At 37.0% G+C, this 1,153,433-nt stretch overlaps 1 protein-coding gene and 2 pseudogenes across 14 annotated transcripts; 1 reads left to right on the top strand and 2 right to left on the bottom strand.

Annotated features, from left to right (window-relative positions):
* Positions 1-33,613: 33,613 nt before the first annotated feature.
* LOC119526504 lies at positions 33,614-90,219 on the bottom strand (annotated as a pseudogene).
* A 117,431-nt stretch (positions 90,220-207,650) lies between these two features.
* Positions 207,651-941,926, bottom strand: RBMS3 (RNA binding motif single stranded interacting protein 3). Of its 14 annotated transcripts, none has more exons than XM_037846292.1 (15): positions 941,280-941,926; positions 785,218-785,390; positions 732,954-733,012; positions 644,376-644,467; positions 499,467-499,624; positions 483,801-483,880; positions 354,860-354,966; positions 336,471-336,517; positions 324,687-324,783; positions 322,417-322,467; positions 268,946-269,056; positions 261,694-261,741; positions 227,386-227,466; positions 224,509-224,636; positions 207,651-214,140 (listed from the first exon to the last, which is right to left on the bottom strand). In XM_037846292.1, exons 1-15 carry the CDS (start codon positions 941,352-941,354, stop codon positions 214,134-214,136), a joined length of 1,314 nt encoding a protein of 437 aa, XP_037702220.1. In that variant the 5' UTR covers positions 941,355-941,926; the 3' UTR covers positions 207,651-214,133. The 14 variants fall into 14 exon arrangements, with proteins under 14 accessions (XP_037702220.1, XP_037702239.1, XP_037702248.1 ...); XM_037846311.1 differs by having other exon boundaries at positions 224,509-224,609; XM_037846320.1 differs by lacking the exon at positions 261,694-261,741.
* Positions 873,458-874,323, top strand: LOC119541978 (annotated as a pseudogene).
* Positions 941,927-1,153,433: the final 211,507 nt, after the last annotated feature.

Here is a 1,153,433-nt window from a genome sequence, read left to right as displayed (position 1 = left end):
CTAGTTGATTATGTTGTCTTGCAAATAAGGACAGTTTTTCTTCTTTCTTTCCAATAAGAGGGCCTTTTATTTCTCCTCCTCCTCTTTCTTCTTCCCTTATTCTACTTGCTAGAACTTCCAGTGAAATTTTGATTAGAAGTGAAGAGAGTAGATAGCTTTTCCTCATTCCTGATTTTAGGGGAAAAGCATTCAGTCTTTCACTAAGAAAGAATGACCTATATGTTTTTTCAAAGATGTTCTTTATCAGATTGAGGAAGATCTCATCTCTTCTATTCCTATTTTTCTGTGGATGATTCTCAACAATGGATTTTGGATTTTGTCAAATGCTTTTTGTGTATCTATTGAGACAATTATATTATTTTCATTTTTAGACTGATAATATGGTAAATTACATTGATGGATGTTAAATCAGCCCTGCATTCCTGTAAATAACCATATTTAGTCATGATAAACACACTTTATATTGTTGGATGGTTGTTAACAATCTTTGTGTCTTCAGTAATTAGGGTTATTAGTCTACACTTTTCTTTTCTTGCAGTATCTTGGCCTGGTTCTTGGTCCCATATTATTGCCAGCCTCAGAGAACGAGATGAAAAAAATTCCCCACTCTCCAATTTTCTGAAGGAGTTTGTTTACAATTGATAATATTTATTCCTTAAAATTTTGGAGGAATTGTCCAGTAAAGCCACCTGGGCCTGGAATTTTCTTTATGGGAAAGTTTTTGATTACAAATTCAATTCTTTAATAGATATGGTGCTATTCAGTTTATTTATTTATCTTAAGTGAGTTTTAGTACTTTGTGTCTTTCAAATAATTTTTTTCATTTCTTCTAAGTTGTTGAATGTATTGGCATAAAGTTTTTCATAATATCCCCTCATTACCCTTTTAATATCTGTAGAATCTAAAAGTAATTTCAGGTTTCTCATTTCTGATATTGGTAAGTTGTGTTATCTGCTGTTTTTACAGTTCAGTCTGGCTCGAGTTTTATTCATCTTCTCAGGGAACCTGCTTTTGGTTTCACTGATTTACTCTATTATTTCTCTGTTTCCTATTTCATTGATTGGTTCTCTGATCTTTATTATTTCTTTTTCTTCCCCATTTATTTTAGGTTTAATTTATTTTTATTATTCTGCTGTCTTAAGGTGGAAGCTTAGGTCAATGACATGAGAGCTTTCTTCTTTTCAAATATGGGCTTTAGTGCATTCACTGCATCCCACAAATTTTGAAATGTTTTGTTTTCATTTCCATTCAGCTAAAAATATCTTCTACCCCGGGAAACTCATGGTCTCTCTATGGAAGTTCAATATGTTAGTGGAGTTACAATACACTGTGTTTCACTCTGTAATAAAGGTAAGTAATAAAAAAGCAGAGTTGAAGTACACAGGAGAGAAGCTCCCTGCCTGCGAACTTTAGAGAAGTTTCCTTCAAAGTCATGATAACGGAAATGGAACTTGAAGGATGAAAAGGAACTTGCCAAGTAATGGAAGCGAAGGACACCAGAGGCTGGAGGAACTGATTAAAAATACGGACAGAAATATCAAAGTCAGACAAGTGTATGGTAAAAGGGAGCCTGAAACATAGGGGCCTGGAAGGATTGACCCAGGAAATGAGACTGTACAGGAAATTTGAGCCAAATTGGAAAGTTTTCTATGCCATGTTAAGCAGAGAAATGACATGATCTCAATTTGCATTTTAGAAAGATGGAGCTGGTGATGGTGTTGAAAATGAATTTGAAAGAGAAGAGATTAGCTAAGAGGCAGTTGCAGTGAAATATGTGGCTCATGCTAAGAAGCACTAGTGGGAATAGAGAGGGAAAGGCAGATTCAGAGATATTTTGAAAATGGTACAATTGATAGAGGTTAAAGGAGAAGGTGGATTTATGGTTAACCATAAGTCTTCTACTTTGAACAATGAACTGAATGGGGAATTAAATTGAGGATCCATATGTTTCCAATATCAAGTTCTTAAGACCTCTTTGCAGGCACTAAGCCAGCATTCAACTTATCCCCTATTAATTTAATGCAACCTGCTTTCTTTTCCTTCTTAAAGCCTCCACTACTTACCACCTTTTACCCTCAAGACTGACTGGGAAACAAGATTGCATTTCCTAAACTCTCTTTCTCCTTGTTGCTCCAAAGAGGGAAATGAAAGTGTTATTTCTCTTTAAGGAATGAACTACTAATCATTACCGTAACAGGGCAATTGTAATTTTTTTTTTTTTTTAATTCAGAAAATAGAGGTAAGTTTCTTTAATCTTGGAAAACTTATGATGTTCTAAAAATGATTGCTCCTGGTAGATATTTCCTGAATCCTGCCCAAGATGGTGCCTTTAAACCCCACTGAACTACTGGGATCTTCATATCACCAAGGGTGGCATTCACTTTTAATTTCTTTTTTTTTCCCCCTGTGTCAGACCTTGTCTGTGCTATGATGACTTCTTTGTGACTAGAACGGGAGAGAAGGTTCAGAGTTGCTTCTTTACTGGCACTTGGTTGTCTCAAGTGAAGTATTAACATTTTCAGGAAGCCACCACTTAGGAGTCACATGTCTCAGTGAAACCACAGTCCTCGTTGACATTGCTTTACACGACACACTGAAGAACATGGAAGAAAGAAACAGAAGTAATTGCTGAGAATAATGAGGAAGGAAAAGAAAAGAAGTTGTTCTTGGGCAAGTTTAGATTCTGGAAGCATCATAGCATATGTTGAAAGCTTTTGATAGCCAGCTAGAAAGAGAGGTTCTTAGTTTAATTGCTGCTTCCTGACTGGGATGAATTTAAATAATATTGTGAGAACTGCCTCTAACTCTCAATAACACTCTATTAAAAACAGAAAATACAATCATCTCTTAAAATGCATCTTCTTACAGGAAGTTATCCAGAAAGAACTAATGGTCCAAAGAAGTGGATTCTATCCCAGCAACATCACTCCTCAGATCTGTAGCTCTGGGAAACATAACATCCTAGCATCTTGTGGTTTTTTCATCTCTACAGTGGGGAGGCTGTGTTAGTATTTGAAGGCAGTCTTATCTAGTTCAGACCTTCTTTCATTTCATTTTTTCCATTTTTCTCTAGTGCTCCATTAAAAATAAAGTGAATGAAAATTGGCGGATAGCCTATGGTCATCCAGAATTAAGTTGCTATGCTCATTTTCTAGGAACACGTTTTTCCTTTTCATCTATGAGTGAGTTTAACTTAAATTTGACCTTTAGGGACCTGGTCCCTTCGTTTTCTATTCTGGAGATAAGTATTGTTTCCCTAGGACCCCGTCGTGATTATTAACACAGCAGCCAACAGGTGGCGCTGCAGACTTGTGTCAACAGCTCGACAGTTACTTTCACTTCTCTCGTTTTTTATGGTAACGGAATATCAGCACCTCTGCATTTCTTCAACCCACAATAAAAGGGTCCAGTGAAATAAACTAATAGGCCTCCAATAGGTGTAAATCCCAAGAGTCAATAATATGTGTTAGCTGCTTGTAAATAAATCTGACTCTGGTAGAGAAGGCATTTTCCTCCCGAGATTGTACTAACAGAAAAGTTTGACTCAGTGCTTGTGTATACTGAAAAGGTCAGTCTGGGTACACTAAAAGGAAGTATTCCAGCCCAGGAGCCTATGGTGAAGAAAAGGAGCAGATCCCTTTGGGAAAATAGTTTGATTCATCCAGGAAAGGGGTTACAATTATTTAGGTATCAACCACATTTGCAGTACTGCATTGTTAAGAATCATAAAGTATCCCAGCATTTAGATCTGGAAGTGTCCTTGGTGTAACTGAATCCAAGCAAGTTCATGTTACTGATAGGGTAGCCGAAACCCAGAAATATTGTATTAAATCCAGGAGACCACGACTCTTTAAAAAGCTGATTCCAACTTATGGCTGAGATCTGGCCCAAGTCCATACTGTCTCTAGAGAACATTAGGTCACTAAATGTAAGTCTAGATGTCAGACAAATACCTAAGCCTCAATTTCCCCATTCACTAAATTAAAACAACGATTTTAATAAGAACTTTGGAATTTACCTTACTCTTACATTTCAGATTCACTAAGATAGTTTCCAAGCTTCAGAAACATACTCCACGGCTGTGAGTAGAGAAAAATCAGCTTGGTTTATAATTCAGTGAAACAATCTGGTAGAAAAAAAAAAATTTATACAGTTCTCTGTACCTCCTGGACAAGTTATACCAAATAAAGAACTAGTCTAGAATTTATTTATTTATTTTTTAAGATCAGTAAACTAGTGAAGAGTGCAGCTGTTTAAGCCTTTACTACAGAAAATCAGAAGAGTTAGCTTCTCTCTAGTAGGAGGGTGAATAAACATCTGCTTTTCCTGCCATTAAGAACGGGGCCTCTTTTGGGAACTCCTGGGTTCTTGCAGATCTGTAGTCCCAAGTTCCAGCCCAAAATGGACTGGTTCTGCCCTCCCCTTCACCTAGGGCTTTCGGCCTTGCCCACTCCATGGACTCTGGAGATTGTCTGTTTTCTAAATTGCCCTTGGCCAGAATGGCTTTAGCAGCTGCCCAGGAATGTTGGGAGCCAGGACTGAGGCTCTGGAGTAGTAGTTCAGTTTGTCAACATCCCTCTTCCGCTCATTTCACGAAAAGTGAGTCTTTGGGAAGTTCCTGCAAAACGTAACACAGAAAGATAGAACATCTGTCTGCCAAGTGCTGGTGAATAATGGTAACAGCTAATACTACATATTAGGTATATTTCTCCACTTTATACTACAACCCTGAGTGACAAGTATGAGTAATTCCTTTTCCTGCTCAGAAAACTGAGATTCAGATGGTTAAATTACTTGTCCAAAGTCACACTTAATAAGTGACTAGCTGTGAGTCATACTGTTACAAATGGTAGAACCAGCATTCAATTTCAAGTTCATAAGCTTTGTTCCTACTTGTGAGCTGACTCTAATATATAACCATAGCCTCGGAGCATAATGATCTAGAAGAATAATATACTTTTTATGGTAAGTCTAGCTCTCTTAGACTTAGTCACAGCTCCTTAAAATGTTTTGCCCAATTAATATATTTCTTTTTTGATAAATCTGTTTTTTTCATAATGAAAAAATATATAACAATATAAATACATAAAAGAAATACAGCACATAGCCGCATTGTTGCAATACAAAGCAGCTTTTCAAAATCAGACATCTGGGGCTGTGAAACCTGAGCTGTGAGCCCAGCTTCAAGGCTCGGGGCCCTGGGCACAGAGGAAAGTCAGATACTTGAAATTTGAATTCTGGCTTTTTCTTCTCTATGGAGAATCCATTTTCTATATTTGTTACTTCACAGGCAAGTAAAAAACCAGAGCAATCATACTTTCCATCTTCTCTGTCTGATGCACCTGGGGAAAGTATCACACAGATGCAGACTGTAAATGTTTATATTGCAAAAAAGATAAATGGTGATTATTTTTCAACTGAGATGTGAATTTTCATTTGACTGATTTAGCTTCATGATCTTTCCTTGTTTCCTTCCCAAATAAATTCTGTAACAGACAAGGTTAGTGGTTACATGTAACAGAACACTCCATTGGCTTAAGCTAATAGGGGTTTCTGTTTGTTTGCTTGTTTGTTTTGGCAACAAGTTTAGAAGTAGGCAATTGCTGTTACAGGTTTAGTGGCTTAAAGGTATCAGTACTGACATGTGTGATTCCATCAGCCTCACCTTCAGATTTGGGCAAGAGATGGCTGACAAGCTTTAGACAAATGTCTGCCTTGAAGGCAGGAAGAAGACGGAGGTGACATCAGCCATTCCTGTTGTTTCTATTAGAAGAGAACAAACTTCTCAGAAATATGACATCAGCTCTGCTCACCTCTCAGTGGCCATCACTGAATCACATGGCCACCTCTAGCTGCAAAGGAGGCTAAAATGCAGTACTTCTTTTAATACAGGCCCCAAAGCCCTGAGGAAGTACAGTGGCCTTAAGTCTCCTCCATCACTGCCCCTGTCCAGGGAGGGCTGAACAATGGCTGCCACCGCCTTTGTCCAGGTGGGTTGAAACAATAGCTGCCCTCAGAGCCAGGCCCCCAGTAATCCAAAATCATGACTCAAAAGCCATGATCAACAACCAGCCATACCCACCCCTGTTCTTGGGGAAAAGATTTTTATGTCACTTTCTGTCACCAGTGAGCTAGCCAAGGGCTGGACCCCATGGGGGCCTGCCGCAAAAGTGGGGAATAGGCACCAGTAGCCACTGTGTGGAGAGAGCAACTTACTGTTACTTACTGTAATTTATCAGCTTCTTCCTCCTGCTCTTCCATAGATGCTGTACAGTGCTCTTCTGGCCTCCAGACTTTCAAAACTGTTTCAGACAGTTCCTCCCTGTTTAATAGTTGTTGTTTGTATGGAAAGACTGAGGCCTGGGGCTCCCTACCCTGCCATCTTCCCACAATCCTCCCTACCACTTTCTTTGCTCTTCCAAAAAGTATGGGAATATTTAGTCTGGGTGGTCAGAGTTCCAGGATATTATCTCGATCACAATTGCCTGTGGGCAGGGTCACTGTGCTCTTAAAAAAAAAAAAAAAAAAAGTCAGGAACTCAAGTTCCAGACTTCTTGTTGCTTGATTTCTTCCCTTCAATGGGAGAATTAAAATGTTTAGTCAGGGTTTCCAAAAAGATCTTGTAAACTCTGTATCTTCCTTCTAATAAAATATATCCAAGTGAGGAAATAAACTTAATTCCTTTCAGTGTCCTCCCAATTATCTCTAGTCAAAGAGTAGTCTAAGCTTCAAAGTGCCTTTAGTCACAGAGTCCTGTTTGGCCCATCAAATGCCCATGCAGCTATTAGTAAAAGGATTTGTGACTCTCATTTCACTATTGTCCTTTGTGTGTGCATGATTCAACCATCTCTGCATTCCTGATTACAGTACCAACAAAATCTCTTCTAACTCCTGATGCAATCTATTAATAATAATAGCAACTACTATTTATTGTAGGCCTATTATGGGTAAGATACTGTGCTAGGTGATTTATTTACTGCTTTTCTTAATTGTACCTCTACAATGTACCCTCTCTCCCCGCTACAACATAGCACTCTCTTATTGTGAGCTGAGGTAAGTTTGAAAACATACAAGTTGGAATTCCATGGACTTAGAGTAGAGGCTCTTGGGAAATCATAATGATAAATATGTAAATAGATATGTAGTGACTACTTAATTATGCATGTATAGCCATACAGTCTTATGTTAATTTACTCAACCAAACCATCAACCTTAAACTTTCAAACACAGACCTTCTCCAGTCAAATTTTTCTCCTCATTGTTTTTCACAAACATGGCCACGTATGCCTCTGCTCATATGATTATTCTTAATTGCCTCCTTGCTTTTTTCCATCTTTTTCTCTCCTGCTCATTTTTCAAGGCTTACTGTAGTATAACATCTCTTCTGCAAATCATTCCCTGATGCCATATTTCACAAAGATATGTCCTTGAAACCTTGAGGTGTTTAGGGTTTCTATCTTGAAAAGAAAATTTTGTAACTGTGGATCCAAGCTTGGATCAAAGCAAGTGAGATCTAAGACCTTCTATGTCAATATGACTTGCATAAGACTTTTGATCACCTATGTCAACATGATTTGGTGGCTTTTTCCAGAATAACTTTGCTTGGGAAAGATAAGACTATATACTAGTAAATAATTTCACTGTTTTCCTTCAGGAAATTCCTACAGATCAATTTATCGGAGACAACGGTCACCTGGGCAAAAGCTTGCTTATCAAATAATAATATGTCTGTCAACACATCCTGCATGACCCTTGTCTCACTGGCAACTAATGATTATATCATGCCTTTTGCCCAGTTCTCATCAGTTACCCACCTTGAAAGACCCTTCTTAGTCTGTGGAAGACCAGACCCCCAAATCCTATAAATATCCCACTTCTGACTTCCCCTTCTAGTTGTTTCTAAAACCCTATCCACGTGGTGTTCTTTCTAACTGCATTAAGTTAAAATAAACTTAGCTTTGCTTTATTAATAGGCTGTCTGGTGATATTTTGAGCAATTCGATGTCACAATTGGATGTACCAAGCATATCTGACTGACTGGGAAGGGCTGGACACCAGAAGTCCATGTGCATGAAACCAGAGCTTTTTCTTAGCATATATAATAAGGGAAGCTGGATCTTTGCATGACAAGTGTAATGTGGATATGACATCTTCATCAGCAGAGGGAAAGAGTAGTTTCAAGTCTCTGAGAAGAATCCCTGAGTCTGTGAAATGCCCCTCCTCTGACTGTCTCCCAGAAAAGAATAAGGCTACCAGATAATGTGGAGATTTGAGAGCAGAGAAGAGATTGGAAAGCAGTACTATCTCAGAGATCCATTCATACCCCGACTTGGTGGAAGGAAGTGGGAGACAGAAAATATCTTCTTAAGATATCACAGATTGGCTGGTAATAGACCTACTGAGTTCCTGCCAGCCCCAGAAGAGAAAAGAAAGAAAAATGATGTTTTTCATGGTTTAGGACATAGCACTAATAAAGGGTTGAGCTAAAGGGATCTAGTGGGTAGCACAGAGAGGTCATAGATGAGCTGCATGTGCTGACAGCTGGAGACCAGATAGGAAGACACAAATCTCAGTAGATGTCAGCATAGATAATAACCAAAGACCACACTCCCCTTCTCACAACTATTAATGTTGCGCACACACATATTGGATAGAAATTAGATGCAAGCCTAAGTTTAAAAGGCTAGGAGAAAGAATAAAACATCTAACTGTGATTATGCTGAATTGACCAAATTTAAGTTTCTGCCACTATGTGAAATGTAGCTCAGTTTCAGCTATAGCATATTAAAGATAAAGAAAAATAAACTTATATTTCTTGTAAACTTAAATTTATAGTCTCAGATTTAATGTCAACAGTCTAAGGAGGGGGAAATAAGCAACTGAAAAGACTATTTATTGAAGCTGTATTGGAAGCTTAGCTTTAGAATCCCTCTAGCAGAGTATAACACTTTCCCATTGACATCCAACTTGGGCATGTTTAGAATTCCAGTGCTTCAACTCTGAATTATGGAAGAAGTTTGACAAAAGTAGATATGTTCACAGGTTCATGGGAGACACCCTTTTGAAGGCATCTGGAAGAGGAGAGAGAAGGAGAGAGGCAAAGAGTTTGGACTCACTGTTTGAGTAGATAGAGAGAAAATGACTATCAATGTGACCCCACTCCATTCTAACAATCTGGAAAATCTGGAGTAATATCATATCCTTTTTGAAAGCATAAACAAAGTGTGATATATCCATACAATGGAATCATATTCCTCAAGAATAAAAATGAAACAGTTATTGATACACAAAACTTTAAGGCTGAATCTCAAAATCATTATGATGAATGAGAAAAGCCAGACACCCCTTCCAAGACTAGTACTATATGAATCAATTTATATAAAATCCCCCAATATGCAAACTAATCTATACAAAAACCTAAAAATGCAAACAAAGCAGAGCTGTGGTGGCCTAGGCAGGGATGAGGGGTAGGATAGAGTGCGAAGAGGCAGGAGGAAACTTTTGGAGGTGATGGATATGTTTGCTGTCTTGATTGTGGTATTGGTTTTATGGATATTGACGTGTCACCATGCATCAAACTTGACACAGTAAACAAGTGCAGTTTATTATGTAAATTACCACCAATAAAGTTGCTTAAAAATTATATTGTTTTTTGCTCTTGAATTACTCTCAGAGTTCAGAACCTTCTTACTGTCTTTAATTGCTTTTTGAGTTTCATCAAACTGCATTCCTGACAGTAAAATTTCAGTGTAATTCTTGACCCCTTAATTTGTTTCAAAAGGTCTACAACTGTTGCTTCAGGAAGCCTTTCTTGATTGAAAATTTTTTAATAAGCCATTTTTTAATTTTGATTCTGTTTAATGAAGGAAAAGAAATTAAGGAAAGTAATAATGACTGAACAGTAAGTTGAAGGCCAGCCATGAGAAACCAGGAGGGTCATGACATCCAGCAAGGTGAAAGAGGGATACCCAAGCACGTGGCCCTGCGAGGTAAAGGCTCTGATGGGGACCTCATCCTCTCTGGGGAATGTTCAGGGCAAGGTTATGCTGAACAGGTAACAGCCAAGGGAACACCTTTAAAAATAATTATCCCTAATTTTCAACATTATTGTTGTTCAGGTTTGCTAATGCTGCCATTATGCAAAATACCAGAAATGGATTGGCTTTTATAAAAGGAATTTATTAGGTTATAAGTTTACAGTTCTAAGGCCATAGAAGTTTCCAGGCTAAGGCATCAACAAGATGATACGTTCACTGAAGAAAGGCTGAAGGTGTCTGGAACACCTCTGTTAGCTGGGAAGGCACGTGGCTGGCATTGGCTGGTCCTTTGCTCCCAGGTTCTGGTTTCAAAATGGCTTTCTCAAAATGTCTCAGGGCTTCTGTCTTCACTCCTCTCTTTCAGCTCCTCTGCGTCCTTGCTTTCTTCTCCCAGCGCATTCCTCTCTAAGCTTCTGAGGGTCTTCTTTTAGCTTCTCTGGGGCAAACACTGGGCTCCATCTCTTTGTTTACCATTTCCAAATGTCCTTCTATCTGCATCTCCAAGTGTCTCCAAGAATCAGTGTAAGCATCTAGGTCTGTGTTGGCTCTTAGCTTCTCTCTTAAATACTCCAGTGAGCTAATCAAGACCAGCTCTGAATGGGTGAGGCCATACCTCCATGGAAATAATCTAATCAAAAGTATCACCCACAGTTAAGTGAGTCACATCTCCATGAAAATACTCAATCAAAAGTTTCCACCCTAATCAAAAGATTAATAAATCTGCTCCCATAAGATTGCATTAAAGAACATGACTTTTGAGGGGACATAATAAACTGAAACAGGCACAGTTTTCCTCTCAGAATAACCTGAGCCAATCCATTTACAGCTTGTGTAACAGGAACCAAGATGGTCTTAGATTAACACAGACAATTAATTCTGAATGTCCCTTGGAAATGAAATTTAATCAACCCAGCCCAGTCTTCTAGTTTACAAAGATATCAGAAAGTTTGGATGTGAAAGCTGCCTTTTAGTTGCCATCAGATAGTATGATATCTACTTTCATTTTTTTGTATTATGAAATATATTATTTAGATAATGTACATATACATGAAGGTATAATTTGAAGAAAAATGATAAAATGAACATTGTGAACTAATCACTCAGCTTAAGAAAACCTATCCAGTCTCCTTAAAGTTCTCTGGATATCTGTGCCTAACTGTTTCCTCCTACCTCCTTCTAGAGATAATCAATATCCTGAATCTTATTAAACATTCTCCTGGTTGTTTTTTTTTTCAAGTTTTCTATTTATGTTGGTACAATGTATCATTACATTTCATAATATTTAAAGAGATATAAAAACATAATGACTGTATTCTACCTTGACTTTTTTCATGCAGTATTGTACTTGAGAACCATTTGCATTGATAAACAGCTATAGTACCTTCATTTTCACTGCTCAGTAATATTCTATTATGGTAATAAACTATAATACATTTATTCATACCAAAGTTGTGATGGTTAGGTTCATGTGTCAACTTGGCCAGGTGATGGTGCCCAGGTTTCTGGTCAAGCAAGCACTGGTCTGTTAGTGCAAGGACATTTGTGGCTGGTTAATAAACCAGAAGGCTGGTTTATTAAATCATCAGTCAATTGACTGCACCTGTGACTGATGACATCAACAAAGGGTGTGTCTTCTACAATGAGAATTCCATCAGCTGGATTTAATCCAATCAGTTGAAGACTTTTAAGGGAGAAAGAGAGAGAACCTTCACTACTTCTTTGGCTAGCCAGTGTCTCCTGAGGAGTTCATTGAACACCTTCATCAGAGTTGCCAGTTCTCTGCCTGCCCTACAGAATTTGGACTCGTGCATCCTGCCCTATGGAATTTGGACTCATGCATCCTGCCTTACAGAATTTGGACTTATGCATTCCCACAGTTGCATGAGACACTATTATAAAATCTTATATTTACAGATATCTCTTGTTGGTTCTTTTTCCCTAGAGAACCCTAACTAATACAAAAGTCGATACAGATTGGTTGTTTTCCATGCTTTAATATTATAGACAATGCTATTATGCATATTTTTACATGTCTCCCTGTAAAGTGGGCAAAGGATATCTCCAGAGGGGGAATTTCTGGGGTTGTAGGATCTACATATGTTCATATTTACTAGACTATGCTTATTGTTTCTCAAAGTGGTTTCCTCCTTTACAGTCCTACCATCAATGTAGAATATTTTCCATTTTTGCCTCACTGCCTTGTCAACACTTGGTATCATTAGACTTTATGCTTTGCCGATCTAATGATTTAATTTGGTCTATTCTTTTGATTCTAATTTTGCATTTTCTGGTTACTAATAAGGTTGAGCACCTTTTTTTTTCTATTTTTACTGGTCATTTGTATTACATTTTCTTTAAAATTTTTGCTTTTATCTTTTGCTCATTTTATATCAGCTTATCTTCTGCTTATTGACATTAGGAATTCTTTATATATATTCATTAATAAAGCTTTATCAATTATATTCATTGCAAATATCTTCTCCCATCTTATGGCTTGTGTTTCTCATACTGTTTAAGGTGTCTTAATTTTAATGAAGCTGAATTTATCATTCTTTTCCCTTAAAGTTTGTGTTTTTGCATCTTTTTAAGAAATCCTTTTCTACTCTAAGGTCATAAACTTTTTCACCCATGTTTTCATAAAATTGTCTTTCATGTTTAAGTAGTTAATACATTTGAAATTAGTTTCTGAGTATTGTATGAGATATGAACCCAATTCCTTATTTTTTGTTTGTTTGTTTCAAGTAATCTGTTGTCTCAACATACTGAATAGTTCATCATTTTTGCAAAGATCCATAGTGCCAGCTCTGACATACATTGCTCCCTTCCATGCATTCATGTATTTTGGGGCTCTAGCTTTTCACCAATACCAAGCTATCTTAATTTAGCTTAATATTGTCTTGTTTTGCCAGAGCTTCTGTGACAAATAGCATACACTTGTTGGCTTAACAACAGGAATTTGTTGTGTCATGATTTGGGAGGCTAAAAACCCCAAATCGAGGCATCAGCAAGGCCATGTCTTCTCCCTGAAGTCTCTAGCCTTCTAGTGCTGGCTCGTCACAATCCTTGATGTTCCCTGGCTTGCGTCTCTGCCTCCCATCCCATGGGGGCTCTCTCCTGTGAATGCTCTTCTGTCTTCCTCTGACTTCTGACTTCCCTCTGTAGCTTCCTCCGACTGACTGTGTCCGTATTTCCTCTCTATAAGGCCTCCAATAATACAGATTAAAACCCACCCTGATTCAATTTGGCCACACCTTAACTAATAATAACATGTTCAAGAGGTCCTATTTACAAATGGGTTCTCACCCTTGGGAAGGCGTAATAAGAGTAACAATCTTCAACAAATTTTAAGTTTTTATATCAGGTTGGATATGTCACCTCACATTTTTTCTCCTACCTTTCTATTCTTCAGATCTGTTTCTGTACTTTAAAATAATTCTTGTTTAAGAAACTTTATTTATTCAGAAAACTGTGCCCAATTTATATACTTGGCTCCTAAGAAATGGGATTATTTCTCAACTCTGAGAGACTACTGTCTTAGAAGAAATTATCTTATATTATTATGAGTTATTTCACTAGCACCAATAAATTTGAAGTATTCCTTTGATCTGCAAAATTGGGTTTTGCTCCTGAGAGTAATTAACTCATTGTAGACCACATCTAAGACTTCAAAAATTGAAAACACTTGGCCTGGAGTTCTTTGTTGAGTTTATATGACACATTCTGTTTTAATGGAGGACAGCCAAACCTTAAAGAATGGTGCTTATCACAAAAACATATGACTAATTATGAAGAGATTTGGCTGATTCACAGATAGGGCTACAATCTGGAAAACATTGTTTGTAGCTCTACATCCAAGGATAGTCTTTAAAGGGCATGTCAAAATTACTTAGTTGTTTGTTTATTTTTCCATGCATAGTGATTCATCAGATATGAAATACTCAGATGAGAAGTAAAGATGGTTGAAGTTAAGATTTAAGATATTCAATAGAGTTTGCATATAAGAGGAGAAATTATTTGATTGTCTACCAAATACAGAAAAGGTGTGATCCATTACAGTCATGAATTTGTTACACTTTAGTTTCTGGCACTTTTAGACTTAGAAGTCCAATATTTTCAGGAGTAGGCAGTAGATTTACCTTTCAGGAGCCAACTCACATTACCATGCTCACAAAGATTGATATAAAGCTGAATGCCAATTCATTAATTGGCAATGTTACAGGGTTTGTCATATTTGCTAAACCAAATCTGGAACTTTGTGGACATGCAATTAATCAAATCAATTATTGAATAAATAATTATTAAAGATCAATTGTGAACCAAGTAAACCCAAGAAATTGCTAGTTGTATGATTCAAAAGCTTGATGATGCTGAGTGTATCAGTCATCTATCACTGAAGACAAACTATACCAAACCTAGTGGTTTAAAATGTCAAGGATCATTTATTTTGCTCACAAACCTGCATTTTTGGAGGGATTCGGCAGGGGCTCTGTGTCTATTGCCACATGGCATCAGCTGGAGCAGCCTGGATACTGGAGGTGACTTGCTGCCTTGGGGCTGGAGTCATGAGACTTGCTCCGTCCCATGTCTCACAGCTCATGCTGGCTTCCTACTGGGACAGCAGCTGAGGCTTTTGGCTGGGACACTTGTAGCTGGTCCTTCCATGTGGCTACTTTACTTTCTCACAGCATAACAGCTGGATTACAGGAGTAAACACCCAAGAGAAAAGGGCAGAAATGCATGGCAATTTTCTGAGTTAGCCTTGGAAGTCACATATATCACTTACACTATACATTATTGGATAAAGCAGTCAGGAAGGTCTGCCTAGGTTCAAGGGAAGGGGACCATGCTGATTTGGATATATTATGTCCCCCAGAAAAGCCATGTTCTTTAATGTAATATTGTGGGGCCAGACTTATTAGTCTTGATTGGGGTGTGACTTTTGATTGAGTGTTTCCATGTGACTCACACAACTGTGGGTGAGAACTTCTGATTAGATTATTTACCACTGAGGTGTTAGACTGCCCATTCAGGGTGGGTCTTGATTAGATCACTGGAGTCCTTTAAGAGAACTGACACAGACCCAGATGCTTGGAGACATTTGGAGTTGAAGCCCAGAGTTTGCCCTGGAGAAGCTAAGAGAGAACTCTTAGATGCTTAGAGAGAAATGCCCTGGGAGAAAGAAACAAGGGCACACAAGAGCTGAGAGAGAGGAGCAAAGACAGAAGCCCAGAGACATTTTGAAGAAAGACATTTTGAAACCAGAACCCAGGAGCAAAGGACCAGCAGATGCTAGCCACGTGCCTTTCCAGTTGACAGGTGTCCTGGATATCATTGGCTTTCCTTCAGTGAAGGTAGCCTCTTGTTGATGCCTTAGTTTGGACACTTTTGTGGCATTAGAACTCTAAATTTGTAATCTAATGAACCCCCTTTATAAAATCGATCCATTTCTGGTATTTTGCATAATGGCAGCATTAGCAAACTGGAACAGGGACATAAACCTCACCATTCTTTAGGAGTAGTGTCAGTCACATTACAAAAAAGCATGGTGAATGGGATATTTGTGGCAGCCATCTTTGGACACATCAGGCTATCAGTCTAGTGCATTCATGTCTCCACAATTGAGATATAACTGCTATGTGGGTATACCCAACACATTTTTAGCCCCATTTGGATCAAAACCTAGAAGAGTCATTAATTTTTTAAATGGCTAAACTTGATATTACCATATTAGACCTTTGGCCACAATAGTCACATTTGAAAAATGCATGAATTAGTGGAAAAGGCTTTGGATAGATAGCTAAGAGAAAGGAGTATCTTTGCCATTATCTATGGGACTTTGGACCGTATTGTCCTGTCTGAACCACAATTTGATAATGAGCTTTGTTTTGTTTTAAAAATCATGTGACTCACACCAACACATTGATTACTGAGAACCTTGTTCATTCAACATATTCCCTGTAAGGTATTTCCCCCTATAGTAACACGTATTTGGGGGAAGTATGTCAGGAAGGATGGGTGTCAAAGCTGCTGGGAGACGTAAATTTTAAAACCTGGAATTCACTGCATGTCCAAAAACTCTCAAATGGTGCTGCAATGTCTTTGTACTGGTGTTTAGAGAAGGAGCTGATTTCCCATTAGGCAACTGAAGAACAGATTTAAAGAAATCTGGAGTTTCCTCACCTTCACCAAGAACATGTTCTATTAGAATGAAAGAGAATATGAAGATGATTTAAAGAAATCAATATTGTCTCTTACAAAATCACTGTACAGAAAAATGCACTGAACCTCTTTTGACCTTTTGAAAGCTTTGTGTTTCAGTTCAGTAGATGCTATAGATGGGGTCCTGGCAAAAGGAAAATTTCACCTTCCTTTAGGGCAGAGTTTCTCAACCTGGGCACTACTGACATTTGAGACTGGATAATTATTTGTTGAAGGAGGCTATCCTGTGCGTTGTAGCATGTTTAGCATCTCTGGCCTCTCCCCACTAGATGCCAGTAGCATCCCCCCAGTTTTGACAATCAATAATGTCTCCAGACTTTATCAAATGTCTGGGGCAATATCGCCTCTGGCTGAGAACACTACTTTAGCATGTCTGGCTGGGATTTTGTGGGTTTCTATTAGTCACAATAGATAACCCAGCATTTGAAAATGCATTATAACTGTTTGAAACTCTAGAGCAGTGTTTTTCTCTTTTCTTTTTAATTGCAGGTAATTTTTCCTCGTCCTCCACTTTCTTCTTTCTTTCTTTTTCTTTCTTTCTTTCTTTCTTTCTTTCTTTCTTTCTTTCTTTCTTTCTCTCTCTCTCTTAGGGAAGTTGTATTGTAGGTAGAGCAGTGGTTTTCAATTATAGACTCAGCCCTTCAAATTCATACTTAGCTGGTCTACCATGTCACTTGGTCAGGGTTTTATTGATTTTATTGTCATGTTTGGTTGGTTGATTCTAATATTCCCCCAGGAATAAGAACAACTGCTTTAGAGAGAAGCGATCATCACACACTGAGTCCACCTGGGTCTGTGGACACACGACTGTCACCAAAGACCAAGTTTTGACAGAGTACCTTTCTTTGTATACTAGAAATAGTCATTCCCAGTCAGACTTAGGGGTGGTCTGGACAAAGTCTTGAACAGGGAAGCATACAATTAGGAACAGAATTATCTGCAAGTTCAGAGATCAATCCTAGATCTGGGGCAAAAATATAAAGATATCATTTTAAGTAATTTGACAAGAAGGATTAATGGAGGAATTGAAATGCATAACAAATAAAGGACATAGAAAAATACTTAATGGCAAATGTTCTTTGTGTAAGGAGCCACTGCGATTCATAGTGATATTGATAAATATAGTTATGAGCAAGGTTGAGAAGACAGATGCATACTTAGTAACAGGGATTACTTTCAATGGTGCTGTTAATATCATTGTGCATTTGAATACACATTATAATCAGGTAGGACTGAGATGAATTCAAAAAGAAATGGCCTGGGAAAACTTCATCGCAGTTGGTACGGTGTAGCAACTATTTCCTGGTATTTAAATTCTTAAAATAAGCATTTTAATTGTCACAAACTTTGACATAACATAAATAACAACAATTGTAAGAAACTTTCAAGTGCAAATCGATAGAAAGGTATATTTTCACTATGGTATAAGCTGATTTATGCCAGTTCTTCAGCCAGGGGGAAATCACTGAGAAATGGCTGGATTCTGGTCCCCAGAGGCAACTACGATGGGGAAATTTTTGGCATTTGGAATTCCAGAAACCATCTGGTTGAGAAGTGAAGTGTTTTACAGCAGTTACGGAGGTAAATGTATCACACTAGTTGGAACAGCTGCATTTCAGAGGAAGAAAGGAGCAGGGGCTTTTTTGAAAATAATAAATACTTGAGTTGTTTCATATTTATGACTAAGTTGTCTGCAGTTCAACCAGACAAGACTATTCTAAATGGGTAATTCCACATTCACCTCAATATCTCTCTTCAAAACCCTCCCCATTTTCTCATTGTATCAGTTCCTGCACAGTAGAAGCAACACCAGATTTATTTCTTCAGAAACACCTGAAATTCACAAATCCTTGATAGAAATGGAAGTTTGAGTGATACTGAAGCAAGCAGAAACACCTCACCTTTTGCCACACTTCCCTAATGTGTGTGCACCTATGTGTGTGCTGCAAAGTAAGTCCAAAAGACAATCCCTGAAGCAGAGTCTAAAAATCATTGTAAGTATTTTAAATATTATTACCATTATTATTTCTATTAGACAAGACATCCTCAAAGTTTTAACTGTGTGAGATAATGGAGAGAGAAGTTGTATATAGTTTGTTTCTCATTCAGATATTGCAGAGACACAATTTTTGTATCACATTTAAGGGATGCTCTACATGTTAGTTGTAAAAGGAAACCCACAGACCTGATGCTCTTGTCTCTGAGGACACAGCTTGTTTTGCAGTGGTGCCCTTCCATTGCCCTGAGATGGAGTAACTGTGTGATTCCAACACAGTAGTCTGGAAAGCAGAAAACCCTTAATCCATGTCCTTCCTTAGCTCTGGGTCTCCATGTGTCATTATGTCATTTGCTTCATCTCACCGCCCTTCAGTTATTCACCCACCAAACAGGAATTAGCAAGCCCCTATCAAATGTATTGGCTAAGAGTACTGAGTTTCTGGGATTGAAAGAAATATTTTTAAATTCAAGGCCAGTTATACATGAGAGGTTAAAATCCTGGTTCTGGTGAATCTCCTGTTCCCAGGGAATTTTTGCTATAATATGTGTTATTCCACTAATCTAAACAGATTACAGTGCTAAAATAATGCTTTAGACAGTGCACAACAACCAATGTCATTTCTCATTGGTCATTTTTAATAACAATTACAGTATTCAGATGGTTGTTTCTGTATACAAAGCCCTTTGTAGACATCTGATCCTTTCAGCCACTGTGAAAGAGCAAGAACAGATTTCATGGTAGGTGATATCTGTAGGTTTGCCATCCTTAATTTTCTTTTGAAGAAACATCTGAATTTATATTGGTTTCCTGTAGCTACTATAACAAATTATCACAATCTTAGTCACTTTAGAAAACTCAGATTTATTATTTTACAGTTCTAGAGGTCAGACATCCCAAATAATTTTCACTGGGCTTAAGCCAAAGTGCTGCCTGGGGTGATTTTCTCTGGAGGCTCTGAGAGGAGAGTCTGTTTCCTTGCTTTTTTCAGCTTCCAGTGGCACCTGCTTTCCTTGGCTTGTGGCTCCTTCTTCTGTCTTCAAAGTGCATCACTCCACTCTCTGTTTCTGTCATCACATACCTGCTCCTCTATGAATGACTTCCTCTCTCTTGTGACTACGCTTGTGATCATTAGGCCCACCCACATAGTACAGGAGAATCTCCCCATCTCAAGATCCTTAACTCAATCATATCAGCAAAATCCCTTTTGCCATGTAAGGTAACATTCAGAGGTTCATGGATTAGGATGTGATACCCCTGTATCCTATTCACAAACTATGTGGTTCCCAAGGACCCCATCCACTGGCTCATGACTCAGGATTGGCCAATCAGAACTCTCTACCCTCCTCCAGCCACAGTGATTAGAACAAGAAGGTCTATGTGGATTGAGGTGCTCTAATGAGAATTTCAGGAGAACTGGGAGAGAGGAAATTTCTGGCACTCCTGTGTCTATATTTGTTGCCAGTTAGGGAAACTGTACCTAAGAAGAAGGCCATAAGAGGAGGAAATTTGGAGTCAAGAGATGGAGAGATTGACAGAATTTGCTTATCCATATCCAGCTGTGTCTGAAATCCTACTCTTGTATTCATTAAATTAGGTAAGACTAAGAAGTGCTTTGCTGATTAATCCAAATTAAATTGGATTTCTGTGACTTGCAACCCAAAGTATCGTGGCCAATACATTATTATCCCTATTTTACAAATATAAAGACAGAACTTGAAATTTAGACAATGTGAAGTAATTTAGACAATGTCACAAACACAAAGAGAACTAACTGACCCTAAGGCTTCTGACTCATGTGCCCAACTGTGCTGATAATACTGATGTCTGATAAACATGCAATACACATCCATTCAGGAAGTTCTTCCATTAGTCAACCACCAAGTGCTTCCTGAGCTTCCTCCCATGACGACGATAAGCATTTTGCTAAATTCAAGTTAAGCTACCTGCCTTCAAGTCACACAATCCAATTAGGGAACAAAACCTGCGCAAGAGCAGCCATTAGACTGCAGTGGGAGTGTACAGAGATAAGGGCTAAGAATGTAAGCTATATGAACCCAGAAGGTCTTGGAAAGTAGATGCTAGCACTCTTTGGTTTGTATGTGACAAACAAAAAAGAGACTATCCTGCAGCTCCAAAATCACAGATCCTGTGACCTAGAAGAAAAAAAAGTCATGACCAACTGGAGGGAGGGCTCTATGGAAGCAGAAGGTTCCTGTAGAAAATTACCAGTTCTTACTAGCTATCAACTCCTCCATGTAAGAACAATTGTACATACTCCCTGATAGTGGGTAGGAGGGAGCTAAAACTAACACATTTTTTATTTCTTAATCACACAGTAAACCATTAGATTCAAGTAAAACTTTCTTCTACGGAGTCATAAATTTATGGAAAACTGTTTTTCTTTAAATATTTTTCTGTGATAATAAATTACCCTTGCCTAGGAGAAGTCCTTGCCCTAAGCCCACCTAAACTCACGCGGAACCCAGTGCTTCATCACAGCTACCTGGAGCGTTATGACCACCCAGATGGTGGAGGGCCAAGAGGGTATGAGGGGTGTATGTATACTTAGCAATGTCCTTTTAAGTTAGAAGATTCTGAATTGATTCAACATTGTTTCTCATCCAATCCCCTGGTCCCCAGAAGTAATCCTAGTGAGTAAAAAGTCCACTTAGCAACCAAGTGAGAATTCTTGCAGACATTTTCTTACCATGGGAGGAAGGGATAGATATGCTGTGGAAATACTATGAATGCCATTAGTATATTAAAGGTTAATTAGCTTCTTGTAGGCTGGCCCTAGCATCTAAGCATCTTGTAAAATACTGTTTATATTTTAAGAAATGTGATCTGAGTTGTCAATTGGAGAACCACAGTCCCATTGGGGACTTTCAATAGCAGGTGATTGTGTTGCCAAAATGGGCTATTTATGGAGGCTCTTCTAGGCTGGGCAGAGGAGTTTGATAAAGGAGGGAAGAAGGAGCCATTGAAAGAGTCCAATGATGGAAGGACAGAATGATAATGGGATTTGGGCCTCTTAAGTGGGCTGAGCCATGAAGGCATGACTGGAAAGGGAAAGCTGGCGTCAGAATCAGCAGCACCCAGGCAGTAGCTGGTAATCATGCTGCCTTTTTTTTTTAAGGGGAAAGAAAATGAATGTACAGGAATTCTCTCAGATTCTTCACAAAGACCACAAGAGGTCTTTTTGAAGAACTGAAGATCCTTTATTTCTCTATAGGATAAAATCATGTTCACTCTAGGTTACAGATATTAACAGTGTTTGAAAACAGACAGTCTTCCTCCTGGATTGGGGGAACACATAGGATGAACAAAAGAATTCTGTTGGGGGCCGTGCTTCAGTTAAAAGCTTTAAAAGTTCAATGGACACTTGTTCATGCAGAAATGGAAACTGTGGAACAGTGTTGGTTTACGTTGAAGACTGTTTGATTAATACAGTCCAGCAGGAAGTGATTGTTAATAATTCCTATGTCCTCCCCAAATTGTCTTCTGTCAGCTCCTGAATATTAGTGGAGACACCTGGAAAAAGAAGAGGACTTTTCACTTCAGAAACACTTCTTTCACAATTAATGCTAGATGAGGGTCTCCTTCCTGTAACTTCTAAGGAACCCTGGATTTTAATGTATAGCACTGGATCTACTCTTTACTTCAGGGTTCCTGTGATAGCCATGCCTGTGACTCTGAAATTAACATGCCAAGTATTTAATTATGGATTTCTTCATTTGTTATGCCACTGCAACAAACTACCACAAACCTAATAACTTAAAGCAACACAAATTTATTATCTCACGCTTCAGGAGGTCAGAATTCTAAAATAGGTTGGCAGGGTTGTGATCCTTCTGGAGATTCCAGGGGAAAGTTTTTTTCCTTGCTTTTTTCAGCTTCTGCCTTCCTTGTCTCATGGCCCCATCCTCCATCTTCAAAGCCAGCAGTGTAGCATCTTAAAAATCTCTCTTTCTGGCCTCTGCTTCTGTTGTCACTTTTCCTTCTCAGACTTTGACTTTCCTGCCTCCCACTTCCCCTGATCAGGACTTTTGTGATTACATTGGGCCCACCTGGATTATCCAGGAAAATCTCTCTATCCCAAGACCCTTAATTTAATCCCACCTGCCAAGTCCCTTTTGCCATATAAGGTCACATATGTATAGGTTCTTGGATTAGGATGTGATTATCCATGGGGACCATTATTCTGCCTTCCAGAGCATTCATTTTTTAAAGTCCCTACCATGTTCTCAGTACTGTAAAGGGATATTAACCTGAGAATGTCTATCTTCTCATTAATAAAACAATTTATGTGATAAAAGAAAATTTATTGCACTAGCTGAAGGGTGCAGCATTCTTGCAAGCAGTTAGGCATAGGAACTTAACTTTGAAGAGATAGAGTGGGGTGGTGGTGGGCATCTAGAGGCACAGGTTCTATTCTACTGGGATTTCCTAGCTCAGAATGAATAAAGGAAAGATCCTTTGTCTTCCTCACACCTTGGAGGGCTCCTGACACCCCCCTTTGCCTTTCTCCCTCCCTGTGCAATGAAGCTGAACATTAAGAGCTATTTCTCTGGATGTTTTCAATGAGCTCTTAAAATTCACTAGGGCAGGAATCCGTTGGGTTTCTGCTTTTATGACTAAAAGTATGTGCTGAATTTTTTAAGAGACACAAACTTGGCAGCTTCTAAGCCAGTATAATTCCACAGTGAAAGAAAGGAATGTATTAAGCAAGGAGGAGGGAAATCCCATGCTTCTGCACACACTGGTGTTTGATCATCCATGAGAGACTGATTACTCGGTGTTGGAAATTTACAGCCTGGGTCAGCGGTGGGCCTCAGCCATGTCTCACCACATGGTTCCCCACCCCAGGTTCTGCACAGTCAGGAGGTAAAGTGCAGTGATTATTGTTTAATATTTCTTGCTTACGGTTCATTTAAGAGACACAGTCATGGTGCTTCTGGAAGCTCAAAAGCCGTCTCTGTAACAGTTCGACCTTGAGCAAGATATTGTAATCATGTATTAGACTTTCCTAATTGCTAAAAGGGCAATACCCATAGACAGTGGCCCCTGGGCCCTTTTATGCTCTTATACTTACATTGCCAACATTTTTATTACTATAACAATAAATAGAATTATCTTGGATTCCCAAAATACTGTGTTAGGTGTTACAACAACAAAAGTCAATAAACAATTGGCTTATATAGTTAGTTTTCACTTGCATATATGGTTGCATAATTTTTAAAATAAGTGTCATTATTAGTTGGCAAAATGCACTACCTCGGAGAGTATGTTGAAGACACGAAGACATCACTCAGGAGCATTGGAGGAATTAAAACCTTATTGATGCGGGCTTTTCAGTAATGATATCAGATTGAGGCCAGATCAAAAACTCTGAACCCCCTAAAATATCTAGTGGAGTGAATACAAAATAAAAATAACTTTTTAAGAAAGCAAAGAAAAAAAGGCATAAATAGAACAATGCAGGGGCACAACCCAATATCATAAATATCAAAAGGCTTTGCAAGGAAAGAAATAGAAGATTCTGAAATGACTCTGCATTGCTCCTAATCCCTGCCTGAAGCAGTACTAGTGAGCCAGACAAACCTAAGAAGTCTCACTAATGCCCTCAAATCCAACGAGAAGAGGACATGAGATGGTATCCATATATTTTCCCTGTGGATATGAAGGGAGGCAGAGGAAGTAGAAATATCTACAGGATGAAGAGGGGAGTAAATTTATGAAAAAAATAAAAACAAATAATCAGAGTAGACGCTGACATTAGATAGTCTTTGGAATACCATGCATAACTGGTGGAACAACCCTGAGTCTAAAACTAGCTAGCATCCATTGAAATAAGAGACCTTTTACTTCTACCACACTGCTACTACCAGATAGAAAATTAATAACTTTTCATAAAGGAGAGCAATTCTATATTATCTTATCTTCCTACTCCACATCTTCAGATTATGAAAAATGAATCAAACGTAAGACCAAACCTTCAAATGGCTGATCATGAATAAGGTTGAGGTAAGGAGATCCAAGAAAATCCATTCACACTCCAAATAAAATAGCTGGAGAAAAGAGCCTCCATTAAGGAGGAGCAAGATGAAAAGTAACCTCATAGAAACTATAAATACATAGCACAAAAAAATGGATGGAAAGGAAGAAAGAATAGAAGATGAGAAGAAGGACTAAATGAAGGATGAAGAAGCCATGCTAGAGGAAAAAAATAATTCAAAGGACAGAAGTACATTTTTATGAATGCTTTATGCTTTAGAATAATTTAAAAAGAACATGAATTCAACAAATACTTAGGTGACAAAAAAATGGAATTATTTAATCACAGAAGAGAGGCAATAAACTGAGAAGAAAAAATGACTCCATTATAGACACAATAAATTAACTAAACATAACAAGAAATATGCTGAACTTGGCTGACAATAGAATTAATCACATAAAGGAAAGTTTTGAGATAATTGCAAAGGAAAACAACAGAAGGATTCAAGCAATTCTGGAGAGAAAATATTGAGTAAGATGGAGAAATTGACCCAACATAAGGAAAATTGCTACCCCTGAATGTTGCTGTTGAAATAAGGAACATAATAAATGAAGCAGGAAGGCATTCAGAGAAATGCCTTGAAAAGTGAAGAGAATTCAATCTGCAGGTTGAGTGGACTCATTTTTTTAGGACATAGACTCAAAGTGACTGACATATCCTGGCTAAGTTTTTTAAATATATGGAGAAGCAGAGACATTTTTCAAGTAGTCAAGACAATAAAATTAAGAAACCTCTAAGACAGTAATCTCTGGCTTTAAAAGGCTCCACACCAACCTTCAAAGCTAGAACACAGGAACAAAGTCTACATAATTCTGAGAGAAAGAAAATATGACCCATGAATCTTAAACCCAATCAATTTGTTATTTAGCATAAAGGTCACAGTCATTCTTAAGCATCCAAGAAGTATAGCAATAAAATTTGGGAATGCATAAGATGAAGTAAAAATACTGTTGATGAACATTAAATTCATAGAGAAATGGAACAATGAAACACTGAGATTAAGATTACAGAATAGATTATAAATGTTATAAATCTTATATATACATGCATACACATAACAATTGGAAGCTGACAAGAGAAATTAAGAAGAATTGTAAGAGTTTAGTTTCATTATCTTTCCTGGTAAGGAATATAATATTGAAACACACATTTTAAAATTGCAAAAATATTCCAAAACCTTAATTATTTTTCATAATCTTTCTGTTTATAAAATTTAAGAAATCCTTTAGGAGATTATATGCCTTGGTTCAAGAAATATTTATTATAACACTTAAATGTGCTTTACTGAATTTAAGGTTTTTTTCCTAGTAGAATTGCATCATTTAAGCTACGTGTGACTATAGACTTTAACATCTTTCTCAAATGCCACTCCATTAGATCAATACTTATGGGCATAAGATTGTCAGCTATGTAATAGAACTCCAAAACAAAATGTCACATTTGGAAGACAGGTGACCATTATTTTCTACAATTTTTCCAAAAACAGGGTGCATGGGGTTCTGGTAAGCAAGATTTATATTCTTATTCAACAAATATTTATTGAGCATCTACTATGAGCAGCCATTATGGTTCTATGCTAGCTTCTGTCATATGTATTATTTGGTTTAATAACCACTCAACTAACCAATTTACAGAGACTACATTAAAACAAAGAGAAATAACCCTTGTAATTTTCCATCTCTTCCTTACACCTATTGAATGGTTTGAATGGCAAGATGTATACACATAGGGGACAGTCCGAGCACAGCCTGCCAACTTGCCCTGTGACCCACAAATAAACCCTGTGCTTGGGACTAGATGGGTTAACCTGGCTTCAAGGATGGGATGATAAATGTATACTGACTCCCTTCTTGGGAGATTTGCTGTAAAACTCATACCCTAATAGACAGTGGCCTGCTGGCACATTCCTTCCCCTTTTACCCAGAGTATATGCAAACATTCACTGGACAGAGCCTAGCTAAAATAGGTAAGTTTTATGGAAACAGGCCCACCCCTGCCAGTGTATCTGTTCATGGCAGTGAGGAAGCAATATTTTCTTCCACTATGACTCAAGAGGGGTGCACATAGATCATCTCCTGTGTCAGCTGCATTTTGAGATCCACTGGCCATGGGTGACTGAACCCCTAGTGAAGCTAGCCTTACTTTGTCTCTTTGTGAGTAAATGTTCACCCAGTGCCTGTGTGAGTCGTGCTTTTGTTGGTGACCCAAACACCTACAAATTGTGGAGTGAGTGTGGACCCTAAGACGGCTGTTCCCGGTGGCAGGCGTTGTTATGCTCTTTGCTATGCTTCAGTCACTGAGAGTCTTCCTCTGGAGGTGGTAATAACAGGTGTCTCTCTTCTGACCCTTCTGATGGACACATGGACTTCCCTTTTGTTCTTTCCTTTTGTGTAGCTTAAGAAGGTCTCAAATGTAATGTGCACACAAATAAGCAAATAGCATTTATACATGAAAAGCACCATTCTCTGCTGAATGGGTGATTTAAAAATCTTTAAGAAAAATAGTAATTTCATGTTCTGGTTTTAGGATCAACTGCAAGGTAAAACAACTGTTTTGGTTTGCTAATACTGTCAGGATGCAATATACCAGAAATGAGTTTGCTTTTACAAAGGGGGTTTATTAGCTTACAATTTTACAATTCTAGGGCCATGAAAATGTCCCAATTAAGGCATCAAAAAGAACAATACCTTCTCTGAAGAAAGGCTGCTGGTATCTGGGTTTCCTCTATCAGATGTCAAGACACATGGCTGGTGTCTGCTGGTCCTTCACTCTCAGATTCTGTTGCTTTCAGCCCCTGATTCCAGATGCTCTCTGACCATCTGTGGGTCCTCTCTTAGCATCTCTGAAACTATTCTCCTTTAGCTGTCTCTGTGTGTTTCTCTCTTTACACTCTTTTTGGGTATTCTGCCTTTAATCCTCTCATAAAGTGCTCCAGTAAAGGATTATGACCCACCTTGAATTGGGTGTCTGTTCTAGTTTGCTAATGCTGCCAGAATGCAAAACACCAAAACGGATTGGCTTTTAAAAGGGGGGTTATTTGGTTACACAGTTATAGTCTTAAGGCCATAAAGTGTCCAAGGTAACATATTAGCAATCGGGTACCTTCACTGGAGGATGGCCAATGGTGTCCGTAAAACCTCTGTTAGCTGGGAAGGCAAGAGGATGGCATCTGCTCCAAAGTTCTGGTTTCAAAATGGCTTTCTCCCAGGACATTCCTCTCTAGGCTTCAGCTTCTCAAAAATATCACTCTTAATTGCTCTTGGGGAGCGTTTGTCCTCTCTGAGCTTCTCAGAGCAAAAGTCTGCTTTCAAAGGCCATCTCCAAAATGTCTCTGTAAGCTGAAGCTCCTCTCTCAGTTCCAGTGCATTCTTCAAAGTGTCCCTTTTGGCTATAGCTTCTCTTCAAACTGTCACTCTCAGCTGCACTGAGTTCCTTCCGTTTGTCAGCTCATTTATATGGTTCCAGTGATTTAACTTAGACCCACTCTGAATGGGTGGGGTAACACCTCCATGGAAATTATCCAATCAGAGTCATCCCCACAGTTGGGTGGGGCACACCTCCATGGAAACACTCAAAGAATTACAGTCTAATGAACACTGATATGTCTGCCCACACAAGATTACATCAAAGATAATGGAGTTTTGGGGGACATAATACATTCAAACCGGCACAATGGGTCACATCTCAATTGAAACAATCTAATCAAAAGGTCCCACCCACAATAGGTCTGCACCCACAGGAATGGATTAAAAGAACATGGCCTTTTCTGGGGTACATAGCTTCAAACCAGTACAACATCACACACTAAAAATTAATATTATTTAATTAAAAAGTAAATCTATCCACCTCCTTCTCTATCAAACTACCCATTCATGCAAATGGTTGGAGAGATGTGCAGAATGACATTCACCTAAAGCTAAAGTTGTAAGTAACTTGGTAGGAAGTTGGATGATTTTTACAAATTTATTCTTTTTTCATACTTCGATTTTTTTTAGAATGCTTTATAGTGATCATGCATTACTTTTATAAAAGTTCATTTTAAACTCTCTCTCCCTTTCCCTCACCCTCTCTCTCTCCCGTAGTTGATAAAATGCCTGAAGGCCTTTTGAGAAAAGATGCTCTGAAAGTGCAAGGGTATAATCAAGATAAAGCCCTAAAGAGTCTGAAAGGGACTTGACTTTATCCACACTTACCAAGACTGCAAAATTGGTCTCCAAGTTTCTTAAGAACAGGCTCTCTCCTGAGAGCATTCCAACTGTCAATTTCCAATCACATCAGAGAACACCAAAAGAGCTGTTTCTTTTAGAATAGGTTGGCACTTTAGGGCCTCCTAGGGCTCAGAGAATGCAGTGATGTGTTTCTTATTTTTCAAGCTTAAAAATGTTCGGGGCTGTGTGAAGGTGACGGTTCAACTTGATATTGAATTGGATTTTGCCCAGTACCATGAGAAAACAAATCCTAGACTAGGCTATTTCTTCAGTTGGCTATTTTATCACAGGGAGGACACCATGAACAGAATTTAAGCCTTCCACAAATCTAGTATTTCTCAAGGTATGTTTCCACTGGTTGCTCCACAAACGTATGATTTTAAAATTAAATGTTTGAAAAATATCGTCTATCATTTCAAATGGATTCCTCAGGTCCTCAGACCTCTGAGGGGTCTCAATAAGGGCTTTTAAGCTTTATGGTTTTATTTTAATAATAATCTAAAAATCCACATTTTCAAGTTATGTATATGACTTCCTTATAATGAAACGTTATCACAAGATTTCAGAGCCAATGTTTCCATTTGTGTTTATTAATTTGGGCCAAGACCAGGATCACATGATATCCTGAACCCAAAACAAATTTTAGCAGCATGTCCAAAAGAGAAAAATGATCAGAGAATTTAAGACTTTATATGACACACGGCGGCAGAGTCAGGAGGACCTGCCCCACAGCAAAGTGTGAGATGCTCACTCTAAGAGGAGATTTGGTGGGAGTTTCTCATTTTGGTGTCCCACTGCTGAACAGTTCATTAGCAGTATAAATACTGCTATGTTAATATTACATATGCCATATGTTAATAGTATTAGTATTAAATACACCATGAAGAATTTTCTTTTCCCGATTCCAGTGATAATTGGATTAAATACCCAGAAAAGAAATATGTTTCTAAGGACTTGCATTTTGAATACCTTGTCAACTTTTTCTTATAAGACCATTTATCTATACAACACATCTGTTGTTTCTGCAGCTCACACATACCCTCATTTGCCCTTGAAATCTTCTTTTATTTTTCTCTTCTCCAGGCACTATAAACATCTGAAAAGATAAGCAGAAATGTGATAGACCTGCAACTATTTTTGAAACCTGAGATGTTTGTGCTTCAAGAAAGAGGTGATTTTTAAATAGGATTGTATCTGGCAATTGTTTCTGTTTCTGACAATCATCCATACTATGAAGCTCAAAGTTAATATATTGAAAGTAAAGGCAGGGAGACTAGGTTCATTTTCCATTGATAATTATGTATATAAATAATCCACATTTAGGGGAAATGTAATGAATATCTTCTGCCAGTTTGAATAGTCTGCCACATTCCCTGGACTTCCAGGATCCATGCATAGAACAACCAAAGGTTTTTACCCCCACTGTAGTCCCTAAGGTAATTTAGAATCTTCTTTCCCAAAAATGTTACTCATCAGTGTGGAAATCCTGTTTGCTATAAGTGAAAATCTGGGGTCCAGTGTTCCCTTTATTTATTGCTCTGTCCCTTTAGGTCAGGGGTGGGCATACTTTTCTGTAAGGGGCCAGGCAACAAGTATTTTCAGCCTTGTGGGCCATATGGTGGTCTCTGTCACAGCTACTCAACTCTGAAGTTAGCATCCATAGATAATATGTAAACGAATGGACATGGCTGTGTTCCAATAAAACTTTATTTGCAAAAAGGGGCAGCTGGCCAGATTTGGCCCAAGGTCCATAGTTTGCCAATCCTTGGTCTAGACAAAGAAAATGCTAACAATGCAGATGAAACTCAAAAGTATGCTGTGTCTGTAGTTGTTAACATTGTGAATAACATAAAAAAATTGAAGACATATGCTTCCTGTATTTGAAAGCTATTATCTAACTGAGCAAAGAAGTCACATTACTGATGATTAAGTAAAGTTCTTATATATATTCATTGTTTCACTTCCATCTTACTAGTTAACATAAATGAAAAGTTCAACCAGCATTTGAGTCAGAACTACGTTCATTTGTCAGTTACAACTCTAGATTGCTATGAATGCTAAGTGTGTCAAAAATCAGTGAAAGATTCTATGAGAATCGATTGGCTGAATAGAATTTACAATAAAGAATGTTGCATATTTTATTATTTGTAAATTGCTACATTTTCTTTTTATCAGTAAAATTTATAATAAATTTATCTATGTATATAGCTATAGATTAGATATAAGTAGGCATAGATTCTCTGTTTTTTGCAGTCATAATAGTCACATGAGTTCTAACTGTTCCAGAAATCTGTAACAACCCAAAAGTTGACCTCATGTGATTATTATGCTCAGGATTTGGGTCCGTGGGCTGGGAAAATCTGGATAAAAATCATTCCTGACAGAGTGCTGTAGAGGCAGCATACAGAAGTGATTAAATTCATGAGTCCATGAAGAAGACTAATCTGAGTTCAAATCCTAGCTCCACCTCATAGCTGTGTAATCTAGAATAATATGATTAATTGTATATATTTTAGCCTTATTTCCTTATCTAGCAAATAAAGAATAATTATAGTATCTATTTCACAGATTTGTGGAAAGATTAAATGAGAAAATTCACATGAAGGATTTGGCCCAGTTCCTGGTAAATAATAGACTGTCCAACAACATGAGCTTTGAATTTATGACAATTTTAATTGCCTCCATGTAACAGAAAATGCTAGTTTCCCCCAATATGCATTCCTTATTTCTTCATTAGTAATAAAGCCCCAAATATATAGCTGGTCACATGACTTTTAGGAATAAAGTCTACATTTCCCAGGTAAGTGTGGCCACATGACTAAAATCAAGTCAGTGGGAAGTAGTAGAAGGGGTGTGCAACTTTGAAGAAGAATCATTAGAAGAAAGGATACTCCCTTTTACATTCGTTTTTCCTTGCTGTGACTATAATGCAGCTGTGATTACTGGACTTCAAGCAGCAATCTTGGTCTCAAAGGGGAGGTGACATTTTGAGGATGGTAATGCACTCAGGTAGAAGGAATCTGGGCTGAGGCTGTCATGCGAGTTCTGAACTGCTTACCCTGTCTTTGTAATGTGAGAGAGAAATAGACTGTTACATGAGTCACTGCTTTTCTGTATTTCTAGGCATGTAACATACTTCATCAGCAAAACTCACTATGTGGGCGTTGACCACCTAATTGATCTCATCTCCAAATTGGGCTTTGTTTCTTCTTCTCCGGTTCTTAACCCATTTGTCTCATGGCTTTACTTTGCCCATTGGATCTATTAGGATGGTCACCTGTTCAAGTCTGACCAGGAGTTAAAGGTTTCCTAGAATGTGGGGATATTCAGTAACCCAAACCAAAAATATCCTGGACAAACCATAGGGTAGACCAGCAACCCTCCTTTCGTTCTCTGAAGTTTCACAAGCCTGGGGTCTACATTTTTCTCTCTAATAGTGTTAACCCAGCTAAAATAATGAAGAGCATCTTCCTCCAGAACAGAGATCAGCAAATATATTCTGCAAGGGGCCAGAGAGTAAATATTTTAGGCTTGTGGGCTATATGGTTTCTGTAGCAACTAGTCAACTCTGCTGTTGTGATGTGAAAGTGGCTATAGACAATATGTAAACTAATGGGCATGACTATAGTCCAATAAAAGTTCATTTACACAAACAGGTAGTAGGCCATATTGGGCCAGCTATGCAGTGTTAACTTTTTTGGTTCTGGAATTAACCCTTCAGTTTCTGGCATGCAGTTTAAAAACTTAGAAGTTTTTCATCATGTTGCATCAAAATCTGTCTTCTATTATTTCTTCTTATAGAACTGAGCTCTTAGCCTTGGAACAATATAGACATCTATTGCCTCTTAATTGTTACACTCTGTCCAATCTTCAGATATAGCTATCGTATAATCCTCAGTTTCTGGGTTCTTTACATGCCATGGCTTCTGGACTTCTCCATTTCTTTATATTTCTCTTCATGAAGGATTCAAAATTATTATTGAACCAAATTCTTGATATTTGATCCTTTGGAGCCACAAAAAAAAATAAAAATAAAAATAAAACACACACAAATGTTTCAACTGAATATAAGTGCCCTTGAGAGGTAAAGTGTTCTTGAAAGGTAATAACTAGAATTAGCATGATATTTCAAAAACGATCTGATCAGTATTTGCTAGTCAATAATTTTAATATTTAAAATTGGTTATTTTATCCTTATGCACTCTGAAGGAAAGCATAATAGACAGCAGAGTTCTTTTCCACCATAATATTATCTTCACCCATTTATTTAGCTAGAAACACTATACCATTTGCAATTATTTCTCTACAGCAATCACCTGCCTGGTATTTTGAGTATGAAGAAAATATTGTCACATAAGTCTTGTTTGTTTGTTTAAGCCTCAGTCATTGAGAGTTCAAGGTACTTTGAGAGAATCCTGGTGTCCTAGATGACCTGATCAATGCCTAAAAATCAAGCAGTGTATTTGTATTCTGAAAATACTCTTTAATCCATAGACATATTGTTTGGGTTACAGAACTCAGATTTCTCCTGCTGGCACTATGATATCTGATAAGCATTTGTGTTCCAATTTGCTAATGCTACCATTATGCAAAATACCAGAAATGGATTGGCTTTTATAAAAGGGGTTTATTTGGTTACAAAGCTACAGTCTAAAGGCCATGAAAATGTCCAAATGAAGGCATCAACACAGGTATTCCTTCACCAAAGGAAGGCCAATGGCATCTGGAAAACCTCTGTTAGCTGGGAAGGCACATGGCTGGTGTCTGCTGATCCCAGCTTGTGTTCCAGCTCCACTCTGATCTCCTGTGAGTATTTCAAAGTGTCTCTCTTGGCTGCAGCACCCCCTTCTGTCTATGAACTCTTTTATAGGACTCCAGTGATTCAATTAAGACCCACCCTAAATGGGTGGGGTAACACCTCCATGGAAATTATCCAATCAAATGTCTCACCCACAGTTGATTGAGTCACATCCCCATGAAAACACTCAATCAAAGGATTCCAACCTAATCAACACTAATACATCTGCCCCCAAAAGATTGCATTGAAGAACATGGCACTTTGGGGGACATAATACATCCAAACTGGCACAATTTGTTATGAAAGTTTTATACCAAATTTGTTTTGTTCTTTCTTCATTAGGGCTGTGTTCCCTTTTCCATTTTCTTCTTTTGTTGTGCTATTCTCTTTTCTCTGATATATGCTGCTGCCTCAGAACTTCTGCCTGCCAGGCCACATCTTCTTCTTCCCATGCATTGACATTTTCTTGCCAAGAATCTAAGTCACCTAATTCAGGATATTGATGAATAAAGGCATATCTTGTATAGCTACTAATCTAATACAGAAACCAGTACTATCATCTTGGATGCCAAAATTTAGTGGTTCTCGCTTTTTAATAGTGACTTTCTGAGTGCCTTAGAACTGGTGTCATGTCCTTAAAATGGCCAGGTCCAGTTGTTCCAAAGCATTTTGTTGTGTTGCCCCATTCCCATTCCCTCCTTCCATCTTTACCCTGGTGGGTACATCTTAGTCCCAGGAAGTCTACTCTTCAACATCTGCCTGCTTAGGAACTGAGGAACAATTGACTATGGTTGGCAAAGTTATTTGGTCTCCACTTGATTTCTGTCATCTGTCAGATCTGCGTATTAATCTCTTTAGGAATAAGAATACTGCCAGCTAGGCAGGTTCAAACTTGAAATAACCAAAACTATGTGACGGCTATGGCAACAATCAACACCCACTGTATAGATGAGAAAAATGACATAAGCTATTTCAGGTTACACAATCCAATGCCATGCACACATTATTATGCAAATGCTGCAGTGTCTGGAAGTGGATACCTGGTGGACTGGGAAATGAAGTTTAGAAAAATTTGCCTTGGGAGGTGATAGAGGGACTGGAGGCAGATTTGGGGACTGAGTTCTTCTGGCCGGTGCCCTCTAGGCCTGTCCCTTGTGCATGAGCACGAGCCCTGCACTCTGAGAGCTGCATGCCCTGCACCCAGTTGCCTGTTATTCAACTGTTTTAAGAAATTTAAGAAAGAGGGAAAATAAAAATTTTCAGTGGTTTTGTTTTAGTTCTGCTTTTTTTTTTTAAGAGAAAAATAGGATATTAATTTTCATTTTTGTGAGAAGGAAAAATGACGGAAAAAAGAGATCCTGGGAACAGTGAAACCAAGGCAAGTACGTGCTGGGATTAGAAGCCCCAAATGAAGGAAGAACAGGGACTCTGTTGGTTCCAGGGTGGAGGGAAGCAACCAGAAGCCAGAAGACCTGCAGTTTTAGAGAAATGAAATATGATATTTAGAAAGATTGCTTTTAAAAGTGTGACAGGAGCCCAAGGAATCATGAGAAAGGGACTCAGAAAGTTTGGGGGAAAGATTTTAATATCTTATAAAAAATGTACAGAGTCAGACAGACACCAGAGAAATTCATCTTCATTCAATTGGGGTCGTGGGCTTTGATCAGTGTCTTGAAGGATATCAGGTCGTAGAATGGGGCAGCAGTCTGAGTGACAGGGGAAGAAGCCCATGACAGTAACACACTTTTTTACTTTACTGTTATGGTAGAGAGAAGTTTGGAGGATCAGGACAATCTTCAAATTCAGCAGAGCCCCACCTGCTCCCCCACCCCCCTGCCCTGCCTCACTTAATTTTTCTAGGACAATCCGTAACATTTTTATTGACTTCATAAATAGTTCAGAGGTTTGGGGGAAATATTACTTATAAGAATGGATTGTTCTATGTGAAAATTATTAGGCTGAACCATGTGGAATTTCATTCTTTGTATGTTGCTTTAGTTTCCCAGGCTGCTCAAAAATGTTTCAGCTTAAACAATGGGGATTTATTAACTTACAGTTTTGAGGCCAGGAACAGGTCCAAACCAAGGTCAGCTGCTGGTAATCCTTGGTTTCTCTGCCACATGGCAAGGCACACGGCACAGTCTGCTGGTCCCACTTTCCTCCTGAGCTTCATTGCTTTCAGCTCCTCACTTCCATGTTTTGTTTTGTTTTGTTTTTCTCTTTCTCTGTATTCATTCTGTTTATAAAGAACTCCAGTAACAGGATGAAGTCCCATCCTGAATGAGCTGGGCTGCACCTTAACTGAAGTAGCCTCATCAAAAAGCCCTACTTACTGTATGTTTATACCCACAGGAATGGCTTAAAGAACATGTTTTTCTGGGGTACATACAGCTTCAAGCCACCACATATGTCAAAACATGTTTAGCAAAATTTGGCAATTTCATATGGGCTCATGTAACTGTAAGGCAGGGAATTATTTTTATTACTTAGATTTTATACAACTGAAAGTATCTAGTCTTGGCAGGCAAAGGTGTTAGCCAACAAATTTAGCTTTAATCCGGGGACTGAGTATTTGCCATGTTAAGAGCTGAGAACTTCACATTTGTCTCTCTTTGTCTTTAAATAGCCACAGGGCAAAAAAACTGGTGGCAAAGAAAAACTGAAGGAACTAGTAAGATTTTTAAAAAATTCAAACCTAATGCAATAGCAAAGGGCATTTAAGAATAAAGAAAATTCTCAAAAGTGATGTAAGATAAACAAATGATTGTTATGCAAAGTACTGTTAGAGAAACAGGGCACACCTCTTCCACAGGGACCTAGAGCATACATTTTTATTTATATATATATAATGCAACTTCAGGGTACCAGGGCTCTGAAAAGCGTATCACTGAGCTCTCTTCGATAAATAGAGAATTGAGGCGCAAATGGAATATATCTTAATAAACCTCTGCGGCTTTTAAAGAGAATATGCACTGGGAGGTGGAAGGTGGAGCAGAGAGAGTAATGCACTTTCTGAAAAAGCAGAAGTACCAAAGGAAACATAATTTTAGAATCAAACATCAACGTCAGTTCATGTGGGTAAAAGTGATGTATGTAAAGATTTCTTAAAGAGATGAAATAATTTCCAGCCCTGGAGAACTTTGAGAGCACCTCACGGAAGGTACTGCATCAGAAGAGAAAGAAGTGTTTTAAGAAAGATGTTTGCTTAGCCTGGCAGTGAATACAAGATTCACAGATGTAAATGTTTGCAGTGACCACCCAAGCACTGTCCCAGGAGAAAGGATTCCCTGGCACACACTTTTAGGCCCTGTGCAAGGCCATCCCTGTTATGGAGATGGATGCCTCACACTACTCAAGCCTGAAGCTATTAAACATCCAAGTCCTTGAATCCTAGAACCAACTTCCCCGGCTTGGATAACTTACTCACCGGCCGCCCTCTGATTGTGACTTAGCAGCCCTGGTTGTGTAAGGCCAGGGACCAGAAGTGCTGAACTTAATTATCCCATCCCTTCTGAATTAGAAGTCACATTTTAATTTAATCAATTGACATTTTTATTCTATATGCTAAGTTTGGTTTTATATGTTGTTAATCTTTGTTACGTGAGACTACCCTGAGTGAGCTAAACTGCACTTTGTGTGCAAAAAAAAAAAAAAAAAAATTTCTGATTTCTAAAATTGCTAAGTTTGGAATGAGACACTGAACAATTTGTTCAGATACTTCAATGGGAACAGAACATGGCTTTGCTCTCTGAGATTTTCTAGAAGGAGTTCCAGACTTGGATTTCCTTAAAAAGTCAATCTCTTAGCAAGAAGACAAACAAACACGCAAATAAGGAAGGTTTCCCATTTCTATTTTCTTGGTAAGAACATTAAGAACAAAATAAACAAAAATACTGGCCATCTACAGTCACCATTGCATAAAAATCAACATTATCTTGGAACAAAGGAGAGCCCCTTTCCAAGAAAGGATTATCGGTCACCTTACATCTTGGTATAAAAAACAGACACAAAAATTGTTGATAAAATTAAAAACAGAAAAATTTTCATCAGAAAGATTTATGCTATGATATGGAATTATATACAACTCTTTTGATACAAAGTTGACAATTTGTATATTCATATTCAACTGTGCAAAGTAGAGTCTGACTATTTGATTTGTTCAGATACTTCATTTTTATTACAATCACAATCAAAAACCCAGTTTCAAAAATTGTTAATTGACAAAATCAGGAATAACATACCCAGCATGATTCCACTCAATTTGGCATATTCTGGGTGAACTGAGGGAAATTGATAACAGCAACCTCCAAGCCTCCAGCCTGCCCTCTAGGCCCCTCCTCAGCCATTTCCTCAGACTAGGGTTAAAAACCACCCTCTGGGTATGGCTGCTTCCCACTAGCAAGGTCTCTTGTGCAGAAAACAAATGGATGGAGTCAGGAGACGGGGCAATTCCCAGAAGGGGAGTTCTCTGAAACAAGTAACTGGTAGGCCGGCAATATAGCATGTGCCAGCCCCACCCCAATCAATGTGGCAGAGTGAGACACTTCAGAACTCTGTCCTCACACAGAAACTTTGAAAAAACAGCAAGAACTGGCAAAAAACATCTTTCTCAAAGCTCCAGAAACCGGTTATAGGATGGCAGGAACAGGCTGAGCCCCAAATCAAGACAAAGATAACTTAAAAGCAGTGCCCTGCATGGCACCCCCCCCCCCCCCACACACACACACCCTCCCCAAGCTTACTCAGAGCCACCCATACTCCCAGCGCAGATCCCCAGTCCTGATTCTGGAGGGAGCAGAGTAACCCTCATGCACATATTGGGAGCATCAATGTCTGGCCCAATATTTCTGGTTTTGGTGACCTGAGGGACTTGCCATCTCTTTTAGTTTGCTAAAAAAATGGGCTGACATTTTCAATGGAATTTATTAGTTTACAAGCTTACAGTTCTGAGGGCATGAAAATGTCCAAATTTAGGCATCATAAAAACCATACCTTTTTCCTGAAGACAGGCTGCTGGTGATCCTAGACTCCTCTGTCAGCTGGCAAGACACATGGAGGCATCTGGTGGTCTCTCTCTTCTCTTCTGAGTTTCACTGCTTCCAGCTTCTGGCTACAGTGATTTCCTCTCTGTTTCTGTGGCTTTCTCTTTCAGATTCTATATCTTTGCCTTTGTATTTCATCCTCTTATACAGGACTCCATTAAGAGGATTAAGACTCACCCTGCATGAGGTGGGTCACATCTTAACTGAAGATCCTACTCACCAAAAGATCCTACTTACAATGTGTCCACACTCACAGGAATGGATTAATTTTAGGAACACAATTTTCTGGGGTCCATAAAGCCTCAAAACCATCACACCATCCCACAACTTGCCCTGTGTGTGGAATGCAGCACACCAAGCTCCCATAAAGAACACTGTGGGAGAGCAGACAAGCGGTTGCCTAGGACAAGGGATTTCTGACTGGAGACACACACTACATCCCTGGAACCACGAGGAAATTATTTCCTAGGGAGAGAAGATGTTTGGAACCATGTAAATGGGGGAATTCCTAGGGCCACACATGCATGCCCAAGACAAGATGCATGCACAGAAGGGATCAGGGTGGGCTCCTATGCTTTTTCCAGTTGCTAGTCTCTAAAATCATTATATGAATAAAACCTGAAGGAAAGTACTCCCACAGGTCAATCTTCAAAGACTGGAAAGGTGTTTTCTGTTTTTCCTTGTTTGGGTGCATGTTTTCTTTCTTTTTTCTTCTCTGTTCTTTTCTTTTTTTGTTTTGTTTTGTTTAGTTTTTGTTTGTTTGTTTTTGTTTAGCTCCTGTTATTGAAGGAAAGCTCTGACATAATGCTATATGGATACTGTTTTAGTTTGCTAATGCGGCCAGAATGCAAAACACCAAAAATGGATTGGCTTTTATAAATGGGAGTTTTATTTGGTTACACAGTTACAGTCTTAAGGCCATAAAGTGTCCAAGGTAACACATCAACAATTGGGTACCTTCACTGGAGGATGGTCAATGGTGTCTGGAAAACCTCTGTTAGCTGGAAAGGCACACGGCTGGTGTCTGCTCCAAAGTTCTGGTTTCAAAGTAGTTTTCTCCCAGGATGTTCCTCTCTAGGCTGCAGTTCCTCAAAAATGTTGCTCTTAGTTGCTCTTGGGGTGTTTGTCCTCTCTTAGCTTCTCTGGAGTAAGAGTCTGCTCTCAACAGCAGTCTTCAAACTGTCTCTCATCTGCAGCTACTCTCTGAACTTCTGTGCATTCTTCAAAGTGTTCCTTTTGGCTGTAGCTTCTCTTCAAAATGTCACTCTCAGCTGCACCGAGTTCCTTCTGTTTGTCAGCTCATTTATATGGCTCCAGTGATTTAATTAAGACCCACCCTGAATGGGTGGGTAACACCTCCATGGAAATTATCCACTTAGAGTCATCATCCACAGTTGGGTGGGGTGCATTTCCATGCAAACAACCTAATCCAAACATTCCAACTTAATCCCCACTAATATATCTGCCCCACAAGATTGCATCAAAGAATATGGCTTTTTCTGGGGGAAATAATGCATTCAAACTGGCACAGATACAAACTTGAGGAATAGACACCTCGGAATCTAAATTCCAGAAATAACACATTAAAATATCAAAATGTCCAGGTATCAATAAAAGATTAAAAAAAAAAAAACATACAAAGAAACAGGAAATGATGTCCTAGGCAAAGGAGCAAATTAAAGCATTAGAAACCAACAATGAAGAGAACACTGGGTCACATAAGGTAAAGACTTTTTTTAAAAGGTCCTAAATATGCTCAAAAAGTCAAAGGAAAACATTTTGAAGAAAGAACTAAGAGAAATCAGGAAATTGATAGAGGCACACAAGGAGAATATCAATAGAGAGCTGGAAATTATAAAAAGGAACCAGAGCTAAAGATCATAGTGACAGGAATTAAAAGCTTCCTAGAGGGGGTTCAACAGCAGTTTGAACCTGGTGGAAGAAAAAGTTGGTGAACTTGAAGGTAAGACTATTGAAATCATCCTATCGGAGAAGTAGAGAAAAGAAAGTATGAAGAAAAAGTGAACACAGTCAGAGGCATCTGTGGAATACCATAAAGTGTGCAAATACACATATTGTGGGAGTCCCAGAAGAAGAAGAATAAAGGGCAAAGAGAAGATTTAATGAAATAATAGAAAAAACTTCCAAAATTTAAAAAAAGATATGAAGACATATGCTCCAGTTTGCTATTGCAGCCTTTTTGAAAAACACCAGAAATGGATAGGCTTTTATAAAGGGGATATATTTGGTTACAAAGTTACAGTCTTAAGGCCATAAAGTGCCCAAGATAAGGCATCAACAAACAGATACCATCACTGGAGGATGGCCAGTGGCATCCAGGAAACTTCTGTAGCTGAGAAAACATGTGGCTGGTGTCTGCTCCAGAGTTCTGGTTTCAAAATGGTTTTCTCCCAGGATGTTCCTCTCTAGGCTGCAGTTCCTCAAACATGTCACTCTTAGTTGCTCTTGGGGTGTTTGTCCTCTCTTAGCTTCTCTGGAGCAAAAGTCTGCTTTCAAAGATCATCTCCAAAATGTTGCTTTGTAAGCTGCAGCTCCTCTCTCAGCTCCTGTGCATTCTTCAAAGTGTCCCTCTTGGCAGTAGCTAGCAGGGGGCTCCTTCCTTTGAACAACTTTGTTATCCTGTTGGTTCCCTCACTCTTGAAATAAAATAAAACTTTGACATCTGTTCACTATCTATTTGCATACTTGTATGTAACATTTTGAAAACTATACTTCCCAGAGTTCACAACAGGTATGCGCCCCTCTTGGTGGCTATTCAACTCAGAACTATGAACTTTAGGGTTCTAATCACTCAATACAGGACATACCTGATTTTGAGTGAGCAGAATGACATGAATTAGTGAATATGTCGTCTTGGAATGGCATTTGGTAACAATTATCCTAGAAGACAGCTGATAGACTTTCACCCATGTGAGCTAATATTTATCATTTTAATTTATTTAGTAACCAAGGAACCTAACCCTGAGTTATCTTTATCTCTTCCCTCTCCCTATTCTCCCACATTCAATGAGTCATTAAATTCTGTTCCTGTTAGGTTTACTTTTCTCCCATCTATTCCTTTTCCACTATCCTTTACTTCCTGCTTAGACTTCTTTCCTTCTAGGTCCTTTCCAATATCAAATTATTTCAAAAACTCCTACAGTTTCATCTTTCTAAAGCCTAGCTGGAATTAGGTCACTATTCTAGTAAAAAATAATTGATGAATCACCCACTACTTATGAAATAAAATATAGGTGCTTAGTTAAATCCCATCTATCTTCCCAGATTATCCTCTATTAGTCATGCTCATGGTCCAACAGGGTACCAAATCAAAACTCATACATTTCTCAAACATATTGTGGACTTTCATACCTCTGTACTTACCCTTGAGTGAACAGAATGCAGTAATACAGTGAAGTGTGCAGCCTTCTCCCAAGGGATGATGTCAAAGGAGAAACCCCTAAATGGTTCTGTGAAATCAGAGGATTTTAGTTGCTCTGTGCTTGCTGAAAGGATAATAGCAGCCTGCCTCTGGCACATTGGCAGGGCTCCTTCAGTTGAAACTTTCAATGCAAGGTGGTGGTTAGATCACCTAAAAAGGCTAAAAGATGGGATTTGATTGCACCTCTGGAACAGTTTGTGTAGATTGTTTTTGTGATTGCTTGTTTATCAATAAATGTCTAATTAATAAATATTTGCCCATTATAATCTGGTTAGCATGTCAGGCTTTTAGATATCTATCTTTATTTACCAAAAGTCACCTAAAATATGTGCACCTAGGATCATTTGCATCATCAGGAGATTCACAGTCAAGGGAAGGAAACAGATAAGAAAGCCAATAATTTCAGTGAAGTGTTAGAGGTGTATATGTAGGAAGACAGGACAGCATGGAGAAAACATATTTGAATCAAGGAGAGTAGAGTCTTGTTATGAACTGACCCAAACCAGTTTGGGTAGTTACAATTATTAAGTTATTCTTGGTAAATACTTCAGCCACCAACAGTCAGAATAGGTGAAGGCTATAGGTTTCTTTGCCTACAACTTCATTACATAATGGTATGTTTAAAAGATGGAAACCTGAAACCTAATTCTTCCAAATATTTGAACCTTTACTAGAAAGCCAACACATGCAAAAAACAAACAAAAAAAAAGCAGTCACAGTCATACAGGTCTTGTGCAAGCCTGTGAAGTCCCAGCTCACCATCCTCTCAGATCTTCTAAAAAGTACTTTTGTGTGAAATAATCACTCAACAACATTCCAATAGTGGGATTCAGCTAACCTTGGTCTGTCAGATAATAGAATCTCACCTAAATTGTGACATATGTGACCTACCTTTAGGCCTAGCCAAATATTTTGCAAGATCCATGTAAAGTTGGAGATGCCTATATATATGTCTAGTCAATCCACATATCTAGAACATCATTTTTTCCACTGACAAAAAATAATTTCTAACAACTATTAAGCAAATTAACAATTCCCAGCCCCTTGGTATTGATCAGAGATAAAAAGTTGATAGCAGCAGTACTGAAAATATGAGTTTCTGAACAGTCTTTAAATGTTAACCACTCACCCTTGAAGGATGCTTTCTTGATTAGAGTACTTCAGATGATAGTCATGCCTAGTTAGATTAACAAACATACAAATGCTGCACCAGTAATGATTAAGTATTTTAAATAAAATACAGACTAAACAACAAAACTGCAAGACAAGGGAGGGGGGCATCTTAAGAGATGTCTTCACTTATTATGAAGTATCTCGTGTGGTGCCTGGAACTTTCAAGGTGACTGATAAATGTTTCTTTTCTTCCGTTTCCTCTTTGCCCATGTCCATTCCTTTAGTCCAGAACATCAGTCCCTTCTCCACAGCTCCAAATACTATCCATCTCTGAAAGCTCAGCACAAAGACCATTTCTTCCGATGAACTTCCCCTACTCATCAGCATAACTACCTAAATCCTCTACCTCCCTGTTCCTCTCCCCACAGCCAGAATTTATCTCTCTTCTGTGGGCATCCTTACTACAACTCACTGCATGTTACAGTCGCTTTTCAGGTTCCTTTAGCACAGAACCCTATCTCATCTTTCTCATGAAACTCCTAAGGAGTGTGTGCTTCATAAATGTTTATTAAGTGAATAAATAGTGCAGGAAATTGTTGCAGCCATGTCAGCATCTTCTCTCTCAGCACCCTTTCCTGTGTCTTTCAGACTTTCCAAACAAATAATTGTAAGGGCAGCTAAGGATGTTGAAAAACTCAAATACCTGAAGGCAGCCCCCCACAAGCAAAGATTGCTCTTCGCAGGTTCTTGCTTTATCTGAAAGTATCATGCCACTTTTGCATTCTATTTAATATTTAAAATAAAAATTCTTAAAGTTATCATTAAATTACTTTAAAAATGAAGAAAAATGGTTGATGTCCCATGTTTATTCTGTGGCTGCTTACATCGGGGAAGCAAGTACCCAGGTTTGTGAAGCATGACTTAGAGTATTCCCTCTTTTAATATCATAGTTCTCATGATAACATCTTTTAATAACAGCTAAGGAAACTGTCCAAAATTAAAGTTCTAGAGACTTACCTCTGAAATTCTAATTCAGGCAGTCTGGAGTAGGGTCTCCAATTAGCACTTTCAATATGCAATCTAGGTGATTCTGATGCAAGCTTATGCTTTTATATAGACTCTTTACAAGGGGAGATTCTAATTGATTGAAAATGAATTACCATCCATAGGGTGCTACCTTACTAAGGTTCCTGCATCTTGAGAAACAGAGCTCTAAGGTATAATTTTGTACCAACCCATGGCTTAATAAGCACACAGTTCTTAAAACTTTGATAAAATCCAACCTGCATTATGTGCTCATGTAGATTACTAGTAGTATCGCACAAATTGTTCTATAAATTCCAAATAATTGCCTGTTACATCACTTTCTTCTAACTTTCTGATGAAAAACTTACTCAAAGAAATAGTGACATTTGCCAGTGTTGCTCCTTGGTCAAGGGGAGAGTGTGAATAGGTCAGAGAACTAATTATACTCATCCCAGAGTTCCCTCTGTATATTCTCAAAGGACTGTCATTTATATAATTTCAATGACTCACTGACTTAGAAGCTGCCCCTCTGTGGCCAGTCAAGATCCTTTATCCCTGAACTTCATTCAGCTTTGCTTTGACCCAGTAAATCCCTTAAGATCTTGCTGGGAGTACAGCAAGCTTTCTACTTAAAATCAGCCTGAGACCACCAGCTCATTTTGCAACTGTCAGGAGCTAAAGAACTGTCATCCTTCTCTACAGGTTTGAAACTGCAAGTGAGCTAAAGTTGAGCCTTCTCCTACTTCTTACAAATCTGCTGAACCACTGGCAGTGAAAGAAAGCAAGAAATCAAGGGTAGGGTTTTGTTCCATTTATAGAACTGTATGGGCTTCCTCCAGGGCCAAAGTCACACCTGTGTATTTACTTAATGAAAAATGGCTCATACCCAAAGTGACCATTGTGCCAAAAAAAACTCATTGATATTTCACTGGTTTTCTCCATTATGTTGAAAAGAAAGTAGAGATAAACATAATTAGCCTGATAAAATGATTACAAAATCAAGGCACTGAGATCAAGAGATTTGCAATGGTCACAGTATATTCCAAGGAAATTATTAGAGTATAAATATCCTGCCTCCTCATCCATCATTCTTTGCTTCATTTATGATCTTCCTCCCTCTTCATCTCTGCCTATTTTCAAACTATATTTGAGAAACTTGCAATAAAAGTACTTCCAGAATAAGGAAGAGACATGTAAAGATTTAAAAAGAGATTATAAATCATCAGAGTAAGGAGAAACATGCAAGGACTCTGGAATATCATGTTGTCTCAGCTGTACGATATAATTGGCTTTGAGCTTTCTGGTTACCAATATGAAAAGAAATAAAGATGGTTCATAGAGTTCTAATTGTCTGATAAAGGCAATTATTCTGTTCTTAAGAAAACAAAAGTATGAATTTCCAGTCTAAATTCTAAGAATTTATCACGAGAATCCTCATTGTTGGAACACTGAGTAAAATAAAGAGCAATTCTTCAACAATGATAATGCAGAAAAACAAAAATAATCTTCATATGATTATTTCTTCTTACCAACCTTGCAGAAAATAGGAAAATACTATTAAATTGTAATTCAGTAAAGAGCCTTCTATAAGACTGGATTACTGTCCACCTCTTCACGTCTACCTTTTCTACGCAAGTCTTCCCATTAGAGATGGTGTTTACCTCCCATCTCTTGAATTTGGGCCAATTCTTGTGATTTCCTTTGCCAGTGAGATGTTAGCAAATGGAAGGCAAGCAAACACTTGAAATATGCTTTTGTGATTGGACTTGCTTTTTTGTGCCTCTACCATCAGCATAAGAAGAACATGCTATAGATTATCCTGCAGGTTCAAGAAGGATGAGAAACTTGTAGCAGAGACCCAGACCTGCAGAATTTCAGCATGTTGTAGAGCTGCTCCAGCTGTGCCCAGCCAAGTCAAGTGTCCACGACCCCACTGCCAACCCACAAGTCCTAAACCATAAATGTTATTTTAAGTCACTGAGTTTGGGGAGGTTTCTTGTGCAGCACTTTTGAAAGTGAGGTTTATTAAGATATAATTTACATGCAGTACAATTCACCCATTTGAAATATACCATTCTACGCATTCTGAAAAAAAAAAAAATGCATGCCATTATATAACCACCACCACAACAAAACTTAAAACCTTTTGCCGCCACCACCCCGCAATTCCATCATGCCCCTTTGCAGTCACTCAACCACTCCCAACCCCTGGCAATCATTGACATGTTCTCCGTCTCTTCAGTTTTGCCTTTTCCAGATTGTCGTATAAACATAATCGTACGGTATGTAGCCTTTTAGTCTAACTTATTTTCACATAGCATAAGGCTTTTGAGATCAATCTGTGTTGTTGAATGTATCAGCAATTTATACCTTATTATTGCCGAGTAAAATACCATTGTGTGGTTACACCACAATTTGTTTATCAATCCCACAACTGATGGACACTGGGTTGTTTTCAGTTTGCAGCCATTATGAATAATGGTGCTATAAACATTCATATACAAGTTTTGGAATGGACATATGCTTTCATTTATCTTGGGTAAATACACAGGAGTGAGCATCATTGGTTCATATGGAATATATGTTTATAAGAAAGTACCAAACTGTTCCCCAAAGTGGCTATGTCATTTTGCATTACCTCCAGGATTATATGAGATTTCCAGCTGCTCCATATTTTCAGAAGGACTTGATATTGTCAAGTTCAATGATTTTAGCCACTTTAATAAATATACAATAGTATCTTGCAGTTTGAAAAGCATCTTTTTGTGGCAGTAGTTGAATATTACAAAGAGTTAAGCCAATAAGCTCCAGAAATGATGTTTTCTGCTCGAAGTTCACTGATACTGTCTTGGTCTGCCAGGCCGCTATGACAAATAACATACCATGGGTTGGTTTAAACAACAAGAATTTATTGTCTCATATTTTGAAAGTTAGAAGTCACAAATCAAAGTGTCATCGAGACCAAGCGTTCTCCACAAAATATGTAGCATTCTGGTGCTGGCTTTCTGCAATCCTTGGAGTTCCTTGGCTTGCATCTCTGCCACCCATCACATGGCTGCTCTTCAGTTTTCACTGACTTCTACTTCTGGATTCTCCCTAAGAATTTCTCAGACTTCTGCCTTCTGGGATCTACTTCTCTACATGGGATCTGACACCCAGGGGTGTAAATACCCCTGGCAACGTGGAATATGACTCCCGGGGAGGAATCTGGACCCTGCATCGTGGGATGGAGAACATCTTCTTGACCAGAAGGAGGATGTGAAATGAAATGAAATAAGCTTCAGTGGCAGAAAGATTCCAAAAGGAACTGAGAGGTCACTCTGGTGGGCACTCACACACAATATAGAAAACGCTTGTTAGTTCTAATGAATTGGAATAGCTAGCAGTAAATACCTGAAACTATCAAACTACAACCGAGAACCCTTGAATCTTGAAGACGATTGTATAAAAATGTAGCTTATGAGGGGTGACGATGTGATTGGGAAAGCCATGTGTACCACACTCCCCTTTGTCCAGTGTATGGATGGATGAGTAGAAAAATGGGGGCAAAAAAAAAAGCACCCAGTGATCTTTTTTATTTTAACTGTTCTTTTTCACTTTAATTGTTATTCTTATTACTTTTGTGTGTGTGGTAATGAAAATGTTCAAAAATTAATTTTGGTGATGAATGCACAACTATATGGTGGTTCTGTGAACAACTGATTGTACACTTTGTATGACTTAATGGTATGTGAATATATCTCAATAAAATTGAATTATTAAAAATTTTTTTAAAAAGTTAACTTATACCTTAATTATTTCTTATGCAGTTTTTCAGAAAGAATTGAAAAGCTATTGGACTTCCAGATTGTCCAGTGGCACGTCCTATAACCTCCAATGCTATAGTGACGATTTGTCAGTTTTTTGAAGTAGAATAACTATTATATGTAATTGTTCTTTCCATTTTTTCTTTCATTTTCCTTCACAGCTGTAACCAAGACCTATCTGTTCAATTGGCTGTATAAAAAAGAAAGGAAGGAAGGAAGGAAGGGGAAAGGAAAGGAAAGAGAAAGAAAGAAAGGTCTGCCACAGTTGTTTCACTACTTTACTTTCTAAACAAAAATAAAATCCCAGCTAGAAATCAGACCTATTGGACAAGAGGCATGAAACCTATGTTCTAGTGTTTAATTCTCTTTCTCATTTCCAGGAAAATGAAGTTTCAAAAACCTGTGGATGTTTTGTGTATATTTTTTTCTTTTCTTTTCATTTAAAACTGTTGTAGAGGTATAGTAATTATAACTTTAATAGACTCCTTGCAACATGAAAATTTGTAAATGAGCACTTTCATTACCAACCACAGGATACCATTTAACATATTATCTATCTTAATTTATATCAATTCTAAAGGAAATCAACCTAGGAAAAAAATGAAGTTGGATTCATGTATTATCAATTAGTTCCTGGTTTTGTGGTTGCAAAAGTCAAAGGTCACCAGAAACTGTAAATAAAACTGTGCAATCACCTATACTTTCTGCTGGAAGGCAGTTCCAGGACTACATTCATTTTTATTGTTTTTTTTTTTTCCCTCCCAGGGGGTAGGCTCCAATCATATAGTATATGATCCTGCTTTATGCAAACATTCTGTCCACCAACGCTGTTGACCTTGAGTGTCCTAAAGTGTGCCTCTGTGTACTATTTAAAGAAATGTTCTGGTAGAGATGATTGTCCGAAGGAAAAAAGACTTAGGAGGAAATAAAAGCTGTTTTCAATTATTATAATCCTCTCTCACGAAAAAGGAAACAATTTTCTATACGGAAGGGCAAGAAATGATGAAAGGACACTTTGCTGATTTAGTATTGCTTAGATTTGCTTTAATATGCATATTAATTTTCTTCACCATTAGAGCTATGGACCAGCTCAGAAGAAATGGCTTCCCTGTCCTCAGTAATGTCCAGGAAAAGTCCAAAATCATGTAATCCTTACCAACTCTGCACTCTGTGATTCTGTGATCACACGCTTGAGCTGTAAAAGTAACCCTGGGATTTAATCCTCCACTAGATGTCTTTCTAAAAATGATACTTCCCCTGATATTGTTCTTTCTCTCTTTGGTTGGCAGTGAGGAGGTGCACAGAAAGCTTTGTTTTCCAATAAATTTTTTTCTTTTGATTATGAGTGACAGAAACCCAATTTGACTGGTTGTGTCCTCTCTCCTGCCCCAGGAATTTATTGATTCATTTAGGAAACTATAGGAAGGACATGGGTATAGCTGGCTTGGAAATCAATGAAACCCAGAATTGGAGCATTGCTTAGGATGCTCTCTCTCTCTCCATCTATTTTCTCTGCTTCCCACTATGCTGGATTTGCTCTTCTGTTGCCAATAGCTTTTTCCACAGAGAAGGCCACTTGGCTTCTGGAAGTGTCTAAGTTTAGAGTTCATAGTCTCACCCTTAAGAAAAGGACTGACTCTTTTTCATTTGCATCCATCTAAAAAATCCAAAGGAAGAACTTGTACTGGATAATTTATTTACTCCCATGGCCTGAGGGACAGGTAAGTTCCTCTAATTGGTGGCCCCAATGCACCACATGAGAAGACACAGCAATTAATGTCAGCTAGTGGCTTGGGTTTTTTTAATATAACAATCAGTTATAGCACTTATTATATGGTAAGAGATTATTGTAAATGTTTTACCAATATTAATTCATTTAATCCTCATACCAACCCTACAGCATACCTATTATCATTATCTTCATTTTAAAGATGAGGTAACTGTGGTGCAGAGCATTTAAGAAGTTGCCCAGGGCAGAGCTGGACTAAGTAGGAATACAGTCACATAACACAGCCTTCCCAGAGTTCACAAATTCTGACAACGTAACATTCAGTTCCATTTTCTACATCCTTTTCCCATATCTTCTCTCATTTTCTTCACAGGGTATTATCCTTTTCCTGTGCACTTGCCCACAGACTGTCTAGCCTGGCAGCCTTTTTGCCTGTCTTCCTGTCCTTCTCTCTGATTGATAGATGAATCATCTCTATCTGGGTGAGATGTCAAGTGCTGAAAAATACTGGCATTCTTTACAGAAGCAATTTGTTTTCTTTTTTCAAGTGTATCACGTGCAGTTAAGTGGCACTGACTTGTACCCCCACTGACCACATTTCACAGAGATGGCCTGTCAGAGGCTAGAGAATCTTTTGAGGAATGAATGTCTTCTCTATGGAAATATTCCAATTACCATTTCTTGCAAGAGACATGGCATCACCCCAGAGGTCTCTGGCCATCAGGAAAAGTAACCAAGATGAAGGGACATCTATCTCCATTCCCTGTGGGGACACCACCATCTTCTCTAACTTGCTCTCTAACTACATAAACAAAAAAGGATGGCAGAAAATAATCCACCATGACTTATGCATCTTTCTCCATCCATAAATAAGTTTATATTTCACTTTTGGCAGCAGAGCCGAGCCAGAGGTAATGAGCCATTGTGGAACACCCATCTGTTGCTCATAACAGGAAAGGCTAGATTTATTGAGGAAGAATCTGGAATGTAAGCCCTGTTATTGTTAATGGGAGATGAACATCTAATTGGTCATGCTGAAAATATGCCCTATTATATTCTTTCACTGGCCAGATGGATGTGCTGAGCCGCAATGCTGAGAAGAAAAATATACCTAAAGAATTTGAAAGTGGGAGTGGAAACAGCAGCCAGTAGGGAACTGACAGGTCTAACGAGGATAAATAGTACTATCCATGGGGCTGATTTAAAGGTGTTTTCAAAGGAACCCAAAAGATCCAATGCATGTATTTCTAAACGGGGTCATACAGTCCAGTCACCTGGAATGGATAGAGCTGAATCATTTCAACTAGTCCCACCAGCCGCATAATTAGAAGCCCCTCTACCTACCGTCCGTTTGCAACTTGATCTGATGGTACTTAACAACTGCCTTGAGACTTCCTTAAAATGGTGCCTGATAATGGCAATTGGAAGTCATTTTATTTTCCTCCCAGCTTCCTCTACACCATCTCAGTAAGAGGAAAGACTGAAAAATCAAAGGCAGGCTTTGCTTCATATGTTCCATTTCCTCCAGTCATGTTTGAATTAGACTTGTGGCTGAAGACTCCTGATCAAAGTCAGAGACTGTGCCTTAACAGCATGCGTTCTTGCAGGCTTTTAGTAAATACTGAGTGAAGGAGAGTAAAAGGGACTAACAAGAATTAGTAGAATCTTATTAGCACATTGTGGCTGAAAGGGATCAGAGAGGTTTTCTTGGTCAGGGTATGCTACTGCTGTAACAAAGAACCCCTAATTCTCAGAGGCTTAATAAAGGTTTAGTGCTCTCATGTCATGGTCCAATGTAGTAGATGTGAAGGAGGAGCATAGGGGGAAGGGGCCAGGGAGACCATAATGCTCCACACAGTCATTCTTCTATCTTGTGATGCTATAGACTTCCACAGTGTCCTCCAAGGTCAACACAACAGGGGATGAGAGAGCAAAGAGGAGGACCAGGTGGGGTGCAGTATGGCCAAACCTGAGAGGGGCTCGCACCCACCCACTCTATTGCCAAAACTCAGTCATCAGTCCCCGATAATAGAGCAGAGGCTGGAAAATGTGGTCTCCCATGTACCCAGAAGGAAAATTAACAGGGTTGGAGGAACACATGTAATTATCTCTGCAACTGAGATAATTTAATCTGATCTTCTATTTTACAGATAGACAAACTGAAGCCTAGAGACGGAGTGATTTTCATCAGGTTGCATGATGCATTCAGGATGAGAACTCTGATTTCCTACTTCCTGACACCATTGTACAGATGTGAGAGAGAGGGGAGAGAGAAAGAAGACAAGGTAGTGGGATACCCTTTAAAGAGCCACAGAGAGGAGCCAGAACTCTCCAACGTGTGTTCCTTAGTTAGTCGTTCATGCTCCTCAGTTTCCCCTCCTATAAAGTGAGAAGTTTCGGTATTTGACTCCTAAAGACTTCCCAAGTTCTAACAATCTCTACTTCTTTTAAGAGACATTAGGAAGGAGAAATTAAAATAATAAGAAAAAAAAAGTTGTCAAAGATAAGGAATTCCACACAAGAAGAGCAGTGGCAATAAAGCAGAAGAAAGATGAGTAGATGCGGCCCTCTGCACATCATAGCTTGTGAAGACTTCAGAGTTCCTGCATGAGCCTCTTCCCAGAGTCCTTTTGTCCTCCCCTGGCATCTCTGTCCCCTTCTCAACCCAACCAGACCAGTTGCCTGCTTGTCAGACACCCATAGTGTGAGAGTTCTACCAACTTATTGTCCCAAGTCTTGAAAGCAACCTGATCAAAGGCAGGACTGAGGGGGCCTGATAAGTGTGCAGCTGGGCAATTGCCCCTTCTCTTCCTTTCTAGGGAGCTCATAACACACCTTCAGTGTGTGAATAGTAGCAGAAAAGAGATCATGGTGACCCCAAAGTTGGCTTCATTAACTGTGCAAGGCCAGCCAGCTCAAGAGACTGTTCCTATGCAGGGTGATACAGGCCCCACAGCAGCTGGCAGCAGTCTCAAATGCCTTTTCAGTTGTGCACTCTTTCACTCTCTCATAGAGTAAAGGGATCAATTTCTGAAATAAGCCTTTCCCTTAAACATAACCAAGTGGAGTCAAAGCATAAACAGTGATAATCCTCCAAGAAACAGCACTCCAGGCTCCCCAAGCACTTTCATCTCAATATTCCAAAGTCCTTTTCCATTATTAATCACTTCCTCTAAGCCCCCTGTTTTCAAACCAGCAAAAGCAATCTGCAGGCTGACTGCAGGAAGGGCAGGAAGCAGGCCTCTAAGATCTATCAGGGAAACACAGTGAAATTTCCATCTTCCACCAGGTTTCCATAAATATCATGAGCAGAAATAAAATGTTGCTTGAAATAGTGGATAGCATAGCATTTTTCAAACCCTGAGGAGGAGCATTTTATGAGCTACAATTCTAGAGTTATGGATTTCCCTCACCTAAACTTCACTGCCAGTTGTGTTGTGGCTGGATCAATCTCTTTGTATCTCTCAGGGTCTCTCTGTCTTCACCTTTGACTGGGTGAATGTGGTTAACACTTTCTAATCATTACAGGAGACCTGGGCACTATGAACTTACACTGCAAACTCTCAAATGGGTTTATATTCGCAGACGGTATATATTTGTAGCTACAAAATCTGCTGTGGTAGAAATAGCACAATTCCTTATTTTATAACAACTGAATTAAATGAGACCCCAGCCCTCATCTCACCAGCCTGATAGAAGATTCAATTTCGGGGTTCAGGCATTCCCAATGTCCTTTGCAGGGCTACAGGGGCCCTGCCAGTCATTGTTTTGAGTCTCTGGTCCTTGCCCCTTCACAGTGAGATGTCCATTGGCAGAGCTTGATGGGTCCCTCCAGGTCTGCTGACTCCTGCTTTGGTTCTTGGAGATTGGGGCTGATTTTGCAAACCTCAGTGCCTCAGGTTTTCAGGTTTTCTTCTTAACGTCCACCAGGCAGCTTTCCTCTGCAGTCTTATTGTCTCCCCAGGGCCACTCTCAGTAGAGGGGGTAGAGTGGTCTTCCCTCTTCCTCCCGGTTCAGATGCCTTCCAACACCTTCCTGGGTTGGGGGAATCTCTCTCCTTTCCTTCACTACCTTCAATGTCACTCCTCTGTTTCCCATCCTCCTTCACATTACCTTTGACCAGCAAAAATCTAAGAAAAGGAAATGAAAAGGACCTAGCTCTTGCTTTGAAAAGGAGAAAAACAAAATTATAGATTGTACAGGTTGTCTTGAAAACTATTTTAATAAAGCTTCTTTCTTCATGCTGTAATTAAGAAAACTAATGACAACTGTGACCTCAAATTCCAGAGGAAACGGCTGGAAGCTGGCCCGTGAATGGGACCCATGGGGTCTGTGATGTATCTTCTAGCCTGTTTGTTGCCTTAGATGGGATTAACCAATTCTGAGAGTTGCTAAAAACTGCTGTCTCTTGAGTGATTCTGGGTGAACTGTCTGTAAGACTGTGTAAGTGTTTTTTTGTTCCATGTTAGTTAAAAAATAGAGGTCAAATAGTTCACCCAACCTGTCCCTCTTCTGAAATCTTTAGTCAGCTTCTACCATGACCCAGCTCTTTCTCCAGAGGAAGCCCATCATCGATAATGCTCAGTTTTTGGACCAAATCTAAACTTCCTCTGGTTGATCACAATTCCATCCTGTAGTCTAGAGTCACAGAGATTGTTGAGAAGTAAACTAACCTCTGCTAGATTCCCGTTATGGGCCAGATATTTTTAGAGCACTTTTTGCATGTGCTTCATACATGTTCTGAAAGGTAGCAATTATTGTCTCCGTCATGGAGATGCAGAAAGAACTCAAGGAGGTTAAGTGATTTGCTGAAAGTAAGTTGTAAGACACAGCAGTGCGCTATTATAAACAGCACCCTCCCCTCACCATGCTGTCTTCCATATAACCATCTACAGGAATGGTATTTCTAAGACCATACCATTCCCCCACTAAATTTTCCAGGTTTATCATTCTCTCACCATTATTCTGCCAATAATAATCATACCTAACATTTATTGAGGACTTTACTATGGTGAAGGCCTCTGGTCAGCACTTTACATGACTCATTGATTTCAATACCTCAAGAACCCTATGAGGCAGTTTCTTAGCTTGCCAGAACTGCTATGACAAATACCACGCAATGGATCGGCTTAAAAAGCAGCAATTTATTGTCTCTTGATTTTGGAGGCTAATAGTCCAAAATCAAGGTACTTGCAGAGCTTGCTTTCTTCCAGAGTCTGTAATGTTCTGGTGCTGTCTTGCTACAATCCTTGGGGTTCCTTGACTTGCATCTCTGCTTCCATCACATGCTGATCTGTCTCCCTGGTCTCCTCCTGTGTTTTTCTCTGACTTCTGGCTGCTTCTTCTGACTGAGTCTGAATTTTCTTTGCTTATAAGGACTCCACTCATCTGGATTAAGGCCAACCCTGATTCAATTTGGCCTCATCTAAATAGAATCTTCGAAGTTCCTATTTACAAATGAGAACACACCTGAATGACTATAACATCTTCAAAAGTTCTATATATAAAGGGGCTCTTCACCCACAGGAACTGGATTTAAGACTTGAACATGTCTTTCGTGGGGGACATGATTTGATCCCCAATATGCAGGTAATGATTGTATCCCTTTGTACGCATAGAGTCCTTTAACTCTCAGTTATGTGGTTTGATTTTATGGGCACTGGATCTGGAGTCAGATCAGTTAGGGTCAAAGCCAGATCCACTGTGGCCTTTGTCAAGTTACTCAATCTCTCTAAGTCTCAGTTTCCTCGTGTTTGAAAATATGGGCTTAATAATTGTAACCACCTACTAGTCTGTTGTGCAGTTTAAATGAAGTCACCCATGGAGAGAGTCTGGAATGCCATAAAACATTAGTGATCATACTGGGCATCTCAAATCCTCTTATGAAACTACTCAATTTTGTTAATAACTGCTTTAGAGTAGGGTACCAAAAATTAAATACCATGGGCAGTTTGACAAACATTAAATTGAACAATTCAATCTCTTCATAGTCTTCAAGTTATCTCTAGTAACCCAGTCCAAGAGCATCTAGCTTTTCAGAGCATATTATCATGCTTTAGATGCATCCAGAAGCTACTGTTTGCTGGGGTTTCCTTGCAGAGAGGATTTAGGAAAACAAACAAGGAGACTATGGTGGTGGCTAGAGCCATTAGGACAGGTGGCTGCATGCTCTCATTCAGTTTGTTAATAAACTCAGGTCTTGCTTGCACCCTTTGGCAAATAGTGGCCTTCATTTTCCTGAGGCAGTCAAATTCCTGGAGGGATTGCTTTTGAAATTTCAACTATCTGCACATTTTTAAATAGTTTATTTCCCCTGTTGAGGTAGGCTCAACTCAGCATGTCTCTGCTTTCTGTGTAAAGAAGATGGGCAGTCCTGCAGTTTAACTAGATTGCAATAGAACTTATAATAAAAACATTAAATTAAGGTTATCTTTATGCATAAGTTTTTTAAAAGGCATTGATGTTTCCTTCTAGAAAGGAGACTCTCCCATCATCTTTGGCCCCCAACTCCCAGCCCTAAAAGAGATATGAGCACAAACTATGAAAACGTAAGCAAGTAAACATCACTGATAGCACTTTGAATTTGAATTCTAGCTTTTATATTTCTAATATGCAGTCATAGTCAGAAACCTTGCAACAGCATTAATTCTACCTTGCAATGGGAATTGTTTTGACTATCAAATTAGGGCATCTAAGGACAACATCTTCTGAATGGCTAATAAGTAGCCCTTCCTATACCTTTGGCAAAATTCCAGAGGAAACAGTAACTGTTAAATACAGTGTGTTTAGGAAAGTTTTAATCCTTTTTTTCCTAATAAAGGCTCTCCTAAGTTGGAAGCAGGATATCAGGGCACCAGATGATAACTGTGGACTTCCTGTTTTTTCCAGTGGAAGAAAAATTTAATAAATGGCAGTTAAAATCAAACTACTAAAGTCAAAATAAACAAGTATGCACAAGTAGATAAATATCACTAAAGTAATGTTGAGTGAAAAAAGTGAGACACAAATGAATACAAATCTTATGATTCCACCCACAAGGTATTCAAAACAGGAAAGCTAACCTGTAGAGTTAGAAATCAGGATAGTAGTTCCGCTTGAGGAGGAAGTGGGCATGAAAGGAGGTCTGGAGTGTGGTCATGTTCTGTTTCTTGATCTGGGTGCTGATTATGTGACTGTGTACAGTTCATGAAAATCATTGAGCTGCAATGATTTGCATACTTCTCTGTATGTTATACTTTAATAACAAGTTCTCTATAAAATCAAGAAATAAACAAATTAGACAACTTATTCACACAAAGAAGTATACATAGAATTTGTTCAGCATTATGGAAATTAGCTGAAAAGTTCAGCTCATAAGGGACAAAATTATAGTTAAAGGACATATTATTTAACAAGGACACTGTGTTCAGATGGAGAGCTAGAGGGCAGCTCCTGCCAATGATTCCACCATTCCAACATTCGATGTGGCTGGAGATACTGCCATTTTTCTATTTCCCTTTCTCTAGCTTCAATTTGTTCTGAAAACATCCGTTTTAATTAAGCAGGAGTTTACAGAATATCAGAATAAGAAAGCATATTCTCTTTACTTATGAAAAAGTCAATAGCATCTTTCTGCATTTTAAGAATAGCCAGCTCCTTATATCAGTTTTGTGCAGGCTGAGGTATTGTTCTCCTATAAAAAGAATACAGTAGTCATCATGTGCTTAATTGTAACCCACCAGCATTTCAGTTTAATGGCTAACATGATGTATCCTAAAAAAGATGCCTTTGTAAAATGTTTTTTTCCAAAGAAGTTTGGTATATCAGAAAAATTACCAATTTCTCCTTCCCTCATCCTGGTGCCATAGGGAGAAAAGCGTTTATTTAATTATTTTTATGGAAAGCCTCTCTCAGACTTTGATGTCTCTCCTTTGAGCTCCCAGAGAAACCTGGGCTGACTCTATCATTTGCTAACTCTATCCTAGCAATCTATATGTTTACCTTCCACCCAATAATGCATGCAATTTGACAAGAGGTGAACAGACACTGGTGTTGTCTATTCCTGTGTTCCCAGTCCTCTTCAGAGCCCATCTGCAGCCATGTGGAACAGAGATGTGCACCCTGACAGCTTCCCACTTCAGGTGCCTTAATCTCTGTACTTCTCTGCCTTCAGGCTTTCTCCAGGGCTACAGGAGCTTTCTCAGTCATGTAGAACTGACTGAAGGTGCTGGAACTTTTGATGTTTTACCACCAATGATGACTAGATACTCCTGGATAAATCTCCCGTGTTAATCATCTATTGCTCTGTAACAATCCACCCCAAATTTAGTGTCATATGACAACAGCCGTTTTGCCATGCTCATGAATTCTGAAAGTCAGAAATTTGAAAAGAGCGGGGGGAAAACTTGTGCCTGCTCCATAGTATCTGGGCCTCAGTTGGGAAGATTTTAAGGCTTGGAGTAACTTGATGACTGTGGGTGGGAATCATCAGAAGGCTTGTTCACTCATATTTATGGTAGTCAGTACTGGCGATAGCAAGGCTTCAGCTGAGCCTATTGTTTGGAACACCTACATGTGTCATCTCCTCACATTTTCTGTGTGAGGACTAGTTTGGGCTTCTTCTCAGCATGGAGGCTGGGTTGTAAGAGTACGTGCCTAAGACAAACAGGAGGAAGCTGTATTGCCCTTTATGTCCTCACTTCTGAAGTCATATAGTACCACTTTCACCAAAGACACACATCCACCAGAATTCAAGTGGAGGGAACACAGACCCAAGTTCTTGAATAAATGAGTCTCAAGATCACTGTGAGGGCTTCATGTGTCAACTTGGTTAAGTTATGGTTTCCAGGTGCTTGATCAAGCAAGCACTGATCTGATTATTACTGTGAAGGTATTTCATAGGTGAATTTAAATCAGCAACCAGTTGATGGCATCTATGGCTGATTACCTCTAAAATCAACAAAGGAGATTGCCTTTAGCAATGAGCAGAGGCTCTTCATCCAATCAGTTGGAGGATTTCAGCAGTCAGAAAGGAGAATTTCTATCTCTATTTCAGACAGCCAGCTTCTTCTGGGGAATTCAACATCACCTTCAAATTTCCAACTTGTGACCTGCCCTACAGAATTTGGATGGTAAATGTCTTAACAGATACAAACATTTATGGACTGTTGGTTCTGTTTCTCAGGAAAACTCTGATTAAAACAGTAAGAAGAGCACATGACATGGGAGATATTGTGGTCATATTTAGAAAAAGAAAATATGCCACACCCAGCTACCTTGTTATTCATTGGTACAATTCTGAGGCATGTTCTACATGATTCCTTCAGGTGTCCCCAGCAGGACCCCACTCGTAAATAGACACATGGCTCACTTTCCTAACTTACTTGTCTCACTATTCCCACTTCTCTACTTGTACTCCCTGGGATCACCTTCCAAATACTTCCTGCACCCTAGTCCTTGCCTTATGGGAAAACCAAAATGAGACAAGAGGAATTGAGTCATTTCTCTGTATCTCTGGTGTCTAACACAGTGGATCTGCCTAAAGTGCTTAAAAGAAGCTGATTGCATGAATTGTTATTTCTCACTTCATGGATTGGAAAAGTGAGCCAAGGAAAACATTGTCAGGGCAGCTGTTTTTAGAGCTAAAAATAGAGCCTTATCCATACTATCTTAGTATTTTCCTCTATCTTATAAGACCACTGTTATTAAGCTCTGCAAGAGTTGTTGATGCATCCCCAGAGTTTCTTAGAAAGCAGGATCATAATTGGCCCATATAATTTGATTCCTACTCTGTTACCATCTTATTTTAATGCAACCAATACCACCACCAATGAGGTAATTAGTATGCACCAATTATGATTAGTATTTCTACACATGATAAACAAGTCGGTGAATTCCATAGTTCTCTAAAGGGGATGCATGCCACTCTGATGAATTTGGGAAATTCAATATATTTCCTTCTTGTTGTGTTGTTTGGGATTATTCTATCATTTTATGCATTCTTAAGTCAGGTTGTTCCTTGGAATAGTCTTAATGGTGAGGAAATTTGGATCCAAATTCACAATTTCACCTAGTGTTGCTCTATATCTGCAAAACATATACTCAACATTTTAGAGCAGAAAACAATCTCACAAATCTAAACCCACTTCCTCCATATATTGAAGAAACCTGAGCAAAATGTAGTACAGAGACAGGGGCAACTTTCTTAAAAATATAGCTATTTAGAGGTGGGAATTGGGAGATTCAAGACTAGAATTCATTTCTCTGTAAACTAATTTAGGGTTCCTTTTGATAAATTATGTTGAGTTTATGAACCATTGTTAATTAAATTTGCAGTCTTGGCTAGGGAAATGGGATTGAACCCAGATGGGCAAGCTTATTAACACCTTATCAGATAACAAGCATTCTAGCTGCAATACCAGAGATCTTAGATAATTATATTTTAGAAACCGAACTTATATTAGAGAACTATTCTATCTCCTATTGTTATAAAAGTTGACATTCAGAGAGGCTGACTGGATTTATTAATTCACTCATTGATTCAACAAATATTTAATAAGCACCTATGCTTAGTGCCAACCACTATTCAATGCATCAAGGATTGAAAGGTGTACAAAGCTTTCAGGGAGCGTATGTTCTGTTCAAAATAGGATCTGATTTAACCTTTAAGATTGTTGCCCCTATGTTTTGCCTCTGAACAAACACCTAAACACCATAATGTGCTCTTGCCATGAAACAAAGTTGATTCTCATAAAGCTTACTGGTGAAATGCATTGTGCGATTTCCAATTTGCAAGTGTGAGAGGCACTTATGAGTATGAAGAACCATGAAACAGAGCGGAATGTAAGCAAGGTTAGAGAATAGTTCCCAGGATCTTGTCCAACTTAGGGCAGGAAGAGTAATAGGGAGAACTGTGTCAAGAGGGAAAGAGAGAAAGACCCAAGAATTTCTAAGTGGTCATTTTCTCATCTAAAGGAAACATGGCTGAGGGATGGTGGTCTCCATTGGAAATTGCTTGTAGAGTCTGTCCTCTCCTTTGAAGGCTCAGACGTTAATCTTTTTCATTTTATTTTTTAACAACCTTAAACTACAGAAGATTTTCAGGAACATTGCAAAGTATGATTTTGTTCTGAGTCAGTTGAGATTAGTTGCCAACATGATGTTCTATCTCCCCCCACCCCACTATTAGTAAGTTAGTGTGTATTTCCTACAAACAAGGATATTCTTGTATATAACCACAATGCAACTAACAAAATCAGGAAAATCAATACCAGCTAACCTTCAGACTCCATTCGTGTTTTGTCACTTGTCCCAATAATGATTACAATTATAGCAAAATAGTAATTATATTATGATATATTATTACATAATAATAATTATTATCATAGCAAGAAGATTCGGCTCAGAATCAAGCACCGCACTTAGTTCCCATGCCTTTTTATTCTCCTTCATTTGGAAACAGTTCTTTCGTCTTTCCTTGGCTTTCATAACCTTGGCACTTTTAATGATTGCAGGCTAGTAAAGTCATAGAACATTCCTCAGTTTGGGTTTATCTGATATTTCTTCATGACAAGATTTAGGCTATTCCGCTTTGACAAGCATTTCATAGAAGTGTTCCTGGGTTCTTTTCATTGTGTTCTTTTAGCTGGCACACAACTCTGCTTTGGCCCTTTTACTGATGAGGTTAACTGTGATTAGTTCATTAAGATGGTGTCTGCCAGCTTTCCCATTGAAAAGTTATTCTTTTTCTCTTTAAAATCAGTAAGGATTTTGTGGGGAAGTAAATGGAAACTATGTAAATAACATGTTCCTCAGTGAATTTTTAATTCATTTATTTGCTTATTTATACCACAATCAACTCACGGGTTACACTTTTATTCAGAGGGAAATTATTTTCTCAGATTTGGCCAGGGAAGTCCTGGAAATCTGGTTTCTGGGTCCTTTTTGACATAGCCCATTATTCTTTGAGCTTTGCCTTACAATCTGGTACAATAAGGTGGTCTAGGTTCCTGTATTTCCTCTGTCCCATCTCTGAAATCAGTCATTTATCCAACAAGCCCTGCTTTCTTTTAAAGGAGAATGATATTAGAAAACAAGATCTGGATGCTAGATGCCCTTGTTATCAGAGTGCCACTGCTCTTCATGGACAGAGCTGGAGAATGTATGTCTATAAACATATATATATACATATATGTATATGGTATGTACGTATATGGTATGTACATACATGTATCTACATCCACATTTATTCCTAAACCTATCTATCTATAGTAAACCATCATTTACACAAATATCTCTAATTCCAAGTCAACATCATAGGGAGCATAATAGTTTTTTTCCCTTTCCATATTTGTAACTTTCTTCTCTGACAAAAAGAGCAACTAGGCTCCAATTATCCTTAATACGTTTTCTTACTTAAGCAATACCCTATATGTAGCCAAACTCCCCTGGCTACCAATCTCCCATTCCCCTCACAGATGCCCTCCTCATCCTGCTCAGGCTTCAGAATCCCCAGCTGGGCTCCCTCCCCATGAACACCCTTCTCACCTCACTTAGATTGTGACACTGCGCACATGTCCTCCCATCCACAGGGATGCTCTCCTCACCCCACTTGGGTTCTGACATCTCACTGCAGACTACTCTCCTGTGTGGACACTTTCCTCACTCCATGTTTTAGTTTCCCATCTATTAAAACAAATACCATAAAATGTGTCAGCTTAAACACAAGAATTTTTTGCCTTATGGCTTTTAAGTTAGGAGAATCCAAGACCAAGACATCAGCAAGGCGATACTTTCTCCCTGAAGACTGTGGAGTGCTAGGGCTGGCTGCCAGTGACCCTTGGTCCTTGGCTTTTGTATCACATGGCAAGGCACATGTTGGAGCTTCTCCTTTCCTTCCGGGTCCCACTGACTGCCAGCTTCTGGCTGCCTGCCACGGCTTCTCTCTCTATGGCCTCCTCTATAAGGCCTCCAGTAATAGGATTAAGACCCATCCAGATTCAGTTGGACCACACCTTCACTGAAGTGACTTCATCAAACGGTCCTATATACAATGGGGTCACACTCACAGGAATGGATTAAGATTAAGAACATGGGTTTCTGGGATACGTAACTCCAAGCTACCACACACCACTTGGTTTCTAACACTTCATGGTGGACAACAGCTCCCACCCTCCACACCTGCCTACCATCTCCATGCACTTCCTCCTTGCCTTCACTAGGCCATTACTGCACTCCCCATCTGGGTGAATTTTCCCTTTTCCATGCTTCAGCTCCAACAGCCCATGCTGGGCACCTGTATGCTCCCTCTCACACAAAGATGCCAACCTTGCTTTGGGACTAGGTTGGTTTGTGCCTAGTGGCTTTGGAACTAAATGATTCAGGAAGGAACAAAAGAGAAAGGGAAAGGGAGGGGAGGAGGACTGGGAAGGAGACAGGAGATAAAACTATTATTGGATGTGATCAGATCCCATGGAGCTGACTCAGTTGGGATAAAAGATAGGAGATTGAGTTAGAGCTACAAGATGTTGATTCATTAACTTATAGTGAGAATGATAACTATCACAAAGACAGGTAGCATCCATTCTGGCATGATTGGCACATGTTCTCTTTGTTGTTGGCCTTCATGGGAAACCAAGTCATAATCAGAAGTCAGATTAGTGATTCATCATGAGAAGTATTGGTCAAAGACTTGGAAATTGTGAAAATTTTCTTGGTCTCCTCACTCTATTGGTGTGGACAAGGCCTACATAGGATGACTGGTGAGCACAAAATTAGAGCAAGAGTATTTGGATCAGTGGATCTCAACTCTGGCTGCCCTGGGAGTATTTTATAAAATACCAATGCCTAGTTCTACCCTGGAACAATCAACTCACAATCTCTCAGGATTGGGCCTAGAATAAATATTTAAAAAAAAAAAAAAAACCAAACAAAAAAAAAAAAAACTCCCCATGTGATCATAATGAGCATCCAAGGCTGAGAACTACCAACTTAGATAACAAATGCACCCAAATTATTTGGAGGATCAAAAATAGCTGACTTCAGTTCAAGTCTCCTTTTTCCTTTAACAGAGAAAGAAAACCAGTGTTTTTCTCTGCTCCTCTGTTCTTCTATGTTTCCATATCTAATGAAATCCCTTCTGCCTGACAAGTCCTTTTCTTAAGCATTGCCAATTCATTCAGTCAGGTCATACTGGTTCAGGCTAATTCAAAAAGTCTTCACATATCTGGCTCAGAACCAATGTGTTGATTTTTTCATAGTATCAATATTTACTATGTGGGTAGTTTCTATGTTCCTGGCACCATAAGAAATATTTTTCATATTTATCTTATTTAAGAATCACTAGAGCCCTATAAGGTAAGTAAATGTGTTCCAATTTTGCAAATGAGTCTGAAAGAGGTTAAATAACTTGTCCAAGGTACAAACCAGGTGTTTTACTCCATACCCTGTGTACTTCTAGTGTGTCCACTCTGCTTCTCATATTAACTTTCAATAGCCAGTAACATTTTTTCTCATTTCCATATTTTCTTGGAGAAATTCCCCATAATTGTCTAATCCAAGTGCTAACAATACTCAATGTAATATAATTCTCTAAAGACTGGACTTCAGTATGAATTGGGCCAATCTTGGATAACTTGCCAAAGGGCTTTACTAGCAGTGATTGAAAAGTAAAGGAAAGCATTTATAAATAAGATGCATGTGTGGACACAAATGGAGGAAAGAAGAGAGCTCAATTTGACAAATGGAAGGGAAAACAGAGGCAATCTTTTGAATATGATTTCTTTGCACTATAAACACACATTATTGAGCAGCTGGAGTACAAAGGCTAAAATGAAAATTATTTGGCCCAGGACTTGTCAGTTGGATTTTTCCCGAAGGCCACATTCAGATATATGAAAATAATAAATTTAAATATCACTTGAAAATGTCTACAAATCTAATAGTTAAATGTTATTATCTCTAGTTAAATGTTATTAACACATTTCCAAGGGTCATTGACTGATATTTTTAATTTCTTCTATTAAAGTAGGTCATTCAAGTAGGTCATAATCTGAATTATGTGTCTAAGAGGACAGAGAAGAGAGTAGAAAAGGGAGAATAGAGAGATAAGAAGCAAGAAAGAAAGCAAGAAACTGACCTTGGACCTGTATGGTGCTACTAGTTACAGAGGCGAATATATCTCAGAAATGGGATCTACTTCAGCACAAATTTCCCTGTTCCAAGAGGATGGAACATTTAATAGACCATTAATGACCCATGGTATTTACACATTTCCTTGTTTTCTCAGAAAAAAAAAAAAAAAAGTAGTGCAATACAAGGCATTTTAAATGGATAGCTGTTTTAGTTTTCTGGAACTGCCATAGCAAAGAACCATAAACTGGATGGCTTAAAACAATTGAAATTTATTGTCTCACAGTTCTGGAGGCCAGAAGTCTGAAATCAAGGTGTCAGCAAGGCCACACTCCATCTGAAACCTGTAGAGGAAAATCCTACTTCTTTGCCTTTTCTAGCTTCTGGGGCTTCCCAGCAATCTTTGGTGTGCCTTGGCTTGTAGAAGCATCACTTTCTCTCCTTTTTTGTCTTCAGTTGGCCTCTCTCCAGTGTCTCACTGCTATTTCTTCTCCCCTTCTTTCAATGACACCAATTATTTTGCATTAGGGCCAATTCTGAAATTGTTTGGCCTCATTTTAACTAATCACATCTTCAAAACTCTATTTCCCAATAAGGTTACAGTCACAGGACTGCGGGTTAGGACTCTAACATAAGTTTTGGGAGGATACAAATATGCCCATAACAGTTCCATTCATCAGTCTAGGAAAGGACTGTGCAAAATCCTGAATTTGCCTTGTTCTCTATCACTTGATACTTTTCTAAGCACTGATTTGTGAATCCAATTTGTTTCTGTGTGCAAGGATCAGGTATTAAATGGAAACAATGGAAATGTATTTGTTCTTTTGCACCACCTGGGGATGACTTAGATAAAGAAGTTTACTGGATAGCTTTATGAGGATTTTGATTAATTAATAGACCAAATAATTAGTCACCATGACCTTGGAATAACAGGTTAACCTGAAGTTTACTCCAGAAGATTAGAATACCCTAAGCATTGCTGCTTCCTGTTTTATCCCTTACCCCAAGGCCTTCCATGTTAGAGTTGCAATCTTCCAAGAAATGGCTTCTAAAGGTTGCTGATCATGTATTCCTGAGCAATAAAAAAAGGTTGGGAATAGCTATGAACTACTGCAGCAATATAATAAATGCATTGTAACATATATATTTTATATAGATAATATGTAAATTTTAAGAGTATGAGATAAAAAATTAAAAATAGAAGTTATTATAACTTATATATATATACTCCACTTTGGGGACCATTTCTCAAACTTGAATGTACATATAATTCACCTGGGGATACTGTTAAAATGCGGATTTTCTTCATGAAGGTCAGGGGTGTGGCCTGTGATTTTACAATTTTAACAAGTAAGCAAGTGATGCCAATGCTGCTGGTCCATGGACCACATTTTTGGTAGCAAGGTTCAGAATCAGAAACCACTTTTCATAAAGTATTTCCTCCCATTAACACAGTTCAGGAAATACAAGAGCACATTCTAGGCCCAGGGAACCTTATCAAACTGCACACAGATATACTGCTGTGGTTGGGATGGCTTTGTTTGCAATATGATATCCCAAAATGGGCTGTGCTTCTTCCAACTTTCTAGATATGAATCTTGCTCCCCAAAGAATCTGGGCTTGTAGTCTGATGAGATGGATACACTCTTCTGGCTTTCAATCTTCCTACTCAAAATCCCCTCCTAAATACAGTTCCTTGGGCTTGTTTTGGTAATAAATTCCTCTTGCCTTAGAACCACAAAAACCAGGACTAGGGTGAGGCAAGAGAGGCACTAGCCTCAGTAACAAAATTTAAGGAGGTGAAAAAACTCAGTAATCAAAACAAGTAATACTATAATGCAGTATTAAAAAAAAAAATCAACAAACTACAGCCTGTGGGCCAACCACCTGTTTATGTAAAAAAAGTTTTATTGGTCCTAATATTCTTCCTTGCCTGTCCTGTTGGGTACTGTATGGTACAGTCCCTGTGGACTACATCAGATACCTCCTAAATGTCCTCTTCCCCATAATGGCTAATGTTAGAGTTACGGCTGCCCCCAATAGTATTCTGTAATTTCAAAGAATGGTGCTCCTTTACTGCTTGTTCAATGCAGCCTTCAATAAACTAAAAATTAAAATAGATCTTTAAATCATAGAACACACTATTTGTAGAAAAAATAAAATATTTATAACATCAATACTCTGGGTTATTAAAATTTGAAAAGGAAATCAATGTCTTTTGATGAAATTAGCCTGGAGAATTTCAGGGAATTAAAAAATGGCCCCAGTAATAAAAGCCAAATTTCCGTGGTTTCAAGTAAGACATTACACTAGTTCCAATCTTAAATGTTGTCTGAAATCTATTCCAAAATTTCTCTGCTATGAATGGAATGAAAAAGATCCCATATTTGGTGGTATCTCCACCTGTGTGTAGACAATTTACTTTAAAATATCTACAAAGAGAGAACGTATTCAAAATCAGAGTTATGACCTTAAGATCCATTCAGTCACCCAAAATGGAAACTTCAATGCCATCTTTAATTTTTCTTTTTTTTCACTTGCCCACACTCAATTGGTTGCTAAGTTATTTCAATTCTCTACCCCAGAGGCCATCTGAATCTGCTTTTTATCCTTTCTAATCCTACTCCACTTAACTGTCACATTCTGCTACCTGGACTCTTACCTGGAATCTGAGTCCCTCCAATTCCAATTTTCTCCGCATTGCTGCTACAGTAATTTTTTCCAAAACCAAGATCCAGTTATTTCATTTTATAGCTTTAAAATTTTACAAAGCTTCTGGTTATGGGTTAAATGCAGGCTCCAATCAGACTGCCTAACGGTATCTTCCACTATTTCCCACATACATACCCCAGTCATTTTGTACTATGTTTGTTAAAATAACTGAGAAAGATACATTCTCTTCCTCTAGGAAATCATGAATCCCCAGGAATATGCAGGCCTGGAGCTAGTTGGGGCTTTGTTTACTCTTACAGAAAGAGAGCCTGACTGAAAATAAAGCCAAAATGGAAAGAAGTAGAGTCAAGAACTAGACAGGGAGATGGACTAGAAACAGTGATAGAGATGGAGATGAAGGTGGGAGGGGGCAAAATAGGAGAGCTTACAAGAGGATTAGTTGAGATTTGAGTGCAGCCATGCTTGAAACCAGTCACTTTATTTATCTACCTACCTACCTACCTACCTACCTACATATCTACTTATCTATCTAATTTAATTCATGTATGATAATAAATTTCTTCTCTTTACATAGACTGGTTTGAACTGAGTTTCTGAGGTTTGCAACCAAAAGAGTACTAACCAGTACAGTAAAGCAGATAAAATGGCATTCTGGTGTTGCTCATTACCATAAAATTGATATATGTAGTTTTCAGGCTCTATTCAAGTTTGGCCAAAATGAAAAGGAGGCAACAAATATTCTTGAAGACCAGGAGGTGGAGGAAAGGAAATAAGACAAGTAAATAGTATTTATTGCTACAATGGTTTTTCATTTTACGACTTGCCTACACTTTGGAGTTCCAAAACCAATCAGACCCCTACACTTACAAAGTACAGAGTTCAATATATAAGCATTATGTGTACTCAACACAATTGAGCACGAAGCAAAAGAATATACATTTTTCAGAGCTGGTGACTTTTCTTGCACTATCAGTCGTAATTATTAGGAGGGAAAATAAATGTGTGTGGGAGGGGAGGAACAAAAAAGGAATTTATCTTCATTATTGTGTTTCCACTTGTGTGTTTGTCAAGTAGCGCAGTGACCTTCACCCTGCAGATGCTCAAAAACTGCCAGCCTCTCAGCATCTGTTACTTTGAAAATTCAGAGACTAGATATGCAGTGGGACTTCACATTTATTATTGGCACAAATGGAATCTTCAAAGCCAATGGGGTTTATCATCTCAAAGAAGTCACCCCAAACAAGTATACACCCTTCAGACATTTGCTCCAGCCTGAGTTGTTATGGGATGACCTTTGACTCCTTCCAACGTGCTCCTCAGAGCAAGTACATTTTTGCAATAAAAAGGAGCTATTTAGACCATATATTAGTCTTTACCTTAATTAGTTTACTCTTTTATACATTATAATTAACTGCTTTAAAAAGTCAAACCCTTTCCAAAAATAGCTTGCAATTGACCACAGCTCACTTACTAACACACTAATCAGTCAAAGACAACACTGTACTCTTCTAATCACCAAAATCTGAGCTGAGAGAGGATGGCTGTCCAAATACTGTTGTGTAAGACTTTTATTATGTTTATAGACTTTCCATCACTGTTACCATTTCATTAGGAAAGGAAATAAGATAATTTCATTTTGGACATTTGCAACTCAAACCAGAAATTCTCAACATTTCTGGCAATACATATTTCCTTTCATGAACAGAACATTCTTTCTTCATCAGCCAATTGGTAATGCAGGCAATATGCTGGCTGTCCTGATACTACTGGGGCATGGACTTTAGTGGCGGCTCTCAGCCAATAAGGCTATGGACATGCAGAGGGTCACCCTCTACATGTCATCTTCTCTTAATTTCACTCCCAAATCTTTTATTAAGATGAGACAACTCGCCTCTCCTATGTGTGGCTTTCTCAGCAGCTTGCTTGCCTGTTTGCTAGTTGGGTTGATTTATGATTTAATTTTATGGATGATATCACACAATTATCTCCAGATGGAATAATCAGGATGAAGAGCTGCCAACCAACATTAGGAACCAAGCAGGTTCGTCCAGCACCAACCATTTCTGCACTGTAATTATTTTTGTTTTGACTCATAAATTTGTCCAGAGACACTGGGTGTTCCCATCCAGCAGGGACTCATTTGTTTAATTCAAATGAGCTTACCTCACCCTGACCCTCCTATTTCCCCACACTTCTCTTATCACTCTGTATCCAACAGTGAGACCCATAAATCATGGTTTGTGGTACTAAATATATAAAAAATCTAATCTACCCAATTTATGACAAACTCACAGAGTCATCTTGATGAATTGTAATTCACAAAGTTTTGATTTAGGCCAGTAGTTTAACTAGGGGAAGAAGCAGGGGAGAGAAGGAGGTGGTGAAGCTACAAGTAGGAAGCCAACTGTAATGACTGTATCTATTGCTGAGCCTTCAATTGCCATGTGAGCCCAAAGGACATCTGTTCTTTTTCTTTTAATCCTACACTGCAGAATTCTAGGGGTCAATCCAGTGAGGTGTTCTCCATCTTCCTAATGTTACCTGCCAGGAACAAAAAGAAAAATTGCATGCTTCATCCCAGCCCAAAAGCCTTACAATAATCCATAAAAGCACCTTAACCATAATTGTCCCTTATTTAGGACTTGGGTTTTGCAAAAATAATACCACAAACTACATCAACAAAACATATTCCTGAAGCTCTACATACTTGCTCATTTTTTCATTTATTCATTCATTCATTCAACAAATATTTACTGTTATGCCAGATTACTTTCTGGTTTATAGACAATATTGTTTCTTTAGCCAAAGTATAATGGAAATCTTTCATAGTGCATAAACTAGGGATAGGGGAGGGGTTGGGAGATGACAAAATCAGATCATAAAGCCTGTGGGGTTTGGAGAAAGGATTGATGCAGGAAGTGGTTCTCAGAGAGTTGATCCTGGACCCAGCCCATAGCATCACTTGGGAAACTGGAAAAAACGTAAATTCTCGAGCCAGATCCTAGACCTATTGAATCATAGACTCTGTGGGTGGGGCCCAGCAATCTGTATTTTAATAGGCCCTCTACTTGATTCTGATGCCCAGTTCAAGTCTGAAAATCACCAGACTATGGCAAGAGTTACTTTTGAGGATTTTAAATGTATGTCCTCACGTACCAATAGATTTTCTCTGTTTTGGAGTTGAACAGGCTATAAAACTTTAAAAGTGATCGCAGAATGCTTTCTTTAGTTCTCTTGAAGGACAGATAATTTCAAATGCAGGATAAAAGGAAACTGAAAGAATCATCCCCACCTGACACTACCGTATTCCATCAAAATCAGAAAAGATCATACTCTATTATATTTAGCTGTAAGATTTTTCTAGTTCTCTTGGGAAAGTATCTTAAAAGAACGAGATTATTATGAAGATGCTCTTACTTGAATTAGCAAAAATTGTACAGATTTGATTTATTGCATCAAAATTTCTTCTTTATGTATTATTAAGAACTACTTCAAATGCAGCATATATTGCAAAGATCATGAGTTTGAACTCAAAAAGACTTTGATTCATATTGCAGTTGAGTCACTTATTAGCTGTGAAACTGGGCAAGCTGCTTACCCACTCTATGCCTCCGTTTATGAATGTGATGACAGTGATTGCTGTAATTTTTTTTAAATTATGAAATGATGCTGAGCACTTAGTCCAGCATATAGTAGTAGCTCAATAACTATTAGTTCTCTCCCACTTATTCCATTCAAAAATGACCCTAAGTCTCATGACACTTATTTTCTTTGTACATGTGGTTTCTAAGTGCTGTGTTAGCCTGATCTACAGGTAGAGTTCTCCAGAAGCAGACACTGAGTCAGGGTTTAAGGTGCAAGTTATTTATTAGGGACCAATGCCTGCAAAGGGAAGTGGGAGGAAGCAGGATTGGGAAGAGGATAAATTTGAACGTGTAAAAGGCCAACAAAACCTTGGCCAACCAGGCAAGTACCTCAGAAGTAAATGTTATCCCTCTGACTTGTTCTGTGACCCAAACTGTCAGGCCTCTACCCTCCACCCCACTCAGTCACTGACTGTGGGGCTGCCTCAGGACTTGCATGATCTCAGGCAGAGCAGCTTGCTACAGCTAAGGCAGACCCTAAAGTTGACCCTGAGTGCATTCTCCATAGATAAGAAGCAAGTCCTTCCTTGAAGAGGAACACTGGCGTGCATCTCTGTGACAACCAAATGTGGGATTGAATCCTGGCTTTGCTACCTGCTACTTTGTAACCAATGATAATAATAAGAGCCAGTTTTTATCAAGCACTTGCTGTGTGCCAGGCACTGTTTCCAAATGCTTTACATGTCTTACACTCAACAATCCTGTGAGGTAGGTCTGCTCAGTATCCCATCTCATAAAATAGGAAACTGAGGCACAGAGAAGTTAAGTGACTTGCTGCAAAGTCACATGGTTATGGCAGAGCCAAGTTTCCAATTCAGCTAATTTGATTTTAGAGCTTGCCTTTTATTGTAGATCTCTAAGGTTAGCTGCCTAAACTGTAAAATACAGTTGATATTTACGATTAAATTATAATCCATGTAAGGCTTCTAGCATACTGCCTTAATTAGAGCTAGTTATTATCATTAAAATGAAAGTTGTGAATCAGAAGCTTTAAAGCTTGCATTCTCAACAAGAGGGATGTCATCCACAAGGGAGCAAAAATTGGTTCTTGGGGGATGAAATGAAATCTTACTGTTTATGTATAAAGCAAAGATATAATGTATATCTCCAGTTTAAACATTTCATAAGGGGAGGAAAGATTAAGAAAAAAATGTCTTAAAAGTTTCCTGAAGAAAGGGCACAATGAAAAAAACGTTGAGAAACATTGTTTTAAAGTATAGAATAATACAATGAATTTACAGCTTTTTGAAAACTTTTATTCAGTAAAAGCCTAATCTTTTCCCTATTCCCTGTGAAAAAGGGGCTTGATTATATAAACTTGATAAATTCAATATAATCTCAAAATATGCAAATTTAGCTGGGTTGCATCATAAAAATCACTGGAGCCTGGGACCACTTGGCAATTGCATCCACTGTTACCCTAAGGGACATATTCATGCAGAGACGTTGTCTTGGTGCCTTGTTCCCATTCTCAGAGGGAAAGCATTCAGTATTTCACCCTTAGATATGATGTTAGCTGTAAGTATTCCATAGACACTCTTTATCAGGTTGAGAAAGTTCCCTTCTATTCCTTGTTCGCTTAGTTTTTGTCATGAAAAGGTGCTGATTTTGGTCAGATGCTTTTTCTACATTATGATCTGATCATATGGTCATTCTTCTTTAGACTGATAATGTGGTGGAATACACTGATTGATCTTCAAATACTGTACAAGCCTTGCATTCCTGGAAAAATAAAAATACAACGTATTATTCTTTTTATTTATTGCTAGATTCAATTTATTAACGTTTTATTAAAGATGTTCACATCCATGTTCATGAGTAATATTGATCAATAGTTTTTGTTTGTTTTTTAGCAGTCTTTATCTGGTTTGGGTATCAAGGTAATGCTAGCCTCATTAAATCAATAGGAAAGAGTTCCCTCTTCTGTTTTCTGGGAGAGATTAGATATTAGGTGTTAATTCTTGCTTACATTTTGACAGACTTCTCCAATGAAGCCACATGACACTGGAAATTTCTTTTATGGAAATATTTGAATTATGAATTCAGGTTCTTTAATAGTTATAGGACTATTCAGAGTACCTATTTCATTTTGGGTGAGTTTTGATTGCCTATAGTTTTTTTGGAAATTGTACCATTTCATTTAAATTGTCAAATTTATGGGCATAAAATTATTTGTAGTATTCCTTTATTTTTCTTTTAATGTCTGCAGGGTGTCTAGTGATATCCCCCATTTTCCCCTGATATTGGTATTTTCAGTTTTTCTTCTTTTTCTCCAGCAAGATGCTGGAGGTTTATTGATTTTAATGGGCTTTTCAAAGAACTAATGTTTCCATTTCCCAGCTGCTAAAACAAATACCATACAATAGGTTGATTTAAACAACAGGAAAATATCGACTCAGGGGTTTGAGGCTAGAAGTTCAAAACTGAGGCATCAACAAAGGCAATGCTTTCTCCCCCATGACAAGAATTCCAGGACTGGTTGCTAAAAATCCTTGGTCCTTGACTTTTCTGTCAGATGACAATGCGCGCAGCGACATCTTTTCTTTTCTCTTCTGGGTTCCATTGATTTCCAATTTCTGGCTGCTCCCCATGCTTGTAAGGACTTCAGCCATATTGGATCAAGGCATACCCTCATTTAGTCTGGGCACACCTTAACTAACCACATCTTCAAAGGTCTTATTTACAAATGAGTTCACGCCCACAGGATGAGGAGTTGGGACCTGAACTTGCCTTTTGTGGGGGGACGTGATTCAATCCCCAACAACCAGTTTTTGTTTTGATTGACTTTTCTCTACACTTTTCTATTTCCAATTTCACTGATTTCTGCTCTTAACTTTGTTTGGTGTTTTTGTTGTTGTTGTTGTTGTTTGTGGGGAGAGGGTTTGTTTGCTTGCTTTGAGTCATTTTGTTCTCTTTCAAGTGTCATGTTATAGAAACTGTTGATTTCAGACTTTTGTTCTTTTTAACCTAAGCTTTTAGTAATATAGATTTCAATCTAAGCCTGCTTTAACTGCATCCCACAGGTTTTGATTTTCATTCAATTCTCACTGTATCTCTCTGTCTACATATATACATATATATACACATATACATATATATGCATATATAAATGCATATTTTTATTTATGTATACATAATTTTTGCCTAAGTTTCCTTTTTGACCCATAGGTTATTTTGGCTTTTTTTATTTTTATTTATGTATTTATTTATTTTAATTTCCAAGGGTTTGGAGATTTTCCTTTTTTCTTCCTATTATGGATTTCTAGTTCAATTCCTTTGTGATCATAGAACATACTTAGTACTATTTTAACTTTTTAAAAAATTCATTAATATTCATTTTATGACCCATTTATATAGCCTATCTTAATGAATGTTCCATGTGTTTGAAAAGGTTTTGTATTCTGCTTTTGGATGGATTGCTCTATAAAAGTTAATTTGATCCTATTGGTTGTTGATGATGTTTAGTTCTGTATTTTTGCTGATTTTGTATCTAGTGGTTCTAGCCATTACTGAGAGAAGGATGTTCAATTCTCCAACTACAATTGCAGGTTTATTTATCTCTGTTTTCAGTTTGTCAGATATTGCTCCATGTATTTTGAAACTGTGTTGTTTGGTGCATACATGTTTAGGGTTTTAAGGCCCTCCTGGTGAATTGATCCTGGTAATTTTCTTTGCTCTGAAGTTTAATGTGTCTGATGTTAATGTAGCCACTCCAGGTTTCTTTTGATTAATTCATCTTTTTTCCATCCTCTTACTTTTAATTTATGTATTTATCATATTTGAAGTGCCTTTTGTATAGGCACCATATAATTAGGTCATTATTGTTTTTCTTTTTTAGGGAACATACTATGAGAGCATTTTATTTCATGCCACTTTCTTTTCCTGAAAAAGCACTTTATCTCAAAAATCAAATATTTTCATATTTCCCCTATAATTTTACCAGTTGTTCTGATTTGGATGTATTATGTCCCCCAAAATGCCATTATCTCTGATGCAGTCTTGTGTGGGCAGGAAACTTACTGGTGTTGATTGGGTTGCACACTTTTGATTGGATGTTTCCGTGGAGATGTGATCACTCAACTGTGGGTGAGATCTTTCAATGGATAACTTCCATGGAGGTGTGGCCCCGCCCATTCAGCATGGGCCTTGATTAGTTTACTGGAGCACTATATAAGCTTAGACAGAAGGAGCAAGCTTGCTACAGCCAAGAGGGACACTTTGAAGAATGCACAGAAGATGAGAGAGGAACTGCAGTTTACAGAGACATTTTGGAGATAGCCTTTGAAAGCAGACTCTTGCTCTGGAGAAGCTAAGAGAAGACAAATGCCCCAAGAGCAACTGAGAGTGACATTTTGGAGAGAAGCTGAAGCCTAGCAAGGAACATCCTGAGGGAAAGCTATCTTGAAACCAGAACTCTGGAGCAGATGCCAGCCATGTGCCTTCCCAGCTAACAGAGGTTTTCTGGACACCATTGGCCATCCTCCAGTGAAGGTACCTGATTGTTGATGCATTACCTTGGACATTTTATGGCCTTAAGACTGTAAATGTGTAACCAAATAAACGCCCTTTATAAAAGCCAGTCCATTCCTGATATTTTGCAGAAAGGCAGCATTAGCAAAGTAGAACACCAATATTATTAAAAAAAATTTTTTTTGATTATGGAAGATGTCAAACATATACAAAAGTAAAGAGAATAGTTAATGAACACCCATTTACACATTATCCTGCATTCAATATCTATCAACTTGTTACTAACCTTGGTTTCCTTTTTACCACTCTTCACTCCCCACCCCCAGAGGATTATTTTGAAGCATAACCCAGACATCATATCATCTTATCCGTTAATATTTCATGTATAACTCTAAACAAAAGAGAATGACTTAATAATATACAAAATGCCATTATCACACTTAAAGGAAATATCAAACAATAATTCCTTATCACCATCCAAGATCCCACTGATGTTCAAATTTCTCCAATTGTCTCATAATTGGTGGGGTTTTGATCTTTTGTTTGTTTTAATCAGGGTGCTACTAAGGTAAATACATTAAATTTGTTAATATGTCTCTTAAGATTCCATTTTTTATATATCCATCAATTCGTTTTACTTTTGATGGATTTCAAAGTAAGTTGCAGACATCTGTACACCTCACTCTAAACACTTCAGCATGCAAGTAAATAACTGGTGCTCAATTATTATTAAACATTCTTCTTTTTTTGTGGAAAAATTTATGGAGAGTAAAATGCATACATCATCAATGCACTGTTTGATGAGTTTTGATATTTACCCTTCACTAAGCCAAACCATTATCAAGATACAGAACTTTAGCATGATCTCAGAAAGTTTCCTCATGAAACATTGCAATCTGCAGCTCCCCCCTCCCCACATTAATGACAAGTCTGATATTTTTCACCAAAGATTAGTTTTCCATGTTCTAGGATTCCATATGAATTGAACTCTAAAGTATGTACTCCTTTGGTATGGCTTTTTAAAATTAGTGAATATGTAGGTTTACAAAAAAATCATGCAGAAAGTTCAGAATTCCCATATAAACATCCCCCACAAATGCATGCACTATTTTCTATTATTAACACTGCATTAATGCGGTTATACTGAGTAATTACATTAATTAATTAGTGTTCCAATTGATGCAATTAATTAGTCCATAATTTCCACTAGGTTTCACTTTTTGTGTTGTACAAATCTATGTTTGTTTGTTTTTCTAAAAATTTTATTCTGGTAACATATATACAATCCAAATTTCCTATTTTAACCACATTCGAATGTACAATTCAGCGATGTTAATTATGTTTACTATGTAAATCATTCCACCATCCATTACCAAAACTTTTCCATCATTCCAAACAGAAACTCTGTATCAATTAAGCATTAGTTCCCCATTCCCTACCATTAACCTGGCCCTGATGACCTATATTCTACTTTCTGATTCTGTGAATTTGCTTATTGTAATTATTTCATATCGTTGAGACCATGCGATATTTTTCCTTTTTGTATCTGGCTTATTTCACTCAACATGATGTCTTCAAGGTGCATCCATGATGTGGTATGTGTCAAAATGTCATTCCTTTTTATGACTGAATAATATTCCATTCTTTGTGCATTCCACATTTTGTTAACTATTCATCTGTTGATGGACATCCGGGTTGTTTCCATCTTTTGGCAATTGTGAATAATGACACTATGAACACTGTTGTACAATATCTGTTTGAATTCCTGCTTTCAATTTTTTGGGGTGTATACTTAGAAGAGGGATTGCCAAATCATAAGGTAATTTTATACTTGGCTTTCTGAGGAACTGGCAAAATGTTTTTCACAGTAGTTGCACCATTTTACATTCTGACCAATATTGAAGGAGTGTTCCTATTTCCCCACAAGCTCTCCAATACTAATTTTCCATCTTTTTAAAAACATAGTAGCTATTCTAGTGGGTGTGAAATGGTATCTCATTGCAGTTTTGATTTGCATTTCCCTAGTGGCTAATGATGTTGAGCATCCTTCCCTGTGATTTTTGGCCATTTGTGTATCTTCTTTGGAAAAATGTCTATTCAAATCTTTTGTGCCCTTTTAAATTGTGTTGGTTGACTTTTTGTGGTTGAGTTGTAGGATTTCTTTATGTGTTATGGATATTAGACCCTTACTGAACATGTGGTTTCCAAATATTTTCTCCCTTTCTATACGTTGTCTTTTTATTTTCATGATAAAGTTCTTTGATGTGTAAAAGCCTTTCATTTTGATGAAGTCCCTTTTATCTACTTTTTCTTTTGTTGTTCATGCTTTTGGTATAAATTCTAAGAAATCATTGCCTAACTCAAGGTTCTGAAGATTCTTCCCTATGTTATCTTCAAGGGGTTTTTATAGTTTTGTTTCTAATATTTAGGTCTTTGGTCCATTTTGAGCTAAATTTTGTACACAAATGTGAGCTATGGGTTCACAGTCATTCTTTTGTATGTGGATATCTGGTTTTCCCAACACAATTTTTTAAAGAGACTATTCTTTCTCCATTGAGTTGACTTTTTCCCCTTGTCAAAAATCAACTGTTTCATATATGTGAGATTTCATTTCTGAACTCTCAATTCAATTCCATTGCTCTATATGTCTGTCCTTGTGCTAGGAACATGCTCTTTCGATTAATGTAGCTGTGTAGTACGTATTAAAATTGGGAAGTGTGAGTCTTCCAACTTTGTTCTTCTTTTAAAGGTAGTTTTGGCTATTTCAGGCCCCATGCCCTTTCATATAAATTTGATAATTGGATTTTCCAATTCTGCCAAAAGGCTGTTGAAATTTTGATCACAATGGCATTGAATCTGTAAATCATTCAAATTGACATGTTTACAATATTTAGCATTCCACTCCATGAATGTGGAATACCTTTCCATTTATTTAGGTCTTTTAAAACTTTCTTCCAGCATTGTATTTTAGTTTTCAATGAACAAGTCCTTTACATCCTTGGTTAAATTTATCCCTATATATTTGATTCTTTTGGTTTCTATTGTAAATGGAATTTTTTTCTGATTTCCTCTTGAGAATGTTCATTAGTGGTGTGTAGGAACACCACTGATTTTTTAATGCTCATATTATTTTGTTGAATTTGTTTATTAGCTCTAGTGGCTTTGTTGTGGATTTACAAGATTTTCTATAGCTAGTATCATGTCATCTACAAATAGGGAAAGTTTTGTTTATTCCTTTCCAATTAGGATAAATTTTATATTTTTCTTGCCCAATTTTTCCCTATAACCTCCAGGACAATATTGAATAGTAGTGATGGCAGTGGGCATCCTTGTCTTTTTCCTGATCCAGAGAGACAGCTTTCAGTCTTTCACCATTGAATATCATGGTAGCTGTGGGTTTTTCATATATGCCCTTTATCATATTGAAGAAGTTTCCTTATATTCCTAGTTTTCTAAGTGTTTTTATCAGGAAGGGGTGCTATGTTTTCTGCTTCAATTGAGACGATCATTTAGCATTTCTCCTTCATTCAATTAATGTGTTATATTACATTAATTCATTTTCTTGTATTGAACCATCCTGGCATACCTGGGATCAATCCCACTTGATAATGGCATATAATTTTTAATGTGATGTTGGATTTGGTTTGCTAGTATTTTACTATTGGTTGTTGCATCTATATGCATAATGTTTATGCCTGTAATTTTATTTTTTTTTTATTTTTTTATTTTTATTTTATTTTATTTATTCATTTATTTTTATATCTTTATCTGGTTTTGGTAAGAGGGTGATGTTGGCCTCACAGAATGAGTTAAAATGCATTCTCCCCTCTTCAATTCTTTGGAAGAATTTGAGCATAATTGATGTTAATTCTTCTTATAATGTTTGGTAAAATTTATTAGTGAAGCCGTCTGGTCTTGAGCGTTTCTTTGTTGGGAGTTTTATTATTATTATTATTATTATTATTATTATTATTATTATTATTATTACTGATTCAATTCTTTTTACTTCTTATTCATCTGTTGAGATCTTTTATTTCTTCTTGAGTCAGTGCAGGTGGATTGTGTGTGTTGAGAATTGAGCCCCCCACAGAAGGCACATTCATGTCCAAACCCCTGGTCTTGTGAGTGTGAACCCATTTGTAAATAAGACCTTTGAAGATGCTATTAGTGAAGATACATCCAAACTGAATGAGGGTGGGCCTTAATCCACTGTGACTGAAGTCCTTATAAGAAAAGAAAATCAGACAAGAAAAGAAAGAAGCCATAGAGATCAGACAGAAGCTGGTCGTCAACAGAACCTGGAAGACAAAGATGTCAACATGTGCATTGCCATGTGACAGAAAAGCCAAGCAAGCCAAAAGATTGCCAATCAGCCAGCAGACACCACAGGATGCAAGCCTTCTAGCTTCTGAAACTGTGAGCCCATAAATTCCACTGCTAAGCAAACTCATAGCATGGTATTTGTTTTAGCAGCTGAGAAATTAAGACAGCATGTTTCTAGGAATTTGTCCATTTAATCTAGTTTATCTAATTTGTTGGTGTACAGTTGCTCATAGTATGCTCTTGTAATCCTTTTTATTTCTGTGGGGTTGGTAGTAATGTCCCCCCCCCCTTCCATTTCTGATTTTAGTTTTTTGTGTCCTCATTCTTTCTTTGTCAGTCTAGCTAAAGTTTTGTCAATTTTATTGATCTTTCCAAAGAACCAATTTTTGGCTTTATTGATTCTTCCTATTGCTTTTTATACTTTATTTCATTTATCTCCACTCTAATCTTTGTTATTGCCTTCCTTCTGCTCATCTTGGATTTAGTCTGCTTCTATTTTTCTAGATCTACCAATTGTGAGGTTAAGTCCCTGATTTGAGGTCTTTCTTTCTATGTAAGCATATAGAGGTTTAAATTTCTATCTCAGTATTGCCTTTGCTGCATCCCATTGGTTTGGGTATGTTGTGTTTTGGTTTTAATTTGTCTTCCATGTTCTCTCCTTGGGTTTCTGTTTCCCTGCACCATTGCCCAGAAAGTGCCTTTAGGCACAGTCAGGGTAATCATAGATCTCACATGGTTTCTTTCCCTTTTCTGAAAATCATAGTTCTACATTATCTGTTTTCTAACACCTGAAACAGCTGCTTCCCTTTTTTTCCAGTTTTCTTGTTATTTGTGGTGGGAAATCAAGTTTTATGGATGAAAGTGGAAATATCTCCAGGAATCCTTTGAAGTAATGTCAAGGAGGGCCTTTCTAAGTCATTATATCTTACATCCTCTTCTTCCCAACCTATGGCAGGAAGATAAGCACTTTCTAGAAGAGCAGAGTACTAAAATTAAATATATGCAAGTATCAACATTTTATTTCAAATTGGCTGCAAATTTGCTGCAGAAAAATTCAAAAATTTCCTTTTAATAGAAGAAAAGGAAGGAGGTAGTAAAAACTGTCTAAAGTATTTTAAGTTTCTGACTAAGTTGTGTGGATGGGTAACTAACTCCCTAAATGAAATCTTTGTCTTATTAAGATCTATCACAAAACTGCTTAAATATTTTATCTGGAATGCTAATTACTTCCCAGAAGATGATCGTAAATCATATTAGCTCACATACTTCTTCCTATTTCAGGTTTAGAAAAATTTTTCTTTCTTAATCGTAACATTTAATCTTCACCATCTTAAAACCAACGTTATTTCTCTGAGGATAAAAATAGAGCCTGGGGCAAGCAGCTCTTTGATAGCAAAAAGAAAGCCTGTGGACATCCCTAACCTTAAATGTTTCAGGACTTATATTGGATTCTGCTGGAATCTAGAGAGAGGATGGCAAAACGATGTCCATGCCCCCAGTTAGAATCCACTTTGGTAAATTAGAAACAGATGAAACATGGCTGGCTCTGAGCTGTCCTCTAGCTTCAACTAGAGAAGAAGTTTGTCTCCATCTACTGGCTTCTTGCCTATCTAGGGCACAGAAGTCCAACTTCACCGCGAAGGAAATTAGCACACCTGCCTTGATTCAGCATCACAGGTTTACCCCAGCTTCTCGGTCTGAACTTCATTATCTTTTCTTGTTCTCTCTTGGTGACTAGAAACATATGAGAGTGAAGGAGGATGGGGGAAAAGAAAAATAAAACCAGATGATATAAATGATCCGAATTAAGCTTCATGTGACTGCAGACTCATTGTCTTAAAATCCCATCCAACAAAGTTCTAACATTCCTTGTCACTAAATAAAGCATTCTTTAATTTGCTTCAAGGATTCATTGGTATAATAAATTCATGTCAAGTGCATTTTGGGCAAAAAGAGTGGGTCTATTTGTCCTTCATCTTTAAAGGGGGATACTTCTGACATATGGAATTAGTTTCTGCCTTCTGGGTTTTTTGAAAAGGTTTTTTGAAATATTACCATTCTGCTAATTGTAGAGTGCCAAGTGCCCCAGTCCCATATATTCATCACAGGTAAGGCCAACTGGCCTGATGGAGAGCATTAGCGAAAGCATCCACTAGCTAACTGTTCAAAGTGCCTGACAGAAGATAATTGTTGCATAAATGAATTTGCCTGACAGGTTTGGGGACACGGAGCTTTCACTTTTGACATGATGGTGGAGCCCGCTCTGGAATAGCCCTCCTGCAAACACCATATGCAGGTTCTCAACCTTGGTGCACTGACATTTTGGTACGGGAAATTTTTTGTTATTGGGGGCTGTCCAGGGCATTGTAGAATGTTTAGCAGCATCCTTGGCTTCTACCTACTATGTGCCATTAGCACCCACCATCCAGATGTGACAATTAAACATGTCTCCAGACATTGCCAAATGTCCCCTGGGAGGAGGAAATTTGCCTCCACTTGAAAACCACCATTCTACACTGAGAGAAGCATCAAACTTATTTGTTTAAATGACAAATTTCACTTTTTTCTCCCTGTTTTAGTTTTCCAGAGCCGCTATAATAAATACCAGAGACTTGTTGGCTTAAAAAGCAGGAATTTATTGTCTCAGTTTGGAGGATAGAAGTCCAAAATCAAAGTGTTGGCAGGATTATGTTTCCTCTGAAGCCTGTAGCATTCTGTTTATGGCTTGCCAGCAGTCCATAACTCAATCTTTGCCTTGTTCATGTGTCCATCCGTCTCTTTCTGACTCCTACTGACTGTCCAAATATCCTCTGCTTGTAAGGACCCTAGTCATATTGGATTAAGGCCCACTTTGATTCAGTTTGGCCTCATTTTAACCAATAACATATTCAAAGATCCTTTTTACAAATGGTTCCACATCCACAGCACTGGAGATGATTAGGACTTGAACATGTCTTTGTCAGGGACATGATTCAAACCAAAATACTTCCCTACCCTGGGTGGTCAAGTACTATTTGGGGATAGCTGGTAGCAAGCAATTCAATTTCTGAAAAAGAAAAGGGATAGTTTGAGAAAGGTAGTACCTTAGGCTTTGCTTTTCTCAGTCCACTCCCACACCCCATTCCTCCACCCTCTGACAGAGCCAGTTAATGAGCGCCTCATTGTCTCAGCCCATCTTAATTATGGATCAGATTTTTCACATTGATGGTGGAAGAATCTGTGTGAGACATGGTTATCCAGAGATATTCACAAATGCTAGTTCTTCAAATATAGTCTTTTTCTTGTTTTCATAAGATGAAATGGGAAATTTTGTTGTCTCAAATATTTGCAGCAAGTTGGGTAAATCAAAGATTGGGAGAATGGGTTTGGTTATGATGAGTTTCTTAAACTCCACTTTCTACAAGTATATTTTTCAAAAATCCCAAACTATCTCTCCTTTAGGCACCAGATTTTCTTACGTTAAGTTTTCAACATATCAAACACCATCTATTCATTACATATACTGATTAAAAATATATAATATTAGTTAGATCATGTAATATTTTTCTGTATTTTTTAGCACTTTTGCATAGCAGAGTTAAACCAAGGAAAATGTCTAGGTTCTGAATCTAATAAATTGTGGAAATTTTTTATTAAAGTTTATCACTCTTTGGTTATTTCTACTTTCACTTATACCTAGAGACTCCAGGTGAATTGAAACTTTTTCTAAGTGACATTTTGAAGTACACTACAGATCAAATGGAAAGAGACACAGAAATCATTTTTCCATCCCTAACAGAAATCTAAAATAGCACATTAAAAACAGTGAATAAATATAAGATCCTTTAATGTCAAAGTTTTTAAAAATTCTATATGGAAAAATATGCATCAAATTTTTTTTCCGTAACATTTTTACATTTTCTTCTTTATGTTTGTCTCAGTTTACCGTTTTTCAATAATACGACCATTAATTTTGCGATGAGAAAAAAATTTAATGCCCTCCACATGTTTGTGGTGACTATGATGGACCAGCTTTCAACAATAGTCATGATCTCCTTCTAATATGCCTCAGAGTATTACAGGCCTGACTGACCAATATTACATTTCTATGAATCCCTTACAACTAGAGTATAAGGTCTTTATGTTCAACCAATCAAACTCACTTCCATGAGCTTTGGAACACAAAAGTAAGGCAGATAAGAGTCTCCCCCTGAGTGCCTCTTTATTGCTCAGATGTGTTCCTCTCTCTCTAGGTAAGCCAACTAAGCAGGTAAACTCACTGCCCTCCCCCCCTACATGGGACCTGACTCCCAGGAGTGTAAAATCTCCTTGGAAACACAGGATGTGACTCCCGGGGATGAATCTGGACCAGCATCATGGGATTGAGAATATCTTCTTGACCAAAAGGGGAATGTGAAATGAAACAAAACAAAGTTTCAGTGGCTGAGAGATTTCAAATGGAGTCAAGAGGTCACTCTGGTGGACATTTTTATGCACTATATAGATAACAGCTCTTAGGTTTTAATGTATTGGAATAGCTAGAAGTAAATACCTGAAACTTGCAAACTGCAACCCATAGCCTTGACTCTTGAAAATGATGGTATAACAATGTAGTTTACAAGGGGTGACAGTGTGATTGTGAAAACCTTGTGGATCACACTCCCTTTATCCAGGTTATGGATGAGTGGAAAAATGGGGACAAAAACTAAATGAAAAATAGGGTGGGATGGGGGGATGGTTTGGGTATTCTTTTTTACTTTTATTTTTTATTCTTATTCTTTCTGGTATAAGGAAAATGTTCAAAAATACATTGGGGTGATGAATGCCTAACTATATGATGGTACTATGAACAGTTGATTATATGCTGTGGATGATTGTATGATATGTGAATATATCTCAATTTTTTAAAAAGTGAGGCAGAAATATAATTGGAGGGATGTTGGAGTTTTCTGCAGAAGCATTAGGATTCACCATCTTTATGTGTGTCAGAGGACAAAGAATAGAGCATCCATTTTTTTTCTAGTAAATGTCTAGCAGACACGACATGATGTAGAGACATGGCAGGGACTTCCTGATCACTGAAACCTGGCTATGTTGGTTTGCTTTTGGAACTCACAGTTTCATTAGTGGCTTTCTAATGGAAGTTCTAGCTCCCCTAGTGGGCTAATCCCACAGTGCTGCCCTGGGAGGTATTCATGGGTGATGCCCAAAACCCCAGGCCATCCACCAATTCTGATTCAACTTAATCCTCTGTATTAAATCGCTTTCTGCTCAACATAGCTAGAGTGGTTTATAGTTTGTGCAACCAGCTACCAACATACCCAAAGCTATAAGACATCATTTGAAGTAATCAATCTATAACTCTTTGTTGGGACAATACGTCATAAATAAATGAAAATGCAAGAGACAAAAGACATATATGTCCCTCTTTCTTTTTGACCTTAAAGAGCTAATAATCTGGCACTCTGATAAGTAGCTACAAAATAAGAAAGGTTGAAGGTTTGCAGTTAGAATGAGACCAAATTCTAACCAGAGTTATGAAGAACTATACTCATGTTGAGTGGCATATAAGATGAATATTGGGGGATTTTCATTGCAGGAAGTAGGAATAGGGCACTGGAAATTAGAAAGTACAACAACTAAGAGGATTTGGCTAATCAAATAGGTCTAAGAGGTGGAGGGAAGGGAGCAAACATGAACTGGGTTTGGCAATTGAGAGATTTCGAGAATACTGTGCTGCCATAAGAATGCCTAAAAATGTGGAAGTGGCTTTGGAATTGGCTGATGGGTAGAGGTTGGAAGTATTTTGAAGTTTTTAATAGGGAAAGCCTTGATTGCCTTGAAAGAGATGGTTGGGATAAAAATGGATGTTAAAGGTCATTCCGATGAGGGCTTGTATGTTAATTTGTATGTATTATGTCCCCCAGGAAAAGCCATATTCTTTGATGCACTCTTGTGGGGGTAAATGTATTAGTGTTGATTAGGTTGGAAACTATTGGTTCAGTGTTTCCATGGAGATGTGACTCAATCAACTGTGGGCAAGACCTTTCGTTGGAATATTTCAATGGAGGTGCTGCCCCATCCATTTAGGGTGGGTCTTTATTGGATCACTGGAGTACTTTAAAAAGAGTCACACAGTCCCAGACACAGTGCAGAGCAATTGAGAGTGACATTTTGAAGAGGAGCTGCAGCTAAGGGAGGACAAAACACCCCAAGAGCAACATTTTGGAGAACACCATTTTGAAACGCAACCTGGAAGCAAGCAGACACCAGCCATGTGCCTTCCAAGCTAACAGAGGTTTTCCAGACACCATTGGCCATCCTTCAGTGAAGGTACCCGATTTTTGATGCCTTACCTTGAACACTTTATGGCATAAGGCTGTAACTTTGTAACCAAATAAACTCCCTTTATAAAAGCCAATCCATTTCTGGTGTTTTGCAAAATGGCAGCATTAGCAAACCAGAACAGCTTGGATGGATTGGAGGAGCATAGTAGAGAAAGATTTAATTCTCCTAAAAAACACATATATCATCATGAACAAAATACTGGAAGAAATATGAAAAGTAAAGGTGCTTCTGATGAGGTCTCAGAAAGAAATGATGAACAAATTTTTGGATACTGGAGGAAAGATTGTCCTTGTTATAAAGTGGCAGAAACTTGGATGAATTAAATTCAACTGTTGGGAAAGTAGAACTTGTAAGCAATGAACTTGGATATTTAGTTGAGGATATATCAAAGCAAAGTATGGAAGGTGTGGCCTGGTTTCTCTTTACTGCTTATAGGAAAATGTAGTTAGAAAGAGAGAAACTCAGGAATGAACTGCTAAGCAAAGAGAAACCTGCACGTGATGATTTGGAAAATTCTTATCCTATTCAGACTGTGTGTTCTGAAAACAGGGCCAAGACTGTGGCTTGGCAATGTTTGCTAAAGAGACTAAGCATATGATTTATGGATCCAATCATTCTCAGCCGAATCCAGGAACAGAGATATGGTTATCTAGGAAGGACCTACAGAAAACCCTTTTGTCCAATTGTGTGGATGGATGCCTTTGACATCCACAGAAGACCAGCAAGATTTTTTGAGAATTTTATATCAGCAGCAACATTTCAAGCCTAGACAGGGAGACAGAGACAGGACAAAATGAAAGAATAACTTTGATGGCAGGGCCAAGAATGCAGAGCATGGAAAGGACAGGGCCACCACATCAGAGAAATGAAATGGGGCCTCCCTCTGAAGGCTGAAAGGGAGGGGAGACCCAAGAGGACAGAGGATCAAACCACGGAGGATTACCCATACATAGGCTTTGAAATCTAATGGAATTCACCCTGCTGGATTTCAAACTTGCTGTCAACAGGCAACCCCTTTATTCCTTCCATTTTCTTCCTTTCAGAATGAGAATGTCTATCCTATGCCAACCCCACCAAATTTTGGAAGCCGATAACTTTTTTTCTAATTTCCCAGGTCTGCGGATAGAGAAGAATTTTGCTCTAGGATGGACAATATCCAGAGTCTCACCAATACCTGATTTTGTAGATTATGAGATTTGCATCTTTTTTGAGTTCATATTTAGATGAGATTTTGGATTTAGAGTTAATGATTGAATGGATTAAGACTTTTGGAGATGTTGGGATGGTATGAATGTATTTTGCATGCTGGAAAGACATGAATTTTATGGACATGTAGAGCAGACTACTGGAATGAATAGTTTCCTCCCAAAATTCATATCCACCTGGAACCTATGAATGTGATCTTACTTGCAAATAGGTTCCTTGCAAACATAATCAAGTTAAGATGAGGTCATGCTAGACTACATGAGTCCTGAATCCAATATGACTGGCTTCCTTATAAGAAGAGGGAAGTTTGAACACAGGGAAACAGACACATGCAGAAAGAAGATTACCATATGGAGACAGAGGCAGAGATTGGAGTTGATTGGAGTTATGCTACCCAAGCCAGGGAACACCTAAAGTTGCTGGCAACCACCAAAAGCTAAAAGACAAGGAAAGTGTCATTTTTAAAGGCCTGCTAAAACAAATAACACATACTGGTTGGTTTAAATAACAGGAATTTATTGGCTTATAGTTTTGGAGGCCAGGGATCCAAAATCAAGGCATCAAAAGGACTGTGCTTTCTCTGAAGTCTGTAATACTCTGGCAGTGGCTTGCCAGCAATCCATTACTCAATTGCATGGCCATCTCTCTCCCTTATATCCCCTACTACTGAGTCCAAATTTCCTCTGCTTATAGGGACTCTAGTCATATTTGCTTAAGGTCCACCTGATTTAGTTTGACCTCATCTTAACTAATAACATCTTCAAAGTTGCTTTGCACAAATGGGTTCACATCCACAGGACCAGGGCTTATGATTTGAATATGTCTTTGTGGGGGACATAATTCTATCCATAATGGAAAGATTCTTCCCTACAGCCTTCAGAGGCATTTTGGCCCTGCCAAAACTTGAATTTCAGACTTCTAGCCTTCAAAACTGTGAGAGAATAAATTTCTGGTGTTTCATGACACCCAATTTGTGGTACCTTAGGAAGGTAGTCCTAGGAAACTAACACAATCATGGGTCATTAAAAATTCAAGCCTGGGGATACATTCCTCAGGATAGGGTATTTCTTTCACAAAGATCCTGGTGCTTTTGTCCAGGCTGGGGGCCTTAAGGAGCTGGGCCAGAAATGGACAGGGTTCCAGTGGAGATATGTGGAAATACCAGCAAACAATTGACAATGCAGGGCTGGGTCATTAGATAGTGGTTAAGGTATCAGATATAGACTTGGGGTCAGTATCATAGGGGTGATAATTGACATCACTGATGGTGAGAGAGAAAAGAAGGTGCACTTCATATTAATGGAGTGATAAAGCAGAAACTCAGTAAATGAGACTAAAAGGAGGACTCTGGAAGATAAAAAAGACAAACAGGGCAGTGGTATTTCCTGTGTGAAGAGAGGCAGAACTGTAAGTAGCTAAGGGTGGTTAACAGCATCAAATGCTGCTGAAAGGTTGAAGATGTGATTGTTAAATGACCATTGGGCTTTGTTAACTAAAGGTCATTTGTCACCAGTGACCTTCAAGGTGACAATTTGAATAATATGGCCTGAGTAAAATAAAGAAGCTGAGAGATTAAGGAGGTCACAGATGGTATTAAGAGAGACTATTTTGGGTTTTCAGCTTAATCAGCAGGCTGGGATCAAAAGTCAAAGCTATTCTAGTTCATATTTCTTGGCAACTGTTGTCCTGAACTTCTGCATTTTCCTGCAATACTTTTTTGTCTCAGAATAATTGACTTCACCTTTCTCTTAGTTAAAAGGTAAAATCAATGCGTTTAAAAATAACATCTGATCTATTGAAGCTGAACAGAAGATGGAAAACACAAAGAATACCATTTTGCTAAAATGATGAAATAGCTTGGGTCTTTTAGTGCTTACAGCCACATATCACAAGATGCCAAGAGCTCAAAAGGAAGTTCCAGGGATGACAGAATTAAGAATAAAGTTTAGAGCAGCAAGCTGTCTTAGTTTGCCAGAACTGCTATCACATATACAACAAACTGGTTTTGGCTTAACAACAGGAATTTATTGACTGACAGTTTGGGGGATAGAAAAAGTCCAAAATCAAGACATTAGCAGGGCTTGTTTTCATCTCTAAATCTGTACCATTCTGGTACTGGCTCCCGGCGATCCTTGGGGTTTCTTGTCTTGAATCTCTGCCCCTTTTCACACGGTAATGTCCTCTCATCTCCTTGTCTTGTTTCCACTGACTTCTGGCTTTCCTGCGTGGCCTTCTCTGACTTCTGGCTTCTGGTTTTTCTTCTCTTTATAAGGCTTCCAGGTATGGATTAAGACCCACCCTCATTTAGTTGAGCCACAACTTAACTAAAAGTAATATCTTCAAGAGGTCTTATCTGCAATGGGCTCACATGCACTGGAATGTGTGTTAAGATTAAGAACACATCTATGTCAGGGCACATAATTCAATCTACCACAAAGGTTGATTTTTCTCATTTTTTTTTCCTGCTAGAAGTCCTCCATTTTCCTATCTAATATTATGAGTTTTCCTGTTGATAGGGAAGGATGGAGTTGACAAGAGACTATGAATTGGGGACAAAAGGATTTTATCTTACCTGTACAGTCTTGTCTAGATTGTCCATTTGTGGTTTGGCCAGTGGCATCTATTACCTCGGCTCCTATAGGCACCCCTGCGGCAACATAAAATCAGACACATTCCAAGGTGGTATAAGCTACACTGGTGTCTGTCCTGTGCTAAATTATCAAAGAAACACAGTGCCAGGGCCATAGGTATTGAAAAGGTGGTCCTTTAACGTATAATGTTGAGAACTAAAGACCAAAATGAAAGTGTATATCTCTCTCCATACATGTATGCCTTACTTTGCAAGAGCTGCTATGACAAATACCACACAATGGATTGGCTCAGACAGGCACTTATTGTCTCAAGTTCTGAAGACTAGAAGTCCAAAATCAAGAAGTCTTCAAGGCCATGCTTTCTTACCAGGTCAACAGCATTCTGCTGATGGCAGCTCTCCATCACGTGTCCGTCTCCCTCTTCTCTCTGTCTTCTTCTGATTTCTAGCTTCTTCCTGTGACTTTCTTTGACTATGTCCAAATTTCGTCTCTTTAAAAGGCCTTCAGTCATAAGGATGAAGGCCCACCTTAATTCACTTTAGCCACTCCTAAATAGGATTATTTGAAGATCTTATTCACAAATGAGTCCATACCTTGACTTACCATAGCAGATTCAAAGATGCTATTTCCAAACAGGTTCACACCCACAGGAAAATGGATTAAGATTTCAACATGGCTTTTGCGGGGAACATTATTCAATACCCAACAGTATTTACAGGTATGTGTCTCTGCATACAAAGAAGGAAGGAAATATTCTGCTTGGGATATTCTTCCTCCAGATCTCCATAAGGTTGACTCCCTCTCATCACTCAGGTATCAGCCCAAATAGTGCCTCCTCAGAGAGGCTTTTCCCAACAATTCCATCTGAAATAGCTTTACCACTCCTGCCTGCCATTCTTCATAACATTACCCTGATTATTTTCTTCAAAGCATTTATAACTTTCTGAAATTATCTCATTTATTTATTTTTTATGGATACTGTTTCCTTTCCCTCTGTATTTCCCATGCCTATGATAGTATCTGGCATGTAGTAAGTGTTCAATAAATAACTGTTAAATGAATGAATGAATATGCCTAGATAATAACAGTGGTTATGCATTGGTTGGAGATTATGGGTTACACTGAATAGAGTTAAGGAAATAGTATTTCTAAAATAGAAGAGATTGGAACATGTTATACATGAGAAACAAGACAGAAAATAGAAGAAAGAAAAAGTAGATACCTGGTAGAGCATTAGTTTAACTTTAGAAGAAGGCAGGAACTTTCTTCAGCTATAGGGGCCAGTGAGAAGGAAGGTAACAATAAGTCAAGATTAGTAAAGATTGAGGTGGAGAAAAGTGTATGACTGGAGAAGTGTTAATAAAGAAGAAAGTTGAACACATCAAAGCAAATTTTTTTCTATATTACTTTGCCTTTTTTGGTTTTTATTTTCATCCTTTGGCAGAGAAGCTCTATAGTAATTAGCATTGGTTTCCATACGTAATAATAAAAAATTAGCTTGGCTTCCCCCTCTCGTCTCCTTCCTCTTCTATCTCCAAACAGCTCAAGTATCTAATTGCTCTCTTTGGCCCCAGGCTCTGTAAAAGGGCTCCCATAATGCTGGGATGAAATCAAGAAATGTTCCTTCTATTTGGTGTACTCCACAGCTCACTGCCCCTGGAAAGTCTCTTTAAAACTCCATCCATAGTACTGGGATGGAATTTTTTAAAATACTACCTAATACGTAACCCTTGTCCTGATTTGTAACAGACTTGAAGCATACTCAGCCATTTCCCTGTCCTTTCCCAGGTGCAAGGCTCCCCTCCCTCCCGTTCTTTTACCTTCATCCCTTATATTATGTACGTGCATATTTGTCTTCCTCACTAAATGTTAAACTCCTTAGAAGCATACATGCGATTTTTAAAATATATATATATATATATATCCTATATCTGTAGACCTAGACAATTTTCTGCGTAAGTATCATTCTGAAGAAATGTAACCTAATGAAATGTAAATATACTGATGACTTTTATTCACCCATGCTCTATACTGGCTAAGATGCCAAACTGAAGGAACTTTTTCCACACTGATCAGGGGCGAGATTCCCCTTCACACTATCATTAACTTTCAAGTTCCCTAAATCCCTAATTGCATTAGTCAAATGCATGTACAGGGTTAAGAGAAAGAGACACTATCAGGGAATATTGTAGTTACCACAGGGCTAGTTACAATGAACAGCCCTTATCAAACTAAGCTTAATGAGACAAGGGAAGGGAGAGATTCTCAGATCACAAAGAGTACAGCTGTCTACAGAAACTGTGACCTTCAGTAGAAAGCCACAGCCACTCTTCTGCTACATGGCACACTCACCCTGTGTGACCCAGAAGGACCCACACCCTGACTCTCTTCTCCTGCTCTCTGACTTTCTGCTGCTGTTTGCAAGCCCAATTAGAAGGGAAGGGAAGACTTCCGATGCAAGCCATTTATATCAGCTTCCCTGGACAAGTGGCAAGATGGGAAAAGGTGAAGAGTGGCTCTGGAGGCACAAAGTGAAAATATCTATCACACCCATTCTCCAGTGAAGAATGCTTAAGAGTGACCCAAACCAAAAAGCAGAACAAGTCATTGTCCACACTGAATGGAGAAGAGAGAGGCTGGGCAGAAGCATTCCAAATTGAATGATGGACAGGTGGGGCTTGCTGAAGGTGACTGGCAGTCCTCACTGGAGGGGCTTCTACAACATCTTGGTCATGCTCACTGCTTGCTCTGGAGGAGGTTCTGGATTTCTCCGACTTGTGCCCTCCTTTCCAAATGGTCATCCTGTACCTCACTCCTCCTCCTCTCCAGCCCAAGTCATTTTTTCACTAATCTCTTGGAGAAGGAAAAATTTCTAAGCAAGCCAGCACCCCAATTTGTATGTTTTTCTCTTTGACAAGCATTTTGTGGCTCAACAGTTGAATACCTTTAGCCGTTTTTTCTTCTCCTCCAGTGGGTAACACAGGTCTACTACAAGACCACATTTGAACACATTAAAAGGAATTTGTGCGTAAGGTTTGGGGTGAAGACAAATAAACTGATTAAGAATTCAATGTATTACCATCCATATAAATTTTTGTAGTTATAGTAACAAACATTTATTCATACTACTGAATACAATAAGGTAGAGGAAAAGCATCCCAGATGACTACATATTTTATGACCAGGGTGAAAGTCTTGAAATATGATATTTAAAAATGGTTCTTACCCCCCATATCTATCAGCAGCTATTCCTGAGAGTAAGTGAAAGACAGGACTATTTTGTTTTACCTTTGGAATTCCCAATAGGATAACCTATGTTTAAAATTAAGGCTAAAATGAAAGATTAAATAAAACCTAAATCTTCAAAATAATGGAACTTTTCTTTCTATTTGTAAATGATTCTCTTACCAGTAGACAATGAGTATGAATAGTAAGTAGTCTCATACTTCATTGAGTACTCAATTGAGCACGCTCTACTCTGTCAACCCAAAGCCCTGGGATGCACTCAGAGTCAAAGAAAAAAATTGCACTGGAAAATGTGAAACAAGCAAGGATGACCTTTTTCATAGCTACCATGGTAGGAGGGAGAGAAAGTAGAATTCAGCTCCCTTGAAAAAAATGAAAGCAATCTTTTTAGTACATAATACATTTACTATCACGTGACTGTTTTGTGCATATAAAACATAGTGATTGCAAATAGACACTAAAAAATGAAAACCAGGAAAATGTTGTAAAGGGAAAATACAAAATTCGCACTTACATCTTATTTTTAGGTCCTAGAAGCTTTTCTGTGTGTGTGGATTATGCACAAATTATCATTCTATGAGATATACTGAAAATAAATTAAGCAGAAATAAATGTGATTTCAAAGCCCATTCAAATGGAATTGCATTCCAGCGTTCCACCCATACCCTTGGCTGCCTATAGGAACTTTTGCTGAGACCTTAGTGTGGAAATTTATTGAACATCAACCAAAGTTTCTTCCTAGGCTTCTCCTTCGTTAAATAACATAGGGAAACAAAAATAACAACAAAAGTGCCTATGAACCTCAGTAAGGAAAAGGAAAATAGGACTACTATTTAAAAAGTATGAGATGATGAGCTTTATTGCATGGTTTTTGGGTGTTTTTTCTTTTTGGCATTTTTTGACAGTAAAATCATATCAGTGCAGACTGAGAATTTCATATGCAACTTCAATATTTTCCATTATAGAAGCCAAAATATTATGCACTTGTAAGCAAAAGTAGGTAAAATGTGTAAAAATGAAAAATCTTTTGGTGTCTCCTACCTGAGCACCCTTCTATGCAAAGGGGCCATAGGGACACTTGCCTGGAATTTGGACTATTGGGAGCTGATGTCCTAGTTTCCTAGGCTGCTCTAACCAAGCACACACTGAGGGGCTTAAACCAACAGAAATTGATTGTCTCACAGTTCTGGAGGCTGGAAGTCCAAAAGCAAGGTGTTGGCAGGGTTATGCTTCCTTCGAAGTCCATAGGGAAGAATCTGTTCCAGCCCTCGTCCAGCGTCTGGTTGTGGCTTGCCAGCGCTACATAGCATAGTCACATGGTGCTCTCCCCTCTGTCTCGCTCTGTGTCCAGTTTCCTCTTCTTATGAGGGCAGGCACCTGTCATGCTGGACTAGGGACCACCCTAATCCAGGTGGGCCTCATTTTGACTAATAACATCTTCAAAGAGCCTATTTCCCAATAAGTTCAATTCACAAGGCCAGGGTTAGGACTTGAACTTGTCTTTTGAGGGGACACAATTCAATCCATAACAGTTGCATTAGGCATGGAGGTGTTAGCTGCAATTTTTGGAGCTGATGAGACAATTAATGAGGAGATACCAGTTAAAAGAATGGGTTAACCTTCCCAATAGTTGTCATCTGAAGGTCTGATGCTGGGAAAGTAAATCCAGGTAGGAAAGTAAATGAAAGGAGATTGTGAAAATCAGGGGATGCGGGAGATGAAGAGCATAAGGCTGGGAAATAGTGGAGCTTGGAGCAATACCTGGGCCTATGCTACAATGGCTTTACCTACAATGCCTTCAGGCTCAGTATTGGGTGGGAGGTAGCAGTGAAGTTGGATAATCTCCTAGAACATTTTATTAGTTTTGAAATTCACACAAACCCACCTAAATTCAGATTCCTGTCCCCTTGCCAGGTGTGCTTACAGGTGTTTTAACACCAAAGCTTGAGCCATCTACTTTCACTTCACCTTCACCCTCTTCTACCTAGATTCTTTCTCAACAATCTTTTGGCTGCTTCCTCTTGTTTTCTTAAAGGAGAAAATATAGGAAAAGGGTCCTTGCACTTTTAAAACATGGATTGAAATCATTAGGTATGCTCTTTTATAAACACAGTAAACTAACCTTGAGAAAACCTGGCGAGATGAGGGTAGTAGTATATTTGGGCTGTTAGGGGTCCACCTGCATGTGAGATTATAAGAGATCCTTGCCTCCAAATACCACCCTATTCTATCATAGAGACTTCTTTATTTACTATCTGAAGAGTTTAGAGGTCTGCAATATAAATATAACTGCATATTCATATGTAACTTAGAGTTCACAAAATAATTGCACATGTATTAACTATTATTATCTTCACAACAGCTCTCTGAAGTAGGTCCAACAGATCTTCATTACTCCTATATTGCAGATTAAGGGAGTTCATTTTAAAATGCGAATACCCTGGGAATCAGGAACCCTGTAATACCTCAGACAGAAAAGAATATTTGACAGGTGCCTGCTTGAAATGCAGGTGAGAAGAGAGTAGGACAAGGAAGATAAGAAGATGCTGAAAAGCTGATTTTGTGAACTTCACAATTTGCCTAGGACCATCCCTGGGTGAATTCTAGTGCCTCAAGGCATGACTGTGCTTAAAACTCAAACACTTTCATTGTGAGCTGCTCAAGAATTCCCCAAACATCTCTCCAGATTCCCTGTTCATGCCATCTGAAGTTCTCAAGGAGAGGAAAGGGAAAAAAACAATTTCCCCACTTAAATGTCTGTAGTATTTAGATCAGTGTTATTTGCCTCATGTTTGATTCAATTACAGTAGAAGGCTTGCTTTCTCCACCTAGTGGCCAGGAAAAGAAGATGAGCTTCTATGAAGATGGGAAGTCGCAGGAAGGAAAGGGCAACAGAACATGGGGAGTTACAGCAACTGTGATTTGTTGAGGGTTTGTGCCAGGTCTTGTGCTAAGTGCTATACATACATTACTTCATTTAATCCCCACATTTATGGGAGACAGGAATTATCGTCCCCATCTTACTGAAGCACAGAGGTGGTAAGTGACTTGCCCAAGCTCTCACAGTTTGAACAGGGCAGAGCCAGACTTTTTACCCAGACTTCAAAGCCACGTTCTGTTTTGTTTAATTAATAATTTTGCTTCTAGAACACATGAGTAGCAGACAATCTGTGAACTGTGAAATGGAATCATATAACACATATTGACATCAAGCTTAGAGACAAGACAACAGAGAAGAGGACCTAGGACCAAACACTAAGGAATTTGTGTGTGTGTGTGTGTGTGTGTGTGTGTGTGTGTGTGACTGTGTGTGTCTTTAGTTTTTTATTTCAAAAAGACATTTTATCAATTTTCATTATCAAGCACTTATACTATTGGTTCCTCTTTCTCTTACTTGTCTCCCAAACAGAAAATCCCAAAGGAGAGTACATTTCAAGATAGTAAGCTGCGCAACTCAGACCTAACATCTCACAGAAACTTCACCAAGTAGGGGGCACTAGAAATAAGGAAAGAAATGAGAAAAGTTACAGCCCAGAGACTGCAGGACATGAGAAAGAAAGAAAGTCACAGAGTGAGAATCACGGCCAGATGGGGTGGCTAGTATTCCCCACCCCATGCATATATAAATGTATATATAATGAAAAAAAATTGTACATAAACTGTTCAAGATTTTTCCAGTGCTTGTTGATACAAAGCAAAACAAGAAAACACATTTGAGATGGTTGCTTCAGACAGACCCAGAAAAGGAAGTTAAGATGGATTTAATTTGTTTAAATCATTGGCAAAAACCTAACTTTTTTTGTTCTTAATGAAATGTGGGGTATATGATCCATTCTGAGTAGTAGGGAGGTAGAGAAAGGGAAAGCAAAGTTTTTCTCTCCATCCAGGTCACATTTTACTGATTTGTTTGGTTGCTTCTGAAACTAACTAGCTAGCAGCTAATAACTAAATATTTATAAATAAACAAAAATAAAAACCTGACCTAAGGTACATGAAAGCTGAGAATCCGAAATGCACTTTTTTCCCCTCCAAATTCCTCTTGCAATTGCATTTGTCATTCAACTGGTGTTTGGCACACAGTAATGCGGTTTCACATGGTGAAGTCCTTCCCTAAGCTGGTGTGCCAGTTTGAATGTATTATGTCCCCCAAAACACCATTATCTTTGATGTAATCTTGTGTGGGCAGGCATATTAGTGTTGATAAGATTGTAATTCTCTGAGTGTTTCCATGGAGATGCAACCTGCCCAACTGCAGGTGATAACTCTGATTGGATGATTTCCATGGAGGTGTGGCCCCGCACATTCTGCGTGGGTCTTGATTAGTTCACTAGAGCACTATATAAGCTCCAACAGAAGGAGCAAGCTTGCTACAGCCAAGAGGGACACTTTGAAGAATGCACAGGAGCTGAGAGAAGAGCTTCAGCTTACAGAGACACTTTGGAGACTGCCGTTGAAAGCAGACTTTTGCTCCAGAGAAGCTAAGAGAGGGCAAATGCCCCAAGAGCAACTAAGAGTGACATTTTTGAGGAACTGAAGCCTAGGGAGGAACATCCTGGGAGAAAGCCATTTGGAAACCAGAATTTTAGAGTAGATGCCAGCCACGTGCCTTCCCAGCTAACAGAGTTTCCCGGACACCATTGGCCTCCAGTGAAGGTACCCGATTGTTGATGGCCTACCATAGACACTTATGGCCTTAAGACTGTAACTTTGTAACCAAATAAGCCCCCTTTTATAAAAGCCAATCCATTTCTGGTATTTTGCATCCTGACAGCATTAGCAATCTGGAACAGCTGGTTAGGCTTTCTGTAGGCAGGTGCCACTTTCTCATCTTGAGGCCAGTGGTCCTGCAAGTTTGGTCTAGGACCATCAGCACTGGCATTCTCGGAAAACTTATTGGAAATGCAAACTCTTGAGCTGCCCCTGAACTACTGAATTAGAAACTTTGAGGGTGGGGCCAGCAACCAATGTTTAAAGAAACCCTCCAAGTGATTCTGATGCAGCTAAAATTCAAGAATCACTGCATTAGGCAGTACAATCACCTTCCAAAAGCAAGAGATTATCAACAACAGATAAGCTTTAGCTTCCCAACATTTTAAGATTACAGCGTATCTCAGAAATCTGATGAAATCCTGGATAGGGAGAATCACAAATTGACTAATTTGTGATTCCCCTGTGTGTGATTAATTTTCCACTACCACCCACAGGATGGAATAGGTAATCAAATAAACATTATACTGAGAGAAAAAATAAAATGCTACTTTTTGCACATCTAATTTTGTGGACAGTTTATACCTGTCACAATATATTGCCAGCCCTACTTCTTGGTTACTAAGATAGAGGGTCCTGTAAAATGTCATTAAATAATTTCAAATCCCTTCTCACTCACTATTCCAAAAATAAATTGAGATTTTCCTTAGTCTGTAAAAGATATAATCACTTTCCTTGGTGATTTTACATATCAATATAATTAGAAAAAAATTTTTAATAAAGTATTAAGATATTAATTTGATCATATGGACAGAAGTAACTTCCCTTCCTAAAGCCTGAATCACCCAATCAAGATAGCCTTGGCCAAGATTTTGAAAGGTAGTCACCTCAATGGGCTCACTCTTGGGCAGTGATTCTCATCATAAAAATTTCAATAATGACTCACAACTTTACAGAATGCCTTACAGTATCTAGTTTCCCCCAAGTTTTTCTCATTTAATCCACCAAAATCCCTGTGAGTGGGAATCATTATCCACATTTTACCAATGAGAAATCTGCAATTTGGAGAATTTGCTTAAGTGTCTTCCCTAAGATTACAAAGCTAATGGGGGCAGAATCACGCATTCCTTAGAGAGAAGTAGTTTCCATTGTAATATTCTGCTCTTCACAGGTTGAGCACTTGGACAAACCCTGTGCATTCCATATCTACTCCTGCATAACAAACCACTCAAGCTTGGCATAAAACAGCAACAATCACTTATTAGGACTATTTCACATTGTTCTGGAGATTGATTGGGCTCAGTTAGGAGGTTCCCCCTCAGGGTGTCTTAGGTTTTCAATCACACAGTGACTGGTGCTGACATCACCTTCAAAGCTTCTTCACTTCCACATCTGGTGCCTGAGCTGGGAGGGCTAAAACAGCTGGAGACGGAACAGCTGGGTCTCCTCAGGCATCTCTCTCTCTCTGTGGTCTCCCCACTTGGTTTCACCAGCATGGTGGCAAGCATGGTAGCCAGATTTCTTACACGGTGCCTGGGCATTCTAAATGTGTATGTCTTAGAGAGAAAGTGAGCCAGGCAAACTACATCACCTTTTATAATCGAGCCTCAGAAGTCACACGGTGATGTTATTGCCGCCTTACATTTGTTAGAAGGATGTCAACAATGCCAGCCCATCTTCAAGAGGAGGATAATTAGAATGCACCTCTTGATGGGAAGAGCATCAAAGAATGTGTGGACATATAAAACCACCAAAACACATAACCAAGCCAGGTAAAGAATGACTATAAAGAAGTAGCTTTTTATGGAGGGAAATTTTGAAAGTGTACCTACTTGGATTCTGATCTAAAGTAAAAATAATCTTCAAATTTCTACATATGTTTGTGAGCTAATTTCTGATTAATTTCCAAATATTTCCATAGATATTTGAATCCCTCTTTCTATCACCTTTCCAATACCAAAAATATAAAAATGACACAGAATATTGAGAATCTAGACCAAGATTCCCTTAAAATGCTAAATTAGGGAAAAAGAGCAATTATACTATTTTCCATTTATGGAAGCAAGCTGGTTGAATGCATAAATCCAAAATGGACAAACATCATTGGTTTAAATCTTTATATAAATTATTTATACTCTTAGGTCCCTAAGAAGTGACTTTTAATGAAAAAAAATGCATATATATATATATATATATATATATGTAATAGATTTTGAGAGTGTACCTACTTTAGGAATACCTTTAATAACAGGAATGGGGGATTTAGGCAGAAAAAAAATAACATTTAGAAACAATGGGATGTCAGATCAAGACAGAGCTTTAGACCACCTAGGACATCTGGGACAGTAAGGAGTGAAATACAAGGTCAACCAAGAAAAGAGATAGAGACACTTAGAGACCTTATGTCACCACAGGGACTAGTAGGTTCCCTTTACTGACCCAAACCAAAGGAAATCACCCATAAAAAATGATGGCCATTCCTGAGGATAATTGTAAAAATGAACAACATGTAATGTTTATAGATATTGGATTTCAAATTACAATGATTAAGAGCCAGTGTTCTAGTTTGCTAAGGCTGCCAGAATGCAAAACACCAGAAATGGATTGGCTTTTATAAAGGGGGTTTTTTTGGTAACTGTGTAACCAAGACACAGTTACAGTCTTAAGGCCATAAAGTGTCCAAGGTAATGCATCAACAATCGGGTACCTTCACTGGAGGATGGCCAATGGTGTCCGGAAAACCTCTGTTAGCTGGGAAGGCACATGGCTGGTGTCTGCTCCAGAGTTCTGGTTTCAAAATGGTTTCTCCCAGGACATTCCTCTCTAGGCTTCAGCTTCTCCCCAAAATGTCACTCTCAGTTGCTCTTGGGGCATTTGTCCTCTCTTAGCTTCTCTGGAGCAAAAAATCTGCTTTCAAAGGCCATCTCCAAAATGTCTCTGTAAACTGCAATTCCTCTCTCAGCTCCTGTACATTCTTCAAAGCATCCCTTTTGGCTGTAGCAAGCTCACTCCTTCTGTCTGAGCTTATATAGTGCTCCAGTAAACTAATCAAGGCCCATGCTGCATGGGCGGGGCCACATTTCCATGGAAATTATCCAATCAGAGTTATCACCCGCAGTTGGGTGGGGCACATCTCCATGGAAACACTCAAAGAATTACAATCTAATCAACACTGATACATCAGCCCACACAAGATTACATCAAAGATAATGGCTTTTGGGGGGACATAATACATCCAAACTGGAACAGCCAGATTAACAAAGGTCCAGAAAATAAAGAAAAAGGGTAACAATGAAGGTTTGGGAGGCAAAATTACATAGGAACTTGGGTTAATAGATATATTATAATAGAAGAAATGGAACCCATGAAAACCAAATGCTTAATAGGAACTAATTTAGACATATTACAAATATAAATATATTTGTAATGAACACTGTGGTACCAGATGAATATAGAAATAAAGAACACATGAGAGATGCATAAGCAAAAGCTAAATGGAATCCTGAAGTGTTACCAGATATAAATAGAGTAATTAATACCACACAATATAATTTAAAAGGAGGTTTATAGGAAATTACTAAAAAGATAAAAGAGCTATTGGAAGAAGGCATAATAAACCATACCATCTCACCTTATAATAATACTATTTGGCCAATGGAAAAAGCAGATGGATCACATAGAGTCATTGTAGTTTTAGAAGTCTCGATAAGGCTATTCCTAAACCTCAAGGAGCACCATCAGGTATCAGTACACTAAATAATAAAATTACCACAGGAAAAGGAACATGGTATACAACCATAGATCTCAATATGTTCTTTGCAATACATTTTGTTAGTCAAAGACAACCAATGACAGCATTCTCATGAGACAGAAGGTAATATATATTCACTAGATTAACACACGGATATATTAATAGCCCAGTAATAGCACACAATCTGTTAATACAAGACTTACATACATTTTCTAACACATATAAACACAGGATACTATCTTAACTTCATTTATGACATCATTATAATTGGAACAGACAAATGAGAACAGGAGAACACTAAAATACAATTTCCTTTCTAACAGAAAGATGCTAGACTGTAAATCCTAATAAGGTACAAGGACAAGATACTGCTGTACAATTTTTAGAAATGCACTGTTCTACAGAATGATAAACTATACTACATCCAATCGTGAATAAATTACAACAGTTACAACTACCAAACACCAAGAAAAAGGCACCGAAATATAAAGTTTTTTTTTGACTATTGGAATCAGGGTATACCTATATGGGTATATTGTTGAAACAAATATATGAAACAACAAAGAAAAACAAAATATATACCCAAGGAGGAAAACAGGAATTAGCATTGCAATTCCTAAAAGATGCAATTTCAACATAACAGACATCAGCACTGATAGGACCATACTCAAAATTTATGTGACTATATATTCACATAAGGCTTTGCCACATGGTCTTTGTGAACCAAGACACTGAAAGACTCTAAATTTTATCCAGTATGTTTCTGAGCTAAAAAAATTTCCATGGGTTGAGACCAGATACTCTCCACTAGAAAAGAATGCTTGGGCATTGTATGAAGCACTATAGCATAAAGAGTATATTGCTAAGAATCCTACAACCTGTACTAGCATGGGCAAAGCAAACCCTAAATGAGCACAAAAGAATTGTGCTGGATCAAGGGGTTCTCACCTGAAAATAGTATATTACTGAGCAGGATTTCAGATGGATGGTTGAACCTCTGCATAAACTGAGGAAATCTCAACATGGCTGACTGCAAGCCTGCTGAAATTTCTGAGGGGTGCATCCATCCAAGTTCAAGCAGTAGGGCAATGGGAACCACCCTGGTTCGAGGCACTTAAAAATGTTTGGTTTACAGAAGGTAGAGCCACCATGACCTCCTCTGGAATATGCAGGAAGTCTGAAGCCTTGAGACCCCAAAATACAAAAACCCTTACTAGTGAGGAGTCAGGGCATTCGGCACAATATGCAGAATTAAGTAACAATTTCACCGGTAATTAAACAAATGCTAAAAGAGAAAAAGAAGAGAATATACATATACACAGATTCCTGGACAGTAGCTAACAGAATAGCACTATGGTCTGGATCATCGAAACTGAATAATTGGCAAATTAATAATCATGACATTTGGTGTGGTGGGTTGGAGCTATGTATCAAGAGAAACATGTTCTTAAACTTAATCCATTCCTGTGGGTGTGGACCCATTTTGAATAAGATCTCTCCAAGATTTTACTTCAGTTAAGGTGTGGCCCAAATGAATCAGGTTGGGCTTTAATCCAGATTACTGGAGTCCTTCATAACCAGAGTGAAAACCAAGAAAGCAGTCAGAAGCTGGAAGTCGATGAAACCAAGACTCCAGGCAAGGCCACCGTGTGCACTGCCATGTGACAGAAAAGCCAAGGACCAGGGATCAGCAGCAGCCAAACCCAGAACATCATAATCTTCGGGGAGAAAGCATCGCCTTGATAACACCTTGATTTTGGAATTCTCCTACCCTCAATGTAAGCCAGTAAATATCTGCTGTTTAAGCCAACCCATCACATGACATTTGCTTCAGCATCCAGGAAACTGAAACATTTGGGGTAAACAAATATGGGATAAAATAGCTATTTCAAAACTAGCTATCATTTTCACACATGTGTAAGTACATCAGAAGGACAAATCTAAGACAACAATGCACAATAATGCAGTGGACAGGTTAACCAGGATTGAAAAAGGATCTAGAACAACTATACCTAAGGTAACAATAAGGAAAGTAAAAGGAAAATGGAAAATACAGAAAGATTACATAACACTGCAGAGAAAAATATAGGAACAGACACATGAACAGACAGAACACCAAGGATTCATGGTACAAATAAATGGATACAAAAGAGGAATTTGCCCACGTGTACATATTGCAAGGAGACATTGTTCACAAATGTGAGACCTGTAGAAAATTTAAATCATGAAAAACATAAAATATTATACCTGACAAACAGAAACCAGAAACAGCATTTCAAGAAATGCAAATTGATTATATAGATCCAATGCCACTAGCAGAAAATAAAGATTACTCTTGTAATACAGTAGACACATGATCAGGAATTAGAATGCCTTTTCCATGTACAAAGAATGATACGCAATCAACTATTAAAGCTCTTGAAAGATATGATTTTTTAAAGAAAAACTGAGAGAATTAACAAATAACACAGACCTGAAAACTTGGTCTAAACATGTTTGGAAGGCTGCTAAAGACATAAATCATAGGGAATGTTTGAAATTACTTAGTTTCATAAACATGATTAGATCACAACCTACTGAAATAAAAATACTAGGTAATGCAGAAAGAGGGACTAAAAAAGAAATAGAAGGGAAAATGGTAGTTAGAAGCACAGACAGAACTATGGAGGTTGAGAAGTTGTAGCACCAGCCTCACATAAGACTTACTGGCTAACCTTAGGAAAAGGGCATCTAGCACAGGTTAAACGTTCTAATAGCATACCTTTCTAACTTGCTGATATGTCCCAGGACCCTGATAGTGGCAGTCCTGGTTGACTATTCATCTTTTTGATCTTCATCCTGATTGGAAGCCAAACTCACCACGAGCATGAAGGAGAACCCAGTAGCAATAATTCCACTCTCTCCAACTTCTACAATGCTGCTGTCACACCACCAAACTTTACCTCTATTGATACACCCATACTTCCTACTGCACCAACCCTACACCACAGTTAACTCCAACACTTTCAAAGAGTCCTGGGAGAAGCAGTGGAGCAGAGCATAATCAAACTGAGTGGCAGTAATGACCTCTAATGGGACAACTGGGACCTAGGGCATTGTAGACTTTGATAATTTCACTAGTCAAGGTACTGACACTGACTTCCCTGAATAATTTCTGGTTGAGCTAGATACAGCTTTAGTCATTATTCAAGGCTTGAGTGAACAACACCTAGATTTGATACCCAATTTGCTTTCTGCTATTGCATATTATAGTGAAAGAGCAGGTGCATAGTCTGTACAATGGGCAATCAGTACTCTAACAGACAGAACCACTGACAGAGGCAGCTCAAAGGGTTCTAAAGAGCCTGTTTGCTGCCAGAGTAGTTCCTGTTTAGGGAAACCAGTAATACATCCATGGGGAATACCGGGTAATTCTTCCAAAAGGCTATGTATCTTGCTATTGTTTAGTGTTATACTTGTATGTTTTTGCTAAGTGATATTGTCAGTAATACTAATGATGGGAGACATAGGAGAAGTGTGACTGGTAATTCTGGTAATGAAACTACAACCACAATCGCAATTAAAAGGACCCAATTATATAAATTAAAGGAAAAGCTTCAATTTCTGGCTGGATATACTGGCTAGTGGAAACAAGTAGCCTTCACACCTCAAGATATCTATATAAGTATATGCGAATATCAGAATTAGAACATTTATTCTTTCATGCTTGTACAGATTACTTTAACCAACATTTCCAGTAGAAATGGTATGATACCTAGAAATACTCAAGTAGGTATGGAGATCACCACAATAAGCATGTTAGAATCCATATTCTAACCACATGAGCAAAACAAAAGAATTACCATTGCTCCATAAGTGCTAACATAGCTATGGATTACCAAGCATTGGGAAATTGCCAAATGCTTCTGGGATGTGCTATGAATAGTTACTATAATTTTATAGGCAGAAATATGACAAATCTCGTAACAGAAATAATCCCACATGACCCACAAAATAGGAAAAGTTTGAATGGTGCTTAGAATTGTCAGCAAGAGGTATATACTATTTGGCTGTTACACAATGGATATCTGAGGAAATTAATGAGGAGGAGGAGGAGGATGGTAATAGTGATGGTGATTATGATGAGGAGGAGGAAGAAAAGGAAGAAGGAGACAAAGAGGCAGAAAAAAATTATGCCTAGTACTATACCATGATCACACACCATACCTGTAATTCTCATGCAGCAACAATTGTTAAATTCTTGAAAAGGATGCCCTAAAGTTAATGTGAAATTACCTCCATTACTATAAAATGAGATAATGAAAATAGAGGTATCATGGAGCTATGACACAACCAATAATACTCATATAGCTCTTAAGGTCACAGAATGACAAATATGTTCTATTTTGGAGATATGACTATGAAACTAAATAAGCCACATCAAAAACTGAATTCTTTAAGCCAGAAGAATTCTGGGAGCAGTTTGATAATGAGCATGTCTATACAGAATTAGATCAGCAGCATACGATATTTCTCCTAGTGCTAACCAACTCAATTTTGTGGGTTATAAGAATTCTCTAAATTTAGACCAGAATTTACAAATCGACCGTACCTACCGGACATTCACTTAATGATTTTTAAAAATTCTCTGCCATTAATGCAGACAAATGTGTGACCGAGAAGTTAGGATATAAGAACTGATTATGATTACTGAGTCGTTATATAGATATTCCTTTTTTACTTTCTGGCATATTAAAGTAGAAAGAGAGAAATACCTGAAACCTAATTGTAATCCAGCTGCCTTGATCTCTGATAATGATTGTATAGCCTTTATCTTATGCCCTTGTGATTGCAAAAACCTCGTGACTGATCTTCACTTGTACCCATTTATCCTGTTTTTTGACTTCAAAGTCTCATGACCACTAAAGACAGCCCCTAATGTTTATTAATAAAGGGTCTTGGGTCAGCCCAGAACTAACTCACCCCAAGTCAAAGTTATCTTGATAACCAAGCTGGATCTAACCAAAATGGGCCTACCTGACATGCATAGTAGCTTAGACTTTAACCTACAAGTCACCTATTATAACACTAAAAATCACACACATCATTATATTAAGGCCGTCCTTTTCTTACATAAGTTCTGTGACTAAGCATGTAATCAATCTGCGCATGCTCAATAATTAGGTCATTTCTAATTATATAATCTGGGGCCACTATACTCATTTCCTAAAACCTGCCCATCTCTTGATGCTTTAAAACTATCAGAATTACTGCAGTGTGAGGAGACAGACCTGGGACCAATAGGCCATCTGTTCTCCTACTCCACTCCTAGTAATAAAAGTCTTTCTCTCTTTGAAACCCGATGTCTCAGGAATTGGTCATTTGAGCATATCTGGCAAAGAATTCACCACCTTGGTCTGGAAACAAATGCATAACAGATACCTACACACTAAGAAATTATAAGCTAAGCAGAGGAAGAAGAGCATGAGAGAGCACATGCACCACAGGCACTTCTGTAGTAGAAGTCCCAAATATTATCCATTGGGACATGAAATAATGACTATGTAAAATCAACACTGGGAAATAGCAACAGCTAACATCTCTGTAGATTTTTTTGAATGTCCAAAAGTAGATAGTTATGCTATACAATAAGACTCACATTAATACCATGATGCTGGTGAATCAAAAACTTACGAACAAATTAGAGATAAAAAAGCCAATGAGACCCATATACAGGTTAAGATCCCGGTAACTGGATACTCCATTCTTAATTTCACCCATAGAACATTGACCAATATAACTAGGGGAGTTACTTATAGACTTTGTAAAACTAATACAATATAACAATTAGGGAAATATTCAAAAAGGATAACCAATACTGAAGGAAACAGTGGTATTACTAATATGCCATCCAATAAGTGGTATCATCAAACAAATGTAACAGAACCAGACAATTAGGAGAATGTTATGGTATATTACTCAAAGTGATTATTTAGAAATTTGGAAACTAATATAAATGCCTAATATAGCTAGAACAGTAATGTCAGGACTGGTGACAGCTGCAGAAAGTCCCATATCTTTTAGAGATGAATTTAAAGCCTGGACTGGTACAGAAAAGATTTTGAAAAATGACATAGCTGAAAATTCCATAGCTTCATTTGACTTGATGTACTTACACCCTCAACACAAAGATATACATACCTTAGCACAATTCACAGTGAGGAAACACAAACCAAAATTGAATCATTGGAAACATGGTATGATGTCATGCTTTAACCTTTATAGCCCTGTAAAAACTCTGCAAAAGGATCCATGGACTTTATGCCCTAACTTTGTTGCAACAGATGAATCATGTAAGGTACACAGAGGAACAATACAGAATAAGGATCATTGTACAGAACATTATCCCTGGCAGTATATTTCAGGTTATCAGATAATTTCAATTATTTCAACTCTTAGAATTTGGGAACCTAACTTCTTACAAAAGATATCTGTCATAGCTGACCCTACTATAGTAGCATATACCTGACAATTTAATAAAAGAGGATTTATAGCTAGCGTGAGTGCAGCAATATGCAGTAAATACTTTGAAGAATCACATAGCCTACCATTTATGGATTTACCACTTAAGCAGAACTATAGAAATAGGAAAACTTCATAATTCCTACAGGGATTAGTAGGAAGACTGACAGGAAATTTGATATCACACTATCAGATAAAGTAAAATTGGAAGATTTTAAAAGAGCACAACAAAGTTTCAATGCCCATGCCATGGCAGCTCTTTCACATTTAGGACTTCAAACAAAAAATACTTTTGAAATCATGGATCATGTCCAGAAACACGGAGAAAGGTAAAGGCATCATTGGACACTTTAAAAATATTTATAGGTAAGGTGAATTTTAACACTCAAAAGATTAGGAAAAGAATCAAAAAAAAAAAAAAATACAGCTAGAAAACCAACTGCAAAAAAGTAAAGGATAGGATATGTGGGATATTTTAAGACTAAAACACCTAACAGGCAGATATTGGGCACCAAGTATTGCCGATAATCTGACTAGATTCAAATTACATGTGGTTTTTGAAAATGGAAGTGATTACTTAGAAACATGTGAAATTCAAATAGCCTTAAAAGGAGGAATATGAAATCGGGATATTACGTGATAGCAGTACCTTAATTTTGAAGAGAAGTGTGGATGCTTAGAGAAGTTCAAACACCCACAAAAATAGAAGGTATTTATAGGTACCAGAACAGAGTACGGAACAGTGGACATTAGATATTTACCTAATCCCTTAGGATACTTACCTAAGTTCTTAGATACTTACCTAGTCCCTAGCTACACAGAGATACCAGATATAAACATACCCATGACTTTAGCTAAAATGTCAGAGAAACTGCCAGTATATAATCTAGATAATTGGGCTATGATAATATATTCTAAAAATGTAAGAAATATAACTTACTGGAATAAGGGAAGGAATGTGGAATTTCTCTTCCAAGGTTTTATCAAATTTCAAAAAATTACAAACATTGCAATTGATGGAAAAATTCATTATACCTAGACCATAAAAGATAAAGGAACTCTGAGGTTGAACCATGAGGTATATTATATTGTTAAGAAGGAATTAACTCTAATTAATGTAAATATAACATGAGCAAAATATGAGCAGGTGAAATGGCACTTGGAAGAAGAGGTCTAATCCTTATGGCGGAAGGTTGAAAAGGATCATGAGATACATTTTCCAAAAATAATAAATGCACTAAATACTCCCCATATGGCAACAGAAAAAAACTTTGCAGCATCCTGGGAGCCCTTGCATGCCTATTAGTACTATAAAAAATGAGATTTACTTGGAAGAAAAATTGTCAAGGTGACATATTTGGATGGTTTGGAAAATTGAACTATTGGAAATTTAGAAAATGGATGCTTGTACATGGTAAAGAAATTACAGCAGCTATCATATTGGTTGTATTTAGGAATTATAGTGTTAAATATGCTTATAGGAAGTGTATGCAAAAATATTGTGATCTAAGATCAAAGAGGAGATTGTTGTGTATTGAAATGATATTAATTATCCTGAATCCCCAAAATAATGCAACCATGTTGACCACAAATAGAATGTGAACAAATTGAGAAAAACACGTTTTTTGTAACAAATGATAACCAGACATTCCTGCAAAGATATGATATAGACTAGCTTGATACCTGCCAGAGGGACACTATCTTGACATGGTCAGTACAGCCCAGACCTCTGAAGCATAAAACCCCAGTGCAGACACCACTTCCGTGAGTGTCAAGCAGAGGTAGACTGACACCTGGTCTTTCTGACTCCAGGATCCAATGCCTGCACTGTGCTGTGAGGCTTGCTGCCACCCTTTCTGCCACGCCACGACCAATGCCTCTCACCAACAGCTCTGGGTCCTCCATTGAGGCCTCATCAAACGGTTCCAGAAACCTCTTGTTAAAGATACCCATCTGCCTTGTGTCAGCCGTCGGGCCAATGAACTTTAGACACTTTAGTATCCTCCACCTTTAAATGTGTTGCCTGCCCTTGACCTGGTGATTGCCTATTGAATGTATTAGCAGCTTGCTATTTAGCAAGCAAATAAATCACAGTGAGCATCCAAACTACAGTTGTGGTGAATCTGCTTTCAATTTGCAATTGTTACTCAGGTCATTTTATGACAATTTTATGACAATTACATGACAATGTTTATCTAAGGCTGTAACATGGAGAGTAAGTGTCCTGAGTCCATTTTGCTAACTGCCAAGCATACCTCACCTCCTACCCACTCAAGGCAGGAAGTAGGGGTATTTTCTTTGGAAAAAAACAAAAGGTCCCTGAGAAATGACTTTCAGACACCATTTGGGTACCTAACCATCAAAAGCTGGTCCACCATCAGTCACCTCATCTTGAAGTCTCTCTGCCCTGCACACTGTTTCCAAACAGCTTTTTAGTATGTGGCTCTTAAGTATGAGTGGCAAACAACCATTTGAAGAAGGCCTCTGACAAAGGAAAGAGAACCCAAAGTAAATAGAAATGGGGAACTACAGACAATCCAGACCTCAGAATCACTATGTACTGAGCAGTTTTCAAGGTGCATCAAAGGCTTGTCTCTTATTTTTTTGCAAAACCTGCAAGTAGTCATCAAATGATCCCCATTTAATAATGAGGGGACTGAGGCATGTTGTGTTAAATGGCTTGGCCACAGTCATTCAGCCAGGAAATGGCGAAGCTATTTCCAATACTTACAGTCCCCTCCTGTGGATGATCTGTAAATTCTAGCTCTAGGACACTGTCCCTTGCTCACTTCCTTCTTTAATTTCCTGGCAGTGAGTGTATTTATGAAACAATTAACACATTATGTAGTGTCCTGTTTTCTAATTGCCTGTGCAGAACAATTTAGCACTTTGTCAGGTCAGTATACAATGCTGGGTACAAGTAGCATATTTCCAGTTTAATTTGCTATTCTGTTGCAATAGAATCTACCACTTTACCTCCTTAACTAAACCAAATTGTAAAAGAGACCGTTTCTCAGATTTCCAGGGAAACCCAGACTTGAGGTTTTATTTAATTAACCTTGGCTATTATATGCAGATTAAACCCCCCACTCTCATAACAGAATAACAAGGAAAGGTTCTCCTGGGGATTAGTGGAAAATAGATAAGGGGCCTGTATTGTTTCAGTGGCAAAGCAATTGCTTTTTTTGTTTCCCTAGGAGAAAACAGACCTTATTCTTCACAGGTTGGGGGAAAAAAAAAAACAGGAAAATGGTCTCTGTGGCTGGGAGAAGTATTTCAGTTTAGCAGCAAGCAGATGTCTCTTTTCTGAATAGTTTCAGGGAGTAAGAAAAGGATACCCTACAGGAAGTGATTAAAACTTGGCAACAGGGCCAAAGGCAGACTTTCAAAACTCCAAACCAGGATGATGGGCCAAATATTTTGGAAATTTTTTGAGGCAGATTATAAGACTCACTATAAGTCATAGATTGTCAACACTGGACTTAATTCTCCCTAGAAATATTGAGAAAAGATATATGTATGTCTAGGAAATGATGTTCACTTTATTTTATTGACTCCAATGAAGAATTATTTCATTTATGATTGTGTCTAGTCATAGATATGCAACCTCAAATTATTCATTCCCTTAATTGTCTGGGGGATCACATGCCTCTCACTTAAAGTTGTGGGTCCGTGGTACGTGAACACCTCACACTAGCACCAAAATTGAAATGAAATCTAGGAAAACTTAGGAATCCAGCCCAGAAGAATCATAATTGCTTATATTTCTATGAAACATAATAATTTACAAAATTCTTTTGCCACTATTACCTTGATTGATTCTCACAATAATCTTAAGAGGTTCATCTGGAATGGCCCCAAATTAGGTCAGAATCAGTGATGAAAACTTTGAACTGTTTATACAGTTGCCAGATTTAGCATATGAAAATACAGGATGCCCAGTAAAATTTAAATTTCAGATAAACAATAAATAATTTTTAGTATAAGTATGTCCTATAAATATTTGAGGCATATTTATACTAAAAATGTACTCACATTCACTGCTTATCTAAAATTCAAATTTAACTAGGCAGCCTGTACTTTATCTAGCAATCCTAAACTGGTACCAGTTGGCCAGCATGATGAACATAAAGGAAAAGAAAGCATCCAGCCAGCATCGCTGGTGAAATGCCCCTTCCTTGTTCTTAACCGGCGTGATTGAGCTCGAAGACTGGACATGGCCCAGACTCGTCCAGTCAGAGGAATCATCCCCCTGGCTATAGTGAGTGATTCAGATATAACCATGTGGCCCAAGCTGGACGATGGAGACAGATCCTTTTCACTTTTGCTGAAACTATTGAGAAGGAAATGATCTTTCCTAACTTGATTGCTAAATGTCAAGATAATGGGAACTTAGAACTGCTTGGGGGTGGGGAGGGGATTCTGAGCAGAAAGCCAGCTCAAAGAAAAGCAGGTGTAGGAGAGAGACAATGTGTTTATGAAGTTAGTTTGGCCTCTGGTTCCAGCCAGACTGAAAGTCAGAAGATAAACCCTCTGGATGTTTAAGATTTTATCAACTGCAACAAAAGGATTTCAACTAATACTCTGAGCTATTTCAATTCCTTCCTCACTTGACCATTAAATCAGGTACTCCTGACATGCCCGCTTTTATGTAAAAAGCCTGTATCTAGTCAGACACACAACAGGCAGAAGAGAAAACCATCTTTCCTTACCCTGGACCCTTTCTGCCTCAGTGCTAAGGAGAGGAAATACTCAGGGAAAGGTCTCCCTAAAAAATGTTAGTTTCTCTGAGGCAGGAATATTGGAAATGATGCTTTTTAGACCAATATAGCTGCCTCGCCTCTTACAGAGTCCCCAAATTGATCATCTAAGACAGGAGTCAGCCATTTTTTTCTGTAAAGGGACCAGATAGTAAATATGTTTGGCTCTGCAGAATGTAGACTTAGTTCTGCCGTTAAAATGCAAAATCAGCCAGAGACAATAAGTAAAGGGATGGTGTGGCTGCTCCAATAAAACTTTATTTACTAATATAGGCAGTGGACTAGATTTGGAGTGAGCTGTCATCTTCCAACCCCTAAGACACCCACCAGAGGCCAGTGAAAACTATCAGATGGACATCTTCAGGTGATCACAGAATTCTCATCACAGAGGCCCAGCTAATTCTGAGACAAGTGGAAGTTTTATATTTCTTAATTCATCTCCTGGGCCATGTGCAGATATAGGTATAATCCCAGGCAGGATAATTTATATATCTTATTAATTTTGCTTTTGAAAATGTTGACTCTTCTTCAAGTTTATACAATAAATACTTCTTTATATATACTCGAATGACAAAAGATCCCTATATTTTTTTTACTGTTTGCCTGGCATGGGTCCTTGGAAAATATTGCCTGGACATTGACCTTTCTAAGGCTTTCATTTATTTAATAAATAACCCAGATTGACCAGATTGTTCTTAAAGGGACTTTATTTGATTAACAAAAGTTTTCTGATTATTTCTGCATAATAAACCACCCTAAAACTTAATGGCTGAAAAAAATAACCATCATTTATGTTGCTCACAGATTTGTAATTTGGGTAGGTCTAGGTGGAGAAGGCTCATTTCTTACCATGTGGCATTATCTGGGGTGTCTTGACTGAGAGCTGGGAATGTAATCCCAAGAGGGCTCACTCCCACGGCTTATAAATTGATGCTGGTGTCAGCTGGAAACTCTACCAGGAATGAGGAATGAGTTTTAGTTTTTCTCTAAATGGGCCTTTCCATATGGCATGGACTTCCTCAAAATATGGTGGTTGGATTCTAAGAAGGAGCATCCTAAGAGAAAAAGTCAGGTGAAAGCTGTATTACAGTTTATCACAGAATTATACATCATCACCTCTGTCTCATTGTATTTATTGAGGCAGACACAAAAACTGACCCAATTTCAAGGGAAGGGTTTTGGACTGCACATTTATTGGTAATTGGCAAAGTTCTGGAAGTGTAGATAGGACCAGAAATATTGTAGTAGGTATTTATAAAAAATAAAATCTGTCAAAAACAACAAGAAGAAAAACCATTAGTATAGGACACAAATAGTCCTGAGGATATGAGCATTTTAAAATGTATTATCCTATGGTCAAGGGAGACTATTATACAGATGAACAAATAATTCATCCTATAAACATTTATTGTATGGCTACTTTGTAGTAAGTAGTGGGGATAGAAACATAGAAGACACAAAGAGCCCTCAATGAGTGCAGCTGATAACTAACATAGAAAAGTAGAAAATAATAACAAAGCAGTGTGGAAAAATGCTAAAACAAAGAGTGATCTGAAAAATGCTAAAATAAATCTAGAAGAATCAAAGAAGGTTTCCAACAGGAGGTGATACCTAAACTGTCTTGGGATGATAAGGAGTTAGGCAGGGATTGATGTAAGAAGGGAAGATAGAATATAGCACATGCAAAGGTGAAGAGACAAAGGAGAATCTGCAACAAAGTATGCAAGAACTGTGTGATGTCGGCATGATTACGTGGCTATAACTTAGGATACATGGCAACCAGTGCATCTGGTAATGTTCAGATGGTCTAACCATAAGCGTCTCGTATGCCATGCTCAAGAGTTTGGTTGTTAACCTCAAATCTCTCAATGAAAATTTTTAAGCAAGACCATATAGTGATATGACCAGATCTAAATTTTTAAAAAGTTCCCTCTGGCAGCACTAGAACAATGAGTATCAGTGGTTAGATTTGGTTACAGTAGTAAGGTAGCAACAGTGTGGCCAACTCAAGTGGAATTTAAGAGAAAGAAATGATCAACTTTGGTGGATGATTAGATGTAGAGAATAAAAATGAGGATGGCTAAGATTTCCAAATTTTAGTCCCATTTTCTATCCACCTAAATATACTGCCTCAAACAAAAGCAGAGCTGTAAGTTAATCTAGTTATGAAAAAAATTCCACTACATCATGGTCATAATTGGTGTTTTAAAATACTCTCTAGAAGGAAATAGCCTAGAGTAGCTTAGACATTTCAATGTTTTAAGGCTAAACATCACCTTAGCCTAAAGGCTAAAGTCACCTTTCTGTCACTTGGCTAGCACTTTAGTTTGGCAGGGCTGCTAAAACAAATAGCATTGACCAGTTAGCTTAAATGACAGGAATTTATTGTCTCACAGTTTTGGAGCCTAGAAGTCCAAAATCATGGTGTCGTCAGGGCCATGCTTTCTCTGAAGTCTGTGGCATTCTGGTGCTGGCTTCCCAGCTGTCCACAACTCAGTGCCTGCCTCTGCCGAAAGACTGACTCTCTCCCTCTCTGTTTCCTACTTGTTTCAAAATTTCCACTGCTTACAAGGACTCAAGTCATATTGGATTAAAGCCCACCCTGATTCAGTATGGCTTTGCCTTAACTAATAACATTTTCAAAGATCCTTTTTTACAAACAGCTTCCCATCCACAGTAGTGGAGTTTAATGCTTGAACATGCCTTTGTGGGGGTGAGGCATTCTCTAAGTCCATGGAAGTTTTGGCAGAAGCATTGCCTGCAGGAAAGGCAAACCCATATCTGGAATATGTGTCTATGCCAGTTAGAACAAATAACTGCCCCTTCCATGATAGAAGTAGTCCAATGTAATCAACATGACACCAGGAAGCTGGCTGATCACCTTGGGTAATAGTGCCGTATTGGGGAATGAGTGTGGGTCTCTGCTGCTGGCATATTGGGCACTCAGCAGTGACTGTAGCCAGGTCGGCCTTGATGAGTGGAAGTCCATGTTGCTGAGCCCATGCATAACCTCCATCCCTACCACCATGACCACTTTGTTCTTGAGCCCATTGGGCAATGAAAGGAGTGGCTGGGGAAAGAGACTGACTGGTACCCATAGAACAGGTCATCTTATCCACCTGATTATTAAAGCCGTCCTCTGATGAAGTCACTCTCTGGTAAGAATTCACATGGGACACAAATATCTTCATGTTTTTTGCTCACTAAGAAAGGTTCTTAGACCTCTTTGTAGCCTATTTTCCAATCATGCCCCTTCTAAGTCCTTGACAATCCAGACAAACCATTAGCAACAGCCCATAAATTAGTATACAAATGCACCTCTGGCCAGTTCTCCTTCCAAGCAAAATGAACAACCAGGTGCACTGCTTGAAGTTCTGCCCACTGGGAGGCTTTTCCCTCACCACTGTCCTCAGGGACATCCCAGAAAGGGGCTACAGTGTTGTGGTACCTGCATATTGTGCAGAACATCTGTAAACCAGGTCTGAGTTTTCTCTTCCTCAATCTACTGATTGTAAGGAATTCCCCAAGAAGTGGGCATTTGGGCCACTTCCTCATGTAACTTACTTTGCCTTCAGGACCTGTTCCAGCCCTATCTCATACATACCACTTTCATTTTATGATAGAGTGCTGCTGGGCACACTCAACTTTATGGCTTGGTGAGTCAGACAACACCCAGCTCATCATAGGCAACTCAGGTCATATGGTAATTTAGTGGTCCATGGTTAAGCATTCTGTCTGTACTAAGGCCCAATAGCCGGCTAAAAGCTGTTTCTCAAAAGGAGAGTAGTTATCTAAAGAGGATGGTAAGGCTTCACTTCAGAATCCTAAGGATCTGTGTTGTGATTCTCCTATAGGAGCCTGCCAAAGGCTCCAGAGAGCATTTCTATTTGCCACTGAACCTTCCAGCACAATTGTATCTGCTAGATCGTATGGTCCAAGTGGCAGAGCAGCTTGCACAGAAGCCTGGACCTGTCACAGAGCTTCTTCTTGTTCCAGTCCCCATTCAAAACTAGAAGCTATTCTGGTCACTTGGTAAGGGTCAGAATAGCACACCCAAATGAGAAATATGTTGTCTTCAAAATCCAAAGAGGCCAATTAAGCGTTGTGCCACTTTCTTGGTGGTAGGAGAGGCCAGATGCAACAGCTTACCCTTCACCTTAGAAGGGATATCTTGATGTGCCCCCCACCACTGGACCTAAAAATTTCACTGAGGTAGAAGTCCCCTGTATTTTTGTTGGATTTGCCTCCCGTCCTCTTACACACAAATGCCAGTCTAGAGTAGTTGCAACTTCTTGCTTACTAGGTCCAGTCACCATGATATCATTAATAAGATGGACCAGTGTGATGTCTTGTAGAAGGGAGAAATGATCAAGGTCCCTGCGGACAACATTTATGACATAGGGCTGGAGAGTTTATATGTCCCTGAGGAAGGACAGTGAATGTAAACTGCTGGCCTTGCCAACTGAAAACACACTGTTTCTGGTGGTCCTTATTAACAGCTATTAAGAAAAAAGCATTTGCCAGATCAATAGCTGCCTACCAGGTACCAGGGGATGTACTGATTTGCTCAAACAATGATATGACTTCTGGAACAACAGCTGCAATTGCAGTCACCACCTGGTTAAGTTTATGATAATCCACTGTCATCCTCCAAGACCCATCTGTTTTCTACACAGGCCAAATAAGAGAGTGGAAATCACCACCCCTGCATCCTTCAAGTCCTTAAGAGTGGCATTAATCTCTGCAATCCCTCCAGGAATCTAGCATTGTTTCTGATTTACTATCTTACTAGGCAGGGGCAGTTCTAGTGGCTTCCACTTGGCCTTTTCTACCATGATAGCCCTCACTCCATGAGTCAGAGAACCAGTGTGGGGATTCTATCAGTTGCTGAGTAAGTCAGTTCCAATTATGCTTTCGGAGACTGTGGAAATAAGCACAGAATGGGTCCAGGGACCCACTGGATCTGCTGTAAGACAGACCTGAGCTAAAACTCCATCAATCAACTGACCTCCACGAGCCCCTACTCTGACTGGTGAACTAGAGTGATGTTTTGGTCTCCTGGAATTAATGACATTTCTGAGCCAGTGTCTAACAATCCCCAAAATCTCTGATCATTTCCTTTTCCCCATTGCACAGTTATCCTGATAAAAGGCCATAGGTCCCTTTGGGGAAGGCTGGGAGGAAGATTAGCAGTATAAATTTTTGGCACTGTAGCAGGGTCCTTCCTGAAGGGTACCCGGCCTTCTCCTCCTTCATGGGGCTCTGGGTCTGGAAACTGTCTCAAGTCTGGGAATTGATTAAGGGGTCATGACTCTCTGTGTTTGTAATTCAAGTTAGACTTTTATTCACTTGACCTAAAATTCTTCTGCTTATACAGGTCAAACAAGAATTTAGTAGACTGCCATCTATTTTATTTCTAGGTACCCCATGATCTACTAGCTAACACCATGTCTCTGTGAGATTATTTTGACTGCTGCTTTTAGTCTGCTGTCCATTATGGGAGCCATGCCCACCTTGTCTTTGGCAATTAACTGCCACTACCTGGCTTCTGCCAACTCAGTATCCAATTATCCGCATTGTGTTTAAGGTTTCTAGCTCAGTGACAGCAGTTCCCATAGTAATATGTGACCTACAGAAAAGGGTGACTGCAGAGCTCTTCAGGGATGACAGAGCTAGTCTCACAAATCTATTTCTCACAGTCCTGGTAAAAGGTGTGTCCTCTGGACATTCCTGGGATGTGTGAGCAGGTCTTCCATGATAAATCCACCTTAACATTCCAATCTCTCTAAGCCTTTGGATTGCCTCCTTTACATTATACCAGGGCAGTTCTGGCATTTTGACCTCAGATAATGTCAGCCACAGTTTGATTCATGTTTCAGCCAACCACCCAAACAAACTGTTAATGTCCTTTCTAACCCCTTGAGCTACAACACTGAATGCAGAATCTCTGCTTAGTGGACCCATATCAATAAATTCAGCTTGATACAACTTTATATTCCTTCCATTATTATCCCACACCCTTAATATCCATTCCCACACATATTCCTCTGATTTCTGTCTATATAAATTGGAAAACTCATGCAGTTATTTTGGACTATAGCGTACTTCCTCACCTTTTGGAACCTATTGGGACTTTAGTCTAGTTATAGTTCTTGAAGAAAAGAGCAGTGGTGGAAGTGGGTCATGAAAAGAATTAGAAGTATCCTTCAAGCCAATTACCCAAGGGTGTTCTGTTCTAGTTTCATCTGGTGAAACAAGATGAAACTCTCCAGAAAGAGGAGTGAAGGCAGTTTCCCCAGAGGAGTTGATTACAGGTTCAGCAGGCTCTGAAGTGTTAATCTCTTTAGGTGGAGGTTGGATGGGAGAATCCTCAGGGCAGACTAGAGGTCAGGAAGCTGTCTCCCCAGGGCAGGCTGGAGATTGGGTGGATCTTACCTCAGGGCAGGCTGGAGGTGGAGGGGCCATTTCCTCAGGACAGACCATTACAGGTATATCTAGCAAAGACTCAGTAGAATCCAGTGTTCCAATGTCCACACTGCCATCATTATAAACCCATATGTCCCCATCCCAATTTTCAGGTTCCCATTCTTTTCCAATCAATGTCTTTAACAGCAGACACACCACAAGGTTGAGATTTTAGTTTACGTTGTAAACCTGCTACTCACTCAACGAGGCTTTGGGTCTGGTTTACAGAAATCTCAAGTCTGCAGCCACAGGAAATAAGACTTTCTTTCAGGATACACATAGAAACCGTTACATCTTTCATATGGCATTTAAGTAGCAAATTTGAGGCCTTCAGCTCAGCCCTTTCCTTTATAACTGCATCCAGAAAATTTAGGAACAACCAGCCAACATCATTATACCTTTTAACTCTACAAAACTCTGTTAAGGTGTCAAAACACTGTCACACAGAGACTTGTCTTGTATATGCATACGGTTAGCAGAATCAAATGGTGATGTTTTGCATATCTCTGTTGCCAACTCATACTATGAACTCTTAGTCCCATCTTGATTATTGGAAATAGAGTCATTAGTGCCTTTGAATCTAACTGGAATAGGCAACCAATTGCAAAAACCCATTTGTACCATTCTGTTTCTCAAAAACCACTCCTGGTACCAATTTCCAGTTTGCTAGAGTTGCCATTATGCAAAATACCAGAAATGGATTGGCTTTTATAAAGGGGATTTTTAGGTTACATGTTTACAGTTCTAAGGCCATAAATGTGTCCAAACCAAGGCATCAACAAGAGGATGCCTTCACTGAAGAAAAGCCAATGGCATCCGGAACACCTCTGTCAACTGAGAAGGCATTGTCCCTGAGTTCCGGCTTCCAAATGGCTTTCTCCAAAATGTCTCTGGGCCTCTGTCTCTCTTAGCTTCTGCCTCTCAGTTCCTGTGCATCCTTGCTTGTTCTCCCAGGGCATTTCTAGGTGTCTGGGGGTCCTCTCTTAGCTTCTCCAGGGCAATCTCTGGGCTTTATCTCTTAGCTTAGCATCTCCAAATATCTTTCTGTCTGCATCTCCAAGTGTCTGGGTCTGTGTCGGCTCTTAGATTCTCCTGGGCACAAACTATGCATTACATATCTTAGCTTTTCTCCAAAATGTCTCTCTCAGCTTCTCTGAGTTCCTTCTCTCCATGAACTCTCTTAAAGGACTCCAGCAAACTAATCAAGACCGACCCTGATTGAGCAGGTTTACACATCCATGGAAATAATTTAATCAAAGGTCTCAGCCGCATTTGAGTGGATCACATCTCCGTGGAAACATTCAACAAAAAGCTCCCACCCTACAGGATTGTATCAAAAAAAAACGTGGCTCTTCTGGGGTTCATAACAGCTTCAAACCAGCACAGTTACTGGAAGGTAGTCTGGCACAAAAGACGGATGGCGAAGCCAAATGGCAGGCAACAAAAGAAGTTTATTGAGAGAAGCCACAGGGCAGCCCCAACCAGCAGAAAGAGATTGCTCAGAGGGGAAACTGCATGGTTGGGTGGTGTGATTCCTTTTTTTTATAGGGACTTCTGTCAATTAGGAGGTTGCACGGTGTCTTGGACGTATAAGGTATGTGAGCTTTGGCCAATAGGGTATTACCTGTAGTTTATCTTGTAACTTGGCAATGTCTATGTGCTGTTTGGATGTATTATGTCCCCCCAAACACCATGTTCTTTGATGCAGTCTTGTGAGGGCAGACGTATTAGTGTTGATTAGGTTGGAATCCTTTGATTGAGTGTTTCCGTGGAGATGTGACCTACCCAATTGTGGGTAATACCTTTGATTAGATTATCTCCATGGAGGTGTGAACCCATTCATTCAGGATGGGTCTTGACTGATTTGCTGGTGTACTTTAAAAAGAGCCACATGGGCCCAGACACTTGCTGACACCAATGCTTAGACATGCTTGGAGTTGTGGACCTCGATGTTAGCTTCAACCAAGAGAGACATTTTGAAGATGGCCATTGAAAGTAGACTTGTGCTAGTCCAGGGTTTGCCTGAGAGAAACTAAGAGAACACCCCCAGATGCCTAGAGAAAAAATGTCCAGGGAGAAAGCCATTTTGAAACCAGAACTCCAGAGCAGATGCCAGGCATGTGCTTTCCATGCTAACAGAGGTTTTCCAGATGCCATTGGCCATCCTCCGGTGAAGGTATACTTGTGTTGATGCCTTACCTTGGACAATTTATGGCCTTAAGACTGTAACTTTGTAACCAAATAAACCCCCTTTATAAAAGCCAATCCATTTCTGATATTGTTCATAACAGCAGAATTAGCAAACCAGAACAGTCCGACTTGTACATTCAAATAGGAGAGGGAGGGGAGGGAGGGAGCAGTGATGTGGCGCAAACAGGAGAAGTGGCGCAAAGTGGGGGATGGGAGGGGACAGTGATGTGGCACATGGTTAGATCTGCAGCCTGGCTTCTAACAGTTACTTTACTCAACATAGGAAATATTGTTATTCCATTTTATAGATGGGAAAACTGAGGCTCGGTGAGTTTAATTCAACATCATGAAGCTGTTAGGGCTTGGGCTTGAATCTAGGTTTATCTGACTCTAAAGCTTTGCTCCAGTCACTACTCCATCCTGTTTCGCCTTGTGAAAAACTGTCTTCTTTGCCCTTTATCATGTGGGTCAGTATTCTACCATCTGCCCTCCAAGCTCACTGCCCAGCAGCAAGCCCTGGGCCTGCCAGCACTATCTTTTGAGCTCTGAGGTACTGCTAATTTTCCTTCCTTTGTTTTCTTCACCTTTCAGTATTGAAATAGTCTAACTCAAGTACTTCCCTTTCTTTCCTTTTATTTATAAATTATTGATGCCTCCCTCACCAAGAGTTTATTACCTTATTGTGACTAGAAGCCATGTCTTTCTCCATTTCTTTATCAATTCATTAATTTATTAGACAGACATTTCCTGAGTATCTCCTATGGGTCAGACTTTCTGACAGGTACTGAAAATTACGAATACAGCAAAGCCCAGCACTCAAGGGGCTTTACAGCTGAATTCTTCTTTTATACCTTTTGGTGTCTAGCACAGTGCTAAGCAAATGTTAACCACTTTCATGACGTTCCTTAAAAGTGCAGAAGAGGGGCAGAAAGGGTGAAATATTCTCAATTAAAATAAGCAACTTAAAAAAAACTATCACTTAAGGAACTACCTTCTTGCAACTGCTTACAAAATTGATGGTTTACAACACAGTTTGATTTTTTTAAACCAAGAGGTGAGAACAAAGGGGGATGAGGAAAAGGAAAAGAATTTATGAAAAAAAAAAAAGCAAATGCACAAAGATAGCTTTGATATTTAGCAAAAATTTTATTCACAGAAGCAGAACCACATATGTTGTTAAATAAATGAACAGATTTTATCCTACAACAAACAACTAGTGAAATGTTAGTGTAAAAATTAGAGAAATGAGGTAACTGATACATTTCCTTAGAGGAAATAAAATAAAGAAACAAAGAAAACATTTGTTATTCAGAATCTAATATATCTTTGGGATATATTATCTTTGGGCAACACAAATATTACAATATGACCTTGACTTTCCTCCTATCTAGTGGTGAGGTCTATTTTCCTCTCCCCATAAAATTGGATAGATGTTTGTGATGACCTTGAGTATATTATATAACTCTGAGGTTAATTCATATAATGCCATGTACTTCCTCCTGGTTCTCTTGGGATGTTCACTTTTAGAACCCATCAACCATGCTGTAAGGAAGGTCAAGCAGTCCACAGAGAGGCCCACTTGGAGAGGAAACAAGTCCTCCAGCTGAGCACCTACCTAGCCCATTGCTAGAAGTAATTTTCCAGTCATGTGAATGAGCCATCTTGAAAGTCAATCCCCCAGCCCTGACTCAAGCCATCCGAGTCAATGCAACATTCAGCAGAGATACGTCATCCCCACAAAACATTGCCAATATTAGGATTCATGATCAAAATAAATGATATTTATTGTTTTAAACCATGAAGTTTTAGAATTGTTTGTTATGCACCAACAGCAAATGAAATATTTCCTTTTCCTTAGTTATTTCAGCATCACTCAAAACAATAAAAATGGTAGTATTAAAATATTACCAATAAGGCCTCGAACTTAGACAATAGAAAAGCTTGATTTTTTCTTTCTACGGTTGTGTTACTTGGCTTTTTTTTGTTTTTGTTGTTTGTTTGATTAGTTGCTTGCTTGGTTAATTGGATTTCGTGTTTGCTTTTGATTTTTGATAGTTGGGAAAACTGGAAAATAAAAATTGGTTATATTTCTTGTACTTATGCATTAACTTGGGTATATTTTTCTGAGTTTCCAAAATCTACTTATTAAAATAGGATTTTTCTTGAAGCATGAGGTAATGAATCATTACTGATTGGAATGTCGGGAGCACATGCACAATAGATCATCATACCTTGGAAGCCTGAATTACCTGAGTTAATTGGCAGATTTCAACTCTAAACCAGGTGAAGAAGCTAAATAGGTTTTTCATCATTGAGACACTAAGAAGGTGTGATAGACTAAGCCAGCTGTATTTTGGATGCCTCAAGCTGTTGAAAATAGTCACATATTTTTGATTCTTATTGCATACCATTTTCTCTTTTATTGAAAATATTCCTACAATACCCATTTTTAAAAGCAATAATACCACTGAATTTTCTTATTAAACTTAAAATCATGCTATATTTTTTAAAATAGAAAATGAATGTCCAAAAGGCTTTTGAAAAGTAATATATTTGGACACTACCAGTTATTAAGTGGAAATTATATAGCAGGAAATTTACATACATCACTTCTTTTAATTCCCCTTGCAACAAAATCCTATAAGTGATTTTGTCTTACAGACAAAATCTTACCTTATCTTACAGAGGTGGTAGGGAAGGCTGAGAGTATTGTTTCTCTCTACCTTATCAAGTTTATAAGCAAAGAGAAAAAGAATTCCTACCCAGTTTGTCATGTTGTAGATGTCACTCTTTTCTCATGACTCTGTACCCTTCAATATTGCCTTCAGTCCTGAACCTTTTCCAGTAAAAAGCAAATAAATAATCTATAACAAAAATAAATAAAATCTTCAGGCTTTTTTCTCTGATTTATTTTCCCTTTATCAGGTCTATAAAAATATTTCTAAATTAAAATCTCATTCCCATATCATAGTCTGTGACATAGAAATTCAAAGCTGAAAGGAATTTGGAAGGCTGTCTCTTCAACTTTTTGAGATTATTTCTGTACAACCCCTTATATGTAGTTGGCACATTCTGCTTTGGACATTACAAAAATGATTGTCAAGGCACCCGCTGCATTTGGAGGGCTGGTTAGGAAATGTGTCCCCATATCTGGCCAAAATCTGCCTTTTCTATCTTCCCCCATGCCTTCTGCCTTCTGGAATTGGTACAGATTTTAATCTGCCTGATTCTTTTATAACATGGAATAAAAATGGCTCATGGAAGCACAAGTCTCAAGAGAAAACACATTTCAAGGTTTCTGTGGTTTTAGGCTACAATTATCTTTCTTTCCTAAATCATTGTCCTGGTTTCCCTACCTTCCACAATCAGGTAAAAGTTACCCCACAGGCTTATATCCTACTCATCTCATTTATATTAAATATCTCCCAAAATTTAACCATTCACTATTTCTCAAACACGTTAGCTGGTTTGAAGCTGTTATGTACCCCGGAAAAGTCCATGTTCTTTTAATCCATTCCTGTGGGTGAAGACCTACTGTGGGTGGGACGTTCTGATTAGGTTATTTCAATTGAGATGTGACCCAGCCGATTCAAGGTCTTAATTCCTTTACTACAGTCCTTTATAAGAGGGTAAAGGACATGCGGAAAAAGCCCAGAAAGAAGAAATTAAGAAAAGTTCGTAGAGAAAAGCCCTGGAGAAGCTAAGAGAGGATCCACAGAAGCCAGAGGGGAAGCCACTGGAATCACAAGTTGAAAGCAACGAAACCCGGGAGCAAAGAACCAGCAGACGCCGGCCATGTGCCTTCCCAAGTGAAAGAGGTGTCTTAATACTGGCAGCCTGTCTTCTGAGGCCAGGTATTGTTCTGTTGATGCCATGAGTTGAACATTTTCACAGGCCAAGAACTGTACATTGTATGTTAATAACTCCCCATTATAAAAGCTAACCTATTTCTGGTATATTGTGCTACAGCAGCTTTAGTAAACCAAAACGCACATCCTTTACTTCTGAGAATTCCCTTCCTGATATTTCATATTCTACCTATCAGAATCATGCCTCTACTTCAGTCTTTCAAAATTCCTATTTACTCATTAATATTACCTTGGTCCTTGTCTTAGTTTCCCAGCTGTAATCACAAGTACCACAAAACGGGTTTGGCTTAAACAATGGGAATTTATTGGCTCATGGTTTTGATATTAGAAGTGCAAATCAAGGTGTCTGTAAGGCAATGCTGTGTCCATAAAGACTGCAGGTGCTGGTGCTGGTTTCCGACCCTTGGATCCTTGGCTTCTCTGCCTCGTGGCAATGCACATGGAGATGTCTTCTTCTATTCCAGGTTCCATTGGCTTTCAGCTTCTGGCTGCTGCCCATGGCTTTCTCTATCTCTGAATTTCATTCTGTTTATAAAGGACCCCAGTAATCCAGATTAAAGCCCAATCTGATTCAGTTGGCCACACCTTAACTAAAATAACATCTTCAAAATGTCTTACTTATAATAGGTTCACACTCCCAGGAATGGATAAGGATTAAGAATATGATTTTTTCTGGGATACATAATTCAGTCTATCACAGTCCTCCAGAAGCTAATGTGATTGTTCCTGTTTTATGAACTTCCATTGAACTTGCATTCATTTTAAGGAATGTAAAACAGTCAATAATTTTTTTTAAACTGTGTATTCCTCATTTAAAACCACTGACAGCAGCTGCTGTAACAATAGAAGTGCTATCTTGCAATGCTTGGTACTGAACCTCACATGTAAAAAAAGTATTTATTGATGGAATTGCTGAGTTAACTTGTCTGGGATTTAAAAAAAAAAAAAACTGCTTTATAAGGGAGAGAAAAGAACTGTAGCAGAATACACCGCTATACTTAGTTTTTTGTTGTTGTTGAGTTAGTTTGTTGTGCTGGTTATTTTCCCAGTTGTTCCCCTCTTGCTCCCCCCACCCCACCCCCAGGTCCATTCTCCACTCTTCCCTGTCCTGCTCCCAGACTGTAGGCCTACATGGACTGCCACAACCAGACCCCCTGGATGACTGGCCTCTGGTTGGGTTTCATCCATCACAGGCAGTGGCAGGAGATCAGATTGCAAAGCGAGGCAGTGTTTGTCTGTTTGTTCCCTGTTCCTTCCCCGCTGAACGCAGTGTCTCTGGCAGCAACTGCTACCTTCGGGACTGCAGCTCATGCACGGCTCCAGCTCTCACTCAGCTCTGGTAACACCTTCTGCCCTTGTCCCATCAACGCTTGGGTCAGTAACATCTTTCCACTGTGGCTAGTCTTAACATCACTTTTGTCTTTTTTTTTTTTTTTTAAATCTCTGCCCACATTTTTTTGTATGCAGTTCTTTCTTTCATTATTGTTTCATTTGAGCCATCTGCAGTGAATTCTGTTCTTGTTTAAACAATGATTGATATATTAATTAGTAAATTAGTTTGGAGACTTTTTTTTTTTTTCCATTTCTATTGTAAAGAGAGATGCCTGAAAAATCACCCAGATTGCAGCATGGAAGATCTTCTCTTGTAAGTGGATACATAAGACTTTCAGAAGTTGTGAAGCTCCATAAAGCTAAATTTCCCAGAAAAATGGTCTAGGGTACTTTCCAAAAATGTCTTCTGTGCTTAAGCTTCAGGAAAAGAGAAGTTACAGAGATTGTGAGTCCCTCCAATCAAGACAATCCACAGTCAAAGTCTACCACATATCAAGTGGGAAGTCTCAATCCAACTAAGTTGTTTGAGAAAGAGATGAGTATCAGGTCTTTAGGGTTTGAAGACATACAAGGAGTAGATTCTGGGCCCTAAATAGGGTGGAAGGTAGGCTGAGGAAAGTCAGCAAGAAGGGACAGAGCTGAGGTCTATAATTGCATAAAGTAACTGAATCCTGAGCCCATCAGGTTGACATATCCATGGTTTTCCTAATTGCCCAGTAAGGGCCAAGGTCAGTGATCAGAGCAGAGCATATCCTATTACTGCCCCAAGCGGTTTCTTTTCTCTTTTTATTTAATTAGAAAAGTTGTAGGTTTACAGGAAAATCATGCATAGAATACAAAGTTCCCATATACCCTCCCCTTTAATATTAACACCTTGCATTAGTGCAGGTACATTTGTTACAATTGATGAACAATTGTTACTATAATTGTACTATTAATTATAATCCATGCTTTACATTAGGGGTCCCTGTTTGTATTGTATAGTCCTATGGTGTTTTTTTCATTTTTATTCTAGTAACATATATACAACATAAAATTTCCCCTTTTAGCTTCATTCAAATATATAATGCCATGCTGTTCATCATGTTCACAATGTTATGCTACAATCACCACCATCCATTACCAAAATTTTTCCATTACCAAACAGAAACTCTACAATGTATGCATTAACTCCCCATTCCCTACCCCCACCCTAGCTCCTGGTAAACTATATTCTAGTTTCTGACTCTATGAATTTTCTTATTCTATTTCGTATCAGTGAGATCATACAATTGTTGCCCTTTTGTGTCTGGCTTATTGCACTCAATAGGAAGTCTTTAAGGTTCATCCATGTTGTCGTATCAGAACTTCATTCCTTTTTATGGCTGAGTAATATTCCATTGTGTATATTTACCATATTTTATTTATCCCTTCATCAGCTGATGATCCATCTTTTGGCAATTTGAATCATTATTGGCATTATTGTTGTGCAAATAGCTGTTCAAGTCTCTGCTTTCAATTCTTTAGGTTATATACCTAGAAGTGGAATTGCCAGGCCGTATGGTAGTTCTATACTTTCTGAGGAACCACCAAAGTGTCTTCCACAGCATCTGCACCATTTCACAATTCCCACCAGCAATGAATGAGTGCTCCTATTTCTTCACATCCTCTCCAAAGCTTGTTATTTTCTGTTTTATTTAGTATTAACTATTCTATTAGGTGTGAAATGGTATCTTGTGGTTTTGATTTGCATTTCCTTAACAGCTAATGATGATAAGCTTCTCTTCATATGCTTTTGGTCATTTGTGTATCTTCTTTGGAGAAATGTCCATTCAAGTCTTTTGCTCATTTTTTAATTGGATTACTTGTATTTTTGTTGTTCAGTTGCTAAACAGTTTCTGGAACCCAGAAATGGGGAACAACCCAAATGGAGGTGGCACCATTAGCAGCAAAGGAAAAATGCCCATACCGTTGCACTGAATTTGCGGGTGACTCTCAGATTGGCTGCCACTCTGTAGTACCACTGAGCCCCTGGAGATGTCCCATATAAATAACAATCCTGTTGGATGGCACACCTCATCAGTGACCTTGGACAATTTTAAGCCCAATGGTGTTGTTTCAGACTCATCATCAGCTGTATACCAGTACCCTGAGGAAGGAGGAAAGCACTTTGGGGTCCATGGTGCCAGGAACAGAAGACAGTAGTATACCTATTAAAGACCGAAAGTTAAAACTGGAAGTGCACAAGATAATTATCATTAGAAGTAAAGACCAATCCTTTGCCATGTCTACATGTTTCCTAAACATCGATATGACCAGGATTCGCTATAGAGTGCCCTGGTAACTTTTAATCTCAAATAGTCCTCCTTTTGGGTAAATCAGTTCTCCAAAATTATGGTAATTAAAACTCATTTCCTTTAGTTCCAAAATCACCGCTATAAAGATCGATAATTTCTGCCAAACATCATTTTACATATGAGAAGAAAGAATGAAAGCACCTCAGCAAATTTGTCATAAAATTACAAAATCATGATAACTCTCACCATTCCTCATAGGTTTTACAATTTTACTTCTTTAATTTTTTTAGGTTATTGTTTACTATAATTCTCTTAATCTATATGAATCTAAATCTTATCTAAACTAGGTAACTTTTTTCTGAAAGATCCTTTGAGGAGGGAAAAATCCCCTGGGAGGGGCTTGAGACCTCTGGGACCCCCAGGTGATTTTTTTTGCCTTATGGTACTGGATGGATCAATAACTTTCTTCCTTATTCTCAAAGTGAGCTATGCCACTGTCATTGTGCCATTTCTTGAAATATAAGCTGCATGTCTTTCCCGAGGGAAATTGCACAACATCAGCAAATATCCTACTTAAAGTCTATTTGCGTAAGACTTCTGTTTGCTTGGGCTTTTTGATAAATAGATTAGGAAAAAACATTTCAAATACAAAAAAGAAAGTCATAATTCTACTTCACTGTGGTTCCTGTAATTTCTGTTGCAAACAGAGACTTCCTTTGCTGGAATTGATGACTCTAGGGGTTCCATGTTCTGTTTAGGGCACAGTCCCATTGTATTTGTTTCTCGTTGCTGAGTGGGAAGTGCCAGCCCTGGGTTTTAGGACCACATAAAGAATTAAAGAGCCCTCCTTGAAGCTGAGTGTTGGAGGCAGAACAAGTAATATCTGAATGTTGCCTCTCTTTACATTTAACAGGGGAACAAAAGCCATGGGAAAGCCTTGGACTTCCTCTGCTTTTCATTGTCCCACAATTTCTATCTTATTGTGATTAAAGAAAACAAAGTACAGTTTTAAAACATTCTATTTGGCAACGGCTAAACCCTAAAGCTCTCATGGGAGCACAGATAATACTTTGTATAGGAGAAGCCATACCCTGTCTCTTTGGTTTACAAATCCCTCTAGGATATCAGCATTTAAAGCCAGTCCATTTGGAGTTGACTCTTACTTGCAGGCTGTGGGGGAAGCAGCATGTCTTATGTGGCTAGTGGAATTATCTGCAGCCCATTAAGGGCATTGGAAGTATCACCATTAGCTCGTTGAAACCTCATGGGTTGCTTTCAAGTTCCCTTCCTCTAAATCTAAATACTGACATTTTTAGCTCTTCCTACTCTTGTGTTGAACTTTCATGTTCTCTACTCTCAACGGCACTCCAGAAGACGAAGAACTACTCACAGAAAATACATTGAGAAAACAGACTTGTGCAGAAAGGGGCAGGCATTTTTAACCTCTAAAAGAAGGGCATATTCTTAAGAAGCAAACTGTGAAATAACTCAAAGCTGCTCCTCACTGCTAGGACTTTTTTTTTAACATTTTTTATTGCAAAATATAACATATATATAGAAAAGTGATAACTTTTCAAGTACAATTTAACAAGTAGCTATAGAGCAAATTTCAAAGAATGTTATGGGTTACAGTTCCACAATTTCAGTTATTTCTTTCTAGCTGTTCTAATGCCCTAAAAACCAAAAATGTTTATCTAAAGATTCAGTATTCAGAATCCTCTGTTAAATCCTATCTTGCCTGTTGCTACTCCACCCTCTCAATTGATCACTGTCTCAATCTTCTGTGATATCTAGGCAGTGACCACCCTAACTTGTTCATATTGAAAAGGGGTGTTGACATTACGGGGGAAGGGAGATGCATCTGGTTGATGTTCTTGAAGAGGCTGTTGCCTCTGAGTTTTTGGGACTTCTCTGGCATAGGAACACTCTGGAGGATTTAAGTTTCTGAAAAATAAACTTAATGAGTATAACTTTTTATAGACCAGGACCTCTTTTAAGATTTGTAGTTAGCATTTACTCACAGAGCATAAATATAGGTTGAAATGCATAAGCTCTATTGGATTTGGTTTCGTTTTTAAAGCCTGTAGATGTATTCAATACCAAGTCTTGTATCCTGATAAAATTTACAAATTAATACACCAGCAAATTAAAACTCAGAAAAAGCATTTTAAATAAAAAATACTCTAGCCAACTAATTTCAGACTTTACAAGCATGAACCTGCCTAGTTTTTTTTCCAAGATACCTGTCTGTTTCCATTAACTCTTAACATGCTATTTACTTGGGCCAGGATTTTAGAGAAAAAAAAGCAAGAATTAAGGTATAAAATGATCTTTCCTGAAGGTTCCTAACTGTCTGATGGAATATCTTCTCCAGGATAAAGATTTCAGGAGCCTAGAGTCAAGAACTATTCTGTAAATTCAAGGAGCAGACATCAACCTATACAATATGATTTATGGGAGACAAAATTTCTTGCCTCTCCCAGGACCTGTTTCCCTGACAGTCTTGCCTGGTTGCTTCAGTATTCCCTGACATACCTTGTGGTTCACACATTATATCCAGGGAGTTTTTACTATAACACAAATTTGTCACCTGGGAGGCATGAGGGAGTTGGATCATGTAAAAATAAGAAACAAACTTATTGGAAAGAGACGAGGAGAAAAGTCTCAAATTTGAGGAGGAGTTAGGAAGCAGCCTGGACAAAGAGACTTAGAGTGTAAATGGAATCCAAAAATTGGTTGGAGGAGCTGAAAATATAACGTATTCCCAATTTGCTTCAGGTTCATTTGTACTTGGATGCTTAATTAGAAGCAGCAGGTAAGAACACTTGGGTAAATATTGTTGTTTCTCCTAGATCTTATATTAACATTAAGCCAGTTCAGTTGCTCTGCCTAGGTGGAGACAAAACTTGGAGATTCCCTATCAAATTGTTTCTCTAAGGCTTTCTTGGCAGTACAGAACTGGGATACAGGGGACTGCATACCAGATAATAGACTTAAAATCTCACATCCAGGAATGGTTATCTTACAAAGGCACCACCTTCATATTAAGATATGCCACCCTGAATTGATTATCTCAGCAAACAAACAGAAACCAGCATGAAAGGTAAATAACAAACTGCATTTGGAGACAATGGGAGAGAAAAGCCAGATCACCCTCTTCTATCAAACTCGGTGCTCTCTGTCGTCCCTTAAAAAGAACACCAACTCCCTAGGAGCTGCCATTTGGAGTTCCTCCAACAATGCAGTAATTTTATAGTGTGTTATTTTATTTTAATCATCAGTCTAAATTAACTATTAAAACACAGTAGCACTTAAGATTATTGCTGCAGTGCTAGGGAAAGAAAAGCAGGAGAAAGAGAAAGAAATAAGAACATCTTTTGGCAGTTGGCAGAAAGTATGTCATCCCAGTAACAGAAGCCATGACAGAACAAAAGTGAAATTTCTCTGCTTCCATTAAGGAATAATGAGTAAAAAGAGTGGTGTTCTAAAGAAAACACATCAAAAACAGATGGCTCTAGCTCCATCAGAAAAATTTCAACCAAATATTTGCACTTAGAACTGAAATATGGAGAACTGTTCATGATGAAGGAGGACATGAGTGAAAGATAAAAATGAAACAAACAAAATGATAACAGAACTCCCCTGCTCATTCTGTTACTAGGCCTAATTTCAGGAAAGAGATCATTAACTGGTTTTGGTTCCTGTGTTCTTTCACTCTGACCCTGAAGATTCTGGAAGCTGATCATTTCGTTAGATACAGAGTCAGTACGTTTCTGAAGTTTCTAAGTTTTGGTACCTGAAAATTAACTAAACCTTCTTTCATGCAATCCTATTACCCCCAGCCTTAACCTATTGGCACTGGTTAGGGCTTCCACCCTTTTTCTCATCTCCCTGATATGGTTAGAGGGTCACATGTGAGGAGAGTTTGCCTTAAGAGAGATCTTTTTCAAACCTCAAGGAAATCCTAGCCTTGTGTATTGTCCAGGCAAGATTTCAGTATCATCAGGGAGAATCCATTTTTCAAGTCTTCAAAAAAACACTGCAGAAAAAATCTGAACATCTGATTCCTGGCTCAAAATCAGCTAATAACTAGTTAATTTAACATTTAAAATGCCCATATCCCTTGAAATACCAGTTCTACTTGTAGGAATTGATCCCTCAAATATTCTTTCACACATGTGCAAAATGCCATTTGACCAAAGATAGTTAACCTTACACTGTAAAAATATCAAGAGTTTGGAAATGCAAATTTTCAGCAATGTGGGACTGGCTAAATCAATTTAGGTCCACACATATATTGAAATATTATTCAGCCATTAAAAAGTATGAAGTCATTCTACATAAAAGAAATATTGGCAAGTAGAAAAATTAAAGCATCAAACAGAGTGCCCTTGTGATAGAATCTCGTGTTAACATTCATAAATTATTTCTGAAAAGAAACACAAGAAACTGGTAATGTTGGTTGTCTCAGAGGAGAGAAAGGCTTACTTTTCCATTCTAAACTCAGTACATCCTGTATATGTCTTACCTATTCAAAAATAAACAAAAACAATTACAGTACTACTTAAAAATTACTGACTGTTCAAGTTTGCTAATGCTGCCAGAATGCAAAACAGCAGAAATAAAAGGGGGGTTATTTGGTTACACGGTTACAGTCTTAAGGCTATAAAGTGTCCAAGGTAACACATCAACAATCGGGTACCTTCACTGGAAGATAGCCAATGGCGTCCAGAAAACCTCTGGTAGTGGAGAAGGCACGTGGCCAGCGTCTGCTCCAAGTTCTGGTTTCAAAATGGCTTTCTCCCAGGATGTTCCTCTCTAGGCTTCAGTTCCTCAAAAATGTCACTCTTAGTTGCTCTTGGGGAGTTTGTCCTCTCTTAGCTTCTCTGGAGCAAAAGCCTGCTTTCAATGGCTGTCTTCAAACTGTCTCTCATCTGCAGCTACTCTCTCAGCTTCTGTGCAGTCTTCAAAGTGTCCCTCTTGGCTGTAGCTCCTCTTCAAAATGTGGTTCTCAGCTGCACTGAGTTCCTTCTGTTTGTCAGTTCATTTATATGGCTCCAGTGATTTAATCTAGACCCACCATGAATGGGTGAGGTAACACCTCAATGGAAATTATCCAATCAGAGTCATCACCCACAGTTGGGTGGGGTGCATCTCCACAGAAACACTCAAAGAATTACAATCTAATCATCACTGATACATCTGCCTACACAAGATTACATCAAAGATAATGGCGTTTTGGGGGACATAATACATTCAAACCGGCACACTGACTGTAGAAGATAGCTGCCAGTTTGTTTTGTGGAGCCTGAGTAATTTTAGTCTCCACATATACAAAAGAAGAAATTTGTAAACTAATCTCATTTATGAATATGCTAGGGTGAACTATATGTAATTGCCAGTATTTATCTGTTATTGACCTACAAAAATAGCAATTGTATATGGTTTCACCTAGTAGATACATACAGAAGAATGTGCTTGCTGTGTCTTTTAAGAAAGTATGAAGGAATTCGAGGATATAGAGACCCACCTAACCATTACCAGTAGTTTCCTCAGTAGTATAGCATTGGAGAGGAGGAAGGATGAAGAGGTGACTAGCTTTGCTTTTGTGCCTTTTTGTTTTACTTGTCAGAAACAGGACTATGTAACCCTCTTTATTTGTAAAGCATCAAATAAACAAAAGGGGCCTAGGTAAGATGATTTCTGAGATCATTTCCAGTCTATTAATCTTATGATTTTTGTATATTTGTATAAGGAGCCAAAAAAAAAAGTTGAATTTTAATGGAATACATATTTGTCTGTCTTTTGATCATTAATTGGCCATTAAAAATGTGTGCAGTTACTGTGTCTGGGTGCTAATGGTTCTGAGGGCCTCAGCCTCGAGATGCTTCATGCTGATCTGACTGCCACTTTTCCTGCCCTTCAAAATGCTTTCCTCACATTAATACCCAGTAAATATTACATCGGACAAAAATATTTGACTACATTGCTCCAAGCCGACTACATCTCATGGAAAATAATTTATGGGTTTCTTGACTTGTACTTACTCTGGCAAGCGGCTTTTTCCTACCTGTGCTTTTAAAAGCCCAGCTGAATCAAATGACCACATGTATACCTCGTTCTTCCCAACGTGAGAGGAAAATGGCAGGCGCACAGTAGGAGAAACTGCCACTGAGGGGCAGACCTAATTTTGTGGTAAAGAGCAGAAGTCTTTAGAGTCAAGCAGATTCGTGTTTTAATCCAACATTTACTGCTTATGAATTGGGTGACCTTGCCTGAGTTATTTTACATCTCAAAACGTTGGTTTCCTCATTTGTATAATAAGGAAAATCCTATTCCCTCATAGGATTGTTGTAAGGATTACATGAGCTGATGTATGTAAATCTCTTAGCAAAGAGTTTAACTCAAAGAAGCTATTATTGCTGTTGTTATTGTGATTATTGCTGCTAGAGCTACTAATGTTACAATTGTTGCAGTTGTTACAATTGTCCACATTGTTACAATCCAGTATATGTTAACAAATATATCTTTCTCGTATTACATAATTTGTAGTCATTTCATATATTATATAAATATGAATATTAAGTATATACCATATAATTTGCATAATTATATACTATTTGTGTTATTATATAAATAAAATATAATGATATAACACATAATCTTTATTATAATATAAAATATGTATTGTACATACACTGTATGCATGTACCTCATATTTATAGGTGACAGTGAGAGTTGAAGAGACTATCCTCCCATAGTTTCCTTTTTCTCTGCCAGAGTCAACTTTCACACCCACATAGCTGCTGTTTGTCTGTATTTCACACATACACACGTGCACTTAAATTAAAAGGAAAGCAGGGACCTATTGTCATATTGATGTCCTTGTTTATCCAGTGTCCTGCTAGGCCTTGATAAGCTGTTTACAGTTGAGTGCCAGCTGAATGTTCCACTATTGACTTCAGCAAAAATCCTGGATTGGCCAGACCATTTAGGAATGGCAGAAAACAGAGGTTGACACTGTGTATCATGGACCTGATTGGGCCAGGAATGGGAGAAAGATGGACTTACATTCAGCCAAGTGGCTCTTCTCAAAGGACAGAGGGAGGCCTTCAGGCTTGGCTCATTTTCCACTATGAAAAAAAAAAATGCCCCACATCTCAGTTTTTGGCCTGGAATTTGGTTAGGTCATCTTGTAGAACTAAATTATTTGAAAAAATATAAGAATGATCTAGGATTTAATTAGTACTCTTGGTAGCAAATCATTGTTTAAAATAACTGTCTACCAGATCAATATATAGTGACTCAAAGTTATCATTTCCATGTGTACCATCATCTACGATATTCATTACCACTCTTACGGTTAGCCATGCCTAGTATAATGTTCCCATTTTATGGAAGTAGAAACTGAGACTCGGGTTACGCGTGTGACTTAAAGTCACTCTAATAAGTGGTGATGTCTAAATAGGGACTCTAAGAAACTGAAAGCAAGAAAAAACATCATAACAATATAGTTTAGAAAATATTGAAAAGTTACTGTGTGCTCTGTGTCTTAGAGAGATTTCCCCAGAAGCAGACTCGAGACAAGGATTTAAGTACAAGTAGTTTATTTGGAAAGTGATTGTAAGGAGACATTTCTCCATGGGTCTCTCACATTTTTGCATATCTTCTAAGCAGTGCCACTGTCTGTTCTGGATTACCTTTACAAGGTTGTTTATATAGTGAACTGCTTTGGAAGATAAAATGTCTCCGTCCTCAGCACAGAAAAATACATTTTTGTCTTGTTTTGTTTTTACTACCCAGTATAATAATGTTTCACTTTGGAGCAGAGGTCAAGCAGACACACAGCTGATTATAAAGGATCCAGGGTGCATCTCTTGTAACGCATCCTCCACGTGCAGGTGCACCTGGCTCTGCTAGTTTCACCCTGTGGGAACTGGAGCTTGGGGTATCAGCTCAGATGCTGACACTCAGGTTACTGCTACTTCTGTAAGTCGTACAGTCCTCTGTCTCTGACCAGGAGTCTTGCATCTTCTGCCAGTATCACTGGAAGTTGTTTCAGTCTAACTTAGCTTGCTAGTAAAATAAAATCTCAGACGTTTCACAGTTCATGACGTTGATCACAGGAGACACCGGTAAAGGAGAATGAAGACAAGGAAGGAAAAAGCAAGGAAATAAAGATGTGTTTTTCAAGCAAGTTACTGCTGTGGGAAGCTGGAGACTGGAACTTTGGGAGACAATGTAAAACATGCAGCAGTTATCCCAAGCCAAGGGGTTGGGAAGCTGGAGTATTTATTCAGAAACTCTCATCAGTCATGGGTTGTCTACTGCTCCTGGGAAATGTTAACTCTTTGTCTCACCTGGACTTCTCATGTGCATGTGTGTGCGTACACATGCATGTGTGTGGGTGTGTACACGTGTGTGTGGGCACACACATGCCAGTGGGGTCTGGAGGCAGAGAACGCCCTTAGGAAAAGAGTGACAGATGGAAGCTGCTGGGTGGCAGTTGGTAGGAATGGTGAGTGCGGAGTCGCATAGGAGTCCCCACATCCCCTACTACATTTTGGATTAAGTGGTTTTCTTCAGTTGGCTCAATCTTTCTAGGTCTCAACTTCCTTAGTACTAACTGCTTTCTAAGGTTTCTTATAGCTCCTTAATGACATGTGACTCATTTTGTATTCTATCACTCAGCCAAGTGACAATGGGTACAGGAGTGAACCGGGAGTTTAATATGTGAAGGCTATTGAACACACTTGTGCCAGTTTGAATGTATTATGTCCCCCAGAAAAAGCCATATTCTTTGATGCAATCTTGTGGGGCAGACGTAATAGTGGGGATTAAGTAGGAACGTTTGGATTAGGTTGTTTGCATGGAGATGCGCCCCACCCAACTGTGGACTATAACTGATGGGATATTTCCGTGGAGGCATGGCCCCACCCATTCAGGGTGGGCCTTGATCAGTGGAGCCATATAAATGAGCTGGCTCAAGGAGGGGAAAGTGAGTGCAGCTGTGAGTGACGTTTTGAAGAGGAGCAAGCTTGCTAGAAAGGAACGTCCTGGGAGAAAGCCATTTTGAAACCAGAACTTTGGAGCAGACGCCAGCTGCCTTCCTAGCTAACAGAGGTTTTCCGGACGCCATTGACCATCCTCTGGTGAAGGTACCCGATTGCTGGTGTGTTACCTTGGATGCTTTGTGGCCTTAAGACTGTAACTGTGTAGCGAAATAAACCCCTGTTTTATAAAAGCCTATCCATCTCTGGTGTTTTGCATTCTGCAGCATTAGCAAACTAAAACAACACTCCACTTGAGATACCTTGTATAAGAGATCTTTGCCTAGGAAGAGACACAAAGAGTGAGGAGATGAACCCTTAGTGTTGCTTCTAGAATTATAAATAAAGGGATTATTATTCCTTTAAAAGGTGTTGTCCACAAGAGACAAATGTCCCCCAGTAGGATTGGGCTGACATTAAGAACATTCCAAAGAAAGCTTAAGTTGTATTCCTGCCACATCGCGGCTGGTTCTGCTGATCAGACTCACAATTGCTCTAGTGACTGGTGTGAGGCTCCTCTTCTCCAGCTTCCAGTTTCTGGATCTAAGAACCCATGCACCAGAAGCAGAAGTTTACACAGGAGCATTTCTCAGTTCCTCTGGAGATGTTACTGAACAGTGAGTAGGTTATTCAGTCATTCAACTATTCATTATCTACTACATGCCTACCACTGGGGTCCTAGGGACTCAGCAGTAGCAAAAAAAAAAAAAAAAAAGACAAAAGCACTACATCTGATCTCTCATCTCCTGTAGCCTACAGTCCAGTGGAAGAGAAATATTAATCAAAATGAATTCGCAAGAAAATGTAAAAAATTGTATCTCGGGCATATGCTTATAAAGGAGAGATTCAGAGGCCATGAGTGTCTGTAATTGACAGAAGGAAGATTTAACCTGGACTGGAAGGACAGGAAAACGTCTCTTATAAAGAGAGCTTCATGAGAACCAAGGTCTAAACAAACATTAGGAGGTGACTAGGCAAAGGGAAGTTCCAGGCAGAGGAAACAGCATGTACAAAGCCACTGCTGCAGGAATTGAAAAAGAAGGCTGGTGTAATTGGAGCCCAGAGAGTTAGCAAATCCCTGGGACAAGGTAAAGCTTGCAAGCTTCCCTGATTGCTTCCCTGCCTCCTGGCAGGCCTCAATGGCCCGTGTTAAATCATTTGATATTCATCTGAAATGCAGTGGGAAGCTATTGTAGGTTATAAGCAGAGACCATGATATCATTTGACATGTGTGCAAAAGGTTTTGAGATGATTAGCAATTAGGAAAGAGGAGGAAAGGATGCTAAGAGAAGAGGAAGGAAGTTAGAAAATCAGTATTAGTGGCTATTGTGCAATTACTATGTGCCAGGCATTTTGCTAATTGCTTTTCACACATTATTTTATTTAATCTTAATAGCCAATCTGTGTGATCCACAGTACTAATGTCATTTTCATAAAGACATTGGAGAGGCACAAATGGCACTTAATTTTTCAGATAGAATTATGGGTGAGGCAGGTAATGATAACAAAGACAATTAAGCATCACTGATCACTCTGCTTGTTGAACTTTAAATATACAATTGTATATCAGCTCTGAGGTAAGTGTTATCACCACTATGGTACAGTTGAGTACACATAATTCCAAGAGGTTAAAATACTTCCAGATTGCACAGCTCCTAAGTGGCAGAGTAGAATCTGTGCTTTCTCTCTGAATCCAAAGCACATGGATGAAATGAAATGTTTCATGTTATCATAAAAAAAAGTCAAATTGGCTTAAGCAAGCAAGAAAAATTATTAACTCATATAGCTGTGCAGTCTAGAGGTCATACTGTGCTTTAACTGTGGCTTACTTCAGGGGCTTAAACTATGCTGTAAGCCATAGTTTCTCTCCATCACTTGCTTCTGCCTTACACTGAGTTGACTTGAATATCAGGCTGCACGTGGCAGCCCCTGGCAGCCCCTGGCTGTTCCAGGATCATGTCACCCTTACTGTTAGAAGGCTCAGTGAAATGACCAAATGGTTCTCCCATGAAAGTTCCAGAAAAGCCCATTTTGTCTCACTGTGTTTTTATTGATCCATAGTCAAGGGAATATGGTGACCTGATTGGGGCCAGATCTGAGTCAAATGCCCATCACTGGAGCTGAGCGTACAGTCGACCTCAGCTGAAGAACTTGGACTGATAATGGGGGGGAAATGGCCAAAAGCAAAATCATGATGTCATTACAAGGGGAAGGTTGAAAGGGTGCTGTGTACTTTATACAACCGATATATTCTCCAAGAGGTATGACTTACGGGCTGAGATGAGATAGTTGAGTGGGTGGATGAGTTTATGGAGTAAAAATCATACAAATAAAACTATACTTCCTTAGTGTGACAGCTGCTACCAAATAAAGGTTTAATTCTATGACATACTTCAGGGCTGAGGGTTTGATTGCTGGTGACAGGCAGAAGGAAGGTCAATGATATTCTCTGCTGCTATGATTCAGTCACCTTATTCTCAAGCCACATCATTTCTTCAGCCTTAAACTCTGAAACACCTATTTAGAGTTGTTTTCTACCTTTCAAGTTTCCTCTCACCTTAGCTCATGTGGCTGGTTTGAATCTGTTATGTGACCCAGAAAAGCCTATATTTTTTTAATCCATCACTGTGGATGCAGACCTATTGTGGGTGGGACCTTTTGATTAGGTTCTTTCCATGGAGACGTGACCCAGCTCATTCAAAGTAGGTTTTAATCCCCTTGCTGGAGTCCTTTATGAAAGGAGAAAAGAAAGATGAAACTCAGAGCTCAGAGAAGCTGAGAGAGAAGTGCACAGAGATGTTTGGAGACAGCCATTGAAACAAGAACCAGGAGAGAAGGACCAGCAGATATCACCATGTGCCTTCCCATGTGACAAAGGAACTCCAAATACCAGCAGTCTTTCCTCAGAGAAGTCATCTTCTTCTTGATGCCTTAATTTGGACATTTTCATGGACTTAGAACTGTAATTTTGTAACTTAATAAATCCCTGTCAAAAAAAGCCAATCCATTTCTGATATATTGCAATCCAGCAGCTTTAGCAAACTAAAACACCTCACTTCCTCTTCAATTTTTTTTGACCTCCAATTTCTTTAGTCCATTACTTTTCCTTGGTTGATTAGATCCATCTTTAGAGCATGTGTAAATTGAGTTATGTACCCTAGAAAAAACAAGTTCTTAATCTTAATCTGCATTCCTGTAGTTGTGAGCCCATTATAAGTAGAACTTCATGAAGATGTTATTTTTAATTAAGATGTAGACCAACCTTAAGTGAAGGTGGGTCTTAATAAAAATTACTGGAGGGAGGCCTTATAAAGAGAAGAAACTGGAAACTAGAGTCAGAGAAGGCCACAGAGGGAACCTGGAAGAAAAAGGAGAGTATATCACCGTATGAAGGGAAATGGGGATTTAAGCTAAGGAACCCCAAGGATTGCTAGCAGTCAGCACCAAAATGGCACAGGCTTGGGGGAGAAACCAAGTCTTTGTGGCATCTTGATTTTGGAATTCTTTTAGCCTCAAAACCATGAGCCAATAAATTTCTGTTGTTAAGCCAAAACAAGTTTATGATAGCTGCTCAGGAAAACTAAAATAGATCACTTACTTGTTTAACCAACCCAGACCCAAGGATTTACCCTATAATCTATACACTCTTTCATATTTTTCACTTCATCTACATCAACACCAATCCATCTCTTCTCCCCATATTCTCATATTCTGCAATGTCTTTCTTCTTGCTCAAAACAACCTTCACCTTCAGCACTCCTGATTTCACCCCCTTCTTTATTTTCTGGAACCTTTGCAAATTCTTTGTTTACTAAACTGTAATGGAACTACAGTGACTTCTTCCCCTGCAACCTAAAAATCCATGCAAATACATTATTGTGAATGGTAATAATTAATAATAGTAGATATCCAATGATTCTATGTTACTCACTAGCTACTATCATGACAAAATTGGTATGCACAATATGAACTCGCTTTTCCTATCTTCCATACTTCTAAAATTTTTCGTTTCCTTCTATTTCCAAATTCAGTTCATGGCATTACTATCCAACAATTACTCCACTTGAAAGATACCATTAACTTCTTCTTCTAGCCAACCTACACCTTTCAATTACAAAGTCCTCCAGATTCCACAATTCAAATATATCTCCAACTTTTTCCTGCTCTCTTGTTATATTTCCATTACCCCATTTTAAGCCTTAATCATCTATTTCCCTTCTGGGCTATTGAAATATTTTCTGAAGAAGATCCTGTTGAACAGCTAACCAAACAGCCATTTCCAACCTTTTCTCATTTGCCCACTACCCCAGGGTCATGCAGGAAAAAGCCAGATATTCACTTTTCTACTTTCATTCAAATTATAGGATGCCCTTGTGATGAAATCTGAACAGAAATCTGCATGAAGCCTTCTAGAAAAGACTTTTTCTCCCTGATAAAAGGAAAAAGCTCTGCCCCATCCTTCCACCCAGCTTTCACCATTGGATATGCTCATAGGTCTGAGACTGTGGCTGCCATATTATGACCATGCGATGATAGCCTGTAGCCAGAAAGCCAACAAACAAGATGGTGGATTGAAAGTTTAGACAGATCACAGGACTTTGATGACATCTTTGATCAGTTGAAACACCAGCTACAGAATTCCTGTTATGAGAGCAAAGTAAACTATGCTTTTCAGTCCACTATTAGTCAAGTTTTCTTTTTCTAGCATCTAATACAATCTCCTAACAGATAGACCTGTGTTTTCCTCCTCTGTTACTTTATAGCATCTTCCATCTCATCATTTATCAAATTAATTTCTCCTCAAATTGAATGCACTAAAATATTGTATTGACTTTTTCTAAAATCAATATTTTTTTCATTTGATAAAAAAAATTAAAAATAAAGATAAGCCTAAAGGAGAAAATAGAAAACACCACAATCCTGTTCTTCTAAGATTGACACTGTTAACCCCTCACTGGATATGATCTTCCATTTTCTATTCACTACACATGTAAGCAGTATGTATGTCCTATTCCACAAATTTGAAGTCCAAGTAATAAAAAAACCCTTTAATTTTTTTCATATAAAATTGTTTTATATGTACTCACCTGTGATATTATCAGAAAATCTAGATTATCTCCCTGTATTAATTTCCTATTGTTTCACTAACAAACTACCACAAACAGTGACACAAACAACACGAATCTATTATCTTGTAGCTCTTGGGTCAGAAGTCCAAAATGAGTCAACAGGATTGTGTTTCCAGTGGAGGGTCTAGGGGAGAATCCATTTCCTTGCCTTTTCCAGCTTCAAGGCTATCTGCATTCCCTGACTCAAGGCCCAGCATCACTCTGCCCTCCGCTTACATTGTTATATCTTCCCTGACTGACACTCCTGCATCCCTCATTCCCTTTTTAGGATCCTTAGAATTGGACCAAACCAGGATAATCTCTTCATTTCCAGATACGTAATCACATCTTCCAAGTCTCTTTTGCTATGTAACATATATTCACAGGGGTTATTACACGGACATCTTTGGGAGGCCATTATTTTTCTTTAACACGCTCTTCCTGGTGCCTTCTATCTCCAAAATGTGCAAAAGCCCCAGGTGCTAATGTAGCCCTCAAGGTATGAGTCCAACTGGTTTCCACACTGGAAAGGGATGGGATATTACTGCTAGAGCAATCCTGCCAAATGGCTCAGTGCCACCTGCACATGCCTCTCCTTCACTCGGTGGCGCCTCTCTGATCCAGCACCCTTCAGAGACAGCCATAATGCTTCAAAAGTCAGGATCTGACATGACTCCCCAAGGAAATCTTTTGCTGAGAGACATGCACATCTAGATAAAACGAAGAAATTAAATTTCTAGGAAAATACTGGTTGGGGTAATCAAGGGATGGGTGGGAGGGAGGGAACTGGCAAAAACAGGAACTCTGCCATGGGACTTCCCAGCACGGTAATAATAGATGATCAAGAGAAATTCCCTGCAGTATCCATTTATCTGTTTGGTTCAACAGTCTCTATCAAAAGCAAACTGCAAGTGAGCTGAACAACCCTAAATAGGCTGGGTGACCATGCAACCCAAAACCACAATAGGATCTGATATATCAGCAGCAGATGTCATGCTATCTTAATACAAACAATCAATGGCAGAATTAAGTAAACCTTATTAACGTATATTTTACATGTAATAAAATGTACCCATTTTAAGGGTATAATAATCTATCTGCAACCTAATTCATGACACATGAAAGTCCCACCCCCTTCTAGACATTCCCCCCAAATACCTTTAATTGCTCTTCGATCACTCCTAAAATATCCTGAATTGACAAATTGAGCCTCCATAATTATTTTTTAAATGGGGCATTGTTCTGGTTTGCTATTGCTGTCATTATGCAAAATACCAGAAATGGATTGGCTTTTATAAAGGGGTCTATTTGGTTACAAAGTTACAGTCCTAAGGCCATAAAAGTGTCCAAACAAAAGCATCGACAATAGGGAACCTTCACTGAAGGCTGTCCGATGGCATCCAGAAAACCTCTGTTAGCTGGGAAGGCACGTGGCTGGCGTCTATTGATCCTGGGTTGTGTTCCAGCTCCACTCTCAGCTCCTGTGCATTCTTGGCTCTTTCTCCCAGGATGTTTCTCTCTAAGCACCTGGGGATCCTGTGTTAGCATATCCCAGGGCAAACTCTGGGCTTCATCTCATAGTTAAACGCTCTTCTGTCTGTGTCTCCAAGTATTTCTAAGCCTCAGTGTCAGCCAGCCTCTAGGCCTGTGTGGCTCTTTTTAAAGGACACCAGTAAACTAATAAATATCCACCCTGAATGGGCAGGTCCAAATCTCCATGGAAACATTTAATCAAGAAGTCAAACCCTAATCAAAAAGATTAATCTGCCACAAGATTGCATTAAAGAATATGGCTTTTTCTTGGGGACATAATATACCCAAACCTGCACAGGCATTAAGCAAAGTTGACCTTGAAAATAGAAAAATAGATTACGTTGTGGCCTGAAAATGTATACTTGCTACATAAACATGTCTTATAATGCTTTGGTGGGGGAAAATAGGGAAAGCTAATCAGATGACATTTTATCCTAGAAGTAGTAATTTTTAATATTATATTGAAGTTATATTTTATCCAGTTTATTCAAAGATTAGGTCTCTGAAAAATGCAAATAGAAAGCAATTGTATCTTTTTTTAACCACTGCTCCTTTCAATCTGCCCAGTTAACTCTTTCTTTCCCAGTACTGTAGCGGGGACCTGGTTGCGTTCCTTTAGCTGTCCCAGTGATGCCCTTGTTTTATTCTCATTTGAAAGGCATTAAAAAACCTAATGTTTTCCCATGCCAAGGCTGCAATTTCTTATCCAATTTAAAACTTCTCTATCCTCTAGTCTATGTCTGAGACCGGGCCAGGATCTCAGCTTCTTTACCAACTATCTAATTTGCCCTTCTACTCGTCTTCGTCTTCCCATATTGCATCATGCTTGCCTCTTCAGTGTTGGCAGGGTGCGTAGAAGAAGAGACAATGAACAGATAATACCTACTTGTGAGGCATAGTTTCGTTCGACAACTGATATCCCAAAGCAAAACCCTGCTCTTTTGTAGGGCACTTTTATGAGTTCTTAGAACATCTCCTAACTCTCAGGATCATTCATTTACATTGGCCTTTTCTAGCCGACTAGTTAATAGTGCTCCCCACCCCGGCCACTGACTTCCTGGGACCACCCCTCCAGCAGGTCTCGATGGACAGAAAACCCAAGCTGTGAGGTCCACATCTGGCCTTCAGGGAAAAAACACATGTCCTTGCCCTTGTACTCTGGAAGTACAGCCATTTCCATACCATCTCTGCCTTTCCATTCTGCAGCTTGAGGAAATACTTTAGCCATCCACTCAGACATAGATGTTTAGTCGTTAGTTACCAGCTCATTTGTCCCACAATCGTTAGGAAACATGTCAGGTTACCTGAGTTATTTCTTTGAAGTCCCTCCTTTTTGGCTTATGACAAGAAGAAATACCTCTCCTCTTTCTGCAATAACTCTCTAAAGAAATCTGTTAATTTTCTGAACTCCATACTTAGCCTTTTTGTTATACAATAAGAATAGCTGTTATTGACATAACTGGCATTTTAAAAGTAAACCTTATTAATGTATATTTTACGTGCATAAAATGTACCCATTTTAAGGGTATAATGATCAATCTTGTAACCTCCCCATCATCAAGATTTCCACATTTCAAAAAGTTCCCTCACAGTAAGGGCTTAATATAAGGGATATGTAAACAATTTATACAATGCAACAACATAAAGATAAACATCCAAATTTTAAAAACATGAGCAAAGGAATTGAATAGATATTTCTTCAACGAAGATATGGAAATGGCCAATAAGCACATGAAAAGATACTGAACATCATGTGCCAGTAGGGAAATGCTAATCAAATCCATGAAGAAACAGAAAATAACAAGTGTTGGAGAGGATGCAGAGAAATTGGGACTCTAGTGCTTTGTTCAAGGCAGTGTAAAATGCTGCAGCCACTTGTAAAGCAATATGGTGGTTCCTCTAAAAGTTAAATGTAGAATTGCCATGTGACTTAGCAATTTCACTTCTAGATATATACCCAAAGAAAGTGAAAACAGAGTCTCAAACAGGTACTTGAACACCAACATTTATAGAAGCATTGTTCACAATAGCTAAAAGGTGGAAACAACCCAACTGTCCAACAACACATGAATGAATAAACAAAATGTGGTACTTATACATGATGGAATATTATTTGGCCATAAGAAAGAATACATGGAAGAACCCTGAAACATTTAAACAAGGTTACTGCTGCAACATGGAAGAACCTTGAAAACATTAGGCTCAATTAAATAAACACGACACATACAGACAAATATTGTATGATGTCACTTGTAAGATACATCTAGAAGTACCAAATTTGCAGAGACAGAAACTAGATTAGAGGTTCCCAGGGGATTTGGGGAGAGGGGAATGGGGAATATATGTTTGGTAGATATGGAGTGTTTGTAAAAAAATAAAAAAATAAAAAGTTTCCTCATGCTTCTTGGCAGTTATTCCCCACCCTACACTTCACTATCCAATGGTCCCATCCAATTCAAAAAACACTAATCTGCTTTCTGTCATTCATTATTGGTTTGTTTTATGTATTCTAGGATCCCATAAATATGGAATCATATGGTATGTATTGTTTTTGTCTGCTTTCTTTTTATTAACATAATGTTTCTGAGAATCATCCATGTTTTATTCCATGTATCAGTAGTTTGCTTTTATTGCTAAGCAGTATTCCATTTTATGGAGATATTATAATTTGCTTATGTATTCACATGTTTGCGGATATTTGAGTTGTTTCCAGCTTTAGGCTATTATAATACAACTGCTACAATATGAAGATTTGTGTACAAGTCTTTATATGGATATATGTTTTCATTTATTTCAGATAAATACCTAGGAGAGGAAATGCGTGATCATAGGGTTATGGTAGGTTTGAATTTTAAAGAAACTTCCAATTTTTCAAAACTTGCATAACTGGTTTCTGACTGTCCCAGTTTTCAAGTCTTGCATAGATCTAGTACCTAACTTTAGAGTATGAAATTGCATAATACCTATTATTCTTAGTTTGAGGGCCTGCGCTGATACTCTGAGACAATAGGAACCCTCATCCTGAATATCATATAGAAAACTCAATGTAACTTTCTTCCCCTAAACTACCAGACTGAAATATTTTAGAGGGCAGGAATCAGGTCTTATTTTTCCTTTGTTCTTTTAGGTACAGTGCATGGTGATACAACAGTGCTCAAAAAAAAAGAGTCCATTGAACTGAAATTTGGCATCTTTGAAAGCAATGCCTGAATACCAAAAATAAAACTATTTTACTTATTCCTTTGATTGTCTACAATTTAATAATTTAAGCTTGAAGTTAGCAAAGTCTCTAATGCCAAGTGAAAAATGGCAATGCTATCAATTCCCTGTTTCCTCTCTGGTAAGTTGTAAGAAATATTTTCAGTCCCCAAGCAGAATGAAATAACAAGACAAAAGGGAAAAGAAGAACAGTCATCAAAGGTACATTGTTTTCTTTCTGTCTTCTGGACCTCTGAGGCTGTGCTTTGAGTTTGAACATGTATTAAAATTGGCATGAAGCCATTTTCCTCCCAGGCTGTAATTTCAGAGAAACTTGCCTGGGAAGAAATGACCTTTCAGCCACTTCAATAACAGCTTCTCCCTCATACTCCATAATGTCAGGGAGGACTGGGACTATGACAGGGCTCTCAATTACTAAGAGGACTTCTAAATAGTGTCTTGCCCTGCCACCTAAGGCTTGGATGGTGACCTGTGTGGTCAGAGAGGGAATTGTGGCTACACTGGGGTCAAAAGTTAGAGACATGAGGCTGAAAACAAAGAGAGAAATGAAACGAGACTATCACCACTTTTGGAGCATTTCCTGATTATGGAATAGAGGCAGCTCTGAATATATCTAGCATACTACAGTTGTTTTCACATCAGTGTCAACTGGCTTCTTCTGGGGTCTGTTTCTCAAGCTTTGTCCTGAAGTTTTCTGATCCAAAGGTCATTGGAGCTTCTTGAAGATCAAAGGAATTTTGAGGGCATTATGTCTTTATTTTTCTCCTCAGACTACCTTCCCGTGTTTGCTCTTCTCTGACTGTTTTCCATCTGCCCTCTAATGCATGCCCTGGGCTTTGGAGTGTAATTAAGAAACATACTTCCTGGGGAGACTGGAGGTCTTGCCATTATTGGGTCTGTCCAAATAAGCTATCCATTGTCTTGTTTTGACAGTTCTAGTTAAATGCACCCATTTGGCATTCTGTCACATGTAATACTGACAGATGGATCACTCTCCTTCTCGCTGTCACGTAAAAGTAAGGGGTGTTTTGCTCTTACAAAAGTGGGATGGAGGATCCTCAGCAGTCATGTAACTGCTAAAAATCCCCAAAAAGAGACACTGGGAGATTCGATTACTCTATGCGTAATTTTTATTTCCGGATCAATGACAGTTTGACATTTATTTCATCCAGTGAATTGCACAAGGCAATTCAATAACATGCTAATTAAAAAAAATAAATTTTAATTTTCACCTAACACTCTACTTTCAATTATGTTGTAGAAGTTTAAAAGGCTTGGGGATCAAAATATTAAACTACTTTTTAAAAAGAATACTAAAATACAGATGAGTATGTGGCCTCAGAATGGTGAGGAAGATATAAACTAAAAGCAATAGTACTCAAACACACACACACAAAGAAAAAGTTCCAATAAAACTACAAACAACTGTAAAACTTCTGTGCATTAAGACTGTAAGAAATAGTAGGAAACTGTTAAGCATGTGGTAAATCTGAATGTACTAAAAAGGCAGGATATCATATTTAATTTAAAAATCAAGTTGCAATTCCATTCTAAAAAAATTATATATATGCAGAGTAATGTCAGCAAAAATGTAGAATAGGTAGCTCCAAGGTCCTGCCCAACCACTGAAACATAAAAAAATCAAACAAATAAGAAAGAAGCAACTTTGTCAGAACTCTGGGAAACAGTCAAAGGTTTACAGAAATCAAGGGAAACATGAATAAAGAAAAACATTTGTTAAAAAATAGTAGAAGGGAATCCCGGTCAACCAAAATGATGATAGCGTAAGATGCTCCAGAGTGCTGTTCCCTCACATAATCTTTGAACTAGCAAAAACTGGCAGTGCCACTATCCTCAAAACTCTGCAGAAGAGTAAAACAGCTGAATCAAGAAAACAAAGCTTTAAAATGACAGAAGTTCATGGTGCCCCTTCTTGCTAGCCCTTCCTTCCACTGCACCCCTGTGTGGTGTGGAGCCAGCCTGTACTCCCATTGTGGGTCTCTGTTCCAGAGAGAGCAGAGTAACACCTGTGAGTATACTGGGGTATGCTTGTATGTAGTATACTTGCTTGCATTATGTCAAAGTGACCTGGACAAAGGATTATCCACTTTAAGTCATAAACTAGACCACCTGGAAGGGAAAGAAAGTCTATTACATACAGAATCAAAGGGGCATTTGAATTTCTATAAACAAGGAAATTCTAAGGTCATGAGGAAGCACAAGCCCAGGATAAGACCAAGGATCAGAAAAGATGAAAAGAACCTTGCATGTCACATTTGCCTCTGGCTGATCTTGATATGAGGCCTAACTAAGGGAGAGCACCTGCCATTGCAGAACCAATTTATAAAGACCATGAAAGGTGTTTTTGACATTGGTTATTTTTGTAAGCAACAAAGGATTATAAGACCAATATAGAAACAGGAAATTATGGCTCATCCAAAGGAACAGGATAAAAATCCAAAAACCATAAATGAAAAATACCCAATGTTGGAAATACTGGCAAAGTCATTAAAAAAAAATATATCTTCAATATGCTCAAGAAGATAAAGCAAAACATAGAGAAAGAACTAAAGCACACCAGGAAAACAATTAATGAACAATATGAGAATCTTTGTAAAGAGATAGAAATTTTAAAAAGAACCAAAGAGAAATACTGGAGTTTCACAATAACTGAAATTTGAAAATTCCCTAGGGGGCTTCAAGAGTAGTTTGGAGGTAGCAGAAGAAAGAATCAATGAAGTCAAGATAAGACAATTGAAATGATTCATGCTAAGGAGTAGAACAAAAAAAAATTTTTTTAGGTCTACAGAGCCTAAGAGTCCTGTGGGACAACATCAAGTGTGCCAGTATATGCATAGTGGGAGTCCCAGACAAAGAAGAGAGAAAGGGGCAAAAGGAATATTCCAAGAAATAAAGGCAAAGAACTTCCCATTTTAATGAAAGAAATGAATATGCACATTCAAGAAGCCCAACAGAGGGAGGCAGGGCAAGATGGCAGCATAGGGAGGTGTGGAATTTACTTAGTCCTCTAGAGCAACTAGTAAACAGCCAGGAACAACTAGTAAATAGTCTGGAAAACTGTTTGGGGGACATCTATAACTGGACACACATCGTACACCAGTCTGGAATGGGTGACAGGACTAAGACCACAGCATAGGACTGTAAGTAAAGCCCCCCAAACTGCAGAGGCAGTGCCCCTCCCCCAGGGGCACACAGGCTGGGTTGGAACACTTCCCTGTGGGAGAAAGAAGCAGTCTCTGCTTGGACCACGGGAAGATGGCTCAATCAAGCCCCAACTGTCATTTTAATTTACAAATTTTGACTACTGAATGCAAGCTACAAGCACGCACAGATAAACCTGGACCAAGCACAAAAGGAACCCTGATGTCTCTCCTGGTGGAGAGGAGGTGGGGCTGACAGAAAAAAAAAAACTAAAAAATAAATAAATAAAAACAGAGGCTTTTGGTGACAGCTGAGGTCAGAATACTGGAAAAAGGATGTGTCTCGAGAAAGGGGGCCATAGATTCAGGTACCAACTCTGGTTCTTGACTAGAGAAACTGGGGGACTGTGGACTGGCTCTAAAAAGGGGATTTCTTTCTTTTTTCTTTCTTTTTTCTCTCTAATTCTAAGTAACTCATTAGAGAACACCTCAGGCACTTTCAATTGTCAATGCTAAAAAGGGTGGAGTTAAGATAGTCAGAGAGACAAAAGAAGTCAGTAAAGGAGATAACTCCTTAAAGGGCATATTTCCCCTAAGGAAAGGGAGGGTGGGGCCCAGCTCAAATTGCTGCCCTCCCTTAGTGAACTCAGACCCCAGGTTCTGGAAGGGGGGGAGGCGGGGGGGCGGGGGAACAGCTTAAGCTTGGCTTCTGACCACCCTCCTCCCAAACAGAGACATGGTCTACTGAAAATTAAAGGCACCACATTTCTTTACAGCAGTGGGAGCTGTGGGCTGACAAGTGCCACCTACTGAGAAGAATAGGAAAAGCACAGTCTAGAGGCTTCACAACAAAGTCTGACAATCTTCTGGGTCTCATTCTCAGGGAAACATGATACTGATTACACCCTCCTCCTGAGACCTGCACTCATCTAGTCAGGGAAAATCTGATTGGAGTAACCAAGGAAACCAGACACCTAGACAATAAAGAATTATGAGTCACCCTAGGAAAAATGAAGAGATGGCCCAGTAAAAGGAACAAACTTACACTTCAAATGAGATACAGGAGTTGAAAAAACTAATTAAAGATGTTCAAACAAATATGCTAAATCAAAATCTATGAGCTGAAGGAAAATGTGGCAAAAGAGATGAAGGATATAAAGAAGACACTGGGTGACCATGAAGAAGAATTTGTAAGCTTGAAAAAACAAATGACAGAATTATGAGAGTAAAAGGCAAAATAGAAGAGATTAAAATCACAATGGAGACATACAACAGCAGATTCCAAGAGGCAGAAGGATTTGTGAACTAGAGGACAGGACATCTGAAATCCTACACACATAAGAAGAGAGAGGGAAAAGACACTTATTTTTGTGGTTGCTATAGGGTTTGTAGTATACATCTTTAACTTACCACAGTCTACTGTATCACATATAGAATAAGAAACTTACAATAGTATATTTCCATTTTTTTTCCTGTTAGCCTTTAATGCTATTGTGGTCAAATATTTTACTTATACTTGCTGTAACTCCCACAGTACATTGTTAATATTTTTGTCTAATAGGCATTTATCTTTTGTAAATATTTAAATAAAAATTAAAACACCTTAAAAAATTTAAGCCCAAAAGTAACCAGAAAGAAAATATATGAAAAATATTTACAAAGCAAAATGAGAAGGAACTCAAAATAGCATACTACAAAAATCAAATAAATATGAAAGTAGGCATTATTGGGAGAATTCAGGGGCAAAGAAGGATATATAAATTACAAAAACCAAGTAACAAAATAGCGGAAAAATATAATCAATTATTAGTAGCTACTTTAAATGCAAATGGATTGATCTCTCTATTTAAAAGGCATATATTGGCAGAATGGATTTAAAGAGGCAGGACACAACTATAAACTGTTTACAAGAGATTCACTTTAAATTCAAAGACAAAAGGAGGTTGAAAGGATAAAATGGAACAAAATATATTTTGAAAATAGTATCCAAAAGAGAGCTTTGGAAGCTATTTTAAAATCAGATAAATTAACTTTGTCAAAAAACTGTTACAAGGGACAAACAATGTCATTATATACTGTTAAAGGGAACAATTCAAGAGGAAGACATAATTATAAATATACACACCTAATGGGAAGGCTCAAACAGAGCAAAAACAAAATACATGAAGCAAATATTGGCAGATTTGAAGGGAAAAATAGAGGATTCTGCATTAATAGTAGGAGACATCAATATATCACTTTCAATAATGGTAGAAAATCTAGACAGAAGATCAATAAGGAAATAGAAGACTTGATTAATATCATAAAGCAACTAGACCCAACAGCCAATAGCATTAGCATACACTTTCTTCTTTATGGCACATGTGTCACTCTCTAAAATAGACCACATATTAGTTTGCAAAACAAAACTCAATAAATTAAAAAATATTGAAATCAATAATGTGTCTTCTCTGACCACAATAGCATGAAGCTAAAAATCAATAACAGAGGAAGAAATGGAAAAATCACAAATATGTGAAAATGAAACAACACACACTTAACCAACTAATTATTGGTCAAAGAAAGGATCACAAGGGAAATTAGGAAATATCTTGAGGTGAATGACAATGAAAATACAATGCACCAAAAGTTATGGATGCAACAAAAGCAGTACTGAGGGAAATTTATATATCTAAATGCTTCCATTAAAAAAAGAAAGATCTCCAATGAGAGACCTAATCTCACAGCTAGAGGATATAGAAAAAGAAGAGCAATGACAAATATTAGAGCAGATATAAATGAAATAGAGAATAAAACAATAGAATCAACAAAATCAAAAGTTGGCTCTTTGGAAAGAGCAATAAAATCAACAAAACTTTCACCTGAATGACAAACAAAAAAAGAAACTATGCAAATAACAGAAATAAAAAGTTTAAGGGGGGACATTACTAATGACCCCATAGAAATAAAATGGATTATAAGAAGATATTGTAAACAACTCTAGGCCAACAAATTACATAATCTAGATGAAATAGACAAATTCCTAGGAAAAAAACAGACTACCTACACATACCCAAAAAGAAATAGATCTCAACAGACCTATAACAAGTAAAGAAATTGAATCAATCATCAGTAACCTCCAAACAAAGTAAAGCCCAGAACCAGATGACATTGGTGAATTTACCAAAAATTCCAAGAAATAATTAATACAAATCATCCACCACAAAAAAAAGAAAAATGAAGAGGAGGGAATACTATCTCATTCTATGAAGCCAAAATTACCTTAATAGCAAAGCCAGATAAAGATACAAAAATAAAAGAAAATTACAGACCAATATTCCTTATGAATATACATTCAAAATCCTTAACAAAATACTAGCAAATCACATTGAACAGCACATTAAAAGAATTATATACCATGAATGTGCCAGTTTGAATGTATTATGTCCCCCAAAAGCCATTATCTTTGATGTAATCTTGTGGGGCAGACATATTAGTGGGATTAAGTTGGAATGTTTGGATTAGGTTGTTTACATGGAAATGCATCCCACCCAACTGTAGGTGTTAACTCTGATGAGATATTTCCACGGAGGCATGGGCCATTCAGGGTGGGCCTTGATCAGTGGAGCCACATAAATGAGCTGACAAACAGAAGGAACTCAGTGCAGATGTGAGAGATTTTGAAGAGGAGCTACAGCCAAGAGGGACACTTTGAAGAATGCACTGGAACTGAGAGAGGAGCTTCAGCTTACAGAGACATTTTGGAGATGGCCTTTGAAAGCAGACTTTTGCTCCAGAGAAGCTAAGGGAGGACAAACACCCCAAGAGCAACTAAGAGTGGCATTTTTGAGGAGCTGAAGCCTAGAGAGAAACGTCCTGGGAGAAAGCCATGTTGAAACCAGAACTTGGAGCAGACACTGGCCATTTGCCTTCCCAGCTAACAGAGGTTTTCCAGATGCCATTGGCCATCCTCCAGTGAAGGTACTCGATTGTTGATGCATTACCTTGAACACTTTATGGCCTTAAGACTGTAACTGTGTAACCAAATAAACCCCGTTTTATAAAAGCCAATCCATTTCTAGTGTTTTGCATTCCAGCAGCATTAGCAAACTAGAACAATGAACAACTGGAATTTATTCCAGGTGTCAAGGGTAGTTTAATGTACAAATATCAATTAATGTAATACACTACGTTAATAGAATGAAGGAAGAAAACCCCACATGGTCACCACAATTGATGAAGAAAAGGTAATTGACAAAATTCCAGTACCCCTTCTGGATAAAAACACCTAGAAAACTAGGAATAGAAGGAAACTTCTTAACATGATAAAGAATATATATGAAAAACCTACAACAAACATCACTTTCAATGAGAAAAGACTGAAAGCTTTCTAAGATCAACACACTGTCACCACTGTTATTCAACACCGTGCTAGAAGTTCTAGACAGAACAATTAGGAAAGAAAAAGAAACAAAAGGCATCCAAATTGGAAGGGAAGAAGTAAAACTTTCCCTATTTGCAGATAACATGATACCAAATATAGAAAATCCAGATAAATCCACAAGAAAGCTACTAGACCAATAAGCAAATTCAGCAAAATGGTGGGTAAAATCAGTAGTGAATCTATACACTACGAATGAACAATCTGAAGAGGAAATCAAGCAAAAAAATTCTGTTTACAATAGCAACTCAAAGAATAAAATATCTAGCAATAAATTTAACCAAGGATGTAAAAGACTTATATGCAGAAAACTACAAATCTTTGCTAACTGAAATAAAAAAAGACCTAAATAAGTGGAAAGGACATTCTGTGTTCATGGATTAGAATAATAAATATTGTTAAGATGTCAATTCTACCCAAAGTGATTTACAGATTCAATGCAATCCCAATCAAAATTCCAACATTCTTCTTTGCAGAAATAGAAAGAGCAATCATAAAATTTATATGGAAATATAAGGGGCCCTGAATAGCCAAAACCATCCTGAAAAAGAAAGGCAAAGTTGGAATACTCACATTTCACAATTTTAAAACTTATTACAAAGCCACAGTAATCAAAACAGCATGTACAAACACAACTATAGACATATAGACCAAGGGAATCAAATTGAGATGTCAGCAATAAACCCTCATATCTATGGCAGGTTGATTTCTGACAAATGTGCCAAGTACACTCAATGGGGAAAGAATGGTTTCTTCAACAAATTGTCCTGGGAAAACTGGATAGCCATATGTAAAAAATGAAGGGGGACTCCTACCTAACACCATAGACCAAAATTAACTCAAAATGGATCAAAGACCTAAATATAAGAACCAGGACTACAAAACTCCCAGAATAAAACCTAGGGAAGTAGCTTCTGGACTTTGTGTTAGGCAATGTTTTCTTAGAATTAACACCAAAAGAATGAGCAACAAAAGAAAAAACAGATAAATGGGATTTCATCAAAATTTAAAACTTTTGGGCATTAAAAGACTTCATCATGAAAGTAAAAATACAACCTACAGATAGGAGAAAATATTTGGACACCACATATCTGATATGGGTCTAATACCTAGAATGTATAAAGAAATCTTACAACTCAACAATAAAAAGACAACCAATCCAATTTAAAGGTGGACAAAAGACTTGAACAGACCTTTCTCCAAAGAAGATATACAGAAGGACAAGAAACACATGAAAATACACTCAACATCATTAGCCATTAGGAAAATACAAATCAAAACCACAATAAGGTATCATTTGACAACCACTAGAATAGCTACTATTAATTTTAAAAAAAGAACATAAAATAACAAGTGTTGGAGAGGATGTGGAGAAATGTCTTGTTCATAATTGGTAGGAATGTAAAATAGTGCAGCCACTGCAGAAGACAATTTGGTGGCTTGTCAGAAAGTTAAGTAGAGAATTTCATAAGAACTGGCCATTCTACTCTTGATATAAATCCCCCAAAAATTGAAGGCAGGAACTCGAACAGATATTTGCCCATCAGCAATCATATTGGCATTATTCACAATTGCCAAAAGCTGAAAGCAACCCAAGTATCCATCAAAAGATGACTGGGTAAACAAGATGTGTTATATACCTAAAATAGTATATTACTAAGCCATAATAATGAATGAAGTTCTGAAATCTGCAACCATATAGATGAGCCTATGTTGTTCTGCTTGTGGTGACAGAATATTTTGGTAATGGATGATGGTGTTGGTAGCACAACACTGCATATTTAACACCACTTGGTTACATATTTGAATGCAGTTAAAAGACAAAATGTTAGGTTGTATACATGTTACTAGAATAAAAATTTTAAAAGAACATATGACTGTACAACACATTGAACCCTAATGTGAACTATGGTATAGCTAACAATACAATTATAATAATCTACTTTAATAATTGTAAGAAAGGTGCCACACTAATACAAAATTTAATAGTAGGAAAAACTGCATGTGTGAGAGGTGATGTATTGGAACTCTCCATATTTTTCTGTGAATCTACAACATCTCAAAAAATTTTTGAAGTATTTAAAAAGTAGGAAAGCTTTTTGGCATTTTTACTTCCTTGTCACCACTGTACTCCCCAGTTGAGTGGTGGGTCTTGAAGACAACAGCCCATGTTTCCAATGTGGGACCTTGTCCTAGTTTCAGAGAATGAAGAGCAGACCTTATTTCTCAAATATTTTTTTTTTCTGTTTTAACCTTTCTGTAGGCTTTCTGAAAGACTGAAATAACATGCTTGTCTTTGTTTCACCTACAATGGAACTCAGATCAGAAAGGTGGCTATGCAGAAGGCATTTCTTAAAAACACGGCAAAGCAAACAAACAATCCACAGGTACCTAGGCCAAAACATTTCAATTGAGGCAGAGAGTAGAGCACTGAAAGCCTGGGAGGGAAAGTTAGGGAGAGAGTTTCTTTGGGAAATTAGGGAATTCAAAATCACTCATATATACTGGGAAATTTTAAAAGTCATGGCATGCCCTGGGGAGGAGGCATGCTAGATAAAGACCTGAGAGGACCCTAAGCTTTCATTTCTAGACTTAATACAAGCAGGAAGTAAATACAAAAGTCGAATTGTAAATTGCAAATGGACTGCTAAGCTCACAGCCAATTTACAAAGAGAGGTGTGTTTTTTTTCTTTTTCTCTCTCCTCTCCTTTTACTTTCTTCATTCTCCTCCCCCTCTTCCTTCTCCTCCTCCTCCTTCTTAAACTTCTTCTCCTCCTCCTCTTCCACCTACTACTTCTCCTCCTCCTTCTCACCCTCCTCTTCTATCTTTTCTCTGTTCATTCTCTCTTCCTTTTCTTTGACTCCTGACATTCAAAGAAATATTTATCAAAATACTACCTTAACACAACTGAAGGAACAGAGGCTTCAGGGTACACACATAATAAAGAATACAGACTTTATAATATTTAAAGTCAATAAACAATTATACAACAACAAAAATAAACCCTGTGGAAGACAAAGAATCTGATTTCCAGAGGATTGAATTATATTCAAAATGCCCTGTTTTCAACAAAACGTTTGAAGTATGCAAAGAAATGAGAAAGATGTCCCATTCACAGAAGAAATGAACAGAAACTGTCTCTGGGGAAGTTCAGACATTGGTCTAATTAGACAAAGACTTTAAATAAACTGGGTTAAATATGCTCAGAAATTAATGAAATCATGGACAAAGAATTAAGGACACCAGGAGAGCAATGTATGAAACAACAGAGATATCAATAAAGAAACTGAAATTATAAAAAAATAAATGAACAGAAATTCTGGACCTGAAAAGCGTAATTACTAAATTGAAGAACTCAGTGGTGTGGTTCAACAGCAGATTCAAGCAGGCATAAAAAAGAATCAACAAACTTGAAGATAGGTCAATTGAAATTATCCAGTTTGATGAGCAGAAAGAAAAAAGAATGAAGGCAATTGAACAGGATCTGAGAGACCATCAAACATACCTACATATACACAATGGGAATCCCAGAAGGAGAACAGAAAGAGAAAGGGATAGAGAGGATATTTGAAGAAATAATGTCCCCAAACTTCCCAAATTTGATGAAAGACATGAATCTATACATTTAAGAAGCTTAAACAAACTCCAAGAAATATAAACACAAAGATGTCCACATCAAGAAACTTTAAATCAAACTGTTGAAAGAAAAAGGCAATGACAGGATTCTGAAAGCAGAGAGGGAAGCAGCTAGCTCATTACATACAAGGGATACTCAACAGATTAACAGCTGTATTTCTCAAATGAAACTATGAAAGCCAGAGGAGAGTTGGATGACATTTTTTGAAGTGTTTAAGGGGGAAAATATACCAACCAGGAATTCTATATCATGCAAGACTATCTCTCAAGAATGAAGGAGAAATAAGACATTACAAGACAAATGAAAGTCAAGGGAGTTCTTTCTAGTAGACTTGACCTACAAGAAACACTAAAGGGTGTCCTCTGGTCTGCAATGAAAGGATACTAGACAGTAATTCACAGGCATATAAATAAAGAAATAACTACGAAAAGGTGACTGGATGGGTAAATAAAAAGTTAAAATTAGTATATTTTTTAGGTTTGGAACTCCTTTTTATATTTCCTAGTTTAATTTTCTTGATATAAAAGACAAAGTATAAACTAATATATAATATTGTTCATCACTACATTATGTATAAAGATGTAATTTGCGACAATAACAACATAAGGGAGGGTGAAGTTCTATGAGAGAAGAGGTTTGTATGCTATTGAAAATAAGCTGCTATCAACTCAGATTGTTATAAATTTCAGTGTGTGAATTCTAATCCCATGGTAACTACTTAATCTAAACAAATATACACAAAATGAAATGAGAAAGGAATCAAATGGTACACTATGCAAATAAATTAAACAAAATATAGGCTTGAGGAACAAACAAGTATGACATACCAAAACAAAAAGCAAAATGGTAGAAGTAAGTCTTTTCTTACAATTAAATATAATTGGATTAAACTTTCCAATCAAAAGGCAGAATTTTACAGGATTGATAAAAATATAACCCAACTATGTATTGGCTAGAAGAGACTCACTTTAGATCCAAACACACAACTATTTAAGAGTGAAAGGATAGAAAATGATATTAGGCACAGATAGTAAATATAGTGAGGTGGGGTGTCTAAACTATTATCAGTCAAAATGTACTATATGACAAAAAGGTTATAAGGGACAAAGAGTGGCATTATATATTGATAAAAGGTTCAATCCATCAAGAAGATATAACAACTATAAACATATACGCACTTTACAACAAAGCCCCAGAAGCAGAAAGTAACAGAATTAAAGTGAGAAAGTGAAGTTCTACAATAACAGTTGGAGACTTCAATACCCCTTTTTCAATAATGTATATAGAATAACTATATAGAATATCAATAAGGCCATGGAGAACTTGAACAATACCATAAACCAACCAGACCCAATAGACATATATAGAACACTGCACCTAACAACTGCAGAATACATGTCCTTCCCAAGTGTACATGGGTCATTCTCCAGGATAGATGCTATATTAGGCCATAACACAAATCTCAATAAATTTTAAGATTAAAATCAGACTATGTATTTGTCTGAAATGATTAATTTTATGTATTAAGTTTTCTAGGTTATTGTGCCCAGTTGTTGCTATGAAGGTGTTTTGAAATAGAAGCATCTATTTTCAGTTGACTTTGAGTAAAGGCAATTACCCTCTATAATTTAGGTATTCAATCAGTTGAAGGCCTTAAGATCAAGAGCTGTGCTTTCCAGATAAAGAAGAAACTATGCCTCAATCCTACATCCTCTACTCCTCTCTGATTTTCAAGACTGCTGGTCTCCTCCACGGATTCTGGACTCAAGACTTCATCAACAACTCTTACTGGAATTCCCAGCCTGTTGGCCTGTCCTACAGAATTCACACTAACCAGGCCCCCAAATCATGTGAGCTAATTCCTTAAAATAAACAAGAAATTCTTTATATATTATTATCTGTACCCAAACTCACATATTATTTTTACTCTGTTTCTCTGGAGAATCCTGCCTAATGTATCTGATGACAACAGGATGAAGCTAGAAATCAATAACAGAAGGAAAACTGGAAAATTAAAAAAATATGTGGAAATTAAACAATACACTCTTAAACAACCAAGGGGTCAAAGAAGAGTTCACAAGGAAAATTAGAAAATACTTAGAGATGAGTGAAAACCAAAACACAAAATATTAAAACTTAGGTGATGTAGCAAAAGCACCCCTCAGAGGGTAATTTATAGCTATAATAGACTATAGTGCCTTCTTTTTAAAAAGAAGAAAACAGACCTGTGGCAAGCAAAGAGATTAAATCAGTAATCTAAAATATCCCAACAAAGAAAAGCCCAGGCCCAGATGACTTTACTCGTGAATTCTAACGAATCATTTAAAGAATCATTTAAAGAATCAACACCACTTCTTCTCTTCCTAATTCATTCTATGAGGACAGTATTGCCCTGATAACAAAGCCAGACAGACAACACGAGAAAACAAAACTACAAACATGTAACTTATGTATATTCATGCAAAACCTCAACAAAATACTAGCAAACTGAATTGAAAGCACATTAAAGGAATTATACTCCATTACCAAGTGGAACTTATCCCAAGAATGCAAGGGTGATTCAACATAAGAAAATTGCCCAATGTAATACATAACATTAACTAAAGAAAGGAAAATATTGCATGATCTCCTCAGTATATGCAGAAAGACATTTGACAAAATTCAACAACCTTACATGATTAAAACACTCAGTAAACAAGAAACAGGGGCCTTCTCAACAAGAAAAAGAGCATTTATGAAAAACTCACAACTAATATACTCAATGGTAAAAGACAGAATTCCTTTCTCTTAAAGTCAAGAATAAGACAAGATGCCCAATTTTACCACTGCTACTCAACTGTGTACTGAAAATTCTACTTAGAGGAATTAGATGGATGCCTATACCACACAAAATAGAAAATAACATGTTGGCAAGAATGTGAAGAAATTGGAACCTTGGTACATTGCTTTTGGTAATGTATAATGGTGCAGCTGCTGTGGAAACCAGTATATGCAAAATAATTGAAAGCAGAGATTCAAACAAATACATGCACACACATATTCATAATGGTACTATTCACAGTAAAGAATGGAAACATACCAAATGTCCATCAGTGGATGGATGGATAAATAAATTGTGGAATATACATAAATGAAATTTTATTCAGCCATAAAAAATGAATGAAGTACTGACTCATTCTACAGTGAAAGAAGCCAGATAAAAAAGGTCACACATGATTCCACTTTTATGAAGGATCCAGAGTAGGTAAATTCATAGAGGCAGAAAGCAGATCAGTGGTGCTGGGGTAAAACAGGAATGGGGAGTGACTGCTTAATATGCATGGGGTTTCCTTTTAGGGTGGTGAAAATATTTTAGAACTAGATAGAGGTCATGGCTGCACAACATTGGCAATGTACTAAATGCTACTGAATTGCTCACTTTAAATAGTTAATTTCATGTTATGTGAATTCCACCAAAACTTAATTTGTGTGTGTTGTGCTATATCATATAAATTCTGAGATTTTGTACATCAATTCAATCAAAGCAGCTGTAACTTTATCTAATTTATATATTAAGATTCTATAATAAATTTTATTTGATAAAATCATTGATTTAATAAACCTCTATTTTTGGTCAATTTGTTGTAAGATATTCATTGTTACAATAAAAGTTTTCAGAACATCCTCTTCACACCTAACCTGAGTCATTTCCATAGAAAATGGCATTGGTTGATATAAAGTCATGCACGTTATAAAATAGTTCCTATGTTTGCTACCAAAAATAACCTCCACCAACATTGAACCCGGTTATACTTCCAGCAGAAAGGCCTAACTTGAGTTTCCTGCTTAGTTTTCCAGGGCTGCTATGACAAATGCCACACACTGGGTTGGATTAAACAAGAGAAATTTATTGTCTCATGATTTTGGAGGCTAGAATTCCAACATCAAGGTTTAGGCAGGGCTGGCTTTCTCCCAGACTCTGTAGTATTCTGGTAATCCTGTCACATAGCAATCTAGCTCTCCTTGGTCTGCTCTTTGAATTCTGCTGATTTCTGGATTTTGGCTTCTCTGACTGTGTTTGAATTTCCTTTGCTTATAAGGACTCCAGTCATGTGGATAAAAACCTGCCCTGATTCAATATGGTCTCATTTAAATAGGATCTTCAAAGATCCTATTGACAAATGAGAATACAATTTAACTACTAATGACATCTTCAAAGATCCTATTTACAAATGGGTTCACAGCCACAAGAGTGCAGATTAAGAGTTAACCATGTGTTTTGAGGGATACATGATTTAATCCCCAACATTCTCCAAGACCCATCCCCACCCCATTGTCAATATAAGATATTCTCTTATTTAATTGTAAATTTAACTTATTTTTATGAAATTATCTATTTAAATAACTTGCCCATTTTAAATTGGTGTTTTAAATTTCTTTCCTTTTTATCTGTACACTTGTCAATAATTATTTTGGGTTTTATTTAAAAGGCTATCCAACACACAGTGCTTTAACTAAATAGGGATTTTATTCATCTTATATAATAGAAGTCAACATACAGCCTCCTTCTTTCCATTCATCCTTCCTTACCTTATGGCTTTTTGCCTCTTGCTTATTGCCTTATTGTTACAAAATGACTATGCCACCTCCAGCATTATAAGTGTGTTTCAGGTGAGAAGTGGAAGAAAAAAATACAAACAGGTTGTGTCTGCTGAGTTTGCCCCATTTTCCTTGAGGCCCCACCCAGGGACTTCCACTCACTTCTCATTGGCCAGGACTGTGTCACATGGCCACTCCTGCTGCAAAGGAGGCTGGAAAATGAACACTTTGTTTCTCTCCCCACCACCACCACTGCTCCTCCCACTGTAAAGATAGAACCAAATTTCTGATAATAAGAAAGCAGAGACTAATGGAAACTCGATTGGCCACGAGCTGTGTCAGCCACAAATTCAAACTGTTCATGTACTGCTGATAGTTAGCCTTTGCCTTTTGCTTTTCCCATGTTATTTGTTGCTTTATTAATACATATTTTTAATTTTATTTTTAATTTTCAATTTTGTTTTAATTTTAGATGTTACTTTTAGTTGTTGTCACTTCTACTTTTGCTATGTAGTTTATAAATATTTTCAGAAGTTTTTTTCTATCTTCTCTGCTACATACATCTGTCCCTTCATGGTTACCACTAGAATTGTTCACCCCATTTCTGGTTCTCCCCACTTCCAGGCACATGGTAGGACTGAACCTTTTGTTACCTTTAGTGGGAACTTGTGACTAGTTCTGGCCAATAAGTTGCCAGTGTAAGTGACATAGAGCACTTCCAGGCTAAGGGTTTATGCTAATGAGTCGTTCTCCCACTCCTCAGCTCTGTGACCTCCTACGTGGTGACTGACAAGTGCAACAGTGGCTGTTCTGATAGCCTGAGCCTTTGTACACCAAAGAGGAGTAGAGCCCTCTGACACCAGGCGATGCACATGCAGCGTGAACCAGAAGTAAATGCTTATAGTTTTAGGCCTCTAAAATTTGGAGTTTGTTTAGCTTATTCTGATTGATATACTGTGGAAGCTCAGAAGGGCTGTCTCCACCCAACACTGAAAAAGAAGCATTCTTTCTTGGTTTAGGGTAGTTTTTAGATTCCCTGCACCTCAGTATCTCTCTCTCTCACAACTAACTCATCAATCTCTCTGTAATTTATTTTGCTATACAAAGCCTATGATAATCAAACAGTTAACCACTTATAATGACACCATAAATTGAATAATAATTCTTTCCCCAATTTAGAAGGCTAAAGGTATCATCTATCAAATCATTATAAATAGGTGATCATCCAAGGAGTCTACCATTATCTTCAATTTAGCTGGCTACTTCTTTTGTGCCATTGCCAAACTGTTTTCATTATTTAATTTACAATATATTTGGTGTATTTTGATGCAAGTTTGTCCAAAATATCATTTTTGAAAGGTGCCTTTTATTCCTTAGTACAACTGTCAAAACCAGGAAATTAACATTGATGCACTATACTACTACCATCTAATTCAGATTTCACTCAAGTGTTCTTATGGCCATTAATCAGTACCTGATACATAGGAATTCTCAATAAATGGGAAGTATTTTTGTTCTCATCAGAATTTTCATATGGTGATATGTCACAGCCCATGAGGGCCATGCCAGTCCAGAGGCCAAAGAAGACAATAAGCATTTTCTGATACATGAACTTTTATTCAGGGCTTACTTACAAGGTGAGAAGTCATGGAGAGATGATGACTGCTCTCTCAGGCCAGACAGGCATTGCGTTCACAGTGAAGATGACCCAGCGAAGCAAAGAGGACAGAAAGCCTTTTATAAGGGTTTAAGACAAAGGCATTCCTAAGCGTGGGGGGGGTGGGGTGGCGCATAGATGCGGGAACAGGTCACTCTGACCTGGGGGGTGGTGCAGGAAGAACTAGAATAACACTTGAACAATTACATTTTGTTCTTTTTGTGAGACTAAGAGCCTCTCACCTCCTGCCTGCTTCCCATAAAGTTACATTTTAAGGTCAATTTACCCTTTTCTTATTTACTGGCTTAGAAAGACAATAGGTTAAACATTTAGCTGCCTAGGTCATGCAGACTGCTGTGCACCAAAGATCTGCAGGCCTGTGCTGCTCAGACCACTGGTTACCACAGTTGTATGATTTCAGAGTTGGTTGTTGGGTTATCAAGTGCACCAAAATCACCAAGAGAGAAATAATACTAGAAAATGACAACAATGAAAAATCTATTGAAATGGATTTGTGGCAATTACATGATTAATAAAAATATTGGAGGTTTTCCATCAGGAAATCCCCTGTAGCATTTAATCAATTTTCAAACTGAATAAACAAAAACCCTATTTGAATTTTCCCAGATATCTGCAGATATCCAGAGTCACTCAGTTTAGATTTTTGTCAAAGCTGTTAGTTTTCAGAACTGCACTCAGAATGACTTCCTTCATGGTTACATGCCATCTCCCCTCGTTATTTGTCTGTCACCTTTCTGTCATGCTGAGCACATGCACCATTTTCCTCCAGGACCTCTCTTCTTTTGGGACCATGCTCTGTCTTGGGTGCCAAGAGGCCCAGCAGTTTCAGCCTGCAGACCCCTGCACTAGGCAGTTTATCTCCCATGGTGCTAAATGGAAGCTTCATGGGCCTCCTTGTTTGCTCTTGGAAAGCCACTGCCTCCTTCACATCTGAGGGCTCAGATAATGCGAAGCACTGATTCAACCCCATGGGAGGACTCAGAGGACAGCCTGGAGGGGAGGTCAATGAGACAGAACACAGGAGCCTTTTGACTTCATTTAACCTCTCAAAAGTCAGGGGCAAGTTTCTTCCTTGCAGAGGCAGTGTGATTGAGGTGACACTTTTAGATATAGTGAGTTTGTCTTCTGAATGATACATCAAAGGGTCATTGTTGAAAGCTGTGAGTGTGGGAGGGGGATAATGAAAGAAATTCATATTCTAGTAAAAGTTAAAAGAAAAAATATGACTAAAGGAGTCTTTAAGAATTATTTAACTGCTCTCACCAATAGTTTTAGCATTAAAGATCTAAAATTATCAGATTATTAGGACCTCATGGGGATGAGTGATGCCTCAGGATATTCAATTAATAAAAAAGTCCTCTAGATAGGTTTAGACTTTATCAGAAACATGCAATCACATTTTAGGAATTAAGTGCAAAATAAAACAGGCTCTCAGATCTAATATACTATGAACTTTTGTACTACTTTTGGAGAAAGACAATTAAAACACATAAACACACACACACAAATATTGTAAGCTTGAATCCAGGGCCTTTCATTTGACATTAAATCATTGATCAATGCACTTATTTTCTTTACCATCTCCTCCAACCTGCTCTTTTTCCAGCATTCCTCCTCTGGGAGGGAACAAAATGCAACTACCTTTTTTACCTAAATCTTAAAATCCAGAAATTTAGGAATTGCTCGACTCAAGCTACCACCTCCTTCTCCAAAATGCCTGCTACATTCATTTTAGCTGCAAATCCACCCCTCCTGCCCTTCTCCTGTCTGCCTTTCCTCCACTTTCTCAGCCTTTGCTTCAATGATCAGCAGAGCCCTACCGACCCTGCTGCCTTCAGATTTGCTCCACCCAAGTTTCAATCATTTATACACTACAACCAGCCACTTTTCTAAGACAAAATGTGGTCAAGTTTTTCCACTGCCTTAAAGCTTTTAAGTAATTCCTTATTGGCAGATAAAGATAACAAACTGCCTAGGGTGGCACAACATTTCAACCCTAGCTTTCTCATTTCAACCCTCATTACCACCCTCTTGTAGGATTTACTCACATTGTACTGAACTGCTTGAAATTGCCTATAAGTATTTTATTCTTACACAGATCATGCTCCTTCTTCACCCGAGTAAATCCTACTCCTTCTATTCACATGAAATGAGGTCTCTTCTCAGATCTTGCCTTCTGTCTGGGTTAGAGTAGTTTTCTTACTATAATAGATGGATTAAGATACATGCATTGCTAGACTCAAGGGCAGTTTTGAACTTTTTTTTTTATTCCTCTTGAAATCACTAAATTCAATTCCATGCCTGGAACATTGAAGTAACTCATCAGCTTAGGACCTTGTATCAGCCTTTCCCTCCTCCTGCAACACTTTCCCAAATAGCTGCATGGCTAACTCCCTCAGTTCCTTCAAATCTATTTTACATATTACCTTCTCAGTGAGGCCAACCCTGAAAGACAGAAAGAGACAGCAAATCTAGCTGTACTGTAACCGTAAAATTGGCAAATATATGGCAAAAAGGAAAGCTACTTTGCAATCACATTTATGAATATAAATATAAATGTCTTCGAAAGTACTAGTAAATAAAATTCAACAGCATAACAGAAGAATAATTCACTCTGAACTACAGAAATTCAAGGACTGATTTATTGTTTTAAAGATTAATAATATGTAATATCAACTAGTAAAATTTAAAATCCTCTTTAAATTAAAAAAAATTTAAATTTTAAAATTTATAAATTTTCTAGCATCTCAGCAAATGCTAGAAAAAACAGTGAGTTAAATTTAGCTCCAATTCTATATAATAATAAAAATAATCAATAAACTAGGAAGGGAAGGATATTCATCCACTTAATGAAGATATTGGCAAATCAACAGGCAATATTATAACTGAAGGTGGAACAGTAGGGATATTTCCATTAAATCACAATCAAGGCAAAGTGTAAAACGTCATTAATAGTTTAATGTTTCTCCTGGCTATTATAACTAAAACAATAAAGAATGAGATCAAAATAAGAACTACCACAATTAAAAAGAGGGAGAGAAATATTATTGGGGAGTACAAAAATGAATACATAGAAAACCTATTTAGTCATGTAGTGAGTTGAATAGTGTCTCCCTAAAATTCACATCTACTTGGAACCTCAGAATGTGACCTTACTCGCAAATAGGGAGTTTGCAGCTGTAATTAGCTTGGTTAAGCTGAGATCACAGAAGAAGAGCAAGCACATGACACACATGGGTGAGAAAGCAGAGAGTGGAGTGATGCATCTACAAGCCAAGGAACACCAAGGACTGCTGGGAGCCGCCAGAAGCTAGAAAAAGGCAAGGAAGGATTCTTCCAGAGACTCTTCAGAGGGAGCACCACCCTGCTGACATCTTGATTTCAGACCTCTAGACTCCAAAACTGTAAGGGAATAAATTCCTTTTGTTTTAAACAACCCAGTTTTTGGTCATTTGTTTTGGCAGTCCTAGAAAACTAATACAAGTAAGTTGAGGAATAAAAACCAAAAGAAGTTCAGAAAGATATGTAACTATTTGAAAATATATTAAAATCAATAGTTTTCCTAAATACCAGCAATAAGCACGTAAAAAATATTGTAGAAAATATCCTGTTCAAAATATAAAATAAGGGAGAAAAACTGTAGCGATATTTGTGCTCTACTTTTATGATGAAAAAAGTAAGTTTTTACTGAAATACATAACATGAATATTAAATAAGTGGTAAGACTACATTTTCCTGATAAGGACAGTTCCATATTATTTAAATGGCAATATTTCCTAAATTTATTCTTATGTTCAACATAATCCCATAAAAAGTCCTGCAAGAATTTTAGGAACTTGACATTATAATTCTAAATGTCTTCTAGAAAAATATTTTTAAAATGAGAATGCCTAGGTTAAAACTATAAAGTTTTAACAATGAAATGATGCAAAATTTCAGAGACAGATTTAGGAGACAAATTAATATTGCATAGCTACTGCCTCTAATGTATATAAGAATTTAATACACATTAAGTTAGGTGTACAAACCAGTAGGGAAAAGGAAGGATTATTTAAGAAGTATTTTTCAGAATACTGATTTGATGTTAGTAAAAACACAAAACAATAGAAACTTCTTTTAAAAAATTAGATCCTCACCTTACATCAAAATGGCTTCCAAAGGGCATAAAGAGTAAAATGTTTAAATTCAACCCTAACAAGTTTAATGCATATGTGGCTGTTTGATTCCTGTAGGAGAGAGGATACAGTAAGCTTTAAAAGCAGAAGAAATAAAAAATGAAAATATCTCTTGATTTGAATTTTAAAAAGTAAATAACTTTATCAAAGAAAGCACAATGATAAAAGACAAACAGTAAATATTTACATCAAATAAGGCATCAGATTGTTAATATTCTTAATGTAGAAAGAGCTCATGCCAAACATAAATACATGGCAAATTAAAATAAAAGGAATTTGCAAACAGCACTGCATAATTGCTAACAAAAATACTGAAACTGTTTAATCTCAGTAGTAATCAAAGGAATCCAAATTACAATATGATTTTTCTTATTAATTTAGGAAAGATAAAAACATTCTAAAATGCAGCCTCGGTAAGCCATCATTGAAATATATACACTCGTTCGTAATTGGGGGTAGAAAATTGTATACGCTTTTTGAGAAGCAATTAAAAAATCCCTACCCTATGACTTAGTAATTTCTCTTTTTAGAAATCTACCCTAAGGAAAGAATCTGCCATATGGACAGAGATTTATTCATTGTTTATAGCAGTGAAAAATTAGCAATTTTTAATTGTTTAACCTTTGGAGAACAGCCAAGAAAATTATGACACATCCATATAAATGGAATATTCTATAGCAGTGGGCACAAACTCAAAATGAGTAGGAGGTCAGCCAGTTAATGTAAATAAGTAAAGCAATTTTACTTATTTATTTATTTATTTACTTACTTACTTATTTTTTTTAAAGATATTAAAAAAAAAACCCTACTGACAAGCCAATATCCAGTCTAAATTAGATGCTGCCACTCAGCAATAAGGATCAAGTAGTTTCTTTTAGGGGAAGCAGGACCCTTTTTCTAGAATTTCATATTTTTCTAGAGCAGCTGGAAATCTGGATTATTTAATGTAAAATCTCTCAATTTTGTTAATTACCAACAAATAATTTAAACTTTGTGTGCATTAACGAAGCAAGTCTGCCAGGTCAAGGTGATGAGCTCATCAGTGGAAGGTTTTTTTAAATTATCTGTTCCACAGCCATTAAAATGTATTTTCATGGAAAGCTCGTTTTTATAAGAAGAGGAAATGACCATAATATAATATTAAACAAGAGACCAAAATTTGAAGTATAGACTGGGAATTGCCTGCAGACAAGAATAGAAAATGTTTATTTTTGTCAGTCTGAGCTGCGAGTACATAGCACAGTGCCTGGTACAGAGTGGGCAGGTGCTCAACAAATATTCAACATGATTGTTGTTAAATGAAAATATTAATTTTTATTAATTAAACAAAATACATAAATACATAAACCAGGTACTAGAAATATATCAAAATGTCAACATTGATTGCTTCTTATTCTCATTATCTGGTTTTGGATTCAGTACAAAAATGGACATTTATAGATTCATTTTACTCATTTACATTTCATTCACTCATCTCATAAATATTTATTGACGGTCCCGTATTTGCTGGGGACTATTTTAGTTACTGGGGACATAGAATTGAAGAAAACAGACCAAAATAAATTTCTTGATTTATTAAACATGCATCCTAGCTGGGGAGGACTTGCAACAAACTATATAAATAAGTAAACTATATGGTAGGTTTTATGCTTAGTAATAAGGATAAGAAATAAAAAGTAAAATACAGCATAGAGAGGAACAGAGAACATTGGGAGTGGGTGAATAGGAATTTCAGATAGGATTGCCTGGGTAGGCCTCACTGGAAAGATGAAGCACCCTGTAAATACCCAAAATTGGGGAGGGAGTGACATTTGCATATGTGGAGAAAGCTCTTTTTAGGCAAAAAGAACTGCAAATGCAAATCCAGCAAGGTGGGAATGTGCCTGGTGGTTCCAGGACTAACAAGGAGGCCAGTACAACTGGAACTGTGTAAGTGCAGGGGAGAGTGGAATGACATGAAGGGAGAGGTATAATGGGTGGAGACACAGAGGGAAGAAGGGCAAGCAAAGACTACAGAGCTTTGTAAGCCATTTTATGGAATTTGACTTTCAGCTGACTCCAACAATGTATTTATATATAATAAGAAATGATCAAGTGTGGCTTATCCAGGGATGCAAAGATGGGTCAATATTAGAAAATACATTAATATAATTTACTACAGTAATGAACTGAAAGAGAAAAATGAGGTTTTATATTATTTGATTCAGAAAAAAATTGTTATATTTCATTACTTAAGATTTAAAGAAAGAGCTCCTAGCAAACAAGAATTATCCTCCTTTCTTTCACAAATATTATGTACCAAAAATTTACAGCATTTGGTAATAAATGGTGGTGATGGAAGCATATTGTGAATGTAATTAAAAACACAGAATTATATATTTTAATGTTAAAAGGGGAAATTTTAGGTTGTGTATGTTACTGGAATAACAATGTTTCTAAAAGCACAAAACAAACACAAAGGATTGTAGAGTGTAAACATTGAACCCTTATTAAAAAAATTTACAGCAAATTCCAAAACAAAACAATAGCTAAGTATACCACATTCCTGTGGAAAATACTGTAAATTCCTAATAAAGCACATAGAATACAATTGGAGTCAGTGGGGAGATAGTCCTTACCCTTGGATAAGTCAGATTAATATTACAAAAATGTCAATTCTACTTAAATTAGCCTACAAATTCAATGCTGTACAAACCAAACTTTTACTTCTATTTTTAGAAGAACTTAATAAATTTACTCCATAATTTACATGGGAGAATAAATATCTGCTGTCACAGAAAAAAACTGAATGGAACTATGTGAAACAGGCAAGGATGACTATTAAGAGACCTCTATAGCAGGAGAGAGAGAGTAGAACTCAACTCCATTGAAACAAAGAACAACCAACTTTTTAAGGGCTAGAAGATTTGGTAAAGGGGGTTGATCACCGAGATGGGTAACTGATTTACTGAGGTTTTACTTAGGACATTTTGGTTGCATGAAGATGGTGGGGTGGGGGATTGGGGGAGGGTTACTGAGATTGTGATTAGGACTACAATCCTAATCACAATCTCCATAATGCTGAAATGTTTTCCTCTGAGGTAATTAGGGCTGGGAGAGAGGAGGAGAGAGAGAAGGAACTGCCTAGTTAGCAGCCTCTTAGGCACCTGGTAGCTGGGGTGAGGGGCAGAGGTTGGGGCAAGATGGATATTTTCAATAGTTAGGTTCTGAAGCTGTTATTTTACCTTTTATTTTCCTGCATCTCAGTTAATTTTCTCGGCATTCCCACAGCTGCAAAGTTAGTCAAGGAAGTCAGGATGGAGAATTAAGAGGGTAGGGGTCCTGAGGAGTAAGGCTGGCAGTTTGGTCACCACCAATCACTAAGTTAATCTTAAATAAGGAAGAGAGTAAAAAGTAGTGATTTCCCTACTGGATTTTAAGATACACCACAACAATGGTTTTTAAAACAGTGTAGTGTCAGTGCAAAAAAATAGGCCAATGAAAAGAATAGAAAGGTCAAAGGCAAACACATGTACATATGGAACTACAATACACAAAAAAGATGGCACCACCAAATCAATGAGGAAAGTATAGATTTTTGGTGAAAACACTCTCATTACAAAGAGAAAAATGAAACTTTTCCCTACATACCACTATGTATAAAAGTAGATGCCAGGTAGATTTAATCTAACCTAAATGTGAAAAATATATCTATAAAGTTTATTAAAAGAAGATATAGCAAAATATTGTTGTGAAACACAGGGAAAAAATTCTTAAATATAACCTCAAATGTACAAACCACAAGGCAAAAAAGGGGCAAACTTTAATTATATCAAAAATAAGAATTACTGTTTACAAAAATGACAGGTAGACAAAGTTAATGGTAAATGACAGAAAGAGAGAAGTACTTTACAATGCCTAAAACCACCAAGAGATGAATATCTAGAATATAAAAGGAAACCTTGCAATTTTATAAGAAGACAGAAATAAATACAAGAAAATTAGGCAAAGGATATGATTACACAATTAAACAAAAAGGAATTCCAAAATTAAACATATGAAGGCATATTCAAAATAATTGTTAATTAGATAAATTAAAATTAAACAAAATGAGATACACCTATTAGCCTACTTAAAATTAGTAAAGCTGGATTTTAAATTTGGGTCTTGGTGGGGATCAGGTCCAACCCAATAGGAATCCAAGACAATAATGCATGGGAAAAGATAGTTTATTACTCACAGGTCCCAGAGAGAGAGGGATGCTATGGGGAATTGTCCAGAAATACAATCGACTGGGGTGTCTCCGCCAACGTGTGGGAAGCATGCCAGCAGAGTGAGAGGGACCCACGATCCAAGGGTGAAGGTTAGTAGATTTCCCACGAGAGTCAAGGATTGGTTAGTTTAAAGCAAACACACATGCAAGGAAGGGTACAGGGATTAGGGGTCCAAGGGTGGTGGGATGATTAACTTGTCATTTGGGACGAGCTGTGGGTTTTGGGTGAGATGTGTGGGTGGTGTGGTTGGTGGCCACGAATGTGGGTTTGGGTTCTGGGGGAGTTTATGACCCAGAGCCAGAAAGCTGTTCATTAACTAAAGCAAAAGTCAACATTGAGGCAAGTGGCTTAGCCAAAGTGAGGTGGATGCTGAGTCAGCACACAAAAGTTCTGATACTTATGACACTGACAAATTAAGAAGCTGAATAATGTTGAGTGTTGGTGAGGATATGGGCCTCTCCTACACTGCTGATGGGAATGTAGACTGGTGCAGCCATTACAGAGTATAATCTGACACCATTAAGGCAAGTTAGGAAAATGCATGTTTTATACGATCTAGATATTCCACTTCTGAAGTTGTGGAATTCATTACTGCTGTCCACCAAATATTTCTGGCTTTCAATTTTCTAGGCACATGGGAGGATCACACTTCCTCTTGCCTGTGATTTCCTTTGGACAGTGAACTATGAGTAGACATGACATATTTCAGCGCTGACCAATGCTCTCTTCCTACTGCTGCAGTGGTAATGGAAGCAGTATGTCAAGATGGAGTCTCTGTCAACCTGGATCCTTGAATGACTACAATGAGCATAACACCTCCACTGACCTGAATTGGATCTCCTAGCGTGAGTGAAAAATAAACTTGAAGCCAGTGAAATTATGAGGTTGTTTGTCACTCTAGCACAAGTTGGCCTATCATTACTGATACAGTATCCCAAGGAATTTCTCATATAGATCCATAAGGAGATTTTAGGGTTATTAGAAGTCATGGGGAGTTGGAACCCATCTGAGGAGTCTCTATATGTGGGAGAACAGCAGATTAAAATGTGGAATATTCAAACACCTAAATATTAAACAGCAATGGAAACAATGGATAAATGGTACACATAGCAATCTGAATAGATAGTAATAAAGAAGTATTGAGTGAAAAAAAATAGGAAACCAGCTGAAATCTGTAACACAATACCATTTACGTACTTTAAAAATGCATATACACAAAATCACCAATAGTCAATTTGAAGAACACATACAAACAGTAAGATACACATTTAAAGATTCAGAATCATTGCCAAAGTAGAGTGCAGAATCAAATTGGATTATGAGGATTGAAGAAAAAAGAAATAAAGCAACAAAGAAGCTTTCATGGACAAATGATAACAATGTGGCCCAGACTGAGTACAAGATTAGAAAAAGGAAAAACTATGATGTCACATTTTTACTATCTTACCCAGAAAAATATAATGAAGGCACTTCAGAAAATCAGATGCTCAGTTGGCTACCATGAAATTAATAAAACTATGTGGAGCAGTAGCTCAGTATATAGGAAAATAAATTTTGCAAAAGAAAGAAAACCACTGATTCCCTCTGCGAAAAAAACACATTTCTACTACTCTTACATGTCAACACCTGTGCACAATTTTGCATGTCTCTTCTCTAGAAGCTGGAATACACTTTTTTTTTTTTTTTTTTTTCCATTTTTATTGAGATTGTTCAGATACCATACAATTATCCAAAGATCCAAAGTGTACAATCACTTGCCCCTGGGTACCCTCATACAGCTGTGCATCCATCACACTTAATTTTTGTTCAATTTTTAGAAACTTTTCATTACTCCAGACAAGAAATAAGGTGAAAGATGAAAAAAGAAAAAAAGAAAAGGAAACTCTAATCCTCCCCTATCCCTAACCAACCCCCCTCAATTGTTGACTCCTAGTATTGATATAGTACGTTTGTTACTGTTTATGAAAAAATGTTGAAATACTACTAACTGTAGTATATAGTTTGTAATAGGTATATAGTTCTTTCCTATATGCCCCTCTATTATTAACTTCTAATTGTATTGTCATACATTTGTTCTGGTTCATGAAGTGATTTCTAGTATTTGTACAGTTGATCATGGACATTACCCACCATAAAGAATCAGACAATACCACCAATGTCAAGTGTCTAACATGCCTCTCCTATCCCCCCCTCTTATCTGCATTTACCTTAGTATATCACATTTGTTACATTAAAGGAAGCATAATACAATGATTCTATTAGTTACAGTCTCTAGTTTATGCTGATTGCATCCCTCCCCCAATGCCTCCCCATTTTTAACACCTTGCAAGGTTGACATTTGCTTGTTCTCCCTCATAAAAGAACGTATTTGTACATTTTATCACAATTGTTGAATACTCTAGATTTCACCAAGTTACACAGTCCCAGTCATTATCTTTCCTCCTTTCTTGTGGTGTCTCACGTGCTCCCCATCTTCCTCTCTCAACCGTATTCATAGTTACCTTTGTTCAGTGTGCTTACATTGTTGTGCTACCATCTCCCAAAATTGTGTTCCAAACCACACACTCCTGTCTTCTATCACCCTGTAGTGCTCCCTTTAGTATTTCCTGTAGGGCAGGTATCTTGTTCACAAAGTCTCTTATTGTCTGTTTGTCAGAAAATATTTTGAGCTCTCCCTCATATTTGAAGGACAGCTTTGCTGGATACAGGATTCTTGGTTGGTGGTTTTTCTCTTTCAGTATCTTAAACATATCACACCACTTCCTTCTTGCCTCCATGGTTTCTACTGACAGATCCGCACATAGTCTTATTAAGCTTCCTTTGAATGTAATGGATTGCTTTTCTCTTGCTGCTTTCAGGATTCTCTCTTTGTCTTTGACATTTGATAATCTGATTATTAAGTGTCTTGGCGTAGGCCTATTCATATCTCTTCTGTTTGGAGTACGCTGCGCTTCTTGGATCTGTAATTTTATGTCTTTCTTAAGAGATGGGAAATTTTCATGAATTATTTCCTCTATTATTGCTTCTGCCCCCTTTCCCCTCTCTTCTCCTTCTGGGACACCAATGATACGTACATTATTGTACTTTGTTTCATCTTTGAGTTCCCGGAGACGTTGCTCATATTTTTTCATTCTTTTCTCCATCTGCTCCTTTGTGTGTAGGCTTTCAGGTGTTTTGTTCTCCAGTTCCCGAGTGTTTTCTTCTGCCTCTTGAGATCTGCTGTTGTATGTTTCCATTGTGTCTTTCATCTCTTGTGTTGTGCCTTTCATTTCCATAGATTCTACCAGTAGGTTTTTTGAACTTTTGATTTCTGCCGTATACAGGTCCAGTGCTTCCTTTACAGCCTCTATCTCTTTTGCAATATCTTCTCTAAACTTTTTGAATTGATTTAGCATTAGTTGTTTAAATTCCTGTATCTCAGTTGAAGTGTACGTTTGTTCCTTTGACTGGGCCATAACTTTGTTTTTCTTAGTGTAGGTTGTAATTTTCTGTTGTCTAGTCATGGTTTCCTTGTTTATCCAAATCAGGTCTTCCCAGACCAGAACAGAGGGAAGAAATATTCAGTATCTGCTTTCCCTGCGGGTGTGTCTTAGAAAATTGCTCCACCCTTTGATGCCTCGGGTCACTGTGCTTTTCTGCCTAGCAGGTGACGCCTGTTAGCCTATAATTCTTGACTGGTGTGAGGAGGTGTGGCCGTGTTCCCCCAGGCTCTGGGGTCTGGTTCTGAATGGAAAGGGCCCCACCCCTTTCCTCCTAGAGAAGACAGACCCCCCAGGTGGAGGTCATTAGCATTTCAATGGTCTTGCTCTCTGCTTGTGGTGTCTCCGCCCTTCCCCGAGTCACAGCCCTGGAAACTTAAAATGACTGGGGCTTTCTCCACTGTGCCGAAAAAGAAACAGATAGTCCCCTTCAGACCCAGTCAAGGCGACCCTCCGGCTCTCCCAGGTCAGTCGTCACCCAAAGCCTCTGTCTGTTTTTTGGGGCTGCGTACCTGTAGTGAGCAGTTCACACTCGCTACTTAAAACCCCAGTTGGAGCTCAGCTGAGCTATATTCGCTTGCTGGGAGAGAGCTTCTCTGTGGCACCACGCGGCTCCGCAGCTCGGGCTATGGGGGAGGGGGTCTTCCGACCTGGTTCCACAGGTTTTACTTACAGATTTTATGCTGTGTTCTCGGGCATTCCTCCCAATTCAGGTTGGTGTATGATGAGTGGATGGTCTCGTTTGTCCCCCCGCAGTTATTCTGGATTATTTACTAGTTGTTTCTGGTTTTTTTGGAATACACTTTTTAAAAACATTTTTTAGCTATGGAATCTATGGTAGATTAGACTGTTCAGACTATTCACCCTTCCTCTCCCCCAGCCCCATCTCCATGAGAGGAATATTCTTCCATACTCCTTGACTTTGGACTTGGCCATGTAACTTATTGCTGCCGGTGGGATGCTAACAAACATAATACATTCAACGGCTTAAAATGGGCTTGCATGCTTGGGCACATTCTCTCACACCTCTGTGTCATGGGAGGTGCTTCCCCTGCATGGCCTTGCCCCTTCAGTCTGGGTCTAATGATGAATACCCACAGAGCAGATGGAACCAACTCGCAATTCTGAGTCAAGACCAACTGAATCCTCAACTCAAAATAGAACTGCACAGTCAAGCCCCTCCTAAAGCAACTAACCCTCCCATCAAACAGCAGAGGCATGCATGCTAAGTGTTGTTTTAAGACATTGAATTTTGGCTTTATTCATATTCATTGCCCATAAATAGTTAACTAACACAGATAATGTCATCAGTTGGCCCTATGATGAGAATGATCTTCCTCTCTAATAAATTTGCATTTTTCACACACCACAGTATGAGTTTCAAGACTAAATGACTGCCAGAAAGAACATCATGAGCATTTACACAGTTTCAGGAATCAACTCTCAGAATTAACCAGTTACTGGCATAGTTATATAATCTCTAAATCTTCCACAAGGAAAACTTCCATGACCATACTACGCAATCAATTTAAAACAAAAAACCAAAGTGAAACAAAACAAAAGCCTACACTATGTCATTGTTTAGAACTTTTATTGTAGTAACATACATACACCTCAAAATTTACCATTTTAAACAATTTCAAGTGTATAATTCAGTAGTATTGCTATATTGTGTAACATACATACACCTCAAAATTTACCATTTTAAACAACTTCAAGTGTATAATTCAGTAGTATTGCTATATTGTGCTACCATCACCAATATCTATTACTCAAACTGGACTATATTGTTTTGATATATTCCATAGCATCAGGTAGTTTTCCTCTTTGCACATTTAATGTCAGACAATTATTGAGTTAATTATTAATTAATTATTGAATTATGTTATACCTAACATAGTACATAGGTCATAAAAAGTGCTCAATGAATGGATGTTGGCCAACTGACTAAATGTGGTGGATTGAATTATGCACCCCAATTTAGGCATGCTCTTAATCATAATCCACATTCCCACAGGTGTGAACCAATTATAAATAAATTTTAATGTCTTGAAGATGTTACTTTTAGTTAAGGTGTAGCTCAACTGAATGCAGGTTGGTTTTCATCTGTTTTATTAGAAGCCTTATAGAGAGAAATAGGAAGTAAAAAAAGTGAGAAAGAAGAGGACATTGCCATGTGAAGGGAAAGCCAAGACACCCTAAGGATTGAAGCAGGTCGGCACCAGAACACTACTACCCTAGGTGGCAGCAAGCCTTCTATCCTCTGAAACCATGAGACAGTGAATTCCTATTGTTCAAGTCAACTTATTGTGTGGTATTTGTCATAGCAGCCTGGTAAGCCAAGACACTGACTCAGAGGAATGACTCACTAATATTATTCACAGCTTTTCAAGGCCAACTCTAAATCTTGAAATAATACAAAATCCGAGGGTCCCTCCCAGGATATCTATCATACCAATATCACAGTGTCCTCTGATATACTCCAATCTTTATACTGCCAACCAACAGATTAAATTACAGGGTGATATAACAGAGAAAAGAATGGCCTGGGAGACAGGGAGTCCTGGTTCAAGTCTCATTTCTCTCACTTAGCAGCTATATGAACTTGAGCAAATCATTGCCCCACTCTATGTCAATTTTGTCATCATAAATTAGGAATGGGAAAGGATTAAATGAGAAGTCACAGTAGACAGCTCTTGATTGGTCTGCTCTAAATACCATTTCTTCTGAGAAGAGCATCATCTCATTTCTAGAGCTGCTCTAAACTGTCATAAGATTCCCACAGGAGCTGTCAGGTTTTTCATACTCTCCCCAACCCATGCCCTCTCCTGATGATATCAAAGCCCTCCCCAGGAGATTTTCTTTTTATAAATAGGTACTAGAGTTGGCATAAATCAGTACACTTTTCTTGCAGTGGACTAAAAGGAGAGAGAATGAAATTGGCATTCAAAGAAAAGCAAAAATGAGAGGAAGAGGGAAAGTCCTATCAGCATTAAGTTCCTAGTTCCAGATGTTTTTGAGCTCAGCTACATCTTCACCTTGCCTGCAACTTGATTTTTAAACCAAATACATAGCCCTCTTGAGCTTAAGCCATATAAAATTAATCTTCGTTCATTTGAAATCAAAATAAAACATCTCAAAAAAGATATTCTTCAAGGTTTCTAGAACCCTCACACCTAAAAGTTTTGAAAACTGAACCTAATACTTGGGGAGGCCTAGAAGGATCTCAGTATGTACCAAATGCTCAGAAAGGAACATATACCTACACCTAGAGGGACTGCTATTCCAAAATGTATCTTCTATCTTTGGAGTCAGCAGAGTATGAAAACACTTTGAAAACTTAAAAGCATTTTACGAGTGTAAAGGATAATCATTCTTTAGTTTACCTAGAGGCTACAGTCAATCATTGAAATGCATTTTTCCCTAGTGGTATTAAGTCAATAACATAGGCTGTGGTATAATCAATCTGGACATAAGAAAGTAAAAACCCTTTGTCCAAAACAAAGTTAACAGATTGTGGAGGGGGAGGTGGTCAGGCTGAGAGCTGTGGTATAATCCCAATGAAGTCGCCTGCAGAGAAAAGAACAAGCACTGTCACTAAAGTTCCCTGGTCCTGTCTTTAGACCTTAGGCAGTAGTTCTACAAGTCTTTGAGAATAACACTGAAGTTATGGGTGCCATGTTTCATTTTCTTTGGAGTTCAAACCATTCTTTTCCCTACCAAAGGACAGATTTTGGATATCTTCCTTAGCTTATGGAATATTTCTAGGGCAGAATGCCTGTGGTTCTAGAAGTTGGCTTAGAAAGATATAAATAAGCTAAGAAAGAAACATCATTCTCTTTAGTCTTGATTTGCATGACATCTTGATGGTGCATCCTGACGGTCCATCCTAAAGGTTCAGATATATCAATTTTTGTTGGTTGTACCTTTCAATTTTCACAGTGCCTTTTTCCAGTCTTACCAGTGAAATAGCTAAATTCTACTATAATTGCAATATGAAGTTCTTTCATGCTACTCATCATGTATACTATTCTCTGCCAACAATAATTATGCCTTACAATTTATTCTCCAGAATCTCAAAACTTTGTAAAAATATTCATCATCCAGCACTTAATAAGTAGATAGCACCTAATTAGTTTTAATATCTTGAGTACTTTGGGAGAAGGCAGCTTATTAGTAAGAATTTCTAAATGCTTAGTAAGCCTTACTGTACCCCTGTGAGCTCTGTAAACCTTTTAACGTTTTAGTATATAAAGCTGATATATTCTGAGTTACTTGCCACACCATTAGACAGTAAGTTAGTAAAGCTGGGAGTGAATTCGAGAACCTTAATTTTCAGTCCATTGCTCTCACAGCAGAACTTCATATAATTCCTTTTTAATGGTGGACAGAGCAGCACAAGACAATTCCTATGGATCAGGGTGTTTTTGCAATGCCTTTTGATCCGTGTATTTGTTGCAGGTATTTTATCATTACAATGGGAATTATTGGAAGTCCAATGCAGGGATCTGTTCAATCCAGAATCATATGCATCCAAAACCATCAGGACTAGATTAGAAATTCTGTTAATAAATGTCACTGGCATACCATACTTAGCTTACTTAGCAAATCGAACTCCAGCAACCTCATTCATTCCTACAACATTACAGTAGGTACAGATCTGCTAAAGCATCAACATTTCCACACAAGTGTGCAAAATTTGGGGTTGAAGAAGGCTGCATTTTTCTGAAGGTGGCTTCCAGTTATAATGACAGCCTGACCATTCAAAGCTCATTTTTCTAGTTAGATATTTATTTAACTGCTGTTTTGTGCACTTCCAGACTCAATACTCCCTGGAGTCAAAATGAAATTGCTCAGCCACCACAGACAAATCCAGGAGACTTTTTTCCTGAAGAACCATCCAAACACTGGACTTCTCATCTCCAAGAGAAGTTTAGAGAAATGGAAACACACATAGATACACACACACACACACACACGTTTAGCCTTTTCCTTTATCTTCTGTCAAATGATATTATTTAATATTGACTTCCTGGGGAATCCTCTCAATGGTGACCCTACAATCAGTCAAATCAGCCTATTTCTACATATTCAAAAATCATAAAAAATATGCTTCTACAAAGTATTTGGCTGCAGTTGGATTTTTAAATGCATTAAGAAATATTTCAGATAAAGTGGTAGAAGGAAAAACACATTGAACACCAAAAACATAAAAGGCAACATTGTTAAATTTGACTTTACTAAAATTAAAATCTGCTGCTCTGCAAAAGATACTGTTAGAATCAAAAGACAAGCTACAGACACAGATAAAATATTTGCAAAACACATTTCTGATCAAGGACTTACATCCAAAATGTACAAAGAACTCTTAAAAACTCAACAAGGCAAAATAGCAGATCATATACCTCACCAAAGAAGACATATAGATGGTAAATAAGCATATGAGAATACGATTAAGATTATACATCATTACGGAATTACAAATTTAAAATAAAAAACAAGATACTACTATACACCTACTCGAATGACTAAAATCCAAAACAAAAAAAAACAAAACTGACAATACCAAATGCTGATGGGGAGACAAAGCAACAGGAATTGTCATTCATTGCTGGTGGGAATGCAAATTTATACAGTCACCTTGGAATACAGTTTATCTCCTACAAAGCTAAACAGGCTTACCATATGTTCCAGCAATTGCACTCCTAGGTATTATTCAATTGAGTTGAAAACATTTGTCCACACAAAAATCAGTGTGTGAAAGTTTATAGAAATTTTAGTCATAATCGCCAACAGGTCTTTCAAGAGGTAAATGGATAAACAAACTGTGGTATATCCATGCAATAGAATATTATTCAGCAATAAAAAGAAATGAGCCATCAAGCCCCAAAAAGGCACAAAGGAAACTTAAGTGCAAATTATTATGTGAAAGAAGCCAGTATGAAAAAGCTACATACTGTGATATTCCAATTATAAGACATTGTGGAAAAGGCAAAACTACAGAGACACTAAAATGATCAATAGTTGCCAGGAGTTCCAGGGTACAGGGGAGGGATGAACAGGTGCAGTGCAAAGTTTTAGGGCAGTGAAACTATTCTGGGTGAGTGAATGGTAGATACATGACATTATGCGTATGTCAAAACCCATTCAACTTTACAGTACAAAGTGTGAACCTTAAAGTATGAAAGTTAAACTCATTTAGAATCTCAGGGGATCACAGGAAGAAATGCAAAATATGACTAGAGAATCTAACTGTATGACATGTATTAAACAACCTCACTGAAGGAACTGGGGGGAAAACATGCTGGTCTTACTAACTTTGGATATGAGTGGAGTCTGTAAAACTAAAGGCAAACAAAACTGCAAAGAAACACTGTACTCTAGTTGGCAAAGTTGTTTCCCATGAGAATATTGGTTAACAATTTGGACACTGTTATAATACTGTTACACATGTGTACTAGAATTGAAAAATTGGGTAAATGGATGGCAGATGGTAGGTTCCATCTTAAAAAATCTAAGTAGAAAATAAATGGATGCAATTATTAAATTCCAAGAAATAAAACAAAAATTCTTGAACAAGAAAAGATAATCACTGTACCCGATGAGGGTCAATTTTGAATAATATTTACGGAGTAATAATGTAAATGTCATTATTAATTAACTAAAAAGGGTGGCATAAATTTTATTGTCAAGTAGAAGGTTTGTGTAGGTATGTAAGATGTAACAGAACTATATCCTCATGTTCTACAGGAGGAAGCCACTAGATTACATCTAAAATCAAAAAGTCGAGTAATGGCAGTACGAGTATGTAATTTGGAAATGTGGAGGAAAACACCTGAATAAATCATTCAATTAGTTGAAAACATTTGCCTCTGAAAGGTGGAACTAAGAATAGGGAAGAATGAGATGGGAACTGTTTTTCACTATAAACCTAGTATTAATATTTTATTTTTAAGATGAATATTTTACTTTGATAAGGCATAAAAATCAAATTTAATATATTGTACATAATGATTATACGCACACCCTAAAAATAGCATCAGAAGCCCATGAACCAAATGGTTAACAGTATTTATATCTCAGTAATGGGATTGTAATTATTTTTTGTTTTCTTTTTTATATTTTTCTGAGTTTTCCAAATTTTCTATAATAAGAAGAAAATAGGTACTATTAATTTCTAAGGTGAAAAAAATAATTATGAAAACAAGCTCATCCTTCAGTGGGTGTAGGCAATGGACTGGAAAGGAAGGGGAGTAAGAGACTAAAAGCAGACAGAGACAGGCCATTGTAATTGTGCAAGCCAGAACTGTGGGACTTGACTAGTTGAGTGTCAAGGGAAGTGTTAAGGAGGTCACATTAGCATGGCTTGGTGAGAAACTGGATGTGGGAATAGGTTTGGAGGATAAGTTTTGAGAGCCTTTACAATTTTTGGTTTGGCTGAGTCGGGGTTCACATTCACTGAGATGGGGAATTTGTTTTGTGCAGCAAGGGGAGTTCCATTTTAGAGATAGTGAGATCCTTAATTAGACAGCAGTAATCAGGGTAGCCTACCTGCTGTAATAAACACATCCAAATCTCAGAGGCTGTGCCAGTTTGAATGTATTGTGTCCCCCAAATGCCATTATCTTTGTGGTCTTGTGGAACAGACGTCTTGGTGCTGGTTAGATTTGCTTAGAATGTGCCCCACCGAGCTGTGGGTGGTGACTTTGGTGGAATACTCCCATGGAGGCATGACTCCACCCATTCAGGGTGGGCCTTGATCAGTGGAGCCATATAAAGCATGCTGACTCAAAGAGACTGAACAGAGTGCAGCTGTGAGTGACGTTTTGAAGAGGAGCAAGCTTGCTAGAGAGGAACATCCTGGGAGAAAGCCATTTTGAAACCAGAACTTTGGAGCAGATGCCAGCCACGTGCCTTCCCAGCTAACAGAGGTTTTCCGGACGCCATTGGCCATCCTCCAGTGAAGGTACCCGATTGCTGATGTGTTACCTTGGACGTTTTGTGGCCTTAAGACTGTAACTGTGTAGTGAAATAAACCCCCGTTTTATAAAAGCCTATCCATCTCTGGTGTTTTGCATTCTGCAGCATTAGCAAACTAAAACAGAGGCCTAACACAAGTTTATTTTTTATTCTAGAAAAATCTGTTGTGGATATTCCTGGCTTATGAATCTGATGATACAATCATCCTCCAAAGCTTCCACGGAAGAAAAAGAACTTGGAGGAAGGCTTTATAGGAACCAGAAACTGAAGTGGTTAGTGTCAATTCTACCACATCCTATTCGCCACAAGTCTATCACGTAACCCCAAGTAACTCCAGAGAAATGCATACCTAATTAAGTACAAAAAAGAAAGCACCAGTTTTGATGAACACATAGCATTGTCTCTACCCCAGATACCCAGGTGGGGAAATACAGGTGACAGAACAGTAAACCTGAATCTAGAAGTCTGAACTGGAGAAAAAGATTCAGAAATCATCATTATACAAATGGTAGTTGAAGTCAGAACTTAGGGAGAGTGTAAACAGAAAAAAAAGGACTAGGAATTGAACCCAAGAGAATTACAAGAAAATGTATAAATACAGGCAGAAGAAGAGGAAAGAGGCAGAGAAGATATGGCTAGAGAAATGGAGACTCATGTGATGGAAGGAAGCAAATATTGCAGAAAGGCAAATCACATAAGGACAGTACGGCTGCAGTTGACCCTGGTAATAAGAAGGTTATTGGTAAGTTTAACATGAGCAATTTCACTAAAGCTTTGGAAGCAGAAAACAGATTATTGAGGGTTGAAGAGGAATTGGGAAAAGAAAAAATATAGATAACAAATGTCTTTCAATTTTTTGAAAGTTATGAAGGGAAGGAGAGAGAAGGCAGTAAGAAAAGTGAGATGCCTGGGAGATGGAGAACTGCATGTATTTATTCAGCTACCATTTTATTTCCTATAGCTAGTGGTCAGAAAAACTTAATTGCCAAATAGATTCTGATCAAAGAAACCACACTAAGTTGATATAGTCCAGTGCAAAAGAATATACTGCTTTGCTCAGCAACGAATGTCCATATCAAAAGTTCTGAATGATCAAATAGGACTTGTCAGTCCTCATTACTATTTGCATTGCCTGGGTGCCTCCAGATTGAGAGCTATGTCCCACATTAAACTGCTCACGTATGTGGTGGTAATAAATTCTCTTCAATTAAATTCAGTAGGGAGAGGATTTAGGTTTTGCAAAGAATAGGTAACATTTTAGGATTGGGTACAATTAGAACAAGGAAAACATAGTATTCTAGGGAGGGGGGAGAAAGTCATGTTTGCTAACAAAATAATGCCATATGGAACGAATGTCTATTTAGCTATATATTTAAGTGACTTAGTGATTTCTTAATTACTATATGAAAATAGAAACAATTGCAATCACTCTCCAGTCTCACAGAAGGTAGAAGTGTCACATAGCATTGTGCCCACTCAGCCTCATAGCTATGTTATCTCTCTGAGATAATTGCTTAACACAACCTCAGGTGCTTATAAAATATGATTGTGAAAACTATATTAAGCTGGAGGAGTGACTTAAATTGCTTACAAGCATTTGCTTTCCCCAGCCTTATATGATTCATCAATTCACACTCCGGAAAGCCTTCCCTCGGTAAGTCTAAAAAGTCAGGCTGTGTTCCGCTTTGTTAATGCTGCCAGTATGCAAAATATCAGAAATGGACTGGCTTTTATAAAGGGGGTGTGCAGTTTGGATATATTATGTCCCCCAAAATGCCATGTTCTTTAATGCAGTCTTGTGGGGGCAGAGGTATTAGTGTTGACTAGGTTCGAACCTTTGGATTAGGTTGTTTCCATGGAGATGTGACCCACCTAACTGTGGGTAATATCTTTGATTAGATTATTTCCATGGAGATACGGACCACATCCATTCAGCATGGGTCTTGATTTAATCACTGGAGTCCTATAGAAGAGCTCACAAACAGAAGGAGCTCAGAGCAGCTGAGAGAGACATTTTGGAGATGGCTGTTGAAAGTAGACTTTAGCTGACACTTTGGAGATGCTAGCCCAGTGTTTTCTGTTTTTGTTTGTTTGTTTGTTTTGTTTTGTTTTTGTTTTTGTTTTTGCCCCCATTTTTCTACTCATCCACCCATACACTGGACAAAGGGGAGTGTGGTCCATATGGCTTTCCCAATCACATTGTCACCCCTCATAAGCTACATTTTCATACAATCATGTTCAAGATTCATGGGTTCTGGGTTGTAGTTTGATAGTTTCAGGTATTTACTGCTAGCTATTCCAATTCATTAGAACCTAAAAAGGGTTTTCTATATTGTGCATAAGAGTGCCCACCAGAGTGACCTCTTGGCTCCTTTTGGAATCTCTCAGCCAGTGAAACTTATTTCATCTCCTTTCACATCCCCCTCTTGGCCAAGAAGATGTTCTCCATCCCATGATGCCAGGTCCAGATTCCTCCCTGGGAGTCATATTCCATGTTGCCAGGGAGATTCACTCCCCTGGGTGTCTGATCCCACATAGTGGGGAGGGCAGTGATTTCACTTTTCAAGTTGGCTTAGCTAGAGAAAGAGGGCCACATCTGAGCAACAAAGAGACTAGCCCAGTGTTTGCTCCAGAGAAGCTAAGAGAGGACAAAACACCCCAAGAGCAACATTTTGAAGAATGCACAGGAGCTGCAAGAGGAACTGGAACACAACCCAGGATTAGCAGACACCAGCCACATGCCTTCCCAGCTAACAGAGCTTTTCTGGAAACCATTGGCCTTCCTTCAGTGAAGGTATACTCATGTTGATACCTTAAGTTGGACATTTTCATGGTCTTCAGACTGTAAATTTGTAACCAAATAAACCACCTTTATAAAAGCCAATCCATTTCTGGTATTTTGCATGATGGCAGCATTAGCAAACCAGAACAGGGGTTTATTAGCTTACAAATTAACAGTTCTACAGCCATAAAAGCATCCAAATTAAGGTGTCAACAAGAGGATGTCTTTGCTAAAGAAAGGCCGATGGCATCTGGAAAATTTCTGTTAGCTGCGAAGGCATGTGGCTGGCCTTTGCTCCAGGATTCTGGTTTCAAAATGGCATTCTCTAAAATGTCTCTGGGCTAGCATCGACAAACATCTCCAAGCATCTCTAAGCATCAGCAAGCATCTCTCCAAAAATCTCTCTCAGCTGCTCTGAGCTCCTTCTGTCTGTGAGCTCTGTTATAGGACTCCAGTTGTTTAATTAAGATCCACCCTGAATGGGCGGGGTCCATATCTCCATGGAAATAGCTTAATCAAAGGTTTCCACCCTAATCAACAGACTGCCCCCAAAAGATTGTATTAAAGAATATGGATTTTCTGCAGGACATAATATATCCAAACGGGCACAGTCTGGAAACCTGACACCTTTACCTGTGCCTTCCAGCAGGGTCATCACAGAAACCCCTTGTCATAGGCTGAAAAACTCACATAATATGCCTCAGCATCATAACAAGGGGAACCAGGGGGAGGGAAATACCACTTTTACATGAGAAATTATGATCAGCTGTGATCTCTGCCAGCCCATGAATTTCAAGTGGCGCTCCATTTTCAAATGCACTATTTCAGTCCTAATCAGCCAGTAGAAAGCAGCCATGGGGGTTATACTTCACAAGCACTTCGGCTTACGAACACCCACAGGAGACTGAAAGCAAGCTTTCAGCTAATAAAATTTGCCCCTTAGAGTACAAAGGAAGTACAAGTAAATCTGTCTTTACAGTTACTGCATTTGAAGCAAACTAAAGGGCAGTTTGCAAGCATTTGATTGTCAGTGACTGGGGTGAAGCCTGGATTTCCAAGAGATACTGAGCTGGGGGCATCATCTGTGCTGAAGGAGGCAGGAGTTTCTCAATGCACTACTGGGTTGGAAATGAAGAGACACACTTAACTGCTAGTGCTAGAGAAATATCTGGAGGGACAAGGCATTGCTTCCTTGTAGCTGCCTTGGAAATTAGAACCCATTACAATTCCACAGGAGCCACAAATCCCAAACACTCATCCCAGTGAATCCCGACAGGCAATATGTTAATGGACTTTGTCATGGGGTTACTGTCGCAAAAAACTCTTTCCCATCACCCAATTTCTAAACAAATAAGCCTATGATTGGTACAAAAATATAAAACCTAAAAATAGCTGCTTTAGATTATTGTGTCTTGGTACCCAGACCCACAAGTAACCTTGCTGGAGTGTAGTCTGTGGTGCCCTCTGGTGGAAAGGAACCTCCATCATGTCTTCTGATTCTTACCAAGTGTCAGCTTTAAAAGAAATTTAGATTTAGTAAAGGCAGCACTGTCCCGTGATTTGAAAGACCACCAGGAAGTGTAACTCCAGCAGTCCTTTTATTTTTTAATCCTATTTCTTTCTCTTATTCCTTCCTTTTAAAAACTCTTTTTTTCTATGTTTATTTGTCCATTGTTTGAGACTTGCACAAATTGATTTTTGAGATGTCCTTTTTTTAAAAAAAAAGATCCATTGAAAAGAATCCCCACAACCCCAGAATCTATAAGCTTTAAAAATAGAATTTGATGACTTTACTTTTATGACTTGTTTGGTGCTTTCTCCTTACTGGATCTTCTAAATACTCCAAAATTTGCTACCAAAGAAATGTCCACTTAAATAGTACCATTGGAAATCATGATGTGCAAACAAATAAGATAGCAACAACAGCAATGAAAACCTGATTTACTACATATATTTGCAGCCTTGATTTGCAGCACATTTGCCTGTTTCCCCACTGATTATAGGTTTGGGTTCCCTATTTTTTTTTTTTTTTTTTTTTTCAGTATCAAAGATATGCTTTAAAAAAATAGCATATTAATTTCAACACCACTAAATGACACCTCTGAAACCCAGTTGAAGAAAACATACTCATATGTTAAGAAAAAAAAAATTATTTACTTCCCAAAATCTGTGAACCTGATTAGAAGGGATTCAGGAGAATATGACATCCCAGATTACCATAGAAATGCAAAGTATGCCTTTGAAAGTATGACAATAATAAGAAAGTTTGGACAAACACAGAACTATTTAAAGTTAATAGTTCAAAAAGCTGTTGCCTTCCAAAACAAAAGCTTTAATAAGAAAATGCACTGGTTGAGAGTGAAATAGAAAGTTGTCTTAAGAGTCTAACCAAATAACTTGAGGTTCAGAGAGGTGACATACTTTGGCTAAGGTGTCAGTGGAGAGCCCAGTGTGGGATACAGGACCCAGGTCTGATTTTAAAGCATGATCACTTCCCTCTCAGTTAGGGTTTCCCTTGATAAGACCAAAGGGTAGGCCTGTTATGAGCAGGCAGGTGTGCTTGAGTGTCCTCTGCATGTTTGCATATGAATCTTTGCAGAGTCCTACTCCACCCCTTTGCTCATTTCATGTGTATGTGCATGAAAAGATGCACATTTCAACCCAAATGAGTGTGTTTGGGGATAGTATAACAGTGCTGAGAAGGCTGAGGTCACATGCTTGCTGAACAGGCTGTTGGTTTTACTTTCCTAGCCAGACAACCAATGGAGGGTTTGTCAGTCACACCAACAGGGGGCTCTGGTCACATGTGGGGGTCTTATGCCTTGAAATGTTCTAATTTCATAACTGGTTCTAGTTTTACACATCATAGTCTCACCCAGCAACATTTTGATTTTTAATACAGGTCTCTATTTTCTCCAGAAACAAAATAGTCTAATCATATAGTCATGAGAAGCCAGTCTCTATAATGGATGATCAGTGTAATTTCATTCAACAAATTAGCCTTCCGGCTTTGTACAACTTATTCATTCAGTCATAAATTCAAAAAGTATTTATTGGGGGACTCCCAGATTCTCTTAGGATAATGGCAGCTACCTAAATCCAAATTTCTCCAGTCTACCTCCAAAACCCATATAGATCATCCAAAGGAGCAACAAGTAACCTATAGTCTATGCCTACAGCATCACAAGGAGATAAAATATTACAACCTTTAATTTATGTGTAAGAACCACAGAAGCCCATACTAGGATGAAGAGTCAAACAGACATTACACAGGAAAAGGAGAATGCAGCGGGAAACTAGCTTTATGGGGACAACATCACACCACTCTCCTCTCCCCTCACCACCCCCCCTCTCAACTTCCATGTTGTGAACACATTCAAGTAGTCCTATAAAGAGACCCACATGGCAAGAAACTGAGACCTTCTCCAATCAACAGCTGGAGGAGAATCAAAGCCTCCTATCAACAGCCAGAATCAAGCCCCAGTTTCAGCTCTGAGATGACTGCAGCTATGGCCAACGTCTTGACTGCAACCTCACGAGAAGCCCTGAGCCAGAACAACCCAGCTAAACTGCTCCTGAATTACTGACCCACAGAGGCTGTGAAATAATAAATGTGTGTTGTTTTAAGCTGCTAAGCTTTAAGTAATTTGTTACACAGTAATAGATAACTAATACATTGGGGATCAAATGGAAGGGTCTGAAACCAAAAGTGTCAGTCTTGGGAAAGCTCTGCTTCAGGAGAAGATGGAGCTATACTGATAGCAAAAGGCCCCTGTGGTACATTGAATTATGTACCTCAGCAAAAACTTGTTCTTAATCTCAATCTGCATTCCTGCATGTGTGAACACAATTATTAATAGGACCTTTGGAGGATGTTATTTTTAGTTAATGTGTGGTCAACTGAATCAGGGTGGGCCTTAATCCATGACTAGAAGCTGTCTAAAGAGAGCCTGGAAGTCACAGAAGCCAGAAAGGGGAGGACGTTGTCATGGGATGGGACACAGAGGTATAAGCCAAGAGACCCCAGAGATTGCCAGCAGGCAGTGCCAGGATGCCATGGACTCTGGGAGGAAGCAAGCCTTGATGATACCTTGGTTTTCGACCATTTTTAGCCTCAAAACCATAGGCCAATAAATTCCTGCCATTACGCCAAAACAAGTTTATGGTATTTTGATAGCAGCTCTGGCAAACGAAGACAACCTCTCCTGAAGACTTGGTGATGAAGAGAAAGAAGGAAACAAGTTTAGAAATTAAGGGTCTTATAAAAACGAAAAAGAAGCATAGACTTGGAAGACACATGCCCCCCAACTCACCAATACTCCATTAAATAACTTATATTTCATTATGCTAACTGAATAATGGCAAGAAAATGAAAAAGAAAGAAGAAGATGACATAGAAATAGGAAGAGCCTATAACAACAAAACAAACAAACAAAAAAAAAAAACAGTGGAAGAAACTAATATTTAAAACTATAATCAAAGAAAACTTCCCAGAAATAAGAGATCTTAATCTACATACTGAAAGGGCTTATCATGGACTAGAAATGTCAACTTTGAGGCTTAGACTAGGAAATGTATTAGACTTTTTCAAGGTATAGGAAAAAAAAAAATGACTGGGCCTCTAAGAAAAAGGACCATATCCCTTATGAAACCCATAATAGCAAGATCTTCACAGCAAAGAGAAACTAGAATAATAATAGTAGAGCCACAATTTCAAGAAACTCAAGGAAAGGACATATGACCTGGAATTTTGTATTCAGCCAAGCCATCCTGTATTGAAGCTATGGGAAAACAGATTTAAATATACAAAAACTTGGGGGATACTATACTCATGAACCTTTGCTGATGTGTCTAATAAGCAGGAACTTTATCCAACTGAGAGATGATGAGGGAAAACTGGGCAGAAAGACTAAAGGTAAGCATTGACTCTATTTTTAAAAATCTATGACTAAAACAAAGATTGGGACAAAGACGGAAAGTAGTATATAAAGGTTATATATTCGGCTGAATAGAAAAAAAAACAAACTGATAAAAAAAGAATGGAAAAAATTAAATAAATGTGTTGATTGCTGCATGGGAATCAAAGGATAATATTTAAATTTCATAAACCAAATAGTAGAAACCCATGGAAAGAAAATTTAAAATAATAAATATTTATTTCTGCCACCTAATAGATTATGTCAATAAATAGTCTATTGTCGTTAATATTATTGGTTATTTTACTTGGCCAGATAGTGTTTTGAAATAATTGCACTTGAATACCTTTAAATAGGATAGGTGCCTTCCAGTTCCCACTGGCCACTCATTTATGTTACCTGCTTGGTGCCCACCTGAAGGCATTTGAGTTGAGAGAGGGGTCTGGTCTAAGATCTGGGTATATTCTAAATAATGGTGAACAAAGCACATATAGATTCTACCCTCAATAAGTTCATCTATCTCTCTCTTGCTGATTAGCATTCCTGATCCTTGTAAAAGTTTGAGGCAATGATAAAATGAATCTCTGCATCCGAAAGCCTGAGGAATAAATGAAGGATTTTGAAGAATTCCCAAGATAAATACAACTTCCCCCAGTCAGTCTTCCCTGGCGATACCATATATTATCATGTAGACTTCCCAATTCCCACCACTACTTCCATTCTTTGGTCATGGTGGATTAGAGCTACAATATAATCTTGAGCTACAATGTAATCTTCATTTCTAAAAAAGAAATTATTATATCATTTACTGTAACGCCTGCCTGAAACAATAAATAACTTTGTAGTGAGCCCAAAAATGAGTGACAAAATCTTGACAAAAAAAAGTTTAAAACGAACAATAATAGAGGACCTACTACACAAAGAAGGCAGTTGTGGTAAGTGGTGCCAGTGATTGCACCAGACTCGAAAATAATAAGTTATATGGACTAGTCACCAATTAGAGGAATATGCAGTGTGCTTTGGGAGGAAGGTGATAATTCCTACCATGCCTTCCAATTAAATAGAATGAGTTTAAATAGTTCATCAAAAGGAATCTTGAAAGCCAGTGTATCAGGTTCCTTTTGTATCCCTGTCTGCCATCCACTCAGCCTCACCTCTGATTTCAGCTATGGCTTTCGAATTCAACTTACCTTGTTATGCTAGCAGATCACCCCAGTGTGTACAGCATATCTTTTGCGTTCTACCCTAGAGTTTCTCTGTGTGGCATGCCTAGAAGTATGAGGGAGCTAACACACCTAAGACAAATTTCAACTAGTGTGGTACTGTAGCTGACAAATGTCTCCTGCCTCCAGGGAGAAAATTCTGAAAGTTATTTTAGAAGTTCTCAGAAGCCTTGATTGAATGGAATTGCCCATGGTGATTATCAACTCTAACACACTTTCTTTCCTTTTATACTCTCCCAGATCTTGAATTCCTGCTTCCTGGGTTTACCTCCAAATAAAACACCTTCACAGGAGACCTTATTATAGGCTCTGTTTTGAGGGGAAACCCAGCATAAGATGAATCTAGCAAAAAGCAACCCAACCCGCTCCCCCCTCCACCCCACACAAAAACATCGAAAAAGGGAGAGAGGAACTTCCTTTGCTTTGCTCTGGTAGTAGCTCTGCCTAAAACTCGTTAAGCTACTTTTTACTGCATTTTAATTATTTGCCTGTAACAAGCAATCTTGTATCTCTGTGCCTTAACACATGCAATTCCTCCTTTTTAACACAATGATTCTTACACAAGCAAGCATAACAGAATTTTTTGTGGAGTTTTATAAAAACTTATCATCCTGGACTTCATCCCAAAAGTATGGTATTAGACTCTTCTAAAGTTGTTCTGCTGTTCAGCCGTGATTGATAACCATTGGCCTAGAGTGTTCAATCTACTCTCCTGTCCTTGCTCACCACCATCATTTATCCCTTCATACATAAATTTATTAATCTCTGACTATTTTATAGGCATTGTATTAGAAATGGGGAATAAAGCAATAAATACAGCCAGGTCCATTTGGGAGCCTGTACTTGTCCTGAACATCACTGCCTCTATGAAGTCCATCCTAACTACTTCTACCACCAATAACTCTAACCTTGCATTCCACCTGCCCATACTTAGAGAGTCATACTTGATTCTTCTCTTATACTTTGAAGACTCCTTGATAAAGAATGCAACACAATGCACTGAAATGGTTTACATCTGTTTCTTCTACTCCATTACGAGTTCATCAAATGCCGGGATTGTGTTCATTATTGAGATTTGCTTGATTTGCTCAACTTGCTCAACAATGTTGGAAGGAAGGAAGGAAGCAAGGAGGAAAGGGGGGTGGGGAGCAGATAGACCCAAGTGAATGCCCCTCACATTCTTCTTAACCCTGACTCTCCTCACCTGCTTTCATTCAGATAAAAAGAAAGGAAATGAAAGAATGTATTATGTGTTTATGAGTTGTGCACTCTCTTATTTAATTCTTCCAATAGTCTTTACTTACAGACATTATCATTTCCATTTTAAAGATCAGTAACCAGAGGTTCAGAGGGATGAAGTTTCTTGCCCAAGGTCACACTTAACTTCTACTAAGTGAAAGACCTGGGATTTGAACCCAAAGCTCCCAAGGAGAAAAAGGACCAGAATTTTTCTGAACTGACGTACACAATGGCTAGAGTGTATATGTATATTTGTAAACTTTTCTCTCCACTTAAACTTCTCAAAGACAGAAGTAGTATTTGTTTCATCATTTCTAGTAAAAGAGTCAGTGTTCAACAAAGTTGCCATCTGGAGGGAAATAAATTCTTCAAAGGACTGTTGATCTGTATCTTTTGATTTGGGCAAATCAAAAATTTCCTGCTAGAAATTTTCCATCAAGGTTATTTTCCAAGTTCTTGGGGATGACTTTGAAATTTAAATTTTCCCATCATCTTCCAGAGTGAAGGCTGAGGTTGAAAAGGCATATTTCATTTATTCTCTTTTTCCCCATGGTCTTCGGTGTCTCCTTTTTCTCACCATTATCCTTTCCCTTGCCTGTGATCTATCTGAAAAATGTTTTCCTTGTATCTTCAGCTGACTCCTTTCCTTCCATTTCTCAGTTCTTTATGTTTCTAAAGCTGTATCTTCTCTGTGGAACTTATGCCAAATATAATTATCTTACACTGTTTGGGAAAGGCTCAGATTTATTTCATAGGTTGTTGTTTTTAGCCTTAATAAGTATAGACACTCATTAGCGGCCACAATTGCATTCTGTCCTCTGTGGGCTGCATTTCATTGCTTGTTAATGTGTAAATCAGAGAGTTCTCTAATTACATACCATTGCCTTTTTCCTGTCCATTCAGAACTTGAAAATTAGCAAAGGGCTGGAACTCAAATAGAAACATCTAGAATGGATTTTTCAAACACATTTGGAGATGCTACTGGGATAGAGTGAATTTAGCTTCAGTGTGTGTGTGTGTGTGTGTGTGTGTGTGTGTGTGTGTGTGCATGGCTGCTCTGTATGTTCAATTTGTCTCTCATTCTGAGATTAAGAATCTTGTAGAAGATGCTGAGCATTAGAATGTGAGTTCTAGTGAGGGCCTGACAGCTCAGTACTAAGGAGCCAGGAATGTAAGGAAAAAGTGCATCTCAAGAGTCAGCCTTATCAACTCAAAATTATAAATTCAAATGAACAAATCAAATATTTGGTGAGCACTATAGTAATTTTGTCATCGCTAATTAATTTTGTGTATCTCAGGTCTCCCTGTAATCTAATGTCTACTAAAAAGCTAGAGGTATTTTTTCTCATTAACCTATTTTATTTGATTTGACTGATAGTGATAATTTGGACCAGTTTGTGGAGAAACATTATACAAAGTTGATTATAATTAGAATCATTTTTGAAATTCTTCCAATGAATAAGAAGCCAGAATGTATTGTGTTTTTCTATCTCCATAATGCAAGAAAGTGGAAAGTGTAGTTCTGGGACCAGCAGAATTGACATCTGACTCTTGGACCCATCCCAGACCTACTGAATCATAATTTTCAGGTTAGCAAGATCTCTCTAGTGATTCATGTGCACATTAAAGCTTGAGAAACTCTGTTCAGCAACATAGATCCTCCAAAATTCTTTTTCCTGAAAAAGTGAGATGCACTGAAAAAAAAACAGGCATTGCAACTGACCAAAATTTTGGCCAGCTGCACTAGCTAGAAGGAATGATTAAGGAAACCTCTTAATCATCTCCTTCCACCCCTCTATTTGCAGACAACTATTTCTCGTTATGGAAAGTTGGGGGGAGGGGGGCAGTGCATAAACAACCCAAATAAATGTGGTGGAAGCATTTAATTGATACCTCCGTTATATCCTTGTTATATAACTTTATTTCAAGCAGTCATTTTGGGGATACTGAGCTAAGTAGCAGCACGGTTAAACACATTTGCATGGAACATACTTGTGGGAAGATTGCATAACCAAGTTGAGTAAATTGCTAATACTGTGTGGAAAACATGGCTTTTTGCCCTATGAGTCCCCTCTTATTTCATCTCTTGGTTTTTCTCTCAGCCAGTGATCCCTTATGATAGATTAAAAAAAACTGGCCACAAATTCTTTGATACTCCACCTGTTGAAAAATGGGGGCTGTCTCTTTTCCTTTTCTTTGAGTGATTGTGAGACTTGCTTATACCCATTAGAATGCACTAGAAGTTATGCTCCACGAATTTTGAACTTGGTTTGAAAAGGCAATGCAGCTTCTGCCATGATCTTAGAGCAATGAACAGGTCTGTGCCTGACTACCTAGAGGCTGCCATACTACGAGGATGCCAAGTCGCATGGAAAGGCCAATGTGTAGGGGCTCTGACCATCAGTCTGGTCTTCAAATGCTCTCAGCCAGGTGCCAGATATGTAACTGAACAAATATGATGATTCAAGCTCCCAGATAGGAGCCAGCCCCATCCTTTGAGTCTTCCTAGCTGAGGCCCAGACACTGTGGATCAGAGACAAGCCATCTCTGATGTGCCCTCTCTGAATTCCTGGCCCATAGAATTTAAGAGCATAGTAAAATGGTTGTTGCTCAGGCCACTAATTTTAAGGTAGTTTGTTTCACAGTAACAATAACCAAAACAACCTTCTCTCCTCTGTGTTTCTATCCATTTTCCCAGGCCCCAGAGTTTTTCTATAATGTATATTATCGTCTGAAACTGTAGATAAAAGTACACAGAATTTCAACTCTGAATGGGACTTTTAAATTTTTTCTGAATCCAGAATTCCCAAAAATTGCTCTCTAAGCTCTCTATATTACTTAGCCTTTTGTTAAGTGATATTAGCCATATCATGAGATTGATGCTAAATTCTATTTTTCTAATACCATGAACTTTGATAAATCTAAAAATAAAACTTACTTATCCATCTATCACCAAATATCATGTTGCATACTACCAGAGTTACATGTACCTCAGTTTGGAAAATTATGATCCAATCCAAACATTTTAGATAACTCTCTCCGGTCATAGACTAATTGAGTTCTTGACTCTTTTCACTTGTGGGATAGAATGATGAAAACCATTCTAGTATTCTGCCAGCTGCTTCTACTTGTTTTGGCTGTCTCTCCAAAAGTGCTTGTTGACTTTTACACTTAGTCCAAATTTATGCATTTTACTCATTTTATTTCCACTAACTAAATTTTATATCTTTATATCTATATCTTATGAATATAGACATAATTGATCCCTCAACTCTGATGATAACTGCTCTTCCCCCTCAACTGTTGATGTTGATCTTTCCAAAATTTGTCCCTTCCTAAACCTAGTAAGACGGAATTAAGGTAGGAGGGATGAGTGGAAAAAACTTCTGTGTACATGTCCAATGGAATAGGATATATAATGTGAAAAAGATGTGGTAGCATAGGGCTATTCAAAGTATGGTCTTGGGGACAAGTGTCAGTTGACAAACTGTTTATTACTGGGCTATGATGAGTACAAAAATTAAGACTGAGCATTAAGAACTTTTATAGCAATTTGACAAAGTAATTTTATGGCAATTGAATCGAACAACAATTATAACAGGCATGGATTTTGTATGACATTTTATCTCATTTTTTCTAGTAATAAATGTTTGTTGTGTTTTACAAAAGCATTGGTTTGCAACAGATTGTAAATTAAAAACAGACAAGCAAACAAACAAAAAACTAGTTCTTTACCACAAATAGTTTGAGAAGCACTCATATGAAAAACTAAATAGGATAGAAAATGCATTTTTTATTATAAAAAAATCAGAAAAATGTAATAGAATATTACGTCATTTTAAAAAATGAGACGTGTTATGGATATTCTAAAAAAAGAATGCAAGGAAGGGGAAAACAACAACATACACCAACATTCTAGCATTTGGCTATTACTGAGTGGTAGGCCATGAATACTTTATATCTCTTCTTTCATTAACTATATCTTTTGACCAAAAATGCATATTATAACTAGAAAATTATTTTTAAAAAGAAAGGGAAAATATTTCTTTTCCAACTCTTGACTCTCCTACTCCTTGCACCCTATGCCAAACTTTCTGACAGAATTTCAACATTTGTAAATATGAATGCCAAAGTCTTCAACAACTTTTACAAATTGGCTCTGACTGAATTCATTTTATGAGAGCTTTCAATTAAAGCCAAAATTGCTGGAGTATAATATTTTTAAACATTTGGGTAAAGCATAATAAGGCTTTAAAATAGAGCTAGAGATGCATTTTGCTATGCCTCGATCCTAAATTACCTAAATTTCTGTCTAACAGATGCAATAAAACATAGTTACTGCCAAGGGGCTCTCGTCTACCTTCGATAATAACCAAAATGATTCTCCTAGATCAGATGGGCTCATTTGATATGAGACATGGAAACATACTCACACATAATTGATATTCCACTTTCTGGCCATTATCAATATGATGTAATATAGCTAAAGGAACGATGGGATTTGAAGCCAAAAACGTCTGAGTTTGAATGCCAAGTTATCTGCTGCTTCTAGCTTATATGCTTGTTTTAAGAATCAAATATTAAGTATGTAAGTTTCTGAAGACAGAATCCTTCTCACTTTGAATCTCCCTTCTTCACCTTGTGTTGCATAACAAACAACCTCAGAATCTTAGTGACTTAGGACAACAAGCATTTATTTTAATTCTTATGGGTCTGCAGACCCACTTGGTTCCACTAATCCAGGCTGGGCTTAGCTGGGACACTTTACTCAAAACTGTGAGGCAGCTGGACTTGACTCCAGACTGAGTGTGAGAATCAGTTATCCTCCACGCTACTCATTCTCCTGGAATCAGTAGCTACGTGGAGTATGATTCATGGTGACGAAAGATATTTGAATGTGGAGGGCAAAATCATATTTAAACTTCAGATCAAAACAAGTCCACTAATATCCCATTGGTCAAAGAAAATCACATGACCAATCCCAAAGTTAAGGGGCCCACTCTTCCTCTAATGTGAAGCACAACGTCTCATGGCCAAGAGTGTAGTTGTGTAACTCCAAAATAGGGGGAACGCAAAGAATCTGCCATGATATTTTACATATTTCTCACCTCCATTCTCTGCCCCCTTTCCTAAGAGAAGTGAACTTATTTCATTCCTAAACCTTTCCTCTCAGACTTTCAAGTATCCTCTTTGGTCTCCCACCAACCAGCTGAAAGCCATCTCCACATGCGGCAGAGAACTCAACAGAAAACAAAAATTAGTCTATGGCACTCTCTTCATTACAGTTCGTCGGTGGTTTCCCATTGCTTATTGAATAAAATCCAAGCTTCTCAGCACAGCATGCAAGGTTTTCCAACACACACTCCTCTCTCCTCTACAATCTCATCTTCCCACCTCCTCGGGCAAATCTTCTTGTTTTTTTTCCTCTCACTTTTTTAAATTAAAATATTTCCAAAATTTGCAAACACTATATACCCAGCAAGCAACAACTCTCCCACTCCTTCTTGGCTCTGTACTTCAGAAATGTGAAACATAATGGTGCTGAAATGTACCATGAGGTTTCTCACTCTTCTGCTATTGCTTACATCAATCAAACCCAAGACATACCTTTTGCTTCTTTTTCATATCGTAAACTCCTGCTTATCCTTGAAGACCTAGCTCAGACATCTCTTTTATAAAGAGATTTTGGATTCCTTCAGACTGGGTTGGAGTCCCACCACAGCCCTTATTGTGTTTTATTCAATGGGTTTATCCAGATTATTTCTCGTACCCCAACAGGGGTTCTTACCTTGGAGTCAGTATATCCCACAAGGAGTCTAGGGATATAATTTAGGGAGTCTCTGAACTTGGAAGTAAAAAATAAATATATCCTTTGTTTTTACTAACATCTAACAGAAATTTAGCATATCTTCTTCTTAGGAATATAAGCAACAAACCTTAGTCCTCTTAGAAGTTCTTTGTTGACAATAGAAATTATAAATAATTTCATTTCACACTACAGTTATGCAGATAATTCAAAATTCCAGAAGTTTCACATTAGATACAACTTATTATTTAAGGCATTCATAAAGAATGAACATTTACAAATATACGGATAATTGTTTTTTGGTATAACTTGTTTCTTTTTTTCCTTTGTATCTTATCTTCTTCTAAAAAACATTTTCTAAGAAGTCATTACCAAAGGCTAAAGAGGCTCCTGATACTCAGGGATTAAGAACCCTGAATAAATCTTCTCTCTTGACATTTTGACAATCATTAGAAGGAGTACTGGAGAGTTCAAAGCCCAGATGCAAATCTTTGTAAAATGATATTAATCTTTTTAAAATTTTCAGTAGTGTGATAGAAGCCCGTGGCAGCCTGGGGACCGGAATAAAAAAAAACAAAAACAAAAACAAAACAGCTCTGGCCTGGGGGTGAGGCAGGAATTCAACAGAGGGTCAGCCCTAAGCAGGAAGGTGGGACAGAAACTCTCTGGAAGACCACACCCCCAAGGCCCAGTGGGAGGCTTAATCAGCTCATCAGAGAACTCCCCTTGCAAAGTATTTAAAGCACAATGCAACTTTTAATAGAAACTCTGTGAGGATTCACCAAACAAACGGGTTTTATGTTAGATTCCCAATGCTTTTGATTCCTGCTTCTAGGCCCCCAATGAGAATGCTATGTATGGTAATTCTTCCACCCAAAATGCTCAATAAACTGCAAAGCACGCACCTGTAGAGACCTGATTGATCTCTGCTGACACGAAAGTTCAGACAGGAAGCAGGAAAGGAGATGAGACCAAAATCTTCAGAATAAGATAGCACCAAGCAGGTTAAAATTACATGTAGAAGCCAAAGGAGTTGCCACTTCAGTTGGTGGACATGGATGTAATGTACTCCCTGAGCTGTGCTTTTGTGCACACAGTGTATTGGCAACATCTGGCTCTGGCTGGTCTCCCCATGAAACATGGCACCAGCTGCCTCATGAATAAGCAGATGAGTGACATGTTGCCAAACTTTAAATGGAGTTTTACAACCAGTTTTCCTTTGGGACTCAGCTATTACTTTAAGAATGTGGGTACCCCTCTTTCCAGGATATTTAATTTAGGACTTTCGCTGTGCGTCTTAGCTCTTAAGTATGTTAAGTAATGAGAGAGGCTATGAAGAGAATTTGTGTGATGATAAATTTGATACTGGACAAATACACTGGATTCTTTGCCTGATGCACTCAAATGACCAATTCCTGAGACACTGGATTTCAAAGAGAGAAAGAGTTTTATTGCTTGGTGTGAAGCAGGAGAGCAGATGGTCTATTGGCTCAAATATTTTCTCTCTAAACAGCAGTAATTCTGATAGTTTTATAGCGTCAAAAGTGGGCAGGTTTTAGGATAATGAGCACAATGGCTCCAGATAATGTCAATCCAGATGATGTTATTAGAGGTCATCTAATTATTGAGCATGCATAGATTGACTATGTGCTTAGTCACAGAATTTATGTAAGAAAATGGCGGGCTTAATGTGATGATGGGTATGGTTGTTAGTATTATAATGAGGTATAGGTCACTTATAGATTAAAGTCTAAGCTACTGCACATGTCAAGTAGACCGAATTTGGTTAGATTCAGTTTTGGTTATCAAGATAACTTTGGAATTGGAGTGCATTAGTTCTGGGCTGACCCAAGTCCCTTTATTAATAAACATTATGGGCTGTCTTTAGTGATCATTAGACTCTACAGTCAAAAAACTAGATAAAATGGGTACAAATAAAGGTCAGTCCCAAGGTTTTTACAATCACAAGAGCACAAGATAAAGGCTATACAGTCATTATCAGAGATCAAGGCAGCTGGATTACAGTTCAGAGATTTCAGGTCTACTCTGTCTACTCTAATATATCAGAAAGTAAAATGAAATATCTATATAATAATTGAGTAGTCATTATCATCCCTTAAATCCTAACTTCTCTGTTACAAATTCATACATATTTGTATGATCCAAATCTTTAAAATCCAGATAGAATAGCCATATGTGTAGTTTTCAGAAGAACCATAAATATTTTGGGGTTTCAAGCACAAACAAAATAATTATTCTCTCCATGAACAAACAGACTCTTATAAAAGCCATATCAAACCTGCATTTATATAAAGTAAAAATCAGGCAAAACCATTCTAGGTTGTTAGAGTTCAAGATAGAGTTACCTTAGGCTGGGGGTGGAGGTAGGGTTATGTAGTGATCAGAAGGGAGCATGGGAGGGGATGTCTCTTTGGGTGCTGACAGCACTTGTTTCTTGTCCTGAGTGTGGTTATACCAGTGTATTGAGTTTGTGAAAATCATTGTGTTGATCACTTATGACATATGCCTGTTTCTTTGCGATCTTCTATTTTAATACAAAGTAAAAATAAAAAATGAAAACAAAGAACAAGCCAATCATGAAATCAGGTGGGAGGGAGGGAGGGAAGCACAGAGGCAGGCAAAGAGGCAGGACTTTATATTTTTCACAACCATTATCTCATGGTTATTAGACTTTTTCAAGTCTTTTATGGCCCAGAGTCCATTCATGTTTTTCTAATGTCAATAACTTCTCTTGGATAAATTTGTATTTGATACACTTGGTTACTAGTGTGATTATTTGACTCCATTCATTTCTTTGAATAAATACCTTATGATTTGAGGTCTGTAGGAAATACTATACTCAGTTCTTCAAACCTGTTTGCAGTTTCCATGTATAATAGTCAAATCTAATTGCTAAGATCCACCCCCTCCACCAGTAGCTACCAATATGCCACTTGCTGGAGTCCTCAAGAAAGCAGAAGGGGTTTGGTGATTGGGTGACAGTACCAGATTATTACCTGAAATTGTGGGAGGATTTAGCTCAACTTGTTCTAATGACTTGGGCACTGGTGGTTTCAAACCTGGTGTTTGCGTCCTCCAGAATTTGGAAAACATTGCAAAGTAGCTGAGTGTTACCTTGGCTCCACAATCAACTTCTTGCCTTCTTTCATTTTCTAATGTATCCATCTTGACCTTAACTGTGTGCCTTTAACGTCATAAGAACATAGAATATCTTGTGCTTTAAGAGGGAACTTCAGAACTGAAAAGTTAAAATTATGCATAGCATTTGATTGCCTTTACCATTTTTAGAGATTTTTACACATGACATATGCATTACTTATCTGATCCTCACAAACACTCTGAGAAATAAAAGATATACATTTTGACAGATAAAGAAGCTGAAGTTTAGAGAGAGAAAAAAATATTTTGCAGATAATATACCTAAAGTAGGGATCCCAGACCTTTTCACCACTTGCTCAGTTCTTCTTCCAATATTTTGTATTCTACCTCTGAGGATAAAATTAAAATGGTGAAGTGTCAGGTGATGGCAAAACTATTTTGGAAACACAATGTATCTCTTCAAATCTTATCAGTGGATCCCATATAAAATAGAAGGAAAATCTTCAGCTTTTGCTCTAGCTGATCTTAAGTTTGGATTCTGTCTGCACAATGGAAAAAAGGCAAGTCAGGTAACTTCTCGAAGCTCCAAGTTTCTCTCATCTTTAAAACATGGTCTACAATTATCTTGCATGAGTGAGGAAAAGATAAGTGGTGATAGTCAAGAGTTGCTACTAGTGTTATGGCCAACTCAAAATGACAAACTCCGCTCTTTTTGGTATCTAAAGGTCAAATGTCCCAGAAAATTTGGGCAAGGGTAACTGTGAAATATCTAACCACTCTACTAAGGGGCTGAGCTAGGGGAAAGGCAGCAGCAAGGGAGCTGGAGTGATGATGAGAAAAGAGATGGCTACATTCAGGTCAAGCAGTTTTCCCTTCTACTTTGTATCAAGCCATGGAAGGGTTAAACATACTGCCTACAAAAGTCTCTGATCTTGTTTCATGCTGAAATATTGTCATAAATCAGTACTTACTAGATTATGACATCCTTGGAAACAAGGGTCATGCTCACTCCAGTTTTTGTATCATTGAAATATTTATCAAATATCTATGTGCTAGGCACTGTAAAATGAATGAGTCAATGAACAGTTATATCTACCTATTTGGTAGTTAATTGACCCCTTCCAGAACAATTCAAAGACAGGCTCAAACCAAAATAAGAGTGAATGACAAATTATTTCTGTGATGGAGAAAGTAAATTGTATTGGGTTCCTGTCACCAGAGTGATTAGAATGCATGTCCAATACCCCTCTTTTACAGAAACCAGAAAATCTCTGGACAAGTGAGCTGAGCTTTTTGAAATATATATATATATATACATATATATATAACTGATGAGAAAAAAAAATAGTGCCTTCCACATTTACATTTCCCAGAGTTATTGCAGAAGAGGTAATCTTAGAACCCAAAGGTTGAGAGTTTGGACCTATTTCCAAAAGCACACTCTATCCATTCCCAAATATAGATACATGGGTAGATTGCCCAACTTTCCTGGATCCATCTGAGAAATGGGGAAAATGATAGTACCTACCTCAGAGAGCTCTTTTGAGGGTCATGGGAGCTGACATCTATGAGGCACTTACACAGTTCCTGGTAGTGAATGGGGGCTCAGCTAATGGTGACTATTGTGCTTATAGCCATATTTCACATTATTGGTTCTAAGAATATTGACTCTGGGATTGTTTGGAATCCACTGGAGACTAACACTGCAGCGCCCCCTGGTGACTACCTTACCACAACAGTAGCTACAACTTCTTAAGAGGGGGAGAAAGATCCTAGGAGCAGAAAGCTGCTCCCGTTTTCTGAGGATTTAAATGGAAAGACAGCCTTTTGATAAATTAGAGAGACTTTTCCATCATTAGTGCAAATGGTAATCCCTGGAATAATCAAGTCCTCTGAGATTAAATTTGAGCTATATTATTTTTCATTTTACTTATACTGGCAAGTAACTAAAAGAGGTACCTTCATCAGCATCTCTAAGGAAAAATATTATATAACATGAACCTTATTGAAACTATTGAGAGTTGACAAAGCACTCAGATTCTCTTGGAGAAAATTAATTATAAAACAGTGACAAAGACATAAATATAAGGTAAGGAAATCATGAACGTTCCATATATATGTAAGGGACACCATTATAGATGTATAGATATAACTTGTTCCTTCATTCTCTAGTCTCCTTTCTCCTGTCTTTATGTCTTAAAACCAAGAATTCTTCACCAGGAACTTATGAATACATTTCAGGAAGTTCACCAGTGCTCTGCAACTTGAAGAAAAAAATTGTGCGTATGGAGGTTGGTGATGGTGATGGATGGTGGTAGTATTATTTCCTTGAAAGAGTCTATAGTTCCCCAAACATACAAACACACACATGCATACACAGCAACACCACCACCACCAAGGAACTGTTGCTCTAAAACCCTGACTCAATATGGGTAAAATGAAGTGGAAGCTTTTCATTCCGGTTTATTTTCTTTCACCCCCATCACTCCATACTTCCAGGCTTCTCTTCCAGTTTTCTCTTCTGTGAAGTGCAACATGGATGATGCTCAAATTGGGAGAAAGGATACACACAGCACATTCTTAGAGCCTGGACACTGGTTGGTTACCTTTCTCTGCACACTTCCCTGGGTGCTTATGTTCTGAAGAATGGAGGTGTCATGTGTGCCTTGATTGATGGTAGCCTCCAAGTACCTTATAATTCAAGTAATACTAGAGGTCATGGAACAAAAAGTCTCACAGGCCAAATAAAGAGGCTCAGGTCACAGGGTTTTAAAAATCAATTTAAAAGACATAGCAAGCGGCAAGGGGAAAGACATGGGTAGGTTAACTCACTAGGGATAGGGTGCAAGAAGGGAGGAAAGACCACACTACCTGAATCCAGACTCTCCCTCTGCCTCATCATCCTTCTCCACTGCTGGTGTGTCACAGGGACCAGAGATAAGATTGGAGCAAGTGGGCCAACAGGGGACAGGAGCCAACAAAACACGCTTGCTCCAACTGAGAGAAGCAATGGCAAAATAGCAGTAGCTCAGCCTGAGGAGCTGCTTTAGGTTCCAGAATGGTGCCATCAAAGGGTGGCCAAATTAAGCCCTCATCAATATTGAGCACCTCATATTTCTTATACATATTTAATGTATCATGAATACATGGTGCTTTATTTATATTTAGTGCACTATAAATATGTGTTATTTAGGTCTTTCCATCCCTTTCTATTTTTGTTCACACTCATATGCTCTACTTATTTCTTTGAAGGATTCTGTAGGAAGCCAGCAGTGTATCTGATTAAATACAAACCACTATTCCCTCCCACTAACTATGGCCTCCTCCCCCAGGACATCTCATCTGGAAAAGTGCAGAAGAACACAACAGCACTACTTGGTTGATTTTATTTTCATTTTTTATTGAAAGCTTCATCAAAGAAAACAGAAGTTTAAATCTAACATCCACTGATCTACAGAAAGCCCAAGGAATGGGAGAAATGGTAGCTAATTTGACTGTGGTACAGATGAAAAAAATTCAAAATAAAACCAGAAACACTGTAGAATTACAGAACTTTCCATGACAATCAGAGACAGCAGTACAAAAATGCTCTTAAATAAAGTTCAAAATTGAATGATATTTCAGAAGTTCCATGAAATCGAATATGGCCTGAAGCAAGGGTTTTAAAGAAGCTGTGTCCCATTTTTTTAGAAACCAAATATCTCACAGCAAGTACACTTTACATATATATGTATATATATGTGTGTATATATATATATATGCATATATATTTTTTTAAATTAGGATTCCATGACATTTCTTCTTTTTAAATAAATGGATGCCATTATTTTCTGGAATGGAGAAAACATTTTCAAGTGCCTCTTTGAAATAATTTTTACAGTTTCTGAAAAGTATGGACTAACTTCTTTTTTACATTTGAGGATGTAACAAATTTTGAGGAGGGGAATGGAGCATCTTTCTTTATAATCTAAGAACAGAGGGTTTAAAGTAAAAATGTAACTCTAAAGTTATACTTTGGACATTATTTAAATTTGAAGTAATCATAAAATATCCACTGGAGTGTCAAAGTCATTCAGCCTTTATACGGTAACAAAAAATAACAACACAATAACCAAAAAAATGCATTTTTTTTTTTGCTCAAAGATTTAAGATAAGGGATAAAGGTGTATATTTAACCAAGAGCTACTTTATATTCTCATAATAGAGTTAATCTTTTCTACTTGTTCAAAATTTAGTAGTGTGAATGAAACCGTAACAGTTTCCTTTTAAGGAAAGCCAGATTCTTTGCTATAGGTTTTCCCTTCATATTTTGCAAGAACAATTATTTGTGGTGGATGAGAATGGGATATTATGAATAACTGAAATCCACAGTATATAAAGCACAGACATTAATTTTACCAATGATTTCAACTTCCTTCAATAAATCAATACTTAAATAGACTGATTTGAATTTTATCTCCATTTTTTTTCACCCTCGGGGTAAAATGCTAATAGAAGGGAAGAGAATCCAAAGCCTAATAGTTGAAAAAAGAAGACAAATCCACAAAGCAGATAATTAGCCCTTCAGAAATTGAGAATGACTGTATTTCTGCAAGATTCAGAAATTGGGGCAGTTACTAAATGGAATGAATAAAATGGAAGAAAAGCTCAAGTGTGACTTTGGCTGAGTGATTCTTCCTAAAGATTCCAAGCTTGATCTCACCTCTGCTTCACCTTTAAAGCTAACTGAGTGGAAGAAACTCTTTTGATACATTATTTTCCTTCTCAGAAATAAAGGATTGAATATTGAGAAACTATCATCCTCTTTCTATGACACAATGAGTATTTATGTGTTGGCATATGGAATCAAAGATAAAAGAAATCACTAATCTGGGGTAAACTTCCCTCTCCTACCTCATAAAAGTTCTTTGGGGGCCACAAGGGGATTTAATATTCAGCTTTTGTACGCTCCAGAATTTGATGTGATACACAAAGGACAACCATGACGAATAGCACTTGGACTGAGGAACGAATTTCATATTTAAAAATGGTAGGATATGTTAAACTTCAGTCAGACCCAAATGTCTTCCAGTGCCACCGTGGATGTCATTGATAAAACAAATTGATTCATTAATGAAATCCTATTATCACTCTGTGACAGGAAGGGGATAGTGTACAAATAGATGAGCCTGTTTAAATTCCATCAATCCCTCTGGCTGGAGTGAGAAACGGTCAGTCCCAGTGAATTCAACGTTTTGAAGCATGCCAGCCACAACAATGTGAAAAACAAAACCTCATCCTTTTCTCCCTAGTGTGGATGGGACAATGCAGATCAAGTTTCTATGACCTGTTTGAAATAAACTTTATTACCAGTTGATTCCTTAAATATGCAGAATGTTGCTATACAGGTACATAAATATTATCTTTGATTTTTTAATCATATATTTAAAAAACACACATTTAACACTGAAACCCACTTAAGAATGTCTTTCTGCTCATCATCTCATCTGCAGTGGTACACACACCTGAATTAAGAATGTGACTTAGTTGCAAAATGTATTTTTGTCTCTTATTAACATCATAATCTGTCTAGACAGCCCATTGAAACCTCTCAATCAGGAGGAAGACTGCAAGGGTGCTATTAAAATCAAATTTCACTTTTCATTAACAGGGATTTTTAAATTGGGCCACTGTAAAAAATACATATGTATATAATAGCCATTCTAATTATTCAATAAGGTTTATAACAGTTTTGCAAAGCATAAATGATATATTCTTTGGATACTGCGAAGTGATGTGAACTTCTTGCTTCATCCAGCCTCCTTCAGCTCTGTCTTCCATCTCTAACATGAGTGCTTTTAACACCATATAGTTTTTCCTTAGGAGGGGGCAGAAAGTGAGTCTTATATGCTGTCAAATGTGGCAGATCCGCTAAGGTCACGGTAAGAATTGATTCAGGTGAAGCATGGAGACAACATTCTAAACTGTTGAAATCTATGAAAAATAAACTAATCCTGCCAAACTGAGTCAGGCAGAGGTTTTGTTGTTGTTGTTTGTTTGTTTTTTTAAGAATATTATATTACTTGAAATATTCAAAACATGCCAGTGTTCAAGGACAAACTGTCACCAGCACTTGCAATTGTTTACCTTCTGGTCACTTAGGGTCCCTTACATCACCTTTAGAAGAAATGACCATGCATAGGGGAGTTCCCAGTTACTATGCACTTTGCCTCCCTTGAAGACACTTATCATTATTAAAAGAAAACCCACTCTTTCACTGGCCATGTAACCAGAGTTTGGATGAGATGATGTTTCTCCCATTTGGATAGTGGCTTTAGTTTGTTTTCAGATGTTTAGTCTAAGTCTTGGCAATTAAAGTCAAAAGAGGAAGCTGAAACATCTGAATAAATGCTTAAAAATCTGGTGAACCAGAATACATGGAAAATTAACTTCAACCTTTAAAAAGTGATCATAGTCCTAATGAGGATTAAAATTGCCATAATATATATATTAGTTATTAATTAGGATTCAGATGTCCGCATATATTGAACAACATATTTTGAGCTTTTTTTTTTTGTACAATCTAGTGTTGCTTACTCCATTGATGCTTTTTTTTTTTCCAGACTTGAGTTTTTAAAAAAAATTCCTAGTTGAGGTGACGGATAGAGTGGAGCAAATTTGAACTTGTGCCATTTTTCCTTCTTTGTTTTTCTTTTCAGTTTGAAGTAAGACATTTTACAGAATGGCATGAACAATCCAAACACAAAACAACACATGGACATGTAAAATAACAGGCAGAGTGATTTCCTTTTGCCTGAAGTGGTTTAAAAAAATTGAGATTATTGAAATTTCATAGTTGAAAAAAATGCTTCTGAATGTATAAATAAAGCAGCAGTTTTGAATAGAAACAGGAAGTTACCTAGGCACATTCATCAGCCACATGGTAGCTACCTCTTAGCCTCATTGTTGGTTGTGTAAATGAGACTTTCTTTGTGTCACATTAATGTTTGTTATTTTTTACAGAAACAAAGGAAAGCATGTTGTTTTCATGTTCAAATGAGTCATGCCCAGCATAATCCTTATTCATACAAATGGTTCAGAGAATGAACAGAAAATAAGGTTTCTTTAACATGTTTTCTTATGCCCAACCACCACCCCCCCAGCTTTGGGGGGGGGTCCACTTTTCAAAAATAAAAATTATGTGCCACCCTTAAAAAACATAAGGAGCTAGAGGATGGAGCAGAATATAAATCTATAATTCTCTGCAAAGCATGAAAAACAATAAGGATGGGTGTGGCCAACTGGAATTTCTATGTAGCACATGCTACATTTGCTTGTATACACTTTCACCTCTAACTTGACCACAAAGATATGAAGTCACTCTCCAGACGTAAGCTTCCAATTCATGGGATGGCAATTAAGAGAACCAGGGAGTATTTCAAGACTAGACCTTTGTTTATAGCTCATTTATAGTGGGATATCGACAATTTCATGTGAATCAACCTTATTACTCATGCTGACCTACTGGGAATATGATTTATCTTTTAAATTTTTTAGCTTTCAAAAGTCTACCTTGTTTTCATTTACAGTGTACTAAATGCATTTGCCTCTTCCTTCTGGACTAAGACAGATTTCTGTAATTTATTTACTTTGTGAAAAGAGTTTCACCTATTTGATTCTAACGATTCATTCAAAAAGCAATTCTATTGATTGGTTCGATGAATAAAGTTCCAGTGTCCTTAATTTCAGGCATATCTACAGGCTAAACATGGATTTCATGAATAAAATATGCAGAAGTGTTTTTCTGTTAAGTCCACTGAATTCATTTTAGACAAAATTTTGTATAATTCTAAATGCAAATATATCTCCTTTGTGTTTAATGACTAATCAAACCTAATTCTTTTATTTTTTATTGATTTTAATCATATAATTTCTTGATTGTCAACTAGCATTTTAAAACTTTACCTAATGTCCTCTAATAGAATCTTCAATCTTGTTGATCCTACTAGCCTCAGGGAGTTAAATTGAAATAAAAAGTTCTAATTTGTCTCCCTTTCTGGCAACACCAGGATGTGACACTACAATGAAAAAAAAGCAAAAAGGAAATATCCCCTCCCCAAATACAGAAACAAGGTGGCTATTCATGCTGCATGATGACAAAGTCTGAAGTGAGAAGATAAAACAGAGAGGTGTCAGAATTTAGAAGAAATACTACAAATTCAATGAGACCTTTTCCAGAATACCATTCCACCACTTTACAGAATGCTATTATGCTTTCAGACTAGGTTCAGGAAGTATCTTTAGTTCATAAATCACATAAAGAAAATTCGACCTGTTAAACAAGTGTCTTGACTTATTGGTGACCATCAGTACAGGTTTCAGTATTCAAGAGAGCTAGTGTGGAACCAGAGAAGCTCATGGAATGTAAAGCCATTTGGCTCTATCAGTTTGTATCCAGAACTCTTCAGGCTGGGACTGCTGACACAGCAGGGGAAGCTTCTACTAGCAACAAATATACATTTTAAAAAAACCTTTTTTTTTTTTTTTTGCAGTATGTAAAACACCAGTGGAAGATAGTTTAAACAAACAACAAAGTAAGAACTGGTCCGGCCATGTAGGTCAAATAAAATTTAAACCAAAGGAAAAAAAAAAAAAAAAAGAAAGAAAGTAAAACAAATTCTATCTTCTTGACTGCAATAGGGTGCCACTTCATCTTTGGTATAAAATAGGCCATCCATAGGCTGAATTTGATCACAACTAAGAAAGACTACAGAAATTGTCAACAATTTCTCTATCTATTGCTTTTTTTGTTTTTTTGCACTTTTTGACCATAAGCTCCTAACTACTTAAGTTTTTTTTTATGCTCTTAAGCTAGGTTTTGCAATGTGACAAGCAAAGCTGACTAAAAACTTTGTAAAGCTCATAAAAAAGACTGCAGATAAAAAGCACTAATGCTTTTGCTAGCGATCACGCTTTGTAAATAAAAAAAATCTGCATTCTGCCCCCCAAACACGCATTATTTCTAATGCAGTTGTTTTTAAACCAACGTTAATAATTTTACCATAAAATGTTTTCACCTTCTAGAATGATTCATGTCAACACTTAGACAAAGTTCATGAAAAGTCCCAGCATTTTCCCAATTGCTGCAGTTGCCATGGTTTCTTTTATCAACAAATTTTCTTCAAATGAAGAAAAACATTTTCCTTTAAACTGTACAGTTTTTTTTCACCCTAAAAACTCATAGTCTTAAACTTCTGTACCAGTCAAAGCTGGCACAATATTTTAATTCTTTCTTGATTTTTTTTTAACAAGACGTTGACAGCTTGCCTCAAGAGCCTTTGACGTCCTTAAAATTAAGGCAATTAAGATTCAAGATAAACCCTACCAAAATATTTCTAAGAAAAAATAAAATAAAAAAACAACCCACTAGATTTAAACAAGAAGGAAAAAAGAGAGAAAGAGTAGCTTAATTACTGAGGAAGACAATTTGTTTCCTTTTCTGCTTGCCTGCCTCTTGACATCAGGTTTGCTGTTAAAAAAAAATCGATCTACACCTTCAGGTAAATTCTGAATTCAAATGTTCTTCCAGATAAAATGTCAAACTTCAATGTTTTGTTTTGTTGTTTTTTTTTTCCTTTTCTGGAATTTTTTCCCTTCAATTAAAAAAATGATGCCAAAAATAAAACTGTCAGATCACATGAAGGAACCATTTGCACAGCACATAAAAACACTTTGATTTCATTGGGTAAAGTAGAAAATTAAAAAAATTAAAAAAAAAAAGAAAGCATTCAGTTGACGCCTGTGCAAACTGGAAGCCAACTTCTTGTTCAATGAAGTTTCTTCATTCAAGGCAAAGTTTCAGACGGACATTCTTTAGTCCTGTTTATGGTCTGTGAAAACAAGCAAATCAGAGTGTTCATTAAGTCAATACATTTTTGCAATAGTCGTCTGTGCTCTTTTCCAGTGACATCTCTTTAAAAGATACCAAGCTCTTTCAATATAATACCATCATCAAGGAAGTTGTAAAAGCACATTGGACTCTGAGAATGCCAAGTTCTGCCACTTTCATCCAAATATGCATTCAGGCCAGAGAGTTTGGTCATACTGAAAATCATTTAAATGATTTATTTAAAAAATTAAAAATAGATCAAGAATATCTTTCAATTCTAAGCAAGAGAATAATACAAATATAACAAGAGAAGCAATACACCCTATGTGCATGGAACCTACTTTTTAATGCCTGGTTTATGTTGTAGCTCCTCCAAGGATTCTTTGAGAGTAACTCTATCCCTTCCAAACTCCCATGGGATTCATCACTAACTCAGTGACCAAATATGTGAGTCCCTATTGTATACCCGACATAGAGCACCAGATTGTATGTTACCTTGTGGTATTCTCCAGGAATATTCACATAAGCCTTATTGGCCTGGTAAATAAGTAAGACAGTTAAGAGGCCAATGAAGTTTTCTCATCTTTCTCTTCTTATCTTCTTCTTTACTCAGCCTTCACTAAGATTGCAAGGGACTATATGTTTTTTTTTTGTTTGTTTGTTTTAATTTTATTTTGAAATAAATTCAAAGTTACAGGAACAGTTGCAAAAACAATACAAACCCTATACACAGCATACCCTGACCCCCCTCCCCTGATACCCCGATCCATCAATTTTAACACCCTGTCACACCACCATTTCTTTCTTTCCCTCCCTTCCTCCCTATCTATCATCCATCATCTATTTCTCTGTCTTCTGAACATATGACAGCAAGCTGCACACATCCTTGAACAAACACTATAATTCACATATACAATTCCCATGAACAAGAACATTCTTTTATGCAGTCCTATTAAGCACAGCTAAGAAGTTCAAGAAATTCAACATGATACAAAGCTTACATTATATATTTCCTTTTTTTTAACTTATGTCCCAACTGTGCCCCTTTGAGCCTCCTCTCCTCCATCCTCAGATCCCATCCAGGATCATCCTTGGCATTTAATTGTCATCTATTTAGACTGTCTTTTTTTTTTTTTTTTTCGATTGTGGAAACATATATACAGCCTAAATCTTCCCATTCCATCCCCTCCCTAGCATTCTGTTAGTGGGATTAATCACATTTAGAATGTTGTAATGCTATCACCTTCCCACCATCCATTACTAGAAATTTCCCTTCACCTCAAACAGTAACTCTACACTCATTTCTTAACTCCCCATTGCCCCTTCCGCCACTTCTCATAAACCATACTCTACTTTTCATCTCTATGGTCATATTCTCTGATAATTTCTTTGTGTTTACTGTGGGGCTTAAATTTAACCTCTTAAATCCATAACAATCTTGGTTTTCTTTGATACCAACTTAACTTCAATAGGACACATAAACTATGTTCCTATACTCCTCCATTCCCCCGCCTTTATACAGTTCTTGTCAAAAATTACATATTTTACATTGAGTCCAAAACCACTGATTTGTCATTAGAGTTTATGTATTTTATATCCTGTAGGAAGTAAATAGTGGAGTTACAAATCAAAAATTATTGACTTCTATTTGTATTCTAGGGTCTTCTTTGTGTCCTTTATATCCTGTGCCATGTTCTTCTTCACGTCCTTTATATCTTGTGCCATGCTCTCATTCTCTGACTGTAGTCCTTTGATTAATTACGCCAAGTACTGTGTCTCCTCTGATCATTTGATTTGGGTGTTTGGGATTGGGTTCTCCATATCGTCTGGTTTTATCAAATGCTTTAAGATTTTCTGTTGTTTTTGGCCTCTTGGCATTTGCTTTGCTTGATAGCTGTGATCTTCCAGGACCTCTGCTGAGGTAATGCTGTGCTACGTCACAAGTATGTGCCTTCCTTCAAGGGAAGCCCCGGGCCGCCAGGCCGTGCAGGGGCGCTCCCAGCCTGATGCAAAAATGGCTGAATGGGGTGTCTTAACCCCCTCCTTTTCATACAGCTCCACCTTCCCAGCTCTGGGACAACTAGCTGTGGTTGCACTCAAGGCCACTGTCCAAGGCCAATATTGTGGCATGTGTGGGGTGCTGTGGGATACACTCCCTATCAGACTGAGTTTCCTGGCGCAGCTCTGGGCTGTGGGTATGGCCCTGGGCAGGAGTGTCGCCAGCATGTCGGGAAGCCGGCTGCAAGGGGTGCGGTTTCTTTCTCCTTTTGGCTCTCCCCTCTGTCCCTCTGTCCCCAGGACAATCAGCAGTAGGTGTGAGGAGGGCGATCCTCCACACCAGACACCGAGGCGTTGGCTACAGCCCACTCCTGCAGTGCTTCACTGCGCGGTTCTCACTGCCGTTATCTGCAGCCGCTTCCGTTTTTTTTTGTTTTTTTTTGTTTTTTTTTAAAAAAAGAACTAGTCCATCTCCAAATGCCAACCCGCAGTTTCCCCATACTGCAGCACAGCTGCAGGACTTTCAGCTGGCTTACTCACTTGTTTCAGAACGCAGACTCCCGATTTCACCAAGTGCATGGTCCCTGTGGTTTTAGCAGACCTTGTCCAGCTGGTGCATTGCTGGAAGTTGTATTCTGGGTCACTTTCTGGTTTTTATCTAAAATTTTTCATGGAGGTGTTTTTTTGCCCTGCCTCACCTAGCCGTCATCTTCAGTTCTCCCCCTATTATGTTATTTTTATTTTTTATTCTCTAGGAGTCTTGCAGTGTGGTATGCACATAACAGGTGTTTAGACAAATGTCATTTTTACGGCAACCACTTTGTCCAGCCCAGCCCAAGAAGGGCTTCTACTGATGCCTCTTCTATACTGCAGGATTGAGCATCTAGCAGTTTGAGCTCTTCTGTCCATAGATTAGGATTTTGATAAATACATTCAGTGTGTGATGTGGGAAGAAAGACTTTTAAACTAACTATAGGTCACATTTAGATGAAGGTCTCTTCCTTCACAGCACAGGATGACAGAAAAAGCTCTACAGTTTCTTCTGAGGCCTCATGAGTCAAGAAGCCTCAGGACAGCTAGACAAGGTTGTATGGGTTGTTCAGTGCAGAAGACACATGGCTGAGGGAATGTGTGGTAGCCAAATTCCAGCCCAGAATCTGCTCCCCAAGCTGTACACTCTGGTGCAGGGTTGCATCTGCCCTGAGCAAGGGGACTTGAATCAAATTCACAAAGTCATGCTGAGCTGTACAGCACTGAGCCTAGAACCACCAAGAAGGGGCTCTTTTTCCTAATTTTCAAAAAGCCATCATGTGAGGCAGCCATGACTCCTAGGAACCTGATTAACTTGTTACTAGAATCATGCAAGGAAAGCAACAAGTTGATAGATTGAATACTTCAATTTTAAACCAATAGTTTAGGTCTCTAGTAACACATGTTTTTTTTCTGTGATACAGAGAAAAGTGGACATTCTTCTAAGAAGAAATGCAATTACAGTTTCCATAATTGCAGCGATAATAAGGGAAATTTTATTAGTAGTAGCTGTGGAAATCATGATCTATACTTTAGTTGTCTTTGTACACATTTGCAAAGTACAGTTTTGCTCCATTAATTTCTAAAAGTCTACCTGTAGAAGAAAATTGTTTTCTTTGGTGTTGTGTTTTTGTTTGTGGGTCTGTTCTTTTTCCTTCATTCCCATCTTTCCCCTTTGTAGTGTTGTGTAGTGAGCTGAAAATGCCTAAAACACCATGAATCTCTAAAATAGCTGCTCAATGAACAGTGTCTTACTCAATGGACTACACTGATACAGAAGACCCTCACTGCTCAGATACTTTATATATGCAGGTTTCAGAAGCATCCATATTTACTAACTAGGCTGGAGCTACATTCAGGTTTCATAACCTTACACAAATACCCTCTCCCATCATTTGCTTGGTCTTAAAGTGGCCTCATTGCCATATGAAAACAAACGAAGAGAAAGAAATGGTTGAACTTTCCATTTTCATAGTTGCTGGCTGAAGACTGAAGGAAAAAAGCATTGCTATTTAGCAGAGCTACATGCACCCCTGTCCACTGTCTCTGTCCCAGATGAAGTGTGAAAGTACACATTTACATAATGCTGATGGATTGCAATGATAACCATAAAAATAAAAGGCTTTCACATTTTCAAGATTGTGATTATTAGCAGCAAAAATATTTCCAGTTGGACAGTGAGACTACTTTGGAAATAAAACGGGTTGCAACTCAAAAAGAGGAATTCATGTGAGTGAGATAATATGTATGAAACCATTTGCAAACTGTAAAGCACTGGGTAAAGAGAATGTATTATTACTCACAAACTTAAAGGACATGTAAGTATGGTAATCAAGGACATAATTTGCACTTCATTAATATACTGACAGTATATAAGAAATTGTTTATAAGAGTTCATGTGGACCTTTTCCACGTAGCTAGAGAAGAAGTGAAGTATAAAAAGATCCTGCAACCCCAGGTTGAGCTGAGGGCTTCCCAAGGTCAGTGTGAATGTTGGAAGATTAGGAGTTTGACTGGATTTAAGAACATACAGTCATTTCAAACCCTCTCATCTTCAGGCCACCCCACCTACCCCCCAAAAAAAGTAGAGAGAACAGAAAATTGGGATGTAGCAAACCAAATCTTAGAATGGTAAGAAGTATTGAAGAAGGGGCACTTCCCAAATCTGGGTTCGTTGCTCGGCGGGACTGTAAGAAAGGGATAAGTTTAGTTTTCACATAGAGACAGCATGGAATAAGGGAAATGGAGGCAAAACCAGTTTAAACAAGCCCCAGACAAAGAGAAGAGAGAATCTGCCTGCTCCTTATATGGAAAAGTAACCATAGTTATTGGAATGTAAAGAGATATGAGGTAATATCAGAGGCAGGAACTCACAGCAAAAAAAATAAAAATGTGAGGGGGATAGGCTGATCAGTTCAAAATCTCAATAATGAGCTAGTTGGCTCTCTAGGATTGGCTGTACAAATTAAAATCTCAAAAGATGAATTAGTTAGTGTTCTCGGATAGGCTGTAACCTCTGTAGTACCCAGTCAATGGGGAAACAGGGGAGGGACTTGCGAATTAGGAGTAGGAGATTTAAAGATCGCCATTCTCTTCCTCTGGCGCGCCAGTCTTCCATGTGTTTGGCTGGACGCCCTATCTTGCAAGATTGTAAATAAATTCTTTTCTCCTCCAAAACCCAGTGAGCGTTTATTCCCTTACAGGAACCGCTTTATTTCCGACAGGGACTAATGGAAGTCACACCGAACTCTGCTGAAGAGGAAAGGATGGTCTATTATGCCGGTGGAAAGCAGGGGAAGCTTTCCCAAATCTGCATCCCCTTAGTGTCTCTTCAGTTGGGTTTTGTACCCAGGTTCAGAGACAGAGAGATAATTATTCAGTTATTTCCCATTTTCCTGTCTTTTTCAGGAGCCAGGTGACATCTGCCAAAGGTGCAAACTTCACATTTACATAAATAGACAAAAAGCTTATTTATCTCTGGGAGGTTTGAGGCAATTTCCCAGTGATTCTTTAATTGGCTAAACCCATTAGAGACAAAGGGAGTTAACTATTTAGTTAACATGCAACAGGTGTGGAGAACTTCAGTCATGTAATTATTTCCTGTTTTTCTTTTCTTGAAGAGTTTGGTGACACCTGTGAAAGGTGCAAACTTCATATTTACATGTTTGCAGACCTTACATTGACAAATTGCTCCTTTGTGAGGAGAATAAGAGCTTCCATTATAGCCTGTTTCCAGCTTTGTAGGTTACATTTTAAGGCTACTTTACAATTTCTTGCTTGCTAACAGCTTTAAGAATATATTTAAAAAGTCGCTTTTATAGTATTAGTAGTATTAGTAGTATTATCTAACAATGTGATATTTCCCAATGTCTTTCCTGATAATGCTAAGTGAAAAGAGGGATTCTGCGGTCCAGAGTTTCGGAAATACTGCACATTATGTTCCACTACTAGACCACAGGTAAACCGAACATATGCTTAGGGCAGCAACAAAGAAGTGCACCAATATAAGGAATTAATTTTGAAAGAATGTAGTATTTTAAATTAGGATCAACATGGTTATCATACAGATAATCAGAATTTTGTTAGACTACTTTTATAATTTGATATGCTAAAGAAAGAAAGAAAGAAAAAACCTCTTTAAATTCCTTAGGCAGCATGCACCTTAACCCTTCAGGAAGTAAAGAATTTGAAGTATTTTTCTGGTCCTCTAGGAGGCCATGTCATTAGCATTTTTATGGCTTTGAAGAGAACAGCAATTAAGAAATGCATTTCACTCCGTTTAAAGCAGTGTTTTCCAACTTACACTGACCAGAGAATGCTTCCCCCCCACCCCCACCCCACCCCCCGGGCTCCAGGGCATGGTGGTAAATCCTCCCTCCGCACCAGTCCTAATTTAGACTCTGGAACACTGATCTGATTCCATTATTTTACAGAGGAGGAAAACAAGGCTTGGAAGGGCTGAGTGACAACTAGTGCGTAGTTAAGATAGAATTTGAACAAAGGACTTGATTCTGCATATTAGAATTTAGCTTTGCTTGAAGACATATACTGTTCAGATCCTAATTATTTTTAAGATTTCCTAAATATCAAAGGAAAAACAGATTATAACTTGGATGAGAATTGGAATTTCCACAGAACTTCCAAAATAAACCAGCTATTAATTTTGTCTTCTGTGTCAAGAGCCACCCCCCCACACACACAAACACACCTTTTTTGCACTGACAAACTTTTTTTTTTAACAAAGGGGTAAAAAAGCATGGATAGAAAATGTGAAGACCTGTTTATGAGCACAAAAAGTGGAATGTGGAATGTTAAAATATTTGCTGCCATGTTCCAAATATAACCCCTTCATTCATAGGTACACCATTTATCTTTCTCAAACTTTTCTCCTTAAACCATCAGTTGTGATATCTGTAATTTACTTTAAAATACTTTAGTACAGATATTGTGGTGTTAAATGCCTGTGTAATGAGTTAAAGTACTTTTATGGGCACTCAGCTGCTCTAATCAGAATTTCACACCCCACAGGAGGTCAGCTAGCATTTAATGAGAAGGCCAGACATTCCTACAATTACTTTAAGCTACCCATATCTCAATTAGCATAGTAATTGTTAGAAATGGTTTGCTGATGAAAGAAGTAGCTTGTTAATTAGCATAATGGATGCTGGAAATGAGCTGGCATTTGTGAAATTTGGAGCATTCAAGATATGTGGATTAGCTAAAATATTTTGGAGACACTTCACTTTACATGAACTGTATATAATAAGTACATGGGGAAATATTGCATGAGGCTTGATCTCAAAGTGAGACTGGTATGGATAAGTTTGTGGGGGCCTCGATAAGGATAGCACAGCCCTGCCTCTAGAAAATGCCAAGTCTGCCCCATGTGAATATTTCATGAAGATGTGGTCAGATTACTTCAAAACAAAAGCAAAAACAAAAACACAGAACTGGGACTTGATCAAATGTACTGAGCAAGCTATATAAATGCTTGTTTAATAAATGTCTTGTGGATGCTCTTCGATCTCTCAAATTTTTCCCTATGATAATTATCTATGAAAAAGAACCCAGACGTTTACATGACCCAAATGCTTCGCTCAATTTCCAGTATTTCCTTGAACAGCTCTGAAGAAACTCACGCCTTGCCATGACACAAGTCAGCCTCCATTGGCTAAAATAGATAAATATTTGAATGGGTCATATTAATTAGTTCCTTTTAAAAAACTTCAGAAGCCACTGCAATCCATGAATTTATTTTAGGATAATTTTTTTTGTTTTCATTTGATAATGCTTTTTCAAGTCAAAAGCTCCTTGTACTTTGTGTCTTGCAAAAGAAAGGAAGTTGAGAATATAAACAGGACCTCTTAAGAATTTTCTGCAGGTTTAAAGAAATGTCTGCAAGGCAATGTGAATGTTTGTCATATGTCACAAAGTTGAAGTGTTCCGTTTTCCAGGGCGCTTTTATCTCTGGCACGTTCTGGCAACAAGCACACCCGCGGTGGAACATCCTGTAACATACATTCCTGCACACATACAAAGGAAAATTCCTTTCAACCAGGAAATCGCATCATAATTTTTTACATTGAGGACAATGGAAAAGATTTCATTCCTTGCTATTATCCAGGGAAAACTCAGCATTGTCAACCATAAGAATCCATGCCTCAAGATACATATCCATGGTGTAATCATAGTTTTAAACACATTTAAAAACTTAAAGTTTACATGATCAGACTCTGAACTTCTGAAATATTTCAAAGAATAAAGCTTCTTTGGATGAACTTACTGTAAGGATTACAAAATTCCTTGTCTTTCTCTGCCCATCAGGCCTTCCTGGGCTACTTCATCTGTTTGTTAGTGGTATCAATAACTTGTTTTGCTGGGAATTTCAAAGTCCTGTTTGCCTGTTCCTTTCCTTCAGTCTGATCCCATGCTACTTCTTCCCCCACTAGCTTACTACAGATACTTGTACCCTCTAGCTTGTGTGATAATAGTACAGCCTGCTTTTGTTGCCTCCAAATCCTTTGTCTACTTCAGCTGATACCAAATCTTAGGTATTTACCAGTTACTCTGTTATTATGAGAGCTTTCTGAATTCTTGCTTTTCAGTTCTATGTTTCTTTTTAACTGCTTGCTGTTGAGTCCAGCAATTTTGATTCTACTCCTCCCAGAATGTAAACTCCCAGAGAGCTGGGGCTGCAACTGCCTTTTTCAATGGTCTTTCCCTAGCACCTATAATACTTCTACATAGTAGGTGCTCAATAAAAAAAAATCATTGCTTGAATGAATAAAAGCATCTTTTTCTTTCATCCAGACCATAAACGGACAGCAGGAAGGGTCTAGGATTACTTATTTCCACATTATGCTTTGGAACAACCAAAGCCAGTTTTACCTACTCAGCAAGCTTTGAGAAGTATTTCTGGGAAACAACGGTATCTTTCATTTCTCAGCTATGTCTCTCACTGTGCTTCTATGTGACCAATCTCTGCTCCTTTCCTCTTACCACATGTATAATCCACTGAGCAGATGAAAAAAAAATCCAGTGGGCTTGGAACAGAGGATCAGAGAACAGTACATTGTTTGGTGTGTATAAAAGCGAATCATACAAGTTATAGATGAATTTTTTTATAAAGCTGCTTAACTCACTAATGATTTTTCCTGAAAGTTATTAGATAATTATAACAATAACAATAATAATGCCTCATATTTTTAAGGCTAGGTCATATTCTTAGCACATGTAATTCGCAGGGCTGAATTTAAAAACTAAGCCACATGTGGAAGACTCCGTAACCTTGATTAATCTTTCAATAACAAACAAATCTCTTAATGTGTGTTGAGATAAAAGAGGAATGATGATAAAGAAATGGTGCAACACTCAGGAGACAGGCAGGATTTGGGAGCTCTCTATTCATCAGGGATTTGATTGTTATCTTCAAAGTACAGTAGTTTGCAAGCCAAGACATCTACACATAGACTTTCCTTTTGTTCCATCCTTTGGTTTCAAACAGACTAAAGGTCTCATGCTTTAGTCCACATAATTACTCAACATCAAGCCAAGTCCACTTTGCTTTATGATTAACAAAGATTTTCAAGAGTAATTCTGACTATCTGATTTTTCCTTTGCCATTTAAGTCCTATATAAACCTACTATACGTTGGTTTATATTTTATAATACCCCTTCTCATGAATTATTTCACTGAGTATTCAAAACAACCCTGCAAGTTGAGTGTTGCCATCTTATTGAAGAATGAAGACACAGACCAAAATGCAAGGTCACTATCTAGTTTCAGGTGGGAATATTGGAGTTTTCAAAAATATATATGCTAGATCTTTTATAAAAATGGCTGTGATGTCCCATCCTGAATCCATGCCTTTTGGTAGTATTCTCTACACTGACTCTGGACTTGGCCATGTAACTTGTTTCAGCCAACAAGGCAAATGAGCCCCAAGCACAGAACTGGAAAGTGCTCGTGCATTGGGGCTTGCTCCCTTGCTGCTCTTGGGATTCCGAGACTGCCATGTGAATAAGCCTGTGGAGGCTGAGAAACACATGGCCCAGTCATTCCATCATGCAAGCCAACATCTAGCCGATACCCAGAAGCAGAGCTGCTGCATAAATGTCTAGCAGCTATCCCCAGATGCGTGAGTGGGTCCAGTTGGGACCAGAAGCACTACCACCTGAGATCAGCCCAAATTGCCAACCCACATAAGCATAAGCTAAATAAATGCTTGTCACTAAGTTTGGGGTAGTTTGTTACGTAGCAAAAGCAGGCAGATATGACATTAAAGAGTCATGTCAGGATGGTTGATCTTGAGGGAAAGAGCTTAGCATAGTCTGAACTTACTTTGATTGTTGGTAAGAATATGCAGGTGCATGTTCGTTGGGTGTGTCCACTGCTATCTGTTGCTGCTGACCACTGGTGTCCTGGGATGAAGGTGCCACTGTCTGGGGAGAGGTATCAGCAACAACACCCTTAGGAGGCAAGTAAGAACACAAAAGTCTTATTGATTTGAGCAAAGGGCCCTCTTCCAGATGGACTGGGGAGAACAGCCCTTTTCTATTTGGTTTGAGAAGAGTTGTGCTCTCAGCTACATGAAGCTGTATTAAGCACTGAGGCAAACCACAGAGCACATTTGGATAAAAGCCACTAAGAAGGCTTACCATCAGAAGTCCTTGGAGCAGCCAAATCACCAGAAAATTATTTTGCCCATACTTTAAACCATGGTTGCACAGAACCACACTAAATAATTTATTAATCAGAAAATTCATGCAGGATTTCTATAGACAACTGTATATTCAATCATTTTCCTAGGATTGTACACTCTATCATGGCTATATGAATTGACAAAACAATGGAATCTGACCTTAATAAAAATCAACATCAAAGTTTGGATTTCTTTTAAAAGGGCACTAAGTAGGTTTACCCTTTGGCAATTTGGTTTAGTTTAGGTCCCCCCCACCCCCCATGACATAAACTAGAATTCATTTAGAGGTTTCAGAAAAAAAAACAAAAGTTAGAAACAAAAAAGCATATCCTTAATTTTGGTTTGCTCTCCCCCTCACCCTTTCTGTCTCTTGTCTCTCACAGATCTGAGCAAGATGGATTTCTGGTGTTGGTTGTATTCAGGGACTATGTTCAACTCCGAGAGACAAGAGTGGTGGTGTTATTTGGTTGTTACTAGGCCTAAGGAGGCATCTATCTGAACACATTCTCCTGGTTTTCCTTATTGCCTTGGACACCTGCAGTGATTTCAGGTTTCAAATGTTCTTGGCAATTCTTAGTCATTAACTAAAGATCCCTAAAAAAAAAAAAAATTATGGATTGCTCCTTTAAATCTGAAAATTCCTATTATATTAAGTCAAACCTTTCTTTCCTAAGCTACTATTTGGTATTATGTATTTTTCTGAACTTCCCACCCACATTTACTTGTGTGGATACTGGTGACTTTTCAGTGAGTACTTTCACATAGACGATGCATCAATTCTTTTCCTTATAAACACAAATGCAAGGCAGTCTACCAGCATGCATTTTTATTTTTCTCAATGACAGATTCTTTTTTTTAATCCCAGATTTAACTATAATTAGACTGTTTTCAATAAGCTATATTGCCCAATGTGTTGCATTATTTTATAGTAATCAAAATGCTTAAATTCTAGCATACACCTTTGCTTTACACATAGAAAAATATAAATCAAATATATTGTAGAGATCTATGATTAAATAGCCTAAAAGGTCCAGGATTATAATTATCTCATTGCCTAGATGCTTTTTGATGCTTAAAATAGCAAATGACATGTATTTTAATCACATATTCTTGAAATTCATAAAATCCAATTAAAATCCATTTAATACATTCTTTGGTGCCCATAGGTATGGAACACAAAAAACATTTAAAAATCAGACCTCCCTGGTTTCCTAAACTACTTGATAGAGTCCTTTTAAAAGTCTGGGTCTTCTGAACCTTGGCATTAGCAAACATTTGTCATATGCCGAAAAGAAATAAAGGTAAACATTTAAAGAGAACCAATTTAGCCTGTGAGGATTCCCCTTATGGGTGTAAATGCAGCCAGCTAAGTATGACTGTCCTACAGTGTGACGGGTGATCTGGGATTCCCAACGTCTGTGGCTACAGAGGTTGAGAGACTCATGGTGGACTTTCATGTGAGATGCCAACACATTAGCTGCTGGTCAACGCATGGAGTGGCAGTGATATCAACTCCAGAGGAGTCCCAGCTCAAGGAAGGGAAGACACTGTGACCATGATGGCACATGTATATCAGGAGAAGGACAAGAAAAAAAGGAAATAACAACAGCAAAATCTGAGAAAACACCATCTAAGTGTTTCACCACCACCTAACCAGCTATATGCTCCTTCCTTTTCTATGTAGCTTGATGGCTCTGTCCAATAAAATGATGTATGGGGGGTACAGATCCAGCCCAGTGGAAGGAGAAAAGGAAAGGGACAAACTTCATCATTCATTGCGCCTTCATCACTCATTGTGTCTACAGAAATAAAAGTGGTCCTATATTTTCTTTCTTGTCTGGACAAAGCCACAAACCTGTCAAGGTTCATTCACTAGAGCAGTAGTTCTAAACCTTTGGAACACCCTAGAATTAAATAAATTAAAATCTTTGGGGATAGGAGACTCAGGTATTAGTAACTTTTAAAACTCCTGAAATAATTTAAATGTGGAGGAAAGTATGAGAGCCAATACACTAGGTCCAGTGTCTCTCAAAATTCAATGTGCATTTGGATCCTGTTAAAATACAGATTCTGATTTGGTAGTTCTGGGCAGTGTCTGAGAATCTGCATTTCTAACAAATTGTCAGGTGATGTCATTGATGCTGTTCCAGAGACCAGTCTGAGTAACAGGGAACTAGAGAACTAGCTCAGTCCAATAGCTTTGCAAGCTCTTTTTTTTCTACCAATTAATGAGTATTTGTGGTTAATACTTAATGGGGCAGACATGTCTCCAAATATGAAAATCAAACTTCCCTCATACTTCTATGGTAGATTAGCTCATTTTGTGTGCAAATCAAAACATAAGCATGTTCGAGCAAATGTATGCACTTTCATATACTGAGCTTGCAATTTCAAATCTTAGAGCAGCAGAAAATCACGCACAAGGATTCCTTGTGTCATTGGGGGGGGGCGGCACATTTTATGTGGCTGAGATTTATCTCCCCTCACCTCTTCCTGTAAGACAAAGATAGACTTACTTCAATAGAGACAGCTGTCGGAGGCACGGGCGTGTACTGGGGAATGTAGGTCCCTTGCATAGGAGCGGCAGCAGTCATATACTAGAAGGAATCAAACAAAAATGCACATGAACTTGGGGTTCCAACCCGCGAGAAGAGTAGATAGGCACAAGACTCGATTATCCATGAGGCCCAAGGCCAGGGCATATTCAAGCTCTACTTTGACCAACAATCTAACAATATAGAACGACCTTTGTTTACTGATTCAATACAGCAGCAGCCCCACCTCCAAAGCATCCTTACAAGTTATTTCATCCCCATTCTATGACTTTGTCTTTTTAAACATTCTATGTCAGATCTCAAACATTTTATATTTCACATCTAAAACATAAACTCCATGAAGGCAAGTATAATGTCTGTTTTTTTCCTCCATTTTATTGCTAGCACCTGTCACATAGTAGGCTCTCAACAAGTATTTGCTGAATGAATGAATGAATCATATTAATTGTTAGTAAAACTTTCTTTTCTAACTAAAAAAAAAATGAAGAATAGAGAAATAATGCAAGAAGTACATATATACCAATGCAGAGAACTGATAACTACTATCATTTTTCCATTTTCACATCACTTTTTTACATAAAAGAAATAAAGCATTACAGATAATGTTGATGTCTCCTTTGAGCTCTTGCCCCTTTCCATTCTGACCTCACTCTGTGTTTCCTTTTCAACTCCTTTAATCCTCAAAATTTTTCTCATTAGAATGAATTATGAAACAATCAAATCATTTTTCACTAATTTGTAGTATTCAGTAAAATATGTATTGAGGATAACATGTATTTTTGCAATGAAGAAAGGGAGACCCAGGGAAATTTCATGCTCACCTCCATAAGCCTGAAGTATGACCATGTTCCTACTTCTATCACACATTGCTCCTGAGAAATTCAAAGTTCTTTGAGAATAGAATTTTCAAATATTATCAACTACATTTCTGAGTTTCTAAACTTGACCAATAGCACAAAATTTCAGAACCAGAACCATCTGATGGAAACAAGGCTTCCTAATACAAAAAGGTTACAGAAATTATTCTGATGAAAAACTACAAGGTCTATGGTTCTTTATTCTTCTTCATTTGTTGAGTTCAAATATCAAGGCCATGCATAACTTGGCAAAACTTAAGCCACTATGTGTTCCATATCTTGGTACTTTCAGTATCTAAAAGACATGATGTTGAATCAAGAAAAATATCAAAATAGACAGTGGCCCATTAATTGTTGTTTAATATTCATGGAGTATTATAGCAATAAAATAACTAAGGAATAAAAATGCATCTCGTCCTAAACTAATCACTATCCTACAGTATCTATTTGCTATAAATAGAGGCAGTCTTAATGAAACAACCCTAAATCTAGCAAACCAAACTCTTGTCTAATACATGTGCTTCTACTAAATACCACTGAGTACATATCATATCTACATAAAAATACTTCCTTGTGATTTGGGCCAAGAGCAATTGAGAGGCCTGATGATATTAGTAATAAATCTTGTTAGTTGAATATTATCGGAAATTTCTGTCTCTGTCCTCTGTGCTCTCACAGCACTCATCTCTGTTCTAGTAAAATTGTCCAGACTGTCATCTCCTTAAGGGCATAGAACAAGTTTTATTTGTCTCAGCATTTTCCAATACTCAGTGCAATGCAATATATTCAATAAGTAATTGTTCAGTGGCTGAATGAAAGAATACAAGGAGAAAGCCTTCCATTTCCAGTGGCTACAAACTGCACACGCTTCTTGGCCATTGATAATTCTGAGCTCATTATAAATGTTAATTTAATCACCCCCATAATGTGTTTGTATAACCTTTGAATAAATATGTTAGTCAATTCTGCTCATCATTTTCCTAGTTCCCTTAAACAGACAAAAAGTATTTGATGGCTATCAATTTTTCAAACAAGTACAGAACTGTGAAGTCACATTGTAGCCAATATTTTTTCACATCAACAACCCTAGGGCAACAACCTTCATTGCCAACAAAACTGCTGTAGAGGAGAATGTTGGGGATAATTGTTCCCTGGCCATTTTGGACAGGTGATTTGCCTCTAACATAGGGTTTAGATAGCCTTTAATTTAGCATTCCCTACAATGTATTTTTTGCACACTAGTTCCACTAAGAAAAAAGCTTTTGATGTTCCAACTCATTTGAGCAATGCTGCACAATTTATCATCTTCTTTGATACTGACATACAATTTAAAAAAATGATATCATGTTTCAAAGAAGCCTGTTTAAAGGTGGATTCACTAGCATTTCTCAAACTTTATTTTTTTTGCTCTAATCCTATTAAATTTGCTCAGAACTAGTGCTCTAAGGAACATACTAGAAATGTTTCTTTAATTGAATCTCACAAACCCTAGTCAATTTTTAGCAAGTCAGAATAGATTTTCACTAATTCTGAAATTATCTAAGCACAGAATACCTATTTTACTTCAATGGGGACTACCCTGCATGATTGGTCAATTAATTTTATGCTATTTTCTGGTTCTGTTAAGAAAAACAATTCAGCTCAGTGTGTTGTATTATGTGTGTATGTGTGTGTTTCTTTTAATGAAAAAAAAAAAAAACTCTTTCTGGTTGTTTTTCTTGGTCACAGAGAACCCAATAGAGCTTGAGAAAGTTGTTTGAAAATTAGGGACAGACATTTTTTAAGCAAGTCAGTGCTATGGTGTTTTATGCCCCTTAAGACTATTATCTCTGGATAAACTTTTGCAGTAAATCTCTTCTGTAGTAGATTTACATTTTCTAGGGTTCAGCCTCAAGAAGTGACAGCCTCATAAAATGAGGAGCAAGTACTTACAGGAAATGACTACAGCTATATGTAAGATCAACTCTCAGCTCTGGATAATTGGTGACAAATAACTCTGAACTTTCTCTGAGAGCATACGGTTTGATTTCCTTAAGAAGACAGATAAACTGCAGTCAGACTTAATAATCCAGGCCGCACAAACATTGTTTAGATATGGGTGCCTCAGAGACTGCTTTCATTTTATCCAGCTAAAAAATGACAAAGGACTAAGAGAATGATTCACGATATCCCAAGTCTGCTCTTTTAACTAAATAAATTCCCACGGATTACTTATTAAAACCACAACAAGAATGGATGTATACTCCTTAATCCGACTGATGTCTTTCAAAGATAGAAAATATCTGATAAAAAAATATCTGCCATAATTCTTTCATGAGTACAAATTACTCATTTTGTATTTTTTTATATGATGGCTAATAGGAACCACATTACAAAGAGATGATATAGATAAAATGGATGAACCACAGTATTTCCCTGTCTATAGAAGCTTGAAGTTATAGCAGAAATGGATAAATATTTTTTTGGTAAACAGCTTGATTTTTACATATTCCGAAAGCACCAGATTTTTACATGTGAGTGCGTAGGAGCCCTGAATAGCCATTTTCAAACCCAGAGAATACATTCCAGACTCGATCACTTGTTCCAAGAAGTCTAGACACAGCATCACCAATATAGTTACAAGAAGAAAGAAAAAAAAGGGTGAGATTGGAGAGGAATTGTATTTTTGAGTATTTAAGATGAGACAAGTAAGCAGTTTCTGTTACTATGGGATCATTGATTATTTCCATGAAAACAAAGAAAGAAGACCCCAAATTGTTAGTTTGGGATTTACTCCTCTCCCCCTCCTCCCCAAATAAAAGAACAAGCAAAAACCAAAAACCAAAACCAAACACATTTTACAATTTTCCTATTCAGAAACTTTTCACTTTATTTGTAGAGCAAGGGAGTGGCAAGGAAAGACCCCACATTTTAATATTTGGGATTTTCTAAAATAATTTATAAACTAGCTCATTTGGCGTTATCATTATAGTATTTAGATTTTAAATTGGTGTGTCCAGTCCCGGCTATAAAGTTCTTAAAGCTGCTTAAAAAATTATAGAAAGTGAGTTGTCCAGGTCCTACCAAAGTCTGTCAATGAGAAGGATAAGGGAAGAGATGCAAAAATGCACCTCGAAAAGCAAGTTGAGCAGAAGAAAGCAACAATTGTGGTAGATAATGCTACCTGCATGCAGTGCAAATTACGTTCAAAATTATTTGGCACAAAGTTTCTTTGAATGAAGGAAGCTTAAGGGTATAGGGAACAACCTGAATTACGGTGCTGTAGGTTGGATGGCTGGTGGAGGGAGAAGCACGGTGTTACTGCAGGTAGAGGTAGCCTGGGGTTTGGAGGGCCATATATTTTGTGATCCTAACAACTTGGAGTTGGACCTAGGATGGAAAATTGGTATGATCTCACATGCTTGCTCTTACTAATTAGTAATAGTTACTTGGAGTGTAATTTTAAGAATGTTTCTAAGTCTCCCTATCACTCAATGGAGAGGTACAGAGGGAGAGAGCTGGAAACATTCTCCTTGAAAGGAACGAGTGCCCCCACTAGGGCATGGTAGAGCTGGACATTTATTTTTTGGGCCCTGACTACTCAATTTTTCCTAAATCCTTTCTATTTTTACTATTGAAATGTTAGAGATGAAGTGGATCTGCATCCAACATAGTATAGAGTATATTTTCATAATGTTTTATGTTAGTATTAATTTAGAAAGTAGGCTATTTACTTTCATGTTCTATAATGGAAATAAAAATGTAGACACAGTTGTGAGTGATGAAATAATTTTCCCTGAAGAGTGGAGGTGGGGGGAGGGGATTGGTGAACACAGATAGCAAGATATAATTCACTGGGAATGAAAGCCCTTGAATACTGGTCTTCTATTATTTATCAAGGAGTATGTGGCCTATGTTATCCCATCCAGAATAGCACCATATATAACCAACAGAGAGGTGTGCATTAATTTATTACACATGGAATACAGATTGCCATCAATGTATGCTGGGGTGGGGGCTACTTGCTGGTGGCATATAGCAAAGAGAGTAACAAGGAAGAATCTTGGAGGTTGTTCTTCACATGGAAGTTCGCAAAACCTCACCTACTACACAACAGTGAGAAGAAGCCATTCCCCTGAGATCATAGAATATAGGGGCCTTCAATTTGCAAAGAAAGCAATTTGCATGAATGTACTGGAAAGAACTGAAGCCCATTAGCTGCTTTTTTTTTTTTTTTTTTTTTAAATTCAGTTTTATTGAAATACATTCACACACCATACAATCATCCATGGTATACAATCCACTGTCCACAGTATGACAACATAGTTATGCGTTCATCACCACAATCTATCGCTGAACATTTTCCTTACATCAGAAAGAACCAGAACAAGAATAAAAACTAAAAGTGAAAAAAGAACACCCAAATCATCCCCTCATCCCACCCCATTTGTCCTTTAGTTTTTATCCCCATTTTTCTACTCATCCATATACTAGATAAAGGGGATGTGATCCACAAGGTCTTCACAATCACACTGTCACCCCTTGTAATCTACATTATTATATAATTGTCTTCAGGAGTCCAGACTGCTGGGTTGGAGTTTGGTAGTTTCAGGTATTTACTTCTAGCTATTCCAATACATTAAAGCCTAAGAGGTGTTATCTATATAGTGCATAAGAATGTCCACCAGAGTTACCTCTTGACTCCATTTGAAATCTCTCAGCCACTGAAACTATTTCGTCTCATTTTGCATCCCCCTTTTGGTCAAGAAGATACTCTCAGTCCCAGGATGCCGGGTCCACATTCATCCCCGGGAGTCATATTCTGCATTGCCTGGGAGATTTACACCCCTGGGAGTCGGGTCCCACGTAGTGGGGGAGAAGCCCATTAGTTTAAAACATGTGCACAGATCTTTGTTGTAACAATAAGAATAAGAAGGCAATACTATGGGGATATAACTGATTAAAAAATATGTCTTAAAATTTGAACTTGAAGCAACTTTACATAGACACTATGAATTCTCTGTCTCCCACCCCTAAAGTGACAAATCTTTTGTGATAAATATGGCCTAACAAGAAATCTAGATAAAAATTAGACAGAGAAGAGATACTGTGCCACTTTTGACTATCCAGGAAATAAAGATAAGCAAGCCAGACAGACACTGAGAACTTGCCTACAAGATTGCAGAATGGAGGTAATTTGTGATTAGGAAAGTGTGTTTACAGTGGAGTAGTGGGGACAAAAGATTCATTGGGTTCAAGAGAGAATGGGCGATAAGTAAGTGTAAAAGATAAGAGGATATTATGAACAAATTTAGGCTAATAAATTTGACAATTTACATGAAATGGAAAAAGTCCTTGGAAAACACAATTTAGCAAAACAGACACAAGAAGAAATAGAAAACCTGAACTGTTCTGTTTCTACTAAAGAAATTGAATTCATAATCATGATCAATTGAATGAACAAAATCTTCAGCCTCAATTGGCTTCCCTGGTGGATTTTCCAAATGCCTAGGGAATAAATATTAACAACCTTGTACAAATTCTTTCAGAATACTAAAGAAGGAACACTTTCGTTCATTTTATGAAACTAGCCTAACTTTTATACCAAAATATGATGGGGACATTATGAAAAAGGAAAATTATAGCCCAGTATCTCTCATCAACATCGATACAAACTTTCTGAATAAAAAGTTATCCAATCAAATCCAGTGACATATGAAAAAATATATTATTTCCAAGTAGAGTTTATTTCAGGATTGCAAGGTAGGTTTAACATTTTGAAAATCAATGTAATTCATCACACTGACAGAATAAAGAAGAAAACAATACTAGATTATCTCAAAAGTTTTAGAAATACATTTGATAAAATCCAATACCTGTGTACGACAAAATGCCTCGCAAACAATAGAGGGAAATGAGGAATAGAAGTTTATACTAAAAACAAAACAAAACAAAACAAAACAACAACAACAAAAAAAAACACAAAAAACCCTACAGCTCTTATCACATTTAATGGTGAAATACTGAACACTTTCCTTTTGAATAGTGGAATGAGACAAAGATGTCCAGTATCAGCATTTCTAACAAATATTGATCTGGAAGTTCTAAAAATTATAATAAGACAAGAAAAATAAATGGAAGGCATAAAGATTGGAAAGGAAGAAATAAAACTATCATTATCCACAGATTTTGTGATTACTATATAGACATTCCAAAGAATAGACCAAAACCCCCAATTATCAGAATTAATCAGAATTAATAAGGTCGTTTAGCAAGGATGCTGGATACAAGCCAACACACACAAAAAATGTATTTCTAAATACCAAAATCATTAAACATAATTTTTAAATGATGCATATATACAGCATCAAAAAACACTAAATACCTAGGGATAAGTCTAAGAAAATACTTCAAAGATTTCTATACTGAAAACTGGAAAATATTGCTGGGAGAAATAAAATAAGACCTTTATATACAGAAAGATACGACACTCTCATGGGTTAAAATATTCAATACTCTTAAAATGTCAGTTCTGCTCAAACAGATGTATATATTTGATGCACTTCCAGTTGAAATCCAAGCAGATTTCTTGGTGGAAATTAACAAATCCATTGTAAAATTTATATGGAAATGCAAAGGATCTGTAATATGAAGGCAATCTTGGAGAAAAAACAAGTGTGAGGAAGAACACAAACAGATATTGAGACTTAGGAAAAGTCGCAGTAATTAAGACAGCATGTATCACTGTAAGGATAGACAAAAGACTAAGGGAACAGAAAAGAGAGATCAGAAACAGATTTTCAGCCCCCTAATTTTTGACAAGGGAGCCACTGCAATTCAGTGTAGGGAAGAAGAGCCTTTTTAATAAATGATGCTCAATCAGCTGGGTATCTCTATGGGAAAAAATGACCCATGACCCCTAATTCATACCATACACATTATTAATTTGAGATGGGTCATAGATATAAATGTTAAAGGTATAATAATACAGTTTTTAGAAGAAAACAGGAGAATGGTTTCATGATCTTGGAAAAAAACAGATTTCTTAAACATGACAATAAGAACTAAACATAAAAGAAAATATTGATAAATTGGACTTCATTAAAATTAAGAACTTTGGATTTTCAAAAGACTGAGGGAATACACAAATTACAATATACATATCTGACCCCAAAAAAGACAATACACATATATGACAAAAAAAAAAAAACTTGTATACAGAATATATATTTTCAAAAAACCTCCCAAATAAGAAAAAGACAGAAAATCCAATTTTGAAAAATGAGTTTGAATGAACTATTGATACATGCAAAGACTTGTATCAATACAAGTCATCCAGGGAATTAGGATGAACAACAAAAAAGCCTCTTCCAAAAGACTACATACTGTATGATTCCATTTTACATAACATTTTGATATGATAAAATTTTTGAAATGGAGGTCATATTAGGACAGGGGTTGATGTGGGGAAGGGGAAATAAGACGAAGGGGCTGTGGTTATAAAAGGGTAAAAGGAGGGATTCTTGTGGTACTGGAACTGTTCAGTGCCTTACCCACTGTGGTGGATAAACAAACTTATATAGGAAATAAAATTGTACAGAACTTAGTATACACACACACAGACAAGTGAGTACAAGTAAAAATGGGGAAATCTGAATAAGATTTTTGGATTATGGATTATATCAGTGTCAATATCCTGATTGTGATATTGTATTATAGTTCTACAAAATGTTACCATTGGGGAAAACAAGGATGTCTATTATTTCTTACAATTGCATATAAATCTACAATTATCTGCATAAAAATTTCTATGAAAAACAAAAACAAAACTACAAATTATATATATACACATACATAAATTATATATATATGTATATATGTGTGTATATATATGTATATATGTGTGTGTAAATGGGGTTGATTAGGGACTTCTGGAAATAGAACATCTAAATGGCCAAATGAATACGAAAAGATGATCAATCTCATTCATTTATCAAGAGAAATGCAAAGTAAAAGTATTATGATATAATACTCCCCCCTCACCTGGAGAGCAGATAACTGACTGACAACACTAAGTGTTGGTGATGATGCGGATAACAGGAACTTTCACACATTGCTGGTGGGAGTTTAAATTGGTACCTGAACTCTGTAAAATTGTTTTCCTGTGCCTAGAAGCAGAATATTTATAAAACCTATGTCCAAGACATTCTACTCCTACATATGTACACAAAAGAAACTCTTAGAAATATACAAAAAAAGATAACTACAAAAATATTTAAAGAAGTATTATTTATAATTATCTCAAGCTGAAAATACCCCAAATACCCTTTAACAGTAGAATGAATAACTGACAATATTATGTATATTGTATAATAATGTAAAATGAGAAAAACTATTCTGTAAACATGAAGGAATCTCACAGATTTAAGGTTGAATTAAAGAAGGTAGACATAAAGGACTTCATATTGAATGACTTAATTTACATAAGGTTCAAAAACAGTGCAAGCTAATCTACAGTAATAGAAGTCAGGATTGTGGGTACTTTTGTGAGGATAATAAAAGGGCAGAGACAAAAAGGAGGCTTCTTTGATGATACAACCATTATCTATCCTGATCTGGGTAGTGAATACGTAAGTGCTTACATCTTGTAAAAGTTATTGAACTATACACTTATGTATTATGCATAATTCTATACACTTCCGTATAAGTGTTATATATTAATAAAAGAGTTTACAAAAGAAAGGAAAAGAAGAAAAGAAGAATGAAAGAAGAAAGGAAAGTTTGACCTTATATGACATCAGGGATAATTTATCCATACAAACATGAGGGAAGACAGATTGTATGGATCCACACACAGGAAGGTTGGGAGATTTGGCGACATGCCTAAGTTCTCTTCTAATTGTTTCTATTTTTGAGGGAAGAGGTGAGGTGAAAGTGAGGGGTGGTAGGGTTGGGAGCCTGAGAAAAGGTATGAAATGGTTTTCTTGGAGAGTGGGAGGGTAAGAGAGTGAATGGGCCATGGATAGGTAGTAAGGTTTCTGGCAAAGCTGAGGGTCTATTTAAGTTGTGTGGTCATGAAATTTCCGTGAAACCCATCAACAAGGCGGCACATTCAGTTGTCCAAAAGAATGGGGCAGACCAGGAATTAGATGCAAAGAGGAGCAACGGTTTACCAGGAGAGAATGATGGAGTGGGAATGGGCCAAAGGAGTTAGGGCACATGAAAGAAAGTGTTACAATGTTCCACTATGGAATCTAAGTTAGCTACCAATGTGAAGAAATGAGGGAGAAAACTGACAGTGAAAATATGGTAGGCAAAAAATAGGCTTAAGGGCCAAAGAAATGTTGAAATAAGGGTTCTAGAAAAAGTTCCTTAGCATTCCCTATTTTTCATTTTTCCATATTGGTGTGGTTTTTCAATGGTAAAGAATTAAAAATTTCTGTAAAATGGTGACTTCCTCAAATTAGAGAGACTGTTTGCGGTCAAACCAATATTGATTTAAATTAAACGCTAAATTCAAAAGCATCAAGAAGGAAAAATCACTTTAACTGGCTCATCTACTATTAGCAGAGTTCTTTCAGAAAATTATATGAACACAAGCCCCACAACTAATGTCCTCATCCTCTTCACTCTCATTTACTCTTTACTCTTTTACTCTAGGAGACTAGGCTTGATTCTTTGTTTTGAAAATGAAAGAGTTGAGGAGACTTTATTGAGGGGATACACAAATGAACTAAGAAGTCTTAATTATCTGGAAGCTTTGTTTTCTGTTTAAGTTCTGTGACTAAAACATTAAATTGGGCTGGGTAAAGACATTTCAGCCAAAATGAAAGGGAATTCATCCCGACAGCCACATGCACAGTAAATTCCATTAATGAAATAATGGATTCAAAGCTTTTAGCATTGGGATGGTACATACCAAGGACTTATATGAAAACTGCTATTATTATTTGCTTTATTTTTATTGGTTTTATTATTATTACAAAATGAAATTTCATTATCTTAATAGTTTACTGGGATCAGAATTCAGCTTGGGCAGTAAATACTCATTTATTTTTTCTTGGCAATTACATCAATAAGACACTTAGGATGAATGGTAGGACCCCAAAGGCACGGGTGATAGTCCTTCAACCTGAATGAAGAGATAGTTTTAAAGGAGAAAATGGAAGGAGCTTGTGTTTCTGAGAAAGGGGGGAAAGAGGAAACCTGCATGAGCTGGGAGAGAAAGGGAAGAAAGAGGTGTGAGTCTGAGCACAAGTAAGGCAAAGGGCTGGCACAAATTCCACTGTGGTGATGCAGCCAAAGGGCATTTTACGCAAAGGGCTGCATCAGCTTTATATTCAATTTTTAATTGTTTGAATTGCCATGTTGTGTTCACTACTTTACATCTCCCAGGTCTTCATTAATGTCTAGCCTGAGTGCTGCTGACAAATCCTCTCAGTTTTTCTTTATCTGAAAATATCTTTGTTTGTCTTCAGTTTTTCTGGATTCTTTGTTTTTGGTCTTTTTTATTTTATTTCAGCATTTAAAAAATGTCATTCCATCATCTTCTGGTTTGCCTTATTTTTGAAAAGACGTCTATTGGTGGGATTTTTGTGAGAAAACTGGGCGGAGACAGAGTTTCACATCTGAATCAATGCAGCATGGAATAGAGAGGGTGGACAACAGTGACATAATGCCCCCATGTATTCACACAAATACTGCAGCAAGCACTGGACTTCCAAAGGGTATGCAAGTTCCAGCCAATCTCCGCCAGCTTCAAAAGACTGGGGCCCAGTGACATCTGTGTTACATTCTTAATCAAAAAAAAAAAAAGGTAAAATTGAGTACCATTGACTCAAAAGGCCTGAATTGTGGCCCCAGATCTTAATATTTCCCATCCATTCAAAACATAAGAAATAATGGGTTCAATTATTGAGAGAAGCATATAAAAAGCAGCTCTAGAAATAAACAAAACTAATGGATTAAAAATAAATAATTAGAAGGAGCAGAAGTGCACATTTTTGGGTGGTGGCATAGAAGTAAGGTGGCAAAAATCAAACAGAAAAGGCAATGTAGATATTGTTATTACTATTAATTTTTATCTCCTGCTTTTCCATGGCCAGGTCCCAACTACTTTCATCTGTACTTGACTTCCTTATTCTAGAAGTTTTAGTTTCTGTTTAAGGCCCGGGGATACTCCTTCACCAACTCATAGGCTACTGTGGACACTGTCTTCCAAAAATATTAACTACAGATTTTTCTAGAGTTTTGGTCTTTTTCTGTTTCTTTTGCCCAATGGATTTGTGTCTCCCATATATTATTCAAAAACCTTTACTGAGAACCAACTATGGTTAAGATGCTGTGAGTATATAGTAACAAATATGAACCAATCTCCTCCTTAATGAATTTTACACCCACTGAAAGAAAATAAAAATACATGTGTTTGAATTAAAAAAAAAATACCCAGAAGTTTTATCTAAAATATATTAATAAATCAAGAGGAGAAATTTTAAAAAGATAGATCAATGGCTAAACTATGCTGCAAATTTAAGTTTTTAATCAATCAAAAGTAAAGTTAAGTACAGGTTCTAGAAAGGAGGATATGAAGTATGGTGACAATAGAGCAGGTTCAGTGAATATTTTAATGCTTTTCCTTATCAACTCAGCATCCATTTCCCCTTCGGAATGGTAACCCACATTTCCTTTGGGAATCCTTTTGTCCCACTTTCCCACCCAAATGGTTTGTACATGATTTAACTCCACCCCAGTGAGTGTATATTGGTCCCTTGTTCACAGTGACTGGTTTAAAAGTGGAGGGAGGAGGGGATCATCTTATCGGAGACAAGGAGGCTTCAGGAGAAGTTTGCTGGGGCTTCTGGGAAAGGAATATATTCTCATTCTTTCATGGAGGCTTCTGAAAATGACCCTCTCTCCTCCCTTGGATGGTGTGAACATGTGACGACCACATCTGATGCTGGGGTTGTTAGATGTGAAGTTGTGGAATATGAAGATGACATGGCAAGCATAACGCAAATGGGTCATTGGGCATCCTTTGAGCCAGCTCTTCCTATGGCTTTTCAGGTGCATGAATCAGTACGTTTCTTTTAAAATTAAATCATTTTGAGCCGGATGTTCAACTGTTTCTTGTGGTTCTTCCAGATTGCCCCTTCTTCATGGACAATCCTCTCATGCAGAGTGTTCAGAAACCCCCACCCTCACCCCCGCATCGGTCACCCCAGAAGCTCTGCTTCCAAGAAGCAGTATGTGTAAGAGCCTGGGGCTTCTGTCACCCATCAGTGGGACCCGGGGAAATTTGGCTGCTTTGGATTCCCCTTCCTTGAAGGCTCTGCAGAGATGGGGAAGTGGATGCTTGCTGGCCAGACGGCCTCATTGCAGCTTGTTCTCAAAACTTGCAGCCCTCCTGGTAACCAGAAGGCACCAAGGCCTCCCCTCTTGAGCGTGGCTTTAACTCAGCTTGGGGTTTTCTTGGTCAAGGGTGCTATGGGCCTCCTGGTATTTTTCTCTGGTCCAGAGGGATCCAGAACTAATTGAACCCCCCCACCCCCACCCCCCTCATGCACAGGTTGCCCTCATACCCTCTCCTTGCAGGAAAAGACTGATCAGGGCTGCTGGGTCACCCTCAATCCCACAGACAGACATAGCTTGTACTAGCTCAGGAGACTAAAGGAAAAAAATTAGGCAAGAGAAAATGAGTTTGAAAAAAATATACCACAACATCATCAGTTCTGGTAGAACTGGTTAAACAAACTATCAGACCAGGGATAACACAGTTCTCTTGCCTTGCCTATTAGGCATTTGATCCTCTCCTGTCCTGTAAATAGAATTCAAATGTTGACAGAAGTTTTACCAACATTGATAGTTGGCTGTCCATTTTAAATATTAATCGAAATCCAATTTGCCTAATTCCTTTAAATATTTTTCATCACTATTTACAGTAACTCAAGAACTCTTTATAATTAGGAGACTTTAATGAAGCAGAACTTTTGGGGAAATTCCTTATGAAATCCATGCAGAGAATGACTGCTGACATTCTCCAGTTTTGCCTCTGATAAATGTGTAAACAATCCTTCTCAGTGCCTGAAATTCCATCATTGGAGTTAAATTGTAACATATTTGGAAAACAGTATTTTACCACATATTTGGTCCCCAAGAAGAAGCTGTGAGAATCATAAGAAAAGGATGCAGATAAGTTTTGATGAAGAAAAAGAAGGAACTACAAGGCTAAAGTTGACTGGATAAATCCCAGAGTGTAAATTTCTGTGATGAAGTGTCAGAAAAGCCAGGGAGAAGATAATTTAAAATGGAGAATACGTGCAAAAGAAAGGGGATATTGGATAGTTTTACCAATTTGTGCTGACCTTACACACACTACCAAATACTAGGTCAAATGTTCCTGACACCGTTTCTTCTATCATACCATGCCACTTTCTTACCTAACTGGATCTCCCATACCTTTCTAGTCTTATGTTTGGTTTCTCCAAGTCCCCTAAATCTGACTTTTGTGTTGTTTTCACTTTGAGAAATTGACTTTCCTAAACTAAATTTCATCTGATGGTTGTGATCCAAATACCCTATTTCTATCAGATACTTTGCAAAATTTCTTAACTTAAGATAAAGTCAACTAGTTTCCTTAAACTATAAGCTACAAGACTGTGTAGGAAAGTAAGGATGTAACCAGGTCTTTCATAGAATTACAAGAAGATACTTTGCTGTGATTCCTTTCAATAAGTATTTTTCAAATTATATTTCTTGGAAGGAGTGTTCCCAGGGAACACTAAAAAAGTGCTGCACTTTTAAAAAACATCTCTGATTAAAGAAATTTGGAAAATGATGGTATAAACCAAAGTTAAGCAGGAATTTTTGTTTTACTTGGGAATGAAGTGTTCCTTTTTTCTCTCTTTTCACCTTCCTTCTTTATAACCACTTTTCTCCTCCTCTGTAGGACTTCTCAGAGCCTTAATAAACAAATATTTATTGTGAATCTCTAAGAAGACAAATACAGTTTGTTACATTTCCCATACATACTGGACCTTAGAAGTTTTACTTTTGAAAGTACAATATCAACACCTTATGAGATAGCAGGAGCATTCTCTGGGACCCTGGTTTTCAAACATGACTTTGCCTTGGAATCACCTGGGAAGCTTTAACAAAATACTGATGCCTACGTCCCACCCAAAGATATTATGGTTTAATTGGCCTGGCTCTCTGTTGATTCTAATGCTACAAATCTGAGAGCTGCTACCCTAGGAGATTGTTTGGGAAAGAATGCTTACAGATGTTCCCCAAGGAAATCAATATTTAATATAAATGACCACAAGATTAACTAAGTTTAGATAATGAATTTGTGTCAAGTACTCTGAATTTCCATCGAAATTCCCCCAAGGACTTTTATTTTGCATTAAGAATTGGGAAGTAAAACAGAAAAAAAGTAATAATCCCCAAAGGAACTGAAAACAATTGCAAGGGAAATGGGAGATAAGTAAACACATATATAATAAAATGCATTCCCATTTCTAGACAGGATTCTTTCTATAAGTATTGGCAAAAGGAAAGGAAAGGAAGTACAACTGTCCTCCTTAGCAATGAGACAGTGAATCTGTAGACAATGAAGGTCAACCTGTGTGTGAAACTGGAGACTCAGTTGAGAGCTTGTTTCTGATTTCATAGATTTAGAAAGATAAACAGTGAATAATCAGGATTAGATTCTGCCAGTTACAAAAAGAGCTTTAATATTAATACAAGTACAGTGCAATCCTCTTAGCTGTTACTGACATCAGCAAAAAACAAAAAGAGCCAATTTAGTTTCTGCCCTAATTACCGGACACTCAAAGGAATGTGGTAGGGAGGCAGACACTTGGCATGATGTGACTGCTTCACACACATATGTGGGTCTTAGCCCTTTCTAAATATAGAACTTTAACTCATGGTATTAGTAAAACCTCCCTGAAGTAGACAAGCAGACATGCAAAAAGAAGACCACATGGACTTCTTCACACCCATGAATTACTGCTGTTATAATTGTAAACAGTTATGGTTCCCTCCTCTCCAGATTAAAAGACAGGACTGTGCTCTCATTCTGGTTTTGGGTCTTTATAATTCTTAAAGGATCTCTTGTTAAATAAGTATCCCATAAGTGGATATATTCACTTTGCCAATGTGCTAATTCATTTGATTTCATTTTCCTGGGAGTTTCTAAATATATCATTATAGGCCATGAATCTTGATAGTTTTAATTGAATGTACTGCATATGTTCAAATACAGATTTATCTATTTCTCCCAAGGAACCCAATATACTCATGTTCCAACTTAAATCACATTCCGTTGGTCTGTTTTTAAAAATCATGCAAAAGGAAGGAAATAGTGCAACAAAACAAGACATAATAGAAATAAAGGATTTGAATGATTGATAATAATTCACATTCTGCTATCATTCAACCATTAGTTTAATCCCATACTATTGTCTTAATTATTTTATCCTTCTCCCATTCACACATATGCTGAGGTTGGCTGACTGGCTTAGAGTCATGGCTATCAAACCTGAGTGTATTTCAGAATCACCTGGAAGGCCTATTAAGCAGAGATTGCTGGGCCTACCGTCAGTTTTGGATTCAGTAGGTCTGGGTGGGGCCTGAGAATTTACATTTCTAACAAGTTATCAGGAGGTGCTCATGCTGCTGGTCTAGGACCACATTTAGAGAACCATTGGCTTAGAGAGTTGAACAACTCTCTAAGAAACTCGGAATCCTTGGACGTGAGGATAACTGAGTGTCTATTATGACTTTCTAATATCTCATCTAACTTTCACGGTATATCTCTGTTAGGTATTGTCATTAGCTTCATATACAGATTAGATGGAGGCGCCAAAGAAGCTGCACAGAGTACGTGGATGAGCTGGGATACAAATGTTCAAACCCCCTGAAACTTATATTCATTTCTTTACTGCATGCTGACTTCCCGACATTTGTGGCGGAGTAGGAGGAAATGGCATACTTCTGTTGAGCTGTCAAGTTCTCATGTTTTCTCATTCTGCCTGGTCACTAGAGAGTGGACTAGCATGAGGGACAAGTAGTGAAGGGAAGCTCCTGAAGAAATTAACACAAAAATTGCACTTTCTCATGCTTTAACAAGAATGCGTTAGTTGCATTTCTTGTTTTGATACTCATTTTCTTAGAAAAATTAGCTATTATAGAAAAAAGCCTGTGAAGCTTTGGCTGAGCAGTGGCATTCCACTCTTGGTGTGATTCATAAGGAAAGGTATCTAAGGAACTGGACCCTGTACACATGCATAGGAATTAATTTTTCAAGTGATTTTGAATTCTCAATGGCGTGGGTGATAAGTACCAAAGCCAGGGGTGTAAATTTTAAAGTACACAGACACCTTATGAAGTATAAGCTAAATGCAAAACACTTCAATTGCTTTTGGGCGACTTTAAAAGCCCTCAAGTCTTGCCTGAACCAGCCAAGTTTAAGAGCATCAGTCAAACATAATTTCCTTCAGGAATGAAAATAACAGTGGTGTTTTATCTGCACAGATGCTAAAAAATTAAAAATAAAAATAAAATAAGTCCTCAGTGGAATGACTGCTTATTTTACATTTATATTCCATTTTCTGACAAGAAAATCAAGGGAAATACACACCTCTTTGAGAGTAAGGAATTGAAGAAACTAAAATCCACAGACAAAGACAACCAAAAAGAAAAGCTTTCAAAGGCCAATTGTCCCCATGAATACTGTTAATTTGCAAGAATATTCAAAGTCATTTAGAAAACATTAGTTAAATTTCTTATGGACGTTAGGATAAATTAGGACAAAGCAATATGAGAATGAGAGAGAGCTCAAACTTTCCTGCTAGTTGAAAGCGTACCTTGTTTGATCATGGCTGAAAATCCTATTTAAGGGAAACCAGCCCTATGTCCACTGGCTAGTTTCCTTTCTTCAGTAATCTCTCAATATAATAGTGTATCACTAATGGATTGGGTATGGTGCTTTTCCATTTCATTAAGGAAAAGGAGCTAAAGGCTATTATTTGTTCTGATTACCATTCACGATGGTAGTGCGTGGGGCACCTGGATGTATGTCTTCCAGAGAATCTGTGAAAGGCATGACATAGACCAATGAAAAATTCATTAAAAAATGAGTAAAAGACGCTATGTCATTAGGACCAGTGAGTGTTTGCAGTGGTGTGTGCATGTGAAGGGCCTGGGCAATAAAATGGATATAAAACTACTTTCAGAAGTTAACTCTGGAGAATCAACACTAATGATGCTAGTAAATTAAATGAATAACAATTAACAAGATGAAACCTTTCAGAGAAGAGGCATTGCTAAGAGCAGTCACATTTCTAATAGTTAAGCACATTATAAGTTTCCACCAATATTTTAAATTATTTCAGGGGCATCCCTTCCCAATAATTCTACTTTCTCCAAAATCCTTTCACTTTCTTTACCATTTTTTTTGTTCATGAGTTCTGTTTGTTTGTTTTTTTAATTTTATATCCAATTCAAAAAACTTCATGTACTTAATTGTTGATTCAAATTTCCAAACTTCTTGGGAATTCTGAGTCTCTTTTCCTCTTGCTATTTTAATCTATAGAGATTAAGGTTAGGAGTACACAGAATGTATGTCTAGCAAATCAGCATTCTCTCATATAGGCATCATTTATTCAATCAGCAAAAATTTATTAAATACTTACCATGGTCCAAATAGTGCTGGGTAGTGGGGAAATAGGATAAATATGGAGTGTCTGTTCTATAACAGTTTACAGTCTCGACTCTACACTGGGAGAAAGATAATTAAACAGAAAATGATGATTCAGAGTGTTAAATGTTATTCTGGAGATACTCCTAGTGACATAAGGGATTCATAAAAAGTGACAATTATAAGACAAGACAGAAGGGCGAGGAAGGCTCCCAAGGAGAAGAAAGCATCTGAGACAAGCCCTGCAAAACAAGCCAGCATTAGCAAGTTGAAGAGTGGAAGGAAAAACATTCTAGACAGAGGAATGCTCATATTTATCATATTCTCATTTATGCCAAAATCCTGCCGACTTGGCCCATCCTGGGAACTGAAAGCAGTTCATTATGCCTGGAGCATAGAATTAGTAAGAGATGAGTCTGGAGAAGTAGGCATCAGGATCATGAAGGGCCTTGTGGTGCAGACTAAGGAGAGTTGATTACATCTTGAAGTTGTGGAAAGCAGGTCATGTTTGTTTTTGAAAGATAGCTCCAGTGGCTGTAGAGAAAATGGATTGGGGTGGAATAAGGATTGAGGCAGCAAGACCAGTTAGATGGATGCCATGACAAAGGATGACAGTAACCTAGGGTAACTTGGCAGGGGGTGGGGGGGGGTGGGGGGGAGGGTGCAGACAGAAGAGGGGAAGACCTAAACTTTAGAGCTTTTAGAGAAAATGCAGAGATCTGACTAGCATAAGTATTGTCTCTATATTTTGTCTTCCACATCAATATACAGTAAAAGTCAACACTGAAGTCTTTAACTGAGGGTGAGCCCTTATTCAAAGACCTTTACTTTCATCAAAAATTTGAGCTTTACTACTACAAGGGATAAAAGGAATAGCACAGTCCTTGCCCTCTGAAATTCCAAGGACTTACAACCTAAAGGTGGGGTGCAGGGGTAGTGAGGTATGTAACAGTATCTATAATATCAGGCAGTACAAGAGGTACTAACAGAGTACTTCGAGAGTTTTCAAAATAAAGTATAATCACATCTGGCTGTGAAAAATCCAAGAATTCATGGACAAGATAGATATTTAGAGATGGATAAGATTTGCGCAGCAGAGACTGCAGGTATGACATGGAAGAAATTTCAGGTAGAGGGTCAGCATGAATAAAGCAAGAAAGAGTGAAAGTGCTGACAGCTAAACAAATCCTAAAAATAACTGTGATCAGTGAAAGCATAAGGTTATCAAGGGGGGCAGTAAGAAAAATAGTTGGAAAGGTGACTTGAGAATTATTCCGTAGCAGGCTGGAACACAAGGCTGATGAGTCCCTCAATTTTTGTAGCCTTTGAATTGTGGCTCTTGACGGGGAAAATAATATACTAGGGATCTCCATTTATAGAATTTGATTTATTTAATTACAGCCCACCTTGGTTCCCCAAAAGGACTTAAGGCAGCTTCCAAAGTTGTATAAAATACAGTAACATTAAATAAGTGAAAAAATGAGGCTGAAGGAAAGAAAATAAGATGAAGTCAACAGGGAGACTAGTAAAATAAATGTCATTAAAATTTTATCGGAGTTAGGCAGCAATGAATTACACAGTTCACTGTATCCATTAGGTAGGAAAATAAACCATATATGTAGAAGACTTATTCCCAATATGGAGGCAAAAGAGACATTTCTCCCATGAGTCTAAATGGAGCAGACACTACACAGTCTAATGAACAACAGTCTTAATGTAAGCAAAGCAAGTTTCCAAGGCTATTTATTATAGTGTCCTTCAAACATAAGTGGATGGCATTGTGCCAATGCATACTTCAGGAAAAGCTATTTATCAGGGGGCCAGTGGAATGTAGTCTTCCAGGTAAGGCAGCTTTCTCAGTCTAATCCAGGGATATAATTCAGAATAACCAAGGAGAATGAACATACTGCATAATATCCAAAACATTCCTTCAAAAATACTATCTCTCTTAGCCATACTTCTGTATGGCAGTGACTTCAGAATTGCTATTCTTCTTGATAAGTATTGGAAGGTAGCTTTTTTTTTTCCTCCTTGCTGCTGGTTATACATAGTGCCATATGCTTTAACAACTATCTGAACTTGGCTTTGGATAGATATGCTCAAATGGAAGAAGCTAAGAAATAATAACTTCTCTAAACTACCACACCTTAGAGTAGTTTAGCATTTCTGCCATTAGAAAAGATGATTTCAGATACAAAAATATGATCCATACTTTCTGGCAGTAATCAGATGTTAGGGATCACCAAACATTAAGGTAACTAACTTCCAACTGTGCTGTTAAGACCATATCCTTGCTGATAAGACTAAAAACAGTCTAAACCTACAAATTGCTACAGGCATTTGTATGAAGGCTGATTAAGAAAGGGAAGGGCTAGGAATTTAAATGAGAAAATTATTGTGATAATAAAATAATAAAATTAAAAGTAACAAGGACCCAGCTGGTAACAGAATGAAACAGGGAGAACAGATTTAAAATATACTGTGGAAGTAGAATCTGCATGTAAAAAAGATCATATGTGGGGTAGAGTGAGCCAAAATGTCTCTCAGGTTTTAAGCTTAATTGGCTGGAAGAAAAATGACTCTTCAATTTATAAAAGAGATTGACCACCTTACTTCAAGCTCAGCTAAATATTAAAATATATTGTTTGCAACCAAAAAGAAGTGATATACTCCAAGTTCCCGTCAGGGACTATAACTACCCCAAATTTAACAGCGATGCGTAATTTTCAAAATCTTGGCTTAGAGAAGTAATATTTATAGTGGTTTGTTTGAACCCTAGGGAAGTCTGCAGAAGAAACTGGATTGGGGGGGAAGATTATGAGACCAAGATTGTGAATATGAAGTCTGAACTTCGAAGGGGCCACCGAAGGGTGGTGGGAGTGGATGGGGGACATCTAGGAGGTATCTGGCATCACTGGCATGGAAATCAAAAGAGAGGGTCATCCATATGACAGTTAAAGCTGAGGTGGCAAGTAATTTCACTGAGGGAAAGAATGGAATAAAGGAAAGTGCTCCTAAGACCAGCACCCTGAGAACCTTGATAGAAAGGAACTAAACATTTCACCAAGCAGAGGAAAAGCCACCAGAGGGTAAGTACGGTAATGAAGAAGACGCATATGGAATAGAGAGTGACTGATGGTGTGAGACTCCACCCCTCAAAAAGGGTAATACAGGTGAAATCAGGAACATAGAAGAAAGGGTTAGCATTGTCAACAAAAGAGGGCCATGGCATGATAAAAATTAGAAGGATAAGAAGAAAGGAAGAATGAAGAAATGGTCATTTAAAGCAAAGAGGGGGATTAGATCAAACGTGGAATCGATCTTTCCATAAAGAGGAGGGAGCCATTTCCTGAGCGTGAATGGGAGGACTTGTATTTGGCACTTGAGAAGGTCAAAAAATTTAAAACAGCTGCTGTGAGGAATCAAAAAGATGAATAAAAGGAACATCAACATAAGTGAGGGTCCAGCTGAGCTTACAAAGAATCAATTTGTAGAGGACACAGAACCTTCCATAGAGAGTAATTGTAATAATCAAATGTGACAATCAATCCACAAAAAGCACTTTGCACAGCACCAAGAACCTAGTTTGTATATATCTTTGTGTTTGTAAATTATTCTTTACATGCCAATTACTTTCCACATATACTCATTGCACGTGATGAATGAAACACCGTTTTGGCCCATCTCAATGTTTGCATTGACACTTTCTCAAGGTCATCCAACATGCTGTATATTTCTGTCAGGGAACATTATAATTGCTCTCAAGATAAGAAAACATTTATGGAAATCTTTGAAATGAACTTTAGTTAGCCTGGAAGCTATTAGTGAGGTTGTAGTATTCCCAATAAAATATAAAAATTGTCAAAGATTATTAATAATAAGCAGACAAGGCTCCTCCATGACTAGTGATAAAAGGGACAAGGACATTCTGCAAACCTGAAAACAATTAAACACCTCCCTTTTTGGTCTGAGTGACTACTGTTTATTTACCTATGACAACTCTAGCGAGGCAAGGCCTTTTTCCTTCTGCCTCCTAAATAACACCTAATCATTGACTTGTCCCCACTTCCTGACAGCATCCAACACAGAACAAACCTTTGCTTCCTTAAGCCCTTCCTCAAGCCCAAGTCCTATAAAACTCTCCAAACTTCTTTTGAGATGCTCCATTGTTCACCTGGCGTGCATTCTCTCTGTTGGAATCATCTAATAAACTCATATTTGTTTGACTGTTTGTCCCTGGTCTTCTTTGGCCAATAGGCATTAACTTCCCAGAGCAAGAATGTCAAAAATCTTTTTTACCACATTTGCATATTTTATTTGCTAAAGTAACTGCTTGGGTATGAATGAAATTTACATTTTCCAAATCTAGAGTTCTGTGTTACCCCTGAGCCACTTTAGCAGACTGCTGGAATCAGAGCAAGCACATAATGTAATTAATGTAATTAATGTAATTAAATTCACGCTTGATAGAGGCTTGATAGAGGCCTGCTACCCGTCACTCTGAAACCAACCTGGTTGTGCTGCCAATTGATACATGTCCATTTTTATGTAAATAGGGGGCACCATTGGTTTAACATCTTTTCAACTTTCTGCTTTCCATTTTTAAGGAAAATTGATGTGAAGTGACTAGAATTTTGATATGTAGGATCAGGGCCAGTTAGTTGATGGCTTTTCAATCAATATTTTATCATAGCTATATCACAGTGAATGTACCAAAGTGCATGGTTCAGACAAATAAAAAGAGGAGGACTGGCCTGATAAGAACTAATATACTATTTGATATAACACCTTATCAAAATGAGTAAAACTTAGTGGTAGGAAAGTAGGAAGAATATGCAGTATCTTGGGTGGCAAATAAACTTTGAAATGATGTTGGCTTGATCTTGGTAGGTATAAGTATTTGTGATCTATAGCTTGGGGAAACAATTTATCTCCAATAGTAGGAGATTGGTTTCAAGCAGAAAATGGAAAAAATACTTATATAATTATATATATATATATATATATATACACACACACACACACACACATATATATATACACCTTGTGGAAGTTAGACTCAATTTCAATATGTAATTAAAAGTTATTATATATGGTCCCAATTTCAAATATATCAGTTCCACAAGTCACATGGGTCTAGAAGCCTCACATTAAATAAACTCAGAGGTTTTGGGAGGTTGAGGTTGTTCTGAGTGCTACTTGCAAGGAATAGAATATATCATTTAAGATGTGAATTTATTATGAAAAATGTTTAAAATATCTGCCTATTTGTTGTGGAAATGCTGCTATTCTGGTGAGTGAATAATAGCTTCCAGTAACATTTAGCAATGACTTTAGATTATAGAATCACTTCAAAATTCTATGCTACTTCTATAGAGAGATACGTTTCTTCGAATCCCACATTTTAAGATCCTATAGTGTTGTGATGTGATGAATGACATTAATCATGGAGAATAATAAACGGAAAGTTTTAGAGGTCACCACCACTACCACTACCTCCAACATCATCATCACCACTGTCATCATCAATCGTCTTTATTTTCATCTTCAATTTAAAAAGTCATATTTTCCTTATATATAAATATCTCCCGAGATTGACATCTATTCAAAGACTGTGATATTAAAATTTTAGTAAATTATACAAGTTGCAAAGCAACATTTCAAAATTTTAGAAAGTAAAAATTAAAAAACTATGATTATCATTCTATGCATTCTATTCTACCTTCTTCTCATGTACATGTTTTAGGACTCAATCATAATGAGTGCTCCATTTTGTTCCCTTTTTCACTGTACAATATAAATACTATTTTTCATGTTGTTATTAAAGCTTTCTAACATATTTATTATATTAATTGAATCAATGTTCTTATAGTAGTTCAGCCAATAAGGAAGATATATAATGAACTTCTTTAATATTTCTTCTATTTCTAGATATTGGATTTGGAAACTGTATTTTGAAACATTACTTTGGTTCAGTCAATCTACCATGGCAAACGTAAGGTTAGTGACACCTTCAAAAATTCCTAATACATTTCCCTGAATAAAGGAAAAGGAAGAAGAAAGGAAACTTCAATTATTTATTATCTATATGAGTCAGGCACTGTAATGGGTACTTCAGATATTACATCTCAATTAATCTTCATATTACTGTGTGTGCAAAAAGAGGTGCTAGTACATTATTATCATACTTTAGGATAGAAAAAAATAAGCTTCAGAAAATTTAACTAACTCTCACTATTAAGTAACTAATAAATCTAGGAATCTAAAAGCCATTTGTATGTATCATACCATCCTTTTTCTATTCAGAGTTGCATGCATGTGAACGAGTAAGAACAGTGCCTGCTGGTGAATTTTCAGATAAGATTAACACATCATCATAACCATCTCATTTAATCTTTCCACTGAGGCTTAATGGCACACAAATTTTCCTTGGCCCATAAGCATTTCTCCGTTTACTTTTTTTTTTTTCTATTCATAATGGAGGCTTATACTTCCAAGTTGATTTGCAAAGGCTTTACAAAATTAATCACCTAATTAAAAAGTGCAATGAAAAACACCAGCAAATGAACTAACAATAAAGAGGCACAGAGAGAACATGCTACCAGGAATCTTTGGAATGTAATCATCTAGCGCCAACTTTCCTGACAAGCAAGACTGAAGGGGAAATAGATTAAGTCATGTAATTCTCATTGTCAGTAAAATAATAAATAAATAAATAAATAAATAAAAAGTATACCCATTTGTCTGGAGATTCTTGCCAATGCACTGAACTCAGGGAGCAATTTATCATTTGCTTCTTTATATATGGGACATTGGGTAAAATAATGGACAATTAGTTCCACTGTGGTGTTTCAAAAAAGTTAGCAATGTTGTTTACATGCATATGTCAAGTATCACCCCTTTAAGAAAGAAAAGGTTAAAATATTAAATCTTAGAGAAAGCATTTCTAGAGGGACGTTCAATTATATGGTTCAGGTGTTCTGCTTTCTGATAAACTAATTTAACATAGAGTCTAGAGAAATATTAGCATGTGTGTTAGGCAGTATCTCTCCAGTATCAGATGTCTCAAACATGCCTTTGGCAAGTGCTGGATCATAGTCAATTCATGGTTGGATTCTCTGACAGGAATCTCAAGTGCCCAATGAACTGTTGATTATAAAGAGAAACATGTGCTTTCAGAGCTAGATGTGCTGATACATGCCATGCAACTAGCTTAATTTAAAATCTACTGTTGTCTTGAAAGTGCTTTCTTCCCATGTTGCCTATTATGTAGGCTCTGCCCTTTTGCAAATGACTGAGGTACTAAGTGACAAAGTTTGCTGCTGCTGTGATATCCTTCAAGTCCACTGCTGTCACTCGAAGGATTCTTCTGCAAAGAGACAGCCTTGTTATCTTGGGGATGCTGCCTTTCCGACTGAGGTGCGTGCTCCACATCGGATGGGAAATCAAATCTCCAGCCATCCCAGGCCTGACCCATGCAGTGTTTGGTTTTTAGACAAGACCAGGAAAGCTTCCTTCCACCTTTAGAGTGCAAAGCAGAATTCAGGACTCAAGAGAAGTAGTGACCCAAGGTGAAAGAGAAAAGTTAGTACTGATAGATCAAGACTAACTTCAATGGACACTTGTCAACTATGTAGCAAAAAAACCAGCCCAGATGGTGTGACAAAGATGCAAATTTATTTTTACTGCAAATCCATTGGGATTATGTATTTTTTTATCTTTTATCTAAATTGATAAAAGTACAGAATTCTAAAGGCTGACAAGAAGATACAAAACGAAAGTGTATTTGTTTCTCCTAGATGATGATCTCCTGTTGCTAGTATATATAAGTCTCAGAAGACCAATACAGGATAAGAATATGAAAAATAAAAATGTACTTCAAGTGTTTTAATTCTTTGATACTATGATCAATTATGCAGTAAAATTCTAATATTAAGAAATGTTATAATATCAACCTCTATCTCAATCTCTCTCACCTCTGCCTTTCTGACATTCCATCTGCCACTGATGAAGTAAAAAAGCATGAAAATACTAATTCTAAAGGAAAGACACTTTATGGATGTTTTTTTTTTTTTAATGAAAATTAACTGATTAAAGCAGGGCTTGGCAAACTATAGCCCACAGGCCAAATTCAGCACACCAGCTGTTTTTGTAAATAAAGTTTTATTGGAAACAGCCACACACTTTCATTCACTGTCTGTGGCTTCTTTTGCACTGTAACTATAGAATTGAGTAGTTGTGACATAGACTGGGTGGCTGACAAAGCCTAAAATCTTTCCTATCTGGACCCTTACAGAAAATGTTTGCCTATGGTGCATTAGAAGATAAGGGATATGATTTTACACTCCCTTAACCCCTCCCCCTAAAAAACAACTGTGCTAAATAATGGTGATGTTTATAAATCAGAAAGGTCTATTTGCTAAAGCTCCATTCAGGTTAAGTTACTTGAATAGTGTAATAAAATTTGTGGTCCCCCAGGAAAGATCTTTAAGACTTCATTTTCTCTAAGTCAGTAAACAACACAAATGCCCCAGCAGGAACACAACTCAGCATGCACATGCCTATTTGTCCATTCACAAATATCATGTACAAAATCCTGCTTTGCAGACTACTCTGATGATAGCTGTCGCATACTGTGCTATGTGACAGTTCTTTATAACCCTGTCTTCTGCTGTTAGCTTCAACAGTCTTTGAGGGCAAGGAATACATCTACTCGTCCAGTTCAGGTTCCTTGCAGCACTGCACTGTAGGAACTCAATAAATATTAGTTGAATGAATGAATGAATGAATGATAAGAAGAGCAAACTCTCCCTAATTAGAATTTATTCAAAAGAGGAAAAAAAGTGAATTAATTAATAAATTTAAATAAATGAAGTTTTGTAATCAAAGTAGATGCATAGTAATTGAGCAAAGAAATGAAATTGATTTTCATGCGTGACTTGTGGGAACATTTATGACTGTCTCAGGTCTTTTCCAGCATATATGATTTAATGGCTGATTATTACTAGTTAAGGTACTAATGGACCTAATTTTTAATTAAGAGATGTAAATAATCTGCAATTAGCTCATGGTATCCATGAAAACAAATGTTGCTTACAGCTTGAGAAATGGTTCTGTCCTCTGAAGTAGCTTAAACATTCCCTCCCACATCAGACAGGCTTATAAGGCAATTCTCACCAGGGAAGGGGCAGTATGATACATAGGCTTCGACCAACATCACCAGCTCCAAATTAATGAGGCTTTTCAATGCAAATTCAGATTTTTGACTAGCAAAACAATGTGGAAAAAACAAAAACAAAAACTGCATATTGTTTTTAACCATAAATTTTGTCTTAATCAGACAAGAACCTCTGTGAAGTTCTTCAATTCTTAGAGCGTAACTTCCTGGCTAGAAACCTGACACTTAAGGACTTATCTGACTACCCTGAGTGAAATTATATTGCGATTTATTTATATTCTTTCTCTGAAAACTCATTGTGAATTTGTACTGATAACATTTACCATTTTTGACATATTTTAGCTGGTGCATAGAAAGGATATGGCAGAGAATTAACATATGTTCCAGAAGTTCTGTGGGTTCTCGTCAATGTATTTCTTTGGCTCTGTTCTTCATCTTTCCAAACTTACATTCAAAGTCTGACCTCTAAGCTTTAGAAAAGGAGGATGAATTTTGGTCCTACTTTTATTCTCTGTTGGTAGTAGTCTTTTGCTTGATTTCAATGCTGACGTCTTTCAAGGAAATTAAGCTCAAGGCAACTGAGATAAAAATTTGACTATAAAATATTTGTTGTTTTCATATGTGCCTCATAAAATACAAACATACTTCTAAAAAAAATGGTGTTTTACTTTTCATTTACATATTTTTCCACTAAAGTTTGCTTAAGATAGGCAGATCTCTTAAGGAGTTATAATTGTAATGGAAAAGGAACACCAAAAAGAGAACAGGTTCTTGATTTTGTGTGAAAATTTATAGGGTGGGCCAGCCTTCTGTCCTCTATCCCTTTAATGAGCTTTATAAGAAGTAGCAAGGATGTGAACAAGGAGAGTGATTCTAATAAAACACACTGGAGTCTTTGTTTCCCAAACCTTGGCCACTTATTTTTGGATGTCATGACTCTTGCCTTAGCTCTATTCTTCCTGAATTATTATTATCCTGCAAAAAAAAAAAAAAAAAAAAAAAAAATGTAGCCACTTTAACTATTTACCTTAGGCTCTTCTAAGCAAAAATATCCCTTAAGCCATGCATTTGATGAATTAATTCTATGTTATAAAAATTCATACTAAAATAACTATGCAACTGAGGAGGTAAAAATAAAAAGTTTGTCTCTGCACACTTGGAATCATTTTCAGTCTCACTGTGTGTATCACCCCCCACCCCCACCCCCACCCCCACCCCCCAAAAAAAACAAAAACAAAACAACTCTGATCTGGTACACTTTTCCTGCCTTTAATCAGATCGATAGTCCAAGTGTTCTGGATAGCACTTGAATCATAAAAATTCTAAGAAAAAGTCTTCAGTGTCTTTGTAGCATGTTCCAGATATATGATCTATGTCCCTGTGTTTGAGACATTCTTTCTGATGATTTATCCACATCTTATTAATGGCAAACAAACAAACAAAAATTCCAAACACAAACATACAAAAACAGCCCACTTAAATAGCAGTTTCTTAGTTTTTATGACTAGACTTCCTTAAACTTGTCATCCCCTTTACCTCAAGTCCACTTTGCTCCCCTGCTTTCATGACCTGGACTTGGCCAAGAAATAGTTCAATATCCCAAATCTTAAATCCATGTTTCCATTTCTGACCTGTATCTCCATACATTTCATTGAGAACTCTAGTCTCTCCCAGCTTTCTTCTTATCTTCTTATCACTGCTTTCTTTTCTTGTCCTGTTCTCCTGAAAACTATGGTTTGTCACCCAAATGCTCACTTGTCAATATCATCAATGCACACTGCCCTTTTCACTCCACTCAGTACTTAATCTGGAATTAACCTACTTGTCTGCTTTTTCCACAGTGAGCACTACTGTGGAAAAACGAATATCCTTACAGACTGGTATCACAAGCATCCATACCTATAGCTTCAACAGATCCCTACCACTTCCCTCAAGCCCTCTGTTTTGCTAGTTGTCTTTCTCACTCCACAGTTAAAAATCTCCATTCTCCTTAAGTCTCTTACCATGCCATCACCTGCTCACTCGCAGAATAAAATACCACTTAATACTTCACATAGAAAACAAATAATATTTATCATATGGGAAATCCTGTGACTTCTTACCACAACATTTACAAACTGACATGCACATACAACATCCTTTCCTCCTGTGCTCCCACATTTCTGGAAGAGATGTCTGGCTTTCTCAAGGACCTTGTTCTACCAGTCATCCCCTTAATGAATTACATCTTCAATGTTTAGAACTCTCTCCTGGCTTCTTCCCAGAAATATCAAGTGTTTCTCATCTTTTAAAAAAATTAATTTATAAATCAGCCAGTTTCATTCTTCCATTCATTTTTTGTTGTCATTGTCTATATACCTCTTCAAAGACAAATTTGTTGAGTTCCCTGCACTTGCCATGTCCACTTCCTTTATAGGATATTCACTGACTTTGTCCTTTTCCCTAAAATTTTCTCATCAAATTCACAAGTGACCTCTGTGTAACTGAATCCAATGGTCTCTTTTTGGGACTCATTTTACTGTCAGGCCTCTCTTTTGAAATACTCTTGTCGTTTTGCATTCTTTGAAACCATATCCTCTTGATTTTCCTTCCATGTCTATAGTTGCTATTTTTCTATTTTTTGGCTTTCTGCTCATTCTTTATTTCCAAGGTATTGTCTACTTCTTTTCATTCTAAGTACATTCTCTGGGTGACATGATTTAATTTCATGACAATAAATCCAAAATCCATCTCTGGCTAAGAACATTTTTCTCAGCAAAAAGCATATACATCCAAACATCTATTTAACATCTTCATTTGGATGCCTCATAGACATCTTAAACTCAATATGTACAACACCTAACTTGGCCTCTCTCCTGTCAAATATGATCCTCCTTCCTGTGGTTCAGATTTCAGCAAATAGCACCTTGGCCCATTGAGTTGCTAGGAACCTAAGAGCTACCATTAACTCTTCTCTCTCCTATTGTGACAATCAAGTCCTGCGTATTCTACCTCCTTAATATGTCACAAAACTGCCAACCTCTCTCCATTCTCACTTGACAATTTTCATACATGCTACCATGGTTTCTTGCCTGGCTCTTGAGTTTCTGGTCCCCTTTCTCTAGTTTTGCCATACTCCCATGCATTCTCTATCTGATAGCCAGAGTGATCATGTCACTTTCCAAATTAAATTCCTTTAATGTATTTCTTTTGCCATCAGGATAGAGGACAAATTACCATATCTGGTGGTATTGCTCCAGCTTGTTATTCTACTCCTTTTCTTTCTATGTGTATCTGTACCTCTTGGACCATCTATAGTTCCCCAAATTTGCCATACTTTGCTACCCATGAGTCTTTCCACATGCTGCCTCCTTGGTCTGAAACTCTCCTCCTTCAATTATTTTTTACTTGGTTAATTTTTATGTTTATTTGTGTCTCTGTTTAGAGGTTTCTTCCATTTGGGACTGTTTCTCTGACCTCCCTACTATATGCAAGTCATCCTTCCTTTGGATCACCATAGTACCTTGCACCTTGGGACAACAATGATTAGTATATTGTGGCTAATAATATTTGAGCACTTTATGGTAGGCTCCATTCTAAGCAGGTTATATATCTTAACTTACTTAATGCTCACAACAATCTTATGAGGTAATTATTGTTATTACCCCGTATGAGTAAACAAAGCTACAGAGAAGTTAAGTAATTTCCCAGGAATCCACAACCAGTAAGTGACATAGTACATTCTGAACTGATGCATCTGATTAAAAAGCTTACACTTTAAACATCATGATATTTGTTTGTATTGTGGCACTTAAGTTTTTTGTAATAACCTGTTCATGTGCTTGCCACATAGTATGCTCCTATTAAATATATTTTTTGGAATAAATAAAAGAAGAAGACGACACATGACTCAAAGAAGAAGAGGTCCTTGTCTAAAGTCAGATCTGCTATAGTGACCATTTGCCCCAACAATTCCAAATGACTTGCTGTCATCTAATCACTCCATATCCCAGTTCATCCAACCAAAGTACCTTTCTAACTATATCCAGCAGGAGAACTCCTTTATTAGTCCTCCCAAATCCAGCTCAGAATTCACTTTATTCCTGAGGATTTCTACTCTTCTTTCTAGATTTTAGTTCCTCTTTCTTTATACATTTAACATCACAAATAATAAAAACAAAAACACAAAAAAATTAAATTAGACCATGATATATATATATATATATATATACATATATACATATATGTGTGTGTGTGTGTGTGTATATATATATATAAATATATATAAAATACACCAAGGTTCTACTTTCTCCTCATCTTTGTATCCCCAGTACTTCAGTGCAGTGTCTAGCACTCAGAAGGTGTTCAGTAAATGTTTGAAATAGTGATTGCATGAAATTGGGTTGGGAAATGGCTCTATAGATTATCAAGATGATATCCTGAATCCCAATAAATTATGATAGTTCAGTCTGCTCCTACACTGGAAAAGAACTGATTATTATTTCAGTTGTCCAATAGTGGCCTATTGGGAGATATGAGAAGGAAACATTACAACATCCTTTCCTGTTTCAATTTCCTGTTGCAGTCAAGGGTTAGACAAAAGATATACAATTTTTCAAAATTTACTCAAGTCAGGCCTACCAAGCAATTAAACATTTTAAGAAGGCAAGTCTGTTAGTAGTAGACCAAAGTACTCTGTGCATATTTATAAGATGCCAAATCACCAATCAAATCTTTCAAGGGGCAAACAACTGTAAAATTCCCCCCAAATGTTATTTTTCAGGTTATCTCTATGTTGATCCCTTCCTTTATATCTCCCTGGTGGGACCCTAGTGCAATATTCAAATTATATCACATCTGGGCTTTTAAATACTTCTCTGTGATTCCTGTTTCTTTTTAGCTAAGATGAGCAGAAAACTGCCAGATTAAATTTCTTAATGCATTATTTCCATCAAAAATAGCATGACTTTCTCTGCTCAAGAACTTTCATTAGCCCCTGTCTCTGGAATCAGGTAGAAATTCCTGAGCCTAGATCTTCAGCCTGATGTTCTGCCTCAATTGATTTCTGTAAAGCCTGACCTATGGCTCAAATCTAGTAAATGTTTTTGATGGTTTGATTGCTTTCTTCATTCTGTTTTTGAAATTGAAATTAGGTAACCTAGTAGAAGGCAAGTTCCAGTTTTGTGTCTTTCATTATTATTACTATTGGTGAATTATCCAGGGTAGATGGTGTACATGTTAAACAAAGTATATGCTATGTAAGTTAAGCAAAATCTCTCCCCAGGGGCCCCATATTCTAAATGAAACAGGCACATTAAAATATGACAGGTAATACACTTAGGAGAAAGATAAATGATATTTTAATTAATGATAATTTATAGAGATAACCAAGAAGTCCAAAATGACTTCACAGATGAAAGTTAACTCATTGTTCCTCAACAGAGAAATTCTTAACTGAAGTTTCAACATAGTATTCAGCCCTGAGCTGAACAAGTCCAGAACACATGAGAAAAGGTTTACCCTTCAGATGCTGGGTCAAGCAAACAGGGTGGCCAAGAACAAGATGTTCTCTACTTGGAAACCACTGTCCGGTTGCCAGACTCAACTGCCCATGGGTCTTTCAGTCTATTTCTGGCCTCGGTTGCTAGTTCTGTTTCTCTGATGCCCTACTTGTTTGGGATTTTATGCCCTTGCCATCTGACACACATCAAAGGATGAAAGAATTCAAAGCTCTTTAAGCTACTGGTACTTTATTTCATTTAAAAAAATTAACAAAAAGAAAAATGTTGTGCCCTTTTTCCTCTTTGAAAGAATCCAAAATTCAAAATTTAAGAGTTAAACACAAGACTATCTCTGCAATTCAAAATAGAAACCCACCTCTTCAAATTCACATGCCCTATTATAGACTGTGCCACTAAATTTTATAAGACAACTTAAATATTGCTAATTAAAATCCTCAAGACACTAAAGTATTCTCAAATCAACCTCTGCCATTTTGTTGTCCAATGGAACACTGGCAGCTTCTTTTTTCAAAATCCAACATATCATCTTGGAACAAATTTGAAGTTTTGATTCATTCAACGAACAATTATATTGAGCACCTACTATGTGTCAGACAACTATGCTGGGTGCTAAGCAAGCAAAATGGGATGATTTTCTGATTTCAGAAGAATTCTGGTCTATAAAGCAGTGCTTCTCAAACTTTTTTTATTAATCTATGCCCTCTTTTGATACATATCTTTGTCCCACTTTCCAGAAATTCTGATGATGCCTTCTACCACTGAGAATCACTGATACACAGAACATACACTCTATCTTCTGCATATCCTTGAGAGACAAAATGTCTTTGCATTTTTACTTTATATTTCAAAAGCAACACACTTATTTTCCAGACATAAAACTGGAATGCAATATTAGATATACTCTTTGAAGCTACATATAACCCCCAACCTGAAATTTAAATTCCCTGTACCCAACCCTGCTGAGAATCACTGCTTTAAAGAGTTTTGGAGGAAACCAGGCAACCTCCATCTCTCCCCTCCAATTAAGTCTTAAAGGAATTAGAATTTTCCTACCTGACACAACAGCTGGTGGAGTATCATAATCCTGTCTTGGGACTGAATCTTTGAATGAAAAGAGCATGAGAAAGAATGCAATGAAGTACAAAAGAAAATAAAATAGAATCTTAGCGCTAAAACTTGGAAAGACCCACTGCATGTCACATGGTGCTCTGACCCCCCTGCTTTCAAGCAGTCAAGGTACTGTGACCCCCACTTTACAGTCGATACAACAGTCCCCGTTAGCACCACAACTGCACATGTTGTTAGGACCGACGTGACCTGCTAGGGCAGTACGGCCTGTCCCAGAACATTAGCATCTTCCTCAGTCTGTCATAACTGTGATCTCTCCCCTGGGGAATCAATGTGAAATGTTTCACCCTCTCTGGCTGACAAAAGCGTTCTTTCTACCAGTCTGGAGAACCAAAGAAGGAACTAAAATGTAAAAGAGAAAAATTTTAAAAATTAGTAAATTCTCATAATCTATGGAGGCTGACACATTTTTGAAACTATCTTCATTATTTTTCATTCATCTCCAGCTCTGATCCCAGTGGTTATAGGGTGGGCAGAGCCCAGAGCCGATGGGCTTTGTTGGCTGGCGTTGTGGAAGCAGGGATGAATAGAATAGAATCCATTCAACAGATGATTATCTTTTTCCAAAGTGTCATAAGCTGTCCCTTGGAGAGTTAAATTGTGGCTAAGGGACGAGGTATTGTTCACATTCAAATAAGCTGCCAAAAAATGGTTAAATAGTTGCCCTTCTGTGACTCTTATTATATGACCTTTCTTCCATCTTAAAACTCAAAACCCCCAATTTTATTTTTCCACCCATTAGTTGGTTAACTTTTGGACTATCACAAAGTTCTCAATTTCATCTTTTTGCCACAAAAGGACAGTGTTAACCAATCTTTCAAGAGTAAACGGCATGTGAAAGGACAGCTTAGGACTTGAACATTGCAAGGCACTGACCAGCAAAAGTACATATTGATCTAAAAATTCAATGGCAAATATACCACAGACAGGAGTTATTTCATTACCTCCAACTGGTATATGAACAAGCAACTTGCTTTTAATCCCAAAATCTAGAATAAGTAGAATCATTTTGAAAGGGTCTCCAAAAGGGGTGGTAATTCCTAGCACCTTTTTAAAAACTGAAATCACACATTGCCACTCCAAACAACAACAAAAAGAGTTAACTTTATAAAAGAGTTATTTTTTTATTGTGTCATTAGTCATTTTCTAAGAATATATTTATAACAGTTTTAAAAATAATAAAAGCCCTTCATGTTCATTGTTGAGTAAGTGGAGAATGTAGAAAAGTATAATGATTAAAATCCAAATCAACACTAAACCCATCACCTAGATATAACCACACCTGTTTTGTATTTCTTTGCTGCATTACATAATGAGTGTTTTTCATAGTTGATATTCTACTCCACATGCAAATTTACATCCTGTTTTTTAAATTTAATAAATAATCCTTTTCCTAATTACTTTAAGCTCTTGGACTATAACAATACTGCATTATACTCTGGTTTATTGATGGATTTATGGATGGTTTATTTAATCATTCTTCTTTATTAGACATTATAAAGAATACCATGCTGAACAGTTTTGAGACATACAGCCATTTCTGTTCTTTTATAATATGTACATAGACTTGCTTCTTAAAATTATAACTGCTTGGTAAATCAGTATAAATGTTTTGGAGGGTCTTAACTGTCTACCTTACTATCCAACTGACACACAAATTTAGATTCCTATCATTACACTGTCAGTGTATGAGGCTGCTTATTTGCCTGTACCATCATCAGCAGTGTGAATGATTTTGATAACCTTTTATTTTAGAGGGATATATATATACATTATAATTTTTGATTACTATTTTTTCATATGATCTTTGACATTGTATTTCCTCCATTGTCAACTACTGGTTCATGTTCTTCAACATTATATTTATTGAGACTTTGTATTTTGTTGCTAATTTATTTAAACTCAGAGTTCATTTCTTATACAGCAATATCTTAAGAACCGCAAATAAACTGTTTCATAACATTAGAGATTAACTTAATGCCTATTTATTTATTGTTTATATCATAAGACTATCATCAAAGATTCTTTTATTTTACATAAATAACCAATTTTTGAAAACAGTTCCCTTTTTAATCTGTATTTTTTGTATGTATTTGACTGTTTTTATCACTTGGTATTTTTTTTCTTAAAAACCATTTAGGAAATGTAGTCATTACCGTTTATGATACTATTTCCTGAATCATGAGTCCATTTAACCTCCTTTGCTGCTTTTTATCACTCGCAACCTTAATACTTATATTCATACCTAGTAATTGAAAATAGATAATCTCTAAGCAAAACGAATAATTCAGGATTTTCACTTGATATCATCAGAGTTTTAGAGCAGTAATGGAGGAATGGTGTGACTGAAAAATACCAGAGAACTATGGTAAATAAATGGAGTACAATTACAAGATTATCTTTGTAAGTGGCTATGGTTACATCATGGGAATACAATGATGTCACAAATCACCAGTGCCTTGGAGAACACAAACAGAATTGCAGATAAGAGCCTGCAGAACAAAAACTTTTTATTTCTTTCAACAGATTCCGCTGACATTGTAAGCCACTGGTGACCACCAACTGAACAAATGAAAAGGAGATAAGAAACTTGTAAAACAAGATTGTCATGCAATTTGGAGGCTCTCATAACACAGTAAAATCCCCAGTAGTTCCTGCTAAAGCTTACAAAAAGTGATAAGAAATTATGGATAACAAGGTTTTGCTTCCATCGAGGGAATCCTGGTGACAAAAAAATAAACAAAAGCAGAAAAGACAGAAAATTCTTCAAGGTCAGCAGAGCTGTGAAATAAAAACAGTTACACTATTTGCATAAAATCCATTTCTTTTAAGGCCTGTGGATTCTGCCTAGTTTAAAAATAGGTAGAGAATCAAACAATAAACATTATAGGTGGCAAATTATAGAGAAAGGTTAATTAAACTACACAGCATCCACTTCAAAATTTGGGGTTATGTGGGACCAAGTATATTTACTTTCTTGAAGATAGAAAGAGGCTTTGGCTTAATACAATTCTTCTAGCTAGGGATCTTAAAAACAAAGTGGGACATGGTGTGGCCTAAGCATCCCCTTCTAAAAGGGGAAAGTTCTAATCCAGCTCCAGTTCCTGTCAGCTCTGGTCACTGCCTGGATTATTCGCTGGATTTTGCTCTGTTCTGCCCTTGGAAGACATCTGGTTTTGGAGTTGTAGTTTCTCTTTTAATCTTGACTTGTCACTGCTCACACCTTGGTCTGCAGAGTTTCAGTAAGTTCAGAGATCTGAAACCCTCTGGAAAGTTCCAGGTAGTGGAGAGACATGGCCAGATATGAAGAAGGGTGCCCTTTAGGTCCAGGGCAAAGGTTATAGAAATGCAAAGGAAAGGATGGATTTGACAAATGCCCACGAGGGAGAAGGAAAGAGATTTGGTCCTGGGTGTATGGTCTGGGTACCTGGATGAAGGGTCAGGTGATTAGCTCAAAACAACATAGGGAGCAGAAACATTTAAGAGGAAGGGGGTCAGCGGAAGGATGCTTAGGGAAGCTCACGAGATTAGTTTGGGTTGTGCTGACTTTGTGATGTCTGAGGGAGATTTACGTGGAGATATTTAGCAGGTATTTGGATAAATTAATCTAAACTTCTAAGATAAGGTTAGTGGTTAGTATTCAGATTTAGGAGTCTTCAGCATGAAAGATGGGATCACAAAGAAATCACTTAAAGATGAGATCACTTAAAGAAACATGTGGAAAGAGAAGTAAATTAAAATCAGAACTCGAATTTTCAAAAAGTGAGGAGCCAGAGGAAAAGAAGGAGCCTGTGAAGGAAAGGAAGAAGGAATAGCCAGAGAGGTTGGAGATGAACCAGGAAAATCAAGGGTAGAGGACAAAAAACTGGGAGCTCTGGGGTCAAACTGGGCCCAACAGTTAAATACAAGGAAATTTCATATTAAATTAAAATATTCAGCTTAACCTGAAAAATGTGAAGATGTGGACAACCTGGATCTGTATGTCCATGTGGCAGTAGCTAGCTAGAGTTGAGGGGTGCTATCCTCTCTAGGACAGTGTGTTCCAGGCTGCCGAAGCCCCACTTCATATCGTTTGCCCAAAACTCAGGCAGAGATGCCATTATCATTGTATTTAAAACATCTCCATTTTAAAATATAATCTCCAAATTATATATATTTATACTGTATGGCTAGTTTATGATATAGTTAAGTAAATATAGAACAATTTTGATGATATATTTCCAGGGTTTTACCTCGAACTCAGTCCCTTTATTAATTAAGGTTACTTGGCTGACTTTGGGGTGTGCAACCCTAGAACAGCTGGTTAAAAGCTAAGGAAAAGGGGACTAAAAAAATAAGTTGTGTCAAATGAAACAGAGCAGGTCAGTGAGTTGTACTGTGGACTTGATAGTGTGCTTCATCCTATTTGGTCACCTGGACTAGACTCCCACCAGTCAGAGACCATGGAGGTAGATGGTAAAGGCGGCACATTTGATAACCATCTGCTGGGTGTCACACACTGTGTTAGCTTTGTTACGTGTATCATTCAACACTCACAATATCCCCTGGATGTAAATACTATTTTCCCACTTTGTAAAAGAGGAAATAAAAAATTCACAAAGGTTAAGTAATCTGGCTAAATATACAACTGCTACTGTTTTTTTCCATGACACTGCTGCCTTCCCAGCAATGGATAAAGTACTTTGGAAAGAGGCAATAGAGTGGAGATTTTTTTATTTTGATTTAAAAAGAAATCAATCTCAATTTCATAAGTCACTCCAAATGCCAATCAAAAATTCAGTTAAACTGGATCTATGATGGCATATCAAAGTACAGGAGGTTTAATAAAATGGTACAGCAGTATAACAGTATAATACTGTCCATTCTGGACAGTAAACATGCTCAATGATATTTTGTTGAATGAATCAACAAGTGATACTGTTCTCCCCCTGCTTCTTCAGAACCTTATTAAATTTTAAACTTCTGCAAAACATCATGTTACACAGAGCTTATAATGTATTTAAGCATTATTTAATACAAACATGAAGTAGGGAGGAATGAAAAAATAAATCTAGGGGAATTTTGGTGTTAAAAAGAAGTTATATAGTTAAAATTTTTACCTTCTGAAAAAGGGAGCGGGTATATGGTATTAGTGAATTATTTGGCTATCACCAGTTAGATAAAAATCCTGGCCTCAGATAATTCAGTTCTCATATTTTTGTGAGTTTGCAAACTTGAACTTCAACATGTTAGCTGGCTTTGCTTTTGAGTCCAAGAGGTAGGATTTTAAAAATGTTTCTTTCTTTGCTTTGCATTATAAGAACCCCCTCTTTTATCAGATTGAAGATTATCATTTGAGACAGTAAAACTCCATTACTTCACTCATTCAGAATTTATGATCACTTAAGAGGAGGAAGGCTGATATAGAGGGAAATCAAAGTGGGAGCATGAGAAACTTTAAGCCTCCCAATACTGTCCTTGGGCTCTGCTTTGTTAGGAAAGCAAAAGTAACTGCAAAAATCCCCACACGTTTCCAAAAACTGTAAAACCATCCTCATCTTTAAACTCTATCTCCCCTATGAAAATTATCTGTAGCATAGTGTAGAGTTTAATGGACTCTTAGACATGACATTTAAAAGACTAGGTCAGAGACCTAAGAAATTATTTGACCCAGCCCAAGCCTTCAGGCAGGTAATTAACCGCAAACCGTTATTTCATTTTGTTTTTGTTTTTTATGCTATTTTAGTTTTTATAGATTCAGCAACTGTGGCCTTAGAGGTAGGTACTTTGTTTATGTTAATAAATCTAAATTTCTTTATTGAAACAACGTGACTCCATTAAGGTATACAGACTCTCTTCCTACTTAGGGCAGAATAGTGAAGCCTCAGTAGACAGTGACTTCTTACATTCCAAAAAGCCTGTGAGTCAACAACATCTACGTGGCCAAAAAAACCAATGCTATAAGATAGAAGTCATAATTCATGGCTAGCATAGATGTTTGGAGATAATGTCAAGATAATATGAAGAATCGGTCCAGACACAGGGGTGGGGATTATGAGACATATAGGCTTAATGATACAGAGTTGTATAGTGGAATGGGCCCCCAAACATAATCAAGTTCAGTACTTCAACTAGAGAGGAAGACTAAGGCCCAAAGATATTGTTGTTTTTCCCAGGGACAGATAGGAATGAAAGGGCTCAATCAAAATTCAGATTTAGGATTCCTAACTCCTAACCTAATGCTCTTTTTATAATATTTAAGCTGTCTGCGTTAGAAGAAATATAATTTTTTTCTTCATCTTTAAAAATGACAAGATTATCTGTACAAACATTTTTGAAAAATACAACTGTTACTGATGTGTCACATGAGAGGTTGGCATTGTTTTTCACTGTTCCCTATAATGGTAATTAACAAATTTGCAGTATTTTTGGTTATATTAGACATTTGCCCTTTTGAACATTTGGAGTATTCTCTTTGAATAGACTTCAAATCCAACAACAACAAAGTTTTGCTCATGGTTTTAAATGCTTCAATGATATAAAATGAAGGCTGGAATAGACATTTTTAATGCACCTTTGCTCCCCAAGAAGAAATATGACTAGTCAAAAATGCCTGAACCTATAAGAAAAGATCAAGTACATTAGATTCCCTTCCTTTTTCAACATCATCTATGTCTACATATCCAAAAGAAAGATTAAAAGAACTTGAATACATCAGGTTCTCAATTACTTTTTATTGATTTAAACACTGAAAGTAAATAAACAGTCCTGTACATCAATCATAGTCAGGGTTGATCCCTCACTTGTGAATAAATTAGGAATGATATATTAACTGGAGTGGTAAGCAGTTGGGAAAGAAATCAGACGCAAGTGCATTAAGTCACAGGGTCAAGATTTGTAGGTGCATGCAAAAAAAAACCCACCTTTCCAAAAACAGACATTTTACCTGATGCACTGTGTTGCGGGAACAAGAAGTAAATGAATTTAAATGCAACACAGCAGAACCCGCTGCCTTGTCAGTGTAAGTGTGCTCCGGAACTGAGCCTGCATACAGAATGTGGCTTACCAGAACCTGAACCGTGTGTTAGCCAGTGGCGGAAAGGCACAGAAACCATTTGCTGATAATGCCAGTGAAAACAGTATTGCATCTTATCCAGGAAGTCCAAAAAACCATACCAAAACGAAGTCTTCAACTCACCGTTCCTGTTGTGCCCAAGGAAAGGTGATTCATCTGTTGTGTGAGGGGACCCATCATGTTTGCTGGCTGCATTGACATCGGGTGGTCCATTGTTGGGGTAATCACAGCACCCTGCAAGCACATACCATGTCCATCTGAAAACACGTTCCACAAGGAAGGACATATATATTTTTAGAAAAATAATCACAGTAAACTCTTTTACCATCAGATGTGTTTACTTTTTCCTGAAAAGGCTAAATTCAAATGTGTATGATTTTTACTCCTGTCAGTGACATTTTGTGCCAGGCTAAATACATGACATTATCAACGTCCTTTCCTCTGAGGTGATTTAGTCTATGAAGTGCCTGCAAATGCCTGTCATTTACTTTCTCAATATTCTAAGCAGAATGAATTACAAGGTAATATATACATCTCCTCACTCATTCAAAATAAACACACCCTTTGACTGAAAAATCTGAACACTTAGAGAGATTATATAATTTTTTTTGATATTGAATAAGTCCCCTGGTTTATGCCATTTATCCATGATTAACATGGATAGTTCTTAATAACTCAATGTGATCTACTACTAGAGGAGGAATTCTGGTGCAGAGGTTTCCTTGACTTGATCTCTTTGAAGGACATATTAAAATCTAATTTAAAAGATCTAAAGATCAAAGTCTTTTCCCTTGACTTTTTCCCCATGTTTTTCCTCCTAATCTTTTGTCCTGCTTCCTTTCTATCTATGCCCTGGACATGAGACAGTAGAGTACTGAGCTCTGTTAAATGCCTGTCAAATGAGACATGCTAAAATTTTAAAAAATTTAACAAAACAAAAAAAAGTCAAGCTTTCCATCAGTTTGTTATGAAAGGCAAACTTCTAGCATACGTTTCTTGATTTAATAGAACCACTGGAAATATACGAATGATAGGCTTTTTCAAAAACTTCCATTTATACGCAAAATGTCACAAGGCTAGTGGAAGTGTTGAGTCTGGCCAAATTACTCTACCCCTCTTCTCTCTCTACCCTCCTACTGTCCTTTAATTGACTAACACAGAGAAAGGAAATTTTTATTTTTAAGCAAAAGGAGAATGCTAGGATTGGATGGAATCTTTGTGACAATAAATTCAAATGCTGTATTTTATAGATGATGATAAAGGTAGAAGCTCATAATATTACAACCCATTTAAATAACTGGTTATAATAAATGATTATGCTATGTGAATAAGCTGTTTGATGTTTTCTTCCTAAGCATTATCCTTTCTCACTATGTGACTTTTTTTTTCCACATTAGTAAACATTTTGCAGAAATCAAACTAGGACAGATGCATGTAGATGGCAGGATCTCAGCCCCCAAATTAATTACCCACAAGCAAATGCTTCCTAAAACACTTTTGCTCCAGATGATCCATTCCTCATAGTATTATCCAAACTCCACCTCCTGACTGTATCTGCCAAAATACAGGGCTACACACCACCTTCCCTATGGGTTCATCCCCATTCAACACAGAGGGAGAAGAGAAATTCGAGTCAAATATTTGGAAATTCTTGATTTATGGAGCCAGCTTTGTTTGCCAACACATCTGGACTTTTGAGTTAGATCAATCAGAAAACACATTCATTATTTTAGAGGTCTGTAGTTTCTAAATATACATTGCTGTGAAGTTGTGTTGTTTGAATTTCTTGATCTATCTGTGAATTGTCATTCATCAGGATGCTTCTTAAATGAGAGGCATGATAAGCTTTTACCTAATTATAATTCAGAGACAGATCACTTTTTTCCCTGCCATCTGAGTCTCTTTAACAAAAGCATTTTTAAAAATTTATTATTTTTTTAACATACAAATTTTTATTCCAGATATTACTTGGGCCAGACCAGAAGTAAACACTTTAATAAGAACTGGGATTCAAATTACCTGAGCATAAGCTATAGAATAACCTCAGAGTTCAGGATGAAGTCCTGAAGCGGTATTTTTTTTTTCAACCAAAAAGTGGCAATTTTCAACATTCTAATCCTTAGCAGGTGCGAGACTTTAATACTATTCTTGAACTTGAGACTTACGCTATCCGCTTGGAATACGTGCCCCTAGAGATTACAACATGCAGCTAAACCGTCAGAACCAGAAAAAAAACCTCAATTCTAATCAGCCTGCTCTGCCACATAAAGGATCATTTATCCTAAATCAGGGATAAAGATCAAACTATGTCTGGTAAGGATACTTTCCTCTCAATGCTCTAGAGGTGGTGTCATGCCCCAGAGGGCCCACCATAGACTTTAGTCTTTGGGAGGCAATATGCAAATGAGATGCATGAGCATGTGACAGAAAGATCACATTCATGAATAAGAATAAAAGGATCGAGTGCCTGCACTTAGAATAATTTAGGAAGGATTGTCTGGTCTCTTACAGAATAGTTTCACAGAAAGCAGGATTTGGGGACTCAGTTTGATTGCAGATGCCACAGAGTGAGTGCTGCTTTTGCATAGAAACAAGAAACCTGACAATCAAAGGGAAGAACGGAAAGGGACTTGTAATCATTTGGAATTGTAAATGGCAGCAGAGAGTGGCAAAAAACATAAGATAAACATTTCTTTCCTAAGCAGAACCAGTTATTGCAAATAAGTGAACAATAAAATAAGGATTCTTTGGAGAAGAACATGTAAGAACATACTTTTTTGCTCATATTTAGTAAAATTTTCAATAAATAAAAATTCCCACAAATCTTTATAAATTCTCTTAATAGTTTCAAGGGATAGAAGAAATTTACAATCAGAGAATATGCTGGAAGTAACAGACAGGAACCCTTGGAGAAAAGAATTTCTTGGTGATAATTTATTGGGGACAAACTTGAGTATATGAAGTGGTGGTTACCTACAACAAAGAAGGGTGTTTGCCAGAAACCTTGGTTATCAAAGTTTACAGAATCTCCTTCATATTGTGTAGGACAAAATAAAATTTAAATTAAAGAACAACCTTCTGGTTGTTAAGGCAAAACTAGCGCCCTAAACCATAATTGTACCTCCTTAAATACATTGTCAAATCCATTCCTACCCAATTGCATTTAAGCAATAGACTGAAGACTGTTTTGTGACAGATGTTGCCAACACTCTAAGGGTAATTTTGTTTACTTGAAATGTATAGAATGTGCAGTTTGACAGAGTTCACTTGGCAAATGGCAAAGCAAAAGGAAACAGATTTTTCATTTTAGCATCTCCGGATGTCTGGGTTTGCTCAATGTTTAAGCTGCAAAGAAAAATAGTGTAACATGCTGTAATTCCGCTAAAGAGCACAATGACCAAACAGCTCATGGAGATGTCTGGCCCATTTTAACCACTGCCTCTGCAAAGCAAAGCTGCTCACACTCAAGAGACACACGGCAGATCTGGTCGCCCTTGTTCCGAAGTAAACACTTTCAACAGCAATTTGGTAAAGTTTCCAAAGATCAGAATGTGGGGAATAAACATATCTGATCTAAGGAAGGAAACGCATCTGCATTGTTAACCTTCTGCCAATATTTGAAAGAAATTTTAAGTCTTTGAGGCTTCATCCATATTTTAGTTCCCCAAATGAAACATAAAACCACCGGCCAAATCAGGGAAGACATGCTCAGGCTCTCTCCCATGTAGAGTGCCAGAGCTGGCTTAAAACCTGTATTAAAACCAGAACCTGGATGCCAAGAAAAGAAATTACTTGAATTAACACAATATTCCTACTGCCGTCAGCATTTGAGGCAGTGCTGCAGCGAGTATGATCTGTGGATCACCCACAGCAGTGGACCCAGAATCAGAATCTCAGGACTTGGGGCCCGAGAATCTGCATTTTAACAAGCTTTCCAGGGAATTCTGCTGCGTGCTGAAGTTAAGTGTGCTCTGTCTATAAATCGCCATCGTATAAGGCAATGTTAAAGCTCTTTGATGCAAACGGTTATATTTTCTTTATATTATTTTCAATTATTTGTTTTAAACCAGTCTAGTTAAAAGGCATAGGCCTGTATGTAATAATCATATTATATCTCATTAAAAAATGCAGAGGCCAAGCCTACATTTGTGACATGCTGAATCAGGGTGGTGATCTGAATGAGACAGGTCTATGCATGATTGCCTGGCGCACTTCCATTTGATCAGTTTGGCTTGTATCTCACATTTAGCAATCTTTCGTATTTGGAATCATATTTCAAAAATCATAGGGATATAAACGCAAAAAGCAAGAAAATTCTTTGGACAATAAAAGGGAAAAAATGTGCTATCACTCAAAACGATAGCACTTTCTTACAGTAAGCATTAAATAAAACTTTCAAAAATGTGGTTTAAGGCCATTTTGTTTTTCTTTCTCATCTGTATGTTTCCTAGCTAGAATAAATATTTCTAGAATAAATATCTAGTTGAATGTGTGTACATCAAACTATCTTTAGCACATGTAAAATAGAGTACAGAGAATGACATGAGTTTATAAGTAAACTAGTTAGCATAAATAATAGCTAGGATGATTTCATATATGAATGGCATAAAGATATTTCATTTGATTTGAGGAGTAGCTACATTGTTGTACAAGGTTGGTGTGCAATATCCTTGTCTTGTGGTACATGTTGAGACAAACTGGATCATCTGAACAGGGTACTGGCCAACTGACCCCAATATTTAGCCTTTTTCATTTGTCGACTGTCATGAGATTTTAAAGGGGGGCGGGGAGAAGAGGGACAGGCAGGAGAAGGCCCGTGAGAGAAAAAGAGAAGCAGGCAAGATCTCCCATCTGTGGAAACACTTGTTAATCTTCAGCAAATTGGATAAATGTCCAACTGACTTGGAGGATAGAGTCTGACTTTTAAACAATTATGTTGGAAATCTAGAAAGCTGCGGCAAAGGTTGTAGATATGACTTCAACTCTGCAAGCATTTTGGAATGATTGTTGACAAATGCTGAAGGTAGGGAGAAGTGATAAATATTGTTAAGCCGAAGCCACAGCACTCCTTTGACTGACTCCATTTTAGCATGTAATCCCTTCCTTGCCTTTATTATTCTCTGTTTCTTTCAAGATTATACCTTCCAGGAAGGTGAGGATTATGTTTACACACTTTTTTGTAATTCTTAGAAATAGGAATTGCATAGTAGGCACTGAAAACATTCCTTGTGAATTAATATTATATATCAGTACCACTAATCATTTGGTTAAATTTAAAATGGTTAACATTTACCAACATTTCTGATTTGGACTGTTGGTTCTATAAGGGCAGATATTGTGTCTGTTTTGTTCAGCACTGTCTACCTACAGCACATACATTACTGTCAATGGCGGGAGGCATGTAATATATGCCTCATCAATACTGGTTGGAAGAATGATGAAATAATGAAACCCCAACTCAAAAAGTTCTTAGAAATGCTATTTTGAGAATACTAGTGAAAATGGAGACATTTTCACAATTGGAGAAGGGGTGCTACTGGCATCTAGTGGGTAGAGGCCGGGGATGCTGCTAAACATCCTACAATGAACAGGACAGACCCCACAAGGAAGTATTTTCCAGCCTAGAATGTACCTGGCATATGCATTCATACATATATTCATAAGATCCCTAAAAGTAGCAAAATGAGAAGGAATTTGAAACTACAGTAATTAGGAAATGGCACGAAACATTTATCCACTATCTGCTCTGCACATTAAAAGTAAATATTAGACTGTGCTGAATCGTATTTATGATATAAACCAATTTCTTAGAGACTTGGCATCTAAATTAACTGCCCAGATCCTATAATTGAGTATTGAAAAGAAGCACAAGACTATTATGTGACTTTCAATGGCTATATGACTATTTTTGAGTCCAAATTTACTTTGCTATTTATTTTGGAATTGTAGCTAAGTAGAGTTGGGTTTCTCTTTCCTTGTGCTTGGACAAGATCAGATGCAATTGGACTGCTTCCTAGACTTGTGTAGTCTATAGGTTGTGGAATAGGGGTGTTATGTTTAGAAATAGGACATTTTTCATTGCTATTTTGGTAAATTTAGAAGAGTTATGTACATCATTATGTGCAGAGTTATACGTATACATACTGAGATCTATAGCTATAAAAAGTTTTTTCTTCGAAATCGAACATTCTTAATATCAGGTGCTTTTTGATTCAGTTACCATTAACTGGAAGTATCTGTTTTTTTAATATGTAACATTCAAAGACACTAAAACCACATTAGTTTTAACATGGAAATTCCTTTAAAAGAATCCTAATTACACATCATGCTTATTCATCCCTCAATAATGGCTTCAATTATTGGTTAAGTATATATTTATACCATAGTGCTATTTTGAACGAGAATATAAAGTACATATGCCATATTAAAGTATTTCTTACCAAAGCAGGTACATAGATAATTAGGATTGTTAACAATGCTTTTTTGAATACTTTTGTGTTTTATGCCAAAAATAAAGAAACCTGTTTAGCAGCGACTTGTGATGTTTTCCACAAGCTTCCTTTGGATCTTAATAAAGTTCCTAATAGGGCTTTTTATTATGTCACATTATTGCAAGAGAGTCAAAAATTTGAAGACTTCGGCACCCATTGGTCAAACAAGGTTTTGTTGAGAGAATGTGCAAAAGAACAGTTAGTTATCTTTCAACTTGTACACCTGGCTATGAGAACTGAGCTTATTAAAATTATAAAAGTAATTTCTTTATGCAGTTGGATTACTGTATTATTTTCCTTTCATTGTTTTTCTTAAAGAGACTATAGTAGCTGAGCCAACAGAAATATTAATTATGCATAGATGGGCCCCAAGGCCTCTTCAGTGAGTTTCTGACAGCTTTATCCACATGGAGTGAACTTCTGTTTATCAGCCCCACATTCCAAACACATAGCCAATGGGTGGTTCTCAGCTGGGGGGTGGGGTGGGGATCTACCACCCAGACATGTGTACCATAAAAATAAATGTGATGTGGTTCAGGTGATAAGTAGAAAAATTTCTCTGATTTCATTTGGCAGGGCCCCCATGGTATATGCTGTCTCCACAGAGACATATTATGCAGATCCAAAATCAGTTTAAAAGGATTTGGAAACAAACAAACAAAAACAACTAAAGATTGAAGGCCATTGCATTATGTTTGCCAAGTGAATGAATTAATCACAATTTATCTCACCACATTTCATACTTTTACAGATACAAAGGAAATCCCTGATTTCTACCCACCAAATACATCACATAATAGAAAATTATATTAGACATAGAGACTGCTCCTAACCATTTTTCCTATATTAACAACAATACATTACTATATTAACATTTATTACAACCATTTTCCTATATTAACAGCACTAACCTAAAACATGCAAGTGCTTTTCCTCCCTGGCTGCCTCAGGATCACCCACCATCATGAATGACAGGGTGCTCCAGCCCAACTCACTCCCAAAACCAAAGAACATGCCAGGCAAAAAGTTCCCCATGAATTTTAATTTGGGACTGACTTATGGGAGGATTTTTCCCAAAGGAAGTTGGTTGGGAAATGGAAGTCAAAGATCTGGGCAAACAAGAGGAAGAGGAGCGCCTTACATAGCTTAGCAGAGCCTCACTACATTTGGTTACAAAGAAGCCTCAACTGAGTCTTGTCAAAGTTGATTACCAACAGTGTTTAGGCTTAATGACCTTCAATAGCTGTGCTCTGGTCCCCCGGGGCCAGGTGCTCAAGGCTCCACCCTTTTCCCTAAGGGAAGGGGTGGGTGCTGACCCTTGGGCGGTAACTACCTGACCAGGAAGTTCATGACCAATCTAGTACTTCAGCAGAAACAAATGGTCATCAATGTCCTTCACCCCAGGAAGGCAGCAGTACCTGAGACAAATTTGGGAAAAACTATACAAAATGTATAAGACAATACCAGATGTCACCTTTGTATTTGGATTCAGAACCCATTTTGGTGGTGGCAAGACAACTGGCTTTGGCATGATTTACGATTCCTTGGCTTTTGCAAAGAAAAATGAACCCAAACACAGACTTGCAAGACATGGCCCGTAAGAGAATAAGAAGACCTTAAGAAAACTGTGCAAGTCAGGGGGACTGCAAAGGCCAATGTTGGTGCTGGCAAAAAAAAGGAATGAAAGTTCTGCAGTGACTTGATTGGTGATTTTGCAGATTTTTCACCAGAGGATTAATAAAACTATAAGACTTAAAACTTAAACTATAAAAAACTTTTTTAAAAAAATACAAGTGCCATATTTAAGATGAGCAGAACTGATTTTCCTTAATTTTTTTTGTTCCAAGAGGTATATAAAGGACACCATGTTAAACTACCTTGTCTACCAAAGTTTAGGGTTGGAATTCACTACATGATTTTCATCCTATGGAAGAATTACATATATCAGATTAAATGCTAAAAGATTTCCTTTATATATCACAGCCAATATGCACTGCTACTAATGCAGCATAAGCTTTTTTATTAGGCCCTTCCCATGCCATGAACTGTTTAAATATCCATATATCTGCCTAAGATTCTTGTCAAACTTGCCATTCAACAAGAGAAGAAATGCTTTATTCACTTGCAAAGCAATCATTTTGTATAACTCCAAGTAGATTTTCAAATTTTACAGGAAGTTTAAAAATGTGCCTTATTCTTCCAAATGATAAGGCAAACAGGAGTCCCGGCAGATGTTTGAATATTTATGGACCCCATATTTTGTTTCATAAATGATTTTCTAGCTTTAACTAGCACTCATGGCTATGAACTAGCATAAACCTTCTCATTAAAAACTTTTCTTTTCTAACAAATAGGCCAAAACCCCTGGCTGTAAGTCATTTTCAAGGTCTTGCAGGATCCTAGTAGTGACTGGTTCTGTGAAACCATTTCTCAAATAGGGGTGATAAAGAGGAAACCCTCCTTATTATCTTACTTATGGCCATTGTTTATGTTGTAAGTTGCTTAGCTATGTCACAAGGCACCTTGATTATGGCTATTATTAGGAAAGGAGCCGTTCCTTGTCCTGCAATTTGCTACCAAAAGCACTTTATTCTGTGGTCGTCCAGAGGACATTACTAGGCTGTTTTCCCCTTTAAGACATTTTGAACAATTTGCCTGGTTCGACTAGGCAACTCGACTAGATCTAAGGATACTGGTGTGAAGTCGTAACTCTCTTATAAAATTAATTTGTCCCCTTTGAAGTACACTTTCTTTTAGTATTATTGTTACGTACATGCCTCACACTCAACATATACCTTATTGATGAAGTTTTTTGTAATCTGATGCTGGGACAAAATACATCCTTGTGGAATGGCCATATCCTAAAGTAAAAAATTATATATTTGCATCAAGCAAGAAATATGCTGAGGCCAGAAAGATGTTTTATATATATATATACAGTGATCTAGTAAATGAGATGAAAGCCAGCTTTATGTTTCTATTCTTCACTGTGCTGTTGTTTGTAGGATTTGTGCCAGAAACTTAGTTACATGTTTTCTTCTACTTAGGTTTTACTGCTATTTCTCCTATATCATATTGCTGTGTCAGTAATTTTCCTCTTTCTTCGTTTAATAGATTGGTCCAAAGCCCCCTAGTACCTTGTTCCTCAAGGTGTGGTGCAGGATCTGGTAGTATCATCTGGGAACTTGATTCAGACTCTCTGGCCCAGCCCTAGACCCAGCAAATGAGAATCTGCATTTCCAGATGGTTCATATGTATGTTAAAGTTTGAGAAGCAATGTTCTAGTTATTATGTAGGCCGTGGCTCTGTTTGAGTGTATCTTTAATTGCACTGCTTCTAAAAAGATTCTTGGTTTGTTTCTTAGTCATTTTGTTAATTCCTTTTTCAGTTCTTATTTGAGGTTTCAGGTAGCTTCAAATAATCTTAGTAACATCAATATGCCTCCATGACATGACCACAAACAGCCAGTTTATATTTAGTTCAGTTCCTCAATAGTGCCCATGGGGTTTCTAACTTTATACATAAAATTTCCTTTACAATATCTAACTATGACATATTTTCATGGCAATCCTTTCTAAATAACATATTCTGCTTCATCAATCGGTTAGAAATAACAATTACAGGCAAGTGTTAGAAGAGATGCTACATGCCTTGTGAAATAGTAAGAGTCAGAATCTAAATATTTTTATTAAGTTTGTGTACAAACCATATATATAAGTTATCAGAAGTAAAATTCAAAAATACTGCTACTGGTTCGACCAAGCTGGAATTAATCAAAACTACTGAGATGAGTTTAAAAATAAAGTTTCAAAAAGTTCTCCTTTGCCTTGACCTTTTCCCTGAATTCCTGACACAAATTTCCATCGGCTCACTGAATCTAGATTCTCAGGCACCTCAAAACAAACGTGCCACATACTAAATATATTTTTTCTCTTTCCACATTCAGAGCATATTTTCCCTCCTCTGTTTGATTCTTGGAATAATATAGAAATTTCCAGATATCTTTAACTTTTCCTTCTTCCTCACTCACCCAGAAATCAGGACTTATCAATGCTACATCATAAAATTCCCCAAATCTGTTCTTTTCCTTTCAACTGCTACTAACAAAATTGAAAACATCACCATCTCTCCTTAAGATCAATCCAATTACTTCCTGTGGTGTACCTCTGTCATTCTTGGCCGTAGAAAGTTGTTTGAAAACTCTCTCCACATGTTATGATTTCTCCACAATGCAAACCTTGCCTTGCCAACATAGGATCAGAATAAACCTCTGTTTCCAAGATTCCTTCTTGTGTAGACAGGTGACTTCTGCTAATCAGAAGCACCTGCGAGAGGCTTAGATTTGGAAGATAGTTTAGAGAGACGGAGAGGGCATGTGGCATCTATTTTGCTGACCAGGTGGAGGCAGAAGGAGGATGACTCTGTGGGTGGCAGCAGTGGTGGCCATTTCCTCACCAGAGCAGAGCAGTGTGGTCTGGGGGTCAGTGGGGATAGCAGCCCCCATCTGGTTGTGTAACAGGATTATCTGCTAATATTGTCTGCTAATATTCAGCATTTACTGGCTAGCAAATTAATCTATTGTAAAGCATTCTCTTTCAATAGCAATCATGTTTAAGCAATAAAAATCTATGCTAATTTCTTTGTTTTTAATTTTTTTTTCTGAAGGTGAATGGAGTGAAAGAGAAACAAAACTAATACCATTCTATCAATAATATTTCACCAAGATATCTTGATTATTGTCTACTCCTCCCTAAAGGGAAATAAACATGTTGTCCACTAACTGGTATTCAAATTTTGAAGTGTTTATCGTCCATGTGGCCTTGATGGCAGTCCATTTTTACATTATTCTTGAAAGCTTCTGTAAAGAATAATGAGGGGCTGGAAATACTTTAAAGTAAACTTATTACAAATGCACATTTTCTGAACTCTCAGCCACCCAGCTGAAATCATACTGTTGTATTAAAGTTATCCAAGAGAAAAATAATGGGAACAAGTCACTCTCCCCCTCTGTTTTCTCTTTGTCCTTCCTTCCCTTTCTCATAGATTATATATGTGGTAGGTGGGGAAATAATGTTCAGCAAAATCAGGCAATTTGACTAGCATCAGAGGTTTTCAACATATACTTTTGCTTTATTTCATGCACGAGAAAATCTGAAGCCATCTGCCTGCCAATAACTACATCCTTCATTTGAATCACGGAGACAGAATCCCCACCTCATCATTAAATGGCAATCTTCAAAGGCACATGGTTTTTGCTTATTCCTGTTGTGACAGATGTTTTATATCATCTACCTCAACATGCTAGTTCATCTGTAAGGGACTGCCCACTCTTTGCAGCCAGCTGTGGAAATAGCTCCAGTGTCATCTGTAGCCACTCTCATTCCGTTCTTCTGACCTCACTGAAGACCACATCCAAGAGCAGGAAAAACAAACAACCCAGATAACTTCCTTTAAAACATTTTCAGGGCAGGAGATAGGCCTGCTTTAGACAAGAGCTCTTTTTGAAATATGCAATAAAAGGAGGGACAAGCTTGTGTGGAACACTTAAAGGTCACCAAGCTAACCAGTCAGGGTAATTCCTAGATTAAGGAAATTGAAGCAATAGCATCTGTGAGCATGATTCAGCTCTAAACATCTGGTTGACTTAGTGCTACTTCAATTAGCTTGAGTACACATCAGTCAATCATTTCTTTTCTTTTCATTGTACAAAGTTCCCAAGAGGAAATGCTTACACCATGAACACATTCAGCTCTTTGAAATACTGTGAAGAGACTATAATGTATTTATTATTATATATAGATAATTTACTTGAATTGCTCTGTGGTGGAATTATAACCTGACATTAGAATATATCTTTAGAAACAAAAGTAATCTGCTTTTCAAGAAATCTATTTGGCTCGCGTGCATCTGAAAAAGCAAATCTTTTAGTAGTAAGAATGACATCACTTCTAGATACTGAGGGGGCTGCTCAAATTATAGTATATATGCCAAACAGTCTGTGGTGCTAGAGCCTCAATAACTTTTTTAGAAATATTTAAGTGCTATTTAGAGTTTAGAATCAAGAACACATTAATTCATTCATTCACTAATATTAAGCACCTATTATGTCATGCCCTCAAATAATTTATAGTTTAGTAGTTAAACAACTTTAATACAAGATAAAAGCAAAACAAGTTAAACAAAATAATACAGGTAAAGTGACCAGGAAGATCAAAATTTCCATAGAAGTAAACATCATTGGCAATACCATGTCAATATCTGTCTTCACTGAGTCCAAAATTTTGACTCAATTTTCACAGCTGAATCCCCTGACTGGTGTCTCTCCCTCTAAATCAAGACATTACCTAGGATTAGTGAGACTGGATGTTGGACTATAGTGGCAATAGCCTGAGGTCATCAAGCATCAGGTTTAAGATAGAATCCCAGAGGCAAAGAGCTTGGAGGGAGCACTGTAGATACACTAGGTTGTGTCTAAAAATGACTCAGCATTTATCTTAATTATCAGGATCAAAAATTCCTCTACAGGGGTTGAGAGCCCTGAAGTTTCAAGGGATGGATAGCTCATCTCTGAAAAAGAGTTGTCAATAATCAGGGCTACGTTAGCTTCTGTGGTTAGTCATAGCTCACTTACAGGGAGAGTCCCCTCTCTCCTTAGCTCTTTGATCAGTGTCAGTTGACAACCTACTTGTTAATTGACTGGTAACTTCATTGTGTCATTCCTCCTAAGAATATTGCCTACACTCTGAAAATAACCCTTCAGTTGACAACTTTTAGGTGTTTACCTGGTAATGGGCTGGTTAACACAGGTAACTCACATATTCTAAGTGACTACCTATTCTGACTATAGCGGTTACTGTGTAAGATTAAAACACCCAAAAATATCTTCTTAGAATTCCATGGTTTCTTCAGAACATAGACCTAGCAAATTTTAATATCCAATGGTCTTGATAAAAGGCCCTACTTAAAGAAAGTAATTCTACACATTGTCACCAAATGCATAAAATCATAACTTATTAAAAGACAATGAAACTTCATCAGTTCATAATAATCTTTGTGATTTTTAATAACAACCATTTTTATATTTACATTCATTGGGGGGATTTAGGAATCAGGAATTTGATTGTTAAGGGTAAAAATAAAAATTACATTTCAATAAAGTCTGCATAAAAGAAGATGATTTCACCCAACCTACTTTGTAAAGTTATAGTGTCGACTCAAATGGATAAAAGGATCTTTTTAAGGTTTATTTTTTGGATGAAGATACTGGTGTGCAGAAATTTCAGAAAAGGATGAGAACAAATTTTGATTTATCCATGGTTTTCGTAAATGACAACAAAATTCAATGCTTAATTTGGCATTCTTTTCACCATCTAAGTAGTGAAGACGAGGAATTGTATTTGCCATCTTCCTTGCCCCACAAAATTTCAAATTCCAAAATATAAATGAGCCTCTCAGTTTTTCAATTGTGTATCTACAGATATATTAGGAGTAAGAAATCTGCCAACCCATTTTAAGTGTCAAAACTTATCAGCAAAACTGAGTAATAGACCAAATTTCACCTTGGTCTCATTCATCTTTTTTGATCTGGTTTTATTTCAATCCCAAGTGACTAATTTTCAGCAACTCAGTGGGGATCTTGCTTCTTAATACTGCCATGCATGAGACTTCTTGAATCAGACCTCCAGAAGTGGTTAGGACTTTTCTCATCTGGTTATAATTTTTAAAAAAAATCAGAAATGTCAACAATGGAGTAGCTGGGCTTTCTGAGGGGTCCTGGGGCTAACTCTCTAAAATAATATTAAATCAACCAAATTATTCCATGACTGTTCTCCCTAGAAGCTGGGAATGGGGAGAAGCAGGGAGAAATCATTAGGTGAACAAAATGGAAGAAAAGTTCAGGAATGAAGTGGGCAAAAGCTGACAATTCTACAGAGTTAAAAAAGCAGTTGCAGTATATCCAAAAGAATGAAAGAAGACCCTTATCTCACACCTTATAAAAAATTAACTCAAAATGGAACAAAGATGTAAATATAATAGCTAGGACCATAACATTCCTAGAAGAAAATATAGGGAAGCATCTTCAAGATCTGGTATTAGGGGGTGGTTTCTTACATTCTATACCCAAAGCACAAGCTACAAAAGAAGAAATAGATAAATGGGACTTCCTCAAAATTGAATACTGTTGTGATTCAAAGGACTTTGTCAAGAAAGTGACCAAGCAGCCTACCCAATGGAAGAAAATATTTTGAAACCACATATCCAATAAGGATTTAATGTCTAGAATATATAAAGAAATTCTACAACTCAACAATGAAAAGACAAACAACCCAATTAAAAAATGGGCAAGGAGGTGGGGAAAGATGGTGGTGTAGGGATGCGTGGAATTTAGTTAGTCCTCTAGAGCAGCTAGTAAATGGCTGGAAACAACTAGTAAATAGTCTGGAACAACTGTTTGGGAGTCATCCGTGACTGGATACATATCGTACACCAATCTGGAATGGGTGAAAGGGCTGAGACCACAGCACAGAACTGTAAGTAAAGTCCCCAAAGTGCAGAGGTGATGCCCCTCCCTCTCTGGCACAGCAGGCTGAGTTGGAACACTTCCCTGTGGGAAAAAGCAGCAGTCTCTGCTGGGAATAAGGGAAGGTAGCTGAACCAAGCTCCAACTGTAGTTTTAATTAACCAATTTGGACTACTGAATATAAGCCATGAGCACAGATAAACCTGGCGCAAACAGGAAAGGAAACCTGAGGTCTCTCCCAGCAGAGAGGAGGCAGGGCTGATGGGAAAAAAAAAAGGGTAAATAAAATCAGAGTTTTTTTTGAGTCAGCTGAACTCAGAATACTTGAAAAGGACTGTGTGCCAAGAAAAGGGACATACAGAACAGGGTACTAATTCCAGCTCTTTACTGGTGAAATTGGGGGGTGGGGGGATGGGGCTAGGGACTGGCTCTGAAAGGGGATTTCTTTCTTTCTTCTTTTTTTTTTTCTCTCTTTCTGAGTAGCTCAGTAGTGAAGGAGAGGATGCCCTAAAGGGCAAATCTTCTTAAGGAAAGGGAGGCGGGCAGCTCAAATTGTGGCCCTCACTCAGGGAATCCAGACTGTAGGGCCTGGTAAAAACAAACAAACAAACAAACAAAAAAACAGAAATAGCTTAAGGTTGGTTTCTGACTCACACTTGGGTCTGCTGAGAATTCAAGGCATCACACCTCTTTACACCAGTGGGGAGCAGCAGGCTGACAAGTGCCACCTGCTGGGCAAGTAAGGAAAAACACAGTCTACAGGCCTCACAGGAAAGTTTGAAAACCTTCTAGTTCTCATTTGTCAAGGAAACATGATACTGATTACACCTTCCTCCTGAGACCTGGGGCTGTCTAGTCTGCACAAATCTGATTGGGGTAATCAAAGAAACCAGATGCCTAGACAACAAAAAATTATGAGTCACACTAGGAAACATGAAGATATGTCCCTTTCAAAGGAACAAACTTACATTCCAAATGAGATAGAGGAGTTGAAACAACTAATTAAATATCTTCAAACAAATATGCTAAATCAATTCAAAAATCAAATCAATGAGTTAAGGGAAGATATGGCAAAAGAGATGAAGGATATGACAAAGACACTGGGTGATCAAAAAGAAGAATTTGTTAGCTTGAAAATACAAATAGCAGAACTTATGGAAATGAAAGGCACAATAGAAGAGGTGAAAAATACAATGGATACATACAATAGTAGGAATAAGAGGAAGGAAAAAGCATTCATGAACTTGAGGAGAGGACATCTGAAATCCTACACACAAAAGAAGAGATAGGGAAAAGAAGGGAAAAATATGAGCAGTGTCTCGGGGAATTGAAGGACAGCATGAAGCACATGAGTATACATGTCATGGGATCCCAGAAGAAGAAGAAAAGGGAAAGGGGGCAGAAACAATAATGGAGGAAATAATCACTGAAAATTTCCCTTCTCCTATGAAAGATATAAAATTGCAGTCTAAGAAGCACAGTGTACCCCAAACAGCATTGACTTACCCCAATATGCATAATAATCGGATTATCAAATGTCAAAGACAAAAAATTCTGAAAGCAGCAAGAATGGATGAAAGCAATCCATCACATACAAAATAAGCTTGATAAGACTCAATACTGATTTTTCCACAGAAACCATGGAGGTGAGAAGGCAGTGGTATGATAGATTTAAGATACTGAAGGAGAAAAACTGCCAATCAAGAATTCTATATCCATCAAAACTGTCCTTCAAAAATGAGGGAGAGTTTAAAATATTCCCGGACAAACAGACACTGAGAAAGTTTGTGAACAAGAGACCTCCTCTACAAGAAAAGTAAAGGGAGCACTACAGGCAGACAGGAAAAGACAGGAGTGAGAGATTTGGAGAAAAGTGTAGAAATGAAGACTATCAGTAAGGATAAAAAGAGAGAGAATGAAAAAAATAAAATAAGATATGATTTATAAATTCCCAAAGACAAAATGGTAGACATTAGACATTATGTTGAGTGAAATTAGCCAGGAACAAAAGGGCAAATACTGTATGGTCTCACTAAAATGAAATAACATTAATAAGCAAACATTGACAGTTAAGGTTGAGAATACACTGGGACTGTATAACTTAGTGAAACCTAGAGTAGTCAATGATGGTGATTAAATGTACAAATGTAAGAATGTTTTTACATGAGGGAGAATAAATGAAAGTGAACTTTGCAACATGTTGTCAATAGGATGAATTGGGGAAAAATACAATCAATGCAAACTAGAGGCTATAGTTAACAGTAACACTGTAATATGCCTTCACTAACTGTAACAAAAGCAATGTACCAAATCTAAATTATATAAGAGAGGGATATAAGGGAGGGGTATGGGATTCTTGGTGGTAGTGTTGTTGTCTGAACTTTTTATTGTATTGTACTGTATTTTTATTTTTTCTTTGTCATTTTTTCTTTTTTTTTTCCTCTTCCTTTTTCTTTGAGGAAGAAATAGAAATGTACTTATATAGATTGTGGTGGTGAATGCAAAACTATGTGATTATACGAGGAACCACTGATTGTTTACTTAGGATGGAATGTTTAAAAAATGAACAGAGGGATACAAGTGCTGGAGAAAATTTGGAGACAGGGATGTACCTAATCACTACTGGTGGGGAAGTAGAATGGTGTAGCCCATATGGAGGTTAGTGTGGTGCGTCCACAGGAAGCTAAGTATGGGGTTGCCATATAGTCCTGCAACCCCATTATTGGGTATATACTTGGAAGAACTGAGATCAGGGACATGAATATACATTTTCACACTGGTGTTTATGGCGGCAGTATTCATGTTTCACAATGGATGGTGGTGGCCTAAGGGTATATCCACTGATGAACGGAATGGTGAACTGTGGTTATACATGCAATGGAATATTGACCGTCTGCAAGAAGGAATGAAGTTGTGAGGTATGCAAATAGGTAAACGGACCTTGAGGACAGTATATCAAGTAAAATAAGCCAGAAATGAAAAGACAGACATTATAACACCTCACTAATATGGACTAACTATAATTGTGCAAACTCTGAGCATTGAACCTCAGAGCATAGGTTATCAGGGGAAGGGTTTTTGTAATGCTTCCTAGATTGTAAGCTCCTACAGCAGTTGCATCTATTCCTGAGTTGTAACGGTTATTTCTAAACTCTGAGAATCTGAGCTCTTTGTGTATAACCTGGTCAATGCCTAGAACTTCAGGTATTTGTGTGACACCTGAGACTCAGAGCCTGAGTTTAGCAGCTATGAATTTGTTATCCCAGACAGCAAACGTTAAAGAAACTGAAAAAGAGATTGGACTTCAATTAGAAATATGAATGAAAAGGACTTTGTTAGTACTAAGGTAAATCAGACTAAAGGGTAAAGGATGATGATACTGACTGTGAATGAAAACTTCAATTTCTGTGTAAGACCAAAGGAAGAGATGTTTTTTTGGTGGAAAATCTATATTTTCTGTAGTGCACTATATAATTAAATATGTACGGTCAGTTTATTCAAACACTAGAATCACATGGGACCTTGAACAGGGAGTGAGATCTGGTATGTTTGTACAGGTTAGTTTGAAGCCCTGATACAACACAGAGTAATTTTGGAAGAGAATAAAAAAGTACTTGAAAAGCCACCTTGAGGAACTGGGAAAAATGTGGAAATATTAAACTTACCAACCTAGGGAATTCCTCATATTCTCACAAGCATTGCGGACTACCAGTTTAGTAGGCCGATCCCTCAATCTTGGGGCTTGCCCTTATGAAGCTTCTTACTACAAAGGAGAGGCTAAGCCTACTTATAACTGTGCCTAAGAGTCACCCCCAGAGAATGTCTTTTGTTGCTAAGATGTGAGCTCTCTCTCCAAGCCAACTTGCCAGGTAAACTCACTATCCTTCCACTATATAGGACATGACTCCCAGGGGTGTAAATCTCCCTGACAATGTGGGACATGACTCCTAGGGATGAGCCTGGACCTGGCATTGGAGGATTGGGAAAGCCTTCTGGACCAAAAGGGGGAAGAGAAATGAAACAAAATAAAGTTTCAGTCACTGCGAGATTTCAAATTTGGAGTGGAGAGGTCATCCTGGTGGTTATTCTTATGCATTAAATAGATATTCCTTTTAGTTTTTAGTGTATTGGAATAGCTGGAAGGAAATACCTGAAACTGTTGAACTGCAATCTAGTATCCTTGATTCTTGAAGATGATCGTGTAACTATATAGCTTACGTGGTGGGATTGTGTGACTGTGAAAATCTTGTGGCTCACACTCCCTTTATCCAGTGTATGGAAAGACAAGTAGAAAAATTGGGGACAAAAAGTAAATGAATAATGGGGGGGGGGAGAGGTTTGGGATGTTTTGGGTGTTCTTTTTTACTTTTATTTTTATTCTTTATTTTTTGGAGTAATGAAAATGTTCAAAAATTGATTGTGGTGATGAATGCACAACTATATGATGATACAGTGAACAATTGATTGAACACTTTGAATGATTGTATGATATGTGTACATATCTCAATAAAATTGCATAAAAACAAATGGGCAAAAAACCTGAACAGACACTTTACCAAAGAGGAAATAAAATTGGCTAAAAGCACATGGAAATATGCTCGAAATCACCAGCTATTAGGGAAATTCAAGTCAAAACCACAATGAGGTATCATTTCACACCTAGTAGAATGGCCAGTATCAAAAACAACAGAAAACCTACATGTTGGAGAGAATATGGAGAAACAGGAACACTTATTCACTGCTGGTGGGAGTGCAGAATTGTGCAGCCACTGTGGAAGACAGTTTGGCAGTTGCTCAGGAAGCTAAATATAAATTGCTATATGATGTTACTGTCCCACTACTAGGTATATACTCAGAAGAACTGAAAGCAGGGACACGAAAAGACATTTGCACACTGATGTTCATAGCAGTATTATTCACATTGCCAAAAGAAGGAAACAACGCAAGTGTTCATCAACTGACGAATGGATAAACAAAATGTGTTACATACATATGATGGAATATTATTCAGCTATAAGAATAAATGAAGTCTTGATGCATGTGACAACATGGTTGAACCTTGGGGACGTCACGTTGCATGAAATAAGCCAGACACAAAAGGAAAAATGTATGAACCAATTATGATGAGCAAGCTCTTGGAGGTAAAATCTAGAGAATAGTTTACCAGGAGATAGAAAGAGGGTAGAGAATGGGGAACTGAGGCTTATTTTGTACAGAATTTTTAATAAGGTTGATTTTAAATATTTCGAAATGGATAGAGGTAATGGTAGCACACTACTGTAAGGGTAACTAACAGAACTGAATTATGGGCACGATTATGGTTGAAAGGGAAAGTTGAGGGTTGTATATGTCACTAGAAGGAAAGCTGGAGGATAAAACACGGGACTGTATAATATAGTGCACCAGAAGGAAAGCTAGAGGATAAAACATAGGACCATATAATATAGTGAACCCTGTTGTGGATGGTGACTGTAGTTAATTGTACAAATATAAAAATGTTCTTACATTAACTAGAACAAATATAGGTCACTATTATAAAGTCACTATTATATTTTTATGGGGAAAAATACAACTAATGCAAACTATGGACTATAGTTAGCAGTAACATTGCAATATTCTTGCATAGTTGTAATAAAGTACTATACCAATGCTAAGTCTCAATTATAGAATAATAGGGAGATATAAAGAGTATGGGATCTTATTTTTTTTTCGAGAATATTCTCAAATTGATTGTGGTGATATACACACAATTCTGTGATTATACCGAGAACCTTTGATTATACACTTTGGATGGAGTGTATGGTTTGTGAATAACACTGTTCATTAAAAAAAAAAAACAGAAAACAAAAAACAAAAAACGTGCAGCAGGCAATGATTTTAGCATTATGCTGCAGGGCCCTGCTTTCATAGAGAGGTGTATGCTGCCACATTCTAGAACTCCTAGCCTCCAAATTATATTTCTGCAAGGAATTCCCAAAAGGCCTCTTCATAGAGGCATCCAAAGTATGAAAACAAAATAATTGCCCAAAGCAGAGAATTCATCAAGGGCCTGTTTATTTTTGTAGGAACTATGAGAGAGGGAATTACAATGTGAATGTAGAGGGACAGCTAACAAAAACTATGACTAGAATTGGGAACTGGAGCAATTATTGACTCCACAAACTGCATTAAGCAGCAGTTATACTCTTTACATAAGGTAGTTGAGACCACCTGAGTGAACTGAACCAGCAGCGATCCTACAGCTCTGACAGCTTCATTTTTCCTCATGAAATCTTCATTCTGTCTTCCTTCTCTGAGAAATTCTTCCTTTGGCCACTTATTTTTCCAGTCCGTCTCTGACTTCTTGGAAGAGATGCTGTAAGGACTCCATGGCACGGACATGATCCGCTGTTGATGTTATCTCTCAAAGGAATTGAGATGGTGGCCATCTTTGTCTTTCACTTTTGGTGAGTTGGGCAACTGCTGAAGTCAGTGAAACCTAGTTGCTGTTGGATTTGTTTCTGCAGTATTAAAATTTCCGTGTTTGGCAAATTCTCAAACATAAGTATATGGTTACATTAATATGGGATTTTAAAGCAAAACTTCCTAAAGTAGCTTAAAAAATTCATAAGAAAAAAAACCTAAAAAAGGAGAAATTATTCCTGTTTATTAATAATTGCTTTTTCATTTTTAAAACATGTGAGACTACATGAAAAGGGAAAATAAACTGAATACCTTTTTTTACATTTTTTTTTTAATGATCATTTTTCTACTTTACAAAATAGTATCTGATATAAGGGAAATGATGAAATAGTATTACTTTAGAAGACACTATTCAATTTGGGTTTAATTCAGAACTTGATCTTTTTGACCTAATACATGGGGTTTTCAAAAATATATGTTGCTCTTCAAAAACAAAAATGGTTATAAGAGGCTCAAAATTACCTACATGCTACAATAATAATCTTCTGTGTGGAAAAACTGCAAAGGATTTTACTATATAATTTTCAAAGAGTGTTCTAGTTAATAAAGGTGTAAAGGAAAGAGGGCACACTTTTTATAGTGTGCTTTTAAAGAATTTTCTCATACCTATTTATTATGTACTTTATCTAATCTGCCCATTTATAAAATACAAAAAAAAATGTTAAGTTGATAACCTACAATATCTCTACAATATTCCTAATAATAATGTGGGCTTTTCCTATGATAATGAAGATTAAAAATAACACATAATTGCTTCAGACGTCTCACCCAAACTGATGTCAGAGACAATAAAATTAAATTACGATACTATTTAATGAATGTATGTCAAAAATCAAAGCTTTTAACTAAATCTAGCTCCTTTCCACTTCAAATACAATGATGAGACTGCTTGAAGATTAAAAACATCTTATCTTCTTAAACTAATCTAATCAGCATTAATGGACATACATAATTTATTAACATTGTATATCCCATGCACAAAAGAACCCAATCTAATATTTTTATTAATTTGTCAACTTTATTTACCCTGGGTTAAAGTATATGGCCTAAAATTTAAAAATGTAATGAAGAATCAGACAGATATAATGAAACAGAATTTTTGTTATCTGAATTGAAACATACCTGCTTTATCTCTGCCTCCAAATTTGTGATATTGGAAAAGTCAACTAACCTCTCTGAGCATCACTTCCCTCATTCATAAAAATGTTACTCAATAATTTTCAGGTTTATCTCTTGTGATATAGTATACAATTTTATCAAGACCCTCATAAGAAGACAGCATGAAGGACTTATATGTAACCTGAATAGGCAATGCTTTATTCCAGGGGGTAACAAAAGATCCCAATCCAAAAGACTAGTGCACTTGTTTGCTGATGCTTGGAATTGCCTAGAAGGTTACAAACCTTTCAGTACATGGTGAGAGAAAAACAAATTCACATACACAAGCCCATTGGCAACTACTCTCAGCCCAAGGTACTAATGACCAGATCAAATTCTTCAGGTTTTGAGAGAAATACACATGGTGTTAGCTTAGTTGGATGGAAGATTGTTTACATTCCTCATGGTCCCTCTTCAGTCTCCCAGCAAACACACACATACACATGCACATTCACATGTACACATACACACAAACAGACTAAGTCAGGGTCCTCCAATACAGATGATCAGAGTCCCATGTGCTTTCTTTAATAGAATTAATCTCCAGTTTAATTATATATTCCCATTATACTAATTAATCATAATTTCTCTTCCCTGATAGTTTCATGAGAGCAGGGCATTCCCCTTATACTCTCACTGCATCCCTGAACCTGGAACAGCACACGATGTCTGGAACATAATGGCTTCTTTATAAATATTATGTAAATACAAAAGCAAAGGAGAGAAGGAATGAACTATTGGAACATCTAAGTGTCTTGAAGAAAGGGCATCACCAAATGGAGGAAAAGGATGTTGAAAATAATGGCTGAAGGACACAAAGATAAATTATACCTGCTTAATAGTTTTACTATGTCAAATTTTTAACATGGTTTGTCAACATATTCTTTATTATTTCATTAATTTTACCATGCTAGAATGTATGTTTAATAAGGGAAGGAGTGTTTGCTTTGTTTGGCTATGTATCCTAAGTGCCAAGTGCCTGGCCACATAGTGTATACCCAGTACGTGTTTGTTGAATGTATGAATGAATGAATGAATGAACGAACAAAAACGTCTGCCTTCATTGTACTGATAAATTTGCTGACTTAATAGAATATAAAATTTTTAGTTTTAGGGAAAGAAAGACTGTGTAAAGGATATCCACTTTTTTATTACTATCATTCTTCCAAGGTATAAGCAAGAAAAATGTTTTTAATTTTATAGGAAATATTCCAGAAGATAATTGATTGGATGATAATCATAATCTGAAGCTCTTGAAGATCCACTTGGAGGATTCTTAAATACCTTGAAATTGATAAAATCTAAAACACATTTTTTCCTTCCTTAAGGAATCTTCTTACTTTTCAAATGTGCATATATTTTTCTGAAACTATAATCCATATGTTTTTGATTCATTCACTCCTGCAGTGTTCCATAACAATTTTGGCTAGACTTATTTGACATTTAAAAGCCTACTTTAAGACAAACATTTGCTTCTCCTTAACAACCAATAAGTGAGTTTTCAAATGAGAACAATATAATAATACCCTGACACTTTTAGATAGGTTCAAAATGCTGAGTTCTGAAGTTTATTCAAAATGAGAAAAAAAAGTATGTGTTCTCTAATGAACATTCACTGCAGATTATTAAACTCAAATTAAGGATGAGAAAAAAATATACTTTAAACAAAAGTATGGTGAGATTCTGAAATCTTCTAATGAATTTACCTAGTGTGTTTAAGACCAAAACTGAAAGGGGAGAGAGAGCAAGAGAGGGTGCTGTCAGAGAGACAGGAATATAAGTAAAAGGAGAAGTGCTTTCTTTCTTGCATCATTTCGCTCTGTTAGGAAATCAAAGCTGTAACAACTTATTTCATTTTCTAGACAGTTGTAAGAAGACACTGTGGCAGCCAGCACATTTCTCATCATCTGCCTGTCCATGTGGAATAGAATGACTGGACCGTTCTGATTTACGTGGGACTGTTATATAGACATAAGCAGGGGTGACTGTTACTAATAGTGCTGCCTTGGTGACCCAGGGTGAATTCAAATCATGAAATACTGGGAACACATCCTAGTCCAACTTAAGAGAAAAGTCTGCAGCTACATACTCTTGAAGTTGAAGTTTGTTCTAGGTGTAGGAATAAGAGTCTCTCTCTTTCTCTGTCTTTCTCTCTCCCTCCTTCCCTCCCTCCTTCCCTCTCTCTCTCTCTCTTTGTTAGAAACACAAAAGTTAAAGAAAGAGAGACAAATTCTTTAATACTGGTTCAGATGTCAGTAATTAGATGGTACAAATTAAAGGCTTATTTTTGAAACATTTATTCCTGTTGTATGAAGATACTATTCCACCGAAAGATCCTCCTGCTGATTGTCTGTCAACAAATCATAATTCTACCCTGTATCACATTGAACCTTAGTTTTTAGAAAAAGAGATGAAGAAAAGCGAACTCTTTGAGCCACAAATCCAACTTGTAAACACTTGTCTAGAGATATAAACATACTGTAAAGGATTCTTAGGAAACTTACTTGAAACTTTCTGCTTTTGAAGATGTCAAATAGGAATGAGAGAAAACACCAAGGCACAGCACACATAAAGTACCCAGGGCATGGAAAAACTCCACAGGGAAACAGGATGTTCTTCAATAATTTAGCTCTCAAATTCTTTATGTAGCTTTTTCAAGCTGGCCATTTGAAATACTGGAATTACTGAGTCACTCTGAGATCATATTTTTATGATCAGTAAAAGTGGTTCTTATTACCAGCATTAACCATAAAGTTAGAACACACTACAGTTTAAATTCTCCAGTTACAGGATGAATTAATATCTATCCTTGTCAATAAAGCAAAGAAATGATTTTTTTTCTCAGAGCATGAAGAGGAGACCACTCTATTCTACAAGGGGTAGGAACGCTTCAGTGGTAACAGTCTAGGGTTTATAGAGTTCCTACATTCACAATTACTAACAATGAGATGGATAACTCTAAAAATACTGAGGTCTCTCACCTTTTTAAGAAGTGGCAGTAACCCTATTTAGGATTTTCTTATGGGCTTGACGAAAGAGCTGATTGCCTTCTTGGTTTGTACTAGGTAGGTTACTTCTGTGCTCTTCTAATTTTGTTGTTTTTCCACATTTCTTCCTGAAATGCTATACAAGACGGAAATGAAACATTTTGCATGGATGTACATGACAATTTCTGAAACCTTTAGCTCAATTCTATACTTCAGTGGAGGTTGGGGCAAATTGTCTCTTAAGATTTCTTCTAATTTGAAATATCTATCTCTTTTTTTCTAACTTATTACTGAGATCATCTCCTTAAGTGGAAACATCAGATGCATATATATTTGCTTGATTGAAAAAGACAATACATCATTAGTCTTAAAATTAGAGTTGTAAGCAAAAATATAATTAGGTTGCTAAATAATATTGCTTGCAGGGGGCAGGAGGCTTAAGCAAGGATTTCATTTAGCTCACATAAGACCTGTGCACTTAATATAATGTCTTCATATGAATTTCACATTCCTAAGTCTAAGAGCTATTGCACAGATCAAGAATAGTAATTATTAGTGAAAAGCAAATGAATTGCTAGGAATACCATTTCTTCATCCCAGTGGGAATGAATGACTCCCAATTCCATCTCTGCCAGTTTTGAGGACCAAACCTGTATTTCAGGCTACTTATTGAAAATCTTTACCTGGCCCCATAAACTCAATATGCCTGTTTTAGTTTCTTGGCTGCTAAAACAAATACCACGTAATGGGGTTGGCTAAACAACAGGATTTTATTGGCTCACGGTTTCAGAGGGTAGAAGACTTGCTTCCTCCCTGGGTCAGTATCTTCTGGCTAGCTGCAACCTTTGGGGTTCCTTCACTTTTCTGTCACACACGATGAACATGGTAGTGTCTTCTCCTTTCTCTTATGGGTTCCATTGACTTCCAGCTTCTGGCTGCTTCCCATGGCTTCTCTTTGTGTCCAATTTCCTTTGCTTATAAGGACTTCAGCAACATTGGGTTAAGGCCCACCCTCATTCACTTTGGGCACAGTTTAATAACATCCTCAAAGGTCCTAATTACAAATAGGACCAGGGGTTGGGATCTGAACATGCCTTCTGTGAGGGACATGATTCAATCCCCAACCATGCCCAAAGGGAACTCCATGCCCGTGATATTGAGCTTAACCTTCTCTCACATACATTAATTTCAGTTTAAGGACATCACCTAGTCAACTAGGGTTGAAATCTACCAGAGACGGTTTTGATTCATCATCCTCTATATCCTTTCTCCTCTTCTTCCTTAGTTACTGTCTTTCACCTCCATCAAGTCTTTCCTTCTTTCCTCCCTTATTTTAATTTATATCATGGATCTCAAGAGGTTCAGTCTTTATTTGTATCACATAAATGCAACTTTAAGCATACTCATGTAAAAACATTTGTACTGTATACAGCAGTATTTTGATTAGTTACTCTCTAGAGTTGAGACCAGTATATGTGGACAGGAATGTACACATTATATCTATCTATCCATCTATCCATTCATATGTTCACAAAATATATAATATAAACTATTCCTTGAAGTACCTTTCATATATTTATCTCAGAAGTTAGAATGAAATAATTTTGGAGAATGGTCTTAGAAACTAAAGATTTATAAATAAAGTGTGCAACAAAAACTTGGCATGATAATGATTTTTCAGTATTGACTGAAAATACTTAGAGATTCAAGCAAAGGAGATAAAAGGCTATATAGGAGAGTACAATCAATTTTTAATATATAACACATTGTTATGCAGAAATGGTTCTAATGTGCATTGATTAAAAATCCTTTAAGGATAACTCTTTTATAAAAGTTCTCTCTTCTGAATACTTTCAAGATTATTATTCAGAACCCAAGCTGATAATTAGGCTGACTTCCCCTTGATATATGAGAATTAAAAAGCTAAGAGCACTTTTCTTTCTAACACAGATGAGAATTAATCCTTATTCTTGAAATTTGCTTTTGGTTTTCTCAGTCTGCTCCTGATATTTCCCGTTTATTATGTACAATGAATTTATACTTAATTGATGCACCACTCTAATTTTTTAAAATATTGCATATAAACAAATTGTTGTCAATTGAAATATTTGCATGTCTTCCTGACAAAGTCAGCAGGAAGGAAAACTTTTTCTTCTCTGCTGATAATACAGTTTTGCTGTTGTTTCTCAAATGCAGTCTTCAGAGTCAGCTGAACTTGAGCCATTACTGTCAGATAGAATGGCTGGATATCAGTATCTAGCCAAATCATCACTTTAGTCTTATAGTCTTCACATTCTCATGGTCCATACCAAATAATTGTATTCTACTGGTTCAGTTTGCTACCAAGTAATAGTGCTTTCATACCCAACTCATCTTGGCAAGCACATGAGGATACAGTACTGTTAAAAATCATGTGTACTTCATGAGCCCAACAAATGATGAGGGTTGTACCAGTTTGAATGTATTATGTCCCCCAGAAAAAGCCATATTCTTTGATTCGGTCTTGTGGGGCAGACAGAATAGTGGGGATTAAGCTGGAATGTTTGGATTAGGTTGTTTGCATGGAGATGTGCCCCACCCAGCTGTGGGAGGTGACTCTGGTGGGATACTCCCATGGAGGTGTGGCCCCACCCATTCGGGGTGGGCCTTGATCAGTGGAGCCATATAAATGAGCTGGCTCAAGGAGAGGAAACGGAGTGCAGCTGTGAGTGACGTTTTGAAGAAGAGCAAGCTTGCTAGAGAGGAATGTCCTGGGAGAAAGCCATTTTGAAACCAGAGCTTTGGAGCAGACACCAGCCACGTGCCTTCCCAGCTAACAGAGGTTTTCCGGACGCCATTTGCCATCCTCCAGTGAAGGTACCTGATTACTGATGTGTTACCTTGGACACTTTATGGCCTTAAGACTGTAACTGTGTAGCCAAATAAACCCCCTTTTTATAAAAGCCAATCCATCTCTGGTGTTTTGCATTCCGCAGCATTAGCAAACTAGAACAAGGGTCAATTGTCTCATGCTTGCCATCAATATTTTAGGCGAAAATTACCTCTTGAACACTCAAAGGCACAGAACTACAGGATGTCAATTGAGTTGAGGCCCTTCTGAAGACTCTAAAAGTATCTTTTGAGGAAAATTCTGGCACAGAATGCAATCTGTAGCCCCATACCAAGAGGAGATTAAACAGTCCTTACCTGGAATGCACTCTATAAATTAGACCAAACAATCCACATGCAACCAACTGGATTTTCTAAGTGTTATTCTTAATATCAGCTAGGTAATGAAAAACAAATACCTGAAGATATTAATTTAGCTGCTCTAGGCATTCTTCCCAAAATTGAAAGTTAACATATGCTTGGTTTTTATTGAAGGTTAATAAAAAGAAATAACTACATACACAACTGCTATTTAAGACATTAGGCTAGGAAATAACACAATACCATTATAATTTTTTCCTAGAATTTAGCAGCCAAAAAAGAAAAATCGGCTCCTGGCCATCTGATATGCTTCCTTTTAGCAGAGAATTAAACAATGAAACCAATCTGTTACCATTTGGCCCTTGCTTCTGGAAAACTCAAGACAAAATTTTAATGCTTCAGTATTGTAACTACCCATAGCTAATTTTTTTATAAATTTATTTCCTTTGCTATATAACTTTAGTCCATTTGTCCTCAATGTTATTGTCTTTTTGAAGGTGTCTTTAATTCTGCATCTCAGTTCCTTTCTAAGAGTTGGTGAGGTAAAACTCCTTATTATTCATTTTCTAGGGTATAGAGGAGGTGGATCTCTCTTTTACATTCAAATGCATATAATTACCTCTCCCCACCAAAAAAAATAGGGATGTCTACTGGTAGAACTAAACTTATTCAGATATCATATTTTACAAACTTCTCCAAATTGCTTTTTATTCAACCTGAGAGTTTGCCTATCCTGTGATGAAAACATTCAGTGCTGTTGCTCACCTTAATGAGTAGATCTGCTGATTTTTCAAATTTTAGTAAGTGAACGATGGAATGGAGAAGAGACTACCAGCAAGAATAATTATTCACTATCTATAACCTTTCCAGATAATGAACAGCCATGCCCAACAAGTGCATAAACAGTTGTAAATACTGCATTCTGGCAGTCCGTAAGGAACACAAGATTTTCCAAAACCTTTACAGACTCCCCAAGGAGTGGGGGAGGATAGAGCAGAAATGAGAGAACAAATAGACTTGGTGAATAACACAGTCGCTTAAGCTCCTATAAGCAAATCTGTAACTGAGAAGTGATGAGAATTCTATTATTAAGAACACAAGAGAGCTTTTCTTAAATTAGCAAACTTAGCCGATTGACAATGACATGACTTAACTTGAAATTTGCAAAGATAAATCTGATGTCAGCATTAGTTTCCCTTATCTGTTGGGCTTGGGCTCAAAGAAGGAACACACAATTTCCTTCCTCAGAAACCTATATCAGTATCTCTAACAGCACCTGGGAGCTAGAGTATCCCTGTATTTATCAATGAGGAAATAACCTATGGAGTGTCGACCTATCAAAAATATTATTTAGGTCCTACCCTGTTCAAGGAACAAAATGGAATGGGAGAAATAAAGTGAATTATATGTGATAAGCTCTCAAATAATATAATTAAACTCCAATTGGGAATGAAGAACCAGCCATATGTTCCAGGGTGAGGTGTGTGTGTGTGTGTTAGATAGGGAGAGTGGGTGTGTGTGTGTTGTGACTATAAGCCAATGAGCTTATCTCATATGATTAATAAACCACCTATGAAAATTATTCCCAAAGAGGAAATTTTAGAAATTTTCTTTTTTAAGATGGCAGCCCTGGAAAATGCTTCCCAAAGTGATATTACCGCAAGGGAAAACAACAACAAAACTCATGCGGACACATATGTTCTGGTATTTTTTCTTAGAGAGTCAATCATCTTTACCTTTGAGTAGTTTAACAATGAAGCACATGATGTGAGTCATGTGTTTAAACATTCTCCGGGCTCTGAGGAAGAAGAGGATACTGATTCCAGCTGGGATACTTCAAGAACTGGCCCTAGATTAGCCCCACGCTGATGCTGTGATTATTATTTCATGACAGCCAAGTAATATTAAAAACATGACCTGCATGTTGCACTCATCTCTGAGTGGAGGGCTCATGGGGGGCCACGTTAGGGGTTGGTGAGGAGACTTTGACCAGGAAGGCTGGGCAGATCCCTAGGAGGAGATGCCATGTGGGGTGGATGGGAGACAACAGATCTAATTCATGCTTGAGTGAAACCTTGGATGATTCTTGAAGACACACAAATGGCAAGATCCTCCTGCCATTGCTCAGATCCTCATCAGCGGTAACACGCAGTATCAGCAGAAGCCTAGTGTTTGCTTTGCCCAGAATACCTTCCTCTGCCTGAGAACCTACCCTTGACTGCCTGAAAAACTCTTCACTTTTCAAACTCCAGATCAGGAGTCACCTTGTCTGTGAAGCCTGTCCTTATTCCTCTATCTCTGGCACAATTAATTACCCCCCCCCCTTTTTTATTACTTCTAGATTTTACACACACCACAGTTTTACCCACAGCTGGTTGTATTATAATATTTGTTTGCTGACAGGGAGTCTGATCAGGAGGGAAACATTATTAAAACAAGGAGACCATATAAGAAGTTGACGTCCTGCCTTCCTTAGGCAATAAAGAGAAAAGTCTGAAGGTACTAAAAGTATGAAGGCACTTTACTTGTATTTGTGTTAGTATTTTGAAAACTCTTATTCTTAACTGTATAACTGTTTATGCTTATTGATCAAGCTGAAATAATACAGGCCTTTTTTCCAAAACATATCTGATTAAATCATATATATATAAATCATATATACAAATATACTTTCCCCTTTTCTCTCTGTTATTCCCTGTCTGGGAACAGCTTAATTGGCTGACCTACAAAAATCAAGCTAGGGTCCCCCATTAACCATGATCCTGAATTACATGCATAGCAAGACCTGGGTAAAAAATACTAGGCTCTCCAGGGTTAACCTAATAAAAGGCAATTTTAAAGCAAAACAAAGTGTCCCAATTAACATTTTGAGAGATAAGAAATAGAGAAGAATATCTTTTGATATTTAGGAATACTTTAAATATTTGAACTGAAGTTTAATGAGTACCCTATATACTTGGTGTAACTTAAGGTTTTAGCTATGTATGGCATTTTATTCTAATGTGTTATGAAAGGAACAAATAGTTCCATAGACTATCTGTACCCTCACCCTCAATTTGTCAGTGGTGTCTTAAGTAGTTTGTGTTGCCCTGGCAACATTTATAAAATAAATGATTTACCCTATCCCGATAATGATTGTGTTGCCTTGGTATCTTGCTGTTTCGTAGAAAATCTGACATGGATTTTCTTTTGGTTCCATATTTGCTCTCTCTAGGGATAATCCTTAGGAAATAAGGCTTTAATACATTGGATACTTACATTGTGTTTCTATTAATTATACTTGATATGCCTAATAGCTATTAAGGAAGTAATGTTACCCATATCTATACAAAGGAACTGCAAAGTAGTGATACTCTGATTTACTTTGATGTAGTGATGACAAACTTCTAAGTAATATCCAAGGACATGTTTGGGGTCATACACAATTGGAACTTTATCTCTTTAGCAGCTATCAGTCTTACGTTCAGAATGCTGTGCCTGTAGTTCTAAAAACTAATACATTGCTCCTTGAGCTCTTCTTTCTGTTTTAAAGGTCCTCAGTAAAATAAGTAAAACCAAATGGAGAAAGTCTATATGTACACATACCACACACACACACACACACACACACCTGTACACACTCACACATGTCCACAGAACAGGAATTGGAACATTCCAACTGTTGCCAATTTTTAGGTCATTGGATATTGATGTCATAGCCTTTTAGATGCTCTGGGGATGTGTTGGTTGTCTGGTACTTGGCAGCTTCCAGCTATTTGCAGCTGAGAATTTAAATTTAAAAAGAAAGAGTATTAAAGCATATTTCTGGATTTCAAAGGATTCTGGAAATTTTGCTGTATCTAGCTACTTCTGTTCTTAGGGGGCAGGGATCTTAGACATCAGGAAATGTTACTTCTAAGCAGCTTTCATAAGATCTCTCTGGAAGCTGAACATTGCTTCCAACAGTATTTATATGGATGTAAGTGAACTTTCTGTACATAGGCTTTTCATAATGGCATTTTTTTATAATGCAGCATAATTTAAAAATTTTTTCCATTCGTGATTGATTCATCCATTACTCCACTGGAAATCATGACTTTTTCACACGCATAAGTGAAGTAATTTAGCCTTTTCTGTTTTACATTTTCCAAAGTAAATATAAATTCTAGACAATGACTTTGGGACATTCAAGCTAATAAAAAATATGTAGGAAAGTCTGCCAGATTTGACTAATAAAAGTTGTAGTCCAGTAGACCACAATTTGTCTATGCAATCAAGTCGCTCCCTTATTCTTTAACACAAACCTTTCATTTAATGCAGCCTATTTTCCCCTCTGCTCACTGAAAAAACATGAGATGCCAAACTTTTCTCATATTTTTTTTCACTTAAAAGGCCCTCTTCCTTTTTCTTTAACCATATAGATACCACACATCCTTTATGCTCCTGTTTATGTGTCTATTCTTCCCTGCCCTTAACTGTTGTTCATAGATACCTCCTCATTTCAATTCTATATAATTGCTAAACATTTGACACATTTTCTCCCATATAATCTTTAATTAAATTTTCCTAAGCATATAATAATTATCTATAAAATTAGATTGTGTGCCATGGGGAGAGATTATTTCTTGCTTCCTCTCCCCCATTTCCAACAACACCTAAAGCAATATTGTGCACATATTTTGATGCTCAAAATATTTATTATTGGTTATTTATTTATTTTTCCATTAAAACCAAGGTTCTCAGTATCCTAAGATGAAGAATCAGTAACTGGTACAGTTAAGGGCTCACAAAAACAAAGTCTGAATCAAGTGAACATTTTAGGGACGTACTCCTCAAATTTCACCACAATGAGGTTCATAGAAAAACTTGATATGTTCATAAAAACTGAAAGCTTATTAATCTACAAATTGCTAATATCTAGCAATTTCCTATTAAACAAGTTGGTGACTGATTATGTCTAATTTGCACCATAAGCATTAAATGGACCAAAAGAAGATCAACAACTAATCATGGAGCAACTAATAATGCCAATTCTGTTAAGACCGTTTCACAATCCAATTGTTCTGATCATTTTGGCAATGAAACTACCAACAATGCAACAATCTGATAAAGTATTTAATGGTCGGCCATGATATTCACAAATCCCTAAATGGAGTCTAAAGATTTCATTTACTGAAAACATATCTAACATGTTTAATAAATGTTTTTAAACAGTTCTATTGAGATAGAATTCATATACCACACAATTCACTCATTTAAAGTTTACAATTCTAACGCTTTTAATATATTCATTGAGTTGTGCAGCTGTCACCACAATCCATTTTAAAAAAATTTAATCACCTCCAAAAGAGACTGTGTACTATGTAGGGTAATTCCCTATTCCTTTCATCTCCTTCCCCCCACCTCCACACCTAGACAACCACTAATTTACTTCCTGTCTCTATAGATTTGTCTATTCTGGACTTTCCACACAAGTAGAATCATAAAATATATGGTCTTTTGTGTCTGGCTTCTTTCACTTAGCATAATGTTTCCCATGGCTCACCTATGTTGTAACATGTATTAGTACGTCATTCCTTTTTATTGCCAAATAATATTCCATTATACAGATACACCATATTTTTTTTGTTAGAGAAGTTGTAGGTTTACAGAAAAATCATGCAGAAAATACAGAGTTCCCGTAGACTCCACCTATTATTAACCCCTTACTTTAGTGTGGTACATTTGTTACAATCAGTGAAAAAATATTTTTTATAATTATACTGTTAACTATGGTCCATAACTTATATTAGGGTTCACTGTTTGTGTTGTACACACCTATGGTTTTAATAAATGCTTTTTTAATACTAGGTTTGGTCACATAAGTGTATCTCATCTTATAAGCCAAGATGATTTCTCATGTGAATTTTTCATTTTTTAAAAAATAGAGACTTCCAATGCTATTTAAAATAGTTTCAGGATTTAGGTGGAAAAAAAAGAATCCTTCTAAATAATTTTATGAAGGCATTATAATTCTGATATTCACATATGACAAAGTCAGCACACATAAAACACTATTGAATGATTCATTAACAAAGATTGATGTCAAATAATACGTAAAATCTTAACAAGCATACACCAAGTGCATGTTTTTAAAAAAGAATCCATCGTAGAGTCTAAACTTGCATGTAGTTGTGCCTAAGAGTCTTCCCCTGAGTACCTCTTTGTTGCTCAGATGTGGCCCTCTCTCTCTCTAACTGAGCCATCTCGACAGGTGAACTCGCTGCCCTCCCCCCTACGTGGGACCCGACTCCCAGGGGTGTAAATCTCCCTGGCAATGCAGCATATGACTCCCGGGAATGAATGTGGACCTGGCATCGTGGGACTGAGAGTATCTTCTTGACCAAAAGGGGGATGCAAAATGAGACGAAATAGTTTCGGTGGCTGAGAGATTTCAAATGGAGTCAAGAGGTCACTCTGGTGGACATTCTTTTTTTTTTTTTTTTTAATCATCATTTTATTGAGATATATTCACATACCACGCAGTCATACAAAACAAATTGTACTTTCGATTGTTTACAGTACCATTACATAGTTGTACATTCATCACCTAAATCAATCCCTGACACCTTCATTAGCACACACACAAAAATAACAAGAATAATAATTAGAGTGAAAAAGAGCAATTGAAGTAAAAAAGAACACTAGGTACCTTTGTCTGTTTGTTTGCTTCCCCTACTTTTCTACACATCGATCCATAAACTAGACAAAGTGGAGTTTGGTCCTTATGGCATTCCCAATCCCACTGTCACCCCTCATAAGCTACATTTTTATACAACTGTCTTCGAGATTCATGGGTTCTGGGTTGTAGTTTAATAGTTTCAGGTATCCACCACCAGCTACCCCAATTCTTTAGAACCTAAAAAAGGTTGTCTAAAGTGTGCGTAAGAGTGCCCACCAGAGTGATCTCTCGGCTCGTTTTGGAATCTCTCTGCCACTGAAGCTTATTTCATTTCCTTTCACATCCCCCTTTTGGTCAAGAAGATGTTCTCCATCCCACGATGCCGGGTCTACATTCCTCCCCGGGAGTCATATTCCACGTTGCCAGGGAGATTCACTTCCCTGGGTGTCTGATCCCACGTAGGGGGGAGGGCAGTGATTTCACCTTTCAAGTTGGCTTAGCCAGAGAGAGAGGGCCACATCTGAGCAACAAAGAGGCATTCAGGAGGAGACTCTTAGGCACAAATACAGGGAGGCCTAGCCTCTCCTTTGCAGCAACCGTCTTCCCAAGGGTAAAACTTATGGTAGAGGGCTCAACCCATCAAACCACCAGTCCCCTATGTCTGCGGTCATGTTAGCAACCATCGAGGTGGGGTAGGCGAATACCCCTGCATTCTCCACAGGCTCCTCAAGGGGGCACTACATCTTTTTTTTTTTTTTTTTTTTTTTTCCTTGTTTGTCTTTTTTCTTTTTTTTTTTTTTTAACTTTCCCTTCTTTTTTGAAATCAACTGTATGAAAAAAAAAGTTAAAAAGAAAACAAACATACAATAAAAGAACATTTCAAAGAGACCATAGCAAGGGAGTAAGAAAAAGACAACTAACCTAAGATAACTGCTTAACTTCCAACATGTTCCTACTTTACCCCAAGAAAGTTACATACTATAGCAACATTTCAGTGAACTTGTTCCTACTACATCCATCAGAAATTAACAGACCATAGTCATTTCTGGGCATCCCCAGAACGTTAAATAGCTTATCTGTTCTTCTTGGATTATTGTTCCCCCTTCCTTAATTGCTCTCTACTGCTAGTTCCCCTACATTCTATATTATAAACCATTTGTTTTACATTTTTCAAAGTTCACATTAGTGGTAGCATATAATATTTCTCTTTTTGTGCCTGGCTTATTTCGCTCAGCATTATGTCTTCAAGGTTCATCCATGTTGTCATATGTTTCACCAGATCGTTCCTTCTTACTGCCGCGTAGTATTCCATCGTGTGTATATACCACATTTTATTTATCCACTCATCTGTTGATGGACATTTGGGTTGTTTCCATCTCTTGGCAATTGTGAATAATGCTGCTATGAACATTGGCGTGCAGATATCTGTTCGTGTCACTGCTTTCCGATCTTCCGGGTATATCCCGAGAAGTGCAATCGCTGGATCGAATGGTAGCTCTATCTCTAGTTTTCTAAGGAACTGCCAGACTGACTTCCAGAGTGGCTGAACCATTATACAGTCCCACCAACAATGAATAAGAGTTCCAATTTCTCCACATCCCCTCCAGCATTTGTAGTTTCCTGTTTGTTTAATGGCAGCCATTCTAACCGGTGTTAGATGGTATCTCATTGTGGTCTTAATTTGCATCTCTCTAATAGCTAGTGAAGCTGAACATTTTTTCATGTGTTTCTTGGCCATTTGTATTTCCTCTTCAGAGAACTGTCTTTTCATATCTTTTGCCCATTTTATAATTGGGCTGTCTGTACTATTGTTATTGAGTTGTAGGATTTCTTTGTATATGCAAGATATCAGTCTTTTGTCAGATACATGGTTTCCAAAAATTTTTTCCCATTGAGTTGGCTGCCTCTTTACCTTTTTGAGAAATTCCTTTGAGGTGCAGAAACTTCTAAGCTTGAGGAGTTCCCATTTATCTATTTTCTCTTTTGTTGCTTGTGCTTTGGGTGTAAAGTCTAGGAAGTGGCCTCCTAATACAAGGTCTTGAAGATGTTTTCCTACATTATCTTCTAGGAGTTTAATGGTACTTTCTTTTATATTGAGATCTTTGGTCCATTTTGAGTTAATTTTTGTGTAGGGGGTGAGGTAGGGGTCCTCTTTCATTCTTTTGGATATGGATATCCAACTCTCCCAGCCCCATTTGTTGAAAAGACCATTATGGCTCAGTTCGGTGACTTTGGGGGCCTTATCAAAGATCAGTCGGCCATAGATCTGAGGGTCTATCTCTGAATTCTCAATTCGATTCCATTGATCTATATGTCTATCTTTGTGCCAGTACCATGCTGTTTTGGCAACTGTGGCTTTATAATAAGCTTCAAAGTCAGGGAGTGTAAGTCCTCCCACTTCGTTTTTCTTTTTTAAAGTGTCTTTAGCAATTCGAGGCATCTTCCCTTTCCAAATAAATTTGATAGCTAGCTTTTCCAAGTCTGTAAAGTAGGTTGTTGGAATTTTGATTGGGATTGCATTGAATCTGTAGATGAGTTTGGGTAGAATTGACATCTTAATGACATTTAGCCTTCCTATCCATGAACATGGAATATTTTTCCATCTTTTAAGGTCCCCTTCTATTTCTTTTAGTAGAGTTATGTAGTTTTCTTTGTATAGGTCTTTTACATCTTTGGTTAAGTTTATTCCTAGGTACTTGATTTTTTTAGTTGCTATTGAAAATGGTATCTTTTTCTTGAGTGTCTCTTCAGTTTGTTCATTTCTAGCATATAGAAACATTACTGACTTATGTGCATTAATCTTGTATCCCGCTACTTTGCTAAAGTTGTTTATTAGCTCTAGTAGGTGTATCGTTGATTTCTCAGGGTTTTCTAGATATAAGATCATATCATCTGCAAACAATGACAGTTTTACTTCTTCTTTTCCAATTTGGATGCCTTTTATTTCTTTGTCTTGCCGGATTGCCCTGGCTAGCACTTCCAGCACAATGTTGAATAACAGTGGTGACAGCGGGCATCCTTGTCTTGTTCCTGATCTTAGAGGGAAGGCTTTCAGTCTCTCACCATTGAGTACTATGCTGGCTGTGGGTTTTTCATATATGTTCTTTATCATGTTGAGGAAGTTTCCTTCAATTCCTACCTTTTGAAGTGTTTTTATCAAAAACGGATGTTGGATTTTGTCAAATGCTTTTTCAGCATCTATTGAGATGATCAATTGATTTTTCCCTTTCGAGTTTTTAATGTGTTGTAATACATTGATTGTTTTTCTTATGTTGAACCATCCTTGCATGCCTGGAATGAACCCCACTTGGTCATGGTGTATGATTTTTTTGATGTGTCTTTGGATTCGATTTGCAAGTATTTTGTTGAGGATTTTTGCATCTATATTCATTAGGGAGATTGGCCGGTAGTTTTCCTTTTTTGTAGCATCTTTGCCTGGTTTTGGTATTAGATTGATGTTAGCTTCATAAAATGAGTTAGGTAGTGTTCCATTTTTTTCAATGTTTTGAAAGAGTTTGAGTAAGATTGGTGTCAGTTCTTTCTGGAAAGTTTGGTAGAATTCCCCTGTGAAGCCATCTGGCCCTGGGCATTTATTTGTGGGGAGATTTTTGATGACTGATTGGATCTCTTTGCTTGTGATGGGTTGGTTGAGGTCTTCTATTTCTTCTCTGGTCAGTCTAGGTTGTTCATATGTTTCCAGGAAATTGTCCATTTCTTCTACATTATCCAGTTTGTTGCCATACAGTTGTTCATAATATCCTCTTATAATTTTTTTAATTTCTTCAGGATCTGCAGTTATGTCACCTTTTTCATTCATTATTTTGTTTATATGGGTCTTCTCTCTTTTTGATTTTGTCAGTCTAGCTAGGGGCTGGTCAATCTTGTTGATCTTCTCAAAGAACCAACTTTTGGTGATATTTATCCTTTCTATTGTTTTTTTGTTCTCTATGTCATTTATTTCTGCTTTAATCCTTGTTATTTCTTTTCTTCTACTTGGTTTAGGATTGGTTTGCTGTTCATTTTCTAGCTTCTTCAGTTGATCCATTAGTTCTTTGATTTTGGCTCTTTCTTCCTTTTTAATATATGCGTTTAGTGCTATAAATTTCCCCCTTAGCACTGCTTTTGCTGCATCCCATAGGTTTTGGTATGTTGTGTTCTCATTTTCATTCGTCTCTATATATTTAGCAATTTCTCTTGCTATTTCTTCTTTAACCCACTGATTGTTTAGGAGTGTGTTGTTTAACTTCCAGGTATTTGTGAATTTTCTAAGTCTCTGATGGTTATTGACTTCTAATTGTATTCCATTGTGGTCAGAGAATGTGCTTTGAATAATTTCAATCTTTTTAAATTTATTGAGGCTTGTTTTATGTCCCAGCATATGATCTATTCTGGAGAAAGTTCCGTGAGCACTAGAAAAGTATGTGTATCCTGTTGATTTGGGATGTAATGTCCTGTATATGTCTGTTAAATCTAATTCATTTATCAGATTGTTTAGGTTTTCAATTTCCTTATTGGTCTTCTGTCTGGTTGATCTATCTATAGGAGAGAGTGATGTGTTGAAGTCTCCCACAATTATTGTGGAAACATCAATTGCTTCCTTTAGTTTTGCCAATGTTTCTCTCATGTATTTTGTGGCACCTTGATTGGGTGCGTAGACATTTACGATTGTTATTTCTTCTTGCTGAATTGCCCCTTTTATTAGTATGTAGTGGCCTTCTTTGTCTCTCAAAACATCCCTGCATTTGAAGTCTATTTTATCTGAGATTAATATTGCTACACCTGCTTTCTTTTGGCTGTAGCTTGCATGAAATATTTTTTTCCATCCTTTCACTTTCAGTTTCTTTGTGTCCCTGTGTCTAAGATGAGTCTCTTGTATGCAACATATTGATGGTTCATTTTTTTTGATCCATTCTGCGAATCTATATCTTTTAATTGGGGAGTTTAATCCATTTACATTCAACGTTAAAACCGTGAAGGCATTTCTTGAATCGGCCATCTTATCCTTTGGATTATGTTTGCCATATTTTTCCCTCTCTCTATTAATATCCTTTATTGTACCCATACCGAATCTCTTTAGTACTGAACCTTTCTCCAAGTCTCTCTGTCCTGTCTTTGTTTCTCTGTCTGTAGGGCTCCCTTTAGTATCTCCAGTAGGGCAGGTCTCTTGTTAGCAAATTCTCTCAGCATTTCTTTGTCTGTGAAAAATTTAAGCTCTCCCTCAAATTTGAAGGAGAGCTTTGCTGGATAGAGTATTCTTGGCTGGAAATTCCTCTCACTCAGAATTTTAAATATATCGTGCCACTGCCTTCTCGCCTCCATGGTGGCTGCTGAGTAGTCACTACTTAGTCTTATGCTGTTTCCTTTGTATGTGGTGAATTGCTTTTCTCTTGCTGCTTTCAGAACTTGCTCCTTCTCTTCTATGTTTGACAGTGTGATCAGTATATGTCTCGGAGTGGGTTTTTTTGGATTTATTCTATTTGGAGTTCGCTGAGCATTTATGATTTGTGTATTTATGTTGTTTAGAAGATTTGGGAAGTTTTCCCCAACAATTTCTTTGAATACTCTTCCTAGACCTTTACCCTTTTCTACCCCTTCTGGGACACCAATGAGTCTTATATTCGGACGTTTCATATTATCTATCATATCCCTGAGGTCCATTTCGAGTTTTTCAATTTTTTTCCCCATTCTTTCTTTTATGTTTTCATTTTCCATTCTGTCATCTTCCAGGTCACTGATTCGTTGTTCAACTTCCTCTAGTCTTGTACTATGAGTGTCCAGAATCTTTTTAATTTGGTCAACAGTTTCTTTAATTTCCATAAGATCATCCATTTTTTTATTTAGTCTTGCAATGTCTTCTTTATGCTCTTCTAGGGTCTTCTTGATTTCCTTCATATCCCGTACTAGGGTCTCATTGTTCATCTTTAGTTCTTTGAGTAGCTGCTCTAGGTGTGTCTCTTCTGGTCTTTTGATTTGGGTGCTTGGGCTTGGGTTATCCATATCGTCTGGTTTTTTCATATGCTTTATAATTTTCTGTTGTTTTTGGCCTCGTGGCATTTGCTGACCTTGATAGGGTTCTTTTAGGGTTTGTAGACCAGTTGAAGTCCTTATCTCTAATTTATCAGATCTACAGCTTCGTGGAGTACACTTTCTCTAACTAACCAGCAGGTGGCGTCCACGAGCCACCTGTTCTCCACAAGCCAGATCTCCCCTGCTTAGCCTTTTTGGTGAGTGGGGGAGTGAGTCTTGTGGGGCCCAATTGGTGTCCCAAGCTTGCGTGTGTAGTTGGTGTTGCCTGCCCTGTATGTGGGGCGTGTTTCTGGGCAGTCGGGGAGGGGGGGTGGCCCTAACAATCAAATCTCCCTGATGATCCTAGAGTTTTAAAGCTACTGCAATAGTCTAATCCTTCAGTTCAGTCCTGCCACAGTTTGTCTCTGCCACTGACCCACAAGTCTTTGGTATTGGCGTATGGCTCCTGAGACTTGCAAGTGGGCCCCTCTTCCAGGCCGTGCACCCCGGGTCCTCTGTTGAGGGATGACTGTGCTATGTCACAGGTGAGTGCCGTCCCCCCAGGGCAGTTCTGGGCTGCTGGGCTGTGTTGGGAGGCTCCCAGTCTGCTCAAATGATGGCTGAATGGGGCTCTGTTAATTCACACTGCTCCCCCTTCCCAGCTCTGGGACATTCAGCTGAGGTTGCAGGGAAGGCTAATGTCCACGCCCAGTTTTGTGGTGTGTGCCTGTTATTTGAAGCACTTCCGTCACACTGGGTTGTCTGGGGCAGCTCTGGGCTATGGGGCTGGCGATGGGCAGGAGTGTTTCCTGTCCACCAGGATGGTGGCTGTGAGCGGACACCCCCCTTTTCTTGGGAAGTTGTGTTGTTTAGTGAATTTTCTCAGCCACTGGATTATTGCCTTTTGTCTCAGAGCTCTCTTAGTTCTGCTCTTGACTTGACGTGCCCAAATTTCAATTCTTTGAAGCTTTCTGTATTGAGCTTCTTAGAGTAATTGTTTTAGAAAAAGCAAAAAGGATTTAAAAAAAAAAAAAAAAAAAAAAAAAAAAAAAAAAAAAAAAAACCGGTCCTCCTCAGAGATTTAATGGGTTATTGAAATGCTAATAGACAAAGCAACCAGGGCCATTAAGGAAAGGTGCCCAGGGCAGAGAGATCAGCCTTGCTTCGGGATTTGCATATGCGCCTCAAGGCCTGATCTCCGCCCTTCCCCTTTCTGTGTTCACCAGAACTCCAAAAATCCTCTGCTTTTATTTTGGAGTTTTTCGTGTTGTTTTTGTTCTATGCCTGTCTCCTCTCTGCTGGGCTGGCTGCTCTCAGAGTCTCTGGTGTCTGGCCTCAGTCTATCTATGGTTGGAGTTTGAATCAGTAGAATGAGTTTCCGGTAAGAGCAGCCACTGCAATTCTCCCTTCTCCTTCCTGGAGCTGACAGCCCCTCCTCCCCCGGGGCTGAGCCTGGCAGGGAGGGGCGCGGGTCCCCTGGCCGCAAAAACTTACAGATTTCGCTGATCTCAGCAGATCCACGTTTTCATGAGTGTTGTATGAAGTATGCCCAAAGACAGATTGCTCTGTGGTGTCCAGTCCACGCAGTTCCTGGCTTTTTACCTACTTTCCTGGAGGAGTAACTAAAACATACAGCTCACCAGTCTGCCATCTTGCCCCGCCTCTCCTCTGGTGGACATTCTTATGCACTATATAGATAACACCTCTTAGGTTTTAATGTATTGGAATAGCTAGAAGTAAATACCAAACTCCAACCCAGCAGTCTGGACTCCTGAAGACAATTATATAATAATGTAGATTACAAGGAGTGACCGTGTGATTGTGAAGACCTTGTGGATCACACCCCCTTTGTCTGGTGTATGGATGGGTGGAAAGATGGGGATGGAAGCTGAAGGACAGATGGGGTGGGACGGGGGGATGATTTGGGTGTTCTTTTTTCACTTTTATTTTTTATTCTTGTTCTGGTTCTTTCTGACATAAGGAAAATGTTCAGAGATAGATTGTGGTGATGAACGCATAACTATGTTATCATACTGTGGACAGTGGATTGTATACCATGGATGATTGTATGGTATGTGAATGTATTTCAATAAAACTGAATTAAAAAAAAAAAGAATCTATCGTGACCAAATAGGGTTCACTATAGAGTGGTCTGACTCTCAGGAAATATATTAATAGAACTAATTATAATATAATTAATTAAAACATTAATAAAATAAAATAAGAGGGAAAAAAGAATTTCAGTGTTTTCTTTGATTAAACTCAGCATCTACTTTTGATTTAAAAAAAAAAACAACTCATAGTGGCATTTTTATTATGGTAAGAAATAAGTGAAAATATACACTCCAGTGCCATTGGAAAAGAAAATGGATCATGAAATACAAATACATGAAATGAGGTAGAAATTATATTATTTTATAATAATATTATAATCCATTAGAAACAATAAGGTAATTAAAAAAATTGTTGGTTGTAAAATTATTCCATGTATGGGATAGAAGGACAGACAAAAGAACATCATGAAGAATCGACAGACATATTTAAAAGGTGGGACACTCTGCAGGACAGTTAACCTGGTCTGTCCAACAAATCATTAAAGTGAGAAAAAAAAGGATGTGCTCATTTAAAAGAGACTTGACACAAAAATCAGATGAAATATTTGGTCATGGACTGAATCCTGATATGGTTATGGATTGGATAGTTTTTTGGATGGTTGATAAAATTTTAATGTTAGAGAATATAAAAATGTATTGATATGGGGAAGTGAAGGCTATTGGCTGAAAACAGTTGTTTAAAATAGCAGGTGAAGTGTGGTTGCATTTTGGTAAAAGATCTATATCCATCTATCTATGTATATATAGATACATTTAGAGATACATATATATGTTATATATGTGTGCAGATTTAAAGAAAGGAGTCTAGATTAATAAAGATAGAGATAGAACAGGTAAAATATATTAGTAGATATTCACTGGAATAATCTTTGGGTAAAAGGAAATTGCTATTTTTAAGATTTTTATTTTCATTTATGTATATTTTCCAAATTCGAACAATGCTGATGAATAATTAAATGATACTTTTAAATTAAAATAAAGAGAATTAGCATGCAAAAAGAATTTTTTTTGTGTAATGAAGTTACCAGTGAGAAAATATAATGAAAAAAGTTCATAAATAAAGTAACAAATCTAGTAAAATGCTTAAAAATATTTGAGAAATGTACAGGACATACATGGAGGTAACTTTAATGCTCTATTAAAAGACTCAGTGGACTTAGATTAATTCTTGAATAAATGAAAACACACTCTTTTCACGGATAGGAAAATTCAATGTTGTAAATATGTCACATTGTTAAATTTCCCATAAATGAATACATAAATTCGAAGTGATCCTAATAAAAATGTTAACATTTTTTTAACTTGACAAACTGATACTAAAGTTCAACTGGAAACACGAAATAACTAGAAAAATTCTTGAGAAACAAGCAAAAAAATAATGCTGGATATGGATCTTATGAGGTATGTAAAGTATTAAAAGTTACAGTAATTACAAGGGTTGAGTAATGGCTCCAAAATGGCTAGACAGATCAATAGAACAGAAAAGAGTCCAGAAATATACCTAAAGATATAAAGTGATTTATTTCATGATAAAAATTGGCATAGCATTTTATATTAGAGGAGAAAATATAGATGGATTATTTTGTGGTAGTTGGTTACACATTTGTTGGGAAAAAAAAGTTGGATCATAATTCCTTCTTTAAAAATAAACTTCAAAAGTAACGAAAGCTTTAAAAAATGTGTTATAAATAAGAGAAGAAACTGTGCTTTGAAACTTGTACTATTAACCTCATTTTATTGTGCTTTCCTTTATTGTGCTTTGCAGATATTCCAGTTTTTACAAATTGAAGGTTTGTGGTAACCCTGTGTCGAGAAAGTCTATCGGCACCACTTTCCCAATGGCATGTGCTCACTTCCTATCTCTGTGTCACATTTTGGTGTTTCTCACAATATTTCAAACTTTTTCATTATCATTATTATATCTCTTATGGTCATCTGTGATCAGTGATCTTTGAAGTTACTATTGTAATTTTTCTGTGGCACCATGAACCATGACCATATAAGAAAGTGAATTTAATTGATAAATATTATGTGTATTCTGACTACTCTACTGACCAGACATATCTCTGTCTCTTGGGCCTGTCTATTCTCAGAGACACAGCAATATTGAAAGTAGGCCAGTTAACCCTCCAGTGGCCTCTAAGTGAAAGAGTGAGTCATGTGTCTATCACTTTAAATCAAAAGCTAGAAATGATTAAGCTTAATGAGGAAGGCACATTGAAAGCCGAGATAGGCTAAAAGCTATGCCTCTTGCACCAAATAGTCAAGTGGTGAATTCAAAGGAAAAGTTCTTGAAGGAAATTAAAAGTTCTACTCGTGAACAAAATAGGCTTATTGCTGATATGGAGAAAGTTTTAGCAGTCTGGATGGAAGATCAAACCAGTCACAACATTCCCTTAAGCCAAAGACTAATTCAGAGCAAGACTCTAACTCTTTTCAATTCTATGAAAGCTGAGAGAGGTGAGGAAGCTGCAGAAGAAAAGTCTGAATCTAGTAGTGGCTGATTCATGAGACTTAAGAAAAGAAGCCATCTCCGTAACTTCAAAATGCAAGGTGAAGCAGCAAGTGCTGATGTAGTAGCTGCAGCAAGTTATCCAGAAGATCTAGCTAAGACAATTGAAAAAGGTGACTACACTAAACAGCAGATTTTCAGTGTAGATGAAACAGCCTTCCATTGGAAGAAGATGCCATCTAGGACTCTGATACCTAGAGAGAAGTCAATGCCTGGCGTCAGACTTCAATGGTCAGGCTGACTGCCTTGTTAGGGGCTAATGCAGCTGGTGACTTTAAGGTGAAGTCAATGCTGATTTATCACGCTTAAAAATACTAGGGCTCTTAAGAGTTAATGCTAAACCTACTCTGCATTTGCTCTATAAATGAAATAACAAAGCTTGGATGATAGCACATCTGTTTACAACATGGTTTACTGAATATTTTATACCCAATGTTGAGAACTACTGTTCAGAAAAAAAGATTCCTTTCAAAATATTTCTGCTCATTGACAATACACCCGGTTTCCCAGGAGCTCTGACAGAGATATACAAGGAGATTAATTTTGTTTTCATGCCAGCTAACACAGCATCCATTCTGCAGCCCATGGAACAAGGAGTAATTTCGACTTCCAAGTCTCAATATTTAAGAAATACACTTCATAAGAGACCATAGCTGCTACAGATAATGATTCCTCTGATGGAATTGGGCAAAGTAAATAAAAAACCTTCTGGAAAGGTTTCACCATTCTAGATGCCACTAAGAACATTCATTATTCATGGGAGGATGTCAAAATATCAACATTAACAGGAGTTTAGAAGAAGTTGATTCCAACTTTCATGGATGACTTTGAGGGTTCAAGACTTTAGAGGAGGAAATAACTTCAGATGCGGTGGAAATAGCAAGAGAAATAGAAGTGGAGCCTGAGGATGTGACTGCATTACTGTAATCTCATGATCAAACTTTCAAGGACGAGGAATTGCTTCCTGTGGATGAGCAAAGAAAATACTATTCCTTGTGAAGATGCTGTGAACATTGCTGAACTGACATCAAAGGATTTGGAATAGTACATAAACTTAGTTGATGAAGCAGTGGCAGGGTTGAGAGGATTGACTTCAATTTTGAAAGCAGCTCTACTGAGGGTAAAATATCATCAAACAACATCACATGCTATAGAGAAATCTTTCTTGAAGGGAAGGGTCAATTGATGTGGCAAACTTCCTTGCTGTCTCATTTTAAGACATTGCCATAGCCATCCCAAACTTCAGCAACCATCACATCAACATTGAGGTAAGACCCTCCACCAGCAAAAAGATTATGACTTACTGAAGGCTCAGATGATGGTTAGCATTTTTTTTTTTTTTTGGCAATAAAGTGTTTTTTAAATTAAGGTATGTACATTGTTTTTGTAGACATACTGCTATTGCACACTGAATAGACTACAGTATAGTAAAACATAACGTTTATATGTACTAAGAAACAAAAAAATCATGTGACTTGTTTTATTGAGATATACACTTACTGTGGTGGTCTGGAACCAAATCAGCAGTACCTCTGAGGTATGCCTATAGTGAATAAGGTGTTTCACAGAGAATATAGATGCTCTAAAGCAGAGGTCAGCAAAATACAACCTGCAAGCCAAAGTGGCCCCTCATCTATTCCTGTAAGTGGAGGTTGATTGGAATCCAGCCATACCCATTCATTTATGTATTGTCTTTGACTGCTTTTGCACTAGACAGCAGAACTAAGTAATAGTGATAGAGACCAAATGGCTCACAAAGCTGAAAATATGTATTATGTGGACCTTTATGGAAAAAGTTAGCTGACTCTTGCCTTTTAAAGCAAAAGACTGATTGATTTGAATGCATAAATACTAAAATTCTGCATGACAATCACCCTAAAATTAAATTTCAAAGTAAACTAAGAAAATATTTCAAATATCTTGACATTTAAATGATTCATTGTAATAACATTATGAATAAGAAAATGTCAATACACCAGAGGAAAAATGAGAAAAGCAAGTGGACTTGCAGTTCAGAGGAAAAGAAAAAAAAATAAGCCAAGAAACAAATCAAAAGTAAAACATCAATGGGATACCATTCATTATTTTTCACTTTAACCAAAATTCTGAGTACTTGAGATTACCCAGTGTTAATTGAGGCTATGGGGAAATAAAACCTCTTGCTTAAAGTGCAATTTGACAATGACATATTTCAAAATTAAAAATGCACATACCCTTTGTACCAGCATTTTTTCCTACAGATATTTTTGCCACAAATGCTCAATATCACAGTATTGCATTTATAAGCAAGTATTTCAAACAACTTAAAGGACTATGAATAGGAAATTGTTTAAATGTATTTTGGTGCATCTATGTATGCAATGGCATGTTATATCATAGACCTATATGTGACTCATATGTAACAACACACAGGACATTCTATTATTGGGATGAAAGAAAGCAAGCTGCAATGCAATGTTTCTAGAATACACTTGCATATGTCCTAATTCACACACATTTATACACATTCATGTATATACCCTCATATGCACAGAAAGTGACTGAATGGTGTCACACGAATTGGCTTACAAGGTTTACTTCTGAAAAATAGTGGTTCTGGGCAGAAGGTCTTTTTTAATCTCTGCTCTTGTTAATTATGAGCCTTTCTTAATTTCACTACTTAAACTTTTTTTCTAAAGTCACCTAAGATTAATTCTCAAAAATTACTGAAGAGATTTCAAGTAACATTTAACAATGATGAAGCTTGCATTGCTCTTTTACAGTAGTGAAATGTTCAAGAGATTTGCTACAGCTGTGTGGAAATAGTTTTCTTCATATTTGCTTTACCCAGCAGTATATTTGAAAGGAGGTGGAGCGAAAAGAAAATTCTCCCCACCTGCCCACTCCACACACCCTACACCAAGGTTATACTTTCTCATTTGACTTTTTTTTCAGTTGAAGTGGTATACACGGGTTAGAGCATTTTGTACTTGGTACTTTGATCATGAAACCATAAGGGTTATGATTTTGCTCAGCTTAGGTGTTGGAGAAAAAACATATCTGAAAACCTTGCTTTCTGAACAAAATTCTAATGACTTAGAATATATTTTCCAAATTTAGTGATGTGCCTTTACAGAAAACACATGGGCAAATTTGGAGGATGCAATCTTTAAAATTAAGGACTTTTAATGTGTTTGTAGTAAAGAATCAAGTATTTTGGAGGTTTCTTGAATAGTCTTGCTGTAGAGGATCAGTTTATATTGCTTTTCAGCTGTAAATTCAGGGTTTATTAATTATAAAAATCACTATTTAGGCATGTGTGGTGACAAATCATCCAATGATTCAACAGGGCATCTTGCATTTTTTAGAATGCTGTAATTAGATAACGAGTTTGTAGTGAAGTAAAAATGAAATCTGACCTCTCTTTTTGCAATGAAATAACACTAATCATATGAAGAATAGAAGCTTTATGAATCAAATGAGCCTAAACAGAATTTAAGGGAATGGAACTATGCTTCTTTTTGAAAACTATCATGTTTTCTCCTTGCCAGCAGCATAGCTTTAACAAAATGTCCAATAAATTGGAACATGGGAATTGCAATTGTGTATTCATATGAGCTTCCACTTTGGCATTATGCTGCTATGCAGAATAGATACCTGGTGCAATCCATCATCTATTAAAACTCTGTCAGTACAGTGGTGAGATTTCAGAGTGTAGTACATAACCCTGTTCTGAGAAGCAGAAACAAATAACCGATTACACTGACAGCAATTGTCAATAGTTTCGCTTTCTCGCAGGAAAAAAGTGAATTCCTTATTTAGTCAAACAACGCTCTCTCCTCAATCTCTCTTCAGGAGAACAAAAGTGCAAGTAGAAAGGCTCTCACTGCCCTAAGTGGGGTTTGACAGCTTTCCAGGGACCCGGTAAAGATTCAGGGCCCAATAACTGACAAGAGATCTGTTTTCTTGCACAAACACCAGACTAATTAGGTTGGTTATAATCTGGGTGAAGAGACTGTTTTCCCCTCCTTAAAAGTGAAAAGATTCTCAAATTCTATTTCTAAATACACAGAAAAGCATACAGAACATAACTTAGAAAACTAAATTTCCAAAAAAAAGCAAATTGCAATGGCAAACTTCAGCACACTACCTGCTTATGTTTTCTGTTCTCTTGTCCCTTTCCTTTTCCCTTCCCTCCTTCGTGTCACTTCATTTCTGTCTCAACCACCCCTCCAGATTAACCATTTATCTGCCCTGGTAAAGTCCAAGGACACTGTGCTCTACTTCAAGACTGATCTGCCTTCAGATTCAAACCTGAGTGAGAGACCATGGAGCCCTTCAAGTGGAGCTCATGAGAGCACCTGAAGGGCTTCCGGTGGAAACAGTGCTTCTATCTCTAAATCAGGAGTCCATGTGTGTGCATGGCGATGTGGAGGAACATCACTGCACACTGAGAACTTTCACATGAGATTTTCTCAAAAGCAGGGAAGGGAAAATGTGATAGTGATAGACGATAGAAGTTGCAAGGCAATCAGAATTATGGGCAACATATTTGAGAGAAGTGGATGCTGACACCCTGAGTTTATTTGCAAAGTAGGCACATAAAGGGTGTAACCAAGGGACATGTATTTTATAGTAGGTGTTGAAAGATTTAGTAAGTAAATGAAATAATTATTAATCTAAGCATTTAGTCTTATTCATAGCCATAGAGTTGATCTCTGCCAAACTTATTAGCAAAGTAAATCAAATAAGCACTATGAATGTGTTAGAAATACATGATTCTGGCTTATTCTCAATTTTTTTTCTATGCCAACACTCATTTTATATCATTTGGCTAATCTAAAGTGTAGTGTGAAGTCTACACATATAAACTAAATAATAATAATTTATTGAGTGTTTGCTATACGCCAGACACTATTTTAAGATCCTTATACCTAATTTCATTTAATGAGGAAAACACACAATTAGCTAGGTATTATTATGCCCATGTTACACACGAGGAAACTGTGGCTCAGAAAGTTTAAATAACTTACCTAAGGTACCATCGTTAGTGAGGGTTTACATCCCAATAAGCCTAACAAAGAATCCATGCAATTAACCACCAAGCCATTCATTCATTTGTTCAATATTTATTGTACCAGGTGTAATTCTAGGTGCATCCAATTATATAACTTTATGCATTATGCCATTTGGTATTTTTACAGAAATGAAATTCAGAGATTCTTTTCAGACCCAGCTGTTTTTTTTTCTTCTTGATCTTAGATGGCTTAAGTATTTTTATATTTTAGTATCCCAGACTGTTCAGTCTCACCTTTACATTAAAAACGAGGAGAGGAAAGCCTTGGGTAAGGCTAGTTATGCAATCTAGACAACCAGCAAGACTGTCACAGAGCAAAAATTAATGGTAACAAGCTCTGTGCTTCCATGACACTGTTTAGCCCGTTTCTTATGTTAAAGACAACAAAGTGGTGGGTGGCTCAGCCACTCCTTTTCCCAGGAATCTGCCCTGGCCACAAATACTACAATTAAAACTGAGTGGCCTAGGCTCAAACATGATGCAATCTAGTCATGAGAAGTGAAAAAATCAGTGGATAGCAAGGAAGATCCAAGGGGTGAATTAAAATGTAAACATACACACACACACACACATCACATGCACACATAAACACAGCTATCACTAAAGAACAATGTATAAGAAATAATACATCCAAGCATGGGGCTGGGGCTGGGCTTGGGTAGAGGGGGAGGAACACAAAAAGCTTTGCCAAGGTCCTGAGTGACAGCTGAAAGAGACTCATATAACCCTTGTTTTCTCCTCACAGCTCTAGAAATACTGTACAAACTCACATACTTTGACATCTGGCAAAATACTCAGATATTGCCAGATGTGCATTCCTTTTGGCCACGAAGAGATGATGCTCAACCTCAGTGCAAGGACTAAGCTAGCATTAGTGCTCTATAGACGACCAGGTTATTTTTTTAGAAGGTGGTTTTTTCCTTCTATAAAGTCTCCCCTTTAGAACTTGACAGGACTTCTTCCCTTTTCCAGTGCTGGCTCAGTCTGGGCTATACATTGACTTGGCAGCACAGACTGAATTCTACCTCATGACTTGAACAGAAATATGTAGAAGAGTATAAAGCCTGGATTGGTTTCATATTGTTGTGATTTACAGAACACAGACCAGATGAACTCAGGAAGCCTTCAAGGTGTGTAAATAATAGTACATTGAGGGATTTTCAAAATATGGTTCCAAGTTCTTCTTAGTAAGCTACATATACATATATTTTATTCTTTAAATAAAAAAACAAACTGTCAAAATGTTAAGAGCAAAATGAATATTCCTTATTATTTTTTTTAATGGACAAAGCTCAAATATGAAAAATGAGTGCTGGGATCCTTTAAGACCAAGATATTCATGACTGTGTATTTAATTCCCTGATATTTAATATGTTACCTTATTTAAATTTAGCTTCTAAAAGGGCTAAATGTAGCATTGCCTGTTCTTTGTGCAAGAGACACACTCAAGAATAATAATGATAATGGTAATCATAATGTGCAGCATGTTATGGTTTTTAAAACTGATTTTACATATGCTCTCCCATATGATCTTCCCTGAAGTCCCATTGAGTATAGTAACAGGAAAGAAAACAAAGGCACAGGTGAGGGTCTGCCGGAGACCTTGTCACAGAACTTGCAGTCTAGGTCTCTTTCCCCTCCTCACACTTTCATGACAGTGTTGTGACTGAAATCTTTCTACCTTATACCTCCATACTGCTAGAAAACCTGGAGGACTAAGACAGAAACAAATGGACTCATTAGCCTTCAATCTAGACTCTAATAAAATATGTAATTTTGACTTTCGACTGATGTACTATTGTGATGCAAAATGGGAAATCTAGAGAGCAGAAAGTAGAGTTTGAATATCTTTGGAAGAAATTTTCCACTAAAGAAGAAAGTGGCTATTGTTAGTTACTTTAAAACTATCTACTTACTAGCTATCTATATATCTCCATCTATTAGCAGACAACTACCTTCAAATTTCAAACATATTGCTTCAGAGTCAACACTTGGCCATGACACTCAAAATCACTTCAAAAGCACATCCAATTATGTCTGAGGAAAGCAAAGCATATCAGAAAGAGAAGGAAAAAAAAAAAGTTTTCCTTCCATAATGGATTTAATTGCCTAGAAACAGAAATTCTCCATTCATAATAGATGGCAGATATCAACTTGGGAGGTTGACTACTCTTTCCTCTAATAAAGCTTATCTATCTGTCTATCTATCTATCTATCTATCTTTTATCTACCTATATCTATGTATCTGTCTGTCTATCCATCTTTCTATCTATATCTATCTTTCTATCTATCCTTACTCTTGTTAGAACTTAAGGATCAGCTTATTAGCTGGAGGATATGGCTGCCTTGATAGAGGTATGGAATATAACAAAAGCTTTACCCCAAAGCTTCTATGCATTACAAAAGCTTGTACTTGGATAACAGAAATATTTAGCCTCAGGTGACTGAGAACACTTACTGTTGGTTGCATAACGTATGGCGGATGAGGCATCCATGAAGTACTCTGGACCTATGCATCAAACAGCATTTATTAGCACAAAACAATCACACAGAGAACTTGGTTCTTGCGTTCAGTGGAGTCACACTAGGTCATAAGAAAGTGGAGTCCATCTGACTTAATAGCTAATTAGTGCTGAAAACCAAGAATAGAATAGAAAATAAATCTGTGGACCTGATTAATTTGGGCTCTGAAACAGTAAAATGTAAAGCAACTTTCTGTTTCACAGGAATTGACTCCAGCATCCACGTGGGTCTTGGGACATATTTTGAGGTTGGTGATGGAGACTAAAGTCTCAGGAGTCCTCAGAGACTATTTGGAAGTCAATTCCCAGGGATATCCTGACAAGTAATGATGGAGGCAATAATTGACTGCTAAGACTTCCTCTTTTTCTGATATTGGTTCTATCCTCAACTCCTCAGGTGATCACACCTTGGAAATATGTCCAAATGGTAAAAGCTGGGGTAAGAATTAAGTAGAACTAGAAGTTTTGGGGAAGGCTTTGAGTTAAACCCAAGTTAAACAAGTTTGTGATATCTTTCTCTCATGGTAATTGGTATGGCAAATAAAAATGAGTATTTGGGCCAGCCAACAATTCTGAAGTGTACCATGTGTCAGCCAAATGAGAAAGTCAGCTCGTGAGAGCTGATTGTCACAAAGCAAACCCTGAAGATTATGATTTTCAATATACTCACATCAGTGAAATTGACAGTGCATTTTAGATTTTCAAAATCAAAAGAGAAGTGGTAAGAAGCAAGATTCAACAACAAAGGAAATTGCTCAAATTCCTTTTTTGAGGAAAGGAAGCTGGAGTAAAATTCCACTTAGAAGCCCTCCGAAGTGAAATCACTTTTCTGTGGATATTTTACTCTTGTCACCAAAGTGCTCTACACTGGGGCTCAGTGGGTGGTCTTGGCTGAGAAAGGCCAAGATTAGGAAAAAAATGGGGGGGGGGATGGGTACCCCACACATTACAACCAGGCAGGCCTGCAGAAAGAACAAAAACCAAACAGCACCTGCGTATAGCGTCATGCTCCCAAGGAAGGGCAATTAAGAAATTAGGTGTTCTAAGAACCTCTAAAGCAATTTGAACAAAAGTCCATTACATTCTCCTGCCAACATGTATCAAGAGTCTGAGTGCAGAAAAAGAATGAAAATTGCTTCAGGGGGAATCAGTTAAAGGAAAATTCATATAGTCTTAAGGTTGATTCTCTGACAGCTAGGGCATCCTGAAATGAAGTATGTAGTGGCTGAATAAGGTAAAACTTCATTGAATTAGTAGCAGTCAACAACATTACAGTTTTACACTTGTAAAACATCCACCCCCACAATCTACAAACTGTATAGAAACACATGCATGCACACATTCACACTCTCTCTTTCTCTCCCTCTCTCCAAAATTAAAAAAATGACACTAGACACTCTCTTCCTATATGTTGCATTTATAGGCATTTTCTAATTGGAAACAGAATAATTGTTTGAAGGATAATATTAGATAAAGAGAAGCAAATGCCAAATATTTGACATAAATAAGATGAGGAGTGGTTTTGATTTTTTTTTTTTTTTTTTTTTTTGAGGGAGAAGTGTGACTATTGCAATCCACCTGTGTATTTAGAATTAACGGGCTACAATGTCTGGTTTAGGACACACAATAACTCTGAGATTTTCTTGTTTTTCAGCATATAGAACTCCTGAGGTCTCTTGTGGCCTCTCTGGAACTAAGAATGAAGTAAGAGCAGGGAACAGGAATAACTTTCTGCCACTTTGATGATCTTCCCTATTTCTTGGGAAATACACATCTATACATGTAGCTTTACCAGGACAACCATGACAAAATGAGATGACAATGATAAAACATCCCTGAGTGAGTAAGGTAAGGCTAGAAACATGCTTTTAGAGAAGACACAATAGGAAATGTGAACAACCAAAATAACCAACAACAAATAAAATAATTTCTCAGTGGTGAGAAATCTGAACTGACATTGGCTGGCAAGTAGTGTAATCATGAAAACTCAGCATAAAGAATGAAAAGTATTATGGGCCTTATTATTTAGTGAAGTGGATGCAAACAGGCCCTAGGGAGTGTAGGCTAATTTGTAACTTGAATATTATTAAATTGTGACTAAAGTTTATGAAGACAATTCTCTTAATTCTACTGTGTCTTTTCTACCCCTGTATATTTTATAAATGGTAGGGGAATCTCTTCCGAGGTGCAGGTAAATCGGACATACCTGGTATGTGGAGACAGGGGAAGCAGCAATGAATGGCGTGATAGATGTCTGTGGAATCATGCGGTTGGTTGCAATACTGTACGGTGAAGAATAAAATCTGCAAACAGAAAACAAAAGAAGATTTATGAAGCTGCTGCATGCCTGGCCACTAATCAAATGCTACCAGGCACCTCTGGGAAAGACAGAGTTTCATCCTCATGTTTTCCCACCAACTATTAACGGGAGCATCTAGGAGATTTATAGCATCTGATTCCACTAAGAGAAATATATCATTCTGAACAAAATGACAACTTTGAGTCACCTTACAAAGTTGGCTACACAAAATCTCTCTTATGCCTGGTGAGTGTGTCTTTATCCAATGGGGGGAGCAATGTCATGCACATCATTTTAAAGGAAAGGCAATGCATTTCAATGCTCTTTGAAAGAAAGGGAACATGAAAACACAGAGCTTCATAAGGGTGGCTGATATACACATACATGAACTACATCCATCTCTTCATTCAGAAAATAAAGAGAAACTCCTGGAAAGTTCTGGATATTTTGCATCAGACATGGGCCCATACCCTCATGCAGAAAGTGAGAAGAAAGAGGACAATGAAAAGAGAAGAGGACAATTTGTGTCTAGGTGGAAACAGGGATTTTTTTGGACTTGATCAAGGCACTGGGGAGATATAGGTCCTGTCTGATAAACTCCTGAGGCTCTGCACTGGACAATAACAGAACAGTATGGGCAAGATTAGAACTTCACACATCAGGGGATGGACAATCCTTCTGGAGACATGATAAAGGGTAGCCTCTAGAAATGGAAATCAGTGACATGCCCAACTTTGCTCAGGCTACACCTTAGATTTCACAAGTTAACTAATGTTCAAATTCTCAGGCAACAATTTTAAGTCATTTTTCCTCCTTCATGTCTGACAGGTAAGTGAAAGACTAGGGTGGCCAGTCACAGAATGGATGAAACCAAGTAGCCTGGGAGGGAGGATTTCACTGACATAAAGGACTGATCAGAAAAAATGTATATCAGGAATAATGGAGTCATTATTTCATTTGCCATACTCTTAGCAATAGTCACTCACTATATTCAGTGTGTGTGTGTGTATATACACATATATGTATATATATATTTTTTAATAGTATGACTGAGGTTGGAGTTTGGGGAACAAAGGCCTCATTGTATCTCAGCAGAAACTGCTATTTTGAAGAGATCCCCATAGGTTGCCCTTCTAAGGAAGCAGTTCCATGAGACACCCATTGAATGTGAAGGCTGGAAACAAAGATTGCCAGGATTCAAGAAGTTAATTCTTCAAACTTAGATTCCTATAAAAGCCTTCAAGCAAGGATTTGGAGCTATAGTTTTTAGTTTTACTTTATCTACGTCTCAACAGGATTGTATAAGGACATATTCTTTTAGCTAAACAAAATGTAGCTAAAATAAAATAATTCCATTACACAATGACCTTCTTACTGTTCATGCCCAACAGACCCCTAAATTTATAGTTGTGAAATTTAAAAAAGATGTTGACTGTTTATCTGTTAGAATGCCACACCCTCCAAAAAAAATGACAATAACAAGTGTTGGCAAGGATGCAGGAAAAAATGGAACTCTTATTCATTGCTGGTGGGAATGCAAAATGGCACAGCCACTTTGGAAAACAGGTTGGCAATTTCTTATAAAGTTAAATATACATATACCATATTACCCAACAATCCCATTCATATGCATTTACTCAAGACAAATGAAAACTTATGTTTACACAAAAACTTTAATGACATTGTTTATAACTGCTTTATTCATAATCAGCAAAAACTGCAAACAACCAAAATATCCTTCAGTTGAATGGATACCCAAACTGTGGTATCCATACACTAGAATACTACTCAGAAATAAAAAGGACAGAACTACTGATACACGTAACAACATGGATGAATCTCAAATACATTATAATAAGTGAAAGAAATCAGATTCAAAAGGCTACATGCTATATTCCATTTACATGACAATGTGGAAAAGGTAAAACTATAGAGACAGAAAACAGATCAGTGGATGTCAAGGGCTGGCTGTGGGCAAAGGGGTTGACTACAAAAGGGTATGAAGGAATTTTGAGGGATTATGTAACTTTTCCGTATTTTGATGGTTGTAAACAACTTTGTGTGTTTGTCAGAGCTCACAGAATTGTAGGTGCATATATTCTATGAAAATTATACCTAAGAAATCTGCCTTTTAAAAAGTCAAGTGCTATATGTGATGGTTAATTTCACATGTCAAATTGGTTAGGTTATAGTGCCAACTTCTTTGGTCAAACATTGCCTGAGATGTTGCTGTGGAGGTACTCTGTAGATGGGATTACCATCTACAGTCAGTTGATTTTAAGTAAAGAAGATTAGAAAAGATACCAAGTAAAGAAGGTGACCCTCCATAATTTGGGTGGGTGTCATCCAATTTGTTTGAGGCCTTAAGAGCAAAGACGAAGGGTTCAAGAGAGAAGAAATTCTGCATCATGACAATGGTAAGAGTCAACTCCCCTTAGAATTTCTAACCTCCTGGCTTCCCCTATGGATTTCAGACTTCAGACTACAGCATCACTCTTACCAGAATTTCCAGCACGCCAGCCTACCCTATGGATCTTGTACTTGTCATCCCCACATATAGGTCAATTCCTTAAAATAAATCTTATATATATGTATACATACATATATGTATATTTATACAGAAAGACAGATAGACACACATACCCATATCCTGTTAGTTCTGTTTCTACACTATGCAACAGAGCATCTGTCCTTCCATTAAAAAAAAAAATAATTAAGCATTTACTGTGTGCTTCAAAGATGGACAAGACTCTAAACCACCTTTTCGAGTTTCTATATTTAGCCACTTATATCATATCTTATCCACACAGCAATCAACCTAAAACAAAATGTGAACTCCATGTTCTGGACAGCACAATCTGGCTACTGCCTATCTCTCTGATATCTTGTTCTACCCCTCTCCCCTTTGCCAACTAGGATCCAATCACACGGACTTTCTTTCTGTCACATGATCATTTTTCACTCCCATCTTGGGTCAATGAACTGGTAATTCTCTCAACCTAGAATGTTCATTTCCTCAAATCTCCACAAGGCTGCTTCATCCTCTTCATTCAGTCTCACAAAACTCTCCTTCCTCAGAGAGGCCTATAGCTAAAGTAGCAACCACCACCTCTGTCTCAACTGCTTTCTATCCCTGTGCCCTTATCTATTGTTATCATTGCTCTTATTAATATCTGCATTAGTATTTTTTAAAATTCTTTATGTATTTATTGACTGTGGTATAAGGTCTAAAGTTAAGGTCCAATATTATGTGTTGCCTTGACATTTGGTAGAACTGGGAGGTCCCCAAATTAACCAAACCACAATTTCCCATCCCTACTCTCCTCCCACTATACAGTCCCTGAGCCCAACAACTGCCCTTATTAAATGGACCAGGTACAGTTCCAATTACTGCTTATCACTGAGTAGTGGGTTTCAGCTCCTGCCAACCAGTGGAATTACTCAAGAAAGACAATCACATGCTCCCATTGGAACCAGGGAACACTTCTCCCTCTTGCTCCTACAAAGCCTGCTCTGTTCTTGACTGAAACACCTGTGTGGCCCTGCATGGCATGCTGTCTCCCCTGGGCTGTGAGTATATTTGACTAATAAACCGCTGCCAATTTCATATGTCTAGTTTGGGTGACATGTGTTCCCATAACCTTAGGATGGGACTCCATCCCTCACCAATGAGGTGAATAGGAGATGATCAAAATACGTTTCTCCCTCTAGAATGTCCTTGGCCTTGTTGCCTAGAATAGAGCCTGGGACTTAGTAGATACTTAAGGAAAGAGCAAATGAATGCAAAGCAGCATAGGGAAATGAGTGATTACAGAAGAGGGTGGCCAGCGCCGAGATGGTGGGCAGATAGAAGGCAGGTCCTTGCAACCCATAAGAAGTTGAGGGGTGAGCTCTCAGTGAAGCCAGCTCAAGGTCACATAACTTGTAGAGGCTCAGTAGAAGCTTAGTTAATGCCTGCTTTTTAAGCATGCAAGACTTTTAGTAACTAGGGAAAATAGTCCTTTTCTATGAAAATCATGGTTTGTATTTAAAAATCCCCCTTGATCTTATCCTTGACAGATCTTATTTATGAGGTGGTGAATAGAAAGATTTGCTTTGGGTCTCACAATGACATGACCAACTCCCCTGACCACTCAACGGTCTTTCTCATTCTCCACGCAGTGGTTTAACTTCAGTTAGAAAGTCAGGTTCGGACTCTCATACCGACTGGAGTGAATCACGCATCAGATTTTAGCGTGGTTGGTCTGTTTTATAAAATGCACCAACTGGAGTATTAGAAGTGAAAGCAAGAAGGATTGGATTGATGGGCAGAGTACACAGGAAATTCTGTGGGGAAAACAGAAAGCAGAAACATAAAACAGCCAACAAGCAAAAAACTGATACTAGCAAAAGAACTCTTGGAGGGAAATTTAATGCATTTTTGTCCTATCTGTTCTAATCCTATCCATCCAAGTAGAATGATATTTCACGCTTACCAGCAAGTTCCAATACTCACACTCAAGTCAGAGAGTCATTAAGAATGGAAAATGTAGTGGGAAGAATGAATTCAAAACACCATCTTAATCCTCTAATCCTGATATTCAGAAATAAGCCCTTCCCAAGTCCAAACAAAACAAATGAATTTATAGGAAAACCTCACTTAAACATGACAGGATAGGCTAGTACTGTATATGAGGTTTAGAAGTACTATATCTAAAGACAATATACAAGACCAGACTTCAATGAGAAAACTGTGGAATGTGTCTCCCAATTTCTTAACTTTTCTCTGCCATGTGTCCATCATGGTTTCACACCACTTTCACACAGGCATTGTGTTAAAAAAAAAAAAAATAGAATCAGAACCCCCAAATAAATATTTCAAGCATAGGTCCTGTGTTATTTGGTAAAGGAGAAAGAGAAAGTTGACTTTTTAGCTGTAACAACTATTCTAATGTAATTCTAAACACGCAATTTTATCTTTTTGTTTCCAGTAATATATGTCATATGCCTTGCAAATGCTGTTACAGAGAACTGGGGATGAATGTTAACAAACTATTTTCCTGGGAATAGTTTGTTCTCCTAAAAGATATTTCTTTGTCAAGATTCGCAGAGAATCTTGTGTCCCTTTTATCCTTAGCCCAGTGGTTTTAAACCAAAGATGATTTTCCCCCACCAGGGGACATTTTTAGTTGTCAGAACTGTGAGGTGGGAGGGCTAAATGCTATTGAGTCTGTGGAGGCCATGGATACTGTTAAATATTCTAAAAGCACAGGACTGTAACCCACAACAAAGAATTACCTCATCCAAAATGCCAACAGGATTGAGGTTAAGAAAACTTGCCTTAGGAATACGAACTAGTTACTTCTGGAGAGGTTGCATGTGCACAAGATATCAAATGCCAACATGGTGAAGAGAAGTTGGCTGAGTATGAGCTATAGAACTGCAAGCTGACCTTTTGAAGAACTTAATAATTTTAATGTGTGCAAGGAGTTTCTTGGTTCTCTGGCATTCAAGGCAAGAGTCCTCCAGCAATCCAGAAAATTCAAGTCTAGGTCACGATTCAGACTTTGCCTGCAGGAAAGTCATCTTCAGGGGATTTGATAGTCAGTAGTATATAGTGAAATCTGACTTCACTGACAATAAAAATAACACGAATGTATCAATAACCCCAGGGTAGAATGCTTTTTACTGTAGAGAAATCATACAGAATCCTATTTGCACACTGAAACAAACAGCACTGGCTTGAGTTTCATGTCCACAGGCAATATTGTTAAGAGTCAGAACCATGAACACTATCCTTGGGGTAAAACAATAGCACAAGATTAATAAGCTATTGGTCATTTTTATTGTAATACCAATGTATCCTTCACATTAGATTCCTTTCCAGTGTAATAAGACAAGGTTTCTGTATCACTTAATATCAAATACCTATATAAAACAGCTGGTAAACTAACACTATAGAAACACATTTCTTTTCGCATCTCTCCCTGGAATACATTTTATTCAAATAAAACAATCTGAGAGGCTTCTATACAGCAGCCCTCAGTGAAAAGAAGGGCACAGGAAAGATGAGATTGTGAATACAGGGGGAAATTATTTTCCACCTCCCACACTCGTATTTGAAAGTGATGGAATTTCATACTGAACTGCTAAAAAAGCAATAGGGCTATTGTAACAACAAATTATAGAGCTATGCCAGATAACTCTGAGAAAAGAACGGACATTTTTATTCTCATAAGTTAGCCTACAATAAGAAGTACATAAGTTTTTGCAATTGTTTAAATAGTTCAAAGGCTACAATGTTGCACTCTTAATACAAGGTATACAGGTTATATATCTGCAGTCAAGCTCAATTCGGCCTAGAGGTGGTGACTTGCTGTATGAGATGGAGACCTCCAGAAGAAGGGAGAAGGTTCAGGACATACCATGCAGAACTCGCCACCTCTAACAAGTCATCACCCAACATTCACCTTTGGCTGCTCAGGTTAGGAATTCTGAAACCCCAATTCTTTTTTGATAATGAAAAAATTTTTTAATTAGATAAGTGGTAAGTAAACAGAAAAATCATGCAGAAAATACAGAGTTTCCATTACTGTCCCCCGCCACACACACAATTTTCCTTATTATTAACATTTTGGATTAGTGTGGTATCTTTGTGGCAATTTATGAAACAATATATTAAAATTATACTATTAACTTCAGTCCATTGTTTACAAAGGGTGCATGGTTTGTGTTGTACAGTCCTATGCTGTTTTTAAAAAAAATATTTTAGTAATATATATATATACAACCTAAAATTTCTGCTTTTAACCACATTGACATATACATTTCAGTGCTAATTATGTTCACAATGTTGTGCTACCATCACCACCATCCATTACCAAAACTTTATAATCAACCAAAATAGAAATTCTGTGCAATTTAAGTATTAACTCTATTTCCTACCCCCAACCCAGATCCCAGTACCTGTATTCTAGATTCTGACACTATGGGTTTGTATATTCTAATTATTTCATGAAAATGAGATTATACAATATTTGTCCTTTTGTGCCTGGCTTATTTCACTAAACATGATGTCTTCAAGGTTCATCTATGTTGTGGCATGTATCAGAGCTTTCATTCCCTTTTACCACTGAATAATACTCCACTGTTTGTATATACCACATGTTATTTATCCATTCATAGGTTGATAGACCCTGGGGTTGCTTCCACCTTTTGGAAATTGTGAATAAAACTGCCATGAACATTGCTATACAAATATCTGTTTGAGTACCTGCTTTAAATTATTTTGGGTATATATCTAGATGTGGGATTGCTGGATCATATGGCAATTCTATACCTAACTTTCCAAGGAACACCAAACTTTCTTCCACAGTGGCTGCACCATTTTACAGTGCCACCAGCAATGAATGAGTGTTCCTATTTCTCTGCATCCTCTCCAACACTTGTTATTTTCTTTTTTTTTTTTAATGGTAGCCATTCTAGTGGGTATGAAATGGTATCTTGTTGTAGTTTTGATTTGCATTTCCCTAATAGTTAATGACATTGAGCATTTTTTTGTACATCCTCTTTGGAGAAATGTCTATTCAAGTCTTTTGCCCACTTTTTAGTGGGTTGTTTGTCTTTTCCTTGTTGAGTTGTAGGATTTCTTTATATATTTTTGCTATTAAAACCCTATTAGATATGTGGTTTCCAAATATTTTTTCCCATCAAGTTCATTGTCTTTTCATTTTCCTCATAAAGTCCTTTAATGCACAAAAGCATTTAATTTTCATGAGGTCCCAATTATCTATTTTTTCTTTTGTTGCTTGTGCTTTACGGGTGTAAAGTCTAAGAAACTGTTGCCTAACACAAGATCCTGTAGATGCTTTCCTCCATTTTCTTCTAGGAGTTTTATAGTCCTGTTTCTTATATTTAGGTCTTTGATCCATTTTGAGTTAATTTTTGAATATAGTGTGAGATAGAGATCCCCCTTCATTCTTTAACATTCGGTCCCCTTTGAGAGGACCTGGCACCCTTGTCAAAAACAACTGTCCATAGATACGAAGGTTTATTTCTGACCTCTCAAGTCAATTCCATTGGTGAATATGTCTGTCCGTGTGCCAGTACCATCCTGTTTTTTTTTAATTATTGTAGCTTTGTACTAAGTTTTAAAATTGGGGAGTGTGAGTCCTCCAATTTTGTTCTTTTTTCAAGATGGGTTTGGCTATTAGGGACCCCTTCCCCTTCCACATAAATTTGATGATTGGCTTTTCCTTTTCTGAAAAGTAGGCCACAGAATTTTGATTCAGATTGCATTGAATCTGTAAATCATTTGGATAGAATTGACATCTTAATATTTTGTCATCCAATCCATAAGTATGGAATGTTCTTCCATTTATTTAGGTCTTCTTTGATTTCTTTTAGCTGTATTTTGCAGTTTTCTGTGTACAAGTCTTTTTTATTATTTATTTTTTAATTCATTTTAATTGAGATATATTCGCATACCCTACAATCATCCACAATGTACAATCATAACTCATGCATTCATCACCAAAATCAACCTTTGAAAATTTTCATTACTCCAAAAAAATAAAAAATAAAAAATAAAAACAAGAATAAAAAAACAAGTAAAGAACACCCAAAATATTTCATCTCCCCATCCCCTCCATTATTCATTTAATTTTTTTGCTATTTTTCTACTCATCTGTCCATACATTGGATAAAGGGAGTGTGAGCCACAAGGTTTTCACAATTGCACAGTCACACTGTGTAAGCTACATAGTTATAAAATTATCTTCAAGAATCAAGGCTACCGGATTGCAGATCAACAGTTTCAGGTATTTCCTTCTAGCTATTCCAACACACTAAAAACTAAAAAAGGATATCTATATAACCTCCAGAATGACTTCTTGATTCTATTTGAAATCTCTAGCCACTGAAACTTTATTTTATTTAATTTCTCTTCCCCCCTTTGGTCAAGAAGATTTTCTCAATCCCACAATGCCAGGTCTAGGCTCATCCCTGGGAGTCATGTCCCACGTTGCCAGGGAGATTTACACCCCTGAGAGTCATGTCCCACATAGGGGGATACGGCAATGAGTTTATCTGCCATGTTGGCTTAGTGAGAAAGGCCACATCTGAGCAACAAAACAGGTTCTCTGGGGGTGACTCTTAGGCACAATTATAAGTAGGCTTAGCCTCTCCATTGCAGTGACAAGCTTCATAAGGGCAAGCCCCAAGATGAAAGGCTCAGCCTTCTAAATTTGTTGTCCCCAATGGTTGTCAGCATATCAGGAATTGCCCACGTGGGGAAGTTTAATTTTTCCACATTTTCCCACAGTCCCTCAAGGGGACTTTGCAAATACATTTTTATTCTCTGCCCAAATTACTTTAGGATGTGTCATGAAACCCCAATTCTTACCATTTATGTTTGTAATGAACCAAGATGAATATTTGGAGAAATACATCTTTAGAGAAGAAATTCAGATCTTAAATTGTGCACTGGGAAATGACTGACTATAGCAGTTCATTTCCTAATTCATGCTTTTTAAATGGGTATTAGAGACCAGCATTTAACTCCCAAGTCTATCTCTGACTGAGTGGCCTCGTTTACATGTCTGTGAAATGGCAATATTAACACGCACCAAGAAGGGATGTCATTAGTAAATGAAATAATTCGTATCAGTTTCAATACCAACCAACTATAAAATACATTTTGGGGGTAACTGAGCAGAGTTGAGTATAATCTGGATAATGGACGATGTTCTGAAATTAGTACTCACTTCATTTTGCATGATAATGATATTGTCATCATGGGGGACAATGCCCTTATTCATGGAGATGTATGTTGAAGAATTTAGGGATGACATTATCATTTCCAAAATTTACTTTGATATGGTCCAGCAAAAAAATATCTATTTATCTAACCAGCGCTTAACACAATTCTAATTATTTAAATAAATAATTAGATACAAAATTAATTATGTACTAAAATTGTTTCATTTCCACATCCTTTAACAATCTAAGCTCTATGCATTAAAAGACTAGGTTTGCCTAGGTCAACGCTGCAGCTACAATTCTTGACATAGAGCCTTGGGCAAGAAGGTACTTTATATAATTAGATAGATGGATGGGTAGGTAGGTAGGTAGGTAAGTAGATACACAGACATATATATGCCTACATATAAACATACATACATATATAAGTATGCAAATAGAATAATATATTGTAAAATACTAACACATTTCTAATTAGTGGCCAAATTAGTATTCCTTAAACAATTATTTCTACTTTCCTGTATTGTGAAAATTTTCAAAATAAGTCTGTAATTGTAATGGCATGCATTCATTGGACTTTGAAACCATGTATGATTAAAAATTACAAATGTAAAGTAAGCGGTATGTAGTAAGTCTTCAATAAATGCCATTCCCTTCTATTATACTACCTATTTTCTGACTATCACTTATTTTGTTTTGTAGTTTTTGAGTTAATTGTTTTATACCCCAACTATACAGTATGATACTAGAGGACTCCCTTCTCCACGTCTTTCCTGCTTTCTACATAACAGAGTTTATTGTACCTTGCTTAGAAATAAATGCTTATTGAATGAATATAAGAATATCCTTGATTTTCACTCCTACAAGGAAGTTTACATCAACCAAAGCACAAAAGTTAAGTCTCCCATTCTCCTGCTACCACCAGTGTTGATCCTTTTATGGCAGGAGAAACTGTGAGTTTCTTGAGGGCAAAGGCCTTGTCTCATACATTGCTTTTTAAATCTAGAGCATGCCGGGCACTCTCATGGGATGTTTGTTGAATGACTGAAGAAAAAATGACTGTCTGAAAGAATGAGCACAATAATAAGAGGTAATTGTTTGAAGTACTTTCAAGATCCCACAGATGTTCATTCATCAGAGGCTGGTGACCAAATAGAAAATGGAGTTTAATTTCTTCTATTCCCTATGCTGACATATTCAATGAGGCCCTCATCCTGATTGATTCTTTAATAAGACTTAAAGACAACTGAAAGCCACAGAGAAGTCCAAGAAAAAAGACTGAGAAAATAAAAATAAACAATCAGCCAAAGAAAAAAAAATGTTGTAGGGCAGACAGAGCAAAGAAAAGGGATTTGAAATGAGAAGAAAGCTTCAACCAAATATATTCAGAATCACAGAATTTTAGAGAGGCCAGATCATGACGTTTGATGGTTTTATTTTTCAGAAGACAAATTTGAAACTGTATGACTTGTTCTAAGACGGCCACAAATTTCTAGATGTTTGTTAAAATAAAGAAAGAAGACGCAATCACCAGAGGTACAAACTTGCCTTCTGTCCATTACCCTTTCCCTACTCTCCAGAAGGAAAGAAGAAAGCATTATTAATGTAGAAATTAACCTCTGCACAAAAAGGAATTACTGAAAGTTAGACTCCAGAGTTATTAGCAGGACTACACTTTTGTCCTACAGACACACAGATATTCCTTACTCTTCCTAGGAGCGGGTCAGGGAGAGAAGGAAAGAAGGGCTTAATGCAGAGACATCGTGAGAGGGATGAGATGGGAGATGCCAAGAAGTCAGTCACTTTCACTTATGGGAAGAAAGAAAAGTACAATATTGACATGTTTGGTTTCAAGTTTTTTAAGCAAGACATATTTGAACATTTTTCTTAAGTACTGATTTCAGGGCTCAAAGATATCCTATCCATTAAAATAGAGAAAATGTGGTTACTTACCCATTCTGTATGGCAGCTGTGGGGTCATAGGTCAGAGCCATGCCAGCCTGTATATGGTAGGGAAAGGGGAGAAAATACATCTTACAATTTTTATTGTGGTGCCCAAAACATTCAGTGTACAGTATACATTCAGACTTTGTCTTTACTTTCTATGATTTAAGTTTATTTTCTCCTATATATTTCTCCACCTTTACTGCTAAGACTAGCATTTTTTACTGTCAGACACCAGACTCCACCATTGAGTTGGGGAGTTTATATTATATATCTAGATAAACCAAGGAACAATGCAGCCTTGGATGATTTCCATATCTGCTTCATAAACCATCCACTGTCTAAACCGGTATCCCTATAATTTCTCACTGTTGTCAAGAGGACCTATTATGCATCTCATGGCATGAAAAAAAGGTAAGAATGAATCCTGAAGTCAGGATAAAAATAAAAGCTACTTAAAATGCATTCAACTTTTTAGAAGAAAATGTTAAGAAATCTTTATTTTAAAAAGATTGCATACCTCAGGGGTATGTAGTTAATGAGTCACAGAGTGCTTGTCAGATATACTGCTAGTGCCTGTCCTACAAAGAATGGTAGAAAGTGCAGGTCACTTACAAATGATGGAAATTCTAGGCCATGGACTTAATAAGGAGGTGGCTTTTTTTTCCCCGTTCCTAAGAATAAGCCCTCCTCTGAAAAGCTACACCTCTGCCACATGGTAGGAGTTTCAGAAAAGAATGTAAATGCCATGAAAGCTGATTCACAGCCAACCTGTCCTACACCATCACATTTGATCCTCACAACAACCCTATGAAGTAGGCAGAGAAATCTTTTTTCCATTTTATAGATGAAGACACTGAAGCTTAGAGAGGTCAAGTGACTTGCTCAAGGTCACACAGTTGGAGAAGAACTGGGATTCCAACCCAGGTCTTCCGAGGTGGGCTCCTTTCCACAACTCTGCCATGATGTTGACCTAGACTTTGAATGAGACCTGAGGGTCATCTCCAACAAGGTGGGAGAGCTCCTCTGTGGCTGTCTGGACATGCCGCCCTCTGGTTTCCAGGACTGTCAGCATGGTCACTGCTTGTGAGCAGGAAAGAACAGAATGTGGAAAGAAATTTAAAATAGCCTATGCTGTCTCTAGGGTGGATTCTTTTTCTTTCTTTTTGAATTCTAAAAGTGAGTTAGACTATTATCAATTTTCCTACTTGGCTAGTATAAGGTTCAAACTGTTACCATTCCGGGAAAGTGGATGAGAAGCATGCGGTACCTTCCTCCCTATATATTTATTCCAAAGTATTTCTTTCGTAGCTTTCTGTGAAACTGTAAGTATTAAAAAAAAAAAAAAAAGAAAGAAAGTAAAAGAGTGAAATGGCTTTGAGAGCACTGGTAGAAGAAAAGAAAGGCACATTACAATTCTAAATAAAAGAAAAACGAGTTTTCATGCTTTCATGTTTGAGCTTTTTCTCTTTTTCCAGTACGGTTAAAGGTGCTTTTCCTGTTGGGCTTGGTGGGTTCCTCAGATTTAGTACTTTACCAAAATTAAAACGCTCAGGCTTCCTAACAGAGGGCCTGCATTCCAGTGTGGCCTTGTTACATTCAAGTTTAAATTCCATGCATTATTTTCCCTAAATAATAATTTAAAAATTTATTACTAAGTTTGGCATGAGGGACAAAAGTGTATAGCCATATATGAATGGAAATTGGCATAAAGGCTGAATACGTAATTTGATACGGAGTTTGCGAATAAAGTTGATATGACTTTCAGAAGTTCACAGATCTGTGCTGAAAACACATGTTTAATGACAGTTCTATGCCCTCTGTAAACTTAAGGATCTCACATATTTTCAAGAAATGTGCAATTGATAATATGACAAGCTAGGGACTGGGAAATGAGAAGAGGATAAAACAGAGAAGAATTTTTTTTTTTTTTTTTTTTTTTTTGCCTTAGGAGAGGCAAAGGTAGTGGTATCAAAACATGTGGAGATGCTGAGTCTGAATTCTCAGGGAGGAGGTCTCTGCCCTGTGCTGGCACTAGACCACAGACTCCTCAAAACGAAGCTGTCCAAGGCAAGGCTGAATACAATTCTGTGGGCCTAGGTATTAGAGAAGGCAGCGGTACAAGTTGTACATTGGGGATGAGAGTTCCCTCTTAGGAGCACTGCACTTCCTCCCTCCTAACTTACCCAAGATGCACTTCGGAGGCAGAATGATAAAAGCAGGCTTTGCCCAAGAAGGTTGACAGATATTGTTAGCTCATAAGGCATTTAAGATGATAATTGTATCTTCTGCCTTCCTAAATGCCCCAAATTGTTCAAATCCTGGAAGACTTATTGGAAATGTCCCCAGCCAAACCCATGTTTATTTTTTTTCCCTACAGCACTTTACCAGTAGTGCTCAGAGACCAATGCCATTTAGCTCTTCTTGAATTATCAACAGTCTTGAACATTCTCTTTATGCTTATTTGTTTTGGCACAATTAGATAAGGATTTTTTTCCCCCACATTTTACTTAAATTCTTCGATATAGTTAACCAAACAGTTCTAGCTAGGAATACAGTAGTTATCAATAAACTCTAGCCCTTTGTTAGCTACATTTGTGATAATCAGAAAACCTAAGATGGCCTCTTCCTCTGTCTTAAACCCCCACCCCATCTTTTGACAGATGGGAATGAATTGAGTAGATGATGATATGGTAGAGTGGAAAGAATATATGTTTTGGAGTCATTAGACCTGGGTTTGAGTCCTAGCTCTTTTACTTCCTAGCAGTCTGACCCTGGGCAATTTATTAACCTGTTTGAGCCTCAGTTTCCTCCACTGTTAAATGGTATAATAATACCTATCTCATGAGATTGTTGTGAAATTTAAATGAGATTATTACATTTGTAAAGTGCCCAGCACAGTGCCTGGAGACAAGATACATACATAAATTCTTATAATACAAAGCAGTATGTGGTAAGTGCCTTATGAGTGGTATGGCTGAGGTGTAGTGGAAAGAGGCTGGGGGTGATCGGGGAGGACATATGGAAGACGTTCAGCTAAGCAGAGCCTTGAAAGATAATTAGGAAGGATTTCCATACATGGAGACGAGAGATGAACCAATTCGGGCAAAAGGAATAGCATGAAAAACGTGTGTCAATAAAAAGGGCAAAGTGGGTGATCCACTTGCAGTAGAGCACATGGAGGGAAGCAGTGGGAAATTAGACTCAAAAGCTAAGGAGGGAGGATCTTGACTGCCAGGCTCCTTTGAGGGAGCCACGGAACATTTTTGAGCATATAACTTACACAATCAAAGAGAGATTGGACAACAGAAAACAGCATGAGCACCCTGGGAAACAGAGGGAAAATCCCGGCAATGGGCAACTGGCGTAGGCATCTGGGGACAGGGAGGCAGAGAGACTCTAAGGTGAGATTGTCATTGCAAAAGGGTAGGGATTGAATACAAGCTTCACCTACTTCTCGATTTTGCCTAGGGGCAGTCCTGCCTCTGAGTACTTTTGGCAAGAGAAGACAACAAGAGGTAGTGTCGGGACATACACATTTGGAACATCTGGGTAACAAAACAAGGCATGGGTTAAATAAAGGAGTTTTTGAAGTTAACTCGTTGGCCGAATAGCATAGCACAATAACCAACACTCTGCTGCACCCTTTTGTACTTCATGTGTAACAGATTGTTGAGTTATAATTCTAACACGGTCTTAATGCAGATTTTGCATTCCATTTCCTTTTGTTTCGTTCCAAAAAAAAGTAAAAAAGAAATTGATTTTGCTGCCCTGTCTAGTCATCTTATTACTAAGGTGGAACCATGAAATCATCATTATGTAATTACCCAATATTATGGCATGTTTACAAACTCCAGTGTCACACAAAAAAAGTAAAATAACTTGGAACAAAAAGAAAATGTCACACCACATATGTAGAAAGGTGATGCTTAAGCCTGTCACTTTTTTTAAAAAAGGGTTTCTCTCAGTAATATTTTCCATTTTTCAAGTTTATGTTATTTATGTAATGTAGGCATTTATAATTTACTTAAAATAAAAAGGGTATTTTTGTCATTTCTCAACAACAGCTGAGTTTTGACTTCATATTTCAGCCATAAAAGGGAATATTTCTAGCCTTCCAAAGTCTATACTCTAAAAGCTAAATATTTTTAGAAGAGATGCAAAAAAATGGTTTATTAGAGGAACTAGAGTCTCTCAAATATTTTCAATAAATATGGGTGATTCATTGGGACAGAAGAACAATTTGACTTGGAGCTAGATATTTGATATTCATAAGGGTAAATGATTTATAGCTAAGGTAGATCAAGAGTCAATCATTATGGAAATACTACTTAAAGTGTCCACACTAGGGAATAGGCTTTACCACTCCAGAAAGACCCTCTGGACTACAAAGCCTGGTCTTCTCCAAAGAGCAAAGCATCATTGACTATAACAAAACCAAAAGAAGATTAGCTGACAGAATTATCTTCTCTTTGAAAATATTTTACACTGTAATGTGGATGGTGATCAAAAAGTTTTGAGGCAATAAACTTCATTCAGTCAGAGCCTGAAATTCCTGGAAAATTGCAACACTGATGTATTACCCTAAGATTTTTCCTTTTTCTCAGCTCTATTTTGATACATGATGTCTTAGATGAATTACAATATGAATAAATACAGGAGTTTCCAGTCTTCCACTATCAGATTTAAAGCAACACTTCGGTAAATGTGCAGTAAATATTGTATACTTTCGTAAATATTGTGTACTGAATTAGCACAAGATGAGCTCAGAAAGTCAGAGAAGATAAGGACAATATAGTTTTTCAGACACCATCTTTAAAAAGTTTATTTTATGCAATCAATTCTAACAATACTTAGAACTGTTAGCTAGGTATGGTTAAAATTCAATGGATAAAAATTAGATGACTTAAAATAATATATGTGTGAAAGTGGCCTGAAAATTATAATGTGTTACAAACATTTAGGTTATTGTTATTGCAGAGAAAACTTACATAATTTTTTAGTATTTATTTACTGGTATTTCTCTTTAAAATACATCTTTCAATGAACAAATAGATACGATTACAGTTATGTAAAAAAATTTTTCAATGTTTTTAAAAATCTCTGACTAAAAATTAAACTATAGATTCAACAAAATGTTAAAATGTTGAGATTGTATAATAACAGATGCTTTTTCCTTTTATGTTTTTTTCCTGACTCTTTCAAGTTTCATATACTGAGAATTACTATTATAATGGGAAAAAAAAAAAAAACCTCTACATTTTAAAAAGCACGTATCATTCATGACACTTAAAATTCAGGAGGGAATTTTGTTTCTCCCTACAGGGGAAAAAAAAAGCACATGATTTATAAAAGTGATATAGATCAGAGATCTGATTCAGAATAAGTTTGAAATCAAAGGAAGCTTTCAGCTAGGGACATTAGACGACATTGTTGGGATGGAATGGGGTTGCCGACACCACCAGTAGGGTCAAGGATAAAATAGGCAGGCGGTCAAGAATAAAGGCTGAAAATTCAGGATTAATGACAGTATTTCTAGTGGTAGTAACTAGTAAGAATTCAGAAGTCCAAATAGCCACAATGGCTGAGAAATTGAGGGTTTTTTTTGTATGATATTAGATGTGTGGAAATAAAAGATAGTCAGAGGAACCAATAAAAATCACCAGCAATCAGAAAAATGTAAGACGACATTATAACATACTAAGCTTTCAGCTGAAGAAAGGGGTTTTACCTCCTTCCTGATAAGAAAGGAATTCATCCTACAAAACAATATGCTCAGTGCAAACTGAGGACAGACTATGGACACAGTCTGAAAACGTATGGGGGAAAATGAACTCCTGGTATCCAGAAGAGGCTAGTGTTAGGGTGTGACCAAGAAATGACTATCACATGGTCAGGTGACTATTGAACGGTTTGTTTCTCCCAGTGGAGGTGGAGGAAGGCAATCTACCAGCTTTCACTTGCTGAAAGGATGCTCCCTCAGCTACTGTGCAACTAACCCCTCTCTTGAAGGGAAAATGAGGGATAAATGAAATAGGTAAGAAATTTCCAAGGCCTACAAAAGGGGAATTGGGGTACATGCTCCCGAGGTAAGACCTGAAAAATCCTGGTAGTTGTCCTAGAAAAGATGCCTACCAAACTGTGAGATGGCTCACACTCTACTCCTTAATTTTCCTAATTTCTGAAAACAAGGAATACTTTTATTCCAAATCATATTTGATCAGTTTGTTTCATTTGACCACTGGATTTCTTTTCTTTCTTCAAAACTACTTTCCCTTGGCTTCTGTGAGCCTCTCCCCTTGTTTCCTTCTGACCTATCAGAGAGCAACTTTTCCTTTGGCGTTACTTGCTCCACCTACCTTTGGAGATGCCAGTACTTGGGGCCAGGGTTTGCCCTCCTTCTCTCTCCCTCTGTACATGGTCTCCAGGCAATGCCATTCACTTTCTCATTCCAACTATTCCTTATGTCAAAGATTCCCGAATCTTTGTCTCAAATCCAAGTACCTATCCTGAACTCCACAGACTCTTAACAGCAAGTTGAATTAGTAAGTTTAATGCATGGTCACCATCTTCTTTCAAAATATCATCATTTTTGCTTGGATATTTACTAATATACTTTGGTAATAATCTCCTCTCCTGCCTTCCCTCCCAACCTCCTTCCGGTCCATCAAGCCATACCATTTGTGTTCTAAGGACTGCTCTGGTGAGATAACAACCTGACCGTAGCACGGTCCTTCCTTCAGTGGCATCCTGTTACCTTTGAAATAATGTATAGCTCACAGAGGTGTTCATGATCAAGTCTCTACATGCCTATAGACCTTCACAACCTTCTTGTGCAACTCTGGAACCCAATCTTCACCAGACTCAGACATACACTCACCCTGCCCTGAGCATGACCTCTGGACCTTTGTAGCTGCAGTTCCTGTGGCTGGACATTCTCTGCTTCACTCTTGTTTGTGAGAAAACTGCAATTCTATCCTTCCAGCTTCAGACTAGCTGGCAAGGCTTCTTAAAGGCATTTCTGACTCTCCATGCAGCAGTAACCCCTGCCTTTGTTCTGCCCCTGTGCCTGAGGATGGGAGCTCATATTACCATGCTTTGCCATGTGTTTTTCCCCACCAGATTCTTATGTCCATTTTGGTGTTCCTTTTCCTAGCTGAATGTTTGGGACATAATGGGAGCTCAACAAATGTTTATTAAATGGGTCAATAAATGAATAAATGACAAAGAAAATTACAAATCTGATGTTAAATTTATATTTGAAAATGGAATCTGAATGTGTTTTTTTTTAATCATTTACATATTGTTTTGAAAACTCCTTATTGACTGAAATTCTGAAGAATTATGTTCAACCCATGATTGATCAGTAGAGATAGGGTGAAGTAAGATGATTATGAAAACTGCCATGAGATCTTGCTGATGGTAAAGAGAGGGAAGCCAGTATGCCTGGGCCCAATAATGGGCAGGAAGAATTAAAGGCTGCTGTGAAAGCCGGGGGCACATCTTTTCTAGCCCAGAGCGGGGATAAGACAGGGATGTGTAAAAGTTATCTTGACGTCTTCAGGAGTTTGTCCGGAATCAAGCAAATAAGACGCAAGGGATTTATCACTTTAAAAAGTAACAAACAGAAACAGAACAGAGAAAACTAACCTTTTTACATTTGTGAAAAGAACATTAAGAGGCAGTCATGCTGTCGTCGTTCTTGCACTATGTGGTCATGATAATTTTCCTTTTTGGCTTTTGCTAAAGCATTCTTTTCAGATAGAAAATTTCTCCCTTTTATAGCAATAAAGAGGGATAAGATAGAAAGATGCAGACAGAATGAAGACTAGAAGCCTGAGAAAACTCATGATTGCACTGAAAAAGCTTGGTTAAAGGGGAAGGAGAAGAAAAGGTAGAACGGCTTTATACGACATGGGTGGCGAAAGATCAGCTTTGAAAAAATGTAACTAAAAGTTCCATCTTTTATCTTTAAAACTAAAGTTAAATTAAGCCTTGATTCATAACCACAAGAGACATGAGAATGTTACCATGTTTTATGTAGATACTTCTGCTTTTATCTCAATCTAAACGACAGAACTTCATAGATTCCAAGACAAAAGTTTTTTTTTTTTTCACATTTAAAAATTTCTGAAATTGGGATTCATGTGATAATCGACGTCATTTGACAGTTGGGCAAGTTTTGTTTTGTTTTTTTAGCGGTATTTAAAATATTTCATCCTTAATTGATGGTGTCTTAGTGGCAATGATATAGTGTATGTACTGTTAAAACTCACCATAACATGGTAATTAGGGTCCAAAAATATAAAATGCTGAAGTGTCTACCAGAGTGAGTCTGTGTGGCTAGACAGGTGAAAGCTCTAAGTGTCTGGCTAATTGGTCCATATTTTTGCAGATCCCAGATGCAGTCTGATGCCACCTGGAGGTTGTAAACTGTGGTTTAAATATTGATAGGGATGATTCTGGGTCTTGTGGTAGGCTGAGACTGCCAGGACAGTGCTAAAAATACCAGAAATCTCCCCCATCGGTTGCTGCCCTGTTTATTTGCCCTCATCCATGGAAATTAGGACAGAGGAACACTGTGGATATGGGATCAACTACCAGTCTTTCCCTGTGATTGCTCACTATAATCCCCTGAATCCTTAACTCCCTCCTAAACTCCCCACCCCTACCCCTTCCCCAAGAATCTAAGCACATTAGCTCATCCTCTTCCATGGGTAGAGGACTGGAGCTCATCACCAATCACAGCCTTTCTAAAAGTACACTATTGCAGAGATTCACTAGATTTACTTTTTATCTTTAATGAATATAGGTTAATAAATAGTGTGCCCAGCTGCTTTAAAACAAAAGACTTAATTGAGCAAGAAAGCTATCAAGCTGATTACTGAGAATTCAAGTTCTTGTGTCAATGGGAAGATTTTTTCCAACATTAGAGTTGAAGAACATTGGAGTTCAACTAGTAGAGTTGAGTCTACTCTTTAAGTTGCAACAGAAGTATATGATAGTAAATAAAACCATATCTGTTGAGCTAGCTCGCACACCCAAACTTACAAGTGCTGGCATACTTTATAACTGCCAACTGTTCTTTTCAAGATCACATATGTGAAGATTAACCTTCAGTTCAAGATTAAAAGGGCTATTTGCAGAACCTGGAAATAGTGGCATATATGTCTTAATGTTTTTGTCCAAAATCCTGTTAAACGAAAGAATTGGGCAACTAAGTGCCAAGCACCATGACACACAAAGGAAAGAGTGGCGAATTATACAGACACTGTCCCTACCTTCCTGGAATATGGCCACATGCTGTTACTAAATTTTCCAGACAATTCTTTAGATGCACTATTTCAGAGGAAATAATTCTTTAATTTCTCCTGAAAGTATTCTTGTTTCTAGTGGCATATTGGGGAAGTACTTCAATTCCATATCTCCTAAAGATAAGTTTTCTAGTGTTCAATATTGTAAAGTTAAATTGCAGCCAACGTGGCTTCAGAACTAATAGAAATGGGGTACTTCTGGACCTTCTTGTCATGGGCTTTGCATACTTAAGAAGGATGTTGACTGGTGTCCCATCAAATAGAACATTATTTGTATGTGCCATTCAGATGAGGGCCACCTGAAGGAAGGGGACCATTTGGTTGAATTGTGTCTTTTCTCCCACACTGCTAAGATTGTCTCAAAGTATGAGTGTTAGTAGCAATGGTGATAGCTAGCAGTGATTGTCAGATGCGTTCAAGAAACTCAACTAAATGTTCTATGTTGAGAGGGTTCCCTATAACTGATGGCCATAGGGAGAGTCTCTTTCTCTCCAAACTTTATATAGCATGTTTGTAGCATGTTTACCATTATTTCCACAGCCATCTCTGTGCCCTTTAACATCAATATTTTACATATTAATATGACGCACTTTGGTTTCTAGAGGTTCAACAGCCTTTACCTCTTATCAGACAGGTGAGTAAATAAGAAATTTATCAGTGATACTATGTATGATTCAGTGTATTAGGTTAAGGACTTTTTCTTACTGAAGGTATGCAAATCTTTTCATTGGGTCAAATGTTTAACCATCTTTAGGAAATGATCACAAGCTAATTGGTTACTCATAGAGTCATTAAATTAATGAGAATGAGATTAGGGTTCTTTTCAAATTCCTTAGAAAGTTTTGCACTTGTTGGTTGCATATAACACGAACTAGCATTCCTTTAAATCCGTAACAATTGATAACTGACTCTAAAACAGCTCTTCAGATAAAAGTAACAATTCATGCATGAGTACACTGTAACTTTTGGTACCCAAGCAAATTATCTTTTATATTAAAAGGAGAGGCATAAGCTTAATCAATTGACTGGATCCCACTGAATAATAAAAGCCAAAAACAAGCTATCTTTTAAAAAAATATATTTTTTAATTTTAGATTTATAATTTAGGAATAACCGAGCATTCACTCCCAAACCTTTAATTCTTGTGACTACTTGCTATCAACCTGATTTTTGCTGTGTTCTAACTAATTTGGCACTTTTTCCCAAAACAGCTAAGAGACCTTTCAAGGATTTCTCGTATCTATTACTATGGATCCAGCTCCAGCAAATGGGGCCTCCAAAGAGCTTGGAATCAAAACCCTGTTAATGGGCTTCATTATTAACCTTCTCTTTCATTCTTCCAGGAACTGCTCTAAGTGACAAGATATCTTTTTTTGAACTGATAATTTCATGAGTCTTTCAGCACACAAAAGGAAATTTTATAAATGGAAGTACTATCACTGATTTTAAGGACTCTAGAAGTTCCTTACATAGAAGAACTTGGTAACATCACCCTTGATACACAGAATTAGGATGTGGAAGTTTAAGATCTTTCACTGTCAGTACTATCCATAGTATATGCAAAAGATTCTTGCCTCCCATTTCTTTGTTAAATCTAATAAGTCACCAACTGTGCCATTAGAATGCTTCTTCTGTCAAAGATAATTGCTTTGAAGGCTAATGGAAAGTACTTTATACAGTACTTTATACAGGCTTCTCATAGCCAGAGTGCAGAAGCACCTTTGGTATCCAAAATTAATTGCCATTACTTGCCAGAATAAGTAAGTCAATAATTCATCTTCTTTCCCTTTAAAAAGAGCAAACTTGCAATTTAATGGTTCTTGATAGTAGATCAAACTTTTCCTTGAATTCTAGTAAAAGCTCAGGTGTTTCTTTAACTTTTCTTTTCTCCTTTTACTTTTATCTTTGCCATCCAAGCCCGACTTCTCTTGTCAGGTCTTGGCTTTTATGATTACATGACCTTCAAGGGAAAATTGTCTGGAAATTTGAAAACCAACTAATGTTTTATTACTAAATAATAATTTAACATTTGGAATGTGATTTTATAAAAGCATTTATACAATGTGGGCCAAAGTTAAAATATACAAATTTCTACTTGCTTATAATATGCTTTATTAAAAAAAAAAATCAGCAGGATAATTGTACTGGTAGCAATGCTTCTTTCAAATGTGTCATTGTTAAAAACAATTTCTATTTGGAAAATAAATTGACATGGATATAAAATTATAAACCAAGGAATTAAAGCTGGCTTTTGGGTTAAAAACCCCTAAGCTGTGTTGATGATACCAGGACGATAATTTTAATAATAGCTAATACTTCTTGAGTAATTATAGTTTGCCAGGCACTGTGCTCAGTATTTTACCTTTACTACCGTATTTAATCCTTGCGATTACCATGGATATGTTCTCACCATTCTCATTCTACTGATGAAGAAACAGAAACTTGAGGAGTTTGAAAAATTTGTCCAGTTTCATTCAGCTCAAAGGCTAAGGATTTGCAATTTAAACTCTAGAGCTTGCCTTCATAACCACTAATGTAGAGTAGCCCGAAAATTATGAGAAATGAAAACAATATTGAGCATACCACAGATGGCAACACACATGGTTCCTTAAAACTCAGGAACAATTATTATTTTCAGTGGGTACATCAGAGAAAGACTTAAGATTCTATTAAATATTCACTCCCTAAAGCTCAAGCTGATTCTCCAGACATCACTGTGCCACTCAGCACCTCAGTGGCAAGGAGGGCTCCACCAACCAAAGGCAAGGTGGAGCGTCCCAACTTTGGGGAGAATTTCTGTTCTCTACTCTGGTTTGAAAATTCATATAAATCAATTTTTAAGTTACCCACCCTGAAAAGCAAACAGACAAATAATGCTTTGTGACAAGAAAAATGTGAACTAATGTTTTTGCAGCTGCTGTTTTTGTTATTTTTATTATTATTTTGGCTTTGGTTTTCTTTCACTGTTGGATAGCTATGAAGCCAATTACAGGCAGTGATTTCATTTTTACAGCACTAGATTATATTTCATTCTACTTTTAAACTCCTACTTTACAGATAGAGAAGGGCTGTGTGATTGCTGACTCCTAGGGATAGGGATTCTTCTTGTGTGATTATATCATGTCCGCAGTATCCAGTCTTGCGTCTCCCACAGGGAGGGTACACACTAAATTCTTACTGAATGACTCAATGCTTTTTGTTTAAGCTGCTGCTTCTTCATTACTGATTTTTAAAAATCTCTTTCAAACAGAACTCTCTTAAATGGAACATTGATACAAAAAGTAGTCAGACATCCAAGAAACTGAGAAAGCAAATAGGAAACACAGGGAAATTAAGGGGATTCTCATTGTATGTTTATTACAAATCCTTTCAAGGTAGAGGTCAAACCTCATACCTCATGGCATCTTCAGAGCATAGCAAAAAGTATTAGCCATAGAAGGGAAAAAAGTTTTATGATAATAATAGCACTGATGATGATGGTGATAAAGACATAGTTGAAACTGATAATTATGGTGCAAATCTGTGTGAATTCACCTTTGTTCTAAAATATAAAAAGAAAAACAAACTAGAATATATTTTTCAAAGAAAATATCTATTCATCTAGAATCTGAATATAAAATTTAACTATTGTGTCATAGAGTATGGCTATCTGCCTACCCAGATGTCTAAAAAGACATCTTTGTCTCAATCATAAATGGATTTAGTCAAAATGAATAATTACTCCGACTGCTTTGGGACACAAGAGAGAGGAGGCTGAACATGTGAAACCAGGTTTATCGATTTTGCTACATTGGCTATGGATTTCATCATGGCATGGGAAATCCCATTCTCCCACATGAGCTTTGCAGTGCTTTATCCACTTACTGGCACTGAAGAAAATTTTTATTAATAGTGGCTCTGAATGGACACGAGTTACAAAACTTTACAGCACAGAGGATGTTTTCATCCGTCACTGAAAACAAGCTGATTTCAGGTCTGAAAATAGACAACATATGACCTAGGTTATAGGTCATAACAAATGACTTAAGTTGCCTGAGATAAAACTGATCACCTTAGTAACTACTGATGAAGCTTTCAGCTATAGTGGATTTTGTGAGAGTAGTAATGGGACTGAATAATTTATAGAAATTTAAGGACATTATGTCAGTATATTACATCCCTTAAGGCTTTCAAACTAGCATATCCAGGCAGGGCCATAGCACTGCAATATCCCGGGAATTGTGCAGTACAGACCCTGTATACATTCCACTACCCAGAGGTCTTTGTCTTGGACAGATAAAAATATATTTAAATGAAATGTCTTCAAGAAATAATATATCATCATGCTTCACCTAAAAATTGTTCTTTAGTTATGAGGAATCTCAAATATCTTAATATTCCTGGAATGCCCAGCTGAAAATCTCACTTGATTTCCTTCCCAGCATAGCCTGTAAACTCTTCCTGGTAACCTGAGTGTTGATTGCTAAAAATATTGCATTAATTCCTTTTTTTCATTTTCATATCCAGACTGTGAAAATAATCTTGCTAAATGTTTCCATAGTATGGAAAATTATCTTCCAGAGCATCAAACAGAGCGAATAAATTTACTAATTTCATTGCTTTTAAATTGACTCTAGAAGAGAACTGTAAGTAAGATAAAGGCAAGAAATGTCATTTTATTGATTTTTGCTTTTATAATAAAATCTTGGCATTTTTTTCACTAGACACCTGTGTACTTCATTGAGTTACTTCTTGTTCATTTGGCACAGCTCTTGTTTGTGTCCATGGTCAGAAGAATTATTTCCTAGAACTATAATTCCCAAAGCGATTGTTATCAATGACATTTACTGGCTCAATTAGTATAGAGCTTGGGAAGATTTTATGAAGCTAGATTAGTTTTGAAACTAGTCAGACTTGATTCATTAATATTTTCAACATTTATGGATAAAAGCCAAACATGAAAAGTTGGTGAAAGAGCCGTCTTCTGTGATTTGAAACTTAGCATTCACTTGTATTTGAAAATTCTAAAGGAAATCCAAAGGCCAGTTACATCAAAAGTCAACATGATTAGCCTCTCATGATTTGGAGCAGAAACTTATCCATCCATTTATTTGATCCAATTTTCTTTACAACATAGTTGAAAAAAGTCTATAAAAATACACATACCTCAAAGTAGTGTGTGTGTCTGTGTTGTCATCGTGAATGAAAGAATCAATTAATGTCTATTTGTCTACTTTAATTCACATTACATTATTTTTACTGAGGCACTAAAGTTTCTATCAATCAGATTTTAATCTGGTCATCTGGAAAATCTTTCCACCGGTTTGCTTTTTGATCAGCTGTTATTATTTGAGGATTCAGAGTCCAAATTAAGTTGGTGGCTTCTTTGTAGACACTGAAATATATCCTCTGGGAACACAGGAGGAAGAAATGGGAGGTCTTCTTTCTTCGCATTCCTGATAGATTTTTGCACTGGCCTGAAGCAGACCTGGTTCCAGACCAGTCTTTTGGGATAGAACTAACAAGGTCAATTTGGGGAGTATTTTGGAGGAAGTGCTAAGAACATGGCCTCAGGTGTACTGGAGCATCTGGTCAAGGCAATGTGAAAGATAAAGTGAGGCACCTTTGGAGTGACATTAAAAATACTTCACCACAAATATGACATAAGCACTGGCCAGTAAGAATGGAAATGCTGCCGGAGGATTCTGGGGAGCTCCTGTTGTGCCGGCCAGAACCCCGTACTGGTATAATGGGCTGGACCTGGAAGGTCCTGGAAGAGGTGACAGGGTAGATACAGCAGAGGGGTTGCACTGGTGGACTAGGAGCAGTGGCTGTTTATCAAATTTTAATATTTTAACAACCAGCATGGCTCTTCGGGTGTATGGAAGCTAAATACTAACCATGACCTTGGCTCAAGTTTCTCTAGGATGGCAGTTCTCAAAGTGTGGCCAAAGGACACTGGAGGGTCTCTAGAGTCCTCCTTTTTGCAACTACATCTCTGTGTGAAGCCATATTTTTTTCCATATACTTCAACCAAAACAACACTGGTCAACAGATTGAATGCAGAAGCAGATATGCAAATATGGTCATCTTTTATTAAATCAGACATGAAAGTGATTGGCAAAATAGTAAAACAGTGTCACTCTTCTCAAAAAAAAATCCCTTGCTTTGAAAAATAGTTATTTTTCATAAAATATATTTTTGTTAACATGTGATATGTTTATTATCTTTAATGGATTAATAATTTTTAAGAGTGTAAGAGATCCTGAGACCAAAGAGTTTGGGAACTGATGCTTTAGGAAATAAAATAATAAAAACTGTAGAACACCAGGAGAGAGGGATCTAAGAGCCCTAATCCCCTGTTCATTCTACTCGGAGAGTTCTGTTTGCCACTTGAACAGTTGGTTAATAACTTTAATGTATGCCTTTGTTTTTCACTTACATAAACTTGTCCACCATCATGTATTTTATATTTCAAAACCTCAATAATTCACACTAAATTATATGTATAAAATTTCAAGTATTATATTTTTAAAGAAATGCATTTCACCAAAACTATACAAATAAAACTATGCTACTGAAATGCCATACAGAAGAAAAAAGTTTAAATTAATAAATTATTCTTATTTTAAAAGTATAAGTAGCCTGTAATTGTCATGTTTCTGGAACTTCTAAAATACTTGCAATATATTGGTTTTGTATTTTAAGCATTTCACAGGGGAACAAAAAAGTCTCCCCTGAAAATCTGATCCATAGTCCTCACTCTGGTGTATCCCAATTCAGTGTGACCAAAGGCCTCTGACAGAGAATGTCAAGCGACCACAGCTGGGGAGTCTCCCCAGGTGACCAGCAGGAGCAAATGCAAATTGTCTCAAAAGATGCCATTGATTATAAGTGGAGAACAATTTCAGAAGTGTCAAAATGTGAGGGAAAAAACTACAACTGACAAAAAAACATGTCTTGCCATCAATGAAATACAGTAATTAGAATTTACTGGTACATAAAAATGAATTAAATATTTCCTATATACGATTAATTTGTATTCTGCCATGCTTTATCAATGATGCTAATATACTTTAAATTACTCTAAATACAATGTAAGGCGAAATAGAAGCAAGTCATATATAATAGTGGGCATGTGCATTTACCTAAGATTCTTGCTGTATCTCTTTCTAAGACCAAAATCAAGGTATACAAATTAAAAAATTTCACTCCCAAACCAAGATACACGATAATGTTTTTATGGTGCATGCCATTTCAATTTCTGATTTTTTTTCTCTGAATATGTTTACACAATTGGAATATGTTTTGATTGGTCACAGAGACATTTATTATGTTCTCTTGATTTTCACATTTGAAAAGGATAGTTCATAGCTCTTAAAAAGCAACTTTGGAAAGCAAAGATTTTAAATATTCCTTTAAAACTTACATTTAAATGATAAGGTACTCTGCATCCTAAATCTGACTCCATAATGTTTCCATGCCATGGTACACACAATGGTAATCATGCCCTGGATTCTGTATACAGTGGCAGGATGAAAGCTCTAGCTCTACGTTTCTTTTATGTTTATTGATTTGATTTCTTCCCAGAAATATTTGCTCAGGTGAGGTGTCTTGCTGGAATTGGCATCTATGGTATGGACACAATATTTCAGGTTCTCAAGGAGACAGGAACTGAAGTTTCAGTCCTTTGTGCTAAGTTGCATAATTGAGTCTTGATTATGGTCTGTGATCTGGAGATCTCTAATCAGCAAGTTTTGGACCCAACCAAAATTTAAAAGGTCAATGAGTCTTTCTAGAACATGGATGTTCGGTGTGAGATGGATGTGGTAATAATAAGCGCTGCCTGGCAACAGGTCTCACTGATGTTGAAAACACATGGACCACCCCCTTAACCCTTTTTCTAAACACAATATAAACTGACTCCCTACAGATGAGAATATTAAAACTCTTGCCTTTTTTTTTTTATAGCTTTAGATGCTCAATGTTGATCCTCTTTTTCACATTTTAAGGTAATGATATTATAGAGTCCTTGAATATAGCTATGTACTTTGAAAGGGTTCTGAGACCTGCCTGTAAACAGTCCAAAGGGATAGAATTCTTAGAAAGTGAGAAATGGCTAATGGTTTTGCTGAGAAAAATTCTAGCCTCCTTTCTTTTCTTATAACTGCTCTTTCAGTTTTGAAAGCATAAAATGTCACATAAAGTAGGATACCTCTTAAATGATAAATGGATGAAGTAGGTACTTTGAATAGAAATACTAAATAGAGTTCTTCTGTTGAAATTATGCACTTGGTACAAAATGGCATTTATTTAAACAATTTCATTCTATATCGCAAAGAATAAAAAAACTTCATAGAATAAAATGCACTTTTTCCTTGTAGTCTTACAATAAAAAGTAACCAGAAGGAATCCATTCCCAAGTAACAGTGGATCCACAACATTGTCTTTCTATGTTCTGTGTTAGGAGGATAAATGGGTAAAAAACTGTTAAACAGTTTTCCTTCTCCTTGATGTGAAAAGTAAAACCTTATGTGTATCAATTTCTCTTTCTTCTTCTTGACCAACAGAAAATATCATAGTTTATATTGATATACGCATATATATATATATATAAATAAAACACATATCAACAAGATTCTGAATGCATGGGCATATGCATAAATACACAGAGATGTGCAAACAGATCAACTTGGTGGTAGAATGAAATAAATGTCAATTTTAGTCAGCACTTTTCAAAACACAAACATTCAAATCTCACTGCTGATTTCACTGAAAATATTTTCTTAAGTAATTACACCCTCATGTTACAACTGTCACACAATTACATATCAGTTCTTTATGACTAAATCTTTCGGGTTCAAGTTTGGTTAAAAACCGAAGACACACTACAGTGCAGGGATGAGGTCAATTTTGAAGTCCTAATAATCCTCCTCAAGTAATTTTATCCTCAACGCATTAATATAGGTATGCTCATTTACCCTATTTAAGCCGTTTGGTTTTCCATGGGGCCTGATTTCATCATGGCCTCCAAACAGACTTGCTGCCCGTCCAAGGGATGTCTGCTGCCAAATTTCTGAGCAAAACTTAATTGTCAGGACTCACCTCTCCTTCCCTGGGCCAAGGCCTCCCGTTCTGGGTATATTTGCTTTGATTCTGTCTCTTCTTTTGTCCTCCATCAGCAAATTTGCACAGTAAAGGCTCACTAGGGGCTGTGAAGATAAGAAACCAATTCTATATTAGCAAACCCCCTCAAATGTAAGTGATTACTTGAGTCATAGTAGAGCTTTGTAATGCACATCTTTTGAAGTAACAGCTTGCTTCTGGAGAGATGTTTGGTCCCTTTTTAGTCTCAACTTTTTTGGCCAATGTTGTAACTGGGCTTCAAAAAAGCACTGGCACACCATGAAAGAATGTAACAAATATTGTTGAAAAAATAATCAATCGAAGCACAATGTGAATTTTCCTCAGAAGTAGAATAAAGAGGCAAGCATCATCCCCCTTACAGTTATGTTAGAAACATATTCATAACTGATATTCATGTGTGGATAAACAAGTGTTTTGACTACCTAAACAGTAGGATTCTATTTTGGAAAGGAATCCTTCAGAGTTTCTTTCTAAAAGGAGAACTATTTTGCTTAGTGCAACCAAAGTAGCTGCGTTTTCTCATTAATCCTCTGCAATTTCAAAAAGGTTGGAAGTAAGATCTAGTGATAATATCAGAGAGGGCAATTATTAATTAGAATGTTAAGTAAACCCACATGATTATATAGTCAAAAGATATGGCTCTAATTTGTGAATCATTTACATGGTGGGCCCTGATAACTTATATGAACTTATTTCCCAAGAGAAAGTGACCAAAGATAAACTATATCAGAAGTCCTTTTCCAACAATGACATTGCAAAATGACTATCTTTTAAAGCACAGTAAAGCAAACATTTATTCTTTGATAATTGACATCCCTCTCCATATCCCTCCTTGTTTGGAAATTTGTTATTGCCACAAATATATGTTTTAAAAAACGAATAGAAAGAAACTCATATTGGTATATCAAACTTGATCAATAAATTAAGATGGCTGGGAGGGGTTTTGTTGCTGTTAGTTCATTTGCTTGAATAAACCAAATATTAATTTGCAATTTTACAGTCCAATAACTAAAATGACACCCCCCCACCCCGCTCCCCAAGAAAATGTATTCTGCTGTAGATTAATTGTGTTAATGGTCCTAAATTCTCTCCCCTCCCTAGTATCCTTCATTATGAAATTTTGTCCAGCTCTTTACTCTGACTCCTGGCCTGACCCCATGAGACTTGTTTTGGCCAATGAGCTGTTAGCAAAGGTGGTACAAGAAGAATCTTGAAAAAGATTTAGGTATTGAGTCTTCCTTCTTTTGTTCTTCTCCATGACCATGTCAATATGCCCAGGCTAGCCCTCTGGGGGATGAGACGTGAATGGAGGAGAGTTATCTCTGTCATCCCAGCCAAGGCCATACTAGACATCCAACAGTCAGCCACCACCCAGTCATGTGAGTGAGCTCATCCAGGACTAGCAGGGATGCTTAGCTATCCTACAGTTGACCACAGAAAATGTATGAGCCCAGGTGAGATTACCAAGGCCACCATGCAAACATATGCATTAAATAAAACTTTATTGTTTTATGCCATTAAGATTTTGTAATTTATGTGGCATTATTATCTTTATAATAGACAGCTAATATCGTTCCCCAACACCCATTCCTCCCCATTCACCACTCTCAGCCAGATTGTCTTTAGACAACATGTAGGAATCTACATAGAGGGCATTCAATAAATATCATTGCCTCCCCAAGTACAAGTGATTTTCAACTGTTATGAGCCTCTGAATTTGGTGACTTTGGTGAAGCCACAAAAAACATACAAGGAAAATCCTGTACTGTTGAAGGTCTGTAAATAGTTGGTGTCATCACATTATAAGTAGCCTAAATTCTTACTCCAGATGAAAAACCTAAAGGCTAAATGTAATTCCTGGACCCAATTCTCTATGCATAAGAAACATTTCTAAGCTATTAAAACACACACACACACACACACACACACATACACACACAATCATTCCTTACTACAGAGTATATTTTCTCTCTGCAATTTTAGAGATTCAAGGTACGTCTACTCATTAAAATGAGATGGCCATGCTACCATGTGAGTTTATCACCAATAGTAGTACAAATTTCCCACAAAAAGGCAGACAAATCAAGAAATACCTTGCATTCCTGCAACGAAGGAGGGTTGTCAGCCTTGTGTAATTTTGTTAGATAAATGATTTTTCCAGCTACTAAGTTCACAGGCATGTACATACAAGCTTTTGCTTTGTTTTGTGTTTCAATAGCTTTAGTGAGGTATAACTCATATACAGTAAACTGCACGTATTCAAGGTATACAAATTGATAATAATTTTGATATACATAGATGATAGATAGATAGATATACACACACATGAAAACATCATCACAATCAAGTTTATGGAACACAGTAAACAAATCCATCACCCTCAAAAGTCAGAAGCTTCTTTCTACTCAAATATAGTTTGTTTGTTTGTTTTTTTAATCAAGGAACATTATCTAATGAAAGTCCTTTTTTTCTAACACTCAGTGCTAACAATCAGCTAGCTTACCAAGCATTTCCATTTTACATCAATCATTACGTTTTCTCCTCACAATTCTATGAGGTAATTACTCTTTTTACCTTCTTTTTACAAATGTGGGAAATAAGATTTAGAATGGTTGAGAGTTTTGACCCAGGAATTTAAACTAAGTGCAATGTCTCCAATCCTCAATTAGAAGTCATGCTTTATCTGCTAAGTATCATGCTGGAAGAAGAAAATGCCTTGGCATACCTCTGTCGAGTGTGCCCGGATAAACTAGAATTGGCATTTACATAAGGACTTTCATTCATGTTCAGATCTATGTTTTTATGTCTCATGGTCCAAGTCAGATGGTCATCAGTGGAGGATACATTATGGAAAAGCATTTGGTTGTCCTCTTTGATATCCAATTCACAGATGAGGACCACGTGTCATTCCCTTCTGTCTTTTGTCCTCACCCAGGTTTTCCCTTAATAGCATAAGGCTTCTATTATTAAGCATGTATCATATTTGTATATAAAAAAAGACTGACTTGCTTACTTTGTTTCCAAAATCTTTGCTTATAATTCTCAGAACTTTATTCTGCCTTTGGCTGCAACAACAATGAACAGGTGAAAGAAAGTCCTGGGTTTCTCCTCCAAATTGTAAATGGCAATCCCTTTTTTTAAAATTTAATTTTATTGAGAATGTTCACATACCATACAATTATCCAGAGATCCAAAGTGTACAATCAGTTGCCCATGGTACCATCACACAGCTGTGCATGCATTACCACAATTATTTTTTTTCCAATTTTTTGAACATTTTCATTACTCCAGAACAGAAATAAAGACAAAAAAGAAAACTCAATTCCTCCCCTACCCCTAACCATCCCCCCTCCATTACTGACTCATAGTATTGGTATAGTACATATGTTACTGTTGCTGAAAGAATGTTAAAATATTGTTAATTGTAGTACATAGTATGCAATAGGTATATTTTTTCCTATACATGCCTCTATTATTAGCTTCTAGTTATAGTGTCAGACATTTGTTCTAGCTCATGAAAGAGATTTCTAATATTTGTACAGTTAATCACAGACACTGTCCACCAGATGGTTCACTGTTTTATACATTCCCATCTTTTAACCTCCAACTTTCCTTCTGGTGACATACGTGACTCTGAGCTTCCCCTTTCCACCACCTTCACACACCATTCAGCACTGTTAGTTATTCTTACAATAACATGCTACTGTCACCTCTGTCTACTTCCAAACACTTAGATTCAACCTAGTTGAATATTCTGATCATAATAAGCAACCGCTCCCCATTCTTTAGCCTCATTCTATGTCCTGTTAACTTATATTTCATGTCTATGTGTTTACATATTATAATTAGTTCATATCAATGAGACATGCAATGTTTGTCCTTATGTGTCTGACTTATTTCATTCAACATAGTGCTCTCAAGGTTTCTTCATCAACCCGTTTTTTTTTTTAAATGGTTTTGTTCACACACCATACTTTCCATACTAAGTAAACAATTGATGGTTCCCTGTATAGTTACATATTTATGTATTCCCCACCATCACCACTATCTATATAAGGACATCTCAATTTCTTCCAAAAAAGAAGGAGGAAGAGTCAAAGAAGGTAGAGAAACAAAAGAAAAAGGAAAAAAAAAAAAAGACAGCTAAAAAGCAACAAAAGGAAAGACAGAATTATTCTACTAAAGTAGAATAAAAGAGTCAGACAACATCACCAATGCCAAGAGTCCCATACCCCTCCCTTATGTCTCCCTCTTACGGGCATTTAGCTTTGGTATTTTGCCTTTGTTACATTAAAGGAAGCATAATACAAAGTTTGCATTGATTGTATTTTTTTTCCCCAATACCACCCTATTTTTAACACCTTGCAAGGTTGACATTCATTTGTTTTCCCTCATGTAAAAAAATATTTGCATATTTTATCACAATTGTTGTGCACTCTAGGTTTCACTGAGTTATACAGTCCCAGTCTTTATCTTTCCTCTTTCTTTCTGGTGTCCAACATGCTCCTAACCATCCTCTTTCAACCATACTCACAGTCATCTTTGTTCAGTGTACTTACACTACTGTGCTACCATCACCCAAAATTGTATTCCAAACCTCTTACTCCTGTTTTTTCCTATCTGTCTGCAGTGCTCCCTTTAGTATTTCCTGTAGAGCAGATATCTTGTTCACAAACTCTCTCATTGTCTGTTTGTCAGAGAATATTTTGAACTCTCCCTCATATTTGAAGGACAGTTTTGCTGGATATAGGATTCTTGGTTGGCAGTTTTTCTCTTTCAGTATATTAAATATATCACACCACTCCCTTCTTGCCTCTGTGGTTTCTGCTGAGAAATCTACACATAGTCTTATCAAGCTTCCTTTGTATGTGATGGATCGTTTTCTCCTGCTGCTTTCAGGATTCTCTCTGTCTTTGATGTTTGATAATCTGATTATTAAGTGTCTTGGCATAGGTCTATTCAGATCTATTCTGTTTGGGGTACACTGCACTTCTTGCACCTGTAATTTCATGTCTTTCATAAGAGATGGGAAATTTTTATCGATTATTTTCCCTTTTATTGCTTCTGCCCCTTTTCCCTTCTCTTCGCCTTCTGGGATACCCATGACATGTACATTCATGCGTTTCATGTTGTCACTCAACTCCCTGAGACATTGCTCATATTTTTCCATTCTTTTCCCTATCTGTTCTTTTGTGTGTAGGATTTCAGGTGTCTTGTTCTCCAGTTCCTGAGTGTTTTCTTCTGCCTCTTGAGATCTGCTGTTGTATGTCTCTAGCATGTTTTTCCTCTCTTGTTTTGTACCTTTCATTTCCATAGATTCTGCCAGTTGTTTTTTCAAACTTTCAATTTCTACCTTATGTTCACCCAGTGTTTTCTTTATAGCCTTCATCTCTTTTTTTTTTTTTTTTTTTTTTTTTTTGTACTTTCGATTGTTTACAGTACCATTACATAGTTGTACATTCATCACCTAAATCAATCCCTGACACCTTCATTAGCACACACACAAAAATAACAAGAATAATAATTAGAGTGAAAAAGAGCAATTGAAGTAAAAAAGAACACTGGGTACCTTTGTCTGTCTGTTTCCCTCCCCTACTTTTCTACACATCCATCCATAAACTAGACAAAGTGGTGTTTGGTCCTTATGGCTTTCCCAATCCCATTGTCACCCCTCATAAGCTACATTTTTATACAACTGTCTTCGAGATTCATGGGTTCTGGGTTGTAGTTTGATAGTTTCAGGTATCCACCACCAGCTACCCCAATTCTTTAGAACCTAAAAAGGGTTGTCTAAAGTGTGCATAAGAGTGCCCACCAGAGTGACCTCTCGGCTCCTTTTGGAATCTCTCTGCCACTGAAGCTTATTTCATTTCCTTTCACATCCCCCTTTTGGTCAAGAAGATGTTCTCCGTCCCACGGTGCCAGGTCTACATTCCTCCCTGGGAGTCATATTCCACGTTGCCAGGGAGATTCACTTCCCTGGGTGTCTGATCCCACGTAGGGGGGAGGGCAGTGATTTCACCTTTCAAGTTGGCTTAGCCAGAGAGAGAGGGCCACATCTGAGCAACAAAGAGGCATTCAGGAGGAGACTCTTAGGCACAAATACAGGGAGGCCTAGCCTCTCCTTTGCAGCAACCGTCTTCCCAAGGGTAAAACTTATGGTAGAGGGCTCAACCCATCAAACCACCAGTCCCCTATGTCTGTGGTCATGTTAGCAACCATGGAGGTGGGGTAGGCGAATACCCCTGCATTCTCCACAAGCTCCTCAAGGGGGCACTACATCTTTTTTCCTTTTTTTTTTTTTTTTTTTTTTTTTTTTAACTTTCCCTTCTTTTTTCAAATCACCTGTATGAAAAAAAAAGTTAAAAAGAAAACAAACATACAATAAAAGAGCATTTCAAAGAGACCATAGCAAGGGAGTAAGAAAAAGACAACTAACCTAAGATAACTGCTTAACTTCCAACATGTTCCTACTTTACCCCAAGAAAGTTACATAATATAGCAACATTTCAGTGAACTTGTTCCTACTACAACCATCAGAAATTAACAGACCATAGTCATTTCTGGGCATCCCCAGAACGTTAAATAGCTTATCTGTTCTTCCTGGATTATTGTTCCCCCTTCCTTAATTGCTCTCTACTGCTAGTTCCCCTACATTCTACATTATAAACCATTTGTTTTACATTTTTCAAAGTTCACATTAGTGGTAGCATATAATATTTCTCTTTTTGTGCCTGGCTTATTTCGCTCAGCATTATGTCTTCAAGGTTCATCCATGTTGTCATATGTTTCACCAGATCGTTCCTTCTTACTGCCGCGTAGTATTCCATCGTGTGTATATACCACATTTTATCTATCCACTCATCTGTTGAAGGACATTTGGGTTGTTTCCATCTCTTGGCAATTGTGAATAATGCTGCTATGAACATTGGCGTGCAGATATCTGTTCGTGTCACTGCTTTCCGATCTTCCGGGTATATACCGAGGAGTGCAATCGCTGGATCGAATGGTAGCTCTATATCTAGTTTTCTAAGGAACTGCCAGACTGACTTCCAGAGTGGCTGAACCATTATACAGTCCCACCAACAATGAATAAGAGTTCCAATTTCTCCACATCCCCTCCAGCATTTGTAGTTTCCTGTTTGTTTAATGGCAGCCATTCTAACCGGTGTTAGATGGTATCTCATTGTGGTCTTAATTTGCATCTCTCTAATAGCTAGTGAAGCTGAACATTTTTTCATGTGTTTCTTGGTCATTTGTATTTCCTCTTCAGAGAACTGTCTTTTCATATCTTTTGCCCATTTTATAATTGGGCTGTCTGTACTATTGTCATTGAGTTGTAGGATTTCTTTGTATATGCAAGATATCAGTCTTTTGTCAGATACATGGTTTCCAAAAATTTTTTCCCATTGAGTTGGCTGCCTCTTTACCTTTTTGAGAAATTCCTTTGAGGTGCAGAAACTTCTAAGCTTGAGGAGTTCCCATTTATCTATTTTCTCTTTTGTTGCTTGTGCTTTGGGTGTAAAGTCTAGGAAGTGGCCTCCTAATACAAGGTCTTGAAGATGTTTTCCTACATTATCTTCTAGGAGTTTTATGGTACTTTCTTTTATATTGAGATCTTTGGTCCATTTTGAGTTAATTTTTGTGTAGGGGGTGAGGTAGGGGTCCTCTTTCATTCTTTTGGATATGGATATCCAACTCTCCCAGCCCCATTTGTTGAAAAGACCATTATGGCTCAGTTCGGTGACTTTGGGGGCCTTATCAAAGATCAGTCGGCCATAGATCTGAGGGTCTATCTCTGAATTCTCAATTCGATTCCATTGATCTATATGTCTGTCTTTGTGCCAGTACCATGCTGTCTTGGCAACTGTGGCTTTATAATAAGCTTCAAAGTCAGGGAGTGTAAGTCCTCCCACTTCGTTTTTCTTTTTTAGAGTGTCTTTAGCAATTCGAGGCATCTTCCCTTTCCAAATAAATTTGATAACTAGCTTTTCCAAGTCTGCAAAGTAGGTTGTTGGAATTTTGATTGGGATTGCATTGAATCTGTAGATGAGTTTGGGTAGAATTGACATCTTAATGACATTTAGCCTTCCTATCCATGAACATGGAATATTTTTCCATCTTTTAAGGTCCCCTTCTATTTCTTTTAGTAGAGTTATGTAGTTTTCTTTGTATAGGTCTTTTACATCTTTGGTTAAGTTGATTCCTAGGTACTTGATTTTTTTAGTTGCTATTGAAAATGGTATCTTTTTCTTGAGTGTCTCTTCAGTTTGTTCATTTCTAGCATATAGAAACATTACTGACTTATGTGCATTAATCTTGTATCCCGCTACTTTGCTAAATTTGTTTATTAGCTCTAGTAGGTGTATCGTTGATTTCTCAGGGTTTTCTAGATATAAGATCATATCATCTGCAAACAATGACAGTTTTACTTCTTCTTTTCCAATTTGGATGCCTTTTATTTCTTTGTCTTGCCGGATTGCCCTGGCTAGCACTTCCAGCACAATGTTGAATAACAGTGGTGACAGCGGGCATCCTTGTCTTGTTCCTGATCTTAGAGGGAAGGCTTTCAGTCTCTCACCATTGAGTACTATGCTGGCTGTGGGTTTTTCATATATGCTCTTTATCATGTTGAGGAAGTTTCCTTCAATTCCTACCTTTTGAAGTGTTTTTATCAAAAAGGGATGTTGGATTTTGTCAAATGCTTTTTCAGCATCTATTGAGATGATCAATTGATTTTTCCCTTTCGAGTTTTTAATGTGTTGTAATACATTGATTGTTTTTCTGATGTTGAACCATCCTTGCATGCCTGGAATGAACCCCACTTGGTCATGGTGTATGATTTTTTTAATGTGTCTTTGGATTCGATTTGCAAGTATTTTGTTGAGGATTTTTGCATCTATATTCATTAGGGAGATTGGCCGGTAGTTTTCCTTTTTTGTAGCATCTTTGCCTGGTTTTGGTATTAGATTGATGTTAGCTTCATAAAATGAGTTAGGTAGTGTTCCATTTTTTTCAATGTTTTGAAAGAGTTTGAGTAAGATTGGTGTCAGTTCTTTGTGGAAAGTTTGGTAGAATTCCCCTGTGAAGCCATCTGGCCCTGGGCATTTATTTGTGGGAAGATTTTTGATGACTGATTGGATCTCTTTGCTTGTGATGGGTTGGTTGAGGTCTTCTATTTCTTCTCTGGTCAGTCTAGGTTGTTCATATGTTTCCAGGAAATTGTCCATTTCTTCTACATTATCCAGTTTGTTGCCATACAGTTGTTCATAATATCCTCTTAAAATTTTTTTAATTTCTTCAGGATCTGCAGTTATGTCACCTTTTTCATTCATTATTTTGTTTATATGGGTCTTCTCTCTTTTTGATTTTGTCAGTCTAGCTAGGGGCTTGTCAATCTTGTTGATCTTCTCAAAGAACCAACTTTTGGTGATATTTATCCTTTCTATTGTTTTTTTGTTCTCTATGTCATTTATTTCTGCTTTAATCCTTGTTATTTCTTTTCTTCTACTTGGTTTAGGATTGGTTTGCTGTTCATTTTCTAGCTTCTTCAGTTGATCCATTAGTTCTTTGATTTTGGCTCTTTCTTCCTTTTTAATATATGCGTTTAGTGCTATAAATTTCCCCCTTAGCACTGCTTTTGCTGCATCCCATAGGTTTTGGTATGTTGTGTTCTCATTTTCATTCGTCTCTATATATTTAGCAATTTCTCTTGCTATTTCTTCTTTAACCCACTGATTGTTTAGGAGTGTGTTGTTTAACCTCCAGGTATTTGTGAATTTTCTAAGTCTCTGATGGTTATTGACTTCTAATTGTATTCCATTGTGGTCAGAGAATGTGCTTTGAATGATTTCAATCTTTTTAAATTTATTGAGGCTTGTTTTATGTCCCAGCATATGATCTATTCTGGAGAAAGTTCCGTGAGCACTAGAAAAGTATGTGTATCCTGTTGATTTGGGATGTAATGTCCTGTATATGTCTGTTAAATCTAATTCATTTATCAGATTGTTTAGGTTTTCAATTTCCTTATTGGTCTTCTGTCTGGTTGATCTATCTATAGGAGAGAGTGATGTGTTGAAGTCTCCCACAATTATTGTGGAAACATCAATTGCTTCCTTTAGTTTTGCCAATGTTTCTCTCATGTATTTTGTGGCACCTGGATTGGGTGCATAGACATTTACGATTGTTATTTCTTCTTGCTGAATTGCCCCTTTTATTAGTATGTAGTGGCCTTCTTTGTCTCTCAAAACATCCCTGCATTTGAAGTCTATTTTATCTGAGATTAATATTGCTACACCTGCTTTCTTTTGGCTGTAGCTTGCATGAAATATTTTTTTCCATCCTTTCACTTTCAATTTCTTTGTGTCCCTGTGTCTAAGATGAGTCTCTTGTATGCAACATATTGATGGTTCATTTTTTTTGATCCATTCTGCGAATCTATATCTTTTAATTGGGGAGTTTAATCCATTTACATTCAACGTTAAAACCGTGAAGGCATTTCTTGAATCGGCCATCTTATCCTTTGGATTATGTTTGCCATATTTTTCCCTCTCTCTATTAATATCCTTTATTGTACCCATACCGAATCTCTTTAGTACTGAACCTTTCTCCAAGTCTCTCTGTCCTGTCTTTGTTTCTCTGTCTGTAGGGCTCCCTTTAGTATCTCCAGTAGGGCAGGTCTCTTGTTAGCAAATTCTCTCAGCATTTCTTTGTCTGTGAAAAATTTAAGCTCTCCCTCAAATTTGAAGGAGAGCTTTGCTGGATAAAGTATTCTTGGCTGGAAATTCCTCTCACTCAGAATTTTAAATATATCGTGCCACTGCCTTCTCGCCTCCATGGTGGCTGCTGAGTAGTCACTACTTAGTCTTATGCTGTTTCCTTTGTATGTGGTGAATTGCTTTTCTCTTGCTGCTTTCAGAACTTGCTCCTTCTCTTCTATGTTTGACAGTGTGATCAGTATATGTCTCGGAGTGGGTTTTTTTGGATTTATTCTATTTGGAGTTCGCTGAGCATTTATGATTTGTGTATTTATGTTGTTTAGAAGATTTGGGAAGTTTTCCCCAACAATTTCTTTGAATACTCTTCCTAGACCTTTACCCTTTTCTTCCCCTTCTGGGACACCAATGAGTCTTATATTCGGACGCTTCATATTATCTATCATATCCCTGAGGTCCATTTCGAGTTTTTCAATTTTTTTCCCCATTCTTTCTTTTATGCTTTCATTTTCCATTCTGTCATCTTCCAGGTCACTGATTCGTTGTTCAACTTCCTCTAGTCTTGTACTATGAGTGTCCAGAATCTTTTTAATTTGGTCAACAGTTTCTTTAATTTCCATAAGATCATCCATTTTTTTATTTAGTCTTGCAATGTCTTCTTTATGCTCTTCTAGGGTCTTCTTGATTTCCTTCATATCCTGTACTAGGGTCTCATTGTTCATCTTTAGTTCTTTGAGTAGCTGCTCTAGGTGTGTCTCTTCTGGTCTTTTGATTTGGGTGCTTGGGCTTGGGTTATCCATATCGTCTGGTTTTTTCATATGCTTTATAATTTTCTGTTGTTTTTGGCCTCGTGGCATTTGCTGTCCTTGATAGGGTTCTTTTAGGGTTTGTAGACCAGTTGAAGTCCTTATCTCTAATTTATCAGATCTACAGCTTCGTGGAGTACACTTTCTCTAACTAACCAGCAGGTGGCGTCCACGAGCCACCTGTTCTCCACAAGCCAGATCTCCCCTGCTTAGCCTTTTTGGTGAGTGGGGGAGTGAGTCTTGTGGGGCCCAATTGGTGTCCCAAGCTTGCGTGTGTAGTTGGTGTTGCCTGCCCTGTATGTGGGGTGTGTTTCTGGGCAGTCGGGGAGGGGGGGGTGGCCCTAACAATCAAATCTCCCTGATGATCCTAGAGTTTTAAAGCTACTGCAATAGTCTAATCCTTCAGTTCAGTCCTGCCACAGTTTGTCTCTGCCACTGACCCACAAGTCTTTGGTATTGGCGTATGGCTCCTGAGACTTGCAAGTGGGCCCCTCTTCCAGGCTGTGCACCCCGGGTCCTCTGTTGAGGGATGACTGTGCTATGTCACAGGTGAGTGCCGTCCCCCCAGGGCAGTTCTGGGCTGCTGGGCTGTGTTGGGAGGCTCCCAGTCTGCTCAAATGACGGCTGAATGGGGCTCTGTTAATTCACACTGCTCCCCCTTCCCAGCTCTGGGACATTCAGCTGAGGTTGCAGGGAAGGCTAATGTCCACGCCCAGTTTTGTGGTGTGTGCCTGTTATTTGAAGCACTTCCGTCACACTGGGTTGTCTGGGGCAGCTCTGGGCTATGGGGCTGGCGATGGGCAGGAGTGTTTCCTGTCCACCAGGATGGTGGCTGTGAGCGGACACCCCCCTTTTCTTGGGAAGTTGTGTTGTTTAGTGAATTTTCTCAGCCACTGGATTATTGCCTTTTGTCTCAGAGCTCTCTTATTTCTGCTCTTGACTTGACGTGCCCAAATTTCAATTCTTTGAAGCTTTCTGTATTGAGCTTCTTAGAGTAATTGTTTTAGAAAAAGCAAAAAGGATTTAAAAAAAAAAAAAAACGGCCCTCCTCAGAGATCTAATGGGTTATTGAAATGCTAATAGACAAAGCAACCAGGGCCATTAAGGAAAGGTGCCCTGGGCAGAGAGATCAGCCTTGCTTCGGGATTTGCATATGCGCCTCAAGGCCTGATCTCCGCCCTTCCCCTTTCTGTGTTCACCAGAACTCCAAAAATCCTCTGCTTTTACTTTGGAGCTTCTCGTGTTGTTTTCCTTCTATGCCCGTCTCCTCTCTGCTGGGCTGGCTGCTCTCAGAGTCTCTGGTGTCTGGCCTCAGTCTATCTATGGTTGGAGTTTGAATCAGTAGAATGAGTTTCCGATGAGAGCAGCCACTGCAATTCTCCCTTCTCCTTCCTGGAGCTGACAGCCCCTCCTCCCCCGGGACTGAGCCTGGCAGGGAGGGGCGCGGGTCCCCTGGCCGCAAAAACTTACAGATTTCGCTGATCTCAGCAGTTCCACGTTTTCATGAGTGTTGTATGAAGTATGCCCAAAGACAGATTGCTCTGTGGTGTCCAGTCCACGCAGTTCCTGGCTTTTTACCTACTTTCCTGGAGGAGTAACTAAAACATACAGCTCACCAGTCTGCCATCTTGCCCCGCCTCTCCCTTCATCTCTTTTGTTATATTTTTCCTGAACTTGTTTATTTGGTTTTTGATTTGATTTAGCATATTTCTTTGAAAATCTTTAATAGATTGTTTCATTAAAGTGAAACAATATCTCAACTATATCTTGATTGAGATGTAAGTTTTCTCCTTTTACTGGGCTATATCTTCGTTTTTCCTAGGTTAGATTGTACTTTTCTGTTGTCAATGCATCTGGTTTCTTTGGTTACCCCAGTCAGATTTTCCCAGACCTGAAAGGGTTCAGGTCTCAGAATGGATTACATTCAGGGTGTATCTTATACAAATGACAGACTTCCCCATGAAGTTTCCAGTCATTGTGCTTTTTCTAACTTGCCCAGCAGGTGGTGCCTGTCAGCCTGTCACTCCCAACTGGTGTAGGGAGGTGTGGCCTCCTTAGTTTCTGTTTTGGCTGTTTATGCTCTCCACCCCACCCCCACCTCAACCCCTGGCTCTGGGGTCTGGTTCTGAAGGGATAGCTGGGCCCCACTTCCTTACTCGTAGGGAAGATACACCCCCAGGGATTTATCATCTGCATTTAAATAGTCTCTCTGACTCTTATCTCCACCCCTGTTTGGGTCAGAGCACTGGAAACTGAAAATGGCTGTGGCTCTCTCCTCTGAGCCTCTCAGATTGATAGAAGGAAAGAGGGATAGAAAGCCCCCTTTTGGAACCAGTACAGCCCCCTCCCCCAATTTCACTCATCAGCCAGAGGTAACTCCCGGTCTTCTGGGCTCCCCCTCCCAGGACAGATGAGTCCTCTGGTTCTTTAAGGTTAGTCATCACTGAAAGCCTCTGTCTGCTTTTTGGGGGTTTGTAGCTTGTATTCAGCAGTCCACATTTATTAATTAAAACTCCAGTTAGTGCTCAGCTGAGCTATATTTGCTTTCTGTGGAAGTGCTGCTAGTTTCTACCACAGGAGGATTTTGCAACAAAGCCTGCCGTGGGGGGAGGGGCCTCCTGGTACAGTTCCACAGCTTTTACTTACAGATTCTCTGCTGTGATCGCAGGCATTCCTCCCAATCCAGGTTGGTGTACGATGTGTGGATAGTCACAGTTGTCCCCCAGCAGTTATTCCAAATTATTTACTAGTCGTTCCTTGTTGTTTATTAGTTGTTCCAGGGGGACTGACTAAATTCCACTCCTGTCTATGCTGCCATCTTGCCCCTCCCTTCAGCAATCCCTTTTAAAATTATTTAAATTCTTTCATTCTTCTTTGAGTAATGACTTTTATGAGTGTACCTTGCACTGTATGAAGCAGGATTCAATTTATGGTCCCCTAAAACTGCCTCTTTAAAGTACATGGAATAATCTCTGGTGGTAATAATCTAGAATATAATAATGGCTACTCTTTTTGTAGTTCATATTCCTATAGGCTTTAACACATACTTGGGGTGTACTTAATGGTTAAGTTAGGTGAAGCAGCTCTAATGCTACCTGGGTTTAAGGTCTGGCTCCCTGACTTACTAGCTACAAGATACCCAACATGTTTTTAATTTTTTTTTAACATTTCTGTGACTCATTTTCCTCAGGTATAAGATGTTACTAACGTTAACAACTTTCTGGAGTTGTTTTGAGGAATAAATAAATTAGAGCATGTAAAAGGCATAAAAGTGTGGAAGGCACATAAAGAAATACTAAATGTATGTTAGCTACAACTATCATTACTGCTTAGCATCTCTATTAGCCACTGCCCAGTTCTCAGCTGGGAAACTGAATTACTCATTAGTGTCAGCCAGTTCACATTGTTTAATCAACTGGGCTTTATTTTCATCAAATGCATTCTTCCACTGTAAGTCCATGGAGATTTGGCTGCCAGACTTGCAACATGCTCCAAGAACAGAAAAAAGAAGATTTGCTCCTGGAGAGGATATGTGTTTCCAAAATGGTTCTTGCTGACTCTTCGCTTGTCATTGAACCATCTGGACTCTGCTGTCCTAGTCCCCCAAGCCATTATCATCGTTGGCTTCCATTCTCCCCTGAGCACGACAGAGCTCAGCATACTCTTACATGTGTTTACCAGTGGTTGCCTACAGCGAATGTTACCCATTCCTCTTTCTTAAAAAAAATATTGTTATTACTATTATTATTTTTGTCACTCAATCACAGATCTATTGACAGTGTAAATCCATCAAAGCAGTATTTTACTACCAGGAAAAGTATGGTGCCATCCACACAGCAGTAAGTTTTTTGGGGGTTTTCCTTCTCCAGATCCTGTATTATCATGTTAAATAATAACTGTCCTAGAGCCAAGTGCCTGGAAATCTCATATTTTGTATTTTTCTTTGTTGAAAGAGATAATCTCCACCCTTTATATGCTCTCTGTAAAACAATTACATATGCATAAGGGGAGGGTTATCCCAATTCTCTTTTTTAAATATATGTATTAAATGTATATTTATTAAATATACGTATATATGTATGTGTGTGTATGTTTATGCAACCATATATAGTTATTTGACAAGGGAATTGGGATACACATACACAAATTTAAAAGTTTTTTATGTGGAAACTTGGAAGCTATAGAATTAAGGGGCCAGCACTGACAGAAGAAGAGAAGGCTCTGTAACCATTACTAATCTTACGATTTCTTCTACCCACTCGTTTAAAAGAGAATTGCAGAAGCATCCTTGAAACACCTATTTCCAAATAATAATACTCTAACTTGTCAAGGATCAAATATTTATAGACTTTGGGATTTCAGATTTTAAATCTGCCTTGAAGTTTTTCAATATTGAAAAGAGAACTTTCAAAGAATTATTTTTAAAACTAAGGGAAAATTTGAAAGTCATGGAGTCAGACTTTCTTAGCTTTCATCTGAGATGTCTTTGTGAATTGTGTTTAACTTTATCTCGGAGGCCTCATATCTTAGCTCTCCCTGATATTTGAGGATCTTCATAAATTGTTAGGTTGGGGAGGTTAATATTTTATTAATTTGAAGATGATTGCGATGGCAAAGCAGATCAAGCCACAATGTTTTACTAAACTTATTAATGAAACGCCAATTATTAATAAAAAATACTGTCAAATGTTTGATTAATAAAAATAAAACAAGATGGAGCTACATGTAATCCTTGAATTCAAGGCCTGTAATTAGTAAATTAGGTGATTTGAGATTTATATTATTTTCTAGTTCTTAGGTTAACTCTAAATACCTGCAAGATAAAACAACAAACTCCTTGATTAGAAGATTAAGGATCTAGCCCTTCACTCTTATCTTTCATCAGTGTCTTTCCATCCAAGAGTAGTTTGCAGTCCTCTTACCTCTAAATACTTTCCTTTCTGCCCAGAATTTCCCTTCTGAACTCCATGCAGAAAACCTCATCTGGCAAACTCCTAATCATCCTTCAGAATGCAGCTCTAATGTTATGTTTTTTGGCAGCTTTCTTTGACTCTTCCCCAGCTCACCTCAAGTCAAATTACTTATGCTTAGTCTCCAGATTTTCATAGGTTGAATGTTTTTTCCACTTTAAATAAGTCCTTTGACAGTAGCAATTCACTTCCAGGCTTGAGGGGAGAAAATGATTATAGCAGAGATTGGGGTGAATTGTGTGTGTGTGTGTGTGTGTGTGTGTGTACTGTTAACAGCATTTTGCACATAGGTATATATAATATTTGACAGTGATACTACTCAAATATGGTCTGGGGATGTGGGAGCTTGTTAGAAATGCAGAATCTTGGGCCCTGCCCTAGACCCACTGAATCAAAATCTGCAATTTAACAATGTCCCCAGTGGTTTGTATACACAATAACATTTGAGAAGTACTGACCTGATGAAGACTGGCTTCCTAAATGACGGAGGAATACATTTTATATGTTAAAAATAAAATCCTCTGAATGAGATGATTTCAGTAGCAAAGAAATATTACATTGCCTATAAAATCCTTATTGAAGGATTATGGTGCCAATTAATTTTGTTTAGTTTCTTTTAACAATAAGACTATGGAGACTAAATGAAGAGCCCTCTGTGAAAGCGAGGTGCTGTGGTAAGTTACAGATTATAATATGCTAGAAGACATTATGGTCTATCATGTAAATGGGGAGTATTTAAAATATAATTAGAACAATGCATGAAAATAAAGTTGCACAGTAATTATAAAGGAGTAATGACTGTTTGCTTGCTTAGTGGAGTATGTCTAGTTTTCCTATCTTTGCATTAAGCATGAAACATCCAATTCACAAACTGATGATCTACTGGTTTATAGGACTTGCTATTTTAGCCAAACAAACAAACAAAACAAAGATGAAGATCTGAGCAAAATTAACTCCTTCAGTTTTATAAGCTGCTAAGAATATTTTCTAACATCATATTTTAGGAGTATTCATTGACACAGATTTTATCTGATCTATAGCAATAGCAGAATTCCCCGCTGTCCTGTAGAGAAATTGAACATTTTTTATTTATATCATTGCATTTATTAAAATTGATCTAGTAATTATATTGGATTGTGGTGATGGTTTTTGGATATCTCTTCATCAAAGCAGTTTTACCATCACTTATAGGTCTGATGGCTGAAATATTAAATTTATAAGTTCATCACCTGACATAGATTATAAATCTTTCAGTAAAAAGCAAAGATGAAATAGGAGGATCTTGGTGGAGAAAATGAGCTATTGACAACAGAAGCAGTTTCTTGAAGATAAATTTATGAAATCTTGGAGTAGGTTAGAGTGATGGTGATGAAGGATAAAAAAATCTAACTCATGAATTTCAAGAACTACCTTTAATTTTTTTTAAATGTATAGACTTGAATTAGTTTTCAGTTAAATGAAACAAAACTATTCCTGTGATATCCTGGGTTACTTGCACACTAAAAAGCTATTTAGAATAGTGGATTAAAAAATGATACTAATTTAATGATGTTGATCAAACTTAGCAAAATTTTCACCACATTCAATCCTTTTATTTAAAATTCAAGATCTATTCAGTATGCAAGATGTGCTGGCACTACCCTGACTTGGTGTTAGTATCAGGCGAAGTTGTCATAGTTCAGAGGGGGAAATAGGCAAGTAAAAGGAAAACAGATAAATTGCAATGGATGCTATAATAAAAACATAGGTATTTTGGATACATAGAATGAATGTTGATCTCTAGCACCTTGGTTGTAGAGTATCTTCTAGCTTAGAAATCACATCCAATATTATATATAGTTTTAAAACAGCATACTCCAACGACCTCAAATGCCAGAACATGAAGGACACATGAAAAACTGATACCAAGTCTTATTTAGTCTAGCATAAAACATGCTTTTGGCACATCTGTTGAATGAATATATGATTGAATGAGATTGATGAAGTGATAAGATTGAGTTTAAACATGTCTAAAATGCCTGGAGCCACATAGACTTGAGGTTGAAAATTGGCAGCCTTACAACAATGAATTTGAATTCCTTTTGGAATGCGTGCTCCAATCTGTCCCCAGTCTTTAAGCATCCTATGGTCTTATACAGGACCAGATTCACTCATTTCCTTCCATATGTAAACAGTCTGTATTTTTTGGGATAAAGAATAATTATGCAAAAGGACTAGGTAAAAGGAAATAAAATATAGGTGTACATAGAGATAGCAAGCCCCTAATTTAAACCACAACTTACATGGCAGAAATTACTTGAAGATTATTACAAAGAATTATTATATTATAGGGTTAGAAAAGCTTTTGCATAAGGCAAAGGGGATTATTTGGTTACATTTCCTTTGACTCCTAGTGCCCTATTTGCCATATAATTATGTTTTGAATGCTATAATAAGTAAGTAGCTATTTGGGTAGTTCCTAATTGTAATAAAATTCCATCCTGGAAGGCATACTGTTTCTGTCTATTATATGATCCTGAAATTTATCTAATTCAAACTCTTTATTTTGTCAATGTGAGAAATTAAAGAATTGCCAGCTTATGTGCGGTGGCTGTTGGCAAAGTCATATCCAAGAACTATGCTCCCTTGATATTTAAGTCAACACTCTTCCTGGTTGTTACTTTGTACCTCCTTTGTGAATAGAAGTAAAAGGAAATGGATTTTAAACAGTTCTTGTGATTGACTTCATAATTTGGGGATGGGACAAAAAGATTGAGTACTCATTAAAATATGGTTATCTGGCCACAGGTTAGAATTAGAATTGAAAACTAAGTAATTAATGAGCTATCCAAAAAGGATTTACACGGTCATTCTAATAACAGAATACAAACATTGCATGGCTTATCTTTAACAAGTGTAAGGCACAGTTTACTCTTATCATTTAGGCCAAAAAAAAAAAAAAAAAAAAAAAAAAAACAAAGAAATATAAATTTTAAAAAGTGAAAATAAATAAAAAAGTTAACACAGACAAATTAAAGTATAATTTGCATCTATATTCTCAATTTCAACTTTCATATGTAATTCTCCACTGTGGGGAATGGCCTTACTCTCAAAGAAAATGCTTCCAAATAATAATAAAAGCAGAGAAGAGCTGTCTGTGTAGAAACAAGACAGAGCACATCACTTTTTGATATTATGGCCTAATTATCTCAAGCTCATCTCTTTATTTTAAGTATTAAAATGCGAACACCATCTTTTTTTTTTTTTTTTTTAATTGTAACCATTCTTTGGTAGTTCTTTTCATATAGGAAAAGATGGTTTTGAGTGGAAAACAAAACCCCATAAGGGGAATAATATAATAGAGAAAGTTAATGTTTCAAATAGATGAGACACATACTATTTGTTGAATGTTTTATTGGAAAAATAATTGTACATTATTGTTGGCAAATGAAGACAATATTTGGACACTAAGGAAATGGAAAGTACTAGCACCTCCAAGAAGACATAAACTGACTTACCTAAAATACCCAGAGGCTGTGAATTTGCCTCTGATAGAGCTCTTTGTATACTGTATGTAATACTTGTAGATTATTATATACTGTATATAATTTGGCCTTTTTTATTAGAAAGAGGTTGTGCTGGTTTGAATCTGCCATGTACCCCAGAAACACCTATGTTCTTTTAATCCACTCTTGTGGGTGCAGACCCATTGTGGGCGGGACCTTTTGCGTAGGCTGTTTCCATGGAGATGTGACCCACCCCATTCAAGGTGGGTCTTAATCCCTTACTGGAATCCTTTAAGGGTGCTCATGGAGAGAGACAGAGAGTTTAGAAAGAAAATGCCCTGGGCAAAGTAAGAAGGACCCAGACAAGATGAGAGAGAAATGCCCAGAGACATTTGGAGACAGCCACTGAAACCAGAAGTCAGGAGAGAAGGATCAGCAGAGGTCACCATGAGCTTTCCCATGCATGACGTAAGAACTCCAGATGCCACTGGCCTTTCTTCAGAGAAGCTATTGTCCTCTTGATGCCTTAACTGGGACATTTTCATGGCCTTACAACTGTGAATGTGTAACCTAATAAAACCCCATTGAAAAAGCCAACCCACTTCTCGTATGTTGCATTCTGGCAGCTTTAGCAAACTGAAACAGCCATACAAAGAAGAAAAAGTATCTAGTTAAAATCCCATATTGCAGATAACTTCATAATATTAAAAATGAATAAATAAGTAAATAAATAAATATATAAGTAAATAAATGTAAGCAGGACATGCATAAGGTTAATAACATCAACCTACACAAATGCCTAAAATAAAAAAAAATAAAGACGTCTCCCCAACCCTCTACCTCTTTCTTATTATTCTTCTAGGAAATTGCATAAATGTATCTGTCTATCTACCTACCTTTCTGTCTGTCTATCTATTTACTAATGCATCTATCTAGTTTCTTTATTTTTAAACTCCAAAGGGGACAATGGTGTTCAGTATGTTTACCTTTATCATACATAATAAGGAAGAGCTTCCATATTAACACATATCACCCCTTTGAAAGGTTGCATAGTGTTGTAGCATAATTATGATATACTATAATTTGTAAGTGTCCATCAATAGGAGACAGCTAAATCTCATTAAATTTCCATAATGCATTTCCTGTTCTATTAAGGGAATTTGATTTGATAGTTGTCAGGAACTGGGCTCTAGTCACCTTTGACTAGCATTCACCCCAAGGCCTTGCAAAGTGGCTGAGGATAATACATATTTCACTATCTGTTGATCACATTATTAAACAAATACTGACAAATAAATGAAATAACATCTTAAAATTACCTCTACTAATGAAATTTTAAGGGGTTGGAGAGTGGGGTGGAAACTTTTCCTCTTTAATAGAGCATATAGTGTTATAATTTCCACATTTAAATATAACTAGCCAGCTCACTTGAAAAAAAAAAAAAAGAATTCCAAGTAATAATCCCAGGTGTAACTCTAATTTCATGTGCAATTTATACTAACTGCCCTAGGGAAAAAACAAATGGAGGAGGTATGGTAGGGAGGACTCTTATTAATGAAAAACATCAGGATTCTTTCTAGTATCCACTCATGATCCTCCACCAAGGAAGCAAACACATGCACCCCAAACTGGGCTCACACTTAGGTTAGGAAAACATATCTCAATTTCCCACATGCTGTTCCTAAGCATATATTTCCTGTTCTGGAGGCTGAAAGAAATCCCAAAATGCAATGAAGTGAGTTAGGAGAAATAAATTTAATTCCAGTTTCAAAGTGAAAGCCACATATGATGCTGTATCAGTTAACAAGGCTAGAGGCATTAGCTGGGAAGAGCAGCTGGCTCTCAGTGGCTGAAGGATTTACAGAGGCAATGACTTGAGACTGAGCCTTTTCTAATTTAAGAGTCATGATACTGACATTGTGACAATTTGATGCAAGTTTTCATGCAGCCTGAATCACTTACTAATCGATACAATATAAATTTAACCAAGATCTTAGAAACTGTTCCCCCCACCACCCCGTGGCATTAAAGACTATATGTGCTGTAAACATCTATGAATAAATCAATCTGAGGAGTCATTTTAAAAATAAAATGAAACTTGGCAGCCCCGTCTAGAGAAGTTTAGTGTAAAAACATTGCATACAAATGGCTCTAGAAGAGAGTATCCATTTATTTGTTCTTATTCTAGAAACAAAAGGATAAAATAGCTTGGGCTAGATTACCCAAGGGGAAGGTTAAGCAACTGTCCAGAAATCCATACTTCTTAGATAGTTACCAATGCATTGGAACTAAGCCTTAAATATATCTTATATGGATGAAAAATGTCTATAGCATTTCCACCTAAAAGATAAAGTCCAAGCTTATTAACACAAAAGGCCCTCCAACATCATGACTCAGCTGATCAAAATATACACAACCCCATGTCCACCTCACAGAACTACTCAAAAAAGGGTTGAAGTGGTAGACACCTTCCTAGATATTTGCTTATGCTGCTCCTTTTGTCTGGATTGGCTTGCCTCTTATCCACCTAATCACTTTCATAGAATCTTACCTGACCACTTTTCCCATTCCCCAAATTCTCAGAGAGAATACTTACTATTATTTTTTTAAATAAATTCATTCAGAACATGGTGCTATATTTCAGGTAGTGGGATAGCCAATAAGCAGTGAATAAGATGGACATGATCCTAGCCCTTAAAGAATTTTCATTGTGATAGCAAAATAGACACCAAACAAGTAACAAACAAAATAATCACACAGTCAATTTGATTTCTTCCATTTTGTGTCCACCAAACAGACTGTTAACTCAGCATCTGTAAAACATCTCAGCTCACTCATTTGTTCACGTCTTTCCCTACCAATTCAAAGACCTGTGAGAGTAGGATCTCTGCTTTATTCTATCTTTCCAAAGTATAATGCAGTTCCTAAAACATAGTAGGTTACACACACACACACACACACACACACACACACACACACACACACAGTTTTAGCACGCTCACATATTTTCTTTTTTCAGGGCAGGAAACACCCTGAAAATTGTTCTGTGTCTTGAGATCACATTTTGATTGTTCCTGCTGTACCTGACTCAGCTCAATAAACAACGATTGTGTGTAACCTAGAGGGACAGTGAGTATGCCTATCAGGATTTAAAAATTCTTCTGCATAAACAGAGTCTAAAATTTCTTGATAATGTATAATGTTTAATATGTCTTTCAAGAAGGTTTTCCCATCTAAAGCAGACACTGGAAACCTGTTTCCTGTTTCCGAAAGATCATTGCAAATTAGGGTAGTCACTTGTTAGACATACTCTAAGAAACTGCAGTTTGGCAATACGTTTGTTTTTACTTAAAAAATAATCAAAATCAAAGTAAATATTTGCATTGAACTTAGCAAGAAATTTCTGGGCATATACTTATTTTGTATGGTACAATATAAGGCATGTAATTAGATGCAAAACATGTAGAAGCAATCTCACTTAACCATCCAGGAATTTATAAATGTTCTTCTCAAATGAAAAAAGCCATGTTTAAAGTAGTTCTCACAAACTGAGGAGAGCTGAGGGTATAATCTACATAACCCTTTTGCTGATAATGACTTCTATTTTCACATCCCAGTTTTAGCACTTCTTGGTTGTAAAACCTTGGCCCATCCACTTAAAATTTCTGGAACTTTATTATAAAATTGGGACTGCCCCTAACTCATGGATTATATGACTTTACATAGAGCACTTCACCCCAATCCTGGTACATAGTAGCATGTAGTGAAACAGTTGTTGGATGAATAACCTAGTGGTAGTAGTTGTGTCAACATTATGTGAGATAGGCAGGGGAATAACTTTCATGAACCAGGAAGCACAAAAAACAAATGGTGAGTATTATTGATTTGGGGGGGGGGGGCTCATATAAAAATTATTACTTTTAGGACCATTTTCCTGGAGCATTTCATTTCGTGCTCACTGTAAGCATAGTGAAGTCAATTGAAAGTAGACCTAAATCTCTACAGGCACCATAGTGATGAATTTCAGAAGTGATAAGAATTCAAAGGCTCTATTTTGGTGGATAAATGTTAAAACCATAAGAAGGAGCACTTTCTTATATGGATTGTGATCTGTGATCTGACATACCAGAGTTGACTTTGTGAAAGTGCCAAAATATGATATATTACTACAAAAACCTGCTTTGTTTCACTCTTATAGACATAGCTCAAGAAAGCTCCTGCCAAATTTTCCAGATAATATAAATAATAAAGTGCAACCACTCTTTACTTTTTTCATTTGGGATGCTCTCAAAGAAAGTTAACATTGAGCCAACATCTATCCTCCTTTCCTCATGAGAATTAAGTGAAACAAATCTCCTACCAGTGTTGGTGGACTGCTCTTGTTTTGGTGTTGGGCATATCAGGTTGTAATTTTATTTGGCTACTATTCTGAGACTGTCAGCCTTTCAGGAGTTGCTAGGAGGTGTGCTGAAGGGGTTCATGCCTAGAATCAATCATGTGATTGCTCACATGGGAAACTGGTTCTAACAAGGGGGTTTTAGATGGTCAGGAGGGAGAACTTCCAGCCTTTTTCAAAATTCAATGAGAACCAATGTATCAGAGTGTGCTCCTGGATGCTGGTATGTTAAGATGGTAAGAAAATAAATTGGAATTTAAGATTTGATATAAATTGTAAGTTCTAAAGAGTAGATAAAACTTTTGTAAGGCAAAATATAAAGTTACCACTTTTGAGATGAAGTTTCTTATGTGTCAAGCTTTGTGCTATATGCTTTAGTGCATTAACATATTAATTTCCCCACAACAATGCATTTTTGCATTGAAATTCATTTTGAGAAGAAAAATTAAGGTTCAGAGAGTTTAGGTGAATTGAGCAACTATGCCCAGCTACAGAATATCAGAACCAGGATTCACTCCCAGGTCTTTCATTTTACACAGTTCATTCCACATCACTTCCCATATCATATTATTCCTTCCTCTTTACTCCTTATCACAATGTTGAAAACTTGGAGCCTTTCCTCAACAGGAAAGACATTCACCTGTTCAACAATTATTTATCGAGTACTTATTATATACCAGGCATTTTTCTAGTCCTGTAGAACTAATGAACAACAAAAAAGAAGTCCCTGCTTTCATGGGTTTACACTGTGGTACAGAGACAGTCAATAAATAAACACATAAACATTATTTTAAAGGTACTAAGTACTGAAAAGAAAAATAGGAAAGGCAAGGCAAGGGGCAGAGAGTGGTAGGGGAGGGATGATATTTTAAATTTTCCATCCCCTCAGGGGTTGACAATCAGGTTTCAAAATCTTGGCACTTCTTCCGTTGCCAATACTACAGTTTTGAGTTTTATTTGTTTGTAATGATAGCAAATCCCACTAGGGCATGGAATTTTTCATACTTAAATGAGGGTGTTAGAGGAATGGGTGTCTAAGGGCCTTCATTCTAAGAATCAATGAAAATCATCCTTCTTCCAAGTGGCTCCCAATTTCCCAGTAACAAGGAAAAGCAGAATAGGAATTTCCTTCAGTAAAGCCCAAAGGAGTTAAAAAATATAAAGCTAATTGTAATTTAAAGGAACCAGAGTTTCAGTGGAAGAGAAGATGAAAGTGGAAAAACAAGAAAATAGTTCCCTTTGTTGGCATTCCCTCCAGTACCTTCCACGAGCAGTGTCCAGGCTTACAATGCAGAGAAGTGCAAAGAAAAACAATTTTAAAAATTACAAAGCAATTTAAGTCTACCTTACTTTCTTTAAAAACAAACGAAAACAAAAACAAAAAGAAAAAACCAGCCAGGTGATCCCCCTCTCCCCCTTCTGTTTCACTGCGTATTCCTTCTGCCTCAGGATTCTTACTTTCTTAGACGTCACAGACTCCTTTCTTTGTAACCCTTTGTCTTATCATCTAGGATCTAGTCTTATCTCTTGCTAGCAGTTTTCCAAAAATGAATGTTGCCAGTTTGTTCCAGTTCCTTCCAAATTTGCAGCTCTGCCTACTAAAACAAACAAACAAACACAAACACAAACAAAACAAAACAAAACGAGAAGCAGCAATACAATATTCTTTGGAAAGAAGAGAAAGAATAAAGAATAAAGGCTGAAAATACTCAAGCATTCATAATTTTTCTTCCTAACATAATTGTTGTGTCAACTGATTATCCCTTTAGTGTTTGAGCTACAACTGATCCTTTAAATGCAATGAAATCAAGGAATTTTCTATTATAGGTGAAGTTCACAGTAATTCAACAACATTATTACAATGGTCATCAAAATGGAAATGCTGTAGAGGTTGCTTCCTGTTTTTAAAATTTTTATATGCATGCAAGCTCATGAATGGTGTTTGTTGATTTGTTCTTTTAATATTAATGTACCTTCTCAACTTTTGTCATAGAGTAGTTATATATATAAAATATGAATTTGAATGAGAATTTGTAGATCACTTCATTAACCCAAATGTTATAGCTGATCAAACAGCCCTTTAGTCAATCTGCTTTTAAATGTGAAATACACATGCACATGCACATGTACGTATGCACTTGTGCACGCGTGTACACACACATTCCTTCACTGGCAGTGATGGAAGGAATTCTAGGAGCATATGTCTGTGCATGTTTGTATGTGGAAGAGAATATTCAGAAAATGAATAGATCTTTCTTATCTATTTATATTTGAAATATTAAGGGAAAAGAATATCAAAAGATCTCTACTAGGATGCAAAAATATTAACAAATGAAAAAAATATACTTAATGCTACCCTGATCAAATAAAAACAACTCCAGTTGTACTCCAAGGAGAAAATTCCATCATTCACAAGTGTGAAATTGAACAATGTCTTAGAATTGTGGCATTTTTTTCTTCACTCTCCACTTAGGTTATAGTTTGCCCCCTTACATTTTTGAATGTGACATGAATACATGAAAACTCTCAAAAGTTTGTTAAAGAAAAAACAAATAACAAAAGACTCGGCTCAATTATCCTTGAATGCTTGTTTTCATTTATTTTTTAAAATAACTTCTCTCTATGCAAATGTTCAAACACACAAAGAGGTAGAGAGAACAGTGTATTAAATACCCACATTCCCAATAGCCAGTTTCAACATTTTTTCTTAGTTTGTTTATCTTGTTTTATCTTACCTTGCTCTTTGTTATTTTTTTGGCTGAATATTTTAAAGCAATTCACAAAATTGATAAAGGCTTTTAAATTAAAGCCCTAGATGAACTTTTTAATTGTTGTTCTATTCCAGAAGTAATGGATTTACAGAAAAATCTTGCAGAAAATATAGTTCCTATACCCCTTTCCCCCAAATACCAGTTTTCCTTATTGTTAACATTTTGCAAAAGTCTAGTATCTTTGTTACAATTGATGACAAATATTGGTATAATTGTACTATTAACTGTAGTCCATAGTTTACATTAGGGTTCACTTTTTGTGTTGTACAGTCCTATCGGCTACCTTTTATTTTTCATTTTTATTCTTGTAACATATGTACAACCTAAAATTTCACCCTTTACACACTTAATATATTATTCACTGGTGTTACTTACATTCACAACCTTGTGCCAAAATCAATAACATCCATTACCAAAATGTTTCCATTACTGCAAACAGAAATTCTGTACAAATTAAGCATTAATTTCCCATTCACTACACCCACACTGGCCCCTGATAACTTATGTTCTAGTTTATGACTCTGAATTTGTGTATTCTAATTATTTCGTATCAGTGAGATCATACTGTATTTGTCTTTTAGTTACTGGCTCATTTCACTCAACAAGATGTCCTCAAGTTTCAAGGTTCATCCATTTGTTGTATGTATCAGAATTTCACTCCTTTTTATGGCTGACTAAAATTCCATTGTATGTATACCTCACATTTTGTTTATCCATTCATCTATTGATAGATACTTGGGTTGCTTCCATCTTCTGGCAATTTTGAACAATGCTGCTATGAACATTGGTGTGTTTGATCTCTGCTTTCAATTATTTCGGGTATACACCCAGAAATGATTCTCAGGTCATATGGTAATTCTATACTTAACTTTCTGTGGAACTGTGAAACTGTCTTCCACAGAGGCTGTACCATTTTACATAACCACCAACAATGAATGAGTGATCCAGTTTCTCTACATCCTTTCCAATACTTGCCATTTTCCTTTTTTTTTTTTAATCATAGCCATTCTAGTGATTGTGAAATAGTATCTCACAGTGGGTTTTGATTTATATTTCCCTAATGGCCAATGACACTAAGCATCTTTTCATGTACTTTTTGGTAATTTGTATATCCTCCTTGGAGAAATGTCTATTCAAATCTTTTGCCCATTTTTAACTGGATTGTTTGTCTTTTTGTGGGTGAGCCAGAGGATTTCTTCATATATTCTGGATAGTAAACCCTTATTGCATATGTGGTTTCCAATATTTTCTCCCATTATGAAGGTTGTCTTTATAATTTCATGATGAAGTGTTTTGATGCACAAACATTTTCAATTTTTTATGAAGTCCCCCCACACTTTTTTTTTGTTTTTTGATTTTGTTGTAAAGTCTAAGAAACCATTGCCTAACACAAGTCTGTGAGGCTGATTCCTGTGATGGTTAGGTTCATGTGTCAACTTGGACAGTTGACGGTGCCCAGGTGTCTGGTCAAGCAGCACCAGCCTGTTACTGCGAGGATATTTGTGGCTGGTTAATAAACCAACAGGCTGGTTTATTAAATCATCTGTCAATTGGCTGTAGCTGTGACTGATTACATCAATGAAGGGCATGTCTTCCACAATGCGAGAATTCAATCAGCTGGATTTAATCCAATCAATTGAAGACTTTTAAGTGAGACAGAAAGAGGACCTTCACTTCTTCGGCTAACCAGCAAAGCGTTTCCTGAGGAGTACATCAAACACATTCATTGACGTTGCCAGTTCACTGCCTGAGAAGTTCATCAAACACCTTCATTGGAGTTACCAGTTTGCAGCCTGCCCTATGGAATTTGGACTTGAACATACCCACAGTTGCATGAGACACTTTTATAAAATCTTATATTTATAGGTATCTCTTGTTGATTCTATTTCCCTAGAGAACCCTAACTAATATAATTCCTTGTTTTTTTTCCCTAGGAGTTTTATAGTTTGATTCTTTTATTTAGGTTTTTCATCTATTTTCAGGTAACTTTTGAAGACGGTGTGAGGTAGGGGTCTACATTCATCCTTTGGCATATCAGTATTCATTTTTTCACAGCACCATTTGTTGAAGAGACTATTCTTTCCCCATTGAGTGCCTTTGGCAACCTGGTCAGAAATCAATTGGTCATATGTAAGGGTTTATTTCTGAACTGTCAATTTAGTTCCATTGGTCTATATGTCTGTCCTTGTGCCAGGACAATGCTGTTTTGATTACCATGGCTTTTGAATAAGTTTTAAAATCAGGAAGTGTGAGACCTCCAACTTCATATTTCTTTTTCAATATGATTTTGGCTATTGGGCTCCTTTCCTTTCTATATTAATTTAAAAATTGGCTTTTCTGCCAAGAAGGCTGCTATAATTTTGATTGGGATTTCATTGACTGTTAATTTGCTTTGGGTAGAATTGAAAACTTAACAATATTTAGTCTTCCAATCAATGAACACAGCCTATCCTTCCATTTATTTAGGTCTTCTTTGATTTGTTTTATCAAAGTTTTGTAGTTTTCTATGTACAAGTTTGTTACATTTATGTGTTTGATTCTTTTAGGTGCTATTGTAAATGGAATTATTTTTCTGGATTTTCTCTTCAGAGTCTTCATTACTAGTGTATAGAAATGCTACAATTTTTGAATGCTGATATGCAGACTGCCACTTTTTTTTTTTCCCCTAAAAATTGCTTTGGCTAGAGCTTGCAGTACCATGTTGACTAACAATGGTGACTGTAAGCATTCTTGCCTTGTTCCAGATCTTAGCAGGAAAGCATTCCGTCTTTCACCATTGAGTATAATGTTAGCTGTGGATTTTTCACATTTGCACTGTATCATGTTGAGGCAGTTTTCTTGTATTCCTAGTTTTCTAAGTATTTTTGATCAAGAAGAGGTGCTGGATTTTGTCAAATGCCTTTTCTATGTCAACTGAGTTGGTCAAATATTCTATTAATGTAGTATAGCAGTACTACCTTATGTAGTCACCATGGGGCTTAAATTTAACATTCTAAATCTATAATGATCATGTTTGATTTGATACCAATTTCAATAGCATATACATACAGAATTCTATATTCCTCCACCACTGCCCCCCATATTTTTTGTTGTACTTGTTAAGAATTATATCTTTATACATTGTATTTTCCAGACCACAGATTTATGATTACTTTCTATGCATTTGCATTTTAGAACCTGTAAGAAGTAAAAAGTAGAGTGGTTTGAAGCTGTATGTATCAAAGAAAAAAACATGTTCTTAAATTTAATCCATCCCTGTTGGTGTGAAATCATTGTATGTAGGACCTTTTGATGAGGCTACTTCAGTTAAGGTTTGACCCACCTCAGTCAGGATGCATCTTAATCCTATTACCTTAGCCCTTTATAAGTGGAATGAAATTCAGACAGAGAGAGAGAGAGAGAGAGCCACAGGAAGCAAAAAGCTGAAGCAGAACCTGGAAGGGAAGGAAGAAACTTGGAGAGACATGTCATGTTCCTGGCCATGTGACAGAGGAAACAAGGATCACCAGCAGCCAGCCCCTGAATTCCACAGTCATCAGGGAAAAAGCATCACCTTGATGATGGACATTTTCCTAGCCTCAATAAATTCCCATTTTCTAACCCAACACATTTCATGGTATTTGCTTTAACAGCCCAGGAAACTAAAACATATACTAAAAACTACAATACAGTAGTATTGTGCTTATAATTACCTAAATGGTTACCTCTCCTGGAAGTCTTTATTTCTTTAATCAGATTTGATCCACTGTCTAGTGTCCTTTCCTTTCTGTGTGAAGTATTCCCTTTGTTGTTGCTTGTAGAGCAGGGCTATTGGTAACAAACTCACTCAGCGTTTGTTTATCTGTGGATGTCTTAATCTCTCCCTCATTGTTGGAAGACAGTCTCATTTTGATATAAAATTCTTGGTTGGCAGTTGTGTTCTTCAGCATTTTAATTATTTCATCCCATTGCCTTCTTGCCTCAGTGGTTTCTGATTAGAGGTTGGCTATACTCTGAAGGAGAGCAACAACCAATGTAGAGCCAATTCACAAAGATTGTGAAAAGGTATGTGTGTCTGTGTTTGTGTGTGTGTTAAGCTTATTTGAATTCCCTTGTAGCTAAATGTTGGTTTTCTCTTGCAGCTTTTAGAACTCTATCCTTGTTCTTGGCATTTGACAGTTTGAATACTATGTCTGCCATGGTTCTCTTTGAATTTTTCATGTTTGAGTTTCTTGAATGTGCATACACATGTCTTTTATTAAATTGGGGAAGTTTTCTGCCATTGTTCCTTTGAATATTCCTTTTACCCCCTTTTCTCTCTCTTCTCCCTCAGGGATTCCCATAGAGCATATTGGTAAACTTGGTGGTATCCAACAGCTCTCTTAGATTCTTTTCACTTCTCTTCATTCTTTTTCCTTTCTGCTCCCCAGCCAGAATCATTTCAATTCTCTTGTCTTCAAGATCACTGATTCTTTCTTTTGCCTGCACCAAACTACTGTTGAAACCCTCTAGAAAATTTTTCATTTCAATTATTTAGTCTTTAATTCCAGTGTTTCTGTTTGATTCCTTATTAAAATTTTTCTTTATTGAGATTCTCATATTGCTCATTCATTTTTTTTCCTGATATCTTTAAGTTCTTTCTTTGTGTTTTCCTTTGCCTCAAATATATCGAGGGTCACTTTTTTTAAAGTCTTTGGTATGTCCAAAGTCTGTTCTTCATTGATAGTTTCTGAATTTTTATATCATTCCCTTGGATGGGCCATCCTTTCCTATTTCTTTCATTGTCCTTTAATCTTTTGCTGCATCCTATACATTTTAATATTTTAAACTGTGAACTCTGGAATTTAGTCCCCGAGATATTTTTTCCTTAAGTTCGTATCTGGTAAAGCAATATGACAGGTTTTCCTTGGATGCAAGGAGGTAACAAAAAGAAACATGCCAGCATATTCTCTCTCTCTCTGTCTCTCTCTCTCTCTCTCTCTCTCTCTCACACACACACACACACCTTTTCACAGTCATTGTGTATTGACTCTACATTGGCTGTTGCTTTCCTTCAGAGTATAGCCCACCTATAAAGAACATCATCCCAAGGCAAATGTGAAGTGCAGGGCCCCCCACCTTTTCTAAGCCTAAGTTTTATCCCAGACTTTTGTTTCTGGCCTTAGGAATTCCCCAAATTACAGGAATTTGAATGTTCCCTTTACTTCTTTTGAAATAGACTTCCTCCACCTCCTGTTTGCTCTATTGTATGACTTAAAGCTCTGCTGTATGACTGCTTTAGCTTTCTGCAGCTGCCTGTGCCTATAGGGCAAATTCAGGGTTTGGGGTAGCCAGAGATGATATTCCTAGTTCATTCTTTCAGGTGCTACTTGATAGATTAGCACCAACATACATACTCCCCAGTATGCACAGTATGCACATACTCTGCTCTCTCAGTAACAGGGTGAGGGACCCACAGGGGTACAGAGGCTGGCTGCAAACTTCATTGGGGAGAGGCTGAGGGAGAGCCAGCAAGAGTGCCATGAGCTCCTCCTACTGTTTTTAAAGCTTTCTTTTCTTGATTTGGCATTCACCCACTTACTGTAACCCTTCAACTGCTTTCTGAAGTTTTGAGGAAAATGGCTCTTCCAGTTTTTGTGGATTTTCAAAGATTCTGTTGGGGAATGGTGTCCTGGAGCATCTTACACCACAATCTTTGCCCTGAGATTATTATTTTTTTTTAATCTTTGGGACCTTCCTTGTAAAATCAAGTTGCTCTGGAAACTACAGTAATCCCTGAACAAAATCCAAAGGATAGTATAAGCTTAAACTTCCAATGAAAGAAAAGACAAAATAGAAATGTCAGGGCTACTATTAAATATGAATTATAACACAGTAAGACAGCATTAGAAAAATGTTAAAGTCATTGCTCATAAAATAAAGACATGAAGAAAAGTGACTTATGGTGCGCTGGATACAGATGCTATAACCACCTCCTCTCTGCACTATCGGCTGTGTAAGACCTCACATAGACGGTCTTCTGGAGGGAAGGACCTGTGAGCCATTTTTCCTTCCTTCCTTAGCTGGTCATTAGCAACTGAGGATCAATAAAACATCTAGACCCTTCATTCAGAGACTTTAGTGGTGGTGGGGGAGGGAAGGAATCTAGGCAAAAAAGTGAACCAAGTCTTGGCTCTGTACTGTATTGAGACTGGGTAACCTGGCACTCCACAGAATATGAAGGGGAAAAGCTATCCAACTGTGTGCATCCACTGTGTTTTGTTTACAAACAAAAGTGGCCCATATTCACCTGCTTTACTAGATTTAACAGGGTTATTTGCTGACTGCTTCATGAGAAAAAGAATTTTAAATGAGTTACTGATTCCTCACTTTACTAGCATTATGACATTGATCCAAGACTTAATATAGAAAATTATAGATCTTGACCCAGGGTAATTTTAATCTTTGCCCATAATAAAAAGCTTTCAGGTGCCAAAGGCAAGGACTTTGTGTGCTGAAAGAGGAACTCTGACCCTGAGATGCAAAGTTACAACTAGTAAGCACAAAGAAAGATTCCAGAACTTGGGAGTTAATATCTCATTGCAGGAGCTACATATAAAGAAATGTAGATCAGATTAATTTATTTACAAAACTTGTACAACATTGTATCTTAGATCAGGGAAGGTAGGATCCCCTTGCTATTTCACTAGACACGACTGAAAAGATAAAAGGCAGGTTTAATTAATCATCCTAAATGATTTCATCCATTTAACTCTCTAGAACAGAATTTCTCAAGGCTGTGCCATGTAAAAACATCCCTCAAATGGTAAATGTATCTACCCTACAATACCTTGTTATCATGTGTGTCATGTTTCACATGGGCTTGGGCGTGGCAGTCTACAATGAACAACTTAACTGATTCAAAAGTAATATCTAATAGTTATTTCATTACAACAACATCAACAACAACACTTTTCTTTATAAAACAAGGAAGCCATACAAACCTATTATGAATAAAAACTACTCTTTCCTCCTGGCTAATCAAATGATTTGAGCCTGGAAGAATCCTCATCTGTAACCAAGCTTTCGGTTTTTTGATGCTCCAGTAGAATTTATTTGCCTGAATATATAAGCCTATCTTTGTAAATTCTATCAAGTGTTTTCTTAGAGGCCATTTATGAACTTCTAAGCTAAGTTCTAAACCTTCCTGCAACAGAACACCTAAAAGGAAACATATTGATTCAGCACGTGACTGAACTGCAGTCATAACCAACAGTCACCTAAAAATAAGTACAATTCTAACCTAGCATTGTTATATTATTTGAAAGGCCAAAATATCTGCATATGAATGAAGGACAGCCAGGTAGACGTCCAAGAAGCATCACAAATATTACAGGTCCAAAGTTTAACTCCACTATCCCCCATAATGTATAACCTGCACTATCCCCAGTCTTCTTTATCTAGGCACCAGCTACCCAGTTGATAAAGCCCTGAATCTAGGAGTCTTGCTTCCTTCATCTCCACAGCTACCTATTTAGTTCCTTCAAAATACATCCCAAATCTTTCACTCCTCTTCATTTACCCACTCTACAAATTTGTGCAAACTTACCATTATATCCTTCTGAAATTTTGCAATAATCCCATTATCAATTTTCAAAACACTAGTCAGAGTGATCTTTTTAAAGTAAAAATCTGGTTACAGGCCTCTCCTGCTTGAAAACCTTCAATAGGTTTTCACCAAACTTAGGGGAAAAATTGAAACTCTTCAGAGACCAAAGGGTCCCTACTTATCTCTATGGTCTTCTTTCTAAAAACTGCTTGTGCTCTAAATACACCTCGTTAGGGTAACTCCTGGTTTGGGGCCTTTGCACTTGGAATTCTCCCTTCCAGGAAGGCTCTTCCCCCAAATACCTTTATGTTATACAAATCTCAGCTCAGATGTTGCCTCTTCAGAGAGGCTATCATTGTCTACCTAAAATATAATGTTCACCAAGTCAGTGTTTACATAATCACCCAGCTTTAATATATTCACAGGATCATTACGATCTGAAATTACATAGCCCATTTATGTTTTTCTTGTTTATTGCCTGGTTCCCTCTTCACTGCCCCAGAATACTAATTCTGTGAGAGCAGAGACCTTACTTATCTTATTTATTGCTTATCTCCAGCCGCTGGAACATAGTAAGTACTTAATAAAGACCTGCTGAATGAATGATTAATAGTTGTCTATATCTCCCGCAAATGGAAAATCTATATTTTGTTAAATTATATATGCTGATATAACCCCCCAAATCCTATTACCATGAGATTAAAAGCACAAACATATAAGCATTTAATTGGTTTTAAACAATTGATATAAAAATAATGAGTTAAAAAATGTGTAGCAACAACAAAAACCATCACCATTCTAGAAGGTATTACTATAAGGCAGCACTTTAGTTCAGTTAGTTCCTATAAAAATCTGTTGAGGTTCATTTTACACTTGAAGAAATAGAGATTCAACATTCTAAAACTTGCCCAAAGTCATACAGCTACTAGTGGCAGATTTGTAACTATAAACTGCCCAGCCTCTAACATAAACATCTTGCTGCTGCTGCAGATGATGGTGGCAGTGGCAACAGACATTTATTGAGCTCTTCTAACTACATGCCAGGCATCTTGATAAGCATTTTAGATGTTGTGGCAAAGACTATGCTTACCAAATATCCATATTCCCATGTCTTTCCTTATGTTTTCAAGCCTCCTTGGCTTATAAATTGACAAAAGTGACGTGTCACTCCTGAGCCAAGCCTTATGAGCTGCTATGCCTCATTCGTCTCTGATTCCCTGCTATCACATCCTTGGAGACTAGGTATTCTAGATAGTGCAGCTACAAGATGGAAGAGTCTCCTTCAATGTGAGTCTCTGAGTGACACATGCAGCAGAGCTCCCAACGAGTTAATTTTGTAACATGAACAAGGAATAACACTCTTGGGATGTTAAGCCACTGAGATTTGTGAATTTATTTGGTATCATAATATGATATATCCTTTATTGACCAATTCAGATACAGTATCTCATTTAAGTCCTAAAACAATTCAGTGATACATTATTACTTCCATTTTATGGATTATATAAATAAATCTTAGTAATATTAAATAATTTACTCAAAAAACCATAGTAATAATGATCCATTAGTAAATTGGATGGAAATGTCAGGCTATCTGAATCCAGAATCTGAACTTTTTACTCAAGGCTATAGGATTCAGACTCATTTAGCTGAAGGAAATATTTTGAAATTATTGAATTGTGATATTAACTATATAGTTTGATGCTGTATAACCTCCTAGAGAAAGTCCAGTTTAAAAGACAACTAATGGTCTTATTATCTTGCCAAGAAATACAATCAAATTGCACATTAGTTAATGCCAACATTTCTGTACTCTGTGTTCTCTAAAAAACCTTAATTGCAACACTCTAATAACTGACTGTGAGATTTTATTGACCAGCCCAGTCATAATTGCTTTATAATTTGTAACTCCCACATTGGTCCACATTTTATCATAAATCACAGATTGTGCAGATCCCCATGGGAACCAATTATAGGCAAAACAGTGCAAAGACCCTTCTCAGCCCATCTCAGTAAAAAAATGGTCAGTTATTCTGCAACTAGAATAATATTTATATAACCAAGGAATATGTACCAAATCTATCTGCATTCTTCCTGATATAGACAGAACTACCATCAAGAAAAGAAAATGTAAAACTACATATTTTAAATATGTGCCAAAGGAAGAACGCAGTTGATTGTTTTGGTCAATAGTTTTCCCCACTCCCTTGCAGGTATAAATTATACTTTCTGTGAACAGACTGAGACCAATTCTTGACATTTGGTTCTTTATACTCCAACACATGTAAGGTAAACAATAGCGTATGTAATTGCTTTTCCATTAATAAAGGACGAAAACCCCAGTAATGTTCATGGGTTTGATAAGTTTTGTATGTTATAGCTAAAGTGTTTTGGCTATAGATTGTAAAGAAAAAAATACACCTCAGTGGTTATTGGATAAACAAATGTAAGTTAAATATATACCTACAAACATAGTTTTAATAATTTTATTTTTTTATGATCACACCTATATTACTGACATGGAAATGACTGGAATCCTGCCTTTGCTTATTTACATGGCCCTGAAATTTTTACATTTCAATATAAATTTAATATATTCCAATGAAGAGATAGGGTTTATTTCTGCAAGGAGACAATACAAGTACAGCCTGTTGCTTCTAAAAAACAGTTACTATTTTCATGTAAATGTATTTGCATTTACATGATTAAGACAGGAAAGGCATTTGAGCTACATAGTGTACTCATTGCACAAACTGTAGAAGCTAATTCACTATGGCAAAGGGGGTAAACTTAAACATGAATGCCACATATCATCCAATCTAATAGCTAAGCACTTGACCACAGATGTTTGGTTCTAAGGGCAGCATCTAATGGCATGGTGTTCTAGTTTGCTAATGCTGCAGAATGCAAAACACCAGAGATGGATAGGCTTTTATAAAACGGGGGTTTATTTGGCTATACAATTACAGTCTTAAGGCCATAAAGTGTCCAAGGTAACACATCAGTAATCAGGTACCTTCACTGGAGGATGGCAAATGGCGTCCGGAAAACCTCTGTTAGCTGGGAAGGCACGTGGCTGGCGTCTGCTCCAAAGTTCTGGTTTCAAAATGGCTTCCTCCTAGGACATTCCTCTCTTGCAAGCTTGCTCTTCTTCAAAACATCACTCACAGCTGCACTCTGTTCAGTCTCTTTGAGTCAGCATGTTTTATATGGCTCCACTGATCAAGGCCCACCCTGAATGGGTGGGGTCACACCTCCATGGGAGTATCCCACCAAAGTCACCACCCACAGCTGGGTGGGGCACATCTCCATGCAAACAACCTAATTCAAACGTTCCAACTTAATCCCCACTATTCTGTCCCATAAGACTACAAAGATAATGGCATTTGGGGGACACAATACATTCAAACCGGCACATTCCACCCCCTGCACCCCAAAATGACATTATCTTTCCAAATACAAAATACATTAATTCCATCACAATATCACAAAAACTTAAATCATTTCAGTAAAAAAGTTAAGTACAAAATCCCATCAAAATCAAATATAGGCATGGTCAGTCCTAAGGCATACTTTTCCTTTAGCTTGGATCTTTGGACTTAGAACAAGTTATATGCTTCCAATATACAAAGGAGGGACATTCATAGGATAAACATTTCCATTGCCATAAGGAGAAAGAACAAGGAAAACAGGGTTAACAGGACCAAAACAGTTCCTAAAACCCGCAGGACAAACTCCATTAGATTTCAAAGTCTGAGAGTCATTAACAGAACAATGTTGCATCCTTGGGGCTTGAGACAGCGGGAGCCTAACCCTTCCTAAGGGCCTTTTCGGCAGCCCTTTCCTCTCCAAACGCTTAGGTGAGTGCTCCAACATACCCACAAATTGGGGAGACCACCTTCTCGGCCCCACCCTCCTCAAACATCAGGGCAGCTCCCGGATTCCCTTCCATCTCCGGGGCACACGCTCAACCCCTTCCGAACAGTGTGGTGGCAGCCAGGCTCTCCCCAATTCCCTGGGAATGTGCTCCACCCTCTTTGGGACCTCGGGTGGCAAAACTCTTCCAGAGCATCGAGGTGGAAAGCCCGCCCTCGACCTCCAGGGCAAACTCACCCTTTCCATGCATGTGGGCTGCTCCGCTCTCCCAGCCCGAGACCTCCTGACTCCAGACCTCAACCTCCATGGCTCTGTCTTTGAAGAGATTTTTCCTTTAATTTTTTCCTTGTCTGTCTCCTCCAGTCCAGACCGGCAATGGCTCCGTCTATAAAGATCTCGCAAAAATTCTGTTGGCTTTGCATGAAGCACGCAGGGGTCAAAGCCATCAGACAATAGGACTTTCCACAAATCCTTTCTGCTTAACTCCTTTTCCAATCTTGGCTTGTACTGAAATGGCGGCTGGGTTCCATGTTTGATTACATCCTCATGTTGGGCTGTAGCTTCTGGGATTCCACCCCCTGGAAGCCTGTAATTTTCCAAGCCATCAACTTCTGGTTTCTTTGAACCCAAGAGTTCAGTTCTAAGTTTATCTCTCTCTGCTCGCATTTTACTATAAGCTGCAAGGAGAAGCCAGGATACGTCCTCCACACATAGTCTGGAGATCTCCTCAGCTAAGTATTCCAGGTTGTTGCTTCCAGATTTTTCCTTCCATCTGACACCAGGACTCAATTTTGCCAAATTTTGTGCCACTTTAAAACAAGGATCACCTTTCTTCCAGTTTGCAACAACACATTCATCATTTCTGCTCAAGTCCTCATCAGAAGTATCTTTAGAGTCCATATTTCCACAAACAGTCTCTTTAAAGCAGTTTTGGCCTTTTCTATCAAGCTCCTCACAACTCTTCCAGAAACTCCCCCTTATCCATTTAAAAAGCCGTTCCAACATGTTTGGTATTTGCAGACTCAGCAGCAAAAGCACCCCACTTCTCTCGGTACCAAAATCTGTCTTAGTTTGCTAATGCTGCAGAATGCAAAACACCAGAGATGGATAGGCTTTTATAAAACGGGGGTTTATTTGGCTATACAATTACAGTCTTAAGGCCATAAAGTGTCCAAGGTAACACATCAGTAATCAGGTACCTTCACTGGAGGATGGCAAATGGCGTCCGGAAAACCTCTGTTAGCTGGGAAGGCACGTGGCTGGCGTCTGCTCCAAAGTTCTGGTTTCAAAATGGCTTCCTCCTAGGACATTCCTCTCTTGCAAGCTTGCTCTTCTTCAAAACATCACTCACAGCTGCACTCTGTTCAGTCTCTTTGAGTCAGCATGTTTTATATGGCTCCACTGATCAAGGCCCACCCTGAATGGGTGGGGTCACACCTCCATGGGAGTATCCCACCAAAGTCACCACCCACAGCTGGGTGGGGCACATCTCCATGCAAACAACCTAATTCAAACGTTCCAACTTAATCCCCACTATTCTGTCCCATAAGACTACAAAGATAATGGCATTTGGGGGACACAATACATTCAAACCGGCACACATGGCTTAGAGAAAGAAATGGGAGCAATAGGATATTTTAGTTTCCTATTGCTGCTGTAACAAATTACCAAAATGCAGTGGCTCAAAACAAAACAAATTTATTACCTTACAGTTCTGGAGTCAGAATTCTAAAATCAAGGTGTCAGCAGGGCTGTATTACTCTGGAGGCATTAAGGGAGAATCTATTTCTTTGTACTTTTCAGCTTCTAGAGGCCATGTGCTTTCCCTGACTTGTGGCCCTTCGTCACGCCACTCCAATCTCTTGCTTCCATTGTCACAAGAGCTACTAACTCAGATTCTTCTGTCTCCCTTGTGATTACATTAGGCCCATCCAAAAAATTCAGGATAATCTTCCCATCTTGAGATCCTTAACTGAATCACATCTGCCAAGTCCCTTTAACCATGTAAGGTAACATATTCACAGGTTCTGGGGGTTATGTCATGGATATTTCAGGGACTATATTCTGCCTACTTGTGGGGGAAAAGAAAACAAAGGGCTTATAAGTGTTGGTATAACAACAACAATAACAACAACAACAACAACTATACTACTACTACTACTATTTCATCCAACAAATAATCAATCAAGCCATTAAATCAGCTCAAATAAGATCTGGTACATGGTAAACATGTTCTTAAAAAAAGTAAGCCTAAATGAGTTACAATGGTCATGTATTCAAATGCTTATGTCCTGTCTATGGTTTGATGTCCAGAGTTAATATTGAGGAATAAATTCTATTCTGAACAAAGCTTCAGTGGAAAGTTTTAGAAGTATCTTTATTGAGTCCTCTCAAAATGCAAGAAAAATATTACAAAGTAGATTTGGTCCCAGATGTATTTAATAATGACATAACATGGATAATGTACAGAAAAAAGCAAATTCAAAATAATGTGTGCTCTGTTATTAAAAGTATTAAACAAGGAACATAATTTTACTGTGAAAAGATGTGAAATAATGCAAAGAATGAGTTGAAAGTAAGGTATAACCAAAGTCTAAGAAAAGCCATTCTAAGAGGAGAACATTTTCTCCTTATCAGGTCTTCAATTTTTGCAATCATTGGCAAAAACAGGAAAAGAAGACACTAAGTGGTTGGATGAAAAAGACAAGTAATTACTAAGGTCTTCTCTTTTATGCCTAGGGGAAAATTAAACTTGCGTTTCAGATTGTGTCTCTTTTTCCTAGCAAGAAAATGGAAACACTTAGGAAAGTAGAACAAATTTTGCCTCAGGACAATTTCAGGAATTATTATAATTTTGGAACTCATCTATTTTGATACTTTACTCCAATTATAGAAAACATCATTTCCTGATGAACTTTTCAAAACTACAGAGCAGTCTCAAAAGACTTCTATCTCAAAATGCATTATCTTGGAGATTTCCAGCAAATGGAAGCAGAGAAAAGAGCTGTTTAATTATTATCACTACTAGAACCTCCTGAAGTAAGAAAATCCGTAGGGAGTTAGGCATAGTCTATAGTCTATGAAATCTGGACAGTACTGGAATTCCAAGACTACAAATTAAGGACAGTCTATCAAAAATAGTGAATGTACTGATTGGAAAAAAAATTGTGAGGCATACAACAAATTGAGGGTTAATTTGGTTAATATGCAAAGAATCATAAAGGATCAATAAGCAGAAATGAACAACCTGATAGAAAAATGGGCAAAGGACTTAAAACATAGGTAAATGGTGAAACAGTGAACAACAGATATATAAAAAGGTGTTCAAAGTCACTAGTAAAGAGGAAAGTAAAACAAAAAAGATAATATTTAAAAATTTTCCAATTGACAGAGACTATAAAATTTTCTTTCCCAGTAATCTCAAAAGCTAGCAAAGAAGAACTTACATAGTTCTGGTGGATGTAAATATTCATAGAACCTTTTCTTTACTGGGACAATACGCTATACTTAAAAATATACATAACCTCTAACCCAGTAATTCATTATTAAATATCTATCCTTTACATGTAATGTGCATGTGAACAAATCTATCTTCATAAGGATATTTGTTGCAACACTCTTTGTAAGTAAAAATGTTTAAATAAATAACTCAAAGCTACACAAATTTTCATTTTCAGGATGGTTTATGTGAACACAGCATATTTGTTAAAATGGATTTCTATGAAGATACAAAAAAGGAACTATAAACATAAAATATGTCTATCCTAGACAAGTAGTTGTCAAAGAATGGTCTAGGAACCTCTGGGTGTCTCAGAGATCCTTTCAAATGGTCCACAAGGTCCAAATTATTTCATAGTAATACTAAGATTTTATTTGCCTTTTTCCCACTCTTTTGGATCCTCATTCTCTGCAGGTACAGTGAAAGCTTTTAGAGGTTACATAACATTTGATATGACAGAAGATTGAATACAGAAGCAGATACGGAAATCCAGTTGTGTTATATGAAGCCAAATATTAAAGAGATTTTTAAAAATGTAAAACAATGCCACCCTTCTCCTTAACTTTTTTGTTGTGTGGAAAATATGGCTATTTTAATAAAATATGTTATTTTTATTATTAATCAGATTTTAAATGGATTAATACATATGTTTAATTTCCTGTTTTAGTTTTTAACATGGTAAATATTTACAAATATAACCAACCTAAAGAGAAGATTTTCTTTTCTTTTTTAGTTTGATAATTTTTAAGAATGTAAAGGGGTTCTGAGATCAAAAAGTTTGAGAACCACAGACCTAAGCCAGTGATCTGTTTCCCAGTAGATATCTCTAATCTAATCTTTCCATTACAGCTGTACCAGCTACATATTAAAAGTATGGAGATAAAGGAGAAAAAGAAAGGGAGAGAACATAAATATGGGAAAAAAAAAACAATGAAAGTATGAAATAAGAAGTGTTCCTCTATAATTTTCAAGTATATTGAACAGCAAGAGGTAACTGGTACAAATGTCATAAACGAAAAGTATTACAGTAAGAGTATATAGTAAAAATCTTGAAAGATAGTCTTTTTTTGTAATATTATCCTGCGTGTTTAAAGTTTATATAACCATCATTTTAGCATTTTAAACATTTTTTTCTAATTACTAATTATTTTAGAATATTTGCAAAATATAGAATACAAGGAAGAAATTTGTAACTCCACTGCTGAGACAAATGGTTATCATTTGGTACATTTCCTCTGAGTATTTTTCTATTATAATTGAATGATTTATGAAAGAAAAATAAGTTCATATTTACTAAATTTTCCAAGTTATTTCAATTATGTCTTAAAAAGTTTCCCCTATTAATAATTTTGAGGAGGGTAGACCTATAAAGCTTTATAATAGTTTGACATTATTTAAAATTACCTGAAAGCATAAAATGAAGGAGGTCTTAATTTTTTAAGACACTTTGGAACACTTAGAGCAAAATATCAGCAGCAGATGTTGGATGCTGTGGCTCTAAGATAACAGAAGCTTTCCTGTCTAAGAGGGCCACGCAAGGAGGCCTAGTAACTGAGAGAATAAATGATTAGGCCAAATGTCATTGCTGTCAGGAAATTCTTTGGGGAGTGACAGAAATCTCTCAGAAATTTAAAAGTCCATCTTGTACCACACAGGGAGAAAGCCATCTGTGCATTTCACCATCAAGGGCCAGTTAAACAGTTACTGGCTGTCACAAAATTAATGGCTACACATGAAGGACTTGGGCTACCTGGAAGGAGGTATTAACAGATCCACTCATTATGGTTAACATCACAGTTCTGGAATGAAATGTAATTATTCACTTTAGTAAAACCTTACCCCTTAATCAGGAGCTCTTACAAAAGATAATGCCAATAAAAGCTGTTCCCTTGGTAGCCATTATAAGAAAGATCATTAACATAAACTAGTGAATTTCCAAACTCTTCTTGATTATACCTATATTCTGAGAGCTACCTAAAGAGGACCCAATCGCACAGGATTGCTGAGCCTGTTTGCTAGATAGTTATACCAACAAGAAATTCTACAGACAATAGAAATATAAACTTGAGTCTAATGAATACATGCATTTGTATTCAGACCTTCTGGTAAACTGATTTAATTCCTCCATAAAACCAAAACTAATAAATTGCCAATATGAACTAAAACATAATTGGCTAAACTAAATTCAGCAAATATTCAGCATTTAAAAGCATCTAATGAATTAGACATCTTTTCCATTTTAATACCTTAGTTTGAAATATTCTATTCGAGTGGGGAATCAATATAATATTGGAAAGGATATCATTACTTAAACTCAAGTGGTCTCATCATAGTCAAAGTGCTATTAGTGAATAATAGATAAACTATTTGTAGTAGAAGGTATTCATTCTGTTTTTAAAATGCAGGCTATTTCAATATACAAGTATTCAGAAGGAAGGATTAGATGGAGGGTTATCAAAAGCCAACTCTGTGACATACTCTGAGAAAATAATTTGGCACCTTTCACACATCATTGGGAGATCTGTGGGAAACAGTGCCTTCATCAGAGTTCTCTAGATTTCTTGTGCTTATAACTAGAAAGACCTCTGTCAATATGAAAGAACGCAAGAAGGTACCATTTAAAGGAAAACGGCTCACTAGATACAGCCAGCAGGAATATACAGCACGAAACCACATAAAATTCCTCAGCAGGATCACAGAAATGCTAACTTGATCTTTGGTGTCTAAAGTCACTATCAAGCTTTGGAGTTTCACATCTCATATTTCCTTGAAATTGTTTGTTGCATTGTCGACAAAAGTTCAGAAACAATTCGTATGCTCCCCAAATTCAATAATTTTTCTTATTTTTAAAATAACTCTTCTATTTTAACTTCATAAAATATGGAAGGAGAAATAGTCATCCTAGCAATCTGACTTTATTTCTTGGAAAAAAGGTATCGTTTATTAATGGAATTTCTTAAATGCATGAAGAGCTCATACCAAATCCAGGAGGGGGGCACAGTATTTTCATTCAGCTTTGAGTCTGATATTGATTCATAGTTATATGTAAGAAGGAAACAGGGCTAAGGCTTGGGAAACTTGAAAAGCTTTTTGAATAAGACAGCTGAGTTAAGTGTTCCAAATATATACCAATAATAATTAAAGTGTGAAGAAGGAAACAAGAAAATTAAGCCAGAATACCCAAGATATAATGCATACAATCCACAATAAGACCACAGTAACTATAGGGGGTTAAGAAATATTAATAAGCAACATTGTTAAAAGAGTTAAAATATTTTTTCTAAATAGTATTATAATGAAAATGCTTACTGGAATATATCCATCCTTCCAACACACCCATAATCACTATAGTTTTGGAGGAGTCACATGTTAGACTCACTACAATGTCTAGCCAAAATTTACTAAAGTCTTTTGCACTAATGATGATTGGTCCCATCTTCCAATGTAATCAAAACTATTATTTGAGGGAAGAACTGTTCAAGTTCAAGAGTTAGGGATCAAGCCAGGGACTACACTTGAAAGGTCACTGCTCCTGCTTCTATATCTGCTCAATGGCAAAGTCATCATCACCTGGAGGCAGCTGGAGGACAAAAGCCAGGTGACTTATTAAGATCAAAATATATAAGCCAGTCCTTTGTCTTATACATAGCTAATCATTAGAATTTAATAGATATACTGCATGGCCATCAGCTTGATGTAAAAGAACGAACTTAGATCAGAAAAAAATGTATCACAAGTCCTCATTCTTCTTTTTTTTTTACAGGATAAGTATGACTGATAGCATTTATTGAGCACTACTATATGCTAAGGAGAGTGCTAAATGTGTTATGTGCCTTATCTCATTTAAGTTTTATGAGGTTTATTTTATCATTACCTCCATTTTAGAGCCAAGAAGACTGAGGCTTTGAAAGGTTGATACATGGGGTCTTGCAACTAATAAGGGGCAGAGTCATGGTTATCAGCCAGATCTATCTGCTTCTAGACTGAGCTTTTCATTGGTCTGCTAGCTTTCTTTGCAGTGAAGCATATCAACATATTTTAGATCTAAGCCAAATAGATATACTTTGATTATATCATTAGTTTCAGTTTTAAATTTATTAAAGATAAGTAAAGAAAAATATTTCTCATTATATTCCTCAATTTTCCAATTAGTCCCTGCTTCACCATTTTGATGACATATATCCATATCTTTTAAAAAAAGGGCTCCCAAGATTATTAGCATGAACATTGGTAAGTGAAAAGAAAACAGTGGATGAGAAGTGAAGATGGAAGGTGTTTGAGGGCACTTATTTACTTTTTCTAATCATCAGCATTTGTATTAGCCCCACAGTAAAGATGGGGAAACTGAAGATGAGAGAGATTAAGTAACCTGCCTAAAGTTATCAGTAAATGCAGAAGGCAGGATCCTAAGCTTACTTCAAATCTAGTAGCGCTTATTCTACTCCAAAAAATCAAGATTAAATAATGAGTTTTTGAATCTATGAGGAAAAATGACATAACATCATTTTAAGTATTTAACATAAGAATGGACAGAGAGACAATACAATCTGCACAATAAATTTACCTTCCTGGGTAAATATTTGTAAGAGGCCATGATGGATCATACTACAATTAAATAAGCCATTTGAGCCTTATTCAACTTTTTAACACAAAAATGGAACAATTTTTCTCTCACAATATTTTACACTTTAAAGAATATTGAAAAGGTAACTGTGAAGTTCAAAGCTTTTGGTACCAAGTCATTCATTATATTAAAAATATATTTCTTGAATACCCATTAGGAATAAAGAAACAAAAACCTTATTCAGGTTGAACATTCAAAGAGCAGGAAAATGACCAATACGATTGAATGAAAGGAAGTGAAAGAGAATGTGGCAAGGGAGCAAAAGCTGGTGAAGTAGGCAGAAGTTAGAATTTATAGTGCCTTCTAGATTCTAGTAAGGATTTCATTCTTAAGAATAAGTAGTTAGAAAGCCTTTGAGGGTTTTTAAGTATGGGGAGTCATAATCATATTTCCTTTTTAAAAACATTCATATCACTGATGTGTGAAAAAGGAATTAAGGACAACTATAGAGAATTTTGTGGTGGGAGAAGGATAATAAGTTCTATTTTAACTTGAGCTTTGAGGGTAGTTTTGAAATAACAGAGAGGAGCTATCAAATAAGCAGTTGGTCACACACATTTGGACTGGAGAGAAACTTTTTGAGAGTCACTATATGGACAATGAAGCCATAGTGGAGGTTCAGTTGTTTAGGTATATGGTAAGAAAAAAAGGTTAAACCTCAAGGCAAGACAACATTTATAGGGTAAAACAAATAAGAGGAACCAGCAAGAGTGTGGAGTTACAGAAGTGCAGAAAAGAAGGAGGAAATAGACAACAGGTTTGGATGCCAAACCTGTTAAGTAAAATGCAAACTAAAAAATGAGGACTAAATTTAGTGGCATGAGACCAATGACAACATTGAGAAGATATATCACAGTGGGAGTGGAAGATGGGCTGGAATTAGCTGAAATGTGCATAGGAGTTTCTTAACAACTGAGAAGAAAGTGAGACTGAGGGAGGTATTTCTGTTGTCTGCGTTTTTGTTTTCTTTTTAATTGGAGAAAATTGAGCATGTAAATATGGTGATAAGAAGGATCCAAAAGAGGTGATAAAAGGGATACTCATTAATGAAAGGGAAGGGAAGATTCCAAGGCATATGGAAAAGAGAGACAAAGAGTGGCACCTCTCTACTGTAACAGTAGGGGAGGAGACAGTTGTGTCAGATGGTTGATTTTGATAATGGCAGGTTTAGGGAGTTCCCATGTCATGACTGCTACTTTCTAAATTACGTGGAAGGGGATATCCTTTGTTGACAGTCTGGAGAGGTGTGGGGGCAGCAACTGCAGGAGACTGAAGGTCGTTTAGACTAGTCATTGAGAATTGGAGAATGAGTTCATCAGGGAAAGCTGGTAGAATTTAAGAGGAATACTAGACACCCAGTTGAGGTTAGTGATCATGGAGGTAACAATGCATTTTCTCTTTTGATTTCTTGACCTAAGGCTTACGTGGAGACAGCGTGAAAACAGGCAGTTAAGTTCGTGCAAGGTTGGGATTTACTCACGTAGGTACCAAAAAGGATAAAATGTCAGAGCTGAAAAGCAGAGATAATGGACTGGAGTTTCCCAAAAGGCTGAAGAAAGATTATTAGTTGAACAACCAAGCTGGAAAGTAGAAGGTGTGGGGAAAGATAGGTGGTTGGTTTCATGATTTTGGAGGAAAGTAAGTTTCATAAGGTAGTGTGGTCCTGTGTTTGACTCGGACATGAGGGACTGAGGTAAAATTGATGAGGAAGTTATTGAAGATTAAACAGATTTTGAAGGGAAGAACTCCTGTGACAGATTTGCTACAAGTTTCTGCTTTTTCTAAGCAAAATATGTATTTAACAACTGAGAAGAAAGTGAGACTGAGGGAGATATTTCTGTTGTTTGCTTTTTTTTTAAAATATTTATTTTACCTTCTATGTCAGCAAGTTTTGAGCTAATTATAATAATTATTTACAGTAACTATATGAACCTAGATTTTTCATATTTATTTATTTTATACTCACTTTCTATAGTTTTTGATTTCCTATTTAAAAGGTCTCATTGTATGTGCATCTTGAATCATGGCTCATTTAAAAATTTTTTTGATATATATCCAAGATTTTTAGAACTTCAGAAGACCTTGCACATCATTTTTCCCTCCAGTTTTATTTTGTAGCCAAGAAAGCTGAGGTACAGTGTGGTCCCAGTGTGAGGGACAATGCCCAAAGCCACTTCAAGAAGAAAAAAAAAAAAAGTGGGACTGGAATTCACATGCTTAGCTTTTACTCAGTCCTCAGAAGTAAGATTTGATCAAAATTTTATGAGCAAACAAACATATCTGACTGTACACATTTTCTTTTTTCACATATCTTAAGTACCAGTCAACCTGTAAATAAGATTTAAAGTAAAAACATATAGTAGCCATGCTTTAAATCTTTCATGGATGAAGGTTATTTAAAATCCACTCTTGGTAAATTCTTGGGCAACCAAAAGCTTTCACGAAAGATCTGTGTTATTTTAAGAATGGCATTTTATTTTTTTCCACAGCTCCCTGAAGAACTAGATACTTAAACATTTATTGTTGCAAGGTCATTGCTTTACTGAAATGGCTTCAACTTAACATAAATCAACTTAGCACCTCTGTATATCCCTCTATTAAGGAAGGACAGAGAAATCTAAAGATGAAGGTCAATTTAATTCTTGCTTGTCTATACTTATCAAGGTAATATTCTAGCTCTCAGTGCCTTCATTTTTTGTTAGGTGTTTAAAATCAAATGGTATTGCAAACTTTGCTAGAAATGCATACACAAGGGGCAAGGGTCTGAACTGCAATTTGTGAGCTAAACAAGTTGCTTTTGTATTTGATGCATTCACCAGGAATAAAAATGAAAGAGTTCAAAAGCCATAATTTCAGTTAAGGTCTAAAATGCTCATCAAAGGAAATTCTCTGGGGGACTTTTGGGGCCTTTATTTGTATATTACATATCCATCCACTCCATGTATTATACTTTGTCAAAACTTTATGAACAAAGTGGTCTATTGGCCACAATCAGAAGAACTTGTGTTTAGAAATTTTTTTTATATTTTTTTCAATGCTGGTAATAGGCTGCCTTGCATCTTCACTACCATCCAGACTTGCAACCCATTGGGCTTATTTGTGAGATAAATGCTTGAATTTAAAACATGGTACACATGAAGAGCTGGAAAATGGTATTAAGTGGTTGTCTGCTTGGTATCTTCTCCAGAAAAAAGTTCTACTGTGTAAAAACTAAAATGCCATATTCGTGCTTTGAACTCTTGCCCTTAGTTTTATGAATACCACTGCCTTTATTCAAATTGCTTAAATTGAGCATCTTTAATACAGAAAAGTAATCTTTTTCTAGTTGCCCTCAGCTAAATGTTCTAAAAAATGCCCTAGAGAAGAAAGAAATGAAAAGATTTTCACCCACTGAAAATATCTGTGCTGTATAAACAGTTGACACTCATATGTATATGTAGCCCAAAGAAATAACACAGCATGCTGACAAGGCAGATTTCTATTTAAACTGAAATAAGAAGTCTTTCACAAGCAGCTCCAATAAAAGGCAAACACACACACAAAAAAAATTCCCTTGACTAAAGTAATGATGGGGGACAGGAAGCCTCATTAATTATGCAAGATCCAAACAGATCACTAGAGATCTGAGCACAAGAATGGGGCTGGAATGGAGCTCAGATAGACAATTCCTCTTAGCAGAGGGATTCCCCTCATGTTCCCTTTCCAGTCTTTCCTCTGCTCTGAGTCCCTTGGAGATCATTCCATATCTGTGTTCCATCTTAATGCCTGAAACTGAAAAACGGGAAGCAATGGGGATTTTTATGAAATCTGTTGTAAATATCTTAAATGCAACTGTGTTGCCAAACTACAAGATTTCATTAGCATCAACTCTAAGTAGATGATTCTTTTTGTTAAAAAATTAGATGTAAGGTTCAATGTTGGAAAGAAACAGTTTCTTTACATTCCCTACTCTCTCCACCCCACTCCGTTGTGGCTATTTTCCCAATACTTGGCAGCTTTGGAAAAGTAAGATGGAAAATTTGAGTCAGATGGCAGAGAGAGAAGAAATTACATCAAAGAGATGGGAAGCATAGCTTATCTTAGCAGGATGTTCATCAAGTTGTGCATCAAGAAATGAGAAAAGAAACTCCAAGTAAGTATTTTAGACTATGAAACTTGCTTGGTAACAGCAGGCTGGATGCCAAAGACAAACAGCATCTCTTGACCCTTCTTTCTATTATGTAGGTTAGTACTGAACAGACAGTAATGTTTAGGGTGGAAAGAAAAACAAATGCTTAAGCATGCAAACTGATTGTAGAGGATGCAAATATTTCCATCCTACTTTGCTAAGGCCATTAAAAACACACACAGGGAAAAAAAAAAAAAAACCCTACTTTTTCATGAATTAATTTCCTTTCTCTAGACTGTACAGTTTCCAATTCAACATCTGTTACCTTTGTTAGTCTGTGATCTGCCAGAGACTGTTCTTTTTCAGACATGTCTAGAGAAATGTGAAATGTATAATTTAACTCTTGCAATGTTATAAAATTTTGTAAGTTTATCACCATAGCAGCACATATATGTGGTCTGACTGAATATTCTTAGGTGGTCTGTTTGTTAAAACAAAATGAAACAATATTTGAAAAAACAAACAAACAAACAAACAAATAAGCTAGAGTTGAAGGCATAACAGCCAGAGAGATGGGGCTGGGGGGTGGGGGTGAAGAGTCTCCGGTGATAGAAAGTGATCTACAGGATAACAGCAAGTCAGGGCTCCTTGGACAGGTGAAATTTTACTGAGACCAATGAAATTTCATGTGGTTGGGAAGTGAGTTCCAGGAGAGTGTGGCTAATAGCTTTAGGTTAGTTGCTGAACAATTCTATGCTATAAAGTTCCTCCATTACATCACAGGAAAAAAAAAAAATAAAAAGTCAAGGCCCTTTTTGCTGAAGCAAAATGAACTGAGCTACTTCTAAGTCAAGGGTAAGGGTCAAGGGGAAAGGAGAGAAATGACTCAAAGGTTCTTATGCTGTGAGGTTACCATCAGGTACTCCAATCCAAAGGAGTTAACAGGGGCACAATCTGGGTATACCATTTCCGTATGTCTTGTTCTCTCATCTTTTTGGTCTGTTTCTTCCAGCTTGCCTTCTTGCCGACTATCAGTTCTGTAGGTTAACTAGCAAATGGCCTGAGTTTGGATTCATTCATTATTTTCTCAAGTAATGTATTTTTTTCCTGCTATGTGAAAGAAGCAGTATGATACATACGATGTTTCATCTGTGTCTCTGGATCTAAAAAGATTATTCATATTTCTCTAATAAAGATAAAACAGCAACAGTGTGTCATTGAGGGGAGTCTTTGCAAGTCAAGAATTGAAAGTCCCAACTTTGGCTCACTCAGGACAAAGGAGCCACATGATCTGGGGGGCCTCCATCAACCTTCCAGGCATCAGCATACGTATTTATAAAATCAGGGGAAGGACGAGATAAAACTGAAAGAACCTTGAAGATCTGAAATTTCTATGATTCCAAGATATTTATTATAAATTTATTCAAAATGTGTATGTTGGAGAAAGCAAGACAACAATTGTCAAAAGATAGCCGTTGGTCACACATCATCTTGAACAGCCATATGGCCTTGACAGGACCAATGAATCCATGGATTCCAATAGCTTTTTGTAGTTTTTATAGCAAATTGTTACTGCTTGACTGATGGCAGTTTGGATTAGGGTGCATCTACAAGAATATGCAAGTGGGAAGGAAGGAGACTGGAAAGTACTCTAGCAGTTAAGAAATGGGAGCTAGCTTCCAGTGCGCACAACCACATAACAGAGGTGTCATCCTAGCTCAGGCACTTAACCTCTCAGGAAAAAAAACACACACACACAATTTCTTACCTTCTGGAATGTCGGGAGCTATACTGGAGGTTTACTCCAGTTCTAACCTATGATTCTTAGACCACTTGATTCCCCCCTTGTCTCTCTTTTAAACCAAATTACAAGCAAAGAATTAGGTAAAGATGGATGAGTCAATTTAGCATTCCTGAACAACATGTTGTTCCATTAAGCTTTATCATTTATTCTTTTTGTTTTCGCCAAATCTCTTGTGATAGAGTGAGTTATATACGGCAGGAAACAAAACAAAACAAAACATGTCCTTAATCTTAATCCACATTCCTCTGGGTGAGAACCCATTGCAAATAGGACCTCTTGAAGATGTTATTTTTAGTTAAGGTGTGGCCCAACTGAACAACCCTGGGTCTTAATTCAGATTACAGGAGGCTTCCTAAAGAGGACTTGGAAAATGAATTTCAGAGAAGTAAAGTGATTGCACATTCAGATAGATATCAAGGTTGCAAACTGCCCAAATGGGCAACATAGAGGAGTTCCAAGTGAGAAACATGCCTACTTCTTCTTTTCTTTATCATAATAACTTCACACCAATTTCAGCACTACAAGATTTATCCTTGGTTGAAGTTATTACCAGTACATCTGCTAATGGTGAAGGATGTACGTGGGCAAACTTGGAAATCAGTCTGCAATTGTAGCCCAATGTAACAAATTCCAAAGAAATCTAGTTTAGGAACTAAACAGGATGAAAATATCTGGTTTAAGGAAGAGAATGCAACATTTGCTTTCATAGATAACTACTGATTTCCGATGAACCAAGATACTAAATAATTCACATCAGAGAATGTGTGACTGATTTTACACAGAACATTTTTTATTATCACTCAGGTGTTCCTGAAATTCAAATAGGCTAGTGCACCAAACACACTTGCATTATTTCCCACTTCCCCACTCAGGTCATTCTCATATTAATACAGTTCCACAGCACCTGCTATTCTTATTGTAATATGTATTCTGAGAATAAAGTATCAGTATAATATCTTTAAACATTCTTTGTTTGAATGGCTGTTCATTCTGAACCTTTCTCATTGTCAGGGATATAATTAGCAGGACATCCCAAAGTGGTGATTCAAATTAGAGATAAATGGAAAGGTCAGAATGAGTTTATTTTTACTTGTATTATTGTTTGCCAAGGAAGCAGGGCATTAAAATCTGGGCATTTCATTCTGATGACAAGGAGATAATGACGGTATAAATGAATTGAAAGCCCTCATAAGGGCTCATCTAAGAAGATAGGGTGTGTTTCGTAGGACCTCTCCTGCCACTGAAACTCATGGGATGTATACCATTGTGTATAACAATGCTAAAATGCTACACACTTACTCTTGTCATTTTTGTTAAAACTCATCCAGTCATTACCATTTCAAAACAGTTTCATGTCTGTATCATTCTTCTTCTCCAGGATGCTCCATATTAAGTTAAACTGAGGAAATATATATATATATATATTTCAATCACATTTAGTTACCTTGCCAAAAGCAATCAAGGGAAGTGTGTTTGTAAAGAAGTATCATAATACATTACATCTTTTCACTGAAGCCTAAAATTTTATCTAAATATTTTAATAACTTTCTTTTTAAGTCATTTATGTTAGGGATATTTCAGAGTTAGATGGTCTTAAGACTTACTGGCTACTGAAGTCAGTGGTTTAAAAATGACAGGGTAAGAATCCATGGCATTCCAGAGGTAGAATGATAAAACATAAGAAATTTTAAGAATAAAAAAACTATAGAAGCTCTACATAGAGATTGTGTTCACTATTCCCCTTCATTTGATGCTTTCATGACTCTTCACTGGTACGAGGTGTAGAAAAAGGGTAAGATTTTAAGCACACTGTACAACTTAAGCCTACACAAAGTGTCAACATATGTCTCCTCTAGGCATATACTGTTACATAGTTTAATCTTTGATTCTTTTTGTAACATCACATTCAAAAGTAATAAATAAATAGGCTTTACTGTTATTAACTACTTCAAATATGGTTAGAAATCTCAATTGTTACTAATTTTTGTTGTTTTCTTATGGGACTTCTTTAATACAATATACCTGTTACACATGTTTCTTGAAAGTTGAAAAGTTTCCTTCTCAAACTTGCTAAATTTTCAAAACATCATGTCTCCTAAGGAATAGAAATCTTGTTTATGAAGAAACTGGTGTCAATCCCTTTACCAGAAAGTTAATAGGCATCTTGATGAGGGAATGAGCCTAACATAATATTTTCTCTTCACTCTCTTTTCTTTCTCACCCTCTTTTAATAGCAGCAGAGAGTATGATTTATTTGGGGAATTCATTAGGTCCCTTTTTCCATGTCAGGTTGTATATTCACAGGTTCTAAAGATTAGGACATGAATTACTGTGATTGGGACATGAGGATATTTTTCTGCCTACCACAATAATGAACCTAAAAGGTATATGTTACCATCATGAACAATCTAGTGGGAAGAATTACAGAAGGCTGGAAGAGGGGAATGGATAATAGCTTTCCAGGCAGTGGGAAAGCTCATGAGACAAAAAGAGAGGTTTGCATATTGTAACAACAGTGAGTTCACTGAGCTACTGTATAATGGGCTTGAGGAAGTTGGAAGTTGATAATCCTGGAAAATTGAACAGGGCCATATCGCACCATGAGATATAGCTTTTACTGGAAAGGAAATGGAAAGTTGGTAACACATTTTAAGCAAGTAGTCATTGTGATCTGGTTTGTATGCTTAAAACACAAATTAGATGTGAAGAACAGATTGGAGGGAGGGAAGAACAAAAGTGGGGAGTCTAGCCTTAATGGCTAACTTTTTAAAAACAGAAATAATGGGTATTACCAAGGATAAGGAGCAACAGTAATGCTCACCCCTTGCTGGTGGAAATGGAAATTGACACAACTATACACTGCTGGTAGCAATATCTTCTAAAGCTGAACATTTGCATACGCTATGACCCAGCAATTATTCCTCTAGGTAAAAGAGACATCGTCTCAACAGAAATGATCACCTATGCTCACCTAAAGACATGTTCTAGAACTGTGCTGTCCAATATGATAGCACCTAGCCAAATGCAACCATTTAAATGTAAATTTGCTAAAATTAGTTAAAATTAAAAGCTTAGTTCCTCAGTTGCACTAGCTACATTTGAGGAGCTCAATAGCCACGTATACCAGTAGCTACTATATTTGACAGTGTAGATATGGAACATTTCCATCATTGTAGAAAGTTCTATTAAGACTGCAATACTCTAGGAAGTCAATATCACCATTGTTAGTACTGGGCAAAAATTGGAAAATAACCAAAAGTCTGTCACATTAGAATGGGTGTGTTGTGATATAATCATACAAATGAATGCTACGCAGCAATACAAATGAATAATCTACATCTACATGGGATAGTATGGATGATTCTCACAAACACATTTTTGAGTAAAAAAAGGTAGATAGAAAAAGAGTATGGACAGTAAGGTCCCATTTATTTAAAATACAAAAACAGGTAAAACTCATCTGTGGTGTTAAAAGTTAGGATAGTCGTTGTCTTGATGAGCAGGAGGTTAATGTTGGAAGAGAGCATCAGGGGGTCATTTCTGGAGCTGATAATATTTTGCTGCTTGACGTGACTGTTGGTTACATGCGTATGCCCAGTTTGTGAAAATCTGTAAAGCTATATATTTATAATATGCCTATTTTCTATATGTAGATTATACTTTAATAATAAGAACCAAAAAAAAGTTAAGTGACAATACAAATCTGAATATTCATCCTCTCCTCACTGCTAAAAAACGTTAGGTATTTAATTTCTTGAATTAACCAACCCAATACAATGGATTCTTCCAGGTAACACACTTTACTAAATGATCCTTTTTAACTTTCTCAAATAGTTCCTGCAACGAGCCTATCATACAATGGAGGAATTTAGAATATTTCTCCCTCCAAACCCCACCGCCTTCTACCAGAAAAGATGTCTCAAATGTAATATGGTGGCCTCATGACACCATTGTAAGTAGACATGAATAGTGATATTAATGAAGCCCTGCTAAGGTTGTAGAGTTTGCCCAATGTCACATAGCAAATCAGTAATGGGAAATCAAATCAAATCCATATCTCCTCCAGGCACTCTCTCCAATATATTGCTTTACCTTTCTCCTCTGGGTTTTTGGCCCAAAGCCAATAATTTATGGCATAAATTGTCATTGGATGCATTGAAAAATGTGGGCACATCAAATAGAAACTGGAGTGTTGGAGAGAAACTCAATCTAAAGCCAAAATTAATTGAAGTGTCTCAGAATCTGACATTGCTAGAAGAAACATTACTGTGACTCTCAATTTATTCCACCAAGAATGTGCAGCGTAATATGTTTTAATGCACTTTCTGTAGGCCTGCAATGCAAGTTTGATTTGTTTTTCCCAGAAGCAATTTACTTTTAAATTCCAAAGCCTCAGATGTCATTGAAGAATGTTTTGGACTACTTAATCATGGCAACAGGGATTAAACTGGGAAACCGGCACAAACAGTCCATTTAAAATTAGATATTCACTGCTTTGAAGAAAGGAGGAATAAAACTCTCAGATACTTGCACTCACACACTCAGAGGAAGTGTAGAATGGTACTGGGTGCCCTGAAGAATGAAGAATGTCTGAGCAAATGTGAAAACAAGAACCTACCAACCTGATGAAGAACACAGAAGAAAGCCTTAAAAACAGTGGCTTAAGAGTTAATACCCTTGTGTGGTTTGTAAAATGACCATCATATATTTGAATCTGAATTAATGACCCAAAGAATGAACATGTAATGGGGAAATAACGTTTCCTAAAAGTCAAGTAACTTTGCTGAATTTTGGAAAAACTGGCCAGACATATTCTATTCTTGATCACTTGTTTTCAGGATTCTATTTGCTAATAACAACAAAAAGAGATGCACTTTCCACCAAAATCTGATGAAGCCAGAAGCAACGGGAAAGAAAACAAAAAGGAGCAAAATCTTAATGATAACTGCAAACATCCCCAGACATCTTTCCTTCTGTTGTTTTCATATCAAAATCTCAGAATAAGACTTACTTGCTGGCCTACATTTCAGCTTTGCTAAATTATAAAATGTTCCTGTTCAACGCTTCTCTCAACAGTGGCAGAATTTCATATGTAGAATTCTATAGTTATAATCCTATAGGCAGCTATTCTGGTATTTTGGCTCAACATAAAAAAATGTTGAAGACTCTCACAAGTAGTTTTCCTATCATGTGATTGCTAAAACATGGGCTAATTGAAAGCAGAAGTTGTGCCTAAATTTACCTGTCTTCTCTATTAGTCTATGTTTGTTAGCTTTGCTCTGTATATTTAGGTATTGAGTGACTGCTCTTCTATCTTGTGTTGGGAGTATTTAAGCAACCCTTGTTCCTTTCCAATTGCTTTATGGGTCCATTTCTGGACATCAAAACAGATATGAAATACAGATTAAAATAACTAGTAGACTCAGGTGCTTATTCAAGATAAAGCTTATGGTTATGAATTAATGAGCTAAATACAAAATCCTGGGACAGCTGAAAGTAGCAAAAATTATAGAAAAAGAAATGAGAAAATTCAAAATCTAAGCAAAATTTTAGGTATATGAAAAATCAAATTGTGTCTAGATGCTTGTATTTCATGAAAACTTCCTCTAACAATGCCTGTTAGTGATCACATAATTATATGATTTTTCTGGTTAATATACGTACTTGACTGTTTGGATAATGCATTCCATTTTGGCAGAAAAACTACGAGTAGAGGAGCCTGCATTTCTCATTTACATTTCTGTAGGAAGCCAATCTATTTCAATCACAAAATACCTCTACTTGAAGCACCAAATAGCCTGGGAACAGGATTGAAAAAACTGGCAACACTGGCTGCCTCCAGGGAAGAAATTTAGTTGGAGGGAGACTTGATTTTCACTGGATACCTGCTGGTACTCTTGGAATTTTGTAGCATGTACCATTGTCTCTATAGTGGGTAGTTTATTTGAATTTTAGACAAAGAAACTTGAATAACACAATCTTGCAGACCAAAATCTAATTGGTGATAGAAAATGTCTTAGGGTGAAAGGGCAAACACATATTCTGAGTTTATAAATAACTACAGTTTGAATAAAATGCAATCCTTTCAATTAGCTGGTTTTAACCCAAGAGGAAAAACAAATCCCAGCTAAGAAAAATAAAGTGGTGGTTGATTGAACCATTGGAAAAATTAACATGGAAATTATCAAACCCCTATTGCAGTAAAGGCCTAATCTTTTCAACCAGAAGTTTTCAAATTTTCACTTTAAAAATAAAGCCTTTTGTATTCTAACTTGCCAATTAAACATATAAACCAGTGTTTAAATTCACCATTTCCTTCACTTGATATTTAATATACAACAGGTAAATATAAGCAGAGTGACTTCAATCCTTTGATTCTGTCAAGATTCACCAGAAAAGTTAGGCTGATCTCTGCTGTCTATGACTTTCATCTACACACTGCTATCTTAGACACACAGAGTCTGATATAGCCTCTGAACATCAGTTAAGTATCATAGAGAATCTTTTGCACATATACACAGGGAGGGAAATTGAAGGATGATCATTGCAGCACTGCTGACAATGCTGAAAAAATGGAAACAAACTAAATGCCCATCATAGAAAACCAAATACACAACTTTGTATGTCATGTGTAATGAATGAAATCAATCCATATGCACCAAATATAAATCTCAAAATTATTATGTGCCCTGCAAAAAGAACTGCCAAAATATATTGTGATGCTATTCAAAAAATAAAAATAAAAAATCACCAACTAATACTTTACATCAGGGATTGTCAAGTAATGGTCCATATGTCAAATCTGGCTTGTCACCTGTTTACATAAATAAAGTTTTATTGAAACACAGCTATCTTGATTTGTTTACATATTGTCTAGGGTTGCTTTTGTGCTACAAGGGCAGATTTGATTAGTTGTGACAGAACCCTATTGCCCACAAAGCCTAAAATATTTGCTACCTGTCCTTTTAAGAAAAAGTCTGTTGACTCCTGCTGTATATGATTATGACTATGTATTGAAGGATAACAGCCTGTGAGGGCAGGATGCATACTACTTCAGGACAGTGTTTGGTTACCTCTGGAGAAAGAGCTAAGACTAGGATGCTTGACTTTTGACCTAACACCATCAATCTAGGAATATGTACAAATCACTGACATTTTTTTCTTGTTGCCAGAGAACAAAATGTTTTCCTTTTTTTATCTTACTGAAATTTTCTGTTTTTAGAAAATTATTTTTCAGAAGTATTCAATAAAATTTAAATAAAAAATCCACTAATTTGCATATCATTTATGCAGGTTTTTTGAGAGTAAAACTTAATATCCATGTTTTTGAGAAAGGCAAAGATAGCAACCATGGAGATATTTCCTTTCTTTGAAATGATAAATTCAAAGTTAACTAATTTATCCTTATTCAACATGAGGCCAAACAAGAGACCCTATTATATGTTCATAGGAGATGCCAAGTAAAAAAAAGTAGATTCTGATTTTATTAGTCAGATTTGGATGCTTGAAGAAATTAACCAATACTTATTTTATATTTGGTTGATTGAAGCATAGTAAATAGTGCTTTGCTTATCCCGTTCTAGCTTTCAGGGAGAAAATCAAGGTTGAAGGGTAAGTTGAATATTATTCATACTTTTCAAAGTATCTATGTTTATGGGTTACCAACATCAACAACAAACTTTCATAAGTGAAGGTGACAGCAAACAGTGACTGCAAAAAACAAGCATGAATCATTGAGAAATTCTATCAGCAGGGTTCAAGCAGGATCAAAGGTCAACTAGAAAAATGGGTAAAAATATCTAAGAGGGGACTCACAGAAGAGAAGATACATATGGACAGAGATGTGAAAAATTATATAATTTCATAGTTATGAAAAAAATAAATTTTTTAAACCATTAAATGGGCAAATATTTTGAACTGGTAACTATAAGAAAGGAAGTGAAAATTAATACTGTACATTTTTGGTGAAAGAGAAAATTTATGCAACTTCTTTTGGGGGTAACTTGGCAGTTATTGATTGAAATTAAAATTTTCAATGAAAAATATGGAACTTAATCTTATAATGTACTGTTCATATTTTGATAGCACATCTAATGCAATGCTAATTTATTATATATCTTCCTCGTTCTTTATATCTATATCCACTTATAGGTCTCTATATATGTAAACTTAAATATGAAAGTTTCCAAATAATTGAACCTACTATTAAGGACAATTGGCTATAAAAGACCTGACCTAACACAGAATATGGCATTTATCAGGTGTGTAATAAATCTTTAAATAGATATCTGACTGTGGTTAAAAGGGGAATGGTAGGTTGTATATATGACACTAGATTTAAAATTTAAAAAAAAATCCATTGACCTGTACAAGATAAGCAGTGAACCCTAAGTTAAACCACGGACTATACTTAATAGTACAATTATTAAACTGTGCTTACAGCAATTGTTTAAACAAACAAACACAAAAACTTCTTTAAATGAGTGGATGGATGGCTGGATGGCTGGCTGGATGGGTGGATCAATGATACAGTGCCTCCAGGAGGAGTACTGAAGTAGACTGCTGAATCTACAATGGCTCCTTCTATTTTTTTAAATAAAATATTCTGTTTCTTCTAAAAGATTATTTCAAATGGTTTGTTATTTTTCCCCATCAGCCCACATAGACATAGTCTTCACTAGGGACATCATCTTACAAAATGTAAAATGACATTGTATCAATAAACCTACTCTTCTACATTAAGTATACTGACCAAAAGCATTTCTTGTTTCTGAAGTTGTATTTCCCAAATGAATGCTGACTTCTACTTTCAGATTCAATCAGAAGTAATGGAAACTTAAGAGAACACATTATTAATAAATTCAATTTGTGTTTTCCAAAAGGTTTGGCTAGAAAGACAATCCATTTTAATATTTTTTATAAGAGGGCAATAAAAGGGAAAACTGGAGTGAAATCATCAACATGGCAATGTAAGGCATCCCCTGGAAAAGTCTCCCCTCAGAATCAACAAATAAAATGGGAAATTCCACTTAATTAGAACTCTGGAGGATGAAAGAGACTGGAAAAGGAATTCAAAAATGCTAAATCAAAGAAAAAGGCAAAAAATATCCATAATCAGGTAGGACATTTCCTTCCAAAACATGCCAGTCCAGACCTCTCCCCTGCACTCAGTCCATGAGAAGCTTGGGAGTTGTGCAGAGGCAGCACAGACTGGGTCCCTCCTGCCATGGAAACAGAGTATACAGTATAGAGCCACTCACAGGAGCATGTTAGAACCTCATGCATATCCAGACATAGGGACTCAAGAATGCAGAGTCCCAAGGATGAACACAGGCTACAGAAGAGTGTCACATATAAAAGGATTCCTAGGGGGAGAGAGAGAAAGACAAGAGAGAGAAGGAGACCACAGCAGAACTGTTGGCAAAAGGTGCACACACTCAATCCAATCTCTGTTTGCTGGACCACCTAAATGCAAAATGGACCTTTCTGGATTGACCCACCTTCCTGGAATTGATCCCATCTGGGTCCTGAGGGCAGGATACCATAATGGAGAAGAAACTGGAGGCAGAAAAGCCTCACAGAAAAGAAAAGAAAAACAAGGGGGAGAAACTGAGCTGCTGTGATACAGGAGGGTTCCAGAACTGGAAAGTGTAAGGAAAAGGAGGCACTAAGTGAGGGGGAGAATTTAAACAAATCATAGGAGCTGGGGAGAACAGTGTGCACAGAGACAAACAGAATAGATCAACATTTCCAAAGAAGGAAATAAGGAAAATAAGCTTTCACCTGGAATGGAAAGATGGCAAAAAATGAATCTTAAAAATTGTAGCACATATCCAGAGCAAGAAACATATGAAAAAGAGCTGAGAAAATCTGAACAGTTAAATTCAGACTATTCTAAAGGTCCAGAATAAGTTGGGCCAAGCATCAAAAAACAGCCTTAACACAAAGCTGATCAACAATAAAATCCTAGACAAGTGGGAGAAACTGACTATCAGAGTTAACACGTCAGAATAATTAGATGCCCAGACATCAGTAAAAAATTACAAGCCATAATAAGAACAGGAAGATATGGCTCAGCCAAGGAAACAAGTTAAAACTTCAGAGGAGACACAGAATATGGAACAACTAATCAAAGAAGTTCAAACAAACCTCCTAAATCAATTCCAGGAGACAAAGAAAAATATGGATGTAGAGCAAAAGATATTAAGAAGAAAATGTGTGAGCATAAAGAAGAATTTGAAGGTTTGAAAAGAAACATAAAATAAATTATGGGGATGAAAGACACAAAAATGGAGATTAAAAATACACTAGAGGCATATAACAGCATATTTGAACAGGCAAAAGAAAGAATCAGTGAACTAGAAGACAGGACAATAGAAATCATACAGAACAGATAGAAAAGAGAATAGAAAAAATTGAACAATGTCTCAGGGATTTGAGAGGTGGCATGAAGCATCCAAACTTACACATCATAGGTTTCTCAGGAGAAAAGAAGTGAAAAGGGTAGAAAGAATATTTGAGGAAATAATAGCCACAAATATCCCAACTCTTAAGAAAAACATAAATATACATTTCCAAGAAAAGCAACTTACTCAAAACAGAATAAACCTCAACAGACCTGCTCCAAGACACATACTAATCAGAATGTCAAATGATAAATACAAAGAGAGAATTCTGAAAACAACAGAAGTGATTCTGCATGTACAAGGCATCCTGAAAAATAGTATCAATTTCTTATCCAAAACCAGGGAGGCAAGAAGGAAGTATGTGATATATTTAAGGTAGTGAAAGAAAAAACTGCCATCCCCAAATTCTTTATCTGGCAAAACTGTCTTTCAAAAATGAGGGAGAACGATTGTACACTGTGGATGACTGTATGGTATGTGAATATATCTCAATAAAATTGCAGGAGCAAAATAAACAGAGGGATACAAGTGTTGGAGAAAATGTGGAGAGAGGGAGGTATCTATTCACTGTTGGTGAGGAAGTAGCATGGTGCAGCCGTCTGGAGGGCAGTGTGGTGGTTCCACAAGAATCTAAGTATGGAGTTGCCATAAGGTCCTGCAACCCCAATACTGGGTATATAGTTGGAAAAACTGAGAGCAGAGATATAAATGGACATTTGTACTCTTGTATTTATGGTGACAGTATTCACAATTTGCAATGGATGGAGGTGGCCTAAGGGTACATAAATTGATGAACAGAATGGTGAAGTGTGGTGTATGCATACAATAGAATATTGAGTGGCTGCAAGAAGGAATGAAGTTGTGAGGCAAGCAAATAGTGAATAGACCTTGAGGACAGTATTTTGAGTGAAATAAGCCAGAAACAAAAAGGCAAACATTATAATACCTCACTAATATGGACTAACTATAATGTACAAGCTCTGAGAATTGAATCTTAGAGCACAAGTTATCAGGGGAAGGCTTATTGTATAGGTCCCTAGATTGTAAGCTCTTACAGCAGTCACATCTATTCCTGAGTTGTAATGGTTATCTCCAAATTCTGAGATGCTGAGCTCTTTGTGTATAACCTGATCGGTCCCTGGAACTTCGGGTATCTGTATGACACCTGAGACTCAGAGCCAGAGTTCACAGCTATGAAAGTCAGTATTACCTCTTACAACAACTGTTAAAGAAGCTGAAACATTCAATTAGAGATATGAATGAAGCTCACCTGGTTAGGACTAAGGTAAAACAGACTAAAGGGTAAAAGATGACATTGATGGTGTCCTAAAACTTCAACTTCTGTGTGAGACCAAAGGAAGAGATGTTTACTAGGTACAAATCTATATTTTCTGTAGCACACTATATACTTTAACTTGTATGATCAGTTTATTCAAACACCATAATTACATGGAACTTTGAATACGAAGTGAGATTTGGTTGGTTTGTATATGCTAGTGTGAAGCCCCGATACATCCCAGAGTAATTTTAGAAGAGAATAAAAATGTATTTGCAAATCCCCCTGAGGGACTGGGGAAAAATTGGTAATATTAAACTTACCCACCTGGGGAACTATCAATATTCTCACAAGCACTGGGGAATACCAATTTAGAAGGCTGAGCCTCGATCTTGGGGCTTGCCTTATGAAGCTTGTTACTGCAAAGGAGAGGCTAAGCCTACTTATAATTGTGCCTAAGAATCACCCCCAGAGAACCTCTTTTGTTGCTGAGAAGCATCCTCTCTCTCTAAGCCAACTCTGCATGTAAACTCACTGCCCTCCCCCACCCAATATGGGACATGACTCCAGGGGTGTAAATCTCCCTTGCAATATGGGACATGACTCCAGGCGATGAGCCTGGACCCAGGCTCATGGGATTGAGAAAGTCTTCTTGACCAAAAGGGAGAAGAGAAATGAAGTAAAATAAGGTTTCAGTGGCTAAGAAATCTCAAATGGAGTCGAGAGTTCATTCTGGAGGTTATTCTTATGTGTTACATAGTTATACCTTTTTAGTTTTTAGTGTATGGGAATAGCTAGAAGGAAATACCTAAAATTGTTGAACTGCAACCCAGTAGCCTTGATTCTTGAAAACAATTGTATAACTATATAGCTTACATGGTGTGACCATGTGATTATGAAAACCTTGTGTCTCACACTTCCTTTATCCAGTGTATGGACAGATGAGTAGAAAAATGGGGACAAACATTAAATGAATAATAGGGTGAGACAGGGGAATGGAAAGTTTTAGATGTTCTTTTTTACTTTTATTTTTATTCCTCTTATTTATTTATTTATTTATTTATGTATGTATGTAATGAAAATGTTCAAGAATTGATTGTGATGATGAATGCACAGCTATGACGGTACTGTGAACAACTGATTGTATAGTGTGGATGATTGTATGATATGTGAATATATCTCAATAAAACTGAATAAAAATATGAGGGAGAGTTTAAAATATTCATGAACAGAATCTGAGAGAGTTTGTTGACAAAAACCCTGCCCTACAAGAATTACTAAAGGAAGATCTTCAGGTTGAAGGGAAAAGACAGGGAAGAGTGGCTTGGAGTAATGTGAAGAAATGAAGATCTTCAGTAAATATAATTAAAAGGGGAAATGTAAAACCCAATACTACTGTATCCCAAACACGCAACTCTACTTTTAATTCCTGAAAGAGTCAAAATAAAATTGAACAAGAAAAAGGCATATTTCCTGATAATGGATACGTAAAATATAAAAAGGTAATGTTGTAAGAAAAACAGCATAAAGATGGGAGCAGAGAATATGTATGCTATTGAATCTAAGTTGGTATGTTTTCAAAATAGTAGCTTATAGATACAGGTTGTATAATACACATTCCCAAGGTAACTACAAAGAAGATATTTTAAAAATACACAGAAACAAAAACGAGAAAGGGATGATCAGAAACATCACATAAGAACAACTATACAGAAAGGGAGACTGCAATAAAGGAGGGAGGAGACAGGACATACGAAATAAATACAAAATACAAAATGGCTGAACTAAGTACTGCCTTTGCAGTAATAACACTGATGTGAATGGATTAAACTCTCCCATTATAAAACACAGATTGGAAGAGTGGATAAAAAAGCATGATGCAAATAAATGTTGTTTACAAGATACTCACTTTAGACCCCAAGATACAAATAGATTGAAAGTGAAAGGATGGAAAAAAGATATTCCATGCCAACAGTAATCAAAAAAGAACTGGGGTAGCTGTACTAATAACAGGCAAAATTGACTTAAAGTCAAAAGCTGTTACAAGAGACAAAGGAGGACACTGTATATCAGTAACAGGGTAACTCTCCAAGAAGAAATAAAAATCATAAATATTTATGTACCTAACCATGGTTTCCCAAAATAAATGAGACAAACATTGGCAAAACTGAAGGAAGAAATAGACATTAATACAATAATAGTTGGAGAATTCAATACAACACTCTCATTAATAGATAGAACATCTAGATAGAAGATCAATAAGCAAACAGAGAACTTGAATAATATAATAAATGAACTAGACCTAACAGACACATACAGAATGTTTCACCCCAAAAAAGCAGGAGATATATTCTTCTCAAGTGCACATAGAACCTTCTCCAAGATAGACCACATGTTGGGTCACAAAGCAAGTTTCAAAAAATTTTGAAAAGATTGAAATTATACAAAGCATCTTCTCTACCATAATGGAATGAAGCTAGGTATCAATAAAAGGCAGAGAACTGGAAAAGCCAGAAATATATGGAAATTAAATAACCCTCTCTTAATCAATGTGTCAAAGAAAAAAGTACATGGGAAATCAGTAAATAGCTTTAGACAAATGAAACTAGTATACAACATATCAAAACTTACAGGATGCAGTGAAGGCAGTACTGAGAGGGAAATGTATAGACCTAAAACCTTACATTAAAAAAAGAACAGCTAAAATCAGAGACCCAATACACACATGGAGGAAATAGTAAAAGAACAGGAATTTAACTTCAAAGCAAGAAGAAAAGAAGAAATAATAAAGATTAGAGTAGAAATAAATGAGATAGAAAATTTTTAAAAATAACAACAAAGAACATTAACAAACTAAAAGTTGTTTCTTTGAAAAGATCAATAAAATTGATAGACCCTTAGCTAGACTGACAAAGGAAAAAAGAGGGAAGATATAAATAAATAAAATCAGAAAAGAGAGGGGGGACAACACTAGTGACCCCACAGGAATATAAAGGATCATAAGGCGATACCGTGAACAACTGTATGACAAAAAATGAGACAACCTACACAAATTCCTAGAAACACACAAACAATCTACACTGACTCTTAAAGAAATAGAAGAACCCATTGTAGCAATTACAAATAAAGAGACCAAAACAGTCATCAAAACCTCCCAACTAAGAAAAGTCCAGGACCATTTGGCTCTACAGGTGAATTCTACCAAACATTCCAAGAATTAATACCAATCCTGCTCAAACTCTTCCAAAAACTACTTAACTCATTCTTCAAGGCCAACATCTCCCTAATATAACAGACAGCTGGGGATATTACAAGAAAAGAAAATTACAGGCCAATTTCTCCTATGAATATAGATGCAAAAATCCACAACAAAAGAATTGCAAATCGAATCCATAAGTACATTAAAAGAATTATACACCACGATCAAGTGGGTTTTATCCCAAGTATGCAAGGGTGGTTTCAACATAAGAAACTCAATTAATGTAATATATCATATTAACAAAATGAAGGGAAAAAACACACTATCATCTCAATTGACAACGGAATTGCATTTAGCAAAACCCAGAATCCTTTCTTGATAAAATCACTTAGAAAAATAAGAAGAGAACTAAACTTCCTCAACATTATAAAGAGCATATTTGAAAAATCCAGAGCTAACATCATACTCAATGGTGAAAGACTGAAAGCTTTCCCTCTGAGATCTGGAACAAGACAGGAATGTCCACTGTCACCACTATTATTCAACATTGTGCTGGAAGTTGTAGCCAGAGCGGTTAGGTGAGAAAAAGGAATACAAGGCATCTAAATTGGAAAGAAAAAAGTAAAACTTTCACTATTTGCAGATCACATGATCCTTTATATAGAAAGTTCTGAAAAATCTACAACAAAGCTACTAGAGCTAACAAACAAGTTCAGCAAAGTGGTGGGATACAAAATCAACATGCAAAAATCAACAGTGTTTCTATACACTAGTAAGGAGCAATCTAAGGAGGGAAATAAAAAAATAAATTCACAAAAGCAACTAAAAGAATCAAATATCTAGGAATAATTTTAATTAAGGATGTAAAGGACTTATACATGGAAAAACCACAAAACTTTGCTAAAAGAAATCAAAGAAGATCTAAATAAATGGAAGGACATTTCATGCTCATGAATTGGAAGACTAAATATTGCTAAGGTATCAATTATAGTCAAAAGGATTTACAGATTAAACACAATCCCAATCAAAATTCCAACAGCCTACTTTTCAGAAATGGAAAAGCCAATCATCAAATTCATTTGGAAGGGTAATGGGCCCCAAATAGCTGAAATGATCTTGGAAAAAATAACAAAGTTGGAGGACTCACACTTCCTGACTTTAAAGCTACAGTGGTCAAAACAACATGGCACTGGCACAAAGACAGACATAAAGACAAATGGAATAGAATTGAGCATTCATAAGTATACCCTCACATCTATGGTTAATTTATTTTTTACAAGTCTGTCAATTCCACTCAATTAGGAAAGAATAGTCTCTTCAATAAACAGTGCTGGGAAAAATATCCACATGCAAAAGAAAGAAAGAGGATCCCTACGTCACACCATATCCAAGAATTTACTCAAAATGGATTAAAGACATAAATATAAGACCCAGGACTATAAAACTCCTAGAAGAAAATGTAGGGTAGCACCTCCAGTATCTTGTATGAGGCAAGGGTTTTTTTTAAGCTTTATATCCAAAGCATAAGCAACAAAAGAAAAAACAGATAAATGGGACCTCCTCAAAATTAAAAACTCTTGTTCATCAATGGACTTTATAGTGAAAGTGAAAAGAAAACATACTTAATAGAAGAAACTATTTGGAAACCATATATCTGAAAAGGGTTTAATATCCAGAACATAAAAAGAAATCCTAAAACTCAATAATAAAAAAGACAAACCACCCAATAAAAAAAAAAAAAAAAATGAGCAAAAGACTCGAATAGACATTTACCCAAAGAGGTTATACAACTGGCTAAAAAGATGAAAAGATGTTCAACATCATTGGGTATTAGGGAAATGCAAATCAAAACCACATGAGATACCATTTCACACCCTCTAGAATGGCTACTATTAAAAAAGAAACAAAAACAACCTGGCGTAGGGCAGAGCGAGATGGTAACACAGAGAGTTGTGGAATTTAGTTAGTCCTCTAGAGCAACTAATCAATAAATAGGAACAACTAGTAAACAATCCGGAACAACTGCTGTGAGACATCCATGAATGGAAACACATCATATACCAGCCTTGAATGATATGAAAGAATTAGAATAAGCAAACTCATAGAGTTAGAATGTAGAATATAGGTTACCAAGGGCTGGGCAGCATAGGGAATGGCCACTGTATACTTAATTTGTATAGAATTTCTCTATCTGGCTTGAATGTAAAATTTTGGAAATTGATATGGTGACAGTAGCATAACATTGTGAGTGCAATTAACAACATGGAATTATATATTGACTATGGTTAAAAGGGTGAATTTTAGGTTATATACATGTTAATAGAATAAAACATATGAATGTAGAACACAGTGGACCCTATTGTAAAAGATAAACAGTAGTTAATAGTATAATTATAGAAATGTTTTTTCATAGATCATAACAAAAGTAACTCACTAATACAAGATGTTAATAATTGGGTAGTATATTGGAAAAAATAAACCCCAATGCAAACTATGGATTATAGTTAATAGTAGAATTATAATATTATTTCATCAATTGTAACAAAGGTACCATCTAATACAAAGTGTTAATAATAGGGACTGGGATATATGAGAATATTTTATTTTTTTATTTGATTTTTTATAAATTTACAAGTTTCCCAATTTAAAAATTAAATAAAAATTAAAACAAAAGGATAACTAATAAGAGCTATCCGATACCTATTTTATTTTCATTTTACCTATTTTTATCTATCCATCTATCTATCTATGTATTTACCTGCCTACCTATCATCTATTTCTCTGTCTATTTAGGTGCCAATTGGTACCAAACATTCTTAATGTGCTCTGTGCCAATTATTATGGTTCACAAAAGTTTTCTGGGTATGGAAATGACTACTTGACTATGTTTTGGATAAAAATGAAAATAACTTCAAATAATGACCATTCATAATAATATCTTTGTATTACATTGTTTCCAATCACCACAAAAACCTTTGATTTTAGGGCTTGGCTGCAATAAACTTCAACAAAGCAATAACAATCAAAGGAATGCTTAGAGGTTGTGCCAACTACCTAAAATATGCTAGTTTTATATCCAAATGATAATTGTTTCAGAAGCTTACTAAAACTGTTCACCAACATCTGTGTTCTCTTTCTCCTGGGCATACAACCAGATTGCATTTCCCAGCTCTCCTGGGTTTAGAGCGAGGGCGGGAGGGTTCATGCGATGGAGTTCTGTCCTGTGAAATGTGTGTAGAAAGAAGAAAGTTCTGCCCATGACTTCAAGTCTGTGTTATTCAAGCAACCTTCCATGCTTTCTTTCTTCCTTTGCCTGCTAAATGGAAAGAAAAGGATCCAGTGGAGGACTTGGAGATCCTTAAATAGTATGAGCCATATGATGGATGAGGACTGAATTCCTGAATGCCTGTGTAGATTAGAATTCATACTCCCTCCAACTCTACCACACTGGACTACGATATGACTGAAAATAAACTTTTACTGAGTTCTGCCAGCTAGCCAATAATAGCTGGCGATAGCTCATACAAAATTTCATTTAATCTTCACAACCTCTTGTTGTTAATTTTAAACCTATTACAGCAAAAAGCAAACTGAAGTCTAGGGGTCTTAAATAAAAATTGCCTCCAATTTCTAACCCAGGTGTCACTCTAGAGCCCGTGTTCTTAAACATTACCCTATATTGCTCCCTAAGGAAAAATATGGAAGCTAGGAAGGGAAAAAATACAAATACAACTATGGAGTCAAGTGCTTAAAGTTTTAAAAGAGAAGACTATAAATAATAGCTGTTACAGGGTGGCTGAAGCCGGCACCATCTAATTGGGTGTGTATGGAAATCAGTGCAGATGGAGAAAGCCACCCTCAGGGAAGCTTAGGAACCTGGAAATTGTCTCATATGACCAGGGCTGTTACTTGTCCTTGCATTCAAAGTAAAGTAAGGCAACAATTAAATCTGCTCTTAGCTTGTGTTGCAATTTGAGATTAGACACCAAGCCCCTCAGGAAAGTCTCAGGGAGATGGAAAATAGATATGGGATAATGTTTGTGCCTGGGTGAGCTTCTTTGCCATTACAAGAGTCATTAAAATACCACTATTCACGATGATTTTACCAAACATCAGTTATTACCAAGAGATACATCTGATGCTTTAAAAATCTCATAAAAAATGATATTCTCAGGTAGCATTTGGGATAACAGTGATGAATAAAAGATAAAGAGCTTTTAGGGTTATGAATATCACCAGTGCTGATTGGTTATTTTATTCTAGAAGCATCAAAGCTAAAGAGTTTTTCTGGAAGGAATATCTAGTGATGGAAAGGCCCTGAAAAAAATTCATCTCTTTTCATTTGTCAGATAAGGAACTTCTCTAAAACTAAGTATTCCAGTTTTAAATTTTCTGTAACTTCGAAGGACTAATCAGCATGGTCTATCTACATGTTAAACACACTTCCACTTTGACCTTACATTGCAAATTAGCAAAATATCTCTCTGACTCAAATAGCAAAAATATATAATCATGTGCATGTAAAGATTTGCTTTAAATCATTGTTTCCTCTTTTAGGGCTGTTATAGGTTTAAATGAGATCATACATATAAAGAACATAAGCTCTTCACAAATGAAGTTTTAAAATTATATATTCTTATTATTTTCATTATGGGAAAAGTAGGGTGATGTTTAAGTGAATTATGGCATATCCATGAAACTGAATACTATGAAACCATTTAGGAGAATAAGAAGGATCTATACTTAAAACGTTGTCATTATAATAGTTATTTTATATATTGTTAAACACAGATATTGAGTTGCCAAAATATTTACAATATACTCCCATTCATGATTTAAATCTATATGTGCTTGTATTTGGCATGGACAAATCTTTGGACTTACATATTTTATTCTATATTCTTTTGAGTATTTTAATTTCTTATAGGGAGAATTTTATAAATGAAAAGAGTTCCTTAAAATATGAACGTTATAAATTTTCCCATTGTTATTTCTAAGACTACAGGGTCATCTTGCTTCAATTTTAAACTGGCAATAAAGCAGATTTCCTAAAGAGCCACTGAACTCTTTTAAGAATTATGCATTCTGAAACTTCATCTTCTGCAAGGAGGCTCAGATAACAGAAAGCTGTGTGTTAAATGTCTGCCTTTCTAAATTATCATTGGTTATTTTTAACTTCTTACAATTTACAGAAATTGCTCCAAACAAGATGGAAAATGAGAAATCAATTTTGAATTTCTGTATAATACAACATGGCTTTCCAGGGACCAATGCTCTCTAGAAAGACAGGCTACCTCTATTTTTTAGGGGAAGTTATGCCAAGAATCTAATAGAATACTATATTTAATAACATGAATAAAGGTTTTCCAAAGTTGGTTGTAAAATATTTACTACATTATGAACCAAATACCTATGATGACCCCAATAAATGTAGTAAAAACAATGACTCTGAGAAAGGTATGATAAGCAAATAACTGAGGGCCTGTGAAAAGATGTAGCCATATATATGCTCATCATAGCATTATTCATAATATTGAAAAACTGGAAACACCATTCATGTCTAATAATAGGGGATTAATTAGATATCATGGTAAATGAAACCATTAAGACGCATATTTACATGTAAAGGAGTTCAGCATATACTACTGCAGGTAAATGGCAGGTAACACAAAAATATATGTGATATAAAACTATTTTTATATAAAATTATACAAGACATATCATACACACACATACGATTGATGAGTTGAACAAAGGACTCAAGAAATAATGAAAACACACCTTTATTTATGCTTTTCCACTTTGTTTATGCTGGTGGGAATGATAATGTTCCCTTCTTCCTAGAGAAAGGAGGGAGAAGATAATTTTCCTGGTCTCCCAGGGGAGGGGGAGAATCCTTTTCTCACTTTTAGTAATAAAACATTTACATTTCCCTACTTCAAATATCAAATCCCAAAGAACAGTCAAAGCTTTAAACTTGAGTGAACTTTAAACATGCCTCCCACCCCAAGTTCTGGAAGGGTACGCTGCTTCTGGGCCCAGCAGCAGCTTTTGGCCTTGCCACCAAAGAGTTGGTCAGCCTTTCCCTTGCCCTCTCGATTCGTTAGGAACTGGGCAGATCACCAACACTCAGAGTCTTCCAACATCAGAAAACACATTTCAAAACTCTCATTGGGGGTCTCCTTAAAGATCCTTTCACAAAGCTTGGGGTCAGGAAGTGGGTCTCTACCCTTTCCTCCAAGGTAGGGATGGGAATGGTGGAGGGTGAAGATTCACAGTAGGTAATCCCTCTGTCCCAAGAAATCTCTTCACCAATCTCTCCCTCACCTCTCTCTATGAGGTCTTCTTATGTCTTTGACTTGGCTTAGGGGCTTGTATCTAAGAACTGTACCATTTTCTTGAAAAGTTTTTCTCTATCACACTGCCTAAGGGGTATACAGGGCAGAGTCAGACTCACTCACTATGTATCCTGATAACTATCACTTTGGTACTTAAGTGGAAGCTGAAGTCAGAGAAGTCCACTCTAATTCTCCTAAAGTATGGACGTACAACAAGATATAAAGTACAACATTTTCCATTTGACAGAAATTCACAGATAAGTCTCAAAGCTGGGGATATAAAGGTTAGAGTCTTCCACATTCTAAAAAAAGACCAATCTACAGATTTCTAAGAAATGGTAGGACAAGTTCTGCGATTATCCACCATGATTATCCTCCCACCCCACTCCAAGTCAACAGAAGAGCGCTGGGGAGGTGAAAAGGATAAGAAATATTTGAAGTTATGAGTACTTATCCTAGTGGACAAGAGAGACTACGGCACTGTTCCAGTTTGCTAAAGCCACCAGAAGGCAAAATACCAGAACTGGATTGGCTTTCATAAAGGGGATTTTTAGGTTACAAATTTACAGTTCTAAGGCCATAAAAGTATCCAAACTAAGGCATCAACAAGAGGATACCTTCACTGAGGAAAGGCTGATGGTGTCTGGAACACCTCTTTTAACTGGGAAGCCATGTGGCTGTCATCTGCTGGTCTTTTGCATTGCTTTCAGTTCTGATTTCAGTGGCCTTCTTATTAAGCATCTGTGGGTTCTCATTTAGCTTCTCTGGGACAAATTCTGGGCTTCATCTCTTAGCTTAGCAACTCAAAACATCTGGTTTCAATGGCTGTCTCCAAAATGTCTCTGGGCATTTTCTCTCTAAGCATCTCTCTGAGCTCCCTTCAAAATGTCTCTGCCTTTTATCCATCCTCTCATAGAGGAGCAAGTAAACTAATTAAGACCCACCTTGAATGGATGGGCTCACACCTTTGTGGAAACAATCTAATCAAAAGTTCTCAGCCACAATTGAGTGGATCACATCTCCATGGAAACATCCCAATCAAAAGATTCCACCCACAATAAGTCTGCACCACCAGAGTGGATCAAAATAATAGTCTTTCCTGGAGTATAAACAGTCTCAAACCGACATAGGCACCACTAAGAAGGAGACACTGGGGTTTCATTCTCTGGCTGGACATCTGCTTTGTGTGGCATTTGTTTATCTGAGCTATGCCTAATTGAGTACGGGAGAAATAAACTGAATGAAACAACAGGACAGAGAGAGGGAAATGTTTGAAGGAGGCCCATGCCCTCTCCTGGGCATGGTTAAGACTCAGGAGTTTTCTATGGGTTCCTGGAAGGCAAATCCCATGAGGGCAGGGGTTTTGGGTGGTTTTCTTCAATGATGAATCTTAAGAACCTAGAATAGCATCAGGCTCATAGAAGGTGCTCAATAAATTATTTGTAGAATGAATACAGTAGGCATCACAAATGATAGTCAGTCTGGGCTGTCCTGTTGGTGTATCATTAAGAGGGTTACTGACTGGAAAGGGAGACCACAGCTGCTAGAAGCAGTAGGTTTCCAGGGGTACCAAAGGATGGTGTCTTTGGTAGATCAAGGTTTATCCAGAAATAATATGCACAGATCAGGGAAGTGTGAAGTGGAGCAGCTTTATAGGACCATACCAGGGAGCCCCAAGGGAGCACCAGCCATCAGTCATTAACTGAAGAGCTTCACCAGGCAGGAGAAAAAAAATCCCTCATATTCCCAGTGATTAAAAATGTTTGCTCTTCTTCACTTCCTTCCCAACCCAATCCCAGTACCACAGGATATAGGCTTCAAAAAGAAGAAGAAGGAGGTATCCCAGAAGATGCCATAGTTGTAGCCCCCTGCATCAAACCGCTCAAAAATCCAGTTTTATGGAGAAACTATTCATTATCATAGAAATGAGTTTGGAAGAATATATATACACCAAAAAGTAAATAATAGTATTCTCTGGTGAGAGTGTTCTGCTGTTTTTTTGTTGTTGTTGTTGTTTTACTACCTAGGTGTATTTTCTATTGGTTTCTACAATAAAAATGTTAATATGCTATAATATCAAAAGTGATGAAAATAAGGCTAAATATATCATAAATCTGTTATTTGGGAGGAAAGACAAGTTATCAAGAAAGGTATAGGAAATACTAATTTGCTTAGTTCTTACTATTATCTTACCCTGGAATAAAAAGTTGCATACACACACACACATACATATGCATGTGTGTATTTGTATGTGCATTCAAATGCTACCTGGAAGAGACTTATCCAATGCAAAACAGCTCCAGTATAGTTTGAAAAATTTAAAACAGTCACTTAAATAGAAAGAAGCTGCAGTGATATGTAAGTATGCAATGTTCCTTAACAACAAAAATGGGAATCCAGAAAAAGCTTAATTTTTAAGTTAGGAATAAAACAATTATAACTGTAGAAGCAGGGAATGTTAAAGCTAAAGACATCACCTACTCCTAATTAGACAATTTTCATCAGATTTTTTGTTCTTATCCACCCAAATTGCATTTTCAACAATACCATCTTTATAAGATAATGATGAGTTCATTATAACCAGGACGCAAATAATAACTTTTATTAACTAAGTATACACTGTGTTTCAGGAACTGTGCTATTTCTTTACATCTCTAACAGTAATGGCCTATTTGTTAAGGAAATTGAAAATAATGTTCCTTAGATAATAATATATGCAAATTGATTAAGGTGCCATGTCAATACTAAAGTAAAATGAACAAAAAAAAAAAACACCTTAAAAATGTCTAACCAGTAGAAGGACAATTTAAGAATGTGTGTGTGTGTGTTTGATGGAATCTTTATTTTAAATAGATGTTGCTTGGGTACTTGTTTATTCTTTCCAAGTTCCTGGGATAAAAGTCCGTTTCTTCATTTATTACAAAGCATTTCAGCCTTACATTCCTTCCTTTGCAGCAGGAAATGTCAGTCCTTGGTGTTACTCATCACAGTAATCATAAATTAAGGGGGATTGCCCAGAAAGCAGGCACTCTTTCCATATCCCTATTGTTACAGGTTGAATTGTATCCCCCTAAAACATATGCCTAACCCCCTGTCCCATAAATATGACGCTATTTGGAAATAGGATCTTTGAAGATGTGATTAGTCAAGATGAGGTCAAACTGGATTCAGGTGGGATCTAATCCAATGTAATTAGTATCCTTATAAGAGGTGAGAATTGGACATAGACAGACACAGTGGAGAAGCATGAAGACAAAAGAAGACGCATCTGTAAGCCAAGGAATGCCAAAGATGGCCAGCAAACACCAGAAGCTCTAGGAAGCAAGGAAGGACTTTGCCCTACAGAGCTCAGAGGGAGCGTGGCCGGGCTAGCACCTGGATTTTAGACTTCAGCCGCCAGAATTGTGAGACAGTAACTTTCTATTGTTTTCAGCCATCCAGTTTGTGGTTCTTGGTTATAGCAGTGCTAGGAAACTAAGATACCTAGAAAATCTCTCTGCATCACTAGAAAATCTTGTTAAAAGATAGAGACCGTGTGGGAACAACATAAAATGTAACTTCTGAAATAGTCTGTTGCTTTCTATTAAAAAAGAATGGAACCAATCAAATGTAAGATATTTATTTAATGGTGAAAATTGAAGAGAAATCCTATTACTAGGGATCCTAAGCTGGTATAACACACACACATACACACACATAGTGTCCATGTGGATGAATAAATTTAACACCTAGGTATTTTAAAAAGATGTTCTTTTCTACTGTGCACAGTCCTTTCAGTAAAAACCTAACTCATATTTAAAATCATGTCCATTGTATTTGGAATTCTTATTACTAACACAATAATGAGGACAGTAAACTAACAAGAATAAAAGCCTCTAATGCCAAAGAAAGAACCAAGTCCAGACTTCTAAAAATATATGCATGTATTATTTTTAACTTCAAATAATATTAAAAAAACACATTAAACATTCTTTTACTTACCCACAAAACATTGATTTCTTTGTCAGTTTCCAGTACATAAAAGGAAAAGTTATCAAAATTAGGGGGCAAAAATCGAAATTTAAATACATTCGCTCTATTGGTGCCGTTACCAAACACATATTTTTTTGTGGCTAAAACAAGAAAAACAATTAGGCATACACGGAGAGTTTATCTTGTTCTTCCCATGATTCAAAAATATTATGACAAAAAATGAATTAAGTCAATTAACCAAAAATTTTAAAAGGATTTTTAGGGTAATTTCTCAATTCTTTCATTGGTCCACCAACAAAGGTTTCATTCTACAATATCATTCCAGTCAACTTTTAAAGTCTGATACCCTGACAAAGAATTCTTCTGTGACACTTTAAGTTTTATTTTATCTTCTCCTTCATTGACTGTTAGGGAATAAAAGTAAATCAGTGCTCACTAGACCTCTGGATCAAATCAGGGAAAAATAAGAAAAATGCATATTTAAGTTCTTTTCCATCACTGTAACAAATCACATTTGAGAGCAATGTTTTCTCACTGATCTTTTTTTTTTTTTTAATTCTTGATGGAGCAGAATTCAGTAGGGGTTCTTAAAATACCTTTTTAAATAGAGTTTTAACTTCATTAAATTTCATGTTTCCTATTGTCATTATAATGTTTTTTATACCAGGTTAAACAATTACTGGAGCTACCCATTTCTAAGGCTCTTCTTTTACTTTTCTTTTTTTAATTCTGCTCAAAACAATAGAACACGTCTGAGTGATAACAAACAGGTAGCAAGATGAGCCACAATATGATATCTTATTACAAGAACTGAAGGTTGAACAGATACTAAATTATCTAACCCATTCTTCTAATGCTGCTGGATTATGAGATCAGCCTTATGTTTTGGTGCTTTTCTGAATACCTGATCAGAAGATCTGCTCTAGATAGGGTATAAAATTCTTCCCTATAGGGGGGAAATGAATGTGTTACACCATAACCTCAGCAATACATTCTTATTTTACCACCCTGTGTTTCAAATTGCAAAATCCTTTGGCATTTTCCTTTTCATTTGTCACTTCACTTTAGAAGGAGAGAGATTTCCTGGAGCCCATTCCATTGTGTGGTTGACAATATCAATTCTACATGCTATATATTAGCAGGCAGAAAGAAAGAGAAGAAGCCAAATTGGGTATAAATAATTAAATTTGTAAAAGGTCAGTGAGCAAGTAGCAGGAAGGAGAAGGGATGAAGAAGCTATGGGGCTTTGATGCTCAGCCACAGAGGTATAAAATATGCATATTATCTGCTGACATAACTAAGAAAAGGAATGATCAACAAAAATGGTCCCAACTAGCATCAGAATCTGAAGCATGGCGATAACCAAATGGCGGCCCGTTAATTACGCTTTAAATGAATTAAGAGGGGAAAGAGCTGCAGTCTTACTTTTTGTTGAGTGATGAAAAGGCCAAGTTTTGTCATATTTAATATAAAGTAATTTACATTCAACTTGTGGTCCAGGGAAAATGACTTAACCTAGCATGAATATCTTTATCTGCAATAATGGATTTGGATTAGATGTCCCCTAATGACTCCGTTATACTTTTATAAAAATTCAGAACAACAAATCCGAACTGGGAAAATATTGTTTATCCAGCATTAATACATTTATAGTTACATATTACACACACATACACACACAACCAAACACACACACATATACCTCTTCACACAGTATTTTATTTCTACGACGGGACTGAGCTCCATCTAGTGATTTGTAACCCACTTGTTTCACACAGTAATATTCTGTGGAGTAACTTTCCAAGTCATCACACTACCACCTCATTCCTTTTTAATGTCTGTGTAGTATTCCACTGTATGAATGAACTATGTGTTTTACAAAATCATTTTATTCTTGAGAGATATTTAAGATGTAATATAATTTTTTATTACTAACAATGCTGTAATGAACATCTTTGTACAAACATCTGTAAACACAGATGCTATTATTTTTGCAGTAAAGAGCTTTATGGATAAGATTGTAGGATCAAAAGGTTATGTATAGTTTACATTTTAATAGACACTGCATAATCACCCTCCAACAAGACTTTGTGTATTGGCAGGGATCATATAAAATACATTATTTCATTTCATTTTGTTTATAATGTATTAGAATTTGTGCCTCATTCTGAAAATGAGTTGGAAGAGCTTAAAGGCTAGATTTATGCAGTGTAAAATATACAATGGCTTAGTCTGTGAGGCAATGAGATATATGTTATGTTGCGATATGAATAAGCAATCTTGATGCTGATAGTTTTATGTTCTTACTACTTTCTTAGAGGTGCTTGTAGATTCTTTTCCCCCTTTGGACCCTCTAAAATCTTGTCCTGTTAGGGAAGTAAGATGTGGCCTTTGTCTGCTTCTAAAGGTTTTCCTCTTTAATTGTCCATTTATAAATTAAAGTAAATATATTCACACACATAGTTTACAGCTTAATAATGCACATAGTCAAACTGGGTGGATTTAGACATTTGAAAGTGAACACAGATGTTCAGGACTTGAACATCTAAAAATTGGCAAAAAACCTCCACGCACATCATCTTGAACACTTTGTCTGCACTGCAAAGAGAATCCACATCCTATTAGAAAAAGTAACTACTAATAATTAATTTGTCAAAAGCAATGGGATTAACAAAGCACAACTCCTGGTTCAAGATTCAGGGTTCAATGTAGAATAATCACTAGGTGCTAATGGAAATAGAATTCAGGATGAACCTTAACAAAGTGAGAGAGACTCCACCAGGGTCCAGAAATCTGACATCACATTATAATAATTATGAACAATCCAGGCTATATCGGACTGGATCCTACAAACAGACTTGGTGATGAACTAAAGCAATCATTGTCCTTCTGGTCTTCCTTGCTCCATCAAATTTCACATTTTACTTGTGGTCCCTGTATTGAGTTTTTCACTGTGAGGATAATGCAAACTGGCCTAAAGATTGTGCTGGCTTCCTTTATTATCCACCAAAACTCTACCAGCTGGTATGGTAAATGGAAAGTACAAAATAATTCAAAACCTGAAGCATGACTCTTCTACAAAATATTGACTGTTCCAATGCACACTTTCATGTGTGACTTTTAGATTTTTTGTCATGTTGGACCACCTGTGTTCATGTTCTCTTTAAGGTGCGTGCATGTGCACAGACACAAACATACACACCACACACACACACACCACACACACAAAGGTCTTTGCCCAGAAAGCATGATAGATATAGTAAAATATGTTATTGATTAGAACATTTGAAACAACTGGCATCCTCTTTCACATATCAGAAAAAAAATCACTGATTTATTTTTTCATTTCTCTGAGGAATTATGCAAACTGAGGTTTCATTCTGTGCTCTGCAAGTGAACAAACTTGGCTTTTGACAGGAAAAAAAAAAAAAATAGAAACTTTCCATGAAAAAAATAGGCTATCACTAGTTTCTAAAAATAAACAGGAAGAAAAAGAAGCAGTAAAAAGGTACAAAACCCAGTGTTAGAGGTAAGCCATTGTATCACAAAACCTGTTTTTACTATTTTAATAGTAATAAAACAGTAGAGCTGAGTCTCAATTATTGGCATGTGGTTTATCCTATTTTTAGAGTCTCTGTGATTGATCTTAAAACACAGACAGGCTTCTCTATTGCCATTTGCCAAGCTCTGGATTTTCTTTGAATTACCAGGTATGTATTCAGAAAACCTCTGCATATTGTGAGGCTAACTATAAATTATTTGGCCCTGTTTCATGATGCTGTTTTCCTCTGTTAATTCCCCTAATGAAGTCAAAAATAGATTCTAAACCAATGGCTTCCAGATTAACATCTATCATGCATCATATACGTCAGATTTTTCTTCTCAGTTTTACATCAAACATAAACACTGTTAGATCAGTCTGAACAGAAAGGAGAAAGAAAGAATTTCAGTCTTACTTTTTGTTGAGTGGTGAAAAGGCCAAGTTTTGTCATATTTAATATAAAGTAATTTACATTCAACCTTGTGGTTCAGGGAAAATGACTTAACCTGGCATGAATATCCTTATCTGTGATAATGGATTTGGATTAGATGTCCCCTAATGACTCCGTTATACTTTTATAAAAATTCAGAAGCAGTTTAGAAGAAAAATATACATATAAGAATAAAATGTCTTACTGTCCACTCTGTATGTACATAAACATAGACAAATTCTATGTGATTCTACTCTTGATACTAATTATTCATTTGACAATTTCTTGAGAACATACTATGTCAGCAACTTACTCTGAAATGGTTTAAAATACGTTCTTTTTACCGTAGTTGCAATTTTTCTGTAAGCTTGAGATTGTTTAAAACATATATCAGAAATTTTGTCGACATGTTGATAAAATACATTTTCTAGATCTATTCTCAGAAACACAGCAGCCAATCAGTTTGCAAACTGTGAAGACTACATTAAGGTGATGGATGACTCTACCAATTGTAGTTTTCACCTTCAATATTCCTTTGCTCACTAACTTCCTCTCAGTGGAAACCATTCACCTAACATTATACTGGAGGTAAGGTTCTCTATGTTACCATTAAAGGTGCTATTTCATATTTATTCAGTAGTTGTGAGTTTCTGTTAAGCATCTTCACAGTCACCATTTAACGTAAATGTACAAACAGCCAGAAAACATAGGGATGGTGGTGGGTTTTTATTATGCATTTACAGATGACAGTACTGATTTGCTCAAGCCCTAAGATGGAAAGTGGCAGAGTCAAACCAGAACCTGCATTCTCTGATTCCACAAAACTAGTGAAAAGGGCAAGGGAATTTGGTTGAATCTTGGATAAGCCACATAGCCACTCTGAGCCTCAGTTTCTTCATCTATATAACAGGAATATTGATCTTTTCTATCTCAAGGAGTTATTGTGAGGATCAAATGAAATTATACAACAGAGCTACAATACTAGGGCTTTTAGAAAATATGTTTGGTAATACTTCCAGAAAGTCTACCTTCTGGTTCTGTCTCCTCTATTTCATGCCTCAATCAAGAGAGTCTTTACCTTCTGTATCCATCATTCAGAGTGCTGAGCCTTAAAGGTAGAAACTATCTTAAATAATTATAAAATATAGTGACATAGACCCATTTTGTAAATATTTCATGTGCACTGAATGTAGGTTTTCATCATTTCTGCCTCATCAGAGTGCCTTAACTCCACTAGGCCAGCAGTCAACCTCATCACTTCTCTGATAGGGTTTGACCCTTCTGCAGCCTTACTTCTAACTCATCAATTCATGTACAAGGCATTGGATTAAAAGTAAAATAGGTAGCGTGTTGCATAACTACAGCAGGGGTATAGCTAAAATAATTAATTATTGCTTCACTTAGTTGAAAAACAGGCCAATAGTATTTGCCAGAGGCAAATAATAGTCTTTGAACAATGCATGCTTAATGGCAGCAGGGTATATTTAGGTAAATATTGTGTTAGTCCAGAACTTTCAAAATGCTGCTGTCAAAAGAATCAAAGAACAGAACATAATTTTCTACTTGGAATGAGATTGGAATATGTTGTATACAACTGTATAGTTACTCAGTACCTTTGGGCTAAAGAACACTTTTGCTGCCAATGTGATGTGCGAACATCAGAAAGCTTCTAAAGATTCATAGAAGAACATCAGGGTTGATGACATTGACTTTGCCACTCCCCAGTCAGATAGATGGACGGAAGTAGCAAATTGGCCACAAAGTAGACTCCTGTGCTGATGCCTAATTAGAAATTTCCCAATAGCTCCTGGTTTACACCTAGGCTTGCTCTCAGGTTTTGAGAGCAGAGCAGGAGTTTGATGGACGGGAAGATCCCAGGTAAAACAAACCAAATCTTCCTGCCTAAACATCCATGATTCTAATTATTTGACAATACCTATTGTGCACTCTATCTTCCAAAGTGTATAGTATCTTGTTTAAATCAAATGAGAATTTGGGAGTTTGTCAAAGAAAAGGACAGAGACCTAGGAAAGTGCAGACAGCTAACTTTAAAAGTCAGTAAAAATCATGGCATTGTCATTTATTGAATGCACATTATATGCTCTAATCCTTACAACAATGAAGGTATGAGTGGCCTGATTTGATGAATGAGGAAATTAAGATGATGGAGCTGGTAAAGGGAGAAGGTAGAATTTGAACCCAGGCCAGTCTGATTTAAGGCGCAGGATCTTTTCAAACTCATGCCTTTCAAGGCATGAAACAAAAAGAGCAGGCATTTTATCTAACAATTCTTAGTAGTCCATATGTTACCATGTGTCATAAAAACAAAACTGTGACATGGAATTTGCTGTAGAGCATGTTTGTCTTTTATGGCAGAGAGAAATACATCTAATAATTGAGGAAGAAAAAACAAAAATGAAATATCTGGGCTTGGCTACATTCCATTTTCCTTAAAGCTCTGAAACTGAAATTAAGAGCTACTATCCTTCAGGTGTGGTTTTGTAAAACACAGTAGACACACAATAGGGTCTCCAGGGGATCTGGGCTCTGACCTCTATTGTTGTTTTAATGTTTTTCAAGAAACACTAGAGCTTTGGCTTTTGATTGTGTTTTAAATAAATACTGTAAAACTTGCTTATACATTGTTCATTAGCATATCACCACAAGACCACAAGGCCTCATTTATTTCTTTATTCTGGTTACAGTGGTGTGAGTGAAGGGGGGTGATGAGCAAGCAAGCAGGGAAAAGTTAGCTTGTCCTAGGGTATTTTTTCCTGATTGGGAAAGTTTGACTACCTCTGTAATATGGAAATATAAATGGGAAAAGAGGCATGTTTCCAAATTTCTATAAGATGTCAACCACTCACCATTAAAACAAAAGGTTTCCTTTTTTTACACTTTACTTTTCCTAAAAATGAGCAGTACTGAATACACACAAATTGTTCTGTCTCATCAGAAAATAACATTACAGGATTTTAAAATTGTATTGTTATGATTAGTCATTAATTTAAAAATCTGTGTAGTACTATGGTTATTGTACAAAACCCTTAAAATCTGATGATCTCAGGGATGTGGAGATTTTCTTTCGAATGAATAGGAAATGTGACAATTGCCAAATATTGTGCTGGACTATTGTGTAAGAAAATATCTCATAAATTATTTATTTGGATTCTACTTCATTGAAAATTTATCTGCTATATTTATTATACTTATATGAAAATAGTTGTTTTTTCTCTAAATAAAATATTTACAGAAAGCACATGCCTTGAAAAGGACGACAACACTGTGTCTTTAACTGCTAAACTCTGTTTCTTTTTCTCTTTTTTACATTTCTATACTTAAGGCATAACCCAAAGAGTTCAGGAGTTCAAAAATATTAAGCCTTTCCCCCAAACCATTGTGATCATTAGTTAATAAAATTCAAAGGATAGGAAGTGAATGAAACTGAACATTTTTCCTGCACTGCATTTAATGAGCTCAAATGGAAAATATATCGAGAAGTTCACACTGATCAGTATTCTCTGTGCTGGCTGTGGTTCCTAGATGTCATTCAGTTTACATGGTACATCTATTATGCGATGTGAGCAGAGGAATCTACAAGGGACAAGCAGTGACTACAAATTGTGTTAAAGATAGCCACGAGAAACAAAAGCTGTAGGGAAAAAAGGTATCAAAATATCCCAGCTAACATTTTAAACAAATATGCTGATATAGCTAACGCTCCATGATGGGACAGTGGGTGTGGAGACGCCTTGACTCCTTTCTAGTAGAGTCAAACAGACAGAGGCAGCAAGATATAAAGCACAAAGAACAACAAAATTCTAGGGCCAGCATTTTAACATCTTTTATTTTAGTTTCTGTCAATGTAAATTTTATATGTAAAAGAGTGTAACCCATTTTAATGAAGTGTATAGTTTAAATGTATTAAAATGAATTATTCAGTGACACAGCAGGAAAGCAACAGATGTACCCATCTGAGGGAGGTCATGCTCAGTTTCACTTGATGAATGTTTGTTTTGTTGCTTTGAAAAATTAATGCAATGAAATATTTAAGATGAAGAAGGATGTTTTAAATTGACTTGGATAAGAGTCTTTCCTTTCAGGTTTTTTTTTTTTTTTTTTTTTTATGTGCCATTGGAGTTGCACAAGACAATATTAACATTGTCTTGATGTGCTAAGAAAGTTAAAGGGAATACTTATAAAGTGCATAGAGGAACTTCATTTAAAGGCATATTTGAAATGTGGGAAACAATTGTATCCTGTCATTCAGATAACTTTCAGAAATTAAAAGCTTGACAGTTTGGGAACTTTGGTGATTTTGTGGAGAAAGACAGAAGATTATATAATATGTGAATAGCTTTTTCCATCTGTTTTCAAAATTTCTTCAATGACCTTCTTTAACGGGGGCTTAGTTTAGCATTAGGTCAACTCCATTTATGGAGAGAAAGTTACTATTATTTTGTTAATAGGCATTGACTGTTCTCATTGATAAATCAATAGCATTTTTAGAGAAAAGAATGTCTCTGAAGTATTTGGTAAATATTTAAAGAAGCTACAGGAAAAGGTGATGACAAGGTCCTGACTTTAAGCATCATGCAATTTAATGTGACAGGAAGAAAGAAAAAAGAGGAGAAAAAAAAAAAAGAATAGTAGGTACAGATCATTCCAGTTGATATCTCAACAAGCAGTTTGTCTGCTTAGTTGCAAATGGAATAAAGTGAGTGTTCTATAAAATTAGATCTTATTAAAAGTTTCTCTAAGTGGTTTGGTGAAAAGTACAGTATGTTGGCAGCAAGCAACAGTATTAGCAAATCTCAGTATCAGGGAAATACTTCATGTTCCATCTCTGCATATGTTGTGAAATTTTTGTTGCCAATGGATTGAAAGAAGAGTCAAAAATGATTGCTGGACCACCTTGATACCTTGCTTTCTCAAGTGTTCCCTCCTTCCTTCCTCCCTCCCTCTGTTCTCTTCTCCCTTTCTCCTTTTCTCCTTCCCTCCCTCCCTTCCTTTCTGTCTTTCTGGTGGGGTGGTTGAATCATGTACCCCACAAAAGACATGTTCAAGTCTCAATCTGAGTTCCTGTAGGTGTGAACCCATTTGTAAATAGTATATTTGAATATGTTAAGTTGAATCAGGGTGTGGACTTATTTGTGTAAAGGATCTTCAAAAATCCTACTTAGGTGTAGCCAGACTGAATGAGGGCAGGACTGGGCCTTAATCTTGTGGTTTAACAACTGGAGGCTTTATAAAGAGAAGAAATGCGGTTACAGAGAAGCCACGGCAGGGAAAGTCACAGGTGGAGACCAAGAACATTGCCATGTGATGGAGGCAGAGGCAAGTCAAGGAACCCCAAGGATTGTAGAAAATCATTACCGGAATGTTACAGACTCCGGGAGAATGCACGGCCTTGATGACATCTTAGTTTTGGACTTCAAGCCTCCGAACTGTGAGTCAATAAATTCTTACTGTTTAAACCAACATATTGAGTGGTAACTGTCATAGTAACCCTGGCAGACTAAGACACTTTTTCCTCCTTTCTTTGTTCCTTCCTTCCTTCGTTCCTTCCTTTCTTCCATCTCCCCCCTTCTGTCTTTCCCTCATTTCTTCTTTCTTTCTTTCCTTTTTCTTTCTCTCTCTTTTCTTTTCTTTTTTTCTCTTTCTTCTTCTACCTTGAAATGATATGTAGATAAACTCTGAACCTCAGATACCTCTCTACCCAATCAGTTCTTCACTGAAAAATTCCATTTGTGCCAAATGTTGCCTCATCTATTTCTGCTTTCTCCTTCCCAGCTGCCAATACTCAGTTTTGCATCTCTCTTTTTAAAAATAAATGTTCCATCTAAGATCTGATCAGAGATTTAACCAACACAAACTATTTAACTGTAGAATTTAGACTATCTTTCGATTCTGAATAATCCGTCTATGCACTAGTCAAATTGGATGGGGGGGCGGTTAGCATGGTATAGTAGAAGTAGAGAGGTAAGATAGGGTCAAAAGATTTTATTCAAATGCTAGCTTGGACATTAAAGAGCTTTATAGTTTGGCCAAGTCAATGCAGCTTGTAGATTCCGTTTCATTACCAATAAAATGACTATATTATATTAGATGATTGTACCCTAGAGGATAAAATACAGACTCTCTGGTTTAATGTGCACACTTCATCACACCTAAGTGCAGCTTATTTCTCTAGTTTCATCTCAAATTGTCCCATCACAGATGGTCTATGCTCCAGCCTTGCTAAAATTTCACCCACTCTTCAATCTCATGCACCACTTCATAATTTCATGCTCCTTCCTAATGAGATTATTTTATCCACCATTTCCTAATTCTCAGGCTGGAAAACTACTACTCAAACTTCCAGAGCCTGCTTATATGGCACTTATATATGAAGATTTCCTAAGCTTTCCTTAACACATTGGTCATCTTTTTCTCTCAAATCATATATGGCTGTATGATGATCTGACTGTTCATATACATTTCCCATTCTCCTGAACTCTGTCAGCATAGGGACTGAGGTTTATTCAAATGTGGCTGGAACATAGTAGGTGCTAAATGCATTTTAATTATATTCTATTGAATTCTATAAATTTCTGTTGAATCAATGAATCAGCAAAGCAATGGATTAGCACAATATCCCTAACTGCTAATAATGCTTAGAATATCAGAAATGGAAAAGAACTTCACAGGTCATCTAGTTGTCCCACTTTCTTCCCCTAATTTACAGAGGAGAAATGTGAGTCCAAGAGTTTTTTGTTTTGTTTTGTTTTGTTTTTTTTTTTTAATCTTCATTTTATTGAGATATATTCACATACCACGCAGTCATACAAAACAAATCGTACTTTCGATTGTTTACAGTACCATTACATAGTGGTACATTCATCACCCAAATCAATCCCTGGCACCTTCATTAGCACACACACAAAAATAACAAGAATAATAATTAGAGTGAAAAAGAGCAATTGAAGTAAAAAAGAACACTGGGTACCTTTGTCTGTTTGTTTCCTTCCCCTATTTTTCTACTCATCCATCCATAAACTAGACAAAGTGGAGTGTGGTCCTTATGGCTTTCCCAATCCCATTGTCACCCCTCATAAGCTACATTTTTATACAACTGTCTTCGAGATTCATGGGTTCTGGGTTGTAGTTTGATAGTTTCAGGTATCCACCACCAGCTACCCCAATTCTTTAGAACCTAAAAAGGGTTGTCTAAAGTGTGCATAAGAGTGCCCACCAGAGTGACCTCTCGGCTCCTTTTGGAATCTCTCTGCCACTGAAGCTTATTTCATTTCCTTTCACATCCCCCTTTTGGTCAAGATGTTCTCCGTCCCACGATGCCAGGTCTACATTCCTCCCCGGGAGTCGTATTCCACGTTGCCAGGGAGATTCACTCCCCTGGGTATCTGATCCCACGTAGGGGGGAGGGCAGTGATTTCAGCTTTCAAGTTGGCTTAGCTAGAGAGACAGGGCCACATCTGAGCAACAAAGAGGCATTCGGGAGGAGGCTCTTAGGCACAACCATAGGGAGGCCTAGCCTCTCCTTTGCAGCAACCGTCTTCCCAAGGGTAAAACCTGTGGTAGAGGGCTCAACCCATCAAACCACCAGTCCCCTATGTCTGTGGTCATGTTAGCAACCATGGAGGTGGGGTAGGCGAATACCCCTGCATTCTCCACAGGCTCCTCAACGGGGCACTACATCTTTTTTTTTTTCCTTGTTTTTCTTTTCTTTTTTTTTTTTTTTTAACTTTCCCTTCTTTTTTAAATCAACTGTATGAAAAAAAAAGTTAAAAAGAAAACAAACATACAATAAAAGAACATTCCAAAGAGACCATAACAAGGGAGTAAGAAAAAGACAACTAACCTAAGATAACTGCTTAACTTCCAACATGTTCCTACTTTACCCCAAGAAAGTTACATAATATAGCAACATTTCTGTGAACTTGCTCCTACTATATCCATCAGAAATTATCAGACCATAGTCATTCCTGGGCATCCCCAGAACGTTAAATAGCTTATCTGTTCTTCTTGGATTATTGTTCCCCCTTCCTTAATTGCTCTCTATTGCTAGTTCCCCTACATTCTACATTATAAACCATTTGTTTTACATTTTTCAAAGTTCACATTAGTGGTAGCATATAATATTTCTCTTTTTGTGCCTGGCTTATTTCGCTCAGCATTATGTCTTCAAGGTTCATCCATGTTGTCATATGTTTCACGAGATCGTTCCTTCTTACTGCCGCGTAGTATTCCATCGTGTGTATATACCACATTTTATTTATCCACTCATCTGTTGAAGGACATTTGGGTTGTTTCCATCTCTTGGCAATTGTGAATAATGCTGCTATGAACATTGGCGTGCAGATATCTGTTCGTGTCACTGCTTTCCGACCTTCCTGGTATATACCGGGAAGTGCAATCGCTGGATCGAATGGTAACTCTATATCTAGTTTTCTAAGGAACTGCCAGACTGACTTCCAGAGTGGCTGAACCATTATACAGTCCCACCAACAATGAATAAGAGTTCCAATTTCTCCACATCCCCTCCAGCATTTGTAGTTTCCTGTTTGTTTAATGGCAGCCATTCTAACCGGTGTTAGATGGTATCTCATTGTGGTCTTAATTTGCATCTCTCTAATAGCTAGTGAAGCTGAACATTTTTTCATGTGTTTCTTGGCCATTTGTATTTCCTCTTCAGAGAACTGTCTTTTCATATCTTTTGCCCATTTTATAATTGGGCCGTCTGTACTATTGTCATTGAGTTGTAGGATTTCTTTATATATGCAAGATATCAGTCTTTTGTCAGATACATGGTTTCCAAAAATTTTTTCCCATTGAGTTGGCTGCCTCTTTACCTTTTTGAGAAATTCCTTTGAGGTGCAGAAACTTCTAAGCTTGAGGAGTTCCCATTTATCTATTTTCTCTTTTGTTGCTTGTGCTTTGGGTGTAAAGTCTAGGAAGTGGCCGCCTAATACAAGGTCTTGAAGATATTTTCCTACATTATCTTCTAGGAGTTTTATGGTACTTTCTTTTATATTGAGATCTTTGGTCCATTTTGAGTTAATTTTTGTGTAGGGGGTGAGGTAGGGGTCCTCTTTCATTCTTTTGGATATGGATATCCAACTCTCCCAGCCCCATTTGTTGAAAAGACCATTATGACTCAGTTCAGTGACTTTGGGGGCCTTATCAAAGATCAGTCGGCCATAGAGCTGAGGGTCTATCTCTGAATTCTCAATTCGATTCCATTGATCTATATGTCTATCTTTGTGCCAGTACCATACTGTTTTGGCAACTGTGGCTTTATAATAAGCTTCAAAGTCAGGGAGTGTAAGTCCTCCCACTTCGTTTTTCTTTTTTAGAGTGTCTTTAGCAATTCGAGGCATCTTCCCTTTCCAAATAAATTTGATAACTAGCTTTTCCAAGTCTGCAAAGTAGGTTGTTGGAATTTTGATTAAGATTGCATTGAATCTGTAGATGAGTTTGGGTAGAATTGACATCTTAATGACATTTAGTCTTCCTATCCATGAACATGGAATATTTTTCCATCTTTTAAGGTCCCCTTCTATTTCTTTTAGTAGAGTTATGTAGTTTTCTTTGTATAGGTCTTTTACATCTTTGGTTAAGTTTATTCCTAGGTACTTGATTTTTTTAGTTGCTATTGAAAATGGTATCTTTTTCTTGAGTGTCTCTTCAGTTTGTTCATTTCTAGCATATAGAAACATTACTGACTTATGTGCATTAACCTTGTATCCCGCTACTTTGCTAAATTTGTTTATTAGCTCTAGTAGCTGTATCGTCGAGTTCTCAGGGTTTTCTAGATATAAGATCATATCATCTGCAAACAATGACAGTTTTACTTCTTCTTTTCCAATTTGGATGCCTTTTATTTCTTTGTCTTGCCGGATTGCCCTGGCTAGCACTTCCAGCACAATGTTGAATAACAGTGGTGACAGCGGGCATCCTTGTCTTGTTCCTGATCTTAGAGGGAAGGCTTTCAGTCTCTCACCATTGAGTACTATGCTGGCTGTGGGTTTTTCATATATGCTCTTTATCATGTTGAGGAAGTTTCCTTCAATTCCTACCTTTTGAAGTGTTTTTATCAAAAAGGGATGTTGGATTTTGTCAAATGCTTTTTCAGCATCTATTGAGATGATCAATTGATTTTTCCCTTTTGACTTGTTAATGTGTTGTAATACATTGATTGATTTTCTTATGTTGAACCATCCTTGCATGCCTGGAATAAACCCCACTTGGTCATGGGGTATGATTTTTTTAATGTGTCTTTGGATTCGATTTGCAAGTATTTTGTTGAGGATTTTTGCATCTATATTCATTAGGGAGATTGGCCGGTAGTTTTCCTTTTTTGTAGCATCTTTGCCTGGTTTTGATATTAGATTGATGTTAGCTTCATAAAATGAGTTAGGTAGTGTTCCATTTTCTTCAATGTTTTGAAAGAGTTTGAGTAAGATTGGTGTCAGTTCTTTCTGGAAAGTTTGGTAGAATTCCCCTGTGAAGCCATCTGGCCCTGGGCATTTATTTGTGGGAAGATTTTTGATGACTGATTGGATCTCTTTGCTTGTAATGGGTTGGTTGAGGTCTTCTATTGCTTCTCTCGTCAGTCTAGGTTGTTCATATGTTTCCAGGAAATTGTCCATTTCCTCTACATTATCCAGTTTGTTGCCATACAGTTGTTCATAGTATCCTCTTATAATTTTTTTAATTTCTTTAGGATCTGCAGTTATGTCACCTTTTTCATTCATTATTTTGTTTATATGGGTCTTCTCTCTTTTTGATTTTGTCAGTCTAGCTAGGGGCTTGTCAATCTTGTTGATCTTCTCAAAGAACCAACTTTTGGTGATATTTATCCTCTCTATTGTTTTTTTTGTTCTCTATGTCATTTATTTCTGCTTTAATCCTTGTTATTTCTTTTCTTGTACTTCGTTTAGGATTGGTTTGCTGTTCATTTTCTAGCTTCTTCAGTTGATCCATTAGTTCTTTGATTTTGGCTCTTTCTTCCTTTTTAATATATGCGTTTAGTGCTATAAATTTCCCCCTTAGCACTGCTTTTGCTGCATCCCATAGGTTTTGGTATGTTGTGTTCTCATTTTCATTCGTCTCTATATATTTAGCAATTTCTGTTGCTATTTCTTCTTTAACCCACTGATTGTTTAGGAGTGTGTTGTTTAACCTCCAGGTATTTGTGAATTTTCTAAGTCTCTGATGGTTATTGACTTCTAATTGTATTCCATTGTGGTCAGAGAATGTGCTTTGAATAATTTCAATCTTTTTAAATTTATTGAGGCTTGTTTTATGTCCCAGCATATGATCTATTCTGGAGAAAGTTCCATGAGCACTAGAAAAGTATGTGTCTCCTGGTGATTTGGGATGTAATGTCCTGTATATGTCTGTTAAATCTAATTCATTTATCAGATTGTTTAGGTTTTCAATTTCCTTATTGGTCTTCTGTCTGGTTGATCTATCTATAGGAGAGAGTGATGTGTTGAAGTCTCCCACAATTATTGTGGAAACATCAATTGCTTCCTTTAGTTTTGTCAGTGTTTCTCTCATGTATTTTGTGGCACCTTGATTGGGTGCATAGACATTTATGATTGTTATTTCTTCTTGCTGAATTGCCCCTTTTATTAGTATGTAGTGGCCTTCTTTGTCTCTCCAAACATCCCTGCATTTAAAGTCTATTTTATCTGAGATTAATATTGCGACACCTGCTTTCTTTTGGCTGTAGCTTGCATGAAATATTTTTTTCCATCCTTTCACTTTCAGTTTCTTTGTGTCCCTGTGTCTAAGATGAGTCTCTTGTATGCAACATATTGATGGTTCATTTTTTTTGATCCATTCTGCGAATCTATATCTTTTAATTGGGGAGTTTAATCCATTTACATTCAACGTTATAACCGTGAAGGCATTTCTTGAATCAGCCATCTTATCCTTTGGTTTATGTTTGACATATTTTTCCCCTCTGTCTATTAATATCCTTTATTGTACCCATACCGAATCTCTTTAGTACTGAACCTTTCTCCAAGTCTCTCTGTCCTTTCTTTGTTTCTCTGTCTGTAGGGCTTCCTTTAGTATCTCCAATAGGGCAGGTCTCTTGTTAGCATATTCTCTCAGCATTTGTTTGTCTGTGAAAAATTTAAGCTCTCCCTCAAATTTGAAGGAGAGCTTTGCTGGATAAAGTATTCTTGGCTGGAAGTTTTTCTCACTCAGAATTTTAAATATATCGTGCCACTGCCTTCTCGCCTCCATGGTGGCTGCTGAGTAGTCACTACTTAGTTTTATGCTGTTTCCTTTGTATGTGGTGAATTGCTTTTCTCTTGCTGCTTTCAGAACTTGCTCCTTCTCTTCTGCGTTTGACAGTGTGATCAGTATATGTCTCGGAGTGGGTTTATTTGGATTTATTCTATTTGGGGTTCGCTGAGCATTTATGATTTGTGTATTTATGTTGTTTAGAAGATTTGGGAAGTTTTCCCCAACAATTTCTTTGAATACTCTTCCTAGACCTTTACCCTTTTCTTCCCCTTCTGGGACACCAATGAGTCTTATATTTGGACGTTTCATATTATCTATCATATCCCTGAGGTCCATTTCGATTTTTTCAATTTTTTTCCCCATTCTTTCTTTTATGCTTTCATTTTCCATTCTGTCATCTTCGAGGTCACTGATTCGTTGTTCAACTTCCTCTAGTCTTGTACTATGAGTGTCCAGAATCTTTTTAATTTGGTCAACAGTTTCTTTAATTTCCATAAGATCATCCATTTTTTTATTTAGTCTTGCAATGTCTTCTTTATGCTCTTCTAGGGTCTTCTTGATTTCCTTTGTCTCCCGTACTATGGTCTCATTGTTCATCTTTAGTTCTTTGAGTAGTTGCTCTAGGTGCTGTGTCTCTTCTGATCTTTTGATTTGGGTGCTTGGGCTTGGGTTATCCATATCGTCTGGTTTTTTCATATGCTTTATAATTTTCTGTTGTTTTTGGCCTCGTGGCATTTGCTGAACTTGATAGGGTTCTTTTAGGATTTGTAGACCAATTGAAGTCCTTATCTCTAATTTACAGATCTACAGCTTCGTGGAGTACACTTTCTCTAACTAACCAGCAGGTGGCGTCCACGAGCCACCGAGTCCAAGAGTTTTTAAAAATGTATCCAATATTGCATAACTTCCTAATGGCATATTATGGATTGTCACCTAATTCCACTACCATTTACCTGTTAACTCAGCAAATATTAGAGTTTGAGCTCATGCTACAGATACAGTTTTCGGTTAGGGATATAACAGTGGACAAATTTGACAAGGTTCCTGATGTCATGGAGTTGATTATAAGGAGACAGGAGTGAGTTAGTAAACAAATCAACCAGATGTACAATTATAAGATTAAAAACTGTACAAAAAGAAGGGAAAATAAAACACACTATTTTATCTTGCCTGTCATGTATGTAGGTAACCAGAAAAATTCAAAAATAATTTTTAAATAAGTACTCAGCCTTGAGGTTTACAGAGATAGAACATGTCTCTGACATACTTCCAAGACAGAGTATAAATTTCATGGGGGTACTGGCTCACACCCTCCAGGAGAGTTTGCATACACGTCTGTGTTCTTTTGTCCTCTCCCCAGAATTCCTGGAGTGCTGATAAACACTTACAATCATGGCAAAAGTTGGAGAAAGGCACCAGCAAACACCTTTTTGTTCACCACCTTTCTTCTGCCCTTTCCTAATTCCTCTCAAACAGCAGCTAAAATGATGGAAGAGGTAAGTGAGGGCATATTCCCTTTGATAACACACATGAAGCCTGGGAGAATCTGATGGGGTAAAGTGATAAAAATTAAAAATGTCCATGTTGACAAAACATCCCTCAGCCTGTAACAAATGGTATGTATCAATCAAGAATGGGAAGCACAGAGCTATGCTACCATAATGTGTATTTTCTAAGGGGAGCCCTGTGAGAAAGACAATGGATTTAATATTCTTTTTTCCCATCCCCTTTAGCAATTTTTTTTTGCTCTATGCCCTGCTCATTAGCACCCGCCAATGGCTGTGTGCCAGGCACACGGCCTGGTATACATTCACACAATGAATGAAACTGAAGCATTTCTAACAATCTCCTCAGGGACCAGCAATGCTCACTAGGCCCATGATTCATGTGTGGACTCAAATCGCTACGAACAAAATCCTGTGCCTGAAAACCCATTTATAACCAAAGACTTAAGGGGCTCAAGGCCAAGATCATGCTAAAGGGTATTCAAGAGGAATTACGTTAGTAGGAACAGTCTATGAGCAAGTTCTCCGTGCTCAACAGGATCCCTCCTTCACTAGGAAAGACCAAAGAATGAGCACCCATCTTTGAACCAACAAGTATGTCACATCAGTGGAACTAATCTTTGTAGAATGCAATGGGCTCATGATTCTATCTGATCATCATCTTCATTGAAGATACAACCGGCTAAAAGAGAACTGAAAGTTGACTGCATTTATAATGAGCCAAAATTATTTTTATTATGCATTTCAAAATAGAACACATTGCTTCAGAAAGGACATCATTATTCATCTTAAATGAGAGAAGATGTTGTTTGAAGAAATGAATACCATATGCAATTACTTTCTTAGAAACAGAAAATGTGACATGCTTTTTTATTATTCACTCTTTGATTTAATGATTCATTCAATAAATATTAAATTTTTTGCCAAGAATCATTCAAATTCATAGGATATAGCAGTATAAAAAACCAATGAAGAGTCTTGTCCCCCCAAAACTAACATTCAAGGTTGAACTATGGAACTCACTGGGTTTCTCTTTTTGCTTTTGCTTCCAGGAAGCTCAATTTTAGTTATGATCTAAAGCAAGCTTAAGATCCCTGCTCATTTCTTACTACTCTTTACTGCTTTGATTTGATCTCATTTGCCCGTATGTTCCATTTTATATATGACTAAACAAATGCAGAAATGTTTTTGATGAATTTGGAATTTTGTGTGTATAAATGGCAATTTAATTAAGGAATAAATGATCAAGTAGAAAAAAAAAAGAACTATGTTTTTGCTCCCCCTTTCTCTATTTCATTTGGCCAGGCTTTGAAGTAAGACAGAGCTTATTATGGTGTCAAATCTCAACTGGTAAAAAAATTCTGACCCAGCCACTTATTAGGTGTTTGAGGCAAATGGTTTAACTTCTCTGAACTTTAGCTTTTAATCAAAAATGACAGAAATTAAGTTATAGGTTTTTCTAGGGAAAAGATGTAATTTTCCACAAGCACTCAAAACAGTGTTTGGCATCACAGGTGTTTCATAAAGGTTAGTTCCATTTACTGCCCCCTTTCTCCAATCTATTTAATGAACAATAGTTCCTTCCAAAAGGCGATGGGAAACATGCATGATGCTCGTATGTAGCAAGCCAAAGTGGACTTTATATCACAAGAGTTATTACAACTTTTATGCATGCTGAAGATAAAAAATGTCAATATTTCGAGTCTCTAAATCCACCATTTAAAGTATTAACTCACTTGTCCTGTTCCATAATTATGAATACACTATTTAAACTAAGTATATGATGCCTCTGTGTGTATTCACTGACCACTTCCAATAAGCCAGACTATGGGCTTTATACGTCTTGCCTCTTTTGACTCTTGAGAGAAACCTCTGAGGTGGGAATTATTATTACTGTGATGCAAAAAAGGTGCTTTACCTAGAGTCACACCGTGGTGTTGTCTGTGTTTTTAGCCACTAATTAGCACCACATCAAATGGAGGCAAAAAATTTGAAAGGGTTTGCTCAAACTTCTGACAAACACATTGCCTGTCTGGGTGAGGTTCAAACTGTAGCATTTTCAAATTCATGCAGGCTTTCCTCCAAGCCAGAATCAGTTGGAGATGTCTGAGCTTCTCCTGGAAGTCAGTGTTACTCATGGTTAGAAAAACCTGACCTAGCAGTCAGTGCCCGCAGGAAGGACATACAGCCCACACAGCAGGTTCATCAGGGTTCTCAGGAACATTTTGGTAAAAGGTATCCTGTTTGAGATTAATGTTTAATGCACACTCATTGATTGAACACTCATAACTCTCATTTTGCCACTCTAAGGAGTGCTTGGGGGAGTGTATGCAGTATTTATATATTTATTATATATATATATATATTTATATAAAGTACCATTATATATGGTACTTTATCACCATCCCCAGAGATGACAATAAATTATCGAGAAGCCTTGTATTTTCCATTGCATCACCCTTTACCCAACCGAAATAAATAAAAATAATTGATGTTTTAATCTTCTCATATATTCTCTCATCATCTAAAGGAGAAAGTGTTTTCTCCAGATAGTTCTTTTTCAATGTTTAAAAAAGAGCATCCTATGGGATTTAAGAAACTATTTGCTTTCCATGTGGCAGTAGAAACTTTTCTCAGAGAAAACTTTGCACATAGCATGACATTCCCTTGGTAACCATCAGGACAGAAAAGGGTTAAAGTGAGCACCTAGTATCTGTGTCTGGGTCTAGCACAATGTCTGGCATGAACATGGGGCCTCGAAAAGTAGCTGTTGGAAAAATGAGAGAAGTACTTGCTTGCATGTCTCTAGAGGGAGGAGAAAAGAAGAGCAAGTCCTCAAAGTCACTTACCGGCTGGTATTTTCTGCATGTCTTTCTGATCTAAGTTTATTATAAATGTGGCCAACACTGAAATATATACATTCATTAATTAACTGTGTTCACAACAACAAGGTGCTTCCATCTCTGCCAGGGAAACACGATGTCCCACGGAACCATAAAACAAACAAACAAAAAACAATGAATATGGGTCTCTGAGGCTGCCAGGCCCTTCTTTGTGTCATATCAAAGATGTGAGCCCCAAACCTAAATCTTATCAGAAAAAAAGTTGATTTTTACTGAGCTCTTGCTGTGTGCAGGTATTTTGTCAATTCGTTATATGAATTATTTTATTTAATCTTTAGCAGGAGTCCACACTGCCTCCCAATTCTTCACCTCCTTTGAAAGCATTCTCTAGCTTTTCCACTTTACTAGATGATAATGTCATCCATTAACATCTATAACGTTCAATCACATCTATAATGCTACTTATATCATTCATTTCAGAGTCACCTGAGGGTCATTCTGGGCCCTAACACCAAAAGGAAATCTCTCATCCTCCTGACCCATCAACTTCCAAAATATAATCTGCGGTATGCCCATTTCTCTCCAAAACCTAAGACAATCATCAGCTCTCTTCAAAGATCCAAACAGTCTCCAAATGGTCACTGTGCTTCCACTCATTTTTTCTGTAATCCAGTTTCCACATAAAACCAGCTCAGTGTTTTAAAAATATATATTGAACTACATTACTCCCCTGCTCAACAACTTCCTTCTACACTAAGAAGTCAGTCCAGACCTTTAATGAGGTCTCCACGTCCCTGAATGATAGGACCCAGCACTCCTTCCCAGCCCTATGAGGAACCCCTGCCCTCCTCTCCCTGTGTCCCAGGTGCATCAACTCTCTTTCAGTCGCTCAGACACCCCCATCATTTCTGGACACGTTGCTTCTGCCGGTACTGCTCTCCCTCCCACTTCAACAGCTCATGTCCACCCTGGTCTGTACTTAAATGCCATCTCCAGGAAAACCTTTTTTGATGACTCAGTCTAAAGTAGGTCATTTCTTATTCTCTGTCCTTGCATCCGGCTTTCCTTTTTCCTTTACAGAATTACCAAAATGCATGATTAACCATTCGGGGTTATGTGATCATCAACTGTTCTTTATTCAGACATCAAGCTTCATGAATTCGACACTATAACTATTTTTTGTTTGTCGCCACATTTCCAGGGCTTCACACCATGCTTTATTCATGAGAGAGACTCAACAAATATTTGTTGAGTAAAGGAATAAATTCCAGCATAATTTTACTCAATTTCCCCAAATATTATCTTCCTTTTTTTGATTAAAAAAAAAATATCTTGCCTTACTCTAGAAAAAAATTAGGGCTGCTAACAGAATAGCTATCCCCACTCCAAAAGACTTCTTCACAGAATTTAGGATGTGTTAAAGCAGGATAGATGAAAATAAATGGATATTGACTCCCATTGTGATGATGATGATACTAAATATTACTACTATAGCAAATATTTACTGAATACTTATTATGTGGTGGCTCTGTTCTAAGGGCTTTACAGAAATAATCTAGTTTAACTTAACAATCCTATGAGATGGGTGCCACTGCTCTCATTATACAGAAGAGGAAACCTAGTTACAGAGGAGTTAAATAACTTGCCCAAGTTCATACAGCTAGTACATGTCAGAGCTGGGATTCTAATCCAGGTAGTCTGAATCCAGAGTTCATGCTGCCTTTTCCAAAAGCAGCCAAAAATACAAAGACATGTGTGTGTGATATTAGAAGACAAAGCTAGAAAACATAGTAGGCATCAGATCATGAAGGCTAAGCACAGGGGTCCTAAATTTCAAAGTAAGGACTTCATATCGAATATGGGGAACAGTAAGATATATAGAAATTCCTTTTCTAGAAGCTGAAATGTGATTTGAATTGAGGCCCTATTTTTTGATAATTGGACTGAGACTATGAAAAATGAATGACAAGTATGGGCTGAAGCAGGGAACCAAAGTTTGGATATTGATCTAAAACCATTTTCTCTCTTCTTTAGAACTTCTGTCACTTATAGACCAAAATTATCAGAAGGAACAAAAAGAAATCATAGTATTTTATGGTCCACAAATGATATAACAATGAATTCTGATTCATTCACCTATTTTTCTATTTTAATAAATCTGATTAAAATTTAGAGATCATACTTTCTGGTCATCTGGAAACACATTTGCTAAACCACAATAGAAATTTTTAAAGCAAATTTGAACATTAAGATTTATCATTATTTTTAATGAAAAAAATGGAATCTGGTCATTTTAGGGAAAAGATGAATTTGTAATAATATTTAAGTGCAGGAATATCCATTATATGATAGAACAATGTCCTAGACATAGCAAGACATAGCAATTCAAAATGCATTGTATCTGTCATTGTTTGGTCCGTGAAAATCTCTGCTTTGCTGGGATATCCACAGACTAGCTTTTAGTGGACTATGCCAGGAAGCCGTAAGAGAGGAGAAGATTCTTGCTTCTTCTAGCATAATAACTTGTGTTTGGGGCTAGCAGAGAGTTCTAGCAATTTAAGGATGAGTTCAACTGCACTGTCCCTAAGGTAAGAAAATGCTGTACTCTTAACTATAAAAACAGTAAAATCTATTCCTTATAGATTGTGCCTAGTTCAAAGCAGTCTTCCAAAAAATGGATTTTCTGGGAGGAAAGAAAGAAAATAGCACCCACTGAGAAGCTATTTGAATAATGATATCAGCTAAAATATACAACTCTTTGTCCCTTTTATCATTTTTTAATGATATCCTGAACCCACAAAGATGATGGATAAAAGATTATAAGCATCGTTTCAGCTTCTTTGGTCAGTTCCTTTCATTTTATAACATGAAATTTCTGTTAAACAGAAATGCATTAAAAAGTAAGATTGACTGCAGGGTTTTAAGATGAGATCAATGGAGGAAATGGAAATGCAATTCTACTCAGCGGCATTTACATAACACCCTTCTTTGAAAGAAATCAATGTGTTTCACCTCTTCACCCCATTTATGTCTGAGCGGCCCTTTATAAACAATAACAACAACAAAAACAGGTCTTCTAAAACCAGGCATTCTTACAAGGTTTGACAAGCATGCTGGTACAGAAGAATAAAATGCATCCTGGCTGGGTAGGTGGTTTTTTTTTTTCTGGTTTCTTTGACTGTCTCTAGTTAGGTCTAAGACCCAGGGCAGGGGAGGAGCCAAAGCTAAAAAGCAGAACTGGGTCTGCACAGTACAGTGTCAGGGGACGCCAACAAGCATGCAAAGCTTTGAAAAATAAATGTAAATCAAATTTGTATTTCAAAGATCATGGGAACTTGGACATTTCATTCAATATCAAAGTATAAATATGTCAGTATTGAAGCTATAAAATTTCTCAGTGTTTTAAACTTCATCCCTAAAACTGACCAAACACAAAAAAGCAGTCCTTTCGAAAATTAAGTAGTTATCTTGAAGTCTTTATCTCTTCCTGTAAAATACTTGGTAAATTATAATGCCAGAGAAATGAAAGATGGAGGCTGGGTCATTTTGGAGAATTTCCCACATCTGTGTAGGCTTATTCTTAATGGCATACTTCTGAGAGCTTCTGATATGCAACAGGAAAATCATCAAGGCAGGATTTTTCTAATGACTGTACAAGGAGTATGGGTTACATTACTCATAAATGAATCATGCTGCTTGAAAATTCATAAACCCACAAACTACATTAATACTTTCCATTTATACTAAGTGAAGGTAAGTTATATAACAGGATCCTCATAATGGTCTGCTACACTTTACAAAAGAATTTTATAATGCCAGTAATTTCGTTCTTCAAATATAAGATCTAACCTTTTCTGAACAAATATGTTTTGCTTTGATGAAATGTTTTAACTTAAATTAACTATATTGCTTTTCTCCAAACATTTTTTTTTCCTAGAATGCAATGTATAAGTAGTATTTGAAATATAGGGCAAAACATATTTTCTCTATATCAATTCAAAAGAGAGATATTCATTTCTGCAAAAGTGTGTTAATAATGAAAGAAAATGGAAAAGAGAGGGTCTCTGTATGGTTGATTTTTCTTTGCTAAAATCACCTGTAAACAGTCAAAGAACTACAAGATGATGAACACCTTCTACCATTAAAATTTGAGTTGAAAGAGATAGAAAATAGATAGTATTGCTTATGGAGAGGAAGTGATTTTAAGTAGCACCATCTAGGGTAGCAAGAAGCCATTATGGAACATCTGTCTATAATTTGAAGCGGATGCCAGATGATGTCATAGTTTTTCTTTGGTAACAAATGCTCAAAGTTGAAAATCTCCTCCAGAAAACAACAGGTTAGTCTTACTGAAAATTATCAATGCACAAATGATAAAATGCCCATATATGAGCAGAGGGTGGAGGGATGAAAATTGATTTCTAAAGTTAGTATGAAAAAAATAGAAGCAAAAAAGAGCCAGTGCTATTATTAAAAAGAAGAGGAGTGGCAGGGTGGTCATAGGCATTGCCCACCCAAGTATTACATATAATATAAACTACTCATTATTAATACTATGGGTTAATAACATGTCATTTGACAGATGGTCAATGAAAACAATAGAAATTTTAGGAAAAAATATATGTACACACCAGAATTTGGTAGATGACAAATTTGGTAGAATTTGAACTTAATAAGAAAAAAAATGTATTATTCAATAAATGGTGTTGGGACAACTGACTAGCTATCAGGAGCAAAGTTTCTTTACCTTACAACTTATGCTAAAATAAACTAGATGAAGGAACAATTAAATTTTAAAAATGAAATGATGAAGTTATAGAGAAAACCAAAAGGTTGGTATTTTAATATTCTTGGAGTGGAGACTAAAAAAGAAATTCTGAAAGGTTAAAGGTTGCAATTGTATAAATACTCTTTTAAAAAATCTTCATGACAAAGAACAGCAAGAATAAAAAGATAAGTGACTAACAAAGGCCAGCTATCTTTAATGTAAAAAAAGTTACTACAAATTAATAAGAAAAAGACTGCCAATCCAGTTGAACAGTTCATAGAAAAGAAAATATCAAAGCTCTTAAACACATGAAAAAGATGCTCAAATTAGTTTGCATTTTACTTGTTATTATTAAGACTACAATATGGTAAACTTTTCACCAATCAGATTAGTAGGGAAAAAAGGTGCATAACCACTGTATCAGCCAGGATGTCAGGAGTCAGAAATTCTTATACAGGATGGTGTGAGTGTGATTTATCATTACCTGTAGGGGGAGCAATATGGCAAAATTTATCAAAATTTTAAAAACCAAGTACTATTTTATCCTGCAAATCCATTTTACATATTCTTCCTGTAGATACACTTGTGCATATGTGAGAAAAGGTATAAACATCAATTTTCATTGTTGTTCTATTTGTAATAGAAAAGGATTAGAAACAATCTAAATATCCATCAGTAAGAAAGTGTTGAAATATTTTATAAAATTATTGCATACCTATACATTGGAATACTATATAATTATAAAAAATAATGAGACAGCTCTCCTTGTACTGTCAAGGATAAACTCCAAGAATTAATTGAATTAAGTTTATTAAGTGGGTTGTTAAGTGAAAAAATAGCAACATTCAGAAGAGAGTGTATAAATTGCCCCTTTGGGGTGAAATATGTTTGGATTCAGGGAATGTTTTTGGGAAACTGCTGATGGTAGTTCTTCTAGGTAGGAAAAGACGGTGACTGTCTCACAGGAAAGGGAGGATAACTGCTTTTCATTGTGAAACTTTTTATTTTGTAACTCTTTGTACATATCACTGACTCAAAATATAAAATAAATGAAGTGTACATTAGAAGAATCTATCATAATCAGGTTTAAATTTTCCTAGGAAAAATAAATGACTTATGTTTTACAAGTCAATTAGAGAGGAGGGGCAAGATGACGGCATACAAAAGAGTGGAATTTAGTTAGTCCCCTGGAGCAACTAATAAAAATCAGGACAACTAGTAAATATGCTGGAATAATTGCTGGGGAACAACCATGAATGTCCACACATTGTATACCAATCTGGATTAGGTGGAAAGGCTGAAATCGCAGCATAAAATCTGTAAGTGAAAACTGCAGCCACGCTGGGAGCTTCCTCCCCCCATGTCAGGCTGCGCTGCAAAACCTCACTAGAAGTTAATAATAGGGGGATATATAGGGAAAAATATACCTATTGCAAACTATGCACTACGGTTAGTAGCATTTTAACATTCTTTCATCAACCTATGGGAGAAACTAGCAGTCTCAGAGCCCGCAGTCCTGGAGTCAGCTCAGCCCAGCTCCAACTGGGGATTTAATTAACAAATGTGGATTGCTGAATACTAGTTACAAACATAGACAAACCCCTAACAAGCAGACAGAGGCTTTTAGTGACAAATGACCTTAAGGAGCCAGAAGACTCCTGTGTCCTGGGACGGGGAGCCCAGAAGACCAGGTGCGGTCTCTGGCTGATGGGCGAAACTGGGGTGGGGGTGGGGGAGGTGGGGGCATGGACTGGCTCTGAAAGGGGGCTTTCTTTCCCTTTTTCTCTCTCTCAAGCCAAGTGGCTCAGTGGAGAGAGCCCCAGCCATTTTCAGTTCACAGCGCTCTGACCCAGACAGGGGTGGAAATAACAGAGTCAGAGAGACAGAGGAGCAATTCAAATGCAGAAGGTAACTCCCTAGGGGGTGTATCTTTCCTAAGAGGAAGGAGGTGGGGCCCCAGCTCTACCGCTCGGCCTTCCCTTAAGAACTCAGACCCCAGAGCCTGGGGGAAAACAGCCAAAACAGAAATTAAAGGGGCCACATCTCCTTACACCAGTTGGGAGTGACAGGCTGGCAGGCACCACCTGTTGGACAGGTTAGGAAAAGCACAGTGGCTGGAGACCTTACAGGAAAGTCTGTCATTCCTCTAAGATACACCCTCAGGGAGACTTGAAACTGAATATAACCCCATTCTGAGATCTGAACCCATTCTGGTTTGGGAAAATCTGATTGGGGTAACCAAGGAAACCAGATGCCTGGACAGCAGAAATCTACAAACTACACTAGGAAAAATGAAGATATGGCCCAGTCAAAGGAACAAACTTACACCTCAATCAAGATAGAGTTGAGATATTGTTTCACTTTAATGAAACAATCAATTAAAGATTTTCAAAGAAATATGTTAAATCAAATTAAAAACCAAATCAATGAGTTAAGGGAAGATACGGCAACAGAGATGAAGGCTATAAAGAAAACACTGGGTGAACATAAGGTAGAAATCAAAAGTTTGAAAAAATAACTGGGAGAATCTATGGAAATGAAAGGCACAACAAAAGAGATAAAAGACACAATGGAGACATACAACAGCACATCTCAAGAGGCAGAAGAAAACACTCAGGAACCGGAGAACAAGACACTTGAAATCCTACATACAAAAGAACAGATAGGGAAAAGAATGGAAAAATACAAGCAACGTCTCAGGGAATTGAATGACAACAATGTACGTGTCATGGGTGTCCCAGAAGGAGAAGAGAAGGCAAAAGGGGCAGAAGCAATAATAGAGGAAATATTCAATGAAAATTTCCCATCTCTTACGAAAGACATAAAATTACAGATTCAAGAAATGCAGCATACACCAAACAGAATAGATCTGAATAAACCTATGCCAAGACACTTAATAATCAGATCATCAAATGTCAAAGACAAAGAGAGAATCCTGAAAGCAGCAAGAGAAAAGCGATCCATTACATACAAAGGAAGCTTGATAAGACTATGTGCAGATTTCTCAGTAGAAACCATGGAGACAAGAAAGAAGTGGTGTGATATATTTAAGATACTGAAAGAGAAAAACCACCAAACAAGAATCCTATATCTGGCAAAACTCTCCTTCAAATATGATGGAGAGTTTAAAATATTCTCTGACAAACAGAGAGTTTGTTAACAAGATATGTGCTCTACAGGAAATACTAAAGGGAGCACTACAGACAGATAGGAAAAGACAGGGTGATGCTAGCACAGCAATGTTAAGTATACTAAACAAAGAAGACTGAGTATGGTTGAAAGAGGAAGGTTAGGAGCATGTGGGACACCAGAAGGAAAGAGGAAAGATATAGACTGGGACTATATAACTCAATGAAACCTAGAGTGCTCAACAATTGTGATAAAATGTACAAATATGTTTTTACATGAGGGAAAACAAATGAATGTCAACCTTGCAAGGTCTTAAAATTAGGGTGGGATTGGGAGAAAAAATACAGTCAATGCAAAGTAGAAACTCTAGTTAGTAGAAACATTATATTAGGGTCACTTTAATGTAACAAAGGCAATACACCAAAGCTAAATGCCTATAAGAGGGGGGCATAAGGAAGGGGTATGGGACTCTTGGCATTGGTGATGTTGTCTGACTCTTTCATTCTAGTTTAGTTTAATTCTATCTTTCCTTTTGTTGCTTTTTAGCTGTCATTTTTTCTTTCTTTTTCTTTTCTTTTTGTCCCTACCTTCTTTGACTCTTCCTCCTTTGTGGAAGAAATGGAGATGTCCTTAAATAGATAGTGGTTTTGGTGGTGAATGCATAAACACATGACTATACAGGGAACTATCACTTGTTTACTTGGGACAGAATGTATGGTGGGTGAACAAAACTGTCTTAAAAAAAAAAAACAGGTTGATGAAGAAATCTTAAGAGCACTATATTGAGTGAAATAAGTCAGACATATAAGGACAAATATTTCATGGGTTCACTGATACGAACTAATTATAATATGTAAACTCATAGACATGAAATATAAGTTATCAGGATATAGAATGAGGCTAAAGAAAGGGGAGTGGTTGCTTATTATGAGCAGAATGTTCAACTAGGTTGAACTTAAGTGTTTGGAAATGGACAGAGGTGATGGTAGCACATTATTGTGAGAATAACTAACAGTGCTGAATGGTGTGTGAATGTGGTGGAAAGGGGAAGCTCAAAGGCACGTATGTCACCAGAAGGAAAGTTGGAGGTTAAAAGATGGGAATGTATAAATCAGTGAATCTTGTGGTGGACAATGTCCATGATTAACTGTACAAATATTAGAAATCTCTTTCATGAACTAGAACAAATATATGACACTATAACTAGAAGTTAATAATAGGGGGATATATAGGGAAAAATATACCTATTGCAAACTATGCACTATGGTTAGTAGTATTTTAACATTCTTTCACCAACAGTAACAAATATACTATACCAATACTACGAGTCAATAATGGAGAGGGGGTGGTTAGGAGTAGGGGAGGATTTGAGTTTTCTTTTTTTGTCTTTATTTCTTTTCTGGAGTAATGAAAATGTTCTAAAATTGAAAAAAAAAGTTAATTGTGGTGATGGATGCACAGCTGCATGATGGTACTGTGGGCAATTGATTACGCACTTTGGATCTTTGGATGATTGTGTGGTATGTGAACAATCTAAATAAAATTAAATTTTTAAAAAGTCAATTACCTAAGGTACAGCATTAGCAAGTCAAATAGTAGATAATCATCTCAAATATTTGATAAAATCAGGAACCACTCCCAATTAATACCAACCAAAATAAGAAAGACACTGATTTGACATTAAAAAATGGGTACTTTATCACATCTGGTTTCCAAGAACCAGAAACAACCCAAACATCCTTGAACTGTTGATTGGATAAACAAAACGCTGTACCACCATTCAACAGAATATCACCTAGTAATCAAAAGTAACAAACTAATGATACCTGCGACAATGTGGATGGATTTTAAATGTATTATGCTAAGTGAATGAAGTAAGATTTAGAAGGCAACACGCTATGTGATTTCATTTACATGGCATCTGGAAAGGGAAAATTATAGGGATGGATAGCCGAATAATGGTTTCTATGGACTGAGAGTGATATGCGGGCTTTGAACATGAAGGGGCAACATAAAGGAGTTTTTTAGGACCTGCTCTATATCTTAATTGAAGAGGTGGTTAACACAATTCAATGCATCTGTCAAAAGTTATAGAACCATACATAGAAAGAGTAACAGTTACAGTAACTAAATTAAATTTATAGAACCCTAATAATATATTACTTAAATTTTGTAGAAAATGTAACTAAAAAGTGATTTTAAAGTAGATTTGAAAAATGGAAAAGGAAAGAAGCTCCAAGAAAAAATAAAATAAAAATTTGAAAGTGACATCTAGAAGCAGGGACCATGAGATAAAATATATTATAGAGATTTGATAATTATACTAATGTGATTTTAGCTCAAATAAAGCAAAAGTATCATAAGTAATAAACCTTGCATAAGAAATATTATAAGAAAAGGTGCTATCATTAAATAATGTGAAAAGAATGAATTAATATTATCACTTTTACCACATTAGAGTCAAGTCTCCAGGTCCAAAGAGAGGGAATTGCACAAGGGAGTAACTACCAGAATGCAGGGATCATTGGAAACCATGTTAGAAGATGCCTGCTGCAGGCAATGTTTCTTGTGAGCCATTAGCATCAGAATCATGCAGAGCTTTTGAAAAGGCAGATTTCACACCCCACCCCCCACCCCAGTTCCTATCGGATTAGCATCTCCAGGGTATAGACTACAAATTTGCCCTTCCCTGACTGGGCTCTGAGCTGTGGAGCCCCAGGGAGATAAGCAGACTTGCCCAGATCAGTGCCAACTTGGGTCAGCTGAAAAGGCTTCGTTGCAGAGCCTTGGAGGACAGGTAATGGGACCCAGGGTTACAATTTGGGAGAGAAGGACAGGCAGTGTTGAAACAGAACCAGGGAGTAGAAGGAAGACGTGTCTTGGCCCTTGAGGTTCTTCTTAAATAGGTGGTTATATAATTAAAAGTGTGATAAGTATAAAGAAGTATAATGTGACAGGAAAGCATACAACAAGGGGGATCTAACCTTGCCTGGAAGTCAGGAAAGTTCTCTCCAGAGACATAACCTGTAAACAAACTAGAAACCCAAGTAAGAGTTAGCCTTATGAAAAAGAGGGAAGATGAAGCATATCAGGTGGGAGAAATAGAGTGCAATAAAGGCCTGGAGGCAGTTTCTCATCTAGTACAAAATGTGTGATTTTGAAAATGGGGCAGGGAATACAATTCAATTGTTATTTATTATTCAGTCACTCATTCAAGCAGTCAGAAAATATGTTTTGACTGATAAATAAATTAGTACTCCTCAGTCAAGGAGAGATGATGATACTCAATTTGGAATGAAGAACCCAAGATGAGAGCTGACTCTTAAAGCTCCAAAGTGTCTTTGAAGGGACTTCAGAGAGTTCTACGCTTTAGCTATAGCCAATGGCTAGTTGCTGATGGTTCCTGGATGCTAAATCTCTCCTTTATTTACACTGTAGATACCCTTAATCTTTGTATGCATAATTGAATGTTTGCAGATATATATAAAATGTACCAAAAGTCTGAAATATAAACCATAATTTTTAGTTATACTTTCTGGGCCCTGGGGTTTTGGAGGTTTTTGTCTTTTCACTTAACTCTATTTTCTAATTTTTCTACAATAATTGCTCATAACAGAAGCTAATATTTAGTGCTTACTGTAGTCAGGTACTGTTCTAAGTGCTTTATGTATATAAACTCATTTATACCTCACAACAACCCTCTGAGGTGGACAGCACCATTATCCTGTTTTAAAGATGATAAAACAAGTACAGAGAGTTTGTGTAACTTTCCCCAGGGCCACACAGATTATAAGTGGAAGAGCGGAGATTCAAATCCCATGTCTATGTGTGTGTGTGTGTTCTGGGGAAATGGAGTAGGCACACTCCACTCTACTCTGTCTCTCCCATACTACTGGACAGAATGCATAGAACAGCTGAGATCTCTGTGAAGTAAAAGGTAGTGGGGGGAGAGAAAACAGAATTTAAAGTTCCACTAAGCCAACGATGAGCTTACCATTTTTCCCCCTCTGGTATTGCCTGCCTGGACTCCAAGGCAGCCCACAGCCTGGAAGTGCACACAGGGTGCAAACTGGAAGAGCGTGGAGAGAAGCTTGGTCTTCTTTCAGGTCTGAGGGACAGGAAAGGGGACTCCTAAGGGCCCGAATGTGGGGTAAATCCTGTTTTTTTTGTTTTGTTTTGTTTTTTGCTTTTTTGTTTTTGTTTTGTTTGTCTTCCTTTTCTTTTCCCTCCAGCCCCAGGCAATAGCACCTTGGTGGTGGCAACAGAACCAAATAACAGTGACAGGCAGGTGCTTAAACTCTTGAGGGAGGGGAACCCTTCTTTCTCTCTTATGAGAGGAGCAGTAGTTCCAAGAGTGTAAGTCATATTCCCTTTGCTTTTTTTCTTTTGATACTTGGCCCTGGACACAGACACTTAGTGGAAGTGCAGAGCAGAGAAGGGAAACTAAAGCCCCAACTTTCTGGCCCAAAGACTGGGAAGGAAGTCCTTGGGAAGCCAGAAAGTGTCAGGGAGTAGAGGGAAAGCAAGAGAATAACCCCATAAATAAACCTCTGAGCTATTAAAGTTTTGACCCTAAACAGCACACCTAAGATTCTGCGAAATCAGCTACAGGCTAGACCACTGCCTGGTTCTTGGACCAGCCACCAGGGGCACACAGGTAGCACTGCTCCAAAAAGCACTGTAAACAGTGACATTGGAACCCCAGTGCACAGAAGTCAGATCAAAACTAGCTGCTTGAACTTAACCTGATTGATTCCCTGCCTAAAGAAACCAACAAACAAAAAATCAACATTTTCCTTATGATTTTAAGAAGACTCAGTCTCAAAACAACCTTCAGCATATCTAGGATACAATCTAAAGTTACTACATGTTGGAAGCAATGTAGTTATGTTAGGCTATTTGTTTTTTCTTATTCCTTAGTTTTGGTTTTGTTTGAAATGTTTTTTATTGTTTTTTAATTTTCTGATAAAAATAATAATAAAAAAAGAAAAGTTACTCAGCAAAAAAAAAAAAAAGAATGGATTAATATTTAAATGCTTCTGAGATATCTTTAAATTTTTTGAAAAAAAAAATCAATTTTGATACTTATTTGATACCAGATATACTAAAGAGTTAAATGGACACAAAAAAAGAAAAGATACAGAAGTTAATATTCATGAAATCTCTTACATTAAAAGTGATAAAAAGTAAACTGGAAAGATTATTTCACATAAAATTATTATTAAAATACAGAAGAAAAAGTCAACAGCAAACAAGAAACAGAATGTGTGACAAATGTGAAAGACAAATGGTTAATATCATTAATATAAAAGAACTCAGTCTAACTAATACGATCAAATTTCTATTTAGAGGCACACACTGGATAGAACTTAATCCAAGGGGTTTCCAATCAAATGCAATCAGACCAAACTAGCTCTATCTAGTTTTAATCAATTCAAAAAAGATTCAGGATCTGATCTGTTCATCTCACTGGTTCTGATCAGCAGAAACTGGCTCTTATCACTTCAAACTCAAGCATAGCATTTCAGAGTTGTTCAGCATATGTTCCAAAAAGCATCAATCTGGTTCTGCTTAGCAAACATCTTCCATCCTTAACTTATGAGTCTCAGTAAAAACCGGTACTCTTCTAGAATATTTGATCCCTCCCCTCTATGCAGAGTTCAGAAGTCCTTTTTAACCCCATTATCTAGCCCCTTTATTATATTTCCTCCTCCTTATTACTGCAAACTTCTTATTCCTATGTCTATCTTGCATTCAGTACATGTTTATTTAATGAATGAATTAGGGGATAAATGAATCCAAATGTCTACTAGTGTAAGGACACTGAAATATCATAAGATAAACCAATTAACAAGGCTTTAAAGTATATACTCTTATTTTGCCTCTAATTACCAAACTATATGAATTCTTTACTATGTCATTTAAATTTTTTGGTCTTCATCTAGGATTGCTGGGATTGTTTCACACCAGTAGATTTTACTTTCTTTTATGACTTTTAGATTTGAAGACACTTTATAACTATAGAATGAAATCTATTCAGTTCTTTTTAATTAAGTACCTGTGGTAATTGTTTTCCAAATGGTACTTCTCAGCCCTAAAAACAGTACTGATAGCAAGATATTTTCTCTCTAGTACATCCAGAATGCAAGGAATAAAAAAGCATTATTGAACTCCACTTAGTTTCCACACCCTCTTAGGGCCATCCAATAAAAGGATACCACAGAGATGAAGAAAATATAGGTTGATTATTCTTCTAATTGGGCCTTTTCAGCAAGGTGCTTTTTTTTTTTTTTCCTGAGCCTAGCTCTCAAACTTTACATACAATTCAAAACTGCTACATGAATATTGCTCTAAAGCTTAGTGTTTTAAAGGAAGATTGTTTCTCTAAAGGAAGTTTCTAAACATAGGCTAACTCTCTATAACCAAAGAATTGCTTTTGAAATACTAGTATAAAAACCAAATGTATGACTTGCTGAAAGTGACGGCCAAATATTTCCGTTCTTCTCAAACTAGAATGAGTATTGAAGCAAGAAATTGAATCTTAAGGAGGAAGTCTCTGAATGGACTAGAGGAGGGAAACATGTTTTCCAGTGCAAATTATTAACAGTTGTTCTATTTAGGAAATAAGCAAGAAACTTGGTCCTCCAAAGATTGGGAATGGAGGGAAATTTTGCATAAGGGGAAGGGTCCCCTATAGGGCTTAGCAGTTAACAATAATAAAGCTAATATCTAAATAGCAGTCAGTATTTACCAGGAACATTCCAAGACCTATATATACTTTAACTTACTTAATCCTAAGAGCTACCCTAACAACACTAGCACAGAAAGGTGCTCTGATTATCCCCATTTAAAGATGAGGAAATTGAGGCACAGAGAGGTTACATAACTTGGCCAAGTTCACACATCTAGTAAGTGGCAGAATGAAGCCCTGAGATCCATCAGAACAATTACTAGGTTTGAGAATTTCATGTAACTTATGTAAACTTTCAGCCTCCTTATCTGCAAAACTTAATAATAGTTCCTTTTCCCTAAAGGTGCTTTGAATATTAAATAGAATAATCTGTAAAGCACTAAGCAAAGTATTTGACAAATAATAAACTCTCAGGAAAAAAAAAAAGGTTATTTGTTAGAAATATGGGAATAGGGGATCAGAGACTTTTTCTGGTTCTAACTGTATCTTTTAGGAGACATTGATGTCAAAAGGTGAAATTGAAGTTACCATGTCCAAAGAGTAAAAGAGAAATGCTCTATAGGCATACAAACACCAGAAGGACAAATGTGCAGGAAGTGGGAGATGCTTAAATCCTGAAGTTAAAACAGAAACCCCAAAGACAGAAATTCTCTTCTCTGTCGAAGTCCAAAGAGCATAAAGTAATTCTGCTAAAGTTGGGAGGAGTATGTGTCCGCAACAAACACAACTAGGTAGCAACAAACTACCAATGTAAATAAAACAGCTGGGTGGAAATTTCTGCATGAACAGGTGGCAAAAGTCAAGGAAAGATCTTAGTGCTATTGACAAAGGACTTCATTAAACCATCAGGGAAAAGAGGTATAAATATTTATTCCAACATTGGTTCAAATAAACGTACAGGTTAGTGAATTCATTCTGCTTTTGGTACTGGGCATTATATACAGCTTCCATACACTACAAGTACAGAACCTGCAGGAAGCTTTAGGAAAAGAAAAAGTTTGAGGAAACTTGAACTGTGTTCTCAAAGGATTTTGTTTAGGAAAAAATGTCTAATTGCTTATTTTAGAATTAATTGCAACAATCAACAGAATGTTTGGTGTTCCAAAACTTTCATATGTATATACATATATCTTTTGCTTCTTTTTAATTTCCATGTCCTTAGAGCTCTTTTTTTTTTTTTTAAATTGGGATAAGGAGCAATGGAAAGTAGGAAACAAAATGGGAAGATAATTTAACCATTCATGAGAAAGAAAAGGGTTCTTGTCCTTTTGAACACTGTCCTCCATCCCAAGGAAAGCTTTTGAGATTTAAATACTTAAAATTTTACAAAGAGGAAAATATTGAGCAAAATATTTTGATGTGGGATCATCGGAGTCAGTGGTTTCTGCATTCAGTTCATTGGCATTTACTAATCAAATGTCTTAAGTTGAAGAGAGAATTAAGAGAGAATTATTAAGAAATTACACTGGAATAATGTTGCTCAGCTATGTTTAATTCAATTCAGTCTGCCTGTACTAAGCACCTCATGTTCAAATGCCAGGCATTGAAGAGAGAAACAAGGATAAAGAAGGCATAATTCTGCCATCCAGTGGGATAACTTAAGTATACAGTAATTGTCATAAAAGGCGGCATATCATAAATGGACACACAGCTTAGGAGAAAACAAATCAATGAAGTGTGGTGACAGTTAAGGGCAGAGGAGTTAGAAATCAGGAACATCTCCATGAAAAATACTGCTATTATATTTCAGCAGAATTTCTATGAGAAATGAGGGTAGAAGAGGGGGATTCCAGGTCCTGTGAAATGGAAATTCAAACATACTGAGAAGCCATTGCAAGAAGTTTGAGATTGCACATGTTCTTGCTGTCGTTTTATCTAGAATGAGGACCCTCTGTATCACCACAGCCATCTTGGTCTTAAAAGAAATATGATCTGTGTTTTTGAATCCAGGGGCCACCAGAGAACATTCCAGGAAAATATTTATCTGATGCCATACTTTTTTTCAATCGTTCAAGAAAATTGCCGTGTTCCAACCTGAGCACTTTGAAATTATTGGACAGCATCCTAGGATGAGATACAACAGCTGTGCATAAGGAACAAAATTGAAGGGCAGTCCTCACCTACTTCTAGGTTTTTCAGTTTCCCAGCTACCAGATAATGCCCATCAATGAAAGTGGTTCATAGACTTCACCTGTTAAATTATATTTTCAATTTCCAGTGGATGTTCGTGAAATGACTCTCATGATGCTAACAGATGCTATTAATAATGGTAATATCTATCATTTCCTGCCAGAACTCTTTCTGGAGCTGTCCATAAGTTCTCAGTTAATTCTAATGATGCCTTTGTGAATGAGGCATTATAAACTCCTTACCATGAGGAACCTGACACACAGAGAGGCCAAATAATTGGCCCAGGTTCAAAAGCTAAGAAGAGACAGAGCCAAAACCCTCCAAAGTCTGAGATGGTATTCTCTACAGCATATGTTCTTCCACTAACTAAATTCACAGGAGGAATAGAGGACTCCAGCCATGAGACTCTCATGGAAGCCATAGCACAAGCAGGATGGATGATGTTTTCTTTTTAACAGCATCTGGATACAACAAAAATGCAAAATACTTGTCTTTGGATTAGAGAAATTAGTGGCTGTCGAGGGTGAAAACAACTAATGGTGTCTGAAATAAATTAAAGGGGAATTTTATCTTAAATTCTTCCATCTATTATATAGATTCATTTGGTTAAAATTATAGTTACCAAGGATGACTAGGGTATTTCTTTCCTTAGAGATCTTTCAGATTCACTTAGGATGCAATAAGCAAAGAAATCATGATTATGTGAGCCCACACCAGGAGAGTTTACCATTTCTGGGAAACATTTTTTGAAAAGTTTTATATGAACACTAATAGGATACAGTATTTATGTAGTTATACATTAGTGTTTAAATGAATGCTATATTCTTCTTATTTGCTACAACTAGCAAACCTGGAAGCCTGCATGTAAGATGCGTCCCACGTGATGAATAACACTCAGAGGTGCAGTACAGCTGTGAGATGAGCTCTATACGCAATTAAGAGTGACCAAAAGAGACAACACAGAACAGAACTTATGTTCACCAAATCCCCATGTGATATTGGTGGTTAGCTTTCTGGCCCTTAGATATGAGTCTTAAACTCTCCCTGAATTCTGGAACACTCAGCCTCCACTCACAAATTCACTTGGTTCCAGTCCCACAATTCTCATCTCAGCATACCACACATACTGTGCGTACATGTTGTTTTAATAAAGCATTCACATAGTCTGTAAAATAATATACCCTTTGCTAATAAAAATTACAATGCAAATATTCAGAAGGATAGCCAATACCACTGCATTTTAAAAAACAAAACTCACCACTGCTTTAGGCACCTGTAGGCTTCTCTTTCTAGAAAATAGTAGTGTATCTGATTTACTTGAATTTTATATGCTATTCCTCCTATTTAAAATAGCTTTCTAGAACATGTCTAGATTTTCAAAACAGATCAGAAAAATAAGAGGATATTTTAAATTTCATCTTAATTCTGGCTATCTTCCTTAGTCTTCCCTGGTTTGCAGAAGGTGAAAGAGCTTGAATTTTACTCTTAATCAGCAGTTCTCAAGGTTGTTTTTGTTTTTTTTTTCCAATCGCAGAACTGCTTTATACTCTTAAAAATTATTGAGGATCCCAAAGAGCTTTTATTTACACAGGTTATCTCTATCGATAATCACCATTTAAAAAATTTAAACATAAATTTATTAACTTATTTTAAAGTAACAATAAACCCATTACATGACATTTTTATGAGAAAATATTTTCAAAAATTTAAAAAATGAGAAAAATGATCTTGTTTTCCATTTTTGTAAATCTCTTTAATGTTTGGCTCAATAGAAGACAGCTGGATTCTCATATCTGCTCCTGCAGTCAATCTATTGCCATATCACATATCATGCAACTTCTGGGAAACTCCACTCTAGTGATAGAATGGGAGTAAAGAAGTCAAAATGATGTGTTAATATTATTATGAGAATAGTTTTTGACCTTGCAGACCACCTGAAAGGATCTCAGGGACACACTGTGTTGTCTGGAAAATATTTTGAGTATTGCTGCGCTAGATATACTGTTTGGCTGAAACTCACCATGTCATCTTAAATTGGTTTCTATATTTGACTTTTAAGTTTTTATACTTTAAGAATCTTTTTTTTTTGTATTAATACCACATATATTGGAACAATTTTTATTCTTTTGAATTGACCTTTAACAGACATTATGATCAGCTAAATCGTACTATAGCCCAGGAATTTACTCACTCAACAGGATACATGAGGGAAGTTTTATCTACCATTATAAATGACTTATCAATAGTCAAACTGTCTACACCTTTCACAGAGAAACCTGTTATCAACAGCTGCTACCTTACTCGAAGAGTATCTACTGAAGTCAGGAGTTTTATATTAGCTTTGGGATTCTCCATCAAACTATCCTGAAGATTTCAGTTTACTCAAGATATATTTTGCAGATGAGACTTTCAAAGCTCAAAATACTAACTAAATAATGAATCACAGGATTCTTATGAAAGTGAATTATCGGGAAGTGTTTCCAGGAAAAAAGCAGTAGACGGATGGAGAATCAGTACCAGGAGGTGAAGTAGTGGAGCAAGGGCATGATGTCAAGCAGTGTCCTACAAAGGGTGAGTGGCTCAATCCTTCGGGGAAGCTATGGAGATAGTACAGGTCACACTCAGGGTGATCTTCATCAGAAGAGAGGGAGCTGGAAGACTGAGACGCCAACATCTGCTAAGTACTGTTTAAGGACTGCCCCAGAGAATGCAAATTCCTGGGCACTTCTGACTCTCAATGCTCCTAGGCTAAACAGGCGCCCATAGCCTGACAGTACTCCACCTAGAAAAAGAAATGCCGATGCCAGCTCTAGGAAGATGGGCTATCACCCTGGGGGTCCTAACATCTGCTCTAATACCAAAAGCTAGAAAGCAACTTAAATGGTTGAGTTGTTTTACATTAGGGCATTTCATTGACTCAACAAATACCATGGTTTGATATAAACCTCTGTTCCAAAATAAATCCCACTCTCAGTTCAAGAGAAAATAGTTATGTTTTCTTATTTACAGCCTCACATTCTTGCTACAGAGATAATATAACGTTGGCTAAGAGGCATATTTTTATAAACTCATTTAAATCTTAAGAGTTACCTATCTATCTTTGTCAGTACATAATAAGTGTCTATATTTATCTCCTTAGATTTTTATATATGTCTCAAAACTAAGCTTCCGTATCAGACTCAACCCCTTATTTCATGGGCCAGTGAGTTGGGGTGGGAACATTATTTATGCTTTGGATATAATATAATCATCTAAAACTTAAAGCTGGTACCAGCCATATAACCTCAATGAGCTCCATTTTTTTCCCCAAGCTTTAATAATTTTCAGTAACTAGAATTTTTGAAAGTAATATTGAGGTTGAGGCCTAAAAGATGCACATTTTCATGAATTTAGATTTGCAAATAGTATATTTTTCCTGGTACTTTGATCTAGTACCATATTTGACGGTACCAGATAGTTTAAATTAATATTCTATGTCTTTGGGGAAAAAATGATGTGCTCCGAGATACAAGGACCTACCTACCAAATGCTCTCTTTTTAGATGTTTAACAGTCTTCCATTTTATCTTCATGAGAAGGTGTAAAAAAAAAATGTAAGGTCAAAATAATTAAAAAGATTGTCTTTTCCTGTTTAAAATACGAGAAATACAAATGATACTCACAAAGGGGGCACAAAATAGGAGAAAGTAAAAGAGTTCTCCAGAAGATGTTTAGTAATGTAATATAGAAATAGTTTGGATGACATTCATTTGAAACAAACTCTATACTAGAGTATTAGCTTTCTATTGCTGCTCTAACAAATTACCATAAACTTAGAGGCTTAAAGCAACACAAATTTATTATCTTACAGTTATGTAGGTCAGAAGTCTGACACAGTTCCCACTGGGCTAAAATCAAAGTGTAGGCAGGGCCCAGTTTCTTTTGGGTGGCTCTAGGGGTGAATCCAATTCTCCACATTTTTCACCTTCTAGAGGTTGCCCACATTCCATGGTTCCTGACCGTGGTTCCCCCATCTTCAAAGTCAGTGAATATGTCAAATCCTTCTCACATCTCATCACTCTGACCTGTTCTTAAGCTTTCCTCTTCCACTTTAAGGACCCTTGTTTTTACATTGGGCCCACCCAGAAAATTGTGAATAATTCCCTATTTCAAGGTCAGCTGACTAGCAACCTTAATTCCATCTGCAACCTTAATTCCCCTTTGCCATGTGACATTAAATATTTACAGGTTCCAGGGATTAGAACTTGGACATCTTTCAGGGGTTATTATTCTGCCTCCCGTAACTAGAATGCTTACTTATTTATTTAACAAAGAAACACTTCTGTGACAAGCAGTGGGTTAGATGCTAGAAACATAAACAGCAAGTTGCAATCTCGTATTGGGAAGGGTCATAGAATAATTGTTAAAGGGAAAAGGGGAAGATAGATCTCAAATTTCTTCCCTAGAAAACCCCTCAATCAAAAGGAAAAATGTGTCATGGAAATACATGAAGTCTGGGAAAAAGACCATAACCATGTCAATTTCCAAAGAAACATAGCTCTTTTTGTACTGAAAAATGACTAAAATAATGGTAAACTAATTGATTTATAATTTATAGGCTTAAAGAGATAAGAAATCAGAGGAAACAGCTAGTAAAATAAACTGTGGCTGGCTTGTTCAGCATTTGCTTAATGAGTGTTTTTGTTCATATCCCTCTTAAAATATTTTCTTAAATTTTTGCAGACTTCTCATTTTAAACATTTAGATAATAAACAATGAGTTATGTGTATGGCAGGCTTTTTGCTCATCACTGAAAGAGAGTGGCAAGTATTCAATTTAGGATGCTATCCATTTATCCAAATATTGGTTAGAATTTGTTTTGAAATCAATCTTATTAAATGAGATTCTAGATGGGAAATGCACTAAGCACTCAATTATTCAGAGCTTGGTTCCTTGGCTTGTGTCTTAATTAGTCTTAAGCCACCACTCAGTCGACTTTCTTTGCTGATAGGACTCATTCAGACAGACACAAAACGGTTTAATTACCCATAAGTAATGCTGACAGAAGGCAAATCCCAACATCATCTTAGGAATAAAAAAGTTTTATTATTTGTTTTGCAAGTTTTTAGACTGAAATCTTCAATGCATAAACTTTGTGCAGACCTGAATGGATTTACTATTTTGGAAAGAACTCTTGAAGATCATTTATGTTTCTGGAAATGGATAGAAAACACCTCATCCCTCTTCTCTATCACATAAAATTATGACTACTTTAAAGAATCAGATCCTGGAGCTGAGGCTCCAGAAAAATTCTGCTACTACTCATTGCTTTCCACATAATCATAGAGAAGATAGAGTCGACATAGCATATTAACCACATCCTATTGATTAAATATATATTATAAAATTATATTATATTAGAGATAATAAGTCAACATGGTCCTTGTTCTAGGGAAGAAGAAGTAACCTTAAGCCAAAGAGTACAGAGTATAAATTAAGAAACTCTCTTTTTATTCTCATTTACCTTTTCATGTGACGAGAGAGAGAGAGAAAAAAAGGGAAGTACAACATAATAAAGGATAATAATGGTACAACATAATAAAAGTACAACATAATAATGGTGCTTAACTAGCTCCACTGGCAAAAAAAATTAAGATCTAGACATTATTTCAATATAAATTGGACAGGGCAATTTGCCATGTCAGAAAACAGAATTTATCATTGCACTGTCCAAGAAAGAGGATTTTTGTTTGTTTTTTTAAATAACTCTTAGGCTGCCTGCCTAACACCTTGAAAAGCAGTCTTGGAAAAATGCGGCTTTGCAAAAAGCCTCAAGAAACCTGGAATCTTTCTCAATGAAATAAGTTTCTTACTCTTGTGAACATTCATTTTCTGTGTTTATATTTAGATATACATATGTGTTGCAGAAGATTTTAATGAAAAGTTTAAAAAAGATTTATAATAAAAATTTAAAGATCTCCCTCAATGTTTTCCTCAACATTGCATGCTTATTTAGCAGGAATTGTGTATCCCCTACCCCCCTCGGGAAGTTCATTAAAAGCAAATGAAAGTATTAAGGGCCATTCGATTCAAGGAATTGTGCCTCAACTCAAAAGAACACTTATTGAGAAACTACGCTGAGCTAAGCACACAGCCTTTAAAGCTACAGAGATAAAAACACTCTGGGTTGGAAAACTAAGAATCAGATGAATAAAACAAAAATTACTTCACCACTGTTCACACTTCTTAACTTGTTCCTATCAAAATTAGAGCTTCAGGAGAAAATCAAGAGAAGTGTGAGATTAGGTAAGGAAGCCTGGAGTATTGCTGAAAACCTTCCAACGCTCTAATCAGAAGCCCCCTCTTGCTCAGCTAAAGGTTGTCTTCACTTCAACCAACCACCAATATTCACTCATTGGACCTCATTATTAATGCCGCTAGTGTACATCTCTCTAAGACCAAAAACTCAAATACTCCCTTCTCCGTGACCTTAATTTTCTATGCTTTTATGTCACCTTAGCTTTGCTGGCATTATGACTGCTTTCCAGTCCCTTAATTCCTCCCTGTTTTCATCAATCATCCAGCTCTTTATACCTTCATCTTTCTGAAGTTAGCTGTGCCACTGGTGGTATTTTGTTCTCGTCTTCTTCCATACTTCTCCTGCTAAATTTCAACCCTGGATTACCACCTGTTTTTCACCACTAATATTCATCTTTACTCCTACTGTTTGGTTCATAATCCCTATTTCATAATAAACCATGAAAGCAGTGTTTGGGGCCCACAGAATTCAAGCCATTACTTTAGCTGGATCCACCTTCCTCTATGGCCATACGTTTTAAATCAAAAAGTAGTTCCCCACCATAAGCTCTAGATTTGATTTCCTCCAAATCAGAACTTGGGAGGATGCAGGTCAATTGGGAGGGGATCTTGGGAAGCAGATATGGTAGAGAAGGGAAAGAAATTCAGGGAAGAAAAAAAAGCTAATAAAGGGTGTCTTACTGAGCTAGTTACCACTATGTGCAATGCCCCCTAAGAAATCCTGTAAAATATGCCTCAGATTGTCCCTCGGTATGAGAGGCTGGGCTCTTATTTGATGATTCCCATGCTCCACTGACTGAGGGCTGTCCCAGGGAACAATAACTCCCCCACAGTTTGTGCTTGACCTGTGTTTGGTTGAAGACCTTTTATGGAGAGACAAGGTGGATGCCTGAGGTGAGACGCTTTCAGGGTACAAGTTCTGCCCACCTCCGCTTCAGCTGAAATCACAGGCAAGTAGAAGGCATGTGACACAGCACACAAAACCCATTCCAATTATTTCTACTCCCCTGAAGATGATCTCCTGTAACTTTTCTATCTTCCTTCTCGTTATCCAGATTTAGATTTTTACTCAGCTCAGCCTCCTTTCTCCCAAATCTAATCAGTTACCAACTGTCTTAGTTTGCCAGGCTTCTGTAACAAAGAACCACAGACAAGTTGGCTTAAACAACAGGAATTTATTGTCTCATAGTTTGGGAGGCTAGAAGTCCAAAATCAAGGTGTCAGTGGGTTTATGCTTTCTCTGAAGACTGTCACATTCTGGTGTGGCTTTCCGGCAGACAGAAACAGAATCTCTGCCTCCATCACACAGCTCTCTCTCTCCCTTTCTTTCACTTACTCTGTCCAAATTTACCCTGTTTATAAAGGACTACAGTTATAATGTAATAAGGTCCACCCTGATTCATTTTGGCCTCATCTTCAAAGATCTGATTTACAAACAGGTTCACATCTACAGGCCAGGGGTTAGGACTTGAACATGAATTTTGGGGGATATGATTCAATCAGAACAGCTATTCATAAGGTATTTAGGTTTCTATGTCAGGTGTGGCTCCAAAGAAAAGGTTGAGAAACGATGGACTAAGTCCACTTCCATAGAATTCACACAGACTCTAAAGCTCTGTTGACCACAAAGTTGTCAGGCTGGTCTTGGAAGTTCATTAACAAAATCCTAAGGGTGTGTCATCACGAAGCAACTACCTATATGTTTGACATGCAGAAATTACCTAGAAGGCATCACTAACATTAAAAATGAGAGGCTTCAGAGAAAGTAGCTCTGAGGATTGCAAAAGTCCTCATACTCATGAAAAATCTAAACTGATACCCAATTGGAGATTGCAGTGTTTGCAAAGTTTCTTTATGCAAATAATGTTTTAGTTTCACAATGATGAGAAACTCAGAGTTGGGCAATGCCTCATCTGAGCAGAGCAATGATAAGATTTTTGCCACACTGAACACCATAGTATTTTTCTATTTGTTGCCTCTTTCTCAACTATAATTGCATCTGTGGACTTAATGGACTGGTATTACTAATGAAAGACAGGTTGTGAGGCTCTGCAATACTTTCCACTAATAAAAAAAAGTATAAATCTATCACTCCGATATCTGATTTTTGAACCATGTTTTTTTAAAATATAAATTTAAGTACATTGTTGACTTTCATCCCTGGGAAATTTTAAATTTAAACAAATATTACTTTTATCTACTTTAAACATGTTATCAGATTATACATACTTTCCTTATATGCTCCCAAGGGATATAGATATATATCCACAATTGTATGTATTTTTATTTACATAAACACACAACAGTGACATTACTATATCCAGGCATCAAAAAGTCACCTATTTCATTTATTAGAAAAAATACGATTCCTTTAAGAACTAGTTATTTATTCAAATATTTATTGGTCACATATTTGTTTAAATTAAAAAGATCTCATAATATAGTGAGCTTTCTCTCAGCTCTCTTTTTCTTGGAATTCAACTGGGATTAGAAACAATTATGTAAAGAGTAAGACAATCATACCAGAAGTGGGTTATTCCATTTTCTTCTGGGAAGACTGCTCCACTGATATGAACAAGTGCTTACAGGCAAAAGTCTACCTTGAGAGTGAAATGTGATTTATTTTTCCACAAACCAGTCTGCATGTTTTGTTCATCAATACATGTCCTTACATGTTGAAGCCTTTTCTGCATGGTGTATCGTTCTGCTTTGGGGGCTCTTTGAAAGTGAGCCTTTCATGTTCATGCCCTACAGATCCCTGAAGTGTCTGGGAACTTACTCTTCGCTTTTGCCAGAAGTTTGAAAATGGAATGCTTTGGGGCTCTACTGCATTGCTGTGCAATTCATTACAGGACAAAGAAATGTCTGGGGTTTAGCAGGCAAGCAACTAATGATCCTTTATTTTGTCCAGGAAACATCAAGATCGATATGTAGTACATGCAACGTTTATGGAACACTGCGTCTTCTTTTCCCTCTAAGGCAGGGAGAAAATACTGGATGATCTCTTTCTGCTGATGGCTACAACACTTAAATGACTGACAGTGTTTAACACATGACTTTTGGCCCCTCCTTTAAGTCCTTCCCACCTGCTAGTAGCAACACAGACATCTGATTTTTATTAACTCCTCTATCATCTAAACCAGAGCTGAAATAATTTGATTTTTTGCATGTGTATTTAGCTTCATTGACTTAGGAAAACTAAATCTCAGGATAACATCATCATCCAAAGTGAACAGAACACACCTAGCTTTGAGAGGCTCTAACAGGCATTAATAATTCGTGATGTATTCATTAAAATTAGACCTTCTATGGATAAACAGAAGGAGCCCAGAGAAAGAAAGCATGATCCAAAAGAAGATATCTACAAAGTTTCCTTCTAAGTCATGTAATTTGTCAGGAATTGAAATCAAATACCAAAATAAATCATATTTAATGAGCAAAGTGTTCCTAGACTGACATCAAAAAGGGGGAAGCAACAGAAAAATGATCATCGATATATGTCCTTACAAATATCTTTCACTATGATGTTTTTAGAATTTGAATTTCAGAGAAATGCTAAAGTCCTGCATCTAAGTAGATTTTTTTTTCGTATCATTTTATAGAAATGACACAATGGGTGAACTGGAAATTCAATGATCATACTCAGGAAAATAAGTAGCTTTGCCTCTCTTTTAAGATGAATCATCATTATCAAGAATGACAGAAAACAAAATGGGACTATATTTGTTCAATGATATGTGCACATTTCCCCAAGTTGTCCCTAAATGGAGAAGTAAGCAATTGTGTCTGTGGTACTAATTGTTGTCTACTTGCTTGGAGTAAGTTCATAAGTATGGGCTCCCATGTGAGAAGAGGACAATTGATTTAGCATTCAGTCCTTTCCACAGCTTTGTTAGGGCCTGAGGATCTCAGGTCATTACTGGATCATTGTAGGCCTCTCATCTACACAACCTTAAAGTATTGCATTAAAACCGTGAAAGTGCAATTTTATAAAACCATTGACTTTTTATTTTTTTTTTATTTTGAAATAAATTCTAAGTTATATGAACAGTTGCAAAAACAATACTAGCCCCATACACAGAATTCCATCATACCCTGACCCCCCTCCCCTGACAGCTCAATCCACCAACTTGAACATGCTGTCACTTCACTATTTCTTTCCCTCCCTATCTATCATCCATCATCTATTGCTCTGTCTTCTGAACATATGAGAGTTAGCTGCACACATCCTTGAGAATACACTATAATTCACGTATACACTACCCATGAACAAGAACATTCTTTTATGCAATCCCATTAAGCGCAGCTAAGAAGTACAATAGATTCAACAATGATACAAAGCTTACATTCTATATATCCTTTTCCCTTTGTCTCAACTGTGTCCCTTTGAGCCACCTGTCCTCTATCCTCTAGTCCCATTCAAGTTCATCCTTAGCATTCAATTGTCATCTAGTTAGACTGTCTTTTTTTTTTTTTTTTTCCAGTTGTGGAAACATATATACAGCCTACATCTTCCCACTCCAACCCCTCCCTAGCCTTTCATTAGTGGGATTAATCATGTTTAGAATGTTGTAATGCTCTTTCCCACCATCCATTACTAGAAATTTCCCTTCACCTCAAACAGCAACCCTACAGTCATTTCTTAACTCCCCATTGCCCCTTCCCCCATTTCTCTTAACCCAAATTCTACTATTCATCTCTATGGTTATATTGTTTGATAATTTCTTTGTGTTTACTGTGGGGCTTAAAATTAACCTCTTAAATCCATATCAATCTTGTTTTTCTTTGATACCACTTTCACTTCAATAGGACACATAAACTATGTTCCTATACTCCTTCATTCCCCCACCTTTATATAAAAACCATTGACTTTTGATTTCAAGGATGTTACATCTTAATAATGAAGAACACTGAGATGTTTAAGAATTTTTTGAATTCTATTTTAGTTGCAGATGGGTCAGTCCAAATATAGTTGGTTTTAATTAACACATCTACAACCAAGGAAATCTCTCTAGATGTGTAGTAGTATTGAATAGGCTTAGGGAATTTGTCACTTCTTTTGAAAATATCAAATAAATCACTTCTAATCTGATGTCAGGGCTTATAGTGACATCCCACTCTTAGTTGTCAGGATAGAATAGAAAATTGGATTACGATATGAATTTCTGAAAAAAAAGATTTCAACCAACCTCAACAAGAAAGCAGTGAACACCAATAAAGGCACACAGCATACGCTCAAATTTGATTATACCTGTCCCGACTTTGTAAATGTACACAATGAGGATATTTTACTATTGTGCCTTCCAAAATACCCACATCTTGACTTATGTCTTCTTTTATTTTATATCAAATTTAAATATAAGATTAAATATCTGCAATTAACATTTGAAGCCTTATTAAACTCTACTTGGTTTCTGAAGTAATATATAAATAAGAAAATAAAGTACTGATGATGATCAATATAGTGCATTTAATTCTATTATGTTGAGTGAAATCTCAGAAGCATAAAGTAATATCTCTTAAGAGTTTCATAGCTGAGCATAATTATTTGTCCTCTTATGCTCCCATGAGATAAAAGTGAGAAACTCATAACCAGGTTCTTGCTATTCACAATGTTTCCATTGGGTGTAGCTATGATATTAGATAGGTTAATATTGCAGCGTCCATATTCAGAAAGGATGCCCAAACATTGGGGATTTATAGTGACTTTCTTTGTGTTTAGCATTAAATTGTATTAGTCAGCTGTTTGTACTATGGGGAAAACCAAACAAAACATTCCCAAATCAATCAGGTCAAGGATTCCAGTATGTCATTTTTCCAAAAAGAAAGAAACCTAAAAAACCAAGATCTATATTGAAACCTGAATCAATAATAATTACACATAGTTGTTCATTATATATATATATATATATATCTCCATATAATCCACACCTGCTTTGAATATCTTGTAAAGAGACAGGCATCTGCTGGATAAAATGAAAGAAAAAAGGGGGAAATCCACTAAAAATGCAGCTTTTATTCTGTGATGGATCTAAGCAGAGTGTCTTAAAATGTCTGCTTATGCTAAAAGGAAAAAAATATATTTCTCCTAAAATGCAAGGGCAGCCTACATGCTGAGATGAAAACTGCTAACTCTTTTCTTAACAACACCATATGTCTCCAATTGGATCATAATATACTCAGTTCTCAAGGGAACTCATGGACTCTAGCCAAATCAAGGCACGATCTTCACTGTATATTGACTCACTGTTAAACCAGTGATCAGCTATTTTGGATTTTCCAGATCGTCCAAGTGTCTTTCTAAAGGGGCTTTCTGCTTTCCTGACCTCCTCAAAAAAAACAACCAATTTTTAATAGGATCACTGACCTTGCAACAAAAAAATATACCTCTTTTTGTTCACATGTTCTCTTCTACCTAACCTCAATATATTTAATGAGCTGAAATGCCCTACCCTTGAACATTCTAACCATGGGTTTTAAGGAGAAGATGTATTATACAGCAAACACCATTGAAATTCAGCTTATAGAAACTAAAAGAGAAGATACCGGAGGACTGAGAAGTCACTTTTTTTTCCTTCTTAAGAACCACCCAAAACAGAAAAGGAATAAATTAACTGACATGTGTTAGAGTGATATTTCTTTGATTATCTACTGGTTATAATTCTTCATAGTTTAGCATTTCATTTAATCTTTAATATTATTTTATGCCATAAGTAAGACACAATTTTATACTTACCCCCGATATTAAAGACTTTCCCTATATACTACTACCAGACCGAAGTTAATGTGAGGCATTTCCAGTTTAAGCCCTGATAAATATGATAACTTCAATCCTATTGAGTCTATTTCTTAATAGCATAAAGTTATATCATGTTTCTGGTATCTGTAAAACCTTAAAAGTCAAAGTGAAATGCCCTGGCCTATTCTGTTTTAGGGATTCTCAAACTGTGTGTGAAGAATGGCCAGTTTTTGTTGTTTGTTTGCTATCAATAAGTGAAAGATATTTTTGTAAATTATAAAATTATGTACTCAGACATTATGACCATATCAAATTGCTATAAAGTTTCTAAATTCTTACTTTCACTTTCTGTACTCTTCCCTTCATGATCTGGTCTCTAATGGTTTGGGGGCTGGCATCAGTCTGTGGATTCCAGTGTTCAGGTATTTTAGAAATTAGAAACCAGGATAGCATGTTAACAATAGGAGTCATAAGCTCCCTTCACTTCAAGTGCATTCTTTAACTATTCCTTGCTCTATTTTCCATCTAATCCCCCTTAGGGAATTTACAACAGAGATTCAAAAGGAAGGTCACCAAGAAGTTTTTCAGGAGTTTTGAGAAAGATGAGCTGTGACATAGTATAAAAAATATACATTTATAAAAGCCACCTTTTCCCTTCTCATGACCAACCCAGGGGCTTGTCATGGTTTCCTAATGAGGGCAGTAAGCCCATGCATTTACTCTTTAGGAACTGCTTAAGGGCATTACTTACCTGGGATGCCCGGTGGTGTTTTCAGATATTTTCCATTAAAATGTTGAATTACCACTTCACATTTTTCAGTAGACTCCATTCTGCAAAAACAAGGTAAACATGGATCATTTATTTCAATGAAGTTGTGCACATCAGCAAAAATAAAAGAAAAGGAGCCTAAGAAAATCATGACAAAGCTTGATTTGATAATTTTGCCAGAAATGTCAACCATTGCCAGGACCACAGTAAGTGGGCACTGCCTAACATCATTCACTCTCTATTGAAAGTTGCCTCTGTGCTGACTTCTCACTCAGAGGTAACACTGAGGCATGGTCTTATTTATTCCACATAACAAGGATTGGCAATCAAAAGTGCTCGATCAATATATTAAAGAGACTGAATTAGCAAAACTGAAAGACAGGAATGTTATTGTCCTTATTACTAATGATGGCACTGAGGCTTTGAGAGATGAACTACTTATTCACCTAACACTTATGACCTTGCTAATAAGTGGTGGAGCCAGGATTTGAACTCAGGTTTGTCCAGTACCAGAGACTGCACTGTGACTCCTAAGCCTTGCTCTGAGTGACACCACAAAATAAGTTGAGAAAATGTGTTTTATTTGAACAGCAGACAGCCCAAAGGAGTGATTAGTACAGAAGTGACATCATCAACATCCTGAGACTTTTTTGAAAACCCAGTGGGTGAAACATGCCTAAAAAGAGGATTCCAAATTATGGGAAGAAGATATATATACCCAAACTCAGGTTCTGAATTACCCTAATTCTGAATGCCAGACAATCCCCTATTTTTTATTCTATATATCAATATCCCTAAACAGGGTTTCTTATTTCAAATTTTGGCACCTCACACAAAGCTGATGACTGAACATTTCAAGCCGTACTATCAAAATGCCAATTTTTGCATTGTTGCCATATCTTAAGTACAGTAATATTTGCAAGATTTTCTAAATAATTAAGAACATCTGACCTTTATTATTTTTATAAAATTGGGTGGAGGAGATAAAAATTAAAGGGTTATTCTGATTAAAGGAAGTTAAGCACCATAAACAATACAATAGAGGCAAAAACAAACTTAAGAAACAACACACAGATGAAAGAATGTGTATAAAATGTGTGAAATTGATCTAAAAGGCAAAGTATAATTTTGGATTTCTTGCTATATTGTTAATATGAACTTTCTTGGAATGCAGCCCTTCAACACAATTGTAAAACTTTCCTATGTCTAAATTTTAGGAGTGTTTTCTGGACCATACGACATGCAAAGGAAACAAGGACATATATGTTAACAAATGCTAAATAAGTTACACATTTATTATAGCTGCAGGAACTCAAATGTGGGAGGAATCTCAGAAGCCAGTGAAATGCTGAGAAGTGGGCACAGGAGACAGGCAAGGTCTTTTTTTTTTTAATTCATTTTATTGAGATATATTCACATACCATGCAGTCATACAAAACAAATCGTACATTTGATTGTTCACAGTACCATTACATAGTTGTACATTCATCACCAAAATCAATCCCTGACACTTTCATTACCACACACACAAAAATAACAAGAATAATAATTAAAGTGAAAAAGAGCAATTAAAGTAAAAAAAAAACACTGGGTGCCTTTGTCTGTTTGTTTGTTTGTTTGTTTCCTTCCCCCATTTTTCTACTCATCCATCCATAAACTAGACAAAGGGGAGTGTGGTCCTTATGGCTTTCCCAATCCCATTGTCACCCCTCATAAACTACATTTTTATACAACCGTCTTCAAGATTCATGGGTTCTGGATTGTAGTTTGATAGTTTCAGGTATCTACCACCAGCTACCCCAATTCATTAGAACCTAAAAAGAGTTGTCTATATTGTATGTAAGAGTGCCCACCAGAATGACCTCTTGGCTCCTTTTGGAATCTCTCTGCCACTGAAGCTTATTTCATTTCCTTTCACATCCCCCTTTTGGTCAAGAAGATGTTCTCCGTCCCATGATGCCAGGTCTACCTTCCTCCCCGGGAGTCATATTCCACGTTGCCAGGGAGATTCACTCCCCTGGGTGTCTGATCCCATGTAGGGGGGAGGGCAGTGATTTCACCTGCCAAGTTGGCTTAGCTAGAGAGAGAGGGCCACATCTGAGCAACAAAGAGGCATTCGGGAGGAGGCTCTTAGGCACAATTATAGGGAGGCCTAGCCTCTCCTTTGCAGCAACAGTCTTCCCAAGGGCAAGTCCTGTGGTAGAGGGCTCAGTCCATCAAACCACCAGTCCCCTATGTCTGTGAGCATGTTAGCAACCATCGAGGTGGGGCAGGCTAATACCCCTCAGACAAGGTCTTCTGAGAAATAATTAGGGCAGGTGCCTGAGCTGGGCAGGTGAAAGGGTCTGTGTCCTGTGCTGGATGGGCTGAGCAGATCTCTGTGGCTGAAGTGGAAGACTCAACAGGGAAACTTTTGGGGAAAAGCCGGGAGATGCAGAAAAGGGTATTCAAATTATCAGTTTATAAAAGATGATGATGGTATCAAGGAGGGTTTCCATTTGGGGGAATTGTAATTATTTTCCTGAGCAAATTTTTAAAATTTCATTTTCCTAGGTACATTCCTATGAGGCATCATATAGACCCACATCTTTCTGTGTCTATGCAAATGGCAAATCTCTACCGACCAAGCAGGACTGACCTCAAAGGTATGAGACCTGTGTAGTTAGACAGAGCCCTGCACTTAGAAACCTGCCCTTGATTTAACGCTCTGCTGCCATCATCTTGAAATTCTTAATAATTTTTTTTTTTAACCAAGGACACCAATTTTCAGTTTTCACTAGGCCATACAAATTATACAGGCAGTCCTACAATGATGAGAAAGTACAAGAAACTAATCTGACATTAATAGTTCAGCATTTATTTTATCAGATGGACCAATGGAATCCATTTAAGTGTTATTTTGAAGAAAATCTTAAGAATGAATCAATTTTAGGTCCAAATTTAAAAACTTTAAGCTTAACAATAGCCAGGTTGTAATAAATAAAAATAAAAAACAAAGATAGCATTTTGTTTATTCACTTCTCAATCACAAGTTCCCCCAAATCAGAAGATATTTGGATTAGAAAGGCAAGATGAATCGTTTCCCATTCCAAACAGTTAGGAAAGGCTAAAAACAATTTTCATAACTCTTTCAAGTTTTGTTTCTGGTGGAATTTTTATAGTAAGTCATCCAGCTTTTTTTTTTTTTTTTTTTTTTGAGGTTGGAAACTTCCATTACTAGAAACAAAAGAATTCCAATTCTGTTCTTTTTCTCTTCCCGCAGGATCTACTATCCTTTGTCTCTTAGGGAAAATAACCTTCTCTCCTAGCAGAGACATGAATGGGAGAGGAAATGTAAGCCCTTAATTACTACAGATGTTACTTTATGGAATTTTTATTCCAGGAGAACTACAGAATGAAAAGCTTATGCCCCAGAGCCCCTCCCCTATTCAATCTCTCTCTTGATACTCACCTAGATAAAAGGCAGTTAAAAATCTAAACCTTGCTTGCAAGAGCCCTACAAATCAAATCTTTTCTCTTTGTCTTAAAATGACATGGAATTCTAAATGAAGACCAAAACTGGATGGAGGTTGGTGTGTGTGTGTGTGTGTGTGTGTGTGTGTGTGTGTGTGTGTGTGTTGATTCTACATAATGTGTTTTAGGGAAAACAAGGAAAGCTAAACAAGAAAGTCAAGTGGCTAACCCACTTGACTCGCCTAAAATATTCTTGTTCTGGTTTGAAAAGCTCAAGTCATCCCCACTGAATTCTATGTATGATTGTCTTTTCTTAACACTGTTTTACAGCCATATCGAGTCGGATGGGGTTGTTTCAATGAACACAAAGACAGCAGCGTAGATTGTTCACTTTGGCTTCATTCAGATTTAACTAAGTGAATGTCTGCAGTGAGCCTTTAGAGACTCTCATCTCTGAAAGAATAAATGCAATAAAAGTCTGTTTTCTGTAGCTGCCAGCGCTTAGTGTCAAACCATGTTATGCTGCACCACCCAGCAGTGACAATTTCATTTTAATACACAGAGCACATTTTACAAGGCAACGCATTCCCAGCAAAGATGACAATATAGAAGCTGCCAAGGGAGAAAGGCTCAGTGTTCCTCAAGCATTTTACGTGGGAACACAACAAAAGTGAGACCTGCAGAACTCTGGGACTGCATTTGAAAAGCCATGTTAGGAAGAATGTGCCCATTTTCTTCTCAAGTTTCACAATTAGCTGCTCTGAAATACCAGCTCAAGCTATCTGAAATCTGGCACACGCTTCAGTTGAAACTGACACTAGCATTATCAAGTGGGTCTGAAAAGACGTTATGCCAGACAAAGCTGCCTTTGCATGTTCCTTTCAGACGGGCCACTGAATCTGTACAACTGCATCTATTCATCCTGGGAGGTACCTGCACCCCCTCACGTCCCTCAGAACAGCTCATGTGCCAGGCCAACCACTCACCCGACAATACATTAATTAGGTTCTTACAAGGCTCCGATCATTGTATAAAGCTTCAGGGTTTTCTGTTAGGTCTGTTGTTTAAATATAAATACACATTAAAGGTCCCGTTTGACATTCTTTCTTGTCCCAGTGCCTAGGAACCAGGCTTTAGTCATTTGAAATGCACCATAGAATTGTTTTTGTTTTTTTTTTTTCAAACAAGAGCTACCAAGAGGACATAGATTCACAGCCAATATAATTCCCACAGGCAAATTACATCAGTTGAGAGCCTGATCCAATAGTAATAGAGTGTTCTGGGTCATACTTAATATGCAGAGTTGGAAAAGAATTTTGCAAAGCCATTTAGAGCCTACCTAGAAAACACCTATCTCACCTCAATAGAGAATCTGCTTACGGTGGCAAAGCAGTAAGCATTACTAACCATGTATTAAAAAATAAATCCATCCTATCATTTATTACAGTTAATTAGAGGCTTCCACTATTGTGAAATTTTTGTGGTTTTGCGATCACAGGCTCTGTACAAATTATTGGCAACTCAGAGCAACCAATGTTGCAGCCAGTCATATTCATTTCCGGTAAGATTTATGCAAAGGCTCAACATTAAAAGATTTTTAAGAGTACCAAAATATGCATGCACTCCTTCTGATATTTCAAAAACAAATTATGTCATTTACTTCTTAATCTGTTGCAACAGAAGGAATAATAAATAGTGTGTTCCAGGAACAAAGATAAGTGAATGAGTCGAATTCTCTTCTTAATTTTTTCAATTTGTTTTCTTCTTGCCAGGTGCCTGACATTCTTAGGATACATGTGTCAAAAATGACCATTAGTGAAGCAGAGTGGTCTCTCTACCATCTGCCTTTGCAGAAACCCAGATATTTTGGTGGTATCTGGCTGAGTACCACAACATACTCCTTAGGAAACAACTGTGTATTTGATTAATGAAAACTCAATCCAGAATATTAGGATCACATAATTTCAGGACTGGAAATGGCTTCAGATATCAACATCCATATTGCACAGATGAAGAAACTAACAGTAGGAGACTGTGGCTGGCTTCCCGAAAGAACTTTAAGAGTTAGTGAATGAGCCTAGAATAGAACCTGTGTCTCTTGATGCTCAATTCAGGTGACCTGTTTGGAAGAGATGGAGCTCAATAGCTGGCATCATGGACCTCTCTCCTGATTTCCCTTACCAATATACTTCAATCTCTTGAGGTTGGATGGATCCTGATAACTCCACTCCATCCAGCCATGATTAACTAGAGCAATTCTTAAAAATGGCGATTTACCCTGTTCAAGTTTGCTAATGCTGCCGGAATGCAAAACACCAGAAATGGATTGGCTTTTTTAAAGGGGGTTTATTTGGTTACACAGTTACAGTCTTAAGGCCATAAAGTATTTAAGGTAATGTATCGACAATTGGGTACCTTAACTGGAGGATGGCCAATGGCGTCCGGAAAACTTCTGTTTAGCTGGGAAGGCAGTGGCTGGCGTCTGCTCCAAGTTCTGGTTTCAAAATGACTTTCTCCCAGATGTTCCTCTCTAGGCTGCAGCTCCTCTTCAAAACATCACTCTCATTTGCTCTTGGGTGTTTGTCCTCTCTTAGCTTCTCTGGAGCAAGAGTCTGCTTTCAATGTCCGTCTCCAAAATGTCTCTGTAAACTGATGCTCCTCTCTCAGCTTCTGTGCATTCCTCAAAGTGTCCCTGTTGGCTGTAGCAAGCTTGCTCCTTCTGTCTGAGCTTATATAGTGCTCCAGTGAACTAATTCAAGACCCACCCTGAATGGGTGGGGTCACACCTCCATAGAAATTATCCAATCAAGGTCTTGTCCACAGTTGATTGAGTCACATCTCCAAGAAAACACTCTATCAATAGAACTACAATCTAATCCACATTAATAGGTCTGCCCACACAAGATTATATCAAAGATAACGGCGTTTAGGGGGACATAATATATTCAAACTAACACAAACCTGATATGATGCCATGAGAAGGGCACTTCAGCTCTGTGGTATTCTCCCCAAAAACCCATACCCCAGTCTAATCATGGGAAAAACACTAGACAAACCCAGATTGAAGACATTCTCCAGGATACCTGGCCAATATTCAGGAAAATCAAGGAATGACAGAAATTGTCACAGACTAAAGCAGACAAGTGACACATGAAAACTAAATGCAATGTGGTACCCTGGATTGGATTCTGGAACAGAGGAAGAATATTAATAGAAAAATTGGTGAAATGCAAATGAAGTCTGGAGTCTAGTCCAAAAAAATGTACCAATGTTAGTTTCCTAATTTTAACAAATGTGCTGTGGTAATGTAAAGTATTCTTATTGTGGGAAATTGAGCAAGGGATATAAAGGAATTCTCTATATTATCTTTGTAATTTTTCTGTAAATCTAAAATTTTTCCAAAATAAAAGTTTATTTTAAAAAAATGACTGTAAAATTATCAGGAAATTATTATTTCAAAAATACCCAAGAGATTCTGACTTAATTGTTTGGCATGAGGCCCAGGCACATATTTTTAAAGCTACCTTGGTGATTCCAGTGTGCAGCCAGGTTTGAAAACCACTGTTCTGGAGGTCTATGTCAGATGGCCCCAAATCCAAACCATGGGTCAAATCCATCCTACAGGGATGTTTTGTTTAGATTTGTAAAGAGTTTTCAGAAATTTTCAAATGGCTGACAACATTAAAAGTTGAGAGACTTCACCTGAAAATTTGTATCTCTGACTCCTCTTGAAAAATGGGGTAGTCTGATCCATGTTTTCTGCATGGCAACCACGGGCTGGAGTTTAAGAGCAGTTGCTTTCTTTACACAGAGCCAGTTTGCTATCAGCCCTACCAACCCCTAACAATTACCAATCCTAAAATAAAATATCAGATGCTATTTATGGATGATCTTGTGCTTTTTTTTTTTTTTTCTTTTTTAAAGAGTGGCACCAAGTGAAAAGAAAAATATTTAGTTTATTCATGTGTACTGGTCTGTTTTCCCCTCCTCTATATGTCTTTTCTTTCATGCTCTGTGCCCCAAAGAAGTGCCCCTTTTATGGACTGTATCTCCATGGCTTCTGTGTCTGCTGGCTTTCCATTGGGCTCAACCATCGTAGGCCCAGCAGGACATCAGAAGGCAAGTACAGAGAGACAACTGAGAGTTTTCCCCTCATTCTCTTCCTGCTTTGGCACCACGTCTGTCTGGCAGTGGTTGCATCCCCAACTGATTCAGCTCTTGGCAGGCAGCCCCTTCTCTCAGGCCCTGGCTCTCAATGGGCTCTGGGAAGACTCCACCACTTGCCCCCTCAGCCCTAGGGGTACTACAGTCTTCCCTCTGTTACTTGTCTCTGATGTCTCAACATTTTCTTCTCAGTTCCCTTAAATGTGTCCACACTTCTGTAAATAATCCTTCATTCTAGTCTCATCTAGTCGAATCACCTGGAGTGAAATTCCACTTCTACCCAGCACCCTGATGAACACACCACAAACTACCAACAATAAAGGAACAAAAAAAAAAAAAAAAAAGGAAAAAGAAAAAAAATTATCCTGGAGGCTTTGAGATTCAAGAAAAATGCAATAAAAAGAAATGTTTTTCTTATACTCAATCTGAGTACTGCTTTTCTCACTTAGATTATCTGCCTACCCATGGTGTGAACCCTTGTCCACATGCATCAAAATCGAAATCTATCCTCTAGTCATAAATTTAAGTTTTCTAAAAGAATTTTGGTAAAGATATGGGAGAAAATTAATTTAAAAATTAAATCAGAGATAGAATTAATTGAGTATGGTATACTGCGGTTTAGATAAATCCTGTCATTAAATATCACATGAATGCATTATTGTTTTTCACCAATTTCTTTGAACGACAGCCATATTTCATTCCTAGCTATTAGATCTCTTCCCCTTGCTCTATGAACTAACAACTTTGCCTTCTTTTTGTTTCCAAAACATGCCAAGCTTCTTGGATCTTATACTCCTTTTCCCTTTACCCCCAGGATCACTCTCCTCTCTCCCCACCAACCCCGCCCACCTTGGGACTCTCAAGGCTGATTCCTCCTCAGCATTTGCATCTCACAATTCCTGCTCTGACCTCCCACCTCTTCTTCCCATGTTCTCTAGCACAGCACTTTGTTTTTATAATACTTTAATTATTTGATATTATTTGATATTTATGTGACGCCTATGTTTATTGTCTCCCACATCCAGTAGAATGTAAGTTCCATGAAGGCAGCTATTTTCTCTTATGTATACACATTTGAATTACTTCATCTACAACAATGAGTAGCATATTAGTGGTGACCAAGACATATTTACTGGATTAATTAAATGAATAATGAATTTCATTTTATGTATCAGAAAAAGGAAGATTTGAGGGTTTAAGTAACTGGCCCAAGGACACAAAGCTCAGAGGTACAGAAGAGAGATGAAAGCTAAGTTCTGTCTGACCCATACAATCATGTTAATGACCCTGGGGATATAGAAAAGAGATGGATAAGACCAATTCAAAGAAAGCTGGTCCCCCTTTAATGTGGGATGGATACTAAATGAAAGAGATTCAAATTTTTAGCCCAATAGATTTCCAAGCCGTTCTTCTCTATATGCCAGAAGCAGACAGCCTGCCTCAAAGTCCCAAGACCTTCTGGATATTTTCCTCATATTTTGTGATTAAAGCAGTTACAGGACAGAAGACTCTTCCAGACCCTGAGCACAATGAATAGTCACTGCTTCCAATCTTGAGGTAACAAAGTTTCCTAACTTCAGTTTCACATGGTAATTCCTTCTCAGACATGTCCTTCCATCTCACAGAGGGCAGTCTTTGGAATCTAGTCATTTTAATTTTATAATAATAAAGCAATAAGGTATAAGTTCCCCTTTCTCCAAAGGCTTGAATGCAATGAGAGTTGAGTCCAGGAGATTTCAGAATAACAGATTATTTGGTGTGATTTAATTATTTTGTTTGATTAATTGATTACTGGGTTCATTTTGGTTTTGAAACCCAAGGCTCAGGAAAAACAGAGAAAGAAAGCAGAATGTTCTGCCTTCTCCAAGTGTGCTCATGGCTTTCCATTTTCTGATGGTAAGAGAGAAAAACAAGGAGGCAATGAGAGGAAACAGATGAGGGTAAAGGAAGTGACACACAAAACAAGAACAAAGGTGAAGAGGCTGGAAGGTGGACTCAGAATATAATCTACAGTGGATCACATCTGTTGGCAATTGGGAGAAGAACTAAAATTACCAAAAGGAATGAAATATAACGGTCCTTATTTCCCCCAAACTCAGCAAACACAATTGTACCCTGTTTCTGTGCAAACACAGCTGTAGTTTGGAGGTTACTAATCACTAAGTTTACATTTTAGAGATTTTCTTTGGTCACATCTGATTTCCTGCTTCCATGTGTTTTAGATAGTAATGGCCAAAGAATTGCCAAAAAGGCAAGAGAGGAATTGTTAAAACAAAGATGAACTCAAAGTAGATAAAATAAAAACACATTCCAAACAATAAAAGCAAATTTTGATAGACTTGATGGCCATTTTAAAGGAACATAAATCTGCCTACAAAAGAAGTATAGGTATTTTCTGGATACTTTTTCTGTAATTCTTATACTTTCATTATTTTTATTTTGAACAGAATCAGTGTTCTAATTGTATTCTGGGAGGTGGGAGAGGATAGGAAGCAATAAGTGGGATCAAGCAGTAGAAGATACATCAATAAAAATTTAAGGATACACAAACCTATAAAAAAAGCCAAAAAAATTTTTAACCTGTACTTTACGTTGGCTTTTAATAAACAGGCTTATATTTGTCTGATATAACCACAATTACATTTTTTACTTAGTGAGAAGAAAGATCTTAAATACTTTATTTAGAAAACGTACTAATCCACTAGGGAGAGGTAGAACACAGAGCTGCCCATATGTTAAAAGTCATTCAAACAAAGCTCCATGAGAATCAAATTAAGAGTACAAACAGAGGCAAAATATTCTACAAAATACAAAGGTCTCTGCTCTCAGCAGTCTCTCACGCTCTTTAGCTCACCAGGGGATGGTAAATGCATTTCCCAAAGAGGTTCTATGTTCCCAGATGTTGAAGCTGGATTAATTGTGAATGCTTACCACCGCCCCCTCAGCCCTTCCCCAGTTTGGGTCATTCTTTACCAGCTTCTTGTAACAGGCTTTCAATGTGATTTTTGTTGGACAAATGGGCTCATGTTTCTGGGAATGGGGAATGGATAACACGAACACACAGACACGTCCCTCCAGACTCTGGCTGATTTATACCCTGATCCTCTCCCTTGCAGGCAAGGTAGTCTGTTGGTACCGCGAGCTCTGCAGTAGTGAGTTTGACTGTCAGCATTCCCACCATAAACTTCTGTTTTTAAAGGTTTATGACTGGGCTATAAAATGCCACCTGGGGTGGGGGGTGGATCTTGCAAAAGTGTTTTAAGTCACAAGAGAATTTAAAAAAAAAAAGCTGGAAAATATAAACTAAAATGTCAGTAATTTCAGACTCTAGTGCTTTTGGAACTTCGAAAAGCTGTAATTGTGCTGTGCATACTACTGACATTCAAATCAATGCTTTGAAGTTCAGTGTTTTAAATATAAAATGAAGATACTACTTTTACTTTGAAGAGACGGTTATTAAAGAAGATTAATGTATAGTTTGCAAATTAAATAATAATGGGTGGTTTTCTTTCTAGCCAAAGGAACTTCAGGGTTTCCTGCACATGAATCAAGGACCACATCTGGTGGTTAGAAGGGACCAATGGTAATATTCAAAATGAAGCCTGCTGAAAGAGTTAGTCAGGTTTCATGACTTGAGATAGTTATAAATTCAAGAGATATGTCCAACAATTAGCCAGGCCCAGTTACATGCTGGCTATTCTCCCAGTCAATTAAGAATATTCTTTTAATAATGCCAGTGGCACTGTAAACTTTCAGAGGAAGAAAGCATTTGTGAACCAATAACACTTGGGCAGATGCTACTGTAGTTTTTTTCTAATGTTACAGGACAACCTATATCAGATATTGCCTTATCATTATCACCAGTTGCTGCCTCCCTGTATATTGCTATGATCAAAACAAAAACAAAAACAAACAAAAAACTTGAAGTGATTTCATTCTTTCCTCAACAAAAATTTACTGAAGGTTGATTATGTGTCAGATCACATTTTCTGTGCTGGAACAGATAGGAAGAATAATAAGGTATGGTTCCTACCAGTGAGGAACAGGGAGGGAGATAGGATGGGGGCCCAGCAATCTGATTTTACAGGTCCTCCAGAAGAATCAACACTAATGCCCTATGGCAATGGTTCTCAAGCTTTGGAGAACATCAGAATCACCTGAAGGGTTTATTAATACAGATTGCTGGGCTTCACTTCCAGACGCTGACTCAGTAGGTCTTGGGTGGGGTCCAATCCTATGCATGTTAAACAGGGTCCCAGGAGATGCTAATGCTGCTCACCTGGGACCCACACTTTGCAAATCACTGACTGAACGTATCTGTTGCATATTAACTCCTCTCACTAGCTATGCACATCCTTAGAAGAATCAAGAAAATAGTGACTCAAATAATCTCCTCTGTTTTGTGTTTCAGAAGAGGGATTCTGGTAGAGAAAGAGTGAATGGAGAAAGGGAGGGGGAAGTATGTAAAAGAGGAGGAAAACGTGCAAAGGCGTTAAGGTGTAAATGATCAAGCTGGTTCAGGCAGTAGCTATAACTGCTTGGAGAAAACACAGAGCAAATGTTAGAGAGTGACACGATGTAGGGATTTGGGAAGATCTACTTATTTATGGTAAAGCTAAAATTATTTTCTCACCCCATCAAATTACATAAATCTGGGATCCTGCTCTTTGAAACCTAAGGTTTAAGATAAGTGGAGAATGAAATACTTCAGTTTCCTGGCTTCTTACAAAACAGAGGCAAACTCATATTTCCTTTATATTACTTAGGCATAAGAAATCATTGGCTTGTCTTGAACCTGTCTTTTCCTTTTCAATCCACATGCCACATTCTGAAATTGGAAAATACATGATTTAGAATTCAGAGATCTAATTTCCTGTATTGGAATGTGATTGCTAATTCATATTCAAAGCTCTAAGTTTTAAAGGAACATTGCTTTGTGTGTAGCTATTCAGGAACTTCATAGAAGAATAATTATATTCTCAACCACCCACCTACCCTTCCAGGCAACACTGAAAAAGACTTTGACATAGGGGCACTTACAATTCAGTGGGTAAAGAGAGACATTAAGCAACTAAACATACAAATAACTAATTCATTACAATTGTGATAGATCTTATTTGAAAAAAAAAAAACAAAACATTTATAGGAGCTGTAACAAGAGCACCTAACACTGTCTGACAGCTGGGGTTGGTGGTCATCGAAGGCTTCTTGAAGAAAAAACATTTAAGAAAATACCTGAGGAATGAGTAGGCAAAAGCCGGGGAAGAGTTGGGGGAGGCATTATAAGTCAAGAAGAACAGCTTGTGTCCTGGCCATGAGGAAGGAATAGGCAAAGCTAGGAAGGTGAGAGAAGTTAAGGATGATGCTGGAAAAGACGGCAAGTCAAATCACTCAGGTTGGCCATGTTGAAGGGTAGTTGTAAGCAGGCCCCTGCAATGAAGAGGATTGTATTTTCAAGGGATCACCGTAGCTGCTATATGCAAAATGCATTAGAAGAGGAAAAGGCTGCATTTGGAGCAGGCTTAAAACAATAATTTAAAATTACCACCTAAATTTCCAACTAAATTTATTTAGTTTCTGTTCTAGTTTGCTAATGCTGCTGGAAGGCAAAACACCAGAAATGGACTGGCTTTTATAAAGGAGGTTTATTTGGTTACACAGTTACAGTCTTAAGGCCATAAAGTGTCCATCAACAAAGGGTACCTACACTGGAGAAAGGCCATTGGCATCTGGAAAACCTCTGTTAGCGGGGAAGGCACGTGGCTGGCATCTGCTTTCTCCTAGGTTGTGTTTCAAAATGGTGTTCTCCAAAATGTCGGCATCAGCTTCCAACGGCCATCTTCAAAATGTCTGTCTCATCTACAGCGAGCTAGCTCCTTATGTCTGAATTTAAATAAGGCTCTAACAAACTAATCAAGGCTCACGCTGAATGGGCGTGGCCACACCTCCATGGAAATACTGAACCAGTAGGTTCCAACCTTATCCACACTAACACATCTGCCCCCACAAGATTGCATTAAAGAATATGGTTTTTTTTTGGGGGGGGGGACATAATATATACAAACCAGCACAGTTTCTAAAGAAAAATAACTTAGTAAGTTTTATTCTTTCATGACTATCATGTTCTATGTTTACAGTTTTGCCTTTTACTATGCACATTATTTGGCTCTGCACTAAGAAGTACATACTTTCCTTTTAAGCAAATTCAGGATTGACAGAAAAAGATAAACAAGAGAGAAATGAACAGTCCAATCTTTGTGCCAAAAAGCCCTTGTGTAAAAAAAATCACCACAGATTATCTCTAAAAATGTGTTCTCGTGAGACTTTGAAATATGTTCATTTTCAGCAGGAGCACAAATGAGGGAGAAGCTAATTTGTTAGAGAGAGGTGTTTTGGGGAGTGTGGAGAGAAGGATCAAAGGAATGTGCATGTTGTTTAAAGTGAAGCATAACAGTCATTTCATTGAACCCCCACATTAGTCAAACCTCCAACAGCAAGCTGCACACCATCCAGAAATACCTAGATTGGCAAAATTCAGAGCCCCAGGTGGTGTCATTAGCGCTGACTTAATGATAAAAATCAACAGTCATCAATGTTTTGAAAGTCCAATTGCCTCATGAATACTTTCAAGTCAGAGAGATTTTCTTCCTTCTGCTTATTTTTAGTCAAATCATCAAGCATGCACCTTGCATATGTTTACTGGACTACTATATGTAAAATACTGCACAGAATAAAAAGAATTTTAAGACATGGTCCACAACCTCCAGAAATTCAAGTTAGAGGTCAGTCAACATCCACATTATAATTTGTTACCTTTCAAAGCAGATTAAAAGAAGTTGGTTTGGAAAGGTTTTCCATGTATTGTCAGGGTCCTCCTAGGTGGGCACACCTCTTTGCAATGGATTGACTTCCAGATATGACATGTAACATCCTTCCACCTATCCATAGGAAGTCAGCTAGAGACACATATACATGCACCAAGCCATACAGGCAGAGCTTTTATCTTTGTTCTTTGTCACTGAGCAGTTTCTTTTTCTCTGTGATTTTTCTAGCTTTATTTTTTTATGAAAGCAAAGGAAGTACAACCATTTTAACTCCCTTCTTGGCTGAGTCTTCTTTTGTAAACATTTCCTTAATATATATTTGAATGTGGTAAAAAGGGGAAATTTTAGGTTGTATATATGTTACTAGAATAAAAATTTAGAAAAAAATCATGGGATTGTACAACACAAACAGTGAACTTTAAGGCAAACCATTGACTATAGTTAATAGTACAGTTATTAAAATGGACTTTCATCAGTTGTAACAAATGTACCACATGAATGCAAGGTGTTAATGATAGGGTGGTGGATGGGAACCCTGTATTTTACGCATGATTTTTCTGTAAACCCATAGCTTCTCTAATAAAAAAAAAAAAATAAAGTTAAAATGAAAACTACTCTTTCTTTTTCAACAATGAAAGAAGTGCAATTTGCTTTTTTCTGTTCTGCCTAAAACGTCAAAACACAGCGAGAGCCACTTAAATGCAAATACCCCTTTGACCCTACATCCTTATATTTCTGGGTTCCTTGGGACTTTCCAACAATTAATAATTTACTAATTCTCTCTTCTTTACTCTCTTCTACTTAGTGAGAACCTTCTTCTTTGGAAATCAGTGCAAAACATTTGGATGCTTTGTTTATCACATGGGCCCTTTTGCTCTGGGATACTGAGCACTTGTAATCCTTGTCCCAGGCAGAAATTGACAGTACCTGATTTTGTTGATCTACCAGCACAGAGAGCCTGGGAACGGGATATGCTTATCATTATGACTTGAGTCACATATAAACATTCTATAAACATATTTTAGCAAGCACAAGGTATTCATAATTACATTGGAATTCTTTGACTTGAAGCAAAGATTCAAAGAGTATGATGAAGCCACCCTTTTTAAAATTTCCATATTCTATCCCTTTGGACCCTAGTGCAAATGAATGGAATTAAAAGGGAACAAGGAGGAAAGACAGGATATAAACCGGGAGAGCATTTTACCTGGCAAAGCCTACGCCTCTGCTGACTCCATTAGCGTCTCTTAGTATTCTTGTGGAAATGACATGTCCGAAGGGTTTCAGCATATTCTCAAGTTCCTGTTCATCCATAGAAATGGGAAGATTTGAGATGTATAAGTTTGTTGGATCTTGCTCTTGTTGCTGAAGGAAGGAAAGAAACAAATGCAGTAAGTCTTGAACATTGACTTATTGCACAAGAGGATAAACTTTTGTTTAAACTGCAATCTAGGTTCCATCCACCAATATTTTCTGAAACTGCTTTCACTGGGAGCCCCTTTTCTCTTCCCTGAATTCCCTTCTAGCTCAGAATGTTTCTCATAAAAGCAATGTCATCATTGAAAGCCAAGCTTTCTGTTCAGATTTCACAACAAAGACAAATGAACTCTTGTTGCAATCAAATTAAGTTAAATGTGTGTATTCTTCTCTAATACCACTAACTACAACTTTGATTACAGTGCACAAGTCTAACTACCATCACCACTAGTTACTAATGTATTTAGTGAGTGTTCATTACACACTAGACATTGTTCTAAGCACTTAATATATATTTCATTCAATATTCACAATAATTATCATTGTTGCTGTTTTACAGATGACAAAATTGATCCATAACTTGTCCAAACTAGTATCAAAACTAGCATCAAAGCCCAGGCTGAAATCTAGGCCTATTACCAACTCCTTGGTCTTCACTGCTCTGCTACACTGTCTCCTACTAGACCAGTGGTTTTTAAATGCTGATGCAGTAGCATCAGCATCCCCTGGGAAATTGTTGGAAATGCAAATTTTCACAACCTATCACAGGCCTGCTTAACCAGAAACTTTAAGGGAGGGACGCCACATGACAATCTATGTTTTAAAAAGCCCTCCAGGTGATTCTGTTGACTACTCAAGTTTGAGAATCACTGGCCTAGACCATACATGAATATTTATATATGAATGAGATTATGATGTCCATTATTTTCTAATCCAGCAGCAATAGTACTTAAATAAGCTTTACTTAATAGAATGGGAAGCTGATCCACAATGGCTATTATTTCTATGTATATAAATGCTATTTCATATAATGAATTAATAAGTAGGAACTTGGTTGTATGTACATACCAAAATAAAACTCAGCCAAAAACCTGATAAAATTAATGATCTAGTATCAAAGCATATTTGACATTTAATTGAACCAATTTATTTTAGCCAAAATAACAACCTTAATATTAAAGATAAGCAAGAGCTTAAAATGGGAAAAAAAAAGAAAGAAAGAAAAGAAATTCTGAAGTCTAGGGGAAATGATATTATGTAATAGCAGAATATCTTTTGTGAAGACAGTATATCATATTATGTAGAAATTTGGGGGTTTTAACACAGCGAAAAAATACAATAAGCGAGATTCCAAATATTATTTCAGGTCAAGGAACAATTTTGGTGGGAAACAAAACTCCATTATTTTTAATAAGATCTATTATTAGGTTTATTTTTTAGATATATTTTAGCTTTAAAGCTTTTTTATCACCATGGAAAAGAACAAAATTGAATAGATATAACCAATCTGAAAAAGGCAACTAAAGCTTTAGTATTTAGAATTAATGTAAAAGTAGAAACTGTACAACTGAAGTCTCTCTCTCCTCTCTCTCCCCACCCTCTCTCTCCCCCCTCCTCTCTCTGTCTCTCTCTTTCACACACACACACACACACACACACACACACACACCCCACTAAAAAATGGAATGAACCTAGACAGAAAACTCTAGAGATAATATTATCCTTCCCTAAATGGTTATGATTTTGTTTTTTGTTTTTTGTTTTTTTTTTTTTTTTTGGCTGGAGTGGCAAAAAAAGAAATAGAGATATTTCAGATACATAATAATGAAACTCAGGTACAGACAACTTTTATTTCATTATCCATAATTTAATTTTAATCTCCACATTGTCATTCCCCAAAGGTAACTTAGAAAATTACTACACTTTTTTGGAAAATGAGTAAATGGAGGCATGAAACATTCATCACCTTGCCCAAGTATAATCCAATATTTACTGGCAAGGCTATAATTAGATTTAGTGACCAAATTTCCCGTCCTCCAGTTCAGTATATTTGCCACTAGTCCAATGTTTCCCAAGCTTTGATCATTTGCATATGTACTTAGAAATTTTTGCCAGCCATCTAATATTATAAACCTTTGGGTTAAATAAACTCATTTTAAAAGAAAAGTTTATATTGTTACCATAACTAAAAAGCCAGTATCCCTTGCCATAAATAAGTTACTATAAAATAGCAAACAAATTCACGTTATTAAATTATAGCGAGATACTGTTTTCGTACAGAAGGCTTTGGGACCCCTAGTTGACTCTCTCTTTGTTACAAAGTTATAAAGAGGATTCATAATTAAGAGATGTATTAGAAGCACACTAGCACCATACTGAATCTTTCTCCTAGGAGGAATCCAAATCAAAAGAGAATTGAGAGAAAGGAATAACTTTCTTATGATGTGATTTCTGGGTCCTACACACCTAGATTTACTCAAATTCCACCAGAAATACATGTCCCACAGCTTGCGGAGTCCCACACTAACACAGAGCTCCCCACTGAGTAGGTGACAGCACACAGCAGACCTCATGAATGGGTTGGAAGTCACCCAACAGTCTGCAATTCTCAGTCCTTGATGGGATTCAACAACCAGGAGCAACTTCCCCATTACCTTCAGGGTACTGTGCCGGAACTTATTTTCTCTGAGCAAGAGTGTACCAGTTTATTCTGATTCAAATCCTTTCCCAAATTCTTTTAGTGTGGAATGCATAGGGGTTTCTCAAAATGGTGTACAATACACATGCGGAGTTTAGGACAGAAGTGATTGCCCAGTAAGCAATTTGCATTCTCCAAATCCACATTCTAACAGCAAAGCCAACTCCTTAATTTGTATTCACAGAAACAATGTAGCATTGGGCAGTGTTATTCATTAAGTAATTCTGTCCTTTGAAACAAAGTATTAATCCTGAATATATTCGTTAACTGGACAATAGAATTAAATTCTGCATAGTATGAACTTGAAAAACAGTATAAACATTTATATTTTTACATTCGTTTTTATTTACTTACCAGGCTTATGTAAATCATGATCACTTTCAAAAGATTTATTGCCATTATGAACCTAAGAGCTCTTTCCTTTCAACTTTTCAGAAAATTTTCTCTTGAGACAACAGCAATCTAAAATCAGTTTCAAAAAAATATTGTAAACTTAAATTTTCATAGGCACTTTGCTCCCAAATAGACCTAAGGGAGCACCTTGTCTAATCTAATCATATAACAGATGAAAAAGAAAAGAAGCTGGAGGAGTTAGGATTGGATAAAGCAACCCAGCTAAATAGGAACAGACTAGAAGTAAAACTCATGCTCTTTCATATTTGGCCCAGTGTTCCTAACAATTCACAGCGCTGCCTTTTCTCTTAAAATCCAATGACTATTAGCAGATTGTGGTTTAAAGAAATATTAGTACAGACAAAAATAAATATCTCTGAATTCCTTGTTCTATTTTCTTTTCCCTATTCATCAATTAGCTTTAGCTACAGATTAAAGGGAATGAAAAGGAATTCCTAGCCCCAATCAGCATTCTGTACCTGGTCACTAAATGAACGTTCTCTGAAGTATACAGTTTGTAAAAGTATACAACTACAACTTCATACACCTATTACATTTAATTGACTATGTTGCTATAAGTCAGCCCCCCATTTTGATGTTTCTCCATCTTTTCATCTGTACAGGGGTTTCTTGATTTATTATTTAGTTTTGACAAAAGCTGTTGAAAAAGAAGAGATGAGTGGGAGCAGAGACCTATTTTCACTTCAGTACGTGTAAATAATCTTTCTTTTCTGAAATGGCTTTTCCTTCCTCAGGTGTTTTAGCATATGTAAACTGCTAAAATAAGATTTATTGTCATCTTTTTGCTTTTCAGCAGTTTAAAACAACTTCAGAATATCAGAGCATTTCTAGATGGCCAAGTAAATCAATACATGTGGAGAACATAAATGTGGTTCCCACTTCTCAATCAAAGATTATGTCTAAACTGTGTTTTTTGGATATGGCTATTACATAAACATGAAATACCGATTCTGAAAAAGGCTGTTAATAGAACATTATTTCCAAATCTCACAACAATAAATACACTGAACTCATGTTTGAGGAAACTTCATTTAGATATCCAGCAAGTAGTTATTGGCATCAAATTGAAATTTTAGAGTGCTGTTTTTCAAGTTACCCAGGGGGAAGGCCATTTTTAAATTTACAGTTTGTCATGGATCAGTATTTTGTAAAATACAACAAAATGAATTAATAGAAAATAAAAGAAAAGGAAAAGATATGCAAAATACAAGTCCTAACTTTTTATTCTTACAGTCAAATGACACAAAATTACATTTTGAATTTGATGTCATGTGAGTGTTAAATTGACACAAAAAGTCTTAAGTTTACGCTCAATTTCTGTATTTATTCCTTGAGGATGAGTAACAGTCTGTGAACTGACGTCTGAATAGCATAATTTTAGGAGACTGTATTCCTGTTATTTCCTCCACAATAACAAAACACTCTTTAGGTCTTAGAAGGTGTGCCAGTTTGAATGTATTATGTCCCCCAAACGCCATTATCTTTGATGTAATCTTGTGTGGGCAGATCTATCAGTGTTAATTAGATTGTAATTCTTTGAGTGTTTCCATGGAGATGCACCCCACCCAACTGTGGGTGATGACTCTGATTGGATAATTTCCATGGAGGTGTTGGCCCACCCATTGAGTGGTATGAATTAAATTACTGGTGCACTATATAAGATCAGACAGAAGGAGCAAGCTGCTACAGCCAAGAGGGACACTTTGAAGAAAGAACAGGAGCTGCAGATGAGAGACAGTTTGAAGACGGCCATTGAAAGCAGACTCTTGCTCCAGAGAAGCTGAGAGAGGACAAATATCCCAAGTGCAACTAAGAGTGACATTTTTGAGGAACTGCAGCCTAGAGAGGAACATCCTGGGAGAAAGCCATTTTGAAACCAGAACTTTGGAGCAGATGCCAGCCACGTGCCTTCCCAGCTAACAGAGGTTTTCCGGACACCAACGGCCATCTTCCAGTGAAGGTACCCAATTACTGATGTGTTACCTTGGACACTTTATGGCCTTAAGACTGTAACTGTGTAACCAAATAAATCCCCTTTTATAAAAGCCAATCCAACTCTGGTGTTTTGCATCCTGGCAGCATTAGCAAACTAGAACAGTAGGTTATTAGCTCTTGCTTATTCTATATAGTACCAAGTCCATTTTTAACCCCAAAATTATTTATAACCAATTTTACTATTATTTTTGTACTTAGATGGGCAAGTACTGTCTCAAGGTGAATTATCCAACCCAGTGGTGACAAAGCATCAAGGAATATCTTGAAGAGTTATGTAACAACTCTAAAGCAAACAGATGACTATAGATACTTTAAAATCACACTGAAAGGGAAGTTCACATAGACTGAAGATAATATTATTAACTTATATAGAGCAGAGTTTCATGGAATTCAAAGTGCTCAAGGTCTTTTTATTTCATGTGATCCTTTATAATATCCCCATGAGGTAGATAGGGCAAGATTTATTATCCCCACTCTACAGATGAGAAAACTGGTTCTAATATCTTAGGAGGGTTACTAAGGTCACATGGATGGTAAGTGGATTAACTGACATCATTAATTATATTTTTTTGAACTCTTGATCTAATACTCTTTGGACTATACAAAACCCATGCTGCAGAGTGCCTATAAATATTGCAATTCAGTGGATCTCACCTGTAGAAAGGAAAATCAATGTGGAGACAAAGGAGCAAATGTTTTTTAATGGAACAGTCTTTTTTAAATGCTGTAGCAATTTAAAAATGAATACTAATAAAAACTACATGTTTTCTTTCACCCTGAACACAGAAGTAGTGGTCAGAACCTCCCATGTTAACAAACTACCCCAAAAGCATCAGATATTTGAGAATTAGTTTAACACTAACTTTGTACAAAGCTGTTCTCACCCTCTGGTGATATTACCAGCATATATGGCTCTAGGAATTACTGCAACTCCTAGACAGTGCAAAGAAGCCTGCTGTTTTGGCCATACTTGTTTCAGTATTCTGGTCAAACCTGTATTGTTATAAAAAAATAAGGACACAGCTCTCCCCTCACACCAGGACTTCTACATTCTCTAGCCAGGAAGGCCACTGCTTCTGACCAGATAGAAAAAGATGCACAGCCCTAAGCCGAGACATGGGATCCAGAAGCACTCATCCCAGGTAGTGCATGTCAAGACCAAAGGGAGAAAACAAGAGAGGCTTGCCAAGAAGCCAGCTTGCACCCCTAAGTCATGCCCAAAGTACCTGCTCTCTGTCCTCTTTGCGAAGCCATGAAATTCACAGCCCTGTGAGTTAGTTATCTTCTCCTTCCCCTTACAGAGAGTGGTTATTTCCCTTTCCCTAGCTCTGCATGGTGATAGAATTAGAGGAGGGTCACTATAGTTGTCCCTCCCAAGGCATTGATAAGAACCATTTCCCTAAGGAAGGATTTTTTTCCGAAAGAACCTTTTAATTATTACACATTTAATGCAAGCACAGCATCATTAATGGGGCTTCACGCACTCAAAATAACTTGGAGGGTTTAATTTTGGAGAACAAACTCAGAAGCAAGCAGGCTGGATACGACATAATGCCCCGTACCCCTGACGACCTGCACTATGGGCCATCTGTGCTATTCTTTCAGGCTGGGGACTGTTTTTATTTCTAGATCAATCAAATACTTTGAGTTAAGATGTACAGTGAATGAGTAAATGAGCCTCTCAAGTCTTTGTGACTGAGTTTGAGTTACCTGAGGTCCTGGGACAGGTGACCAAATGGGATGCATGGCTGTCCTTGACTTCTCCCTCCACATGCACCTCATGAACTCGAACTCAGTATCAACAGCTATCAGCCCTGACGGGATGGTTTCTCCTGTGAGAAAATGCTAAATTAACAATTTACAATATTGAGATCTCTCTATAGTTTCATTGTAATATATCACTATAACACAAACACTTGAGGTTTTGTACTCAGGGTCCTGATGGTCAAAAATAAGAATGGGAAACAAAACTAGAGAGAACTACTCAATATTGTAAACAAACCATACCACATTTTCTCAGTCTAAGTCACCACTATGAAGGGAACATATACTAAAAATTATTCTTTGCCACATAGGATTAATATTACATTTTATATAAATTATTCATTGCTAAATAGGATTCACGTTGTTACCATTTTATATGTTTGCCAGATTTAGCAAATAAAATTACAGGATGCTCAATTTAATTTCAGGTAAACAATTCCAGGGATATATTTATATTAAAAGTTATTTATTCTTTATCTGAAATTCAAATTTAAGTGGGCTCCCTGTGGTTTATTTGCTAAATCTGGCACTCCAATATAAAATGGTAGTAATAAAGTGGTTTAAATTCTTTATGTTTTCATTCCTTACAACAACCCTTCAGGTTCATACTATCAAGATCCCAATTTTGCATGAGATATCTGAGTTTATAAGAAGCTATATAACTGCCCAAGGTCACACAGCTGTTAAGAGGCCAACCAGAATTCAGATCCCAATCTATTTGAATTGGAGGATGACATTTCAACATAAACAAAGTGATTTAACAACTAGTTCACCACTTTTTAGAAGAGAGTAAGTGAAGGAACCATCTTGGAGATGGAGTATCACAGCTGTTAAATTATTCAGTGTATAAACCTACTTAGCAGCACAAGTCACCTTCCTGACTGAGAACATGACCCATTTCGTTGTGTGGGGGAAATGAGTTAGCATAAAAGGATCCAATGTTAAGTTGAACTTGCAAGGCTGGAGCAATAAAATTTCCCAAGTCAAAAAGGAAAACAAACCTAACTAATTTCCTTCTAAACTCTATTACATAAGGAAAATTTATATATATATAATCTATAAAGTGAAAACCACAGTTTCTCTACAAAATTTTGCTGTTGTGCTGTTGTTTTGCTTGGATCTACTTTATTCCTAAATTGTCTAATGCCAGTTTCACAGGAAGTTGGCTCTGTAAAGCCATATGCATTTCACATGCTCTAGAGGAAGCAGTCAACCCTACATTGGCACTTTATTTTTTAAACAAATTCAACTGTATGTGAAAATTCTGTCAGTCCAAGTGAAGGATGGCATGTCCTAAGTTTATTTAATCCTAGCCTTTCCAAAGAGAGCCTCAACAGACTGCAAAACATTTGGTGGCCTGTGATCCTTAACAAAAGCTTGAAGGAAGTGTGTGTGCGTGTGTGTGTGTATGTGTGTGTCTGTCTCACAATGAAAATACATGCAGGGCAAAGTGAAGGGAAGAAGTTAAATAGTTGCTACTACTGTTTGCTCCCATTCCTAAAGCTGCCACTAAACATTGTGACCTTGGTAGAGAAATAGTAGCATTAGGTTGAAGGTGATCAAATGAGGTAAACCACTCTGCCTTTTGAAAGAGTAACTTCCATCATCATCCCCAGCTTTTATTGGAACATACATTAATCGTAATTTTCTTAAATCTTAGTGGAAAAGAGATATCTTCTTTTAAACATGACAACAAAGAGTTACATGATTTTCACCAAGACTACCTTAATGAACAATGAAATGGGAAAGGACTCGTCTCAGTTTTCCCACCAGTCATGGGTTTTCTACCGACACCAGTCCTGGGGCTCTGTTGACTAGCACATCCTGGACAATTGGAGGCACTTGCAGGTACGACACTAATCCAAGCCAGAGCTACTTGGTGACTTACATCTTTTGACTCAGGATACTTTACCAAATGCATCATCTGTTGGCTTTAGACATAACTGCTATTGACCATTCATTCATTCACTCTGACTTCAACATTTTCTTAACCTTCTAGTGTATGCTAGCCATGGAGCTAGACCTGGGGACATGTTCCCTGCTTGCCTTAGAGTTCAGCCTACTGTGGAGTTTACAACTATATTATAGCAATAAAGCATGCTTTCTACTGAGCTAATACATTAGTGTGGCCAAGAATGTAGACATCTGCCCTCTATACTCTCACAGTCCATAATTAGAAGTTTTATTAGCCTCAAAATGATGATCAGACAATCTAAACTATCTCTAAATGGTGTCTCAGCTACATGGTGAACATGAAAATTAATGCTTGAAAAATAAAAACCCATGGGATAGGTTAAGCCCTAAGACAACCACAAATTGCAGTTTGGGTCGTCTGTATGACAATTTACATATTTGCATTTCAACAAAGAATGATTTTGTTCATAAACCTCTGGAAAACTTTGGGTAGGAATGATCTAAGAACAGCCAGTGAGTGACATTAACCAGTTTAAAGATTTTTACTAGTTCTTAGCATTTCTAAAATGGAGAAAATAACGCTAATGGCCCCACAGAATTACTGTGAGAATTCAATGATACTATATACTAAAAATTTAGTAGGGTGCCTGGTACATAGGAGAAACTCAGTAATTCATTATTACTTCTATAAGCATTATTATTACACATAGAAATTTATAATACTGCAAGAGGACAGTTACTAACTAAAAGTAAGTAATTTTCATAAAACAACTATCACTATTTAGAATTTTTCCCATTGTGTTCCTCATAGATGAAAATTTATTAGGTATATTAAATTATGTGGAGGTGGGCATACTGAATTGATGATGAGATCTTTAAAATGTGTCCTGTAGCTCCTCAAAAGAATCTAGAAATATATCATGGGGCTGAGTAGGGGTGGAGGGTGGACCGAACACTTTTCCTATCATTTATGAGCTAAAAAGATTAATGATTTATTACTAGGCTCATTAATCAAAACTGTGTGCTTTTTTTTTTTTAAGGAGCAATTCCATCGTTCAAGTCAATTAGCCCACCAAAGCTATTACACCAAAGAAGCTGCAATGTTATTCAGACCTCCCCAGGAGTATTTAGAGTATAAAATAAATGCTATTATTCAGAAGATGCCAAAATGCTAAGCTTCTTAAATTCATACAATTGGGAACCTGCAGGACATTAAAATACTGAAACTCATTAAGAGACTTTTCCCCCAGCTTCAGAATCATTGGCATGGTCAGCACAGTTAAGAACGATAAAATGCTACCAGCATCCAAAGCATGAGTGACTTCCTCTCCTTAAGGCTCCACTCAATGAATCATTGAGGCAGAACTGGCTCCCAATCTTTGAGGAAACCGCAGCTTCTCCTGGATTATGCTAATACCCGAACAGGACTGCAAAATCAGCTAATACGTTACAATAAAGAGAGGAGTATCTTATTCAAAATATTTGAGCCTTAAAATACAAAATGGTAATAATGGTTATAACCCTCAAAATGAAATAATAGTCTATGAGATCATATTTAAATAAATGAATTAAATAAATGAGAAAGAAGAGAAAGCTATTCCTTCAAGCAGAATGCAAACTAATAAATGTAGAAGGAATATTAGAATTATTAAATCACCACTTGGGAACTGTACTAATAACAACTGATTCAGGCAAGCATGGTCAGTGGAGGACAAACTAGTGGGTGAAAATTTGATGAGAACTAAGAAATTTACGTAATCTCAAAGAATCTCTCCCCAAGATATTTTATGAACTGAAAAACAGTAACTTTTCAGTGGAGAAAATTTTGTAACTTTTTTTGGAAGTATGAAGTTATTTGAAAATAAAAGCTTAAAAAAAAGCAAAACTGAAATAAAGGAAGCTAGTAATCTTGACCAAAAAAAGAATTTTCTTCATCCTAAGTATTTCATCTCACAAAAGAAAGATGAGACAGTATACATTCTTTGTCTCACATTCAAACTGCATACTCTCAAATCAGAGAGAACAAAAAACATGGAATTTAGCATCTGCTTCTACTAATACAACTTGATTGTCACACTCAATACCACCGTGGACAGTGGCCATTCGTTTGGTTTATTTGTACGCTACCTGCTTATGGTCTCCACTAAAGGTTTTAGGTGACATTTCCTCCTAGTTCCACAGAGAGAACTAAGAAGGGGATACAAACAGGATCCCAGAAATCTATAAGCAATGGTGCACAAAATTAAAGCTAGAGAACTACTCTTTAAATGTCACATAATTTTCTTTCACTACCACCATGTACCTGCCAGATTTTTTCCTCATAATGTAGGTTATATATATCTGCACTTTCAGGATCGTTGCCTTTTTAATAGACATGAAGCTGATGTTTTTGTGAGTTTGCAACCTCAGAAACAACAAGGAATAAGGTTGTGTTTCCTATATTTGAGTATATATAGACTAGTGATTCTGAAATGGGAGCAATTCAGCCCTTCCCTCCCAGGGGCACTTGGAAATATTTGGAGACATTTTTGGTTGCTATAACCAAGGTGAGGGACTCCTACTGGCAGGTAGAGGGTAGAGCACAGGGATGTTGCTAAACATCCTACAATGCACAGGAAAGCCCTCTACAACAAAGCATTATCTGGCCTAAAAATGTATACACATATACGTTTATAAATATGCATACATAAATATACATAATAGACTCTGCAGTGTTGATTTGGTTATTTTTATTCAAGTCTTTTAAAATATGTACACATAGATAATGAGCTGTAAGTGCCTCTGTTTATAGCTCTAATGCAACTATGCAACTATTTAACCAAACACATTCTAAGATTGCATAAAATCAAACCTGCATAACCAACACAATTTGAATTAGAAACATTAATTTAATATCATGGATGATGTCGTTTTTGCTGAATCTAAATTGCTGCTTGTGATGTGATTATGTTACTGACTGAAACAAGCGCTGAGTTTTTTTGAGATCCACAGGCTATATTCTTTGTGCCATGTGACATTCTGATTCTTCCACCACTTTTCTGTATTTGAATTACTGTGAAATCTTCATCTGAATGTAGCTTTCCAGGCTAACAGCTTTCATTTGGTTTTAAAGCATCATTTGCTTATTAAGTAAGCCTCTTTCTTTCCTCATTAGCTCAGACGATAACTGTAGGTGTCCTTGGCCCTATGGTATTAGACATAAATACAGTGACACCAACTGGTAATTCAGATTATCATAGAATGGAAAGCCCCAAATTTAAACATTCTCATGGAAAACTCATGATCCTAAGATATTATTTCCAAAGACCCAGTGTGAAAGGTGCTGGTGCAATGAAAAACCACTAGGGATTTCCATGGCTGATCTGGTTTCAAATCCACAAGCATTTTCATATTAACTACATGTAAGATATAAATATATATATTCCTGAGCTAGTGAATTCACCTCCTGGCTTCTTTGTTTCCTCATCCTTTAAAAGAGGGATACTGCCACTATAGGGCTACCCAGAGGATTAAATGGGCACTTTATAGATGTTAGTATCTTTCCTTTCTCCCTTCTAAATATGCTGTGAACATTTATTGGGGGTCTGTATATGTTTTCTTCTCCAGTAAATGAGAAACAAAATAAAATTAAGAAATTGAGGGAATAGGTAACTGCATCAATTTCAGAAACTCACATTAAAGGAAACACTAAATCAAAGTGCATCTATTTACAGGTAATAGTATTTAGCTTATTAGACATTCTGTGAAAACTCTCCCTGTTTTTGCAGAGACCAAATCAGAAATTATGAGGACAGAAAGGAAGAACAGAAAGGACAGAAATCATGGCTTCCTTTTAGCTTTTTCTTTCTATTTCTATTTCCTTTAGTTCAAGATTAAAACTTACAATAGCTAAATGTGATAAAATGTATACAAGTATTGATGAATTTCAGATGAACTTAAAAAATAAATACAACAAAATCCATAGAAGTCAAAACATTTTCCAGGCAAATGGAAAGGTCAAGTCCCTTAGGCAGACAAGCTTCCTGTGTACAAGTTAAAGGAAAAGGCCTGTGTGGATGGACAGAATGAGCTGGGAGGCAGTGACATGAAACAACATTGGAAAGGAAGGCAGGCCCAGATCACATGGAGCCTTGTAGGCCAGGCTAGGCCGACATGCTAGAAACTGGGATTAAATTCTTCCATGCAATGGGATGGCACTGAAGATGCTAAGCGGGGAAAGACGTGCTCTGATTCGTTAAGAAATGAATAAATGTGCAAGAGAAGGGGAGGCTAAGAAAGAGGGCAGGGATCCTATTAGCTGGGAAGCTGCTGCAGGAGATGAGAGTAATTATGGATACATCACTGGATGATGGCAAAGAACAGTGAACAGAAAAAAAATCTGTGTTGCAGGTAGATGGTATATACTTGCTGATGGATATGATGTGGGGATTTGAGAAAGAAATATTCATGGACGATCTCAAAGATTCGACATTTGCATCTTCACCCACACAGTCACTATTTATTGTAATTGAAGACCCAAACCAAAGGACCAGATTTGAAGGGGAAAGCAACAACTCTCTTTTGGATATTTGAAGTTTAAAATATTTATTAGATATTTAGGCTTTTTTTTTTTTTTTTTTTTTTTGGTCTAATTCATCTAGTTTCAACTAATAAGAGTAGTGATGGCATGTAAACCTAAATGTTCAGGGACCCTGGAATATCCTATAATCCTGTTTGTCAGCTAGCCTGGCCTGAAACATTTCTAGAACTAAGCAGACAGGAAGCATAATCACTGTAAGCAAAGGGATTTGCACATTGGATCATAAAATACTGAGATGGAATCAAGGAATCTGAAAGATCACCAGGCCCACAATTTTCTCAGAGAATAGAAAAGACTTGTCCAAGCTCCCACAGCAAGTTTATAGCTGGAATTTAGATTCTTCTGGCTCCCACTTCAATGCATTTATCATTGAAAACACTTTACTCTTGTAAGGAATAATCCTACAGTGTAGAAGTTCCCTTCAAGTTAATTGTTTTATAGTCTTGTACTAAAGTATGGTTTGCGGACACAGCAACACCTGGGAGCTAGTTAGGAATGGAGAATCCCAGGCTCTATGCAGACTTTCTAAGTCAGATCTTTAGCTTAGCAAGATACACAGGTGATTTATGTGCATATTAGAGTTTGAGAAGCACTGTTTTAGAAGTAGTTAAATCACATTTGGGTCTATGGAGGTTTATTTAGCATACCTGTATGTTCATACAGGAAAATGAGGACACAAGCTGGTATTGTACTCACTCAAATGATTAGGTAGCCCACTCTGGTATTGAGTGAGCAATGCTGCCATCAAAAACAAAAAAAAAACCATGTGTGCATGTACTGACTTGGAAATGTATCAAAGATGCACTGTAGATTTTATTTTTTTTATAAAGCTAGTTGAAGGATTGTAGAATAGGATTGCAGAAGATGTTCCTGGTGCACCACGCCACACCTCGTTGGCCCACCTGATTACAACACAACTATGGTGGAAGTTACAGGATGATTTCCTGCCCCACACGAGCACACACTGGGTATCTTCTTTTCCAAAGCCGTGAAAGGTTGCTCAGCTGTGCACAGGCATAACCTCAAGTGCAGGGGAGCTAATACTTTAGGGGCAAACTTCAACCAGTGGGGTATGGAAATTGGACAATAAATGCTCCAGCCATGTCATCTGAGGTGACTTCTACATGGTTCCTTAGACAATCCTCCGCAGGATTGAGTCCCAATTGCCCACAGCCAAAATCTGCTTATTAGAGCTCCTTTTATGGGCTTTTCTTCCACCACCATCTTACTTTATCTACTCCTTTACTTCTATTATCCAGGACCATCTCCCAAATAAACTAAATGTACTCAAACCCTTGTCTCAGAATCTGCTTTGGGGGAACCAAAACTGCTATTTTTAAAGTGTATGTAATACAGTTGTGTGAAATGGATATAAGTACGTAGTCTTTGATACATGGATGTACATGGAAAAAAAAACCCAGGAACTTTTATATACCAAACTTCTAATGTTTATCTCTGAGACAGTTTTACAGGGGACTTTTATTTCAACCATTTCTGTATTATCATTATTGTTTTATGATGAATGTTATTTTTATAAACTAAAAAAGAAGCGATTAAACCATCAGGAAAGGAGATATTTTAATCTCTATACTAAAAATAGGGTAGCAAAGAGTTCATATAAAATTACATAAGAACTGCCATTTATGATGTCCCTTTTGTGGTTTCCATTTCCCATGAAAATCTGATTGACAATGACAGTAGATCCTTTCAAAAAGTATGACTCTTCATGATCTTTATGAGTTTGTTTTTTTTTTTTTTCCTGAGTAATACAAAATGCCTTCAGCAAAACCTAAAGCTGATGATCCAGAAAAGCCACAGGGTATAATGAAGAGATCTAAAAAGGTTATCATCAACTTGCCACACGGCTAAACCATTTTCTCCTTCTCCGCCCCCTCCATTTTGAAGTTTGCACTAGAATCACTCACTTTGAATCTACAATTTACCCCTGGCAGGTTGAGTCAGAGAATTGCAAAGGTTCAAGCCCTACACTTCTGCTCAAGTCTAATGAATCAAATGGCCTCATTATTGCAGATGATGAAGAACTATGCTAACTTTTACAGAAATATTAAGATAAGAAAAAATCTGCAATTCGATATTTCTGATTTAAAAGATATCAACTGATTCAGATACGTAAGAAACACTTACTTTCATTTTAATGCTGGTAATTTCCCATTAACATTTTAGTAATATTTGGGGCAAGGAAGGTGACAGAAGACAAAGGGCAGGAGATGTAGTTATTGCCCAAAATGAATACAAAAGCTTAATAAATTCATACCTGAGGAAAAGATCCTTGACTAGAAGTGAAGAGAAAGTATACGGTTACAAAAATAGAAAAGAAAAGCAAAAGAAAAAAGAAAAAGAAAAAGAAAAGAAAAACTGCAATGATAGCAAAAGAACAGTGTGAATAATAACCAACAAGTAACAGTAATAATGGCTTTCTTGTACTAAGCACGAGTTATGCATTGAACACTGTGCCTTGCATCATCTGTTTCTTCTTGACTTCAAGGTATATATTATTGTCACACCAAAAATATATGCCTTGAAATCAAATGCTGTGAATGAAGTAAAAAAGAAATAAATGCACTTCCTGTAATGATTATAACTCCTTAGCTTATTACACCAGCCATAAGGGGGATTTACCAAGAGAGAAACAAATTAAAATATACTAATCTCAGCCCTGTTAATCAAACTTACGCAAACCCAGGATCCATCAGGATACATAGTACAGAGACATTCATAAAATGCAATATATACGTACTTTTTGGCCTGCTAACATCTGAGTACTTTAAAGCAATACTGAAAACAAATATCTTACACAAAGAGAAAGTTTAGTTTATGATACCTCCGTATAGTGGGAAGCTCATAGTTATTAAAACTGATTCCTATAGGAAGTTTCAATAAAAGGAAAATGCTATTATAAAGTTACATAGGGAAACAGGCAAAGAGTTGTGTTGGTACATGAAAAGTGCACAGCAAAGAAACTAGAAGGAAACACATCAAATTGTTAATAATAGTTATTTATGGGTGGTGACACAAAAAAATACACTTTCTTCTCCCTCCTTTTTTACATAAATATGGGTTCAAATTTTTTTAGCATTGAAAGGATAACACTTGTAGCATCAGAGAATTAATAACAAAATAAATTCAGAGTTTTTAATTTTATTTATTATTGCTATTATTATTATAATTTTGAAAGCCATCTGAGTGACCTTTACTTTTCAACAGTGCTTCAATTAGCAAATATTCTGGCTCAGGTATCTCAGGCCAGGTATCTTGACTCCAGTAGTTTTGTGAAAGCATTGGGAATATATACTTCTAGAAATAGAATTATTAGCTCAAAGGAAATGCAAATTTAATGTGTGTTAGTTATTGCCAAAAAATTTGAGCAATTTGCACTTCTACCAACAGAATGTAACAGTTCTATTTCCTCACACACCTACTGTAGTAGTGTGATCCATCATTTTAATCTCTGCCAACATAGTTGCTGTAAAGTGTGAATTTAGGGGCCTCTGTTCTTAGAGTCATAGTTCAAACTTCACATTTTAAGACCATTTTTTAAGTCATAGGAATAATAAGGATAATAAAATGTGAAAAAGCATCAAAGGGTTATCAGAATAGTTTAGGATTTGTGCAGGTCAAGTGAGCAAACATTGAAAGAAATGTGCACACGTATGATAAGGTATTTGCTGCAGTAAACTGGACAAATGCTTACAGTGCCCCTTCATCAAATGCTTACAGTGCCGCAGCAGGTAGGATACTCCAGGCAATTGAATCTAGGCCCATGATTTCTGATCTTGAGAATGTTTTGTTCATTCCTCTGTGCCTCAATAAATGAACATAATGGTAAAAATAGCCACTCATCGGCATTGCGACCTAAGGTAGCTGCACATTGAACAATCAATGGGAGTTTTCCAAGGGAAGATGCTGTCAACACAACTCACTATTAAAATGTACTCTTAGTTACATGATAGAAAGAAGTAAACACCAATTCCAGGGAAGAAACAGAGACAGCCTGTAGACTTACAATTTTAAGAGGATATGTTTGGCTTAACCTGTGGGCAGAAATTTTGGAGACATATGGGAAGGCACAGTTGTAATATGATGCAGTCTTGTGGACACCACTCCCTATACCACATCCACTCTCAATATAAATGGTGGAATGTGATTCGTTCTGGCAGCCTCAAGCCTTGCCATATCTTACGATCAGGATGAGCCTCAACTCAAACTATGCCCCTACTGGTGCACTGCTGAGCAGTAGCATAAACAATCTCTTATGAAGTTTGTTCAGAGAAAAAGAACACTGAATTTGCATTTAAAAGACATATTTTATGAACTTCACCGGTTACTTAGCCTCTCTAACTCTCACTTTTTCTCAGCCCTGAATGAATCTGACTATACCAATATCACTGGGCTGCAAAAAGCCTCAAATGAGAACACTTATGGAATGCTTAGCACAATGCTTGGCACATATGGCACCCCTTAAGCAGTGCCTGGGTTTCACAGAGCCACATTAAAGAAGGAAATTTTGCTGGACTAGAGGACATTATTTTACAATTCACAAAGGAAATGGAAGTTACCTCCCAGGAAATATTTTTAAAGCCAAAGTTTCCAACAAAACCACTAATTGGGCAGGAGTAGGGCAAGTGGGACAGAGGAACAGAATTATCTTCAAGAAGTTGTTGCTCCTATTTTTTCTAAAAAAATAAAACAATTATCTATTATTCATGGGCCATAACCTACACAAGATCCCCCTATGCTTTGAAAGATGGAAATATACAGAGCATTATCCAAATAGTCGGACTTGGGTCCAGGGAGAATGATTTGCCTCAAGGCCTTTAACTGCTGTTGGATTCATCACATACCCGATTTAGAAAAGAGTCCACTCAGTGTTGCCTCCATTCCTTCAGAGCCATTAGTTGAGTATATGTATATAAATGTGTGGGTATGCATAGAGACAGACACACCTATGTGTCTAAGACTCCTTTCTACTAGTTAATCCTACCTTATATGTTAAATGGAAAGAAATTAATTTATTACACCTGCTCTTGTGTTTTTAGGAAGAAGAGAACTATGTAAAATGAATATTCATTCTCGTGTATCTCTTATCTTCTCTACTCTACACTGATCCCTAAGAGGTTATCTTACCAAGTATCATGATTTTAAATTCTGTATATAAGTCATATCTCCTTCCTTGTCCTCTCCCTTTATTTCTAGACTCAACATTTCCACTGGATATCTCGTAGACACTGTTCTACATTCCAACGTTCTCTCCTTCAATTCTCCCCATTTTATAAATTGTCCTATCTTATTCAGTTGCTTAGGCCAATAAACTTTAAGTCATTCTTTATCTTCTCTTTCTTTTTATTCTGCATTCAATCTGTCACTAAATCCTTTTACTTAGTCTCTCCCTTCAAGCCACTTCACACGTCCACTGCTGCCTACTGGACCAGTCTACTGTCTTCTTTGGCCTAGGTTATTGCAATAGCCTTGTAACTAGTTTCCCTGCTTCCCTTAACTTCCTAGAGTCCTTGATCAACTCAACAGATCGAATGAGCCTTTTGAAACTCAATGGGATGGTGCCACTCTCCTGCTCAAAACTTACAATGTTTCTGATATCATCAGATTAAAAACAAATGTCCATAATACCCAACTGACCCTCTGTTTTTTCTCAAACTTTATCACCTATTAGTTTCCCTTGCTCACTCTGCTCCAGCACTGAGGTCTCTTTGCTCTCCTTCAAATAGCATGGTTCTATCTCAGGGCTTCTGCACTTGATGTTCCCTCTGCATAAAATCATCTTTCTCCAGAAAATCACCTGGCTCTTTCCCCTCACCTTCCAATCTTTTTACACATGCCTCCTTCTCAGAGATACCTTCTCTTACCACTTTGCTTTGAATTGCATGCACAGACATCTGCTACATTTCCCTTACATGCCTTATATTTCTCCAGAGCAATCTGACAATTCATTACTCTACTTTTTCTTATTTTGCTATCTTTGTCATCCTTGACAGTGTAAGCCTCATGGGAGTGGGATATTTGCCTGTTTTGTTCATTGATATGGTTCCAGCTACTAGAAGAGATTCCAGTACATTGTTGGGGCCTTTTTTTTTTTTTACAAAATTTGGGAGCATTGGCTGGTTCTGCTGCTTTCAAGAAAATGTACATGCTTAGAAAAAGCAGGGCTAACATATATACACATGCTTTAATTTAGGAAGCATTTTCTTACTCATGTTAGTGTGGTTTGAAGAGAATGTACTGTGAAATGGAGAGGCAGGGACTAGAGAAGGTTGCTAGGTCAGAAACTAAAAAATGTACAAGTATAAAGGAAGTATAAAGATGACCTTGCTTCTCCTAATGTATAGAAATGACCAGTCTCTTTGTTACAGAGAGGAGCCACCACAGGATCTGACCAGTCAGGTATGTGACATACTTACAGGGCCAGGAAAAAAAGTAATTTCCTCTAGGCACTAGACTAATGACTGGCTTCCATTACAAATTCCTTTCTTTTGCTCTAGGAGTACTCTGGTAAAATTTAAATAGTCTAAGAGAACAGTACATCATACCTTACATTTCTCTTCAGTGTGAAGCAACCTATTGTAACTTCTCTCAAGGGCTTTAATTATCCTTATATAGGGTCAGAAGACAAACACCCAGAACCAAGAAATGGGGAAAGGATTCTACCAAAGCATGAAAGTGAACATTAGCAAAAAAGAGAGAAGGAGAGGAAATGCCATGCAACTGATAATTTTTCTAGAGTCTGATTTTACAAGGAATAATGTAATCTGTGGCACAAAGGAATCTGCCTGAATTACAATATTTAATACAAGCTCAATATAACCTAATGGATATTTGTAATAACAATCAATCACTAGGAGGGTCAGAAAGTATTAATATTGTCAAAATCACATCCTCGCAGAGGAAGTTATGGATGGCTTTAAATCTCCTTTATCGATAACAGAAAACACCCCTTTATCTTAGATAATGAACCATAAAAACAGTGTAATCATGTAGTTTCTGATTCTCCAAGTTGGAGGCTTTATTCAGGAGAAAATGTTCTTCTAACATAATCACATAAAGAAGAAAAAGAAGCAACAAAATGATCACCCAAGAACACAGCGACTCTTGTAATTACAAGTCACCAAAAATACATAAGCATATATGAAACACATCATCCGTTGAATTTTTAACCCCTTTAACCAGTATTCACTTTCACAGTACTAATATTGTTGATGTTTTGCTTTTTTTCTTTTTCTTTCAGATATTAGAGTTAAGCCAGATGTTTGCTCATTCAGAAAAGACAATTAATCCTCAAAACAATGCTTTCCAAAGCTTAGAATTGTCCTTCCTATTTGTTAGGTTAAGATCAGGGATTGCCAAAGACTAGAGTGAGTGTATGGAGCCATGGGAAAAGAGTGACCTTGAAGGACAGGACTGGATTCTGGCTTGGGTTTTGCCACCAGCTCACCCCGAGACCCTGGGTTAGTCATTTGACCCCTCTTGGCTCTGGAGTTTTTGCATCTGTTTGAAATGGTTGAATTAGGTGGCCTCTAAGATCCCTTCTAGTTCCAAATTCCATAACTATATCCATCAGGCAACCTCTTAGGCTATGCTCCACGTTCCCTAGAGACCAGATCCGACCCAGTTATTCACACTCAGGCCAAGTCCACAGACCCAAAACATTGAAACTCTTTTCTCAAACATTGTTAGGACAGCTCAGAGAGCCAACAAATGTGGAGGAAATCATTTCCAGGAACAGTCTAAGAGGCATATGCAAGAATAGGCCAAAATTTCATATCAAATTGTTAGAGGTGGGGGTCATGGATCTAATCCAGTTCCAATAAATAGGAAGAATGACACTAAGGCTTTGGAAAGAGTTGTAATGAGGATTAGCTGTTTGCAGAACTGGCTGCTGTCCGTCCTCATATGCTGAAAAGGATGACACAATGTTTGGGAACAGTTTTAGAAAAGCTTAGGGCTTAAGGCTCCTAGGTCTTTGTGTATCCTATCAATCAGGTTGAACATGCTAAGGTACAACTTTTTGGGAAAAAAAAAAGATTGGAAACACAAGGCAAAATTGTCATTTGTATATTTTACATTTTAAAATTAACCATATAAAATGCATACAATAATCAGTGAGTTTTTAAATAATGTAATGTATTAGTTCATGTTAATAAGCAAGCATATTCCTCAAATCCTGCTTTTCAAATAGCACTTTACATTGACACATATGCATTTTTATAACATTTGATTACTTTCAAGGCAGAGATGAGAAAAACACTTCCTTTAGGAGAAGCAAATCCCTTTTATTTCAGATTGTTCTCCTCAGGTTAAGAATGCTAACAGTTCATGAATGAATTCAATAGTGCAAAATGTAATATGAGTTTTCTCAGTCAAAAAATTGGCCCCAAGAACTCATATTGCTTGCCTCTTTACCCCACTAGAAAATAAACACCAGGAAAGTGACTTTTCTCTTTACTGTGCTATACTTAATAACTGGCATAGGGACTAACACATAGTAGGTGCTCAAATATTTCACGATGAATGAGTTCCTGTCCCTTGGCATCTATTATAATGCCTATGTAAACAATCATTTATACTGAAAAATGGAAAAATTAAAGCATTCCCATAACAATGCAATTATTCAGTGTCAAACAATAGAACATATGAAAAGAAGCAGCAGATTGATCCTATCTGAAAACCTCCTAAAAGAACATCAACTGCCCTAAATTCAATCTCACAGGTTCTAAAAAAAGTGATAACACACTATGCATGCCATGACAGTTAAAATGGATGAAGAGAATTCACTGAAACAGGATGGATTATGGCTTTCTGTCTCTGGGCTAGCACACTGTTTCCACTTGAAGCTGATTCTGTTCCTTTTGATGGCACAGAGCTGCCATCCGTGGCTGTTCAGAATTTTTGAAAGGGTGTGGGTGCCAGAGTTAGGCCAAGTGACTCTCAATGCTATGTGTGCCACTGTCCAGCTGTGTGACCTTAGGGGAATTACTTAAACTCTTCTGATCCTTAGCTTCTCATAGATTTTATATGAGCTTCTCACAAGACTTCTGGGGAAACAAAGAAAAATATATGTAGGGGTACTAGTATCATTCTTGAAAAGAAAAATATGCAGTGAATTTTAGCTCTCATTGATCACCGAGACATTATTATTTACTAAGGACATGAAGAAAGAAGATTTTTCAAATTAGCTTTCCTAATGAATATCTCCCTTCAATGAAAATTGAAAGTCTATATAAATTCATGAAGCCTAAGTCCTTTTATTCACAAATCTGAAAAGTCAAATAAATAAAACTTCCAGTAGCAGAAATATGAACTTTTAAAATCAAAAGGGCTTAAAGAGTTTCTTCTTTCAAAGTTTTCATACATATAATGACCAGGTTTGAATGGGTAACGCCACCTCCGTATGTAAAATCCCTCCTTCCATTTTATTTGCAATTGCTAAGGGAACTGAAAGCAATCTGAAAAATGGCGACTTGTTTTTCCCTCAAGTGTCTTTCAACTGACCAGTTACTCAACTGACCTTGTATTCACTCCATTGCTTTTTAATATTTGGTGTGACTGATAAAAGAAAAGTATGGCTTTTCTGCAAGATAATGCTTTCTCTTTTTGATTATATATGAATATAGCTTTCTTTTAGAGAAAGAATCAAATGCATAGTCTTTTTTCAATTATCCACAAGCAGTTTATTTAAACGTTACATTTCAAAATGTGTATTATATAAGGCATCTGTATTCAAATGTAAGGAAAAAAAAGGACTTCAAAGACAAACAAATGATTTTAGATAATTCATTGCTTTAGTTTATCTTTGGCCATCAATGCTCTCTTCTGTAGATAATTGAGTTAGGAGCATCAGTGAGTGCTGGTAATGAAGGCAATAATTCTTTAAAATTTTAAATCAGAAGGGGAGAATTCTTTTAAAAGGAAAAAATTAATAGGTGCTATGCACATAACTCAAAAACTGTAAAAAACAAACAAACACTTCTACATCACATTAAAGCCAATATACATTTCAAAAATAGAAGATAGTCTTTTGATTTTCTCCAGTCTAGTCTGGAACTGACACTTGATCCTAGATGTAAGGACAAAGGCTTGGGACCTTCCTTAGTCTCATTCACACAGCATTTCTATACTTATAATGATAACTGGGAAATAGGTGACATTACTAAGAAGACCTATCAAACATGAAACAGGATCACAATCCTACAATGTCACTGAAGTGGGCAAACAATTGAGTGTATGGATCCTAAATGTATATGATTTCTCTTTTGCTGCAGATTGGGTTTTCCTCAGAAAGCAGAACCTGAGAGAGTTTAAAGTACATGGTGTGTATTAAGGAGAATCTTTGGAATTGCCAACTGTGAAACCGGCGGTAAGGAGAATGGAGTGGGCAGAGGGAGAAATCTAGCTATAATGCAAATCAGAATTCAGTAAGCCCCACTGGGAGTTCTGGAGATGGAATGGCTCTTTGTTACTCTGAATTGGGCCAATGTGGCTGCGTGGGCCTTAATTTGACTACATTGATCAGTTATTGGATGTGGTCCACCCCAAGAAGGGCATGGCCTTGAGCCACCAGCTCTCTGCAGCTGAGATAATCCTTAAAGGATCTGACAATTGAAGACTGCTCTTCAACAACCCTCTCAGAAGCTGGGGCAAGTTCTTCACTGAACAGATTGGGGTGGCACATCACAGTGTCACCATATCATTCAAAACTTCCAAAGTTTAGTCAGCTCTCTTATTGTGATTCCAAACTGATCTAGAAGACAGATCTGCTTCCCAGAAGAGGAGGCTGGCCTGGATCCATCCATCCAACTACTGATGGTACAGTAGCCTGCTAGAATCACCTCAGTCCCCTGAGTCTTCTCCCAGCATCTGGGTGGAGTATCAAATACAAATAATGAGAATGAAGAAGAAATCAAATTTGCATAGTTTAAAAAATATATTAACAAGGGAAATTATTCATTCCCCCTCAAAACCTAATTCCACCTCTGAAGAGATTATACTATGCATTATTTTATTTTCTCAAAGAAAACACTTGTTGCTGTCAACAACTTGGGGAAATTCTTAATATTCTCACCTATATTAAGAGCCAAAAATAGCCATGCCACAGGTATGGTGGTTACTGTTTCTCCCAGGACTGAGGTCAGTACCTATTTAGTAACCTAATCAGCAGGCTTCAAACTTTGCATTCCATATCTAAATGAAAACTAGAGATCATCAAAACTAAAGGCCATCTTCAATAAATTTTCTTGCTTCTTGAATTCTAAAGGAAAGTTGCTTCTGAAATTGGCCTTATTCCTGCATGAAGTAGCATCTAACAGTGTCAAGTATTAAGGAATTAAAAACAAAAGCAGCATACATCACTGTCAATCAGTAGGGCTTTGATATGCTCTTTGTTGCAAAGAAGCACAATGCTCTCTATATGGAAGCAGCAATCAGCCCATATCAGGCCTGCCACCAGGAACATTTGACATTGCCACATTCAAGGGCCACCATCCCACAGGCTGAGCCAATCATCGGTGCTCAATGTAACTTAATAATAAAACACACCACAATAAAACTGTCGACTAAAAGCATCGTAGCATGTAACTATAACCTGTTCTGTATTTTGTAGGCTTTCTAAAATGAAAAACCTTGGCCTGTCTTTTCTCAAACGGGCTTACTGGCACTTGACAGTCTTTCCATTCCTGCCCTCGTTTGGTAAGAAATACAGTAAGAAATTGTCCCACGGTGGAGAGAAATGGCAGGGGACCAACAAATAAAAGTGTCTTTGATTTCTGTAAACATGAATTGTGTCTAGCTTGGCCTTATGTGAGTCTGAAGGGATAGACAAAGAAAAGCAAGCCTCACTTTTTCCTTATGGGAAAAATAGGAAATTAGCTTATTTCAAAGAAAGGGTTACTTAGTGGTTTTTCTCATCAAATGTTTCATTTTTATAATGAAGACAGCGATAATTAACTCATTGTCATATTTTAAAAAAAAATAATGATAACACTGAATAGTATTTCTAAAACAAACAGCTCTGGCAAAGAAGTCTCCTTTGTAAAAGAGTTATGGAAATGTTGCCACTAATCCCTGATTATACATCTAATTTTTCTAGCTATGAGGATGAATGTGTTTATTAACTCAATAACTGAAATCTATCTAGGCGTAAAAGTAGACTGGCTTATCTTACATAATTTACCATGCCTCTTGCAATAATAATCTTTAAAAGAGAAACTAAATAGCCATTACCATAATCTATTTAAAAGATGCATGAGAAAACTTTAGACTTTATGATTATCTTGAGACAGGATATTAATATAGAGAAGATAAATTTCCCATATGTAAAAAAAATACCTTTCATGGAAGAGACTGAGGTGTATATCAAGCAATTCCATCATGTCTCTTCGATTATTCATCCATTCAGTGGCAGAGACAATTCATGAAATAAATCCCACTTGAATTTGAAAAGTACATAATGCAGCCTACTTCACCATTTGTTTGTCAGGATTATAGGACACTACACACTCCTCTGTGGCCTCAGGATTATATCATGAACAGCTATGTAATAAGCCATCTTTGAAAAAGTCTGCATTTCCTTCCCTTCCACTACAAGAAAATAGATACAAGATAACTCTGGGAATTTCAGCTCTCATCACACCATTTTCTAGTCTTAGAGTAATTAGGAAAAGCCGTAATAAAAATGTGCTGTACACAAAGGATTCTGGGGAAAACATACAAGACACTAAAGCTTCACTAAGGGATCCACTGTCAGATACAGAGTTTTTAAATGATGATAATTGAGTTTATGAACGTCCTTCTCATTCACAGCTCCATCCTTGGAGATCTGTAGAATGTTTCAAGATGTCACTGGTTGTTCTGCCGGAGAGTTTCTTTGGGGAGAGTGGTATAGTGGGGTGCATGCTTTGTATTGTATGAGCTCTGCCAAATCCTGAATCTAAGCTTCACTGAAAGGCATCCTTGGAGATGTCTTTTGTAGACAGCTTCCTCCTAACCCACCCCAGAGCTGCCTGTGAGAGAAACAATGAAGCAGAGTAATTGAGCCTGCTCAGACCTGGAGGTCTCGATTATGTGTCACTCTTGATTGATGTCATGACAATATCATAGCATCCTTTGCAGAACAGAATAAATTAAGGCTATAAGTACTTCAATATTTTCAGAGATTTTATTAGAAGTGGAGGAACCACAAGTATCATTGAGGGGAAATATAACATTAGGATTATGCTACAGAAAAGAAGAAATTATGAGTGTTAGGACTAGAATGTTTCTATGAGAGGGATTCTCATGACAATTTCAGGCATATGTGGCATTTGCCTTTGTTTATGACTGCGCTTCCTGACATCAAGTGGCAGAGTTCTCATAATCATATGCTTTCTTTGTACCAGGGGCCAATTATTCTGTCACAACAGACTAGAAGCCTTCAGCAGGTGATACCATCTCTTTGGAGCTTCAGTGACTCACAATTGCTAAAACCAGCATGATGTGAATGACAGTCAGGGAAGGGAAGGCAGAGCCCTTGCTGGTACACATGCTGCTTTGTTCAAGAATAAGGGAAAACTCAGCCAATACCCCTTACTCTCTTATTTTCAGACAATAAGCAAAGCTAAAATTACCACATTCAGCCACATGAATAGTAACATCAACTGTATGGTGTTACTACGGTCCTAGTTCTCAAATCAGGAGGTAAAAGAATACCAATATTAATTCCTGACATTTGCATATATATTATATATATCATCTCAATCCATCCTCACTACAACTTTGTAATGAGTGATAATGCTATGGTAATGCATTTCTGTGAATTAAGGTTTGCATGGGGGTTATAAGTGAAAGGAGGGGGTAAGTGGAAGGATGTGAAGATGAATCAACGTAGGGAACAACTAAAAGAGAAATGAACTGCAATCATGCACAACAAGAAACATGAAATCTGGTGATTTTTGTATTAACTAAAATTCCATTTTTTAACGCTTATCACACCCAATTTCATTATGGAACACTTATCACCTCCAATTTCATTCTCACTTACAATTTTACTCTTTGTGCTAAAGTACTAGACAGCTAAGTAAAAGCTCCTACAACCTATGAGTCTCTTCCAAAACAAAAGGGAGGAGAAGAAAGTCAGCTTTATTTGCATAATATGCCACTTTTAATGCCCATGTCCTGATTTAAGGGACAGGGATCAGTGAGAGGATTTAACACATTTCTGTGTTTTTGTTGTTGTTTTGTATGAAAAGTATTTTTAAGCTGTATATAAGCTACTATATTTAAATTGTAACTTTCTTATGGGTCACAACTGCTAGGAAATCTTTTAACGTCTTACCCTGCAACGTGTCTTTAAGGATTGGCCAAGTGCAGTTGTATTGTCATTCACTCTGGACATAGCCAAGAAAGTTTTGGCTCCATTTGGTGAGTCAACAGCCCTTAGCCGAAACCTGGTGTCTTATCACAAGCATAAGGAAATTGATACCAGGTAGCACAGTCCCTTAGAAAACCATGGGGCCACATTTTAGTTATGTGACACACAAGAGCCTTTCTAATTTTACTGTTTTAGAATTAAGATATAACCTTCCCAAACAATGGCCAAAGTGAATAAAGGACATGTTGAGAAAACTGGTCTCCTTTCTCAGAAATATTTCATCTTTATGGGTAAACTCTTCTAACTCTTGGTTCGAGTTCAAGTACAATTACATTTTTTGTTGTTTCCTGTCTAAAATCTATGTGCTTCACTCTTATCTAATGTATTTCTTAGTAATTATTTCAATCAGAAAGCTTGAAATCAATGCAGCAATTTGGAAAGCAATAGCATTTTTAAATAGCAATAGTGCAACTGCAGTGCCAGGGAACTGATCTAAATTAATCGACTATCCACTGGGTGCCAGCACATTACATGCATGTCCTCAAAACAGGCATTATTATTACCATTTACAGATGGGCAAACTGTGGCTCTGAGAGACTGTCATTTCCCCATGTTAGCAGAAATGGATTAATACTTTAGAACTGTCTGATTCCAAAGCCTTTCTAAGACACCATGCTTCTACTGCTCTTGGGGTATGGTTTTTACATTTAAAAACAATAGCAAGACATTCAAAAGAAAATGAGTCATGCAACAAAATGCATCTGTATTTCTATATAGGGAATACATGCCTGATAAAGAATTCTCTATATACTAGCCATTTTCTGGAACATACATACATTTTCATTTTTTTTTTTTTAAATGTTGAAACAGGAGTAAAGATTAAATGAATATTTCAAGGTATACTGGTCTTTCAGAATTAGAAGGAAAATCTGGAATCTTGACTCTAAATCCTCTAAGTCCATCCTAATGAAGATAGCTTATACCTACTTCAATGGTGATTGAATTTGCAGAAATGGGACTATAAAAAAAGAATAAATCAACTTTAAATGAATTTGGCTTTGCTATAAGATGGTATACCAAGGTATATTCTAAGTCAATCACTTGTACAAATAATCTGAGCATTGTGTAAATGTTAGCACACATGAAGCTATATGCACTAAACAAGAAAGTTCCTACCCATTATATATCCCAGGTGATATTCAGATCCCCTTCTTAAATAGCATCTGTTAAGAGTGCCTGGCAATTAGTCTTTTCAAAATGTTTGCTATAGACCATGTTTTTTGTTTGTTTATTTGTTTTCTTAAAATAATGTCTCTATCCCATTAATCAAGTTTTCCTCCCACTGAATTTAAATAATACATGCATGTATTAACCAATTTCAATTAGAAGTGTTCTGCCTACTTGCTTATTCACTTTCCATGGAGAAGGCAGTACAGCCTAGTAGTTGAGTGGGTGGACCCTGGAAGCACACTATCTAAGTTCAGTTAATACTTTTACAACCGCCTAGTTTTGTGGCTTTAGGAGTGTAATTTTATCATGTTCTTGCTTCAGTTTACTTAAATGCAAACGGGATGATTATAATAATCATACACACCAAAGGTCTTGTTTTGAGAGTCAAACAATACATTTGCAATGTCTTAAATTAGCACCATGACCTATTACTGGCATCTAGTATTGGCATAAACAATTCTCTAGTGCTCTTAATACATATTTTCACCACCCAGGTGTGCCATACAGGAATTCAATTTCCAAGTTGCAGTGAGTGGGCTTTAATTTCCAATTTTTTTTTTTTTTTGGTGACATTTCCCCTATTTAAAACTTTTTAATAATTTTTTGTTTTCTCAACCTATAAACCTTCTTATAAGCTATTCTCTCTTCACAGAATTGCCCCCTCTTCCTTTCTGTTTTCTCAACCTATAAACCTTCTTATAAGCTATTCTCTCTTCACAGAATTGCCCCCTCTTCCTTTCCATGGCTTCAATTTTTATCTTCATTTTTTTTTTTTTTTTTACTTTTCCTAGGAAAAAAAAATCCTGTAATACTGAATTAGGAGTCTTTCATCTGCATGTTTTCATGCCTTATAATAGCATGTACCATACCTTGAAGTTCTATAATTGCCAATTTTCTTGCCTGTTTACCCTTTTAAACTTGAACATTCTTAAAAGCAGGTCTACTTTCCTATTCACAGTTGTATCCCTAGAGCCAGCCATGTGGCTATTTGTATAATGAGCAATTTGGGAACATAAGCCATGAAGGAAATGTAAGAAAGATATATTCCATGGAGACTCCAGAGCCTCATCAAGTCATAGCCCATGACCTGCTTTGCTGGAAGGGCCCCAAGTACAATACAGTTTGGTGTTGATTCAGCAACTCATAGAATAGGAGAAAGAATTTCTTCCTGCTTGTCTTCACTAAGAAGTTACTCTCTAGATTATCATGGCAAAAAGCCTCAATATTTTGATACTGTGCCTCATTTATAATAAACCTAAGGGCAGGCACTGAAAGGACAGAGAGAAGTGTCCCTGGATCAAAGGACTCAGAGGGAAGAAAGGGTATCCGGAGATCATACTGTTAGTACATTTGGCTAAAATAGCCTAGACAGGGTATCTGTCTTAGAAGGTCTCTTAGAAAGTTCAATAAATGTAGCTACTATGTTATCTGTGCATCTAAACTAAATATGCAAATGAATTCCAGTCCCCTTATTCTGTCTTAAAGGAAGTAAGATAAAATACTGGGCCATCATAATCCTTTCTATCCTTGCTACTCGAGTGCAGCCCAATGCCCTGCCCCAGATCTACTGAATCGTAATTAAAAGGAGGTCTCACAAACAGGACCTTTCCTTATTTGTAATATAGTCATATGTATCAGTGGGTTTCATATCTATACATAATGGGCAAATGGTTAAGTTAATTACAATAGGGCCACAAATAATTTTTTTTTGTCATGGGGTAATACTTACCATGGTCACTGAAAAAAAGGCTACAGGACTTTATAGGCATCTTCATCTCCCATGTTTTTAGGGTTATGGGCATGTGCAAACAGAACAAAGTTTGGAAAGACATGTCAATTGTTATCTCTGGGTGGTATGCTTATCGGTGATTTTTATTTTCATATAAGCCCGTTCTGAATTTTAGTCATTATAAAATGGCTCTAATTTAGAGCCAAAAAGTAATTATGAAAAGATCATTTGTGTAAGCTAAAGTAATTCATTGGGGGAAGTATTTAAAAAGAAAAGAAAAAAAACTGGAAACAAGTCAATGTAAGTCAATAGGAATCTTGTTCATTAAATTGTTATATAGTCACATAATGGAACTTTACACATCTGTCAAAAATAAATGGAAATGTTTCAATACACTTTTATGAAGGGAGCACCATGATATGTTGTTGAGTGAAGAAAGCTATATGGAGAAAACTGTGAATAGTATGCTATCACTTATCTAAAAATGAGAGGAAGGATAAACACATGCATTGGTTTATATTAAACAATTAAATGACTGTAATATTTTTAAAATATTAGTAAGAGGAAAGAAGGAATAGGGTGAGGAAAAAGGGATAAAATTAGACTTATTGAACATGCTTTTAAAATAGATTTTACTTTGGAGCCAAGTAAATATTTTATATAATACAAAATTGAATGAAATAAATAATCCCAAACAATTGAGTTGAAAGTAAAATAAAACAAACAAAGGAGGATACAGTTGATAGAGTTGGTGGCAAAAACATACAGAGAAGAACTATACAAACTGATTTTAATACACAGTAATGTGATTGTAAATCCCCAAATGAGATATACACTAAGAAAATATTAAAAAATTGCAAAAATATCTAAAACTTTCAGTATCATGTTGGTGATAGAATGTATGGCTATTCCAAGACTGAATATTTTATAAATGAGTAATAAACAAATGATCTCTTTAAAAAACAAGATTTTTTTATGAAAAGAAAGAAAATACCAGGTAAGATGAATGATACAAATTTAAAAACCTGTGATCCTAAATATGAATTGGAAGTACTATGAATTCATGATGTATTTTATCTTGGAAAATAAAATCCTGCTTCCCTCCATTGAAAATGTCTAGAATAGATGACTCCACTGCTGGGATAGAAAACTTGCAAAATGGCTTGGAAGATTGTGTCATACTTGAAAGCAAAGAAACTATCTGAGACTATTAAGATTGTGCAATAATGACTCAGAAACCAGTTTGAATAGATTCCCATTGACCCAATCGATTAGGACAATTGAAGCATCAATATAAAAGATAATTCCTCATAATGATACTCAAAACAACACAAAACATACCAAAAAGAATCTTCATAGGTTACTTTTGCAAAATGGTAGGGAAGAAAATCATTATATTTGATTACAAAGGGAAAGGCTAAAGCATTTATCCCACCTTTGTTACACAAACTATACTACAGGATCACCAAATAGTTGAACAGTAGCAGTTCCGCATCATGCAAATATTCCAGTTAATAAATGTTCTAGTCTGCTAATGCTGCTGGAATGCAAAACACCAGAGATGGATTGGCTTTTATAAAAGGGGGTTTATTTGGTTACACAGTTACAGTCTTAAAGCCATAAAGTGTCCAAGGTAACACATCAGCAATCGGGTGCCTTCACTGGAGGATGGCCAGTGCTGTCCGGAAAACCTCTGTTAGCTGGGAAGGCACGTGGCTGGTGTCTGCTCCAAAGTTCTGGTTTCAAAATGGCTTTCTCCCAGGACATTCCTCTCTAGGCTGCAGTTCCTCAAAAATGTCACTCTTAGTTGCACTTGGGGTATTTGCCCTCTTTTAGCTTCTCCTGAGCAACAGTCTGCTTTCAATGGCTGTCTTCAAACTGCCTCTCATCTGCAGCTCCTGTGCTTTCTTCAAAGTGTCCCTCTTGGCTGTAGCTCCTCTCCAAAACATCACTCACAGCTGCGCTGAGTTGCCTCTGCCCATCAGCTCATTTATATGGTTCCACTGATCAAGGCCCACCCTAAATAGGTGGGGGCCACGCCTCCATGGAAATTATCTCATCAGAGTTATCACCTACAGTTGGGTGGGCACATCTCCAAAGAAACACTCAAAGAAATCTAATCAAATCTGATAACATCTGCCCACACAAGATTACATCAAAGATAATGGTGTTTGGGGGACACAATACATTCAAACTGGCACAATAAATAAGGAAGGAATGACAGAATTAGAATATCACCGTTTTGCCATTCCTATGGGGAATTCATGTATCTTGGCAATGATCACCAGAGACCATTGAATCACAAAAAAGTGAATCAGTCAGACATTACACCTCTCCTGATAGAAGTGTATGCTACCCCATATAAAGTAATCTTTCCAAATCTCAAAATCTAATTATCAATTCACAATAATGTATATTATTTAAATATATATATTAAATTAAATAAATATATTTAAATGTATATTATTTAAATATCCTTTAAAGGACACCCCAAGGATGTTAAAGCATATTCCAGACGATAGCAAACTCTATAGGAAAAATAACTTTGTTTCTTACTTGAACAAATTGTAAGGGGGATTAAAGAGAGAGAGAGAGAGATGAAGAAATGACCTATAAATGAAATAATATTTAAGAGATAGTTCATCCAATCACATGAATAGACATTATTTGAATCCTGATTTAAACAAACTTAAAAACTTTTTTTTGAGTTAACATTTAATGATATTAATGGATTATAATTTGTTTTAGGCCCATATTTCTGGCATTGTGGTTATGGATTTTTAAATGTAATGTTTGTAGATGGTTGTCATATACCTACAATTTGTTTCAAAATAATCTGAGAGGAAATGAAGTGAATGGGATTATAGATGAAACAAAATTGGCCACAAGTAAATACTTGTTGGGTGTTGAATGAAGGGTGTTTATTCTACTATTCTCTCTACCTTTTAAATATTTCTGACACATTGTATAATAAAAAAGGAAAACACTAAAAAGATGAATAGAAATATGAGAAATACACAGAATAGATAACTCACAGAACTGAAATGACTCATGAGTATTTTAAAAAAAGATTAATATAATCATACAGGAAAAAATCAATTAAAGCCAGAGATTATTTTTCACCTATCAGATTAATATAAACTGAAAATAAAAATTTAAAAGCTAGGTTCTAGGTTACTGAACCTATTAGCCTAAGATATGGAAACAAAACAAAATCTTGGTTTCTTCTGTGACTTACTTGCCTTAGCAAACTGTTTCTACATGAAGAGATGGAATAATGAGTATCCTGAATATGATTTGGAGGAAATGTCCATGTCATCACAAATTTGATCCTTAAATGACCACCTATTCCTTCTCTGGGATCTTCTTTCTAAGTTTTGCTTCATTTAATTGCCAGTTGTAAATCAAATTTGCTGAAAAAATGGGATATTTTTCTTTTTGTTGCTGCATAAAGAGCTGCTTGATTCTGAAGAGCTTGTAAGATGATATAATGAAGAAAAATGTGAACTATTCCCAAGCCATGTACAGCAGTATTTAAAAATAGGCATTTTATAATATTCTTAAATATGGTAATGTTAATTCTATAATATATTTCTTGCAACCAAAAATGTGTAATTGCATTCAAAGAGTCAAAACAATAATTAAGAGTGGGCTCTGGATGTTGAGTTAAATGCCCACTCCTTGGTAAGTATTAGTAATAGCATAGTTCACACAGAGTTCTTTCGAAATATTTAATACTTTAAAAATAGGGAGTGAGAATACTTGGGAGATGGTAATAGTGAATGATTGTACTCACTTTTTCCTAATGCTCTGGTAGTCATACTCCAATTCTCTTCAAGCTCACAAAAAATATCATTTCATTCAAGCCCACATCTTGACTCACCATCCACAGAAACAGGCACATTTGAATGAGTAAACAATGAGAGAAATAATGTTGAAGAGAAGTCAAGTGTTCTCCAAATACTATAATTCTCCATTTACCCCATTCATGACAATGTCCATTAAACCTTGGCTATACGATTTTCATGGGAAAAAAAAATCTGGTTTACAGTGCTTTCAGACACAAACTGCTCCAGTTTTATTATTCCAATAAAAGCAAAGATTGTTGATCCTCTCTTTTCTTCTTTCACCAGGGACTACATTTTGCCAAGGTTGCATTTACTGTGTATGTAGAATTCGCTGCAGTACTCACAACTTTCTGGACACTTATAAAATTGAAGCCCTATGGCTATAAATAGAATAACAGGACTCTGAAGAAGGAGTGTTAATTTCACAGGAATGTTGGCACAGCCACAAGCCTGTTCCTTCAGAGAGCCCACATAAAATGGAGCAGCAGGTATGAGGGTTTCTGTATTACTTTCTCCCTTAGTTATTAGGACCTGAGATGCACGTGGAACACGTGGAAGGACAAGAAGACAGAAGACGGTGAAATCTGCAAGTGAATTCACTACCAAGCAGGTTGGGTAGAGGAGCAGTTATCTAACTTTTTGAATGTAAAATTTCTTCCTTTGTGAAACAGAATAATAAGCTAAAATAAAAAACCCTGCCCTTCAGGTTCATGAATAACATTGATATGCAAAGTAGGTCAGATAGGTGAGAAAACAAAAGAAAGGGAACCCGGGTGAAGCTCCGATCATGTTCCCCAGAAGTTTCAGAAAGATCGGCAGACATGTAGGGCAAAAACTGATAAACAGGACGGTGCAGTCGGCTGATTCAGAAGCAAGTGCGTGAGGACTGGTTGTTGGGAGGAAGATGCTTAAAATTCCATAGGAGTGTGACAGCTTCTCTTTAACAGAACTATATTAGCTTCAATACCACATTTAAATATAAAAACATTGTGTCCTCAAGAACGTATGTTCAGAAAGATTCTCATTCAAACCTCTCCGAACTCACACCAAAATTACTGTATAACCAGAGGAGAGCTTTTGGTGCTCGTTTATAATTCCTTGTCCTTACCACTTCAGACTGCAATGAGGTTCAATGACCAACCCCTCATTTCTTTACGTAAGGAATTCTCTGGCTGGCTAGACATGTTCCATCCTCCTTTGCAGCAAGCTGGAAGTCCTGCAGAACTAACAACTCGCTCAGGGCGACCCTTAACTAGTGACTGTCAGAAGTTGGTGTATAAATACCCCCAGCTTCCTCGCTCCTTGGTTGCGATAACTCTGAGGTGCGTGACCTGCGCTGGCTCTTACAGTTTCCCTGGCAGGATTAAGCTCCAATCACCACAGTGTGGTTGGATTGTGTCACTTCCCCACTCCACTAATGACATTTCCTTCACATGCCAAATGAACTGTTTATCTCTCGGGGAACCCAACCAGATTCAGCAATTATTGTCAACTCTCAAGTATTATAAATGAAGTAATTCTACAAACACCTAACCTTCCATCCTCTTCTGGTCTCTGTTCTAAAAGGAGGAGCCAGATATCACCTATTAGGCAGTAAGGTTGGTATAACAAAAGATTCCCTCCACCCTTTCCCAGATATCACAGTGTCTGACATTGCTCAACAAATGCTCAGTTCCTAAGGGATGACATTGTCTTCCCTGAATAAGATGTCAAGTGGGCTTAAATTATCATCATTAAGTAGTTTGCAATAATAATGGCAGGTACCACTTATCCAGCACTTACTATATTTCATGCTGTACTCCAAGTGTGTTTATCTTTTCTTTGAGACAGGCACTACTGAAATCCCCATTTTAAAGATGAGAAAACTGAGAGCCTAATGCACCTGAAGTCACACACCAAGGAAGGGACTGAGATAGGCTTGGCAGCCAGGACTGCTTGACTAGGATGCCTGGGAATTTCCATAATTAAGTGTAACCATCCATCATTGTTGGAGGGGTCAGGATCCTAAGGGAGTTGTTTAGCAGAGGATGGGGAGAATTTTAAAAACTTCAGTGCTTAGCAAGTCTTTATCTAAGGCAAGTAGGAGGGAGGAAAGAGACAATGAAACCCTTGAGTCTGGTCTTGGTTTCAGAGAAACATGGCATCCAGTGAACCCTGGACCCTGCTATTTGCCCCACAGCCACTGCATTGCTCAATCTAACCAGTTCAGTCAACGGAGGAATGAAAAAGAAATCAAAATCAAATTGGAAATTAGTAAACCTTTTGCTGTGGGAACTAGTGTACATTTTCAGCTAAAATTAAGCCTGAGATTGTTTGTGAAACTAAATTAAGCAAGAGTTGGCAATGTATACAAGCAGCAGTTGTTCTCCTATGCTGCTTACATGCAGTCTCCTAACAATAAAAAGAAAATTCATTATCTGTCAGTTGAAGTTAGCAAACTTTCCTTACTTCCTGGAATTAACTACTCTGATAGCCAGTTCATTATGGTTAATTTTTCGCGTGAAATTGGAACCTGAGGGCTTTTAGGAATTCTGCTTAAAATTTCACACGGGAAAAACAGGAGATTGGAAGAAAGGAATCCAGCAGAATCAGAGCCCTAGAAGAACAAGAGAACTAACATTTATGAAATGCCTACTGTGTGTCCAGCTAATTGCCCATTTCTTTCATTTAACCCTCATGGTAATCCAATAAACTCAGTATCATTACCTCTTTTTAAAATAAGGACAAATTACATAGACAAGACCTGAAGCTGTGTTATTTGACTTTTATCTGTTTATATTCTTTACTCTTTCTTATAATTAACTTCAACAAAATGAGAAAGAATTTTCCTCTTCTACAATGCATGTGATCCTACTATGAACAAATCCTGCTATGGCAGCAGTAATAGTAAAACTCACAAACTGGAGATTTTGCTGTCCTTTGAGCAAAGGCATTGTTTAGAACAAACAAAAAAGTTGCAAAACTAGCTCTTGAAATAAGAGGCGGGTGACCTGGTGGTGAGGGTTGCAGTGGACATGGATAGGCTGTCACCAGCCTCAACCAGCAGTAACAAATAAGTCATACTTAGGTTATGAGAAAACACACTAGTAACGTTTCTACGTATACTCCCTGTGCCCTACAGTTGTTAAATGCATGTAAAGTCACCTGCCTTGTTTTGTTTTTAATTTTTTACATGCATCTTTTTCACTTGCCAAGATTTTAAATTTCTTGACATGGGAGTGAGAGTGGGCACAATTTTTTGTTTTTGTTTGCTTTTTAATATGGATTCCTCTTCAGTGGCAACATCTAGGGCAGTGACTCTCAAAGAGAAGGCTTTTGAGGCATAACTGACCTCTAAACTTCTGCAAACTCTGCATTACCTGGATTTTTAGAAAATATCTTTCTGACTACTGAGAAAAAAAGATGATATTCATGAATCTGAGATCCATGTATTGGTCTGAATTTGCTGTGTATCACAAAATATCCCAGTCATGAATTTTTAATGAATGTTTTCTGGTGGGCAGATGTTTTTTATTTATTCTGAAATGTAGAAACCTACTATATTAATTAGAATTTAACAAACTCAAGCAGGAAAATACTGTGACCATGCATATTTATATGTGGATGTCTAGGTCCTGATTAACCCTGAATTGAATACCTTTCTTCTAACTAGTTCTACAGTAATAACTCTTTCAGAAAGAAGAAGAACTCAGTCCAAAAAAACACAATTTTTTTTAAACAGATTTTCTTTTTCTCATGATTAATAGTGGTAAGAGGTTGAAATTTGGGTTGAAATTTATGTGACAAAAAAAGATGATACAATTAATCAAAATTTAAAGGAAACTAGAAGCCAGAAGCAAAATTGACTAGGACTGCCATCTACTCCCTACCCCATTTCCCCAAGGGTGTCTTGGCTGACACAGGATACATGCCATGAGTGTTTCAAATACCAAGGATCCACACTGTACGAGGATGTGGTTCGTTTCAATTTTGGGTGTTTTGAAAAAGCCACTATGAAGCAACATGCAAGCTGTCCACTGTTGCTTTACAACTTAAACACTGATCACGGTGACACAAACTACAGTAATCAGTGTTTGAAAAACACGGGTAAACTTTTTTGTATTTGCCTTTAAAGAATACAACAAGAACAGCATTTCTAATCTACACGTGAGGGGAGTACCAAAAAGATAAAGAAGGCAAAGTCTTGTTTTAGGACAAACATAAATCAATTTGAAATCAGTTTTCAGTCACTGAAATCATCATTATGTGCAGCTTCAGGCTCAAGCTACTTCACTGATTTCACTCTTTTACCTATCAAGAAGTGAAGATTTATAAAATTGATAAGTCAATGTAAAAATGAAGTATGTTAAGCTTTTATAGATGTTAATCGTAGTTAATCCTCAAAATAATCTTTTGAAGTAACAGGCTATTTTACAAATAAGAAAATGGAGACCCAAGAAATCTAGGTCATTCGCCCAGGATTACAGCCAGTCCATCAATGAATGTGTTTAGAAAATTTTAGCTCAGGAGAAATAAACCCAGTGTGCCTTTTCTGTCTCCCATCATTTGGATTCCTATTTGCTCATGGCTTGGGCTATCCATTAGATATAGGAATGCAAATTTATTCCTATAAATGTATAGGTTATTTACAACTTGACCACAGATGAAGGACCAATTCAACCAATTGGGTCACGTGAATGAGTTGACTAAAAATGCTTTTTTGATCTAAACACTCCAACATACACTCCTGAAACAAAAGTTTTTATTACACCTTTCTATATAGGCTACCTCTAATAGTTTTGACCATCTCATGTTAAACATCTAACATTTGTATTCATGTCTATAGAGCTACACAAATATACACATCCCCGATGAGGCATTCAATTATATATATGTGCATATATGCAATTGATAAATATTATTATTCATTAGGGCAGGCATTAAACCACCTTTAAATATCTTTCAAACTATGCAGAGAAAATTATATTCATGATTCTGGGATCTATGTATTAGTCTGAATTTGTCCTGTACAGCATCAAATATCCCAGTCATGCTTTGTTAATGAATGCTTTCTGGTGGGCAGATGTTTTTCATTCACTCTAAAATTTTGGGAAAAAAGAAAAAAAAAAGATCCTTGCATTTTTATCAGACACTATAATGTTTTTCAAAAAGGAAAGCCTCTTGGCAAAAGACCACTCTAGTTTCATAGTGACTATGAAGAAGTGTCTTAGTCATTAAACAAAACGAGTTCTGGTAAATGCTTATGGAAATAAACATGCAAAATATAGTGTCTAGTCAATGATTTAAAAAATATTGAGTCGAGTGAATTTATAAAGCATTCTTCCATGTCAAAAAATAAAGGAGCACATTTTACTTTTTACAAAGAAAATATAAGCACTGAACTTGAACACTAATCACTTATCCCAAGAAAAAGAGAGAAAGATTGTTCTCAGTGTTTATATATCGCATAGTATCATATCATATCATATCATATCATATCATAACATTACAATATTATATTGTCTGCTTTATAAAAAGATACATCTTAACTGTACTTGGCGGTTACAAGTATACTAATTACTATTATGCAGAAGCAGTATATCTATTTGTAACTTCATTGCACTTTACAAGAGTATTATTGGGTGGAGTGTGTAGAGGAAAGGAGGAATAATCCTACTATATCCCTCTGTCTCCTTTATCTCCTTTCCTCGTATTCCCTCACTGAGGTGAGACCTAAATAGGAGGCTAAGAATCATGTTGACCAGCATCGGTGAAATGATGGAAAGGAAATACAAAGTGTCAATTCTTTGATTGGGCTACCAAATAAGTTCTCTTAGTGTAAGGGAATTTACAAGAATATACTGAGACAGTTCTATTATTTTCCAATGTTCTGTGTGGTTCTATTTTTAATGTCAGCAGGTCAGGTTATCAAACATTGTTATAGGTTGAACTGTGTCCCCTAAAAAAGATATGTTGAAATCCTAACCCCCACAGAGGGAATAGGGAAATAGGGTCTTTGCAAACGTAACCAAGATAAGATGAGGTCATACTGAATTATGGTGGGCCCTGGTCCAATGCGATTGTTGTCCTTATAAGAAGAGGAGAAGAGACACAAACACAGTCATAGAGAAGAGAATGCTATGTGATGACGAGAAAGACACAGAGGGAGGAAGGCTATGTGACCTAGGAGGCAGACATGGGAGTTATATTGCCACAAGCCAGGGATGCCAAAGATTGCGAGTAACTGCCAGAAGCTAGAGAGGAGCAAAGAAGGGTCCTTTCCTAGGGCCTTCCGAGAGAGCAAGGCCCTGCGGACAGCTTGAGTTCAGGCTTCTAGCTTCCAGAACTGTGAGACAAGAAGTTTCTGTTGCTTTAAGACACCCAGTTTGTAGAACTTTGTCATGACAGCCCTAGAAAACTATTATACGCATATTCAGTTTCAATTCACTAAAGCCTGCTAATGCTTATTGCTATACTTCATTGCAAACGAGGGCCCCGAGGATGAATACTGGTAAATGGTATCAGAGGGCTAAAAATTATTTCTCCAAGTCTTATAAAGCTGGGTTAAACTATGGGTTATGCCAGATCAAGTTGAAATGGAAACATAGGGCAATTTTAAAGATATAATGAAGGGGGCACACATAAATAAGACTTTTGATTATTTGACTGCTACCAGCATTAGACTTGATAGCCATCCAGATAAACTACCAGGAGAAAACCCACATTGTTTAATGTTGGAGAGAATAGAGTATCTACAGATAAAAACACAGCATTTACTTTCTCCAAGTACCTTTTCATTAGAGTTAACTCTAGGGCAGAAGTATGAGCGTCTGTTACAGAAAACAGACCAAAAATAAAAATTTAACCTGACATGTAACAAATGAAAGGATACGCAATAAATCACAACTGTCTTAAGCAATTTGTTTGTTTGTTTATGTCCTTTGGGGTATTTTTTGGAGGGCACTTGACTTTTTTTCCCTCATATGAGTAGAAATGAAGAACCCACTATACAAGGAACTGGCTGTTAAAAAGAACTACTTGGTTGGTGTGGTCAGAAACCCACAAACAAGTCATGAAAAGAGGAGTTACAAGAGCATGTGCTATCATTTCTTAATAGGAGGGCAGAGAGAGGGGTACTTTCAAGTCAAACGTTGGGTCAATCTTATCAGATGAGAAAGTTATTCCTTAAGGCAAGGTCAAGTATTTTGGGAAAAGGTACAGTCAATTTCTTCTTGGTGCTTCTGTGGCCTAGAATAGGTAGTACAACTACAAGAGAAAACTCTTCCTCTGCAAATTGCTTACAGGAACTTTTACCTCAAGGTTAATGCCTTATTCTCCCACATTTTGATGGAAAAGTCAATATAAGATAGTGATGTCAAAATATGATTGGCATATTTGTATAATATCTTTTCCTGCCTGCAACTCTATGGAGTTAAACTACAAGATAATAGAACTACTCCCTTTGATAGACTATTTTTTAGGTATGCCTAATCCTTTGCACATATATTAACCTTGCTAAATGTTGCACATAGAGAATATAAAACACTTTTAAGTAGATGCTAATTACGAAGCCATAAATATTTTCCCATTCTTTTGGATTGAAACATGAGATAGATTTTTAGCTCAATGACTTTATACTGACTTCAAAATCCCTAAAAGAAAACACTTTTCAACTCAGTGTTGATGTGTTAAAACTAGTCCAAATATTCAAACTATAGCAAAACGCAGAAAAGTAAGTATAGGAATTTAGTGACAGGGCACAAAGTTTAAACTGTTTAAACAAAACAAGCAAACAAAACTAAAATACTAGAATGGAAAGCTCAGAACATAAAAATCGATTGGCTTCTGGAGTTCTAAAATTTTTGATCATATAGTATTGCATGAATCAATGGCAATTACCTTCAAAACTCTTTTGGCAATGTAAATATAGAGTTCAGCTAGCACTAGAATATTGTTAAAACAGAACATGAAAATTTATAATCACTTTCAAATACACAAAAACAAATTTAAAAAATTAATGATTAAAGATTCCAAGGAGGGGAAGGACAATTTAAGTCAGTTAAAGAGAAAAATATGTTTTTTCTTTGTCATTATACTTTATATCAAAGATCTCTATCAACCTCTTATAAACATCATTTATATCATTATATGATTTCTCAGAGAAATGAAAGATAAAATGTTTACTTCCAAAATGTATCAGAAAATCAGTATCTTAAGCAGCGTGTCTCTTTTATGCAGCCAGCAGATAGAATATTAAAGAGGTAGTCATTTTATATCACCTCTCTTTCAAGAGATTCATATAAAGTTGCAAAATATGTATGCAAAGACAAAGATTTATCCATAATAAAAGTTATTTTTTGTCTCTAGCAATCCAGAAAATAAAATTATTTGTACAGTGCTTCCTCACAAGGTAAGCGTTCAAGTTAATCAGTGCCCCATTTTGCCAGTTTAGGATAAACTATTGCTATGTATTTCACTCTGCTTCCCATGTAAAATTACCCTAATGAAATGTTGTAAAACTCACAAACCATCAACTCTTCCCATACAAGTAAAATTAAACCCCTGAGAATATCTATTGCTTTTTTTTTTATTAGACCAATTTTAAACATTCAAAACGTATGGGTCATGAAATTAAGCTTAAAGCCGCATTTTCATTTTCCCTTATGTTAATTAGTGTATTTGTAAACTATTTTAAAGAAAAAGAATCCTAGGTAATTTCCACCCAAATCTTTCTCCATAGCCATGTTGAACATTTAAGGAATGACAGAAACCAGATGTATATTCTCTCTAAAAATTTCTCCCCACTCCCTCAAGAAGGCAGAGTAAGATGCTCCAGGGCTCCATCCCCCCCACAGAAGCTTTGAACAAGCAGTAAGAAGTAGGAGAAACATCTTTATCAAAGCTCAAAAACAAACAAACAAACAAAAAACAGGCAAAAAACAGCAATAACAGGGCAAGCACCAAATAAAGAAAAAGGCTACTTAAGAGTGGTAGGATCTCATAATGCACTGGCTGCCTCCTCCGCCATCCCTCACTGGTTTAGCATGCAGCCAGCCCATGCTCCAAGTGTGGACCCTTGGTCCTGATTTTGGAAGGAGGAGAATAACCCTGTGAACATACCGAATCTTGTATGTCTGGGTTAATCTCTTTAGCGGTGGCTTGAGGGACTTGCCATCCTACAACTTGCCCTGCATGTAAAAGCAGTTCACAAAGCTCTCTTAAAGAATTCTGTGGGAGAGCAGTCAAGTCATGCTGCCTGGGGCAAGGAATTGTAGCACAGTGCCTGAGGCATGAGAAACTGTCTCCAAGGGAAGGGGGGACATTCATGTCTTTGTAAACAGAATTTCCAGAGCCACACACAAATGTCCACGAAACTGCATGCACAAGAAAGGATCAGGGAAGCCCCTATGCTTTGGCCTAGAGCTATTCTCTGAACTCATTATATGGATTAAAGCCCTGAAGAACACTTGCACAGGTTAACCTGCAGACTTTTCTCTCTTTCTCTTTTTTCCTTTTTTCTTGTTAGCTCCTTTCATTCAAGGAAAGCTCTTTATAACACTAGCTAGATACAAGCTTATGAACAAATGCTGCTGAGTCTAAATTCCAGTTATAACATATTAAAATATGAATATGTCTAGGCTTCAACAAAAGATTATAAAACATGCAAAGAAAGAGAAATGATGGCCCAGGCAAAGGAGGAGATTAAAGCATTCAAAACCATCAGTGAGGAGGACCAGACATGAGACATATCAATGTCAGACAAAGACTTTAAAAAAAAGGTTCAAAATATGCTCAAAGAGCTAAAGGAAAGCATGGCCCAAGAACCAAAGGAAATGAAATCAATAGATGAACAAAAAGAGAATATGAATAGAGAGATGGAAATTATGAAAAGAAAACAAACAGAGCTGAAGACAACAGTAACAGAAATTTAATATTGCCTAGAGGGGTCTGACAGCAGATTGGCGATGACAGAAGATAGAATCAGTGTGCTTGAACATAAGACAACTGAAATCATACAGTCTGAGGAAAAGAAAGAAGAAATAATGAAAAAAAGTAAAGACAACCTGAGGAACTTGTGGGACACTATCAAGCATAACAATACATACATTGTTAGAGTCTCAGAAGAAGAAAGAAAGAGGCAGAGAGAATATTAAAAAACATAATGGCTGAAAACTTCCCAAGTTTAATGAAAGATATGAATATGCACATCCAAGATGCTCAAGGAAATTCAAAGAGGACATAACCAAATAGAGTCACCCCATGACAATTTTAATGACACTAATGCAAAAAGTAAGGTAGAATTCTGAAAGCCACAACAGAGAAGCAATGTGTCACATACAAGGGAGTCCAATAAGATTAAGTGTTGCTTTCTCATTGGAAACCATGGAGGAAAGAAGGCAGTGGGATGGCATATTTATATGCTGAAAGAAAAAAAAATGCCAATCAAGAATTGTATATGAACAAAACTGACTTTCAAAAGTGAGGGGAATTAAGAAACCCTCAGATAAACAACATCTAAGGGAATTTTTCACCATCAGACTAGCCATAAAGGAGATGCTAAAGAGAGATATGAAGTTTGAAAAGAAAGGATAAAAGACAATAAATCAAAGGAGCCTGTAAAAATAAAAGATCTCTGGTAAGGATAACAAGGGCCAGTACTATTGTATTTTTGGTTTATAACTCCGCTTTCTACTTCCTACAGGATCAAAAGGTAAATGCATAAAATGTAGTGATAAATCAATAATTTTGGACTTATAATGTACAAACATGTAACTTGTGACAAGAACTACATAAAGATGGGGGCATGGTGGAGTGTAGGAACATAGTTTCTGTATATATTGAAGTGAATTTGGTATCAAAGCAAACACGAGTTTTATAAATTTTGTGTGTTAAATTTAAGTCCTTTGCTAACTACAAAGAAAATGTTGGGCAATAGGCAAGCTCTCCATGAGCTCTCAGGGGATCAGGAGAAATTGGAGTTCATATACAATGACTGAAGAGTTTCTGTTTGGGAAGGTAGAGAAGTTTTAGTAATGGAAGGTCTTGAAGGTACCACAATACTATGAATGTGATAAACCCTATCGAATGGTATACATGGGAAAGTTAATGATGTATATGTTTCCATACATCATAATAAATAATAAATAATAAATAATGAAATAATCAGTGAACTAGAAGACAAGAAAACAGGAATGTTACAGACAGAAGACCAGTTATAGAAAAGAAAGGGGAAAAAATGAGAAAAATCTCAGGGAGCTGAATGAAATCATGACATGCACAAATAAGCATCATGGGTATCTCAGAAGGAGAAGAGAAGTTGAAAAGGGCAGAAACAATGTTTGAAGAAACAATGGTTGAAAGTGCCCCAACTCCTATGAAAGACAAAAATATTCACATACAGGAAGTGCAATGTACTCCAAACAGAATAAACTCTAATACACCTACTCTGAGACACAAAATAATAAGAATGTCAAGTGCCAAATATAAAGAGAGAATTCTGAAAGCAACAAGAGAAAAGTGATTTGTCACATATAAGGGAACTGCCATAAAGCTAACCAGAAACCATGGAGGTGAGAAGGTAGTGGTACGATATATTTAAGGTACTGAAAGAAAAATTGACAGCCACAATTCTTTATCCAGCAACAGCACCCTTCAAAAGTGAAGGAAAGTGTAAAATATTCACAGATAAACAGAAACTGAGAGAGTTCATCAGCAAGAGACTTACCCTTTAAGAAATACTAAAGGGAATTCTGCAGGCTGAAAGTAAAAGACAGGAGGGAAAGGCTTGGAGGACAGTGTAGAAATTAAGATTATCAGGAAGCGTAGCTAAAAGTGTAAAAGAGACAAAAATAAGATATGACATATAAAACTAAAGGATAAAATGGTTGAAGTAAGCACTGCCTTTACAATAATAACACTGAATGTTAACAGATTAAACTCCACAATCCAGATTGGCAGAATGGATAAAAAAGTATGGTCCAACTTTACGGTGTCTACAAGAGAATCACCTTAGACCCAAAGACACAAATAGGTTGAAAGTGAAAGGTTAGAGAAAGGTATTCTATGGAAACTGTAACCAAAAAAACAGGTGAGGTACCTATACTAATGTCAGACGAAAATAGACTTTAAATGCAAAACTGTTGTAACAGACAAAGAAAGACACTATATATTAATAAAACAGGCAATCCATCAAGAAGAAATAACAATCAAATATTCATGCACCTAACCATGGTGTCCCAAAATACATGAGGCAACAGTGGCAAAACTGAAGGGAGACATAGACTTTTCTACAATAATAGCTGAAGATTTCAATACACCTCTCTCATCAATACATAGAACATACAGACAGAGGATCAATAAGGAAGCAAAGATCTTGAATAACATGATAAATGAACTGGACCTAAAAAACACATACAAAACAGCAGGATAAACATTCTTCTTAAGTGCTCACAGATTATTTTCCAGGATAGACCACATGTTGGGTCACAAAACTAGTCTCAGTACATTTTAAAAGACTGAAATTATACAAAGCACTTCTTTGAACAACTAATTGTTTAAGAGTAGGTTGTTTAACTTCCATATATTTGTGAATTTTTCAGATCTCCATAATGGAATGAAGATGGAAATCAGTAACAGGCAGAGATCTGGTGTGTAACTATATAGCTTAAATGGTGTGACTGTATGATTGTGGAAACCTTATGGCCCATACTCCTTTTACCCAGTATATGGATAAATGAGTATAAAAATGGGGACAAAAAGTAAATGAATAATATGGGGGAGGAGGGGTATGGGAGGTTTTGGGTGTTCTATTTACTTTCATTTTTATTCTTATTTTTATGTTTTGCAGTAATGAAAATGTTCAAAAATTGATTGTGGTAATGAACGCACAACTATATGATGATACTGTGAACAATTTTTTTACACTTTGGATGATTGTATGGTATGTGAATATATTTCAATAAAAAAACTCGTAAGAAAAACAAAACAAAACAAAACTTACGGGGTACAGTGAAGGCAATGCTGAGTTGGAAAGCCATAGCCCTACATGCTCACATTAAAAATAAAAAGAGCTAAAATCAAAGACCTAACTGCACACCTGGAGGAACCAGAAAAAGAAGAGCAATCTAATCCCAAAGCAAGCAGAAGGAAAGAAATAACAAAGATTAGAGCAGAAATAAATGAAGTTGAGAATAAAAAAATAATAGATTTAATAAAACCAAAAGTTTTTTTGAGATCAATAAAATTGACAAACCCTTAGCTAGACTGACAAAGAAGAGAAGCAAGTAAATAAAATCAGAAATGAGGGGGGAGGGATTACTTCTGACCCCTCAGAAATAAAAAAGGTTCATAAGAGGACACTATGAACAACTGTATGCAAATTAGACAACTTAGATGAAGTGGACAAATTCAAAGAAACACATGAAAAACCTACACTTAACTCTAGAAGAAATAGAAGACCACAATAGACCAATTACAAGTAAAGAAATTGAATCATTCATCAAAAACCTCCCAACAAAGAAAATCCGAGAACCAGATGGCTTCACAGGTGAATTCTACTGATAGAAGAATTAATACCATTCCTGCTCAAACTTGTAAAGAGGAGGGAGCACTACCTACCATATTCAATGAAGCCAACATTATGCTAATACCAATGCCAGATAAGAATACTGAAAAAAAGAGAAAAGAACAGAACAATTTCTTCTAATAAATATAGATACAAAAATTCTCAATTAAATACCTGCGAATCAAATCCAATGTCATGTTAAAAGAATTATATTCCTTGATCAAGTGAGTTTTATCTCAGGTATGCAAGTCTGGTTCAACACAAGAAAATCAATTAATGCAATATACCACAATAACAAGTTGAAGGGGAAAAAACACATGATCATCTTGATTGATACAGAAGAGGCATTTGACAAAATCCAGCATACTTTCTTTATAAAACACTTTAAAAGATGGGAACAGAAAGAAACTTCAACATAACAAATGGCATATATGAAAAGCCCATGGCTAATATTGTGCTCAATGGTGAAAGATTGAAAGCATTCCCTCTAAGATCTGGAACAAAACAAGGTTGCCCACTGTCAGCAATGTTATTATTCAACATTGTGCTGCACCCAAATTGGAAAGGTAGAAGCAAAACTTTCACTATTTGAAGATGACATGATTCTATAAGGGGAAGTCCCAAAAAATCTATAACAAAGCTTCTAGAGCTAATAAAAGAGTTTAGCAAAGTGGCAGGATACAACATCAACCTGCAAAAGTCAGTAGTGTTTCTGTACACTAGGAATGAGCAATATGAGGAGGAAATAAAGAAAAAAAATTCCATTTACAATGGCACTTATAAGAATCAAATATCTAGGAATAAATTAACTAAGTATGTAAAGGACTTGGATACAGAAAACTACAAAACATTGCTAAAAGAAATCAAAGAAGACAGTTCATGGATTGGAACACTAAATATCACTAAGATGTCAATTCTACCCAAATTGATATATAGAATGCAATCCCAATCAAAATTCCAACAGCTTACTGTGCAAAAATGAAAAACCAACAATGAAATTTATTTTGAGGTCTAAGGGGCCCTAGATAGCCAAAACATCTTGCAAAAGCAGAGTAAATTCAGAAGACTCACAACTTCTGACTTTAAAGCATATTACAAAGCTAAGTAGTCAAAACAGCATGATATGGACATAAAGGTAGATATATTGACTAATTGAATTGAATTGATTGTTCAGAATAGACCCTCACATCTATGGCCAATTGATATTTGACAAGGCTGCCAGGTCCACTCAACTGGAATAGAATAGCCTTATCAATAAATGGTTCTGAAAAAACTGGATATCCATATGCAAAAGAATGAAAAAGGACTGCTATCTCAAACCTCATACAAAAACTAACTCAAAATGGATCCAAGACCTAAATAAAAGAATCACGACCATAAAACTCCTAGAAGAAAATGTAGGGAAGCATCTTCATGATCTTAGGGAGGCAATGGTTTCTTAGACTTTACACCCAAAGCACAAGCAACAAAAGAAAAAAAAATTGATAAATGGGACATCCTCAAAATTAAAAACTTTTGTAATTTAAAGGACTTTGTCAAGAAAGTGAAAAAGCAACCTACTCAGTGGGAGAAAATATTTGGAAACCATATATCTGATAAGGCTTTAATATCCAGAATATATAAATTAATCCTATAATTCAACATTAAAAAGGCAAACAACCCAATTAAAAATGGGCAAAAGACATGACCAGGCATTTCTGCAAAGAGGATATACAAATGGCTGAAAAAACATGAAAAGATGCTCAACATCACTAGCCATTAGGGAAATGCAAATCAAAACCACAATGAACTATCATTTCAACCTACTAGAATGGCCACTACTAAAAAAAAATGAAAACTACAAGTGTTGGAGAGGATGTGAAGAAATAGGAACCCTCATTCACTGCTGTAGGAATGTAAAATGCAGCCACTGTGGAAGACAGTTTGGCAGTTCCTCAGAAAGCTAAGTATGGAACTGCCATATGATCTGGCAATCCCGCTACCAGGTATATAGTCAGAAGAACTGAAAGCACGGACATTTGCACACCAATGTTTGTAACAGCATTATTCACAATAGCCAAAAGATGGATACAACCAAAGCGTCCATCAACTGATGAATGGATAAATAAACTGTGCTATATACGTATGATGGAATATTATTCAGCTGTTTGAAGGAATGAAGTCCTCATGCATCCAACAACAACATGGATGAACTTTGAGGACATTATGTTGAGTGAACTAGGCCAGGCACAAAAGGACAAATATTGTATGATCTCACTGATATGAACTAATTATAACAAGCAAACTAATAGAGTTAGAATCTAGCTTAACAGGGATAGAACGGGGATAGAGAATGGGGAACAGGGAGCTGATGATTAATTTGTGTACAATTTCTATTTAGGTTGATTGTAAAGGTTTGGAAATGGATAGTGGTGATGGCAGCCCATTATTATGAGTGTAATTAACAGTGTTGTAATATGTTTGTATATGTGATTGAAAGGGGAAGTTATGGCTAGTATACGTGACTACAAGGAAAACTGGAAGATAAAACATGGGATTGTGTAACACAGTGAATCCTGCTGGGGACAATGGACGGTGGTTAATTGTACAAATATAAGAATATTCTTTCATGAATTACAACAAATGTACAACAGTATTACAAGGTGTTAATATGACGGTGGTAAATGGGGAAAATATACCTAACGTAAACTATGGACTATAGTTAACAGTAATATTTTAATATGCTTTCATCAATTGTAACAAACATATCACACTAAAGCAAAATGTCAACAATAGGGGATATATGGGAACACACATTTTACATGGCTTTCTATAAGCCTACAACTTCTCTAATTAAAAACAAATAACAATAATTAAAAAATAAAAACATGCTAAGTAAAAGAAACCAGACCCAAAGTACTATATATTGTATGATTCTGTTTATATAAAATGTAAATATAAACAAATCTGTAGAGACAGAATTAGAATTAGTGGTCATGTAGGACTGGGGAAGGGTAGAGGGATTGAGAGGTGACTGCTAAGGGGTTTGGGGTTTTCCTTTTTTGGAATAATGAAATTGTTCTAAAATTGATTGTGGTGATGAATGCACAACTCCGTGATTATACTAAAAGCCACTGATTGTACACTTTGAATGGATTGTATGGTGTGTGAATATATCTCAATAAAACAGCTTTAAAAAATGACTTTAACCAAGTCCACAAACTCTAAGGGAGGCAGAAAACCAATATGATTATAATAGAAACATTAACTCTAGGAAATTTGGTACAGGATTAATAGATAACAGAGGTGTGATGTCCCATACAAAGGCCTAATCATGAGCTTCTTTCCAGTCTATCTTTTAAGTGTAAATCTCTCTATCAATCTCCATCAAGAAACATCGTATGACTTTCTGTGCCTGACTTACTAACTCCATTAATCAAGGAGGAACAATTTTAATACACCAAAGTAGGTTAAGTTTAAAATGTGGAAAGCTATGCTCTTCCAGAATGCTGTAGAGGGGAACATACACAGCCTTTGAAAGCATTAAAATTTTATGGACAGGAAAGTGCCCCCTCTGGTTGTTCTTTCCTAATCTGACAAAAGAACTCTTGTCAACAGGAATGCACTAAGCTCTCCATCTTGCACAAAGAGTTTTGGGGAACCACTAAAGAAACAAATGATCTCTATGTCCTTAAGAAAATGGGGAAATGAAGTTAACATGCATGAATCATTGGAGGTCTATTTGTTGTTAAAGGATGTGGTACCACCTAAGTATAACAGAAGTAGGGAGAAGAGAAGGAAAAAACAAGCGAAGGCTGAAGAATTCAACTTATCAAACAGAAAGATGAGAAAGCTAGCCTCTGCTCCGGGAAAAACACTATCCAGTAAGGGTGGACCTGAGTGAAAAGAAAATCAATTTGGATGCTTCAGGAAACTGAATGTAATTATTATTTCTACTGTATGTAGTGACCACAAGTACTATTAAGTAGGAAAGACTCTATTGTCTTTTGTGGGAAGAAAATATTAAAACATCTGTAAACTGGAAATAGTCCACTATATATTATTATTATTCTACAATATACATACTTGACTTAAGTTCATGGAGCTAATAATCCCTTCAAAGTTCATTGTCACAACAACTAACAGGCAGTATATCATTTTATTATCTTTCATAACTTATTTCTAGCAAATCAAAGTTTTGAAAACATTAGTATATTCCTAGCACCCTAGAAAATTAGAAGGAAAAGTTTGATGACACCAAAATTTTCCTTCAAATCAATGCCTTTTACAATATAATGTTTTTCATTTAAAAAAGAAGAAAAATTATCCCATGTGTGCCAACACAAAATAACCAAAATGTCTTGAGTCTAATTAACTAACAGTTGTTATTTATAATTTATTTCTAAAAAATAATTATTCCAATGACTATCTTATGAAGGAAGATGGGGATTAAGTTGAAACAACTCATGAAAAATATGAAAGTTCTTGTTTGCTCTACAAGTCTGAACTGAATATTTTCATGTTGAACTAAAAAACAAAAATCCCATGTATAATCCCCTGGATGACTTCGTCAAAACTAACTAAATGACATAATACATGTTGCCAATGGACTGGGTTCTTTGAAGATTCTCTCCTTTTGATTATTTGCAGATGATCATATGGCTTCAAAGGCCAGGGGTGTAAGATATATTCTGAAGGGACTAGATAAAATAGAAACCTGGCTGTTCAGGGCACTCACAAAAATCCCTTTATATTTGATGCCCTTTAAAATCATTTCTACTATCTGTAGCTATGTTCTCAGTTGACACAATTTACAAGATTTCGCATAAAGATGTGAGACCTGGAAAAGGAGGAAAAACATCTGACTGAAAAAGAAGCCATGCACAAAGAAAATCCACAAACTATGCTGCACTTTCAAAATGTATGACCTCATTCTTTCCTGGTACTAGCGTGAATATAAAACAAAAACAAAGATCTGTATTTTGTAAAGTGAAACATCCAACCAGTGCCTGCCATTTTATCTTAGAGAAGAAAAAATAATGGCCATGTTTAATAGGGATAGCAGGCCTCTCCTTCAGCAAAAGAATGAATCTACTTCCCCACAACCTTCAAATTTTGTTGCACAAAGAGAAAGTGAACAAACAAACAAGAAAAACCACAGACAATAAAACTAAAAAATTAAGTTAAGTTACGACCTATTTATGAGTTCATATATGCCAAGATGGCTGTGTAATATAAAAGGAAGATATGGATGTAAGCAACTGTTGGCTCTCACATTTATTCTTAGGAATACTATTTACTTAAAATATTAGAACTATCCAAGATAGTTCAACAACAACAAATATGTACCACACCCTTCACAGACACACTGAGCTTGCAAAGATGGAATGACACATTTTCACTGAGACACATGCAAGCAATTAGATTAAAATGTACTTATTAAAGTAATAGAGTTATGGCCAAGATGGAGTGAGTGAGAGCTCAGAGAAAAATCCCTTTTCTCTGCCTCCAGTAGTCAGAGAAAGGCTTGGGATGGGAGCCCCCTGAACATGTACTAAGTGCCAGTTGCCCTTTGTCTATCAAGGTCACCTATCTTGGTTCAAAAGTGTCTGCCATGGAGACATGCTTGTGTCCATATCCTAAAATGGAGCTCCAGACAGGAGCAGTGATCCCATACAAATCAATGTTGGGCTCACTAAGCCCCTTCAAAAGATCATTGGTAAAAGGCACAGCAGATGGAAAATCAACATTAGAAGTCTCCGTGACTCATTCAGCAGCAGAAGTGGGATGGTGGTAGTGATAGGGATGCATGTGGGGAAGAGTGTGAGGTGTGAGGGACAGTGGCAGGGTGTGCCCAGAGAAGGCTGCCAATAAAACTGACCACTGAAGTGTTTATCAAAGTGATGATGCAGGGAAGTGCTAGGTATGTCCTGAAAATGATACATACAAGCTCTTAAAGAAAACTCACTAAGCAAACAATTGTGTCCCTGGCCTTTATTTCTGCTTGTTTAAGGTCAAGTCCCATGGTTCATTCCTATTGTTGGCATGACTGATTTCTTTCTAAGTATGTAGTATACACCTCCTTATATATTTATCTACTTGTCTGTTCATATCCAGGGCTGAGTGAGGTAGGGAGTGAGTACTTACCTTGAGCTAAGTAATGGCTAAAGAACAATTGCAACTAATGCTCTTTCCTTTCTAAGAGAATGGAATTTTTGACCTGTTTTGCTTGAATGGATTCCCAAAGGGCAAAAACAAAAAGGTCAAAGCAGGAATAAAGATTAAGCAATGAACTAACCATTCCATCAAATTTATAAAAGAAAAGAACAGAGAAACTCATACATTGAAAGTATTAAAAGTACGTCTATAATTTTTTTCTCAGGAATTGCATTTACTACTGAAAGACAAAAAAAAGATATATATATGTAAAAACATATATACATATACACATATACACACATATAAAAGGAAAATTAAAGTCCAAGAAAATAAAACAATATAACATGTGACATAAACCAGACAATTCTGTTTCAATTTCACAATAAACATAGTAGGACGAGAGGGGTTGTTATTCCTTAAAGTACACGAAAATCCGTCATCTTTACCTCATTGTGTGTGTGTGTGTGTGTGTGTGTGTGTGTGTGTATGTGTGCATGTGTAATGAATCTTAAATTTTTGCTGTTGAATTCTGAATTTCGGTCCACAGCTGAGCCTTTCTAAATGTTTATATTCTCTGATATCAGAAGCAGGCAGGATGGATACCCTCAAATTTTAGATAACATGCAATGTTAAAAAAACTGGTTTGCCTATAATAAAAGAAATAGAAGGGAGAAATAATACATGAAAAATACAACATTCCAGAATTTATGAGGAAAACTTAAGTTTAAAGTGTTTTTATCCAGCAAAAAAGAAACAAACAAAACAATGTTTTCTGTGAAAAATGATCTTTCTGTTCTACTTTAAATACAATTCCACACTCAGTTAAATAAATCCACTAGCAGTGATTTTCACCAGCCCTAGTTAATTTTGTTTGATTCCATAAATACTGTAACCACTGGTAAAACTTCTTATCATACAGCTACTTACAGAATCAGATGTAAATATGTCACTTTACAGAACTGTATATTTCTTAAAAGACCTAATCAAAAATATTAGTGTATTATAATACAGTGTTTGATTTATTCAGTGTGTCAAAGAATAAGAGCAAAAAGTGTCAAAAGTCAAATTCTAAATATTGGGAACCTTAGTCTCCTAAGAGCAGGGATTGCATTTATTTTATTTTTGAGTTTTAATTGGTAGACCTCCCAGAACAGCATGATGATAATTAAAATTGCTGTCCAGGATATTACTAAGTATATCTCTGCATGCACTGAGAAAACTCTATGTAGTGCAATATTCAAAATAGAAAATGAACCATTCTTTTAACATGTGACAGTATGAATAGTTAATCGGCTTCCCCAAAGAATATACTTCTGGCTCCTTTTGTTTATTGCACTATTCACACCTTTCCTGAAACAAGTAGTTCTATTCTTACAGAGCTACATAAATCTAGAGAGAAACAAATGAGTCTAAATATATGATTGACTCCAAGAGAATCAGGACAAGCAGCAATGGGGACAGACATTTTTAAAAACTGCTTCAAAATTCCTGTTTAACCCTGTGATGCCCAAGTGCCAGCTGCTGAACCATATCATTAAATCATTAAATGTTAATTTGGCTCTTAAAGATATCACTCTTTTAAAAAGTGATAAGAAAGAAAAGTTGAGCTGGGTTCAGACAAACTGTCTCTGTTCAAGTTCCAAAAATGCACTCCCAGAAATACTTTCTGTGGCCTTATCAGTAGTAACATTCTTTGGCAATCCTGAAGATGTAAAATTTTTCCTCCTTCAAGAGGTGTTATTATTGGTGTGTGTTTGTGTGTGCGTGTGTGTGTGTGTTTCTCCCTCTGTGTATTTCTGGTCAAGAGTTAATCTGGGACATGGTAAGAAAACTTGCCTTATAGGCATGTCTCTTTAAATTTCACACTTTGCTAAAGTTGCTCCTTTCATTTCCCTCTCATCTGAGTCCTCAGCCACCCCATTTCTTCCCCTCTGCTGGTGTTCAATTTGGCAGCACATTTATGGACACAATCTTTATGAGACCTGCCATGTGAAATAAACTCACACTCTATTCTCAGCGTCCTCCCTTCTCTCATCAATCCCCCTTGGAAAAATGTGATAACCTTTGTTTTCAAAAATACTACTGACTTGTGTGTGTATTTGCTTTGAAAATTGAGTCTTTGAAAATGATTCTGAGCCAAGCAACTCACACTTGGGGAACACTGCAGTGAAGAGAAAGATCACACAGAAGCTCCGTGGAACAAAACAAATTGTCTTGACATCTGCTGAAGTGTTATAAATAAAGCTGGGTAATAAAAAGATGAAAGCAAAGCTTGATTCCTCACCCCGCCATCCTGCCCCCTGCACGCTAAGAATAATCGTGACTGACCCAGTATCTGTTTGAGTTTTGGAGAAAAGGAGCCAAGTTGAACTGGGTATTACCAGACCACAGTAGTAGTGATCCAAATATTTAACCAGTTAGGTTTTTACACTTTGTGTAGGAAGGGTGATTCCTGGAGTATGTTAGCCTTAAAGCAAATAGTGACACATTTTCATTCTTAGAAGGGTGCCTGCCTCTCCTTCTTCTCTTTCTTTCTCTTTCCTCTCCCCCACCTTGCATTTTTAAAACCCCATTTAGACATTTCTTCTGTGGGTAGGATTGTTGCATTAGATACACTGATTATTTTGATAAGATACAAATATGAGCAAGGAAAGAAATGTTTTAGAATTGCATCCAGTCCCTGCTATGAGTTGAACTGTCCCCGTCCCCCAAAAGATATGTTCAAGTCTTACCCTGGGGTTCTATAAATGTGACCTTATTTGGAAATAGGATCTTTGAAGATGTTATTAGTTAAGATGAGGCCAAACTAGACTAGGGTGGACCCTAATCCAATATGACTGGTCTCCTTATAAGAAGGGAGAAATGGGCATGGACTGGCAGACTTCGGAGGGGGGAATGCCATGTGACAACTGCAGCCAGAACACCATGGACCACTGGCAAACCATCATCAGAAGGAGAGAAACATGGAAGAGATTTTTCACTACAGACTTCAGAGGAGGTGTGACCCTGCTGACACCTTAATTTCAGACTTTTAGCCTCTAGAATTGTGAGACAAATAACTTTCTGCTGTTTAGCTACACAGTTTGTGGTACTTTTTAGAGCAGTCCTAGGAAGCTAAGATAATGCCCTTCTGCCCTTTTCATTTGCCTGGTTCAACCTAGAAGTCTTTTTGGATAACCACATGGAATAATTCAATAGGTCACTCTCCAATTCTAGAATGGCATACATGCCCCAACCCCTGTCTCTGTTCCCAAGTTCCAAAAATGCACGCCCAGAAATATTTTCTGTAGCCTTATCAGCTGTAACATTCTTTGGCAATCCTGATGAAATAATTTTTTTCTCCCTTCAAGGAGTGGTGGTGGTGTGTGTGTGTGTGCGTGTTTCTCCCCCTGTGTATTTCTGGTCAAGAGTTAACCTAAGGCTTGACAAAGAAAACCTTGGTAAGAAAACTCGTGACAAACATTGCTGAGTAATCTTGATGCTCTCCCATTGAGTACACTGCTTCAGAATCCTTCCCAACACAGCATCCCAAGCATCCATCAGCCATTACCAGTGACCAGAGCTGGTTTTAAAAGAAGCATCCAATTGCCTTCCTTGATCTAGCCATTCTTCCATAAGTTCAATGAGCATGGAGAAAGTTGTGGATCAATCAGCTCGAAGTTAATACTTCTCTTGGAGGTGGTGGAGGGAAGAGGGAGCTGATTAACATTTTCTTTTGTATATCTCTGCATTGTCCTACTAATTTTGATGAAGCATTTGATAATGAAAATTTAAGGAATCATGAGCTAAGTGAAGGATATGTGGGCTGACAATTAGGCTGAGTAGAAAGCCATTTTCATTAAGCAAGGGATTAGAAAAAGCAGAGAAAAGACGAACATGTCAGCCTAACAGCTGCCATGCAAAGTCCTAGGGGAGACTCCTTATCAAATTAAGGAAAGAATCAGAAGTGTACCAGTATGTATACATTAATTCATGCTGCTTGGTTTAGGAATTCAGACTGGATGGCTATAAACAATGGGAATTTATTGCCTTACAGTTTTAGAGGTTAGAAATCTAAAATCAAAGTATTTACAGGCCATGCTTTCTCCAAAGTGTGCAGCATGCTGATGGTGATGCAATCTCTTCCTTAGTCACATGGGGATCTGTCTCCTCTGTGCCCTCCTCTATCTTCTAGTCCTCTTGCTCATTCATCTGTATCTCTGTCTAGACTCTTCTCCTTTTAATGACTCCAGTCTTATTGGATTAAGGACCACCCTGACTCAATCTTTGAAGATCCTATTTACATATGAGTCCAAGCACATAAGACCTGGGGTTCAGAGTTGCAGATACCATTTACAAATGAGTTCACACCCACCGGACCTAGAGTTAGGACTTGAACATGTCTTTGTGGGGGACATGATTCAATCTACCACATCTAGCTAAGAATCTGCATGCCGAAGTGCTTAGAGGTGAAGTATACTGATTCCTGCAATTGACGTCTTAACTGAAAAAAATAAGATCGATGGATGGATGGATAGAAGGACAGATATATAATAAAGCAATTATAGCAAAAGGTTTATTGTAGAATGCAGGTGGTGAGTTCACCATAAAATTTTTTTACTTTTATGAATTTTTGAAAATTTGCATAATAAAAAGTTAGGGAAAATGACAATATATACTTTTCTTCATGAAACACTTAAGATTTAGTTTAGCTGTCCTTTTTCATGTTTCCTTCTCCTTGGAAGCAAAAAATATTTCAGTGACCATGTGTTCCAAGTGACAATAAAAACTCTTCTCTTGAAATGACTTGTTACTGAAATGTTTTGTTTTTCTTCTTCATAAAGAAGTCTTGGGATGTGCCTATGCAACTGTAGCCAGGGGAGAAAAAAGACACACTATTTTATTTAGAACTATTTTACTTGGAACCCTCATCACTCCCAGAGCCACAGAAGTGGTCCACACTTATGTATCTTAATGTAGCATTTTTTTTTTAGGCAAGGCATCACTCAAATGTAAATATAAAAATACTTTGATTTGAACATCACTGACCTTACTTCTTTTTTTTTCCTTCATGGCACACAGACATTAATGCTGACTTTGCAAACAATGTTTCATAAACTACTGCTCTGTCAGTTCTACACTGGAGATTTCAGAGTCTAAATGATAGATACTGTGGGGGATACAAACTATTCAAAGCTTGGGGTTTTGTAAAACAAGTGCAAAGAACTCAGTGAAAACCTATTATCACTGGCAGAATGGAAGAGGCCGTGCAGTGGTATCTCACTAACAATGGCCATCATCAAATTCACATGAAATCTGTTCCAATTCTAAAGGGTTCTTCTCTCAGTTTAGCGGTTTGGGGGCAGTTTTACATGGAATGTCAAAATAAGGGCATTTTAAAGCACACAGCATTAAGACCAGGATATTTAAGGTATCCTATTAATGCTCATAGCAATGGGTAAGCTAATATGCTCTGGCAATAATTTATAACATCTGACCCAAAAAAATAGAGTATCTTTTTTCCCCCCGCTTATTCTAATCTGACTTTGGGAACTACAAGTCCCAAGAAACAGGCATACTGTAATATGGCAAATGAGAATAAGTGAGCACGCTGCAATATGCTTCAAGGGTTCACTGCTCAGCCTGTGATTCCAAACTTTTTAATTTCCTTGTATAAACAGTGAACTGAAAAATGGGAAAATCCATTTGGCTGGTCTGAGCTACAAATTAAATCCTTGATCAAATTTTGGCAATTACATCTGCAGGTCATTTCCATTTGAACATTTTAAATTCATTTGAATAAGCTTCTTAATCATGATCTTGGCAATCTATTGTATAGCAAAATGGACTCTAATAAATACTGTTAAGAGGTCGGCTGACACATTGAAAAACTGAGGGATCCTGCAAAGGAATATTTTACCCTGCTGTGAGTTGTCTGCATGTGGGTATATGTTGCCAAGGGACCAAAAAATAAATACAAGAAGTTCATATATGTCCTTAAAATGTTTAAGAGTAAAGTATAATCAAAATTAGTGGTTCTTCAACTTTGGTATGTATAAACATAACCTGGGGGGCTTGCTAAAACACAGAATTCTAGGACTCATCCCCAGAGGCACCCATTTAGCCAGTATGGATGACACCCAGGAATCTGCATTTCTAAGTTGCCAGGTAATACTGATGTCCTGATACTAGTACTGCTCGGAGCAACACTGGATACAAACTTTTTCATATGTGCAACCACAACTAAATTGTTATCAGGAAGTGCTGGAACTAATGCAGTTCTGGAACTAACCATAAATTATTTGTCTAACTTTTAAAGATGTCCAAACGATGATGACATCATTCACTCAATAGCCAGTCAATGGTTAGTAGCTACTACTGAGGGCTGGATCACAATAAAATGGAGATTTCGATGTTCCCCCAGACTCCCCCTTCTGTACCTTTTCCCTGCTGAGATGCTGTAAGCTTCTTCCAACTTCAGGAATCCAGTAGCCTATTGCCCTCTCCCCAATGCTGATAAAACTTGCTTTGGGAAACTATCAGATAACTCATTCTCTCAAAATTTTAATGGTTGTACCATCTCTCCCTAGGGTCATTGCCTCTTCATGGGTGACAAAATACTTTTGTTGTCTAATCAATTAAATCTTAATCATAGAAATTACAGTGTCAATCCCTGAGATAAGGGAAGGATTTCTAGGGTAAGGGAACCCTTCCCAATCCCTTGATATCATAACAATTGTGAAGCTCTTGCCTAGAAGGAAGCCCAACCCGAATTTCACTGTCTGGAGATTATTATTGATGCAGTTAAAACCAATTTTCATTTGTCCTATAATCATTGGAGACAAAGAATCTCAGCTGGTTATTAATCTAGTCTGAATCATAAGAAGCAGAATAATAATAAATCTCCCCTCTGACTTTTCGTCTTCAAGCAAAACACTATCAGCTTCTTTAGTTTTTGGTATAAGGAATGATTCTTAACCCTTAATGATATTTATAAATCTCTTTGGAATTCTTTCCAAATTGAGTGCATGAAAGTACTCAAAAGCAAAGGTCTGATTTCATCCATTTTTAAAACTCCTTCCTGCCTTTACATTTTTCCTACCTTTCCTAGTCCAATAGAACACTTTATATCAACCAATTACACTTAATAACAAATGTATAGACAGGAGCTAAACAATGGGAAAAAAAAGAACTCTAACACAGGCCAAACAAGAGCTGATCATAATGGAAGGATTGTTTCATGGTTCCCACATGGATTGATCTTACTTTGTTTGTCCTATGGCTATTTTTAACGAAATGAGATAATAATAGCTAACAACTCCAGAAATGAGATAATAATAGCTAACAACTCCATTTTAGATCACATATTGGCTCATAGTTTCAGGTAGGTTACATATTTAATTCTCACAACAACCTTAAAAAGAAGCTGAGACTCAGAGAATTCTGCAGGCCTAACTGAAGCCACAGAGCTTTTGGCCCTTCTGACTCCCAGTATAGGGTTTTCCTGTTACACCAACTAACCCCAGGAGTGTAACAAGTCTTATTAGTTTATCCTTCTTCATATCTAATTTTCAAGAAAGCTACTCTAGACTATTTGTGGTGGGGGTGGGGAAGTATGTTTTCTGAATCACACAATAAAATTAAGAAGAGAAGAAATAAATTGGGAAGCTGATGCTATCTACAAGAAGACCAGGAAAATGGTCCAACTCCAGAAAGCAGATATTTATATCAGCCAAAGGCAAAGAAATTTGGAATGAGAAGCGGATAATCCTGAAAACAAAGTCCTGCATATGGCAGACAGCCTTGAGGGAAATCACTCCAAACAGAAATGTCCAAAGATTTAATTGAACATTTAAAAAAATAAGGAAGGCTTTCATAAACTTGCAGATCAATTTCAGGAGAAAATTGATACAAAATAAGTATTAACTATGGAATTTCAGGATAAAGAAAGAATCCTTTTCTATCCATTAGCTAGAGAAATCAGGTTCACCTTATTAGCACTCAGAAGAAATAAACAATAAAGCAAGCAAACAAACAAAAAAAGTGGCACAATGCTTTTTGAATGAGGAAAAATGATTCAAGAATTTTACATCCACTAATGTTATCATTCATGTATAAATGCAAAAGAAAGACACTCTGAAAAATGCACATACATCAGAATATAGCTCCAAAAAAATGTTTCTCTAAAAAACTACTAGTTGATGAAATGAAGAGAATTGTTAAAAATGAAAATTTAACAAATGCTTAGCCATTTATATAAAATGACTGAACATGAATACTGAGTTCATTTAAATGTAGAACTAATGCTGAACAATTTTGGTTATGATGATTATCTAATAAAATGTAAACATTATGAATGTGGACAATGTAAAACAATAATATGAGTTGGTAAACTTGGAACCTGGAGGAAAGAAATGATGGGAGGAAAATAAAGTTTACTATTTTATCTTTCTGTCTAAATCACAGATGTGTCTACATTTTTAAAAGTAATCTGTAGAAGAGCTAAAAAATTAACCATCATCCAAATTATCAGAACAGCCATGAAACCAAGAATAACAACAAAACAACAAAAACAAAATATGTAAAACTACAAAATGCAAAATAAATAGAGTGGGCATTTAACAACAGGATATGCAAAAATGATGTCACTTGTATAAAAATTGAGATGTTTTGAGAAAATAGCTTTGTGGAACAGAACTTTGCTGGATAATATGAGTTCTGTTTATAATATAGGTAGCAGGAAACACGAATTTAGGCCCCTTTATGATTTTTCAGTCATTTATGCAGGTGGACATATATTAAATACTATTTATTGTAAACTCACCAAAGACCAATTAACAATTACACATAAGAATATTATTTGTTGATAGTTGGCAGCACTGACATGGTCTTTCTCTGAATTTTGGTTTCATTTTTAGCTACAGAAATCTGTAAGTCTAAATTTGTGAATTAAAATTTATAAGATAAAGGGAAAAATGTATAAATTACTGAAAAGCTTCTGTAATCTTCTACAGAAAATAATATTTTGCATATGTTTCTCCCACAAGTCATGTTGTCTTATACATAAAGAGATTCCATACATATTTACTGAATGGGATAAATCAGTGTTTCTCAAACTACCTGCTTCAGAATCAACCGGATGACTTGTTAAGACAGATTGCTGGTTCCCACACCCAGCTTCTGATTCAGTAGGTCTGGGATGAGGTCTAATAATTTACGTTTCTAATAAGCCTCCAGGGGATGCTGATGTTGGTTCAGGAGCCAGACTTTGAGAACAACTTTGATATATTATTGAACCCTCTAAGAGTTAAATGTAACCAAGTGATTGATTCTCATCAAAGAAAAATGGGTATTTTCCAACTGATGTCAGTGTCAACCTAATAGGAGGTTGGGAACTCTATTTTTTAGAAATTCTATTTCAGTGCATACAGATTGTCAGACTTCATTCAATTATAACCGAAGTTTTCCATTTGTGTTCTTCCCAATTTCTGTAAGTGGAGGGATGGGAGGGACAAGTACATTTTACCAAGTTTTTTTGAGTTAGAGGAAGGATTTTGGTTAAATGTTAGATATTAATTTACACTTTCAGGTAACTTCAACAATTGGTTTACTGAGTAAAAGTCAGGAAAACTGCTTTCATTCTCATTTGCCCTGTTCAGTGCTAGCACAATAATCCCTGACCTTAGCAGTAGTTAAACAGACATATCAGTAGAGTGTAGAAAGATGATTAAACTTCAAAACTAAAGGATGTTTTGAGAGTGATAATTAATAATTATTATGAATTAATTCCTATTTGTATTTGCATGCTAAATATTAAATATTTCTATACAAAGTAACCAATTTGAAAAAAAAAAACAAATATGTTTCCTGGCAGATTTATATAGCTATTAATGCCAGCAATGCAAAATAGAACTGTGTTTTCAATTATATTAATATTCCACTAATAGACAGCATGATTAAAAGGCAGTATTGGTTTTACATAATCATGCAATTGATTATGTGGCATTCCCCTCCATTCATGTATAAAAAAGCATTGATTTTTCTTATCCCATATATTTGCCATATAATATCCTTGAACCCCAAAACACACATTTCTACTGATATGGTGAAAAAGTTAAAAAGCTCTGTGAAAATATAAAGTGCAGTAAATATGCATCCATTCATTCATTAAACAAATATCAACTGAGTGTCCACTAGGTGCCAGACACTGTTCTGTGCCCTGGATCTATAACAGTAAACAATTACAGACACAGATCCCTGCCTTCATAGAGCTTTCATTCTAGTGGGCAGAAATAGGCAATTAAAAAAAATCAAATTATACAGCATATTATAAGTGCTATGAAGTAAAATAATGTGAATGAGAGGAAGGAAGCAGTGGAATAGGGTTGAGATAATTTTTAATAGGGTAATCAGAGACTGCCTTATTGAAAAGGAAACATTTCAACAAAGGCTTGAAAGAGATGGAGGCAAACGGGTATTTAGAAGTAAACTGTTCCCTGCAGAGGAAATGCCAAGTGCAAAGGCTCTGGGACAAGAGAATGCCCGCAAGGCTCCAAAAAGAGCAGAGAATCCAGAGTAAATGGAACAGAGTAAGCAAGGAGAAGACAGTAGGAGAAATAAAGAGAGGTTTAACTGAAGACCAGCAATATTCCAGGCCTTGTAGATAATTCAAAGGTCTGGCTTTTATTCTGAGTGAGATGGAAAGTCATTGAGGGGATTTTTATTCAACATTAGACATGAAATAGAATTGTCGATAACAGCACTGGTATTTATTTAATATTAGAAACTTTATACTGCACAGCTGTAAAGTTTGATATAGAATCCCTATCACAGTATCAGATATGAACAATTATTAACTAATATTCAGTTTGTTCTTTGAGCATACAAAATATTGAAAATGAAAAAGATCAAACTGCTATTAAAAGGTTAACAACTATTTGTGCTAAAAATGAAATGGTTTCTGAGTAGTTTATAAAACTCAAAAGAGGAATTTCGGAGAACTTAAATACTTATTTAGAATAAATGCTTATATTGCCATTAGTTCTGTTTGCAAAGAAGCGTGGCTATTATTGGAATGTTTATGTTCATGATATCATTTCTTACAAATTGACTCATTTAAGTTGGGAGAGGGACAGAGGGTGGGAAGGGGGACAAGTGAAAAGAATCCTAAATTTTTGAAATATTTTCTTTGGTGAAAATAATAGAATCATTAAATCCAATAAACAATTTCACTTTCAAAATATATTGCTGTTTCACAGAGGAAAAGAAGTGAAAAAATCAAATTATTACTTATGCCACTAGTACATAATGGTTTTTATTTTCCTTGGGGGCAATGTAGAATTTAGTTATTCTTTGGAGGTCTCATGTTTAGAAAATACCTGTAAAAATACTAATGAAATTGGAGTTCAGTCTACCTAGCCTGTCACACATGGAATAACTAGCTAAATATTTATTTTTGAGAAATCTGGTAAAAACTTGTTTCTAAAAGACTGGATATATTTAATTTTGGTTACTAGCATCTTTGTTATTTATTCTATGCATTTATTTTAACTGGAAATTATCTAGAACCAGATGTTATTTTCACTAAACATTATTCTTCAAAAATTACTTCTATTCTTCCTACTTATACTTGGAATTTAAATATTCCTCCTTTTATTTTCTTCTTGCTCAACTCAAATAAGCAATTTGTTTTTCATTTTCTTTTTCAGTGGGTTCTTGCATGGTAGAGAAATCCAAAATGATTGTAAGCATGCCCTCTAGGAACTCTTTCCTGTCTGGTATCATAAGCCCAGTTAACTTATAAATGTTTTAAACTATGCTTCAGCCACGAAAACAACTGGACTTTAACAGTGCTCTTGTTCAAAGTGTTTAAATATCTTCTGAAGATTCTTTTCACACAAAGTCTATTGCTCCAAAAAACTATAAAACATTTTCTTTTCATCTGAGCCTATAATGAAGTTGGTGTTTGGCTCAATTCATTTCCCTGGATAACATTGGATCATTCCAATTCCCTTGGATTGGCTGACATTGGACTGGGTGGCATTTATAAAGAATCTTTACCTCAACTGTGGAAAATAATGACAAGTCATAACATGTAGGCTAAAAATAACCTTGATCAATAAATGCAGACGGCATCTAATCCTCTTAAATCCAACATCTAAATTTTGCTAGATTCTAATTAAAGACCTCAATCTCTGTCTTAAAATGGGTGAAATTTGTGGTCAGAAGTGAGCATTAGATAATTTCTCTACTTTTAAGAGACTTTATACTTAGAGATCAATTAAATCCTGCATTGTGTAGAAAACTATTTCAACTATTTCCGTTTTTAGAAAAATTATAAAAAATAGGATCTTGAGTTCTGGTTGACCAAAATGGAGGCATAAGATGCTCTGGGGTATTGCTCTCTCACAGGATCTTTGAACAGCTCGCAACAACTGGCAGGGCCATCTTCCTCGGGAGTTTGGAAAACAGTTAAAGGATTGCAGTGACTGCTTGGATGCTATATTAAGAAAACACAGCTTTTAAAGATGGTAGGAGAAGCTCATGGCACACTTGCTGGCTATTCCTCTACCCCCTCTGTGCAGTATGGTACCAGCCTCTGCGATCATTGTGGGGCCCCGGCCTTCCTTGTTCCAGAGGAAGCAGGGTAACTCCTATGTGCATACATTGGTGCCAATTTATCTGGTGGTAGCATGAAAGATGAAAGATGGAACAAGGAAACTCTTCTCTCTCTCACCTCCAGACCTTGACTGCAGACGGAAGCAGCTTGCAGACAGCTAAAGCAGTGTAATAAACAGTTAAGTCAAAGACGCCTGGAGCAAAGAGCTACCTGCTTTAAAAACACAGTAGAGTACCTGAAGAGGGGGGTGGGCGGGAGTCCATTTCTTAGGAGTTAGAGAGGTTATTTGAATTCCTGTGAACGGCAGGGGTGGGGAGGGGTGTGGGAGTGGGGGCGAGAGTGAGAGGAGAATTCCTAAGGCCATAAGCAAGCTCTAACCCAGGCCAAGACTCTGCACTTCACATATGCCTTCACATTTTTACTTCAAAAGGAAATATAAGTGCTGTTAAAAATTGTGTAGCTCACTCAGTTGATAATTACGCATAATAATGAACAGGACTGTTGCTTATGAATGCTGAATAGATGTGCACTGAGGTAGCACAATGGCCACAGTCCATTGTGACAAGGTATTAAGAGGCTGGGATTTTGAATAGGTGGGTTTTCTGGATTCCCAACCTCTAGGATCTTCATCGTCCACTTATATAAGTAATAGGCATTGCACCATTCATTCTGGAAGTTTGGCAGCAGGACAGACAGCAAGAAAAACTGAAAGGGAAAGTGGGAATCTGATCTTCTACAGGATATTCAAAGCCAACCAACAGGATATTGCCAACGTTAGCCGAGGTCTTGATTCAGCTGTAGATTTCCATTAAAACGAAGACAGCCCACTTTGAAGAAAGAGAGGAAAATGGATATGCCTAAAGATGACCAACAGACATGAAAGGATTCAAAGCACAGACATTGGAGCACACTCAACAATGACATACTTTAAGCAGACTAATACATTGCTAAGTGGTCAAGTAAGGGAAAAAAGATTGACGGTATTAATGGAAACAGTAGTGAACTAAATTAAGTAATCTAGCAGGAATCCGCAGATACTGTTCTGAGACAGAGATACAAGAAGCTTTATCAGAAACAGGAGAGAGAGAGAAAAAAAAGATTAGACCTTAAAAGCTATTTATTGTCTTCAATTTAAGTTTGTAGTTTTTTACTTCAGCATATCGAGGCAATAAAAATGCTGGAAAAACCAATAACCAATGGCAGGAAAGCAGCTCAAAGATCATGTAAAAAATCAGCAAAAAAAAAGAAAGAAAAAGAAAAAGAAAAGAAAAGAAAGCAAAAATGCCTCTTTAACACTGAAAAATACCAACTCTTTATCATTGTTCCTTATAACTAACTGCATTCCTTATATAGACCAAAATGGTTGACACCAAATTAAGATGAACAAAATCTGGATGATTTATTTTGATACTCAGACATCTGGATTAACAGCATTTCTTGCTTATTTATAGAAGTTTCTCAGATATTTTGCATCATGAAGGACAATTTTCATCACCTTCCAGAAATCAAATGGTTACATCATAGATTAGCAATATACTCTGAAAGTTAGATAAGAATAAAACCATAACTAGAGATTAAACTCTTGCTATTAAAAGTTTGACCCACAGACCAGCAAAATCAGAGTCATCTAGAAGCTTATAGAAAATTCAGGATTTCAGGCTCCATGCTAGATCTACAGAATTAGACTCTTCATATTAACATGACATCCAGATGATTGGTATGCCCATATATTTTGAGAAGCACAGGTTTAAACCATTTTTCTCTGTAGAAGAAAATGGTTTTCTTTTCTGTGTGCTTATTCCAACTAATCTTTGTCAAGTTCTTTTTCACTTGTCATGTATTGCTAAAAGCTCTCAAGAAAAATCATCGTAAGTTCTATTTTTATCATCTCAATTATACAAAAGAAGAAACTGAGTCTTAGAATTGACTTGCCAAGAATCACACAGACGTATTTGGTGTGTCCAGGATTTATATCCAGTAGCCCATTTATAAAGCTTTTAATCATTATGTTCTCCTGTGTATAGACAGACAATTATTGGAGAATTTTTTTGCCACTTCTTTATATTTTAGTATTTTGAAGCTTTACATACATTTCATAATTTTCAAACAGGAGCTTTGTCAATGGGTAATTAAACCTGTGCTTTTTCTTTATAGCTACTCAGGTTGCCAATCTTCATGACAAACAATATCTTGGGTGGACATGGATCTATATCCTTTTCCCTGTTCACTTACCAACCATCAACAGTCACACTATATAAAGACTGTACTAAAAGAGCAGGAACATTTGTGTTGTTTTGTGTGCACTGATTAATACTGAGTGCCTACATTAATCAAAGTCACTGTATAATTCCACAAATTCAATCATTTTGTTTTTGTGTTACACATCACTCCAAAGAGAACTGTTCTCCCCGTGGCAGCTTCAGAATCAAGAACTAAACAATTCAAACACATGTTTGGATTTCAAACCAGGAATCAACAATTCCCAACTAGAGCCATTGCTAAGGAAATCACAGAAAACAAAAGATCATCTTAGTGATTGTCAATGCTTACTAACAAAGGTCTTAAATATTGGACACTCTCCATTCAATGGATAAGAAATGATCCCTCTAAGCAATAAAACGGAGAATGCAGCTAATATGTGGAAAGAAGAGAATGGTTCAAAAACCACCCTTCAAAATAGTATCCAGAAATGTGTATCAGAAAACCAAGAACCTTAGTATGCCAACTGCAGAGCTGCAGCAGAATATAGAGACTGGTAACTATGGTGACTTGCCTTAAAGGGATTAACCAACTATCTAGCAGATGATAAAATAGAAGAACAAGAAGGAATGAATATATTTCAGGCTTGACAGTGACTGTGGGCTGATCAAAATGATTGCCTCTTCTTTGGGGCAGTTTGACTAATTTCTCAGCCTCCCTGATGTGGCTGTGTAACTTAATTCTAGACAATGGAATGCAAGCCAAAGTGATGTGTGCCATGTTCAGGCCTGGCTCATAATGACCTTCCACATGTAATTCCCTGCATTCTTATCCCAGTGGCCAGCTACTGGGGAGGCCACGGGTTGGGCCTTAAGATGGAAGAGGCTTGGTTCCCTGAATCATTACATGGAATGCTACCCAGCAACCGGGAATACCTAAGAGAGAAATGAACTGTTATTGGGTTAATCTAATGAAATTTTGAAGTGTATCTCAGTAGTCTAGCCTAACTAACCCACCAGGGGAGAATGACGGCCCAGTGATAAAAGGGCAATTTAATTAGAGCATAAAAAAAGGATCGTGAAAAAGAGCTTTAGGTCAATAGGTCACATGTTATTTCCCATTTGTACCTGCTCACCTTCCTCCAACAGATACAAACTCACCACCTCATGTTGTGAGGGTTTTGCTCCCTTCAGATTACAATGCATACAGAGACTACATTATCATGCAAACAAACTCCCAGAATTCCCAAGGCCACTTCATAGTTCACCACAGGAGATAGTCACAAAGAAATATTTTCAGCCTCCTCCTCCCTCGTTTCCTCTTTTATAACTCCCTGCAGAGGGGGAGCTAAATGGTCCAGCTCTCTTTCCATGAAGGCGCACATGATTCAAATGCTACTTAGTATTCACATGCCATCCCCCTTCCACCCAGCAAGAAGCACTTAACCAAACGACCTCATTAATCTTCACATGCACCACCATCCTTGCTCTTCTAGAGGCCAAATACAAACAAAAAAACAGCAGAAAAACCCGAATGTGCTTATCCCTATTTCACAGATGAAGACACTGAGTAAGAAAGAAAATGAGAGAGAGTCTTCTGAATAAAACAAAGGACAGCAGTGAAAATGCTGGAATTAAAGCATGTGGATTTACAGACAAAAGGCTTATCTTCTGAGGCCTCAAGCTCAATAAGGCCGTTTTATGTCACTAGTACTATCGTAAAAAATAGTCGCTGATACTTAAAAATTGCGCACACACACATACACAACACATGCACAATACATGTTCTTTGGCTTCTAATGAAAAATTAGAAGATATGATCACACGCTGTCCATATTCCTATATTTCAGGGGACCCTACAGTAGATGAGTAGTGGGCTCCCTCTATCCACCAGGCTTACACTCTCCAAGTCTACAGTGCCCACCTGACAACCTTTTGGACCATAATTACTGGTGACCCCAAAGGCATATAAGTTTGTGGCCCTATATTTCTTATATGCCATTAAGGAATTAATAAATCTAGATTCTTCCGTCACCAGGTTCCTCCTTTTCTACATTACTGTTTTATCACATAAAAAATGGATTTAAAACTATCAGAATTCAAACAATATGTAGTGTTGCAGTGTCTTTTTGTTCAGTCTTCCCTAGACTCTCCTTTCAACATTGTGCCACAGTGGCAACTCTTTAAAAACAGGGGTTGGCAAAGGTACCAGCTAAGTGTTATCTGCAGAATGATTCATTGCCATATTCACTTCTTGCAGAAATGAAGGGGGCTTGGAATCCACTCCGTCAGGACAAAATTTGCCACATCCTTATGAATACTTGAGCATGGAACAGATAATATGTGCTGAATGAGTGAACACATAGCAAGGTTTATGAAGACACTGAAAATGTGGCTTGACAGATCTTGTAATTGAGGATTGAACAATATCCCTTGTATGGAAAACATCAGACCTTCTCAAGCATGGCACTGTGGTCAAGAAACTTGACCCAGGAAAAATCAAGACAGACAGAAATGTGACTGATGATTACTGGAGACCTGTTGTGGTGCAAGCTGTTGATAACTTTGAAGAGTAGCTGCAGGGCTTACTTGGTGAAAAAAGATACCCCCAACTGGTTTGGGCCAACACTACCATGGATGTGTTATTAGTGTTAGAGGACAATTCTGTTATTTAAGGTCTAGGTATAAGAACTGTTATCACCTAGGGGTCACTAAATACACATCCTCACCCAGGCCCATGACTGAAAATCCTTCAGCTGCAAGAAAATAGTGTTAATCCTGAACTTATTGTTTATCTGGCTATGGGCAGTCAAACATGGTTCAGCAATGTATGCCTTTAGCATTGAATCACCCTCTAGACTTTAAACAGCATTGGGCATCATCAGTGATGATGGTGACATAACAGTAATAGTAGTAGTTTTGTTGTAACTTACCATTTTCCATGTTCTACACTGAAACTTTCTATTTGTTATCTCTACAGCAATCCTTGTAAACAACCCCACATATGTAAATGTATTTGTCCCAACTCTACAGAAGAGGAAATGCTACTCAGAATTTAAGCTTATTGCGGTCCAAAGCTAGTAAACAACAGATATGGAATTAAAAGCTAGGTCTATATGGATCTAAAGTTTTGCCATGATGTCTCTATCAAAAAATTTCTAAGTAAATCTCAACAAGTAAAGTAATTCTCTACAAAGAAGAGTTTTCTTTTTTTTTCTTCAAATAGCTGTGTTCCAACCAATATCTCTAAACATTTTAAATCCACTTCTTTATATTTTTATAGGGCATTCGACTAAGAAGTTGATTTCTATTTTACATTCCCACATACCTAAAATCTGCTGCTATCCTTTTCTTTTTCTTTTTTTTTTCCTCTCTACAAGTTATTTCTCTCTGAATCTTATTGCATCTTTAGCCCAAAGAGAATAAAACTGGCTTTGAAATTTAGGGGTCAGCCTTACACCTCCAGGAGCAGGAAAAATTAATACTACTGAAGTTTGCATTTCCATCGAGTTCAGAGATTCATAAGAGAACGCGTACCTTGGTAAAAAGATTCCCTCAGGTCCTCTGTCTGAGGAGAGAAACAAGATTAGAGAGTTTCAGTCACAAAATAAACCTTAGATACTTCTGAGAAACAAAATTCCAAATGCTTTTGCCTGCTCAAACACCGTCAATTTTTTTTTAATGAGTTGATCTAGAAACTTCAAAAAAAAAACTTCCTTTGGGAAATTTTTGCTTTGTTGTTTATTCTATGTATGTGACAAATAAAATTCTGCTACAGCATCTTAGTCAGCTCCTCCCCAGCTGCATGTCAGAGTGTAATTACAAGATTACTAGCAGGGAAACCTAAAACCATTGATTTTTGATAAATAATAAATAGCTGCAAGAGGATGTAGAATTTTTTAGAAATACTGTTGGCTTTATGATCTAATCTTCAGTGTTGGGGCTCAATTTGTCTTGGAGAGCACCCTGGTAACATTTTAAATAATTGTCATTTATATGTGCAATCGTGGCTTTTTCTTCACTTCATCTTCTGTCCGCCTTATATGGAAGCAAGATTTTGGTAAAATTTAATGGTTTTGGTAGAATTTTTTATTAGCACGAGAATTTGTATGTATGAACCACAAAGAGGAGGAAATTTCATCTGAAGGAATCATGACTACATTCATTTTTATGCATTTCATATGTTAAAGAAGATTCTGGGGATCTGCTAATTCATTGAACTTTCTACATTTCTGGATAGTTTGGGATCAAAGACATCCTGTGGCCACCACCATCATCAAAAGGTGAATTTTCTATTGTTTTCTGAATAATACAACCAGAAGAGAATTTGAGTACATATTTCTCTGTGTAGGTAAGCAGGAGTGCCTGGTGTTAATCTTTAAATTGACCAAGAAAAAAATAGACAAATACTCTCATTTACTTTTTTGACAGGCTGAAAGAAGTACTATAAGTGGAGTGATATTGTTTATGTATAGAATGCATTCAAAACCATAATATGAGACATGATGATCTGTATCTAAGGCTGAGTTGAATTAGATCTTGCTGAGCTACCGACCACCTCACAAATCATTGTTTTAATCATTCAGATCTTATTTTGAAAGAGAGAAACTTAGTAGTATTAATAGGACTTACATCATGAAACATTGGGTCAAAATCTGTAGAATGAGGTCCCTACTTAGGATTGGGCAGATTACAATTTCAGGACTATCAGTGCTTAAAAACTAACCAACTTACAATTGAAAAACTGGGTTTGTGTGTGTTCTTAATTGTTAAAAGATGATACAGATCAAAATAAATATTTTGCTTAATTTCTGAATTTTCAAGTATAAAGCACAGGTGATTCTTCAACTTTAACTTTATCATGACATAAGGCTGAGGAAGGTTTCCAAGATCCACCGTGTTGTCTTTTTCAAAGAATAAGAATCCTACTCATCACCCTTAGTTCCCAACCCACAATAAAACAAACTGTTCTCTTTACAAAATGTATTCTGAGTATATTCTGAGCTCCCTCCAATTTTTTATTGCAAAAATCAATGCTCTTTCTAATTAAGTAAGGCAGCATATTCATGAGTTTTACATGTATTTTTCCTCTCGGGCCAGGAGGAGGCCCAAGCAAGATGCTGAATCTGTAATTCTCTCCTCCCGCCTCCGGAATCAGTAGTCTATGGAGCAGAGATGGAATTTACTGTTAATGTAAGGAGGTTGTTATTAAGTAAGTCTAATGGACTTTCATGTGACAGCTTGATAGCCTATTGGTTTGATAAGATAATAAACATAAACCAATGCCTTTTGGTAAAGGCATTATTACCAAAAGAAATCTACAACTAAGGTAGTTGGGATTTATTCTGGGGCATAGAACCCTATCAAGACTTCAGGTTCTGTAAAAGGAATTGCATTTTCTGGTGAATAAATCAGCATTCCTAAACACAACATGATATTTAATAAAGTCCTGAAATCTGGTAAAGAAACCACTGGGTTTTCCAAATAAATAGATGGTTGAAGCATCAAAAAGTCTTTGAGTGTGCAGCTTTAGTAAAACGGGCACTTTTAGCTTACACACCAGAAAGGCAATCCTACAACTACATCCCTATAATTTAAGCGGTTTCTTACTCAGTAATTAAATTGCCTGGTTTAATTCTATTCATTTGTCCACTAGGCAAGTGTCTTATCAAACAGTTCATATAACTGACACTTTGCCATAATGAAACTATCCTTCCAAGAAAGAGCAAGAGACCAGTTGACTTATTAGGCTTTAAAGTCTTGACTAGGCTTTTCATAGAAAGAATTGAAATATACCACTTAAATTTTCTGGGTATTTGTTTTCATATGTGTAAAAGGGGAAAATACCTATTCCTCCTTTATGTCTGAAACAATGTCTTTAAAATCAAATCAAATAATATCCATGTGAGGATGTAGAACTAAACACAATGTAAATCACTCCCTTTGCATAGTTTCTGAAATGCTGTGTGCCTCTCATACCCACCGGGACCCTATTATGGGCAGAGTGGCCAAAAGGGAATCAGTCTTTCTAAATAAGAGGGGTGGGCCTTGTGCCACGTGACCCAACCACCTGGCTCCCAGTGGTCTATGTCAGAGTCAAGCTGGAGTTTATGCCTTCTGCAGACATGGAGAGCATGCACATAATCACCCAGCAGAGGATCTCCACATTGGATACTGACTAATACACTCAGAACTTTTCTTTTGAGACTGCATTAATACATTTAAAAAGGTAGTAAAAAATACTTCTTGGAGGGAGATAAGAAAATATGCTGAATAGACTTTCCCTTGTATCATGAATGCCAATGTATCCAGTTGTTTGATAAACATTTCAGACAGGGAATCTCTGAAACCCAGAGTGACCTTGCAGCTGCCTAGAAGGTGCTTTGTGCTGCTTCAGCTCTCACATATGCTTATTAAAACACCCACCACCCATGACAGTTACATTGTTCCTTACAAGTTGTAAGAGCCCAAGTAATACGTTATCTTCACAGGCCACAAATCATATGTTGACTACACTCACTTAACTTGCCTAGTTAGCCAAAGTAAAGTAAGAAGGTCCTTGTATGAATTAAAAGAAAGTCATGCTAGAATTTGATAGAATTAATAATAAATTCACATGGTATTTGCACAACTCCATCAAGTGAAAATTCTTCCTGTAGAGCTCAGTAAAAAGGGCCTCTGGACTCTAGGTGGGAAACTGGCTTAATGAGGGACTGGGGCAAGAAGAAGACCTTTATTAACATTAAACATGAAGTGAACATATTTCCTCTTCAAAAAGCAAATAAAATACAAATTAGAAATTAAAAGTAAAGAAAAAGATGACATGGCAGCATGTAATGTTTATAAGAAGAGAGGGAGTGAATGAGTAACAGACTAAGTTATGTTTATTAAAAATCATATTGGTTCTGAAGTAAAGAATGAGGGCAAAGTCACCACGTTACTTAGTGCAAAAGGCTTAAGGGCACCTCTTGTACTCTCAACACAGGTGGTGAGTTGCGTTGGTTCTTGGGGAGTTTCCTAAATCTGGAAAGAACGACACAACCTCTTCTGCTGTGTTGGGTGTTTCAATGCTATGAATTAGCTCATATGCAATTGAAAAATAAGGGGATGATGTAAGGAGAACGTGGGGGACTTGTTGGTTCCCCTGAGATTTTTTCAAACACATTAATATTTTGAAGTAACCAGGAGTAAGTTTTCTTACAGTTAAAAAAAAATTAAATATTTAGAGATGTTTAAGGAAAAAAAGCTAAGATTTCTGCAGAATTGCTTTTCTTTAGTACAAGATAGTTTAAAAGCTTCAACAACCTTTCTGCTTTCCACTCTGTTAATTCATCCGGTAAAGCTGTGAGTGCAAGTCAATAAGCTGCAGAGATATTTATCCAATGTTAAAACAATGGATTAGTGAAGAAGAATTTTAAAACTCAGATCCAGTTAAGTTATGGGACACCTACATCCAGAAAGAGCAAGCACAAGCCCAAGGTTTAAAGTTGCAAAGGATAGATAATGATGGTGAGTACAAATGCCAGTGAAGTTATAACTATTGCTTGCATTTTTATTAGAAGTGCCAGCATGCTTATAAGTGTTCTCAATGCAAAGTTCCATAGGCTTCACATGGTCTGTCCCATCCCTATTTTTCCTTTCAGTTGCATTATTTTATGGCATGATTTTGCAGAAGGTGAGGACTTGAGGAACTGCTGCATAGTGTTATAGTAGAAATTCCCTCTGTATGATTTTCCATCGAGAAGATCCAATGCGTCTTGGCCATTCTTATGCAAATCTTAATAACTAAGATTGATGCATTTGTTTAGTCTTTTAACACTTATATACTACTCCCATATAATTCAATAGGCAAGTGCTACAATAGTGCAGCATGAGGATTCAATGCTTAGCACCTCTAGGATGGATGGGCAAAGGGGGTGGTAGTGAGCTTGGGACATGATTCCTAAAGGTCTCAACCTGCCTGTGGTATTCACATCCTTGTTTACTCCCCTCCCCTTAAGTGTGGGCTGAACCTAGTGCCTGCTCCTAATGAATAGAATACAGCAAAAGTGAAAGGATATCTTTTCCAGGATTAGGTTATAAATGACTGTCCTTTCATCTTGTTTGCACTCTCTCTCTGCAGCTCTTCTCACTTGATTGTTCTGATGAAGCAAGCTGCTGACTTGTGAGAAGCTAATATGGGGAGAAAGTGAAGGCAGCATCCAGCCAACAGCCAATAGACGGCAAAAAACTGAAGCCTCAGTCCAGCATCCCAGGAGGAACTGAACCCTGCCAACAACCTGGGGAAAAAGCTTGGGAGCAGATCCTTCCCCAGGTGTAGCCCTGACAAACACCTTGCGAGCAGCCTTGGGAGAGACACTAAGTCAGAGCATCCAGCTAAGCCTCTCCCGGGTTCCTGCTCTGCAGAAACTGTGAAATAATAAATGTTATTGTGTTAAGCCACTACCTTTTAAAATTGTTGTAAAATTTGTCATTTTAATCATTCTAAGTGTACAATTCAGTGGCATCAATTATATTCATAATGTTGTGCAACCACCACTACCTATTTCCAGAATTTTTCATCACTCCAAATAGAAACTCTGTGACCAGTAAACAGTAATTCCACTATCCCTAAGTCCTGGTAACCTCCAACCTACTTTCTGTCTCTATGATATTGCCTATTCTAGATAAATGGAATCATAAAATCTTTGTCCTTTTGTGTCTAGCTTATTTCACTTAGCACAAAGTTTTCAAGGTTCATCCACATTATAGCATGCACCAAAAGTTCAGCCACTAAGTTCAGTGGTAATTTGTTATGCAGCAGTGGATAGCTGATACGGGGGAGGACAGTGCTTCATTAAAATGGAACAACCGAACAAAGCTGAATGATGGGTACACGTTCTCAAAATAGGTGATAGGAGGGAGTATATTCTAGCCACAGAGAAAGCATATGCAGAGCTGGTTCTGGAAACTGCAATGTGTTAGATACTGCGAAAATGTGGAGAGTGGTAGCAGATGAGGCAGTAAAGGTAAGCATCAGGAATTCATAAAACATTTGAAGATTTTAAGTACACTTAACTTTTATATTTTAAAAGAAATGTGTGTGATCTGCTAAAAAAAAAATCACAACAGGAATCATACACCTATATCAGAGTGCTGTGAAACTTCCAATTCTTAAACTTTCAGGTTTGTCTAAACATGTTTTTGGATTACCTCCAGCTCTGAAATGCACAAGCCTAGAGGCTCTATCATGTACTCTTGATCTTCCAAGTTCTTGATAATTCTGTGCTTTTTGAAGATACTAGGGAGAAATGCATTTTTTTTGTTTGTTTGTTTATGCATTTGTTTCCACACTGGATTACTCCAGCATACTTTTAGTTGTTAACAATTTTCCCTTCCATCTAGAAACCTGACAGTAGAACATTTCTGCTATGTAATTGCCACATGAGAAAACACTGAATCATAGACAGGTTTTTTGCAGTTTTATGAGTACCAGCTTTAAAAGAAGAACAAGCAGCAGTATTCACAGAGAGCTAGGATACTTCTTAACACCACCACCACATCCCTACAGACATTCAGTTTTCAGCACTTGATAGAAAAGAAAAGAGCAAGAATGCTTTAGAAAACTGGTATGTGCTACCAGATAAACCTATATAAGCACACACACATTCAGGAGAAGAGAGATAAAGGCATGAGACAGCTGACTTGTCCCCAAAACTCTTTCACTTAACCCAAACCACATGGGAGAGCCTATAAACAGAATATCTACTTAAAACAACATATATGTCTCTCCTTCTTCTTTTCCCTTAGATAGCTAAGTATCACCATGACATAATTTCAAGAACAGGGGAAGAGAAGGGAAAGGAAGAGCAGTGAAGGGGAAAAAAGGGAATGGAAAAGAATGGATGAAAAAGTAAGGGAAGGGAAGATGCTAGTTGGGATGGGAAAAAGAGAAAGAAAAAAAATGATCTTTTGTCTGGCATGACACAGAAACAATAGAAATACCTTTGTATGAAAAGAAAAGAGGAAAAATTGCTAAGAAACTCAAACCAGTATTTAAAAGTAGACCTATTTTTAGAGTCGTTGATGAAATGTTGTTAACAGCAGTGAAATTAAAAGAGAATTGTCAAGGGGCTATTTGGCCTGTTCCTTTTAAAGAATTAATAAAACCAATGTTTGAATGATTTCATTTAATTGCAGCCAGAACGCTTGATGAGGTGTAATTACAAGCGTGCACCCTGCAAGAGTCTCAACTACTTTTATTGACTTTGCTGTTTCTGGTATTGAACCCGGGATCATGTGGCCACAACTGCTCTGCCTCTAAGTCAACAAAGGCATGCTTCTCTGTAAGTTTATCATGCATGTGAGGTAGCAGCATCCAACAGAATTTTCTGCAAAGACAGACACATTCTATATCTGCACTGTCCAATCTGGGACTCATTACCTACATTTAGCTATTGAGCACCTGAAATGTGCCTAGCGTGACTGAGGAACTGAATTTTAAATTTTATTTAATTTAAATTAACTTAAATTTAAATAGGCACATAGGGCAAATGGTTATTGTGTCAGACAGTACCGATTTAAGGGAACATCATAAAGGACAGCAGGTTTGCGCATTGCCAATATAAAATACCAATGCCTGCCCAGCAAGACTGTCTAACCAGATTAGAGGTAATGCAGGGCTTCAGAAGAATTCCCAAGTGTAGGCCATGACAAAAGATCATGTTTCCAGACACTCAAGTTTAAAAGACTGTATACAGGGGGAATTAGGATCATGGTTAGTAATAACTTGCCCATGCTACCAATTTGTACAACATTATCAAAGACCTTGAACAATGCCAATATGGGGGGGTGTGTCATCCATGTTGCGAAACACTGGTTGTCTCTCTGGAAATTTCTAGTTGTCTCTAAGAAAGAAAAATGTACCACAAGCCTGAAATGGACTCAACCTCAAAACTAATGTACGTATGTGAATTAACGTTTTTACAAAGCAAAACCAAATCAAAGGTGATGGGAAATAAACTATTAAAAATGACACAGTAAAATGGAAGATCCCACATTCATTAGATCAAAACCTGGACTCATCCCCTCATCATGATCTAACAAAAGTTCAGTCAATAGTGCTCTTTGAACAGAAACTGACTTGATAGAGGGAAGGCTGATAATTCATACATGGCAATAATGGAATTTATTATTGTTCTTTATATAAAGACCCTTTGTCCTGGAACATTCCTTGGACAGCACCAGACACCCTGGCAAAGAATGAATAAGACACAGAGTTGACCTTTTACAAAGCCCAACTCATTCAGCAGATATTAATTTGAACAGAGGAATCAACAATGTATACTGATTTGCAGATCACAACCACTTGAGTAATTCAAGATCTAGGGTTTAAAGCATGAAAAAAAAAACAAAAGTGGCACATTTGTAAATACCTAGAGGTTCTATTGCTCAGATAAGCTCTTAATATGCAGCCTCCTTTGTGTATTGCCCACATTCCTGAATCATTTTAACTTGTATCGAGAAATAGCCTTGAGAAATGTAAGAACTGATGTCCTTTTATTTGTGCCAATTATTTATTAAGAGAAGCTGGAATCATTACAAGCTGTTGATATAACATATATATATATATATATATATATATATATATATATATATATATTTTTTTTTTTTCTCACTTTGATTCTAAAAGAAGTGCACTGTGGTTATAAAACTATTTCTATAGGGATCAACCACCTTGGCATTAATTTTTCATGCATGCTTTCATATTCTCAGATGAAAGATGTTATATGAAGAGATGCAGTATTGACATATTTAAATATAATTTTTGTTTGGTAAACATTTCAATTAGTGACCTAGAGAATACATTTTACATGGATTGAAATGCACATTCATGGAAGCTCATGGAAGCATTGATAAAGATGCCTGAGGATAAACTACTCTTGGGATGTAGCTCTACTTTCATGTGTACTGGGCAGTCAAGCAATTATAGTGCCTGCAATAAGAGACTGCAATTTGAATCATATTCTATTGGACAATGGCAAAAAACTAGGATTTATTCAGAGTTTTACTGTGCTCCTTATATGAAGTTATATCAATACTACTTTTTGGAATCTGAACTAGAACAAATGAAGAGATGATATAATTAGAAGTAGAATGATGAGCACTGAAACCAGCCTACATGTTCCATCTGAGATGCACCAGCCAAGACGCTTCAGCCTCTGGGCCCAAATATACGTAAGTTTCAGCATAGAGGCACACCCAAACCATGGAGCCCCTAGGGGCATATACCTCCCACAGTTACAAGACTAAAGACATTTTTTAGCCTGCAAAAAATTTCATTTGAGAGGGTGCAAATTGTGGTTGAAATCTGTTCAGAATTATAATGCACAATTCTAAAAAGCATTTAATATGTCTGTTTTATGGTGTACCACCTAATATGTTGTGCTATGATAGCTAGAGGCTATTTGGGAAGCCCATTTATCACAGATAACTGGGGGAAATTACCACATTATAAGCCTATTAGTGACTGGAATCCCTTCGATTAGATTCAAATGTTTAGATTCTGACCGACCAAGCAGTGTTTATGACAAGCTGGAGAAATGTTCAAAACTTGAGAGTAGACAGAAAGAGATCTATTGCCAGTTTAATGATTTTTCACAGACACCTCAGTTTTGGAGTGTCAGAAACCAGTGCACTGGATAAACACTCTGTTTTACAGGAATAATATGAAATTATCCTAAATGGAGGTTTTCAGAGAAAGAAAATGGCAGGGTATTAATTAATGTGGCATCACAGGTTCTCCTGCTTTTTTTCCTTCTTTTTTTGTCAATCCTTACACTTCCACGGCAAAATTGTGCTTAAGGAAATGAGATATGATCGAAATGGCCTAGAGCTTGACATTCAGAGACACTGACAGAATAAATATGTCTCTTTTCTCTTGCCTTTTCTCTAGAAAACATCTCTCTAAAATTGCCCCATCAAGAGAAATGATATGCAAAATAGTTCACAAACAACAGTGTTTTCTGTGAAAAAAAAAACAACTTTCTTATTTTTCTTTCATTTCTTCCCTCTGCACATTGCTTTACACTCTAACTGATCCTCACCCAAGAAAATAAGCAAACAGATCCAAGAATTGACCCCTCCTCTTCAGCTGCATCTGAAAGGAAGGTAAGAAGTTTGTCAGACTTAGAACTTGAAACTGAACTAAGACAACCTCAGCATAGAGGGGAAGAGTAGAAAAGAAAAACAAAACAAAACAAAACTGAAAAAGCCACTTTAGGAGAAGTCAACAAAGAAATTACAGCATTATGAGGCTCACCAAGTGCATGCAGGCCGAAAACCTCCTTCCTAAAAGCTCCCCATGTGTAGCTGCTAATGCACAGGAAATGTGATTAGCTGCCTGAGAAAGGCCTAGAATTACTCCCATTCTGACTAGATTACTGGATAATTAGATTGGTAGCACTCTTTCCTGACTGTGGCTGTCAGATTAAATCCGGCTGGTTCTCTTCAGATAACTGTCATGTCCCACAATAACAAACAGAGACTGACACAGGGAGGAGGATTTTTTTTTAAGTGTTCAAAGAATCAAAGCGCCGATTTTTCCTCAATAATAAAACATGAAAAATGTTCAATAGACTTACAGGTTTATTAAAATTTTCATGATATTTGATTAGGAAAATGCTACTAGACAAAGCCTGGCCAGACGTGCTTAATCTGTGCTGTTAAATGGAAATCACCAGGCTTGACTAGCCATCTCTGGGATCTATTGATGGAAAGGCAGCCTTGAATTCCCGAGACTGAAATGGGTGGTTTTGCTTTAATGCTCTGAGTTTCCAGCTCTTTGCAGCTGAAATCAAGTTAAACAAGATATACTGAGCACCTTCTCTACACATTAGCTGAATCTCTGGATATCTTTGCTTCCAAGAGAATGAGAACAAAGAAACAGACAGGAAAGAGATACAACGTTCTGGGTTCTTATAAAGTTTCCCTAATCTTGCTCCTCTGTCCCTAGTGACTGTATTTTCTGTGTTCGGGAAGCACCGATGGAACAATGACTCCCGAGATAAGATATTCTGGTCTTTGGCTGGAGGTGGGGAGATGGGTGAGATGATTTTAGGTGGTACACAAAGAAGCATGTATGTTTATTTTATTTCTATGTTGCAAATATTACTGATTTTCCATTTATGGTCAAACTATAAATTTCCTTTGAAAATAAATTTAAAAAACTAAAAATAAGAAATCAATTTAAGGAAAAGAAGCATGCAGCTATGGCAAAAAACATAATGGTAATAAAGCCTGAAAGGTGAGACGCATGGATGTAAATGAGAGTGGAGGGAGGGCTTGGAATCAGATCTGATGGTGAATCTCAGCATCTCCACTTATAATTGCCCACTCTTAGGCAACCTCACCTAGGTTCAGGATCTACTTCATTTGCATACCAATACGTTACAGCCATTGTGATTACAGATAGAAATGAAATATCAGCAGCGAACTGTCAAAATATGCATGTTCAATAAATGAAAACTATTGCTTTTTGATAACTAAAAATGAAGTTCTTAAAGTCTACAAAATGTTCAATAACTGTTAGTTCCCTTTTGGTGGGACTTGTCAACCTTCCTGTTTTTTTGGTTCCCTCCCACTTGGGAGAAGAACAGCTCCATTTGGATATTTTTTTTGCCTCTCAGTGGGCCCCACACAGGATCTTTTTGGATTCTAATGTTATGTATCGTCTGAGGCTCCCACAGGAACCATGCAAATTTCACTGGGTCTCTACTACTCACAGAAAACACTCACTTTTGCATCAGTGTTCTACTCTTTATACCCCTCACCCCAAGCAAGGTGCCGACCTTTAATAGGCTCTCAACAAATGTTACCTGAATGGATGTGATGATTTAAGAAGCAATAAAATCCTTTCTAAAAGGTTCAAATGTTCATGTAATATACGAAAGAAAACAAAACAAAACAAAAACAAATGATCAAAAACATTTCAAGCTCAATAGAGTAATCTAAAAATTTAAAAGGCATTGTGAGTCAGGGGGTGAAAGACAGAATCAGAGAGAATATGTATACTGTTTAAAGAGTAGTTCATATACTATTAGTAGAAGTAGAAATTGGCAAAAATTTCCTGGAAGTCATTTAGTAATACATTATAAAAATTAACCTTTTGGTCCAGTAATTCTAATTCTAGGAATCAGTTTTTAGACAATAATCAAAATATGTGTAAATATTTAGTGTTAAGGATAGTTAGTATGGCCTTCTTAAAATATCAGTGATTGGAAAGAAAAAACAAAAAAAACTCTTGTGTCCAACAATGTGACATTGTTTAAATAAAGCATGGTATCTCCTTACAAATGGAAGAGGATGTGGCCACTCTAAAGGATGTTTTGGAAGAATATTTAGTAACAGAAACTTATTTTGTTCATATAAGCTATCAAAAGCAGATTACAATATAATATGTATGAGGGTCCATTTTTTGTAATTTTTGTTTATTTGTTTAAAAAAAGAAGAAAAAATGAAATAATAGCAAAATGATAGCACTTATGGCGTTGGAGGTAAAAATGTTGATTTTCATTTCCTTGTTGTGGCTTTTTTTCATGTATATTTTCCTAAGTTTCTGTTAATGATAAATACTTATCACAGCTAATTTCTTTCTCACAATTGACCAAGGACTAGGTAAAGCTCTTTATATGCATTAACTCATATAATCTTCACAAAATTCCTATGAAGTAAGAAGCATCATTATCTCCATTTACAGATGGGGAAACTCAGCTGCAGAGGGGTTAAGTAGCTTAAACTAAGGCCACACCACAGTAAGGGGGAAAGGTGGGCTTCAAACTCTGTTTAGCTGACAGCAGAAACTGAATGTTTGGGGACAATGTACAAAACTATTTCATAAGTATTATTTTTTAAATGGGAAAAGTTACCCTTAAAGAAAAGAAACTATAAGACACTGTATGATTGATAGCAAAAGGAATTGTACAGATGAATGTAAAATCATTATAATATTTTTATCCCCTTTGAACCAGTGGAATCTATGCATCATCCATCCAAAAGTTTGATTCAAATTATTTTGTGTAGCAATAAGATTTTGCAACCTAGGGATTTGGTTTTGTTTACAATAGACTGGACAATAATTGTCTTTCTAAAATGTTAACTAGCGTAGTATTGCTCTTGATACTAGAGGATTTTAAAATAAGCAGTTAGGTTTGGCTTATCTCCTATCAAATTTAGAATTTGTTGTTGAAAAACATCTGAATGTGATCTCCCCCCCAAAGTTTAATAATTTTTCCATTGTCATAAAGGTAATATATGTTCAGTGGAGGAAAGTAACATAACAAGATATGAATCACTTTTTTTTTTTTTTGAGCAGGTGTGGGTTTACAGAAAAATCATGTAGAAAGTACAGAGTTCCCATATAGCCCCCCCCACATACAGTTTTCTCTATTATTTTGTGTTAATGTGGTAACTTTGTTACAACTGATGAAACAGTATTATTATAGTCATACTATAAACTATAGTCCATGGTTTACGTTAGGATTCACTCTTTGTATTGAACAATGCTATGTTGTTGTTTTTCTGGTAATATATATAATCTAAAATTTCCCATTTTATCCACTTTAAAATATGTAATTCAGTAATGTTAATTACATTCACAAAGTTGTGTCTCCATCACGATCATCCATTGCCTAAACTTTAAGGAACAATTACTTTTCAGCTCAATATCCAGAGATAACCCTTTTACCTTTTGCCAATTGTTCTTTCAGCCTTTCTCCCATGTGTGGGCCTGTCTGTGCAGGTGCAACCAAAGTGTCAATTGTTGGGACTACCCAGATATTCCAGATTTCTAGATCACCCTTAATATATTTGGGGAAATAAATGAAATGGCTACATATCTATATCTGTTCCAGTGTCATTCTGGTTGGTCTGGGATAGGACCTAGGAATCTTTCTTTTTTCATAAGTGCGTTCTAATTTTCTTTCCTATATATGACCTTTTGCTTTCTCTTGGACATGGTGGTCATATCCAGCTTTTTGCAAAAGCAAATATATAATACTGAATTCTGTAGCCTTTCATGTAGAGATTATATTAAAACTTGGAAATTCAGCAAGTAGACCATTTACCCATGCCCAAAGCCCCACAAAGGCTCCTTTCCCCAAATATCGAATTAGATTGTTCTTTACAGAGACACTTCCATGCCTTTATAAGTAAGCTGAAGTAACTAACTTGAAAAGAAATCTGCAAAACTTCAAAATAAAAGACAATGAAAGAAACTGCCTTTAACTCTTGTGCTGGGGATTGTTCTGACATTTTTAGCAGATACAAGAATCTGAAAGTATTTTTCACTTCTTCAAACAAAAAATTTCTGATCTTATTTTACACTCATATACTTTAAGAGCATTTCTACGTTGGAAGCAGTGTCTGGGGAGCAACAAACTTTGGGTTGATTTGCAACATGAAACAATCAAATAGTCTAGGGCTCAAAATAGATCTAATTTGTTAATGCCTAAAAAGTAGCACATTTTCCAACCTTTCCTACCATATTTCAAGTGAAGAAATTATAGAGTAGGAGAAACTGCAGATCTCTGCAGACGTAAGTGCTTTGCAAATCATTCACTTAAAAGGCAATTGAATATCTCTTTTAGTACCAGGATGAGGCAAGAACTGGGAATTATATTCCAATGGTGACTATGAGACACCCATAAAAAAACCTCTGAGCTGTATTAGGTAACAGAAGACAGTGACAGATAAACTATCAGGTAATTTTGCCACTGTGAGGGAAAATCTTGTAAATCATATGGTCCAGGGAGATTAAATGAAATTCTCAGGTTGGTATTAGAATATCAAAAGTTTTGAGTTGCAGCCTTGGTAGATTAATGATGTTAACTATATATCCATCACCTACTAAAAGATAGGCTCATAACCTCTTGTTGGCTTGGATTGAATTTTACATGCCCTTACTCCAGTAGGATCATATTCCTCATGATCCTGCCCTGGCATGTTTTCCAAGATAGTTGCAACATGCAAAAGATCACTACTATGAAAATCTTCAGCATATTGTTTACAATCATATGAAAATTGTTTTCTAGGATCAATATCTTTTCTGTTTAGTGGTGTGTGTGTGTGTGTGTGTGTGTGTGTGTGTGTGTGTGTGATACTTTATTTCCTATACACTGTTTTTGCCTGTGCTTTCCAAGAACACATAACCCAAATTGCTTAACACAACTACATCTGTCTTTACCTATATGTCCCACAACAATAAGCCTAGCTTTCTAAGAAAAGGTATCCCTCATGATCTGCAATTCCTCCAACGGGTATGAAAGTTCAAGACAAGTTGAATAGTCCTTTTTTGTCCGCCCCCCACCCCCCTCCATGGCAAAGTATAAAGAAGATGGTACCTAACTACCAACAGTGTTTTCTTAGAGGCCTTTAAATACTTGTAGTAGAGTTTAAGTGTTGTTATTAGGCATGTTTCTTTATTGCTCTTATAGCTGTTACTCCCATTTTATGAAGAGAGAAATGTTCTCCACCACTGCCCATGTTGTTATGGGTACTAAAAGCTTTATAAATGTGCCCTCTTAATAAATATTCCATAATGAGGACACTAGAGACTTTCAGAGATAATACTAAACTTAGTGTTTTCGTCCAAGATCTGTCATGCTGCCTGTCCACACAAGGAGTGATTCTTAAACTTGTCTTATGATAAGAACAATCTGGGATGCTTAGGTATTACCCCGGTCTTAAAGACCAGGATCTCCAAGGAAACAATCTTGGAATTGACGTTTTTAATAAACAGGTATCTTGTGTAGTCAGACAACTTTAGAAACACTGAGTTACAGCAAAGATTTTGGGGTCTGAAAAGGCTGTAGTTGAGAAAGAAAGAATAAGAAATAATCCTTTCCGTTCTCTGAAACTAATCTAATTAACCTACCTGCTGAGTCTTGGACCAGGGGGTGGGGGTGGGGGCAGGTGGGAAGTGGCCGAGGATATCCATAAAGTCGCCTGCCATGGTTCTGTCTCTGGAAATCTAAAATCCCCAAGAAATTCAGTAGACAACAGAGCTCCTGCTTGCGGCTTTCATTTGCACAAACACCAACAGGAAGCTGCAATCCCTAGGGATATCAATCTGACATCTCTTCGGATCAGCAAATTAAATAGAAATAAACCCACAAATGAGCCACAGAAAAAAAAATCAAAAGTGCTTCTTCCTGCTGAAACAAACTTTGAGTGGCAATGTTGTAAATGAAAGGCAGGGATGCTCCTATGCGAGAAAGTTTCTCCAGCCTCATTAGGAGCTTCCAGGCTACTAATAACCTGAACTGAAATTAGAAACAGTTCCATTTCACACATACGTGCTATGCTGCCTGATGCTTCCCTGAAATTACCCATTTGCTACTTTACATAACTTAGAAAACAGTTGTTGGGTATTTCTATACTAATAAATCCTTTATTCTTGGTTCAGCCAGTTATTTTACTCATTAAAGGAAAAATAAAACTAATTAAAATGTGGCTCCATATACCTACGTGGAAAATCACATCCCGTGGCAGAAAAGACTGAAGCAAGAAACTTGTGCATTCATTTACTGTGTGAGTTCCTGCTGTGCAAATACACTTATGCTGGAGGTAGCACTCACATTTTAAGTATTTCAACACTAAAGCTCACACAAAATATCTGTGCTTCTAATGCTCTACCCAACAAACAGAAACCCATTAAGTGTTTTAAATTTCATTTCCAAGGGGAAAACTTGTTTGGCACTCTATAACACAGTAGCTGAAACAAAATAAGGCAAACACAAACGAAATTCTCAACACTGCTCCCTCTTCCCCCGCCCCACATTAAAAGTTCCAGTGACAGAGCATTCATTTACTAGCCTTAGTGAGACTGATTTCCTTTAGGAAAATTTTTATTTTCACTTTACAACTATTATTAACTTCAAAGGATACAGACAGTTCTCAAGTTATTAAGTTAAAAGGCAGCCAACTTTCAGCTGGAGTCACTGCAAATTAATTCTGTCTTACAAGGCCACACTGGGTCATTTCCTGAACTGATGGTAATAAATATCCTTTATGCTAATATAAAATCAAGTGAGTGTAGTAATGCTTTTCTGATGAAAATGCTCAGCAGTGGGCAGAACCTAAGCTTAGTGTAAATGATGAGTAATTTTATACTATCCATGTCAGAAACTGCTATTTATCTAAACAAGGTTTATTCTCCCCTTCTTCCAAAGTGACAAAACTCTGTTTTTGTTAGGGTTAGCAAAAGGGTAGCAACCTGATTTTGTTCAGGTTTAGACTCTTCTAAACACATGCATTTCCCAGTGCCCCTTGCAGCTAAGGTGGCCACATGACATTGTTTAACCAATGAAGAGCAAGCTGATACGTAATGGGATTTCTGGAAGAGTTTTGTTTTCTAGCTATAGGCACTGCCTCTTCCTTGCTTGCTTATTTTTCTTCTTCCAGTCTAGAGGACAGATTGGTGGCCTGGGTCAGAGGATCCTCGGGGAGAAAGGTGAAATACATAATCGATTAGGATCACACCTTAAAAACTACCAGAACCTAAGCTTCAAGAGGACATGAGCCATATTGGGTCTTGAGCACTACACATCCCCAGTGTCTAGAAAATGGCTGACACTGAACCAAAAGCTTAGAACTGAGTGAAGTGAGTGAGAGGTGAGGTAGTAGAAGACAAGAGTCAAAGTGATGAGGGTATGTGTCATTGTAAGAATGTTGACTCTTACCGTGAGTGAAATAGGGGTCCATTACATGGATTTCAGCTATGGAGGGCTATGATGTGACTCAACATTTAAAAAGGATCTTTGTGTTCTGTATTTAGGATAGATGGAAGAAGGCAGGGCTAGAAGCAAGTAGAGTAATGAGGAGATTAGTAATACAGGTGAAAGATGATGTTGGCTCATGCAAGAGTATTAGCTGTAGAGAGGGTGAGAAGTAATTATATTTTGAAGTTAGGGACAAGATGTTCTCCTAAACGACTGGGGATTAGGAAAAAAGATGAATCCAGGATATCTTCAAAGGTTTAGATCTGAGTAATGAGAAGGATGGAGCTACCATCCACTGAGATGGGGAAGACTGTAGAAGGAGCAGGTTTATTGGTAGAGATCTGGAGTTGAACTTGGCATTCTGAATTTGAGATGTCTAACAGACATCTGAATGTAGATGTCAAGTAGGCAGTGACAGCTAAAATAGTGGAATTTGAGAGACAGTTTTAATATGGAAAAATATAATTATCGGAAGTCAGTGGCATTTAGTTAATATTAAAAGCCATGAAACTGGATGATGTTACCAAGGTAGTAAATGTAGGAAACACTGAAGATTCTTAAGTTCTATCATTTGAACCAGCAAATGATTAGTAAAACTAGTCTGGCAGTGGTTAATAAGGTTAAACGGAAGGTATAAAGCTAGAAGTATAAAGGTTGGTTGGAGTATTGCTGCAGTAACCCAGGCATAGATGGAAGAAGGCGAGAACTCGTGTACTACAGAGAGGTGAGGCTCAATGTGTGAGGGTTGGTGATGAGTTAAATGTTGAGCACAAAGAAGGAAATGGTGGTGTCTTGGAGGAATCCCAATTTTTATAAATTAAATGAAAAGGAGGTATTAGAAAAGATCATTATCTTGGTTAAGGTGCCAACAGAAACAGACACTGAAGTAAAGATTCAATTACAATAGTTTATTTGGAAGATGATCTCAGGAAACACCTAGAGGGGGTAAGGAGAGTGAGTGAGAGAAGGAAAGAAAGCCAATAAAGAATGTATTATCAAGAGTTACTACTGTGGGAAACTAGAGCTTAATGCCACTGGGCACCTCTGAAAGATAGTATAGTACACTTACCTCTGAATTATCCCAAAGAAGGAATTAAGAAGCTCTGGTATTTATTTATCTATTCCCCATTTGTTGGTGATTGAGGGCTTCTGCCTCTAGAGAAAAAAGCCAGCAGGTTGAGGGTTCCAGGAGTTCATAGTAAACGAACTTTGGTGTACAGAGATAAAAGACAAAGGTATATTTCCGGAGCACCAAAAGCATCTGCTAAATTACTAAATTACTAAAGTACTAAAGAAAGTAAATTAGGTTTATGTAAATAGGCCAGTGATCTCTCGTCTAGATGAGAAATGTGTCTGTATTAGCACAGGCAATTGCATATAGTACATTTCTGCATATTAAAGCAATTCCAATAATGGGGCAAAATGCTATACTACCCAAATGACAGGAGTAAAATCCACCTTAAGAAATAACACGATCAAGGAAAGAATAAAGTCTGCTCCCTCTTTGGCATACCCACGATACCTAGCCAATGCTGAAACACTGCTGGTGATCAGTAAATACCTATTAATTTTATTTCAGTTATTCTGGAGATATACGTATCTTCTTTGTGAGAGGTAAGAATTAGTACTGCAGGTATTAAAACACTGCTATGAAATTTCTTCATGAGATATTAGCAGGTTAGTAGTCCCCATTTTGCCAAATGCCCTTTTAGGGAAAAAAAAATATGGGATTGCCGAATGGGGTTAATTAACTGGAGTCTTTGCTTACACACAGTGATTAATATTCAGCAGATGAAATGTGGAATGGAGTCAGAAACCATGGTATCCAATCTCAATCCAGCCAGGAAATCAGCCAAGAGTACAAGCTGGGTCTTTTGTTTGATTACAGCAGCACTGCAGGGATTTCAGGGGCTTTCTGGGGATTCATCACTCACATTTTGCTCTTGAGAATTCAGATGGATAAGGAATTTTCACTCTAAGCACACCCTGGGCTGGAGTCCATGGCTCAAGGCAGCTTTCAGGGCAGAACCAGGTTTCTGATATTGGCCAAGACAGCAGTTGCCCAGGAAAGAGCCATTTGGAAGCCAAAAGAAACCCTTTGATGGATTCCAGCATTGAACACTAATAGCAAGATGGGATCCAGATACCCAAGAGAGTAGTAAACTTGTATTTAACACTAACTTTTGATTCTACAAAATACAAGGCACTGAAAACAAAACAGCAATGGTATTTTATGTAAAGATAATTTGATACACCACAACCCTTCTCCCATCTTACGATGCTCTTGCGGCAACAAGAGTTCTTAATAAAAAATGTATGACAAATTATACAGTTTAAATTGGATGAACAACAAAAATAAGACTCTCCAGCCCCTAACACTGCTATCTAGAGGATAAATAAAGATATAATGCCCCATGCTGACTCTATTTATTTTCCTGCTATTGTCCCACTTCATTTTCTTTTCCTAGTACAAATAACTCTAGTGAGAAGATTATCCATAGGTTAAGCAGGGGGTTGGAATCAAGACTCAAATCTAAATTTGACTACAACTTTAAAGCAGAAAGCTGATTCTTTTATTTCCTCTATTTTAAATGTCTACATTTTTAGACAGCCATACAAAATTTCAATTTTTTTTCTGTGTATTGAAATATAGGGATGAAAATGGCTAGGGATAAGTGGGTACTGCATATTTGAAAAAAGAGGCAGAGGCCAAGAACATGGTTAGGAAGGATGAGTAGAGTGAACTTATTCCCTAGATCATTCTCAATTATTATTCATAGAAATGCAGTACATTCACCTGGAGATCTTTGTAAAACTGCTTTCAGCACACAGTAAACCTCATTAGAACAAAAATTAAAACATTTAGTTGTGCCAGTTATTAAAAATAATGAAAATAAAAATTTCATTAGATACTTAGTCTCCCAGCTGCTAAAGCAAATACCACACAATGGGTTGGCTTAAACAATGGGAATTCATTGTCTCATGGTTTTGAGGCTGAGAGAAGTCCAGACTGACTTCTTTCAATGCATTCTCTCTAAAGACTGTGGTGTTTTGGGCTTGGCTGTGATCCTTGGGGTTCTCTGGTTTTCCCCATCACATGGTGATGCCTTCTCCTTCCTCCTCTGGGTTCATTTGTCCTCTGGCTTCTTCCTGTGGGTTTCTCTCTCTGTCTGAATTTCATTTTGCTTATAAAGGTTTCCAGTAATCCATATTAAAGCTCAAACTGATTCAGTTGGGCCACTTCTTAACTGAAGTAACATCTTTAAGACATCCTATTTACAATGGGTCCGAACTCACCAGAATGCAGACCAAGTCCAAGAACATGTCCAAACTGAGGTACACTTATTCAATCCACCAGAGCTACTACAGAAAGTGACAGGAAATAAGCAGAGGGGGAACCTCTTAAATTAAGTGTCAGGAAGAACACACATAAAGATCCATCACTTGCTTATTAAGTTTTATACATTCATAAGTCTCATCTCAGAGAAATATTTCAAGGTCTTTAAAAGCTCACAAAGATCCATTTAGTTACTTCCCCTGGTTTGTGGATAGCAAAGTGCTATTTGCAACACTGAGCATTTTCAAAGCCACCACAAAATCCTCTTTAAAATTATCATCAAAAGCACTAGCTGCACTAAGTAATGGAGGAATATGATTCCCAAATCCCAGGGTACTCAAGGGCCTAAATGTTTAGCTGTTCTCAGTTTTAAAATGAAAGACAGAATTTTAAAACTTTCTAGTTTGTCATTTAAAAAGTAAAAATGACTTGTCATTATCAACCAATAAATCTTAAATAACTATGAGGACATTCAGTTGCAAACACTAAGGCTTTTCCCATTTCTATTACCCTCTTCTACCACCAAGACTGTTAAAGAAGTTGGCAAGAGAGAGAACATGACTTAAGGTAGAACAAAGATAATTCCATGAAAATAAACAATAACAAAAACAACAAAACAAAACAAAACAAAACATTTCTTACATGATGTATTTAAATGATCAATGGTCTTGGGAAATTTTCTGACTCATTGGATTTTCAGTGCAAAATTTGGTTGACATGGAATTTCACTCTATACTTATGGAATCACATTGGGAAAAATCTCATCAAAATACACATCTGTTCAAGTCCCTGCTTTCAGTTCCTCTGGGTAAATGCCTATTAGTGGGATTGCCAGATCATATGGCAATTCTATACTTAGCTTCCTGAGGAAACACTGATATCAACTAATTATAATAAGCAAACTCATAGAGTTAGAATCTGCAATATAGGTTACCAGAGGATAGAATGGGGGTAGAGAATGGGGAGCTGATGTTTAATTTGAGCAGAATTTCTATCTAAGTTGATTGTAAATGTTTGCAAATGGATAGTGGTGATGGCAGCACATAACTGTGAGTGTAATTAACAGCACTGAACTATGTTTGTGAATGTGGTTGTAAGGGGAAGTTTTGGGTCGTGTATGTTACTAGCAGAAAAGTTAGAAGATAAACATGGGACTGTATAACACAGTGAATCCTGTTATGGATGATGGACTTCGGTCAATAGTACAAATATAAGAACGCTCGTTCATGAGTTATAACAAATGTACAACACTATGCAAGGTGTTAGTGATAGGATAGCATATAGAAAAAACACACCTAATGTAAACAATGGACTATAGCTAACAGTAATATTTTAATATTCTTTCATCAATTTTGTTCTAGTTTGCTAATGCTGCAGAATGCAAAACACCAGAGATGGATTGACTTTTATAAAAAGGGGGTTTATTTGGCTATACAATTACAGTCTTAAAGCCATAAAGTGTCCAAGGTAACATATCAGTAATCGGGTACCTTCACCGGAGGACGACCAGTGGTGTCCGGAAAACCTCTGTTAGCTAGGAAGGCAGCTGGCGTCTGCTCCAAAGCTCCGGCCTCAAATCGGCTTTCTCCGAGGACGTTCCTTTCTAGCAAGCTTGCTTCTCTTCAAAACATCACTCCCAGCTGCACTCTCTTTTCCTCCCCCCCGAGTCAGCTCATTTATATAGCTCCACCGATCAAGGCCCACCCCAAATGGGCGGGGCCACGCCTCCATGGGAACATCTCATCAGAATCATCTCCCACAGCTGGGTGGGGCACATTCCAAGCAAATCCAACCAGCACCAAAACTTCTGCCCCACACAAGACCACAAAGATAATGGCATTTGGGGGACACAATACACTCAAACGGCACATTCCACCCCCTGGAACCCAAAATGACATTATCTTTCCAAATACAAAATACATTCATTTCATCACAATATCACAAAAACTTAAATCATTTCAGTAACAAAAGTTAAGTACAAAATCCCATCAAAATCAATTTAGGCGTGGTCAGTCCCAAGGCACAATTCCCCTCTACTGTGGATCTGTGAACCTAGAACAAGTTATGTGCTTCCAATATACAAAGGAGAGACATTCATAGGATGAACATTTCCATTGCCATAAGGAGAAACAGTAAGGAAAACAGGGTTAACAGGACCAAAACAGTTCCTAAAACCTGCAGGACAAACTCCATTAGATTTCAAAGTCTGAGAGTCATTTACAGAACAATGTTGCATCCTTGGGGCTTGAGAGAGCGGGAGTCTAACCCTTACTAAGGGCCTTTTCGGCAGCCCTTTCCTCTCCAAACGCTTGGGTGAGTGCTCCAACACTTCCACACATTGGGGAGACCACCTTCTCGGCTCCACCCTCCTCAAACCTCGGGGCAGCTCCCGGATTCCCTTCCATCTCCGGGGCACACGCTCAACCCCTTCAGAACAGTGTGGTGGCAGCCAGGCTCTCCTCAATTCCCTGGGAATGTGCTCCACCCTCTTTGGGACCTGAGGTGGCAAAACTCTTCCAGAGCATCGAGGCGGAAAGCCCGCCCTCGACCTCCAGGGCAAACTCACCCTTTCCATGCATGTGGGCTGCTCCGCTCTCCCAGCCCTAAACCTCTTGACTCCAGACCTCAACCTCCATGGCTCTGTCTTTGAAGAGATTTTTCCTTTAATTTTTTCCTTGTCTGTCTCCTCCAGTCCAGACCGGCAATGGCTCCGTCTATAAAGATCTCGCAAAAATTCTGTTGGCTTTGCATGAAGCATGCAGGGGTCAAAGCCATCAGACAATAGGACTTTCCACAAATCCTTTCTGCTTAACTCCTTTTCCAATCTTGGCTTGTACTGAAACGGCGGCTGGCTTCCATGTTTGGTTACATCCTCATGTTGGGCTGTAGCTTCAGGGATTCCACCCCCTGGAAGCTTGTAATTTTCCAAGCGATCAACTTCTGGTTTCTTTGAACCCAAGAGTTCAGTTCTAAGTTTATCTCTCTCTGCTCGCATTGTACTATAAGCTGCAAGGAGAAGCCAGGACACGTCCTCCACACATAGTCTGGAGATCTCCTCAGCTAAGTATTCCAAGTTGTTGCTTCCAGATTCCTCCTTCCATCTGACACCAGGACTCAATTTTGCCAAATTCTCTGCCACTTTAAAACAAGGATCGCCTTTCTTCCAGTTTACAACACATTCATCATTTCTGTTCAAGTCCTCATCAGAAGTATCTTTAGAGTCCATATTTCCACAAACAGTCTCTTTAAAGCAGTTTTGGCCTTTTCTATCAAGCTCCTCACAACTCTTCCAGAAACTCCCCATTATCCATTTAAAAAGCCGTTCCAACATGTTTGGTATTTGCAAACTCAGCAGCAAAAGCACCCCACTTCTCCGGTACCAAAATCTGTTTTAGTTTGCTAATGCCGCGGAATGCAAAACACCAGAGATGGATTGGCTTTTATAAAAAGGGGGTTTATTTGGCTATACAGTGACAGTCTTAAGGCCATAAAGTGTCCAAGGTAACACATCAATAATCGGGTACCTTCACTGGAGGATGGCAAATAGCGTCCGGAAAACCTCTGTTAGCTGGGAAGGCACATGGCTGGCGTCTGCTCCAAAGTTCTGGTTTCAAAATGGCTTTCTCCCAGGACATTCCTCTCTAGCAAGCTTGCTCTTCTTCAAAACGTCACTCACAGCTGTACTCCGTTCCATCTCTTTGAGTCAGCATTTTTTATATGGCTCCACTGATCAAGGCCCACCCTGAATGGGTGGGGTCACACCTCCATAGGAGTATCCCACCAAAGTCACCACCCACAGCTGGGTGGGGCACATTCCAAGAAAATCTAACCAGCACCAAAATGTCTGTCCCACAAGACCACAATGATAATGGCATTTAGGGGACACAATACATTCAAACCGGCACAAATTTTAACATAGGTACCACACTAATGCAATGTCAACAATAGAGAGTATATGGGAACATATATTTTATATGGCTTTTCTACAAGCCTACAACTTCTCTAATTAGAAACAAATAACAATAATTAACAAAATAAAAACATTATGCTAAGTGAAAGAAACCAGACACAAATATTATATATTGTATGATTCCATTTATACAAAATGTAAATATAAATAAATCTATAGAAACTGAATTAGATTAGTGGTTATGTAGGGTTGGGGAGAGATAGAGGGACTGAGAGATGACTTCTAAAAAGTATAGGGTTTTTCTTTTTGGTGTAATGAAAATACTCTAAAACTGATGGTGGTGATGAATGTACAACTCTGGGACTACTTTGGATGGACTGTATGGTAAGTGAATATATCTCAACAAAACTACTTTTTAAAAAATGTTTATTTAGTACCTCCTGTGTGCCAGATATTGCTGTAGGCACTGGAGTTAAAGTAAAAAATAAAAGAAAGAAAAAGAAAAAAGAAATGATTGCTTTGAGGACTAAATGTGTTTAATTGGTGCATAACAATTGTACCTTAGAAGTGTCTACTCTTATTATTCTTTTGTTTATTAAAGGATTACAAAAGAAAACTCCCATGCATCAGCTCATGGGCTGAATATCATGTAATGACACGTTGCCTTCTTCTGACCTTTCATTCCTTAAATAAATATTTTTTTTTTTAAGAGAAAAAAATGTACATGCCCAGTTTGTGAAGTAAAGTGGCTCTACAGATAAATACAACAGGAACCAAACTATACAGAAAAGAAAGCACCTAATGTTATTGCTATTTGTTCACAAGGAGGTGAACGGAATTTTCTTCCCACCAGTTTGCTCTTCTGGGTGGCGTGTGCATGCACATGTACTCATTTGTTGTTCTTTTCTGGGACTGGGAAGTTTTCCTGAGGGAAGCAGTGGGAATGCTGGCACTGGGGAGTGAGGAGAATCAGAGGATAATTGCTTTCTGCTTACTACTCACTACGAGTACAGAAGTTTTGAAAAGTTAACCTTGCTTTTCTTCCCCTTTACTGTTTAATTTGCACAGTTCATTAGCAAGTGAAAGGTGCTCTGCAAACAGAAGAAAATAGGTTTTCAAATAGACAAATAGTGATTTACATGGACTAGAGAAAACATGCTTACACTGAGCTATTCATTACAGAAAATCTCATTAAAAATGAATCAATAAGGTGCTAGTGATAGGGGACATGTGTGATTATTCTGGTTATGGTCAACTTTTGTTCTAGTCTGGTGTTTGATCTACGGTGTACTGAATATTGTCTTACTCGGAGATTGTAGTAAATAATATTCTAAATCTGTTGAAAAACTTCTCTTAGACACACATTTATGTAAATGTTGATCAAATCTTACATGGAAATTTGAACCTCTTATTTCCTCTGGGACTGAGCACTCAGGTCACTCAATAATATTTATAACACTTTAATGGACTCTGATCCTAATGATAAAGGGAAGCAGTTAGAGATGAAATGATGTTACCAACATTTTATATGTCTAGCGACACATATATGTGTACAAAAAGAGCTCAGCAAGGTCAGCAAGGTTATTATTCATTTCTTTATCATACTGCAATGGAAAGCTGTGAAAAGGAGAGCCTCAGGGAAGGTTCTTATTTTTATGTGATCTTATATATTAATATTTTTTAAAAATAGTTTCATAGCATTTATTATCTTTATAGTAGTGGGTATAATACAATAAGTAGAGATAGAAAAACTCTCTGAATCACTCCTTCTCTGACTCAATACCATCTTTAGTACCTTTTGGAAGTACTCAGAATTTCCTGAACACTGGAAAATGATAGGTCCTGAGATCAGAAATCAACTAACTCTTTTTCCGCTGCCCAGCCACAGGTGACAGAGAGCTTTGGGAGGGTTTGAGTAAAGGAATGGGATTGGAACCATGCCAAAAACAAGAAAAATTGCCCGACTACCAATCATTTGGTTGTCTTACACCATATTTTAATATTTCCATTGATAAATTGGCCTGCAATAAATCTTAGTGAGTTTTATCAAATACTGTCCTTAGTTTTTGTTTTGTTTTGTTTTGTTTGTTTGTTTGTTTTAGTTTGCCTGTGCATAAGGATTGCCTAGAATGATAATTATAAGCTTACATTTCCAAGCCTTGTTCTGGAAGATCAGGATTCAATGGGCCTGGGATAGGGCTTAGAAATCATTTCTAACCAGAAATGAAAGTGATGATACATATGGTTAAGCCAGTTACTTAACTTACCAGTGTGACTAAGAAAGAAATCTAGACTCTTCTTTCAATTGCTAATGTCCTCTTTCTTCCTCTTTTCCTCCTATTCTTACTAATTTCTGAGACAGTCAACAATAATTTACTGTTTGCCCTTCCTATGGCAGGTATTCTCCTAGGCACTGGGGAATCTAACAGTGAATTAGTCCCCTACTCTTGCTTCCAGATTGGCCATTGTCTGTTATTCAAATGATAAATATTTATAACACAATAAAATGCATGTGAATCAACTCTGATAACATCCATTTCTCCAAAACTCTCCTGACTTGCATAGTAGCTATTAGTGACTGTGACAATGTCATCTACCAGCTCGCCTATCCTAAGACAGGAAAGAAAAAAGAAAAACAAAAACAAGATGGCACTCCAAGTCTGACTCTGCATTTGTTGAAAGGGATAGAAACTTATTATCACTCTATGGGAAATGAGATGCTTTCCTGATTCTTCAACAGTTGACAAGATGGAAGAAGTCACAGGAATCAAAAAGAAAACAACTACAACAAGATAGCCAAGACTTCCAAGTTCAATTCGTCACCTTCTACGAGAAGCCATACACTGGCTTTTACTTTCTACCTTCCTATCTTTTTCTTTTTTTATAAAATGAGATATCGATGGATTTCCTGTGATCTCTCATGAATTTAGTACAGAATTAACACCAGGAATGATAATGCTAATCCTTTGATTTGAATTTTCAAGACTTGAACCAGGGGTTATAAGTGTTGACACTGAGTGATATATGTTAATATAAAGTAGATAACAGCCTTGTGAGGTCACCTGTACTTAGTCTCTGAGTTAACATTTGTTTAAAAATTGTTATGGAAAGGTATGTGGGAGAAAGTACTAATCAATTCTTTGATCTGCTACTGATTCACCATTTGGCCTTAACCAAATCTCAAATTCTTGGTAGAATAAAAAATAATTCACAACACATCCAGGGATAGGTTCTCTCTTTGATGAAATACATTAAAAAAATATATGAATGTAACACCACCTTCAAAAATAACCAATTCATTATTAAGACATAACTATACCAATTTTAGCAACCTCCACCTGATCACATCACATATAAAATGCTCAAATCAGTTTAAACTAATCTCTTGTTTCGAAAAGAGAAGATATATTTTTTGACACCTACTCAGGGAAAGGAGCTTTAATTATATTTATTATCCCCAATAAACCAAGTTGTACAGACGAGGAAATTGAGACTGAGAGGGTTAAATAATTTGCCCTGATTAAAATAGTAGACGGCAGAGGAGTGTGATTTTGGCTCTGCCTGGCTCTGAAATGTGTGTACTTTCCATTCTGTGAATCCTTTCAAGCCTTAAAGTTAGGAAAAGGTAGATCTCATCATTAAGGTGTAAATTACTTATTTCATCAATTATAAGATGCACTTTCCTTTCCCAAATTTTAATGGTCTCTAAAATTAGGTTGCTTCTTAAAATAGCCATTAGCCAGGTACAATCATGATGCAATCATTGCCTCTATATGCACTTCAAAATTTCCAGAATTGGTGATTTGAAAGAAAACCCCAGAGACAATAGTGCAGCTGCCTTCCAAGAAATGTTGCATTAATAAGGCCCTTAATGGCACAGACAACCACACTCTGGAAAAACACAAACCAAAGCATGGACAGTGACAATTGTCAGTCATCAAGTCATTCACAATGAGATTCTGATTGTGAAAACCTGTTTAGAATGATTTAAAATTTTCATTTACTTACATTTTCCTTTCTATGAATGCACAAGAAGGATATATGATAAAAATTTATATCTAAATAGTTCTAAAAGAGCTGTTTTAAAATATTATATGTTAAAAAAGTGTGGTCAGCTTAACCGGCAATGTTTTTTCTTTTCTTGTCATACACAAAATAATCATGTATATTGAACTTGATGAAATACAGTAATTAGACCCTTTAAATAGCAGAGGGCTTAGGGTAAGATGTCAGTGACTTGATGAAGCTCTTGGCAGCCTCAAATGGCAAGCAGCAGCCTCTGGAGAGAAGACCACATGGACCTTCTCAGTACCACTCCCACTGAACTCCATTCTGAGGGGTGGGGGAGAGTCCACGGCATACTCAGTTCCTTATGAGGAAAGCCTCCATCTCTCCCTTTCTCTAGGGGAAAATGTTCCAATCACATTGACATTCAGGGTGGACTGCAGCCCACTTTTTTCTTTGTTTGTTTCTACAGAAATAAGGAGTCATCAGCGGCTGAGGCAGCCCCCCATCCCCACCCCACTTTTCACTTTGGTAGTGAGCATCAATTAGCCAACTACAGTTGACCTGCTGGGAGTTCTGGCCCATGAAATATGTATTACTCCTGCAATGCCCCTCTGAAATAAGGGCTTTTCCCAGGTTCTGGTCTCTGCCTGAAGCTCCTCAGTTTCTATCCAGGGATGTAAGATTTCTGCTAAATGTAAAGTTGATACCAGTGTTAACAATAATGGACCAGGTCTCTTGCAGAAGTTGGGCCTCTCTCTGGCAGTAAGCAGTGGACTCTGCACATTAACTCCTTAGAAATCTAGTTACCCCTTCATTTTGCCACTGCAGAGGGCTCTGAAAGAGAGAAGATGGGGAATTAGATTATATCAAGGCTGACTACCATTTTCTAGATGAAGAAACAGAGGCCCAGATAGACTAAATGATTCATTTCTGAGTTACTAGTTTGAGACGTGTCCAGATCACCTACCTATGTTCCTTGTTTCCTTCCTTCATTTCTTCCTTCATTGTTTCATTCAACTTATATGCACAGAATGTCTAGTGTAAGGAAAACTAAGAGTGAATAAGACACGATTTCTAACCAAAGTAAAGTTACAGTTTGGGAAGTACAGGTAAGTAAATAGGTAATCATGATATAAGGTAAGCTGTTTTCTGAAGGTACAGCTACAAGAGCACACAGTGGAGACAATAAATTCCATCTGGAATACTCAGGGAATGCTTTCCTGGAGGAAATGACCTCCAAGGTAATATCTAATTTATGCCTTAAAATAGTTATTTTCAACTGGGAGTGATTTTGTCACCCAAGGGACATTTGGCAATACCTGGAGACATTTTCATGGGAGGGAGGTAGGGGTGTGTGCTACTGGCATCTGGTGGGTAGAGACCAGGGATGCTGTTAAATATCCCATAATGCACAGGACAGGCCCTCCACCACCACCACCCCTCCCCACAGCAAAGAATTATCCAGCCAAATGGCAGTACTCCTGAGGTTGAAACACTGCTTTCGATTTAGGAAGACACAGGTGTGTGTGTGTGTGTGTGTGTGTGTGTGTGTGTGTGTGTGTAAAGCAGGTGGGGTATATATACATGGGGAGAGATGGGTGACACTCCAGGCAGCAGCTAAAATGCAAGTCACTGCAATAAATGTTAAAAATGAAAAACAAAAATACTCCACAAAACTAACAATTGGATAGCTCCTGAAAGCTACAATGCAATCAAGTTTACATTATCCCATTAATCTTTCAGCAATGAGGAAGGTAGATATTCTTATTGTTTTAGAGATAAGGAAACAGATGAAGAGAAGAATGGCAGAACTAGGGAAAACAACGCAGGGTTTATAATTCTATATGATAACAATAGCTAACTCTTTCATGTGTGTTAGGAACTGCCCTAGGCATTGTCCATGTATTAACTTATTTAATCTTATTATTGCTCCCATTTGGATATATAAAGAAACTGAGGCACAGAAAAATTAAGTAATTTGTCATCACTTAATTAATGATGAAGCTGGGATATCAGGCACTCTGTTTCCAGAGTTCAAGCCTTTAATCTAAACTCTATGTTCTTGCTCTATTCACTATACTATCCTAGGTAATATTAATTATTAATAATATTATTAAATCCTAGCAGTTGTATCTAAATCTGCTGATATTGCAAGTAACTTAACTTGTGTGTGTGTGTGTGTTTTATTCTCATACTGATATTATTATGCAGTGCTTGCATATCTCCACTGTACTGTTCAATAATTTCAAAATAAGAATGGCCAAAATACCATTCATATGCTCACACTAAATCTTAGCTTGGCCAGCACTGTGGGTAAACATTTCCTAATGTTTTAGATGTTGATCATTCACTGCATCATCACCCCCACTACAATACTCATCCTTAAATTGTATCTCCCATAGGCTAGAATGGTTACTGTTGAAGTCTGGAATTAAGAACGCTTCATCACATTTTATCAAAATTCATAGGCTCGACTTTCAAGCAGTACTTTCTGATGATTATGTAGTCTTTTGTAATTTTTTTCACATTTTTTTCTTCTTTGAGTCACACAATAATTTTTGAAAAGTAGGTGGTTCAAATATTAGTCTCCCCATTTTACCAATGACCCTAAAACTCAGAGTTTGATTTGTCCAAGATCAAATAGCCAGCTAATGGCAGTGCTGTTGAGCCTACATTTCACTGCTCTAGATCAAGATGCTCAACTTGGTTTCCATATCAGCAAAATAGCAGTCTTTCTTTTCCCATTACAGTCAAATGTTCACATGAATCTATACGCACACTATTATCTTGTAAGGGTTTTCTGTTGTTTCTTGCTAAGATTAGATAATATTTTGAAGCTGTTCTTTTCCCAATGACTTCAGGAGAGGCAAAAAACCCAGATGGTTGTTTTCTTACATTTCAGCAAATGAAATGGTTTAGTGACCTTTTAACACCTGGGCAGCACATTTGCAGTTCTGGAAGAGTTTACACTTTGTAGATTAAGCAGGGATTACTGGCCATAGATCACAGAAAGCTGTCAACACTGATGGATGATGGGTCTATGCAGGCTCCACCAAGAAAAGACTTCTTGCATCAAAACATCTCCTCCATTGTTCAAAGGCTTTGCTTATGCTTGTTTTAAGATGGTTCCATGGGGTCTGTTTCACAAACACCACAAGAATAGATATCTACATCTGTATCAATTGTCTTCAATAATGCCACTGTTTCACCTAAGTGCTGAGAAACTTAAATAATTTATATTCAATATTCTAGGCCAAGGAAAAATCTGAAGGGACCAAGGGATAAATTCCTCTCCTTCAAAAGATACCATCACTTGCTAACATGCCCACAGACATAGGGGATTGGTGGTTTGATGGATTGAGCCCTCTAGCACGGAATCTGCCCTTGGAAAGACTGTTGCTGCAAAGGAGAAGCTAGGCCTCCCTATAATTATGCCTAAGAGCCTCCTCCCGAATGCCTCTTTGTTGCTCAGATGTGGCCCTCTCTCTCTAGCTAAGCCAACTTGAAAGGTGAAATCACTGCCCTCCCCGCTACGTGGGATCAGACACCCAGGGGAGTGAATCTCCCTGGCAACGTGGAATATGACTCCCAGGGAGGAATGTAGACCCGGCATCGTGGGATGGAGAACATCTCCTTGACCAAAAGGGGGATCTGAAAGGAAATGAAATAAGCTTCAGTGGCAGAGAGATTCCAAAAGGAGCCGAGAGGTCACTCTGGTGGGCACTCTTATGCACAATACAGACAACCCTTTTTAGGTTCTAATGAATTGGGGTAGCTGGTGGTGGATACCTGAAACTATCAAACTACAACCCAGAACCCATGAATCTTGAAGACAATTGTATAAAAATGTGGCTTATGAGAGGGGACAGTGGGATTGGGGGGGCCATAGGGATCACACATTTGTCTAGTTTGTGGACGGATGAGTGGAAAGGTGGGGGAAGGAAACAAACAAACAAACAAACAGACAAGAGCGCCCAGTGTTCTTTTTTACTTTAGTTGCTCTTTTCCACTTTAATTATTATTCTGGTTATTTTTATGTGTGTGGTAATGAGGGTGTCAGGGATTGATTTTGGTAATGAATGTACAACTATGTAATGGTACTGTGAACAATCAAATGTACAATTTGTTTTGCATGACTGCGTGGTACATGAATATATCTCAATAAAATGAATAAAAAAAAAGTAGGAGAAGGGGTAGGGGGGATGGAGCATGGCATAAGACATCTAAATCTTCATGATTCATGGCAGGTAGTCAATTGTCAATGTCTAAATCTGAAATATCAAGAAATAACACCATAAGCATGTGGGAGTAACCTCCGGAAAAAATTAAAAATGGAAGAAATTCACAGCTTTGTCCCCAATACCTAGAATAGTGACTGGCCAATTGTTGATGCTCAATAACTATTTACTGAAAGAATTAACTTGCCGAATGGGAATTGGGGAAGGAGTGAGGAAGTCCAACAACTATTGCTTACATTCACTATAAGCCTGTAGCAGTTCTATTTGTCTCTCTTTCCTTGCTAACATAATACAAATTTCTATTCCTCAGGGAGAATGATCCTATTTCCAACTGAGGGGTAAATCCTGATCAGTCTAATGAATCCTAGTAATCCTATACTTTTAACCAGTGATTGAATTAAAAGATCCAATCCCAGTTCTGCCCAATGAGCTATAGAAGGAAGCTTTCTTGAGAGACTTCTACTTTCTCTTAAAATTCAATGTCTGAATATGATGCCTGGGCTAATATAACCATCTTGTGACCAAGAGTGAAGCTTGATTGAGGTAAAAACCAACACCCATAGAATAGGGGTCACGGAAAGAACTTGAGTCCCTGACCTCACTGAGTTCTCAATTAACCAACCCTAGCTCAACACATCTTGTATGTGAGATAACACATTTTCCTTTTTGTTCTAACTAGATGAGAAGAGAGTTTCTGTTATTTGTTCCCAAAGCAGAACAGATAAAATGTCTTTCTGTATATTTTGATATCAATAAATCTATGCCTACATTAATTTCATGACAATAAAAATATAGCTGTACATAATCTCACTCCATTAGAATAAAAGCGTAATTTTTAAAATCCCTAAAAAAAAAAAAAAAAACAGATACCATCACATAGCAAACATTCTTTGGAAATAAAAAATGTTCATATCTATTGATGTTCATATATGTACTGCTTTTATTTTTTAAGTTTTTAAATGAAGAGAAGAGATACATAATTATCAGAAAGAAAAACAGACTGTAATATTCTGTGTCTACCATCTTTGCATATTATTCTTTCTTTTTCCTCTTCCCAGAAATCAGGAAAGAAGTTTAGAAAATAACACTAAAGCATAAAAAGAGGAAAAGAAAGAATCTGGTCAATCAAAGGCTAATAGGTGTTTGTTTTATAGGCCTTATTTTCAAGATTTTCAAAAGTGATTTCCAAATTAAAAATAAAGGGAATATCAAAGGCATTTTACTTTAACCTGCTGGAACCTTAGTAAAATTTCTTGAATTTTATTGCTTTATAAAACTCTCTGTGTGTGTATGTGTGTGTGTGTGTGTGTGTGTGTGTGTGTGTGTGTAATTTGGGAGACTATGCTTCTATATCACTGAACTAGGGAATGGAATAGTGAAGAACCTTTGCTTATAGTTTTAATGAAAATAATTTTAAAACTGCCTTTTTAAAACCCTTACCGGAAATGATTCAATACAAATTGTGGCTGAAGTTTCATTGTGGCTCAGGCACACATGCTTAGTTAGCATGTTTACTAGTATCTTTGATGTACAATTTGGAAGCCTTTTTTAACATATGGAGTCTTGGGGTTCAAATTAGGTACCAATATAACTCCTAAGACTTTAGAGTTAAAATAATATAGCCTATAATAATAGTCATATTGGCTATCTGATTTTTCATAATTTAAATGAACTATACTCCATTATATTCATTTATCAGATACATCATACAAAATATCTATTGGTTCCAGCAGATAATTTGAGAAAACATTGCAGCAAAATCCTGTAAAACTTGAGGTTCATTCATACCATATAGATGTCCACTGACATCTATAATCAAGGGAGCATTCCGTTTTCCAATAACGTGATGAAGGACATTTGGGTAATTTTTATTCCAGATGTTTTCATTGTTTTCTCCATCACAACTCATCACAACTCATGTGCTTTCAATATAGTCTTTTAAAAAATGAACTGTTTGTATAACACAAAGGGTCATTGGTAGAAGGGAAGGGGAATAGATATGACTTTTATAATATTTATTCATTGTCTGGTATTCAGTGCATATTTAATGGCAAGGTTTTAATTACATTATGACCATTTTAAATTAAATATATTAAAATACAATATTAATAACTTAGACCCCCTAAAAGTAGATTATCTCATTTAATCCTTAAACAACCAGATGAAGTAAGGAACACTCTCAACCCCCTTTTACAGATGAGGAAGTTGAGCCACAGGGGATGAAGTAAACTTGCCTAAGTTTCCGCAGTAAGTAGTAGAACTAGAATGTGAATATTCTGGGCAGTCTGATTCCAGAACCCGTGTTCTAAACTACTATCCTTTGCTTCTCATGGTTAGTATTCTTTTGATGGTACTTATTATTTAGGAAGGTCTCCTCCTATGCTTGTTAACTTCTGACACCTTGGATGTTTCCACTATGTGGGACAAGTAGGATAAAGTTTCATTATACCTTTCATCTAATAGGAGATTGTTCTATGGAAAAATTTTGTGAACCCATTATTTAAAGCTGTCTCTCAACATATCTTGAGGCATTTATTTTATGAACTATATTTAGATTTGAATTATAAAACCTTACATCATCAGCTGTACATTAATTGTACATATCAATACAGATTCTCAACAATACAGCCTTGCCCTCTGAACTCTATTCCGATCATACACATAGCTCACATAGCTCCCCCAGCCACTATCACATCATTTTTTTCTTTGCTGAGTTTATTGCTAAATGAAAACATATTTTGTTATTTTATTTTTTCAGGCTATATCTTCCACTCTCCACATGTAAGTCCTATAGGTGCAGGCAATTTCTCTGTCTTGTTCACCCTATCAACTAAAACTTCAGCACAGTTCCGAAGTCATAATAAATATTTATTGAATGAATGAAGATATGCATTGATTTTTTTAATAGAATGTCAGAGCTGGAAGAGTTTAGAGATCATTGGATTCTTTCATTTCATGAATGAAGGAACCGAGGTCTTAAAAATAAAGAACACAAGGGCCAAATCTTATTTTTCATTACATCCCTAGGACTCTGTGCAGTACCTGGCATATTCTAGCTATTCTATAAAGTTACATAGGTCTTACTATGGCAAAGCCAAAGGTAGACAGGCAACCCAATTTCAAGATTGGAGCTGATTCCATAAAGTGAGTTTTCTATTTTTCTCAGGTACTGCAGATTTCCTTTGTTATCTGAGAAATGTGCTTTTATTTAGTGGCATAGTATGTACTTTTCACTGCCACCACAAAGTATATAATGCTTGAACCAGATGATCTAATCTTAGCCAAACCAAACATCATTTAACCACTTGTATTTTCATCCCAGAACTTAATATTAAGTTGTAAGGAGACTTTTCTGATGGGTTATATTTTGCCCTTCCCAAATCTAATGGAGGTAAAACTAGTCACTTTTAATGAACAATTTAATACAAAACAATAGAGTAGCATATAATATAATATAATATAATATAATATAATATAATATAATATAATATAAATTGGCTTAATTCTCCAATGGGCCAGCATGCAACAGCAGTCCAAATCTGTTATGGGTCTACTGAGTATGTTTTAAGGGCATGAGACGCAGCACCTCATTTAAAAATAAGCAACATTTGATTTCTTAGCCTTAATTGATACATTTAGGTCTGATGATAATGGGTAATCACAGTATTTCAATTATGAATAAAACCACCCAATTCAATTCCCTAAACAGATGATCTTTTAAAAAAAAGGTTAAACCAGTAACTTTGGATTACTGTAAAAGGAAATTCAAAATAGCCAGGAACTGGCTACTAGGAGGATTTGTTAGCAACCCTTTCTAAGAAAAAAGTTATTTAAACATCTTTTCTACTCCAAAATGAAAGAAGAATGCCAGAGTTAACCAATGAAAGTTTCCAAAAAAAATTTTTAACTACAGTACATTGTTTTAAATTCTGATACCACGGAAATGAGCATATTTTACCATACATTATTGCCAGATTCCCTTAATTTTCAAATACTATTTGAAAATATATCCACCAAGATAATATTCTTACACATTGATTTTTTTGCATAGCATTTAAAGAGTAGGCAGTCCACCTCAGCTAAACAAGTGGTCTATGCCATATTAGCTTTATCTTAATTATAGCCACTGGGGATCTTTTAGTTGAATTATGATTTAAGGTGGCACATACATGGCTTCAAAGGGAAGTAAGATGTAAGCTGTAAACTTGAATACATGAGAGAGAAATCACGTCAGTAGTGAATGTGAATTATCTTTCAAAATATCATACATAGTAGTTGTTGAAAAACAGCCAATCTCAAGGAACATGTAATTCAGAATATATGCAAGAAGTATGCTTCAACACTGGAATTCTTACTAAGTTGCAGCTACACAGATGTCAAGAAAGAGAAGAATGGCATGCATATAAAACCATTTAAAGGTTAAATCTAACAAGGAGACAAAATTTCATGATGGCCAATTAAGTTATTAAATTCAGTCTCGCCAATGTGTCCCCCTAAGTTTTGTTTCTATTCTGAAACCTTTAAATTTCTCCTATTTTTTGCCCTTCTTTTAATGTACAGCAAATTTTTCTCAGAGTTCAAAGCCTTTGTATGTTTATTCTCCTATTCCTTGATTTTCACTTTCTAAGATCAAGGGTTCACAGACTTTTAGTAAATACAATTCAACATTCCACAGTCTCTTGGGAACATAAAACATTCAAGAAGAAATAGTTAGGAAGACAAGAATAAATAGCCTCATGTGTGAAAACATCTCACTGTATCAGAATGTGCTACACTCAACAATTTACCATAATGTGGGTATTACTTAAATACTATTAATATGCTACCACTAATGTGAACTTCGAAAAATGTAAAACAAATGGTTTATAATGTAGAATGTAGGGGAACTAGCAATAGAGAGCAATTAAGGAAGGGGGAACAATAATCCAAGGAGAACAGATAAGCTATTTAACATTCTGGGGATGCCCAGGAATGACTATGGTCTGTTAATTTCTGATGGATATGGTAGGAACAAGTTCACAGAAATGTTGCTATATTATGTAACTTTCTTGGGGTAAAGTAGGAACATGTTGGAAGTTAAGCAGTTATCTTAGGTTAGTTGTCTTTTTCTTACTCCCTTGTTATGGTCTCTTTGAAATGTTCTTTTATTGTATGTTTGTTTTCTTTTTAACTTTTTTTTTATACAGTTGATTTAAAAAAGAAGGGAAAGTTAAAAAAAAAAAAAAGAAAAACAAGGAAAATAAAAAGATGTAGTGCCCCCTTGAGGAGCCTGTGGAGAATGCAGGGGTATTGGCCTACCCCACCTCGATGGTTGCTAACATGACCACAGACATAGGGGACTGGTGGTTTGATGGGTTGAGCCCTCTACCATAAGTTTTACCCTTGGGAAGACGGTTGCTGCAAAGGAGAGGGTGGGCCTCCCTATGGTTGTGCCTAAGAGCCTCCTCCCGAATGCCTCTTTGTTGCTCAGATGTGGCCCTCTCTCTCTGGCTAAGCCAACTTGAAAGGTGAAATCACTGCCCTCCCCCGTACATGGGACCAGACACCCAGGGGAGTGAATCTCCCTGGCAACGTGGAATATGACTCCCGGGGAGGAATGTAGATCTGGCATCGTGGGACGGAGAACATCTTCTTGACCAAAAGGGGGATGTGAAAGGAAATGAAATAAGCTTCAGTGGCAGAGAGATTCCAAAAGGAGCCGAGAGGTCACTCTGGTGGACACTCTTACGCACACTTTAGACAACCCTTTTTAGGTTCCAAAGAATTGGGGTAGCTGGTGGTGGATACCTGAAACTATCAAACTACAACCCAGAACCCATGAATCTCGAAGACAGTTGTATAAAAATGTAGCTTATGAGGGGTGACAATGGGATTGGGAAAGCCATAAGGACCACACTCCACTTTGTCTAGTTTATGGATGGATGAGTAGAAAAATAGGGGAAGGAAACAAACAGACAAAGGTACCCAGTGTTCTTTTTTACTTCAATTGCTCTTTTTCACTCTAATTATTATTCTTGTTATTTTTGTGTGTGTGCTAATGAAGGTGTCAGGGACTGATTTAGGTGATGAATGTACAACTATGTAATGGTACTATAAACAATTGAAAGTACTATTTCTTTTGTATGACTGCGTGGTATGTGAATATATCTCAATAAAATGAAGATTAAAAAAAAGGCAATATCAACAAACACTGATGTTTGAACTACACTTGCTTGTCACTTGCAACCACAGATTCGGTATGGATATAAGAGTTCAGCAAAAATGAATGAGAGAAGCATTTTGTGAGAATCAATTGGCTCTATCAAATTTACAATAAAAAGTACTGTATATTTTGTTATTATTTGTAAATTGCTATGCATCCTTTATATCATAAAAAATTTTAATGCCCTTAAAAAAAAAAAAAATACTATCCAAAAGGGTTTGTTGGGGTGCTATTAAAAGTTTCAACCAGCAAAAATTCCCTGTCCCCAAATCCTGAAGCACAGAAATTTTGGAATGTCCAACTGAATTAGGTAAAGTTATGTTTTTACAACTGACAGGGATCAATTAGGACAATGAGCCCATTGTATAGACAGTACACAGTCCTGATATACTAGTTTCCTAGAAATTGGATGACTTAAAACAACAGAAATGTATTGTTTCACTGTTCTGGAGACTAGAAGTCCAAAACCAAGGTGCCAGAACGGCCAGCTCCCTCTTTAGTCTGTAGGCAAGAATCTGTTCTGTGCCTCTCTCCTGTTTTCTGGCTGTGGCTGGCAATCTTGGGCATTTCTTGCTTTTAGATGCATCTCGGCCTCCATCTCCACATGGCCTTCTCTCTTGACTGTCTTCACATGGTGTTCTCCCCTATATCCCGTCTGTGTTTCTTCTCCAGCATGGCCTGCTTTAATAACATCTTCAAAGACCTTATTTCCAAATAAGGTCACATTCACAGGCCTGGGGTGAGGACTTGACCGTGTCCGTTTGGGTGACACAAGTCTGTTACCTCACCATAACACCTGGAGAGGAAACAGACTTGCCTAGGATCGACATAGAACAAATTCTTACTCTCGCTATTACTTTTTCAAATGCCACGTTGCCCATCACAGTCTTTTATAAAGATCTCCCAGCTACCTGACTCTATCCATGTTAGGAAAGGCACAAAAGAAATATTCAACAGGGTCTTCATCATCAAACATTTACAATATAATGTCTGTCATTATGACTTGAAGCATTTGACAGTGACATTTAATTCTAGTAAGTAAATCACAATTTTTGAGGGATTTCTTTGCCTTTAAAACTGTGTTTATGTTTTCAGACTCTCACTTTGCTATTATTTTCTAAGTATAATGAAAAAAAATTTATGTGTGCATTTTCTTTTTCACATACACTCCCACAAACTTTAAAAGAAGATCTTGAAAAATGTTCCATTTGCATAATTCTTTCCCTGCCTAATTTTGTTTTGGCTTGGAAATAATCTCCACTCCTTCCAGCAGAAGCTTATTTAAGTTAATTTTGTTATTGTCATTGTTTTGTTGGGATATGAAAAAAAATTATAGCAGCGTCCAGCAGATTGTTATGGGCTGTGATGAGAGATATTTGCTAAAATTGTGGTATTTAAAAATGGTTTTGATATTCTTAATCAAAGTCCTTGGAAACGAGAATCTTTTTGCTAATACTGTGGATCACAGGAAAGGGAAACTTCATTTCCTGTCCAAAACTTGACTATTTTGGTCTAGAATACCTTGGGAGCCCCTTCATCATACCATCACCTAATGCCTAATGACAAAGGGCCAGGCTATTGAAGAATTCTTAGGGAAGAGGAACTCGAGCTTGACTCTGTGTTAATGATTTTTAAAATTTTATTTCATTTCCTAAATAGGTAATATATTTATATACTTCCAATAATAAGTACTAAGAAGTATTCCATGAAAAGCTTCCACTCCTCTCTCCTATCTCCCGATCACAAACAGCTAACCTCTGTATTTTTAAATATCCCAGAGGAGATTTTATAGCATTATACAAGAAAATACGATTATATACTCCCTGGTGTGTTTTTTTTAACACAAAAAGGTGGTCTGCATAACATAAGTAAACTTTTTATTGAAATATAAGATTTTATATAGTTTATGAATAGACATATATATATATTTATGTACACTCATAAATATATACACTTACTCAATTGCCTCTCAGATAAAACAATAGAACTTGTCTAGCAACCCAGAAAACTCCCTTGGACTATCTCCCAATCATCATTTTGACTTTCATCATCATAGCTTAGCTATGACAGTTTTTAAGCATTACCTAAATGAAATCATAATGGATGTTTTCTTTTGTGTCTGGCTTCTTATATTAACTTTTTTAACATGCATGGTCTCATTTAAACATTCAATCAGCTTCACAACATTGCTAATACTATCCCTGTTTTACAAATCACAGAAACAAAATTCAGATGGTCCACGTCATAACATTAACATTGGAGCTGGGATTAAATCCTCTCCAATGTTGAACCCACCAGGCAATATAGACTTACAAGAATATTCTTTCTCTTTCAGCCCGTCAATATTTGGAATTACTACAAGTGAGTGACCTTGATGTGGTCCTCCCTCCCTTCTTTCCTTATCTTCCTTCCTTCCTTTATCTATCCATCTTTCCACCCATTTAGTGGTCCCTCCCTTGGCACTGTCATGAGAATGAAAATGATTTTTACTCCTGACATATCTGCAAGGATCCAGGAGTCGTATTTTCAAAATTGGTCTGTCTGGGACCCTTCTGCCTGCATATTTTCCCCATAAAGCACCTTGGATCAGTTAACCTAGCTTTTTGGCTTTACAATTGTATATTTTTAAGTATTGCTTCTTCTACATAATTGTTTCTAAGTATTAAATAGATTTGGCTAACTAACTATGAAATCTATTCTGTTTATTTTCCCAGAGATATAGAGAATAAATATCCTGACTTAAAACAAAAATCCCTAGGGAAACTTATAGCAGATAAGCTTATTTTGGGATATGGGAAGAGATATTATTAGACTACAAGGTCTACCTCCCGATCTGCAGCTGCAGCACATCAGGGAGGGAGGAACAGGACACAAAGGGAACAAGAAAATGTTTGGGAGTGATAGAGATCCTCTGCCCCTTGTTTGTGGTGGTGGTCTCACAGTTACATCCAATGTCAAAATGCATAAAATTGTAAATTTTCAACAGGTACAGTTTGTTGTGCACAATTTAAACCTCAACAAAGTTGAATTTAAAAAGGAAAACTGGAGAAGAGAATGGCTTGATTTGAGTACACATTCCTCCCATAACCACCCCTCACTTTCTCCTGGCACTGTCTGTCTCCCTGCCATAGGAAGCCTGAGAGGCACCATGGCCGTGACCCGGTGGCTTCTCTGCTCAGGTTTTACTTCCCTCAACCAAAGTTGTTTAAGTTCCCCAACCTAAACTTAAAATTTCTCAAAGCAAATAGTTCTACGATCATTTGAAAATTACTATGTCCTCTCGTCACTCTAAGGCTTTTAAATTTAAAATAAACCAAAAGCAACAACACAAAAGAGATTTTTCATTTGTATGAGGAATTGATAAAGGAAAATAAAAATAGATTTCAGTTCCCATGAGCTTTGTCATTTCCTGTTGAATATATCTGGGTCACCTAGGAAGTAGAATTCAGAATGATGGAACTCTATGTCTGTTGCTAAAGATGACAATGTACTATAACTAGCCTATATACCTAATTTCTCAAAATGCCTGTTTTAAAACAAAGTTGTCATTAATTTGATGTATGATTCAATAGTAAACATTGAGCAGCTTCTCTGGGACTCAGTTTTCTCACTTGTAAATGAAGAGCCTGGAATAAATGATCTATTATGACTTCTGCTGCAATAGAAAACATCTACTAAAGAAAATGCTATGACTCCCAAATACAGGGCCTGTGTTATTTAAACAAAATAATAGGAGCTGAAATTCTGTTCAACATATAATCACAATCTTTAGTTTTGGGACACTAAATATGTTACCTATATTGTAGAAATGTAAATCAAATCTGTTAATTTAAAGATGCTCCAATCTATATATATATTTTGTAAGATTTGAACACTGCTAATTCAAATGTACTTAACAGTATAGATGCATAGTGATAACCATAGGAACTTCATAATGTAGTTAATATTTTCATTTCTTTTTTACCATAGACTCATTAGTCAGATTATTGAAAATGTGAAATTTGATTTAAAATGCTTATTGTCCTACTCTATTGTATCTATGACATATATGAAAACAATGTAAAACATCATTTTTTTGGTTGGTTTGATTGAAACAATGAATTTTGGGCCAAGCCTTTCATACAGATAGTCCCATGTAATCTTAAAAATATTTTTATGACAAAAATATTATTATCTTCATTTTAAGATCAGGAAATTGAATCTAGGACAGGCTCTCAGTGGGTCAAGATCACGGGAATCAGGCCTTGAAACCAAGTGGTTAACACTGGGGTTTCAGCAGCTTTTATTGTCCATGGATGTTTCAAGACTTCTCTTAATTGCTTTTGATTTCTATGTCAGGTACAATCATGGAAAAATCAGATGACTATTGTCTCCAATTAGAACCAATTATCAAAATGTGGTAGAGAAATCTGGATTGAGGAAGGAGGAGGAGGTGGCAAAGTTGACTCAATTCAAGTTCAAGATCTGTAATGGTGGAATTTCCTGGGAGCAAACCATTAAATTTTCCTGAGCTTCAGTTTTGTTTTTCAAATTGGGATTATTGGACAATTAGATCTCTAAAGAATACACATCAGCACAAAATGAGCAATTTCCCATTTGACCTATCACTTTGGGTAGGAAAATAATTTAGCCTCTGTAGAGTGAGAATCTACCACAAACCTTAGAGAATAAACATTCCTATAAATGCAAGTATTTTTATTGTTCAGAAAATTGTATTCCTTTGAAAATGAATCTATGTGAAATTCTCATTCACAGTTATTCTCTCAGCACTCTGTATCAAACACTTAGCTAATATATATTGCCTGATATCCTGTGTAGATATTTAAATCATGCTATCTTCTCAAAATAAGCCTGAGCACAATCGCGAGGCATTTCCCCACAAACAAACAAATATACTGATTAATTTTGAACTGAGCAAGGCTAATTAGCAGGAAATTTAATTACTGATAATCAGGACAGACTTGCTAATTTGTGGGTTCCAGTGTAAAATGGAAAGGCAGGGACCCGTCTTTCAAAATTATTAAGAATTTCAAGATGGTGACAGCAGAGCATAAACCACACATGGGGCCCTGTGGGCACGGGCCCCTGTGTGACTGCTACAGTCGCACACCCAAGAAGCCATCCCTGGTGCTATTAAGGTGAGGCAAGGAGAACATGAATAGCTTGAGTCAAATTCCCTATTCCATGCCCTTAAAAATATTAATTACAATAATCGCATTATAAAACTGGTCTGATCACTTAACTATACAATTTAAAAATAATATATCAAAGTTGTGAAAGTTTTCATTTGCAATATTTCTTTCAGATTTGAATGAAGTCATATGTTTGGAATATAATTGTCCAATTCAGCTTTGGTTTTATGATGTGTGACTACTGGTCAAAAGAGCAAAAGCAAGCACATGCTACTGATTAGACCAATCTTGTGAACTCCACTGTGGCCTCTTCTATCTCTGAGTCGCTTGCGTATGCTATTTTCTAAAGGTTAGGCCTTCAATAAGCAGTCTTTAAAACATCTCTCTTACATAGCAACTGTCTTATCTTTGCTAGTAGAAGATCTTGGCAAAAATTTGGTAGGAAATTTGTCATTAGCTACCAAAATTTCAAAAGAATATGCCCTCGCACCCACATCTATCCATTTATTCTACAGATGTAGTTTTGTAAGAACATAATCATATACCAACAAAAGTGCCATTATGACATTTTTGTTACAGCACAGATTAGAAAAATCAGAATGTCCATCAATACAGGACACATAAATTGAATTATGGTATATTCATGGAATGGAATTGTATGGAGAGAATACAAATAAAACTTCATATATAATAACATGAAAATGGGTCCAAGATATATAGTCCAAAAGCAACTTGCAGACCAGTATCTACAGGCATATGTTTGTATTAATATGAAAATAAAAGTGCATATATTTATTTATATACATAGATTTCCATTTATTTACATACTATATACATATTTATATGTTTGTGTTTTGATTTAAACAGTACTATATTTATTCATAATAATAACAAAAATAATCAATAGTTATCTTTAATGCTTCTTTAATAATATAAGTGATCTCTAAGGTGAAAATACCTCACAGCAACCCTATTGCAGGTACTGTAATCATTCCCATATTGCAGAGAAGATAACTGAGGAAGAGAGAGTTTCAGTAACATGTTTGAGGTCACACAGCTGGTAGGTAAGGACAAGCAACTGGACTCCAGATCCTACATTCCTAACCACTACGCTGTAGTGCCTGTTATGCATGCACTTCAAGTAGAATGCATGTGTGTGGACGTGCACAGAAGATGCCTGGGTGTATATACAGGAACTATCACCAGTGAACCTCTGGTGATGGTTGGGGAAGGAAGGCTTACTTTGTATTTTATATGTAAGTTTTAATTTTTTACATTGGAATTGGATTCCCTAAAATAATTTTAATGTATGAAATGTGCAACATTTCCAGTTCTTGACCCTGAAATCTAAACTTCAGAAATGTAGAAGTTGCCAGGTAGAGGGGACTGCCCTCTGGTTTTTCCCATTGAAAGATCAACCTGTATCAGAAACTCATGAGGATTCTCTGACGTATTCAAAACTAACATGCATCCAGTACACAAGACTGACTTTTTACTGCTTTGTAGAGTATGCAATTACATAAAATACACATCAACCTCATCCAAATAGCTAGTCATTTAGCTGTCTGTTCGGGGTACTTAAGCATTCTGTCATATAATGTGAGCAAAATACAGCTGAACCAGCTCAGGCTGCTGTTTATAATTTAAGACAGGGACCTCTAAATGATTCCTTTTGGGTATGTCTCTTCAAAGGTCAGGCACCAATGTGTTTTACCAAATAAAACGCAGGTTTGAAGAATATGCCTTCTAAGCTGATTTTTACTACCTGGCCTATAATAAGTTTTACAGGCTTTCTTTGTTAAATTGCCCTGACAATTTCCATTTCCAGTTGCTTCAATCATATTAACAGAAGGTAAAGTTCACAAATAATAAAATATGTCATTGTAGTGTATTGGGGTTTTAGGAAATAGATCACATACCTGACAAACACACAAGACATAATGTTTGGCATTACAATTCATGTTTGGCTTGGCATATCTCATTTGGGGCAGGACAAGATGCCCTACCACAATTGCAAGTATTGTATAACTCAGGAAATTAAACGTGTCTGCACCAAAGATTTGAAAAATCCCATTAAATATATCACGAGAAGGATGAGGTTATTTTCCCAAAGAAAGGCAGAAGAGTCAAGGGATGTGGGGTAGAAAATATGCATGTGGAAATAGCAGTTCCTTCCTTCTTTGAAAAATACACACGTAGACTCCTACTTGGATGCATGAATCCTTCACAGACACTCCTCTTCCAAAACATGATGCCACCTTCTGCTCACAGGTACGATTGGCAAGAGTGGGGTTAGGGAGTGCTTTCTAGAAAGTTAAAATAAGGCCACACAGTTTTGAAGGTTCATTAATAGATCCAGAATCTATTACTTATTTGACTCAGTGTATATTTCTCGAGCCCCTCTATGCCAGACATGGAGCTAGTGTTATAGGAGAGACCAGAAGGAGGAGATAATGTCAATAAGTTTTATGTCCTCTGATAAGATAATTACAGGAGGCTGGGAAGTATTACGGAAGGGACACATGACTGAACATCAGTGGTAGGACGGTCCCTCAAAGTGGTCCTGAAAGAAGTGGCTTTTAAGCAGAGATTGAAATATGATTTTGCTTTGGTTCAAGGGGGTGAGGGAGGATTATGGGAGCAAGTCTTACGCAGAGGCCTGGATTTCAGAAAGAAACTGACAAATCGTTGTGACTACCATATAAAATGTCTTTATTTCTTGTGGGCATTGAGGCTTTTACGAATCTGCTCTTGTTTTCTAGCTGACATTTATGAATTAATTTGTCATTCAAACAGACTGCACATCTATTAGTGACAGGGTCCACATGTATCTTTTATCCTCTTTCATCACTTAATACTACACATCCACCTGGGTACTTGTCCTCCGATAAAGGAAACAAATGTTTGTTACCTGTCTGCAAAGAGATGAGTATCGAAATGTAGAGAGCAAGTCTAGAAACTTTTAACAGAATTTGCCCAGAAAATCTAATATTAATAATAAAAAAAATCAGGACTTGAATATTATATATCTTTACTTTCTATTATTTCATTTTTCCAGTAATTCATTTTTCTTGTGTTTTACAGAAGTGTCATTACACAATAAATTGCAAATGAAAACCACTGGCCCTGACTACAGAGAGTTTGAGAAGCAAGTAATCTGCTAGGAGCAACACACTGCGGTGAATGCTATAAACATATAAAGAATACATAAAATGAGCATTCTGTTAGCATAAAAGAAGAGTCCTGGCTGCCCTCTAACACTCTCCTGAACCCAGGCAAGGAAAACCAAAGAGAGACATATACACACAGAAATATGCTATGAAGCACACTGACTTTCTACACCAGCTTAGGGAACATCTGGACCTCTTGCCCTCTTAGCTATTCTGGTTAAAGAGTGAATTAAGCAATAGTTTCCCTAAGAGGTTTTGGTGAATGCATCCAGCTTCCTGTTCTTGCCTGAACCACATTTGACTCCCAATCGCAGATGCTTTTTGAAGTTTATATGCATAAAAATAGGTAAAAAAACAGATAAGTGATGCTTGTAAGTGAACAAGTAGATTCTGCCACCTTCAATCATCCAAATGATAGCATAATAGAGCCAGAAACTAACCCCAAGGTGATTAGTCTGGAGAGTTTCTGGCAGAATTGTATAGTTTTGACTTTGGGTAGTATATAACCCATGAACAATAAAATTAAGAATGTAAGAAGAAAGGTGCTCTACTTTATGCTTTAGTACCTACTCCATCGGTGACATTACTCTTAGTTTTAAGTTACTTTTTCAGATAATTCTTAATTGTTGGGCTGGAAAGATTTAGGCTAAGGGTAATCTATCAAACTTGTTCAAGTATTTCCACAATTAAAACTACTCTAAAAATACCTTGATGTGGGTGTGGTTACATGGGCATGCACATATGGGAAAATTCATAGATCTATGCTTCTAACATGCGGATACTTTCCTACATGTATGTTAGATCTCAATCAAAATACTAAAAGAAACTACATTAAAAAAACTCATCTGTTAGAGGTAAATGTTGAAATATTCACAGATAAAATATGTGTCACGTGTTCTGGTGTATGGGATTGGAAGAAATTGAAAGAAGTCTTGGATGACACAAAATTGACAGTAAGATAAATATTGACACTAGGTGATGGCACATTAAGGTTCCTGATACTATGCTCTTATACTGTCTCTTCTGCTTTTGTGTATGTTTAAATAATTCTATAATAAAGGTATAAAATTACATAAAACATGTGTATACACATCTTTTTTTTTAAGCTTATTTTTCCCACAAGGCATTAACATTATAAACGAATAATGAAGCTAAAATTTATGAGTAGCAAATTCAAAACTATCAAATAAATGTGTTCTTTTGTATGAATTTAAGTTGTAATAAGCTGTGATTGGTAACTTCAGGCAAAGAATATTGTGGAAAATGCTACAGCTTAAGACATGAATTTTCTGAACATGAATTAAAAATGTGAAATGCTTAACTTTTCTTTCTAGTAAAGATGTTTGGCAAAAGAATTCAAAATTCTGAAATAAAGAAATTAAAAGTAAGCAATCTGTTTAACCTACTGTGTAGCAAATAGAAGAAATTAGTTACAAATTTAAAAACTTAATGGTCTACCATTTACATCTTTCTAGTCATAAATATCTCTATTCTGTATAAGTTGACAAACTAAATTAACAATATCTTGGAAATGTACCCAGAAAAACAATTTTGGAATTACAAACACAATGTTTGTCATTTTCTAAATAGCTTGGCACACTGATTTGAATAGAATATTGACACTCATTCAAGATGTGAAAAAAATAGTGCATTTTTCTCTTTTGGATTATTTCATTTATAAATTTACATTTTATGATTTATCTCTTATAGAACAGCTGTGTTTCATGTGAAAGGATTCTGCCCTCAAATAAAACAGTAAGACTCCCCCGCCACCCAGTTTATAGAAAAAATAGTGCACTAATGATGGAATTTTTTTTCTATTTCCTTCCATGTATTTTTCTTCAAACATTGACATCTGCACCATTTGTCTGAAAGTGAACTCTAGAAGATGAAACAATGAATAAACAAATAGTAGACGGGTAGTACAGGAAAACTCAGAAACAGATGTGATTGTTCAATTTGGCTATGGTTTTTCTCATGTCTACTTATAGCTGGCTGTGATTTTAAATTGCAAACATAAAATGCAGTCAGATTTCTGTTCATAAAGTCAATCCTAGTTACTATAAGAAATTGCACATAGAGGTTTCTCACGGAAGTTTTGTACTTCAAGAGTCTGAGGAAAGAAAGATTCCTATAATATGAGCAAACCATCTTCAACTCCAGCTCTGATGCAAGATTATTCATGTTATTGAAATCCTCTGGGATCTAGTAAGTCTTGTGATGATGTTCAAAAAAAGTCAAATGCACATTAAAAGCCTGGAGAACAAAATTCTTTGGTGTGCAAATGACCTAACCAGAACATCTATCATTCTGCAAGCCAAGCCCTGATCCATAGACATTTGCATATATCTAGATGTGAAACTGGTTCCAAAAAACATAGCCTTTAACACTCATTGCCATCCTAAGAGAGTGCTTTAACACCATCACTGAGTGTGTCTTGCATAAAAAGTAGGAGTGAGAAAAGACAGTCGTCCCTGATCCACTTTATCATTAAACAAACCAGAGATATCAGGGACAGATAATCCACAACTTTATAGTACTGATGTGTGACTCAACTGTATAAAATTCACTAAAATTCCTACTTACTAAGAAGGCCAATCCCTGTAAACTGTGAGTTTCACGAAACCTAAAATCATAGGATATAACAGGAATTCAAGATACCCAACTGCCAAGCAGCCAAAAAGGAGCCCTGGTTTGTTTCACATCTTAAAGATATGCAGGAGGGTAAATATCAAGAAATCCATATAACACACCTAACCACTACATTAGACCAACTCCTAATTAGTTAGTACAACATCTTTGGGAGTGTAATGATCATGTTAGCAGCATTAGTGTGGAAGGACATAAATCATCAGTGCCTGCACACTAGACATGATACACTATGCCTACCCATTAAAAGTTGAATTAGGGAAAACTGAAAAAGCATCAGATAAAAAGCTGTACTGCCCCCTACCACCCATAGAATCTGAACTGCCAAGACCCAAATATAATAGAGATTCATATTTCATTCTCACTAGTTCAACTTGTGAAGCAATGTTGTAACACCTATCATTTCCACTTTGTCTATACCTCTCTTGGATACACAATTTGCTATCTGCCTCTAATCACAACCCCATTACCTTTTCTATGGGGATCTGCCAAGAAGTAGCTTAAGTGTGTACATGGCTTTCCAATCCGTAGTAAGATCTGGTATTGTCAGTGTTGAGAGGGACATGGAGCTTTTATGAATTCATGAATGCATGGAGCTTTATTTAGAATTCTGGAAAACCCAAAAGAATTCCTGTAAAATTACACAGAATATTATTCTGCACATCGAAATGTAGAAGAGTCTGGAGATGGACACTTGCCTTATAAAAACACCATGCATCCTTACGTTGATACACTGACCTTTTTATGTCAGATCAATGAGGACTACAACTATACATTTGTATTACTTTACTTTTTTCTTTTTTTCAGCCTGAAACTTTATACTCTGTATAGGTGCTTCACTTAGCTCATAACTTGTTTTCAGAATTCATTTTCAAGAAGGAAAATGATAATGAGGATAAATAATTTACAGTGATATAACTGGATTATAAATGTCATCTTAAAATATTTAGAGAAGAAATAGAACCATAATCTTTAATGCAAGTTAAAAAGAAAAAAAAAGCTATAGGAAAGGTAGGGTATATGTGCAGAGGGAAAGGAACTTAAAATCAAGCCAACCTCATGAAAGTAAAAAGGAAGGAACAACATTATAAGATTATTTTTGGTTTTTGAGGGGAAGGAGAGCATCAGTATAGGCAATATGTCCAAGAGATATCTGAAAGCACCTGATATTTAACTTATCATAATTTTCTATCCCTTTTAAAAAGACATGCTAGGAGATAAATGCCAATCAAATTTCCACTCCTTTAGTAGTCTACCCCTGAAGGATTACAAATGATTGCTAACTACTAAGATCCCTTGAGTGATGGATACTAAAAAAAAGTAAAAGAACAGAGCCATTTTCTGAAAAAAAAATTCTAGGATTATAGCAAATTATCCAGAAGTTTAATCATATGTGATTTCAGAAATCTAATTGGAGAAAATTTTAGGGATTGAAAATTTAATATTTGGGCCTATTTGCAGGTTCTGCAATATAATAAGTATGTAATTAATTACTTTCTACTTTTCATCAGACATTAAATTGCTCAGCCTCTGAAAGAGAATTACCTTGGTTTGAGTCCTCCAACAAATATCTGAGAACTCACCACATGCAGAGCCCTACGGGAGGTGTGAAGATAAATCAGGCATGCACTCTGTCCTCACGAAGAGTATAGTCATAGGACTATACTGAAAAATGGATGTGTGACGGAGGCTTAAGATTGGAATGTGACAAATTCAAAAGGAAGGAGGTATAAGCAATTACTATTGATATGTAGGACATGATAGTCAATGGTATTAAAAATGTTGACTTGTTTCTATTAAGTGATCGTATAGCTTCTTATCACTCAAAAGATGAAATCACATATATATATATATACGCAAACTATTTTATTGCTTATTACAATCTATATAGTAGCAGTATATAAGAAAAATAGTAATAGCAATAGAGGGCAAGGAAATTAAGTTGGGTTTTAAAAATGCAAATGATAGCTCTTTTTTCATGGCATCTTGGAGGCGGTCAGCTGCCTCAGTGTGAAGCTGAACATCTCCTTCCCAGCCACTGGTGCCAGAAACTCATTGAAGTGGACGATGAATGCAAACTTCCTACATTTTATGAGAAGCGTATGGCCCCAGAAGTTGCTGCTGATGCTCTGAGGGAAGAGCAGAAGAGTTACATTGTCCAAATTGGTGGAAATGACAAACAAGGTTTCCCCATGAAGCAGGGTGTCTTGACCCATGGCCGTGTCCGCCTCTTACTGAGTAAGGGGCATTCCTGTTATAGACCAAGAAGAACTGGAGAAAGAAAGTGCAAATCTGTTTGGGATTGCATTGTGGATGTCAATCTGAGTGTTCTCAACCTGGTTATTGTAAAAAAAGGAGAGAAGGATATTCTTGGACTGACTGATACTACTGTGCCTCATCACCTGGGGCCCAAAAGAGCTAGAAGAATCTGCAAACTTTTCAATCTCTCTAAAGAAGATGATGTCCGCCAGTATGTTGTGAGAAAGCTCCTGAACAAAGAATGTAAGAAACCAGGACCAAAGTGCCCAAGATTCAGCATCTTGTTACTCCACACGTTCTGCAGCATAAACATCGGCCTATTGCATTGAAGAAACGGCATACTAAGAAAAATAAGGAAGAGGCCATAGAATATGCTAAACTTTTGGCCAAGAGAATGAAGGAAGCCAAAGAAAAACGCCAGGAACAGATTGCCAAGAGATGGAGGCTGTCCTCACTGAGAGCTTCTACCTCTGAGAACAGTCAAAGATAAGATTTTCTAAGAGTAACAAATAAATAAGATCAGACATTAAAAAGAATGCAATTGATAAATGAAGTTAATAAAACAAAAGCAATAGGGACATCATAATGGCCTGGGTTTATCATTCTAAAATAGAATTTCTCAGCCTCAACACTAATGATATTTTGGACCAGATGATTCCTTGTTTGAGTTGTTCCATGCATTGTAGGATGTTTAGCAGCATCCCTGGCCTCCACCCAGTAGAAGCCAATCATGACAACTCAAACTGTCTCCAGATACTGGTGAAAGACCCCTGTAGAACAAAATTGTCCCCAGTTAAGAAACACTGCTCTAAATGATCATACAAATGGCAAACGTTTTGTAAGATTCGGTCTTGTTATAAAAATAAACATATTTTGTAATATTTTATTCATTGTCTTAATTAAAAGAACTCTAATACAGCAATGGCTTTGGAGTCAGACATAAGATGGTATCCTGACAACGACACTGGCTTGTGACTTTGGAAAAATTAATTAAACTCTGAACTTTAATTTCCTGATTTGTAAAACTATGATAATAACAACTACCATGTAGAATTGAGAGTATCATTCTTTCATTCAACAAATATTACTTGCAACACGCTGAGCAGGCACAGTGCTTTGTTCGGGAGGTATATAATGGTGGCACGGAGAGTTATTGTCTCTGCACTTATGCATTATCTACTGTAGAGTAGGAGAGAGTAAACAAGTCTCCCAAATAAAATTTAAATTAAAAATGTAGATTCTGTGAAGTTGAACAGGATTCTATGAAAACATATAAAAAGACCCTGAGGAACTGACACCTGAACCAGGGTTTGAGGGATATGTGAAAGTTAACCACGAAAAGGGAGGGGAGGAAAGAGGGTGGAAAGAGTCATTGAGACAATATATGAAAGCATATAGGACATGCAGGCCTGGTTCTCTGTAGATAATTAACAAAGCAAGTGACGGATTATGAATGATCAGTAGACAACATAGGCATACAGGAATAGGACATTAAGCAATGTGACATTGGATTTAATATCTATCTCATAACTAAAAGGTATTCATAATTCATTTTACAGAATTCTGAAGTAATTAAGATAATAGTGTTATGAGAAAATTATGATAATAGAAGTATTAAAATAAAAAGGCCCTTCTGGACTATAGAATGTCAGTACCTTTAACATCTTGGCTTCCTGGATATGTAATTTTCCATTATATTGTGTATTATTGTTAAATTCTTAAACTAGGGACCAACAAGGATTAGCACATAGTTCTTTTAATGAAGCCCTACTATTCCACTGTGCTAACAGTCCCTGTGGGAGCACCAGCCATCAGTTACAACAAATCATTTGGCTGGGAATGGAGCATTTACCATATGCACGAGTTACTAATTTCCTGGACATTATCAGCCATTAGCTGGTTTCCCGTACCCCAGCAAATGCTGAGGTGAGCCTTGATTGCCAAGACTGAACATTTCAGACATTAGTCCATGGGCCATTTCCTCCATCTAAGATATGAAAGCACTCTCTATCTGTAGTTCCTTTGTCATATACATATGGAAAAAGGCCATAAAGTTCAAGTAAAGGAACTGTATGAAAAAGAAAAGCTAGCAGTATACTAGTAATTATGCCGATGAAACTCTTCATTAAACTTTTGGGAACTCTGTTGTCTACAGCTAGAGCAGTATGGAACAAAATTAATCACCAGGAAGGTCATACACAAAATTTAGGGGTTTGCTTAGAGCTCAGAATGTGTCCAAATGGAAGACGATTGTGTTTCCTTCCTTCATAATCTATAAGTGTAGCTCTTTGACTAGCCAGAATTCCCAAAGAGGGGAAGGAACACGCAAGGTCCCACTTAACTTCACTCAAGACTTCACTGTCTATGTTCATTCATAAATGGGTACCACCATCTCTTCTCCCATTGTACCTTGGTGACTCAAGACATAAGAAAAATGAAAAGGTGTACCACCACCAAAAAGACAGAGGGCCTGAAATAAACAACTAAGTGACAATTAAGTATTGATTTATTGATGAGAGCATTGCTATTTTCCCTTTCAATATTCTAATCCAGTATTCCAATTACTGCATATTTAATATTTACACAATGTTACTACTTTGTACAGTTAAAAATTATTTGTGTAATGAAACATTTGTATAGCATGAAGGAAGGTAGCCTGACTTTTCATACTGTGAGAATTACTGACAATATTTTATTAAGGTAAACACCAATACTTAAATTTTTCAGCATACCCAAAGACAGGTCACAATTTGATGTTGGCATGTAACTTCATCACTGAATATTTCTGGAATTATACAGGCAAACCTTGTTTAATTGCACTTCACTTTAATGTGCTTCACATATATTGCTTTTTTTTTTTTTTTTTTTTTTTTTACAAATTGAAGGCTTGTGACAACCCTGTGTCAAACAAGTCTATGGGTGCCATTTTTCCAACAGTATGTGCTCACTTTGTGTCTCTGTGTCACATTTTGATAATTCTCACAACGTTCAAACTTTTTCATTATTATCATATCTGTTATGGTGATCTCTGATCAACGATCTTTGATGTTAGTATTGTAGTTGTTTTGGGGTGCCACGAGATCACACCCATACAAGACAGTGACTTGACCAATAAATGTGTGTGTTCTGACTGCTCCACCAACCAGCTGTTCTCCCATCTCTCTCCTTCTCTGGCCTCCCTATTCCCTGAGACACAACAATATCAAAATTAGGCCAATTAGCAACCCTACAGTGGCCTCTCAGCTTCAAGTGAAAGGAAGAGGCACACAGTCTCATACTAAAACGATTAAGTTTAGTGAGAAAGATATGTTGAAAGCCGAAATAAACTGAAATCTAGACCTCTTGTGCCAAACAGTTAACCAAGCTGTGAATGTAAAGGAAAAGTTCTTGAAGGAAATTAAAAGTGCTACTCCAGTGAAGACATTAATGATAAAAAAAGAAATAGCTTTACTGATGATATGAAGAAAGTTTTTGTGGTCCAGATAGATCAAACCAGTCACAACACTCCCTTAAACTAAAGACTAATTCAGAGCAAGGCCCTAACTCTCTTCAATCTTCTGAAGGCTGAGAAGTGAGGAAGCTGCAGAAGAAAAGTTTGGTTCATGAGGTTTAAGGAAAGAAGCCATTTCCATAACATCAAAGTGCAAGGTGAAGCAGCAAGTGCTGATGTAGAAGCCGCAGCAAGTTATTCAGAAGATGTAGCTAAGATAATCGATGAAGGTGGTAAACTAAACAACAGATTTTCAATGTAGACAAAACAGCCTTCTATTGGAAGAAGATGCCATTTAGGAATGTTATAGCTAGAGAGGATAAGTCAATGCCTAGCTTCAAAGGACAGGCTGACTCTCTTGTTAGGGGTTAATGAAGCTGGTGACTAAGTTAAAGCCAATGCTTAGTTACCATTCCCCAAATCCTAGGGCCCTTAAGAATCATGCTAAATCTACTCTGCCTGTGCTCTATAAATTGAACAATAAAGCCTTGGTGACAGAACATCTGTTTACAACATGGTTTACTGGATATTTTATGCCTACTGTTGAGACCTACAGCTCAGGAAAAAAAAAAAAGATTCCTTTAAAAATATTACCGCTTATTGACAATGCACCTGATTACCCAGGAGAACTGATGGAGATGTAAAATGAGATTGATGTTTTCATCCATTCTTCAGCCATGGATCAATGAATCACTTAGACTTCAAAAACTATTGTTTAAGAAATACCCTTCATATGGCTAGAGCTGCCATAGATAGTGATTCCTCTGATGGATCTGGGCAAAGAAAATTGAAAACATTCCAGAAAGAATTCACCATTCTAGATGACATTAAAAACATTTGTGATTCATGGGAAGAGGTCAAAATATCAACATTAACAGGAGTATGGAAGAAATTGTTTCCAACCCTCATGGATGACTTTGAGGGGTTCAAGACTTCATTGGAGGAAGCAACTGCAGATGTGGCGTAAATAGCAAGAGAACCAGAATTAGAAGTGGAACTTGAAGATATGACTGAATTGTGGCAATCTCATGAACAAACTAACAGATGAAGAGTTGCTTCTTATGGATGAGCAAAGAAACTGGTTCCTTGAGATGGAATATACTCCTGATGGAGATGCTGTGAACATTGTTGAAATGACAACAAGGGATTTAGAATATTACATAAACTTAGTTGATAAGGCAGTGGCAGAGTTTGAGAGGATTGACTCCAATTTTGAAAGAAGCTCTACTGTGGGTAAAATGCTGTCAAATAGCATAACATACTATGAGAAATCTTTTGTGAGAAAGAATCAATGCAGCAAACTTGACTGTTGTCTTATTTTAAGAAATTGCCACAGCCACACCAACATCCAACAACCACTACCCTGATCAGTCAGCAGTCAAAAGCATTGAGGCAAGACCTTCCACCAGCAAAAAGATTACAACTCGCTGAAGACTCAGATGATGGTTAGCATTTTTTTAACAATAAAGTATTTTTAAAATTAAGGTATGTACATTTTTTAGACATAATGATATTGCACACTTAATAGACTACAATATAAGGCAAACAAATTTCAAGTGCATTGGGATACCAAAAAAAATTGTGATTTGTTTTATTGCAATATTAGCTTTATGCAGTGGTCTGGAACTGAACCTGCAATATTTCCAAGGTCTGCCAGCACTTGCTCCCAGATCAAAAGTTCTGCCTCTATATGGAAATCATTCAAAAAGCTTCCAGTTTTGATGATGAGTAATGTCATTCATTAAATCTTAGCTATCTTTTTAGAAATTAATATAATACAATAGGAAGGCCCCCAATATCATAATTTCAAAGATGCCAAATATACCTTCATCATGTGGAATCAGCATAGGAAATCATTTGTCTTTCGTAGTCAAATTTTATGATGGTATTAGCAAACATCAGGATTACTTTTCCTAAGTGACATTTGGTGAAAAACACAGTATTGTTGTAAAAAACTGATCTTTATATACTTGTATGTCTTTACATATGTATGCTTATTTTATTATACACACACACACACACACACATACTCTCACATATACACACAATTACTTTATAGTATCAGGGGAAATTCAGTTGTCACAATCAGTCCAAAATATAAGACAATTAATTTGACTTACCATTTGACAATTAAGTTGACTTACTTTGTGATCAACATTCAGGCTCTGACAGTCCATTAACCAGCACATGCCATATGTGACAGTTTGATCTCTAAATAATTAGCTGGGTGAATTTTTATAAAAAAAAAATAGTTTATTATCCATTTTATCAGGATGTGGTTATTTTTTATTACAAAGTGCTAATATTCATTTTAGAGAATTGGAAACACAGATAAGTTCATTGAAGGGGAAAATATGGATAAGTCCTTATCTTGAGATAAAGATTGTTAGGATTTTAGTTTATTTCCTTTTGCAAACTTCTTTATGAGTATAAAAAAATGGGGTAATACCAATTAAGATTTTTACTGGTTTTCTACTTAATATTTTACTCTGACCATTTTTCCCTCAAGATTACATATGCTTCAAAATACCAATTTAGTGGCTGCATTTTGTGGCTTTGCCACAATTTATAAAACTAGAGGCCATGTCTGTTTGGATTATTCTTGGCTATTTGATAGTATTCAAATTTTTACAATTACACTTCATGCCACAATAGACCTTGGTCTGCATCACGGATTATTTACTTTTATCTAGATTTCTAGAAGGAAATTAATAGTTCAAACTCAAAAACAGTGGTTTCCAAAAAAGTCAGAGCAACTCACATTTCAGAAATTAGTAACTGCCACAATATTACATTTTAATAAGTTTCAATTGTGCAAATTTGATAGTGAAAAATGATAGATTATTTTTTATTTACAATTTCTTTATTACTAGTACTATTCATGGTGATTTATAATTTTATTGGGCACGTGTATTCCTTCATATGTGATTTGTCTATTAACAACTTTTCTTGTTTTTTACAGTTGGATTTTTTACAGCTGGATTTTAGTATATTTCCAAAGTGATGTAATCATTTTATATATGAAGAAGATCAGCATTTCACAGTTCAAATGGATAATCTTTCTATCACTTCCCTCATAAGGCTAAGAGTACTATTTTGGGTTGCAGCATTTTCCTTTCAACAATCAGTAATCATTACTTCATTATCTTCTGATTTTTAACCTTGTAGGGAATATATTTAAAATGGTTGATTTTTGTTCTTTTCCAGATAACAGACCTCCCCCTCCCCCGCCAGGAATATTTTGTATGTTTTGGTTTTTCTTTAAACTTTTTTTATTTAAAAACTTTCAGACTTACAGGACAGTTCCAAAATTATGCAAATCCCACACAAACCCCACCTGTCCAGATACCCAGATCCACCAACTTTAACATTTTACCACATTTGCCATATCATTCATTTATCCATTTATCTATAAATCCATCTACTATCCATCTATCAACCCATTTTTCTGAACACTTGAGTGTAAGTTGTATACATTATGTCCCTTGAACACTTAATAGTGCCATGTACATTTCCTAAGAATAAAGATACTCACTTACATAACTACCTTAAGAGCAGTTATCAAGTTCAAGACATTTAACATTGATACAAACCTTACAGTCTATATTCCATTTTTTATATGTCCCAATAATGTTCCTTTGAGCTCTTTCTCTTCCTTGCTAGATCCCATCCTGATCTCGTACTGCATTTAGTTGTCATCGTCCCTTTAGTGCTTTTTTTAAATTGTGAGAACATACATACAATATAAATGTTCCTATCTCAACCACTCCAAAGTATACCATCCGATGAGATTAATCACATTCACAATGTTGTGGTATACTAATCACCTTTGATTGTTAAAACTTTCCCATCTCCTCAAGCAGAAACCCTATATACATTATGCATTAATTCTCCATTGTCCCTGTCCCCCCACCCTTGGCAACGTATATTCTAATTTCTGTCTTTGTTAGCTTGCATATGCTCTGATATTTTTGTAATTAGCATGGGGTGCAAATTCAACATACTAAATCTATAATAATCTCATTTGTTTTATATACCAACTTAACTATATACACAAACTATGTTCCTGTACCCCCATTCCCTTCACCTTTATGTAGTTGTCACAAATTACATGTTTATAGATTGTGAGTCTAAACCCACTGATTTATCATTACATATTATGCATTTGCCTCTTAGATCCTGTAGGAAGTAAAAAGTGGAGTTATGAACCAAAAATACAATAGTACAGGCATTTATATTTACCATGTCATTACCCTCACCAGAAATCTTTATTTCTTCATGCAGCTTCATTTTATTATCTATTGTCCTTTCCTTTTAATGTGCACTCTCTTTAGCACCCTCTTCAGCATCTTTTCCAGAACTGGTCTAGTGATGACAAAGTCCCTCAGCTTTTGTTTATCTGGGCATGCCTTAATCTCTGCCTCCTTTATGAAAGACAGTTTTGCCAGATATAGAATTCTTGGTTGGCACTTTTATGCTTTCAGCACTTCAAATATGTCATCCTAATACCTTCTTGTCTCCATGGTTTCTGATGAGAAATCAGCACTTATTCTCACTGAGGCTCCATTAAATGTTACCCATTGCTTCTCTCTTGTAGTTTTCAGAATTCTCTATCTTTGGCATTTGAAAATTTGATTCAAATATGGTATGATATGGGTCTGTATCGGTTGATCCAGTTCGAAACTGGTTGAATATCTTACATGTGTATATTCATGTCTTTCATTAAATTTGGGAAGTTTTCAGATTCTATTTCTTTGAATATACTCTCTGCCCTTTTTCTCTCTTTCTTCTCCTTCTGGGACTCTTACAATGTGTATATTGGTATAGTTGATGGTGTCTCATAAGTTCCTTAGACTCTGTTCATTTGTCTTCATTCTTTCCTCTTTCTGCTTTTCAGGCTAAATGATTTCAACTTTCTTATCTTCAAGTTCCCTGATTTTTTCTTCTGCCAGCTCCAAACTGCGGTTGAAACTCTCTAGGGATTATTCCATCACAGTATTGATATTTACTTTGTGTTGTGTTCATCTATCATTTTCCTGATTTCCTTTAGTTCTTATGTCCTTTAGATCTTTCAGCATATTTAGGACAATAAAAAAAAAATTGTCTGTTATGTTCCAGGTATTATCCTCCTCACTGATGGTTGCTAAAGCTCTGATTTTCTCCTTTGCCTGGGCCATCACTTCTTGTTTCTTTGTATGTTTGTAATATTTTTTGAAACCTGAACATTTTGATATTTTAATATATCACTGGAATTTAGACTCTGAGGTGTGTGTTCCTTAAGCTTGTATCAAGCTAGTGTTATGACAAAGCTCTCTTTGAATGCCAGGAATTTACAAGAAAAAAAAAGCAAAAGAGAAAAGACCTTTCCAAGTCTTTGCAGACTGACCTGTGTGAGTGACGTCCTTCAGGGCTTATCTATCCAAGCCCTGAATAGAGAACAGCTCCTGGCCAAAGCATAGGGGCCTCCTTGTTTTTTAATTCACATGCATCTTGTCTTCAGCATGTGGCCCTAAGAATTCCCCCATTTACATGGATACGATTGTCCCCTCTTCCCTAGGAAACAGTTTTCTCACAACGCTGGGCACTGTGCTGGGTGTCTACAGCCAGCAATCCCCAGCAGCCATGACTTGACTCCTTTCCTCCAGCTTTCAGTAGGAGAGTTCTGTGAGTTGCCTTCTACATGCAGGCAAGTTCTGGGTGAGCCAGCTGAGGCAAGTGTCTTGTTCAGAACCTCAGGCCACCACCAGAGAGACTGAACCCAGACATACGTGCCCTAATATGTGCAAAAGGATTACTATGCTCCCTCCAGAACCAGGACCAGGGATCTGCACTGGAAGCACAGGCAGACTCTATGCTGAGCTTGGGAAGGGATAGAGGCACAGAAGCAGCCAGGGTGCCATGAGATCCTACCACTTTCAAGATGCCTTTGTCTTGGTTTGCTACTTGTTCTGATACTGCAATCCTTTAACTCGTTTCTGGAGCTTTGGGAAAGTTGTTTCTGTCTGTTCTTGTTGGTTGTTCAAAGCTTCTGTAGGGCTGGAGCACTGAAGCTTTTCACCTAATATCCTGATGAAGTGGCACTTCCCATTCTTATTTCTAATTCTACCTATTTAATGCCAAAATGTTTACAGATGTTTCTTTTCATTTTGCTAGGAATGTGGTTAGTCCTTTCAATGTCCATGAAAGTACATTTCAGCACTTGAAAGATATCTTTGGTTTATGTATTTAGTAAATGCCTCTGTTTCAGCTATCTTTCTTTCTTCTTCTTAATGATATATCCAGTTGTTATGGTAGATCTCCACTCTCTGTCCTCTACTCTCTATTATATTTTCTCTCATCATTTTTATAATTCAACTTTTTTTCCTGCATACTGGGAGAGCTTCTTTTACACTCTTCAAGACACCTTAATTTTCTGTGGTATCAGTTGTGCCCTTAACTACCACTAATCTGGAATTCAGTTTTGTTAATGTGACATTTTTTCCTTTGTAATACTTCATCTCAGTTCATTTTCCCCTTAGCTTAATATTTTTGCATTTTGCCCTACTGAATTTGCTTTCAAGTTTGTTTTCTCCTTATAGATATTCGTTCCTGTTTTACAGTGAATGTTGTATCTTCTAAAGTTCACAAAATGGTTAGCCATTAGTATGCCAGAAAAATATTTTTAAAAATACACATTCCTGTATTCTGATTTTAGAAACTCTGACTTTTTAGTTTCTGAGGGGGCAAACAAACATTTATTGAAAATTAAAAGGTCAAAAAACAATCTCCTCAAATGAATCTAATACTCAGTAGGAATGACTACAATAGAAGACGCCAATATTTGGCAATATTAAATGTGTGTGTATTTTTGTGTGTTTTTGCATGCAGTATTTTCTTTTAAAAGTTAAGAAAGGAAGAAGAGATAAGAAAACTGGACTTCGGTGTGTAAAAAAAATGAAAAACAGTAGCGGGATATTATAACTCTCAATTCTCCTACAAGGTTTAGCAGTAATTACAAAATCTTTGAATGTTTCTGGGAATTTCACTTAATCTTGGTTTTCAAAGTTAGGTATTGACAGATTTTTGTGTTACTTTGCAAATTTCATTGGGAAATTGGGACTGCCTTTTTCAGGGACATACGAAATGAGAGGCTAGGTAGATATATTTAATGATTTTTCCATTATAAATCAATATCTTAGCTTTTGGAAGTTTACAGTATAGACTTTTGTGTGCTGTAGCCAACAACAAAGTATTCTTCAACAGAATAAAGTCATATTTTGGTTGATATCTCATGGAAGATGAATTGCATTTTTAAATGATAATGATTTTAGTAATGTCTATTGCCTCACTAGCAATTTACCTTTGAATTAGAAAATATCTTTATGTACAATTCATTCTCCTTTGGGGTTATAAACAGGTCTGTTCACTTACCTTAAATGGGAACACCAGGGAAGACAGCTTATGTTTGATATACAAGCACAATTCCCAAATGGACCCAGAGAGCTAAAAGTCATTCAACAGCATGAGAAAATTAGCCCTTAATATTGCTTCACTTAAAACTTTACTCTTTTATAAAAATGCACAAAATTGCTTAAGTAATTTGCCCAGAGATGTTAAGAAAAAAAATAAATTCAATAGGGAAAAGAAGTCTGTATTTATTTTAGATTTTACCATTTCTGTAGTTGAACATTTTCTTTATGTTTAAATACTTCTTAGTTAGGGAAAAGATGTAAATGTGTTATAGAGGATGGAATGTCAGCTCCCACTGACCTGTCCAGCAGATCCTGTGTGAATGGTGTGGTTGAGTAATTCAAACAGCAAGTAAAAAGTGTGTCCTTGAGGTGGTGGGGAAAGAAAAGAGAATCACCCTGAGTGTGGTGCCTAACTCACAGAATTCAAATTTCTGTTTTTCCTACAATAACACATTTGTGAATATCTCCCACAAATGTCCAATTTTTACAGAACACAATGTAATGAATATATGATGCCCAGGAAGCCAGAAATCAGAGTAGCTTATTACATAATTTTGTTATTACTTTACTTTAGGCTCTATTTTTAAAGAAAAGACAGACATGCTGTGGAACTGGCAAACTTTTTTTTTTTTTTTTTTTTTGTATTTATTGTGTACATGCATGGAAAACTCATGGCTAGTCATTAAAATTAAACATCTCTTTTCTGCATGTAATATGTGGATGTAGATATGTACATACATGTATACATATGGAAAGGTACACCCAATTTATTTAAGGCTTCTAAAATGCAAGGTTTACTGGCTTTACTTTCCAAATTCCTGCTATGTATTTTAAGAAACAAAGATCTGCATCTACTTCGTCATCCTCCCACCCCATCACAGTAGTTTGTGGCTGCAGAAATTACATCCTCTCAGGTAGCTGGTAAGGATGATAAGTTAAAGGGTTACCTTGTGCAAAAGTTAATTTAAGGTCTCTGTAATTTATTAAAGTTGAAAACCTTGACAACATAACCAATACTGGTTGACTGCTTATCCATTCATTCAACAAGATTCATTAAGTTAAATTAGATAGTCAGACAGATTCTGAAGTCTACTGTATTAATCATTTTGTCCAGTATGTTTTTTCACTTCATATTTAAAATATACAAACACTATTGAAGAGACTACGGCATCATTAACAATCTGTGATTTCCCTGGAAAAAGCCAAAGCTTTGGAACTGGATAGATTTGGGTTCAAATGACAGTCTACCTTTGTGAACTTAGGCCATCCCCCATTTCATTTCTTCATCTATAAAATGGTGAATCTCACAGGATTCTTTAAAGATTAAAGGAGATAAAAACTATAAAACACGTAACCTATTCACTATCCTAAAGCGCGTGCTCAATAAACATTATTTCCTTTTATCCCTATATCATCTTTACTGCTTTCTTCCCTTCTTTTGGAATAGATATAGTTAAGGTTCTTGAAGAGAGTCACAGAGCAAACCAGCAGTAAAGGCAGAAACAGAATATGAACCACCCATCTCAGAACTCAGCATATTTCTCTGTGATATAATATTAAACCATTAAGCGTAATGTCCCTCTATGCAATTCTAACCTTCCAATTCTTCTGGTCATTGTCTTTAGGGTACAATGCAAAATAAGATGCAGAAAGCAACTATATAGTTTTTTAAGAGGAAGGGTCAGGGAAACTTCTTTGCCTTCTCTTTGTATTTGCATATGGAAGGGTATAGAGTTAGCACTCCTGGCCCTTCTCTAACTTTTCCACCTATTATTACTCCCAGATGGGAGGAGTAATGACTTATTTGATTGATCAGCTTGAAAGCAAGAACTCAGGAAGTATGACTCATTTGCTCCCTCCCGTAAGCTTGGTATCTACCTGTTGCAGAGAGTACCTTTCTCTATTTTCTTTTAGGTCTTGTGATAAGACAAGACCTCATCTCTTTTTAGGGGAGCCTATGGCATTCCATCATTGCCTGTGACTGAATGAATAAATCCAATTTTGGCTGCAGTATTAAAAGATTCATTTCCCTCACAAACTTTAATACTGTCCTATCAGTAAGTCAATTGATAGTTTTCTTATTTGGAAATACTACTTTTCTTTTTCAGTTGGATCAGAATCTGCATGGCACGAAGGAATGTTTTTAATTAGCCTCTCTTAGCCCACAATAGTGACCTGAGAAAGGATCTTTTCCTTTCAACTTAAAGAAAAAATTATTAAAGCCATGCATGAAGACTCTTCATTATTATGTTCCTCAACAATACTTCCAGAAATGAGTTATTGATTGAGATTAGCCTGCGGACACATTTCCTTCTGAGAGGCAGGATGAAAAGGTTGTTATATCTTGCAAGGTGAAGAGAACTTCTATTCCACATATATCCTGCAGTAGCAAAGTGTCTGGTCAACTGGTAGAGACCCCAAACTAGGTCATTAATTTTTTTTATTCTGATAATTTTGTCAAGTGTTAAGAAAGCAGGCAATTCTACTATAGGACATACCTACCATTTACACTTAAGAGGATGCAGTAGAGTCCTTGAAGAAGCAGGGGTAACAACCACAAGCATATTATATAAATCATCTGGTAGAAGCTAACACAAATACTTAACGTCAGAGGATTCTGCTTCAAAAAATTCAAATAATTAATGATTAGGATAAAATCAACACTGTCAATCTTAATATTGAGTTTTGAATCCCTGCATTCAGCTCTAGGCTCAGAAGAAAAAAACTGATACAGCCAACAAAGAGGACATTCACAAATATTTTACAGTCATGTAAAAGATCAACAATTAAGTATTTATTTTACTGAAAACTTCAAGTTTCAAACATGGGGAAGACAATACTTGGTGCTTTTTGTTAGAGATGTTTTCCTGTTGGAAACGTGTTCTACAGGATCATGTGAACCAAAACTCAAACGTTCATTTTAGGAAATGATATAAAGCAAGATTTTCTTTATATGGCATCTGTCATCCAAGAATATTGAACTATATCAAAGCCAGCGTTGGACTGCCATTCCTTGTAATCATAATAATTTAAAGTACATTCCACAGCAGTGGTATAAGTTACCTTATCATAACTTCACATCCACTGGCACAATAGAACAACATGATTTGAAAAAGTTAAGTAGTGGAAGACAATATTTATTGACTCAATTAGAATTTGGCTCAGATAAGAAAAATCTTCTGAGAAATGTACCTTCAAGATGATTTAAAACCAGTGAAACCGCACAAAAAAAACTAAAGGATGTAGTGTGGTTTTGTATATCCACCTCTTCAATTATTAAGTAAAGGTGGAAATACAGATTAACAAAACCCAAACATGTTAGTACACTAGAAAGTCTGTTCTATTTTGAATTATTATATAAATTTTTCATAACAATTTCTTAAAATATATGCATAGTTCACTCCCTCATTTCTTTCAGGTCTCTGTCCAGATACCACCTCATCAGAGAGGTTTCCCTGACCACTCCATCAAAAATATCTGCCTGCCCAAAATTCAGTGATTATCCCCATCCTTCATCTAGTTTTGTCTTCAACCACTCTCTATCACCTAACATATCTCTTTCTCTTCTGTTTGTTCTCTGCTCTCCACCAGTAGAATGCTATCTCCATGAGATTCTGTTTGGGTTACTGCCATGCTATCAGCATCTACATCAATGCTTGGTACACAGTAGTTGTTCAATAAACATGTCCTGAGAAACAAGGAAAAATGAAAGAGATTCCTGCTTCAATTCCAGTCTACGGTATACTTTGTTCCATATGAAAAAAACATGGGATAAAGATTTTCTCTGATCCTCTGATCTTGTTGCAAAAAATAGTGGACATTATTCAGGGCAGATTAGAATTCCCAGATGGTACCTATCACACGATAATATAAATGTTATGTATTTAGTTTCCCACCCAGCCTCAGGAGGCAGCTCTCCAATCCCTGACTCAAGTTATCCTTCTACCACGCCTCTCTCCTTCCTACCAGGGAGTCTTTGAGGAGCCTCTTTGTTTGGCTGGTTTACCAGTAGGCCCCACTCCAAATAAGCTTGCTTATTCTGCTAGGAATAGTAACAGCAGAAACTACTAATACTGCCTTAGATAACAGGAGTCCAGCTGGCCCAGCCTGGCATGTGCCTCTCCACTCCTAAGAGTAGCTCTGGTAGACAAGCCACATCATGAGACTAGTGGTTGCACACACACACGAATGAAACAAAACAAAACAACATTCTAGAATATTCTATGGACTATGCCTTCTCTCTTCATTAACATATTTCTCCTACTGGAATATAACTGATAGGGCTCCACTGACATGATACATTTTTAAAAATATACATATGAATTTAATAGTATAAAAATAAGATATTTGAACTTAAAGAATCTATCTCCATATAGTTATTCATGAGTTTTGAATTTTCATTGTGTCATATCTCAAGTGAAAAAAAATAGCCATTCATTTTACTTTTTCTCATGAGAACTGCCATCAAGGTCATTGACTTTTAGGAGAGAATTTCTTTCTTCTGGTCCCAATATAGCTCTCTGTGACAGCTGACACACTATATCTTATCCTTTTCAAAGTGGTTGATACATTCTGGGATGCATGGTTGCTTTTGTGGTCAGTTAACTTTGAAATAGTTGATATATCCCACAGTGGAGTGAATCACTTTTGGGTATTGGAAGTCAGGCTAGGTAGTGGATCTGATGAAGCGTTATCTAAAGACATTGAGGAGTAGGAGAACCCCTTCTCTGGGAACCTTTAAGATAGAAAGAAATGCATTACATTTGCTCATGTGTAGAACTGACAGAAAGCACATGAGAAAGAGGCCTGCTATACTTGTAAGGTAACTCCATTTGAGGTAACTCAAGACTCAGTTGGAAATAATCGGTGACTGTCTGAGGTATAGAGCAATTCTACAGACTCCAAATTTATACCAAGAAAAAAATAGGTTTCTGAGTCTTCATGGCCATTGAGTGAGGCCTCAATGAGGCCAGGGGGAATAATGGGCAAGGAAGATCCCTCTAGAAGACAGAATCAGGGGTTATGCAATTGGTTAATCAAAGAACTTAATGCATTGACAAAGCAAGAAATCTATTTCTGCCCTGTAGAATTTTATATGTATTTTGAACCAGTAATTTCTGCTTGTTTCCCATTCTTTCCCTTCCTAAATGGTCATTTCCCTTTAATTGCATGCATCATGTTGCTTCTCTATCATTCTATGTGTGGTATTGGGGCAGATAACTTATTGTTTAAAGTAATGAGTTGCTGAGCCATGAGCAACAGCTGTATTTGGGCCTGATAGAGATGACGGTGTCACCAGATGTGATAACGGGATGAGACAGTCTCCCTTGGGGAAGGGATGATTACATGATACCCAAAATGTATGTTTGGGAAGAATGCTGTCATGGATTTTGTATAGCCAAAGGGATGAACACTCTATTAATGTACTATAGAGGCAAAGGAACCAAATACTCATCTCCCAGACTGTCTTGCAGCTAAGCGGGGAGTCATATATAAGTTTGTTTTCGTCATTGAGATGAAAGTGCAAGTTTCTAGGTTGGGATTTGGAAAAGCATTTTAAATGGACAGTATCAGCCCTCATGCCCCCTCATCCTTTTGCCCTTTGTCTTTATCCTGGCTTGGATGTGTATACAATAGTCAGGACTTTAGAAGTCATCATGTGATTATGTGGATGACAGCCACAATTAAGGCTGGCAGAGCAAGGGGACTAAAGGAGGCTTGATCTTTGATGGCATCCCTTAGCAACTGCCCTTCACTGCCTATCTCTGGCCTTCCTATTACTCGAGTAAAATAAATACCTAGAAGGGTAAGCTTATAGTTTAAGTTGTAAGGTTAGCTGGTTTTCCTTTTCTTATATTTTTCTTTTGATGCTTATATTTCTTGGCTAATGATTTTCTTCTAAATACCATTAGGTCGGCAAGAAGAAATAGTAACAGCTATAATTCTGAATCCCAAACTATAACAGCCCCAGGAGACAGACTAATCTTAAAAATTTGGAATAAGAAATCGGTATTTTCCTATGTTGATTCTCCAACACCTAGCACAGTGTCTGGTACATAGTAGGAAAATGAAAGTGTTTGTTGACTAATCCTATTTATTATATTCCTCAAGAAACAATGTTGTAATAACAGAGCACTTAAAGCATACACTGTGTTTCATAGAGGGTTTAGTAGCAAATCTGAATTTAATACATAACTAACAAGAGCTAGTAGGATATTAGGTTCTTACTATAAGCCAGGTGAATGCTAAGTTATTTCTGCATTTTGAAAATTAATTCTCACAGCAATACTATCATCTAAATATTATTATTAGAGAGGTTCAGAGATATTTAAATAACTTAGCCAAAGTCACACAGCCAGGTGGTACCAGAGCCAGGATTCAAGACCAAGTTTTTCTCCCTTCAAACCTATGTTCTTAAGCGCTATATATATTCCTAAAATATCCTAAAGATGGTCTCTTCAAAGAATCCTATCTTTGATTCCTAAAAATCTTTTTTGGCAGAACAGCAAGTATACAGAGAATGTTAGTCTGTGTTAATGGTTATTCATTATTCATTAGTCACCACTTACTGGATGATTTGTTGTTCAATTCCTCTTTGTTGACAAATCAGTTGAATTTTTCATATGTGCACATAGGAAAAAGTTAGCTAAACAAAGTGATTCTCTTAGAGAGTTTCACATTTGCTCTAAGTTGCTATTAGGAATCTAGATTAGCATTTTTGTTTTAAAACCCTGGAGTCATTAAAATGTGGCACCCCAACCTGCATGGTAGGCTATTGATAAGAATAATGATGCAGGAGAAGATTCAGTGGATACTTAAATGACAAAATATATAATGCAAGTTTTGCACAGCCTGCAGACTGCATGTCTATATGATAATAAATAATAGTTATCACCAGGACAAAGGGAAAAATGCCCTGGAATTCAATAGCTCCCTGAGAAATCTGCTAATATAGGTGGTCAAGCTTTTTGCATTTCATTGTCAACGGAGGCTATTTGTTTGCTTCTGGGTAGTTAAATGACAGAGTCATTTACTGCTGAAAGTTTTCCAGTAGTCTGATGTAAATCAAAAGCTGTGGGCTTTAGATTCAAAGTTTGTGTGAAAAGAGTAAATAAGAATTTACTCCACAGACAGCAAAACTGAAAGGTAAAAATAATTAGTAAGTCTAGTAATAAAATACATGTTTTTAAAAATTCCAACGGGAATATTCTTACTGTGTATGTTGGCCATGGGCCAAAGACCAAAATGCTAGCTGGAATAAATAATCATTTTAGTTAGCTACTTAAAAATATTTTCCCTTCAATAGCCTCCTGACAATGTGAGATTTCACTGATTTATGTATGTGTGTGTGTGTGAGAGAAAGATTGATTTCCTTATGCACCAGAATGTTGAAAAACAGAGGGCAAATATTTTTAATGGTAACCTAAATATAGTTACAATATCAGTGTCAACTTCCCTTTCCTGTTGTTCAAGACTGTCTGTATGTGTATGTGTGTGTATATATGTGTGCATATACATATTATAAATATATTATCAGAGAACATTTGGAACAGTGGAGATTATGCACATTATTCATTATTTCTAAACTGCTGCAAACAAAATTTTGGAAATTGTGGATTTGGAAATTGCTACTTAATAAATTTGCAACTGATTCTTTGCCAAGTAACCTTTAGACCAAGACATGTATGTAATTTCTTTATTAATTAAAAATATTAACTCCATCAATCTTAGTTCTTGACCAAATCCAAAGTTACCAAACATATTCCTGAAGAGGAAGGACATTACACAGCTGAAAGGATTCAAATTATTCAAATTCTAATTTATACCAACTTGAAAAACAATTAATGTGTCACAAAGGGCAATGAGTTCACCAAAGCAATCTATATGGGAAGTGACACACCGCAAAAGGTTAACAGATACGGACAGTATCAGCTTGCTTATAAGACAACTGAAGCTGTTAAAGGAAACTGAACAACCCACACTCTAGTTATCTGAATGTAAAGTAGGAAAATGTTATTAGAGAATGCTAACAATTACAACAAAATCCAAATGACCAAAGATTTGATGACTTCATCATTTACTTATATCACTCAGATTTTATGGGAACAGTTAAGGTAATTTTATAAATTAACATGGCATAGATGCATTAGATCAAGATTTCAAGATCTATTGGCTATCTTACCTAAACTTTTGAGAATCTGTAGATAAACAAATTCAGCAATCAAAAGGAGCATTTTAAAACTTAGGTTGCATATGATCAAATCCAAAATGACCATTATTTTAAAGCAAATATCTAACATGCATCCATATGTTAAAATGATTTTTTAACTTTTTATTTTGAAATAATTATAGATCACAGGAAATTGCAAAGGTAAATGCACAGAGATCCCATATGCCCTTTACCCAGTTTTCCCCAGTGGTTACATCATACATAACCATAGCACAACATCACATCTGGGAAACTTACATCAGTAACTTGTGTGTTTATAGTTCTATGCCATTTTATCACATGCATAGATTTCTGTAACTAGTGCAATCAGGATATGGAACTATTACAGATTATTTTATTTTCTTGGATATGAACATGCATAATAATTTCAGACAGAAAGTTCCAGACTACTTAGTCTTATTCTACAATACAAGTTTCTCTTAAGGTTTCTTTTCCAAAATTAGAGATATTTCTTCTGAAATTTTTAATAAATGAATACTGAAAAATAGTATTATCTAGGAAAACTCTAAGCATAAAGCCCCAAGTGAAATTCTAGAAATACAGACAGGTTATATATCAAACACACCATCATTAAACAATCAGCTCTCACTCACATAAGAGTGAGCAATTTTTTAGCACACAGTTTATCAAAGACAAGATGATACCTGTACCATGCCAAATCTGTTAACTAGTGAGAGTCCTAAGTGTACACACACACACACACAAATACTCCTTTCTCAGACAAAACAGAACACTTCACAAGTTCCCATAAATCACGAATGAAGTTCTCATAATAAAAACAAAGTGAAACACATTAATAAGTATACACAAAGAAATAAGGATATAAACCAGCCAGATTCTTCCTAGTCAAGCCTATTATGGGATGCTTAGTTCCCCTAACAACTAATCATAATCCAAATTGTTGCAGACTTCAAGTCTGAGTCATCTCACAGCAAAGGAGGAATATTTGATCATGGAAAAGGGGAAAAACACAAAACAAAAACAGAATCTAAACACCAGTCTTACCTTGGCCATCTGTGCCTGCACGCCATTTGCCTTCAGAGATGCTACTGCTTTCTGTGCGGCTGCGGGACTGTCAAAATCTACAAAACCATAACCTGTGAAAGCACAAACCCCTTGTTAATACTCACAAACAGCAGCATCTCTATCAGACCAGTTAAATGAGCACTGTAGTCAGACTGGCATTTAGTTTTTGACCCTTGTTGAACATGAAGGCTCTCAAATCAATGGTCCTTAACACGTTAAGAAAGATACTGGAATACCTCTAAATGTAAAGTAACAGCTATCTAGAGATTGCTCTGGAGACTAGACATACAATCAGCAACTTGATTTAGGCTAATTTGGTAACAAAAGTTTAACCATGTCCCTTTTGCATCAATGGATTTGTTGCAAAATGCCTGCGAAATATAGAAACGTCTAACTCCGAAGTTAATTTTCAAGGCTTCAAAACATTTATGTTAATAAAAGCCATGAGAGAACTTGCATAAAGTTTTCACCAGCAACCTCAACAGTGCTTGTCACACAGCTGGTGTTCAATAAATATGCTGCCTGAATGAGTAAGACTATATCAGCATTAGGATTTGAACCTAGTTCCATTTGATTGCTAAGCACATGCACTTTTCATTAAGGACCATGTCTCACTCTCAATGATAACATCTTCAATAAACTATTTTAATCCTTAAGTGATCTATGGTAAAGAATGATTAAATAGATAAATATGCAAGCTTTAAAAAAAAAAAAAGAAACGAAGACCCACATCACTTGTTACTAGAGTACAATCTAGAAGCACATAAGAGTTACCTATCCTGTTCTCCAGTTGTGGTGCCTGTGTGGGTATGCACATATGGTGAGGCCAGAAAAATAGCCAGTAAAACAAAGTCAATGAAAAGGAATTTGACAGGCATGCCATAAACATGGCTGGTATCCGTCCAGGGCTTAGCCTACAAGCATTGTCAACTGCCTAAAATATTTCAAAATAAAAATGCACCAGAATGTGTATGAAGGCAGCTTTGTTAAGCATGCTTAAAAAGCCCACAATATGTAACCTACACTTCCTCTTACCTATCAGTCAGGGATTCACTCTGTACACTTGTCTTCTTTCATTTAGAAATTTTGAGGTGAGCCACTGAAGCAAAACTACCAACCATGCATTGTGACCCCCCTCAAAAAAAATAATCAAAGAAGAGTGCAAAGGAATTAAATTACCAAGTTGTTTCTTTAATTAACGTTTCAATTTTCTCCCCTCGAATCCCATCTTCTTTTTCTCCCTCCCAGCATGTTATCCTAAATTGAACTTGTTACACAGCAGTGCACTGTAAAATGCTCTTGAAGAGGTGGGTGGAGAAGCTGTGAAGTTTGTATTTCTAATTCAAAAGGAAGCCTGCTTTGTAAATAGTGCTACTTCTATTCATCACATAAAATTCAAACTATGGAGGTAAGATGCATGCTAACATGCTCTAATGTGAGTAAGATTTAAAAAAGAAAAAAAAAAGGAAAAGAAAAAGTGGAAAAAAGAACAAAAAGAACGTAAGTCAAGAGTCAGAATTAGGGAGAAAGAAAAACAAAACTAAAATTTACACATTTTCTCCTGTGTGCCAGCTATGGTCCTGGGTAGCTGACATGTTGACTTCTGGTGAAATTATAACAACTCCATGTACTATTGGCCTCATGCCCACTATACAGAATTAGAAACTGATGCTTAGGTGAGGTGACGTGACTGGCTCAACATCACAAGCTGCTTAATTGGGAGACCTGGGATTTGAAGCCAAGTCTGTGCATTCCCTGTTCAAATATATAAGACAATGAACTGCTTTATAGCCCCACTTTACAAACTATTTCCAGTGGCCTCTGAAGACCACTGGGGAGAGGACACAATTCTTAATGAGGTCAGAGTAAAACAATTCCAGGAAAGGATTCAGTCCAACTCATTCATCAGGATACTTATCAATGAAGTGGTTGAATTCACAGCAGAACTTGCTAACTGAGCTTTAACACGTCATCCCTACCCCCATCAAGCTTTGGTCAATCATCCTCATCCATTCCTACACTCATTCTTTCATTCAACAATAAGAGTCTACATTAGCACTGTGCCAGGTATAGGATATGTAGTGTTGAACAAATTAACTTTGGTTCCCACCCTTATGCAGCTCACAGTTGAGTTGGAAGCTGGACATTGAACAAATAATCATATAAATGAATCTGTCACTAGAAAATGGTGTCCCTTCCTTGAAAGAACATAAGAGCACATAATGTAGAATCTGTCAGTTTTTATTATTGAAAATTTTAAAGAATAGAGTGATATGAAATTATCTGTGATTTTTAAAAGATCACTCTAGCTGACTTCTGCCTGGAGAATGAATTGTTGTGGGAGAGTGAGGGGGTGGGAGGCTAGAGTGGAATCAGGGAGAGCATTCAGCGGCTATTGCAGCAACCCAGACAAATAGCAGCTGGCAATGAAACGGATGGGGCAAACTGGGTGATGTTTGGAGGTAGACTTCAGGATTTGGTGATGGATTGGGGCAGAGTAAAGGAGATATAAACAACAAGGATTACCACTGTTGTTTTTTTTTTTTTTTTATGTTGTTTGTTTGTTTGGCATAAGCATTGGATGGATGAAGATGTGATTTACTGAAATGGGGAGGCTGGAGTGGGATCTGACAGGGGAGAGGGGATATTAAAACATCAGGTTTAGACATGCTGAGTTAGAAATGCCTGTGAGACATCTATATAGAAATGTCAAGTAGCAGTTGGATATATAAGGCTGGCACTCCAAACGGGGCAGGATTGGAAACATAAATTAGGGGTTGACAGTTTAAAGATAGCATTTTTCAGAGACAGAAACAGATGAAAATGCCTATAGGAAGAAGAAAAAGGATCCAGGTTTGGGGCTTGAACAACTTCAACATTTATGTGTCAGGTAAGAAAATGAAATCTCAAATGAGACTGAAGGAGAATCAGAGATGAAGTAGGAAATAAAAAGAGAAGAGGATGTCTCAAAAGCCAAAGAAGAGGGTTCCAAGGAGGGAGAGGTCAACTGGGTCAAATGCTATTGAGAGTGTGAGAAAGATGAGAAATTAAAAATGCCCAGTGTGTTCAGGAACAGGGATATTATTATCAAGATTTGCTTCAGGCAAGTAGTGGAGACAGAAGCCTGCTTGGGTAGTCAAAGAGTCAGAGAGATGAGCGGGTACAGAGGGCTTACAGGCTTCTCTCATGTCATCTTGACTGGGAAGGAGAATTAAGAGACAGCTTTAGGTCGAGGGGCATGTGACTTCAAATGAATTGTTATTGTTTGCTTAAGATAGGAGATACTATACATAATAGCACATTAGAATCAGTTTCAGCTTAAAAAAATTACCAAAGCTCAGAATCCATGCCCAGGAAAATTAAATCGGTATTGTTGGGAATGTGGTGCAGGTATCTCTCTCTCTCTCTCTCTCACACACACACACACATGCTAATTTCCCATTTGATTCCCATGTGGAGTCTGGGTAGAGAGACCTACTGAACAAGCCAAGACAGCCACTGTTCTTGGCATTTTTGTATTTGATGGGAAGGTCAACCAAAAAGCAAGAGAGCAAAGCTGCAGTAGAGCAGGGGGATAACTTATAGAACAAAGTTCTTGAGAAGGTGGAGGGGGCCCTATCTAGAGCATATATAGAAGTGCTTTCCTTTGCTAAAACGGAAGGAAGGAAGAAAAAAAGAGTCCTCTTGTTTACCATGTGGTATTTCTTTTTAGATCCACAGCTACTAGGATTGTACCTAACACATAGTCTGTGCTTAATAAATATTTGTCAAATTAAATTGAAAGCATGTTTAAAAGATCCCAATTTACCTCATGGGGCTACAGTGTAGCTCAACTAATAAAAATGTCCATTAATGCCTTTCGATTATAAAGAGTAATATAAATGCTAAGCAGTCACAGTGCTGGTTCAACCATGCCGCCACCCAGCCAGGCAACCCAGGATTTTCATGGCTCTCAGCCTAGTGCTGCTTCCCAATGGCTTCTACCGCTCCCTTCCACCCCCACACATTACACAGGACACTTCAAAATAGCCATGCTTATCTCTAGGGCTGAACTCCAGTCCAAACAGAAGACATCGCTGTGAGGGCATGAGTCGCTAAGCCTTCTCTGAATCTCGGAAGTTATATGTGAATGTTGAGAAAAGTGTGATTATAAAAAGTCAGACACTACTCACCAGAAAAGACAGAAAGAGAGAAAGTGGCATCTGCGTACAAACCATCTCCTGTACTGATAGCTCCAAGCTAACGGGGGAACAAAGACCTCGTGAAACATAAGCCATCATGTTTAAATATTTCACTGAGCTATGTGTTTTTCAAACATACTTGCTTTTACTGGTTAAAATGGGAAGTTCAAAGGTAAAAATGTCTCCAGCAACCCTGAGAAATATTTCACTTCTAGAAAATAAACACTGCATTCCTGAGTTCTGCATGACAGCATATGCTATATTACAATCAAGAAAACAAAATGAAATAAGAAACTGCTCCTAAAGAAGAAATATGAAACTGCATTTACTAAGGAATAAAGCAACTTCAGTTTGGTTTCAGTTTGCTCTCCGTAATGGCAAATATTCAAGTCTGTGCACAGAAACCTGTGTACCTACATCTGGTGTGGAGAAGGGATGGGAGATTAGTTAAGCTTCAGCTAATAATGCTTTATGGTAACTGCTACAATCCTTGACAACACACCGGTGAATGCTAACGGTCTGAAATTCGGACCCAAGTGGCTTGAAGCCCACCTGTCTCACGCTCTCAATTACACAATTAAGCCTGGCAGCAGGTTCAAATGAATTAAAACTCAAAGTCACTGTTTTTTCCACACAGCCCTCATTGTTTTTCTTCCTTGTCAGGGAGAGAAGGGCAGCAGTTCTGCAATTAACGGGAAGCAGAGCAGTGAAAAAGAACCAAGTCTACACTAATTAGGTCATTCACCAAATACATTCATTCCATGTGCAGATATAATCAATGCTTTCCTGAAATGCTCTAAACCTTGTGTGCTAATTTAAAGTTTTGCTGTTTTTATTGCACTACAAGCTTGGTGACCTTATGGAAAAAAGAGAAAAATATATACGCATAAATATTAGAAATTGTGATAGAATTCTACATCTAGAGATATTGCCCAGAGGGTTCTTGTTTTGTTTCCTTTAGTGCATTTGTAGGCAAAATCTTCCCTGTGACCCTGGCCTCTCAACTGGACCACTATGTGGCCCACCCATTTGGAATTTCATTGAAAGTCTCTTCCCCATCTTCAACAGTTTATTTTATACTTTTTTGTTGCTGCTGGTCCCTTAAATTCTCTTTAAAATGCTACTTATTTACCAACATTGGGATCATTCTTTCTGTGGGGGGTGGGGGGTGGGGGAAATGATAAAACCAGAACTCCTGCTTCAAATTTGCAGAGGCATCTAGAGTTAGCCAAGGGATATTTGCTCTCAAAGTTTAACTGCCCACTAAATTTCACAACATTTGCATTGTTTTTTCCTCTTCAGAACAACTGTCATAAAAGCCCACTTGAAATACAGATGGCTTGGTATAACACTCAACTTCTTTCCAAGACGATCCAGCTGTGGGTCAAATGTGATTTCTAAACAGAATATACACTTTGTCTAGGAATCACACTTTCAGCTGAAATTCTACTCAAATTTAACAGCTGAAGATGTTTAAGAATTGCCCTTTCATAAATCCCCCCTCCTTTTGTTTTGGTTTAACACTCTTCTGTGGCTGTCGACCAGGCACGGAGTGGGAAGCTTGCGTTGCAAGAAGGGAGGAGTGGTTTGCAGGAAGGAGTGGTCTGCAGGCTGCCGGAAGTCCCATGTTGTCCAGGGCTGTCTCCAAGCCTCACTATTTCTGCTGGATTGTCTTGCAGAGCTAAACGACCTAAGCTATCAAGTGACTGCTGAACCTTGTTTTTATTATTGGATTTCCTGGTTCCTTACATTACATGATCAAAGAAGGCAGTCGAAGGACAGTGACAGCACTGATAATTTCATTGCAACTTTTCCATTTATAAAAAAAATCTAACTAGAAAACCGACAGTCATTTCTTCACTATCTTCTTTTCCATCCATTTCCTGTGAGCATTATGGTAGAGAAAGGGCACCACTGATGAACCAGTACAATAGCCATATGGCCTAACTTAGATTTGTAAACAAAAAAAAGGCAAAAGGCAGCCTGCCAGAATGCAGAAGTAAGAGACAAGAGTGCTTATTTGTAGGGAAAAAAAAAAATCCTAAACCATTAAAATCTCAGATCACCCAGGGTTTGAAACATCACTAGAAAATAGGATCCAAAGATCTTATGCCAAAAAAGGGACAGCATATGGACTTCCTGGGTAAAGGGCTGCAGATCTCAGACATTTAGCAAATAGAAGCAAGTAAGACCAGGAACATGTCCATCATATGGGCAAGCTTTGCTAGATTCCCCTGATATTTGAGCTTAATGCCTAAACATTCTAATTTAGAATCCTAAATATTCTAATGCCAGAAACACTAAAACGAGATAGCACCTCTCAGTCTAGGATTCACCTATTATTAGGGACATTTGTGAACCATGATGGGACTCTCCTATTATTGTTATTTAATTTACTGAGTGCCTATGATGTGCAAGGAATATAATATGCTAGATGCTGTGGGGAAAACAAACAAAAAAAAGAGTCTAACATGGCCCTAGTTGGGTAGGTAAGAAACAATTCTAAATACAGTAGAGGGGACTCTTAGACATAGGGGGGTTTATGCAAAATGGCATATAGTCAAAATTATATTCACTTTATTGGACGAATCGCATACAGAGGAGTATGCACGGTTTTATGGGTACAATTCTGTTCAACAGAGCTGAACAGCTTTGTCAAGTTCCCTTAAATGAGTGGAATGTGAGTGAAATTAGCTACATGCTAAATCTTATGGATGTGCATGGATATGCATGTATTTTTTTGGTCTGTCTCTTTTTCAGTTTGTGTGCACAACTGAACTCACAGACGTTAAATGCAAGCCAAAGAAGAGTCCACACCACATAAAAGGTGGAAAGAAAGTGCTAGGATTCTAAAACAGCAAATATTTCTTCCAGGTAAGGGCAAAAGCAGCACATTTTGTGTGCAAATGACAAAAGCCTGGACTGGGGAAAAGAGATCAGGCCCCAAATGGCATTTCCAGGCAGAATAAAACAATTACAAAGGCATATAAATTTAGAGAGCAAAGTGCTTAGTAGTAGGCTACTTGAAAATGGGACACTCTCATTCCATTTATGTTGCTCAAAAAGTCTTATTAAACCAAACACAAATTCAAATCCCAAAACTCACTTCCCTCCTTACCCTGTTCAATTGATTTTTAAATAAGAGAAACTGCTTCTTTATACTGAATAGAGTGAAAATTAGGATTGGGATCATTATTTATGGGCTTAGAGCAATCACTATACTTTATTAAGATTAAAGAAACTCACTTATTTGCCCCTTGTCTGGACCAATTATTATTTTATTATAATATTGCAGAGATTAAGAGAGCAGTCTGCTTGGCTGTAAATTGGCAGATTAACCTCCTTGAACCATCTAGCAAAGCTTTCCTTTGTTAACAGGCAGTGTTCAGGGATACAAATAAAATACATGTCCTATGTGAACGGTTGGTCCTATATATCTCTGCCATCAAGGACAGTGGGGTGTGCAAGTGTGTAATGCTGACTGCAGCAGCAAACTCAAACAATTCCATTGAGTTTGTAATGATGATGTGAGCAAGCTACAACTGAACACTTTAATTACAACTCTACAATCCCCAGAACACAGGAGGGTAGGCGAACCTAACTACTGATTTCATTTCCTGCCACCCCCTCCTTCCCTTCCTCTCCTTGCTCTGGTTTTACAGACAGCGATAGAAATGTAGACTATTCTTCCATCAGAGGAGTGTCTGAGAATCACTGAGAGGACAGACCCCGCTCAACTCTTCGGTACTTTAATCCACACTCATTCTCAAATGGCTCCAGAAAATGGTGTGGGAGGCATGTTTACAGTCTTACTCATTCTTCTACAGCAGAAACAAACTCTTCCTCACCAGAGATCCACCCCTCTCCCATCTTCCATCAAACCTAGAGGATGCACTCTGTAGTAAAATTGGGCAACTATCCAAAGGGATGCATTAAATAGTCTGTGCAGAAGAGAAGGAAAAGAAAATGAATCCTGCATACATGTCAGCCCTTTCCAGGAACACACATTATCTGTGAGCCTCTGTTTTTTTACACCCTACTTTCTGGAGATGCTCTCCATCAACTTGTCACTACTTAATTAAGTTTCCATAAAAGGCCTGTGTGCCTTTGAACAAAGGAAGGCACTCCAGCCATGATTCCCTCTTCTCAACCTTTACAAAACTCACTTCTAAACCCTTGAGAAGTAGAAATCTCCTACTTTATATCCACATTTTACTGGTTACATTCTTCAGTCCTGTTGTTTATAAGCCTCCTTCCAAACATCCTTAAATGAATGTACACAAGTACTGTCCCCATCAGGAGAAGATGCGGTAGCTTTTACATTTACTTGAACCCCAAACTAATTCTTTCCACCTCACCCAGCACACCAAGTACAATTCAAATTTATATTATAATTAAAAAATAGAAACTTGAGTGTATATATATATGGGCAATTGAGAGTAACATAAGCACATGGTGAAAAAATAAAATTCAAGACAAACAAAACAGTATTTAGTGAAATGTGAGTTCTCCACCTTTCCATCCAGACCCTGTTGCACTGTTCCACCTCCCCAAGAAACTGTCCTATGATTACATCTGATTTTCCAACTTGAAAAGCATCTAGAACTAAATCATGAGCTCTCACTACTGTATGTACTAGAACACTTAGTGATGTATAGAGTAATATAATTTCTCCTGTCAAAAATCATGAAATGAAAACCATTTGTAGTCAAGATTTCATAGACGGCACTCCAATTGTCAATGTCATTTTGTATTTTTGTATTTTGTTTTGCTAAAAAGTAAATAGTGCTGTTGTTTTCTTCTAATTTGAAAAACTATAAAATTTCACTGTAGAAATTTTAGCCAATGTAGAGAAATTAGCCACGATGCCACGACCTACAGATAAATCAAAAGGATATCAAACTATGCACACAATTTTGTAATCTACTTTTTCTCTTAACAACAACACAAGTGGCTGCCCTTCAGGCTAATGAATATTGATCTACATAAACCTGGCAAGCAATCATTTATTTCAGCATGCCTGTTACCCAACTCTTTCTTAAAGATTTCTGAGCTCTGCAGAATGGCTTAGCCAAATGTTTCCTAACTTGTACAACTTGTTTTATTCCACAGTTTGAGATATTTTTAAAATGCATAATTAGGCATAGACAATATTGTCATAGCCTCCTAGACTTTAGAGAGTGCTTTTCCTAAGTTTTTTTTTTTTTCCCCATTCAAATATGTTCCAGAGAAGGACTCTTATGCATTATAAACCAAAGATATCAGAAAGCAGTAAAATCGAATTCAAATAACACCCTCCTGAAAGGCAGGTAATTGGAAGCCCATTTTCCTTCTCATCATAATTCAGTTTGATCCACCTCAGTGGAATTTTTGAAATATATCAGGGCCTTATAAGACAAAATTTGAGGTGTGATTCAAAAACGACACTAGGTGTTTGAATTGGAATGTCATTATATGCAGAAACATATATTTATTTATAACAGGTGGAAAGTGGAATTTTTTTTTCCAACAATCAAAGCCACGTTGTCCCCCAAGGAAATGTTACTATAACTCTAAGTAGTGTGCTAGCTTAGGGTATCAAACTCTTTTGTATCCACTTAAATAAGTGGTGAGACTTCACTTACAGCTGAAGTCTTCTCTCTCATATGTAGAGCTTATTCAAGGAGTCCTAGCTGTGTAAAGAGAATAAGATTTCACTGTCTTAGAACATGCTGTTGAGATGCTTTTTAGAAAACTGTGACCAGGATGTTTAAGTACAATTGACCCTACTAGACTCAGGGCCTGGGACAATAAGGGAGATGGCTCTGTGTCAGCAGAAACCAGAAGGCTTCACGGAGAGGTTTCCCACATTGCTCCTCTAAGTGTCACCTATGGCTCAGGAGCATTGACAGCACCTGAGAGCTTGATAGAAAGGCAGAGTTTCAGGCTCACGCCAGACCTACTGAATCAGGCTCTGATTTGTATGTACCTTAAAGATCGAGACTCAGGTCTACAGTAAGGTCAGGAATGTACCTACAATTCTCATAAAATTGTAGGGAGGTGCAGATCTTAAAAGTTTCCCATGTGACCTCTATCTGATCTTCAAATCTCCCTACAGCCTCTCCTCCAAGCACTCATCCAGACTCCACCTGGATACTTTCAATATTAAGGAATATACAATCTCCCACGGCAGCCCCAGCTAGACAAGTGTATTTATCGGAAAACCGGTTGGTATAGTTGAAGGACAGAGCTGTTGGCATCATACAGTTTGGGTTCAGATCCTAGCTCTGCTATTTGATAGTCATGAGTTCGTAGGCAGACAATACTCAGCCAAAAAGAAAAGTGATAATAATAGAACCTAAAGTATATGTTGGTTCTAGGTACAGAATGAATTTAAATTCATTTAAAGCAACTGGCCTAGCGCCTGAGGCACACTCCTCTCCAACTCCCTCATCTTCTTAAATTGTGCTGACATCCAGCCCCCATCTACTTAAATACAGAGACAAGCAAAACAAGTCTTCCCTTTGCTACATAATGAATCTTCATGTTTTTAAAGACAGCACTTCTTTCCCTGATTATATTTGCAAAATGAATATTTGAAAATAGAGAATCGAGGCTATTTTTACATAATAGTCAATTTCTGAGCAAGTACATGCCCTCATTCCCTCCTCTTTTATGTTTGTCCTTCAGAGATATACCTAATTTTGTTTAGTTACTAAGTTCAAATTGGTCTTACATTAATACATCTCCTTAAAAGGCAATGCTCATTTGAGGAAGCAGGTAGCCAATGTTAAAAGTGATTATCCAATAAATGTATTATGCAAATTCCAGTGAACATTTTATGCAGACTGGATAAAGAATCAAATTAAAGTCTCATAACCCTTGGAAAATTAGAGTTAGCAAGCACAGAGGTTGATTTGCCCTTGAACACAAAACTTCTAAGAGCAGGCATTCCCCATCATTTCCACAAAACTGAACCATTTCTGAAGGTTTCAGATTAAAATAAGAAGTCCCCTAGGAGTCATAAAGATTGGCTATTTTTACAGGAATAATTTGGAGTCGCAATTTTAGCGTGTTACAAGTTGGCAGGAATTGTTGAACTTCTGTGTCATATTTTGAAAAGCTAATATCGCAGGTAATCGGCCAGTTGAGAGCACCAAAATTGGCACAGAGGGAGGGTATGCAGGAAGAAGGAAAACGTTTCTCAAGAATTAGCACAGGAGGGCTCATTTACAGAGCTTTCCCCTGTAACAATGGAGAGTGGCAGTTACGCAATAGACACTCTGCTCGTTTTCTTTCACTCGATATGATAATGGAACACAATAGCCACCTTCCTATTACGCTGTTGTGTCTGCCTCTTTGTGGATTGCCAACACTGATTCTACTACTGGACCACATGAGGAAGGAAGATGCAGAGGTCTGTAAAGCATTTGCCCACTGGAGAACAGAGAAACTGTCACAGGTATGTCATTAAATCAATAAGAAAGCATGGGTGTGAAGAAGGTAAGTCGAAACATATTCTTCCCCCAGTTTGTACACGTGGAGCCAGGATGTGGACTCCAGTGCCAAGAACAGTCCATTCATTCTTCAACCCCAGGAATTCAATTCCATTTCCGGCCTCTCCTTCTTGGGAACCAAGCAGGGTGTAAATATAAAACATAATGCTACTGATTTAACAAACGCTCAGTGAGTTTCCATTAAGGGTTTTGAGCTAGGTGCTACTGTAGGAGCAAAAGACAAATGTGGCTCAGATTCTCTCCTAAGGAAACTTGCAAGCCCAGTAGAGACACAGCCAGTTTAACACTATGATACTCATTAAAAGCTGTTTGGGGTATTCTCACCACAAAAACCTATAGCACAGAACAAGATGGTGGGAGGCAATCTTATTTCTGATTAGGATAGAGAAATGGAGAGAATGAATTTGTACTTTTGCTAGTTCTTCTTTTTTTCTAATTTTTTTAATGAAATTCATTAAGGTGTGTGATAAATGCACCATTTCAATGTATAGTTTGATAAGTTTTGACAAAAATATTCACCTGTGAAAACATGATCATAATAAAGATGCAGAACATTTTCATTACCCCACAAAATTCCCTTGTGCTTCTTTGTAATCAATCTCCTTACCCCCACCTCCACCAACTTCTGGGTCCCAGGCAACCAATGATCTGCTTTCTGTCATTATACATTAGATTTTCATATTCTAAAATTCCATATCAAGGGAATCACACAATCACACAGTATGTACCTTTTTTAGTCTCTGTTTTTGTGTTGTTGTTGTTCAACATGATAATTTAGCAATGAGGGAGGGCAGCATTCAAGTTTGAGTGAAGATCCGGAGATAGGTAAGTAAAGGGTATGTTCAAGAACTTTACAGGTGAAGACCAAAGTGGAGGGGGGTTGGGGCAGGTGTCATGTGAAACAACATAGGACATACAACATTTTCTGAGCATGTAACATGTAGAACTTCTGAACAGCTTTTGCACTAACTCTCACACCACCTTCCTCTTCCTCACCATGCTATGGCACGTGCCTCGGGGCTGTGGCACCTGCTGTGCTCTCTGCCTGGCGGGCTCATCGCCCAGGCCAGACGGAAGCTGCATTCTCCTCTCCTCCGTTAGCCTCTATCACTACATGCTGTTTACGCCTTTCACGGCACTATGCACAATCTGTGAATTGTTTTGTCATTTATTTGTTTAGAAGAATATTGTATTTTGCCCTAATGGACTGTAAATGCCATGATAACAGAGTACAGGGTGGTTTTGATTATAACTGTATTACCAGGACTTACTATACTTCCTGGCTTATATTGGCCACTGAAGGAATGAGAATGAGTGAATGAATGATTAAATGCGTAAATTGATTAAAAACGTAAAACCTTCTGCTTCTTTTATCCAGTCATATACATATCTTCATGCATTACAACTCCCACACAACTGCCTTTGACAAAAAATTACTCACAACTATTTTTAAAGGCCCATTCATTATTATATAGTTTAAGGGGCACAGAGTATTGTGAATTTACAACACTAATCCTAAAATTGGGATATTGGTCTGATCTTTACTTGTGCCCTTTGGGACACACCAGGGCAAAATATTTAACTTCTAGAGAGACCTGGACAATTTTGGATACAAAAGTCATGAAAACTAAAGGGAAAGTAATCATTAGCATAATAAGGCAGGATTCTCTTTTCTAAATATTTCAAAGTTGCTCTGAAAGCAAGGATGTCATGACAGTGTTTCGGTGTTATGACTTTGGCTTTTTTTGAGTAGCTGGAGTTTTGTGCTTTAGGGTTTTAAGGCACCGCATGGGTTTCAGATCAATAAAAGACTTTGTGTCAAAGGCCTGCTGGTTGCTTGCCTAGTTTATTGTGCTTTAACAAAAGGGACAGGAACAATGTTACTCAGCAGAAAAAAAATTAATAAAAATTAAAAAAAAAAAAAAATATATATATATATATATATAGGTGAGCTGATAGCTTTTCCTAAAGGGACAAAAAAACAAAATCAACAGTGTTCACAAAGAAGTGCTGTTTAGAGCATGCCAGACCTCCATAGAGAAACTGGGTAATTGCAAAGGTAGTGTAATCACTGCTTTCAAATCCTGCCCTTAAAAACATGACCTTGAAAATGTTTTCAAACACTCAGAAAATTAACTAACAGTGGTACAGGTCTGGAACAGAATTATTCTTCCCCTTTCAGACATATTTATACCATGTTAAAAACTCATTCCTTATAAATACCTGGAAGCTCTCCTTTCCCTTGTACACTAAGGTCCTTATATCATCAAATAAATACCACAAACAGGGTAAATACATATTTGGGAGCATAATTTAAGCCTCCTTCCCCAAATTGCTGGTGAGGGAAAAATGAATTTTCCTCATCTTCATTTTAGATCAATTTCGCCTGCTGATGAACAGGAAATCCAGAATTCCCTCTGGACTTGATATATACATGGAGGTAAAAAAAAAAAAAAAAAAAAAAAAAAAGGAGCCAGCCTAAGAGACCTTACTTCCTGTCCTCATGAGGAAGGAAAGGATGAAAAAAAATAAGACAAAAGGAAACTCCTGCTGCCCAAAGCATCCTCTTCTGGGAAGCCAAAGCAGCAAGAGTGTTAGTAACATCAGATATTTTGAGATTTATTTTTTTAGATATTCTTTTCCTGGAAATGACAGAGTTGACTTGTTGTTATCCAGATCCAAACTGATGGCATTGTCCTTTGAGAAGCTGTGCTGCCTAAGGTGCCACAACATTATAGGGGAATGAATTCCATCCTGAAAATAATGAGGTAGAGCTGGAGACCAGTTTTCCAATTTTCCCCTAGCAAGTCTCTGCAGGGTAGTTTAAACCTCCTGGTTTCAGGTATTAAAAAAATGCTCTAGTGTTCAAAATGTACATACTGAATTTTACATAACAATAAAAACAAATGGAAATACTCTGTACTAAGTGCTTTTTTTTCCTCTCTCTATTAATGTCCTTTAACGTACGCATACTTAATCTCTTTAGTACTGAACCTTTCTCCATCTCTCTCTCTCTCCTTTCTTTGTTTCTCTGTCGGTAAGGCTCCCTTTAGTATCTCAAGTAGGGCAGGTCTCTTGTTAGCAAATTCTCTCAGCATTTGTTTGTCTGTGAAAAATTTAAGCTCTCCCTCAAATTTGAAGGAGAGCTTTGCTGGATAAAGAATTCTTGGTTGGCAATTTTTCTCTCTCGGAATTTTAAATATGTCATGCCACTGCCTTCTCGCCTCCATGGTGGCTGCTGAGTAGTCACTACTTAGTCTTACGTTGTTTCCTTTGTATGTGGTGAATTGCTTTTCTCTTGCTGCTTTCAGAACTTGCTCCTTTTCCTCAGTATTTGACAGTGTGATCAGAATATGTCTTGGAATGGGTCTATTCGGATTTATTCTATTTGGAATTCGCTGGGCATTTATGATTTGTGTATTTATGGTGTTCAGAAGATTTGGGAAGTTTTCCCCAAAAATTTGTTTGAATACTCTTCCTAGACCTTTACCCTTCTCTTCCCCTTCTGGAACACCAATGAGTCTTACATTTCGATGTTTTACATTATCTATCATATCCCTGAGGCCCATTTCGATTTTTTCCCCCATTCTTTCTTTTGTTCTTTCATTTTCCGTTCTGTCATCTTCCAGGTCTCTGATTAATTGTTCAATTTCCTCTAGTCTTTTACTATAAGTATCCAGAATCTTTTTAATTTGGTCAATAGTTTCTTAAATTTCCATAAGATTGTCTATTTTTTAATTTACTCTTGCAATTTCTTCTTTATGCTCTTCTAGGGTCTTCTTGATGTCCTTTATATATTGTGCCATGGTCTCATTGCTCATCTTTGGTTCTTTGATTAATTGCTTCAAGTACTGTGTCTCCTCTGATCTTTTGATTTGAGTGCTTGGGCTTGGGTTATCCATATTGTCTGGTTTTTCCATATGCTTTAAAATTTTCTGTTGTTTTTGGCCTCTTGGCATTTGGTTAACTTGACAGGGTTCTTTAAGGATTTGCAGACTGATTAAAACCCTTATTTCTAATTTGTCAGATCTACAGCTTCGTGGAGTACACTTTCTCTAACCAGCAGGTGGCATCCGCGAGCCACCTATTCCCCTCAAGTCAGTTCTCCCCTGCTTTGTCTTTATGGTGAGTGGTGGTGTGAGTCTTGTGGGGTCCAACTGGTGTACCAAGCTTGTGTGTGTAGTTGGTGTTGCCTGTCCTGTATATGGGGCGTGTGTCTGGGCAGTCAGGGAGGGGGGGTGGTTCTAACAATCAAATCTCCCTGCTGTTCCTGGAGATTTAAAGCTGCTGCAATAGTCTAATGCTTCAGTTCAGTCCTGTCACAGTTTGTCTCTGCCACTGACCCACAAGTCCTTGGTATTGGCGTATGGCTCCTGAGACTTGTGAGTGGGTCCCTCTTCTAGGCTGTGCACCCCGGGTCCTCTGTTGAGGGATGACTGTGCTATGTCACAGGTGAGCACCATCCCCCCAGGGTGGTTCTGGGATGCAGGGCTGTGTAGGGAGGCTCCCAGTCTGCTGAAAGGAAGGCTGAATGGGGCGTGTTAATTCACACTGCTCCACCTTCCCAACTCTGGGACAACCCGCTGAAGGTGCAGGAAAGGCTAATGTCCACACCCAATTTTGTGGTGTGTGAGTGTGTTGTTGGAAACACCTTCTGTCACACTGGGTTGTCTGGGGCAGCTCTGGGCTGTGGGGCTGGCAACTGGCGGGAGAGTTCCCTGCCCACTGGGAAGATGGCTGTGAGGGGACGCCCCCCTTTTCTTGGGAAGTTGTGTGTTCAGTGAATTTTCTCAGCCACTCAACTTATTGCCTTGTGTCTCAGAGCTCTCTTAGTTCTGTTCTTGTCTTGACTTGCCCAAATTGCAAGTTTTTGAGGCTTTCTGTATTGGACTTCTTAGAGTAATTGTTTTAGAAAAAGAGAAAAAGATAAAAAAAAAAAAAAAAAAAAAGGGAAAGGCCCTCCTTGCAGATCCAATGGGTATTGAAATGCTAAGAGACAAGGCAATTAGGGCCATTAAGGAAGGATCCAGGGAGCAGAGAAACTGGTTTTTCAGACAAAGAAACTCATCTTCGGGATTTGCATATGAGCCTGACTCTGCCTGAGCTCTGCCCTTCCCCATTCTATGTTCACCAGAACTCCAAAAAGCCTCCACTTTTAGTTTTGGATTATTCTTGCTGTTTTTGCTATCCTTATCTCCTCTACACCGGGCTGGCTGCTCCAGGATTCTCTGGTGTCTGGTCTCAGTCTATCTATGGTTGGAGTTTGGATCAGTAGAATGAGTTTCCAACAAGAGCCGCACTGCAGTTCTCCCTCCTCGTTCCCAGCGCTGACGGCCCCTCCTCCCACGGGACTGAGCCTGGCAGGGAGGGGCGCAGGTCCTCTGGCCACAGAAACTTACAAATTTCACTGATCTCAGCAGTTCCATGTGTTCATGATCGTTGTATGAAGTATGCCCAAAGTCAAATTGCTCTGCAGTGTCTGGTCCACGCAGTTCCTGGCTTTCTATCTACTTCCCTGGAGGAGTAACTAAAACATACACCTCACCACTCTGCCATCTTGCCCTGCCCTCCTAAGTGCTTTTTGTAGTTTATCTCATTTAAATCTCACAACTTTATAAATTATTATTACGCCCATTTTGCACATGAGGTAACTTAGTCTCACAGAGCAGAGATTTTCTTGTTTAACATAGAGAAAGTACATAAGCAATTTTACGTAGTACAGCTGGGCTTCTGTGTGATTGTATCTATCTATCTCTATCTCTATATCTCTATCTCTGCTTCTATATATTTAAGACTTAGCCACAAATTCAGAAGCTGTTTCTAAGAAATGTGCTCAATCATAATACTTATACATGATACAACTGGGGATTTTTACAAATTCATCCACTGGTCCCCAGTTTGTAAAAATGTAACTGGTAAAATGCAAGCCCCCAATAAATAGTAATTGAATGAATGAATAAAAATATAATATAAAACCTTTTTGTTTTTCTGTAATTAGTACTAGGGCTCCACTCTTCTTTTAGTAATGAAGATCAAAGATGTAAGACTTTCCATACTGATATATCGTGGTTGAGGGGTCAGATAGGGGCCTGGAATGCAGCAGACACTCAAGAAATATTGGTGGCATACATCAATTCACTGCATACATGAATTAATAAATGGCCTCTGAAATGGTGAAAGACAGACCCAGCCTGCTCACCTGCCATTTGGGACATCTGACCTTATGATTAAAGCATAAAATCTCTGAGAGTTTTAAAAGAGTGTTTTATCATTTGATACCTATCTTTTTTTCCTCTTCATCTTTCAAACTAATGGAAATAACCCCCACTCAGAAATATGGGATGACAACACTGTTTCCTGTGGAAATTTAAGCTTCTCTCCAGGAAGGCTCCTGGGAATGGGAGAGAGGAGAGATCAAGAATGGAAAAAGGCAGTCTGCTACAATGGTCTCTTTTCCAGAGATGTATCTGATTATCAATTCACAGGTAAGGATCACAGGAAATCTGGTCCCATGTTATCAATCTTGGATCAAAATGTGAAATTAACTACTTTACAAACCCCTTGGCTTTGTCTCATCTCTTTTTGTCCCTTTTGTTTCTTTCCTTCTAGGCTTCCCTTCAACACTTTATGTCACACCTTTTAAGTCCAAAACTGAAATGAAACTATACAGGTGGATTGTTCATACCTGAAGAGCGACTTCCCCACAAAAGCACCATATTTGTACCACACAATGATTTTGCTTAGAGGTTGATTCGGCGTTTGGCTCAGCGGTGGCCTGCAATTGTGATCCATGATCCGGGGTTAGGGGAAGATGGAGATAACAATTAAAGATAAATATTCAAAAGGTCTAATAGTAATATCTGGAATTCTATACCCAGAGAAACCTTATGCTAAGTAGTGAAAGATGGACTGAAGGGAAAAGAAATTGTTCCTTGGATGTGTGGGTAGAGGAAGGGAGAGAACAATTGGTTCAGGGTGAGCTGCTGGAAATCCCCCCGAGAGAATGAGCCCTCACTCTACACAGGTGACCACAGTAACTGCCTGATCAACATCAAGGCTTCTGTCTTCTCCTTACTGGCTGGGGGAGAGCCCTGCAACCTTTCACCCTCTTGGCCTGTGGTTCCTAGCCCTGAAAGCACAGAATTACCTGGGGGAACCCATAAAACCCCAATGCCCAGGCAACCCTTCAGCACAAATAAGTCTATAATTTTGAAAGCTCCCAGGTGGTTCCGTTGCACAGACAAGGTTGAAAACAACAGTTCTATGCTCTATCTAACCCCCTGACCAGAAGTTGACTATTGGCCCATGTACTAGTGTCAGCCCATGGATGTGATCTCTTTGGGCTGTCCTGTTTATATATTTTTTAAAATTCATTTAATTCATTGCAATTTATTTTCAAAATTAAGAAATTTCAGGTAAGAATTGGGTTTGCAGCTTTTCTTTAGTAAGTAGAAGGTTGGGCAGAAGAGGAGGGCCTGTGTGAAAAATCGTTAGCTAGCACCAAGTATGGACTGCTGTTGTCTTTAGTTTAGTCATAATTGTGTCAGTTTGCCCTGGTCCCCAAACAGTCATACTCATTTCCATTTCTTGCCTGTCACACTCCTGGCTGATGCAAAGAGACAAAAAATAGTCACAATGTTGTATTTCTAGTATTCTGAGAAATACAGGATGCTATAGTTCAAGAACAGAACCATTTCAAGAAATAAAGGTAATTTTACATGCACTTCTCTTCATTACCTGTTAATACTGTACCATCTTTCCCATTCACTGGGTCGGTTGATTTTATAAGAATATGTATATGCGTTTTTCAACTTCTTGCCCAAACATATATTATTTTTGAGAAAGAGCTAACAGAGCACACTGGTTAATGACTTGAACTCATGCCAGAGGGCTCCTGTCAATTCCTGGTTACTAATCCCTCTGTAGCTCAGTTTCTTCATTGGTAAAATGAGAACAATCCTAGTACCTATTTACAATTCAAAAGGTAGTTGTGAAGGTTAAAGGAGTTAATATATGTAAATCATTTGAAACAGTGCTTGGCACATCATAAGTGCTATATCTATAAAATAGGTAATGCTGTTATTATTTTTCTGTCAGTAAAGACCTCACATATATTTCAGTTAAAAACTATATTTTTAATTATTTTATTAAATATAAAAAAGTGTGGGCCAATAGTGAGTCGTCATGTTGCTTGTGTTGACTTTAAGTTATCAAGACCAGTATGCAAACACAGTGAATAGACAGCCATGGTTATTTCCATTCTATTCTCTTCTGCTTCACTGAATGATCTTGATCTTAACATTAATTGTAACTGAGCTGTGTTTCATGTTCTATGTTTATTAAAGAAGACAGCAATGTTTCTAAAGTGCTCCACTTTTTTAAAAACATGGTGTTCCATGTTAAAATATTTGGCTTTCATCATGTCATTGTGGGGGAAGTGTTTATACTAATTAAGGCATTTTAAAAACATAGTTTATATAATAAAAAGACCATCTTTAATTCCAGTCATTTCTAGATGCTTCTCTTCCAAAATCAGAACATCTTTTAATTCCATTCAGTGTTCCACAACAAACTATTTTGGGGCACTTGCTAGTTATATGGTATCGGGGGAAAGCATTTTGCAATTCTTGTGAGATAACAATGAATTCAAATCTTATTAATGATGTTTCCCTTAATTCAGAGACTTGTTTCTAATTGTTGTCTTTGGTGCTGTGTGTGCATGTGTGTGTGTGTGGGCTGAGAAGCTTGCTGTTTACATATGTGAGTACATTCCATACTATTTTCGTTGCTAAGTTACCAAATACTTCCAAACATTTTTCATATTTTTATTTAATTCATATAGTTGCAAAACATAAAGGGCTATGAGAAATCCCATGATCTTAAGTAGTAATAGGATGGAATGCAGCCACTACAGTGGAAAAAGAGTCTTTGGAAGAGAAAATAATTAATTATAAAATTCCAGATGGGCTCTTATTTTTGGCATACAATATTTGTTTAGAAATACAGTGTCATCGACTTTCACAAAACAGGAAACTCCATCTGGTTTTTGCACATTTTTCTGAGGAGATGCTTGGATTCTCCCATTATAATTTTTACCCATATCAAACAAAATTCTCATCACTGGTTAAATTTAAATAATAATCATGTAGATGTGCAGTCATCTATCACAGGTGATTCAAATATTTTTGAAGGTTGGGCTGAAATCAGACCATGGAAAATAAAATACTTCTACATGCCACAGGGGGTCTTGCACCCAGTGGGCACTTTACTAAGTTTGTTGTGTTGAGTTACTTAGACAATGTAAGTATAAGTCACATAAATAAAAATGCTAATGACCTTTGAAAGGAAATGCTCAGTTTAGGTTCTCCACTGGGAAAAATAATAACTATTCAACATATTCATTGATTCATTGATTTCATTCATTCAATTAATAAATGTCAAAGAGTGGACCACTTATTCTTCAGAATATTAATAAATTTCTTAATTGTTCTGTAGACAAATAAGGTTGGAAAATGCTGGAATAAGCAATACTAAGTTGATTTTTTTTTAGAGTGAGATTTTTAGAGCTCTTAAAATACTAATGTGCATAGTCAATTTTTAATGAGAGATATAAAACGTCATGGATGCTTTCATGGTGCAATGAAAAAGGAATTCACAGATGGCCTTTGACTTAATGGTGTGGGGGATGGGGTAGGAGCTTCACCAAGGAGACAACATTTGACATTTGAACTGGGGAATTTTGGGGATTTTTTTTTCCTTTTTCTCAATATAAAATTAATACATGCTCATTTAGAAAATACAGAAAGGTATAAAGATGAAAATAAAAATTAACTATAATTACATGGCCTAGAGACAATCACTAGTAACAATTTTTGGGTTTCCAGGCAGTCTGTGTTTATTTGACTTCTATTCTGTTTTAACCATATCTCTTTATATAGTTAAAGAACATGTTACATAAAGTCATATAAGCTGACTTAACTGTGTAATATTATGGTATTAGGATTTTCCTTCAACAACAAATACTCTCCAAAAGTATTTTCTCAGTGACTACAATTATTTAACCATTCTATTATAGTCGAACATTTCTGTTCTTTTCCCTCCCAAATTTTTGTCAATTTAAACCAGTGGTTCTCAATGTGAAGTTCTTGGACTGGCAGCATTAGCATCACCTAAGAACTTCTTAGAAATGAAATTCTTTAGGTCCTCACCAGACTGACTGAATCAGAAACTACATGATTAAAGCCCAGCATATAAACTATTGTGCTCTTTAAATAAATCTTTGTACTCAATTATAACGATTACTTTAATTATTTTTAATTCCATACATGGATTATTTCAGGTTTTAACAGTTTATACTGTTCTATATTCAGCGCCTCCACAGTGCTAGACACATATTTGGAGCTTAGTATTTGTTGGATGGATGGATGGATAGATGGATGGAAGCTTCTCTAAATTTGCTTCACCATCCTTTGGAATTTTGTGTTGCAAATATAATTCTATGGGGCCAAATTAATATTAATTTCTTTATAGATAACCTAAACTTTTCTTTCTGGGTGCTAGTCTTTTTTTTTTTTTTTTTAATTCCTTCATAATTTAAAAATATTATCAGGATTCATGTCTAATTCTCTTTTAAATAATTTTATCTAGACCACGGTAAACCCGTGAAATTTGCATTTTTAGCTCCCCACCCCCATCCCCTAGCCAGATTGGGACAGGTTTCTTCCATTTCGTTTTTAATTATTACTTCTGTTCCAATTAATCTAGTTTCCTTTTTGATCTTCATAATTCTCTGTTTGTATATCCTTCTTCTGTTTTCTGTATCTTGATTTCCTCTAATATCACTTTCTTCTATTTCTTCCATTGCTATTATGGGATATTTGTGTGTACATATTATGTGATATGTGTGTGTGCACAGAGGGGTTGGCTCCAACATGATTTTAATTTTGAAGTTGCTGTTTTGGTCTCCGCCTTCATCCCAGCTTGTTGTCTTGGCCTTACATCCTGTCCTCTTTTTATCCCATCCTGTTGTCCCTTCATCTCAGCTTGTTCTATTTTGCGGCTTTCTTTTCCTGTTTACCAAAGCCAATGCCTTCTTAAATCAGATTAAGGATGATAACTGGTCTTCTAATTTTTTTCTGATTCCTTTTGTAAATGCTGTCCAGAGGTTTGCTCTTCCTCTTGTCTTCAGGATATCGTTCCCTTTCATTTATTCCTCAGGATGGCTTTTGTAGGTTACATTTCTTTCCAATTATTCAAAAACAAGGAGAAAATCACCCAGACTTGGTGTTTATAAACAGCCAGAATTAGTGGATTTCCCTTTGCTCATCATTATATTCTAAAGAGCTGGGTTGAAATCCCAATTGGATCTGTCACTGGACTAAGCTTGACTGGTCCATCCGGGACAGAGGTTGGTGCTTCTACCCCGCTGCCTGTGCATCTGCGGCTCTGAACCAATCATACCATAGAGCCATCAGCTCTCAGCACACCCTTCTACCAAGTCACCCTTTCTCTCTTCCTGTCTACAGGTTCCCATTTATGGGAACTAGATCTCCAGCCACAGCTTAGTTTCAGCAGCTCTTTCTACATCTTGGAATTTCAGTCTTTGTGTGGGTACAGAAAGAACAGGGCTGGTAGAATTAGATGGACACGGTGCCTTGGCTACCTTAAAAGCAGCATCCACATAGGCAGCCTGACTTCCTATTCCTGTAAATTCTGTTTACTGGATCTGTATGTCAGTTACGGTTGTTGGGGATGCTCTGTTTCAATATGCTCATCCCTCTCAGGGTATATTTTCACAGTTGAGAAGATTTATTAACCCAGAATGTATCTCTGAAGTGTAGACTACAGGAAAGAGATATTTTTAAGCAGAAGCAGTGCATTAAGCCAGGTTTCCTAGAAGCATACTCTAGGATAAATAATTATGTGAAAGCTGTTTATTAATGTCCTTCCAGGAAAACCTGATTTGGGGAAACAGAGTCAGAAAGGGAAGTGGCAGCCAAGCAAGGGTATTAATTTCAAGCAAAGTCTCATGAAGGGTAGCTTCAGACTAGCCTCATAGGGGAGCTCTGGAGTATAACTTACACCTCAAGAGTTTGTCCCAACCTGAGGCAATGGAGCTCAGCTTTCATAATCAGGCTGCAGACAGTCACTGCATATGAGCCACTGGGGGGCTCTTATACATCCAGCCATTCCTGACTCTGTCCACCTGAAGGCAAAATGGCTCTAGTAGCCTGAGGGCAATCTCAGAAGGAGATTCACAGATGTGAGCAGTTGGAAACAAAAGTGCACCCAAGTCTGGGGAGGGGATCGCAGATCAGATAAAAGGTATCCAAGGGGTAGGACAGAGCACTGACAGTGTCCTGTCTAAGCACCTTGCCTATCACAGTTCACTCATTACAGCTTACTCCCTTACCTACACCCGCCATTCCCCACCCGGGGCAAGGGATTCTAATCGTAATAGCAGAGAGGTTATTAATGCTGCCTCAACTGAGCAAGTCAAGTTACATTAATTAAACAGTGGTGTTGAAATACAATCTTGCTCTCTGAAGGCAGAATGCATTTTACCTGGTGATAAGCTTATTCTTTATTTAGGCTTATGGTAGCTCATAAAGTAATGTCTGATTGTGGCAGAATAATAAAATACATATTTTGAAGTCTCTGTTGTAGTTATACTCACTTTCAAAATGTCTTCAAATTAAAACATGTTTTCAAAATGATATATTTCAGATGTAATCCGGCTTTATCTTTTTATATTTAATCAAGCACTTGACTTAGCTGTAATAGGTAGTGTATAAGAATGAGTACTACTAATACATTAGTACATTAGTTCTGAAAAAGGCTTTGGAAAATATGTCTTCTCCTCTTAAACAAAGCTTATTTCTTTAGAGCAATGGCTCTTTCATGAATAAGAAGCATCAGTGAAGGGGTAACAACAGCATGGTGTCTCGCTGTACACCTGAATAAAGCAACCTGAAGGCAACCCATAGAGAGAAGGGGCAGCAGAGGGATCAAATCCCGCCTTAGACTAGAAGTAACAGTGTTAAAATGCAGAATGAAACTTCCAGACAATTGTTTTCTCATACAATGGATACACCCCAATAATACTTCAAGGCATTCAGATTCCTCCTGATCCACAAGCAGCCAGACAACTTGGCATATATACAGGTCCATTTGGGTTTGGATTTCCAGGTTTGGACTTTGCTTCTCTGTTTATAGATACAGAAGAAAACAAAACAGAACAGAGTTGACCCATTGAAGAGAGGGGTTGGGATGAAGGGTCACTTAAAGAGACTGTATAATCTCCTTTGTGGAATTTCCCTTGGTAAAGAACCATAGTGTTCTATTCATCGCCCCTAGCTGGCCTGTAGTTACCAAATGGTGCGCCCTATTTACAACTAGACTGAGGACCCAAGGTCAAGGATTAAGGCTAATTCAGCTCTGACTCCCCCATCTAGACCAAAGTGGGCCCTTAAGCCATACTGTTGGATGGAAGGATAATTTTAAATAAATCTTGACCTTTATTCTAATAGCCCCAGGACCTAGCACCCTGCTATGTGATTATGCATTCCTGAATAATGGAGGGAGGGAGGAAGAAAGGAATACACAAATGAAAGAATAAATTAATCAAATTTTGCTTGACCTGGTGCAATCTCTTTCTAACTGGGAAGTGACTCTCGTATCTCCCCAGGCACTGTCTCCTGAAACACTAATCTAATCATCATAGTCTTCTGCTCAAAACTATGTTTTTACTTACAGAGGAATCCAAACTCCTTTCTGTGGAGGTCGACCGCCTTGAATATATGACTCCAAACTATCTCTTCCATCACCTTTCCAGCTCCTAAAAGTCACCTGTACCACAGGATGCAGAGTTCCCTATATCCATAAATTACTTTTGCAACCCCTTTCTTTGGCTGTCACTTTTCTTTTAGCGCAACATGCTCTGATCATCTTTTTCCTTTGTGCAATTTTTACTCATCCTGCAAAGCCTAGTTTAAAATCCTCCTTCTCTAAGAAGCCTTTCCTCCTACATAGTTAGAAATAATCACTCCCATCTCTAATCCTCCATGTCACTGACCATGTTTTATTGCAGGCTACTTACTTACATGTCTGCGCCTGGCTTTAATTTCATAAGAACTTTTGAGATACAGATGGAGTGTTATCATTGTTATTAAATCTGCCGCTTATTCTAACAAAAGCCAGCATTCACTGCTACTGTTTACTGAACAGCAATGATTTGCTGAGTTGAGAATTTTGTAATTTATACTGTGATTTGGTAAGGAAAACCTGGAAATAAACTGAATGGTAAACAATAAGACTGATTAAGCAATTTATAGTACAGCAACTCACTGGAAACTTGTGCTTCTATTAAAATTATAGTTGTAAAAACTATTAGCCACATGGAAAATATTTATGATATAATGTTAAGTTTAAGAAATAAAGATAATGTAAAATATATTCACACCATATATATATATATATATATATATATATATATGAAATATATTTGCATGTTAAGAAGGCTAAGGGGGAAATTTAAAAAGATACATACAGCTGATATCTTAGTATGGGATAATGATGTGTTAATTTAAAATCCCCTTATTTTTTTCTAATAATGCTATTTATGCTATAGCAATGAAAACAAAAACACTCATGGTGAGCTAAGCTTGGAAAAAGATTATAGTAATTATAAAACACACATTCACACATTACTAATTCACAAACACAGAGGCTGTGCCTGTACTATAACAAGATAACATGGTAAAACTTCAAAATCCACATGGTGGATAAAAAGGCTGGAAGGAGGCAAGTGCCTGGGGAATATGTTATTTCTTATGCGATTAGCCTGTTAATTTAGGTTCTGCAAGAAAATTGTTTTACATTTTTCTTAACCTGAGCATGCCAGCTCTATATGAAAACACATCAAGACACTGGTGACAAATATCCATGTGATGAATGTACTGGTTCATCACCAGATGCCGCCTTCAGGTTCTGGTATTGGTGGCTGCCAGTTACCAGCTTAGTCCTTCTCTGGCAATGCCCTCAGCCCAAGAGAGCCACCCCTGGCCCAAGGTCAACGCCCCCTCCATCCACCCCCTTGGAGCAGCTTGCATCCAAAGGTACATCGATAAGTGGGTTACAAAAAGGCCTGGCCCCCTTTCTCCAAACCGTAACAACATGGAAGAGATGTCCCAGGTCTAGAGCTTCCCATGAGATGGATGAATGTGAGAAGTCTTGTGACAGTCCAGGGTCTCCCTCCTCCCTTTCCTGCTTCCTTTACTTCTACTGCTGTTGATACAGAGGATATTCCCCACTCAAGTTCTGCCTGCAAATCTCCACCTCATAGCCTATTTCCCAGGGAACCAGACCTAAGACAGCATTTATAATTAAATCTGCCTAAAACCTAGAAAGTTGGAAATAATCAGATCTAGGAAAAAATATGTTCTGTGAGGTATGGTTTGGTAACTTAGGAGTAAAAGCAATATTTTTTCACATTTTCTAAGAACACGTGCAAGATGCGGTGAGCACCAGGCATTTATAGATATTAATGCACTTGATCTTCACAATAGCCTATGAAGTTGATACTATTCCTTATCAACCCCAAATGCTGATGAGAAACCGACTTAGAGTAGCAAACCTTCCCAAGGTTATATAACCAGTTGTTAGAAGAACCAGGTTTGGAAGTCAGTGGAGTGTAATTGCATTGAGGTTTTATCACATGCTATCTTGCTACAGACCACAGTGCCTAAGAAACTGAACATGAACAGAGAACACATGTATTTTGCATTCCCATTTGGTGCTATAACCATGAAGAATAAACAAAACCGTTCAGTTCTGAGGCATTGAAAATAGTGATGATTTTTTTTCTTTTCTCTTTTTCAGTCAATATCCAATAAAAGTTCTGAGGAAGGAAAGGTTCAAAGAAAAACCATCAGAATAATACTATTGCTATTCACTTTTTACTTAGAGATGATGATTATCGAATTTTATTACCAACTAACTTTATTCTCAGTGTGCTTTAAAGAGCAATAAAATGCTTCCCCTTGCACGCTTCAGGGATTGCCAAAATCAAGTGAAGAGAAGACCAGGCCATTTTCAGAGTCATGCTAAGAGTACAAAGGCTGTTTTCATTAAAGCTGTACAGTTTTGTTTTGTTTTGTTTTGTTTTTAATGAATGCCCTCACTAAGGATGCCTAGTTCAGAAAGGGTGAGTAGAGCAATTTAGCTCAGTTAGCAAACCTCTTGAGACTTTGGTATAACAATTAAAGTTTTCAAAAGGGGCAGGAATGTGAAACACTGAGATAACACGGTCCTACTGAAATATGTTTTCTTTGTGATGTTATGTAAAGGCTTGCCCACCAACTCCAGCAAGAGTAAACATTCCTTTACCCACAGAAGCCGTGATGGGTTGTGTTAGGTTTCCTCTGTCAGTTCCAGAATTTGGAATTCCATTAATTAGTTCCTGAAATACACTCCCAATTAAAATCTGGCATTCAAGGATAGAAGAAAAATTGGCAAGTAGTATTTCATTTTTCGTCATTCATGGGCTTGAACAGTTGTTTTTTTTGTAATTTTGGTGTATTGCAAATATGTCTTATTAATACAGATTAATATCCATGTCAGTAGGTACAGAGTCTGCAGTAGTGAAGGGGAATTAAAAGACTTCTGTCTTTCTCCTCCAAGAGCAAGGGGCCTATCGTCACATAATAAACTGATGTGCACGTCTTATGCTGCAGATGAGAATTCCTTGGTATTTTATGTTTATACACTGAATGTTTTCTAAGAAAAGAACCATCCTGAGACTTGTTGCTGTCAATTCTCCTTGATTTGGGTCAGAAAAGGGTGCCAGTCTCCTAGGACACCTCCACTTCCAAGGTAGAAAACGTCTATCCCAGAGAAAGGAATATTCATTGCCTAATTCCTAAGCAAAGAATTGCCTAAATACAACCTGATGCAATTGAGGACCAGCAAAACTACATCCACCTACAAGGCATCACCAGTGTGCTACTAGCCTAGACATAAATTTATACTTTGTCAGAAATTTAGTTCAGGTCTTTGAAAAACCTGTTACTATTTTTTTTTCTTGAACTGGAATAAAATTTTGAGTTTCTTTTAAGGTAAGCACATCACGTTGGTTGTTTGTTTTAGATGCACATGAAAAGTCCTTCACTATGAACTTTCTCATGTACATGCATCTTATATATTATTGTCAAACAATTTGATTGCAGGCCATCTGGGCTCCAATACTAACTCTATCACACACTAGTTCTGTGCTCTTTGGCAATTTACCTAACCTCTCTGTGCCTCACTTTCTTCTTCTATAAGATGAGAATAGGGTTGTCATGAGGATTAAATGGGCTAATATATATGGATATATATTTACCATCAAACACTACCTGTAATTTAGTAAGCACTTTAAATTTAGTAACATCTTTTTAAAAAGATGTTAAAGTTTTTGGTCAGCATGTTTTACTCTCATAGAATTTGGGGTTAAATATTGGAAAATGTTTTCTTTAGGGAAACCAACATTTCAGGGAAGACTTCTAAAGAAGTGATAAAAGACCAAGAGTTTCCAACAGAGACTCTTACAGTTTAAGTAGACTAGAGAAGGTCACAAATCTGGGATTTGGACAGCCTTCCAAGCTTTCCCTGTATTCTTGAAGAAATTATTGCTAATTTATTTTATAATCTTAGATAAACAAACTTGTGAAACACATCCTTCTCTGAGAAAGACCAAAGACTGTCTCAACTGGCAGTGACCACTATGGTATAATGAGAAGAGAAGAGGTTACTTTTTTTCAGACAAGCTGAGATAAACTAAATTATAATGTTGCATACAGACAATTACTCCTTCATTGAAGACTTTGCACACTGACGGTTCTCTTCAAATTAGAGCTGAAATGTCTGTTTCTTGAGGCTCTGAGAGTTTGGATCCCCTTGGAAAATACAAAATTAACTGCATATGAATACTTTAAGATATGTTAAGAATTTATTGAATGTATCTTCTCCATCACCATTGAGTAATATTTTTGGTATTGCACATTTTTTTTTCCAAATTGAAATACCTTTGTAGTTTTTTTATTCTGGTTATAAAAGCAATATCTTATATGCAAAAGATAAAGAAGGTGGAATTACTTCTAATACATAATCTAAAGATAATCATCATATCCAGAATCCAATAATGGTCAATATGCTAAATCCTGTCTCTTTTCCACTCAACAATGTATCCTATCATGCATATTACACCAAGGCAGTACATACAGCACATGGTATAATTTTAGTAGATATGTAATATCTCATTGTATAAACTATAATACAGTCTCTGTATGACAATTTATTTCTTATTGAAAGGATTTTAGCTTGTCCCCCCCCTTTGTTGCTATCATAAATAATGTACCAATCTTACTGATATGAAATAATTGGAATATGCAAATTCATAGAGTCAAAATCTACAATAGAGTTTACCAGGGGATGGGGTGGGTATGGGGAATGGGGAGTTAAGGCTTATAATGTACAGAGCTTCTATTTTGTACAATGGAAAAGTTTTGATTATGGGTGGTGGTGATGGTAACAAAATATCATGAGCGAAGTCACTAGCACTGAATTAAAAAAAGAATCTACAATGAACTTCCTGGTGCATATTCTTATGCCTTTGTCCAAGTATTCCTTTAGGATAAATCATTCAAAGTGAGATTATAGTATAAAATGCTAGGTGCTTTTATAAAATCTTTAGATATATAACCTCAAAATTGCCTACCCAAAGGGTTGTACCAGTTACCACACCTTTCTCAGCATACACAGTCTTGTACTTATAGGCCAGGGGTCAGCAAACTACAGCCATGGACCAAGTACAGACTGCTGCCTGTTTTTGTAAATAAAGCTTTATTGGAACACAGCCACACGCATTCTTATGCATATCGTCTACAGCTGCTTTCAAGCTACAATGGCAGAATCGAATAGTTATACAGAGACCGTATGACCCACAGAACAGAAATATTTACTACCTGACTCTTAATAGAAAATGTTTGCTAACACTGATATAGACTATTCTCTTGTCATCACGGGCTAGCATCAAATACAAACACACAAATGCACATCTACACCCACACACAGGCTACCCCATCCTGTTTTTCAATCAAAGAATATTCTCTTCAGTGGGATTACTAGTGACTGGAAAGAACTGCAAATCTTATACAAATCACGAAAATCTATCCAATCCCTTTTGCTTTATAGACAGGCAATTGGAATCTGGAGAATATGCCTAAGCTAAGGAATATTACTAGAGAAATCCACTAAGGTGTCTGGAATCTTCGCTTAGTCATCTTTTGGCTAATTCCAAGGAAGAGACCTTCTGATACAAAACTAATTGAGTGTGATTTTTCTGCTAGATGAAACCAAATTTTCTAAGAAACAAAATTTTTTAAGATTTCTAAAGAGGATGTGGACCAGCTGGATCTCATCATCAGTTACAGGAAACTTGAAAAATTTAAAGTGAATTAAAAATTATCTTCAAGATCTTATTGCTCCCCTACTTTCTTCTATTTTCCATTCTTTTCAGTAATTTTTTAATTCTTTAAGTGACATCAAACTCTGGCAAAGGTAAAACTGTATTAATAGATCATCTTTAACCTCTTATATTTTACAATCTGGTTGGAAGTTTAAGGACCCGATGTAAGAGACCATTTCATCAATTTTTCTCTACTTCCTTTGTACAACGTGTTAGGGAACTGATAGCAACTTGGCTGATAATTCTCTTAGCATTATAAAAATTTATATTGCTTATTAAAAGTATTCACCTTTCCATAATAATCACCCAAATAAATTTAAAAATCAATAGGAAGCTGAGCAGCTACTTGACTCCATATCTTTCTAATCCCCTTTTGGTAAATTATTATATGTATTTTATATATTAAATGAATACCACAACTATTCTAGAAAATAGAAGAGAAAAGAGAATTATCACATTGTATTTTACAGTTGGTCCTTCAAAAACAAATTACAGAGCACATCGTAAGTAATGCATCATAACATTTTCTGTGACTTAAAAGATAATTAATTAGCCAATTTATTAGTCCTTTTATTTATCTGGTAAATATGAACTGTCATATAATATGTGATTTCTTCAAAGCATTTTTCCAAAAGACAATCTAATTTGTTTAGATGACTATGGGGGATTATGATTCTTGTTGGCCATTTTTTTCTTGCTTCGTAATATTTTTTTTCTGGTTGTTTTATTTTAAATTCAGTTCACAGGCTCAGAAAATAAACTTCACCTGGTATGTGGAGCCAGACTTAGGTTTATCTTTTGATAGCAAACTCACTGCTAATCCTGAAACTTGACAGCCATGCCAGTTAGAGGTCAAGGAGGAACATGGTTTTCACGGCTATTATTTTTCCTCATGTGGTGGTCTCTCTCCTCTGCCCACATTCCAGAAACTCTCCCTTATTCAAAGAAGGGACACCGCCGAGAATTCTTTCCCGTGGAGAACAAACCGATGCATTCTCATTTCCCTTAAACTTAAACCATTTAGAAATATTTTTATTGCTTCTAAAAACTCTTATGGATTATTAAATTTTACCTTTACCAAGGATGGTGAGCAGTATTTTACAGATCGCTTAAAAGATTCTCTGATCTTTTTTACAAAAGACAAGAAAAGAAGCTAGTTTTTGAAATAAATGCCCCTGGAGTAGTAGTAAAATAAGAAAAAGGGAGGATTATTCAAACTTTACAACAGGCAGCCGACCTAGAAATGGTTCAACACTTATTAGAAGAAACAGAGTATCTAATAGGGAGAAAACCTCCCTGGCCATTTAAACATTTGGGATGGTAATTTTTGATTTGGGGCAAAGATTAGCACCTGCTTGTTAGAATAAGTTACCGGAAGGGAACAAAGGAAAGGTATTAAATAGAAAAGAATCACTTTAAACTACATTTCTGTCCGTTTTAAGTAAAAAGGACACTTTTTTATGTGTTATAAATATCACCCTATAATGATTCATTCATTGACTCAACAAATATTTATGGAGAGCCTACCATGTCCCAGCATGCTTCTAGATCCTGTGATAGAGCTGAACCAAACAGAAGTCTTTACCCTCATGGAACTTACAGGCTAGGTGAAAGTTAGACAATGAATTAAGGAAACATCAAAACATAGATGCTTGTGATAGGTTTCAAGAGAAAAGTGGGAAAGGGAACAGGACTTGCAATTTTAGCTGAGGTGGTCTGAGAGAAGGTCTCACTATAAGGGAAATACCTACAGATATGAAAGCATAAACATGTACATCTAGGGGAAGAAAATTCTAGAAGATGCCACAAAAGTGCTGAGGCCTGGAGAGGTAGAATCCCTCACAGGGTTGAGGAGTGAGTGGCTAGAGCAGGTGATCAAAGGAGAGCAAGAGATGAGGTCAAAGTGTGGAGGTGTTTGGAGGCAGATGATGTAAGGCTTTGTAGGTCATGGGTCAGGACACTGCAATTTATTTTGCATGAGATAAGAAGGCACTGGAGTAGTTTTGAGGAAAGGAATGACATTGTCTGACTTAGATTTTGACAGGATCAGTCAGGCTGGTATTTACAAAGAGACTGAAGGGGTAGAAGTTGGGTGGGGGGTGCGGGGCAAGGACAGAAGCAAGGAGCCAGAAGTTAGGAAGCAATTGTAATGCCCCCGGTGAGAGCGACTTGGTGCTTGGACCAGAGTATGGCAGTAAAAGTGCTGAGATGAAGTGGGGTTTGGCTTATACGTTGAAAATCAGACCAGCAAGCTTTGTTCATACACAGGACTGTGGCGAAAGGAGGACAGAGAGAAGAAAAAGAGAAGAGCGGAGGCTAACTTGAGACTTTTGATCTGAACAACCAGAAAAGTTTAGCTGCCATTTATTGAGGTGGGAAAGTCTCCAAGAGGCACAGGTATGGGAGGGAAAAGTTTAAGTTTGGTTTTAGCTTATTAGTTTGAGAGAACTATTTGTCATCTCAGTGGAACTGTGGATTAGGCACTTGGGTATGTGGGACTGCAATTCTGGGGAGAGGTCTGAGTTGGGATGCATATTTAGAATTTTTTCCACATGTAGATGGTATATAAAGCTAGATTTTTAAATTCATTTGGCACTTAGCATAAAATGTAAGCCCACCCACCTAAAGTAATTACAGTTAAACACTGAAGACAAAGTGGTTTAGGGCATGTTCAGGCTCTATGGGTCACACAGTGGCTCTTCAGTCTTCTGGCTGCCTATTTCTCAGATCATGTACAAGTACAAGTACTTGAGTGTAGATTCATTGCTAGCACTTGTGTGAGAGTGATAATACAATTTAGCAGAGTTGGGAAATACTTATGAGAAACTTCACAGATCGTGCATAACTCCAATGCAGAAATCGATTGCTGTGTCTAATGGAGATGTGCCTAAGGTTGCATGTCTACTGCTTCTGAAAGAAAGAGTTTGAGTGTGGCCAGGAGTGTGTAACAGCTTTCTGTTCCCCAGCATCAACTCAGACCTACAGCCATGTGAATATGGTAGCAGAGGACTGGTAAGAAGAAGTAAATTCACCCTGCCTGGGTGCAATGCTAGCTTACACATGGATTAGCTAACTGAGGCAAGTGACTTATCCTACCAGACTTGAGTCATCTCAACTGTAAAGTGGGTATTATAACGTCATCCATGTTGAAGAGTTATTGTAGAGATATAATGAAGCACTCAGCAAAGAGGAGGAGCATAATAAATGTTAGCTAGTAGAACAACTAGTAGAAGCATTCCAGATATACTACTCAATATGTTGCTATAACTTTATGAACCCATTAGAAATAAGAGGTGGAAGTATTGCTTGTTAATAAACAAATGTATAGAATACAGAGTCCTATACGTAGAGTCAGATGGAAAGAAGTAAATTAACTACCTAAATGTGTATAATGAAATATATCAGGGGAAGTAGAAGAGCCTATGTTTTCCTTCCAATTCATTTGTCATCTGGGAAGCACTTGTTCCTGTTTTGAGTCACTTTATCTTTAAGAAATAAATAAGCATCAAAATATCCCCTTTAAAATGGACTAGGAAGTATGGCCCATGAACAAAGAAAGGTTTAAAAGTAATTTAGTTGAAATGAAAAATAAAACATATTTTTAATAGTTAATTTAGAATATTTTAAAGTTTTTTTAGAAGGCCTTTCACTTGCACTGTGAATTAAACCCAAAGAAAAGGGACAAAATATTACTAAGTAGCATCTCAGGGAACAAGGAAGAATGATTGAATGATGAGGGTTGCTAAACCCTTGACCAAACCTATGGAGAAGAGAATGAAAGTTTCTTTCCTCAAGTCCTTAAGGAATAAACAGTTACCTCTGGTGAATAACTCCAAAGTAAACTTAGACAAATGAGCTGTGCTTCTCTATTAGTGAGTACAACTGAAAATTCAAGTATTCAAAATTTTAATGATTTTGAACTTTGTGCTTGTGGGGCACTCCTGATGTCTTGTCAGTCTTTAATAGCTCCTGGAGAAAATAGAATAACATTTCACCTTTTCAGAACACAGTGAAAACCAGCAATTAAGTCAAAAGGAGCTCCAAGGAGCTAAAAGAAAAGTCACAGAGTTCATGTATAAAAACCCAGGCACTTGGTACATAAACGACCAGATTCTATTTATTCTTATTTTACTCACAGTTAAAATTGGCTTGGTTATGTGATTTTCAAGTCCAGAGCAGGTTAAATGTAACACATTAGAGGAGGGCAGAGGGGTCATAAGGGCTAGTCCATGGAATGGTGTGACCCAAAAATTCAAAATGCACAGGAGAATGGGGCTATTTTATTTGTGAAAACAATAGTATGATTGGTTTCTAAAGAGATATATGCTCAGCTTTGGAAGCCTACATATCCATAACTCATACCGTGCAAGCCTCAAGTAACTATAATAGGGTGTCAGATGGAACTCTCTGAGTCAGAGACACAGAATTCAGTTATAGTTTCTGATTATACTCTTCATTTGTGTGTCATATTCCTCTGTTCTACACACTGAGATTAATCATCAATAGGAAGAATAAACTTTAAAGATGGAGAATTTTTAAAGCTATCTTTAGCTACCAATGTTTGAGACATTATTGTGATAATCTTAGTTTACATATGTCTTCTCATGATTTATATCTAAATCATGCAATTTAGCATTCTTATTTCACAGATGGAAATACCTGCAGGTCACAGAGATCACAGGACTCTTCCAAAGACACACAGTTGGAGTAGGAATCCAGGTCAGATCAAAGCCAAGCTGCCTCCCTGATGGCATGGCCTTTGGCCACAAAGACTAAGTTTACAAAGTGAAATGGTTGATACTTTTAGTTCTCTATTCAGAACAGAGTGGCATTTATGAACATAATACTGGAAAAATCCAAAGTCTGTAATCTGGAAACATAAGTCTTCCATAGTAACGTTGTTAAGCACCAGACAAATTCAAACTCCCTGGCGTGTAAGCAACTCTTACTTAAATAAATTAAGAACATATCTTTTAGAAATGTCTGCCAGGAAAACTTTGGCCTCTGCTGAGAAACTTCCTCAGTTATAATAAGGATAATGATGTTCCTTATTTGTATCCCTTTTTGTTTGAGTTACCAGGAATCATAGCGCTCAATAGCAGTATATATTTCCTTCCTCATCTTGTCTGTGTTCCTCATTTTCTATTTCTAGTTCTATTTTATTACATTCATTGCAAAGGATATTGTTTTTTAAGTCACCTCAGATTTTTAGTGGGAAAAGCCATGGTACAAATTGTATAGAGGCCAAATCAATTTATAAATGTATTTATGTACTTAGCAACATAAATAGTCCAGGATTTGGTTGATTATCTGTCTACCTCTACTTTTTATTCATGTTCCTTGAGTAAAACTCAATGACAATCTATAGTACTTATCTATAATATGTGATAAAATGCCCAAGAATGTGAAGGACATGTTATATTTAGGGCCAAGCTTATGCTGTGTGTTAACATGATGGGCACAGCTTATTCCAGTAGATATTATAGAATGGTTTGCTGCCTGCTTTCCAAATTTTGCACAACTTAGATACATACACAAACACACAGATCAAAAAGGCAGCTTGAAATATTTGGCAGTGCAATGTATTAATAGTCACTCATGACTCAGTGTGAAGATAAAATGGAAAAATTCAAACTCATGATTTTGGAGGCAGAATTTGTTTTTATGAAGTCTAAGTGGTTCATGTGAAGATGGCACAATGGTTTCTTGAAGAAACTTTCACCCAAATGGTATGGTTTAAGGTAATTTTTGGTAGCTTCTTAGGAATTTATTATTCAGTAGCATACTCCGACTTCAAATTACTGTTACCAAGGCAGCAGATTTGGAAGCCAGAATTTTCTCATGTCACCATCACTATTCTTTAATCAGTAAAGTAGTATTTCACCTAGTGAAGAGACTTCAGGTAAGGTCCTGGCAAATCATTTAAAATTTTCCTTGAATTGAATAAAACATGCCAATGGTCCATTCTACTGACATAAATATATTTTCAAATTAGGAAAAAGGAAAAAAAAATTTTTTCAAAGATTATAGAAATAGCAATTTCCTGATGAGTAAGATACCTGCTCTACTTTTTTTACTAGAAATACTGAGTTTTAGCCACTATACCCGTTGTGTCAGTTTTTTCTTTCTTATCTTTTCTCCTATGCCTACTCTCAGCTAATGACCTAGAAAGTCTTTTTAATTAATACAATAACCAATCCAAATCTATTTTGAAAAATTAATTTTGAAATTTGGGAAAACCATCATTCCCTGTGTTTCTAGCAGAAAAGAAGCATGCATGATAGCAAGTGTGAAATAAAGAATCATGTTGTTTATCCTTGCTTTGTAATACCCTCAGAAGAACCTACACCTCATGAAAGAATTAGAACAATATCTTCCAAGTCCTTTCAAACTGCATCTCTGAGACAAACTAACCAACAACTTTAGTCAACCCAATCCTCATATTTCATGTTATCACCTAGAGTTGGGGGAGAAACTGCTTTTGTCATCCTAAGTGGTAACAGAGATAGGATAGGCATGGGATGTGACAATTCATTTTCTCTCTCTATTTACAATTTAGGGTGGTGTCACAGTGACATAATTAATTGCCCTGTCCAGAGAACAAATAAATCACACACTCAATATGCTGCTTGGAATTTGCAGCTCATTTCTGCAGCACTGCTGTGCAGCACAGCTAACATATGAGGTTGGTAAACTCTTCTGACACATCTCCAACTCTTCTAACTCCTTGCAAGATTATGGTAGTGAAATAGGACAGAGATTGTGGTGTAGTTACAACAGCATATGTTCCAAATCCATAACTATCAGAACAGCACATGTAACTATAGCAAAACTAACACAAATGTGGTACAAATGATAAGGAAGGTAAAATGGAGAGATCTTAACAATCATTCAGAAATTCTGCAAGTGTTTCTGGGGATATTTTATTTTTTTGCAAGTCTGAGAAAATTAAAATGTGCTGATCTAGCACATTCTGAATGGTAGTGTTACTTGGTTATTGACAAACAAACAGATGCACACACATATACAACACTCCTTTCCCTGAAATGTCAAGCTTCCAGCTAATGAGATTACCATAAACAACTCCTTGGTTCCCTCCGTATGTGGGTGGAATATGCTTGCTTACCAAGAGATTCCTAGCATTGCCTTTGCCTTTCCCAAATAATATCTATTTGGGAAAGCAACACAAATCAGAAAGAAATTTGAGACTATATACCACACAAACTTCCCAGATCCTTTATTTCCACCTTGTTAGAGGTCCAGAGGTCATTCCTTGGTCGGAATATATATATATCTAGCTCATTCTGTAAAGATCCAAAGGTTCTGATGATAATTAAAGGGAATAAGACTTGGTACACATTGGACTATCAGAGCAACAAAATAGTTGCTCATTCTCAAATGCACATAATCAAGTTCTGCTGACATCTCAGACCAACAGACTATACATAGGCCAGAAGCAGATCACTTTATTGGAAGAGGGTAATAACGTCAACAAAAATCCTTGTTTGCATGATAAATCAATCCATGAGTGAGCCAGAAAATCCAAACCCATCATCATGAATACCTCTCAATCAATTGCAATTCAACTGCTATTTACCAGCAATAAAAAAAGAGCAATGACATAAATCATTGAACCATACATACTAAATGCCTTATGAGACAGATATCTGTTTCACTAGTCTCACAAATTCTTTACTTTAGAGCCTTCAGGGAAAGTATGCAGAAGAGACTGTGGTGAAGACCAGTTTTACTAAACTCCAGACTTGAAGACTACATATCTAACCTCAGATCTGAAGGAATCTCTATCACCTTGAATCTTCAGAGATCTCCCAAGGATTGAAAAAGTTAACGAGGGTAATTGTCAGACCCAAAGGGTAAAATGAACTTACTGGACATGGCAATTATCTCTTTTTTAACCATAGTCAAGGAATTTTAATACTTGTTATGTAATGTAAACCTTTTAATGGAAGTGATCTTATATCCACCCAGCAAATGAGAGTACAGAATGATGCATTACAATCACACACAAATTTTCAAGATTGAAACAATCACATTTGTATAATCTCTATTATGATATGAACATCACCATCTCTAACAAACAAATGTCTTCTCTGTCTAGAGAGGATGTGTTTTATTGCTTCAATTCAGAATTGCTCTGAAAATCTCCAAGGAGTTAGCAAAAACCTATCAACCCCTTTCTCTGACAATGACATGTCCTTAATACAGACACGCTAGGTAAATGACCTTGTAAATTGTATGCCGAATTTCTCCATTATTGCAGTCTATTTCATTCATAGGAATAAAATACACATTTGACATTTAGCTTGGCAGTTTCCATACAACCAGCTTCCAATATATCATAATATTGACCGGATGTTTATTTTTCCAATTTGTGCCGGGCTTTCTTCAAGTATCTCCATTTAATCAATAGTTTCTCCCATCAGAATATTTTTAAACTAATTAATAGGTATTACCATTGTAATTCTTCACCAAGTTGGCATGATGGCATACAGTATCAGTGGATAATGTATTAGCTGTACTGCTGAATGCTGTGGAACCATACTTGAAGATTGATGGATGATCGTGGTTTGTTTAAAGTAAGATGAATTTGTCACCATCCAAAGGATCTGTTGTTAAATTTCTTCATGATCCAAGAGGTTAAACTAATTCTAATGAAATCTATAAATCTGAAATTGGCCATCTTAAATATCTGAATACTAACTTGAGGTATTAAAGACTCTTCAAAAAAATACCTCTAACATTTAACAGAAGTAGGTTCTCTCCTATTTATAATATGCCTATACGTAAAATATCTTATTGTTTTTTCCCTATTGCTACATATGAATTTGTTTTCATATAATTATAAAATGAGATATTTCTCAAAAGAATGATTTAAACCTGTGGGCTTGTTTCACTTAATCAAGACAAATGTGAGGGAAAAGCCTCTTGGAGGCACAAGGTATCCAGCCAGCATTTTTTTCCTTCTATAGAAACTTCAGCTTTCTTGTTTAAGGATAACTGATCAAATTTCAAAGTAGAATGGACTTGATAGTAAAGTCTTGCTTACTGTTGCTGGAATGTGACCTTTGTCCCAGATTTCTGAGAAAAAAAGACAACTATGTCTTTCAGAAACATTTACTACATCTACGGGTGGCAAGCAATAGTATGTGGAATAGAACAGTGTGATAAATAGGGAACTAATCTCATGAAGTTTCAAGGACTTCAGCCTAGTTTTCTTTCTTCATCTAAGCTGAGGTACTTAATTGCACCTGCCTTTACACTTCCACCAACAAAATGGACAGGAAAATACAATAGTTGTAGGATTATTTAAAATCATCTGTAATGCTGATCAAGAAACACTTGGTAAATACTTGGTTGGTGTTTTAATCACAGGGCGTGTAATGCTTGGCAAAGCAAATAGATTAGAAACACATTTTACTAATCTGCATAGCTAGAACTCATCAGGCACATAAACCCTAAAAGTGATATTTAATAGATAGTAGTTGTTAAAACTACTGCATTAAAATAAATTTGGCATGAGGACATCTAAACCAACCATATGGGCCTAAATGTTCCTGGCTTGTGATAATTTTATGATGGATTGGCATAAAACATAACCATTTAAAAATTCCAAATTAAAAAAAAAAAGCATCTAAGAGAAAAGCAATTATCAGAAGCCTTTTATGGTAGTAATTTTTAAAAAGAAATCTAAATAGAAGTGCCAAAAGCCAGATAGTAAACTTGTCTATGTATCCAGTGACTTAGTTCATTTAAAATATATTTTAGGAGCCATGTTTCTTTGATTTTGGTCATGGCACAAAGTGAAGACCACAAGGCCATACAAATGAATGAGCTTTATTGCTTCCTGTTAGAGTGATTTTGATGCTCCTTGTATTATCAATTATTTTTATTCCTTAGAGAATTATTTCTCACAATTATTTTTAAAACCATGGAAACTTTGCTCAGCCAAAATTTTATGAAGAACCCTCTTTGCAAGAGCTTTAGCATTGGGAAGCATGGAGTCTGGAACTTTGTCAATTCAGTTTCCCCCAACTCAAAATGTCACCTAAGACATCTATATTGAATCCTGGTACTTTAAGAGACTGCTGTCTTAGGACATACCAACCTGAAAAATCCCTAAGAATAATAGATTCATGGAGCCATTTAGATATATATGAGGTCTCTCCATCCATCCAATTCCTATTTTTTAGACGAGGAAAGTGAAAGTGATCAGGGTTAAGAAGAATGTTAAAAGTTACACATCTAGTTATTAATAAGAGAAAGAAAGAACTAACATTTCTCAAATGCCTGCAATATCAGCAGCCACTGTGCTAATTCAGGCCTCCTAAAACTCAGAATGGCATTCTTTCTGTTATTCCAAGGAACAGAGTAAATAGACTGGAAACCAAAATAGTTAGCTGACCAAACTTCTAGAAGAACGTACAAGTAACGGGGAAAGGAAAATACTAGGAAATTGCTACATGACAAAAGACTGTTTACACTGATCCCCAAATGGACTTGCCTGGAGTAGTTCAGCCTGCTGCAGTCCAAGTTCTGTTTTTATTCCTAAAGTTGGTGTCCAAATTTGATAAATGCTGAGAGGGTTACAGGTTTACCATCACATTCATTCCCAGGACAACGTTCTGCACAAGCACGGCACTGCATTTTCCTTGCTGCTTCAGCAAGAACACTTGAGATGCTCAAAAACCAAGGGAGGGTGCTTATTAACAACAAAACCATCAGAAGCTGAAACAGAGGACACATGGAACATCAGCATCTCTTATTCTATAAATATTCTAGCTACAAAATTCAACTTCAAAACAGATCACAAGTTTTTATTTTCAAATGACATTGTTTATATCTCCTCATAAACAAAATGGAAAAATAGAAAAACATGAGGAACAAAAGATAAATCCTTTCATACAAGCACAAAGGCGGGCAGTATCACCATGCAGTCTGTAGTTTAAATAAACTGAAATGAAAACACTCCAGGTAAATCTCATGGTTGAGGCCAGTCTTCTGCAGGGTTACAATACAAAAATACTCTTCAAATTTCAAATGAGCATACGAATCATCTGGGGATGAAGGACCCATATCTCTAGTGATCATGACCATTCTGTTTTACTAATGTCCCCAGCAGAATGATCTATAATGAATGATTTGGAAGTTGATTAGTATACGCTGAATTTTAATCTTTACAGTATCAAAGTGTCTGTGGAGTTTATATACATCTAACTGTGATTCCGGTTTATGCTCTCTTCATAACAAAAATGTCTTGTTTAGATTCAGATTAAATAAGGAAGTTAAAATTGATGAAATGTTTATTTGTGGCTTTGCGGATTTTCAAAAAAATATATATTCGGTAAATTAATAAAAAAAGTATGTACATGCAAATTTGTGCCCATCTGTTTCCTCCTTTCTTTCTAAAAAACAAAAAAAATGGCATTTCTCTGTTTCTTTTCACCACATGATAATCATTGACATTTGTGTTATTTTAGTAATAACTGTCATTCCAAAGATTAGATCCTGTGTGTGTTCTATCGCTTCAAAGTCTTCTATCAAAGAGTATATAGACACTGATCTAAGGAATTGCCTTAGATTAATCAAAATATTCCCATAAACTCACTGTTTTTAACTCCTGTCAATCCTAAAACAGATGTAGCAAACTAATGACACATTCCATATTTTATTGTCCTGAAGATAACATAAAAGCAAAGGGAAATCTTGTCTACCACCAAAACTCTTTTTGGATAGCAATTTCTCCAAGTTTACATACTCTTTCTGTGTGGTACTCTATCATCAGTCTGATTTGGTATCTCTAAACCAAAAGAAATTTGAATCAGAAAACAAATTCTGGAGCAAGCATAAGATGTCCATGAAAATGAAAAGTACAAAATGATTATAAAAATGTAGTCAAAGTGAATGACTCCCTGAATATCATAGACTATCAAATCATGGGCATCACTGTTGATGGTACTTTTTAGGAGATCCAGTACCATATAGGCCACTTAAAGGAAAGGTTTTGTTAAACTCATTTCTTTTTTTAATGTTTTAGACAAGCTTAGCATCTCTTAATTACTTGTCCTGGTCTGTTTATACATCTTACAATTGTAATTGTGAAGACAGTCACCAGTGCTTGAATATTTGAAAAATAAAGACACAGGAAATGTAACAGGAAACTCATACCTACTATTGCAGAGCAGCAGTTCTAGTTATAAATCAGACACCTTTAAATTTAATCAAAATGATGTTATCAATTAATATTTCCTCAAGTCACATTTTTCCCAGCAAAAAACCAACATTGAAAAAACGTAGCACAATCCCAGGACTGTACGGCTGATTTATGCAGAAAATGAAAAGTATAGAGCAGATTTTTAACTAGAAATTAAGATAATCCTCACCCATACTGAACTCCTCAATTACCTGGTTGGCACTGACCATCCTGGGAAAAAATTAAGAGCCAGATTCAGAGTAAATGTCTGCGTTCACGATTCGCTGTTTCCTGGTTCTGCTGCTTAATTTTTCTCATGTCAGGGCAATGCAAAAGGTGTGAAAAGAGTGGACTCAATCCTACTTTAGGACTTTACTTGTTTAAATGGCCTTAGGTGGTGAGTGTGGCTAATGGAGGCAAGAAATGTAATTCCCCTGCAGCATTAGTACCACTTAGTATAGTTTTCATTCAAGTAGTTTCTTCTACCTTTATTTTACTCTACCTATTGATCACAATCTGAAACAAGGCTGTCCACTCAGCGGATCCTCCTGGACGTGGGGGCCAGAAAGCCTCCATGAGAAGGTTTTCTAAGTATTTCAGAGTCAGCAGCAGCAGCTCTGTCTTTGTCCTACAATTCTAAAAACTCCCCAGTACTTCTGTACAAATACATATGATAAAAATATATTTATGAAAATTCCTAGCAGAATATTACATTCCATTTAAGCATCAAATATTAATAGGGAGGCTGGCAACTACAGTCCATAAGTAAAATACAATCATTATGTTGAAAAGTTGGGAACCAGGCAAGATAAAGAGTAGTTGAGAAAACTGCTTAACATGGAAAGAGATGAGAGGGAGGGATGGGGGATATACGGGTGGGTGGGCATGAGGAAGGGAGGGAGAGAGAGAGAGAGAGAGAAAGGGGGAGTGTAGGTGGGTTGGGACACTTATTAGCTATCTTCAAATAAGGGTATGTTCGACTTACTAAGTTTTGCTCTAAAGAGGGGAAGATAAGTCTATGTGTTAAAATTATAAGGAGGCAGAGTTTGACTGTCCAAGTCTCGCAAAAGTGAACCCCTATCATTAGAAGTGTCAATAAAGAGGCTTCTATCAGGACTGCTTATAAGAGCCATCTCTGTTTGTGACTGTGGGCCATATCACTCTTCTCAAACGTTAATGTGCACATTAATCATTTCAGGGTCTCATGAAAATGCAGATTCTGACTCAGCAGGTCTGGGGTGGGCCCGGAGATTGTACATTTCTAACAAGCTCCCAGGCTGCTTACCCAAGGAACTTACATTGAATAGCCAGGGGCTAGCTGGTCCTTACGGTGCCTTCTAATTGTAAATACTGAGTGTTTCCTCTGCTAGGCAGTGGAATTAAAAAAAAAAAAAGAAAATCACAAGTCACTTCATTGATAAAACAGCTAAACCACCCTGTCTTTTCAGAGGCAGAAAATAGCTGGAAAACAACACTTCAGAGATAATAGCAGAAGCGCTGGAATAATGATACTAAAATGCCCTCAAAGAAAATTGGCAGCAGTTCCAGACTCATACCCAGCATAGACAACTGTGAGGAGCTTGAAACAAAATGTAACCACTAATATCGAAATGGGACCCTGCCAGCTAATAGCGTGTTCACGCAAGCCTGTGTTTAAGGGACAAAGATTGAAGACTGAAGAACTCCTCCACAAGACACGGATCCAAATATGCTGTACCACCGAGCCACAGTGGGAATGGAATTGCAAACCAAAACACTGAGCTGCTCTATCTTGCTTCTGACCTTTGGACTCAAGCTAACCCAAAAAGGAAAAAGAACTGGCATCTTTGATGCACCCATGTTACTTTTAATCTGCTTCAAGATTTTGCTACCCCTGAGAACACTGCTCCCTATTCTGTGCGAACAGCTTGACCATGGGCCAGCTGGAGGGCTGTCACTCGGTCAACAGGAAGTGAGTGTGGACAAAAGGTCCAAGTTTAGGAATGCCTCTCTGGATTTTATTTTGATACAGAGCCTAGACAAACTCACTTCTTGTGGCCAGAGCCAGAATAAAAATGTGCTCACAGGCTAACCGTGGGCTTTTTTTTTTTTTTTTAAAGGCACAGAAGCAGATAACGGTCATATGTAGAATTCCAGCTGGAGGAGAATCAGAAATGCAAGAGAGCAATGCAAATTTTTTAATTAAAAGTACTCTTACTGTTACACTTAAAACACATTTATTAATGTTTTACTCATTAAAAACGTTCATTCTTCAGATGCTTTCCTTATGCTCCTTGTGGTGACAACAGGTCATTTTTAAGAATTTAAATAGAGTCACTCAGATCTGCCAGTGCAAATTGTTTAGTGGAACCAGTGTAAAGGGTGTGTATAAAGAAGCATCGTGACTTCTTAGACGTCAAAAGGAGCAACTTCATCTCTACAGGCTTTCTTGGTGAGAGGTGTTGGGGTTCAGCAGAACCTGTGTTGGTTGGAGCTGGACAGATATAGATTCCAGTCCCCTTTTGAATACTTACTGGTGTCAGTAAACCTACATGAGCCTGAATTAGTTTCCTCATCTCGAAATTGGACAAAATAACAGATGAAAAAAGAAGGAGATAACAAAAAATGGATCCATATGAAGGTGGTGGAAAATTTTATCAGGAAACTCATAGAGTTCTCCTGGGCATTAAAAAAGGTCATATACGTAAAACTTCTGAAGCATAGAAAACCATCAATGGTAGATTGATTTTGGAAAGTAGCTTTTGGAAGACTGTTTGCCTCATTAAATTTAACTTTCCAGGAATCAAACGGATTCTGTTCCAGAGAAGGTTTGGTTTTTATTACAATATCGCTTCCCTAGGTAATATTGGAGGTGACTAAAGAAGATATTCCCTGATAGTTGACCCTGGGTATGCTGCCTTCCAAACAAACATTCAGCTACGAGGTGAAAAATAGAAATGGACAGCCAGAGTATGGGAGATGATACTATAGAAACATGAAAAACAAAGCACCAGTTAGGCAAACAAGCAAATCTAAGAGGTTGTAAAAGGTACAGAAACTTTAATACTACCACCTAGTATTAAATCAGAAAATCCATTTTTTTTTCCCAAACAATTATTTAACAAGCACCTGCTATAAGCAATGTTGTGCACTAGGTGCAGAAGGAAGTTACTCTTCCTCCACGTGCCCTGGAAAATGGGGATGCCAGTTTTACCTAAGAAGTAGGTATGGACAGCACTCACGGTCAGTGCTAGAGCAGTAACTAGTGAGCAGTGGGCCCAGCCCAATTCTACCACATAAATTTCCACATTAGAGGACAGGCACTGAGGAAGGGTCATGGGAATTCAGAATTCAGAGGACAAGTCATGAGTGCTGGTCAATTGCCTGTTTTCCTGAAGAACCATTTCTCTGCTCTGAATTGTTGGAAACTATATTTTCCAGCCTCCTTTGCCCACTAGATTCAGGTGGGCTGGGCCAGAGGAAGGCACTGGCCAATAAAGAGCAGAAGGGAAGCCAAGGTATTTCTCTGTCCTCCAGAGTGTCCTCCTGGTCCTAGCTCCCACTAGACAGCTCTGCCCTGGCGATGGTGACCCTGCGTCCTCCTGCTGTCCTTCCAGAACTAGCTGTGCTAGCAGCTCCCTGCAGTCCTAAACTCTGGGTTGCCCCTCAGGACTGTGTTTAGCTTCTTAGTTCTTCCATCTCCTATGCAAACAATCCCTCTTTATGAACCACCTAGAGGCATTTCCGTTTTCCTGACTGGACCCTGATTTTACAGCTTGCTGAGTCTTGTACAACGGGTAAAACTGGGCTTTGCTAAGATGTAGATCAAGGACATTCCAAACTCACTGCATGCCCAAACCAGATTAAAGAACTCATGATCTTAAACTTTCAAGGAAGAGGTCAAGAGCAGTTATCTTTTGGAAAACACACCAGGTTGGCTGCACTGATCTTATTTATGTTATCTGGGTTGTTAAAATTTCTAGAGGTAGACTATCTGGCATCTAATCCTGGCTCTGTCACTTACTGGTTTTGTGATCTGAGCAAATAGTGCCTCTCTCTGTCTAAGTTTCCTCACCTGAAAAATGAGGATAATAATAGAACTGATCTTACAAGTGAGGATTAAACAGCTGAGAATAGCACCTGGCACAAAGCATGCACTCCAGATTTTGTTGAATCCATTAAACACATTGTCAGCACAGATTTGTAAATCATGGACTTAATGTTCTAGCACTTCGATTCAGAAAGGAAGTTTGAGATCAGTAGGAACGTGATTGTTCATAGGAATACAAGCTAACTGAGGGCTAGAAACCTGGGTCTAGGGATCACTGCTGTAACCCAGCAACCACCAACCACCTACCATGTGGTTGACTCAATGTAGAAGTCCAAGTTGAGGAAGTGAACAAGCAGAGATCCAGGAACCACATTTTGCGTACTTCCAAAGGAGGAAAGGCCATTTAAAATTTGGTTTGTAAGACATCAACAAAATATTAAGTAACAGAAAAGGTAAGAAATAAATGCTAGGAAATATAAAAAACCTCATAGGCTTAACACACCCACCTATGAACTAAGCACTGTTCTAAATTCTAGGGATACTGCAGTGAAGAGTTTTACCACCAGGGAGTCTGACAGTGGCTGGGAAACCTGAATATAATATATGCTATTTAATATAATTTAAAATATATACTATAATAAAGGATGGAATAGAATAGAATAGAATGTCTAGGTTAAGAAAAAATAATAAAGCAGATAAAGAGTTGGAGAGTGGCAGGGTACTATTTTAGATAATATGGTCAGGAAGAAACTCTTCCAGAGATGACATTTAAACAGAGACCTAAAACACAATAAGGAGATCACCCTCGGGACTGCCTGAGGAAAGAGTGTTACAGGCAGAGGGAACAGTTAATATTGGTTTTGACATGAACTTTGACCTTAGCTGGTAATACATTGTGATTCCTTCCAAATTTACGTGTCTATGATATAGGAGTCTTTAACCTCACCGAATAGAATTAAACATCGAGCTATAATGGAACTCCATGAAGAAATACTACATTTATCTTTAAATCACAAAGAAATGAGCACTTCCAGTGTTTTGATGAGAAATGATAATAAAGCATAATATATCCTTTATATTACTTTGTGCAAATGCATCCTCTAATCTGGAAAAATAAAGTCTTTATCAAATTAAACTACTTCCAATAGAAATATAATGCAAGTCGCAGTTCAATTCTAAATTTTCTAGTAGCCACATTAAAACACTAAAAGAAACAGGTGAAATTAATTTCAAAATATTTTATTTAACCTAATCTGTCCAAAATGTTATCATTTCAACATGCAGTGCATCAATATTGAGATTATGAGATATCTAAACTAACTTTTTTTTTTTTAAATTCAGAAATGTATTTTAGAATTACAGCATCTCTCAATTTGGACTAGCCACATTTCAAATGCTCAGTAGCCACACTTGACTTGGGGCTAGTGTCACTAGGTCTAAATCATTAGAATGATGTACCTTCTTATTATTGGGCCTAGGTTGCCAGATTTAGCAAATAAAAATGCAGAATGACCAGTTAAATTTGAATTTCAGATAAGCAATGGTTAATATGTGTACAGGACGTACTTATACTAAAAATACTAAGCATACTTATACTAAAAATGTATTCAATGTTTATGTGAAATTCAGATTTAACCGGAGTTCCTGAATTTTATATGGTGATTCTAATTGGACCATAAGGGCCAGACTTTGGACCATGTCTTTAATAAATCACATAAAAATTTTTCATCGGGTACAAGACAATCGCCATACCTTAAAATGTAATCATAAAACTTTCATTTTAATAATAATATAATGGTTTGACAGTATTTTAGGGGAAAGATGGGATCCAAGTTTGTTATTTCAGCAGTTAAATCGACCCCATAAAGTTGTCCTAAGTGGTCTAGTTGACAGCATAGGTGAAGGAAAAGCAGGCCATTTCCAGGTAAAATCAAACAGTCAGAAAACTGCCAGTGAGATTGCTGAAGCAGAAATGAGTTCTGTTGGGTGATCAGTGCGTTTCACCTCCCTCATGGGGGTGGGGTGGGGGTGGCATAGAACTCGTAGTTTTCACTGTGGCCCTCGCCTAAAGTTTGACAGAACTGCCTGAGGGACCTGGGCGCAAGAGGCCTTTAGATCCCTCCTCAAAGCTTCAAACAAGGCTGTTCCATTTTATCTGTTTTATATATATTAGTTCCATCTAAAATTTTACTTTATTACCTAAAAAGATTTACAAATTGCTAGCTTCTGAGAAACCTTCCAGAGCTAATGTTTAACTATTTCTCCTTTTAGATGATTCGTTGCATTGTTACTAATATAAAATGTCCTCTACCAATTGCTCCCTTCCCAGCTCTCTAGACTAGTCCCCCACCAGCCCTGCTACATATGTATCCCTATCATCCTCATAATTTTTTTGGCAAACATTAAAATAAATTTCTTGTAGGGATTGTGAAAACTTCATTAAATGAGACCCCAAATAAAAATATCATCTCTGCCACTAAGTAACACTCAGTGTTTCAGCAGACCCCTGCCTTCAGCAAATTACAAACTGTCAATGAGTGAGGGTATCTTTTACTGTGTTTGAAAGATGAACAAAAATGTGATATGAAATGTATTGACAAGATAAAAACGGTCATTTAAATTTTAGACATGTCCTGCCAAGGTGAACAGAGAGTTACTAATTTATAAAAATATACATGTATTCATATTTTTTTTTCACTGTGAAAAAGGTCAGGAGGAGATATCTATACACATTTCTTAACATTGGAATCTTCTTGTATTCTTTCCTGAAGTGTATTCATAATTTGTATGTGTCCAAACAGGGGTCTATTTTATAGCCTAAAACAAGAAGTGGAAGGAGCATTTGGTATTTTGGAGATCTGTGGCTTCATACCCACTGCCAGGATATGATAATTCATAAAATGATAGTTATTCTATTTTTAATTTTCAAAAGGCACATTCATTTCTATTTGAGTTCACACAGAATAACTGGATATTTGCTTAGTGTTTTTCCAAAATTAACCACTGAGTTCTTTGTAGTCATACTGGTGGTAGCTCCACACCAAATGATCTGTGCCTCATATAGCATCAGGCACATAATGGTAACTTGATTTACAAATGCTCTGCACTCAGAAAGAAATAAGAGAGAAGGATTATGTTTAAAATGTAGACACTGCAAGTTATTTGTACTTATGCACAACAGATTTCTTTCTGGCCATTTAGTTATTCTATCATGTCCTATAACGCACAGTTAATTTTCCAAAAGCTGTAAAAATGGGTACTTAGAAAAAAAACTGGGGTATATAGAAGGATTTCCAAGGGACAAGACATAAAGTATAAAATTCAATGACTTCACTTACTCACATATGTGCCTCCAATATCTTCCTGATGTCTTTTTTTTCTTTCCCCCTGCAACCACTATCTTTGTCTTTCAAAAGATTTTGGAACTACCTTAACTTCTATGTGATTGTTGATTTTAACAACTAGCCCCAGTGAAAATTATGAAATCAATTCACATATATAGTTAGAAAGTTCATGTGTCAATGCATTCATTTTTCAATATCAGTTGAACACTATGTTTTAATTGCTAACCCAACACCTCTGCAGTCTGATATCCTCTGAAGTAACTTGACAATGTTAACCATTTCTTTTTAGAAATTGCTACTTGCTTTTATGACATTTCTCTCTGTCCCTTCCTCTGACCTTTTCTGCTTGCCTTAAATAGTTCCTTTCCTTGGTCTTCTGCTATACACTACCCTGTATGTTCTCCTTGGGTGATTTCATCAACTGCTGTGGTTTAAATTACTCTGATGCTCAGATTCTCATCTCCTGATTTTTAGGTCCATTTTAAAGCATCTTGCAGGATTTTTCATGTAGATATCCTAAGGATGCTTCAAACTCAATATATCCCTGAACCACATTTAGTATTTTGCGTATAAAAATTGGGCAAAATTTTTCTTTACTCTCTCCACTTAATTAAAACCATTATGACTGACATAGTTGCCAAATTCAGAAACTTGATTCCTCCCCTTCCCCAGCCTTTCTCATCTTATTTGTCTCCCTGACTCCCTGATTCTCATCTCTAACTTTGCCTCCACTTTATATTTGCTACAATCAAAGCCCCTACTCCATGTCCTATTCAACTCTCATTGAGACAACCGTATCCACATGTAACTCTTACCTATCCAATCTAACAGAATTCTCTTCCTACCTTTTTTAAAAACAGAACTCTAATTTTATTAATGATTGGTAATGTGCCCAGCTATAAAAATTACCATTTCCAATCTCACTTGAGCATCATGTAACCCATGACCATGTTATAGTTTGGGGCCAATTACATACAAGTGGAAAGCTCTTGAAGGAGGACCCACTCAGCTGGCACTTGTCTTTTGCCCTTTACTCTTCTCCTACATCATGCCTGAAATGCAAATGTAATGCTAAAGCACAGGAGCCATCTGCAACCACAAGGCAAAAGGCATAAAGGCTAAAAGCATACACCAAGGATAGTCGAATGGTAGGTCCCTAACGATGGAGCCGCCATACTGGCTCTGGATTGCCTACCTTTAGTCTTCTGATGTTCTGGGAAAAAATAGTGTGTCATTATTTATTCTTTTTTTTTTTTTCTGTTACTAATAGATGAATACAAATTTAAAAATATATCTTCCTAGGCTGCCTCTCTGCATCTAGCTTTTCCATTCCTCTGTCATTCCCAATACTTTTGCCAGAATTGACTTTCTAAAACACAGCTGTGACCACACTGTATTTGTTGCTTATGAACCTCTCCTTGGTTCCCATTGCCTTTGGAATGAGCTCTTTAGATGGGCTTTTTTATAAGAACCTTCACAATAAGATTCCCACCTTCATTTCAGTCATATCACTCATGCTTCCAATATATGCAAGTACTGTAACTTTAAGCCATATATTTCCATAGATTCCTAATACTGCCATGCTTTTTCTCCTTCCAGGAAAATATTTTTCTGCTATCTCTACTAGATAAACTTCCATTCATCCTTCAGAGTCAAGCTGAAATATCACCTCCTCCCTAAAATTTTCCTCTGTGCCTTTTCCAAATTTAGCCTCTTTATCATCTTTTTGTAATGGCACTTTATTTATAGCACTATTAAATAGCAATTAAGAGGAGATATTTTGGAATACAACTGCCTGGATTCAGGTTCTGTAGTCTGTGGGATCCAGAGCACATAGCCTCAATCTTTATATCTATCTATCTATCTATCTATCTATCTATCTATCTATCTATGTATCTATAGTGTCTGTTTCTCCTACCTTCTGAGCACTTGGGAACAGGGAATATATCTTTCCTGTTTCTTATCCCCAGTGCCAAACACAGTATCTGCACAGTATCTGTCACAAAATATGTATTTGACAAATTTTGCAGCAAATCAAACTAGATTGAACAGCTATTATGTGAAAATCCGACCCAATGATAAATGAAGTTCATTTTAATACATGTTGTAAATGTTAAATGAAAGACCTACTATCAATCCTCATCAAATCCAAAGATCCTTAGCAAATCACTGAAATAGAGGAACAACTACCTCCAAGGAAGTCTGAGTAGCTTTAGATTGCTTTAGAATAAAGCCAGGAATGGCAAGGGGGCCTTCTGCCTAATTTCCCATGATGTTGATAAGATAAAAGAAGTCCAGTGTTTAGAACAAAAGGGAACTGAATCATTGCGCCTCCTTCAATACAGATTTTAATTCAGAGAACAGTCTTTGACTTTGTAAATCATGTAGTAAATCTCTTTCCTACCCACTCTATCCATCCCAACCCTATTGTATGCTATCTAATTCTAGCTTATTCCTCCCTTTAAATATATATCAAGACCTCTACCCTCTGTCAGGCACTCTGCTAGGCACCAGGGATACAAAGAAGAGTTAAGACCCTCAGGGCAGAGGAGGGAAGTGGGAGCAGAGAATCTGTTACAGAGTGATGAATATCATTGCATTTCCTCAGGTCATAACTGTGTCAAAGGGAGTTATTGGTTTTGGATTTCAGGACCACATCAAGCATTTTATTCTTCTCAGATATGGAAAAGCAAGGCAAGAAGGGGACAGCAGAATGAAATTAGAAAAGGAAGAAAGCACATTTTTATAAGCTTAACTATGGCCCAGCAATATTTTATTTTAAATTGAAGGCAACAGAAATGGGGGAAAATATGTGCTGCCTCACAAAGGGAAACTGTACAAGGGATCCTGCATAAACTCTCTCACAAACTCTGCCTCTTCCTCCAAAAAGAAATGGGAAAAAAATTGTAGAAGTTACTCATAGAACTGAAGAAATCCTGCCAGGGTAATTATGAGTGACAGGTCAGTCACCCATATGAAAAAATAAAATGTGGCAAGACATCATGGCTTTGTCAGTAACTTTGAGGTTTTTAAACTGGAAGCAATTTGTACAATGACTATTTTGACCATCCGACTTCCTAATCTCAGTTCCCATAGCGTCTGGGCGGGGACAAATTGGAATGGTTCGTCTCAGCTGCACAGATATCGTTCACAGAGGAAATAAAAGGATTATAAACATTGGAGTCATTTCCTTTGGTTCTCAGCTCTTTGAGAAAAAAAAAAAAAAAATCCTTTTGGTCAGTAATATCTCCAGCTCAATTCCTGCAGCACAGTTTAGAAAGATAACGAAATCTGTTCCCTGCAACACTTTCCAATCAGAAAACTACAGTTTTCAACTCAAAACATTTAAGTCCAATAAAAGACTTTCCCTTGCCAGACAATTCTAGGAAGACTAACACCTTTTTAAGGTTCAGACTGCTCTCTAACAAGTTACATAAAAATCTGCAACCAGTGTAAATGTCAAATGTGAAAGGAAGTGTTCAGGAGAGAGACCTGTATAATCAAATCTCTGCCCGCTCCTTTGGAACTGCTGCTAAGGGGTCTCGCTGAAAATAACGGGTTCCATTTATGACACACAGCACAAATGGTAATAGCAAGTTACCTCTCAAGTGGAACCTAAGCAGCTTTGGAATGGTTATCCGAAGTGGTGAGAGCAGAAAAGCAGCATTTTCCCAATATATCCTCCAGCTAAGGACTTTTGGAATTGCTGCAAAGATTATAAAGAAAAGATGGATTGTTGGAATACTCCTCTGCTCATATACATGCATTCTAAATGCCAAAGTTGGAAGCCTGGTGCACACAGTATGGTTCACATGCCACGGAATGTGAAATATTAGATAGCCGTTGTCCTAGATTGATCCACAAGGAATAGGAAGTATTATAACTGTACCCACTACTGCTTTTTGTTTAGTTTAATTTGTTTATGTTTTTGTTTTCGTTTTCCCCTGAAAGGTTAAAGAGACTTGATGTTAATTCTCAAGTCTTTGGGTCAGTTTCTTGGTGGAATGGGAACCATAAAGCAAGCTGGATCAAATATAGAATGGCAAATATAAATAAATGAATGGCATTGATATCTTGATTTCAAATCTTAGTCTTGAGACTATTTAATGTACAAATTCTAAGATACTTGTGAACAGTCGTAAATTAAATTTAAGGTGGATTCATGCAATATTTACAGTCTCTAGATAATAATTTAATGGAACTGTAAAATCCAGTGAATTTAAACTGTGTTCATTGCACTGATCACATACTGAAGTTTAGGAATAAATTACATTTTTTAATCCTTTTTAAATGCTCAGATCCAAAGCTTAGAAATCTGTGATTCATTTATTTACTGATCAGCATTATATTAAAATATGGCAGAGAAATTCTTCCCTTGCTAAATAATTCTATCTGATGAGAGATAAGGCAGACAACTTTCCATTTCCATAAGGTAGACTTTTCCATTTTTTCTTTCTCTTGTATTTTATTTTTAGTAAAACTGAATGAATAGTTTGAAATGATAAGACAAGGGAAACATATCAGAAAAATCTATGTATCTGAAGCCAGACAGGAAAAAAAATTTTAGTACTATAACATAAGAATTTTTATTGCATGTAGATTTAAACCAAACGTTACTGGAAAGGCTCACCTTTTATTTTCTAATTTTTGCTCTCCAAGGAATTCTAAACCCAGGAGCAGTGTCAGCAAAATGACTCTGAACACAAACAGAAATGAAATTTCTGTTTTCAGTTAGTGTTGTGACACACATGTTTTCGTTCTTTCCTTAGACACAGTGGGACCCTTCAACTGTAAAACCATAATATGAAAATCCCATTTTGTTATTATTCTTATAAATGGTAAAGTGATAGAGTAATATCTTATAGTAAAGTTCAAAAGGATGCTATTCTTTATATATGAAGGTCATATAAATAGGGTCCATTTTTTATGCTAAACGATTCAAATTTTTGTCCAATTCCCCTTTTTTTTTTTTAATCATCATTTTATTGAGATATATTCACATACCACGCAGTCATACAAAACAAATTGTACTTTCGATTGTTTACAGTACCATTACATAGTTGTACATTCATCACCTAAATCAATCCCTGACACCTTCATTAGCACACACACAAAAATAACAAGAATAATAATTAGAGTGAAAAAGAGCAATTGAAGTAAAAAAGAACACTAGGTACCTTTGTCTGTTTGTTTGCTTCCCCTACTTTTCTACACATCCATCCATAAACTAGACAAAGTGGAGTTTGGTCCTTATGGCATTCCCAATCCCATTGTCACCCCTCATAAGCTACATTTTTATACAACTGTCTTCGAGATTCATGGGTTCTGGGTTGTAGTTTAATAGTTTCAGGTATCCACCACCAGCTACCCCAATTCTTTAGAACCTAAAAAAGGTTGTCTAAAGTGTGCGTAAGAGTGCCCAACAGAGTGATCTCTCGGCTCGTTTTGGAATCTCTCTGCCACTGAAGCTTATTTCATTTCCTTTCACATCCCCCTTTTGGTCAAGAAGATGTTCTCCATCCCACGATGCCGGGTCTACATTCCTCCCCGGGAGTCATATTCCACGTTGCCAGGGAGATTCACTTCCCTGGGTGTCTGATCCCACGTAGGGGGGAGGGCAGTGATTTCACCTTTCAAGTTGGCTTAGCCAGAGAGAGAGGGCCACATCTGAGCAACAAAGAGGCATTCAGGAGGAGACTCTTAGGCACAAATACAGGGAGGCCTAGCCTCTCCTTTGCAGCAACCGTCTTCCCAAGGGTAAAACTTATGGTAGAGGGCTCAACCCATCAAACCACCAGTCCCCTATGTCTGTGGTCATGTTAGCAACCATGGAGGTGGGGTAGGCGAATATCCCTGCATTCTCCACAGGCTCCTCAAGGGGGCACTACATCTTTTTTTTTTTTTTTTCTTGTTTGTCTTTTTTCTTTTTCTTTTTTTTTTTTAACTTTCCCTTCTTTTTTCAAATCAACTGTATGAAAAAAAAAGTTAAAAAGAAAACAAACATACAATAAAAGAACATTTCAAAGAGACCATAGCAAGGGAGTAAGAAAAAGACAACTAACCTAAGATAACTGCTTAACTTCCAACATGTTCCTACTTTACCCCAAGAAAGTTACATAATATAGCAACATTTCAGTGAACTTGTTCCTACTACATCCATCAGAAATTAACAGACCATAGTCATTTCTGGGCATCCCCAGAACGCCAAATAGCCCATCCGTTCCTCTTGGATTATTGTTCCCACTTCCTTAATTGCTCTCTACTGCTAGTTCCCCTACATTCTACATTATAAACCATTTGTTTTACATTTTTCAAAGTTCACATTAGTGGTAGCATATAATATTTCTCTTTTTGTGCCTGGCTTATTTCGCTCAGCATTATGTCTTCAAGGTTCATCCATGTTGTCATATGTTTCACCAGATCGTTCCTTCTTACTGCCGCGTAGTATTCCATCGTGTGTATATACCACATTTTATTTATCCACTCATCTGTTGAAGGACATTTGGGTTGTTTCCATCTCTTGGCAATTGTGAATAATGCTGCTATGAACATTGGCGTGCAGATATCTGTTCGTGTCACTGCTTTCCGATCTTCCGGGTATATACCGAGAAGTGCAATCGCTGGATCGAATGGTAGCTCTATATCTAGTTTTCTAAGGAACTGCCAGACTGACTTCCAGAGTGGCTGAACCATTATACAGTCCCACCAACAATGAATAAGACTTCCAATTTCTCCACATCCCCTCCAGCATTTGTAGTTTCCTGTTTATTTAATGGCAGCCATTCTAACCGGTGTTAGATGGTATCTCATTGTGGTCTTAATTTGCATCTCTCTAATAGCTAGTGAAGCTGAACATTTTTTCATGTGTTTCTTGGCCATTTGTATTTCCTCTTCAGAGAACTGTCTTTTCATATCTTTTGCCCATTTTATAATTGGGCTGTCTGTACTATTGTCATTGAGTTGTAGGATTTCTTTGTATATGCAAGATATCAGTCTTTTGTCAGATACATGGTTTCCAAAAATTTTTTCCCATTGAGTTGGCTGCCTCTTTACCTTTTTGAGAAATTCCTTTGAGGTGCAGAAACTTCTAAGCTTGAGGAGTTCCCATTTATCTATTTTCTCTTTTGTTGCTTGTGCTTTGGGTGTAAAGTCTAGGAAGTGGCCTCCTAATACAAGGTCTTGAAGATGTTTTCCTACATTATCTTCTAGGAGTTTTATGGTACTTTCTTTTATATTGAGATCTTTGGTCCATTTTGAGTTAATTTTTGTGTAGGGGGTGAGGTAGGGGTCCTCTTTCATTCTTTTGGATATGGATATCCAACTCTCCCAGCCCCATTTGTTGAAAAGACCATTATGGCTCAGTTCGGTGACTTTGGGGGCCTTATCAAAGATCAGTCAGCCATAGATCTGAGGGTCTATCTCTGAATTCTCAATTCGATTCCATTGATCTATATGTCTATCTTTGTGCCAGTACCATGCTGTTTTGGCAACTGTGGCTTTATAATAAGCTTCAAAGTCAGGGAGTGTAAGTCCTCCCACTTCGTTTTTCTTTTTTAGAGTGTCTTTAGCAATTCGAGGCATCTTCCCTTTCCAAATAAATTTGATAACTAGCTTTTCCAAGTCTGCAAAGTAGGTTGTTGGAATTTTGATTGGGATTGCATTGAATCTGTAGATGAGTTTGGGTAGAATTGACATCTTAATGACATTTAGCCTTCCTATCCATGAACATGGAATATTTTTCCATCTTTTAAGGTCCCCTTCTATTTCTTTTAGTAGAGTTATGTAGTTTTCTTTGTATAGGTCTTTTACATCTTTGGTTAAGTTGATTCCTAGGTACTTGATTTTTTTAGTTGCTATTGAAAATGGTATCTTTTTCTTGAGTGTCTCTTCAGTTTGTTCATTTCTAGCATATAGAAACATTACTGACTTATGTGCATTAATCTTGTATCCCGCTACTTTGCTAAATTTGTTTATTAGCTCTAGTAGGTGTATCGTTGATTTCTCAGGGTTTTCTAGATATAAGATCATATCATCTGCAAACAATGACAGTTTTACTTCTTCTTTTCCAATTTGGATGCCTTTTATTTCTTTGTCTTGCCGGATTGCCCTGGCTAGCACTTCCAGCACAATGTTGAATAACAGTGGTGACAGCGGGCATCCTTGTCTTGTTCCTGATCTTAGAGGGAAGGCTTTCAGTCTCTCACCATTGAGTACTATGCTGGCTGTGGGTTTTTCATATATGCTCTTTATCATGTTGAGGAAGTTTCCTTCAATTCCTACCTTTTGAAGTGTTTTTATCAAAAAGGGATGTTGGATTTTGTCAAATGCTTTTTCAGCATCTATTGAGATGATCAATTGATTTTTCCCTTTCGAGTTTTTAATGTGTTGTAATACATTGATTGTTTTTCTTATGTTGAACCATCCTTGCATGCCTGGAATGAACCCCACTTGGTCATGGTGTATGATTTTTTTAATGTGTCTTTGGATTCGATTTGCAAGTATTTTGTTGAGGATTTTTGCATCTATATTCATTAGGGAGATTGGCCGGTAGTTTTCCTTTTTTGTAGCATCTTTGCCTGGTTTTGGTATTAGATTGATGTTAGCTTCATAAAATGAGTTAGGTAGTGTTCCATTTTTTTCAATGTTTTGAAAGAGTTTGAGTAAGATTGGTGTCAGTTCTTTCTGGAAAGTTTGGTAGAATTCCCCTGTGAAGCCATCTGGCCCTGGGCATTTATTTGTGGGAAGATTTTTGATGACTGATTGGATCTCTTTGCTTGTGATGGGTTGGTTGAGGTCTTCTATTTCTTCTCTGGCCAGTCTAGGTTGTTCATATGTTTCCAGGAAATTGTCCATTTCTTCTACATTATCCAGTTTGTTGCCATACAGTTGTTCATAATATCCTCTTATAATTTTTTTAATTTCTTCAGGATCTGCAGTTATGTCACCTTTTTCATTCATTATTTTGTTTATATGGGTCTTCTCTCTTTTTGATTTTGTCAGTCTAGCTAGGGGCTTGTCAATCTTGTTGATCTTCTCAAAGAACCAACTTTTGGTGATATTTATCCTTTCTATTGTTTTTTTGTTCTCTATGTCATTTATTTCTGCTTTAATCCTTGTTATTTCTTTTCTTGTACTTGGTTTAGGGTTGGTTTGCTGTTCATTTTCTAGCTTCTTCAGTTGATCCATTAGTTCTTTGATTTTGGCTCTTTCTTCCTTTTTAATATATGCGTTTAGTGCGATAAATTTCCCCCTTAGCACTGCTTTTGCTGCATCCCATAGGTTTTGGTATGTTGTGTTCTCATTTTCATTCGTCTCTATATATTTAGCAATTTCTCTTGCTATTTCTTCTTTAACCCACTGATTGTTTAGGAGTGTATTGTTTAACCTCCAGGTATTTGTGAATTTTCTAAGTCTCTGATGGTTATTGACTTCTAATTGTATTCCATTGTGGTCAGAGAATGTGCTTTGAATAATTTCAATCTTTTTAAATTTATTGAGGCTTGTTTTATGTCCCAGCATATGATCTATTCTGGAGAAAGTTCTGTGAGCACTAGAAAAGTATGTGTATCCTGGTGATTTGGGATGTAATGTCCTGTAGATGTCTGTTAAATCTAATTCATTTATCAGATTGTTTAGGTTTTCAATTTCCTTATTGGTCTTCTGTCTGGTTGATCTATCTATAGGAGAGAGTGATGTGTTGAAGTCTCCCACAATTATTGTGGAAACATCAATTGCTTCCTTTAGTTTTGCCAATGTTTCTCTCATGTATTTTGTGGCACCTTGATTGGGTGCATAGACATTTACGATTGTTATTTCTTCTTGCTGAATTGCCCCTTTTATTAGTATGTAGTGGCCTTCTTTGTCTCTCAAAACATCCCTGCATTTGAAGTCTATTTTATCTGAGATTAATATTGCTACACCTGCTTTCTTTTGGCTGTAGCTTGCATGAAATATTTTTTTCCATCCTTTCACTTTCAGTTTCTTTGTGTCCCTGTGTCTAAGATGAGTCTCTTGTATGCAACATATTGATGGTTCATTTTTTTTGATCCATTCTGCGAATCTATATCTTTTAATTGGGGAGTTTAATCCATTTACATTCAACGTTAAAACCGTGAAGGCATTTCTTGAATCGGCCATCTTATCCTTTGGATTATGTTTGCCATATTTTTCCCTCTCTCTATTAATATCCTTTATTGTACCCATACCGAATCTCTTTAGTACTGAACCTTTCTCCAAGTCTCTCTGTCCTGTCTTTGTTTCTCTGTCTGTAGGGCTCCCTTTAGTATCTCCAGTAGGGCAGGTCTCTTGTTAGCAAATTCTCTCAGCATTTCTTTGTCTGTGAAAAATTTAAGCTCTCCCTCAAATTTGAAGGAGAGCTTTGCTGGATAAAGTATTCTTGGCTGGAAATTCCTCTCACTCAGAATTTTAAATATATCGTGCCACTGCCTTCTCGCCTCCATGGTGGCTGCTGAGTAGTCACTACTTAGTCTTATGCTGTTTCCTTTGTATGTGGTGAATTGCTTTTCTCTTGCTGCTTTCAGAACTTGCTCCTTCTCTTCTATGTTTGACAGTGTGATCAGTATATGTCTCGGAGTGGGTTTTTTTGGATTTATTCTATTTGGAGTTCGCTGAGCATTTATGATTTGTGTATTTATGTTGTTTAGAAGATTTGGGAAGTTTTCCCCAACAATTTCTTTGAATACTCTTCCTAGACCTTTACCCTTTTCTTCCCCTTCTGGGACACCAATGAGTCTTATATTCGGACGTTTCATATTATCTATCATATCCCTGAGGTCCATTTCGAGTTTTTCAATTTTTTTCCCCATTCTTTCTTTTATGCTTTCATTTTCCATTCTGTCATCTTCCAGGTCACTGATTCGTTGTTCAACTTCCTCTAGTCTTGTACTATGAGTGTCCAGAATCTTTTTAATTTGGTCAACAGTTTCTTTAATTTCCATAAGATCATCCATTTTTTTATTTAGTCTTGCAATGTCTTCTTTATGCTCTTCTAGGGTCTTCTTGATTTCCTTTGTCTCCCGTACTATGGTCTCATTGTTCATCTTTAGTTCTTTGAGTAGCTGCTCTAGGTGCTGTGTCTCTTCTGGTCTTTTGATTTGGGTGCTTGGGCTTGGGTTATCCATATCGTCTGGTTTTTTCATATGCTTTATAATTTTCTGTTGTTTTTGGCCTCGTGGCATTTGCTGACCTTGATAGGGTTCTTTTAGGGTTTGTAGACCAGTTGAAGTCCTTATCTCTAATTTATCAGATCTACAGCTTCGTGGAGTACACTTTCTCTAACTAACCAGCAGGTGGCGTCCACGAGCCACCTGTTCTCCACAAGCCAGATCTCCCCTGCTTAGCCTTTTTGGTGAGTGGGGGAGTGAGTCTTGTGGGGCCCAATTGGTGTCCCAAGCTTGCATGTGTAGTTGGTGTTGCCTGCCCTGTATGTGGGGCGTGTTTCTGGGCAGTCGGGGAGGGGGGGTGGCCCTAACAATCAAATCTCCCTGATGATCCTAGAGTTTTAAAGCTACTGCAATAGTCTAATCCTTCAGTTCAGTCCTGCCACAGTTTGTCTCTGCCACTGACCCACAAGTCTTTGGTATTGGCGTATGGCTCCTGAGACTTGCAAGTGGGCCCCTCTTCCAGGCTGTGCACCCCGGGTCCTCTGTTGAGGGATGACTGTGCTATGTCACAGGTGAGTGCTGTCCCCCCAGGGCAGTTCTGGGTTGCTGGGCTGTGTTGGGAGGCTCCCAGTCTGCTCAAATGATGGCTGAATGGGGCTCTGTTAATTCACACTGCTCCCCCTTCCCAGCTCTGGGACATTCAGCTGAGGTTGCAGGGAAGGCTAATGTCCACGCCCAGTTTTGTGGTGTGTGCCTGTTATTTGAAGCACTTCCGTCACACTGGGTTGTCTGGGGCAGCTCTGGGCTATGGGGCTGGCGATGGGCAGGAGTGTTTCCTGTCCACCAGGATGGTGGCTGTGAGCGGACACCCCCCTTTTCTTGGGAAGTTGTGTTGTTTAGTGAATTTTCTCAGCCACTGGATTATTGCCTTTTGTCTCAGAGCTCTCTTAGTTCTGCTCTTGACTTGACGTGCCCAAATTTCAATTCTTTGAAGCTTTCTGTATTGAGCTTCTTAGAGTAATTGTTTTAGAAAAAGCAAAAAGGATTTAAAAAAAAAAAAAAAAAAAAAAAACGGCCCTCCTCAGAGATCTAATGGGTTATTGAAATGCTAATAGACAAAGCAACCAGGGCCATTAAGGAAAGGTGCACAGGGCAGAGAGATCAGCCTTGCTTCGGGATTTGCATATGCGCCTCAAGGCCTGATCTCCACCCTTCCCCTTTCTGTGTTCACCAGAACTCCAAAAATCCTCTGCTTTTATTTTGGAGTTTTTCGTGTTGTTTTTTTTTCTATGCCTGTCTCCTCTCTGCTGGGCTGGCTGCTCTCAGAGTCTCTGGTGTCTGGTCTCAGTCTATCTATGGTTGGAGTTTGAATCAGTAGAATGAGTTTCCGATAAGAGCAGCCACTGCAATTCTCCCTTCTCCTTCCTGGAGCTGACAGCCCCTCCTCCCCCGGGACTGAGCCTGGCAGGGAGGGGCGCGGGTCCCCTGGCCGCAAAAACTTACAGATTTCGCTGATCTCAGCAGTTCCACGTTTTCATGAGTGTTGTATGAAGTATGCCCAAAGACAGATTGCTCTGTGGTGTCCAGTCCACGCAGTTCCTGGCTTTTTACCTACTTTCCTGGAGGAGTAACTAAAACATACAGCTCACCAGTCTGCCATCTTGCCCTGCCTCCCCCATACCAAGCTGTCCAATTCCCCTTTATAACCAACAGCAGACACTGACAAAAAAAGGTGAACTAAATACAGGACTGAGGCCTTCTGACATGGACTAGAGACAGTAGGCCAAACAAAGTAACTCACAGAAGCCCCAACAACCATCAGAAGAGAGTAAAATCTTCTCTCTGCAAATAATTAACTACTGAATATTAAAGTCACCCAAAATACCCAAACACAGAACTGGTTTTATGCTGTCATCTATTCACATGCAGCAATGCATTACTAGGACTACAGTTAAATTTGAGGTCAAAACTATTTTTAGAAACCAACTTTTGACTTTTTAAAATTCTTCTTTCTGTCTCTTTGAAAGATTTTTTTCCTTTGCCATTAATCAAAGGTAAACTCAAATCTGTTCATGATGGGATAGTGGTAAAACATACAGAAAAGATCTAGATACATAGTGGGAACCTGACGCCTGGCAGTTTTATACAACAATTAGAGAAATGCATGGTGTCCATTAATAATTTTGAAGGGAAAGCAATGCTAACACAACCAAAACATTTCCAGAAATAGTCAACAGTATTATTAAGTGGTAAATTATCTGGCAATAAGAAATCACAGAAAAGGAGACTACCAAGAGCTAAAGTAGACAGAAAAGCCTCTATAAAGGATGTAGAATTTGAATTTTCCCAGTAAGATAAGCCAGATTTGGAAAGAAGGTTGCATAAAGGGGTATTCTGAAAAAGGGGAATGAGCTGAGTAAAGACCGATGGGTGATACAAGCATGGTGTGTTGGGAAAGTAAAGCAACTGACCTGCTTAGATTTAAATGTTAGAAGGGAAAATATTGTGGGTGGGTCCATGGAGACCCTTTAAAGCTATACCAAGGAATTCAGACCTGATAGGGAAGTGAATAACAAGTCACTGAAAGGTTTTAAGGAAGCAAGTGCTGTGTACAAAGCACTGTTTAAAGGAGGCAATGTATCTGGAGAAGTACCCTGAGTCCAAACATTCTAAATAAGAAATCATGCTTACCACAGCACCATAAAGAATGGTGCAATTTTATCCCAGTTTCTAATCACAGCCAAAACACATGCATGTTGATTTCTTGGTGCCATATCCAGGTAGTGAAACCCTGAGATGTGGTTAGGACATTCATTGTTTTATTCTTCCAAGCAGTCACTGGATAAATCTGTCATATGCCAAGCATGTACTAAGCACAAGTGAACAAGAAATGAACAAGATATGTTTTTTTGTTTCGTTTTGTCTGAAGAAGTGTAATAATTCCTGCTTTTGACAAGTCCATAAGTCCAGCTCTAGGGAGGAACACACACACACACACAAAATCACTGATTATATCGACCTTACTCAGTACTGGCTACACTATGTGGAGAATAAAGAGGTTTATTAAGAGATACAGAGGAAGAATATCTAAGTTAGCTTGGGCTGGGAAGAGAGAATGGGAAAGCTTTGAAGACCTGATGCTCATCAGCTGAGACTTGAAGGTCAAGGAAGAGCACAGACACAGAATAAGAGAGGGATGACATATAAGCGAGTAAATGGTCAGGCTTTAGAACAAATCACATCTGAATTTGAACCCCAGATCTGCTATTTCACAGTTATGGGACCATGGGAAAATCCCGTGCCTCTCTTATCTATAATATGGAGATGTTACTTATACCAATTTGAAAACACTGTGATAACAAATATAAAGATCTTAGCATGATTTCTGTACATAATAAGTGCTCACTAAATACAAGACATTATTATTAAATGGGTGTGCATGTGTATGTGTGTGTTTGTGTGTGCGTGTGTGTGTGTGTGTGTGACATTTCAAGCAAAGAGAACAGGAACCAAAGTACATTTGCATTTGGCATGCAAATAGTTGGGTGTGATTGGATATGTGCAGGAGATGAGGAGTGAGCAGGGCCAGTAGTAAGGTTGTTTGTTGCACTTCTGTAGTGATGCTATTCACCTGGACTACAACATGAGTCCTCTTTTACCCCATGACATGTGCAGGGCTTATTGTACAAAAAGAACAGTACCACTGATATGAGAGAGTGGAGGACAGGCCAAATCACGAAAGGTTTTATATGTCACGATAAGCAGTTAGAATTTTATCCTCTTCCATACCTTATTACAACTGATAGTGATCCAAGAATTTACACATTTAATTGAATTGTAATGAAGAAGTGTGTCTTTAAACTTTCTCATTATTGAACATATGAGTGCTTTCTTCCTGTTGCATTTCAGCACTGTCAAATCATGCTGATACTACTCTACTCATTATTGCTGTTTTTCTAAGCAGCATGATTTTAGAAAAAATGTAAAATAGAAATTCAAAAATCATTAATTTTTAATGAATTAATGAATCCTGATGTCACTGTTCCACAATTCCTTCAAGTCTTTATCCTTCTGACTGGATTATTTTTACAGAATTGTGATCAGATTATAGATATAATTTTGTAAATTGCCTTTTTGCTATCATTTAATGGATTGAGAAATACTTATGAGCCCTTATATGTGCTGGGTCTTGGTTTTGTAGATATGGTAAAATACATTCCCCCCCTCAAAGAACTTACAGTCCAGAAGAGGGGACAGACATGTCAACCAACAATTACACATTTCAAACAAAACATTCTTCAGTAGTGTTTATAAACCATGTTCTGACCTGGTTAATAACAGAGCATAAAAAGATTTTTCTGTTTCTTTTTCCCACTTTCACGTCTATACTACAGGCAGTTTTCCATGCTGCCTCAGCATTCTAAGAATTATCATTTTAAATGGTTATAAAATACTCCATTTTTTAATCAGAGTTTTGTCATTCCCTATTTTTGCATGTTTAGGTTATTTCTGAGTTTTTAGTATATAATGCAAAGATTACATTCACGTGTATAGCTTATCCAGTCTTATATATGATTTCTTTAGGAAAAAATACATAAGTGGATTTATTTGGTCATAGGGTAAGGAAAGTTCAGTGACTTTTGGAATGTAGTCATTAAACAAGCAAGCACTTTAGTTTTTAAATAAAAATGACAGAATGATAGAAAAGAGGCATGTACACTGTCCGCTCTTTCTTGGTTGGCTTCTGAGTGACTAAATATCAATGATTTGCACTTTGTCTGGGCCCATGTTCTGTGGCTTTAAAGGAATCAAAATAAGTGCCAACGTTTTTAAGTTGAGCTGTTGCTCCCTTGACAAAGGACACAGTCAGCTTGTCATGACGCACATATTACTCGGAGGTCTTTTTTTTTCCTTTTTTTTTTTTTACCCTACTGGCTGGGACAGCTCAGAGTAATGTGTGACCCGGGCAAAACATCAGTCCTGTTCCTGGCCAGAGAAGAGGAAGCATTTCCTCTCTAAACTTAGAGACCAAGTTTGTATTTCTGGAGTGGATCTGAAGGTCACAGCCTCTGTGTGTTTCCACATGTGTGCAGTTAGCTCATGAGGGCTGGGGATTCTGAAAACAACTATACAAACTGTTTAGAGAACAAAGCCTGAACAAAACCCTTTGCAGCATAGAGCTTCAGGTAATGCTTTAACTTTTGAGTTAAATCCAGATAAAAAAGCCTTTACATTTTCTTCCCATTTTTTGTCCAAAAAATATAAAGGACTCTGAAAACATCAAAGCTAACTGATTACCACAGAAGAGCACAAGTGCCATGCTACACAGGATGCTAATTGTTTCCAATGCAGAGGCATTTCATAGTTATCCACTGAGAACAATCTTCAGCTTGACAAGAAACAGGACAAAATATGTCCACACCCTGCTCTGAAAAAGATTTGATTTTCATTACGAATGTGAAATGGCTGCCTCGCTAGTATGCTACTTCCTACAAAAATCCCATTAACAAAAACGACTATATGTAGATGATGTCATTAGAGAAGTAAAATAATTCTCTCCACAGTTCCAATAAGCAGGGTCTGGTTATAACTTCAGTGTTTGGAAGTAGAACCTCAGGCCTGAGACACATGACCTTCAGGGCCTAGGTACAAAAGAAATGGAGTTATAACACAAATGCTATAAAAATTCAGATTGAAAACTTGGGCAGGATGATTCTGGAGAGAGGATATGGGAATAAGGGTTGTGCTTGAATATAGTTGGAGAAAACAAACACACACAGCTCAAGATTTCTTTAAAACATGGAAGCAAAGAGAGACTAGGGACATTTTGATTGGAGTTAGAAACTTGAGGACTATTGGATACAAAAGGAAACTGTGTGGATGGGTAAGAACCTTTTGAGAAAAAACAGATTTAAGAAGGGAGAACAGTCCTACAGGCATTCGGATGTTTTAGTTTAGAACTGGTTCTTGGATAATCAAAAGTCTTTTGGATTAACTTTATCATACCTTTAGAATTCAAATATAAAATAGTTGTTTATCCCTATGTTCATCCATCAAGAAGATAATGAGTCCAAAACATTCTCCCCAACTAAGTGCAAGCTATTTAAAGAAAAGAAGGGAGCCTGGCTAAGTAATTGGGATCTAGTGGCCTCTTCAGAGGTCTTAGCCTTATTCCCACTGAGGAAACATGGGAGACAAGGCAAACAGAACTGAAAAAAGACGATAAAGAGCATTTGCTGGGAAACTACCACATAGGATCATTTAGGAAGCACATGCCTCATTCTGAGTCTTGAGGTAAGAGAAATGATCAACTACATGTGTCTTCCTCCAGCCACCCATAATTCTGTGGATATTTTCCCACTTAAAATTGATTAAACTGCTGCTCACTTTAAAGTTAAAGAAGGCTAGATGTCTGTCAATATAATGTAAGTTCAAAATTTAAGTTAACAGAAAATCACACTCATAACAGTTAAAAAGGAAAAAGACTCTAAATGAAACAAAATAGTCAAAATATTTTCACAAGATGTCTATCCTTTCAAGGCACAATCACCATGCTTCTTATATCTACATGAAGTGATAAAACAGAACTAAAACCCCTAATCAATACTGTCTATGGTGTGATGGAAGTGGGTGGGTAGGAACTGCTTCCTGTTCCTTTGAAGCTGTCCACCTTTATATGAAGTCAGAATGTTGTGTTTGTCTGCTTGTCATTAATAACATCCAACATCCAGAATCATTTACTGCTAGTCTTACTTACTGGAATTATTTTGAGAGAGGAGGGGTTGACTTGTGGAAAGACGTAGGGCTTGGGGATCAGACAGACTTGTGTCTGGATGCAGGCTATAGAATGTCACACAAGTTATGCAGCATCTCCAGGCCTGTTTCCTCATCAGTAAAATGGGGGTAAGAATAATTCTCTTGGCCACTTGATATTCATCCAAAGATGGTAAAGGCTAAAACCTGAAGATGCACATACATTCAGTGGCCAAACAGGTACACAGGGAATGAAGAGAGTTGATTTTAAGGAAATAAGGAGCAGTTTAAACTCCATTAAGAAGCATTTACATCTAAATATATATTTTTTTATTAGAGAAGTTGTCGGTTTACAGAACGATCATGTATAAAATCTCTAAATATATTTAAGCAGTGCTGGGGCTAAATTACATTCCCCCACTAGAGAATTTGCCCTTCTGATGAACTGCAAGAATGTTCTAAGAAAGTTCTAGACTCTAGTATGCAGAACAATGATTTGATAGAGTCTGAGGTGCATGACGTATTAGTACAAATATATTTCCTGTTATCATAATCACAATTTTCTATTCTGAGGCCTCCACAACCCATTATCAACTCATTCCCTGGCTCCCTCAGATAAGCACTGCTGTCTCCCAGGCAAACAAACCAATGGCACCATTAGTGACCCAGCCCTTGGGATTCATTTCCTTTCTTTTTTGTCTTGCTTTGCTAATCTGTTTTATTTGGATCACTGGCTGGTTGGATGGTTGGTTGATAGGTTGCTTGGTTAGGAGGCAGTAGATCAAAGAGTTTACCTTCTTTGCTTAAGGGAATTCAGATGGGAAACACAGGATAGCAATGCGAGCTGGTTAACAGGACTGACCCTTGATGGTATAAAGACTGTAGGTTTATATAGATACACTGGTCTTCTTTCCCCAAAGATAAATTATCCTATTATCCCCTCGACTGTTAGAGTGTCTGATGTTTTCACCAACTCATGGACCATGCTGGCTCTTTATTGTCTATAGAAGGTCACTTGTAAACTGTAACCTTCTTATCTGGAAAGTTATATTTTATATGAATTTTTTTTTTTAAGTTCACTAACAGGAAGCAGAGCCACAGGACTGGCTCTAGACTAGTAATTTTTGAAGAACATGGACAGCAGAAAGGTAAACTGAATTGGACACCATAATAGGCTTAACTGGTGGCAAATACGGTGATGCAAAGTAGAAATCTTAAAATACAGGTTTCACAAGTGCAAATTTCATCAATGCTTGAACAAACCTTTATTAATCATTGTATATGGACTATTTATTGCTTGTCTTACATTATCTTCTCACAATAGAATGAAACCACAAAGAACCTGATAGCCTTCTAAGGCAGAACAACTTCCCCAGGACTACTTTGGCTTATGTAATACAGCCGGCAAACAAAGAACTATAGGTCCTTTTAAGGAATTACATTTTATTTAACTAAAATGTAAACTTTCATGTGACTCTTTGGCTTGTTAAGTTTCTTATTAAATCATTCTCAATTTCATCATCTGCTTCTCTATGAAAAGATAGTGTCTTAGCCATAATTTCCTTATATCTTATATGTGAACTTGGGAGTTTTCTGATCTCTAAACCGTGTCACTCAAAAAATAATCCTGACAGGGATTCTTCAGAAACTTTTTAACTACATGTGGTGGCCTGGAGATATGTACCCTAGAAAAACATGTTCTTAAAATTAATCTAAAATAGGACTTAATCTAAAATAGGTGAGGTTACTTCAGTTAGGGTATGGCCCAGCTGAATTATGATGGATTTTAATCCTATTACTGAAGGCTTTATAGGGAAGGTTCCAGAGAGAGAGAAAAGCCACAGGGAGCTTTTCCATCTAGAAACTGGATGTCAACAGAACCCAGCAGAGAAAGATGATATCACCATGTGCATTGCCACGTGAAAAAAAGTCAAAGACCAAGAATTCCCGGCAGTCAGCCTCAGAATGCCCAAGTCTTCTGGGAGAAAGCATCACTGTAATGACACCTTGATTTTGGACTTGTCCTAGCCTCAAAACTGTGAGCCAATAAATTCTGTTGTTTAAGCCAACCCATTTTATGGCATTAGCTTTAGCAGCCAGGAAACTAAAACACCACAGGCTTTTTGTTTGTTTGTTTGTTTTGTTTTCTAGTGAGGACGACACTAGAAAATGAAGTTATGGAACAATTTTGTAAAATTGAAAAGCTTGGTATATGACTAAACAAAAAAGTCATATTTTCCAAAAACAGGTAAATTCTCAAATCTTCTGCACTCTATTTCATTTGTCATTATTATAATTTTAATAACTATATAAACACATTTAAATTAATTTTATTTACATTTACTCCATATACCCCAAATATACCCTCCCCTTTCCCCTCTCATCCTGTCCTCTGAAAACCTCTAATCTACCTTCTGTCTGTGCAGATTTGCTATTTCTAGACATTTCTTATAAATAATATCATACAATATTTGTCCTATGTATCTTGCTTGATTCACCAAGCCTAATGTTTCCAAGGTTCTTCCATGTTGCAGCATGTCTAAGAATTTCATTATTCCTTATGACTAAATAACATTCCATTGGATGTATGTAGGTACCACATTTTGTTTATCCATTCATCTGGGATGGACAGTGGGTTGTTTCTAGCTTTTGGCTACTATAAATAATGCTATTATAAACACTGGTGTACAAGTATCTGAGGCCCCATTTTCACTTTCTTTGGGTGTTTAACTAGAAGTAACCATGGATTTTTTAATAGTATTTTTTTTAAATGGGACTCTATATTCTACCTCACATAAATCTTATTTTCAGAAAACTTGTTCCTTTTCTTAAACCCCTTCATTCAATAAAAAGTTACAATTTTCACTTAAGTAACTTTTTTTTCTATTGTAGTAAAATGCCCCCAAAGAAATAAATTCGAAGGTATGTTAGAGTATGTTTCCCGTGGAATTTTGAAATTTCACTTGATTCCATACACCTTCAATGTGGTTATTTTTCACATCACCCGTAAACCTGAAGCCTCGTTGTTCTCTAACAGTTGCTTCCCTAAAATCTTTTGTTTCAGCTCCTGCTTTTCCCATAGTGGATCAGCCCTGAGAATGTAAACAGCTGTGAAATCTGCAGCATAAGCTTCTTGGTTCTTATTATGAGAAATTGTATCTTTACAAGTATCATAGAGATGGCACTCTAGAGATGCTTCATGAATGCACATTTCTTCCAACTCAGGCCTGATATAAGCTGAGTGATCAATTGGTTTATCTGGATGCCAAGCAGTTGAAATGAACTGCCCTTTTCCTAAGAGGAGTGGTAGAAATTAAATGCAAACCTTGTAATTTTCTCTTATTCCACAACACAGGGGGAAAACCATGCCAGTTTTTAAAATGATCATATGAAAAAGAGACATTATATCACCAATATTTTATGGATAAAGAGACATTTGAGCCCACTTCGGGCTGCCTGCAGAAACATAACAAATTCATCTTTTAAATTCAATCTGCGCTTTTATAGTGTTTTTTAGCATGTGCATGAGCTTTTCTCATTTATAATCAGAGTTCTTTCTCATCTCTTTATTAAAGGAAAGAAAAAATAGCTATTTTAATAGCAATATCATTAACCAATAAGTCAATAAGAACAATGGCAAGCATCAAATCAAATGACTCTTAACCATGACTTAAACAAAATATATTTTTTACTGTGGTTTCAAATATTAAGGAAACAAGGAACTTTAGTTGTTTTGTTTTGCTTTGTTTTTAACCTTTGAACTTGTAAAACAATATTACAGAGTGAGAAGCATAACTAAGGGTGAATAAAAATATTCTTTTCAAAATCTATCCAACTCAATTAAAATGAATCCTAACACATGTCACTGTGACAGAATGTGCTTTCCTCAGTAACATCAGATTTACAGGCTCTGACGAATACTCAGAGCTGTCATACAGCCAAACACCAAGTAGTATGAAAGAAATATCCATTTTGTATTTATACTCTTTGCTGTTAACAAATCCAATCTCAAACAGTTGTCAATTCATAAAACACACATCCCTTGACTACTGAAGATGTACTCAGAACTGCATTAAATTATCAAATATATAGGAGCTGTTGATAATATGGCTCACAAGAAGAAATTCGAGTCCAAGGTTATAGAAACATTTACCTGACATATGTGCTAGGGACATTACAAACATGGTTCCATGTAATTTTGAAAATACTTTTTGCATTGTTAATATAAATAACATTTGACAAGTAAGAAAATGGATGTTTAGAGATGTCAAGTAAATTGTCCAAGGAAACTAAGATTATGACTATGACATTTTCTTGGTATGGACTTCAACTGGAAAATCCTTGAAGGACTAAGTGTCTTTTTATACATGAAAGGATATTTATTTATATGGTACTGCATGTTTACAAAAATTTTAATGAATTGAACATATATACATATATGCATAGTATGTATGTGTTATTCATTATTATAGGTTGCATATTCTTTTAAATACAACTACTATGTATAATTTCGCATATAGTTATGAAATTATCAACGGGTAAAGGTAGGTAACTTCAAACCAGTAAAAAGGATATCTCCACACCAATAGAATATTCTCAGAAATACTTACTTTCAATGCATAACTCTAGGAAATGGTGTATATTTGTTTATCTTTGGCACCACCAGTGTTTTTACAGGCCTAAAGAACACATACTAGGCCATAAATGTGCTCTCCATAAATGTGACACCAAAGGCTGCCTGAGAGAAAGGTAAAGCATAGGAATCTAAGTAACTACTCTGAACTATCCCATGTCCTTAATACCTTGATAATGGAAAACATGCCCTGACTTCATCTTGAGGAGTTTATAATCTAGATGAAGAACACAAATAATTATAAAAGCATGAGAGAGGACAGCATAAGATCTTTGCTTCCCAGATGGTGCTCAAAGGAGGTATTAAGTATTTCAAAAATATAAAGTATTTAGACAGGATGAGAAGAGTCTACTAAGGATTTCTTGAGACGGTGAATTTTGGAAGAAAAAGTAGATATAGACCTGTAGAGATAAAAAAGAGAATTTTATGTGTATTGACATGAGTCAAATACTAAAAGCACAAAGGAAAGACAAGGTGGAGAGACACCAAAATATTTGGACAGAAGGATTTCTATTAAGTTGGAAGACTTGGATTAGTAAAAATAATGTTCAGATTGTGGGTGAAAGAAATATGACTATCATTTAGTGAAGCCATGTGACACTGCACAAAATTATAAAATGTTTCCAGCAAAGATATATTTCTGCATGTGCAAAAGAATTAGGGAGGTAGGTTACCATATTAAATACTGTCAAATATAAATTTATGCTAAAACAGCAATGTTGCCCATTATATTCAATATTTTCAAATAGTTTTACTTTTGCCTAGTATGCAATGTATATTAACAGTGATTATAAGCAAATGGTGAGTCATATATACAGCTAAAACACACTTGAAAGAAAATGAGTTACTGTGTGACTTCCAAAATATAACTACATATTTGTTTTATATTTATTTCAAAGATTTCTCAAAGTTAACACAGTTGAATAATAATAACAGAACACTCTAAAATATTTTTTATCCTGATATTGGAAATTATAGGTTTGGAAGGATTGTGATTTGGCAGGAGAAATGTCTTTTTTGTAGTTGTCTAGTTGAGTTGGAGGCTACAAATGGAGGCCACTTACCTTCAAAATGGTTGCTCTTTCCTAACTCTCATAAGACCATAAAAATTGTCATTTTCTCAAAAGAGACCAAGCATGAAAATTCCTTATAAAAGACACCTACAGGCCAGTTCTGAGTAAACTTGATGCATTGACTGAGGTTATCAAAAGTCCCTATACAAACTAAACTTTTCTGAAATGAAAATGAAGGCCAAATAAAGCAAACACATAAGTTCAAATACTGATCACCTGTGACTAGATGCAAAATTAATACTGGAATAGATTAGAATAAAATTCACAAAATAAGTACAGGGAAATATCATACACCTATATTCCATAGGGAAATATAATATAGTTGTCTAAAACATCACGGTGTTTTTGTTTAATTTTGTCTTTTTTTTGGTGGCGGAGGGGGTGTTGGGAGGAGACATTAACCTAATCCCATTATATGAAAATAGAATAAATGTGTTTTTCAGGTCATTTTGCTTCATGGGCTTCTTATTCAATAGGCTGTGAGCCCACATGGGGTTGGCACCTATCCCTCTCAAACGCAATTTCTCACTCACACTCATAAATTTCACGGAACGCTTTAGTTTGCACTAATTTCAGGAAATAAAAGCTACTAGCAAAGGGGCTTTCCATGACATTTGGTATTTTCCTTTATTTGCTTTTGTTTCCATGTGGACCAGCTCAGAGCAGGTGGGCTATCTGCTAGAGACAAAGCAGTCCCACCTACACATACACACTCCAACCCAAGTGCATGTCAGTGTCACACCAGGATCGATCCACAGGTAGGGGATACTTCATACCCTGTAATGACTCTACCTAAAAATATGACACAGTATAATATCTAACCCTTCCCCCAGCTTCATGGCTTTCACCCAGGAATGCATGCTCCCCCAATTTGCTATAGAAATGTTCTGTCATTGAGAAGGGAAGAAAATTGTTAAAAAAGTAAAATTGATCAATTCCAAGTTCATCCACCTATTTGGTTTCATATTTAGTCACCTAGAAATACTTTAAAAATATGTATAGCACACCCTCCCTGAGACAATCTATGTGGTTCCTATCCCACTCCATAAAATGAACATACTGTGCCTAATTATTTCTCTTACAGAAGAAACAACAAATTAGGATTTCATTTAATAAAAGATGAATGATATCCCTCATGAATGATTTCAGAACTTCTGGATATTTGTTTTCAACTTTGATCTTTAAGGGCCCAACGAAATGTTAAAGTCAACATAAATTTCCTTAAATATAATTCAACCAACCTGTGACAAAAAGGCAGAAGGGAGTATTGCAAACTGTTAGAAGTGAGCTGGCATTCTTTATACTCTAATTGCTATTATAACCTATGGCTATTAGGCATGGAAACTTTCTATGGAATATCCATTATTCATTCCCTCTGTTCTAAACACAGCCTGTCAGGAAAATGAGAGAGAGAGCGAGAGAGAGAGAGGGAGAGAATTCAGCTTTAAAAAGCAGGAAAAGGCAAAAGCAGAGACAAGTAAATTCGTTTAAGATTTACACCTTGCTTTCAATGACTTTTTCCATTTAATTTTCCCTGACTTTTTAAATTAGCAACTACACTGCACCCAGGAGGAAAATACATGAGGAAAAACAAAAACCAAAACCAAAACACAAAGCAGTGCAAATCTCTGTGACTTGTACAATAGCTCTTATTGAGGCCTTGTGTTTGAATATCTGAATGAATCGTGGTCTGTTTTTCATTATTCCCCATCTGGAGCTGTTGCCTGCTTTGTTCGGCAATTTCTGGTCATTTTGGCCTGATGGTGACTGTTTTGTTTTACGCTGCCCTATTATACGGAATGAAAGCTGCCACAGCCAACACCCAAAAAAGAACAATCTTGAAAACGCGAAGTTATGTTGAAAGAGTTCCTGATGACCCCTTCTGTTAAAAGAAGTGAGTGTGTTTATCTGGGCCTGACAACTGTACTTAACTTTTGTTGGGGGGCTGGGTAAAGGAGAGAACAAAAGCCTTTCTCTCAGATACTAAGAGAGAATTAGTCTGTTGGATTAATACATCAAGGTTAATTTTGATGGCTTTTTAAAAAAAATCTCTAAGGAAATTTAAATGTACTTTTAATTCTCTAAGGAGATTTACATGTACTTTTTCACTCCTCACTCTATCTTGCATTTAATACAACGCATGTGCAACAGCTCATGAAAAACAGAATTAATATCATAACTTTACAAACAAAAATAAATAAATCCCTGTCTTCATCATACATGGTTTTAATTGCATGGCGTTAGTCTGGAGGCAAGTCGCAAACTATTCAGAAGCAAGTGTCTCTGAGGAGACCAAATCCAATTTGCTTTCTCTATGACAGGCACAATGCTCTTGGTGATGCTATTTGGAAAAGGCACTTCACACACCCTTTCTATTTTTTTCCTTAGGAAAGCACTGATCAAGAAGAACTCAACTTCTGCCTATAATTTAAAGATGTGAAGCATGATATTCATTGCTATTTTCATGTGACGTTAGTTTACAAAAACAAAGAAAAATATAGTTGTGTTATTCAGGTTTCATAGAAAGAACAACCAAACGTCACATATAACTGAAACCAGCTCAATTTTTCCAAAAACTGATTTTGCCATTTTTTTTCATGGTGGTGGTAGGGGGGAGGTGGCACTGAAAGGCAACATAACAGATTTGGAGAAATGTAAAGAAAATAATAATAATAATTAATAATTAATAATAATAAATCACCAATAATCCCACCACCCTAACAAAAACTTTTTGTTTTTTGCTTAATATTTCCACAACAGCGAACACAAGGTACAATCAAATGTTTTCTAGATATTACTCATTTAATCATTACAACAACCCTACGATCTAGATCTTATTATTATCCCCATTTTGTAGATTAGGAAACATAGGCATAGTGGGGTTGAGTAATTTATTGCAGATCACACAGCTACTCAGTGGACAGGCAGTATTTACAACTGCCAGTTGTTTGGTTCTGCCACAGGGATAATCATAAACAATATTGACTTTCAAATATTTATATGGCTCCATATTTATTTTACACATTATTTTGTACTCTACTATATACACTTAACTTCATATAACAAACATTTGGAAGGTTTTGGCGTAGGCTTTAGACCTCATGACTATCATTTTAATGGCTACATAACAGCTGTATACACTCCCTAAGACTGTGAATTATTTCCCTAGGGCTAGAATTTGGATGTCTTCTATATTTTTCTTAGCAAAGAGAATAAAAAGTGCTCTGAGATATGGATATACACATATTTTTTTAAATAGAGTTGAATAAAATATTTGGAATAATGCCCTCAGTGGAATTACTAGAATCAATGCTGTATCTCTTATTCCTCTTTTGATGCTGAGTTGTTTGTTTGTTTGTTTGTGTTTAGTTTTGGTACTAATGAAGAATGGAAGAATTGGTTGGCCTGTATTTTATACTGTCTGCTACCTGAATGGATATAAACTATGATTACAAATGATAGTTTGCATTTTTCTATCATTACTTAATTTTCCCTGGAAGACAGAATTCCCCTATAGCCTTCTCAAGTTTGCGTGTGTGTGTGTGTTTTTCCCCCTTCCTTTTTCTCCCATTCTCCTACTACTACTGGGCCTGAAAGTTATGCATTGCTTCTATCGAAGTACGGTTTCACCTTGACATAAGCTCTCTAATTTCAAATCTCAAGTTTCAAATCTTGATCAAATTTTATAACTAACTCACCTGTATTTTTGCCACCATCTGCAGCCCCCTGATGTCATTCCCCCCTATTTCTCCACAAGTACTTTATAAATCAGTGACTTTTTCAACACCATGTCTGCTTCAATTCTTGTCTATTTCAGTAAACATTTAGATGATTGGTTAAATGTCCTGTCCTATCAGTTGCTGGAACTCCCCGATAATCTCATACCTTCTTCCCAATCTCAACCACTTGCTCCCATGGCCATCATTAAAAACTATAAACAATTTTCCATAAACATAATTACTCTCTCTTCCTAATCATATGGAGTTTTTACTGTTAACCATTATAAGGGCCATTTTTCTAAAAGGAAATACAGTATATCATTAAAATAATATTTTCTCAAAAAAACAGGAAAGCAACAGTAGTCTCTTTCCGACTATGAGCACCTGCTTTTCTTTAGGGTACCTCTGCTATGTGTTCGATGCAAGATGTGATTTAGAATCTCAACTGCTAACCTAGGCGCCAAATGCAGAGGTGAAAAAAGGTAACTGGAGGCTTTTAGATGCACATAATGGCCCATGATCATCTGGCCTACACAAAAGAATGCAAAAACGTCTAACAGCCCCTTCCCTCCTCCTACTCCCATAGAGTCAACTTTAGCTGCCCTTCTTATAAATAATTGCCCTTGGTGGTTCCATGGTTAATTCATTCTTTCCTTCTTTCCTCCCTTTATTCCTTTCTTCCCTCCTTCCCTCCCTCTTTCTTTTCCCCCTTTCATATTTATTGATGCTTATTATATATGATTACCAAAAAATTTATATCCCTATGAATAAAAACATATTTTGGAACAGCAGACCCAGTATTTGTATATTTATTTATATAAACCTGTATTTGCAAAATTTTATTAATACATATATTATAAAAACAAACACACAGTATTGATATAAAAATAGAGATTCAAATTCTAATATTTTCTTTTAGCACCCCCAGTAGAGCCATGCATCTTCCTGGACATATCCTGCTTTGGAAATAAGTATTCTAGAGTATAAAGGCCATCTTTATGGAGATTAAAAATCTCTTTGGGGAGACAGAAAATTTAATAAGCAGTTACAAGAAAATGTAGATAGGAGTGTTACAAGTTGAAGTAAGGATAATCACAGTATGATTTGCTAGAGATAACCACTACTGGAGATAACTTGATAATGGAAACTCCGACCACCCTTTTTCAGTTACATTCCTTACTTTTCAAACTGTCACAATTATGCAGGAGTACAATTTTTCTGGATTGGCAATTTATGCTTTTGTAGTCTCCAAGTTATGCAATGACAAGAGATACCTGTGTTCTTGAGCAGAGTTTTGCATAGGGAAGTATTCCTCTGAATCCACCACTCAAATTTTCAGGGAAGTCAAGGAATCTGCTGAGGTTTACAGGTGTTTCTTGCCTATGAAGTAAAACTGTGCTTCTGACTGGTAATCAATATTATTGACTGCCTGATTTGTGTGCCTCAATTTTCTCTGGTTGTTCCTAAAAATATTTTTGCACAAGAGATTTTGGAGATGGGTTGGGTGACTCCAGAAGCAATAGTATAAGCATGTCTAATATGTTCTATTGTATTTTATGCTTCCCACAGGCCCAGTTTTGTTTGTATTCTCCAAGGTTCAGTTTTGGTGGCCCTTCCCTCACCCAATGTACTCCATCCCATTCCCCCTCTACAAATTTTCTTTTGGTGGTCTTCTCTAGTCCCTTGACTTCAGTCACCATCTATAGTCTTGAGCTTTCTTGTAGCTTCCTCTTTGACATCTCATACATAGATGTTATACCAGAACCTCTAACTTAGGATGTCTTCATCGTCTTCCCCCCCAAACCCATTAATATAGCTTCTGGATTTCCTACCTCAGTAAAAGGTAACACCATCTTCCCCAATCATGAAAGTGCAACATGCAGACTTCATTTTTTGTATCTCTATCATTCATCCCTTATGGAGAATAATTGATTCTACCTTTGAAAACTCCCATGATGACCTATTTTCCATTTCCATAATAGTGCTTGGATAACTCTCTGTTGTAGGCTGAATTACATGCCCCAGGGGAGAAAAGTATTCTCAATTGTAATCCTTTTTTTTGGGTGCAAAACTCATAAATAGGACCTTTTGATATTGCTGTTTTTAGTTAAGTTGCCCAACTGAATGAGGTTGTGTATTAATCCTATTACTGGAAACATTGTGAAAAGAAAGACACATGGAGGAGATTCCATTATAAGTCAACAGAAACCAGAAGAGAAAGGAGAATACATCACCATGTGATGGAGAAACCAAGGAACCCAATGATTGCTGGCCAGCCAGAAAGCTACTGACCTGGGAAGAAACAAGCCTATAGCTTCTGAAACTGTGAGCCAATTAATTCCCATTGTTTAAGCCAATCCACTGTGTGGTATTGGTCAAAGCAGCTGGAAAACAAAGACACTCCCTCAGCATTTTTCTCTTGAATCATGGCTACAAAATCTACATTCGTTTTTCTGCCTCCAGTGTCTCCCCTTGTAAATCAATTTCATTTTTGCCAAAGTAACTTTTCTAAAACATAGAGAAGATAATATTGTGTCTAGTCAAAAAAAAAGGGGAGGGGGGTTATATGTTGTTTAGAAAATAAAGTTCATTATATCAAGGATGACATTTAAAAAGCCTCTAAAATCTTGCTTCTTCCTATTTTCTATCAAAATATATTTACCTGCCTGTTGTTTTACTAAAGTTATACAAGTCTACTCAAATACATTCTGAAATTCTTTACGAAGAACATAAATTTTTCCCAATCCCAACCATTCTTCCTTGCCTTTATAACCTTCATCCTTCCAAATCATCTCTATATTCTCTTCTAACATTATCTTGTGGGTACTTCTTAACAGGATCACTATTACACTTTCATGGATTTTAGGATAATTTATGCACATGGTTTTCTCTTCCACTAGAAATTGAACTATTAGATAGCAGAAACCATTTCTTACTATTCTTTGTTCCCAGTATTTAGGAGGTTTAGAAAAATATACTCTGGTAAAATATATACAACATTAATGCTTAATGAGTACAGAGTTTTTGTTTGAGGTGATAGAAAGATTTTGGTAAGTAGTGATAACACAACATGGTGAATGTAATTAACACCAGTGAATTATAATCTTGAATGTATACTTAAACCTTAGTGGGTTTCTAAGTTTATAGGAGACACATTTTTTTCTTTGTGTTGCTGAATTGAATCTGGCTACCATTACCCAATATGTGTGCATATTATATTTATATGTGAAAAGGTATAATGCCCATGTTTGGAATGATCTTAACTTAACCACATTTCTTGGGTTCAGTATTACAACAAAGACTGGATTGTAGGAAAATAACATATATTATAAGAAGCATTCCAATTTTCCAGGAAGAGCTGAGTCATGCAAGATAGATCATATAGATTTAATAAATAATTTAATGCAACACTTAAAAGAACATAGGGGAGTGTGTGTGTGTGTGTGTGACATCATCAACATGGCAACGTCAACAGCCACTAAAAACTCCTCTCCAGAGATTCAATGAAATAAAGGACAATTTTGAGTTATTTGAAACTCTAGAGGAGGATATAGACTGGAAAAGGACCCTGAAGATGCCAAAATGAAGAAAGAGAAGGAATATCAGGTAGGAATCTTCCATCCCGGACCAGCCAGTTATCTCCCCTCCCCCTCACTTGGGCTCAGTGTGGAAAAGGAACAAAATCAGCAGACAGGAACACTCCCACCAGGGACACTGATTTTAAAATTTCTCACAGCAGTGAGATATACCCCCACTGTTTGAATACCAGGGGAACAGGGGAGAAAATTTCAAGGCCCAGGTCAGTGAAGGACAAAGAGACTGAGAAAACATGGCCAGAGACTGTGTTTCCAGCCCTGGGTCTGAAAACCCTTCCCCCATCCTAGAAGGAAGTTGCAGCCAGTGGCTCTTTCCTTGCCTTGGGGATGGCTGGAGTACTGGGTCAGTGAGGGAGTACACTGCCACAGGTGTAACCCCACATAAAGCCAGATTTTGACTGGCAAAATGAGGGCATAGGAATCCTGCAGTTTCAGCTCAACTGTGAAGACAAAGCCTGTGCTGAGACACAAAGCAGCCTCTGAGGACGATTAAGTTACTGAACAGTGCCATGTGCTGGGCAATTCGAAAAGTGCAAGGAAGTAGAAGCCCTTTTAAAAAGACGCTTCAGACACTTTGTTAGGACCTTAGGAATTGGTCTACATGCCATGGACAGAAATCCTACATGGTTTTGGCTGAGAAATACGAACAACTGAACTGTCAAAGCAGGGCTTTAAAACAAACCCAGGTCTTGCTGGCCAGTAGAAAACAGAGCACCACTGGAAGCCAGCAGATCTATATTACCACACATGGTGAACTTGCTGGGATGCCCAGTGCCTACTACCCATCTCTGTGGCAGGCCACAGTGGATGCCTGATTTGGGGAGAAGACTTGGAGGCAGAGCCAATCCGACAACCAGCCAGCGAGACAAACAAAGAAATACAAAGACCAAAGAAAACCAACAGGAGAATCCAAGGCAAAAGAGAGAAAACAGCCTCCAGAGTAAACTAATCAAGAAAATCAGATGCTTAGACAGAAAAAAGTCATGAGTCACACCAGGAAACTCGAAAACATCACTCAGTCAAAGGAAAAACATTAACACCTCTACTGAAATTCAAGAGTTGAAACAACTAATTAAAGATGTTCAAACAAATCTTCTAAATCAAATCAACAAGTTGAAAGAAAATGTGACAAAAGACATGAAGGACACAAAAAAGACACTGGATGACCATAAGGAAGAATACAGAAGCTTGAAAAAACAAATGGCAGAACTTATGGGAATGAACGACACAACAGAAGAGAGGAAAAACACAATGGTATCATACAACAGCAGACTTGTAGAGGCAGAAGAAAGGATTACTGAACTAGAGGACAGAACATCTGAAATTCTACACACAAAGGAACAGATAGGGAAAAGAATGGAAAAATATGAGCAGGGACTCAGGCAACTGAATGACAACATGAAGCACATGAATATATGTGTTATAGGTGTCCCAGAAGGAGAAGAGAAGGGAAAAGAGGCAGAAAGAATAATAAAGGAAATAATCCATAAAAATTTCCCAACTCTTATGAAAGACATAAAATTATAGGTCCAAGAAGCACAGCGTACCCCAAACAGAACTGATCCAAATAGACCTACTCCGAGACACTTACTAATCAGATTTTCAAATGTCAAAGACAAAGAGAGAATGCTGAAAGCAACAAGAGAAAAGCAATCCATCACATACAAGGGAAGCTCAATAAGACTAAGTGTGGATTTCTCAGTAGAAACAATGGAGGTGAGAAGGCAGTGGTACTATATATTCAAGATACTGAAAGAGAAAACCTGCCAACCAAGAATCCTATATCCAGCAAAACCGTCCTTCAAAAATGAGGGAGAGTTTAAAATATCTACAGATAAACAGACACTGAGAGAGATCATGAACAGGAGATCTCCTCTTTAAGAAATACCAAAGGGAGTGCTACAGACAGAGATTAAAAGACAGGAGAGAGAGGTTTGGAGAAGAGGGCAGACATGAAGACACCAGTATATAGAAAAAGGGTACAGATCAGGCATTTGATGCTGAGGGAGTAGGGAATGTTCTAGAGGATTGATTATATAGATTCAGAAATGGATAGCATAATATTGGGTGATGGTAGCACAATACTGTAAGTATGCCAAACAAAGATGACTGTGAGTATGGTTGAAAGAGAAAGTTTAGGGGCATGCATGACACTAGAAGGAAAGATAGAAGATAAAGACTGGGACGATATAATTTAGTGAAACCTAGTGTGGTCAATGATTGTGATGAAATGTACAACTATATGAGTGTTTTTATATGAGGGAGAATAAATGAATGTCAACTTTGCAAGGTGTTAAAAATGGGGTGGTATGGGGAAAAATATAATCAATGCAAACTAGAGTCTATAGTTAACAGTAACATTGTAATATGCTTCCATTAATTGTAACAAAAGCAATATACCAAAGCTAAATGTCTATAAGAGGGGGATATAAGGGAGAGATATGGGATTCTTGGCATTGGTGGTGTTGTCTGGGTTTTTAAAATTTTATTTTATTTTAATTTTTTTTTCTTTTTTTGCTTTTTAGTTGTCATTTTTTTCTTTCTTTTTCTTTTGCCTATTTTTACCTCTTCCTCTTTCTTTGTGGAAGAAATCGAAATACCCTCATATAGGCTGTGGTGGTGAATGCATAACTATGTGATTATACAGGGAATCATTGATTGTTTACTTAGGATGGAATGTATAGTGTGTGACTAAACCTGTCTAAAAAATAAACACAGGGATACAAGTGCTGGAGAAAATGTGGAAAGAGGGATGTACCTAATCACCATTGGTAGGGAAATAGAATGGTGCAGCCCATCTGGAAGGCAGTGTGGTGGTTCCACAGGAAGCTACGCATGGGGTTGCCATATTGTACTGCAACTCTGTTACTGGTATATACTTGGAAGAACTGTAAAGAGAGACATGAAAGGACATTTTCACACTGCGGTTTATGGTGTAGTATTCACGATTCACAGTGAATGGAGGTGGCCTACGGGTACATCGACTGAAGAATGGAATGACAAACTGTGGTGTATACATACAATGGAATATTGAGCTGCTACAAGAAGGAATGAAGTTGTGAGGTGAATGGACATTGAGGACAGTATGTTGAGTGAAATAAACCATACATGAAAAGAAAAACATTATAATGCCTCACTAATATGGACTAACTATAATGTGCAAAGTCTGAGAATTGAATTTGAGAGCATAGGTTATCAGGAGAAGGTTTATTGTAAAAATTCCTAGATTGTAAGCTCTTACAGCAGTTACATCTATTCCTGAGTTGTAATGGCTATTTCTAAATTCTGAGATGCTGAGCTCTCTGTATATAAATTGGTCGGTCCCTAGAACTTTGGGTATCTGTATGACACCTGAGATTCAGAGCCAGAGTCTGGCAGCTATGAATGTCAGCATTACCCATAAAGCAAATGATAAAGAGTCTGAAAAAAAAGAGATCAGACTTCAATTACAGATATGAATGAAATGGACTTGGTTAGACTAAAGGGTAAAGGACGATAGTGACAGTGTTTAAAACTTAAATTTCTCTGGGAGACCAAAGGAAGAGATGTTTATTAGGTGCAAAATCTATATTTTTTGTAGCACACTATATAATTTAACTTGTATGGTCAGTTTATCCAAATAACATAATTACATGGAACAATGAACAGGGAGTGCAATCTGGTTGGTTTGTATAGGTTAGTGTGAAGCCCCGATATATCCCAAAATAATCTGGGCAGAGAATAAAAATGTATTCTCAAAGTCCCCTTGAAGGACTGGGGGAAAATGTGTAAATATTAAATTTCCCCACCTAGGAAATTAAGGATATTCTCACAAGCATTGGGGGCTACCAATTTAGAAGGCTGAGCCCTTGATCTTGGGACTTAACCCTTATGAAGTCTGTTACTGCAAATGAGAAGTTAAGCCTACTTAAAATTGTGCGTAAGAGTCACCCCCAGAGAACCTCTTTTGTTGCTCAGATGTGACCCATCTCTCTAAGCCAACTGTACAGGAAAATTCACTGCCTTCCCCACTACATGGGGCATAACTCCTAGGGGTGCAAATCTCCCTGGCAACGTGGGACATGACTCATGGGGATGAGCTTGGCCCTGGCATCATGTGACTGAGAAAGCCTTCTTGGACCAAAAGGGGGAAGGAAAATGAAACAAAATAGTTTCAGTGGCTGAGAGATCTCAAATAGATTTGAAAGGCCATTCTGGAGGTTATTCTTATGCATTATATAGATATCCCTTTTTAATTTTTAGTGTATTGGAATAGCTAGAAGGAAATACCTGAAATTTGAACTGCAACCCAGCAGCCTTTATTCTTGAAGATGATTGTATAACTATATAGCTTACACTGTGTGTCTGTGTGATTGTGAAAACTTTGTGGCTCCCACTTCCTTTATCCAGTTTATGGATGGAGGAGTAGAAAAATGGGGACAAAAAGTAAATGAATAATAGGGAGGGATGGAGGTATGGGATGTTTTGGGTGTTCTTTTTTACTTTAACTTTTATTCTTATTCTGTTTTGTGTGTGATAATGAAAATGTTCAAAAATTGATTGTGGTCATGAATGCACAACTATCTAATGGTACTGTGAACACCTGATTGTATAGTGTGGATGCCTGTATAGTTTTTGGATATATCTCAATAAAATTGAATTTAAAACAAAACAAAACAAACAAAAAAAGCATATGTACATCTAAAAGAATAAAGTATTTGGGAATAAACTTAACCAAGTAATTAAAGACTTATACACTGAAAACTACAAAACATTGCTGAATGAACACCTAAATCAATAGCAAGACAACCTTTTTTCATGGATTGGAAGGCTTAATAGTGTTATCCAAAGCAATCTACAGATTCAAAACAATATGTATCCAAATTCCAACAGCCTTCTTTGTAGAAATGGAAAAGTCAATCCTCAAATTCATATGGTATTGCAAGAGGCCCCAAATAGCCAAAACATCTTGAAAAAAGAAGAGCAAAGGTGGAGGATTCACTCTCTGATCTCAAAACTTACTACAAACAGTGTGGTAGTGGCATAAGGATAGACCTATAAATCAATGGAGTAGAATTGAAAGTCCAGAAATAGACCCACACATCTATGGCCAACTGATTTTTGAAGAGTGCTAAGTACATGCAATGGGGAAAGAATAGCATCTTCAACAAATAGTGTTGGGAAAATTGGATTACCACATGCCATGAAGGTGACCCATTATCTCACATCATATACAAAAACTAATTCAAAATGGATCAATGACCTAAATGTAAAAGTGAAAATCATAAAATTCTTAGACGATAACTTAGGGGCAAATCTTAGCCTGGAATTTGGCAACGGATCCTTATACAGGACACCAAAAGCACAAGCAATAAAAGAAACAATGCATAAATTGGACTTCATCAAAACTAAAAACTTTTGTGCGCCAAAGGACATATCAACAAAGTGAAAAGAGCGTACAGAATGGGAGAAAATAGTTGAAATCATATATGTGACAAGGGCTTAATATTCAGAATATATAAAGATCTCATACAACTCAACAACAAAAAGACAAATAATCCAATTTTAAAACGTGCAAAAGACTTGAATAGACATTTTTCTAAAGAGAATAAACAAATGGCCAATAAACACAGGAAAAGATGTTCAGCATCATTAGCCATTAATGGCATGCAAATCAAAACCATGAGATACCACTTCATGCCTACTAGAATGGCTATTATTAACAAAAAAAAAAAAAACAGAAAATAACAAGTCTTCAAGAGGATGCACGGAAACTGAAACCCTCATGCATTGTTGGTGGGAATGTAGAACGGTGCAGCCACTTGGAAAGCAGTATGGCAGTTCTCCCAAAAGTTGAATGTAGAATTACCACATGACCTAGGTATATACACAAAAAATTGAAAGCAGGGACTCAAACAGATACTTGTACACCAATGTTCAAAGAAGCAATACTCACGATAGCCAAAAGGTGGCAATGACCCACGTGTCCATCAAAAGATGAATGGATAAACAAAATGTACATACACACAATGGAATATCATTTGGCTGTAAGAAGGCATGAAGTACTGATACATGCTGCAACATGGATAGACTTTGACAACATTGTTTTGAAAGAAATAAGCCAAACACGTAAGGACAAATACTTTATGATTACACTACATAAAATATCTAGAAATAGCATTTGTAGAGATAGAAAGGAGATCAGAGATTACCAAAGGATGGGGGAGGCGATAAATTGGAGTCGTTGCTTGGTGGGTATAAAGTATTTGTAAATTTTAGAAATGTTTAATAAAATTAATTTTAAAAATGCTTTCACATAGGAACAAAAAAAAGAGTATGGGATTCCCAGACAGGAAGAAACATGAGTCACAAATATAATCAAATGACTACAGAAATTCTTTCCAGGTGGGAAAAAAGGCCTGAGTTCATAATATGCCAGCTTGGAGATGCTGTGAGAAGCTTATAGCTGAAGCTTAGACACAATAAACCCATCAGTAAATTCATTTCAAACCAACAAAATTGCTAAAGCAGTAAAGAACAGAGAAATTAAAATGTGTTGTGCATGGGAAAGTTTTTCTAAGGGCTCCTCATTTTTTATATAGGAAATCAATTTACATCACTAATGATATCACTCAAATCAGACAACCCAAAGTTGTTAGGAGGTAATTTAGTTTCATACTGAGGTTATTGGATATTTGTTCTGATTTGCGATTTTCATTTTGTTTGTTAATGAAAAAATTTATGAGCAATGTTACTAGAAATATAACTAATTAAAGTGCTGGCATTATTAAAGAAGTTTGCCATATGGTATACATTATGATCATTGTGCAGCCAGTGCCTGGATATCTGCGGTGAAGGAACTGTCAATCAAACAGCACCGGTGAGAGCTGAGCAAACAGATGCCCTTACACATACCTTTGCACTGATTTGTGTTTTTGTCAAGAATTGCCTTTGTGGACACAATTTTTCCATACCTAAAAGAGAAAGAAAGAAAAATCTATGTTACTGTAGCTCCAATGAAGACACTTAAAACACCTTAATGAATAGTCGTGCACACACAATTGAGCAGGAATAAACCAAGAAAACAAGCTCTGAACTCCCATTTCACACCTGGATGAAATCCTTTCACTGGTTCTTCTTTATAACTCTGGAATGTGCTTCCCTACGTAAGCACTGGGTTGAGCCTTAAGAAATAAACCTGTCAGGCTGTCATAGGTGGATGAAAGGCGATTGCATGTGATTGTGATCAAAATAAATCACACCCTGTGGACTCACAGAAGAAAGTGTGGATCTTGGCGCCAGCCTGACATGAGTTTGCATCCAGCTCTAACCCTTATCTAGTGTTAAAACCCTGGGTAGTTTACCTGACTTCTTCAAGCCTTGGTTCTATCTGTGAAAATGAGGATAGTGATCCTTACCGCTCAGGATTTGGGAGGGTTAAATTAGATGTTGAGATTTCCTGGCAGTGCCCCTAGGATAAAATGGGCACATTTTTTTTGCTGCTAAAAAGTTATAATATTGAGGATAAGGACTGAGTTTGTATTCTCAATGCCTGGCATCATAGGTACTAGGAGTTCAATAAATGTTTTTATTTTTTTTTTTAATGCTCAAAAAAACAGTGTTTATGTACAAATATTAAAATCAATGCAACAATAGCAACTTCCTCTTGAACATCTGATACTAAAACTTGTTCTGATTGTCACTAATTGAATGTCACTACTGAAGGAATGGATGAATAAATGAGTGATACAAGTTAGCCAAGGGTATGTTGTTTTACAATAGTTTCTACTATAATTATCTATGTACATCACCTATATTTTCATTCATTTTATCATCTCTTGGCCAAGACATAATGTAGGTTTTGTTTTTAAAAAGATGTGTAATTTAGGGAAAGAAATTTCTTTGAGCCCTACATTTCTTAAGCATAAAATGATGGGACTGAAAAAAATAATCCCTAAAATCCCTTCTTTTTCTAGGATTCCATGATGCTTCTGAATCAACATGATACCAAAGAGAAGTTATAAAGAAAATACAAATGCCAAGTTTATTGACAACTCATACTATGTTCAAGGTTTCATCCATGTTCACAACTTAACAAGGTTTTAAAAAAATCTAGGTTCCTAAACAAGTATAAGAACATATGAAAAACATAAAAATTCCATGTCTTAATGAACCAGGTACCCTATTATCAATGCTTCTTTTGCATTTTAATCGCCTTTTGCTCTATCATTAACTCTTTGGAAACATTTTGTGGCCATAAATTAGAATTCTAGTATCGATAATGGTGAAATGCTGAAAATACTTTGTCTCTTTTTTTTCCAAATATTTTGACCAAAGGTGGACTGAGGACTTCTAGAAATTGGTGAAATTAATGTCATTATGAAAATGATTTTACCTGTAACCTTGAAAAATCATTCCAAAAGATGAAAGTTTAGTAGTTCCCAATAGGAATATTTTGTATGTTATCGGACTGAGGAGTCTGAGATGATTTCCACTAGTCCCCTATAAGCTTATCCCTTGTTAAGGTCAGTCAACAATGGGCAAGGCTGTCCAACACTGAACCAAGCAGATTTTGCCAGGATAAACCTGATATTTCAGATACTTGCATCCCTGGGGCCACTGCTCTTCCTGCTTCATTATAACTACAACCCCACAGTTAACTAAACCGAAGAGTGCTGGGGCTGAGTTTCCATTCCCATTTTGCAGCTGAAGAAAGTGTGGCTTAAAAAGATCAGTAACTTGATCAAAATCACATAATTTGTTAAAGTTATAGCAGGGTCTTGAATTTGGGATTCCTGAGTTTGGTATAAGTGCTTGACAATTATATTTTGCTGCCTCTATCAAAGAGAAACCATATATATAATCTTATAATCTCCTGGTTAAATCAACCTTCATGTTTGAGAGTCCAGGTATTAGGCTTCAGTTCAATGTAGTGTAGTGGTTAAAAGAACATGTTGTGGCACCAAACTGCTATGGTTCAAGTCCCAACTCTGCCTAGGTATTTTTGATTGGCTAAGCTGTAACTGTTCTTTGTCATTCCCACAGCTATAAAATGGGGATAATATTGTCTACCCCACAGGGTTATTTTGAGGGTTAAATGGGGTTTGCCAAAAGTGTTGAGAGTTTGGGTTGGCACGGGATAAGTGCTCATTAAATGCCAGCTCTATCTTCTAACTACTTTGTCATCTGTTATTTTAAAATGTCTCCTGTCTTTGGCATTCCCTGAGGATGAAAAGTGGAAGGATGTAAAATTTTTGTACCAAATGAGAGCTTAAAATACCACTATTTGGATTGTCAAAATCCTACACTATATAACAATGCAGCTTACAAGGGGTGACAATGTGATTGTGAAAACCTTATGGATCACACTCTCCTTTATCCAGTGTATGGATGGATGAGTAGAAAAACAGGAGCAAAAAAACTAAAGGAAAAACAGGACGGGGCAGGGTGGGGTAGGAAGATTTGGGTGTTCTTTTTTTACTTTTTTTTTTAATTCTTACTTTCACTTTTTCTGGTATAAGGAAAATGTTAAAAAAATAGATCAGGGTGATTAATGAACAACTATATAATGGTAATGTGATCAATGGACTATATACTTTGGATGATTGCATGGTATATGAATAAATCTTAATAAAAAAAAATCTTACACTAAGAAATTTGGCAGATGAAGCTATTTGCTAAAAGCATAATTTACATTATTATTTTTAATATTAGGGATATTATAAACCATGTGCTAACTGTACCTCATTACATAAATACTAGGAGGTACAGTACTTTTTTTGTTGTTTGTTTAGTATTACCAAAATGTCTATTCCCTATTACCATACCAATCCACTTCCTACAAAAATCCCCATTCTTCTGTCCCCTACTTCTGCCACACATACACCTCTCTTTGAAGCTCTCTTTCATCCCAAGAACTTCTTTTGTGGAAAAATACTAAGTAAAATAAAATTGTTTTTAAACAGTCTTTCCAGTAGACATTGGTTCAAGAATCTTACAATCATATCCATTAACCAGCAGTAATGTTTACCAGGTTTGGTTATTCAGGCAAGTAAATAATACAAAATTGTAGTTGTTTTAAATTAGAAAAGAAAAAAAAAAGGAGAGAGAAGAAAGGGAAATTTTGCTGAACCTTTTTGTTTTCAAACAAAGTACCATTAATACAGTATGTAAGAGGTGAAAACCAGGAAATAAAAATAATTTAGAATATTTATAACCATTTCATACCAGGCACACACTTAGGACAAAAATTCTTCTTAACTGGTTTCAAAAGCTACTTCTGAAATTCTTATATAAGCACCCTCTAGATTAGAATTTATCTCTCTGTCTTTTAAAGAGGAAATTAAAACTTTCTGTATCTAAAAGTGAATTACACCTCACAACAGGACTTTTATCCTAGGGTGTACAAATTGTCCTAATATACCATTATCACAAGGATGTCCTCTCATTCATTCAAAATACTAGAGTTACAAAGTGGCTATGCTTTATAGCCAAAAAATTCACAAACTCTTTCTTGTGGAAAGTATTTGTAAATAGTTTGGCTAACACTGTTTTTCTAAACAAAATGAAACAAAGCAAAACAAACATATTTCCCAGAAAGTACTACAATACCATTATAAATGAAAACTTCCTCCCCTCTCCTCTCCTCCTCTCTCTCTCTCTCTCTCTCTCTCTCTCACACACACACACACACACACACCAAAAACATATCGAATTAGGATTTCTTGAGTTCCCTATTCCTAATGACACTCTGGGCAAGACTTTCCAATAACACAGAATCATACAACAATGGAACATAACTCCCATAACTCAGAGTACTTGACACAACCTCTCCCCTGACTGGAGTCATAGGAATTTTGTTTCTTGGCTCAGTTACAAAATTTTTCATTAACAATTATTTTGCAAAGCTAGAACATGCTTTAAACAACAAGAGAAGGTACTTAATGGGCCGTTGGTTACAGTTCATGTCTGAACTCTCACGGTGACAAACAGGCACTTTCTGCATGACTAGTGCTATATTTTCCACGCTTTGCAAAGTCAACAACTGATGTAGGTAAATAAAATTTAGACTTTATTTTTTAAAGACCCAAACCACCATAAAAACAAAACAGAACAAAAACTACCAATATACCTGTGAAGAATTTTATTAAAACTCTTTCCCTGATATTTTGTCAAAGTATACTAATAGAATAGAGCAAAACCTAATACACAGAATGAAGGTACATTTTTTTACACACTCTGAAGGAAAAAAAAACAAAAAAACAAATGATTTCTGAGGTCAAGCTTATTCCTAAACTTATATTGCCTCACTTTTCCCCTTCACCGAGTTTAGATTAAGGCTATATTCATAAATTTTTCTTCAACTATGCCACCCATGAGGGGAAAACAAAATCTGATATTACAAAGAAATATGTGACCAACTGTCTTAAATGATGCCTGAAAATAGACACCTGAGTATGGCTTCCAGATTCTTTCTGGCTCCAGAGGCTTTCAGACTAATCCAATTCTCTTCTTAATGTTTTCATTTCCTACTTCTAGAGGAGATAAAATACCATCCATAGTAACCTCTCTGGGGGGTTAGAGCTTCTTGGGGGAAATAAATAAATGAAGCGAACACATATTATACCATAATCCTTTCCATGTGACCTTCAGTACTTTCCCTAGCTGACGTGAAAAGTCTCTCATACAACATTGATAGGAAACTTTGGCTAGCTTGGCATAAAAAATATGCAACTCAATACCACGCCTACATATTCACCAAACGAGCTAAGTGCACATACATACATTCTCCATACATGGCCAGGCTCCAAGTAACATTTCCTCTTTATTCTAACAGTACTCTGTAAAGCTGTAATTATTCTACAACTTATTATATTTTGAGTTTCCATAACTGCATTTCATAAATTCACAATGTCTTTCAACTCTTTAAAACACTTTTAGCCTAGCTTGCCAATACAAATTTTATTTGTGTAGTATTTTCTATGATACTTTTTGAAATTTATTTAAAATTTAAAATTAATCAAAGTTAAATAAAAAATTAATGCAGATTTTAAAAGCAGCAGTTATCTCTGGCATTTATTCTTATCCTTAAACAGCATCTGAATCAAACTATATTTATTGAGACACTTGCTTATTCCACATACAAGCCTAATTTAAACTAACGACATATTTTGTTTTCAAAAGTTAAAGAGAAAATAGAGCTATTATGGTCTACTCTTCATGAATTATGAAGACATCAAATTGGTGGGCTCTTTCTATAAAGAATTTATGTTTAAATCCTTTTGCTGAATCACCCACTGTGTATATTAATTCAAAAAATTCAGGCAAGGACTGAAAATAGAGTCTCCTCAGTCAATTAACTCTCAGCTAACTCATTTTTCACATGCCTTCTGTATTGATACTAGACTAGAAAAAGGTATCACATTTATTTAATGGATGAAACATTATCCTTTTAGCAAATGTGGTTGTTTGCCTGCTTCTAGATGGCTCATTCATTCTGTGGAACTTTGGGATGCTAATGGGGTGTGTCTATAGCTCTCGGGACCTATTGAAATGTGGTGGGACTATCCTGGTGATGGAGTACATCAGACAGGTTTCATCTACAAGGCAAGTCCACAGCCCATTGAAATTCTGAAGCCTTAACAAGTTCAATTTACCAATGTGTGGTCAAGGCCATGCATAACTTCTTCTCAAGGCCTGGTGAGCTCTGCGAAAGGGAAGAAAAGTGAGAGGACCCAGGTGACAATACATCTCCTTTATTATTTTTTTTCATTTACACACAATCACCCTCCCTCCCCCTTCCTTCCACCCTCGTCCTCCAAGCTCTAATTCACTTTCTACCTCTGCATATTTGCGATTTCTAGTCATCTCTTATAAGTAATAGCATACGATTTTGTCCTTATCACCTTACTTATTTCACTGAGCATAATATTTTGAAGGTTCTTGCATGCTGCAGCATGGTTCAAAACTTCATTCCTTCTTAAGGCCAAATAATATCCCACTGTGTGTATATACCACATTTTGTTTATCCATTCATCTGTTGATGGATAGTTGAGTTGTTTCCGGCTATTGGCATAGTGAATAATGCTGCTATAAATATTGTTGTATAAGTATCTGCTTTGAGACCCTGTTTTCAATCCCTTTGGGTTTATATAAAAGACTGGGTCATACCTAGTTTAAATACTTTGCTCAGTGATTTTGCATTTGGCCACTCCAAGCCCCCACCTGAGTCCTCTCAGCTCTTTGTTATCCAACATTTGCATGTGATAGCAGAAGTATCACAGTGTCACCCAGATCCTACAGGTGACTGGGTAATCCAGAGCTTGGTCTTTAGCCTTTTAATCAGAGATATTCTCTGTTTCCCCCAGAGGTAATCAAACTCTTAAATCATGGCTCCACATCAAGCAAATTTCACAAGCCCATTGTTCAAATCAAAATGTCAGTTATTAATATGTACAACATGGAGATAGCACATTATAAACCATACCAGATAAGAGTTTAAAGATGGGAGAACTGGAGACAACTTCTTGGAAGAGGAATGATTTGAAAAAGGGGCAAACTTTTGATTTAGAGAAAAGTTTTTTTGCTTTTTTTTTTTTTTTGTACTTCTTACGAAAAAGAAAAACAATTCTGAAAAACATGTTTCTTATTTCTGACTATTGCACTATTATTAAGTAAATGACTTTTCATCCTATAATTAGTTTTATAAGGGTCCTAGGACTGTGCTACTGCATTTAAAATCTGATCTGCTCTAGGACAATGGTTCTTCAACCTTAATGTGCATCAGAATCTCTTGGAGGGCCTGTTAAATCCCTGATTGCTGGGTCCATCCCCAAAGATTCTGACTCAGTAGGTATGATCTAGCCCAGAGAATTTGTATGTCTAACAAATTTTCAGGTGGTTCTCATACTGCTGATCCCAGGACTATGCTTTGAGAGCCACTGCAAACAACATTTTCTTTTGATCAAATGATACTCCATGTCAATAAAGGTGACCTATATATTTTTTTCGGAGATTTTGCCTGACAGCATTCTTCATTTAGTCAATACAGTGACAACGTACATCTCATGTGTAAGCAGTTCTGACATTATTTTTCAGATAGCTTTCAGGAAAAAAGCCCAAAGAAAACAGTGGGCAATATCTACATAACTCTTTCCCTTCACCTGAAATAACTAGTTGCTAATTAATAGTTTGATGGAATCAGAGTACTATTCTAGGGAGAAAACTGGTAAGCAGATGGTGATTGTAACTGATTAGCATGTTCACTGGTTCTATAATTAGAAATCGATGCAAATCTGGAACATATATATATATCAGACCAAAAATGTATGCTTTCAAATCATAAAACAAACAAACAAAACTCACTAAGTAGCTGATTCTTAGAGTTAGTAGCTCTTAGATTATACTTCAGGTTATACTTCTGAGTTTTATAATTGGATATATAACCTGTCATCTTCAGCAAAAGTTTGTGAGAAAGGGATTTCCATACATATAGTGTCTCAAATCACATCTATCTGGGTACTTTCTACAACTCATTTCAGCATGCTTAACATCCTTTAAAATTTGGCCTGCTGATGTGGAAAGAGAATGGACTTTAGAATCAGTTATTATGTACTTATATATGAGCTGTAGCACCCATGTGACCTAGAACAAATTACTCAACACCTTGGCACTTCAGTTTCCTAATCTGTATAATGTTATCACCAAGACATGCTTTCTATAATGGCTGTAAAGATGAAACAGAATAGTGTGTGTTAAAACTCCTAGCACATGTGAAAATGCCTTCCATTCTCTTACTCAATCCTGATTTATCATCACTACATGCTCTAATGCATAAATGGTAACAAAGATACAGATCTCTTGACCATTTTATAAAGCCAGCATGTCCCAGTTCAAAATGCTTGCTGAGGGACCCTTTGGAAGCACTAACCATTCATTTAGCACAATGCTTATCCACTGTTTCCACGTCAGTTCTCGGTTTGGTTGTATAATAAACGCCCATAAAAATATGCTGATTTTTAGGTAATTTTTGTGGGGCTGACAAGATTTTCCAGATCAGAAACACTACTAACAATTAGGGTACATGCATATATACACACACACACACGTTTACACACACACACACGTATATACCATTAAATGAGCATCTCCTATGTGGCAGACACTACAAAGACTGCATTTGATGTTTTATTTCAGAAACTCACAACAATCTAATGGTTGATATTGTTCTCATTTTTTTAAAATGAAGAAATTAAAGTTAGATATATTATGTTACTTGTTTAAGGACATACAGCTGTTAAGTTATAAAGTTATATTGCTTAGATTTAAATTCAGCTCTCTCTAGCTGCAAAACCCTTATGCTTTCCCCAATACCACACCGTTTCAGATGAACGTCAATTCCCTGGCCAGTGAAGGGGCTACAAAACCATCTGTAGGTCTTTGGGAAATGTTGGACATGTTTTGTCCACAACAAGACAGGAAATGTAGCCAGTTAGTCACCACCAATTGTTAGAATGAAACTTGCTCCTTAAAGAAGCTTATGGTTTCACAACATGTATACTCTAGTAGAAATGTGAAACTAACATCAATGAACGCATAGTGAAAAATATAGCTTCCCAATAGAATTTTTACTTACTATTTGGAAAAGTCTCAGATTCTGAAAATCCTCACATCATCTACAGTCTTGTTAGTATTTAAATGAAAAACCAATCAAAGAGGCAGCATACATAACCATTTGCAGGGTCACATTTCAGTAGTGATGGAATTCAGATGCTTATGGCACATTTGGGCTTTCCACTGTATCCTCTTTACCTAACACAGTATCAAAACCCATACTAGGTTCTCAAAATGTTTTATGTCACTGCTGTTGCTATTGCAGTAGCAGCTCCCAGTCCTCACATGGGTCCCTCAGCTTCATTCTAACCTCCTTCTAGACTGCCTTTGTCTACCACCCTTCTTACTCATTCCAGTTCAACCGACTCTCTTCCCCAAGTAGCTAAGTTCTCTTCTGGCTATGATCCAAGAGGCCACTGGGCATCTCTCTGTTAGAAATTGCATTGTATCATCAACTGTATCCATGATAAAATGCAATATTTTATCAATATTGTTTTGCCTTGCCTTGCCTTGTCTTGTCTTGCATTGCATTGCATCGCATCTTTTCCTATTGTAATATTGAAAGTAAGTTCTTCAAGTGTAGGGCATAGGTCTTATTTATTGTGATATCTCTGACATGATACACAGAGATCAATAACTGTTGAATGAATGATGAATAAATGAATGAATGAATGACACATATCACACCGCTAACATCAGGCAATATGATTAGGATGGCAGTGAGAGTCAGGTATGTTTAGGCACAGATTTGCAACATGGCAAAGTGCAACCTTACTAGTGATGATATCTTGTTCTTCATAGCTGATATTACACAATTCACTTTATCTCATTCAAAAGAGAGTGAGTTCAACGATCAGACTAAGAAATACATTTAAGTTCTTTGTTGTATTATCATAGCACTGTCTTATTGTATTATTTTAGACATGCAAAGACAGAAAAAATTTGAGGGGAATACTGAAAGAGAAATTTCATGTAGTAAAGTAACTACATTAAGCTTTTTAATGGATTCACAGTTTTACTATCGGTATGAGTAAGGGCCTAATACAAAGAACTCATTGGCATATTTCCCAAGGAGATTTGTCTCTAAAAGAATGATAGTCTTTAGCTATTTGTGGAATCTTTCTGAGCTACATGACATTTACAAAATGCATTATCATGTCTAAGTAATTCAAGGATTCCACTTCTTAATTTTAAAAAATCAGAACCTTCAAAGGGAAAAATACAAAAAGTCTTATAATGTAGAAAAAAGTAGCCCCATGAAGGTAATATTATGTCTTTAAAGCTCACAGGTACAAAAAAAATTTTTGCAAAAAGCAGAAAGATGAAAAACTAGCCCAAATTTAATTTAAAATAATACTTTTATCCTTAATTCCAAAAACTTATAAAACAAAGTATCCAAGTAAATGAGAATGCAACTTTTTTTTTTTCAATACATTTTCAATACATCTATTGATTTTCATTAAACTTTAAGAACCACATTAAATTAAGCCCTAAAATATTCGGTCCTTGTGGAACTAAAAGAGTAAGCCCATTGTCCAATGGATACTGAAATAACTCATAAGTCAATGGAACACCCCAATTACCTATTGAAGGTTATTTGCTTCATATACTCTCTGTATTGTCTACAGAACTTTTAAAATCATATTTAAAATATGCATAACTACCTCACTGGATAGTTGAGAAGACTTAATAAGAGAATGCATGCCAACCCTTCTAGCTCAGTGACCAGCCTATAGCAGATACTCAAAAATAATAGTTGCTGGGGGTTGTACCCAATATTTCAAGTGCCTAATAGTCAGGAAATTTAGGCAGATGTTATAATTAGACTCCGTAAAACATAATAAAGAAAATGAGTATGTTGCAAGATAAGTGTCAAGTATAAGTGATTTTGGTTCATATGCCTTAAACCTTCCCACTATTACTGCAGGTGAACACACAAACACACACTTGAGTGCATTCCTTTGACTTCACCAAGGACTTGGAAGGGTCATAGACTAAAGGGAGAATCGAAGAAAACTCCAGCTGCTCTCCATGCCAGGGAGATTATCATGACTTCTTATGTATTCTTTTTACCTGAACTACTCTTGTTTAATAAAGCTGAAATACATGGTCTCTAAGTTTTGCCACAAGGCCCTACCTGATGTTCTCAGTATGATAATATCTGTAGTCTCACAACCCAAAGCACTGATTCCATACTTTCTTGGAACACCTCTTACTATGAACCTTGTACGTAAGCCAGACAATGTCCCATAAAATTTAAGGGGAGACCCCATGGCTTCTGTGTATTGATAGTGCAAAGAATATCTATACCTAGTAGAGAGACAGTAAACACTTGATTATGTGGCAGTGTTCCTGTAGGAAAGATAAGACCAGCTGTTCATGACTGTGGTACAAATAAGAAAAGGAGAAACTTATTTAAGTTAATAACTGAAAAATGCATTGTGTTTGATTAATTTTTCTTCTCATTTTATGTATTTACTTGGGCCTTAAAGGTCCATTACAAACACTATTAACACCATAATAAAATTTTCATTATCATACGTATATCTTTGCCCAACTGGACTTCAGTGTTATCTCAGTGCAAAGTCTGAGAATAGTACTATGGTTAGTCCTTTGGCCCTACACAATTCTTTCTATAATTTATTTATACTATATAAGACAGGAGAGATACTAAGTTCAGTTTCTCATTCCCATCACTTCCCAATCTGAGCCTCCCAATGCACCAAATTTAATTACTGGATATTTCCAGAATGTTCCCTGCAATTAATTTAATTCCATTAGCCAAGAATTTTCTTCCTTTGTTCCTGCTTTCACACATAACTCCTTTTGCTTAACGTCAGTTCAAATATCAGTTCAATTGTCTTCAGAAAGACATCACTCACCACCTTTAATCTAGCTGAATTAGGAGCTTCTTACCCTCTCCCAGGATTCCCTGTGCATCTCCATCCTAGCAATGATCCATGTATGATAAGCACAAGTTTTTACTTCTGGGAGCTCTATGGGATCAGAAACTGTGTCTTCCTTATATATATATTCAAACCAATACACAGAACCCAACACATAATAGGTGCTCAATAAAAGCTGTTGAATAGATGATGATCCGGATGTTAATTAATGAGTTTAGAAGAAAACTTAAACTTGAAACCAGTTTTCTTTTTCTCTGTAAAAGCCAGACCATGTAAAACTATCATGGACACTGTATTCCTTTTTCTTTGTATTAATGTTTTGGATTAAAAGCACTGTTTATAAATGTAAGCGTTCATCACTTACCCTAAAACTGGAGACTACCAAACTGCCCATCAAGAACAGAATGGAAAAATATTTTTGCTTTATTCAAGCAGTTGAGAGCAACAAACTATAGTTATATGCAATAGTGTGGATAATTCTCCAAATAATATTGAGCAAAAGATGCCAGACAGACAAAAGCATATATTATATGATTTCATTTATACAAATTAATTAATTTATTAGAAGTCAGAATAGTGGTCACTCTTGGAGGTGGGTAGAAACTTGAAGAGGGATGAGAGGGGTTTGGGGGTGCTGGTTATGTTTTATTCATGATTTGGATGCTAGTTAATGGGCATGTTCAGTTTGTAAAAATACTCCAAGCTGCGCAGTTATGATAGGTGCACTTTTCTGTCTATGTGGAATTTTTCAATAAAAATTTCAGAAAATACTACTGATGGTGGCAGCAGAGATATAGTTGAAGATGTTTTATAATGAAGAGGAGACAAATGGAAATGGAGTAACAAAACTGCTTCCCACCATTCATTCTCCCAGAAAATTTTTACTATTTTTAAAATCTTTGAAAAATTTTAATTTAGAACCATCTATCACAAGTTGAATAAGGAAAAAGTATGTAAAAACAAATACAAATTAGAAATGAGAATAATTTGGTAGCCAACATATTGGTTTCCACTGTATTAAGAGACATATAGCCATATGAAGGACAGTAATTTGGGGGGAAAAGTAGCTAAGGTCCCCTGATACAAAATTAATTACAGCAATGAAAAAGTAGTTTTGAGAAGTGCGTAATTATATTCTATATTCCCATATATAAATTTGCTTCTCAGAAACAGTCCTGATTCCATTGCCAGGTTTATTACTTTTGAAAATACATGATTTTTCCCAATTGGACTAGCATGGGTTTCACTGAATTCACCTACAATCAAGATGTAATATATTCTGCTCAGGGGGTGGCCTCTTACTCATTTGTCTTAATGTTAATCACTGGTAAGCCAAATGCTCGTTCTGCTCTTGAGTAAAAGTTGGTATGTTTAGATGGTATATACTTTCCATATGCCACGGGAACATAATTGGTTCCACTTTCCTTAACATTAAATATAATCAAAAGCCACATTTCATGTCCATAAAATGGAAAGTCACTTAACAATGTTCAGCCCACTCCTTACCTGAGAAATGACATTTTAATAAGTTGATTATTTTTTCCATTATAGAGGGAATACATCTCAAAAAGTCAGATTTAGAAGAAGAAAAAAAGAAAGAAATCATTCATAACCCCATCTTTCAAAGACTTAGTTAATTTCCTTTTCATCATGTGGTTCTTCTTGTTTGTTTCATATAGTTGTGATCATACTGCATATAAAATTTTGTATCCAGCATTAAGACATTTAAAGACTTTCTACATGATCTCTAAGTATAAGGAATGCCAAAATGTATATAAAATAAAAATTCTGTGAGTACTGTTAGAATTTAACAATGTGAGCCATGCAAACAAGCAAGCAGGAAGTAAGTAGTGTCCATACTGGGTTGTTTATAATTTATACTTATAATGGGAATTTTATTGTTTTGTTTTATTTTATTTTATTATTTTTATTTTATTTGTTAATGAATAGTTATCAAATGCCAAAGAATGTCCTCAGGAATATCCTCAGGAACGTAACTAATTCAATTCATTTCTACTGCTTTTTTTGTTTGTTTCAGGTATATCATCATTCCAGGGTATGTTGGCAAATCAAGAGAGAAACTTCAAAATGATGAAGATTTATATTAGTAGCTAACAGCTACTAATATAAATGTCTACTGACTAGTTTATAATTAGTATTGCCATAGGTATCTTTTGAGCTAACATTTATTGTTTCATCCTGGAAATTGCATGTTTCCTCAAAAATAATAATAGAAAGCATGGAGAGTTGTCTGTGTTTGCACATGTGTCTGTGTGTATGTGAAGGGCATCCTTCTATAGCCTCTATAATGGGGTCACTAGAGATTAGATTTAACCTTGTTTGAGAAATAACTAATATCTCTATTTGAAGTTGTCAGTATTCTGAAGGAATTAATTTGCTGCATGTAAGGAGTGACATTATAGATACCCAAAGGAATCTTTGAAACTATGGGACTTTAATTTCCTATTAGTTTGGTTGGTGGATATTTTAAAGAATATACCATCAAATAGAATTTTAAAAGAATCAGACATTTAAAAAACTTAAAATATACTTCATCTTTCAACATCATTATTTTGTACTCAAAAGTAAAAATTTGGAGTTAATTATGGATTCCTTTTTATATTTTAGTCTATTGATATGCAGACACAATCTTGTTTTATTCATGTTGTGTTAAATACTGAATGTGTGAATGATTTTTTATAATCTATGTAAAAGGTGCTAAAAATAACAAAATGAACACTTACCACATTGCTTAAGAAATAGATTATTAGTTGCATTTGAAAATATCTTGCCTGTTTCTCACAACCCCATCTCCTAAGCTTCTCCTAGGCCTCTCTCAATCTATAACCACTCTCCTATATTCTGGGATAGAATGTCCCTTGCTTTTTTTCTACAAAACAGTAGACATATGCATATGAAATATATTTTTTAGTTTCTCCTGTCTTAGAATTTTATTGAAATGGAGTCATATTTAACATGTCTTACTGCAAATTGCTTTCTCCGTTTAATATTTTAATCATAAATTCAATCATTTTGATTTAAGGAGCTGTGATTCTTTTATTTCACTTGGTTACAGTGTCCCGCTGAACAGATATTTCACAATCAGTTTATTGGCTCTCTTATCTATTTTCATTTAGGTTGTTCATCTGCCTCACCCCGTTTTTTTCTATTGCTATTATAAACATTGCTATTATGAACATTCTTGTATCTATCTACTGGTTCAAATGTGCAAGAGTTTTACTAGGGCATATATCTTCAGGACTGGGATGGTTGGGGCATACAGAACACACGTTGTTTCCCAAAATGGTTGTACTGCCAGCAGAATACTAGTTTCTCCACACCCTTAACAACGTGCAGACTTCTTTAATATTTCCCAAATTACTGAGTGTGAAGTTTTATCATTCCATGCCCACATAAAAACTTGTATATCAATGCTCACAGTAGCATTATTCATAATATCCAAAACGTAGAAATAACCCAAATATCCATCAGCTGGTGAATGGCTAAATAAAACGCAATGCATCCATGAAATGGAATGTCCATTTGTCAATAAAAATGCATGAAGTACTGACCCATGGTATAACATGATGAACCTTGAAATCATTATACTGTTTGAAAGAAGACAGGCCAAAAAGCCACATAATATATTATTCTAGTTATATGAAATGTCCAGTATAGGAAAATCCACAGAGATGGAAAGTAGATTAGTGGTTCCCTTGGGTGGGGGTGGGAGAGGTAGTTGGGGGGAAATGGGGAGTGACTGCTTCTGGGTATGGAGTTTCTTCTGGGGGTGATGAAATCTACAATTGATTGCAGTGATGTTGCACAACATAGTAAATATACTTTAATATTGAGTTGTATACTTTAGATGTGTGAATTTTACGGTATGTAAAATATATCTCAATAAATCCGTTATAAAAATATTGGGATTCTTTTGTAAGAAGTTTTTGGTTTTACAGATTAATAAATAATGCATTAATGAAACTTGATGGACAAACACAGATCAGGCAGCTTTCCAGACATGCTTTTTATGAGAATATTGAATTATAACTTTACTGATTCATTAACTAGTTGCAATATATTTTCTAATTTTTAGAAAAGGCAAATGTTTGTGATGTCATGTCCCATCATCACTGTGTAAGTTACCATGCTTTAAAATAGAATCTTGAGTCTCTGTGTGTATGTGTCTTTGGATATAATACAGACAACAATAGCAACTTAAAATGACATTATCTAGAGAGCATCCACATTTCCAAACACTTGTTACTTAAAACAGTTCTGTCTCTATGAGATTTTGGTCAATTTGAAGCAATTGACACTAGGTCTGAAGAACTTTTCTAGCTTTTAAAACTGATTGCATATAAAAATAAACTAGTTAAGATAGTATAGAAATAATTAAAATAAAAAGCATTTGATGGTAAAAATTTAGAACACATTTTCTGGTATTACCATAGGGATGAAATTAAGAGCTAAGGCAAATGTTCAACTTTGTTCAAGTTATGTCTCACATAATATATAAGATATTGCAGTATTTTCTATACTAGAAAGACCAAATGCCAAAGTCCTACAAAGTTCCTGTATTCTGCCAAGTACTCAGGATCATCCACCTAACTTATTCCAGATTAAGTTAACTACACATGATGTTCCTCCAAAAGTAACGGCTACATAAAATGTCAAGCCTTTTCAGAGATAAAACATGGCAATTGTGTGCAGTTATCTAAACATGCTCAAGTTCCATCAAACCGCAGTCCTTCCGGGGAACTGTCAGAGGACCTGTAGGTCTTCTGGTGCCCCTTCCTTTGTGAAGGATGGACAATTTCAAGATCAACAATTTAGCATGAAGACTGCTGGCAGACACTTAAGTTCATTTTAAAACCATGAAACCAACAAAAGCAACCCAATTTATGAATCCTTTATGATCCTGAAGAGACTTCCACTGTTATAAATATTTCCATATTATACATAAATGAGAACACATTAATGTAGTAAGAAAATATAGTTTAAGTTATCAATAGCATCCCTCAAAAGGTTAAACTTTATTAACAGGCAAAATAAAACTGTTATTTAGTCTCCCACCCTGAAAATAGTCCCAGTAGACCTGCAGTTCTTCAAGTTAAAAGAATCATACCTCTACCTATTTTTGGTAAGTCGGTGAATATATACTGTGCTGGTTTGGATGTATTATGTACCCCCAAACGCCATTATCTTTGATGCAGTCTTGTGTGGGCAGGAAACCTATTGGTGTTGATTGGGTTGAAGACCTTTGATTGGATGTTTCCGTGGAGATGTGATCACTCAACTGTGGGCAAGATCTTTCATCAGATAATCTCCATGGAGCTGTGGCCCCGCCCATTCCGCATGGGCCTTGATTAATTTACTGGAGCACTATATAAGCTCAGACAGAAGGAGTGAGCTTGCTACAGCCAAGAGCGACACTTTGAAGAACGCACAGGAGCTGGGAGAGGAGCTGCAGATGAGAGACAGCTTGAAGACAGCTGATGAAAACAGACTCTTGCTCCGGAGAAGCTAAGAGAGGAGAAATACCCCAAGAGCAACTAAGAGTGACATTTTGAAAAGGAACTGCGGCCTAGAGAGGAACGTCCTGGGAGAAAGCCATTTTGAAACCAGAACTTGGAGCAGATGCCAGCCATGTGCCTTCCCAGCTAACAGAGGTTTTCTGGATGCCATTGGCCATCCTCCAGTGAAGGTACCCGATTGTCAATGTTACCTTGGACACTTCATAGCCTTAAGACTGTAAGTTTGTAATCAAATAAAATCCCTTTATAAAAGCTGATCCATTTCTGGTATTTTGCATCCCAGCAGCATTGGCAAACTAGAACATATACCTTCATCTACAAAACATGTTACATTTTTAAGTCTTATGTGCTATGGCCTTGCTATTCAAAAGTGTGGACTGAGAACCAACAGCATCAGCATCACTTTGAGCTTAAAAATGCAGAATAGGAGGCCAGGCTATAGACCTACTAAATCAGATCTCCATTTTAACAAGATACCCAAGGATTTCCTCTGCCCATGACTGTCTGAAACATACTGTTTTAAGTCACACAAAGATCCAAGTGCAACTCTATGCATTTTTGTTGAACCTAGAAGCCTGAAGAAAATGATTCTGTATTAATCATAAAAATAAATGTTCAGATTCATTGGACTCTGCATTTGCCAAAGCTGAAGTAGCTGAAAGTTAAATTTAAAGTATATGTGAGGCTGTTTTCTTCCCCCTTTGCAAGACTTTGTACAGTTGTTCTGCCGACATGTTCACAAAGGGCTGTAGTTAATACATGCAGATGCTTTGTAGCATGCCAAAATTTGAGCAAAAGGTATTTTTATTTCATGTGGGGAATTCTCTGAACTATGGAAGGAAAAGAACAGCCCAGCTGAAAGAATGCGAGAATACTTCACAAACTTAATTATATGTTTTTACTTGGCCTAAAATTTCCCCATAGCCTTTGGTCATTCAATTTTAGAGTAATCTAGTGGAAATAGGATATGGGTTATCAGGTCTAAATCAGTGCCAGCCTTATGTAAATAAAGACTTTGGGACATGGAGCCAAATTTCACTGGCACCCTGTATTAGTATCAGTAAGTACAATGGTAATGAAAAAATTAAGCAAACATTCAAACTGTGCAGAGTTAAAATTACAGTGCAATTATGACCTGAATCACAGATTAAGAAAAAAATAAGGCCAGCCACGTCTGTATATAAACAGTGCTTAATTTGTTATTGTGTTGGGTTCTGTGTGTGTGTGTCTTATGTCTGGCATGCTGTTCAGCCTCCTGCTTTCTTAAGTAGGTTTTACTGTTAAATTATGGCTGGAATTAACCAACATGCCAGTACACCATGATATTAATCTCCCAAGTATTCAATCACTTAACAATAGCATCATTATTCTGGAGAACTCTGCTTGTTCAGTGTTTGTTCATGTTTTCAGATCTTTCATTAAGAGCAATTTTATTTCAAAAGAATTCAAAAGCTATGCAAAAGCATGATCTAAAAAAAAAAAAGGTCTTAAAAATTTCATCTTCCAAAAGGAAGCAAAAAAAAAAAGTACAATCAAATAATCTCTAGGGCCTGTGAATTCAAAATGCTTATTTAAAATTAAAGCATTTTGAAGAGTTCATAGAGAGGGCACTTGAAAGGAAAGTGTGAAGCGCGCAGGAGGCTGAACTCTGCTTTTCACAGAGCAATTGCCAACTTCCAGGTATGTGCTTTGTCAGTTGCCATAATTCAGCTGTGGTTGCAAAATTGTTGTGTCTCCTGCGTGTTACATATCTGCAGTCTTTAATTGGCATCCGTGTGCAGAAATGAGTATAATCACTGGATCAGAAATGGCCTTCTCTTCAGACTGCTGATTTTTATAGTTCATTAAAAACATTTCTCAAGAGGCATTCATATTGAATTTTGACTTCCAGAATGACCACAAAGGAACAGTTACAGACAGTGAGTGAGGTCCCGCGGAGGAGTCATGTTGATTCCTGAATCAGATCCAAAAGTCGTGAGCCCAGTGTTTCCAAGACCTGCTGCTTATGCAGCTGTTTAGATGGCCCAGGGCAAACCAGAATGACCAAATCTTTCTCTCCTAGTCAATTGCACCATAATACGTTCAGACCCAAATTATGATGGAATTTAAGAAAATAAGATAACAGTGCATATATTTAAGATGTTCTTCAAGTGAGTTCAGATTCTGCATGGCTGAAAGAGCACTTGGGAAAACTTCAAAAAGTCAATAATATGGACTAGTTGCTTTGTAAAATAAAGCCTCTGAATTGCAATGCTATTTTATCTTTAAAACACCTTTTGGAGGAGTTTATGTAAAGTACTCCAATAAAGAGATTTTTCACCATACAGAGATCCAAACCTATAAATACAAATACATTTCTGACAGGCCTTCAGGCTTGGGGATCTCAGTAGATACATGAATAATAATGAAAAATAATAATAATAATAACAACAACATAAAAAGAAGATAACAAAATAAAGTTTCAAAGGAAATGCACATTTCCCTCAATTTTGTTCCCAAATCATAAAGCCTTTTAAAAAGAATAAATGCAGACCACCCGATAGGCTAGAGATAATAGAAGCTATTCTTCTGGAAGAATATATTAATTATTTATTATTAATTATTTAGTGCTATAGTCTTCTCATCTCTAAATATACACTTGTAGTCATTAAAATGTATTGCCTAACTACCAATGCTCACACATTACACCAAAAAGCTGGCATAGTTAACAAGAATAAATCCACTCACTGACATTTATGTCTTTTATTCATGTGCCTTTTGCTGAGGCTTTTCAGAATGCAGGAAAAAAAGAAGCAGCTAGATTTACATTTTCTATTCCAGATCTTTAAAACCCTTTAGGTTCTCTTCATGGTTCTTTGTGAGCCCTGCACACTCTTTTAGAGAAATGAGATTGAGCTAGATAGGTAAATGAAGGTGTTTATCATTGTCAAGTTCATTATTTACTGTTCATTCATGTATTTTATCACTGTATACCAGGCACTTTCAATGCCCCAGCATTGTCCTGGGGCTATAGAGATGTATCAGACATGAGTTCTGTCTCCAGAGTGGTTACCAACTAATGGAGGAACACAGACGTGAACATAAATCAGTCCAAATGCAGTGTTAGTGGTACTGAGTCTCTATGATCAAAGTACAAGGAATGAGACAGCATGAGGGCACAAGGGTAAATTTGGGTAAATCTATACTGGGAGCTTGGGATTGGGTGGGGGTGAACAGAGGAAGACACGTGTTTAAGACTTCTCAGGAAGTAGCACTTGAGCAGAGTACTGGAGATGTATTTATTCATTTATTTATTTATGAACAATGTTCAATCTATGACATGCATTAATAGCTTCATGGTCCCTGATAGTCATAGAGAGCTGAATCTATCGGCCAAATATTTCTTCAGTGCACTTAATAAGCACACCAGGTGCCAAAGAAGATGTATACATTTTTTTAAATATAAAAGTTTCAAGACAAGGACCTTGTCTTGAAAGGCAAAGGAGAGCAACACTCAGCCTAACCTCTACTGTCTTGAGCAAACGGCTCTTTTGACAATCTTGAACCAAAACAAACATCTTGTAGTTGGCCAATTCACCAACCTTAGAAGGTGGTTTAGAAGACATTTATGTTTTTTCAAGCCCCTCATGGTACCCACCTCCTACCTCCCATCCCAACTGGCTGCACACAGAAGAAAACACAGTTTTCTTCATCTTACTACATTTCCAGTGGTATTTTAGAGAACTTTAGAGCCCTGGGTAGTGGCAGGCTGAATTCCCATTGATATGTGCTCAGTTTTACATGTCATTTAAGGGCTACAGCTGTGCATGGAAAGAAAAGATCATTGTAGATCTTGAAGATATCAAAGAGCTTAATTATACATTATGCAAAAAAGGTTTCATTGTCCAGTGAAGGCACCTGGCTGGCCATCGATTCTGAATTGTATTTTGATATGTGTAATGTAAAAAGAAGTAGCATCCAGTCACCTAAGAATAAAGCAACAGAATAAAAATATTTTCTTATTTTGTTTGGCTAGGTTCCATAAAATAATTTAATATAATATATAGAAAACAGAGCATTTGGGAGGATAAGTTAGAGAACAAGAGAAGGAGAAATATAGAGAGTCCTCAATGTCCACCTTAGAGGGTTTCCAAGCAATGAGGTTATCCTCCTATATACATTTCCCCAGACTAATACTGAGGGTTCCAGCTGTTAGGACCTAGCATAGTGCCTTAGAATCCCCATCTATGAATGAAGAACATTTCTACTTTCACATTGTTTTAAACTAACCTCAAACACAGAGTCACAGAGTTTTGCTATTTTGACAAGTGGGCTTTTAATCTTTTTGTTACCGAAGTGGCCGTAGAGTAATAGTGCTACTAGGACTGAGAACTGCTAGAAAGAGGACTGCTAGCAGGATTTTAGGCCTGGGAAGACACAGCACTAGACTTTGGAGAATGACTCAAGAATCACACAGGTAGCTCTGAATTTCAACATGTTTACCACAACCATCTCAAAACCTAGATTCATGGGCATTTAAGCCAAATACTTTGAAGGCAATTCTGAGCAGGGAAGGGCTGTGGAGAAGTGGCAAATACACCATTTTTCTTTGCTAATTTAAAGTTATATTGATATAGGCAAATGTGCTTATTAGTTGCCCACGTTTTTACCAAAAAGTTGGTTAAATATTAACAAATATGCACTTGTACTGCACAGAAGCTCTGGATATATATATATACCACTTAAATATCACTTCATCCTGGAATCCATTCCCTGAGATTCTCTCCTCTCCAGCTTAAATCAGATCCCTCTAACATACATTCTCATAAAATCTTGTACTTTTCTTTCACAGATTTTAGTAGTTTCATGTTTGTCTACCCTCTTTAGACTTAAAGATTTATAAGGACAGCATCATGTACAAACCATTGTCCCTTGATTTTTCAATGGCTAGCACAGTACCAGTCATATAATAAGTGCTTAGTAAGCATTTGTTGAATGAATGACTGAGAGCTATGTCTTAATAAAAACTGAAGCTATTTGAAAAGTAGACTTTTTTTGATCAGTGGAGCCATATAAATGAGCCATATAAATGAGCTGTCTCAAAGAGACAGCTAATGCTGTGGAATGCAAAACACCAGAGATGGATTGGTTTTTATAAAAGGGGGTTTATTTGGCTACACAGTTACAGTCTTAAGGCCATAAAGTGTCCAAGGTAACACATCAGTAATCGGGTACCTTCACTGGAGGATGGCCAATGGCATCCGGAGAACCTCTGTTACCTGGGAAGCCACGTGGCTGGCGTCTGCTCCAAAGTTCTGGTTTCAAAATGGCTTTCTCCCAGGACGTTCCTCTCTAGCAAGCTTGCTCCTCTTCAAAACATCACTCACAGCTGCACTGAGTTCCTTCTCTTTGAGTCAGCACGTTTATATGGCTCCACTGATCAAGGCCCACCCTGAATGGGTGGGGCCACGCCTCCATGGAAATATCCCATCAGTTATCATCTACATTTGGGTGGGGCGCATCGCCATGCAAACAACCTAATCCAAACATTCCAACTTAATCCCCACTATTATGTCTGCCCCACAAGATTGCATCAAAGAATATGGCTTTTTCTGGGGGACATAATACATTCAAACCAGCACATTCCACCCCCTGGACCCCAGAAAAACATATCCTTTCCAAATACAAAATACATTCATCCCACAATACTACAGAAACTTAGATCATTTCAGTAACAATAGTTAAGTACAAGATCCCATCAAAATCAAATATAGGCATGGTCAGTCCTAAGGCATACTTTTCCTTTAGCTTTGGATCTGTGGACTTAGAACAAGTTATATGCTTCCAATATACAAAGGAGGGACATTCATAGGATAAACATTGCCATTGCCATAAGGAGAAAGAGTAAGGAAAACAGGGTTAACAGGACCCAAACAGTTCCTAAAACCTGCAGGACAAACTCCATTAGATTTCAAAGTCTGAGAGTCATTTACAGAACATCCTTGCATCCTTGGGGCTTGAGAGAGCGGGAGTCTAACCCTTCCTAAGGGCCTTTGTGGCCGCCCTTTCCTCTCCAAATGCTTAGGTGAGTGCTCCAACATATCCACACATTGGGGAGACTTTTTTTGCAAATCCAGTCTTAGTTTCCTTAAGTCAATTTGTGTTTCTAAGCCAAAAGTAATAAGTATAAAGCTTTTATCAGCAAAATCCAAGTTCCTAGCTTTTGAAGTTATCAATCTCAACAACCTAGTTGTGGCTGCCACCACACATGTTATTCACAACTTACGAATATATATTTGGCAGAGCATCAAAAATGTCTTTTTCGATACTGCTAAAATAGGGGAAGCAGGGGTAAAGTAAGTGTACTAACTATCCTAAGGAATGGGTAACTGGGGAAATCAGACAGTGGCACTTTCCCAGATTTGGGAACAACGGGACATTTAAAAAGTGACCACGAAAACTGAGATGGAGCAGCTCTCAGTCTGAGCCAGGGAGCTGCTGACAATTTGGCAGAAGTAAATGAGACTAGAAAACACCAGCCAATTTGGAGGTGACATGTAACAGTGTACCAGCAGGAAAGAAGCCAGTGATTTATCTTTGAATATTTGGAATTGACAACAAGATTAAATGAATGAATGGCATAGATTGAAAGGAGCCTCTCCTAAAAGGAGGCATGAAACCCAAAGCTAACGTTAATACTGTTGAGAAAGAGTTATAGACAAATGGGATTTAACCTAATAAATGAAGCTGTATTATTAATTAGGAATCAGATTAACAGTGGTAATTAGAAAAGAACTTTTCATGACTTTTATATTTTATCATGCACTTAAATTGCTCAGTCTCAATGTGTATCACCCCATTTTAAATATAAATAGAGACCCAGAAAATTAAGTGACTTGCCCAAAGTCACAAGCCTAATAAGCATCAAATTTGAATTCAAAAGTTTTGACTCCCTTTCCATGTTTAGACCTCCATTAGCTACTCTCAAATATTAAAGACTCACAAATAACTCACAGAATAGAAAACAACTTCCTATTCCTAAACACATATTTTAGGAACTCAGTACTGTATAATGTAATATTACCAAGGTGCATACCTGCCCAATTGGGTGCATCAAAGTTTCTTTCTGCAATTGTTTTAGTGTGTGACTAGATCTTGGAATTGTGTGAAACTTGGGATGTCATTTTGTTTTTATTTTGCTGTTGTCCACACAAAAGAAGAGTCCTGGAGAGGGGGATTATGGAAAGTCATGGAGACCTGAACAGGTAAAGCCAAGTGAGGTCAACATTTTGAATTTCAGGAAGGGAGATGAGAAAACAACCAAGAAAAAAGAACGGACATGGTGCCACTGCATGAGTCTCTGAAAAAAAGACAGCTTTAGAGAGTGGGGAAATCCCTCAGAAGTGCAAGCATAGTCTACAATGACAGTGTTCTCAGAAGATATCAGATAATTTCAAGATACGATGAGGAGCACAGGTAAGGAAGAGGAGGAAACGGAGTATTAGGTAAAGTAAAACAAAAATAAAACAAAATAACAAAACAGAGAGAGAAAATCAAGAAAGAGCATCTGCTCAGGACTTGAAGCGTCGAGTCAGAAAACGACAAAGAGGAAGTACCATTTCTGGACTATTTTGCATATGTTTTCTATTAAGGAAAATGTATTTTGGACTAAGCAACTTAAAAGGAGCTGATGGTAAGATCCTAAAAGAGAAGTGAGAGAGATGAGTATAAGTTCTCCCCAAAACAATTAAGGACAGTTCAGGGAACATATATTGGGAAACTAAGATGGGTTACAGCCTGTTTGAGGGCAACAGATGATAAAAGAGTAACTCCTGGCAACCCATCCCTGTTCTCTGAGTCCTTCTCATGTTTATATCTCTAACCCTGATCTCCCCTTTCAAGCACTATTCCCAAGTTTCTGTCTCCACAATGAGGTGTGAGGAGAAATTATTAAAATTATAATTGTATTTATTTTAATTTTAAACATATAAAATAAATTAAGCATTACTAACTAAATTGGTAACTAAATGAAGGATTACTAAGCATTCACTATATATTTTGACACCCAGGCCCTCACTCAGTGCTTGTGTAAGCTGCTTGGATGTCACTGTGGGCAGTGGGACTTGGAGCGGGCTCCACAGATCAGCAACAACAGCACCTGGAGCTTGTTACAAAAGCAATTCATGGACCCCATCTCAGACACACTGATTCAGAATCTGGGAAGCAGGGTATAGAGATAAACATTTGTTTGTTAACAAACTCTCACGGTGATTCTTATGCACATTGAAGATCAACAAGCACTGTTTTAGGGTATGTGAAGTCTGATGTGGGTCTATATCAATGATCTTTTATTTTATTTTACTTTATTTATTGTGATCCATATTAAGAAATACATTTTACTTTGGGAGTCGGTAGACATGCAAGCACATACACATAGAAACTCATGCAGACAGACACACATGCATGCACCTAAAACAAACACTTCATGAAACAATACTATGGTTACTATGGCTAAAACACTCTGATACTTTGTATTTTCCTGCATTCTATTCCAATTCTTACTGAATGATGTCACCACCCACTAATTGTGATCTGGTACATTGAAAAAAACAGTACTGTGTGTAGTCAGAAAATACTACTTAGGACAGTAAATGTACTTCTATCAATGGTGTATCGATTTTATTTAGCCTGGAGAAAAAAAAGACCCGAGGGCACTGACAATTACCTTGTTATATTTGCAAGGTTGTTATGCTGAAGCAGAATTTAGCTTTGTTCTGTACAACAAGATAGATCTTGACTCACTACAAGAAAAATTTCAAAAACAATGAAAGTTGATCACTGATGACGTGAAATATATCAAGAGGTGGGGAAAACATCAATAGAAGTATTAAAGCTAGGCCAGTGGAACACTTGACACTTGGGTTTTAGAGAGCAGTCAAGCCTTAGAAAATATTCTGACTAGACGCCTTTGATGTCCCTTCTAACCTTATGATTCTATGGTTCTTTCAGTCTGGATTCCTACTTCATCATCAGCCTATTTCTGATTTATGTTTTCCATTGTACTTCTCCTAAGGACCTGTATCACAGAAATGTGTCCAATCCAGAAATGTTAGAAATCAAGCACTTAGCAATTAGCACACTGCTATGTTTATTTTCTATTCCCCCCAACCTCCGCCCCACCGCTGATCAAGGTTCTAATGGTCTGGGTCTTTGCTCTAATCATTTCTTATTCCTACCATCTTTGCAGAGCCTTAAACATAGTTGTCAATTAGTTAAGAGTTTTCTAAATGAGTGAAAGCACAGACAAATGAATATTTTTCATGATGATAAGCAGCTAAGTCTATGAAGCAGAGAACACTTTAGAAGAAGAGTATAAGTTGTCTTTACGGCATTCTAAGCAGATAGATTACAAATACTCCCATCCTTTATTTTTTGAATGAACGTTGTATGCTTAAGTGACGGTTAAGCTGGTAGTGGGACAAAAAGAGAATGTAAATCTAGTTTTCAAATTCATAGTCAAGCTCTACCTGATGGCCTTACTGCCCAGGAGTACCCTTGCCACTAGTAGAATTCCATGGTACCATATATCGTTGGACTATAAAGTCTTAGAGGATGGGAAGTAGTGCATGAAGTCTTAAACTAAGCAAACGAATCTTACTCCCTACGGATAATAATTCAGTAGGAAAAGATGATGCGTATTATCAATGCAACTTAGAAAGTGAGTTTGGAAAGTGACCCACATATAATAGAGTATCAGTAACACATTTGTCTGAGGGGAAAAATGAATTGCAAATTCTTATGCTCGCATCCCAGCAGAAAAAGTCCAAGGGAAACAACTTGCCCAAGGTAACAAAGTCAGAACAAGATCCCCTGGTTGCTGTTCCATTGCTCATCTCTCCACCCAGGCTCCCTCTTATAGTGTGAAGTAATTAATAAAAAACAACTAATTATAAATAAAATGTTTATATAGTGTGAATAAATAGTAATATAAATAACAAGAAATTAAAAGTTATATATTATGCTTAGTTTAGAGTTCTGTGTTACAACATTCAGCCTGCTTAACCTCCTTCCATCTAAGTACTCAACAAAGACACAGGCAATTTGCAATATAATAATTGATATTTTGAAAAATAATTTAAACAACAGCACAGCTCTTCTTCCATTTGTCCTGTTAAGATTTTTAAGTAGGCTTTTAGGGAATTTTTATGTTATATTAAGAATTAATCATAAATGTGTGTGTTTAGATATGTAGTAGATAAATAATGCTTATCTCTGGCTATATCTCTATTTTTCACACTATCCTGCTACCAAAAATTCTGACTAGCCTATGTGCCAGTCATTGTGCTAGCTCAATTTATACTGGAAAATATAAAGTGGCAAATATAATATCGTACATGTCTTCAAGAAGCTTACAGCCTAGTTGGATGGGAGGCCACCAATTCAAGGAGATAATTTTAATGCACTATGGATACGTTCTAAATGAACTAAGCACAGGGTGCAATGTGAGAAGCTCAGAAGGGCATCTGATTAATCTGGGAGGAGTCAGGAAGGGCTTCCTAGAGGAACCGGCATGTAAGTTAACTGATAGGTGAGTAGGAATTACCTAGAATGGTCATGGGGAGTGGTGTGTTCCAGGCAGAGGAGATAAAACAGCATGTACAAAAGCCTGGAGCAAAAGACAAAATGGTACCAACAGGAACTCTAATTAAGTTTATCAATGTTGACAGAGAGAGTGCAAGGTGAGATGTTACAAGCAATGAGGATGGAGAAGGAAGCAGGGAAAGTACCTGATCTTGAGAGGCCTTTATGACATGTAAGGTCTATGGGAATCCTTGAAGGGCCCTGGGTTTAGAAGTGACATCATCTAGTTGATATCATGGGAAGCCAGCCCTAGTTGCAGTGTGGAGAACAGATTGAAGGACCTTTATGAGAGGCAAGCAGAACAGTCAGGAGGACTTTTCAGTAAGAGATAGCAGGGACCTGGAGGAAGGTACTATAGGGAAGGTGAAGAGCAGAAGATGAACAAACTCGGGAGAAATCCAAGAAATAGATGTCATAGGACTTGGCAACTGATTGGATGTTGACATGGGGAAAAGGGAAAGAGTCAAGGATCACTCCCAGTTGCCCGGTTTGAATGAATCAAACCTAACTCCATGCTGACTCTTGCCATATCCTCCATGAACACTGTTCACTTGGGATTAAGCAGGACTCTTAACATGCCCTGGCTTCCCATTCATGACAATGTTCATGCTTTTCTTACTGCCTCATCATAATGTAACCTGTTCTGCAAGATTCATCTCAAAAGATACTTTCCAAGTCTTCCACTCTCATTACATCTTTATCACAGCATTTTATGTTCATCACCCTTGTATGAAAGCTGCTTATATACTTGTTGCATCCTGTCCTAAGCCTCCCTTACCTCCATATCGTCAGGGCTATGACAGGACTTATGCTTGCCATGTACATTTTATATAACCTTCCACACACACTTGATTATTTAATTGAACATATTTACTTAAAGTGAGAGGGTTTAATGTTTTCAATTGCCTAAAATATGTATGCACGCACATATATTTGAATAATATCTTGGAAGTACATTACCCATTTTTTATTACTGTGAAAATGACCATTACTTTCCTATGGGTCTTAATGAATGCATCCTTCTGGTGTTACTTGTAATCCCACATAGAATGAATCAAAAGACACATATAATATATCCAGTGGAACATAGAACATTGGATAAATAGCAGATGGAAGTTCCCCAGAGTGAATCATAATCAATAATACATGCATATCCATATTCTATTCTGAGTCAAGCTTACTGCTTCTACGGCATATCCATTGCACAGATATTTATGCTCAGAATGTGCTTTTATGAACTCCATACTTTACTTTTAGTAGAAAATTACGTTAACTTTGAATAGAACAAACTATATGTGGAGTAGAGTGCCTTCAAGAAAATGCATGCTTTTAAATCATCTCATTTTTCTTTTCTGAATTAAACATTGAAGATAAATAAGGAACATATCGGAGCTGAGGTGGGGGCTCTCCCCCACCGCCTTGGGGTCAGTGTGGCGCCCCCAAGCCTGTGGCTGCAAGCACAGCCCCGAGGTGGACGCTAGCCCTACCCTGCGGGCGCCGTGCTGCTTCCGCGCCACCCAGTGAACCGCCAGCAAAGGTGGGTCCCGGACGTGAGCACTGTGCCGCCCGTGGGCCGACCCAGGACCTGCGTAGAACAAGTCAGGCTGTTCTAACACACTGACTAATTTTGTACTAGAATTTGCTAACTTGTAACATGGCATTTTCCTTTCGTCCAATAATCAGGAATTCCCTATAAGTCACTGGGACACTGGTCGCTTGTAGGAAACTTAAACTCTAATTATGACAGCTACATTGAAAAATAATTGTACTGAAATCAACTTGTCTATCTTCATTTGGTTTTAATTTTTAAATGTTTGTAAAAAGAGACTGTTTTGGGGGCATGGGGCAGAGGGGGTGGGCAACTTTTTTTGTAAGTGTAAAATAAATGAACACGCATTGGATACCCCCCCCAAAAAAAATCAACCTCAAATAAAAATTTACTAATCCCTATTTATGAAATGCTCCACTTTTCCCATTTCTGCCTATGTCTTGTTGAATTCCTAGTATAATAAAGTTTTCTAATTCTATACCTCACCGCACACAATTTGGATACAATAAAATGGTGACTGACATATTAAGGTATCAATAACATGTATCTCTCTATCTAGAAACAAAAAAAGATTTCACTTAAATCAAAATGCATACAAGTATGGACAGGAACTGGTTCCTGCCTTCAGAGTGCTCACAGTCTAGCAGGAGAGACAAAAAGGTAAAAGTGAACTAGACCACAGAGTGGTAAGTGTGATCATCGAGGTATACATGGAGCGGAATGGGAACATAGATGTAAATGCAAATGATTCCACCAAAATTATGGGAAGAACACAGAGTGCATGATGGTATGTATTTGAGCTGGTTTATTGGGTCTGAGTATGAGTTCAGCAGGCCGATTAGGGAAAAGAATGGAACGAATGAAGACTCAAACCCAAATTATCCAACTATGACTTAATGAAGAAAAATGCCAAGTGCCTTTTGTTATTTTGACAATTGAAATGCATCCCTCTAAATAATAAAAATACTTAGGTCTAATACGGTGAAATTAATCTTGAGTGAAATATGGATTAAAGAAATCAATTTTTCCCTGACACTGTATATGTAAGTCTGCTTTGTCTGAGGGTTGCTGTACATGGTGACTTATAACAATATTTCTAAGATCAAAGACCAAACAAGTAAAACATCAGTGTGCCTGATTAAAAGAAGAGAAAAAAGTTGTACAGTTGCAGTATAACTTTTAAACTATATTCTATTTACTTCATCTGCATTAAGTGACTGACATGCTAGTTATATGCCTAGTTCTGGTAAGTGATAAAATATTAGAATGAAAGACATGTTTCATAGAAAGTGTCCTGTTGGTGCCTGTCCTTTGTAGTTCAGCGGGAATCCCAGCATTAAGCACAATGGAGTCCTTGTTCCCCCGTGCCAATATTTTTAATAGATCTACCATTGTAGTATACTTCAACGTTCCTCGGGAGAAATTACAGCCCTCCTTTGAAAGATGCTGAGAATTACCCGATGGCTATGTCCAAATTGTCAGACTTCATTTTGAACCATTCTGAATAGCTCTCTAAGTTCCAGGGAATCAACATGGAGGGCACAGAGCTGAAAACTATATTATGGTGCCTGTTAGAGAAGAATGGGAAAAAAATCTTGCCAGAATCCCTTCTCCTCACTCCCACCCCAACAAAAGAAGAAGGATGAGTGCTTTCCAAATATGCTGTGCCCAGCTCCTGCTAACTCAGTTTAAATTCATCAGCAGCTGCAACTAACCTGCAGATGGTGCCAGACCCCAGGAGGGGATCGCCTACAGGCAGCCCGGGCCTCCTGATGAAAAGCTGTGCTTTCTCCCTTCCAAAATCCTAACATCAGATATTCTCAAGGCCCAGAATTCCTGGCTGTAAAAGAGAGTTAAAATGTCCAGGGAAGGAATTTTTCCCCTTGTGAAACTCAGAGAATATTTAGTAAGACCCCAATGACCTGGTGCTAATGTCATTCTGCTTGCTGACTGCGGCTATATCCCGTGGGCCAGTTTCTCTTCCCTCACCTCCTCCTGCTTATTTCCTCTTGACAAGTGTGCTCACCAGGGCCCTCAGTCTTAGCACTTTTCACAAAGAACAGCACAAAATAGATGCCAGCAGGGCCAAAGGCAGACGCCAGCAGGCTGTCACTTTTTTGCCCCTGGCTAGAGTGGAATGCCAGCAGCTCATATTGATTCTGCCCTCTTCCAGTCAGCCTCTAGTGAAAGCACGCTCTGGCCAGTGCCCCAACAGAGTCAGTCACAGCTGCCAAGTGTTCTCGCAGCTTTAGGTGGCCTATAAGCATCCTACTCCAGCCAGACGCCACCCCTCAGGACTCAGGCAAGACCACCTCCTGGAGACCACCCTCGCCAAGGCAAAGCCCACTATGAGGCAGGAAGGGAACAAGAGCCAGGAAAGGCCTCATGGGTTCAGCTTTCTAACTAGGTTGGAGGATCTGGCATCAGAGTAGTGGCCCGAAGCACACTGCTGGGATTCACTGCAATAACCAGCTGCTTGTCTGGCTGCTTGTTGCCAAATAGCGATCTTGGCATGTAGCCACTGGGCTGGCACCACTTCTTAAATGCAGCAGTTCAACAATTTCCACCAGGCTGTGCCAAACCAGAGATACAGATTGCTTCCCTGTCTAAAATCCAGTTTAATGGTAGCTCCTTCCTTTGGAAATCTTAAGTCCGAGTTTTCTTTGCTAAGTAGAGAAGCATTCCAGAGAAAAATGGCTGAGAAGGAAATGATACAATCTAAAATATATCTTCCAAATGGGTTAAAACTAAAACATTTTGGATTAGCTAAATTTGGTGACCCTGCAACAGCTGCTATTGTCCCTGAGGCTTCTGTATTATCAAGCAAGGGAAGCTGTAGGGATTCAAGGAGTTTTCAGTGTAAACTCAATGAATATGTAGGTTGCCTCCAATTTTAAATTCATTAAGAGCAAGATTACGTGTATTGAGCTGTGGCATATCCAAAAACCATTAAAATTTATACTAACTTTTAAAACATTTTCAGGCTATGCAAACTTTACCCAGAAAAATGTACATTCAAGCATATTTTCAAAATTTTGCATACAATTTAGTGGTTCCTTGGGACTCTAGTTAAGAATCCCGACTGTACCTAAATTTCTTCTGTTTACTCTATAACTCCTGTTTAACCTATTTGAGAAGGCTAGAGCCAACTGTTTTTCTCTCAATTTCATCACATTTTTGCAACCTGTTTTTCATAAACTCTAACTCGGTCCCCTACACAAGATCAGGCAAACAAGTGTAAAATAAATTAATAGGGCATTGATGAAGACTATTTGCTTTGGCTAAACAGCTGAAACTGTGTCTTCTCTCCAACTCTTCTGAACTGGTTACAATTTTTTGCACAAAGTATACTGGACAACACTTGAGTCTTACTCATCATGTTACCAATATTGGCTTATAGACATTCTACGTGTCAGATGACAAGTAGAATCAGAATCACAGAGCTGTCTTTTTCCAGCTGTTTCAAGAAATATGGTCTTTGGTAAAAGTTTTGCAGAAATTGTGGATTCTAGATCCCAGGATAAAATATATGAGGGTGCCCATAATTAGAGCCATGTCAAGAGCTCTAAGAACAACAAAGATCTAACAAGCCAGTGGCCTATCTCATCTGATTTTGTTTCCATATTGCAATAAAGCTTATCTATGCTTTGCCTGTTTAGTCTGACCCTCTCAGCCCAGAAGGATGTTGTACATGAGAGGTATAAGAGAGAGGTAAATAAATTGAGACTCTAATAGGAGGTTCATTTCCTCTAAGGGAGCTAAATATTGTGCATATCACAATCAAAGACTATGAGCCCTTTATAGAGGAAAATCCCTCTCTCTGATGTCATGACTAAATGTGTAATTTGACATCCTGTAAACATAATCGACATATCTGGATCCAGAAAACAACTGCTCTGAAACAACCTTGGCCCATTCCTCTTTTCTTGCCCAAAATATCCCTCATAGCCCTTACTACACAGTTAATGATTTTTTTTTTCTTTTTCAGGGGAAACAAAGGGATTACGAAATTGTGCTGTTGTATTTTAAGTGAGTTACACCATGATTTTTTCCATCATCCATGTGGGATATGCTGCCACAATTTTTTTGAACAAACAGCTGCATATTTACGGTCTAAGCCAGATAGCAGAAAAAGCCAGGTACTTGTCCATTAGCCCATCTCAAATAGGCATTGCTGGCACTACCAATCAGTCCAATCCAAGGAGAGAAAAAAGAAAATGCCAACACCCTTCGCTCCCCAGGGGTGCCCTGTTTTGTGCAAAATGCACCATGCTTGCCCTCTTAAAAAGTGAGGAGTCCTGATCTATTTTAATATCTGGAGAGAAAACAACAACAACAACAACAACAAAAGACAAAAAACAAAACCTCATAAGGAGAAGGCTGAGGCCAGTGTGGGTTAAAGTGAATATTGCTTAATTCTGCTTTTGGAGATACTAAAGCGCTGGTGGAACAGCATCTTTTCTATCCACTATCTTCTGATGTCTTGAAATTTCTGCTTGTCTTTTTAAACATATATATTAATTAAAAAAAATCAAGAATTTAAAAATACTCTACACCCACTAAACACAATTATCCCCTGGTAACCTCTAATCTAATTTCTATCTGTAAAAATTTGCTATTTCTTGATATTGTAAATAAGTGAAATCATACAGTGTTTGTCCTTATGTGCCTTGCTTATTTCACTTAGCATAATGTTTCCAAGGTTCATCCACGTTGCAGCATGTCTCAGAATGTTGTTCTTTCTTATGACCAAATAGTATTCCATTATACTGGTGTACCACATTTTGTTTATCCATTCATCTGTTGATGGACACTTGGGCTGTTTCCACCTTTTGGCAGTTGTGAATAATTCTGCTATGAACACTGATATAAACAGGATCTGCTTGAGTCTCTGTTTTCAGTTTCTTTGGGTACATAATTGGGAGTGGGACTGCTAGGTCATATGCTGATTCTATGTTTAACTTTTGAGGAACTGTCATACTCTTCTCCACAGTGGCTGTACCATTTTACATTCCTACTGTTATTGCCTTTTTATTTTAAAAAAGCCCAGGGAGAGGAATTAGCACTGACTTGTGCTAATACTCAAGACAATATCCTTTAAGAATTTCTTCCCTGTTTCATCGCTTCACCATCACCTGCACCTTTCCAACTATCTGGCTCAGCATTTTACAGTTATTAAAAGGTTGTTTTGAGCATTTTAATATATAAAGGGATATTAACACAAATAAGTTATTTTGTGAAGTTTGGTTATGTAAAATGCAATTTCTTCCTACTCTGTCCTAAAAGGTGAAAACAATGAGTTTAATATATAAGAAACATTCACAGGACCTGGAAATCAGTTCCAACAGTTAACATTTATCTCCACAAATTGTTACTGGGAATTTGATATATGCCAGGCATTGAGCTAGTTGTTGGTGATACAATGGTGAACAAGATACCATTCCTACCCTTAAGAAAATTGTCGTCTCCAAAGATGGACACTTTAAAACATATAGGCACAACATATGTGTGTGTGCACATGTGTGCATGTGTGGTATATGCTGATGGGTGCTGGCCCTAGTACCTACTTTGGAAAAATAATCACTGGTTTCCAATTTGCCCCACTATATATCTCTATCTCTATCTCTACATCTATATCTATATCCATATCCATATCTATATCATCTATCTATATCTATATCATCTATCTATAATACACATATATTCACACAAATATATACTTTCCTATTCCTTTGTAATCTGTTTTTGTTTGTTTCTATTTGTTTAGTGAATAGATCTTCTATCAGTTACTAAAGTTACCCCTATGAAGAAAACATTCAGGTACAAAAGTTGAATAATATGCTTGGAGTAATTTCAATGCCCTAACAATTAGCCTTAACACTAGGCAGTTCTGTGCTCCAAGGCAAAATAGGAATATAAGTTTATGTGAAGTCACTATCACCAAAATCCATGTAAAATTTAAGGTTATCCTTGAAACCACAAATCTACTAACTCAGTAAGGGCAAGCATTACTTTAGTATATATTGATGAGCAGAAAGCAGGAATCTCAGGGAACTGGAAATCAAACAACTGTTGCTGAGTAACAGAAGGAGTCTAGAAGGTCTAGAGTCATTGGGCTCAAATGAGATTTAAGCAGGTGAAGGGACTTGCCAAGACCACGGTCCAAATCCTAGCAACCCCACCAGCGGTCAATCCTTATGTGGCCTAATGCACACCTCTCACATACATTTCCCGACTGCTCCTTGCTGGACAGTTGGGAGCACCAGGTTGGAGGTAACCACCCAAGAGGAGAGTTCCCCACTTCCCCGGGTCATGCCTGGGAGATACTAGACCTGCTGCAGCAGCTTGCTTTTTTCTTGGCACCCACTTGGTGGTTGTGGTTCCTCAGCTTCTCACAGTTTGCCCAGAAAATTCTCAATCAAGTGAAATAGCATGAAACATGCTGTTCACATTTCTGTCAACACAAGGATGTGAAATTGGAATTCTACAACTGTGGAAAAAAATGAAACTATGCAGTAAGTTGGAGATCCAAGCCTCACACAGTAGTGTTGCATTGAACATGGTTTCTCAGACTGACAAATTTGTATCACAAACAAGTGCTTGAGATGCAATAGTGTAGTCAAATTTCTTTGCAACATACTATCTATTTTTTTAATTATCTTGCATCCAGTTTAACTACTATTCTACTCAGAGCATATGGTTGTCAGTTTACTACTACTCTACTCAGAGCATTTGGTTGTTTATGCAGGTGGTAAGGGATAGAAAGAATAAAACTGGATCAAAAGGCATTCGTTTCACACTGATAACCAGGAGAAAGCAACTTCCTCTCGAAACACAATTTCACACTTACAGATATTTTTCTCATAATTTGCCTAAAGAGTTTTTCATGCTCTTTTTAAAAGGAGAGAAAGGATATTTACACAAACTGCATTTTGTTCAAGTGTTTTTCCCCCAAACCAGACATCAACACTATTTTTTAAGTACCTATGATTCAAGCTATTACGCCATCTGCATGTAAAGTGTATGGTGTTTTGGCAGAATTTTGCAAATAGATTGTATTACCTATAACTAATTTCCTCATAGCTCAGAAAGTTTTTCTTTATGCCCACTGACAGGCAGGTCTGAGACTGGAGTTTGCAGTATGGATTGGTGTCACTAGGAAAGGATGTGGAAATACTTGCCCTCCTCTTGTTACAAACACATGGTCTAAAATGTACCCAAGTTGCAGGCTAACTTTTGGTGAATAGGGTCTGGTTTAACATCTTTTCATAGACTGCTATAATGAAACATGGTTATTCCAATAGTTGAACCCAGGTAGATATTGAAAAAGCAATCTCTAAGGCCTAAATTTGAGTTCCCATTCAGACACTTTTAGGAAATGCCAGTAGCTGTGTAACTTTCCAAAAATTACTTAACAAAAAGAATAACAGTATTTTATTGGGGAAGGAGGGAGTTGAAAATTAAATGAAAAATACCTATAAACAGGGTAACCAACCATCCAGGTCAGCCTAGGACTGAGAGTGTTCCCAGGATGTGGGACTTTCATGCTGTAACTGGGAGTCTTGGGTATACCAAGAAGAGTGGGTCACCTTACCTGTAAAGAGCTTATAATAGTACCCGGCACGCACAAAGTGTCAGCTTTCACTATCACTGTTGTGCTTTTCACTGCATTTCAAACATGCAATGAATAGGAATGTATTCATCTTCCACAGAATTGCTGTGAAACTATTACCTAATAAATACTTCCCTTTTGCTTTAGAGTAAGAGAGAACAGTCACATAACAGAGGCAGAGAACCAAGAACAGATTGTTTATTTAAAGGCCAACAGCTAATCACTTTCTGTTCAGACAAACTGATCCTGACATGAAAGTGTTCTTTGGAAACATGCCTCCTTTCTTTTTCTCTGAGGTGTCATTCATCATTAGTGCAGGATGACTCCTCTTGTACATTTTGAAATCAGGGAAGCCTTTTACAGCACTGTGATAACCTCATTTCTAGTTCTTACTTGAGCTGCTTACAGTCATTTTTTGGTTTGTAGTCATGAAATGTAAGTGTCCTAAGGATACCTAATACCCAATAAAACGCGCAGGTGATTGTAGCATTCAGCAAATTCACAGAGTGATTGCACCATCGCTCTCTGTTGAGACATGCTGGTCATCTGTGGATTATGTCTCTAGCTTGCCCTGAGATGCCAAAGCATGTACGGTGAACCAGGTCAACTCTTTATCTTAAATTTGGTTTCCTTCCCAAAGTTCCTATGGAAGAATCAGCATGGTTCAATTTTGTACGTAACAAACGTTAGGCTCAGTGCTTTAGAAAACTCCTGTGTCGAGAGGGCTACAATCACCAAAAACAAAAGCCAGTGTCCTGAATAATGAAGGCAATTGTGTTTAAGTAGATGCGGCCTAGAATTAAAGAACATCGGCGCTGGTGAGGACTTTGGATAGTATGTTGCGGTGCTCAGAATTTCAACTCCCAGCTAGAAATCATTTGAATAAATGATTAGTTTTACACAGAATTTTCAGGATGGGAGCAGATTAACTGCAGTTTACACTGGGAAAGTTCTCATAAACAAAATACTCCCTGGGTGCTCACTCTACACCAGGACCCATGTAAGTGCTTCACACGTATTGATTCATTTAGTTGTCTTAACAACCTAAGAAGGGAGGTGCTTTTACTATAACTGTTTTATAGAAGAGGAAACTGAGGCTTAAATAACGTGTATAACTTGTCCCTAGACAGACAGCTAATAAATGTTAGATCCTGGATTTGCCACTAAGCATCTGGCCCTCCTAATGATGGGCTACCTATACAAAAGACAAGGGCAACAGGCTCTCCGTATTCTCCTGGAAAGAAGTCATCCTAAGCCAAGTATCCGAATTTATATATTTATGAATATTTACTAATTAATATTACTTAAGCATATGTCTTTTTGAGTCTAAATATAGTATAATTATTAAAATAAACATAAGTCTCTGGCAAACAAATAAGAATATTATTTTTGAAGACTGATCATTGGAATATCTGAAGAAATGCTTTTTAAAATATATACTTTGTAAGAAGTATGTGTTTAAATCAGCAATAAGAACTGATTTAGCCTAAAAACAAACTCAATCTATTGATTCAACTATAAAATCTACATTGTATCAGAACAACATAAGCATACACACATTAAGATCCCCAAAAATGCTTTTACCTCCCTATTATATTCAAGAGCTGAAATGCATGGCATCTCTTTGGTTCAAAAACATCCATTTTATTTTGTTAAAGCATAATATTGTGATATTTGTGCACTACAATTGTGTTTTTAAATTTGTTCTGTACTATCTTTTATTTTCGCCTTTCAAATACAGCCAAAGTTGAATGTATTTATCCTGGTACCGTACATGTTTATAGTATAAGATATACCACTCCACGTTGGATACTGATGACCATATAAGTAAGACTCCACAGTTACTTCATACATACAATCTCAGTCAATCACATAAAGATAAAGAAAGAAAGAATGTAAAAACCATAATGTGCTTTGTTTGAATGCAGAACCTTTACAATTACAGGTCAGCTTTGCTTAAATAATCCTACTATATAAAAATATCCATGAGAATAAAGATCATGTAAAAATTTGCTGCACTGCATAAATAAATAACAACCAGCATTTATTAAGGCTTTAATATTTACCAGGTACTAATATTAGGCTCAGAAGGGTTTAAGGACTTGACCAATGTCCCACAACTTGTAAGTAGTTAACTCCCACAGCTGACTCAAAATTCTGTACTACTCTCTTGGAATCATGTGTACTCTCTGCTTTCTTAAGTATTCCCCAGCAGGATGACCTTAAATTGTGAACTTCTTAGCATCTGATTGTAACTTTAAAACTTTTTGGGTGAAGAAATGTTTTGATTGTTGTGATGGTTACACAGGTGCATATATTTGCTAAACTCAACACACTCTACATTTAAAATACATACATTTAGCTTTACTCCTCCATAATGTTGTTTTAAAAACTAAAACAAAAATAATCTGTTTACAAAAATTTCAGAGATATTTTTATTGCATAAAAAAGGTAACTGTTCAAGAGATACCACAGTATTGAAATATAATTAATGTGATAACAGATAGTAAGCAAAGGCAGCATTTGGCTTTTACTGGAACTGACACACACTCTGGAAACAGACTTGCCTTCCTTGCACACAGTGCTTCAGCTAAAACTACCATCCATGGACTTACAGAATGCCATATCCACCATCATGGTATTCCACACAGCAATGCTTTTGATCAAGCAACCCATTTTACAGCAAATGAAGTCCGGGAATAGGCATATGTCCATGGAAATCACTGGTCCTACTATGTTCCCCATCATCTGGAAGCAGCTGGATTGACAGAAAGGTGGAATGGCTTTTTGAAGACTCAATTTTGGTATCAAATGGATGCCAATATCTTTAAGCGCTAGGGCAATGTTCTTCAGAAGGATGTAGATGCTCTAAATCAATGTCCAGTCTATGGTACCAGGATTCATAGGCACAGGAATCAAGGGGTAGAAACGGGAGTGGCACTACTCACTATCACCCCTAGTAACCCACTAGAAAACAAATTTACATCCTGCTCCTGTGACCTTATATTCTGCTGATCTAAAGGTCTTAGTTCCAAAGGGAGAAGTGTTTCCACCTGGAGACCCAGCAATGCTTCCATGGAACCAGAAGTTCAGACTGCCACCCAGCCACTTTGGGCTCCTCGTGCCCACTGAATCAACAGGCAAAAACGGAAATACTGAACTGGCTGGGGTGACTGATCCCACTTAACAAGAGGAAATAGGATTCCTGCTACACGATGGAGGCAAAGATGAATATGCCTAGAATATGGGAGATCCCTTAGGGCATCTCTTAGTACTACAATGCCCAGTGATTAAAGCCAATGAAAAATATGAATAACCCAATCTGGGCAGGACTACTAATGGCTCAGACCCTTCTGGAATGAAGGTTTAGGTGACTCACTAGGCAAAAAACAAACAACTATGACTAGCTGAGATGCTTTCTGAGAGTAAAGGGAATATGGAATGGTAGTTATAAATAGGTAGTTATAAATACCAGCTATGACCTTGTGGCCAGTTGCAGAAATGAGGGCTGTGATGCTTATGAATATTTCTTCTTTGTTTTGTTAGGAATATGTTATATATACATAAAGCAAATATCTTTGTTTTCTTCCATACCTTATCTCTTTATCATATAACATAAATTATATTAACTTTACATCATAGCATTTAAGTTACAAGGTATCAAGAATAAGCATGAAGATCACCCAAGGTCTTGCATGCTCTTCTGGGGAAATGGTTAGTGCATTTTTAGCTGCATGCAGGACAGTTGTATTATGTTAGGTAAAAGTATGACTATATTATTGTCTTATTTGGAGATTAAGTACGGTTTCAGGAGTTGTGTATGGATGCCAGGTTGACAAGGGATGGACTGTGTTGGAGTTATGAGTCAATTGTCTAGGTTATGGTGTCCAGTTGTTTGGTTAAGTAAGCACTGGCCTGATTGTTACTGTGGGGGTATTATTTAGTAGATGGATTTAGAGCATTAGTTAGTTGATTGTACCTATGGCTTATTGCATCTACAATCAATGAAGGAGATTTCCCTCAGCATTGAGGGAGTCTTCTTATCCAATCAGTTGGAAGTCTTAGAGAACTGAGGGTCCCAGCAGCCTGAAAAGAAGAATTTTTATCCCTGTTTCAGAGAGAGAACTTTTACTGGGGAAATTCACCATCACCTTCATCAGAGTTTCCAGTTTGTGGCCTGCCCTATAGAGTTCACATGTGTCAGGTTTCAGAATCATCTTTTTTCAAAGTTTTCAGCTTGCAGTCTGCCCTATGGAATTTGGACTTGCCAATCCCCATTGTTGCATGAGTTGATTCATATATATATATATAATCTTCTGCCAGCTCTGTTCCTCTGGAAAACTCTGACTAATATAGTAACTATATCTTATCTTCAATCATATGATTAACATGTATTTAGATCACACTACTTTCAATTTTCAAATGAAAGCCTGTCATTTTTAGTATGCCAAATATACAGATTTGTTTTGAGTGTTTTAAAATCAACAATCTCTTATTTTGTGCCTCCAAAAGTCATTGGTTTCGTAGAGAAATCTGTGGGAAAATTTTAGAGCCAAAACAGAAATCAGTAACACCATTCAATGACTTCAAATTATTTTGCATTAGCTATGGAATTAGCAGATTCAGTGGAACAGTGTAATCTTTTTGACAGTCAAAACCTGATGGCTCAGGCAAGAATAAATGGTTATTTCCTGTCTTAGAAGCAATAATGGATGAGTAAGCAAAGTATTGATACTTACTTGGTTCCTCAAATACATGTGACTCAAGTTCCTCAAATACATGTGACTCAAGTTATCCTGAGGCTTCCCTCTAAAATGCTCCTCGGGATCTATACAATAAAAAGCTTCATATTCAAATCCTTTTTTTCTTCTTTCATTCTAGTAATACATATTTGCATGTTGTATCTAAGGAAAAAAAAAACTTCTGTCCTTTTTCACCTACCATAAATTCAATCAAAGTCAACCCTGGAGCAAGTTTTATGATGTAAGTCCAACAGAATCATTTTTAGATTACTGATAAATTCAAGATTTATTCAGTTATTAAGTATTTATCAGTTACTACTTAAATACTTCACACTGTGTTAGGCAATGTGTATATAAAAATGAATGGGATACATCTATTGTCCTCAAATGCTTAGAATTAAGAAAGGATGGAGGGGAATAGGATGTGGAGGGGAGAGATAGAAGGATATAGGGAAGGAGGGATAAAGGGAAGCAGAGAAGGAGAAGACAGAAGGACAGAGAGACAGATGGAGATAGATAGACATAGCAATAGATAGAGATAACATAAACCAGAACATTGGGGCAAAAAAAAAGTAAAAGAAACATATTAGGAAAGATGACTATGCATATTTAGGGCACAAAGGAGAGAAGAGGCATTTCCATTTGTAAAGACTGTCAGGTGATGACCCTGAAGAAAAGCCCACACCAAATGGTTTTCAGCTCCTACCCCTCTGTAATGATTGCCCTGGTCTGGAATGCCTATGACAGTGATGTGGCAAATTCCAAGTTTAACTTCTCTGTTGGTAAATTTCTTGACTCCCAATAGTATTCAACACATTTAGTCATTTTGCCTTATGGAATACTTTCTTCTCCCAGGTTCCATAATATCACATTCTCCTGCTCTACTTGTTTTCCTCTACCTCACTGGATGTTCCTTTATAAACTCTTTTGTTGGTTTCTCCTCCTTTCAGAACCTCGGAACACTGAGTTCTGTGACCACTTTTCTTCTCACGCAATGTACACTCCCTCAATATCAATCAAGTTAAGAGAGGGGCTCTTAAACCAAACTGCTCGGCTTAAACTCTGGACCTGCCAATGACTTTGGGCAAGCCATTAGCTTCTTTATGTCATCTTGTTAACTATCAGATTGTGATTGTCATGAGGTATAGAAGAGTGAATACTTGCAAAATGAAGTAATTACGTGTAAGTACTTAGAATAGTGTCTAGCATATATTAGGCACTATATAAATATTATTAACTTCATACAGTATAATGGGTTTAAATGGAAGTTATAATGCTTCTGACTCCCATTCCATATTCCACATTTTTTTCCTGTAAACTTTGTTTTGAAAACGAGTCAGATATCAAACTACCAACTGTATCTCATTTTAAATGTTTAACATGATCTAAAAAATAGTAAGACTGGGTAGAACTCAATTTTTCTCCACCCAAAACTGCTACTCCTCCAATACTCCTCATTTTATCAAATGGCTCCACTCTGTCTCTAGATGAGAACATTGAAGAGTTATCTTTAATTCCTCTTTCCCTTAACCTCCTGTTTTAGCCTACCTCCAAAATATATCCTGAATCCAATCATATCTAACATCCTCCACTACTAGGATCATACTCTAAGCCATCAAAATCTCCTCCCTAGGCTTCTACAGTGGCCTTCTTGCTCATTTTCTTGCTTCTCTTCTCAAACTCCTCTAAAACCCATTCTTTACAGAATTTCTAAAAATCCATAAATTACGATAAAATCCAATCTTCTTACCCTGACTTACAAAACCCTACTGATTTGGCCCTGGCTTACCTTTCTAGCTTCATCTCTTTCCTTCCCCATCTCATTCTCACCCCTTTACTCACAATTATTTACCCATGCTGACCTTCTCCATGTTCCCCAGACATCAAGCTCATTTCCACCTTCAGGCTTTCGCACAAGCTCTTACATCTGTCTGCAATCCCCTTGCTCCCAAATATCATATAATTGGCTCCTTACTGAAATTGAGTTCTCACTTAAAGAGGTCACCAGTCCGTAGTAAATTTCCAGTCATTATTTACAACCTGCTTTTCAGAGCACTAACACATCCTGATGTTTTCCTTCTTTATTTATTCCTTCATTTGTGTACAGTCTCCCCCCATTAGAAGTTTGAGAGAGCAAGACTTATCATTCTTTTTTGGTATCAGCAGTTCTTGACACATAGATGATATTCAATAAGTAACTTTAAAAAAAAACAAGTAAATGAACTGTGCCAGTAGTGAAGCAGAGGAGATGCTGGACATCATAAATGCAAAGCAAGTGAAATCCATGTATCTTGGGAACTCATTGAAGGTTGGGAAAAATAGTGACTCTAAGAATTTTTTATTTGGATGACTGGGTCAATTGGATGACACAGAGAAGGAATACATCTAGGGATAAAACTTGTTGGGAAATGAGTTTGCTAGTGCTTGAGATACAATGTTGGAATTGTCTAGAGAACAATGAGATATGGGCTTAGGACCAAAAAAACAAAACAAAACAAAACTGAATCTATGAGATTGAGATGTGGATTTAATAATCATCAGAATAGCTGAAATTACATAAATAGAGGAAAGAAAACAGTATGTAGAATGAGAAGTGAAGAGGCTCAATATTGGCAAACACCAAATATTCGAGAGGTGGGTAAGGGAGAGAAACTGAAAAGAAGAATGTCAAAAAGGTAGGAGGAGACCCAGGATGTAATAGCCAAAAGAGGACAGAATTTTGAAAATAAAGGTTTGTGCGGGGTCAGTGGGGGAATAACAGGGTCAAATAATAGAGAGATCAAGTAAAATGAGGCCTAAAAGAGTTAGCTGTATTTGGTAGTCAGGAAATCACTGAGTAAATTGGAAATCAAGATGTCAATCTGAACTTGGCTGAGTCCTGCTCTTGAACCCTAGGACCCTCAAATGCTGATGCATTCCGCATGATGTCTGACTAGATTTCCATCTTTCCCAGCAGTCCAGGACTTTGCTTGACCCATTCAGAAAGAGTTGATCATACCTGTCCCCTTCTCCAGCTTTTCTGTGCTACCACCAACAAAGCTACATGAAAACCTAACAGGTGCTTTCAATGATTTCATTTTTCCTTTTCTCTCCTTCATTTAAAAATCTATGGGGAAACTGATTATCAGTTATCAGATAACTTTGAAAATATATTTTCAAATACATCATGAGACAAGTTAACATTCAGCAACAATCTTCCTCATCCAAAGTAATGAAAACAAAAATGAATGAACAGTCAAGAGTCAGTGGGATAATAACTGCTAGGATGCCCCCAAAGACACTGTAAAATTCTGATTACTTTCAAGATTCACCAAACATACGTTCACCTCTCTATGGATAAGCAAGAAAATTGTAAATATATGTAGAATTTTAATAATGTGTCAAAATAGGAAGAGCCTTTTGCTTAATCATCAATTAAATGCAAACATTATTAAAAAGCAGAATGCTGGAAGACATGTTTAATTTATGAAGATTATGTGCAAAAGGAGTGCACGGTCCTTCCAAGCACATTTTTTAAAGCACCTTTGGAGACCTATTTCAGGGTTTAATTTCCCATATGCCCGATCTCACATGATCAGAGAATCCAATTTGGTGATCAGAAAAGCCAATTCATCCTTAAATTATTTTAACAGAAATTATTTTTAAGTCTGTTGGTTAATTGAAAGCAAATTGGTAGAGTCTATGGAATTGCTAGATTGTATGAGGGAGCAAAAAAGAAAGTTGAAACATGGTTCAATTGTTTTGCAAATTCTGTGGGTGTCATTTACTCCAGGGATTCTCAAACTGTGTTACATATTAGAATTATCTGGCGGGCTTTTAAAGATCTCGATGTCCAGGCTGAACCACATACCAGTTAGATCAAATAGCTGGGGGTGACGTACAGGTATCAGTACTTTTTAAAGCTCCCCAAGCGATTCTCATGGGCAGCCAAGTTTGAGTATCTGTCCTTTATGCTAACTTTTTTCTCATTAAATGAAATGTTTTAGGGGTTTCGAAAAAGGGCTTTGAAGTCGGGGGCTGGTTTCAAAACCTGGTGGCTGTTTAAACTTGGACAAGCCCCTCAACCTCTTTGAGCCTCAGTTTATTCAATTTTTTAAATCAGCAATAATTGCTCCTACTTCAAAGGGTTGTTTTGAGCATTAAATAAGATAACATTATAAAAGCTTAGCTGGGTGCATGGTATGCAAAATTCATAGAAGAAATGTTAATTATATATATGTGCTATATATATAAAAATCCATTAATAATGATGCTTATTAATTACAAACTAAATAAAATAGATACTTGGAAAATATAATTGAATCGATATCTGAATTAATATACTTGATTAAGTATCAGAACTTTGCTGACTCAATGAATTCAGACATCCATTCGGGGCCTTTAAGGCACTCTCTCATTTAAATTACACAGAGGCAGGGTTAAAAGATTCTCACATTCACATCCTGCTTACACCTGCCACCTTGTAGATTTATGACACCTCAAAAGCAGCTGCATAATTTGAGTCTGACTTGCAGAAGAAAGCTACTAATAAATTTCCTCCAGTCTTATTGAGGGAACTTTTAAATCTTCAACCACAGAGTAAGAAAGAACTCAAAAAATTTCCAATCACATTTTTCTTATTTACTCAGTTACCCTGGAGTGCACGATGACTTGTTTTCCTTTAGTTGTATCTGAACAGTTTGACAGATTACTGTGACAAGGTTACTTTTAAATTGATAAAAGGTTTGATTGTGTCGGTGCATTTGTCAAAACTGTCTGACACCCATGTATAATGGACTCTGCACTCGGAGCCCAAATGGCACTCTCGTCTGCTCTGACTATGCAGCATTCAGCGCCCACCGTACGGAGACAGCCAACAGGGCTGGGTAGGGTGGGGGAGATTAGCTTGGGCAGAACCTTCAGCTCTCAGACACAAACACTCCTATTTTGTTTCCCTGGCTTTTCAGTGAGGGCATTTCTCCTCTCTAGTTAAACATTAAAGTGACATCCACAGCTTCCTTTTAAAGGGGGCAATGCTAGGGTGTCATAGCTTGAACAAGAACGCTTCCAGAGAAAAATGAAGTGCAGGGTAGCTGACTTCCCTGTTCTGATGATGGTGACGATTGGAAATTTGTGTGTACCTACCCAAGAATGCCCCTCTTTTTTCCTTCATTCTGCTGCAAATGGCCTTAGCAGCAGCATATCCACTTGACAAAAGAAGAACAATTCACTCTGTACCTGGATAATGTTGCAATTAACTCTTGATTAATTAGTCAAGTGGAAGTGGGGGCAACCTCTGGGCTTTTTGAGAGCATTGTATTAAGCAAAATGTATAAGCCATGAAGACGGTTAGATGAAAGGCATTGTAACACTGACAGTCTGCCCATTATGTTAAATATTTGGTTTTATTTTTTAAGAGCAACCTCAATATGTTTCAAGGGCATGTATACAATTGTAGAATAAAAGTTATCGATTTCTTTGGAGGAGGGAAGGTAGCTTAATATTTGAAAAATCATTCCATCAACATCTTATTTGGTTCATAAAAGTTGAAATGCTTTCTCTCTCCTCATTAAACTAAATCTATGTTTCCCCACTTCTATCTGCTCCTGAGTATATAATCCAAGTATTCCACCCATAGTCATTACCTGATAGATTACCTGAATATATTTTATGATCAATTGGAGTTTTAATTTTCATTTTATCTTTAGTGTTTTTAATATTCCAGCAATTAAATGTTTAAGAGTACATTGCTGATGTGCCAAACCCTCTATCCTGGGAAGCCTGTTGTCGCAAAGGAGAGGCTAGGCCTGCTTATAATTGTGCTTAAGAGCCTCCTCCCAAATGCCTCTTTGTTGCTCAGATGTGGCTCTCTCTCTCTAGCGAAGCCAACTTGAAAGGTGAAATCACTGCCCTCCCCCCTATGTGGGTTCTGACATCCAGGGGAGTGAATCTCACTGGCAACATGGAATATGACTCCTGGGGAGGAATCTAGACCCAGCATCGTGGGATGGGGAACATCTTCTTGACCAAAAGCAGGTTGTGAAATGGAATGAAACAAAGTTTCAGTGGCTTAGAGATTTCAAATGGAGTCAGGAGATCACTCTGGTGGACATTCCTACGCACGATATAGATAACACTTTTTAGGTTTTAATGAATTGAAATAGCTGGTAGTAAATACCTGAAACTATCAAACTACAACCCAGTAGCCTTGAATCTTGAAGACAATTATATAACAATGGAGCTTACAAGGGGTGACAGTGTGATTGTGAAAGCCTTGTGGATCACACTCCCTTTTATCCAGTGTATGGATGGATGAGTAGAAAAATGGGGGCAAAAAAAAAAAAAAAAAAACTAAAGGAAAAATAGGGTGGGGGAGGACAATATGGGTGTTCTGTTTTTACCCTTAACTTTCTATTCTACTTTCACTTTTTTCTGGCACAAGGAAAATGTTAAAAAAAAAATAGGTCAGGATAATGAATGAACAACTATATCATGGCAATGTGATCAATGGATTATATACTTTGGATGATTGTATGTTATGTGAATAAATCTTAATAAAAATTGCTGAGCCATTCATGACTGGGTAAGAAAAACTGATTAATTTGTAGGAAACTTATTTGGTTCTATTCTATGTTACTTCACTGTTTCTTTTGGAGTTCATTTGGTTGACTGTCTTTCAGGGCCTTGTTTTTTTAATGGAATGCAATTGACAAAAGACGTCTTTTGCCACACATAATTTTAGCAAGAATAAATTGCAATTGTGTTTTGTAGGAAATGCTACAGTTAAAGACCTTGTAAAGTCTTTATCATGAGAAATCTCAAAGATCTTTATTATGTTCTCAATCAGCAAGCTGCAATTTATTCTTCGGTCCAAAATATCAGTATAACGAGAGAGATTTCTGAAGAGTAAAGTCATCCTTCATGCCCATTTTCTTCAGTTTTGTCTTCTTTTATTTGATTTTACATGCAATCCTAACATAGGAGTTTTGATGAAGAATGTGAATGGAATTATTTAATAAGGAATTGCTTTCAGATTATACATAGAAAAATATTCAATTTCCTTTTCTTTAGTATCATTTTATTCCTGGTCTTTAGTATTAATATGACTATTGTATACTAATACCAAATAATTTAAAATGTCTATGCCTTTTTTGCATATTTGCTTTCTATTATTTTATTACCATGGATATTAGCAAATATTGTACTTCATATAATATAAGGAGATATCAAATCTAAAAATACTTATAATTTTATAGGAATACAAATGGGAAATAGATATTGATGGCAGGAACCTCATTTAAACCTACAGCCATTATCTGTTTTTCAGGTGAGATTATTTTTTAAGTGTTGGGTAATTAATAGGAATGCAAAACGATTTGAATCTTTGGAAGACTGCTAAAATGAGCACTGTAAGAGACCAAGACTGTAAGAGAGGAAACATGATTTTACAAGTGATCTACATTAGTCTTTTACTGAAGGCATCTCCAGCCAGCAGGTCATACTCATGCAGCTGAATCAATTTAGGCTGTGGTCCTGTCAGCAACTGCAAAATGGGATTGGTGGAAAGATATATAAGTTGACTCAGAGCCACCACTGAGACCAAAATAGCCATGAGAGTAAGTGCCTTCCTTAAGAATGCTGGGGCCAAAGAGTAGGTGCTGTTTGTGTCCTTCATCATCAGTGGCCTTGCTAAGATTCTTCCCCCACTCAACCCTACATCAAGTATGCCAGTATGATCAACCAGGCCACATCCTACAACCACCCAGTGCCCGTCCAAGATGATGAAAACATGAACGACCAGACCAGACACCACCCCCTCCTCCTACCCAGGAGTCCCAGGATCCAAGTTTGGAGCAGCTGAAGAATGAGCACCTCTCTTGACAGGGAGGTGGTCCCCCATAAAAATGTGAAAACCAGTCCCTACCTCAAAAAAAGTTGACCCAGAGCAGTTTTACTGCTAAATAATGCCACTCGGAACCAAATATGTAAATTTTAGGGTGAAAGAAGTGTGATAGATTATCTAGTTCAAACTTATTATTTTGAACATGGTGGAAACCAAAGTTAGGATAGGACAAGCAATTTTTCAAAGGCCACAGTCCCAGTTGATGGAACAGGCAGGACTGAAACCCAGAGCTCTTACTGTATAGCTATTTCCACTATGCTATGCTGCCAAGTCACATCATTTCTAAGATTCCTAGGAAAAAAATCTGAGTGATACACTCCACGTCCAGATCATTTCAGTAAGTGGGACAGCCCATAAACCTTTTTAAAATAACAAGAGCATGGGCCAGATCCTATTAGCAAGCAAAAAACTAATATGAACAAGTAACCATTACCCTCTGTTCACTTAACATTCTTTAAATTTCTCAAAAGCACATAAGAAACATTAACAGAAATTCCTTCCTCAATAACAATGTTTCTGTGTCACCACAGTTCCTTCCAGAGTTACAAACTCTTTGATAGGCTTTCTGATAATACTTTCCATATGTAAATTTCTGGCAACATTATTTCAAGGAGATGGACACTGACACAAAAATTCATAGTAGGATGCTACATCAGTGCTCTCCAAACAAAAACAAAAACAAAAACACAACACACAAAAAACACCACTGATTACAAGGGCTTGCCAATTTCTGTGGTAGAAATATTTCCACCATGGCTGACTTCAAGCTACGAGGTCTATAACAACTTGTTCACAAAATTTCTGAATACTTAACTGACTCTAGTGAACTACTCAGAGGCGGCTCCAGGACAACACTGATGATACAATGAAACCTAGAAACAATAAAACTTAATCAACCCACTCTTTTATAGAAGAAGTTGGGGCTCAGAGACGTGATTTGCCTGAGGATCACTCGGTGGCTAAGCAGGTACTGATACACAGGATTCTACTTCAGTTACCCTTACATATTAAATGAAACTCTATACATTAGAAAGAGTCAGCAGTCCTTCATATGCTTGCAGAGAAGGAGTGCTTCTAAAAATGTGATCTGCATATCAGCAGGATCAACAACACCAGGCAGCCTGTTAAAAACACATATTCTTGGGCTCCACCCCAGACCTAAAGAATCATAAATCTCTCCGGGCATAGGCCAGAAATCTGTGTTTCAGCAAGCTCTCCAGGTGGTATAGAGCACTGTGAAAGTACCTTTCCTTAATACCCACATACACATGAATGAGATTCATATAAGAATCGATGGTAATAGATATCCTTTTTTCTCAAGGCAGCATCTTTTAAAGGAGATACTTCATCTGAAGCTTCTATCATAAAGCTTATAATTCTCACATTTGAAGACCTTCCCAAAATAGTTCAAATTTTTCTAAAAACAAGAAGAAAAAAATATTTACCTTCTAATTTTCAACCCCAATGTTTTGCAATCATTTTAGACCAAAATGGATTTGTATATTTTAGCCATGACATTTTTCACATTCCTTTTTTTTTTTTTTTTAACTGCTTTTAAAACATATTTATTATGCAAAGTTCTGCCTTACCTCTTTCAGGAATTAAGGCACTCACTAACAGCTGGGGACCCCCACCCTGTTAAAATATTGTCTGTGCAACCGATTACATCGTTATGAATTTGTGTTTTGGTTTATCTGCCACTTCGTATTGTTTTCATATTTACTCCTAACCTTAAAATCCAGAACAAAAGGAAATAAATATTATCATTTTGTTTTCTCCTTCCAATATTTTAGAGGTTGGAAAATTTACAAAATAAATATCCTTTCAACTTTCTTGTAAAAGCATTGCAAAAGAGAAAAAAAATAATTGAGTAATAGTTTCCTAAATCTTGAAGATACCCAGCTAAGACTCAATCAAATGACTTTGAAAGTAATCAAACCACAATCTAAAAATATAGTTCTATGAATCTTACTTCACTATCCATCATTAATTTTATTTTGAGGGCAAATGTAAATATGTTTAATCTATTTGCACTGAAATAAAGGAAAGAATAACTTAAGAATGTGTAGATAATAGATCAATGAAACCATTTTGGAAGGGGATTTAATCACTACCACATTTCCTAGCAGAGACACAAAATACTTGGTGAATGCAGTTCTTGACCTTGGTGGGAGATAGCTTTGCTGAACTTGATAGTAGATGTTTTCAAGGAAAATAGAGCATGAAGCTTCTAATTCTCCAATCACTTGATATTTTCTGAACCTACATTTATAAAGCATCAGTGAGAAAAGCTTTAGAAGGCAAGAGATAAATATTCTAAAATCTACCACATCTGAGTTTTGAGATTCCCCTCACCAATGCTTCTCAAGAAAAGCAGCTTATTTCATGTGATTCATCACTGGTTCTATAAGCCAAGGGGCCTAAGAGCCCAGATTAATGCTCTCTCACCATCTTTCAGAACAGTACATTGCATGTCAGCCAGCACGCCTATGAGTATCTTCTCAAGAACCTCAACCCCTTAATAAAAATTAAACAAATTCCATTTCCTAAAGTAATCCGGACTCAAATCTCAAGTTTGTACAGAAGAGGCTTCCTAACCAAGACACCAACGAATGGGGACACTGTTTATACCCCACGCAATACCAAAGCCCTCTGTGGACTGAGTCCACATGGGCAAGCGAGTGGCTAGAGATGATGCAGGGGGCAGAAGGGCACTTACGGTTGACACAGCTTGATTAGGTCCTGGTCGGTGGTGCCCGGTGGAAGGCCTCGGATGTACAGGTTGGTTTTACTCAACTGTTCCCCGCTGCTGTTGCTGCTGCTATTGTTGCTGCTGCTGTTTGTGCTGGGGCTGGGAGGAGCCATGGGGTGGGGAGCTGGTGCATAGGACTGCTGCAAACAGAAAAGACTGTTACTGGAAAAACAAGCCAGCACCTGATCATAGGCAAGCAGAGCAACTTGCAAGTAATGCAAGCTTCTTGGCCTCTCCAATCCACACAAACACTCATATATATATATACATATATATATACACACACACACATACACACATACATATACACACACATACACACACATATATATGCATATACATATATATTATATCACTACTGTATGTTGCTTCTGAGAACATCATTTTTTTTTAACTTTTATTTGGAGATACTTTCAAACTTATGGGACAGTTACAAAAATAAGACAAACCTCATAAAGAGAATTCCAACACATCCCTACCCCCCAGATACCCAGATCTACAAATTTTAACATTTTGTCACATTTGCCATTTCATCTCTCTGTCTATATATCTTTCAATTCATTTTCTGAACACTAGAGTGTTGGTTATATACATCGTATTCCTTGAACACTTAATACTACCACCTGCATTTCCTAAGATCAAGAATATTCAGTTATGAAACCATCTTAAGTACAGTTATCAAGTTCAAAAACTTAACATTGATTTAATCTTATGGTTTATACTCCAAGTTTTTTCATATGCCACAATAATGTCCCTTTAAGACTCTTCTCCTCTCTTGCTAGATCCCATTAAGGATCATGTATTGCATTTACTTGTCATTGTTTCGTTGGTCACTATTTTTTTTTTTATTGTGGGAACATATATTCAACATAAACATTCCAATCTCAATCACTCTCAAAGCATACCATCCAATGGAATTAATCACATTCACAATACTGTGATATCCTCAACACCTATCATTATTAAATCTTTCCCATCACCCCAAATGGAAACCCCACACCCATTATGCATTAGCTACCCATTCCCCCTGCTCGTGGCAACCTGTACTCTAATTTCTATATCTATGGGCTTAGATATTCTCCAATATTTTCTTTGTAGTTACTATAGGGCTTAAATTTATACTCTAAATCCATAACAATCTTGTTTACTTTGATACCAACTTAATTTCAAATAACATACACAAATTATGCCCCTATATCCCTCCATCACCCCCACCTTTGTACAGCGCTTGTCACAAATTACATGTTTATACATTACAAGTCCCAAATCACTGATTTAGCATTTTATGCATTTGCCTTTTAGATAGTGTAGGAAGTAAAAAATGAAGTTACAAACCAAAAATACAAAAATACTGGCATTTTGTATTACCCATAATATTGTCCTCACCAGAGATCTTTATTTCATGTGGCTTTGAACCGTCGGCAATTTTTCCTTCCATTCAACCTGCAGAATTCTTTAGCATGGGAGTGTGGGCTGGTTCTGGGTTTAGTCAATGAGGGGTGGGAAAGGGGTCAGCCAGGGCACCATGAGATCCTACCACTTTTAAGCAGACCTTTTATTGATTCAACACTCACTCACTACAGTCTTTAAGTGTTTTCTGGAGCTTAGAGAAAGATGTTTCCGCCATTTCTTGCTGGTTGTTCAAAGCTTTTTGTGGGAAGACAGAGCCCTGAAGCAGCTCACTGCCATCTCGATCAGGGCGAGTTCAAATGTCTGTTGTCTTAAGCCACCTGGTCTGCCCATCATTTTCTTTTTTCCCTCTGGTTTTTCATTTGGATCAGCTTAAGTCAGCCACAAATGGGACAAAAGAAGTTACCAGCTACTCCTGGCAGTAACATATGGCATCTTCATTTGTCCCTGATCACACTAGGATTCTCTTCAGACCTGTAAAGTAGTGTATCACCCTCCCTGATAAAAGAAAATGATTTACTCCCGGCACCAAAACTCTGTCCCTACCTTACCTTTAGTAGCCATGCATATTTGGTTTATCTCTGCTCCCTTTTCCCCTCTTTTTCTCCAGTGAAACTTCCACATAATGTTTCTCTCACCATTACTGTCCAGGATAATTCCTGATGCATAGAAATCACTCTACAAATAGCAACTCCATGAATGAATGAATGACTCTATTTTGGGTCATTCCTCCATTCCTAACACTGCTACTTGATGCTGAATGTCCCTCATTCACGATACTGATGAGCCACTTTTCTCAACATATGCTCAAGTTCCTCTTCAAATTACTCTAATCAAGGTTTCTGAACATTCATCCTATGGACAATTTGGATAGGATAATTCGTTGTTGTGGGTGGCTTTCCTGCACATTGTAGGATATTTAGCAGCAACCTTGCCCTTTATCCACTAGATGCTAGTAGCACTTGCCCCTGGTGTGACAACCAGAAATGTCTACAGACATTGTCAAATGCTTCCCAGGGGCAAAATCTCCCCCGGTTGAGAACCCCTGCTCTAACCTGTCACAGCATTTTATGACAAAACAGAAATGATAAATTTATCCCCATCAACTTGGAATATGTAATATTGGGGTGTTCATAGTTATACATGGCATAATCAGTAGAAATATCTGCTCATTATGCTTTAACTATTATTATTATTAATACAGGCATATCTTCAAAAGTTCTGAAATCACACTGACTGTTGGGGTGTGAGTCCCTGTGGTGTTTCTTATTGGCTATTTCTTTAACATCTCTGAGACTTGGCATTCTCCTTAATATGAGGAGGATAATAATAATAATCCCCTATGCCAAAGGTCTTTATAAAGACTCCGTAAGATAATGCAAACAAAAGAGTGCCTGGAAGGAAGTGAGTACATGATAAATTTTAGCAATAATAAAAATGGTAAAAACAAGAATAACAATATTTGTTGCTGATAAACTTTGTCAGTGAAGAGATATCAGTCTATATAACTATCCCATATCTTCTCAACCATAGCCCAGAATGGTATTTAAAGACACAACGAGCATATTCATTAACTTATGGCTGGGTTCCAACCTGAAGACTCATTAGCTACTTTCTATCAGGTGTGGTTGGTCTGCATTTATCAAACAGCAAACTTGGGGTATAACAGAAAAAAATATTCACATGAGGTCAAACTACAAGACCTTTTGTGCCATGGAGAAAAACTAAGGGATAATATGATGACCTGAGGGAAGAAAAAGAAGAAAAAAAAATGTATTTTGTGTCTCTAAAGTCTCACTTTTAAAAAATCTAAAAAATATTATCAATATGCCAATATACAGACTTTTCATTCCAAAACTGTGTGTTGCAGTCCCAATGGACAGGCCATTGGGTCCAGGAAGATGGTGAGATATCCTGGAAAGGGAACTAAATGTGGCTTTGATCACAGACAGCTGAATTTCTTAAGGAGAATGCTTCAGTGTCTTCCCACTAAACTGAGGATAAATCTGTCCTTATTAAAAAGGTCCAAAAGTCCCATATGATTCTTTTTCTGACCACCTCTGAAATCATATCTTGAACCAGACTCAGTCCTACTCCCAGTCCTCCACCCTTCCCACCCTACAGCACTGTGCTATTTTCCTTCATAGCATTTAGCATATTTGCTAAATATGCTTATCTAATGTGTTTTGATTTACTTATTTAATGTCTATCTCTAGCACTAATCAGTATGTTTCCTGAGGGCCGGGAATATGCCAACCCTTCTATCAATAGCACCTTCTATCAACAGCTCCTGATACACAGTAGGTGCTTAAAAAACATTTAGGCTACATCAAGTACAAGAAAAAATAGAATAAACACATCACTTATCCCATAGAGACAACAGGCCAAGTTTTAGCTGTACCCAGACTTGTTCCTTAGTCTAATAATCTATACTACACCTTCCAGGATTTCAGTTCAGCCCCAGTCCATATTTCCAACTGTCTATAAGACAATGACTCCTAGATTCAGCATGTTAAAATGAAACTCATTATATCTGCTCTCTCTTCTCCCAATTCCCCACACCAGCCACCCATCACAGTGACCCCATTTCTGTTAGCGTTGCTTTCATTCTTACAGCCTCCATGTTAGAAACCTTGACATTCTCTTCTCCTATTTCTTAATCCTACATCCCAGAATACAGTGAGCCGCCAAAGACTGACAGTTTTCTAGAATCACCCTTTCCTCTGAATTCCCATTTTTTTCCCCTGTCCAAGGGTCTGAACCATGTCATAGGTAAATGGCATCCAGTTTCATATCTGGTCTCCTTGCCCTCAGGCTTCCTCAATTAAGTCTCTTACGGTGGGTAGAGAGGGGATGGAGGCAAAAAAAGAACAGTCAAGTGCAAACACAACTGATCAAAAGTATATCGGGAAGTTTGTTTTTAAGCAATTAGAAAGTGAGAGACCTGATGTGACTGGAGCAATAGCGCTCCGAACTCCGTTCCTTGTAATTAACATTTTTTCTCAAATATTTATTTAGAATTAATTTATTACAAACATTTTTAAATGCAGAATTTTAAAATGAATTTTATGGGAAAATAATATCTTTTTGCATATTTGAATAAAATGACATAGATTCATTGCCTTTGGGAATTTAGTATCTGTATAAGCTCAAGTTTCTTTTCCAGGACATATAAAAACAAAACAAAACAAAACAAAACAAAAACCTATTCCTTCCTGACCTAAAGTGTTTTGTTTCCCTCCTTGGACTCCCCACATCACTTAATCTTTATGCCTTTTACATATAGTAGGTGTTTGATACATACTTGTTGAAGTGGCTTCCGGTCTCTGTATCTCGCAATGGAACAGATGGGATTTATCTTTTACTGCTCTTATACGATTCTCTTAAACTTGCCAGGACCTTTTTAAAGCTGTTTGTTACCACTTTCACCTCCCCTCTCTTCAAATTCTTTGAATTCCATTCTGTACTCAGGATTCCTTTAAAAAGAGGCTTTGTTTAAAAGTGTTTTTTTTGTCATCCCTCTCCCCCTCTTCCCCAATTCCCATTGCATAGCCTTTAAAACACCAGGGAGCCAGAAAAACGTCTCCTGCTTTATGTATCACAGATCCGATGGACCAGTTCAGACTGAGCCCTTGACTGATCAAATAGGAAAATACCAACTAAATGATGACCAATATGGGTTTGCTTGGTTTTTCTTTTTTTCCCCCGAGGTGTCTTTGGGATCATTTCCATAACTGGAACACCATTTAGTAAATTGCATGGTGCCTAAAATGATAAATGTGCCCACCAAAATATCCAGTGTATTCACTGGAGAAAATAAAAATAAAACAGTCAAAAGCAAACTAAAGCTGGGATGAGTATAGGGAACTTGTGTGCATGGAGATGGAGTATATAATTTGTAAATAGTGGAAGCACCAGATTATTGTGGAGAAAAGAGATATTTCAAAAGCCCTTTGAAAGAAATACGCACAGGCAATTTTCTATATCGTAGTCGTGTTTGTGGATTCTAGAAATTTTGCTGAAGAGAGAGACTTTCTCAGTGTTATTGAATAAATCAACCCACGGATTTAAAAACCATTGGGGGACACTTCCAAATCCTTAATATTTTATTTATCTGTTGATGATTCAGTGAATGATTCAGTTAGCAGTCAGCATTTTAAATGACTCTTTAGTTTTAAGAATTATAAATTCTCTTCCCTCTACTCATTTTCAAAATACATACGCTATAATCAACAAAAAGATGGCAGAAGGTCCTAAGGTCCAAATGAATTAAATTGTAAAAAGCAAAAGTGATTTTGTATGCTCTGACTGCCAAAGACAGGTGGCCAAACTACAGCATATTTAAAAAAAAAAAAAAAAGAGTATCAATAATCTCTAGGGGTTAATGTGTCAAAGCAGCCACTTTCCTGGCTAAAAGTGGCTTTGCTTCCTTTCTCAATCCTTTCTCTTTAGATGGACTTGGAATTTTATCATTGATTAGCTTTTAAATCAATTTGAGGCACTAAGGAAAAAAAAAATGTTAGCACAAAAAATTTTACCTTCCTTCAGGAAAAAAAATTGACTTCCCCATATTGCTCAAAGTCACACTTTTGTAAATCCTATTTAGAAGTAAGGAGGACTTAAGGTCTGGGGTTACTGAGCACGGAAACACCTTACTGTAACAGTTCAAGCGGTTGCTGTGAATTTGCTGTGCTAGCTGGTTAGCAACAGTAAAAAGAGCAGCTTTTCAGAAGGGCTCTGGATGGCACTCTGATTGAAGGAAGGAGATGGAGCATTTCTCTTGAAACGGCAAATAATTGGCAACTACATGGATTTTCTTAGGTGTTCATTCCAGATAGCTTTTCTGTTAGGGACCCTATCCATGTTTTGGGACTGCTGCATCAGCAGATCAATACTAGTATCCATTTCAGGAAATTAAATAAAATGACTTGCCATCCATCTTGGAAGATATTATTCTTAAAACAGAGACTCTAATAATTCTAGGCAGCATTTAACGTGTGACTTGCTAAGACTTTTATATGTTATGCTCACAACAGCCCACTGAGACAAATGATATTTTAAAGATGAGGAAACTGAGGCACGGAAGAGGAGAAATGACTTTCCTAAGGTCACCAAGCTGGAACCCGATCTGAACTCAGCGAGTGTGGCTCCAGAAGTCATTCAGTCTCTCAAAAAGCCACTGAGCTTAAGTTCTTAATGATATGGGCACAAATAAACATAAACAGCTTCCCTGAAAGTAAACTCCAGAGGATTAAACTTTGGCAGAAGCTCTGATCCAACCAAATAAAAGCAGAAGGAAAAGAATGATGAATTAAAACAGCATGTAGTCAAAACAAAGCTTAACAAGCCCTTTCCCTCTATCAGAATTTAAATGAAGTCCATCTTAAAATTTAATTTCAAAGGGGAAGTGACCATCAGAACTAAGCACACTATGAGATGTTCAACTAATATGAGACAAGTGGGTTCATTTGTCAAGATTCACAGTTTGTTATTTAGTAACAGGAAAGTGAACTGGCTTGTAGATCATCCCAAACAGCTGATTCATTTAGTGTGCTTTGTTAATACGCCTCATTTCTCAAGTTTGAAAAGTGAATCAACCAGGTCATCCTACATTATTGCAAAATATGTAGTTTGGGTGCACAGATTTGGAGGAAGGTGAGTAGTTGTGGGTTTTTTCTCCCCCTTTGTATTTTGGAAGTAGATTGGAGAAGGATGTGACCTATTTTTGTTTCTTTTGTTGTTTTTCCTCTTAGCTTGTTTTAAAAGAAAGCATCAAATAAATGTTTCTCATGCATCAATAGGTTAAGGAATATAATTTAAAAATCCTCTTTTATACAATGTCAAACTATATTCACCTAACACATCTCCAGGCAGGTTTATAACATACTCACACTGTCCAGATCATTTTCAAGTGGAACTCTTAACCTTGGCAGTACTAACATTTTGGACAGAATAATTCTCTGTTGTGGGAGTCTGCCCTACGCATTGTAGGATGTACAGTAGTATCCCTGGGATCTACCCACTAGATGCCAGTAGCACCTTCCTAGTTGTGACAACTGAAAATGTCTCCAGATATTGCCAAATGTCCCCTGGGGTATGAAATTGCCCCTGGTTGAGAATCACTATTTTAAGCAGGTACAGACCATCTCCTTGAAGGAGTTTATCTTCTCACCTCTTCATGCATCTGGTGTTCACCTCCCCTTGCCTCCAACCTCTGTAACCAAGATGTTGTTGTGCCACATTTCATTTGCAGCAGACTAGGTCTGAAATATACTGCTTCCCTTATTGAAAACATAACTCTTTTACAGAGAGAATTTAAAATTTTTTTTTTGCATGCAGTTCCCCTTGGATAGGAGTCACAAGGCCCTGATGCCAAACTCTAGTCAAGTCTATTCCCAGCATCTGGATGATGGCAAGACCCTGAGGCTGTGGGTCTGGTCGTTTTGGAGTAGCCCTTTAGACTCCACCATGCAGCAGTCTGTTCTGTTGACGGTCTCCTCAATTTGTTTCTATTCATCTCCAGTGCAATAGAATTTGTACTCTTTTATTCACTCAAGGGTAAAGCCCTGGATAAAGTCTCCCGTGGGATTGACATGACAACTCCTTTACTATCTAAAAATGAATACAAACCACATTCCTGTCTTAGATCATACATTATTTAGCCTGCACTCAACATGCAATCCATTTCTTGGTGGATAACATTGCTGCACGCTTTGGACTTCTTTCCCAGACAATTTTAGATAACCTTGCTTCCACAGACCTCTCCTCTACTGTGAACACAAAATGAGAGAGTGAACAGAGCAAGAACTGTGGCAGTCTGTGCTATGTCTATAATAGCCTCAAACGAGGGGGACTCTGAATACTGTCCATGCAAGCAATAACAAATGCAGCTAAGTGAATATCCAGGGCAAGTCATGCAATTTTTGCCATAGTTTCATGACCCTCATTCACTATGGCTCTGCTTTTATATGCAGAGCAACTGCCTCTCCATTATCTAGAATATGACTATAGAAAACAATTGTTTCAATTATGCCTTTTACAAGAGTTTGGTGAAAACATGCCCTGTTTCTCTTTTCCTACCCACAGCTCCTACCCATGGCTCAGATACAGAAAGGAGCCATAAAGGATGGAACTCCTCACAAAATGCAATCATTTGAACATTCTTTGTCAACTGGCCCAGGTAATAGTTACTGTCAACAGCAGTAAAATGTTGCTTAAGAGCTCCAGATTGCCTGCTGTGAATCCTGTTCTGCCACTAACTAGGTACTTAAACCCCTGTCATGAGCAAAAGAGGGATTAGGATCATCTCATCCCATAGGACTGTTGTGAGGGCTTGAATATATAAATTACCTGTAAAATATTTAGCACTGTGCTTGGCACATAGTCAATATCCTATAAATACTTTTGCTTTTATCACTTTCACCACCATCATCATCAAGAGACAGATTGGCACTGCTCTTTCAGTCCTAGATGGATTAATCTACCTTTAAGGGGGTGCTATGAGTTAAATTTTCTCTTTTTTTAAGTACAGGAGCCGGTATGCTTGAGATTGAATTATGTCATTAGAACAGTGGTTTGCCATTTTCATCAAGAACTAAAGAATAAACATGCAGTGATGAAACAATCATTGTGATTGGAATAGTTAATTAGTTTCAGCGTATTATAAATCGCTACATAGTTTTTATTAAAATTCTGTTAGGGTGAGATTCACTTTCGCTCTGAATATTAGTTGCTGTAAACCTGAGCAGATTGCATAAGCACACGCCACTCTGTGTTATTTACAAACAGGCTTAATCTAGAGTCATTGAATTCCATTCAGAGGTTGAGGTATTACATGACGAAATTTAAAATGTATGGTACTTGGGTACACAGTAAATTAGTTATTGTTCATTTCAAGCATCTACGAGCCAATTTTATTAATTAATTCACAAGCTAGAGAAGAGTGACTTCTATAAATGTTGCCAGTGGCCTTTTATAAAGATTTCCCAGTTCTCCAAATGCCATTGATGCCTGGTCTTTTCCCAACCTCCTCTTTTCATTTGGCCAGCTCTTCATCTCTTGAAAGAACAACAAACAAAAATAAAACACACTTCAAAATCTGAGACGCTAATGGCATTAGTTTCAAAAGTCAGGTCTATGCTTTGAAAATAAACCAACCAGCTCATGAGTCCAGTACTGATAAAGATTCGTTCCTTGTGGAAAAACTAGTCAAGATTGGTGCCCCTTGTAGAGATTACAATGTCAGCTACACTACGAAGGGTAATTATTAGAATCAGGGCATTTCCTAGAGATATCAGCAGTGGCCATGCTCCCTGAATGGGACCTTTGTTCTCTCTGTCCAAAGAAAACCTCAGAGATCAACTCTAATGCCTGCTTTCATGATGGGCTGGAATATCATTTGACAAAGAGTGAAAACCCAGAGCAGGTTCACAGGGATCTCTCAGTTATCCAATGGTCGGCATCTCAATTCAGAACGCTATTAGAGATAAAGAGGATATCTCTAAGAGAGAGCAAAACTATTACACTTACAGTCACATTCCTGTACCTTATAAGATATATTTACCTAAATTTTTTTTTAGTTTATATTTCCCTGTATTTCTCTGTATTTTACCTCTTGTTTTTTTAAACAACATTCTGTTTCAAAGTCCATTATTCTCTAAGTTTCCCCAAAATCGCAATCAGTAATAATGCCAAGAAGTAATTCCCCTCGTTCTATTATGTATGGCCTTCTGAATAGAATGGAGACCAATGGATATATTTTAAAGATCAACACCATAAGATATGTTGAGATAATACTTTATTGCAACTAAAGGAACTCTTTCAAAATTTCCTCCTTCAGTCATAAAAATAAATATAATAAGTCCTTTTTCCCACTCAATTAACTAACTAATGTTCATATTAACCATACTCCTAATTTGGTTGGAAGCTAATGGGTAATAGAAATAAAGCATTTTGTTCCCAACCATGTGTATATTAAACAATCACTAACAATAATGGAAAGCCAATGAGAACATCACATTGTATAAGGCTTTTTTGGAAACGCCAAGGGTTTTTCTCCAGTTCAGTCAGAATCTTGCTTTTGTGAAAGTGAATCTATGTTGACTCAGGAGCAATGTAATAATAGCAAAAATAATGTGTACAATCAAATCTAATTTCCCTTACAGTGATAGGTTCATGTGTCAACTTGGCCAGGTGATGGTATTCAATTGCTTGGTTAAGCAAGCACTGGCCTGATTGTTACTGTGAGGACATTTCATGGACTTAAATCATCAGTCAATCGATTGCCCCTATGGCTGATTACATGTACAATCAACTGAGGAGACTGCCTTCAACAATGAGAGTAGTCTCATCCAATCAGTTGAAAGTTTTAAAAGGAGAAGTGATTATTTCAGCAGTCAGAAGAGAGAATTTTCATCTCAATTTCAACCAGCCAGCTTCTCCTGGGGAATTCATCAAAAACCTTCACTGGAGTTCCCAGCTTGCAGCCTGCCTTATGGAATTTGGACTGGTGTATCCCCTTAAGATATTTTTTATAAAAATCTCACAATATTTACAGATACCTCCTGTTGGTTCTGTGTCCCTAGAGAAAGCTGACTGATACACTTACCCAGGCTTTCATCCCACCCCCATAAAATGTCTCAGCCCATACTTAACCCTACTTCCTTCTATTTCCCAATACTTACTCACTGTTCATGGTTATATTTGTACTGATCCCTTCTTTTGTCTTCTACCATCTACCTGGAAGACCTGGGCTGCATACCTAAAGCTAGCTGATTGTAGGGTGACTGTAAAATTTATCTTATAAAGTTGGATGTTTTGAGAGTGCAGGAAGGAGCTATTAATAACACAGGACACATGGAGTAAACTGGGACTCTCCCAAGCACATTGAGATATATGGTCACCTTACAATTACTTTCCATTTATCTAAATCTTGCACATTCCTCTAAATCAACTAAAATTCTACCTCATTTTATGTAATTTTCCTTACATTATAGTAGAGCTATTTTATTTCCTTCTCTTTTGAGTTTCAACATCACTAAAATCTACAAAAGATTATAGAATAACAAGAATAGCAATGGCTAATGTTTTTTGAGCACATATTATGTGCCAGGCACAGTTCTAAGAGTTGTATATTCATTGATTTATATAATGACCTCAGAGTTCTCGTGGCAGGTACTATTCTCAGCCCCATGTTGAAGAAGAGGATACCGTGACCCGGGAGTTAATTGACTTTCCAAGTTCGTTCAGCTACTCAGCAGTGTATCCAGGATCTATACTTGGGCAGTCTTCACTCCAGTTAATTCCAAGTATAACTCTAGTCTGTGTTGTTCAATACAGGAACCACTAGCCACATTGGCTACTTAAATATAAATGTAATTAATTAAAATGAAATAAAATTTAAAAATTTAGCTCCTTAGTTAAAGTAGCCACATTTCAAGTGCTCAATAATACATGTGACTATTGGCTGCTGTATTTGACAGTGCAAACAGAACATTTTATTCATCAAAAGTGCTCTTGGAGAGTACTGATATAGATCATTCTTACAGTTACAAGGCAGTGTCTCCCCACACTATATGATACTGCGTATCTATAGTACCAAAATATGCTGAGGGGAAAAATAAAAAGATCACTGGGCAGAGTCTATGCTACTATTCCCGTGTCTTGTTGTTGTTGTTGTTGTTTGTTTGTTTGTTTGTTTAAGTACAATTAATCTCCTTTCAGTTAGAGACCATATTTTAAAATTCCCATGCCCCACCCCACTGGCCCAGGAAAGGGTCTTGGTTCAGACTTATCAAATCTCTCCGTTAAATGATACACCCCTTGACCAAAAATTGACATTATTAAAAAAAAAAAAAGTTTTCCAGGAAGTAAAATAGAATCTGTGGGAAAAAATATATATATTTTGCTTGTTTGTAAAAATTTCAACCAAAAACAGTTTCATCTGTACTCTAAAATTGTTACATACCAAGAAAAGAGAGAAATTGAGATAAATGGATGGCATAGAATAAATGTCTCTTTCTCTAGTAGACAAGTGTCCTGTCTGGGCCAGTCTGCACTTTCAGTACCACTGCATACACTTTTCCTGTGTGTTCCGGAAGAGTAGGTTATCCACATCCAACAGTTCTGCCTGACATGCTATTCCACCAACCTTATTTCTCCCTAACCAAGGCCAGGGCAAGAAAGGAGAACTCTTTCTCACAAACTATGGGGACAATTCAGCAAATTCATAAACAATAGCCTATATTCCATGACAGAAAATAGTTTTGTTGTTTTATTAGTCAAGTCATATTTCATTGATGTAGCAAAATTAACTGTGGACAGAACCTAGGCTTTTAAAGACCTAAATCTAAAAAATTTGGACTATAAAACACAATAATTTTCTCAAGAAGACTACCTTCGAGCATAGATCAAAAATGTGACAGCAATTAATATATGCAAAGTAATCGCTTCATTATAAAATTTGGAAGGAGGATTTGCACAGGTAATTTTCTTGTGAATATATTTTCAACAATTACTGTGTTGGGGCCATGAGATATTAACTATGAGAATAAATTCATGTACAAGTTCAAGAAAAAATGATGTAAGGATAAAAAATAATAATAAATATTTTATTTTGTTATCAAATTTATTATAATTTTATAATCAGCAACTTATCCTCATAAGATCCTCAATTTCTATTTCTCAAAATTATAAACCTCTATTAGAACTCCTTTTTTAGTATATTTCAAGCCAATCTGGCTTGTACCTTAAAGAATTTCTTACAATAACATAGACACATTCACTTTCTAAGCAACTTTTCTTTTTTTGTGTGATTAGTGGAGCATTGTTTTGGCCTCATTAATATTTCTCATAATGAAGAGACTGAACTAGTCCCAATAACAAGACAGTCCTGCTTTTTCTTCTCTAAATTCTTCTTGTCCTTTCTAGAAGTGATTGAGGTTTTACAGATCAGCATATAAAAGGTATTTGCCCTTGTTCTATGCAAAATACCCAAAATTGATTGGCTTTTATAAAGGGGGTTTATTAGGTTATAAATTTACAGTTCTAAGGTAATAAAAGTGTCCAAACTAAGGCATCAAGCAGAAGATACATTCACTGAAGGAAGGCTGATGGCATCCGGAACATTTCTGTCAGCTGGGAAGGCATGTGGCTGGCGTCTGCTGGTCCTTTGCTCCCAGGTTCTGGTTCCAAAATGGCATTCTCCAAAATGTCTCTGGACTTTGGTCTCTCTTAGCTTCTCTCTCTCAGCTCCTGTGTATCGTTGCTTGTTTTCCCAGGGCAGTCCTCTCTAAGCATCTAGGGGACATCTCTTAGTTTCTCTGGGGCATACTCTGGGCTTCATCTCTTGGCTTATCATCTCTAAACATCTTTCTGTCTGAAAATCCAAGTTTTTGGGTCTGTGTTGGCTTTTAGCTTCTCCCAGGGGAAAACTCTGGATTACACATCTTAGCTTCTCTCCAAAACATCTCTCTCAGCTTCTCTGAGCTCCTTTTCTCTGGGAGCGCTCTCAAAGGACTCCTGTGATCTAATTAAGACCCATGTGGAATGGGCAGGATCAAACCTCCATGGAAATTATCTAATCAAAAGGTCTCACCTATAGTTGGGTGGGTCACATCTCCATGGAAACAACCTAATCAAAAGGTCTCACCCTAATCAAAAGACTAATAAGTCTGCCCTCACAAGAATGAATTAAAGAACACAGCTTTTGTGGGGGACATAATTGATTCAAACCAACACAACACTTTATTGGCACACTCTCCAAAAGCTCAAGAAGAGGAGACATTATTGTATAGACTATAAATGCATAGACCCTAAACTCCACTCTGCCTAGTTTCAAATCCTGCCTTACCCCTCATTTTCTGTATAATCTCAAGTAAATTACTTAATCTCTGTCTAGTGTCCTTGTCTGTAAAAAATGGGGATAATGAGACCTCAGATGATTGTTCAAAGTCTTACATAAGTGATTATGTATAAAGTACTTCAAATAATACCTGGCACACATAGCACTTTAGAGGTACTAGCTATTATTATTACATAAATCCTAAAGCATTTTTTTTTTTTTTTACAATACTGTTGTTATCAACAATAATCTTCTTTGGATAAGAAGTATATTGGTCTATTGAATGATCTAGTGAATTTGGGTTTGCCTGATTTAAAATCTTATGTGAAAAAGTGATAAGTCAATTGATATTTGTCAAACTAAAACTCTCTAGAATAGAAATCAAGAAAGGTCATTCTTCAACGGGACTTTAAGCTGTTAGAATCATTCTAGTTACTGATATTAACTGTCCTCAGGTAAATTGATAACAAGACCCTAGAAATATATATATTTTCAAGAAAAATGTAAACTCTCACAAAGGAAGACAGCCTTAGAATACACAGATTTTGGGAAAATATACATCACTTGTAAAAGTAGTCATTAAAATAAAGTAGATCTATTTGCCAGAGGAAAAACTTACCTGCCAAATAACACACTATTAAATGCCCATATTTAATGGACATTAAATAAAATGTCCTAAAAGGAGTTTTACATAAAAAAATTGAACTATACAAATTTCAGATCTTCTAATCTTTAAAATAATTAGGCTTTTAAAAATTGTTGCCCTGAAAGATTTTAAACTGTTTATTTCAGTTTAATTCTCTCCCTAATTTTTAACAAGTTGTATGACATGTCCCCTAAGGTAGTTAAAACAAATAATTTATAGTTCAAAAATTAGATAGTTGTACATTTATACATTTCAAAGTACTTACATAGTCCAGAGGACTATGATTTTTTTGTTTGTTTCATTTTGCTTTGCTTTGCTTTGGAGAATACTGTGTGGAATTTGGCAAACAGTGATAAAATCCTTTTCTGAAGTACAATCACTAAATCTTTCTTTTAAGAAACCACTACCTGCTTTATGCAATGGAAAGCAAACTGGCAGGAGTTGGGGATCAAAACCAAAAATTAACTCAGGGATAGTGGTGTTCTTGTATTCTGGGTCTGAGGGGTGGGGTCAGGGGGCAGGGAGGCTAGACTGATACACAGAGTTGCTGATTTCCATCATGTAAATCTCCTACTTGACTGATTTAACTTATGAACAGTTCATCAACTGGTTCACAAAATTCCAGAACATTTCACAATCAGCAACCAGCATAACCAGTTCAATCTACTCTCACAGTTGGTAGGAGCCAGCTCCAGCCCACCACTGTACCACATAATGGACGTTACTACAGCTGAAATGCTAACCCATTGCACAATGCTCTAGAAGATATAAACATATAAAGGGGATTATTTGCATGAAGTAGTTAAGAAAAACTAGGAGTAGCCTAGGAAGACAGGATAATTCCTTGGTGCCTCTGCCTCAGCCGCTGGGGACCAGAAGGCTCCATGGCAGGGTGTGTGGATGGTGCAGGCTGTTTGAGTAAATCTCCACAATCCAATAGAGGAACAGTGCAAGAAATATAAGAATTTCATGAAGAAATTCCTGCTCATTACCCAAAAGAGATCTCCCTGAAAAGGAAAAATCTTTACTGATACCTTTTGCTGTATAAACACTCAGGGTCTACTTTAAACTCGTTGAAGACAGATCACTGAAACCATGAAATCCATCACATGTTAAGCAAAATCCAAAAAAGAGACAACCAAATGTAAGAAGCTTAACTTGAGACAGCATCCATCACCAAAACAAAGAATGTAGCACTAACTGCTGGAGTAATGATTCAAGCTGCTCCCTTGAAATCATGTCAGAAGTGTTACGAGTATCCTTTAATTCAGGAAATGGGTCCATTAACAGTTTGAGGGTTACACGTTTCATTCAGTATTATATATTAACCAGTGTAGACTAATAATATAAAACACTTGCAGATATATCACGTCACCCTTTCTGCTCACAGCCAACATCACACAGGACCCAAAACTTTGGCAGGGAATAGGTAAGTGGCCCATTCACATTTACAAAGTGTGTACAGTTCAGAAAAACATTCTAGAATTACAGTTCATCATAGTTTTGCAAATAAAGTATTCCTTTTCTATAGGTGGGCTTCTTAAACCACTGGCTTTAAGAATTTCTGTCCAGCATTTTGACATGAAGGAGGGCTCTAACTGGAGAAAAGTTATATACCAAAGAATGAATGAAGACTTCTAATTCTTTGATAACTCATAAAAAAAATTCAATCCAAACTACAACGCAAATATATTCCTCACTGTTTCCCATTTTATCACAGAAGTGGCTGTGTTGGCCAGCAACACAAATTCTCCCATAAAAATCCTGCCAATTTTAAATGAGAAGGTAATTTTCTCTTAATAATCAGGATGATCCCTCAGCTCCTCCATGGAACAAATGCTGAAGTGCTTTCCCAGGAAAGTAAACACTCTCAGGACAAACTAGAGGTGTGGCAGAGCCAATAAAGCAACCCTTAATCCCAAATATCAGAGAAGCTAAAATCTTGACACTATTGCTGGACTTCCTAACTCGAATACAATATTCATTTGTTAAAGCTCAGGCCCTACAACAGGGCTCTGTAGTAATTGCAATAAGAGGAAGAAAAATTAATGAAGAACATACGGCGTAAAAAACCTATTTTAGACATGTTAGGATTACATTTTTCAATTGGACTCCATGTTTAAGTATCTAAGTCATGATGTGCCTACATATAGTTCTGGAGAAATTAAGTGATAAACTATGTTGATTTTACATTATCTTCCCAAATTCCAAAACAATATACCCTCTGCATAATTCATATTCCATGATTCCAAGGTTTGAGAAATGTCATCCAGACACTGAGGCACAAATCACAGGTGCAGAAGAAATGATGCCAAGGAATATATAAAGGCTAGCTCCCTTTTTTGTTGTATTGGTTACATATTTTAATATGTACTAAAAAGATATAGCTATAACAAACTGCCCCGGTAAACCAAGAATGTAACAGATAGTGTTGCAATGACGAAGCTAAGTGATATTAAAGAGGGATTAAATTTAAAAATGATTTGCAGATAGACATTAAGTTAAATGATAGTACAGGCTATACATGGATGTGCCAAACCTAATTAAGCAGACTCAAAATAACTGAAGTTTGGGAAATAATTTTTAAAGAATGCCATGTAAATTATAATGATATATACAGTTTAATGACTATTACAATCATGTATAGGGTTTAAATATTTTATGCTTTAACATATTCAACAAACCTTTCTCCCATTTATCAGATTCTACATGAATACTCCTTTTCCCACCCACTTTTATGGATTTATCTTATTTCTTCTTTGGTCTTGTTATCCATCATCATTATTATATCAATATCATTATCTTATCATCATGTCGTCATCTCATGAACATCATCATGACCTCATCATCATATCAGCATCATCATCTTATCTCATCATCAGTAGCAGCAGCAGCAGCAGTATCATATCATCATTAGTTTCTATATTGTTTTTTATCTAGTGTCTAATAAATGTTGCTCCAAAACTTGAAAGCAGTCACACTTAAAATGCCATCCTGGGACTAGCAGCATTACTTTCACCCATCAGGTAGTTAGAAATTCCATTTCTTGGGACCTATCTGAGAACTACTGAATCAGACTTGGGGAGTAGGGCCCAGGAATCTGTGACTCAACAGCCTCTCAAGGTGACTCTCAGGCACAAATTTGAAAAGCACTGCTTTAAAGCTTTTTGAGTTAGAACAGAAACAGGATTTGGCAAGAGGTGTCACACCCAGCTACCAGTATGCCACTGCTGCACCAGCACAAGAAGAGTTAACACTTGCTCCCAATCTGTATGCCATTACATTGGCCACTATGCCCTCTGCCTAGAATGCAGTTATTCTCCTCTCCAAGCCTATCATCTCCACTCAACTTCTTCTGTCTTCTTTTCCTGGCTAGCACGTATCATTCTGTATGAATCTGCCACCAATGACCAATCTATTCCGTATGATTGGACACCCCTCTCTCTACTCCTGCAGCATGCTCTTCTGATCTCTATCCTACCAATTATGACTCTGTGCTAGGTTGTGGGTTCTGAGAGGGCAGCAACTATTACTCATTATCTGTTGTCCTAGTATAGCATCTGCACATACTAAATGCTCAATAGATATGTGCTGTAGAATGAATAAATGAATGAACTGATGACTGAGGTTTGAGAAAAGAATGGTTATCCTGCCTTCTCTATGTACTTGGAAATTGTTTAAGGTTGAAATCTCTTAAAATTATTGTTTACTATGTTGGTACTAATTATTAACGTTTTCCACAAGTTTTATTTTTCCCTCTCTTCTGTGCCCACACATCTAGTTAATACCTAAAATTCTTGGTTTTCCGGTACATGTCATTCATATAATTTACTCCTTATCTGTACTTATATACAACACAGAACATAAATTAGAATTCAATGAGGTAAACTCAATAATAATGTTATAAAGTAAATATTATTGGGAGAAAATATTTTAAAAGATAAAATATAACCAGTAACAATTACTCCTTTAAGCTCTAAAGGAACAAAAATAGAGGAACAGTTTTGGCAGATGAAGTTAGCATATTGTTCTCAACAAATATAATCACAGGATAGAAAGCAAATGAAAGATAGATAAACTTGATATATACTGAAATGTGGTTTATATTTACCTTTATTAGAGAATAAGAGCAAAGAGTACCTGTGTCCAATGTTATTTCACACAAAAATGTGTGCTTCTTTTAATGTGAGCTATACTCTTCATAATAAATAAGAAACAATAGATTTCACTTCTCAGAGAGATTTTTTTTTTTTAAAGTATCAGAATGGATAGAACTGTGGAATGGTCTAGTTTTATAAAAAAAATTCTCAAAAACAAAAAATGGAATTAATCTGAATTGCTATTTCATGTGGTTTGCAGAAACCGGAGAACATTACTTTAAGTGATATGAGAGATAAAAAATAAAATGAGAGAATTCACTAACAGCATAGAACTTTCTCGACCAGCATGGTGACTTATTCAGATGAGTGGTGGCTTATCAGTAGACTCATATTTAACACATATTTTGGCACAGGAAAATGTTTTATCCAGTGAAAACAGGTATCCACTGCTATTATGCTGATTTCAGCAGAGGAAAGTAAAGATTCCTGAAGTGTAGACTACACCACAGTGGAAGTATAGACTACACCAGTGGCAGAACAACTCTTTCATGCCTAAAACCTGCCAGTTTAGGCACGCAGAAGCAAGAGTTTCTATTATGCCCACTACTGACCGAGAAGAACTATTTAAAGTATGACAATGTTCTATGATATTGGTTACCCATTTATCTTGAAGTTATGTTCTATGTAAAGTAGATTTCCTTTTGTTTATTTGGATCCCACTAGGCATTAATTTCAATGAGTGATAAAGCTTCTGACAAGGTTAGTTCATATCATATGTCAGCAATATGATAGAGACAGACAGACAAACACACCCCTAATCCTGGCCACCAGTTTCCACTGTGGACATGATTTACAATCTTGTGTGATGATACATATGATGACAAAAAAAAGAAACATGTTTTGCACTTGCTTTCCCTTAAGGAGAGGACTGAGAATGGCAAGACTCTGTGCTCCATTTACTTTAAGCTATTTATCACCCCCTAGCAGGTCAAATAAAGAGAAGACTTATTTATGAAAGGAATGAACATTAAAGTTATGTTTGTGACTGATGTAATATTTGTAGTGACCTATCAATATTCCCACATCTTAACCCTACCTAATGTTATAGATTATTTTTTATTGAACACACAGAGGAGTTAGGGAAAAATAGAAAAATGATCACTGATATTGCAAATGTGTTCATAATACACACATGAGTTTCAATGGATGGTCTTCCTATGAGTCAGAACATATCTTATGTGTTCAATTACAAATGGAGTGAAAATAATTATTTAACATTTATTTTGCGGGCAATGGAGTATTGATAAATGACAGATAATTTTACTCTACTGGCAGTGTTTCAAGTTTTTTTTGTTTGGTTGGTTTTTTTTTTTTTTTTTTACTTCTGTAAACACTTTTTAATGAAACTAATTAAAATTCCTGAAACTCTAAATGTTGAGATCTTCTGATTTCGATATAATCTACCTTGGTGAGGCCACTTCATATCTCTGTTTAGAATCAGTTTAAAAATCTGTTTAAATATATTTCTCAAATGATATGCTATGTAGAGATATGACAGTCCAGGTTTTGTTGAAACTTTGTGGGGGAGATCCCCTAACAAAGAATGAAATTTACATATATAAAATAAATTACAAAATGAACATTTATTTAGAGTTAAAAGGAAGTTTCAACAAATAATTTTTAAAAGCTGACAATACAAATATCTACAAATCATAATATTAACATCCAGACACACTTCAAAAATATTTTCTTTTTTACTGCATACCCTTTGATTACTCTGTGTCTGGCAGCAATTTCATAATATTTTCTGTATAGAGAAGAAAAAGATAATCCTGTCTGTCATCTAGAGGTTGACAGAATTTTTTTATTACAGTTTGTAGTTTAGAAAAGCTTTTTCTTCAGCTTTACAACTCATTAATGGTAATGGATTATAAATTTTTAGGATGGTAAAATTTGAGATATAGGCCTCAGATCAAGGTATGAACATTTCATCCATATTATGCCATGGATACGCTTTTATTACTTGAATGGATTTTCAACGTGAACTTAGCAATCGTTTTCCACAGATCAACCATATATTGGTGATGTAACATCTGGGTACATCTGCTTTTCATTTTCATGGCTTTGTACCAGGCACAAAGCCCTGCCTGTGGTCTCTTCCACTGCTTCTCTTCTCTTCTAGGTGTACTTCACATGCAGATTATTGTAATTGTCTCCAAATTGTGCTTTCTTTTCACAAGTTCCAAATACCCGAATTTCGCCTGCATGAAGCCTGAAGTTTTACCTACCTAAAACAAAAATTATTTATACTTCATCCCCAAATTAAAACAAACAGACCAAACATCCTGAAAAGCCGTTCACTGCTAAAGATTGATTTCCTTTGACTGATATTCAATGGCTCTGGACCATTTTCACGAAGTCTTCTTGACCATTTGCACCCCAAAATAATTGCTGTTTCCAAATGTGCTTAAATATTACTATCTTGAGTCTGTAAGCTATTTCTATTTGTTTTCTGCAAATTTAGAATAACGTAATGCTTTTTTCCTGAAAAAGGGAAATTATTGCTTTCCGATACACATCTGAGAACCACCAATAGAGAATTTAAGTTCTAAATTGTCAGTTTCTACAGTTTTTCTGTTATCCATCTAAAAACTCCAACACAACTGGGTACTTTTGGAGGACCTGTTGAATAATACAATCTCAAAGAGCAGACATGTATTTGCATAGTTCATATTTACAATAATGTGAGTTACACAAGTCTTCATCAACAAGAGACTATACTCCAGTGTGAACGTTCACAGCTAAATGGTCTGGGAATAGTCCTTCTCAACATTCATCAGCCATATCCTCATTTTATTCTATTAGGAGAGAAGGAAGAGCAACACTAGACTGATCAATGTGCCAGTGAATCTTAATGGCTGTATTTTAGAATGACCTGTATTAAACGAGTTAAGCAAATGTAAGAGATTTACTACTCACAGGATAATGGCTCACTGTAGTGTAGGAGTATCCCAAACACAGCATATTCTTGCTTTATTTATGCCCCAATGCTTGACTGATGGTCTTTCTCATATTTTGCCTAACTTGTTAAAGCATGGATTCTCTTGCCTTATTGATCTCTGTATATCCTTATCATTTCCCCCTAAGTTATTTGGCAAGATGACAGCAATGATTTAACATCATCTCCCAAGTATGCAGCACTGAGCTCAGAGTCGAATACTTTAAGACTGAAACACGTAACACATCTGTCAGGCAATGGTACAAGTACAGTCCCTTCTCAGATCTAATGAATGAGGTAATCCAGAGTATGGATAAATAACAGGAGGATGGAAGATGCTAGAAACTATGTTTTGCCAAAAAGCATTTCTGAGTAATTAAATTATTGGGGGAAGAATGATACTCCTTTGTTTGGGGTTTTAACTCATTCTTTTTTCCACTAAGAGACCTTGGTGGTAATCCCCAGAGATGAAAAGGATGGGCGAGAAGCAGATTCAACTATGCACATGTCAGTGGGAAAGTGGGTGGTCCTCTGACTGTGGTCTACCTCACGGGAAGGATGTATTTTCTCTAAATATTTTGTGAAACTTAACTGACTAGGCAGTTCCTCCTTACTTGATTATGGTCCAATTTTTATTTTTTAATTTTTATTTTTACAGAGGTTCATTATTTAGTACGACTACACACAAGGATAAACATAGAAATTGCAGGGATGGTGAAAAAGTGATCAGAAATATATACAGGTGGCCTGACAATTGTGTCTCTTCCTAAGACCTTAAAAAATTTCTATACAGAGAGAAAATAATAGCTCAAAGTTGGCTGTTTTCATTGAGTGTTCAGAAGCGCTTTCCCAGGAGGAAAAGACACATGTAGGTATAGGTGCATGTAGGTGTTTCTGATTAGAGAAGAGCAGATAGCCTGAGAGGAGCAAGGTTAAATGAAAGGAAGGAAGAGAGGAAATAGAATATGTCCCCAATCTGGCACTTAGTGCTGTTCTACAGGGCAGGAAGTCCCCGACTTTACACACGATATATGCAGTTATTTAGAACTGGAATGTAATGATTTCAGCAGTAATTGAGTTCTGTAGATAGTCCTTGCAGGCACAATTCTATTCATTTAGAAACAGAAATGAAACCCAGCACTGAGGATCCAAGAGATAAGTGACCTGTGTGATCATGACTCTCATTTAACCCTGGATGTACCTAGAATCTTACCATGCGTCTATTCAAACTACTACTTTGTAGTGACGTTTCGAATAATCCCAATGTGATTATTAAATATGAACAGGCTTATATTTATACATATTTGAGTTATTACATCTTTATTAGGATATGAATACACATCATACTCTGGGATTTTTACCCAAAGGATACTGGATTTTTCCTGATTCTTCAGCTAGAACTCTTCCTCCAACAAGAGGAGGAAAGAGCTAATAATGCCAGTGTCCAAGCTGGTAGAGCCATCTACCCTAATGGTGGTCCTTGAACATGCTCTGATAAAAGCACTTGGTCTCCAAGCCATCACTCTATGTGGGATGCCAGTAGCAAAACCTATTCATCAGAAAGGCCTGATTCAAATTTCACCTCCTCTGAAAAGCCTTTATCACCAGCAGATTTATCTCCCAGCTTAGGGCTCTAGGGGACTTTATCCTAATGCCTCTGCTAGCGATAAATATTTTGTGCAGTGTTTTGTGCTTCACCACCTGTTTTCACCCCTGGCGTACTGGAGCACTGACAGGATGTGCAAACAGGCACATCTTTGATCCTCAGCACTTGTAAGCACTTGGTACTTAATGATCAATTGCTGGATTTTGAATGTTACCATAAGAATCTTGTCAAGAAAGATTATTCTTGGAGGTACAGGAATAACCCAGAAACCAAACCCCCAATTAATTATGTTTTTTTAGGCAAATATATGTTGCAATATACATGAGAATACATGAGACTTGAGTAGTTATACTTGTCTTTGCGAATACATGAGACTTGAGTAGTAATGCTTGTCTTTGTAATGCTTGGGGTCTACTACCCAGCCTGTAGTAAGAACAGAGAAAGGGAGCTATGGAAAACGCTTCTCTACCGTTCTTCTCCTTTTGTAGGTCTCTGCCAAACACCTGCTACCCTGCTGCTTACAAACACAACTACAGCAGCTGGGCCATCCAAAAGAAGAAAAGCAGTGTGGAAATGTATTTGCGCATTATTGGCCAGGAAGTATACAATTCCTTTCAGCATAGGATGGTCACTCATGTCTGTCAAAACTGTGAAGGAAGCTAACTCTATGTTTTGGGTACCAGTATTCATGTATATAGAAAATTTTGCCTGTTACAGAAAACAGAGGCAGTGAAAGATCATGAGATTTTGCAAATACATTTAAATAAAGGTATTTTTGTTTTACAAACTGACCATATATATGTTTGTGTGTGTGTGTGTGTCTGTGTGTATGTGTATTGAATTAAACATTTCTTTGACTATCACTTGTCTTATAATTTTAAAAAATTCTGATTTCTATAAGTCAATACAACTATATTACAAAGTAGTTTTTCATCTATTTTAGTAAATCATTTCTTGTAGTTATATCATTTGATTGGCATGAAACATTTATATTAGTTTCTTTCTGCTTCACATCAGATTATTTTGTGTGTGTTTGGAACAATAAAAACTCTAATCAATTCAGTTGCTATTTGTGAGTGATGATGGAAAAGATACATTCTTTGCTGGAAAAGAAATATATTTGTAGCAAATAGCCACCAACTTTGGTAGAGAAAATTATTTGCACACTGAACAGAGAAACTGCCAAAGCGAAGAACGGAGCATCTGCTGTGGACAAGGGTATAATTATCTTGCTCATCCAAACACTGTTGGGCATAAAAGTTTCACTCTCTCTCTGGCAAGACGCTCTGCTCAGACTTTTAACACAACATTATTAGCAAATAATAACTAGTTTGGAAGTCTTGTCAATAACAGCAGTTCGTCTTTTGGACCATTTCCTGAAAAAATGGAAAACAGGCTCTAATCTGATGAAATTATGAACCATTTAGGTACCAAAATGATCAAAAGCATCAATCCTGTCTTGTCTTAAACTTTTCACAAACCTGCATGCATTGTCTGCCAGGGACTTGAGGACTTTTTTTTTTTTTTTAATTTTTAACCTTTTTTAAAAAAAAAAATTTTAAACTTTCAAATGTATAGGACAGTTGCAAAAATAATGCAAACCCCATACAGAGAGCTCTAACATACCCCCATGCTCCCAGATACCCAGATCCACTATTTTTTTTTACCACCTTTACCATATCTTCCTCCCTCCCCCCTTTCCTTCTTTCATCTATCTATCTATCTTCTGAACATTTGAGAGCAGATTGCATACATCATAATCCTTGAACACTTCCATGTACATTTCCTACAGACATGTACAAACTTCCATGTACATTTTCTACAAATGCTTCCATGTACATTTTCTATAAACAGGATATTCACTTATATAACCACCTTAAGTGGAGCTATCAAGTTGAAGAAATTAAACATTGATATAAAGCTTACATTCTATATTCCAATTTTTTCTCATGTCCCAACAACGTCCTTTCGAGTCCTTCTCCTCCTTTCTCATATCACATCCAGTATCATGTATTGCATTTTACTTTCATTATCTCTTTCATTTACCTTTCTTTTTTTCAAATTGTGGAAACATACACAATATAAAGCTTTCCATCCCAACCCCTCTCGAGTGTACCATTCGGCGGGATTGATCACAGTCACAGTGTGGCAGTACCCCCACTGCCATTCGTTACCCCACACTCACTCTGCATTGACTCCACACTCACTCTGCGTTAACTCTCCATTGCCCCTGCCCCCACCCCTGGTAACTGACTTGAGGACTTCTAAAAATAGAAACTGTTCTATCTTTCTGGTTCTAAAACACAGTATCTTTCTATTAATTGTTTTCTAATTCTTACTGTTTACTTTCCCCATGCGGTAAGGTTACCATTATTTTATATCACCATATCTTCATTCAAAATGAAATATGAATGGGTCTTTCTGCTAGGCCAGATGGATGAAAAAACTCTGTTTATGATGAAGAGATATAAATTATCTACGGCATGGCTGCTTTTTTGATTCTGTTGTCATTTATTCTCTGGGGATTTCAACCTGAGGTGGGGAAAAGTCTTGAATCTACTCTTAAAATCACTGGAGAAAGAGGGGTTGGAAATTTCTTTTTCAATTGCCTCCATGCTATTGTTATATTGTGTTTTTTTGAAAAGAAGAAAGAGGGGACGAGAATCATGAAGCCACTTCCAACAAATGTCTTTTATAGGCAGGCCTGAAAAAATAATGCCATGTCCCCATCATCTCCAAAACCTTCCAACAGGTATCAGCAACAGCTGGCAAACACCAAGCTGATTTGAAATTGTGTGTTCTCTCCTGTCAAGACCAGACCACACACACAGTGTTGAAAAATACCCAGTGAACACCATGATTTTCCAAACAGAGGGCTCATCATGTTCCATCTTTCTGAACTTAAAAAGTAGTGAGTCCTTTTTAACTCAGAATAAAACTGCTATACCATCTATTTAAATTTTAGTCTTAAAACTTTATTCTTTGGGAACAGTTGGGTGAGACGCCCAAATACTAAAGTTAATAGGAGAAGCAGAAGTGATCCTTCCTTGGAGGTTGGGGGTACTAGACACTGTACAAATTCATCCATCTGGGTATCTCAAGGACATATCCCCACATGAGGATCTGAGAGGGAAAGTGTCACAGAAACTGACAGATGGGCTTCCCTTGCCTAGACCAGGCTAATGGAGCTTTTAAGCAATTTGCATACTGGCTGTCTGAGTGACATAGGTGTGAGTCAAGGACTTGCGAGAGGTCAAGAGAAGGCCTAATATAGGATAAAGCTCCATGACAGATCCATGTTTGCATTTGTTTGCACATTCTGATAGGTGATATTTGTTAGGAGGCCAGCAGTTTAATGGTGGTACTTTTTAATTTTTCCTTCTGAGTTACAGGCTGCAGCAGTTCAGGGTAAGTTCTTGTCAGAATGATTTTTACCCCAATAAAAGATTAATATCAAAGCCTTCTTCTTCCTGTTGATGAGTCATATTCACAATAGCAGTCACATGCCTTCACTTTTTATTTCATATGCATTGAACTTACTGGCTCTTTGCTGTTCTTATGTTTAAAAATTTAAATGCTGAAATATTGAGAGAAGTCTGGTTCTATCACAATCTCACTATCTGAGATAAAGAAGCAATGGCTGCCAAAATCAATGAGAACAATCCCGATGCTACATTATATTCTAGAAAGTTTCAACTGTCCCCCCAATCCCACAATGACTGTTACACTGAATTCTGAAGCAATGTGAAAAAAAAAGGCCAATTAATTGAGTAAACATCACACTATGTGTCCTATATATCATGCTATGCCTATCCCACTTGCTCTTTTGACCTTGACCACACAAATTATCTGTCACTGAGGTATATAGGTACAATGGTAGCCTCAATGAACCACGTCCTCCAGTATCCATATTTCAGTATAGTGCCCTTCCACATTGACGCTGGGTTTGGCCATGTGACTTGCTTTGACCAACAGATGTCTGCCAGTAAGACACAAGCAATAGTGGGGGTTGTTCTCTTGAGATGCTTCCTCTTGGACCCAAGCCACACTGCATCTGAAAGGGAGGCCAGGCTCTCTGCTGGAGAGAGTGGCCACATGGAGAGACTCTGGTGGAGGAGACACAATGTGGAAAAGAGGCCAGGAGGAGGATCCAGGTGTGCCCCACCAGGTTTCCAGATGAATGGGGAGCTAGGTTTGGAACCCCAGCCCCAGGAGCCTGCTAAGTCCGTACACGAGAATCACGAGATGATAATAAATCATGATTGTTTTTTAGCCCCTTATTAGCTATTGATACTTGTTATGCAGCCAATAGATAACTGAACCAGTCACCTAAATAATGCAACTTCTTCTAAGTACTGACAGTACAACTGCTAACTGGCTGTGTGACATTTTTAATCTGCCAGAAGGCTGTTTTCTCCATCTATATATGAGCAAGTTGAACTAGATGACCTGAAAGGTCCTTTGCAGCTCTGAGACTCTGTTTTAATCTATAGTGGGATTAGAATAAAGGTTGCTAGTGGCCTGACTGCAACTGCAAACTAATTATGCCACACTGCATCCTTAAAAAGAAAGAGATTTTAGTTGGCAGCTGGGGTCTAATATAAATCCACCAGATAACAAAACATTCTTTTTGAAAAACAATTCTAGCACAGCCTAATCATAGCTGAGAATTTTAATGGAGATTCTTCAACTCTGTATTGTGTATATTCTGGAGAAAAAATTAAAATAGCAATTGTTTGGTATAGTGATTACACAATGTAATGGGATGGATGCTTTTCAAAAGAGCTAGGATCTGCTGCTATGAGCTCATTCCACAATTTAGAAAGAAAAAAAAAATTACAATGTGTTATGGTGACATTAAAGAGTCAGAGATCTATACCTATTTAGACATATAAGTCCCCTTAGGTTACAGGGTAATTTAAATACCATTATCAAATATTTATTTTGCACCGATTAAGTACCAAGAATAAGTTTATGATTGCTTCTCCATGCTGAGAGATTTTTCTTTTAAATCATCACTTTTCTAGCATATATGGTTGTGTCATACACTGTTCCAAGCATTCTACAAATGAAAAACCTGAGGCTTAGGGAAGTTCATTGCAAAGCAGGTATGTGACAGAATTGGCTTTTTAACACAGGCAGATTGGCTCTAGATTCAGCATTCTTATCCAAAAACGTACTGTTTTGACCTAAATGGGAAATAAACCCAGGATCTTATTATTTGTACCAGGTACTAGCCAACAAAGCTAATAATTATAATTACATTAAGAGAGCTAAAGAATTATTAGCAGTATGAAGGTATTACTAAAAGAAAATTCGAAGCCTGACTTAAATCAAAATGAATCTGTAATTCTAATGCACACTAAATAAAAACATTTTACTTAGTTTTCAAAATATCCCCCATTAGGGCTGCTTTCCTCTAAGTTCTGCAAATCTCTTGATGTATTAATATTATTCACCTAATTTTATTTTCAATAATACTGTGAATTAGACTATAGTTACCCAAGTTAGAATATTTATGAAAAATATCCCCAAAGTATAATTTCCTGATGTTGATTTATTTAGAAACAATTTTTACTAATTGCAAGAATGATTGTGTCAAATGTTAACAGTGAAAACGTGCCATTTTGAACTCAGAAGCAAGTGTGATGGTCAAGCGTAACTCAATTATCAATCAGGGTGAGGAGAAAGGATATTGTAGAAAAACTTAAGTGCCTGGCTTAATGGGTGAACTCTAACCCTGAAAGCATCTTCCTATACTAAGCTTCTCTGACACAACCTATTTAAATTATAAGCATATTATATTTGCCCAAATTAAAATTCTTTGACCCCACGTATATTAATCAAAATATAAGTATGTTGAAGAACAAAAGTGCGGCTAATATTCAGCCATAGAGCACAGTGGTCAAGAATGGGAACTCTGGAAACTGACTGCCTAGGTTTGCAGGCAGGCTCCATCAGTTGCTGATCATACGGCCTTGGGGAAGTTATTTAATTCTCTGATCCTCAGTTTCTGCATCTGAAAATTGAGGATTATACTATAGCAACCTCATGACTAAGTGAATGAATAGATGTAAAGCACTTAGAATAGCTCCTAACTCCCAATTACATAGTAATTGTAATCGATGTTACAAAAGTACTTGTCATCATTTGTATTCTGATTGTTTTTAAATTTATTATTGATCTACATTCAAATCTACATTGCTTCTACAAAATGTCCCAGACACCTTATGTGTTATTAGGGCTTCAACTTGGAGACACTATATATAAGGAAATTAACATGTATGTGTGTTTCATAACTACAGTTTTTAAAGGTGACCAAACATTTAATGTCAAGTTCATTTCTTCTTTGGCAATACAAACCTGGACGTAGGTAAGTGACTGTAATACAGACAGCAAATTTGATTTTTAAATTAAAAAAATTCTGCCAATTTTAGCTTTTGCTTCATTACTTAAATGAAAACAAAGGAATTTTGAAGGAATAGAAGGACATTATGGTAGTTCTTACTGAAAGTAGACAGTGTACAAAATGTAAAAATTTACTTTAATAAATTTAAATGATTAAACTATAAAAACTTCGTGTATATGTACAAACATATACAATTTTTTAACACAGTTAGAGGTCTTGTTAAGGGTTATGAACACCGTTTACAATGCCAAGCAAAGTTCTGGCTTGTGTATGCACACACTATAAATATTTGCTGAAATACTGAATGACAAGGAAAAGGGGTAGAACTTGACAAATCAAGTGTAAGGAATGTTTGACTTGATTATTCAGGGGGAGTGGTGATTTGGTTTAGTGAGTCAGACCACCTTTCATCTGGCCTCAGAAAGTGGCTGGGATTGTCATTTAGGAAGTTCTATCCATTTAAAATGAACGCATAGGTCTGTGTCAGTTTTAAAGATTACAATCACAGCTTTTAGTGCAGATTTCATTTTTAATAATCTCCTGAAAGATCACTAAAAATATCACCCCACCATGTAATTTGTTTCTTTCACATCGATGGCACTCCTACTGTTTAAAACTAATTGCTTTTCTGCATTATCTTAAGGCCCAGCTCAACAGAATGAATTGGAAAGTAGAATAACTTCGGGCCACGGTGTTTCACACAGGAAAAGCAGTTGACAGCACTGAATGAAGGTCTCCTTCAGAAAGATGCCCAAGATATCTACTTTAATTTGGCTCTAGTCAAACATCACAATGACTGACAGTGCAACCTGAAGGTTTTTTAAACATAGATCTGGGTATTTGAATCTCTCTGGAAGACAATCTGGAAATTACATTTGTTTTTTTATTAAACAGTTAGGATAGGTAGCAGGGAAAAATTAATGTCTGCGTTCAGTTGGAATTTTTATGGGGATATTCAAGTACTGTTTTAATCTATCTACTCCAATAACCTCTTTCAAGATGGCAAAATTAGTTCAAAAGTTGTACAGTATCTTCACATCTTCTCAACAGTGACAAGTAAAAAGGCTAAGCAACAAAGTGTATTGTCCAAATCAATCCCAAGGTCACTTGGTACACCCTGCTTGATTGCAAATACATCTAAAATGGCTGAACATGCTCCACAGCTTTGGTGACAAATGAAGCAGGCCGTTGAATAATTGCCCCATAATTTGCAGATTGAGTTAAGCAAGATGTGTTTACGTAAGTCTGCGTGTGTGTATGTGTGCAATGACCCACTCACCTAATTAATGCACACCTTATTCAAAATACATTATGGCCAAATGTGTGGCAAGTGGCATTTACAATATCAAAGATCAATGATGCTCACTATGAAAATAACATACCCTGATTTACCTCAAAACCAATTAAAAATGAACAAGATGGATTCAGAAGTATTGGTGGGGAAAAAAAAATAATGTTCTTTTTTTTAGAGACACTTAAGAATAAAGAATGCTTAAAAGTGTGACCTGGTAAATAAATTTTCTGTGATATTTTTAATATGGTTACAGAATCATGCACATGCCTGTAAGTTAGAATTTAAAAGCAAACAATGGTTTAATTATCCTGCCAGTATCTGTGTTCTCTAGTGGAGAGTTTTAAACTTGGATTCTCAGAGATAGCACAGAGGCTTTCAAATAATTCAGACATAAAGAACAGCTAACCTACCCAATAAAATGTAAATTTTGGCTTAGAAGAAGAAATTTTCAAAATATGAAAGTTTAGGTTTTGGTCCTAGAATTTGGAATACATTCTAAGAACATAAACCCTAGGCACAAAATACCTCTATGCAATTACCCATAGTTATCGTGGCTTTTAACAGTACATAAATGTTTACTTCCATTCCCAGTTTTATCATCATTCATAGAAATTCGGAGGGTGTAAGGGAACAATCTAGCATTGCTAGCTCAACAATCTTCCCATAGCTAAATGCCTACCTAAGACCATATCACTTAACAATCTTTAGTTTCATTTTTGTTTCTGTCTTTTGGGTACATTTCTTCAGTACAGTTATTGGGAAAGAAAAGGAACCTACAGTGTTCAGTTTGCAGGCACTTTACCATATTCAGAACTGACCTACTAGTAATTCAATACTCACACCTCTGTTGGTGAAGCACATTGAAGATTTATCACTCAGGTTTGATTTTGTCCACTCATCATCCTTATACTACCTAGAGCACTTAGGGGACAGCATGGTGCATGAGGGCAAGGCCAGGGGGCAGCAGAGAGGGCAGAAACTAGACAATCTAAAGCAGCCCTGGAAGTGGTAGCCTTCCTCAAAGTAACTGGAAGAAAGCCACTATTCTGCAAGTAGTGCTGCAATTAAGTGACAACTCTGCAGAAATGTAGCCTATAAACTCTCAGAAAAAGCATGCTCTTCACTCATTTACTCCAGTGGGACCTAACAGAGACCATTTAGATAATAGGCTGGACACATAGCACACATTCCCTAACCAGTAAAAAATAAAACACCCACAAAATAATGATGAAACGTAGAATGTTAGCAATTACCTAGTGTGTCCCAATTTCATTTGATATGCAGGGCAAAGAATCCCTGAGAGGTAAAGTCACCCCAAAATGAACAGCACAGCCAGAACTCTAAATCAGTGCTACCCAACATGTGGCCTGCAGGCTGATACCAATCTGCAAAATCAGATCAGTCTGCAACAAGATCAGTTATAGGAACTGATGGCAAAGACTTCGAAATTTTTATTCCAATTTGACGTTGCCATGACATCCAATGTTTTGCTTTATACTTTACTAAATTATCATCTGCAATGGATTTGAAATAAACAAAAACTCCATCTTCACATAGGAGATCTGAGAAGCACTGTTGGAAATCACCCCTTTTCACTGCCAGGATAATGGTCTTTCCACAACACTGTCCTGCCCTTCACTCTAATCCAAATATGATGATATTACATTATCCAGTTGAGAAGGATGTTGATTTCAGATACAGATTTACATAATGATCAACAGAAAAGGAACATAAAACTAACTCAAATTTCTATTACCAAGAAGTTTTACATGGGAGAAGGGAGAACTCAGTGATCAGTTTGGGAACTGTATAACACTGTCTGACTTTGTGTCAGGTTTGCAGAGTTTAAAAATGTGTTTGATTTTTTATTTTCCCACATTAGGAGCAGGAATAAAGAACTTGTTCTTTATTAATAAAGACCTTCAAACTCATGTCTGCAATAATTTTGACAGTGACAGAAAGAAAGAGAAATAGCATTCTTATTCTTCCCCACCTTCATTTGCAATTATTTGTTCCATCTACTTCACTATTTCTCTACAGAGAGTTCCCAGTGGCCATCACACCACCGTACAAACAGTTTTCAACAGCTCTGGAACATCCTTTCAGAAATACCACTGCATCTTCTAGCCCTGACCTTCTTTGGGATTGGAACTAAAGTTGGAGATGCAGCTCTTACAGGTCCTAGGTTAGTTTCCACCTTACCTCAGATAACCAGAGTGGTGGGAAGATGGTGCACATGGCTACCCCTGGGGTCCCTATTCTTCTACCTGGAGCCAGGTATGGTTTAAATGCTGTACAATATTATTTCCTTTAGCCATGCCTCAACTTAAAATGTCAGCAAACACTCCACATGCTCTGTTTTAAACAAGTTTCTTAAATAATATGAGACCAGTAGCTGTTGGGAAAAGAATTACATCCATCTATGTCATGTGCATTTATTTCCTTTTGACCTCTTCTCTTGTACCTCAGCCTACGTGTGTCCAGTCACGTTCCTGCCAGGATAAGGAAAAATATCTGGCATGGCTGCAATTCTCAAAAAACTACAGGAAAGCAGGGAATTTATGCAATTTCTTTTTTTAATTGCTAATTTTGTAGCTTTCTTTCTTGGCTTGAGATTAAGTCATATCTGATTTGTTTATGACCAAAAGCTCAACCCCCTCCTTCCTTTTTTTCTCCTGCCTTAAAATATTCAAGGATCCTCTTATACTTTCATGGATCACTGCAGGGCCTTGTACAGATAAAACGCTCAGAAAATAAAATATAAACACATAGCTATTGCATGAGATCATAGTGCATTTTGCCTCTTTCTGTTTGGAACTGAAGAATTGCTTTGTGCCAGAAAACTTCAGTTCATCCATCCTAGCCCTGGATATGAAGCCTTCTTTAATCAACTCAGCTTCAGTATTCTTTGCTATAAAGTTCTAGGCCACACATTGCAGGTATTTGCAGAGCATAGTCCCTCCCCTTGAGAAATATAAAATTGAAAACCAGTTCCAAGTGCTAAAGATGCTATATTTTGGAGTCAGTGCAGGGTCTACAGGGCTGTTCTCCACAATCTGCAGATCTTTGACACATTATATTTCTATTCAGGAATATTTTGTGATCAAATGGGAAAACATTTTTCCTGATCGCTCTCTCTGAAAAGATCAATACAGCTAACTCACTGCTATTCCTATTAGAAAAAAAATAGGTAAAGCACGCCTCACAACTACTATATAATTTTATTCCCATTTTTGGTTTCTGTTGTTGCAAAAACATACATCCCTGTGTAATCTCTTCATTTAAGGAACATTTACTGAACACAAACCCTCTGCAGGGAATACAAAAACAAATAATTCATAGTCCTTTGAATATTTTGACATTTCCAAAATGAGTGAGTGAACTGTTTGTGTATTTGACTTAATATACGGTTCTGCTGGAGTCTCCATTGCTCTCTTCTTGGTTAAAGATACTCCAGATAAGCTCTTTTCTCATTAGAATGATTTTTCCAACACACATGCCTCTATAATCTCAAGGCCTTAGCATTTACTATTTTTTTCTGGCCCATATCCAAAAGCCTAGTTTTCAGTGTAACACTGAGAGTGTTTTTTGTCACTAGCCACGTAAACAGCCAACATTGTGACATGAAATAAAGACCACTGAGGTTGGCGATCATCCCTGTCTCACAACTAACACACCCCTTGGTAGCTGCTGTTAGCTACATCACAGTATGGGCAGCTTTGCGATCGTTCTTGACATTTAAGACACTTTACTCTGGGTAACTTGTTCAAAGCTGTCTTCCTTTAATTTGAGTCAATTTCCTCCTTTCCAGTTTTAAAAAATTAACTACCATAACCATGACCCATGAGCTAGGAAAGAAACTGTAGCAGCTGTCTGAATATTGAGGAAAAAAAAAATCTCAGCCATAAAGTTTTTCTGTAAAGGGAGCTTCCCTGTTTAACAAAGTTTAAAGGAAATTAAATTCAAGTTGGGTTTCATTTATGAGCAGTATTTGAAAGGAAGGCAGATTTCTTCCCCTAATCTTCATACAGAAGTTCCCACGGATGTCATTCTACACATCTATGCTCCTTTATGACCCTAAAATGATTACCACTGTTTAAATTAAAAGGCATTCCGGTCTTGGCTATATCTATTCTTAGAACATGCCCTGGGTTTAAATAAGCAGCAGCAAGCAGAAGCAATATTCATTCCTGGAGCACTGCAATAATGAGGGCATTAACTACCTTCTCATGATGTGAAAGTGCAATGTTCTGAAATTCTCCACTCTTCTGACAAAGGTTAGACTGAAAATGCATAGACTCTACATGCAGAAGGCCCTTGTCAATTTCAGGGAGCTGAAATCTAGTGTTATGCATAATCTATAATTTCATTTCATCAATGATTAGGTGGAATCTTACTAAAATATATTTTATACCAATGTCTGATGATAGAATATGTTTTTAATCATTTATAATTAATATAGGCTATTTTTGACAGTGATAGACAATGCTGGGAACTCTATTTATTTACTTGTCTGTTTGTTTATAAGTGTCTTATTGAGACTTCAGAAGTTTTCTTTACCTATAACTCACTAAACACCTAAAACACTTAGGTTGCTTGCCTTTCACTGCATTTAAAGAGATGGCAGAAACCCTGGGACACAAGTATTGGAAGGTTAAGTAGTACAAGTTATTATCTTTCCTTGTTGAGTTTTACTCATTTTTTCCCCCTATGGGTTTCAGCTATTATGATGTCTGCCCATCCACCGGGAACTGACTCTAACCCTTCCCTTGGCTTTCCCTGCTTCCATCCAGCCTTCCCAGTATAGGGCAAGAGGGGCTCTTTCTCCTGCCCCCCACCCCCACACACACCTATTCCTGCCTCTTCTGCCTGCCCACTTTTTTTTATTCTTAATCTCCTCCTCTCCCTCCACTGGCTCCTGGCAACATGCTCAGGTCTCTCCACGTCTAATATCCTCACTGGATCTTGCTTTCTTCCCACTTACTGTTCTCACCTTCTCCTTTACTTAACTATGGACCTTCCTGAGTCATTTACATGTCTTTCTTACATTTTCTCAACTTCCCTTCACTTCTGAAAGCCCCCTCATGTGTGCTGTGCTATAGTCACTAGGGATACCACCTTCACAGGTCCTCTGAGTACACCAACCACTGAATCCAATAGGCTATTCTCAGCTGCCATTTCTTCAAATTTTGGAAGTAGTTGTACCCTGTACTATCGCAATATTCTTCATCTATATTCCTGCCTTCTGACATTCCATTTTTCTGCCCTCCTTCCACAATATTTTGATTGCTCAAACCTGTCCTTTCGGGATGCCAGTTCCTTGTGTTTCCCTACCTCCAAGCAATCCAGGAAAACATATTTCAAAGATTCCACTCTCAGTTCCCTACAACAGTTTCCCTCTTTTAGAGCTTTATTCATGTTTTGGAGAGTGATTCCCAATCCCAAATCCAGAGCAAATCTGTAGTTCCTATTACTTGTTAGTTATGTTAATGAAAAGGTAATTCATTATCTAATTCAAGTATGCACATTATGGGGAATGATAAAATCATTTCTGGGCAAATGGATTTAAACCGAAGAGTCACCATTCACTGTTGCGCTTACTCCAGAGCCCATCAGCAGTTAAGATCAAGAGCCTTCACTCTTTCCTCATTCTCTCACTTTATTTGCACTGCTCCCCAAATTGTTTCCTAACTTTTAGTCTCTTCAGAACTCCACATATGGATGCCAAACAAAATTAATTTCTTAAACAACACTGCTGATTACATTGATACCCCACTCAAAACCCTTCAGTGGTTTCCAACCACATAATGAAAAACATAGCTCCTTCTACCTTAACATTCCCTTATCCTGCAAATGGAACTTCCCAGTCTGTAATTCTCCCATTGACAGTCCATGCTCTGTGATCCTGGCAAATAAGTGTACTTGGAAATGTAATGGATTTCCTAATATTTCTCATCATACCCTCAAAAATACCTATCAAGATCCATCTTAAACTATGGATATGAATGGACAAGTATTCCCTCATTTGCCAATCAAATGTGATCCTTTTAAACCTGTTGATGCCCACACATATTTCCCTGTTCCACTTTGGGACTATTTATTATGTTCTGCCCTGTTTAAAATTAATGAATGTGCTTCTCCCAATTGCCATTTGGTTGTAAGCTCCTTGATGGCAGGTATTTTGCTTTATAAATTTTTGTAGAATCTGTGGCATCAAACACATTGCTTTGAACTCAGTAGGTAGCCCATAAATATGCCTTAAATTGCTTCAACTATTTGTCTCAGAAAGAAAGATGACATTTGATTATATTAGTGGGTTTATCAAGTAAGTTTTTCTCCCTAGAAGGGATGGAAAACAGACATTTAAAAAAAAAAAATTAGTTAACACTTTAGCAGAATATATTGCTTGGTATAAAAACCCTTCTTCTTCTGAATCTATAAAACATTTTCTACAGTTTTGCTCCATCTTTTTGAAAGGTAAGTACAACAACCTGGTATATAACTAGAGCTTTATGTCCACAGACTCTTTCCCCCTTAAAGACCCATCTAGCCATCCACTCTTAAAAAAAAAAAAACATATTTCTTCCATACATTTCAGACCTAGCTGGGACTGGCCTTGGAACAGTTCTGGCCAACGAGGCATAACTGGAAGTCAACTGAGTGGGTATTCAAGCAAAAAGTTCTTACTTTTTGATAACACTATAGACTCAGCTGGCACACATCTCTTTCTTTCATTCCTTTTCCCCTTGGCCTTAGTGAAGCCTTGAACATGGGTATTATGCAGGATTCTGGTGCAATCAGGGAATGATGCCTGCAGGTTCTTCAGCTATTTTGAGGATATGAGTCTCCAGACAATATGCTATGAGTGTCCAAAACTTCTGAGCAGCTGCTCAGCCCTGGAGTGCTTCTTTCAGCCTTCTTTTACAAAAGACAAATAAACTTCAAAATTACAAGCTCCTGATAGATTTTCTCTTACCTGTAGCTAAGAGCATTTATTTCTTAATCCAAGATGCCTGATAAAATTGTACCTAAACCCACAAATGCAAGAAACAGTGATCTTGGTTAAAAACCACAAGCAGATTCAAGTTCTTTATTACCAAAATATTGGTCAAAGAGCTGGCCACATATCTACACACACACATATACACACACACACATATATCTGTCTATTTATCTGTCTGCCTATCTATGTATCTATCCATCTATCCATCTGACCTATGTTTAAGGTTAAAGTTTTGTTTGTTTAATTTCCCAAGTTACTATGCACTGCAATTTATGAAAGGAAGTAAAAATTGCTGGGGACAAACAAAGGGAATGAGGCAGAGCTAGGGGAGCGGAAGCTTGACACAGGAAGGAGTGATTTTCGATGCATGGCATTCAGCCAGTAACACTGCCTTAGCACTGGCAGGCGGGGAGCACTGGAAACGGAAACACCTTTCTGAAGAGATCTACAAAGTGATTCACACTCTCAACAAGCACTTCCCAGATGCACAGCAGAAAATTGTATGAAAAAACACCAAAACTCTTCAAAGCTGAGTTCCAGGGATCTAAATCACATTCTTCTCATTGTACGTGTCTTCCTGTGTGTTGGCACACCATAAAAAATAAGCTGGTTGAGATTCATGGTCCTTGGTTTTATTCATGCCATGTAAACATTTCTTGGGTCACTTGACACTTTGCAGCAGCACATGGGATTCTTGGAAGATAGGGGTCATTTAAGCACTAAGAACACTATTTCACTGCATATTCATCTTTAGAGTATTTCTAGAATTTCAAATCACAACTGTCATGACGACCAAAGGCTAGGGAGATCTGATAAAGATCCTTTCGTCTCAAATTCAGAAGAATTTCAAATCACAAAAATAAGTCTAGTTTTTGCAATCCATGTTCTGGTTATTATCAGCTAAAAAAAAATAGTTCATTCACTCCAATTATTCGCACATGGTTCTAGAATTGCAGTTTATGAGACATTGGCTACTAGACTACTTCTTGAGGATTAGGGAGACGAAAGGAGAGGAATTTGCCTCGGTGGTCCATGAGTTTCTTTTATCTGTCCTGTTGACTTCTCAGAAAAGATCTGGAAAGACTGTCTTGGAGTGAGAGAGGCAAAATCTTCAAAAAGTGAAATTAAAGAAATACTGACTAAAATAATATAAATGGCATGTTAGAACGTGGGCTATTGTGGAGTTGCTTTATTTATTTGTGTACTCTCTTTTCATTCACACACGAATCTTCACCTGTATTGTCATTACCTCCATTTAATGGATGAGGAGTCTTCAGTTCAAAGAAGTTGGCTCATGATGTTCACAGGGCTGATAGGAGGTAGAGAAGGAATTTAAACTCAGGTCCATTCAGATATAAAGATTTTACACTCATTAACTGCACTGAGAGCAGCTATGTGAATAATTCCCTAAAGGCCATGATGAGGTTTCAAAGCCATCTCTCCCACATCCTTCCTTCCTCGTCACAGTTTGAACATTCGGGCATTATGGAAGCATTGCTTTTATTTATTCTGTCACTGGTCCCAGAACAAGTCCCTGAGGTTATGAGATCACTTGCTTGCAGCTCTCTCATGGCAAAAATGAAGAGGAAGCTTGGAGAAGAAGAGCTGGAAGTGGGGAGGGAAGAGGGAATAAGGATTGAGAAGAGAAAAACAGAGGGATGAGCAGGAAGAGTTTGGGGGCGTGGCCATCTCAGGTGATCAACAGATCACCTCTTGAGGATTAAAGCTAATCTCACTCCTTTCTTCCCGTCTAGCCTGGGGCTGGTATTGCACTGAGCATGCTGACTATAGATGGCAAAAGTTGGGGAGAACATTCAGCACTGTAACCATTTAAGACTAAGGCCAATCTTTGGAGGTAACACCAGCACAATTGGAGAACTAATGTACACTAATTTACAAAAAGAATCCTAGGATTTTAGGGAAGAACGCAGTCCTTGAAAATGAACAACAGCAACTATGGCCCATGGGAAACATGTCACTAGACCACAGTAGACCATGAGCACATAAGTAGATGTCTAACACCATGTAGCCAAAAGCTTACTGAACAGACACTTCACATACAACACACAAATTCAAGTAAATCTGACAATTACGTATATAAACATGCATTGAAAGAGAGTCAGTTTGTTATCTCTGTCTGTTTTTCTCCTTATATGAAATGATCTGAAGTACATATTGAATTTTGCTCCTAAAACATATGGGGCACAGATATTTGAAGATGAATGATGCACAATTTCATTATTAAACACTCAGCAGGCTTCAAAGACAACTGCATTTCATTAATAATAAATAATAAAAAATGGAAACACAGTAAAATATTAACATATCAAACACCTCCATATTGCAATTTTTATGCACAAAACATCTTACCTTCCCAAGAGACTGAGTCCCTGCCTGATTGTAAGTTAGGTATTTAGTAAAGAAAATAAACTCTTTCAGAAGAGTCAAATAAACAGAAACCTCAGACCACTGCACTAAATAGTAACCTAGTGCCTCATTAAAAAAAAAATCTTTTATTTGGAAATAATTTCAAATGCAGAAAAGTTATAAAAATAGTACAGGGAATATCCAAGAATACCCATATACCATTTTCCCAGATTCATATATTAACATTTTGACTCATTTGCTTTAACATGCTCTCTCTCTCTAGATGTAGCTATGCATCCATCCACCCATTCATCCATTGAAAAATATGTTTTTTTCTGAACCATCAGAGAGTAAAAATACTACATTATGGCTATTTATCCCTAAAAATTTCAGTGCAAATTTCCTAAGAATAATGATATTATCTTATATGACTACAGTACAGTTATCAACATCAGTTAAATTAACATTGATACAATACTTTAATCTAGAGTCAGTACTCCAATTTTGTCATTAAACCTACTGATGAACTTAATAGCACACTGCTCCCACCCCCACCCCAGTATAAGATCCAGTCATAGGGCATTTCATTGTCATTATGTCTCTTTTGTCTCCTTTTAAATCTGTAACAGTTCTCTGGCTTTTTTTTTTTTTTTTTTTTGGCATGTGTGTCTTTTGTGATATTGACCTTCATGAAGATCACAGTTGTTTTTATAAGGATGCTCTTTATTTGGGGTTCATCTGATGTTTCTTTGTGATTAATTCAGCTTATGCATTCCTGGCTGGAATACTACATAAGTGATATTGTGCCCTTCTCTGGGTATCACAGCCATAGGTATATAATGTCCACCTGCCCTTCACTGGTGATGTTGATTTTGATCACCTGTTCAAAGTGCTGTCCAATTTCTTCACTGTATAGTTAATTTTTTTATACCTTACACTATTTTTTTAACTTTAAGCAATCTTCAGAGGTACTTTAAGACCATGCAAAATCCTGCTCCTCATCAAAGGCATGCATTTAAATGCTAGTATTTTTTATAACAGTAAAGGGAAATGACATAGCACTGTCCAGTTTTAAAAGCACTTTGGCTTGTTTTAACTTCTTTTCACCTAATCAGAATGCTGTAACTCAGGTAGAACAGGTATTACTCCCATTTCCCAGATGGGAATTTTTATCCTAATTGTTTCTCGTGACTGCTGACCCAGTGGTTTTCCAACACCCTGCATACCTTCAGGCAAATACATAGAATACACATACATTTATCTAGATGTACATTCAGTACACAAGCTAATACCTAATTCCAGAAGCTCAGGTGTAATACTTGCAATAGTGGTGAGAAAAATCTTGTGGTAAAATATGATCAGCAATACAGAAGAGTAGGGTCATGTGATAATTGACTTCTCATGTTTTTCACAATTGGATTAGGAAATGGTAATGAGGATTTGAAAATAGCGTGCATTCTTCTTGACACATTGACAACCAATGCAATAGGTAACTAAACAGAGTAAGGTTGGGGGGATTGGGGTAGGTTTGTGGACAGGAGCAGGTGGGAGAGTTTGTAAACTTAAATAGGGAGGTCAGGGTGTTCTTAACTGAAAAGCTGGCATTTGAACAAAGTCTTGAACAAGTGTGGCAATCTAAGGAAGAAAATTTCAGATGGAAGGTACAAACAGTGCAAAACCCTGAGGCACAGCCATGATTGTGGAGCAGCAAGGAGGCCACTGTGGCTGGAGCAAAGTGGACAAACCAGGAAGGTAACAGGAGATTTAGCTAATCAGCTGGAGGTGGTAGTGGTGGGACAATATCATGGAGAATGTTGGGGACACATTAATTGGTATGGGGCACAGGTGTCACATGATCTAAGTTACATTTTAATAAGATCAGTAAGGTTAATGTTTTAGATCTATATGGCAAACCTGATTTTGCTAAATATAGTATTATCTGGGTTTCTGGGTAGCTAATTATCCAATAGTCATTTTTTTTTTTCTTTTTCTGATGTTTTTTCCCATTCCAAAATAAAATTAATTTAATTAAATTAATTGTGCATGCATGTGTGGGGCTATGTGTAAAATCTGGGATATATACCTCTTAATACAACTCTGCTTGAATTCTTTAATTCTTCAACTTTCTCCTCTGTTTACCCATAATAATTTGAAAAGGCCCAATCCTTATCCTTACTGTGTTATACTGTAATACTTATTTAAAAAGTGGTATTATATCCTGGATTATGAGTGTTTTGAGGATAGATATAAAGTCTTATGTACCTGTTAATTCCCAGGATCTAAAATAGTTTCTGGGTCATAGAGTGGGTCTGTATATTTTTGACTGAATGACTATACGTAGAGATAGATATACCTGCACAATTGTACACACAGTATATTATTTTTATAAGCTATGGAAAATATCTTTTCTTCTAAGGAGTAAATAAAAATGCACATATGTTAAAAAAAAGCAAACCAGATTGTTTTGAGGATTGTCACTGAAAAATGCTAAATTTGAATATACTTTAAAGTTATGTAAAAAGGAAAGAAAACTCTCAAATGAAACATTTTTAAAGGTGCACTTTTTTTGAGGTAGTATTAGGATGCAAAATGACAAGAGCTTAATATTTCCCGTCGTATATATTCCTACATCAATACAATTCAATCTCATGATAAAAAAAAAATAAATAAATAAAAGCTTGACTCATATCCTTTGCATGGCTAGACACCATTTCATCCTCATCTCAGTATTTATTTACAAAGTTGTAACTACCTTTTCGGTGTAGTTTTCACAAGAAACTGGGAAAAGTTTTACTCATTGCTAAAGGAATCTGTGAAAATGGTAGATCTTTCACAGCAAAAATGTAAAAAGAAAAAAAAAAGAAAAAGAAAAGAAAGGGAAAAGTCAGCAGGTTGAATTTTGAATTTGAACCTTAGCTTTGTAACAAAAATGATAATAGGGAAAATACATGGCTCCTTTTTTTTAACCTCTGCAGACACTGTGTCATTTGTAATGCTGCAATGGATGACTGCAGAAAAGTGATGCCTGGCATGACCTCTTTCCAGCTGAGTAAAAGTCACAGCAGATTCTTTTCTGTTACTCTTGCTATCACAGAAGTGTAATTATGACTGGTCTCACTAAGGAAATTAATATTAATATATAATATTTCTCCCAATGTGGTGTCATGGTGTCTTATTTAAAATGTTTTGTTATCTGGAATTTTAATACATTCTTTGAAGAATATTATCTACAAGGCAAAGGTTTTAAAGTTTTTAGAAGGACACATTATCAAATTATGATAAATAGTAAATGCTATGGCTTAAATTCTAAGATTTAATTTGTTAATTCATTTTGCAAACATTTATTGAGTGCCTCCTATAGTTTTCCTTGGCTGCTCAAGCAAATACCATGCAGTGGGTCAGCTGAAATGATGGGAATTTTTTAGGCCATGGTTTTGTGACTGGGAAAAAGTCCAAATCAAGGCATCATCAAGGTGATGTTTTCTTCCAGAAGACCGGAGTTCTGAGCCTGGATGCTGGCATCCTTGGTCCTGAGCTCCTGTCACATGATGGTCTCTCCTGGCCTCTCCATTCTCTTCCCGTCTCCATTCAATGCCAGTTTCTTGCTTCCTGTGGCTTTTTCTCTTTCTGTCTGAATTTCATTCTGCTTATAAAGGACTCTGGTAATAGGATAAAATACCATCCTGACTGAGGTGGGCCACAATTTAACTGAAGTAACCTCATCAACAGGTCCTACTTATGATGGATTCATACTCAGAGGAATGGAATAGGTTGAAGAACATGTTTTTCTGGAGTACATACGGCTCAAAGCTACCACAGAGCGTATACACATAAGAACTGGGATACAGTGATGAAAACGACAAAGTCTACTCTCATGAATGAAACTTTCCAGGATAGACAGAGAATAAGCAAGTAAGAAAAAAAATAAGATAATTTCAGATATCATAATATCCATTTTGGTTATGTTTTATAGCCCACCTAATTTTTTTCTTTCTTTTCCACTATATTTTCTTAATTTAACTCTATCGTAATCATACTCTATCATACTAAACTTAACTCTCATAGTTATACTTCTCACTGTCAACCATTTGCAAAATGTCATTGTTTTATGTTTTTATAGATATTTAACTTTACAAACATAAATTTATACACATTATATATATTCTTTTTTCCTTCTTAAAATTCTTTTATCTCAAATAGGTTTTCTTCAAAACAAATTTCAATAAAGAGATAATTTCATGGAGGTATATCTTTTACAATTCTATTCTCCCATTTACTCTGACATAATCTGATAATCTTAAATTTATAAATCATGGAACATTTGAGCTCTACAGACCCTGAATTACTCGATTTCATTCATCCCACTCTACAGGTAAGGAAGCAGTGACTGCAATATTGAGATAGACATCTTTTCCCAAGGATCTAAACCATATTCCTTGCAACCCCAACTCTTCCCATATAAATTTCACCAATGTAATTTGGGTCACCACTTGATGTCAGATTTGAATATGATTCTAAGAAAAGTTTGATGACCATAGCTAAGATTATAGCAATGACAATCATAGCTTTTATAATTGTGTCTCTCCTCATAGACTCTCACCAATCACAATCACAGGCAATCTCCTTTCTACCGTTTTCCTAGTTGAACTCCTTTTTGTAAAGTCATAGACAGTTTCTTGCCCAAATTCAGTAGCTTGTTTAGAATATTTTCTTTGAATTTTGCTGGATTCTTAACAGTTGCTGGACCTGACTTGTCAGATCCATTTCCTAGCAAGGTTGTCCTTCATTTTTTCTCCTCTCTTTCTTGCTATTTCTTCAAATCTTTTAATGGATTGTCTGCCTTTGCCATACTTGGGTAATATATCCCCAGTTTTTCCCAAATAATTTTCAACAAATATGAGGTGGGGAAGTTGATAGAGACTCAGATACTTAATATGGTTTAAGAAATACTAGTTTGAAGAAATTTTGTCATAGTTCTTTACTACAGTATCTCTCAGAATGTATACTTCACTAAATTACTCTGTGGCTCTCCTAAAATGTTGGTTTCATAGACTTGAAGACACACTTTTGTTTCCTACAAATAATCTCTAATTTATGGTGATGTCTCTTATAATTGAATCATAGTTTAATTGCAGTATTTTCTTCTTAGCAGTACATTAAAAAATGGCATATATTACAATCAACGGCATCATAAATTTAAAGAAATGTGTGGGTAGGCACTGTCTCCCAAGCTCGTTTGACTATAAAACTTTTTTCAAACCTCAAAATATTAACAATATCTCTTTGAATAAGGGTTAATAGAACATATTTTTGGAAATACTGTTTCAAAACATATTTCCCAAATCTATTTATTTAGAACATTTCATCCAAAATTTGGAAATCCCCAGGCTATTTACAAAGATAGGAGATATTGGGGAAGGGAAATTCCTGCAATCTTCAACTTGCAAAATAATTTTGTAAATCTCCGTTAACTTTACTACTCATTCAGCTTGGCATTTGTTATTAAACCATGCAAACTTAAATCAAAACTTTAGTTTCTTGCAGGGGTGGTACAAAAGAGTGTTTTAGGATATGTCCTTTAAAAATCTCATAATCTCCATCAATACCCACCCCCATGATTCAGCCCACCCATTAATCCCTACCATAGCTATCACAAACAAAAATGCAAATTAAGAAAAAAGAGTGTGCTGGCCACGTTCAGTAGCACCAGTAGTCTCTAACCCCCACCCACCCTCATGAAGCAATTCTTGAGCCACTACTACTAAAACTCAGCCCTCACCATAGTGGTGCCTCTAAACAGCAACCCAGATGACAGAAACACAACTAAACCATCACCTTGATTTAGTGGCCAAAAGAGGAGGTTGTAACCCCAAAAAGGCTGGGGATGATTGCTCTTGTTTTATATGGGACCCACTTCCATAGTCGTAGCAGCGTCTGTCACCATAAAGAACTTCAGAACCTAGGAAAACACTCTTGCTAAGCCTACCTCTCACCATCAGTTTTGGGTTGAACTGTGTCCCCCAAACTGATATGTTCAAGTCCTAATCTCCAGTCCCAGAATGTGAGCTTACTTGAAAATAGGTTCTTTGAAGTTGTGATTAGTTAATATGTGGTCAAACTGGAATTGGGTAGGTCCTAATCCTTTATGATTTGTGTCCTTATAAGAAGAGGGAGATTTGGAGGCAGAAGCAGACAGACAGAAACCAGGGAAAGGCCATGTGAAGATGAAGGAAGCAGAGGTTGGAAAGATGCATCTACAAGCAAGGGGACACCAAAGATTGCTGGAAAACACCAGAAACTAGAAAAGGCAGCAACAATCCTCCCCCACAGATTTCAGATGGATTATAGTCCTACTGACACAATGATTTCTACCCTCCAGAATTGAGAGACAATGAATTTCTGTTGTTTTATGCCAACCACTTTGTGATACGTAGTTATGGCAGCCTAGGAAACTAAGACACCATCCAACTCAATGTAAAATTAATAAATTGACTAGATAGGATATGCTGACTCAAGATAGTAAGTGGGTCCTACAGTGCTAATAGTCTGAATATTAAGTCAGAAAATACCAAGGATGCCCATTCCACAAATGTATTATACTTGAGGTTGTTTGGTGGGTTGTGTGTGTTCCTCAGCAGTTCAGGTTCTACGACAAACCACTCAATTAGGTGCTTACACAAGAACACACAGGCAGTACACACAGAGCCAAGGGCAGCTCTATAAGCTAGGATGGCTTTCTCCCACCATTCATTTTTCCTTATTCAATTTGTAAACTTGACTTAAAAGAGATTGAAACCACTGTTACAGCAATCCCCAAAGTAGGACATTTTAGAACAGAATAAAACAAAACACAAACTAACGGCAAAGAAGGGAAATCAGAACAATGGCTAAGAAACCCACCTGGGCAATCAAAGGGGAAGAAACAACAGTAAGAGCTGGATCTCTTTTTTTTTGAGAATTTTTAATTATTTTTAGCTGTCTAGAGGGAGAGTCAAACTGATCCTGCTGTTATTAGTTTGTTATTTTTCCCGAGGTAGGATAATTCTTCAAAAGGATTCAATGAAATGGCACTTTTAAATTTTTTTTAAAATATCAAAGAAGACTTAATTTTTAGTTAAGTGCTATTCCCCTCTACCCAAATCCTCTCAAATGTTCAGACTTACACTGCAGGAAACTGCCTAATGATGTGTCTGCTTTAAAGGGAGAGAAACTTCAGTCAGCAAGCTCTTTCTATAGAAAGAGCTTGCAGCAGAAAAATTCTGCCACCCAATAGATGGTAAGCACAGAATGGTGATTACTTGATGCCAAATTCTCTAATTATAGTGTTTCTTTAACTGGGCTTTCCTGGAAAGCAAACTTGGGGTAAATATTGCATTGATGAAAAAAGACAAATTCAATGAAATCCGAACTCATATTCATTTATTCAGTGAGTCTTTTATTCAACAAATATTTATTGTGCACTTGCTATGTGCAACACACTCTTTTAAGTACTAGAAATCCATCAATGAACAAAACAGACAAAAGGCTGTACCTTCTTGAAGCTTACAACAATAAACAACAATAAAAAAATCAATCTTTCTATCCATCCATCGATTCATCTTTCCATCTACCTACCTACATACATGTCAGTTGATTTTAGGATATGCAGAAAAATAAAGCAAAGTTAAGATATGTGGAATCCTAGGTGTAGAGAGAGGGGTGATAGATAAGGATTTATTATATATATATCATATATAGTTTGGTTGGGGAAGTTCTCTCTGATGGGGTAACATCATCAGAGACCTAAAGGAATAAGCCAAACAGATAATGGGGGGTGGAGGTAGCAGCAGGCTGAGACTGGGGTCTTGTTAGCTCAAGGAATAGGTAAGAGGCCAATGTGGCCAGGATGCTGTAAATTAGGAGAGAGAAAAAAGGTAAGACAGAGAGGTAGCAGGGCTTTGGAGATATCTATAAAAACTGCCATTTTTACTTTGAATTAGATGAAAAACTTTTGGAAGGATTGAGGCAGAAGAAGGTGAACTGACATAAGTTTTAAAAGGTTCACTCGGGAGGCAGGGTGGAGAACAACACAATAGAGAGGTAGGGATATAAGCAGGGTCATTAAAATGGTATTACAATAATCTAGGAAAGGAATTATGTGGCTTTGGGCCGGGTAATAGTTACAGAAATGGTGAGAAATGTCAAGTGGAGCCACTGACATTTGCTGACAAATTCTATCTGACATGCGTGTGTGTGCTATAGAGAGAGAGAGGGAGAGAGAGAGAAAGAGGAATAAAGGCTTTAGCTGAAGCAATTAGAAGGATATAGTTGCCTTTACTGAGATAATAAAGACTGAGTATAGCAGGTTGGGGGTGGGGGGGTGACTTGTTTTGAACATTTTAACTTTGGAATTCTTATATAATATCCAAAGTAGAAATGTTAGTGCTTAGTTGCCTATAAAATCTGGAGTTTAGGTGAGAAGTCAAACTAGATGATATAAATTTGGAAATCATCAGGATACAGATAATATTTAAAGACATGAATTTCAATAAGACATCCAGAGTGCACCTTGGAAGGACTTGGAAGGACTGTACACTGGAATCCTACAATGTTGAAATAAGGGCAACCAGCCAGGGAGATTGAGAAGCAGCAGCTAGAAAGGTAGTAGGAGATACATAAGAGAGCAATGTCTTACACTCTTAGTTTCAAGAAAGAAAAGGCAATCACATGTACCAAATGTTGCCAAGAGTTGAAGTAAAATAAGAAAAGAGAATGGTCCATCTCATTGGGCAACATGAAGAACTTTGGTGATGTTGACAAGAAATGTTTTGGAGAAGTGGTGAGGATGAAAACCTGGTTGAAATGGGTTCAAGAGAGAATGAAAGAGAGGAAGTGGAAACAATAACTAGAGACCTCTCAGGGAGTTTTCCTTTAAAAGGGAGCAGAGAAATTAGGCTGTCACTGAACAGCAAATGGACTGGGATTTCCTTTTTTTTTTTTTTTTTTTTTTTTCCTTCCTTTTTTTAAGATGCAGAAACATTACAGCATGTTTGCATACTGAAAGGATGACTGTTTAAGGGTGGGGGGGAATGATGGCGCAGGTGAGGGGGTAATTGTTGGAGTCATAGTCTTGTAAAGGAGACAGCATATGGGATCCAGTGTACAAGTAGAGGGGCTGATAGGACAGTTGATAGGACTCTGATACTTCATCTATAACAAGAAGGAAGAAAGAGCATAAGGGCACATGTTGGTAGTTTGGAAAGTTTGAAAGATGTCATGGTGGGAGCATTTTGAAGTCCTTTCCAGATTGCTTCTATGTTCTCAGTGAAATAGCAAACGAGGTCATGAGTTGGGGAAAATATTGAGAAGGAGAGAGGAAAGAAAATGTAAAAATTAGTCATCTACGAGAGTGGAAGAAGAAATAGACCAGGGAAAAATACTAGATTGCATGGCAGCACGAAGGGTTCCCTTGAGGTTAGAGGTCGTGATTTTAAAGTGAGACCAGCCCGCATTGGTTGAGTGTTTCCCTTCAGCCATGTTCAGGTGTATGATACAAGTGAAAAGAAGTCAGAATTGGATATAACCAGGATTAATGTTTTACCAGAGCAATTCAAACGAGGGAGAAAAGGGGAAAAAAATTTTACATAAATGTAAATTTAAGTGTATATAAGAGAGTAATAATGATTTCCATGAAACCGAAAGAGTACGAGGGACATGAGGAATATGAGGAGAATAAAGAACAAAGAGATAGATGATAAAAGCAATGACTCATAGGTCCTAATGGGATTAAAACCTTGCTGGAATCAGGTATTGAACTGGAAAACAGGATACCCACAGTATGGACTGAACAGGAAGGGGCAGACCAAGAACAAGATGCATGAAGTTGAGATTATGAAAGATTTCCAGTCATTGGTCATGACAAAGTCCAGGATATGGTTGCTGGATATGTGGCTGAGGTAAATAGAGATTTAAATTATTGGAGGAGAAGAGGTCAAGAATTTAAAAAGTCAGAATACTAAAATCACCAAGAATATGGCAGGATTAATAATAGGATACAGGGAGTGAACTAGAAATGAGGGTGGGGGGAGTTACAAAGTACGAAAAGGCAGTGGGTGATGAAGACACATGATGGGTGTTTTTATAGCTAAGGGAGTGAGAATGATATGGAGAAAGGAATGAGAAACGTCCTCTGGCACAGTGGTGCGTGGTTCCCGACTCTCAAGTGGCTTTAGGGAAAGTGAGGGAGGAAGTGAAAGAAACTGTCCAGGAAACGCTTCAGGATAAAGGAGATTTTTGTATATGACTTTCGGTGAGTCCCATATGACCCAGGGTAAGATGGGGTCAGAAAAGGAAATAGACAAAGCTGTGGGGGATTAGGGTCTGAGTGTTGACCTAACAATCGTGGGCAGTTTTGATAATGGGATTAGCCCTAAAGGTCCAGTGGGCATTACAAATAACGGCAGTCATTTTAACAGGTACTTAGGGATAGCACTCCAAAAATATCTGGTTTATTTTTCTCCTGGAGGAGAATGTCTTCTGATCAGTGGCATTCTGAATGGCAAACACTGTTTACCATCAGCTAATGTTAGTCTAAATACTCACTGAAAAGAATCTATTATTCAGACTTTACCTCTTTACCTTCCTGAGGCACACAAGAGGCAGGAAGCCAGGTGTCAGAGAGGGGGAGGTTTTGTTCTGCAACACATATATTTCTTTAACCTCAGGAGTTAAAAGATCGTATATCTCTGCTTCAAGTGCACTGACTGGGACAGCTGGAATTGTGGTGACAAAGAACGTACACTAATACTTTTTCATTTAACCAGAACATGGTAATCTGAGCCAACTAAAAAGCATTTCTCCCCTCCAGGCTCACAACTCTGAGGAATGTCAGAGGCCCAAGGGGAGCAAGGATGCTTTTTGCAGAATGGCCTGAGGAGGCAGGAAACTGCCTATTGGCTTCACAGCTCAAAACTGCTGAAATGTCCATGTCTCCTTCCAGACTTTCTCATTTAGATTCCAGACATTGAGATAGAATTACACTTGCTTTATTAATTTTGCTAAGGCATCAAATTATCGTCATTGGTAGCAAAATTTCTTTATCCATTTTATGGTAAAGGTGGTGCAGTAAAAAAAGTTTCAGGCCTGAAAGCAGTAGCTATAGGTTTCTATTTCATGTCACCATCCTTCAAGTCATGCCAGATGCTATTTAATATGTATGGAATCTCTTGAGCGTATCTTTTTTTGTTTTTTTTTTTTTTTTTTTTTGGTGAGTGAGTGCTTCACTTTTTAAGCAAAGTTAGCATTCCATCTTCACACTTAGGTTCTTTCCCACTACAATTCCATAACTACCAACCACCTCAGGGTAACAGTTCACTTCAAAGACTGCTGGGTATAATTCTACTTAATATATAGTTAATGCGTATTAGTTGTTCATTATTGCTTAAATATATTACATGCCTTATCTTATTCAATCTTCATCAAAATTCTATGGCATAAGTACTAATATTGCCTGCATTTTACAGTTGAGGATATTGAATCACTGAAAATGTACGAAAATTTGTGAATCCAGTATCATATGGTTAGTAAGTGCCAAGTCAGGATTTGAAGCTGGAGAGCAGGATTTCAGAGTGCACATATTCTTAGCTACTACAATATACTGCCAGGTACTGGGGTTAGGTGGTAGGGAATCAAGTTGAATATGACAACTGGCATAAAAGAGCTCAAAGCCCACTGTGAAATTAGATATTTTATGCTAACAATATCTTTCTATCCCTTGACACCCTAGTGCACCCCCACACACAAAAGTCTGGGTCTGAACCACAATAAATTTAACCAGCCATCTGCACTGAGGAACTGAATGGGCAAATCAATTTACAAAGGTCATGGAAGAACGATTAGTACTACAGAAATAACTTTCCACAACCTTTCCTCATCTTAAAGGGGTAAGTAGCATCAGGAAATACTGATAACCAAAAGACATGCAACCGGTATCAGAAGCAGAATAGAGCAAAATAAGATACAGATAATAATTCTTCCCATGTAATTCCCCAAGTTGTGGGAGGAACCCTGAGTTATTCTCAAAGAAGTCATACTTCCCCTTAAATTTTGATTTTTTTATGTTCTAGAGAGAAACTCTTATTTATTTATGGAATCAAAATGGTAACAGCTATCTTGGCAAAGATCAGCTTCCCATTATAAGCAGCATCCTAAAAATAAAAGGCATTGTTACTTTAACATAATTCATCATCTATGACATTGTAGCCCAGGAGGCTGCTCATGGAGCCTGAAAGGTATGAAGACAAGCAAGAGTACTGTTCACAAAGCCACTCTCTCTGACAGTGATATCTTACACCTTGAATAAGAGGCCAGGTTTTCAAGTATGTTTTATTTCGTTTTGTTCTCTCTTCACAGAGGTCACTAACAATGGGCGTGGATAAGCATATGTGTATAGCTTTTTTTTTTTTTTCCTTTTCATTAATCATCCCAAGATTTTGTTAGTTTGCTTAAATAGGGTTAGTAAAAGAAAGAGGAGCAACAATAACAACAAAATTGAGACTGCTATATATCTAGAGTCTATATTAAAAATGTAAAGAATATTTTTTACTAGTTTATTTAAATGAAAGTAGGAAAGAGAAGGGAAGATAAATGGAAAAAAAAAAAAAATCCTGCATTGCCATATGACTAGAGTCTATGTTTAATGGAAAAGTTATCTTAGTCACAATATAATTTAGGTATTGCCTCTTCAAGTCAAAACAACATATTGCCTCTAGTACTTCAATGAACACAGCAGTTAACCAAGAAATGATGTTTGATTCTCGGTGTCCCCAAGAGTTAACAGAGCTTTTAAACCTTCAGATGGTTAGTTTTCAAGTAACTCAATTTATTCAAGGCAGTAAGGAAATGCCAATCTGTAGCAGTATTTACTCAGCACTATGATTTTTTTTTTAATCATCAAAAGGTTTTCTAATTATCCACTAAAAGAAAAAAGCAGGTATAAAACTGTCCCTCCACTGGAATGTGGCACTGCTTACTTACTTTCAGAAAAGGATGAGGAATCTTGTTCTACAGTCAACCCTTGAGTTAACAACCTTTAACAGAAAGAAAACAGACAAAAATGCACTGGTCACTTCCATCCAGGTACTACATATCTGAAGGAGACGTTAGCTAAGGGAACAAAATAAACCTCTAGTTCGAGCAAGAGGTTATTGTAATGGTTATTATAACGGATTAAAAGTTAACGATTTCTGGATTTGATTTATGTGCTGCTGGCACTGATTTTCTCAAGACTGTTAAGAACACCATCACTTCAATTCCTTTTATAATATTTTCCTCACTTGAAGATCATTATGCCATTCTTTGTACTCTAAGAAGGCACTGTGAAATCCCCATCAGCATCCTCCACCACCACTCTGTAGTGATCACATTGCAGGAAACTATCCAAACTTATAAGCAATCTTATCTCCCCAGGCTAGGGGAATTAGATACACACTGCCTTAGTAGATTGTGCTGGTTTGAAGTTGTTGGGTACCCAGAAAAGGCCATGTTCTTTTAATCCATTCCTGTGGGTGCAGACCTACTGTGGGTGGGAACTTTTGATTAGGTTGTTTCAATTGAGATGTGACCCACCCAATTTAAGGAGGGTCTTAATCCTTTATGGAGTCCTTCATGAGGATTAAAGACAGAAAAGGTCCAGAGAGCTCAGTCAGAAGCCCCTGAAGAGCTAAGAGAGGACCCACAGAGGAAACTGCTAGAACCAGAGCTGAAGGCAACGAAACCTGGGAGCAAAGGATTAGCAGATTCCAGCCATGTGCCTTCCCATGTGACAGAGGTATGCAGATGCCGGCAGCCTTACTTCAGAGTCCAGGTATCATACTGTTGATGCTTTAATTTGGACATTTTCATGGCCTAAGAACTGTAAATTGTAAGCAAATAAATCCCCATTATAAAAGCCAATCCATTTCTGGTATATTACATTCTGGCAGCTTTAGCAAACTTAAGCATAGAGAAAATGGTAACGCATACCACTGGTGCAATTAAACATGTTCAAATCTTCTGGACCACTTGACAAGAGATGATGTTGATAAGTGCTTAGTACTTAGATGACCTTGCTTCTCCCAGGAGGCTCACAATTCCTGGAAGTATTGCAGGCTGGTTCCAAGAAGATGTGACAATCATAGACTGGAATGCAAACTGCTACTTAGCAGTGGCAGCGGAAAGCAGGTGGTCGTACGGCTTCTTCCTTTTCTAGATCTTTCTCTCCTACTTACTTCCTTACAGATCCAAGAGGCGAGAAAGAAAATGAGCTTCCACAAGTCCACACTAACTAAATTGACTTCCCTGTTACTGTCTGTCCTTGTCCCTTCCTTATTTGCTTTATAGCTTTAATCACAATTTCATATCATGTCATTATTTGTCTATTTATATCTTGTTTGTATACTCCAATAGGGATCAAGACAGTAACCATGATCTTCGCTGTAAAATCTCATATCCAGCTTGATACTTGGCATATAGTAAATATTTAGTGACTACTCATTGAATAAATTTCTAAAATAAAGTTTTATGATCCTCTTTTGACCTTTTTTATTCCCTTTTACTCTAACTTCTCATCTCCATCAAACAATTCATTCTCTGATTCAAGCATTTGTTCAACATTTACTGGATAATGGGTAAATATCAGTACTCTTCGGTACAAGAGGATAGAATGATACATTGGATCACTGCATTTAAGAATCAGAGAGAAAATCATGAACAAAATAATTCTTATAAAATGTGATATGTGACATATTATCTTGTAAGTGTGCATGCATGTGTGTGTGTGTGTGAGTCTCAGGAAACTTAGAGGGAAACACAAAGAGAATGGCAAGAAGAATTTTATCATGGCGGATTCAAAGAAGACTGAATTTGACCTTGAAGGAAAGTCTTTGGGCAGACACGATAAAGGCAATACTCTGGAGGTGAGAGAAAACTAAACCAGAAAACCTGTTTCAAATAAGTTATAAAATAAAAGGAGACATCTTATCCCAAATCACAATTGAGCTTATTTGGAAAAATAAATTACATATCTTCCATATGAATGAATTTTGGCTTTATACATTTTCTCTTTTTGTTTTAATGCTGAGGTCATACTTAATTGTTAAGAATGGTAAGACCAGAAAAAAGATAATTTTAAGAGTTTCAATAAAATTCTTTCTTAGCAAAGACAGAAGTTGTAACTAAACCAGGTCTACAACCAAAAAATATATATATCAGGAGAAAATATGCTTGTGTTTAATAATAATCATCTGAACACATCCATTTGCAAATATTGTCTTTAATCGTAACAGCTAACACACTTGACTAGTCAGTAAAGTATGAACTTACAGGTATAGGTGAGACACTCTTCAAAATTATTTCTCATCAACATTATCTCATTTAAGCCTCACAATACCCATGTGAGAAAAATAGAGCAGATATTTTTATCTCTATGTCACAGACAAGACAGCTGATAGAGAAATGTTAAGGGATTTGTCCAAGGCTGCAAAGTTAGTTAGAGGCAGATTAGAGATGAGATCTCAGCAGTTTTTCCACTGTACCATTCAGCCTCCCATGGCAACCAATGCCCAAAAAGAAGAATCAGGACTACTGTATGTTGAAGTTATAATGGTTGAAATGGGATCAGTATATATACTTGCTGATTAAAATACATGCAACAGAGCCATTTTCATTTCAGTACTATACTTGCTGGAAGATAAGACTTTCAATAATTTTGGTACCATTTTTAGGACTATCACCTCTCTTTTGCTGATGATTAGAATGAAGCCCTTAACATATTTGAGTCCAATAGTGAGCATCTAACCCAGTGGGGTGAACATTCATTAGTCTGCTAAGCATCTGTCTTGGTGGAGCTGACTCGAGTGCAGGAGCATGACTGGGCGTTGGGATCTAGCCCTGGTCACAGTGACTGGTTGAGAAGTGAACACATATGATCTACCCCAGGCAATTAAATTTCGCCCTGGGGCCTTTACTGGAACCATTGGGAACAAGGCCCTTTCTCATTCTGGGATGAGTAGCTCTGAGGATTATGTAATCCAGAAGCGGGCATCCAACATGGAGGGTGAGAGGAGAATCACTAAGAAAACAGAAACAGGTAGTTTACATAGGCAGAGGAGGCACAAGGGGAAAAGGACATTGATAGGTAGGTGGAAGGCAAAAACGTATCTCAGTTTTGACCAGAGCAGTAGTTGTCAACCTTGACTCCATATTAACATCACTGGGGAACGTTTAAAAATCCCAGGGCCCAGGCCTCACTCCAGACCCATTAAATCAGAACCTGTTGGAGGCGGGGGGGAGGGGGCACAGGTGTCCATATTTTGTAAAGATTCCCAAGCAATTCCAGTGTTCAGCACATATGACCGCCAATGATGCCCTGATGCCCTCTGGCTTTGGCAGAGGCTCTGCTGCTTGGACAGGAGTCCCCTCATTCACCGATAAGAAACAGAGTAACTGAGCAAGAAGCCAGGACTGATAAAGAGGCTAAATTTAGCAAACTGCATTACTTTAACACATTGTGTCATTTTAAACTGCTCCTGTAAAACCTTAAGAATTTCCACCTTGTTGCTGCATTATATCTGGGTAGGAGCAGGGGCAATTGAAGGGGTGAATGGAAGGTGGTGTCTGGGGAATGAGGTGGGAAAGAAATATATGAAGCAAAAAGGAAATTGATCAAATTTGAGCAAGCAGGATACACCCCCGGGGGAAATATGAGAGTCAGATATAACTAATACCCAAATATCAATAATATCTTTGAAGATCAGTGAATGAACAACATTTGGTAGTATGCTTGTGACTATTGACCAACTGGCTCTTGCTGGTGGCGGTGGATGGGGTGATGGGGCTGATTTGTAGCATTTGCCTATTTCCCTGGTATAAATATTCCCATCATGGTGGATTTCAAGCTACCAACATCTCATCACAGAATGCACAGTTGGGAAGAAATGTGCACACACACATGTACATAATGTGCACACACACATGTACATAAAGTATCTTTATGTGGAGTATTTCTATCATGCAGATACAACACATATAAACAACCTCAAGATCATAGACAACAGTGAAATACAGTAAAATGATTATAAACAATGAGCAGTTATTCTTTGTTCTTTTTTATATAATTTATTTAATTATAAGTTTTTAATGTAATTTTTAATAATGGCTGTGTTTCAAAACCAGCTTGCAAAATTACTGGAAAATAAAATATTCACCTCTCACTAGCAAGTATGAGCTATCTGTAGCACACCACTGATACCTTAGAAAACTTAACAGATGTATTCTTATTATAAATCAGCTCATATTTACTGAGGGGTTGTTAAACTAGGTTGTGGATGACCAACTTTTACAATTTTGGTATCCTGTTCTTGCTGACCTCTGCTATATTCCTAAGCTCCCATGTCCCATCCCGTCCCCTGCCATAAAACCTCTTCCCCAACAAACATATATAAAATTCTGGGTTTCTTTGCCCCAGGGCATTGTGTCTAATGCTGACCACTCACCCATTAGCCAAATTTTTAAGGCTTCCATATGCACTAGGCAGGATACTAATACACCGTTTCGTTTGCACCATTGTGCCTCCAGTTCCTAACATTCCACAGTCATCTTTAATGCTAAAAAGGCTTTGATTACTTTTGAGAATACTATCTCTACCCCATCTCACCCTTTCCAAACAGCAAAGCCTAGAATTTCATTTCCCGCAAATAGGCACTCAGAAACCAGCTAGATGAATACCAAAAGTGCATTCCTCTAAATGACAAGACGCTTTCCAAAGGGATCCCTCAAGGCTCAATTACTTGCCACTTCTTTGCTTGGTTTCATATGTTAGCATTCCTTCCCAGTCTCTAGTGCAAATCACAAGGAACTTAACCACTGATAACAGTCTGCAAACAAGGAAAGTGATCATTACCATTTCTTCAACCAACACCAAGGGTTTCCTTCCCACAAGGTCTTGGGGCCAAGTCTGACTCTTGTTTCCCCGTTACATCTTTTAGTTAATTGCTTCAATTTGTTCCATATCCAGTCACTTTCTTCGGCTAAATCACAATTATTCATCACATATGTGCAGGCAGGAGGTTAGGGAGAACACCCAGCTGGTATTATTGGGAAGCCAAAATTTTTTTGAGGGGAGGAAAAAATACTTGGCACGAACCAACATTATCCTTTTTTTTTTTTCTTTTTTGCCTAGTTTCAGAAGCTGGGTCTACTCGGAGTAACAGTGCTTAACAGTGCTTAGAATTCATTGGCTTGAACATGGTCAGCACATTCTGGAAGCAGACTGACAGATGGAATTCAAGATCAATATACAGAGGGACAATGACATCACCACCTCACGTATGTGACCTCCAGATAGGAGCTCTAGTGTTAAAACCCCACACCCTAATCCAGAAAGTGATTCTTTATAGAATTAAGTATACAGATAAAGTTATAATGTAAAGATGCAAGTATCAATGTCAAACTATTTCCTTCTATTTTTAATAATTTATATTTAAAATCACTAAAGCAGACATACAAAATAGAGAGAGCTAACATAATTGAGCACTTAATATATTCCAGGCACTGTTCTAAGAACTACGTATATATATATTTTTTTCTTATTAAAAGAAACATCACAATAAGGCTATGAAGTAAGTTCTATTATAATTTCCATTTTATAGATGGGTAAACTTGAAGACAAATCTCTTTCCTTTTTTTGCAATAGCAATTCCAGGCAGAGTGGACATCTCAATTAATGGTTTCTCTTTTCCCATTGCAGGAGAAAAATGTGGTTGGTTTCCCAGAGTCATTTATTATTAGAGGAACAACAGTAAAACTGAGAGTGAGAAACAGAAATCCAATACTTGAAAAACAATGCAATTAAAATAATCAAGTGGAAATTTTTAAATTGCTTATCCGTTCATGGAGACATTGGGATTTTTGGCTCCCAACAAAGTCATTTTAATCTTTTTTTCATACAATAGTTTCCAACTTAATTTCTGAAATATTCCTGTTTAGTTATTCACTAGATATTGTCTTACCCAGCAGAAGGAGAAAATAAGACTTTAGCTGGTTTATTGAAAAAAGAAATAAAAATTATTACCATTCTTTTTTTAAACAACATATTTAATATTTTCTCTCAAAAAGAAATAACTGGTTTTCTAAATTTTTCAAACTTAACTGTATAGCACATTCATATTAGCATATTACTGATAATGACTGGAAGCTTATATGTGCTTCTGTGTTTGTTTTTTGTTTGGTTTTACTGTGTGATTTTCGGTTATATTTATCATTTTATGATTGAATAGCTATGTTTGACTCCTTTGCACCAAACAGAACATTGATACCAGCTTGTTACTTTAAAAACATTCAATGAATTAATGAGTAGATTAATGGGGAAATACCTTAAAGGTGATAAGAATATGGGATAAAAGGACCTTTTGGTACATGAGACTGATCAAAACACTGCCTAGTTCTCCAATCTCTGGATTTCAGTAAGGGTTGCTGGTTTAACTTTCTATCTCCTCTACAGTATCATTTCCATCTTCACTCTGGCCCACTCCTACAAGATCTAGATCAAATGTATAGCCTTTCTCGAATCCACCATGACAAAACTATTTGCACATCTGCCTCCCTTTAGCATAACACTCACATGAACACACACTCAAACATACACCCTCAAATACACTCACACACATTTGCGCAAACAGCTAATAGCATCACCATCGTGTATTACTCTGCTTATTTGTGTATGTTGTCTCTCAGTTCCCTGGGGGCAGTGACCACATGTTTGCTCACTCAAGGTATGCATGTGTTTCCAACATACTTTCACAGAGAGATATTTATATTTGATCCTGGTAAATAAATTTGCGTGGCCCATCAAGTATACGTGTTTGCTTTTTCAACACCAGGGACTGCCCTGAACCACTGGCAAAACCAGTCAAATATCTCTGTTTCCATTTCAAAGATGAACTATGTACACTCAGTACCTTAAACCTGTCTATCCACAACACTCCCAATTCAAGAAAACCCTACCAATCCCAGAATGCTAAGTATGTTGAAATGATTCTTGGTTTGGTTAACAGGAACACAGTCATGGGTAAACAGGCATGTCAGAAAAGATACTTTCTACCTCATGCACAAGATTTGCAGCATTTTCACAGGAAACATAAAGACACAGTATTGTAGTAAAGCTGACTAGCCTCATCGCTGGAGCTCTGAGCAAACAAAAATAATGAACAAACCAAAACACAAAATGGCATCAGCAATCATGACATTCAGACATTTTTATACCTCTCTTTTAAAATGTCAGCTCCTCCTGACAGCTGGATGCAACCAATGGAGGTAAAAAAAACAAAACAAAAAAAAACGTTTCTATTTTGTGAATCCCTCTAGCCTCTGCCACGTAGGACGACTTCAAATAGCCGTCAGTAAACAGCATTCTCATCACTCCAGCCCAGACTGAATTCTAATCAAGGTCTTTTAAATGCCATTGAAGAAATCTATATACTATAGATTGTTTCTTGCATGCTTCTGGCCAAATGCTATTCACTGTGTCATTTATTATTTTTATAAAACCAAAACAATCCACACTAATAGTATAAATTACAGCACATCTAGATGCAGGGTCCAGGCATCCCTGGTGATTTAATAATAGAACTAAAAGAAGCTTTTAGTTAGTCTTTCTTCGTGATTTATTATACACTCTGAATCTGGGAGTCTCATAAGTGGAAGAGTCAGGATTATGTCACTACTAACCAATAGAAAGGATCTGGTATGAATACGCCTTAAGAGCCAACTACTAAAACCCAAGGGGCATGCTATAGTTGAGTCCAAAAGAAAACCAAAATACAGAAATTAAAAGTTTAACAGATCATCAAAAGCAACACATCTAATAGGAGACAGTCACTATAAAACAGGTTGTCCAATGTGGAAATGGTTGCCCAAAGGAAGAACATTTGCAAAATATTCTTGTAAATTTTATTTTAAGTCATGAGATGCAACATCAATTATAACTATACCTCAAACTACTTCAAAAGCTCAACAAGATCTCACTGAAAGCAAAGATGGGGTCAATCTGCTTGCCCACTCTTGAAAAAAATATGATCAGAAAGAGAATAGAGGAAAAATAGTAGACAACTTGGCTTCTCAGGTTAAGTCTTTAGACAAATCAATTAAAAAGACTTTCCAGAACCAACTGCCATAAGGTTTATCTGTCCATCTACTCTGAATGTATAGAATGAAAACAACAAGGCCATTTCTCTGGGCTATTTGTTAGAAGGACATAATTTTAGACTTCAAGGAAATGACACCTGAAAGAAAAGCTGTTGTCTATGTTGTATCTTCAGATTAATTATGCCAAAGACTTGGAGGTTGGGCATTGAAATTTCACAAAGAGTTGCTTCTTTATTGAGAAAACTTATCTCTAGAAAACGAGGGTTATAATTGGAGAGTATGAACTAATGGATACCTTTAAAAGTGCTCACTGTCACCACTTTGTTAACTTCTTTTCTGGACAGAAAGAATTTCCACTACATTCATTTCCAAGTCCTTTTCTCCATTCCACACCACTTCCCATATTTTTCTCTCATTCTTGTCACTTATCTCTGAAGTCTAAAGCATTGTTTCCACTAGTCACCCCTATATTTCCTCCTTCCTTGGTGTTACCCCAACTATCACCAAAACGAGCTGAAAGAAAACTTTAAAGTTCCCTCAATTGATCCAACTTAATTTTCTTTATTTCTCCTTTTCTGACCCTCTCAACTAGTCTTTGTATATGTGTGAATTCTGTTTCAAAGAAATTAGAATAGTGTCTTAAGGAATTTTCTTCTGACTACTGTAAAGATTCACAAGAAAACAAAACAACAACAACAATAATAAATAGTGGGATTGTCACAGATTTAAGAAATCTAAATGAGTTCCTGTAAGAATTTTTTCTCTGCTCTACCTAAACCAAAAATGAAGCTCTTTTTTGAACAGTGCATGCTGAACTTACATTTTTTGAAAGTGATGTGGAAGATAGCTCAGATTGAAGCATTTATTAATTCATTCAATAAGTATTATTATTCCAGGGGAAGTACTACACTTTGGTAATAAAGTGGTAATGAATTTGCTTCCCAAAGCAAACTCCAGTGAATATAGATCAACCGGTTCTGCTTTCCGGTGATGACACCCCACTGATAATGGTTTTCCAAGCTCCCCATCTCAATGCTGACAGTTCCATCCTTCCAGGTGATCAAGCCAAGTACCAATAGGATTTTCTAGTCCACGGAGCTGTATCAGATCTACAACACACATTGGTATGTAGACCTTCGTGGTCTTTTTCATCAAATCTGGCAATGTTAGACTCATTTCTAACTTCTAATTGCATACTAGTTCAGGCTGAAACTTATCTATTTTGATTAAAAGTTAACTAAACTGATAGCCAAATAAGTATCTCAAATCTGTAAACGAAGATACATTTTGCCATTCTCTGACAAATACGAAGTGTGAAGAACGAGTTACAGTATGAATGAGTTCCATGTGCAAAGGGGTCTAACAGAAAGATGCAGCAATGATTCTCTTATTTCCATCAAAATGGAAATCTTGATTATTGTTTTATGGACATTTGAACATATCATCCTCAATATTTCTTTTCCTTTATTCACTTAGAACAGAGGAAGAAAGCATAATATAATAAAGTGCACTATTGTCCTTCCTGATTAGTTATAATCTACTTGTAGAGATTATCTTTCAGTTTTCTAATTGCATCCAAGTATTTGATTAAGTTGTGAATATTTTGCTTTCTCTTAAAAAAAAACCCTTCATATTTCATTCTAAGAGTAATATATGTTATTTACAGGAAAAAATGGAAAATGCAGGAAGTCAGAAAGAAACAAAAAGCAATTATATTCCCATCAAGCAAATATGACCAAGTTTTTAAAAATATATATCCTTTCACTTTTTCTATGCTTTTTCACTTGGTGAATTAAATAGCAAGTATTATGTTTTCTTGATTATAAAGATAATACATGTGATAATAGAAAAATTGGAATCGACAGAATTTTATAAAAGAAAAATAAATTATTTGTGATTTTACCACTGTTATTATGCTGGCACATTTCCTTATATATCAACTTAAATGACTGCTGTCTTATCTCCTCTCTGTGTCTCTGTATCTCTCTCTTTCACACATACACATATGCATTGTATATTTATTTCTTAAAGTATCTCAATCATTTTTCAGAACATTAAATATTCTTCTTGGACATATAATTTAGTGGCAATGTGTTATTTCCTCATATAGATGTAGAATAACTGAATGCTTACATATTATTAGAATTAGATAAAGCTATTTCTATCAATTAATGCTGGGATGAATATCCATTTTTCTTCAAATTTACATAGCTAAGCCTATTCATAAAATAGAATATATCAACTTTTATAAGCATGCTGACGACTCTCCAGAAATATAATTTTTACACAATTTCCACCAGAGATTTCTTTACCTGCCCCAAATGTATATGAGTAATACAGCATGAAATATTCTCAAAGCTGAAAGTTGATTTGACTCTTATTTCATATTTTTCTCTTAAAATTATAATCTGTTCTTATTTCCAATCAAAAAGTAACAAATGAATAAACTCACTTAAGTCAAATGTGAGGTTCCCAGACAGTAATCAGTAAACTGGTGAGAACTATCTCATGTTACAAAGGTTCAAGATTGGCCGAAAGTCTATGGAAATGAATGGTTTGAAGAAGTTTATAAATAAAACAGGAAGACAAGTGGGAAAATTAGCAGCTAAAATTAAGTTGATTTTCTTTACCAGTTAAGGACAGAGGAAATACAGCATACAGTCACATGCATTTAAAAACCAGAAGTAGAGGAGAAAGTTTATAATAGAAGCACATGGCAATAGACACGGCATTCTCAAGAGAAAGAAAGGAATGCCATACATATATAGGTTTTAGGTACATGCAAGAAAGGACCTCTCTTCTAAAAGTATGACCTAGAAGGAAAGAACATATAAAGAGATTTAATGCAAAAAATACTACACCTTGCTGTTTTACATTCATTGCATTTAAGTGTAATATTATTTTTGAACAATTTTAGCTTAGAATTATTTTTGAAGATCAAGATTCAATCAATTATAAGAAAGTATTGTTTCATTTTCCTCTTTGATACAGTGGGGAGAAATAATTCATCCTGATAATATTTGGATGTTGGAAAAATAGGTGATTATACTAAATTTCCTTAATTGAATGCCAATTTCTCAAAAATTTGAAAAGAACAAATATAATACATACCTTTCCTAAATCATTTTAATATCCTTATTTTTAAAAGCAAAGCCTAATGCTAAATTTAAATGTAGTATAGGGCTTTCTGAAGACTTCTCCACAAATATTGCTCCATTTATGGAAATTTCCAATTCCAAAAGCCCAAGGCCTTTTCCAAAATCTCTGTTTGAAAACTGATATTTATCGTGATAATTTCCATACATATAAATAAGTGCAATTGGATGGTCTTGATATTGATATTAATTGAAGATGGCCCCAGAATTTAAAACAAAATACCAAGAATTATTTTATGTGTTGTTCCATTTTAACCCTTGAGAAGTCTATTTTCATTAATTAGGTTCTATCTTTTCACTGAACTCTTAGAAATTGAGAAAAAGAAGCACTGTGTAGAGCTATTGCAATCCAAACTCCACAAATTATTTTAGGCACCAGTGACTCCTTGAACTCATTATGCAGGTAAAGCTTTGGAGGAAGGAATAGGTTGACAATTCCAATACTTCAAACTACAGGAAAATGGAACAAAGCATAAAAAGAATATGCACCTGAAGTTAAAAAGCCTGTATACAGAGAAGCTTAATTTATTATTCTAATGACTTTCACAGCATGAGTCTCTCGCCAGGAGACACACATCTATGCATCTGATAAGGATGCAGAGATTGGGCTATTCCTGAAAGACTGTCATGGCTGTTTCTACAGCATCTTTTTATAGATGGAAAAACATAAGGTATTTGAGAAATACTCAAGACTGATACTATCTATGCTGTATTGCAGTTAGCTACCTTACATTCCTCAGAAATGAAGCCAATTTTGGCCATCTGGCTCAAATTAAAGCATTTGAGCTGCTTTCACCAAATACTCACTCATATTTTGCTCCGGAAGTGAAACTCTAGGTGGAATGTATTGCATTTACAGTAATACTCCTCAAATGCTCTACTTAGTTATAAAATATAACGGGTGCACAACAAGTAGGTCCCTCAATGTTTGTCCTTCTACACTTGATCACCCTTTCCCCAATCCCATTCTCCAGGTTACTGCCCATGTTTCTATGCAATTGTGAACATTTATGGACATTTACCCATAAAGCTACTTTTTTATACAATGTGTTCATTCTATAGGCATTGTTTTGCAGTTGTTGCTGTTGTTTTCGGTTAATACTATGTCTGAAATTTTTCACTTTCGATGTATGTTGCTTTACCACATTTAACCACCCCTTGCTCTCTACATTTTGGACATTTAAGTGGGTTCCAACATGTCTTCAATGGACATCTCTGTACAGACATCATTTTGCACATTTGCACATAACTCCTACAGGTGGAAATGCTGAACCAAGGTATATGAATTTTGAATTTTCACAGATGATTCCAAATAGTACTTCAAAAAGTTTGCCTGATTCAGACTTAATAATATATGTGAGTAACCATTTCAATCAATCTTTGCCCACATTGGATGACATATATTTTAAGTTTGTATCCATTTGATGGCAAACATATTTCTCATTGTTGCTTTTATTTTGAGCTTAGATTTACTTTGTAATAATGTGTAACTATTTTAACTACATAGTGCAGCCTCAATCATTCTTTTGATGTTTGAATCATTCTTTTTATGTTTGATATTTCAAAAGCCTTGCATTAGAAAGCCTTGGTAGGTATCACATTAAATAGTAATTAGGTTTTGCTAAACTCTTCCTGATTATTGCAGTGAAGATGCCGGTCATCAAAGCAGGGAAACCAAGTAAGGAACAGTTCATTTACAATCTTTTCCAGTCTCATTTCTGCTCAAATGTATCATAAATTAAATGTACTGTGCCCCATTCCTTCTCACACAGTAAACCTCCTCAGGGATTATGAGACACTCCCCAGATTTAGACCCAAGCATGAGAAGAGGCCAAGTTCAACAAAATAGGCCTTGAGGTCAGGGCATAAATCAGAATTAGACACTAAAGCCATTATCAGATGTTGAGAACAGACTTGCATCTAGGTAAGGCCAGACTTAAGGGCAGAGGAGAGAGGAGGGTGGGTGGGAGTTTACATGTGGCCCAAAATTTCAAAATCAAGGAAACCATTTATATATTTATTTCTGCATAGATGTCAGAAAATTATTGATTATAGAATGCCATCGCAAATGGGATTGCACTTACTGGGCTAAAGAACTGAAATACAGTGGAATTTCCTCCTATCTGGGAATATTCTAAAGTCAGTGTTACAGCTCAAGTATAGTCAAAATTACACTTAAAAATAGTTTATCCCCTTTGTGTGATAGACTATATATCATTCAATCTAGAGAGCAAGCTGTGGCATTTTGGAAGAAACCATATAGGCAAAATTTATGATTCTACCCACTATTTTTCCTCCTCTTAAACAGGATACTTACATGGAATCACTCATGTATAAGAACTCAGAAAGCTACACCCCATGTAAGACCTGCCCTTCATATACATTTCCAAACCAAGTAACATCTAACATTTCTTGAAAGCATTATCTCATTTGGTTTCCTCAGCAACTCAGTGCAATAAAGGCTATTGTTAACAGCCAATTTACAAGGGAAAAAATAAGGCCTTTTGTGAGCACACTGTAAGGTGTTAGGTATCTAAACACCTGCACACAGTCGCTAACAAAAGCATGTATCTTTCACAGTAAATATCATTCACCAAATAAACTTCAGACCAATCACATGAATATGTGCAAATTACCTACTTTGTAATGGTCCTTGAAAAAACTGACTCCTTTAACAATTATAGTAGCCATGCTATTTTCATATGCATACTCAACAAGAACAGTCAGGAAAATCACAAATTCTTATTCAAAAAAATGAAAGTTACTAAGATCACATTTGACTAGTCTTGAGAAGTGAATGGAGGTTAATCAAGCTCTCTGAAACTGAAAGATACTCTCACTTCCCCAGCAGGTTTGTTGGCCTAATAAAATGCCTTCAGAAAATATTCTCTTAAGGGATTATGAAGATCTAATTACTTGCCAGTTGGGTACCACAGAATTTGCCACTAGGACAACAAAACGTAGAATAAAATTATTTTCCCATCACTACTTTATTGAGAAATTATACCACACAGTATTCATACAATAGAAAGGAAAATGAAACTGGGGTGAAAAAACAGTTAGCATAAGATGTGTTTCCCAGGAATAATCTTGAAGCAATTTTAAATGTCTGTGTTCGACACTGTGCCAATTTGTATATATACGTCACCCAGAAAAAGCCATATTCTTTAATGCAATCTTGTGGGGGCAGATTGATTAATCTTTTTGATTAGGGTGTGGCCTCTTGATTGAATGTTTCCATGGAGATTTGGCACTGCCCATTCAAGGTAGGTCTTCATTAGTTCACTGGACTACTTAAAAGAGCCACACAGGCCCAGATGTCAGTTGACTCTGATGCTTAGACATGCTTGCAGATGCAGACAGAAGGATGTTTAGCACAGAGATGAAGTTCAGTTTGCCCCAGGATATGCTAAGACAGGACCTCCAGGTGCCTAGAGAGAAATGTCCTGGGAGAAAGAACCAAGAGGGCACAGGAGCTGAGAGAGGAGCTGGAACACAACCTGGGATCAGCAGACGCCAGCCACGTGCCTTCCCAGCTAACAGGTTTTCCAGACACCATTGGCCATCCTTCAGTGAAGGTATCATCTTATTGATGCCTTAGTTTAGACACTTTTATGGCCTTAGAATGGTAACTTTGTAACCAAATAAACCCCCTTATAAAAGCCAATCCATTTCTGGAATTTGCATAATGGCAGTATTAGCAAACTGGAACAGACAGTACTTGTGAATTCAACGTCCACTGGTTATGCTTTATCAGCACTTTTCTCTGGCTGACGTACCTACCACAAAGCCAACTAAATGGACCGTACAAAAGTTACTAAAAAGAACTGCAATCATGAAGTTCTAGAACAGGCATAATTAAATTATCACAATAGAAATCAAATTGGTGGTTGCTGAAGGGTAGAGTGTGGGCCATTGACTGATAGGGGGATTGTGGGAGGTTTCTAGAGGGATAGATCTGTTCTCTGTCTTAACTGGGGTCATGGGTACATGGGTGGATAGCTTTATCAAAAATCATTGAACTGTACACTTAAGATTTGGGTTTTTTTAATATAAATTATTCTTCAACGTAATTTCCATTATGATTTCTTCTTTAAACAAAATAAAAGAATTGTAGTACATCCAATGCTTTTTCCTTTGCTTTCAGAAACAAAGGAGCACACTGTGGAGTATTTGGTATTTCGGAAGACTAAATGTTGTTGTAACGGATAGTATGTTTTTTCCTAGGATGTGAAAAATATGCAAACACATTTCCTAAATAAAATGCCTTCAGAAAATGACTGGATTTTTTACCCACCCTCAAACATCCCTTTTTAACTGTTCCTATATTCCCACAAGTCACTTTCTTTGGCTAAAAGACTGATTAGTGCATTAGGAAGCTCCAAGATATCAAGAATGGCCATTTGTCATAAAATTCTAAAATGCACTAATGCCAAATAAGCAGTAGGCCAGATGAGGTATACGATAAGGAAACGTAGGGTTGTTTTTCTCTATGACCTTCCTTTAACCAAACCTCATCTTTTCAAAGTTTATTATCAAGGCTGTTGATTGGAGGGTATAGTAAAAGGGGAACTATAGGGATAAAATTTTACTTTAATTCAATCAATTAAAAAAAAATAGTTGTTTATCCGATGTTACACGCCAGGCACTGTGATGACACTGAGAATAGAAAGGTCAAAAAGATCAGCATAGCCCTTGTTCAGAAAACATGCAGTCTAGCTGAGGAGTCCATGTCATTAAATGAGCAACTGCAACCCAGCATGAAGGATGAGACAGTGCTGTAGTGGATAAGGGTATGGTCTCTAGAACAAAACTGTGTGGTTCAAATCCTGATTTGCACTTACCAGTTGTGTCAATGTATAAAGTATTTAAATGCTCTGTGCCTCAGTTTCCCATCTGCAAATGGAACTGATAGACAGTATCCATCTCATAAGATTTTGGAAGAATTAAGCGAGGTAAATCAGGTGAAGTTCTTAGAACATAGTCTGACAGAGAGTGAGTGCTGTAAGCAGTGGGGAAACATGGCCACCAAGGGAAAGTGAAATGGGGCAACACTGGCATTACCTAAGTAAGCACCATCTGAGAAAGAGGACTTCCTCTGGACCAGCATCCGCTCTGCCAGGTGTCCCTAATGTTGGAAACGAACACATCAGGTTTGCACAGCCTGATACTGTTCAGTAGTAGTATTATTTGTCTCCTCTCATTTTAACTCCATGGAAGTTCCTGAAAACTCAACATGTTATGTACACATTGTGACACATTGTGTGTGTGTGTGTGTGTGTGTGTGTGTGTGTGTGTGTGTGTGTATAGGGAGAGAGAGAGAGAGAGATGATGTGATCATGTGAATCAAGGATGTGTTTCCCTGAGAGCCATATTTCACATCATAAATGAACAAAATTTTATCGTACCATGGATAATGGCAGGCATAAAATACTTGTGGATATAAACATATATCCACATGTAAACACATACATACATGCATGTATCCATATATGCACAAAAACAGAGAGCAAGAGAGAGCACACACATGAGCAAGCAAATGTTCAAATATATGTTGTATGTCCTAATTTTAGAGTTTGGAAAAACACATTTTAAAAACTAGAAAAATGTCAGTGATTAATAAATAAATCATAAGAGCAATTTTAAAGAGTATTTCATAAAAACACCAACCATTAAACTAAAGTCAGAAATGGAAATAAGCAAAATAAACAAACAAACAAATGAATCTCCCTCTCACTTCTACCAGAGACTAGCATTGACAACAAAGAATCAGTATCTAATACTAATCAATGTCAGTGATATGATATCAAATGTTGTAGAGTCCACAGATGAAGAATGAACCTACTTCTAAAGGTCTTTTGGTTCATACCTAAAATAATTCTTCATGTGTTAATTGGTGAAGCTTTGCTAACATCAAACTGCATATGTATTAATATATGTGTTGATCCCTTTTTTCTAGTTTATAGTTTTGCCCTTAGAAGGCCACATATTTGGTGGTAGGCACTTCCAAGCAATAATTAATTACTGGTTTTAAAACATTGTCTGGTTTTGGTTTCTTAAGTTATGAGTATCAGAATCCCATTAGCAAAACCATCAAGTGAAAAACACATCTGATATACAGAGATTCCATGATGAATAATTAAAACATTCCCAACAGGATTTCTGGTTTCAGATGGCAAAATGAAACATGATTTCAAAATCTTCCCTCCCAGGAACCTAATTATAAGTAAGTAAAAGAACAACAAAAATGTCCAGCTGCAATCAAGTAAAGAAAATGGCTAATGGCTATTTAAGAAACAAATGTTTCTATGAATCAACACTCCCTAGTTTATAGCAGTAAGGCACAGAATTCACATCCCATATCAATACTAAGATAACTTCTAATAATAGAATTATCTATTTGTGTATGTGTGTGTGTACAGAAAGTCAAAAGCCACCATCATGAGGAAATATAAGAATTATTCCCATTACTGTCAAGGACATGACAAGAATGTGCTATAATTTTATACTGTTCTGGAGGTACTAGATAATGCAATCAGATGAGAGAAAGCCAAAAGAGTTATAAATATAAGATAGCTGGAGACATAATTATCATTTAACTTTAGATGCTGTTATTATGTTTCAAAGAAACCCAAGAATATCACATGAAAAATGTATTAGGAAAACTAAGATAATTCTGTAAGGATTGACATATGAAATTATCATTGAAATACAGAAAACATAATGTGGGAGATAAACCAATTGTTAATACTAAGCAAAAATATAAAATACTACATAAAAATATAAAAGGAATTTATATAACCCACATGAATAAAATTTAAAATTCTACGTAACAAAGAATATTTTAGTGAATGAATAGATATACAATGAACTAGAATAAGAAGACATGATAGTATAAAGGCATCAAATTGTTCAGTCAGAATACAAATACAACATATTTCTAATTATAATATCCACAAAATAGTGTGTATATGTTTGTGGAAATGGGCAAAATATTTGTTTCAAAAAATAGTCATAGGAACTTGCAGAAAATTTTTGAAAGTGAACATTAAAAAAGGGAGACTGGTCTTAACAGATTTTATAATTCATTATAAACTTTTAATTACAAAAACTTGTTTTTGCTGAAGAAAAATAGTTCTATAGTGAATGAAACTTAATAGAAGAATTCAGAAATACATCCAAAATATATGGGGATTACGTTTATAATAAAACTAAATTTCAGGTAGAGGGGCAAGATGCCAGCAGAGAGAGGAGTGGAATTTAGTCAGTCCCCTGGAACAACTAATAAACCAGGAACAACTAGTAAATAATGTGGAATAACTGCTACGGGACAGCCATGACTGTTCACACTTCATACACCAACCTGGATTGGGAGGAATGCCTGAGATTGCAGCACAGAATCTGTAAGGTAAAGCTGTGGACCTGTGCTGGGAGGCCCCTCCCCCATGGCAGGCTTTGCTGCAAAACCTTGCTATGGTAGAAATCAGCAGCACTCTCCCAGAAAGCAACTGTAGCTCAGCTGAGCTCCAACTGGGGTTTTAATTAACAAATGTGGACTGCTGAATACAAGCTACAACCCCCCAACAAGCAGATAGAGGCTTTTAGTTATGACTGACCTTAAAGAACCAGAGGACTCATCTGTCCCAGGATGGGGAGCCCAGAAGATCAGGTGTTACCTCTGGCCAATGAGTGAAACTAGGGGGCTGTGTACCAGCTCTAAAAGGGGGCTTTCTAACCCTTTTCCTCTTTCTCAAACTGAGGGGCTCAGAGGAGAAAGCCTCAGCCATTTTCAGTTCTCAGTGCTCTGACCCAGACAAGGATGCAGATAACAGAGCCAGAGAGACAATTCAAATGCAGACAATAACTCCCTAGGGTGTGTATCTTCCCTAAAAGTAAGGAGGTGGGGCCCAGCTTTCCCTTCATTACCAGACCCCAGAGCCTGGGAGAAAACAGCCAAAACAGAAACTGAAGAGGCCACACCTCCTTATACCAGTTGGGAGCAACAGGCTGACAGGTGCCACCTGCCAGGCAGGTTAGGAAAAGCACAGTGACTAGAGACATCACAGGAAAGTCTGTCATTCTTCTAAGATACACCCTGAATAAAACCCCATTCTGAGACCTGAATCTGTAATGGTCTAGGAAAATCTGGTGTAACCAAGGAAAACAGATGCCTAGACAATAGAAAACTACAATCTATACCAGGAAAAATGAAAAAATGGCCCAGTCAAAGGAACAAACTTACACCTCAATCAAGATACAGTTCAGATATTTTTTCACTTTAATGAAACAATCTATTAAAGATTTTCAGAGATATGCTAAATCAAATCAAAAACCAAATCAATTAGTTCAGGGAAGATATAACAAAAGAGATGAAAACTATAAAGAAAACACTGGGCAAACATATGGCAGAAATTGAAAGTTTTTATGGAAATGAAAGGCACAACCAGAGATGAAAAACAAGAGACATACAACAGCAGATCTCAAGAGGCAGAAGAAAACACTCAGGAACTGGAGAACAAGACACCTGAAATCCTACACACAAAAGAACAGATAGAGAAAAGAATGGAAAAATATGAGGACGTCTCAGGGAACTGAATGGCAACATGAAACGCATGAATGTACATACGTAGGAGAAGAGAAGGGAAAAGGGGCAGAAGCAACAATAGAGGAAATATTCAATGAAAATTTCCCATCTCTTATGAAAGACATAAGATTATGGACCCAAGAAGCGCAGTGTACCCCAAACAGAACAGATCTGAATAGGCCTACGCCAAGACACTTAATAATCAGCGTATCAAGCATCAAAGACAAAGAGAGAATCCTAAAAGCAGCAAGAGAAAAGCGATCCATCACAAACAAAGGAAGCTTGATAAGACTAGTGTGGATTTCTCAGTAGAAACCATGGAGGCAAGAAGGAAGTGGGGTGATATATTCAAGATACTGAAAGAGAAAAAAATGTCAACCAAGAACCCTATATCCTGCAAAACTGTCCTTCAGATATGAGGGAGAGCTTAAAATATTCTCTGACAAACAGACAATGAGAGAATTTGTATACAAGATACCTGCTCTATAGGAAATACCAAAGGGAGCACTACAGACAGAAAGGAAAAGACAGGAGTGAGAGGTTTGGAACACAATTTTGGGTGATGATAGCAAAGCAATGCAAGTACACTGTAAAAAGATGACTGTGCATGGTTGAAAGAGGAAGGTTAGGAGCATGTGGGACAGCATAAGGAAAGAGGAAAGATAAAGACTGGGACTGAATAACTCAGTGAAACCTAGCATGTTCAACAATTGTGATAAAATGTACAAATATGTTTTTACATGAGGGAGAACAAATGAATGTCCACTTTGCAAGGTGTTAAAAATAGGGTAGTATTCTGTTTATTAACAGAAACTTTGTATTATGCTTCCTTTAATGTAACAAAGGCAATATATCAAAGCTAAATGCTGATAAGAGGGAGTCATAAGGGAGGGGGATGGGACTCTTGGCATTGGTGATGTTGTCTGCTTCTTTTATTCTACTTTAGTTTAATTCTATCTTTCCTTTCATTGCTTTTCAGCTGTCATGTTTTTTCTTTCTTTCTTTCTTTCTTTTTCTTTTTCTTTTCTTTTCTTTTTCTTTTTTTCTTTTTTTTTTTTTTTTGTCTAACTTCTTTGACTGTTCCTCCTTCTTTGTGGAAGAAACGGAGATGTCCTTATATAGATAGTGGTGATAGTGGTGAATATATAAATATTTAACTATACAGGGAACCACTGATTGTTTACTTAGGATGGAAAGTATGGTGGATGAACAAAACCATCTTAAAAAAAAAACGGGTTGATGAAGAAATCTTGAGGGCACTACATTGAGTGAAATGAGTCAGACACGTAAGGACAAATATTGCAGGGTCTCACTGATATGAACCAATTATAATATATAAACATATAGACATGGAATATAAGTTAACAGGACATAGAACAAGGCTAAAGAATGAATGGGGAGCAGTGCTTATTAAGAGCAGAATGTTCAATGAGGTTGAACCTGTGTTTAGAAGTGGATGGAGGATGGTTGCTAACATGACCACAGACATAGGGGACTGGTGGTTTGATGGGTTGAGCCCTCTACCACAGGTTTTACCCTTGGGAAGACGGTTGCTGCAAAGGAGAGGCTAGGCCTCCCTATGGTTGTGCCTAAGAGCCTCCTCCCGAATGCCTCTTTGTTGCTCAGATGTGGCCCTGTCTCTCTAGCTAAGCCAACTTGAAAGGTGAAATCACTGCCCTCCCCTCTACGTGGGATCAGACACCCAGGGGAGTGAATCTCCCTGGCAACGTGGAATATGACTCCCGGGGAGGAATGTAGACCTGGCATCGTGGGACGGAGAACATCTTCTTGACCAAAAGGGGGATGTGAAAGGAAATGAAATAAGCTTCAGTGGCAGAGAGATTCCAAAAGGAGCCGAGAGGTCACTCTGGTGGGCACTCTTATGCACACTTTAGACAACCCTTTTTAGGTTCTAAAGAATTGGGGTAGCTGGTGGTGTATACCTGAAACTATCAAACTGCAACCCAGAACCCATGAATCTCGAAGACAGTTGTATAAAAATGTAGCTTATGAGGGGTGACAATGGGATTGGGAAATTCATAAGGACCACACTCCACTTTGTCTAGTTTATGGATGGATGAGTAGAAAAATAGGGGAAGGAAACAAACAAAGGTACCCAGTGTTCTTTTTTTACTTCAATTGCTCTTTTTCACTCTAATTATTATTCTTGTTATTTTTGTGTGTGTGCTAATGAAGGTGTCAGGGATTGATTTGGGTGATGAATGTACCACTATGTAATGGTACTGTAAACAATCGAAAGTACGATTTGTTTTGTATGACTGCGTGGTATGTGAATATATCTCAATAAAATGAAGATTAAAAAAAATAAAAAAAAAATAAAAAAAAAAAAGAAGTGGATGGAGGTGATGGTAGCATGTTATTGTGAGAATAGCTAACAGTACTGAATAGTGTGTGAATGTGGTGGAAAGGGGAAGCTTAGAGTCACATATTTCACCAGCAGGAAAGCTGGAGTTTAAAGGATGGGAATGTATAAAACAGTGAATCTTGTGGTGGACAATGTCCATGATTAACTGTACAAATATTAGAAATCTCCTTCATGAACTAGAACAAATGTATGACACTATAAGTAGGAGCTAATAATAGAGGGGTATATGGGGAAAAGTCATACCTATTGTAAACTATGTACTACAGTTAACAGTATCTTAACATTCTTTCATCAACAGTAACAAATGTACTATAACAATCCTATGAGTCAATAATGGAGGGGGTGGTTAGGGTTAGGAGAGGAACTGAGTTTTCTTTCTGGTCTTTATTTCTTTTCTGGAGTAATGAAAATGCTCTAAAAATTGGAAAAAAAATAACTGTGGCGATGGATGCACAGCTGTATGATGGTACCGTGGGCAATTGATTGTGCACTTTGGATCTTTGGATAATTGTATGGTATGTGAATACTATCAATACATTTAAAAAAAACAATAACAAAAAAAAACTAAACTAAATTTCAGATCAGTGTAAAAAGAGGAATTATTCAATAATTAGTATTGTGACTATAGATGCAGTTGACTGAATTTTTAAATTACATTTAAACTACATTTTTAAATTACTCTCTCATGGGAGTGCTATTTGAAGTAGGAATCAAAATCAAAAAGGCTCAAAAGAAAAAAAAAGTTAGATTTGACAACATAAATATTTAACACTTCTCTGTGGTAAAATATCCTAACCAAAATCAAAATGCAGGAAACAAATTGGGGGAAATATACATAATGTATGCCAGATACACTTTCCCTTTCATAGCTTTCCGCATTATTACAATTTTCTTACTATGCACATATATTTTGCATTTGTTTTATTTTGTTTGAAGTTTTCAGACAAAAAAGAGCCTCATTAGGACAGGGTCTTATAGGACATTTGTTTGTTGCTTTTTATATGCCTTAATATTAAAAACAAAAGATACTTAATGTTATTTTTAAAATAATTTTTCCAAATAATCAATTACCATCCAAAAGAAACTAAATCATCCCAAATTTGTGACGCAGATTGAGGTTTATATGAAACAAACACCATGTCTTAGAGCAGATTTTAAGCTTTTTTCCATGAAGAAAGGATCTCAATTCCATCTACTATACTTCTTTGTACATATAAGATGCTCAGTGCAATTTTGTTGAATGAAGACACTTTAAGATTAAATTAAGTTTTCATTCACTTTTGAGGTAGTAAATTAATTACATTTTTATCTATGGAATTTGTGTTCCATGCACATGAATCCAGACCCAGAACCATTTGTAAATAAACTGATGATCTCTAAAATGAACCCACCCTAACTAAATTGATTATTCAATTTACAAAAAGAAAACAAATAACTGAAGTGTCAATTAATGGCAGCATCTGTCCCTTAATTCTCAGCCACAAATCTGTAAGGGCAATTAAAATATATTTACTTTCTAAAATGTTCAAAATGAACAGCTAGAATCATATAAAGAAATAAAGATTCACTGGTCAGATTTGCAAAAGGAAACAGTAAAATAAGAAGAAATTCTGAAGGCTATTATAAGATATTAAATCATATATGTGTAACAGTAAATTAAACTAGATTCTTTAACTAAGGTACTAAGGTAAAATAGTAGATAGCAAAGAAAGTTATAAGGCGTACCACACAACAGAATTTGCAAACTGTAAGAATAGGGTGACAGAGAGCTGGTTAGATGGCCCTAAATCTACATTGAAGTCTAAAAAACGGCAAGAGATCTTTCTGGAGAAAGTTGTTCTGTGCTTCCCCCTCAACCCAAGTCATGAGAGAGAAGCTTCAAAGGGTCCCCTTAAGAGCTTAGTGTGCCTCCCTGAGTTAATAGGGCATGACAAACTATGATTGACTCCTAATCAGGAAATAAATACAGAGAACAAAGTGAGCAGCTGGTTAGCAACTTTGGGGACAAAGTGAAAGGGTGTGGATGTATTAGCTTATACCCTCAGAATGTGTCGAGGTCAAGGATGTATGAGTGCTTCCATGGAGAGGATATGGGTTAAAGAATGAGGAGAGAGAGGCTGAGAAAGGCCAGGTTGTAACTTTCATGCCCCCTGTCCAGGAGAACCACTAGAAGGCTATATAAAGACATTCTAGAGAGAGAATTTGCCAAGTGGTTATCTAGATAGCTAAGGGGGAGCAGACAGCTGGAGAAAAGTATATCATTAGTGTCACAGAAGTGCCTTCAAACATTCACATTAGAGGCCTCTGAAGAGCCTAAGAAAGTTTCCAAGAAAGAAAAGAGACAGGATCAGCAACTGCAAAGACATATTAAGACTGTAGTCAAGTAAGAATTTCCCTGCCTTCCTCACCACTCCTCCCTCCCTCTCAATTTGACAGGAGCAGGGTCAGAAATGAGAACCTGTACTACTGTGCAGCTACAGTAGTGGGGGCAGGGGGAGGGGTGCAAAAGAAAGAACACACTCCCCTCCCTCCTCTCAAGTGTTCATTCTATAGCAGAGCTGATCTGGAGATAAAAATGCATTTTTATTAAAGATTGAGTATTGGATAGGAACTGCACATTCTAATTTCTGAATTAAGCCTCTATCTGCCACTTAAAGTGGATTACGGATCCTTGCGGCCTCACTTAATGAGGAAAATGGGGCTCAGAGAGTTTAAGATTTTTTTTCTTTTTTTGCCAATTGCAACTCAACTTAGCATATTTCCATTATCGTATTGCACCTTCTTTTAAAATTAAGAGTGCTTTGATTTGACTTTTTTTTAAGGAATTGAGTCAAGAGTGAAAACTTCCCATGGCCTAAAGTCTACCACAAATATGTGGCAGTATAATGAAGCCTGTTGATGAACTGCATAAATTAACTTCCATTTTCTGGAGACAGTAAATGCAGTGTTTTGTCTGACTATATGCACCATGAACAATGTAGCATTTTATTGCATTCCTTTTATGCACCCCCCCCCACTTGCATATTATTAATATTTCCTGACTAGATTAAAAGTCTTAGAAATGATTTTGCCTGAAATGTTTTAGTTCAATATCCCCTTTGGGGAATTATTTTCAGCCTTAATTAGCTTAATTGACAAGGCAGCCAAGAGACTTCAAACAAGAGGAAAACAGAATATTGAGGAAAAAAACAAGTACTCCAATTTTATTCATAAAGAGATCCTGAAACTCAGTGTGTTGCAAGTCTGCACAAACCTGGAAAAACTCATTTGTTGTTGTTTACTTCATTACCACTACATCTATATAGCCAACCTTATTCAGTGCAGTTATGTTTTCTCCTGAAATATTTTCAATAGGTCATTATTATGATCACCAACCTAAGCTTTTTTAAGGCCAGTATCAACTTGAATGCTTCAGTGCTTGACGTTGCTAGAAATATTTAATATAATTTACATTGCTAGAAATGTTTAGTGTAAAAGGACAAGCATGCATTTTCTCCTTCTTAAGGTTGGCTGTCACAACGGGTGAGGCTCAGAGAAATAAACAAAATTTAATTCTGTCCCCACCCTGTACTCCTCCCAAAGTAACCCAAACTTGAATTTTAATTCCATCCACACTTGCTTAGGACCTTGGTTTATAAATTTCAAGGGTAAAATCTTTGACATAATCTGGGGAACTATGTGGAATCCACATAATTTACTATTTCCTGTGATTCATCAAAATGCCATTCTTCCCAAGAGACTATAATTTGTTCCATTATAAACACACACAGGCAACCACCCACTGTAGATAATAATTTTAATTATCAAGAACATACAAAATAATCTTGAATATACTATAAGAATCAGATTGGCAGTGTGTTTCATTTCATAAATTAAATTAAAACAAACACATCCCTAAACCACCCTTATCCCTATCACTTTTAATTGGCGTCCTGCATGTTAAATATCTTTAAAAATTATAGAACTAGAAATGGTGCACTTACCTAAACATATCCATGTATCACTTGGAGAACACTGATTCACTTTAAACTTGAAAGTGTGAGAAAGTTAAATTGACACACTTTTTTTTTTCTTAAACAATTCCAGATCTTATTTTGAAAAGAAAATTAAATAAATTGCAGGAATTGGCATGATGTTTATGACTTCCCCATTTTTCACCTCTCATCAGCCTCCAGAGTCCTCATATTTCCTTCTGCGTACCAAAAGAATTCCCAGAATTCTTGGTGAAACTTTTTCATTTAGCTGAAGGCATTAACTGAAATTCCCACCACCAGGCTTTTACAGAGCACACACAGAAGGAAAATATAAAATCTGGTGAGAACTTATTTTTCATATGACTTTTAGTTGGAAAGTTTGTTAACAGCCATTGCGATACTATGTTTGCAGGCCAAAGGAGTTCTTTTATGTAATATTGTCTGTGTGCACTGTGTTCCAACCTCACAGTATCAAACATTAGCTTTTATACAAGTTAAAAAAAGTTTTGACTAAGTTATGTAGGCAAAGAAGTCAGAAAATATGCCCCTGCTAACGTTCAGGTGTTCTGAACCCATAAGATTTGGTTAATTGCCTTCACTAGAACTCACAAGACATCAGAAATAGTAAGCAAAACAAAAGCATGAACTAGAAGCAAGATTGCACATTCCTCTTTCATTGCTTTGGCTTTATCAACACATGCAAAATGTTGAGCTCTTACTGTGCATTAAGTTTTCTGGTGGCATTTCTGTATACTTGCACTCCCTGTGAAGCAGCCGCAACTGGTTAAACAAGTAGATCTTTGAACTGAGAATTAATTTCTAGCACTATGGGCCAACTATAGCATGTACAAATAAATATTCTCTTTATTAGAGTATGGTGCTAATCTGTTTCTTGAATATGGCTACACCCCAAACCCAATCAGCAACCTTGCTTGGATAAGAGACTTAGGCTCACTGAAATCCACAAGTATAAAAACAGGTTGTTAGTTTTTAACTTTGCTGTACCCCCTCAATAAAAGAAGGACACAGTTCTAACATAGGTCTTCACTTTAACCTTCTCTATTATCAAAAAGTTGGCTTTCCCTGGCCACATGAACAGTCTGGGGGTACGACCAAACCATTTCTCTAATTAGTTCGAAACCTTTCTCTTACTCCAAATTAATCATTTTAATTATGCTGTCAACCCGTGTGTCAGGACTTCAATCAAACCTGTTTCCTTAATGGTCTCCTCTGTCCATGGATTGTGAGCCTGGCCTTGAAAACATCAGACCCACACATAGACCTGATAAGACGCATTTTCAGAAAGATACCTAGTAAGCTGGTTTAGGACATGGTGTTCTTTAAATTCAAATGAAAAAACTAAAAGCAAGTCAAGTAAAATGTACAGATGGAAAGAGCTGTCTCCTATGAAAGGGTTTCCTACGGAGAAAGGCATTTTATGTCTTCCAGAGGAATCCCCATAAAAGCAATGAGGGAAATCAAAGCCTACGGGAAAGCACGGAAGAAAGCAAGAAAGACTGAGAAAGAAAAAGTGAGAGAAAAGAATATCCTGATTTAGCCATTACTCCTTGCCCTCCAAAACTGTTAAAATGTAGGACTTCCCATTATTAAATATTCCTCAGACAAAAAAAATTAAATCTATGGCATTTCTGTGACAGTATATAAAACCATGAGTTTTCAAGAGACAAGTTATTCATTCTTAGTCTTTCTGTTTCTTTCACAAGGAAAATTATAGACAAGACTGTCAGGTAGAATTCATTGAACAAAGAATACAAACTGCTGCCCCCTAGCTCATGAGATCATTTAAAATAATAAAGGAAGTCTAGATGAATGAGAAGGCACCAGTCAATAGCTCACTTCCACCATCACTAACAAGTTGGTCTTGAAAGAAAATAGTGCAGCAGTAATTTAACTTCAGGGTCCTTAACAAGACAATATTTCTGTTATTACAGTTGGCTAAGTTATGTTTGCAGGATGGTTGAAATTTGACAATTGATAAGTAAGAATTGTATGCCTTTTGTGAACAGACATCTTGTTGGATTTGAAGTTTCTGCAGGGAAATCTGTGGGACTAGAGGTGTCTGTATTCTGTCTTTTGTGGATGAGTCCTTTATGGAGAAATTACAAGATTATTTTATTAATTTCCTCTTTGATTACATGTTGAACATTTTAAATGATCCTTTTTGGGAAAAGACAAAGGTAAACATGTACCTGAAAATTGTTGACTTAAACTACTGTCTTATTTCCTTACCCATTAATTTAAATACCACATACCGGTAAGCATGCACAAAAGAGAAAAGTTTCCTTCCTAATGGGTACCTTGTTGCATATAATAACTAATTGATTTTGAACTACATTTAAGACATTAGCCTCAACAAAGGGAATACCATTTATAGACACAAGAGTCCTTATGAAACTAAAAATAGTTACCTAAGATTGGGAACTTGCTCTCTACCAGACAGTTCCCAAAAGAAGCTTCAAACGGGTGAGCAGAAGAATCTTTGTCCTTGTTTAGTTTAGAAAAATATAAGTTTTTGGAAGAAGAGATGGTGTCTGTTATACTTTCCAGGAGAAAAGCTAGAGCTATTATGTGATAAAACTCTATAGACCACATTGTAATATGATAGTATACAAAATTGTTCAGCACAGCACCTGTCCTACAGCATGGCTCCAAAAATAATGGATACAGAAAAATGATAAGAAAAAGGCTTCTTTCTCTACACAAATATGAGGAGGTTCTATTTCTTTGCTTCAATATAAGGGAGGGAGGGAGGGTGGGAGGAAGGAAGGAAGGATACTATGATTTCCTATCTCTGGGATCAGTCAGGCAATAGACGGGCAATAGGTATAATGTTTAGGTTCAAATCTCAACTTTGCCTTCTAGAGATGGTATGATCTTAGGAAAGTACCTAAACTGCACACTCCCCATTTCCTCATCTAGGAAATGCAAATACTACTTCTTAGGTTTGCAGTGCTATGCTGAGGCAGTGCATCACTGGAGGTAAAGAACGTGCACAAGGGAGTCAACCAGACCTGTGCATGGCCCATTCACTATATAGTATAGCAAAGTGGAGAATGGAGTACATGGTTTCTGTTCAAATCCTGGCCTCACTGCTTACAAGCTGTGACCTCAGGATCAAAGGCAGCAGGGAAGTTAAATGTATGCCACTTTAATTGATTTTTTGTTTTGTGAGGGTACCATTATACAAAGAGATGTTTCTGAGGGGCAGTGGGTTAGAACCAGCTTTCCTTGGTGCTGCAGTTCACCATCATTTCTGCCAAGATCTAAGTGGTACTCCAGCAGGGGGAAGCTTTTCATCTATCTTTGAAACGAGAAGAATTGTTCTATGATTTGGTATTTCATAAAAGAAACACTCAAAAATAAGGGGGGAAATAATAACCACCTACTTAAGAGAAGCTATTAGATATTAATTAGATAAGTAAAATACTTTTCCACATAGCAAAGTTCCTTTTGAAAGTTCCTAAAATTATTCACTCAAACTAAAACATTTAATATTTTAAACTGCATTGTTCTTCTTTGTCTAGTAAAGTGGTTTGTTTAGATTTAGTGACATTATTAATAGCAAAATGAAAGACAAACAGAAAATACTTGGTTTTCTCAGATAATTGGCTATATCTCAAGAGAAAATCAAATCTCAGTGCCAATCATTTATGCACATACCCGCTCATTAATCATTCCAAAAAGATAGCTCACTCAACCCAGAAATCCTAACTTCTATTGGACTCATGCATGCTCTTAGGTTGCTGTTCTTTTCTTTTTTACATATATTTCTTCTTCAGATTAAAAACATGGATGCAAACATATTACTGAATCCAGTTATATATACAGATACAAACTTTTCACTATTTCAGGAATAGTTTGCCTGCTGAATAGCAACTATATAAAAAACCAATTTCACTAAAATTCTTTTCTATTAGCCTAACTTTTTAAATAGTTTAAACATATAATATATAACATCCATCTGATTAGAATTTCAGTCTCCATTTTAACACAAGCCAGTAAATCCATGTTGCTACCAGTAAATTAGCCCAATGAAAATTCTTGGCTGGCTTTTCAACATCTTCTTTATCTTACAAACTTAGAATCACATAGAATTTTACAGTGAGAAGGGGTTGGGAAGATCTTCTCCAATTCCTTCTCAAATGCCTGAACGGTTTATACAGTGAATAAAATCTGTTTGATTAAATCACAATTTACAGATTTTTAACATATACTTTTACCTGACTATGCAGTTGGTCAAAGTAGAGGTAGAAAGTAAGTCTCAAGATGACTATATTTTTTAAAACTATGGGAATGAATCCTCACCCACTTGGCAATATCCCAATCACACAGCTAATTGAGCATCATGTTTCTATGATGTAAGTCCTAAGTTAGCTACTTTTTGTACTGTGATCCTTACGCACATACTTCAAAATATACTTTTTCCCAGTGATCCTTAACTTTGAGTACCTTGTTCAAAGAGAAATGAGACAGAAATGTGAATAACAGAAAACAGTGTATAAGGCACAGTAAATCAAGTTTTGGCATATTCCAAATCCAGAAAGGCACTCAGCTAAAAATACAATCAAACCAATAAATTTGCACCATTTTCTATCCATTTGAAATAGGCATCTAAGCTGGTCTTATGATTGGCGAACTCTTCAGTGTACGTGTGAGTGGTCAAAAGAACTAGGTCTAAATCCCCCGGGGTGATCCACTAAGTCAGGATCTATTTTCTGTTCACATTTGAAGTCCTTACTCCTTGAAATAACTCAGAATTTAGCAGTCTCTCCTTGAGTTATTCTACATTATTACTGTGAAAATTCACTTGCTATCACTATCATTATCTGACATTCAAACCTCTCTACAGTCACCAAGTACCCCAACTGGGTCCCCAAGGATATGATCTTACCAAATACATGATGTTTTATAAAGATTAAACAAGAGAGGTGAGGTTATACAGATAAGAGAAATTGCGCCTCTTTAGGTTTAATCCAATTAAATGAAATCCAATTAGCAGTGTTTGGCATGGTCCCTAAAGTAAAGGGCTCAGTTTCTAGGTTCTCAAAATGAAAATGACCATGGTTCACCTCCCTTGTTTGAGGATAATTATTATTTTAGGTGGTGGAAGAAGGAAAATAATAATAATTCTACACATGTTAAGTTAAATAGGTCAAGACTCCTATAAGGGATCTTGAACTACTTAAGATAAACACATGTGTTAGTTAAGAGTAATAACACAAAGGGAAGTCAAGCAGAGACGGAGTAGTCTAGGGGCAAGGACACAAAACTGGAGGTCAAGGCATAACATTCCAGTCTCCGAGCTGCTCCTCCAGAGCTCAGCAAGTTCAGGCAAGTCAGCTTACCTCCTTGATCTTTAATAAACTTATTGGTCAAATTGATATTTGTCACTTGGCTTACTTAATGAAATAGAGTAGGAGAAAAAAAATAATAGAAAAAAAACTTAAAATTTTTTTTAATGATTTGCTGGACACCTCAGGGTAGCATAGAAAGAGCATATATTTCAGAATTAATCCAGATACATTTTTGGACCCTCCAATGTGTGACACTGGGCAGTTTGTGTAATTTCCCTGAATCTCTTTCCTTACCTGAAAAAAGGGTGAGAATACCTAATTCACAGAGTTCTACAGAATTAAAAAAGGAAATGTATGTAATATTGTGATTCTTTTACATTTCTTCTTATTTTTATGCAGTTACCATTTAATAATTTAATGTATTAAAAGGAAATATTTCACTGCTTATTTACTTACTTCATATATATATGCTTATGTAACAGCATTGTATAGATCCACAAATATATATAGGGAATTATTTTCCTCCAACAAGCAAAAGGATTATTACTAGTGGTTAGTTCCTCCTATTCACTGCAAGGGTAATATGGAGCCTAGACAATGATATCTGACAATTGAAAACTAATACAACATATAAGAATGTGTTTTAAAAGTAATCAAATACAGATATCTTTTTATCTACTTAAAACAGATTTATCTTATTCCAAATCTAAAAGGTTTTTAAAAAATAGGAGATAAATAATGGGAATAGGTGATAGAAAACACAAAATGTACTTTATTTACTACCATTTCCATCATGCTACTAAACCGCTATGATGTAATTATCTTGTGAAAGCCAAAAAGCAAAGCACATAAAATTATGTGAGCTATTTGACATCTTACAAAAAGTAGAATTGGTTTTAGGAGAGCTGATAAGACTAACTTTGCTTCCAGGGCATTTACTTTTAAATAGAAGGACTCTCATGTGTACAGACTTGGAATTAACGCTATAAAGCATGTGACAAAGGGATAGATGAATACGATTTTAAGACACATCGAACTTTCAATATATTTGGCTGCTTGAGAAGGTATTTCTTCATTTTCAAATCTTAAGTCAGGAGAGAACTTTAAAAGATGATGTCAAAATAAGACTTTACAAAATTGCACTCTGTTCTAAGATGGCACTCCAATGGCGATGTATACAGGGCAAAAAAAAGAGAGAATATCTTGAGAAAAGCAGTAAGAGGAAAGCAGGGCTGTTGATGAGCATAAGACCTATGCACAGGACCCCACGCTCAGCAGGACACCACTTCTGATTTAATTCTTTGTTGTCACCATCTGGAAATTCTGAATACTTTTTGAACATGGGGCCTCACATTTTCACTTCGTACCAAGCCCCCCAAATTATGTAGCCAGTTCTAGGGGAAGACATATGTTCTAGTTTGCTAATGCTGCAGAATGCAAAACACCAGAGATGGATAGGCTTTTACAAAACGGGGGTTTATTTCGCTACACAGTTACAGTCTTAAGGCCACAAAATGTCCAAGGTAACACCTCAGCAATCGGGTACCTTCACCAGAGGATGGCCAATGGCATCCGGAAAACCTCTGCTAGCTAGGAAGGCAGCTGGCGTCTGCTCCAAAGCTCTGGCCTCAAAACGGCTTTCTCCCAGGATGTTCCTCTCTAGCAAGCTTGCTCCTCCTCAAAACATCACTCCCAGCTGCACTCAGTTCCCTCTCTTTGAGTCAGCTCATTTATATAGCTCCACACTGATCAAGGCCCACCGCGAATGCGCAGGGCCACGCCTTCATGGGAACATCTCATCAGAATCATCACCCACAGCTGGGTGGGGCACAGTCCAAGCAAATCTAACCAGCACCAAAACTTCTGCCCCACAGAACTACAAAGATAATGCCATTTGGGGGATACAATACATTCAAACTGGCACAACATACAAGCTCTGTTAAAATTCCTACCTACATGTCTTTGAAGTTTCTCCTATCTTAGGGCAGGCCCTGTCACTCGGAGAACTCTGCTTTGACAGAAGAAAGATATCAGTAGAGACCTGCCCTCAGCCAAATTGCAAGGTACATGCATTGGAGATTTATCAGGACCATACTATTTCAGAGAGCAGTTCTTTATGACTCTTAGAATTGTACTTGTTAGGCAACTGCTTATTTAATACCATTAGCTCCCTCACTAAAAAGATGTGTCTTTTTGACAACATCATTCTACTCTTTTTAAGACTGTGGAAAGGTCTATTTGGGTCTATCCACTTCATAGTGCTGTTAGGAGTTAAGTAGCAAACAGCCATGAAGCTCTCCTATTCCTTTGCTTAATAATCATGATTAATGGTTCTTCTGCAACATAGCACTCTCCAACCATTTCTGAACAACAAAAGATCAGAAATACAGGCCGAAAATTCCGTGTCTGTAAGAAACTGCAGCCATTCCTCAAGCTCCCCAAAGCATACCAAACACTGGATGTGAAAACGCTGATTTCCTATCAGGCACACTCCAATGCCTTTGTCCTAAAGATTCTTTTCATTTGCAAATGCCATTTGTCTTGAGCTTTCTTTGGCCAGACAAAGATAATGGAGCGAATTTAGTGTTGGGGAAAAGGGAATTTAGGCCTAGAGCTGGAGGAAAGAGGCTTCCCTATTTATCTCAAAAGTAGGATGGCATAGATCCTAGAGAAGCAGGATTCTCCAACTAGGAGAGGCATGGGCAGGGGTGAAAGGGCAACAAGAGTGAGGGGATTCTGGAGTCGTCCAGCTTTCGGTGGCTGGCCTCTCAGTGAATCAGCCTAATTGTTCAACTAATTGGCCAAAAAAGATACTAGTTAGTAGCAAATGTGGCAGAGACAAACAGGAAAGGCAATCATTTGAAATTAGCAAGGAAAACAACTGCCAACCATCATATCAAAGTTAATGGAGTCTCTGCATGGTGGCATGCCAGCTGGACCCCAGGGGGCCTGGTACCAGCATGCTGGCCACTGGGAAGATCTTTCGCTAGTGCCGGGCTGACTCTGAGTCAAAGGAGGAGGAGCAAGACTCAGAGGGACGTTCGATTAAAACTGGAAGAGACCCCAGAAGTGCAGAATTTGAGGAAGCGGCCCAATGGGGTGAGTGCTGTGGCCCTGCTGGTAGGAGAGAAGGTGCAGGAAGAGACCACTCCAGTGGATGATCCCTTTCAGATGCAGACATGTCGTATGGTGGACATGAAGAAACTGAAGGAGATGGGCAAAGATAAGATTAGTGAAGAGGAAGACCTCCACCTGGGGACGTCATTTTCTGCAGAAACCAACTGAAGGGATGAGGATGCGGACATGATGAAGTACATTGAGATAGAGCTTAAAAGAAGAAAGGGATTGTGGAACAGGAGGAACAGAAAATAAAGCTGAAGAATGTGGAGGATTGTCTTTATGATCTCCCAGAAAATATCCATGTTTCCTCAGCAAAGAAAACTGAGGAGATGCTTTCCATCCACAGGTGGACCTTCCATCCTGAGGTGGACCTTGGCATCAATGCTATGATTAAAAATATCGTTTCCATGGAGGATGCCAAGGCCTGTCTGCTGGCAAAGCAGCAGAACAAGAAGAAAGACAGTGAGACATCCTTCGTGCCCACTAACATGGCTGTAAATTATGTGCAGCACAACTGATTTTATCATGAGGAGCTCAATGCCCCCATACAAAGGAACAAAAAAGAACCCAAAGCCTGGCCTTTGAGAGTGGGCAACACGGAGAAGCCAGAGCCTGAGTGGTCCCCTCCTAACCACACATGTCCTGCTAACGAGAAGCCACCAATGATTACCACTATGAAAATTTCATGATGAATAGGTGGTACTGAGGGTGGCTGAAGGGAAGAAGTGCAATACGAGATGCAAATAGCACCCTTCCCCCACTCCCTGAAAACAGGTTTCCTGGACACAGTCCTGCTGACTTTGCTAGCAGATAGTTCCAAAAGCAGATGCTATTAGTCCTGCAGCTTACCTGCTGGATTTTCAAGCACTGATTTTGCAACTTTTTGAAAGAAAGCCATGTGCAGTTTTCCTATTTGGGGGCAAACTATTCTTGTGAGCATTATTAAATCTTGTTTGTAAATTAAAAAAAAAATATCATGATTCTGGTCCGTTCATCCACAAAGGAAGACAAAATTGGTTCCTAACTATATTAGAAGTCCAGAATAATGGTGCTAGAGTGGATGCTTAGTAACTATATATTTAAAAGGCACTAATTACGCAAAACAAAAAACTCAAGTATTTATGTAATAAGGAGGGTGGGAAGAAGGGAAGGAGACAAGAAAGGAGGGAGGAGGGGGGAATCCTACATCAGTATAATCTAAATTAGATCAGTGGCTCTTAAACATGAGCATGCATCAGAATTGTCTGGAGAGCTTTGAAAACACAGATTGCTGGGCCCCAGCCCCAGTGTTTCTGATTCAGTAGGTCTGAGTGGTCCAGTCATTTGTCCTTCCAAAAAGTTCCCAGGTGATGTTGATGCTGCTGGTCCAACAACACTTTGAGAACCACTGATCTAAGGGAGATTCTATTCTATAGTTTACAAGAGACTTATTGTTGGGCTGAAGGCAAGCCACTTATTCTTTTTTTCTGTGTATGCCTCAATTGACAACAATTGATAAAGTATGAAACATTTCATTTGTTTTTATATAACTCACAGATGACAAATAAAATACATTCTAAGCCTCACTTACAATATTTAAGATGTGGGAATTGATATTTTATAGTTGGCACCCAAAAATGAATGCAAATCAAAGACAAAATAGACACAGCACTTGTTCATGCAAGCTTAAATTGAGGGCCCGTCACGGTGTGGAGGAAGGAACAGGGATCAGGGGATGTATGTAGGTTTTGTTCCCAGCTCTTCTGTTTTTAATTGGCTTTAGGTCTCAGGTATGTCACTTGATGCTGTTGAACCTCAGTTTACTCTTCTCAAAAATGAGACCTGAGTCCCTCCCTGGTGTATCATTCTAAGCTAGGTTATCAGACAGTCAATGGAGTTATTTGCTTCTTTTTCAAATCACTTGCTCTTTCGTGAAACATGATGTGCCAGTTTGAATGTATTATATCCCCCCCAAACGCCATTATCTTTGATGTAATCTTGTGTGGGCAGACCTATCAGTGTTAATTAAATTGTAATTCTTTGAGTGTTTCCATGGAATGTGCCCCACCCAACTGTGGGTGATGACTCTGGATAATTTCCAGGGAGGTGCTGGCCTGCCCATTCAGAGTGGGCCTTGATCAGTGGAGCCATATATATGAACTGACAAACAGAAGGAACTCAGTGCAGCTGAGAGTGACATTTTGAAGAGGAGCTACAGCCAAGAGGGACACAGGAGCTGCAGATGAGAGACATTCTGAAGACAGCCGTTGAAAGCAGACTCTTGCTCTGAAGAAGCTAAGAGAGTGACATGTTTGAGGAACTGCAGCCTAGAGAGGAACGTCCTGGGAGAAAGCCATTTTGAAACCAGAACTTTGGAGCAGACACCAGCCATGTGCCTTCTCAGCTAACAGAGGTTTTCCGGACACCATTGGCCATCCTCCAGTGAAGGTACCTGATTGCTGATGTGTTACCTTGGACACTTTATGGCCTTAAACTGTAACTGTGTAACCAAATAAATCCCCTTTTATAAAAGCCAATCAATCTCTGCTGTTTTGCATTCCGGCAGCATTAGCAAACTAGAACACATGATTATAGGACACTATTTTGCACCATAAATGTAATTTAGAAAGATCAACCTTGCCAAACACCTCCCTTAACTATGTGCCTGGGAACACTAAGCACTAGTAGAGACAAGCAGTGTTGTAAGACTGTTTCATATTTGTGTCTTAGGTTTATAAGATGATTTTATCATTATAGCAGCCCTTGGTTCTGTGAAGCTACATACAACATTAGAACACATGTGAAACTTTGAAACACAACATTCCCTTGCATATTCCCAAGTCTTATGGATAACTTGGGCCAAACAGGTACCATTTCTTTAGTAGTAGAAATAGTTTTGATTGAATGGGAGAATTTTCAACATTTCATATCAGATCGTTCTAGAACAATCTGTTGTTTTCCTGGAAATGAAGCCTGTGATAGCAATGTTTTCATTACTTTATAAACATCTTTATAAATATCCACCAATCTTACATTAGAGTATGTTCTTAATCATCTCCACAAAATAACAAAAGGGATAAGCATTGGAGGTTAAGAATAATCAAAGATAGTATAGACATTATTGTCTGAGGGTCAATTTTAGAATTTCAAGCATATTAAAATGAAATTGTAATGACAGCATGTTTTTTAAAACCAGTTTCAAATTTTAAAAATCTTTATTCATTTAAACATTAAATAGTGTTAGAACACTAGGAAAAGGGAGAGGGCGCACAGAATTTGAGCATCATTTTTTCCTAATTATTTAAGTATGGGTTTGATAAAAAAAGATTAAGAATTTTTCCCCCTCCAAAGAGGACACATAATGGTAAAGGAGATGGCCTCAAGCCAGAGTTTGAGTATCTTGGTTTTTATCAGACAGTTTAACTCTGGCAATTTGTCAAACTTCCCAAGCTTCAGTTTTCTCAATATGCAATATGGAGTAACTAATATCTTCTTTACTGGACTAAATGAAAGGCATATAAAATACCTTCCATGATGGCTAAGACATGTAGCCGATTAATAAATTCTGGGAGTGGTTCTTGTTCTTAAAAGCATTCTCAGCTTTCCTAGAAGGTAATCCTTTGGTGTCTTACTATAGTCACTGCCATAGAGGATTGCTTGTGGTTTCGCCTGCATCTTTACCTCACCGGTTGGCTGGTGTTTTTGTTTTTGTTTTTGATATTTTGTTTTGTTTTTTCACCTAAAGCTGCATAAAAAAAAGAAAATCAGTATCGGCATGTGTCAGTAGATCTTGATGGCATATTTCACTCTGGATACGTGCATTGCAGGTTTTTATGAAGGCTGACTTGTGATAACAGTAGTGCCTTGCTAACAAACACAAGTGCTATATTATGTTTTGGATCAGAAAGCCATCCATGAGCAAAATATGTTGAACATGCACACAAGAGTAAGGGGTTGTGAAAATTAACAAAAAAGCCTGTTTCAAACTGTGCTTAAGACACAAAACATGAAGAACATGTCAAAATATTTTTTCTTACTTGTTTGAGCACTATTTTTAGATGGTTTTGAATAGAGAACACATATTTGTTAACGACGCGCAATACATTCCAGATGGAGACTTATCTAGGAAGTCACAGGATGCAAACAGTCTGGTCGTCTTTGTTAAGAAAAATCCGAAAGGCTGATCTACTGAAAAATTAAAGTTTACCAAGCCCAGGCCTAAGAATCTCCATGAACATTTTTAATCATTTTTAATACACTTAGAATAGAACTCTCTTTAAAGACAAAACAGACTAAAAAACAAAATCAAAGAGAGAGAGGGAAGGAGGGAGGAATAGAGAGAAAGGGCGAGGGCAGCGAAAAAAGGCAGGGAGCAAGGGGGACCAGGAGAGGGAGGGAAGGAAGGAAAGAGAGAGAGAACTTCATATTTGTACTTTTGGGTCTCTTCCTACTCTGTTTAAACTCTCCTGTGAAGAAATCACATCTCCTTGTTGAGTTCTGAGTTGGGCAGCTGTGTGTCTTTGGAATGTTCACCCTTCAGACGTGACAGACACTGTACAATGGGCAGTCCCAGAGTTACGAGTTTCTCCCACATACCAAATACATTAAGTAGCAGTGGAGTGCTTGGAAGAGCTTTGGCTCCAGGCCACCCTGTAACAGGAACTTACTTGGCAAAGAGCTGCTTTAAGCACATTTGCTGTAGGTTTATTTGAAGCAATTTCTTTCTCTTTTACCTTGAAACAGACATGGCCGGGCCAGTTCTTTGAGGATGTCCAGCACTGAGCAAAATTCAAAGGCCAGACCATCGGGGATTTGCTCTGTGGGTTTTGTCTGACATTTCTCCTCACTGATTCTCCCACTGCTCATGCCAACATTCATTATATTGGCTCATACCACATGCAATTCTCCTCTGTGCTGAACTGAGACTTAAATTATTAAATTAGGAAGCATTATCAAAAGGGTTTAAATCAAAAGCAAGAATCTATATCACTGCAAGAAGGTAAATATTGTCTCTGTCACAAAACTGACAAAATCCGATATGGAAAGTTTTTGTAGGAAAATGAAAATACCTACAATACTGAGAGTGTAGTAAAATTGTAGCAGTTAACCATTTAAAAAATGTCAACCATAAGTGAGAAGCAGGCTTCATTTTCCAGTATGATAACAGCAAAAGTAAAAAGAAAAAAATAGACAAATCAATAGTTGGGAGGATAATGCCTGGCTATTAAAACATAAGTGACGAATATTACAAAAAGAGTATTTCTCATTGAACAATGCTTCCATTGTAAAACAATTCCAACCTATGCATGAAAGATTCCATACACTGGCACAGCATTCAAATTGATACTGGAGTTTTATCATATTATTTCATGCGAAGAAGAATTATATACTCAATCTGTCTGACAGCTTTGCATATAAAACAGTTTCTGCATGACAAATGTGGTGAACTTATTAAGTTACCAATACACTGCCAAGCCGTATTGTTTCAGCGACAGCACACTCCCAATTTCTTCAAATGCCTCTTTAAAGGGCAATGCAGGAAAGTCTGAACAACCACATGTTCTGACTTTAATAAAAGTCTCAATTGCAGAACATTTACATTATCTCTAATTAGAACAAAACATCAATGAGCCTCATTAAGTCAACATTTAGCCTGTCACAGACTTTTGTTCTTTGAGGTGTTGGAAATATTAGTTTTTGATTTATCATCTGCTGCCTCATAACCAGCAAAAAATCTATTAAACTGAATATAAAAACAGAACTCCATTTGTTTCTTGAGACATGAGAGTCTTTTCAAACATCCTTGCATGATGGGAAAAAGGAAACTACTAAATAATGCAAAAGATTACTTTAAGAAATATTTACTCAAAATTAGGAGTAGGAACTAATTCAAGTAGACAGGCCTACTTCATACTCTTGAAGACACCTTTATTTTCATTCTTGGAACATACTGAAAGCACTAAGTTACACTGGCATTGCAAATAGGAATTGTGAAAAGCTTAGATAATAACCATGTATAATAAAAACAAAAGAATAATACAACTATGGCTATACTATTAATATTATCACTAGTACCATTATTCATGGAATGCTTGCTAAGTATCAGGTACTGTGCTAAACATTTTAGACATATTTTTATTTTCATTCTCACCTCCACTTTCTAAATATAATACCACTGTTCAAATGAGGAAAATAAAGCCTAAAAGCATACAACTTACTCAAGGTCATGGGACTAGACTTAAATCTGATTCCAGAAGCACGGAGCTCTTAATTATTCTGCTTTACTATATTTCCTTGCTTCACTGGATCACGGGGGAAGCTTTTCTGACATAAAGAAAAACTAAATAGGGTTATCAGATTATTCTATGAAGAACTGTCTGTTAGGTATTTCAAAAATCATAGCCTTGTCATAATAAAATAACAAAAACAGCTTTGCATATCTTTGCTTATTCAACAACTATGCACTGGAGACACAATTTGCGGGTATCACTCTTAGCTGAATATTTCAAGAGGCACCCTCCCTGAACAGAAAGGAAACTTGCCAACTGAAAATAGAAGCTATTGCCAAATTGCCTTAAGTGTAGCCTCATTATAAATGTAAAAGTTAAACTGTCCAATAGCTTGAAAGTAGTTTTGTTTTGTTTTGATATTTTCTTCTGACATGGTCAAGAAGAACAATGGGTTAATACATTGGGATTTTTTTTTAAATTATACTTTTTATGTAGCCCCATGACTTCTCTAACTCCTCTTCCCAGTACTAAGTGTTACAAGTGCTGACATTGCATACTTGCACCCCTGCTTTCTAATTGGGCATAAAACCTTCAGACAGTGCTGGATGCCAAGGATCACTGACTCTCACCACTGATGATAAGACTAACAGGGAAACCACCTACCAGGTAAGATCATGCCACGAAAGGGGCAGACAACTGATCTGAAGATGGATTAAGTTATAGTTTTGAGACTCCTAGGACTTTCTTCTCCATATAAAATTACCTTCATAAAAGACCTTCTTCCGATACAAAAGTAGCATATGCAAACATAACTATACACACAGATTACATACTTACACATGTATTCACATAAATGTGGATACGAACCAATGGAAGAAAAATACATGTCTATTGAGCAACAGCTTAGGCTTTCTTGTTACGGAATTTTTTTTATATATTTAAAAGAGTTGTTGAGAAAGTAACGAGCAAAATCATATGCAAGTCCAGAACAAGAGTATGAAATCATCCCAGAACAATGTCATTATTCAATTACACTCTAAATTCTCATTTCAAAGTCAGTCTGCTAGTGATTGCAGGAACATGCAACATAAATATAGTTTCCTTATTTATTTTTCATTGTTATCAATTATGTATTTGGAGCAAGACTTTGGAAAACAGCTTTTTGTGCTCACAAGAAATATGGACAAGATATCAAGTTCATCTGATCCTTGTTTGTTTATTCAAATTCAACGTTAATTTGAAAAACATTTTTGGCACATCAACTCTGTGTAAGGCAGTCTTAAAAGAGGGCATATATCTGGATGCATCAGGTACAGGTGTTCATTTAAAGAGTTCAGAACTGAAGGAAACAATGATACCACAATGAGAGTGTTTTTTTCTAAATTTCAGTAAAAGCTTCTGGAACATTCATGTTGAGGCAAGTTGTACTGGGTGCCCCTGGGATAATATGACATCATATTTAGGTCACCTTTCATTCTAGGAAAGAAATTTGTTTCTAAGGTGTGGCATGTTTCCCAGTTAATATTCTTCAAATGTTCTGCGTGTGAGAGAGAAAGAAAGAGAGAGAGAGAGATGCCTGAAAAAAAAAAACATTCTATTTGTGGATGAAGACACATAAGGAGATGAGAAAATGATCATAGATGGTCCTTGTTGTTTTGTCCCCAAACACATCCCTTCTTTCCTACCTTGCCATTGGTCTTTGGTTATTCCAATACTCTGATACATACTAGATTAGGGATATAAAATGCATTGGACTTGAAAAAGATAAGTTGACCATCATTTTATTTAGCTGAGCTGAATGATTTGAAACAAGTGACAAAATCAAAGTGAATTAGCCATGAGGAGAAAATCTGGCAGCCTTCTCATGCCTAAGACCCTGTTACCACGAACGTGCAAGTACTTGCCACGTAAGTCTTTTCGTCAGTAGAAGGCAGCAAACACTTACTGGCCAGCTATGGATGGAAAGACACTATGAAAGTTGCTTATAGTGAGTAATGATGACCAGATGACCCCTGAAGAATCCAGTTTGACAGACTAAGTCTATAACTGGAGGCAGCACATAGTCTGTTCTCTAATAGATGGACAAGCAGATTCAGGGATGTTGCAATTGAAAAAAACTCCAAAGGGAAAAAGAGGTCATTCTGAGTTTGAACACCCAGTAAGCTCTGGGATCTCAGAAAACTCAAAGAAACAATATGGGTAAGCCTCTTTCAATCCTGAAACCAGTTGTGATTTCCATGGTCAGGGTCAGATGTGTTTACTACGAGAAAAGCTTCCATGGAAATCAGGTCAGTTAACCACACAAGGCTGGGGGGCCTGACTTCCACTGAAGATCCTAGAGCAAGGACTGGTGTCTTAAGTCAGGCCCTGAGAAGCAAAGTACGATATGAGGATTTGTGAGCAAAATTTATTAGAGAAATGCTCCCAGGATAAACTAGTAAGCAGGTGTGGAGGAAGGGGGGGCAGGGAAGGGAAAGAAACCAAGCAAGAGTACTTTTTCAAGTGAAGTTCTATGAGGGTAGCTTCAGTTTGACCCCACTGGGGGAACTACAGACTGTAAGCTACACATTAGAGTTTATCCCAAGTTAAGGCAAGAGAGCTGGGGTTTCATATACATTGGGGGAGGGTGGGGCATGAATTCCCAGGTGCCTCAGAAAACCCAAAAAAAGTCAAAGTGCTGGTCACTGGAAGCAAAGCATACAAAATCTGGGTGGATGGAAACACAAAAATAGGAAAGAGCACCAAAAATGGGTAGTACACAAACCGATGAAAAATGGGAGAGGATTCTCCTTATCCAATCCCCATAGTGCTATTTCTAGGACAAATCCTGACCCACACCCCCCTCCTAGGACAGGGACCAGCCCATGCCCTTTTCCCAACACTAGTGCCAACATGCCAGGATAGCCCCTAAATCATTGTATTAATCTAACAGTATAATTCGAGCATGCAGAAAGGGAAAAGCACTACTGGCTGTGGATTTCATATGTATGCAAAGCAATTTCATCCCAGTGGCACAAGCAATTCAATCACCACCCTGGTGCTGCAGATTTAATAGCTTAATTTTCTATGGACTGACAACGTCCATCCTAACAAGCCCCTTGCGGAATGCCTCAGGACGAGGCTGCACAACACATCATTTGGTGCTGTATGCTCACGTAATTACTCCCCCTCAAGAAGCATTTCACGGGGTGGGCAGGGAGGAATGAGTTAGCAGGGGAAACTTAAGCACTGCTTCAATATTTAGAGAACATAAGGTATTATTACAGGATTAATAAGAAAGGCTAGTGCAGCAGTAGGGAAGGCTGCCAAGGGAGGCTGTGGAATTGCTATCACTGGATAATGAAGGCTGAGAATAAATACCCCCCCAGAATGGATTTTATGGACAATAAAAATCTATCCCACTATTCTGGAAAGGGGAATGAGCTATGTGTTTCACTGTAAGTCACTTCCAGTCCAAATGATTTCATAAATTAGATAAAGCAGTTTAGTTTAAAATATTACTTATTATGTATTACTTTCTCCAAAGCATATCCAGCACAGAGATAGTTCAATGTAGCTTTTGAGTGACAAACATAACTGGAATTATAAACCACGGCTGGCCCCTGTAAACAAACGCCCACTCTGAAAACAGGATATTGGGAATCCAGGAAGGCAGATATTTGTAGTGTGGAGAAACAGAGACCAAAATACCACACAGTGGTATTTTCTGACATCAGGTATTTGGGGGCCTTTTATGAGCAACCTTTGCAAGTGTTTGGGTTTGTGCTTTGTCCAAACACTGATATCTACTTGGTGGGGACATACAACTCTGAATACCTAGTCTATCCCGGTGATAGTCCCCAGTGACTGTCATAGGATAAGATGTTCACTTCACAAAGATCTGAATAGTTGCAGAGAATAAACTATTGGAATTTGGGGAAATGAATAAAATTTTTAAACATCCTGTGAATATGATAATAGGCTCAAATTTTCTAGATCCAATCATGACTCTTTTAGTTCAGGAACAAAATTGTATAACTGTATTAGGGTATAAACGACCACTCACTACTCAGATGCAGAGATTCTAGAACATTGAAACTCTAACTTTGCTTGAATGAATGAATGGAGACAACAATAAATCTACCTAATTAATACTCTGTGATGACCTGCTCATTACAAAAGAGTAGATAGAAAAGAAAGGATTCATCAAAATCTTATCCAGTTTTCCAAGAACACTATTCTGTGATTCAATCTCAAATAGATTATTTCTAGTGTTTCAATAGACCCTCTTCCTGGAGAACCAATTCTGTGGCTTTCATTGTATTGGCATCGAAAATACGCCAACTTTGGGATATGATATGATTTTTAAAATTTGGATTCTGATGTTACAGCAGCACAAGGAATTACTGGAACCTCTCAACCACCTGCTCTTTCAGATTTTTATAACTTTTTATTTTGAACTACATACAAATTTACAGGACAATTACTAAAATAATACAAACTCCACACAGAGAACTCCAACATAATCCTATCCCCTACCGAGATGCCCAGAACCACCAATTTTAACATTTTGCCACGTTTGCCATAAATTACTCTTCCTTTCTCCCTCCCTCACTCCCTCCCTGCCTCCCTATCTATCTACCCAATTAACCATCTATGCCTCCATTTTCTGAACACTTGAGTTTAGGTCATATATATCATTCTCCTTTAACACCTACTACTTCCATGCACATTTCCTAAGAACAAGGATATTCACGGATGTAACCAACCCAAGTGCAATTAGCAAGTTCAAGAAATTTAACATTGATATAAAGCTTACAGTCTATATCCCAATTTTTTCATATGTAACAATAATGTCCCTTTGAGTATTTTCTCCTCCCTTACTAGATCCCATCCAGGATAATGCATTTGTCATTGTCTCTTTAGTTGGTCTTTCTTTCATTTCATTTACAACATAAACTTTCGCATCTCAACCACTCCCAAGCATGACACTGGATGGGATTAATCACATTCACAATATTGTGGTGTCCTCACCACCTTTCATTACTAAAACTTTCCCATCTTCCCAAAAAGAAACCCAACACTCATTATGCATCAACTCCCCATTCCCCTGGCAACCTGTACTCTAATTTCTGTCTCTAATGAGCTGTTTGAATATTCTCTGATATTTTCTTTGCAGCTGTCATGGGGCTTAAATTTAACATCTTAAATCTGTAACAATTGCATTTGCTTTGATACCAGCTTCACTTCAATAGTATACACAAACTATGTTCCTATACCCTTCTGTCCCCCCACCTTTATGTATTTCTTGTCATAAATTACAGCTTATATAATATGAGTCCAAAACCACTGATTTATCATTTTCCTTTTAGATCCCATAGAAAGTAAAAAATGGAGTAACAAACCAAAAATACAATAGTACTGGCATTTATATGTTTACCCATGTCATTACTCTCTCTGGAGATCTTTATTTCTTATGGCTTCATTCTATTGTCCTTTCCATTAAACCTGCAAAAAGTTTCTTTAGCATCTCTTATAAGGCTACTCTAGTTACAAACTTCCTCCCCTCAACTTTTGTTTTCCTGAGAATGTCTTGATCTCTCCCACATTTGTGATAGACAGGTGTTCAGGATATAGTATTCTTGGTTGGCAATTTTTTGTTTTCAGCACTTTAAATATGTCATCCCATTGCCTTCTATACTCCATTATCTCTAACGAGAAAGCAGCACTTAATCTTATTAAGGCTCCCTTGTACATGACACCTTGTTTCTTTCTTGCAAATTTCAGAATTTTCTTTGTATCTTTGGCATTTGACAGTTTGATAATATTCCACAGTGTGAGTTTATTTGGATTTATCCTGTTTGGAATTCATTGAGTGCCTTGGATGAATATATTCATGTCTTTCATTACATTTGGGAAGTTTTCAACCATCATTTCTGTGAATATTTTCTCTGCCCCTTTGTCTCTTTCATCTCCTTCTGGGACTCCCACAACGTAAGTATGTGTATGCATGATGATGTCCCACCGGTTCCTCAGGCTCTATTCACTTTTCTGCATTCTTTCTTCCTTCTGCTCCCTAGACTGGACAATTTCAATTATCTTATCTTCAGGTTCTCTGATTCTTTCTTCTGCCAGCTCCAATCTGCCACTGAACCCTCTTGAGAATTTTAAACTTCTGTTACTATGGTTTTCAGCTCTGTTTGGCTCTTTTTCATAATGTCCATCTCTCTACTGATATTCTTGTTGTGTTCATCTACCACTTTCCTGATTTCCTTTAGTTCCCTGACCATATTTTCCTTTAGCAATTTTGGGCATTTTGGGGACATTTTAAAAAATTATTTGTCTGGTATGTCCCAAATCTGGCATTGATGGTTTCTAATGTTTTAACCTTCTCCTTTATCTAGGCTATCATTTCGTTTCTTTGCATGTTTTGAAACCTCTGGTTGAAACATGGACAATTCTAAATTTTAATGTCTTATCACTGGTATTTAGATTTTGAGGCATCTGTTCCTTCAGCTTGCATCCAGTTAATGTTATGACAGAGCTTTCCTTGAAGGCCACGAACTAACAAAAAATTTTAAAAATAAAATAAAAAAAACAAAAGGAAATGGAGGGAAAACAAACAAACAAACAAAAAAGCACCTTTTCCATTCTTTGCAGATTGACCTATGTAGGCACATTTTTTCAGCTCTTTCGGGGCTTTTCCATACAAATGAATACAATCTGTTGAAAGAATAGCACCAGGTCAAACATAGGGGGCCTTGGATCTTTTCTGTGCCTGTGTCTTATCCTGGGCATGTGCATGTGGCCCTAGGAATTCCCCTGGTTACATGAATATGGATATTCCCTCTTTCCTGGAAAACAGTTCCCTCCTGGTCCTGGGCACTGCACTTGTATGTCCTAAAACAGGCAGTCTCTTCCCCCAGGCAGCACGACTTGACTGCTGTCCCAGAGTTCTGTAGGAGAGTTCCGTGAACTGCCTTCTACATGCAGGGCAAGTTCTGGTAGGGCAAGTCCCTCAGGCCACTAATGGATAGATTGGGCCAGAAATATGTGCTCCCAGTATGTGCATGAGGGTTATTCTTCTCCCTCCGGAACTGGAACTGTGGGTCCGCACTGGAAGCAGAGGCCGACACCACACCCAGCCAGCGAAGTGGGTCAGGGGGAAGGGCCAGCCAGGGCACCAGGAGATTGCACTGCTTTCAAGTGGTGTTTTTCTTGATTCGGTTCTTACCCTGTAACTGATGTTCTGTAACTGTTTTCTGGAGCTTTGAGAAAGATGTTTCGGCCATTTCTTGCTAGTTATTCAAAGCTTCTGTAGGGAAAACAGAGCCCTGACTCATCTCCTGCCCTTTCAGATTTTAATTATGCCATGAGCTTAGAAGAATTGTATATACACTGTTTAGTCCATACACTTAAACGTGTAATTAGTTAGTGAAAATGTGGATGCAGCTATGCCCAGAAAACAAAAGGGATATCTGCAAAACACTGGAGAACTCTTAATTGAAGTAGAGGGACATAAAAGATTTAATACACTGTGAATTTTTTTTAAAAGTCATCACATATTAACTATAAGCTGACAATGAACATATACCATCAATGTACTTTCAGAGTAATGACAGGATACTGAATTGAATTTCAGGAAGTTGATAAAATCTTAACTATGTCTACATTTGTTAGATACCCCAAATGATAAACTATGACCAAAATGATCATATTTAAAGATGAATAGTCATTTACTTATTCAGAAATATTTACTTAATGTCTATTATGTGCAAAACACTATACTAGGAACTGAAAATACAATGGTGAGTTTATGACTGTCCTCAGCTTTATGGGGCTTTTAGCCTAGTGGGGAAGAAAGACTGATAAAATAATCATGTAAACAAATGTGAACTTGCAATAATAGAAGTGCTAGAAGGCAAGAAGCGATCTCAGTGCCTAAACAGGGGATCTGATCCAGCCAAGGAGGTTCAGGGATAGAGAACCTGAACTAAGTTTAGAAGAATAAACAGAAGTTAACCAAGTGAAGAAAGGAGAGAACACTTTTTTGACCATGCAAATACTGGTGGCATTAATTGGTAATAAGCTTATCTGGAGGTTGGGAGAAAGGAGGATGAATTCAAGTTTTTACATCAACTACTGCATGGAATCTGTTGAGTGTAACAGATTAGCCCTAATTCTAGGATGAAGATTTAAGTGGTGGGAATTGTGGAACTTAAAAGGAATAGTAAATATCTTGTTTTTCATTTAACTTAGCAAGCTTTAAAGTTTCATTTCGGTTTATTCATGTTCACAAAGAACAGGTGTATCCCTTCTAACAGATAATCACCATCTAACCATTCTTGAAGTCTTTCCATTTCAACAGTTAAAGTCGTATCCACTGTCACATATTCCTGGTCTCAAAAGAAAATGTACTCATTTTTAAACTAATGTGCAATAAGCCAAAAATTTAATGGTGCCACTAAGCCATTTGAACGTGCCACAGTGTCTAAATGGAGGGCATTCTGAAGAGAGCTGAAGGGTAGTGCAGTGCATAGTGAGCCAAACGAATACTCTAATAGACTAGACCAGAGTACATTCCACCTAAGTGAACAAACTGCCAAATGGATGCCATTTTCTTTTCTTTATTTGGTCATGGGTAATAGCCATTTATTGATAAAATAAGAAGGAAAGATCCCAACAACTAAGATGCAGGGCCCAGGATTGCTTTCTCTCCTACTCTAAAACTTCCTTTCACTAGCAATCCAAAGTGATGAATACTAGTTCTTTGGTGCTAATTTTGATGAACTGAAAAGGCAATAAGGGTTGACATGTAAACAATATCTTTTATTAGGAGCTATAAAACAGGGAGCCTGATTCTTGGTTAAGGAAAAAAAAAAAAAAAAAAAAACAGGACTAAAACACCCCCTTATAGTAAAACTCACACCAACTCTGAGTGCCACTTAGTAAGGTATTCACACACACACACAGTAGGACTCGAATAACATTGAAGTATTCACATCCCATGATGAAGATTTACTCCAACGTGATAATTTACTGTCTGTCAATAAAGGCGCAAGTCCAATTTAGATAGGTTAGGATAACAGGGGACAATTTTTCCAAATTAGGGGAAAATAAAAATAACAGTATTAATAATATTAAGTAACAGGAGGAGAAGGAAGAGGGGTGGGGAAGTAAAAGTAGCAAACTTCTAGTTTCTTCTCCACTCAGCATTTTCAGATTCATTTTAAAGAAAATTCTCAACTCTGCCTTTGGCTTTAGAGGTAACCTGAACTTTTATGATAAAATATGAACCTAGGACTTCAAAGCACCAGAAAGGGTAAAGTATTTTTAAGGCATGATTAACCAAAAAGCTTAAAGTATATGACCTTAGTTGTCATCAAAATAAGCACAGAAATGAAGCAGGGGAGAACCTAGTGGAATAAGTTAAAAATTAAATCTTGTGCTCATGGTAAATAATGAAGAAATTGGAGAGTTTGATTTAGACTTTCAACGTTCATATCCTAAATATTAAAGGCATTTCTTTCCTCACTCCCAAGAACTCCCTTAACATTAGCCCTTCACCTTTTTAATATAGATTTAAAAAAATTCCTTCCACACATAATAGGAGTCCAATAGTAATTTGAAGTATTACTCAGTACACCAATATTTACTAAACATAAAACTGCACACCAAACACTCGACTAAGCATGGGGAATACAGTTGTGACCAAGATCTTCATCACTGTAGAACGGAAGATAGCCACATAAACTAATATCTGGAATACACCATAATACATATATTTATAGTAGGAGTATGTGTGTGGGACTATGGAAACATAAATGAGAGAGAAATTAATTTTTGATGCTTGGGGGTCAGTGAAAGCTACAGAGGAAAGGTTTATTTCTGTGGAAACTAAATAAGAAGAAGACATCTAAGTCATAGAAGGTGGAGAAAGTCTTTCTTGATAAGCAGAAAGTCACCAGCAAAGCCATGGAGGCCTATAGGGGAGTGTAATTTGGAGCGAGAATAGAAACAGTGTTCATGAAAACAACCAGCACTGGAAGTGAGCCTCGGGCTCAACTGTGTGCCTTGTTAGGGAGTTGAATCCATCTTTAATCTATCAGTAGTGAGGAGAGATGGGATGCAGTTAGACAGGATTATCATAATCCAGTTTGAATTGTAGAAATGTAACTTTGGTGTCAATGAGCAGCTTATACCAGAAAGGAGAGCCTAGAATTCAGAGTGACTACTCAGGAGAGTCTTAACTAAGATCAAGAAAGATTGAAGTGAATTGTATGAAATTGCCGGTATTCAACAGGTTTTCACAAACAAAAATAACAATTTCCACATGGTCCAAACTGCAGACAACTAGGATACTAAATGAGTACCCATGAGTTTGGACAAATGTATCAGTCATGTCAATTCTTTATTTTTTTTCTTTTAGCACTAAATGGGCAGTAGTTTTCTTTCATCCTTATCTTACATTGATTTGGGAGGTTTATGTTATCATGTTTAATTTTTTGAATAGATAACCTATTAGCATATTTTAAAACTCTAATCAATACAAAAAGGTATAACAATATGATCTCTTCCCACTATTCCTCAGCCCTCCTGTTCATGACAAACATGGGTATTTTCTTATGTTTCCTACAGAAATTTCTTTGTGCATTTACTAGCAGTAATAGAAATGAAAAAATAAAATCTTACCTTCTCCCCATGACTTTTTTTTCACAAAAGGAACCATAAAATACAAATTGTTCTGTATTTTACTTTTTTAACTTAAAAAATCTTGGAGATATTTCAAATTTATTACAGTGCTCCCTGATTCTTTTCTATCATTGCATAGTGTTCATCAAATGGGTGTGTCATAGTTTATTCAACTTGCCTCCTGTTTGTGGATTTTCGGGTTGTTTCCAATCTTTTCTTTTTGCAAATAATGCTGCAATTAATAATCTTCTATCTGTGTCTTATACCTTTGTGCAAATAGATCTGTAAACTAAATCCCCAACAGTTTGTATCTATTGTTGATTAAAAAAAATAAATGAAAGGAAATAAAGATGGTAACAGAGAGAAAAATAGAGAAAAATGAAAACAAAGGGAAAAATGAAAGGCTGGGAGAGAAGGAGGGAAGAAGGAAAAAGGAAGGAAGGCGATAAGGAAGGAAGTAGAAAAGGAAAGGAGAGAAGAAAACAATTAATAGAGTAGAAAGCTCTTGTCTTCTTTAGAATATTGAGGAAGAAAGTGATTAAACTCTAGTGCACTGAGTGGAGGGTGGGGGGCAGTGGACTTAGTGGGAGGACACATGGAGCTCTACAATGCTGGGAGAGCGTAACAAGGGAGTGACACTTCCTAAGCAAACAGCACTACACACTACAGCAGTGCTGAAGAAATATGTTCCAAGGTCAAATAGCACATAAAGGCACACATCTCCAAACAAAGGCCAGGATAAGTTGATTCCTTTCCAGTTATCTAGCAAGTGGGCCATCCAGACTGAGGCCACATGTTTTGAAAAAGAACCAATTACATATAAAAACTTGGCTCTTGAGGCAAATGTTATTCATATTAGCTAAAACTGCACATAATCTACAAATAGACTTTGTTTATAAAAAGCTCACAAGAGTAGTGCAAATAGAAAGGTATAAAGAAGAGATTAAAGAAGGAAAGAAGAACCCAGACAAGACTAAAAACTATGCCTCTTCCTTCAGCTGCAGTGACTCATGGTTCCAACTGGTTTCCTCATAAGGAAAATGAAAGGTTGTTGTCAGTATTCATGACTTGCTTCATAGAATTGCATTTAAGTTCAGTGCACAGTAAAATCTACATTAGTCCCACTCTAGTGAGTTCCTTTGTCCTCTTAATAAAGTCCAGAGTTAAAAATAAAAACAAAATAAAAAATCTCTAGGTATTGTTAAAGATAATGATTTAGCTTGCTGGAAAAAATTTTTTTTTTTTTCCCATGCAGAGTGGGCAAATCCAGGTAAACAGACCCCATTTCAGAACCCTGTTTGAACAAAGGTAACATCCGACTGGGTGTGCTATTTTAGTGGCTTCATTAGCATTTTCCAAAAATGTGGAAAACAGCATAGTGCCTTTAAAAGTTTATTATATGCCTCAAATTGCTGCTATGCTTACATGGAAGTCAGGGGAAAATAAGAAAAAGTGGGAATGTAACTGAGGTTAGCAGATACTAAATAGCTGATTTCTTTTTAACTGCCTCTAGAACTCCATCTAAGTTTTATAATTCATTTTTAAATTCCACATCTAGAATATCAGAAGGGCACACATTTAAGAAGAGAAACAACCCATGAGCACACTAGACATGTTATATATAGCCTATGATTTTTGTCTCTTCCTTCCTATGCTGTAGCCAAAGCATGTTTTTAGGCCACAAAAAGATCAGGAAAATGTAATAATACAGAAAAGGCAAATCTCAGTATTTTCCAACTTCCAGTTATCCCAGTCACAAGTTTGTGAAGTTAATAAATAAGAACACTGCTCTGTCCAAAGATGCAAAAGCTCAAAGGAATAATATGAGTCAATTTATAACTACAATAGTCGTAAATTCTAATATTAAATCAAATTGAATTAATATTAATATTGAATTCTAATATTTACAATATTATTGCAATAATATTGCCTATTACTTAATAAATCAAATTTGTGTGACAGAGTGAACTAAAGTATATTTCTACTTTTATTTATAAAAAAATAATTTATATATAAGCTGCATGTTTGTTACCTTGACCATCAATGATAAATGCAAAAATTTTTATATCAAGGTGGTGTCTTCAAAAATGGTGATTTCATGAGTGATATTCTGTTTGAGCCTCAGTCTTTCTTGACTCTTGACATTAATGGCACCAACTTCTGCTAGGATCTGACAGATATGGCTATGCCAAGTCCAGTTCTTGGCACAATGTATACACTTAAATAACATTTGTTAGGAAATACTAGGGACATCTTGATGTGCCATGTAAGATGCATGCAAATTGTATTTCAATTTGCATTCTAGCAAGAAACGTCAAAATCATAATCTTCAAACAATGGGATTCTCCAAAGTTCTAAGCAGTCCCACAAATTCTCTATATTATTCATTGAACATACAAAGGGGTGCTACCCTATTTAACTGGATAGCTAAAGAGCTTACAATACTCATTTATAAACCCTTCCAATGTCTTGGGGTTTAAGTATCTTCCTAAACTCCTGAAAATTAACTACAAGGAACCACCTACACTTCTTTTGCTTATAGTAGTATTTCCTTATACAGCATATTTCCTGAAATAGAAAAGCTAGTAGCTAGAGTGTAGCCATTTCTGTTCCTGCAAATAAATACTATCATGGCAACTGACTTGATCTAGCCTAGCTAGTTTAAGAGAACTACAGTCAAGAACAGTAAGTTTCTAGTCATGAAATGCAAACCATATATTCACCAGACTGATGTGAAAGTTAAAGGATGAACTGTTCCATCTTAAGGGGACTTATATTAGGTAATAGAGTTTCCAGAATGTTATTGCATTTTGGAGTATCAAAAATGACTATAGATTAGTTAGAATTCATATATTTATATATTAACAAAGACAGCTTACAGGCAAATAGGAAGTCAAGAAACAGGAAACATTTTCCCCTAGATTATAAACTCTTTAATTTCTCACATTCCTATAATCTCACATGGTATCTGGCTCCCAGAGGGAATACAGTAAATGTTGTTTGATTCAAAGAAGAAAGCAGGTAGGAAAGAAGACAAGGAAGGAAGGAAAGGAATGGGGGGAAAGAAAAGGAGGAAAAGAAAAGGGAAGAAGAACTTTACAAAGAGAAAGTATCTTGCAGAAAACCTGACAAAACACTAACCACAGTGCTAGGCAAAATCACTGTTAATTTTTTTTTCCTTGTTGATCACACTTCCTGGGGATTCTTGTCATTAAAGCCATTAACAGGACCTATTATAATATATAATTTTGGAAATCAATAAAATATTGCATTAAATATGATTTTCTTCTTAAAAGGAACCATTTAGAGCCACTTAAGGTTTGCAGAGTGAGTGTGCACAGCAGTTAGTGGAGGAGGGATAAGTGTGTCCACGACTCAGATGCTCAGTAGGCGCACCCTTGTCTGAACATCTCTAGCCAAGATGATGGCTTTGACCTTTATAAATGTATAAATTGCTTTCATTTTTAGTCAGGTGACTGAGTATTTGTGTCTATGATGGTACCTGGCTAAACAGAAGGAAGAAAAGGGAACATTGGGATTGAAATACAACTTGCATGCATCTTACATAGCACATCAAGATGTCCCTAGTATTTCACAGTCCCCAGTGAGAAGGAGAACATACATGATGATATATTTCTAATTTGGGTCTTAATGTGCAGGGAATAAAACACTATACTCATTAGCAATATGTAAAGGCGGAAAAAGCTCACCACCTACAATTTGCCCCTTATCTCATCATTCAGAAACAACTTATTGAAAACCACAGAACTTAGCCACACAAAACACCCTGCAACCTGAAATATATTTGTGGTCAAATTATAATTATATTATCTTACAAACTTAACCTTGAGTGAGTTAAACAATGTACAACATTTGTTAAATGGGAAACAACATTGTCTTGTTATCTCACTTTATTTTATATCAGGTAATAATGTCAAAATTTTTTTTAATTCCCAAAGAAGTTACCATGATCATTTATTTCCCTAAAAAGGGTTAATATATCATAAAACTTTGGGAAAAACTTGTCTCGTACAAAAACTATTTAATGCATGGTGATTTTTTTGAGGATACTCAGGTTGTCAAAGAAGGAAATAGCTCTAGGGAATTCTACCTTCAAATTCTTGCCCAATGACATAAATAGGAGAGCTAAGAGACATTTGGTACTTCCATTGGTAAATACTTTAAATATTTATTCAATTTAATTGCTCCAAGTCTCTCCCCAAAATCTTAGAATCAAAGTGTATTTGAGCCATGATTCAATCCTGTCCTCTCTGGCTTCCAAGTCTATTCTTCCAATATGTCACATTACATCTATCTCACCTTTCTGTTAAAAGAGTAATTTTTAAACAACACCATAGTTTTTTATCCAACCTCATTAATTCACAACTAAATTAATATCCTTTCTTCAATGAATTTCAGATGACTCCACAGTGACCAAATAGCAAAGCCATGATGTTGCTAATGAAGAACTAACACACAATAGAAAAGCAACCTGCTAGCAAATGTTTCTTTTAAAAACTTCCCTGTAAGTGAATAAAATTATCTTTGATTATTATTTCCAGGGACATAAACATCTCCAAGTGATGTATGACATGTTGGTAATTTTTTCTTTCATATAGTATATATTTCTTTATCTATGCACCATAGAATGTTTCTACACAGGAAGATAATTCAGTTTGTTAAACAACAAATGGCTCCTTTCACCTTTAAGAGATGCATGTATTTCCTTTAGAACATGTTCAAAGATTTTATTTAAGAGTTAAAATAAGAAGAGGTAGTCTTGACCCTTTCAAGAGAACTCTGAATTTAAGAAGATACTCCTATCTTGTAGAACTTTCTATCCCTTCCCAAATTCAGATCAATCATGGTCTAAACTGGGAGAGAAATTAACTCCTTGTAATCTAAAAATAACAGCAATTTGTGCAAGATGATCTAGATAACCTTATTCAGTGTCGCAACTGGAAAACCAAAACCTGTGGACTTCGAGGAAGACGACTTAATGACAAGTCACTTGCCTCCTTCTACATAGCAGGGAACTGAAGCCCGGAGAGGTCAACTGACTTGAGTCTGATCTCAAAGACTGTCAGAGTCAGCACCACATTTAAAACCAGTCTCCAGAATCTCAAATTTGATTCTCCCTACTGTATCACAGCATGCCTGCTAAAATGTTAGTGCAGAAGTTTCAAGAGTGCAGGGTTTCATGGGAAGAAGGTGCTAACTGACTATGTCCCCAAAAGCTTTGATATTTGCTGACACTAGCAATCTGAATAAGAATAGAAACAGGTCATATTAGACTTAATCACTATCCTAAGAATATTGGTTGCATGTCCTGACTGGAAAATACACCTAGAGTCAGGAAGTACTAGAGTGTGCAAAAAGAATGGTGTTGAAAACAGACCAAGAAGAGTTTAAAACCCAGATTTCCTATTTCTTGTGCAACTCGAAGCGAGTTACTTATTTTACTTTTCTATAAAATGGAGATGAGAATAATATCAATAGACGTAGTGAGGATTAAACAGGCTACCATGTAAATGGTCTGGCACAGTGCCTGGACCCCAGCAGAAACTCACTAAATCACATTAACATGTATGCCTCTCCTGAAGGTCCCTCCCCATTTTTATATGCAGACAAGCTAGTATAAATTAAGGGAAAATTCTTCACATGTAGTAGGCAGGCTGTACAGACCCCAGGGCTTATGAGGGAACATACAATTGAAATGAGATAAGGAATATATTCTCTTAGGAGTTGGTATGTGGATTTCATTTAGGGATAAGAGGCCCACCTTTATTTTGAAGCTCAGATCCCAAGCCCCATGGAAATTCCCTGCTGGAGACAGGGAATGAGCTCTGTGGCTGTAATGACAGGGAGTTGGCATGATGCCAGAATGCCATGGACTAAGCAGTATGACTCCTTCCCTTAACATGTGCCCCCTTTTTCCAAGTTACTGAGCTATCTTGCCTTATCTTAGTATCTCAACCTTTTGAGATCTGGCCTCTGGCATTATCCTTAGCTTCAACACCTACTATCTAGCCATCAGCTCAAGCTATGCTTATGTCATTACTCAAACACTTGGTGCTGTTTTGTGTCTCCTTGACTTTTTTTATAGGCTGCAATGCTGGCTCATTGCTTCTTTAAAATAGCAGTCCTACTAGTTCTTCAACATTCAGTCTAAACACAAGTTCCTCCAGGGTATTTTCCCTGAATCTGATTCTGATACCCCTATGCTCCCCTGGTATTCTATTCATGCTTCTATTACAGCACTGATAAAAATGCAATGTAATCACTGATTTGCATATTTATTACTTACTATAAGCCTGGCAAGGTGCAGGATCTTATCTCATTCAGCTTTGTATTCCTAGCACATAGAACAATACTTGGCCTACAGTTGGCACTTGATAAATTGATGAATGTGTGAAGGAATTAAGGATATGTCAAAAGATAGTATATATTTTCTAGAATTGCCTAGACTGGTTGTGACTTCGGGCAAATCACATACTCTATCTGATCATCCAAGGATGATCACTCAGAACTATTGTTAGTGCCAGGGGATGACATGTTTCATGGGAGGAGGCTCTTGTGTATGATGAGTTAAAAACAATTAGGATCTTGCATTTTGAGGGCTTTCAAGTAATGAGATATCTGCCAGCTGCCTGGTAAGGACGTTCCATTATTTATGCACTGCATTTCCCCCTCCCTAGTATTGCTTATACATACAGGGTAGGTCTTCTACATGTTTGTGAGTGATCGTTTTGACTTGCAACTGACATACAAATGAACCTTAGTTCCTATATTTCTACGTCCAGGATGCTTGACAGCCCAGTTAACCTAAGGAGAAGTTAGCCAAATTAACCAATGAAGGACTCTTTTAAGATAGAGCATAAAACACAAGCTTTTTTGGGAAATATAGTAAAGATACCAAATTGCTATTAATATCACAAATGCTTGGTTTTTCTAATTGGATAGTCATGAACAGAAGAAAAAAACAGGAAATTAATACTGAAGATTTACAGGACAATAGAAAAGTGTTAACATGATCCCAAATGGGATAATTTGATCTTTTCCATTATTATCTTGTATGTACCTACAAATCAGAATAGGAAAAAAGAGCTCTTGAAAAATTAAATAAGATGAATATAATATTGCATTCATCGCTGAAATTCAACTATAAAGAGGTTAAAGCTGTCCTGTAAACTCCTGATAAAAGGCTCATAACTCATTTCCACTGGAGGGTAATAAGACAAGCTGTTCTTTCCTTGGGTGGATGGAACAAGTGTAGTCTTGTAAGAAGAAAACTAAGAGTGAGTAAAACATACTCCTTGTACATCTGAAAGGTGAACTGTGCAGTTTAAATGATACTACAATCACCATATTCTTTGATCTTGTATGATCATTAGGGAGAATTCCTTCTCGAACTTTTGTGATTCCTTCTCACAATCCCTGTTATATTTCATCTTTCCTTCTCACAATCCCTGTCATATTTTATCTTTTCTGAAATTACTTAATTATTTACATCTACTTTCCTTATTTTCATGTGTATTTCTCTCTCTGTCTCTCTTTCTCTCTGATTATAGGTATTTATTGACTCTTGTTTTTTCTATCCAATTAATAATAGCTTATATGTATTTTATTTGTATTATATATGGTTTCTGCATGGCTGCAAATTCATTACACATCCCTTAGCTTGTAACCCTAAGCACGGAAATAGGTGAGATTTTAACCTATAGATGATTTAAAGTTTTTAGGTTCCAGTGAAGCCTAAAACCAGAAATACAGACTGAGAAAAACTCAACATGCTGCTATAGTTCTCCTAAAGAACACCCCATTCATGACATGCAATGAACTACAGGGTAAAAAAGTAAGATAATTTCATTCACCATGTTGTGTATGCTTTCTGAATAAATCATTGTTCACATTTAGCATAGCTTTGTTTAGTTAAGTCAAAAACAAATTGGCAACCCATATAGATCTTTCTAAATGAAAATGAGAATAAATGTCAATCTGAATAGGCTTTTTTAAAAAAACTATCATATTTTTATTAAGGATTATTTTTTCAAATATTTGAATGAATTATCTTCTAAACTCCTTTTATCCTTAAAAATAGTTTGACAAAAGAATGAAAGCCAAAGAATAAAAAGAGAACAAGGGAGCAATATAAGTATAAAATTATATGCAAACTAGAAACTTGGACCAATTTCCAAACCATATTCATGGTTTGTATTAGAATCACTAAAATAACCTAAAGGTGAGTAATAATGTGTTAGTATTTTTCACTCATTCAACAAACATCTCTTGAGTGCATTGGGATTAAAGGCTAGACTACACAGCCATTTATGTAAGCCTCATTTCCCAGAAGTGTATATCCAGAATAGGACAATTACATAGGGTCGTGAAAGCTATTAATTAGTGTAGATCAGGGGTCAGCAAAATATAGCCCATGAGTGGACCAACTGTTTTTGCAAATAAAATTTTATTGGAACACAGTCACATCCATTCATTTAGGTATTCTCTATGGCTGTTTCACATTATAAGAACAGAATTTAGTACAGTAGAGACTCTATGTGAAGCAATCCAAAATATTTATTATCAGGCCCATCACAGGAAAGTTTGCAGACCTCTGGTGAAGATGATAGTAAGTACTATTACAGAAGGTCAGAAAAAATGCCAAGATATTTTACAGAAGGATTATTTCTTCATTCCCAGGGAGGTGTCATTTGAAATGATGGGTGAGAATGGTGACCAAAAGAGTCATTGAGAATAGCAATACCAGCAAGGAAAAGAGCTATATTACAGGCACATGGGCAAGATATATTTGAAATATTTAGAAAATACCAAGTTGTACAGTTTGGATGGGTGATGAGTTGTAGGAAGTGGGCTTTAGTGAGAGTCACATATCTGATATCTGACTGATTTACCCCAGGAGAGCTGTCCCATTGTTTATGGCGAGCATCTAGGCCATGGTACCTTTTCTGACCGGTTATTATCAGTTTTTAAATATTCTGAATATCATCCCTGATAGAACACATCAAAACCTATGAGATTAAGTCAACGGAGTATGCATAGGAAAAGTTAAGGTCTTAAATCAATTTATCATAAAACATAAAGCAAAAGATACAGCATTTATCTCATGAAGCTAGAAAATAAAATGAAATAAACTAAAGTACTCTCATACATTGTAGGAAGATAAATTGGTAGGGCTTGAGCAGTGGTGGTAGTAGGGGAAGATTTAGGCTGATCTTTAACAATTTAAATGTCATTTTGACTCAGTAATTGTACTTCTGTGATATGATTCCATGGATGTGCTCCTACACACCAATGTAGTGATTAATGTGTTTACGGTAGCAACACACATTTGCATGACAAAAACTGGAAACATCCTAATGCTCATCAATAGGGACATGTTTAAATGTGTAACAGTACATCCCAACTCCAGAACACTATGTAACTGAGAAAATAATTATATAGATCCACATGCTTTGAAAAGCAAGGATGTCCATAATTCAGTGGAGAAAGTAAGTTATTGTGCAATATTTATAGACTAATTACAATTTTCTTGAAAATTATATTTATGTATATATGTGCAGGTAAACATGTGTATGTGTGTGTGTTATTTTATGTGAATATATGATAAAGAGAGAAATAAATAATGAGGATGAGGTTTAGAAGGACATACTAAACTGTTAAGAATTTAGTTAAACTTTAAGTAGTGGATTTGGAATGACAGCACTTTCACATTTTACTCTATATATTTCTGTTTAATTTCTGCTCAACCAGAATATTATTCTTTAGCAAAATAAAAACTAAGTAAATAAACGATACTGTTAATCACATCTCTGAACATAAACCTTTCCTACCACTTCATAAATTTGGTATCTGATTAAAGTTTATGTGTATTTTTAGGTCCTTAATAAATATTGCCACTTTACTTTTCAGTAGTGTCAATGGTGCCTAATTTATATCTTTTCTCTTTCAAGTTAACTTTTAGACACAGCTAGAAGCAAGGACTGCATATTAGATCAGAGATGGCCACGAGCCTAGGCCTAAAAGCTTCAGGCTATAAACATTCAAGTTCTATATTTCTATCAGCAGGCATTTTTTTTTTTCAGCAGACATTTTGAAGGTTTCCCAATCCTGTATTCCCCAAAGCCAAATCCAGATACAGGATCCAATGTTCTTTTGGCATATTTCTTACTATCTCATTTGCCAGCTACTGACTTCACTTTACCAAACAAAAGCACATGTCTTTTTATGGCATTTTAGGAAAGAGCAATGCTGATTCAGAAAAGCAATACAGAATGCAACACTCATTCTTAATACAAGAAATTAGATTTAAAATAATTCCTCCAGTTCATGAAACTCATGATAAGCCAAAATTTCAAACTTTAATTCAAAGTCAAGGCTCCTTAACAAGCCAGCTCCCCAGCAGGCCCTGTGCTTGGCATGTCTGGCTCCTGCCAATCTGAGGCACCTGGGGGAAGAAAGCATTGGATGGACCCAGAATACAAAGCTGAGACACAGGGTATCTAGAACTAAACCAAGGTTAGGGCCATGGCCTCCTGACTCTTAAACAACAACTTTATCCCTAAGAGATCTCCCTACAAACCTCAAGCTAGACAGTAGAAGGAGAATGCATGAATTCTTGAGTCACACTATTTGAATCTAAGGCTGCTGCCTTCAAGCTATATGACCTTGCAAAAGTTACTTATTTACATACCTCAAATTTGTCATCTTTAAAATGAGTGCACGTATTAAAGAGTAAAGCCTTGTCTTATCTCCATAAACGGGATCTAAATATTCATTCCTGTAAAACGTGGGGATGTGTCATTGAGAAATTACTGAAATAACCAGGCTTAGCTAACTGGCTGAAAGTTCCAGGGATCCTGAAGCCAACTGTCAATTGCATAATATCTCAATTTGTAGGGTTCTGGGATTTTACTATGAGATTGTTATCAAGGCTGAAGTAATATTTAAAATACCTAGAATAGGGCCTGGCATGAAATAGGTGCTATAGATAATGTTAATTATTAGCATTCTAATGACTTCTATCATCCCCACACCTCCACTATCACACCACCATAAAGTAGACAAAACCAAAGGAAGAGAATTTGCCAATGACTAAGCAGCAAGAGGATAAGAAATAATTGCAAGGAAATTTCCATAGATTTGTTCAAGGGTAATCCCTCTAGGGTATACTGACTACTCTCCACTCATTCTGAACTTTCCTTTTGCCAAGAATTGCCAATGGATAAACTCTAAGAGGGAGCTGGGCCAAGACTTGAGGCTGGCATTAAAGACTCTGCAAAAGAGATTGGATTTATATTAAACGTGCTGTCCATCTATAAACCCATCATCTGCTTGGCACACAGTGCTTGTTCTGGAGGCCAAAGCTGTCCTTCCACTGGGCATCAAGCTGGTTTAACCAAGTTCTGCCAACCTGAATCTATGTACTATAATCTATAGAATACTATTTCTATGAGCCAGTTTCAAGATTCCTGAGGAGAAATGTATTGCACTGTGGCTAGCAGACTTGAGAGGTAGCAGTGACTCACATAACCCTTATCAGTGCCCTGATATTTACCTTGACATAGTTACAAGAAAATCATGTCACCACTGACACCAGCTAGCTGTGCCTCGACCTTCCTTGTTCAGGGCAGGAGTCCCAGACTGGAATTTGGAAAAGCTGGCCATATACAGCTTTTATGCCCATGGACACAGACATGAGTTTTGGCAAATGTAGCTGATGTGGAATTAACTCCCTTTCTGCACCGGAGGAAGTAAGTTTCATAACACAAGGACATAAAAAGAAAGCCATCGGGGCTGAGGGCACAGGGGGCTTTTACATGTCTCCTACCTCTTGCTTGTCATGCACTAAACAAAACCAGATGTTTCAACATAGAAATTAAACCAAAGTCTCACTGCACTTGATTTGTGGGACCACCCTTACTTGAAATGCCAGCTCATCTTTCCAAGGTTTGAAAAACGATGTGCATAGCAAGGGAGATAAGAAATGTGAACATTCCTTCAAAAAAGTAATTAATTATATGATCCACAGACTGTAAGAAAATGCCTTCCAGGTGGGCAAAGAGAAATGCAGAGATTATTTGCATAGGGGTTAGAACAAGGGCAGATTCTCTCAACCTGTGTCTCTGTCCTGAAAGGATAGGGCAAGTGAGAATGGCACTGTGTTAGCAGTGAGCTTAAGGGGGAAAAGCAGAACTGAATCTACAATAAGGAGAGGAGAGTAAGCAGATCAAAGGCAAGGGATCTGGGGATTATCTAGAGTGTTCACAGCTTCCAGGGAATAGCAGTTCAGGAGGAAAAAAAAGTCAATTTAGGGAGTCAGAACACATGCATATTTAATTTATGAGAAGTCAACTCTATGTTTATAGATATGCTGGCTCAGGGAAGAGAAGGATAGAAGATGGGGAAAGGGGAAAAAGAGGAGAGAGAAAGAGAGAAGGAGAGAGTCAGAGATGAAGGAACAGAAATAGAGACATACAGAGACACAAGGAAAAAGATAGAAATAAATACACAGAGAGAGAAACAGAGAGAGACAGAAACAGAGATAATGAGAATGAATTAGAGATTTAAATGTATGGTCACTTACTACTGCCACCACCATTCCATTAATGAATTTATAACTGAGTGAGCCAAGATCTGAAGCCTTCTCCTGGTCAGTCTTGATTCCTTTATGTCTCTATGTAAGTAAACCTCTTGCAAGTTGAGAATAGTTCAGGTTTTAAAAAAATAGATGTATATAGTTTAAAACACATGGCCCATAAATACATGTTGATTATCTTAACTAATGTTCAACCAAATAAACAGAATGCTAGAGAAAAGAAAAAAAAAAAAACTGGTTTTGTGTTGGATTCTAAATTCCTAATAATTGCCTTATAACTTAGAAGGTAAACCCAGGGTTAGAATAAAATACTGGAGGTGTTATACTCCACAGACTCGGTGGTCAAAAAGTCTGGGGAATGGTGGAGTCTTCAAGTTTAAACAAGTTTCCCACCTGCAGATTTCTTGACCCTTAAACACACCAATGGGCATTGGGACTGTCCATGATGCTAATAGGGTACACAGCATTTCCCAAACCTGCTTGACTAGAGAGTCCTTTTATTTTCAGAGTACACCTGAACAGGACAAGTGCATTGTAGAACAACTTTTAAAAATCTGTAATCCAATCCATGCTTTCTCATTTCAAAATGAGGAAACTGAGGCTCATCTAGTGGCACACACCTGGCTATCCAAATGCTGCAAAATGATGATTGGCAATTGAATTAATGATTGCAATGGACATGGCCTTATTCCTCCATATTCTCATTCCCTCACCCCTGGATCACTAAAAGGGCTCATTACCCTATTCTTGCCTTCTGCTAGCTAGTTACATGTATGATAATCAAGCAAATCTTCCTATATCTAGATTTCTTCAGTATTCCCATGCTTATTAATCTATAGTGGCTTCCAAATGTCAATGACCACAAATCTCAAACTTTCCCCCAAACATCTGAATTAAATGGACACCCCAGGAATATAAGCCACTTTTATTCTCTGGCTTCCCACAGCTCATGGCACAATACCAACTTTCTTTGGTAGTTTGTATGTCATGATATGAGACACGCACTTAGAATATTAAGTGCTTATTCCTCTGAACAATCAGGCAGGCAGTGCTCATCACACTGGGACCTCACCTCAATTTTCCATCCTATCTGTTTCCTTCTCTCCTTGGGGCCTGGTTGTGAAGCATGAAGTTTTCTGCAGAAACTTAGTACATTCTTCAAACCCAGATTGATGAGAAATCTCAATTTCAGTTCAGAGATGAACCATATTAGAGTACTGGAGAAAGATCTTCTCCTGCCAGGGCTCTCTAGAGATAATAAGAGAATCTAACAAACAAACTCACCTCAAATCTGTTTGCATGTAAAAGCTATGGTTTAGCTTTGCATATTAGCTCTGTTTCTCAACCAGTGCCATGCTCTGCTACCCCATTAACCTACTGATTCAGGGGTAGGGTTTGCAAAGAAATGCCTATGGCTTGGATCTCAGAAAAGGCAGCCCACAGGAGTGATGACATGGTGATGCTGTTTATATATCACATCAGAGATAGATTTGGATTCACTGGGGGTTGCAAAGTAAAAGGTTTATTGTTTTGCTTTGGTTTGCTTTGTTTGCTTTACTCTTTTCTAATAACAGAATAACTCAGTGGAGATAAAGCACTAGTTAACCTATATAAGAAAAATAGAACAATTCATGTCCATCAAAGTCATAAAAGTGAATAAATATGCCAGATGCTGTCCCCCAAAGTGCCACTTGCTAGTAAATATTTATCACATTAAGTTATCTGAAGGAGGCCACTGTGAGCAATTTTTCCCTACAGCTTTAGCCTAATAACAATGGAGAAGGTAGAGCCAGAAGTGATAATTCCTGTGACATTCCTTTATTTAATGTTCCTCAGAAAGAAAGAAAAAAAAAACAAAAATTCCCCATTAAACAAACAAGTCCCAATATTAAAATGGTAATCTTAAAACAATTGTGGTTTACAGGTCTCTCATCCTTAACCACGGTTTTTAGAATTTCACAAAAAACAAATCTTAAAAAATACAGAAGCTTAAAATTGAGGATTCAAGTGTATTTAAGAATGTCAATGGAAAGGATCCAATTCCACTGCACACATTTATTGAGCATTTAGTATTAGTTTCCTCTGTTTCAAAATTCTTTAATTATTTGGAAATTATAAAGCATGAAGTTCTCCTGCAAGAAAGACAAATTTGCGTTTCTCTCTCTAGCTATGACCTCTCCCTGAGCTCTTTCTCACTCACAGAAGATAACCTCCTATATTAAGATTAAAGTTTTCAGACATGATCTATTTCCACTTTGACCCAACTGAAAATTTATCTTCATGCTCATCTATTCTCTTTTTTCTCCTTTTTAGAGGAAGAAGTGATTATGGATTAGGTTTTCTAAAGCCAAATGCTCCACCTGTGCCCTTGATCTGTTCAGTGTTTGCCTCCACATCCCTCCCCCAGCAGGATATAGCTCTCAATGAGAGCCCTTACCCACCCCATCACATCTCCAACCTTTCACCTACCAGCCAAGATCACAAATATGCTCAAGCCTCCCTCGTTCTCAAAACACCTTCCCTTAATTATGTAATTGTCCATCTCTCTTCTGATTACTCATTGTCAGGCATCTAGAAAGAGTAGGCTATACTAATGCTACCAGTTCCTCACTTCCCAATAAATTGTCAACCTCTCTATTCACCTCTTCTCCAACTGAAACTCTTTTCCTGAAGGTCAACCATAACCTCAAATTACTAAATGCAATGCATTTTTTTCTCAATCTTAAAAATCCCTGAATGCTTTCCACCACATGAAATCACTAAATACTTCCTTTGTTTGATATTTCATGTTCCTTTTTCCAACATAATGTTAGTTTCTGTTTTTCCCATCTCCCTGACCAATTGTTGCTCTTTCACTGACCAGTTCCTTAATATTTCACAGGGTTCTGTTCTTGATTTTTTTCCATTTCCATGATTTCCATTTTAATCTTGTTCATTCTAATAGCTATCATGCTCGTTCCCAAATATCAACAAAATTAGGATAAGCATGGTGCTACCCCATAGGTTGCAGTAGTGATCAAATGAGTTACTATGTATAAAGCACATGGAAAACCCTCAAAATGTTTTAGTTGATGCTGTTACTGTTATAATTAATACTGTTTAATCTAAATCTTTATCCCACATCAGCATTGCAAACCCTGATAGAAATTTTTAACAGACTTCTAGGAAGCTATGGCTGGGTGACAGACTACATTTCCAAAACTTTGTCTAAAACGTTGATTTACCTTTCAAACTTTTCCTCTATCCTTCATCCCCATGATCCAAACTGCTGCCAACTTTCTGCCAATGTTTCCTCCACAATGTATATCTACTTTCAATAAATTTTTCCTAAGATCTCTTACTTGGGTTATTTCTGTAAGTTCTAACCTGACTTCCTACATCCTATGTAGTACTAGAGTCACTGTTCCAAAAAGCACTAAAGAAAAGATTATAGCTCATCATCTTCCAGAGAAAACATATTAGTATCTTTACCATGGCATTCAAGATTTTCCCTACCCCAGACCAAACTTTCTTTTCTAGTATTAGCTCCCTGATTTCCACCATTACCTTATAATTCTTTCAAATGCATACTTTCCCACTTCTAGAACTTTAGCCATATCATCTCTTCAGATATATCTATACAATTCCATACATTCTTTATAGTCCTCTCATATCTTCCATGAAGTTTCAACCAATGCTTCCAGAATGATAAAAATCTCTAAACTCTGCTTGACCCTGGCAGGATTCTTCTAAACCTACTTACATCACATACTAGGCATTAATGTTCCAGTCTTAAATTCTTTCTAAATTATATGCTGATGTCAATAACTCTTATTCTGCATCCATAGACAAGCAACAAATTTACAGAGACTTTCACTTTTCCCAATGTTAAAATGAAATTACCTCTGGATTACTGTAATACTCTTCTATCCTACAGATGGCATGCCCCCTTTTATTTTCTCTTTAAACTCCACCACCAAAGACAGTCATTTCCTACTTGTTTAGTGCTTTAACTTGACACTGAACACATCATGGTCCATAGGAAACATGAACAGTGCACTGTGGAGAGTCTCCTAAATCCTCCTGGTTTCTCTGCTCCTTCCAACATAATCATAACCTCCAGAAAACCTCAATTTCAAAAGAGACTGCCACTTCTAGCCAGGCTAGCATGGGAAGGGAGTAGGAGCTACTTTATAAATAGAGAATCACACGCCTACTCATTGCAGCACCAGCTATAAATGAATTACTCAAAATAGGGCTAACACACACAAATAATTGCTTATAAGCAATGCAAAAATATTTATGCCAAAGGGAATTCAAACTTCCCCCAGCACTCCACTCATGATTTCTCTAGATGAAGCATGATGCAATGATTAGCTCTATGACCAATTGTGCAAAGGACAAAAACACAGGTAGAAACATTTAAGGGAAGAGGAACGAAGACAGAGAAGACTGTATGATTTACGACTGCTGAATTTGATGAATTTAACGGAAACAGTGGCAATAGAAATAGCACCTATTCTAAAAAAAAGGTCAAGAAAATTAGCAAAAAAAACATTTTTAAAGGGTAAATTTCTTTTTAGTTGTGTATTCATTTTTTTTCTTCATTTAACAAATTAAATTTAAATGTGGCTTTTTGTCGTGCAACAAGATGCATGGCCTTTGGCTCTGTGCTGTGGGGAGGCTACAAAATGAAAAAGACTCAATGAAGGTCAGAGGAAAGAAAGAGAAGACAGGGGAAAGGATAATTTTAACCTCTGAAGTTGTACTTCTAAGAGGAGATAGGATGTGAGCAGGACATGTAAGATGGAGATGGGGCAGGAAAGTCTGAGAAAGACTCTGAACAAAGGGACAGTATAAGCAAGCAAAGCATACACAGCCTCAATATAACCAACTGAAAGGAGCCCTTAGGTAAGGGAGACTCCACTTTCTATGGAAGCAGCAACTGCTTCTCCCTCATGTTTATATGCATCAAATAGCTCTGGTTCTGGTACAAACACAAAAGGAAAGGAGAGAAGTTCAGAAAACATGGGGACTTCCCTAAATAGCAATTCTTTGCCTTATTATGGCTCAACATTTATTAAACACTTTCTCCATATGAATTAGGATTCCATGGTTGCAAATGACAGTAACTAATTCTTATCAACTCAAAGGGGAAAAACAAATCTGGCTAACCAAAGCAAAGAAAAATAAGAAGAACTAAGCGTCTAAGCAGATAGCAATTAAAGAAGCTCCAGGTATGTTAGCTGAAGGAGTTAATAGTCTTTAAGATGCTAAAATCAACATAGCTAAATCAAGATATTCCTTCTTAGAAAAGGAAATCACTTTTCCTAGATTGGGTCAAGGTGTCTTGTGCCTTGATAAGAAGATGAATCAAAATCATTTCCAATGGGGAATTAGTAAGGAATTAATAGGGAAACTGCAGGGCAATTTGCATGATATGGATATCTGATTTCACTGTATAGAATGGATGCTATACAAACAAAATCAGATATCCATATCATGCAATTTTCAGAACACAAGTTTTCTAAAGGTCTAAGAAAAGGGAATGAAAAGTAGTAATCAAAGAGTAAACTAGCATGAGAATGTGCACATTTACTCACATGCACCATTGTTTCTTCAGATGTTTTTAGAATAACCTATGAATGGCCCCTGGTCTGTTGAGGTTCATGCTTCCTTCTGACCACTCTATGACTCCTGAACTGTAACAGGATCCAAACTCTAGACCTCTATCATTTACCATTTTGATAACTTCATTCAGGTGTTTTTAAAATGAAGAGCAAACTTTCCCTAAACAATTTCCTCTGAGAAAATCACTCTTTTTAAAGAGGACGTGGATAATTCACTGCAGGTAACATCAATCAAATCCTGGTAGAATGAAAATCCGGGATCATCTTTGAGGATCAAAGATGGGCAAGTTGTTTTGGTTTCACGCTCAGGTAAACTGGTAGTGGTACTGCCTGGAAAATTATGAGGATCTCAAGGCTGTGCTGGGCATAACCATCAATTATCAATTTTTCCTTGGCTAATGGAGATGAGCAGGTGAAGCTGATCAATGTATCTGAGGTAAGTAGGTTTAATTTTGTTATCAGAAATGAATGAAGCATGATCCCGGTACACAATCAGGTAAAAGATGGAGCCAGATACAGATATAAACCTGAGGGACAGCCAGTTACTCACTCAATAAATATTTATTGGGCAGCTGCTATGTACAAGTCACTGTTCTGGGATCTGGGGATGTAATAGAGAACAAATTGGAGCAAATTCCTGCTGTCATAGAGCTTGCATTTTATTGACGGAAGGACAGAGAGTACACAAAAAAGAAAATAAACAAGGAAGATATCCAGTAATGATAAGAGCTATGTTCATTGCAAACAATTAAAATAGGATGAAGCAATGGAGTTTGTCTGGGAGCCTTTTAAACCACGTGATCAGCAAAGGCATTTAAGCTGGAATTTGAAAACCAAGAAGAAAATCATGTTAACATTGTGCAAGGTGGAGGGTGGGGATCTGGACAAACGAAGGGCTCTTGCCAAGTCCTGGGGCTGAAAAGGCCTTGGCATGTTTGAACAACAGAAAGTAGGCCACGGCGAGTGGAATGTGAGAGAGTGAGTGTTAGGGTAGTAGGAGATTGGGTCATAGAGTCAGGAAGGGCCAGGTGGGTTGTTGGTAACAACAATTTCTAAAAGGAAAACTCAGGATGGCAGAGAAACCAAGAACAGAAACAAAGACAGCCAAGTTGCTAAAGAGCCATATCCAGGAATTCTGGGGTGAAATGAGGGATGGCTCAAATAACTGGGCAATGGCAAGGGACTAGATTTCAATTAGGACAAGGAGGATGAGTATGAAAAATGCTGGGGAACCAGGACCTGATCATGAAACAGAGCACAGAGAGGTCTGTGATATTAGATGGAGAAACTAGTTACTAGTGAATAGGAACTAAGGGAGAAGTATAGCAGTCCAAAGACTCAATGGCAGCCTGACTATCCTAAAGTGTTCTCTGGGAAGTGCTGGCCATGACCCTTAATTGAGATCCTATACTGGGGTGGATGATTAATTTCTGGGATCTCCCAACTGGTGGGAGTAAATCAGAAATAGGCCTCTTAGCCCAAGATTGGGGCAGGCTTAAGTCGACAGGTATGTAATTTCTGTGAATCCAACGTGAAAAGCTGGAGAAGGCAGAGGCAGGGCTAAAAAGAGGTTGAGCCTAGATGGATTTCCCTAGTGCTTTTAACCTCAACTCTTCTCAGAGTCTTATCATCCATTCCAAACATAAGGTCAATTTAGAATATATTCCAAACTAAAACTACCAATACTCAAGTACTGACCAAGTACCATCTGCTGGACAAGTTATATATATTTTACTCCTAATCCTTACAAAAACTCTTTTATAGAAGCAAAAACTAAAACCCAAAAAGGTAGTAAATGATTGGAATCAATTTTTATGATCACCTTCTTCCCATTATAACAGGCTGCACATAAAAGCAACAAATATTGAATCCTTTATATAAAGAAAAAAAAAAGTTCTCTAGCCCCCTCCATTAATCAATGAAGGTTTTTTGTTTTGTTTTGTTTTGTTTTAAGAGGAAAAGATGGTTTATTTATGCTGGTGGGAAGACAGGGGAAGCTTTTCCAAATCTGCCAATTGTTGTTTGTTTTTGTTGTTGTTGTTGTTTTAAGTCATCCATTTGTAGTAATTTATTATGGCAGCCTTAGGAAATTAATACAATTATCCATACAACACTTTGTTTATTCCCCTTAACTTTCTACATTAATTTCATATTCTCTATGTCATTCAATTATTTTATTCTGATTGGTGAATATAAGAGGATGATCTCACAAGAAAAATAATGAGTAGCAGTCATATTCTCTAAAATTACACGATACATATACATAGTTATGTACTTATTCTCTGTTAATGATCACCAATGGAAAAAAGATGCCAAAGACCTCAGAGTTTTGCCTTTGACCAACTGATTCTCTTCATAGAGAATCAAGTTATGGAGTCCAAAAGCAATCCCAGGAATTCAGGTTTATTTGTTTATTTCTGCTTCATTTTATAAGTTAGAGCAGGTGGTGATCATCGAGATGCCCACCCAACAAAGGTGGTGGTGGTGATGACACCACTTATTCCACGTAAGAGTTGTAAAAGGAGGAACAACTAACTCCTCCAGGTAGAGATGTCACTGACGGAGGAGACGGTGGTGCTGTTCCTCCATCTAACTGTAGAGGCAGAAGAAAAGGTAGAATTGATGAGCAAGCCAAGGGGGCATCCTCCTGGGTCCAACTTGACTGGAATTCTGTTCCAAGCTCAAGCTCTTTGATACTTTCTTCCCTTTTTTGCATCTTGGCTTCATCTTACCATCAGGCTTCGAATTCTTCACTGAACTTTCAGATGAGTGGAAACAAGTGTTTAATTTTTTTTCTATGCTAGAAGTATCGGTCCACAACACATAGTGTGGTACTAGGTGTAACTGCATGCTTGGATTATCTTACAATAACACCATTGCTTAGCCATCACCAGCCTTCACAATTTCCTTTCTTTCTATTCTCTTTGCTCCGTCTGGGACCGCACGCCGGAGGGAAAGGCCCGGCCCACTTGGCTCCGTGCCTGGGACCCGCACAGACCACGACAGGTGCGCCCCAGCCCCACGTCAATTGGTTTTTCTACCCAGAGACAAAGAGAGTTAATCATTTAAGTTAGCACATAACAGGTTTCGGGAACTTCAGTAATTTAGTTATTTCCTGTTTTCTTCAGGAACTAGGTGACACCTGTGAAAGGGGCAAACTTTACATTTACATACTGCTTCAGACTTTACATTTACTATCAATGAAGTTTTGATTAATGTTTTGTGTCCATTAGCGTGTTGCATTCACAATCCTTTCAATCTTACATGATGCTCTGATATATATTTTTCCCTCTGGTATGTTCTTAAGAATGTATTCATGTTGATAGGATTTATTCTTTGTGAATTTTATCAAGAGGTGTCATTTTGCATTACAAAATGTTAAAACGGGAGATCCAATGACAGGAAAGTTCCCTTTTAAAGGTAAGCAAAACAGCTAGGTTTTATAATGCAGATACGCATTTCTTAAATTAAACTAAGAAAGGGGCTTAGGTGAAAATTTGATGGATTCTCACTCTAACATTAGCACCTGAACCCAATGCCATGCATCTTACTTCAGATTAAGGTATCACAAAAGAGAAACACTCCACAATGCTGTGGAATATTTATGAGCGGTGAACCTAACTTTAATTGTGTCAATTGCTAGGTTCACCAGAGTCAGACTCCAGTGGAAGGTTATAGTCTCAACTACACAATAAAAGGCCTGGCTCTGAGTACTTCAAATCTTTCAGTTTTACAAAATTCTCCAGTTCTGTTTCCAACGAAATGAACTACTGAACAGCAGATAGACTACTCAGAGAAGGAGATGAGTCTCCACTGCAGCCTGGCCTGCTGGTTGGTTGCTCAAGGTGTCGCCATGGGCTGTCTTGATGAACCTATGACGATCCATGGATTGTTCTCTCAGCTTTGCAGGTTCAGGGACTGGACTTTATCAGCACACACTGAGATGATCAGAAGTCTGGAGACAGACTCTTACATCCTAAATGAGCTCAAATGAGCTTAATGTATAAACCAGAAGGCCGATTTATCAATATGCAATAAAGACATCACTTTATGATTAGCATATACACATTTTGTAGAAATAAAAACATAGGAAGATTGCTGGTAAAAAGCAATTACAAGGCAGGGAAATGGACAGGCAAGAGGAACTTTCTCAAAACTAGGATGAGGCCAATAAAGTATCCCAGGTTCAGAGCAGAGAAGCCCCCTCTGTTGGATCTAAGAGTTCAGAGTTCCTCACCCTTGAATGAGGCAGCACATATCTACCCAAATGTGCCAGCCTTTCTAGATTTCTCAGTCCCTTCTGTGACACATTCTTTCCTTAGATGTCTTTAAAAATCACTGATTAACCTGGTTACATATATGCATCTGGGATAAATACTGTCTTTTTTTTTATGTGTACTAATAAATTCAGTTAATTTTAACTCTCAGAAAGCAAACTAAGTTTTGTCAAGATCCTAGGGACAACTCATCATGATCCCCTCAAAGTCTCTTTCAAATTATATCATGAAAAGTCTGAAGGCCCTAGGGGCAGGAGGGACAAGCCCTAAAAACAATTTTAATTATTTAAATTACAGGCAAATTAAATCTAGATAAATGGCATGTAGTACATAACAATAATCAGAAAATGCCACCATCGCTAAATTTCAACAGAATACTTGGGAACGTATTTGGATATGTCTTTGTGAAAAGAAGATATATGAACGTAAAAAATGGGCTTCAAAATCATAATTCTTCAACCAGTGCCATTCAAGCTGTGGTTTATGGACCAGCAACTTCAGCATAACTTAGGCGATCATGAGAAATGCAAATTCTCAGGTCCCACCATAGACCTATGGAAGCCATGCGTAAAACTCCTGATTAGTCATTCAAACAGTCAAACAACAAAAACCCCACAAATAGCCAAACTAGCAAAGAAAGACTTGAAACACACCCATCTAATTCTTTCTGAATGAACATTTTAAAAATGGGTAGATCCACACAAAAGGATCATTGGAACAAAATAGGAGGTGAATGGCAAGGGACAATTGCATATAAAAATAAAATTAAAACCTAGAAAAGAAAAGTTCACACTTTTGCAGGGGTTAAGTTTCTGTCAGATAAGTTTTCTAACCTCTCTGATGTTTGTTGCTCAAATACTCTCGTTAGTTACTAAATTTCCTCTTGCCATATAAAACAACCTCACTATGCTGAGGAAAACAGTAAAGCATTAAAAAAAAAAAAAAAAAAAATAGCACAGGCAAGGTAGGAAGAGCATAAAGCCCTCCAGTCACAGTTCTCAGCTAAGTCAACTCCTCTCTACAATTGTTGCTTTCTCCTCACTTTTTTGGTAAGCTCATTCACACTCATCACTTCAAATGTCACCTCCATGTAGATGACACCTACATTTCTATTTTGGGCATGGGTTTCAGATCATGCTTCAGCCCTTTCTTCCCATTTGCCTAGAGAACATCTTAATCTTGGTGTCCCACTGTCACCTCAAAGTTATCTTATTTAAACAGTATCACCATCTTTATTTTCAGATCACTCACAGGCACCATTTCCCAGTCCTAGCATCATCTATTACCTTGGCCTTTCTCTGGTCCTTATGTTTTGTGTCTTCCTTTCTATGCTCACTGAAGCTTAGATTCAATCACTCAACCACTTCCCAAATGAACTTTCTGTTCCATCCCATCTAGCAAGATACTAGCAATCAAGACAAAGCACTCTTTCTCATGCATGTTACTTCACTCTCAAATAAACTACCTGAATAGTTTCCTTCTATTAACTGCGTCAAGATCCTCTGAATTGGCTTCCTCTGAATTTGTCATTATATATTTTTTAGAAACAACTTATTTTCCAATGTTAATTGTTTACAACAATTATCAATTCGTATTTGAAAGCATTAACAAATTTCTTTAACTTCAAAAACTCAGGAAAAAAATATTTCCTATGTTTTCTAAGAACATATAAACACAGACACAAGAAAACACCTGCATACACACATATGCATACACTGATTTATTATCATATTATGACACTGTTTTGTAATTTTTTAAAAAAGCATAACAATGTGGCATTTTCCCCAGTCAATATGTCCATATTCATCAGTCTCATGGCTACAGAGTGACTCTTTGTATAGACATAGCATCATTTATTTAATCTACTCCCTATTGATGGACATTTAGATTCCTTCAAGTCCTCTCTATTAAAGCAGTGCCGGGATAAACATCTGTATACATACATACTTCGTGCATAACCCATTGGCAGTAATTTCTAGAATTGTACTTGGTGTATAATGAGGCACAGACAATCCAAAGTTTACCTATCTAGTAACATTCCTGAGTCTGAACAGAGTGTGGGAGTAGCTGTCTCCCTATACCTCAACTAACCCTGGCTGTAAGGAAACATTTAACTCTTTAAAATCCTAGTAGGTGGAGGAAGATGACAGAATAGGAAGTTCCAGGAATCAGTCCCTCTACCAGAACAACTATTAACAGGCAGAAACTGTCTGAATCAATGATTTCAGAACTCAAGACTCCAGCAGAACACTGTACAGCATCCAGGGAAAAACAGGAGGAAGGGCTGGTAAATTACAGTAAACACCAGTAAATTGCTGTCTCCGCATGGTGGTTACCGTCACCCAGCCCTCACTATTGCAGCAGGCAGTAGCAGGGTCTGATCCCGGCATAGGTTGCTGGTTCCAGAAAGGGACAAAAAAATCCATTTCCTCATGATCTGGGGTGGGCACGAGTCGGTAGCTGGCCACAGCTTAACGAGTAACTACTTTGGGTCATGGGGGCCTGGCTCTGAGAGTGGTCATCATTTCAACCCACCCTGGACAAAGGTGGTCAAGGAGATTTTAAAAACCATACTCTTCCTCAGAGCTGCAAAGGACAGTTGAATGGCTGCATTTGCTGAGCAGGTCAGGAAAGTGTAGCTTTGGGGAGCCATGAAAGAAGCCCCTGGCTTTCCAAATTTAGCAAAATACGTGAACATTTATACACATGGAAGAAGTCCTGAAAACCCTAAACAGTATGAATTTGAATAAAAATACAACCTATCACATGCTGATAAACGAATCAAAAACAAAGGAGAGATTTCTAAAAGCTGCAAAAGAAATGTGTTATGCACAAAGGGGTCTCAATTAGATTAAGGAACAATTTCTCATCAGAAACCATGGAGACAAGAAGGCAATGGGTTGAAAAACCAAAAATGCTGAAAGAAAAATATTGCCAGCTAGAAATTTTATATCAGGTGAGACTTTCTTTCAAAAATGATGTAGAGATTAAGACATTCCCAGATGAACAAAAGCTGGGGGAGTTCATCACCATTAGACCTTCCCTACAAGCAATGCTACAGGGAGTTCTTCAGATGGAAAGGAAAGGACACTAGACAATGGTTCAAAGTAACATAAAGAAATAAAGACCTCCAGTAAAGGTAACCACATGGATATTTATAAATGCCATTACTATTGTGTTTTATTTTTTGGTATGTAACACCACTTCTTACTTCCTATGCTTGCTAAATGCAAATGCATAAAAGTAATGATAAGTCTATGGTTTTAAACATACAATGTACAAATATACATTTTGTAACAAGTACAAAAAAATGGGGTGATGGAGGTATATAGGAAAAGCATATGTGTATGCTACTGAAGTCAAACTGGAATCATAACAAATATGATTATTATACATTTAGGATGTTAAATTTTAACCCCATGGTAACCACAAGGAAAATATATGAAAAATATAACCAGACAGAAATCAGAAGGGAGTTAATATAGTACAATACCACAAATCAAATAAACATGAAAGTAGGTATTAATGGGAGAACTGAGGGACAAAAAAGGGTAAAAATTACAAAGACTAAATAGCAAAATGGCAGAAGAAAGTCCTGCATTATCAGTAATGGCTTTAAATGTAACTGGATTAAACTTCTGAGCCAAAAGGCAAAGACTGGCAGAATGGATAAAAAAGCATGGCCCAACTATATATGTATCATGTAAGTAGCAAAAAAAAGAGAGCTAGGGTAGCTATATTAATATCAAATAAAATACGCTTTAAGTCAAAAACAGTTTTGAGGTCAAAGACAGTCATTATAAACTAATAAAAGTATCACTTATCAAGAAGATATAGCAATTATAAATATATGTCCACCTAACAGCAAAGCCCCAAAATATATGAATTAAATACTGACAGATTTGATGGGAGAAATTGGCGGTTCTACACTAATAGTACAAGACTCTAATATACCACTTTCAACATCAGACAGAATATTTAGACAGAAGATCAATAAGGAAATATGACTTGAATGATATTCTACATTAACAAGACTTAACAGACATATGTAGAACACTTCACCCAACAACAGAATAAACATTCTTCCCAAATGCACATGGATCATTCTCTAGGATAGAGCATCTCTTAGGTCACAAAACAACTTTCAATAAATTTTAAAATATTTAAATCATGCAATATATCTTCTCTGACCACAATGGAATGAAGCTAGAAATCAATAACTACAGGAGAAATGGAAAATTCACAAATACGTGGAAATTAAACAATGTTCTTTTAAACAACAAAGATTTGAAGAGAAAAACACAGGAGAAATATCTTGAGGTGAATGAAAATGAAAATAGAACACACTAAAACTATTATGTGATGAAACAAAGGAAGTGTGGAGAGGGAAATTTATAGCTCTAAATTCTTACATAAAAGATAATAAGTATTTCAAATCAGAGACCTAACCTCAAAACTGTAAAACTAGAAAAATAAGAGCAAACTAAACCAAAAGTGAGAAGGAAAGAAATAACAAAGATTAGAATGAAGATAAAGGAAATAGAGAATAAAAAACAATAGAGAGATTCAACCAAACAAAAATTTGTTCTTTGAAAAGATAAATAAAACTGGCGAACCTTTAGCTAGAAAATATTTGGAATCCACATATCCAATAGGGGTTTAATACCCTTCACCCCAAGAATAAAATAGCAAACTACTCAATTAAAAAATGGACAAAAGTCTTGAATAGGCATTTCTCCAAAAAAGATACACAATGGACAAAGAACAAAAGAGAGAAGACACAAATGACTAAAATCAGAAATGAAAAGGGGGACATTATTGCTGACACCACTGAAACAAAAAGGACTAAAAGAGGATATCACGAACAACCGTATGTAACAAGTTAGATATATTAGATGAAATGGACAAATTTCTAGAAACACACAAATTAACTACACTGACTGTAGAAGACATAGAAGATCTCAATAAACCAATAACTAATAGAGACTGAATCAGCAATCAAAAACCTCCCAACAAAGAAAAGTTCAAGATCAAATGGGCTTCACAGGGAAATTTTACCAAATATTCCAAGAAGAATAAACACCAATTCTTCCAAAGATTTGAAGAGGAGGGAAAACTCCCTAATTTGTTCTGTGAGGCCAAATAAGCTTCATACCAAAGCCAGATAAAGTTACCACAAGAAAAGAAAATTACAGACCCATAACCCTTACGAATACAGATGCAAAAATCCTCAACAAAATACTAGCAAACCAAATCCAACAGCACATTAAAACATTTATACACCATGATCAAATGAGATTTATCCCAGGTAGGCAAGGATGGTTCAACATAAGAAATCAACTAATGTAACACACCACATTAACAAAATGAAGGGGAAAAAAAGCAACAACAGCATGTGATCATCTCAATTGACAAAGAAAAGGTATTTGACAAAATCCAACACCCCTTCTTGATAGAAACATAATTAACAACACTGAAAACTAGGAATAGAAGGAAATTGCATCAACATGATAAAAGGCATATATGAAAAACCCACAGCTAACACCATATTAATGGTGAAAGACTGAAAGCTTTCCTTATATAATCAGGAATAAGGGAAGGATGACTGTTGTCACCAGTGTTATTCAACATTGTCCTGAAAGTTCTAGTCTAAGCAATTAGGCAAGAAAAAGAAATAAAAGTCATTCAAATTGGAAAAGAAGGAATCAAACTTTCTTTATTTCAGTTGATGTTACACTGTACACAGAAAATCCTGAAAAAACTACAACAAAGCTCCTAGAACCAAAAAATTCATTCAGCAAAGTGAAAGGGTTCAAGATCAACACCCTATGTTAAACCATAGACTATAGTTAATTGCATAATTATAAAAATGTGCTTTCACCAATTGTAACAAATGTATCATACCAATGTAAGCTGTTAATACTAGGGTGGTATATGGGAATCCTGTATTTTATGCCTGGTTGTTCTCTAAACCTACAACTTCTCTAATTAAAATCAAAACAGAACAACAACAAAAAAATCTAGCAGGTGAAAATAATATCTCTCTTATTTTAGTTACCATTTGTTTAATTATTAATGACTCATGATTTGGGGTATTTATTAGTTATTTCTATTTCTCCATTTATGACTTTTGCCCTTTTTGTTATTGGAGTACATTCTTTCCTTTTTATCCTATTGCATTGGAGGAGCTTATCATGTATCTAGTGCATTAATCATTTTTCACTTACAAACCTTTTTTACAAGCTTGTTTGCTGTTTATTTTGCGTTATAGTGTGTTTTGTTTTGTTTTTTGCTAGAAGATTTATAAATTTCTTTAGCCAAATTGCTAGAATTCCATTAAAAATACAGATTTTAAATCTATCTTTGTTTTCATTGATGGTTTATGCCTTTGGAATGAAGCATATAAAACTATCCCCTGTGCAAAGACTGATCAAGTATCCACTTTTGTTTTCTTTGTTTACCTTTCAAGGCCTTTCAGTAATTGCTATGTTCTCCCTATCCAAGCTCATCTGTTTTCTCACAATCCTGTCTCCCCCAAGCCCATCCTCATGCCTATGTTATATCCCTACTCTTGTTTCAGCAGGAATACCCTCCTTTGGTTCCCTGACTAGCCCAATCAGAAAAAGACCCAAATCCCTCAACCACTTCAAGGCCGACCCAAGACTACCTTCTTTCTTCAATCCTCTTCCTGCCAAACAGACTTCGCCCTTTCTCTCCACTTTAAGTCAATGTTATATAACCTAGCCTTTAATCACTCCTCTTAGTTATATGTGTCATCTGTTTCTCCAAATAAATTACCAGCTTTTGAAGAGCAAGAATAATGTTATAATCCCTTCTGATCTCGTACAAAACACTCTTCGCAATGCTGACCTAAGGGAAGAGCTCCATGAGCACGTATTGATCGGTACATTTTATTTCATGTTCTGAGCATCACAAGTTCCACCCCCTTCTTAATAGGATACAAAATGAATGGGAATAGTACTGTACTGGAAACTATCATAATTCATTAGTGCACACTGAAAAATCTTGTTTCTACCCTTTTTTTCCAAAATGGCTTTAGACCAAACACATGCAAAGGTGGGGAAGAAAGCAGACATACTCACATGCCTGGTTTTTGTTGTTGTTGTTGTTGTTAAATCAAGATTGACTTGAAAGTAAACAAGTGAGTATGCCAGACAAAAGTACATACTCTACAAAGAAGGTTACAAACAACTTGAGGAAAATTTCACCATAGCGATTTCTCTAGCTTTGTGTACCTTAGGCATTGGAAGTGAAATATTATTTTGAAATTGATCAGGAATAAAGCAAACTATAGTAATAGTGCAGGTAAGTATGGAGGAGGTTTTAGTAAACTTTCTTAAAGATTATAGAATGAATTAGAGGATATCTAGAGAGTAAAACTGCCCATTCTTCATGCAGTAGGTATTGAATACCATTGACTACATGCAAGCCGGTGTTGCAGTATCTGAGGACAATACAAATATGAAATAGACAAGGATTGTCTCTTCCGGGAGTAACAGGATACAGTGAAGGAAAGAACTAGTTAAGTGCCAAAAAATTACCTACCGGTAAGTGTTATTAGAGGTCAGAATATAGAACAGCAACTTCCATGTAGAAGGATCAATCATTTATCAGTATTTATTAAGCACTTACTAAGTGCCAGGGCCAGGGATTGGGGACCACACATTTGAAGGTATTTGCAATGGTATTTGGGTTTTCAGCATGAAGTTCTTGATGAGGATAACAGGGATAGTTGGAATTAGATTAGCTGAAGGGCAAAATTAAAGTTCAGCAATGCTAAATGTGAGTAAGTTTTGAAGACATTTGAAAGCACATACTAAACTGGAGAAACTGAAACAAAAGTAAGTTTCTTCATTCCTGAATGAACAGTCTGGAGAATTATCTAGTTAAAACCCAGTGTCACACCAGAGTCAATGCTGCCCTCACAGCATTTTCAAATACAAAGTTCAGCTCTAGAGAAGCAAGAGCTGACATTCTATCAGAGGGCTACAGTAAAAGGACACCCCGTTTCCCCTCCAGTTTAGTTACTATAGGGGACAGAAGATATTCTAAGAATTTAGGTGAGGAAAATGCAAGGATTGTGAAATAAGGCAAAGTAAGAATCTGGTAATTTCCCAATATATTCATCTCAGACTGCAGGGTTAGTTTTCTACGGAGGACTGAGAGAGACTGCGGTGTTTTCCCAAACAAAATGTAACAACAACAAAAACCCACATAAGAAGTGTGTTAAATATTGAAAGCATCTCTCTCTACATGAATTCTGCCTAGCTGATTACAGGGACAGATGCTGGAAAAACATAATAGAAGTGCAAAGAAATGTTTCAATGAATAGCATTGATTTGAGCCAACACAAAGATTCTTGCTCCATTATATTCATGTTTCAAGTCAATTCCGGGTCTTTAGTCCCACTCTCCTTATCATTATCACTAATAACAATCCTTTGGAGTTAATAGTTCTTATTTATATTTTATCACCTTCATAATATGTTAATATATTGGCATTCTTTCTAGAACCTTGAAACACATTACTACTAGTCTAATATTGATCCTTGAGACATACTTATCAAATAACTAAATATTCTTGTGATGGGAAGAAAGGACAGGAAACTAAAATAGAAAAAAAAGTAAGGAAACCCTGGGGAAACAGTACTGAAGCAAGTTTTAGAATCAAGAAACCCAGCCTCCCAGAACCATTCTTAGCATATTCAGAATCCTTTCACCTAACCAAACTGCTATTTTCATTTCTGATTATCAAATTCCTTTCTCAGATTTTGTTAAAAAATATTTCTATTTGCACAACATATAGGAAGTATTATATACTAGTTTTTTTTTTTTTTAAACTTTTTATTTTGAAATAATTTCAAACTTACAGGACACTTGCAAAAATAAAACAAACTCCAAAGAGAAAACTACAACATACCCCATACCTAAACCTCAGATACCCAGTTCCACCAATTTTAACATTTTCCCACCTTTGCCATGTAATTCTTACTATCTTCTGGATATTTGAGAGCAGGTTACATATGTCATATTCCTTGAACACATACTTGCATGCACATTTCCTATGAACAAGGATATTCACTTATATAATTACCTTAAGTGTAGTTTCCAAACTCAAGAAAATAAATATTGACATAAAGCTCACATTTTATACTCCAAATTTTTCTTATGTCCCAATAACATGCTTTTGAGCCTTTTCTCCCCCATTATATATCCCATCCAGTATCATGTATTTCATTTAATTGTATCTCTTTAGTGTCTCTTTCTTTCAATTGTGGAAACATATATACAACATAAATCTTCCCATCCCAGTCCCTCCCAAGCACATCATTCAGTGGGATTAATCACCATCACAACATTGCAGTATCACCACCATTCATTACCAGAAATTTCCCTTCAGCCCAACCAGAAACCTTACACTCATTTTTGCATTAATGCCCCTTTGCCCCCCCACTCCTGGTAAACTTTACTGTCTATCTCAATGAGTTTGTATATTCTGATATTTTTCTGTGTGGTTATCATAGGGCTTAAATTTTACATCCTAATTCTTTAACTATCTTGTTTGCTTTGATACCAACTTCACTTCAGTAGTACATACACATTGTGTCCCTATTCCCCGTCCCCCCATTTTATGTAGTTCTTTTCACAAATTATATGATTACACATTATGAGTCCCAAACCACTGACTTCTCACTTTGTTTTAAGTATTTGCCTTTTAGATCCTTTAAGAAGTAAATAGCAGAGTTACATACCAAAAGTACAATAGCAGTGGTATGTATATTTACCCATGTCATTATCTTTACTTGAGATCTTTATTTCTTCACATGGCTTTAGTCAATTGTCTAGTGCCCTTTCGTTTCAATTTGCAGAACCCACTTTACCATTTCTTACAGGGCCATTCTAGTGGTAACAAATCCCTCAGCTTTTGTTTACCTGGAAATCTCTCATTCCTCCCTCATTTTTGAATGGGGCATTTTTTTTGTTTTCTTTTAACACTTTAAACATGTCATCCCATTGCCTTCTTGTTTCCATGGTTTCTGATGAGACATTGGCCCCTGAACTTATTGAGTCTCCCTTGCATGTGACATGTTGCTTCTCTCTTGAAGCTTTCAGAATTCTCTTTATTTTTGGCATTCGACAGTTTGATTATAACATGACATGGTATGATACCATCTGGGTTTATCCTATTAGGAGTCTGATGAGCATTTGGGCATGTATATTCATGTCTTTTGTTAAATTAGGGAAGTTTTTAGCCATTATTTTGTCGAATATGCCATACTATTGGGTTTTTTTTTGTTTTTTTTTTTTATTTTGAAATAAATTCAAACTTACAGGAACAGATGCAAAAACAATACAAACCCCATACACAGAACTCCAGCATACCCTGACCCCTCTCCCCTGATACCTCAATCCACCGACTTTAACATCCTGTCACACCACCATTTCTTTCTTTCCCTCCCTCCCTCCCTCCTTTCCTATCTATCATCCATCATCTATTGCTCTGTCCTCTGAACATATGAGAGCAAGCTGCACACATCTTTGAACAAACAATATAATTCACATATACATTTCCCATGAACAAGAGCATTCTTTTATGCAATCCCATTATGTGCAGCTAAGAAGTTCAAGAAATTCAACACTGATACAAAGCTTACATTCTCTATTTCCTTTTTTTTCCCCTTATGTCTCATCTGTTTTCCTTTGAGCCTCCTGTCCTCCATCCTCAGATCCCATCCAGGATCCTCCTTGGCATTTAATTGTCATCTATTTAGACTGTCATTTTTTTTTTTAATTGTGGAAACATACGTACAGCCTAAATCTTCCCATTCCACCCCCCCCAGCCTTCCATTAGTGGGATTAATCACATTTAGAATGCTGCAATGCCATCACCTTCCCACCAACCATTACCAGAAATTTCCCTTCACCCCAAACAGAAACCCTACACTCATTTCTTAACTCCCCATTGCCCCTTCCCCCACTTCTGATAACCCATACTCTACTTTTCATCTCTATGGTCATATTCTCTGATACTTTCTTTGTGTTTACCATGGGGCTTAAATGTAACATCTTAAATCTATAACAATCTTGTTTTTCTTTGATACCAACTTAACTTCAATAGAACACATAAACTATGTTCCTATACTCCATCATTCCCCCACCTTTATGTAGTTCTTGTCAAAAATTACATATTTTACATTGAGTCCAAAACCACTGATTTATCATTACAGTTTATGTATTTTAGATCCTGAAGGAAGTAAATAGTGGAGTTACAAATCAAAAATACAGTAGTATTGGTATTTATATTTACCATGTGATCTTTACTGGAAATCTTTATTTCTTCATGTAGTTTCAGTCAATTGTTTAGTGTCCCTTCCTTTCAGCCTACTCAATTCCCTTTAGCATTTCTTATAGGACTGATCCACTGGTGATGAAGTCCCTCAGCTTTTGATTATCCGGGAATGTTTTCATCTCCCCCTCATTTTTACCCTCCAGGTGTTTGTGAATTCTCCAAGTCTCTGATGGTTATTGACTTCTATATTGACTTCTATTTGTATTCCATTGTGGTCAGAGAATGTGCTTTGAACAAATTCAATTTTTTTTTTTTTTTTTTTAATTTATTGAGGCTTGTTTTATGTCCCAGCATACGGTCCATTCTGGAGAAAGATCTGTGATCACTAGAGAAGAATGTGTGTCCTGGTAACCTGGGATGTACTGTTCCATATATGTCTGTTAAAATTCTCTATATCCCTATCTCTCTCTCTCCTTTCTTTGTTTCTCTGTCGGTAGGGCTCGCTTTAATATCTGAAGTAGGGCACGTCTTTTATTAGCAAAATCTCTCAGCATTTGTTTGTCTGTGAAAATTTTAAGCTCTCCCTCAAATTTGAAGGAGAGTTTTGCTGGAAATTTTTCTCTCTCAGAATTTTAAATATGTCATGCCGCTGCCTTCTCGCCTCCATGGTGGCTGCTGAGTAGTCACTACTTAGCCTTATGTTGTTTCCTTTGCATGTGGTGAATTGCTTTTCTCTTGCTGCTTTCAGAACTTGCTCCTTCTCTTCAGTATTTGACAGTTTGATCAGAATATGTCTTAGAGTGGGTTTATTTGGATTTATTCTATTTGGAGTTCACTGGGCATTTATGCTTTGTGTATTTATATTGTGTAGAAGGTTTGGGAAGTTTTCCCCCAACAATTTCTTTGAATACTCTTTCTAGACCTTTACCTTTCTCTTCCCCTTCTGGGAAACGAAGATTCTTAAATTGGGACGTTTTATTTTATCTATCGTATCCCTGAGATCCATTTCGATTTTTTCAATTTTTCCCCCATTCTTTTTTTTGTTCTTTCATTTTCCATTCTGTGGTCCTCAAGGAGGCTGGATCATTGTTCAACTTCCTTTAATCTTGTATTATGAGTATCCAGAGTCTTTTTAATTTGGCCAACAGTTTCTTTTATTTCCATAAGGTCTTCTATTTTTTTATTTACTCTTGCAATTTCTTCTTTATGCTCTTCTAGGGTCTTCTTCCTGTCCTTTATATCCTGTGCCATGCTCTCATTGTCTGTCTTTAGTTCTTTGATTAATTGCACCAAGTACTGTGTTTCTTCTGATCTTTTGATTCGGGTATTTGGGTTTGGGTTCTCCATATCATCTGGTTTTATCATATGCTTTAAGATTTTCTGTTGGTTTTGGCCTCTTGGCATTTGCTTTACTTGATCTCTAATTTGTCAGAACTACAGTTTGGTGACATACACTTTCTCTAACTAACCAGCAGATGGTGTCTGTGAGTCACCTATTCCCCTCAAGTCAGTTCTCCCCAACTTTGTCTTTGTCGTGTGTGGGGATCTGATTCTTGTGGGGTTCAACTGGTGCACTAAATTTGGGTGTGTTGTTGGTGCTGTCCGCCCTGAATGTGGGGCGTGTGTCTGGGTGGTTAGGGAAGCAGGATAGCTTTAATAATCAAACCTCCCAGGTGTTCCCAGAGATTTAAGGCTGTTGAAAGAGTCTAAGCCTTCATTTCAGTCTTGCCACAGGTTGTCTCTGTAACTGACCCACAAGTCCTTGGTATTGGCGTAGGGTCCCTGGGATTTCCAAGCAGGTCCCCCTTCTCAGCCGTGCTCTTCCAGGACCTCTGCTGAGGGAAGGTTGTGCCACGTCACAAGTGTGCACTGGCCCACTAGGGAAGCCCTGGGCTACCAGGCCGTGCAGGGGCGTTCCCAGCCTGCTTTAAAGATGGTTGAATGGGGCGTGTTAATTTCCCCCTTTTCGTGCAGCTCCACCTTCCCAGCTCCTGGACAATTAGCTGTGGGTGCACTAAAGGCCACTGTCCACGGCCAATATTGTGGCATGTGCACGGTGCTGTGGGAAAGACTTCCCATCACATTGGGTTTCTTGGCGCTGCTCTGGGCTGTGGGTCCGGCCCTCGGCAGGAGTGTCCCCAGAGGTGGCTGCAAGGGGTGCAGTTTCTTTCTCCTTTTGACTCCCCTCTGCTCCTCTGGCCCCGAGACAATCAGCAGCAGGTGTGAGAAAGGTTATCCTCCACGCCAGACACCGAGGCATTGGCCCAGCCCGCTCCTGCCATGCTTCACTGCACAGTTCTCCCCATCGTATCCGCAGCTGCTCCTGTTTTTTTGTTGTTGTTGTTTTAAAGAACTAGTCCATCTCCAAATGCCAACCCACCATTTCCCCACACCACAGCGTGGCCGCCAGACTTTCAGCTGGCTCACTCACTCGTTTCAGAATGCAGACTCCCGGTTTCACCAAATGCACGGTCCCTGTGGTTTTAGCAGAACTTGTCTGGCTAGTGCATCACTGGAACTGGTGTTCTGAGTCACTTTCTGGTTTTTATCTAGTATTTTTCACGGAGGTGTTTTTTGCCCTGTCTCACCTAGCTGCCATCTTAGGTTCTCCCATACTATTGGTTTTTAACCATGGATAAAAGATGGTGAATCTTACAGTTGTAAAAAGAAAAATGCTAATTTGGCTGTAGTGTATTGAATTGAACTCCATACTCCCACCTCAAACACATCAAAGTAGAAAAAAGACATCATATATGCAGGTCCATTCTTATAAAAACTCCCTGAGTTTCCAAAGAAGTGCATTAAACTTTGAAAGGTGTGGTTAAGTTCTGTGAAAGGTGACTATATGAAGAGAAGTAAGTGTTATAATACTGTCTTGATATATCTTTTCTAATAGAAAGTACAAAGAATTAAGGCTTTATAAGCTACTATCTTCTGGACAGATTTTAGGTAGCAAATATTTCTGTATCATTCCATCATAGCATCTCTAGTAGGTAAATGTACATATGACTCTATTAAAATTGCTGTTGAAAGTGAGAAACAGGACAAATACAGGAAGAAAAAAAAAAGAAATAAAATCAGGTTTAGCCTCAGTTCATTAGATTTACCAGTTACTTATTCCATCTCAATTGATAACTATGACATTTTCCCCTAAGTAGCACCAACAAAGTTCAACAGACAAGAGCTCTCACAAAATACAACTGAGGAGCATTTCCAAGGTAATATTGCAAAAAGAAAAATCCTGATGTCCAAATCTTTGGGACAAAATATTTGCTCTAGCACAAAAATATTTCCGTGGGATTCCAATCTATCAGGAAGATTTGGGCTGCTGTGCCTGCTGCTACTCTTTCAATTTGCTATGCCAGTTGGAACTCAAAGGAAATTGACACTGCTGACTCCAAGCACCCATTGGGATCCATGATGCTGCCACAAAGGAAAGGAGGCATTACTGCTTCTGTCAAATGAGGAAGTTTCCTTTCAGCTCAAACCTCAGTTAGGAAGTTCCTCTTCTCATCAAAAGCAGTAGACTATAATCCTTATCACCAGAATACAAAGGGACAGATCAATTGTGCAAGTCACAGAATCTTCAGGACAGAAACCAAGCAGAGATGTCGTTCCTTGTATAATATGAAATTCATAAAGGCATTTTTTCTGTGTTTTAAAGGAAGCAAACTTGCTTAGAAGGTCACTGATTCAATTTTCAGTATTTAAATGAAAACCTTGAATATATATTGTAGCATTATTCATAATGGCAAAACAGTGGCAATAAAATGCATGCCCATTGATGGGGAAGGCTTTGGTAAAGCATGATGCAAACACATGAGGAACAATATAAACAAAAAGATCTACGTTTAATGACCTGTTAAGAATGCACAAAGTATAGCTTTAATTGAAAAAAAAAAAAAAGTAGCAAAATAACATGCTCATTATAATCTCATATAGTATAAGTACGTTTGCAAAGCATAAGGAAAGCTATGGAAGGAAACACACCTGGTTATTAATATTGGTTATTTCAGATGGTTCTTGACAGGGTCATGTGGTGTTTTGGGGAAATATTTTAATTATATAAATAAATTGTTTCACTAGATATGAGAATGGATTCGTTTTTAAAGAAAAAAAAATAACTAAATTTTGAGGAATTCCAAATATAGAAACTGTAATTTTTTTTTCAAATGATCTTAAGAAACTTGATGCAACAAAAGGAACATGATAGAGAGAGAGAGGGAAAAAAAAGCAGAACAGACAAACGAAAATCAGCTCCATTTGGAAAAATCGAGTGGAGTCCAAACCAAAAACACAGTTTGTTCTCTTAGCCACAACTGGATGATTGTTTTCATACATTCCTTAGTGAGCAGGGCTTTGAAGTTTCTTTCAGAAGCCCATCTTACATATTAAAGCATTATTTTAGACATGTTTTTATACCTGCTTTGTTCATTATATAAGGAAACCGTGTAGAGTTGTCTTTCCAAACTTTAGCTCTTGTCATTCTCAACTGGTCCTTGAAATTGTTTTTTTCAAAATTCTCAGTTAAAACAATGATCTGTGTATTGTTATGGATTGGTATATGGCATGAGTAGATGATATTTAACTATTGTATTCAAGATCCTGCATCCTGAATAAGCAAAATAGACAAAAATTTTCTTCTAACACTCAGCCCACCTCTTGGCTTTTTAAGCTCAGTTGGCCTGGTATGTCCAACTCTGCCAACCCATGAAAGGAAGCCACATATACAAGCTGATATTCTTGGCAATTGCTCAGGAATGGCCTGTCCGATCCCCTCCAAACCACCACACTGCCATTTAGTCCTGCCCTACTTACTCACTCTCATCCTCAATTTCCAATTACTGGCTATTTACACTGTCTTTGAAATCCACTTCTGTCCCTCCCTGAGTTGGCATGTGTCCTGGACTCTCTTGCTAGCATCTGGTAATGCAGCACTGTGGTGGTTTACTTTTCTTTCTTTCCTGTCGTAGTTACTTAGCTCACATTCTATTGTCACAGTGTGCCCCGTAAACTAGGTATGTAACCCGAATCCCGCCAATAGCCAAGGGTACCAGGCCCAGAGGCCTACATGTAGGGGATGTGGTGGGGGAGGTGGATCTGGACTTGTAAAGAGGGATACTTTAATAAAGTTTATTTCTGGTACACAGGCCTTTTGACATAGAGCATCATAGAGGTGAAAATGACTTTACATCTCTGGTTTTAAAAAAAGTAATTGCCTTCAGCAATGGAGTCATGCATGGAACACACAGACCAAGCTAGATTAATTCATTCCGAAAACCTTTTATTATGCACTCGTCTGTGTCACACACTACACTAGGTACTGTGGGGAAAGTCAAAGATGAAGACACATGTGGTCCTAGTCCTCAGGGGCTTTACAGACTAACTTTAACACAAATACGGTCCTGAAGAGAAAAGGTATGTTCAAAAAGCCAAAAATAAATTCACAACCAAGCAAAAAAGAAGAAAGTCGAAACCTAACACCACTCTGCCTCGGAAAGGAATGGGAAAAAAAAAAAAAAAAAAAAAAAAGGCAATAGTTAAAAATAAAAGACTGGAGGGGATTGAAAGCTGAGAGAACAAAAAGGAGGAAACAGAAGATTAGGACCAGAGGGCAGAGAGGCAAATCTATAGCAGAAAACTTGAGAATAGGAGGAAAGGGAGTGAGCAGGAAAGGGCCAGGGGAATAGAAGCTGTGATACAGAAATAAAAGAATTAGATCCCCAGGAAGTACATTTCTGGGAAGGCAGGGAGTGTAGAAGATGCAATGTAAAAAGCAAGGTCATTGCAGAAAGCTACCTTCTAAATAGAATAAGGATGGAGAAGTGAGGAAAACGAACTTGGCAGAAAAGATGGGCCACGAATAACAACAATAATAGCTAAGCTTTCTTGCAATCCCTGCTGCCCTAGACTCCTCAACAACCCTGCTGAAATCCAGGCCCACTCCTCTAACATATGCTTGTCCCGAGGGTCCAGAGCATGTTAGCACATTGCACACATGTCCTCACTTTTCCTGCTCCTTGGGTCCCCAGGCGCATTAGTGACCCTCAGACATCACCAGTGCTTGGTTAGCATTTTGTTTTGCATGATTCTTATGCCAATATAGCTTTGCTGATTTCAAAACTAATGTTTTGGTCCCCCCCCCCCAAAACCAGACCCTTGCTGTACAAAACAACATCAACATTCATGATTATATTTTTGAACACCTGAGGATTTTATATGAACATTTTATATATGGAAATTATAAAATACATGTTAAAATTTGATTCCAAAGACTCTTTCTGAGAAACACTCCTGTTTCCAATCAGTAAGGCTTGTATTCAGGTCCTCCCTAAGAACTGGTGATGGGTAAGTCAAAATGACAAAAGCAAATGCTGGAGGTGACTGAGTGCTGTGACACGTGAAAAAACAAAATAAGGTGCTAAGTTGTCAACATGGGCATTAATTGTCTTCAGAAGACACCAAAAGTCAAGTACATGACTCTTCCATATCAAGTTGTATATTCACATTAGTTTTCCTCAAAGTGGCTTTTCTGTTAGCAAGCTATCTTTTCCTTGCCAAACAGCTCTTATCCTTTCCTTTGGAAAGGAAAATAAATAGTCAAATTCCAGAAATTTTCAAAAGTAGATTAAGACCTAGTACCCTTAGCCTTTCCATTTCCTGTCTTTTCTTCTCTTTGTTTTATCTTTCTTGACTTCTCATAAATCACTGGTTAAATTAAAGTTATAGAACTGCCATCTTTTCAATTTTTTCTACCATGCTATTGACAGCCTCATCACTAAAAGCTTTGAGGATCATTAGACTCTTTGCAATATAAACAACTATTATGAAATTATTTGGGGAAAATTAGAATCAGTCTATCAATATGGCTCTGAAAGATGCTATTAAGGATTACAGGAAAAAGAAAGCATATATCTAACTTGCATAGCACACTGTCGATATACCCCAGATCATGGGAAGATACTACCTCCTTGAAAGAAAGCAAAAAGTATGCCATCCCAAATTTGGTGAGGTTTACCCCTTTGTCTACCAAATGGCAGAAAAAAAAAAAATTATTAGAACTGGAAATAATGGGTATAAGTCTTCTAAAGACAACTTTGCTTCTCCATATATCTGTACTCATTTAGCCTCAGAGAAAATCAGAACCATGGAAATAATCCTTGAAGTCTCTCTCTGTCTCTGTCTCTCTCTCTCTCTCTCTCTCTCTCTGTGTGCGTGTGTGTGTGTTATGCGTGAAAGAGTTCAATCAAAGCTGATTCATTGAAACTGCTGATGAAATTCGATGAGATCTGGCTAGAGGGATGGGAAGAAATATTGAGTAATTAACTAGAGAATCAAAACACAGTTTGGTTATGGGAAATTCTCCCTCTAGGATTTGGGGAGAGAGTGAACTTATGTGCATGAGGGCAGGCGTGGAGCTGGAAAGAGAAGAAATTCCTTCCTGATTAAGATGGAAGGAAATGCACATGATCGGGGCCTAGGATATTGATTTGTTTGAATAAAGAATGAAAATGAAGGAAGCCATCAGCTTGTCTTACGCCTGCTGAAGAGGTATCTTCCGGGTACCCAGCCACTTGTGAGGGCAATAGTGGGTCTGGTTAGAAGAGCGCATCCATATAGACACGTATGTTCTTTTAGAGGCACCTGAATTTTCTAGGGCCGAAAGGGACTTCTGGGCACCAAGGGAAGTTATCCTGAGTGAAAGCATGGAAACCAGGGAACAGGAGGAGGTGGCAGTTTGAATGCATATAAAAGATGCATGACCCTATTTTGAGACATAAGACTTTAGAAAATCATTCCATGGAATAAGTATTGTGCCATTGATTTGCCTCCTGCCTGTATTCCTAAACCAGTGGCCCAGGGAAACACCTGTTACATTCAAGCTCTTTCTCTAGTAAACAATTCTACCAGTTGCGCAATGAAATAATTCTGTGAACCTGGCACCTAGATCTGGAACTCCCAGTTTCTCTCTCTGCCAAAGGTCAATCCAATGTGTCTGTGTTTGAGGTATTTTAGCCAAAGAATGTTAATGGCATTTTCTGATATGCTTTGCTGTTCTACCATGTGTCCCTCCCTGGAAATTTGGGATTACTAAAATACAGAGATTTCTTGAATGCCAGAAGGCCATAAAGTGAGAGAAATGACCAGCTTTTTAGGATCTCTGACCTTTGGGGATCCAAAAAACACTGGAGAAATGAGAAAAATGTATGGCTTGCAAACCATAAAAAGAAAACTGCAACGTCAAACATGTATTTGCATACCTACAAAATATAAAACAACTTTATTAATTGTTCTCCTCTCTCTTGTGATATCTTTGTACCTCAAAGATTTGTAGGTTAGATTTTTTCACTCTGCAGTAACACCCACATATGCAAGCTGATGGCCTAAAATTCATAAGGTACACATAAATTAAACGAACTTACTTGTACTCAGAGTGTTTCAGTGGCAAAATTATATGAAAAAAAAAAAAACTCTTTCAATATTTTATTGCAAAAAATGAATTGGTGTAGGATGTGAGTGCCCTTTAATATGTTTTTTGGGGGATGTTGTAGGAGCCCTCCAAAAGTAAGAGTGTTAGGCAATATGGAGGATTTAAAATGATTGTTAAAGGAAGCCACTAAGCTTGGAAAAAAGTTATTCTGTATTCATTGATTTGTTCCCTCTGGCTTTCTCCTTCTCGTTTCCCAGCCTATCAACAAAGTTAAATACAACAAGAACAAGCAAGAAAGCAAAAACTTTCCATGGTTAAAATGAAATCAAATTGTTGTAAACAGATGAATAATGAAGTTTAAAGGCAATGGTTAATATTTTGGAATAAATTGAGAAATGAATATCGGAATTTTCTTCTCTCCAGAATTCTTTGTCTACCTTAGATTAAAAATACAACATTCTCATTTTTAAAGATGCTGGCTGATGTAGTGTGTTTGGCAATAGACAGGAGACCTGGGGCCAAAAGCAGAAACCAAGGGTAATCCTGGGGTTGCCACAGGCCTCTGAGGGACTAACACCAAATCAAAGAAAATAAATTTGTTTTTCTCATTTCAAAAGAAGAAATTAAGCGTCATAGGTATGTCTTGTTCATTTTGTATGGTATCCAGGAAAACAATCTCTGAAGTTTTAAATAAACATGGAGATGAGATGGATTATCAACAATGATATCACCAAAATCATTCCAAGCATTGCACACATTTCTTCAAATACTTCATCTACTCTAAACTGTTTGATAGTTGAAATTATATCTGCCTGAATTCTAACTTACCTTAGTTATATCCAGGTGCCGTCATTCAATTTGAGTGATTGATATGTTTTTAAAAGGTGCAACATGACAGTTTACAGACATTAATGATAGCTTCAAAAATGACTCAAAGACATAAGAAAAGCTTTAAGGATACCTTAACCAGTTCCAGAAGTCCAAATAGTTAGCATTCTGTTTTCCATTTTCCTTTTCATTGAATTGCCATCAATCAGTAATATGACCATGTTAGACAGCAGTATAACAGATCCAAAACAATAAGACATCAAAAATCCTCAATTAAATTTTATGCATGATCTATTTTCAACTTGAAAACTGTCAACTAAGAATGGGATAACCATTCTTATGCTAGATCATTCTTATGCTAGATCACCTGCATCTAGCATATTAAGTGCATTATCAAGTGCTATATATATATTCCAATTTCTTAGCCCTACAGTACAATGATAGGAAAGCTAATACTAAAACAAATTAAAGATCAGTACTTGAAACTATTATTTCCAGTATTTGGAGTTTTGTAAGATTTCTTTTTCTTCTATTGTATCTTATTTTTTCCCAAAGAATAGGAAAGTACAATAAATAGGGTTAGCTTGGTTCTGTGCATAGCCTAACTTTTGTATTTGTTTATGAGTCATAAAACAAAATTCTAGGTAATGGCCTCAATTCCACTTACTTTCATTAATTATGTTAACAGGGGACCAAGAAAGGTACCTACCAAAAAAAGAAGAAGCGAAGATAATTCCCTTGTTTATATGTCCTGGAAAAATTATTATATGCTATAGTTACTACAGTATTTATTTCCCACATTTCAAAAGCTACTAATTCAGAGATTTGCAGGTTTTGCAAACCCCAATTAAAACAGTATTTCATCTATTGATCGATATTTCCATATTTATACTGTCTCCAGTATTCATTCATCGCTCAAGAATTGTCAGTATCTTAATGTGACCATCCCAGTTTCTTCATTACCTCTCCTGTGTTAGCCAAACATACGCATAACCATTCAGCTCTTACACCACCTGTAGAGAGCAAGTTAAATGAGGACAAGGAAAGCATCACACTGTTACTATTAAGTCTTTGGATAAGCCCTGATTTTGCCTATTCAAAGTTGAAAACTTTAACCACAACAACAAAGCCAGCAATGATAATGATTAAATGATGCCTGTCATTTTGTTCCACCCTTGAGAACTGCTCTCCGCCCACTCCCAAGTGATGGATGTGCTTCTTATGGTGCACTGGATTTAGATGTTGCGAAGGATGTAGATGGTGAAATTTGTCAAGTCACTGAAGTCAGCAAAGCAGCGTTTGATCTGCTCTATAGAAGGCACTGGGTACCCAAACAAAAATTCAGGAAAGACACAAAACCGAGGTCACCTCTCAATACCACTAATATATCAAAGCAGGCTCATCTATCACAAAGTTAGAATTGCAAATGTTAAACCAGAAAGGGATCCTAAGAGAACCTGACCTAAAAACCAATGCATTGACACACAAAACAGGGAATTTCCCTCAAAGAAAACCAGATTTCCGTATCTTATCTTTTATTTTCCATGCGATTGTAATTTGCTACATATTAGAGGCTGATGTTCTGAATTACCAAAATTTTTTTCAGATATCTGAATGCACATGGTCTATATTTCCTGACCAATAAACCTACATGGAAAGAAACAAATTTTAAAACCATGAACATATTCTCTGCCAATACCGACTTGAAAGAAAAATTAAAAACAAAAACAAAATCCAACTCATCTCCGTCATCCCTCCTTTTTTATTTCCTTATTAGAATTCATTTGCAGTGTCCAAAATCTGAAATCTGAAAACCAATAGCCAGCTCTGTAGGCTTTTTCAAGGCCCTGAGAACAACTACTCACTAGCAAACACATAAAGCGCCCATTGAAAACAGAAAGCTTTTGCTATAACATCCCTGCTAAATAAGTGGAAGCAAAAGCCACATCTCCCTGTGAAACTCTGTAATTTTTAATACTGAAAACAAAAGATCAATACCCATGCAAAGTTGAATTTCATGTTTTTGAATATCTTAAAAAAGAAACACACTGCCGCCTATTTCTCTATCTCAAAGTTGCTGATCCTTATTACCTACCAATCTTTCTTTAGGGATAAATGACCTAAAGGTTTTCTTACAGTACTTCCACAGATTAAAATAGCAGAAAACAAAGGAGAGAAACATTTATAATTTCAGAAATGATAAATTCACTTTTGGTTTTTGAATGTGTGTTCCATAGGATTAATATTTGATCTTTCCATTTGCAATGGCTTCAGACACATTTAATACCTATGTGTTTTCTAATTAAATGCTACTATATACTACATATTTTTAAGTGGTACTATATATCTGTTTCCATTTTCAGAAAGCATATATTTTAAGCACATCCAACTACTCAACATTTTTCCCACTACTGCAAAAAATAGCAGCACGTATCCTCAACACATGTATTGCAATACATTAATACATTTTTGTTCTTGGTCTCCCTTTAGCTCCATCTATACTCTTTGCTGTGCAATAGCTATAGCATAAAAACATCTATTCTCACATGCTTTTGATATTACACTATTTAATCACACACAGCTGTGGCTTACGAGACTGTTATAAAACACAATTTTAATGTAGTACTCAAAGCCAATTTTGGATAAACATCAACCATTTACTCTGAATAAAAGTTCGACACTAAACAAGTTTTCTTTTAAAGGAAAAGACTGGTTTTCTTTGAGTTTGGCATGGACAAAATTGTGACTGAGCCCTCACCCTGCCAAAAGACTGATAATGTCAAAAAGAATCGTGTAAAATCATACTAGTGCAAAAAGGAAGCTCTCCAGAATTCTTGGAGCCAGAAAGACCTGGAATGAACTTGATTCCTCCCTTCCCTTTCTTTATGTCCCTCCCATCAAATTGCCCCATCCCCCAACCCTCAAACAGATTTTATTATTTCATGGAAATAATTTTGAGCTTTAATTTTTTCTTTTCCAAATTGAGAGAAAGTAAAAGGCAAATGCTTTAGAAAGATACTATTAAGAGAAATATACATGACATTTCACTTAAGTTTGGAATTATTCCGGAGAAAGAACAAGTATTTTTACATTTCTACTCTTTTAAAGGAAAAACCAAACTTAGTGTTGATCCCATTATAGGGAAGACAGCAAAGAATGCCTTGGAACTTAGTTTATTCTCACTGATGACAAAGATTTGGAGGAATGAAGAAGAAAAGCATAGTTAAAAGGGAGAGTGACCCCTTGTTTCTATTTTTCTCTTATTTGAAACCAATTAAAATTCTGTACATTCTAAAATGAGACACACAAGATTTATCATAGTTTCATGCTATCATATTACTGCCCTGAAGCAAAAGAAATATTTTGAGTTGTACCTAAAAATTGTATTGCCGGAAGATTTTTAGAAAACCAGTTTTGTATGTTTTAGACTTTCAAAAGATAACAGAACTTGGGAGTTTTTCAAGACTGTTTTAAAACAACTGGCAAGTTACCAACTCTGGCTATCAATACAAATCTGAGTCAGGAAGTACTAAGGAAATTCTAAACTCATTCCCTCCCTCTACAAGATTTTATACATTTTTTTGCGTGTAAGAATTGTGGTACGGGTTGTTTTGCTTTGCTTTTGAAGGCTCTGTACATTTACATCTTTAAGAATATCCATAAGAGTCTCTCTTCCTTACTCCTCACTCCTTGTGTTTTCAAGTGTTTGCTCTTTCTATGGCACTATCAGTTGGTCTCCAGCTAGACTTTTAGAGATGGGTGGCCATTCAGAGTACAGAGGGTTGGAGATTCAGCCTGAGGACAGTGTGCAGTTGATGAACTACTCCTTCACCTGACCCTTACTTCTCACCAGGCTCAGAACACAATCTAAGTGCCACCAGCCAGAGAAACCCTGTTAGAGTCCCATCATCTGAAACCCTTTCTTCAAGACCTTCTGGGGGAACCAGATGGCCAAAGAAGGGAAGGCAATAAACTGATGTAAGAGCAACCTGATTAGAGATCATGCACTGGAGTGGTAGAAACAGCAAACTGCTAAGTGTGTGGGAAAGGAAGAAAGGGCAAACTTGCTGTGTGTGCCTGGGCAACTTTTATAAACTTTATAAAGATGACTAAAGCTTTCCAAATATCACATATTAGAGGAATATCTATTTCTCAAGGGCAAAATGTCTCCTCAATAGGCTATGACCATTTTTTACTAACTGTTTAAAAAACAGCTAAGTTGTTTTTTAAAGAAAACTCCCCAAATTCCAGAAGTTCAGAATGAAATTTACCTTGGGTCTGATAATGCAGTAGTGACAGGTTGTTTTGAATGGTCTGTAATATGAGTCTTAAAAATGTTAGGTTACAGCCCAAACATCATTATGTATTTTATCACTAGGCCTAATGAACTAGTAACCTTTTTTTTTTTTTTTTAATCTAGTCATGTCTCTTATTTAAATTGTATGACATGTCACTAAGATTTCCTCATAACCAAAACAATGTTCCTTCTTGAAATTGCTTCTTAGGGGGAAAAAAAGGTATATACACCTACACAAACACACATAATAAAAGAAAAAAGTGGCAACTTTTAAGATACTAGGTCTGGGAGAGTGAGAATGATATAATATCACTACAGAGCATAGCATCAAGTGAGCTACTGGGTTTTCATTTTATTTAACTTATGAATACATTTTTCTAATATTTTAAGCATTTAAAAGTTATTCAAAAATCAGAAACAAAATTTCTTATTTTTAAGCAGTAAAATTAAGAGATCTGTGCTAGTGTAATAGAAAATGATAGGAGCAAAGAAGACAGGAAGTATCATGAATTTCCCTAAAACTTTAATATGCATTTGCGGGAATGGCAAACATTTTCTTTTTTTAAAAAAAATTCTCATTTTCATTTTGGTTTATATCAGAAAATAGTAGCTATATCTAATGTTACCCAAATTTAGGAAGAAAGAGAAAATTCAGTATTTTTGTATTTTCTGAAGAAAAGCAACAAACATTTTCAGTTTTTTAAAATCCCATGCAGAATCTAGCCCCCACCCTCCCAAAAAAACAAACAAACAAACAAACAAACAAAAAAAAAACCACTAATTCAGCAAATATATGTTGTGAATTGGAGAGGGGGGAAACATCCAAGTTTACAGAAAAATTTAAGGTATGATATCTCCAGAATATGATTTTGCTTTCGATCACAGAATTCTATTTTTATCAATCATAAGAATTCTTTATATATCAGCATCACGTTAAAACCTCTATGGTTTTAAGAACGGATTATAACTGCAAGCCAAGGCTAAAAGAGCAGAGGATTTTATGAATTCCACCCAGACTTACAAATAAATATAAGCAACATGCATTTCCTTCAAAATATTGTAAACAATAATTGAGACCTAAACGTAGAAGGGACCAAAAGTGATACTGAAATAGCCTAGTTCTTTTCCTATTATGCTGGGGCATGATAGTACTTCATTACATAGTATTAACCCTGTCAGAAAGTCCACACATTTTAAAATGTGATTGCATATTGATCCATCCTCCTTTTCCCTCTGTACCTAAGTTTCAAAACAGGGCACGTTTTCACACCTTTGGCTTCCAGGTACATTATTAATGTCTGTCATTTCAGAGCCACCATAACACTATTTGACAACTTCACAGCACTGTCGAAATTTTACAACGTAATAATCAATACAAACTACCATGATAGCCCAAAGTAGCTGATTTTATATTCTCTACCTCCCTGATATCTGATTAGCTAGATAGCAGCTTCGGACACCTAATGGATCTAACTTCTTTAAAAATTTTCCAGAAGTTGATGGCTTTGGCTAGCTTGAAAGTAACAAGATCCAGATGCCCCTGTCTACACAACACTAAACTATATAGGATTCCAAAACAGATTAAAAAAAAACTCTTCCTGTATTTTTCAGGCTCACCTCTTTTCCCTTCACCACTCTCCTTCTTCCCCCCCATAAAACACACATACATACACACACACAACACATTTTTCAGAAGAACACATTCCAGCACCCTGTATCTTTAATATATTATGCACATTATTTATTATTTCCTGCTAAAAATAGTTTAAAGAAATCTCAGTCAAAAAAACATTATTTCATTCATTTTGGGCTAAAGTTTCTTTTCTGAATATAATCCATAGTAAAAAAGAAAACCAGAACCAAAAAGAAAGTGTGTGTGTGTGTGTGTTTTTTTTTAAACATTTGGAAAAATTTAACCAAATGAGTAAAAGGGATGGAATGTCCGATATTTTCATCCAACCCTTGAGGTTATTGTTTTCATTTCTTTTAGGGGATGAGAAATGACTATAAATTTCCCCTTTTTAACTTGTCCTTGCTTTGCCATTTCCTTGAGGAATGGCAGGCAGCATTTTCTACCCAATCCCCCAAAGAGTTAAAACTCAAGGCAATGGAGCAAGAGGGCTGGTCTAGCAGCAGCAGCACAAACTAAATGCTCACAAAGGCAAAAAGCAATGCGAGTCGACCTTGGAGGGGCAGGGCGGATCACAGAGGAATTGAAAGAGAAAAAAACAAAACAAAACAATCTATAATATAATACTGAAAGTCTGCTGCCTGGTCTGGCTTACAAATAGGCATTGTTTGATGAGACAGAATAAATGAGAGAGAACTACAGCATGAATTACCAAACCCTAATCATATCCACGAGTCCTGGTGACAGCACAGATCATTCAGGCATGCCTTGTTCACCCTCGGCATACTTAATTTACTAAGAAGACAGTGGAGTCTGGCTAATGCAATACAAAATAATACCATCTGTAAAGAAATATAATCCATGCAATTGAGGTGGTAACTCTACCAGCATTTGCCCCCCAATCAAGTCCAATTTAATTGACAAATTAGAGCTGTGATTTCACACCTGAGAGTCTTTCACGTCTTAACTGCAGGATAAAGTTCAGGGTTGGCACTGCCCACTGCTTAGTTATGTGAGCCCCTAATGATCATTTGAGCACAGACACATAAAGCCTGAAGTATTTAACCAGTTCAAGTCCAATTATCATCTTTTCAAGACGCAGGCCTCCCGATGGCAGCTAACACAGAAAAAAAGAACTTCTAAAAGTGAAGAACATCTATTAGAAAGCCCCTAAATTCAGTCTCTACCACCCCAGTCATCCTAAAGATAAAATAAATGACGTAAGACAAATTAAAAAAACAAAAAATATATACCCAAACAAACTCTGAGACTTCGGTTAGCTGCCCTATGTCTTCCCACACCGTTGTAGCCTTCTATACTTAGTCATTAAAAGTTTGAGTCGCCCCCACCCTGGAGCGTCTTATCCAGTGGGAAAAACCTTTTAGAGCCACAAACAAAGAACGGCTCACCAGAATAGCCCCTGAAATTGTATTCTTGTGACTGATAACCACTGCTGTGCTCTTCTTTTTAACAACCTGCCTATCTGCAAAGGACTTTACAGATATCAGGAACATTTATTCTGCCAAATAACAACAAAGGAACTCAAGTGAAACTATTATCTCTCCTTAAAGAGATAGCCACATTTCAAGGTTTGCTGCTTTCTTCTTACAGCCTCCTCTGCCTCATTAACTCCACTGGTATGTTACTAATCTCAAAGAAGCAAGGACAGATGATGGGGCGGGAGGGGGGGGGTACGGTTAAATAATAATTCACATGACTGTCTGTTGCCCATCCCAAGTGCAGAACGATACCAAATGATTGCCAGACTGTGGGTCGAGCCATACCTTGGTTTGGAGATAATGAGGATAGTAGTAAGTGTACTGGGGGTACATTTGTGGCTGATCCAGGCGTTTGCCCATGTAGCTGGAATCTTTATCTCCGAGGCAGGGAACTGGATGACAGGGTATAGTGCCCCAGGCCGAGCTTCCTCTTAAGCCACTACTCCTGACAGTCCCGATGACTGATGAGGCTTCGGGGACTCCTTGTCTTCCACCACTCGCTAGTTCCAACACAGAAAGATTTTAAAAAAGAAACACACCAAAAAAGAGAAACAAAGAAGAAAAAAAAAAAAAAAAGGGTGTGTGTGTGTGAGATAGGAAAAAAAAAACAAAAAAGAAAACACACACACAGACTCCCCAAATCTTGTCTGGCTTCCCCCAGCTGCCGGTGTCCCCTTGAAATGAGGCAGTTTGTTCTCTACCCAAGCTGTCTGTAGTGATGTCAATTGCCAGCGTTTGTAAAGGGGAAAAAAAAATCAAAGTCCTTTTAGCACAACTCCGAATCCTTGCAGATCAGCTTCCTGTCTCCTGTTTCTCTCTTTCCCCACCTTAAAGAAAAAGAAAAAGAAAAAAGAAAGAAAGAAAAGAAAGGGAAAAAAAGAAAGGAAAAGAATAAAAGAAAGAAAAAGAAAAGGGAAAAAGAAAAAAAAAAGGAAAAAAAAAACCTTGCACAGCTTAGTTGCTGCTGTCTCCCTCCCAGAGTGACATGGTGTTCGGGGCTTGTCCTGTCCTTTCATTCACTTCCCCTCCTTCCAGCCGGTGGGTGGAACCGAGAGAGCCTCTCCAGGGAGCGGCGTACGCAGTCCAGAAGGCTGCAGTATTTCCTCCAAGAAGAAAAAAAAAAAAAAAAAAAAAAGACTGCTTCAACCCCTGCTGCAAGCAAAGTTCCAATTCCCTCTGCTGGCTATCTCGAATAGCAAAGCAATTTTTGCAGCAACGCTGCTGACACTGGAACTGAACCTGGGTAACTCAAATGTGGGCAGTGGATTATTTCTTATCCTTCTCTCTCTCTACCCTACACAAGATCTGCCTTCTTTTCTTTTCTTGCCAAGTTCCAAGGTAAGCCACACTGCTAAACAAAATACAGAATACTATAGGAGCAAAGAGAGAAAGAAGAAAGAAGAAAAAAAAAAAAAAAAACTAGAGAGAGGGACTAACCTTGCTGGTTAAAATGGAAAAAGATTGCCCCTAATGTTTACAAAACCTGTTAACATGAATCCAGATGAATCCAAGACCTGGTTTAGAAAGTAACCCTTTACTACTTAGAGGACCTGGAGGATGCTAAGTATTGAAGATATTTGAGAGTCCACTCCAGGACTACCATTAACAAGCACAGTATCAGATTCCAATGATCAATTTAACACATCAGAAATAATCCTTGTCATTATATACATTTTATAATAAATCAGAGGAGGTGACCTCTTAGTTTTATCAGCTTCTTTATAAATGAAATCACTAAGTTTCTCCCATTTTAAAGTCTTTTCAATTTTTTGATTCATGGATTCTTTAATCGCTTTATGGATATCATCTAAAGAAAATTAGATAATTACTTGGCAGAGTTTTTTCCCCACCAATAAAAGAGAATATTCTGACATGTCTATCAGCTGCAGCATTGTAATACAAATTGTTTCAGAGAAAATATGTTTCCTTAAAGGGTCTCTTTTCAAGGCGAGCAAGTCTAAAATTAGACGTGCCAGCTGTGTTTTGCTGTGAGTGCTCACGCATGCCCAGAGCGTGGGCAAACCAATATTGAGCTCCTCTCTATTTTATCAAGCCTGCTCTGTTTTCCTGAGCAGCGAGTCATCTTTTCGGATAAAGGATTCCTGGTACAAGTCCAGGTTCCTAGTTAATAAGAAAAGACAATGCAGGTCTAGTGCACACATGGTGTCCATCCAAGTACATGCTCCACCACCCTGAGGCAGTCGGCTTCCACCCAGGGGAACCGGTTTCTGGAAGCTATGTGAGTGCTTGTGTGTTCCTTGGAGAAAGATAAGGATGGTGGGTAAATAGTTTTATGTTTTACTTCTGACAAGCAAAACAATCAGAAGGAAGGAAGGAGGGAGGTGGGAGTTAGGAGCCCTGGCAATACTGTGATTGGGAAAATTAAATCAACTCCACTGGGGTTTTAACTGTTATATTATTCTGTGCCTCAGTCACCTCTTCTATAAGAGGGGAATACTGCCAACTTACCTGACTGAAGGAGATAAACTTAATCAGTTACTAAAAACTCATTGATTTAAAATCCTGCAGTGGCATTACATTACTCAGACAATAAAGTCCCAAAGCCTTGGAATCATTTCTCAGAAACTAGATGAGCTGGCCTCTCCTTCCTTCTCCCACTTTACGCCCTGCCCCTCACGTTCTACCTCAGTCACACCAGGACCTGGAGTGGGCTCTCCTGGGGCATTCTGTCATTCCCTCTGATGGGACTGCTATTCCAACTCCCCTCCACCTCTCTTGTGCCTCAGTCTACCCTTCAGGCCTCAGCTTGGATATCACCTCTTTGGAGCAGCTTTCCCTGAACAGCATCCTATATTTGCTCTAACAATGCTTATCGCACCGCATCTTCCTGTTTATTGCTTGTTTCTTCATGATGCTCTAGAGCAAAAGGCCACATCACTCTTCCTTCATCTTTATATTTCCAAAAACTAGCATGTAGTCTGGCACAAAACGGTGTTCAGTAAATGTTGGAAGAATGAAATATTTTAAACATGATAATAATTCTAACCCAACTCAAATCCTTCTTTCAGTATATTTCAGTGCTTGTCACAGATCAGGTACTGTTCCGAGTGCTGGGAATATATTGATAAACAGAACAAGACCCTTCCTTCATGGAGTGTATATTCTAGGGGGGGAGATCAATAAAGGAATAAACAAGTAAGTGCAAAATATAATGTTAAGTAATATTTAGTGCTTTAAGGAACTATAAAGCAGAGTAAAGAGAAACAGAGTCATAGGGATTCTACTTTAAATAGAATAGACAGGAAATGCTTTCCAAGGAAGAACTCAAGATGTAAAGGAAGGGCATGAGCCATGCCCTGGGTCCTGTGGAGGAACTTAGCATGCAGTGACCCAGACTGCCTCTGTTCCAATTTTGCTGCATCCCTCTGCCTCGATTGCCTCATCTATCAAATGTCACCACCCACATCGCACAGTTTGCAGTTATTATGAGGATTAACTGAGATAAACATGTGAAGCATTTAGAATTCCATGTGGCATGTTGGATCTGCTCAAATAAATGTCAGGCTTCACCTGGGGGAAGAGCATCCCACGCAGAAGGCACAGCAAGGACTGAAAGCCCTGCAGTGGGAATGTGTGTTTGGAATGTGCAAGAAATGGTAAGGAAACAGGAATACTTGAGTGAGGGGTAAAGACGATAAAATTATGCTAGAGAGGTGCCCTGGGGCCAGATTATATAAGCCTCCGGGAAGACTTGCTATAGAACGTTAAATTAGTGATAGTAAGGACTCTATCCAAATATTCTAACTTTAGATCTACTCATCTTCAACTCTAGAATGCTGTCATCCTAAATGACCTATTGAAGTCCCTCCAAATTCTAAGACATATAAGATCAGAATCCTAGATTGCATCTGCCAATTCTACGGCTAGGGAAAAAGGATGTCAGTATTCTTGCCCTATCAACTGGCCTGGATGCTCCTTGAAAGGATAGGAATGCTATCTGATTTACAAATGAAAGACCAAGTAAATAATCTCTCATCTTAAATTCTACCCCACTTTAATGTAAGATTCCCAGCCATCAGCAATTTCTACACTTTCCAAAATGCTGTTCTATTTCATTGGATTATTATTATATTCCAGGCATCAATTGTCATTAGCCCATGAACACTTATTGCGTATTTAAAGCTTTTCTTAAGAGGGTTTTCTTTCAAAAAGGGTTTACCGCTTGGGAGAACTGTAAAATCTGTTTTTATTTATTTATTTTTATTATTTTTCCCTCAGACATTCTAGTAGCCATGGCAATTCAGGAGGCAAGATACTCATGTCAAAAATAGTCTTTATATCATTTCTGCTCTGTTGGAGCCATAACACTTTCCATTTAAATGATCTAGTTAAGGTAGGTAGTAACTGGTTAAGGCACGCTCTAAATCAGAAGCCAGCTGTGTCCCATTTGCTAACTAATCAACAAATTTTGTACAAATCCAAGAGGAGCAAACTGCATCAAAGGGCATGAACTCGTACACATTCACATGATTCATAGCCCAGACTGGAGAGATCCTCGTTTCAGATACGTTCTGGATTCTGGACTTTCAGCATTGAGTCAATGCCTCAGACACACCATCCAGAGGGTGAGGGGTGAGGGGAGTGATGGAGCCGAAATGAGGATTAAATTGGGTAAAGAGGGAGATTCTTTTTATTTGCTCTTAATCTATGCATCCAGAAAACAGCTGGGTCTTTTCTTTGGGTAATTTATTTTTTTTTAATTATAAAGGTTTAGTCAAAAGGAACAAAACTCCCCAAACTGTAGATATAAAAAGAAAAAATGTAATTCTACTACTTTTGAAAGCAACTATACTATTCCATCCTCAAGAAGGACATTCATGATCTTGAATAAAATTCAAAAAACAGGCAAACAACCTAGTATTTCCTGCCCTCTTAATTCAAATTTGTGTAAACCCTTTCCAACAGAGAAGTTTGTTGAACGGGTATTAAACATAAAATTTTTTTGTAAAAAAAAAAAAGTGACAAGACGGTAGACGGCAAATTCCTATAATGTTACAACTTTCTTTTCTCCTTACTGAATACTTACCAATGGTTAAGAAAAACACCTGAAACAAATTAGGGGAAATAGACAACTAGTGATTCAAGCATGTATGGTCCAAATTTTAATTATAATTGAATATAAAAAATTTAAAGTAAATAAAGGCAATAAAAATGGGCTTTTGGAAGAAATTTCAAGTCTCAGGATAAATTATAACAGAAGAATATAGTCTCAGACAGTTCATCAAATAGAAAGCAAAAAAATAATTTAAAACCATCAACACTATCAACTTCAACAAAATTTTATTGAGTACCTACTGTGTGCCAAGATAATTGAGGAAACCAATATAAATATTGTTGGCCTTGTCCTCAAAAAGACTTAACTCAGTATTTACCAAGCTTCAGCCACCCATGAATGACCCTCATGCTTTTTTCCTATATCTGAGTACCAACTCTAACAATAGTTACTACGTAGTTTTCTTTAAATTGACTCATTACTTTCTTCCGAAATACATTCTAGAATAACTCAGAGTAGAACAACTCTGGTCAATAATACATATATATATGAAATCTCATGTTTATTTTGTTCATCTCTGTAAAAAACAGAATCAAAAAAAAAGCACACATCCTCTATCTTCTCCCTCTTTCTATACATTTTTCATAGCACATAATACTGTGGGAGCCATATCCAGTCCTCCTCTACCCACTAGCTTTACCTAGACTCACTCTTCCCCACTCAATTCAAAAGCATGGTTACATGACTTGCTACGGCTAATAAAATATGAAGCAGAAGTGGCATGTAAAAGCTTTTAGTTGCTGATGCTTGATTCTCCAGCCCAGTCTTCTATCCTGGAAGCATGTGCTGATACGGAAGAGCCATGAGAAGGAAGCATCTTGGAAGCGAGGACAGCTGCCTTGGACAGTCTCAAGCTATTGAGATTTGGTGATTGTTACCACAGCACAACCTAGCCTACCCTGACTAATACCACACTACTTGTAGTTTGATCATCTATTTATTTTTGTTTTTGTTGTTGTTTATCTCTCTCACTAATATCTAAGCCCCACGAAGGAAGGGAATTTATCTGTCGTGATCATGGCTCTATCCCCAGCACCCAGAACGGTCCTTCGGATTTAATATATGTTAAATAAATGTTTGTTAAATGAGTGAAATAAAATCAACTCATTGATCAACCAGTGGTTAATGAACCATGCTTTGTGAAATAATAGAAGGAGAATTGAGACATAACCAAAAGGTTAAAAATGTTAAGATTTCTGGGAGGAGAACAGCTGAAGCACTGAGTGTTCAAAGGAGGGAAAGTTTATCTGCATTGACTTTTGGAGAGGACACTGGGGTGTGGAGTTGACCATGAGGAATAGAAGAAGATGGAGGAGGAAATGAACTGAAATAGAAATGGCCTACTATGTACAAGACTCAGAACCAAGCTTACTCATGTTTCCTTAGTTCAAACTCATAAGCACCTGGAAGTGATTTTTCATGCTACACTTGAGAAAACTGAAATGGGAAGGGTTTAAGTACCCTACACAGGTTCTCCTTTAGTTACAAAGTGGTAAGATCTGCATAAGATCCAAACCCAGGCTTCTTCCTCACCATTGTTTGATCCAGGTCTTAAACGCTTTAATTCAAAATGGGATGAGACAATCTGATTTAAAATGGAAAAACGACACTAGATATTAAAGTCCTAAATAAGTCAGTTGTGCCTACATAGAGACAGATGGTGTTGAACAGAGAAAACTAGAAAGAAGGGGCATGACCTTCTATCACATAGTATAAACTCTATCTACATGACAGCTTAATGAAATGAAAGGAAATATGGCAACTATGAGGTCCAGTGAGATTCCTAATAAATGTCTATATTTTTAAATACAGCTTAACAAGATGTATAGCATAAAATATCCTCATTCTTTTCACCCAGTAATTTCATTTCTTGGAATCTATCTTAAGCAGATGATCAGATTATCATTTTAAGCATAAGTAATTGGAGAAACCTAACTGCCCAACTCCAGCAAGCTGATTAAATAAATCACAGCATGTAATATGATTCAACCATTAAAATAAAACTTAGAGAACATTTTAACAATACGAGAAATGTTTAAGTTGAATAGCTCATAGAAAAAAATCAGAATACAACATTGCATACACAGTAGGTTTTCAGCTGTAGACAGAATGGTAGAAGAAATACAGCAAACTATCCACAGTGATATTTTTCCTCTGTAATGGGGCTACTGGTAATTTTATTTTTATTTTTGATAATTTCAATATTTTCCAATTTGCCTTAAAATGAACATGCATTACATATTTAAAATAAACATTTAAAATAATTTTAAAACAATTTAGAAAAATGATTTAAAATAAACATTTTTAAAGAAAATTTTGGATAAATATATTCCTAAGTATAGCTTTTATTCTTAGCTGAGAGAAAATTTTAAAAAGCCCTCAGGTGAAAATATCAAAACATACTATTTATGTATTTAAATAGCCATTTTCTTCCTACCTGAATTAAGCATTAACTTAAGAAAATTCTTTCTTTAAAGTCTGGAAACATTAATTCTACAATAAAATAATTTCAAAACTTTCATTTATATCCTAAAGACAAATCTTCTCATTTAATGACAGAATAATGGTTATAATGGCAAAGGACATGTCTTTAAAAAGGATTAAAATAAACCTGCATAATTATCCAAGACTTTTTTTTAACATCAACTAATTCTGCCTTCAGACTTTTAAGTTCCTCGCTATTTTTTTTTTTTTTATATTGATGCATCTCTGACAGCTTTTTTACAATGTTTACTGTACCTCCCTGTTAGTACATTTCCATACCAAGATTGCACTTTTGGGGCAGCCACTTGAGCCAATTTGGTCCCCGTGCAGCTGTTAGATCCCAGTGGCCCTTCTCTCAAGCACGCCTTCTGCCATGACTTGTGCCATCAAAGGACCAAGTGCATCGGAAAACACCAAACTAGAAGCTTCAAAGTAGGGAGGAATGAGTAGCTCCTTTGTCACATGGGAAGCATATATTCTTTTACAAAGAATATCATCACTGTTTATTGACCTTGCTTCCAGCTGCCAATAGTTAAGCAAGTTGGGTCGATATGGCCAGATTTGATTTGGCTGCACTGATTCTTCTCCTTAGAAAAAATCTAGAGTTGCAGAAGTCCAGGTTGAAAGACGTCTGATTAGAATTCCCAGAAAATATACAAAAATTCGCGCTAAATTTGGATTTCAGACAATGAATAAACTTTTATTATAAGTCTGTTTCAAATGGCATATGTTAAAATTTTATTCATTTGTCTGAAATTCAAATATAGCAGGCATTCTGTGTTTTTATCTGCTGAATTTGGCAACCCTACTGCTAATTGATGCACTGAGTCAGTTTATAGTCCTTCCAGAGGACACAGAAAATTTTCCAAATGTAATGACATCCAGCAATAGTTACTATTTCCAGTCCTCTTTACACTCAAACTGAGTAAAGCAAAAATATCCCCAAATTCAGTCTCCCTTAACAGACAAACCACAGTAATAGTTTCAATATAAATCCATACTGTTACATGAACTCTGTTTTTGTTATAGTTTTAAATTGGTGTTTTTCTTTTTGGCATGATTGAAAATTTTAAATTGTATCTTACAGTGTTATTCAACACTTGTCAGATGCCCAGAGCCCATCCCTGATATCCCAAGAGGGACCAGGTAAATGCGCAAAACACGAGAGAGAAGGTGATATAAAAAAAAATCGCGGGCAGTGCTACTCAAAGTGTGGCCCACAAATAGATGCTGTGACCAGTGAATATAGGGATTGAAAAAAAGTGTCTAGAAACTTTATAGTAATTTTTTGTCATAAGAATTATTTGTCCCTTGTCTCTAAGTAACAAAGTTTAGGCTTGTACTTTGAAAGTCTGCCAGTAATTTTTATTGTCATTTTGCTAGTCATTTTACTAGTAATTCTAAATGTATTTTACTAAAATATCAATTGGAGTCAATTGGTGGGGGGGGGGGAGGTGTTTTTATTGTTATTATTATTTTTTTTACCACAATTTGAAAAGTGCTGATCTAGAAAACAAAATTTTCTTATTCCCCTTCCTTTCCCTTTGTACACTTTTAGTTGTGAAAAATTTGTATTAGTTTGTTTTCTGATTGCAAAACAGAAAGGAACTGAACTTACGTGACCTACAAAGGAAAAAAATTAATTCCTTCAAATTTGCTTTTCTTGTTTTCCTACCTCGCTCTCTTTTCTTTATCTACTCCTTCCCCTTGAAGCCATGCCACAGTTCCTGAACCCAAGGAAGATACCTATGAATACCAAATCCAAAGTCAGAAGATGAGGGGTCTGACCCTGGACAGTTAGAATTCCCATTGATCCTCAGGTCCCTCGCATATAAAAATACAGGTTGTAATTAGGTCATTTAAGGTCCCTTTCCAACTCTGGTATTCCACAAGGCCAGGCTGCACTTGTTGAACTAAGATGAGATTGGCCTCTCTTTTGGGCTACGGGGGAACACTGACAGCTCCCAGAGTTGACTGTGAGGCTCACTCCAACATCAAAAGGTTGACACAGTTGAGCCAGGGCTTCATGTGACTCCCAGCCATTCCTACCAGCTGCACGCTGAGAGGCCCTGACTCCAAAAATAGCCCCACAAATTATGATTTGCCTTCTAGGGATGACATCTCGGTGAACAGCAGTAAATCAGGGCCATTCAGACAGCCTGATTCGTTTGCCTGTGCCTCGAAAACGGTTCAGTCACTGCCAGTCTAGATGCACTACCCAAAGTTTCAGTTTCCTGAATGTTTATGCTCATTATACAGTCAGGGAGCAAAATTATTCATTTTTCTTTAAGGAAGTTTATGACCGAGGGTAATGGGGGGAACATAAATGTACTGACTGTTTACTGAGACTCGTAAATGCTAAGAACACAGACAAATAATTGTCACTTGGAGATTTGTTCTTGTAGTGGTAGAATCTTCATTTTTAGCAGTTTAACTACTAAAAGTTTACCCACCTTGAGGAGAATTATTTACTAGGAAATAAAACATAGCACCTATTTCATTCCCTGCTCCTACAACTTTTATCCTTTCAGAAAACCAGCTTTCACATAAAATGTGCAGAAGGTAGCATGTTATATAGGGCTAATAAAATTAAGAGGTAATTAGTACAAGCAAAATCTCTAAATAATAATGCCATATTTCTAACATTTGCAGAATGCTGGATGGACATTAATGTGTTCTCTACATTTCTCTGTGAGAGACAAACTTTGTTACTCACAAATTATCAAGAAAGAAACAAAAACAGAGGTTAAGAAATCTGCCAACTGATTTAGAAAAAGAGTAGGAAAGCTCCCATTAGAATTCAGCAAATAAGATCAAATACTTATACCTCATAATGTCTCTTTATAGCTAGAGAAGGACATTGGACTGAGCTCATCTTAGGAGGTATTTTTCTGACAGGATTTGGCACCCTGTGGTGTGAAATCAGTGTGAAGCCCCTGGGACCATGAGACCCCCAATTTCTCTCCTTAATTGCCGCAGTGACAGGTAAATGGTGAGTAAAGATATTATGTGTGTGTTGAGGGGAGGGGAGGGTTAGAAATACTGCTAGGTAACCCAAGATGAAGGTGACTTGCCTGTGACTTCTACCCCCGCCCCTACCAAGGTGAGAGGCTGCATAAAATTTGATAGTGAACCTTGTTGCACCCTTCAGATGTAGCCATACTTTCATACAGCCCAACATGCTATGCAAGCAAGGATTTTCAAGAAAGGATTTTTGTTTAAGCCAAATAAGACCTCTAACAAGCTTATCTCTTCCTTCCTCTCTGCATCCCAGTGGGAAAGAGTGAGAGTTTTTCAGGATTTCCTAGGTGGCAGCAGACGTCCCTTTGCAGGCATGGAACAGAGATGACACACTGGCACCTTCTTCTGGGGAATGGCTAACAAGAACCCCAGGAAAACCGCATCACTAAAAAGCAGCTGCTAGAAAGGAAGACATCTGTCCCAGAGATGCTTTTCTATTATTCCTTTGTTAGGCTGGAAAAGCTGAGTTCCCAGACCATGAAACAGGATATATTATTGAGAGGAAGACAGGGAAGTCAGTCAATTTGCTAACTGTGATGGACAACTCCAAACCATGATCTGGTGTGAGATGAATTATTCTTCATCTCTCTCTCTGATTAGGGGCACAGGAAGTTTGTGCCAATGCCCAATGGTATGGTATTGGTACTGGTATTGGTATGGAAACTAAGGTTCTTCTGTTCCCACACTAGTAGTCACCCTCTCAGGAGAAAGGTACACATGTCACCAAGGAACAGGGTGTAAAGGGCAGGGGATTCCTGGTGCTAAAATTGACCTGCAGATTCTGTGGTTCTGCTGTGCCATCATCAGACAGTAGCTGTAAAAGTCCGATGTACAACCAAGCATTTTTCTTTCTGCAAACTGTAAAAGTTAGTTTATTTTCTTGGTAAAGAAACAATGCTTGTGTCAAGGCCCTTAAAAAAAAATCACAAGGCACCATTCCTTAAGCTTGTAATGGAAGGATCTGCCTATTATGACCAGAGATAAATGTAGTGAATTCAGTATGTTTGGTTTGGGAAATCTCTTTTTGTCAGTTCCAATATAACCAAGTGTCATTATACCATGTTCTTGCTAAGAGGAGCTAATATTGAAATATTTAACCTATCCATAACATTTCTTTTCTTCCAGAGCTGGGAAAGGCTAAGGTTCTCAAGGCCTTAATGTTATTTATTTTCCACTGAAGAAATATGATTTTTATACCAGGTACAGTTTTCTTTAGTATGTTTTTACATCTTTTTTATGCTTCTAGGGCTAAGATACTGACCACTTGCCCTCGTTAAAGTCCTGGAGATCCTTTTCCCCAACAGATGGGAAGGGCCTCCCGATATGCCCCTGGCCTAATTTCAATTTGGGTAATTGCATTCTGTCGACTTGAAATTTCCCCACCAGTTTCATATGCCGAGGACACGATGCCTCATCTTCAGTCTTGGACAGCCTGGCATGCCGTTGGAGATGGGAACAGCTGGCACATTCCATCCCAGAACTGGATGTGTTTCAGTGGCAGGTGCAAAGGTTTTCTTCTGCCGAATGCAAATTCTAACCTAGGAATAAGCTTTATGGATTTTTTTTTTAATTCTTTCAATGAACCTAAGTAACAACTACAAACCAGAAATATAAGAATATCCAAAGCAAACATATGAATTGTGGAAAAAAAATTTACTTCCACTAAAACCAGTCTATTGTGCAATCCCTTTATCCACCATGAATTTTAAAATGCTTCCAGATTTGACTTTTGACAACAAGGATAAATGATTCACATGAAGCAAGTAGCCATTACATTTCCAAAACAAAGAATTTTTATATACACACATATGTATGCACACACATATATGCAAGTATATATACATATACATGTATGTATTTATATATTTATATATGCATCTGCATGTGAATATGTAACATATGTAAGTCTGTATGTGTGTATATATATCCCAATTCTTATTTTCTCTGGAGAATCTTCCCGACCCTAATTTCTCAATCTGGAACAAGCATTGTTCTCCCCATAAAGCTTCATTAGGCATCCTTTGTATACCTCCATTAGAGCAGGTAACACATTCAACTGAAATGAATTTATCTTCCATACCCAACTGCAATCTTAAAAGGTGTCCTATACATGCCAGCATTTAGATACTCAATAAATAACTATTGAAATGAAATAAAGTACAGACTATATGGGTTTAATACAGTTAGTCTCAGGGCTCTGCCCCAGAAGTGCTAATTCTAAAGGTTGCAAGTCAAAGTGTTTTAGGAATATATAACATCTGGACAAAACTCCAGCACCTTCAGTGGATCATGTCACATCCCCTTGGCCACCTCTGGCTGATCCACAATTCCAGAGGACTATTCCATGCAAACACAAACTCACCTTGCATAGAGCATCCACTTCAACCACATTCCACATGGCTATTGCTTTTTGCCCCAGGACCTTCTCCTACTTCACTGCCAGCGTTGTATGGTCTTCTGTGCAAGCACAGGTTGGAACTGAAGGTTATTGCACCCAGGCAACACTAAACCAGTGGTGGACAGGAACTGGTAGTTGACTCTCCTGCCTCCAAGCCTTCAGGCAGGCAACTCTAGAAGCCCTTCTGTGTTCTTCTCAGGGATTTTTAGTGAAACTGAAGCCCCACTGGCATAGCAGTAACCTTGACAACACCGTTATATTAGACTTCCCTCCTTCCCTGACTCATTTCCTCACTCCTGCCTCAGGAAATTACCTCCCAAGCAAACCACTTTCATCTAAACCTTTGCCTTAGGCTCTTCTTTGGAGAGAACCAAACCCTGACAACTTGGGGATCACTATTCTGTCACACCCTAGACTGTTCACATATAAACTTATAGTATACCCATTCTTCAACCATTTCACTTTCTTTCCAATTGTACCACAGGTAAGTAATATACCAGTTGTGCCCCAATATGTATGGGCTAATAGATTACACACTATGTTACAGGAAACAGTGAGAAGGAATAAGACTGGGTCCTGGTGTGTATTCTGAACATTAAATATTTTACTTCTAAATATCGTATCTTACCAATGACTTGGGAGTCACTCCCAGAATTTTGTAAATAGAGGAGAAGTCCAAATTCAGCCTTAAAGCCTCTGCAGGTCACCATAAATTAGCTCAGAGGCCCCAAGCCTCTGAGTGACTCAAGCTGACTTGAATCCTAATTTGTACTATGCAGCAATCTTGACGATGCCATCTGCATACTTAAGTATCATGCTGCTTTCGCCCCTGGAGAGCAAAAAATATTTGTGCAGTAGAACTTGTCACTGCCATCCTTGTTTACTACAGATCATAAGTGGTAGTGCCCAAACCCAGGAGGAGGGGGTGATGAACACCAGAATCTACCATTAAACCTACACAGTTTGTTCTGGTTTGCTGATGCTGCCTTTTCACAAAACACCAGAAATGGATCAGCTTTTATAAAGGGGGTTTATCTGGTTACAAAGTTACAGTATTAAGGCCATAAAGTGTCCAAGATAAGGCATCAACAATCAGGTAACTTCACTGGAGGATGGCCAATGGCGTCTGGAAAACCTCTGTTAGCTGGGAAGGCACGTGGCTGGTATCTGCTCCAAAGTTCTGGTTTCAAAATTGCTCTCTCTCAAGACGTTCCTTTCTAGGCTGCAGCTCCTCAAAAATGTCACTCTCAGTTGCTCTTGGTGCATTTGTCCTCTCTTAGTTCTCCAGAGCAAAAGTCTGCTTTCAAAGGCAGTCTTCAAACCGTCTCTCATCTGCAGCTACTCTCTCAGCTTCTGTGCATTCTTCAAAGTGTCTCTCTTGGCTGTAGCAAGCTTGCTCCTTCTGCCTGAGCTTATATAGTGCTAAAATAAACTAATCAAGACCCATGCTGAATGGGCAGGGCCACACCTCCATGGAAACCATCCAATCAGAGTTATCACCCACAGTTGGGCGGGTCGCATCTCCATGGAATTGCTCAAAGAATTACAATCTAATCAACACTAATATGCCTGCCCACACAAGACTGCATCAAAGATAATGGTGTTTGGGGGGACATAATACATCTAAACTGGCACACAGTTCATGAAATGACAGGCAAGTTAGCTCAGAAGAGAGCTGGGCTACCCTTAGGTTGACAGACCACTACTCACAGCAGGGGTGGTTTGTTGGCTTCATGAGATAGAGAAGTGCAGAGGGCAGGTGGACTGCAGAGGATTCTCAGTTCTCTAAAGCACTGGTGTTCAGACCTCTGACTTCCATGAAGTATTCAAACTGAGGCCAGAGCCTGACAAAGAAACCAGACTGAAGCAAAGGTAGACAGAGGGTCCAATGGTCTCTGTTTCAAGGAACAGACTCCAAGGCTAAAAGTTGTATTCAAGAAGGCCTGGGAGGCACATGGATCATTGTGCTTTTATTTTTGTAAAACTAACTTTTTATCTGACTGTAAAAGCGCTACTTTTTCACTGTAAAATGTGGAAATGCAAAATGGTATAAAACAAAATTGAATAAAAACAAACACAGGAGGCGGGGCAAGATGGCAGACTGGTGAGCTGTAAGTTTTAGTTACTCCTCCAGGAAAGTAGGTAAAAAGCCAGGAACTGCGTGGACTGGACACCACAGAGCAATCTGTCTTTGGGCATACTTCATACAACACTCATGAAAACGTGGAACTGCTGAGATCAGCGAAATCTGTAAGTTTTTGCGGCCAGGGGAACCGCGCCCCTCCCTGCCAGGCTCAGTCCCAGGGGAGGAGGGGCTGTCAGCTCCGGGAAGGAGAAGGGAGAACTACAGTGGCTGCTCTTATCGGAAACTCATTCTACTGATTCAAACTCCAACCATAGATAGACTGAGACCAGACACCAGAGACTCTGAGAGCAGCCAGCCAGCAGAGAGGAGACAGGCATAGAAAAAAAACAACACGAAAAACTCCAAAATAAAAGCAGAGGATTTTTGGAGTTCTGGTGAACACAGAAAGGGGAAGGGCGGAGCTCAGGCCTTGAGGCGCATATGCAAATCCCGAAGCAAAGCTGATCTCTCTGCCCTGTGGACCTTTCCTTAATGGCCCTGGTTGCTTTGTCTATTAGCATTTCAATAACCCATTAGATATCTGAGGAGGGCCCTTTTTTTTTTTTTTTAAATCCTTTTTTCTTTTTCTAAAACAATTACTCTAAGAAGCCCAATACAGAAAGCTTCAAAGAATTGCAATTTGGGCACATCAAGTCAAGAGCAGAACTAAGAGAGCTCTGAGACAAAAGGCAATAATCCAGTGGCTGAGAAAATTCACTAAACAACACAACTTCCCAAGAAAAGAGGGGTGTCCGCTCACAGCCACCATCCTGGTGGACAGGAAACACTCCTGCCCATCGCCAGCCCCATAGCCCAGAGCTGCCCCAGACAACCCAGTGTGACGGAAGTGCTTCAAATAACAGGCACACACCACAAAACTGGGCGTGGACATTAGCCTTCCCTGCAACCTCAGCTGAATGTCCCAGAACTGGGAAGGTGGAGCAGTGTGAATTAACAAAGCCCCATTCAGCCATCATTTGAGCAGACTGGGAGCCTCCCTACACAGCCCAGCAGCCCAGAACTGCCCTGGGGGGACGGCACTCACCTGTGACATAGCACAGTCATCCCTCAACAGAGGACCCGGGGTGCACAGCCTGGAAGAGGGGCCCACTTGCAAGTCTCAGGAGCCATACGCCAATACCAAAGACTTGTGGGTCAGTGGCAGAGACAAACTGTGGCAGGACTGAACTGAAGGATTAGACTATTGCAGCAGCTTTAAAACTCTAGGATCATCAGGGAGATTTGATTGTTAGGGCCACCCCCCTTCCCCGACTGCCCAGAAACACGCCCCACATACAGGGCAGGCAACACCAACTACACACGCAAGCTTGGTACACCAATTGGGCCCCACAAGACTCACTCCCCCACTCACCAAAAAGGATAAGCAGGGAAGAACTGGCTTGTGGAGAACAGGTGGCTCGTGGACGCCACCTCCTGGTTAGTTAGAGAAAGTGTACTCCACGAAGCTGTAGATCTGATAAATTAGAGAAAAGGACTTCAATAGGTCTACAAACCCTAAAAGAACCCTATCAAGTTCAGCAAATGCCACGAGGCCAAAAACAACAGAAAATTATAAAGCATATGAAAAAACCAGACGATATGGATAACCCAAGCCCAAGCACCCAAATCAAAAGACCAGAAGAGACACAGCACCTAGAGCAGCTACTCAAAGAACTAAAGATGAACAATGAGACCATAGTACGGGATATGAAGGAAATCAATAAGACCCTAGAAGAGCATAAAGAAGACACTGCAAGACTAAATAAAAAAATGGATGATCTTATGAAATTAAAGAAACTGTTGACCAAATTAAAAAGATTCTGGACACTCATAGTACAAGACTAGAGGAAGCTGAACAACGAATCAGTGACCTGGAAGATGACAGAATGGAAAATGAAAGCATAAAAGAAAGAATGGGGAAAAAAATTGAAAAAATCGAAATGGACCTCAGGGATATGATAGATAATATGAAACGTCCGAATATAAGACTCATTGGTGTCCCAGAAGGGGAAGAAAAGGGTAAAGGTCTAGGAAGAGTATTCAAAGAAATTGTTGGGGAAAACTTCCCAAATCTTCTAAACAACATAAATACACAAATCATAAATGCTCAGCGAACTCCAAATAGAATAAATCCAAAAAAACCCACTCCGAGACATATACTGATCACACTGTCAAACATAGAAGAGAAGGAGCAAGTTCTGAAAGCAGCAAGAGAAAAGCAATTCACCACATACAAAGGAAACACCATAAGACTAAGTAGTGACTACTCAGCAGCCACCATGGAGGCGAGAAGGCAGTGGCACGATATATTTAAAATTCTGAGTGAGAGGAATTTCCAGCCAAGAATACTTTATCCAGCAAAGCTCTCCTTCAAATTTGAGGGAGAGCTTAAATTTTTCACAGACAAACAAATGCTGAGAGAATTTGCTAACAAGAGACCTGCCCTACTGGAGATACTAAAGGGAGCCCTACAGACAGAGAAACAAAGACAGGACAGAGAGACTTGGAGAAAGGTTCAGTACTGAAGAGATTCGGTATGGGTACAATAAAGGATATTAATAGAGAGAGGGAAAAATATGGCAAACATAAACCAAAGGATAAGATGGCCGATTCAAGAAATGCCTTCACGGTTTTAACGTTGAATGTAAATGGATTAAACTCCCCAATTAAAAGATATAGATTCGCAGAATGGATCAAAAAAATGAACCATCAATATGTTGCATACAAGAGACTCATCTTAGACACAGGGACACAAAGAAACTGAAAGTGAAAGGATGGAAAAAAATATTTCATGCAAGCTACAGCCAAAAGAAAGCAGGTGTAGCAATATTAATCTCAGATAAAATAGACTTCAAATGCAGGGATGTTTTGAGAGACAAAGAAGGCCACTACATACTAATAAAAGGGGCAATTCAGCAAGAAGAAATAACAATCGTAAATGTCTATGCACCCAATCAAGGTGCCACAAAATACATGAGAGAAACATTGGCAAAACTAAAGGAAGCAATTGATGTTTCCACAATAATTGTGGGAGACTTCAACACATCACTCTCTCCTATAGATAGATCAACCAGACAGAAGACCAATAAGGAAATTGAAAACCTAAACAATCTGATAAATGAATTAGATTTAACAGACATCTACAGGACATTACATCCCAAATCACCAGGATACACATACTTTTCTAGTGCTCACGGAACTTTCTCCAGAATAGATCATATGCTGGGACATAAAACAAGCCTCAATAAATTTAAAAAGATTGAAATTATTCAAAGCACATTCTCTGACCACAGTGGAATACAATTAGAAGTCAATAACCATCAGAGACTTAGAAAATTCACAAATACCTGGAGGTTAAACAACACACTCCTAAACAATCAGTGGGTTAAAGAAGAAATAGCAAGAGAAATTGCTAAATATATAGAGACGAATGAAAATGAGAACACAACATACCAAAACCTATGGGATGCAGCAAAAGCAGTGCTAAGGGGGAAATTTATCGCACTAAACGCATATATTAAAAAGGAAGAAAGAGCCAAAATCAAAGAACTAATGGATCAACTGAAGAAGCTAGAAAATGAACAGCAAACCAATCCTAAACCAAGTAGAAGAAAAGAAATAACAAGGATTAAAGCAGAAATAAATGACATAGAGAACAAAAAAACAATAGAGAGGATAAATATCACCAAAAGTTGGTTCTTTGAGAAGATCAACAAGATTGACAAGCCCCTAGCTAGACTGACAAAATCAAAAAGAGAGAAGACCCATATAAACAAAATAATGAATGAAAAAGGTGACATAACTGCAGATCCTGAAGAAATTAAAAAAATTATAAGAGGATATTATGAACAACTGTATGGCAACAAACTGGATAATGTAGAAGAAATGGACAATTTCCTGGAAACATATGAACAACCTAGACTGACCAGAGAAGAAATAGAAGACCTCAACCAACCCATCACAAGCAAAGAGATCCAATCAGTCATCAAAAATCTTCCCACAAATAAATGCCCAGGGCCAGATGGCTTCACAGGGGAATTCTACCAAACTTTCCAGAAAGAACTGACACCAATCTTACTCAAACTCTTTCAAAACATTGAAAAAAATGGAACACTACCTAACTCATTTTATGAAGCTAACATCAATCTAATACCAAAACCAGGCAAAGATGCTACAAAAAAGGAAAATTACGGGCCAATCTCCCTAATGAATATAGATGCAAAAATCCTCAACAAAATACTTGCAAATCGAATCCAAAGACACATTAAAAAAATCATACACCATGACCAAGTGGGGTTCATTCCAGGCATGCAAGGATGGTTCAACATAAGAAAAACAATCAATGTATTACAACACATTAAAAACTCGAAAGGGAAAAATCAATTGATCATCTCAATAGATGCTGAAAAAGCATTTGACAAAATCCAACATCCCTTTTTGATAAAAACACTTCAAAAGGTAGGAATTGAAGGAAACTTCCTCAACATGATAAAGAGCATATATGAAAAACCCACAGCCAGCATAGTACTCAATGGTGAGAGACTGAAAGCCTTCCCTCTAAGATCAGGAACAAGACAAGGATGCCCGCTGTCACCACTGTTATTCAACATTGTGCTGGAAGTGCTAGCCAGGGCAATCCGGCAAGACAAAGAAATAAAAGGCATCCAAATTGGAAAAGAAGAAGTAAAACTGTCATTGTTTGCAGATGATATGATCTTATATCTAGAAAACCCTGAGAAATCAACGATACACCTACTAGAGCTAATAAACAAATTTAGCAAAGTAGCGGGATACAAGATTAATGCACATAAGTCAGTAATGTTTCTATATGCTAGAAATGAACAAACTGAAGAGACACTCAAGAAAAAGATACCATTTTCAATAGCAACTAAAAAAATCAAGTACCTAGGAATAAACTTAACCAAAGATGTAAAAGACCTATACAAAGAAAACTACATAACTCTACTAAAAGAAATAGAAGGGGACCTTAAAAGATGGAAAAATATTCCATGTTCATGGATAGGAAGGCTAAATGTCATTAAGATGTCAATTCTACCCAAACTCATCTACAGATTCAATGCAATCCCAATCAAAATTCCAACAACCTACTTTGCAGACTTGGAAAAGCTAGTTATCAAATTTATTTGGAAAGGGAAGATGCCTCGAATTGCTAAAGACACTCTAAAAAAGGAAAACGAAGTGGGAGGACTTACACTCCCTGACTTTGAAGCTTATTATAAAGCCACAGTTGCCAAAACAGCATGGTACTGGCACAAAGATAGACATATAGATCAATGGAATCGAATTGAGAATTCAGAGATAGACCCTCAGATCTATGGCCGACTGATCTTTGATAAGGCCCCCAAAGTCACCGAACTGAGCCATAACGGTCTTTTCAACAAATGGGGCTGGGAGAGTTGGATATCCATATCCAAAAGAATGAAAGAGGACCCCTACCTCACCCCCTACACAAAAATTAACTCAAAATGGACCAAAGATCTCAATATAAAAGAAAGTACCATAAAACTCCTAGAAGATAATGTAGGAAAACATCTTCAAGACCTTGTATTAGGAGGCCACTTCCTAGACTTTACACCCAAAGCACAAGCAACAAAAGAGAAAATAGATAAATGGGAACTCCTCAAGCTTAGAAGTTTCTGCACCTCAAAGGAATTTCTCAAAAAGGTAAAGAGGCAGCCAACTCAATGGGAAAAAATTTTTGGAAACCATGTATCTGACAAAAGACTGATATCTTGCATATACAAAGAAATCCTACAACTCAATGACAATAGTACAGACAGCCCAATTATAAAATGGGCAAAAGATATGAAAAGACAGTTCTCTGAAGAGGAAATACAAATGGCCAAGAAAACACATGAAAAAATGTTCAGCTTCACTAGCTATTAGAGAGATGCAAATTAAGACCACAATGAGATACCATCTAACACCGGTTAGAATGGCTGCCATTAAACAAACAGGAAACTACAAATGCTGGAGGGGATGTGGAGAAATTGGAACTCTTATTCATTGTTGGTGGGACTGTATAATGGTTCAGCCACTCTGGAAGTCAGTCTGGCAGTTCCTTAGAAAACTAGATATAGAGCTACCATTCGATCCAGCGATTGCACTTCTCGGTATATACCCGGAAGATCGGAAAGCAGTGATACGAACAGATATCTGCACGCCAATGTTCATAGCAGCATTATTCACAATTGCCAAGAGATGGAAACAACCCAAATGTCCTTCAACAGATGAGTGGATAAATAAAATGTGGTATATACACACGATGGAATACTACGCGGCAGTAAGAAGGAACGATCTGGTGAAACATATGACAACATGGATGAACCTTGAAGACATAATGCTGAGCGAAATAAGCCAGGCACAAAAAGAGAAATATTATATGCTACCACTAATGTGAACTTTGAAAAATGTAAAACAAATGGTTTATAATGTAGAATGTAGGGGAACTAGCAGTAGAGAGCAATTAAGGAAGGGGGAACAATAATCCAAGAAGAACAGATAAGCTATTTAACGTTCTGGGGATGCCCAGAAATGACTATGGGCTGTTAATTTCTGATGGATGTAGTAGGAACAAGTTCACTGAAATGTTGCTATATTATGTAACTTTCTTGGGGTAAAGTAGGAACATGTTGGAAGTTAAGCAGTTATCTTAGGTTAGTTGTCTTTTTCTTACTCCCTTGTTATGGTCTCTTTGAAATGTTCTTTTATTGTATGTTTGTTTTCTTTTTAACTTTTTTTTTCATACAGTTGATTTAAAAAAGAAGGGAAAGTTAAAAAAAAAAAAAGAAAAAAGACAAACAAGGAAAAAAAAACAAAAAGATGTAGTGCCCCCTTGAGGAGCCTGTGGAGAATGCATGTGTATTCGCCTACCCCACCTCCATGGTTGCTAACATGACCACAGACATAGGGGACTGGTGGTTTGATGGGTTGAGCCCTCTACCATAAGTTTTACCCTTGGGAAGATGGTTGCTGCAAAGGAGAGGCTAGGCCTCCCTGTATTTGTGCCTGAGTCTCCTCCTGAATGCCTCTTTGTTGCTCAGATGTGGCCCTCTCTCTCTGGCTAAGCCAACTTGAAAGGTGAAATCACTGCCCTCCCCCCTACATGGGATCAGACACCCAGGGGAGTGAATCTCCCTGGCAACGTGGAATATGACTCCCGGGGAGGAATGTAGACCCGGCATCGTGGGATGGAGAACATGTTCTTGACCAAAAGGGGGATGTGAAAGGAAATGAAATAAGCTTCAGTGGCAGAGAGATTCCAAAACGAGCCGAGAGATCACTCTGGTGGGCACTCTTACGCACACTTTAGACAACCCTTTTTTGGTTCTAAAGAATTGGGGTAGCTGGTGGTGGATACCTGAAACTATCAAACTACAACCCAGAACCCATGAATCTCGAAGACAGTTGTATAAAAATGTAGCCTATGAGGGGTGACAATGGGATTGGGAAAGCCATAAGGACCAAACTCCACTTTGTCTAGTTTATGGATGGATGTGTAGAAAAGTAGGGGAAGGAAACAAACAGACAAAGGTACCCAGTGTTCTTTTTTAATTCAATTGCTCTTTTTCACTCTAATTATTATTATTGTTATTTTTGTGTGTGTGCTAATGAAGGTGTCAGGGATTGATTTAGGTGATGAATGTACAACTATGTAATGGTACTGTAAACAATCGAAAGTACAATTTGTTTTGTATGACTGCGTGGTATGTGAATATATCTCAATAAAATGATGATAAAAAAAATAAAAAAAAAAGTATTTGGACATTACCCAATGATTAAAAAGAGAAAGTCTTTTTTGTTGTATGACAAAAAGGATAAACTGCTTCGATAGTAAAAGTTTGTTTTTCAAAAAAAAAAAAAAAAAAAGAATGCCATGCAGGCCCGCCCTGTAAAGATGTGTGTCTTGTGACTATGATGACGGTGTTTCTGATACACACCTGATGTAAATATACCTGATGTAAACATAGGTATCTGGTGGGCTCTCCCCAACCTGAGCACCTTTAGCATCTACACCTGATCTTCTGAAATAAATAGCTGGAGCAAGGCTGCATTGTCGTCCACTTAGCATGAGATGCAGTGGGCTCCCTGCTCCCTTAACTCTTAAAAAAAAAAAAAAAAAAAAAAACAAGGGAAAGTTAAAAAAAAAAAAAATAGAAAAAAGATAAACAAGGGAAAAAAAAAAAGATGTAGTGCCCCCTTGAGGAGCCTGTGGAGAATGCAGGGGTATTCGCCTACCCCACCTCCATGGTTGCTAACATGACCACAGACATAGGGGACTGGTGGTTTGATGGGTTGAGCCCTCTACCATAAGTTTTACCCTTGGGAAGACGGTTGCTGCAAAGGAGAGGCTAGGCCTCCCTGTATTTGTGCCTAAGAGTCTCCTCCTGAATGCCTCTTTGTTGCTCAGATGTGGCCCTCTCTCTCTGGCTAAGCCAACTTGAAAGGTGAAATCACTGCCCTCCCCCCTACGTGGGATCAGACACCCAGGGAAGTGAATCTCCCTGGCAACGTGGAATATGACTCCCGGGGAGGAATGTAGACCCGGCATCGTGGGATGGAGAACATCTGCTTGACCAAAAGGGGGATGTGAAAGGAAATGAAATAAGCTTCAGTGGCAGAGAGATTCCAAAAGGAGCTGAGAGGTCACTCTGGTGGGCACTCTTACGCACACTTTAGACAACCTTTTTTAGGTTCTAAAGAATTGGGGTAGCTGGTGGTGGATACCTGAAACTATTAAACTACAACCTAGAACCCATGAATCTCGAAGACAGTTGTATAAAAATGTAGCTTATGAGGGGTGACAATGGGATTGGGAATGCCATAAGGACCAAACTCCACTTTGTCTAGTTTATGGATGGATGTGTAGAAAAGTAGGGGAAGGAAACAAACAGACAAAGGTACCCAGTGTTCTTTTTTACTTCAATTGCTCTTTTTCACTCTAATTATTATTCTTGTTATTTTTGTGTGTGTGCTAATGAAGGTGTCAGGGATTGATTTAGGTGATGAATGTACAACTATGTAATGGTACTGTAAACAATCGAAAGTACAATTTGTTTTGTATGACTGCGTGGTATGTGAATATATCTCAATAAAATGATGATTAAAAAAAAAAACAAACACAAACATTCACACATCTGATCTATACAGAAAATGCTCACAATAAACTGTCAGAAGAAAGAAGTATACGGAAGTATCCAGATTTCATTTATATGGAGAGAGAGAGAGAAAGAGTACAGGGAGATAGAGAGTGAGAGAGAAATATATATATATTCATATATTCATGGGGGGAAAAGCCAGAAGCAAATACACTAAATATTAATAGCAATTGTGAGCATTTTCTTTTAAAATGCCACTTAATTGCCTATAATATCCTATGATAATACGATACTCTAATGATAGATGTATAGGTATTTCTCATGTTTGTTATTGTAAATGAGACTATAACATACATACATTTATATATATATGTATATCTTCCATATATATTCATATATAAAGCTGTATATATATATATATATATATACATACACACATATATATGTAAACATCTTTGTATGAGTCTTGGGATATTTCCTCCTTTGGTGTGGATTCTGGGACTTCTTTCTGCATCAAGAGGCAAATATCTGACATTGGATGGTCTCTTCTCAAATACCACCTTATGAAAGAGAATTTTTCTGACCATCTTATATAACTTGTACCTTTACTTCATTCATTTTTTTTATATATCATATAGTTTATTGCACATCAGTATCACACTTATAGAAATAACAACAGTCAAAGCTAGCTGAGCCTAAAATACATAAGAAAGTGTGAGACATTGCATCCTTATATTTTTTCTCCCACTTCTAGTTACTCTCCAAACCTTGAAATATAGAATTGTCAACCTCTGCCTATTCTCCCATCTTTAGCCAATCCTGGTTGGAATACAACTGCATTAGATTCTTCCTTAATTTAGGCAAATTTATGAACCTCCTTAAACATGAGTTTTCTCACTGTCTATTAAGATTACTTATATATTTTCTGTGTAAATATGCACAGTGCCTGGAATATAAAAATAATCCAAGGAATATAAGCTAAACCACAAAATAGGACCACATAGATGTGCATACACAGTAATTAATTATTTTCCCCTATTCATTCTTTTTTTTTTCTTTTTTAATTTTTATTGGGATTGTTCAGATACCATACAAGCATCCAAAGATCCAAAGTGCACAATCAGTCACCCCTGGCACCCTCACTCAGCTGTGCACCTTCACCACAATTAATTTTTGTTCAATTTTTAGAAACCTTTCATTACTCCAGACCAGAAATAAAGTGAAAGATGAAAAAAGAAAAAGAAAAAGAAACTCGAATCCTCCCATATCCCTAACCAACCCCCCTCAATTGTTGACTCGTAGTGTTGGTATAGTATGTTTGTCACTGTTTATGAAAGAACATTGAAATACTACTAACTGTAGTATATAGTTGGCAATAGGTATATATTTCTTCCCTATATGCCCCTCTATTATTAACTTCTAATTGTATTGTCATACATTTGTTGTGGTTCTTGGAAGAGATTTCTAATATCTGTACAGTTAATCATGGACATTGCCCACCATAGGATTCAGTTTAATACATTCCCATCTTTTGACCTCCAACTTTCCTTCTGGTGACATATATGACTCTGAGCTTCCCCCTTCCACCTCATTCACGCACCATTCGGCGCTGTTAGTTATTCTCACTTCTTGCTACTGACACCTCTGTTCATTTCCAAACATTTAAGTTCATCCTAGTTGAACATTCTGCTCATACTAAGCAACCACTCCCCATTCTTAAGCCTCATCCTATATCTTGGTACCTTATTTTTCATGTCTATGAGTTTACATATTATAATTAGTTCTTATCAGTGAGACCCTGCAATATTTGTCCTTATGTGTCTGGCTTCTTTCACTCAGTATATTGCCCTCGAGGTTTTGTCATCAACCCATTTTTTTTTAAGATGGTTTTGTTCACACACCATACATTCTATTCTAAGTAAACAATTGATGGTTTTCTATATGGTTACATATTTACGTGTTCACCACCTTCACCACTATCTATATAAGGGCATCTACATTTCTTCCACAAGGCAGGAGGGAGAGTCAAAGAAGGTACAGAGGCAAAAGAAAGAGGAAAAAAAAATGATAGCTAGGAAGCAGCAAAAGGAAAAATAACCTTAAATCAAAGAGTCAGACACCACCATCAATGTCAAGTGTCTAACACGCCTTCCCATCCCCTCCTCTTATCTGCATTTACCTTGGTATATTGCCTTTGTTACAGTAAAGGAAGCATAATACAATGATTCTGTTAGTTAGAGTCTCTAGTTTATGTGGATTGCATCCCTCCCCCAATGCCTCCCCATTTTTAACACCTTGCAAGGTTGACATTTGCTTGCTCTCCCTCGTAAAAGAACATATTTGTACATTTTATCACAATTGTTGAATACTCTAGATTTCACCAAGTTACACAGTTCCATTCTTTATCTTTCCTCCTCTCTTCTGGTGTCTCACACGCTCCCAACTTTCATCTCTCAACCGTATTCATAGTTATCTTTGTTCAGTGTACTTACCTTGCTGTGCTACCATCTCCCCAAATTATGTTCCAAGCCACACACTCCTGTCTTCTATCATTCTGTAGTGCTCCCTTTAGTATTTCCTGTAGGGTGGGTGTCTTGTTCACAAAGTCTCTCATTGTCTGTCTGTTAGAAAATATTTTGAGCTCTCCCTCCTATTTGAAGGACAGCTTTGCTGGATATAGGATTCTTGGTTGGTGGTTTTTCTCTTTCAGTATCTTACATATATCACACCACTTCCTTCTTGCCTCCATTGTTGCTGCTGAGAGATCCACACATAGTCTTATTAAGCTTCCTTTGTATGTGATGGATTGCTTTTCTCTTGCTGCTTTCAGGATCCTCTCTATCTTTGACATTCAATAATCTGATTATTAAGTGTCTTGGCGTAGCCTATTCAGATCTATGGTGTTTGGAATACGCTGTGCTTCTTGGATCTGTAATTTTATGTCTTTCATAAGAGATGGGAAATTTTCATTGATTATTTCCTCTATTATTGCTTCTGCCCCTTTTCCCTTCTCTTCTCCTTCTGGGACACCAATGATATGTACATTCTTGTACTTTGTTTCATCCTTAAGTTCCCAGAGACATTGCTCATATTTTTTCATTCTTTTCTCCATCTGCTCCTTTGCATGTAGGCTTTCAGGTGTTTTGTTCTCCAGTTCCTGAGTGTTTTCTTCTGCCTCTTGAGATCTGCTGTTGTACGTTTCCATTGTGTCTTTTATCTCTTGTGTTGTGCCTTTCATTTCCATAGATTCTACTAGTTGTTTTTTTGAACTTTTGATTTCTGACTTATGTATGCCCAGTGTTTTCTTTACAGCCTCTATCTCTTTTGCGAAATCTTCTCTAAACTTTTCCTATTGATTTAGCATTAGTTGTTTAAATTCCTGTATCTCAGTTGAAGTGTACATTTGTTCCTTTGACTGGGCCATAACTTCATTTTTCTTTGTGTAGGTTGTAGTTTTTTGTTGTCTAGGCATCTGACCTCCTAGGCCACCCCAATTAGGTTTTCCTAGAGGAGAACAAGCTCAGGTCACAGAAGGAGGAAATATTCAGTATCCAGTTTCCCTGATGGTTTTTGTTAGAGGATTGATACCCCTGTGCTTTTCTGCCTGGCAGGTGCACTGTCAGCCTGTCACCGGCTAGTGTAAGAGGGTGTGGCCTGTGGCTCTCCTCCCCCAGGCTTTGGGGTCTAGTTCCGGTAAGGCAGGCAGTAGAGGTGGGCCCCTCCCTTCCCTCCTGGGAAGCTGTGTCCCCTTCAGAGTGGTCATCTGCAAAATAAGTTCTTTGTTTCTCTGACTCTGCTGATCAAAGTGTTTTGATTTTAAAATGGCTGAGGCTTTCCTTATTGCAAAGCGCTGTGGGCTGAAAATGGCTCAGGTTTTCTCCACAGAGAGAAAGGGATAGAAAGCTCCTAGATTCACCCATCCACCAGAGACAGCACCCAATCCTCTGGCTCCCTGTCCTGAGACAGATATGTCCCCTGACTCTCCCAAGGTCAGTTGTCACCAGAAGCCTCTGTGTACTTGTTGGGGATTCGCTATCTGTATTGAGCGGTTAATATTAAAACCCCAGTTGGATCTGGGCTGAGGTCCACATGCTTGTTTGGAGAGTGCTGCTTTCTAGCACTGCAAGGCTTCCGTGAGGGAGGGGCTCTCAGCTCTTGGCTCTCAGCGCGGGTCTGCAGTTTTTACCTACAGATTTTATGCTGCAATCTCGGGCATTCCTCCCAATTCAGGTTGGTGGATGATGAGTGGACAGTCACGTTTGTCTCCCCAAGTTATTCCAGGTTATTTACTAGTTTTTTGGTCATTTATGAATTGTTCCAGGGGGGGACTAACAGTCTTCCACTCCTCTCTATGCCACCATCTTAGCTCCTTCTTTACTTCATTCTTTATCCCACATACCACTTGAGAAATCTTTAAGGCATTTATAACCACCTGGCATGGTCTGTATTATTTTACTACCTGTCTCCTCCATAGATAGTAAATTCCATGAAACTCGTGTCTGTACTTTGTTCACTGTTAGTTCCCCTGAGCCTAGAACCATGTCTGATGCATCACAGGCATTCAGTAAACATGATTGAATTGACGGGTGGATGGAGATCTTGTCAATGAGAAACAAAGATGGTCATCTTCTTTTTTCCCAGTCTGGATCAAAAGAGAAGTCAAGCTGGACCTAATCCTTCATGAGCATCTTTATAATCATCAGGGATGCCCTTAGTGAGTCAATATATTTCTTCTGTCATCTACTTTTCTCTAGGAAAAGCCTTCCTTTCCCAGACTGAGCTGTATATGTTGAAAGACGAACATCACCTACTTTTCCTAATAACAATAAATGGCAGATCCCAACTTAGAATATATGAGACACATTAATTTGTAATGCCCTTTAATTAACAAAATGCATTTAGACTTTGATTAAAAATTCTTCTTATGACAGAAATAGCCATAAACACATATCTCAGAGCCACGAGAAAATAATGTATCATAAATATTCAATAGTAACTTGAGATGGACGTTTGGAACAACTTGGAGTTTCCATTTGACATTGTACCTGAGCCACACAGCAAAAAAATGTTTTGGTGACTTTCAGGCAAAACGGCGATATGGAAACATATACATAATTGCCAATAGAAAAATACAAAAAAGCCTATATTAGAGTTCAGAAAAGGATACTGGAACTATACAAACATATCAGAAAGCTGAATGGTTTCTGTTAGCTGTGGTATACATATACCACAATGAAAGGAAGGCAGCCAGACCACAATTTAAGGTAAGGAAACAGCCTATCTGAGATATAAATGAAAGAGATGCCTGCAGAGTCTGATCACACTCACTGGGTGGAGGATGCATATCTGAATCCTACCAAATCTCTGGGAAGACTGTGGAACACTTGAGACAGGATGAACAGCCTGTGGAGGTCTACCTTAGGTGAGGACAGCCCAGAGAGTGTAGGAGGAGGAGCAGGGCTACACCCAGCTCAGAATGAGGACGCCTTGTCCGGCAAAGAGCAGTGTTCTGGCACCCTGACTCCTGCCCTCTTCACTGACCTCAGAAAATACATTCTTTGGCAAATCTTCCCAGCTACAGGAGCTCTGAAGTCGCATGATAAAAGCAAGCGGAAACAAATAGATCCCTTCCCTGAAAGGTTTCTGTAGGCTGTCATACAATCTCTGGTAGAACTCATTCTATTTGTCAATTCTGTATATTTGATAAAACACTTAATTTTGTGGACTTGTATTCTCAAATATTATTTAAATATATAGAATATTCTTATTTCATGATCTATTTTATATTAAGAAAAATGCATACACTAGTACATGGTATAGGACTGCAACCTCAAAATATTTTATACATACAAATACATGCACATTCATACAAAAGTAATAGAAGAATATACCCCTTACTGTTAACAGTGCCAAAAAACTTGCAGTCATTTTTATTTTTCTTTCATATGTTATATGAACAGAAACTCACTTGGCCCTTTATTCAAAATATATCTAGAATCCAAACACTCTCCAGCACTGTTACCATCATTTTATACCTGGTTTACTTCATTAGTCTCCTACTAGGTCTACTGGCTTCCATTCTCGCCTACACTGTGTCCCACACTCTATTTATATACAGCACTTAAAGTGACCTTTTTAAAACATAAGTCAGATCATGCCATTCCTCTGCTCAAAACTCTCCAGTGGCTGCACATCGCACTCACTGGATAAGCTTCTTATTCTCAGCTTCATCTCTTGCTACTCTCCCTGAAAGCACTTTCATCCAGCCACACCAGCCTCCGTGCTGCTCCTCAAACATTCCAAACACACTCTTCCCTTTCCACTGTCCGTTCCCAAGGCTAGCAACCCAACACCTCCTCTGCTCCAGGGGATGATATTCTCATAAAATATTATGCGAGTCGTGCCCTCTGAAATTGTGCACAATATAAAGACCTCAATGTATCTTTGTCTATAGCTCCTATCAACTTGTAACACATTATATCATTTACTTATTCTTTTATTTCTACTGCCTATCTCCTTCTATGGGGCTGTCAGCGACAGGAAGGTAGGGTTGTCTAGTGTGTTCCTGCTATCAGTACCTAAAACATGCTAAAGAATGAACGAATCACTGGGTAGAAGAAATACAAAGGGTTTTTATTTTCTTCCATAAATTATCTATATTTTACTTATTATTTTTAAAATAGTAAAAACCTATAAAAAGGAAATAAATGCACAATACTGCTCATTTCACTGCTATACTAAAAAAAAAAAAAGTCTGACCTATTGTTTAATTCAACTCCCAATAAAATATATATAAGCTCTGAAGTAATTTCCAAGGGATTTTCCCCACTCCTAATGATTTTGGTGTAGGTTCTGATCAATCATGATGGTGGGAGATGACCACATTCCATAACATTGAAGCTATTCAATTTTTCTGTGATACAATTCCATTATGGGACCAAGCTGAATGGTCCAGCAGAAAGATGCTTTCACATTCTCTTAAAAGGTTTTCTTTCTGGCTTTCTTTTGAGATATTGTTTCTTAGACAGGAGAAAAATTGAAAATTCTATCTAAAGATGAAAGTATGTGCTGACAACTGTTTCTCTGTTACCCACCCTCCTATTCCTATACAAGACAGAAATACTTCTAAAAATTTAGACTTTCATTTATTAAAAAGCTAATGACTGCAAACAGACTTGAACTTTATCTTGAAATCAGTTGTTAAGTATTTTTATCAGTTTAGACATCAACCAATTGGGAATTTTGATAGTTTGGAGAATATGTCCAAAGCGAACTCCCTGTCATTGGTAGATTAAACTAAACCAAGAAACAAAAGGAATAAATGAGATTAATTTTTTTTGCAACCCTTAGCTTAATTTAATATTGTAACATGTCCTTTGTAATAAACCACTCAAATCCAAACACAGATAAACCAGCCATAGAGGACAAAATGGGGCTGGTCAACAGAGATTTGGGACCCACCTTTAATCTTTTAATTATGGTCCAGAAAATAACTTATCTCTTGCTGTTATTTTATATACGGTAATTCAACCAAATACATCATTTTGTCCTCAGCAGGAGCAATAATTTTTATGCTAGTGTCTGTGGATAACTTTGTATAATTCATACAGTTTTTAATTTTGGTAATAGCAACTAGCTGGCTAAGGCAATAAGCATTTTTCAACATAGAGAGATCTCTCATATGAGTATGGCTGTTTCATTTCATTTGGCTATTGCTGAATGCTCATCAGGAAAAAAAGTTTCCTTGTTAATATTTGTAATATTCACACTAATATTATAACTAATATTATAATGTTCACACTAATGCTTGAGAATAGGGAAAACACCAGTTTACACTAGAATGGCCCACTACTGCAACCCAGAAATATTTGTTTTATTCAATTAATTATATAGTGTCCTTGAGCTTTTTACCTCTTGAAATATGTCAGGTGCCAGGGAAGCAATGGGTGGGGTTTGACGATGGTATAGCATAAAATATCATGCATCATTTGGCCCATATTTAAAAGGCTATTTTGAAAATCACCAACAGTTTTCACTAGCTTTATGCTTTGTGCTGGGTATATTTAAAATATGAAAATCACCAGTTCCAGAGTTCTATGTACCATAATAGTTACTGACAGACTACTGAGAAATGTAAATAATAACCTCTACTCAGATACAACACATAATAGATCCAAGGATCAAGTAAGAGAACAAAATACAGTTGTCCTGGACCAAATATAAGTTTCAGAAAGTGTATGCAGATTCTATCAAAGTCTGTCCCTATAACTGGCTTAGAAGTACATATAATTCTTACAAACACTTGTATGTACTACATTATTTTTAAAATAAGAAATAATCATTGTACATAATCTATCATAAAATTAATTTCAAAAAGTTTAAATTGATTAATAATCTAAAACTTGTATACACATTGTTTCCCTGGGCCACTGACTTGACTGGTTTTATGACATCCATACCTGCTGGAAATGGTCAAACATGCATAAATATAAGTTGACTAATCCATGAGAGAGCATCAAAGAGCCCAAGCACATGAATTTAACACATTTAGCACACTGGCTAAAAGTGAGTGCTCAACAACTGAGAGCTATCACCTTCTTTTATATATCTAAAATCTTTAGGTATGTGTAGTACATGCTATTTCTGCCTCTTTGAGATCTCTTTTATCAAGCCCAAGTTCCCATCCCCTTCTCTGGAGGTTTGTCTTTACTCTACAAGAGCCATCTAACTCACATACGCCTGGGACGTTACACCTCTCTCCCAGGGGTCAGCTCATGGCCAATGACGAGCACGTATAAAAGCTACCCCCTTTGCATTAAGGCAGGCAAAGCTCATCTTCCAGAGCTTCTTCCCCTGTCATGCTCTGTTTCCCTCACTCCCTCACAGGTTTCTCATGAGAGCACTTCATCAATAAATTACGTCTACAAGAATAACCATTTCTGGCTCTACTTGTGGGCAATCCTACCTAAGATACTATGATTTTTTGGGTTTCAACTGGGTACAGTGTTTATGCTTATACTGGCTTCTACAAAATTGTTGGCCAGCACAATCCTGTAAAATCAACAACCAGCTTAACCTAGGGAAGCCATACTTACATATTTATGTTTGCACTCAGGGCAGCACAGGAGAAACAGATATGTAAATAGACAATTACAGATTCTAAAATGCACATATATAAAAGGCGCTACAGAAATGGAGGAGACTCATTCATCTCGGGGGGTCCTGTCCCACATTGGGGGGAGGGGGAGGGTGACATATTTATGTGCAGAGTTAGGCTTAGAGAAAGAAAGAGGGCTTTACTGGTGAATTCTACCAAATATTTAAAGAAGAACTAACACCAATCTTTCTCAAACTCTTCAGAAAAATTGAAGACAAGGGAACGGTTCTTAACTCCTCCAATGAGGTCAGCATTATCCTGATGCCCAAGCCAGCCAAAATAAATAAATAAATAAGTAGGATTCTAGTGGCAGAGCAGAGAAAAATTGGGAACTGAGTGGAGTCTGCAGGGAGGGAAACTTGTTAAGTTATATAGGAATAGCGTAGCGGTGCTCCAAATTCTGGGTACTAAGAGGTTGCATGCCCCTGAGGTATTGATCTGCAACTAACTCATCATTGGCACTCAGCGGTATGCTGGGGTTGCTCCACTTCTTGCCCATAGTAGGTAAGCAGGCACATAGCCAGAACTTTTCAGACCAGAGAGGTATAAAACTCCATATGCAAATGGTAAGTATAAGTTCTCCAAGAAGTGATGGGTTCACTCATCTGACAATCCCTGTAACTGACTGCAGGGTCTCTTGGTGAAGGTGAGGAGCATTTGTTCCTCCATTGCGGCAAATGCCTCTGCATTTCTGATTTTGTACAGCCATCTCCATGCAGGTGATACCTTGCATTTTTACTCACATAGGGACTCATATCCTTTTATTTCTCTGTAAATTGCCATTACACTTTTGACAAGTACATAGCAACCTATTACAATATCCCAGGGAAGAAGTGACAAGGATCTGAACTAAGACAGCAGGCTAGGAAGCAGCATTGGGTTTAATTGGTAAAAATAAAATACATGCACATTGGCTATGATCTGGATGGAACATAGAAGAAAGTATTAAATACCTCTTTATGTCACCTGAAAAATCTCCACATTTAGGAATGTCAGGGTGTTAGAACACAGTTCACAAATCTCAATTCAAGAGGGGCAGATAAGAGAAAGGGAAATAGGAACATAAACAAAAAGCTATCTGCCTAAACCATAAAACTAAGATATGAACATTTAGGCTAGATCTAGAACCTATGAAAAATAAATAAAAAGGTACAATTTTTTCCCTTACAAGATTTTATCTTTAGAATACAAGTGCACCAACTACCACCATGAATCATAGCTACCTGGGATTAATGCCACTTTATTCTTGTCTAGGAGGAATCTACTTTATCATTACCACTATCCAAGCAGGTCCATACCCAGCCAATGGCTAAGCATCGCCTTAGATATAAGATGCATGCCCTGCCGCCAAGAATTAGCAGACCCAGCTGTGAGTTGTATCTTCCTGTGAGAGAGGAGGTTTACTGAGGAGTAGAAACATTTCTTGAAAGACAGAGTAAAAAGGAAGCAAAGACCTACTCTCCCTTCAAACACAGGGATGTGCCTGGATGTTAACTAGGGGTAGAGCCTGCACATAACCAGCCCACATGCCCTCTATGGCACTGGCAGGCCCATCCGCAAGCACCTGTGAGTATCACTGGTTAAAGGCTCACAGTTGCCCCTCCTCTGAATAATAACCCACAGGCTCCACCCTCAAGGGAGAAATATTTTTAAAATGTAATTCATGTTTCACAGTCCCCCATGGATCAGGAAAAGGCTAGGTTTTATCTGACAGTACATCCTTTCTGGATTCTTTTCCTTTCCCTACTCTGCCTCCCTCACTTCCTTTAAGATATTTGTCTGTTTCCTGAAAAGCACCCCTGCAATAAATCACATACACCCAAATCCCTATCTCAGGATCTGCTTCTAGGAAACCTGACGATTCTAACAAATGGGTTAGAAACAATATGGCCAGTTTCAAATAAAAGCTGACAACTGAGATTTTTAGCAAGGAAAGAGAATACTGTCCAGTGATAATATTCATTATACTACCAATGCTTGCAGGAAAAAAAGTGATGCTTATAGTTTATTAGGTCTCAAGATAACAAGATGGTCCAACAGAGAAGAGGATGTGGTAATTATCTGTGACAACCGCAACATCATGTCAGCAAAGCAAACTAACAATTACATGTTTTCCTTTAAAATTGTATCGACAATCATCCAACAGTTGCAGCACATCATTATATGTGTATGTCACTAAGTATGTAGCCTTGATAAAATGTTCCTTAGTAACTCTGATCCTCAGTTTCCCTATCAGTAAAATGAGTTTAAGAATGCCATCTTCCTAATAATCTCCATGAATATTAAATGAGAGGCTGGTATAAAGCAATTAGCAGAGTACTTGGGTCTCTCCAAATATTAATTTCCTTCCACTCTTCTACCTTGTCATCATCAATTAACATTTCCTTTTAAAGTACTGGCTGTATTGTACTTTAATCAACACTAATATGTAATCAAAGTTTATTCTTTTATCATTGCTCAAGGTGATGTGATTAACTTGAGTGATTATTTCCCACGCTTCTGAAAACAAAATGTGAAAAGCTGATGAGATTAGCTCAGTTACCATGTGGACATTTGTGATTTTGCCTCCCCAGCATCCCTTCTGTTTTGTTGTGTGGAAAAGCCCCTCTCTATTTCTGAGGTCTTAAAACCAGATGGTCTCCTACCCATTCAAGGGGTGAGCACCTGGCCCCCTTGCTCCAGTCAGATTCATGTTCTGAAAATGTAAGTCTTGCGTAGCGTGACCTCAGAATGGAAAATATTTGGCATTTCTTTGATTTCCTGAAGACACTCCTCATTAGTTCCTGTTCCTTTCATTGATCTCCTGAATTCTGCTCTTCTTTGAGAGGGTTTTGATTTTCCAATCTGCATAGGATTTCAATAAAATGCATGTATTGCTGTTAGCCAGAGTTAGTCTCCGTTACCTGCTACTAAAGGACTCTACATTCAGCTACTCTCTTAAATAAAATATCCTGTAATTTAAAAATGAATCTTAAAACAAGGACTTTTAACTTGCCATTCTAACATGGAATGGTCTAAGGAAAACAAAAAACATAAATGAAGCGTATGGTCTATATCACAATCATTCAAAAATATATGTGCTTGTCTGATAATCTAGGATCACTTGCCAGCTCTGAGGTCAATGGATAACTTGTCTTAATTAAACACATTTTATACTAGAAATATATTAAACATGTCAAAAATTTCAGATACCACTTTATACTACTTTCCCGTTTCATTCGTGTGTTTTATAATATAAGCCCCTGCACCAACTAAAAATCAAATATATTAATAGACATCAGTATCCCTTCTTTCAGGTTGGAAAACTAAATACTACCAAGATTCAAATTATAATTAAGTTAAGGTAAGACATAAGAATATGTCCCAGAGCTTCTGACTACAGATGAATCCCTAAAAATGCACTATTCCACAGGGTATGACTCATCTATCTCTTATTAATCTGCCAGATTGGAAGTAATATAGGGGCAAGAGATGCTGGGTATATTCAGAAGATTCTCACAGTAAGAAAAGCATCTCTTCTAAATATACCCTCTACCCAACTCACCCTTGTCACTAATATGCTATCCCACCCCTAGACTACATATAAATATACTTAATCTAGATAGGCAAAAAGGTCCTCTTTGGAACTTTTAGCATAAGGATCAGCCAGCTGTTGATCCAGGAAAATGTAGAAGGTTCACAGTACTCTAGGGATGAAGTGTAGGTTCCTATGGTGCTGTGACATTCTCAATGTATCTCACTTCAGTTTTAAGCCACTAAAGTGCTTCTAGTTCTCCCCACCCTATCCTTCCCATCACTCAGAGAAGCTGCTTGAGGTCAAGTTTATTCCATTGCAAACTTATTTATTCAGTATTGCTTGACTGCTATTTGTAAGGCTCCCTGGTAGACTCAATTAATAAAATGATGAACAAAACCAACAAAATCTCTGCTTCTATATTTAGGGGTGGGATAGGCAATACACAGGTTAATTAATAAGTTAACTGAACAATTGCAGCATTATGAAGAAAATACGTAAGGTAAGTTGGGAGAGGGACTGGGTTTTAAGGGGAGAGACGATTGTCAAATTTGGTTTTAGGGGTAGGGAAGTCCTTTCAAGGGATATAATTTTCTCATCTTATGCGGATTTCAAAGAACTCTCAGAAACTGACAAATTTTGTGGGAAGAGCAGAGACCATCAAATCACACCCATACTGAACAGGTGATTTTGGTCTGTGTGTCCCCCTGGCTTATATCACCCTGAATTACACAAACCCAAGATATCTTTGTGTGTGTGTGTGTGGGAGGGGGGTGTTTGAGAGCTCAAATCTTGAATACCACACATTTTACCTTAGTTTGTGTGCTTTGTAAACATAAAAGATAAAATGACTTCGCTACCTGAATGCTTTGTTCCTTGAGCAGAAAACATTCTCTTTTTCCCCCTTTGGCATATTGATTACTCATTAATCCAGCAAAACAAAGGATTAATTAATCTCCATGGTTCGATGAAGAATAAATTAGCACAGTTTAAAATGGGCTTGATCCAATATTACAAATTGGAGGAAATGTTCCATACTCTCTCTCTCTCCAAACCTAATCTCTGGAGAATGGCATCAGAAGACTGAATTTAGTTTGCATGATATTTCATATTCTGGATCCTTCTTTAGAATTCAATCCCTAGGAAATACTCATTGCTTTTCCCAAACCCCACTTTAACTATTTCCAAACAGAAACAGCATCATTTTTAAGAAGTGCTTTAGGCATATCACTTATCTAAAACAACATTTACGTATGTACAAAACAATTTTAATAGCCAGTTTTTTAAAAGTGAAGCTAATACAGCAGTCACATACATTCAGACATTTACATAATTGTCTATTTCCTCAACACAAGAAAGGGGCTTATACATATCATCAGATTCAGTTAGGATGCTTCCTTATGCTACAGAACATGTCTATGTTGCGATCTCTTTGAGCAACTGCAGAAAAACAATGGCATGATTTCTAAAATCATTTTTTTGTTGTTCTAATTCAAGTTTTTTCAGAACTGCAAAAGAAATCAGATGTCAAATACTTGGAAAGCATTAATAGTTAGGAAGCTACTACATATGTAAAGAAAATAGCGCCGATAGAAATGTCAATATCTAGGATATTATATCCTCCACATTGCCTTCTCCCCAATTTTTGTTGCAAATATATCAGTTTAAAGGAATTGGGCATCTAGATTTGGCTTCTGGATTCTTGGCCAAAATTCCTACAAACACATAGCATTTGGAAGAGTGAAACTAATCTTGGTTTCCTATAAGCTTATCTTTATTGTAAGATATACTAAGACAACGATTTCATTGTCCATTTTTCTTTTTGAAGACAGATGATAATTTTCAACTATGAATTTTAACTGATAGATTAAAAACAATATTTTTCTGTCAAGATTTTTAAAAAATTCTGTCATGTACTATATCCTACCTATTCAATGTTTATTTCTAGAACATAGTATCAACATAGTAGACATGGTACCCAGAGGGAATTCTATCTATTGCTAAGGGAAGTTGAATGGTGTACCTTAGCAATATGGTAGGGTTGAAAGAGTTCAGGAGGGAAAATATGCTGTTTCTCATCCCCACTTCTCCCCTTCCCTACTTGTGTAGCCTTGGGTGAATCCCTCCACTTCCTGAAGGTCAGCCTCCTCACCTGGAGAATGAGGGGTTTGGAGCAGATGAAGTTTAAGGTCATTTCCAAATCTAAAACAGTCTGACTCAATAATTCAGCTGACCACTCCTGATGACATAGTCAACAAGATGCTGGCTGTAGATTCTCTACTTAGAGTCCAGGTAACTTTGACAAAAGAAAACTTCCCAGGAGCCCAGCTGGCAATGAATCTTAAGGAAGCATTGCCATTTGTGGTTATCTATGGAAGAGGCTCAACAAATATCCAAGGCCATGCCCAAAGTCACAGAAACCAAAAGGCCAATGTTCACTAGGAAGAATTCTTTTTGAAGGAAAACAATGCTTCACTAGAAGTCTACCCCATCTATGATTTTGGTCTGATCCCAGACAAACCTGGGATCAGGACCTGTGCTAATTAAGAACCTCAGGGAAGACTCCATATCTGTAAAATGGATACTGAAAACCATACCTCCCTATTTGGATTTTTGTGAGGAGTAAGTGAAATAATGATTGGAAAGCAACTTAGCATAATATCTCTTATTTTTAGTGGTTTCTATAAACCTCTCTGACCCTCAGACAGAAAAGATCTTACCTTCCAGCTCACCTAAATCATATCTTTTAGAAACACTAAATCACTCCAACAGCAAGTCAAAAGAATGTCTCAAGAGGTAACAATCTGTTCCCTTAAAATTAAAGTCAAATATCTTATTTTATTAAAAGAGGTAAAATAAGGGTATTAAGTTTCCATTTTTGATCTCAGCTGAGCATTCGTGTGAACATGATTATAGCCATGCCCCATAAATCTGACAGCTATTTTCAAATCCAATTGGTAGATTTTATGCACCACACATTAAGCCCACTATTCGAGACACGAATGACATACAGATACAGTAGCACTAAAATTTAGGGAACTACTCTGAGGCCTGCAAAACACCAAAAACAACTCAATATATGGGCTCCATGCCTAGAATACACACAACCTTTATGTTTGTCATCGGTCATGCAGGGCAGGCAAGCGGCTGCTTTCTGATCTAATCAAGTTCAGAATGATGTGAAGCCAACAGCTGTGTCAGAGCAATTGGAAAAACAGATTCAGAACAAAGGGGAAGACCCATCTCTCTAGGGCATCTCCCTCTGGTACATAGGCTAAGCTTCAATGGAATGTGTAAATATTTCATTCACTATTTTGTAATACATTTCTCCCATGATTTATATGTTCTACCCTTTATTTTTAAAAGTACATTAACGTCCTCTTTTAAGAGCCTCTCTTTAACTGCCTGCCTCCCTTATATAACGGGCTTAGGGGCATTGAAATCCTAAGCAGAATCTGTGTCTGTTCTGTATAACATCACAGGCTACTGAAATATCAACTCATTTATTTTCATTTTGTAGACGTGCACCTTCCCTCAGGAGAGCTGCTATCGGGATGTTTCACCTTGTGTTTTATCTCATATGCCCTATAAGAGAGGGATGGGGGTCTCTTCTGAAAAAGTGGAATGAAAAGGGAGTGAGACGCTGTGCTCCCTCTTTCCTCTGGCATCTAAAGGGAGCGGTGGGGGGAGTAGACGGAAAGGCTGAGTTTGGTAGAGGAAGGGCGGGGAGAGGGGAGCAGGTGTGAAACAACAAGAAGGTGCTAAGGGGGCCACAGTCTGGTTTGCTAATGCCTTCAGGATCCAGAGGTTGGGCCAGTGTCTTCAGGGCTACAGAGTAGAAAGGTTCAACATGGGCTTCTTCAAGAACTGATTTTTGCCTTTGCAAGTTTTAGGAAAAGGAAACAATTTCTGAGATCAGACAGGTTGAAATAAATGCTACACGTGCTCAAATGTGATTCCTGTTTGGTGATCTTCACTTTCTCGAGGTAACCATACTTAAAAATTAGATGTGGGCCAGGAAACACTGGATAAAAAACGTTAGTTACATTTTAAAGCAACATGATAAATATGTTTTTCCTTAACCTCCAGATGCCTTTTCAGATGAAATAGCTCTACATTTAAAACAAGGGGTTCAATAGTTCATCAGGAAAGAACACAATATATACACTATTTTCCTTTCCAGACTTTGAACACACTCGAATGTTCCTGGACCCCTAAATATAAGTCAAGCTGGCACTGATAAAGTATAGATGTTTCAGAACAGAATTAAAGTTTTCCCACTCAGTTAAAGGTTCCTGGTCAGTCTGCCCCTCAGATCTATTCCATGCCCTCCCCACCCGCCATCAGAGGGTGTGTCCCTCCTGCTCAACCTGTTTCCCAGGTTCCTATGTCTGCTGGCTTCTATCTGGCTAGAGAACGGACAGCAGGAAGGATAAAGTAGGTTATCCCCTTTTCTTCTCCCTCAGAAAGAAGCTTTTCTGTAGTTTCAGCTTGACTCTGAATGGGGCTCCAGCAAGTTAACTTTTTCCATTCGCCCTCCCTCCTAGGGTAGTGGTGGCTTCCTGCTGTGGATCATCAATCCCTCAGTTGCCTCACAGTGCGCCTTATGGCTTCTCACAGTTTTCACCACCTCTGTAACCAATTCCTTGCACCAAGTTGCTTTTGTTTTTAAATTCTTAGCATAGTCTCAGAATTCCTGACTTGGCTGTAACTGATACTGCTCCCTAGAAACCTATAGACTATATTTTTTTTCTTCATTCATTCAACATTTATTGAGCACCTACATGGGGCAGGTACTATTTTAGATGTTAAAGGTTTAGCAGTGAAAAGACAGGCAGAATCTCTGGACCTTCCTTCATAAATTGGTGGAAGGTGTTCTATAAACAAATATGTGAAATAACAGATAGAGGTAAGTGCAATGCCGAGAATCAAAGATAGGTGATGTGTGAGAGACTGAACGCTACTTGGGATTGGGGAGGCAGTGAGAGCCTCTCTGAGAAAGTACCATTAGAGCTGAGATGTGAAGGACAAGCGGGGACCAGCTTGGTGAAGCAGAGGAGGAAGAGTATTAGGGGCAGAGAGAGAAACTTGAGCAGGAAGGAGCTTGGAATAAATTAGCAACAGAGAGATGAGGAGAGAAAAGCTCAGAGATCAGGGACAGAGGTAAACAACTGCTTACGATGGTTATGAATCTGGATTTTATTTTTTATGAGTGTGATATAAAACCATTGGGAGTTTTAATCAGGGGTGGGGAGAATGATCTAATTTAAGGTTTTAGAGATCACTATGGATGCTTTTTGAAAAGCAGAATACAGGAAGGCAGGGGTAGAAGCTGGGAGATGTCACCTGCTATTGTCAAGTGACTGTGAGTGGGTGATTGTAGTGCACAGGGAAGCAGTTTAACAGATGTCAGATATGTTTTGAAGGTAAGGACACGGGATTGTTGATGGAAGGATTGTGAGGGTAAGGATAACAAAGAATGAAAGATAACTCTGCGCTTTTGGTTAAGTGTCGGAAATAAAGCGGTACCTGTAAGGGAATAAACGCTCTCTCAGTTCTGGAGGAGAAAAGAATTTATTTACGATCTTGCAAGATGGGGCGTCCAGCCAAACACGCGGAAGGCTGGCGCGCCAGAGGAAGAGAATGGCGGTCTTTAAATCTCCTACTCCTAATTTGCAAGTCCCTCCCCTGTTTCCCCATTGACTGGGTACTACAGAGGTTACAGCCTATCCGAGAACACTAACTAATCATCTTTTGAGATTTTAATTTGTACAGCCAATCCCAGAGAGCCAACTAGCTCATTATTGAGATTTTGAACTGATCAGCCTATCCCCCCCAAATTTTTATTTTTTTTTGCTGTGAGTTCCCACCTCTGATACTACCTCATATCTCTTTACATCAGGCAGATTCTCTCTTCTCTTTGTCTGGGGCTTGTTTAAACTGGTTTTGCCTCCATTTCCCTTATTCCATGCTGTCTCTATGTGAAAACGAAACTTATTCCTTTCTTACAGTTAAGCAACCTAGGTGGATACTTAAACCAAAAATCATTCCAGACCATATTTCTATTGTGTCTTACCCTAATTAACTTTTTCTTCTTGGGACAGGTTCATACATGAATATAAACCTGATACATGTTTTGATCAACAACTCTTTGTTAATTAAATGTGAAAGGAGTCACTGTACAGAATGTATACAGGAAATACCCACTGCCTTTAAGTACTTTGTATTCAAGGAAGATAGCTTGTTGGAAATATGGGGAAGTAGGAGCAGTGATACTAAAAGAAGAAAATGTGGGTCACCCCTCTTAATGGGCAGCTGTAACTACTTTCCATTGGCAATATTTTTAGAGAAGAGCTGAAACATAGTATTACTATAAAACGATATGGGGATCAATATTTAAATGATTATAGGAAGTGCATTCTTCCACACATATGTCAATCATTTGATTGCAGTAAGTATCACCAGCTAATTCAGGGAAAAGAAGTTCATATGTACTGAGCAAATAATCCATACCAGACAATAGGAGGGATATTCTTGCACTTGCTTCCTAAGCTTCAGAAAAATCTTGTTTGCTCAGATGGGGTAACAGAAGCTCAGAAAAGTTCAATAAGTTTTCCTAGCTCTCAAAGTTTATAGGTGTCAATTCATCATTTGAATCCATTTATGTTTTACTCTAAAATCCATGTACTTTCCATCCATGTCTTGCTTCTTCACAGAACCCATTCCTCAGTGACAAGTTTCATAGTCAGTGTTCATACTTTGATTATAATCATTAAAAAGAATAGGAATAAGTTAAGAAATTAATTGGAATATACAAACGCTTTTCCTTTGAGGAAAAGCGGTACAAAAAGATATATCTTCCTCTTTCCTTTCAACATTCTGGAGAATAATACTCAGTGAGAAGTGTGAACATGGTGCTTAAAACCTCAAAATAAGTTAAAATGAGTTATTTAATGAATTCAACTGTTGCTTTTAAAAAAAAATCATAGCCTACTCTGTAAGATTCTTTCCTATAATTTTTTACCCTCAAAAATAATACTTGAAGGCTGGTAGGTATTGCTAAGCCCATTTGATGGCTTAAATCCAAAGACATCAACTGATTTCCTGGTGAAATGGTCTACAGAAAATTGTCCATACAATTGAAAGCAGTAGAAAACTTGGCAGGGATAGTAGATACACAATATTTCCAATTACTACAGCTGAATTATAGGCTAATCATAGTTCAATATCTGTTGAGTGTTCAATGTAAAAATCATTAAGAGAAAACAGACTTGAATAAGACATGGCTCCCATCCTTGAATGGTTTATAATCTAATTTATCCCTTAACTTTTTGATCTGGGAATAATAGCAAGAACTATTTTAACAAAGTTCTTTAGCACATTTTGTTGGGACATAAAATCCCATACTCATAAATCTAACATCATTTCTTCAACCACCCTCAACTTTCTCAGGAACTATGCCTTTTTAAAATTATTAAGTAAGCAGTAAAAGTTGAGGGCTTGGATTAAAAGAATATCCTGGCTAATATTTTTCTTAGTGCAATCAGTTTTTTTAATGCAATTTTACTGAGCTATATTTACATAACATACAATCCTCCAAAGTGTACAATCAACGTTCAAAGTATTGTCATGTAGTTGTGCTTTCATCACCATAATCAATCTTTGAACATCTTCATTACTCCAAAAAATAAAATAAAAATTAAAATAAAAAAAGAGCATCCAAAACATACCATTCCCCTCCCTCCATTGTTCATTTACTTTTTTAAAAATACAGTTTTATTGAGATATATTCACACATCCTACAGTCATCCACAGTGTACAATCAATTATTCATAACACCATCACACAGTTGTGCATTCATTACCGGAATCAATTTCTGAACCCTTTGCCTACTCCAAAATAAAAATAAAAGCTGAAAAGAACACCCAAAACTTTCATCCCCTCTATTCCACCATATTCTTCATCTAATCTGTCCATACAGTGGATAAAGGGATCGCAAGCCACAATGTTTTCACAGTCACACAGTTTCACTCTGCAAGCTACATAGTTATACAATCATCTTCAAGCATCAAGTCACTGGGTTGCAGTTTGACAGCACCAGGGATTTCCCTCTAGCCATTCCAACACACCAAAAACTAAAAGGTGATCTCTACATAGCATATAAGAATACCCTCCAGAGTGACCTCTTGACTCCCTTTGAAATCTCTCAGCCACTGGAATCCCATTTTGTTTCATCTCTCTTCCCCCTTTTGGTCAAGAAGATCCTCTCAATCCCACAGTGCTGGGTCCAGGCTCATCCCCAGGAGAAATTGCCTGTTGCCAGGGGGATTCACACCCCTGGGAATCATGTCCCACGTAGGGGGCAGGGTAGTGAGTTCACCTGCCGAGTGGGATTAGAGAGAGGGGGCCACATCTGAGCAACACAGAGGCTCTCTGGGGGAAACTCTTAGGCACAATTATAAGTAGGCTTAGCCTCTCCCTAGTGCCATCAGTTTTGTTTTTGTTTTTTATCACTTCCTAACCTAACAAGTCAGGTATATTACAATCTCATGATTAATTCAACAACTAAAACTAGCTTTAGGCTAAAAAAAAAAAAAAAAAGTTGACCCTTAAACTTCAAGTTTCCTCATCTTTCAATTAAGGAAATTGTCTGATTTAAGTCCTTTGATTTTGCCTATTTTAACTTTTTATCTTCCTCAAAGCATTAGGATCAGGCAATAGACAAAACACTTTTAAAATATTAAATATTTAATTTTAAAACACCGGAACTTTCCTTCAAGGATCTCCAATTCTTCAAAAAATTGATTCTCCGGTTATCATAATATCTTTATGACATAAAGCAAAGGCCAGGGTTTTGATTTTCAGGGGCAATGAAACTTAGATATGCAGAATATATGAATAAAACTTCCCAGAGTGACATAACAGAACAGCAGAGAGAGAGAAAGCGAGAACGCGCAACAGCAGGGAAAAGAGAGAAAGACAAATGCATTCCTGAATCCCCCTTCATTTTAGACCATTAGTAACTGAAATTTCATTCCTCCTATCCCCTTATAAACATCAGAAGATGGATAAATACAAGAACACTGAACAGAGAACTTTCAAAAGAAGACAAGATATGTGGGTTCTAGTCCAACTCTGCAATTATCTCTATGAACTTGGAAAATTCTCAGATACTCCATATGCCTCTATTGAGGGGATTGGACTAACCCCTTTCCAGCTCTATGATTTCACTATTCCATGATTGAAAGTTTACATAATTGGCTTTCTAATAGCCCACTGTGCAAGGTATTGGGTGTAGAGAATCTTTTAGACCTAGGAGAATTTGAAATTATTTAACACAGCTTTGCAATCTTTAAAACAATACCTAGGGTTTTTTCTACATGCTTTTTTTTTTCTTAATCAGTATATATTTGAATAAAATATATGTGTGTATATGAGTATGTGTATAGATTTATATGGAAAATAGTAAAACTCTATCATCTTACATGGTACAATAAATTTAATTTGGGCATAACACTATTGATGATTAACTCTTGGACTTAATATTCCCAGTCAGCTGGCTGAGCTAGTTTCACTCCAAGCATCTCAATAATACGAACATTTTGTGCATTTGAATTTTGGGTCCCTATTTATAGTTCTATGTTGGGATTTTACTGATATATCTCAGTCTGTGTGTATGTATTTACCTGAGCAATTGCAAAATCATAGATAGTTGCTTATTTTATTATTGTGCTTAACTATTCTATATTAAGTGTAGAAAGATTTCGAACTGACAATGGAAGGGTAGGGAGACAGGCTGCTATTTCAAAGAGTCCACTGGACTTGCTAGATTCTTTCTGCTGCAGGGGAATTTCCTGATCAATGGCTTCACATCTGCAGGACACTGGTCAGACAGTCCTAAGACAGCCATCACTGAAAAGCCATGAAGGAAAGAGGCATATTCGGAGGGAAGGAATAAATTGTAATATCTAACTATTGGAAATTCTCACAGATACAATGCAAATGGGCCCTCTAAAACAATTCTTCACCCTAGTTACTTTTTCAGTGTCCTCACAGGCAGGATTCTTCCCCTCTCCTCAGTTGAACAAGAAAGAACAAAAGTGGATTCCCCAAAGGAGGAATCATTAGTACTAAGTTTCTTTATGTAGGTCACCTCTGATGTGTTCTTGGTTGGATTTCAGCTGCTAAATTCCCCGTGTCAAGCTTTCAGTTATGACGGCTCTGCACATAAATTCTATTGCTTTCAAAAAAAAAGGATATAATTGTCTAAATTCCCTGTTTTTGGTTATGTTAGTAGCACAATACCAAATGCCAGAATATTTTACTTTGAGGTATGTCTTTGTGTGCACATTTTCATGTATTAATAGAAAAATAATGTCTCTCATTAAACAAGTGTCTAAGTTAAAGAGAATAACTGTCACCTATACTCAAATAGATTATAAACCAGTCTCCCATATACCATATCAGTTTCCCTCCCTTCTCCCTTCTTCAGATTTCAGTCCAATAAATATCTCTTCAGCCCATTCCCTCTCTTTATTCCAACTGTCAATGCCTTGGTGTAAGTGTTTGGCAAGCCATCCTTCACTTCTAATCCATCTTCTAGGCCTTGACAATTCACTTCTGCTTAAGAACCCTCCCTGTATCCTCACTGTCTATGAGATAAGATTCAAATACATTAACATTCAGAATCTCTGCTAGTCATTCCGCAGTTAATTTACTCAGCTGTGTTCGTTTGTTTGTTCATTTAATCTTTCAGCAGTACAATGAAAGAGTTCCATTAGAATGTAAGCTCCTCAAGGGTATGGATTCTGTTTATTTGGTTCACTAATGTTTACCCAACAACCAAATTAACACTTACCATAAAGAAAATGCTTAAAAAATATTTTTAGAATTAATGGATTCAGCAAATCCTTGGCACTGCGAATGCTGAGAGCTTGGCACTTGAAATCCATCAATGAAAGCTATTAACACCATTTTAAGGAGCAGACCAATTTTTAATTTTTTTTTTTTAAATTCAGTTTTATTGAGATACATTCACATACCATACAATCATCTATGGTGTACAATCAACTATTCACAGTACCATCATATAGTTGTAGTTCATCACCTCCATCTATTTTTGAACATTTTCCTTACACCAGAAAGAATCAGAATAAGAATAAAAAATAAAAGTAAAAAAGAACACCCAAATCATCCCCCCCATCCCACCCTATTTTTCATGTAGTTTTTGTCCCCATTTTTCTACTCATCCATCCATACACTGGATAAAGGGACTGTGATCCACAGGGTTTTCACAATCACACTGTCACCCTTTGTAAGCTACATTGTTACACAATCATCTTCAAGAGTCAAGGCTACTGGGTTGGAGTTTGGTACTTTCAGGTAATTACTTCTAGCTATTCCAATACATTAAAACCTAAAAAATGTTATATATATAGTGTGTAAGAATGTCCACCAGAGTGACCTCTGGACTCCACTTGAAATCTCTCAGACACCGAAGCTTTAATTTAGTTTCATTTCGCCTTCCCCTTTTAGGAGCAGACCCATTTTAAGGTAAATTGACACTTACAAAGAATTCATCGTGTATCTGAGACTATGAGTTTACTTTTGGTTGTAGGTCTTACTATTAGCACCTGGAAAACAAGATATCTTATTATCATCTTTATATTCCTTGTTGCCAAAGAAGTGAATTAATATAAGAGAGCACAAATGAAGGCAGAATGTCTTAATGCTTGTGGCAGGTAGAATAATGCACCCTCCCCCACCCCATCCCACCCCCACTGGCCAGATCCTAATTTCAAAAAATCTATGAATATGTTAAAGTACATGTCAAAAGGGACTTTGAAGATGTTATTAAGGTTAAGGACCTTGAGATGGAGAGATTATAGTAGATGGGCCCAATCTAATCAGGAGTCTTTGAAAGTGGAAGACAAAGGAAAAAGAGTGAGAAACATAACTTGAGAAGGACTCTACAGTTGCTGGCTTTGAAGATAGATGAAGGGAAGCCTGAGCTAAGGAATGCAGAGGCCTCTAGAGGCTGGGAACAGCTCTAGCTTATAGCCGGGAAGAAAAAGGAGACTTTAGACTGACAATCACAAGGCCCTGAATTCTACCCAACAATCCGAATGAGTGGGAAACACAGCCTCTAGAAAAGAACACAGTCTACTGACACCTTGATTTTAGCCTGGTAAGACCCACACCAGACTTCTGACTTACAAAAAATGTAAGGTAATATATTTGCGTGATTTTTAAGCCACTAAGTTTGTGACAATTTGTTATAGCTGCAATAGAAAACTAATAACAGGGCTCAACATATCCCTGGAAGATTGACCAAAGTGAATCTCTACCATGGGCTCCCATGACCAAGCAGAAAATGATTATCCTTGAAATTCTGACAATACAATATCAACATTTTTCAACCAGGGCCATGTGCAATATAGAAAATTAGCTACGTTTTTAAGATGAAACAAAAGTATTCTCCAGAAGTGGAATTTAGTTTAAGCAATCTTCCAAAATGAATCAGAACCAGTGACTTACTATGAAAAAAACATGGAGCCTTTGGCAGGTGTTTTCAAACTTCTATGCTGTTGAAGACTAACTTTGACATCAGGGAGAGCTCTGAGTTAGACTTTACCTCAGTCCAGTGAGCAGCAGGAAAGGACCACAAACAATGGTGTAAGAATTGCACTTGGGAGGTAAGGAAGCCCCAAATTAGGAATTAAACAGGAAATCTCCCTGAAAGAACAGGTTGGCCCAAGGCTGTCATTTACATCTGTGCAAATCATGCATTGCACCATGGGCAGGTTGTGGTTAAAATAGAGGCCAAGTGTTCTGGCATGAGGCAGGAAGGTTTTAGAAGGGACCCTGTCATGGCAATACCTTAAGGCTGAATGTGTTGTCTCCTTATAACTCCAGAAGGTGTCCTTCATAGAGACTACTGTGTAAACAGCCTTCCCTGAAGTTGGGCAATGCACTGGTTCTTGGTATTTTTTCTAATTTGCTTGCCAAGGAATTCTCCACTCAGGCTGCTTTACCAAAAAGGGTAATGTTTTCTAATTGTCACAATGGAGCTGCATATGCAAACAGTCACACTGGTGGGCCTGACACTGGGCATATATGTTGACTTTTTATGCTATTGTTACACAAGATAGCTAGTAGCCAGGTTCAGAAAAAGAAAAAAGGTAAGACCTGAGTTTTCAAGGGCTATACGGACAAAGAAAAATGGTCTCTGTTTTCACTCTCACAAAACCCTATAAAGGATATGAGTCACTGCTCCAAATAAAAGCAGGAGATACTTTCAAGTTCTAGCCTCTCGACATGGTGCAGACTATAACCATTTCTCAGGCTAAACACCATGAAAATGAAAAATTCACCTTGAGCCATCCCCATCCTCTAAGACTCCCCTTCAGAATCTCCCTGCTTTGGGTCTCTTTCCAGGGCTTTCACTTAGTGGTACTTTATATCTTGTCTAGAATTTGTAGTTGTCATCTGTGTGAGGATTGGTCTAACAGGCACTACACATTACTATACTGGAAGCAGAACGCCTCCCTAGCATTACTTTTGTCAAACATGTCCAAGTATTACTGTTTCCCCCAGAAATGTTGGTCTTAAATACCATGGCCATATACCCCAGTTTTCCTCAGACAATCTACATTTAAGCCATTGTCCTGGCATACAACCCAGTTTAGCATTTATACTGAACATGAGTATTTAGGCTTGGACAACAAAAAATTCATACCCCCTAGACATGAGACATATTAGAAAGAAACTTGTATTTCCAGAACACAAATCAAGAATAGGAAGGATTCATGAGAAACTAAGAAACATTTGCTTCCATACCTATCTACCTTTTACCCAAGGAGAGAGCATTATATGTTGGAAGACACCCTGGGGACAGTAACCTATTTCTATGTTAATTATGATAATACTCTGCCTAAGCACTCTTTTGTTGAAATTTAATCCCATTTTCTCTCATCTAGTGCTTTGTGTAAATTGATAGTGTGTTCTCTTTTTCTTTAAAATTGTCCTTTATACACTTCAAGAGAATTAGGAAATCACCTCTTAGTCATATTTTCCAGACTAAGCAACCCCAGTTCCTCTTTCTCCAATCACAAGTACTATTTCACTTCACTTTAACGATTTTACTTGCAGACCTTCAGTCTGAGCAACATTCCAAATCATTTTTTGAAAATATAAGCCCAACCCTATGACCCAGTAATTCCATTCATAGGTACACACCCAGGAGCTATGAGTGCCTATGTCCGTAAAAAGACATGTGCCAAGAATGCTAATAGCAGGTTTTAACAAAGTATCCTTCAACAAAAGAATAAACAAACTGTAAGCTCATCAGACAAAGCCATGAAAATGGTAAAGAAAAAGCAATTTTAAGTGAAAAAGAACATGGATGAATCTCAAAAATATGAAAGAAGACAGACCCCGAAGAATGTGTTTCATATGATTTCATTTATATGAAGTTTAAGAAAAGAGAAAGATAATTTAGGGTGATTCTGGTGGTTTGAAACTGTATGTACCCCAGAAAAGCATGTCCTTAAAGTTAATCCACTCCTGGGGGTGAGGACCCATTGTAAGTAGGACCTTTTGATAAGACTACTTCAGTTAAAGTGTGGCCCACTTCATTCAGGATGGGTTTTAATCCTTTTACTAGAGTCCTCATATAAGAGAATGAAATTCAAAGAGAGAGAAGGCCAAAGGAAGCAAGAAGCTGAAGTCAACAAAACCTGGAAGACAAGGGGGAAACCAGCAGATGCTGCCATGTGCCTTGCCATGTGGCAGAGGAGCCAAGGATCACTGGCAGTGGGTCTCCAGGAAGAAAGCATCATCTTGATGATGCCTTGATTTGGACATTCTCATGGCCTCAAACTGTAAGCTAATAAATTCCCATTGTTAAAAGCCAGCCATCTGCTTTGAGCAGCCTAGCAAACTAAAACTGTGATAGAAATAGTAATAAAAAAAAATTGGTTAAATATACGTGTATATACATGAGGGGTATTACGGACTGGAGAAGGGAAGAGGGAATTTCCTGGGGAGATGGAAATGTTCTATATCTTAATGTGGGCAGTGATAAAATGAGAATGCACATGTTAAAAATTCATCAAGCTGTATCTTTAAGAGTTGTGTATTTTACCAAATGAAATATAATGAAAATATACACACACAAACACATACAGCCACATATAGATATATGTGCATGTATGTGTCTACATGTTTCTATGTGTATGTAAATAAAATCCAAACACTGCATCCTAAAGAAAGTAGTCAGTAATAATATCCCAAAACTTAAAGCTGCAGCCTTTTATCTTCCTAGCTGTTCTTTATGGGGCAGAACAAACGGACTTCCCAACATAAGAGACAAAATTTCTCAAGGGACTTGTGAAAATTCAGACTGTTTTACAAGCCACATGAAAGCACTAGCAAGATATCTCCAGGTGGGAAAATCCATCTGATGGGAAACGCTGTCCATTGATGCTTCAAATCAGGTCTGCCAGTAACAGAAAAGTTATTTTTTTAAAAAAATCATTAATTAAATGACTGAATGCATTATCTCTGGGCCCCTGACCTAACACACCAGGTTGCAGGAGTTGTTAGAAGCACAGGAAAAAGAGCATGGACTTTGAGGTAGGATAGACCTGTATCCATCCCACAGTGATCTCAACCCAGCTACGTGACCCTATGAAATGCTGTTAACCTCTGAGGTTTTCAGTTTCTTCTTCTGGAGAAATGGGATAATATCATTGTATTTTCCAAGTGAAATAATATATATGATGTGCTTAGTAAAATGTTGGGAGACAAGGAAAACCAATAATACCTTGATATTTTCATCCATAGAAATTCTATGCAAGGATCGTAGGATTAATTATCTCTTACCCATTTTATAAGAGCTCTTATGGAAAATCCTGGACTCCACAAAGAGCCAGTGTTATCCCAAGCATGATACTTGTTAGAACACAGTTCTGATAAGACTATGGAGGTTTAATGGAGCCTCATAGGAATCAGGCAGTTTCAGTTTGGTCCATGGTAAATGGCCAAATCCTTAGCTTCAGCCAACCCTCAGTTAATTCTAGTATCTGGCCTCAAGTGAGAACAGATGTGAGCGCATGAAAGGACCACTGCAAATCTATCTACCAGGACCAGAGAAATGATTCAAACTATGACCTGCTTACCCTGTGTCAGTTATGTCACAATGCATAAAGAAAAGATTTCTTGTGCACAGAGAAAACTCAGCAGACTCCAAGAATGACTGTTGGGGAAGCTTTGACAAGGAAACAAATAGCTGAGATAGTAACTGGATGGCACAACCGAGCTGCTGCTTTATATCCCTGACCCCCCTACCAACAAGCCCAAATTTAAGCATCTGGCCAGTGACCAATAAGAGAACTGCTTGTAATTGCTGATAACACAAAACTCATTTGCATAGTTTCCCATCTGTTGGAGACAGCATAACTGTGGTGTTGTATCCTGCACGCATCTGTAAAAGACAGGAATAATTGGAAAAAAGAGACGTATCTAATGAGGAGCTATGCATATCCTCCAATGTTAGTCCCTTGACTTCTGTCCACTGCCCTTGCCCCCTGACATACAGACTTCTTGTCCTTTTTCCAAGAGACACTTAACTGACTTTCCTTGGGACAATTACAATACTTTTTTGAGCTCTTTTGAGGTGACATTTCCTAAAAAGTTTTCACTGAGCATCCACCCTAGGCCTTTCATAACATCCTTTTATAAAATACTAGACCAAACACTAGTGCTTTGAGAGAAAAAATCTTGGGACCAAGAAAGTTTGGAAAATAAAGCATACATTATTTAAAATATCTCTTTCCATGCTTGTCCTTGGTGATAGTATTCAGTCCTATGGCTTTAAATATCATTTAAAACCTGATAACTTCTGAAGTTCTAATTTTCAGTTCATGCACCTTTCCCAAAGTCCAGATTCCAATGATGATGATGATATTGACAATGATAATAATAGATGAAAGTATTTACTTCTCAATATATTTTAGACTTTTTATGCATACCAATGCATCTAATAATTTTAAAAACCCTGAGTTAAGTACTATTATTGCCATCATTTTAAAGATCAGAGTCAGAGATACAAAAAAGGTAAAGTAGGATTTCCAAACTGACACAGTAAATTGAAGAGGCAGGATTTGAACCCAGAAGTTTGGCTCAAGGTGTCATCCTCTCATCCACTATGCTACAACAACTCTCATATCAACCCGTGCTCTTGATAACTCCACTCGAATGTTCAATAAACATCTCAAACTCAACCTTCCAAAACTGAACCACTGACTTTTTTTCTAAAATGTGTTCCATGCTTGTCTTTTCTATTATTGTAAATGGCAACTTGATTCTTGCAATTTTCAGTTCACAGACTTTGAAATCATCTGTGACACTTCTCTTTCTTTCACATACTCTATCCAATCTATCAAGAAATCCTGTTACTTCCTATCTTCTAAACTACCCAAAAGTTGACCATTTCTCACAGCCTCTACTGTTCCCACCTTGGACTGAGCTACCATCCTCTCTATCTGGATTGTCATTTAGCCACAAAATAGTCTCCGTATTTCTAATCTTGCTCTCTAAAATTTATCCTCCAAACTGCAGCCACAGTGCCTTTCTAAAATAGAGTTAGATTATGCTACTTTCCTGTTTAAAAGCTCTACTATTTTCTTGTTGCATTCTGAGTAAAGTCAAAATCCTTCCAATGGCAAATAAGGCCTTGCCAGATCTGGACCCCCTGGTCCCCAAATCTCTCTGACCATAACTATGTCTCTCCACTTCACTCACTCCACTTCAGCCACACTGCCTTCTTCCAGCTTTTCAAATACTCTAGCCATGCTTCTGCCTCAGGGCCTTTACACGGGGTATCTTTTTTGGCTAGAATGATCTTCCCTTATATTTTCATGGCTAACTTCCTTACCACTCCAAGACTTGATTAACTGTCATATTCTTAATGAGGTTTACCCTCACTGAGGGTTTTAAATTTATATCCTTCCCTCCTCTATGTTCAATCCCCTATTCACTCTACTCTTTCCTTTTTCTATAGGATTTATCACTTTCTAATTCATCATATATCTTATTATATTCCTTTTTTAATACTATAATGCTAATTCCAGGAAGGCTGAAATCTTTTTTTTATTTACTGACATATTCCAAGCCCCTAGAATAATACCCAACATGTTAGACTGTTAGACAAAGGCTCTGAGAAGTCCTCTATAAAGAATCTGTGTATTTTTGTTTAAACTAAAATCTCTCACACTTATTGATCACAGAATTCATTTTTTCCATAAAATACTTACTAACATTCATGCTTCAAGGATACCCCATGTGAGCTACGTTTTATATCACAGTTTTAGAATAATTCTCAAAACAGTCAATTAAATTCAGGGATCCTCAACAAGAAATAGGAAGCAAGGAAAAGCCAAGAAACTCTTGATATATATAGATTACACAATGTATTTCATCCATTCTTAAACAGAAAGGCAGATTTAAGCCTAAAATATATATTGTTAATATATATTAACAATCAAGGAATATTTAAGAAAAAGAACTCTGGGCCAGGAGACAAGAGTTTTAGCTACGTTTCTGCAAACTAGCTGTGGGGCTTTGGAGCAAGTTATTTCACCCAGGCTTTAATTTCCTTACCTTTGAAAAGAAGAAGCTGCAAAAAGTCTCAGAGTGGTTTCAGGTCTATGGGTCATATACTTTATTGAAATATGATGAGAAGTAATAGTCACCAGTACTTCGTTTTTTGTAAATTTTAATAAGGAGAGGATCACAATAATTTTTTTAAATACCTTCACACGTTCTTTTGATAACTATTTGTTTTGATTTAAGTTGTTAAGTGGTAACAATATAAGAATGTATAATTTTGAATCTCTGGAAAAGAGCTTTTATGTGGCATGCCAAACTTAATGTGTTCCGTTACAGAAGTTTTGGGGTTCTTACTGTAGCCTGACCTAGCTGCAGCTCTCAAAGATAGCAGACAGCAATTCCTTCCATTCAGATGGAGACAAGAGCATGCATCAAGAATTTTTAAAATTAAAGATATCAGATTAGTTTTCAACAAAATCAGTATCATTTTAGGGGAACTCTTCTATGAGCAACTTGATTAGGTATTTGAGATAAATTTCATGATGATAACTGGAAAGTTAACTGTGGTTTTGAAGCCACTGCTAAGTGAATGGGGAAAATGTATGTCATAGTTTGTTTCAAAACTAATTTCTGTAAAGCAAAAAGGTATACCTCTTTGATCTCAAGGGTTTTCTTTTGAAACATGCATATCTCAATGGCTAAATCATTACTCTGAAATATAATGGATGGCTTTTAAGAAGATATGGGTATATACTTGTTCTGGTTTGCTAATGCTGCCATTATGGAAAATACCAGAAATGGATTGGCTTTGATAAAAGGGGTTTATCTGGTTACAAAGTTACAGTCTTATGGCCATGCAAATATCCAAACAAAGGCATCAACAGTACCTTCACTGAAGAACACCGATGGTGTCTGGAAAACCTCTGTTAGCTTGGAAGGCACATGGCTGGCATCTGCCTGCTCCTACATTGCATTTCAAAACAGCACTCTCCAAAACGTCTCTCTAAGCTGTAGCTGCTCTGAGGTCATTCTGTTTGTGAGCTCTTTTATAGGACTCCAGTGATTAAATCAAACCCAGGCTTAATGGGCGGGGCCGCACCTCCATGGAAATAATCTAATCAAAGGTATTACCCACAGTTGGGTGGGTCACATCTCCATGGAAACACTCAATCAAAGGAGTCCAACCTAATCAACACTAATATGTCTGCCCCCACAAGATTGCATTAAAGAATATGGCTTTGGCAAGACAAAATATTTCCAAACTAGGACAATACTTCCTATGCTCCTTGATAAAAAATGGAATCTTCTCTTTTCATAAATGTAATTTTTTGCTTCAAATGAAACTAATGAGAAGAAGAATCCATCAGATCTCACACCATAACTTTTCCCAGGACTTTCTCCCTATATTTTTAGAAAGTGATATGAACACTTTCTATATAACATACTATTTTTTAGTGAATTTTCTAGAGACCAAAATATTTTGTTTCCTTTTTAGATACTGGAGTAAGGTGGAAGGGTAAAAGCACAAGCAGTAGTCTCATAAAGCTCAGATTCACTGAGTTCTCAAAAAATTGATCTGTTTATTTACTGTTATTTAATGCTAAAACCATATGTATTTCTGTGATATTGACATTCCAAAATCCTAATTCCAAAATAAGAAAAGTGAAGCCACAATGAAATCATTAAAACTGATTATTCACAAAGCACTGATGGGAAAAAAAAATCAAAGAAGATCTAAATAAGTAGAAAGACACACCATTTTCATGGATTATAAGATTTATTATTGGAACATCTAATTTTTTTTCACAAACTGATCATTAGATTCTATCCAAGTTTAATAGAAATCCCAGCAGACTTTTAAATAAATGTTGGCAAGCTGATTCTAAAATGTTTATGGAAAGGCAAAGGAAGTAGAAAAGGCAAAACAATTTTGAAATAACAAAGTTGGATGACTCATGCTGTCTGATTTCAAGATATACTATAAAAACACAACAATAAAGACAATGAGATATCAGAGAAAGGAAAAGCATGTAGATAATTGGAGAAGAAAAGAGTCCAGAAATGGACCCACACATATGGATATTCACCTATGCGGCAAAGGCAAGCCAATGGAGGAAGGATAGTCTTTTCAACAAATGATGATGAAAATTTTGGACAGCCACATATAGAAAACAAATTTTGATCCTTATCTTGTACCTTATACAAAAATTAACTCCACACATAAAATCTAAATTTACAAAATTTCTACTAAACTTTCTTTCTACAAAGAAAATCTAGGAGAAAATCTTAATGCCAAAATTTCTTAAATTTAACACTAAAAGCATAAAAGAAAAAAATGATAATTAGTCGTCATCAAAATTAAGAACTTCTACTCTTTAAAAGACTCTGTTAAGAGCATAAAAAGAAAACTCACAGATTGAGAGAAAATATTCCCAATAGCAGATCTGCTAAAGAACTTGTATTCAGAAGGTATGAGGCACTCTAAAAACATGACAATAAACAAACAACCCAGAAAAAAATGGGCAAACAATTTGAACACACACTTCCCCAGAGAAGATATATAGGTGGCAAATAAACACATGAATAGCTACTAAACATCATTTGCCATTAGGGAAACAATAACTTTAAAAACCCCACCATCTGACACCACTAAACATCTGTTAGTGGGACTGAAAAGAAGACAGAGAGGAGAGAGAAGAGTAGAGACATGAGAGAGTAGAAAGGAGAGAGGAGAGAGAGACAGAGAGAAGACAAGAGAGAGTGAGAGAGACAGAGAAAGATAAGAAAAAACAAGTGACAATACTAGCTGGTGAGGACACAGAATGCCTGGAACTTTCATATGCTGCTGGTGAGAGCACAAAATGGTACAGCTACTTTGGAAAATAGTTTGGTAGTTTCTTATGAAGTTGAACATGCTCTTTTTCACATAATCCAGCAATCCCACTCCTAGATATTTTATACAAAGGGAATGAGAAATTATGTTCACACAAAAACCTGTATAAGTATGTTTATAGCAGCTTTACTTGTACTTGCCAAAACTGCAAACACCCAACATTCCCCAACCGGGAAATGGATAAACAAACTGTAGCATATCCATAAATGAAATATTACTCAGCAAAACAAAGGAATGAACTACTGCTACATGTAAAACATCGATCAATTTCAAATGCTAGTACCATAATTGGTAAATGAGAGGAGTCAGATTCAAAATGTTACATACTATAGCGTTTCATTGTTGTGACAGTGTAGAAAAGGCACAACTATGGTGTTTTAGTTCCTCATTGCTAAAGTAAAGACCATGCAATGGATTGATTGGCTCAAACAAAAGGAATTTATTGGTTTTGAAGCTGGGAGAAGTCAAAATCGAGGCATCATTAAAGTGATGCTTTCTTCCTGAACTGGCATCATGGGACCGGCTTCCAGTGATCCTTGGTTCTCAGCACCTCTGTCACACAGCAGTGCACATGACCGCTCTCCCTTCTCTTCCGCATTCCATTGATCTTCAGCTTCTTGCTTCCTGTGGCTTTTTCTCTATCTTTTGAATTTCATTCTGCTTATAAAGGACTTCAGTAATAGGATTAAGATCCATCCTGATTAAGTTGGGCCACATCTTAACTGAAGTAACCTCATCAAAAGTCCTCCTTAAACAGGAATGGATTAAGTTTAAGAACATGTTTTTCTAGGGAACATAGCTTCAAATCTCCACATATAGAAACAGAAAAAGAAATCAGTGGTTGCCAGGGACTAGGGGTGGGAGGAAAGCTTGATTGCAAAGGGGCCTGGAAAATCTTGGGCATGGTGGTTGCATGACCATGTCCATTTGTCAAAACTCAAAGAGCTATACACTGAAAACGGTGAGTTGTACTGTATGTAAATTATACCTTAATAAAATAAACAAGAACAGTTGTTAGTCATTTTTCAAGTCAGATTTGCAATGACTTTGTTCAAAATTAAGAATGCAGCAAATCCATTTTCCTAAAAAGGGAAGCATTGTTATTAAATAACACTAACACTTCTAGAAGTAAAACTAAGGAAGCTTAAGCCAGGGAATCTGGAAAGATGAAAAAAAGATATGAATGTAAAGAGTAATAAGAGCTAGACCTTGAAAGTCACCTAAAAGAGGGTCATGAAGGCAAATCTTTTTTTTTTCCTGAATCTTGAAAATTAATATGAATTATTCAATAAGAACATCTGCTCTTTAATACATGGAATATACATGAATAGATAATAAACTAGCATCTACGAATCCTGTAGTTAAAATATATTATCACTGTATAAGTGCTACATAGATACACATTGGTTTTGACAACTGGAGAAGGCATATTAATAGAAGTATAATATACAAGACAAGGATAAGGGAGAGAAATATTGTGTGTTAGACAAGAATCACCTGATCATCCTCTTTGCCTTATCTAGACCCCTCTCCGACACTGTGCATCCCACACTTCATTACACACAGTACCACTGCAAACAGAAGGTGAGGTGCAAGTGTAAAGGACAAAGCATCCTTAAATAGAGAAAGGAAACCGTGGGCAAATATAAAAAAGCTTCCTCTCAGCTTGAAAGGTAGCTGTTGGGGATTAAATCCACAAGAGGCATGTTAAGGTACCAACCCCTGGACTTGGGGTTGTGAACCCATTTATAAATAGAAGGTTTAAAGATGTGATTACTTAAGGTGTGCCCAAAGTGAATGAGGGTGGGCCTTAATACAATCTTAATACAATATGGCTGGCATCCTTATAAACAAAGCAAATTTGACATAGAAAGAGAAGTTACAGGGAGCAGCAGGAAACTAGAAGTCAAAGAACCTGGAAGTCAAAGGAGAAACACCACCATGTGCATTTCCACATGATGGAAAGGCCAAGGGACTCCAAACTTCGCCAACTAGCCAGAAGATACAAATCTCTACTAGCCTATGAAACCTTGAACCGATAAATTCTTATGGTTAAGAAAGCCCATTGTATGATATTTCTTTTAGTAGCTGAGAAATTAATACAGTAGCCATTATCCTGTACTCCTCTCCCATTTTTACTGGATTTTTCAAGTCATTTGTAAGTATAGATAATTCAGAGATTTTTCAAAAGACTAATACAAAATGGACCATACACTGCATGTAATACAAATGCTACTTATAAATAAATAACAAACAAGTTCCAGGAATATATTTTCTTCTCATATTAAGAAATTAGGAAGCAATATTTTAGAGTCAAGAACTCACTGGAAAAATAAAAGGAACTTTGAAAAAAAAATCAAGAGATTCTTCTTTCTAAGACATACTATTTGTAATTCTCTTCAAGAGAGTCTTATATATTATATAACCATGATGGCTGAAATAACAATTTTCTTTAAGTTCTATTTCTAAACAAAAAGACCTGTGTGGTTTCCCAGCTCACATTCAATTGATGGAAAATTTGTCTAAATACCTTTTAGTGTTTTTCTTCCAAATACTTTTACTTGAAGACATTTCCAACAAAGTGTCACTCTTCACTCTGATTAAGCAAAGTTAGATTCCCCAATCGTGTAACAGTGTGTTAGTTGGCACCATCTTAGATGGTAGACATTTTATATCACCAACAGTGGTTCAAGACCTCTGTCCCACACATCTTGAAACCGCTAACTAAATCTCCTTAAATCGCTGCTCTGTAAAGGCAATTCAATGATATTAGATTTTTATTCATAGTTTTAATCAAATGTTTTCTTGAAAAATATAATTTACTTATAGGGTAAAAGCACAGTTTAGACATTCATTAATCATTCATTACCTTGTTCATTCAGCCAATATTTATTGAGCACCTAATAATGTGTTCCAGGCACTGTTCTAGTAATGGAAGGAAAACAAGCACAGCCCATGCCCTCTAATAGGGGACACAAGTGATAAAGAACACAAAACAAACAAAAAAAAATCAAAAAGGATCAATAGGGAAGATAAATAAATCCGCTGCAAAGCTTAAAGCAACTAACAGCGGCCCAATTTAAGTTCTATACCTGTGAACAGCAAAAGAGTTTTATTTTTCACACTGCCAGTAAAAGATGTGCAGAGATTACCAAAGATATTCTGCTACACCTCTTCTTGTGATTGTGTTGAATTCAAATGAGATTCAAATGTGCTGACCTGTCGCACAGCTTGCAACAAATCACTCTGAATTATTTTAATCTTTCATCCAGGACTACTAAAAATTCTGCTCTCTTCTATGCTTTCACATTTCTACAGATAATAAATTAGATGATTTCCGTCATGTTACCTATTACCATTGTTTGGATTCAGCTTTGTATATTTGTTTTCTCACTCCCTCCAATGACTCTTCAGTAAACAAGAGAATCCCTACCAAAACAGCTTGTTGTCAGAGACTCATATTCTTATTATATTAGAATAATAGAATTATAAGAGGATTGAATAACCACAACTGATCAGTATATACCCTGGTTCTAGCAATATAAAATGACCTAGATCTGATCGCCCTCTTTCACTTTTCCTATGTCCAATTCCACAACTCAAACTCATCAAAGATGGGGAGGTGAAATGAAGGGAGTCATGACTTCTTCAAATCAGATATCCAATTTGTGGCAGCTTCTGAAGGCTATCACAGAAATGCTCAATTTGACCAGATCAAATTTCATTTATCTGGTACTTTTATCACTCTCAAAGCCAGTGCAATATGTTTGCAATAGAAATAAGGAAAACAAAAATGAACTGCCCTATTGGCTTGTCAGATTAAAAAAATAGATTGATTTTAAATCTTTGAAATAAGCAGCTGGCTTGAAGGCTCTCTCTTTTACTTTGTTGGTTTAAAGATTCTTGTACTTTTCTGGACTTAAAGATGTGTTAAGTTGGATAAATATATAACACAATTCTATTCAAGGTAATGACAGTAGTTAACATTTATTGAGCACTAACTGTAGTGCTAAGTGATTTGTTTTTATCTAATTTAATACTGAAAACAACTATTATTGCAACTTGTTCCTGTTTACTTGTTAAACTTCTCTCCCTCTGTTTAATCTTTTACTTTCTCCCAATCCATTTCTTCCTTCACTTATTTTTAATTCAGCTTAGATTTCATGGTATATTATTTAAAAAATACATTTGAGTAGCTAAGTTCAGCTGAATTCCCATAGCAGGATGGCCAGGTCCAATGAAAACTTAGGATCATCAACCAAAATGGGCCTAAGGCACTGGCTGGCCACTATACACCTTTTTTTTTTTTTTTCCTTACTAGGTTGATTTCTCACCATCTACAACAGTAACTTTAAATCTTTTCCACTCTTTTCAAATGTCTAGCTCTAACACTTCTCCTCCTCCTTTCCTACTTAACCTCAGAAAGTGACCCTGCTTTCTACTTTGGTGAAAAAAGTTGAAGCAGTCAGATGGAAATGTCCTCAGCTCCCTATGACTAAAACTACAAGTCCATCCATTGCTACAGCTTTGATGCTCTTTATCCCACAGCCTACTGCTCTAAGCCCAATTAACCCCTTTACTTCTCATTCAGTTCCTGTCACCTTCTACTTGCCTTGTCTCATGCGATTCAATCAGTTCTTCTTAAACACATCATGCTTACCCATATTTAAACATGCTCAAGTATTTCTCGCTTTGAAAAATTTCCTTCACCCATCATCCCAAGCTATTTACACTCTCTGTTTCATTTCTCAGGCAAACATTTTGAAACAGTTGAGACCACATACAATATCTATACCCTTAAATCACTGGATTCTAAACTCATCCTATACAGAAATTGTTCTAGCTGGGACAATGTGAGGCAAGTGAAATTGCCCAGCTCACAGAGGGGTTAGTGGTAATGCTGAGATTTGAACCCATGATTCTAGAACCCAAGATCTTAACTAATAAGACAGCATTAAACAAAAATCACCTCATCTATCCAAATTAAAGAAACATCAAAATTTTGACCTTATGATTTCAGTTTTGGATACCTACCCCACTTGTATACATGCACACCTACAAAATTGCATATGGGGTAATATTATACCTTGTCCATAGCAAAGATTTGGAAAAAAACAAAATGCCTATAAATAGAGGACAGGACAAACAGTTCATGTTACATGGATAAGATGGAATACTATGTAACTGCATAGAAGAATGGAAAGCTCTCTAATTTCAGACATAGAAAGATTGCCAAGATATTTAATTACATTAAAAAGTAAGGTGAAACTGTGCATAGTTTACATAAAAATTAGGGAAAATATGGGAGTATTTATTCCTATTTGCTCTTTTCCCATAAAGGCATAGGCACAAACAAACAACAAAAGTCATCTCAGGTTGATGGATATCGGGAACTGGCAGATGGAGAGGAGTAAGAGAGTGAATGATCACAGTATCTCTTCATATACTATTTGATTTTGAACCCTGATATTATGATACCTATTCAAAAATTAAATTTTAAATGCTGGCTATGGATTTATCATGAGAATTTATAAATAAAAATATTCAGACGATGTGAATCATCATTAGTATATCATGGTTTGATTTATATGTTTGCTCTATCACATCATTCCCTATAACTTTTCTAACAGCTTTCTCCTGTGGACAAAACAAACCCAACTCTTTATCAAAACCTACAAAGCTCTACCTGGAAAGAAATTCATCAAAAATATTCAAAAATTTTCCCATAATTGACATGATTTTCCCAAATGGGCTTGCTGAGTTCCTAGAAAAATCAACAAAAGATGCCCATATCAAGCCACATAATTGTGGAACTTCAGGTCATGCATACAAGCACTGGGAAATAGATGACCATCTGATTTCTGAACAACAATATTCAAAGCTTAGAGACAATGGAGAAATACACTCAACATTCTAAGCAAAATGATTTCCAACTTAGAATTCTATATCCAATCAAATTATCAATCAAATGTGAACCAAAGATAATGATACACAGAGATCTCAAAATTAACCTTTCCAGTGCCTCTTTTCAGGAAGCTATGGGAAGATATTTAAAACCAAAATGAGGAAGTAAGCAAAGAAAAAGAAAAACAGAGGAGCCAGAAGGCAGATGACCCAAATCAGAAAAAGCAGGAAGGGAATTCCTGACAATTGTGGAGGGAGATTCCAAGAAGCCTGCTCTGCAGCCTGTCTGCAGAACAAGCATACAGATTAGAACAGGAAAACCAAGCAAACTACAACCAAAGTGAGATTATTAACTTCAGGGAAATAAAAAATTATAACAAATAGAAGGAATAATTTTAGCACAAAATACAGCTCAGTTGTGTTGTAAAAATATGAACAATGACTAAACATTTAAATATTAAGATACAAATATTGGGAGACATGAAGGGTTGGTATGCATATGGATGTGTGAGAAAGACCTTTAAAGTTTCAACTTCTATAATGGAGACACAGTATATCATATTTAAAATAGAAATATTAAGAAATAGAAGTATAGGCATATTATTGAGAACTATGGAGATAAATAATCGAAGAAACCACAGTACTATTTCCAAGTAGTTGCTACTGGAGAGCAGAAAGCAAGGGCAGAGGAGGGGACTTCTTGTATAACTGGTTTTCCTTTTAGAAATATTTGGACTAACTATGAACATGGATAGCTATAATAAAAATGGGAATTTAAAGAAAGAAAGGAAGGAAAAATAGCCTCAGCATCTGAACTTGAAGTAAAAAATATTAGTCATTAGTTAAGTCTCTGTCATAGTTGAGCAGAGAGAAGGGAGAAATTGAAAGATTTTATTTTATTTTATTTTGGCATTCTGAGAATGATGCAAAATTAAAGAATTACCTACTAAGATGTACATTTAGTATTAAGGGGAAAAGATCAAGAGTTTATTCATTCTTCATAGCTATTTTCCAATTCATCTTCCATTCTTAGCCAGGAACTCACACTAAAATTAATGATGGCTATTTGAGTGTAAGCAAAGGATAATATATTCTTCTACAAGTCAGGTACTACTTAGTGAAAATATTGTGGGAAGAACACTCCATCCCAATATTAAAGAATTATTGCTGAATAAAAAATAATTCTTAATGGCCACATAACGTTATTAACAATGAGCTAACATTAAAGGTCCAATTTTTTGCAACATTTTTACTTCCCTTAGCTGAAAATGAGACTTTCAAAAATTTCTAAGTTCATAAACATTTATGGGATATTAAACTTGAATTTCACTGGTAGTACACACTACCATTATTTTATCTATGTAAATATTATTTGTGATTGGGACAATTCTATCATCAGTAAAATTTATTTAAAATTCAATAACTCAAGCTTTTAGCTTCAATATTATAGTAGTATAAACTACTACCAACTTTGAATTGGGTGCTCAATGATGGTATACCACCACTGTACCAAAAATCAAAACAAAACAAAACATTTTTCTTCTATGTTAGCAGTGTCTTTAAATAATTCCTTTTTCCCTGTGATGTGATGACGGTTTTTTTGTTTCTTTGTTTTGTTTTGTTTTCCACAGTTTACTATAATGGAGGCCTATTTCTTTTTCTTAATAAGATTTTGTTTTCACTTGCATACACTTCCCAAAATGTTTGATATTAGAAAATACAGAATAATTAAAAGAAGGCTAAAAAAATCAATGGTGCTCTTTCCCGCTTGCAAACACTGTTGCCGCATGTTGAGTGGTAGATTCTAGCCTAATTAGCCTAATTCTCTGAGATACTAACCTGATACACTACTTGGAGCAGAGTTCCCTGCCAATGCAGAAAAGAAGGATTAGCAAAAAAAAAAAAAAAAAATCATTGTTGTATTCAGACATTGAGATTTCAAGGGTATTATGTTACTACAGTGAAACCCACCTTCTCCTAATTATCCCCCCATATTAGCTCCATCAAACTCCTCAAAAGGGGAAGGAAGGGAGGGAGGGAGGCAAGGAGAGAGGAAGTGCTTTGGAAGCTCAATAAAGCCTTACCTGCATCCATTTGCTCCCTAAGGATAAATGCTGATGCTAACCTAATAGGGCCATATATACTAAAGCATGAGAAAACTTAGGTTAAAAACTGTTGTAGTCCTAGTGCTAGCACAAAAAAAAAAAAAAACAAAAACAAAAAAGCAAACAAAACAAACCAACTTTAAGAATGTGTCAGACTTTACAAAAGTTAGCAATACTGATAACAATAGCCAATGCTGGCTGAGAATTTATTTTATGCGAAATCCAGTTCTAAGCATTTTACACTTTAACATACTTAATTTTCACAACACTATGAAGTAAGTGCTAATGTTATCCCCCATTTTATAGATGAGGAAACAGATACAGAATCGTATACAGCAGGCAGCTAGTTAACAATAAGCTAGAATTTAAATCTAAGAAGCTTGACTCCAGATAATGTGTCCTTATCTACCAGGCTATGCGGCCTTATCAGTAACTGGAAGAATTTACCTCTTTACATTAGAAAATGGCACCTTAATGTGGTCAGCTATAAAATAGAGATACATATAGTACATAATAGTAATTTATAAATCAATTCTATTACTTCTTTTTTTTTTATTTTAATGTATTTTTCAAAAACTCAAGCTTCAATTCACATAATATGGAATTAACCATTAACCACAGAACAACTCATTGACAACCACTGCCTCTCTCTATTTCTAAAACATTTTCATCACCCCAAAAGACCCTGTACCCATTAAACAGTCTAATAGAATAAAAATAATAATAATAATAATAATATAATATAGTATAATATTGTATATATATAAAATAAGCTATATTATTGATAGTAGTACAATTCACAATACCCAAAAGGTGCAAACAGCCCAAATATTCAGTGGATGAATGGTTAAACAAATTCTGATACATCCACACAGTGGAATATTGTTCATCCAAAAAAAGGTATAAAGTACTGATAACATGCTACAATGTAGATGAGTCTCAAAAATATACTAAGGGAAAGAAACCAGATGCCAAAGTCACATATATTAATGTATTCTAATGAAATTTTTCCAGAATATTAAACTAGTTGAAAAAATCAAAAATAGGTATATTAAAACTTAAAACACTATGTCTAAATTTAAATATTTTATATATAACCAAACAGAATTTATTATAATTTTACTTTGCTGTCTTTAATGGAAGCAATATTTTCATTAAAAATATTAACTATTAAAACATACATAAAAACCTGTACATAGAGGCACATATTTTTCCTTTTGCCTCAGGCTCCAATATGGCACTGTATGACACTGTCAGATTCGTTCTTCATTTTTCTAAAGTGGTGATATTTTGTTCATCATGGGCTTTTTAAAATTCATTTTGCTTTTTTAAACTACTGAATTAAATTATTATTTATCTTGATTACTGAGTTTTTCTGCCTCCCCAGTTTTGCACCCAGGCAAGTGTCTAACTCCTCTTATTTAGCCCTGGCTTTGGCAAGGAACTCGCAGTGCTGGGCTTCTGGGAAGCTCTAAGTCAGGTTGCTGGTGAGATGCACTGGTCATTTCAATTGCTAAGATCTAACGGAGCACTGATGCTGTACCAGGTAACTTCCAAGGTCATTACACACGTTAGTTATCTCACTGAATCCTCACAATTCTATACAGTAGGAACTGTACAGTCATATCAATTTTAAGGATGTAGCAATTTATCTCAGAGAAGCTAAGCAACTCACCCAAATCACCAAGTTGGAAGTAGGTTTTGAACCCTGGCAGTTGGGCTCCAGAATTCACTCTTGGCCACACCATTTTCTCCACCTGGATGCAAAAGCAGGCTCATGTCTAACGGGTTTATACAGAACAAGGGTGACCCATTTGTCCCCATTTGCTGGGTCCATTGCTTCTCTTTGCTTCCAGCTTTCACTTCCTTATGTTCCCCTCCCCTGAGAGAACAGCTTGGTTTCCTGGGGCAAAGCAGTGAGTAGCAGAGGCTGAATGTGTTGGAGAAAAAAGCAGGGGGCTTTGCCCTTCCTTCCCCATACCCTTCCAAGAGACAGGAAAGAAACATGTAAAGTGCTTGCAGGCTCAAAGGCATGGATATGATTCCTGGATGTTACCGAGCAATATGTTTTATAAATGAAGAAACTAAGGTCTTATGACTAAGCTTCGGCTTCTTCATTTGTAGAACGATAATTATACAGCCTAACTCAGAGATTTCCTGCAATATCAAATCAAGATATTGTGGGAGGTAGTCATCACAGTGACTACCATCTAAATCATGGTGAATAAATGGAAATGGAAATGACTGCAGCTTTAAGCCCGGGCTGAAACAAAGTCATCATGGTCTGGTCTCTTACCGTCTTTTAGCTCTGCTTCCATCAGAAGTAACTCCATTCTCAGGCAAGTTCAACCCTCACAGGTACAAGATGTTTGTCAAGGCTCCTTGTCTATATTCTATTTCATCAGCCACCCCAGAGTTAAAGGAAATGCCCCTTTGCCAGTTGCTCAAGGAAATCATCCTGGAAATACTCCTGATTGAAACTGGCTCAGTTTTGTGAGGTGCCTCTTTTTGAACCAGTGGTCAAGCAGTCACAGTGTTCTGATTGGCCAGGCCTAGATGGCCCGCCCTCTTCAACATCAAGGAGTAGGGTCACTCTGCCGGAAATGTACATATTAAAAGAAGGGAAGGGTAGTTGTCCAAAGATAAAAATAGAGGGGAGATGGATGCTGCTTGAACAGAACAACAAAAATCCACTAAAAGTAGACATTTCTCTTGCAATAATCCATAAATAAACAAGGAGGACCTTATGAAATTAGCTGAGTTCTTTCTGTCAAGATGACTTAGTATTTAGAATATTGCCAAAACAATGCTAAGATTTATTTCTCAAAAGACTAAGTATGAATAATAAGAACAATACAATTTTAAATTAAAGCAATTTTATAATATGAAAATACTTAATTTTGACCAGTTTAAAACAAATTAAACATTTTAAGAGTAAATGCATTTATTTCTTTTTTTTCTTTTTTGGTATAAAAACCGTTTTGTATATATATTCTATTTCACAATAAGGAAATAGCTGAAATCATGGTAATATAACTAATAACAACTTTGGAAATTTCCTATATATCTACTTGTTAAATAATACTTTGAAAGATATTACCTTCTCATATATATGTTATATTTCATAATAAGGAAACAACTGAAACCCTGCAACTGTGACCTATAATATCTTTTTAAATTTGCTCTCTAACTACTTGTTAAATTAAACTTGGAAAGATATCACTTCTATGTATATATGTTATATTTGACAATAAAAAATGATTAAAAATCATTGGAAAGATTGTATATGTATAGAGTGGGACATTTTATCCCAGGTAAATGCCATGGCCATCAGTTAATCTGGGAGTAGCCCCTCCAACTTTAAGATGAGATTTCTTCTTTTTTTAAAGAACTGCCCCTCCCATAGACATATTTTAATGAACCAAGCTGCTTAATAATATACAGAAGAGCCAACAATTCACAGGGTTGCATAAGGTTCTCTAGAGGGTGGTTACATACAACATGCCAAAATATTTTCAAATAATATATTGTACACCTCATTTCTGTTGGGTATTTGAAAGGTTTAAATTTAAGAACCACTCATAAATAAAAACGATTTTATTCTCCAAACTTACGTAGAACAGAGTTTGGCAACGTTCAGCCTGTGGACTAAATCCAATTCACTACTTGCTTCTGTAAATGAAGTTTTATTGGGACACATATCCATTCATTCATGTACTGTCAATGGACACTTTTGGACTATAACAGCAGAGTGGAGTAGAAGCATCAGAGAGCCTAAAATATTTACTATCTGGCCCTTCACAAAAAAAGTTTGCTGATTGCTTCTGTCAATAATATAGACAAGCTATAGCTACGATTCTAGATAAGTAATTTATGACCTTATAATAAAGAAAATCAAGAATACTTTATTCTAACCCTAACCCTGACTTCATAATGTCATAGCAACTGTCCCTTCAAACTATCAATGGTATCTGTGTTTTTTAATGATTTGGTATTTGTTTTGTCTGAGGATGAAATGTACATTGCTATTTTTTTATTGAGATTGTTCACATACCATACAATTATCCAACGATCCAAAGTATACAATCAGTTGCCCACTCTACCATCATACCTGTGCATCCATCACCACAATTAATTTTTTTTCAATTTTTAGAACATTTTAATTACTCCAGAAACAAAATAAAGACACACAAAAAATGAAACTCAAATCCTCCCACACCCCCAACCACCCCCCCTCCATTATTGATTCATAGTATTGATATAGTACATTTGCTACTGTTGATGAAAGAATGCTAAAATACTAACTGTAGTATATAATTTGCAATAGGTATATATATTTTTTCCTATATGCCCTGCTATTATTACCTTCTAGTTATAGTGTCATATATTTGTTCTAGTTCATGAGAGAGATTTCTAATATTTGTATAGTTAATCACAGACATTGTCCACCACAAGATTCACTATGTTATACATTCCCATCTTTTAACCTCCAACTTTCCTTCTGGTGACATACGTGACTCTGAGCTTACCCTTTCCACCACATTTACACACCATTCAGCACTGTTAGTTATTCTCACAATGTGTTACCATCACTTCTGTCCATTTCCAAACATTTAAGTTCACCCTAGTTGAACATTCTGCTTACAATAAGCAACCGCTCCCCATTCTTTAGCCTCCTTCTATATACTGAAAACTTACATTTTATGTCTATGAGTTTACATATTACAATTAGTTCATGTCAGTGAGACCCTGCAATATTTGTCCTTATGTGTCTTATTTCACTCAATATAGTGCCCTCAAGGTTCCTTCATCAACCCATTTTTTAAAGACAGTTTTGTTCACACACCATACATTCCATCCTAAGTAAACAATCGACGGTTCCCTGTATAGTCACGTCTTTACATATTCACCACCATCACCACTATCTATATAAGGACATCTTCATATCTTCCACAAAGAAGGAGAAAGAGTCAAAGAAGGTAGAGAGACAAGAGAAAAAGAAAAAGAGAAAAACAAAACAAAACATGACAGCTAGGAAGCAACAAAAGGAAAGATAGCAGTATACTAAAGTAGAATAAAGAGTCAGACAACATCACCAATGCCAAGATCCCATGCCCTTCCCCTATATCCCCCCATATGCATTTAGCTTTGGTATATTGCCTATGTTATATTAAAGGAAGCATAATACAATGTTTCTGTTAACTATAGTCTCTAGTTTGCATTGACTGTATTTTTCAACCAACCCAACCCCATTTTTAACACCTTGCAATGTTGACTTTCATTTGTTCTACCTCATGTAGAAGCATATTTGTACCTTTTACCACAATCGTTTAGCACCCTAGGTTTTACTGAGTTATACAGTCCTGGTCTTTATCTTTCCTCTTTCGTCCTGGTGTCCCACATGCTCCTAACCTTCCTCTTTCAACCATACTCACAGTCATCTTTGTTCAGGGTACTTATATTGCTGTGCTGCTGTCTTCAAAAATTGTGTTCCAAACCTCTCACTCCTGTCTTTTCCTTTCTGTCTGTAGTGCTCTCTTTAGTATTTCCTATAGAACAGGTATCTTGTTCACAAACTCTCTCATTGTCTGTTTGTCAGAGAACATTTTAAACTCTCCCTCATATTTGAAGGACAGTTTTGCCAGATACAGGATTCTTGGCTGATGGTTTTTCTCTTTCAGTATCTTGAATATATCACACCACTTCCTTCTTGCCTCCATGGTTTCTATTGAGAAATCCGTACATGGTCTTATCAAGCTTCCTTTGTATGTGATGGATCACTTTTCTCTTGCTGCTTTCAGGATTCTCTCTTTGTCTTTGACATTTGATGATCTGATTATTAAGTGTCTTGGAATAGGTTTATTCAGATCTATTCTGTTTGGTGTATGCTGCACTTCTTGAATCTGTAATTTTATGTCTTTCATAAGAGATGGGAAATTTTCATTGAATATTTCCTCTATTATTGCTTCTGCCCCTTTTGCCTTCTCTTCCCCTTCTCGGACACCCATGACACATACATTGTTGTCATTCAATTCCCTGAGACATTGCTCATATTTTTCCATTCTTTTCCCTATCTGTTCTGTGTGTAGGATTTCCAGTGTCTTGTTCTCCAGTTCCTGAGCGTTTTCTTCTGCCTCTTGAGATCTACTGTTGTATATCTCCATTGTGTCTTTCATCTCTTGTGTTGTACCTTTCATTTCCATAGATTCTGTCAGTTGTTTTTTTGAACTTTTGATTTCTACCTTATGTACGCCCAGTGTTTTCATTATACACTTCATCTCTTTTGCCATATCTACCCTTAACTTTCTGAATTGATTTAGCATTAGTTGTTTAAATTACTGTATCTCAGTTGAAGTGTAAGTTTGTTCCCTTGACTGGGCCATAACTTCGTTTTTCTTAGTGTAGGTTGTAGTTTTCTGTTGTCTAGGCATCTGATTTCCTTAGTTACCCCAATCAGGTTTTCCCAGACCACAACGGGCTCAGGTCTTGGAAGGAGGCAATAATATCAGGTCTTCCTGAGGGTGTGTCTTAGAAGATTGGTACACCCTGTGAGGCTTCAAGTCACTGTGCTTTTCTGCTCAGCAGGTGGTGCCTGTCAGCCTGTAGCTCCATACTGGTGTAAGGAGGTGTGGCCCATGGCTGTTTTCCCCCAGGCTCTGGGGTCTAGTCCTGAATGAAAGGTCGGTAGTAGAGCTTGGCACCACCTCTTTCCTCTTAGGGAAGATAGACCCCCTAGGGAGAGGTCATTTGCATTTGAATGGACTCTGACTCTGCTATCTCCACCTTTGTCTGGTTCTGAGTGCTGGGAATTGAAATGGCTGAGGCTTTCTCCACTGAGCCAAAAAAAGGGGCAGAAAGCCCCTCTTCAGTATCAGTCCACAGCCCTCAGTTTCACCCATCAGCCAGAGATAGCGCCTGGTCTTCTGGGCTTCCACTCCCTCCCAGAGAGATCCTCTGGCTCTCCAAAGCCAGTCATCAAAAACCTCTGTCTGCTTCTTGGGGATTCATAACTTGTATGGAGCAATCCATTTTTGTTACTTAAAACCCCAGTTGGAGCTGGGCTGAGCTATATTCGCTTGCTCAGAGTGCTGCTCTCTACCACCATGCGGCTTTGCAGTTTGGGCCATGGGGGAAGGGGGCTCCCGGCTTGCATCTGCAGTTTTTACTTGCAGATTTTATGCTGCAATCTCAGGCATCCCTCCCAATTCTGGTTGGTGTATGATGAGTGGACAGTCACGTTTGTCCCCTCACAGTTATTCCAGATTATTTACTAGTTGTTCCTGGTTGTTTATTAGTTGTTCCAGGGGGACTAGCTTCCACTCCTCTCTATGCTGCCATCCTACACTGCTATTTTAAAACTGCACAGAGGCTTCCCTGGGTCCTGAGATAATTTGTAATCAAACAGCAAAATAACTTGGTTCTGAAACATTACAGTGATATTTATGGAGAGAATGCCAGGAAACACCAACATGATGAATATTTATGAGCACCTCAACCTGGCCTTCAAGTCTTCCATGCTTGGATGCTAATGTATTGTGGGGAGAGAGAGAGAAAGATACGGGGTGGAGGGTGGCAGAGGGAGAGGGGGAAAGGAGGAAGGGGAGAGAGGAGGGGGAGGGGAGGGAAAGGAGATAGAGAGAGGGAGAGAGAGGAGAGAGAAGAAATGTTTGTTGGGAAGATGGAATGAGGAAGCAGGTCCAACTACACTGGTAATCTTTGGATCCTAACTATAAAACTTTCTTCTGATTCTTGCCTACTAACTGTCTTCATTCACGTTAATTTCTCTACTTTTTTCCTATGTTACTTTTTTCCCTGTTTCTCCTTGATCATTTCCATCAGGATACAGGCATGCTAGGTAACTCCCTCCCATTTAAACTAATTTCTTCCATTACCTTTCAATAAGCCTCCTTGAAAAGACCTTTCTGTGTTTGTTTTCTTCAGTTACTCTCTCCCATTCTCTCCTGAATCCATTCCGATCAGGCTTTTTGGCTTCCTGCTCCCCATTTCACTGAAACTTTTAAAATCACTAAAGATCCCCATATTGCTAAATTCTACACTCATGCTCAGTCCTTATTTTAGTTGCTCTTTCAGCAAATTTATGAACATCTATCAATAGCTTCTCCTTATAACACTTTCTACCATGGCTTCTGGTATACAACCCTCTTCTGTTTTGTTTATTTGTTTTCCTAGCTCCCTGGACATTCCTACTCAGTCATTCTGACTGCTGGTTCATCCTTATTTCTCTGACCTTTAAATATTATAGTGACCCTAGGTTTCTTGGTCAGAGTTCTTCTACACTCACTTTCTAGGTGTACTTACCCAGACTCATAATTTTAAACATTATTGCTATACAGATTAACCCTTGCTGTGGTTGTTAGTTTTCAACTGGCCTGGAAAACAGTGTAACTTCACTGTATTGCCTCTGGGCTACGTCAGCTCTCCCTCCTTTTGCCATAATAAAAAAGGGCCTTTTTAAGATGGATATTACCACATGGGTCCACTATACTGAATGCATCATGCTGACTGGACATGATGAACAGGAGGTAGCATGAAGCTTAGATGACTTACTAAGACACATAGAAGCCAGAGTAGGAAGAAAGCACAAAATTCAGAGGCCCACTACCTCAGTGAAGTTTTGAGGACTCCAAAAGTCTGGAGCAAGTTGAGATCCTTCAAAGTTAAAGGTAATTTGCACTACCTGGAATACCTAGCTTGGTATCTTTTATTTATAAGGCAAAATATACCACATTTGAGTATGCTGCTCCAAACTATTTAGAGAATAACTTTAAGACTTCTGATTTTGAGTGAGACCGAGAGCTAGAGAAGATTCTTGTGCAGGTCTATTTATTGCAGTAAAAGCTGCTCTACTATGACCCAGCAGATCCAATGGAATTTAAACTATATGTGGCTAATAAGGATGTTTTATAAACCTACCAGTAAACCTCAGTAGGACAATTACAGTGTAGACATTGAAAGTTTTGGAGCAAAGCCTTATCCTATTTTATAGATAATATTCTTTTTCTGAGTAACAGCTCCTAGATTGCTACCGTGCTGTCATGGATACTGTATACCTGACTGTGGGACATCAGGTGGCCATGCATTCTGAGCATCACTTAACCAGTTTGTCCTCTTTGAGCTACTGAAACAATGGGCAAAGAAAGTGATCAAAGTATTGGTTGGGTAATCAATCCCATTTACTAAGAGGAAATTGGGTTGTTATTATACAATGGGAACCAGGAGAAATATATCCAAAACCCAGAAGAGTGAATGGGATACCTCTTGGTATTTTCAGATCCATTGGAAAGCTGCAGGAAAATAAAAAAGCATGAACACTAAGAATTCAGGCCTTTCAGACCTTTTAATAATGAAGAATTAATTCAACCTACCAGCTTAAAAACTCTGTTTAGGTAAAGATCTGGCTGATGGTATAGGGAATATGGAATGGATAGGGAAAGAGGAAGTTATACATATCAACAATAGCCATGTGCCCAATTGTGGAAATGGACATGATATGATCTAGCAGATAGTCATATTAATTTTCTCTTGCTCCTCCTTTCCTCTATAACATAATGATCCTGAATTACAAAATATTCAGGTGGGATTATAAATGAATTTAAAAGAATAAACATTCATCCATAGATGAAGACACTGACTGTTGAAGTTTGTCTCTTCTCTCTTAGGGGATGGAGGATAGTGTCTTCCTTGTATTAAGAAAAGGAGAAAACATGCTAAACAACCATTTTATAGCTTCTTATCTCACTCGGAATACAATGCAGTCTATACATTGGCTTTACAATTCTCTACAAGATCTGTTCCCCAGACATATCCCAGACCTTATTTCCTTCCACACCTCCTCATGCTCACTCTGCCTAAGTCACACTGGTCTCCTAAATGTTCCAGGAACACCCAAGCACTCTCCAAACATACAGCCATTGCATTTGTTACAACCTCTGCTTGGCTCACTCTCCATTTCAATCAGAACTGTACTCAAATGTCATCTCATCAAAGGGCCTTTCCTGGCCACCCTATCTAACGTACTCCATGTCATTTCTCCGTAACCTCTACTCCACCATGTTTTTCTTCTTAATACCTAACATCATAGGACAGGTCAGTCCTTATTATTTAATTTAATTTTTGTTTTATCCCCATATACAGAATGTAAGATCCATAAAGGCAGGGATGTTGTTTTTGTTCACTGCTGTATTCCCACTGCCTAAAACAATATCTAGCATATAGTACCAGAATAAGTATGCTATTAGCCACTGCAAGATACCTTTTTATCCAGCACCATCCACCCATCCTATATTCACTTTTGAAGCAATCAAGGGATTCACTGCTACCATGTTTTGCTCCACAGTATATTTGACCTTGTTAAAATGATGACAGTATCAATTACAGCTGTGGATTCATCATTTAATAAGTGACACACTTACAAATTTAAAAACAAAGTCCCTCCCACAGTGCCATATTTGTTACTTTATGGGATCTGTCTGCTCTTTACAGAGAATTTATCTACTTACCACCTCATGAGTCATGATACAAGGAATGAATAATTATTGTTCCATTAATATTGAAAGATCAAAGACTTCCTCAGTATCATCAGGTTGTCAAGCCTCTGGTATATGTTTTTATCTCATCCAGAAAGCATATTCCAGGCTGCACTTGTGTCCTTGACTTGAGCAAAGTCACAGGCTAACTACTTGTTAAAGAACTAGGCGATACTTGTAGACATAATGGGTACATAAGTTCTCTTGTGATGTTTTAAATGCAAAAGATGCCCATACATCATGAAAAATTCCACTCTAATGATTCCATGTGTCCATGTCCATGTTCTGTAGAGATGGGGTATGAAAATGTAGAGACAAAACAAGGATGCATTGTTATATCTGATTACTCACAAAGTTCTTTTATAACTCAGGCCCAACACAAAACTATTTAGAGAAGGATTGACTTTTGAAAGAATTTGAGAAAAAATATGAAGAGTTAATAGGCTGCTGGGTGCTCCAAATATCTGTTCTCCTTTTATGTAAGTATTCCATTTTTAGTTGGTACATAGCCATCAAAATAAATACTTGATTTATTAACTTCTTTATAAGAAAGCATCACCATGTGATTGAGTTCTAGCCAATGGATGAGAGTTGTGAGGTGTCAACTTATGCATATTCTTAGAATTTTTTTATATGATAGGAATATATTCATAACTTGTTTAAATTGCTGTTATTTTAGCTTTACCTTACAACTTCCAAACTGTATCCAAGATACTTAGAATGTGTTCCAGTTTGCTAATGCTTCCATTAAGCAAAATATCAGAAATGGATTGGCTTTCATAAAGGGGGGTTATTTGGCTACAAAATTATAGTCTTAAGGCCATAAGGTGTCCCACGTAAGTCATCAACAATCAGGTCCCTTCACTGGAGCATGGCCAATGGCATTTGGAAAAGCTCTGTGAGCTGGGAAGGTACGTGGCTGGCTTCTGCTCCAGAGTTCTGGTTTCAAAATGGCTTTCTCCCAGGACATTCTTCTTTAGGCTGCAGCTCCTCAAAAATGTCACTCTCATTTGCTCTTGGGGCATTTGTCCTCTCTTAGCTTCTCTGGAGCAAAAGTCTGCTTTCAAAGGTCATCTCCAAAATGTTGCTCTGTAAGCTGCAGCTCCTCTCTCAGCTCCTGTGTGTTCTTCAAAGTATCCCTCTTGGCTGTAGCTAGCTTGTTCCTTCTGTCTGAGCTTATATAGTGCTCTAGGAAACTAATCAAGGCCCACGCTGAGTGGGCAGGGCCACACCTCCATGGAAATAATCCAATCAGAGTTATCACCTCCAGTTGGGTGGGTCATATTTCCACGGAAACACTCAATCAAAGAATTACAATCTAATCAACATCAATAGGTCTGCCCACACAAGATTGCATTAAAGAATATGGCTTTTTCTGGGGGTCATAATATATATACAAACCGGTACAGAGTGTTTTGACAGATTCAAAATACCATTCAATGACTCCCGTGACCATAATATAGTATAATATTAAGAGCATAAGCTCGCGTCAATACCTCTGGGTTTAAATACTAACTCACCATTTGTAATTGTTAAATTTTGGTCAAGTGAATTTACTTCTCTGTGCTTTCATTAAAATCAGGATATTACTACTGCTACCACATAGGTTTGTTACTAAATATGATGAGCTGCTACCCTTAACATGCTTAGAACAGAACCTAGTACATGGTAAGCACTCAAAAAACACTACCTAGTTTTATTTATTTAGGAATGGGTTAAGGGCACTCATTTATATAACCAAGTTTTCTTCACCTCAGTGAAGCTTTCTTTGCATCATAAAAGTATTGTTCTCTTAATATCTGGTATGACAATTTTTACTTGGGGGAGAACTGCCTTTGCTGAGAGAAATTTTCTGATGAGCCCAGTTGGACTAGGTAAGTCATTTGGGGAATGACTACAGGCTACGCCAAATTTTAAAAATGAAATTTGATTACTCTGAAAAGATTCAGGAGAGATATTTCTTTGATCTCAGGGGTATGTTAAGAAATAAGAAGAGGAGAGGGCAAACCAGGTTGATGGTGGTAGGCTATATGACATCAGTTATCGCCTCTTTGGGATCAAGAAATACTCAGCAAACTTATTCAGGGTCAGGGAAGCTTAGTGTGCTTGAACATTTTTGAGGAAATTCATGATGGAGTCAAGTTTCCCTTTCTAGTTGATATGGGGTGAAAGGGAACCTGTGCAATCAGGAGGAGAGTTGAAAATGGAAGTAACCTGTAAGGATATAAAATCTTTGAAATGTGTTAAAAATAATCATTCATAGGTCTTTAGTATCTCTCTTGCTTAGACCTGGGAAGTCAAGTCAAATTCAGCATGATCTCTGCTTGCAGATGTCCATCCCTTTCTCCTCATCCTCATTTAAGGAAGATGCCCATTTTCCTCCTGATGTTTCCACTCTATCATGTGCACAACTCATTCCATCAGCTATTATATGATAGTGAGCACTGCTATTTATTTCTTTGTTTTTCTAAATGCAATTTTATTGAGATATATTCACATATCATACAATCATCAGAAGTGTAAAATCAACTGTTCACATTATCATATAGCTGTGCATTCATCACTACAATTTTTGAAAATTTTCATTACTCCAAAAAATAAAAATAAACATACAAAAGAACAACCAAAACATCTCATACCCCTCCTCCCACCCTATTATTCATTTACTTTTTGTCCCCATTTTTCTACTCATCTGTCTATACACTGGATAAAGGGAGTGTGAGCCACAGGGTTTTCACAATCACACGGTCACACCATGTAAGCTATAAAGTTATACAATCATAAGCTATATAGATTTATGATCATTTATACGAATCAAGGATACTGGGTTACAGTTCAACAGTTTCAGGTATTTCCTTCTAGCTGTTCTAATAAACTAAAAAATAAAAAGGGATATCTATATAATGCCTAAGAACAACCTCCAGAATGATCTCTTGACTCCATTTGAAATCTCTCTGCCACTAGAACTTTATTTTGCTTCATTTCTCTTCTCCCTTTTTGTCCAGAAGTCTTTCTCAATCCTATGATACTGGGTTGAGGTTCATCCCTGAGAGTCATGTCCCACATTGCCATGGAGATTTACACCCCTGGTGGTCATGTCCCACATAGCAGGGAGGGCAGTGAGTTACCTGCCAAGTGGGCTTAGAGAGAGACAGGCCACATCTGAGCAACAAAAGAGGTTCTCTGGGGGTGATTCTTAGGCACAATTATAAATAGGTTTAGCCTCTCCTTTGCAGTGACAAGCTTCAAAAGGACAAGCCCCAAGATCAAGGGATAAGCCTACTAAACTGGTAGTCCCCAAAGCATGCAAGAATATCAGGAATTCCCCAGGTGGGGAAGTTTAATATTAACACATTTCCCCCCAGTCCCTCAAGGGGGCTTTGCAAATACATGTTATTCTCTGCCCAAATTACTCTGGGATGTATCAGGGCTTCAAGCTAACCTGAACAAACCAACGAAATCTCACTCCCTATTCAAGGTTCCATGTAATTATGGTGTTTGAATAAATTAACCATACAAATTAAATTGTACAGTATGCTACAGAATATATAGAATTTGCACCAAATAAATATCTCTTCCTTTGGTCTCACATAGAAATTGAAGTGTGAAAACACAGTCAACATTGTCCTTTACCCTTTAGTCTAATTTACCTTAGTCCCTGTGCCAGTTTGGATATATTATATCCCTCAAGAAAAAGCCATGATCTTTAAATCCAATCTCATGGGACATTGGGATTAGGTTGTTTCCATGGAGATGTGACCCACTCAACTGTGAGTGACACCTTTGGTTGGGGCGTGACCTCTGATTGAATGTTTCCATGGAGGTGTGGCCCCGCCCATTCAGCATGGGTCTTGATTAGTTCATTGGAGCCATACAAAAGAGCTGACGAACAGAAGGAACTCAGAGCAGCCAAGAGAGATATTTTGAAGATGGCCACTGAAAATAGACTTTTGCTTCTCCAGAGTTTGCCAGGGAGAAATTAAGAGAGTATCCCCAGATGGCTAGAGAGAAATGTTCTGGGAGAAAGCCATTTTGAAACACACCTTGGGAGCAAAGGAAGAAGATGCCAGCACGTGCCTTCTGACCTAACAGAGGTTTTCCATACATCACCGGACATCCTTCAGTGAAAGTACCTAATGTTGATGCCTTACCTTGGACATTTTTATGGCCTTAAGACTGTAACTTTGTAACCAAATAAACCCCTTTTATAAAAGTTAATCCATTTCTGGTGTTCTGCAAAATGGCAACATTAGCAAATCAGAACAGTTCCAATCAAGTCCATTTTGTTCATATTTCTAATTGAAGTCTGATCTCTTTTTCAGCTTTTTTAACAATTGCTATTTGGGGTAATGCTGACATTCATAGCTGCTGAACTCTGGCTCTGAGTCTTAGGTGTCACTCAGATACCCAAACTTACAGAGACCAAACAGATTATACACAAACATCTAAGCCTCTCAGAATTTAGAAATAACCATTACAACTTGTGATGGTTAGCTTCATAGGTCAACTTGGCTAGGTGATAGTGCCCAGGTGTCTGGTCAAGCAAGCACTAGCCTAACCATCACTGCAGGGACATTTGTGGCTGGTTAATAAACCAGAATACTGGTTTATTAAGTCATCAGTCAATTGATTGCATTTGTGGGTGATTACATCAATGAAGGGTGTGCCTTCCACAATGAGAGAATTCAATCAGCTGATTAATCCAACCAGTTGAAGACTTTTAAGGGAGAAGAGAGAGAACTTTCACTTCTTCAGCCAGCCTCTTCTGGGGAGTTCACTGAAGACCCTCATTGGATTTGCCAGATTACTGTCTGCCCTATGGAATTTGGACTCATGCATTCTGGCCTAGGGAATTTGGACTTATGCATCCTGCCCTACAGAATTTGGACTCATGCATCCCCACAGTTGCATGAGACACTTCTTAAAAATCTCATATTTACAGATATCTCCTGTTGGTTCTCTTTCCCTAGAGAACCCTAACTAATACAGTTTGGTACCAGGAGTGGTTCTTGAGAAACAGAATCTTAAAATGGGCTTTTACAATTGGTTTTCAACTCTGATTATACTCAAAGTCTCTAATGACTCCATTTCCAATAATCAAGATGTCACTAACAGTCCATGGCATGAGTTGGCAATGGAGACACACAAAATATCAGCATTTGATTCTCCCAATCATACTCTTGTACAAGGCAAGGCTCTGGGTGACAATGTTTTTGACACCTTAACAGAGCTTTGTGGAATTAAGAGGTACAATGATGTTGGCCGGTTGTTCTTAAACATGCTGGATAAAGTTTATAATAGAAAGGGATGAGCTGAAGGCTTCAAATTTGAAACTTAAACATTGTATAAAAGATGTAAAGATTTCTATGTGTGCCCTGAAAGAATATCTTATTTCATAAGGCTGAAAACTTGAGATATCTGAAAACCAGACACAGAGTCTCATTGTGTGAGTAGCAGATTTACAGTGTAAACTAAATCTCAACCTCATAGGTTGACTGCTGTTAAAGTAAAGACATTGATTGGAAAAGAATGGGAACCTGAAAATTGGGATGGGGACACACGGAATGATAATAATGGCAGTGAGGTCACTGAAACCTGGTACTCTGCTGAGTCTTTGCTAGATACACCTATAAAGATCTGTCCTGAGGAAACATTCTTCCCCACCTCCTATCTGCCCTGAGGAGACAGCTATCCAAAGTCAACCCTGCCTTGAGGAAACAGCTTCCTGACCTCCAGTCTGCCTTGAGGGGCCTGCAATCCTACCTCCACCTAAAGAGATTGACCCTTCAATGCCCACTAAACCTGTAATCACCTCCCTGAAGAAGCAGCCATCAGTCCTCTGTCTGGAGAGATTAATCCTGTTTCACTAGATGAAACTGCAATGGAATGTACTGAGTTAATTGACTTGAAGGATATTTCTAATTCTTTTCATGACTCACCCCCACCACCAGTCTTTTCTTCAAGATCTATAACTAGACTAAAGTCTCAACAGGCCCCAAAGGATGTGGTACAAAATGTGACCCATGAGGAAGTATGCTATACTCCAAAAGAACTGCATGAGTTTTCCAATTTATATAGACAGAAATCGGGGGAATATGTGTGGGAATAGACATTAAGGGTGTGGGATAATAGTGTAAGGAATATAAAGTTGGATTGGGCTGAATTTATAAATATGTGCCCACTAAGCAGAGATCCTGCACTCAATGTTGTAGCTCAACAGGTTAGAAAGGGTGTTAACAGATTGTTTGGGTAGCTGGCTGAAACATGGATCAAAAGGTGGCCAACATTATCTAAGGTCAGAATGCCAGATCTGCCCTGGTATAATGTAGAGAAGGGAATCTGAAGGCTTAAAGAGATTGGAACGTTAGACTGGATCTATCATGGAAGACCTGCACAACCACCCCAGGATGTCCAGAGGACACACCTTTTACAAAGACTGTGAGGAATAAATTTGTGAGACTAGCTCCATCATCCCGGAAGACCTCTGTAGTCACCCTTCTCTGTAGGTCAGATATTACTGTGGGACTGCTGTCACTGAGCTGCAATCCTTAAACACAATGGGGATAACCAGATCCTGAGTCAGCAGAAGCCACGTGGCAACAGTTAATTGCCAAAGGTAAGGTGGGTGTGGCTACCATAATGGACAGCAGGTTCAAAGCAGCAGTCAAAATAATCTGCCTCACAGAGACTTAGAGCATTGGCTAGTAGATCATGGAGTACCTAGAAGTAAAATAGATGGAGATTCTACTAAATTCTTGTTTTATCCGTATAAGCAGAAGAATTCGAGGTCAAGTGAATAAAAGTCTACATTGAATTACAAAAACAGAGAGTCATGGCCCCTTAATCAATTCCCAGACTTGAGACAGTTTACAGATTCAGAGCACCTTGAATGAGAGGAAGGCCAGGTACCCTTGGGGAAGGACCCTGCTACACTGCCAAAAATTTGTACTGTTAATCTTCCTCCCAGCCTTCCCCAAGGGGACCTACAGCCTTTTACCAGGGTAACTGTGCATTGGAGAAAAGGAAATGATCCGATATTTCAGGGATTATTAGACACTAGCTCAGACATTAATTCCAGGAGACCCAATTCCAGGAGACCCAAAATGTGACTCTGGTTCACCAGAGTAAGGGCTTGGGAAGGTCAGGTGATCGATGGAGCTTTAGCTCAGATCTGTCTCACAGTTGGTCCAGTCAGTCCCCAGACCCATTCTGTGGTTATTTCCCCAGTTCCAGAATACATCATTGGAATAGACATATTCAGCAATTGGCAGAATCTCCACAGTAGTTCTCTGACTCATGGAGTGGGGGCTATTATGGTAGGAAGGGCCAAGTGGAAGCCACTAGAACTGCCCCTGCCTAACAAAATAGTAAAAAGTAAACCAGAAGCAATACTGGATTCCTGGAGGGATTGCAGAGATTAATGCAACTCTAAAGGACTTAAAGGAAGCAGGGGTGGTGATTCCCATCACATCCCCATTCAACTCTCCTATATGGCTTGTGCAGAAAACAGATGGGTCTTGGAGGAAGACAGTGGATTATCATAAGCTGAACCAGGTGGTGACCCCAATTGCAGCTGCTGTTCCAGATGTGGTATGATTGCTTGAACAAATCAACACATCCTCTGGTACCTAGTATGCAGCTATTGATCTGGCAAATGGTTTTTCTCAATAGGTTTTAGTGAGGACCACCAGAAACAGTTTGCGTTTAGCTGGTAACACCAGCAGTATACCTTCACTGTCTTATCTCAGGGATCTATCAACTCTCCAGCCCTATATCATATTTTCCACAGGGAACTTGATCATTTCTCCTCCTCACAAGACATCATACTGGTTCATTATATTGATGATATCATGCTAATTGGACCTAATGAGCAAGAAGCAGAAACTACTCTAGACTTATTGGTAAGGGATTTGCATGTCAGAGGATGGGAGATAAATCCAACAAAAATACAGGGGCCTTCCACCTCAGTAATCTAGTGGTGTACAGCATGTTGAGATATCCCTTCCAAGGTGAAGGATAAACTGTTGCATCTGGCCCCTCCTATGATCAAAAAAAGAGTAACAATGCCTAGCTGGCTTCTTTGGATTTTGGAGAAAACATATTCTGCATTTAGGTGTGCTATTCCAGCCCATTTATTGAGTGATCAGGAAAGTTTCTAGTTTTGTGTGGGGACTGGAACACGATGAGACTCTGCAACAGGTCAAGGCTGCTGTGCAAGCTTCTCTGCCACTTAGACCATATGATCCAGCTGATCCACTGTGCTGGAAGTGTCAGTGGCAAATGGAAATGCTGTTTAGAGCCTTTGGCAGGCTCCTATAGGAGAATCAGAATGCAGACCCTTAGGATTTTGAAGTAAAGCCTTACCATCCTCTGCAGATAACTACTCTCCTTTTGAGAAAAAGCTTTTGGCCTGCTATTGGGCCATAGTAGAGACTGAACATTTAACCATGGGCCACAGTAGTGAGACTTGAGTTGCCTATCATGAGCTGGGTGTTGACTGACCTGCCATGTCATAAAGTTGGGCATGCAAATCAGCACTCCATCATAAAATGGAAATGGTTTATATGAGATAGGGCTCAAGCAGGTCCTGAAGTCACAAGAAGTTACATGAAGAAGTATATAACCTGCCCATAGCCCCCACTCCTGCCACATTACTTTCTCTTTCCCAGCCCAGAGCTATAGCATCTTGGGGAGTTCCTTACAATCAATTGACTGAAGAAGAGAAAACTCAGGCCTGGTTTACAAATGGTTCTGCATGATATGCAGGTACCACCTGAAAATGGACAGCTGCAGCACTGCAGCCCCTTTCTGGTATGTCCCTGAAGGAGAGTGGTGAGGGGAAATCCTCACAGTGGGTAGAACTTCGAGCAGTGCACCTGGTTGTTCATTTTACTTGGAAAGAGAACTAGCCAGAGGTGTGTTTGTATACTGATTCATGAGCTGTTGCTAATGGTTTGGCTGGATGGTCAGGGTCTTGGAAAGAACATGATTGGAAAATTGGTGACAGAGAATTCTGGGGGAAGAGGTATGTGGATAGACCTTTCTGAGTGGGCAAAAAAACATGAAGATATCTATGTCGCATGTGAATGCTCACAAGAGGGTGACTTCAACATAGGAAGATTTAATAATTGTAATAAATCAACCTGTTCTGTGGATACCAGACAACCTCTGTTCCAAGGCATTCCTATCATTGCCCAATGGGCTCATGAATAAAGTGTTCATGGTGGTAAGGATGGAGGTTATGCATGGGCTCAGCAACACGGACTTCCACTCACCAAGGCTGACCTGGCCACAGCCACTGCTGAGTGTCCAATCTGCCAGCAGCAGAGACCCACACTCAGTCCCCAATATGGCACCATTCCCTGAGGTGATCAGCCTGCTACCTGGTGGCAGGTTGATTACATTGGCTCAGTTCCATCATGGAAGGGGCAGAGATCTGTTCTAAATAGAACAGACACATACTCCGGACATGGGTTTGCCTTCCCTGTATGCAATGCTTCCACCAAAACTACCATCTGTGGACTTACTGAATGCCTTATCCACTGTCATGGTATTCCATACAGCATTGCTTCTGATCAAGTAAACCAATTTATAACAAAGGAAGTGAGGGAATGAGCACATGCTCTCTGGTCTTACCATGCTCCCCATCATCCAGAGGCAGCTAGGTTGACAGAATGGTGGAATGGTCTTTTGAAAACTCAAGTTATGGCACCAACTAGGTGGCAATACCTTGCAGGGCTGGGGCAGTGTTCTCCAAGAGGCCATGTATGCTCTGGATCAGCATCCTTTCTATGGTGCTGTTTCTCCCATAGTCAGGATTCATGGGTCCAGAAACCAAGGGGTAGGAATCGGAGTGGCACCACTCACTATCACTCCTAGTGATCCACTAGGAAAATTTTTGCTTCCTGTCTCTGCAACCTTAAGCTCTTCGGGTTTACAAGTCATGGTCCCAAAAGGAGGAGTGCTTCCACCAGGAAAGACAATAATTCCATTGAACTTGAAGTTGGGACTGACACCTGGACACTGTGGGCTTCTTATGCCTCTGAATCAACAGGCAAGGAAGGGGATTACTGTACTGGCTGGGGTGACAATCAAGGGGAAATAGGACTGCAGCTACACGATGGAGATAAAGAAGAGTTTTCCTGGCATACAGGAGGTCCCCTAGGTGTCTCTTAGTACCACTATGCCCTGTGATTAAAGTTAATGGAACACTAAAACAACCAATCCAAGCATGACAACCAATGGCCCAGAAACTTCATGAATGCAGGTTTGCATCACCCCACCAGGCAAAGAATCATGGCCAGCTGAAGTTCTTACTGAGGGTAAAGGGAACATGGAATGGGTAGTGGAAGAAGGTAGTGATAAATACGAGCTATGACCACATGACCAGTTAAAGAAACAAGGATTATGATGGCATGAATATTTCCTCCTTGTTTTGTTATGAGTATGTTTGTATTTGTCCATAAAGCAAATATCTTGGTTTTCTTCTCTATCTTATCCCCTCATATGACATAAGTTGTCTTGTTCATCTCATAGTATTTAAGTTATAGGATATCAAGTTTGTGAGTGAATTTTACCCAAGGACTTGCACCCTATTCTGGAAAGATTTAGTGTGTTTTTGGTTGTATGCAGGACAGATGAGTATTGTCAGATAAAAAATATGTTTGTTATTGTGTTCTATTTAGAGATCAAGGATGACTTAAGGTGATGTGTATAGCTGCCAAGTTGACAAAGGGTGGGCTGTGATGGTTAGGTTCATGTGTCAACTTGGCCAGGTGATGGTGCAAGGGCATGTGTGACTGGTTAATAAACCAGAATGTTGGTTTATTAAATCATCAGTCAATTAATTACATCTGTGGCTGATTACATCAATGAAGGGTGGGCCTTCAACAATGAGAAGATTCAAACTGTTTGATTTAATCTATTCACTTGAAGACTTTTAAGGGAGAAGAGAGAGAACTTTCACTTCTCCTTCAGCCAGCCAGCCTCTCCTTGGGAGTTCATCGAAGACCTTCATTGGATTTGCCAGCTCACTGCCTATCAATGAAATGTGGACTAGTGTATCCCCACAGTTGCGTGAGACACTTTTATAAAATCTCATATTTACAGACATCTCCTGTTGGTTCTGTTTCTCTAGAGAACCCTAACTAATACACAACTCATGAATGGATCTGGCTGCAGTAAGAGCTTACAATATAGAACCTTTCCAAAAAGCCTTCCTCTGATAACCTTTGCTCTCAGATTCAATTCTCAGAGTTTGCACATTATAGTTAGTCCATATTAGTGAGGTATTATAATGTTTGTTTTTTTTGATTCTGTCTTATTTCACTCAATATATTGTCCTCAAGCCACATTCACCAAGCTGCATACCTCACAACTTCATTCCTCCTTGCCACTGCTCAATATTACATTGTATTACACCACAGTTCACCATTCCATTTATCAGTCGATGTACCCTTAGGCCACCTCCATCCATTGAAAATTGTGAATACTGCCACCATAAACACCAGTGTGCAAATGTCCATTCATGTCCCTGCTCTCAGTTCTTCCAAGTATATACCCAACAACAGGGGGGCAGGATCATCTGGCAACCCCATTCTTGACTTCATGTGGAACCATCATGGTGCCTTCCAGATGGGTTGCTCCATTCTATTTCCCCACTAACAGGGAATAGGTACCCACCTCTCTCCACATTTTATCTAGCACTTATATTTCTCTATTTTTTTAAACAGTTTATTCACAACCATACAATCCATCCTAAGTAAACAATGATTCCCAGTATAATCACATAGTTATGCATTCATTACCACAAGGATATTTCTGTATCTTCCTCAAAGAAAGAGGAAGAAGAGAAAAACAAATGATGAATTAAAACAAAAAAGAGGAGGAAAATAAAAATAAAATAAAATAAAATGAAAAGGTCAGACAACCACACCACCACCAAGAATCCCATACCACTCCCTTATATCCCCCTCTTATAGATATTTAGCTTTGGTATATTGCATTTGTCAAAATTAATGGAAGCATTTTACAATGTTACTGTTAACTATAGACTCTAGTTAGCACTGATTGTATTTTTCCCCGTACTGTGTGATTTTCAACACCTTGCAATGTTGACACTGATTTGTTCTCCCTCACATAAAAACATTCTTATTTTTGTACATTTAAACAGCATCACTGGCTACTCTAGATTTCACTAAGTTATACAATCCCAGTCTTTATCTTCTTTCTTTCCTTCTCATGTCATACATGACCCTTGCCTTCCTCTTTCAACCATACTCACACTCATCTTTGTTCAGGGTACTTACAATGTTGTGCTTCCATCACAGTATTGTGCTATCCATTTCTGGATGGATATAATCAACCCTGTTGAACCTTCTGTACTCCTTCAGCATCAAATGCCCTATCTCTAACCTCTTTCTATGTCCTGATAACCTGTGTGCTCTACTTTAACTCTCAAAGTTTGCTGATTAATGTTAGTTCACATTAGTGAGTCCATAGAGTATCTGTCCTTTTGTTTCTGGCTAATTTCACTCAATGTAATGTCTACTGTCTACCATTTTGTCTTTTGTATTTTATATGTCATAACTTATTTATTTTTCTTTTCCTCTCTTTCTCATTTTACCTTACTGATAGTGTTCAATTCTACACTCTTCTCCAAACTTTTCTCTCCTGTCTTTTCCTATCTGCCTGTAGTGGTCCCTTTAGTGTTTCTTGTAGAGCAGATATCTTGTTCACAAACTCTCTCAGTGTCTGTCTGAAAACATGTTAAACTCCCTCATTTTTGAAGGACAGCTTTGCTGGATATAGAATTCTTGGTTGGTATTTTTTTCTCTTTTAGTTCTTAAATATATTATGCCACTGCCTTCTTGCCTCCATGGTTTCTACTGAGATGTATATTTAGTCTTATTGAGCTTCCTTTGTATGTGATGGATTGCTTTTCTCTTCTTGCTTTCAGAATTCTTTGTCTTTGACATTTGATAATCTGATTATTAAATGTCTTGGAGTAAATCTATTTGGATCTACTTTGCTTGGGATATGCTGCACTTCTTGGATTTGTAATTTTATGGCTTTCATAATAGATGGGAAATTTTCAGTAATTATTTCCTCCATTATTCTTTCTGTCCCCTTTCCCTTCTTTTCTCCTTCTGGGACACTCATGACACATTTATTTGTGTGCTTCATGTTGTTCTTCAATTCCCTGAGACCCTGCTTATATTTTTCCATTCTTTTCCCTATCTGTTCTTTTGCATGTAGGATTTCCAATGTCCTGTCCTCTAGTTCCAACTCTTTTGCCACATTTTTCTTCAGTTCATTGATTTGATTTAGAAGATTTGTTTGAACATATTTTGTTGTTTCAACTCCTGTATCTCACTTAAAGTATAAGTTTGTTCCTTTGACTGGGCCATATCTTCACTTTTCCTGGTGTGACTCATAATTTTTTGTCATCTAGGCATCTGGTTTCCTTGATTACTCAATCAGATTTTCCCAGCCCAGATGGGCCCAAGTCTTAGGAGGAGGTTGTAATCAGTATCAAGTTTCCCTGAGGATAAGACCTAGAACATTGTTAGACTTTCTTGTGAGACCTCTAGACTCTGTGCTTTTCCTATCCTGCCAGCAGGTGGCACTTGCCATCCCATCATTCCCCAATGGCATAAAGAGGTGTGGTGCTTTTAGTTCTCAGAAAGACCCTGTCCCTGCTCAGGAGGAGGGTGGTCAGAAACCAAGCTAAAGCTGTTTCTGTTTTTTTGTTTGTTTGTTTTTAACCCAAGGCCCTGGGGTCTGAATTTTCTGAGGGAGGGCAGCCACTTGAGCTGGGCCCTGCCCCTGCCCTTATCTTTGGGAAGATATGCCTGTCAGGGAATTATCTCTTTCACTCAGTTTCTTCCTTTGTCTCTCTGACTCTCTTAACTCCACACTTGCCTGGGTCAGCACCGACAATTGAAAATGCCTGAGGCTTTCTCTAATGAGATACTTAGAATGAGAAAAAATAAAAAACAGAGAAGACAGACATCTTCTTTCCAGAGCCAGTCCCCAGCCCCGCAGTTTCAGCAGTCAACTGGAGTTAGTTCCCAGTTCTATGTTCCCCTTTCCTTGGGGCATGGCCCTTTTCCAATATTCTGAGGGCTGCCAACTCCAAAAGCCTCTGTTTTCATTTATTATTTTTTTCATCAGCCCCCACTCCCCTCTGCTGGGAGAGACCTCAGGGTTCCTTCCCTGCTTGATCCAGTTTATTTGTGCTCAATGCTTCAATTCAATAGTACAAATTTGTTATATAAAACTGTGATTGGAGCTTGGTTGAGTTACCTTCCCTTGCTCCCAGCAGACATCACTTCCTTTTCCCATAGGGAAGTGTTCCAGTTCAACCTGCCATGCCAGTGGTGGAGGGGCACCAGCTCTACAGTTTTATGCTTTACTTACAATTCTGTGCTAATATCTCAGCCATTCCACCCATTCCAGACTGGTGTACAATGTGTATCCAATCACAGATGTCCCCCAGACTATTTTCCAGTTGTTCCTGGCTATTTATTAGTTGCTGTAAGGACTAACTAAATTCCACACCTCCCCATGCCACCATTTTGCCCTGCCTCTCTCTGCTATTTATTTCTTAACATACTTTTCTCCCCTACTAGAATGCTAGTTCCCAGTGGGGTAGGGATTTTGTTTTATTTCTCTATACTCCAAATATTTTGCAAAGAATGCAAGTTATTGTTGAATGACTGAGATCAAATAATGCCCTGATTTGCACTCAAATGGTGTGTAAAGTGGTGGTGTGAAGAGGAGAAAGGATGAAGAAAGACAAGGAGATTGTGGGTACAGCCACCTATAGTGAGTGGTGATACTGAGACAAGAAAACTGCAACTATTCTATCATGTGCCTATTGTGATAACTATAACTGCTGGCCTAACCTTATATTCTGTCAACCAAAATACCAATGGCTACCACTTTTTCAAAGCCAGGCTTGCTTGAGTTAATAGGACACAGAATTTATTGAAATATCTACAGTTTATGTGGTTATAACATCTTTTATGGCACTGATCAATAAAAGCAGGCTAAATATCTTAGAACCCCAAATGGAGGAAATTTTTAGTTTCTACATATACCATCTCCTATATAGATAATGGGCTTTCTTCCACTTCTATCAGCTTTCCAGGACCTCTTGATTGATTAAGTTTTTAGACCAGTGGGAAGTGTAAGTGTTGCGAATGTATGTGCTTTTAAATAGAGGACTATATGTCAGTCATTGGGAATGTGGAGAGTGTTGAGAGACATTCATGTGAAACCTTTAAAAGACATGTAGATAATGAGAACAATCCATCAGTAATATTGACACTGTACCATTACTTCAAGGAATTGGGACATTTGGAGGGATTGGAGAATTTAGTAAATGTTTTGTATTTCCTACTTTTTAACGGTTAAGTGTAATTATGTGCAGATTAATCTGTTAGTTTACATGTGGGTGGCAGGAATGTTCACAAGAAAGAAAACAATGGGAAGTGTAAAAGGAAATGCTAGGGCTGTGAGTGATTCTATGAATGAAGCTGCGTTTCTTTTGACTTGTTGTGACCCTGTCCCTGCCAACTCCAAATGGAACAAAAGGAGATTGTTAAAATTCAATAATGGTCAAATGCATTAAATGTGATTTTCTCCATTTCTCTCATTTTGAAGAATTGAATTTTTAATATACTTTTTTGAAGAATTGAGTTTTAATATACTTTTACATAGGGAGTTCATTTGGAGCTTTTGATCTTAAAATCTGATTGTGTTCCTTGGTGGCAGAGTAAATCTAAACAAAAGTAAACCCAACTTAGAAAGGACAGTATGTGTGGCTCATAAGCAAATGATGGTGGAGTAAGAAAGCCTCAGTGTAGTAAACTCAGAAAAACCTCACTACTTCCCTCTTGATGGATGGTGTTTCTTTGCAAAGCTGTTTTGCTCCTTAATAAAATGAGAAGAGGTACTGCAAATTCAAAATTTTAAGGTAGTAAAGAAAAGGACTTAGATATAGGCACAGCAAATGCATGGAAGATTTAAGTATAAGAAGTAACACCCAAAGGACAAAGTAGGTTGACAAAGTTGCATAAAGAATACAGATATCCAATCATTTAGCATATTTTGATTTGGTTTTAATCTGCAGCACAGCTTTTCATTTATATCACCTCACTCACCAGTACCACTGAATTACAGCACTTCTAACTTGACTTTACAATTTGTATTGATTCTATAGACTCTGGCCCAATCACATATTGGTTGCACCTGGAATCTAAAGCTTCACAAGGCAGTTCAGTGACAGTAGCAGGTGTAAGAAAACATGAATAGGAGCCTAAGTGGTGGCAAGCAGGAATGAGGGATCCAACCAAAGCAGGATTGGAAAAAACAAGGTGAGGAAACCTGGAGGCAAAGTAGCATTATCCAATGCATTATCAGCATTGGAACCAGGGAGAAATGAATTTGGCCAAGATCCATACATGAAACACGAATTAATCCATTTGCTTACCTTACTTTAGTAGATATACTATTACCAAAGTAGAAAGACATTTGAATTGTGAAGTCCCATTATATTTTTTTGACAGCTCTGTGTTTCTAGCAATACCCAAACCCAAAAGGATTAATTTATAATGTAAGATCTTAATCTGATGAGTTACTTTTGAGGCTTAATTATATTTGTCCAACAGTAATTTAAAGAATTAGAACAGGGCTTTTACAATATCCTTATTAATGATGGGATTTGTCCTGATTTTCCTGTTTAGCCGAATTCACCTCATGACACAGTACATTGGTAAAAAGCATAATATCTATTGTTAGACTATAGTATCTGTGCTGGTTTGTATATATTATGCCCCTAAGAAAAAGCCATGATCTCTTGATCCAATCGCATGGGATTTTGGGATTAGGTTGTTTCCATGGAGATGTGACCCACACAACTAGAGTGACCTCTGATTGAATGTTTCCATGTTTCCACACCATTCTGCATGGGCCTTGATTAGTTCACTAGAGCCCTAAAAAAGCTCAGACAGAAGGAGCTCACTGCTAGCTGCAGCATGGACAGACATTTTGAAGAGAGCTGTTAAAATCTGACACAGACATTTTAGAGAATTCCATTTTGAAACACAACCAGGGAGCAAGCAGACGCCAGCCATGTGCCTTCCCAGCTAACAGGTTTTCCGGATGCCAATGGCCTTTCTCCAGTGAAGGTAACCCTGTTGTTGATGCCTTTCCTTGGACACTTTACGGCCTTAAGACTGTAACTTTGTAAACAAATTAACCCCCTTTATAAAAGCCAATCCATTTCTGGTATTTTGCATAACAGCAGCATTAGCAAACCGGAAGAATATCTATCCACTTTTATGATATGGGGTCAGTTTCTAACCTTTAAACCTAGGTTTTCTCATCCGTAAAACTGTGACAATAACAGCCCCTATGTCATGGTAATTAATAGAATTAAATGAGGTAATGTTTAAAGAGTTTTGTCTATTGCCAAACATAATTAGCCCTTAAGAAATGTTCGCTCTTAGTACTACTATTATCATAAGGCTCACCTCGACATGATGTGTCCAAGGAGGAATGTCTAATTTGGGAATATACAATATAAAGATGAGGAGATCTGTTCAAATGCCAAGTCTCAGAAGATAGAACTGCTCCCACACACACACACAAAATATGAACTACTATTTACATAATCTCTTTCTTTCAAATCCTGGGTCATCTAAGGTAAGTCATTTAAGTCTCTTGTTTCCTAGTATCTATGGCATTAGAGAACACAACACTTTGTACTTCACAGTATTGTTTTAACAATTACAAAGTAATGAATTTAAATGGTCTACAAAATACCAACTACTTATACTAGACTAAATGATATTGATCTAGAAACATATTTAGCAACTATGAATAGCTTAGAAAAAATAAAGGATTATTTAAATCTTCATCATACTGCTAAAGATCTTCAGATTCTAGCCTACTTATTTTGATTAATTTTATGATGGCTACCTAAATGATATAAATAGATAAAATAATATGCCTTTGGAATGTGGAATATGACTCCCAGGGAGGAATATAGACCCAGCATCGTGGGATGGAGAACATCTTGACCAAAAGGGGGATGTGAAAGGAAATGAAATAAGCTTCAGTGGCAGAGAGATTCCAAAACGAGCCGAGAGGTCACTCTGGTTGGCACTCTTACGCACAATTTAGACAGCCCTTTTTAGGTTCTAAAGAATTGGGGTAGCTGGTGGTGGATACCTGAAACTATCAAACTACAACCCATGAATCTCAAAGACAATTGTATAAAAATGTAGCTTATGAGGGGTGACAATGGGATTGGGAAAGCCATAAGGACCACACTCCCCTTTGTCTAGTTTATGGATGGATGAGTAGAAAAATAGGGGGAGGAAACAAACAGACAAACAAACAGACAAAGGTACCCAGTGTTCTTTTTTACTTTAATTGCTCTTTTTCACTTTAATTATTATTCTTGTTATGTTTGTGTGTGTGCTAATGAAGGTGTCAGGGATTGATTTAGGTGATGAATGTACAGCTATGTAATGGTACTGTGAACAACCGAATGTACGATTTGTTTTGTATGACTGTGTGGTATGTGAATATATCTCAATAAAATGAAGATTGAAAATAATAATAGTAATAATATGCCTTTGAAATTTCTGCTGACAGTAACAAAATACATGAAATAAACTGTAAAATAAATGCCAAGCACCTGTTTTAATACAATACATTAGCATATAATTTTTGTTAAAATCATCTGGCTTTCTTATGAGTCTCTGGGAATTGTTCTTATCATAAGAACATAAATTGTAATGTGTTCTAACAACAGGTACTACTATAGGGTATTTCTTATAAAATATACACAAATTTTAAAAAAATTATAAGAATAACAATATAGTTCTCTTTAAGTGTGATTTTAAAGAAAAGCTAATACCTACTTGCTAACCATCAAAGAGAACAAACTCCAGGGGATCCAAAATAAATCCATTTTTTCAGTCTCAAACAAGGGAGAAACCATCTGTGCTAAATCATAAAACAAACATACTGAGAGTTTATACCAATACACACATGGGAAGGAGGTTATTTACTCTGTGGAGGAAAAAATCTGCATTATATTTAACCACGTGAATTTCATGGGAAAGACCATTTTTGTGTTGAAAAAAAGAAAAAAAAAACACTTAAAATCTTAATCTTAAAGAAACACATTCAATCCCATGTCAAACTCCTAAACTGAGCCAAGCTCAGGAACTTCCTTATCTCTGTCCAGTAAGGTTCAGGATTTAAATTCTAGAAGAGTGTTGTAAAATGAGTTATTCACATCTTTCCAGTTAATTCTTTTTTTTTTTTTTTAATCATCATTTTATTGAGATATATTCACATACCACGCAGTCATACAAAACAAATTGTACTTTCGATTGTTTACAGTACCATTGCATAGTTGTACATTCATCACCTAAATAAATCCCTGACACCTTCATTAGCACACACACAAAAATAACAAGAATAATAATTAGAGTGAAAAAGAGCAATTGAAGTAAAAAAGAACACTGGGTACCTTTGTCTGTTTGTTTCCTTCCCCTACTTTTCTACACATCCATCCATAAACTAGACAAAGTGGAGTTTGGTCCTTATGGCTTTCCCAATCCCATTGTCACCCCTCATAAGCTACATTTTTATACAACTGTCTTCGAGATTCATGGGTTCTGGGTTGTAGTTTGATAGTTTCAGGTATCCACCACCAGCTACCCCAATTCTTTAGAACCTAAAAAGGGTTGTCTAAAGTGTGCGTAAGAGTGCCCACCAGAATGATCTCTCGGCTCGTTTTGGAATCTCTCTGCCACTGAAGCTTATTTCATTTCCTTTCACATCCCCCTTTTGGTCAAGAAGATGTTCTCCGTCCCACGATGCCAGGTCTACATTCCTCCCCGGGAGTCATATTCCACGTTGCCAGGGAGATTCACTCCCCTGGGTGTCTGATCCCACGTAGAGGGGAGGGCAGTGATTTCACCTTTCAAGTTGGCTTAGCCAGAGAGAGAGGGCCACATCTGAGCAACAAAGAGGCATTCAGGAGGAGACTCTTAGGCACAAATATAGGGAGGCCTAGCCTCTCCTTTGCAGCAACCGTCTTCCCAAGGGTAAAACTTATGGTAGAGGGCTCAACCCATCAAACCACCAGTGCCCTATGTCTGTGGTCATGTTAGCAACCATGGAGGTGGGGTAGGCCAATACCCCTGCATTCTCCACAGGCTCCTCAAGGGGGCACTACATCTTTTTTTTTTCCTTGTTTTTTTTTTTTTTTTAACTTTCCCTTCTTTTTTAAATCAACTGTATGAAAAAAAAGTTAAAAAGAAAACAAACATACAATAAAAGAACATTTCAAAGAGACCATAACAAGGGAGTAAGAAAAAGACAACTAACCTAAGATAACTGCTTAACTTCCAACATGTTCCTACTTTACCCCAGGAAAGTTACATAATATAGCAACATTTCTGTGAACTTGTTCCTACTATATCCATCAGAAATTAACAGACCATAGTCATTTCTGGGCATCCCCAGAACGTTAAATAGCTTATCTGTTCTTCTTGGATTATTGTTCTCCCTTCCTTAGTTGCTCTCTACTGCTAGTTCCCCTACATTCTACATTATAAACCATTTGTTTTACATTTTTCAAAGTTCACATTAGTGGTAGCATATAATATTTCTCTTTTTGTGCCTGGCTTATTTCACTCAGCATTATGTCTTCAAGGTTCATCCATGTTGTCATATGTTTCACCAGATCGTTCCTTCTTACTGCCGCGTAGTATTCCATCGTGTGTATATACCACATTTTATTTATCCACTCATCTGTTGAAGGACATTTGGGTTGTTTCCATCTCTTGGCAATTGTGAATAATGCTGCTATGAACATTGGCGTGCAGATATCTGTTCGTGTCACTGCTTTCCGATCTTCCGGGTATATACCGAGAAGTGCAATCGCTGGATCGAATGGTAGCTCTATATCTAGTTTTCTAAGGAACTGCCAGACTGACTTCCAGAGTGGCTGAACCATTATACAGTCCCACCAACAATGAATAAGAGTTCCAATTTCTCCACATCCCCTCCAGCATTTGTAGTTTCCTGTTTGTTTAATGGCAGCCATTCTAACCGGTGTTAGATGGTATCTCATTGTGGTCTTAATTTGCATCTCTCTAATAGCTAGTGAAGCTGAACATTTTTTCATGTGTTTCTTGGCCATTTGTATTTCCTCTTCAGAGAACTGTCTTTTCATATCTTTTGCCCATTTTATAATTGGGCTGTCTGTACTATTGTCATTGAGTTGTAGGATTTCTTTGTATATGCAAGATATCAGTCTTTTCCAGTTAATTCTTTCTTGCAATCTTTCACATTACTCTTTTTTGCACATTAACTGATTCTGCCTGTGAAATCTGAAAGGTCGGGCTTCAGGTTTGCTAAGGAAGAATATGCAAAATGCTATAGTAAGAAGGCACTATGGAACCTTTTCTTTTCTTTTTTTTCTTTTTTGGTAACTATGCTACTAATAATTTCTTTTTCTAATAGATTTGGGAATCTGAAAAAATATTCAAATAACAAAAGCAGTTTTATGTTTGAGTTCAGAATGAAGTTGGTCCATCACAAACCCATCCAAAGGTGTTTATGCCTGGAAGTAGTAAATGGCCCTCATTATAACTCTTCCCTATAGAATGACATCCAAGGACAGCATCCTTACAAAGTCAAATTGCATCTCTGTGATATACTATACTTGCTATAGAAAAATAAAATAGGAGAAGACTTGCTGAAAAGCAATGGCAATAGGATTCAAAATAATTTGCACTAGTTTGAAGATGAAGAGGCTAACTTTATAATTAATAAGCACTTAAACAGAAGTTTTCACATTCAAAGAAATTTTTATAGTCAATATTTCAATCTACAGCATTCGTTTAAACGGTGCCTTGGTGAGTGCAGAAATGTGTGTCTAACTTTGAAAGATTATAAGTATAACTGGAAGGAAGCACTTCCTGGAATGGAAGCATTTCTCTAAACAATGTAATGAATAATGAAATTTCTCTCAAAGTTACACCCAACAATAGGAGTAGCCTGTCTTGCATAAATAGGTTAGGAGAAAAATAGAAAGACAGAGGCACAAAAGAAAGTTATACATTTTTGGAGTTTTTTATTAAACATGGGCTAAATGTATTTCAAGAATTCTAATGGACTGTGCCATAAAAATCTGCATAAATGAACTCTACACCCATGGTCTACACTGTATTCATCAAAATCTGTTACATGCTGAGAAAAGTCTACAAAAAATATTCATTCTTTGCATTTAAGCCTTCATTCCATCATAATAACTTTTATATTTCTTTACTGGTCTTTATGAATACCTTAATATTCATTTCCATTGTGTAACTGAAAAGCCAGCTTGTTATTTGGTTAATGCAAGATTCATAAAGTTTTATTTCAGAAATAACATCACTGCTAAACTCCCCTTCCTCATGCACCGTTGGCTCCAGCTGAATATCTGATATCATCTCACATTTTCTTTATGATCTGCTGATGTAAAATGCCTACTTCTATCTTGAAAGCCTGAAAAGTTACACAAACTATCTCAGAAAACTTTCAGTTTTATCACTCAACATGGAAAGGAGGTACATACTGAATACTTCCCAAGAAGAGGTTCTGCACTAACTGCTGGGGATACTGAGTTCAACATACCAACTCAGTGATCCTTGCCCTCCAAACTTACAGTTCAGTGGGGGAGTCAAATTTTAGGGGTGCATATGAAATATAATTTACCCTAGGCAGTTTAAACTGAGATTATTCTTTACATCTCCCCAAATACCTAATTGGTTTGATTGGCTAGAGACATTGGGCTAGTTGTTAAAAGAACAAACTAATAAAGTTGAGGATTTTTATTTAATGAAGTGAACACCCATAAAATGACAGTCTGGCTTTTGGGGTAAGTTTTTGTTTTTCGTTTTTTTCTTTTATAATTCATTTCTCCAAATTTTTATTTTAATACAATTTTGGGTAACCAAAATAAACTTCTTAGATTCAAAGAAGGATGGTAAATACCTGATACAAATGCTTCCACTCCTCCTTCCCCACCAGAACAGACATCAGTAATCAATTACAGCTCCCATTTTGATAAACCTAGGTATGATCTTACAATCTCTTTGAACACAACACTAAAAGCAGTAGCTACCAACTGGCTGCCTGAAGAGAAGAAACCTCTTTGTTATATCTTACTGGAGGATAAATTCCTTGAGGATAGGGCTATTTTCTTATAGAGTTTAGCACATTACCTAATATAGAATTGGTATTTGAAACACCAAAGAACTTTTAGAAGCATGGGATTTAGAGAGAGACATGAAAACTCATCTAATCTAATTCTCCCATGTTGCAGATGAGCCTGGGCACAAAGACCTGGCAATGCATGAAGAAATATGCCTTTGCACTTACTGTTTTGTCTGTTTAATGACCTTCTACACATGGCTAACCCTTAACTTTACAAGACTCCACTGAAGCATCCTCTCTTCTGTAAAGCCATCCCTGATTATAAAACAAAGACAGTTTTACTCCCTTAAGCCATGAATTTCTTGAGTGATTACATTTTATTTGTTTCTGCATCCCAAACATCTGGATCAACATGTGGCACCGAGCAGATGCTCAATAGATATTTGTCAAAAGAATTAATAAAAGAAAGAATGAATATATAAGCCATTCTCAATTTAGAAACAATCATTTAAAAGAATATGTAAGCACTTTGTAATCAAAGCACATTTCTCCTGGAAACAAATTTTTCTATATATTAAGTTATACAATAGCATATTGTATTTCTGTAAATGTGTAGCAATACTGCAATGTGAAGGAAGGGGGGTTGAGTCAAGAAGGACTTCTTGAAGGAAGTGATGCACATTCTAAGTTCAGAATTAAGGGAAATTTAAATGTCCCTCTTAATCTCCTGCAGTGGGAGCAGCATGTGAGTTAGAGTACCAAGGAGTAAGAAAGTTCACCAAGGCCAAAGATGTAATAAAAATGTATTTGCCTGGAAGAAGGAAACAGTGGTAGCAGAATGGTACCAGAAACAAAGTAGGAATAAGGATAGATAGATCGGAAGAGGGAGGGATTGTATTTGCTCCATGATGCAGGAATGCATTAATGAATCATCTATGAATCTGTTCCTACTTAATTAAAAAAATGCTTCCTTCCTAATAGGAGGAACACAGGGGAACCTTTGAATGAAACAATATATGAAAGAGCTTAGGAGTTAGAATGGTCCACGATTAGTCAGGGTGCTAGACTGAATCAGAAAAATTTGATTGTCACAATGTTGGCATTTTATCTACCTATCTATCTATCTATCTATCTATCTATCTATCTATCTATCATCTATCTATGGTGATTGCTCTCTGAGATGTTTTCTTTTTCCTTTTTTTATTAGAAAAATTGTAGGTTACAGAAAATCATGTATAAAATACACCCTATTATTAATACCTTGCATTATTGTGTTAAATTTGTTGCAACTGATGGAAAAAAAACATTTTTATAACTGTACCATTAACTACAGTCCATGATTTACTTCAGGGATCAATATTTGTGTTATATAATCCTATGAGTTTTTTAAAAAATTTTTGAGGCTGTTATAATTTTCCATAAATATAACATTATATATTTATTAACTGCTTTCACTTATATTATCACACTTCACAGAGAAGCAAAGTTAAAATTTAATTTACAAATTATTCGCATAAAATTTACAAATGAATATTTGGCAAAATCAGAACTGAAATTGAGGTCTTCTGACATTATACTCTCTGCTTGCTACACAGTGTCAACCTTACAAAAGACAATAGGAAATAAGAATGGAAAAGAGGTGATAGGTTGTATGTGAGTAGAGATGACCTTGTTTAAATACTTTTGGTTTTCTTTTAAAACATATTACTTGATATCTGCTTGTAACCACTATGGAGTGTTTGCATCTGTTTAATCTCATCCAAAAACAATTGTAGAGTACTTTCTATCTTTAAAGAAAATAAAAGCTGTTTTAAAAAAAAAATCTTGAAGAATAAGGAAAAACAAATTAGAGTCTATCCTGAGAGCACATAGCATTTAATAATTTAGGGGTTTTCCCCAAACATGTTTCCAATGCAAATATTTCCCAGGTATAGCATAACTTTGCAAGGTTCCTTATTCTCTAGTAAATTCACATGATTTATGGACAGTAAAGCAGTGGACACTTCCATATAAATGTCTCATGTTGAATTACTTTTGTATCCTGGAGTTCAAGAGTAAGCTTGTAGCTTTTCTCCTTAGGCAGACAAAAGATGCTATGAGTAAAAGATACAATGAAAGCAATGTGAAGTCATTGAAAGAAAAATTGAATGGCTGGGTTAGAAGAGGACTCCATGCCATCTTTCACCCTTAAATGTCTGAGGAATTCCACTGGTCTAGATTTTGAGAGAAACACAAACTGACAGAGATTTAACCTATTAATAACTGCTTCAGAATAAGTTCCAAATTAAATAGTTAAACTAAAGAAAATTTACATGTCAGGAAAGTAGAGATGAGAATGATGGTTTGGGCATTTTGAATAAATATAAACCCTGAAAACTGAAGACTAGATTGGGTGGTGGCGGGGTATAAAAAAGTAATGGGTTACAAAAAGAATTTTGAGTATACCTATGTGTTAAATTTTGAATAACGTTACTATACATTTTAGGTGAGGGGACTATTTGGGAATAGTATGAATGTATCAAATAATTTAGAATAAGTTTTACAAGTTTCCTTACATCACAATAATTTCATAATTGGCAATTATAAATATGACTAAAATGGTTAATAAAAAAGCAAAGCACGGAAAGACATCACCAAGATGATGGAGTGAGTCCCTCTAGGGTTCCATCCTCCACAAAAGCTTTAAGCAACAAGCAGAAACTTTCAGAACCATCCTTCTCAGAGCTCATGAAAACAGTTAAAGGATTGCAGTAAGAGGGCAAGCTCTGAATCAATACAAAGACAACTTAAAAATGATAGGTACACCTTATGGCACCCTTGCTAGTCTTTCCTCCAGAGCTTCCCCAGCTCAGTGCACAATTGGTCCTTGCTCCCAGAGCAGATCCTTGGTCCCAGTTCTGGAGGGAGCAGAGTAATCTTTATGCACATACTAGGATGCATGTATGTCTGTACCTATCTTTCTAGAGGTACACTGAAGGACTAAACTTGGACTCTTTCCACAGCAGAGCTTTCCCGGCATGCACAGGCCCATAGGACAGCAAATATGCTGTAAGAATGAAATAATATCACAGGAGCCTGGGGCAAAGGATTCATTTTAAACTTTCTTGATTATAGGATAATCAATATAGCACCTATGACTGGTAAGAAAGACTATTTCTTACGTGAAGTAGGGACATTCAGATTTGCATAAATGAGAGAATTCCTAAGGCCATGTGCATATGCCCAGGACAAGAAACATGTTCCCAAAACACCTGGAGGACCTTTTGCTTTCACCTTGGGCTGTTATTTATGCCCATTGTTACATGGCTAAACTCTGAAGGAGAGCACTCAGGTCAAGCCACAAAGACTGGAAAAGGTGTTTCCTTCTTTCCTCCCTCCCTCTCTCCCTTCCTTTATTTTTATTAGCTCATGGCTTTCAAAGAAATCTCCATAACACTAACTGGATGCAAGCTAAAGGGACAGATGCTTCAGTGACTGAATTCCAGAGATAACAAATCAAAATATCAAAATGCCCAGTGTGAAACAAAAATATTTCAATATATACAAAGATACAGAAAATGACGGCCCATGCAAACAAGCAAGATAGCATTAGAAACCATCAATAAGTAGGACTAGACCTGGGACATACCAGACAAAATTTTTCAAAAAATTGCCCTAAATATGCCCAAATGCCTAAAGGAAATCACAGACAAAGAATTACAAGAAGTTATAAAAATGATAGTTGAACAAAAGGAGAACATCATTAACGGTATAGAAATCATAAAAAGGAACCTAAAAGAGCTGAAGACTATAATATTGAACATAGATATTCCCTAAGAGGGGTTCAACAGCAGACAGAAAAGGAATCAGTAAACATGAAGATGAAACCATTGAAATTATTCAGTCTAAAGAGCAAAAAATAAAAAGAATGAAGAAAAGTAAATAGAGCCTGAAATACCTATGGTATACCAATAAGCACACCTATATATACACTATGGGAGTCCCAGAAAGAGAAGAAAGACAGAAAGGGGCAGCAGGAATATTTCAAGAAATAATGGGTGAAAATCTCCCAAATTTAACAAAAGATATGAATAGACACATCTGAGAAACTCAATGAACTCAAAACAGGGAAAATCCAAACAGATACACAGCAAGACATAGGATAATCAAATTGTTGAATGCCAAAAATAGAGTTCTGAGGGCCATAAGGGAAAAGCAAAACATCATGTAAAAGGAAGATTAAATGCTAAGTTCTCAACAGAAACCAATAAGGCACGAATGCAATTAGATGACATTTAAAGTGCTGAAAGCAAAAAAAAAACAAAAAAACAATAACGAAAATTAAAAACACACCAAGAATTCTCTATCAGGCAAAGCTGCCTTTTAAAAATAAAGGAGAAATTAAGATAGTCACAGAGAAACAAAACAAAAGCTTAGGGAGCTTGTCAGCCTAGACCGGCCCTACAAGAACCACTAAAAGGAGTTCTTCAGGTTGAAAGGAAAGGACATTAGACAATAGGGAAAATCCACAAGAAAAAACAAAAATCTCAGGTAAAAGTAACCACATGGGAAAATATAAATGCCAGTACTATTATCTTTTTAGGTGTAACTCCACTTTTATGTATTACAGGATCTAAAAGTAAAAATAATGATAAATCTATAGTTCTGGATTCATAAAGTATAAATATGCATTTTTTTAATATTAACAACATAAGATGGGGGAAATGCAGGTGTATAGAAACATAGTTGGTGTATGCTATTGAAGTTAAGTTGGTATCAAATCAAATGAAAGTGTTACAGATTTAGGATATTAAATTTAAGTCACACAGTAAACACAAAGAAAATATCAGAAAAAAATATAACTACAGAAGAACAATTAAATACAAAAAGAGGCAGTAATGGAAGAATCAAGGGTTGCAAAAGTTATATAAAACCAAACAGCAAAATGACAGAAGTAAGCCTTGCATTCTCAGTAAGTTACTTTAAATGTAAATGAATTAAACTCACCAATATCTCTCAAAAGACAGAGAATAGCAGAATGGATAGAAACACATGACCCAATTACATGCTGTTAAAAAAAGACTCATCTTAAAATCAAAGATACAAGTAGAGTGAAGGGATTAAAAACAAACAAATTCCATGCAAATAGTAACCAGAAGAGAGCAGGGGTGGTTATGCAAATATTGGGCCAAATAGACCTTAAGCTAAAAACTGTTAAGGGGACGAAGGATGCTATCTTTTGATAAAAAGGGTCAATTCACCTGTAAGATATAATGATTATAAACATACACACACTTGACAGAAGAGTTGCAAAATATATGATGCAACCTGACAGACTGTAGGGAGACATCAACTTTCACATTAATAGTAGGAGACTTCAAAACACCACTTTCAATAATGGATCAAATATCTAGACAGAGATCAATAAGGAAATAGAGCAATTGAAAAATACTATAAACCAACTAGATCTAAAAGACATATACAGAACAATTCACCCAACAACAACAGAATACACGTTCATCTCAAGTACACACAGACCATTTTTGAGGACAGATAATATGTTAGGTCACAAAACAAGTCTCTATGTCATTTAAAAGACTGAAATCATAGAAAGTATCTTCAACTACAATGAAATGAACATAGAAATCAATAACAGAGAGAAAACTCAAAAATTCATAAATAGATGGCAATTAAAGGGTTCCCTGTTAAACAACCAATGGGTCAAAGAAAAAATCACAATGGAAATTAGGAAATATCTTGAGATGAATGAAAACCAAATCATAACATAAAATTTATGGGATGTAGTAAAGACAGTTCTCAGAGGGAATTTTACAGCTACAAATGCTTACATTAAAAGAGAAGAAAGATCTCAAATCAGTGACTTAATCTCACATCCATAGGAACTAGAAAAATAACAAACCAAACGTAAAGTGAGCAGAAGGAAGGAAATAATAAAAACCAGAGCAGAAATTAATGAAATAGAGAGTAGAAAAACAATAGAGAAAATCAGCGAAACCAAAAGGGAGAAATCAACCAAAATTTGATTCTTTGAAAAACTTGATATGACTGACAAATCTTTAGCTAGACTGACCAAAAAAAGAAAAAAAAAAAAAAAAAGGATGCACATAACTAAATCAGAAATGAAAGGGGATATCATAAGAAAGTAAATTAAATATATTCTTTGCTGAAGATAAGAAATATCCCTTATGAATATAGATGCAAAAATCCTCAACAAAATTCTAGCAATGTGAGTCCAACAGCACATTACAAGGATTATCCACAGTATGATCAAGCGGGGATACATTGCAGGGATGCACTGTAGTTCAACATAAGAAAATCAGCCAATATGATAAACTTAACAGTAATGAATAAAGAAAAAAATACATGATCATCTCAATTCTTGCAGGAAAGGCATTTGACAAGATCCAGCACTCCTTCTTGATAAAAACATTTAAAAACCAATAATTTAAGGCAGTTTCCTTAAAATGATAAAGGGTGTTTATGAAAACCCAACGTTAACATATTCAGTGGTGAAAGACCGGAAGTTTTCTTCCCAGATCAATAACAAAATAAGGATGACTGCTTTCACCTTGGCCTGGAAGTGCTATCTGGGGAAATTAGGCAAGTAAAAGGAATAAAAGGCATATAAATTGAAAAAAAAAAAAAAAAAAAGAGAAGTAAAACTATCTCTATTTGCAGACAATATCATCTTTTAGGTATAGAAAATCCAAAGTAATTGACAAGAAAACTAGGATTAATAAATGAGCTCAGCAATGTGGCGAGGTATAAAATCAATACACACACACAAAATAAGTGGTGTTCTATATACCAGCAATGAACAATTCAAAAAGGAAATCAGGAAAATAATTCCATCTACAAAAGCAACTCAAAAATAAAAGAGCTAGAATAAAATTAACCAAGGATGTAAAGGAGTTGTACATGACAAAGTAAAAATCATTGCTGTGAGAAATTAAAGACCTAAATAAATGGAAAGATATTCCATGCTCATGGATTAGAAGACTTTATATTATTGTTAGGATGTCAATATTACCCAAAGAGATTTACAGATTCAACACAATCCCAATAAAAATTCTAACAGTTTTCTTTGCAGAAATGGAAAAGCTAATCATCAAATTCATACAAAGGCCAAGGGGCTCTGAATAGCAAAGCTATCTTGAAGAACAAGAATATGAATACAAAATGATGCAACTGCTGTTAAAAACAGTTTGGGTATTCCCCAAGAAATTAAAATAGAATTACCATATGACCTGGCAATCTCACTTCTAGGTATATATACCAAATAATTGAAAGCAGGGACTGGAACAGAAATTTCTACACCTATGTTCATAGCAGAGTTATTCAAAGTTGGCAAAAAGTGGAAGCAACCCAAGTGTCCAACACAGGTGAACAGATAAACAAAATGTGGTACATACATACAGTGGAATATTATTCAACCATAAAAAGGAATTAAATTGTGAAACATGGTGTAACAGAGATGAACTGTGAAGACATGTTGAGTCAAATAAGTCAGACATAAAAGGATAGATATTGTATGATTCCAATTATATGAAATAACTAGAATTGACAAATTCAGAAAGACCGAAAGTAGAGTTCAGGTTACCAGGGATGGCAGGGAGCAAGGATGGAGAGTTAATGCATATTGGATAAAGGATTTCTGTTGAGGGTGATGGAAAGTTTTGGTAATGGATGGTGGTGAGGGTAGTGCAACACTGTGAATATGATTAATCACATTGAAGAACTGTGTGCTTGGGAGTGATTTATTTGGGAAATTTTATGTTGTAGATATATCTCCACAAATGAGAGAGAGAGAGAGAAAATGGCCGTTAAATGCAAAACATGATCTTGTTCTGGACCTTACGATGGATTAGAAAATGCCCAAAGGATATTATCAGGAGAATTGAAAAATTGCAATAAAAACTGTATGAATTGTATCAATGGTAAATTTCTTGAACTTGAAAATTATACTTAATGTGGCTACAAAGGTGAATATCCTTGTTCTTAGGAAATACACATAGAAGTATTGAATGCTCAAGAACAGGATATATTCAACCTACCACAAAATGTTTAGAAACTAAATAAATAGATGATTGATAGATACATAGCTAGCTGGAGGGAAGGAAGGTAGAAAGGATGGAAGGAAGGAAGGAAGGAAATAACAAGTGTGGTATAATGCTATAGGTTGGTAATTCTGGGTGTCTGGGTATGTGATACATTAGAATTCTCTGTATTACACTATTTTTACATCTGTCCTATAAATTAGAATTTTTTTCAAATAATTTTTTTATAAAATTTAAAGCAAAGCATGTTCACTATAAAAATGTTTAAAATGATAAATATTTTATATGTCTCTGTTAGATAGACATTGGCTTAGGAATAGTCTCATTGTTTTTGAGTTATCAGAAATTTTAAGACGGCAGAGCATATTCTTTAGCATCATTTCATGCATGAAATGGAAAACAAGTTGTCAATATTGAGCAAGAACAATAGCACTGTGGTTAGAAGCAGGGACTTTGGAGTCAGACAGACTTCATATAAATCTGACTCTGCTTCTTCCTCGACTGTATGACCTTGGAGAAGTTATTTAAACTCCCTGAGTCTCTGTTTCCTCATCTCTAAAAGGCAGAACAATAACACCAACCTTTTGGATTTGTTGGAAAAAATAAAATGGCATATCCAGAAGGCTTACCAAAATTCACTGTACATAGAATCAGTGAAGACTCCCAGGGCCAGCTTAACATGGCACTTGCCTCCCCCTCTGTTCATCCAATAAGCTTTCGTCAGATTCACCTTCTTTTTGTCAGGGTCGGAACACAATAAGCCTATTCTGACTCTGATTGGTCCTTTGCCCTCTATCTGGAAAGCTTTTCCATAGGTTCTGGTATGGCCATGGTTATGACACATTTCCCAGCCTTCCTTGCTGTTAGCATGGCCACGTGGTTGAGTTCTAGCAAATGGAATGTGGATGGCAGGGATGTATTGTCCATTAGGGCTCTGGATCTACAGAAACCTCTCAGTTGTAGTCTTCTACTCTTTCCTCCCTTCTTTGCAGGTTGGATGCAAAGAATCCTGAGGATGACTCCAAGACCCTAGAGGATTGCAGAACTCAACGGTAGAACAAAACTAGGACCCTAATCACCACTTGGAACAGCTTCTGAACCCTTGAGTGGAATTCACATGAATAAGAAAGAAACTTCTAGTTTGCTTAGCCACTACGGTTTCTGGGGCTGCCTTTACAAGCAAGCAGCTATATGACTGCCTGCACAAATACACTACAAGACCTAGAAAACTGCCCGGCACATAGTAGGACCTCAGTAAATATGCAACAAGGAATTAACAAACAAATTAATTAGATTAGTGGTGCTATGTGCCATAATATATCAAGCCTCTGTCCCTAAACTATATTTTCTCAAATTGTGTTGAAGAAGACAATATCACTCTGCAGTAAAAAAATTCCATTCAGATAATCCTCGGGGACCTCCAAAATGTACTCAGTGCCTGAGGCTGAGGAAACCGTGCCTCCTGGGTTTAGTGATTTAATGAATATTAACATAAAAAAGAAAATTAAAGAGATTTTGGTGTTCAGTTGTTACTCATTCCCTACACTGACATTGCCTGTTTGGGATCATAAAGGGAATATGAAGGACTCATAAAAACCTAAATGAATTGTGCCATAAATGTTAACAGCCACTGATAGCAGTGTTGAACACCACTCCAATGCAATGCTGCTACAGGGTAAATCTCTGCTATGGTACTTGAGAGTGAAAGCAAAGCCAACATCAGGTCCAAATGTATATCCATTAAATATGCCCTTCCCCCAAACCGAGGCGATATCTTTATTCATGTCTATCAGTAAATATCTTTGCCAACAAAACTAATATTGGTTTAAATATGTGAGGTCTCCCTACTCTGATGACACTGCATCACAAAATAACTTTCTGTGCATTTTAATGATTAAACCCCAAAGTGAAAATTGTTAGGCTTTTAATTTATTGCTCTTTCAAAATAAGTCAGATGTCCAAATATGTGTCCAGGTGAAGTGGTCACACTTCTCATTAGGCCTTGATAACAAACACATTTTGTGAGATGTAAGCAGCTCATCATCTCCATTTAAGAAGCAGTAGGAGGCTGTCAGCATCAGAGCTATATTATAATATATGCAAACCGTCAACAAGAAGAACAGTTGTCTAAGGTAGAAATGGGGCTTAACAGAGATGAAAATCCATTACACTTACTATTCTGGAAATTCCTTTTCTTCCCTCAACAATATATCATGAATACCCTCCCTTGTTAAAATATGGAATCTATCTTCCTTTTAATTATTGTAAAACACCTAATAATATGGCTATATGATGAAGTATTTAATTATTCCCTTTGTTAATGAACATTTGTTCTTTATTATCATAACGATAGAATGAATTAAATATTAAATTAAAAAATATTTTATGGAAGTGTTTTTGTGTAGACTTGCTGAGTCGTGTACCATTCCTATTTTTCATCCTTTCCTGTGAATGCCTTTAAAAACTTTTTTTTTAAAACCTACAATGCCATCTAAACTAAAAGAATTAGAGTAATTGCTATCATCAGAGTGTCCGCTTCTGCTAGATTAGATACAGGCATCCAGACCACTCAGAACTGATGATTTGGCTCTGCAAATGACACACTGAATCCTGGCCAATTGTTCTGGCATTTGAACCCTTTAGATGTGATTACAAGCTCTAGAGTGTCAACCCTTTTTTATGTCCTACCATAGAAATAGAGAAAGGGAAGCGTTTAGGTTTTAATTCTTAAGAACTATTTTACAAATATGAGAAAATATAAAGCATATATGCAAAAACCTGTGTCCACAACACCCAGCTTCAGAAATTGAACATCACCAGGAGAGATGAAGTACCCAGGTTCCCTACCATTGTTCCCTCTTATTGTGAATTTCATGATTTCCTTGGCTTTCCTTTATGCTTTTATTATATTAAGTCATTAGCATTTTAAAATATTTTCAATAAAAGCTTCTTCTATGGTACATGGTTTAGAATCTTGAATATATAGCACCTGTTTAAGAACCTTTACAGTAATAAATTGATGAGCATTTTATTGTGTTTTGTTTTATTAAATTTGGCATCTGTTCATTTAAAAATAAGTTACTAACATAATGGATCATACAAGTTAACTTTTGTGAGGGTGTTTTGAGAATCTATTGTTATTTTTTCTTCCTATTTTAAAACACTAAAACTCAAATGTTTCTGGAAGAAAAGGTACTACACATTTCCATTATTTTCTGGTATGGTTAGCATTGCAATTTTTTAGGTTAAGATCAAATAGCCACAAGCATAGCAATTTGCAGGTGATAGAAATTTAATTCTATCATTTTTCTAATGAAATTACAATGAGGTAAAATGGCAAACATCACTGACTTACGCTGCTCTATATTATCACTCTTTCATTCAGTGAAAGAGCTAAAGTCTTTTAGAATTATACATGGTTGCTAACCATTTGAAAAGATGGTTGGCCTCTACCAAGATGAGAGAGATACAAATTAAAACAATAGAATACCGTTTTCACACAGATTAACAAAAGTCTAGTATAGTATAGACTGACAGTATACAATATAGGCAATAGTGTGGTGAAACAGGTACCTCCATCCACACTGGTGGGAAGGCAACCTAGCAGTTACCATAAAAATGCTAAACGACGGCATCATTAGTCATAGTAATTCCACTTCTCAGAAACGATCCTAAAGAAACACTCTCACAAATATATAGGGACACACACACACGCACACCCATATGTACATTGTGTGTGTGTACATGTATTCACTCTATCATTATGATAATAAAGAACAAATGGAGATCATCTAAATGTTCATTAATAAAGGAATACCTCATCATAAAGCCATATTATTAGATGTTAAGCAATAATTAAAAGGAAGATAGATTTCATATTTTTTAACAAGGGAGGATATTCATGATATATTGTTGAGGGAAGAAAAGAAAGTTCCAGAGTAGTAAATGTAATGGGCTTCTATCTCTGTCAAGTCCCATTTATATCTCATCAGAATTCTTTTAGGGATAACAACAGTCTTTGTTCCAAAAAAAAAAAAAAAAAAAAAAAAAAAATCCCTTGATAATATTGCCTGGCACAGAATCTAAGGTCCTAAGTGGACTTGAGGAAACGTGGCATTGTTCTACTGCAGAGAACTTGGTGGCTGCATATAGATGCAGAGAAAGACAGAAGATGAGAGAATTAAGGAGATAGGATGGCATATATCACAAAACTGCTCTAAATGTATTAGTCTCTTAGTCATCCCTCAAATTTCCAGTACAAAAATCACAAAAATCTTACAGACAGTAGATTTCTTATAGAAACAAGTTAAAAGTTTGACTTCCTTTTTCTGTTTGTCCATGAAGGGGGACAGCAGAGGGAAGAAACAGTTGTCATCTGCCTTGTGGTAAAGAAGAATTTCTCAAACCACACACTGAAAGTGCTGACTGTTAAAAAAAAGTCAATCAATTAATTTTTCTACATTCATATTAAGAATGTTGTTCATCAAAAGACATCAGAAAGAATGAAGTATAAATGGCAAACAGAGAAAGTATTTGCTATATACAAAATTGACAAGAGTATTAGCTATTTATATAAAGAAATGTCACAAGGCATCAAGGCAAAAAGACAAATATCCCAATAGAAAAATGAAGATACCATAGGCATTTTACACAAGAGGAAATAAGAAAGGCTTATGATCAGCATAAGTGGTGGTACAGCCACAATCTAGCAGTGCAGAGACAACTTAAGCATGCCACTCACTACAACCCAGCAATTTCACTCCCTGGCATAAGCAACATGTGTACCTGGAGACAGGAACTAAACAGTGTTTCTCATTATAATGAAAACAAGAAACAGCCTGCGTAACATCGACATTAAAATGGATAAATCAATTGTAGTTTATTCCTAAGATGAAATATACATAGCAGTGAAAGTGAATGAACTATAGCTAATCACATCATATTGGGTGAATCTCAAAAAAAATACTGTTTAGCAAAAACCCCCAAATTGCAAAAATGCAAATAGTACATTTTGCATTTATATAAGATTCAAAACTAGGAGAAAATATGTTTAGGTTCCTATCTGTGGCAGAACTATAAAGAAAAGCAAGAAAATTCTTAAAACAAAATTTTGGATTGAGGTTACCTCTGAGGGTTAGGAAGGGGATGCATTGAAGAAGGGACACATAGGGGCTTCATAAGTGTCTGTTTTGTTACTTAAGCTGAAAGTTGGGCTTAGAGGTGCCTGTTTATTATTGCTATTTTGCCATTATTAGTGTTTAAACATACATCTCAGTTTAAAGAGCTCTAGGAGGAGAATGAACAACCACACCAAAAATTATCCAGTAAAATAAACAACTTTCCTCCATGGTTAGGGGAGAAGAAAGTTGGACTTTTCTCATTAATTTTAACCTAGATTGTAAAATTCAAATGTTTGCCCCAAAAGAGCGTGTGCTAATTTCATAATTTAAAAAAATAAAATATAAATAAACCAAAGGTATGGTCCCACCTTAATGGGTCTACATTCACAAAGGATTACGGAGGTGATCCAATGAGGAAGTGATAAAGTGATGGTATCCAGGTTTGCTGCCTGAGACAGCTGCACTAAATCTTGGTCTTAGGAGACAGTGTTTTAAGTCACTTAAAAGAAGTGACTGATAAAATTTGCCTCCCTTGAAAGAATGAGGGGAGCTAATTAGAAGCATCTTGGATTTTAAGCTTGAAATATATATATATATATTTTTTCTTTTTAAAAGGGACCCACCACAATGGAAGTATGATTTGACATAGTTTTTTTTCAAAGACTAGGCTTATAAGACTGTATTAAAGAGACTTCATGCACATAGATACAGGTAACAGATAAACCCAGTAATTTATGTCAGCCCTAGAATTTAGAACAGATCTGATCATAAACCAAAACCTTTCCATGGCATGTGCCTTTTTGTAAAAACGGCGTTCCTCTTTTTTCCGTATCTTCTTTAAATTATCTCTATGCATCAGATTCCTCATTATAAAGCTAGTTTAATCTCATCTCAATGATTGTAACCAAATTGCACAAGATGACACACTATCAAATAAAGTCTTTGAAAATAGCTTATTTCTACAGAGTGATGTATTCTACTGATGATTTTTAAATTTACTATTTAATATAATAACATATTGCATTTAATTACTTTTAATGTTATTTTAAAAAAATTATCACAGCTGTGATTTAAAAAAAAAAACATCAAACATACACAACTGAGAGCTATTAGAGTAGAGCAATATGAGATCCCACAGCCTGGAGTTCCAACAATGGCTTATGAAATCCAAGCGTCTGCCACAGGAGCTATGGCTCAATCCAGGATGGATAGGTGAATTCATCCCCAGCGCATCTGTTTTGGGTATTCAGAATTAAATAGTATGAAGCCATGAATTATGGAGATGGAGTAAGGGACTAAGAAGAAAGGCCAAGGGAAGAAGGGAAGGGAGACATTCATTGCTAGGAAACTAAACAAAGAGCATGAGTGCCAGATGAAGCCCTAGCTTTTCAAAAACTATGGGAAAAATAAAGGTCAGGAAGGAGAAGCAGAACAAGATTATCAATTTCATTTAGGGAAAAAAAAAAAAAAAAACAACACTGTCTTTGGGAAGACAATCTAATGAAAAAAAAAGGCATTTAAGTCTTCAGCCTCACTAAAAATGACCAACTTTGGGCCCAGTCATAAAGTCTTAATCGCTCGTGGTCTACCAAAGCTTGAATATTCAACAGTGGATGAAGGAGAAAGGTTAAATCAGGCAGACACAAATAACTTCATGTACCTGAAGGGATCTCAATAATTTGAATCCTGAGTTATGGGGTTTTAAAGAAGACACAACCCAAAAGGTGCAAACTTCAAGTCTGTAGGCCTTCTTTGATGATCCAAATCAAAATAGATTCCTTTCCTAATTTAATATAACTTCTATCTATTGAGTAATTTATAAGGGATAAGCACTGTGTTTATACAGCTTTGCATGCATTTATCCCATGAAATTCTCACAATGACCTTAGGAAGTACATTGTAAATTTCCTATTTTTATAAAGGAGGAAATAGACTGAGAGGTTCAGTGACTTTGCCCAAGGTCACACGTTGGTAAGTGATAGAGCTGGGATTTGAACTCACATCAGTCAGATTCCAGAGTCCCAATGCTTAACTCATAGCTTTCTCAACCTACAGCGTTTCAAGGGCCACATTTAGCATTGTTTTAGAATCTTGCTATCATCACCTAATATCAATCTCTTTCATCAACTATCCCAGTAGTGTTTAAGCAAATTGAACATGGACTATTTGTGTTATTTTCCATTCATATCCCCTTCCACCCCTGTGCCCACCCCTGCATCCAGCATATAGCATATACTCAATTAAGTTTGCTTAATTGAAGACAGGACCTCATTCAAAGTTTAAGACAGTTGAGGGGTCCCGGCTGGAATTCAGCAGCTCTTGGAAGGATATGTGAATACAGACGACCAAAGCAAGAAAGCACATGTATTAAGCCTTAGCCTCTGAAGGAGTATGCAAAGGAAGAAAAAATTTTAAGAGAGCAAGACTACTTGAGATAAGTTCAAATGAACAGGGACAAGCCAGCCACACAACCAAGTGATTCCAGTTTGGTTTCAGATTTTGTGATATAGGCAGGAATTGGCTTTTAATGCATGATTTTAGAACTGTGCTCCAAGGAAACTTAATCTTCTAGGGAGGCACCTTAGGACATGTCAGGAGACGTGAAATAGCACAGATGTGGGCCCCTACAGCAGAAACTGTCGATTGCCTTCTCAATAGTCATTCCCTCTCCCCCTTGCTAACAGAACCCTAAATTTGTTTAGGTAACCATGTGACCAGCTCCTAGGGATAAATTATAGTTGCTTTAGACCAGGGCTTTTCAAATGCTAATGTGCATACAAATAACTTGAGGGCCTAGTTAAAATGTAGATTTTGATTCAGTAGGTTTAGACTGACGCCTTTCTAAAAAGCTCCCAGGTAATGCTGATACCTTTGGTCGCACTTTGAGTAACAAGGGTCTAAAGTAATGGTTCCACCATGATCGCAGAGTAGACTCTGCTTTAATCAGTCTCGCATTAATCTTGGGATTAGTTGGTGGTTTAAAGTGCCATAGATGATTTTAATGTGCATCTAAAGTTGAGAACAATTGCTTAGACCAATATGGGCAATTCTATTTTCTTTTGCCTGTTATTGATCTAGTGTTGAGAAGGTAAACCAATTCTGGTCATTGAGTTATAAGAAGTTTACCAGGAAGATTCCAGGAAAGGCTCTCCTCTTGAATAAAACAGAGAGTGGTACGAGGTGGAAGTCCCCATGTCCTCTTCCTTCCTTCTTGTGGTAGTATTGTGAGCAAAATTACTGTTTGGGGTTGTGAGCTTCGTATTGTGCAATGGGAAGGTGACATCACCAATACAGTGAGGATGGCAGACAGGAAAGGTACACAGAGTCTGTCTCCTTAACGGTATTTATCAGCTGCAGCACCGACCTCGGAAACAATTATTCCAGTTACTATTGCCGGTAACAAAGTATCCCAGCTTTAGTGGCTTAAAACTACAAACATTTCCCTATTCTAACAATGTCTGAGGATCAGGAATTTGGATGGGGGGATGGATTGTTTCTGCTCTTTCATGTCTGAGGCTTTACACTGTAAAATGCAAACATCTGGAAGTGGCTCAAACAGCTGGAGACTGGAATCATATGGAGGCTCCTTCACTCACAAGTCTGGCACCGGGCTGAGGAGACTAGAAGACTAGGCTCAGCTGGGACTCCTGACCAGGGCAACTACACATGATCTCTGCATGTGACTTGGGCTTCCTCACAGCTTGGTGACTGGATTAAGAAAGGGAGTATCCTGAGAGAGCATTCAGAAACCAAACTGTCTAGAGAGCCAGGGAGAAGCTGCATGGCCTTTTCTGACCTAGATCCAGTAGTCACACAGCCTCACTTCTGCTGCATTCTATAGGTTACAAGTGACTCACAAATCGGCCCAGGTTCAAGGAGAGGGCATTTAGATTCCATTTCTTGGTGAGAGCCATGGCAATGCCACATTGCAGAAAAGCAGATGGCATGGGTGTTATTGTAGCAGCCATCTTTGGCAAATATAAACACCCACCTCTACATCCAGACTTTTTATTAAGACAGTGTGCCTGTTTGGATATATTATGTTTCCCCAAAAACCATATTCTATAATGCAATCTTGTGGAGGCAAGTTTATTAATCTTTCTGATTAGGGTGTGACCTCTTGATTCAGTGTTTCCATGGAACTGTGACTCATCCAACTGTGGGTAATACCTTTGATTGGATTATTTCCATGGAGGTGTTACATGCCCATTCATGGGTCTTAATTAAATCACTGGAGTCCTATAAAAACTCAGATAGATGGAGCTTGGTGCTGCAGCAAAGAGAGACATTTTGGAGACAGCCGTTGAAAGCAGACTTTTGCTAGCCCAGAGTTTGCCTGGGAGAAACTAAGAGAACACCCCAGATGCTTAGAAAGGAACATCCTGGGAGAAAGCTCTTTTGAAATCAGAACCCCGGAGCAGATGCCAGCCACGTGCCCTCCCAGCTGACAGAGGTGTTCCGGACGCCATCAGCCATTCTTCAGTGAAGGTACCCTATTGTTGATGCCTTAGCTTGGACACTTTACTTTTATGGCCTTAGGACTGTAACTTTGTAACCAAATAAACCCCCTTTATAAAAGCCAATCCATTTCTGGTATTTTGCATAATGGCAGCTTTAGGAAACCGGAACATAGTTAATGTAAATCTATCTTTTTGAAGCAACTGTCAGTTGGATATTCTGTTACGAGCAGCGAAAGAATCATAACCGCTAATGTTCCCTATCCCAACTTCAATGAAGACAACTGTGTTTTTATCTGCTTTATATAATGAGTCTTGTAGGAGATTGTGTTGGGGAAAAAGTGATAGTCTTATACACGGTATAATATGAAAGACAAGCAGGTGTGCTTCAGAGAAGCTGGGCAGGGCCTGAGGGGCAGCACTGTGGGCTAGTCTTACACTGAGAGCTGCCTCCATAATGTGGGGGGGGAGGGGGGAAGTTTAGGGAAAATTACCTTTGCACAGTGGTTTTCAAACTCTATTCTCAACTCCACTAGAATAATTTTGAAAACTTACATGCCTTCTTTCTCATTTTTTAAGTTACCTAAAATTTTATTTGTAAGTTTGAATACTTGCAAAGGATGTAAGCTCCAGACCCCATGATAATACTATTCTTCACCCTTATTGTAGACACAAACATAGAGATGGGAGAGCTGGGAAGCCCCACTGGTTTATGGTGCCTGATTAATCATTACATGAGACACTCCTTTGTTGGTGTCCCACTGGGAAGTTTTTATAGTCTGAGGCAATGGACGAAAGTAAGATTTATATGTATAGAATATTCCTTCCTTTTGTGAAGGGATATGGTAGGGAGACCATACAATATAACTTCTAAACATGAGCACTTTTGAGAGTGAAAAAGGATGCTACTAATAACTACACTAGGAAATTAGCATAAACTAGGGAGTCTGGGCTATATGGTGACCCTAGCTATTGGAATGCTGGTGAGTTATCAAGCAAATCATTTTACAAAAGACAACTCATGGAAGCTGAAGACCTGGTCATTATTTCCGTGAAAACTGGCCATTTTCAGTATTCTTTGAAATGTTTTCCATATCCCAAAGAGAATTACAGTGCTGTTCTAGTTTGCTAATGCTGTGGAATGCAAAACACCAGAGATGGATTGACTTTTATAAAAAGGGGGTTTATTTGGCTACACAGTTACAGTCTTAAGGCCATAAAGTGTCCAAGGTAACACATCAGCAATCGGGTACCTTCACTGGAGGATGGCCAATGGCGTCCGGAAAACCTCTGTTAGCTGGGAAGGCACATGGCTGGCGTCTGCTCCAAAGTTCTGGTTTCAAAATGATTTTCTCCCAGGACGTTTCTCTCTAGCAAGCTTGCTCCTCTTCAAAACATCACTCACGGCTGCACTGAGTTTCCTCTCCCTGAGCCAGCTCATATATATGGCTCCACTGATCAAGGCCCATCCTGAATGGGTGGGGCCATGCCTCCACGGAAATATCCCATCAGTTATCATCTACAGTTGGGTGGGGCGCATCTCCATGCAAACAACCTAATCCAAAGGTTCCAACTTAATCCCCACTATTATGTCTGCCCCACAAGATTGCATCAAAGAATATGGCTTTTTCTGGGGGACATACTACATTCAAACCAGCACAAGTGCTATTACTAAGTTAGTATTCAGCCATAATGTTTGTTAAAGTATCAAAACACTTTCATGTATGTTAGTAAACATAATAACAGTAATTAGGATAACTGGAAAAAATGATTAATAATCTAATTCTAGAACTTGTATTTCATTTCAGAAACCACAATCATGCCTCAATGGGGTGCAAAGCCATCTTGTGCTCCTTTACTAGAGACACACACACACAAAATACAAAGGCTTCTAGCTTCTGCAACTGGATTAACCTCAACTCTTTTTCACCTTTTCCCACCTTCCCTTCTTCATCTCTCCATCTGCCTAGGATCACCCAAATGAAAACATCATTTACAGTGTGAGAAGAGAAAGGGTGGCAAAGTGGAGCAGATGTAGACAGAGTAGAGAACTAGTATGAGAGGCAGCCCAATGTAACCCCTCTTTTTGTGCTTAACATGATCCCAGTCACTTAAGGTCTAGTGACTTTATAGGAGGTTTAAAATTTAATATAGTTCTCTATGTCAAGTCATGATGCAGACAGGGGTCTCATTTAGGTAGAATAGAACTATCAATTCAAAGTTATTACCAACACAATATTCAATCTACATTTTGGAAGTTGTGAGAATAATTTTATGAATCATCTTAGTTTCCTAGGGCTGCCATAACAATGTACCACAAACTGAATGGCTTAAAACAATAGAAATTTACTGTATCACAATTCTGGAGGCCTGAAGTCCAAAACCAAGGTGTCAGAAAGGTCATGCTTCACCTGAAACCTGTAGGGGAGAATCTTCCCTTGACTCTTCTGGTTTCTAGAGTGTGCCAGCTATCCTGGGCCACCTTTGGCTTGTAGATGCATCTCTACCTCCATTGCCACGTGGCCTTTTTTCTTATCCCCATCTTCACAAGATGTTCTGCTCTGTGTCTATGTCTGTGACTCTTCTCCCCTTCTTATGAGACATCAGACACATTGTTTAATGTTTTAACTAATCACATCTTCAAAGACCCTAGATCCAAATAAGGTCACATTTACGGGACCACTGGTTAGGACTAGAACTCATCTTTTGGGCAGACTCAATTCAACTCATAACATGAATGAAATGTGCTATGAAAAATAGCCCTAGGTAAGAAATTTATAATATATATCATTTAGTTTCCTTAGGTGACAAAAGAAAGTATGGTACATTTAATATTTGACTTAGATATTATTATATTATTGTACTACTTGAACATTTTGAATATTACTTTTTGCTATTTCATATCCCTCATTGAAGAGGCCATGTTAGATGTCTGGACACCTTGCATGGCCTCTCCACTTACTAGTGCAGTAAATTAAACATTGGTAGAGCTTTAAAACCATTCATCTTCATATTTTCTTTGAATATATGTGTTGGAATGGTTTCCAAGTGGATAGTTATCATCTACTACATTTTTTGAGGTGGAAAAAAATTGACTTTGGAGTAATCAATCTGGAATTAACATGTTTCAATAATTTTGAATTGCCAGATGGTATCACTTCAGTTCCCCATCATTTCAAGAACCCCTCTCACATTATCTCCATCCATGAAATAGGCCTCATTGGTTCCAGGAAGCCCTCACTACTGATCTAATGGCTCACAAGTTGGCTATTGAGTCGCTGGATTTTATGATTGTGGTAGGTGGAAATAATGGTTTCTCAAAATGCCCGCAGAACCCGTGAATGCTCCCTAAATCGGGAAAGGAAGTTTGAAGATGTGCTTAAGGATCTTGACATGGGGATTATCCTAGAATATCCAGGTGGGCTCTAAATGTCATCGCAAATGTCCTTATAAGATGGAGGCAGAGGGAGACTTGCCTACAGACAGAGGAGAAAGCGACATGAAGACAGTGCAGAGGGAGATTTGAAGAGGGTCACCTGTTGGCCATGAAGACAGAAAAAGGGGCCATGAGTCAAAGAATCCAGCTCAAGAAGCTAGAAAAGGCAAGGAAAGATTCTCCCCTAGCTTCTCTGGAGGGAGTACAGCCCTGCTCACACCTTCGTTTGGGCCTGGGGAAAGCATCTGGACTTCTGACCTCCAGAATGTAAGAGAATAAATATATGCTGTTTTAAACAACAAAGTTACTGGTAATTTATTACAGCAGCAATAGGAAACTAACACAGTGATATACAAAAGGGCTCTGAGAATATCCTTACCTGTTTTTGACATTTTAACAAAGCCACCAACGTCAAGTTAACTAACCAGACACCTGTGGGATATCAGGATCCCTCAGCAGTGGGAAAATGGATGCAAAAGGGTACCCTTTGAGTCATATCAACTTACTACGCATTCATCACATTGCCTGATACCCTGGTAACCCCAGGAAATTAAAGCACCAGAAACCTTCAATCAAACTAGTAACTTGGAAAAAGGGCCAGAGTCTCACAAAGCAGGCAGAGCTTTTATAGTTTCATTAAAGGCTACTAAATTACATGACTCACGAAAATCCCTGTAAATCTATTCAGACGTGAATGCAGTTTCTGTGGTTTTAACCACAAAACTTCCATGAATCTTACACTGCACAAAAACTATGGAATCCATTCTAACATTTTGGAGCCCAAAATATATCTAGTGTTCAAAACGAACTCAAGTAAAAATTATGAGCTAGGCAAGGTTTTGGTTATTCTCATCCCAATTCTCAAAGTCTCTGTGCCGGTTTAAATGTATGATGTCCCCCAGAAAAAGCCATATTCTTTGATGCACTCTTGTGGGGCAGACATAATAGTGGGGATTAAGTTGGAACGTTTGGATTAGGTTGTTTGCATGGAGATGTGCCCCACCCAGCTGTGGGTGGTGACTCTGGTGGGATACTCCCATGGAGGCATGGCCCCACCCATTCAGGGTGGGCCTTGATCAGTGGAGCCATATAAATGAGCTGACTCAAAGAGAAGAAACTCAGTGCAGCTGTGAGTGATGTTTTGAAGAGGAGCAAGCTTGCTAGAGAGGAATGTCCTGGGAGAAAGCCATTTTGAAACCAGAACTTTGGAGCAGACACCAGCCACATGCCTTCCCAGCTAACAGAGGTTTTCCGGACGCCATTGGCCATCCTCCAGTGAAGGTACCCGATTGCTGATGTGTTACCTTGGACACTTTATGGCCTTAAGACTGTAACTGTGTAGCCAAATAAACCCCCTTTTATAAAAGCCAATCCATCTCTGGTGTTTTGCATTCCACAGCATTAGCAAACTAGAACAGTCTCCTATTCTGAATTTTATTTTCAGATGATATAATTCCATTTACAAAGCAGTAGCAGAGGTAAATAAGTACTTATCTTGGACTCAAGAGTTTAATGCCATCTGCACAGATATGGGAAGAAAATTTGAAAGAGAAGAAGCATTTAAAATGTTGAAATAATAGATTTTAAATTTGATCCTTAGAGTATCCTTGAAATCAGAAGTGCAAAACCCATGACTACTTTTAAAGATTCTCTAATCTTTTGCTTCTTCTTTCCATATCTGACTCACTTTACTCTCAGGGGTGTGGCAAAAGAAAGTATATAAGATGCTGGATTTGAAGCACAAGTAACTCATCATCCTGTAAATATCCCAATGGTTTGTAAGACAGGACAGCATCTATTCCTCATTCCCATCTCTAAAACTTAAATTGTATATCTTATAAATGCAAATGCTTCTCTAAGGAGTAATATGCACATTTAAATCCAGTGAAGTTAGAAAGAGTTTTATCTGGGGTACTATCACATAATTGCCCTCAGCATGTATACAAAGGCACAGAAATTCACTGGCAAGGGTCCAATATAATACAAAGGATACAGACACTGGATAGCAGTGAGTCAACATTTGAATGTCAGGCCTCACTACTAGCTATGCAAACTGGGGTAAGATAGTTAATTTTTCTCAGCTTTATTTCACTTACCTATAAAATGATGATAATAATGGTACATATCTTCTAGGGCTATGATGAAAATTTTAAAAATAAAAAATAATGCCCATAAATGTGCTTAGTTCAGTGTTTGGAAAATATTAATTGCTCAATAAATGCCAGCTGCTTTTAGAGGACCTTGAGGCCAATTAGAATATGAATTGAAATACTTCATTGAATGGTAATTTATCATTGTCTGCCTTGACATATAATATCCAAAGGGAAAAGCTAATGAGACATTTACGTCCTGGAACTGACAACTGAGGGAAAATTTACTTTTTTATTATAAAAACAAATTACAAATACTTTGAACATCAAACAGATCACACACATCCACATCAAATAGTGTATGTGTATGTGTGTGTGTGACTAACTCCCTTCTGACTTGACTCCCTGCCTTTCTTCTTGCCCCTTTATCAGAAATTCTATACCTGGCAGTATGGGAGAGTCCGAAAAAATAAACCTCCATTTCATTTCCTTGCTTAAAACATGACGATGGCTTCCCATCACATTTAAACAAAATCTAAACTTCTTACTCTGCATGCTCTGGTTCCTGCCTTTCTTTCTGACTTCATTTCCCTCCATTCTTCACCAACTAAGTTCCAGGATCACTGGCTTTCTCCTTGTACGGTAATCATCCAAGCTCATCCATACCGCAGGTCCTTCACACTAGCTTTCCTCTGCCTGGAATGCTCTACCTCCTGAACCCAGTTATACCTCCTTTTCATCCCACTCTTGGATAAAACCTGGCCTCCTGAGTGAGGACTTGGCTAACTACACAAGCTCAAGTAACCCCCCATTCATTCCCTACCATTTGTACCTACTTTAAGTCTCTAGATAGCTTTTATCACAATTACATATTTTTCTTACTTGTTTCTTATTATTTATTTACATTTTTATATGCGTAATCATATTTGTATTTATATACATGTTTATTTAGTAGAATGGAAGCCCTATGAGAGCAAGGACTTAGTGTTGTTCACTGAAGAGCCTTTTTAACTTAGAAGAATGCTGCAGTACAATAAATGCTTAATAATGCTTAACGGATTTTCATTGAAAAATGGGTGAATGAATGAAAATGAATGATGGATATTTAGATTCTTTTCCCCAGTCATTTCTAAAATATTGCTAACATCATCCTTCATCCTTGTGCATATATCCTGCACAGGTCCAATTAAATTCCAAAAGTTCAATTATCAAGTCAAAAGGTATATGTAATTTAAATTTTGACAGCTATTTCCAAATTGCCTTTTAACAAAGTTATACTAATTTACATTTTGAGTGGATTCCTTGAGTTTTCTTTTATGTGATTCTATGACATGATATTTGAGAAATTCTCTTAAATTAGAAGCCTGGACAATTTATAATTCCATAACCTTGAAATACAAACAGGATAGTCAAAGTTGAGAAATCCACAATGGGCCTTCTGAAGGGCTGAAGAATCCATGTCTACAGGACTGACCAGTTTGAGGGGTTACTAACAGGGGCACACATTTTGCCTACAGGAGGGCTTGATTTGATTTCAAAGGCCTCTCATTACCTGTGAGCCCTGAGCTTGGATTTTCAGATATAAACAGAGATCTTCCTAATCAACATTCATTATGATCTTTTTCAAGTGTTCAAAATTTAATTTTCAATAACACAAAATCTTAGTCTATGAGGATTGGATTGAGACACAGAAAAACATATTGGCCGAGACAGATGCCCCACTTTAAAAAGGTCTTCAAATTCCATGCGTTCATTTCTTCCTTACTAAAGGTCTATTTCTCTTGCTCTTAGAATCATCCATGCCAACAACCTCTGTGTTCTGTGTGGTAGTAGCTGGCAAATACCCTATGATGAGTTTATATCTATTAATCTACAATTATAAACTATACCAAGAAGGCTATTGATGAAGGTAGAAAATCTAGGCTCCACAACTTCTCTGCACCATTTTGAAAGCCATCCTCTCTCAGAACAAAAGCAACCAGCTAAATAGCCAGGATGAACATATAAGAATAAAAGCAGAAACAGACGTAGATCCAGTTTCCAAATCAACACCAGTCCAAAAATTCAGCCAATCTGCATCATCCTGAAATAACATCAAATGAAACAGTTCTCAGCAAAGAGCACCCAAACACATGTCATTTAAGCACCCTCTCCGTCACTCACCACTTTTACCCAGGAGTAGCACACTCTTGCCTTTGAAGAGTGTAGAATTAGAAAAGTAGCCTGGATTCAAATGTACCTGTATAAAGCATGCAATTGACAAAATACAGGAAAATGGGGTACTCACAGCAGGGTGTCCAGTACAGTAGGTGTAGCTAGCATGGGACTGGTAATGTAAGCTTGCTCTTGGAAAGGAATATGTATTCCAAGCTGGTTGGCTGCTGTTCCACTGGGAGCTGAAGCCAGGGCTCATGGTCACTCGTGACTTACTAGTCTGATACACTCTCACTGTGGAGCTAGACTATCAAGAAAAAAGAAATGCAATGTAAAGACAGCTCTGTGTAAATTCCAAGCCAGCTCTACAAAGCAGCATGCATCCCCATGTACGATCATGACTTAAGAATTAGCTGGTGAAGGGAAATGGCTGATGTCTTAAGAGGAAGCATTAAATACTGTTCTGACTAGAATAAAAGTATTTTCTCACGATTCGAATTTTGACTAGATCTCAAGCACAAAGGCTAATTGAAATTTATTTCACTGAAAACAGTTTCTTCTAGTTGTGACATGCAACTCCATCCTTCAGAAATGAGATATATTTTAGTGATGACAGCAAAGGTGACATTTTCAATTACATAAACATCCTTTCATCACAGAACACACCTTAGAAATTCATCATAAGTTTCATCTGAATGCAGGAAACAAAAATCTTAGCTTACAAGGATTGGATTCAGGCCCAATATGGTGCCCAAATCTAACTGTCTTCAGATTCTGTGAGTCCATTTTTCTCCCAAGGGAGACATCAGAAGGAATATGGATACAATCTATCATTCTATTCCATTGCCTATATGGAAAAATGGCGAAGGATTTGAAATCACCATTTACCTCAACCTGTCCTACTCTGTAATTAAAAATAGGTCAGTAAGGAGTAGGGAAATATCAATTCACCAAATGTTAAAATACATGGTTATTCATAATTGTATATATAGTAAAATTAACTGAAAACAAAGCTCACTTGTATCTTCTGTACTTTTATCTCAGATGGTCATGGCACATAAAGGCTTATAATGGTTTCTTTTCAGAGAAAACTTTCTATCATCAAATTGCAATAGTCATTTACCCAAGTAGCACAGTAACTTTCAAAATAAATTCTATTTATAAATCTATGTGCACATGCCAACTCAATCACTGGGAAAATGTGCTAATCTCATTGACATTATATTCAGGAAACCCAGTGGGGAAGAAACTTTTATCTGAGATTGTGTTTCCTTTTCAGCTAGATTCTGATACCATTAGATACTTAGAGAAACTTTTCTGAAGACAGGTTTTGGGGTCACCGAAAGAAAGTAAGGACCATAGCAATTCAAATGAATTAGACAGGGCCAGTTCTCTCACAATAGCCTCAAAATATTTGGAAAAGGAAAAGAAAATTTATATCAGTGATTTGGTAGTTAGCCATCTCTAATATTTAAATAACAAACTAGAGAATGTAGCCTTGTTAAGGCAGCCCATTTATATGACTCCCTTACCTTCCCCACCCTCATCTCCCATTATCACCCTAACCCTGGGTGCTAACCAATTGTTCAACAGTTCAAGGAGACATACAGATGCGGGAATAAAAAGGGACACACTACTCCATACCTCCCCAGGACAAATATGTGTTGGCAAAGTAACAGTGGACTTCTATAAAAATAGTACTTTTGTGCTTGGTTCTAAAGTACTGAAACTATATTTAATATAAAAACTCCTGTTATTTGTGCCACATGCATACTTACTTCAAAGAATAAATGAACCCACCCACAAAACTTACCTTTGACCCCAAAAGTATCTTGGTTTCTGTTCTGCATCTATGGTTACTAAAACCTATCATTGTCACTAACTCAGTTGATTCTGTAGATAGCTCCTTCAAGACTAGATCTTCAAATCACACTGTTAGAAAGTACTTTATCTCTCTTCACATTTAGATTAGTTCAGAGGTCTTAAAACTCTTGGAAAGGCAGGCTGGGTATGCACAAGTAAATCTGTAAATACCCTCATCTAATAGTTTAGTTATGATCCCAAATGGCATCACACACTCCTTCTTGACTTTATTCATGGTGGCTTCCTCCTACAAATCCATTTTCCTCTCTCTTTTGCAATGCTCATAGTTCCAGTTTTCTAATGCTGCCATTACGCAAAATACCAGAAATGGACTGACTCTTACAAAGGAGATCTATTCAGTTACAAATTTAAAGTTCTCAGGCCATAAAAGTGTCCAAACTAAGACATTAACAAGAGGATACTTTCACTGAAGAAAGGCCGATGGCGTCCCGAACACCTCTGTCAACTGGGAATGCATGTGACTGGCATCTGCTGGTCCTTTGCTCCCAGGATTTATGTTTCAAAATGGCTTTCTCCAAAATGTCTCTGGGCTCTTGTCTTCATTCCTCTCTCTCAGCTCCTGTGTGTCCATGCTTCTTTCTCCCAGGTTGTTTCTCTCTAAGCATCTGAGGGTCCTCTCTTAGCTTCTCTGGGGCAAATTCTGGACTTCATCTCTTAGACTAGCATCTCCAAATATCCTTCTCTCTGCATCTCCAAGTGTCTCCAAGCGTCAGCATCTGTGTTGGCTCTTGAGCTCTCTTAAAGGACTCCAGTGAACTAATCAAGACCTACCCTGAACGGGTGGGGTCCACATGTAGATAATTGAATCAAAGTTCTCACCCATAGTTCGGTGAGTCACATTTCCATGGAAACACCCAATCAAAAGTTTCCACCCTAACCAAAAGACTAATAAGTCTGCCCCCATAAGATTGCACTGAAGAATATGGCTTCCTGGGGGAACATAATATATCTAAACAGGCACACTCATGCTCAAGTTGTACCTGCTACTTGGTCCCATTCCTGATGTCTCTGGCTTATGCTGACTCCTCACCTTCCTGCTCTCACACAGAGTTTCTCAAACACTTTAGCATGCAATTAAGCTGCTTAGTATTATTCTCTATTTATTCAAATCTTAGCACTCCAAGCATGCTGAGAATCCATTGAAATCTAGCGCTTTTTCCACATCTCTAAGGATCCTTCACCCTCCTTGGCCTTTAGAGCCTCTCACATTGTTTATCCGCTTGTCACTGAAATCATCTTTTCCTTTGACTACATGACCCTTCTGGATATTCCTTCTTGTCTCATGTACTTGTCCCCCCTTTTTCTTTCTTCTCCCTAAATGAGGTCATTTCCCAGTGTTCATTCCTCAGTTCTGTGTTCTTTACTCTTTTATCCTCCTTTGTGATCTCATTCATGCTCAATGTTTTAAGTCTTACTTCTAAGATGATGACTCTCAGACATAATTTAAAGTCCGAACTCCTGAATTCCAGTCCCAAATCTTAAAATAACTGCTGTACATGGATGTATAATTATCACCACAAAGAGAATCAAAGTTTAAGTTACTATATATAAAATTAAATGAATTAAGTATTTTACTCTAATATTTATTTCCCCCACAATTTCTTCATTTCAGTTAATGTTATGAGCATATTTCTAAACCAATTGTCTTGAAGCCTCAGAACAACTTTGACTCATTTATCTCTCCTCTAAATTCCATTATCAATGTCACCAAATTCTACTGACTTGATGCTTTCCTTTCCATTCTCATTACCACTACCATTTTCATAGATTTATCAATTTATGTCAGGGCCACTAAAAGTGCATCATAAATCTTCTACCTTAAGTCTTGCTGGACTCTGAACAATGACTTCAGAATAGTCTTTCTAAAAACCTGATTTGGTTGTTACTCCTCTGCTCAAAAGCAATCTATGCCTTCTACCTCCTGTAAGACACAGTCCACAATTCTTAGTGTCTTATTTGAGATCTTCTCTAATTTGATCCTAACTATCATGGGAAAGCTTATTTTCTCCCTTTCCATATAATCTCAAGCTCCAGGTAGATTGTTATTCCAAATATGACATGCATGTTCACACCATTGTCACAACCTATCTACCTCCTAGAATTTCTCCCCTCCTCTCAATCCATACTTCAATTAACCTGCCAGTCTCTCCTTTTCATGGAAAATCTATTCCAATAGCCCCAACTGCCAACTCTTGGGGAATTTTTCTTCTACTAAAGACTGGCATTACTGACATTTTGCCAGGCTCATATGATCCTTTCATTTGTGTGTCTATCCAGGAAATCAATGTTATAATTTCATCAGCATAGTTAATCAGATTTTCAAATTAATCTTTTACACAAGTCACCTCTTAACACACACCTGTGGGATAGGTAGCTTAGTGTTTCCCAGAAGATCACAATGTAAGAATTTGAGTAAAGGTAGTTCATTTTGAAGGTGATTCCAAGGAAATCAGTAAGAAAATGTGAAATGGGAAAGAGAAAGGAAGAAAAGTATATCAGTAAGTTGCTATCATTGAATAGTTATTACTGCAGAGAACTGAGGCTCAATTCTCTGGAAAATGGTATAGAACATGTTCCAAAGCTATTCTACTCAACATGCAAGGAAACGGGATATTGAACCTCCAATTCCCATTCATCATTAGCTGAGGGTTGTTCCTGGGACATTCATTCCCTGTTACTTCTGGCCTGCCTCCTACACATAGATTAAAAGAAAGCTCTCAAATAGAGCACCAGGAGGCTGTGGCATGCCCTGCAGAAGTAAGTGTCCAGAAGGTATGGGCAGAGTATTGACAGCATCTGCTACTAAAGGGGGGACTCAGTGAACTTCTTTTTCTCTGCCATAGGATCCCAGACACTGACACTCTCCTTTTGATTGGTTGAGAATAGGGGTTCAAAAATATTGGTCAGATTGGCTGGCCTTCACTGCTGTTAAAGATTTGAAAGGATAATCCACTAAAGAAGGTATTAGGATAGCCAGTAAGCATGCAAAAGGTGCTCAAAACCATTAATCATCAAGAAAATGTAAAAACAATGTTACAGTATATAAGATACCAGTTTATACCCACTAGAATGGCTAATATTAAAAAAAAAAAACCAAAAACTGATAATACTAAATGCTGCTGAGATTACTGAGGACCTGAAACTCTCATACATTGTTGGTAGCAGAGAAAAATGATATAGCTACTTTGGAAATGTATTTGGGAATTTCTTATAAAATTAGCCATATTTCTACTTTATGACCAAACAATTACATCTGTAGTTATTTATGAAAAGAAAAATAGGTGCACAAAAGACTTAAAAGAATGTGCATAGCAACTTTATTCGTAATAGCCCCGAACTAGAAATTACCCAAATATACATTAATATTTGGATTAAAAAAGGATAAAAAAAGAAATTGGTTTATATTCATATAATGGAGTACTACTCAGCATTTAAAAATGAACAAATTTCTGATATATGCACACCATGGATGAATCTCAAAAACATTATGAGTGAAAGAAGACAGGCACAGAAGAATAGATAAGCATGATTTCATTCAAATGAAGTCCAAGATAAAACATACATAGAAATCAAAATCAGAAAATGGTTGCTGGGGTAGTCAAGGGAAATTGATTAAAAAGAAAAATAAGATAATTTTCTAGGGTGCTGAAAATGTTTTCTGTATCTTTGGGCCGTCATTACACAAATTCATATGTTTGTCAAAACTCATTGAACATAATATTTAAGATGTGTGCATTTTATTATGGCTTAATTATATCTCAATCAAAGAAAAAATGTTCAGCATTTGTAAAAGACTGATTCTGATCTTTCCATCATAACAGAGGATAGAGATGAATCAGAAACTGAAGCCCAGTGATCCAAAAATCCTTATTTTCTATATCTCATAATTGGATAATCTGAGTCCCACTATCTGTTCCCTCCCTGGCGCATCCTCTGAGAGCAATGCCAGGGAGCATCTAACAGCCAAAAGGCAGACAGCCAAAGAGAAGAGCAAAGGATCTGGATAAAGAGCCTCTGAATAACCAAGAGCTGGCAGCAACTTCTGGTGTCTGCCTACAGATCAGGGGTCAGGGCTGTTGGAACAAGAAAAAATGCAGCACATCACAAAAGAAGGGCCCTCTTACATGCTTCTAGAAATTCCAAAGCTCCAGGGAACACTTGCTATTCTGTCTACTTAGTCAGCACTGGCAAACAAAAGGAGGATAAAGGGAGGGGCAGAAGGAGGCTGCACTAAGAAAAAGTGCAACAATGATGAAGGGAAAAAACAGCACTGTAAGATTCCTGAGCACAAGTGAATGAGTGATACAGGGGAATAAAAATAGCTAACACTTACATTCAACTTACTAATCCTATAAGACACTGTTCTAAGGGCTTTATATTTACACTCTATTAACTCATACATTTGTCATAACAATATTCTGAGGTAGTTAATGTTATTATCCACATTTTATAAGTGAGGAAACTAAGATACAAATAAATTAGGTAACAAAAATTTATGGTCTTAAAGCTACTAATCATTTGAGTTGGGATTCAAATCCAAGCAGGGAACTCCAGAATCCATGTTCTCAAGTATTTCACTAATAACACTGTCTTAGTTTGGGTTCTCTCAAAAACAGATTCTGAGACAAGGACTTGTGCTTTGGGGGGAGGTAGTCCTCAAAGCAGAAGGGAAGGAAGGACCAAAGAGCAGTATTCAAAATGCCTCCCCAAATTTTCTACTGAAGGACAGGAGGTTGGAGCATTTGTTGACCAGCTTCTGTGGCCCATTGGGTAAGAGTTTCCCTCAAGAGAATCACCTCCCTAGCACTTCCAAGGTGGGCCCGGGAATGGGAGAATAAGCTCTTCTTGACATCAGAGGAAGCCTGGGGTAAAGAAGAAAGACACACAGGTAAACTCAGATGGGATGCTGCTAGCATTCAGTGAGTCAGAACTGTCCATTACAGTTGCAGTTGAAATCAGAAATGAGGCAGGACAGGGATGGGGAATGTGATACGGTCACTAGAGGCAGCTACTACAACCACCTCTCTGGAAATAGTAAGTGCGACGATGATAATCGTAATAGCAATGTTAACACAGCACTTGCTGGTATGCATCTTTCATGCATTGCTTCTCTGAATCCTCAGAAGAATCCAGTGACTTAGGTGTTATCATCCACATTTTATTGGCAAAGAAACTGGGACCTGCAGATATTAGGCAACTTGCCTAAGGATACATAGCTAGTAAGGATACATCTCTAAGGATTGACGATTCAAAGGATATATAATGAGGGTTATGTGACTGACAATTTGTCATCTCCAAAGGATAAAACTTAGAAATAAACCACATGTTCCACCCCAAAAGAGAGATTAAAAGAGAAACCATTATAGGTATATATTCATATAAATAGAAAGAGAAAGCCAAGGATCCAAAAGAGTATGAAATATTGTGAGATGCAGATATGAGAACAACTCTCTGTTTTATGGAACAAAACCTTCTCTCTCTGTTGGTAATATCATTACCACGTGACAATGCACTGTGCTGGTCTGTATATATTATGTCCCCCAGAAAAAGCTATATTCTTCAATGTAATCTTGTGGGGGCAGATGTATTAGAGTTGATTAGGTTAGAAACTTTTGATTGTTTCCATGGAGATGTGACCCACCCAACTGCGAGTGACACCTTGGGTTAGGGTGTGGCCTCTGATTGAATGTTTCCATGGAGGTGTGGCCCCACCCATTCAGTGTGGGCCTTGATTAATTCACTGAAGCCCTATAAAAGCTCAGACAGAAGGAGCTCATAGCTAGCTGCAGCTGAGAGACACATTTTGAAGATGGCCATTGGAAACTGACACCGACATTTTGGAGAACGCCATTTTGAAATGCAACCCAGGTTCAGCAGACACCAGCCAGGTGCCTTCCCAGCTAACAAAGGTTTATGGACGCCATCAGCCATCCTTCAGTGAAGCATTAGCAAACAGGAACCTGCACTAACATTATCTCATGTTTAATTAACTACCAGTGATGACAAAATAGCCAACTTAAACTGTCCAAATTTGCCATCCTTAAAAGTTGCTCAGGTAGCATTAGTGAATGCCCTCCACAGCAAGAAGAAAGTGCAAGGTAATTCTAGAAATACAGTTAATAAATTTACTCTGAAAATACATTAAGTCTATTCCAATGGTAACCTAAAAATACTGCTAACATTAGTCTTAAAAAGAATGTATGTCCTTTCTAATAAGTGCAACTGAAATATATGGAATATACTGTGTGTACTAATAGAGCAGAGTCCTACAATAATTATTGCAGTAGAGATGTTTTACCAGTCTTGGCAGACCAGCTGCTCTTTCCACAGTTCCTGCTGAAGTACATCCCTATAGAGACATGGTTATTCCAGGCGACTTCTCCAATTGAGTCTGATTGAACCAGGCAGTCACCTGACCCTACCTGAGCCAATCAGATAACTTCTTCCAGAAATATGGAATCACTGATGAAATGTAAATATCCATCAGACACTTGAATTAATAAGTGATGAAAAGGAAGAGCTGGGGTTTGGTTATAGGAATTGAGAAATAGTCAAAGTCTGTCTGGGGAGGGAGGAAGCCAGAGTAAGGGGTTTGGATGGGGAGAAAGAGCAACAAGCCCCAGAGGCACTCTTACTCACTGGAAATGGAAGGAAATTTCAGTTCTGTATGGCTTTTGTTTTTTTATTCTGTTTTCTTGCAACATCTAACTACCCTCTTGATTCTGAGTTCCATGAGATATTCCAGTATCCAGATATTAAATTATTATTTTCTGTTTAGATGATCTTGAATAGAAATTGCAATTAAATGACCATTGACCAGACAAAGTGAAAGGAGCAAACGTGCAAACAGGAGTAGAGTTGGGATGTGGCCCAGATGGAAGAGAACCCAAAGACTTGCCACTTCTCATAAGGCCTGTAACATATCTCATGTGAGTCCTGTATACAGTTGCCGTGGCTTCCCCTTCGCCTTCACTAGTTTGAGAGGATTTCTCTTCCTAACAACCAAATGGCCCGTATAGAATCTCTTCTGTAGTTGCATTTTGGACACTGGTATTCTATCCCTTTGTTCATGTACCTTCATTTTCCCCTATAAAATGCATTGATTGTCCTTCTACTCTGACTTTTTATATCAGTATTTCCAGTTTATATAAGACCGTGTATCCTCTATACAGCAGGGATTCAGTGACCCTTTGTTGAAGATTTTTAGGTTACCTCAGTTCTAAAGCAAGAATCATATAAGTAAAGATAAAAAGTGTGAAACAAATATTTACATATAAATAATGACAATGTGGGCCAAGCAGAGTTAGTGTAAGATGCTACAAAGTACATCTGTGAACCCACCAGCAGATTCTTAAATATTATTTGTTTAGAAATATATCACATTTATCTAGCTTCTGTTCCTAAAAACTGTGTTGTAAATGGTATCCACATTTATGTAAGTTATTCTTTTCTCCCCACTGTTAGTTTTACTATTAGCAACACTCATTATAAACATTATGATATGGGGGAAATAGAAAATGTTTATAAAACACACATGCAGAGATGTAGACATGAAACATACACACACACATATATACGTGCACATGTATGCATAAAAACATGCAAAAAATTTTTTAGTTCCCACAAAGGATTTTTGGTTAACAAATGTCAACACGCAGTTCATAGAGAGGCTAAATGACTTCCTGTGTGTGTTTATTTCCCGTATTGCCCATGAGGAAGTCCAAAAAGAACAGTTTCTACCCAACAGCTCTCAGAGTTTCAATAGGTTTTTCAAAGTTCCCTCCCCACCCCCTGCCCCAAGCAAAGGATTCCTGCTGTGTGGTTTCCAAAGATTTCACTTACAACTAGCTGAATACAGAGCCTGAATGAACAGTAAAACCCACTCCAAACCTTTCTCTGCACCCTGTATGGGACAAGTGGTTACTTTGTTCATTTACAAAGGCTTGAGAGGGAGGGAAAAAAGAGGGAGAGAGAGACAAACAGCCCCTATAGTAGAAGAAGCTTCTTTCAAATAAATCTTTTTAAAGGAATCTAAATCATGACACTCAAAAGGAAGGAGGCTGCACAAGGAAATTGGTAGAAACTTTTAAGTTCACCCCAGAGGAACAGAAAAAAATGTCTTCTCTTCTTTGACATATTATCTTTTGTAGCATTCCTCAAAGATAAGTCTCTTGCTTGCCCTCAGCAGATTTGCTCTTCTGAGGAAAACACAACTTTTTTGCTGTTGTCATTGTTATTATTTCTTCCCTGATGTGGGAACTGTCTTTATTTCTCCAACATTGCCTTTTCTATGACTTGTACATATAAAGTATCTGAGTGAGATTTGCTTGTCAGGGGTCCTTTGTACAAAATGATCATAAAACATGGTGCTTTCTGGCACTTAATTTATTGTTATTGTTGAACTCTGAAACTTCAAGAGGTGGAATGTGATAGAACATTCTGTATGCTCCAGCAGACATGCTTCAACACCTTTGCCTGTCAAACTAGTGCTTTCCAAATCCTACTGAAGAAAATCCTGAGACCAGCAAGGTTATGCCAGGTGACTTCCCCCACTCCTATCTGAATGGACAAGATAACCTAGGTAACTCGATGAGATACTCTTTTCTAGAAATCAGGAACCACCACTTAGTGACTAGTAAATCTCTATTATGACAAAGTAAGAGCCTCTGTCCACTATTTAGTACTAATTATTACAATGTCTCATGGTATTTGGAGATTGGAAAGGGGGTTTCTGGCATGGATGTTGGTGGAGAGGAGATCTCAAATTCTCTCAGTTGTTTTCACAAACACCTAAAAGGTCAAGTTGTTGGTATGGGAATGAAAATAACATTGGGCCTAAAGTCCAAACATTGGGCCTAAAGTCCAAACACCTAAGCAAGAATTTCGGCTCTGTCTCTTTCTAATTAAGTCATCTTGAACAAGTCCCTCCATAATTCTGTACTCTTCCCTCATCTGAAAATCCCAAGGCCACTGGGTTTTTGGGAAAGTTAAAACGAAATGAGGTATATGAAACTATCTGGCACATAGATGATACTCAATAGACATGTTGAGAGAAGAGAACAGTGGAGAAAAATGGTTCAGAGCACAGATTCTGGGGGCTGGCTTCCAGGATCAAAGCTGGGCACTCCTGTCTCCCAGCTTTCTAACTTTGGTAAACTTCCTTATTCTCCCTGTGCCTCAGTTTCCTTGTAAAGTTGGCTCTACCTCCAAGAACCTACCTCCCAAGATTTTCATTTCCATAGAATTTACCTCCCAAGATTAGCAATGGGATTAAATGAGTTAATAAAACATTGAACGGAGTCTTGCATTCATTTGAGATTATTAACAATTATTATTGATTTAAAATGCTGCAATGTATTTATAATTTTAAAACAATTCAAACATACAAACATACAAACTTGTTTGGAGATTAGAATTTGTATAAGCTTTTGTCCTCCTCTTCTTCTCTCATTCCTTCCTTCCCTCCCTCACTCTCTCCTTTGCTTCTTTTCTCCCTTCTTCTTCCTTCCTTCCTCTCTTTCCTGCTAAATGTAAAAAATAATCAACCCAGAAGAAGCTAATTTCTTCATATCTGAGTAATGGATTCTAATACTTATTTTTCTTTTCCACACTAAAAGTCACTTTACCACTGATTCCTGGCTCAGTGTACACTCAAAGAGCCCAGTGCACTATTGCTCCTGCATGAGTGTGTTGGAAGTTAAATCACGGAAGAACATGCCTGGAGGAAGTTCCACAGCCCCAGAGTATCTGAGACTGAAATGGGCTGATTCCCCAAAATGAAATTAACCTATAATTGTGACAATAAGATAAATGGAAAAAGATTTTTACAAGTCATTTAATAGCTAAACACTAAGAGTTACCTAGTTTATTGGTTTTAAGAGGAGAGGATTTTCAGTGCTAGATCATGAATGATTTTAGGCAGGAGTTAATCATCTTCTTATCCCTGCACTTGATTTTACTGACACTGCGTCTAGGACCCAGTGGGTACTCCATATGAACCATCCATCCATTCATTCATTTAACATGTATTTAATGAGGATCTACAGTGGACCTGATTTATTTTAGAAGCTGGGCTACAAACATGAGGAAGAAAGATACAGACCCTGCTTTAATAAAGATTAACAATTAGCTAGGATAGCAGATAGTTCAATAAACACAAAAACAGTGATTTGATGGTTTTGATGGGAAAGTACACAGTAAAATGAGAATAACCATCAGGGGCATCTCTCTGTGGTGGCAGGGAAGGAGGCTGCAAGGGAAGGAGGGTGCATATACTGTTGGGTTTACCCTGGAAGAAGTAATATTTAAAATAGTATCTGAAAGAGGAGAGCTCCAGATGAAGAGGGGGTGCAGATACTGAAAGAATGGCCCTGATTGTTCCAAGGCCCAGAGGCAAGAAAGAACAGGGTTAAAGTGAGAGGCTCAGTATATCAAAAGTCATGGGGAAGATGGGAAGAGGGCAAAAGATGGACCTGGGGAGGTAGGGAGAGCACATGTCCAGAGGGATTTTAGGAGTTTAAATTTTAAACCAAGGCTAGGAAAAGCCAGAGAAATATTTTACTCTGGGGAATAACTTCAATGGATTTCCATTTAGCAACAGATACTCTGGAAGACCCTAGAAATGGATAGGGACAGGGCCCAATCAAAGAGCAGGGGCATGATTAGGAAGGTGATGCAGTGGTACGAACAGGAGGTGATGGTGGCCCGAAAAACAGTAAGTGCAAACGGACAGATCTGAAATATATTTAGGGAGAGGTATCAGTAGGATTTGCCACGGTTCGGGAGAGGAATGATTCCAAGTGATAGATAATGCCATTCACTGATGGAGGGAGCAAATAAAGATGATCATGATTAGGAAGTAAGGATGGCTTAAAATTTAAGAAATTCAATTTTGATAATGGATATTGTTGATGGTACCACACCATTGTGCATGTAATTAATGCCACTAGGTATATTCTTAAAAAAGGTTAAAATGGGGATGTGTATGTGTGTGTGTGTGTGTGTGTGTGTGAGAGAGAGAGAGATACCAAACTAACGTGAATATGGAATTGCAACTGAAAAAAAAATGCAATTTTGAACATATCAATGTTGTGTCTACTTGCTTGTATATTTACCAAGTAGAGATCTATGGTTCTGGAGTTCAGAAAGCTTTGGGCTGGAGGCTTAGAAGACATCAATAACTAAAACCACACAAATGAACTTAGTTGAAAAGGCAGAAAACTTAAGGCTATCATCAAAGTTATTAGTATAAGCTTAAAGTGATGATCTAATTCAATTAAGCCCAGTATCCAAAAAATTAATTTCCATCATCCAAAAACATGAGCCATGGCTTATTGGTGGAAAATTCCTTAAAATTACTGTTTCCATGCTACACTGTACCAGGAGTAGTTTGCCCTTGGCATCAAGCTCATTCTAATATTAGTACCACTTACTAAGTTTCTACCTCAAAGGGCACAATCGGGAATTTTCATTCTCACACTACCAGGCACGAAAATCACTAGGGACTGAAAAACTGGAGTGACTTTCAGAGAACTATGGCTACAATTTCAAAAGAACCAGTAAAAAATGGCAATTATTACTCACAGAACTGTCCTACCCACTAACTTCAGCTACAATGACCCTGCAGTGCATTTTCTCCAAACAGCCTGCCAGAAGCTATGCCTTCTCAACATTTTCACTGTTTATGCTGTAGAATGGTATCATGCATTTGTCATATAGTACTTCATCCTTTAATTAAATAGGTATTTACTGTCAACTTATAATAGCTAGTCATTGTGCTAGGTCCTACAGAAGGCACAAGGAAGTGAAAGATGCTCACATTGAGTAAACTTTCTATCTATATGAGTATGCCAGTAGGTACTCAGTAAATGTTTATTGAAAGAACCACCTCAGCTCTCCTATAGTTGTCAAAATTATACTAATTTTCAAATATTCAATTGAAATATGAGCTATTTCTGTGAAGTCTTATCCATTTTTTAGCCCTTTAGCAGATCTTAATTACTCCTTTGTCTTTATTAACACATGTCTTTGGTATTGATAAGGTGGGGACAGGGAAAACCATTCTTAGAAGATGGTTCTAGCTCTCCCATCCTTATACATATGAGCACCTTCACAGTTTTTAGCACCAAATAGAACTCTCTTCTCTGCTCCATTCTTTCAGATCATGCTATTTACCTGATCTCATCCAGCTAAATGAGCTGTACCATGAGCCATCAAGAAAACATTGTCTTTGGGAAATTGAGGAAATATGGCAGCTGGAGCTTATGGTAATATAGGAGGAACCCCACTTCCCATCACCCTTTTGTCAATTTATTTAAACAAAATATGCCGAGTGCCTATCAGGTACCATATGCTGTGTTAATACTGGAGACACTGTGGGTAAACAAAATAGGCACACTCTGTCCTCTTGGAGCTGATGGTAACCACTGTGGCTACACATTGGCCATGAGCACTTGCATTCTGTTTTTGCTTCTTTTATCTAAATAAATCAATTTTTTGTTTGTTTTTCATGGCAGGTATATCTAAGTTCAAATGTATTAGAATGTGTGTTTATACTTTAACATATCTCTTACTCTATGATAAACACATAAATGCATACACCCACGTCCTGTAATCTTTTAGATCAGGATTTGGAAACCTTTTTCAGTAAAGGGTCAGATAGTAAATATTTTAGGCTTTCTGGGCCATATGGTCTCAGTAGCAACTATTTAATTCTACTGTTGTAGTGTGAAAGCAGCCACAGATGATCTATAAAAGAATGGGCATGGCTATGTTCCAATAAAACTTTATTTACAAAAATAGGTGCTAGGCTAGATTTGGCATGTGATAGTTTGCCAAACCCTATTCTAGACTGTCACCTTTTTAATTTATCATTGTACTTTTCCCAACAACCAGCATAATGCTATGGAAATAGAAGGAGTGAAAAGTTTTTGAATCAAATCATAAATTTCTTTATGCCTTCTGCAGAAAATAAATGATGTTGAAATTCAAAGGGTGGAAAAAATCACCAGGATAGATCTGTGAAACAGGGTGAATAGGGGCATTGAAGAGAATGATAGGGAAGAAAAGGAAAGTGTTTTGGTGGAAACACTAAGAAATCCTTCTACATTTTGCTCCATATACCTACAGGGTATCCAAATGGAAATATCCTACAGAAACTAAGATGAACTGGCCTAAACATAAAATTAGAGAATTACAGGTTTGAGAAATACATTTTTGACAATGCACAGAAGCAAAAGCAAACTAGTTGAAACTATTTCAGAAGATTATATCCCCAAGGACCCTCAGCAAAACAAGCAAACAAACCAGAAGAAACCATAAGGCCAAGAACAAAGACCTGGGGTCTTCTATAGGGAAATGTAAATTTTCAAGTATGGGACAAAGGAGAAATTTGCTTAGTTAAACCTAATCGTGAATTCTGCTTTAAGGGAATCTCAATAGGTTAAGTGTAATTATCATCTTTACAAGTGTTTAGTAGTCATATCTCACTCCACAGTCCTAAACAAAAAAAGAGAACTTTCTAGGATTTTGGTTTCTTTATCTCCAGTGCTACTCCCAATATGGTTAACTCTAGATATATGGGAAATGCTGCTTGAAGAGTTTAGGTATCATGTCAATTTATATGCATGGGTAAATACAAAATATAATATACATATATATATATATATATGCATTTATATTTTTATGAAAATAAAATTTATTATGATTCACCTAGAGCCGCAGGTAATGACAGCTTTCTTCAGCTCTTTTCTTCCTTTAGATGTGATCCAGTGGGAGTTTGCTAAGGAGTCTATGTAGCTTCCAAGGAAGAAGGGTGTATTAGTTAGGGTTCTCTAGGGAAACAGAATCAATGAGAGGTGTCTCTGACTATCAAATTTGTAAAAGTGACTCATGCAACTGTGGGTATGCACAAGTCCAAATTCTGTAGAGCAGTCAGCAAACCGTCAACTCCAAGGAAGATGTCCGAAGAACTCCTCAGGAAATGAACCAGCAACTTCAACGAACTCCTCAGAAAATGAACTGGGATCTTTGACGAACGTGTTCGATGAACTCCTCAGGAAATGAACCAGCAACTTCAACGAAGTCCTCAGGAAACGCTTCACTGGGCAGCCGAAGAAGAAGTGAAGGTCCTCTTAATTGGATTAAACCCAGCCAACTGCATTCTCTCATTGTGGAAGACACACCCTTTGGTGAGTCATCAGTCACAGCTGCAGTTAATTGACTGATGATTTAGTAACCCAGACTGTTGGTTTATTAACCAGCCACAAACATCCTCACAGCAATTGTTAGGTCAGTGCTTGCTTGACCAGACAGCTGGGTACTGTCATCTGGCCAAGTTGACACATGAACCTAACCATCACAAAGGGATATTTCACTGGGCTCTTAAAAGAGAGGATTATAAGGAAAATAATTCAATACACTTTCAGTAGAATTACAGTTCATTAAAAAATCTGTACACATATACATATATATGTGTATATTACATGGACATGTGGGAACATACACACAGAATAAACGAGAGATGAAAGAAAGCACTCATTATTGTTCATTACTTGTGTACGTTATTTAATTGATCCTCAGAACAACCATGGGTGAAGTTGGTACTGAGGACTCTTGGGCTGGATCTAGGGAAAGGTGAAATTAAGTTTCAAAAGTAAATATGTTTACTATCCAACTGCAGATTCAATGCAATCTCTATCAAAATTCTGGCAGCCTTTTTTGCAAAAATGGAAAAATCGGTCCTTAAATTCATATGGAATTGCAAGGGCCCCTGAATAGTCAAAATTTTAGTGAAAAATCAAATTTGGATGATACAAAAATTTCTAAACCTATTACAAAGCTAAATTAATCAAAACAGCATAAAGTTAGACATACAGACTAATGGAAAAGGACTGAGAGTCCAGAAATAAATTCACACATCTATGGCCAATTGATTTTGACAAGAGTACCAAGTCTACTCAATGGGGAAAGAATAGGTTCTTTAAAAATTCTACTGGGACAACTGGATATCCACATGAAACTGGACCCCTACACTACAAACACATACAAAAATGAACTCAAAATAGATCAATAACCTAAATATAAGAGCTAAAACTATAAAATACTTAGAAGAAAACACAGAGAAAAATATTCATGACCTTGGGTTTGGCAATAAATTAGATATGACAGTGAAAGAAAAAGTTCATGTTGGACTTCATCAAAATTTAAAACTTTTGTGCATCAAAAGACATTGTTAAGAAAGTTAAAGACAATCTACAAAATGGTAGAAAATATTTGAAAATCACATATCTGATAAGAACTTAATATCCAGAATATAAAAAGAACTCCTACAACTCAACAAAAAATGATAACCCAATAAAAATGGGTAAGTACTTGACCATACATTTCTCCAAAGAAGACACAAATAGCTAATAAGCAAAAGAAATGAGGCTCAGCATCATTAGCCATTAGGGAACTACAAATCAAAACCGCGATAAGATACCACTTCATACCCACAAGGATGGCTATTTAAAAAAAAAAAGAAAAGGAAAATAATAAGTGCTGACAAGGCTGTGGGGAAATTAGAACCTTCAGGCATTGCTTGTGGGAATGCAGAATGGTATAGCCTCTGTGGAAGACAATTTGTTGGTTCCTCAAATTGTTGAACATAGAATTACCATATGAATGTAAGAAAAAGGTTAAGTTTAGCTTTCACATAAAGGTGATATGGAACAGGGGAAATAGAAGCTAAATACAACTAGCACAAACTGACTCGGCAATTAGAGGGAAAGAAGAGCCTCTGACGTAAGCCTAGAGTTAATGCCAGCTCCTTATCTGGGTAAAAACAAGTAACAACCAAGGTCACTAAAATGTGAAGGAATATGAGGTGTAATCAAAGGCGGGTTAGTCAGCTCTCTCGGATCAACTGTAACCTCTGGAGTACCCAGCCAATGGGGAAACCGGGGAGGGACCTGCATGTTAGGCTTAGGAAATACATCGTGCTGCTTTCCTTTGTTCGGGGCACCAACCACTTCATTCTCTTTTGGGCATGCACCCGCTCTTGCAAGAGTGAAAATAAATTTCTTTTCTCCTCTACAATCGGGTGAGCCTTTGTTTTCTTCCAGGTACAACCCTGTTTCTAACATGAACCAGTCATTCCATCCCCAGATCTATACCCAAAAGAACTGAAAACAGAGATCCAAACAGATACTTGTACACCAATGTTCATAGCAGCATCATTCACAATAGCCAAAACAACCCAAATGTCCATCAATGAATGACTGAATAAAAAAATGCAGCGCGCACACACACACACACACATATACACAATGGAATATTATTCAACCATAAAAAGGAATGAAGTTCTGATACATGCTACAATATGGATGAAAGTTGAAAATATTATGCTGAGTGAAATAAGGAGGCAAAAAGGACAGATACTGTGTGATTCCACCTATATGAATTATCTAGAATAATCAAATTCACAAAAACAGAAAGTAGATTAGAGATTACCAAGAGTTAGGGATAAGGGATGATGGAGAGTTATTGCTTAATGGGTACAGATTTTCTTCTTGGGGTGATAAAAATTTTAATAATGAATGGTATTGTTGATAGCACAGTACTGTAAATGTAATTAATGCCACTGAATTGTACACGTAAAACGGTTTAAATGTAAAATTGTATGCCATATATATATTTATATATATTGTTTTTTAAATGGTCAAAAAGGAGGGGATTTGGCAGGAAGGAAACTCTAAGAGAAAGAGAAATTGTCACATCTTAGAGACGCATTGAGACATCCAGGTAAAGTATCTGAGCAATGCCTAGAAATTCAGCACATTACTTTTTAAAGTTTCTATTTGAGTAGGAAAGATGGATGGGGATTATCTGTATCTCTATAGTCGGAAAACTGCCAGTTTTGCAAAATAGTTTGAAGGTTACACATCAGTAACCCTTTCAGGCAGAAGCTTTGATTTGCTAAATTGATTCTGAAGCTTTTTATTTTTTCTTCTTTCAGATGCCTAAATAGATACAGCAGTATGGGCTTTGCAGTTGTAAAAGGAAACACGTGGCCCAATTACAAAAGCTAATCTCACATTTCCTGTCACATAGGAAGCTCCAACTTTATAATATCTAATCCATAAATTAAAGAAAAAATTCAAAGAATCTTAAGTTAATCATAGTTAAGATTAGGCAGGCTATGCAAGTTTGTTTGTATTAGTGTCGAAATCAAAACAGTCTTTAAATTTAACAGGCACCATATATTTAGTCTGACTGAAAACATCACTAAGTGAGTATTATAAGCGTGCATGTATGTGTTTGTCCTGACATTTTTATTTCCTCCAGAAGCTTCACCATGGGAACATGTCCAATTTCCGTTAATTGTTTTAAAACATTGAATATAGCTTGTAAACTTTCTTCCTCAGTCCCCCATCCAATTACCATTTCCAACAACCACTGTGGACCTCAGTCATCCCAGGCTATGAACCAGGACTAAAGGTTTAGTATCACATGTATATTTTCTGAAATGCATCTCAACTCCCTTTGCAAAACTTCTTTGCAAAATCAGGATTTTAAGGTGTGAGTTTACACAAAGAAGCAATGGTTTAGAGTAGAGGCCAAAGTGTTCATGGTGGCCTACAAGGCCCTACCTGATCTGAACCTGTAGTGCTCCCCTCCTTGCCTCCCACTCTCCCCGTCAACAGTCCACACCAGCCATGCTGGCCTCCTTGCTGTCTTTCACACATACTCGGCATGTCCCTGCCCTGGAGACTTGGCACTTGCTGCTCCTTCATCCTGGAACACTCTTCCCAGAGAAAGCATGTAGCTCTGTTCAAACGTTATTTGCCAGAGAGGCCCCTCACCCTCCTATATAAAAGTGCACCTTACTCATCCCCTTAACCTGCATGGTAGGCAAAACTCTAAGATGGCCACCAAGATCCCCACCCCTTGGTGTACAAACCCTGCATAGTCCCCAGGATTTTGAATATTTTACTCCCTTGATTAGTTTATACTATAGGGCACGCTGACTTCAAGAAAGCATGGCCTCAATCTAATCACATGAGCCCTTTAAATTGGAGTGTTGAAGTCAGAGACTTCAGAGGAAGTCAGAGACTCAAAGCTCAGAGACACTTCCTGCAGGCCTTGAAGGAGCAACTGCCACCTTGTGGAGAGGGTCCCATGGTAGGTAATGTGGGTAGTCTCTAGAGCTGAACACAGACCCCGGTTAACAGCCAGCAACAGGGACCGCCATCCAGCAACCGCAGGAAGTATATTCTGCCAACACCCTGAATGTGCTTGGAAGAGCACCCCAAGCCTCGGATGAGACAGTAGCCTCAGATGTTGCTTTGATTCCAACAATGTGAGATCCTGAGCAGAGAAGCCAGCTAGGCTCTGCTGGACTGTTGACCCACAGAAACTGTGAGATTTTAAATGTGTATTGCTTCAAACTGCTTTTAAAGGTATGACAATCTACTGCATAGCAATGGAAAAATTACACATCCTGGTTTAATTTTCTCTAAAGCTCTTATCTCCACCGGTATTTATATATTTACTTCATTGTTTATTTACTGTCTCCCTCCCATAGAATGAAAGCTCATGAAGGCAGGTACTTTATCTCTTTTGTTCACTATAGCAATACCTACCTCCTAAAATAGTGTTGGTAACACAGTGGGCTCTCATTGAATATTTATTGATTGAATGAAGGAAACTTTACTTTTAAGGAGCGTGAATGCTCACTTCAGAAAGTCAGGGGAGGGTTCCTTGTGGATAATGACACCCAGAAAAAAATGGGAGGGTCCTTTCCCAGGAAATTGTCTATTGACCCATTACACCTGCCAGCATCTTCCCTCTCTTCTGTTCTTGGAGATAAGCTGAAGCACACCCTCCCAGCAATGAGACTCAACCATATCTCTTATGCAATATTGGGGAGAAAATTCAGCATTGATCAAGGAACTAATAGGAAATCTCAAGAACAAAAACCCCAATGATAAATCATTAAATATTCCTTAAAAGCAAACAGCTTGAATGACTGACATAAAACTCAATAAATAGAAGAACACAAATCCAAGGAACCAGTGCTGAAAGGAAATTCAAAATAAAGCCAATAAAATGGAAAATTATAGATAGTTCCTATTGATAAGGAAATAATCCACCTAAAAGATGGAAACTTAATACCACTGAATTGTATATTTGAAAGTGATTAAAATGGGAAATCTTAGATTATATATATGTTACCAAAATAAAAGTAATAAATAAAAAATAGAACTGCACAACACAAAGAGTGAACCCTAATGTAAACTATGGACTATAGTTAATATTAAGTAAAATAGAATTATTTCATCAATTATAACAAAACGTACCACACTAATGCAAAACGTTATTAATAGGAAAACTGTGCATATGATGAGGGATATATGGGAACTCTCCACTTTCTGCATAATTTATCCATAAACCTACAATGGCTCAAACAAAACAAAATGAAAGAAAAAGGATGGAAACTTAGTAACATTAAGAACACCAAATAGCTCAAATGAATTTTAAAAATCAAATGAAGAGAAATGCAAGGAGAAGTGGACAAATATACAGTACATTTGGAGATTTTAATTTATCTCTCTAAGAAATTGACATTAAATAGGCTCACACATATAAAAAGCAATGCTGTTTGAATATAGTAAGTATGAAGTAGACAAGCAGACACACACATACATGCATACACATTTGTAGTAATTTGAGCTCCACAGATAGGATACATGTTCTTCTACAAGACATATAGCTCGCTGACTAAAACTATCTCTTAGGGCACCAAAGAGAAGAAGTCCTAGAAGCCATTCTCACAGGACACAGGGAAAGAAAATGAAATTAACACATAAAGATATTTTACTCCCCCTAAATCAAGGAAATGAAATTAAATAAAGTAGAAGAAAGGAATTAATGGAAGAAAAATTATGAAACAGAAACCCAATTAAAAAGAATTTAATGAACTCAGAAGTCAATTTTCTGAAAAGATCCCTAAAACAGGAAAAAAATAAAAATAAAAAACCTGAGGAAATTCTGATCTTCCAAAGAAAGAAGGTCCAAAGAAATCAACTTTAGGGAAAAAAAAAGAAAGAAGATGCAAAAAAAAAAAAAAAAAAAAAAAAAAAAATGTAAATAACAATAGATACAGGGCATAATTTGAGCAGAAATTAAAACAAGGGAAGGAAAGGAAGAAAAGAAAAGTTATGTTTAACTTGAAATAAAATTAATACATGAAACAGACAATATTCTTAGAGAAATATATATTTAGTCATGGATTGCATCAAATCTTTAATGAACATACTATCAATCTATGTACAAATACGCATACATACATTCATATAAATATATAGTATTTCAGAACCTAGAGGAAGAAGGAAATGACCTAGCATATTACATAGATGTGTTCAATTTGAACTGGGATTCAAATCCATTCCAGTCCCAGTGTTTGTGGGCTAATGTCATTTATTAACATAACTGCAAACTACTATGCAAAACATTAACCAATTAATCCAGCTGTATTTTAAAGCAAGAACACTGTATGATCAAATAGGTTAGTCAAGATGATCAAACTGACCTATTAAAATCTATCTATTTTGACTTACCCACTGTGTATACTTTGGGAAAGTCTACTTGACTATTTTGTGCCCCAGTTTCCTTACAAGTAAAATGACGGTTGTGAGAAATGAATGAGGGAGTGCATTTAAAGCAACCTAGAACAGTATTTGGCATAAAGAGTTCAATGCAAGTTAGTTTTTGTTACTGTTAATGTAGTTTATAACTAATATTACATCAGTAGATAGGGAAAATATACATCTTTACTAGTCAAAAACCTCAGTAAATTGGATTTAATAGGGAATGATTTTAACTTGACCAATTATATCTTTAAAAAAAACAAATGTCATAAATATTAGATATGGTCCCAGTTTTTGTCTTTTTGTTTAAATTAGAGAAGTTGTACGTTTACAGAAAAATTGTGCATAAAATAAAGAGTTCTCATATACCACCCTATTATTAACACCTTGCATTAATGTGGTACAATCTGTTACAAAGAACAATTTTTATAATTGTACTGTTAACTATAGTTCATCATTTACAATAGGGTTCACTATTTGTGTTGTGCAGTCCTTTTTTAAATTTTTATTCTACTAACCTATATTCAACCTGAAATTTTCCCTCTCAACTACACTCCTTTATAAAATTCAGTGATGTTAATTACATTCACAATGATCCCTTTTTTTTTTCAGGAAACTAGATAAAGATGCCTGCTACTTATTCATCACTAAACGTGATATAATAGCCAACACAAGACAAGGAAAAAATGAGAAATTATAAAAGCAAAAAGATAAAGCTGTCTTTATATCAAGACAACATATCCATATCCAGCAGGATTATATTTAAAATTATAGATTTATGAAGAGATTTCATCACAGTAGATGGATTCCAAATTATACCAAGTAAATTAATAATTTCCATATAAATTCACCATATCTAATTAGAACATTAGGAAAAGAAGCCATTCATATACCAACAAAAAAATAGACATTTCCAAGGAATATATCCAGCAAAAGTATATAAGGCTTTTATAAGCCAAAATTTTAATACTTTACTTTTAGTAGATCTTGACAAGTTAATTACAATTCATATGGAAAAGAAAAGATGCAAGAATATTCAGGCAATATTAAAAAGGAATAACAATGAGTGGAGACTTTTCATGTCAAATATAACATCAAAATATAAAGGAATGATTTTTTTTAAAAAAAACAGTAATATATAAGGAAAAGGTAGGCAATAGAATTTAAGAGAAAAAGTAGGCAAATGTTACTGTTTCATGAGAACAGTGTAAGAAGTCCATGTGTGCATGAGAATTAAGGTATTCAAATTCTAATGAAAATAACATTATTAAGTAACTGGTATGGAGACAATTGTCTATATGTGAAAAAAAATGAAAATAGAATAGTACTTACATCATGCATAATAATAATAATAATAACAACAACAATAACAAAAATCCTCTGATGGATTAAAGAAATAAAGGTAAAAACGGAAACAATAAAAACAATTGAAGACAGTGGGAGAGTAGGAAGCTCCAGGAATCAGTCCCTCCACCAGAACAACTATAAAACAGGTAGGAACTGTCAGAATCAACTATTTTGAAACTCCAGAGCCTAGCAGGACACTGTGCAGCACCTAGGGGAGAGCAGGAGGAAGAGGCTGGTAAATTGTGGTAAATATGAGTGAATGTCACTTGCATGTGTTGTCTGGATGCTACCATTGTCTATATCCCAGCCTCGTGGCAGGCAGCACTGAGGTCCTCAACCCTGGCCCCCGGTGCAGCTTGTGAGTACCAGGGAGGGATATAAAGACCTAGTTCTCCAAGATCTGGGTGTGTGTGGTCCAATCTAGGATCACTGCTTTTGACTAGCTCTACAGATTGCTGAGGCACAAGCTCTGAGAGTGGCCATATTCCAACCTACCTCAGGCAAAAGCAGCAGAGAGTTAAAGACAGTTCCCTTCCTCTAAATTATTGAAAACAGTCAGATGTCTGTATTTACTAGGCAAGTGCAGAATCAAGAAAATGCAGCTTTCGTAGAGCCATAGGAGAAGCTCCTGGCACCTTTGCAAGCTACCCTCTCTCCTCTTCCCCAGGGTAGTGTGAAGCCAGCTGGCACTCCCTTTTTGGGTCCTTGGCCTTGTCCCAGTGGGGAAAGGCTAACCTGGGAAACTCCTCTCTGGCTCATCCCCACTCCCAGAATTTGCCCTCCACCAAAAGCAACATGAGGCAGCAAAAGCAGTGTAAGATAAAATTGAGTTGGGCAGCCTGGGGCACAGTCTTAGCTGCTTTAAGTGCTGTGGCGGAGCACCTGGGAGAAGGAAAATATCTGTTTCTCAGGGAATAGAGGGGGCACTGAAATTTCTGTAAACAATGGGAGTGTCTAAGGCCACTAGCAAGCAGAAGCCCAGGATAAGACAGGCTCAGAAAAGACAAGGAGGATCTTGCACCGGCCAACGCAAGGCCATTTTGCAATGACTGTGAAAGGTGCTGTTTTGTTTTGTTTTTTGTTTTTTTTGTGTGTTTTTTTAAGGGTTTGTTTGGTTATATTAGCTTTTGGCACTGAAGAAAACAACTGTCACGTCACCAGATGGATACAAAATCAAGAAACAACAGCTCAGTGAATAAATAGCAGAGTTAACTTTTTAAAATATTAAAATGTACTGTGTGCAACAAAAGGTTACAAGACAAAGAAGGAAACAGGAAATTATGGCCCATACAAAGGTAGATGATAAAAATCCCTGAAATATATATATATTTAAAAAAAAAAAAAAAAAGAAAAAGGAAAAAGAAGACTAGACTGTGGACATACCAAACAAAGACTTTAAAAAAATGATCTTCAATATGCACAAGGAGATGAAGGAAAATACAGAGACAGAACTAAACGATAGCAGGAAAACAATAAATGAATAATATGAGAATCTCAATAAAGAGATAAAAAGTTTGAATATGAACCAAACAGAGCTACTGGAATTAAAGACCTCAATAACTGAAATGAAAAATTCCCAGGAGCATTTCAACAACAGATTGGAGCCTGTAGACTAAAGAAGCAGTGAACTCAAAGACAAGACAACTGAAATGAGTCAGGCTGAGGAACAGAGAGAAAAAGAATTAGAAAAAGCAAAAATAGCCTATATGACCTGTGGCATACCATCAAGCATACCAATAAATGCATTATGGGAGTCCTAGAGGGAGAAAAAGGAGAGAAAGGAGCCAAGGAATACTCAAAGAAATAATGATGGGATTTCGCAAACTTGGGGAACACACACACACACACACACACACACACACACACACACACACACACACGAATATGTACATCCAAGAAGCTTAACGAATACCAAACAGGATAAACTTGAAGACAAATATGCTCAGACATCAGTGGTCAAACTGTCTGATACAAAGGTGAAGAGAGAGCTCTGAAAGCTGCAAGGGAAAAGCCACATGTTAAATACAAGGAAGTCCCAATTAGAGTAAGTAACAATTTTTCATCAGAAACCATGGAGGCAATGGGATGAAACAGTTAAAGTGCTGATAGAAAACAATTGCCAACTAAGAATTTCGTACCTGATGAAACTTTCTTTACAAAATGAGAGAGAAGTTAAGACATTCTCAGATAAACAAGCTGGGGAATTTATCACACTAGACCCACCCTACAATCAATGAGAAATGTTCTTTGGACTGAAAGGAAAGGATATTAGACAGCACATCAAAGCAGCATAACGAAATAAAGACCTCTGGTAAGGGTAACCATTTGGGTCATTATAAATGCCAGTACTACTGTATTGTATGTTTTGATATATAACTCCACTTACTTCTTACAGGTGTAAAATGCAAATGTGTAAAAAAATAATGATAAATCTATGTTTTTGGACATATTGTATACAAAGATATAATTTCTAACAAGTACAAAAAAAGGTGAGGGGTTGGAGGGGTACAGGAAAAGTGGATGTTTATGTTATTGAAGTTAAGTTGGTATCAAATAAAAACTGATTGTTATATATTTAGTTTGCTAATTTTAACCCCATGGTAACTATAAAGAAAATATATTAAAAAATATCTAGAAGGAAATGAGAAGTGAGACAGTATGGTACAACACAATCAACTAAATATGAATGTAGGCATTAATGGAAAAGTAGAGGGTCAAAAAAGGTATAAGACCTACAAAGACTAAATAGTAAAATGGCAGAAAAAAGTCCTGCATTATCAGTATTTAATTCACATGTAAATGAACTAAACTTCTGAGTTAAAAGGAAAAGATTGACAGAAAGGAAAAAAAGCAGGACCCGACTATAAGCTATTTATAAAAAAACTCACCTTAAATTCAAAGACATAAGAAGGTGGAAAGTGAATATATATATATATATATATATATATATATATATATATATATATGCAAGTGGTAACCAAAAGAGAGCTGGGGTGGCTATAATAATATCAGATAAAATAGAATTTAATTCAAAAACCATTACAAGGGAAAAAGAAGATCATATATACTGATAAACGGTTCAATTCAATAAGAAGACATAATAATTATAAATATATATGGACCTACGATCAGAGAGTCATAATATATGAGGCAAATATTGGCAGATTTGAAGGGAGAGATATATGGTTCTACATTAATAGTAGGAGATTTCAATATATTTCTTTCAATGAAATAGAATCTCTAGACAGAAGATCATAAGGAAATAGAAGACTTAAATAATACTCCAAACCAACTAGACCTAACATAAATATATAGAACACTTCACACAACAGCAGCAGAATATACATTTTTCTTTAGTGTATATGGATCATTTTCCAGGATGGACCATATGTGAAGTTAAAAACAGACCTCAATAAAACAAAAATATTGAAATCATATGTATCTTCTCCAACCACAATGGAATGAAACTAGAAATCAATAACAAAGGAAGAACTGGGAAATTCAGAAACAGGTATGAATTGAACAATGTACTCTTAAACAACAAATGGGTCAAAGAAGAAATCACAATGGAAATTAAGAAACATCTTGAGGTAAAAGATAATGAAAATACAATATAACAAATCTTATTGGATGCAGCAATGGCAGTGTTAAGAAGGAAATGCTTACATTAAAAAAGAAGAAAGTTCTTAAATAAGAGATCTAACCTGAAAACTGGAAGATTTAGAAAAAGAACAGACTAAACCAAATGCAAGCAGAGGAAGGAAATAATAAAGACTAGGAAGGAGATAAATGAAATAGAGAATTTAAAAAAAAATGGAGGGAATCAACAAAACCAAAAGTTGATTCTTGGAAAAGATCAATAAATTGACAAAAAATTTAGCTAGATTGGCAAAGAAAAAAAGAGAAAGAACACAACTAATATCCTAAATGAAAAGGGGCACATTACTATCCACCCCACAGAAATAAAAAGGACCATAAGAGAATACTATAAGCAACTGTATGACAAACAATTAGATAACCTAGATGAAATGAACAAATTCTTATAAACACAAAAACTACCTCCATTAACTCAAGAAGAAAGAGATCTCAACCAACCGATAACTAGTAAAGAAATTCAATCAGTAGCTAAAAACTTCCCCAAAATGAAAAGCCCAGGACCAGATGACTTCATGGGGGAATTTTACCAAACATTCCTTGTGGAATTAACACCAAAGCTGCTTTATGAGGCCAACATCAGCCTCAAACCAAAGCCAAATAAAGATACTTCAAGAAAAGAAAATTACAAGCCAAAATTTCTTATGAACATAGATGCAAACATTCTCAACAAAATATTACCAAACCAAATCCAACAACACAGTAAAAGAATTGCACACCATGGGTCAAGTAGAATTTTTACCAGGTATGCAAGGGTGATTCAACATATGAAAATCAATTAATGTAATATATCACATTAATAGAACGGATGAAAAACATGCATGATCATCTCAGTTGATGCAGAAAAGGCATTTACAAAACCCGACACCCCTTCTTGTTAAAAACACTTAGAAAGCAAGGAATAGAGGGGAACTTCCTTAACATGATAAAGGGCATATGTGAAATTCCCACAATTAACATCATACTTAATGATGAAAGACTGAAAGCTTTCCCTCTAAGATCAGGAACAAGACAAGGATGCCCACTGTAACCACTGTTATTCCACATTATACCAGAAGTTCTAGCCAGAGCAATTAGGTAAGAAAAAGAAATAAAAGGCATACCAATTGGAAAGGAAGAAGTGAAACTTTCCTTATTTGCAGATCACATGATCCTATACACAGAAAATCCCGAAAAATCCACAAGAAAGCAATTTTATCTAATTAATGAATTCAGCACGTGACATGGTACAAGATCTACACCCATAAATTATAATAGTGCTTCTATATACTTGTAGTGAACAATTAGAAGAAGAAATCAAGAAAAAATTCCATTTACAATAGCAGCTAAAAGAATCAAATAACTAGGAATAAATCTAACTAAGCATGTAAAGGGTGTATAAAGAAAAGTACTAAACATTGTTAAAAGATATAAAAGAAGACCTAAATAAATGGAAGGAGATTTCATGCTCATGGATTGGAATATTAAATATTGTTAAGATCTCAATTCTACCCAAAGAAATTCACAGATACAATGCAAATCCAATAGAAATTCCACAGCCTTCCTTGCAGAAATGGAAAAACCAATCATCAAATTTATACGGAAGGGTAAGGGGCCCCAAATAGCCAAAGCCATCTTGAAAAAGAATAATGAAGTTGGAGGACTCACAGTTCCTGATTTTAAAACTTATTACAAAGCCACAGTAATCAAAACAGTATGGTACTCATACAAGGAAAGATATAGAAACCAATGGAATTGAATTGAAAGTACAGAAATTAACCTTCTGATTTATGGCCAAGTGATTTTTGACAAGAGTACCAAGTCCACTCAATTGGGAATGAATGGTCTCTTCAACAAACGGTGCTGGGAAAACTGGAGGTCTACGTGCAAAAGAATGAAGGAGAACCCTATCTCACAGCATATACAAAAATAAACTCAGAATGGATCAAAGACCTAACTATAAGAACCAAAAATATAAAATTACTAGAAGAAAACACAAGGAAGCAACTTCAGGACCTTGTGTTAGGCAATGGTTTCTTAGAATTTACACTCAAAGCAAAATCAACAACAACAATAACAACAAAAAAGATAAATGGGACCTCATCAAAGTTAAAAACTTTCGTGCATCAAAAAATAAATAACCTACACAATGGAAGAAATTATTTAGTATCCACATATCCCATATGGATTTAATATCTGGGATATATAAATAAATCCAACAAAAAGACAAACAACCCAGTTAAAAAAAAAAGGCAAAAACGACTTGAAAAGACATTTCTCCAAATAAAATATGCAAATGGCCAAAAGCACATGAAAACCTGCTCAACATCATTAGCTATTAGGAAAATGCAAATCAAACCACAATGAGATACCATTTCACACCCACTAGAATGGCAAATTAAAAAATATATATATATGGAAAGTTACAAGTGTTGGATAGTATGTGGTGAAGTTGGAACACTTATTCACTGTTGCTGGGAATGTAAAATGTTGGAGCCACTGGGGAAGACAGTTTAATAGTTCCTCAGAAAATTTACTATACAATTACCATATGACCTGGCAATCCCACTTCTAGTTATACACACAAAAGAACTGAAACCAAGGACTAACACAGATATTTGCACATCAGTGTTCCTAGCGGCATTATTCATGATTGCCAAAAGACGGAAGCAGCCCAAGTGTCCATCAACCGATGAATGAATAAAAACAGCATGAGGTATATACACAAAGTAGACTATTTTCAGCCATAAAAAGGAATGAAATTCTGATAAATGTGACAATGTGGATGAACTCTGAAAACATCATGCTGAGTGAAATAAGCTAGATAGAAAATGACAAATATTGTATGATCTCACTGATATGAAATAATTAGTATTAACAAATTCATGGAATCAGACCTAGAATATAGGTTACCAGGGGGATGAGGTGGGGATAGGGAATGGGGAGTTAATGCTTAAATTGTACAGAGTTTTTGTTTGGGATGATGGAAAAGTTTTGGTAACAGGTGTTGGTGATGGTAGCACAACATTGTGAATGTAATCAACAGTACTAAAATATATATAAATGTGGTTACAAGGGGAAGTTGTACATTGTATATATGTTACCAGAATAAAAATTTAAAAAATACACAGGACTATACAACATAATGAATCCTAAAACAAACCATGAACCATGTTCTTTCATCATTTGCAACAAAGGTACCACACAAATGCAAGGGGTTAATAATAAGGCGGTATATTGGAACTCTGTATTTTATGCATGATTTTTCTGTAAACCTACAATTCTCTAATAAAAAAAAAAATCAAAGTAAAGTTAGAATTTGTTTATGATTTTAGGATGGGCCTTGATCATAAATAAAATACATAAATATACATGAAAGTTTTACATTACATTTACATTAGAAACTTGTATAAGACCAAAAAACAAAACAAAAAAACAAAAAACCTTAGGATCCAAAACAAGCAACAAATACAAAAGACATCCTTCTAGGTTATATGAAAAATTATAATAAATCAAAGAACCAAAAAGACAACAAAACAGTAAAATAAGCAGAAGATATGAATTGGAAATTTATAGAGAAAGGAGAAAAAATGACTAGTAAATATATTAAAAGATTCTTAACCTGACTATCAACCAGGTTTTCCTAAGTAAAACAATATGATCAATTTTTACTCCAAAACAGGCAAATCTTTGATCATAAAAAATATTGGCAAATATATGGGAAACAGGCACTGCCGTATAATGTAGACGCAGGATAAAATTGTACAGTCATTTTGGAGAATAGTTTTTCAGTTTATATTAAAATGCAAATATTCCATACTCATTGGCATGGCAGTTCCTCCTCATTGTATTTCTGTAAGAGAAACAAACCAACATAAGAACAGGGAATCATGTATAATTATTTTCACTGTAGCAATGTTTTTATAGCAAAGATTAGACATAATCTAAATGTAAATGAACATGGAAAATGAAAGAAATACATTCTTTGGCAGGTTGTGTTAGTCACCCACCCATTAGCCATTGTTTTCCTTCCTCCTTATAACCAGAAAAATTTTATTTGCAGCAATATGTGAAATATCAATGATATATCATTAAAGGTCTAAGCCAGTGATGACTGTCTGGTTCTCCTTTGCTGAAAACACATGCCTACTCTCTCTTTCTGCTGGTGTGAACTTTGGACCCAGTTCTGGTCAATAAGCTATAACGGGAAGTATGCTGATAAAAGAAAAAGTATTTTATCTTGGCCCTTTTACTACTGCTTTTAAATATAGTATATAAAGATGCTTAGGGCTGAGGTAGTCTAAACGTGTGAGGGGAAAAACCAACATGTAAGGATAAGAAAGATGAAAAGATCCCAGGTCCCTTGATGATGTCAAGTTGCTAAACCAGCCCCGAAAATACCTACTTTCAGTTTTCTTGTAAATGAAATTGTGAATATCTATGCTACTTAAGCCACTATTGGACGTTTCTCTCAGCCAAATGTCTCCCAGTATGCAAACTGTGGAATATTACACAGTAGTTAAAGAAAATCAGATAAATCTATATTTATTGATACAGAAAAATCCCAAGATATATTACTTGTTAAAAGCAACCTGCAAAATGTTATGTGTATAAATACATATATATACACACAAACATATACATGCATATATATAGAAATAAAATAAAAACATGAATGAGTGTATATATCTCTCTCTCTTTATATATTTAAAGTGTGCACCCACACCAAGTTGTCTGATAAAAGTGGTGTCTGGGTAAGTGCAACAAGTTGGAGATGAAGGTGAAGTTGGGAATCAAGTCACTATATTATGATTTCTTGTACAATTAAAAGTAAAAAAGTTGTTAAAATAATTTAAAAAGAAAAAATAAGAGGCAAAATGGTCAATAACTTGCAATAAATTCATGGACACGGTGCTTTTATACCTATTCCTATTAAAAAACACGGGGGTGGGGCAGGTGTTGTATATACTTAGCGTATTCATACATCTTCAACTATTCTGTGCAAAAGAGATTGTCTGTGCTAAACAAAGAAAGATACTGGGAAATGCATGCCCTAACCATTTAAAGATATATGGGAAACAGATGCTTCCCCACACAAAAGGATTTATTTCTTCACAGATGTTGCCATGGAAGGTCTTATGTTGCCCTGCTGTTGTGCCAAGTACATTGTGAAATAGAAATAAGCATTGCTTTAATCCACAAATAACAACCAACAATATTTTTAAGAATCCAACATCACAATATAGCAGATGGTGCTGGTCCAATTTACAGAAAATTATTTTGACATTAAATGTTGAATATATCAGAAATTTATTCACAAGACTAATAATGGAGGTAGACAGACATTAACAGATAGACAAGAGGAAAAGATATGTTTAAAAATGAGATTCAAATGAGACATAACCACAGACAATGTGATAAATCAGCAAAGCCAGGCAATAACTTTGGGAAAACACAGGAAATTTTGATATATAAAGGAAGGAAGGTGGGCCCTTACTTGAGCTTTGTACCCCAGTGCCTAGTACTAGACATTTATTCAATATTCTGTACCCATTTTGTGCCAACACTTGTGCAGGATATTAGGAATTTAAAGATTAAAAGGCACAAGCCTTCTTCTTCTGGGCCCACCATCTACTTGTTGCAACCAGGAGAGTATGATAAATAAAATATTACAGAGACAACAAAGCAAGAGAAAGTGGCCCAGATTGGGAATAATTATTCCCAACAGGAAAGGAGGAAATAAAGAAAGAGGTGATATAAGAACTTTTGTTTACCATGGTTGGATGGGAGGGGAGGAATCAGGCATATGTAGGGAACCAAGAGAAATCAGGCTTTAATGAAGCATAGTGAGAGGGAGGTAAGACAAGGCCTGAGGCTGGACAGTGGCTGGAGCAAAGCTGGAAGGTCTGGTATTGCTAACAAAAGGTAGCATGTCTTCAGATGTCAGGATGCAGCTGCAGTGACATGGTGAGATTTGCATCTTGGAAATTTTAGGCTTACACGTTACTCAGGCATTGATGGAGTAGAGGAACTACACAGGGGCCAAATGGAGACAGGGAGACCAGTTAAGAGCTGTTGCAATAGTTAGAGCAAGCAACAATGAAGGCCAGAATTAACGCTTATATGAGGCACTCAACAAATATCTGATGAACAAAATAATTGCAAAGATATTTCTACCATGTTCATTTTAAAGTAAGGAAAAGAGAAGAAGAGAGGGAAGGAAAGAGAAGAAAGAATGAAGGAGGAAAGAGTCAAAGAAAGGAAGAAGAAAAAAAAAAAGCCTGGCTATGGCACAGCAACTCCAATGTTAATGAACGGTTATGATTGATTTGGGATTGCACATACTTAACAGGTGCCCCCATCCTCTACTTTTCTCAATATATCAACATTTTGATCATTTTTTCCCCTGATTTCTATATGTTCTTTTAACACCTTGTTTTTTTTTCTTAATGGCTCTCCTGGAAATTTTGTTTCTTCTTTTTTAGCAGCCTGTTTTCTGTATTAGTGATCCACTTGAAATTCTCATTAATTTTCCATTAATTCTTCCCACATTGCCAGTGACCTTCTCTTCTGAGAATAATGCCAGGTATTCTTGATTATATTATGCATTTTATTTTTTTCTAGCTATTTTATATATTCTCCTTGCCTTCCCAATTAAGTTATGCTTCCTAGAGGTGAGGGATTTCTAATATCTTGTAGGCATTTCAATACCTTGCAAAGTGTTTAGCCCCAAGAAGTGTCAAATTTAAGAGCCATAAGGGACTTAAAATCACATTATAAAACCTGCTCATGTTATAAATGAAGAAACTCTTACTCAGAAATATTAAGAGTATTACTCATGATCACACTGTTAAAGAAAAAAAACAGGATTAAAACCTTGGAATTTAAAATCAACAAGTATTTTTTGAGAGCCCACTATGTACCAGGGCACTAACTTAGTATTTTTGCAAAATTCTAAGGCAAAAGAAGGGCATCTGGATTTTCAAGCCGGACTGTGATTCCAGTAAGCTTCTCATTTCATTGGAAAGGTTAGCAGATGAGTTTTGCAGCAGAGGCTGCTCGTCCATTAGGTGAACCTAAGTGTCTCGGGCTCTACTGAGATCCATAGGGAAGATTGCTACTAAGAGATATTGTATTTAAAGATTCCATCTCTTCACTAACGTCTGAGAGAAGACATGTGCTAGATATACCAAAAAACAAAACAAAACAAAGAATGGGTTCTGAACATTTTATAGAAAGTGACCATGACCCCAGCTTATGGAAAGTTCCAAAACAAGGAAAACCAAGAGTGCACTGTGCATCCTAAAACACTCAAAGGAAATCCTCTCCCTCTCTTCTGAAAGCAACATTTAAACTAATTGCAAAGAACTTCAGGTCTTGCACTCAAATTAAATATTCATAGAACTCCATTTATGTGCTGCATTTAGAAGTTAAGAGACTTTAAAAACCCTTCTGCATTCCCAGTAGTCAGCTAATCCATTAGAAATGTGATACCCACTCTAACCCAGTCACCGAGTGCCAGCCCAGGCGGCCAGCTGAGCTTAGGAGCTTTTTCAAGAGCTGCAGGCAGGGGCTTGAGGATGCTAAGTCATTCTGGCAGCAAATCTCTGGCCCTTCTCAAGAGTGAGGTTTATCACCAAGCAGTTAAGTAAAAGAGCGGGATATACTAAGGGGAATAATACGAAGAAGGAGGAAAATGTTTCATAGTGGTAAAGGCATTATTTTCATATTTTGTAATGACAACTGATTCACAGTGGCGGAGGGGGCAGGGATATCTAGTTCTCAAGTAATTTAAACATTTCTTTAAATTGAACCCACATATAAATGTGTTTACAGAAGATGACTGGCTGCCACATAGACAGGTGGCTTCTTTACCATGGTATCCACTTATATTCCCTTAAATAGGACAAGGTTGGGCCACATTCAGCCTGCCACTAGTTTTTGTAAATAAAGAGTTATTAGAACACAACCACACCCATTTGTTTTATATTATTTATGGCTGTTCTCTCTTGCTATAACAGCAGAGTTGAGCAGTTGCAACAGAGATCACGTGGCTGCCAAAAATATTTACTATTTGGTCTCTTACAGAAAAAAATTGAAAACTACTGCTTTAGAAAGATATCAGTGTTACATATAAGGTTCCAATTTATACTTGAACTAAGCCACATGAGGCTTCACTGTGCTTAAATGTATTCATCAAACACACATGCACACAGAAACACATGTACCTATATAGTATTAGTAAGGTGAAATCAATGAGTCAAGATTTTAAAGATTTTAAAATTCATTGAAGTAAAGTTACTTACAACCAACTTTATCTGAAGAAGCACAAATGGAAGAAGGTTTTCCAGCATTATAATGGAACCATTACCAAGTAACAGCACTTTTGATCCTGCCTCCTTGAATTTCCGGCCATTTGTTAGCATTTTTCTGAACTTACTGGTAGAAACCACATTTTACTCTCATGATTCCTCCCACTGAAAAAAGGGTAAGGAAAAATAATTCATGGTGACAAAAGTCATTGCTTGGGTTAAATCTATTTGTTATATACAAGATGGTCTGGAAAACTTGATGGAAACAATCCTTCATAACCTCTCACTATCCTTTGAATGCTTTATTATGTATTCAGAGTAAGTCTTCCCTGGCATATAAGAAATACATATGTTGCTTCATTTATTATTTACCTGACATGTTGTTAGCAACTAGAGTTGGAAACCAGCTCAGAGCACAATTTCTTAAGAAAAGACCAAGAAAGAGGGACCAGAAAACTCAGGCCTGCATGGTCACTAGACACGTAGCTCTTACTGGAGTATTTCAACTCAGATCCCTATGGAAACAAGATGAAGCAGAAATAAATATACAGAAATGCTGGGGCTCACTGTATATATGGACCTTTTCTTGAATAGCAGAATGAAAGGAAACAGAAGTGAATGGCAAGTCAACCACATTCTTTCCAGTCAAGAAAGAAGTATTCAAGGTAACAAAAGAATATTTGTTCCTTTGTACCTCTAGGGAGCTAACTTCTTAGATAATATGATAAGAGCAGCCTCAGTCATCTCTTCGGCAGTGGGAATGTCACTTTTTATAAACAGTAAGCTTATTTAACCTGACCCCACTTTTCTTTAAATACAAACAGACATCATACATTCCACCAATCTTAAAGTCACATAGCACATTTCTAAGCTTGGTTCAGTTCAACATTTATTGGCCTCCTACTATATGCTAGGCACTATCATTACAAAGATGAATAAAGCACAGACTTGCCCATGATAAGTTAATAGTTTAGTGGGGGAGAGAGATATTCCAGTATATTGAATATATATCCAACAGATCATTTCAATATAGTAAATATATATTTTATGGATCATTTCAAAATAATATATTAAGAGCTAAGAAAAGGTTTACAATTGGGAATCCTGTCTTTGATAGTTTTGTTCACTAATTGGAAGCAGGAACAAAAAATAAATGACTTAAAGATATGCATTAAAATAATGCTTCTCTTCATTCTTTGTCCTCAGCCTGAGCATTAACATGACCAAACGGTTTAAATGCTAAGAGGAATAAATATTCATTGGTGCCTCATGAACACAGCTTTCAAGAAAAGATGACTCTCTTGACCTTTTATCCTAGAGGATCTAATGGACTGAAAGCTCCTCAAGAACCAGTACTATACATTGTGCAGCTTTGTACTTCCCACAGCACCTAGCACAACATCGTATGATGGAAAACATTTTTGGGAGGTATCTGAATAATTTATTTCAATATGTGATTTTATAATTGAATACCTTATTTGAGTTAGACAAAAACAGAAATATAATTTACTGTTTTCATAAAGCTAATTCTTTGTCAGGTTAAAGAAATTCAGCCTCCAAGTACATTCAGAGCAGCGACAAGATATTTTCAGTGCTGAACTTTTCACACCAGATTCCAGGGTCCAAGTCTTTATTTTCTACTGAAAGAGATTCAGAGAACTAAAAAATAAAATAAAATTTTAAAATGTGGGCTAGGAGGAACAAGTTATGAAATTAATGCTGTAAATCTATGAACGTGGAGTGATCATGTGTGTGTACTTAGGAGACACCTAAGGTCTCACAGTGAATTATGGCAAAATATGGGTCCCTTTCTCAAGACTCATGACTTCTCACTCTATCATCATTAGGGCCAATCCTGGTGATTTAGAAAGCAATTGGATTCCAAGCTACAGGTGTCCTGTGCCCACACACCTGACAGCTTGTGTCCAGAGAGCAGCTCTGTGTTGTTGCTGTATTCTCGTAAAAGGGAAGAAGTTCTCTCCACACTGCTGAACCCCAGGCCTGCGAGAACCGGGAGCTTCTCACCACAGCATCATCCCATGTCCGGCCCTGTCAAGGGCACTGGACTTTAGTTTCTTGCAACTTCTCTCATTAAAGCTCTGTGTTGTATTTTCCTTCTTCAATTTGTTTTAATAAAATAGGTACAAAGAATATGTATACTGTAATGCATGCTTCCGGCTGTAAAAAAATCTTTAGCAACTCCTTATATTTTTCTCTCCCTTCTCTTCCTTCCCCTTCCTTTCCCTTCCCATCTTATCCCTTGTCTTCTCCTCCCTACCCCTCCCTTTCTCTCTCTCTTTTTCTTCATCTTGATGTGTGGGCATATGTCCATGCTTGTGTGGGAAAACAAACAAAAAAGTCAGTGCTTGCCCAGTGGATTTATTTTTGAGCAGATGGTTTTATTCTCTTATTCTTCCAATCTGAATAATAAGAGATAAAATTGAAATAACCAGGAGAGGAAGAGTGAAATTTTAAAATATGAACAAAGATAGATTAAACATGACATAGGTCATTGTTAAGATGTCAGGAATTTGGCAAACTTTTAAGTTATACTAAAGGAGTCTTTTGCAAGTAACTCAGGTACACACACACATCATCTCTCTGAGTTCAAAGATTCACAGTATTCATTTCATAACTTGTTCCTAGTAGCCCAAATTTATTTTATTTTATTTTTAATTCTCTGAATCCCTTTCAGTAGAAAATAAAGATGTGGACCGTGGAATCTGGTGTGAAAAGTTCAGCACTGAAAATACCTTATATGTCACTGCTCTGATTGTGTTTAGAGGCTGAATCTCTTTACACCGACAAAGAATTAGCTTTATGGGAACAGTGAACTATATTTCTGTTTTTTCTCACTCAGATAAGGTATTCACTTATAAAATCACGTATTCAAACAAATTATTCAGACAGATCCCAGAAATATTTTTCATATTTCACCCCATTGGACTTACACATCTAAGACTGTAAACCATGTGAACCTATAATTTAATTACTGCATTAGAAGTTACAGCACCGAAACTGTTCTTCAAGCTCAGCCTCATGAATGGTGGGAACTGAGGATTTATACACAATTGGGATTTTACAAAAATGAAATAGGCCTCAACCAAATACGAATGTGTTTTAAAAGAATGTAGTAATAATATGAGCAGTGAACTCATAACTAAAAGGCCATTCCCAGATGAATGAATTAGGCACTATGAAAGCAGGTAAAGCTCAAGTCACAAAGCCAGGGAAAATGAAAAACCAGTCAGGCAAAAACTTAGTCAAGGAGACCCACGGCAGAGCTGCTCACCCAGGGAATTCACCCATCAGTGATTTTGCACGCACCGCACTCCACCCCCAGGGGGGACATTTGTGATCGTTACAACCGAGCAGGTGGAGCTGCTCACCTTGAGTAGGTAGAAATCAGGGATGCTGCTAAACCTCCTACAATGAATGCGCAAAAAAACTCCCACAGCAAAGAATTATCTATCCTTAAAATTCAGTAGTTCTGAGATTGAGAAACCCTGTGCCAGCCTCATGAGCCGAAATCTTTTGGGAATTGCCACAGCCTGTCATCTCAAAACACACTTCTAAACATGCCATGTGGTATGTATTCATCCTTTAAATGGAAGTAATCAAAAATGAATTTTCTATTCAGTATTTTTGCAACACCCTTAATATAACCAGTAGCTCCATCAAGTGTTACAAAACTAGGACTGTGAATTAATGATCCTAACTCAGAGTTGACCCAGTTAAATGGAGACACTTGGACACTTTTCAAAGAATTTGGAGGAGGTATTATTTTATTTCTTATTCCACTGCCAATTCCTAAAAAGCTTTAAACACACACACACACACACACACACACACACACACACACACACACTCAACTTCAAGTTTAAAAATTACAAGATCATAATCACCTAAATACTATGAAATATAGTTTTTCACCTCTAAGCAAAGAAAGCGCATTTTTATAGAAGAAAAAAGCTATTTGACTTTTGATTTTATCTTGTTGGGAATTTTCCTTGTCCAAAAGTCAGGGGTTAAAGTGACACGTTAGGTTAACAAAGGGACACTTAATTTTAGCCTCATAAAATATAGAGGAAAGCAAAGGACCAGCAAACATATTCCTGATGTCAATTGTCTCCTGCAGGTCTGCTCAGCACCCCTAACATGTTAACGTGTCCTGTGAATCTCCAGGGACCTACTATATCGCATAGGGTCGCCTAACTAATTTCACTACAGAATGCTTTACTGGTTGCATTTTATAGAATTGGCATTTCACAGTGCATATCTAGAAAGCACTACAACAGCAAACTTGGCCTCTTCTCAATGAATGTTCCTTCTACAAAGAATAAAAGCAGTGGCCTTAGCCAGCTTATCTGATGGAGCTATTAGCTAGCTTGTCTCTCATCTGGACCAAGTGAAGCCCAAGGAAATGTAGTTCATCAGCTTGTTCTAATGGATACGGATTATTCTCTTACTCTTTAAGAGCCTTAACCCTTCTGTGGCAAACCGATCACATGCAATAGAATAGAAAGCACCTGTGCTGATTTGGATGTATTGTCCCCCCCAAACGCCATGTTCTTTGATGCAATCTTGTGGGGGCGAATGTATTAGTCTTGATTAGATTGGAATCCTTTGATTGTTTCCATGGAGATGTGACTCAATCAACTGTGGGCAAGACCTTGATTGGATAAATTTCCATGGAGGTGTTACCCCATGCATTCAGGGTGGGTGTTAATTGGATCACTGGAGTCATATAAAGGAATTCACACACAGAAGGAACTTGGAACAGCTAAGAGTGACATTTTCGAGAGGAGATGCAGCCACGAAGGACACTTTGAAGAATGCACAGTAGCTGAGAGAGGAGCTGAAACACAACCGAGGAGGAAGCAGATGCCAGCCACGTGCCTTCCCAGCTAACAGAGGTCTTCTGGATGCCAATAGCCTTTCTCCGGTGGAGGCACACAATTGTTGATGTCTTAGGTTGGAACTTTATGACCTTAAGACTATAACTGTGTAATCAAATAAACCCCCTTTTATAAAAGCAAATCCATTTCTGGTATTTTGCAACATGGCAGCTCTAGCAAACCTGAAGAGCACCCTAAGCATCTCTGAACTGACGGATTTTCTATTTTCTTTCTTATTTAAAGAAATATTTCCATGGTAGTGCTCCTTATACACTTAAAGGTTTGAAGCCATGGAAAGCAGGAGGATTCATGCTATCGTAGCTTTCAAAACTGCATAGTTCTTCCAAAGTTAAAAAGACCAGGGAAGTACATGTAAACACCTACCTGCATAGAAAAGCATAAACATGGGTGCACTAATGATACAGATTTGCAGTTCAAAAAGACTATTTCATTAAAAAGAAATTTTGATTGACTAGAATAGGTTGTGCATTACATATTAGAATAATTCAAGAATATTTTTCAAAATGTGTTTTTCTCTTATTTGACAAAACCATTCATCCATGGCACAAAGAATGTATATAGTAAGGCACATTTCCACTTGCAGAGAAGGATTTATTCTGATTTGCCTGCATTCTCTTCCCTAGATCTCCATATCAAGAGTAAGAATTGTTGGACTGCTGTTCATATTTGTAAACTAATTTTGTAAACTAAATTTGTAAAATTAGTTCCCTTTCTGTGGAAGCAATTGGTTCATCATGGATTTGAATCAAAAACCTCAATTTATTAAGCACAAATTTCTTATTGACAAAGTGAACTAGTCACATATAGGAATGTTAGCTGTATTATGCTGTATAACATATTTTAGTTTTAAATAACATATTTTATCTTAATATGCCCACACAACTTAAAACTTGCCCATATATCTGGGGCAACACCAAAGGAAAATACAGGAGAAGCAAAATAATTATACTCAGTTCAACAATGTCTTCTTTGATCAAAATATAAAATTATTGAAACGGGGGCAAATAGATGATTCCTTTTTTCAAAGAGCTTACTTATATTTATTTTTCCTCTTTACCAATGATAAAATTACCTGCATCATAGGAGTTAGTCCCTTTCTTTCTCCCTTTCTTCCCTTCCCCCTTCTTATTCATTCATTCACTCACTCACACAACACTGTTTAAAAACTTGTCAGTCATTTTCCTAAGAGGAATGTCATAACTAGGTTCTTCTAAACTAGTGCCAGAAAGAAAATAGTGGGGATGGATCTGATTTGCAAAATCTGATTTGTAAAATGTTATAACAGTGAATACAGGTGAAAGGAATGAAAACAACTACTTTATGAATAGAAGACATGCCAAGGCTAATGAATGTTTTCAATGCTGAATTAAAACTCTCCTTTGCATATAGTTCAAGAGTCAGCAAACTATAGCCCACAGACCAAATCCAGACTGCTGCCTGTTTTTGGATAGCCCACAAGCTAAGAATGGGATATAATTTTTTAATGGTTGGAAAAAAAAAAAAACACAAAAGAAGGATATCATTTGGTGATAAGTGAAAATTATATGAATTCAAATTCAATGTCCATAAATAAAGTTTTATTAGAAAACAGCCACATCCATTTGTTTTCCTACTGTCTATGGCTACTTTTATGCTATACACAGCAGAGTTGAGTGGTTGTGACAGAGACCACCTGGCCCACAAAGTCTAAAATATTTACTATCTGGCCCTTTAAAGGAAAGATTCCTCAACCCCTGATATAATTGGTCTGGCAAAACCATTACACCTAGACGTTGTAGCTTGAAGCTCTGTACTTTTAAAAACAATCAATAGGAGGGTTTTCTATTCATCTACCAACATATGAAATAGGCAGGAAAAAAAAAGATGCTATATTTAAAACTACAGGCAAGTATGTGAAGAAGGGATAAAGTAATCACTGTTGTCTATGATTTTATAGTAGACTCTAGGTTATAAAATAAAAATAGATCCAAGAATCATTAGATAATCCATCTACCCACTCAGGTCAGCACAGTCTTGATCCTGCTAAAATACTAAGACTGATTTACATTAAGTGTTTAGAAAAGAATTAAGAGAAAAGTAAGAGAAATGTAGAAATCTAGAAACTAAGACAGAAAATGATGAAAGGAATCAGGAAAATTTGGTGAGGAGAGAAGAGTGCCAAGAGGTGATTTACTTTTGGGCTTTCAGGCTTTGGGGAAGACAAGATAGAGACAGTGATCTAGAGCTATAGTTGTAGGCTAATGTAATAGAGAGCTAATGTAATAGACTTCTGACAAAGTGTGTTGTTAATCATGGAACTGTGTTATCTTAGAAAGGTAATTGGTTCTTCAAGTCTGGAAGTTCTGGAGAAAAAAAAAAGATACCTATCTACTGCTATTGTTTAAAGGACAACGATAAGCAAAATAAGCCACATTAACTTCTCAGGATGCCTGGCCTTCTGATTATTCTATTTCTGAAAATGTGAAAATATTAACAATTTTCATTAGTAATGGGGAGAAGGAAGTTAGAAGGGATGAGCACATATATGAAGATGATTGTGCCTGCCAGATGTTACTATAAAAAGGGGGTGGGGATGGCAAGAGATGAAAACTTCCCCAAAAACCTTTGCTACATGAGCTCTCAACAGCTCAGATCAAGATGCCTCTTGCCAAAAGCAGAGCTTTCCAAGAAAGACTGATATTTCTAGCCTTGATTTATACTGATCAACAAGCACACGTCTGTAGGGATTAAATTAATTAGAGGAGATTTACTGGATAATGTTCAAAGTCAATAAAATTCTTCAAGGTTACAAGGCCATACAAGTTGGAGCACAAAATGGAACACCTTGGGGGAAGATTAAGAGGAACTAATTTTGTACCCAAAGGACTGTCATTTTCTATCCTTATGCAAAAGGCAGACTATGCTTCCACATGTTTCCAACTGGAGAAATAGTTTGATTCTTATAGAGTTACATGTGCAGGGAAGTAAGTCCTAGAAAGATAAACTTAGAAAAACAAGGACTGTTTGAAGAAATCTGCAGTCTAAAAGGTAAACAGCCTTTTTATTCTGTTTTTCATGTGCCCAAAGAAGAGAAGAGGATTTTAAGAAGTGATTTTCCATTTTTAATATTTTTAAAAATAGGATTAGAAAATGATTTTCCTTAATTAAGCCATACGGAGAAATTTCCAGATGATGAGACCTATTAAATTTTGAATAGAGTATTTTAAAAGCTGTGGAATCTTTTAAAATAGGATTATTCTTAACTGGAATGGTGGCATGGGAATATAGCCCTTCCACATCAGGCAGGAGACAGGAGACAACTTGATAAGATCCCTTCTAATCCCAGGCTACCTGATGAATACCTGATGAATACCTCAACGAGGATTATCTCAATTCCATCAGGTATCATTGAAGATACCTCTCTCAAGCTCCTGTCTCTCTACCCTTGATATCAGTCAGGTAGGGTCCTGAAAATTTTCATTTCCACCAATTTTCCAGGTAATGCTCATGCTTATGGTTCAGGAAAAATCTCATTTTCCTTCACATGCAACATAGAAGGAAGACATCAAAGATTCAACTTTAACCCAAGTCCTAATCTACATGAACATTTTTATATTATGCTCAGTTGGTACTTTCTGTAAGACTTACAGCTAATTATTCACTCACAATGTTAATTAAGTTATTGTAAACCCATTCTATTCAAAATGACATTAAGCCACCAGTTTGCCCAGGTCCTGAGAAACAACGAGACAAGAAGATGGATACCCATTTGGCTAAAGGCAAAAAGCTAAGACTCCACCTACCCCTCACTGCCACAAGTTCAGCCATAAATAATCAACCAATCAATACTCAGATTCCAGCTGGCATTTCAGAGCCTTCTGCAGGCAATGCAAAGGAAGGCAGATATGCAGTAACACAAGCAGTTAGGGAACGTGATCTCAGAGACTACTATCTTAGGGATGTGAAATGCAAGGGACTCATTAAGAGCTTGAACTTGAAAAAACAAACAAAAACAAAACAAAACAAACAAAAAAACATTTAAGCCCATGTATGACTATTTCAAATGCTATTTTCCCCAGGGATCAGATATACTCAATGACAAATATCCTTAAATTTATTCTACATTAACAATGATCTACAGTGTCATAGTTTAACCTGTACAAGGAACCATCTCTAAGACTGATTCCTTTATCCGGTTAATATTTTAGGATCAGCTAAGAAGCATACTCTTGTAGAAAACATAAATTCTAGAAAACATTTTGTGTCAACTGTATATATATATATATATACATATATATATATATATGTAAGTTGAATTATTTTAAATGTAGTTAGGATCTTAGTGGGTCAAAATAAACTTATAAGAAATCATTTGATTAAGTGTTATATTACGTGTTAAGTTAAATAATTTAACCCCTACTTAATGGTTACATTTTAGGTTTGATGTAGCAAACTTGGTATATGAAAAACTGAGATACAACAATTTATATATGCTCTTTGGCCCTTTATTGTTTATATCACTGGAAGCAAAAAAGAAAAAACGACTTAAAAAAGAAAGAAAAAAGTAACTTATTTTCCTCTTTAAGTGGGAAATGATTTTAAACTCCATACTCTGAGACAGCTCTGCAAAGATTGAGCTAAAGAACTTCACAATTAAATGTTGGGAAGTTCATGAATACCAGCTAAAGTTAGAGTTGCAAAAAGTGCACAATATCTACTGTGCTCCATTTATACCACCTATTTGTTCTCAAACAGTGGATTTCACCCAGCTACATGGGAATGGGATAGTTTAGAATTTAAATGAAACATTTTATCTTGATGTTTTAAAAGCATCCAAGTCCTCAATGACTCATGCATATTAATACCCTGTGACCAAAATGCTACAGAACACATATTATCACATATATTTAAATCGTTACACTTTCTCAAAGTCTTCTTAATTACCAAGATCTCTTAAAAGGAACAACCAGGTCCCCAATTCCCTAAATTCTATAACTGTACATGTCTTCCACTTCAAAAACTGGTATATTCGTAGGAGAGTAACAGCCCTGATGATTAGAGAATGGAACATCTCACATAAAGTGAAAACAGACTGGCAGATAGTAACACATGTCCCCATTATGAAACGCAGCTGAGTTTAGAGTTCCATCTGCTCCAAGACTTGAAAAGTCTGGGATTTTCTCAAAACCGTTGCCAAAGATTTGTGTGTTGTACCAACAAAATGCAGTTATTTTATAAAAGTTGGGCCAAATAATCATTTAAAAATAAATCTCCATGCTTATAACCAAGAAATTTCAAAATACTCTGTGAGAATATTCCAACCATTAATAAAATACCATTGACCTCTGGTACACTGTCAATATTTATATTTTTAGATGTGTCACTCATCTTATAAAAGTAGAGTACTAAGTGAACATCATATTTTCCCTATCTGTAAGGGTATCCTCAGGGCTTTGCCGTTGCAAAAGGTGGCTTTCTCTGTTGTTCTCACCAAACCCGTCTCAACCACGTTCTTGCAATTTTTTGCAAGAAAACACTGCAAGGCAAATATGAGTGATCTAACATCAGGGAAGTATTCCTCCTAGATAATAAATATACTAGTTTGGAGCAGGTTCACAAAGAATCTAGACAGCTCTGATCTGGCCCGATTCCAGAAATGAAGCTTCTGGTATCAGGAGGAAATCTTCAGCTGTCTTTCAGATATGTACTTCTATCTACCCCTACCGTCTGCAGCCTGAAACAGAAGTGGTGGCCATTAAAAAATAGTCTTTTCAGCACGGATGTAAAGCATATTTGCTAAATACTGTGTATAGTCGACTGAGAACATTGTATTTATTGGGGAATGATTGTTCGAAATTTTGTGGCATATGTCCAGGTCAGATACTAGAGAGTTAACAAGAGGTTGCTCTTTGTTGGGATTAATATTCAAAGGTATATCATTTGTGTAGGAAATTCAGAGTTTATTTTTGGATTGAATTTGTATACGTTCCCCAGTGGATTCTAGGATGTGAGTCAGGTGCTGCACAAGCAGCTTCTTTTATATAAATTGCGTATATTAGGGCTAAGCCAAAAGTTTGTGCAACGTGCATTTGGCCAACTTCTATGTATATGCAGTAAATAGAATGCTGGGAATTGAGTCATGTATTCCGCAAAAGACATGATCTAATAGATGCAGCCAATCTGAATAAGAGTGGGTCTTAATCCCTATGACTGGAGGCCTTATTAAGAAAGGAAATTCAGACATAGTCAGAGAAGCCAGAAGTCAGAAGTAGAAGATGGAAGGGAGGCAGAGATGCAAGCCAAGGAACCCCAAGGATGGTGGCAAGACAGTGCCAGACTACTACGGGCCCCAGAGAAAGTACGGCTTTGCAGATATCTTGATTTTGAACTTCTAGCCTTCAAAATCATGAGATAATAAATGCTTGCTGTTTAAGCCAACACATTGTGTGGCATTTGTCATGGCAACCTTGGCAAACTAAGACACTAACTTCAGAAGGGGATAATGGTGCTGCTACTGCAACACCCTACTAGCCCTCTGGGAATAACAGAAATTCAGATAACGCTCAGTACAGGAACCTTATTCTGCAGCGCAAAGAAGGTGATGAGAGCAACATTTAGTAGGGGACTCCCAATGACTTTGCTTGTCCAGTTCCTGAAAACTGACACAAATGTTACAAAAGGCTGACCAGGTCGAAAAGGAGAAACAGGCCTTTGGAAGTTAAGTGGATGGAAGCTGAGTGTATTGGAAGCTCCTAAGTCAGCAGGTGACCTGAAGATGCAGCAGCCCTGGCGGGCTAGCCTGGGGCAGAGCAGTGGAATCCAATAGGTGCTGGGCCAAAGTGAGGGACCTACAGCCATCAGAGAACCAAGACCCAGTGGTGACAACAAAGACAGCTGGGCAAAAATCACACAAGAAGTGGAGAAGAGCCAGAGTCAGTTTGGACTTGGGACTAGATTGACGGTAGAGTCAAAACAAGATGAAAGACAAAGAAAAGGCAAAGTTTGAAACAGGGCAAGGGGCATCGAGCATGATCGACCAAAAGTCTAATAACTTTTGGATACCCAGAATTCAAATGCTAAAGCATTTTTCACTAACTCAAATGTCTGCCGGGTCAGGCGGGTAACCTAAAGGTAAGAATCTGGTGGTGGAGAGTTAGACAACAGCAAGTGATGGGGCTTGTCGCTACCCTTAGGAAGAGGGATTCTCGTTGAATTTTTAAATACATCTGACGTTATACTCTGGCAGCTGAACACTTTGTGTTCCAAGCCATAGGCACTGGGGTAAGCAGATGAGGTAGGATGACTATTACTCAGCCAGAGGTCTGCTGGTGTGGGGTTACATGGCTTTAAAATCAAGCCAACGAAAATTTTATGGTAATATAGGCCCTTTATTTATCATCTGATATTGTAGCTATGGGGAAAAAAAGACATTTAAAACAAATTATAAATGATGTGGACTAAAATTTATGCTTTGGAAACTTACTGAGTGCTACTTAACAGCTCTAAATGCAGGGAAGGAACTTGAAAGAGGAGCCATAAAACATTATAACATATGTGTTGGTCTAGGAGAGAAGAAGGTTGTTAGGGGATTGGGGAGTCTAAGTGTAGAGAAATAGAGGGAAGAGTGGGAAAGGAAACCAGTTAAAGAACATAATGACATTAAAAAAGGAAACACAGTCGCATTACAGGTAAAAGAGCATCATCCAGGTCACAAGACTAAAAGATATTACTGGAAGTCAGTAGGGAACAGTTGGGGGGAATCCGTCACATTTGCTCCTCCGCACGTTTTGTGGAAGGTGCCATCCTGGGTTGAGTTCAGGGCCTCGACAGCCAGATGCCCAGGTTGGAACCCCAATCCTGTTGCTAGTTATGTTGGTTGCTAGGATAACTAACTTGGCTAACTAACCTTAGCCACATTAGTTATCCTCTCGTAGCTCAGTTTCCTTCTCTGTGAAATGGGTATGACAATAGGAATAGGTACTATCTCATAGGGCTGTTATGAGGCATAAAAGTAATTGCAGAGTGCTCAGAACCTGTTTGGCCCATACATAGAAAGTTTCACAACAGTGTTTTAATTCAAATGTGCTCTGTACTTTACAAATGTTTTATTCAATCCTATCAAAAAAATATGCAAGACAGCATTATTCCCTGATTACATTTTTTATATGAGGCATTAAGGTTAGATTCTGCCAGTAACTATCTGAGGATCTCAGAGCCTGGAGTTGGCAGAGCTGGAATCAGTCTCCCCTTGCCGATCCTATCTTACCACCACTGCTGTGGGGTGGTGAGTAGAGTCTCATTTCAGAAGCCCGCCGGGCAATGTATCTATGTGGGGGTTTCTGTTCCTACCAGTTTCTTTTCTCGCAAACGTGTTACCTCTGGAAATTGATCAGACGCTTCACCAGAGCTGTGAGAAATTAAGTCACACCCAACCAGGATGGAAATTAAGAGATAGGAAGGGAATGAGATTTTTGTCATGAATATGCAAAAAAGGTTTGACATCTACATATTTAAGGCAGACATTAAGATAAAGTGTGAGCTTCTGTCAGAGAAAGAATAGATGCTGAATGTAAACTTATGGAACCCACCATCTTAACTATTGTGAAAGAATTATACTCTCAGTATGTTAATATCTCTAGTTTAAATGTGAGCATTTCAAGTCATTCATTAGAATAAAAATAACAAAAAAAGTGAAGACAGTCCTGAAAAATGCCCCCCGACCCCGACCCCCTATCCCTTAATATCACATCTGGAAATCCCAATTCTGGCATGAAGGCATGGAGGTTTTATGGACAGGGCCTCTGGAAAAATCTCATGCCAGGGAGAATTGTGGATTCTTAGCCACTCATGCTAAGCTTGGAATGTTACTGTCCCATTAAAGTTTCCAAAGCCTTTCCCCTCAGAAGCTTTACACGCATTCTGGGCAGTCCCTGCCCAGAGCCTTAGGAGTCAGAAGAATTTCTGAAAAGAAGGATTTCTAAAGAGAGAAACTAGAAGTAAATATGAGGTAAGAGAAGAGAGGAAAGTGACTGTAAAAAGTTGTTTGAAAAGTCTGAAAACCCTACATAAAAGCAGGAAGGTAGAAAATGAGAGAAACAAAGAGAAGCAAAGGAAGGCAGATGGAAAATTAAGAAACAGCTAAGAGACAGGAGAGCAAAGGAGAAAAATTATGAACTATAGAATTACACTTCAGACAACAGAATCCTCAATGTGTATGGACAATGACACTTTTCAGAAGAAATTCTCCACACCTCCTTCTACTCGAAGGAGAGAAAGAAGCATCCAACTTGGAGGGGAGGGTGTGAAGGAGAGAAGTAACAGAAAAGCCTAAGAGAATTCACTTTTTAAAGGCCTCTGCCTCCCCATTCTTAGGGAGGTTTAGGGCTCAATCCCATAAACCCAGTACTGAGGAAATAAACAAAAACGCAGCACCTTTTACCCAGAGTCCAAGGCAATCTACAAATAATGCAAATGTCTGTCGTGACTATCTGTTCATGTCACAATGTCTAAAGAAGGATGTAAAAGGAAAGGCACGCTCAGAAGGGAAGAAAGCAAAAACCAAGTCTTCCTCCTTTCTTCCCTATTTCAAGTGCACTATTTGGCTTCCACCTTTCCCCCTTGCCCCAAAAGTCACACCAAAGGAATCACTGAGAACGCCAGTCGCCCCAGGGCAGGACCTCTCCAAGAGATTCAGATTCTCGATCCTTCCTTCTCTTAAGCTTCACCCTAAGGATACACTTGGCCAAGAGTTTCTACTCAATCCTGGGCTAAGAAAGGGAAGAAAGAAATAATCTTACATATCAATTGTCAGTGATAACCCTACTGCCTTCAAGCAAGATCTCTCTAAGTCTGAATTTGAACTAGAATTGTGGTTTCAAAAGAACTTTCCTGGTTGTTGTACAGTGGAGTTTTGCTGCTCTCGTCCCCTCCCTCTGACTTCAAAGCCAGCCTATTTGTAACATTAGCAACTGCTGAGATGAAAGCAGGGAGGAAATCAGTCTGCAGTGAGTGAACTGGGGCTGGCAGTTATATGTGTCGCTTTTATCCTGAACGAAAAGACTACAGAGAAAGATACAAATGATTTATTGTAACAGAGACCAGACAATCCTGACTTTCAAGAAAAAGCCCAACAAAAGTCATGTTTTTCTCCTCTCAGAAGATTCTATTTTGATGAAATGGAGAGAGTCTACCAAATTCCTCACATTTGGCTTATATATGTTTATATTTAAAGTGCAGTATTTCAGTAATGAGAGGACTTTCTGCTGAAGTTTATATTGCATAAAAGATAGAAAATTATGTCTTAATGGTCAATGAGGTGCTATGTTGAGCCCTAGAACAATCTATCTCATTGGTTCTAAAACTCTGTTGAATAGCATAACTTGTTAATTTCATCATGGGAACTGGGTGGCATTAAGATCCTAACCATGACTTCACATTCCATGAAAAATAAACTACTGAACCAAGTGTATGTATTAGCCAGTTCTCTTTTAGTTGCAAATGACAGAAAATCCCAAATGAAACTGACTGAAGCTGAGGAGAAATTCTGTTTTCTTGTACCTGTGTAAAGTCCAAGGGGCGATAAAACTTCAGGTATACTCTGATCCAGGGTATCAAGAGAGTAACAGATGCCATTATTTTCTCTCTTCATCTCTCAACTCAGCTCACCTCCCATCTCCTCTTGGCTTCTCTCTCGGGCAACTTCATGATGGCAAGATGGCTACCAACATTATAGGCTTTCATCCTTACAAGACTAAGTTCAGTGCGGGGATAGAGAGGACAGGCTTTAACAAAAATCCCCGTAAAATCCCAGGTTTTACTCTAATTGAATTGACTTAGATCATGTGCTCAGCTCTGCATCAATCATTGACATTAGGGAAGTTCTGAGCTCTGAATGGATATGCCTGAGTTATAAGTTCCCTTCTTGAGTGCCCACTCAAACCTTATAGACCTTATAGACTTAAAACTGGAAAGAGTTTTTTAGAAGGAAATTGTGATATTGTTACCCAAAGAAGGATAAATGGAATCTAACCAGGCAGAACAAAAGACATATACTAATGCATAACAGAATTTTTCATAGATTTTCTACTAATACATGAGTGCTATCCCTCATGAATTGAGTACTCTATTAGAGCCCAAAGGCAAATAAGTAATAGCAGGCTGCAAAGAATTTAAACAAGTTATGGTTTAAAATATCTACAACTGATAAAACTCAATCAATTTTTTCTATAGATTTATATTAGGGAAATCTGCTATTATTTCAGTTTACAAGCTGAACACCTTTATCCAGTTTGCTGAACATTAAGCACAAATGATGTGCAACAGCTCAGTACCTGTAGTAATAACTTGTCAATATGTGCCCTTCCTCCCAAAAGTTTATTGGTCCAATAAATTAGGAGACTCAAGACACAGTCACCATTGGCTCTCCTTGACTTGTTCTTTAGTAGGGATCACTTATCAAATCCCTGCTCTGTATCAGATGCTGTGCTAAGCACTTTTCAACACAAAGTCTCTAAACCTTACACCAAGAGACTTTACGTCATTTGTCCAAAGTAAGTGATGGAGCCACAAGCTGAACCAAAATTTGTCAAATGGCCCCCTAGGCTTTCTTGCTTGCACAAAGCTGCCTTGCATTCACTGAGTATAACTTTACCAGGAACATCTTCTTTTCTACTTTGAGCTTAAACTTATTTCCATTTTACTTGTTTCGACCTTGAATCTTCTTACAGATATCCAGAGTTTTTTTTCCCAAAACTATGCTGTGTTGGAATACCTTGTCTAACAGTTCTAGTCCATTTTAGTACTGAGGTTTTCCAACACTTTGAGTACAAAATGAACTATTAAACCCCCATTATTGAAACCTATAGTTTATGCATGATTTTTCTGTAAACCCACAGCTTCTCTAATTTAAAAAAATGCTAATTCTACGGAAGTCAATCTTTTGAACATAACACATGACTTCTCAGTTCCATTGCCTTTTTCATATTGCTCATTTGGAAGTTCCTCCAAATTTCTATATATCAGAAGTTCATCTGTCTCTATATATCAAAATCTTACCCATTAAAGGTGCACTGGTACTTATTAAAGGCTGTATAATGGTATAGCCTTCTGGAAGATAATTTGGCAATATATAAAACAAGTCTTAAACATAAGCATACTGTGCCGGTTTGGATGTATTATGTCCCGCAAAATTCCATGTTCTTTGATGCAATCTTGTGTGGGCAGACATTATTGGTGTTGATTAGGTTGTAATCCTTTGATTGAGTGTTTCCATGGAGCTGTGACTCCATCAACTGTGGGCAAGACCTTTGATAAGATAATTTCCATGGAGGTGTTACCCCACGCATTCAGGGTGGGTCTCAATTAAATCACTGGAGCCATATAAAAGAGCCACACAGGCCTAGATGTTTGCTGCAGATGAGAGACAGTTTGAAGATGACCATTGAAAGCAGACTTTTGCTCCGGAGAAGCTAAGAGATGACAAAATGCCCTAAGAGCAACACTTTGGAGAACGCCACTTTGAAATGCAACCTGGAAGCAAGCAGACATCAGTCATGTGCTTTCCCAGCTAACAGAGGTTTTCTGGACACCTTACCTTGGACACTTTATGGCCTTATAACTGTAACTTTGTAACCAAACTAACCTCCTTTATAAAAGCCAATCCATTTCTGTTATTTTGCAAAAGGGCAGCAAACCGTAACACATACCCTTTGACCAAGCAATCTCACTTCATGGAATTAACCCTAAGGAAATAAAGATATTGCATGGAGAAAAATAAATAAATAAATGTATTAATTTTAATAGTGAAGGTATTGGAAACATCCTAAATGTTCTGTGGTAAGATATTCATTAAATAATTTATAATAAATGCATTTTATAGAATTGTACTAGTTTGAATGTATTATGTCCCCCAAAACGCCATTATCTTTGATGCAATCTTGTGTAGGCAGATGTATTAGTGTTAATTAGATTGTAATTCTTTGAGTGTTTCCATGGAGATGCGACCCACCCAACCTATGTAGGACTGTAGGTGATAACTCTGATTAGATAATTTCCATGGAGGTGTGGCCCTGCCCATTCAGTGTGGGCCTTGACTGATTTACTAGAGTACTATATAAGCTCAGACAGAGGGAGCAAGCTTGCTGCAGCCACAAGGGACACTTTGAAGAATGCACAGGAGCTGAGAGAGAAGCTGAAACGCAACTTAGGAGTAAGCAGATGCCAGTCACATGCTTTCCCAGCTAACAGAGGTTTTCTGGTCGCTGTGGGCCATTCTCCAGTGAAGGTACCCAATTGTTGATGACTTACCTTGGACACTTTATGGCCTTAAGACTGTAACTTTGTAACCAAATAAACCCCCTTTATAAAAGCCGATCCATTTCTGGCGTTTTGCTAAAATGCAGCATTAGCAAACCGGAACAGGAATTACATATAATGACTAAAAATAAATGTTGTAAGAGTATTTAATAACATATATAACAGTCACAAATTATATATCACAAAAACATATGCATAAATTGATCACATTTTGGAAGATATGTAAATTGGACCTTCCTGATCTACTTATGACTCTTCTCCAGCTTGTCTATACAAGAAACTGACCTGTATAGACTACTCAGTGGGCCCTCCTGATCCCTGTCTTCCATTTGGGTTTGGCCACTGGGAAGCCCAGCAGGAGATCTGAGACAAGGGGGAGAGAAAGAGTTCAGGGTATTTATTCTCTTGTTCTTTCTCTGCAAGGTTGCTTGGGCTGGCTGAGTCCCTTGAATGAAGGTCACTTTTCTCAGGGTGGCTTTTTCTCCACTCTCTCTCTTTCCACGTTCCAGTAAAGACACCCTTCCCTTACCCCTTCATCAGTAGGCCCAGGGTTGCTAACAGCTCCTTTCTTATTACTAGCGCTGGCTTACTTACTCCCCCCAACCCCCCATGGTTCCTATATATTTTACCCACTCCTATCTAATTTTAGTATGCCGTCTCTTTCCTGTCAGAGCCTTGACTAATACAACGTAATTACAAATACCCACATGCATACAAAGGGAAGAAAACAGCTTTCAACAATACAAAACAACAGTAAAACCAATTATGAGTAACTCTGATTTTTTTCCTTATACTTTTCTTTAGTTTCCAATTTTATATTATATATACATATATATATATATATATATATATATATATATATATATAATACCTTCAGAATTTGAAATAGCCACAAGCATGATGTTCTCACAAATCTAACATGTCAAATGCCAGATCTTTAGTAAGTCTTTTCCTTATCACAAACCTCTAAATGTGCCACTCTCTAAACTGAATTATTCCACCATTTATTTTCTATGCTATTTATATGACACATATAACTTCCTACAGGTGAAGCTATGTTTAATGAGTATGTATTTATTTATACCAGCCTTGTTAAACAGAGGAAATAAGATAGCATATCTGTATATATAACGTCTCTTTTTTTTTTTTCTTTTTGAGATTAAAATCTCTTGGAGGGCAGGGACCATTCTTTATGCTCTTTATGTCCCCTATTGTACCTATTACACACTAGGCAACTGATAAACATGGGTGGGATAAATGAAACCTATAGAAGAGGTTTAAAGTCTCATTTCTATAATTTCAACTTCCTTCCTACCAATTCCCCTCTGTAAGCAATAAACATGGTTATTTGAATCCAATTTCTCTACAGATCTATCTCCTATATGAAAGTGTGAATCAAGAATGAAATAACTCAAGGCAAGCAGTCTAAGGGATAGGGGGACAGAAGAAGTTTGGAAAAAGCCACTATGAAAGTGTAATAATGAGTTCTTGGATAATGAAAAGGTGGCTAAGTTTTAACAGTGAGCTTTTTCACTAATAACAAATCTTGAGAGTTTAGTTTCAGACTTCTAAAATTTTTGCCAGAGGAAAAAATCCAAATAATAGTATTTGGATTAACCAAGTCATAATTATTCATTGTGGAGAGAAAGAGGTTAGATAAGGATCAGCCTCACAGAAGATCAAAATGTGACCTGACTCCTCAAAGCAGCATTTTTTACTTGCTATTGCTATTTTTTCAACCTACTAATAAATAAACAGCTACTCTAATTAGTCAATTTAATATTCACCAAATTAATCTTCTCTGTTCAGCTTCAGCACTTATTGAACAATGTGCTCCTGAGATCGTGAAATAATATCCTCAGAGCCTAAAGGGTGGCTGATTAATAGCGGGGTGTTGGGGAGAGACAACCTCAAGTCTCCACCACCCTTAGGGAGATATCCTTACTGTGGATCCCCACTTCTACATATCTACATATCTTAACATCTTTAGGTGGGCTACTCTTTCCTGGGTGGTTGCAAGTAAATGCAAAAACAGATATTGACACAAGATGACACATGACTGAAACCACAAAACTGGTATCAAAAGCCAATCCACATTAGCCACAAGGAGGAGTTCTGCTGTCTCCCATTTCAGGGATTCTGAGCAATACCCCCAGTAGAACAGATGAAGCAAAGTGGATACACAGCATCTGATTTAATTTCATTGACTTTGGCCATGAAAGCAGGAAAGACAAATTGTATGCAACATGCCTAAGAATTCTGGACCCTGCCGAAAATTTATTACAAAACAAATTCACACACTCTGGTTCTCACCCTTTATTCATAATATAGTTGTCTTCCAACGTTTCCCAGACCACATGCTGTTAGGCTGCTCATCCATGCTTCCATGTGGCTTTTCTTAATAAAATGGCATTACCAAGAGGAGGGAGCCTCAGGACCAGTGACAAGAATTGAACATATCCAGATGGAGCCAGTCCCTCTGATTCACTTCCTTATGCTCCAGTGGTATTTCTGCCTCGCCCCAGTTATCTCGTCTGTTTTCCCAAATATTTTGTTCTCCTGAATTCACTGATTTAAAGAACTATGTTATTCCTACCAAACATAGTAAATGTTTTCCTGTATAAATCATTTTACCAAACACAGTCACTGTACTCAACTCTTGACTGAAAAACATCCTATTCAAATAGAGTAGGTTTCTTTCCTAACCTCTCTCATACATGGCTGTCATTGGTTCACCCCTTTCCCAGGTCAGGGATACCCCCAAGATAGATTATCCCTCACTGCCCTCTTCAGGCAGGCAGAGCTCTCAAGTTTCTCATTATTAAAATCTGTACTCAGAATTGGAACAACTAATTCACATTTAAGTCTAAATTTTTTCAAATGCCCCTAACTCACACCATATACAAAAATTAACTCAAAATGGATCAATTATGTAAATATAAGAGCTAAAACTAGAAAGCTCTTGGAAGATAACATGGGGCAAATCTTCATGACCTTACAATAGGTAATGAATTCTTAGATATGGCACCAAAAGCACAGGCAACAAAAGAAAAATATAAATTAGACTTAATCAAAATTTAAAAATTTTGTGCATCAAAGGACATCAAAAAAAAGTAAAGACATCTACAGAATTAGAGAAAATAGTTGCAAATCATATATCTGTTAATATATAAAATATAAAGAACTTCTGCAACTCAACAACAGAAAGACAAACAACTCAATTAAAAAAATAGGCAAATGATTTGAACAGACATTTGCAAAAGAAGACATACAAATGACCAATAAGCACATGAAAAGATGTTCAACTTCATTATCCATTAGGGAAATGCAAATCAAAATCAAGAGATACTTCTTCATACTCATAGGATGGCTATTATTTAAAAAGCAGAATATAGCAAGTTTTGAAAAGGTTTCAGAGAAATCAGAACCTTCAAGTTTTGTTTGTGGGTAGTGGAAACCTGCTTCGCAGTTCCTCAGAATGTTAAAGGTAGAATTACCATATGACCTAGTAATTCCACTTCTAAGTATATCCCCAAAGGAACTGAAAACAGAGACTTAAACAGATACTTGTACACCAATGTTCAGAGCACAATTATTCAATAGCCAAAAGGTGGAAACAATCCAAATGACCATCTACAGATGAATGGATAAACAAAACATGACATACATACGTACAATGGGCTAATATTCAGTCATATAAAGGAATGCAGTTCTGATACATTTCATGAATGAACCATGAAAACATTACAGTAAGTGAAAGAACAAAGACACATAAACCAAATACTGTATGATTCCACTTATATTAAATACCTAGAGTAAGCAAATTCAGAGACAGAAAGTAGATTAGGTTCCCAGCGTGCAGGGGGGCAAGGAGAAATGAACAGTTACTGCTTGATGGATACAGTTTCCATTTTGGGTGATGAAAACATTTTGGTGATGGTGGAAAAATTGGGAATGTAATTAATGTTACTGAAATGTACTTACAAAAATGGTTAAAATGACAAAATTTATGTTATAAATACATTACCACAGTTAAAAAAGTGGGTCCCATTTTTCCAGACTTTTCCATTTTAAAACATAAAAAAAATTAATACATATTAACAAATATCTAAAGGTAGAATTTCAGGCAATAGTGGCAGGTGGTGAGTTTGGGGGTGAGAGAGTGTGATGATTTCAGAGAATACCTTCATGGAGTTTTCCCAACCAGAGCACACAGGTTCACAAAGGTCCCTGTTGACCTTTCCTCTGTGTCAGCCCGCCCTGTGTGAGAATAACAGCAATCACAACACATCGACAACTTTCACTGCTGTTACTCATACTACCATTTGTTAAGTGTCTCTTCTACTCAAACAGTTGTGATATAAATTTTAAATTTGTTACTTCATGCTCACAACAATCCTATGCAATTGTCTTTGATATTCTCCCTTTATGACAAAATAAACATAACCTGGTCAAAATCACCCATCTAATAAATGGCAGAGCTGGGATTCTTACTCAGGAGTGTGGGATTCTGAAATCCATGCACTTAACCATTATGGTCTGCTTTCTGGTGATCTCAGACAGACTGAACTTTTAAGATATTTATTGGATCATTCATTCTTCTCATCACAATTTCTCTATATCAGTTTCTCTGGTCAATATCATGAGGGCCGGGTGACTTGAACTTCTCAAGCTTTGCAGTCCCTCCATTGCTGATTTAGTGAACTTTTATACTCCATGAAAATTATACTTGAGATAGAAGTTTCCATTAATGTTCTCCCCCCAATCCTCCCAAATCCTGAAAAAAAAATCTATTGAAGGGCAAATTAAAGCTTGAATGTATAGCAACCTATTACTAACCAAAGAAAATAAAATGAATCAATGAGATACTATTTTGTACCTGTCCTAATTCGATGAAGCTATGGATAGATGGGTGTTCTCAATACTGATAAGGATAAAAATTGATAAACTTTCTAAAGATCAATAAGACAGTATGACCCAGGAATTCCACCTCTTAGAACTTGTTTTAAAAATAAATAGTCAGATATGTACCCAGTGATTCATGTAAGAGGATGTCTGTCTTTGTATTAGGGAAAAAAAAAAAAAAAGAAAAGAACCTACATATATTATAATAGGGCACAGCTAAGTAAATTATGGTGCGGATATATGACAGAGTAATATACAGTAATTGGAATGTTTTCTAATAACATTTAATGAAATAAATTGTTAAGCAATGAGATTATAGATAACATGCTGTTGCTTTGTTTTACAAATTTCATCCTAATTATCCAAGAAATATTACTCAGAATCTGAAGAAAAATATTTTCTAATAATGTACTCAAAGTAGAGCCTTTGATAATATATGCTAGGAATGATCAGGTCTTTTTAAAATTTTCAACCAATTTCTACCTCTCATAATTTGTGGTTCATAGTTGCCTACATTTTAACGTACTGATCTAATAACTCAATTCTGGCCACTACTGACTCATACCAGACTCACTCACTCATTATTTTGACCCCAGGATATTTGAAAATTAATATAATATATTTAAGCTATTCAATAGATACCAAGGCAATTCCATGAGGTTGGGATGCATAAGGTGAATGAATGTAAGATTTCACTCATCCCTTTCTTGATGCAAATTCTCTCTCATAAAATGCAATGTGCTGATTAAATTGTATGGAATGGTGGCCAGGATGTGTCTGGGATTCTCAGTACTTATGCCAGGATGTGCTAGCATAAGTACTGGAAAGAGGGAACAATGAGAGAGGGTTATATTTTATTATACACAAGACAGACTTATTTCTTATCTGCTTTGTTGTTAAGTGCCATGGATTTAGTGTTTTGCCAGGGAAAGGAAGTGTTAAATGTCAAGAATTCAGTCCCAGAGCGATCAGGAATATCAAGTGTGGTCTACAGGTCCCATGAATCCAATCATAGTCCCTTAAAAACAGAACAATTTCTACTTTCAAATCTGCAAGCAGCAAAAAGTGGCATTAATAAGGTCGTAAGCTCGTGGTAGAGTATATCCACCCACGTAAGATGATATACATTCACTTGTTCACTGATTGAGTGATTCATTCTCAATCAAGGTTCTAAATTGGTTCCTATACTATAGTAATAAATGTGTGTCTTGGTACCCCTTCAGCAGAGGCCCTGGAGTGCTTATTAAAAATGAGATTGTCAAACTCCACTATATACCTATGGAATCAGAACTTCTGGTGGTGGGGCCAAGAAATCAGAATTTTTACCAAGCTCCCTTATAACCATTCATTTTTGAAAATAGTGAATTTGATTGTCTTTAGAGACCCAAGATATATACCTGAAATATATTAAATGGCAATGCAAACATGCATTTCATAAAACATCAAAGGAGCAGATCCATGGTTGTTAGCAAAAGTATAGCTACTAAGCATATTAATACAGTGACCTTAATGCTTTTGTCAATTTAACTTGATGACATTAGTGTACTTTCAGACTAAATAATTAAAAAATTGGACTTCTTGCTCAATAAAGTACTGAATCACTTATCTTTCCTTAAATTAGCACACGGTTTGCAAAGATGAATGGCTGAATCAGAACACAACAAAAATAAAAGGGTTTATTCAAATTAATATGAAATGGAATGGGAAATTTTGAGGCACAATTTCTTAAGGCACAATTTTTGAAGCCAAGGAGAGAAGTATGACTTTCCAGAAAATGAAATACGTGATGCTACATTTAATTTCTGGGGAGATAGCCTTCAGGCTATGAAAAGCAAGTAACCAATATTTGCTTTAGAAAAGTAAGAAGCACTATCATTTATTGAGAGTTTACTGTGTGACTAGCAGTTTATTAAGAACCTTATTAAATTATCACAATTTTCTACCAAGTCTAAGAGGTAGATGATATCACTGTATTGTCTCCATTTGGAAGATGAGAAAATAAAGGTACATAGAAGTTAAATATTGCTTAAATTCATAAATTAATAATCCAGAGTCTATGTATATGCAATTGTTTGAGACCAAAAAACAGGTCTGTAAGGAATAAAAAACCAACAACCAAAAAAACAAAACAAACAAACAAAACTCACACTTAGTAAATTAGGAAAGAACAACTAAAAGAATAAAAAGTCACACAGTGAAAGGCACAATCATCCAAGGCTCTTAACTGTACTGTAGATCAAGAATCACAGAATCACAGAGAGAAGAAAAAACTTAAAGTCATCTTATGCAACTGCCTCTAATACAGGTGAGGAAATCAAGGCCCCGAGAGTTGAAGTGGGAAGTAACAGTTAAACTCTGAATCCAGATCTCCAACCTCACCTCCTACTCCATTTCATGAGTTCTGGAATTCTTGCTTCCAATCAATGTCATTCAGATAGGACACAGAAGTTCAGTTTATTGAGAAAATAGATAAAATTTCCAATTTAATATATCATTTTCTCACTATAGAATATTATGGGAAAACATTGGAAATGCTAAATATAAAAAAGGACACATGCAATTGCCTTGTCTTTTTTAGAATCAAATTCCTAGTTCATTTTCTTTTCATCCCTTCTTCTCTATTCCAAACTCTTACTTATGTAAGTCATCATCATCCTCACAGTCATCATTGTCTTCATGTTTCTTGTCTGATAGTTCAAACTCTCATACTCTTAGGCAGTCTCTAACTCTCTTCAGCATCTTGTTTGGAGTAACAGACTCAAGTTCCCAGCTCATCTGTGCTATTTAAAAGTGGTAAGAACTTGGACAAGTTACTTAACTTTCTGAGCCTAAGTTTTCTCATCTGTAAAAAATGGCCAGAGTAATGTCTACCTCACAGGGTTCTTTCAAAAATTAAACCTAGGTAAAATATCTACATAATTGACTAGTAAATACAACTGGTGTCCAAAAATATAACTAATTTTCCTTGCCTCCTTTCCTGATTGCTTAATTTTAATGTTTACCATAATTCTCAGAAAACCTCCTTTCATTTCTTTGGTTTTGACTTTCTAACTTTCTCCTTTGAATGTTTTCCTACAGTTCCCTGTGTCTTCAAAAAGGAAGCCGGAGGGAAGGAGAAAGAAAAAGCAAAAGTGTGTAATTCAGCTGGCAATGAGTTTTTCTCATTTTTTCCCTTTTATTTCAATTCTGTCTCATTCAACTTTTGCCTAAGATAAACTCTGTTTTTTCTGACCTCATAATACATATTGCTATCTGAGGTGTCTATTGAGCAGAGGGAGTACTTCTTCACTGGCAATAATCTACAGAAACATCTGTTAAGATTACTGACCCTAGACATGTCATTGACTAGAGTTGGTGTGAGATCCCCCCCCCGCAAAAAAAGACATTATATTTCAGAAACCTAAAATTTTATTATCTTACATAGCTGAGCTCCATGGAAATGGCTAAAATTTCCAAGTCTCCTCTTTCTTAAAATAATCAGCTTCTCAAATCTTTGGAGTTTAAATCACTTTAAATTCACACTGCTTTAGAGATGAAAGATCTTAGGACTTGAAAAAGAAAAAAACATGGGCAAAAGGCAGGGGATAGGTCATGGAATCTGATATAAAAGATGCAATATTACAGAAGTACAAGAGTGGAGAGTCAGAGGCCGAGGTTTTAAAACTAAATTTTACCCTCCATAAAATAATATCCAGCTCCAAGTGAAGAGATTCGGGTCCCTTTATTCAACTATGAGCTTCTGATATTTTGGAGACACAACTCGTATTCAGCACTTGAACTCATAATTCTAAGGAGAACTTCAGGCACATTAATCTGTAGCCAGCAACGTAGTTCTAAACAACAATTGTCAGACACTAAAAGCTGCCGTCTGCCTTGGAAAGCTCTCCCCTTAAGGATATGAATACTTAGCAAAAAAAAAAAGCCCTTTCCATTTACAGATCATCCCCAACATTCCCCGAAATCCTAACATCAGAGAGTCAGTCAGAGAGAAAATATTATGAAAGATTGAATTAGAGCCTTTTAAATGATATGTATATAAATATTCATTTAAACCAAATGAACCTGCTTGGCAGATCTATCGAAAACCTGATTGTCCCAGTCCTGCAGCTGGCGGGCTCGCCTTCCTTCCTGTCTGCCACCTCTGTCTGCGACTGAGCAGGACAGGAGGACTTTGAAGGGAGGTCTGTGGTGGGAAGGGTGACTTGGCAGCCCCTCAAAGGTCAAGTGCACAAATGCAGCTAAAAAATGTTCCTCTTCTATATTGCCATTTGCCTCACAAATGCTCACAATTTGGAAGAAAGTTCAACCTTTACCTTCCTCATTAATTCACTCATTTCAGATACTTACTGGGCATCTATTGGGTGAAAGAAATAGGACACATAAGCCCCATAGCCTCATGTTGCTTACATGTCATTCACTAATCTTTAACGGCCACTTATAGGAGGCCATAAACCAGACAAGGCTGCGGATGTAAAGATGGAACACTTAGGATTCCTGCTGCCAAAAAGTGCACGGTCTGGTTCAGTGGACATACCTGTACATAAATAATAACTCTCTGATGAGATCAACGCAAATGGTTGTTTGTACAAATGCTCCCTAATTATCTAGATAATGGAAACAGTGCCATTATGCCTCCTACATTCTAATATCTTAAAGAAAAATTGCACTTACTAGGTCTTGGTCAGCTGTTGAATTTATGAGCTGGGGAAACAAATTCTCTGATAAACTAGAAATCAATAATTTTAAACAGAGAAAGCATAGGATGACATTATCTTAGGAAATAATATCTCCATTTTCTCTTCTCTGTGCTAGAGTAATATATTTTTAAAATGAAAATAATAAATGATCATATCAAGGCTGTCTTCAAAAAGTATTTCCCACTGTAAGTGATCATGCTGGTTTAAATAAAGAATAAGGTTTAATAGAATGAAATGCTAAGGTAATAAGACTTAGTTATTGGACAGTCACCTATTCATCTACATTAAATTCCTTTTCTTAAAAGAATATCAGGTTAAATGTTGTCGATGATAAGTCTCTAATATACCTTACGAAACAAGTATTTAGAAGTGAAATAGTAAAATTCTGATTAAAATAGCAGTTAAATACATGAAATTTTGGGGGTTGGCTGGGTTGGGTTTCCCCTGCAATTGTCAGGACAGAAAAAAAAAAAAAAAAATAGAGGGCTGGTATCAGAGATTTAAAAAGAAACATTTTCTGGTATAATGCTTAATGCTACTTTATATTCAGCCATAAGTTCTCTGCTCTCTACATCTTAACAGGCAGTATGCACAGTCAGAATTGACCTTTATAAGGATGATCCTACAAAATCTCCAATAAAAAAGCAAAGTTTTAGTAATATGCACCACACTTACCATAAGAAAACCCAATTACACTTTTCCATCAATTCTAAGATGTCATTAATTACAGAATTTATTATTATTTTATATATATTCTATGAAAGAAAAAAGATAATTAAAAACAGACACAAGACTTTATTATCACTTAGAATCTTTATTTTACATTTATTGAAAGAGCTCTGACTTATTTAGACATATAATTTTAACTATCTCTTTTGCAATAATCATAAAAAGGAAAATGTAAGTGAAATAAAGCTACTTGTAACAATCCACTTCATTCTGAGTCTGAATTTCTTGCATCACTGCTTGACTCAGAGTTGTCCCTATTGATGTCTTCTGTACAAATACCATTCTCTGAGCCAACAAGACAGTAAATGATGCAGCTTTTCCTAAGAGGATGTGTCACTGTTTTTGAAGTTTTTCTTCCAAGCTTCTTAAACCTACTATCCCAGTCTGGACATTGACTCTTTCTGAATCTGAACAGGATTTATTTGATGCCTTTGAGGTAACAAGCAGGATTCATACACCTTCCTTAAACGCTCTTTACATGGTGTGCAAAATGAAATGCTGAGAGCTGAAGTTGTCTAGACACTCCATGTTTCACCACCAAGTGGCCGTACAAGCAGTCAATGACCATGAGGTTGCAATCACTGCCTGACCAAGAGATTTTAAGATGTTTATGGCTTGCAGAGTGCATCACAATTTCAAAGATGTTAAGATGTGAACATGTGCACCTTAGAATCAGTGAAAGATAGCAACCCCCAAATTAAACTATTTAGAATAACACGTTTCTTCAACACTCTTATTTGTATGTAAATTACATATCAATCTTAACACAATAATTTATCACTAGATGCTTTATAAAATGCTAGGAAAACCTTGAGTTCTGGGCTTTTGCTTATGGTCAGAAAAGCACAAAAATGGCATCAAACAAATAACTACTAATAATATAAAGAATATATGACTTGAGTAAAATATTATGTAATATTAAAGGCAAGTAAAATAGAAATAGGAAGGGAGTACTCTTTTTCCCCATTTTGACCTTTAAGATTACTGAAAAACACAGAATTGGAAAGAACCAATGAAAATACAATAAGCAAGAGCTTTAGGATAGAGGAGAGATTTTGATTCATTTTTGCAAAATTCCCATGAAAGAGGTATTTCCCTCTTTTTTTAACCTTCTACACAGAGACAACAGTTCCTGAGAATACCATACAAAATTTACAGAAGGAAGAAGAGCTTTTTGGAACAGGACAGCTTAAATGATATGCCTTTTTGTAAGGTGGCCATAGTTCACTTACATTAGGGACTTGTCTTGTGTTTTGATTCCAAGGCACATGCTGGAGTATAGACAAAGAGCATTCTAGAAAGTTTTGTTTCCCATTACCAATACTTTCCTGACATATATACTATGTGGATAATAGAATCCAGAGGTTTCCACATGTTTAAAAACCTTTAAACTATTTCAAGGACAATAGCTCTACCCCCTTTAAATTCCTATACCCCTGATAATATGTGCCACACATTTAATACTTAATGATATCGTTCATCATATTCATTTTGCAGGACTTAATGGGTATGTGCAAGAATAAAGGAAGGATGAGGTCAGGAAGGTGAATTTAAATTGGGAGCCCTGTTATCAGTTTTCCATAATAAATGTTAGAGAACATGCCTAAATTAATAAGCTGAATCTTCATTAGAAATTCATTCAAGTGTTTTCTGAACTGATAGGGTTTTTGTGAATTTTAATTTTGTTCTGAAAAACAATTCTATAGGTTTCAAATGATTTTCAGATGTGTAGATGTAAGGCACCTAATAAGCTAAGGAAATTGCTAATTGTGATTACACACAGATCTCATCTAATATATTGAAATATATTAAATTTTCTTAAGCCAATATATGTAATATATTATATAAATTTTATTTTTATAATAGATAACATAATCATATCTGTTTACCTATATACCTATATCTATTCATATATTCACCTCCTTTCCATATATACCTATTTAGTAAATTACGGAATGGTATAAAAGTTCTATATGATGCAACTTCCCACCCTCCCTGCCTACTTCTCCAGGCATAAGCTTCTTAAACATAAGGTTCCAGCCATATAGCAGCCTACCTTCTAGCCACTCCAAATTATCTGCTTTCTACAAATATAGTTTTGATTTCAGAACCTGAAGCTTTTGCTTGTGCTTCTCCTTCTACTTGTAATTCCTACTCTCCAGCTGCCAATCACCTCATCATGCTTCAAACATAATTGACAGGAAGACACTGTAGCCAATGATTTACATTGGGGCCATTGCACTGTAAAGGCTATAATGTGATTAAAAGTTTTCAATTGTGTTTCTTGCAGAAATTAAAGGGGCTAATGCATTTGAAAACAAAAGTCATGAGTAAAACAAATTTTTGCATGTATTTTCCTATTTATCATTCTGATAAACATATTTTATTTTGGTAAGGGGTCTCCAAGATGGGAGGAAGTAAAAATCCACGAACAGTTTCTCATCTTTCTCTTCCAGGCTAATAATTCAAGTGGTGAAAAATGCATTGAAAAAAACAGAGAGGGTGTAAAGAAAATTTTGAAATTGTTCAGCATCATTATTGATGCAATTACTCCTATAAATAAAATCACTAAAATGTTTAATTTAAAAAATAAACCTGTAAGACTGCCAAAGTAGTTACCACAAACTACCACGTCAGGAATAATTTTTTTTCTGAAATGTATTACTTGGTAATCTTATTTTTACCAAAGTTTACACATATGTCTACAGAAGAAGAAAGTTCTTTCTCAGAATTAAAACCAATTAAACTTATTTTAAAAACAAATCTAGGATATAATATTTAACAGAGTTAATCCTAATAGAGCAGACATTTCCACAATTAAAAAAATTGGTATTGAAAAATGCACTATGAATAAACAATGCCAAATCAAGGTAAAGAACTGAACTTCAATAACTTTATTAACTAACTAACTTTTTAAACATTTCCTTTGGCTTTTAGATTTTAAGTTGTAAAATTTATTTGTATAGAAGCTTTTTACTTCATTACAACATTATATGAAATTAAAAAATAAAGATATACATAGGTATGGTAAAATAAATTCTATTTGTTATATTTAGGAAGCTAGGTAAGTTCATACAGAGAACATACTAGGAATTAAACTATCTTCTATCTATATTCATGAAAATTTAATTAAAAATGTAATCTATGAATATATACCCTCTAAAAATGTAAAGAATTCAGAAAGCTTTAGAGTGAAAAGTCAAATTCTTTCTTCAACTACCAGTTTCACTACAGATCTCACTTTCCTCTCTCTCCAAGGATTTGCTGGTAACAATCTGAATGCATCCTTGCAGAGTTAGTTAAGAGATTTACATCCTTATGTATAGATCTGTACCTGTCTGTATTTATTTCTCTCATGTTAATCTATGACGTGCTTTGTTTCAAAAATGCAAGACAGTTTTACAATTTAGCACATACAGATACTGATAAATTCTCTTTGAACAGCTGTAGAGCAAGCATCCTTTGTTCCACAGTATGGATGCCTAACTATCTACTTAAATAGCGTCATCTATCAATGGAAATTTAGCTTATTTCCTAACTTTTATTTGTCATGATCCAGAATGCATTCTACCTCCCAACATGGTATACAAAGTACATTCCAGTGCAGATAATTTAAGAGTCTTGATAAAATGTTGATAACATGCAGACTCATAGGATTCAGGCTACAGTGAGGACAAATTCCAAGTCCTCCTCTAGATGAAAGGTCCAATAAGAGATGTTCTATAAAGCTAGAACCCTTTAGGACATATCATAAATGTAAGCTGGTTAGAAACTGTCAGTGCCCCTGACAAATGGCAAAAGCAAATAAAACTCCTTTCTAGAAGAACCCATTTTCATGTGGAATTTAAAAAGAAACCCAATAAAAATGTAAAGGAAAATGAACATCTCACAGTGAGATATTTACAAAACACAGATGTCCTCATGAGAAAAGTCAAGGAGCAACAACAGACAGCAGAATCAGCCCCATAAAAGATTCAAATACTGTGATCATTAGATAAGAATATAAAAATGTGTGTTTAATACAACTAAAAAAAAGGGAGAAGCGCCATATTCTCAGAGTACAATGGAAGCCACATCAATTCAAATTTTTCAACATACTTTTAAAAATGCATATCAACAAAGAAAACAAAAACATCAACCCTCATCTATGGCATTACTAGGAAAAAAAGACAATTTCAGAATTCAAATTATGTGTAAGTAGCAAAACAAACACCCTGGGAAAAAACCAGGAGATCACAGACAAAAGGAATGTTGGGTAGAGACTTTACAAAAGAGAGTAGAGGAGAATAATCCTAAAGATGGAGAAGTTCAGATGAAATGATATAAATATTCATAATGACTTACATTAGAAAAGTAGAAAGGGTGAAATTTAATGAGATAAACATCCATTATAAGAACATAGGAACAGTCAAATCACAAATAGAGTAGAAGGAAGATAATAATAAAAAGAAGAATGGAATGTAATGACAATGGGAAAAAATGATCCAATGATGTAAAAAATTAGTTTTTGGAAGAAAAAAACTTTTAAAATTGACAAATCTCTGGTGTGACTCATCAAGAAAAAATGAGAGAAATAAATACAAAACATATTAAGAATAAAATGGAGCTATAACTGTAGATACTGAAGATACTAACCAGAAGACTATAAGAGGGCATTAGGAAATATTTAAGACAATAAATTTTTAAACTGTAAAAAAGGGACAAATTTCTAGAAAAAAAAAAAAAAAAAAAAACTAAACTAATTGCCTAAAGTATGAAAGAGTTGTAATTATACTCAAGTGACAAAAATTTTTACATGGAAAAACCAAAAGGAACTACAAATTAATGATTAGAATATTGATAATTGGGATTAGTAAATTTATTAGATACTTAATAAACAAATATTAATTGTATTTCACCATATCACCAACAATTAGAAAACAAAATTCCTAAAATCTATATATATATATATCAGTGCACTGCAATGGGAGTGCAGACTTGTTCCAGACTCCTTACAAAATGAGCAATGGCTTTTACATTAGCAATGGCAGCCTTAGCAGATGTTCCAGCAGCCCTGATAGCAGAGCAATCACAAATTCTGGGTAATGTCATTTTCCCTCTTTCTCTTCCATGGGTAAAAGTGTTAGCAGTTACTATAGTTATTAAATTGTGAGACTCTTCCCCTTCCCCTCTCTGGTCCTCTTGCCCATCTCATTCTTTTGTGATCAATTACCTATATTAAATTCTTCCTGTTTGAAATACCTGAGAAGTTGCTGTGGACTGACTGATAGCTTTCATATACCATAGAAAACCCTAAGAGATATCTAAAGATTCAGAGGGCTCACTGTTTATCTGGTGTACTTTGGCAAGCATCTTTCATGGTAATCTTTGTTTTAAAATTGTGTTAGAATAAGTTTTAATGTCAAGAGTACTTGCCTCTTTATTCAACATCAATCTGATCTTCCTGTACCAAACAGATATGTTTATGTAAAAAGAAACAATCTGAAGACACAAAACTTACTGTCTTGGAGAAATTCATATTCATCAGAGATATTACAGATATGGTAAACTAAAGCCTATTACACTTGGACTTAAATAATATGTGTGGGTGTGTTTGAATGTGTGTGTATACATTTATATGTAAATATGTATGCATATATATTTCATATATGCATTTATCTATCTTATCTGTATATATCTGGTATTTATTTTTTAAATGTCTTAAATTATAGTCATGTAATTTTTCATATTAAGTTTCTCGAAAAAGATAATACTATAAAACTCTATGGGACAGCCTATACTGCCCTTCTCTGTTTTCCATCTATTGTGAATAAGCCTAAATCTCAGGCATTTTGTGTGAGAAATTTGAAAGTCTAGATTTTTTTCAATATTTATATATTGAACCATTCAAATATAGACATCAAGCCATTTTAGCTTCCTAATCAAACTCCCAATTTTTAATTCTCTATTAAAGTTTCAGCTCCAAGGTCAAATAAATATGTAGCATATTCCTTTATAAAGAATAGAAAGAAAAATTTCCTCATCAACTAAATGTAATAGAACTAATCTAACAGACACATGTAAAATGGGATATTTTGTGGAATGAGGTGGTAACGAAATTATGAAAATATAAAAATATTTCTAAAAATTTCAATCACAGAAGTAGAGGTGGATGAAGAGGAATGCATCAATTTCATTTTTCATTCTAAGTACTTTTTAAATTTCTGCTGAAGTCTTTAGCTCCCAAAGGGGAATAAGTGATGGTCAGTGACTTTCTCAATTTTTACTAATGAAAAAGGTTGATACGTTTGAAAACAACCATTGGTTTAAAGCACTTAGACAATAAGTTTAAAAATGAAATTAAATTATGAACACTGAACACAAAGTCCCATTTCTAATCTCTCTATAACTGAGATAATATTACTCTGCACCCAAGAGTTTGTGTTTTGTTTTGTTCAGCTTTTAAAATATTTCAAAAATATTAAAGTTCAGAATTTACATCATTTGAATTCTTCTTTATTTTAATATGATTTCTTTAGTTTAAAAATCCAGTGAATTCACATTATTATAATTTTAGGCCAGCTTTAAATAAAACTATAATTAATTAAGCTAAGAGAGACCGTTATTTAATTGAGAAAAAACAATAGGCTTCTATTGAATATCTTTTGTAGAACCTGGACTCCTATGCAACCTATATCATAAGCATAACTTCAAGTCAGAAAAAAATAAAAAAGTCTTTTGTTCTTGCTTCAGTCAAGGATGTTTACTGCTTTAGTTGAGATGGACCTGAATTACTTAGAAGTTAAGATGGCCATGGATGAAGTGTAATAATAAAAGGCAGATGCTGGGGCCATTGGATGTGGATCCACAACTTACTAGCTATATGACTGTGGCAAAGTCACTTAATTCTCTGAGTTCCTTATCTTGTCATGAGTTAAACAGAATAATGTCTATTTCAAAAGGCTGTTGTAAGGATTAAATGAGCTGATATAAATAATTCTTAAAACAGTGTTTGTCACATAGTATGCATTATAAGACTATTAAATTTTATGATTAAGTGACGGGGAATATAGAAAAGTTTCTACATAATTAATCCTGATGTTCTAGTTTCCTGGGCTGCTCAAGCAAAAACCATGCAATGGGCTAGCTTAAACAATGAGAATTTATTAGCTCATGGTTTTGAGGCTGGGAAAATGTCCAAATCAAGGCGTCATCAAGGTGATGCTTTCTTCCCAAAGACTGGAATTCTGGAGCTTGCTGCCAGAAATCCATGATCCTTGACTCCTCCGTCACAGGGCAATGCATAAGGTGGTATCTCCTGGCCTCGCTGTTCTCCTCTGGGATCCACTGAATTTCAGCTTCTTGTTTTCCATGTTTGTTTGTTTGTTTGTTTGTTTTTTCTCTTTCTCTGCCTCACTTTCATTCTCCTTATAAAGGACTCTAATAATAGGATTAAGATCCACCTTGGGCCACACCTTAACTGAACTAACCTCAACAAAGGGTCCTACTTACAATGGGTTCACACCCACAGGAATAGTTACAATTTAAGAACATTGTTTTTTAGGGTGCATACAGTTCCAAACCACTATAACTCCACCCTCTTGAACTCAAAAAGACATGTTCTTTCTACACGCAAAATACAGTCATTCCATCGCAACAATGCTACCTAAAAAGGCTCATCAAAATCTGTTATGGGTGTGGTCCACCCTGAGGCACAAATTCCCCATTTGTGGACCTGTGAAATCGAGAAAATTCTAAAAAACTATAGAGGGGCAGGCATAGGATAGGCACAGGATAGGCATTCCCATTCTAGTAGGGAGAAAGCAGAAGAAAAACAGGGGTCACAGGTCCCAAACAATTCTGAAACCCAGCAAGATAAACTCCATTAGATTTCACGGTCTGAGAGTCATCTGTGAATCGATGTTTTGTCCTCTGGGCCTGATGGAATGGTAGCCCCATTGCTCCCATTGTTTGTGCAATGGCCATTCTCTCCGCAAACACTGGGGTGAAGGCTTCACCCTCCCCGACTATCAGGATGGTGGTCAGGCTCTTGCAAACCCCAGGGCACAGGCTCCTCCTCTCTAAGCATTAGGGTGGCAGCTTTCTACCTGAACAGTGGGGTGCAAGGTCCACTCCCTCCAAGCACAAAGGTGAACTCATCCTTTCCAGATACATGGGTAGGCCCACTCTCTTGGCCTGAGGAGATATTTTTGGTCCAGACCTTTTCTTCCATGGTTCATCCCTTGAATTCATTCTTGTTCAATTTGTCTCTTCTCTGTCCTTTTAAGTCCAGGCTGGCAGTGATTCTGCTCATAGAAATTTTGTAAAAACTTGCCAGCTTTGCCTGTAGTTTATAGGTGCCCAAACCATCAAAAAAGAGAACCTTCCATAGATCTTTACTACAAACTCATTTCAAATCTTGCCATCCATTGAAATGACTGACTGGTTCCAAATACAGTTAAACCCTCCCCATGGAGCACTATTCTCTGGAGGCTCACTTTCCAGAAACTCATGGATGTCCCTGATAGAGCCTCTGTTGGCCCTAGTCTCAAGAGCACACTATCTGGATAGACTCAGAATTTTTGAAACCATCAATTTCTGGTTTCCTTGTGCTCAGGAGTTCAGTTTTCAGATTATCCCTGTCTTCTCACATTTTTATATAAGCTGCAAGGAGAAACTAGGCTGAAGCTTCCACACTTAACTTGGAAATCTCAGCCAAATATCCAAGTTCATCACTTTCAAGTTCTACCTTCCGTTCAACATCAGAACCCAATCTCACCAAGTTCTCTGCCACTTTAAAACAAGGGATTGCCTTTCTTCTACTTTCCAATAACATAGTCATCATTTCCTTCCAAGTCTTCATCAGAAGTATCTTTAGCATTCATATTTCTACCAACATTCTCTTCAAAGCAATCTAAGCTTTTTCCCTCAAGTACCTCACAATTCTTCTAGCCTCCACCCATTACTCAATTTCAAAGCCATTTCCACATTTTTGGGATTTGCAGCAACAACATCCCACTTTCCTGGTATCAAAATTTGTTTTCATTTCTGGGAATATTCAAGCAAATATCATCCAATGGGCTGGCTTAAACACTGGGAATTTATTAGCTCATGGTCTTGAGGCTGGGAAAAGTCCAAATCAAGGTGTCAAGAAGGTGATGCTTTCCTCCCAAAGACTGGCATTCTGGGGCTGGCTGCCGGAGATCCCTGCTCCTTGACTCCTCTGTCACATGGCAATGCACATGGTGGTTTCTCCTGCCCTCTCCATTGTCTTCCAGGTTCCACTGAATTTCAGCTTTTTACTTCCCATGGCTTTTGTCTCTTTGTCTCAATTTCATTCAGCTTATAAAGGACTCCAGTAATAGGATTAAGACCCATCCTGACTGTGGTGTATACATACAATGGAATATTGAGTGGCTGCAGAAAGGAATGAAGTTGTGAGGCATGCAACAATGTCAATGAACCTTGAGGACATTATGTTGAGTGAAATAAGCCAGGAACAAAAGGACAAATACTGTATGGCTCACTAATATGAACTAACTATAATAAGCAAACTCTAAGAATTAAATTAGAGAGCATAGGTTATCAAGAGATAGAAAAAGGGCAGAGATTGGGCAATTTATGCTTAAGGAGTACAGAATACTTAATAAGATTGATTATAAATGTTCAGAAATGGATAACACAATATGTGTGATGATAATACAATATTGTAAGCGTAATTAACAAAACCGAGTATGAGTACGAATGAAAGAGGAACATTAGGGTCGTGTATGTCACCAGAAGGAAATCCCGACGATAAAAACTGGGACTGTATAACTTAGCAAAACCTAGAGTGGATGATAATGATGGTTAATTGTACAAATATAAGACAGTTTTTACATGAACTAGAACAAATGTACGTCACTATTACAAGGTGTTAATAATGGGGTGGTATATGGGAAAAATACAATGAATGCAAACTAAGTTCTATACTTAACAGTAACATTGTAATATTCTTTCATTAATTATAACAAATGGACTATACCAAAGCTAAATGTCAATAATAGATGGATGTAAGGGAAGGGTATGGGATTTTTTTTTTTCTCTCTTTCCAGAAGAAATGGGAATGTTCTCATATGGATTGTGGTGGTGAATGCGTAACTATGTGATTATACCAGGAGCCATTGATTGTACACTTAGGATGGATTGTATGGTGTGTAAATAAAACTGTTAAAAAAAAAAAAAAAGGACCCATCCTGGATCACAACTTAACTGAAGTAGCCTCATCAAAACGTTCTACCTACAATGGGTTCATACCCATAGGAATGGATTAAGTTTAAGAACATGTTTTTCTGGAGCACATATAACTCCAAACCACCACACCAGGTAAACCACCAAATCACATAATTTTTCAGACTCTACAACCTCATGTAAGTGTCAATATGACCAGTAGAAATAAAAAAATACATTGTTTTGATATGTTATGACTGAGTACAAAAGTCAAATGGGGGTGGGGAAAACGTACATCAATTTAAGCAGCTATTAGCTCATTATTTTTTTTCTGCCCTTGGTGGACAGAAAGAAATGACTAAACTGAATGTTAATTGATTTGTCTTAAACTGTTACCAGCAATAAATGAACACAATGGACCAGCACCATTTCATTTATGTGGACAATCTACAACCTCCCTTCAGGAAAGTTAATGAACTATCTAGGAAAGGAAAGAAAACAAGAGAAGCATTGACCCCTGTTCTGAAAGCAGAGTGTGTGTCTAACATATCTTCCCCTCTTCTGTCCGACAGTATGTTTGCTTCTATGCTTGGAAATTTCTTTATGAGTACAATAGGTTAATGGATCAGATAAGCAGATGGCAATATTCCGGAAAATAATGATAATAGTTACGGCACTGCCAGGGTCTCAACCCTGCTGGGTGATATGGCAACTCAGCAGTAGGGAATTGTTCCTGGGGTACACAGGCTATGTACAGTGTTCCTTCCATTAAGTGAGTGATTAGCTATACACACACACACACACACACACACACACACTCTCACACACAGCTCTATGAAAGAACATATGTATATAAAATACTCACAGTATTAAAATTATTATTCCAAGGAATCTCCAGGGACCATTAATATCTCAAGTCAGAGAATGCTTAAGGAGTGTCAAATCCACGCTGAGTAACATTACATAGTACTTTTCAACATAGGTTTTGCTTAAAATTAGAAGTTCATAAAATAATCTTGGGCATTATGTGGGCAATTAAAAATAGTTGCATGCTCATTTGCAGTGCATAAGAAAAGCATAACTATGCAGAAAAACTATTATTAACTATTATTTCACAAACGTTTAAGATAAAGCCAAAGTAAAAATTTAAGTTTTTAAAAATTGACTCAGGAGGATTAGATAAGTTCATTTACATTCAATCCACTAAAATGATGGCAACAAGATGTTTTTAAAAACACAAATCCACAAGGACAAAAGAAAGCGAAGAAGAAAGAACAGTAATATAAGTGTGATTGTTTGAAATCAGGACTAGGGAAAACTTTCCTACCCAGTCCTGGTAATGCTGAATCTGCAGGCAACATTGGGAAAGCTAAGAAACAACACACTTTTCACTACTCCACAGACTCAGAAATTGGTAATATGAAAAGAGGAAGTGACAGCGGAGAAAAACTGGAAAGTTCACTGTAATTCTGCTTAAGAAGAACCTGGATGCTCAGATATCTTCTTCTACTTTGCATAGCCAGACAACTGACACTGCCTCACCCTTCAAAAGACTAGCGAGTTAAGAGTCCAAAGAGGCTAAATAAGTAGGTCTATAAGCAGTGAGGAAACAGGTAGAGGTAAGAGCAGAAGCACTTTAGTAAAAACAGGAAATGAGTATAAATATACATATGGATGCTGAAATTGCAAAAGATTGGAAGATTCCTCTTCTCTGGTAATTCTCACCATCCCAGGAGATAAGGAGATAAGATAATGATTTTGAGGATTCCCCAATAAAACAGCCCAGCTGTTTTAGCTTGCCAGAGATGCTGTAACAAAGTACCACAAACAAGCTGTCTTAAAAAAACAATTTATTCTCATAGTTTTGGAGGCTAGGAACTATTTTATGCATGAATCAAGAGGACGATATATGTTCTAGTTTGCTAATGCTGCCGGAATGCAAAACACCAGAAATGGACTGGCTTTTATAAAGGGGGTTTATTTGGTTACAAAGTTACAGTCTTAAGGCCATAAAGTGTCTAAGGTAAGGCATCAACAAAGGGTACCTTCACTGGAGGATGGCCATAGGCATCCGGAAAACCTCTGTTATCTGGGAAGGCATGTGGCTGGCGTCTTCTCCAGAGTTCTAGTTTCAAAATGACTTTCTCCCAGGATGTTCCTCTCTAAGCTGCAGCTCCTCAAAAATGTCACTCTTAGTTCCTCTTGGGGCGTTTGTCCTCTCTTAGCTTCTCTGGAGTAAGAGTCTGCTTTCAACAGCCATCTTTAAACTGTCTCTCATCTGCAGCTACCCTCTCAGCTTCTGTGCATTCTTCAAAGTGCCCCTCTTGGCTGTACCAAGCCTGCTCCTTCTGTCAGAGCTTATATAGTGTTCTAGTAAACTAATCAAGGCCCAGGCTGAATGGGTAGGGCCACACCTCCATGGAAACTATCCAGAGTTATCACCCACAGTTGGGTGGGGCACATTTCCATGGAAACAACCTAATCCAAATGTTCCAACTTAGTCCCCACTAATACTTCTGCTCTCACAAGACTGCATCAAAGAACATGGCTTTTTCTGGGGACATAATATATACAAACTGTTACAATATATAAAAAGAACAAAAGCAAAAAAGAGCTCTTAAAAATTAAACAGTGTTAGCAGAAATTAAAACAATAGGGAGGTTGAAAGATAGAGATAAGGAAATCTCCCAGGAAACAGAATAAAGATAGAAAAAAATGAAAATAGGAAAGTAAATATTTGAATAACAGAAGTCTCAGGAAGAAAAAACTGAGCTAAAGCAGGATGGGAGGAAATATCAACCAAAAAAATACAAAAGTATTTTCAAATATGAAGAATTCAGAATATCCAGACTTAAAGGCCACCAAGTTTCCAGAACAAATGAAAATGAATCTTCGTCAAGCCCACAATATTTGATAATGATGTGAAAAAAGATCAAGATAAATCTTCCACAGAGATAAAAAGTTATATAAAAATGATCAAGAATCAAAATAGGTGAGGTACACAACTAGGTGAATGGAACTTGATGGCAGTATGTTGATTGAAATAAATCAGAAATGAAAAGACAAACAATATAATGTCTCTCTAATATGCACAAACTATAATGTGCAAACTCTGAGAACCGAATCTGAGAGCCCAGGTTATCAGGAGAAGGCTTATGGTAAAGATTCCTAGATTGCAAGCTCTTACAGCAGTCACATCTCTTCCTGAGTTGTAAGGGCTATTTCTAAATTCTGAGATGCCGAGCTCTTGTGTATAATCTGGTCAATCCCTGGAACTTCGGGTATCTGTGTGACGTGACACGTGAGACTCAGAGGCAGAGTTCAGCAGCTATGAATGTCAGCATTATCCTATACAGCAAATATTAAAGAAGCTGAAAAAGACATCAGACTTCAATTAAAGATATGAGTGAAATGGGCTTGGTTAGGACTAAGGTAAATTGGACTAAAGGGTAAAGGATGATATTGATAGTGTTTATTTGAAAACTTCAACTTCTGTGTGAGACCAAAGGGAAAGATGTTTATTCAGTGCAAAGATCTATATTTTCTGTAGCACACCATATAATTTAATTTGTATGGTCAGTTTATTCAAACAGCATAATTATATGGAACTTTGAATAGGGAGTGAGAGCTGGTTGGTTTGTACAGGTTAGTGTGAAGCTCTGACACATCCCAGAGTAATTTGGGCAGAGAATAAAAATGAATAAAATTTGCAAAATTTCCTTGAGGAACTGGAGGAAAGTGTGGAAATAGTAAACTTCCCCACCTGGGGAATTCCTGATATTCTCATAAGTATTATGAGATCTTGGGGCTTGCCCTTATGAAGCTTGTTACTGCAAAGGAGAAGGTAAACCTACTTTTAAGAGTCACCCCCAGAGAACCTCTTTTGTTGCTCAGATGTGGCCTCTCTATCTAAACCAACTCAGCAGGTGAACTCACTGCCCTCCCCCCTACATGGGACATGACTCCCAGGGCTGTAAATCACCCTGGCAACGTGGGACATGACTCTTGGGGATGAGCCTGGCCCTGGCATCATGGGATTGAGAAAGACTTCTGGATCAAAAGGGGAAGAGAAATGAACCAAAATAAAGTTTCAGTGGCTGAGAGATTTCAAATGGAGTCAAGAGGACATTCTGGAGGTTATTCTTATGTGTTACATAGATATCCCTTTTTAGTTTTTAGTATACTGGAATAGCTATAAGGAAATACCTGAAACGGACTGCAACCCAGTAGCCTTGATTCTTGAGGGTGATTGTATAACTATGTAACTTACATGGTGTGATGGTGTGATTGGGAAAACCTTGTGGCTCACACTCCCTTTAGCCAGTGTATGGACAGATGAGTAGAAAACTGGGGAAAAATAGTAAATGAATAATTAGTGGGGAAAGAAGTATGAGATGTTTCGGGTGTTCTTTTTTAATTTTTATTTTTATTTTTATTTTTATTTTTATTTCTGTAGTAATGAAAATGTTCAAAAAATTGATTGTGGTGATGAATGCACAACTATGATGGTACTGTGAACAACTGATTGTACACTTTGTATGGTAGGTGAATATATCTCAATAAAATTGAATTTAAAATATATATCAAAATAATCACAATAGTATCAGATTAATAGCAACTTTAGAAGCCAGAATAACAATGGAGCTAGACCTTCAAAATTCTAAACATGAATGATTTGCAACCAGGAATTTTATATCCAATAAAACTATCAATCAGATGTGATGTAGAAAAAGACACTTTTAGATATGCATGGCTGCAAAAAATTTACCTCATAACTGAGTGATTTTGAGGGGCTGAATTAGTGATAGATACATATAACATTAAGCAAGTAAAAACAACAACAACAACAAAGAACAAACCCACAATTATTAACTCCAGGGAAAACCAAAGAATGTACACAAAAAGGAAAGTATATCATTGGCTCAACTTTGAAAATAATGTGAACACTAAATATAGGTCTAATCCAAATCATGATATATCAATACTGAGAAGATGGTATGATGGTGAGGTTCATGTGTCAACTTGGCCAGGTGATGGTTTCCAAGTGTCTGGTCAAGCAAGCACTGTCCTAACTATTACTGCAAGGACATTTGTGGCTGGTTAATAAATAAACTAGAGGTCTGGATTATTAAATTATCAACTGACTGCACCTGTGGTTGATTACATCAACAAAGGGCATGTCTTCTGCAATGAGAGAATTCAGTCACTGGATTTAATCCAATCAGTTGAAGACTTTTAAGGGAGAAGAGAGGGGACCTTCACTTCTTCGGCCAGCCAGTGAAGCGTTTCCTGAGGAGTTCATCAAACACCTTCATCGGAGTTTCCAGTTCTCTGCCTGCCCTAAGAAATTTGGACTCGTGCATCCCCACAGCTGCATGAGACACTTTTATAAAATTATATATTTACAGACATCTCTTGTTGGTTCTGTTTCCCTAGAGAATCCTAACTGATACAGATGGGAAGTAGATCCCAAATGATAAAGGTAGGATAGTAAAGAGAATGAAATCTTCACCTTCCAGAATGGAGAGTCTATATTTAATACCTAAATTAAAAAGAAGAAAATGCAAATAGAGCATGTTATTTAGTGAAGTGGAGAGAAAACACAAAAGAATAAGCTAAAAGTGTTGAAAATGGTTTCTCCCAAGGAATAGGAAACATGCATGTGTGTTCAGAAAAGGATTACTCTTTTTCTATTGTTACTTCTTGACTTAAGTTTTAGCATTTATTTATACACTTTTAGAACCTTTGCTCTTTAAACTATATGCATATATATTTTCAATTAAAAATAAAAATGACAATTAATAATAATAGAGATGGTACAGGGATAAGTAAAAGATCAGAAAAGTGGTATATACACCACTGTAGGTGGGTAACATTGCTATAGATTATAAGACCGCCAAATTAGACATGGGTGATAAAATTGTCTATTTATCAATGCTATTATTGGCATCAGAAGAATTGAAGATATACGTCTAATTCAGTCCTACAGGGAGGTTTCTTGAAGGAGATGAGGTGTGAGATGAGCTATGATGACAAGTTACTGCTCTGACATGTGGAGATCTGTTGAGTGCTCTACTTTTACAGGAAATGAAAGCAACAAAAAAAAAAAAAGAAAGAAAAGTATTGGAGTACCTTGAAGAGAAATGGAGAAAATAGAAGAAAGTCACAGATTCGGAAGAAAGGGGGATAGAGAAGGGGAAAGACTAGAGCAGATAAGTCAGTTTTGTGAAGGCTGAATATAAGATTATTGGGGGACCTGCTAATGGAGACGTTTAGCAGAGTCAGTGGAATGGGAGTAGAATTCTGGAGAGAAGGCATAGATGGTGATAAATACTGGGAGTTATTCACAAGAATACTACTCTACCTTCCCTCATTCCCTCCTTCTCTCCCTCCTCCTTTTCCCTTCTTTCCAACAAATATTTATTGAATGCCTAGATAAAACAAGATAAGCAAGAGCTCTACAGTCATAAAGATTTCATTCTTGCAGGATGATGTTAAGAAAGTTTGTGACCAATGAAAGGTGGGAATGTTTCAAGGGAAAAGAAATAAGATGTTGATGATGACAATAACAATAATGATGATGCTAACACTTCTTTGGAGGCAAACATGGTTTTAAGTACATTTCCTTCTCACTACTCACATGTGGGTGGTCCCTGGACCAGGGGTATCCACATCACTTGAGAGTTTGTTAGAAATACAGACTCAGCCCACACAAACTACTGAAACAGAATCTGCACATTTTTCAAGAATCCCATTTAATCTGTATGCATGTTAAATTTGAGAAACACTGTTGTACACACTTTTACTCAGTAAATCTTCATAAACTCAATGAGATAAATGGGATTACTGGCCCCATTTTAAAGAAGAAGAAAGTGAGCCATTAAAGAGGTTAAGGAAATTGCCCAAGGTCACACAGCTAGTAAGTGACCTGGCTGAGATTTGAAATCATGCCTCTGGCTCAGGTATCTGTTATCATAATCTGATCTACTACTGTCCCACAAAAGCAATGGATTTTGGCAAAAACCCTTAGTTTTGCAGGATAGGGGTAGAGGGGAATGGATGTTAAATGTTAGAGTAATGAAAGGTTTAGGAAGAAAACCCAGAAGCAGAAGGCTTTTGGAATGAAAGTATTAAGTCTATAAAGGATAAAGTCTTATGCCACATAGCAGTCAAGAAAGATGTGGTCAAGTCCTTTGGAATTGCCAGTTGGGAACTTACTTAGTGATGTTTGAGAAAGGGGTGAGCACAGAAGCCTGGCTGCAAAACGTTGTAAGCAAGGGGATGGCACATTGTAAGCAAGGGGATGGAAGTAGTGTGTGCAAATCTCATATTCAAAAACAGCTCCCAAATACAGCCACCTGCTTTAGCAGCAAAGAAGCAACTGACAAAGCATGGAAAATCACCTCGCACTAAGATTTTCCCTCACTTGGAGAATTAAAGCCCTACCCCCTAAGGTTCACTGCTCTATCCAAGACAACCTTAGAGCTGATTTTTTCCTCTGTCTCGTTTGCATATACAAATGTCAAGCTGAACGTCTAAGTTAAAGAGATTTTTACTGGTGTTGAAGTATTGCATGGATCAAATGAAAGAGGGAAATACAATCTGCTTCAGTCACAAATCCACCTTAGTAAATGTGTGGGGAAAATATGTTTTCCGCAACTTTCTGATCCAGTTAAACTTCAAAATACCTCATATTTTAGCTACTCTCCACATTTCTGCCCTTTTCCTGCCTCCACACTTCAATGTTTCGCATTTAGGTGAAAAAGATGGAACTGACCGAGTATCCTTCCCTTGTTGTGCTCTACCAATACTCTAATTCACCAGGTATGTATGCAACATTACAATTCCGGTTTTCTAAAATTATTTTTGGAAATTTTACTTTTCCTCTCTTTTGCATGTAAGCATGCTAATTTCTGAGGAAAATATTTCTGATATTAGAGATGTCATGTACCAAAGAAAATTCTTTTTAAATGCTTTCATGGTGTGAAAAGCAAAATCACAAAGAAGACTGCCAGAAATTATGCCATTCATTGGCACAAAGAAACAGCAAAGCGAAGTATTTTGTGGGTAGGATGGTATGTTATTAAATATTTATTTTTCTTATTAAAAACTCTTTACTATCTATGGACAATGAGAGATTGATAGTTCAAACACACTACTCAATATGAAAGAGTTAGTCATCTCTAAATACTTTATTCCTTGTCTAGCACTGAGATATTCAATCTATTTTCCCTTAACACCTTTCCTATAAACCAGAGTGGGGAAATTATGGTCTGTTGGCCAAATCCAGTCTGCCATCTGTTTTTGTAAATAAACTCTTATTGGAACACAGCCACACTCATTCATTTACCTATTTCTATAGATACTTTTGCACTACCATGGCAAACTTGAGGAACTGCAACAGAAACTTTAGGATGCATAAAGCCTAAAATATTTCCTATCTGACACTTTACAGGAAAAAATTTTTGGCAACTTCTTGTATATACAATATAAAGGGAAACGTGGGGCAGAAGACAGAGAGGGGCACTGGGTACACAATTTGCTTTGCTTTTCCTTTTTCTAAAATAAGGACTAAACTTTGGTAACAAAATAGTTGTCTCTATACCCACGTGTACCCCTAATTCCTTCAAATGTCCCAATGAAACAACCATAAAGATATGCAAAAAGAATTCACCTATAATAGCACAGGGAAAAAGGAAAGAACGGCATCAATAAACCAGAAATTTTGACAGATTTCTGCAGGATAGCAGTAAGATGGGTCTTAACTGATGCATAAATCAGATCAGAGAAGCTATGCGGAAAAGGCCACTGTGAAAGTGGGCACAGGGCATCAAGTCTGGAGTCAGCAGGTACAGGGAGTACAAGTGGGCTGGGGGCAGGATAATTAATTAAAAGAGTTACTGTGCACAGCTGGTGCTGGTCAGCCACTTGAATTTCATATTCTGCAGCCATGAATACCATCTGAAGCCTCGTGTAGGGCTTTCTAATGAGAAAGGTTTATCTGTAAAGGGACTAATAGTGTATATTTTGGGACTAGAGAGAGGTGTAAAGCAAACGTAAAGTCACTGGATCACTGGAGTAAAAAAGAAAGGCAGCTGGAGAGAAATAGATAGAAAGGCAGGGCATGGAAATAGACTAAAGTATGTTCCCCATGTAGCAGATATCTGACATTTGTGACTGCTCTGAATCTTTTGAGCATTATTTCTACTTTTGAGGTTCCCTGTATTGTGAATATTCCTTTCCGAGGCAGAATTTTTTTAGACCCCTTATTTCCCAGACTCCTGTGTAACAAGGATACAGATACATGACTTGAGTTCCACCAGTTGTATTCATACAAGACTTTGATGAAGGACAGGCTGGACCCAGGACATCCATTCCCCTACTGTGGGGACAGCAGAAGAAGGCAGGTTCCAGTGTCCAGGTGGCAGCAGCTCCCTAATTAGACCACTTACTCAGTGAGGTTCTGGCAACTCTTTTTTCCAGAAGTTTCATTGAGAAACTGATCTTCCAGCGTTCTCAACAACTGGATGAGTTATTTAAAATCTCCAAAATAAATCCTTTCCTGATGAAACTAACTGGAGTGATTTCTTTCTTCTATAATGAAGAACCCTAAAACACTAAAATCTCAAAATAAATGTTCGTTAGTCTGGTAACTGTGATGGCCTATGCCTGCGTATATAATCCCTGCCCACGTACCTTTAGGGGATATCTGCACACTGACAGGGCCCTTATCCTTATACAGAATCAGCCATCCCTTTCAGAGTGTCAACTCTGGGTACAATAGCTCTACAACTGTAAAATAAATTCAGGCCAGCTATCTACTCTAATCAATATAGTTCTTCATCGGTAAATATGAATAGTCAACCATAAGGCTGACTTAGAAGTTGAAGGAAATTAACAACTTTAAAGAGAAAGACCAAAGTGGACAATAGGAACATTGACCCGGGGAACACAGATATAATGCAGAAAATGGAAATGCTTTGTTAAAAAATGCTATTCATTTTTCTCAAAGAACTTTGAGGAAATAGGCCATCCATAAAAAGACAGACAGCTATGAAAAATGATAAATTAGGAAGCAAAAAAAGACATCTTGGAAATTAATAAAGTGATTGTGGAATAAAAAGCTGAATAGAAAGACTGAATAACAGAACAAACACAAATAAAGAGCATACTAAAATAGGTAATATGAATTCAAGGAAAAATGTTAGAACACCATCCAAAAAGATAAAGAGATGAAGAGTATCAGAAGCATGTTAAGAAACATGAAGGATAAATTCAGACTGTCCAAAACCTAATCTAAAAACTGTTCCAGAAGAAGGACACTGCAGGGAGAAAATAAGCAAATAGGAAAGAATTGGTGCAAGCTGAAAAAGGGCTCAAGTCTTCAGAACAAATGAAGAAAGATCCACATCTACAAATTTTGGTGAGATTTCAGCATTCTGCTGCAAGAATATCCTAAAATCTTGCCATAAAGAAAAGTATGTTATCTACAAAGGGGTTAGAATGAAAAGGACATCAAAATTATTCCTCATCATTAACATTACATACTAAGGAAAAAATGGAGCAATCAGCAATAACAATTGTAAATCAACAGTGACATGGAGGAATTCTGAATTTTCTTTCCACATCTTCTTTCTGAAAAAAAAAAAAAAAAAGGACCTTGAAAATCCACCCTGGCAAACTAAGAGAGTACTCCAAAGGAGAGAGCCATGGTATTTTAGAAACAATGGAATGATTTTGAGAATGAAATGAAAAACAACAACAATAATCAATGAATGGTGGGAAAACCATAGGTCTTAAAAGTAGGCATTGGAACTTAGACCTGGAAGTTGGATGGTTGTGTATAAATGTCCCCGTTTTATATAGACTCCTTTCCATGGATGTGATAACAAAATTAAGGCACATGTTCTCCATTGTGCTGGTTTGAATCTATTAAGTCCCCCACAAAAGCCATGTTCTTTAATGCAATCTTGTGGAGACAGACTTATTAGCCTTTTGATCAGGGTGGAACCTTTTGATTAAGTGTTTCCATGGAGATGAGACTCACCCAACTGTGGGGGTGACACCTTTGATTAAATTATTTAGGTATGGACCCCACCCATTCCAGGTGGATATTGATTGCTTCACTGGAGTACTTAAGAGAGCTCAAGAGCCAACACAGAGGCTGATGCTTGGAGACATTTGGAGATGCAGACAGAAGGACATTTGGAGATGCTAAGAGATAAACCCGTTTGCTACAGAGAAGCTAAGATGGTGCACAGGAGCTGAGAGAAACTAAGAGATGACCCCCAGATGCTTAGATGCACAGGAGCTGAAGAAGCTAAGAGACACAAGCCCAGGGTTCTGGTTTCAAAACCCAGGAGCAAAGGACCAGCAGATGTCAGCCACATGCCTTCCCAATGACAGAGGTGTTCCAGACACCATCAGCCTTTCTTCAAGGAAGGTATCCTCCTGTCGATGCCTTAGTTTGGACACTTTTATGGCCACAGAACTGTAAATTTGCTCTGTAATGAATTCCCTTTATAAAAGCCAATCCATTTATGATATTTTGCATAACGGCAGCTTTAGCAAACCAGAACATCAATCACCTAAAATAACAAGACTATTATACACTGAACAAAAAGCTATAAAAAATAGGTCATAATCAAAATGTGAAGCAAACAAAAATGAGGCATGATTTTTGCATAACAGATGGAATGTCAGAAAAAAGAATACGGTTGACCTTTATTTTTGACACTTTCTCCTGAGATCAACATGGGTTTAGAGACATTCTATTTTTCATTTTTATTCTGAAGTGAGTAATACTAATAGTATTATAATATACATTCTATTTATAGAGTTTTGGAAAGTTTACTATCAACCTATGGTTGAAACAATAAATAATTAATTATAATTTAATTATAATTTTCTCACCATCCATCAGAACAAGATATGAGACAAAAATCTTGACATGTCAAAAGGGATGGTTGGAGGTGGAGGTGAGGAGAGAATGAGGGTCAGAGAGGCATGCTAACATCCTTATATTACTTAGTTGGACATCGGTATTATGGTCCAAGTTTATAAATCAAAAAATAAATAGAGGGTTAATATGTCTATTAAATTGTAAAAATACAAAAAAATACTAAAATATCAGGAAGGAATAAAGGAGGATGTCAGAATTGTAATGCTATATTCCTAATTTTTCTTAATAGGAAGTCAACAGATAGTAAGCATATAACGCTGACAAATTCAAAAGGTAAAGGAATTAGTGCATTATTTTAAATTATTGGACTAACCACCAAGGAGACTCTGGAAAGATTTAAACACAACTCTCTCTAAGGAGTGGATCCAAGAGTGGAGGAGTGAAGGAGAAAAAGATTTTTTTTTTCAATCATATAATTTGCTATTTTATATGTGCAGA

Source organism: Choloepus didactylus, chromosome 1 (assembly GCF_015220235.1).
Source record: "Choloepus didactylus isolate mChoDid1 chromosome 1, mChoDid1.pri, whole genome shotgun sequence".
Classification (NCBI taxonomy): Eukaryota; Metazoa; Chordata; class Mammalia; order Pilosa; family Megalonychidae; genus Choloepus; species Choloepus didactylus.
Note: the sequence above shows the minus strand (reverse complement) of the source record. Positions and strands in the feature narration are given on the sequence as shown.

Coding starts and splice junctions, on each gene's coding strand:
- RBMS3 (XM_037846292.1), bottom strand. CDS start 941,354: ATGGGCAAACGCCTGGATCAGCCACAAATGTACCCCCAGTACACTTAC. Junction 733,013..785,217: donor CTAATCAAGCTGTGTCAACC/GTAAGTGCCCTT, acceptor TTTCTCTTTTAG/GTATGGAAAAATTGTGTCCA. Junction 224,637..227,385: donor CGACAGCTGTCTCTATTGAA/GTAAGTCTATCT, acceptor TTGCCTCCTAAG/GGTGTTGTTGCTGATACCTC.